The following is a 1,153,433-nucleotide window of genomic DNA, read 5'->3' as shown; positions in this document are numbered from 1 at the left end:
GCCAGCTCCGTGAAGAAAGTACAGGCCCAGATATCAGCACAGGAAGCGATTCAGGGTATCTTTTCTAAACTTCATAATTATTCTTGACTGTATCTGTAGAAAGCTGAATGCATTTCCGTGCTGCTAGAGACAGGGAATTTTTCTCAATAGCATTAGTAACATTCAGATTAGAGGGAACTACTTCAGCAAAATAGAGAACAATAAATATCCTAAATGACCAAACCTGTAGCTCCTAAATTGCTTGCTCCGCTCATTTCAGTTTTCCTTGGAGAATTCTGATTTTGAATGAGACTTTGCACCATCCAAAGAGCCTCTGCATTATTCAATGTCAGGAGAGAGGATTGAATAACTGGTCTCTCCCCAGTTTACTAACCAAGTATCAATGAGCCAAGTCTTCATACACCCAAAGGGAAAAACCTTAATTATGCCAGTGACTACAGAGATGTACAAAATTTAGGAGGAAGGACAAAGAGCGACACTCTCGTTCACTTATTTCCACCACTGTTCCTCACTGACTTGTGAGCTAGCCCCATTTCTTTTCAGATTACCCAACAAAAGAGGCAACTTGATGGCACAGGAAGATGGAAAACCCAGGTGCTGTTCTCTAATGCAGATGACTTCTGTTTCTTGACATCCTTCCACCATGGGGCACAACTACTAATAGAAGCTTGTTCAACAAACAGTCCTCTTTCTCTGGCAAAGTCCTCTTTGTCTCCTGAGTAGGAAGCTTAACAAAGGGTGTCAGATACAACAGTGGCCCACTTAACACCCTTTCTTCTTCCTTACTAACAACTCCAAGTTTCTGTGAGGCGGCAATGTGCCTAACTTAAAAACTCTATTTCCCAGGGTGGCATTTATAGAGATCTCCTTGCTTGGAGAAAGGACTTGGTACCCACTGTGAGGAGCATGGTTAGCTGATGGCCTCCAGTTATTAACTCCTAGCAGCTTTCAAGCTGAGGTCATGCTTTTCTCGGGGCAGCCCCCAGTCAACAACTAAGCAAGATGGTGGTATGAAGGCCTGCCCATTTGTACCTGACACAGGACTCCCCCAGCAGGCAGCCTTTGCTTTGGAGCTGCACGATGGGCTGGTAGAGTCTTTGTCAGGTCTGTATCAGGGAACCATGGCTCCCCTGCCCTATCCTGCTTCCTTCTTTCACACGTTACTCCCCGTTAAACCTTTTGCACACCCAATTCCATCTCAAGCATCTGCTTCCTGGAAAACACAACTGGTGACACTCAGCTTCTCCTGTGACTTTGGCAGGCAGATGACACCATTTTGGCCAGTGAGATGTCAGTGGAAGTTGTTGGATGGGATGCTAGGAAAGTTCTTTCATCAAAAGCTTTCTCAGCTGACATATGCTGTTTTGCTCTTTGCGTTTTCCCTTCTTTTTTTACCTGGAATACAGATGCATTTTGAGGGGCAGAGCAGCCATCTTGTGACAATGAGGTAACAAGCGCAAGGTCTAAGACCATGTGCTATGATAGCAGAGTAGGAACATGGAGGGAGCCTGAGTCCTGGGAGGCACTGTAAAGGGATCATACCAGCCTTGACTGCTTACCTCTGGATTTCTTATTTGTGCAAGACATAACTCCCTTACTTGTTTAAGCTTTGATATGTCAAGTATCACAGGGCATTTTCTTATGTCCTCTTCCTAATTCACAGGACATAAGAAAATGTTCATGATATGTTGTTAAGCAAATATAGCAGGTTATAGAGCAATGTACAGAGCAGGTTACCAACTACTTATTAACATGTATGTGTGTGTGTGTGTATATATATATAAAAGCACACAATACATACATACGCCTTTTATATATGTATATTTTTAACCCATATTATATACATTTTATGTATATAAAGATAAAAGATGTGCTTAAGAAGAAAATGAGGATGGTAATACCCACCTATGCAGCTGAATGGGATAAATCAACCTCCTGCCACAAAGGGATTGGGAGTGACATCCAGTTTACCTGTTTATTCCTTCTCCCGTAAGGTTTGACTCATGAGAAATAAAACAATCAGTATGTGAAAAAAAATTCATACAAAACAAAAAGCGAATATTTATGAATTGTATAATACACACTGATTTGTCTAGACAACTGCAAAGCCCTATACTATATATAATTCAAGCTAAGCGGTTATTTTTCTATTAGAGTAGGAGAATTTCAAATTTTTACTTTGTTGTCATCTGAGAGTTCCCAGTGAGAAGGTGAGACACTCAACCTTTAAATTACTGAACAAGGGAAGCCAGGCAGCTACCCATGCACGGGGTAGGAGAAAGGGACTTGAACCAGAAATAAGAAAATTTAAATTGTAGACAGTCCACTATTTGTAAATTTTATTCCTAATGAATTAAAAACCAGGCAGCTCCCCATGCATGGGGCAGTAGAAAGGTTTTGAACGAGAAATAAGAAAATTTGAATTGTAGACAGTGTACTAAAAAACTTTATTTGTAAAGCGGGTAATATGACTTGTCTTACTTTCTTCACAGGATGTTGTAAATTCAAATAAGATAATTACTGCAAAATGCTACACAAATGTAATTTTTTTTTTTTTTTTTTGGAGATACAGTCTTGCTCTGTTGCCCAGGCTGGAGTGCAGTGGTGCCATCTCGGCTCACTGCAACCTCCACCATCCAGGTTCAAGCCATTCTCCAGCCTCAGCCTCCCAAGAAGCTGGGACTATAGGTGCACACCGCTGCGTCCAGTTAATTTTTGTATTTTTAGTAGATATGGGGTTTCACTATGTTGGCCAGGCTGGTCTCGAACTCCTGACCTCAGGTGATCTGCCCACCTAGGCCTCCCAAAGTTCTGGGATTACAGGCATGAGCCACCATGCCTGGCCTACAAATGTAAATTAATAGCAACACAAAAACCAGGCTTCTGCACGCCAGGCACTGTGCTCCATACTTTATAGATTTTTAACTCATTCAGTCCTCTCAAATAGCCAATGAGATGATGCAATGTGATTATGGGGCCCAGAACACTGGGCCCCCAAATACCCTGAGGTCAGTTCTCCCTGATGTATGCATTTTAGAGGTTGTCGTACTTACATTTAACAAACATGGTTCATTAGTATTTTTGTCCATTAATAATAGCAAGTATGTTTAATTATGATCTAGTTAAACACTGAGCCACTTCTATTTCTTGTGATTCTAATTATTATTATCATTGTTATTATTGAGACAGGGTCTCACTCTCTGTCACACAAGCTGGAGTGCAGTGGCCTGATCATAGCTCACTGTAACCTCAAACTCCTAGGCTGAAGTGATCCTCCCACCTTGGCCTCCTGAGTAGCTAGGATTACAGGTATGCACCACTACACCTAGCTAATTTTTTATTTTTTGTAATGAGAGAGGGTCTCACTATTTTGCTCATTTGATTTCAAACTCCTGGCATGAGGCAATCTTCCTGCCCCAGCCTCCCAAAACACTGGGATTAGAGGTAGTATAAACCATTGTGTCTGGCCCTGCTTCTAATTATTTTTGAGATAAGAATAAAGAAAGAAAAGAAAAGGAGACTGTTGGTTGAAGAGAGAAGGCCAGACATGGTGGTTCATGCCTGTAATTCCAACACTTTGGGAGGATGAGGTGGAAGGATACTTGAGGCCAGGAGTTCAGCCTGGGCAATGTAGTAAGACCCCCACCTCTACAAAAAAAAAAAAAAAAAAAAAAAAAAAAAAAAAAAAAGAAGAACCTTCTTTCACTTTTCTTCATGTATTTGTTTTAGCCCAAAGAAGGGGAAGCCTCTGCTGTACTTCTGCCCTCTCTTAATTTATCCCTTCTTTTTTTCCTTCTCATAGGAGTGACTGAGATGATAGTTGGGGGCATTCATTGCACCAGTTTCACTAGTGGGCTAGACCAATATTGAAGGCTAAAGATCAGTGCTTGTGACTGTTTTGTCCTCTTGTTCACTTCTGAGCCCAGGTCCACAGATTCTATTTCACTTCCTGGAAGAGTGGCAAGCACACGTGGATGGGGCTTGAAAACCACATTTTAGAAGGAGGCTTGTGGTCTTTGCCTTTTGTCTGCTGCTTGGGTAAGTAGAACCAGGGTCTACTCTGAAGGTTCTACCTGTGTCTTCATAGAAGCATGCCTGCAGATGCAGGTACCAAGGTCTTCTCTGCCAGAAGGTTTTCCTGGCCTTTGCAGCTCTCAGCAGACAGGGTATCTCCACTCTGCAGCTAGGCCTCCCGTTCTACCTCCTCTGCCCTGCTCTGGCTGAGCCCAGGGCTTTTATGGACCTCAGAGGTGAGGAAGTGCATGCCAGTTGGTCCATGGGCAGCCAAGGGCAGGCCCAGAAGAGGCACCACAAGTCCCCATTCCCGTCCTTGGGACTGGCAGCTCAGCTCCCAGCCTTCAGGCCTTCCCTGACCTGAAGGAGGGCCCTTACTGGGGACCTGCCCCTTCCACCCAGGAATCTCTCTGCCTCCTGCTGCCATTCATGGCCCCCAGGCTCACGGGACTTTACTCTGAGATCCAAGCAGGCCATCCACAGCAGGGAGAAGCCAGGCAGCAGGGGCAGGCACCTCTGAGCCTGCAAGAGCAAGGGGTCCTTCCCAGCACCCTCAGAGTGCAGGGATGCCTGAGTCTGCAGCCTCGGTTTGGGCAGCTGCAGCGGAGGCCTAGGGAGCTCCCGCCCCATCTTGGAAGGGGCGTGGCTCTCTGGGGCTTCAGGGACCGTGCAGGCCCAGCGGCGCCTCCCTGCTGCAGCTGGGGTGACGGCAACAGCAAGCTCTATGGAGCAGTGGCAGCCATCAGTGGCACCCTAATCCCCTAACAGAAATCCAAACTGTAATTTGTGAAACTTCATCTCTTCTGCTAGAATGGAACTGCATATCTTCTCTGTCTCTGGGTATGACATAGGATTTGACCAATAGTAGTAGTGACTTAAAAAATACTTATTGGATAAATTAATAAAGTATTTTTTAAGTAAAGTTTGAAAGAAAATTTGTAAAGGAGCATAGATTTCCAGAAAGATGAGAAGGTAAACTTAGCTTAGACTGGGCAAGAAGGTATATAGACTTTCATAAAACCAAGCCAAAGTACTCTGGACTAAAAACAATACTGAACTTTAGAACTAACAGAAGGATACAAACTGAAGGGCCAGAGTCAGAACAGAAGAGCAAACGTCCTCAGGCAGTAGCAGACATGAAAATTAGCTGTCGGCAGGTGAGCTGCTCTACTATTCACCTCTGTATGGGTAGGAATTTGAAATATCCACTATCTGCCTCCTGGCAGTTAAAGCATCTTCAGAAGTACAGTCAAGATATCTGTCAATATCATGTGTTTTACATGTCAAATGGAAGCAAACTAGCATGTTACAGCTTAAACTTTTTAAAACATATGTGAAAAGTGTAGGCAGATTCTACTTTTTAAAAATATTGTTTTGTGAGTTAATGGAATTTTTATCAAAATAATAAATGCACTTAAAAACAAATATGAAAAAATAGTAGTTCTTGCTGCACCATTCACCAGTCCCCAAAAGCATATCGTAATAGTCAACTCTTCATTTTTTATCTATTTCTTTTAGCATGTTTCTCAATAATATGCTTATATTGCTCTTTTTGATTTACTAGTTTTAAAAATGTATTGACTTCCTTTGATGGAGAATAAAACTCACCCCAATTTCATTTTTCAACAGATCTCACAATTTGGGGGCAAATCAATAGTATTATTATAAATATGTAATTATTGTTTACTCTTGAGATAAATGACTTATGATTATGATTTTGGGTTTCTTCTGTTTGCTTTACATCTCTTTATTTTTCCTGGAGCTAACCACTGCCTTATTTTTTCATTTGTTTGATTTTCTTTTTTTTTTTTTTGGGACAGGGTCTCAGCCTGTCACCCAGACTGGAGTGCAGTGGTGCAATCATGGCTCATTGCAGCCCTGATCTCCTGGGTTCAATCAATCCTCTGCCTCAACCTCCCAAGAAGCTGGGAGTACAGGTGCACAGCACCACACCTGGCTAATTTTTGCATTTTTGGTACAGACGAGGTCTCACTGTGTTGCCCAGGCTGGTCTGAAACTCCTGGGCCCAAGCAATCTTCCTTCCCTGGCCTCCCAAAGTGCTGGGATTACAGGTATGAGTCACCGTGCCCGGCCCAGCTTTTCACTTTAGAAAAAGAAAAAAAGCCCGTTAGCTATATCTCCTCTTCAAAATCTCGATTTTTTTTGCCTTAAAAACCATTTTCTCCCTCCAGCACTAAGCCTTCCTAACAACTATCCTCACCTTCCGGGATTTCTTTCCTGTTCCCTCCCAAACTCTCTCTTATGCCAAACACTTTAGCTCTGCCCCAGTCTAGTGTTCTTAACTTGGTGCAACACCATTTGTTTCTACTTACACCAGTAAGGCAAAGGCCCCTAGATTGATTCTCTAGTTAATTAGGATCCATTGTTCTTAGAAGTCAGTGAAGGATTATTAATGATATATTTTCCTCTTTCAAGATCAAATTCAAAATAATGAATTATTATCTACACTAAAATAAAAATTGAACTAATTTCAGTTTTTCCCTTTATAAGGAGATGCACATAAAAATCTAGGTTTACATAGCACCGAATTTCCAGTTTTTTTCAGATATGTTAGATTCATGCATGGGTAGCCGTCCAAGCAATCCAACAAAGAGTGGGTTAGTTGAAAGTGGAACAAGTGAAATCAAGACCGTCATGGAGTCTTCCAGAGAAAGGCAAGTGAAATGGAGCACAGCTGGGGGTGGGATTGGGTTAGAAGGCAATATAGCATACAGTGGTTTGATTTTCTGGGCTGCAAAGAACTGTTGGACTTTCAGGTAGAGAATTAGGTGGAGACTAGATTACAGAGGGTCTTGGGGCCAAACTGAGGCACTGTGAGTTTTTTTTTTTTTTAATCAATAAGCAATGGCAACAAATTCTTGTGGAATGTCAAAAACTTATCTTGGTAAGTACAAATGGAAAGAAGTGTGAAAAAGAAGGAAGAAAAAAGGAAGAAGAGAGAATCAAAGAAAAAAAGAAATAAAAGAATCCTAAGAGTTGGAAGAAATCTTGGCATCTCCTTTTTTTCCATTTTTTTGAGATAGAGTCTCGCTCTGTCACCCAGGCTACAGTGCGGTGGTGTGATCTCAGCTCACTGCAAGCTCTGCCTCCTGGGTTCATGCCATTCGCCTGCCTCAGCCTCCCAAGTAGCTGGGACTACAGGCATCTGCCACCATGCCCTGATGATTTTTTGTATTTTTTTTTTTTTTAATAGAGACTGGGTTTCATCATGTTAGCCAGGATGGTCTCGATCTCCTGACCTCATGATCCGCCCGCCTCTGCCTCCCAAAGTGCTGGGATTACAGGCATGAGCCACCGCGCCTGACCTTTTTTTCTTTTTTAAGTTAAAAAATGGGGGTCTCTCTATGTTGCCCAGGCTGGTCTCAAACTCCTGTGCTCAAGTCATCCTCCCACCTTAGCCTCCCAAAGTGCTGGATTACAGGGGTGAGCTGCCATGCCTGGCGGGCATTTATTTATTTAGCCCCACCTCCTGCCCAGTGCTGGAATATTTTCTTCAAATCCAGTAATCAGAGTTCTATATCCCAGAGCCTGCCTAGAATTTTAATTTTAACTTTTTATTTTGAGAAAATTGTAAATTAACCTGCATTGTGAGAAATTCTGTATACCCTTCATTCAATTTTCCATGATGATGACAGCTTACCTAACTATAGTACAAAATCAAGCCAGAAAATTAATCCTGATATAATCCATCAACTTTATTCAGATTTCATCAGTTTTATAGGTACTTGTATGTGTGTGTGTGTGTGTCTGTGTGTGTGTGTGTGTGCGCATGTGTATTTTGTTCTTTGCAGTTTTATCATAGGTATAAATTTGTATGACCTTCACCACAGTCAAGACACAGAACGGTTCCGTCACAGGGATCCCTCATGCTTCCCTATTACAGCCACAGATACCTCCCTCCCTATGCCACCTGCCCTAACCCCTAGCAATTACTAATCTGTTCTCCATCTCTATACTTTTCTAATTTTAGTAATGTTATTCCATTAGGTCATTCTTGCATTGCTGTAAAGGAATACCTGAGACTGAGCAATTTGTAAAGAAAAGAAGTTTAATTGGCTCACAGTTCTGTAGGCTGTACAAGCATGGTGCTGGCATCTGCTCAGCTTCTGAGGAGGCCTTAGGGAGCTTTTACTCATGGTGGAAGATGAAGCAGGAGCAGGTACATCACACAGCCAGGCAGGAGCAAGAGAGAGAGTGGGAGGGTAAGTGCCATACACTTTTTGAAAAACCAGATCTCGTGGGAACTCACTCACTCTCACGAGGACGACACGAAGCCATGAGGGAATCTGTCCCCATGATCCAAGTGCCTCCCACTGGGCCCCACCACCAACACTGGAGATTACATTTCAACATGAGATTTGGGGGAACAAGTATCCAGACTGTATCAGTTATATAGATGGAATCATGCAGTATGTAATCTTTTGAGATTTGGCTTGTTTCACTCAATATAATTCCCTGATAACCCATCCAAGTTGTTTCAAGTATTAATGTTTTACTCCTCTTCATGGCTTAGTAGTATTCCATGGCACATGTGTACTACCGTTTATTGTGAATAAAACTGCTATGCAAGGAAGGGAAGGATAGGAAGAGATTTGTTAAAGGATACAAAATTACAGCTAGACAGGAGGAATAAGTTCTAATAGAGCTGTAAGATGACTACAAGTAACAATAATATAATTCAAATAGCTAGAAGGAGGATGTTACATGTTCCCAACACAAAGAAATGATAAATGTTTGGGATGATGGCTACACTAATTACCATGATCCGAGATCATCATACGTTATCGGCATTGAAACGTCACTATGTACCTCATGAATATATATGATTATTATTTGTCAAATAGTATAAAATAAAATAAAAATTTTATGAGCATGCTTGTAGAGGGTTTTGTGTGAACATACATTTTCATTTCTCTAGGGTAAATGCTCAGAAATGCAATGGGCCATATGGTAGTGGCGTGTTTCATTTTTTTGGGAACTGCCAAACAGCTTCCCAAAGTGGTTGTACCGTTCTACAGTCTCACCAGCAACATATGAGTGACCCGGTTTCAATACATAGACATTTTATTTTGTTTTATTCAGCTATGGAAGGGATTTTATTTTTATTTTATCTCTATAGCTTCTGAGGCGCAAGTGGTTTGTGGTTACATGGATGAATTGTATAGTGGTGAAGCCTGAGATTTTAGTGCACCTGTCATCCGAGTAGTGTACATTGTACCCAATACATAGTTTTTTATCCCACACTCTCTCCTACCCTCCCACTTCTGAGCCTCCATAGTCCATTATACCACCCTGTATGCCTTTGTGTATGCATAGCTTAGTTCTCACTACTACATGAGAACATACGGTATTTGGTTTTCTATTACTGCGTTACTTCACTTGGAATAATGGCCTACAGCACCATCCAAGTTGCTGAAATAGCAATATTTTGTTCTTTGTTATAGCTGAGCAGTATTCCACGGTGTACATATACCACATTTTCTTTATCCATTCATTGGTCGATGGGCCCTTAGGATGGTTCTGTATCTTTGCAATTGGAAATTGTGCTGCAATAAACATACAAGGGCAGGTATCTTTTTGATACAATGACTTCTTTTTGAGGGGGTAGATACCCAGTGTTGGGAATGCTGGTAGATCTCCTTTTACTTCTTTAAGAAATCTCCATATTGTTTCCCATAGAGGTCATCCTGATTTATATTCCCATAAGCAGTGTATAAGCATTCCCTTTTCATCACATCCTGGCCAACAGCGATTGTTTTTTAACTTTTTAATAATGGCCATCCTGGCTGAGGTAAGGTTATGCTATCTCATTGTGGTTTTAATTTGAACTTCCCTGATGATTAGTGACGTTGGGCATTTTTTCATGTATTTGTCGGCCATTTGCCTATCTTCTTCTGAGAACTGTCTGTTCATGTCATTTGCGTACTGTTTGATGGGATTATTTGTTTTTTTCTTACTATTTTGAGTTCCTTGGAGATTCTGGGTATTAGTTTTTGTCAGATGCATAGTGTGCAAATATTTTCTCCTATTCTGTGGGTTGTCTGTTTACTCTGATGACTATTAATACATAGACTTTTTAAACAAACAAAAAGATTTTTTAAAAAAATAAAACAGTCTGGGTGCAGTGGCTCATGTCCATAAGCCCAGCACTTCGGGAGGCCAACGCAGGACAATTATTGAGGCCAGGAGTTTGAGACCAGCCTGGTCAAGGTAGCCAAACCTCATCTCTACAAAAATAAAAATAAAAAAGTTAGTCAGGCATGGTGGTGCATGTCCATAGTCCTAGCCTCTGGGAGCTAGCTAGGACTACAGACGTGTACCATCATGGAGGATGGGCTTGAGCCCAGGAGGTCAAGGTTACAGTAAGCTATGATTTCACCACTGTACTCCAGCCTGGGTGACAGAGCAAGACCCTGTCTCAATAATAATAATAATAATAATAATAAGTGATGAAACAAAAAACTTAATGCAGATTTAGGCTTGCTTGTTGTCAACATCACTGCCTTCCTCCTATGTAATGGAAAAGAGGAACCAAGAATTCTATTTCTTAGAATCCCCTTCCCCATATAGTTCCAGAGTAGCATCTGCAAATGAGAGGCACCCAAATGAACTGCAAAAAGTAGGCAATAAGGTGAAGTCATCACTCTCTGGAGGCCACTCTAGGCGGATATGTGGGCTGACTGTAGACCTGAAGTTCCCAGCAGTTTCTGGATGAACTGACCTGTGGGAATCCCCTATTTTAGACAGTCAGCTGCATGCAGGCTGTGATGACTTGTGGGAGCTTCCCACAGGTTTCTTGATTTTATTATTATTCATTTTTAATTACCTTGCTGTGTTATATATTATGTATTATCTCAAAATGATTGATTCTGACAATGGTTGTGAACTTTTGCTAATGGCACGTGAACGTGGAGTGTTTGGGTCAGGATCAAGTTCAAATACATAAGATAAAAATCCCAACTAGCTAGCTTACACAAGTCAGAAATTTGTTTTTTCTCATTTGTCTTCTCATGTTAGATAAATCAAGGCTGTTGGGTTGTTCTGCGACATCATCAGTGTTGACCCGTCTCCTTCCTCTGTCTATAATCCTGTCCATAGTGCTGGATTCTACCCTCGAGCTTGTCTCATGATCACTGGACAACTGCTGCTCGTTAGCATTCCAGGCAGAAGGAAGGAGGAAGAGAAGAGGATACGTGCGTGGGTACTTGCCTAGATGGTCCACCCAATGACCTCTTCTGACATATCTTTGACCACCACAATCTGCAAGGGAGGTTGGTAAATATACTTCTCAGGGATGCTGGATAAAATATGCCATGGAGCATGCTTATGCTAAAAGTATTTATTGTTTATCTGAAATACAAATGTAACTGAGAGTCCTGCATTTTTATTGCTAAGCATAGTATGTACAACCCTAATACTTTTATCTGACCAAATCCATTGCCATACTAGGCAACATGGGGGTTCTAATTAGAAGCTGAGCAGGCAACTGATGGTCTCTGCCATGTTGAGTCTTCAATCTATTGCTTGGTCTCCCACTTTTTAACCCACGCCTCCTCTCTCTATTCCTAGAGTAATTAGCCAGTTTTAGTTTTTACTAGGGTTCCCCATCGACTGCCATATCACCTGATATCTAATATTCAAATGCTTTTCTTTTTTTTTTTTTTTTGCAGCACAGTAAACTCCACTGTGTGTGTGAAATTTCCCTTGAGAGGTGAATTGAGAGGGGGGCATTTAGTTCAAACTGAATGTTAAAGACAACTGAATTGTAATATAATTTTTCACACTAACATTATAGCCTGAATCTTCAGTTCCTCTTCCTTATGTAAAATGTCTCCTATCTTACTACTTTTGTAGCATTTAGCTTTTTGTTTTAACAATTAATTTTAAGGTCATCAGTATAAGAATAAAAATGGTGATGTAATTATATTAAAAGGAGAGCAGAGGGGAAATTGGGAAAGGTGTGGAGAAGCAAACTGTGCTATCATTCATTGCAGTAGGAAGTCAAAATACCATGTTTCACATTGATAAGTCATAAATAGTTGAATATGCGTATTATTTTTAAAGGTTCCTTTGGATTTTGGTGGAGTGGAGCGGGAAACTATTGCCTCTCAATATAAATCATTTTGTATTATTCAGTTTTTTTCAAACCCTGTGATTGAATTATTTCACTGAAAATTCAAATGTAAAGGAGAGGCTGGGCACGGTGGCTCACGCCTGTAATGCCAGCACTGTGGAGGTTGAGGTGGGTGGATCACGAGGACAGGAGTTCAAGACCAGCCTGGACAACATGGTGAAACCCTGTCTCTACTAAAAATACAAAAATTAGCCGGGCGTGGTGGCGGGCACCTGTAATCCTAGCTACTCGGGAGGCTGAGGCAGAGAATTGCTTGAACCTGGGAGGTGGAGGTTGCAGTGAGCCGAGATCACGCCACTGCACTCCAGCCTGCGTGACACAGCAAGACTCCATCTCATAAATAAAATAAAATAAAATAAAATAAAATAAAATAAAATGTAAAGGAGAAACCCTGACATTACATGGGAACTTATCTTCTTGGAATGAATAAGACAGCACAGTACAAAGCAGCTATAATTAATCAGTAATAAGCATCAACATAGTGGGTCCTAGTAGACAGTGAACGACACAAAGATTGTATTTGGTCTTCAGAACCTTCTCACCTGCAGGGATCAGAAAGCCCTTTGCCGTGCTGTAGATTATCAATGAAACTGAAAGTGCTACATTTTTTCATGGATTTTTTAAAATTTGAAAGGTCGGAAGTATTAAGGTCCAAAAACAAAACTGTGGGTAGAAGTCTGGGTCTCAGTGGTTAGAGAAGCTCTGGGGCAGCAGGCTTGCTAGTGCTCCTGAAGTCCTGCTGAGGACACGGCTAGGTGAATTTTACTTGGTGGTAAGGCTGTCACACTAGTAATCATTTACTTGCTCTAGAACGTTGAGTGATATCATTATTATAAGAAATTAAGATAATTTATCCAACTTGACTTTAAAATTTAACATAGCCTAAAACAGTTTTGAAAAATAGATAAATCTCTAATTCATAGCCCTATTTTAAATTAAGGCATCATAATATGATTGTAGCTTTAATGGGGACTGTTTTGAAATAGATCACTTTGTGATAATCATAAGGTACACAGTCTCCTCTACTTTCAAAAGAATTGCTCCAACTTACAACTCTGCACTACAGTATAGGCAGGATGTAATGTGATTTTTAAAGTTCTTCATATGGGATGACTAGAAGAAATGTTTCATTCCTTTTTAATTTTATATATTTTAAAATTGGAATAATCTTACATTGTTTTTGTTCATTCTAAAATAAGACACATTCATTGCAAAAATTAAAACATACAAAATTCCATAAGATATCCTGGAGCAGAATGTATTTTTTTTTTCCAAAGAAGGTTGCACCCATCCCACATACTCTTCTTTTATTTATTTATTCATTTATTTATGAGACGGAGTCTCCCTCTGTCACCAGGCTGGAGTGCAGTGGCGTGATCTTGGCTCACTGTAACCTCCGACTCCCTGGTTCAAGTGATTCTCCTGCCTTAGCCTCCTGAGTAGCTGGGATTACAGGCACGCACCACCATGCCCAGCTAATTTTTGTATGTTTAGTAGAGACAGAGTTTCACCATGTTGGTCACTATGGTCTCGATCTTCTGACCTCGTGATCCGCCTACCTCGGCCTCCTAAAGTGCTGGGATTACAGGTGTGAGCCATGGCACCTGGCCCACACTCTTCTTATAATAAGATGTTGACACTCCTCTATTGAGAGGGAGGGTCTGGGTTCCCACCTTTTGGATCTGGACAGACTTCTGAAATTGCCTTTGACCAATAGATTGTGGCAAAAGCGACTTCTAAGGCTAGATCATAAAAGGCAATATGGCTTCTGCCTGGCTCTGTCTCTCTGCACTTGTGTCTTTGGAGCCCTGAGTTGCCATGTAAGAAGTCTACTAACTTGAAACCTCCATGCTGAAGAGATCACATATTAAGAAACACCATAGAGGATCCTAGGCACAGTGGCTCACACCTGTAATCTCAGCACTTTGGGAGGCTGAGGCAGGAGGATCACTTGAGGCCAGGAATTCAAGACCAGCCTGGCCAACATGGTAAAACCCCATCTCTACTGAAAATACAAAAATTAGCTGGGTGTGGTGGTACATGTCTGTAGTCCCAGCTACTCAGGAAGCTGGGACTTGCCTGTAAATGCCTCCCAGGAGTAGAATCCCAGCTACTCAGGAGGCAGGAGAATCACTTGAACCCCGGAGGTGGAGGTTGCAGTGAGCTGAGATCATGGCACTGCACTCTAGCCTGGTGACACAGTGAGACTCTGTCTCGGAAGAGAAGAGAGGAGAGGAGAGGAGGGGAGGGCAGGGGAGGGGAGGGGAGGGGAGAGGAGCAGAGAGGAAACATCAAGAAACACCACAGAAGGATAAAGTGAGAGTCCCAGGAATAGTCCCAACTATTCAAGCCTTCCCAGCTCAGGCACCAGAAGTGTGAATGAAACTGCCTTCGAGATGACCCCACTCCCAGCCACAGTCTTGCTATAATCTCATGGGAACCCCTGATGCAGCACTCCCCAGTTAAGCAGTTCCCAAATTCCTGATTCACATAAATAGGGGGAGTTAAAAATGAATAGTGCTACCACATTTTAAGAAGAGTTGTTATGCAGCATTCCATTAACAGGACAACCCCTTCTTTCGTCACCCAAGATATAACTACAGTTACTAGTTGGAAATCTACCTGTAAAGACTTCTTAATGCATATATAAACTTTTTAAAAAATAAGATTATACTATGTATATTGCTATATAATCTTCTTCTCTCATTTAATAATGTATCATGGACATCTTTGCATATCAGCACATAGATCAACCTCATTCTTTAACAGCCACATAATACTCCACCATATGGATGTACCACAATTTATTTTCCAATCCCCTATTGGAATGTATATGTATGTAAATAGAGTCTTTTTAAAATAAATATTTATATAAAAATACATACTGCAGTGGATCACTTGAGGTCAGGAGTTTGAAACCAGCCTGGCCAACATGGTGAAATCCAGTCTCTACTAAAAACACAAAAATTAGCCGCACATGGGTAGTCCAGCTACTTGGGAGGCTGAGACAGGAGAATCACTTGAACCAGGGAGGGGGAGGTTGCAGTGAGCTGAGATCCTGCCACTACACTTCAGCCTGGGTGACAGAGCGAGACTCTGTCTAAAAAAATATATATATATTCTGCATTTTGTATAAATTTATAATCATACTATCATACTATTTTGTAAACTACTTTAATATTCAATTTATTTTACTTCCATGCTATTAGATGTTCTCTAAAATATTACTTTTATTGCTGGAAGGCTAACTATCATCTGAATGTATCATTATTTATTTAAATGAGTCTATTGTTGGACATTTATGTTGTTTTCTATAAAAAATGCTGCAGTTATCATTATATTGGATACATTTGTCCAATCATTCTTTAGAATACACTTCTAAAAATAAAAATGCTGAACCAAAAGGTATTTTGTACAAACTACTAATTTCATCTGTGTTCCAATTAATGCTCCCATCAAAAGAAAACCAGCATGTGTATTCCCTATCCATTTCTGAACTCTGATCATTTAAAAAATGTTTAATCTTTGCTGATATCACTGATTAAAATTATTTTATGTTTTATTCTCATTTACATTGATTTGACTATTTTATAAGATACAGCCAATCTGAGTTTTGGTGCAGACTGCCCTTGAGGAGGTCATTGGAATAGGAACTCTCAACACCACAGGGAGTCCTGCCTAGGGAATCCTAAGCCCTCCTGCCTCCTGGGCCATCATGTGAACTATAGCCTTGCCCAGAGACGACTAGGTTTCTCACACTGCACCCGTTAGCTTTACTAAGTGTAAAGATACTTATGTGGGGCAAAGGTACTTGTGAGATATAAGTGACATTGGGAGAACCTCAATGCAGAGTTTATTCTAGGCTACAAAAGGCAATTTGGTCCATTTGGAATAAAAGTGCAAAGTGAGGGAGTCCAGTCTCATTATTTGAATTGGTCTTGCTAGACTGTATTTCAATATGATCTCAACTGATAAATGCCAGGGATCTTCTGCAGGCTCACAGGATGGGGACGTTCTTACAGTACTGGTTAAGGAGCTCAAGGGCTCAGGGAGAGGCAAAGGTTGGGCCCATAGCTAAGTAACGAACTTTCCTTCTAACTGTCCCTGTGCCCTGCTAGTGCTGTGCCCAATGTCATGTTCATTTCCATACACAATTCCTCCTTTCTAAAATGCCTCTTCCTTTCTCCAGGTGAGCAGATCCTATGCCTTCTGGCTTTTTTTTTTTTTTCCTTCTGAGACAATCTCCTCTGTCATCCAGGCTAGAGTGCAGTGCTACGATCTTGGCTCACTGCAACCTCTACCTCCTGGGTTCAAGTGATTCTCATGCCTTAGCCACCGAATAGCTGGGACTACAGGCGCATACCACCATGCCAAGCTACTTTTTGTATTTTTAGTAGAGACAGAGTTTCTCCATGTTTTGCTAGTCTTGAACTCCTGGCTTCATGTGATCCACCCACCTCGGACTTCCAAAGGCTAGGATTACTGGCATGAGCCACTGCACCTGGCCCCTTCTGGCTTTTCTAGGTCAGAGGTATCTGTTCCTCACTTAAGTCACTTATCCCTTTTTGCCTCATATTCTGGTTATTTTCTTAATGATTTCCTGTACTGCACTGGACTTTAGACTGTGTCTTTTTCACCTTTATCTCTCTCCACAATGCACAATATGATGCTAGCAGTATCTTTTTTATCAAATATTCCTAGCCTCTCTCCTTTATTTTAAGTCAGAGGTCGGCAAACTATGGTCCTCAAACCAAATGCAGCTCTCTACCTGCTTTTATAAATAAAGTTTTATTGGAACACAGCTATGCTCATCATTTATGTATTGCCTGTGGCTGCTTTTGATCTAAAACAGCATTGTGGAGTAGTTGGGACAGATCTTACAGCCCACAAAGCTGAAAATATTCACTATCTGGCCCTTTGCAGAAAAGGCTTGACAACCCTTGTTCATTTTCAGAAAGAAATTTGTCCTTTGGACTGTATCCATTAAATCACTCACTGCCTTTTCTCTTGCCTTATAAAATCTGTAAGCATGAGAATTATGAAGTATTTTGAGAAATATTCATCATAAAATAGAATATCATTTGGGGAAGTGTCAGGTATCAGTTTAAAGGTACTGTAGTCAGCTCATATACAACCAAGGAAGTGTCTAGACCCTTGTCAGAAACAGTTGTCATTGAAAAACAGTAACCTGGAATTGCAGATTTGTAGATAATTTCTCAGAGCTTGGTTAATGTGAATCTGCCACATGGAGAGCCAGTTATGTTCCACCCCAGCTGGGATTAGTCTCTCCTTCCTTAATGCTTCCAGAATCCTTCATTCTGTCTGGCACAGTATTCATTTCAATTGGTCTTGTATTAATTTTTTTACAAGTGTGCCTCAAGATAGGGTTATAAACACCCCATGGTATGGAAGTATTTTGTTCAATTCTGTTGCTTCCATAGAGTTTTTGCAAGGTAGATATCAATGAATGTTCACTTAATAAATGCCATTAATGCAAGCATGAAAAATAGGGTTTTTTTTTGTTTTTCTTTTTTTGTTGTTTTGTTTTGTTTTGTTTTTTTTGAGACGGAGTCTCACTCTGTCGCCCGGGCTGGAGTGCAGTGGCCGGATCTCAGCTCACTGCAAGCTCTGCCTCCCGGGTTTACACCATTCTCCTGCCTCAGCCTCCCGAGTAGCTGGGACTACAGGCACCCGCCACCTCGCCCGGCTACTTTTTTGTATTTTTTAGTAGAGACGGGGTTTCACAGTGTTAGCCAGGATGGTCTCGATCTCCTGACCTCGCGATCCACCCGTCTCGGCCTCCCAAAGTGCTGGGATTACAGGCTTGAGCCACTGCGCCTGGCCGAAAAATAGGTTTATAATGACATTGTGAAAACATGGGCAAAACCTCAGCAGAGATTCTTCAAACCGAGCTTCATGCATGTACATTTTCAATGCTGTTTATTCTGCTTATGTCCTTATTTAACTTGCTCATATATGTGTATACAAAGGAAGTCATCTCAAAAATGCCTACTATACAATAGCACTTTGTTGTTTAAAAACAAAACAAAATAAAACAATTCTCAAGAAAAAGAAAATGCCTTGTTTCTAGAAAAAGAAAATGCCTTGTCTGAGGTCAAGTGGTTTTCTCAGGAAATTAACATTATTGTGAACCAGAAAATCCTACTGGACCCATTTCCTTAACTATTCCCCTTATTGTAAAACTTCAGCAGGTAGTAAACCCTATTTAGCAATCCAAGTGACAGATGACCCAACAGACTTCTGGGTTTTACCTATGTAAAATAATCTTTATAGTCAGGCCCAGTGGAGTCTAACTAGGAAAGCAAATCACCCCTAGGGTACTTTATTTGCCTTTGTAGAAAGCAGAGCTCTTGGTTGCAAAGTGATAGAAATGCAGCTTGAATTAGCCTAATGAAAAGGGGTAGGGTGTGGGGGTTGCTGCTTCAGAAAATCCAAGAAGGAGGTGAGTAACCAAATGATGGGGAAAATTGGAATGCAGCTGGGCCTCAAGGAACTATGGGAACCAAGAACTGGGTGGCTGCCAGGACTCTCTTCCCCATTTGAAATCTCTGCCTCTTTCTATGTGCTACTCCCATTCTTGTTCATTGTAGATCAACTTTCTCTACCAGAAAGGAAACCTAACCACACACAACTTCCTTTTTCTCCCTTTTTTATCTTACAGCTTTACTCTTTGAGAGGGACAGTCCCTCTTCATATTAATTAGAAAAATCCCAGAGAAAAACTTTGAGGCCCAGTTGAGTCAAACCCAACAGGAGATGTGGTCATATAAGAAAATGACAGCCTCTAACATAGATGTGGGTATAAAGAGGAGGGAGAAATGGAGGAGAAGTGACAGTTCCTAAGAGAAGGGGGCTGGAAGGGTATTGAGTTGACAATTCCATAGATGTTCTCTGCCTTCTTTTTCAGGGTGTGGGCTATCCTGCTTACAAACAAATTCTTGAGCTTCTGGAAAGACAAGAAAGGGGGCTAATGAAGAGCCTCTTTGTGACAGGTGCTTCTCAGCCAAAGGGAAGAAGAGGTAAATGTTCACATTTGTCTGAAGTACAGGCAATGAGTGGCCAATGGCTTCCCATCAGAAAGGAAGAGAAACTCACAAGTACCTAAAATGTTTAACACCTAAAATGGATCTTCCCAGTAAATACTGTGAGAGGGCTGGTCTATTTTCCTAATGCAAAAGGCTAAAACTCTGGGCTGCCTTATGGTTTCTCCAAGTCTTGCCCTAGGACTGCTTGCTGCCAGCCCGTACAGGACCTTTGTGTAAATTAGAAAGTCATGCCCTCCTTGAGGCAAATCCGGTACCCACTCACTACCCTAGCAAGATGGCAGGACTCCTGTGTTGAGCACTGAATTTCAGCCTCCGTCTGCCCCTCAGACAGGCACCTCTGTGCAGGGCTCAAACTGCACAAACATCTGTGGCAGCCCTAGGCCTACCAAGAAGAGGGTAAGGTAAGCTGCCCCTTCTCCACAATCAAGGACTTACAACATCAGTAAACATGAGACTTGGGTGGTAGGTTGGGCTTGGTGATTGAAGACAGTAGCAGGAATAGCAACAATGGCTGAATTCGAAGGACTTTAGGGATGGGTAACCCACCTCTGGGTACTGGAGCAATAGAGGCTCTGGGGATGGAGAGACCAGCAGTAAACTCTACTGGCTGAGCACCAGCAGAAGCAGCACTAGTGTCACTGAGGTTCTTGGAATGATACGAGGAGCAACAGTGATGGTTAAGTCTCCCCAATTAAAAACATTGTTTTTGCTGAAGAATTTATGTAGCAGAATGCCTTAATACAGATTAACTTTTTTTGTTTTATTTCTTTTAACCTTTGAAACACTAAATATAACTCTCTTTTGAAGGGTATGATTGTATAAGGATATAAGGAAGCTGTCCCTAGAAAAAGTAATGTGCAGATTTAGAAGGTTGTATTCAAACTTGTAGACTAGCCACTCTTAGAAGAGAAGTCACAGCCCCACTGTGTGAAAAGAGGGAAGAATCGGTGTATTTAGGGTGAGTGCCCAAAAGAAAGGCAATGGCTCCTGAAAGCAGTAACAGAGGGAGGGAAATAATCTAGAGCAGGGTCTGGGAGGGCACCAGAATCTGGGTGTCCCCTCTGATTCCAGCTGGAGATCAATGTTCACCCAGGCAGATCCTGAAGCTGTGATCAGGGGACAGGTCTGCTGCAAGTGGCGATCATAGCAGCACCTAAAGTGATGGCCAGAATGGAGAAGCCCTCATCCCAGCACTGCGGTCCAGGGAGTAAATGCCTAGGCAGTCTGCCACTTTGCTGTTAAATACCCATTTATTTTTGTGCTTCGAAGGAGCCGCCCATGAATGTTCCAGTCACTGTGTGAGTCAGTCTTGTTCCCCAAGTGCTGCTGCAATGTTACAGCCATCCCACCCTCCCCCTCTGCTTCCCGGACTCCATCTGAGACACTGCTCAATTCCCCTGGCTGCTGTTGAGCTAGAGGCTGGGCTGGGGCTCACACTCTGACACTAGGTAGAGGCCCAGGATTGCAGACGGTGAGAGGATGGGGGACACCTAGACACTTGAGTATGTAACAAAAAGTGGCATTCAAATCCCTGAAGAAAAGGCAGGATCTTTCAAAAATATCGGGAAGATTGACTTATAATTAGCAAGAAAATATTAAATCCTTACCTCATTGCACCAAATAAATTAGACAGGCCAAAGATTTACATGTGAACACTTTTAAACACAAAAGTAAAATAATATAGGGGAAAAATAATGATAAATAATGTTGAGTACAATTGAAAACTTCAATTGTACAAAATTATATACAATTGTGTGGCAAAAAAATTATATACAAAGTTGAAAGACAAATGACAAACTCAGGAAAATATTAACAATACTGTCCAAAGGCAAAGGGTTAATATCTACATGATAATAATAGAGCTTATATAAATCAAGAAAAATTAAAAATCTAATAGAAAATAATGGTCAGAAGTCACAGATAACTTAATGCAAATGGTCAACAAACAGGGAAAAATGTTCCATTCACAAATATTCAGAAGGCAAATTAAACAATAACAAAATGATTTTCCCCTATCAGACTGGCAAAGATCTCTGAAAATTGATCAAACTCACGCATTGACATGGTTAGGAGAAACACACACTTTGTGCTTTTTCTGCGGGTATATAAAATAGCACAACTTCTGGAAAGGGCTATCTGACAAGAAGTATCAAACATAAGATGTGCAGACTCTTCACTGCAACAATTCTATTTATCAGACTTTACTCCAAAGAGATAATAAAAATTTGAAAAGATGTATTCATACTTTGTTTATGCTTTTGAAAAATAGGAAACAACTTTAATGTTCCTCAGTAGGGGTTGGCTATGTAAGCTGCAGCCTAAGCATCCATGGAACACTATGCAGCCCTTAAAAAGAGTGATGCAAATCTATAGGTTGATGCAAAAGTAACTGCGGATTTCAAAAACCGAATATATCGACACACAGAGATGGCTTCAATTATTGATTCCTTGAGGCTCATTTATTCAATTATGTCAACTGTTATCCTCCCTCATCAGTGGAGTTTCTGATCATTCTATTATTATTATTATTATTATTATTATTATTATTATTATTAGAGACAGGGTCTCTGTCACCGACTGGTGTGATCTCAGCTCACTGCAGCCTCGACCTCCTGGGCTCAAGTGATCCCCCCACCTCAGCCCCCTAAGTAGCTAGGACCACAGGCTCATGCTGCTACACCTAGCTTAATTTTATTTGCTTATTTTTTTGTAGAGACAAGGTCTCACTATGTTGTCTAGGCTGTTCTCAAACTCCTGGCCTCAAGCGATCCTCCTGCCTTGAATCCAAAGTGCTGGAATTACAGGCGTGAGCTGCTGAGCCTGGCCTTATTAATTATAGACTTTGGCACCTGACATACAGTCTTTCAAACCACTATCATCCAAGGTAACTTAAATATCTGTGTGGACCTATCATCCCATTACTAGTCTCAGGAAATTTTGAATGCCTCATTTTCAATAAAATACAGTAGATTGATACTCTACAGTCACATGCTCTCAAGGCCACAGTACACACAAACTACCTCATCTCTAAAATTACTAAATCAGGTATCCCTCTCTCTAATCACAGTCTCTTATCCTCTCAACTGGCATGCCTAACTGTCATAATACATTTGTTCCCTTTTTACTTCAGGTCCTCTAATCCACACCCCCAATCTTAGACTTAATGATCTATCATTTCAAACTTTCTCCTGCCAATATCTTGAGTACCTTTGCCTCATTATTCTCATTGCATCTGCAACAAAAGCTCCTATCCTTTGTTTTTGTTTTCATACCTAGGCTGCCAAGCACTGCTAGATGATCACATCTTGATAGATAAGTATGATGATACTTATCTGGGCCCTTTTCAACTATGCCCTTTTCTTGGGTGCAGTTCCCACAAAGGCAGAGCCTGAGACAAGTATCTGAATGTAAGTGGTTTATTTGGAGATAAACCCAGGTAAAAGAATGAACAGGAGAGAGAGAAGAGAGACAGAGAGGGAGCAAGAAATGGGACAGAGTGGGGGAAACCAACACAGGGTGTGTTGATGAGCAGATTACTACAGTGGGCTTAGTTCCACTGGAGACCTCCAAGAGCCCACCTGTGACTTGGCCCCCATATTTCTCTCTGTCATTGGTTGAGAATGGCTCTCAGTGCCATTAACTCCCTTTCATTCCAGGCTGCCTTGTGAACAAGTCACACAAGCTCCCAGCTAGAGGACACCCCCACCCCCCCCAGAAAAAGTTGTAAGTGCCTGCAGTAAAAACCTGTCAGTATGTTTGTACCTGAACCATGAGTGCCAAGTGCACATGTTGCAGCCGTCATGTTCCAGTCTCCTTGACGTGTTACCTTAGTCACCCTCACCCCCCCCCACAGCCAGCTCAGAATTGCTCTTATCACTGCATATCTCTGATGCTCTTGTCCCCTCATTCTCAGCAGATGACCTTGTCTCCCAGTGCACAAAGGAACATTGAAGATCTCAGAATGGAACTTGTCAAGTTCCTGCCAACAATTCTAACATCCCACCCACATCCAAACCCATCACTTCTCCCTCTGCACCTCTTCAATAGAGGATGCATCTCTCCCTCATCTAAGGCCAAACTTCTCTGCCTGCTCTTGTTCCTGTCCCTTCCATCTGCTTGGCCATTCTCCTCAGTTGATTGCCTCATCTCCCTCATGAATCTTCAACGACTGTCTCTCTCACCTCCTCTCTCCCATCTTAAAACAAACGACTCTCAGTGGAATCCACATCCCATTCCATCTATTGTGCTGTCTCTCTTCTCCTCTTCACACCAGAGTTTATTGAAAGAGTAAGTTATACATGTGGCCTCCAGTCTCCTCTTATTCATTTCCAATCAGTCACAGGTGATCTCCCTGTGGCAGAAGTCAGAGGACACTAGTCCTTATCCCTCTTGCCATCTCAGCAGCATTTGACTCTGGACATTCATTTGTCCCCTGGACTCCCATTGGAGCAATTCTTTTGGTTTTTCTCCATTCTCTTTGGCTCCTCCCATCTCAGTCTCTTTATTCACCTCTTTGACGATGATGTTTTCAGCTCTCCAACCTTCTTCACCAGCGGCCTTACCCACTTCCACACCATTAATTATCATGCCAAGGCTGGTGATTCTCAGATCTACAGAAACAGTCCAGATTTCCCCTCTGACTTGACCTAAATATGCACTTGCTTAACGCTCACACTCTGTTCTGTCACTTTAACCAAGTCATTAAACTTCCCTTAACCTATGTTCTTGGGCAAAACATGGAAATGAGAACAACTACTTCTTTATTTTGAAATAATTATAGAGTCACAGAAAGTTGCAGAGATGGTACAGAGAGGTCCCCTGTACCCTCACGCAGTTTCCGCCAATGGTTACATTTTATATAACTATAGTACAATATCAAACCCAGGAAACTGCCATTAAAACAATGTATATAGTTCTATGAGTACAATATCAAACCCAGGAAGTTGACATTAAAACAATGTATGTAGTTCTCTGACATGTTATCAAGTGTAGATTCATGAAACCACCACTGTAATCAGGACACAGAAGTATTCTGTCACTACAAAGATCTTCCTCATTTGCTTCTTTTTTTAAAATGTTTTTTTTTTTTTTTAATCCTCATCAGATCCTTGAGAGAAGGCACATACATATTATTTTGCCATATGTTCTCAGTGTCTAACATGTGCTCTTAGAAGGCATTGCTTAATGTTTAGGAAAACAAGAGGGGAGTAAAAGAAGGCAGATTCCACCTGTGGAGGTCAAAGACATCAGCCTGGGAACCAGAACAGCCATGAAACCTCTTAGCTCCACACCAGGAGCCAGGAGCCTGAGGACAGAGGCTTCCTTCCTAGATTGACATCCTGTTGAATGAGATGTTGGCAGACACAGGCTAGAAGTTGGAGTGGTGAGGCTTACCTCACACTCATTCCAACCATCACAGCCCCTGTCTGCAGCAGAGAGGAAGGACTTTCTCAGTCTAGGACCTTTTTTGGAAATCTCTCACATCACACCACATGGCCAGTTCCCCACTCCACCTATCTGATGTCTGCCCTGCTCTGCCTGACATCACTGGCACATTCCTGTGCTTGCTGGCAGTACCCAGGAGATCATCCCAACCTCGGCTTTTTTGCTACTCAGCCAGCGTGTGGGACAACATTTGTCTCAAGGCTCAAGAAAAGTGTTCACTCCTAGGGCATGATTTAAAAATTCTGCTTAATAGTAATTGCCCTTAATAGGTCATATTTGTTTGCTCAGTAATTATCATAGTCAATAAGTGAACTCTGAAACTAAGAAGAGAGGCAAAACATAGAACAAAACAGCTAAAAAACTGCAAAGACAGCTACACATATGTTCGGGTTATAAGCCCCATATAGAATGTGTGTGTGTCTGCATCACCAAATTAGTTACTGTTGGAATGAAAAATAAAGGAGTATTTATCCAGCAGTGAGCTATGTTATTATATTATAATAGGCTTTAATTAGAGAGAAAGTCAAATTTGTGTTCCCTTAATAGCCTGGTTAAAGTCTCTGAAATTAGAAAACTTCGCTTAGAATCTTTGTGTCAGCAATGAGCAATTCGTGTTGTCTATTCTGCAAGTCTCTAAGGGCAATTATTTGATTTACAAGCCTGAAACTCATTTATCAGCTGTAGTTTATAAACTTGGTGCAGCAATTGGTGAGCTGAAGTCATGTTTACAGCAGGGTGGTTTGGAAACAGTCCACATGGGGATTCATTTCATTTCCTTTTCTTTTTTTTCCTAGTTTTAGACAGGGTCTCACTCTGTCACCCAGGCTAAAGTGCAGTGGTGCAATCACAGCTCACTGCAGCCTGACCTCCCAGGCTGAAGTGATCCTCCAGCTTCAGCCTCTTGAGTAACTAGGACTATAGGCACGTAGCACCACACCCAGCTAATTTTTTTATTTTTTTTTAATGTTTGTAGAGACAGGTTGGTCTCAAACAGTCTTCCCACCTCAACCTCCCAAAGTCCTGGGATTACAGATGTGAGCCACTGTGCCTGGCTGGATTCATTTTCAGTGGTGGAAGTGAGAGGCATGGAGATAAGGCATCACCTGGTCCGCTTGGTCTTGAGAAATTTGGAGATTTGGAAGCACAGTGTGTCTTGCACATTGAGGAGAGGGCCTGACTGATCTCATGTCAGAGTCCCTCTGATTTTCAAGCTCTCCACTCACAGAGAGCACGCACAGAATGGATGGGCATGTGTGGAAATTCAGGGATCTTTGTTTTGTTCACTGGCATTTCCTCAGCACTGAGAATAGTGCATGGTGGGCTCTCAGGACATTTTTGTTGACTAATTATTCAGTACTTAACAATGTGTGCAAAGGAGAAAGAACAAATCAATAGGTATTCAGTTGTCAGCAAGCCCAGAGTGTCACACTCAGACTCAGCCATAGAACTTCACTGCTGGGTCACAGCAAAATGAAGGAGGAGAGGGAAACCCAGGAACCGAGGAGTAAGGACGGGGTGAACTGAGGGGGCTCTGGAAACTCTGTGGTCCAGGCCCAGCTTGGGTTTGGTTTAGACAGGCTGGTTCAATCTAAAGTGTGGGACACGTCAGTGGGAGTTCCAGTGACAGGCTAGCATCAAAGTCAGGTGGATGGAGCGTGGGCCAATCCCAGCAGAGCCCAGCCAGTGACTGAAGGTATCAGAGAAAGGACTTGGTTTTGAAGGAGAGGGACCTGGCAAGAACTAAGAACTTTTGAAAGGGCAAAAGAACTAGAGTGCAGGACTATGGAACTGATCAAAGTGCAGACATAGTGCATTAACATGGTAGGTGCCTGGGGAAGGCTGTATCTGTCCAGTCTACATGGATGCCCAGGACTTCCTAGGTCTTTGCTGGCGAGTCAGATTCTAAGGGTCAGCAGCTGGACAAGGGCTGATAGTGAAGGCAGGACCAAGCCTACACGTAAAGGAGACCAGATCAGCTCTCTCACTGCATGCTTCCATTGTATCCTTAATATGCTTTTGGGCAACACTATTCACACCTGCAATTACCTCAACAGCCTTAGTTCCTTGCTGGTGTGTGAGGGCAGGCATTGTTTTTATATTGACTACCACTATATCCCCAGCACAATACTTGGCACATGATGCGCATATAGTGTGACTAAAGGAAAGAACTGGGGCCTGTCTATGGAAGAGGCTTGCAAAAGCAGAGATGGACTCTGAGACTCAGCAGACTTACATCCCAGCAATATTTCTCATCTCATCTACCTCTTACTTCCTTGTAAGGGTCAGGACTGGAATTAAGGAGAAGGAAAGCACACCACAGTCATGACCTGCCCGGTAGAGCCAAGCTCAACAGGCCAGCTCTGCTATGCTGCCCCTGTTGTCCTGAATAGCACCAGGTTTTCTGTTGCAATTACACAGTTTAGTCTTTGAATACTGCATTTTCACGCCAGCATTTTCTTCTATATTAAAGAAGAGAGCTAATAAGAGAGTTTGAGGGTCCATGGAGAGGAAGCTGAGGAGTAGAGAGGAATGAGAGAAAGAAAAGGAAGAAAGTAAAGATCTCATTATGCACCAGGACTGGATTTGTGTTGTTAATGGCTCTGCTTCTCAATTACTGCCCCAACCTGCCCATTGCTGACTTCTACTCTCCTACAATGCTGCAATGGCAACAGTCACCTTGGGAGAACCTCCCAGAGACAGACAGCCCTGCCCACCACACGGCAGAGCAGCAGCCAGTTTTGTTCTGACCTCCTGACTTCCACATCTCACATGTTAAAGTTCAGCTCCACTGCACTTGCTCCTCTCCTAGTACTTTTCTCCTTGTAGCATGAGCATCCCAGTCAGTGAGACAGAGCTGGAAGGTCTTAAACTCTAGAATGCCTCTGCAGCCAAAGCTAATAAACAACGGAAAGAAGGGTGGATGGTGGAAAAGAAAGATTCTCTGTGTGCATATGTGTATTTTTAAACTAACAGGAAAAACATTGCAAACGGAATTCCAGTAGGACAAAATCTTATCCAACAGGAAATTTTAAATGATTCTAAGAAATACCAAAGAACGCAGACTGTTTGCAGAAAAACCAATGGATGACAACATCGCCTCTAAAAGGACTTGCTGTTTGAGGGAAAAAAAAAAAAAAAAAAAGCTAAAACTGGCCCACACCCACAAAGCAAATAGCTGTAAGGGATGATGGGAACAAACTGGAATGTGGAATTCTTTGACCCATATTTTTATAGGAAATAAAAATAAAGGATTTCAAGTGTAATCCTAGGAGGGTAGGGGGAAAGAAATCAAAGAAACCAAATGGCTTAGAACTAGCAGAAGTAATTTCCAGAAAAAAGAGGATCTGGGCATATATGAGAAGGGGAAAAATATCAGTATCTCATTCAGATGTATTGATCTCTTAGACAGGAGGGGATTTGGACTCTTCCTCCAAACACCTTCTCCCAGTGAAGTTAGTGCTCACTGGAGCCCAGATGGGAAGCAAGAAGTGAGAGCTTCCAGAAAGTTCACTCACAGACACAGGTGGTTTTTTAGTCAGGCCAAGGGATGCGTTAACCAGCTTACTCTCCTAGGTAGTAGAATGCCAGTTACAGGCTAGGCACAGAGCAGGAGAGACAAGGTATCATTGGATTGCAACCCATTTTAAGAATTTCTATAAATACAATATTTACCCTCATAGTACACTTTATTGGTTTAGGGTCATGCTTTCTTTTTGAATGACAAAAGTAATCCAATACAGAAATATCTAACCATTGTGCAAAGGAGATATGAACATACATTCCATTCATGACAGATGGTACAAATGCAAAATACAGTTTACCAGGGGGAACCTTACAAACACAGAAGTAGCAGAGCTCACGCAATCCCACAAGTTATCTTTCCCAAGAAAAGCATGCTTAGACTGGGACTAGACAGATATAGTCGCAAAAGGACCTATTCCACAATGTTGCACGTACATCTAGAGAAAGGTGATCATGTAGCAATGGGAGCTTGCAGATCAACCGTTCAGAAGGGAAGCTATTCCTCATCTCTAAAGAAGGATAATAATTGTACTTACCAACTGGGCACGCTGGCTGATGCCTGTAATCCCAGCAACCTTGGGAGGCTGAGGTGGGTGGATCGTATGAGGTCAGGAGTTTTGAGACCAGCCTGGCCAACATGATGAAACTCTATCTCTACTAAAAATACAAAAATTAGCCAGGCGTGGTGGCGGGTGCCTGTAGTCCAGCTACTCAGGAGGCTGAGGCAGGAGAATGCCTTGAACCCAGGAAATGGAGGTTGCAGTGAGCCAAGATCATGCCACTGCACTCAAGCCTGGGTGAGAGAGTGAGCATCTGTCTCAAAATAATAATTGTACTTATCTCATAAAGCTATTAGAGAGATTAAGATAACTGATACTTATAAAAGATGTAGAACACTACCTACACATGGAAAGCACTTTTTCAATTAAAAAATATGTATCAAGTACCAACTATGAATCAAGTGCTCTTTTAAGGGCTGAAAATGCAATGGTGAACATGGAGCTTCCATCTAGTGGGAGTGAAGACAATAAACAGCACAGCGTATAATACAATGTCATGTAATAATAAGCACTCTAAAGAAAATAAAGTGATGAGAATGCTTTTTGTACACAGGGTGGTAGGGAAACACCTCTATGAGGAGATGACACTTGGCAAAGACCTGAATGGAGCAAGGACACAAACTATGTGGCTATCTAGGGGGAAGAGGATTCTAGGCAAAGGAAACAGCATGGGCCAAGGTCCTGAGGCAGGAGCATGCTCAGAGTATTCCTGGGATAAGAAGAAGGCCGGGTTGGGCGCAGTGGCTCACACCTGTAATCCCAGCACTTCAGGAGGCTGAGACGGGTGGATTGCTTGAGGTCAGGAGTTGAAGACCAGCCTGGCCTAGCGAAACCCCATCTCTACTAGAAAAAACACAAAAATTAACTGGGCGTGATGGTGGATGCCTGTAGTCCCAATTACTTGGGAGGCTGAGGCAGGAGACTGCTTGAACCCTGGAGGTGGATGTTGCAGACAGCTGAGATCGTGCCATTGCACTCCAGCCTGGGTGACAGAGACAGACTCTGTCTTAAAAAAAATAATAATAATAATTTTAAAAAAGGCCAGTATAGTTCAAGAGCTGCAAGAAAGCAAAAAAAAAAAAAAAAAAAAAAAAAAAAAAAAAAAAAAAAAACAGAGAAGTAGGCAGGGGCCACATCTTGCAGGGACTTGTAGGCCATGATAAGGACTTTGGATTTTGATTAAGAGTCATGGTAAGCCATGGGAGAGGGTTAAATGGTGAAGTGACATTATCTAATTCATATTATAGAGGGATTGTAAGAGAAAGAAAGTAGAAACAGTTGTTAGGTAGCAATACTCCAGATGCCAGATGATGGTGCTTGAGGCTGGGTGGTGTCAGTATTTGTCCTGAGCGACAGCTGGCAAGCATGGTGACACCATTCGTTGAGATGAGAATCATCCAGGAAGGAGCTGTTGGGCTGGGGTATTCGAAAGTTTGGTCTTGGACATGTTAATTCTGAAACATAAATTAGATGTCCAAACCCAGTAGGCAGTAGCAATGAGATTTACAGCAGTGGACCATTCATCGAAATAATGCCTGCAGCAAGCATTTGCCAAGATGAGTTTGAGGGCCTGTTTGGGGAGCATTGCAGGACACTGGCAAGGACCTATGGGTAATGGCAAGTACTATGGATGTCAAGGCATTGGCTCCCTTCTGGAGGACTGAAGGAGCAAGGAAGTTGCATGGCTCGGAGACCCTTCTGGAGTGGTGTGAAGTGCGGTAGGATGAGGTGACATCAGCTGCATTTGGGGAGGTGGGCGAAAGGGGTTTCTCAGCTGGGTCCAATAGCTCCAGTGTCTCACTTGGGATTTTGCTCTATTTATAGCTTCTGAGGCTGAGAGTTGGGGGATGAGGCAAAGATCAATCACTTAATATTTCTGAACCTCCTGCTTTTATCTATTAAGGAAAACAGACTATTCACAGTAATAAAAGCTAATCATTATTGAATATTTTTCTATATATTGTATACTGTACTAATTGCTTTATAAGCACTGCCTCATTTTATCTTTACAATATGCTGGGAGATAGATGTCAGTTTATAGATGAGGAAACAGATTTAGTGAGAACAAATAACTTTCCCTGGGTCACATAGCTTGCATTTATTTATTTATTTATTTTTATTTTTGAGACGGAGTCTTGCTCTGTCACCCAGGCTGGAGTGTAGTGGCACAATCTCAACTCACTGCAACCTCTGCCTCCCAGGTGCAAGTGATTCTCCTGACTCAGTCTCCTGAGTAGCAGGGACTACAGGCATGCCACAACTCCCGGCTCGTTTTTAGTAGAGACGGGGTTTCGCTATTTTGGCAGGCTGGTCTCGAACTCCTGATCTCAGGTGATCCACCGCCTCGGCCTCCCAAAGTGCTGGGATTACAGGCTTGAGTCACCATGTCCAGCCACATAGCTTTTAAGTGGTTAAGAGACAGGGACTAGAATTGAAATCCAGATAGTCTGACTCTAGAGACTGCAACAATGTTCTGCTTCCAGTTCTCGTGTACTATTCCTCTAGGATAAAAATCACACCTCACATATGTGTTAACATACGTCAGAGCCCTCTGCAGGAACACTGGCATGATTAATCTAGGTGTCTTAAGGCAACAGCAGCTGGCCAGCATCAAATGCCTTGTTACAATAAATAGTGGCTCCCGGCCTCACTATGGACATTCAGGTATTCATATCCTAAACTCTGTAACCTGTCGCTGTTACATTTATGGCAAAAGGGATTTTGCAAATGTAGTTCCAAAAATGTTGGGGATCTTGAAATGCGGAGATTATCCTGGATTAGCCAAGTGGGCCCGATGTAATCACAAGGGTTCTTCTAAGAGGGAAGGTGATGTGAAGATGGAAGTAGAGAGAGATTGAGATTTTAAGATAATGCTACATTGCTGCTTTTGAAGACAGAGGAAAGGATCATAAGCCAAAAAGTACAAGGAAAACAGCTCTAGAAGCTGGAAAAGGCAGGGAAACATATTCCCCTAGAGTCTCCATAAGGAAGCACCCTGCCAACACCTTGACTTTACCCAGGGAAACCAATTGTAGACTTCTGGCTTTTGGAATTACAAAAGAATAAATTTGTGTGACTTTAAGTTGCCAAGTTTGTGATAATTTATTACAGCCGCAATAAGAAACTATTAATAATATGAATGGAGTGGGGTGGCAGGCATGGCAGATACTGGATGAGGATGTCAGGGAGAGCTAGAACTAGTGTGGTGATGAAAACCCCTGGACATATTCAAGGATAGGATGGTCCGAGAAAAGGCTAAGAAGTAGCCTTAAGCTGTTGAGCTGAGGATGGCTGCAATTTCGAACACATCCCACAGAAGCCTGGGCTTCTGGAAAGGTCAGGACCACTATTTAAAGGATTGTTGAGTGGAAGGAGCCTCTGCTGGTCTGACCAGGCTTTCTTCAAGGTGCAGGACTGATGAGACCACTTGGTGAGATGGGGACCCAGGTGCTTTGCTGGTGAAGCAGTGGCACCTTGGCTCAGCACACAGCACAGTGTTTTTTATACATAATGGCCCCCCCCTTAAGGTTTGTCCCTTGTTTTCTCCCGGACAGCGTGACTCAGAAGTAGGAAACACATACACATATCCACCCCCACACATACACATCTCAGAGGTGAGACAAACATTTTCTCATTCTAGATTTCTAAATAAGCCCTAAAAATAAAAGCCCTGAAAAAAATTCTACCCAAATTTACAGGATTAAAGAGAAGAATCAGATGTAGGGCATGGCTTTTCTCTAAGGAAATTCGTGTCATTTATCACAGATACTGAGGTCCATGAGCACTCCACCCACAGCAGTGGGAAATGTCAACATTAGCAAGGAGAAGTTACCACTGTACCTGATTTATCATGGCCTCTGGGGTAAAACTGCAAACATATGCTATATTAATTAGTTTTAATCAACCATTGTGTAAACAGGACAGTCTGAATTTCCTAATGCTGGCCTCTAGAAAGACTACTTGCCAACACACTGGGAGTATTTCTTGATTTGCTCCCAAGGAAAGCATTATTCACAGAAAGACATTCTAGCATTTCAGAGCTCTGGAGCCCTTAGTTTCAGATACTCTTGGTTTGAGTGACATTGAGTCAGAACTTAATGGTTTTTGGCCTATAGTCAGCGAGATATCTGAATCAGACTCCAGGTACAATGCCATTTCTATTATTAACTTCTTTTTACTGATTATAAATACAGTACAAGAGCCCGTGGTCTGCAGTGCCACAAGGGCCATCTCAAATGCTAAGGTTCTCACAGTGGTGGTCACACGAGCATTTCCTTTACAGTTTCCAGGTCATACTCCTGCTCCAGCTGTGGTTGGTGGTGACAGAGGCAGTGATATGAGGCTGCTGCTACAATAGCAGAGAGTTTCCAGCCCCAACCAAGATTAGAGGTGCAGGCAAGCAACCCCAGCATCAATTGGTATAACTCATTTCATAAAGCTATGAAAAGGAAGTCAATCTGGGAGAGAGGTAGACTCTAGCAAAATGTAAGTGTTACATTTTCCCCTCACCTGATGAACTCCTACTCACGCTTCAAGGCTCAATTCAGATGCCTCATGGAGACATCATGAGATTGCATGACAAAGCCTAGCAGAGTTAGGGGAAGGGCTTCTTCCATGCCTTGACTTAGAATAGAGATGGTTCTGGGGCAACACAAACTGACGGAAACACAATAGCACCTGCAGGGATTAAAAACAATTACAGTATATGTCACTGTAGAAAACATAAGAAAGTAGAAAGGTGTACAATAAAAAAATCCAAATCACCCATAGTAGAACCACATGGATATAGAACTATTAGCATGGCTAATAAACTGGCTAGCCATATGTAGAAAGCTGAAACTGAATACCTTCCTTACACCTTATATGAAAATTAATTCAGATGGATTAGAGACTTAAATGTTAGACCTAAAACTATAAAAACCCTAGAAGAAAACCTAGGCAATACCATTCAGGACATAGGCATGGGCAAGGACTTCATGTCTAAAACACCAAAACCAATGGCAATAAAAGCCAAAATTGACAAATGGGATCTAATTCAACTAAAGAGCTTCTGCACAGCAAAAGAAACGACCATCAGAGTGAACAGGCAACCTACAGAATGGGAGAACATTTTTGCAATCTACTCATCTGACAAAGGGCTAATATCCAGAACCTATAAAGAACTCAAACAAATTTACAAGAAAAAAACAAACAACCCCATCAAAAAGTGGGCGAAGGATATGAACAGACACTTCTCAAAAGAAGACATTTATGCAGCCCACAGACACATGAAAAAGTGCTCATCATCACTGACCATCAGAGAAATGCAATCAAAACCACAATGAGATACCATCTCATACCAGTTAGAATGGCAATCATTAAAAAGTCAGGAAACAACAGGTGCTGGAGAGGATGTGGAGAAATAGGAACACTTTTACACTGTTGGTGGGATTGTAAACTAGTTCAACCATTGTGGAAGACAGTGTGGCAATTCATCAAGGATCTAGAATTAGGAATACCATTTGACCCAGCCATCCCATTACTGGGTATATACCCAAACGATTATAAATCATGCTGCTATACAGACACAGGCACACATATGTTTATTGTGGCACTATTCACAATAGCAAAGACTTGGAGCCAACCCAAATGTCCATCAGTGACAGACTGGATTAAGAAAATGTGGCACATATATACCATGGAATACTATGCAGCCATAAAAAAGGATGAGTTCATGTCCTTTGCAGGGACATGGATGCAGCTGGAAACCATCATTCTCAGCAAACTATCACAAGAACAGAAAACCAAACACTGCATGTTCTCACTCATAGGTGGGAATTGAACAATGAGAACACTTGGACACAGGAAGGGGAACATCAGACACTGGGGCCTGTTGTGGGGTGGGGGCAGGGGAGAGGGATAGCTTTAGGAGATATACCTAATGTAAATGACGAGTTAATGGGTGCAGCACATCAACATGGCACTTGTATACCTATGTAACAAACCTGCACTTGGTGTGCATGTACCCTAGAACATAAAGTATAATAAAAAATAAATAAATAAATAAATAAAAAGAAAGTGGGTCCTCCCTCTTCCAGGGAGGAATACACAAATAGTGTATTTCTGTTGGCTAAAATCAGAGATCTTTGTGACTTTTCCTCCTTTGTTCATCGTATTGCTTTCTTCCACTTAGCTTCTTCATACTTCCATATTTCTTTCTTCAATTTTTGATAATATGTCTGGGTGATTAGTTAAGATGATTTCTCATTAGAAAATGCTGTGGGAAAATACACATATATACGTATATTTTATGTGTGTGGTTTCCCAGTTTTCAGCAGTACAATAACCATTTTTAACTAGGAAGACATACTTTTTTCAAAGACTTGTCCAAAAACATACCAGGTTGCTGTTTGGTGCAATAAGCAGGTATTTATTAGAGAGAAGTATAAAGGCATATGATAGGCCATATGCCTCTGACTACTCTATCTGATTCAGATCAGGTGGAGGTTGGCTGTGTTTTCTAACTCGATAAATAGACTTTTAATAAAACGTCATCTAGCCAGGTGCCGTGGCTGACACCTGTAATTCCAGAACTTTGGGAGACCAAGCCAGGAGTTTGAGACCAGCCTGGGTCACATAGCAAGACTTTGTCTCTACAAAAAATTTTAAAAATTAGCTGGACATGGGGGTGTGTGCCTGTAGTCCCAGCTACTTGGGAGGCTGAATCAGGAGGATTGCTTGAGCCCAGGAGTTCAAGTCTGTAGTGAGCTATGATTGAGCGACTGCATTTTACCCTATACAACAAAGCGAGACCCTGACTCTTAAAAAAAAAAAAAAGAGAAAGGTTATCTGCCTAATGGATTCAGCCATACCAAAGCCAGGGGTGCCAACCATATTGTTTCTGTCTTTTGGAATCATTCCAAGATATACAGCTCTAAGAGAGGATATTTCATGCTGTAAGACCTTAGTAGCATAAAACATTCCCCCGTCCAGAATTGCTTTGAAAATTCTGACACCCCTCCCCCCGAAAAAAGTACTGGACAATAATACATTCAACATCGCATTAGGTCTGAATATGAATAATTCATTTTAATTACCTGCGTATATTTAGTACAGCATTACACAACGTTCACATGCCTGCTATTTTAGGAACAATAAGACTTTGAACTAAGCATGCTTTTGCCTTAAATCCAAGATAGGATAAATTTGGACATATGTCTGTGGGACTACTCCTCACTCCTAGGAGGAAGGAGATTCTTCAGAATCAGCTGTACTCATGTGTCTGTGGTAAGCCATCTCTGAGCTGTTTTTATTCACAATACTTCTGACACCGAACATGGAGTTTTCACTCACACCAACCATTCTCTAACTCTTCGAACACCAACTAGGTGTTCTACAATTCAGTTCAATTCTGACACCATCTACCCAGAGTGAGTGCAGACCCCACCGCTTAAGGGCTTGGTCCCACAAGACTGCTTCCACTTCAGACACCAATTGCCAGTTTGGGCCATCCATACTCCTGAGCAACTGGTTATAAAGTAGGGGGATTCCTTCAACCCTCTCCTCAGATTCACAGACGTCAAGACAGTCCTTTACTTACTATTCCCAATTTCTTACAAAGGATACAACTCAGGAACAGCCGAATGGAAGAGATACATAGGGCAATGTACGGTGGGCTGGGGATGGGGGAGGAGTTTCTAAGCCCTCTTTGGGTCCCCACCCTCCTACCAGCACTTCGATGTGTTCGCCAACCCAGAAGCTCTCCAAATCCCATTGTCTAGGGATTTTTTTTTTGTTTTTGTTTTGAGATGGAGTCTCGCTATGTCTCCCAGACTGGAGTGCAGTGGCACGCTCTCGGCTCACTGCAACATCCGGCTCCCGGGTTCAAGCGATTCTCCTGCCTCGACCTTCCCAGTAGCTGGGACTACAGGCGCGCGCCACTACGCCCTGCTAGTTTTTTTATTTTTAATAGAGACAGGGTTTCACCACGTTGGTTGGCCAGGATGGTCTCTATCTCTTCACCTCCTGATCCGCCCGCCTTGGCCTCTCAAAGTGCTGGGATTACAGGCGTGAGCCACCGCACCCGGCCTGTTTAGATTTTTTTTTTTTTATGGAGACTTCATTAAGTAGGCACGATTGATTAAATCATTGATGATTAGTGAATGAATTCAATCTCCAGCCCTTTTCCCCTCATTGGAGGTTAGGGGTAGTGGGAAGGCTGAAAACTCCAGCCCTCTTATCACATGATTGGCTCCTCTGGCAACCAGCCCCTATCTTGACGCTATCTAGAGGCCCACCAGGAACCACCTTATTAGCATAAATTTAGGTATGGTTGAAAAGGACTTGTAATAAGTAACGAAAGATGCTTTTTGTCATCCCTATTGCTCAGGAAATTCCGGGAATTTTGGAAGCTATATCAAGAACTGGGAACTGGCAAGGCATGATGGCTCACGCCTGTAATCCTAGCACTTTGGGAGGCCAAGGTAGGTGGACCAGAATTTCAAGACTAGCCTGGGCCACATAGCGAAACCCCGTCTCTACAAAAAAATGTAAAAATTAGCCAGACATGGTGGTCCACGCCTGTGCTTCCCGCTACTCAGGAGGGTGAGCTGGGAGGATCCCCTGAGCCTGGGGAAGTTTAAGCCGCAGTGAGCTGTAGTGACACCACTGCATTCCAGCCTGGAGGGCACCTGTCTCTGAACAAAAAACAAACAACAACAACAACAAAAAACAGAACTAGAACAAAGACCAAATACGTGTTTCTTTTTACCACACCATCTTTCTGAGCTTTCCTTCTATAGCCCACGAACGTAAACAAACACTCCACACCCTCATAACTGTCTCTTCCTTCAGGGAGAGATACAAAACTTACTTCTTGGGTGAAGATCTCCACTTTAAGTTGGGGACTCCACTTTAAGTTGGGACATTACTGTGTCCTTGGGAATATTAACTCATTCATTCACTCAGACAGTCAGTACATTTTTTTTTTGAGGCATAGTTTTAGGTACCGTTCTGAGTGCTTCAGGTTTAGCCATGAATCAAAAAGATAAAGTCTGTTCTCATGGAGCGTAATTTAGTGGGAGTAATCCAGTCAATGAAAAAATGAGTAAACAAAATAATTTCAGATACTGCTATGAAGAAAATACAACTCAGTGATATGCTAGAGATTGTCTGGAAGACTACTTTAGATTCTGTGCCAAGCGAAGGCTCTCTGGCAGGGGGTCTACAAAGGTAAGCCACCCTTCCCATCCCAGCCTGGTCTGACAAGGAGGGGTTGAGAAAAACAAGCAGAACTTCTCTATGTAATATGCAAAAAGCATTTTTCAATGCTTGTGGGGATAGGAAATAATCTTAGGGAGATTCTTTTGCTGTGAACTGATTTCTTTTACTTAGAATCACTATAGTTCAAAATTCCAGAAAAATTATGATCTAATGCGATCTTATAAGAACCCATCTCCAGCTCTTCTTAAATTTTGAATTTCCCTTCAGACATTGTTTCTGTTGTGTAATGCTCCTATCTTCTTTCCTTTTTTTTTTGCCTTCTCCTCTGATATCCCATTAGAAATACAGAGTCATATACTATTGAGTCTGGTCAACCACATGCATTTTGAAATATTTACTTCCCAATAAAATTTAGATAAGTAATTTACATCTAAAAAGAGCTTCTACCACTGAGTGCCTTGGTCATCACTCATAAACATAACTGATATGACTTGGCTCCCTTTTATTTATTTATTTTATTATTTATTTATTTATTTATTTATTTTTTTGAGACAGAGTCTCAGTCTGTCTGTCAGGCTAGAGTGTAGTGGTGAGATCTCAGCTCACTGCAACCTCTGCCTCCCAGGTTCAAGTGATTTTCCTGCTTCAGCCTCCTGAGTAGCTGGGATTACCACGCCTGGCTAAATTTTTTTTTGTATTTTTAGTAGAGACAGGGTTTCACCATATTGGCCAGGCCAGTTTTGAACTTCTGATCTCAAGTGCTCTGCCCACGTCGGCCTCCCAAAGTGTTGGGTTATGGGTGTGAGCCGCTGCACCCAGCCAGTTCACTTTTCTTTTGCATTAATAGGCACCATGATATTTTGAAGAGGGCACAGAGTGGTGAAAGACCACGGGCTCTGGGGTCAGGTCTACCTTTGAGTCCCTGCTCTTCCATTTGCTGACTGAGTGAATGTAATCAAGTTACTTAATCTTTTCTGGCTGGAAATCATAGCTACATTTTAGGGCTGTAGAACCACAGATATTCAATGAAAATTGTCTGGCAAACACTAGGCACTTAATTCAAAGAGGTTATTACTATTATTCTAGTTAATGATCAGTTATCTATATAAACTCTTGGATTCTATATATGGTTTTTCTGACATTTCCACTTTTGCCTTTTAAAATCTGCTATGAATGTACTTGTAAATATAAACTTTGTGTCTTCCAAATGCAAAGGAGAAAAAAAAAAACCAATTAAGATTACATTGAATAGAAGTAAGTGTGCTGGAATTAGAGCTATGTGATATTAAACAGATTAATTTCCATGGGCTATTGATGCAGTCATAAGCCTAAAATAATTTGGCAGAGCTAAACCAGACTAGCAAAAACAGACTTCTGAACTGGCACATAGCACAAAAGGTAGTTCTCCTTATGCCCAAATATAGATGTTGACTCATGCAGGGTGGGTTAAACATCTGAGGAACAAAGTGATATCACCCAAGGAGGCAGGATGACATCATTCTGCAAATGTTTCTTGTCTGTCTGGTTTTGGGGATTAGACCTTTTTAGCTCCTATTTCTCATAATTTCCATTGGTTGCTCTTAAATACTACCCTCCTCGAGAGACGCAACATCAACTCCTGCCTATCTTTAAATTTCCTGTGCATTGTAAGTATTATTTTTCCTTGTCTGACATGGTATTTGGTTTCTCCTTACTCATTCTATTGAAAGTGGTCTCAAAGGAGCCACTGAAAATGGTCTAGTTGTTCAACCCGATAGCTTTCTTTTTTTTTTCGTCTGGATCTGTGTACGATGGTTGACACTGCTGATCGATTCCTTTTCCTTATCACCCTTTTTCTTAGCTTTCTCATGCTTGTCTCAGGATTCCTTTAATTTCAAAAGTCAGTTCTTAGGCGCCTCCTTCATATGTTTCTCTTCCACAACCCACCACGAGATGTTCTCCAGAGTTACAATTCAAGACCTTTTCCTTGTTCACAGGCTCTCCCTGCCAGCACATCGTCCTGTGTCCCCACTCTTAGGCACCTTCCCCCTAACTTAACCTGTTCAGGTCACTGAACCTGCCCCAACTAAGAACTTTCAATTTTCTCCATTATTTTCACAATAAAGCCCAGGCAATCTTAGAAGACCATTAAATGCTTTATAACTGGGTCTTAGCAAATCTTTTGAACTTCATCCTGACCACTGAGGTTCTCTGCTCCTGCTCACGCTGTTTATTTATCTCTCTCCTTTCTGTTTTCTACAAAAATCTTGGAAATCCTCCAAGATTCAATTCAAATGTCACTTCTGCAAAAATTCCCTTAGCACCTTCCTCCCTGCTCCCCTGATGGAATTAGTGCCTTCGTCACAGTTCCCATATGTTTTTTTTTTTTACTGGTGTAGCATTTCCCACATTTTATTACTCTCTGGTCTGGGCTTATTTGTTTGTTCCCTTAAATGGTGATTTCTTGAGAGAAGTGACATTACCTTCTTTGTCTTATTATTATTCATACTACTCATCACAGTACCTTGAAGATAATTGTGTCCTCAAGAAACATTTCTTGATTTGAATTGAACTTATTTTTCAGAGATCAGTCTTCTAATGAGGTGCAGTTGCACTGCTACTTAAAACGAGAGAGAGAGAGAGAGACAGAGAGAGAGAGAGAGACAAAGAGAATATCTGTCATCAGTTCATCGTATCTTAGCTGTATTTAGGTTTTCATACCAAAGCTCTTTTCTACTGTCTATACATAATTAAACTGTGGGCAAAAGAAAGGTGTTCCATGCTATGTATAATCAACTCCATGGTCAGCTAAATTTCAATGCAGAATCATCAGAAAGAATCATAATGTCTAACCTACTATATGGGAATAAAGGGTCTACTTAATTAAGTTGGATAAGCTCTTCCACGACACCAGTGTATCATTTAGGACATTTCTTCTCCTAGAAGATTAAATAGGGCCTGGATATATGTTATAATACGTGCACACAAGCTCTAATTTTGTTCAGCAAAATAAATGGTTACTTAAAACTAAGCCTGGATACTCAATTGTATCATGTAACTAAGCCAGACAGAAAAAAAAAAACCTTATTCTAGTGGTTGTGAAGTGCACTGTTTTTCTCCTTTCAGTCACTCTATTTAGTCAAGAACTACTTCACCAATGATCTCTGTATTGGAGTATTTAGTGGGGTTTTTTAAAACTCAGGACATCATAAAGGCAACAGAAAAAAAATCTATTGTGAATGATGAAATCTCTACTGTTTAATAAGGGTGCATACAACTTATAATATATATTTCTATTGAAATAATTGATAGCATACATTGAGCGACAGCATGTATATGTTAAGCACTGGCTCAATACCTTATACGGATTATCTCATTTCCCCACAATAATCCCATGAGGTTGGAACTATTATTATTCCCATTTTATAGATGAGGCAACTGAAGGTCAAGTAACTCCCTAGTATCACAGAGCTACTAAGCTGTGAGCTATGAGTCAAAGTCTGACAATCCATAAGCCATGTGGCTAAGGAAATGTGGCCACGCAGGTCTTACTCTTTGCTTACGCATTTTTTTCAGCCGCCTTAAGATTCTTAAATCCTTAAGGACTGATGCTTTGTCAGTTTTATCTACAGAAGACTTTTATCTCTTTTTGAAGTGTAAAAGGAAAAGGGAAAGGGAGAAATGCAAAGCAAGTCAAATTATATGAATGCACAGTTTTCTGCTCAAACTTTGGTTGGTAGCTACATGCGGATAAGTGGAAGCTGTGCTCAAAGTTCTATAGGTCCTTCACAGAGGGTCTGGCTGCATCGTAGCAGAAATAAGTCTCCTTTTTCTGGCTCTTCCCTCTGCCTTCCCAGAGGAGCTCTATAACATGGAGCCCAGGGGGCTTGAGTACAGAATTATCAAGCACTGCCATGCAATTACTGTATTTACACAGATATTTCCTTTGTAAGCTGACATTTCTCCTTCTCTTTTTTCCAGTGTCTACCAGAAAAATGCCTCCATATTGCTTTTGAAGAGAATGAGCCAAAACATTAATGACTTATTAACCTATCCTATTCTTAGCAGAAGTCTTGAAAACAGTGCTGTGCCTTTCTACTTCCAAGATAGGCTACTTGCAAATATTTCTTTACAGCTGCCAGTTATTATTATTGTGGCATGATCAGTCTGCTCCTGAGAAAGGTGGCTTCCTACATTGTGTCTCCAAGAGTAAATGTTACTGTCTCTCAAATTACTTAGAGGCTATCATTTAAAAGAGAATTGCAGTAACTATTAAATGCAAAAATTAATGCCTTCTACTAACAAATTCCACTAAAAATCTTAGACGTATTTTTAACAATAATCCATCTGAGGCCGGGCGTGGTGGCTCAAGCCTGTAATCCCAGCACTTTGGGAGGCCGAGACGGGCGGATCATGAGGTCAGGAGATCGAGACCATCCTGGCTAATACGGTGAAACCCCGTCTCTACTAAAAAATACAAAAAACTAGCCGGGCGACGAGTCAGGCGCCTGTAGTCCCAGCTACTCGGGAGGCTGAGGCAGGAGAATGGCGTGAACCCGGGAGGCGGAGCTTGCAGTGAGCTGAGATCCGGCCACTGCACTCCAGCCTAGGCGGCAGAGCAAGACTCCGTCTCAAAAAAAAACAAAAACAAAAACAAAAACAAAAACAAAAACAAAAAAACAACAATAATCCATCTGAGGGGTGGGAAAACAGATATCATATATTGCTTGTAGGAGTGTCAATCAATTGGTAAAACTTTTCATAGACAGCAATTTAGCAATAGCTATTAACATTACAAATGCACTCACAGATGACTCATAAGTGATTCACTGTAGCATTATTTTGTAACAGGAAAAGATTTCAGTCTAAATATCCATTCATAAATGCAAACCTAAAAAAGATTGAGAAAGCTCTATGGGTAATACAGAATGATATCTAAACTCTGTGTGTGGGGATGTGTGTGGGTGGATGTGTGTGGCTGTTTATATACAGTACTATGCTGGTAAATATTCAACAACCAGCCTCACAAGTGTACATTCATAAATGTTGGTAGACAAAAAGGATGAAAGTGAAACACATACTTTGGAGCTTCACTGGTACAGCAATGATATGCATGATCTCTTTGCTGAATCAGATATTAATTTCAAATACTGGAAGGATATCTCCTCAATTTTTTGTTCTATTATTCACAATGATAAACTTTGAAGTTTAATTTGTATTATTAACATTTTTATCATCATTTTCTTAAGTCTAGATAATCAACAAAAAATCAATAGATAATCAACCGAACAAAAAATAGATTATCAACAAAACAAAAAGTTAAGTCCTGATTTGTATCATTTGTTGATTTCTGTGGTGGAAATATTCCCAAAATGATCTTTCTCAAGATATCAACATGTCACCATGGAATGCAGAGTTGGGGAGAGACACGCATACCTCTATGTGCATCATTATATAGTATTTCTACCATATGGATACAGCAGATACAAATAATCTCAAGAGCACAGATAATAGTGAAATGTAAAATGATTTGGAAGTGGTTTTTAGTAGTTATTAGCTTTTTATAACTTATTTAACTTATTAAAGTAATAAAGTAAGTTAATTTATTTTAAAATAATGGTAACCAGCTCACAAAATTCCTATAAATTAAACAATTGGCTCTCCTGAGTTGGTATGAGCCAGAGCCAGCATACCACTGTGTGTATAATTAATTTAAATTCAAATTAACAAATTCAATGCATTTATTTTATTTAAGAAACAAATATTCATTTAGCATCTGCAATGCAGAATGGTTGCTGCCCTCTTGGAACAGGGTCCCAGCAGAAAACAGAAAGCACTCTGTATGCTTTCTGTTTCCTTAAGAAACAGAAGGAAAATTCAATGAAGGGACTATTTACAAAGGTGTAAACCAGGTTAAGGAAACACAAAGAGATGCTGACACGTCTGTGAATATATGAGAAGATATTCAGATATTAAATTGTATACTTTAAGTGGGTAAGTTGTATGACATGTGAATTATATCTCCATCAAGCTGTTTTAATAAGAGAGAAAGAGAAGGTAAGTCCTCCAGGGACTACCTAGCAATGGCAGGGAGCCATTTTCATTCACATGGCTTATGGTGCAAGAAGAGGAACAGTGTTATCAGAGATCTGTGAGAGATGAAGACCCAGAGGAAGGGCTACCCAGCAAGAGCTGTGTTTAAAGAGAGACTTAGTCACTGCCCCAACTGTAGCTCTAAAGCAGAAGGAGTTGGAGGGGTAGCCCAAACATTCTCCTCTCCTGCTCTTCAATCTACTATTGATGTCTCCCATTGGCCAAACCAACTATAAGCGAGAGGGCAAGGGAACTTGAGAGATGCATTTATAAATGTCAGCTCCCTAGGGCACAGAACAGATCCATAAGGGGTGGATAATGGATCTGAGGGCAAACAGAGAAGAGTCAGCACACACACACACACACACACACACACACACACACACACACACAGAGAGACAGAAAGAGAGAGAGTTTTTGCCAATAAAGTATATGTGTAGAATATCTCTAGAAGAAACACAAGAAAATTATTAACACTGGTTGGCTTCAGGGAAGGAAGAAGATAGAAGAACATAGGTTTTTCACTGTATAACATTTTTTGACTTTTCAATTTTGAACCATGTGAATACATTACCTATTTCAAAAAATAAATAGCATTTAAATTTAAAAAATGAAAATAAAACAAAACCCAAGTGATTCTGTGGCAGTCATTAAGGCTACACTGATTCTTCTCTCCTGAAGAAGAGAAGAATACACCGATTCTTCTCTCCTGAACACAGAGTAGGATTATAGTTCTCTAACCCTGTTGAAGTTAGGTGTTGGCCAATGTCTTATTTGACAAATGAAATATGAGCAGAACTAACTAACATAGGTCCCATTCAGGCAGAAGCCTTAAAAGCCAGTGCATTTATTGCCATTTTCCCGTTTTCCTGCCTCAGGAAGTGTGGAAGCATCTATCTAGATGGAGTTCCTGTTAACCAGGGTCTATGGTTTATAAGGAGCACACACCCACCCTTCTACAACCACTTCACTACAATGAACATGTAGTACGAGTGAGAAATAACCATTGTTGCTTTAAATAACTGAGTTTATGGGATTGTTTGTTACTATCGTATACGCTAGCCTATCCTCACTGATACAGGATTGAATAGATGACTCCTGACATTATTTCCAAATCCAAACTACAAGGTCTTTAAGAATATTTCTATTTAGCCTCTTGTATTAAAAATAATACACATATTTCCATCCACATAAACATTATTGATTGTAATCATGATACGAATGTGAATTTATGAATATTAATACCAAGTCTAAATTTAGCAACTTATATCAGAGCTTCAAAAATACACACCTTTGGCCGGTGTGGTGGCTCATACCTGTAATCCCAGCACTTTGGGAGGCCGAGGCAGGCAGATCACCTGAGGTCATAAGACCAGCCTGGCCAACATGGTGGAACCCCATCTCAACTAAAAATACAAAAATTAGTCAGGCATGGTGGGGCACACCTGTAATTCTAGCTACTTGGGAGGCTGAGGCAGGGGAATTGCTTGAACCTGGGAGGTGGAGGTTACAGTGAGCTGAGATTCCACCACTGCACTCCAGCCTGGGCAACACAGCAAGACTCTGTCTCAAAACAAAACAAAACAAAGAAACAAAACACACCTTTTGACCAAGCAATTCTACTCCTAAAAATTAATTCTAGTGAAATAGACAACAATAATGATGAAATTTTATTGAAACGTTGTTATACCCCAGGGACTCTTCTAAGTGCTTTGTATAAATTAACTTAGAATGTTTATAGCAATCCTATCACACATAACCTATTATTATTACCTATTTGTATTACACTTTTATACAATAAGACTGAGGCTTAGAGATGTTAAGAAACTTATAAAAATTCTGTAACTATCAGGTAGAGTATTCGGAATTTTTATCTATCAGCTTGACTCCACAGCCCAAGCTTTCAACCACTATGATATAATTTACTGCTACTCCTCTTTTTTTTTTTTTTTTTTTTTTGAGATGGAGTTTTGCCCTTGTTGCCCAGGATAGAGTGCAGTGGTGCGATCTTGGCTCACTGCAATCTCTGTCACCTGGGTTCAAGCAATTCTCCTGCCTCAGCCTCTGAGTAGCTGGGATTACAGGTGCCTGCCACCATGCCAAGCTAATTTTTGTATTTTTAGTAGAGATCAGCAAGATCAATGCAGAAGGTGGGTGATTTCTGCATTTCCAACTGAGGTACCTGGCTCATTTCACTGGGGCTGGTTAAACAGTGGGTGCAGCCCACGGAGGGTGAGCCAAAGCAGGGTGGGGCATCACGTAACCTGGGAAGCATAAAGGGTCGAAGAACTCCCTCCCCAAGCCAAGAGAAGCTGTGAGGGACTGTGCTGTGAGGAATGGTGCATTCTGGCCCAGATACTATGCTTTTCCCATGGTCTTCACAACCAGCAGACGAGAAGATTTCCATAGGTGCCTACACCACCAGGGCCCTGGATTTCAAGCACAAAACTGGGTGGCCATTTGAACAGACAACAACCTAGCTGCGGGAATTTTTTTTCATACCCCAGGGGTGCCTGGAACACCAGCAAGATAGAACCATTCAGTACTCTGGAAAGAGGGCTGAAGCCAGGGAGCCAAGGGGTCTAGCTCAGTGGATCCCATCCCCATGGAGCCCAGCAAGCTAAGATCCACTGGCTTGAAATTCTCGCTGCCAGCATCACAGTCTGAAGTTGACCTGGGATGCTTGAGCTTGGTAGGGGCAGGGGCGTCCACCATTAGTGAGGCATGAGCAGGCAGTTTTCCCCTCACAATGTAAATAAAGCCACTGGGAAGTTTGAAATGGGTGGAGCCCACTGCAGCTCAGCAAAGTCACTGTAGCCAGACTGCCTCTTTAGATCCCACCTCTCTGGGCAGGGCATCTCTGAAAGAAAGGCGGCAGCCCCAGTCAGGGGCTTATAGATAAAACTCCTATCTCCCTGAGACAGAGCACCTAGGGGAAGGGGCCGCTGGGGCCGCTATGTCCACAGGTTCAGCAGACTTAAACATTCCTGCCTGCTGGCTCTGAAGAGAGCAGTGGATCTCCCAGCACAGCGCTCAAGCTGTGCTAAGGGACAGACTGCCTCCTCAGGTAGGTCCCTGACCCCCCTGCCTCCTGACTGGGAGACACTTCCCAGCAGGGGTTGACAGACACCTCATACAGGAGAGCTCCAGCTGGCATCTGGCAGGTCCCCCACTGGGACAAAGCTTCCAGAGGAAGGAACAAACAGCAATCTTTGCTGTTCCACAGCCTCCACTGGTGATACCCAGGCAAACATGGTCTGGAGTGGACCTCCAACAAACTAGCAGACTTGCAGCAGAGGGGCCAGACCATTAGAAGGAAAATTAACAAACAGAAAGGAACAGCATCAACATCAACTAAAAGGATATCCACACAAAAACCCCATCCGAAGATCACCAACATCAAAGACCAAAGGTAGATAAATCCATGAAGATGAGGAAAAACCAGCACGAAAACTGAAAATTCCAAAAGCCACAATGCCTCTTCTCCTCCAAAGGATCACAACACCTCACCAGCTGGGGAACAAAGCTGGATGGAGAATGAGTTTGACAAATTGACAGAAGTAGGCTTCAGAAGGTGGATAATAACAGACTCCTCAAGCTAACAGAGCATGTTCTAGCCCAAAGCAAGGAAGCTAAGAACCTTGTAAAAAGGTTAGAGGAATTGCTAACTAGAATAACCAGTTTAGAGAAGAACATAAATGACCTGATGGAGCTGAAAAACACAGCACAAGAACTTTGTGAAGCACACACAAGTATCAGCAACTGAATCAATCAAGCGGAAGAAAGGCTATCAGAGATTGAAGATCAACTTAATGAAATAAAGTGTGAAGACAAAATCAGAGAAAAAAGAATCCAAAGGAATGAACAAAGCCTTCAAAAATATGGGGCTATGTGAAAAGACCAAACCTACGTTTGATTGATGTACCTGAAAGTGATGGGGAGGATGGAATCAAGTTGGAAAACACTCTTCGGGATATTATCCAGGAGAACTTCCCTAACCTAGCAAGGCAGGCCAACATTCAAATTCAGAAAATACAGAGAACACCACAAAGATAGTCCTTGAGAAGGGCAGCCGCAAGACACATAATCATCAGATTCACCAAGGTTGAAATGAAGGAAAAATTGTTAAGGGCAGCCAAAGAGAAACGTGGGGTTACCCACAAAAAGAAGCCCATCAAACTAATAGCAGGTATGTCTGCAGAAACTCTACAAGCCAGAAGAGAGTGGGAGCCAATATTCAACATTCTTAAAGAAAATACTTTTCAACCTAGAATTTTATATCCAGTCAAACTAAGCTTCATAAGCGAAGCAGAAATAAAATCCTTTACAGACAAGCAAATGTGGATTTTGTCACCACCAGGCCTGTCTTACAAGAGCTCCTGAAGGAAGCACTGAATAGGGAAAGGAAAAACCATTACCAGTCACTGCAAAAACATGCCAAATTGTAAAGACCATTGACACTATGAAGAAACTGCATCAACTAATGGGCAAATAACCAGTTAGCATCATAATGACAGGATCAAATTCACATATAACAATATTAACCTTAAACGTAAATGGGCTAAATGTCCCAATTAAAAAACACAAACTGGCAAATTGGATAAAGAGTCAAGCCCTATTGGTGTGCTGTATCCAGGAGACTCATGTCACATGCAAAGACACACATAGGCTCAAAACAAAGGGATGGAGGAAGATTTACCAAGCAAATGAAAAGAAAAAAAAGCAGAGGTTGCAATCCTAGTCTCTGATAAAACAGACTTTAAACCAATGAAGATCAAAAGAGACAAAGAAGGCCATTACATAATGGTAAAGGGCTCAATGCAACAATAATAGCTAATTATCCTAAATGCACCCAATACAGGAGCACCCAGATTCATAAAGCAAGTTCTTAGAGACCTACAAAGAGATTTAGACTCCTACACAACAATAGTGGGAGACTATAACACCCCACTGTCAATACTAGACAGATAAATGAGACAGAAAACTAACAAGGATATCCATGACTTGAACTCAGTTCTGGACCAAACGGACCCAATAGACATCTACAGAACTCTCCACCCAAATCAATAGAATGTACATTCTTCTCAGCACCACATCACACTTATTCTAAAATTGACCATATAATTGTGAGTAAAACACTCATCAGCAAATGCAAAAGAACAGAAATCATAACAGTCTCTCATACCACAGTGCAATCAAATTAGAACTCAGGATTAAGAAACTCACTCAAAACTGCACAATTACATGGAAACTGAACAACCTGCTCCTGAATGACTATTGGGTAAATAACGAAATTAAGACAAAAATAAATAAGTTCTTTGAAACCAATGAGAACAAGGACACAATGTACCAGAATCTCTGGAACACAGCTACAGCAGTATTTAGAAGGAAATTTATAACACTAAATCCCCACAGAAGAAAATGGGAAAGATCTAAAATTGATACCCTAACAACACAATTAAAAGAACTAGAGAAGCAAGAGCAAACAAATTCAAAAGCTAGCAGAAGACAAGAAATAACTAAGATCAGAGCAGAACTGAAGGAGATAGAGACACAAAAAACCTTTCAGAAAGTCAATGAATCCAGGAGCTGCTTTTTTGAAAAGATTAACAAAATAGACTGCTAGCCAGACTAATAAAGAAGAAACAAGAGAAGAATCAAATAGACACAATAAAAAATGATAACGGGTATATCACCACTGATCCCAAAGAAATACAAACTACCATCAGAGAATACTATAAACACTTCTAGGCAAATAAACCAGAAAATCTAGAAGAAATGGATAAATTCCTGGACACTTACACCCCCTCAAGACTAAACCAGGAAAAATTTGAATCCCTGAATAGACCAATAACAAGTTCTGAAATTTAGGCAGTAACTAATAGCCTATCAACCAAAAAAAAAAAGCCCAGGACCACACAGATTCATAGCCGAATTCTACCAGAGGTACAAAGAAGAGATGGTAACATTCCTTCTGAAACTATTCCAAACAACAGAAAAAGAGGGAATCCTCCCTAACTCATTTTATGAGGCCAGCATCATCCTGATTCCAAAACCTGTCAGGGACATGACAAAAAAAGAAAATTTCAGGCCAATATCCCTGATGAAAATCGGTGCAAAAATCCTCAATAAAATACTGGCAAACTGAATCCAGAAGCACATCAAAAGGCTTATCCACCATGATCAAGTGGACTTCATCCCTAGGATGCAAGGCTAGTTTAACATATGCAAATCAATAAACAATCCATCACATAAACAGAACCAATGAGAAAAACCACATGATTATCTTGACAGATGCAGAAAAGGCCTTTGATAAAATTCAACACCCCTTCATGCTAAAAATAATAAACTAGGTATCCATGGAACATATCTCAAAATAATAAGAGTTATTTATGACAAACCCACAGACAATATCATACTGAATGGGCAAAAGTTGGAAGCATTCTCTTTGAAAACTGGCACAAGACAAGGATGCTCTCTCACACCACTCTTACTCAAGACAGTGTTGGAAGTTCTGGCCAGGGCAATCAGGCAAGAGAAAGAAATAAAGGGTATTTAAATAGGAAGAGAGGAAGTCAAATTGTCTCTGTTTGCAGATGACATGATTGCATATTTAGAAAACCCCATTGTCTCAGCCCAAAATCTTCTTAAGCTGATAAGCAACTTCAGCAAAGTCTCAGGATACAAAATCATTGTGCAAAAATCACAAGCATTCCTATATACCATTCATGGACAAACAGAGAGCCAAATCATGAGCACACTCCCATTTACAATTGCCAAAAAGAGAATTAAATACTTAGGAATACAACTTACAAGGATTGTGAAGGACCTCTGCAAAGAGAGCTACAAACCACTGCTCAAGGAAATAAGAGAGCACACAAACGAATGGAAGAACATACCATGCTCATGGATAGGAAGAATCAATATCGTGAAAATGGCCATACTGCCCAAAGTAATTTATAGATTCAGTAATATCCCCATCAAACTACCATCGACTTTCTTCACAGAATTAGAAAAAAAGCTATCTTAAATTTCATATGGAACCACAAAAGAGCCTGTATAGCCAAGACAATCCTAAGTAAAAAGAACAAAGCTGGAGGCATCACACTACTTGACTTCAAATTATATTACAAGGCTCCATTAACCAAAACAGCATGGTACTGGTACCAAAACAAATATATAGACGAATGGAACAGAACAGAGGCCTCAGAAATAGCTCCACACATCTACAACCATCTGATCCTTGACAAACCTGACAAAAACAAGCAATGGGGTTCCCTATTTAACAAATGGCGCTGGGAAAACTGGTTAGCCATATGCAGAAAACTGAAAATGGACCTCTTCCTTACACCTTATATAACAATTAATTCAAGATGGATTAAAGACTTAAACATAAGACCTAAAACCATAAAAACCCTAGAAGAAAACCTAGGCAATACCATTCAGGACATAGGTATAGGCAAAGACTATGACTAAAACACCGAAAGCAATGGCAACAAAAGCCAAAATCGTCAAATGGTATCTAATTAAACTAAAGAGTTTCTGCACAGCAAAAGCAACTATCATCAGAGTATACAGGCAACCTACAGAATGGAAGAAAATTTTTGCACTCTACCCATCTGACAAAGGGCTAATATCCAGACTCTACAAGGAACTTAAACAAATTTACAAGAAAAAAACAAACAATTCCATCAAAGAGTAGGTGAAGTATATAAACAGATACTTCTCAAAAGAAGACATTTATGTGGCCAACAAACATATGAAACAAAGCTCATCATCACTGGTCATTAGAGAAATGCAAATAAAAACCACAAGGAGATACCATCTCACACCAGTTAGAATGGCAATCATTAACAAGTCAGGAAACAACAGATGCTAGAGAGGATGTGAAGAAATAGGAATACTTTTACACTGTTGGTGGGACTGTAAACTAGTTCAACCATTGCGGAAGACAATGTGGCAATTCCTCAAGGATCTAGAAACAGGAATACCATTTGACCCAGCAATCCCACTACTGGGTATATACCCAAAGGATTATAAATCATTCTACTATAGAGACACATGCACACGTATGTTTATTGTAGCACTGTTCACAATAGCAAAGACTCGGAACTAACCCAAATGCCCATCAATGATAGAGTGGATAAAGAAAATGTGGCACATATACACCATGGAATACTATGCAGCCATAAAAAAGGATGAGTTCATGTCCTTTGCAAGGACATGGATGATGCTGGAAACCGTCATTCTCAGCAAACTAACACAGGAACAGAAAACCAAATACCACATATTCTCACTCATAAGTGGGTGTTGAACAATAAGAACACATGGACACAGGGAAGGAAACATCACACACTGGGGCCTGTCACGGGGTGGGGGAATAGGGGAGGAATAGCATTAGGAGAAATACCTAACGCAGATGACAGGCTGATGGGTGCAGCAAACCACCATGGCATATGTATACCTATGTAACAAACCTGCATATTCTGCACATGTATCCCAGAACTTAAAGTATAATAAAAACCAAAACGAAACAAACAAAAAATAGCCACAATACGGAAACATCCAGAATATCCATCAACAGATGAGTGAGTTTTAAAATGTGGTATATATACACAATAGAATACTGTTCACTCCAAAAAAAAAAAAAAGGAAATTCTGTCATTTGCAACAACGTGGACGAACTAGAGGACATTATGCTAAGTGAAATAAGCCCGGCACAGAAAGACAAATACCATATGATCTCACCTATTTGTGGAATCTAAAAAAAATCAAACTCATAGAAGTAGAGGGTAAGGCGAGGGGCGGTGACTCACACCCGTAATCCCAGCACTTTGGGAGGCTGAGGCAGGCGGATCATTTGAGGCTGGGAGTTCAATGCCAGGAATCCCAGCTACTTAGGAGGCTAAGGCACAAGAATCACTTGAACCCAGGAGACAGAGGTTGCAGTAAGCCAAGATCTCACTAGAGGCCAGTGGGGGTGGAGGCGGTGGGGAAAGGGGAGGGGCTGGTCAAGGGGTACGAAGTTTCAGTTAGGAATACTAAGTTCTAGTCATCCATTATTGCATAGCCTGGTGACCATAGTTAGTAATACTTTATTATCTATTTCAAAATAGCTTTAAAAAAGAGGATTTTTAATGTTCTCACCATGAACGAAAAATGTTTACAATACATAAAATGTTTACAATACAAAAAATACTTTTTCTTAAAGCAGAAAATACTCGACTTACTGTACTTCCCATTTTTCAAAAAGTAGATGCATAAACAATGGTCCAGAAAGCTATGTCTAGATAGTAGGATCTTGCTTGATTCTTTCTCTGAAGTGCCTACATGTGTTTTCTGATTTGGTACAACAACATGGATAAATTCTATACATAAAAGTGCCACACCAAGCTCACAGTCTAGATACGGAAACTAGATCTCATAACAGCTGCTTTATTTGGTAAGTGATCTCAAGGACTAGGAGAAGGGAAGTGGAAGAGTGACACTGGACTGGAAGGAAAACCAAATCAAGGGTGGGTTATAAAGCTGACCACCACTATGGGTAACTAAGGTGTTCTTTCTAGAAATCCTTCCAAAGAGCCATGTAGAATGAACCTCATCATTGTCTGCCTGAGGGAGATAAGATGGAAGGATTTATTCACGGCTTCCCTCCCCACTGGTCAAGGGTGTTCAGTTCCCCCTATTTCCAGGTTTGCACATTTGACAGAAGGGCTAAGAAGGCTGCTGCAGTTGTCCCACTGACTACAGCAGAGAAGCCTCAGGGCAGAAAACAAGAGCTTGACAGAGCAGCTGGAGTGAGCTGCTGGAATGTAACTGAAGTGAAAAGGAGGAGGTGAGAAGGTGAGCATACATGCACCTTATATAATATAATGTTATGTAACATTAGAGATGGAAATATCTAGTTTTTCCAGCTGTGACTTTCTTGTTAATTAAATGTTATAAGACCCATGAGTAAGAGCAATTGTAACAGAAAAGGCCAAATGGAAGCCCCTGAAACTGCCAAACCCCCATCCAGCCAAGATTGTAAATAAAAACCATATCACATCTCCAAGGGACATAAAAGAGATTACAGCCACCCTCAAAGATTTAAAGGATGCAAGGGTAGTGGTTCCCATTGAGTTACCATTCTGGCATCTATAAAAACCAGATGGTAAATGAACAAAGGAGTAGTCCCAATTGCAGCTACTGCACTGGGTGTGATATCTTTACTAGAGAAGATTAACACAGCCTCAAGTATGTAGTATGCCATCATTGATCTGATGAAAATAGTCTTTTCATAGCAATCAAAAAAGAGGATAAATACAGTTTGCATTAGCAGGAAATGAAAATGGTATAAATTCACAGGATTGCTCCAGGACTATATTAGTTCTTCTCTTATTTTCTGTCATAGGGATCTATACTATTTGGTCATTTCACAAAAATTACATTGGTCTACTATTTTGAGGATACATGATAATGAGCCAGATGTGCCATGTACTGTAGATGCCTTAATAGATATGTATAATCCAGAGGGCACAACATTAACCCTATGAAGATCCAGAGGCCTGCCAGATTAGGACAGGACATGTACTGATGGCCCCTTCAAAGTAAAAAGTAGTTTGCTGCATCTTTCACTGCCTACTTGTAAGAAAGAAGCATACCACTTGTTAGGCTCCTTTGGTTTTGCTTGCAGAACATTCCACACTGGTGGAATGCAGCTCCTGGCAGGCCACTGGGCCCCTATAGGCTGAGTACCTCACCACAGGACACCAAGTGGCCGTGTGGCCGGAACAGCTCATCATGAGCCAGATGATCTCAAAGCCCCAAGTTATAAGGATAGGTGGGCTCAGCCGGAATCTACTGTAAGAGAGTACACGGGAGAGTGTACTTGAACAGGTACACGAGGCACAGATAAGCTGCAGGAAAGGTGGCCAGGCCCCCCAATCCCCCTGGTGTGTCACTGACTGACATCTCTTCCTTGGCTCTCACCCATGACCTCATGGTGGTTTTTCTATGTCTAGCTAACAGAGGAGAGGAACTCAAGCTTGATTCATAGACAGGTCAGCTTGGTGAAGTTGGTAGGGGTTGATAATGGACTAATGCCCACAACACTCCCATTCACAAGTGACTTTGAAAGATAATGCTGTGGGCAAAGACAGCAGTGAGGCAAATTCTCTCAATGGAAAAGCCATTTTTTAAAAAAAATGTTAAATTGCCTTTGTATATATTTATGTATTAACCTTCTTATGTGTATTACCTCTACTTACAGATTTATATGGGGCTTATAAATATTTTTATTGAGTACTGTTTAAGTGATCTGGATTTAAATCACATCATCAGTTTAAAAAAAATAGGCATTTTGATGTTATTATTAACAATGTTGGCTGGGTGTAGTGGCTTACACCTGTAATCCCAGCACTTTGGGAAGCTGGGAAGTTGGGAGGATCTCTTGAGCCCAGGAGTTTGAGACCAGCCTAGGCAACATAGCTAGACCTAGTCTGTACAAAAAAATTTAAAAAATTAGCCAGGTGTGATGGTGCATGCTTGTAGTCCCAGCCACTTGGGAGGCTGAGGTGGGAGGATTGCTTCAGCTAGGGAGGTTAAGGCTACAGTGGGCCATAATCACACCACTGCACTCCAGCCTGGGCAACAGAGTGAGACCTTGTCTCAAAAAACAAACAAACAAACAAACAAAAACAATGTTAGTAGGAGAGAACAGAAGGAGAAGACTTCTAAGACCATACGGAAATCATGCATAAGAAATAATAGGCTCTTAGGGAATTCTATTATTATTGCCTCAGCAAGAGGAGATTTGGCAAATCTTGACAAAACAAGAAGGAAAATTGAAATAGGAGAAAGACAACAACATTTCAGAAACAAACAAATGCAGCTTTGAGTCAAGCTCTGTCACTTCCTGAGAATTGAGTTTGGAAAAGTTATTTAACCTCTCTGGACCTCAGTTTCCTCCTTTGTAAAATGAGACTGATGAGACTTTAACTAGGTTCTTGACGGCCATGCCAAGTACAGTTGTACAGCCTGTGAACAAAGGAACCTAGCAGAAAAGGTGAGAAGGGACTGGCATCTCACCTGGACTCAGATCACTGGGCAGCATCTACCTTGCAGAAATTCTGTTTCTAGTTTCCACAAGGCCTCTATAAGTTACCTCTTGCCTAGTTGTTCTAAGGATTTAAGAGACATCACATTTATAAAGCACTTAGTAAGGAGCTATCAATGGTAGCTGCTATTGTATTCTGTCAGTTACTGAAAACCTACACTGCAAATAGAAGTCAGGACCCAACCCTGTGTTATAGAGACGGCCACAACAGGAAGGGCAGGTCTCTGACAGAGTCTGCTTCCCCAGGGACTCTAAAGGACATAAGGGCAGGGACCTGTCTTACTCACCTCTGATGTTCCGGGCAGTTAGCAGACAATAAACTTTTGTTGAGTGATTGAGTAAATAGAAGGATCCTCTTCCTTTTTGTTTTTGAAAAAGTAACAGTAATAAAAGCATCTTTGAAAATACTATCTTGGATGTGTTCTTGAACACCTTCTTCTCCTACGTTGGTTTTCAGTTGGCCAGTTCTCAGACTGAGTTTTCTCGTTTTGAGGCCACTTACAGGGTAAATTTAGGTCTGTGTTCAGAGTAAGTCACTTCACTGTTTTACATTTAGAAAGAGAATACTCCAATAACGAAACCAAGCAATAACAACTCCAGAGATTCTCCAAGCTTGTTCTTTGTTGTGTTTGCCATGTAATTAAACTTTCAGCCCCACAGAAGTGGAACTAAACCACCCATTATGTTATATTGATCAAACTGAAGTCTGATTTCTTTAGTCTTTCGGCTGATGCTTGTTGTCTCTTCCTTTCTTTTAGATTACTGAAAGAGTCCGGCTCTTTAAATTACGCTTACTGAACTCTGTGATTGCCAAGGACAGCAACTAGGACTGGAAGAAACTGTCCGCCAAGATAAGTGGTAGAAGAGCCCTCTCATGGTCCCACCCAGACTCTTCCTCATCTTCCAATGTGCAGTGGAGACTCAAACCACACCATCACCCCGTTAGCAGCATAGGGAGGTTCCAGAATGGTCCTCTTCAGTGATAAAGAGGGGATGCATCCGAGGTATCATCGAAACTGTCTTCCCCTGAACAAAACTAGAAATAGAATCTAGCAAAATGAACTTTTCACTTTAACAAATTTAATTTTTCTATAGCTGCCTCTGAGTTAGGCAACTAGCTCTAAAATACGATGTGATGCGATAAAATGCAATATGCCTTGCTAATATGGATCATTTATTCTGTTTGTGTCCTACCCCTGTTCCACTGCTGGGTTGAATCCCTCACTTTCTCTTAGTTCACCAGTGACTTGGCTCATTAGCTTGTCAGAAATAACTTTACGTGCTGTGCTGCTAGTTTTTTTTTTTTTTTCTTTAACACAAAACTGTTTTTATTTCTTTTTAAAAATTTCAACTTTGACTTCAGACGTATGGGGTACATGTGCAGGCTTGTTACACTGATACATTGCGTGATGCTGAGGTGTGGGGTATGATTGACCCCTTCACCCAGGTAGTGAGGATAGTACCCAATAGGTAGTTTTCCAGCCCTTGCCCCTCTCCCTTCTTCTCCATTCTTGGAGTTTCCAGTATCTATTGTTCTTATGTTTGTATCCATGTGTACCCAATATTTAGCTCCCACTTATAAGTAAGAGCATGTGGTATTTGGTTTTCTGTTCCTGCGTTAATTCTCTTAGAATAATGGCCTCCAGCTGCATCCTTGTTGCTACAAAGGATATAATTTTGTTCTTTTCGTGGCTGTATAGTATTCCATGGTGTACAAGTACCACATTTTCTTTATCCAATCCACCATGGATGGGCATCTAGGTTCTTTTCAAGTCTTCGCTATTGTGAATAGTGCTGTGATGGACATACAAGTGCAAATCATTGGTAGAATACAAATCATTGGTAGAATGATTTCTTTTCCTTTGGGTATATACTCAGGAATGGGATTTCTGGGTTGAATGGTAGCTCTGTTTTAAGTTCTTTGAAAAATCTCCAAACTGCTTCTCATAGTGGCTGAACTAATTTATTAATACATTCCTACCAGCAATGTGTCAGTGTTCCTTTTTCTCTGAAGCCTTGTCAGCATCCATTACTTTTTTGCTTTTTATAATAGCCATTCCAACTAGTGTGAGATGGTATTTATTGTGGTTTTTGACTTGCATTTCTTTGATGATTAGTCATGATGAGCATTTTTTAACGTTTGTTGGCTACCTCTATGTCTTCTTTTGAGAAGTGTCTGTTTATGTCATTTGCTCATTTTTTAATGGAGTTGTTTTTTTGCTTGTTGACATGTTTAAGTTCGTTATAGATTCTGGATATTAGACCTTTGTTGGATGCATAGTTTGTGAAAATTTTCTCCCATTTCTGTAGATTGTCTCTTTACTCTGTTGATAGTTTCTTTTGCTGGGCAAAAGCTCTTTAGTTTAATTAGGTCCCACTTGTTGATTTTTGGTTTTGTGATTGCTTTTGAGGTCTTAGCCATAAATTATTAGCCAAGGCTGATGTCCAGAATGGTATTTCCTAGATTTTTTCTGGGATTTTTATAGTTTGAGTTCTAACATTTAAATATTTGACCAGTCTTGAGTTCATTTTTATACATGGTGACAGGTAGGAATCTAGTTTTATTTTTCTGCATATGACTAGTCAGTTATCCTAGCATCATTTATTGAAAAGGGAGTCCTTTTCTCATTGCTTATTTTTGTCAACTTTGTCAAAGATCAATTGGTTATAGGTGTATGATTTTATTTCTGGGTTTTCTATTCTGTTCCATTGGTCTGTGTGTCTGTTTGTACCAGTACCATGCTGTTTTGGTTACTGTAGCCTTATAGAATAATTTGCAGTCAGGTAATGTGATGCCTCTGGCTTTGTTCTTTTTGCTTAGGATTGCTTTGGCAATTCAGGATCTTTTTGATTCCATGTGAATTTTAGGATAGTTTTTTCTAATTCTTTGAAAAATGACATTGGTAGTTTGATAGGAATAGTGTTGACTCTGTAGATTGATTTGGGCAATATGGCCACTTTAAACAATATCGATTCTACCAATTCATGAGCAAGAAAGGTTTTTCCATTTGTTTGTGTCATCTCTGATTTCTTTCAGCAGTATTTTGTAGGTCTCCTTATAGAGATCTTTTACCTCCTTGGTTAAAGCTGTATTCTTAGGTATTTTATTCTTTGCAGCTATTGTAAATGGGATTGCATTTTTGATTTGGCTTGAACATTATTGGTGTATAAAAATACTACTGATTTTTGTACATTGGTTTTGTATCCAGAACCTTTACTGAAGTTGTTTATCAGTTTCAGGAGCCTTCTGGCAGAGTCTTCAGGGTTTTCTAGGTATAGAATCACATCGTCAGAGAAGAGAGATAGTTTAACTTCTTTTCCTGTTTGGATGCCTTTTATTTCTTTCTCTTGCTTGATTGCTCCAGCTAGGACTTCCAGTACTATGTTGAATAGGAGTGGTGACAGTGGGCATTTTTGTCTTGTTCTAGTTCTTAAGAGGAATGCTTCCGGTTTTTGCACACTCAGAATGATATTGGCTGTAGGTCTGTCATGGATGGCTCTTATTATTTTGCGGTATGTTCCTTTGATAGTGCTGCTTGTTTTAAACACTGTTGAGAATTCCAGTCCCTGTAACTAACAGCAAAATTTTCCACAGAAGAGCAGCCTCAGTGAGCATGAGAAGGGGCCTTTGTTCTTCCTCAAAACAACTAATCCGTCTTGTAAATAGGCCTGCCATCCAACCCCGGAGACTTCTAAAGAGTTTTGTCCTTGGAGCTTTCTTTAGTTCCTCCGAGCATGTTTCATTGTAACAGTGGGCTAGGTCTTCCGCTGGTTTGAACCGCCTATTTTGAGGCTGCTTTTAGGATAGCTGCTTTTAAGTTAATCTTTACATTCACTGACTTTGATGGAAAACAAACAGTATTATGTTGTTGCTTCTATATGAGCACAGGATTTCTTAGGATTAACTCTATTCAAAGCTAAATAGCAAACTTTTGGGCAAACATTTAAGAAAGTACATCACTGTAAATGCAGTTTATAATTGTTTTTCTCATTAAATGAATTATATTCAGCAGATTTTCTTTACAGGAAAATGTTAGAAGGAAGTTTAAAAATTACATTCTGCACAATCATTATATTTTGGAATGCTGCATTCGAAAATCACAAAAGATTTGAAAAGAGAAGGATACCAATCCTCAGGTATGATTTTCTGTTTTTGATTCTAATAAAATAATGCCAGGTGTTCTGTTCCTGATCTATAGAGAAGTTCTAGGTTCTTTTAATATCAAAATCCTTCCCAATGCCTATCAAGTTATCTTTCTGAGATACCCCCCAGGCTTCCTAGTTAACTTCACAAACCCCACTTCACAGATTACCCAAAATAACAGAAAGAGGCCTTGTAAGGGAATGGTTAAGAACATGAGCCTGATGTGAGACTAGCTCTACCCCTTACTACCTATATGACAATGAGCAAGTTGCCTAAACTCTGTGCCTCATTTTCCCGTGGTAAAATGGGAATAGGAACAATACATACCTCAGAGAGTTATCAGGATTAAATGAGTTAATATTTCTAAAGGGGTTAGAATAGTGCTTGGCAGGAATTACTGCATAAATGTTGCTAAATTAAATTTTACCTAAGTCTAATCCTGACTTGCTTTTTCTCTCCAAAATCAGAAGGATTTATATCCCATAAATTTAGTGGAAAAAATTGTTGGTAGTTTTTGATGCTGTTTACATAAATAACACATGTAATAAGTATCTTCAGGCTGGGTGTGGTGGCTCACACCTGTAATCCCAGCACTTTGAGAGGCTGAGATGGGCGCATTACTTGAGGCCAGGAGTTTGAGACCAGTCTGGCCAACATGGTGAAACCCCATCTCTACTAAAAATACAAAAATCAGCCAGACATGTTAGTGTGCACCTGTAGTCCCAGCAACTAGGAAGGCTGAGGCAGAAGAATTGCTCGAACCCAAGATATGCAGGTTGCAATGAGCCAAGATCGTGCCACTGCACTCCAGCCTGGTCGACAGAGTAAAACTCTGTCTCCAAAAAAATAAATAAATAAAATAATAATAATAAGTATCTTTGTTATAGATTATAAACAATCTAGATGTCTAACAATAAACAAATTGTTAAATATTAAGATATTTAATTTTTAAAAGTAAAATATAAATTTATTTTCAATATGTGTTTAAGTGGAAAAAGCAGGTTACATAAAATAATGTACATTATGATTCAATTTTTATTAAAATATATGTATTACAGAAGAAGTCAAAAGAAAAGTCTAAACAGTTAGATACCAGAATGATTATTTTGGGTGATTAAATGATGTGTGGTTCTTATTTTCTCCTTCTTTTTTCTTTTTTTTAATCTAGATCTTCTAAATTGTCTCCGAAAACATTCGTGATTTATAAATAAAAAAAGAAATTAAGAATTTTAATTAAAATATAGATTTATGATTGTGGAAATTTATTTTCTCTCCATGGAAATCTCTTAAGGAAAATGAAAAAATATACTGAATTCCTCTAATTAAATATAATCACAATTTTCATGAACCTCAGAGTTATCAAGGAAGAGTTATTTTAACCCATTGCCTTACATATCATAAGATATAAAAGGTATTTTAAACAATTTTGCATTTATCAGCTTGTATATTTTAATCATTTGTTCTCATTTTTATCATACATTAGTTGTGGAGAAGTAGTGTAGTGTTGGTTTGTCTTATGTAATCTGACTTTTAAAACAACTCATTACATTAAATTTGAGAATTGAGGTAGATATTTTACAGATAAAATAATTTTTAATTATGTTTTTTCAATCTAGCAAGTAACAGAAATAAAAAGTTTTAAGGGATTATTTGTGAGGCAAGATAGATAACTACTTAAATTGGATAAATTTTCCAGGAGTCAGAGAGAAAAGTTATATATAATACCATCTTACCATTACTGTTATTAGGGAGATTTTATTAGGTCACTTCTGATTTTTGCCCTTCTTCAAGTGTGACTTTGTTTATTCTCAAACGGACTTGTTGGTTTCTTCCAATCTCATGTCAGGCTTAAGTAAAATCGTTGCGTGTTCCTCCTTTTTTTTTTTTTTTTTTTTTTGTTTTACTATGTTGAAGATTATCCTTCCTCTCTCATACTAAGAATCATAAACCTAAAAGCCAAAATACAGTATACCAGGAAACTAATAATTTGATATATTTAAAATGTATACATTTGAGAAATGTCAACTGATTTTTGTTCCCCAACAGAACTGAAAAAAAAAAACCCATTTCTGCCTCTTGTTAAATCAACTGTTAACCTTCTAACTCGCACATTTTTTAGGTATTAGAAAGATCCGTTTTAACCTTGCTAAGTCTGTGCAATCATCTTCTCTAGCTATCTTGCTTCTTTGTTCCTAAGAGGAATTCCCACTGGATTATTGAAAACTTTCTGCCTTGCTTCCCTTAAATCTGTTCTCAGGTTTAGAAAAAAAGGTTCTGAAAAGAAGATGACCCAGTTTTCTAGAGTGAATAAAACTTTTTTCACCATAGTGGAAGTCTTACAGTATTTTTTTCAAAGTTGTAAGATGGTGAGGAAAGGGTATTTTTTTCTTCTTATTAGAGGTATTGAATAAAAGATATATAATGTCAAAAATCTCACTTAGAAAATCTACGAACCAAAAATCTGTACAGACAGCCCAGAAAACTACAAGGAGGTTAAAAAAAATAAAAAAGTGAGGCAAAGCCTCTTTCTCTTGTAATCTAGCTTCTCTATGTATTGAAAAACTCAATGTGGCTTTCTATTTCAAATCTTACACTATAAAGACATTTGATTAACCAGCGATATTAGGTTAATAAAATATTTTACTCAAGAAAACAGCCCTCTTATACCATATAAAAAGGGAAAAATATTCAAATAGAACTCAGAATAGAAAGTACTAAACTCTTTTACTCTATGTAAGGAAATTACCAGTTTTTTTTCTGTAAGATTGGTAGTTTTTCATATTCTTTCTCATATGCAGTTCCCCTTAAATTTATTGCCCTTTTATCTTCTGCTAAATCCACAAGAGACATTTTAAAGATGTTCTCTTACAGTACCTAAAAAGTTAACTAAGTTTTTTTTTACTGTCTCCATCCAGGAATCCATTCCAATTACTTACTTTAAAATTTTTAATTCATCCATTTATTTATTGATTCACAAATACTTAAGGAGTGCCCATGATGTTTCAGTGACCGGGTTAGGCTCTAGGGATACCATGCATGGTGAGCATGAACAGGCACAGCTCACACACTTATGGAGCTGATAGGCAAATGAGGTATTCAGGTATGAATCAAATGATCACACTAGTTAGTGGAGGCAGAATTATGAGCTGAGGTTCATGTTCTGAAAAAAAGAACCATGTCTCAGAAAGTGGACCCTCACTTAGAGTAGGAGACAGGGAGAGCTTCCCTGGGGAAACAAAACAAGGCATCAAACCAAAATGAGGCTGAGCCTAAGATTTAATCTCTTTTCCTAAAAACATTGCAGGAAGCCAACCAGACTATTAATTCTAAAGGTGAGCAGAACAAAATTTCATCTGAACCCATTTTCTGACCAAAAGTATTTCTTCTTTTCTCATAGGAAATGCTTAGCATATCTCATCAGAGCATTATACACAGTAGTTTTTTGTTCCCAGTCTGTTTCCATGTATCTAAGTAAGAAAAAGAGTGAAAAAAAATTCTCAGCATTTTTTTCACCATTTTGTTTCTCTATCAAATAAATTATCTTTTTGAAATATTTTCTATATTAAAAAAAAGATGTTTCATGGATTCTTATTTGCAAATCTATTCCACAATATTGCTATTACAGATTCCAATTTATTCTTTCTCACCCTCTTTGGAAACCTGTAACTATATATCAAATTACTACTCCCTTATGTTTCATTAAGTGGAACAACTTAGATAATTTTTATTTCTACTTGTTGCTTTATTACTATTTTAAATCCTTGTGAAGAAGATACTTTTATTTTAATTTATTGTTTGAGACAGGGTCTCATTCTGTCACCCAGGCTGGAGTGCAGTGGTGTGATCTCAGCTCACTGCAGCCTCCACCTCCCAGGCTCAGGCGATCATCCCACCTCAGCCTCCCGAGTAGCTGGATCCACAGTCACGCACCACTATGCCCGGCTAATTTTTTTGTATTTTTTGTAGAGATGGGATTTCGCCATGTTGCCCAGGCTGGTCTTGAACTCCTAAGCTCAAGCGATCTGCCTGCCTCGGCCTCCCAGGGTGCTGGCCTTATGGGTGTTAGCCACATGCCCAGCCAGAAGATACTTTCACATCAGACTTTCTCTAAAACTCCAAATATATTTGATCTCTTTTTACCTGGTTACTTTTATCTGTTTTTTTTTTTTTTTTTTTTTTTAATTTATTTTGAAACAGGGTCTCACTCTGTTGCTCAGGTTGGAGTGCAGTGGCGCAAATCATAGCCCACTGCAGCCTTCAGCTTCTGGGCTCAAGCAATCCTCCCACCTCAGCCTTCTGAATACCTGGAACTACTCCATGGCATGCTCCATGCCCAGCTAATTTTTAAATTTTTTGTATAGATGGGGGTCTCATTTTGTCCCTAAGGCTGGTCTTGAACCCTTGGCCTCAAGCAATCCTCCAGCCTTGGCCTCCCAAAGTGCTGAGATTATAGGCGTGAGACACTGTGCCTAGCCTCTTTTTATTTTTTTAAAGTTTATTCTTATTACAAAGCAAATACATGTCCTATAGAGAAAATAAGATTTTTAGTAGTAAAACACAATAAAACTTACCAATCCTGAACCAGAGATAACCACCATTAATATTTTGTTGTACGCCTACATATAACTTTATTTTTATATAATTTGCTGTGTTTTCTCAGGATTTTCAGGAGGTAGTTGAGTAAGCAAAAATGACAGCACTTTTTTTCTTGGTTATAATGATCTATTTATGGATTTTGTTTGTTTGTTTGTTTGAGATGGAGTCTTGCTCTATCACTCAGGCTGGAGTGCAGTGGCGTGATCTTGGCTCACTGCAACCTCTGCCTCCTGGGTTCAAGCAATTCTCCTGCCTCAGCCTCCTGAATAGCTGGGATTACAGGCGCGTGCCACCACGCCCAGCTAATTTTTGTATTTTTAGTAGAGACGAGGTTTTGCTGTGTTCACCAGACTAGTCTTGAACTCCTGACCTCAAGTGATCTTCTGGCCTCAGCCTCCTAAAGTGCTGGGATTACAGGCATGAGCCACTGCCCCTGACCTATTTCTGGATTATTATTTGATCCAAATTTTTGTCAAATATCAAATTCTGTAAACCTTGAGTAGTTATTGTGTAGCTATTACAAAAATGGCATGATTCTTTTCTAAAACTATCACATAAATAATATTGCTACCAGGTTTAAAAAATAGAGGTTTGTCTTATTTCAGTTATTTTACTCTAATTTTTTATCTTTATTTTAAATTCTACTGGTTTTTTGCCTTATCTCATAAATTTCATATTTTTGCTATCAACACAGCATTTCAGTCTGTAGAGATCATTAGAAATCTCATTTTAGCTAACCCTCCTATTTTTGTGTCATCAACAAATTTGAAAATAATCTCTTCAAAGTCTTCATATAGATCATTAGTGAAAATGTTGAGCATTTTGTAGAATAAGTTAAGGCTGCCTAAGGGACAAAGACCAGGAGCAAAGTGGCTCCCTAGCACAACTCTAGTGAAGACAACAGAAGGAAAAATAAGAAAGAGGCCAATGGAAGCAGTAAAGACTTATTATGGTTGCATAATTGGAAGTCCAGCATATGAGAAAGGAGAGAACTAAACCTACACTGCATATAAAAAATGGCACTCACAGTGAGAATCGGTGGAAGAATGCAGAAACCAATTCAAACAAATCCATACAAATATTTGATGGTACATAAGGAAGTGCTGTATATGAAATTGCAAAAGGTGGCATGTAAGTTTGTCTGGAATATTACAATAAAAATACATGCTTTTCAGCCAGGCTCGGTAGCTCATGCCTGCAATTCCAGAACTTCAGGATGTCGAGGCAGGCAGATGGCTTGAGCCCAGGAGTTTGAGACCAGCCTGGGCAACATAGTGAGACATCATCCCTACAAAGAATACAAAAACTAGCTGGGCATGGTGGTGCATGCCTGAGGTCCTAGCTCCCGAATACAGGAGGCTGAGGTGGGAGGATGGCTTGAGCCCAGGAGGCCAAGGCTACAGTGAGCTATGATTGCACCACTGCACTCCAGCCTGGGTGACGAAGTGAGACCCTGGATTTAAAAAAAAAAAAAAGATACATGCTCTTCAGAGCCATTTAGAAGATGGAAGGAAGACTATTAATGATCTTTGCATCAGTGCATTTGCTAGCTTACATGACACCTCTCTGCGAATTTGAAAAAGATGCCTCCTCCTCCTGGCTGACTTAGCCCACACAAGGACTTAGCCCTTGACAAGGAGAGCACAGGTTGAACCAGTCCTCACTCACACCTTAGCCAGGTGCCCCTGTGCACTGATCAGTGAGGTTTGCTGGGTCTCTCCACACCCCGTTTCAGCTTTGCTAGCTGGCTCTCTGTTAAGTTCTGATGATAAGGGCACTAGAGGGACACTGAAAGGTGGGAGGAGGAAGAAGGGATACACTTCATCCTGTGAGCTTCCTGTTTGCTTGGGGTTCTTGCTACTGGCACCCTATTAACTCTGCTTCATCATAGCAGCAGTTGGATCCAGTTTTCAGTTTCCCTACTACCTGCAGAACTAACTGGATTGCACCCCACCTCGCCACCAAGAGACACCAGCACGAAACCCCTCCTCAGAGACAGATCCCAGCTCCAAGAGACACTGCCTCCAAACTCAAAGACACCACCACCAGCTGAGCAGCTCCTTTCTCATATGTCTGAGTTTCAGCTTCACGCCGCCACTCCTCTAAGTTTCTACATTTTAAGAATTCCAGCCTCTTACTTTTGTTCCCTCAGACCTAGAAGTGATTAAGCGTTCCCTGCAGTTGCTACCTCTGTAATCTCTTAGATTTTTCTTTTCACCTTTTCGGTCACCAGGTTGACAATTTTATACTTTGTTGACAATTCTTTTTTTTTTTTTTTTTTTTTTTTTTTTTTTTTTTTGAGACAGAGTCTCATTTGGTCACCCAGGCTGGAATGCATGGAGTGCAGTGGCTCAGTCTCAGCTCACTGCAACCTCCGCCCTCCCCACCCCAGATTCAAGTGCCTGGCCCATTGACAATTCTTTATATTAAATTATATTTATTGGTGGGGCGCAGTGGCTCACGCCTGTAATCCCAGCACTTCAGGAGGCCAAGGTGGGCAGATCACTTGAGGTCAGGAGTTCCAGACCAGCCTGGCCAACATGGTGAAACTCCATCTCTACTAAAAATACAAAAAATTGTCTGGGTTTGGTCGTGGGTGCCTATAGTACCAACTACTCTGGAGGCTGAGGCAGGAGAATTGCTTGAACCCCAGAGGCAGAGATTGTAGTGAGCCAAGATCACACCACTGCACTCCGGCCTGGGCCACAGAGTAAGTGAGACTCTGTCTCAATAAGTAAATACAAAAAACAAAAATTATATTTATTCAGGTAACTCTGTATAGTTCCTGTTTCTTGACTGAACCCTGAGTAGTACAAAGGAGAAGATAAATTAGAGCAATAAACCACCATAATCTACATACATTATTTTTCTTCAGGCATTACTTGGACTGTTCTAACATCAAAACTGCTCGATAAGAGGAAACAACTTTCCATCAGACTCGAGTTGGGGAATCTTGCCAGAATTAAGGCTGTCACATACTGAAGGGCTAGCTGGCTTAGTTGGACTCCTGGTAAGAGAATGATAAAACCAGCCTATATCTTTCCAAAGGGGATGTACTAATCAGAAATAGGTTATTCTGCAGTAAACACCAGTCCTCTCACTAGTGATGGCTTACAGCAATACATGTTTCTCTCTCTTGGAGGTTTTATAGCAACTGAGGATCCATTGCACCTTTGTTCCATGGCTCTTCTCCAAATATCTTTTTCATTTCATTGGGTACCTAAGCTGAAGGTATTGCCCCTACCCTTGTCGCATGGCAGAGGGAAGGGAATAAGAGTGGAATCATGCAATGGCTCACAAGCCTTCTGCTTCGAGGTGGTGTAAGTCACCTCCTCTTGCATTCCATTGGTTAAAGCAAGCCATATAGCCAAACCTGCTATCAGTGGGGCATTTTGGGTTAATAGTTAACAAAATCTTTTCTCTGCTGCATATGAATTTGACATTTAGTTAACATTCTAGCTCTGTTCCCCATAACCAGATTAGAGTACTATGTTAACAGTATTACTCAGCAACATTGCTTATAATAAAAATGATCTCTGATTGGAAATTGCATCTGGACTGGAAGGAACCATAAATGCACTATAAATACTTGATGGAGATTGTAGCTTCTAGCATCCTTGAATGTGCTGACTGTTTTAATTGGGCATGTGTGGTGATGCCAGAAATGACACCTCTGAAGTTTGTTACAGAAGATATTGGCTGCTGAAGGAAATGAGACCCTAAGTCAGGGTGATTCCAGCACTTGCCTCATATGGATCACACCTTCATGCATTTGAGCTGTCTCTGGGCAGCTGCATAATTTGGAGCGACACCTGACACCACCTGTAGTTCATTGTGATTCCTGTCTCATGTTTTCGTCTTTCTTTCTTTCTTTCTTTCTTTCTTTCTTTCTTTCTTTCTTTCTTTCTTTCTTTCTTTCTTTCTTCTTTCCTTCCTTTCCTTCCTTCGATCCTTCCATGCTCAATTTTTCCTTAGTCCCTTCCTTTTCCCCCTCCCTCCCGGTCTGTTGCTTGACTTCCTTAGTTCCCCCCTTTCAACCACACCCTCACTCCTTTTTTCTTCGGTCTTCTCTTTCCTTCCTTCCCTCCATCCCTCCCTACTCCCTCCCTCCCTCCCTCCTCTCCTCTCTCTCTCTCTCTCCTCTCTCTCTCTCTCTATTTCTTTCTTTCTTGTCTTGAGACAGAGTCTCACTCAGTCGCCAAGGCTGGAGCGCAGTGGCGCGATCTCAGCTCACTGCAACCTCCCCCAGATTCAAACGATCCTCTCGCCTCAGCCCCCTGATAGCTGGAATTACAGGCACCTGCCACAAAGCACGGCTACTTTTTTTATTTTTAGTAGAGACAGAGTTTCGCAGTGTTGGCTAGGCTAGTCTCAAACTCCTAACTTTAAGTGATCTGCCCTCGACGACCTCCCAAAATGCTGGGATTACAGGCATGAGCCACCATGCCCAGCCCTGTCCCATGTTTTTCTGAATGAATCTGATGCCAAAGAGGTCTACATTAGTTTTGTGAGTTTGAATGTTGACTTGAACATAATAATAGGTTTGATGCCATTGTCGGCACTGCAGGCAGAAATTCACATTCTGCCACAAGACATCAATATAAAAATGGATGTTCTTCTAACTAAAAGATGAACAGATAATTAGAAACAATAACAATAGGAGGATTCTCCTAGAGGACCTAGGTACTTTTCATTAGATAACAGATTCATAGGAAACTATTGATCCACAGAGGAAAAATGGAAAGAGAAACAGGTTTGTGGCTCAGAGAAACCTCAGTTAGAAAGCTGGCTCTGCTGCATCCTGCCTGTAACCTGGGTGAGTTGCTTTACCCCTCTGAGCATCAGAATTCTTATCTATAAATTTACTATTATTTCAGGCATTTTTATTTATTTATTTTTTAAATTTTTTATTATAATTAAGTTCTAGGGTACATGTGCACCACGTGCAGGTTTGTTACATATGTATACATGTGCCATGTTGGTGTGCTGCACCCATTAACTCATCATTTACATTAGGTATATCTCTTAATGCTATCCCTCACCCCTCCCCCCATCCCACAACAGGCCCCAGTGTCTGATGTTCCCCTTCCTGTGTCCAAGTGTTCTCATTGCTCAATTCCCATCTATGAGTGAGAACATGAGGTGTTTGGTTTTCTGTTCTTGTGATAGTGTGCTAAGAATGATGGTTTCCAGCTGCATCCATGTCCCTACAAAGGATATGAACTCATCCTTTTTTATGGCTGCATAGTATTCCATAGCGTATACGTACCACCTTTTCTTAATCCAGTCTGTCACTGATGGACATTTGGGTTGGTTCCAAGTCTTTGCAATTGTGAATAGTGCCTCAGTAAACATATGTGTGCATGTGTCTTTAAAGCAGCATGATTTATAATCCTTTGAGCATATACCCAGTAATGGGATGGCTGGGTCAAATGGTATTCCTAATTCTAGATCCTTGAGGAATTGCCACATTGTCTTCCACAATGGTTGAACTATTTTACAGTCCCACCAACAGTGTAAAAGTGTTCCTATTTCTCCACATCCTCTCCAGCACATGTTATTTCCTGACTTGTTAATGATCGCCATTCTAACTGGTGCGAGATGGTATCTCATTGTGGTTTTGATTTGCATTTCTCTGATGGTCAGTGATGATGAGCATTTTTTCATGTGTCTGTTGGATGCATAAATGTCTTCTTTTGAGAAGTGTCTGTTCATATCCTTTGCCCACTTTTTGATGAGGTTGTTTTTTTCTTGTAAATTTGTTTGAGTTCTTTGTAGGTTCTGGATATTAGCCCTTTGTCAGATGAGAAGATTGCAAAAATTTTCTCCCATTCTGTAGGTTGCGTGTTCACTCTGATGGTAGTTTCTTTTGCTGTGCAGAAGCTCTTTAGTTTAATGAGATCCCATTTGCCAATTTTGGCTTTTGTTGTCATTGCTTTTGGTGTTTTAGACATGAAGTGCTTTGCCCATGCCTATGTCCTGAATGGTATTACCTAGGTTTTCTTCTAGGGTTTTTATGGTTTTAGGTCCAACATTTAAGTCTCTAATCCATCTTGAATCAATTTTCGTATAAGGAGTAAGGAAGGGATCCAGTGTCAGCTTTCTACTTATGGCTAGCCAATTTTCTCAGCACCATTTATTAAATAGGGGATCCTTTCCCCATTTCTTGTTTTTGTCAGGTTTGTCAAAGATCAGATGGTTGTAGATGTGTGGTATTATTTCTGAGGGCTCTGTTCTGTTCCATTGGTCTATATCTCTGTTTTGGTATCAGTACCATGCTGTTTTGGTTACTGTAGCCTTGTAGTATAGTTTGAAGTCAGGTAGCATGAAGCCCCCAGCTTTGTTCTTTTGGCTTAGGATTGTCTTGGCTATATGGGCCGTTTTTTGGTTCCATAAGAACTTTAAAGTAGTTTTTTTCCAATTCTGTGAAGAAAGTCATTGGTAGCTTATTGGGGATGGCATTGAATCTATAAATTACCTTGGGCAGTATGGCCATTTTCATGATATTGATTCTTCCTATCCATGAGCATGGAATGTTCTTCCATTTGTTTCTGTCCTCTCTTATTTCATTGAGCAGTGGTTTGTAGTTCTCCTTGAAGAGGTCCTTCACATCCTTTGTAAGTTGGATTCCTAGGTATTTTATTCTCTTTGAAGCAATTGTGAATGGGAGTTCACTCATGATTTGGCTGTTTATCTGTTATTGGTGTATAGGAATGCTTGTGACTTTTGCACATTGATTTTGTATCCTGAGACTTTGCTGAAGTTGCTTATCAGCTTAAGGAGATTTTGGGCTGAGATGATGGGGTTTTCTAAATATACAATCATGTCATCTGCAAACAGCAACAATTTGACTTCTACTTTTCCTAATTGAATATCCTTTATTTCTTTCTCCTGCCTGATTGCCCTGGCCAGAACTTCCAACACTATGTTGAATAGGAGTGGTGAGAGAGGGCATCCCTGTCTTGTGCCAGTTTTCAAAGGGAATGCTTCCAGTTTTTGCCCATTCAGTATGATATTGGCTGTGGGTTTGTCATAAATAGCTCTTATTATTTTGAGCTATGTTCCATTAACACCGAATTTATTGAGAGTTTTTAGCATGAAGGGCTGTTGAATTTATCAAAGGCCTTGTCTGCATCAATTGAGATAATCATGTGGTTTTTGTCTTTGGTTCAGTTTGCTGGATTATTGATCCGTGTATGTTGAACCAGCCTTGCATCCCAGGGATGAAGCCCACTTGATCATGGTGGATAAGCTTTTTGATGTGCTGCTGGATTCAGTTTGCCAGTATTTTATTGAGGATTATTGCAGTGATATTCATCAGGGATATGGGTCTAAAATTCTCTTTTTTTGTTGTGTGTCTGCCAGGCTTTGGTATCAGGATGATGTTGGCCTCATAAAATGAGTTAGGGAGGATTCCCTCTTTTTCTGTTGATTGGAATAGTTTCAGAAGGAATGGTACCAGCTCCTCCTTGTACCTCTGGTAGAATTCGGCTGTGAATGTGTCTGGTCCTGGACTTTTTTTGGTTGGTAGGCTATTAATTATTGTCTCTATTTCAGAGCCTGTTATTGGTCTATTCAGGGATTCAACTTCTTCATGGTTTAGTCTTGGGAGAGTGTATGAGTCCAGGAATTTATCCCTTTCTTCTGGGTTTTCTAGTTTATTTGCATAGAGGTGTTTATATTATTCTCTGATGGTAGTTTATATTTCTGTGGGGTCGGTAATGATATCCCCTTTATCATTTTTTATTGCATCTATTTGATTCTTCTCTCTTTTCTTCTTTATTAGTCTTGCTAGCAGTCTATAAATTTTGTTGATCTTTTCAAAAAACCAGCTCCTGCATTCCTTGATTTTTTGAAGGGATTTTTGTCTATCTCCTTCAGTTCTGCTCTGATCTTAGTGATTTCTTGCCTTCTGCTAGCTTTTGAATGTGTTTGCTCTTGCTTCTCTAGTTCTTTTAATTGTGATGTTAGGGTGTCAGTTTTAGATCTTTCCTGCTTTTTCTTGTGGGCATTTAGTGCTATAATTTTCCTTCTATACACTGCTTTAAATGTGTCTCAGAGATTCTGGTATGTTGTGTCTTTGTTCTCATTGGTTTCAAAGAACATCTTTACTTCTGCCTTCATTTCGTTATGTACCCAGTAGTCATTCAGAAGCAGGTTGTTCAGTCTCCATGTAGTTGAGTGGTTTTGAGTAGGTTTCTTAATCCTGAGTTCTAGTTTGATTGCACTGTGGTCTGAGAGGTAGTTTGTTATAGTTTCTGTTCTTTCATATTTTCTGAGGAGTGCTTTACTTCCAAATATGTGGTCAATTTTGGAGTAAGTGCTGAGAAGAATGTATATTCTGTTGATTTGGGGTGGAGAGTTCTGTAGATGTCTACTAGGTCCGCTTGGTGCAGAGCTGAGTTCAGTTCCAGGATATCCTTGTTAACTCTCTTTCATTGATCTGTCTAACGTTGACAGTGGGGTGTTAAAGTCTCCCATTATTATTGTGTGGGAGTCTAAGTCTCTTTGTAAGTCTCTAAGGACTTGGTTTATGAATCTGGGTGCTCCTGTATTGGCTGCATATATATTTAGGATAGTTAGCTCTTCTTGTTGAATTGATCCCTTTACCATTATGTAATGGCCTTCTTTGTCTCTTTTGATCTTTGATGGTTTAAAGTCTGTTTTATCAGAGACTAGGATTGCAACCCCTGCTTTTTTTTTTGTTCTCCATTTGCTTGGCAGATCTTCCTCCATCCCTTTATTTTGAGCCTCTGTATGTCTCTGCATGTGAGATGGGTCTCCTGAATACAGCAGACTGATGGGTCTTGACTCTTTATCCAGTTTGCCAGTCTGTGTCTTTTAATTGGAGCATTTAGCCCATTTACATTTATGGTTAATATTGTTATGTGTTAATTTGATCCTGTCATTATGATATTAACTGGTTATTTTGCCCATTAGTTGATGCAGTTTCTTCCTAGCATCGATGGACTTTACATTTTGGCATGTTTTTGCAGTAGCTGGTACCAGTTGTCCCTTTCCATGTTTAGTGCTTCCTTCAGGAGGTCTTGTAAGGCAGGCCTGGTGGTGACAAAATCTCTCAGCATTGGCTTGTTTGTAAAGGATTTTATTTCTCCTTCACTTATGAAGCTTAGTTTGGCTGGATATGAATTTCTGGGTTTAAAATTCTTTTCTTTAAGAATATTGAATATTGGCCCCCACTCTCTTCTGGCTTGTAGAGTTTCTGCCAAGAGATCTGCTGTTAGTCTGATGGGCTTCCCTCTGTGGGTAACCCGACCTTTCTCTCTGGCTGCCCTTAACATTTTTTCCTTCATTTCAACTTTGGTGAATCTGACAATTGTGTGTCTTGGAGTTGCTCTTCTCAAGGAGTATCTTTGTGGCGTTCTCTGTATTTCCTGAATTTGAATGTTGGCCTGCCTTGCTAGGTTGGGGAAGTTCTCCTGGATCATATCCTGCAGAGTGTTTTCCAGCTTGGTTCCATTCTCCCTGTCACTTTCAGGTACACCAATCAGAAGTAGATTTGGTCTTTTCACATAGTCCCATATTTCTTGGAGGCTTTGTTCATTTCTTTTTACTTTTTTTCTCTAAACTTCTCTTCTTGCTTCATTTCATTCATTTGATCTTCAATCACTGATACCCTTCCTTCCAGTTGATCGAATCGGTTACTGAAGCTTGTGCATTTGTCATGTAGCTCTCATGCCATGGTTTTCAGCTCTGTCAGGTCATTTAAGGACTTCTCTACATTGGTTATTCTAGTTAGCCATTTGTCTAATCTTTTTTCAAGGTTTTTAGCTTCTTTGTGATGGGTTCAAACTTCCTCCTTTAGCTCGGAGAAGTTTGATCGTCTCAAGCCTTCTTCTCTTAACTGGTCAAAGTCATTCTCTGTCCAGCTTTGTTCCATTGCTGGCGAGGAGCTGCGTTCCTTTGGAGGGGGAGAGGTGCTCTGATTTTTAGAATTTTCAGCTTTCCTGCTCTGTTTTTTCACCATCTTTGTGGTTTTTATCTATCTTTGGTCTTTGACAATGGTGACATACAGATGGGGTTTTGGTGTGGAAGTCCTTTCTGTTTGTTAGTTTTCCTTCTAACAGTCAGGACCCTCAGCTGCAGGTCTGTGGGAGTTTGCTCGAGGTCCACTCCAGACCCTGTTTGCCTGGGTATCAGCAGCGGAGGCTGCAGAAGAGTGAATATTGCTGAACAGAAAATGTTGCTGCCTGATCGTTCCTCTGCAAGCTTTGTCTCAGAGGGGTACCCGGCCATGTGAGGTGTCAGTCTGCCCCTACTGGGGGTTGCCTCCTGGTTAGGCTACTCAGGGATCAGGGACCCACTTGAGGAGGCAGTCTGTCCATTCTCAAATCTCAAACTCTGCTGGGAGAACCACTACTCTCTTCAAAGCTGTCAGACAGGGACATTTAAATCTGCAGAAGTTTCTGCTGCCTTTTGTTTGGCTATGCCCTGTCCCCAGAGATGGAGTCTACAGAGGCAGGCAGGCCTCCTTGAGCTTTGGTGGGCTCCACCCAGTTCAAGCTTCCCAGCCATTTTGTTTACCTACTCAAGCCTCAGCAATGGCGGGCACCCACCCCCCAGCCTCGCTGCCACCTTGCAGTTAGATCTCAGACTGCTGTGCTAGCAATGAGGGAGGCCCTGTGGTCATTGGACCCTCCAAGCCAGGCACAGGATATAATCTCCTGGTGTGCCGTTTGCTAAGACCCTTGGAAAAGTGCAGTATTACGGTCAGAGTGACCCGATTTTCCAGGTGCTGTGTGTGTGTCATGGTTTCCCTAGGCTAGGAAACAGAATTCTCTTTCTCTTTGCACTTCCCAGGTGAGGTGATGCCTTGCCCTGCTTCGGCTCTCGCTCGGTTGGCTGCACCCACTGTCCTGCACCCACTTTCTGACACACCCAGTGAGATGAACCCAGTACCTCAGTTGGAAATGCAGAAATCACCTGTCTTCTGTGTCGCTCACACTGGGAGCTGTAGCCTGGAGCTGTGCCTATTCGGCCATCTTGGATTCAGTTTAGGCATTTTTACTAAAAGAAAAAACTCAACTGGAACTCAGTTAAGCAAAAAAAAAAAAAGAAAGAAAAAAAAAATCTAAAAGGGCACGAATGGTGGGGCAATCTATGGACTTGAGTCTCCAGGACTCTTTCTTTGCCCCATCTGCAATTTTTTCAGCTTCTTGGCTTCATTCAATCCTACTCCAGGGGCAGGATTTCTCTGTAGGACAGAGATGCTGCCAGCTCTTGCTTACATTCTTACCATAGGTATGTATATATGAACCTTTTTAATTAATGATTTCATTTTAAAATGTTACCAAATGCTCTCTTATTATCTTACCTGTCTTCATTGAATTGCACTTCTTTATTTTAAAGGCTGATTGTTCTGTCAACAGATTGAAGACAATCCTTGCTAGAGAAGTTGGGAAGAAAGAGTAAACTGATCATCCTAAAGTTCTGCTGTCTAGTGCATGAGTTCTGCCTTCATCAACATTACAGCATCTTTTCCAGAACGCCAGCCTATCCTTCACATGTTCTTGCTCAGAACACGGCTGGTGTCTCATAGTGCCACAGTCATCATTCATAATTACAAAGAAAGGTTAAATTTAACCTAGTCCTGCCAGATGTTATGCATATTATGTTTCCAAATATAATTTAAAAAAACATTCCATTCAGGCTATTTTCTATCATATACACCTACTTTATTAGAAATGATGGTCCATATAATACTCAGAACAAACTTCTTCAGTTATAAAAAAAAATTGGATAAATTCATGCATTTTTCCAAAAACAGAAGTAGCCTATTTTTGCTTTCTAAAATGTGGAGGGCTTAATCCCTGGTATAAATTTTTTACTAATTTTTACAAAGATACAGAACCATTTTTCTCTTCTGTCAAAAGGGCAGAACAGTTTCTAAGTCCCTTACTTTATGTAATTTCAGTTCTGAGGGCAACAATCCTGGGACACAGGGATGGTTCTTTTTAACTCTTTTGGCATACATTCCCTTGCATTGCAATTGAAACAAGTCCATTCTTGTGATGAGAATTTACAGTCTAGTAATCCTAAACACCAAATAAAGTACAGAATTCCCCTTTTCCAGGTGCTGAAGAGGAAGTTAATGGATTCCCAGTCACAGTAAAGAGTCTTGGAGAATTCCCTGTCATTCTGGGCCTCACTGGATTCTGCTACTCTTTCTTTGATGCTGAAACTACACATTGACTATCATCGGTTTCTTCCACAGATTTTGGAGGACTTAAAAAAACAAGATAACAAACGTGAAATATATCTTCTTATCTCTATCAACAATTTCAACCCCTTCTCCTTTCATCCTGAAAACCAATTTTTCTTGTAGCCTTTTTACTTCAGATTCCTTTTCTTCTAGTTGTTCTTTTAAAGATGCCAGTTCATCCTACAAGTTACAAATTCATTTAAAAATAGCAGATCATGACTAAATAAGAACATTCAGAGAGCATGTTAGCTCTTTAAATCAATAATCAGGTTTTATGAATGAAACAAATCTACAAGAATTTAGAAGCAGCTGGGCATGGTGGCTCATGCTTGTAATTCTAGCATTTTGGGAGGCTGAGGCGGGTGGATCAATTGAGGTCAGGAGTTTGAGACCAGCCTAGCCAACATGATGAAACCCCATGTCTACTAAAAATACAAAAAAACTATCCAGGTGTGGTAGTGCACGTCTGTAATCCCAGCTACTCCTGAGGCTGAGGCAGGAGAATTAATTGAACTGGGAAGCAGAGGTTGCAGTAAGCCAAGATCGTGCCATTGCGCTCCAACCTGGGAAACAGGGCAAGACTCCGTTTCAAAACAAAAACAAAAACAAAAACAAAACAAAACCCACAAAATTTACACGCAAGCATCAGAAATCAGGCAAGGGCAATAAAAAGCAGGAAGCAAGACTATCAGAAGACCAGGCATGGTGGCTCATACCTGTAATCCCAGCACTTTGGGAGGCCAAGGTGGGCAGATCACTTGAGGTCAAGAGTTCAAGACCAGCCTGGCCAACATGGTGAAACTCCGACTTTACTAAAAATACAAAAAATTAGCTGGAAGTGGTGACGTGCACCTGTAATCCCACCTGCTCTGGAGGCAGAGGCAGGGGAATTGCTTGATACCAGGAGGTGGAGGTTGCAGTGAGCCGAGGTTGCATCACTACACTCCAGCTTGGGCGACAGAGTGAGATTCTGTCTCAAAAAAAAAAAAAGATTATTAGCAGAAGTCCCATTTATAATAGTTATTGTATAATTATTTCAAGTTTCTTTGTAATCAAATTAAAAAGAGATCTTTTAAAGTATAATTAGGGATAGGATAGCCCTAAGGTTTAAATCTTACATCAATTTTAAAAATATGACCAAGTTAGTCAAGGAAGATAATCAAATTAGATACTTAGTGTCATAAAAGCAAAATAAAATGCAAACTGGAAAAGACTAGCTTGACATTTATTTGGCATTTCAAGTTGGCACTCAAGTTTCCTTGACAAGTACAGAGTTTCATTAATGGGTAAGGTAGCAAGTCATGAACAACTTTAGCCAAATCAGGGAATTAAATAATTCACCTTCATCACTAAGATGAAAGGACAGAATCTCCTACAACAATGGGAAAAAATAAACTAGAAAACAGATACTTAAGCCCTCTTTTAATTTTTAACCATACAACTGTATAAGATTTCAAGTTCATCCTTCTATGCACTAATGTTTAAATTTTCAGTTTTCTTTTAGTAAAGAATTAGCTTTAGCAAACAAATTTTGCTGGCTGTATTTAACACAGAAAATACAACTATGCAATGCTAAGACGTACAGCTTTATATTCAATGCCACATTTTACTTTCAGAATCTCTAATGATACATTTATTATATTTAGTACTATGAGAAGACGTAGTTCTCCAGTGAGGCGAGGCAGTTGGCCCTATAGTTTTGACTTCTGGTAGGAGCACAGTGGACAAGTACAAAAAATTTTCAGTAGCACTGGCAGGAAGTGTGAACCTGTTCTCACTGTGCTGCTTCTCAGCAGTCATTTCTATTCGCAGCCATGATAATGTCAACTGCTGTACATTTACCATCAAGAAAGTCACTAAAGAGGAAAGTGACCTCTACTGTGGATACGAAAGAGAATTCTTTCACAGGTGAATGTTTACAATTATTTTACTAGGCTTGGGTCTCAGTCTAAGAGAGTTTAATTTATAAATTCTTTCATTTTACCTGTTTATTATATTTCAACAATTATTTCATGTATTTCTGAAAACAACATCAAGGATCCCATTGTTCCTTCAATCAGCTAGAGGTGATTTTAATCAACAGGTGACACACACACAGAATGAATGCACATGCCACTAAAACATCATCACAGCAAAACAACACACGCCAGAAAGCAACAGGCCATGGACCCCATCACCCAACGTCTACTACACCTTCAGTGACTCCCATTTTTGTTCCATCCGCTGCTTTTCATACTGCATCTGACCCACCTTGATTTTCATGCTAGAAAGTTTGGCCATTAAAGACTGGTAGAGAGACAGAGGAGTGAAAGAAAACTACAGATAGAAAAAGACAAGCTAAATAACTGAGAAAATAGTACCAGTTTATAAAGGAGGTTAGATACAACTCAGAGAAAGGGGAGGTTATGTTCTGTCGGAAGAATTAAGCCTTGTTTTTAAATTCGGATCAGTGGTGTTTAAATTCAAGGTTTCAGCTTGGGGGGAACTTCATTTACTTTTAAAATACCTTCTTTATCATATACTAAGTAGAAAACATGTTATTTATATTATTGGTCATAGATGAACAGTGGAGCCATTTGTTTGAAAATGTTAACCCGTGAGAAAAACTTACTTTGGTTGATTCATGCTTTTTTTCATACTGAAGTCTCTCACTGTCCATTTCACTGACTTTTAACCTCAAATCATTGATCTTCTGAATCAGCTCCTGTCCAAGAAGAAACAAGAAAGTGCATTAGGAAAGTGGTAACACAGTTACCTATACCTGCAAAATAGCAGCTTGGACATCTTAAGAAGTCACCAGCTCCTAGAGTTAAAGTTGAATGAATCAGATGAGACAAATAGAAATAAATCTACCTCCTTAATAAACAAAGCATTGGCTGGGAGTGGTGGCTCACGCCTGTAATCCTAGCACTTTGGGAGGCCAAGATGGGTGAATCACAAGGTCAGGAGATCAAGACCATCCTGGCCAACATGGTGAAACCCGTCTCTACTAAAATACAAAAAATTGGCCAGGTGTGGTGGCGCACGCCCATAGTCCCAGTTACTCAGGAGGCTGAAGCAGGAGAATCGCTTGAACCCGGGAGGCAGAGGTTGCAGTGAGCTGAGATTGCGCCACTGCACTCCAGCCTGACAAAAGAGCAAGACTCTGTCAAAAACAAACAAACAAAGAAACAAAATCATTCATTTAAATCCCCAATGCCTCTGCCCAAAGTGATGGGCTTATGAAAATAAAAGGTGACTATAATTTTGATTAAGAAATGTAGCTTAATATCTATTATTTGTCAGATATTTCTATCTTAAAAATGACTCTATGAATGCTATTTCATAGAGTGCTATTTCCATTCTATTTCATAGAATGCTATTTTATATTTTAAATATATCACATTCTTTAGTAAAGCCATTTACCTTTTGAACCTTCTCAGTGATACATGGGTATTTTTTTTCATTTGTAATTTCTCCCTTTGTCCACAAAAATATGGATTTCTCATCAACCCAATATGGGAGAAAGAAATGAAAATTAAATCCTTCAAGCCCATGAATCCTTAAGATTATGAAATAGCCAGGGAAATATTTTATTTTTATTAAGTGGATGATAACAGGAACATGAGAATAGTCAAATCAGTTTTAATTTTGTGGACTATTTTAATGATTGTCATATATAACATCACAAAGTTTATCAACTACTCTCTAATACGTTTTAGCAATAGTGTTGAATTTTTATTAGAAGCTTATCAGGGATTGAGTTTACTGTAAGTTTGATGACAATTCTCAATTGGAAAGTGGATGAAGGCCCTGCTGTTCACCTAATTTTATAATTAGAAAATGAAAGAGAAACCAATCTTAATGTTTACATAACACAACACAATTTTGCACCTTTTCTACTGCCACTTTTTATTTTATTTAGTGTCACTTTTTAAAGAAACAATTTGCTCATAAAACTTGTCCAAGTATTCTGATAAATAGTGGTGTATTTTTGTCCAGAGCCCAGAGAGCAGGAAACAAAATTAGAGTGTTAAGCAATATTAACTCCTCCAAAAGAGACACTCAAATACCCTACGAGATGACTTATTTTTTACTACAAGCCACAAAGATACCTACAATGGTTACTATATTTCTGCTTCTCTCTCCTCTCTCTCTCTCTCTCTCTTTTTTTTTTTTTTTTTTTTTTTTTTTTTTTTTTTTTATGATGGAGTCTTGCTTTGTCACCCAGGCTGGAGTGCAGTGCCGCCATCTCAGCTCACTGCAACCTCAGCCTCCCGGGTTCAAGACATTCTCCTGCCTCAGCCTCCACAGTAACTGGGATTACAGGCGCCCGCCACCACACCCAGCTAGTTTTTGTATTTTTGGTAGAGACAAGGGTTTCACCATGTTGACCAAGCTGGTCTTTAACTCCTGACCTCAAGTGATCCGCCCTCCTTGGACTCCCAAAGTGTTGGGATTACAGCTGTGAGCCACTGTGCCTGGCCAGCTTCTCTCTATTTACAAAGACATGCATATATTCCTGGGTCACAAATTCATAGACTACAGGACAAAATTGTCCAAGAATGCCAAAAATTACAAGTAGAACAATGCTATAAGGAAATAAAACTTTGTGAATAGGGATTATTTTAAACTCCTAAGTATAATCATTCAAGTTCACAAAGGCTAAGAGAAGGGATGCTATAATGAAATACACTTCCCAATAAACCTATAGGCTTTTAAATTGTGGTCTCTTATAAAATGGGCAAAATATTATCTATCATAATTATACAATTACTCCTTAGGAGTCACTTAATAATCATACACTATTTCAATTAGATTATATATATTTTCTTCTTATGAATTAGTTTAAGAGCTGTTTGACATTATTCAATAACATATTTGTGATTCGTCATCTAACAGGTCAGAATTCAAGTTCAAAGAAAAAAATCACCTTTTCCCGGTTAACCAATCATCCTTGCATAATATGAGTCCTTAGTGATATTCCTCAATACGATCCCTCAAAAAGGCTCTGTGGTTTTGTGATTATATAATGTAAGTATGTTTTCTATACAGATTTTTAAAATCCAATTATATAGTAAATAATCAGTGTGCCTAAATAATAACTACTAGTACAACCATGCATTTAAGCCCATTATTTACAAAATTAAGAAAACTAGTGTGAATGGACAGATGCTCCAAATATCCTAAAGTCAAAAGTATTTCTAAAGGTTAATGAAAGGATTAATATTTCATATCAAAAGTCTAAAACTAAAAATTGTCATTAGCATTTTGTGATAAAAAGTCAATGTAATCAAAGATTATCCTTAAAATGAAGCAGGATGAGGGCACATAGTAATTAACTGCCTTCCTTGCACACCTCCAGAGAATTTCAACTTTGCCCTAGGAATGCATGTGTATGAGAGACAGAGACAGATTGACAGAGAGAGAGAGAGGAGACTGTATCACTCACCTCTGTGTCTCTGAACTTATCTTCATAATCCAATCTGTCCTTCTCTACAGCCGTCAGTTTCAACTTCAAGATAGATATTTCAGCCATCAGATCCAACTTCTGAGTTTCTAAGAATGTCCTACTTAGAAGCTCCTATTAGAATTTAAAAGATACATTCAATAATTCTTTTATTATAAACAGCCACATGTGAATTTACCTCATTTATGATTGCAAAGCAGCACCTATTAAGTAGAGGATGTAGTAAAGTATAATTACTGAATATACACACTTTTAAAAAATTATTCACTTTAGGCTGGGCACGGTGGCTCACGCCTGTAATCCCAGCACTTTGGGAGGCTGAGCGGGGCGGATCATTTGTGGTCAGGAGTTCGAGACGAGCCTGGACAGTATGGTGGAACCTAATTTCTACTAAAAATACAAAAATTAGCTAGTCCCAGCTACTCGAGAGGCTGAGGCAGGAGAATTGCTGGAACCCAGGAGGCAGAGATTACAGTGAGCCGAAATCACACCACTGCACTCCAGCCTGGGCAACGAGACTCCATCTCAAAAATAAGATAAAATAAAATAAAAAATCATTCACTTTCGTTACCCTCCTTTGAGCAGAAATAAACACACGTCAGTTTTCTGAGGGAGACATGTTACGTAGATACACATGCATAAACCATATATATACTTAAGTCTGATGATAATATTGATGATGATGGTGATGATACTAACTTTGTTATATGCCAGGCAACTGTTATGACATATACTGTTTCAGTCCTCACAAAAATCTTATCAGGTAGAAATTCTTATTATCCTTAATCAAAAGATGAGGAAACTTAGTAACAGAGAGGTTAGGAACTTGCCTAATGTCATGGGGAGGGGGGAAGAGGCACAGCAGGAGTGGAAACCTATGAGGTTTTGCTCCAGTGCATACTCCATCCACAACTTTACGGAGCCTGTCCTATGTGTTATAGATGGTGCTTATCTTTTTTCTTTTTTCTTTTTCTAATTTTTAATTTTGTGGGTACATAGTAGGTATATATATTTATGGGGTACATGAGATGTTTTGATACAGGTATACAATGTGTAATAATCACATCATGGAAAATGGGGTCCCCTTCTTAAGCATTTATCCTTTGTGTTACAAACAATCCAGTTATACTCTTATTTTCAAATGTACAATTAGATTATTATTAACTATAGTCACCCTGACGTACTACTAAATACTAGGCCTTATTCAAACTATCATTTTGTACCCCTTCGCCATCCTCCACCTCTTCCTTTATCCCCCACTACCATACCCAGCCTCTGGTAACCATCCTTCTACTCTATTTCCATGAGTTCAATTGTTTTATTTTTAGATCCCACAAATGAAAACATGAGGTGTTTGTTTTTCTGTGCTTGGCTTATTTTACACATAACAACCTCTAGTTCCATTCATGTTGTTGCAAATGACTGAATCTCATTCTTTCTTACAGCTGAATCACACTCCATTGTGTATAAGTACTACATTTTCTTTATCCAGTCATTTGTTGATGGACATTTAGGTTGCTTCCAAATCTTGGTGGCTGTGAACAGAGCTGCAGCGAACACAAGAACACAGATACTTATTTGATATACTGATTTCCTTTCCTTTGGGTATATATCCAGCGGTGGCATTGCTGGATTATATGGCAGCTCTATTTTTAGTTTTTTGAGGAATCTCCAAACTGTGTTCTCCAAAGTAGTTGTACGAATTTACATTCCCACCAACAGTGTACAAGGGTTCCCTTTTCTCCACATCCTTGCCAGCATTTGTTACTGCCTGTCTTTTGGATAAAAGCCCTTTTAGCTGGGGTGAGATAGTATCTCATTGTAGTTTTGATTTGCATTTCTCTGATGATCAATGATGTTGAGCACCTTTTCATATATCTATTTGCCATTTGTATGTCTTCTTTTGAGAAACGTCTATTCAAATCTTCACCCACTTTTAAATTGGATTCTTAGATTTTTTACTATTATTATTTTTTCTTAATCATAAAACATACGCTTATAGGCGAGAGTTAGGAAACCAACTGAATGCAAAGAAAGAAAATTAAAATAAGCCACAATCCTATTGACATTTTGTTGCAGATTCTAATGACATAAACACTTTATATTGTGTGCATGTGTTTTGAGACTCTGCTACTCTCAATTTTTTTTTTTAATGTGCTGGTCTAAGTGAATCAAGAAACTTACTGCTGCATCAGAGCAAACACAACATAGAAATGCAGCATCTCAAATAGTTCAGCAGGGAAATGCTATTTTGGTTTTGGCCTCTGCACATACCCGCTGCAGCATTTCTTTTGTGGCATTCAGCTTCTCTCTGTGCTCTTCAACTCTTCAAGACAAAACTCCAAATCTCTAATCTTCTCTCCCTCATCCTCCACCTGGTCTGTTAACACACTTAGCTGTATTTAGAATAAAATACTGCGATGAGTGAAAAAGAATTTGGGTCCAACTGCATACGTTATTTCTCTAAATGGAACAAAAAAAGGAATGATCCTACTACTCATACGATTGTAAAGAAAAAAAATCTGAGAAGTACCAAGAAGACAGTGGTCCCTCGCATTCCTATTTATATGTTGGTTTTTGATTTAAGGAGCCCTGTACAATTTCAGAGAAAATTTGTGTAGATGAGTAATGTACACTATTTTTTGGTTAAAGCCACTTCAACCATTTATGAGAGAGAGTGTGCACATCTTTTTTTGCGGGCAGGGTGGAGATAGGATTAGAAGAGAGGAAATGAAGTTAATGTTTCAAATAGAAATTATCAAGAGCTATTCAAATTCGATACTGCAAGAAGAATAAGGAAAAGAACCCAGGGAATTCAAGTTCCGTGAGCTCTTTGAAGATGACACAGTTCATGGATGTGTTCAATATAGTCAAAGGTCCATGAGGAGCTGTTGGGCTAGTCCTTCAACTCTAGTGCTTAGAGCCGATCTCCGAGATTTTCCTCAATAATCATCACCCAGTAAATAGACTTCAATTCATTTTGCTCCGTATACCACAGAAAAACATACTTCAGTTCATTTTGCTCAATATACCAAAGAAAAATGTTTGTCAAGCACTTAAAACATTATGAAGAAGCAAATTCAAATTTAGCCCACAAGGAGGATTCTAGTCACTGTTGTGTTTTGTCTCACACAGGGTATCATTTTTTTTTTTCTTGAGATGGAGTCTCGCTCTGTCACCCAGGCTGCACACAGGTTATCATTTTTAAAATTGAAAAATTAAATATATTTATTCAGATTTCAGATTCAGAAATATAAACTTACATATATGCAGATTTTATGCTATATTCATATATCCAAATTTCTGATATATATTAAAATATATTTTAAAGTCAGATCTAGCCAAGTGTAGTGCTGCACACCTGTAATCCCAGCTACTTAGGAGACTGAGGTAGGAAGATTACTTGAGCCTAGGAGTTCAAGACTAACCTGTGCAATGTAAGAAGACCCTGCCTCCAAAAAAAAATCGATCGGATCAGATGACAGATGAAATCAGATGACATTGCACCTGTATTCAGACTAGCCCCGGAAGAGCTGAGGTTGATTAATGGCAGCTCCTTCTAAACTGGGTGTACAAACCATCATTTTGCCCCAGTCCACTACTCCCTATTATATACAGATGGCTTACCATGCTTATTTCTAGTAGCAGTCTGGTTGCTAATAGAACTGGTTTCTATTAGCAGTCAGGTTGCAAGCAATCTGAATTTGCCACCAATTTAAAACAGTCTTTGTAAGTATGCTGCAAGGAAAGAACAGTATTTAAAAATCACTTGCCTGAAGAATGAGGGATTCTTTATCATTTTCTAAACGTGCCAACCTTTCTTGCTACACATCTCCATTCCCAGGTAGGTGTCCATTTGTCTGAAAAAGGAAATAATATGGGTAAGGCTGATCTTCTCTAAGAATGATATATTGTAGATACATGATAATCACAAGTGTTCTTAGTCCAAGGGGCCTGAATTGAATCTGGCACAGCTGTCACTGTCAAACAGAAAATACGAGAATGCAATTTGGTTCATTTACCACAAAAGAGGTAAGACAGGCATGTTAAGTGTATAAGCATGTTTTTGCCAAACTAAACATTTCTTAACAAGCAAAAAATAATGACCCACAAGGCACAGTGGATACTGGCATCTCCACTGAGAGCAGACACACACCCAAGGGCAGGCAAAGCTTTGTGAGTGTGTAGGGGGCACCCCTAGCTGTTGAGGTCTGTCTCTCTTCCTCCAAAAGTGTAAACACTCAGGCCACAGTGACTTCCCCTGGTAGTGCCGACTAGCCTCACTTATCTGCATTTTAACAATTTCTCTTCTGACCTTATTAACTTCTTATGAGTTTGCTTGTTCGTATAATGTTACCTTCTATTCCAGGGCAGAGCCTATAAATTGTTTTGTAACCTCCCCAGCATCTGGCTCAGTGCTCTGCGTATATTGATGCTTACTTACTATTTCTTCCCCTCCCTCATGCCCCACACGCTTTCAAAAAGAAAATCATATTTGAGCATATTTATGCATGGTATAAATGCCAAAGGAAGTATAGACTGAGAAATGACATATAGATTGTTTCTTCCTCAGCTGTCTCACATGCAAGTCATGAAAGACACATGAAGAGGCTCACAAGAACAGAAAACCTAAAAACATCATTTTGAAATGTATGCAGTAGTGTAGGCAGTGTCTCTCATAATCTCAGCATAACCATAAGATATGTAATCCCAATAGAATTTCCTGATTCTTCATTCAAATACAATAGAAATAAAAGCCAGTTGAAATTCGAAAGTGTTAGATGGGGCCACCCAGGGTTCAATTGAAAAAGAAAATAATACCTTCAAATTTAGAACCAGAAAAAACAGACATCTGTTTTTAAAATCCCATACAAGTAATAATATTTTAGAAACAGATACATTTAACTAAGTAGGAAAAAAAAAAAAAAACTGCTGTTTAGTGAGGACAAAAAGCAAAACTGGCCACGTGTGGTGGTGCATGCCTGTAATTCCAGCACTTTGGGAGGCTGAGGATTGCTTTGACCAGAAGTTTGAGACCAGCATAGGCAACATGGTGAGACCCCATCTCTAAAATAAACAAATAAACAAACAAATAAATAAAACAGCCAAGCATGTGCAGTGAGCCGAGATCGCGCCACTGCACTCCAGCCTGGGCGATGGAGTGAGACTCTGTCTAAAAAAGAAAAAAACAAAAAACCGCCAAGCATGGTGTGTGCACCTGTGGTCCTAGTTACTCTGGAGACTAAGGAAGGAGGATCACTTGAGCCCGGGAGGTGGAGGCTACAGTGTGCCGTGTTTGCACCACTGCACTCCAGACTGGGCAACAAAGCGAGACCCTGTCTTAAGAAAAACGAAACAAAAATTATCTTTCTTCTGGTTGGAGGAAATTATAGCAAGAAGAGAGCACGGTTTCCTCCCAAGCTACTTTGTATGATATGGAAGTGAGGTGTTCCAAAACCAGTTCTCCAAAATTAGCCCCAAATAGAAACAAATACCGAAAATTGACTCAAAATGAGCATATTTATGTTTCTCAATATGGTATTGATACTTACAAGCACTCAATGCTCAAGGGTAGTTTAGTATATTAAAACTCACTATAGGAACATAAAGCAGAATTTAAGAGCGATCAATGTTACATCCTTGTGTTAAGTAGGTAAAGACTGTTCTGTCCACATGTGTTTATATTTCTGCCAATTTTGTTTCCTTTGTATTAAGAATATTGGCAGTAAGATCCATTAGGTAAATACCCTATTGTCTCTATTCTTCCTCCAACTCCCATATTCTTCTACCTACCAGGTCACTCAAAATCTCCCCACATACGGCATGCTCTCTCACACACTACTTTTACTCCTTCTGCACGGACCGTCTTTTCCCACCCTTTCTTCTTCTTTCCCCATTCCTTAAGGTCCACCTCTATTAGGGCTTGGTCTGTGAAGTCTTCCTTGAATTCACTGTTTACTATGTGCCAGCAACAGTATCTAGATGAACCTTCATTATAGCAGGCGTTTCTCTGAATGCACTAAGGTTAGACTTGACTGCATACATGTCTCTCTCTTCTAATAGACTCTGCATTCTTTGCAAGTAGATTTGCCTTGGCATGTGACATACAGTGGGTGATAACTAAATGTCTGTTGAATGGAAGAATGACGACAGGTGTTCAATAAACACGGGTTGAATAAAAGATGACGGCAGGTTTGGTTTTGATCTGGCCTTCTTGCTTCTCAGTGAGTCTTTATTTATGTGTCCTCTATAATCTGGTATGCACTCCATGGTTGACCTCTATCTAGACTGGCTCCTTTCTCCCCAAGCCTGTACTCTCTCTTCCCACTATGTTTAGGAGGTGATCTCAGAGTCTTTGTAATGGACAATAGTTAAGGCCATCTTGTGTGAGCTCCCCTAGACATTTTCTTCCTCGGTGTGTAATAGTATAATATATATTACCTCTTATTTCTTTCCTTTCTGTCTTCCTGCAGGCTTGGGAGAACTGATCCTTAACTCCTTCCTGAAAGCTCATCATTCCACTTCTAGTTTGGAACCTTGATTTCCTGTTTCACTGGGACCTGTAATCACCACTTCTATTTACCATTTTCCATTTCTTCCTTTTAATGAGCTTTCTTCCATTTTCCTTTACAACAACTATCCCAAGGTTTTGTACCCAACACTCTACTCACCTCCCACTCCTCCCTCTCAGGTCAATCCATCTTTCATAACCCATTTCTACCTCCTCCTCATTACATTGTGCCATTCTCCTTTCCCCATCTACTGGCTGACCTTCGGGGTCTTGTCTTAAACTGTGCTCTTTAGTGTTTCATCCTATTCTGCCTCAGGTGGATGACTAATAATTTTATGTGAGTTGGTCACTCAGCCTAAGTTTCCAGTGCAAAACTGTCTTACATTTCTTTTGATTCTTCCACGGTGCTTATAAAATCCTGAGCACCTAATTTAAAATGTATTTAAGTATAAACTCCTATTGAGTCAATCTGACTTTCAAAGCACAGAAGAGCAGCCTAAATCACTTTACCTTTCTACTTTAGCTCATGGTACAGCCTTTTATTGACCACATCCAATTCAGCTAAGTCAAAACTGGAATCAACGTGGGGATTTCAACAGTACAGTATCCAACCAATAGTGTGTGTGGAGAGGCAGGGAGGGAGATCTAACTCAACTGTAACATTGGTACTTTGATTTAATTAAGGAACTTATGGCTTCTGCCAGGTTTTCCTGGCATGATGGGGAAAAGCACATCTGAAAAGCTTTATCCCTCATATAATTACAGAATCTTAGAGCTAGCCAGGAACCTCACCTGGAAAACGAATTCCCTGACTCTACATGGCAGGTGCTACACATAACATCAGAATACCATCTACTTTTTCTTTCACCATCTAAGTGGAAAGCCTTCTTTTTAATAACAACTTCCTTTTAATTATCAAGTATTACAATCAAGCAGAAAGATGTAATAATTGTTAACATCTTTCCTTTGTGTCTGTTTAAAAAACGTTTTTTATTACAGAAAATTTCAAATAGATTTAAAGTAGAGAAATGAGCACAATGAAACTCCATGTACTCGTCACTCCATTTCAAGAGTTATTAATTCACGGAAGGTAGGAGTCTCACCCGCTGTCTTTACTTGTAACACCACGCTGTGTTTTCCTTTGAGTTTCTGGGTTCTACTGGTTTGCACTGGTCTACAGTTGTCTTCCCTGTTTCCCCTTTGTTTCACTTTGTTCTTTCCTGAGCTCTGCTGTCCTGTCTACATCCAAAATCAACATACAAGCAGTGATTTGCCACAATTATGCTTATTTATTTTATAAAACAGAAGGTAATTTTGAAAGTAAAAATTTCCCAAATCAGAATGGTGAGTACCTAAATTAAAATGGGGAAAAGAAAACAGCCCCCTTTTTGAGGACAACAAATATTAAAACATAGCTGGATTAGTAATACACATATACACAAATACACACACATACCATATTCCAGCCAGTCATTATTATACTTATTTTTAAAACTAGTTATTAAAAGTATCACACAGTCTTGATTTCATAATCCTGTTTTTAAACATTCAGTATCAAGAAAGGAAAAGTAAGGCTCAGCCCATGAAATCTCCTTTAAGTAAACATTATCTCTAGTTACCAAAATAAATAATTACTATGACAGCATTTTGTACGCAGAATTATACCTCTGCCACGCATGTAAACATTTACTGCATGCCTGCTCTCCACTAGACTCTGAACTAGGAGGAGAGATTGAGATAAGACTTGAATCCTTCAGCCATGAAGAGCACAGTCATATTGCATTTGAGTTCAATACTGTAATAAGGCATCTTACACCACTACTGTCCAAAGAGTCAGAGAACATGATACCAATGATGCTGGAAACCAAGCAACCAGGCAGTGGCAGTACTCCACTCCCCTGTCCTCTCACTAGGTGTGATGGAATAAGGGCATGAGCTTCACAGTGGGCAAGCGGGGGGCACACGTTTAGACAATATATTACCCTAGTCATAGGTATACACCTAAGTCCCCTGAATTTGGGAAGGACAGAGAAAAAAGAAGGTCCCAGTGTCCCTAGAGGCAAAGCGCCGGCTCCCATCCTAGTACAGCAGCAACTTCATTCATTCAATATCTTCATTCACTCGTTTATTCAACATTTGTTGAAAGCCAGCAACATGTGATAGGATACAGAGATCTAGAGAAGGAATCTGTCTTCTATTTTGGGAAGGATAACATGAGACCAAGAAAAAGTCCCTATTGTTCTTGTCACTTTTTCTTTCTTAACTCACTTTCCTAAAGGAACAGGGAAACCTCTTTCCATTCAATCCTAACAAATACCAGTGGCCTAGGATTCCATGAAAAGTACATCTTTTACCTCTGTAAACTAAGAATTCTGCTGATTTGGTCAATTTGTTTTTCTGTGTCTGTGAACACTGTCATGGGAGTTTACTTGAAGCTTAATTTTAGCTAGGATGTCTCAGTGAGGCACCGCATGACTCAGATAATTGTGATCACCTACGGGATATAATCTTAAGATGTACCTTGTTTGCCAAAGGCTGAGAAAACATTTCCTAGAGGCACAGATGAAAAGCAAAGCCGGTCAGAAAGCAGCAGGGATCGGAGGTGGTAGGACGGGGACTGCTTTGTGGGGCTGGGAGTCAGGGACTCAGGGAGAACAGCCAGAATCCCTGCAGAGAGCACGTCCCATGGCTGAACTCTTTAAGTTATGAATATTTTTATTTTTATAGCAACTTTTAAAAACACACATTTGGGATTAATATTATCTAACTTTTAACGTAAAAATAAGAGAGAAGTGTATTATGACGATTTAACAGGTCTGAAGCCAGTCCAGAACACCTCATTTCCCCTGTTTACACTCTATCTCATGGGTGATGATGCCTGCTTTATAGTTATTACCATTAATATTCACCATTAGTATTTCACTCACTTTGTTGAAAATTGTATTTTTGTAATTTCTGCTGACTTTGAGATGGCCTCATAATTAAAACTGCCAAATAGTCAGACATCTTTGGGATTTCACTACACGATCCTCTGCTGACATGGATCAAGGTCATGATCCTCAGTTAAAAAAACATTATAAGAATGTTCTAGGGCAACTCATCAAGTTAGACCTAAAGTAAATAACTATTTGCTTGACTCAGACAATTAGACATATTTTTCTATTTGCCTTCTTAAATCTGGAGCCTCATAAAGCAAGTAATTCTCCATTATTAATATCTGTGTTCACACATTATAATATCTCACAATCAAAACAGAAAATTCAGCCTTAGTAACTAAACAAATATGTCATAGTCTACAGTTTTTTTCAATCACAGGAGATACACTTCTGAATTTTAGAAGAAATTTGTTCATTTCCAGAAGCCTATACCTATACTAATAAATTCATTCTTACAGATTTAATATCCCTTCATGGTAACAGGCTACTAGTGTTGGTATTTGATCACATTCAGTGTCTGATCATATGAAACAAACAGGCAGTAGCAATCAGTAGTAAAGAAATAACATGCATCCTACAAGAAACCAGGGGATCTCCCTGGCCCAGGCAAAATGATAGTTGGAACTGCAAATGCCCAGTTGCACTAATGAAAAGGTTAGTATCCATCTTAAACTACAGGGCCTCTCAAGTTGGCCATCATTAAACATGAATGGAACCATAATTATATATCTGTTATTATTATATATCTGTTATTAATATATCTGATATAAATTAATATATCTGATATATATTAATTATATCTCTGTCAATAATAACAGAGATATAATTATTTCCAAAACTTTTTGAATTTAAGTTTTTCTAAAATATTCCAGAAGCTTCTCTTTGGTCTGAGAAACGTTTGTACTCTTTTGTCACAAGAAGTGAACTACGTATGGGTGGTTTGTAACTTCATTCCCCTTGTAACTGGACCCAATTCTCTTTCCCTCATTGCAAAGGGATTGTGTTAAACATTTTCCCTCTATTCTCTACGTTCTACTCTTCAGTATTGCCTTTCTGACTAGCCTTTTTCCAGGCGTATTCATAAGCACCCAGTATACATTAGTTCATAGGATCCTTACAATTCTAAGTGGCAGTAACCATCATCCCCATTTTACAGATGAGAAAACCAAGACACAGAACTTCAGACATTTTCACAAGGTCATACAAGCTTTGAAGAGTTAGGGTCAACATTAAAATTCAGGTCTGCTGTTACTACAGCTTGCATTTGAAACTGCCTAGATGCACTCCTGCCTTATCATTCACTGCTTCCTTTTTTTAAACATCACAATCTCTTATTTGGGCAGTTTCCCCATACTCAAATATGAAGGAGGAATTTGCTAGGACTCTGTGTTCTTTAAATTCTAGGACACTATCAATTTTAATTTTGTATTGTGGTAAAATATATATGTAAAATTTACCATTTTAACCCTTCTAAAGTGTATAGTTCAGTGGTAGTAAGTACATTTACATTATTTTGCAGCCATCACCATCATCCATCTAAATAAACTCTTTTCATCTTGCAAAACTGAAATTCTATGTACAATAAGTATTATCTTCCCATTCCCTGCTCCCCTCAGCTCCTGGCAGTCACCAATGTACTTTCTATCTCTAAAATGGACTATTCTAAGTATCTCAATAAAAAAAAAAAAAAAAAGGAAAGAAGGGAGAGAGAAAGGGAGGATGGATCTGAGCTAAAATGTATACATATCCCCATTTTAAGATCATAAAACACATCCTAACTTCTGAAATATTAAATTGGAAAAATCTAATATTATCAGCCAATCACTAATTATAAGCATATAATCTTCTACTTGTTGGATTCCCAAAGCTGGCCCAAGTTGCTTTTTGGTTCTGAAATAAAGTCTAACATGGTAGGTGTGTGGTGACAACTCAGTTTCACTCCTATGCTTTTATGGTTCCAAACAGTCAGTCCTGCTCTTTTTGCCTTTTGCTGTCTTTCTTCTTTCATCCTGTCATTCTCTGTGTGCGAGAAAACACACGTAATTTGAAAGGTTGGGGTCAAGGTGAGGAATTCTTATAAATAAGTTAGATGGATATAAATAAATTTAGCAACAGCAACAAAAGTCCCTTATCTCTCTGGATCCACATCTAGTTTATTTTGTTATTGTTACTTTTAGGATAAAAACTGAATCTTCATTAGTTCTATAAAATATTTGTCATTTTATGGATTCTTACGGTTAACATGTCAAATAATAAGATAGAAAGCAACTAAAAACATTGGTCAACAAGACATTACCCATCCAAAGAATACATTTAAAACAACTTCCATTCATTGAAACGTGCATTCCACTTTATCATCCATGGAGCATCATTCATTACAAATATAATTACTGAGCCAGGCATTCTTCTAAGCACTAAGGATACAGGAACTTTTTAAAACTAAGGACAAAGATCAGATTCATGATGCTTACATTCCAGTTGAAAAGACAGAAAATAAATGATATAAACATTACAAATACATTGTACATAAGAAAGTGGTGAATGCTAAGAACAAAATAAAGCAGGGAGATGTAAGACAAAGAATAAATGGGTATAATTTTAGTTAGGATGGTGATGCAAGGCCTCACTGAGAGGAGGACTTTTGAGTAAATACCAGAAGAATATGAGGGAGCTAGCCATACAAATATCTGGGGAAAGAGCTTTCCAGGCAGAGTGAAAAGCCAGTGCCTGGAAAAGCCAGTGCAAAGGCTCAGAGGCCAGTGTACCTGGCACGTTTAAGAATCAGTGAAACAGCCAATGTGCTTGGTGTGGAGTGAATAAGGAGATGTGTGATGAGAGATGAGGTCAGAAAGTCATGGGGAGCAAATCCTACAAGGCCTTGCAGCCCACAGTAAGCACTGTGGTTTTTACTCTGAGTAAGATGTGATACCATTGGCAGTTTCTGAAAAAAGGAGTGAGTGTCATGATCTAACTTATATTCAGATGTAATCATCATTACTTTTTATCATTTCTGGACATACTTTCACAGAACAGATGAAGCACATGTTAATGGAAATGTTTTAGACACATGTCAAAAATTGAACTACAGGTATGCTTAGGCTACTATTGCCATTGGTGGCCTCTGGGTGTGGGATAGAAATAGGTTCTTCTATCAATAGTAAATTCCTTTTTTCGCTGCATGCTAAATGGTCAGAAGAACATGGAGTAAAGAAGGGGTGAGATAGGACATTGAAACAGACTAAGGAATATGCCAGGAAACACCAATTTCAGAGCATGAAGCAATCTCCAAAGAAATCAGCAAACCTGGACCTTTAAATCTCTGGAGGAGAAATTTGCAGAGGAAATATAAAGTATAATAGTAAGGCATTATGTGTTTTAATGAGTAAAATATCTCCAATGGTCAAGTTTGCATAGCTGCACACCCGCTAAAGGATGGATTCTACTATTTGCACTCAGAAATGCAGAGGTAAACCAGGTGGGAACACAGAGTATTCAGCACAGGACTGGCTGGGAGCTCTAGTATTTGTGTCACATCATATGAAAATGTTTTAGCTGTAGGATGTACTCTCAAGGTTCCCAAAGCAAGCAGTTTTCATGTCTACCACAGATCCAAAAGTAGATCACAATTCTTTCATACAATTCTCATTAGTTTTTATATAAACACAGTTAGTTCATAAGTGTATTAGTGCATCTTACTGAAAATTGAATATCCTTTAAGCACAAAATATCTCCTTTCCTCTGTCCTCCACTGAATCTGCTTTTGTGACACTCTTTTGATTTTATGTGTTCATCACAGATTAAAACCCTGGTATTTACCGCTGTACCCAGACAAAGGGTGGCTCTACCACATCATCAATTTTTGAGAAGGATGCCTAGAAAGAGGCCTTGTTGTTTAGTGAGTAACACTATTAACCCATTTATGCTGAAGGTTGCAAATTTTTCTGTGAAAAATCAGAACTTGGCAATGGCCTTGAGCAGTAGGATATAAATAACTCCCACAAGCTTAGCGTTCCAATAATGGAACACTATGCGCAAATGGGTTAAAGGCCCAAATCCACAATTTAATTCGAGACCTGGAACTGAAAAGATTGAAATAAACCACCAGATGGCACTTCAGGTCAAATACTGCTAGAAACCGCTGTGGCTTTTTGAATGTCTTTCATTATGCTTTCCACTTAGCATTGCCATTGGGTCCTTTATAATGAATAACCCAATATAACTGAGAAATCATCTACTATGTGCAAGATTCTTTCCCTTATAGGACTATTTGATTTAAGCCACAGGAGGTCATTCAAGCACAATCTAAAAGCCAGTCTGTCTTTATGGGCAGAATCAGGTGCCCTGTTGTTGGTATTTATAAAATGTACACTAATAGCACTTTTTAAAAAGTTATCCTTAGAGTCAAAAGAAAATTAAGATATCTTAAGGAATAAAATAGAGCACATCTGTTGCCCTATACTTTTTTTTGTTCTAATCAGCTACTCTATGTTCTAAATTTTGGAATAAGCAACAAAAGATTCATAATACAGAATTTACAACAGGCAGACACCTATCATTTGACTCTGAAGCCATTCAATAAGTATTTCTGCTGTTGAATCTGGGATCTGGCATCTCAAGCCTTCTTTCTCATCTGTTTCCATCATCTCTAACAATCCATGCAGGTCTTCCACAAGGTGCAGAGCTTGCAAACTTCCCATGAATGGAGAGGTGGGAGATTGGCAATAGAAAATCCAATTGGAATATTCCAGGGCCTTAGAACCTAAGTTAAACAAAATCACAGAGAGAGCAATGGGATTTATGTTAGATAAAAATATCAAAGCCAAAGGTGGTAAACCAGTCTGGTCACAGTAAGGAACAAACAAAAGAAACAGAAAAAAGAGAATTCAATCACATAAATCTCTCCAAGTCAGATTTACATGGTGCAAAAATTAAAACCATGTAGTTGATGGTAAATATCCATGGTGCAATTCCTAACGAGGAGGCCAATCAAGGGGTATAGAAAGAAAAAGAGCCTGGTGGGCTTTGGTGTGAGGTGTGCTGGTATCGTGGAGATCATGGATAAGAAAGTGGAAGATCAGAAAACACAAATATTAGAACTAATTCATTCTGCACCAATATTGGACCAAATGATTTCTGGCTTAGAAAAACTGTGGATGAAGGGTTATGAAATGAACCCAGATAAAGGCTATTAGAGTAAATTCCAAGGAAAGATAATGAGCTCAATGTGTTAAATGATTATGCTGATGTGCCTATAGGACTTTTCCAGAGAGATATCTGGTTGGAAATTAGAGATAGGGACTGGAAGCTTAGCAAAGAATTGGGAAGGTAAATAGATGTGAACAAGCTGGGTGCAGTGGCACGTGCCTGTAATCGCAGGTACTTGAGGTGGGAAGATTGCTTGAGCCCAGCATTTCAAGGTTGCACTATGCATGTTATTCACAGGCAATCGTGCCTGTAAATAGCCACTGCACTCCAGCTTGAGCAACAGAGCAAGACTTCCTCTCTTAAAAAAAAAAAAAATAGATATGAGAGTCACTGGCGGAAAGTGAATTTTGAATTCAGGAAAACAGATCAGAACATTCATGGTTACTGGGTAGAGCAGTGTCCCTCAAAATATGGTCCACAGACCACCTACACCAGAACCACCTGAGATGCAGATTCTTTATCCTTGATTAGAAACCTAGGATGGAACTGGAATTTTTGATATTTTAAAATAATGTTTGAGAATAATGCTGGCAGAAAATGGAGAAAAGGAACAAAAACGAAATTACAGGGAAGCAAAAGACATAGGGCTAAAAAATGAAAATCAAGTGAAAAGATAATATGAAAGTTGTAGTAAAAAAGTGAAGTGAGCAGAGTAAATGTTGTGATTCTGTCTTTCACAAGATGCAGATCACCTGCTATGATACCATCCATCTGTTCCAATGCTGCAGCCAACATATCGCTTGCATTACTCCTCATTTTCTTATTTGTCAGGGGCAAATTCCAACCTAGATCTGGAAAAAAATATGATGTTATTATTACATCCATTAAATGACATAGGCTTGCTAGTGGGTTTCCTAATTCTCCTTCAAATGATAACTCTGTTGTGTAGTCAAACATGGAGCAAAAACTTCAGTAGTGGAGCAGTAAGCTGTGGCCAATCACCTACTTAGTGCAAGGCCACATGTGATACCTGTATCAGTTAATAAAGAAGATTCCATTCTTGCACTTGAGGTGTTTAAAATCCATTAGCATGGTTTCCATTCTGTTCTCTAGAACTCTAGGCCTCTGTAAAGGGCAACAGGGATGGCCATGGAAGCTTGCTGAGGGCCAGGACAAGCACTGGCCAGACAAGACTCCTTTCTTCCTTTACCAGCCTCACCCAATCTCTGTTCTCTTAATTTCGTTTTTTTTTTTTTCTTTCTGTATAAGGGCTTAAGATTTGGCTAAGAAAAGGATTCACTAACACATATACTAAAAGTATGTATACACACACACACAAACACACACATACACCCCTCCTGATATTAAACCTTTTGTAATGGAGCCATAGCTATCACATACTAAGTGCCTGTAGTGGTTCCTACACATTTACATAAATTATCCATAATCCTTAGTCAACAGCTCTATAAAATGTGTAAATTCATCTCCACTTTATAAATGGGGATCAAAGATGTTTGATTTTTGCATGGAAACACAGCAAAATAAATATAGTCAAATTCAGTTTCTAACCTAGGTCTGACTTCCACTATAATATATAATTTCTGTTTACCTGATCCTATGTGAATATGAACTGATGCTGAAATTGTGTCACAATCTACTCATTGGTTTACCAGTTAAAAATTATATTGAGATAATGCTTGCAAAAAATTTGGTCATTGACAGAAAAAAGTCAAGATAGTGTGATTTTCAACATTCACTAATGCATTTCAGGTACCAGACTAAGCACCTAAATAAAGCTCTTACTATGTTATATATACTGTGATAGAACAAATACCTGGGAAATAAAGGGCATATTCTGTTTCACAGAAACGTTTGCCCTCTGTTTCCAAGCAGCCAAAACTCACCACTTTATTTTCACAAATATATGTATAGTTCTGGTATAAGCTTCTTGGATTAGTTCCCAATTGTGCATTCATTCTAACATAATGCCATATAATTGTTGTAAAATATTATTTTGATTTAAAATCATTTCACCTAAGGATTTTCTAGAACTTTACTCACTTCCAAAGGTGAAAAATATCACCACCATTTATTGTGGAACTACTACAGCATGAAAATCCTTAAGGTATGTATCTACAGTTACTCAGAAAACAAGGAATCAACAAGTTAGTTTATGAACCTAGGTCATTCTAAAAAATTTACTCACACACTCAGCCAGTGCACCATCCAAAGAAATAGGACACACATTTAACAATCACACTCCAGTATGGGAAACTCAAAACATGAAAACTGAGAGCATAAAGGATTAAGCTGAATTACATAATTAAGTGGCTTGCATTCTCTTTCATTTAAAAAGTATTTTGTAGCTCCATTCCAAGATGGCCAAATAGAAACAGCTCTGGTCTACAGCTCCCAGCATGATCGATGCAGAAGAGGGGTGATTTCTGCATTTCCAACTGAGGTACCTGGTTCATCTCATTAGGACTAGTTGGACAGTGGGTGCAGCCCACAGAGGGTGAGCCGAAGCAGGATGGGGCATCGTCTCACCCAGAAAGCACAAGGGGTTGGGGGATTTCCTTTTCCTAGTCAAGGGAAGCCGTGGCAGACTGTACCTGGAAAAACGGGACACTCTTGCCCAAATACTGTGCTTTTCCCATGGTCTTAGCAACTGGCAGACCAGGAGATTCTCTCCCGTGCCTGGATTAGTGGGTCCCACACCCACGGAGCCTTGCTCACTGCTAGCAGCAGTCTGAGATTGACATGCAAGGCTGCAGCCTGACTGGGGGAGGGGTGTCCGCCATTGCTGAGGCTTGAGTAGGTAAACAAAGCGGCCAGGAAGCTCAGACTCAGTGGAGCCCACTGCAGCATAGCAAGGCCTACTGCCTGTATAGACTCCACCTCTGGGGGCAGGGCATAGCTGAACAAAGGCAGCAGAAACTTCTGCAGACTTAAACTTCCCATCTGACAGCTCTGAAGAGAGCAGGGGTTCTCCCAGCATGGCGATTGAACTCTGAGAATGGACAGACTGCCTCCTCAAGTGGGTCGCTGACTCCTGTGTAGCCTAACTGGGAGACACCTCCAAGCAGGGGCTGACAGACACCTCTTACAGGTGAATGCCCCTCTGGGATGAAGCTTCCAGAGGAAGGATCAGGCAGCAATATTTGCTGTTCTGCAATATTTACTGTTGTGCAGTCTCCACTGGTGATACCCAGGCAAACAAGGTCTGGAGTGGACCTCTGGCAAACTCCAACAGACCTGCAGCTGAGGGACATGACTCTTAGAAGGAAAACTAACAAACAGAAAGCAATAGCATCAACATCAACAAAAAGGACATCTAAACCAAACTCCATCTGTAGGTCACCAACATGAAAGACCAAAGGTAGATAAAACCACAAAGATGGGGAGAAACCAGGGCAGAAAAGCTGAAAATTCTAAAAACCAGATTGCCTTTTCTCCTCCAAAGGATCACAGCTCCTCATCAGCAATGGAACAAAGCTGGATGGAGAATGAATTTGACGAGTTGACAGAAGTAGACTTCAGAAGGTCGGTAATAACATATTTCTCCGAGCTAAAGGAGCATGTTCTAACCCATTGAAAGGAAGCTAAAAACCTTGAAAAAAGATTAGACGAATGGTTAACTAGAAAAAACAGTGTAGGGAAGACCTTAAAAGACATGATGCAGCTGAAAACCATGGCACAAGAACTTAGTGATGCATGCACAAGCTTCAATAGCCAACTCGATCAAGTGGAAGAAAGGGTGTCAGTGATTGAAGATCAAATGAATGAAATAAAGTGAGAAGAGAAGTTTAGAGAAAAAAAGAGTAAAATGAAATGAACAAAGCATCTAAGAAATATGGGACTATGTGAAAAAGACCAAATCTACATTTGAATGGTGTAACTGAAAGTGATGGGGAGAATGGAACCAAGTTGGAAAACACTCTTCAGGATATTACCAGGAGAACTTCCCCAACCTAGCAAGGTAGGCCAACATTCAAGTTCAGGAAATACAGAGAACACCACAAAAATACTCCTTGAGAAGAGCAACTCCAAGACACATAATTGTCAGAAACACCAAGGTTGAAATGAAAGAAAAAATGTTAAGGGCAGCCAGAGAGAAAGGTTGGGTTACCCACAAAGGGAAGCCCATCAGACTAACAGCAGATCTCTCAGCAGAAATCCTACAAGCCAGAAGAGAGTGGGAGCCAATATTCAACATTCTTACAGAAAAGAATTTTAAACCCAGAAATTCATATCCAGCCAAACTAAGCTTCATAAGTGAAGGAGAAATAAAATCCTTTACAAACAAGCCAATGCTGAGAGATTTTGTCACCACCAGGCCTGCCTTACAAGAGCTCCTGAAGGAAGCACTAAACATGGAAAGGAACAACCAGTACCAGCCACTGCAAAAGCATGCCAAATTGTAAAGACCATCGATGCTAGGAGGAAACTGCATCAACTAATGGGCAAAATAACCAGCTAACATCATAATGACAGGATCAAATTCACACATAACAATATTAACCTTAAATGTAAATTGGCTAAATGCCCAATTAAAAGACATAGACTGGCAAATTGGATGAAGAGTCAAGACCCATTCAGTGTGTTGTATTCTGGAGACCCATCTCACGTGCACAGACACACATAGACTCAAAATAAAGGGATGGTGGAAGATATACCAAGCAAATGGAAAATGAAAAAAGCAGGGGTTGCAATCCTAGTCTCTGATAAAACAGACTTTAAACCATCAAAGATCAAAAGAGACACAGAAGGTGATTATGTAATGGTAAAGAGAGTAACTCAACAAGAAGAGCTAACTATCCTAAATATATATGCACCCAACACAGGAGCACCCAGATTCATAAAGCAAGTTCTTAGAGACCTACAAAGAGACTTAGACTCCCATACAATAATAATGGAAGACTTTAACACCCTACTGTCTTTAATAGACAGATCAAGGAGACAGAAGGTTAACAAGGATATCCAGGACTTGAACTCAGCTCTTCACCAAGCAGACCTAATAGACATCTACAGAACTCTCCACCCCAAATCAACAGAATATATGTTCTTCTGAGTACCACATTGCACATATTCTAAAATTAATCACATAATTGGAAGTAAAGTACTGCTCAGCAAATGTAAAAGAACAGAAATCACAAGAAACTGTCTTCTCAGACCATAATGCAATCAAATTAGAACTCAGGATTAAGAAACTCACTCAAAACTGCACAACTACAAGGCAGCTGAACAACTGGCTCCTGAATGACTACTGGGTAAATAATGAAATGAAGGTAGAAATGAAGATATTCTTTGAAACCAATGAGAACGAAGACACAACATACCAGAATCTCTGAGACACATTTAAAGCAGTGTGTGGAAGGAAATTTATAGCACTAAATGCCCACAAGAGAAAGCAGGAAAGATCTAAACTCGACATCCTAACATCAGAATTAAAAGAACTAGAGAAGAAAGAGCAAACACATTCAAAAGCTAGCAGAAGGCAAGAAATAACTAAGATCAGAGCAGAACTGAAGGAGATAAAGACGTAAAAACCCTTCAAAAACTCAATCAATCCAGGAGCTGCTTTTTTGAAAAGATCAACAAAACTGATAGACTGCTAGCAAAACTAATAAAAAGGAAAAGAGAGAAGAATCAAATAGATGCAATAAAAAATGATAAAGGGGATATCACCACTGATCCCACAGAAATACAAACTACCATCAGAGAATACTATAAACACCTTTACCCAAATAAACCAGAAAATCTAGAACAAATAGGTAAATTCCTAGACACGTTCACCCTCCCAAGACTAAACCAGGAAGAAGTTGAATCTCTGAATAGACCAATAACAGGCTCTGAAATTGAGGCAATAATTAAGAGCCTACCAACCAAAACATTCAGGACCAGATGGATTCACAGCTGAATTCTACCAGAGGTACACAGAAGAGCTGGTACCATGCCTTCTGAAACTATTCCAATCAACAGAAAAAGAGGGAGTCCTTCCTAACTCATTTTATGAGGCCAGCATCATCCTGATACCAAAGGCTGGCAGAGACGCACACACAAGAAAGAGAATTTTAGACCAATATATCTGATGAACATCAATGTGAAAATTCTCAATAAAATACTAGCAAACCGAATCCAGCAGCACATCAAAAAGCTTATCCACCATGATCAAGTTGGCTTCATCCCAGGTATGCAAGGCTGGTTCAACATATGCAAATCAATAAACCTAATCCATCACAAAAACAGAACCAACAACAAAAACCACATGATTATTTCAATAGATGCAGAAAAGGCCTTTGATAAAATTGAACAATGCTTCATGCTAAACCTCTTAATAAACTAGGTATCGATGGAACGTATCTCAAAATAATGACTATTTATGACAAACACACAGCCAATATCATACTGAATGGGCAAAAACTGGAAGCATTCCCTTTGAAAACTGGCACAAGACAGGGATGCCCTCTCTCACCACTCCTATTCAACATAGTGTTGGGCATTCTGACCAGGGAAATCAGGCAAGAGAAAGAGATAAAGGATATTCAATTAGGAAAAGAAGAAGTCAAATTGTCCCTGTTTGCAGATGACATGATTGTATATTTAGAAAACCCCATTGTCTCAGCCCAAAATCTCCTTAAGCTGATAAGCAACTTCAGCAAACTCTCAGGATACAAAATCAATGTGCAAAAATCGCAAGCATTCCTATACACCAATAACAGATAAACAGCCAAATCATGAGTGAACTCCCATTCACAATTGCTACAAAGAGAATAAAATACCTAGGAATCCAACTTACAAGGGATGTGAAGGACCTCTTCAAGAAGAACTACAAACCACTGCTCAGTGAAATAAAAGAGAACACAAGCAAATGGAAGAATATTCCATACTCATGGATAGGAAGAATCAATATCATGAAAATGGCCATACTGCCCAAGGTAATTTATAGATTCAATGCCATCCCCATCAAGCTACCAATGACTTTCTACACAGAATTGGATAAAACTACTTTAAAGTTCATATGGAACCAAAAAAGACCCGGCATTGCTAAGACAATCCTAAGCCAAAAGAACAAAGCTGGGGGCATCACACTATCTGACTTCAAACTATACTACAAGGCTACAGTAACCAAAACAGCATGGTACTGGTACCAAAACAGAGATATAGATCAATGGAACAGAATAGAGGCCTCAGAAATAACACCACACATCTACAACCATCTGATCTTTGACAAACCTGACAAAAACCAGAAATGGGGAAAGGATTCCCTATTTAATAAATGGTGCTGGGAAAACTGGCCAGCCATATGTAGGAAGCTGAAACTGGAACCCTTCCTTACACCTTATATGAAAATTAATTCAAGATGGATTAAAGACTTAAATGTTAGATCTAAAACCATAAAAACCCTAGAAGAAAACCTAGGCAATACCATTCAGGACATAGGCATGGGCAAGGACTTCATGTCTAAAACACCAAAAGCAATGGCAACAAAAGCCAAAATAGACAAATGGGATCTAATTAAACTAAAGAGCTGCTGCATGGCAAAATAAACTACCATCAGAGTGAATAGGCAACCTACAAAAGGAAGAAAATTTTTGCAATCTAGCCATCTGACAAAGGGCTAATATCCACAATCTATAAACAACTTAAACAAATTTACAAGAAAAAAACCATCAAAAAGTGAGCAAAGGATATGAACATGCACTTCTCAAAAGAAGACATTTATGCAGCCAACAGACACATGAAAAAAATGCTCATCATTACTGGTCATCAGAGAAATGCAAATCAAAACCACAGTGAGATATCATCTCACACCAGTTAGAATGGCAATCATTAAAAAGTCAGGAAACAACAGATGATGGAGAGGATGTAGAGAAACAGGAATGCTTTTACACTGTTGGTGGGAGTGTAAATTAGTTCAACCATTGTGGAAGACAGTGTGGTAATTCCTCAAGAATCTAGAACCAGAAATACCATTTGACCCAGTGATCCCATTACTGGGTATATACTCAAAGGATTATAAATCATGCTACTATAAAGACACATGCACACGTATGTTTGATGTGGCACTATTCACAATAGCAAAGACTTGGAACGAACTCAAATGCCCATCAATGATAGACTGGATTAAGAAAATGTGAACGGAGGCCAGAGTTGACAAATGGGATCTAATTGAACTGAGGAGCTTCTGCACAACAAGGGAGATTACCATCAGAGTGAACAGGCAACCCACAGAATGGGAGAAAATTTTTGCAATCTACTCATTTGACAAAGAGCTAATATCCAGAACCTACAAAGAACTCAAACAAATTTACAAGAAAAAAACAAACAACCCCATCAAAAGGTGGGCAAAGGATATGAACAGACATTTCTCAAAAGAGGACATGCATACAGCCAACAGATACATTAAAAATGCTCGTCATCACTGGCCATCAGAGAAATGCAAATCAAAACCACAATGAGACACCATCTCACACCAGTTAGAATGGCAATCATTAAAAAGTCAGGAAACAACAGGTGCTGGAGAGGATGTGGAGAAATAGGAACACTTTTACACTGTTAGTGGAAATGTATACTGGTTCAACCATTGTGGAAAACAGTATGGCGATTCCTCAAGGATCTAGAACTAGAAGTACCATTTGACCCAGCCATTCCATTACTGGTTATATACCCAAACGATTATAAATTATGCTACTATAAAGACACATGCACATGTATGCTTATTGCAGCACTATTCACAATAGCAAAGACTTGGAATCAACCCAAATGTCCATCAGTGACAGACTGGATTAAGAAAATGTAGCACATATACACCATGGAATACTATGCAGCCATAAAAAAGGATGAGTTCGTGTCCTTTGTAGGGACATGGATGCAGCTGGAAACCATCATTCTCAGCAAACTATCGCAAGAACGGTAAACCAAACACCGCATGTTCTCACTCATAGGTGGGAATTGAACAATGAGATCACTTGGACTCTGGAAGGGGAACGTCACACACCGGGGCCTATTATGGGGAGGGGGAAGGGGGAGGGATGGCATTGGGAGTTATACCTGATGTAAACGATGAGTTGATGGGTGCTGATGAGCTGATGGGTGCAGCACACCAACGTGGCACAAGTATATATGTAACAAACCTGCACGTTGTGCACATGTACCCTAGAACTTAAAGTATTAAAAAAAAAAAAAAAAAGCCTATGATAAACATCAAAAAAAAAAAAAAAAAAGAAAAAGAAAAGAAAATGTGGCACATATACACCATGGAATACTATGCAGCCATAAAAAAGGATGAGTTCATGTCCTTTGCAGGTCATGGATGAAGCTGAAAACCATCATTCTCAGCAAATTATCACAAGGACAGAAAACCAAACACTGCATGTTCTCACTCATAAGTGGGAAATGAACAATGAGAACACTTGGATACAGGGTGGGGAACATCACACACCCGGACCTGTCGGGGGTTGGGGGTGGGGGAGGGAGAGCATTAGGACAAATATTTAATGTAAATGACGAGTTGATGGGTGCAGCAAACCAACGTGGCACATGTATACCTATGTAACAAACCTGCCCATTGTGCACATGTACCCTAGAATTTAAAGTATAATTTTTAAAAAGTATTTTGTATAGATATATTTATATATACATATACATAAAACAAAGAGACACATACCAGGCTCAGCTATAAACATGGGAATACCAATAACACAAAGTAATGCCCATGTTAGTTAGAAAAACATACCTTCTCACTAAATCAGAAAAATATATTCGTCTTTGTTAGCAATTATATTTTGTGTAGAACATAAACACTTTTTCAAGTTCGATAGGTATAATAGTTACTGAGCTATCTCTTCTGTTCAATGAGCCTTTCAAATGCTATTATGTGAAGGTATGAGATAATCTAGACCATGCTTTTCAAAGTAGTGAAGAACTAGTTTTTAAAAATGTTTCCAATTCATTGGAGACCAATCCCTTCATTTAATAAAAATATTATGACAATGTTTAAATTGCTTTGAAAGTTCAAAATGCTAACTCTTAATCTCTGTATTTATCATGTAGCAGCCTACATGCACTAGTAAGGGAAAGACAGTACATACAAGTAATAAACATGTATGTAACATGGCGAAGGTGGTAGGTGCTAAGGGGAAAAACAGAGTAGGATAAGGGGGCCCAATTTGGAAGGTTTTGCAAATTAAACAGGTAGTCAGGAACCGGCAATAGACTCAAAGGCCAAAGATTTCTCTAATAAGTTAAAAGTAGTCAAATATAAGTGGTCCAGTTCAGTGGTATTCCAAGTGTAGAATTCCTAGAAATCAATGAAAAAATGGGAGGCATGAGGATGTGAACAATCATTTGGCAGAAGAAATGTTTTCAACCAATAAAAATATGAAGAGGTACTTAATATCATTAATAAATGAGGAATCTAAAGGAATGTGATAATGTTTTATACCCAATTAGTGAAAAAAATATTGACATAGCCAAGTGTTGTGGAGAATATGAATTCACAGAATCTTTACTTTTTATTTGTTTTTTGAGACAAGCTCTCACTATGTTGCCAGTTGGCTGGTCTTGAATTCCTGGGCTCATAAAACCTTGCAGCCTCAGCCTTGATTTTATTAAATCCAAAGGCAGTAATGAAGGAACAATAGACACATAAGAGGAAGAAAAATCAATAGCCAAGGTGGTAGACTCAAACTGAAGCATATAAATAATCAGATTAAGTATTGTATAAGTTGGAGCTAAGAGAGAGTATGCAAAGACATACAGAGTGGACAGTGGAGACTCAGAAGCAGGGAGAGTGAAAGGGAGGTAAGGATGGAAAACTACCTATTAGATACAATGTACACTATTCAGGTGACAGGAGCACTAAAATCCCAGACTTCACCACTATACAATTCATCCATGTAACCGAAGCCACTTGTACCCCTACGGCTACTGAAAGAAAACAATTTTTTTTTTTTATACTTTAAGTTCTAGGGTACATGTGCATAACGTGCAAGTTTGTTACATATGTATACTTGTGCCATGTTGGTGTGCTGCACCCATCAACTTGTCAGTACCCATCAATTTGTCATTTATATCAGGTATAACTCCCAATGCAATCCCTCCCCCCTGCCCCCTCCCCATGATAGGCCCCAGTGTGTGATGTTCCCCTTCCCGAGTCCAAGTGATCTCATTGTTCAGTTCCCACCTATGAGTGAGAACATGCGGTGTTTGGTTTTCTCTTCTTGTGATAGTTTGCTAAGAATGATGGTTTCCAGCTGCATCCATGTCCCTACAAAGGACACAAACTCATCCTTTTTTATGGCTGCATAATATTCCATGGTGTATATGTGCCACATTTTCTTAATCCAGTCTGTCACAGATGGACATTTGGGTTGATTCCAAGTCTTTGCTACTGTGAATAGTGCCGCAATAAACATACGTGTGCATGTCTCTTTATAGCAGCATGATTTATAATCCTTTGGGTATATACCCAGTAGTGGGATGGCTGGGTCATATGGTACATCTAGTTCTAGATCCTTGAGGAATCGCCATACTGTTTTCCATAATGGTTGAACTAGTTTACAATCCCACCAACAGTGTAAAAGTGTTCCTAATTCTCCACATCCTCTCCAGCACCTGTTGTTTCCTGACTTCAAACTATACTACAAGGCTACAGTAACCAAAACAGCATGGTACTGGTACCAAAACAGAGATATAGACCAATGGAACAGAACAGAGTCCTCAGAAATAATACCACACATCTACAGCCATCTGATCTTTGACAAACCTGAGAGAAACAAGAAATGGGAAAAGGATTCCCTATTTAATAAATGGTGCTGGGAAAATTGGCTAGCCATAAGTAGAAAGCTGAAACTGGATCCTTTCCTTACTCCTTATACAAAAATTAATTCAAGATGGATTAGAGACTTAAATGTTAGACCTAATACCATAAAAACCCTAGAAGAAAATCTAGGTAGTACCATTCAGGACATAGGCATGGGCAAGGACTTCATGTCTAAAACACCAAAAGCAACGGCAGCAAAAGCCAAAATTGACAAATGGGATCTAATTAAACTAAAGAGCTTCTACACAGCAAAAGAAACTACCATCAGAGTGAACAGGCAACCTACAGAATGGGAGAAAATTTTTGCAATCTACTCATCTGACAAAGGGCTAATATCCAGAATCTACAAAGAACTCAAACAAATTTACAAGAAAAAAACAAACAACCCCATCAAAAAGTGGGCAAAGGATATGAACAGACATTTCTCAAAAGAGGACATTCATACAGCCAACAGACACATGAAAAAATGCTCATCATCACTGGCCATCAGAGAGATGCAAATCAAAACCACAATGAGATACCATCTCACACCAGTTAGAATGGCAAGAAAACAATTTTTAATGACATTTAAAAAATTACATTAAGTACAAATGCAATAAACACTGATAAGAGCCAGAGACCATCAGATTAGCTTTTAAGTCCTAATTACATGCTATTAATAGAGACTTTAAATATAAAGAGATATAATAGTAAAAGGATGAAAAATGAGATAACATACACATGCAAGCATAGGAAAGCAGGAGCAGGTATATTAAAAAAACCACAAATCAGGAAGCATGACTAGAAAGAAAGATATTTTACAATGATAAGAGTTAATTCTTCAGGAAGTCATAACAAGCACAAATATTTTTGCAACTAATAACAGAGCTTCCAAATACATGAAGCAAAAACTGATAGTATTAAGGGAGAATTAGACAAATTTAATCCACTTATATTTAACGTAATATAAATATGGTTGACCTGGTTGGATTGAAGTCTACTGATAAGGTTGGATTTAAGTCTATCGTCCTGCTATTTCTTTTCTGTTTGTCCCATCTATCATTTGTTCTTTTTCAACCTTCTTTTGAATTGATAGATACGGTAGGAAAAAAACTCAGTAACACACAAGATTTGAGCAATGTTATCAACCATCTTGACCTAATTCAATTTATAGAACAAAACACCCAAATGCAGAATATACATTCAAGTCTACACGTTATATTCACCAGGATAAGGCATATATGCAAGGCCACAGAATCAGTTTCAATAAATTTCAAATGGGTTTTAAAGAACTACACAGAAGAATAAGAAACACACAACTTGAAGTGGTGAAATACTAAGAATAGAGCATTCATATTTATTAAAATTCTGCCTTGCCCATGACTGGAGCTGTTTTAGAGGCAGCCTAATTTGGCAGGCATCTGTGTTGATAAAGCTATGTTAATTTTCAGGGCTAGGACAACGTATTTTTTAAAATGAAAAGGCTAAATAAAAAAGCTTTAGAATATCCCCTGGTCTCTAAAAAGACTTTCTTAAATCCTCAAAAACATTTCTGAGAGGAAGATCCCCTGGGCTTCCTCACATAATTAATATAATGAAATATTATTCTAATACAATGGAATATTACTCTGCAGTAAAGAGATGGAGCAAATAATACATGCAACACTATGTTGAGCAAAAGAAGCCAGACAGAAAGGACCATGTACTGTATGATACTTTTATATGAAAGTGAAGAACAGGCAACCTATGATAGAAGGTAGAGCAATAATTACTTACAGAAAATGGTGAGTGACTGAAAGGAGACACCAGTGGAATTTCTGGTCAATATCTTGATTGAGATATAGGTTACACAAGTTTATACATTTGCTAAAACTCATCAAACTATGCAATGGTCTTTAAAGCTTGTCAGGCGTTAAGAATCCCAATGTCAATCCCATTTAAGTTCTTTACTTTAACTAGGAAAGAACCATTCATTGTTGCCTAAATATTGAAAGCATAAAATTCATTTGTAACTTATTTAATCAGGAATTCCTTAGAAATATATGCATTAATAATACTGTTTAGCTTCTAACTAAGGCAGATGTAATTGGTGCCCTCTAATTCCATGCATGCCAGCCCAACTTTTAACGGTCCCAGATTTCAAGGAGCTCTCTGCCATTGCATGTGGTGGTCTGAAAATGCCAGATAATTAATGTCCCTTTAAATTTTAAAGTTATCAGCTTTAAATATTCCAGCACACTTTCCCCTAGAAAGAGAAAATTCTGATTCATGTAATTTATGTTGGTTCCCAGAATTATCCAGACAATTAAGATCTACTCAGAGTGGTAACTTGTTTGATAATGCATCGTTTATCAGTTCTCTTCTTTATTTCTCTAAGTCTTTCCTAGGATTACTTTCCAAATAAAACTTTTGTATTTGAAACATTAGGAAAGAGAAGCTGATGGTTAGAAATTAGAAATAGAAATCCCATTTTAAAAATGAACCAAATAAATAATGAATGAGGTAGGACATTCATGGACCTCTGCATCTAAGACTATGATGACAATATGTCACAAATCAAGGATCATGAATAATCCAATTATATGAACCTATGGTTCAAAATAAAAGGCTCAGAATATCCAGCTCCATTTCTTCTCATTCATTCTTTGCTTACCCAGAAACCTGCTAGCTATAATTGAGTCCTTTGGGTGGACAAACCACTTAGAAAATTACAACTTTGCCATCCAAGCCAGGCAAAGTGGCTCACATCTATAATCCTGCTACTGTGGGAGGCCAAGGCAGGAGGGTCACTAGAGCCCAGGAGTTTGAGAATAGCCTAGCCCACATAGTGAGACCCTGTATCTACAAAAAATAATACAAACTAAGCTGGGTGTGGTGGCATGTGTCTGTAGTCCCAGCTCCTGAGGAGGCTGAAGTGGGTGGATCACTTGAGCCCAGGAACTCAAGGCTGCAGTGAGCCGTGATTGTGCCACTGCACTCCAGCCTGGGTGAGAAAGACCTTGTCTCAATAAAAAGAAAAAAAAAAATCCCAAAGAACAAAAAATTTCACCATCCAGTAATTCTCACAAAGTAGTAAATTTATTTCCGGATTCTAAGTGGCTAATATATGCTTCTTTGAATGACTTGCTAAAGAAAAAGGTACCAGGAAATATATTAATCACTACCACAACAAAGGAGTGAAGTGGGGGTTCAAAGTCATAGTTCAAACTGGAGAAGCCTCTTATTTGTTGGGTGATGTAAACAGTGAAATGAGCTCTGTTTGCAGGAGTTCTCAGGCTAGTGGTTTCTTATTCCAATGGCTTAATAAAAATAAATTTAGGAAAGTTTTAGATAAGCAAGCTCTTGGGGATAAGATTCAAATATTACAGTAAAAGACCAAAAAAAAAAAAAGACCCAAAAGAAGTTTGTTAGTATGTTTAGGGTATATTTCAGGTTTGGTCAGGAACCATTTAGAGCAGATTTGAATGGGGTGAAATATCAAGGAAAGTTCCAGCATAGGTGTGATGGGTGTGGTGGCTAAAGCGTTGGCAGGACACTGTAATTTTTGCAGGGTTGCTGACTGATGTCTTAGGTCAGACTGGCTACCCAGAATTTCTGTGAAGAAAAGAAAGGCCATAAGAAAATTTGCAAGTTTCTTTCAAACTTTTGTGAGAATTACATCTGTCCTAGCTTTCTCAGCTTTCTTTAGGTAAAATGCTTGGGTTTGAAAGAGAACCCTGAACTTCTTACCCAAGATAGAGACAATTCACTGAAACTAAGACACTTAAAAGAAGAAATCTTCAGAGAAAGGGAGAATGTTCACATACATTCGAGTAGGCTGGTAGAACGCCACAGTATTCTGTGGTCATTATGAAAATAGAATATGTTTTCACACAAATTACTCATACCTTTCTCAACAGTTTAGTTTTTAATTTTTTTTCCAGCAAGAAGCTGCTGCAGAAGGTTAATCAATTACACAATGATTGCCAATGTGTGCAGCAATACAATCTTGGCAAAGAGAAACTCTCTTAAAAACAGATCATATTTGGTAGCACAACAGGGTGAAAACTGTCAACAATAACTTACTGTACATTTATAAATAGCGAAAATAATATAATTGGAATGTCCATAACACAAAGAAATGATAGATGCTTGAGGTGACAGATATGCCATTTACCCTGATGTGATTATTATGTGATGTATACTTGTATCAAAATATTTCATGTACCCCATAAAGACACACACCTACTATGTACTCATAAAAATTTAATTTAAAATAAAAAACAAAACAGATCAAAAGGGAGAAGCAGGCACTACTAGGTCTGCGTTTTGGAACAGCAGCATCACCTGTGAGCTAGTAAGAAATGCAAATCCCGCCAGGCATGGTGGCTCACGCCTGTAAGCACAGCACTCTGGGAGGCTGAGATGGGTGGATCACTTGAGGTCAGGAGTTTGACACAATCCTGGCCAACGTGGCGAAATCTTGTCTTTACTAAAAATACAAAAATTAGCCAGGTGTGGTGATGTGCACCTGTAGTCCCAGCTACTTGGGAGGTTGAGGCAGGAGAATTGCTTGAACCTGGGAGGTGGAGGTTGCAGTGAGCTGAGATTGCACCACTCACCACTGCACTCCAGCCTGAGAGACATTGCCAGACTCCAACTCAAAAAACAAAAAGAGAGAAAGAAATGCAAATCTCTGGACCCCACCCTAGGTCTGCTGAATCAGAAACTTCAGGGGCAGGCCCAGCAATCAGTGTTTTTCCAAGCCCTCCCACTGGCTCCAAGGCGCACTCAATCACTAGACACACACACTGAGGCCTTTCCTCCTCGGGACAACAAGCCCTGCCCAGATGAGGTAGAAATTGGCTACCAAAGTAAAAAATAAGGCCAGAATTCCTCTCCCCATGCCTCAGTTTCTTACTTTTGATCCAAAAATAACAGCTCTGAAGAAGCCATTCGGGTTTTAATTCAAAAAAATCTCTCCCTTTAAACCTCAACCACTAAAGGTCCGTATGTCTGCAACATTTTAGAGATTCTTAAACACAGCCCTCCTTGTTTTCTGGTTCCCTGCTACGTATCTGTCATCGCGTATTTTTTTCCTCCCCACTCCATTAGCCCAAACCCTTCTCATCATCAATCTGCTCTAACATCCCTAGAAAATTATTCAGAATCACTTGGAAAGGGCAAAACAAGGGCAGGGGAAGTGATGAAACCGGAAAAGGTCAGGGGTGTTGGCAGCAGGGGTGATATCTAATGTTACAACACACATTTTTTTTTTATTGGGGTTTGGCTGTATTGCCCAGGCTAGCCTCAGACTCGTGGGCTCAAGTGATCCTCCCAACTCAGCCTCCTCAGGAGGCTTCAAACTGTAAAATACGGCCAGGCACAGTGGCTTACCCCTGCAATCTCAGCACTTTGGGAGGCCAAGGCAGGCGGATCACTTGAGGTCAGGAGTTCAAGATCAGCCTGGTCAATATAGTGAAACCTCATCTACGCTGAAGCAGGAGAATCACTTGAACCCGGAAGGCAGAGATTGCAGTGAGCCAAGATAGTGCCACTGCACTCCAGCCTGGGTAACAGAGCAAGAAAAAAAAAAACTATATTGGCCGGGCGCGGTGGCTCAAGCCTGTAATCCCAGCACTTTGGGAGGCCGAGACAGGCGGATCACGAGGTCAGGAGATCGAGACCATCCTGGCTAACATGGTGAAACCCCGTCTCTACTAAAAAAAAATACAAAAAAAAACTAGCTGGGCGAGGTGGCGGGCGCCTGTAGTCCCAGCTACTCGGGAGGCTGAGGCAGGAGAATGGCGTAAACCCGGGAGGTGGAGCTTGCAGTGAGCTGAGATCCGGCCACTGCACTCCAGCCAGGGCGACAGAGCGAGACTCTGTCTCAAAAAAAAAAAAAAAAAAAAAAAAAAACTATAAAATAAGTTTAGAATGGATGGTATAACTGGAAATTTGAACAGCGTGTATTTGATATTAAGGAATTACTGTCATTCTAAGGTTATTAATAATGCTATTATACTTATCTTTTTTGAGTCCTTATTTTGTAGAGCCAAGTTGCAAAATACTCATGGATGAAATGATACATTTGGAATTTGCTTTAAAATAAAATAGAAGAAAATAAGGGTAAAGATATTGATAAAACAAGATTAGCCGTAAGTTGACAATTGTTGAAAATGGATGATGGTATGTGAGGGTACACTACACTATTCTATCTATCTATACATATATTTTTTGAAACAGAGTCTCATTCTATCACCCAGGCTGGAGTGCAGTGGTGCCAACATGGCTCACTGCAGCCTCAACCTCTCCAGGCTCAATAAATCCCCCTATCTCAGCCTCCCAAGTAGCTGGGACTACCACACCTGTCTAATTTTTGTATTTTTTGTAGAGACAGGGTTTCGCCATGTTGCCCAGGCTGGTCTTGAACTCCTGGGCTCAAGCAATATGCTCGCCTCAGCCTCCCAAATACTGGGAATATAAGTGTGAGCCACTGCACCCAGCTGGGTATTCTATCTATATTTTTATATATTTGAAGCTTTCCATAACAAAACATTTCCATTTTTTATCCATATATTTAAAACATAAAATTTTCAAACACCTTCAACCATTATATATTGTCTTAGATATTTTATTTCTCTATCATAACCTCAAGCATACTAAGGGCTCACCAAATATTTATAAACCAAATAATACAATACTTGTTATTTTAACCACCCTCACAAACACAAACACACACATGCACATGCACATCCAGAAAATGAAACAGCCGCTCAAAGACGATTGTAAGGCAGAGTATAAAAGAGGGCGTATTAATGACAATACATTAGTAAAAGTTACTTCTCTTGTTCACTAAAATGAAACGCCACAAAATAAAAAAAGGCAAAGCTAGTAAGTAAGCAAATAAATGAAACAGCAAGGGAAAATAGGATGAGGTAAAAGGAAATGGAGCCTTCTGGCTCTCTGCTATTAATGCTTAGGAATAACCAGAAGAGAGCTGATGAAAAGGTTCATACAATAAGCCACGATCGGCCTGGTGCGGTGGCTCACGCCTATAATCCCAGCACTTTGGGAGGCTGAAGCGGGCAGATCACGAGGTCAGGAGATTGAGACCATCCCGGCTAACACAGTGAAACCTCGTCTCTATTTAAAAAATACAAAAAATTAGCCGGGCGTGGTGGCAGGCGCCTATAGTCCCAGGTACTCGAGAGGCTGAGGCAGGAGAATGGCGTGAACCCAGGAGGCGGAGCTTACAGTGAGCTGAGATCGCGCCACTGCACTCCAGCCTGGGCGACAGAGCGAGACTCCGTCTTAAAAAAAAAAAAAAAAAAAAGGAGCAACACAGGGAGCAAGAAAACCCCAACAAATGGGGAGTATGGTCCAGGTTTGTTCTCTTTCCACACATATAAAATGATGACGATAATTAAACGGCAAGTGGAAAACTGTTAGCACTGACAATAAGGGTGTACTGCTACATTCAGAAGAGGTGACACAGAAACCATTTATGTTTGCATAAAATTTACATCAGTTGCAGTCACATAGTTGGATGGCTTATTCATCTAATTATAATGCATCTTATCAGCAAAATGAGTATAATTCCTGATCTGCTTTAATTATACCAATAAAAGCTACATATTTTGTGTCAAAGTTTCAGTTTGTCACATGGTCAAAACTCACTGTATTAAAAAGCTGGAAGAAACTTGTGAGCATATAAAATTGATTGGGAAGACTGGTAAAAACTGTGGGCTAGGAAACAGTTTTGTGGAGGAATAAGTTTTTATAAATAATCTTATAAATTAAACAGTTTGTCTTGCAGGTAATTTCTGTTGGTTTCTATTCCAACCGGGTGTCAGTTACACTCTCGGCCATACAGTAAGAGGAATGCCAACGCTACTTGTTCCTTTATAGCGTACGTGCTCCTGGCCAGAATCACCAGTTTTCGGCTGCTGGAGAAGAGAAATGAAAACCAGAGCCCTGAAACTGTACAGCTGGAAAGTTCAAAATATAATCTTAATCTTATTTCCAATTACAATATTAAGAGACATATGGAAAATTTGTACAATTAGTGAATACCGAGCCAAATGGTAAGGGGTAATGTAATGCTTTTCAAGTTATTTATATTTCAGTTCTGAGTGAGTAGCACTAATTGCGGGCTGAAGGGAGGAGTAATGAGAAGGAGGAAAGTAAGGCCAAAAATTATTCCTCAACCCATGAGTTGGCCAACTATGACCTATGGTCAAATCTGGTCCACTGCCTGTTTTTATAAAGTTTCTTTGGAACACAGTCACATTCATTTGTTTACGTATGGTAGCTTTCATGCCACAACAGCAAAGTTGAGTAGTTATAACTCACGAAGCCTAAAATATTTACTATCTGGCTCTTTGCGGAAAATGTTTCCAGCCCCTTCCCTAACCTACTTTATCCTACAACCTCCTGAAAGTGCACAGACACTTCTCTCATTCACCCATTGATTACACAATATTTATTGAGTACCTACTGTATATCAGGCACTATTCTGAATGATGAAGCTGGTAACTCAATTTTCTTTTTAAATTGAATTTGAAAAGTAATGAAGAAAAAGAAAAGAAAGAAAATAGAAAAGGAAAAAAAGTAAAAAGTTGTTGCTCTGATGGTGCATACATTCTAATGGCAAGAAACCATAAAAAAAGTTTAAATACATAGCAGATGAGAAGGTGATTGATAAGTGCTATGGGAAAAAAAAAAATGAAGCAAGCAAGAGCAATAACATTAACATTAGCTTACTATGTACCAAGTACTGTTTTAAGTGCTTTTCATATATCAATTCAATGAATCCTTACAACAACCCTAATGACACAATACTTATCCCCACTTTATTGGTGATCAAACTGAGGCACCAAGTCACATAGCTAGAAAATGATGTGAAGCCAGACAGTCTGGCAGCAGAGCACATCCTCGTAATTATATACTGTGCCAGCTCTTTGTGCAGAAAGGGAATGGCAGGGACTTAGAAGTTTTGATCTGATAATCAGGGAAGGCCCCATTGGTAAAGTGACATGGATTAAAACCTTGAAGGAGGTGAGGGGAGAAAGTCACAGGAATATCTGGGAAGAGCTTCCAGGGAGAAACAACAGTAAGTACAAAGGCCCTGAGGAGGGAGAGCTTCATGTAGTTGATGTTTGAGGTCAGTGGGCCAGAAGGTGGTGAGCCAGAGAGGTAGTAGGGAATGTGGTCCCAGAGGCACAGAAGGTGTGGTGGGAGTGGTGGGGTAGTGGGATCTGGGGCCTCACAAGCCATGGCAGCCAGGCTTTGACTTCAATTAAACATGGAGATGGAAGGCCACTGGAGGGTTCTGAGCCAAGGAACGACACGATGTGATTTCTGTTTTCAGAAGAATCATTCCTGGCCGGGCACAGTGGCTCACGCCTGTAATCCCAGCACTTTGGTAGGCAGAGGTGGGCGGATCACGAGGTCAGGAGATCGAGACCATCCTGGCTAACACAGTGAAACCCCATCTCTACTAAAAATACAAAAAAAAAACTAGCTGGGCGTGGTTGCGGGCGCCTGTAGTCCCAACTACTCCAGAGGCTGAGGCAGGAGAATGGCGTGAACCCGGGAGGCGGAGCTTGCAGTGAGCTGAGATCGCACCACTGCACTGCAGCCTGGGTGACAGAGCAAGACTCCATCTCAAAAAAAAAAAAAAAAAAAGAAGAATCATTCCTAAGAACACACTGCAGAGGTGGCAAAGATAGAAGCAAGAACAGTCAGAAAACGACTGCAACAATTCAGATGAGAGGTGTTCTGTTGGTGGCTTGGGTCAGGGTGTGAGCAGTAGAGATGGTGACTGGACACTAGCTATGTATGTATGTGTGAATACACATATAGTAAATATGCACATATACATATATAAAATGCATATTGCTACATATATATTCTGAATATAAAATGTATATTACCATACATAATAGGATGTATTACACATATGAATTAAGTTATAATTTAGAGAGTAAAATGCACAGATTTTTACTGCACAGTTTGATGTGTTCTGACAAATGCATACACCTATGTAACATATCCCTAACAAAATAGCAACATTTCTATTGTCCTGTGTATATTTTTGTTTTAAATGCTAACAGAACTTGATAGAGTATTTAGGAGAAAGGACAAACTCAAGACTATGGCCTAAGTCATGGGAGGACAGAGTGGCCATTTACTGAGGCAACTAACTGCCCACTGTCATCTTGTGAGTATGACAGCATTTCCTTCATCCACCAAAGGAAGGAACCAGGAGGAACTATAAAAGTATCATCTGGGTGAGTCATTACCCTGCCATCTTTTACACTGAAACTTGATGAAATACAGTCGGCCCTCCATATCCGTGGATGCCCCATCTGTGGATTCAAACAACCATGAATAGAAAAATATTTGAAAAAAATTGTGTCTGTGACTAAACATGTACAGACTTCTTCTTGTCATTATTCCCTAAACAATACAACAAAGATTTACATAGCATTTATATTGTATTAGGTGTTATAAGTAATCTAGTGATGATATAAAGTATACAGGAGGAGATTCCTAGGTTATAGGCAAATGTGATGCCATTTTATACCAGGGACTTGTGCATCTCTGGATTTTGGTATCTGTGGGAGGTCCTGGAACCAACTCCCCGTGGATACCCAGTGACGACTGTGCCTGGATCTTGTACATAAAAACTGAATGTCATGGCAGAATCCTCAAGGAAGATCACCACATCATCAAGTACTCCTATAGCACTTGTTGTCTCTCCCACACCCATTCTTTCTCAGCCTCTGTTACCAAGTACCATATGGAACCATTGCTTATCTCTAATAGATGTTATACTTGGCTAAGGAAAAAGTATGTCTCTGGCAAGCAGCCTCGCTTAACCAGGTCCTTGGAGTGTTAGCTGTACTAAATCAAGCTTTTTAAGGACTAAGGACCCACTCTTAAAATTTCTATACCAGGTCTATGGCAATGAAAAGGGTGAAACTCAGTAAAATATCTTGAAAAGATGTATTCTGAGCCAAATATGAGGGACCAACAGCCTGTGACACAGCCCTCAGGAGATCCTGAGAACATGTGCCCAAGGTGGTCAGGGTACAACTTGCTTTTATACATTTTAGGGAGACATAAGGCATCTATCAATACACGTAAGATCTACATTGGTTCAGTCCAGAAATGCGGCACGACTGGGGTGGTTAGTTCCAGATCATAGGTAGATTCAATGAATTTCTGATTGGCAATTGGTTGAAAAAGTTGTTATTATCTAAAGACTTAGAATCAGTAGAAAGGAATGTCTGGGTTAAGATGAGGGGTTGTGGAGATCAAGGTTTTATCACGCAGATGAAGCCTCCAGGTAGGAAGCTTCAGAGAACAGATTGTTAATGTTTCTTATCAGACTTTAAAAGACTCTGTTCTATCAGTAATTCCAAAAAGGAGGGGGGAATAATGAGTCATGTCTGGCTCCCCTTTCCCATCATGATCTAAACTAATTTTTTGGGTTAACTTTGGAATGCCCTTGGCCGAGAGGAAGGGTCCATTCAGGTGGCTGGAATTTTATTTTTGGTTTACACTTACCATGGTGATCATGAAATAAATAATAAATAACTATTTGTATCCATCAAAACAAAACTATTCCTTTGTCATTACCAAACATGCTTTGGAGCACTGCATAGGAAAGAATAGAATATTAATGGACTTGTTTGACTCTGACTCTTTCATGTCTTAGAATATCAACTTAGATTTTGTTTTCATTTCCATAAAAGTTCTGACAACCCATGACTTTCCAAAGAGAGGAAATGAAGGAGTCAGAGAAGCAGAAGAGAGTAAATGTGTTGAACTGTCTTGACAGGAACTTGAAAACTTGCTTTTACCACAGCTACATGTTGAGTGACGTGGGCAGGGCTACCAAAAGGCCAATATAGTCAGGATTTTCCACATTTTACTATGTCTCATATGACTAGTGCTCCAAAGTGACGTGAATAAATTCATACATTTACTCATATACATACAGATATATATAGTCAGCCCTCCATATCCATGGATTTCATGTCCATGAATTTAACCAACCACAGATTTAAAGCATTCAGAGAAAAACAAATACACATTTTAAAATACAGTATAGCAACTATTTACATAGCATGTGCATTGTGGTAGGTATTCCAAGTAATCTAGAGATAATTTAATGTATATAGGAGGATGTATGTAGGTTATATGCCAATACTACATCATTTTATATAAGGAACTTGAGCCTCTATGGATTTTGCGATCCTCAGGAGAATCTAGAACCAATCTTCCATGGATACCAAGGGACAACTGTACTTTATTCACAGAGTATTTCTCATTTACCTACCAAAGAGTGTTTCTCCTTTACCTACTCTTTATTCAAAGAGTATTTCTCATTTACCTACCATTTACCCATTTACCATGTACAAGAAACTGATCTAGGAACTGAGGAGCTTCCATTCAATTGACCGTCTCCAATTCTGTATTTGCTTCCAATCAAGTCCATCTCATGGACCTGGTGAAGGGATCCCACCGGCCAGAAACATACCTTTTCCCTAGTAAAGTACAGCATCTGCCTTATTTTTAAGTGGTGCCCCGAAACTTGAGTATTCTAAGTGATCAGGGTATACATTCTACTTAATGGGGTGTTTATTTGAGCCTAAAAATAAGGCTGGGGAACAATATACTTTTCAAATTTTTGCTATTTATGCCATCTGTATTGGATGCCTTTGAATTATCTTCACCTCAGGATGCTTCAAATCCTGCCCTCTATTAAAGAGTAATAGAGTGTTAAAATTTATTTTTCCTTATGAAAAATAAGGAAGGCCCCAATGTGTAAGCAAAAAGTTAAAGAATTCTTGGACTAGCAGGTCTTTTATTCTTTCCTTTTTTAAAAAAATACAGTCTCGCTCTGTCACACAGGCTGGGGTGCGGTGGCCTAATGACGGCTCACTGCAGCCTCAACCTCCTGGGCTTAAGGGATCTTCCTGCCTCAGCTTCCCAAGTAGCTGGAATCACAGGTGCTTACCAGCACACTCGGCTAATATTTTTATTTTGAGTAGAGACAAGGTCTCCCTGTGTGGCCCAGGCTGCTCTTAAACTTGTGGGCTCAAGTGATCCTGCCATCTCAGCCTCCCAAAGTGCTAGGATTACAGGCATGAGCCACCATGCTTGGCCAAGGATATCTTAATATAGTGATGATAGGGGAAACTAACAGCTGCCAGGGACAAATGTCTGCTAAAACCATTTTACCAGGAGATAGGAAGAGAGATTAGTCCTAGAGTAGCCACCCTGACTATTCTGGACCTGGGGTGTGGAGTCCGAGGAATAGTGATTTATGGATGTGTGTGGGGAAGGCAAGGTCATTGTCTTCCCAAAGGAAGGAACTGGTAGCTATTTGATTGTGATCTAACCCAAGAAGAGAGGATCTAAACACAAGAATAGTCCCTAGTGCTGGAGAGCTAGCTCACAGGACTGATGTCAAGGGCCAAATACATATTGCTGGGCCTGACACTTCAGGTCTCTGAATGAAATTTTTAAAACAGCCTTACATCTAAGCTCTGATAGCATATCTACCCTGGAGAGAGTACTTTTGTCAATTCAGATATTGGAATTCATGTGTAATACCCAGGGTTTCTTATCTTCAGAGAGGTCAAATGCCAGAACCATCAGGTCACCAGATGGAAGATGGAAGGTCTGGGCTCCTGTCTTGGCTACCCAGCTCCTTGGGAGTTTTTGTTTTCCTCTAGGATTTTCTCCAACAGAAAGCCAGGCATGGCAATCAGGGAGAGTTTAATTGCAGCTTATGAAGGGGTTTTGGTCTTTGGCACTGAAATTGTTCAGATCTAAGAAGGCCTCTCAAGCCACCTAATTTCTTCAGAGAGATGGGGTCCCAGACCTTCCTCTGCTCAGGTACAATCAATAGCTCATGCTATTCCACCCTGCTACAGCCTTAGAGAGGTATGGATGATGATGATGATGATGATGATGACGATGATGATTGATAATGTGTATTATCTAACCAACCCTAAATTCTGTTTTCTGAAGGGATAAGCCATTTTATTAACAGGTTACTGATATTTTGGAATATACTTGAGGAGAGAAAAAATTTGACTCATTTAATAAAAAGGAAGAAAATCTTCAATTCCACCTGATCTCTAAGGATAGGGGGAAAAAATATGGGTTGTATTTCAGGACCCAGAAGCTAAGAGGGTACATACCAGTCACATTAGCACATGATGTGCTGTGGGAACAGGGAGTGGAGTGAGTTTTGAAGTACAGATGGAGTCGGGCACCGTGGCTCACACCTGTAGTCCCAGCACTTTCGGAGGCAGAGGCAGGAGGATCGCTTAAGCCCAGGAGTTCAAGACCAGCCAGGCAACATAGTGAGACCTTGTCTCTATTAAAACAAACAAAAACTAGCTGGGTGTGGTGGCACACATCTGTAGTCCCAGCTACTCAGGAGGTTGAGGTGGGAGGATCACTTGAGTCTGGGAGGTTGAGGCTGCAGTGAGCTGTGATTGCACCACTGCACTTCAGCCTGGGTGACAGAGTGAAACCCTGTCTCAAAATAAACAAACAAAAAACAATAAAGTACAGATGGCGCATACAAGTATGACTGATGCCGGTGGGCTGCAGAGAGAGAGGCTTGGCAGATGCCTTGACCTCCCAGAAACTGGGAAAGGCCCAGAGTAGAAAAGGGAGATAGTAGAAAAGGTGCTTCAAGAACCTGCACCTCTGACGGCATCCCTGGACAACATCAGAATGACCTGCTAGAAAAGTCAGCTGCAAGTTCTTGGAATAAACATTCAGCCCAAAGCACTGGAGAGCTGTGAATGTCAAAACTGCACAACTAAACAAGGCTAAGGTGGAAAATGTGGGATATGCAAGAATGGTGTAACTAAAGCAAGGTGTCAAGTGAAAACACACTACAGATCAACTAATTACATTTAAAATCCTCAGAACTGGAATGTTAGACATGTTACAGGTCATGGACTTGAGGGGGAAAGAAATGGTCCCCTTGTTCAAGGTGCTGCTGTCATATTTGCTTTCATTTACCTAACACTTTTTGGCCTAATGACTCATGAAACATATGAGAGAGAGGGAGAGTGAGCAAGAGAGAGAGAAAGTGAGAGAGTCAGAGAGCACGAGAGAGCAAGAGAGCGAGCACAATGCTGACTGCAGAACCAATACCATGAGCTCTGTTGGATCTGGAAAAAAGGAATAAAATTCAACTACTTTATGGAAACTGGTTCAGTTTATAGACAATTCCAAAATAAGTATAGCTGAAAAACACAAAATAAATACAGCTTGATTCCTGAGGCTAATTCGTGTTGAGGTTCAACTATGGTGAGATGGGTTTAATTATTTCCTTCCAAAACTTGTATGTTGAAATCCTAAGCCCCAGGACCTCAGAATGTGACCTTATTTGGATATAGGGTCTTTATATAAGCACTATATAGGCAACAATCTGCTGGCCACAGTATATTCTTTTCAGTGACAACATTCAACCAACTGCCTTTCATGCCCCAGTAATAAAATTCAATTAGATACAGCATATTTGGCAATTCCAGTATCATAACAAACATTTACAGAGGGATTACTTGCTCCCAGATTCAAATTCTGTTCCTACTGAGAGATCTGACAATGACCTCCAGAGAGCGTCCATTAGCGTTTGAAATTACAAAGGAATTGTGTGTGTGTGGTTGTTTTTCATACTTTCCTATATTCCCCACCTCACCCCTAGGAAAATTCAGGCACTTCCATAAATATAAAAAACAGAAAAATAACAGAACTCATATTCAACACAGAGTTAAAAACAAGAAACAAAACTGTCTCTAAGTCAAAGACAAAAGTATCAGTAATGAGCAAAATCATAGCAATATTTATTCAGTGTTTGTTCAGGGAGAGGTTCATGCTAGGATCCTGGCAGAGACACACAGATATATGATATACACATCAAAGCAATCTAATGACTGATGAATAGTTTTATACCAGCAATGAAACTGCTTTTAAAAGTGATCACTTTTAATTTGTATAGGATGATTCATGCTCAGCAAGAATTAAGTCTCCTCCCATGTTTTCTGCCGCCAGGACTCAAATACTTCAAGCCATTTCCACAACAGCAAACATGTCAGATGAAAAAATGTTGTGCCTCTCCAAAGAGGCCTTCCTCCACATAGTAAAACACCACAGTCTGGGCGCTTTAAGTGCTCAGTGCCAAACTTAGATGCCAGCAGCTAGAGACATTCTAGGTTGTAAATCACACCTGGTCTTCAACTCTGAAAAACAGCTACAGAGCTAGCAGCACAGACAGAACCATGCTGGCTTGGAAAGGTAAATATACAATGTCATCCTAGCCAAATTTGCTTCCAAATTTGTTTTAATTTGGAAGCAAACCGACTGATATCTCCAGAGGAGGTCACCATTCTGGCTGTGCAGGTCACGTCCTTCACAGAGTGCCTCACCCTGGGTGCGTAGACGCTGAAATCCAATCCATGCAGCACGGGGACTGCATTCACCTGGAGGGGCACCATTTTCTAACTCTCCCAGGCTCTCCAAGGGCAAGTAGTGGTTCTTTCCCAAGACCTCGTTTTCAAAAAGCAATAGACTGGGGCCATTTGTCAGTTTTAATCTTAATTAAAATGTCATCTGCAAGTGTCACATTCACCCTCTTCTCTGTGGATACCCCTGGGATATTCGTCTAGGAGTATCTCAGTGAAGAGCAGTGGCTTTAAACACCTTTAGTTCAGGAAGTGAAACAGTCAGTGGGACTGGAGTGTAGAGAACAAACAGGGAAATGGCTGCAAATGAGGCTGAAAATGTGGGTGAGGCCATGTCATGCAGGGCCCATGGGACCATTTTGAGAATTTAAAGATTATTCTAAAAACAGTGGGATGCCATTGAAGGGTCTTAAGCACATAATATGATTTGTGTTTCTAAAAAAAAAAAAAAAAAATCTACCTCCTATACAATAATAACTAGAAGGGAGCCCAAGAAAAGTGGGAAGAGCCAGTTGAGAGTTGGTAGACTGGACAAGGTGGAAGCAGTGAAGGCAACAGAAGTAGACAGATGTAACATATGTCAGGAGATGGGACTGATGGGACTTTCTGAGTGACTGGATGCAGGAATGAAAGTGTGTGAGAGAAGGAATGATGTCCAGGATGAGGCCAGCCTGTGGTACTGAGAAGACGGGCAGATGACGGTGCTGTTTCTAAAGAACATTGGAGGAGGAGCAAGTGTGGGGATTAACATCATGAGTACAGTTTTAGAGTTGAGACTTCTATAAAGCAGCAGATTAGAATGTCTTCATAATAAAATATGATATTCCATACCTATGGTTTTCTAAAATAAAATCTGAGATGCAGTCCTGATCAGAGTTTTAGAAGTACTTGGCTGCATGCTGAATATAAGATTGTAGTTCTCAGATGGGAACAGCAGCAGCTGTGGCCAGGCAGCCCAGTTTCGGGAAGGCTCTCAGTGCACCACAGTCTGCAGACACCCAGCCCACACCCTCCGTGCCGCCAAGATGTCCAAGAGGAAGGTCAGCCCAGCTGAAGCGTCGGTGAAGGGAGACCCCATGAAGAGATCTGCAAGGTGGTCCACTAAACCTGCTCCAACAAAGTGAAACAAAGCCCAAACAGGCAGCAGGAAAGGATAAATCTTCAGACAAAAAAAAAAGCAAACGAAAGGGGAAAAAGGAAAAAACAGGCTGAAGTGGCTGATCAAGAAACTAAAGATTTATCTGCAGAAAATTGAGACACTAAAAGCAAGGAGCGTCCAGCCTTGGGTGAAGCCACAGAGAAAGACAGCAAGTCTGACCGATATCACATACTATGTCTTATCAGTGTCCCTGACTCCCTTCTTGTACAATCCAGAGGAATATTTTTACCCACTATTTTGTAAATGGAAGTTTTTTAGTAGTTCTAGAAATATTTTTAAGAAAGAGAGAATCCTACCTCATCACATCACATTTTTTAAGGGTAAACGCTTTTATTTAACAGGTGAAATCATTCACTGGTTGTGAAAATAGTGTGGGATATTGAATTATGGCAGGCTTTGACTGTCTTGAGTGTCAGCTTAACATTCTATAGATAGGAGATTAGCTTTCATATACTATAACACAAAGTACAGTAAATGGCAATATGGAGTCACAGTCCTGCATTTAATGTCTCAAACATTTTTGATTACTTCTGTTCTCATGTTGGTTTTCAGTAGAACTGTTTGCTAAAAAATACTGCTCTTTGGTCATGGCTCTCCCTGTCAGAACGGCATGCAGTCTGTAGCATCTGTGGTCGTGGTAGTCCTATTTTCCTAATAAATTTCTTATGCTATGAAAGACTGAAAATTTGAATATGCAGTGTATATGTTATTAAATTCTGAATTGGTATGACATATGTAACAGCCTATCAACATTTAAAGACACTAGTACTTGATATCCTCTTAAGGAAAATTAAGAGAACATTATCATCTCTATTTTATAGATGCAGCAAAGCCAGCTTAAAAATGAACCTGCTGCTGCTAGAAGTGGCAGGATGCAGGGCCTGGAATCTGATAGTCCTGTTTCTAAATGCTTTGGAGGAAATTTGGTCACCTGATGCTGTCAAGAAAGTTAGCCCAATCCTGATGCTAGAATATTGTCCCATCTGCTGCTAATGAAACTTTTTGTTCAGTGTTCTCCAGATTCACCAAAGGACAGACCACAGGGACTGTCTAGAGCAGCTCTGTCCATCAGGACTTTCTGAGATAACATAAATGTTTTGTTCGCCTGACTAATAAGGTAGCCACTAGTACAGGTGGTCACCAACCACTTGAAATGTGGCTAATGTGACTGAAGAACCAATTTTTGTTTAATTCCATTTAAATTTTAGTAGCCGCATGTGGCTAGTGGCCACCCTGTTGGACAGCACAGTTTTGGAGCTTACAGAACAAGGTTCTGTGATGTTTTTGTGCCTGCTGGCCATTAAATGTTATATGTACAGCAGAATTCAGTCTGTAAGTTGCATTCATGGCCAAGCTAGATGGTAAAGCTGTGGGAGAGGGAACCTGTAGCTCCCCTCTATTAGCCCAGTGGACTGTGTCAACTCATGATGCATGAACAACTCAGCGGAGGTCAGTTCTCAAAAAGCGGCAGCATAACTGCAGGGAGTCTCTGGACTCTGGAGGCGAATCTAGGTCCTCTGAATTGCACAACTTAATATTAGAATGAAAATACACAACTCAGAGGCTGTCACAAAACTAAACTACCAACCACGGGAAAGCACCAAGCAGAGTGTGTAGCCTTTGGCAGCGGTATGATGCGGTTTAACCTTGCCTACACCAACACACTCTATTTTCACCATCTGTCCCCCACTTTAATTAAGTACATGAGCCTTGATAAGGTTGTGTCTGGGAATGAACATACAAACAGAGCATAGGAAATCATACCCATCCTCTCCCTGCCCCCGAAAACAAACATTATAAATATTTCAGCTAAGAATATGGTTTGGAAGAAGGAAGTCCTTGTCACAATAATTCTCATAAAGCAAAATAAGCAACTGAAATAAGGCAACGTCCTTGTTTCTGAAGAGCATCACTTGAAGCCCATTTACTTGGTTCTTTTTTTCCCCTTAATTGTTTTTACTGGTAAAATACATATAAAATTTACCATTTTGGGGAGAAAAGAGGGAAAGGGAAGATGTTTGTCAACAGGTACAAAGTTTCAGTTAGACAAGAGGAATAAGTCTGGTGCTCTATTGCACAGCAAGGTGATGACAGTTAATAATAATGTACTGTATACTTAAAAATGGCTAAAAAAGATGATTTCAAATGTTCTCACCACAGAAAAGATAAATATTTCAAATGATGGCTATGGTAATTAGCTTGATATGACCATTACACAATATGCATATCCAAATATCATGTTGTACCCCATAAACATATAAATGTCAATTAAAAATAACTTTAATAAAAGAAAAAAATACCATTTTAATCATTTCTAAGTGTACAGTTTAGTAGTATTATGTACTAAGTATATACTAGTATATAATACTAAATATTATTTCAAATTTACTTAAGTTTTTGTCCTCAAAGGTAAAACAATATACTAATATGTAAAACAGCATTTAAACATGCACAAGATTAACATCAAATTCAGGACAATGCTCATAAGGGAAGCAAGAAAAGAAGGGGTTCAGGAAAGAAATAAAAGGGGGCTTAAGTTTTATCTATGTTTTCTTTTTAAATATATAATGAATTAAATATGGCAAAATGCTAAGACTTGAACTGAGATTTAAGTACATAGGCATTTGTCATGTCATTTTCTATACGTTAATGTTTCTTTTAACTTTTTTTTTTTTTTTTTTTTTTTTTGAGGTGGAGTTTCACTCTTGTTGCCCAGGCTGGAGTGCAGTGGTGTGATCTCAGCTCACTGCAACCTCTACCTCCTGGGTTCAAATGATTCTCCTGTCTCAGCCTCCTGAGTAGCTGGGATTACAGGCATCTGCCACCATGCCTGGCTAATTTTCTGTATTTTTAGTAGAGAAGGGGTTTCACCATGTTGGCCAGGCTAATCTTGAACTCCTGACCTCAGGTGATCCACCCACCTCAGCCTCCCAAAGTGCTGGGATTACAGGCTTGAGCCACCGTGCCCAGCCCTTCCTTTAACTTTTTATTGTGACCTAATTTTAGACTTGCAGAGAAGTTGCAAACACAGTACAGAGTATCCATATACTTCTCAGCTTACACCCCTAATGTTAATATCTTACACAACCATAGTACAATGATCAGACCAGGATATTAACTTGAATACAACATGATTAACTAAAACAAAGATGGTATTGGAATGTCCCGTTTTTCCACTAGTGTCCTTTTTTATTCTATAATCCTATCTAGAATCACACATTGCATTTGGCGGTTACTTCTCCTTAATCTCTTGCAGTCTGTGACAGTACTTCAGTCTTTCCTTGCCTTTCTTGACTTGACACTTGTCAGTTACTTTGTCAAATGTCCCACAATTGGAGTTTGTCAGATACTTTCTAATGATTAGGTTGAGATTATACATTGTTGACAAGAATACCAAGGAAACTATGCTCTGCCATCAGTGCCTTCCATCACAGGTTCAGGATGCCTCTTTTCTGTATGCTTAAAATATTTCATAATTTCAATACATAAAAAATAAATAAATAGCTGTATTACTCTGGGTTCTGTAGAGGTACAAAATCAATAGGAGGTGGACGGATGAGAGGAAGGAAGGAGAAAGAAGAAAGAAAAAGGAAAGAAGGAAGGAAGGAAGGAAGGAAGGAAGGAAGGAAGGAAGGAAGGAAGGAAGGAAAGAAGGAAGGAAGGAAAGAAGGAAGGAAGAGAGGGAGGCTGGGAGGGAGGGAGGGAAGGAGGAAGGGAAAGAGAAATAGAAATAGAAAGGAGGGAGATTTTAAGGAATTGGCTCGTGAAATTATGTAGGCTGAGAAGTCTCAAGATCTGCCAACTGCAAACTGGAGACCCAGAAAACCCAATGGTATAATTCCAATCTGAGTCTGAAGGCTTGAGAAGCAGGAGGGCTAATAGTGTAAGTGCCAGTCTGATTCCAGGAGCAGAGAAGGACTGTGCGAAATCTCCTTTACTCAGTGTTTTTTTTCACTCAGGCCTCAGTGGATAGGATGATGTCCACCCACATTGGGGAGGGCAATCTGCTTTACTGGATCTACTGATTCAAATACTAGTCCATACAGAAATACCCTCATGGACACCCCCAGAATAATGTTGAACAAATACTTAAGCACCACATGGCCAAGCCAGGATGACACATAAAATTATGCATCGTAACAGCTTAACTTCTAAATTAGAAACTTCCTACTACATATATTTAGGTTCCAAATCCCATCAAGTCAAATGGATCTCAGGAAATGTTCCAATTCTTAATTATTATTGGCTTCAGGCCTAAAACATTATAAAGTCACTACATACTACCATTTCTAAAACTTAGAGAATCTTTATTATAGTTGATCTTGCTTCAAGAGAAAAGGCAGTCTATACTACTTAGATAATGTAATAATTGTAATCCAAGAGAAACTAGACCTGCAAGTCAAATTAAGGCCCTAAGAAATAAATTAACATGAGGTGTATTGTTAATGAGGACCCCCCAAATCCCCTGATCTTATTTTGGAAGCGAAAGTGAAGTTATCATTTAGAATTGACTACATTCCTCAGCATACCATCCTAAGAATGATGTCTGTCATTGCTATTTCTATGATGCTTTAGAAAGAAAAACCTAAATGATTATGTATTTTTCTATGGCAAAAAAAGAGTGTGTTTCAGGCACTTTCATGACCTGAGTTGTATATACAAAAAGTTGTGTACACACACACAGATTGTAGAGAATATATCTGATATGGTTTTGCTGTGTCCCCACCAAAATCTCAAATTGTGGCTCCAGTAATTCCCAAGTGTTGTGGGAGAGACCTGGTGGGAGGTATTTGAAACATGGTGGTGGGTCTTTCCTGTGCTATTCTTGTGATAGTGAATAAGTCTCACGAGATCTGATAGTTTTATAAAAGGGAGTTCCCCTGTACATGCTCTCTCTCTTGACTGCCACCACGTAAGACATGACTTTGTTCCTCCTTTGCCTTCTGCCATGATTGTGAGGCCTCCCCAGCCACATGGAACTGTGAGTCCATTAAATCTCTTTTTCCTTATAAACAACTCAGTCTTGGGTATAACTTTATTAGCAATGTGAGAACAGACTAATACAATATATCTACTAATATACTGTAGAGAAATGGTATAAATAAGTAAAATTTCAAGTTTTCTCTGAGGGTGCCTCCCTTTGAAGCTCTTCTGTCCTCAGGATCACTCTAAACTTTGCTGGTTTAGGCTGGAAAATCATTTCTTCTTTAAATGTTTATATTCAGTTCAAAGTGCTCCATTTCCATGAGTAATGACAAAACATAGTTTCCACCCCTACCACCTCCACTCTAGCTGCATGGAGAGGAAACTACTTATGAATTCTTTTCTAGGACCCCAGAGTTCTGGAAGGCAGTCACTGAGTTTTCATGAAAAGCCAGAACAAGGACTCCAGATCCCATTATGCCAAAGAGGAAGCTGAATACTTATTTTAAATTTCATTTTAGCCTGCCCCAAATGTGGACACCATTGTTAGGCCAGTCCTGTATACCATATGTACCTTTTGCAAGTCTCTGAGAACAAGCTGTTCCCCTCAAAGGATTTTCTTCCAAGGAACCAGAACATGGGTTTATTTTGGCCTGGATCAGCTCCTCCAGGAATCTTCCAGGGAGGAGGTGGGTGGTCAGCCTCCTGAGACAAGAGTGTATAGAGGTCAGGATATGGGCTCTGAAGCCAGATTACCTATGTTTGAATCCAGGTTTTGGGTTTATGATCGGGGAATATGAGAGAGTTATACAACCATTCATGCCTTGGTTCCTCCTTCTATTGAATGGGGCAAATGATGATACTTAACTGATTGAGTTGCTGTGAGGATTAAAAAATGACACAGGTAAAGTGCTTAGTACAAGACCTGGCATATAATAAGTGTTAAATAAGTGCTAGGGAAAATTAGCCAGGCATGGTGGTATACACCTGTAGTCTTAGCTACCTGGGAGGCTGAGGAAGTTTGCTTGAGGCCAAGGAGTTTGAGGCTGCAGTGAGCTATGACGGCATCACTGCACTCCAGCCTGGGCAACAGAGTGAGACCCCATCTCTAAAAATAAATAAATAAAATAAAATAAATGCTAGGGGGCCGGGCATGGTGGGTGGCTCACGTCTGTAATACCAATACTTTGGGAGGCCAAGGAGGGCAGATCACTTGAGGTCAGGAGTTTGAGAACAGCCTGACCAACATGGAGAAACCTCGTCTCTACTAAAAATACAAAAAGTTAGCCAGGTGTCATGGCCCATGCCTGTAACCCCAGCTACTCAAGAAGCTGAGGCAGGATAATTGCTTGAACCCAGGAGACAGAGGTTGCAGTGAGCTAAGACCGTGCCACTACACTCCGGCCTGGTGAAAAGCAAGACACCATCTCAAATAAATAAATAAATAAACAAATAAATAAATAAATGCTAGGGAACATGTGGCTTCTGACTTAAATACCTTCCAGGATTAATCCAGGTCCACAATCACCCAGGGGAGCTGTGGGCAGTCTGTGGGCACCTGTCAGTCTGCATCTGTTGGGTAGTAGAAGCTGCTTCTTTCTAACTGTAACTCTGCCTATTCTATCATGTCATCAGAATTCCTTAAACATCTTATTTAACAGAATATACAAATTTAAGCCAGTTCTACAGTGAAAAACCTGAGAGTGAGTCATGGCAAACTTTAACTGTAATCTTGTAAGACGGAAATGGAGATAGACAAATATTGGGAAAAGATCTTAAGAAAATTGATGAATCCAATAGGCAGGTCAGATCAGCGTTTCTTGGTTTTCTGCTTTCCATTTGTAAGCATATCTGTGTGTGTGTGTGTGTGTGTGTGTGTCTGTGTGTGTGTGTGTGTGTATGTGTGTGTATGTATGTGTATGTTTATACCCATGGCCCTTATTTAGAGCTCTAAATCTCCTAAGGACGGGAACCATCTGCCACCTGACAAGAGAGAAGTAACCTCCATGCATTCGTCCTTCTACCCTCAAGAGGGATCCTCTTCAGCCCAGGATGGTATAGATATAGATTATTTTGGAAACAAAGGGATAGATTCTGTGGCTTTCTATCCCCTTTTTTCCTTTTTTCTTTCCACATTCCTGGCTCTAACTTGGTTCTTTCTGTTGCCATGGTAACCAACAGTCTCAGAACACAGACTTCTGACAGCTGGACTTTTAGCCACGGAGACTCGGGATATGAAAGATTTCTCATGTCTCCCCTTTTTGCCTCAGGAGTTAGCAGCACTTCGTCCACGTGGGCAGCCACCAGGGCAGGGTGTGACTGTGTGTGTGTGTGTGTGTGTGTGAGTGTGTGCACGCGCACGTGCACATTCTTCCAGCCCTACTTTGGGGTTTCACAGAAAAAGCTGGACTAAACAGTGCCATCAGATGGTGGGAGGATGGGCATCTAAATACCAAAACCTTTCTGGAAAGTAATTTGGTATCAACTACCACGAGACTTTAATATATTTGTGGGGTTTGGTCCATTAATCCTACATATAGAAAAATAAGAGACATACTCAAAGATTTATGGAAAAGTGGGTTTACTAGAGATTTATTTAGTAAAGGCAGTAACTACCACCTAATTGTCATTAATAAGAAGTGGTTAAAAATTGCAGAGTAACCATATATATGTTTGTTGTAGGCTATGGGATAAAATAATTTCAGTTTCAACTGATGTCATATCCACACTTACATATATGTATATGTGGACATATTATATAAATGTACAGATATGTATATGTGTGTTTATATAAACAGAAAAGATAAGGAAGTCCATCAAAATGTTTCGATAGTTACCATTATCTTTAGAAGGTAGGACTATAGCATATTTACTTTCATCTTCATACTTTTCTATATTTTTCCAATTTTATACAATGATCATCCTTTTCTTTTATGACGCACGATCTTACAACCATAGTAGGACAAATGATGAGAAGTGGAGATGCTTAGTAGAGAGGATTATAACACAAATAAATAAGTTTTGAAAGGGAGAAGGCTGCCTCTTCTGCCCTTCACTGAAAGATTGTAAAAATTGGATAATACTGGCCAGGCCGGGTGGTTCATGCCAGTAATCCCAGCACTTTGGGAGGCTGAGGCGGGTGGATCACAAGGTCAGACTGAGACCATCCTGGCTAACACAGTGAAACTCCTTCTCTACTAAAAATACAAAAAATTAGCCGGGCATGGCGGCACACGCCTGTAGTCCTAGCTACCTGGGAGGCTGAAGCAAGAGAATCTCTTGAACCCAGGAGACGGAGGTTGCAGTGAGCTGACACCACACCACTGCACTCCAGCCTGGACAACAGAGTGAGGCTCTGTCTCAAAAAAAAAGATTGGATAATACTTCTATCTAAATGGGGTAGTACTGAATAGAAAAGGGAATAGGGCCGGGTGTGGTGGCTCATACCTACAATCTCAGCACTTTGGGAGGCCAAGGTGAGTGGATCACCTGAGGTCAGGAGTTTGAGACCAGCCTGGTCAACATGGTGAAACCCCATCTCTACTAAAAATACAAAAATTAGCCAGGTGTGGTGGTGGGTGCTTGTAGTCCCAGCTACTCGGGAGGCTGAGGTTGCAGTGAGCCAAGATCACACCACTGCATTCCAGCCTGGGAGACAGAGTGAGATTCCATCTCAGAACAAAAAGAAAAAAGAAAAGGGAATGGATAATATTTTTGTTTAAGTACTATGATTCTCTTCTCCCCAGTCCCATCTGTTTTTTTCTTTTTTCTTTTTTTCTTTTTTGAAGCTTCTCGAGTTGAGAGAGATTTGTGCCTTTGAACTCCATGGCATATTCATCCTCTAACAGCGACACAGAGGACTACAGCTCCAAATCCAATTCCAACCTGAGCCTCTCTGTGGGCTATTTCCCCTGTGAGGACACCCCCTGTGAGGACACAACCTCCTGTGAAGATGCAACTTACAAGGATTCTTCCATCCACTTTCTCCCTCCCATCCAAGGGGCATGGGGGACTGAAAGGATAAGGAGATGCATGAAGAGACAAGACCAAATTCAGGATGAACCAGAGCAGTTTTGCAAACTAAGCATCTTCCTGGCCTGGGACGTGGACGTCAGTTCCGATAACACAGACACAATAGCTAATAGGCATCTAAATGGAGACAACCAGTGGATAGATGAGTTACCAAAAGAGAGAAAAAAACTGTCTGTCAGCAAACTGAATAATCTTGTGCAAGAGTTTCAGACATTTCTAGAAAATCTGAAAGATAATGAAGATGATGATGCCGTGTTTCCTGAAATGACTCAGAAAGATTTCCAGCTGTCCGGCGGCTCCCCTCCGGAAATGGTTCAGGTCAGTCATCAAGAACATGATGCGTGTCAAGACCTGCCCAAGTGCAAACCACCAGAAAATAAAGATATTATGCAGTCTCCACAGACTCCTCTAAGGCTTAAGGAACATGAGCTGGCTGAGGAGAGCAGAGATGCCTCACAGGACAGCAAGAGATAGGCCTGGGTTGAACCACAGAATCTTACGACCACTGGGAGGAGGCAGGTCCCAGGGAGTCTGACATGATACCAGTGGGAGACAGATAACAAGGAAAGGAGTCAGGGTGAAGTTGTAGGGAAAAGACTGAGGAATGCTTAGGGAAACAAGAGGGTAGCAAGCAAGGAGAAGGGCTAGCAACTATATCTCCCTCCCTACCAAAAACGTACATATTTAGTATTAATGAGCATTGAAACTTTGCATTGACACTTGGGCTATTTTTGGTAAAATGATGTGAGTTCCACAAATGAGTAAATGTTGACTTGGCTGCTGTCATGGTTATGCCTACCTAACACGTCCCTCATTTTCGTGGCAGATGATAAGCCAGGCAACTGCCAGCGAAAGGACAAGCACTCCAGAGATCGCCTCAATCCTGTCAGAGCAGCCAGAGAAGGATGACACTCCTTCCCACACACAGGCCCAGTGCTGCCTGAACTTGGGGTGGGCCTTCAGCTGGCTGAGTCAGCGTATCCTCTCCCCTCTGCTGAGGAGAGATCACCCTGTGAAGGCCACCAAGAGTCCCCATCGGCCAGCACCAAGGAAAAGACTCTTTCACAGAGGCAAGAGAATTCAACCTCAAGAAACCCTCGAATTAGGACATCCCATAGAGACAGATTTTTGAACTTTTTGGAAAGTTTAAGATAATCCATAATGGGGATTCCATTAATAATCCCCATCGGTTTATTTTTTCCTCAATAAACAAAATAAATGCTCTTGTTACCCCATGTCTTCCTCTTAGCACACCATCTTGACTCACGTTTCAACCATATGTGGGCCAGGTGTGGTGGCTCATGCCTGCAAGGGAGTGAGGCAGGTGGATCACCTGAGGTCAGGAGTTTGAGACCAGCTGGGCCAACATGGCAAAACCCCATCTCTACTAAAAATACAAAAATTAGCTTGGCGTGGTGGGCGCCTATAATCCCAGCTACGCAGGAGGCTGAGGCAGGAGAATCACTTTAACCTGGGGGCAGAGGTTGCACTGAGCCGAGATCACGCCACTTCACTCCAGCCTAGGCAAAAGAGCGAAACTCTGTCTCAAAAAAATAAATAAATAAAATAAAAAATTAAAATTAAAGAAAATTTTTAAAAAAGAAAAGAAAGTATATCTGTTGTCTAGAAGACAAATTTATTCTCCGGAAATTTTAAGTAGTATTATGCTTCCTAAACTGAAGTATTGTTTTTCTCTCCTCTCGCCCATTCTTACTATATTTTGCCCTAGTTTATCTATTTTATGTGTTTTAAGCTATTTTATCATTAACCCAAATCCCAATTTTCAGTAGGCAGCAGCATGACCCATCAGATTTCCACAGTGGCAGGATGATTTGGGTTGAATTTGCAGGGCTTGAGCGAGTGGCAGTGGGTATTGAGTCACTGAGGAAATTAATTTTCATTTCAGGAGCTCGGACAGCAGTTCTCATACTCCCCAGAGACCTGACGGGTTCTAGCATGTGTTGCCTGGCTGTAGAAGTGGCCCACTTAGGAGCAATGTGAGGACTGTGAACACTACTTCACCACTCTAGGTCTAGATGTTCTCATTCAAAAGATGTGGAAGATAATAATACATACCTCACAGGGTTAGTGTGAGAGTTTATGAGGTAACACAAGCACTTGATAAATAATATTACTGTTGTTGCAAGTAGACATTCTCCTAAGGAACTCTCCGGAGAACTTGTTCAAGGGATATCTAAGAGTGAAAGTTAATTAAGAGTCAATTCTCATTGAAACATTTCCCACACAGAGCAGTATTTACCAAAAGTTCAGAGTTTTCAGCAAATCTTAACCAAATCCTCTCCCAACCCATTCCATTCTGCCCTCTGAAACTCATTTGCAATTGTCATTGAACATTCCACTAAAAGTCAACTTCTTTGAGGAAGCCTGCCCTCAGCCTTCTTGTCCTGACTCTTACCTCTCCAGTATCTCTACCATCCTCCTCATTCAACCACAGGTTCACTCAATGTCCTCCTTCTTCTGCTGACACTACCATCCTGTGTGACCTTCAGAGTTTATGTGGCAAAGCATATGACTCTTCAGTTTCAAATTCCTTCCTTTCCTCAATTTCAATTCCCTATCCCTCTCCTTCCTCTCTTCTTCCTTCCTTCAACAAAATTTACCAAATAGGAGTGCCAGATACTTTTCTAGCTTGCAAAACAAAAACAAAAACAAAAACAAAAACAAAGAAACAACCCCTCACTCTTTAGGCTCAAGCAACTTGTTTAAGACATAAAGTCAGGCAAACATATGATTATAAAGGGTATGAGTAATAAGACTCTGTAGTGAGTAAACACTGAGTTCTAATGAAAAAAAATAACCCATTCAGCATGGAGAGGTTGGTTGTAAAAGGTTTCCTATATGAGATTCTTTGAGTTATAAATGAGGACTTTTTTTTTTTTTTTTTTTTTTTTTTTTTTGAGATGGAGTCTGGCTCTGTCACCCAGGCTGGAGTGCAGTGGCCAGATCTCAGCTCACTGCAAGCTCCGCCTCCCGGGTTCACGCCATTCTCCTGCCTCAGCCTCCGGAGTAGCTGGGACTACAGACGCCCGCCACCTCGCCCGGCTAGTTTTTTTGTATTTTTCAGTAGAGACGGGGTTTCACCGTGTTAGCCAGGATGGTTTCGATCTCCTGACCTCGTGATCCGCCCGTCTCGGCCTCCCAAAGTGCTGGGATTACAGGCTTGAGCCACCGCGCCCGGCCAAGGTGGAGGACTTTAACTGACTTTAATTAGTGTGGAATGGAGGTATGAGATCTTGACTGGTTAATAATGCATGTGAAAGACGGTGTGGTGAATATGGCCCAGGAAAGGCAGTACAGTAGGAGGGAGGAGATTAAAAAATAATAGGGCCCTTTTAGGAATATACGCTCAAGGTCACACCCTGAGACCTCTCACTTCTTCCACCTCCCTGAGAACACCTGCCTAACCCACAACTCACTTGAACACACTCCTCCGCCTTTGCCTGCTCTGACTTCACCAAGATTTGGAGTCCTATCACCACACCCGTTCCCCGACTTCCATCCACTTCCGTCTAGATCCAACCCATACACCTCCTTCCCAAACGTGGCATGTCTACCACCTCTAGTAACATCTGCCACACCTTGCCCTTCTCTTCTCCCAAATCTTAAAATCTATACTTACCAAGTTCCCCAAGGGGACCCCCTTGCTCCTCACTGCAGCCAACACACAAAACCATAGGGATATCCCTCTGCATTCCCTGACTGCCTGGGAAAATCATCCTTAACGATCCTGCTCTAGAGTTACTATGGGACAATATTGATCCCTCAGGAAAAGGATCATGACCCTCCTTTAGCTGCCCCCTAGTCCCTGCCCTGCCACTTTCTTGCCATGACCTGTACTTTTCAGTCCTCTTTATAGATCTATTTTACCTGTAGACTGTGAGCTCTCAAGGACAAGTACCAGGTCTTAGTTCCTTTTTATTGCAAATCCTAACAGCAGGTGCAGTGGCTCATGCCTGTAATCCCAGCACTTTGAGAGGCCAAGTTGGGTAGATCACTTGAGGTCAGGAGTTTGAGACCAGTCTGGGCAACATGGTGAAATGTTGTCTCTACGAAAAATACAAAAATTAGCCATGCGTGGTGGCCGGTACCTGTAATCCCAGACACCTGGGAGGCTGAGGCAGGAGGATCATTTGTACCCAGGAGGCAGAGGCTGCAGTGAGCTGATATAGCACCATTGCACTCCAGCCTGGGCGACAGAGCGAGACTCTGTCTCAAAAAAAACAACAACAAAAAAACAAAGTCCTAACACGGTGTTTAGTAATGAGTAATCTAGCTCTCTGACTTTATGTAATTCTTTATATGTTCTTAATACATCCTGTCTACATAATTTTTAAAAAGTCAAATACAACAGCTTAAAGAGTTGCTATTCTTTAAGTCAAAAGTGACTGGTCAGTAGTAGGGTCAGAAATAGGAATGAAAAGGGAGGCAGACAAGAAGAGAACATGGCCATCAAGTAGAAGTCAAGTGAGACGGCGACCTATCAATTGAGAAATCTATTAAGACTAAAGGAAATCAGAAACTAAATTGAAACTTTAATTCAACAAATATGCCTGGAGCCTTATTGTTGCTTTAGACTAGACACTATGATAGGCCTGAAAGAAAGATGACATCTCTTACCCTCAAGAGACTTGCAATCAGTTTTATTATTTTAATTCTTACTCTAGTAATTAAGCTCTAAGAAAAACTCCACCAAAATACTTTAGAAGACTGTCTACACAGAATAAGACGCACTGTTATTTAGTAAGATTTCTGACAAACTTGTGTTTATTCATCAGTGTTTTATAAACCTGCTTGGCAGGTATGAACCTGTCCCTAAAATTTAAGCAATGTGTTTTGCAAGCCTTTACAATAAAGTAAGCTTTCCATACCCTTTGAGGTTGACTGGCATGCTATATATTAGAAAGCAGAGCAAAGTATTTTAAAATAGGAAATATCTCAGTATCTCTTCATTATAGTTTCAAATATGTTATCAGCCAGGCACAGTGGTTCATGCCTATAATCTCAGCACTTTGGGAGGCCAAGGTTCAAGGATCACTTGAGCCCAGGAGATTGAGACTAGCAAATTCACGGCTCAAGAGTATGCATGGGTGCAAGTCTAACTGTCCATAAGAACAGTGTCTAAAATCCTCTTACGAAACAAAAGAAAAATAAAGCAAATTATAAACGATTTCCTAGAGAGTGCTAAAGTCCTTACTCCAATAATAAAGAACAATTTTGTTGACTTAAAAGGAACAGTTAATTGCTTCAAAAACATATCTCCTCATTATAAATTGCAAGTGGGAGAACTTATATAGCATACAGGACAATCTCCAATTTCAAGATGGACAGGTGGGTTTTATATTGCAATGCCTGGAGTCAATCTTTTCCTACTACCTACTAATACCTCAAACAAATAAAACAACGCTGCGCTTTCAGAAGTGAAATAAGATCTTCATCAGATAACACTCACTAAGTGAGCCAGTCATGAGCAGAATGAGTAAAAAGCCTCAGGATAAATTCCCCCAAAGGATTATTAGCCTAGATCAAGAAGTACCAAGACAAAACAATTTCTGCTTTATCCCACCTTTCAAAGGAATTCCATGGTTTTAATGACCATTTGATTTCAATATAACATGCTTTATAAGGAACTACTTCTAAGACATTTTCAAATGGTATGGTATACACCATAGCTTTTCAGATTGTGGCATTGAAAGAAAATTCATCTCATTACTACTGAATTCTCTCAGTCCAAAAGAAAATCAGAATGGCAATTTATTTAGTTTTCCCTCATCTGCATCAATAAAGATTAATTTAAGTACAAATCTCTAAAAGAAAGAGCTCTCACCCTAGGGTAGAGGTTTCCCACAAACCCACTCAGAAAGGAAAAGAAAACCCTTCAAACATCTTCATAGTTCGTGTGTGTTTGGATAGTTGTTTTCAAGTTTCACTTTCATCGATCCTTCTGTCATGCATCTTTGGGGCCAAGATTTTCCTCAAGCAGGGCATGGGGATGGAAAGGAGAACTTTTCTTCATTAAAATGACTTTAGAAATCAAGTTAGTACCATATTTCAACCATCAATTTAATAACTGATTCATATAAGGATCAAAAATAGATGTTAAAACTATTGAATGAATCACTGCCAGGGAAAAAACATGCACATAGTCTCTAAGATGACCCCGCAGGTGCCTTCTTAGTCATCAAGAGGATTGGGCACCTTTACAATGGAGAGGTCTGGCCAACACCAACTTAGCCAAGTGATTAAACTTAACCTAGCTAATATCATACACCTTTTGAAGAGCAGCAATGTACACTTGCTAGCAATGTTTAATTTGAATCTAATTATGAGGACACCAACAGTTAGATGAATCTAAACTATAGGACATTTTACCAGACAACTGTCTTTGACTTTTAAAACATGTTAACATCATAAAACACAAAATAAGAAAACACAAAAAAGACAGGGAGACAAGAGAGCTCATAAAAGAGATGAAAGAAACATGACAACCAATTGCTCTGTGTAATTTTTTTTTTTTTTTTTTGAGACAGAGTCTTGCTCTGTTGCCCAGGCTGGAGTGTACAGGTGCAATCTCGGCTCACTGCAAGCTCCACCTCCCGGGTTCATGCCATTCTCCTGCCTCAGCCCCCTGAGTAGCTGGGACTACAGGCACCTGTCACCACACCTGGCTAATTTTTTGTATTTTTAGTAGAGATGGGGTTTCTCCATGTTGGTCAGGCTGGTCTCGAACTCCTGACCTCAGGTGATCCACCCACCTCGGCCTCCCAAAGTGCTGGGATTACAGGCGTGAGCCATTTTTGATGGAATCTTTGATCAAAACCAAAAGCAAAACAAAAACTATGGTAAAGGGCATTTTTTTTCTGAATGTGGACTGTACATTAGATAATATGATTGAATATTTGCTGGGTATAATGAGAATATAATGGCTATATAGGAGAATGTCCTGGGTTCTTAGGAAATTTAGACTGAAATATTTAAGGATGAAAGTGTCATGATATCTGCAACTTACTTTCAATTTGTCCAGGAAAAAAGAGAGAGAGAAAATGAGAAAGCAAAGATGGGGAAAATATAAAGAAAAGCTCAGTAAGTAGGTAGCACAGATCTCTATTAAAGTATTACATCTGCTATATTTGTATGACAGTAATAGCTTATGAGGTATATATATATGTATGTGTGTGTATATATATATTTAAAACATTAAACATTTACTCTAAACAAAACTTAGATAATAATTTGATTTCTGAAGTGATATAAACTGGGCAAATTCTTTAATCTGGATTCATTCATTGATCCTGGCACCTGCCTTTGGGTTCACAGCTGGCTGCAAAGAATTTTCAGTCTCATAGATTGATAAATATTCATCCTTCAAGTCCTAACTATAAAAAGCCAAACTAGTTCAGTTGAAAACAGACTAGCATCTAGGTAATATTCCAGAACATGTAAGATTTCAGGAGTTTATCTTGCTTTGCTGAAATTAAAAAGAATAATTTTTGCCAAATGGAGAAGTAGGTCCTCTGTCCTTTGAAATGTTTGCAAGTTTCAAAGCCTGAATATCTCATGTTTACCTTCAAAACATAGTACATTTCTGTTTCTCACAAATCGAGAACAGCCTGACATTTATGATGCTAATAATTTCTTCAAATTGTTTTGACATTTTCCTTTATTTTGAGCAGTGACAGATTGTTCTGCTTCTACTAACCTAACAAGAACAGGCATAGTCACTGTATAATGTATTGTACATTCTGGGGGACTTCTGAGAGTGAGAGTGTGCTCTATATAGTCTTTTGTTGTTGTTGAGACAGAGTCTCACCCTGTTGCCTAGGCTGGGGTGCAGTGGCATGATCTCTGCTCACTGCAACCTCCACCTCCTGGGTTCAAGTGATTCTCATGCCTCAGTGTCCCAAGTAGCTGGGACTACATGCATGCACAACCACATGGGCTAATTTTTATATTTTTAGTAGAGACAGGGTTTCACCATGTTGGCCAAGCTGGTCTCGAAATCATGGCCTCAAGGAACTGGTTTTTGAAAAGATTAACAAAATAGATAGACAGTTAGCCAGACTAATAAAGAAGAAAAGAGAGAACAATCAAATAGATACAATAAAAAATGATAAAGGGGATATCGCCACTGATCCCACAAAAATACAAACTACCATCAGAGGATACTATAAACACCTCTACCCAAATAAACTAGAAAATCTAGAAGAAATGGATGAATTCCTGGATGCTTATATCCTCCCAAGACTAAACCAGGAAGAAGTCAAATCCCTGATAAGACCAATAACAAGTTTTGAAATTGAGGCAGTAATTAATAGCCTACCAACCAAAAAAGCCCAGGACCAGATGGATTCACAGCCGAGTTCTACCAAAGGTACAAAGAGGAGCTGGCACCATTCCTTCTGAAACTATTCCAAACGATTGAAAATGAGGGAAACCTCCCTAATTCATTTTATGAGGCCAGCATCATCCTGATACCAAAACCTGGTGGAGATACACATGCACGCACACACACACACACACACACACACACACACAATTCAGGCCAATATCCCTGATGAACATCAATGCAAAAATCCTCATAAAATACTGGCAAACCAAATCCAGCAGCAAATCAAAAGCTTATCCATCATGATGCAGTTGGCTTCATCCCTGGGATGCAAGGCTGGTTCAACACATGCAAATCAATAAACATAATCCATCACTTAAACAGAACCAATGACAAAAGCCACATGATTATCTCAATAGATGCAGAAAAGGCCTTCAATAAAATTCAACACCACTTCATACTAAAAAGTCTCAACAAAGTAAGTATTGATGGAACATATCTCAAAATAGTAAGAGCTATTTATGACAAATCCATAGCCAGTATCATACTGAATGGTCAAAAGATGGAAGCATTCCCTCTGAAAACCGGCACAAGACAAGGATGCCCTCTCTTACCACTCCTATTCAACACAATACTGGAAGTTCTGGCCAGAGCAATCAGGCAAGAGAAAGAAATAAAGGGTATTCAAATAGGAAAAGAGGAAGTCAAAATGTCTCTGTGTGCAGATGATATTACTGCACATTTAGAAAACCTCATCATCTCAGTCCAAAAACTCCTTAAGGTGGTAAACAATTTCAGCAAAGTCTCAGGATGCAAAATCAATGTACAAAAACCACAAGCATTCCTGTACACCAAAAATAGACAAGTGGAAAACCAAATCATGAGTGAACTCTCATTCACAATTGCTAAAAAGAAAATAAAATACCTAGGAATACAACTTACAAGGGACATGAAGGACCTCTTCAAGGAGAACTACAAACCACTGCTCAAGGAAATAAGAGAGGGCACAAACAAACGGAAAAAAAAATCCATGCTCATAGATAGGAAGAATCAGTATCATGAAAATGGCCAGGGGGCATAGCTGAACAAAAGGCAGCAGAAACTTCTGCAGACTTAAACGTACCTATCTGACAGCTTTGAAGAGAGTAGTGGTTATCCCAGCATGGAGTTTGAGATCTGAGAACGGACAGACTGCCTCTTCAAGTGAGTCCCTGACCCCCGAGTAGCCTAACTGGGAGGTACCTCCCAGTAGGGGCCGACTGACACCTCATACGGCCGGGTGCCCCTCTGAGGCAAAGCTTCCAGAGGAACAATTAGGCAGCAACATTTGCCATTCTGCAATATTTGCGGTTCTGCAGCCTCCACTGGTGATACCCAGGCAAACAGGGTCTGGAGTGGACCTCCAGCAAACTCCAACAGACCTGCAGCTGAGGGTCCTGACTGTTAGAAGGAAAACTAACAAACAGAAAGGACACCCACACCAAAACCCCATCTGTACGTCACCATCATCAAAGGCCAAAGGTAGATAAAACCACAAAGATGGGGAGAAACCAGAGCAGAAAAGCTGAAAATTCTAAAAATCAGAGCACCTCTTCTCCTCCAAAGGAATGCAGCTCCTCACCAGCAATGGAACAAACCTGGATGGAGAATGATTTTCATGAGTTGAGAGAAGACTTCAGATGATCAGTAATAAAAAACTTCTCCGAGCTAAAGGAGGATGTTCAAACCCATCGCAAACAAGCTAAAAACCTTGAAAAAAGATTAGATGAATGGTTAACTAGAATAAACAGCATAGAGAAGACTTTAAATGACGTGATGGGGTGAAAACCATGGCACAAGAACTACATGATGCATGCACAAGCTACAGTAGCCAATTCGATCAACTGGAAGAAAGGGTATCAGTGACTGAAGATCAAATGAATGAAATGAAGCAAGAAGAGAAGTTTAGAGAAAAAAGAGTAGAAAGAAATGAACAAAGCCTCCAAGAAATATGGAACTATGTGAAAAGACCAAATCTACATCTGATTGGTGGACCTGAAAGTGATGGGGAGAATGAAACCAAGTTGGAAAACACTCTTCAGCATGTTATCCAGGAGAACGTCCCCAATCTAGCAAGGCAGGCCAACATTCAAATTCAGGAAATACAGAGAACGCCACAAAGATACTCCTTGAGAAGAGCAACTCCAAGACACACAATTGTCAGATTCACCAAAGTTGAACTGAAGAAAAAATGTTAAGGGCAGTCAGAGAGAAAGGTCGGGTTATCCACAAAGGGAAGTCCATCAGACTAACAGCAGATCTCTCAGCAGAAACTCTACAAGCCAGAAGACAGTGGGAGCCAATATTCAACATTCTTAAAGAAAAGAATTTTCAACCCAGAATTTCATATCCAGCCAAACTAAGCTTCATAAGTGAAGGAGAAAGAAAATTCTTTACAGACAAGCAAATGCTGAGAGATTTTGTCACCACCAGGCCTGTCTTACAAGAGCTCCTGAAGGAAGCACTAAACATGGAAAGGAACAACTGACACCAGCCACTGCAAAAACATGCCAAATTGTAAAGTCCATCGATGCTAGGAAGAAACTGCATCAACTAACAAGCAAAATAACCAGCTAACATCATAATGACAGGATCAAATTTACATGTAACAATATTAACCGTAAATGTAAATGGGCTAAATGCTCCAATTAAAAGACACAGACTGGCAAATTGGATAAAGAGTCAAGACCCATCAGTGTGCTGTATTCAGGAGACCCATCTCATGTGCAGAGACACACATAGGCTCAAAATAAAGGGATAGAGGAAGATCTACCAAACAAATGGAAAACAAAAAAAAGCAGGGATTGCAATCGTAGTCTCTGATAAAACAGACTTGAAACCAAAAAAGAAGGCCATTACATAATGGTAAAGGGATCAATTCAACAAGAAGAGCTAACTATCCTAAATACAAATGCAGCCAATAGAGGAGCACCCAGATTCATAAACCAAGTCCTTAAAGACCTACAAAGAGACTTAGACTCCCACACAATAATAGTGGGAGACTTTAACACCCCACTGTCAACATTAGACAGATCAACAAGACAGAAAGTTAACAAGGATAGCCAGGAATTGAACTCAGCTCTGTACCAAGTGGACCTAATAGACATCTACAGAACTCTCCACCCCAAATCAACAGTATATATATTCCTCTCAGCACCATATCCCACTTATTCCAAAATTGACCGCATAGTTGGAAGTAAAGCACTCCTCAGAAAATGTAAACAGAAATTAAAACAAACTGTCTCTCGGACCACAGTGCAATCAAACTAGAACTCAGGATTAAGAAACTCACTCAAAACCGCTCAACTACATGGAAACTGAAGAACCTGTTCCTGAATGACTATTGGGTACATAACGAAATGAAGGCAGAATAAACATGTTCTTTGAAACAAATGAGAACAAAGATACAACACACCAGAATCTCTGGGGCACATTTAAAGCACTATGTAGATGGAAATTTATAGCACTAAATGCCCACAAGAGAGAGCAGGAAAGATCTAAAATTGACACCCTAACATCACAATTAAAAGAACTAGAGAAGTAAGAGCAAACACATTCAAAAGCTAGCAGAAGACAAGAAATAACTAAAAGCAGAGCAGAACTGAAGGTGATAGAGACAAAAAAACCTCCAAAAAATCAATGAATCCAGGAGCTGGTTTTTTGAAAAGATCAACAAAATTGATAGACCACTAGCATGACTAATAAAGAAGAAAAGAGAGAAGAATCAAATAGATGCAACAAAAAATGATAAAGGGGATATCACCACCAACCTCACAGAGATACAAACTACCATCAGAGAATACTATAAACACCTCTACACAAATAAACTAGAAAATCTAGAAGAAATGGATAATTTCCTGGACACTTACACCCTCCCAAGACTAAACCAGTAAGAAGGTGAATCCCTGAATAGACCAATAACAGGCTCTGAAATTGAGGCAATCATTAAGAGCCTACCAACCAAAAAAAGTCCAGGACCAGACACATTCACAGTCGAATTCTACCAGAGGTACAAAGAGGAGCAGGTACCATTCCTTCTGAAACTATTCTATTCAATAGAAAAAGAGGAAATCCTCCCTAACTCATTTTATGAGGCCAGCATCATCCTAATACCAAAGCCTGGCAGAGACACAACAAAAAAAGAGAATTTTAGACCAATATCCCTGATGAACATCGATGCAAAAATCCTCAATAAAATACTGGCAAACCAAATCCAGCAGCACATCAAAAAGCTTATCCACCATAATCAAGTGGGCTTCATTCCTGGGATGCAAGGCTGGTTCAAAATACGCAAATCAATAAACGTAATCCAGCATATAAACAGAACCAAAGACAAAAACCACATGATTATCCCAATAGATGCAGAAAAGGCCTTTGACAAAATTCAACAGCCCTTCATGCTAAAAACGCTCAATAAATTCGGTGTTGATGGAACATATCTCAAAATAATAAGAGTTATTTATGACAAACCCACAGCAAATGTCATACTGAATGGGCAAAAACTGGATGCATTCCCTTTGAAAACTGGCACAAGACAGGGATGCCCTCTCTCACCACTCCTATTCAACATAGTGTTGGAAGTTCTGACTAGGGCAATCAGGCAAGAGAAAGAAATCAAGGGTATTCAGTTAGGAAAAGAAGTAGTCAAATTGTCCCTGTTTGCAGATGACATGATTGTATATTTAGAAAACCCCATCATCTCAGCCCAAAATCTCCTTAAGCTGATAAGCAACTTCAGCAAAGTCTCAGGATACAAAATCAATATGCAAAAATCACAAGCATTCTTATACACCAGTAACAGACAAACAGAGAGCCAAATCATGAATGAACTGCCATTCACAATTGCTTCAAAGAGAATAAAATACCTAGGAATCCAACTTACAAGGGATGTCAAGGACCTCTTCAAGGAGAACTACAAACCACTGCTCAGTGAAATAAAAGAGGACACAAACAAATGGAAAAACATACCATGCTCATGGATAGGAAGAATCAATATTGTGAAAATGGCCACACTGCCCAAGGTAATTTATAGATTCAATGCCATCCCCAATAAGCTACCAATGACTTTTGTCACAGAATTGGAAAAAACTGCTTTAAAGTTCATATGGAACCCAAAAAGACACCGCATTGCCAAGACAATCCTAAGTCAAAAGAACAAAGCTGGAGGCATCACGCTACCTGACTTCAAACTGTACTACAAGGCTACAGTAACCAAAACAGCATGGTACTGGTACCAAAACAGAGATATAGACCAATGGAACAGAACAGAGCCCTCAGAAATAATACCACACATCTACAGCCATCTGATCTTTGACAAACCTGACAAAAACAAGAAATGGGGAAAGAATTCCCTATTTAATAAATGGTGCTGGGAAAATTGGCTAGCCATAAGTAGAACGCTGAAACTGGACCCTTCCTTACTCCTTATACGAAAATTAATTCAAGATGGATTAGAGACTTAAATGTTAGACCTAAAACCATAAAAACCCTAGAAGAAAACCTAGGCAATACCATTCAGGGCATAGGCATGGGCAAGGACTTCATGTCTAAAACACCAAAAGCAACAGCAACAAAAGCCAAAATTGACAAATGGGATCTCACTAAACTAAAGAGCTTCTGCACAGCAAAAGAAACTACCATCAGAGTGAACATGCAACCTACAGAATGGGAGAAAATTTTTGCAATCTTCTCATCTGACAAAGTGCTAATATCCAGAACCTACAAAGAACTCAAACAAATTTACAAGAAAGAAACAAACAACCCCGTCAAAAAGTGGGCGAAGGATATGAACAGACACTTATCAAAAGAAGATATTCATACAGCCAACAGACACATGAAAAAATGGTCATCATTACTCACCATCAGAGAAATGCAAATCAAAACCACAATGAGATACCATCTCACACCAGTTAGAATGGCAATCATTAAAAAATCAGGAAACAACAGGTGCTGGAGAGGATGTGGAGAAATAGGAACACTTTTACACTGTTGGTGGGATTGTAAACTAGTTCAACCATTGTGGAAGACAGTGTGGCAATTCCTCAAGGATCTAGAACTAGAAATACCATTTGACCCAGCCATCCCATTACTGGGTATATACCCAAACAATTATAAATCATGCTGCTATAAAGACACATGCACACGTATGTTTATTGTGGCACTATTCACAATAGCAAAGACTTGGAATCAACCCAAATGTCCATCAATGACAGACTGGATTAAGAAAATGTAGCACATATACACCATGGAATACTATGCAGTCATAAAAAAGGATGAGTTCCTGTCCTTTGTAGGGACATGGATACAGCTGGAAACCATCATTCTCAGCAAACTATTGCAAGAACAGAAAACTAAATACCGCATGTTCTCACTCATAGGTGAGAAGTGAACAATGAGATCACCTGGACACAGGTAGGGGAACATCACACACCGGGGCCTATTGTGGGGAGGAGGGAGGGATAGCACTAGGAGATATATCTAATGTAAATGACGAGTTAATGGGTACAGCACACCAACATGGCACATGTATACATATGTAACAAACCTGCACGTTGTACACATGTACCCTAGAACTTAAAGTATAATAATAAAAAAAGTATATGTGGCACATATAGGCCATGGAACACCATTTAGCCATAAAAAAGAATGAGTTTATGTACTCTGCAGGGACGTGGATGAAGCTTGAAACCATCTGCCTCAGCAAACTAACACAGAAACAGAAAACGAAACACTGCATGTTCTCACTCATAATTTGAAGTTGAAGAGTGAGAACACATAGACACAGGGATGTGAACATCACACACTGGGGCCTTCACAGAGTGGGGGCGAACAGGGAGGGAAAGCATTAGAACAAATACCTAATACATGTGGGGTTTAAAACCTAGATGACGGGTTGATAGGTGCAGCAAACCAATATGGCACATTTATACCTATGTAACAAACCTGCATGTTCTGCACATGTATCCAAGAACCTAAAGTAAAGTAATAAAAAAAAGAAGAGTTAGATCTAAAACAAGTACAAAATGCTCAGAATAGTCCAGAAAGACAGCTGATGACCTTTTTCTCAAAAATATCTTAATATCACAGTACCAAATAGCCTAACTATGTCAAGCTAAGCATATAACTACTACTAAACAGTAAAGGAAATAGGTAAAAAACAAACAACAAACAAGAAAAGCTGATGGAACAGTAAGAATTTGTGTTCTGAACCTCAAATGAGAACACACAAGACAATTAACTGTTGTATTGTACTTAGGATTCCACCACTGGTAAGGGATTACACCTCAGCTCAAGGTGATAGTCACAAGAAACTCTCAGGGCTATTTCTATCTGAAAGCTGCTATAATTCTACAGAGAGAGCACACGTTATCTTCTGCCTAGGGACTAAATGGATCCTGCTACAGTGGCTGTAAATTGCACATCCCTAATTTAAGTCTCCTCTTGGCTGTAGCAGCTCTGGGCTGTGATTTGACCAGAAGACTAGAACAGCTACAGTACAGAAGGAATGCAGACCCACACCCAGGAGACCCAATCTGGTTTCTTTGTTATAATGCACAGAGCATTGAGCTACTGCTGAATAATATATTTAAGAACTATTGAAATGCCTTTCCCCTCTTCTCTACTCCTGAAGCAATGGGAAACCATGGCTCACTGAAACGATGGAGTCAGAACCCAGGTTTCCCCAAAAGACCATAACATTAAACCACACATCCACTAAATAAGAGTAAAAATTGTCTTGGACCCTCGTACCCCTTCTTAAAAAACTGTTGAGGTTACATATCTAAAAGCCATCAAAGATACTTAGGCCTCCTAATTAAATGTATAAATGCATGGAGACTTGAGAGAAAAAACACTAGTTGTTCAGTTAGAGAGAAAAAACACTACTGGTTCGGAGACAGCATGTATGTACACACATACACACGCCACTTATTTGATCATTTGCTAAATGTGAAAACTCTTCCTCTGTCTACAATTATACACTAGCATATCTGTCTCATAGAGGAAAAAAAAATCAAAGTCATTGGCTGCCAATTTCCTAAGAGGTGAGGAGAAAGCGAAGCAACTGAGAATGAAAAGACTGTTATGGCTTTGACAAGATGAGCAAATAGCTTCTAACAGCCCACAAACTACAGACACACACACACACACACACACACACACACACACAGCATCTGCTTGAAGAGAGAGTTCTAAAAGCCCAACTAAATCTCTATCTGATGGTAAAAGTGAGCCTAGATTTTTGGTAGGAAAAGGAGAGAGCACTAAAGAAAAAAAATGGAAAGGAAAACATTTTGTGAGTTCCATGATGAAAACAAGATCATTTACATATTGTCCAAGTTATCATGAACCAATTAAGCACAAAACAAACAACATGTGACACAATTCCAAATAAGACTGCCATCCCCAAGCAGTATTTTTAGAATTTTAGTACGAATTGCCTAAAATAAGGTTTAGTTCACAAAAGACAGGAGATAGGAAGCCCCAAACCCCACATAATAATGAAACTGATAAAGACTGCAAAAAGGGTACAGAGAAAATGGTGCAAAGGATAAATCCATAGTAGATGCTTCTCTTTGGGGATGACATTATCTCAGTGGCTACAAATTGTCTACTTACAAACCACTGCACTACAGGGTGGAGTGATGATACAGGCAAGCCTGAGTGAACAGCTAACCATACAGTCCCACAGCCTTCCTTGACCTAATGAAGAGAAGACAGAGATGAAGCTGGACAAGGGGCTCCCACCTTGTGCCTGAGTCCATTCAGCCTCAAAAGTGGTATAACCAGACAGCATTCACCACTATCATCCATGAACTCAAGTACCACTGGCACAGAGGAGAGACTAGGGTGTTGCCTGCACTCCTAGGCAAATGAAATTTCATATATTTGCCAGTTGCCAGAACACCTAAGACTGGAAGTATAACCATGAGCAGTGGCTCACACTTGCAATCTCAGGACTGTGGGAGGTCAAGGTGGGAAGATCACTTGAAGACAGGAGTTCAAGACCTCGGCAATACAACAAGACTCTGTATCTACAAAAAATTTTAAAACCAGCTGGGCATGGTGGCACACATCTGTAGTCCCAGCTACTCAGGAGACTGAGGTGGAAGGATCACTTGAGCCCAGGAGCTCAAGGCTGCAGTGAGCAAGGATCGTACCATTGTACCCCAGCCTGGGCGACAAACCAAGACTGTCTTTTATTAAAAAAAAAAAAAAAAAAAGGGAAAAAAAGAGTATAATGTATGAAATTACAAATTTCCTTTGTGCAAATCTCAGCTCCACATGTCTCTTTGTGAACTAAGTAAACGAGTTCAGACAACTAATAGTGTCTTCACTGACTCACCCTGGGGAGGGATATGCCAAGGACACATTGACAAATGTTTCCCTTCATCCTTCCTCTGAGTTTCAGTCTAAGATGAGGCAAGTAGAAAAATTCTTTTTTTGTTAGTATTCACTACACTTAAATTAAAAACTGAAGTCTCGGCCAGGTGCAGCAGCTCATGCCTATAATCCTAGCACCTTGGGAGGCCAAGGCGGATGGATTATCTGAGGTCAGAAGTTCATAGACCAACCTGACCAACATGGAGAAACCCCATCTCTATTAAAAATACAAAATTGGCTGGGCATGGTGGCTCATGCCTATAATCCCACCTACTTGGGAGGCTGAGGAGGGAGAATTGCTTGAACCAGGAGGCGGAGGTTGCCGTGAGCCAAGATTGCATCATTGTACTCCAGCCTGGGCAACAAGAGTGAAATTCCGTCTCAAAAAAAAAAAAAAAAAAAAAAAAAAACACCAAAGTCTCATATTTTTAAAAAGTGATCTGAAAACTCTCATAAAGTATCAGATACAAATGGGTAATCTTAGTAACAAGAATGAGAAATATAATGACTATCATTTTTAGTGTCAGGTCTATGTGCCCCAAAGCATACTACTAACACTATTGTAGTCAATTGTTACAGCAAATTTTGGGAGCATCTTAGAGGTGGACATTTTACCAATCCCATTTTACAGATGTGGAAGCTGACCCAGAAAGGTCATGAGACAAGAACATGGTGGAATTGTGATCTGAATGCAGAAAGGTCTTAAGGCAAAGTCCACATGCTCACATCCCATATTTGTTTGGGAAAATACATTTTTTTCCTAGTTCTATACTTTTAAGTTCATTCTTGACTCAAGATTCATACTTTTAGGGACTGGTTTTTCAAAGCTTCCTTAAAACAAGTTAGGCTTAATGAATTTGTTCAGAAAATTCTTTGAGAGCTCCTTCTGAGCTTAGGCCTGCCTCCATTTTTCCTTCTCTATTCATCTCCCTAGACATGTCAGGTCTCAGAAGATGAGTCTTCCCTGGGTCTCTTACTTTTCCAGGTTCTTTTTTTTTTTTTTTTTTTTTCATTTTTTTATTATACTTTAAGTTCTAGGGTACATGTGCATAACGTGCAGGTTTGTTACATATGTATACTTGTGCCATGTTGGTGTGCTGTACCCATCAACTCGTCAGCACCCATCAATTCATCATTTATATCATGTATAACTCCCCAATGCAATCCTTCCCCCCTCCCCCCTCCCCATGATAGGCCCCAGTGTGTGATGTTCCCCTTCCCGAGTCCAAGTGATCTCATTGTTCAGTTCCCACCTATGAGTGAGAACATGCGGTGTTTGGTTTTCTCTTCTTGTGATAGTTTGCTAAGAATGATGGTTTCCAGCTGCATCCATGTCCCTACAAAGGACGCAAACTCATCCTTTTTTATGGCTGCATAGTATTCCATGGTGTATATGTGCCACATTTTCTTAATCCAGTCTGATCTGATTGTTAAGATATCCTGACGGTTTCTATGGAAATCCAGACACATCTCTCTTCTGGATCTATTTCCTCTTCCCCTACATAGTCCCTTCCTGTACCATGCAACTGAGACCCTTCTCTGCCAGGACAATAAGCCCCACCACACCACTCACATATCAGAGAGGGCTTCCATCTGCCCACACCCTACAACAGTAATCTACGAAAACGTCTTCATCTGATCCTGTTGAGTAAGCACCTTGGAACATCATATTGAAGCAGACAAATCACTTGGCTACCTAAAGTTCAACATCATTCCAAAGTGCCACCAAACCAAAATGACTTTAGTCCCTGAACAAACAAAATACAATCATCACGAAAAGATATGCACAACACATTCATAGGAGCACTATTAGTAATACACCTAAGCAAGAGACTACGTAAATGTCCAACAACTGTAAAATAGGTATACAACTCAACAGCATTAGAGCAAAGACAATGCAGAAAAAGTATTGTATACAATATTGTAGATTTCACAAACATAATAAGCAAAACAAGGTAGACACAAAAGAATATTCACTGTATGATTCTATTCATAAAAACAAACTAAACAAAGGCATCACAAGGCAGGATATTGGTTGCTCCTGGAGCATGAGGTGGGGAGGGCTCTGGGGTGCTGGTAATTTTCTATTAATCAAGGTGCCAATTGCAGAAGTGTGTCCACTTTGTAGCAACTATTCCATCAAGCTATCCACTTAGCGATGTGTGCACTTTCCTCCATGCATAAGGTCCCTCAGCAAAGAGCTGACTGAGACAGACCCTTGAGAGCATCTGGTCCGTGCCCTTTGGTTGGCATAAGATCAACTGTTTCCCATGGACGTTAGGTAGCTCATGGATACAGGAAATTCGTGAAAGGACTGGAACTGGACATCAGATCTCTTAGCTACCCACCACAGGTACCAAAGCTGTGTGACAGGATGTTCCTCTAACTTCCTTGCTTTCTGTGACTCCAGCCAAGGTTTACAAGGATGAGGAACACATTCCTCTTATGAACGCAATCCAGGAGGTTCCAATCTTTTATTGACATCCATGCCAGGAAGAGCATCTAAACACGCTTTAGGATATGGCAAATCAGAGAAAGTCAGACAGTTCACATTCACTGGCTAGGTGACCATCAGCACGCTCCTTACCTCTCTCGTATCCTCATCCAGATCACTGAAGTGTTAACTCCTACCCTGCAAGAGTGCCATGAGGATAAGGTAATAAGTAGTGTCAGGGTAATGCCTGGTACATGGCAAGCATTCAGAAACACTATTTGTAGAATGAGTATGGAATCGAATTAATCAAATGCTTGTCACTTGGTAGAAGCTCAATAAATAGTAGTTATTATTACTGAGAAAGAGAAATAGGGAGGAAGTGGGTAAATATGCTTGTGAGAAACCAACACCTCATATTCTAAGCCTACTGGGTCATTAATGGGTCAACTAGCAATTCTCACTGGTGTAGAACAAGTCTGACACTATGCTGTCAGGAGATATATATATATATATATTTTTTTTTTTTTTTTTTTTTTGAGACGGAGTCTCGCTCTGTCCACCAGGCTGGAGTGCAGTGGCGTGATCTCGGCTCACTGCGAGCTCCGCCTCCTGAGTTCAAGCCATTCTCCTGCTTCAGCCTCCTGAGTAGCTGGGACTACAGGCGCCCGCCACCGCGCCTGGCTAATCTTTTGTATTTTTAGTAGAGACGGGGTTTCACCGTGGTCTCGATCTCCTGACCTTGTGATCCGCCCGCCTCGGCCTCCCAAAGTGCTGGGATTACAGGCGTGAGCCACCGCGCCTGGCCTCCCACTGGTGTAGATAAGGTAGTGAAATGGTCTGTGAGGTGGAGAGTGATGAAGGACTCGAGAAGAGGGCTGTGCTTTTTATCTTATGTGCTACCAGGTGTGTATTTTCCTTCTCAGTGCCAAATGAAGATTTGCTCATTGCCTGCCACATCACGTCTAAATCCTACAGCCACCTATGTTATTCATGTTACTCTTAGAATTTACAGGTTTTAAAAGGGGGAGTGGATACAAACACTCCTAGACTTAATTAGTAGACTCACTAGAATCAAGTAATTCTACTCCTGGAAAAAAATTCACATACTCTAGGGGAAATTGCAGGCTTTAGAGAGGTCTGAAATGAACCATGACCAGAAGTTACTTCACTTACATTTTTAAAAAGCAGGTTTAATACTGATTTTTTTTTCAGTTCTTCAAATCTTGGATGTATATAGCAAGCTAATCCACACAAGTTCTTTGATACTGAAAAGAAACAAATACAAAAACAAGTTAAAACTGATTTCAAATTATAGTACACCAGAAAAAATAAAAGCGGCAAATGGCTAATTATTATATAAAAAAAGAACATCAAACTAGATAACATGAGTGTAATTGAAAACAGCAAAACATGTGTTAAGGACTTCCTTCCATCCATCCTTTCTCTCTTATCCTCCTTCTTTCATTCTTCCCCATCCAGCACTCCACCCTTCTCTGCCTTCCTTCCTCAGTTAACCGGACAAACTTAAATATTCCCTGATGACTAATTTTTTCCGCTGAAACCAAGGAGCACATTGTATGTACTCTATGAATGTTTGTTGAGTAAATGAATGAACCATATTTTGCAATATTTTGTTGTTAAGATTAAAAAAATAAGAAATGCCCATAATTTATTATTTTGTTGTCCAACAGGAACAAGTTGTAGATAATATGTAGAAATACATATACTGTTTCTGACTTGAGTTTCTGATTCTCTTATCTCTTTTAAATAACTCAGGGGGAAATCCCTGTTAGTATATATGGGCACATACATCTCCACCATGATACAGTAATAAAATATATTTTGGTACTAAAAGAATATTTAAAAGAGTAAAATTTCCTTTTGAGATGCCCTCTCTTCAAATACCTCAGAACTATCTGCATCCAAAGGAGAAAGCAAGGTGTCTCCCAGTTAAATACAAGAGATATTGCCACACGTGTTTTATAAATGCATACAGAATCAGGGCCATAATTTTTGTCCTAGACAAAATTATGACGTACAGATGTGGCTGTTTCCTTCCTTCTATCTGTCCTTTTGAGGATTCATTAACCCCAGATGTTTAATCAAGTAGGGAAACAAAAGGATCAGCTCCAAGGTTGCAACAACTTAATGGATATCTTTCATGAGGACATTTTTATTAAAAAAGAAAAAAAAGCTTCACAAAAGGCAGGTGCTTAACAGTGAAATAAAATGCATTACTGACTATGGAATTTCAGGAATGAATGGGATTGTGGATTTTCATCATGGAATTTCTCAACAACCCATCAAATCACATCAGGTAAGTATCTCTTCCGCTTTCTCCTACAGCTGGCTTCATATATGGCCCATATATACACACTAATATCCCAGCAAATTTTAAGTAATTTATGATATATACATAGGCAAGCTCAAGTTTAAGAATAGGCTGTGCTCTGAAAGTAAACAGTCATGTTAATGAGCAGTTTTCAAAGTGAGCTCCTAGGAATCCCACCCTCAGGTGCTTCTGAGAGCACAGGCAGAAGTGAGTGGATGTGCAGCTTTGTGTGGTGCAATTTCACTTTCATGTTTCATACTTAGACCCAAGATTTAGTTGGGGAAGTGGTTCCTCCAGCTGCTTATGAAAGAGCTGAAACAATCAATGGAACCAAGTAACAATTAGATTAAAAGCTAGTGCAGAAAACCCCAGTCGTCAGTCCACAACACAGTTGATCTAACACCAAAATCCAACCACCACCTGTCATAGGGCCTTTATGGTAAAATACAAGTCCTAACCTGAGTCCCAGGGCAGAGGTCAGCCTGGGTCTGAGCAGATAGGACCAGGGCCTTCTCTTCTTCCCTACTCAGCCCCCTCATCTCCTGCCCTGGAACATCATGAGCAGAAGCAAGGGCACCTATACTTCCATGAGGACTGATCAACAGTGAGAGGGCAAGATTAGGGTGCAGGGGGCCTGCCGATGTTCACAGGATGGTGAAGCAAGACATGGCGGGTTTCTGTAAGTCAGTCACTTCCTAGGCCCTGCCCTGATCCCCACCAGCCTCTTTGCTGGGAATTCCATGTGCAAGGTTTACATGCTTCACCTGGATCAAGGCTCTTGGCTAGGAATGAGAAAGGAGGAAATTAATAGAACAGTTTAAAAAGAAAAATATACCTATGTTCTATGAAATCCAACTCAAAACAATATGTAAAATCAAAAAAGGGGGGAATGTGGGAGGAGAATTATGAGAAAATAAGCATTGCCTGAATGTGCTCCAGAGAAATTCACATTGACTAAGAAGCACTGAGTATATTCAATCCCTCCCTCAGCACAGGGTTCTAATTATTTGGCCCAACCAGGACTGAATACAAAAAAAAATTTATAAACATAAACCATTATATTTTTTGAGTTTTCATCATACTAAATAGTAAGTATAAGTAAAAGTAGCTGTACTTGATGGCCCACTAGGAATAAACAAAAAACTACTGTTGGAGTACAACCTTGGCAGACTGAGGTGGGAGAATCACCTGAGCCTAGAGTTTCAGTTCAGCCCAGGCAACATAGCAAGTGCACGCTTTGAAAGAAGAAAAGACAGAAAGAAAAGAAAAGAAAAGAAAGAGGGAAGGAAGGAAGGGAGGGAGGGAGGGAAGGAAGGAAGGAAGGAAGGAAGGAAGGAAGGAAGGAAGGAAGGAAGGAGAAAAGGGAGGGAGGGAGAGAAGAAAAAGAAGGAAGAAGTAGAAGGAGGAAGAAGAAAAAGGAAGAATAAGAGGAAGAGGAAGATGATCAGGAAGAAGAAGCAGCAGCAGAAGGAGGAGGAGGAAGAAGGACAAAGAAGAAAAAGAAGGAAGAAGAAGAAAGAAGAAGGAGGAGGAAGAGTAAGAAGAAAGAAGAATAAGAAGAGAAAGAGAAAGAAGAAGGAGGAGGAGGAAGGAAGAAGAAAAAGAAGAAAGAGGAAGAAGGAAGAAGAAGAGGAGAAGGAGGAAGAGGAAGAAGAAGGAGGAGGAAGAAGAACAGCAGAAGAAAGAAGGAGGAGGAAGAAGAAGAAGAAAAGGAAGAAGGAGGAGGAGGAGAAGAAGAAGTAAGAAAAAGAAGAAGAAAGAAGAAGAGAGAAGGAGAAAAAAAGAAGGAAGAAGGAGAAAGAAGGAGAATGAGAAGAGGAAGAGGAGGAGGAAGAAGAAGAAGAAGAAGGAGGAGGAGGAGGAGAAGGGAAAGAAGATTTACAAGCTTACGTTTATTTTGGACTTCAATCTTTGTCTTAAAAACAGTTTCTGAGATAAGCAGTTTCATGCAAAAGGTTTACTGGAGAGTGATCTGGGGAGAGACACCTGTAAGGAAGAAAACAAGGGAGGATTAGGCAGATGGAGAAGTGGGAGGAGTAGTTGTTTTTTTTTTTTTTTTTTTTTTTTTTCATTTTTTTTATTATTATTTTTTTTCCAGAGTAAAAGGAAGTTTACTATCGACGAGCGGGGGTAGGAGAAACAGGAAAATGTTGGTTAAAGGGTATAAGATGAATAACTTCTGTAGACCTAGTGTACAGCATGGTGACTAGAGTTAAAATAATATATACTTGAAATTTGTTAAGGTAAGGAGATCTTAAGTATTCTTATCACCAAAGAAAGCTAACTACAGGAAGTGATATATATGTTAATTAGCTTGATATGTAATCATTTCACAATGTATATGTATGTGAAAATATCACGTTGTATACCTTAAATACATACAATTTTTATTATTAACTATACTTTAACAAAGCTGGAAAGGAAAAATTATTTGGCAATATCTGTAATAACTGAATATACACAAAATCTATTCCACTTCTACCTGTATATGCAATGAAAATAGGTACATATATGCATCAAAAATCATATGTGAAATTTTCCATAGTACCACTATTTATATTAGCCAAATACTGGGATCAACCACAATGCCCATCAACAGTGAAATGTGTGATAAATTGCAATATATTCGTGGAATATGCACAATATATACACAAGTGAATACTAGAAAATTATTGCTGTATTTAAGAACACAAGCATAACGTTGAATGAAAAAAGGCATGTACTACAAAGCACATGTTATAAAATTCTATTTCTGTCAAGTTCGAAAGTATTCTATGGTGACAGAGGTTATAAAAGCATTCACCTTTGAGAAAGAAAATAATGACTGGGAGCAGATATGAAGGAGGCTTCTGAGGAGCTGCTAATTCCCTGGTCTGGGAGGTGGTTCCATAAATGTGTTCCCTTGGTATAAATGCATCAACTGTACACTTCAGGGTTGCTCATTTTTCTATGCTAGGCTTCAATTAAAAAGGTTCCTTCAAAAAAAATTACCAGAAGAAAGGACAAACCGCTGAAGTGATTCATTCATTACCAAATTCTCTGATTCAAATAATTTCTTAGATTCAAATGTCAGATTTGCCACTTATTAGAATGTGACTTTAAGTAAGGCATATACATTCTTCTATAAAATTAATATGCAGTCACTCATTCATCCAACAAAAATGTATTGTGCCTCCTATTATGTGCACTTGGGATATAGCAATGAACACAAAACAACCAAATCCTTACCCTCATAGAGCAAATATTCTGATGGGAAAGAAAAAAATGCATGTTCTACCTACCTGACATAATTTCTGTGAATCTCAAGAGAGATTATGATAAGCACTTGCTACTCAAAGCATGGTTTGTGGACCAGCAATATCAGCACTGCCTGGGAATTGGTTAAAAAGGCAACTGCAGGCCTACTCTGGACCTGATGAAACAGCATTCTCACTTTAACAAGATCCGCAGATAATCAGTGTGTACACTGAAGTTTGAGAAGCACTGCCATAATACCTTATGAATCATAAAATGCTGTCAAATGTAGGTTATTATTATTAGTCATGCTCACCATGAAAATGGCTCAACCCTGCTGGGTAGTTACATTTCTATTCCAGCAAATAAGGGATATGAGGGTAAAAAAGACATGTGTGTACTCCCATTCTAAAGGGTGTTCTATTTCCAGGACATGTTCCAGGAGTGTTTTCTTTCTGTTGTTTGTTTGTTTTTTTTGTTTGTTTGTTTGTTGTTATTTTTTTATTTTTTATTTTTTATTTTTTATTATACTTTAAGTTCTAGGGTACATGTGCATAACGTGCAGGTTTGTTACATATGTATATTTGTGCCATGTTGGTGTGCTGCACCCATCAACTCGTCAGCACCCATCAATTCATCATTTATATCATGTATAACTCCCCAATGCAATCCCTCCCCCCTCCCCCCTCCCCATGATAGGCCCCAGTGTGTGATGTTCCCCTTCCCGAGTCCAAGTGATCTCATTGTTCAGTTCCCACCTATGAGTGAGAACATGCGGTGTTTGGTTTTCTCTTCTTGTGATAGTTTGCTAAGAATGATGGTTTCCAGCTGCATCCATGTCCCTACAAAGGACGCAAACTCATCCTTTTTTATGGCTGCATAGTATTCCATGGTGTATATGTGCCACATTTTCTTAATCCAGTCTGTCATTGATGGACATTTGGGTTGATTCCAAGTCTTTGCTATTGTGAATAGTGCCGCAATAAACATACGTGTGCATGTGTCTTTGTAGTAGAATAATTTATAATCCTTTGGGTATATACCCAATAGTGGGATGGCTGGGTCATATGGTACATCTAGTTCTAGATCCTTGAGGAATTGCCATACTGTTTTCCATAATGGTTGAACTACTTTACAATCCCACCAACAGTGTAAAAGTGTTCCTATTTCTCCACATCCTCTCCAACAACTGTTGTTTCCTGATTTTTTAATGATTGCCATTCTAACTGGTGTGAGATGGTATCTCATTGTGGTTTTGATTTGCATTTCTCTGATGGCGAGTGATGATGAGCATTTTTTCATGTGTCTGTTGGCTGTATGAATGTCTTCTTTTGAGAAATGTCTGTTCATATCCTTTGCCCACTTTTTGATGGGGTTGTTTGTCTTTTTCTTGTATATTTGTTTGAGTTCTTTGTAGATTCTGGATATTAGCCCTTTGTCAGACGAGTAGATTGCAAAAATTTTCTCCCATTCTGTAGGTTGCCTGTTCACTCTGATGGCAGTTTCTTTTGCTGTGCAGAAGCTCTTTAGTTTAATTAGATCCCATTTGTCAATTTTGGCTTTTGCTGCCGTTGCTTTTGGTGTTTTAGACATGAAGTCCTTGCCCATGCCTATGTCCTGAATGGTACTACCTAGATTTTCTTCTAGGGTTTTTATGGTATTAGGTCTAACATTTAAGTCTCTAATCCATCTTGAATTAATCTTCGTATAAGGAGTAAGGAAAGGATCCAGTTTCAGCTTTCTACTTATGGCTAGCCAATTTTCCCAGCACCATTTATTAAATAGGGAATCCTTTCCCCATTTCTTGTTTTTCTCAGGTTTGTCAAAGATCAGATGGCTGTAGATGTGTGGTATTATTTCTGAGGACTCTGTTCTGTTCCATTGGTCTATATCTCTGTTTTGGTACCAGTACCATGCTGTTTTGGTTACTGTAGCCTTGTAGTATAGTTTGAAGTCAGGTAGCGTGACGCCTCCAGCTTTGTCCTTTTGACTTAGGATTGTCTTGGCAATGCGGGCTCTTTTTGGGTTCCATATGAACTTTAAAGCAGTTTTTTCCAATTCTGTGACAAAAGTCATTGGTAGCTTGATGGGGATGGCATTGAATCTATAAATAACCTTGGGCAGTATGGCCATTTTCATGATATTGATTCTTCCTATCCATGAGCATGGTATGTTCTTCCATTTGTTTGTGTCCTCTTTTATTTCACTGAGCAGTGGTTTGTAGTTCTCCTTGAAGAGGTCCTTGACATCCCTTGTAAGTTGGGTTCCTAGGTATTTTATTCTCTTTGAAGCAATTGTGAATGGAAGTTCATTCCTGAATTGGCTCTCTGCTTGTCTGTTACTGGTGTATAAGAATGCTTGTGATTTTTGCACATTAATTTTGTATCCTGAGACTTTGCTGAAGTTGCTTATGAGCTTAAGGAGATTTTGGGCTGAGACGATGGGGTTTTCTAAATATACAATCATGTCATCTGCAAACAGGGACAATTTGACTTCTTCTTTTCCTAACTGAATACCCTTGATTTCTTTCTCTTGCCTGATTGCTCTAGCCAGAACTTCCAACACTATGTTGAATAGGAGTGGTGAGAGAGGGCATCCCTGTCTTGTACCACTTTTCAAAGGGAATTTTTCCAGTTTTTGCCCATTCAGTATGATATTAGCTGTGGGTTTGTCATAAATAGCTCTTATTATTTTGAGGTACGTTCCATCAATACCGAATTTATTGATCGTTTTTAGCATGAAGGGCTGTTGAATTTTGTCAAAAGCCTTTTCTGCATCTATTGAGATAATCATGTGGTTCTTGACTTTGGTTCTGTTTATATGCTGGATTCTGTTTATTGATTTGTGAATGTTGAACCAGCTTTGCATCCCAGGGATGAAGCCCACTTGATCATGCTGGATAAGCTTTTTGATGTGCTGCTGAATCCAGTTTGCCAGTATTTTATTGAGGATTTTTGCATTGATGTTCATCAGGGATATTGGTCTAAAACTCTCTTTTTTTGTTGTATCTCTGCCAGGCTTTGGTATCAGGATGATGTTGGCCTCATAAAATGAGTTCGGGAGGATTCCCTCTTTTTCTATTGATTGGAATAGTTTCAGAAGGAATGGTACCAGCTCCTCCTTGTACCTCTGGTAGAATTCAGCTGTGAATCCATCTGGTCCTGGACTTTTTTTAGTGGGTAGGCTATTAATTATTGCCTCAATTTCAGAGCCTGCTATTGGTCTATTCAGGGATTCAACTTCTTCCTGGTTTAGTCTTGGGAGAGTGGAAGTGTCCAGGAAATTATCCATTTCTTCTAGATTTTCTAGTTGATTTGCGTAGAGGTGTTTATAGTATTCTCTGATGGTAGTTTGTATTTCTGTGGGGTCGGTGGTGATATCCCCTTTATCATTTTTTATTGCGTCTATTTGATTCCTCCCTCTTTTCTTCTTTATTAGTCTTGCTAGCGGTCTGTCAATTTTGTTGATCTTTTCAAAATACCATCTCCTGGATTCATTGATTTTTTGGAGGGTTTTCTGTGTCTCTATCTCCTTCAGTTCTGCTCTGATCTTAGTGATTTCTTGCCTTCTGCTAGCTTTTGAATGTGTTTGCTCTTGCCTCTCTAGTTCTTTTAATTGTGATGTTAGGGTGTCAATTTTAGATCTTTCCTGCTTTCTCTTGTGGGCATTTAGTGCTATAAATTTCCCTCTACACACTGCTTTAAATGTGTCCCAGAGATTCTGGTATGTTGCATCTTTGTTCTCATTGGTTTCAAAGAACATCTTTATTTCTGCTTTTGTTTCATTATGTACCCAGTAGTCATTCAGGAGCAGGTTGTTCAGTTTCCATGTAGTTGAGCGGTTTTTATGGAGTTTCTTAGTCCTGAGTTCTAGTTTGATTGCACTGTGGTCTGAGAGACAGTTTGTTATAATTTCTGTTCTTGCACATTTGCTGAGGAGTGCTTTACTTCCAATTATATGGTCAATTTTGGAATAAGTGTGATGTGGTGCTGAGAAGAATGTATATTCTGTTGCTTTGGGGTGGAGAGTTCTATAGATGTCTATTAGGTCCGCTTGGTGCAGAGATGAGTTCAATTCCTGGATATCCTTGTTAACTTTCTGTCTCGTTGATCTGTCTCATGTTGACAGTGGAGTGTTGAAGTCTCCCATTATTATTGTATGGGAGTCTAAGTCTCTTTGTAAGTCTCTAAGGACTTGCTTTATGAATCTGGGTGCTCCTGTATTGGGTGCATATATATTTAGGAGCGTTAGCTCTTCCTGTTGAATTGATCCCTTTACCATTATGTAATGGCCTTCTTTGTCTCTTTTGATCTTTGATGGTTTAAAGTCTGTTTTATCAGAAACTAGGATTGCAACCCCTGCTTTTTTTTGTTCTCCATTTGCTTGGTAGATCTTCCTCCATCCCTTTATTTTGAGCCTATGTATGTCTCTGCATGTGAGATGGGTCTCCTGAATACAGCAGACTGATGGGTCTTGACTCTTTATCCCTTTGCCAGTCTGTGTCTTTTAATTGGAGCATTTAGTCCATTTACATTTAAGGTTAATATTGTTATGTGTGAACTTGATCCTGCCATTATGATATTAACTGGTTATTTTGCTTGTTAGTTGATGCAGTTTCTTCCTAGCCTCGATGGTCTTTACATTTTGGCATCCTTTTGCAATGGCTGGTACTGGTTGTTCCTTTCCATGTTTAGGGCTTCCTTCAGGGTCTCTTGTAAGGCAGGCCTGGTGGTGACAAAATCTCTAAGCATTTGCTTATCTGTAAAGGATTTTATTTCTCCCTCACTTATGAAACTTAGTTTGACTGGATATGAAATTCTGGGTTGAAAATTCTTTTCTTTAAGAACGTTGAATATTGGCCCCCACTCTCTTCTGGCTTGTAGAGTTTCTGCCAAAAGATCTGCTGTTAGTCTGATGGGCTTCCCTTTGTGGGTAACCCGACCTTTCTCTCTGGCTGCCCTTAAGATTTTTTCCTTCATTTCAACTTTGGTGAATCTGGCAATTATGTGTCTTGGAGTTGCTCTTCTCGAGGAGTATCTTTGTGGCGTTCTCTGTATTTCCTGAATTTGAATGTTGGCCTGCCCTACTAGGTTGGGGAAGTTCTCCTGGATGATATCCTGAAGAGTGTTTTCCAACTTGGTTCCATTTTCCCCCTCACTTTCAGGCACCCCAATCAGACGTAGATTTGGTCTTTTTACATAATCCCATACTTCTTGTAGGCTTTGTTCATTTCTTTTACTTCTTTTTTCTTTTGGTTTCTCTTCTCGCTTCATTTCATTCATTTGATCCTCAATCGCTGATACTCTTTCTTCCAGTTGATCGAGTCGGTTACTGAAGCTTGTGCATTTGTCACGTATTTCTCGTGTCATGGTTTTCATCTCTGTCATTTTGTTTATGACCTTCTCTGCATTAATTAGTCTAGCTGTCAATTCTTCCACTCTTTTTTCAAGATTTTTAGTTTCTTTGCGCTGGGTACGTATTTCCTCCTTTAGCTCTGAGAAGTTTGATGGACTGAAGCCTTCTTCTCTCCTCTCGTCAAAGTCATTCTCTGACCAGCTTCGATCCTTTGCTGGTGATGGCTGCGCTCCTTTACAGGGGGAGATGCGCTCTTATTTTTTGAATTTCCAGCTTTTCTGCCCTGCTTTTTCCCCATCTTTGTGGTTTTATCTGTCTCTGGTCTTTGATGATGGTGATGTACTGATGGGGTTTTGGTATAGGTGTCCTTCCTGTTTGATAGTTTTCCTTCTGACAGTCAGGACCCTCAGCTATAGGTCTGTTGGAGATTGCTTGAGGTCCACTCCAGACCCTGTTTGCCTGGGTATCAGCAGCAGAGGTTGCAGAAGATAGAATATTGCTGAACAGCGAGTGTACCTGTCTGATTCTTACTTTGGAAGCTTCCTCTCAGGGGTGTACTCCACCCTGTGAGGTGTGGGGTGTCAGACTGCCCCTAGTGGGGGATGTCTCCCAGTTAGGCTACTCAGGGGTCAGGGACCCACTTGAGCAGGCAGTCTGCCCGTTCTCAGATCTCAACCTCCGTGTTGGGAGATCCACTGCTCTCTTCAAAGCTGTCAGACAGAGTCGTTCACGTCTGCTCAGGCCTCTGCTGTTTCCCCTGTTGTTTTTTAGCTGAGCCCTGCCCCCAGAGGTGGAGTCTATAGAGACAGGCAGGTTTCCTTGAGCTGCTGTGAGCTCCACCCAGTTCGAGCTTCCCAGCGGCTTTGTTTACCTACTTAAGCCTCAGCAATGGCGGGCGTCCGTCCCCCAGCCTCGCTGCTGCCTTGTGGTTAGATCGCGGCAGACTGCTGTGTTAACAATGAGGGAGGCTCCGTGGGTGTGGGACCCTCCCGGTCAGGTGAGGGATATATTCTTCTGGTGTGCCCGTTGCTTAAAGCGCGGTATTGGGGTGGGAGTTACCCGATTTTCCAGGTGTTGTGTGTCTCAGTTCCCCTGGCTAGGAAAAGGGATTCCCTTCCCCCTTGCACTTCCCAGGTGAGGTGATGCCTCGCCCTGCTTCAGCTCTCGCTGGTCAGGCTGCAGCAGCTGACCAGCACCGATTGTCCGGCACTCCCTAGTGAGATGTCCCCAGTACCTCAGTTGAAAATCCAGAAATCACCGGTCTTCTGTGTCGCTTGCGCTGGGAGTTGGAGACTGGAGCTGTTCCTATTCGGCCATCTTGCTCCGCCCCTGGGAGGAGTAGTTGTAACTGAGGCCCAGCTGATCCTCCAGGTTGCTCTGGAGCTAGAGTGGTTCTTTAGAGTTATCCCAAATTGGGGAAAGGAGCTAGTTTTTTTCTTTTTTTTTTCTTCTTTTTTTTTGAGACGAGTCTCGCTCTGTTGCCCAGGCTGGAGTGCAGTAGCGGGATCTCGGCTCACTGCAAGTTCCACCTCCTGGGTTCACGCCATTCTCCTGCCTCAGCCTCCCGAGTAGCTAGGACTACAGTAGCCCACCACCACGCCCGGCTAAATTTTTTGTATTTTTAGGAGAGATGGGAGTTTCACTGTGTTAGCCAGGGTGGTCTCAATCTCCTCACCTCGTAATCTGCCCGCCTTGGCCTCCCAAAGAGCTGGGATTACAGGCATAACCCTCTGCCCCAGCTGGGGTCAGGATTTTTTTATCCTTGCATCATCCACACCTGGGAGGCATTGTAATCTTGGATCAAGGTGGTTCCCTGCAGCCAAGAGCAATTTCAAATGAAGGAAGCACCTATGAGCCAGCACTTCCAGCAGCTTAGGAATGAGTACATCATCCCTGAAGATGAGATCAAGATGGAGACCATAATACCTACCTTCTTCTTACAGACACATTTATATTGGGACACATTCTCTTTTTCATTCTTCTACTCATTGTTCTGTATCAGGGCAGTTTACAGAGCACCTTATTACAGCCGTCCCAGTCTCTTTACATATCTCCCCTACGTCCTTTTCTTTGGGATTATTCACATTTATACAGTCAGATATCATTTTATAATTTTTTCCCTTTTTTCTGTTATATATGCTGTATTTGTCTGTTCTCATGCTATTAATAAAGGCATACCCGAGGATGGGTAGTTCATAAAGGAAAGAGGTTTAATGGACTCACAGTTCCACATGGCTGAGGAGGCTTCACGATTATGATGGAAGGCAAATGAGAAGCAAAGGCATGTCTTACATGGCAGCAGGCAAGAGAGAATGAGAGAGCCAAGCAAAGAGGGAAACCCCGTATAAAGCCATCAGATCTCACGAGACTTATTCACTGCCACGAGAACACTGTGGGAGAAACCACCCCCATGATTCAATTATCTCCCACCTGGCACTTCCCACAACATATGGGAATTATGCAAGCTACAGTTCAAGATGAGATTTGGGTGGGACACAGCCAAACCATATCATAAAGTGTTTTTCTGAATGTTTATAAATCTGCTTTCTTAAACCTATACATTCTGTTAGAATGCTATTATTGCATAGAAACTTTCTCCCATATAACCAATCTTTTCTTTCTTGTTGGTTAGAAAAAAAATTTTTTGAATATTATTTGCCATTTTGGTTTTATCTACTTTCTAAGAATGTTTTAGTTAGAGTTATTGGTTGTAAACAACAGAAAATAAATCTGGCTCAGTTAAGGAGGAAAATAATTTTGGGAAGGGTTAAAGGTTGCACAATAAGCAAGAAAACTTACCAAACTTGGGCAGGAAGCTAGACAGACAAAGCACAGCCAAGGTCCTGCCCAAAGAGCCATTGGTGTAGGATGTTCTGCTGGCAATGATCCTGTGGGAGAGACAGCTGTGCTGCTGATGTCTGCAGCCTCTGGATGCTAACTCTCATGCCTCTGAACTTACAATGTCTCTGTAGATAAAGTAACTGTACTCATGTTACAGTCCATGCTCTAGCTACCAGAATTAAGGAGAAAGGCTGGGCCAGGCAGGGGGGCTCATGCCTGTAATCTCAGCACTTTGGGAGGCCAAGGCAGGTGGAATGCATGAGGTCAGGAGTTCAAGACCAGCCTGACCAACATGGTGAAACCTCCTCTCTACTAAAAATACAAAAATTTGCCAGGCGTAGTGTCAGTTGCCTATAATCCCAGTTACTCAGGAGACTGAGGCAGAAGAATGGCTTGAAGCCGGGAGGCGGAGGCTGCAGTGAGCCAAGACCATGCCACTGCACTCTGGAGGACAGAAGACTCTGTCTAAAAAAAAAAATGAAGGGAGAAAGGCTATCATTCCCCTGCAGCTTCCATGTCGTGAACAGAGACTGGCATTCCTTATGTTTCCCCTTGTGACTTTCCCAAAGAGGAAGGTGGTCATATCATGATCTACCAAAATAATAAATGACCATTAACACAAGACTCAAGAAATGCAAGAATTGTAGCCAGGCACAGTGGCTCACGCCTGTAATCCCAGCACTTTGGGAGCCTGAGGCCGGCAGATCAACTGAGGTTAGGAGTTTGAGACCAGCCTGGCCAACATGGCGAAACCCCATCTCTACTAAAAGTACAAAAATTAGCTGGGTGTGTTGGCAGGCGCCTGTAGTCCCAGCTACTCAGGAGACTGAGACAGGAGAGTCTCTGGAACCCAGGAGGCAGAGGCTGCAGTGAGCCGTGATCATACCATTGCACTCCAGCCTGGGAAAAGAGTAACACTGTCTCCAAAAAAAAAGAAAAAAATGTAAGAATTTGTCAATACTATCCCTCAAGATAATTAGTTTTCAGAATGTTGGTATACTTGGATTCTTACATGCCACTTTTACTTGCCCCTCTGAAATGTTTATAATTTATGTTAGGAGAACATCTTTTTAAAAATAATTAATTAATTTGAAAAGTTTTTGTAGAGAATGATGGTTTCTAGCTTCTCAGCAAACTATCGCAAGGACAGAAAACCAAACACCACATGTTCTTACTCATAGGTGGGAATTGAACAATGAGAACACTTGGACACAGGAAGGGGAATATCACACACCCGGGCCTGTTGTGGGGTGGGTGGAGGGGGAGGGATAGCATTAGGAGATATACCTAATGTAAATGACCAATTAATGGGTGCAGCACACCAACATGGCACATGTATACATGTGTAACAAACATGCATGTTGTGCACATGTACCCTAGAACTTAAAGTATAATTTTAAAAAAAGAAAAGTTTTTATATATTTATTTATTTATTTATTATTGTAGACAAGATCTCACTGCATTGCTCAGACTTGTCCTGAACTGGGTTCAAGTGATCCTCTGACCTCAGCCTCCAAAGTGCTCCAATTACAGGTGTGAGGCACCCAGATAAGAAAGAGTTTTTTTATATAATCTGCTGTTCTATGTCCTTATTATACTCACAATAGCATTTTTGTTTGTTTCTATTTTTTTCTAGGCTGAGGTTTTATCAGATGTTACAAATGTGTTCTGTGGGGGAAAATAATACATCTTTAATCATATAAAATGAGAAGTGCCATAAACTATAACTCTCTTTTGAACCCAGTAGCATATGAAAGGTTTTGAAAAATCCAGAAGTAAAGAGGTAGATGTAGGTTGGGCACACTGGCTCACACCTGTAATCCCAGCACTTTGGGAGGCCGAGGCAGGAGGATCTCTTGAGACTAGGAGTCCAGCAAAAATGGGGCTGTGGCTCCCAGAATCCTGAGCCATCACTGGAATTCCTAGCTTCTTGCAAAACAGCAGTGGCAGTGTGGTGTTAGAAATCTCGGCAGCACAGCACTCATGGGATCTGGGCAATGTTCCTTTCCCTTTTGCTCCTCTAGCCTTAGGAGTTGGCAGCTTCCAGTACTTACTGATATCTGGGTTGCATCCATTCACATTTTTGTCTCTTCAACCCCACTAACACTTTTGCAAACTACCTGCTGTGTTAATGGCTCAGTGTTAGAAATACCTAGAGTGGTTTCTGTTGTTCTGATAGATCACTTAAATATGCAAACATGGTATTTTCCCCCCAAGAAAACATATTAACATTTTGTATGACTACAGTATTCTGCACACCATAGTTTAGGAAATATAAAAAACCTAGAGTTATTTATATTGTTCTGACTAGACACTGAAATATACAAACATGGTATTTTCTCCCCAGAAAATATATTGACATCTTTTATGATGATGATATTCTATATGACATTATTTAGGAAATGCAAATAGCCCAAATCCCCTTCACTTTTGTTTTCTAGTTGTTTTTTTCTGCAAATAGGAACTTTGACTACTACACTACTATTATTACTCACATTATATTACTTTTTTTTTTTTTTTGAGACAGAGTCTCACTCTGTTGCCCAGGCTGGAGTACCGCAATCATGTCTCACTGCAGCCTCAACCTCCTGGGCTCAAGCAATCCTCCTCCATCAGCTTCCTGAGTAGCTGGGAGGATCACCTGAGACCAGGAGTTCAGGACCAGCCTGGGCAATGCAGCAAGACTTTTTAAAAATTAATTAATTAATTACTTTTTAAAAGATGCTTCCCTAATATAAAAATACAAATACCATTGTATTTTTAGTAGCGACAGGGTTTCGTCATGTTGCCCAGGCTGGTTTCAAATTTCTGAGTTCAAACAATCTGCCTGCCTTGGCCTCCAAAAATGCTGGGATTACAGGTGTGAGCCACCAGGCCCTGCATATTACATATTTTTAACCAAAGTTTCACTTAAATTCTATATTCCACATACATGTTCCACCCAAGAATTCTTATTGATACCTATAAAATCAAATATCAAGCTTATTTTATTCACCATCATTCTGTCTACTGATATATGGATATAACTCTCAACCAACCCATTTATTTATTCTTGAGATAACTTATATGCAGTAAGGTGTATAAATCTTACATGTACAGCTTAATTAATTTTTACGTAAGCATCAACTAAAGATACAGATATTTCCAGCATTCCACAAAGCTTCCTCATCCCATTCCATCAATATGTCACTAAAAATGATGACGATCTGAACTTTACCACAGATTAGTTCTGCTTGCTTTTGAACTACATACAAATGAAATACAATATGTTATTTTTATGTCTGTCTTCTTTCAATATTTTGTATGAGATTCATCTCTGTTGTTGAACGTGGTTTGTTCATTATTTCTGTATCATTATTATAGCATTATCATTCATTCACAATTTATTTGTTCATTTGACTCATGATGAACATTTGAATTTTTATCAGGTTAGGACCATTACTGTAATTGCTATGAACACATTCATCCATGTCTTTTGGTGGATATAAGCACTCACTTCTGCAGTGTTCATACTCAAGAGTGGAACTGCTGGTTCAACGAGTGTGCATACGTTTGACTTTGTAGATACTGCCAGAATTTTTTCCAAAGTGGTGTACAAATTTGCTCTGCATCCTCACCAAAACTTGCTGTTGACATTCTGGTGGAGGTATAGTGTTATTTCATTATGGCTTATATTTGGTTTCTTGATACCTAAGCATGATGAACACCTTTTACACTTAGTGGCCATATGGATATTCTCTTTCTTTCAGGTACACATTTCCACTCATTTAAGAATATTGAGTTGTCTGTCTTTTTATCATTAATTTGTAGGAGTTTCTTACAGGAGGAGCCTTTGAAAAGTTCACGGAAAATGTGTATTATATATAAAAAAAAACTATGCATAGATGTATTTGTTTTTGCACCAAAATAAACTCATAGTGACTTCATATAATATGTCTGAACAGGATCTAGTTTGAAGTCCTAAGAAGGATAAGACATCAATTTGAAAAGAGCCCTTATCAGAGCAACATGAATTCAGCTAAAATTGAAGCAATAACAAGACATCAAATTTATGGTGAAGCTGAAGTGGAAGAATGTGAAATTATTGATGTTTTACAAAAAGTTTATGGGTGCAATGCTTTAAAGACATTAGCGGTTTACAAACGGATAACTCATTTTAGGAGGGATGAGGTGATACTGAAGATGAAGCCTGCAACAACACACCACTCACATCAATTTGCAAGGAAAAAATGTAATTTTCTTCATGCCCTAATTGAATAGGACTGACAATTAACAGCAGAAACAATAGCCAACACTATAGACATCTCAATTGGTTCAGCTTACACAATTCTGACTAAAAAATTAAAATTGAGCAAACTTTCCACTACATGGGTGCCAGAACCATTGTGCCCCACAAGAGCAGAACTTTCCATGGAAATTTTAAACAAGTAGGATCAAGATCCTAAAGTATTTCTTCAAAGAACTGTAATAGGAGATGAAACATGGTTTACTAGTACAATCCTGAAGACAAAGCACAATCAAAGCAATAGCTACCAAGAGGTGAAAGTGGTCCAGTCAAAGCAAAAGTGAACTAGTCAAGAGCAAGGGAGGGCTAAGCACAGTGGCTCATACCTGTAAACCTAGCACTTTGGGAGACCAAGGCAGGAGGATCACTTCTCAGGAATTCCAGACAAGCCTGACAACATAGTAAGACCTTGTCTCTACAAAAAAATTTAAAAATTAGCCAGGCAAGGTGGTTGTGTGCCTATAGTCCCAGCTGCTTGGGTGGCTGAGGTGGGAGGATTGCTTGAGCCCAGGAGTCCCCTTACATAGTCTATGTGTGAGTTTTTTATTGGATACATGTATTAAAGATATTTTCTCTCAAGGCCAGGTACAGTGGCTCACACCTGTAATCCCAGCAGTTTGGGAAGCTGAGGCAGACAGATCACTTGAGGCCAGCCTGGGGTGACACAGCAAAACCCTGTCTCAAAAAAAAGAAAAAAAAAAAAAAGAAAAAAAAAAAAAAACAAGAGCAAAGATGATGGCAACATTTTTGGGAGATGCTCACTTTGCTTATTTACTTTCTGAAGGACCAAAGAATGACAATATTGCCGGGTGTGGTGGCTCAACGCCTGTAATCCCAGCTACTTGGGAGGCTGAGGCAGGATATTTGCTTCAACCTAAGAGGGGGAGGTTGCAGTGAGATGAGATCACACCACTGCACACCAGCCTGGGTGACAGAGTGAGACTCTGTCTCAAAAAAAAAAAAAAGACAGTATTATGACAATGCTTATTGTGAGGGTTTTGAGAAAGTTAGCCAGTTAGCAGAAAAATGCCTGGAAAGCTTCACCAGAGAGTTCTTCTCCACCATGACAATGCTCCTGCTCATTCGTCTCATCAGTCAAGGGCCATTTGTGAGCATTTTGATGAGAACTCATTAGACATCCACCTTACAATCCTGATTTAATTCCTCCTTACTTCTTTTTGCCTCAAAATATCTTTAAAGGGCACCAATTTTTCTTTAGCTGATAATGTAAAAAAGACTTCATTGACATGGTTAAATTCCTAGGACCCTCAGTTCTTTAGGGGTGGACTAAATGGCTGGTATCTTCACTTACAAAAGTGTCTTGAGCCTGATTAAATATGTTGAGAAATAAAGTTTATGTTTTATCTTTTAATTTCATTTTTCATGAAGTTTTGGAGTCCCCTTGCATAGTCTACGTATGAGTTTTTTATTGGATACATGTATTAAAGACATTTCCTCTCAAGGCCAGACACAGTGACTCACACCTGTAATCCCAGCAGTTTGGGAAGGTGAGGCAGGCAGATCACTTGAGGCCAGAAGTGCGAGACCAGCCTGGCCAACATGGCAAAACGACATCTCAAATGAAAATGCAAAAATTGGTGGGTGTGGTGGTGCGACTGCAATCCCAGCTATTCAGGAGGCTGAGGCATAAGAACTGCTTGAACCCAGGAGGCAGGGGTTGCAGTGGGTTGAGACTGCCACTGCACTCCAGCCTAGGCAACAGAGCAAGACTCCATCTCAAAAGAATATGTTTATGTCTATATCTATCTTGCCTCAGTCCATTGCTTTTCTACTCGATTAATTCTGTCTTTTGATAAATAGAAGTTCTTAATTATTTTTTCTTTGAGACAGGGTCTCACTCTGTCACCCAGGTTGAAGTGCAGTGGCCCATTCATGGCTCACCGTAACCTCAACCTCCTGGGCTCAAGCTAATCTTCCACCTCAGCCTCCTGAATAGCCGGGACTACAGGCACGTGCCACCACACCTGTCTAATTTTTAAAAAATATTTTGTACAGATGGAGTCTTGCCATGTTGCCCAGGCTGGGTCTCAACCTCCTGGGCTCAAGCTATCTGCCCACCTTAGCCTCCCAAAGCGTTGGGATTTCAGGTGTGAGCCAACACACCCAGCCTGAAGTTCTTCATTTTACCGAAGTATAATTTATCAGTCTTTTTTGTTACAGATAGTACATTTCTGTCCTGCTTATTGTATTTTTCTCTACACTAAGGTCATGAAGATATTTTCCTATATTTTCTTCCAGAGCTTTATTTGGACTGCTGTAAACCTACATCTAGGTCTTCGACCATCTCAAATTAATTTTTTATGGTATATAGTAGGAATGAGGGTTAATTTTTTTCCACATTGATATCCAGTGGACCTGGCACCATTTATCGAAAAGACCATCCTTCCCCCTGATGAATTGTAGTGATGTCTTTCTTACAAATCATGTGACTGTTTTCATGCAGACCTGTCCCAGGATCAGCATTCTGTTCCACTGACCTGTGTGTCTATTCCTGAACCAATATTACACAGTCTTAGTTATTAGAGTTTCAAAGTCAGTCTTGTTATTTCTTGGCCCTTTGCATTTCAATGTATATATTTTCAAGGAGAATCTTCAGTCTAATTAAATGTAATTATCAAAATGCTTGGGTTTAAGTGTACCATCTTTCTACTCCTTGTCTGTCCCATCTGTTTTTTATTCCTTTATTTCACCCTTCGTGCCTTGTTTTGTATCAAACTATTGTTATTTCATTTTTCTCCTCTATCAGCTATTAGAACTATAGGTGTGTGCCACAGTCCCTGGCTTTATTTTTTTTTCTTTTTTTGAGGCAGAATCTTGCTCTGTCACCTAGGCTGGGATGCAGTGGCACGATCTTGGCTCACTGTAACCTCCGCCTACCAGGTTCAAGTGATTCTCATGCCTCAGCCTCCCAAGCAGCTGGGATTATAGGCATGTATCACCATGACCTGCTAATTTTCATATTTTTAGTAGAGATGGGGTTTCACCGTGTTGGCCAGGCTGCTCTTGAACTCCTTGCATCTGCTCACCTTGGCCTCCCAAAAGGCTAGGATTACAGGTGTGAGCCATGGCACCTGGCCTGCGCCTGGCTTTCTATCAGCATTTTCAACAACTTTATTGAAATATAATTCATATATCATGTAATTCACCCATTTACAGTATACAATTCAATGGCTTTTAGTCTATTCAGAAAGTTGTGCATTCATCACCTCAATTGCTTTCACATTTTCATTGCCACAAAAAGAAATCCTGCAGCCCTTAGCTATCATCTTCAATTCCCCCATATCCCCCAGCCCTTGGTAACCACTAAACTAATTTTCTAACTCTATAGGGTTGCCTATTCTGGATATTTTATATAAACATTTAGAAAACTGTACACAATGGGTATTGGTGTGATATTATCTGAGTGTGTGTGTATATATAAGACAGTAAAAAGGAAAAAAGATAAACTTCTGAATAACACATGGAATGAGGAAAGAATGGGAAGAGAGAAAAAGTGGGGATAAATTTTTATATTTTCATGGGCGTGGACAATCATGGGCACTTAAAGATCAGATTTATGTTTATAAGAAAAGAACAACTCTATTTAAAAGTGGGTGAAGGACATGAGCAGACACTTTTCAAAAGAAGACATATGTGCAGCCAACAAGCATATGGAAAAAAGCTCAATATCACTAATCAATAGAAAAATGCAAATCAAACACACAATGAGATACCATCTCACACCAGTCTGAATGGCTCTTACTAAAAGGTCAAAAAATAACAGGTTCTGATGAGGTTGCACAGAAAAAGGAGCACTTATATGCTGTTGGTAGGAGTGTAAATTAGTTCAACCATTGTGGAAAGCAGTGCAGTGATTCATCAAAAAACCTAAAAACAAAACTACCATTTGACCCAGCAATCCCATTACTGGGTATATACCCAGAAGACAAATCGTCCTATCATAAAGACATATGCATGCATACATTCACTGCAGCACTATTAATAACAGCAAAGACATGAAATCAACCAAAATGCCCATCAGTGGTAGACTGGACAAAGAAAATGTGGTACATCTACACCATGGAATACTATGCAGCCATTAAAAAAATAAGATCATGTCCTTTGTAGGAATGTGAATGGAGCTGGAGGTCATTATCCTTAGCAAACTAAGACAGGAACAAAAAGCCAAATACCACATGTTCTCACTTATATGTGGGAACTAAATGATGTGAACACATGGACACACAGAGGGGAACGATAGATACTAGGGCCTGCAGGAGGTTGAAGGGTGAAGGGTGGGAGGAGGGAGAGGATCAGAAAAAATAACTAATGGGTACGAGGTTTAATACCTGGGTGACAAAATAATCTGTACAACAAACTCCCATGACACAAGTTTACCCATGTAACAAACCCATACATGTACCCCGTACTTAAAAGTTAAAAAAAAGAAATCAGATTTATAAATTAGGATGCTGAATTCCAGGTTCTTGGTGAAGTTTCTTAAAAGAAACTAACATTGCACAGATGTGCCAACAATCCTAAGTATAAAAGTTTTGGTTCTCAAATATCTGCTGAAGAAAGACTGGTACACATTTTGGCACTGTAATAAGAATCAACAAGCTGAAACCAGTTTTTTCCTTCAAAATACTTCAAAGGAAATGTGCACCTCAGCCACTCCTATCCTTTTCTCTAGAAGGTAAATAAAGATGACTGATGCAATTGGTGATTAAAAGCTGACGAGTTGATGGGTGCAGCACACCAACATGGCATAAGTATACATATGTAACAAACCTGCACGTTATGCACATGTAACCTATAACTTAAAGTATAATAATAAAAAAAAAAAAAGGCTGTATTGTTCTTAAATGGACAAAAAGGGCCTTGTAAGGATTTTTAGTTTCATTATTTATAATTATTTTTTCTTTTTATTTCAAGAAAGCGCCAAGCTTGTTCCTACCTTATTTGCACTTGCTGTTCCCACTGAATGAGTCCTGGTTCTTTGCTCAGTGGTTTCCTCTAATGATCAAAGTATTGAGGGCCGGATGCAGTGGCTCAAGCCTGTAATCCCAGCACTTTGGGAGGCTGAGGTGTGCTGATTACTTGAGGTCAGGAGTTTGAGACCAGACTGGTCAACATGGCGAAATCCTGTCTCTACAAAAAATACAAAAATTACCTGGGCATGGTGGCACATGCCTGTAATCCCAGCTGAGGCATGAGAATTGCTTGAACCCAGGAGGCAGAGGTTGCAGTGAGCCAAGATCATGCCTCTGCACTCCAGCCTGGGCAACAGAGTGAGACTGTCTCAAAAAAAAAAGAAATACTGAGTTCATATGCCACCTCCAAAGATAAGCCTTTCCATTTAACTATATCTAAGTCTTCCCCACTTCTCACCATCTCTTCCCATCTCCTGTATCCAATCATCCTGTTTTATTGTCTTCTTAGCTGTTATTTACACTATCTGAAATTGTCTTTTTTATGTATTTATTGATGGAATAAATGTTCTTCTCCTCCCTCTACAATGTCATTTATACAAGAACAAGAACCTTGTCTGATGTATCTATTGCTGTATCCCAGTAGTGCGTGCATACAATAGGGGCTGCAATAAATATTTGCTGGATAAATTAATATATAAAAGATCTTTCCTAGTATCCTCAGTTTTTCAGACCACTGTGCTGAACTCTCTACAATATTGTCTCTGCCCTATTATCACATTAAGGTAACAAAACAACATATAGTCAACAGAAAATTAAAGAAACTCAATAATTAAATAACATATACTTTGTTCGAGGAGAGTCAAAGTTCAATATAACACACTTTTTTTTTTTTTTATACAGAGTCTCGTTCTGTCACCCAGGCTGGAGTGCAGTGGTGGGATCTTGGCTCACTGCAACCTCTGCCTCATGGGTTCAAGCAATTCTCCTGTCTCAGCCTCCTGAGTAGCTGGGACTACAGGCATGCACCACGACTACTGGCTAATTTTTATATTTTTAGTGGAGACAGGGTTTTGCCATGTTGGCCAGGCTGGTCTGAAACTCCTGACCTCAGGTGATCCACCCACCTCAGCCTCCCAAAGTGCTGGGATTACAGGCATGAGGCATTGCGCCCAGTCTCATACACTTATTAATTCTACAAATCTTCTTAATTCGGTGAAGTCTAAGACCATGTAAGAGACTGAGCTTTTATGATGTTTCTGATTCCTACACTTACAAGACATAAATGAAATCTGTAGATTTAGAATGACATATTGGGAAGTGCCTTGTTTGGAATCACAGGAACTGCCACACACAGGCTCTGGGTCAATGGACAATTAACTTCTGAGCCTCAGTTTACTCTCGGGAATAAACTCAATTTACCCTTAGGGATACTGTCTTAGTCTGATTTGTGCTGCTATAACAGAATACTAGAGACTGGGTAATTTTAAGTGAATAGAAATTTATGTCTGCAGGCGGGGAAGTTCAAGATCAAGGTACCAGCATCTGATGAGGGTCTTCTTGTTATGACATCCCATAGCAGAAGGTGGAAAAGCAAGAGAGCTTGAGAGACAGAGAGAAACAAATGGGGCACCAAACTTGTCCTTTTAGGAGGAACCCCGTCCTGTAATAATGAACCCACTCCCACAATAATGTCGTTAATACATTTATGAGAGCTCTCATGGCCTAATCATCTCTTAAAGGTTCCACCTCTTAGTACTATTACAATGGCAATTAAATTTCAACATGACTTTTGGAGTGCACATTCACACCATAGCAGATACCTACCCCACAATAACTACAGGGATGTTGTGAGGCTTAAGAAATAAAGCAAACCAGCCTGACATGGTGACTCACACCTATAATTCCCGCACTTTGCAAGGCCAAGGCAGACAGATCACTTGAGCTCAGGAGTTCATGAGCAGCCTGGGCAACATGGTGAAACGCTGTCTACAAAAAGTATTAAAAATTAGCAGGCTGGGCATGGTGGCTCACGCCTATAATCCCAGCACTTTGGGAGGCCAAGGTGGGTGGATCATGAGATCAAGAGATCGAGACCATCCTGGACAACATGGTGAAACCCCATCTCTACTAAAAATATAAAAATTTTTGTATTTGTGGTGGCACACACCTGTAATCCCAGCTACTTGGGAGGCTGAGGCAGGAGAATCGCTTGAACCCAGGAGGTGGAGGTGGCAGTGAGCTGAGATCATGCCACTGCACTGCAGCCTGGTGACAGAGTAAGACTCTGTCTTGAAAAAAAAAAAAATTAGCTGGCCATGGTGGTGTTTCTGTGGTCCCTGCTACTCGGGAGGCTGAGGCAGGAGAATCACTTGAGTGCCACTGCACTCCAGCCTGGGCAATAGGAGTGAAACTCTGTCTAAATAAATAAATAATAAAGCAAACCAATTATAAACAACATTTACTGGTCATTTAGTACCAGACTAAATCCTTTACATGTATTATTAATATAACCCACATGATCCTATGTGGGTTATATTAATAATACATGTAAAGGATTTAGTAAGTATTTAGCAGTATGTTATTGTTATTTTGTATATATGGTAACTGAGACACGGAGTGATGATGGGACTTAACCACGATCACGTGATGCGTAAGTGGTGGTATAGCCAAGGTTCAAACGCAGAGCCTGTGCTCTCACTCATTGTTCTTTACGTTTTCCATATAGTAAAGAGTTTTTCAAGGATGATTTGTCAAGAATGCTTTGACCAAGAAGGTCTTGCAGCAATAATCAGGAGTTCACTTAGTAAGAGCTTGCCTTTCCTAAACTCAACTCATGGCTACTAAACCTAAAGCCAATGTTACTGGTATTCTAGATAGCTGCATCTGATTCCCAGCAAAGTCATGAGACTAAAATGCAATGCTGAGTCATCCTATATGTCCCAGGTTCTGCATAGTGTGCTTTACTTGGCAACAATTCCCTTGCTTTGCTTTAGCCAAACTGGGGGGGGGAAAAAAAGCTGACATTGCACTTAAATCTCAAGTCTGAAAAAGCCTTTCTGAATTCCTATGAACCAACTGTTGTTAAAATAAGTAAAAATCAAGAGAATTAAGTTTAATCAATCTAATAAATAAAGAGAGCCTTAGCCAGGGCTAGGGGTGTATCTGTTCCAGCAGTGTTCTAAGGAAGAATAGGTAATTACTGTACTCTTTGATTACTTGCTGATGCATTTAGAATAAGCCCAGTGTCTGAGACAGCATTCTATGTGAGGATGGAACTTAATTGTCTTCTAAAATTACAATGCATATTTAATCTCTTATTGGATTTTTTTTCTTTGGAAGGGACTTGTTCTCAGTAATTTCTTCATTGTGCTGAGAACAATAATTTTAAGATTATGGATATGACCATGGTATCTAGGAGTTTTATTACATTTTTGGCTCTGGCAGAAGAAAATTGTAATTTAAGAAAAATTCTCCAACTTTTGCCAATTTGCGGTCTAAAAAATATAAATATAATTAATGTAAAAAGTCTGGATAATTCTTTTAAAAATGAACCTCTTTTACTCTCAGAAGAGTTATGTGATTTATGAGGGTCATCTATATTATAAGAATTCTGTTGTTTTTTTCTTAAAGTAGAGATGGGGGTTTCACGATCCAGGGTGGTTTCGAACTCCTGGCCTCAAGTGATCTGCCTGCCTCAGCCTCCCAAAGTGCTGGGATTACAGGCATGAGCCGCTACGCCCTCCCAAGAAATGTTTTAAAATATGCTTTGTTTTTATAAAATTTGGGTTGGTATTGATGGATTTCATTAAGCAATATTTCAAAAATAACAATTGTTAATATTATCACTAGTCTCATCATAAATATATCAGAAAAGTCTCTAAATAATGGGAAGCTGTCAGGCTCATAGGGAGGATACAAGTTTTCCAAAATTCCAATTTTCACTTGAAAACTCTAATTTTTTTCACTAGCAAACAATACTGTTCAGTTGTGTTCCTAGAAGTGACGGGAATACTTGCTTCATTTTATGAGATAAAATGATATGATGGTCTGGTTATAAGTTTAGTTTACTTCAATATTTGGTGTTAATGGCCCTCAAAGCTAAAAACAATCCTGCAGAGAAGTATGGATTCAAAGGGAAGGGTTAGCTTCACTTACTAAATCAGAGTATTAATTTTTCAGTTCATTCACCAATTAAAAAGATATGTTAATTACCCTGATCTAATCACTATACGGTATATGTATTGAAACATCACTATGTACCCCATGAATATGTACAATTATTATTTTTCCAGTTATAAAAACAAAACAAAAAAGAGGAGCAAAAAAGGGAAATTTTTGTTTAAGTAATAAATTTATATCTTCTCCGATGTCAATAAATTACTCTTGGAAGCAATAAAAGGTTTTGCATTTTCACATTTTAAACAAATAGGTTCAAAACTAACTTTGAAAATACTTAAAACTAGAACAGATAAATTTGTTTTAGCAACATTTTAAATCTTCAGATAGGAGAGTTTTATAGATGGACATACATCATTTTTGACAATAAACTCTTACAACTATGGAAATATTTCCAATTATCTTTTGTCAAAATGCATTTTGTTTTGGAGTTTTTTTCAAAATGTGGATATATATTTTCTCACTTATTGTAAAGTGTTCCCTTTTCCTGGAAGTGAAACATTAAACATGTTTTGGTATATACATTTGTTTTATTTTGTTTCTCATTTTTATTTCCATACAACCACTATGAAACATTTACCGTGTTTTAAAAAAAATTAAATACTATATACACCTATTATATGATCCAGCCATTCTACTCCTAGATATTTACCTAAGAGAAATTAAAGCTTAAGTCCATACAAATACTTGTATGTAAATGTTCATAGCCACTTTATTTCTGTTGGGCAAAAATTAGAAACAACTGAAATGTCCTTCAACAAGTAAACTGATAATGGTTTAGTCATACAGTGAAATATGTCACAGTAACAAATATCTAAGTAACAAAAAGGTATGACCTATTGATACAAATAAAGTACATATTGTAGATTCCATTTATATAAAACTCTAGAAAATGCAAACTAATCTAAAATGACAGAAGGAAGATTAGTGGTTGTCTGGGGTAGGGAAGCAGGAGCAAGGAGGGGAGAGAAGATAGCATTTCATAGGGGTATGAGAAAACTTTATATATTTACCATCAATATCATCAAGATGATCAATATATTTGTCATCTTGATTGTGTTGATTTCATTGGTGTATACATATGTCAAACTCATCAAACTGTACAGTTTAAACAGGTGCAGTTCATTGTATGTCAATTATACCTCAATTTTAAAATGAAATGAAAAAACTACAGTGAGTTACCACTATACACCCACTAGAATGGCTAAAGACTTTGCCCAGTGCTGGTGAAGGTGTGGGGCAGCTGGAACTCTCATACACTGCTGGTGAGAACGCAAAAGGGTACAATGACTTTGGAAAATAGATGGGCACTTTCTTGAAAACTTAAAATACATTTGCCAAATATCCCAGTCATTCCACTCCTACATATTTATTCCAGAAATATGGGAACATGTCCACACAAAGACTTGTACATGAATATTCAAGGCAGCTTTATTCATAATAGCCCAAACCTGGAAACAGCTCAAATGTCCATCAACAGGTCAATGGATAAACACATTTGATAGATCTATTAAATGGGATACACTATTCAACAATGAAAAGATTGATACACCAACAAGATATATAAATCTCAAAATCAATATACTTAATGAAAGTAGCCAGACCAGAAAAAAAAAAAAAAAGAATACATGCTGTATGATTCCATTTATATAAAATTCTAGAAAATGCAAACTAACCTATCAGAAAGCAAATCAGGAGTTACCTGGGGCTGGGGGTAGAAGGAGCAGGAGGAAACTTTTGGGGTTGATGAAATGTTTGTTGTCTTGATTTTGATAATGGTTTCATAGATATATGTCGAAACTTACCAAATGCGGAAGGTTAAGGTTGCAGTGAGCTATGACTGCGCCATTGCACTCCAGCCTGTGTGGCAGAGCAAGACCCTGTCTCAAAAACAAAAACAAACAAAAATTTAGCAAATTGTGCACTACACACACATACATACAAACACATATGTAGTTTATTGTCATCAATTATACTTCAGTAAATCTGTAAACAAACAAAAAACTGGAATATGATGGTTGCTAAATGCTATCAATGAATACTTTGGGGGAAAATGAAAGGCTAAGGGTATTCATCATCGATTGAAGGCAAAGTGTGAAAGCTAGAAGGCCTCTTTGGCAGCAGATGCTCATCTCTTGTAGTCTGGAGGCAGAAAAAACTGAGGATCAGATTCAGCCTTTAATTCCAAGAGTAGTAAACAAGCTCTAAAATATGTGATTCTCAACTCAGGCAAGTTGGCTTCATCAAGGTCAGGGAGGGTATTGATGAGAAGAACTGTGATCTTAAGACTTGGAATGGGTCCTCTTGGTTAATATACTGAAAATCTTGAATCACAATTCCCCTGATTCCTCTGGGCTGGCACAAGCAGCCTTCTCTTCTCCCTCTCTTAAAGGTTCTGCACATTTCCTGGAAGATGATGCCAAGTCCTCTGCTTTGCAAGATAGATGCCACCCCCCACCCACCCATCTCTGCCACCTGATATACTTTGGATGTGTGTCCCCACCCAAATCTCATATAAAAAATCCCCAGCGTTGGAGGTAGGCCATCGTCAGAGGTGACTGGATCATGGTGGCAGATTTCTCATGAATGGCTTAGCACCATCGTCTTGGTACTGTCATCACAATAGTGAGTGAGTTCTTGTGAGATCTGGTTGTTTAAAAGCAACAACCCCCTCATTCTCTTGCTCCTGCTCTGGCCATGTGATATGCCTGCTCCCCCTGCACCTTCTGCCATGGTTGTAAGTTTCCTGAGGCCTCCCCAGAAGCCAAGCACTTGCTAACATTGTGCTTCCTGTACAGCCTGCAGAAACGTGAGCCAATTAAACCTCTTTTCTTTATCAATTACCTAATCGCAGGTATTTCTTTATGGCAATGTGAGAACAGAGTAATGCAACTCCCACCCCATATTCTGGCTACCCAATAATAAATTAGGATCAATCATGATATAACACAGCTTGGGGGTGCTGGGCCTGTTATGGAGGAAAAGGTGCTGCAGGTCCTAGTTAGGATATACTGGCAGGAGCTGAGAAAATACACATGAGACTGGAACATGAAAATGCAGTCAAGGAGAATAATGTTGGATAAGGGAGAGTATATCGACATAGTGATGGATCATTCTCCTGTCATATTACATTCAACATCTTGGGTAACAACTGGTTCATAAAATTTCTACAAATGTAACCATCTCGTGAGAGTTGATGAGAACAAATCCATCTTGTGAGAGCTGGTTCTAGACACCACTGGCTAAGGCTGATGGTTGATGTTGGTACCAAACTACGCTACCTGATGGCAATGAGACTAACAGGATCCCCAAACAAAAGGTGCCTGGTGGCAAACCTAAATCATCAGAACCAAAATAGGCTTAATTACTCTAATAACAGCAAAGTCTGAGTAGCAAGTAATGGAGTTTCTGACCCTCCGAGAGCTATGAAGATTAAGAGAACATGAGTCCCTAAGAGCAAGAGAGATGGGCAGCATTGCAATCAATGGAATCAATTAAATGGGATGCTATTCAAAAATAAAGACTGATGCACTAACAATATGTGTAAATCTCAAAATCATTGTACTTAATGAAAGAAGCCAGACAAGAAAGAGTATGCCATATGATATACAACAGATGACTAAAATCCTGAGAGCACTTCCCAACAAAAAGTCATGATCTCTTCCCTGTTTCAGAACTTGAGACCCTTTCAGATTCAGAACCCAATGACTGAATAACAATGAGGATCTTGCATGAGAAAAAACCCTATAACACAAGTGTTTACAATAATTCTCTCATACGTATCCCAAAGAGACTTGTGGCTATTTACTCAGGTTACTGTATACAAGGGAAAGAGACAAGCCAAGGCATTTTGAGGAGTGTTGGTGGCAGAGTCTGTTTTGACATTAATACCTAAGAATTAATGCAGAATTAATTCAAAGGGGCATTATCAATGACCACCTTGCTGGGGAAAAGGGTTATGGTTGCCAGATAATACATGGGGTCCTCGCAAAGATCCCACTCACAGTAGGTCCCCTGGTCCACTAGTTTCATGACCCATCACTGATTATTTCCCTGGTCACTAACTTGTAGTTAGCACAACCCCCACACTGGTTTCTTAACCAGTGGTGTAAGAGCTATGGAAGTAGGGAAAGTCAAGTGGAAACCCTGAAACTGTCCCTCTCATCGTGTCTCAGCCAATATAGTAAATTTTAAAAGAATACTGCATTGACAATATTGTACACAAAAGACAAATATTATAAATAATTGTAAAAATGTAAAAAAATTATAATATATTGTAAATTAAAAACAATATTGCCTGGGATTATGGTAGACATTAAAGTCATCCTTAAAGACCCAAAAGTTGCAGGCACTGTGATCCCCAGCACGTGCCTACTTAATTCACTGGTCTGACCCTATAAAAACCAGATATGTCTTAAAAAGGATGATACTGGAGTCCTGCTCATCTATAAACTGATTTACCTTCCATAAAAATGTCATGAGTTAGTTACTAATATTATCCTCATTTTACAGTTGCACTGAAACATAGGTAACTTGCCCAAGGTCACACAATTCAGTGGCAATGCTAGGGCTGGGAGGCACAAAAGCCTGTATTATTAATATTTTTATACTGCATTTCCATATAGGACTGTCCTTCGGCTATGAAGTGGCAGATTTCTGATGTGTGGTCTGTCAACACACACAACACATGCACGTGCACATAGAAGATAATTTATCATCCAGAGAAAGTGCTCACACAACTTTCTTTGTGGTTGATGCCAGTGCTTCACTTCTTTGTGGTGGGCCTAAATGGACACATACCACGAAATTGTGTCCCTAATATTTTGTTTTGCTTTCAGATGAAATAAACATTTGGTCATCATATTCATGTTACTGGCTCCAGGAAGATACCAGTTCAAACTAGAATCATAATACCAGCTTTGATTGGATTCCAGGGTAATCTTAACTTGTAGCTACTGCTACCAAGCTAGCTAATCCCCAGTAGTATTTGAGTCAGGAAACATCCTTTCCAACCATTTCCTCCAACCACTTCCTGTATAAAACCAAAGTTCACGCCTGTAATCCCAGCACTTTAGGAAGCTGAGGCGGGCGGATCACGAGATCAGGAGATCAAGGCCATCCAGGCTAACACGGTGAAACCTCGTCTCTATTAAAAACACAAAAAATTAGCCGGTCGTGGTGGCATGCGCCTGTAGTCCCGGCTACTCGGGAGGCTGAGGCAGGGAATCACTTGAACCCGGGAGGTGGAGGTTGCAGTGAGCCGAGATTGTGCCACTGCACTCCAGCCTGAACGACAGAGCCAGACTCCGTCTCAGAAAAAAAAAAAAACAAAAAACAAAAAAACAGTTCAGGGTCAAACTGCCCTCTTGTGGTGAAATATTGCTATCTGGTCTTCAACACTTGCCCTTTGCATGTAAGTTTTCGATCCGCCTGGCTTATTTTATTATTTTACTATTTTATTTTATTTTATTTTATTTTATTTCATTTTATTTCATTTTATTTCATTTCATTTCATTTCATTTCATTTCATTTCATTTCATTTCATTTCATTTCATTTCATTTTATTTTATTTTATTTTATTTTATTTTATTTTTGAGACAGAGTCTTGCTCTGTCACCCAGGCTGGAGTACAGTAGCACGATCTCGGCTCACTGCAAGTTCCGCCTCCCGGGTTCACGCCATTCTCTTGTCTCAGCCTCCCGAGTAGCTGGGACTACAGGCATGCACCACCACGCCCGGCTAATTCTGTACTTTTAGTAGAGACAGGTTTTCTCCATGTTGGTCAGGCTGGTCTAGAACTCCCGACCTCAGGTGATCTGCCTGCCTCGGCTTCCCAAAGTGCTGGGATTACAGGTGTGAGCCACTGCGCCTGACCGGCATTGATTTTTTAATTTTATTTTTCCCCCCCGCCCCGCTCTGTCGCCCAGGCTGGATGGAGTGCCAGTGGTGCGATCTCGGCTCACGGCAGCCTCCGCCTCCCGGGTTCAAGCGACTTTCCTGCCTCAGCCTCCTGAGTAGCTTAGATTACAGGCACGTGCCACCACATCTGGCTAATTTTTGTACTTTTAGTAGACATGGGGTTTCACCATCTTGGTCAGGCTGGTCTCGAACTCCTGACCTCATGATCCGCCCACCTTGGTCTCCCAAAGTGCTGGTATTTTTAAAATATTTTATAACAGTTTTATTGAGATATTATTCACATACCATGCTTTACAAATATACAATTCAGTGGTTCTTAGTATATTCACAGAGTTGTGCAACCATCACATCTAATTCCAGAACATTTTGATCACTCCTCCCAACTCCACAGGCATTGACTTTAATGTAATGGCATATGCATATATAGAAATACATATATAAACCAATTATTCTAGCACTATTTCCATTCTTTCCCCAGGGACTGCAACCTCATCTCTCATAAATCAACTTTTCATGTCTGTGTGAATTTGGTTTTGATCTATTTAGAGACTGGTGTACAGTATTTGTCTATTCCTGCACAAATTATTAAAGCAAGCTTTGCCATTCTGTTATCCTTCCTCATGAGTATCTTGATTACTATTGCCCCTAACTCACCAAGTTCCACAGAAATCCCAACTGGAATCTTAGTTAAAATTGTGTCATCTATGGACCAGTTGAAGAAAACTGACACATTTACAATACTGACTCTGTTCCACAAAGATGGTATCACTTTCTACTTATTTTGTTTTAAAATGTTTTAAATGAAGTTTTATAATTTTTTTGTTATATGCATCCCTAGATATTTTACATTTTTGTTATATTTGTTGTATTCCTGAATCCTTATTATTTAATATCACTGAAAATGTGCTTAAAAAAAAAAACACCTGTTTTTCTTACCATTTGTTGCTGGTATGGTACGTGTTGTTTTTATGTCCAACGACCTTCCCAAAACCTATCCATGGAATCTTCTTGATTTTCTATGTAATTATATCATCTTTAAGTAATGAGAGTTTTGTTTCCTTTTTCTCTTGTAATTTTTATTTCTTTCATGCTTAGATGTGTCGGTGAGAATCACCACCTCAAAGATGAGTAGATGTGGTGGTCTTAATAGGAAGCTCTGTCTTATTCCCAAGCTGAAAGGGAACAAATTTGACCCTCCAGTAAGATGGTCACTATAGTTTTGTACATACCCTTTATATTTTAAAAATTCTTTGCTGTTTCTCCTTTGTCAAGAGCTTTTTCATAAATGGATTTTGAATTGTATCAAATGCTTCTCGCAAATCAAGATAGATGATCATACCGATTCTGATTTTGATCTGTTAGAATGGCAAATTACATTACTATATTTGATCAAATCAAAGATTCTATCAATTTTAAAACACATCATTATTTTATGTTTCAGCAAGGAAGAAAATAAAACAGCTGCCCTTTGAATATTCCAATTTACAATGTTTTTTAAAAGGGCATCTCTAAATTGACAAAAATACAAAAACTACATTTTCTAAAGATAGAACTGTCATGCATTCCTGAGATTAAACATACATTTATTGGGATATATGTAATTTTTAATACCCACTGTCTCTAATTTGCTATTTTTCCATGTTTAAGAGTGAGACTTGGTTGTTATTTTTTATTTTTGTACTGATACTGTAAAATTTTGGCAAGGGTTTTATACTTTCTATATAAAACTGGAATTCAAAGAAACATGGCATATTTAGCAAAACTAACTCACTAACTCACTATTCTCATTAATAAAACTCTCTAGGCTTGGTAGCTAGAAAGTTTTATTACTGCCTTTTGTTTTTGTTTTGAGACAGGGTCTGTCGACAAGTCTGTCACCAGGCTGATGTGTGGTGTCATGATCATGGCTCGCTGCAGCCTGTACCTCCCAGGCTCAAGTGATCCTCCCAACTGAGTAGCTGGAACTTCAGACATGCACTACCACACCAGGCTAATTAAGCGTTTTGACAGCTGGGCACAGTGGCTCATGCCTGTAATCCCAACACTTTGGGAGGCCGGAGGCAAGCGGATCACCTAAGGTCAGGAGTTCAAGACTAGCCTGGTCAACATGGTGAAACTCTATCTCTACTAAAAGTATAAAAATTAGCCAGGCGTGGTGACTGGTGCCTGTAATCCCAGCTACTCAGGAGGCTGAGGCATGAGAATCGCTTGAACCCAGGAGACGGGGGTTGCAGTGAGCCAAGATCACGCCACTGCACTCCAGCCTGGGAGACAAGAGTGAAACTCCGTCTCCAAAAAAAAGAGTTTTGACCATTGAGTCAAATTGGGTGTGGTGGCTCATGCATGTAATCCCAGCACATTGGGAGGTCGAAATGTGCAGATTGGTTGAGCCCAGGAGTTTGAGCTCAGCCTGGGCAACATTGCAAAACCCCATCTCTACTAAATATATAAAAATTAGCTGGTGGAATAAACCTGCCATCCCAGCTACTCAGGAGGCTGAGGTGGGAGCATAGCTTGAGCCCAGGAGGTCACGGCTGCAATGAACTATGATTGTGCCACTGCACTGCAGCCTGGAAGACAAGAGTGAGACCTTGTTTAGCAATTTAAATTTATTAAATTATGTATTAAACTTTTTTTTTTTGAGATGGAATTTCACCCTTGTTGCCCAGGCTGGAGTGCTCGGCTCGCTGCAACCTCCTCCTCCCAGGTTCAAGCGATTCTCCTGCCTTAGCCTCTCAAGTAGCTGGGACTATAGGCGCCCACCAACACGCCTGGCTGATTTTTTCTGTTTTTATTAGAGACGGGGTTTCACCATGCGGCTCTTGAACACCTGACCTCAGGTGATCCATCTGCCTCAGCCTCCCAAAGTGCTGGGATTACAGGCGTGAGTACTGTGTTAGCCAAATTTAAACTTTTTTTGAAGTTTAAAGGATTAAGTTTGAATGATTTAAAGGACAATTTAAATTTTAAATAATTTAATCAATAGTCAAAACTCTCTTTTTTTTTGACCATACTCTTTTTGAATCTCAACTTTGGGCTTTGTTTATTCTATGGTATGGTTGTTTTCTTAATTTCCGCTGTTATCTTTATTGTTTCTTTCTCTTTCAGTTGGACACTGACCTTGTTAATTTTCAGCTTTTTATCCTAATATAAGAAAGGTAACACTTGCATTTTCTCCTACATGCTGTCTTGACCGAACACCACAAGTTTTTACGTATAGTTTGTTTTCATTACGTTCTGAATTATGCTCTGATCTTTCTCATTTCTTCTTTTGACTCCTGAGTTATATCTTAGTATTGGATTTTTAACTCTTCACCTTTATTAATTTTATCCTGAATTGCACACAAGGTAATCTGAAACAGATTTCTTACCTCACAGTAAATGAGTGCCTCTGCTCTCTTTGCCCCAGCCTTACGCCTGGGGCTATCAGTGAGAGTCTATGAGATTTTTTTCCTACCCAAGTGAATGAGGTCAAGTCAAACAAACAAAAATCCAGACTAGGTACAGAATGACTATATTTGAAATGATTATTAAAATAGCACTATGCTCTGAATGCTTGTGTCCCTCCCAAGCCCACAAATCTGTATGTTGAAATCCTAACATATGAACGATGATGGGTCGAGCCTTTGAAAAGTGACTAGGTCAAGAAGGTGAAGGCCTCATGAGTGGGATTAGTACCGCTAAAGAGGCCCAAGGAGTTTCCTTTGCTTCATCTACCACGTGAGGACAGTGAGAAGGTGCCCCACCAGACATGAAATCTGCCAGTACTTTGATCTTTGACTTCCCAGGCTTCAGAACCATGGGAAATAAATTTCTATTGTCTATAAGCTATTGGCTTATGGTATTTTGCTATATATAGCAGCCCGAATGGATGAATACAAACAGCGAGAGAGGAACTATTGGAATAGGGTCAGGGAGACTATTGCAATAAGGAGAATGCTTCAAAGGTAATATCTGCAAGCATCTCAAAGATCAGATACAAACAGGTTTTTCTCTTTTTCTCTTACAGGGAGGAATAAACAGGCTAGAAAAAAACTAGTGTGGAGGAGAGGAGCAGGTGACATTAATGGGACAGTTGAGCAGGAAATGTCCTTCCTGGTGGCTAGCCAATTTTCAGGAGGGGCGGTTAAGGAGGGACTATTCCACAGTCCAGTGCTGGCTCAGGCTGAGGGTGGATCAAAGTCCAGCGGTTTACCGGGAAGGGAGCAGCATAAAATTGGGTCAAGTTAAAGGGCATTTTGTTCAGATTAGTCTATGAGGAGAAATAGTTCAACTAATTATTCTGAGGCCAAGAATGGGATTTGGAGGGTCTGAGTCTGGCTTAATCACAGGTAAATGAAGGGGTTATTCACAGTTCAAGTGGTTCTTTGCAATAAGCCATTTCCTGAAATGTAACAAGAGGGAGAGATTTCTTAACTGTCACTGTTTTCCAGAAGCACAGGGCTCAAGTAAAGGTTAACAGCTGTAGTCAAAGGCCAGGTACCACATAAGCAGGAGACAGGGAGACAGGTTGGGGAGTGTTTTACATGTCATACTACTACCTCTCTACATTTAGCATGTCCTCAATGGGACTATTCTCACTGGCATTTGTGTGTAGGGGAATAATAATTGTATCTATTCCAGCAACACATCTGAAGTAGAAGCCATGATCACAATGCATCAAGTCAACCTGAAGGGTCTTAGCTACCAAGTAATATTCATCTCCCCACCTCACTGGTTACCTTGCCCAGCCCCCAAGTTGAATTCAGGTGCCCCTTCTCCTTACTGGACCAGTTATGATAGTAATTTAGGCACCTGTATTAAGAAACCATGAAGCTTTTCGTTCCTCCTTTCCCATGGGCTTCCAGAAAATTTCAGCAGGGGTATAGAGTATGTGGTCCTTCAAGAATAGAGAGAATATGGCTTAAACCTAAGGATTTTTCTCCTTTAAACAACTTAGATATGGGTAAAAGAAAAAGGGACCAGGGTATGCAAGACACAACCATCGTTTTTGGTCCTCTCGGAGCTGGGTACCAGGCAGTAAGGTCATCGCTGATAAATCCATTTTGGCTTTGAGAATCCCCTAATCCAATAGTCGTATCACACAGTTTTCCAAGTGGGGCCAAGGGGTGTGTATGTCTTGGGTGACCTGGACTTAACTGGCACTACAATAGCCTCGTTTAGCAATAACGGCTTCAGTGATGTGGTTAGTGAATTTTTTTTTTATTCTCCTTCTTCTTTCATTCTTTCACTTCCCTAACTCTTCCCATATTTTGTGTAAATGCTAATTCCTTGATCAAATTTCTTATTCCTGTAATGTTTGTAGGAGCATTTTTTTTCATGGCTACATTGCATTAAGTCTACCTCACATTGACACGTTTTGCTACCAGAAGTGGTAGCGGAGACACAGAATCTTAGAGATGGAAATCTGGAATTTGTTCCCTGATCTGACTGGATCAAAAGGCAATAATGTTTCCATTGCCAAGGTAATTGACAGTCTATGGTAAAAGTTACTTATCACTTGTAGTCACTTGGTTTGTTAACTAACGCCTAGACACAGGATTTATTTATATAACACCTAGACACAGGATTTACTTATATTAAATCAAAGTGAAATGCCAGAATATCCTTCCTTGGTATACAGGAAATGGTATCAAGGAATGGTATCAAGGAGTGAAATTATACATCACTTACTCACTCACATCCTATCTTCTCTGGAAGGATCCAGAGGACACTCTCTTCATTAAGGCTTTAAAAAAAATCATTGGCAGGGGGTACTATTCTTGAAAAGCTCTAATGGCTATTATCACAGGTCAGGAGTGATAAAGGATACTCCCATTGAAATTGGCTTCCGGCCAGGGGCAGTGGCTCATGGCTGTAATCCCAGCACTCTGGGAGGCCGAGGTGGGTGGATCACCTGAGGTCGGGAGTTAGAGACCAGCCTGATAAATATGGAGAAACCCCGTCTCTACTAAAAATACAAAATTAGCCAGGCGTGGTGGTGCATGCCTGTAATCCCAGCTATTCGGGAGGCTGAGGCAGGAGAATCGCTTGCACCCGGGAAGCGGAGGTTGCAGTGAGCCAAGATTGTGCCATTGCACTCCAGCCTGGGCAACAAGAGTGACACTCCATCTCAAAAAAAGAAATTGGCTCCTTAAATTCAATGGAGATGATGGGAGTTAGGATGCAGTTAAAGCACAAGCGGAAAGATTTAACATCCAGAAACAAAGAGATTGGTTACCATATCCGGCAGCAGAGCAAAATGGTAATCAAAATGGTTTCACCCACAGAAATCTTTAGGGTTAACTGACAGTGGTGCCTAGAACTGAAATAGAGAAGCAGGATATTAAACTTTTATTAATTTCCATATGAAAAAAGCAAACTGAAGGTCTAGTGAATAAATTTCTATCTTTAATTACAAGCCACAGCTTCTTATCCAGTTTTTAGATTTAAATCAGCTTAGATCATTGACATTTAATTATTGCTGTAGTAATGAAATAAAATTTAGGTTTACTATTGTTTTATTCTGTTTCTTGTTCCTGGGTTACCTAAATCTTTTTTAGTATTCCACCTTAATATACTGATGCTTTTGAAAATAATCTGTGTAGGTTTTTAGGGAAAAATCTGTGTTGCTCCAGGGATGATACAAATACTTAATTTCTTCAGTCTATTGTCTAGTATCAATATCTTGAGGTCAGGAGTTTGACATTAGCCTGGGCAACAGAATGAGACCCTATCTCTAAAAAAAAAAAGAAAGAAAAAAATTAGCTGGACGTGGTAGTACATGCCTGTAGTCCCAGTTACTGAAGAGGCTGAAGTGGGTGAATCACCTGAACCTAGGTTGAAGCTGCAGTGAGTCATGATCACAGCACTGCACTTCAGCTTGGGTGACAGAGACTTCAACTTAAAAAAACAAAACTGTATATGCTCTACAGAGAATCACATAAAACAATGTTAATTTTTTTCTTTCAATTAACAAATGTAATTTTTAAAACCTCAAGAGAAGTCTGTTATATTTACCCTATACATTGTGCCTTCTTTATCCCCGCCATTCTAAGTTTCCTTCTGCTATAATTTCCCTTCTAGAAAGAAGGGAAATCTTTTTAGAAGCTTTTTTCTTAGAATTTTTTTTAGAAAAAAACTTCCCTTGACAATTCTTTTAGAGCAAGTTTACTAGTGATAAATCCTGTTAGTTCTCTTTCATTTGAAATGTGTCTTGACCTTTTCTTTTTATTTGTACCTTTTTGACTCCTTTATAACACTTAGGTACTTTGAAAAAGTTTTCTGATCAAATCTTCTCTCCCCCCAAAACTATAATGAAGAGTACAGATTTATGCCAAATGTCTGTGATAGCAAAGTGTTTTTAATAAACATCAATGAAAATACACAGTTAAAAGTTCAAAAAATTTCTATGACTAGCCAATAAATTGCTGCAACTTTTACAGCTAATGCTGGTGTTCCTGAAATTTGAAACATAGTACTTTTCAAGAACTGTGGACAAGTTTGATTATGACAAAAATAACAGGCAGAGTGCTCTATTGTTTTTGTTTTCTCCTGAAACTTAAAACTCTGAATAGCAACAGACTGCAGCAAATGTAGCTCAGGATATTCTGAAAAATACAGCCCCAGGAGATGGCCAGTTAAAATGTGGACCACATTTCAATTCCACCTTTCCAATGGAGATAATCAGTAGACTCAAAGAGATCCAAGGGTTGGATGAGTAACCATAGTTGAAAATGCTGACACAAAGTATTATTTGGCAACAATAAAATGAGGTGAAATGGTGCCAAGTAACTGATGTAGTGGAAGTTATGTTCTGGTCTGACTAGAATACAGCGATAAAAGTTGAGAGGTTAATAAGGATAAAAGACAGAACCTTCAGATAAATGAAGAGAATGAGAAAGAACTGATTCAAAAAACATACTTCATTGTGATGACAAGCAAATTAAGGAGAAGGTGAAAAGAAATAGGAAAAATAGTTCAGGATGTAGAAAAATTTTTTCACAACAGCAAGGAAATTCTCTTGACAGATAAATTTCTTGGTAAAATAAACATGGAGATGAACTAGAACAGGTATGAGGTTCTGGAAGAAGAAACATTTGCATAAATGTGACTTTCTTATCCAGCCACACTAACTCTATTTCTTAAAAGCAATACAATTTCCAAAACTTTCTTGTTCAAAGCTCAGATTTACACAATGCCACCTCTAAGAGGCAGAACAGTAGCCTAAACTAAAATGTTCCTTATGTCTGTTCTTACTATCTTCTCCTCTGGCTTGAGAGATGTTTTGATTTGCAAAAGTACTGGCCAATACAACAAAATAAAGACATAAATTAAGTCATAATAGAATTTTACATGTTTCCTTATATTATGTTCATTAATGCATTACCTGCCTTAGTAATTTCACTCAGTTAAAAAATGAGTATGATGGTTTAAAGCTGGTTCAGTCATGATTTTATAAGCTTATTTATCAAGAGTGAAAATAGAAGACTATTAAAAATAGCTAAAAAGGTAACGTATCATAGTGTTTAATGTTTCTGTAATTGTTGATAAGGCTTGTATCTAAGTCTGATGCAGAATTATTAATGGCACTCAAATAGTTCTTTTCTCAGCCACATAGTATCCACTGGTGCTATGAATCTGGAAGAGACTGGCTATGGGTACCACTTCTTGTCTTCAGTTGTGACTGTGCAATATCAGCAAGTGCGCTTTGTATCTTTTCCAGAAGCATGTCTCCTCGATAAACAACATCCTCCAGACATGTAGCAGCTTCATGGTTTTCTTCTTCTAGCTTATATAAGCTAGCAGCCTTTGTAAAACACAAATTTTAAAATCTTTAGAGTTTAGAAGGAGAGAAGCTGTCGCAGATGTACTTATTTTTAAATCTGGATGACTTTGCAATCATTGTGATATATTTTTCAGTAAAAAAATTCTAAAAATCAGGTAACTTTTAAGAATTTTCCCCAGGTGAATTATTAAAAAGAAAGACTTTTCAATTAGAGATCTCTAGATATCTGTAAGTAACTCCCTTTCACACTACGTTTGGACACCATTATTCTACTCCACATCTAGAATGCCACCCTCCTCTCATTCTTCACTAGGAAAAGAGACAAAATTGAGGAAAATAAGAGGTTTTCTTATCAGGGAAAATTGAATATTATAACAAAAGGTGCTATGATTTGAATGTGTCCCCTCCAAAATTCATACATTAAAATCTAATCCCCAATGTGATGGTATTAAGAGGGGGAGGGGCCTTTAAGAGGATATTAAGTCATGAAGGCAGAGCTCTCATAGATGGAATTAGTACCCTTAAAATATGGCTTGAGGTTGAAGAGGGAGCTCTTGCTCTTTTGCCCTTCTGCCTTCGGCCATGTGAGGAAACAGGAAGAAGATCCTCAACATGGTCCTAAACATGGTACCATGTTTAATAAAAATTCATTAGTCATGCACAATGAGTAATAAATGCCTTGATCTTGGACTTCCCAGACTCCAGAACTGTGAGAAAATAAATTTTTGTTCTTTATAAATCACTGTCTCAGGTATGTTGTTATAGCAGCACAAATGGACACAGACAAAAGGTATTAAATCTACCTCCTTTAATTCAAAATTCTCTATTACTGGTAAAATTCTCAAAGGAATAGAGGCTTACCTGTAAAGCAGCTGTAGATTCTTCACTGGGTAAGGAATCTATCAAAACATCAATGTCTTTTGCTGTTCGTGCAATCAGTGCTGCAAAAAGCTGGGCATACTCTAGAGATAAAGATACTGCTAGATTAGGATATTAGAAAACCTCAAGTTTTCAGAAACAAATTTTAAGTTCATGAAACCAGAAACTTCATATAGCTTTTTCTGCCCTAAGATTCTAATGATTCGGCCAGGCATGGTGGCTCACACCTGTAATCCTGGGACTTTGGGAGGCCAAGGCGGGCGGATCACAAGGTCAGGAGTTTGAGACCAGCCTGACCAACATGGTGAAATCCCATCTCTACTAAAAATACAAAAATTAGCCAGGTGTGGTGGCATGTGCCTGTAATACCAGCTACTCAGGAGGCTGAGGCAGAAGAATCCCTTGAACCTGGGAGGAGAAAGTTGCAGTGAGCCAAGACTGGCATCACTGCACTCCAGCCTGAGTGACAGAGCGAAACTCCGTCTCAAAAAAAAAAAAAAAAAAAAAAGATTCTAATGAGTCTAATGATTAAATACACAACAATCCTGTTATACATTTAGCTCAAATTGGGAATTAAGCATAATGTATGTCATTTCATTTATCATGACAATATAGTGGTCACTTGAATAAAGAAATTTATAAATGGGATGCCTTCCTTGTTAAGGTCCCTCACTCAGCTAAATTAATACAAATTCTCCTCTAAAGGAGTAACAATGTATTATCTGACATGAACCAGAATTATGAGATGTTAGGTGAATTGACTAAGTTTTTTACAACAAACAAAACTTGCAATATCCTCAAGTAACAATATTTTTAGAAACAAAATAAGCTGAATTTCTCAAGAAATCTAATTTTAAAGGATAACAAAAAATGTGAGAGTCAAAATAAGAGAAGCTAAGAAAATCTGTTTACCTTCTGTAGGGTTAGCAGGCTGGTCTTTGTTAATTGCTGTCTGAATATTACTGAAAGAGGCGGGAGGACCACATTGCTGCAATACTCCAATGGCATTACAAAACTGATCTGCAAGCTTAGGCCAAAGAAAACATGTTGAGGTTAGAAAGGACTTATCAGTTTTAAGGACTTTATTGGTAACAACAACAACAATAATTTTCTGTAATGATAATCTCTGAGCAAGGGAATAAAACAGAAAGGAGTAATTGTTGATAAAATAAGCCAGTTATTATTAACGTTGATTACATGTTTTAATTCTGCAAAGAAACTAAGTTTGGTATCAATCTAGGTGAAGTTAAATTTGATATAAATCTAGTTGGAACAGTTGAAATACAAACAATCTTTCTTTTTTTTTTTTTTTTTATTATACTTTAAGTTCTAGGGTACATGTGCATAATGTGCAGGTTTGTTACATATGTATACTTGTGCCATGTTGGTGTGCTGCACCCATCAACTCGTCAGCACCCATCAATTCATCATTTATATCATGTATAACTCCCAATGCAATCCCTCCCCCCTCCCCCCTCCCCATGATAGGCCCCAGTGTGTGATGTTCCCCTTCCCGAGTCCAAGTGATCTCATTGTTCAGTTCCCATCTATGAGTGAGAACATGCGGTGTTTGGTTTTCTGTTCTTGTGATAGTTTGCTAAGAATGATGGTTTCCAGCTGCATCCATGTCCCTACAAAGGACGCAAACTCATCTTTTTATGGCTGCATAGTATTCCATGGTGTATATGTGCCACATTTTCTTAATCCAGTCTGTCACAGATGGACATTTGGGTTGATTCCAAGTCTTTGCTAGTGTGAATAGTGCCGCAATAAACATACGTGTGCATGTGTCTTTGTAGTAGAATAATTTATAATCCTTTGGGTATATACCCAATAGTGGGATGGCTGGGTCATATGGTACATCTAGTTCTGGATCCTTGAGGAATTGCCATACTGTTTTCCATAATGGTTGAACTAGTTTACAATCCCAACTACAGTGTAAAAGTGTTCCTATTTCTCCACATCCTCTCCAACATCTGTTGTTTCCTGACTTTTTAATGATTGCCATTCTAACTGGTGTGAGATGGTATCTCATTGTGGTTTTGATTTGCATTTCTCTGATGGCGAGTGATGATGAGCATTTTTTCATGTGTCTGTTGGCTGTATGAATGTCTTCTTTTGAGAAATGTCTGTTCATATCCTTTGCCCACTTTTTGATGGGGTTGTTTGTCTTTTTCTTGTATATTTGTTTGAGTTCTTTGTAGATTCTGGATATTAGCCCTTTGTCAGATAAGTAGATTGCAAAAATTTTCTCCCATTCTGTAGGTTGCCTGTTCACTCTGGTGGTAGTTTCTTTTGCTGTGCAGAAGCTCTTTAGTTTAATTAGATCCCATTTGTCAATTTTTGCTTTTGCTGCCGTTGCTTTTGGTGTTTTAGACATGAAGTCCTTGCCCATGCCTATGTCCTGAATGGTACTACCTAGATTTTCTTCTAGGGTTTTTATGGTATTAGGTCTAACATTTAAGTCTCTAATCCACCTTGAATTAATCTTCGTATAAGGAGTAAGGAAAGGATCCAGTTTCAGCTTTCTACTTATGGCTAGCCAATTTTCCCAGCACCATTTATTAAATAGGGAATCCTTTCCCCATTTCTTGTTTCTCTCAGGTTTGTCAAAGATCAGATGGCTGTAGATGTGTGGTATTATTTCTGAGGACTCTGTTCTGCTCCATTGGTCTATATCTCTGTTTTGGTACCAGTACCATGCTGTTTTGGTTACTGTAGTCTTGTAGCATAGTTTGAAGTCAGGTAGCATGACGCCTCCAGCTTTGTCCTTTTGACTTAGGATTGTCTTGGCAATGCGGGCTCTTTTTTGGTTCCATATGAACTTTAAAGCAGTTTTTTCCAATTCTGTGAAGAAACTCATTGGTAGCTTGATGGGGATGGCATTGAATCTATAAATAACCTTGGGCAGTATGGCCATTTTCACGATATTGATTCTTCCTATCCATGAGCATGGTATGTTCTTCCATTTGTTTGTGTCCTCCTTGATTTCACGGAGCAGTGGTTTGTAGTTCTCCTTGAAGAGGTCCTTTACATCCCTTGTAAGTTGGATTCCTAGGTATTTTATTCTCTTTGAAGCAATTGTGAATGGAAGTTCATCCATGATTTGGCTCTCTGTTACTGGTGTATAAGAATGCTTGTGATTTTTGCACATTAATTTTGTATCCTGAGACTTTGCTGAAGTTGCTTATCAGCTTAAGGAGATTTTGGGCTGAGACAATGGGGTTTTCTAAATATACAATCATGTCATCTGCAGACAGGGACAATTTGACTTCTTCTTTTCCTAACTGAATACCCTTTATTTCTTTCTCTTGCCTGATTGCCCTAGTCAGAACTTCCAACACTATGTTGAATAGGAGTGGTGAGAGAGGGCATCCCTGTCTTGTGCCAGTTTTCAAAGGGAATTTTTCCAGTTTTTGCCCATTCAGTATGATATTAGCTGTGGGTTTGTCGTAAATAGCTCGTATTATTTTGAGGTACGTTCCATCAATACCGAATTTATTGAGCGTTTTTAGCATGAAGGGCTGTTGAATTTTGTCAAAAGCCTTTTCTGCATCTATTGAGATAATCATGTGGTTCTTGTCTTTGGTTCTGTTTATATGCTGGATTACGTTTATTGATTTGCGAATGTTGAACCAGCCTTGCATCCCAGGGATGAAGCCCACTTGGTCATGGTGGATAAGCTTTTTGATGTGCTGCTGAATCCGGTTTGCCAGTATTTTATTGAGGATTTTTGCATCGATTTTCATCAGGGATATTGGTCTAAAATTCTCTTTTTTTGTTGTGTCTCTACCAGGCTTTGGTATCAGGATGATGTTGGCCTCATAAAATGAGTTCGGGAGGATTCCCTCTTTTTCTATTGATTGGAATAGTTTCAGAAGGAATGGTACCAGCTCCTCCTTGTACCTCTGGTAGAATTCAGCTGTGAATCCATCTGGTCCTGGACTTTTTTTAGTGGGTAGGCTATTAATTATTGCCTCAATTTCAGAGCCTGCTATTGGTCTATTCAGGGATTCAACTTCTTCCTGGTTTAGTCTTGGGAAAGTGTAAGTGTCCAGGAAATTATCCATTTCTTCTAGATTTTCTAGTTGATTTGCGTAGAGGTGTTTATAGTATTCTCTGATGGTAGTTTGTATTTCTGTGGGGTCGGTGGTGATATCCCCTTTATCATTTTTTATTGCGTCTATTTGATTCCTCTCTCTTTTCTTCTTTATTAGTCTTGCTAGCGGTCTGTCAATTTTGTTGATCTTTTCAAAAAACCAACTCCTGGATTCATTGATTTTTTGGAGGGTTTTTTGTGTCTCTATCTCCTTCAGTTCTGCTCTGATCTTAGTGATTTCTTGCCTTCTGCTAGCTTTTGAATGTGTTTGCTCTTGCCTCTCTAGTTCTTTTAATTGTGATGTTAGAGTGTCAATTTTAGATCTTTCCTGCTTTCTCTTGTGGGCATTTAGTGCTATAAATTTCCCTCTACACACTGCTTTAAATGTGTCCCAGAGATTCTGGTATGTCATATCTTTGTTCTCATTGGTTTCAAAGAACATCTTTATTTCTGCTTTCATTTCGTTATGTACCCAGTAGTCATTCAGGAGCAGGTTGTTCAGTTTCCATGTAGTTGAGCGGTTTTGAGTGAGTTTCTTAGTCCTGAGTTCTAGTTTGATTGCACTGTGGTCTGAGAGACAGTTTGTTATAATTTCTGTTCTTGCACATTTGCTGAGGAGTGCTTTACTTCCAATTATGTGGTCAATTTTGGAATAAGTGCGATGTGGTGCTGAGAAGAATGTATATTCTGTTGCTTTGGGGTGGAGAGTTCTGTAGATGTCTATTAGGTCCGCTTGGTGCAGAGATTAGTTCAATTCCTGGATATCCTTGTTAACTTTCTGTCTCGTTGATCTGTCTCATGTTGACAGTGGAGTGTTGAAGTCTCCCATTATTATTGTATGGGAGTCTAAGTCTCTTTGTAAGTCTCTAAGGACTTGCTTTATGAATCTGGGTGCTCCTGTATTGGATGCATATATATTTAGGATAGTTAGCTCTTCCTGTTGAATTGATCCCTTTACCATTATGTAATGGCCTTCTTTGTCTCTTTTGATCTTTGATGGTTTAAAGTCTGTTTTATCAGAGACTAGGATTGCAACCCCTGCTTTTTTTTGTTCTCCATTTGCTTGGTAGATCTTCCTCCATCCCTTTATTTTGAGCCTATGTATGTCTCTGCATGTGAGATGGGTCTCCTGAATACAGCAGACTGATGGGTCTTGACTCTTTATCCAGTTTGCCAGTCTGTGTCTTTTAATTGGAGCATTTAGTCCATTAACATTTAAGGTTAATATTGTTATGTGTGAACTTGATCCTGCCATTATGATATTAACTGGTTATTTTGCTCGTTAGTTGATGCAGTTTCTTCCTAGCCTCGATGGTCTTTACATTTTGGCATGTTTTTGCAATGGCTGGTACCGGTTGTTCCTTTCCATGTTTAGGGCTTCCTTCAGGGTCTCTTGTAAGGCAGGCCTGTTGTTGTTTTTTTTTTGGTTTTTTTTTTTTTTTTTTTTTTTTTTTTAGCTGTGCCCTGTCCCCAGAGGTGGCGTCTACAGAGACAGGCAGGTTTCCTTGAGCTGCTGTGAGCTCCACCCAGTTCGCGCTTCCCAGCAGCTTTGTTTACCTACTTAAGCCTCAGCAATGGCGGGCGCCCCTCCCCCAGCCTTGCTGCTGCCATTTCGGTTAGATCGCAGACTGCTGTGTTAGCAATGAGGGAGGCTCCGTGGGCGTGGTACCCTCCCGGCCAGGTGTGGGATATATTCTCCTGGTGTGCCCGTTTGCTTAAAGTGCAATATTTGGGTGGGAGTTACCCGATTCTCCAGGTGTTGTGTGTCTCAGTTCCCCTGGCTAGGAAAAGGGATTCCCTTTCCCCTTGCGCTTCCCAGGTGAGGCGATGCCTCGCCCTGCTTCAGCTCTCGCTGGTCGGGCTGCAGCAGCTGACCAACACCGATTGTCCGGCACTCCCCAGTGAGATGACCCCAGTACCTCAGTCGAAAATGCAGAAATCACCGGTCTTCTGTGTCGCTCGTGCTGGGAGTTGGAGACTGGAGCTGTTCCTATTTGGCCATCTTGCTCCGCCCCCCCCCAAAACAATCTTTCTTTTCTTGTGATAGTAAAATGATAAGAGAACACTGGCCAATACTTATTGTAAGCCACAAGTAAAGACTTTTTGGGGACAGTGATGGAAAAGAGCAAATCTGACTTGTAAATATCTAAGTATGGCATCACGTTTAATAAAAATTTATTACTCATGCACAAAGTATATGATACCTTTTCTGAGACTGGAGTAGTTATAAGCGTAAAAAAATAGTGGGGAAAAGGCTGCTCAGAAAAGCACCTTGAGTAATCAGAAATGTATCTGTTCAAGACTCAGTTTTTAAACTCTTGTACTCTAAAAGTACTCCGTAAGTACTTTTAAAGATGGAGAATATCAATTCCTTACCATCTCCAAATTAAATACACCTATCCTCCCCACCAATTTCTCTCACCTAGTCTTGACCTCTCAAACCTCCTATTTCTAATAAGCATTTCCTTTGGGTTTCTCTGCCATTGTTTCAATGACAGAACTCAAAGGCAACTGTTTCCTCTGTTTAATATTTAATTTGTATTGAAAGTCTCCTAGTCAACCAGTCTAACTTCAGATTCTTACTTTCCTTTGATCTTCAAATTCTGCCAATACCACAAATCTTCCTCTTTTCCTTCTATCATTATTGTTGCTTAGTTCAACCAATTATCTCACACCAGAATTCTTACAATAGCCTTCTTGTTGTTTGCCAGTTCACCAGGTTATTTATTTTACCCTGATAAAAACATTTGAGCTTACTCCACCACTGTCTTCAAGGTAAATCTCCAACTCAGGCTGTTTTGAAGCTTTCAATAATCTAAGTCAACTCTACTGACTCGTTTTCCACTACTCCTTCATATTTACCTAACTAGTCATAAAGTCACTTATGACTAAATGGCTTTGCCCAGGTTTTGCTAATAGTAATGGAGCAATAAGTGCTCAGACGCTATACAAACCTAGATCCTAGCTCTATTAACCCAGGTAGCATTTTTCACTTTTAAATTGGATACATTCTCCTATTACAGTATTGTTGTGAGGAAGACGAAACACACAAAATATTCAACACAGTGTCTATCTGTTCCATCCTTCAAAAACTTCTAAGATCCATTTAGTCAACAAAACTTTATGGAAAATAACTATGACAAGTACTACATTTAAACACTATAGAGACATAGTGAATGAGACATAGCTTCTGCACTCAGGGTTTTCAGAGGGTAGAACAAATGTTAAAAGCTATACAAATGTGATTAGGATAAATGCTAAGAAGATTCCCCCTATTTCGGTTCACATCACTCCATATTCCAATTTACTTCAGAACCTGAAGCTGAAAATACTCAATTCATTATAACTCCCTAACCACATACTGTTTTTCCATCACTTAAATGTCTCCTGAGTATGACTTTTTTTTAACCTCCTTAAGGAGTATCTTTTTGCAAACATGATAGTGCTTATACACAGTAGGCACTCATACTAGTTATCCTAAAGGCTTTTCTCCAAAATCCAATTATCAACATGCCTAACCTGGAGTTAAGGCCATATTCACTCTGTCCTTACTATCCTTCTAGTTACAAGACATGTATGAATATGCAAACCTTTCCCTAAAATAAGATTTCTATCCAGCAGCATCATTACAATTTGATTTTGTAAAACCTCAAAGGAGTAGTTCCCTGAGGAAGGCTGACTGGCAGCTCAGGCAAGTCCCTGCAGGGCAGAATTTATCTTGGTGAATTCAACATTTAGAGGCTGGTCCTCTCAGCCTTAAAAACTAGTGTTATTCACCCAGGGTAGATCAGTTTATCACAAGTAGATTCACACTCTTCAAGTGTACAAAGCCTGATGGATTAAGAAAAATGCCAAGTTATTAGCTTACAGTGAGGAAAAAAAACTGGCAAAGAAACCAGGTACTTAGGTTTTCCTCTCAGCATGTTTTCTCTCTAGACCCTTAGCTAGGACGTTAAATCACAATCAGACAATGAGAAACATAACTATCAATGGAAAACTATTTAACAGAAAACTATGCAACTGGTAATGGTAATAAGTACACCCATTGCCGCATGGGAATACCCACTGACGTCTTGGTCAACCGGATGCATATATTATGTCGGTCCCCTATGGTTATAACAAAGCTGAAAAATTCTTATTGTCTAGTGACATCATAGCGGTCCTAACGCTGTAGCGCAATGCGTCACTTAGTGCTTGTGGTGACGCTGCCGTAAAGTAACCTACCGCACTGCCAGTGTATGAAAGTATAGCACACACAATTAAGTACAGTCCATGATACTTGATAATGATACTAAATGACTTTGTTACTGGTTTATGTATTTACTGTTTTATCGTTATTTTACATTGTACTTCTACTTAATAAAAAAAAAGTTATCGCCGAAACCATGCATTTCTCAGAACATAACCCCTTCATTAAGGGCCCATGACCGTATGCGCATCCTCTGGCTTTGCTTCTACTTTCCACTCAGGCATAGCGTGGAGGAAAAACAAGCAGAAGGAACAAAGTTGGGGAGCTACTTACAAGACTTGGCCTTTAATAGAGAGTAGAATTTGGGGAAGACGTTAAAAAAGACTTGTAAGCCGGGCACGGTGGCTCACACCTGTAATCCCAGCACTCTGGGAGGCCGAGGCGGGAGAATCGCTTAAGGCCGGGAGTTCGAGACCAGCCTGGGCAACATGGTGAAACCCCGTCTCTACTAAAAACACAAAAATCAGCCGGGCGTGGTGGAGGGTGCCTGTAATCCCAGCTACTTGTTTGGCTGAGGCAGGAGAATCGCCTGAACCCGGGAGCCGAGATCGCACCACTGTACTCCAGCCTGGGCGACAGACACTGTCTCCAAAGTAAAAAAAAAAAAACAGACAGACAGACAGACAGACAGAAAGAAAGAAAGAAAGAAAGAAAGAAAGAAAGAAAGAAAGAAAGAGAGAAAGAAAGAAAAAAGAAAGACTCAAATAAACGGAAAGACATACGAGAATCAGAAGATTTCCTATCATAAAGATGTCCCCAAACTGATGCATTCTGAGGGGTGGCCAAGAGACACGAGATGGAAGGAGACTCTGGGCCCACAGGAAGGAGCTAAGATGAAAGAAAATCTCTCACCTCAGCATCGCTCCGCACAACCTGAAAGCGCTGGTGAAGGAATACTCTGGGCTGACATTTCATTACAAAAACCCAGTCATCCACAGCACGAGATCTCCCTTGATGGATTCAAACTGATGAGGACAGAAAAGAGCTCCTGCTTCTCCTCCCATGCCCCAAAAGAGATCCCGTAAGCACCGCTGACAAGAAAATAAAACTGTCCTCAGGGAATACGACAGGACCGCGCAGCCGACAAGTCTTGGCGGCCTCACCCGGACAAGAGCAATCTTCCCGGTCTCCTCAAGCGAAAGAGGCTGCTCCCTCCCGCACCCTCAAGCACCGCCCGGCAGCCGGCCTCAAACCTCCGAGTTCGCGGTGGCGCCTCCCGAGAGAGCGCTTTATGCCGAAGCCCTGTGTCTCAGTCCGCTTTCCACTTCCAAGTTTTGCCTCCTGGGCCCCTTTTCTCCCTTGCTTTACCTCAGGAAAGAGAAAGAGGCTAATCGAATGAAATTCCTCACCGAATTCACAGCGTCTTGAAGCTGCGTGAGCCGATCCGCCATGTTCCTCCTGCAGCAAACAGACACCAAAACAGCTGCTCTTCCGCGACTGGGCAGCTCTGGTATGCGTCATGGCCAATCCCAGGGCTGCCTTCTTGGAAGGGGTGGAGTCGGAGAGAACTCCCCGCCCCTTCAGGAGTGGGTGGTACTGCCGAGGCGGCCTTAGAGCGGGCTACACCTGAGGAGAGGCTGCATCTTTTGAGTAACTGGGGAATGGTCTGGGGTCCATCGCTTTGAGGGGCTGAAATACTCTCTTTGAGGTTGTTAGGTGTTAAAGGCTTCAGAGATTGTTGGATTCAGGGGGGATTTTTTTTTTTAGTGATTTCTCCTATCCTCTCATGTGTTTACTTATTGACCCCATTGAAGAGTAGATATATTTATTTATTTATTTATTTATTATTTATTTATTTATTATTTATTTATTTATTATTTATTTATTTATTTTGAGACGGAGTCTGGCTCTGTCGCCCAGGCTGTAGTGCAGTGGCGCGATCTTGGCTCACTGCCAGCTCCGCCTCCCGGGTTCACGCCATTGTCCTGCCTCAGCCTCCCGAGCAGTTGGGACTATAGGCGCCCGCCACCACGCCTGGGTAAATTTTTTTTTTTTTTTTTTGTAGTAGAGACGGGGTTTCACCATGTTAGCCAGGATGGTCTCCATCTCCTGACCTCGTGATCTGCCCTCCTTGGCCTCCCAAAGTGCTGTGATTACAGGCATGAGCCACCGCGTCCGGCCAAGAAAAATCAGCTGCACAATTTAGATTTAGAGTTGGGACTTATTGAGAGTTTAAGTGTGAAGAGTGATAATAGAAACTTGGTATTTAAGGAAATTTAGCCTGAGGATAGTCTGGTAAGAAATGAATTTGGAGTCGGCAAATAACAGGTTTGGAGACATCAAACAAACTCTCATATCCTCTTTCTCAGGCTGATTATCCGTGATTACCTTCCTGCGGCTGCGGGGTAGGTGGTGGACACAGTCCCCGGGGAACTCAGCTTGCTGGATTTATCCCAACCCTTGCTGGGAAGCACCACTTCTGCTTCACACCCATGCCCCACCCTCATCCCCAAACAGTCTACAGACTTACTGGGGCCTCATTAAGAACGTGGATGAGGCATGCTCCCCATAATGGGACTAATGAGAAATCACTCTATAATTTGTTCTAACTGTAACTTGGGGGGAATCTACAACCTTCTCCTCCCACCTTCACTTGAGAGTGTACTTTACTGAATGCCTGCCACATGCCAGGAAGTATATCCAGTGCTCAGTGTGCAAAGATCAATAAGCCAAGGACTCACTAAGAGGAAGGTTTTGCAGTTGTCCAAGATTAAGATGAGCTGGGCCTAAAATAGGGTGTTGACCCTGATAAGAGAGGAAAGAAAAACTAAAATATATTTTTGAGAAAAAAATTAATACGGATTGGTGACTGATTGAATACAGTTTAGTCCACTCCGTAAGAATACTAAGTTTTGCAGCGTGATTGAAGGGAACTTGGGCACTTGAAGTAGAGAAGTCACTTCAAGACAACTCATATTGTGACACAGTTTTTGTCCTGCCACTATCTTCCTAGTAGGTCTTCCATGCCTTCACAGAGACCTCAGGTTGATGTCCAACTATCTCTGCCTGGTTGTCAAGATTTACTATAATCTGGCTCCAGCAAACAGACCCAGCCTCACCTCTTGATAATTTTCTGAGTGAAATAATCCCCTGTTTCAGCCAAGGGCCCCGACCCCTTGGTTTTCCTGGTTCTTCAGCCTCTTTTGGCCACAGATCTTTTTAAGAATCAGATAAAAGCTGTGGACCCTTTCCCCAGACCTGACTCTCAACTTAGCCTACATTTGAAAAGGGTTATGAAGCTCTTGAAGCTGTAGACTTCAGGAATAACCCACCTGCCAAATATAGTCTGTGCATCTAGCTCAGGATTTCTCAATGGCCGCACTCTTGACTTTTTAGGCTAGATTATTCTTTGTTGTGGGATGCTGACCTGTGCATTGTAGGATGTTTAGAAGCATCCCTGTCCTCTACCCCTGAGATGCCAGCAGCATTCCCCCAATCCATTTATGACAACATAAAGTATCTCCAGATAGTCCCAAATGTACCTGGGGGGCAAAATTGCCCCCAACTGAGAACCACTAGTCTAGCTGTTTCCTCATTTTTTACCTTTCCCAAAGCAATTTCTTTCCTGCTATTTAATCCTTACCCTACCTTTTTAAGTTTTACACTTCTCATATAAATTTTATGAATTGCAAGAGTCCATAGGGACCTCTCCTTTCTTCCTTTCATGATTTGGACACTTTCTCATATGCTTTTTCATTTGCTTCTCTGGCATCGCCAACTGGATTATATGGTTTTAGGAGCAGGAACCCAGTATTACAGATCTCATATTTTAAACACACAATTTTGGTGAATACTTTCTTTGAAACTTTATATTATTAAAAGTTTCAAAGATATAGAAGAGTAGAGAATATAGTGAACCCTCACATAACCTTCACCAGGCTTCAGCAGTGAGCCACTCAATAGTCAATCTTGTAAGTGCTTTGGTTTTTATGATTGTAGCAACTATTTTTTTCAGAAAAACACCTTTAACAATTTTTAAATACCTTTAATACAGTTGCAATTTATTAAATATCTAAAATGTTCCTAGTGCCGGGATGAATAACTATAAATAAGCATTTTTCTATACCACACTCCTTGAAATTCCCTAAACATGTTCTGCTGTTTTACAAAAATACACACCATATAAAAACACATATAATTCTTTCTTCCTTGTATGAAATGCCCACACTTCCATCCACATCTCCACTTTGCTCCCCTGGTGATTGTCCACATAGTCCTAAAACCTTATTTTATTATTTATTTATTTATTTGAGACAGAATCTCACTCTGTCACCCAGGCTGGAATGCAGTGGTGGGATCTCGGCTCACTGCAACCTCTGCCCCCAGGGTTCTAGTGATTCTCCTACCTCAGCCTCCAGAGTAGCTGGGATTACAGGCGCCCACCACCACACCCGGTAAGATTTTTGTATTTGTAGTAGAGACGGGGTTTCGCTATGTTGGCCAAGCTGGTCTCGAACTCCTACCTGAGGTGATCCACCTGCCTTGGCCTCCCGAAGTGCTAGGATTACAGGCGTGAGCCACTGTGCCCGGCCTATTATTATTTTTTTGCTCACCACTATACTAGTGAACAAAATCTTATTTTAAACATATCTTTATAAAAGCCTTTCCTGAATTCTGAAAGTAAGTTAAATGCTCCCAATCTTTAACACAATTGTTCCTTACACTTCTGTTATTGCACTTAGCACACTGAGGTATAATTATTTGTACATCACGCTAATTCACCCACCAGTCCACGGGCTACTTGCAGGCAGAAAACATATCCTGTTTCCATATTTCCAGTACTAGCACCTAACATTTAGCCTGGCACATATTAACCAAATGAATGAGTTTCCTAGCATAATAATTTCCATATAATAGCTACTAAATAAGCATTTATTGAATTTAACTTAATGAACAGTCAAATAATGTAGATCACTACCCACAAAAGAGCACACAAATTAAAAAATACAGGATGAAGGTGAGATTAGAGTGGGAAAGAATGAATGGGCAAATTTCACAGAGGTTCAATCCTGCCTTTTCCCTGGATCCCCGCTCCCAGCTCCATTTAATGTATCTTAGGTTTTATTTAAAAATCTAGGGTAAGTTTTTTCCCTTCCTCCTTCTCTCCCTCCTGCCCTTCCTTTTCTAAATTTTAACAGACTTTTGTTTTATTAGCTACAGAGTCTTGCTCTGTCACCCAGGCTGGAGTACAGTGGCATGATCATGACTTGCTGCAAACTCAAACTCCTAGGCTCAAACAGTTCTCCTGCCTCAGCCGCTTGAGTATCTAGGACTACAGATGTGCCCCACCACGCCCAGCTAATTTTTTTTCTTTTTTTTTTTTTTTTTGTAAGAATGGGGATCTCACTATGTTGTCCAGGCTGGTCTTGAACTCCTGGACTCCACAGATCCTCCTGTCTCGGCCTGCTAAAGTACTGGGATTACAGGCATGAGCCACTGAGTCTGGCCTAAACAGACTTTAAGGCTCTAGTAATGCGTATCTTGGATTTGGGAATCTTTTCAGTTTCTGCATTTCCTTTCAATACATAGGAAAAATGAACTCATCTGCAAAGCTGCTAAGCTTGTTTGCTTCTCAGCTCTCCAATGGAACTCTGACATAAGCATGTAACCCCAGCCAATCATCCTCCCAAGCTGTCACAATACCGTACTTAGAAGCCAAGGTAATGAGGCCCTATTCTGATTGCTAACACATCTGTCATCAGCTGTCATGCATGCTACAGGCAACTGCAGGCCTGGGGAACTGCGATGCAAAGGTATGGAGGAGAGAGAATAGGCTCAGTTCAGGAAATTGAAATTAATTCAACGTGGCCAGCATGTAGAGGTCTGATTTTAGTTGCAGCAAGAACCTAGGGAAATGAACAGGAGTTGCATCACAAAAAGCATTTATGTGTCATACTTAGGAAAATGTACTTATATCTTGAATGCTTTTACAAGAAAACCTTTAAAATTATATGTATCTTTTACAAAATCATAATTTCTTATTCAAAAATGATACACTTCAATGTAGAATTTTTACACAGAAATGTGCAAAGAAAATCATTCTTAATTTAACCACCTAAAGATAACTATTTTAAACATGTTGGCATGTATTTTTCAACCTTTTTTTCTATGCACATAACCAGGAATGCATACTACAAAGAAAACAAGGCAGGCACAGTGGTTATGAGCCTGCAGTCCCAGTTAGTCTGGAGGCTGAGGTGGCAGGATTGCTTGAGTCTGGTGACAGAGCAGGAGCACCGTCATCTTGGACAAACACTGCCACTTTAAGTTCCAGCTCCCTTTCTAGCCTCAGGCATTTCAAGGAAATCACTTCTCTTCTAACTATAAGCAGCCAGAAAGAGGAGACAGTAAAACACAGATAAGACAGCTCAGGCACAAAGGGAGGTGAGGGAAAAGTCTCTTGGGTAACTGCCAAACTTCACCCTCATACAATGGACCCCAGTAAAACAGTGGGCCTTAATAAGTACATTCCTTTCCCTTCAGATGCACTAAGATAGGGAAGGTAAAAGCACACTCAGGGATATGCTTGCAGCTGCAAAAGATGTATGGGAACAGACACACAACTCTCCCTCCCAGATAAGCACAGCAGACACACAAGTAGTCCAAGCCTCTGATAAACTCTCCCACCCTAAATCCTTAAAAACTCTTAGTCTGTAAGAGAGTGTGCCTCTAACCTAACTGGCCAGAAGCCCCTCTCAGGTTTGATTTCTCTACAATAAACCCGTCCTTGACTTCTAAGTCACCTTTCCTGTTTCTTTCCTCTTCTTTAATTCTTACAGCTGGGAGTTTGAGGCCAGCCTGGGTAACATAGTGAGATCTTGTCTCTTAAAAAAAAATTACAGGCCAGGTGTGGTGACTTGTAATCCCAGCACTTTGGGAGGCCAAGGCAGGCAGATCACAAGGTCAGGAGTTCAAGACCAGCCTGGCCAACATGGTGAAACCCCATCTCTACTAAAAAAAATACAAAAATTAGCCGGCCATGGTGGTGTGTGCCTGTAATCCCAGCTACTTGGGAGGTAGAGGCAGGAGAATTGCTTGAACCCAGGAGATGGATGTTGCAGTGAGCCAAGATTGCTTCACTGCACTCCAGCCTGGGCGACAGAACAAGACTCCATTTCCAAAAAAAAAAAAAAAAAAAAAAATACAAACAAACAACAAAAGTGTATCCATTCCTCTGAGTCAATAAAAGATGTATGTTAGAAAAAAAAAAGAAAAGCCACATACTATATATACTTATTGCATCATCAGTTACCTTTCCATAAAGACTTCAGTCAGAATATAAATGAAGGGCTGCACAGGATCCTATTATAGAGCTGTATCGTAGGTTATTTAATTCCTAATTGTTGGGCATTTAGGTTGTTTTAGATGTTTTTGCTGCTCTAAATAATACCTTCATGAATAGTTTTGTACACTAAATTTTTTTTTAAGAGATGGGGTCTCACTATGTTGCCCAGGCCGGAGGGCAGTGGCTATTCACAGGTGCAATCATAGAGCACTGCCCCCTTGAACTCCTGGGCTGAAGAAATCCTCCTGCCTCAGCCTCCTGAGTATCTGGGACTATAGGCATGTACCACTTCCCCCAGCTTATACTAATTTTTATATGTGTATTTAATTACGTACTTAAATCTAAAAGTGGATTATACCAAATCTACAAAAATAAGATTTTTAAACATTTTTGATGCAGATTACTTTATTAAAGTGTATATTCCCACTATCCCTACCACTAAGAATGCCTCCTTCTCAGCTCTTTTATCCATACTGGATGTTCTTATACTTTAAAAATATTTACATATTAATTTCTTAATTTGATTTGTTTACTAGTGAGATTGAACTTTTTTCATGTATTTACTGGTAATTTGTATTTCTTTTTTTTGGGTGAAATTCCCTATTTGTGTCCTTAGCTAATTTTTATTTTTTGGTCATCAACTTGCCTTTTTCATATTGCTTATGTGTTTAATAAAATTTAAATATTTATGTAAAAAGTATTTATGTAGCCAAGCCTACCAATCTTTTCCTTTATGGTTGTTTCCTTTGCTGTTTTGCTTCTTAGAAAGCTCCTCCCATTTTGAGATCAATTTATTAAAAAAAAAAAAAGAGAGAAAGCCCTCTTCTGCTAGTTCTTTTGTGGTTTATTACTTTGCGATTTTGTTGTCACAATTAGTATGAGATAGAGTTCTGATTCTCTCTGCCCATAGTGCAGCTAATCAGTAATAACACAATTTATTGAATAATCCATCCACTGATTCAGATGCTACCCTTATCATAATAGTTCCTTTCATGTTCCTTGGATTTCATCTACTGAGGATTATAGGAATAGGGGCATGTGGGAGAGTGAATAAGCACTACAGAAATAGATAGTGGTACCAAAGGTGTGAAAATTTGGACCGGGCATTGGGAGAGCAGAAAAGGAACTGTGCCTGTGGCAAAGATTATTTGCTTGGCCAAACTTTAGTATGGCTTCTGAATCTTCTGCTAGGTCCATCTGTGCACTTCTTTGTAAAAATCCAGTTTCAGCGAAGAACCCCCCTTTCCTCCATATCTAATGTTTCCTCACCCTCCACCATCCCCCAGGTGATGTTCTGTCTTCAGGATGAGTCCTGTTAGGTCAGTTTCACCAAATGCCCCTTACCTCTGATGTTTCCTCTTAGTAATTTTCCATCCGCTGAACTCCATGCTGCTGGTTGGCTACCAATTCCCTCTTCCCCGTGCTGTGTTCAGAGTTGAGCCCAGTCCCTCTTCCCCACTGCAAGACCCAGTTGCAGTGGTCCCTAAGCCAACTGAGACAGTCCTCAATAGTCTTCGTTCGGTGCTTCAGGTATCACTGAATAATTTTGTCTTTAACACCTCTTCACATTATGGTCACAGCTATAGATGGTTAGTAGTGGGTTAATTGAACATGTAATTTCCAAGCTGTAAGTTGCTCATCAAAATATGTAAGTGAAAAAAACTAAAACCAGGGAAGGAAAGCAAGACAACCCTCCCCAAATAACTTCAAGTCTATGCGTCTAATTCCACATCATCGATGAGCCATTTGTCACATGGACTACTGTCCCTTAAACAGCACTCAGGTATGAGACTTGAGAGGAAGTTCAGACCAAGGCCGTGTCTTCGAGGATATTTCGCTTAGAGAAAACGAAACTATTTTTAAATGTAGTGCTCATGACTAGTGCGGTAACCACTACACAAACAGCATTCTCCTGGCGTTGTTATACTAACATAAGCCTCAGCAGCGAAGACAATTGCTACCGGGGGAAATAACCTTCGACTGTGTTTTTCGCAACCGATTCCTCTTTTTTTTGGCTGTTGTAAAGGACCGTTAAAGACGGAAACAGGAGGTTGGTGACGTTAGTCCGCAACAGAAAGTTATTTTGTACTTTCACAGCGGCTTGCCTACTTGGTGAGATAAAAGTGGGAAGACTGGACCTCAAGCCAGGACGTCCTGGGAGCTCCCGGGAGCGTCGCGGGCTGCGTGTTCCCCGCGCGCCGGCAGGAGGCGCGCGCTGCCTGGAAACGCCCCAGCGCCGCCCGCGCCCAGAGACCCGCCGCAGTGACGCAGCGAGAGCCCGGGAGGAGGCGCGGGAACGCGCGCCTGGGGTCAGGTGCCGGAAGAGGAAACCTCTCGCTGGCGCTAGGAGTGCGGCGGGGCGCGCGCCGGCGGCTGCGGAGCTGGCAGGTGCTAGGCGTCTGCACCTGGCAGGCGATGGCGCCCGGTGCGGGCGCCCCGGGATAGCGCGGGCGAGGCTGCAGGGCCCCGGCGCGCACGCCCGCACCCGTCCCCGGCCCTGGCGTGGGCCCAGCCCGGCCCAGGCAGCAATGGGGCTCCTGCAGCTGCTGGTTGTAGCGGTGCTGGCATCCGAACGCCGGGTGGCGGGTGCAGCCGAGGTCTTCGGGAACTCCAGCGAGGGTAAGGTCGGGGCACCTGGCTTCTGCATCCCAAAGTTGCTTTTGCATTTCTTGCAAGGTCAAAATCCGCCCGGGGTCTGTCAGCCTAGCAGGGCGATGGTGCTGGGGGCGTTGGTACTTGCCGGGTGGTGAGTCCAGAACGGGCACGAATGGTGTTTCCTGCAGTGGAAACACGCATGGCTAAGGAGGCCTTATTATTAACCTCCTCATTTAGCGGAGAAAATGGGAAGAGACAAATAATTCTCTTTCTTTTAATGCAGTATTATCTCCCTTAGGGAGCAGCCATGTTTGTGGCTTTAACTTACTAAAGCGCCTCTTTGCTCCCCAGTAGACTGAGCTTCTGGACAGCAACACTTGGGGTGGAACTAGGGGCTTAATGACTGGTGGCTCTCAAGCTGCATGGAACTTTTACACCCCCCAAATCTAGAGGCTTTTCAAATTGGTTATGTTCTACAGAGTTTGAGAGGAAAAATGAATCCAGAATGGGGCTTTATTTATTTTTAAAGAGCCTTTACCATCTAATTTATTAATACCATCTGGAGACATGAAAACATTCCATACTCACAATGAGAAATAAAGGACTTTCTGAATTACAGATACGTAGACATGCAGATAATGTACACCCTCAATTCTACAGGTTCAGCCACAGATGAAAAATAAACACAGGAACACAAAAGTTTGCCAGTCCAGGTATCAGAGTTGTTCTCCTTACTTGAGGGCAAGAAATTTCTAATCGATTTGACCTCAAAAAAGACAAGTGGACAAAAACTGTGTTCTCTGTTGTCTCATATCCCACAGGAAATAGGTCTCTATGAGTTTACAATTCATTTACAAAATTCCCAATCATTGCAGGTACCAACAGGAAATAACTTGTCATCCATAAATGAACTGTAAAAAGTAACAATTTAATAGAGAGTAAAACTAAAATGAGAAAAACAGGAATCAACGAAGTTCTCTTGCCACTTCAAGTTCACCTGTGGGAGCCAAGAAGAAACATGCCTGGACTTGGCTCCCTATGAGTACACCATTTTTGATGATTTCAGGTGTCTTTTTTTTTTTTTAGCTGGAGTCTCGCTCTATCGCCCAGGCTGTAGTGCAGTGGCATGACCTTGGCTGACTGCAACCTCCGCCTCCTGGCTTCAAGCGATTCTCCTGCCTCAGCCTCCCTGGGTAGCTGCGATTACAGGTGCCTGCCACCACACCCAGCTAATTTTTCTATTTTTAGTACAAACGGGGTTTCACCATGTGTGCAGTCTGGTCTCGAACTACTGACCTCGTAATCTGCCCGCCTTGGTCTCCCAGAGTGCTGGGATTACAGGCGTGAGACACCGCGCCCGGCCGATTTCAGGTGACTCTTGCTCATCTCAGTGAGAACTCAGAATGGAATGTTAGATTGTAGGTCTTGTGCTTGGTGAATGAGTTTGGGCAACAGCTCATGGTTTGTTAATATAAAATGTAAAAGGCACTAGTTGTGCCAGGCAGATCATCATGTGCTTTTCCATGAAATTAAGTTCATTCTGTTTTGTTTTGAGGTTTATAGACTAGTTGCAGTTCTGAAACATAATATTTTCTGAATAATGTGATTGTGTTCCTATGCACTTATATTTGAGAAGCCCTTGTGCAAACTGAATTCTAGGATCTTTGTATAGGACTGAGGCCAAAGTTGAAAAGGGCAATTTTTTTTTTTTTTTTTTTTTTTTTTTTTTTTTTTGCAGAAAAACCTTGCTTATAATAGAGCACTAACATTCCCTGTGTATAGTGTGTGCCAGGTGCTTTCCATGTGCAGTGTTATTTAATCCCCACCACCCTACAATATAATGATCTTCCTCACTTATCAGAGGAACAAATGAACAACTGCTAGGGTTACAGATGGGACTTGAACCCAGGTTCAAGTCCTGCAAATTTCATAGTCCTTCCACTTCAGTAAAGCTGCCTTCCAATAAGAATGTCTTACATGGCATGGTGCTTTGTACTTAATCCTTCTGTGAATCCTCATTCTTCAAAATAGCTTTATGATGGAGGTAGAAGAGATGCTATCTCCATTTTAACAGGTGAAGAATTTGAGATATTAGAGTTTTTAGTTGATCGAGGCCAGCCCCTGAGTCAGAAGAGCAGGCATCCAGACCTTTTTCTTTCTAGTTGGTGTTTTAGTATTTCATACCTAGAAATTTTTATACAAAAGTTAAAAAATATGAATAAGTTGAGAAATTAATATTTTTTCAAACACTGTTTTTTGCCTCTTTGCTATGATTAATAGCACTGATATTCCTCAACATTATTCTTTTTGCCTTGCATTGGTATTGTCATTCTGTGCAAAAGAGGGACAATGTGGGGACTTAACTGCTGAGTGATAATAAAAGCTGATATTCTCCACATCCATCAGATAAAAATCAGTATGGAAAGGTAGAAGGATGTAGTTCAGGATTTGCATAATCTTCCTAGAAAATGGCTGGATTGATGTTTGATGATGATGATTCTGATAACCATACAAACTGAAGAAATTGAGCATCTACTGTAATTTAGGAGGATTTACCCATCTTTGACAGGATGAGCTAACTTGCATGACTTCGGTAGTGGCCTAAATGCTAAATAAATCTTGGAACGTGGCAGATGGAGTTCCTAGAATGTCTGAGGAGGGTGCGACCAGTGGGCACATGAGATGGATCATACTTTTAAGCAGTTTTTCCTTGTCTTGGAGTTCCAGTTCACTGCTGCCTTTAACATCTTTCATTTGTTTAGATTCATATCCAGTAACTCCTCTGGAATTTCATAGTAATTGGACTTGAGCACAGCATCATTTGGGCCTTGCAGTCTTCGTGCTATTGATGGTGCTTTACCAAGGTAGCAGGCCATTTGTGGTTAGTTGCAAGTGCTGTCTTTCTCTAAAAAGTGTATGAAGCTAATATGTTTATTTTTGTGTTTCCTTTCAACCTTTAGGGCTGTTGAACATTTGTAAGAAGATAACAATGAGAAATTGGGAGGGGCAGTTGACAGCTGACCAACTCAAGTAGCTGAACTGTTTTTGTTTTTAATCTGAAGAGAATTATGAAGACTAGGCTATGACAGATTTCTCTTAGAATTTGGCTGTTGTATTGAAGCACAAACAGTGGAAGTAAATTTTAGTAAAATAGTAAAAAGGAGGAGTTGGAAATTTTTATGGTTGCCAGATTAGGATCTGATTCGGAAAGAAAAAGGAAAAGGTTAGGATTGGGCAGCACTTTTTAAAGTGGAATTATTGGAAAGAAAAAGTGATTCTGAGTAAGAATGGAAGATGGGTGTGAAAATTGTTTCAAGTCCCTTCTGTCGGTCAGATGACAAAAAAAGCCATTTCTTTTTAGAGGAAAGCTAGTGGAAGTGCCCGAACTTGATATTAGCCATTTGCTTTGTAATATCTTTTGATGTACTGTCTTTTTTCCTCCTACTCTCCAAGTCATAAGATCTAATTATGCCTCATAAAATGCTTCTAATAAATCCTTTTCCATATGCTTTAGAGGTGAAGTTAAATTCCTGTTAGCTTCTTCAGGATATCTTTTGGATATGTGTCTTCTTTTGCTAAATCTGTTTTATGAACAGAAATTGTATGAGTTTCTAACAGACTGAGCTGTTTAAGTTGCCTTGACTTTCAGTATCTTTTGTTGTCACTCTGTGGAAGTCTCTTTCTCAACGTAATGCTTATGTTGTGCCTGGAATTTCTGTGACTGCCCTGTACATGTTAGTCCCTTTCTTCCCGCTAATTTATTTGTAGGGCTGCTTTGGGTGCCTGATTCTCTTTCTTTCTTTCCTTTTCTTTTTCTTTTTTTATTATTATACTTTAAGTTCTAGGGTACATGTGCACAACGTGCAAGTTTGTTACATATGTATACTTGTGCCGTGTTGGTGTGCTGCACCCATCAACTCGTCAGCACCCATCAACTCGTCATTTACATCAGGTATAACTCCAAATGCCATCCCTCCCCCTACCCCCTCCCTGGTGTGTGATGTTTCCCTTCCAGAGTCCAAGTGATCTCATTGTTCAGTTCCCACCTCTGAGTGAGAACACGCGGCGTTTGGTTTTCTGTTCTTGCGATAGTTTGCTGAGAATGATGGTTTCCAGCTGCATCCATGTCCCTACAAAGGACTCAAACTCATCCTTTTTTATGGCTGCATAGTATTCCATGGTGTATATGTGCCACATTTTCTTAATCCAGTCTGTCACTGATGGAATTTGGGTTGATTCCAAGTCTTTGCTATTGTGAATAGTGCCACAGTAAACATATGTGTGCATGTGTCTTTATAGCAGCATGATTTATAATTGTTTGGGTATATACCCAGTAATGGGATGGCTGGGTCATATGGTACATCTAGTTCTAGATCCTTGAGGAATCGCCATACTGTTTTCCATAATGGTTGAACTAGTTTACAATCCCACCAACAGTGTAAACGTGTTCCTGTTTCTCCACATCCTCTCCAGCACCTGTTGTTTCCTGACTTTTTAATGATTGCCATTCTAGCTGGTGTGAGATGGTATCTCATTGTGGTTTTGATTTGCATTTCTCTGATGGCCAGTGACGACGAGCATTTTTTCATGTGTCTGTTGGCTGTATGCATGTCTTCTTTTGAGAAATGTCTGTTCATATCCTTTGCCCCACTTTTTGATGGGGTTGTTTGTTTTTTTCTTGTAAATTTGTTTGAGTTCTTTGTAGGTTCTGGATATTAGCCCTTTGTCAGATGAGTAGATTGCAAAAATGTTCTCCCATTCTGTAGGTTGCCTGTTCACTCTGATGGTAGTTTCTTCTGCTGTGCAGAAGCTCTTTAGTTTAATTAGATCCCATTTGTCAATTTTGGCTTTTGTTGCCGTTGCTTTTGGTGTTTTAAACATGAAGTCCTTGCCCATGCCTATGTCCTGAATGGTATTACCTAGGTTTTCTTCTAGAGTTTTTATGGTATTAGGTCTAACATTTAAGTCTCTAATCCATCTTGAATTAATTTTCATATAAGGAGTAAGGAAAGGATCCAGTTTCAGCTTTCTACTTATGGCTAGCCAATTTTCCCAGCACCATTTATTAAATAGGGAATCCTTTCCCTATTTCTTGTTTTTCTCAGGTTTGTCAAAGATCAGATGGCTGTAGATGTGTGGTGTTATTTCTGAGGACTCTGTTCTGTTCCATTGGTCTATATCTCTGTTTTGGTACCAGTACCATGCTGTTTTGGTTACTGTAGCCTTGTAGTAGAGTTTGAAGTCAGGTAGCGTGATGCCTCCAGCTTTGTTCTTTTGACTTAGGATTGTCTCGGCAATGCGGGGTCTTTTTTGGTTTCATAAGAACTTTAAAGCAGTTTTTTCCAGTTCTATGAAGAAACTCATTGGTAGCTTGATGAGGATGGCATTGAATCTATAAATTACCTTGGGCAGTATGGCCATTTTCACAATATTGATTCTTCCTATCCATGAGCATGGTATATTCTTCCATTTGTTTGTGTCCTCTTTTATTTCACTGAGCAGTGGTTTGTAGTTCTCCTTGAAGAGGTCCTTTACATCGCTTGTAAGTTGAATTTCTAGGTATTTTATTCTCTTTGAAGCTATTGTGAATGGCAGTTCATTCATGATTTGGCTGTTTGTCTGTTACTGGTGTATAAGGATGCTTGTGATTTTTGCACATTGATTTTATATCCTGAGACTTTGCTGAAGTTGCTTATCAGCTTAAGGAGATTTTGGGCTGAGACGATGGGGTTTTCTAAATATACAATCATGTCATCTGCAAACAGGGACAATTTGACTTCTTCTTTTCCTAACTGAATACGCTTTATTTCTTTCTCTTGCCTGATTGCCCTAGCCAGAACTTCCAACACTATGTTGAATAGGAGTGGTAAGAGAGGGCATCCCTGTCTTGTGCCAGTTTTCACAGGGAATGCTTCCAGTTTTTGCCCATTCAGTATGACATTTGCTGTGGATTTGTCATAAAACTCTTATTATTTTGAGATAACGTTCCATCAATACCTAGTTTATTGAGAGTTTTTAGCATGAAGGGCTGTTGAATTTTGTCAAAGGCCTTTTCTACATCTATTGAGATCTTCATGTGGTTTTTGTCTTTGGTTCTGTTTATATGCTGGATTACGTTTATTGATTTGTGTGTGTTGAACCAGCCTTACATCCCAGGGATGAAGCCCACTTGATCATGGTGGATACGTTTTTTGATGTGCTGCTGGATTTGGTTTGCCAGTATTTTATTGAGGATTTTTGCATCGATGTTCATCAGGGATATTGGTCTAAAATTCTCTTTTTTTGTTGTATCTCTGCCAGGCTTTGGTATCAGGATGATGCTGGCCTCATAAAATAAGTTAGGGAGGATTCCCTCTTTTTCTATTGATTGCAATAGTTTCAGAAGGAATAGTACCAGCTCCTCCTTGTACCTCTGGTAGAATTTGGCTGTGAATCCATCTGGTCCTGGACTTTTTTTGGTTGGTAGGCTCTTAATGATTGCCTCAATTTCAGAGCCTGCTATTGGTCTATTCAGGGATTCAACTTCTTCCTGGTTTAGTCTTGGGAGAGTGTAAGTGTCCAGGAAATTATCCATTTCTTCTAGATTTTCTAGTTGATTTGCATAGAGGTGTTTATAGTATTCTCTGATGGTAGTTTGTATGTCTGGGGGGTCGGTGGTGATATCCCCTTTATCATTTTTTATTGCATCTATTTGATTCTTTTCTCTTTTCTTCTTTATTAGTCTTGTTAGCGGTCTATCAATTTTGTTGATCTTTTCAAAAAACCAGCTCCTGGATTCATTGATTTTTTGGAGGGTTTTTTGTGTCTCTATCACCTTCAGTTCTGCTCTGATCTTAGTTATTTCTTGCCTTCTGCTAGCTTTTGAATGTGTTTGCTCTTGCTTCTCTAGTTCTTTTAATTGTGATGTTAGAGTGTCCATTTTAGATCTTTCCAGCTTTCTCTTGTGGACATTTAGTGCTATAAATTTCCCTCTACACACTGCTTTAAATGTGTCCCAGAGATTCTGGTATGTTGTATCTTTGTTCTCATTGGTTTCAAAGAACATCTTTATTTCTGCCTTCATTTCGTTAGGTACCTAGTAGTCATTCAGGAGCAGGTTGTTCAGTTTCCATGTAGTTGAGTGGTTTTGATTGAGTTTCTTAGTCCTGAGTTCTAGTTTGATTGCACTGTGGTCTGAGAGACAGTTTGTTATAATTTCTGTTCTTGCACATTTGCTAAGGAGTGCTTTACTTCCAATTATATGGTCAATTTTGGAATAAGTGTGACGTGGTGCTGAGAAGAATGTATATTCTGTTGATTTGGGGTGGAGAGTTCTGTAGATGTCTATTAGGTCCGCTTGGTGCAGAGTTGAGTTCAGTTCCTGGATATCCTTGTTAACTTTCTGTCTCGTTGATCTGTCTAATGTTGACAGTGGGATGTTGAAGTCTGCCATTATTATTGTATGGGAGTCTAAGTCTCTTTGTAAGTCTCTAAGGACTTGCTTTATGACTCTGGGTGCTCCTGTATTGGGTGCATATATATTTAGGATAGTTAGCTCTTCCTGTTGAATTGATCCCTTTACCGTTATGTAATGGCCTTCTTTGTCTTTTTTGATCTTTGATGGTTTAAAGTCTGTTTTATCAGAAACTAGGATTGCAACCCCTGCTTTTTTTTCTTCTCCATTCGCTTGGCAGATCTTCCTCCATCCCTTTATTTTGAGCCTATGTGTGTCTCTGCATGTGAGATGGGTCTCCTGAATACAGCAGACTGATGGGTCTTGACTCTTTATCCAGTTTGCCAGTCTGTGTCTTTTAATTGGAGCATTTAGTCCATTTACACTTAAGGTTAATATTGTTATGTGTGAACTTGATCCTGTCATTATGATATTACCTGCTTATTTTGCTCGTTAGTTGATGCAGTTTCTTCCTAGCCTCGATGGTCTTTACATTTTGGCATGTTTTTGCAATGGCTGTTACCGGTTGTTCCTTTCCATTTTTTGTGCTTCCTTCAGGGTCTCTTGTAGGGCAGGCCTGGGTGGTGACAAAATCTCTAAGCATTTGCTTGTCTGTAAAGGATTTTATTTCTCCTTCACTTATGAAACTTAGTTTGGCTGGATCCTTTTCTTTCAATAAGGAGATGAACCTGTGAAGCACAGGAAAGCTAATGGAAGTTAATAAATGATACTTTATTGTATAGCCTTGGGCAGTTTAAAAAATTGTTTCCCATTTGTTTGAAACTTTCAGCAGCCAACTGATAGCAGCATAGTTACCTCAGTTTTACTTTGAGGGAACTGAAGCCCAGAGGAAATACATTACTTGCCTGAGGTCATGTAGTTGAGCCATCATTTAACAAACATTTACTGTATACCAGTTAGGTGACTATACTGTGTTAGACGTTAGAACATCAAAAATGACAAAATCCTGCACAGCCAAGAATCAAACCACAACTGGTTTGGTTAAAGCGATCTTCTGATAAAATTGTACAATGGATGTCGGATTGCCAAGGTTACACTGCCAAAGTATTTTCACACAGAAGTTAGGTTAAAGATAACTAAGACTGGGAAAAAAATACATATGTATCCTTTGCTTGTTTATCAAATACTATGTTAGGAGTTCTCAAACCTGGCTAAGCATTAGAATTACATGGAGAACTTTTTATAAAAAGTATATTGGTGAAGAGACAGCTAGAAATAGAAATTTAAAAGAAAAAGCAGGGCCGGGTACTGTGGTTCAGTCTGTAATCCCAGCACTTTGGAAGACTGAGTGGGGGAGGATGTCTTGAGGCCAAGTGTTTGATACCAGTCTGATCAACATAGCAAGACCTTGTCTCTACATAACGTTAACAAATAACATTAAAGAAAAGAAAAAGTACATTTAAAATAGGCTCAAGAAACATTACGTATTCTGGGATGATTATCATGGGATATGTAAAGACCTCTACAGAGAAAATGACATAATACATCTCAGCATTCTTTAGTTAAATTGAGAAACTAAAGAAATAGAGGAATATCGCAGATTCATAGATTACAAAATTCTAAAGATAAAGATATTTTAAAGATATCATTTCTCCCTAAATTAATGTATATAGTCAGGGCCATCCCAATCAAAATCCCAGCAGGTTTTTTTTTTTTTTTTTTTTTTTTTTTTTTTTGGTGGATATTGACAGTCGGATCTCTAAAGCTTATATGGAAATGAAAAGGACCAGAAATAGTCAAGATAAATTTGAGGAGGAAGAACAAATTTGGAGCAGGAGTTAAGAGAGTTGTAATATTTGTGTTAGGATTGGTGTCTATAGCTAGACAAATAAGCCAGTAGAATACAATTGAGACTCCAGAAGCAAACACATATGTTCACTTGACTTATGTGAAAGGTGGAACCGCAAAGCAGTAGGGAGATGGTGGTATTTTTAAATTATTTTATTTGTATAAACTTATGGAGCACAAGTGTAGTTACAGGATATATTGTGTAGTGGTGAAGTCAGGGCTTTTAGCGTATCCATCGCTGGAATTACGTACATTGTACTCATTAAGTAATTTCTCATCTTCGGCGCCCTCCCACCTTCCTCAGTCTTCAGTGTCTGTCAGTCCACAGTGTAGGCCCCTGTGTACACATTACATAGCTCCCATTTATAAGTGAGAGAACATGCAGTACCTACAGGGTGGTATTTTTAGTGAAGGTTGCTGTCAAGTAGATAAACATATGAAACAATGAACTGTGACCTCTATCTTACACCATGTATAAAAATCAATATCAGACTGATCTTTAGCTCTAACTGTGAAAGATAAAACAAACTTCTAGAAGTTAACATGGGACTGTATCTTCATGATCTTGGTATATGTTGGCAAAGATTTCTTTAAAATGACATAAAAAGGACTAATCATAAAGGAAAAACCTGAGAAATTGTCTGCTAAAATGAAAACTCTTAATCTAAAGGTAACAAGAGAGTGAAAAGACAAGCAACAAGAGTAGGAGAATATATTTGCAATATATCTGTCAGAATACTCATATCTGTGATGTTTTAAAAACTCCTAAAATTGAAGAAGGGCAGACAGTTCCATTTTTAATATATGTAAAAGACTCGAACAGACTCTTTTCACAAAGAGAATATCCAAATAGCCAATAAGCAAAGCAAAGGGTTCTTAACACCCATGAGTAATTAGGGAAGTGCAAATTAAAATCACAGTCAGATACCACTATCTACCCAGCAGATAAATGAAGGATACCAAGTGTTGGTGCGACTGTTGGGCAGTTGGAATACTTTCCTACAGTAAGTTGATGAGGTATACATTGGCAAAACATTGTTGGAAGACTGGCAGTATCTACTGAAGCTGAAGATGAGAATACCCTATTACCTGATAATTCTACTCATAGATTCCACCCAACAGAAATGTGTATATGCATGTACCAAAAGACATGCACAGAAAATGTTTAGAGTTATTTATAACTCTAAACCAGAAATACAGATGTTTATTAACAGTAGAACAGATAAATACATTGTAGCATGTTCATTTCATGAAGTATACAAGAACGGTAATGAGTTATGGCTACTTATGGCAGCTGGAATGAATTGCACAAACATAGTGCTGATTTTAAAGAAGCCAAACACACAAAAATTGTATGTAAATTCTATGCAATTGAATTCCCTCAACTAAATTCCTAGTGTTTGAACTTAGGACCCTGTTTCCCTCTGGGGGAGCAAAGAAGATGTGATTGGGAGGGGCCACAAGGGGACCCCTAAGGTGCTAGAATGCTGTTTTGGTGCTGGTTAATTCATGGGTGTGTAAACTTTGTGTATTTCTCTGCATAGTATTTAATGAATATTTGTTTTTTAATTGATACCTGGACCTTAGCCCCAGTGATTTTGATTTAACTCATCTGGAGAGGGTCCCAGGCAGCAGTGTTTTGGTTTTTTTTTTAATCCACTGCAGATGATTGTAATGTATAGCCAGACTGTATAATCACTGTATTATAATTTCTTATGAAAAGGACACCTTATGGTCACTATAGAAAATTTTAAAAATAAGGAAATGTGTAATGAAAAGAAAAAAAAAATCACTTAAAATACACTCCCAGAGATATTTCCTCTTAATACCCCTACCTATTTTGTCAAGTGACCAGGTTATAAATAATGTATACAATGTCCTTCCTTTTATCATCTGGCTTCTGCCTGGTTCTCACTATAGGCATTTGAGGAAAGGAAGGTGATGAGGCATCATTTTCCTGTAGCTTTTGGGAAATCCAGGAAGTAGCAGATGAATGTTGTAATTATTCCTGAAATGTAGGTATATTTCTTGAAGAAGAATTCAGAAGCAAAGACTGCAGATTAATTTTTGGTCCTAATCATTATGTATTCTCACATGGTCTGTTTGTTTTTATTTCTGGATTTCTTAGACTAAAACAAGACTTTTTAGGTACAGTTTAACCATTTAAGATCAAAGGTCATCTGTTACACTGTCACAGCAAAAACTCTCTCAAATATATTTATTGCCTGACACATATGCTTTCTGGAATAGTCTTCCACAAAATCAGAACTATTTTATTTCTTACTAATTTATTATTCATCCTATAATGGTAACAGTCTAGATGTTCATTAATAGGAGATTGGGTAAATGATTATGGTACATACCCAGAATGGAATACTCTGTAGCTTTTAAAATGGTAAAGCTAGAATTATCTGTGTTGTTATGGAAAGATGTATTAGACCTGTTAAATGGGCAATATCAAACATACATATATCTTTTTCCATCTGTGTGGAAATATGCATGCTGATATCTGTCCTAAGCCCTAAAAGATATATCCCAACTGTTAGCAGTGATGATTTCTGTACAGTGTGCTTGCTGGAGGAGTTGACTTTCTGTTTATTTTGCACCTTTTATAAGGATTATATATTTTCTAGAAAAATATTACCATTTTAAGGGAAAGCAAAACAGTGACAGAATGTTAACAGAATGTCCCATTTTGTCCCTTTTTTTTTTTTTTTTCCTAGTGTGTGTTCCTATTTTATAAACATTTAAAATGTAGAGTTGGCCTGGCGCGGTGGCTCATGCTTGGAATCCCAGCACTTTGGGAGGCCGAGGTGGGTGGATCACGAGGTCAAGAGATTGATACCTGGCATGGCCAACATGGTGAAACCTAGTGTCTACTAAAAATCCAAAAAATTAGCTGGGCGTGGTGGTGCGCACCTGTAGTCCCAGCTACTCGGGGGGCTGAGGCGGGAGAATCGTTTGAACCTGGGAGGCAGAGGTTGCAGTGAGCTGAGATCGTGCCACTGCACTCCAGCCTGGTGATAGACCCAGACTCTGTCTCAAAAAAAAAAAAAAAAAAAAAAAAAAGAAAGAAAGAAAAAGAAGGACATGTGTGAAAAAAAAAAAAAAAGTCAGCCAGGGAGGGGTAGCTCATGCTCGTAATACCACCACTTTGGGAGGCTGAGATGAGCAGATCACTTGAGGTCAGGAGTTCGAGACTAGCCTGGCCAACATAGTAAAACCCCGTCTCTACTAAAAATACAAAAATTAGCCAGGCGTGGTGGCACATGCCTGTAATCCCAGGTACTCAGGAGGCTGAGGCAGGAGAATTGCTTGAACCTGGGAGGTGGAGATTTCAGTGAGCTAAGATTGCCCCACTGCACTCCACCTAGGTGACAGAGTGAAACTGTCTCAAAAAAAATAAAAAATAAAAAATAAAAAAAAGAATCAGTTAAAATATTCTCCCAGAGATACCTGCTTTTAATATTCCCCTACTTATTTTGTCAAGTCATCAGTTGTTTAACAGTGTATTTTAGTTTCCATGGTTCTGTGTTTCCATACTGTCTTTCCAAAGTTTTGTTTTTCCAAGTATTTTTGAGTTGTGATTCATCCTCATCCTGGGTGATAGGTTAAGGGAAGGTTAAGAAAAGTTTACCATGAAGCCTTCTCTAGTTGATGGCTTCAGTCTCTTCCAGGGCTTTTAAAGGCTCTGTATACTGTTCTGATGGAAGGCCCATGTCATGGGAGATAGACATAAGGATTATTAAAACATTTTCTAAAATACATCAAAGGGCAAATTTAAGTGATAATTACGGAAGTCTTGGATAACCTTTATGAATTTGTTTGATCATGGTGCCCAACAACTAGAGTACCTACTCCACAAGTACCTTATAAATATTTGCCAAATAGGGAAAATGAGAACAAAAGGGAAAAACTGAAGATGTAGACTAGAAAAGGCAGGGTAGTGAGTGAGTTGAGTGCTGTGAACTGTGAAAGGATAGAAATCTTACTAATTTCTAGGAAAACAGACTGACACTGCCAAAACAGGTGAGAATTTTTAAGACTTGGAGGATGCATGATGGATGGAACCAAACTTGAAGGGCAATATGTGAAACATTTTTAGTGTAATTTACTGAAATCCGTGTAGTTTTATGTATAATTTGCTTTTCTAATAAAATAATCATGATGATGGGAAGGCCTGGAAAATTTAAACATGTTTTTCTTGTTTCTCTTTAAAAAGAAAAAACACACGCACACAATTTTTTTCAGACTTCCCCACCCAGATTCTATTGACCACTTCCTTAATATTTTAACCTCTGTTCCAGCTGGAGTTTGGTCCATATAAGATGTAAAATGTCTTTCTGGTTCCATAAATAGGAAATATACTATCTTCATTTGTCATTGTTAAAAGTACTAAAATTTTCTCTAGAGTTTTAGAAATGAAATTGTAACCATAAGTAACCTTGTGTTCTATCATCATTTTTTAAAATTAAGTTATGAATGTAATATAGCATCACAGAACTTAGGAAAAATATATAGAGGTTAACATTATTCTAGTCTTAGCCCTATTTGTGTCTTCTTTTTGGCTCTTCCACATGCTACTCATTCTTGATTTTTTTTTTTTTTTGGTTCTGTTTGGTTTTAAATCATCCAGTGGAGCTTTTGTTACTAAAAAAAAAAGTGTTGAAAATTGACCTTCTTGGGACATAGTATATAAGAATGTGTTATTAAGTTATTTAGTATCTGAAATGTTTTCTTTTGCCACCCACCGACTCTAATTTCCTTCTAAAATAAAACATGACAGTTCCACTGTGGGACTCGGGTGAATTATAATCTTTTTTTCATCAACGCCTTTTCATCTATATTTAATCTAAATCTTCTGTTTATTTGTTTAGAATTGAACCCCGCAAGACTGCTTATGTGAAGCTTGGGATCTCCTCTGCTTTTCATGCAGACAGATACTGACTGTAGGATGGGGGGTGAGGTAGGAATCTAGGACTACACAGGAGTAAAAGCAACCTAATTAAAGGAATATTTGAGAGTTCGATCGAGAAAAGACAGAGCTGGTGTGCAGCTGGCAGAAACACACCACAGAGAAGTGGAGACAGAGTCAGTGAGATGCAGGCCATGGAGGCAAGTAGACAGATGGGACAGGCCTGGAAGAGGTGTTGAAAAACTGTCCTTGTTATAACCTATCTTTTTTATGCACTCTGAGCTTGATCCTTAAGCAAACAAAAGCTCTCTTTTCCAGGATGCCTGTGGTTCACAATAGTATGTGCAGTGCCTGGTGTGGGCCCTCAACAGACATTTTTGTCAGTACTGATGGCACCTTCCTTTGCAGTCTCCATGAGACAGATGAGGAAATTGAGGCTTAAGGGGATTTAAGGAACGTGCCTAAAATCACACAGCTGGTAAACGCTGGTATTAAATTGCAGCCACCTGTGTCTCTTCAGGCTATGCTGACTTCAGAATTCACTAGACAGTTATAGTTCTTTAACACCAGCACATTCATGATTGTTAGTAGCCCCACGGGATTGTCATCTTCAGATTCAAGGACTCTGTTCCGAAGATCGTTGTTATTGCTACTGCCAGAGGGGAAGTTTCTCTGGGCTCCAGGAGCCTGTCTTCAGCATATCTTTTGAAACACCTCTTGCATTTTAGTTCTGAGCTCTATCATTCACTGGCTGGATGACCCTGGGTGGGCTGCATCACTTTTTAAGCCACATTGTCTTTAGCAGGGAAATAGGAGCAATAACCGTCTTTACCTCAAAGAGTTTTTCTGAGGATTAAATTCCACATTCGTTTATGAATGTGATCTCTGCAAATTGATATGAGAGTACCAGTGTTGTAATGAAAAGTTTATCTCATTGTAGGTCTTATTGAATTTTCTGTGGGGAAATTTAGATACTTCGAGCTCAATAGGCCCTTTCCAGAGGAAGCTGTTTTGCATGATATTTCAAGCAATGTGACTTTTCTTATTTTCCAAATACACTCCCAGTATCAGAATACAACCGTTTCCTTTTCTCCGGTAAGTACAAATAATTATTTTAGTAAAAATCATTTCTATATTTTGGGGTCTGGTATTTAGTATGAGCATTAGAATTTGATATCTCTCTCTCTCTTTTATGTTTATGACCTTATGTCTTAAATTTTAAAAAATCAAAATAGGATGTTTTCAAGTTAGTGATTGAGAGTATCTCAGGCCTTTCTTGAGTGTGGCAGTCTCTGACCTAAAAAGGGGTAATGGAGAACTGAGTTGGGGGGAAGGGCACCCTGTGCCAAATGTTACCACTATGCAGGCAAGTTTTTTTCATGATTTCCCACCTTTTCATTTTCTTACTTTAGTGGGGCCTTAGTAATTTTTACCTGAGAATGTACGTTTTAATGGATTTTCATTGTTGTTTAGCTATAAAATTGAACTTTACCCAGAACCCTATAATGTCAACTTTATTCTTTGGAATCTGTCATGCAAACAACAAAAAAATTATAGTGCTCAGTTCATCCAGCCCTGTGCTATGCCTCCAGCAGTGTTAAGGATTTTATTATAGATATCATCACTAAACCCCTTAACTTCAACCTCAGCTTTAGAAAGTTTTTAAAATTCCCTGGGTTAGCTTAAGCTATGAAGGATCTGCCATTTATGTAATCTTTTACACATCTATATTTAGTCTCTATGATGCCTTAGACCAATACATGCATTTTACTTTGTATGAAGTTATACTTCATTTTATTTGTCCTAAGCCTATCTTATAATATTCTGGAATTTGGTAAACAAATCTTTCAATCCAATTCATATGTAATTTTTAAAAATTTTTATTTTTATTTTTTTAGAGATAGGATCTCGCTTCATCACCCAGGCCGGAATGTGGTTGTGTGATCATGGCTTAAATTCCTGGCCTTAAGTGATCCTGGAACTACCGGCACGTGTCACCACACTTGGCTAATTTTTAACATTTTTTTTGTAGAGATGGGGTTTTGCTATGTTGCCCAGGCTGGTCTTAAACTCCTGGCCTCAAGTGATCCTCCTGCCTGGGCATCCCAAAGTGCTGGGATTACAGGCATGAACGACTGCGCCCCAGCCTATGTATAATAGTATAGGCATTGGTCACACTATCTTTCTTACTATTATATTTTTTTATTCCTGCCTTCTTGCCCCTACCATAGCGATTTCGAAATTGTGTGCATGTGGTTGTGCACGTGTGTGCGTGTGTATTGTGGGGGTGTGGGGGGGGGGTAGTTAATAGACTGGAAATGGAAGAGTTCAACTGAGGAAAAAAGGAAAGGAATAAATAGTATTAATTACAAGAGATACCGATGTCACGCATACGTTGAATTTGCCCAAGTTCTTTGCAGCTAGAGCAGAAGGTAAAGCATGTTAAATTTCATAACTTCCTTAGAAAGGAAGGAGCATGCCAGTTCCTCGGGGGAGGCAAGTTTTTTATGGCACTGAATTCAAAAGACAGCTTCCTATTCAGACTCTTCCATGGGAGACTTAGTAAAATGGCACATAGATGAGTTCTTTCTTCTTCTTTTTTAACTAGATCCATTAAAACAATTTTTAATTAACAAACAGTATGATTTTCTTCCTAATGACATTACAGCAAGACAACATTTGGAGGAAAAGAGAGAGGATGGAGGAAATAAGGATTTATATTTGTTGAATGCCTACTATGTGCTAGGCCAGTGGTTCTTAAGCTTCTGGAGCCATAGACTGCTCAAGTCTATGGACTCAAATATAAATATATAATTTCTTGGGGCCCTTCAGAAACCCTCAGGCCCCCAGTTAGGAACCCCTGTGTTTGGTTTCCATATGATTAATTCTCATTAAAGCTCAACAAAGTAGTAGTGATACCTGTTTCTACATCTGAGGAAGCAGAGCTTGGATGAAGAGATGCCAGCATCACCAGTGAGAAAATAGACCTGGATGGCAGCATCTTGGGCCTTGATTTCTATGCAGAAAGGGTCTTAGTTGTCCTTAATTACCATTTTATTTCTTGGACTGCCTTTAGTTCCCACTGTTATATTACTTAGAATATGATGGCCAGAACTGCACATGGCTCAGGAAGTGAGTGGTCTGTGTGAAGAGAAGTGCTTCTGTTTCCTGTGCGCTTCCTGATAAAGTGTGGTACTTTTGGTTTTTTTGGGTCATGAGGGCAGTTGGCTCTTTGAAACTGTTGACTTGATCATTTATCAATATTTGAGCCATTCTTTCTTGTGCTTATCAAATTGAAACTGCTCTGCTGCCTTTTCCTTCCCATTTCCTTTACTTTGATAGAACCTCTTGAATCTATTACCTCTTAGCTTAGCATTTTATTATTCAAAAAGCTTTCCAAGCAGATGGGAGTGGGGGATGGTAGAAAGGAAGTGTGTGAGGAAGGGTTAGGAAGGGGCACAAGGAAACTTGGGGTGATGCATACATTTACCATTTTGATTGTGGTAATGGTTTCACAGGTGTCTATGTATATCAATACTTAAAAGTATACTTTATGAGCCAGATGCGGTGGCTCTTGCCTGTAATCCCACTACTTTGGGAGGCCAAGGTGGGCGGATCACGAGGTCAGGAGATCAAGACCATCCTGGCTAACACGGTGAAACCCTGTCTCTGGTAAAAATACAAAAAATTGGCCGGGTGTGGTGGCAGGTGCCTGTAGTCCCAGCTACTTGGGAGGCTGAGGCAGGAGAATGGTGTGAACCTGGGAGGCAGAGCTGGCAGTGAGCCAAGATTGCGCCACTGCACTCCAGCCTGGGTGATAGAGCTAGACTCCATCTCAAAAAAAGAAAAAAAGTATACTTTATGTACAGTTTATAGTATGTCAGTTATAACACAATTTAAAAGGTACTTCAAAAACTGAACTCCTTGGGGCCAGGTCTCATGTTTTTGTCTTAGTGGTCTTAGACACGAAGACAAAACGTTATTTGACATAGTAAATCTTAATTCAAGTTAATTGAAACACTTGGGAATTTCACTGTTCATCTGCTATTCCTGATCAAAGATTATTTTTATAGACAGAATGTTTGCGTCTTCACAAAATTCACAGTTGAAATCCTTATCCCCAGTGTGTTGTATTAGGAAGTGGAGTCTTTGGGAAGTGATGAGGTTCAACAAGAACGGGTACAAGAAATTGTTGTATCCTGAGTCTTCAGCCTATAAGAGGGCCCTCCTCAGAACCCAGCTGTGTTGGCATCCCTATCTTGAACCACCAGAGTCTAGAATTGTGAAAATAAATTTCTGTTGTTTATAACCACCTAACCTGTGGTACTTTGTTATAGCAGCCTTAACTAAGACAATCATATATTTTTCAAGAATGCTTTTTCCATGTATATGTGTGGGCATGTGAACATAGAGATGAAAAGAATTCCCTGGATATTTGAGGAAGGTTTTTTTTTCTGTTTGTTTTGAGACGATTTGGAATAGGACATGTACACTAGATCAGCTCGGTAATTTATATGTTTTGCTTGACTTCCTATTCATGATGATGTTTCTTCTTGACTGCAGACTCTCCTTTCCAATGCCTCGGAAACAGGCACTGCCAGTGGACTGGTTTTCATCCTTAGACCGGAGCAGAGTACATATACTTGGTACTTGGGGACTTCAGGCATAGAGCCTGTACAGAATATGGCTATTCTACTCTCCTACTCAGAAAGAGGTAACCCTTCTGTCTTCTCCTCCCTCTTACTCTTTGGAATATGGAATGTGTTCGTGAAACTTTAAGGAAAATGATCCTATTAAGATTGTTTGTTGCAAGTATAATTTATGTAATCAGAAATATTTTATAGTAAGAGAATTAGCATGATGACTGAAAGCTCAGGTAGTGACTAGAACATGTTTATTCATTCAAAAAGCATTTAGGGAGGAGCCCTTGGAGAAGCAGTAATAGTTAAGGCAAGACATAGTCCTTAACAGTTTAGTTATTCTGAGCAGAAGCAGTAAGCTCTACGTCATGAAGAAGAATGATTTGGATAATGGCGCGTTGTGGGTGTGGTTGCAGCTGGAGTGTGGAGGGCCTTGCATACAATTTGAGGTTTGCACTTTATTTTGAGGTAGGTTCTAAGGAGGCATAGAGTTTTTAAGCAGAGGAATGGTGTGGTCCATTTCATCTCTTAGAAAACCAATGCTAGAAGCAGTGTGGGGATGGATTGGAGAGGGCACAGCAGAGTCAGGACTCAGCACAAAATGAGAAATGAGGATCTGAACAGAGGCCATGAGAGGCAGGATGGAGAAGAGGAGCTGGATTTGAGATATCCAGAAGGTGGAATTGATAAACACAATGACTGGTGGTCACGGATTATAAGAGGGAAGCATAGGTTTCCTATTTGGGCAGCAGGGAAATAGTGATACAAAATAGGTGTGGGAACAGGATTATGGTGGTGCCAGGATGTTTTGGGAGGTGGGACAGAGTAGATGATAACTTCAGTTGGGGACACAACCTGAGATGCTTGTAGGACATTTGGATGGAAATGCACAGTAGGTAATTTAAATAAGGGCCTGGAGTGGAGGGGTGAGATTAGATTCCCAACTAAATAGCTGTTATTAAAAGCTGTGGCAGTGAATGAGATTATCCAGGCATGTACTTGGATATTTAGGGCAAAAATCATAGCAAATACTTTCATAGTGCCTACTGTGTGTCAGCCACGTTTCTAGCAGATAATAACTGTTGAGGAATAAGCACAAGACTGTGTAGTAGTCAAGAAGGTAGGAAGAGAGCCTGGAGGTTCTGCCTTTAAAAGGGAGCAGGCCGGGCATGGTGGCTCACACCTGTAATCCTGTAATCCCAGCACTTTGGGAGGCTGAAGCTGGTGGATCACCTGAGGTCAGGAGTTTGAGACTAGCCTGGCCAACATGGTGAAACCCTATCTCTACTAAAAATACAAAAATTAGCCAGGTGTGGTGGCGGGTGCCTGTAATCCCAGGTACTCAGGAGGCTGCGGCAGGAGAGTTGCTTGAACCCGGTGGGTGGAGGTTGCAGTGAGCTGAGATTGCACCACTTCACTCCAGCCTGGGTGACAGACCGAGACTCCATCTCAAAACAAAAACAAACAAACAAAAAAACCAAAAACGGAAGTGTTAAGTTATACTCTACAGAGAGGTCAAGAGAACTGACTGAAGGTGTCCATATGCTAGAGCATGTAGGAGTCAGCGGTGGCCCTTTACGAGAGTCACTTTAGTGGCACAACAGGGATAGAGGAGTGAAGGTGAGGTGAATAAATTTAGACTACTCTTAAAGCTTGGGGGTAAAGGGAAGGAGAGACAGCACTAATTAGGAAAGGAGGTAGAATCCAGAAGATTACTGGAGTAGTAGATAGGAAATGTTAGCTGTAACAGAAGGCTAATTACCTGATAAGAAACCATAGACTTAATTAAGGCTCTCATCAAGGGCTGTGTACACAGAAAAATTATGAACAGAGGAGCTTCAGCTGGCATACATACCATTTGTGGTGTGGTAAAGATCCATAAATGCAGAAAAAGGAGAGTATGAAAGAAGAGCATAGAATTTGGAGGAAGATTCCAACATGATATTGAAACTTATATACACACTGTATATCTGCATTCCAAACCTGGCCAGAAGTAGTCAACCAATAGCCAATCTTTTTAACTCTAGACTAGAGGTTGGCAAACTACAGACCATGAGCCAGATCCAGCCTGCTGCCTGTTTTTATACTTTTAAAGTTTTACTGAAACACAGCTATGCCTCTTCCTGTACGTATTGCCTGTGGCTGCTTTCTTGCCACAAGGACAGGGGTGGGTAGTTACTGCAGAGACCATCAGACTGACAAAGCCTAAAATACTATCAGGCCTTTTACAGAAAATGTTTGCTGTGCCCTGCTCTAGGGCCCTGAACCTCAGTTAACTCTACCCTCTTTAACCTCAGTTAACTCTACCCTCTTTAACCTCAGTTCATGAAATAGTATAAGACTAGAAGCTCTACATTTATATTTAACTTCTATTTGGAAAGTTCTTCTAAGGTAGAGTTCTGTTTTTCTGAGTATGATTTGGATATGTAAGAATTGTTTGTTTAGTAACTTCCCTATTTCTTATCCAGATCCTATCCCTGGAGGCTGTAATTTGGAGTTTGATTTAGATATTGATCCCAACATTTACTTGGAGTATAATTTCTTTGAAACAACTATCAAGTTTGCCCCGGCAAACCTAGGCTATGCGAGGTATGTCTGTCTCCCATCTCTGAGAAATGCTTTTAGAACATACGTGACGACAGTTGTGTAGATTTGACTAGCTCTCTCAAGTCCCTAGTTCTCTGTAGTAAAATTGAGTTCTTTAATTTTTGGGGGTAATTGATGTAATTTAAACTTCATTATTAATATTTGGGCTGTCATTTACAGTTAATATTTTCCCACTTCGTTCTTGTGAACTCTTTTTATTTGAAGAGCCAGATGTGAGTCTGTTATGAGCTTGAAAGTACATCCTGGTTTTTATAAAGCACTTTAAATATAGACAGCACTCAGTAGCCCTGAAACATCCTTATATTTTTATAAAGATTCATTGTTTTAATTAAAGCTGTGCCTCCGTTTCTGCTTTAATAGTAATGATAGCTAACATTTGAGAACACTTGAATGCTTCCTATGCATTGTCCATGGTGCTGAGTGTTGTTATGTAGGGCAATTGCTGTTATTTTACAGAAAGGTTCCCTAGGGGTTATGGAGGTTAAGTGACTTGCTAACAAATAACAAATCTGGTATATTCTTTTCTTTCTTGTTTTTTTTAAATCAGAGATGAGGTCTTTCTATGTTGCCTTGGCTGGTCTTGAACTTCTTAGCTCAAGCAATCCTCCTGCCTCAGCCTCCCAAAGTGCTGGGACTACAGGCATAAGCCACTGCACCCAGCTTTTTTTTTTTTTAATTTTTTTTTGTCTCCCCAAAGCTGTAGTATTACTCTAGGCCTGACTGTTACCAGAATCCAGTGATGTAATCACCCTTGCCTGTTGGTGTTCATCTTAGTTTGTGGTGCTGTAACAAAGTAGCACAGACTGGGTGGCTTATAAACTTCTTTCTCACAGTTGTAGAGGGTAGAAGTCTGCGATCAGGATGCCAGCACAGTCGAGTTCTGGTGAAGGTTCTCGTCCAGGTTACAGACTGCTGGGTTGTCATTGTGTCCACACATGACAGAAAGAAGGCTAGAGGGCTCTCTGGGATCTCCTTTATGAGGGCAGTAATTCTATTCATTAGGGCTTCACCTTCATGACCTAATTGCCTCCCAATATCATCACATTGGGAGTGAGGATCTCAGCATATTAATTTTGGGGAGACACAAACATTCAGTCCATAACAGTGCGTTACTTTTCTTCAGAATACCAATTGTTGCCACTGCAAAAAGTGAACTGTTAAATTGTAATTATTGTTGCAAGTGTTTGAAATTAGGGCTCTTGGTTCCTTTTTATAGATGGGACTCGCACCACAAGAGATTGATGTTTCATTTTGTTGGTTGACTTTAGAGGTGTAGATCCCCCGCCATGTGACGCTGGGATGGACCAGGACTCCAGGTGGAGGTTGCAGTATGATGTCTATCAGTATTTTCTGCCTGAGAATGACCTCACTGAGGAGCTGTTGCTGAAGCAACTGCAGAGGATGATCGGCGTGCCCCAGGTGAAGGCCAATGCTCTCAAGGTAAATCTGAGTCCCATGATTTGTGTGGCTGGATTGTGATACCTGTGTCAGAGTTGAGACAGGGAGAAGCTACCAGGATCTTATTTCTTTACTCTTTTCTCCTTTACTGGGGACACTCACTTTATTCTCTTTTATTTTGTTATCATATTGGGAGTCTTTGCTGGTGATACCTCAAAATGATGTTGGCCTTTGAGGAGATGCATGTAAATTATGTTAAGTTTTAGTTGCAGCCACATCTGTGACTTGGTAATCTGAAATGTGAATGGAAGGAGGTGGTAATTTTCTATGTACTCCCACGACTATTGGGTAAACATTTTTGGCAAGTATGAATAATGAGAAACTGCTTAAGGATACACGCATTGGCATTCATATTTGAACCCAAACTCAAAAGTCTGTAACTTGGAGAAAAATTCTTCTCTGAGCTTTTGAATCCATGGACCAGTGGCATTGGCATCACTGGGGAGTTTGTGAGAATTGTAATTCTTAAGCTCCACCCTGGAACTACTGAATCAGAATTTGCATTTTATAAGATCCCACCAGTGATCCTGGCCGGATGCAGTGGCTCACGCCTGTAATCCCAGCACTTTGGGAGGCCAAGGTGGGTGGATCACCTGAGGTGAGGAGTTCGAGACCAGCCTGTCTAACATGGTGAAACCCTTTCTCTACTGAAAAATACAAAAATTAGCCAGACATGTTGGTAGATACCTGTAATACCAGCTACTCGGGAGGCAGAAGCAGGAGAATCATTTGAATCCAGGAGGTGGAGGTTGCAGTGAGCCCAGATCATGCTGTTGCACTCCAGCCTGGGTGACAAGAGTGAAACTCCATCTCAAAAAAAGAAAGAAAAAAATATGTCTCAGGTGATTCTTATGCATATTAAATTTTGAGACTCACTGCAGTAGATCATTTTTGTGGAGGGCAGGATTTTATCTTTATGTCTTGAAAAGTGCCTAACAGCAATGTAATATATGAAGTCATCCTTCAGTCTAATGGTTGATAGGTGGAGTTTTTCTAGGCAGCGTCATTGTGCTTATTCACAAAATAAGAAGCTCTGTTAATAAGGTTTATTAGTTGCTTTATTAGATATGACATACTATTATTATTTTTATGAAGGATATAAGAACTTGTATAATAGGCTCTTTTTAGGTTACTTTTTAACTTTTATTTCAAAGAATATTTTGTTCCAGAATGTGGGGAAACCCTCAAAGACTAATGAGGGTATGTCAAAGATTCAGGAGCCTGTTTGAAGGGCTTACACTGCCAAATTTGGGGCAATTCAAGAATCAAGAAAAGAAAAAGATTGTGGTTGTCAGCCTTGAATAAATACAAATGAAACCTTCCTCAGTTGCCACCACTGGAGGAAACTCTTACACCAAATTACTCCAAAAATTGATAAAGGAATTTAGCCTGCCTTTTTAAAGGAGGAACTAATTCTTCCCCAGTTGGTGAGAGAAAGCTCTTTGCAGAAGAGTGCCAGCTAATATATGTAGAAGGAGTAATAGAGAATTAGATGATCACCATTTTGTGACCCTCAATGAAATAAATCCAGCAAGGATCAGCAGGTGAAGGTTTTTAGGGGACAGGATGTTTCTAGGGTATCTAAGTAGCATCCTTCGATTAATTCTCATTGTAAAAGGAGAACTGCTTTAAAATGGAGTGACCTGATAGTCTCCACCTATTCCAGGTGGGCAAAGCTAGTTTCACTGAAAATGGGTCAGCCTGTATTATGAGCTCATGTAGTGCAGTCTGACATTATCACCATCGCCTGTGGTATAGTCTAGCATAAAATGTCTAACCCGAGTTTAGTCCATTGGATTCCCTATTGACAGGAAGTTCACCATCGCCTGTGGTATAGTCTAGCACAAAATGTCTAATCTGAGTTTAGTCCATTGGATTCCCTATTTACAGGAAGTTCACCATCGCCTGTGGTATAGTCTAGCACAAAATGTCTAATCTGAGTTTAGTCCACTGGATTCCCTATTTACAGGAAGTATGGGGGATAAAAGAATAAGTTAGACACAAGATTGTGGAATACTCTGTGAGAATACTGACCATCTCTTCTGCAGTCATTGGGTGGCTGGGAGAGAAAGGAGACAGACTGCTCTAGATTACTGAGATTGGCCACAAACAGCATATGTGGAACTTGGTTTGATCTTGGGTAAGAAGGAGAAAAGCTAGAAAAGATGTTAGAGGTCAGGAACAGTGGCACACACCTGTAATCCCAGCACTTTGGGAGGCTGAGGCAGGCAGATCGCTTGAGCTCAGGAGTTCGAGACCAGCCTGGGCAACGTGGCAAAACCTCATAGCAACTAAAAAAAAAAACAAAAAGTCCCGAGTGTGGTGGTGTGTGCTTGTAGTCCCAGATGTTGAGGAGACTGAGGTGGGAGGATCACTTGAGCCTGGGAGAAGTTGCAGTGAGCTGAGATCACGCCACTGCACTCTAGCCTGGGTGACAGAGTGAGACCCTGTCTCAAAAAAAAAAAAAAAAAAGGAAAAGACATTAGGGAAAATCTGGATCATGTATTAGCTAATAAGAAATTATTCATTTTCTTAGGTGAGCTAAGGTATTGTGTTTATATAGGAGAATATTCTTGTACAGATGGTCCCTGACTTATGATGGTTTGACTTATGATCTTTTGATTTGAGTTTTGATCATTTCCTAGGCTAGCAATATGATACTCTTGCAACGCTGAGCAGTGGCTGTGAGCCATAGCTCCCGCTTAACCACATGGGTAAACAGCTAACATTCTACAGTATACTGTATTCAGTAAATTACATGAGCAATTAAACACTTTATTTTAAAATAGCCTTTGTGGGCCAGGCACAGTGGCTCACGCATGTAATCCCAGCGCTTTGGGAGGCCAAGGCAGGAGGATCACAAGGTCAGGAGATGGAGACCATCCTGGCTAACATGGTGAAAACCTGTTTCTACTAAAAATACAAAAAATTAGCTGGGCGTGGTGGTGGTAGCAGGTGCCTGTAGTCCCAGCTACTCGGGAGGCTGAGGCAGGAGAATGGCGTGAACCTGGGAGGCAGAGCTTGCAGTGAGCTGAGATCATGCCACTGCACTCCAGCTTGGGCAACAGAGCAAGACTCCATCTCAAATAATAATAATACTAATAAAATAAGCCTTTGTGTTAGATGATTTTGTTCAACTGAGTCTGATATAAGTGTTCTGAGCACATTGAGGGTAGGCTAGGGTAAAACCGTGATGTTTGGTGGGTGAGGTATATTAAATGCATTTTGACTTTACGATGGGTTTATCCTGATGTAACCCCCTTGTCAGTCTGTACTTAGACTTACATCTGTACTGAGTACCTTGTTACTCAGAGTGTGGTAGGTGGTTGCATAGCATTGGCATCATCTGAGAGCTTTCTAGAAAAGCAGAACTGCTGGTACCACGCTGACTGAAGAATCAGATCTGCTTTTTAACAAGACTGCCCCTCTGCGATTCACAAGCACATTAAATTTGAGAAACACTGTGGTAGGACATGCACAGTGAAGTGTCATGATATCTGTAACTTACTTTCAGCAGTAAAAAAACAGAGATGGGGAGAAAGGAGTGATAGAGAAACAAATATGGTAAAATACTAACAATTGTTGATAATAGGCAGTGTATAGTCTATTTATTGTGTTATTCATTCAACTTTTCTGTGTGGTTTAAATTTCTCATGATAACTTGGGAGTAATATTAACAGTTTGTTGAACTTGATCAGACCTTTGCCCAGGAAACAAGTTATTGAAGGCTAAGCAGTATTTTTAAACAGTGGTACTCTGATGTAGGAGGGCTTGTAATTATTTACTCCTGAAACCCTAATATTTATTTCTCTCAAATTAGTGGGAACATAGGTATTAATGTTCTATAAAGCATTTGTTTCTTCTCTGTTATAGTTTACAATGGAATTTCTGAAGTTAAGAACTACCACTACATAGCAAAACCTTATGTAATATTTTCTTGTTTCAGAGACCTGTTAGACAAAAATAAGTGGGTACTGTCTGTGACATGTTAACAGACTGTCTACATTAGTCTGTGGTTAACATTGAACACATCCTCGGTGTTAGGCATTGGGCTGTACACTGAGGAAAGAGCAGTGCGCAAGAGAAATACAGTTCCCATCCTTGTTTATAGTCTAGCAGAGGAGAAAAAAAACTTTTTTCGTTGTTCTAACTAGCATTTATACATTATTTGTATCTCATTTTCCTTAAACTATTAAAAAAAATCTTTGGAAGCATTTTATGTAAGAGCTTGCTTACATTAGCACATACAGACCATGTAAGATGGCCTTTTGACCATATTAAATGGGTTGGTGAATATTTCAAACAAGAATTATAATTTATAAATATACCATTTAATATTACACAGTAGGTGGAATTATCACAGAATAGCTTAAAAAAATCCCCTAAACACTAATCATGTGTTATTTTTGGCTTCAGGTGGTTACCCTAACAGCTAATGATAAGACAAGCATTTCCTTCTCCTCCCTCCTGGGACAAGGTGTCATATACAATGTCATTGTTTGGGACCCATTTCTAAATACATCTGCTGCCTACGTTCCTGCTCACACATATGCTTGCAGCTTTGAGGCAGGAGAGGGTAGTTGTGCTTCCCTAGGTGAGTATATGGATTTAAACTTTTACAAATTCTCCTTTGGCCTTGCAGATAATGCTTTTGTCTAGTTCTCATTCATTCATTTAACACATACCTTTTGAGCCCCTACATTATTCTGCTGTCTGCTCTAGGCACTAGGACATAGCAGTAAACAAAACAGCAAAAATACTTGTTCTCCTGGAGCTTATATTATAGTGAGGGAGATGAGACAGACAAGGTAAATTTATAAAATATGTAATACATGAGAAAATGGTGAGTGCTAAGAAGATAAATAAAGTAGGAAAGGGAGAGAACACGTGCCAGTAAGAGGAAAATTCGAGATAGATAGAATGGCCAGGGCAGTCCTTGCTGTGCCACGCATGTATGTGGGTGTGGCGTGTACCAGGCAGAGGGAGCAGCCAGGATGAGGGCCTGCACCTGGGAGCCTGCCTGAGGGTGTCAAGAGCTCTAGTGAGGACAGGGGTTGCAGGAGAACGAGGAGGGCAAGGGGAGTAGAGGTGAGGTGAGAGGTGCGGGGGCAGGCAGCTCGCGTGTGGCCTTGTAGATTACAGTATGGGATTTAGCTTCTATTCTGAACGAAAGGGAAAGGCATTGGAAGGTTTTGAGCAAATGGTGCCATGATCTGACATATTTTAACGGGATCACTGGCTGCTTTTTGAGAAAAGACGGAGGCAAGAGCAGAAATGCAGATTGGTTAGGAGGCCACTGAAGTAATCCAGGGGAGAGACAAGAGTGGGTTAGGTAGAGTGGGGGCAGTGAAGGTGTTGTGAGGTGCGTGTGTGTGTGTGTGTGTATGTGTGTATATTTAGCAGTTTATCTTGAAATAGTTTCTCAGAAAATATGCAAAAATAGTATGAAGAATTTCTGTATAATCTTCATCCAGATTCCTCAAAGCTTAATGTATTAGGCAATTTGCTTTTCATTCTCTCTTCTTCTCTCTTTCTTTCTATATACAATTGACCTTTGAACAGTGTAGGGTTTGTAGGGGCTGACTCCTGTCCAGTGGAAAATCTGTGTGTAACTCTTTTCTTTTTTTTCTGAGACAGGGTTTCACTCCTGTCTGGAGTGCAGTGGCGTGATCTCGGCCCACTGCAACCTCTGCCTCCCAGGTTCAAATGATTCTCCTGCCTCAACCTCCCGAGTAGCTGGGATTAACAGGCACACACCACTATGCCTCGCTAATTTTTGTATTTTTAGTAGAGTCAGGGTTTCACCATGTTGGCCAGGCTGGTCTTAAACTCCTGGCCTCAAGTAATCCACCCGCCTTAGCCTCCCAAAGTACTGGGATTATAGGCATAAGCCACCAGACCCGGCTCGTGTATAACTTTTGACTTCCGTAAAACTTAACTACTGTTAGCTTAGTGTTGACCAGAGAAGCCTTATTGATAATGTAAATACTTGATTAACACGTTATATTTGTCATAGACTATAGTCTTACAATAAAATGAGCTAGAGAAAAGTAAATGTTATTAAGGAAATCGTAAGGAAGAGAAAGTATATTTACGATTCGTTAAGTGAGAATGGATCATCATAAAGGCCTTCATCTTCGTCGTCTTCACATTGAATAGGAAGAGGAGGAGGAAGAGGAGGGGTTGGTGTTGCTGTCTTGGGGTGGCAGAGGTGGAAGAGGAGGCAGGAGAGGCAGGCACACTCAGTGTGACTTTTACTGAAAAAAACATCTGTAAGTGGACCCATGTTGTTCAGGGGCCGACTGTGTATGTATAGATATATATACACACACACAAACACACACTACTCTTTTCTTCTCTGAACCATTTGAGAGTAAGCTGCAGACATAAAGACCTTTTTGCCCTTAAATACTTCTGTATTTATATCCTTACATACCCATAGTAAAATTATCAAAATTACAAAGTTAACATTGATATGGTTGTTTTAATTCACACATTACCACATTTGCTAGTTGTTCCAATAGTGTCCTTCATAAGCAAAAAAATTTTTTTTTGTCTGGGTGCGGTGGCTCACGCCTGTAAGCCCAGCACATTGGGAGGTCAAGGTGAGCACATTGCTTGAGCTCCGGAGTTCAAGACCAGCCTGGGCAACATGGCGAAACTCTGTCTCTACAAAAAACACAAAAATTAGCTGGGTGCGGTGGCACATGCCTGTGGTTCCAGCTACTTGGGAGTCTAAGGTGGGAATATCACCTGAGCCCAGGAAGGTCGAGGCTGCAGTGAGCCATGATTGTGCTCCTATACTCCAGCCTGGGCAACAGAGCGAAACCCTGTCTCCCCATCAACAAAATTAATTTTTTCCTCTCACCAGAGTTCAGTTTAGGATCCCATGTTGCGTTTAACTGATGTATCTCTTCAGAGTCCTATAATCTGGAGCAAGTCTTTTTTTTTTTTTTTTAATTTAATCTTTTAAGATCCTGACCTTTTTGAGAAGTACAGAATATTTAGTTTTTTAGAAGAGATGGGGGGGTCTCACCATGTTGGCCAGGCTGGTCTCCTGACCTCAAGTGATCGCCCACCTTGGCCTCCCAAAGTGCTGGGATTACAGGTGTGAGCCACTGCGTGCAGCCATCATTTAATCTTTCTTACAGGCTCCTTATTCTCAGAAAAGCTGATATGTAGGCATATACTATTTGGGTTAGTTTGATATTTCCTCATAATTAAATTTTGATTGTGCTTTTTTGGCAGGAATACAAAGGAAGTGATGTGTCCTTCTCAGAAGGGTCTTGTCTCTATTTATTTGTCTCTTTACTGGTGGTGACACCCTTCATAACTTGGTTAGTGATGTCTTGCCAAGTTTCGCTACTGAAGTAACTGTTTCCTTTTTTTTTTTTGAGACGGAGTCTCGCTCTGTTGCCCAGGCTGGAGCGCAGTGGCGCGATCTCGGCTCACTGCAAGCTCCGCCTCCTGGGTTCACGCCATTCTCCTGCCTCAGCCTCCCTAGTAGCTGGGACTACAGGCGCCCGCCACTACACCCAGCTAATTGTTTTGTATTTTTAGTAGAGACGGGGTTTCACCGTGTTAGCCAGGAGGGTCTCCGATCTCCTGACCTCGTGATCCTCCCGTCTCGGCCTCTCGAAGTGGTGGGATTACAGGCGAGAGCCACCGTTTCCTTTTTTAAGTGTCTTTAGGGGAAATACTTCGAGTGTCAGTAAATATCCCATTCTCAAACTCTCACTTGCTAGTTTTGGCATCCAGTGATCTTTGCCTGAAACATTTATTACTAGGTGGTTGCCAAATGGTGTTTTTCTAATGTATCACTCCTTCTATGTTTATTTGTTGCCATTCTACTCTAAGGAAGAGTTTTCCCTCCCCTCCCATTTATTTATCCACGTATTTATTTTAAGCCTGGACCCGCAGATTCCTATTTTATTCTCTGGATGAAATCCTTCACTGTCACTTATTTTCACGTTCAAATTGTCCCAGATTTGGCTCATGAGTGGCTGGATATGTTTGGAGTACAGTGTACTGATGGATTGGATGAGGGGTTTGAGAGAAAGAGGTGTAAAGGACTTTGTAGTTTTTGGCCTGAGCAACTGGAGAGAGAGAGCAACCATTCACTGAGGTGGGAAGGACTGTTGGAGGAGAAGGTTGGGAGGATACACTGAGAGTTCAGTTTTGGACAAGTTCAGTTTGAGAACCCTATTGAACGTTTATGTGCAGATGTTTAACTGATGGTTGATTATATATATATATAAGCCTGGAATTCAGAGGAAAGTCTTAGCTGGAGAGCATCTTGGAAGTCTTCAGACTGAATATATGGCATTTAAAGCCTCATGCTAGATGGTGTTATCTATAAAGGGGTGGCAGAAGTGGAAGGGGAGGCAAGAGAGGCAGGCACACTCAGTGTGACTTAGAGAAAAGGGAGGGGTCTGAGGACTGAGCCCTGGGTGCTCCAGTGTTTAGAGCTCAGGAAATTGAAGATCCTGCCAGTGGGCTAAGCCAGATTGGTAAAAGGAAAATGATGTTTGTTGAAGCCAAGGGGAGATGGTATTGCACGGAAGAGAGAGCGATCAACTTTGCGGATGCTGCTGATAGGTCAGCTAAGAAAGAGACTGAAAATGACTCTTGGATTTAGCAACATGGAGGCCATTGGTACCAGTGAGAGCTGTTGCAGTGGAGAGGTGGGGTGGGCGCCTGACAGGAGCATGTTCAAGAACAAATGGGAGCTAGGAGCACAGAAATTGGAGAAAGTTCAAGTAGCTCTTTCAAGGAGCTTTGCTCTAAAGAAGAAAGTCTATTAGTTGTGTTCAAGCCAGAGATTATGGTTCTCTCCCTCTGCTAGAGCCATACCCCACTGTTAAAGAAAAAAAAAAAAATCAGTGACACTAGTTAAAGCACAGTGAGGAAGATTTTATTCAAGGTAGGGGGTAGTATTACAATAGGCACAGGGACCACTGTGATGGAATTTTGCAGTGGGGAAGAGAGATTGGGCTCAACTCTTGAGTACTACACGGGCTACTGGGAATTTGTAGCCAAGGAGCAGGGTGGGAGTCAGTGGATGGAAAATTTCTAAGGGGAAACATGAGAGGCAAGGGGGCATTCTGTCTGCACTGACCTGAGGGGATTCTTACTGAAGACAGACCAGGGTGGTCAGACATCACCTGGGGGATGGATGGTGGAGGATGAAGAACTCGATTAGATATCGAGGGTGATTTGATATCAAGCATAGGGGATTCTTGCTAAGCTGGCTTATCAGAGTTCTTGCTGAAGCTGGATTTTACAAAGATGTGTGCAGATGGGCCTAGGAGGGGGTTCAGGAGACTGACTGAAATTTAGCCAAGCAAAGACTCTTTGTCACCACTCAGTCTTCCACGCTAGACAATCTTCCACTCAAGATCCTTGAGGGATACAATGCAAGAGACCTAGGCAGATATATGTTTGTGTGTATGTATATATATGTGTGTGTATGTGTGTATGTGTGTGTGTGTGTGTGTGTGTGTATATATATATATATATATTTTTTTTTTTTTTTTTTTTTTTTTTGAGAGAGTCTCACTCTTGTCACCCAGGCTGGAGTACAGTGGCATGATCTTGGCTCACTGCAACCACTGCCTCCTAGGTTCAAGTAATTCTCATGCCTCAGCCTCCAGAGTATCTGGGATTATAGGCGTGTACCACCATGCCCTGCTAATTTTTCGCATTTTTAGTAGAGACCTGACCAACCATATTGGCCAGGTTGGTCTTGAACTCCTGACCTCAGGTGATCTGCCCTTGGCCTCCCAAAGTCCTGGGACTACAGGTGTGTGCCACCTCACCTGGCTAATTTTTTTATTTTTAGTTGAGACAGGATTTTACCATGTTGGCCAGGCTGGTCTTGAACTCCTGGACTCAAGTGATCCACCCGCCTCAGCCTCCCAAAGTGCTGGGATTACAGGTGTGAGCCAGTGTGCCTGGCCCTGTATTTTTAACCCATGAACTGAAGTATGTCTCGGTTCCCCCATTTCTTTCCCTTGAACCCTTCATACAAAAGCCCCTTCTAAATAGAAAGCCCCCCAGGCCTGTCTCTCTCTCTTAGGCTTAGGAGACAGAGAGCTCTGAGCCAAAGTTGAACCTTCCTAGTGATGTTGGTTCTATTTTTACTCTCATTTTCACAATTGATGAGTACTTGGGTGCTTTTCCTGAGCTTGGAGTAGGAAGGCTATATCCATATTGCCTCCTAACTAAAACCTTGCCCTGTGGTTCATAACCCTTAGCAATACTGTCATAGTTAAAGATACTTTAACCTTCGACTTGCTCCTGTCCTAGTCTGTTCACTCCTTTCGTTCCCCAAAGTGACTGCCTGTTTTATGTCTTGTTTTATCGTAGATTCTGCTTCTGATGAAACCTTCCATACCCTCTCATTTTTTACTTGTATAATTGTTTCTCTCCTTCCTTCCTGGTATTGTGATGAGGGATTTAGTTCCCCTGTAATGTTATGGAAGAGTATCTAACTGTGTCTTAGTTTTTATTGGGTTGGAAGACCTTGCTGTCTTGGTGATTATACTTGCTGAAGAGTTCCACGGGATTTTCATTTGAGAAAATCATCCCAGCGAATTTAATGGTTTTGGTGTAAAAATTAAAGTCTAGAACCATAGTCAACTACAGGTCTGAAATAAACAGAATGTGATGTTTTTATCTTTCGTATAATGTTTCTGGGTTTTTGTTTGTTTGTTTGTTTGTTTGTTTGTTGTTTTTTGAGATGGAGTCTGCCTGCGACACCCAGGCTGGAGTGCAGTGGCCTGATCTTGGCTCACTGCAACCTCTGCTTCCCGGGTTCAAGCAATTCTCCTGCCTCGGCCTCCGGAGTAGCTGGAACTACAGGCATGTGTCACCAGGCCTGGCTAATTTTTGTGTTTTTGGAAGAGATGGGGGGTCTCACCATGTTGGCCAGGCTGGTCTCCTGACCTCAAGTGATCGCCCACCTTGGCCTCCCAAAGTGCTGGGATTACAGGTGTGAGCCACTGCGTGCAGCCATCGTTTAATCTTTCTTACAGGCTCCTTATTCTCAGAAAAGCTGATATGTAGGCATATACTATCCCCTGTGAATTCTGCTCTTCTGTCTTGTGTTTCTTATTTTACTGTATGTCTTCATGGTTTCTCCATTCTGAACACTCTTAGGCATTTTCTGTATTTTGATTTGTAGCAACCTTGTTATATTTTAGCATGAGATTGTATAGATGTTTTGGTTTTTCATTCAGGGATTGTTTTCTTGCATTTATCTCTCAGGAGTCATGATGGTGGGTGATGAATTTAGTGAGCATATTTTTCTCTTCAGTAAACTAAATGATACCATGCTTCATCATTGGTTGTAATGCAACATTTTTCTCCAAGGCAATATATATAATTGAGAAGACTGGTAGTAGTTTGTGTGTGTGTGACTTATACATGTAATACATGTTTTTAAATTGTGCGTTTCGGTTTAAATTTTTTATTGTGAAAAACTTCAGCGAACCTCCATATACCAATTATCCAGCCTTAACAATTTTGATTTATGGCCATTGTCTTGTTTCAGCTGTGTTCTACCTGCTTCTCTGCCTCTCCACCTCATCACCCTCCTTTATCACTTGATAATTTTAAAGCAAATCCCTGGTCATCATGTTACTCACAAATATTTCAGTATGTATACCTTAAAGATAAGCACTTAAAAAATAGAACCACAGTGTCATTAACATAATTTTCATTTTAAAATATTGAAAATATTTCATTAATAGCATCAAATTAACAGCCAGAGTTTGCTTCTGGAGTCATCTCAATTGTTTTCCACAGTTTGTTTGAATCGGGTTTCAGATGAGATGTATACATAGTATTTAGTTGATGTGTCTTTTAAATCTCTTTTAACCTGTATTTTCCCTCCATCTCCCCCACCGCCTCCTCCCCACTCCCTGCCACCTTTTGTCCATGCAGTTTATTTGTTGAAGAAACAGGATTATTTGTTTTAGGAACACTCCCTCTCTGTTTCTCTCCACTCTACCCAGGAATATGTCATAGGAAGTGTTCCATACCTCTTTCAGCAAGCATATATTGTCTGGATTCTCTTTTTGTTATAGCAGCAGTTGTTGATATTGTCTACATAGGTTCATTCATTAGGGGTGGCAAGAGTATTTTAAAGATAAATTTGTAATATACATGTATGGGATAAATTATGTCAGTTCACTAAGCTTTTTTGATGAAGGTGTTCTATAAATATTAATACAAAGTATCAAATTGGATGTATTATCCACTAAATTTTCATTATTTTGTAGGAAGAGTGTCTTCCAAAGTGTTCTTCACTCTTTTCGCCCTGCTTGGTTTCTTCATTTGTTTCTTTGGACACAGATTCTGGAAAACAGGTATTATGTCCAATGTAGTTGCTGTTTCCATTTTGCGGTCTTTTCTCTTTAATGTTGCCAGGGAATGACCTGTGAGGAGAGTAAGCACTTATCTCTTTTATCTTCATAGATTTGTAGCTGGGGTCTGTAGTCATGAGTCTACTGAGTTGTACTGCATTTTTATTTTTTTCTCTTCTTCCTACAGCAGAGTATAACTTTCTCATTAACAGGGGAATACAATTATGCAGTGAATTTTATCAGCTGCTAGATCTGTTAGTTGACTAAAGATAACCGAGTTTAGGCATTGGTTGTCAGGGCCAGGCTCAGTGGCTCATGCCTGTAATCCCAGCACTTTGGGAAACTGAGGTGAGAGGACTATGTGAGGCCAGGAGTTTGAGACCAGTCTAGGCAACATAGTGAGATGCCTTCGCTACCAAAAAAAGAAAAGTTGGGGCTGGGTGTGGTGGCTCACACCTGTAATCCCAGCACTTTGGGAGGCTGAGGCAGGCAGATTACTTGAGTTCAGGAGTTTGAGACCAACCTGGGTAACTCGGTGAGACCCTGTCTCTCCCAAAAATACAAAAAAATAGCCAGGCTTGATGGTGTGTGCCTGTAGTCCCTGCTACATGGGGAGGCTGAGGTGGGAGGATTGCTTGAGCCTGGGAGGTGGAGGTTGCAGTGAGCCAAGATGGTGCCACTGCACTCCAGCCTGGATGACAGAGTAAGATCCTGTCTCCAAAAAAAAAAAAAAAGGTTGGTTGTCTTTGTAAAACTATGTGTGGATTGTGGTGATGGCAATTGACTTGGTTTCGCACGAATCAGGCTATGGGGCTACAGTGTACAGTGAGTCTGAAATGTCTGCTCAGACCTGAGAGATTCAGATGCCAAAGGGAACGCCAGCATCTACATCCGTGAAACACATTGAAGAACTGGGATGTAAATCATGCTCACTGGATTGGTTTGAATTATTTGGGCTGCCTTTTATATAAGTGATGTTTTTGATTACTAAAAAATCCTTATTTAATCAACAAGATGTATAACTGAGAATCAAGGTAGCTCAACTGTAATCCTGATCTAATAAAGCTCTTTAAACTTGTGTCAAATCGTTTGAAATAGCAACTCCTTTCCTGCTGTTATGACACTGTTTTTTATTAATTGGGAAGAGATTATTGTGAAGAATATATAATATCTCAACATGTAGATTGATTCTGTAACAAAGAACTTAGTTGTTAAGCTGTGGTCTCAAAGTTATCACTAGCTTTTTTTTTTTCTTTTTGAAGAGATGGAGTCTCACTGTGTCTCCTAGGCTGGAGTGCAGTGTAGTGGCTGTTTACAGGTACAATCATAGTGCACTACAGCCTCAAATTCCTAGCCTCAAGTGATCCTCCCACCTCAGCCTCCCAAGAAGCTGAGACTGCAGGCTCAAGCCACCATGCCCCACTCTGGGTTTTTTTGATATATGGATATGTATCATTTTATATTTATTGAAACTGAGATACAGTACAAGTATTACCAAGAACAACTGTGAAGAATTTAAGAAAATAAGTAGAGCTATGGCCTCCATGATCAGGGTTAGGCTTATTTGTGGGAACAAAGTTATCTGTATGCTTGCATTACCAGCTGTTTTAATGGATGAAGGTAATGATTGATCATTCTAAACAGGATAGGATGAATTAGAAGAAGATATAAAAGTTATATTTTGCTTTGGAGCGGTTTGGGTTTCTTTTACCTTTTACATTTTATTTCTGCTTACAAAATTATTAAAATGTAGTGTGTAATTTCATATCAGACACACGTGACAAAGTGCTATTGTTTTAAGCAGAAAAAATAAATATATTAAAATGAGCTATGAAATGAACAAATAACCATTTAACAATGGAAACTGACCTATATACAAGAAAGTGTATCCTGTAGTTAGTACTTTAATATTGTATCTATTTGATAATAACTACTCCCGTGACTGCTGAATTTCTTCTGCCTTTCAGATGTTTTTTTTCCTCTGAATGCTGTAACATGTACATTCCAGGAGCTTAAGCACGTATTTGCAGATTCACTATTTAAATTGCACTGTAAAAAGGGTGCCTAACCATAGCTTTTGTTGTTTTGCTTTTTTCCTTTCCTGGTGGTTTGCCACTTAGAATTATTCTTCATAGGCTTTATCATCATGGGATTCTTCTTTTACATACTGATTACAAGACTGACACCTATCAAGTATGATGGTAAGTGAAAATTACATAGTTTAACTGGGTATTCAAGAAGGCAGGTGCTGTGTTTTACTTTACCTTTCCTTCTACAGTTTGGCCTATATTGTGTGTGACAGCCTGTTAAGTGTATAAAATAATGGTCCACCTAGGCTCTGGACACCTTTTCTGAACTACTCATTCAGACCTTCTGGGTTTTTAATCTGTATCGTGAATTCCTTGGTACTTAGGGAAAGGAAGATCCATATTGATTATAGATCTGTGTTCTGGCTATGTGATATGTTGAAGATATGAGATGTATAGCAAGCAAAATGTTGAGGTTTTCTTTACCTGAAAACAGACACCCCCCTGCCCCATTACATTTAACAGAATGCTTGTCACCTTCTCCTTCTCAATTCCAATTTATTGACAAGCCAAGCCTGTCACTGGTCCTGTGAGGTTTAGCTCCCTGGCTAATTTCCTTGTCTCAGCCCAGACCCCTCCCTAGAGAGGGTTGCTCAATGCTGGCTTCATGGCGCCACTGAAGAGCCCTCAGTGCCTGACCTACAGAAAGCTGAAGCTGGCGTTAGTAATGGTATTGTATGTCTAAGGCACGCAGTTGGAAGTACTGCCGGTGATCCAGCAGTTCATCCTCTCTCTGTACAGTGCATCTGATTCTGACAGCTGTCGCTGGAAGCGTCGGTGGAATGTTCTTGGTAGCTGTGTGGTGGCGATTTGGAATCCTCTCGATCTGCATGCTCTGTGTTGGACTAGTGCTGGGGTTCCTCATCTCATCAGTGACTTTCTTTACTCCACTGGGTAAGCGATAAGTAACTGATGTTTTGTGTGTTTGAGTCACTGTTTGAATACTGCCTCATTGGATTTGCATCCTGGAGTGGCGTTGCATGTCAATGCTGCTGCTGTGGAGTTCTGCAAATGCATTGATGGTGTGACACTTTCAGACAGCACCCGTACCAGTAAAAGTCCCTCCTTCCTCAAAGGCACATTAGATGAAATATAGAATGTCTTTAGAGGTAGCTTTGTGGCTATTTGTTGTGTTAGGGGTGTGTGTTTATTAGAAATCATGGAGGTAAGGGGGCTCTGCTCTGATGGCAGCTGAGTTGAGGAACCTGGTACTTTGTTTCTGGTCTTGTACCCTCAACTTCCACTCCCACCCTTTGCCAAACCCCAGGTGTCCCTGAGGTACTTAACCATCCTGGGGCAGTAGCACAGGGGTGGTTCTGGGGTTTTTCGGTGTTTTTTTAAAAAGTAATTCAATTGCTATCAGTTTTTAAAATCTGGTTAACTTATAAGTTAACTTTCTTTGCCATTGTTTAATAATTTACATTTCCTGATTGTTGTCAAAACCAAACAAAGTATCTGCACTCAAAAGTATTCTATTTGGCTGTTTCCTTTCTGTGACAGTGTTCTTAAAACACTAGAATAAAGTTGATGGGACTTTAGATATAAAAATAGCCATTTCATGAGGCTGTCAACTCTATAGAGAATGCAGGATATAATGGAGTACAAGTCCTGTGTCCCTTATCTCCCTGAAGATTTTTTTTTTTCTAAGACTACAGAGAATTGACAACCTGTGTTTACTGTCTAAAGCCCTTTGTTCTGACTTTAGCAAACCTAGAGGCAAGCATATTCCTTCTGGCCCTGCTACAGGTAGCCTTTTATCTGGATAGTCTGATGAAAAGCAGTGTTGTGTAGGCTCGGCTAAATGACAGATTCACATGGGGATGTTTTGGAAAATACGGATTCAAGGCTGTACCCAAGATGTGCTAAATAAAATACTACCTAATGACTGGGCATGGTGGCTCATGCCTATAATCCCAGCACTTTGGGAGACCAAGTGGGAGGACTACTTGAGCTCGAGTTTGAGACCAGCCTGGGCAACATAGTGAGTCCCCATCTCTACTGGGAAAAAAAAAAAAAATAGCCAGGTGTTGTAGTGCACGCCCGTGGGCTCAGCTACTCTGGGAGGCTGAGGCTAGAGGATTGCTTGAACCCGGGAGGTTGAGGCTGCAGTGAGCTATCATGGTGCCACTGCACTCCGGCCTGGGCGACCGAACAAGACCCTGTCTCAAAACAAAAAGACCACAAAAACCAACTATTACTTAATGGGCTTCCCCCCTTTCGTTAATGCTTAGAGGATGGAGGGATGATAAGGTAGAATTTCTATTAATTTAATGTACTTTTCATGAGTAGAATGAGCATAAATTATACAGTCAGGAAAAAACCCTCCTTATGTATTCTGGCTCTGTCACTAGTTCCCTTTCTAGCTTATAACCTTGGGCAAGGTATTGAAACTTTGTTCCATCATCTGTGAAATGATCTGATAGGATAGATCTGAGGAATGAGGAAACAGAAGTAAAGAGGTCTCTTAATTTTCATCTTTATAAAAGTAGTCTAGAGCAGTTATCTCTAAACTTTTTGACATACTATTCCTATTGTTAAAAATAATTTTAGCGTATGCCCTTTATATATATTTGTTTATGAACTATCTCATAGCTCAAGGACAGTTAGAGTGATCATCTCCTCACTGCTAGTGGGTGCAAACCCATATTTTTATTTTTTAGAGACAGGATCTCTTTATGTCACCCATGCTGGACTGCAGTGACATCATAGCTCACTGCAACCTCAAACTCCAAGGCTCAAGCCATCCTCTTACCTCAGCCTCCCAAGTAGCTGGGACTACAGGTGTGTGCTGCCATATACCTGCTAATCTTTTATTTTTAGTAGAGACAGAGTTTCACTGTTGCCTAGGGTGGTCTTAAACTGGGCTCAGGCAGCCCTCCCACCTTGGTCTCTCAAAGCGTTGGGATTACAGGCTTGAGCCACTGCACGTGGCCTACATACACACACACACACACGAAATATATATATGTATATATATATATATTTTTTTTTTTTTCCCCTGAGACAAAGTCTCACTCTGTCTCTCTGGGTAGAGTGCAGTGGCGCAATCTCGGTTCACTGCACCCTCCACCTCCCGAGTTCAAGTGATTTTCCTGCCTCAGCCTGCCGAGTAGCTGGGACTACAGGTGCATACTACCATGCCCAGCTAATTTTTATATTTTTAGTAGAAATGGGGTTTCTTCATATTGGCCAGGCTGGTCTCAGACTCCTGACCTCAAGTGATCTGCTCGCTTCAACCTCCCAAAGTGTTGGGATTACAGGTGTGAGCCACCACGCCTGGCCAAGAGGCCTATGCATATTTTTAAGCATAAGCATTTGAAAAACATTTGGCTGACTGCTACAATCTGATTAGATTGTTAGTTTTCACCTTATGTGGGAAGCAATGAGCTTATTCTCTGAAAGGGTCCGTTCTTCATATGCATGCATCATAACTGTTTTTAATACCTAGATTTCTTGAAAGCCTTTTTAAAAAAAGCCACATATGTATTTTGTGAAGGTGAATATAGTTAAACTAGAGAATATAATCTGTAAGTTCACCTCAATGGCATGTTGCTGTTGGCTTCAGAGCATATGGAGTCTCAAGGTCCAATCCTGTAGCCTAGGGACTCCCACTCTTCCACTCTGACCTGGATATGTAGGTCTCGAGGCATGGGGCCATTTACAGATGGACTGAAAGGTGGTGCCAGTGTCAGTATTAAACAGCAGTCAGGCTATTCTTGCTTTTTAAACTTAATTTATAAAGAGGAATTCTTATATATTTGTTCTGGGTCAGCCTAAGTTGTACAGCATTTTAGAGTCCAGCAGCAGGAGAAGGGTTTAGGAAGAGTAGATGGTTGGTTGGTTCCTCTTTCCTGATACATGAGGAAATCACACGTCACAGTGTGCAGTGGCATGACAGGACATGTTTTGATGGTAAAAATCTGTTAAGTGGATTTGCTGTTTACACTGGGTTCATGGCTTAACTTTGAATGCCTTTTATTTATATTTTTTATTTTGCAGTATGAAATCATGAAGTCAGAAATATAGAGCTAACGGGTGATTTAGAGCTTGGAGATATAATTCAATGTCATTTTGAGGGTTAGGAAACTGAGGCTCAAGTTCATAGAGCTAGTGAATGAAAGAGCTTGGACTATTCCAGTCTCTTCTAAATGATTGTTAATAAATGTGCAGAGCATTGACCTGCTTGATTCCCCCCACCCACTTTCTAGAACACATCCTTCAAAGAAGATTGTATTGACAGTTAAATGAAGAAAATTAGAATTCATTTCTAGTTGCCAACATATTCCCTGGTTGTTACTTTAAGCCTTTGATGTATATCTGTGTTCAGATGTTCCAAGAAACTAAATCTAACTTGGTAAAGCTGTTGTTTACTCTTAGTTTCTTTTTGCTTTTTCAGGAAACCTAAAGATTTTTCATGATGATGGTGTATTCTGGGTCACTTTCTCTTGCATAGCTATCCTCATTCCAGTAGTTTTCATGGGCTGCCTAAGAATAGTAAGTGTCTCATCAAAAGTTAGATTTATTCATTATGTTATCCTGTGTTCAGCTGATCACTTATTTCATCATTTTGCATGTTTACTGGGGAGGGCTGTGTTATCTGTATCAGATGATTGCTTCTAAATAGCCCTGTTACTATGAAAGCAAAGGAAATTCTATTTATGATTATCACATGGTGTTCCCCCCGCCCCCCATCAAACGGAGCATCACAGTCAGTATGCTTTTAAGTGGGAGCAGAGAAGGTAGTGCTTACTCTAGTACACCAAACTGGTGGGTCATTAGTTTCAGCTGGCTTCAGAAGAGTGCTTCTTCCTCTAATTAGATTTTATTTTTGAAGTTCCTTCATAGGGAAGATCTTTTCCATAGTATTTGGATAAGCTGAACTGTGTTTTAAGAACTCATATGGATGTTGAAGGTTGTTTTCAGTTTATCTTTCCAGGGAACTTCTGTTCAGCTCTGAGGGGGTCTGGTCCCTTTTCATGCCTGAGGGAGCAAATGTGATTTCCTGTGATTGAAGCCAGTGGAGGGTTAGAAACTGTTTTTGTTCTACGATGGATGATGCCTAAACTCCTCCACTCTTCCACAGCTGAACATACTGACTTGTGGAGTCATTGGCTCCTATTCGGTGGTTTTAGCCGTTGGCAGTTACTTGTCCACAAGCCTTTCCTACATCACTTTGAATGTACTCAAGAGAGCGCTCAACAAGGATTTCCACAGAGCTTTCACAAATGTGCCTTTTCAAACTAATGGTAAGACTCTTAAATCCAAAAACCAGTGTGACAGCACGGTAGGAGTCTTGACCCACCTATGCTAACCAGAGCACTTGGAGACTAAATTTAAAGAAAGTCAACTGGGACAAAAGGAGGGAACACAGCATAACAATGCTGTGAGAACCCTCCGTTACGATAACTTAGGATTGTGGGAGCAAAGCATTTAAAATTTTAAGATGAAGATAAAAATCTACTAAATGAATTTCCTTAAGAAATTTCCAAGATTATTTAGGTTTACCTGGTCATTCTCAGTGGGGAGAAAAATGCTGACAGTAAAGACTTTTGACACTTATGGGTGGGGATGGAATGAGGGATGAGAATGACAACCTGATTGAATTTTAAGTTATTCCCTTGTTTCCCTCCTTTAATGAAGCATGCAGTTTGCTAGTTGAAAGAGTTTTTAATTAGTAAGCATGTAGTTTCCCTCACTTGTAAGATTCTATCCATTACAGATTTTCTATAAATTTTTTGAAGAAAAAAATGACTGCCACATGAATTGTTCAGATTGTAAGATACGTTGACTTCAGAAATGTTGAAGTGTGGAGAGTGAAAAAGCATGTCCTGGAATTGAAGATACATTGCATAAGCACAATTGTGATTGTTGCGATTTTATTTTAGGGCAAGTCTTTCCCTCTACCATCCAGAGCTTTCCCTTTGGATAAGAGGTTGATGGTAGAGACCTCGAAATCCTCGAAAACCTTAAAACTCTTGCAAATTTTAAGTACCAGACAGTGTTTTGCCGAGCCTTTTACTAAAAGCTGAGTACCAGCCGGGCGCAGTGGCTTACGCCTGTAATCCCAGCACTTTGGGAGGCCGAGGTGGGTGGATCACGAGGTCAGGAGATCGAGACCATCCTGGCTAACACGTTGAAACCCTGTCTCCACTAAAAATACAAAACATTAGCCAGGCGTGGTGGCAGGTGCCTGTAGTCCCAGTTACTCGGGAGGCTGAGGTAGGAGAATGGTGTGAACCCAAGAGACAGAGGTTGCGGTGAGCCAAGATCGTACCACTGCACTCTAGCCTGGGCGACAGAGCGAGACTCTGTCTCAAAAAAAACAAAACAAACAAGCAAAAAAAACCAGTAATGATTGGTTGAATCTTTTCATGCGCTCCTGTACCTACACTGTGAGTGCAGTAGGGCCCCATATGGAGTGGAATGGGAAAGAAATGAGCATGGTGGCATCTGATGTAACATGACATACATATGTGAAGTATAACTAGATCACTGCCTTCCTCCTCGAACTCCCTCTGAAAAAACACACAACCAACTGTGGGTACTTGTTGGAAGGCCAAAGATCCAAACAACTGATTTTTTTACAACCTGTCTGGACTTTCAAATGTCTGTAATAGAAAAATCCTAGTTTCAAAAGTAAGACTGTGGCTTCCCCACTGATTCCTTGGTTTGTATGTGAGGAACTACATATGTGTTTGGACTAACTCACCAGAAAGTCTATTAGAAAGGAAGATACAGATTTAGTCCATGAAGGGTTGTGTTATTATGTTAGATTTTAAAATACTAGAGTTCAAACTGTACTTTTTCTACTGTTTTTTAGACTTTATTATCCTGGCAGTATGGGGCATGCTGGCTGTAAGTGGAATTACATTACAGATTCGAAGAGAGAGAGGACGACCGTTTTTCCCTCCCCACCCATACAAGTTATGGAAGCAAGAGAGAGAGCGCCGAGTTACGAACATTCTGGACCCTAGCTACCACATTCCTCCACTGAGAGAGAGGCTCTATGGCCGATTAACTCAGTTCAAAGAGCTCTTCCAGAAGGAGCAGCCAGCTGGAGAGAGAACGCCCCTGCTTCTGTAGATGTCCAGGGGTTTGGTTAGTGTGCCTCAGCTTTGGAGTTCATGCCTGGAGTGATTCAGCAGTCTCTGGTGCAAGTCTAATAAGAGATCAGGCATATAGATCTGTGCTTTGCATAATATTATGGTGCCCTTATTGATATACGGTAAGGGTGTATACTAGGGGATTAGGATGATTCTAAGAGTAATGAGAAAGATGACCAAAAGGTTGGTGGTAGGGAGGCTTTTCCTTATTTCCAAATACTTGAGAAATTACCTTTTGGTTTACAAATCTATGATCAACTTATTCCATTAAATAGATACATTTAAAACATTAAAAACTGATTCTCCTGCAGAGCCCTGGTGTTTCTTTTTATAACCCCTTGAAACAAGTCTCTCACCTGAGTTTGTCTGAACTTTTGGAGGGAGTTTATTACTGAGTCTTTATTTGTGACAGTATTTGGAGATTGAGGGATTTGATACTTAGGCCTTTGAATTTTAGAAAACAAAAAGAGAAGCAGGCCAGGCATGGTGGCTCACACCTGTAATCCCAATTCTGGGAAGCCAAGGTGGGAGTATCGCTTGAGTCCAGGAGTTTGAGACCAACATGGGCAACACGACAAGACCCCATCTCTATAAAAAAATTAAAAAATTAGCCAGGCATGGTGGCATGTGCCTACTCCCAGCTCCCAAGGAGACTGAGATAGGAGGATCTCTTGAGCCCTGAAGATTGAGGCTACAATAAGCCACTACACTCCAGCTTGGGTGACAGAGACCCTGTCTCAAAAAGAGAAAGAAAAAAACAAAAAAAAGCAACTTATTTTCTTACTAAAAGCAGTCTGATTACTTAGTTGCATGTCCTTCTTAGTATCATACATTATCCGAAAGTTACCCTTTTGTTTAAAAATAAAAATTTTTAAATCTTGATAAAATACACATAAAATTTACCTTCTTATTCATGTGTAAGTGTACAATTCAGTAGGTTCCCTTTGTTTTTGCCTTTTATGGCTTAAAATGGTAATTGAAATAGCTAAATTATTATTTGAAAATAGGCCAATTTATATAGATAATAGAATTTTACAAGGGTGATTTATTTATATTCCAAATAAAGGAGCCCCCCTTTTTTTAAGGCCTTTTAAAATACTGTCAACAGGTGATCTTTAACTGCATTAGCTGACATATGGATTATGTTTGTTTTTAGGAAATAACCCCCACCTTAATCTATATTGCCTACCAGGTGCGGTGGCTCACGCCTATAATCGCAGCATTTTGGGAGGTCGAGGTGAATGGATCACCTGGGATCAGGAGTTCAAGACCAGCCTGGCCAACATAGTGGTATCTACTATATTCTAGTATAGTAGGATATATACTCCTATACCCCATCTCTGCTAAAAATACAAAAATCAGCTGGGCATTGTAATGCAGGTAACTGTAATCCCAACTACTCGGGAGGCTGAGGAAGGAGAATTGCTTGAATCCAGGAGGCAGAGGTTGCAGTGAGCCAAGATCATGCCACTGCACTCCAGCCTGGGCAACAGAATGAGACTCTGTCTCAAAATAAATAAATAAATAAATAAATAAATAAATAAATAAATAAATAAATAAATGTCTATATTGCCATTAATAAGAAAACCTTAGAAAAATTTGTACTTCATAGTTCTTTCTGCTCAGTTAGCTGTGTTAGCATTAGTGTAAAATATAAGTCTTAATAATTTCTTTTCTGTACAAAGCCTTTGTACAGAAAGGCTTCATCCTTAAAGTGATGAGGGTGGAGTCAAAAAGGATTCAGGCGTTTAGAGGAGCTGCTTTTCATTAGGACCTTGGAGAGTCCCCTCAGTTTTGACACCCTTGTTTCACCACAAGAAAGCACCCGACACCCTGGGTTGCATACTTACTACTCAGGGGCTTTCCCCCCAGCTTTCAGAGCACTAAATTATTGTGAGCTGGTGCCTCTGCAGGCCTGAGTATTAGGGTTGGTGAACGTTGTTGCATACACATTTGTGAGTTAACCACTATTTAAATGATGCTGCTTTTTAAAGTTTTTTCAAAGTACAATAGATTTTTGAAGTTTCAGGTAACTGGAAAAATCTTTAACTTTTGCTTTAAGTGTTTGAGGCAGGATAAAACAACATACAAAATATAAAACAATTTTTGCTTTGAAAAATTCAATGCAGGTGACCATTTACTGCTTATTCTGTAATGCTTACTGTCTATAACTAACTTCAGTAACACTGAAACTTGATGAAAAGTTTTTTTAAATTATTTACTGTAAGGACAAAGTTATATGGAATGTTTGTGAGTTAGTTTCTATACCATCTGAATGTACTGCCAGTGAAGACTGTAAAGACACAACACACTATTCTGGAGGGAGGATACAAATTGTTTAAAATTTTTCATAATTTGTGAATAAGTCTGTATAGTTTTTATAATAAATCCTTATTTTGAAAAAAATGCTAAAAACTTCATTAAATACTTTCATAAATTTTTTCAGATTATATTTGTACGATAGCTACAAGACACAAGGAATTTCATAGCTATAAAAAAGTTATTTAATATGGGCAAACAATATAGTTCTTCATTTTAAAAAAATCACAAAGATAATTAACAGGAAGTGAAACCTGGGGCAATGTGTTAAAAGATTAATTTGGTGTTATTAGCACTTCAGATGTGTCAAACTAAAGAAAAGTAGTAGTTAACAGGAAACTCTGTTGAACTGTTCTTTAAAATGTTTTCAGAAATTTCTGAAAATTTTATCTGTTATAGGTTAGCTACCAGGTTGCCAAACCATACTAGGTATATTATACCACAAGCCAGTTGAGTTTTCTGTAGCAGGTGAAATAGAAAACTGATTCCAACAAAGGAATTGCTAGAATATCAAACCTTCAAAGGACTTTAGAGATCATGTTCACTGACCTCTTTATTTAATACCTGAGGAAATTCTTAAATTAATGATACGAAGTCACAGTTATCAAGAAGTAACAGTGCTCACACCAAAACTGGGATGCCTAACTCCCTATCCAAATGTGCTTTACACTCGTCATGATGAAGATGTAAAGCACCAGGTATTTTCTATTTTCTTCTGCTGACGAATTGATAGGATGTTTCTAATATAAATATTACTTTTTATCAGTTCTTTTTGAAAATTAATTTTACACAGTGATAGCATGTTTTTCCAAGTTAATTTTCTGAAGTAATGGACCATTTATTTCAAATGATTGGTACATAATATTTAAAATTTCCAATATCAATATCTCCACAGCAGCATCTGTAGAAACTTGGTCCAAAGTTCACTCCTAGGTGATGTACTTAATAACTGTTAGTAACATTCATTCAAACCCAGAGTTCTTGGCTCTAATTTCCTGAGAACAGGGACTTGCCCTAAGGCATAGCCCATCATTGTACCCCAGCCCTTGTTGGGAGGGCAGCTATCTATAGTTTTCTGATAGACTAAGCTGTGCCCCCCAACAAATTTATATGTTGAATCCCTAACACCCAGTACCTCAGAATGTGACCTTATTTGGAGACGGGGCCTTTAAAGAGGTTCCAAATTAAATTGAGACTATTAGAGTGGGTCCTAATCCAATCTGACTAGTGTCTTTGTAAGAAGGGGAGATTAGGGCACAGAAACACCAGGTGCATGTGCTCACAGGGGAAAGACAGTGTGAAGAGCAGCAAGAAGGTAGCCATCTGCAAGCAGACCCTGCTGGCACCTTGGTCATGAACTTCCAGCCTCGAGAACTGTGAGAAACAGTATTTCTGTTGTTTAAGCCATTCAGTCAGTGGTATTTTGTTATGTCAAAAGAATTCACGTTGCAAACCTTTTTACCCTGATTGTTGACTGAAATGCCTCTTGACAATTTGGCCATTGTATTTGCAAGGACCACTCTTTATGAAATTGACACAAAGAGGGGCTTAAGTTAGTGGGAACTCTGGACTTACCCAGGGACTACCATGTAATCATTACACTGGAGAGGGTGGTAGGTCTGGATCAAGCTTAAGATTTTTTAAAAAATTGTTATACAGGAGTGGTGTGGTGGCTCACACCTGTAATCTCAGCACTTTGAGAGGCCGAGGCAGGCAGATTAAGTCAGAAGTTCAAGACCAGCCTGGCCAACATGGTGAAACCCCATCTCTACTAAATATATATATAAATGAGCCAGGCATGATGGCACACACCTGTCAGCTACTTGGGAGGCTAAGGTGGAAGAATCACTTGAACCCAGAGGGTGGAGGCTGCAGTGAGCCGAGATTGCACTATTGCACTCCAGCCTGGGTGACAAAGCAAGACACTGTCTCAAAAAAATACATAAAAATGGTATATATATGATAGTGAGGCTTTGACTTATATCTCACATTCACTCATTAAATATTTGTTGAGTTCCTGTATGCCAGGCAATGCCTTAAGCACTAGGAGATGGAAAACACAGGCATGGTCTTTGCTATCTGGGACTGAAGTGTAAGTGAGACAGATACTAAAACAGTTACACAAGATGTATAATATGCAATGAAAACGTATAATGGGGTAGGGGTAGAAAGTGGGATGCCAGGGAAGGAGTCCTTGAGGAAGTGACATTCCAGCTGAAACTTGGAGGTTGAGTAGGAGTAGCCAAAACCAAGTATGTCCCGTGTAGGAGGGGGAGTATTAACAGAAGCCTCAAGGCCTCCCCTTCTCATTGTGGAGAGCTGTAAAACCAACACATGCCAATTGTAACCTTGGGTCTGCAACCTAAGTTTAACTCTTAAAACCAAGTTTTGTTAAATCTCACACTGACAATGCCGGTAACAAGATTATCTTCCCACGTACAGAATAAGGATGAGACAAGATCAACCACTCTTCTGCCTACCCTGAGACAGATGGATAATTGAGCCTTTACTCCCTTTTTTCAGTTTACCTTATCTTATATGAAACATAGATTTACTGAGCATTAATGAGCCTCACAAGAAGGTAATCATTTGCCTCACTGCCTAACCCCTCTCCTTTTCCCTCCTCGCTCTCTCCCGTAAATAATGAGTTTCCAAAACCCTCTTTAGAAAGCTCAGGTCACAGATGCTCATGTAACTTGCATTTTTTCCCTGGCATGTCTTTAAACTTTGGCTCAATAAACCTCTGATTTATCAAAGACACTTGGCCTCAGTCACTTTTTTTGGTTAACAAGTTTTCTGATTCACAAGAAACATGACCTCTGGGAAGACAGAGGCTGTAGGAAGAGGTTTACTCTGAATTGCAAATTTTTTACTATGCTAGATTTTTAAGTGTACATTTATTTTTTCATTTAAAAAATAAAACATGACCTAATAAACTTCTGGGAATTTGCACGCTAGGAATTACAATAAATAAAGGTATGTATATGGATGTTTACTGCAGCATTATTTTATGTTAAACTTTGCAAACTAAATATCCATCAATTGGGGGAATTGATGAATAAATTACAACTCCATAATGGTAGCTACAAAATGCTTGATTTATAGGCATCAAAAACTGACTGGCTAAATCATATAATTAGCTGGAAGAATACTGATGCTATTTGTTTCAGGACATTTCCCTGTATGCATCTGAATTTTACATATTTGTAATTATATGTGTAATTTATGTTAAGCTTTTTAATGCAAATTTAGGTACTTTTTTCTTCCTGTTGCTAGCATCTTCAAGCCATAGGCTGTAATCAACTGTACTGAGTGGATACTGATACTTAACTATTCCCCTACTGTAGGATATTTAGGTTGACTCCAATTTGTATACCTTAACACTACCATAATGTAGCTTTGACCAGGGGTAGCAGTGGAGGAGAGAAATGGTAGGATTCTGATATATTTGGAAGGAATAGCCAACAACAGGATTTGCTGATGAATAGGATGCATGATATGAGAAAGTGGAGTCAAAGTTGCCACCTAGGTTTTTGGCCGTAGCAACTCAAAGGATGGAGTTGTCATCAAGCAAGATGGGAAAGAGTATGGAGAGGTTCTGGGAGATTTGGAGTTTGGCTTTAGACATCTTAAGCTTAAAATGTCTCTTTGACAGTCACAGCTGCATGAATCCGGGGTGAGAGGTCTATGCTGGAACTGAATTTAGCAGCCATCAAGCATAGTGGTGGTATTTAATCATGAGACTGGGGGAGATCACCCTGAGTAGAGATACTGCACAGAATAGGTATAAGGACTGAGCCCAATGGCTCTCTAATGTTAAGAGGTCAGAGAGAAGAAACAAAGGAGACTGAGGAGCAGGCAGTGAGGTAAAAGGAAAATGTCTCCTCAAATTCCAATTAGAAATTATCTTCATCAGTATTTTACTAAAAAATGTTCTATTTCACTCTGACAATGAAAAACGGTAGTGACTACCAAGATTAAGTTATGGATCTATGATCTTCCATTTTTCATTGAAGCAATTTCTTTTTTTTTTTTTTTTGAGATGGAGTTTCACTATTATTGCCCAGGCTGGAGTGCAATGGCACAGTCTCGGCTCACTGCAACCTCTGCTTCCCAGGTTCAAGCGATTCTCCTGCCTCAACCTCCCGAGTAGCTGAGATTACAGGCACCCGCCACCACCCCCAGCTAACTTTTTGTATTTTTAGTACAGACAGGGTTTACCATGTTGGCTAGGCTGGTCTCGAACTCCTGACCTCAAGTGATCCACCCCTCTTGGCCTCCCAAAGTGCTGGGATTACAGGGAAGCAATTTCTATAAAATCTTAGAAGTCACCTTGATATTGAAGAATATAAAATTAGAGCAGAAATTATCTGTGAGGTTATAAATAATTGGTTTTTAAGAGCTGTTCTTTCTTATATAAAATAAAAAATATAGTTGATAGATGATAAATAAATGATGTCTTAAGTTTCCTAGGGTTACTGTAACAAATTACCACAGGCTGGGTGAATGAAAACAACAGAAATTTATTTCCTCACAGTTCTGGAGGCCAGAAATCTGCAATCAAACAGGCTTGGTCCTTTCTGGAGGCCGTGAAGAACCCATTCCATGCCTCTTGCAGCTTCTGGTGGTGACTAGCAGTCCCTGCGTAATTCACTGCCTCTGTCCTCATGCAGCTATGTCTGTTTCATATCTCCTTCTCTCTCATTGTAAGGACACTAGTCACTGGGTTTGGAGCCCACCCTAAATCCAGAGTAATTATATCATAAGATCCCCTAATGACATCTGTAAAGACTATTTCCAAATATGGTCACCTTCCCAGGTGTATCAGGTTAGGACTCAGACTTAACCTTCTAGGGGACATGACTCAACCTACTACAGATCGTAAGAAATTCTGCAGGATCCTACACTGAGAAGCTGCTAATTCCTAAGGCATACAGATAGAGGTCGCTGCTTTGTAGTAAGAAGAGACAAAAGACCTTAAAATTAAACCATATATAAGAATAAATGTAAGCACTTTTCAAATTAAATTGGGGACCACACCAATTTTAATCACTCCTCTTTAATAATAAAATAGGTTCCTATGCAGTACATACCTCAAACATAAACTTAAGGTTCTGTTTAACAATAACCAAAAAAAAAAAGAGATGGAAAAGTGTCACTAAATAACAAAGTAAATGTCTTTAAACATGAAGACCTTAAATTCATATCCAAGCAAAAAGACCAATAAGTTAATCCAACTTGTTTACAAAAATAATTATTTATCAAGCAATCTTTTATAGCAGAGCTGCCTCAATGAACTGCCTCAGGCTTAATCTCAATTGTGTAGCTTATTTCATTTCTTTATTACCAGGGATAAAAAGTATCTGAATGAATGTGTCATTAAATTAAGGGATACTTTCCCAAAAACAATAAAAAAGTTTCAAAATAAAAACCTGTCATTTATTTATAAAATATCAAATAAGGCCTCTGACTGAAAAAAGAAATCTATGTCATGTTTGGGCCATTAGCCCTTTTCTATTCCATCAGTCTTATCGACCCCACTAACCCCAAACTTAAGATAAAAAAATTCTAAAGTGTAGTTTTGAATTTTACCAATATATGAAATTATACATAAAATTATCATATAAAGTAATATTTAACAAATTATATACTCAAAGTATAATTTTGTCTTAATTTTAATATGTATTCAATATAAATGAGTACAATATGTTTAATCATGTTTGACACTCTTCTTTTATCCCTTTTTAATACAATCACCACAACATAAGAAAATTTAGGTTTCAACTGATGTCAAAGCACATTTCTGCATCTGGTGGTTTTTTAAAAATTTACATATTTGACATTTTAAAAGACAACAGAAACAAATCCACAGATTACTCCACCTCTACCCCTCTTTCAGCTGAAAGGTTTTAAGAAAAAAGTTACAGGTTATGAGGACCGGATGGAGCTTAAAAACAGATCCGGAATTTTTTTTTTTGAAATTTTAATTTACTTTTTTTTTGTATCTCAAGAATACTTAAATAAAAAAAAAGGGTTATATGAGGCAGAGGAATTCCCAATTCACTTTGAAATTACCATACCTATCTTGCTATATCAAACATTTAGAGTCTGTTAACTAAATGAACTACATAATATCCTTAAAAATCAGCCAGAGAAGAGAAAACAAATCTCATCTTCTTTATCAACTTTGAACCAAAACTTATCCTTTTAAAGTAGTTTAACCTACTAAATATGTCTATTATAAGATCTTCTTTCTTAGAAAGTAGTATTCCTTCTTTTTCATTCCTGAAATGATATTTCTTACACTTAAACTAAGTTATGGACAGTTGTTAGCTAAGTATCAGTTATGGTAAATTGCTAAAATTAAATTACCTGTTTAAGGTACATATAACACATTACTATAGCCTTTAAAACTAAATTTTCTTTCACAAAAATTTAAATAAATGTGAAAGTAGGCAATCACTAGAAGTCTCATGGCATATAAACTTTTTATTAACTTTGACGCCAACTAAGAAGGATGAAATTTAGGATACAAATCTTACATTCACAAAACAGTGGCAAAAATGGTATAATTTTATGAATTCTCAAACATTTACTGGGAATATTCAAGTTTACCTAATTAATCACCCACAAAGCCAGCAGTACTGCCAAAAGCTCTTGGTATATTCAGTAGTCACTGTGAAAACCTTTCATTTGTCTACCAACTGGCAATGGCTCAGTTTCTATTTTCCAATTATGTTTTGGAATAAAGTCTATGACTATTAACTATGCATTTTTTGTTGCTATCTCATAGCCAGTGCACTGTACATATTTACAGAGAAAAAAATAAAGGATTCAATTTTCTGTCCATTCATTCATTCACTTATTTGACCATTTCGAGTCATGTAAGAAGCTCACAGACTCAGAAGCTCTTCAGCTCTTCCTCAGACTCAAGTCACTGTTGGTCACTAATGCTGACAAAGAAGTACTTTCCGACGCATCGTCTTTCCTTAGGTTCAAAAATGATTCTCGAGTTATTTGAAGGATCTCTCTCAAGCCTTTGTTTTCTTGCTATAAGGCAAGCAAAAACAAAAATGCAGTCACCATCTACAAGGTAGCTACAACAGCACAAACATATGTTAGGAAAAACTAAACATATGAAAGTATAACAAATAAGCAAGATCTGTAATTGGCATTAATCTACTCAATGATATATGCACTTGGCAACTTGAATCTAAAGAACACTTACGCAGCTAGGAATCGTGTTCAACATCTTCCACCACCGCAAAGCCTTCTAATTAAGCAGCTACAATTGTAAATAGAAGCTCAGAAATTGCCTTATTTTACAATCACATTAGAGATGAAGATAATAACATCTAGATTTATTTTTATTTAAACTTATAAAGCCAGTGAATAGGCTAGAATCTCTCAGTACTTTTTGGTATTTTTATTACTTTCCATGATAGCACAGAATGCAGGACAAGTTTATCTCACTGGTATTTGAGAACAGCAGAGTAAGGGTAGCTGATGATATTTTTCAAGAAGGAAAGTAAGTGACCAAATCTGGCACTGGTAAATAACTTTGCTTTCCAGCCTCTTTTTGGTTCGTTACTGTAAAAAAAATGTGTAGACATTTAACAATAACCTTTCATAATTTATTCTCTATCACTGTCTTTCTAAATTTTAGTACTCACTTTCTAAATTCAGTCTCACTTTCTAAATTTTAGTACTCTAAAGCAGATTCCCCACCATGATTTCAAAATGAAGCTCTTAAAGCATAAAAGTCTATTGTACTGATATCAGTTATTCAGAGACTGGTACTTTCACTATCACAAAATAAAGGACAGATGAGACAACGGTTTTTAGAATCCCCAGAAAAAGTAAGAATGCCCCTAAATATTTGTGGATTAAAAAAAATTTCCCTGTATCACTATGATCTCAAATAGAATAAACACAATTTTTAAAATTATTCAATTCTACATTCACTTCATAAGATAAGCAATATAGGATCAAACATCAATTTTCTAAATTACTGATATATTGTAAATTACTAATAATCCTAGATTCTTGCATCACCATATAAATGGTCTTGCATAATATGCCCACATAAACAGCATCCAGGAGAACATTACTAGTACCCAAGAAAAGTAAATATATATTTAAAAATGGGATATACTTTCTGGCATAAATCTTTGTATGCACAGTTTTCATCTACATTTGCAATGTAAAACTTACTTCAAGTTGGAATATTCGTTCTTGTTCCTTGCAACCCTGTTGCTCGTCAATTTCAATGGCTTTCCTCATTACTGCTGCCATTTCAGTTATCTGGTCAACATGTGCTTGCAGTTCCTGAAAGAGAGGGATGGGAGTTGGAAATCAGCAAAATACTTTATTTTTGGATCCTCTCCTTTTTATAAAATCTGCAGTACCACTTAACATGAATATTCTTACATTGTCACTTAATATGAATAAAACAAATATTAACAATGAAGTTGGTTGACCACAGATGGGTTTTTGAAATCAGATTTGTCAGGACTAGAATTAAGAATAAGCAGCACAATAAAACTAAACCTAGCAGCAAGAAAAATATTCATATTTTACATTCCTCTCACCGCAATGATCAACTTTGTCTTTTTTTTGCACTTACATACACTATTGTTCAAAGTAATGTGAAAGATAAAAATTGCCGACGCATTCAATCTCTTTTCCTCGCTGAAGTCGTCAATGATTTAGAAATCTTTTCTGTATTTGCTCAGGCCTATAAATTTATCTCAATCCAATCTGTAACCTTTTCTAGGTCATAATCCTGAGAGCAGGAACTGCATCTTTACATCTGCCTTCTATTTAGTGTATGGTATATGATAAATACTATATAAAATGAGCACAATTCTGCTTTTCAGTGTTAAAATATTAAATGGACTTCTTTGCCAACTGTTGAAAATAGAGTATCACTATAATACAGACATCCGCATTTGTTAGGCGCAGCAAGTAGCATAAATTCTTCCAATCTCATTTTCTTATTTTGCACAACTATGATGTGCCAGTACTATGCTAAACAACAGGAATACAAAGACTGTTAAGACATGTTCCCTGATCTGAAGAAGCTTACAGTCTAGTGAAAGAGACAGACAAAAAAAGGTTTAAAATCAACAGAAATTTGAGAATAATCATTTTCTCAATGAACAGCTTCTATAGACCATTATTCACTGGCAATTGAGAGGTATTTTATCATATTAAGCCCAAGACTTAAATATAAAAGTGAATAACTCCCCAAGTAAACATTGTCTCTTCAGTAATTGTATATATGTTTTTTGTAAAAAGGATTTAACAGTACTCCAAGAAACCCACGGAACTAATAAGCTGGAAGAAATGACAATAGTAGTATCTTTGGCAAACCACATTTAATAACCTCTTAACCAACAAAAATGTAGGTCCTTCTAATGGGGAAACCTAAACACTGCTAGTACTCCGCAAGAAGGTACTAGAAAAGGCTAATCTGTGCTGTCCAAAACAATGTTATTTAAACTTAATTAAAATCAATACACTTTTAAAAATTAACAATTCAGTCCCTCAATTGCATTAGTGACACTGCAAGTGCTCAACAGCCACATGTGGCTACTGGCTTCCACACTGGACAGCACAGAGAAAAAACATTCCCATCATTTCAGAAAGTTCTACTGCATAGTTTTGAATTAGATTATGGTAGAAAGAATGATATGAAGAAAAATATGTCATATTCTGCAAGTTAATCATTAAAATTCCTCCCATTGTCAAGGAAGTATAATATGTAAACGCAGGTAAGTACAGATCATTGCAGCAGCCAACTGAATAAGGGTAATGAGTAAAAATTTTGAATACCAACAGCATCCTCAACTTATGATTTGGTCAGTCCTATGGCACTGACCTAAGTTAAAAAACTACACAGAAAGCAAGTATTTCTTTCCCTTTTTTTATAAGACAGTCTCGCTCTTGTTGGCCAGGCTGGAGTGCAATGGCCCAACCTCGGCTCACTGCAACCTCCCCCTCCCAGGTTCAAGCAATTCTCTTGCCTCAGCCTCCCGAGCAGCTGGGATTACAGGCACCCGCTACCACACCCAGCTAACTTTTTGCATTTTTAGTAGAGATGGGGTTTCACCATGTTGGCCAGGCTGGTCTCCAATTCCTGACATCAGGTGATCCACCCACCTCAGCCTCCCAATTACAGGCATGAGCCACCACGCCTGGCTGAAGCAAGTATTTCTTTGCCTTTAAAATAGAAGGAAAAAAACTACTGATTTTTTCAGTACCAAGTCTAACAAAGCTCATCATGAGAAAAAACCCAATACTTCAAATAGGACAGCATTTTTATAGGCCAGGGTAATGGTTCACTTATTAACTATAAAATCTTCAGAGAAGTATCACAGACTTTTTAACAAGCACAAGAGGCAAGATCTGTGCTTTCAAAACTGTCTGGAAGACAAGAAGTATCACCAACATAACCCTTGAACTGTCTTGAAATGTCTTTTGTTTCTAACTCCCTGTCTACGTTTATTCTTCCTTTATTCAATAAAGACCTGCCACAAGTGAGTTAAAAAAAAGTCGAGACACAATGGAGAGAGCACTACTATACTTAATCCTAACATCTAAACAAAGGCATTTTAATTTCATTTGCAAAATCAAAGGACTACAAACTATCCACAATCTGAATTAAAACATTTAATACTTTGACCAAAATTTTTATGAAATCAGGTTAAAATTAATGCCAAGAAAACATCTTTGATGTCCAGAAAGGAAATGACTGTTTTACAGCAACAGCTAACAAGAGCAAACAAATACAGAGTTGGACTGAATAACCTATAAAACCTGCAAATATCTAACAGGCTGTACATAACACACAGAAAATTAATGAGAGATTTAAAGTTTCTACACTGAACATCATGGCTATTAAAGACACAACATTCTTTTAACGAATCTCATTTATTTGCTGATCTAATCTGGGAGGGAAATTCAATGTAAAAGAACTTTTGAAATGGACCCCCCTTCCATCCACACCCCAAAAGTTGACTGTTTATTTAGTGTACATTCTGATTTGCTTCCAAGTGCCTTCTCTCCAGTCCATGTTGAGGTGCTTCAAGGATGTGTCGAGATGCATCAAGGAAGAATCCTTCGGACTTGTTACGATGTACCATGTCAATCTGTAGTATAGAGTCATTATAATGTTAATACGGATATCATCCGTAATTTAAAAACTGAATGAGTGTTAGTTCATGCGTGTTAGCCAACTGTTTGAAATGTTTGCTTTTTTAAGATTTCCAAAAAGGCATCTGTTCAAAAATAACATGAAAATCATTATTTGGGTAAAAATGAGCTCTGAAACTTTCTACTGATTTTTTAAGTATGTACTCAAAAACTTCTAGGTAAGGGCAAAGTTCTGTATTACAACAGTCTCGAAAGGATCTCTTACTGCAATCCAAAACGCTGTTATGTGTAACTCTGTTTCTTAGCCCTAAATGTGTTGTAAAATTACTTTTGTGTTTAGGCATATCAGAGCACTAGTACCTAAACACATCCTAGAATACCATACTTTTTGTGCTTTTATTATATACAAGTTTCTCTGCCCACTCACTTCTGCTTGTTTACCTACCTGACCATAATTAATTCAAGGCTGGACTGAGACAGATTTTCTTCCCTTCCTTGATACCGTTCCAGATTTTCCTTATGACAGTTAATATTGCTCCCTCTAGCAGTCCAGTAACAATTCATATCCCTGCTTTGGGATTCATCACACCCTCCCTTATACAGGTTGTTATGTTTGTGTCTGCATCTCCCACTATACTGCAAGCTTGTACATTCATCTTATTATTACCCATAACTAATCCAGTGCAAGTATTAATGTTTGTTTAATTAAGTCAAAGTGTCTCCTTTTTGGGAAAAATCAAAATCACAAACATTAATATGTATTAGTGAGAATTAATAACAAATAACTGAATAGTCATTTTATGAGAGGCAAGGATCATCTGAACTTAGATGAAGAATTCAGTCTACATAATAAAAAAGGATGGCTTACAGCTATCTTAGGAAGTGTTTAACCTTACTAATTAATAAATCAGCTCTGGTGAATAGTAAAATCTAATGCATTTTAGAAAACATTTGCTTCTGTCATAGTTGCTACCAGATGAGATGGTATTCTTCCCTTGAGATCCTTAACATTTTATTTTTAGGTTATAAAACATACAAACCTTTTAGAAATTCTCAAGATTATATTTATTTTACTAATAATACTAAGTCAACTCCTCGTAGTGCCTTTAAAAGTCTTAGTTATTATAGTTATTATACCTTTACATTTAAATGATTTTAGAATGGTCTCATTAACAATAGTTACATTTTGTATTCAAAGGATCACCACTTAAATATCAATGGATTGCCATTTGATTAGGAGATGAATAGCAAAAATTAGAAAACTTTTTGTTTTTTAATTAAACACAGATTTGTAATTTAATTTATTATTTTACTGGTTGACATAAGAGGTACCTATCATTAGGTTTTCTAATATATAAAGGCATATAAAGAGCTATTTGATAGGTATTTAATTCTAATAGAATTAATTACTAATAAGTGAAAAACACCTACAAGCACCAAAATGGAAGAAGTATTTTAAAGAATCTAAAATGTGTTTCAATAATAGAGAAATATAAAAAGATGTCCTTTCCTATTTCTGCTGTAACAAATGGGGAAAAGAAGGCTCATAATCACTATTTCTTAAATAATATTAATAATAGTCAGATCATCATTATCTAATACAGGTAACAGCTTAGTTTCCACAATCTAGTTTAATATTTTTATTTCATATCAACAACTAAAAGTCAGTTTAAAATAAATATAAGTGAGAAAGGATTATTCTACTTGTCTTCATAGCAGTTGCCATAAAATATGCCATAAAATATGGGGACATACCAAAGGGAATAGACACAGGGATGACAAAGGGATGAACAGCAGGTAAAACACTAATTTCTAACTACTTCAGCTTTGTTTCTAAAAAATGATGTCAATTGGTATATAATACTGGGGCAAGGAAGCAAACCTTTTAATATGTTGGGTCTGCTCCTCAACCCCAGGTTTTTTCCATTATAATAAACAAGATGATTTATAGTCTGGATGAATTAGCCTTATTCAGAAAATAGTCCTAAGAAAAACAAATCTACATTAAACTGCTTTCAGGTTTAAAAAAAAAGTTTTCAGTATTTTTTGTTTATGCAAGAGAAGTCAATACACAAATTTATTAACAAAAAAAAAAATTTATTGAAAAATTATGTTTTTTAAGAGACAGGGTCTCACTCGGTTGTCTAGATGGGAGTTGGCATGACCATAGCTCACTGTAACCTCAAACTCCTGAGCTGAAGTGGTCTATCCACCTCAGCCTCCTGAGAAGCTAGGACTGCAAGGCATGTGCTACCACACCCAGCTAACACTTTTACTTTTTGAAGAGATGGAGTCGCACTATGTTGCCCAGGCTGGTCTTGAACTTCTGGCCTCAAGCGATCTTCCTACCTTGGCCTCCCAAAGTGCTGGGATTATAGGCGTGAGCCACCATGCCCAGCCTTTTAAGAAATATTTCTTAAAAGCATATAGCCCTACAAAAATAATGTTGAATAGAACAGACTTACCTTTATATCCAAAATAAAATTTATTTTTCAATGTGTAAATTAAAGTTTCTAAGAAATAGTGAGAGTTATAAATCAAACAGAAAATGATACATAACAAGCAAGAAATGGAAAAATAAGAAAAAGGAGAAAATGGCAATTAAAAAGATGAAACATTCAACATCATGTTAAAATGCCATTACTAGAGACCTGTGATTTTTTACAAAAAAAATCTGAACACAGGATAATCAATCGTCTCTCTTTTCCATTTTAGGTCACATTTATAGAATGGATTACCTTGGAGTGCTGCTCTTTTAACTTCATTATTATACCCGGATCATCTTTTTTGCTAGCCATTAGCAATCTGAACATTTGTTCTCGATACTTGCTCATTATAAGTTCCAAGGCCGACTGATGTTCTTCCAGAGAGGTACGCAATTCTATCAAGAATAATACTGTACTTTATTCCAACTTGAGTTAAAAGTACATAAAATTTTCCACTAAGCAACTTATGAATAGGACATTTTAAAAAGAAAACACAATGCACAAAAATCTAGCCATATAACAATAAGAGACACCAAACGAAGTCCCTTATTAGTTTTTTGAATGAGCATTTTAAGCTCATTTTTTGAGAATCATTTCAACAAAGATGTACTAAAGAGCAATTAAATATCAGCCAAGGCTCTCTCCATATTAATACCAAAGAGCTACAGACCTCAAGAGTCTAGCAGAGAAAACAAGCCTGTGGTTGGTGCAGAGTGGAGTGTCAGTCAAAGAGATTTAAGAGATGTCTGTGGAAAAAAATTGGTGGAAGCTTTGTAGAAGTACAGTGTGAGTTCCCTCAGTTGAAAAGTGAAGGAATGGACCTTCTAAGCAGGGAGGCATGAAAACAGATGATGTGTTTAGGAAGTGATTTGTGTTGGCAAGAGCAAAGAGTTCACGGTGAAGAAAGCTGTGGGAATAAGATAAAAAAAGAAAGGCTGGGAACTGATTTTTAGGGTCCCTGTAAAAGGTAATAAATATATAATGAAAGTTCTTAGGCCGGGCGCCGTGGCTCAAGCCTGTAATCCCAGCACTTTGGGAGGCCGAGATGGGCGGATCACGAAGTCAGGAGATCAAGACCATCCTGGCTAACACGTTGAAACCCCGTCTCTACTAAAAAAAAATACAAAAAACTAGCCGGGCGAGGTGGTGGGCGCCTGTAGTCCCAGCTACTCGGGAGGATGAGGCAGGAGAATGGCGTAAACCTGGGAGGCGGAGCTTGCAGTGAGCTGAGATCTGGCTACTGCACCCCAGCCTGGGCGGCAGAGCCAGACTCCGTCTCAAAAAAAAAAAAGTTCTTAGGCAAAAGAATTACATGATCAGGGCCCGGCGCAGCGGCTCACACCTGTAATCCCAGCACTTTGTGAGGTCGAGGCGGGCGGATAACAAGGTCAGGAGATTGAGACCATCCTGGCTAACACGGTGAAACCCCGTCTCTACTCAAAATACCAAAAATTAGCCGGGCGTGGTGGCGGGCGCCTGTTGTACCAGCGACTTGGGAGGCTGAGGCAGGAGAATGGCGTGAACCCGGGAGGCGGAGCTTGCAGTGAGCTGAGCTAGCACCATGGCACTCCGAAAGAGCAAGACTCCATCTCAAAAAAAAAAAAAAAAAAAAAAGAATTACACGATCAGATTGATTTTTGAAATATCAATCGATGGTTATGTTGAAGACAGATTGGACTGGAAGGGGGAAGAGAGACCGGACTCAGGAAGGTAAGTTTGGACATTTCAGGCAAGAGACTGAGCATCTAATCTGGGGGCCAAAGCAGTGGGACTGCAGAGAATGAAGCTGAGTTATTTCACAGCTAACAACAGCAGTGCTAACTGGATTATTGAGGATGAGAATCTAAGAGGATGTTAAGCAAGGCAGACGTTCAAATGTGGGACAGGATAAAGAGCAATAAATATGATTCAGGAATACAGACTAGAAACGGGATTAATGTCAAAAAGTAACATATCTTGCCTTTGTTTTCTTGTTGCAATTCTCTGATTTGTCTGTTTTCTTGCTGGATTCCCATAACTAATGTGGACCGTGGCCGATGTCTTGCGACTTCATTAAGTTCTTGAATTTCTTCCTGATACTAATGGGGAAAAAAACATGCAGGATGAAAATATCTGCAAATATATATATCTATATATAAATACAAATATATCTGAAATATACATATAAACAAATATCTGATAAGAGCTTAGTATCCAGAATGTATAAAGAACTCTTACAACTCAACAATAAAATGAAAATAACCCCGTTTTTAAAAGTGGCAAAGGATTTGAGTAAACATTTATCTAAAGAAGATATACAAATGGCCAATAAGCACATGACAAGATGCTTAATTAAAATAACTAGTCATTAGGAGAATGCAATTCAATATATCCCACTAGGATGATTATAATGAAAAAGACAATAACAATTGTTGAAGAGGATGTGAAGACATTGCAACCTTCCATACATTGTTGATGGAATGTAAAATGATGTAGCTCAGGGGTGTCCAATCTTTTGGCTTCCCTGAGCACACTGGAAGAAGAATTGTCAGGCCGCACATAAAATACACTAACACTAACAACAGCTGAGGACCTTTTTTTTTAAAAAAAATCTCACAATGTTTTAATAAAGTTTGCAAATTTGTATTGGGCCGCATTCAAAGCCATCCTGGACCATATGCAGCCAGCAAGTCACAGGTCGGACAAGCTTGGTGTAGCTGCTTTGGGAAACAACGTGGCAGATCCTCAAAAAATTTAACAGAGTTATTACGTGACCCATCCATTCTACTTCTACATATATACCCAAGAAAACTGAAAACATATGTCCACACAGAAACTTGTACACAAATATTCATAGCAGCATATATTCTTACCAGCCAAAAAAGTAAAATAATCCAAATGCCTATCAGCTGACGAATGGATAAGCACAATGTGCTGTATCCCTACAATGCAATATTATTTGGCAATAAACAGGAATGAAGTACCGATAATATGCTACAACATAGATGAAACTTAAAAACATTATGTTAAGAAGCCAATCACAAAAAGCTGCATATTTTATCATTTCATTCATATATAATGTCCAGAATAGGCAAATCCATAGAGACAGAAATATTAGTGGTTGCCAGAGACTGAGGAAAGGGGAAACTAGAGAGAGACCACTGATGGATGTAAGGTTTTGTGGTGATGAAAATGTTCTGGAATCAGATAGTGGGTATACTGTACAACCTGCAAATGTGTACTAAAATCCAATGAACTGTACCCTTCAAAAAAGTAAATTTTATGGTATGTGAATATCTTAATAATAATAATAGCACATGTACAAAAGAAATGCAGAAAGACTTTCCATTAAGAAAATGAGAATCTTATTTTACAATTACACTAATTTATTTTCAAGGCATTCTCACGAGACACTTAGTAATATATTCATTATAACACTCCTGGTTCTTAACTTCAGATGTCAAACTCCCTTTTTAACAACTCAATATGTTCACTGAAGTGCCTGAGTCTAGCTGGACAGTTGGTTAGGGATGCAGGTAATCTGTTTAGGGCAACACAGTTGTCAAACCAAATAACTAAACTTGCTCCACTATTTCCAGTAGCTTTGTTAAAAATACTATCCCAGAATTGCTTCCTGTTACAAAACAGATGAGGAGAGTTGGCTGTGAATATACATTCTCCCCCTCTGATTTCTATCATAATGTCAAAGATTTTATAATTTTCTTAAATGACTTGAAAATTTTTACCAGAAGAAGGTTAAAATAGTGTCTAAACTCCGTGGCCCATGGGAATATTCTGTTACACAACAGTAAAAATAGCAAGAAGAAAGCCCTTTTTATGTATTCTTTAATTGGTAGCATTGAATGAAAAAATAAGGCAACAAGTATGCGTATAACAACTGCACAGAGTGTAAATCACATATTACCTTGCATCATTTTCAAAAGCTATTTTGTTGTTAAACAGCATCACCTTAAGTACTTTTATAAAGAAAAATATGAACATTTCCACATTATACAAGACAGAACAAAATGTGTACCAACATTAGTAAAAGGTATTATCTGGTCTTTGTCAAATGTTTCTAGATCTAACAAATACATTTATTTTCTTTCCTTTTTTTTTTTTTTTTTTTTTGAGACGAAGTCTCGCTCTGTCGCCCGGGCTGGAGTGCAGTGGCCTGATCTCAGCTCACTGCAAAGTCCGCCTCCCGGGTTTACGCCATTCTCCTGCCTCAGCCTCCAGAGTAGCTGGGACTACAGGCGCCCACCACCTCGCCCGGCTAGTTTTTTGTATTTTTTAGTAGAGACGGGGTTTCAACATGTTAGCCAGGATGGTCTCGATCTCCTGACCTCGTGATCCGCCTGTCTCGGCCTCCCAAAGTGCTGGGATTACAGGCTTGAGCCACCGCGCCCGGCCAAATTCATTTATTTTCTAAACTCAAATGCGCAACTTTGTCAGCAAAATAAGTGATCAAATCTAGGGTTTAGAAATATATGTCCATGTATGTCACCTGAACACGACAAAATTAAAGTAAATCTGAAATACACAGGTCAAGCTACTTTAAAGTTTTAGAGAATGTTGAAAAAATTAGATACTAATTAGCCAGCAATACATAAATGTCAACGACTGCTTTTGATAAATGGAATGAACAAGAAAAATCAAACCTGTTTCATGGCTTCTACTCGCTTGTTGAGAGCTGTGGTTTGCTCAATCAGAGATTCTGCGGCATCGTCATGATCTCTTAATCTTTCAACAAGAGCTTTAGCATCAGCAAGTGCCTTCTCAATTGTGCAACTCATTTCTAAAGATATATCTATAATTAAAATTAAAATCAAGACTCAAAGTCAACGTATCTATTTTAGTTTCACGTCAACACAGATATGCTTCTTAAGACACATTTGTTACAGTATTGTTCACTGTCCAGGGAGGAAAAAACACCTAAGAACACTGTGGTTTTGCCTCTGTCAGGATGGTACAAACTTGAAAGTAAATTTACACTGTTACAAAAAAATTAGAACACAGTTAAAAGATTTACAGACGGAACTAGAGTATATTTAAAACACTCAGAACTTACAGTGGGGAAAAAAGTACATGTCCAGTGAATATAATGTTATATAGAAATTTGCCCTTTAAGAGGGCATTCCCTGTCTTGTCACTTTTGAGAAAGATCATTTGGTTCGTTGTTCTGTATTCTGGGGTAAGTGACCACCAGATCTCTGACTGTAAGAATGCTTCCTAACCTCTGCTTGGTCAGGGCACTTGAGACACTGTTCACAAACACTGCTGACCAGCCAAAGTAGCCTCAATGTGTCATGCTACATCAAAGTCTTAACCTCCTCTTGGAAGAACTTTTACTTCTTACATAAAGTTGCATTATAATTCTAACATTTGCATCTTCCTTAGTAAATTGCAAAAAAAAAGTTTTGACTTAGGACAAAACTGGTAATTACAAGAAACTTCCAATATGTTAAAATCAGTAAGTAATATGTTTAAGAGTAGCTGAAAAAATTATGAGACAAAAGATGAAACAGTCAATTGTCAGCTTCTTCAACTGGTATGCAGAAACCTCAAACAAAATTTTAATAATTTTAAACAGTCTCTTTCCAAAACTTAAGTTTCTTCTGAAACTTACCCCCCTTGAAATCTTTTATCTTTCTTTTTTTTCAATTTGAAACGGAGTCTCGCTCTGTTGACCAGGCTGGAGTGCAATGGCATGATCTCAGCTCACTGCAAGCTCTGCCTCCCAGGTTCACGCCATTCTCCTGCCTCAGCCTCCCGAGTAGCTGGGGGGACTACAGGCACCCACCACACCTGGCTAATTTTTTTTTATTTTTAATAGAGACAGGGTTTCACCATGTTACCCAGATGGTCTCGATCTCCTGACCTCATGATCTGCCCACCTTGGGCCCCCCAAAGTGTTGGGATTACAGGCGTGAGCCACCATGCCCGGCTGAAATCTTTTATCTTTCTACTAAGTTTTACCTAACTTTCAATACAAGCCATCCTTTCTTCCGAGTTTTCTCAAAAAATAAAATCACACTAAATTACCAGGCCAGAAGCCAGGTCTACAGAAGTTAAATTAAAACTTTGGTGTAGATCCAAGTGAAGGGTTACAAACAAAGATTTTCATTAACTTTAGTAAAACAGCGATTTGCCACAGAATTCAGGACTCTGTTATATAACACTGCCCTGGACTATAGATCTGTACTAGTTCAATTAATGATTATCCCCTCCAATACACACACACACACACACACACACACACACACACACACACACACACACAAAGCAAGAAGTAGAAAAGAGAAGATTTAAATAACTCAACAGTATAAAATATTTCATAAAACATATTAGGCAATTTCAGAAGACTTTCTCCTGTTATTTAAATCACCAATTTAGAAAATGTCCAATATATGACCAGACATTTCCATGGAGCCTTAGGAAGTAAACAAGCTGGAAATTAATATAACTTCTGGCTCTCTAGAGAAAACAACCACAAGATTTGTCTTGTAAGATTCAGGAGGTTTAGATAAGGATACTCGAAAATATGACAAGTAAAGGGCCATTAAAGGAACCAATATTGTCTGATACTGGCTAATACCCAAAAGGACAACTACCCAAAATCTATCCAAAGATGCTGCTCTGAGAGAGCCATTAGCGCCCAACAATACTCTGTACTTCCTCTAAATTTCCAAAGGGAATTATCTAAAATTGTAGATAGACAACTTTCTTACTTGTTAAGAAAGTTAACATAAATGGGTTAAATGGACATCACTACAACTCCATTAATCCCATTACTATAGAACATCAGATCCTTCTGAGTAAGCTTTTAAAGCTGTCTGTAAAGCAAAATTAAAAAAAAAAAAAAAAAAGGACGGGCGCTGACTTGTAATAAGAAAAATGAAATAACCAAAAAAAAGGTTTTATAGTAAAAATAATAGGTTGTAACAGATGGTGAAAATAATAAAAGACAAATCTGAAATTCTACAACAAATTATAAAAGATTTGAGAGAAAATAAAGTTTATCTTGGTTTAATATAACTCAAGTAATAGAACTCTCTAACGGTCCTAATCTGTAAACGATATTGCTGGGACCACTACAAGAAGAACCCTTCTTTATTCACTAAAGCGTAACATCTACAAATGCAATAGATAGGATCTGTTTCCAAAAAAAATGCAGTAAGGTCCTATATATGATCAGATAGCTAGACAGCCCTCAGTCTAGACAGTCTTCCTACATAATGATAGATCTTTTTGAGTACAAAAATAGTACACTGTGTTCTGGGAGCATTAACACCATGACATAAAAAACCCCACCTGCCTATTATATTGCGTACCTTAAGCTGGGTGCAGTGGCTCACTCAGCACTTTGGGAGGTCGAGGAGGGCAGATCACTTGAAGTCAGGAGTTCGAGACCAGCCTGGCCAACATGGCACCATCTCTACTAAAAATACAAAAATTACCTGGGTGTGGGGGCACACACCTATAATCCCAGCTACTCCGGAGGCTGAGGCAAGAAAATCGCTTCAACCTGGGAGGCAGAGGTTGCGATGAGCCAAAATTGCGCCACTGCACTACAGCTTGGGCAACAGAGACTCTGTCTCAATAGATAAATAAATACATACATACATACAAAAATTAGCCAGGCTTGGTGGGGGGTGCCTGTAATCCCAGCTATTTGGGAGGCTGAGGCAGGAGAATCGCTTAAACCTGGGAGGCGGAAGTTGCAGCGAGCCATAGCACCACTGCACTCCAGCCTGGGCCACAGAGTGAGGAGCCGTCTCAAAAAACAAAAAACAAAAAAAAAAAAAAAAAAAGAAAAAAGAAAGAAATCGTATACCTTAATTCAGTAGCTAAGGTTTAGCTTCCCTGCCTCAGAGCAATTATAAACCTCAACTGAATTAATAAAAGCATCTTCAGAGGTTATCCTAGGTCTTTAAACCTCATGTTATCATGCATAGTAAATCCCTGTTGCTAAAGGAAACCACCCAAAATTTCTGTCACTTGAGTAATTATGAAATATTGTTACTCTCTCTTTTTCATATTACCATCCACTGGTGTAACAGTGTTAATTCAGCAACCTTTACCTACTGCAAGGAAAATCTCATGATTGTGATTCCATAACTCAAGAAGTATTCAAGTCCAAAACAAAACTTTTGAATTTTCTAGTACCAAATCCTGACTTTACTGTTTGTTAACGGGTTTTATCTTAAAAACAAAAATCAGCAATATCAGGCTTGATATGCAACAGGTACATCAGTTACTGTGGTAAAATTCAATTTCTTACCAGAAGCTAGATTGATCAAGTGACTTAACTGTAGTCCACTAAGATAGAGCAACTAACTAAAAGTAAATATATACACGAATAGCTGATATGCTTTTAGAATAATTCACTTATCTGAAATGCTGCAAAGAAGAGGTTCCTCCGATATCCTTTAAAAAACAATACATCAACTACTTGATGGCTTGATGGTAGCTGCCTCATATAACTGCTATCATAAAGGTAGAAACAATATTGTAGATACCATAGAAATACCTTAAAGTTCATTACTAGAAGCGGGATGCTTTGACTAAACATCGTTACGCAAAGGCCTCATATGAAACTGTAAAATAAATCCATTAAGAAGTTCAAAGATTCCATGACAGATACACAAAATTTGGCCTGTCAATTTTCAAAAGAACCATATGACCATCAAGTTGTTAAGATCCATGAAGATAAAAACTGTCACAATCAGAATGGCTACTTGATAGTACCACATAACACCTCAAACAGGGCCAGGCGTGGTGGCTCACTCCTGTAATCCCAGCACTTTGGCAGGCTGAGGCAGGTGGATCACCTGAGGTCAGGAGTTCGAGACCAGCCTGACCAATATGATGAAACCCCATCTCTACTAAAAATACAAAAATTAGCTGGTGTGGTGGCATGTGCCTGTAATCCCAGCTACTCAGGAAGCTGAGATAGTAGAATCTCTTGAACCCGGGAGGTGGAGGTTGCAGTGAGCCGAGATCGCGCCATTGCACTAGCCTGGGCAACAAGTGCAAAACTCCATCTCAAACAAAACAAAACCTCAAATAGATACTACTCTATGAAACATTTCATTTAAGTAGAAAAAAAATGGCCACAATATTAAACACAGATGGGAAAACTTACCTTGCATAGCATAGGATACTGGTCAATTCATGTTTCATTTGTAAATAAATTTAATCTGGAAAAATTGTAGGCCAGGTGTGGTGGTGCATGCCTGTAATCCCAGCACTTTGGGAGACCGAGGTGGGTGGATCACCTGAGGTCAGGAGTTTGCGACCAGCCTGACTAACATGATGAAACCCCGTCTCTACTAAATACAAAAAAATTAGCAGGGTGTGGTGGCACAAGCCTGTAATCCGAGCTACTTGGGAGGCTGAGAAAGGAGAATCGCTTGTACTTGGGAGGTGGAGGTTGCAATGAGCTGAGATCACACCATTGCACTCCAGCCTGGGCAACAAGAACAAAACTCCGTCTCAAAATAAAAAAAGAAAAACTGTAATGGTGAATCAAAGACTAAAACCATTCCTAAACAACTTTCTGAACATCTCTAAGATTTTATAGAGTTGCCTCTATGGTTTAGAAATATTTATTATTTTTTTTTAAATTTTAATTATTTTTAGAGATGAGGTCTTGCTGTCACCCACGCTGGAACTCCTGGACTCCAAAGACCCTCCACTTCAGTCTCCTGAGCAGCTGAGACTACAGGTGCATGCCACCATGCCGGGCAATATTGTTAAATATACTAGTATGTTTATGTTATGAATCCCTTAGAAGAATCCCCTATTGAAAAGACACAATATTCACACACTAAAATACTATATTTTGTGTATTCTCCCAAGGGCATTCTAACTTGTCATCCAATAATATAAAAACATATTTAACTGCAATAGTTGAAACTTATACATTTCGACGATATAACACTTTGCTTCTTTCTAAGAAACCTTGTCTTCATCGTTCCCAGTCCTCAGGAAACCCCACATAGGAGTTTCCAACAAGATCTAAGTCCAGACACATTGTCATCACATTTCTGAAAACTAAAGACAAAGAAACAATCTGGAAAGCAGCCACAGAAAAATGATACATTACTCATACAGAACAATTTGAGTAACTGTAGGTTTCCCATCAGAAATGAAGGCCAGTAAAAAGTAGAACAACACTTTCAAAATGCTGAAAGAACAGACCTTTCAACCCAAAACTCTATATCCAGCAAAAATGTTTCATATATGAAGGTAAAATAAAAATCACTCAGCTGAAGAGAAAGAAGAATTTATTTCCAGTAGACTTATTATAAAGAATAATCTTCAGTTAGAAGCAAAGCGTTGTCAGAAGGAAACTTAGAACATCAAGAACAAAGGGAGACCAACAGAAATTATAAATATCTGGGTAAATATTTTCCTCTTAGTTCTTTTAAACATCTAATGTTTAAAAACAAGAATTATAATATTTATCTAATGAGATTTTTAATTTATGCAGGGAAATATATAACTACAACAAAAAGGGAGGAGCCTAAAAAGGCTTTTATAGTGATCAGATTTCTACATTTCACTGGAAGTTGTAAAAATAACAATTTTATGTAGACTTAAAAATTTACATATATTGTAATTCCTAAGAAATCCCTAAAATAACTGTACAGAGATAATAGTCAAAACTACAATAGGTTAATTGAAATGAATTAAAAAGTGTTCAATAACCCAAAAGACAGAGAAAAGGCAAAACAAAGGAATATCAAAGGAACAAAAAGAAAACAAATGGTAAGACGGCAGAACTAAATCCAAACATGCTAATAATTTCACGAAATATAAATGTCCTCAACACATGGATTAAGATAGATGATCAGAATTTTAAAAGAGGATCCAACTATGCATTATTTATATGAAATTCACTTTAAACATGATATGGGTAGGTTAAAAGTAAAAGGACAGGCTGGGCGTAGTGGCTCACACTTTGAGAGGCTGAGATCGGAGGATCGCCTGAGCCCAGGAATTCAAGACCAGCCTGGGCAACATGGCAAAACCCTGTCTCTACAAAAAATTTAAAAATCATCTGAGTTTGGTGGCACATGCCTGTAGTCTCAGCTACTTGGAACGGTGAGGGTGCAGTCAACCCTGGCTGTGCCACTGCATTCCTGCCTGGGTGACACAGTGAGACCTTGTCTCCAAAAAAAAAAAGTTAAAAGGATGGAAAATAGGATATATTATACTAGTCAAAAGAAAACCAGAGGGCTAACAACATGAAAACATGCTCAACATAACTAGCCATCACTGAAATGCAATTCAAAACCACAATGAGATATACCTACTAAGATGGCTATAATAGAAACGATAGAAGTACTGGCTAGGACATAAAGAACGTGAAATGGTATAGCCACTCTGGAAAAGTCTGACAGTTACTCAAAAGGTTAAACATGTGATCCAACAATTCCACTCCTAGGTACACACCAAGAAAATGAAAGTATGTCAACGCAAAAAACTGTACGTGAATGTTCACAGCATTATTCAACTGATAAATGAATAAATACGATGTGTTCATACAGTGGAATATTTGGCAAAAAAAAAAAAAAAAAAAAGGTAGGGGGGAATAATGTCCTGAAACAGGCTACAACATAGATGAAAACTGAAAAAATTATGCTAAGTGAAAGAAGTCAGTCACAAAGACAATGTATGACGCCATTTATATAGTGTCCAAAAGAGGCAAATCTAGAGGCTGAAAGTAGATTAGTGGATGTCTAGGACTGGGGGAGTAAGAAAAGGTAGGAGGAATGGGAAGTGACTGTTAATGAACACATGGTTTCTTTTTGTGGGGAAAAAATGTTCTAAAATCAATTTTGTTGTGATGGTTACACAACTCTGAATATACTGAAAACCCTAAAAGTGTATACTTTAAATAGGTGAATAGTATGGTATGTGAATTATATCTCATACCATAGAGGCATTATATTTAAGAAAAGAGCTAGAGTGGCTATATAATATCAGACAAGGCCAGGCGCAGTGGCCCACGCCCATATAATCCCAGCATTTTGGGAGGCTGAGACTGGCGGATCGTGAAGCCAGGGGTTCCAGAACAGCCTGGGAAACATGGTGAAACCCCATCTCTACTAAAAATACAAAAAATTAACCGGGCATGGTGGTACACACCTGCAGTCACAGCTACCTGGGCGGTGGAGGTAGGAGGATCACCTAAGCTCAGGAGGTTGAGGCTGCAGTCAGCCATGATCATGCCACTACACTCTAGCCTGGGCAACAAAGTGAGACTTGCCTCAAAAAATAAGTAAGTATCAAAGTAAACTTCAGAGAAAAGAAAACTACCAGGGACAGAGGAACACTACATGATGATAAAAAGCCCAATTCACCAAGAAGACATAAGCAACCTAAATATATATACAACTATAATTAAAGAGCTTCAAAACACAAAAGCACTAACTCAAACAACTGAAGGGATATATAGGCACATCCCACCCTTACTGCTGAAAAACTAAACACTCCTTTCTCAGTAACTGGCAGACCCTGTACACAAAAATCAGCAAGAATATAGACAAAATGAACACCATCCACTAAATGGCTTGAATTGATATTCATGAAATGCTACAACCAACAACAGCAGAGTATACATTCTTTTTAAGTGCACAAGACATTCACAAGGATAGATCATATCCTGGATCACAAAACAAACCTTAACAAATTTAAAAGAACTGTAATCATACAAATTATGCTCTTTTTTGAGATGGAGTTTCACTCTTGTCACCCAGGCTGGAGTGCAATGGCACAGTCTCGGCTCACTGCAACCTCTGCCTCCTGGGTTCAAGCGGTTCTTCCACCTTAGCCTCCTGAGTAGCCGGGATTACAGGCTCATGCTACCATGCCTGGCTAATTTTTGTATTTTTAGTAGAGATAGGGTTTCACCACATTGGCCAGGCTGGTCCCGAACGCCTGACCTCAGGTGATCCAGTTGCCTCGGTCTCCCAAAATGCTGGGATTACAGGCGTGAGTCACTGCGCCCAGCCGGTACAAATGAAGCTCTTTGATTACAATGAAATCAAACTAAAGTAAGTAATTAAGATATAACAAGAAAATCTCCAAACATCTGAAAGTTAAACAATGTACTTCTACATAATAAGTCAAAAAGGAAGTCTCTGGAAATTAGAAGATACTTTGATCTAAATAAACATGAAAATACAAAATATCAAAAATTTTGGCATATATGTAAATTTGAAGCAAATTTATAGCATTAAATGCTTATATTAGAAAATTAGAAAGATCTCAAATCAATTATATAAGCCTCAACCTTTAGGAACTTGGAGAAGAGGAGCAAAATAAACCTAAATTAAATAGAAGGAAATAATAAAGAGTAGAAATCAATGAAATTGAAAACAGGAAAGCAACAGAGAAAACCCAATGAAATCAAAAGTCAGTTCTTTGAAAAAAATAAAGATTGAAAAACCTCCTGCAAAATTAACCAAGAAAAAAGAGAGCAGACATAAATTACTAATGGAAAGAAGGAACAGGAAAAAAGGGATATTAGGAAAGACGAGATCTCACTACAGGCCTCTAATTCATTCAAAGGATAAGTGAATACAATAATAAATTCCATGCACAATAATCAGATAATTTAAATGAAATGGACTAATTCCTCAAAAAACACAAACTACATAAAGTCACACAAGATGTAACAGACAACTATGAATAGCCCTATTATAACTATTTTAAGAAACTGAATTTGTAATTAGAAATCTACAAAAAATCTCCAGACCTGGATGGATTCAAGGACAAATTTTATCACACATTTAAAGAAGTAACACCAATTATTATAGAATTTCCTAAAAAAAGAATGGAAGAAAAGGAAATACTTGTACTTTTAAACTCGTAAAATGATGTATTACTGATACCAAAACCAAAGAGAATACAAGAAAACCACAGACTAATATCCTTCATTAACATAAACAAAATATCCTTAAGGAAATATTTGTAACTCAAATTCAGCAACTCATAATGAGAGTAATATACCCTGACCAATGCAAGTTTATCCCAGATTCAAGGCTGTCTCCAGTGTAATCCAACGAAGAAGAAAATCACTTAGGCATACCAATTGGAGTATTACTTTAAAATTCAGCATCCTTTCATAATAAAAATTTTCTGCAAGCTAGGACTAGAAGAGGATTTTTTTAAACTGAGAAAGGGCATTTTCAAAAAATTTATAGCAAACATCATACTTCATAATGAAAGACTGACTGCTTTCCCAATAAAATTAGGAACAAGGGAAGGATGTCTCCAGTCACCAGTCCTGTTCAATACATTAGTGCAATAAGGCTAGGAAGGGGGAGAAAGCATACAGGTTGCAAAAGAAGAAATAAAACGGCCTCTTTTCACAGCCAACATTGATGTCTATCAATTTGGGTAGAAAATCCCAAAGAATCCAAAAAAGAACTCCTAAAACTAATATATGATTTTAGCAATGTCACAGGATACAAGCACAAGAATCAACTGTTTTTCTATATACTGGCAACAAACAAATGGAAACCAAAACTTTTTTTTTGTTAAACACACATTTACAATAGCAAAAAAAAAAAAAAAAAAAGAAGAAGAAAGAAAAGGAAAAAACCAAAACAAAACTGAGATTCCTGGGCATAAATTAAAACATATACAAAATCTGTGCTGATAACTACAAAACGCTAATGAAAGAAACTAGAGAGGATCTAAATGAATGGAGAAACATACTGTGTTCAAGGACTGGAACACTCAACATAGTAGAGAAGTTTTCTTTTTCTTTTTTTTGAGACAGAGTCTTAGTCTGTCACCCAGGCTACTGGAGTGCAGTGGTGCGATCTTGGCTCACTGCAACCTCTGCCTCCCGGGTTCAAGCGATTCTCTTGCCTCAGCCTCCAGAGTAGTTGAGATCACAGGCGTGCGCCACCACACCCAGCTAATTTTTGTATTTTTAGTAGAGACACGGTTTTGCCATGTTGACCAGGGTGGACTCGAACTCCTGACCTCAAGTGATCCTCCTGCCTCAACTTTCCAAAGTGCTGGGATTACAGGCGTGAGCCACCGTGCCCAGCCGAAATGTCAAGTCTTCTGCAACTGTTCTACAAACAGTGCAATTTCCAATCAAAGTCCCAGCAAGATTTTTTTTAGAGAAATTGACAAGCTAATTCTAAAATTTCTATGGAAATGCAAAGAAACCAGATAAAACAACTATGAAAACAAAAAAAAGTTGAAGAAACTATTTTTCAGAGTTTTTTTCACAATACCAAAGTTTAAGACTTACTATAAAGCTACTGCAATCAAGGTGGCATAGAGCTAAGAGACAGAATAAGTTTAGAAACAAGGCCATACAAAAATGACCAACTGATTTTTGAAAAAGGTGCAAAGGCAAGTCAAAGGAGAAAGATTGGCTTTTTAAAACAAATGTTGTTGGAAGAACTGGCCATCTATATGCCAAAAGTTTAATCCCAATGTAATTCTTACACTTTATACCAAAATTAACTCAAAATGGACCATAAGTCTAAATGCAAAATTAAAAACAGTAACACTTCCAGGAAAAAATTAAGAGAAAATATTTGTGACCTGGGGTTAGGCAAAGGTTTTTGTAAACATGACACTAAAAGCATGATTCATAAAAGAAAAATTTGATAAACTGAACCTCATCAAAACCACAAACTTTTGTTCTGGGAAAGACACTGTTTAGAAAGTTTGAAAAGACAAGCTACAGGCTGGGAGAAAATATTTTCAAATTACTTATCCAACAAAGGACTTGTATCTAGAATACATAAAAACCTCTCAAAACAGTAAGAAAATAATCCAAATAAAAATGAATAAAAGACTTTACTAGTGAACCAAAAAGATATGGACAAATAAGAAACAAGAAAAGATGTTCAACATCATCGGCCATTAGAGAAATGCAATTAGAACCATGATGAAACCTGCCCTCTTAAAATGACAATTTATTTCTGCATCAATACCACATTGCCTCAAATGTAACAGCTGTAAAATAAACTCTTGCTAATACGTATAAGTCACTGTTTTCTTCTTTAAAATTGCTTCACCTATTCTTTGCCTTCTCTCTAACCTAATTCTATCCAAATGGATCTGTAGAGTACCCTAGAGGAAAATCAAACTGTTAGGTAGCCGGGCTCGGTGGCTCAAGCCTGTAATCCCAGCACTTTGGGAGGCCGAGACGGGCGGATCACGAGGTCAGGAGATCGAGACCATCCTGGCGAACATGGTGAAACCTCGTCTCTACTAAAAAATACAAAAACCTAGCCGGGCGAGGTGGCGGGCGCCTGTAGTCCCAGCTACTCGGGAGGCTGAGGCAGGAGAATGGTGTAAACCCGGGAGGCGGAGCCTGCAGTGAGCTGAGATCCGGCCACTGCACTCCAGCCTGGGCGACAGAGCGAGACTCCGTCTCATAAAAAAAAAAAAAAAAAAAAAAAAAACTGCGAGGTAATAATTTTAATTAATTCAAACTGTTGGTAGCCTTCTGAATCTGAGCAATAACTACTTTATACTGTCATTTGGGCAAGAGGACAAGTGTTATTCCCATTTTACCAATGAGGAAATAGACCCAGGAATTCCAAATCTAAAAAGCTGAGTGGCTCACGCCTGTAATCCCAGCACTCTGAGAGGCCAAGGCTGGCGGATCACAAGGCCAGGAGATCGAGACCAGCCTGACCAACATGAAACCCTGTCCCTACTAAAAATGCAACAATTAGCTGGGTGTGGTGGCACACGCCTGTAATCCCAGCTACTCGGGAGGCTGAGGCAGGAGAACTGCTTGAGCCCGGGAGGTGGAGGTTGCAGTGAGTTGAGATCGCGCCACTGCACCCCAGCCTGGGCGACAGAGCGAGACTCCAACTCAAACAAACAAAAAAGCCGAATGACAGCGCCACAAAGAAAGGAAAGAGCCAAACTACTAACAAAAATAGAACTTCTAATCCCCAGTCTAGTATCCTATTCTTAAGCCACACTGGATTCCCAGGGTCCTGTTTGCTTTTTACCTATATAGAAATCATTTCAATCTCATTAAGTGGAAAACAAAAAAAAGTAAATTCTCTGACCCTACCCCACAAATGGAACATCCAAGATATTTTTAAAAATTTTCAAGCCGCCATAGAAAAGAAATGGGAATGTATATGAAGACAAATTTTAAAGAATAAAAAATTTCAAATATTTTCCAGACATAACAGTCTAGCAGGCAACCATCTTAATTAGGTGTCACAGTTAATTACAAGATCAATGAATGTTTACTGATTGGCTTTTTAAAATTGCAATTAACATCCACTTTATGAAAAATACTCTCTCCTCTCCAGACTGCATAATGAAATACTATTATTAAAATGAACTACATTTAAAATTTGTTAACTATAAAAACCTACCTATTCACGGAAAGGAACTATAAACAGCAGACAGCTCAAAGCATAATTTTTTTAGCATTTCAGAGACACAGTGACAACAGTTACTAAGAATTTGCATGTTCATTTCCTGTACGTGAAACCACACAAAAGTTTAAAATATTTTTTAATATGCATTTACTTTATCACCTTTTTTGAAGATCATTGTGTTTCCCCTCTTTTTTGGCCAGGAAGTGGAGTGGGAGGAAGAAGACTGTTTTCCAAACTCTCTAACAAGTTTCAAATTTTAAAAAACAGACTTCATTGGGAGGCCAAGACAGGCGGATCACGAGGTCAGGAGATTGAGACCATCCTGGCTAACACGGTGAAACCCCATCTCTACTAAAAATACAAAAATTAGCCGGGCGAGGTGGCGGGTGCCTGTAGTCCCAGCTACTTGGGAGGCTGAGGCAGGAGAATGGTGTGAACCCGGAGGTGGAGTTGGCAGTGAGCCGAGATTGCGCCACTGCACTCCAGCCTGGGCGACAGAGCGAGACTCCATCTCAAAAAAAAAAAAAAAACCAGACTTCAGTAAAAAAGGAATATTCTAAACTTTTTGACCTATTTTTATAGTGCCTATCTGAACTGGCCATAATACACTTACTTACATTATTTTCTCTAGACAGGTCCAAATTACAGGTGAATCTTTTTTTTTTTTTTTTAGCAAGTTAAAAAAAATTTTTTTTTTCTTTTCTGCATTAGTCACATTCTCGCCCACTTTACCACCCAAAGACTTTTGCAGTCAGACTCCTGGCAGAAGGCTCAGAACATTCTGCTACTGATAAAAGAGAAACCACCACCCACCCAAGACAGCAATTGCCAGCTGTTTACTTTCAGATTTTGGTTAAGAAAAATTTAAGGAAATTCAAGTCATATTTTTCAAGCCAACCTCAGAAAATAAATGAGAATATATATGAAATGTAAGAGAAATTTTAAAGACTAAAAAAAATTCAAGTATTTTCTAGATAATTAATAAAAGCCTAGCAACCATTTTAATTAGGCGTCACATTAATTATAAGATCAATGAATGTTTACTGATTGGAAACTTTGTTTCCCTTATCCGCCAATCCACTACTCCTACCACTACATCTAAACAGAAATACTGTGGCTACTGATACACCACAGATGTGTCTTTAAACGTCACCAATCTAGTTTAAATTTTTTCATGTTCAGGTATACGTCTCTAATATTATATGAACTGACCCATATGAAAATAAAAAAACTAAAAGGTATAGTCATAGTTTTCATATAAACTTATAATCTTAAGAATGCAAGAAAGAATGCATGTAAATTACATATAAAAATAAGCATTTACACAGACATATCTGTGTACATATGTACACAGATTTATTCAGACATATCACTGAATCTGAAAGCAAATAAAATTTTCACTGTCCTTGAAAATAGTGGAATGAATACATGTTTGGAACTGTATAAAGACACTTTCTGAAGAAAATTAATTTTTAAAGTTGGAAGAAAGATTTTGGAAGTAATGACACTAGAGGATTTTTTAAAAAATTACACGTTCCCTTAGAATTATGGCTGAATATAAGTTTCATATACATATGTTTAAACAGTTATGACAATTCAAGAAGGAACCTAATATAAACCAGCTATTTCTAACCTACAGGCGAAGGAGTCAGTGGAAGAGTTGCCTGAATGCACATACTCCAAGCACTGTCTGTAGTGAATGGAAATTTCTGCTCCATTTCTCAAATATAAAGATACTACAAAAATAAAATAAAAAATCATTTAAAAGCACAGTAGTTTTCTGTCATTATACGTAATTTCAATCAACAATTACTAAAAGTACAATTGCGTGTGTATTAGAAGTGCAGGGTTTCTCACATTCAAAACAGGTCAGGAGCCTTTAAGCCAATGTACAGAGTTCCTTCTGGCTCCAAAATTCTATGATTTTAAAGGATGAAGAACTCTTATGGTGAATTCTTTAGAACTATTCAATTCCAATAAACATACATATGTATATATAAATAATGCTTGCTACGTGTCAAGTACTGGACTTTTTCTCAGAGATGAGTAAGACCTGATTCCAGACAGACCCAGGTTCAAATTGGCAGGAGAGACAGACACAGAAACAAATAATACAACCTAATAAATACTGCAGAAGAAATGTTTCAAATGCGTAGGGAGCACAGCGGTATCAATGTCACCTGGGGGAGTATGAGAAGACAATGATTTATGAATTGGGTTTTGATAGGCGGTAAAATAGAGGAACAGTAAATATCCTAGACAGATGGTACCGCACGTAGAAAAGTACAGAGCTGTCAAAGTGCATGGCATGTTTGGGGAAATAGCCAGTATAGTCTGGTATGGTCGGATATTAAAGCAAGACTAAAAGGTAAAATGGATTGGGGCAGACTAAAAGATCCTGAATGATGATGTGCTTAACAATCAGGATTTGATTCTGTCAGCAATACGGTTACTAAAAAGTTTAAGGAAAGGACAGAGATAAACATGTATTTTAGAATAACTCTATGGAAGCATTACAGCAGAGAAACCAGTGGAGGGCGGGGGGCGGGAGGGCAACCGCACTAATTCTGGCGAAAAAAAAAAATAATACAATGCAGTGTGAGTGGAAATGAACCAAGGATGATTCCTGGTTTTCGAGTTCGGATAGCAGGACAGATATTGGAACCGTTATCAGAGATGGGATACAGAAGAAAGGCAAGAAGAAAACCAGAAAAGAGTAATACCCCTTGGAGAGCAGTTTCAAGAAACAAGTTATCTCCATTAGACGCTGCAAACAGGTGACTGAAAGGGTCCCCCGTCCGGTGGTAAGCCCGCAGGTGGACAAGGCAGGATGAAAGTAGATACGGAAGGTGTGTCCATAGCGTTAGGGCCAAGGCTTTTCATTAAACTTTTCGCACCCCATCTCCATTATAAGGAGCACGGAGCTGGAGGGGTGCAGAGAGGAAGTCCGGTTCCCAGGAGCGAGGAACGTGCGGCGGGAAGCGGCCAGGGCTGGGCGCCGGTGGTTCAAGAGGCGCAGGGCACCGGCCCGGGCGAAAGACTGCCCCAGCGAAGGACACCTCCGACTCGCCCACCCCTGCTCCCGTCCCTGGATTTAGTCCACTTACTCTGCTCTTAGTCCCTCGCAGCCGTCAGCTGTGGCGATGCGGACTCAAAGCCTCTACTAACCGGGATCTAGGCACTCAAAGGAAGAGACTCCCCGCCCCTAATCCGCCTCCTCAGCAAGCAGACGCAGAGTCGCACGGAGGCAGCGGAGGGGTGGCCGGGAAGACAGTGGCCTCCAGCTCCATCACCGGCTGGGTAGACACCTCCGCCGACCGCCTCCAACCGGCTCTCCCGGAGGACTCCAGCCTCGCGAGATTTCCTTCCTCGCGTTACGATGGGGCACAACCGACCACTCTCCGCTTTGCGCGAGAAGGCGGGGCGGGGTCCTTCTATGTCCCTCCCTATTCCTCCCCTTCCAGGCCTTCGCGCGGCCTCTCGCAAAGTCTCGCGAGTTTTTCCGGGGGAAACCGGCCAGGGTGGAGAGACCGAGAAGGGGACACCGGGTGGGTGGGCCCTACGCTTAGGGAGCCGTGGTTGGTACTTCGCTGTTGGGGAGGCTTTCAGGTCGCCCAGATCCTGCTTCCCAATGGGTGACTGGGAAAATTAATGGGTGGAAAATCTCGAGGGGTGGAGGCTTTTTTTTTCCTCCTTGGCCCCGCCCTCTTCCTGTTCGGCGACTGGGAAGCCGGGCCCTCCGAGGGGGAAGGGAGACTTGGCGGGGCTGTCGGAGAGCGCTGTGCGCACGCGCGAGCCCGAGTGTGTGTGAGTGTGCACGCGCACGCGCGCTCTTGCTCTTAGGAAGCCTGGGAAGGACCGGTGTGCTAGGAGATGATCGGGGAAAGCATAGTCCCCTGTCTGTGGCACCAGACACTCCCGACTGTGCGCTGACTCTCCCCACCCAGCCAGCAGCCTTTTCCAGAGAGGCTGTGGTCCATAGCCTCTTCGTTTTCACTGCAGGACCAGGCACGAAAGTAAGCGAACCTCGATCCTGAGATCTTCCTTATCCACTCACCTTGTATTTCCACCCCCCACCCTGCAGCAAAGTGGGTCTAGAAGGTTTCTCAAAGAGAGTTTTGCGTGAAGGGGAGATGCGTCTTGAAAGCAGGAGGTGAAAATAGCTGGATCGTAAGAAATCAGTTCGTTTTGATTAACACTTTGGCTCTGCTTGCCATGTGCTTTTCGAATGTGGATTGTCTATTCAGTATAAGATTTTGTTAGCGAAGCAGGGGAGTACCATATGCTCTGTTTTAATAAGTAAAAGTTTTAAAAGTTTTAAATTTCTTCCTACACACCAGTGTGATGGTAACAACTAAGTTTTTCTGCTCTACCTTGTAAATTACTGTGATGTTTCAAAAGCTAAGGGGAGAGTGTGAAGTTGGGGTCCTCATCCTAAGGCGAAGACCTGATGTGCGGTTATCTTAGGAGATATTTATCTTTGTTTTGGCCTTTTCTTTTGCTGTCGCTCCACTTTCCTGTTAATTACGCACCCCTACCCCCCAGACCCCCTTTTTCAAAAATCTTCAAACGTTTTTCTAGGAGGGAAGTCCAAAAATACTGGCTTGGGGTTTATATGTGACGAACGTCAATTAGCAAGGATCATAAAGGTGTATTTCAAGAGTATTTGTCACTATGTTTCGTATATGTAACAGTTACATTGTAACAAGTACAATTAAATGTCGAAATGTTTCCCTCTGACAATTTTAAGTTCATTTTAAAAGCAAAACCAAAAATGTATGCACTACTAATTTTGTCTGTGCCTGGTAGAGTAACAGCCTCATATGGTGTATTGATACCGTTGCTTTCTGGTCATGACCTCATTAAACTGTCCTTTGTTGGACAGATTTCTTTGAACATATTACTCATGTTCCCTACCAAGTCTTCTTGAGGGAAAGAATCTTCTTGAGAAAGTAAGAAAAAATTTAAGACATTAAATGTTATGTATGAATATTTGGCTAATATGTTTTTTCCCTTACAGGTTAAAACAAAATGAAGATTTTTTCTGAATCTCATAAAACAGTGTTTGTTGTGGATCACTGCCCTTATATGGCAGAGTCATGCAGGCAGCATGTCGAGTTTGATATGCTGGTGAAGAATAGAACCCAAGGAATCATTCCTTTGGCCCCCATATCTAAATCATTGTGGACTTGCTCAGTAGAATCTTCCATGGAATATTGTAGAATAATGTATGATATATTTCCTTTCAAAAAGCTGGTGAGTGTGAAGTACAAACAAAAATCATGATTTTGGGGATGTACTTAACTGCATAAATGAATTTTTTATATGAATTTGCTACAGATTATGACTATGTTTATTACTTAAAATGTGGTACATAACGCTGCCCTTTGGGATTAATATATAATGGATGTTTAATTGGGGCCACTAATAATAACAGCTAACAATTATTGAGCACTTACATGTGCCAGACATATTTCAAAGTGCTTCGTATTTATTAATTTCTTTAATTCTCATAACAGTCATATTAGGTAGGAACTGTAGTTATTGAAGCATTAGTCAAAGTATGTAACGACCAGTATAGAACACAGACTGACCATTGAGAGCTGTTGTCAAACTGTGCTGGCATGGAGCAGCTGAGTGTCAGTCTTGTTTGTTGCTTCCCTGTTGTAGATCCAGAAACTGAGGTAAAGAGAAGAAACTTGTCCTGAGTCACATAGTTACTTAGAGACAGAGCCAGAATTTGAACCTAAGCTGGCTGGCTGCTTGCAAGTTTAGCAAATATATACTAAACTGCTGTGTTGTTTGGCCATATTAGAAAGAAATACTTTTAAGAACGCTGAGTGGAAATGGTTTATCAATAAGAAGAGAAATGGATGATTGATAGAAATTACAGGTATTAAAAGTTTAGTCTTAGATTTCAGTATCTTAAATGTCTTATTTTGGGGAAGTCATTTGGTTAGCCACAAGTGGAAGACTTGCTTTCTGTCTTACTTGAAGCAGCCTAGGTTGGGACCTCGCCAATTCTTAGACTGAGGAAGGTAGGGCAGTAGAGTAAAGGTGAACATAGTCTGATATTATACATTCAGATATATTCCAAATTAAAATATAAGCCCTTCTTAAAATTTGTGTGCATTCTGTGTACGATAAAAATATATAATGAGAGAGAATATAACTGATGTAGAGCACAGGCTTTGGTTCAGACCTTGGCATGGTTAGCTACCAGCCGTGTGACTTTGATCATATTTCTTAATCTCTCCAAGCCTCAGTTTCCTCCCATGTAAATATAGCACTTACTTCCTTCATGTAAGCTTTAAAAGAGATAAATCTAAGTGAAGTGGCTTGTAAAATATGTCCCTGTCAGATAAGCCTTGGAAGAAAAGACCAATTATCAGACTTCTTGGGGGAGGAAGGAGAACTAGTATTTCATCGATATATAAGGTAAAAGATCATAGATTAGATCATGTTGTCCAGAGTAAAGAAAGAAATCTAACCCTCTACCCAAAAAGGGACATGGGTCAGAATCATCATTTGATAAGTTTTCTAAAATATTCCTTGTCATTATCTTACCTGATAGCAGGTAATTTTAAATTCTCAAATTTGCATTTTACTTTAAAACTTAGCGTAAAGTCCATATACATTATTTTGGCTTTCAGTGCCCTATATGATACAGCTCCTGCCTATTTCTCTGAGTTTGTCTCCTTTCCTACTGCCTACTCTGACTTTCGCCCTTTCCAGGGTATGTGCTCAGATGCCTTTGCATTTGTTGTTTGCTGTACCCAGATTATCCCTGATTTACAGTGGCTGGTTTCGATTGCCTTCAGTTGCCACTGCTATGGAGAGTCCTTCTCTGATCACCCAATCTAAAGTAGCTAATTAACTTATTTTTCATAGCGTTTATCACTCTCTGAAATTATGTTGTTCATTTATTTGTTGGTAATCTTCCTGCAATGCCCTTTGTCCTGGTAGACTCCCCTCCCCTGACTTTCCCCACATTGTGAGTAACAGAACTTTTTTATTCATCACTCTATTCCCATATACTCAGTGCCAGCAATAACACCTGGCATGTACTACACATTCTGTGACTATAAAATGCGTGAATGAATGAATCAGTGAAACAGTGTTAGAAATTGCATGTTCCTTGAAAATATGTTGGTAATTGAGTGAAATTGGAGTTGAATACTAATTGTTTCTTTGGAATCTATTAGGTGAATTTTATTGTGAGTGACTCTGGAGCACATGTTTTAAATTCTTGGACTCAAGAAGACCAAAATTTACAGGAGGTATGGTTAGATTTTGAGATGTGGCCATTTGTAAAAATTATCTAAATGTAGTAATACTTTTAAAAAAAATGACCAATTTTTTAAATCACTCTAGGATTTGCATATAGTGTTAAAATGCCAAGTTATATGAGAAAACAGCTATCTCCGTTCTAGTCATTCCCTACACCCAGCACCCCCAAGCAAACTTCCATGTTTTAGCGGTTGTCATATTTACTTCCAGATTTCTAAATAACATGTTTTTATTCCTGTTTATTGAGTTTTCTGTTTATTTATCTACTTATTTATTTATTTATTTTTTATTTATTTTGAGACAGAGTCTTGCTGTCACCCAGACTGGGGTGTGTCGCGCCATCTCAGCTCACTGCAACCTCTGTCTCACAGGTTCAATGCATTCTCCTACCTAAGCCTCCCGAGTAGCTGAGACTACAGGCATGTGCCACCACGCCCAGCTAATTTTTGTATTTTTTAGTAGAAATAGGGTTTAGCCATGTTGGCCAGGCTGGTCTTGAACTCCTGACCTTCATGTGTCCAATGCCTGCCCCCTTCCCTTGTGTTCTCAGTATGTCTGATTTCAAAGTTTCATGTTTGCATTATAACATCTACATAAAGTATTATTCACTGTTAAGCCAAGTAATAGATATGGTTAGTTCCTTACATAGCTTTTTGTTTATTCCTAGAATTATTTAGTATCTCCTTTTTGTCCCCTTCATGTGTTTTCTTTTCATAATATCCATTGCTGCTTTTCCTCATGCTTCTACAAAACCGCTCAATATTGTGATCATAAATGTGTTAGATAATTCAGCTGTTTGGTTTTGTCCCCTGAGGAACTTCTTGGAACACAGTCTTCTGCTCCAGTTTGAACTGCCTGCTTTCTAGGCCCACTGCACTGCTGTCATCCTTCTCTCCCTATTTTTCAGATCCCATTTTTTTTCCTCTCATTTTCTTTGTGTAATCTTTTGTTTTGGTAGAACATAACCTCTGGGATGCCTATAGTTTACCTTGCCCTTTGCTGATACTTTGGGTGTAGAAAATCCGTGTTGGAAATAACTTTTTCCTCAAAATTTTGAGGGCATTATATACTCCACAAAATTACATGTTTTATAGCCTCCAATGCTGAGAAACCTAACACATTTTTCTTTATAATTTCCCTCTGAAAGCTGTTAGAATCTCAGTGATGTGCCTTGGTGTTGATCTGTTCTCATGCATAGTGCTAGGCTTCATATTTTCCAGTACAGGGAAATTTCCCTGCATTGTTCTTTGATAATGTTCTTGTCTCTGTGTTCTGTGTCTTTCTGAAATATCCATGCTTGGGATGTTAGACCTCCTGCATTAAATTCCTTACTCTTTTTCTCACTGATCATCTCATTGTCAGTCATTCTGCTTTTTTAGAGCTTTTAACCCTTGTATAGAACTCTTTATTTGGTTGTACTTTTAATTTCCAAGAACTTTAACTTATACTCTAATTATGTCTATTTTTGGCATATCCTTTTCTTGTTTTATGGGTGTAATTTTATCTGCAGGTATTAACATTAGTTTATTTGAGGTTTTCTTTTGTTCCAAGTTCTTTTCATGTTGAGGCTTTTCTTAAATGCCTGTTGATACTTAGGTAGGCAGTCTTATTTAAAAGCAAGGCACTAAATGGCAGATTAGAAAATCTACACATTGTGGAGTAGATATTGCTGACTATACTTCATTGTAGTTTAAGCCGATTGTTTGCACTAGGGAACCTCCAAATATTGGAGTTGATAGATGGTCTCTCTGGGACTGTTCTTCTACTCTTTTATCTGTATGACAGCTTGATTGTCAGCTCTCTGGGGGACAGGGGAGAGGGTAAGTTATACCATTGTCCCTGTAGCATTAGCCATATTCAGATGCATAGTAAGCCTCACAGTACGCTACTGTATTGGACAGCACAGATAGAGAACATTTCCATCATCACAGTAAGTTCTTTTGCTCTGTAGTGATTTAGTATCTTACCTTTACTCTCTCATGTGCTTTTGGTATCCATGTTTGATACCTTTCAGTTTCAGTTCTTCCAAGGAGTATGATTCTGTATCTTGTCGGGTAGGGGAGAGGTAGTCACTTACACAGGTAGGGTGTAAGTAAGATATGGGAGTCAAGTTGTTCTTTGAACTGACTTCAAGCTATTGACATTTTTAGTATCTTGCCTTACCCCGCTGTGTTTGGTAATTGATGCCTCCAGTTCTTGAACTTCTCCTGGATTCTGCAGGGTATATTATTTTGCCTTTTACCTTCCACGGGCACTTAGATTTCTGCGTGTTCAGTCCTATTAAGTTCATCACCACTTCTTCATCCATTTTTATACATTCTTGTTGATGTCTATCTTGTTTGTTCTTGTCTCTTCCACTCACTTCATGCTTGTGGGTTTATGCTTTCTTTTCTGGTTTCTGTGTTGTTTTTGTTTGTTTGTTTTGAGACTGAGTTTCGCTCTTGTTGCCCAGGCTGGAGTGCAGTGGTGCGATCTCGGCTCACTGCAACCTCTGCCTCCTGGGTTCGAACAATTCTCCTGCCTCAGCCTCCTGAGTAGCTGGAATTACAGGCACCTGCCACCACGCCTGGCTAATTTTTGTATTTTTAGTAGAGATGAGGTTTCACCATGTTGGCCAGGCTGGTCAAGAACTCCTGATCTCAGGTGATCCACCCGCCTCGGTCCTCCCAAAGTGCTAGGATTACAGGTGTGAGCCACCACGACCAGCCCTGGTTTATGTTTTTTAAAAAGTAAAATCTTTTACTTCGATTTTAGTGGAGGAAGCAGAAACCAACTCATGCTCAACCAGTTAGGTTTATGTTTTAACATTGTCTAAAGATACTGAGTTACTAGTAGCTTATGTTCTTTGCCGTTGTTTAGTTGGATAGAAGACTTCAGTCTATGAGGTCCTTCACAATGAATATGAACAACATGAGAAATAAGGCTTTAGTGAAATAATTGAATACATTATTTGAATTATTTAATGTCAAAATTTTTTTGTGAATGGGTGCTATACAGTGGTAACAATCCCATCTGAGGTGTTGTTTTTTTTTATTACTATTTTTTGTTTTCTTTTTCTTTTCCTTTTTTTTTTTTTGAGACGGAGTCTCGCTCGGTTGCCCAGGCTGGAGTGCAGTGGCGCAATCTCGGCTTACTGCAACATCCGCCTCCCTGGTTCAAGCGATTCTCCTGCCTCACTCTCCCGAGTAGCTGGGACTACAGGTGTGTGCCACCACGCCTGGCTAATTTTTTGTGTTTTTAGTAGAGATGAGGTTTCATCGTGTTAGCCAGGATGGTCTCGATCTCCTGACCTCAAGTGATCTGCCTGCCTCGGCCTCACAAAGTGCTGGGATTACAGGTATGAGCCACCACGCCTGGCCTCTTTTTCTTTTTTTTAATTTAATGTAATTTTATTTTTCTCCAAGGTTAGTTTTAAATAGAACACTTTTAAAGAAAATGTGTTTTATCATACTATTTGGTCTTAAAATGTTTGTGATTAGTATAATATATGTAAACATAGCTAATTTTTCATTCTTTTGAGGGAATTCACTCAGTAGTCTTTGATTGGCTTGGCTTTGCACTAATATCATTACAGAATGTTCTTAATATACTATTACCTGAAAAAACAATTTTAAGAATTCCATACATTTCCACTGTACTGTCTTTTTTAAATACTGTGAAAGAAATGTTTTACCTTTTTCAAGAGGTACTGTGAAAGAAGTGTGAAGGCTTTCTAGCAGTATATAAATAAAAATAAGTACAAATGTACGTAGATTTGTACCTACTGTACCTCTGCAGTGCAGTAAAAGTGTGCTTTTGATGGATAGGTATGCTGGTCATAAAGGAATTACTACTTTTTTCTGCTTTCGCAAGGTGAAAATACATGATATCCCGTTCATTGCTTTTAAATTTTGAATGGAGGGGAAGACTCCACTTGTGGAAGCAACTATATAGCAAATCACTGGTGTTCAAGAATATGTAAAAGAATTTACATTTTGTATAAATTATGTATAATCTTGTCTATATTTAATGTTTAGCTTTAGTTATCCATGTCACACCTTTTCCCTATGTTAAACCTTTCTATGTCTCTGTATCTGTCCTGTGCCAGTACCACACTATCTTGATTACCATTGTTTTGTATTAAGTTTTAAAATAGGAGGTGTGACTCTTCTTACCTTGTTCTTTTTGAAGATTGTTTTGGCCAGTCTGGGTCCCTTGCAATTCTGTATGAATTTTAGAATCACCTTATCAATTACTACAAAGAAATTGGGGATTATGTTGACACTGTAGGTCAGTTTGGATAATATGGCCATCTTAACAATATTAACTCTTCCAATCCATGAGCATGGTATGTTTTTTCATTTTTTAGATTTTTAATTTGTTTCCAACAATGTTTTGTTGTTTTCAGAGTATAAGTTTTATACTTCTTGTTAAATTTATTTCTAAGTATTTTATTTTTGATGCTGTTTTTAGTGGGATTTTAAAAAAATTTAGTCTTCAGATTATTATAAGTATATAGAAATACAATTGATTTTTGTGTATTAATCTTGTATACTACAGGTTTGCCGAAATTGTATATTAGTTATAATAGTTTTTTAGTGGATATCTTGGGATTTTGTAAATTCAGCATCATGTTCTCTGCAACATAGAAACAGGTTTACCTCTTTCTTTTCAATCTGGATTCTGTTCATCCTCTCTCTCTCCCTTCCTTCCTCTTCCCTCTCCTTCCTTCCTTCCTTCCCTTTTTCCTTTCTTCCTTCCTTTCTCTTTCTTCCTTTCTTTCTTCCCGTTCTTTCTCTCTCTCTCCTTCCTTCCTTCCTTTCTTCCTTCCTTTCTGTCTTTCTGTCTTTCTCTCTTTCTTGTCTCTCATCATCAACTAGGCCAGAGTTCAGAGGCTGAACTCCTGGACTCAAGCGATCCTTCTGCTTCAGCTTTCTAAGTAGCTTTCTAAGTACACTATGGTTGTACACCACCACACCTAGCTGATTTTTTAGTTTTTTTTTTTTTTTTCTTTTCTTTTTGTAGAAATGGTGTCTTGCTTTGTTGCCTAACCTGGTCTTGAACTCTTGGCCTCAAGCAGTTGTCCTGCCTTGGCTTCCCAAAGTACTGGGATTACATGCATGAGCCACTGAGCTTGGCATGGATTTCTTTTATTTCTTTTTCTTTCCTGTCGCCCTGGCTAGAGCTTCCAGTACAGTGTTGAATAGAAGTGATGAGAATAAACTTCTTTGTTACCGATGTGTAGAGAGAATTCATCCAATCTTTCACCGTTAAGTATGATGTTAGCAGTGCGTTTTTCATAGGTGTCCTTTGTCTTCTTGAGGAAGTTCCCTTCTGTTCCTAATTTTTTTAATTATGAAAAGGTCTTGGATCTTGTCAAGTGCTGTTTCTGTGTTTATTGAGATGATCATGTGAGTTTTATTTTATTGATGTGTGATGTATTGTAATAATTGATATTTGTATATTAAATAAACTTTGCATTCCTAGAATAAATCCCACTTGTTCATGGTGTATAATTCTTCTTTGTGTGTTACTGGATTTGGTACTATTTTTTTAAGAATGTTCGTGTCCATATATGTAAGATACATTGGTGTGTAGTTTTCTTTCTTGTGATATTTTTATATGAATTGCACATACTCTTGTCAACATAATTGTTTTCCCTTTTACTTAGCTAATGGCGGCATTAGCTGCTGTTGGGCCTCCTAATCCTCGGGCAGATCCAGAGTGCTGCAGTATTCTGCATGGTCTTGTTGCAGCAGTGGAAACTCTCTGCAAAATTACCGAATACCAACATGAGGCTCGTACTCTACTCATGGAGAATGCAGAACGTGTTGGAAATAGAGGACGAATAATCTGCATTACTAATGCAAAAAGGTGAGGTGTTGATTATAGCAATTCTTTCACTGCGGGAATTTTTAAATCCTAGTGTAGTTTTTCAAAAAACTAGAGACAGCATGTTCACATGTTTACGTTTAAGCATATTACAAGTGGCCTTTCTGATTTTTTTCTTTTTTTTTTTTTGTTTTGCCTTTTAATATTGAGGCTGTGTTCCATTCTAAAATAAAGACTTGTCTCATTGAAAACTGTTTAGATTGCCATCATGTAGATAAATTTAACATTTTTCCTCAATGGATTTTCAGCTAGTTGTTTAGTGGTATGACTGAGCACACTAAAGATAGTCCTTATTGAAGTAACTTTAATGTCTATAACACGGTAATACAGCCGAAGAGTGTTTTGAACTTTTGCTGTTCATTCCTTTAAATTTGCTACATCTTTTTTATGCCGTAGTGATAGTCATGTGCGAATGCTTGAAGACTGTGTCCAGGAAACGATTCATGAACATAACAAGCTTGCTGCAAATTCAGATCAGTGAGTATAATTCATAAATGAAATAAATATGTTCACATTGATAGATATATGTTATAATTATTTCCAATAACTTAAAAGTGACTGGTAGCATTTCCCTGAATTCTCTACTGACTCAACAAATTAGTCAAAAAATGTATGTTTGATCAGAAACTTTTTTTTTCATTTTCCCTTTCACTTTAATATTTTACTTTTCTCCCACAAGAAAGGTGATCAAAAGGATAAAATAATACATAAATTTATAATGTGTATTTGTTTTGATGGTTTAGTCTCATAATTGTGTTTCAAATTTGTAAAATGTGCTGGGTGTAGTGGCTTATGCCTGTTATTCCAGCACTTTGTGGGGCTGAAGCAGGCAGATAACCTGAGCTTGGGAGTTGAAGACCAGCCTAGGCAACATGGCAAAATCCTGTCTGTACACTACGAAAAATACAAAAATTAGCCAGGCCTGGTGGCATGTGCCTGTAGTCCCAGCTACTCAGGCCCCTGAAGCAGGAGAATTGCTTGAGCCTGGGAGGCGGAGGTTGCATTGAACCAAGACTATGCCACTACACTCCAGCCTGGGCAACTACACTCCAGAGCAAGACCATGTCTCAAAAAAAAAAAAATAACATTTTCATTTTAATTATTTAAAAATTGTAAAATATGCAAGTTGTTAGTGGCATTATTCAGTATGTACCACATCTAAACATAACAAGTAGTTCATTGTGTGATTTTTCAAAAAACTTTGTCTGTTTCTGAAAAGGAAAACAGTTTTTTTTTTTCCTCTATACTCACACTAGTACTTTTGATCAAATGTGTGGGTTTTTCTTCCACACCAATTAATTCTCCAACTCTGTGGATACCAACTGTGTGTCCTACAATTCAATTGTGACACTCCTTGGAGTTAATACAGACCCCACCGATTAGTTATTGCAGACTCAGTTCCACAAGACTGTTACTCCACTTAGACACAAATCTCAACTAGTGGTTCCCCACACTTTCGTCTGACTTAGCTACAAATTAGATGTTTCCACAATCCCCTCCTCAGGTTCAATACTTTGTTCTGATGGGCTCATAGAACTCAGGGAAACATTTCAGTTTTCTGATTTATTATAAAGGATACAGATGAACAGCCACATGAAGAGGGTGAGGTTGGAAGGATCCCAAGTGCATCAGGTTCTGTCCCTGTGGAGTTGGGGTGTACCACGCTCCCAGCACATGGATGTGTTTACCAACCTAGAAGCTCTCTGAGTCCCATACTTAGGGATTTTTATGGAGGCTTTGTTTGGGTGTGATGGATTATTAACTCACTATCTAGCTTCTCTGCCCTTTCTGGAGGATAGCAGAGTGGGGCTGAATGCTGCTGAGCTTCTAATCATTGCTTGTTCTTTCTGGTGTCCAGACCCCATTGGGGAGCTGTCCAGGATCCCACTAAAGTTGCTTCAGTAGAAGAAAAGATGTTCCTGTCTCCCAGGAAATTCCAAGGAACTTAAGAGCTATGTGTCAAGAACTGGGGTCAGAAACCAAATACTAGAGCAAAAGATGCTCCTAGCGCCCCTGTCATTAGGAAGTTACAAGGATTTCAGGAGCTCTCTGCTAGGAAGCATGAGCAGAGACCAATATGTATATTTCTGGTTGTGTCACAGCTAGTAAAGACATGTTCGGAACTATTGCAATGTGGACCTTTTTAGAGTGATTATTAATTTTCTTAGGTGCAGTCATAGTATTGTTATGAGTAGGATTGTTCTCACTGGGAGAAGCATGCTGAAGTGTTGAGGACTGCACATCAAGCCCTCTGCAACTTACTCTCAAATAGTTTAATTAAAAAGTGTGTATCTACTCAGTTATAGTATATAGAGAAAGCAAATATAGCTAACAGTGACTCTAGGTGAAGGACATATGGTTGTTCATTTAATAGTACTTTTCTTTCAACTTTCCTGTAGGTCTGGAAATTTCAAAATAAAAAGTTGGGGGAAATTTTTAGCATTACCAATCCTATATTCTTGGAATAACTAATTATAGCTAATGGTTAGTATTGCCTGATTTTATCCTTAAGAAACATTAGTATAAGGGAAATTAATACAACATTTATTCATTTTCGCTGTTGCAGTTATCTATTGAAAATTGTACTTAATTATAAGAGTTTTATCTTTATTTTATCCTTCAAACACAGCAAATTATTATTTTTTGCATTTAAATTAAATTTGTATACTCATTAAGTGTTCATACTGATACAGCAATTACATATACTGCCTATCTAATATTTAGCTTTTGGGTTACGAGTAATATCTGATTGTAGCAATATGCTGTTTTAATACGTTAAGGTTTTAATAGTTCACCTGCCTGAATTCATTACATACTATGTATTCTTATATTTTAAGTCAAAAATTTCTCTCTAAGTCTCATGCAGATTCAAAAATGTGAGTTGGTCTTGATCCATACCTACCCAGTTGGTGAAGACAGCCTTGTATCTGATCGTTCTAAAAAAGAGGTGAGTGTTGAAATAATGAAAGAAAAGACCATTGTGGTCAATAATAATAAATACTGAGAAGGGTTATTACTAAAATGATCCATTACCAATATTTTCTGCCAAGAAAATATTTTGAGTTTTCAAAGTAAACCTCTATGGCAAGACATCTAGGTTGGTTCTTTATGGTCTAATTGTAGATTTTAAAGTGTTTTCTATTCTGCCTGCCTCTTGATGTTTATCAAAAAGTGTTACAAACCATACATAGTTTGTATTGCTCCTAAAATTTTAATTACTTCAGTGATTATTTTTATCATATAAAAATATTTTTCCTTATTAGAAAAGCAATACACTCTTTAACAAAAATATATTCCAATAAAAAATTAATTTTACACATTCAGAGGGAAAAATCTTATTTTCCAACCTTAGTTTTACCTTTTAAATAAGTTTGAACAATTTTAAAGGAAAAGATGATCCTGTTGATTGTTAAATGGATCCACATCATAATATTCTCCATCAGTAATTTATGTTTAGCAATGTAGATATATTGTATATATCTGATTTTTCATTTTGCATTATTTAATATAAACATCGCGAGTATTACCTTAGTCCATGAATTTTTGTAGTTAAGTGGTATTTTTAGTCATTATTGCTATTATTGTGTTTTTAAGTAGTTTCCAGTGTAAGCCTCTTTTTTATTAACTTTTTTCTGCCTCTTTTGATAATGTGGCAATGTTAGTTTTATTTTATGATAATGAAAATTTATTTGTAATTAATATTATTGCCCTGGAATGAGTAAGATTTTGTGTTATCTTGTTGTACACTACTTCTAGCTGCCTTATTTATTGATGACAGAAAGAAATTTTTGTAGTGATTTCTACATTCTTTCTTTTAGTTTTATCTGCAGGGTTTTGTCCTCTCAACAAAATAAAATATTTTTTCTACAGTATCCTTCAAATCCATTTTGCATATAGATAAAAAGTAAAAATTATAAAGAAATATATTTAAATATTTCACTCTAAATTTCAGGAGGACAGGGATCATGTCTATTCACTGCTGTGTTCTATATATTCACAGTTTCTGGTATCTAGCAAACTGATTAATACATATGTGGTGAGTGATTGAGTGCATGAAAATTTATCGCTAATATAGTTGTCATGGTTAATTTATGGACCTTTTTTTTCCAACTTCTAAAAAGTTAAAAATACTTAATTTTAATGGATTTATAGTAAAATAGCAGTAGGTTACAATGAATTAATATTTTGTGGATAATTTTTCTTGCATATTTTTCTGTAGTTGTCCCCAGTTTTAACCAGTGAAGTTCATAGTGTTCGTGCAGGACGGCATCTTGCTACCAAACTGAATATTTTAGTACAGCAACATTTTGACTTGGCTTCAACTACTATTACAAATATTCCAATGAAGGTAGGCAGATTTTTTCCTGCTGTTTTGAAAGCACTGCTTTGCTTTTTAAGTATTTGTTTGAGGCCAGGAGCGGTAGCTCATGCCTGTAATTCCAGCACTTTGGGAGGCTGAGATGGGAGGATTACTTGAGGCCAGGAGTTTGAGACTAGTCTAGTTGACATAGTAAGAGCCCATCTCAATACAAAAAAATAAAAATAAAAAATTGTTGGACATGTATTATTTATTTTAATTGAACCTTTACCTTTTCTCCCCATATCATATTTTCTGTTTTGCTAGCCCACATTCAATGTCTTTGACCAGGTCAGTAAATACTGAAAAGCAACCGGAAAGGATCACAGAATAAAATGCTATATTTTTGTGTTCTAAAAGAACATGTTATGTGAGCTCTCTTAAAAAAAAAAAAAAAAACAAATGCTCTCATTGTTTTCATCAAAATACAATTTCTATTTTAAATTATTATTCTGTGATTCTTTCCCTGACAGCTGTATTATTAGATTTTGCTTACTTTGTGTATTCTAGTGGATCTTTTATTCTCTATATTTTTGTTGTTGCCCACTCGGTATAAAGGTGTCTATAGCTAATAGGTCTAACTAGGGGAAAATAGCTCGTAGTTTTAAATTAGTTTATTACTCTCTAACTGAAAGACTGTAGATGTGAGCCCTGTGATTTTACTGGTGGATTTTTTAAGGAACCTATTGCTACCTGTTCCTTTTCATCATATTAACGCTATCATTAAGTTGTTTTAGGGCTTACACAGTGGCTGGCCCATAGTAATCTTCAAATGAGTTTTTACTGAGTGAAATTGAATTTAATTGTATTGATTATGTTTACAAATATAAAGTAGCCACTATATCTAAAAATTCAAATTTTTCTTACATTCCAGTTTCTATTTTCTGCCGCTATATTATGAATAATAAATAGTATGAGAAATACAATCTTTTCATTATTTCTTAATGCCATTGGCTGGTTTTTCACTACAAATTTTAGGCTTACCCTGTAGAACCTTTTGGATGCAGAAGTAAATAACATAATAGGTACACTTTAATATATATAATGTCACATGTTATAAGAAAAATACTCTGATAGCATGTCTGTTAATTTTGATCATATTTGTGTGCTACTGGTGTGACTCTTCTCTTTGTGTTTTTTGGTAAATAGATAATGTTGAAATTCCTATTTCCTATTACTGAAAACAAGTTACTAAACTTGTTTGTTAGTTTGTATTTTATATAATTGATATTTGCTAATTCACTGTAGGTATTTAAAGATGCTATTTCCTCTTTTTAACAATGATTTCACTTTAAATTTATGTAAATTATTTCAATTACATTATATTTGCATATTAAAAATATTGGCAAGACAATGCATTTGGAGTAAGAAAAATTCAAAATTTCCTAATTAGTCAGTCTTTGTTAATTCTGACATAATGTAAAAAAATCATTAAATACTGTATTACCTGTATATGGCCAGTTGTTTTTTAATGGAGTTTATGTTGCATGGAAAATTTGCATCTTTAAATAGATTATCCCATTATTTTAGCTAATTATTATTGAATGTATTTGACCTCATTTTAAACAAAAAGCAAAATGAATAATTAATAATTTTATTATTTTGAAAGCAAAACCATGTTTTTTTAAATGTTTGAAATTTTGCTTCAAGGAAGAACAGCATGCTAACACATCTGCCAATTACGATGTGGAGCTACTTCATCACAAAGATGCACATGTAGATTTCCTGAAAAGTGGTAAGAGACATTTGAAAGTATTATGTTGTATGATCTAACATATGAAAGCATATTACAGTGGCCCCCATATCCTCAGGGAAGACATTCCAAGAACCCCAGTGGATGCCTGAAACCTCAGATGGTCTCGAACCCTATACTGTATATACTGTTTTCTCCTATACATACATACCTATGATAAAGTGTAATTTATAAATTAGGCAAAGCAGGAGGAGATCAAGAACAATAAGAATAAAATAGAACAATTTTAGCAATATATTATAATAAAAGTTATATGAATGTAGTCTCTTGGTCTCTCTCCCTCTTTCTCAAAATATCTTATTGTACTGTACTCAACCTTCTTGGGATGATGTGAGATGATAAAATACCTACATGATGAGATAAACTGAGATGAATGATACAGGTATTGTGACATAGCGTTAGGCTACTATGGACCTTGAACACAAGCATCATGATACCTCGACCATAGATCTGATAACCAAGAAGGCTACTGATGGGCTCGTAGCGTTTATAGCATGGATATGCTGGAAAAAGAATGATTCACGTTCCAGGCAGGACAGAGTGGCCTAGTGTCAGACGTCATCATGCTACTCAGAATAGCATGCAGTGTAAAACTTATGAATTGTTTATTTCTGGACTTTTGTATTTAATATTTTTGGGCTGCAGGCTGGGCGTAGTGGCTCACACCTGTAATCCTACCACTTTGGGAGGCCAAGGTGGGCAGATCACTTGAGGTCAGGAGTTCGAGACCAGCTTGGCCAACATGGCAAAGGCCCGTGTCTACTAAAAATTAAAAAATTAGCTGGGTGTGGTGGCGCATACCTGTAGTCCCAGTTACTTGTGACGCTGAGGCAGGAGAATCTCTTGAACCTGGGAGGTGGAGGTTGCAATGAGCCGAGATCATGCCACTGCACCCCAGCCTAGGCAACAGGGTGAGACTCCATCTCAAAAAATACATGTATATCTTGGGACTGCAGTTGACCACAGGTAATGAAACCATGAAAAGCGACACAGCAAAGTTGAGGGACTACTGTAACAGCTTTGAGAAGTTCTTCAGTACAAACCAGACTGACTATAGTTCATCCCTGTGCAAACCTATCTGTCAATATCACCTATTAATGGCCATGGAACTAGTGTCCTGTGGAATTTACTTCAGAAAAGACAGGGCTAATACAACAAATACTGAGAAAGATAGCCATGGCTTTCTCAAACTCATTACAGTTTCATTTGCAGGCAAACAACCTTGAGGAAGGGAAAAGAATAGGAGCAAACTCGAAAGAGTGATAGACTTTCAACTTGGCCTAGAAATTAAATTTTGAAATTTAGATTAGTTTTTTTTTCCTCTAAAAATTATTTCAGTCCATAGATCTCATCTCCCAAACTGATTTCTGCAACTGTATTGGCTTGGTTTAGGGGAGAAGACTCTGGAGTTAGGAGATAAGTTTTAGCTAAAGCTTTGCCACCAACTGGCAAGTCCCATATGTTTCTAGATGTATGTTTGCATGCTTATGAATTAAAGATGCTGGAGTAGATGAGCTATAGTATTCCATTCAATTCTGAAATACAATGAAAATTGTAAGACTTTGAAGGTCATTTTAAAAGCCTTTAAGCTTTGACATTTGGTTAAATTCTTTAGAATGTTTTCTAGTAAATTGATGCTGCCAGAGAAATGGTTGACTTTGATTACGTTGTATGCATCTTCTGAAGCATAATCATGAGCCATTTGTGACATTTGTTACATATCTGAGGAATCTTAGAATAAACCTAATGAGTTGCTAACATGAAAGAAACTATTATGATACAGGGATATATAAACATTTAACAAAGGAATATAGAGAACTTGTTTTTGAAAATATGTTACATGGAAATTGCTATGAACCTGTGATGCCTGTGATGTTATATCAATTTTTAAAATGTTATTTTAAAAACTTACAAAAATGGGCCAGGCATGGTGGCTCACGCCTGTAATCCCAGCACTTTGGGAGGCTGAGGCAGGAGGATCACGAGGTCAAGAGATCATCCTGGTCAACATGGTGAAACCCTGTCTCTACTAGAAAATACAAAAAATTAGCTGGGCATGGTGGCGCACACCTGTAGTCCCAGCTACTCGGGAGGCTGAGGCAGGGGAATCGCTTGAACCTGGGAGGCAGAGGTTGCAGTGAGCTGAGATTGCACCACTGCACTCCAGCCTGGTGACAGAGTGAGACTCTGTCTCCAAAAAAAAAAAAAACTTACAAAAATGTCAAAAATATCCTTTGTAACACAAAATAGTTCTTTAAAATAGTTGTTGACTTGGCCTGTAGTTACATGCATTACATGTGGACACTATGTGTCAAATTTATTTTAACAATAGGAACAGAGCACTGTGGGAGCACACAGGAGGCTGCCTGTGGTGCCAGTAAGAGTTAGGCAAGTTTTACTGAGGTGGTAACAGTGTAGCTGGGTCTTGGTGAGTAGGCTTATACTTTAGCCCAGATACCTTCCCTAAGTTCCAGATCTTTTTTTTTTTTTTTTTTTTTTTTTTTTTTTTTTTTTTTGAGACAGTCTCACTCTCTCTCCCAGGCTGGAGTGCAGTGGCACGATCTTGGCTCACTGCAAGCTCTGCCTCCCAGGTTCACGCCATTTTCCTACCTCAGCCTCCCGAGTAGTTGGAACTACAGGCGTCCACCACCACGCCTGGCTAATATTTTGTATTTTTAGTAGAGACAGGATTTCACTGTGTTAACCAGGATGATCTCGATCTCCTGACCTCGTGATTCGCCTGCCTTGGCCTCCCAAAGTGCTGATATTACAGTCATGAGTCACGGCACCCGGCCCCTAAATTCCAGATCTTTATATTCTGCTGCCTAATTGTATCTCTTAGATGTCTCTCAGGCACCTACATCTCAACATGCCCAAAACAACTTAGGAGCTTTGCCAACTGAACTAGTCTCCTTTTTCAGTGAATGGCCCTGTTGTCTATTCATTTATATAAGGCGGAAACCTCAGAATCACTTCTGAGGCATCTAATCCATCATCACATTTTCTTGATTGCATCTACTAATATTTCTCACGTACATCAAAATCTCCATCTCAGCTACCAATAACATTTCCCTAATCCAGCCTTTCATTTTCTTATTTTTTCCATAGAGACAGGGTCTCACTATGTTGCCCAGGCTGGTTTCCTGACCCCCTAGCAATCCTCCCACTTAGGACTCATAAAGTGCTGAGATTTTAGATGTGAGGCACTGCGTCTGGTCCGTTTCTTTAGTTAATTTCTACTCATCCCCTTATAACTCAGACCAGTCTTCACTTCTCAAGGAAACTTCCCCTGGTGTCTTGGAATTTGACAAATCTCCCTCTTTAGTCACTCATAGCACTGTAGATATTTCCTTCAAAGCCTTGTCAGCTTTATGGTTGCACATTTGTTTATTATTATTAGATTAATATCTCCTTATGTATTTACTTTCCAGATCCCTTGGTTTGTGTTTCTTCTAACTAAACTTACTAGAATTCAGTATAGGTATGCATTTTAGATTCCTTAATCTTTTTCTGAGTACTTAACCATGTCATTTTATCATTTAATAGTGTGGGCAGGGAAGAGCAGTTGTAGATGCTTGAAATTTTTTAAATTTTCGCTATTGACTTTCAGTGCAGTGACCTAAATGATTGGTTTAATAACGAATGTGGAGGAAAATTACTATTTATTTTAATTATAGATAATATCTATACTCTATTTGGTATTTGTCCAGAGGACCTGATAAAAAGATGTTGTCTCAGAGATATTTTCTCTTACAGAGTTTAAACTCATTTGGAAATCTTGGTAAACAATTTGAAGCTTGTGATCTACTTGATAATGTTAGTGTTTCTCTGACATTTTTTTCATTGTTGTTTTTAAATGAACTTTTAATTTTAGAGTAGTTTCAGATTTACAAAATAATTGTTAGGACAGTAGAGAGTTCCCCTTACTCCATACCCAGTTTGCTCTGTTACTATTTTTTGCTTTTATTATTACTATTTTTTTTTTTTTTTTTTTGAGGTGGAGTCTCACTCTGTTGCCCAGGCTGGAGTGCTGTGTCGCAATCTCGGCTCACTGCAACCTCTGCTGCCCGGGTTCAAGTGATTCTTCTGCCTCAGCCTCCCGAATACCTGGGATTACAGGCACCTGCTGCCACGCCTGGCACATTTTTGTAGTTTTAGTAGGGACAGGGTTTCATCATCTTGACCAGGCTGGTCTTGAACTCCTGACCTCATGATCCACCTGTCTCAGCCTTCCAAAGTGCTGGGATTACAGGCGTGAGCCATCATGCCCAGCCGCTTTTATTATTTTTTAAATTAACACATAATGGTATATATTTATGGAATACAGTGTGATGTTTTGATACATGTATACAATGTGTAATGTCTCTTGACATATTTTTAAAGGTGATTCACACCTAGGTGGTGGCAGTCGAGAAGGCCCGTTTAAAGAAACGATAACATTAAAGTGGTGTACACCAAGGACAAATAACATTGGTAGGTATTTAAGAATAACTGAAAAAGACTAAATCAAAAGGTTCTTCAGGTATTATGTGGGGGTCAATTAATTGATTCTGTTTTGCATTTTCGTTTTTCATTGTTTCAGGACTGAATGAATTCAGTGAACAAGTTTTTTTTTTTCTTTTAATTGTGAGAATATTTCTTTATATTCTTTCAAATCAGTGTTTTCTTCTATTTCAGAATTACACTATTGTACTGGAGCTTATCGGATTTCACCTGTAGACGTAAATAGTAGACCTTCCTCTTGCCTTACTAATTTTCTTCTAAATGGTAACTTTCATCATTTAATGGTTTTGCCTGAAATTATTTATATTATTTGAATTATTTATATTATTATTAAATTATTATTTGAGTGAAATTATTAAGAGTAAGAACCCTGGAAAGCTATTTTCATCACTATAGCTTTGCCATTTATTTGTGAAAGCTGTTTTAAACTTATGTAATTCGAAATACCCTTTAACAGTTTTTACTAACATTTAAAAGATGACTTTAGGTTTGGCTTTCAGGCTATTTTATCTAAGCAAGTTTTATTTAATAAAATTGTGAGTATTTCTATTTTAAAAATTTGACCTTTAGAGTCTAAATTGATTTGTTTTAGAAGCTACAATTAGAAAATAGATTAAAAAAATAAAATAGAAGCTGGAATAATGTAGACCATTTATCTTGGCCCATTGAATTTTAAATCAAAGCAAAGATGGACTTACTTGAACATGATACCTTTATCATAAATAAATATTATGTTTTTAATATTATACCATATGATTCTTACCTATGACCTTAAATCTGTGGTTTCATTGTGTGAAATTTTTTTTACAAGTCTTAATTATTGGATTCCAAATTAAAAGCTTCTCTGGTAATTCTTATGATCATCTCAGGTTTTGGAACTAGTGATCTAAAGAGTCAGTCTGTCTTTATCATAAGGTTAGGTCATTGTTAATTAAGCATAATTTGATTATCAGACTAGGTGAAATTCAGATTAACATTTGGACATGTAGAATAGAAAGTAGTTATGATTACCGTGTGGATGAGGAACTGTCGTGTAAGTGAACTGGGACTGTGCCTTCTCCCCAAATGTTCTGTAGCATTAATAACCTGAGGATTATGGAGCAGTTGTCTCACTTTTCTTCTTGAGGTCCAGGAGAAAAATTCAATATGTACATGTAAATTGGATGAACCATATAGCCAAATGTATTATTTCAGAGACCACTATAGTTGTTGTGTGAAACTGTATAACTATGTAACCTTGGAGTAACTAAGATATAGTTAAGGCTAGAATTCAGATTTCTAGGCATGGAAGAGTAGATACACTAAATTAGCAATGCAGGTTAAAATACGGGGATCAATAAATAAAATGAAAAAATCTAGATGTAAATCTCAAGGAAATAAATGAGAGCCCGTTTGAGTTTCATTACTGATAGCGTAATCGTATTTTTGACAGGTCGTTCTGTTTTACTGGAACAACCACGAAAATCAGGTTCTAAAGTCATTAGTCATATGCTTAGTAGCCATGGAGGAGAGATTTTTTTGCACGTCCTTAGCAGTTCTCGATCCATTCTAGAAGATCCGCCTTCAATTAGTGAAGGATGTGGAGGAAGAGTTACAGACTACCGGATTACAGTAAGACTCTAATATCTATAAATTTTAAGTTTTGAATGTGTCATCATTCAGCAAGTAGTTATCAAGTGCTCGTTAAATGCTAAGATCTGTGGAAAAAAAGAGATTTGGAAGAAGTTGATTATTATTTTAATTAGGTGAATTTCCTGCAATATTTGCTCAAAAATTCTATTTATCATTGTTTAATCTTATTTTATATTCAGTGTATAGTGAGATGTATCTGAATTGCAATGACATGCTGGAATTGTAGGAAATAATAAATTGATTTGAACTAATATTTTAGGTGAAACTTAATTTCTAGTAATTTAAATGGCAAACAGAAACCTGGAATATTTGGATTGCTGCTACTTTGAAATAACATAAACTTTCGTATTATTGGGAAGAACATAAAGGGAAATATATGTCCCTTTTTGGTAGAAATTCTGTTCTAATTTTGATTTTTTATTCTCCCTCCTCTCTTTCCTATTTGGTATTTCATAGCTGTTTACTTCTTGAGGTGGTTGTAAAAACTAAGTGTGATATATGTATATGAATATACTTTGTAAACCACAAAGGGTTATATACTGTAAGTAACTTTTTAATTAGGATTTTTTAAAAAAACATATTTAAATAAGGAGAAGCCTAATCAATATTTATTGTAGAAAATTTAGAGAATATAGGTGTCTTAAAAAAACACCCACACCTGTAAATTACCTATAATTTCATCATTCACAGATAATTATTGTTAACATGTTTATGTTATGTCAAGGTAGTTTGTTTGTTTGTTTGTTTTGAGACAGAGTTTTGCTCTTGTTGCCTAGGTTAGAGTGCAGTGGTGCAATCCTGGCTCACTGCAACCTCCGCCTCCTGGGTTCAAGTGATTCTCTCTCCTCAGCTTCCCGAGTAGATAAGATTATAGGTGCCTGCCACCACGCCCAGCTAATTTTTGTATTTTTAGTAAAGATAGGGTTTCACCATGTTGGCCAGGCTAGTCTCAAACTCCTGACCTTAGGTGATCCACCTGTCTCAGCCTCTCAAAGTGTTGGGATTACAGGTGTGAGCCACCGTGCCCAGGCTCAAGGTAGTTTTTAAATAAGCAAATGAGTCTTCTAATATGATTAACTGACTCTTTTATCTATATGTGATAGAAAAGTTAAATTACAGAAGGGGGAAAAAAGTGTTTCTTGGTTTTTACAAAAGGTGGGGAAAACATACCATGAATGCATTTATGTTTGAGGCTTTCTTCATTTTCACCGTATAAAGGCTGATAGGTTTCAAGTTCAGAAAGGATTAAAAAAGGAGTGGAGTTGAGGGATACTGTTAGAAAAAATGTTTTGTTGCACATCACAGGACAGAAGACATCAGGGAAACAGACTAGTACATGTAATCCATACTGAAACATTAGACATAGTTTCTAATTTTATCTTATTTGGTTATCATTAGGATTTTGGTGAATTTATGAGGGAAAACAGATTAACTCCTTTTCTAGACCCCAGATATAAAATCGATGGAAGTCTTGAGGTCCCTTTGGAACGAGCAAAAGATCAGTTAGAAAAACACACCCGTTACTGGCCTATGATCATTTCACAAACCACCATTTTTAACATGCAAGCGGTAAGTGTTAAGTAGCTTCAACTTTTCTTATAGATTAGTTATATATTCTTTATAGAAACAAATTAGAAAATTTGTAATTTATACCATTTCTTAAGCAAAGAGTGAAATATATGAGCTTGCTAAAGTTAAAGAATTAATAATTAAAAATTGAAGTGATAGTTATAGATTCCTTCACCATGATAGTCTTTAAAATCCTTTCAAAAATCAAGTTCTGCCTAGATGTTTTGATATTTATTTTTCAAGACAGATTTTCTTTTTTCTTTAAAAAAAATCTAACAGGTAGTTCCATTAGCCAGTGTTATTGTGAAAGAATCTCTGACAGAAGAAGATGTGTTAAACTGTCAAAAAACAATATACAACTTAGTTGATATGGAAAGAAAAAATGATCCTCTACCTATTTCCACAGTTGGTACAAGAGGAAAGGGCCCTAAAAGGTAGATTTTTTTTCTTATTTTCTTTATAGATCACATTTACTTGATACATACTGTTTTTCTCAAGATAACTTACTCTATATGTAAATTTTATTTGAGGACTTGTATGTGTGTGTGTGTGTATATATATATATATATATATATATGTTTGAGATGAAATAATACAAAATCATAAAAATTGATATATTATAGCTTAGAATTTCACTGTTAACTACCAAGTAAGAGGAAGGAAGTCCACATTTCATTATTTCTTTTTACTTTACCAGTAGAAAGTGACACTTCAATATTATTTAAAGAGTATTTCCAAATCTTTACTGCAGAGATGAACAATACCGTATCATGTGGAATGAATTAGAAACCCTTGTCAGAGCCCATATCAACAACTCAGAGAAACATCAAAGAGTCTTGGAATGTCTGATGGCATGCAGGAGCAAACCCCCGGAAGAAGAAGAACGAAAGAAACGAGGAAGAAAGAGGGAAGACAAAGAGGACAAGTCAGAGAAAGCAGTGAAAGATTATGAACAGGAAAAGTCTTGGCAAGACTCGGAGAGGTGACTTCTTGGCACTGATATAGCACCACAGTGCCTTTTGTTATATCACATTCTGCATAGAGCATTTTCATACATTCTAACCTGATTTAATAGTAGTTCATTTAATACATGTTTGTTCATTTTCATTACTGTAATTTTATCATTCTTAAAATCTAAAGGATCTTTCTTGGGCGTAAAAAAGTGTGAATTTTTACTGTTGGGGCAAAGTTAGTGTTAGTTTTTCTAATTAACTTCTGAAAATCATAATGCATGATGTTTAGTATCAGTATGTGCTTTATGTGTTGTGAACCTCACAGATGTAATTTATTCCTCTGTTCACTAAATATTTATTGAATGCTTAGGATGTGCCAGGCATTTGGCACAAGATCCCTACCCTTGAAGAACATACAGTGTGATGGTAGAGACAGACAATTAAATTAGTGATTGCAGGCTGGGCGCAGTGGCTCACACCTGTAATCCCAGGACTTTGGGAGACCGAGGCGGGTGGAGCAGTTGAGGCCAGGAGTTTGAGACCAGCCTGGCCAGCACGGCAAAATCCAGTCTCTACTTAAAAAAAATACCAAAATTAGCTGGGTGTGGGAGCACATGCCTGTAGTCTCAGCTACTCAGGTGGCTTAGGCACGAGAATCGCTTGAACCTGGGAGGCAGAGGTTGCTGTGAGCCGAGATCACTCCACTGCACTCCAGCCTGCAATAGAGTAAGACTCTGTTGGAAAAAAAAAAAAAAAAAAAAATAGTGATTGCAGCAAAGTGTGGAAGGTGCTATTTTAAAAATAGGCATAGGATGGCCTTGGAAGCACAGAAAAGCATACAGTCCATTCTGAAAATGTTCCTTAATAGTATACTCTTTTCCTTTGGTTTGTGATTTATATTATGATGTCAAAGTTAAATCTGAAAAAAACATAAAAGTAATAAAGGCTTATAAATAGAAATAGCGTTATCAGCTGGCTATATCCTCTATCCCCTTGCCAGAAATCAGACCAACACCAGGTAACTTTTTTAAAATTAATTAATTTTTATTTATTTTTTTGAGACAGAGTCTCACTCTATTACCCCAGCTGGAATGCAGTGGCATGATCTCGATTCACTGCAGCCTCTGCCTCCTGGGTTCAAGTGATTCTCATGCCTCAGCCTCTCACGTAGCTGGGATTATAGGTGTACACCACCATGCCTAGCCAATTTTTTGTATTTGTGGTAGAGAGGGAGTTTCACCATGTTGCCTAGGCTGGTCTCGATCTCCTGACCTCAGGAGATCTGCCCACCTTGGCTTCCCCAAGTGCTTGGGATTACAGGCATGAGCCACTGCAACTGACCAAAAACACATCTTTTTATGATGGAAAATTTCAAACATATGTAGCAATAGAACAGATAGTTACTCATCATCTACTTTCAATGATTAACAATTCATGGCAGATCTTATTTCATATATATCTTCATCCACTACCTTCACCACTACCCCCATAGGAATACTTTGAAGCTAATTCTGGAAATCCTATAATTTTATCCATTAATAATAGAATACTTTTATTCTCTTTGACTTTAGAAGCTCATGTTTTCCTTAGGGCTACTGAGCTTCTGAAACAAAACTGGCTCACCGTAAGAGGGAAAAAGTACTGTCATTCAGATCCCACTGGGCTTCAAGTACACTCTTGTGTATTTTGCAAGTGTTTTTGTTCTCTGATGAAACTCTATAAAAGCTTAGAGTTAAGTTTCTGATTTGTAGAACATAAATACATCTGCACAATACATAGACTAGAGAATAAATGGGGATAAACTTATTAAACTTATTTGTAATTTGAAATTCAGTATTTTGTTCATATCTTTAAAAATCAAAATTGTGCAATTTCTTCTGAAGATCACATCATTTCCTACCTTTTAAATTTTAATTTAAGTATTCTTTTTTTATATATTTTACAGCTAATTCCTGAATTGTTACATTGTTATTATGAAGGAAAAGGGAAACTTGTATTTAATTGATTAATTTCTGTTACCTGGTTTTAGATTGAAGTTTTTGATTAGTCCCTAGGTTTATTTTATGAGATTAACCATCTTCTATAAAGGTTGATATGCAAAGATAGTTTAATTATTAGACCATTTTTAGACTTCTAAAAATTTAAACTTTACATTTCATTATTTGTCCCTCTAAAAGATTAAAAGGAATCTTAGAGCGTGGAAAAGAAGACTTGGCTGAAGCTGAGATTATAAAAGATTCGCCTGATTCCCCAGAACCTCCAAACAAAAAACCCCTTGTTGAAATGGATGAAACTCCACAAGTGGAAAAATCAAAAGGTAAGGTACAGCTGTGGTAACTAGCTTTATAAACAGTTTTCCAGGCTGGGTGTGGTGATTCACCCCTGTAATCCCAGCACTTTGGGAGGCCGAGGCAGGCAGATCACCTGAGGTCAGAAGTTAAAGACCAGCCTGGCCAGCATGATGAAACCCCACCTCTACTAAAAATATAAAAATTAGCTGGGCATGGTGGCACACACCTGTAATCCCAGCTACTCAGGAGGCTGAGGCAGGAGAATCACTTGCACCTAGGAGGCAGAGGTTGCAGTGAGCCAAGATCGCACCATTGCACTTCAGCCTGGGCAACAGAGCAAGACTCTGTCTCAGGAAAAAAAAAAAAAAGTTTTCCAATGAAGCTCTGTTTTGTACAGTGTTATTTAATATTGTTGTGTGTATGTGAGGAAGAGTTCTTAGGTATTCATGGATGCTGTTTAGGAGATTCTCTCTTTACAGCCTGTATTAGTCCAGTGTCATGCTGCTAATAAAGACATACCTGAGACTGGGTAATTTTTAAAGGAAAGAGGTTTAATTGACTCACAGTTCCAGCATGGCTGGGAGGCCTCAGAAAACTTACAGTCATGGCAGAAGGAGAAGCAAACACGTCCTTCTTCACGTGGCGGCAGCAAGGAGAAGGGCAGAGCAAAGGCAGAGGAAGCCCCTTATAAAACCATCAGATCTAGTGAGAACTCACTCACTGTCACAAGAACAGCATGGAAATTTGGGTGGGCACACAGCCAAACCATATCACAGCCTTAGAGAATGTAGGCAGTAAATATGTTTGTCAGTGTTAAAAACAAAAACAAGTAGTGTCATACTTTCATTAATGAAGCCTTTGGAAAATAAGCATATAAAGTTTGTGTTTTAAGAAATTTTAAATATATAAACTTGAATCTGTTTATGTTCCTGATACTATAGTAAGAGCTGGTATATTGAATACAAACTCTTTTACCCTAAACTCTTACTAAACCTAGAAATAATGTATTATCACTCTTTTATTGCTATATTAAAATATGTTTGAGTTTTAGTGTAGTTATAATTATAAACAATATTTTCACTGTAAAGCCTCTTAATCTCTTACTTATAGGTTAAAAGTTTAGTTTCCTCTTGAAGGAATTCTAGGCACCAAGGATATGATTTGGGATTGGCAGCTCCTGAAATCATTCTAGGCCTTAGTTATCTTGAAGGCAAACTAGATTTAGTCTTTTTAGGATACATGTGTAATGGTATGCCATCATTAGACTACCTGATGTCCTGCCACTGTGCCTCTCCTAAGGCAGTAGAACCAGCTTATGAATATTGGCAGCTCATCCTAGGGAGAAGGCAGGCTTATTTGTTTTTGATATGCTTGTTATAGTGTATATATATAGTGATACATATGATATTCTTCAGTTCACTAGTTTCTTTGAAACCAGAGATCATCCTTGAGGTGATCTTATTATATTTGCCTTTCAGGCATTTGCTAGAGGGCCCAGAAAATAATAAGATTTAAATAGATGTTTTTTGATAAATTGTTTCTCATATGACAAAATATACCACTGTTCATTAGGATGGGAAATTTAGGTATACTCTAAACAGTGTTTCAGCATTGCTTGGCAAATAGAACTCTCAAGGAGTATTACTGAGGTGGAGATTGCAGTGAGCCAAGATCGTGCCACTGCACTCCAGCCTGGGCGACAGAGTAAGACTCAGTCTCAAAAAAAAAACAAAGAGTATTTATACTGGCAAAAATTGCAAGCAACTAAAAGCCATATTAGTAAGAAAATGACTGAATAATGGTGTGTCCATAGGCTGGTATGTATGTATTTATTTATTTATTGAGACGGAGTCCACTCTTGTTGCCCAGGGTGGAATGCAATGGCACTGTCTCAGCTCACTGCAGCCTCTGCCTCCTGGGTTCGAGTGATTCTCCTGCCTCGGCCTCCCGAGTAGCTGGGATTACAGGTGCCTGCCACCGTGCCCGGCTGATTTTTATATTTTCAGTAGAGACAGGGTTTCACCATGTTGGCCAGGCTGGTCTCGAACTCCTGACCTCAGGTGATTTGCCTGCCTCAGCCTCCCAAAGTGCTGGGATTACAGGCATGAGTTACCACGTCTAGCCCCCACAGGGTGGTATTTATATAGCCCAAGAATAATTATTGAATGAATATGTAAATGAGTAAGTTTTTTTAAAGCAGGTTACATAAACATATGTACTGTGATCTCAATTTTAAGTTTTCATACACGTATGTACTAGCTTGTCACTTAGATGAAATATCAGCTACCATTAAATTAAATGGATCCCTGATGCTTTTCACCATAGAAATATGTGGAATAGCTCATATGAGAAGCAACTTGATTGCACATTACTGCCTTTCCTTGTAACTTTCTGTTTGAGCCTGGTATTTGAAAAGTGTTTGTTTTTTCTTTCATTCTATTTTATAACCTAAATTGCATATCTCTTCTGATCAGCAACTTATCTGGGCCTTTTATTATACCTCAGTTTTATCTGCTTTGGAAGATGACTTCCCAGGCCTCCCCAAAGTGAATTTTGTGCCTGCTGTATACACTGCACTTAAGGTTGGGCTATTCCAAATGTGCCGTCTAGATTTGGCAAACGTCTATTCAGCTGTCTTTGTATGATGCAGTAACAAAACAAAACAAAACAAAAAAGAAAACATTTGTTGATATAGATTGGCACTGGAAAAAAGAGTAAAATTTTTAGTTGTTAGAGCAGTGGCATTAGGATGATTTTATATCCTCCTTTATGTGTTTTATTGTTTTCTAAATTTATTCTCATGAACGCGTATTAGTTTTATAATAAGAAAAATAAGAATTTTTAAATATATATGATAATATTAGCTCTTTTTGATGTACAGTTCTGTGAGTTTAGACAATACATACCACCACCACAATCAGGGTACACAACAGTCTGTCACCTGAAAAGATTTCCTTGTATTGACCCTTTGTAGTCATCCTTCACTCTCCTTCTCCCCAGTCCCTGGTAACCACTGATATGTTTTCTCTTCCTATAATCGTGCTCCCTATAATTTTTCAGAATGTCTTATAAATGAAAGAAAATGTCATGCCACCCTTTGAGATTGGCTTTTTTCACATAGTATTATAATGACTAATTTTATAAGAAACTGCCAACTTATTTTTCCAAAGTGGTGGTACCATTTTGCATTCCCACCACCAGTGTATGAGAGTTCTGGGTGTTCTGCATCCTTGTCCACTTACTGTTGTCAGGGTTACTGTTTTTGTTTTGTTTTTGTTTTTCATCCTATAAGGTATATAGTGATATTTCATTGGTGTTTTAATTTACGTTTCTCTCATGATTAATGATGGTAAAACTCTTTTCCTTTGCTTATTTTTTATCTATCTTCTTGGGTGAAAGGTCCATTAAAATATTTTGTACATTTTTAAATTGAATTGTTTGTTTTCTTATTAGTGGATTTATTTATCTGGATACAAGTTCTGTGTTGGATATGTGATTTGCAAGTATTTTCACCCAGTCTGTGGCTTGTTCTTCTCTTAAACGATGACTTTTGCACAGCAGAAGCTTTGTATTTTGATGAAGTCAAATATATCCATTTTTGCTTTTATGATTATGCTTTAGGTGTTACATGTTAGAAATCTAACCCAAGGTCACAAATGCTGATTTTTCTTATAGGAGTTCTGTAATTTTAGATTTACATTTTGGCCATGATCAATTTTTGAGTTATTTTCTATAAGGTACAAAGTATGGGTCAATATTAATCCTTTTGCATACAATGTCCTAATGTTCCACCAGCATTTATTGAAAAGATTATCTTTTCTTCATTGAAGTATTGTACATTGATCAGAAATTTGTTGACTGTGTATGTGGCAGTCTGCTTCTGGATTCTTCTTTATATTCTATTGGTTTATGTGGCCATCCTTTCACCAATCCAGTACTGTCACAGTCACTTCAAATTAAGTCTTGTAATGAGGAAGTAAGAATCTTCTTTTTTCTTCTTTTTCGAAATTGTTTTGGCTCTTGTAATTCTTTTGCCTTATCATATTGTGCAGGAAAGAGTTAACATAGCAGGCCTGAGACTATTATAATTAGAAAAGCCTGCTTGCAGGTTTGGCTCTTGGCTGGCATCTGGAAACTTGGCTTTTGAGATGTTGCCTAGATAATGAACTGAACACCTGCTTCCCTTCTGAAAGTCTGGAACTTTGGTCGTTATGGTTAGGTAGAGAATACTCACCTGATCAGCCCCCAATAAAAACCCTGGACTCTACTCAAACAGACTTTCCTGGCAGAAATATTGCACACGTGTGGCTGCATGTTTGCCTATGGAGGTAGTATGCACTCTGCATAAAACTCATTGGAGAGAGTGAGCATGGGAATCCTGCAAATGGACTCTGCCAGTCTCCACCTCATGTGATTCTTCTGCTTACTGACCTAGCTGTGTCTCCTTACTGTATTGCTGTAATCATTCTTAACCAGGAGTATAACTTTACATGTAGTCATTTGAGTCCTTCCATCAATCACTGACCTAGTGGTTGCTCTTGGGGACCCTGAAACACATTAATTTCAGAATAAGAGGAAAATGGTTGCCTTAATTGTGTAAAATGAACTACAGAATTAACTGCCTTAATTGTGTCAAATGAACAACAGAATTAAAGGTAAGTGTAAATTGTAAATTCGGAAGTAATAAATTATTCTGTCTTTTTTTTTCTTCCTTTTAAATATAACACCAGGGCCAGTGTCCTTATTATCCTTGTGGAGTAATAGAATCAATACTGCCAATTCCAGAAAACATCAGGAATTTGCTGGACGTTTGAACTCTGTTAATAACAGAGCTGAACTGTATCAACATCTTAAAGAGGAAAATGGGTTTGTGTTATTTATTGTCAAAATTGGTTTTGTCAATTGCCTGTACAGTACCTTAACAAACGTTGCTTATTTGTAATAATCAGCAATTTTTTTATTACTAATATTTTGAACTAATACATGTTCCCCATAAGGAGAAAAAATTAACCTCTTTGATTTTTGCTTGTAAAAGGCTCAATTATATTGATTGTAACCCTGAAAGTATTTACTCCTTAGAGCATTTCTTTTCAATGCTTAGTAAACATTATAGAGGGAAAAATCATACCACTTAGGATATAATACCAATCTCTGTATAATAACAGAGGGAAATGTTTTCCTATTAAGGAATACAATATTAAGAATATTGATTATAATAATCTCAGATCTGATTATTTTGATTTTTTTTTTTTTCAGACGAAATCCTCTTAAAAATTTGTTGGTAGAAATACATTTATTTAGTGCAAAAGGAAGTAAATTCTTGACTAAATCGTAGAGATTTTTTCCTTAGTTTTGCTTGGAAAGGGAGAGTGTGGTATAGTCAAACAAACAAAAACCAGTAGCCTTTGACATGTGACCTTGGGAAGGTCACTTAGTCTCTCAGGGCCTCAATTTTCACTGTAAAATGAAGTTGGCCTAGCTAGAGGAACCCTAACGTTAGTCTTTTCCTAAAATGCTGATGTTCTGTTCTGTGAATATATTAAGTTTCATGTGAAAGGTAGATAATTAAGGAGACAAAAATGTTAATGAATATTTATTTTATCAACTCATTTTTTCCTCCTATTTTCAGGATGGAGACACCAGAAAATGGAAAAGCCAGCCGGCAGTGAAGAGTGACTTGAAGAACTAAATTTAGTATATTGCAAAAATATTTTGGGTGGAATTCGATATAAGTACTTTTACAGCAAGATTGTATAGTTATGTTGCCTGGACTGGTTTTTACATTTTTAAAATATTTCAGCTATCATTTTTGTACTAATTATAAAATTGGCACATAATTCAAAAATATACATTTGAGATGATTTGCCCTCCCAAATTATACAAGTTTATTTTATGGTATAAAGTGTTCTCTCTGGAAATGTTTTTAAAAAAATTCTTAGGCTTCTCTTTGCCAAATAAAACTATTAAAATATTTGACATGCAGAACATTTGAGAATTCCTTTAGAAAACACTTTAGTCACTTAATGACTGAAAACAACCTATAGGAATTTTTAAAAATTTGATGAGAGTTTAAGATTTGCAATACTTAATATAAAATCTTTCTTATTAAACCGCATCATATATTGTGCTTTTCTTAAAAAGAACATTGTTTTTATTTTGTTTTAAGTTATTTTGCATATGTGTTCTTATCCATTTAAAAGTACAGTTTTCAGGTAGGTTGTGTAATTTTATATTTACTACTATTGGGTAATTTTACTCTTTATGTTTTTCTGCTAATATTTTCCATCTATTTGCTTTTCTTAAAGAGAAGCATAAAGGAAATCACTTCACAGATTTAGAAGCAAGGAAAGTTACTAGGTTGTTTTTATCTCTGGATGAATCTTAGTCTCATTTCTCAGAAATGTCATGGTTATATGTTATATGTTTCTTGGGCCTTTTTCCTGCGCTTCTTCATCTAGAAGTTTATAATGTGTTACAAGTGGTAGGTTATTTCAATGTTAAATGCTAATTGTAAGTTTGCCATTTTTTTCCGTGAGTGTTTATTAGAGAAAGGAAGCTCTTTATACAGACTCAGTATTTTCTACTGAAAAAAAAAAAAAAAAACAACTGGTCTTTACACAGGGGTTCAGCAGGCTTCCAGGTCAGCCTGGTGAAATTGACATTACTTTCCTTTATTAACTCCTGTCTCGTTCTCAGCCCTCTTCCCTAAGATAGAGCTACTTTTACTCAATTCCACTGTGTTTAGATATACACTGACACAAACCATACATAGGCAGGGCCAGGCCTAATTAGCATCTTAGACTTGTGGGGTTGAAGAAACTGTATCTCAATAGCTAATTAATAGATCATATTTACATTTCAATGGGCTCTGACCTTTTATTTATTTATTTTACTTTAAGTTCTGGGATACACGTCCAGAACGTGCAGGTTTGTTACATAGGTATACGTGTGCCATGGTGGTTTGCTGCACCCATCAACTTGTCATCTGCATTAGGTATTTCTCCTTATCTTATCCCTCCCCTTGTCCCCCACCCCGCCAGTAGGTCCCGGTGTGTAATGTTCCCCTCCCTGTGCCCATATGTTCTCATTGTTCAACTCCTACTTATGAGTGAGAGCATGCAGTATTTGATTTTCTGTTCCTGGAAACCACGGATGGTTTCCAGCTTCATCCGTGTCCCTGCAAAGGACATGAACTCATCCTTTTTTCTGGCTGCATAGTATTCCATGGTGTATATGTGCCACATTTTCTTTATCCAGTCTAACATTGATGGGCATTTGGGTTGGTTCCAAGTCTTTGCTATAGTGAATAGTGCTGCAATAAACATATGTGTGCATGTGTCTTTATAGCAGAATGATTTTTAATCCTTTGGGTGTATACCCAGTAATGGGATTGCTGAGTCAAATGGTATTTCTGGTTCTAGATCCTTGAGGAATCGCCACACTGTCTTCCACAATGGTTGAACTAATTTACATGCCCACCAACAGTGTAAAAGTGTTCCTATTTCTCCACATTCTCTCTAGCATCTGTTATTTCCTGACTTTCAATGATCGACATTATAACTGGTGTGAGATGGTATCTCATTGTGGTTTTGCTTTGCATTTCTCTAATGACCAGTGATCATGAGCTTTTTTTCATATGTTTGTTGGCCACATAAATGTCTTCTTTTGTAAAGTGTCTGTTCATATTCTTCGCCCACTTTTTGATGGGGTTGTTTTTTTTCTTGTAAATTTGTTTAAGTTCCTTGTAGATTCTGTATATTAGCCCTTTGTTCAATGGATAGATTGCAAAAACTTTCTCCCATTCTGTAGGTTGCCTGTTCACTCTGATGTAGTTTCTTTTGCTGTGCAGAAGCTCTTTAATTAGATCCCATTTGTCAATTTTGGCTTTTGTTGCCATTGCTTTTGATGTTTTAGTCATGAAGTCCTTGCCCATGCCTATGTCCTGAATAGTCTTGCCTTGGTTTTCCTCTAGGGTTTTTATGGTTTTAGTTCTTACATTTAAATCTTTAATCCATCTTGAGTTAATTTTTGTATAAGGTGTAAGGAAGGGGTCCAGTTTCAGTTTTCTGCATATGGCTTGCCAGTTTTCCTAGCACCATTTATTAAATAGAGAATCCTTTCCCCATTGTTTGTTTGTGTCAGGTGTGTCAAAGATCAGAATGTTGTAGATGTGTGGTGTTATTTCTGAGGGCTCTGTTCTGTCCTGTTGGTCTATGTATCTGTTTTGGTACCAGTACCATGCTGTTTTGGTTACTGTAGCCTTGTAATAGAGTCTGAAGTCAGGTAACGTGACACCTCCACCTTTGTTCTTTTTACTTAGGATTGTCTTGGCTATACAGCCTCTTTTTCGGTTCCATATAAAATTTAAAGTAGTTTTTTTCTAATTCTGTGAAGAAAATCAATGGTGGCTTGATGGGAATAGCATTGAATCAATAAATTACGTTAGGAGGTGTGGCCATTTTCACAATATTGATTCTTCCTATCCATGAGCATGAAATGTTTTTCCATTTATTTGTGTCCTCTCTTATTTCCTTGAGCAGTAGTTTGTAGTTCTTCTTGGAAGAGGTTCATCATATCCCTTGTAAGTTGTATTCCTAGGTAATTTGTTTGCTTTGTAGCAATTGTGAATGGGAGTTTGCTCATGCTTTGGCTTTCTGTTTGTCTGTTATTGGTGTTTAGGAATGTTTGTGGTTTTCGCACATTTATTTTGTATCCTGAGACTTTGCTGAAGTTGCCTATCAGCTTAAGGAGTTTTTGGGCTGAGACGATGGGGTTTTTTAAATATACAATCATGTAATTTGCAGAGATAATTTGACTTTCTCTCTTCCTATTTGAATATGCTTTATTTCTTTCTCTTGCCTGATTCCCCTGGCCAGAACTTGTAATACTGTGTTGAATAGGAGGTGGTGAGTGAGGGCATCCTTGTCTTGTACCAGATTTCAAAGGGAATGCTTCCAGCTTTTGCCCATTCAGTATAACATGGGCTGTGGGTTTGTCATAAATAGCTCCTATTAATTCTGAGATAGGTTCCATCAATACCTGTTTTTAGCATGAAGGAGTGTTGAATTTTATCAAAGGCCTTTTCTGCATCTATTGAAATAATCATGGTTTTTGTCATTGGTTCTGTTTATGTGATGGATTACATTTATTGATATGCGTATGTTGAACCAGCCTTGCATCCCAGGAATGAAGTCGACTTGATTGTGGTGAATAAGCTTTTTAATATGCTGCTGGATTTGGTTTGCCAGTGTTTTATTGAGGATTTGCACATCAATGTTCAGCAGGGATATTGGCCTGAAATTTTCTTCTTTTGTTGTGTCTCTGCCAGGTTTCAGTATCAGGATGATGCTGGCTTCATAAAATGAGTTAGGGAGGAGTCCCTCTTTTTCTGTTGTTTGGAATAGTTTCAGAAGGAATGTTACCAGCTCCTCTCTATAGTAGGATTCAGCTGTGAATCCATCTGGTCCTGGGCTTTTTATGGTTGGTAGGCTATTAATTACTGCCTTAATTTCAGAGCTTATTGGACTATTCAGGGATTCAACTTCTTCCTGGTTTAGTCTTGGGAGGGTGTATGTGTTTAGGAATTTTTCCAGTTTTTCTAGATTTTCTAGTTTATTTGGATAGAGGTGTTTATAGTATTCTCTGATGGTAGTTTGTATTTCTGTGGGATCAGTGGTTCCCCTTTATCATTTTTTATTGTGTCTATTGGATTCTTCTCTCTTTTCTTCTTTATTAGTCTGGCTAGCGATCTATCAATTTTGTTGATCTTTTCAAAAAACCACCTCCTGGATTCATTCATTTTTTTTGAAGAGTTTTTCATGTCTCTGTCTCCTTCAGTTCTGCTCTGATCTTAGTTATTTCTTATCTTCTACTAGTTTTTGAATTTGTTTGCTTTTGCTTCTGTAGTTCTTTTAATTGTGATGTTAGGGTGTCGATTCTAGATCTTTCCGGCTTTTTCTTGTGGGCATTTAGTGCTTTAAATTTCCTTCCAAACACTGCTTTAGCTGTGTCCCAGAGATTCTGGTACATTCTGTCTTCGTTCTCATTGGTTTCAAAGAACTTATTTATTTCTGCCTTAATTTTGTTATGTACCCAGTAGTCATTCAGGAGCAAGTTGTTCAGTTTCCGTGTAGCTGTGCGGTTTTGAGTGACTTTCTTAATCCTGAGTTCCAATTTGATTGCACTGTGGTCTGAGAGATAGTTTGTTATGATTTCCATTCTTTTGCATTTGCTGAGGAGTGTTTTACTGCCAATTATGTGGTCAGTTTTAGAATAAGTGTGATATGGTGCTGAGAATAATGTATATTCTGTTGATTTGAGGTGGAGAGTCTTGTAGATGTCTATTAGGTCCAGTTGGTCCAGAGCTGAGTTCAAGTCCTGAATATCCTTGTTAATTTTCTGTCTTGTTGATCTGTCTAATGTTGACAATGGGGTGTTAAAGTCTCCCACTATTATTGTGTGGGAGTCTAAGTATCTTTGTGGGTGTCTAAGAACTTGCTTTATAAATCTGGGTGCTCCTGTATTAGATGCATATATATTTAGGATAGTTAGCTCTTCTTGTTGCATTGATCCCTTTACCACCATTATGTAGTGTCCTTTTTCTTTTTTGATCTTTGTTGGTTTAAAGTCTATTTTATCAGACACTAGGATTGCAACCCCTGCCCTTTTTTGCTTTCCATTTGCTTGGTAAATCTTCCTCCATCCCTTTATTTTGAGCCTGTGTGTGTCTTTGCATGTGAGATGGGTCTCCTGAATACAGCACACTGATGGGTCCTGACTCTTTATCCAATTTGCCAGTCTGTGCCTTTTAATTGGGGCATTTAGCCCGTTTACTTTTAAGGTTAATATTGTTATGTGTGAATTTGATCCTGTCATTATGATGCTAGCTGGTTATTTTGCCCATTAGTTGATGCAGTTTCTTCATAGTGTTGATAGTCTTTACCGTTTGATTTGTTTTTACAGTGGCTGGTCCCAGTTTTCTCCTTTCCATATTTAGTGCTTCTTTCAGGATGTCTTGTAAGGCAGGCCCACTGGTGGTGACAGAATCCCTCAGCTTTCGGTTGTCTCTAAAGGGTTTTGTTTCTTCTTCACTTATGAAGCTTAGTTTGGCTGGATATGAAATTCTGGTTTGAAAATTCTTTTCTTTAAGAATGTTGAATATTGGCCCCCACTCTCTTCTGGCTTGTAGGGTTTCTGCAGAGAGATCCACTGTTAGTCTGGTGGGCTTCCCTTTGTGGGTAACCCAACCTTTCTCTCTGGCTGCCCTTAACATTTTTTCCTTCATTTCAACCTTGGTGAATCTGAAGATTATGTGTCTTGGGGTTGTTCTTCTCAGTGAGTATCTTTGTGATGTTCTTTGTGTTTCCTGAATTTGAATGTTGGCCTGTCTTGCTAGGCTGGGGAAGTTCTCTGGAATAATATCCTGAAGTGTGTTTTCCAACTTGGTTCCATTCTCCCTATCACTTTCAATCAATTGGTACACCAATCAAACAGAGGTTTGGTCTTTTCATATAGTCTCATATTTCTTGGAGGCTTTGATTGTTCCTTTTCATTCTTTTTTCTCTCATCTTATCTTCATACTTTATTTCCTTAAGTTGATCTTCAGTCTTTGATATCCTTTCTTCTGCTTGATCGATTCGGCTATTGATACTTGTGTATGCTTCACAAAGTTCTTGTGCTGTATTTTTCAGCTGCATCAGGTGATTTATGTTCTTCTCTAAACTGGTTATTCTAGTTGGCAGTTCCTCTAACCTTTTATCAGGGTTCTTAACTTTCTTGCATTGGGTTAGAAATGCTCCTTTAGCTTGGAGGAGTTTGTTATTACCCACATTCTGAAGCCTACTTCTGTCAGTTCCTCAAACTCATTCTCCATCCAGTTTTGTGTCCTTGCTGGCGAGAAGTTGTGATCCTTTGGAGGAGAAGAGGCATTCTGGTTTTTGGAATTTTCATCCTTTTTGTGCTGATTTTTCCTTATCTTCGTGGATTTATCTACCTTTGGTCTTTGCTGTTGGTAACCTTTGGGTGGAGTTTTTGGGTAGTCATCCTTTTTGTTGATGTTGATGCTATTGCTTTCTGTTTATTTGTTTTCCTTTTAACAGGCCTCTCTGCTGCAGGTCTACTGGAGTTTGCTGGGGGTTCACTCCAGACCCTGTTTGCCTGGGCATCACCAATGCAGGCTGCAGAACAGCAAAGATTGCTGCCTGCTCCTGCCTCTAGAAGCTGTATCCCAGAGGGCCACCCACCACATACCAGTTGGAGCTCTCCTGTATGAGGTGTCTGCTAACCCCTGCTAGGAGATGTCTCCTGGTGAGGAGTCATAGGTGTTAGGGACCAACTTGAGGAGGCAGTGTGTCCCTTAGCAGAGCTCGAGCACTGTGCTGGGAGAACCTCTGCTCTCTTCAGAGCCGGCAAGCAGGAACCTTTAAGTCTGCTGAAGCTGTGCCCACAGCTGCCCCTTCTCCCAGGTGCTCTGTCCCAGGGAGATGGAAGTCTTATCTATAAGCCCTTGACTGGGGCTGCTGCCTTTCTTTCAGAGATATCCTGCCCAGAGAGGAGGAATCTAGAGAAGCAGTCTGGCTACAGTGGCTTTGTGGAGCTGTGGTAGACTCTGCCCAGTTTGAACTTCCAGGCAGCTTTGTTTATACTGTGAGGGGAAAACCGCCTAGTCAAGCCTCAGGAATGACAGACGCCCCTCCCCGCACCTAGCTTCAGCATCCCAGGTCGACTTCAGACTGCTGTATTGGCAGCGAGAATTTCAAACCAGTGGATCTTAGCTTGCTGCGCTCCGTGGGGATAGGATTCGCTGAGCTAAACCACTTGGCTCCCTGGCTTTAGCCCCTTTTCCAGGAAGTGAATGGTTCTGTTTTGCTGGCATTCCGGGTGCCACTGGGGTATGAAAATAACCTCCTGTAACTAGCTCAGGGTCTGCCCAAACAGCCGCCCAGTTTTGTGCTTGAAACCCATGGCCCTGGTGGCGTAGGTGTCTGAGGGAATCTCCTGGTCTGTGGACTGCGAAGACCATGGGAAAAACATAGAATCTGGGCCAGATAGCACCGTCCTCGTGGCAGGGTCCCTCACAGCTTCCCTTGGCTAAGGGAGGGAGTTCCTCGACCCCTGGCACTTCCCAGGTGAGGCAGTGCCCCAACCTGCTTCTGCTTGACTTCCATGGGCTGTACCCACTGTCTAACCAGTCCCAATGAGATGAACCAGGTACCTCAGCTGGAAATGCAGAAATCACCCGCCTTCTGCATTGGTCTCACTGGGAGCTACAGACCGGAACTGTTCCTATTCGGCCATCTTGCTCTGATCTTTTATATCTTATTCTTGTTATACAGTTTTCGTCTTGTGCTGTCCATTTCTTTCATTTGGGGTCCCTGGTTTATTTATTGATCCAGAGTTCTTTCCTTCACAACCCATCTTCAAAGACTGGGATCTTGTTTTACTCTTGAGTTTATGTTCCTTCCTTTTCCATGGTCTAAGGCCATGCTACTGGTTGACAGTCATATCTACTTTTCAGCCTCCATTTGTGTATACTATTTGTGAACTCCTGTTACTTTGCTCTACCAACTGGGAGACTATTTCTATGGCTGGATTTCGAACTGTGCCAGTAGCTTTCTATATTACTCCATGTTGTTGATTGATAGGCTCTCCAGCTAACAATAATTATTATCATTATTATTATTGTTGTTATTATTATTATTTGAGATGGAGTCTCACTTTGTCGCCCAGGCTGGAGTGCAGTAGCACAATCTCAGCTCACTGTAAGCTCCGCCTCCTGGGTTCATGCCATTCTCCTGCCTCAGCCTCCCAAGTAACTGGGACTAGAGGTGCCCACCACCATGCCCAGCTAATTTTCTGTATTTTTAGTAGGGACAGGGTTTCACCGTGTTAGCCAGGATGGTCTCGATCTCCTGACCTCGTGATCCACCCGCCTTGGCCTCCCAAAGTGCTGGGATTACAGGCATGAACCACCATGCCTGGCCTCTCCAGCTAACAATTCTGCAGGATTAACTAGATGTTCTTTGGACACCCACCTCACCCTCCGGAGGTGGTTCATATTGAGGATTTAACTAATCAAGAGAAGTGGACAAAATGTAAATTATAAAATATTTATCACTCATGGTTTTATTCCATTTTCTGCTGCTGTAACAATATCACAGACTGGGTAAATTATAAAGGAAATAAATTTATTTAGCTCAAAGTTCTAGAGGCTGGGAAGTCCAAGATCAAGGGGCCACTCCTGGTGAAGGCCCTTGTGCTGTGTCATAACATGGCAGTTGGGCGGGTGAGCATGAGAGACAGAGAGAGGAAATTGGGCCAAACTCCATTCTTTTATCAGGAACCCACCCCTGCAACAATTAACCCAGTCCTGTGATAATGGCATTAATGTATCCATGAGTGGGAGCTCTCATAGACTAATCATCTCTTAAAGATCCCACCTCTTCATACTGTTAAAATGGCAATGAAGTTTCGACACAAGTTTTGATAAGAACATGGAAACCATAGCATTCATCTATACTGGAATCTTAAGTCCAGACTTAATGATTGTGGGAACCAAAGTTACACTAACAGAGAATATATATACTTTCAATTATATTAAAACATTCTACTGACTGAAAGTTATTTTTATAACTATAAGGCAAAATTTTTACAGCACTCTTACTATCACATGGTATGTCTGACAAACAATTACACACAATCATAAATACAGTGAGATTTTTCTCCAGAAAATTCCAGTGTATTGGAATATTGTTCAAAATCACCATATAGACATGCAACCATCATTACAACTTGCATAGAATTATTAATACAAACATTGACATTAATGCTTTGGGTAAGAATTAAGAATCAGCTTGAACAATACGCAGCTTGGTTTTGGAGGACCATCAATATTTGAATTCTTTAGTACTGGCATTCTTTACAGTGAACTAAGGTGCTCTTACCTCAGAGCAAAACAATTTACAGTACTTTAAGATTGTTTTATGAAGCACTGAGTTATTTGCTTTGTTATTTCTGGCACATTTCAATTAAAATCATTAGCGTAATTTCACATATGTGGAGAACAAAAGCATCCAAATGGTAATTTTGTTACGGAGGTGCTGCTAAATGTGAGCAAATCTAAAAATTTCCATATCGTAATGATGGGAAGCATTAGACTTAATTTAGGAAATTCCAGGATCTGAATTTATTCTTAAGATGTTTGATTTCATCGAGATTTCTATCTCAGTGATTAAAATGAACATCTTAGATTGAATCATGAAATTACAATTTTTATATGCAAAGTATATTGAACATTGGCAATTTGTTATGGTACAATATGTATGTTTGTCTTTATATCCTGTCTGAATATTCAATAGAAACTAAATTTAGCAGCTTGTGTATATTGAAACAAGTTCCTCCTAAAGAAAGGTACAAATTTAATTTAGTGTTTAATTAGGAATTTTCTTATTTGTAACATTTTAAATTAATTCCACAGCTGTTTTGAATCAGTTGAAAGTGAAAAGACCCAAAGGAGAAAAGGTGATATTAAGTGCCCCTATAATTTCTCAGTAAGAAATGGGGTAGTAAACAATAAACTCTTTAGATTAGAAGATTTAAAAAAATATATTGTCTTATTTTAAAATAAATAATCACCTTCAGTTTGTGTACTTACCAAGTTCAGGAACAGGCCTTGGGGATCAAGTTTAAAGGGACAGAAGACGGAAAAAAAAGGTCAAAGAGGTGGGATAACCTGCCATGGGAGCTGCAGAGACGTTCAGAAGACACAGTTAAAACAGTGCATTTGGACATGCCAACCAGGATGCTGGTAATGACTTCCAAAAGGCCATTTCCATGGAATGGTGGGAATAGAAACAATTGTAGCAATTAAAATGTTACATGAATGAAGTTAAAGTAGAGGATGATGAATGTTGTCAGCTGTTTCAGAAATACGGTAACAAAAAATGCTCTTGCCTGTTGTGGTAGCTTGGTAGAAGAGAATTGAGAGAAGTTTTGTTATTTTTTGGTAGTCTTTTTATATCACCCAGTGTGTGGATTTTTAGAACAGTGGCATGAGCTTGTTTGTAAGCAAAAGGTAAAATACAACGAAGAGGTAAAGATTCCATAATTCTTTGTCCATACATAGTAGGACATCAACCTATTCGTGTATTTATTATTGTTAAATTAATCATGCCTTTATGTGGAGGGTTGTAATGAGTGCCTTGCATTGGTGGTTTATAGCACTTCTCACATTTGGAGATGGGATTGCCAGTGGTGGCATTGCTGACCATAATGGATGAATCATTACATGAATTGTTTATGGTAGTGGTGGCCTGGGTGATGGCCACCAATTTATAATTGATAGTCAATTATAAATTGACTATCCAGGCTTTCAAGGGGATATAACTGATATAATTGACTAGGCTTTCAAGGGGAAATAACTGATTAGAATTCACTGGGAGTATGTTAATACAGTTAACACAGAGGACAAATTATTGCTTATCTTTTGACAATCTGATTGTTGATTTTACCTAATTTCCATATTGATTAGTCCTAATTCTTGAACACTAGTTGATGCATTTAGATTTCTGATGACATTATTTACTCTTCCTCTGACTAATGAGATCCATTTCATAATGAAATAGGGGTTGATATTTTGGAGGTAGGAAAAATATCTGCTCTTGTTTCCATGCCAGTGATCACATTTTCTCTGTAAGCTTGATGTTGAGAAGACAGTGGTAACCTTCTCCATAACTGAGGGGAAGGTGGAACTTCACACTCCAGAATGGGTGGCTTTCGGGGCCTTAGCACATCCATTTCTTGGGCAGTGTTACTTGTTAGCGTTCTTCCTTGAAACACCAGGGACTGAGGAACAAAAAAAGTCTGACAACTCTTACAGCAATGGTAAGCTACCCTTGCTGCTGCCGCTACCACAACTAGTAGACACGTACTTACCAAAGCAAGGCCAGAAGCACATTTCTAATCCAGGGACTAGTTTCTGTGTTAGATGAAGCTACAATGCTGTTTCCAGTTAACCCATTGTCTAGCTCCAGAGTAAGGCAGATTCCACTATATGTGATGTTCTCAACTGTGCCAATTTTGTATTCTGGCAGCATAGCATATACAAAGTTTGGATGGACATTTCCATCAGGCCTCCTTAGTTTAAACATTATTTCCTGGATTTCTTTGTTAGGACACCATTTCAGAGAACTGCTGTTAACTAAACATAAGGCCCTATTATACCAGGTTATAATAGTAGACCCTGGTCTCAGGGTAATTAATACAGTCTGTTCAGGGTTACTCGAGTTTAGCAAAAAATAAACCAATCCTCTCTCTCCTTTTAATGAATGAGTAGAAACTTTTTTTGTGCGCAGAGTGTAAGCATGGCAGGGAGTACTTCTGGGTAGTTTCAGTTCAATAGTCAAAGGCATCTGAGCAACCAGGCCCCTGGAATCAGTGGCACAGAGAAGAAATTCCTGAGGGGAGTATTGGAAATCCAGTTCTAGGGGATACCCATACAGTATTTGATGAGTCACATTAAATTGAAGCCAGCTTTCTGGGCCCGAAGGATACTCATTTACTGATTTTATTTCCAGTGTCAAGTGGGTCGAGTTGCCATCTTCCTGGTCATAAAATGTGTCAGGAGGGATTGGGAAATGAAATGTATGCCCAACAGTTGCTGTTATCAACTGGATTGAATTAACAACTGTTGGAAATGTGTTGGGTTGACCTAGAAGAAGCGAACAAGAAATAAATTTCAATAAATACTACTCTTTATTTAAATGCTAAGGTTGTCTTGATGGTTAACTTGTTTCCTCAGTTTTGCATAGGGAAGTAGGAACACTTGATCTCTCTGTCTCTCTCTCTCTCTATACACACACAAAGATATATATATATACACACACACAAATATATATATATATACACACACACAAAGATATATATATATATACACACACACACACAAAGATATATACACACACACACACAGAGAAAGATATTAGTATTACCAACTAATCAAATCTGGTTTAGGGGACTTCAGAAAAACAGTATTTTGGCAAAGAGCCTAAATTCTTAAAACTGACTTTTTTGTTAAAAATTGAAGAGGGCCGGGCGCGGTGGCTCAAGCCTGTAATCCCAGCACTTGGGGAGGCCGAGACGGGTGGATCACGAGGTCAGGAGATCGAGACCATCCTGGCTAACATGGTGAAACCCTGTCTCTACTAAAAAAAAAATACAAAAAAAAAACTAGCCTGGGCGAGGTGGCGGGCGCCTGTAGTCCCAGCTACTCGGGAGGCTGAGGCAGGAGAATGGCGTGAACCCGGGAGGCGGAGCTTGCAGTGAGCTGAGATCCGGCCACTGCACTCCAGCCTGGGCAGCAGAGCAAGACTCCGTCTCAAAAAAAAAAAAAAAAAAAAAAAAATTGAACAGGAGGGCTGGGCGCGGTGGCTCAAGCCTGTAATCCCAGCACTTTGGGAGGCCGAGACGGGCGGATCACGAGGTCAGGAGATCGAGCCCATCCCGACTAACGCGGTGAAACCCCGTCTCTACTAAACACACACACACACACACACACACACACACACACACACACACACACACACACACACAAACACACACAAAACAAAAACTAGCCGGGCGAGGTGGCGGGCGCCTGTAGTCCCAGCTACTCGGGAGGCTGAGGCAGGAGAATGGCGTAAACCCGGGAGGCGGAGCTTGCAGTGAGCTGAGATCCAGCCACTGCACTCCAGCCTGGGAGACAGCTAGAGACTCCGTCTCAAAAAAAAAAAAAAAAAATTGAACAGGAAAAGTTTTGTTTTTTGGTTTCTTGGGTTTTTTTTTTTTTTTTTTGAGACGGAATCTCGCTCTGTCTCCCAGGCTGGAGTGCGGTGGCCCAATCTTGGTTCACTGCAAGCTCTGCCTCCCCAGTTCATGCCATTCTCCTGCCTCAGCCTCCTGAGTAGTTGGGACTGCAGGTGCCCGCCGCCACGCCCGGCTTTTTTTTTTTTTTTTTTTTTTTGTATTGTTAGTAGAGACGGGGTTTCACCGTGTTAGCCAGGATGGTCTCAATCTCCTGACCTCGTGATCCGCCTGCCTTGGCCTCTTAAAATGCTGGGATTACAGGCGTGAGCCACCACGCCCGGCCCAGGAAAAGTTTTAAAGATCAGTGCATACAAGTTATATAATGGTACATGTAAGTTACATAATTGAACAAACGTGCTCTAATTTCAATTAACATTTAAATCTCAAACTACAAAACATTTCAAGCTCTGCATAGATACATTTAGGTGTTTTCTGAGCAAGATGAGATAACATCACAAAAATGGGGCTATGATGCAATATAACAAAGGCAGATGGCTTTAGATATTGTGGGGAGCATTAAGTTGGACAGAAGAGGAGTATCACGCTACTGAAAAATATGAATCAAGACAGAGTAGTGCAATCACCTGATAAACAAAGACTATTTGAAAGTGACATCTAAGTACTGTTGCATATTTAATGGGATTGATTAACAGTGTAAGTCCTAACTAGTAGGGAGATCTGTTTCTACTGAATTTCAAACAGCATCAAGTTCCATCAGCCTTACCATTCCATGATGATAGAATTGCTTACCTGGGTGTGACATGGTCTCGGGTTTCTGAGATTCAGAATGCAGAGCACATGTTGTCAGCATCTATGTTACTTGAAGCAGGTCATATTTAGTGACAGACAAACTGGTTGCACCTTGTCTAACTAATGTTTCTGTAAACTTTGTAGTTACTCCAAAGGAACCTCTTTTTGTTGTTGTTGTTGTTTTGTTTTTATTTTTTAAGACAGGGTCTCACTCTGTTGCCCAGGCTGGAGTGCAGTGGCACAATCATGGCTCACTGCAGCCTCAACCTCCCAGGCTCAAGTGATCCTCCCAACTCAGCCTCCAGAGTAGTTGGGACTACAGTCATGCGCCACTACACCCGGCTAAATTTTTAAATTTTTAAATTTTTGTTTGTTTGTTTTTGTAGAGACAGGCTCTCACTATGTTGCCCAGGCTGGTCGCAGATTCATGAGCTCAAGCAATCTTCCTGCCTCAGCCTCCCAAAGTGCTAGGATTCATGTGTGTGCCACCACACCTGGCCCTTAATTTAGACATTTAATTTAAACAAGGAAATCTCCCCCAAATTAAAGATCAATGAAAATTTCCATGGAAATTACCATACAAGTATGTTTCAATTTGAAACAAGTTCTAAAGCAATCACTCTAATATGAGTTAGCTAGTTCAGAGAAGAGAAGATGAACAGAGATGATGGCTTGCATTTAATGAACCATGTGTCAGGCACTGTGCTAAGTACATATTTTATCTTCACAAACATACTGGAATAATTATCCTCAGTTTATAAATGATAAAAGTAATATACTAATGTGAATACCTAATATTACACATATAGTAAATTATACAGCTAGATTTCAAACCCGTTTCACTATAGATACTGAGTTCTTAATCATCATACTGCCTGTTTGCAGTATATCATGAGATAAATAAACTAAATGAAAGAGGATGGTTTTAACTTTAGTTGTAGAGTTTGAATCTGTTAGCAAGCATTTTTTTAACTGTGGTGGTCTGTAAGACTGCAACAGGGCCGGGCATGGTGGCTCACGCCTGTAATCCCAGCACTCTGGGAGGCCGAGGCGGGTGGATCACCTGAGGTCAGGAGTTGAGACCACCCTGGCCAACATGGTGAAACCCCATCTCTACTAACAATACAAAAAAAAAAAAAGAAAATTAGCCAGGCTTGGTGGTGGACACCTGTAATTCCAGCTACTTGGGAAGCTGAGGCAGGAGAATTGCTTGAACCCAGGAGGCGGAGGTTGTGGTGAGCTGAGGTCACATCATTGTACTCCAGCCTGGGCAATAAGTGAAACTCCGTCTCAAAAATAAAGACTGCAACAGATGAATGATTTAGGAATAATACTAACTGGACAGAGTAATGGCTTGAAGTTCCTTCCAGGTTTGTGAGTCTTTGATCAATCTATTGTAAACACAATACACATTAAATAATGTGTATAAGGCATAAGATGGGTACCATATTTTGTTATTGACCTTTCCTTTTTTTTTTTTTTTTTTTTTGAGATGGAGTTTCGCACTTGTTGCCCAGGCTCTTGCCTGACCCTCTGGAGTAGCTGGAATTACAGGCACCTGCCAGCATGCCCGGCTAATTTTTTGTACTTTTATTAGAGACGGGGTTTCACCATGTTGGCCAGGCTGGTCTCAAACTCCTGACCTCAGGTGATCCTCCTGCCTTGGCCTCCCAGAGTGCTGGGATTACAGGTATGAGCCACCGCACCCCGGCCTGTTGTTGACTTTTCTTACATGATACGTTCTTAAAGTTTTTTCTTCCTAAAAGTAACTCTGTTCTTTGAAAAAGTTGGAAAATATAGACAAATGTAGAGAATAAAATCAAGCATATGTAGTCTCATCACATGGTTACCACTAGGTTATTCTGTTTTAATTATTTCGTTGGTTGCTGCTGGTTAGTGTAAAGATTCTCTGAAAAATATGGCAAAGAGAAAACTCAACAACTCCCACAATCTTACCTTGTACCTTGTTAAAGTCAGAAATAGTCCCGTATCTTGTTGTTAATACGGTTTTGGAGGTATGTGAGTAACTTATAACCATTTCAGTAGAATCCAGGTTAAGTACTGTATTGCCTGGCAAAATCTGGCTAGTTCTTGAGAATCCACTGAAAGCTAAATGTTCTGTGCCTGAGAACCAGTCACTAAGAATATGCATCATAGTTTTTGAGCCCATATTTTCGGGTAACTCAAATGCATTTGAAAATTTAGATAGTTCAGAAAGGGACAGTTCAGATAAATCATGTAATTGAGTATATGATGGGGTATCCTTAGAATACGATTGAGTTTTCATTATCACATCACTATCACACAATGAGCCTTCATCTATGAGGTTGCTGGTGAAACAATCAGTTTCCATGGGCAAAAGAGTTGAGTCAGATGTACTATTCCATACAAATTTTATATTTATGCTCATGCCGGGAGCTGAAATTATTTCTGTAGGAATGGTGAATGAATGAATCTGTTGAGAAACTTCAGGAGTGTCAGATGTATGATTATGCTCATGAAGGTGCTGTTGACTTAGCTGATTTGACAGGGGTACTTGACTGAACTCAAGGGGAAAATGGGAGGCTGCCAGTGTCTCCCTTGCTGATGCTGTAGGTGTCAAGAGACTGTCAGGTGAAATGTACAGATTTTTCCCAGTGGACTGGAACAGAGCCACTCCATTTGCTGAGAAATGTTGTCATTGAAGACAGTACTTCTGAAGGTATGACTGTATCCTGCATTACTGAGGGCTTAAGAAAATGAGAGTACTTGGATAATGAAAGGAGAGCTTGTGAATACCGGGCTTGACTAATTGATTCTGAGACAAGGTCGGGTAAAATAGTGTGCTCTTGTATTTCTGTCCTGTGGATTAGGGTGTGCCCTTTTAGTTCCCACTCTGGAGACTCTAGTTTTTCTAATAACATTGACACAGTAGAAGTTCTACCCTGAAGGAAGTAAAAATCTGTGAATGCAGTAGCTGTTAGTACCATCCAAGGAGTGACTTCAGGAAAAGCAGGTGAATATTCAAAGTTTGTAGTCAAGGACATTTCCTGTAGTGAATTCTGAGACCCTGCTGTAGGCTGTGGCCTTTTAGTCTTTGTGCACTTTTGGAATAAACTCCTTGCAGTATTTGGAATAAAGTCGGGATCAAGGCTAGGAGTGATCTGTCTGAAGGCAGCACACAAGCTGGGAACTGGCGATGCCTCATCTTTGGGCATCCAGTGAGTCACTGAAGTGGGTAACAAAACAGAAAGGTTTGCTTAGCTTTGTAGTCAGTTCAGTTGGCCCCATTGTTGAAATGGGGATTGCTCTTAACTGCCTGGGTCTTCTTGTTTGAGATTTTTGAAGTAATCTCCAACCTTCAACTGTATATCCTAAAACTTGGGCAAGATATTTAGAGGAAGCTTGCTTTTGAAATCCTTGCATTAGCTCTGGCAGTACTGTGGAAATCTTATATCCTATAGGCCAGTGGAATTGTACAAGGTCACCTTGTAAAGTAATGACGTGCCTAGGATCTTCAGCTGTCACTGGAAGATTCCACAGATGCTTGTTTATCTCGCTTCTGAATGGGCTCATCGTCACTGAAGAAGGATCTAAGTGGAAATAGTCGGCCAGTGTGTATACCAAAAAGAGACGCTCTTGGACACCAAGAGCTTCAGCAGCTACTTTAAGAGTAATTTCGGCTATAATGGCAGAAAATTCCCTTGAACCTCCTTCGGCCCTAACGCTGAAGATTTAAAACAAACACACAACATGGATTACTGCTTGATTAGCAATCCCTTATTTTTATGTATTCCTTCAGAGTTTATATGGTATTCTCACATACATCATCTCATTGCTACATCCAACAACTAGGAGGGAAGAGAAGGCAACTATTATTGTTCTTAGTTTATAGTTGAAGAAACTGAGGTTCAAAGTAGCTAAGTACGCAAAGACGTAGAGTAAGCACCTGATCTAAATCCAGGTATTCTAACTTCAGATGGGAAAGCAGGGGATTTCAATGGAAAAGCTATGGGTTTTTGTCACTTAGACTGGCATTATTTTGAGGTATTTAACCAATCTGAGTCTCAGTTTCTTCAAATAAAAAAGGGGAATAGCATTTAACTTGCAGGGATGTTCTGAATATTAATTGAGGTAAGACACTTTGCGAGTGGGCTGGCACACTGATGAGCCTTTCACTCTCCTGGGCCTTTACTGTTCCTTTCTTTCCTTTCTCTTCCCCTCCCTCTGGCCTTCCCTATCCTTCCTTTCCTCATGGCCCTCCCTCTGTCCTTCCCTTCATTATTCCTTGTGTCCTTTCCTTCCCCATATCCTTCCTTCCTTTCATCTTTATCCCTTCTGCTTTGCTTGTTTATATGTGCTTGTTTATATATATATGTATATATACACACACTTTTTTTTGTTTTTTTAAGATGGAGTCTCACTCCGTCTCCAGGCTGGAGTGCAGTAAATGGTGCGATCTCAGCTCACTGCAACCTCCACCTCCCGGGTTCAAGCAATTCTCCTGCCTCAGCCTCTGGAGTAGCTGGGACTACAGGTGTGCGCCATGACAGCCAGCTAATTTTTGTAGTTTTAGTAGAGTTGGGGTTTCACCATATTGGTCAGGCTGGTCTTGAACTCCTGACCTCAGGTGATGCACCTGCACTGGCCTCCCAAAGTGCTGGGATTACAGGCATGAGCCACTGCTTTGTTACATTTATCTCTCATCTTTTTTGCAGCTAGAGACGGTGGGTCCCCTCTCAGATACAAATACTGGTCAGTGGCCCCTGCAGTTACTGAATGTGCTCTTTTCAGTAACAGCCCATGGTGGGGCTGCAGTTCAGAGCTGGAGTCGGAAAGCAGCGGCTCTAGAAGAGTGTGGCTTCGCTGAATGGAAACCAAAGTAGTAATTCTCACAGGCCCAGAAAGGCTCTGAGGGTGGGACAGCCCAGTTGAAATGAGCAGGCATGCTAAAAAATAAGCTTATGATAGTGTAAAAACAATTCTAGGTTTTTCAAGAAAAGGAAAATAGGGTTAAATGAATCGATTTTTAGGGGTGAAATGAATAGATTCTATACTTAATCCATTCTTCCATTTTGTTCTTCCATCTCCGACTTTCAAATATAGTAATTGCCATAGAGTCCACATGGTTTTCCAAGATCCAGGTTCTGCTCAACTCTCCAGCCTCATTTCCTGCCACTCCCCAACTCATACCATGTTCCAGCAATAGCAGATTTTATGTAGCTTCCCAAGCACACCAGGCTATTTAATGTTTCTGTAACTATTGGAACAGGTTCTTCTTTGAACCTATAATGCATTTCCTCCTTTTCTGGCTAACTTTTTCAACTTTAGAAATCCTTGGGCCGGGCGCGGTGGCTCAAGCCTGTAATCCCAGCACTTTGGGAGGCCGAGACGGGCGGATCACGAGGTCAGGAGATGAGACCATCCTGGCTAACACGGTGAAACCCCGTCTCTACTAAAATTCAAAAAAAAAAAAACTAGCCGGGCGAGGTGGCGGACGCCTATAGTCCCAGCTACTCGGGAGGCTGAGGCAGGAGAATGGCGTGAACCCGGGAGGCGGAGCTTGCAGTGAGCTGAGATCCGGCCACTGCACTCCAGCCTGGGTGACAGAGCAAGACTCCGTCTCAAAAAAAAAAAAAAAAAAAAAAAAGAAATCCTTTATGGGCTGGGCACGGTGGCTAACACCTACAATCCCAGCAATTTGGGAGGCCAAGGCGGGTGGGTTACTTGAGGTCCAGAGTTTGAGACCAGCCTGACCAACATGGTGAAACCCCGTCTCTACTAAAAATACAAAAAATTAGCTGGGCACGGTGGCAGGTGCCTGTAATCCCACCTACCTGGGAGGCTGAGGCAGGAGAATCACTTGAACCTGAGAGGTGGAGGTAGCAGTGAGCCAAGGTCACACTACTGCACTCCAGCCTGGGTGACGAAGCTAGACTCCCTCTCAAAAAAAAAAAAAAGAAAGAAAGAAAGAAATCTATTGTGGGCATTACTTCATTCAGTTTTTGCCAACACCCTCCGTCCAAATTAAAACAACTAAATTAGTTAAAGCTACTAATTTAGTCTCTGTATCTTATATATGGTTCTGTTATTGCGGTCATTATACTTTTAAATATTTTTATATATTTTTAAATTTTATTTATAAAATAAATTTATAAAAATATTTAAAAATTTATTATAAATAATAAAATATAATAATATAATAAAATAAAAAATAATTTAAAAATTATTATAAAAATTTATAAAAATAGAAAAATCCTTTTTTAATTTTTATATTTTACATTTCTGTATACCCTACTGGAATACTACACTATGAGTTGCTTGACAGCAGCTTATTCATATTATCTTCAACTCCTATCTCAGGAGTCTTGTATAAAATAGGCACTCACCAAATTCTTATTGAACAAATGAGTGAGTCAATGAACAAAAGAATGGAAACAGATGGAATGATATATGTGAAAGTACTTTATAAATTGTGAATTGCTGTGTGGGAGTTAGTTATTATTGGCCTGATCTATAATTTTCACAATTTTGCATAAAAATTCTTTTAGAATGGCCGGGCGCGGTGGCTCAAGCCTGTAATCCCAGCACTTTGGGAGGCCGAGACGGGCGGATCACGAGGTCAGGAGATCGAGACCATCCTGGCTAACACGGTGAAACCCCGTCTCTACTAAAATACAAAAAAAAAACTAGCCGGGCGAGGTGGCGGACGCCTATAGTCCCAGCTACTCGGGAGGCTGAGGCAGGAGAATGGCGTGAACCCGGGAGGCGGAGCTTGCAGTGAGCTGAGATCCGGCCACTGCACTCCAGCCTGGGCGACAGAGCGAGACTCCGTCTCAAAAAAAAAAAAAAAAAAAAAAAAAAAAAAAAAAAAATTCTTTTAGAAGATACAGGCAACTTTCTAGAGAGAAAACTTCAAAGTTTAGGTTGAGAGAGTAAATGACATGGTTATGTCTATATTTGAAAATAATTTGAGGAAGATAAAAATACTTGAATGTGACTTGTTAAGCTATGTAGAACTGCCTTTTAACGTTTTAAAAATAGATAATACATGAACACAATATAAAAATTCAAAAGGTAAAATAGGAGATTAGTTGCCCAATCTCCTAGTTTCTTTCACTTATGTTACCGGAATATTCAGATACGTTCTATGCTTTTATAGACGTATAGGTACATAAGAAGCTGCCTTTCAAAAGAGAAAAAGAGAAAGGACTGTTTTCAGCTAGTGCCTGGACCATGAGTGTAAAATAAAATGATATGAGAAATAAAAACTATGACACGCAAATTCGTGAAGCGTTCCATATTTTTGGGCCGGGCGCGGTGGCTCAAGCCTGTAATCCCAGCACTTTGGGAGGCCGAGACGGGCGGATCACGAGGTCAGGAGATCGAGACCATCCTGGCTAACACCGTGAAACCCCGTCTCTACTAAAAAATACAAAAAAACTAGCCGGGCGAGGTGGCGGGCGCCTGTAGTCCCAGCTACTCGGGAGGCTGAGGCAGGAGAATGGCGTAAACCCGGGAGGCGGAGCTTGCAGTGAGCTGAGATCCGGCCACTGCACTCCAGCCTGGGTGACAGAGCGAAACTCCGTCTCAAAAAAAAAAAAAAAAAAAAAAAAAAAAACTAAGTTCTCCAATTTTCATTTACTTGGGAGTTGTTTTCCCATTCAAGGGATTATCGTAAGAAGCTTTGTTTGAAGGTCTTATTGTTTAGCAACATTATGAAAACATCTCTATGTCTTCTGTTCTTCATTCTTTTTTAAATACAAGATTTTATTTCTTCAAATCCTACCCTTGCTTTTTGACTACACTCATAAACTGAGCATTACACACAGCTACCCTGGTACTTACCCATTTGGAGAAGGAACCAAGCTTTCCTTCACCTCATTCCCAGCCAGCACATGAAGGGTAAAGATGAAAGTTGTTTGTGTTTGCTGAAAACAGAGATCCCCAGATACTAGCACCATGATTTGGTAATTTCCTCCCTCATCTTCTAAGGGCAGTCCTTGCAAGGTCTTGGTGGGAGAATGATATTCCAGCCATCTTGGCAGTTTGACATCATCAACCAGTGTAACCTGTTCAGGTATACAAGAAACAAAGTCTGAACTTGCCTTTAGGAAGAGGTTTGAAACTTGCTTGCTCTGTCCCTGTGGCAGCACATTAATACTGAGTTAGGCTGGGCGCGGTGGCTCACGCCTGTAATTCCAGCAGTTTGGGAGGCCGAGGCGGGCAGATCACAAGGTCAGGAGTTTGAGACCAGCCTGACCAACATGGTGAAACCCCGTTTCTACTAAAAATACAAAAATTAGCCGGGCGTGGTGGCACGCGCCTGTAATCCCAGCTACTCAGGAGGCTGAGGCAGGAGAATCGCTTGAACCTGGGAGGCGGAGGTTGTAGTGAGCCAAGATCCCACAACTGCACTCCAGCCTGGGAGACAGAGCGAGACTCCGTCTCAAAATAACAACAACAACAAAACCCCTAAGAGTTAAAGACCTCTGCTGAGGTATGAATGTCAAGTTTCCTTACAAACCCGTTTTTTTGTTTTTGTTTTTATTAAATTCCTAGAAACACATTTTTTATCTCAGGTTTATGAAGTCCTTATAAAAAATACAAACTTTTACTAGAAACCACAAAATAATCACTAGGCTCATGAAAATATTTGGCTAAGTATTTTTCTTAAAATTTTTTTTACCAAAGCCTAACAACTACCTAATATAACTGATGATTAAGGTTTGTGTCTTAAAAATGCTATATTCTATTAAGGTATTAACTTTCTCTTCCCAAATTGGGTTCCCCATAATCAATTATTATTTATGAGCCTTTAAAAGTACTTTTATTTTCTCAGTTAATGCTCTGAGACACCAACATAAAAATTATTATGGGAATAACTTGAAAAATTTGGGTTCTATTTATTTTAATATCTATGAGAGCACAATGCTGAACAACAGATAGGTTAGAGATACATAGATGCTTACCTGAAAGTGACTTATGTTCCCATGGAAGATATAGGGAGAAATTGGATAAGAGAATAATTTTCCAATAATAGCAACCGTGTATGGCACACCGTGATGAACTTGGATCTCTTCACATGAGTAGTGGATAGTCACAGCTAGCATATTCACAAAGAAAGATGTCAGCACCAGCACAAGATATGGTATTGCTGAAACTCTTCTGATCCATTTCAGGGGCAAATGGGTGCCAGCGATGTCTGCCCCCGTGCTTTTCTTACCAGTATCCATTGCCTCAGTATAGTTAGCTCTCCTTGGGTAACTGGATATCACTTCACTGAACCTTACACTGCTTAAAAACAAAAGCAAAAACATTTGAGCTCAATTAATTAGCACTTCTTGGGAGGAGGAAATAGATTTTCTCTATTTTTGGAGCAATATTTAAAGTGTAGAATTCTTTTGTTTTCATATATCATTTGCATCAGCTAATGGAGAGTTAAAATAAAAACCCCTACTACCTCCAAACCTCACTTCTGTGGTGACTATGAAACGAGTAAGAGAAACCATAGATGTGTTTTGATCTGGTGTCCGCCTTGCACTGCTCCTTTAGGGATGATAATGCTCCTGTATCCAGCTCTACTTGGAGTTTAATATCGACTCTTAAGAGGACAACTGGGGCCGGGCGCGGTGGCTCACGCCTGTAATCCCTGCACTTTAGGAGGCCGAGGCGGGTGGATCACGAGGTCAGGTGATCGAGATCATCCTGACTAACACGGTGAAACCCCGTCTCTACCAAAAATACAAAAAATTAGCCGGGCGTGGTGGCGGGCGCCTGTAGTCCCAGCTACTCGGGAGGCTGAGGCAGGAGAATGGCGCGAACCTGGGAGGTGGAGCTTGCAGTGAGCGGAGATGGCGCCACCGCACTCCAGCCTGGGCGACGGAGCGAGACTCCGTCCCAAAAAAAAAAAAAAGAGGACAAATGAATTAATGTAATAATACATTGAAAATATAAAACAAACATAAACAACAACAAACAAAAGCCTTTCTCAGCGTTGGCCTTATTCCCATTTTTCCTCTGTGACCCTGTGATAGACATTAGAGGTTTCTGCCTTTCAGAAGCTTTTTTTTTTTTTTTTTTTTTTTTTTTTTGAGATGGAGTCTTGCTCTGTTGCCCAGGCTGGAGTGCAGTGGCGTGATCTTGGCTCACTGCAGCCACCGCCTCTCGGGTTCAAGCAATTCTCCTGTCTCAGCCTCCCAAGTAGCTGGAACTACAGGCGCACACCACCATGGCCGGCTAATTTTTGTATTTTTAGTAAAAGTGGCATTTCACCACATTGGTCAGGCTGGTCTTGAACTTCTGACCTCAGGTGATCCACCCGCCTTAGCCTCCCAAAGTGCTGAGATTACAGGTGTGAGCCACTGCACCCAGCCTAGAACCTTTTCATCTATGTTCCCTTTTTAGTAGTAACAGCTTTCCTTTGGGAAAATTCCCTTCTCCTACCTCATGATGAGCTGACAGCTGCCAATCAGTCACCCATCTTTTTGGTCGAAGGAGTAAGCAAATGATTCAGGCCTGCTCAATCATACTACTTAGCATCTCTTGCTAGGGGAAAAGGCCCATTTGAGTAGGAGACTCAGGCTCAGCTCACCAGAGTCTTCTACTGTTTTCTGTGATTTTATATGGAGACGCTGGGGCATTAAATCTCTCACTTTCTCTCGGGTTGCTCTGATGTTGCCATGTTAACCTACACCATCATTACTGCTATTACCACAATGATGACTATCACTACTGTCAGTGCGGATCTCTCCCTCCTCCTACCTATCTCCATTTCCTCTGTCCACTCTATCCTAGCCCTTTCTCAGTCCACCAAGTCCAGCTTCACTGGTTTCTGTTACTTGCTATGAAAAAGCTCAGCGATACACAGGTACCTTTGAAAATGTCGAAAAACCACTTGTTTCAATTGTCAATTTATTTCCTCTTAGCTGCTGTATCCTCTATGATGGGCGAGCCTATAGCTTTTGTCCCTCGTAATGAGCACAAATTTTCAGACTTGCCAGTAGAGGGCGATAAAGAGACACTGCAGAGGAAAGAGGCGCTCTCGGTTTCAGCTCACATTGTATGTGAACCTGTGTATCCAGTGGCACTCCGCTGCAGCCACTCTGCTCCCTTGGTGATTTGTATGCAGCCCAGCCCAGGCCTAGTGACCCACTTCATCATGACTTTCCTGACAAGGACACTGGCATGTTCCAGACCTCCCGTTGGCAGTGGCACCCCAACTCTCTCTGCGCACCTGCCCACCGGCCTTTGGCTCATCTGTGCCCTGGAGGGCTGTTTCCTGCTGCCTGGTGGCTGTGGACCGGCGCTGGCCCAGGCAGCCCAGCTGACTTCTCTGCATGAAGTGGGCTGCATCGATACTTTCTCTAATGAAGTCTAAATCTCACTCGTGTGGGGGTGGACTTTCCTCCAGGTTTTCCTTTCCTTGGGTACTCTCTATTACCCTTAAGACACGCTTTGGAATGAAGACAGAACGAAACTCCCGAACTCAGTAAAAGTACGGTACGGAAGGCAGGGGGATTGGCGGAGGGAGGAGTGGAGCGAGGGAGTAGCGTATTGAGTTTCGATGGGACGCGGAGGGCTGGAGTCGCTGATTGTAGTTTTCGGTCGGAGGGACAGCTTTCTTGCTAAGCTGATTCTTCCGTCTTCTCTCCTGCCTCCGTCTTCCGGTCTTACTGAGGATGTCTTCTTCTGTTCTGTGCTTTCGTTCTTTCTTTCGTTCTTTTTGTCGTTTCCCTCCAACCCTCCCTCATCCTCCTTCTCTCTCTCTTTCTCTTTCTTTCCTCCCTCCCTCTTCTTTCTTTCTCTCTCTCTCTTCTTTCTCTTTCTTCTTCTTTCTTTCTTTTTTCTCTTCTTTCTTCCTTCTTCCTTTCTCCTTTCTTCCTTTCTTCCTTTCTTTCTCTTTCACCAGGTCTCACTCTGTCACCCAGGTTGGAATGCAGTGACTGCAATCATGGCTCACTGGAGCCTCCACCTCCCAGGCCCAAGAGATCCTCCCCCGTCAGCCTCCTGAGTAGCTGGGACCACAGCCACCGCACTTGGCTACTTTTTTAATTGTTGTAGAGATAGGGTCTTGCCATGTTGCCCAGACTGGTCTCAAACTCCTGGGCTCAAGTGATTCTCCCACCTCGGCCTCCCAAAATGCTGGGATTATAGGTGTGAGTCACTGTGCCTGGCCTCCAGTTCCCTTTCCATCTTTTTTAGTTACTCCCCTATCTTAGTTTAGCAATTTGTATTCCACTTCTTCTGTTCAAGTTACTGAGTGGTTTCTGTCTCCTGATGGGACCCAGACAGATTAACCCTTATTCTTACCATTGCTTGACTCCTAGTTTCTGTGACCAGCTTGATTTTTGTCTTACCTTTATATCATCATCATCATCATTATCACCATCATCATCATATCTCTGAAGTCTGTAAAATGGGAGAAACAATGCCTGTCTTACCTAATGCTGCATGTATGAGAGAGTTTGTAAATTATAGGATGATATTTTATGTTTGCTGTCTGTATTATCGAACAACACTTCCTTATCTTTGCTGGATTTTCTTCCATCCCATTCTCTCTCTAAACATTCCCAGGAGGTTGGTGCTTGGCTTTTGCCTTCTCTCTGTTCCTTGGCTTTCCCAATCTATTGCTTCATCCAAATCTCTTGCTTAAACTCTCCCCCTACTCCACCCCACCCCCCATCTCTACTACTGTCATCACTTATTCTCCATGGTCTTCATGCTGGAAGATAATGACCTAAATTTTTAATTTTACGGTCAAACTTTATTCATTCAACACACATGAGCGCCTATCATGGGCACACAGTTGTAGGTACTGAGCACAAAGAATCGAACAAGACAGGCAAAGCCCCTGCTCTTATGGAGTTTACATTCCACAATGTAACCCTACTCTAATCTTCCAGACTTCTCTCTCTACATTAACTTGTGCTCCAGGGGAAAATGAATGTCTCAATGTTATTTTTCTGCCTTTCTACCAATTATCCCACCTGGAATGACCTCCATCCCCTCTGTCTACCCAAACCCTGTGCGTTTTCCAAGACCCAGTTTAAATCCATCCATGAATCCTCAGTAGAAAACTCCAAATCACTTCTTACAGCAGTGATTCACAACTATTTCCAGTAGCAACATATCTGAGAGATAACACTGCTTTTTTGTAACAGTGGCTCCATATGCATTGATTCTCAATGAGTGAAGGGAGATTTTTACCAGAATCTCAGCACTTAGGTGTGGAGCGCATGTATAGTTTCAAAGACTCTCTCCAGTGATTCTGATATGTCTCCGTAGAGGGTGTCCTTCACTCTACAGAGTTCCTTCCTTCTTCTCCATGCCCTGTTGAGAATCACTGGTATTGGTTATATGTGTCAGAAACATGAGTCAATTGGACCATTCTTCCTGGTGGCAATTGCAGGAAAATTAACAGAAGTAACTACCCTTACTTGCTTGGCTTTCAAGAGGGAAACTGTTTTAGTACATTGGGGCTGCTATAACCAATTACCATAGACTAATTGGCTTATTAACAACAGAGGTTTTGTTTGTTTGTTTTGTTTTTTTTGAAACAGGTTCTGACTCTGTCACACAGGCTGGAGTGCAGTGGCATGATCTCGGCTCACTGCAACCTCCACCTCCTGGGTTCAAGCGATTCTCCTGCCTCAGCCTCCCGAGTAGCGGGGATTACAGGCGTGTGCCACCACACCCAGCAGAATTATTATATCGTTTATTCTTACACTGATGACGTAGCCTTTTGGGACCCCAGTTGAGATTCTTCCCTTTTGTGGGGCCCTTAGGCTTTGTTTCCTGTCCCCCATGTCCCATGCAGCCATTTAAGTAGGGATGCAGTCTTCAAGGTCACTCAGGAATGCTCAACAGCAAAGCTTGCTTACCTCGTAAGGTGCCTGCCTTTACTGGGTTTGGAGAGCTGAGTATTTCTTGCTTTCTGCTGTCTCAGAGTTTAAAAAGATACTTTTGTCCAACATTTTATTTGTTTCTGTTGGGAAAGTCATTTAGGTCATCTAATCTGCATTACTACTGAAAATGGAAAAGTCTGGTAAAATTCCAACTTGAATGCAATTTATTTTTATCAATAGGGTTTCTTTTTTGACACAAAGAACACAGTGACTAGAAAGCCTCCAAATTTGGATTCAGTTTAGCAGACAGAGCAAAGGAGAATTTATTACAAGGTAGAGGAACTATAGTTCTAGCTATTTTCTTTAGGCCTTTGTGGCTGCCAGGGCACCCAGAACTTGTCATTTGCTGGCTTTCAGATTTGACTACTCAAGATCTGTATCATTGACATTGAAATGTGAAATGTGAGTTTGAAAGAGATGTGGATGAAATTCCCCCTAGTAACTTACTGTTTATAAACAAGTTATATGGAGGTAAGTGAGAGATTCACTATGGGAGTGGTAAGTACTTGATACTAGATAGGATAATGTAAACTCCACTGATAGGTGTAGCCAGGTGTGCTGTACTGACACCCAGAGAAAACAGTTCTCCTTGCCTTACCTTTTTTCTTTTGACTTGCTCAGTTGTCTCGAGATCAAAACAGATATTGTTTTCTGAGAACATTTCTGAAAAATAGTTTACTTTTTAAATTCATGTGAGCGAACTACTCTCAATGCCAATAGCAAGATGATAAATGCTGTGTTCTTTAAAAAGGCAAATGACTATCTTCCTCTTTCTTCCACTCTAGGGACAATGAAGCCTGGTGTAGTGAGAGTTCCTGGAGCAAACCAACAAAATGAGGCACACTCCATGCTCTACTTCTGCTGCCTGGAGCCCACATTGACCCAAGATTTCTTCCAGCTTAAAAGTGCTATCATTTTAAAGAAAATGTGGTACATATACACCATGGAATACTATGCAGCCATAAAAAAGAATGAGTTCATGTCCTTTGTAGGGACGTGGATGAAGTTGGAAACCATCATCTGCAGCAAACTAACACGGGAACAGAAAACCAAACACTGCATGTTCTCACTCATAAGTGGGAGCTGAACAATGAGAACACATGGACACAGGAAGGGGAACATCACACACCGGGGCCTGTTGGAGGGTGGAGGGAAAAGGGAAGGAGAGCATTGGGACAACTACTTAAAGTATGAGGGGTTTAAAACCCAGATGGTGGGTTGATAGATGCAACAAAGAAACTGCCATGGCACATGTATACCTATGTAACAAACCTGCATGTCCAGCACATGTATCCCAGAACTTAAAGTAAAAAAAAAAAAAAAAAAAAAAGCTGTCATTTCTCTGATGTACTGCAGGCTGCTAATAGAAACTTCCATGATAGGTCAGAAGCAGTTAGCTGAATGTGGCTTCTCAATATATGGTGAGCAGCTCATGGCCAGTGACAAGACCATCCGCTTCCCCTACAAGTCTTGTTCACTGGCCAAAAAGACACCGGTAAGCAGTTTAGAATGCCTGAGTAAAAGCTCCCACAAACAGCAGATTATTCAATAATTTTATAAACATTTCTTGGCCAGATGTGGTGGCTCACGCCTGTAATCCCAAAACTTTGGGAGACTGAGAGGCGGGTGGATCACCTGAGGTCGGGAGTTTGAGACTAGTCTGACCAAGATGGAGAAACCCCGTCTCTACTAAAAATACAAAATTAGCCGGGTATGGTGGCACATGCTTGTAATCGCAGCTACTCAGGAGGCTGAGGCAGGAGAATCGCTCGAACCTGGGAGGCGGAGGTTGCAGTGAGCCGAGATCGTGCCTTAGCACTCCAGCCTGCGTGACAGAGCATGACTCCATCTCAAAACAAAACAAACAAACAAACAAAACACATTTCTTGAGTGCCCACTATGGTCTGGTTTGTGTTGAGTGCTACAGATAAAACAGTGGACGAGACCAGTCCTCTCTCGACTTGCACAGCTCATAATCCTCTAGTGGAAGACATGGACAAGAAAAAAGGCGATTCTGTTAGAGTTTGGCGACTGCCAGGATAGGGGTGGTAGACGCTGCTACCTAAACCATCTCTGTGTCTACTTTACTGAAAGGATTACTGGCTGCCCATTGAGATTTTTAGTCAAAATTATAATACACATCATAACAACACGTATAATATGGTATGCTGGAAATGAACTGCCATGCATAAAAGAGGAGATTTGGAGGATAGGGGAGGGTGGCAAGAAATGATGTTGGAAATATTATAATTATTTGACCTTTTTTTTAACCTTTTTTTAACCAGAGGGTTTTCAAACACATTATATCAAGAGAAGTTGTTTAATAAATGACACATTGGTACATTTTTCTGGCATGTACAATGCGTAGAAAAGAGTAGGGAAAGGAAATAAAGAACATTTTTCATTTGGAACTAAGATATCAAATTTTAGCATTTTTTTCATGACCACAAAACTCTTATTTTTAAAATTAAAATCTTTATGTAAAGAATATTTGACATCTTCATTGTGAGCTCTGAGCACACCTCTTTTCTAAGGCAGCCACGTAAGCAAATCAGACATTAATGTACCATGTACCAAAAAGTTCATCAACACACAAGCTTGTCAATGAACAGGAATGGCACGAGCACCAGAATGTGCTGGTGTTTTCTCAGGAATAAGAGTTAAATAAAGCTTGACTCTCTCAGTGGCACACGGCGCCAGCACGCTGGCCCACAGACACTTCGTGGTTCGGTAGTTCCTGCTTGTCAGCACCTGTGCTTCTCTGTGCTTCTTTTGCTTGAGCTCTGGGCACAAAAGTGGAGTCTGATAGTTAAGTATTTTAGCAACTGTCTCCATGGTGACTGGGCCAGGAAACGAGCTTTGACCTGACTCTATTGTATGTAGTGGGAGCCCGGCTGCAGGCCCTGAGTCTTCTTCTGCACCTTGCCTGGAGAAGCTACAGCTGGCATCCTTCCCCTTGGGCCCTGGCCAGCTGGCCCACTTGCCAGGGATTGTTTTCTCCACATCAGGAGATCTGGGGAACCACTCCCCTCTGAGAGGCAGCTGCGAGGGAGGGTGTGGGAGTGGAAAGCCTATTTTAAGTAGGGAATAATGGGAGACACAAGGCTTCCCAGGACAGCCTGCTGTGTGGAAAGAAAATTTTATTTCAGTTTTTTGATATCTTCAACAATATTCTTCTGCGCAGAATGTCTTTCTCAGTACCAATTCTACCTGGAATGTTTATACTTATTGTCTCTTATTGAGCAAAACATCTTGATTCAGTTAAAAACATTCCATTATTTTAGAGGGCTAAGTTTTCAGTACTGGGCTCTTTGCCTCACATTGTCAGGTCACGAAGAAAAGTTGTCTTAGCGAATGGGACATAAAAGACAGTGTGTTTTGATGCGTTCCAGAAAAATGAAATGCCATCTCCTGGGACACAGTCTGTGGGTGGGATGCTGTGTGGGAACCCTGCGTGCCAGTGACTGTTAGTGTTGGTGGGAGTGAGTTAGGCATCTAGAGGGGAGGGATAGAGCAGGAAAGAAGGTTAACTTGCCCTACCTTATTCATTTTGCTTAGGGCATAATTAGCATCATAGCGTAGATTCATCCAGGGGTAATTTTCCTAATTACCAGAGGGGGACCTGGCTGACTATAGTTGGGTGATTGCATATTTTGTTTGTTTGTTTGTTTTTCTTGTTTTTTTTGGAAACGGAGTCTGGCTCTGCTGCTCAGGCTGGAGGGCAGTGGTGCGATCTCGGCCCACTGCAACCTCTGCCTCCCGCGTTCAAGCGATTCTCCTGCCTCAGCCTCCCAAATAGCTGGGATTGCAGGCGCCTGCCACTGTGCCTGGCTAATTTTTGTATTTTTAGTAGAGACAGGGTTTTACCATGTTGGCCAGACTGATCTCAAACTCTTGACCTCAGGTGACCCACCCGCCTCGGCCTCCCAAAGTTCTGGGATTACAGGCATGAGCCACCGCGACCGGCCTGCATTCTGCACTCTATATCTAGAGAAGGAAAACCAACTGGCTTTCAGGATGAATTGGGGAAGTTCAGCTTTTCATATAGCTGTTAAATCAGATGCAACTCCCTGCTTTATGTGGATCCTTATTGGCAGATTAAAAAGCTTGATTAGATTGAGGTGGTGGTGGTTGTTTATTCCATGATGGCTTCCATTTTTACTAAGATTTTAAAAAATATTCACTCAAGTTTCTGCACACCTGTAGTCCCAGCTAATTGGGAGGCTGAGGCAGGAGGATCCCTTGAACCCAGGAGTTTCAGACCAGCCTGGGCAACATAGTGAGACCTTGTTTCTAAGAAAACAAACAAACAAACAAACAAAATTATAAGAATTCAAGTTTCCCTTTTTTTGTTTTTGGTCTGGTTGGTTGGTTTCCAAGACTATAGTATGTATGTATGTATGTATGTATGTATGTATGTATGTATGTATGAATGTATTTATTTATCTTGAGACAGAGTTTCACTCTGTCACCCAGGCTGGAGTGCAGTGGCCTAATTTGGCTCACTGCAACTTCTACCTCCTGGACTCAAGCAATTCTCCTGGCTCAGCCTCCCGAGTAGCTGGGATTACTGGGCCCCCCCTACCACGCCTGGCTAATTTTTGTATTTTTAGTAGAAACAGGGTTTCGCCATGTTTGCCATCTGGTCCTGAACTCCTGACCTCAAGTGATCTCTCTGCCTCAGCCTCAAAAAGTACTGAGATTACAGGGGTGAGTCACACACCTGGCCCAACTGGAGTTTTTAAACCCACCCTTAGACACATTTCATCCATTCCTGTGAGATTCCAGCTGAGTGTGGCTGGCACAGGAATCAGATCTGACCCTTTTATCTCATACACTACATCCAAATCCTATTGGTTTAACTTTCAGGATAGAGTGTGTATATATATATATTTGTTGTTGTTGTTGTTTTTTGAGACAAGAGTCTCGCTCTGTCGCCCAGGCTGGAGTGCAGTGGTAGAATCTCGGCTCACTGCAACCTCCGCCTCCCGGGTTTACGCCATTCTCCTGCCTCAGCCTCCCGAGTAGCTGGAACTACAGGCGCCGCCACCTCGCCCGGCTAGTTTTTTTGTATTTTTTAGTAGAGACGAGGTTTCACCGTGTTAGCCAGGATGGTCTCGATCTCCTGACCTCGTGTTCCGCCCGTCTCGGCCTCCCAAAGTGCTGGGATTACAGGCTTGAGCCACCGCGCCCGGCCAGGATAGAGTATATTTTTATTCCAAGTACATCTCAACATTACTATCTTAGTTCAAAGCACCATATCTGTTTCCTGGACCACTGAAAAGTCCTGTAATGGTTTCTTTTCTTCCCCTACCCTTCTCCCCTCAATGGTCTATTTTCAAAACATTAGCCAGAATGGTATTTTAAAAATAGAAATCTGACCACAACATTCTCCTGCCCTGTAATGGACAGGTGAGGGAGGCAGGCAGGTAGGGGGAAAAGACTCTTCCGTCAGTGTCTCACCACGTTTAGAAAATGCCTTATTAGGCCTCACCAAGCCCTCCAGGATTTGACCCGGGCCTCTCTGCCAGACTTCACCTCCCATCCCCTTTCCCTCCAGGCACGCTGGGCTTCTTTATGTCTGAAACAGATACTCTTACATTTGCAGTGCCCTCCGTCTGTGCATTTCTTGCCCAGATTTTACATTTTACTTCTTCGCATCACTCAGGCCTGTGTTCTGACTTCCCCATTTAAAGCATCATCATCATCTCTCTTTATCCCTTGGTCTGTTTAATCCATTTGTAGATTATTATTGCTGTAAGCAACTTTTTTTTTTTTTTTTTTTTTTTTTTTTTTTTTTTTTTGAGACGGAGTGTCCTCTGTCGCCCAGGCTGGAGTGCAGTGGCGTAATCTCAGCTCACTGCAAGCTCCGCCTCCCGAGTTCACGTGATTCTCCTGGCTCAGCTTCCCGAGTAGCTGGGACTGCAGGCGCCCGCCACCTCGCCCGGCTAATTTTTGTATTTTTAGTAAAGACAGGGTTTCACCTTGTTTTTTTTTTTTTTTTTTTTGAGACGGAGTCTCGCTCTGTCGCCCGAGCTGGAGTGCAGTGGCCGGATCTCAGCTCACTGCAGGCTCCGCCTCCCGGGTTTACGCCATTCTCCTGCCTCAGCCTCCCGAGTAGCTGGAACTACAGGCGCCCGCCACCTCGCCCGGCTAGTTTTTTGTATTTTTTTTTTTAGAGTAGAGACGGGGTTTCACAGTGTTAGCCAGGATGGTCTCGATCTCCTGACCTCGTGATCCGCCCGTCTCGGCCTCCCAAAGTGCTGGGATTACAGGCTTGAGCCACCGCGCCCGGCCTCACCTTGTTAGCTAGTATGGTCTCCATCTCCTGACCTCGTGATCTATCTGTCTTGGCCTCCCAAGTGCTGGAATTAAAGGCGTGAGCCACCGCGCCCGGCGCTGTAAGCAATTGTATCTTCTTTTTACTTCTTTCCTTATGTATCATTTTTCTCCCTTACTAGGAAAAAAAAAACCTCTGCCTTGCTATCTGTTAAAAACTCTGCCTTGCTAACCGGGGGCTCAGGGGGAAGAGGGGGTGATAGGGGTGAGGGATAAACGACTACACATAGGGTACAGCGTACACTGCTCGGGCAATGGGTGCACCAACATCTCAGAAATTGCCACTAAATAACATCCATGTAACATACAAACCACCTGTTCCTCAAAAACTATTGAGATTAAAAATATATATATATTAAAAAAAAGCTGTCAATCCCCAGCACCTAAACAGTGACTTACACAGAGCAGACACTGAATACAAATATAAAATAAAGGCATCTATCAAACTTACATCTGGCAGATACATCTCCCATGGGTTTCTCCTAGCACCTTTCCAGCTCTTCCTTGCTTAATCCGAGGAAAGTTTCCATTTCTCCAGCTTGAAGCATCTCATCACCCTAGTCCTTCACATATTTTCACCTTCTCCTCCTCTTTCCTTCTCTCCCAGGCATTAGTTTGCTAGGATTCCACTGATTGCAAACATCAGACATTATGCTAACGGCTTGACTTGCATTGTGCTGTGTGTCATCTCTGACAGTCCTATGAGTTAGAAGCTATTATGATTCCAGTTTTACAGATGAAGAAACAGCAGCTCAGAGAGGCTAACTAACTTGACCAGATTCACATGGCTCGGTGAGTGGTAGAGCCAGAACCAGACCTGGTCTAATGCCAGAGCCCATGCTCTCAATCTTTTTGCTGTCAGGAAGATGATTTTGTAGAAAAGAAATCTTCAAATCATCACTGGTAAATATATTTACAGATGGAAACAGTACAAAGAAGCCTAGATTAAATATATCAATTCGGTAAACATTTTTTCAATTCCTACCATGTGCCAGTTATAGTTTCAATACATAAGACTGAGCAATATGATAATTTCAAAATTAAGTTTCTGTATGATTCTAAATCCTTTGTTGTCGTTTCAACAGTATTCACAGCAACTACATCAAGAGTAGATTCCATCTCAAGAAAACCACTTTCTTTATAGATTCAATGCCATCCCCATCAAGCTACCAATGAGTTTCTTCACAGAATTGGAAAAAACTGCTTTAAAGTTCATATGGAACCAAAAAAGGGCCCGCATTGCCAAGACAATACTAAGTCAAAAGGACAAAGCTGGAGGCGTCACGCTACCTGACTTCAAACTATACTACAAGGCTACAGTCACCAAAACAGCATGGTACTGGTACCAAAACAGAGATATAGATCAATGGAACAGAACAGAGTCCTCAGAAATAATACCACACATCTACAGCCATCTGATCTTTGACAAACCTGAGAGAAACAAGAAATGGGGAAAGGATTCCCTATTTAATAAATGGTGCTGGGAAAATTGGCTAGCCATAAGTAGAAAGCTGAAACTGGATCCTTTCCTTACCCCTTATACGAAGATTAATTCAAGATGGATTAGAGACTTAAATGTTAGACCTAATACCATAAAAACCCTAGAAGAAAATCTAGGTAGTACCATTCAGGACATAGGCATGGGCAAGGACTTCATGTCTAAAACACCAAAAGCAACGGCAGCAAAAGCAAAAATTGACAAATGGGATCTCATTAAACTAAAGAGCTTCTGCACAGCAAAAGAAACTACCATCAGAGTGAACAGGCAACCTACAGAATGGGAGAAAATTTTTGCAACCTACTCATCTGACAAAGGGCTAATATCCAGAATCTACAAAGAACTCAAACAAATATACGAGAAAAAAACAAACAACCCCATCAAAAAGTGGGGAAAGGATATGAACAGACATTTCTCAAAAGAAGATATTCATACAGCCAACGGACACATGAAAAAATGCTCATCATCACTCGCCATCAGAGAAATGCAAATCAAAACCACAATGAGATACCATCTCACACCAGTTAGAATGGCAATCATTAAGAAGTCAGGAAACAACAGGTGTTGGAGAGGATGTGGAGAAATAGGAACACTTTTACACTGTTGGTGGGATTGTAAACTAGTTCAACCATTATGGAAAACAGTATGGCAATTCCTCAAGGATCTAGAACTAGATGTACCATATGACCCAGCCATCCCACTACTGGGTATATACCCAAAGGATTATAAATTATTCTACTACAAAGACACATGTACACGTATGTTTATTGCGGCACTATTCACAATAGCAAAGACTTGGAATCAACCCAAATGTCCATCTGTGACAGACTGGATTAAGAAAATGTGGCACATATACACCATGGAATACTATGCAGCCATAAAAAAGGATGAGTTTGCGTCCTTTGTAGGGACATGGATGCAGCTGGAAACCATCATTCTTAGCAAACTATCACAAGAAGAGAAAACCAAACACCGCATGTTCTCACTCATAGGTGGGACTGAACAATGAGATCACTTGGACTCGGGAAGGGGAACATCACGCACTGGGGCCTATCATGGGGAGGGGGGAGGGGGGAGGAGGGAGAGCTTGCATTGGGGAGTTATACAAGATATAAATGATGAATTGATGGGTGCTGACGAGTTGATGGGTGCAGCACACCAACATGGCATAAGTATACATATGTAACAAACCTGCACATTATGCACATGTACCCTAGAACTTAAAGTATAATAAAAAAAAAAAAAAAAAAAAAAAAAAGAAAACCACTTTCTTTGCTCAACCATAAGAAACAATTCCTCATCTGTTCAAGTTTTATCATGACATGGCAATAATTCAGTCACGTCTTTAGGATCCATTTCTAATTTTAGCTCTTGCTGTTTCCACATCTATAATTACTTCCTCCACTGAAATCTTGAACCCCCCAAAGTCTTCCATGAGGATTGGAATCAGCCTCTTACAAACTCCTATTAGTGTAGATATTTTGACTTTCTTCCATGAATTACAAATGTTCACAGTAGCATCTGGACCGTGCTTGGTGGCTCATGCCTGTAATCCCAGCACTTTGGGAGGCCAAGGGGGGTGGATCACTTGAGGCCAGGAGTTCCAGACCAGCCTGGCTAACATGGTGAAACCCCATCTCTACTAAAAATAAAAAAATTAGCTGGGTGTGGTGGTGCATGCCAGTAATCCTAGCTACTCGGGAGACTGAGGCAGGAGAATCGCTTGAACCTGGGAGGCAAAGGTTGCAGTGAGCTGAGATTGTACCGCCGCACTCAGCCTGAGCAGCAGAGTGAGACTCTGTTTAAAAAAAAAAAAGAAGAAGAAGATTCCTCGTGGCATCTGGAATGGTAAATCCTTTCTAGAAGGATTTCAACTTACTTTGTCCAGATCCATCAGATAAATCACTATCTGTGGCAGCAATTGCCATATCAAATGCATTTCTTAAATAATAAGACTTGAAATTCAAAATGGCTTCTTGACCCAAGGGCTGCAGAGTGGATGTTGCATCAGCAGGCAGGAAAATAACATTAATCTCCTTGTACACCTCCAACACAGTTCTTGGGTGACCAGGTGCATTGTCAATAAGCAATAATATTTTGAGAGTAATCTTATTTTTTTCTGAACAGTAGTCTCAATAGGGGGCTTAAAATACTTCATAAACCACGCTGCGGAAGATGTGCTGTTATCCAGGCTTTGTTGTTCCATTATTCAGAAATCACAGGCAGAATACAATTAGCATACTTCTTAAGGGCCGTAGGATGTTCACAATGGTAAATGAGCATTGGCTTCAACTTAAAGTCACCAGCTGCATTAGCATCTAACAAGACAATCTGCCTGTCCTTTGAAGCTTTGAAGTTTTGAAGCTTTGAAGCCAGGCATTGACTTCTCCTCTCTAGCTCTGAAAGTCCTGTGATGGCATCTTCTTCCAATAGAAGGCTGTTTAGTCTACATTGAAAATGTGTTACTTAGTGTAGCCATTTATTTATTTAGTGGTACCATATTTAGTGGCACCATCTTGGCTCACTGCAACCTCTGCTTCCCAAGTTCAAGTGATTCTCCCGCCTCAGCCTCCAGAGTAGCTGGAATTACAGATGCCTGTCACCATGCCCAGCTAATTTTTGTGTTTTTAGTAGAGACGGGGTTTCGCCATGTTGGCCAGGGTGGTCTGGAACTCCTGACCTCAGGTGATCTGCCTGCCTTGGCCTCCCAAAGTGCTGGGATTACAGGCGTGAGCCACCGCACCTGGTTTAACTAGATCTTCTGGATACCTTGTGACAGCCTCTCCATCAGCACTTGCTGCCTCAGCTTGCACTTTTATGTTATGGAGACAGCTTCTTTCTGTAAACCTTATAAATCAACACCTGCCAGCTTCAGACTTTTCTTCTGCAGCTTCTTCACCTCTCTCAGCCTTTATAGATTTGAAAAGAGTTAAGACCTTCACCTGAATTAGGCTTTGGCTTAAGGAAATGTGTTGGTTGGTTTGATCTTCTATACAGACCACTAAAACCTTCTTCATATCAGCAATGAGGTGGCTGTATTGCTTTCTTATCATTGGTGTGTTCATTGGAGTAGAATGTTTAATTTCCATCAAGAACTTTTTCTTTGCATTCACACCTTGGCTAACTGTCTAGCACAAGAGGCCTAAGTTTTTTTTTTTTTTTTCCAATCTATCTTAGCTTTCCACATGCCTTCCTCACTAAGCTTAATCATTTTCAGCTTTTGATTTTAAGTGAGAGACTTGAGACTCTTCCTTTCCTGTGAACACTGATAGGCCATTGGAGGGTTATTAGTTGGCCTAATTTCAATATTGCATATTGCTATGTCTCAGGAAAGAGGGAAGCTAGAGGAGAGAGAGAGAGATGGGAGAATGGCCAATCAGTGGAGCAGTCGGAACACACACAGCATTCATTGATGAAGCTCACCGTCCTATATGGGTCTCGTTCATGGCACCACAAAACAATTCCAATAGGAACCATTGAAGACCACTGATCACACATCACCACAACAGATACAATCATTTAAAAGTTTGGGCCAGTTCAGTGACTCATGCCTGTCATCCCAGCACTTTGGGAGGCTGAGGGAAGAGAATTGCTTGAGCCCAGGAGTTCGAAACCAGACTGGGCAATGAATGTAGTGAGACCTCATCTCTAAAAATATTTTTTTTTTTTTAGTTTGAAATACTATAGGACTTACTAAAATGTCAAATAGAGAAAGAAAGTGAGCACATGCTGTCAGAAGAATGGTGCAGATAGATTTGCTTGATTGAGGTTGCCATAAACCTTCAATTTTTTTTTTAAACACAGTATCTGTGAAGTGTAGTAAGAGAGGTGACAATAGAACTAGGTACACCTGTACAACATATTTGCTCCTGATTCCCTTAACCTAAGTTAGAAAATCATCTAACATGGCTGGTGCAGTGGCTTATGCCTCTAATCCCAGCACTTTGGGAGGCTGAGGTGGGCAGATCACCTGAGGGCAGGAGTTCAAGACCAGCCTGGCCAACAAGGTGAAACCCCATCTCTACTAAAAATACAAAACTAGCTGAGTGTGGTGGCAGGTACCTGTAGTCCCAGCTACTCGGGAAGCTGAGGCACAAGAATTGCTTGAACCCAGGAGGCAGAGGTTGCAGTGAGCTGAGACTGCACCACGGTACTCCAGCCTGGGCGACAAAACAATACTCCATCTCCAAAAAAGAAAAACAGAAAATCATCTAAGAATCTCCTTTCCCCAAGTCACACACCTCTATCTTTCCCTCCTTTGGATCCAGGGATCACATCAGCTGTCTTCTATTCTTCTTGGGCCTATTTTCTCTTGGGCCTTCTGCTGAACTGAATTCAGCTCTTCAACCTCTCTTCACATCTCTTCATTCCCTTTTCAGACACTCCCCCTCAAAACTCTTGACTTTAGAAAAATATTTGTAGTCTTTAGGAACTATATTGAAGTGAACACATGAAGGTAAAAATGAAAAAATAAAACCAAACATCAGAAAGTTACTAAATTTAAGAAAAGAATAATGAAAGCTGAAAAGTATGCATCTGCAGTTCCCAAATGGGTGTGCAGTGAAATTTGTTTTGCTGGGCAGGAGTAAGCAGGCAGGAAACTGTTTTGTATTCAAAGCTTGGAAACTCTGGCTTAAACAAAGTTATGTCGGTTTATTTGTTACAGACCTTCTCACCTCCTTTAACATGCCATAATAATTTTGAGTTTGCATGAGGAATTTTAGGCCTTGGTGTTCCTAACTTCTCTGACCATTTTATGGCATGGTGATAATATTTCTTGCAGCGATGGCTGTCCTTGGCCAATTGTAGATGGGGCGGAGCCTGGTCTGTCCTATGTGCAATTGTCTTCCACTTATACTCACTTATAGTATAGGAAATTCTTCTTCTAGGAATTGGCACTATTCACTCTCCTCTCCCAATCCACTCCCCATTTCTGAGACTGGTTTTCCCTGCTTGGGTCAGCAAGACCTGTCCTTGGTCCTTTCTCCTTTTGCCTGACAACATAAGTCAAAGAGGTGGAAAAACAGCTGTTATTAGGCCGCTGAGTCTCTGTTCAAGTGGCAACATTTCCTCAAAGAAATTGGCTGTGTGGTCAATTTGTTTTTGTCTCTTTGGGGAGGGTCATCTCTGGATCATTCCTGCACAGCTGATATATGGGGAACTGGAAACTATTAAGTAAGACTGAAGGAGCTGCTGTGGAGTGTGCTGCAGAGAGAAGAGCCATACACATACTATAGCTTGTGTTGGACAGGAGGAGTCTTGCAAAGAATTAAACCAATCAATGACTCTCATCAAAAAAACTTCTGCTTCAAACTAAACAAATCCCAGGGTGAAAGTTTATGATCAGAGACTCTGAAGAGTATAAGCAGGGAAGTCCTGTTAACTCACCAGGAATAACGTGCAGGCATTTTCAATCAAAGATAAACTTGGGGTTCTACAAATAGGATGACCTCAGCGAATATGATGGCTTTAAAAGCAGCAGACAAGCTGAAAGGGGCATTTTGTCCCTAATGAGTTTCTTTTCTCCCCTGGATTTCCATTTGTAAGCCTCACATACTGTTCCCTCCTTGGACTGTCCTATCTGAAGTAGGACTATCTACTGCAGGTACAACTGTAGTGATATGAACGCCAGGCCGCATATGTAACTGTACAAGAAATCTATGTTTATTTTCCTGTAACGCAATCTAATTTTTGTTTGCCTCCATCCCTTCAATGTAGCAGAAATCCATCTCTGTCAATTTGGGGAGTTCCCCCACCCTTCTCAGGATTGCCCCTAACTTCTGGAGGATGTTCCCAGTGATAAAAGGTGGCACATGGGGGTATAGGGTTTGAGTCTGGTCTCTGGTCATTCTCTGGTCTAGGGCATTCACTGTGATGGCCAACACTAGGGTCACAAAAAAATCCCCCACCACTCCAGCTCCCATGGAACCCACACCTCAATATTAATCTCCTGGATGCATCTCAAAATCATTTCTCTTCCAGGATATTCTTGCTTTATCTCTTTGATCTGGGAATCCACAGACCTGTCTGAAGCTTGAGTAATTCCCCCTTCCCTTCTGACACTTGAATGGGTGAGGGAGGGAGGGAAGGGCCCTTCTCAGTGGTCACCTTCACATCCCTGTGCTCCTGACTTCTAACCCCTTCCTTCCCCCACAGCTGGGAAATCTCTGTGTAATCTTGCGTGAGATTTCTTCCTCTCGCTTAACAAATAGGCTTCTAAATCTTATGTAGGCCTGTATCTTTCCCATTCCCCATGGGGACTTGAGTTTTGGAGACTCAAAAGTCAAAAGAAGCTCATTTTTTTCTCTACTTTCTGTTAACCTACCCTGCCCAGGGGTAGTGGAACTCAGAACAGTCGATCTGCTATTTGAAAGATGGTAAGATGAGGTCAGAGAAAATATTACAGGAAAACAGTGACTAATGCTTCAAAAGTATGTCCTACCTCATAATCATTGATTAATTCCCTAACAGAAGTGGCTGGAATGGCATTTGGAACAAAGATGAAACCTTTTGATATGTGCTAAATGGCACATAGAAGCTCTAATATAATAATATAGAAGATCTTAAGAAAAATATTATCGTAACAAATAGAAATTATTTAGGATATTCGTGGATTATATGGAGGTCCCTCTCTGCTGTGACTGGGCTGTAGAACCTGAGGCTCATTGCTTCTCCTTCTAAGTACCAGTTTTCTCGTTTGTTAAGTGGTGATAATAACCCTGACTTCACAAGATTTTTGTGAGAATTAAATTCAATTAAATCATCAAGGAGATGCCTGATGGCCATTTAGCAAATGCTTGTTCGTCCATTTGCTCTTTCATCCATTCACCTTTATCTTTTCTCATCAGATATGCACACCTTACTCCTCCACAGCAAGACCACAGCCACTGTTAATAAACCTTGTGTAATATGTATAATAGGTGGTTGGGTGGGTGTGGCTCCATCCTACCCACTTATCTCATCCGTTACAAATGTACACCCTAAGTAAAATCCATAAAGGTAAGCCTTGGGTTCACTATTCCCATAGAGCTGATGAAACAATATTTATGACTAAGACCTCCCCATGGCCCTTAGTGGTTCCTAATGAATGAGTTTTGAGCAGAAACATTATCTTTAATGACAGCCTTTAAGCACGCATAGCACCCGCCTCCCCGCATCTCTAAGTGAACGTTATCAGTGATATTTTCCAGGCTTCACATACAGCATTGGAGGAGATAAAATCTTAGATCTAGAGTGGAATTCATAACTGCTATTTTTCTTTTTAAAATTGAGGTACAGTTTTCACACAATAAAGTGCACAGGTCTTAAGTGTTCAATTTAGTGAGTTTTGACAATTCCATACAGCCATGTAACTGCTACCCAAAACAAAAATTTAACATTTTCATCACCCCAGACATTTCCTTATGCTCCTTTCTGGTCAACCCTCCCCCAAGTATGGCAGCGTTTTTCAGTATGAGAGCTCCCACATGTTCTTAGGGGTGTGCTTTCTGTGTTATTTAACATTGAAACTCTCACAACTGCCTTCTGTTGGAAGTAGGCTAATAATGAGAGCCCACACTTGCTAAGAAGAGATTTGCATGCATCATCGCACTTAATATTCATAACTATCCTATGAGGTAGGAACTATTATTTCTTCATTTTACAGATAAGAAAACTGAAGCTTAATGAGGTAAAGTTGCTCATGGGTCAATGAGCTCTTCAGCAGCAGAGCTGGGATTTGAACCCAGATTGATCTGATTCCAGAGCTTGACTTTGAAACCACAATGCTACTGTGCTAAGGAGCAGAGGCACCCCAAGGTTTAGATAATAAGTGCAATTTTACCAGGTCTGGATTTTGTGAGAAAGGAAAAAAGTGTAAGTGTAAGTGTAAGACCACTTAATATATATACACATATACGTATATATTACGTATACATATACATAATATATATGTATATATATACACACACACACTCACAGTATAATCCCATTTCATTTAATATCCTTATGCGACTTGTTCCCCTTTCATTAAATTGTGCCAGCAAGATTTTTACCAGTTGACTGTTAAGAACGCGTAATAATAATAATGATCACAATAATGATGACTTTTATGAGAGCAATCATTTTTAAATGCTTACTATGTGTCAGGTGCAGTGTGTCAGGTGCTGTGTGAAACACTGCACCTAAATTTCCTTATTTAGTTCTCGTAATCACTCTAATCACATAATCACGTAAACAGGTAGTGTCTGTTACTAACATTTTTTTTTTTTTTGAGACAGGGTCTCGCTCTGTCACCCAGGCTGGAGTGCAGTGGCAAAATCATGGCTCACTGCAAACTTGACCTCCTGGGCTCAAGTGATTCTCCCACCTTAGCCTCCTGAGTAGCTGCGACCCACCATGCCCAGCTAATGTTTTAGTTTTGTGGAGATGGGGTCTCGCCATGTTGCCCAGGTTGATCTTGCACCCTGGGGCTCAAGCAATCCTCCCACCTCAGCCTCCCAAAGTGCTGGGATTACAGGTGTGAGACACTGCACCAGCCCATTTTTACAGACTAAAAATGTGAGGCTTAGAGAGTCTGAGTGACTTGTGAGAGCTGCACAGCTAGAAAGTGGTGGAGCCGATTTTGAATCCTGGCAGTCTATACCCCGAGAGCCTTTACTTTCAACCACTACATCCTCTTGATCCTCTGCGTATGCCCTCCGTCCTGTTGATCAAGAACGGTCTTGGTTCCTGCCTGAACCAGCTTTCATCAGAATTAAATGTGTGCATGTGAATTCTGCCAGCTGGCTCTCTTTTAGATAAGATCCTGTTAGTTCCAAACACTTAGGTCCACCTGGGCTTCAGGACTTGGAAAATAGCCAGGCTGGTCCTGGGCCAAGTTGTGAAGTAGAGGAAGTGCATCTGGGACATTTTATCCTCCTCTGCACGCTGCCATACCCTCTAACGATCCTATCAACCAAAGACTGCTCACCTCTCAATTCCTGGAACCCAAATCTTGCCAGAGGGACTGAGTCCTCCAGCTGTGGACTTGTTGAGAGCCCTGCTTTTGCCCCTCCCTCGCCCCCGCCTGTGGTGGCTTTTCCCATTTATATGGAAGCCAGTTTCACTCTAGCTTTCCTGTCCAAGCCTGTGCTGATACCCTTAGGAAGGGAGGCTGGTAGAGGCTCTCCGGACATCCAAGGCTCTCTAGAAATAGGGCCTTTATTTATTTTTGGCAACCTCAGAGGTGTGTCTTCCAGTACTGATAGGAAAGGCAGGCAGGGCAATCTCACTGATAACAACAGCTCATCTGCAGGTAGCATTGAATCTGTGCACTGTGCTGTTCTGAGTGCTTTATAATACCTATTGGTTTATTTAATCTTCACTACAGCCCCAGGCAGTGTGTTTGTCAAGGCCCCGGCAAGAGATGGGGGTTACACAGGTGGAATTCTGAAGAGAATTTAAGGAAGGGACTGTTTACAGATGAGTAGGTAGATTTAAGTGAATCCATGAGAGATGGGGAGGCATCCAGGAAACTAGCATCAGTGGCCAGCTGTTCCCAGCCCTGGGCGGAAGGGGCAAGCCAATGACCTCGTGTAACCGGAGCCTGACGAGGAGCTGCTGTAGGAAGGGCAGCTCTGCGGAGCTGTGTCTAGAGGGATGTGGCCAGAGCCCCAGTGGTGTGCGGGCAGGTGAGGAGTGAGGGAAACACTGACGGCTCTCTCTTTCCTGTTTCCTTCCCATTTCCCAATTGGCTGAAAAAACCAAAAGCCTGAGGTCAAGGGGTCAGTCCGGGTGATACAGGCTTGATGTGTCAGTCCCCAGAGGGCTCAGTATAGGGCCTAAGGGCACACCAAGAATAATCAGCCCATGAAGGAACTGAGGCAGAGACAGGCTGAGCCATGGGCCCACATTCAAGGAGCTGGGAACTGGTGGAACCAGGATCTGAACTGAGGCTGATTAATCTGCTCTTAACCACTCCACCACACTGGCTCTAGCATTTTCTTTCACACTTACATAGTGTCTTACAGTTTTCAGATTGGTGCCTAAAGACCTGAAGAAAGTATTTTGGAAGGTGCCCCAGTCATATTATTCCCATCAAATTGATTCTAGGATCAGATTTTTGGTGTCACTATTAGGTAGAACTACTTGGATGAATGCAGTCCAATCTATGTAAGTTGTAAATTAAAAATAATATCGTAAGTCCCCCACCAACTGAGTGGAACTGTTTTGGCCAAGAGGACCCCAGAAAAACCTTAAAAACTGAGTTGCCAGGCTGGGCTCAGTGGCTCACATCTATAATCCCAGTACTTTAGGAGGCTGAGGCAGACGAATTGCTTGAGCTCAGTCCAAGACCAGCCTAGGCAACAAAGTGAGATCCCCATCTCTACAAAAAATACAAAAGTTAACTGGGCGTGTTAACAAATACCTACGGTCCTAGCTACTTGGGAGGCTGAGATGGGAGGATAGCCTGAGCCTTGGAGGCAGAGGTTGCAGTGAGCTGAAATCACGCCACTGCACTCCACTGGGCAACAGAGCCAGACCCCGTCTCAACAAAGTTGCCAGCCATGATGGGACAGGCGGCCAGACATGCCTTATTATGTCCCCTCTTTTTTGGAGTTTAGACAGAACAACTGACCAACATTAATGTCAAAATAGAGATCATAAGACTGACAGAACAGACTGAGGCAATAAGATATTAAATTATAAACAAGACCTTAGGCCATGCCAGGCAAAGGTGAAGTCAGATACCGCTACACTTAAAGAATAGACTACGTTCTAACTGCCACAGAGCTTTTTTCTTTTTCTGTAGCAGCTAAACAAGCACTAGCCTCCAGATAAGCATTATTAAAACAATCAGTAGCTCCACCAGATGCTGACTAACTAACCCCCGTCACTGTTCCACCAGCCATCACTGCAGCTCTGACTGGACAAGAGACTGATTTCAGTCAGTGATCTCCTGGTAAGAAGACCACCCACCATGAACTTGGTCCTGGCTGGTTTACAGGGACTGTGCACTTGTATGCCTTCATGTCCTGCAGAAACCTTTTGACATATAGAACCTGATTATAATATGTTTAAATGTTAAGTCTCCACCCGAAGTGAACATGGGATGTACGTTATATGTGTGCATGTCTTGGGACCAACTTCGTGAATATTCATAGCTCCTCGTGTGACCTGTTGAATATGTATGTTTAGTCAAAGGTTCAGCATAAAGCTCTTATTCCGACCCCTCCTCCTTTGAAGCGCCTATCTTTGGTCTTGGCCTGAGGCACATTTCCCAGCCTGTGGGATGGCCAGCCACCTTGCAGGCTGTAATTCTTTCTTTTCTTTCTTTTTTTAAAATTATCCTTCAAGTTCTGGGGTACATGTGTGGAACATGCAGATGTGTTACATAGTTATACATGTGCCATGCTGGTTTGCTGCACCCATCAACCCGTCATCTACATTAGGTATTTCTCCTAATGCTATCCCTCCCCTAGCTCCCCACCCCCTGACAGGCCCTAGTGTGTGATGTTCCCCTCCCTGTGTCCATGTGTTCTCATTGTTCAGCTCCCACTTATGAGAACATACGGTGTTTGGTTTTCTCTTCTTGTGTTAGTTTGCCAAGAATGATGGTTTCCAGCTTCATCCATGTCCCTGTAAAGGACATGAACTCATCCTTTTTTATGGCTGCATAGTATTCCATGGTGTGTATGTGCTACATTTTCTTTATCCAGTCTATCATTAATGGGCATTTGGGTTAGTTCCAAGTCTTTGCTATTGTGAATAGTGCTGCAATAAACATATGTGTGCATGTGTCCTTACAGTAGAATGATTTTTAATCCTTTGGGTATATACCCAGTAATGGAATTGCTGGGTCAAATGGTATTTCTGGTTTTAGATCCTTGAGGAATTTCCACACTGTCTTCCATAAGTTGAACTAATTTACACTCCCACCAACAGTGTAAAAGAGTTCCTATTTCTCCACATCCTCTCCAGCATCTGTTGTTTCCTGATTGCCATTCTAACTGGCATGAGATGGCATCTTATTGTGGTTTTGATTTGCATTTCTCTAATGATCAGTGATGATGAGCTTTTCTTCATATGTTTATTGGCTGCATAAATATCTTCTTTTTTTTTTTTTTTTTTTTTGAGACGGAGTCTGGCTCTGTCGCCCAGGCTGAAGTGCGGTGGCCGGATCTCAGCTCACTGCAAGCTCCGCCTCCCAGGTTCACGCCATTCTCCTGCCTCAGCCTCCCAAGTAGCTGGGACTACAGGTGCCCACCTCGTCGCCCGGCTAGTTTTTTGTATTCTTTAGTAGAGACGGGGTTTCACCGTATTAGCCAGGATGGTCTCGATCTCCTGACCTTGTGATCCGCCCGTCTCAGCCTCCCAAAGTGCTGGGATTACAGGCTTGAGCCACCGCGCCCGGCCCCAAATATCTTCTTTTGAGAAGTGTCTGTTCACATCCTTTGCCCACTTTTTGATGGGGTTGTTTGTTTTTTTCTTGTGAATTTTGTTTAAGTTCTTTCCAGATTCTGGATACTAGCAGGCTGTAATTCTTTACAAGAAATAGTCTCCTTTCTAAATTTATAAATTACATTATTTTTTTAAGTTAACAAAACACATGTGTGTCTTAAAATGGTTCCCATCGGTAACAGAGATCCTAGTGATGGAGAAAAAAAGCTTTATTCATCTGTTTGAAAAGTCCCTGTAAATAGTAGACCCTAAACAGAAATTACTCATGATAGACACAGGTGACATTGGTAGGCCTTGGCCAATTCAGTCAGTTGATAACTAAGATGGTCAAGTTTATGGAACAGAAAGATCACGAACTAGTAAATGACGGAAAACTGCTGGTAAGACGGGGAGAATCATTTTGTTTCAAGTTAAGAAAGACTGACACTTGTGGTTTCCGTGTGAGAGGAGTCAGTATTCAGTTTGAGCACTTCTGCAAAAAAAAAAAAAAAAAAAAAAAAAAAAAAGGTACCCTCCTGGGTTGAATCCAGTTGAGGCAAGCCAACTGATAAAAAATACAAGCATTGTGTGGAAAGGAGGTATTCAAAAGCACTCTTTTGTGAAAAAGATACTAACTTCAATCAAGATAAATAAAAAGATTAGAATAAGCTCTTCTTATATTAAAGAAGTAAAGTCTAATGATAGTCTTTTATGGTTTATTATTTCATTTCTAATTCAGGTTTATTCTAATAAAATTTTATTTCTAAATAAAATCTTAATTAGAAATAAAATATTAATATTTAATAGAAATAAAATTATTGCTGGAATAATTAGCCAGCAAACTTACTAAAGTACAATTTTTTTCTCCTTTTTGAGACAAGGTCTTGCTCAGTTTCCTAAGCTGGAGTGCAATGGTATGAACATAGCTTACTGCAGCCTCAACCTCCCAGGCTCAAGTAATCCTCCCACTCCGGCCTCCTGAGCAGCTGGGACCACAGGCGTGTGCCACCCCACCTGGCTAATTAAAAAAAAAAAATTTATTTTTTGTTTTTTATTTTTATTTTTTTATAGAGACAGGAGCCTAACTGTGTTGCCCAGGCTGGTCTCAAACTCCTGGGCTCAAGAAGTCCTACCAACTCAGCCTACCAAAGTGTTGGGATTCCAGATATCAGCCACCTCACCCAGCTAAAGTACACCTTTAATGTTAGGCAGACAATAGTTTCTAGAAAGAAAAAGGATGAGAGAGCTGCGTGTGGTGGCTCATGCCTGTAATCCCAGCTACCGGGGAGGCTGAAGTGGGAGGGTTGCTGGAGTCCAGAAATTTGAGCTTGCAGTGAGCTATGATAGTGCCGCTGCACTCCAGCCTGGGCAACGGAGTGAGACCTTGTCTTTAAAAAAAGAAAAAGTAAAAGGGTGAAGTTGGCAAGGAGAGTAGAATAAAGGAGATAGAAAACAGAGATTAAAAGTATGCTTTGTCTCTAGTCTCTTACCTTGGGAGGTAAGGAAAAAAAATACATCTGTTGGGGTCTGACAACACATTATCACCATTTACATTTTAGTTGTCCCTGAGTTCTGGTGGAAAGGCAAAGTTATCCTTAATGGGGGGATTGCTTCTAAACTGCAGGCTGTAATTTTACGACAGCTCTCCCCTGTAGACTCATGTGCCTGCCAGAAAAGTAGGGCTTCCATGAGGTAAAGCCACCCTTTCTATTCACCCAATTGCCCTTCTTTGGAATCCGGGGCCCACCTTGGGAACTGCATGTCTCCTGGCATCGATTTATCCTCAATAGACAGGTACCCCCCACCCCTGCAGCCCACACTCTTTCCTGTACTTTTCTTGATTTAATTGCCTGGACCTTCCCTGCCCTAGATAACTGGTGTCTCTCAAGAGACGATAACACTATCGAGGATGAGTGCTTCCAAAGTAAGAACACACCTAGGCAGACAATTTTAAAGTAAGGGAGGTTTAGATTTTAAAAAACAAGTATTTTTGTAAATACCAGCTTTTTGGACATCTAACTCTCAGTGGGTCATTGAAAGTTTCTCCCCTCCCCTGTCTTACCGTCCCCAGAAACTGGAGTTTTAGTTAAGAGGGGACTGGTGAAATAGGAGAGGGATGAGGCAGCATCTGCAGCGGCCACCACTTGCTGAGCTATTGTGCTGCTTCTCTACCTGTCTGTCCTCATCTTTAAGTTAAATTACAGACATCATTAAATATCGCACATAACCACGATACTATTATAATACCTAACCCAATTAACACCAGTTCTCCAAAACCCAGACCATATGCAAATTGTTCCTGTTGACAGGGTCTCACTATTTTGCCCAGGCTGGTCTCAAACTCCGGAGCTCAAGTGATCCTCCCACCTCGGACTCCCAAAGTGCTTCAATTACAGGTGTGAGCCACCACACCCAGCCTCTATCATCCATAAATTGGAAAGAAAAGAGTTATTATCTCACAGGATTTTTATGATTATTTAATGAGTCCATACATGTGAAGAAGTTACATTGCTTCTGGCATATCGTAATGGTTCAGTAAAAGTACTTGTTATTTTTTGAGAGATTTGGAGATGAGAGGGAGAATCAGAGCAATAAGATTATGAAATGAGATAAAATACAATGACTCTCACAATATAATTACAATATTTTTATTAAAAAGATATGATTCAGTATATGACAGCCCTGAAACTACTTTCAACATCTTCTTTTCTGGTAAAGATGTCAGTTTCTCATCACACTGGCTTGGTTGAAGTTACCTTCATGCATTTCATGATTTGCAGAGATGAATGAGAAATTAATATTAAATCAAAAAATTCAGATATTAATTTATACATATAAATATATATAGAGAGAGATGATGGAAATAAGGCTCAGAGAGGTTAACATTCCCAAGAATAGACAAACTAGTAAGAAGAGAACAGGGATTAGGTCCCAGAGGGTTAGGCCCCAGGGCCCAAACACTCAACCACTAACTTCAAGTGACTCTGTAGATTTTTTGATGAGTTACACTGCAGAAATGGTCAGCCTCCTTCTCATCTTTGTTCTCATGCATGCTGCTTATAAACATGGCTGACAGCCTAAGGCTCCATACACATGTCCTCTTCACTCCTGCCCTGTGTCCTAATTTCCTGTCATCTGTGTTCCTTATGTTCTCCTTGAGGTCCCCTCATCTGATGCCATAGTACTCTGAGCACTATGTCCAGGGAAGCTTGCCTCTCAGCTGGTTGGTGGATGTATTGTTGATCATCTTCCCTGTCTAGATATCTGAATCATTAGGAAATCTCATGTCAACCAGAGATGCAGGAAGATGGGAAGACTGGGTCTCCAGGATCTGATTATTCCCTGTAGATAATGGAAAAGGGATCAGCCTTCTAAGAAGAGCCACTTTGGATTTCTTATGAAGCTGTAGCCCTCAAAATTCTTGATCACCATCGTAAGAAATAGGTTTCTGGCTGGGCGCAGTGGCTCATGCCTATAATCCCAGCACTTTGGGAGGCCGAGGTGGGTGGATCACGAGGTCAGGAAATCGAGATCATCCTGGCTAACACAGTAAAACCCCGTCTCTACCAAAAATACAAAAAATTAGCCAGGCATGGTAGTAACGTCTGTACTCCCAGCTACTCAGGAGGCTGAGGCAGGAGAGTGGCGTGAACCTGGGAGGCAGAGGTTGCAGTGAGCCGAGATCGCACCACTGCACTCCAGCCTGGGCAACAGAGCGAGACTCCGTCAAAAAAAAAGAAATGGATTTCTATTGCAACTTACAACACATATATTTACATACATATAATTGAAAAAACATGTCATAAAACAACACTTACTATGTAGAATGTGCTCTGAAAGTTCTATTCTTTCTTTAAAAAAAAAATACTGGTGGAAATCCAATAAATTGACTTCACAATTCCCTGATGGGTCATGATTGGCAGCTTAAACCACCACCATAGGCCAGGCACAGTAGTTCATGCCTGTATTCCCAGTACATTGGGAGGCCAAGGCAGGAGGATCACCCAAGGTCAGGAGTTGGAGACCAGTCTGGCCAACATGGCAAAACCCCATCTCTACAAAAAATACAAAAATTAGCCAGGCGGGGTGGTGCACGCCTGTAATCCCAGCTACTCGGGAAGCTGAGGCAGGAGAGTCACTTGAACCTGGGTGGGAAAGGTTGCAGTGAGCCGAGACTTTGCCACTGCACTCTAGCCTGGGCAACAGAGTGAGGGGTTCTGTCTCAAACAAACAAACCAAGAAAAGAAAATGCTACCATAAATATTTATTTCTAACTCAGCATACAATGATTTTTCATGAATGATAGATCTAGAGCAAAATATGAATTCACTGTTTAGATTTGAAAAGGTTTTTCAAATGATTAGTGCTTTCCTCTGTTCCATGTCCTTGCTAGAGATCAGCGTGGCCATCGGGGGAGCAGTATGTTGGAAAGATGTTAATTAAGATTAGACGTAAAGGCTGAGGTTGTGTTCATATGTGGACATGTGATTATGGCCTTTCTTTACATGTCAGCTAAAGATTACCCCTACAGTGCTACTATAATCCTTTAAAATATGAAGATTTGGTCCCTTACATCTTGGGGTCAACAGGAACAATTTGCATATGGTCTGGGTTTTGGAGAACTGGTGTTAATTGGGTTAGGTATTATAATAGTATTGTGGTTATGTGTGATATTTAATGATGTCTGTAATTTAACTTAAAGATGAGGACAGGAAGGTAGAGAAGCAGCACAATAGCTCAGCAAGTGGTGGCCGCTGCAGATGCTGCCTCATCCCTCTCCTGCTTCACCAGTCCCCTCTTCACTAAAACTCCAGTTTCTGGGGATGGGTAAGACAGGGGAGGGGAGAAACTTTCAATGACCCACTGAGAGTTAGATGTCCAAAAAGCTGGTGTCATGGTTCCAGTTCCAGGATAGATGGAGTAAGCGCACTGCTCCCTGTCTCTTATCTCTCTTTAAGTGTGCAGTTATAAAATCTGAAAAGAACCCTGGAACTAGCTCTCTGAGGACTCTGAAAAGTAATAGAATCAGGCAGGTTGGGAACAAAGACTAGAATTCAAAGTAACATGAGACTGGCAGTGAGTTTACTTTTTTCTTTTTTTTTTTTTTTGAGACCGAGTCTCACTCTGTTGCCCAAGCTGGAGTGCAATGGCACCATCTCAGCTCATTGCAACCTCTGCCTCCCAGGTTCAAGTAATTCTCGTGTCTCAGCCTCCCAAGCAGCTGAGATTACAAGTGTGCGCCACCATGCCCAGCTGATTGTTGTTGTTGTATTTTTAGTAGAGACAGGGTTTTGTCATGTTGGCCAGGCTGGTCTCAAACTCGTGGCCTCCAGTGATCCTCCCACATCAGCCTCCCAAAGTGCTGGGATTACAGTCGTGAGCTACGGCACCTGGACGAGTTTACCTTTTTTTTTTTTTTCTCTAAAAAAGAAAACAAAACTTTAATATTGCCCAGCCTAGATTCAAGGCTGCCTGCAATCTGGAACTGAACATCGGTGTGGACAGAGAGAGAGAGCTCCACGAGAAGCCTCTAGTTCAAGCTTGATGAGCAGGAAACAGGTTATACAAAGGCACAATCTGTAAAAGAAAACCTTTGTCAATTAGACTCCATTAACACTTAAAACTTTTGCTCTACAAAGACATTACTAAGAGAATGGAAAGACAAAGTACAAACAGTGAAAAATTTTATAAATCACACATTCAACAAAGGACTTATATCCAGAAAACTGTAAAAAGGCAAATACCCCAATTAAAAAGTGTGCACAAGTCCGGGCCCAGTGGCTCACACCTGTAATCCCAGCACTTTGGGAGGCCGAGGCGGGTGGATCACTTGAGGTATGGAGTTCAAGACCAGCCTGGCCAACATGGTGAAATCCTGTCTCTACTAAAAATACAAAAATTAGCCAGGTGTGGTGGTGTGCACCTGTAATCCCAGCTACTCAGGAAGATGAGGCAGGAGAATCGCTTGCACCCGGCATGCGGACGCTGCAGTGAGCCTAGATCGTGCCACTGCACTCCAGCCTGGGAAACAAAGTGAGACTCACAACAACAACAACAACAACAACAACAACAACAACAAACCATGAGCAAAAGACTCGCACAGATCTACTTAAGAGGATATGCAGAAGACAAACAAGCACATGAAAAATGTCCATCTTTAGCCCTTAGGGAAATGCAAATTAGAAGCACAATGAGGTATGAATATACACTTATAAGAATGACTGAAATAAAAAAAAATAGTAATAATACCAAGTGCTAGCAAAGATGTGGGGCAATTAAAACTCTCAAACATTGCTAGTGAGAATGTAACATAGTATCCCCACTCTGGGTTTTCAGTTTCTTATAAAGTTAAACAGTTACCATATGCCATGGAAATACTGCTATTTGCTATACACTAGAAAAATACAACTATGTTCACATAAAAACGTACACATGAATGTTTATATCTGTTCCATTCATAATTGCCCCAAACTGGAAACAGGTCAACTGTCTTTCAATGGGTGAATGGATAAACTATGTGGCATTTGTATTTTGGAATATTAGTTCTGCGATACCTTGGAGAGATCTGAAAGGCATTACTCTGTAAAATATGCCAGTCTTGGCTGGGCATAGTGGCTCACACCTATAATCCCAGCACTTTGGGAGGCTGAGGCAGGCGGATCATCTGAGGTCAGGAGTTCAAGATCAGCCTGACCAACATGGTGAAACCTTGTCTCTACAAAAATACAAAAATTAGCCGAGCATGATGGTGGGTGCCTGGAATCCCAGTTACTCGGGAGGCTGAGGTGGGAGAATCGCTTGAACCTGGGAGGCAGAGGTTATAGTGAGCCGAGATTGCACCGCTGCACTCCAGCCTGGATGACAGAGCAAGACTCCGTCTCAAAAAAAAAAAAAAAGATGCCAGTCTTAATAGGCTACATATTATATGATTGCGTTTATAGCACATTCTCAAAAAGACAAACTTATAGTGACAGATGCCAATTCAGTGGTTTCCAGGAGTTACAGGTGCAAGGAGAGTGTGATTACACAGGGATTCTGTGAGAAATTTTTTTTGGGCAATGGAACTATTGTATCCTGATTATGATGGTGGTTACATGAATTTATACATGTATTAAAATTCATGGAACTGTACACCAAAAATGTGAGTTTTACTGTATGTTGGTTGAAAAATCAAAGTTATAAAAGATGAGTTAAAATTGCTAAAATATTAACAATTTTTAAATATAGAAAATGGGTAAAGGAATATGCATTGTACTCCTGCCTCTACTTTTCTGTATGTTTGAAATTTTTCAAAATGAAAAGTCAATTTAAAAAAGTTTAGTAAGAATAGTAGTTTACAGCACAGCATGACACATCAGACAGCTTCTGATGTTTTTATTCTTTAGGTTTAAGTTCTGTCTCTGAATCTAACTAGTTGTGCTAGCAAGTTAGTAAACCATCTGAGGCCTCAGTTTCTGAGTCTGTCAAATGGGAATAGCAATAGTATCTACCTCTTATGGCTTTTGTAAGGACTGAGTGACTAAATAGTTACTACATACATATAGTAACTACTGATACATGTTATCTGTTATTGTTTTATTACCTTCAACTGTTGATATAAATTGGAGGTTTAAACATTAATTCTTTAACAGATTTAATAGATCTGTCTCTGATTCTTATCCTAGAACATAAGTCAAATATGACATAGAACATCACTGTTTTTCCACTATTACAGAAATTCTTTACTTGATTTCCTTCCAGTCTCAGGAAAAGGAAAAGTTGATTAAGAAAGTACTTGGATACTATGTTGGGAATTGTTGTTTTCTAAGATCATTATTAGTATGCTAGTATTCTAGAAAATCTTCAAGAGAAGAGAAGGTAGATTAAAATGAGTTTTAATATAATTTAAATTAATTCATTAAGTAATTTTTGAGATGAAATCTTGCTCTTTCACCCAAGCTAGAATGCAGTGGCATAATCTTGGCTCCCTGCAACCTCTTCCTCCCAGGTTTGGGCAATCATCCAACCTCAGCCTCCTGAGTAACTGGGGCCACAGACACTTGCCACCACACTTGGCTAATTTTTGCATTCTTTGTAGAGATGGGTTTTGCCATGTAGCCAAGACTGGTCTAGAACTCCTGGGCTCAAGTGATCCACCTGCCTCAGCTACCCAAAGTTTTGAGATTACAGGCATGAGCCACCATGCCCTGCCTTAACATAATTTTTAAAAAGGACAAACAATATACATATATTCTGATATCTCCTGAATATTATGCAATCATTCTGTTTTTGAAAAGAAAAAAATAATTTATATTCATCAAACTGAAGCCTATGAATCCATTATTGGTCATGCACAAGTTACTAGATCAGATTTGTAAAGTAATGGTCTATGAATGACTAGAAAAGAAAGCTGTGATTATCAGAAACCAGCACAGATTAACAAAGAGCAAGTTCATTGTATTAACTTCATTTCCTTTTTTGATGGGGTTATTACCTGGAAAGTTTGGACTAGTTCAAGGCATTTTGTGAAAGTCTTATGATAATCTTTTGTATATAATTGAATAATATACACTGGCATGGTGGCTCACGCCTGTAATCCCAGCACTTTGGGAGGGCAAGGCAAGAGGATCACCTGATGTCAGGTGTTCGAGACCAGCCTGGCCAACATGGTGAAACCTCATCTCTACTAAAAATACAAAAATTAGCCAGGCATGGTGGCATGTGCCTGTAGTCCCAGCTACTCAGGAGGCTGAGGTAGGAGAATTGCTTGAACCCGGGAGGTGGAGGTTTCAGTGAGCTGAGACCACACCACTGCACTCTAACCTGGGCAAGAGTCAGACTCTGTCTCAAAAAAAAAAAAAAAAAAAAAAAAAAAAAAGAAAAAAGAAAAAATTGAAAAATGTAGACTAAATGAAATATAAGGTCATGAATAAATGATGGTTCACCAAACCAAGAGGGAGATCCATCTTTCTTGGTTTTTCTCTTTGTCCTCCCTTATTCAACAATTTGATGATTTAATTATTTATACAGGAAGACATGCTTATAAAAATATCAGAAGATTCCATGAAGAACTAAAGGACTGTGCACAGTTGGATATCAGAAGCAGTTTTAAATTAATTCTTCATAATTGAAGGGAGAGATGAAGCAAGTAAAATAAAATTAATGGCAATAAGCATTAAGATTTTGTTCTTATGTCCAGAAAACCAACTATATATATGTAATATGTAGTTTAGCTAAAATATATATAAGTAAGACTTTGCAACTTAAGCTAAATATGAGCGTATTAGCTTCTTATTTCTGCTGTAACAAATAACTACACCCTTAGTGGCTTAAAGGAACACAAATTTATTCTCTGACAGTCCTGGAGGTCAGAGGCTAAATGGGCCAGCAGGGTTGGGTTCCCTCTGGAGGCTCTGGGGGAGAACTAGTTTCCTAGCCTTTTCCAGCTTCTAGAGGCTGCTCACATTCCTTGGCCCATGGTCCTGCATCACTTCAGTGACCACTTCGGTTGTCACTGTCCTTCTCTGACTCTGACCTTCTTGCCTCCTTTATGTAAGAAGCCTTGTGATTATGTTGGCCCATCTAGATAATCCAGGATCATTTCCCCTTCTCAATATCTTTAATTTAACCACATCTGCAAGGCCTTTTTTTGCCACATAAGTTAACATATTCACAGGCTCCAGGGATTAAGACATGGACCTTAATAATGGTCCTTTGGGGGACCATTATTGAGCCTACTACAGTGAGTCAATAGTGTGATGTCATTGCCATGAAAGTTATGGAATCATTGAATGCATTGATATTTTTAATGAAATATTATTTTGATAACATATAATAAATAATATAGCAAACAATAAATATATTTATAGAACATATATTTATAATAAATATAGCATTTATATAACATTTTTATAACATAATATATTATATGTAATAAATATTACATATATAAACACAATACTCAAATTACATATATATAAATATAATACTCAAATAAGAGATTATAGTTTCACTCTACCTATCCTTATCAGAGAATACTGAGATAATTATCTTCAGCTCTGGGCACTACACTTTAAATTATAATCATACTGAGATACAATCAGATAAATATTATAAAAGGACATAAGAAGGTGAAAATAAAAGAAGTTGAGATGTGTACTGGAGAAAAAAGTTGGGTAAGTGTATGATAGCTATCTTCTTTCTTTGAAGGGTGAGCATGTGGAATAAGCATTAGTGTTGTTGTGACAAATTTTGATGGGGTAAATCTGGAATTGCTGGAAACAGCAGGTAGATGATTTCAGTGGAATGGAAGAAAGAGCCTTCCAACCTGGAATGCGTTCCCTTGATAGCTATTGAGTTCTCTGTCACTGGAGACTGCACAGACTCCTTCTGATTTATTTTTAAAAAGTGATAACACTTGGAGAGTACTGAGCTAGATCAACGTCAACACCCCTCCCACATTTCAGGTTTCGTGATTCGAATGACTAAATGTTCCTGCTTCAGGGAAGGCAAGAGAAACAACCAGAGCAGCAGAGTCAGGCAGCAGATAAGACCTTTATGGGCTGAATGGGCTGTTTTGATGACTGACAGTTTTACGATGGAATAACTTCCTCTGTTTGTCCTTTAATGAGTGTTTGTACCTTGAGTTTGCAGCAAACTCCTTGCCCTGTGAACATTTCCAGATGGATTTCAAAGAAAGGAAATGGTTTTGCTTAAGTGACAATCTAACAGAATTCCTGCTGATTAATTTTTTTTCCTTATTGTTTTTATCACAGGCAATAGGTAGCTATTTGTTTCAGGGCAATAAATCTGAAGTCTTATGATTTCAAGATAAAAGTTCACATTAATTTTATTTACACAGTCTGTAATGTCCTTCATGCCTAAACTTTGTGTGAATTCTTTTATTTTGAATACAGAAATATGAACGTGATTACTCCAGAAACATCTTAACACCCTCTCATAGCAAGTGTTACTTTCCGAGGAAATTGTCAATCTATTCACTTTCTATTTTACAAATAAAAATTTTCCTCTCACCCTTTTTGGTTATTTTGCACATTTCCCTCTCTCTCTTAACCCTACCACTTTCTCTTACTGTTCCCTTTGCTTTGTCCTAGTTCATGGAGAAAAAAAGGTATTAGACTGAGCTTTCCCATTTTTCCCACAGCAATCCTGTGAACATTCCCATTTCTGCACCTATCATCTTCCTGCTCCTTCTATGTCAATGAAAGAAGTGTCCCTCTTTCTTGAAGGGTCAGTCCCATCATTTGCTCTCTGGATCCTCTTCCATTTCCAAGGACTTCACCAAAACTGTTCTTGGCAAGCTCATTAGTGACTTCCAAATTGCCTAATTCAAAGGACACTTTTCAGTTCTTATCTTAATTTATTGATCAGTAGTGTTTGATACAGTTTTATATTTTTAATCTCATCATATCTAGTGAGTTTCAATTTTATATATTCCAGTTAATTTACAAACATTACCAATTGGATGTGTCAAGCATCTGGAACTTCAGTCATTCAAAAACTGGACTTTTATCTTCCAACTCTTCCAAGAGAGCCAAACCTATTTCCCTCCTGTTTTCCACACCTCATTTAGTAGCCCTATCATTTTCCCCATTGTTCAACCCATATGCTGGAAGCCATCTTTGGTTCTTTCTCTTCCTTTCCACTTCCATCCAATCCATCATTAAATCTTTTGATTCCACCTAATTTTAAGCAAGTCAACTTCTTTCTTTTTCTATCACCACCATGGGCATTCATACCAATACTATTTCTTGCCTAGACTACTACATTAGCCTTCTCACTTGTGCACCTACATTAATTCTTACTCTTTTGGGGTCCCTTCTTCACACAGCAGACAAAGCAATCTTGTATCATATGTTGCTGAGCCTGCAAGGTGTCCATTAGACAAACAAGTACAGATGTCTAGGCAGTTGGATATAGACTTTGGGGTTCAAGTTGGAGTGGAAAATTTGTGAGTGAAGGTAGTCTGAGAAGAGAGAGGTCCAATGTCTGAGACCTGGGGCACTCTATTGTTTAAATGTTGAAAATATAAAAAAAGAACCAGCAAAAGAGACTGAGAAGTAGTGTAGTACAAGGAAAACCAGGAAAGTGTGGTGTCCTTGGAAGCCAAGAAAATGTATCAAAGAGGAGAGAGCCATCGGCTGTACAAAATGCTGGCAGTAGGTCAACTAAGACGAAGACACACAAATAACTGATCATTCTTTAGCATCATGACGGTCACAGGTGACCTTGACAAGAGCAGCTTCAGTGGATTCATGGGGCAGAACCACGGTGTTTAAAAGAAAATGGGCAGGGAAAAACGAGAGACAGTAAATATATACAGTTCTTTGTGAGAGATTTTCTGTAAGGGGATTATAGCTGGGGTGGGGGTGAGTTCATAACAGCAGGATGAGAGGCATAGAAAATGGCACAGATGCATTGGCAGGTGCTTGTGGAAATTCCATTTTGATTGCTTCTATTTTTTCCTTAAAACAGGAAGCAAGACTAACAGCAGGTTGAGAGTAAGGACTGGGGAGAAGGTGTTGGCATTTGAGGAGGCGAGGGAGAAGGTATGAAGTAGTCATCTAAGAGAAAGAATGGATTAAGATAATGTATTATGACTCCCACACTCATTTGAGGTTCAGTAGTTATGAATTCAGAATGAGACTGGCCAGTGTCGTTTTACATTTTTCTCTAGTCATATGAATCGGGGGTGCAGGAATAGAGTAGGCCGAACGTTGGACTTAACCAGCGTTGGAGTTTATCAGGTGAATAATACAAAGAAGGAAAGGACAAAGAGAGTTGAAGGTAGGGTATGGAAATGATTATAATAATTAACTGTAATCCAACTGAGTTAGAAGGGAAAATAGGACATGTGAGAGGCAGGTTACCACGTAACAGTGGTGGATCAATGGGATTACGGGTTGAAAGCTGTTGGAGTTAGGGTATTTAGGGGGGTGCAAGTAGAAAGACAGGATGTAGATGCTAGTAAGGGAGTAAGCTGCTTGAAAATGATTTTGGGCCAGGCGTGATGGCTCATGCCTGTAATTCTGACACTTTGGGAAGCTGAGGTGGGCAGATTGCTTGAACCTGAGAACTCAAGACCACCTGGGCAATGCACGGACACTTCGTCTCTACAAAAAATTTTAAAAAAATTAGCCGGGCGTGGTGGAGTGCACCTGTGGTCCCAGTTACTTGGGAGTCTGAGGTGGGAGGATCACCTGAACTCGGAAAGAGGAGGCTGCAGTGAGCTGTGATAGTGCCACTGTACTCTAGCCTGGATGAGAGAGTGAGCCCCTGTCTCACAAAAAGAAAGGAAAGAAGGAAGGAAGGAAGGAAGGAGGGAAGAAAGGAACGAAGGAAGGGGAAGGAAGGAAGGGAAAGGAAGGAAGGAAGGAAGAAAGGAAGGAAGGAAGGAAGGAAGAAAGGAAGGAAGGAAGGAAGGATGGAAGAAAGGAAGGATGGAAGGAAGGAAGGATGGAAGGAAGGAAGAAAGGAAGGAAGGAATGATGGAAGGAAGGAAGGATGGAAGGATGGAAGGAAGGAAGAAAGGAAGGAAGGAAGGATGGAAGGAAGGATGGAAGGAAGGAAGGAAGGATGGAAGGAAGGAAGGATGGAAGGAAGGAAGGAAGAAAGGAAGGAAGGAAGGATGGAAGGAAGGATGGAAGGAAGGAAGGATGGAAGGAAGGAAGGAAGGATGGAAGGAAGGAAGGAAGGATGGAAGGGAAGGAAGGAAGGATGGAAGGAAGGAAGGAAGGATGGAAAGGAAGGAGAAGGAGGAAGGAAGGAAGGAGGAAGGAAGGAAGAAGGAAGGATGGAAGGAAGGAAGGAGGATGGAAGGAAGGAAGGATGGAAGGAAGGAAGGAAGGATGGAAGGAAGGAAGGAAGGATGGAAGGAAGGAAGGGTGGAAGGAAGGAAGGAAGGATGGAAGGAAGGAAGGATGGAAGGAAGGAAGGAAGGATGGAAGGAAGGAAGGAAGGATGGAAGGAAGGAAGGATGGAAGGAAGGAAGGAAGGATGGAAGGAAGGAAGGATGGAAGGAAGGAAGGAAGGATGGAAGGAAGGAAGGATGGAAGGAAGGAAGGATGGAAGGAAGGAAGGAAGGATGGAAGGAAGAAAGGAAGGAAGGAAGGATGGAAGGAAGGAAGGATGGAAGGAAGGAAGGATGGAAGGAAGGAAGGAAGGAAGGATGGAAGGAAGGAAGGATGGAAGGATGGAAGGAAGGAAGGATGGAAGGAAGGAAGGATGGAAGGATGGAAGGAAGGAAGGATGGAAGGAAGGAAGGATGGAAGGAAGGATGGAAGGAAGGAAGGATGGAAGGAAGGAAGGATGGAAGGAAGGATGGAAGGAAGGAAGGATGGAAGGAAGGAAGGAAGGATGGGTGGATGGAAGGAAGGAAGGAAGGGGAAGAAAGGAAGGAGGGAGGGAGGGAGGGAAGGAAGGAAGGGAAAGAAAGAGAGAGAGAGAGAAAGAGATATATATTATGAGTTGTAACTATAGAGTGACGGACTAAAGCAGAGAGGAGGAATTGGGATTAAGCGAGAAACCAGGGTAGAAGATAGGTCATTTATATAGATATTGAAAGTATTGTGAGTTATGACCAGAGAACTGTTGGCAAGAGTAACAGTTAGCTAGGAGCTAAATCTGCAAGGAATTGAGAAGGATGATTCAGGGGTCGATAGGTGACTGCGGCAAGGATGAACCATGTATATTTATAGTCTGATGACATCAAATATTCAAACCTGGGAGCCTCAGGACAATAAAACTAAAAAAGAAAAAAATTCCAGAATGCAATAGATCTCATAGAATAGCACAAAGTGCACTCAGAGTACTTGTTAAAAGATTTGTTAAAATATGGATTACTGGGCCTCACTCTTCAGAGTTTCTGCTACAGTAGAAACTCTGGGATAGGATCCGATAATTTGCATTTCTAACATATTCCCAGGCGATGCTATGATGATGGTCCAGGAACCACACTTTGAGAGCCTATGTGCTAGGAACATTCAGAAGAGGAAGGGGTTGCTTCTGGTTGGAGAGATCAAGGAAAGTTCCTGGAGAGTATTTTTTATTTATTTATCTTCATGTGGTTAGAAACAGCGGCTTGACATAATCAAATATCATACATTGACTATTAGAATAAAAGTTGTACTTTTATGTTGGGTTACGTATTTCCTGGCTCTGCAAGTCAGAAGAGCAGAGGAAATGTAGTTCCTTCATTTGTCTAAAACTTCATTGTCTACTGCCGATCTGATCAACGCACGGCTCCACCTGCTGGATGGCCAGGAAACCTTCTTTAACCCTTCTTCAGTCCCTTCTTTAAAATTTGATTTAGTGACAAAAACGCAATCTCTTGAGCTAAATATCTACTCTCTTTCGAATAAAATGTTTCATCTTCCAGATTTCACCTGGTAGTATGTGGTTTTGTGACCTTGTGGCTGTGGGGGGCGGGGGTTCCGAGGTCCGTTTGATGTCCTCGTTCTGTGCTCTGGCCTCTCTGGGGGCAATGTCTCCTGTTTGCCAGGTTGCTGCCCATTCTGTTGGCGCTCCTGGCTGAGGTCCACCAGAGGTTTAACTCATGGCTGGGCCACTTTCTCAGTTTGATGGAACCCAGTGGTTCTCCTTGACTGACTTGGCAGTACCTTCCTCACTGTGGTCCCTTCTGAGTTTCTGCCCTGTTCTCTATCTGGCCCCTGGCCCAGTGGATGATGGGATCATCTCACCCTTTGCCACAGAGTTGGGAGGGATTTGCTGCAGTGGCCCTGCAGCAACCCCACTGGGTCTCAGCTAATGTGCCTTCACATTCTCACTCACGGGACCAGCACTTTGGCTCCTATCTGAACCATATAGGAGTAGAGGTAAACTTGGGGACCTGGCTTTAATAAACTCCCTTTCTGCCCCATTATACTGAGTCACTGCTTTTCTCTGACATGGTGCCCCACTTGTCCGCACTAGTGTGAGGAGTGCCCAAGAGGCAGCCTCCCCTCCAAACCCTACTGGAAGCAGGGCAAGACCCCTGCCCCCAGCGAGGGCTTCAGCTGAGCTTTAAAGCCCTCGAGTGAGCAGATCAGAGCATCGCACCTGGCCTTCTTGCTTCCTCTTTTGTCCTTTCTTTTACTCTATTTCATGCATTCTAAGATGCACTCTCCAACCCCCTCCATATTTTCACATCTTTGAAATGGGGTCTTAGAATTCCTGTCATGTCCTAGTTTAATTGGCAGAATGTTTTTCTTTGTTGGTGGTATAGTGGTGCACCTTGTAATCAATGCTCTCTTAGACTCTATCAAATGCAGCATGTTTCCATTTCTCCCGTATCACATTTTCCTACTTTTCACTTTAGCCGCAGAGCTAAGTGCATTAATGGCACCAAAGGCACCTTCCCTACCCTGTAGCAGATGGTCTTTGCTAAGTGGGAGACAAAGGATTTAGTAAATTATTTTGCCACCAGCCTGGATTTCTAGATTATTGTCTTGATCAAGAAGCCCCCAAAAGTCCATTCTAGCCACAGTACAATAAATCTGCAGGGCTTGATATCTGAGGTAGAAACCTGATTTAAGGAGTTGGGAGGTATAAAATGGGTCTATTTAATATTTGCAAAATGAATACGATACCTGTTACACATTTAAAAATCAGAGCAAAAAATACTTTCATAAAGGTATTTGCTGATAGTGATGGCAACAATTTCAAATATGTGGTCATCTCAATAAATTTTAATTGCTAATAATAACTAAATTTCTAAAATTAATTGGAAAGTATTAATATAGATTGAACTGTCTTTAAATTCTTTATAATTGAAGTAAGCATTTGAAAAACAAAGCACATAAAATGTATTCATAATGGAAATCTAGGATTGTCCCATTTTTGTAAAAGAATATGTTATCTGTATAAATATACATAAATAACAAACACTAAAAGGGGCCAGGCACAGTGGCTCATGCCTGTAAATCCAGCACTTTGAGAGGCTGAGGCAGGTGGACCACTTGAGGTCAGGAGTTCAAGACCAGCCTGGCCAACATAGTGAAACCCCGTCTCTACTAAAAATACAAAAGTTAGCCAAGTGTGGTGGCATGCACCTATTGTCCAAGCTACTCAGGAGGCTGATGCAGGAGAATCACTTGAACCCAGGAGACAAAGGTTCCAGTGAGCCAAGATCACACCACTGCACTCCAATCTGGGCTACAGAGCGAGACTCCATCTCAAATAATAATAATGATAATAAATGCTAAAAGAATACACCATGGGCCGGGCGCGGTGGCTCAAGCCTGTAATCCCAGCACTTTGGGAGGCCGAGACGGGCGGATCACGAGGTCAGGAGATCGAGACCATCCTGGCTAACATGGTGAAACCCCGTCTCTACAAAAAAAAATACAAAAACTAGCCGGGCGAGGTGGTGGGTGCCTGTAGTCCCAGCTACTCGGGAGGCTAAGGCAGGAGAATGGCGTAAACCTGGGAGGCGGAGCTTGCAGTGAGCTGAGATCCGGCCACTGCACTCCAGCCTGGGCGACAGAGCGAGACTCCGTCTCAAAAAAAAAAAAAAAAAAAAAAAAAAAAAAAAAAAAAAAAAAAAAAAAAAGAGTATACCATGACGATTAGAGCACTTATCTCTGGAAGGATAAATGGGTGTTTTTTCCCCTCTAATTAACCTTTATTTTCTATTTTTCTATTAAAGCATGATTTATTTGTATATTATTTTAAAATTAGGCATAGTTACTACAATTAGGATTAACAATGAAAAGCCAGATTCGAAAAAGAAGGTTACGATTTAATTTCTGATTTATGGATGAGTCACCCAATTTATTCGGTCCTTAGTTTTTTCATTTCCACACTGGGAAAAAGATGATATTCATCTAGGTGTGGAGATGTTACCAAGTCTGGGAGTGTCCTGTTTGCAAAATCAATGAAAAATTGAGTTCAAACAAAACAACAAAACAGAAAGAAAAGCACATACCTAAGCTTAAACTCAAGAAGTTGGCTATTTCATAGGGTATGAATCATCCAGAGAACTGCTTCAGTTCTCCACTTTGCTTTGCACTGTTAGTAAACACCAACAGAAACATCCACAAGACTAAGTGTTTCCACTTACCTACAAAATCTTAAGTAATTTAAAAATATTAACTGAAGGTTATCTATAGAAATAGTCACCTTATTATTGCTATTTTAGGGACATTAAAGATAATTTTGTTGATTCACTCATTTCTCATACTAGGATTGAGTAATATAAAGTTCATGATCATTGATTCCTTTCACTTCTCTCAGGCACACCCTCTACTCCTATAATACATCTTGGAGTATACAGTATGTTGAACAAACTGATGAATAAGGAATTTCCTGTTCGTCTGGAATAGTCAAGTGTTATACTGAGATAAAAGAATTTTCACTTTAAAGTTAACGGCGACATTATAGAGTATCTTCCAGGAATAGAGATTTGATCTTTACAGAATTTGTTGCAAATTTATATGGTAATTTTCTCCAGATTACATGGAATTTAACAATATAAACTTCAGCATTGTCCCACATAGAGAACAGTTACATTTTCTGCTAATGAAGTCCAATTTGAGAAATTCCCTATTAACTCAGAATGAAGATAAAAAATCCAATGGTGGACAAACTAAGTACACAGCTGGAAGCTCTTAGGGTGTTTAAAATTAGGAGATTGATAATAATTGAGAAAATACTATTTATTTTTGTTTGCCCAGAAAAGTCACCAAAGAAACAAATTCTAGTAATTTAAGTATATACCTCACAGTCTTGCTTGCATTTACTCTTATCCTTCTTATTTTTGGACTTATAACGCCAGCATTTCCCCCCTTTCTTCACTGTACCTATTTGAGTATAATTCAACTAAGTATAAAAGTCATTCTGAAAATTCTAAAAATTATTAAAATATGTGATAAATGGCAAAGTTGTTCTAAGCAGTCCTTATTAGGTTAGGCTAAGATAATTTTGTTATTAGAATTTATATTTCATATTAATATTTACACAAGTCTGTGTCTTTATACATAGACCATGTTATTGAGAAGGGATTGTGATATGGAGGTTTTTTTCCTTGCTGGGCTTTGATGAATCCAGGTGAGTTGAAAATTGCCAATGAACAATAGGTAGTTGATGATAAGTGGTATATGCTGATTTGATAATTAGTACAATTTTCTGCTTTGTTTTGGCTTTGCAAACATTTCTTTATTATCCACATTACTACATACTAACTTTAAAAAGGCATAAGACCAACTGTGTACCCTCAACTGCAATTTTTGCAAATATGACATGAACCCAAAATATACCATGTATTTGATTAAAATTAATATGCAAATTCTAAGTCTGTAAAACTTTTTAGAAATTCATAATTTTGCCTTCTTTAGAAGTCCTAAAATTCATTTGCAAGTGTCATTATACTTATATTAAAGATACACTTCCAAAATAATGTTTGATTGTAAGATGTTCACACACACAAAGCAAACACTATGCATCTATTTCAATTTGGGATAAATAATGAAAACATAATAAAAAAATTTGGCTTTTATAAGTAGAAAATACTGTTCACAGAAATGCTGAACCTTATTGCTTAGCTATTTTGTTGAGCTTATATATACATAAATATATAATCTCTATCTCTATCTCTATCTCTATCTCTATCTCTATCTCTATCTCTATCTCTATCTCTATCTCTATCTCTATCTGTATATTTTGGAGACAGGATCTTGCTCTGTCAGCACCCAGTCTGGAGTGCAGTGGTGCCTGGTCCCATCATAGCTCACTGCAACCTCAAACACCTGGGCTCAAGCAATCCCTCTGTTCCTACCCTCTGCGTAGCTGGGACTACAGGCACATGCCACCATGCCTGTCTAATTAAAAAAATTTTTTTTGTAGAGACAGGGTCTTGCTGTGTTGCCCAAGCTGTTAATATATGTTGTGATTGAAAATACTTAACATTCTTCTATTGTAATACAAATAACTCACCTACCTTTTCTATAATTAATAGTCTCTATAATTAATAATTATCTTAAAATATTATGTTTTGAAGGTTTTTTTGGCATGTATGACTTGGAGGACATGTGTCATTATACTTATTGTTTATGAATGACCAAGTATGGTTTGATTCTTTTTTTCCCCTCAGATTATTGGTTTTCTAAACTCTTATTTCCCCCACCCCACCATGTGCTTTTTAACAACATATAGGACCATATCTCCCTGTTATTGGAATGTGGCAGCTCAAAAAATTCAGGGGCTTAATTTTTGTTATGTGAAGTTGAAGCACAGTCCAGTTTAATTTGGCTCAACCTTTTGTTTAGAAAATAAAGAGGAAAATAACCATTTTAGTAGTGGAGGAGACTTTGCCTGCTTCTCACTAGGGTTAGCTCCTGGAAAGAATGTGAGAAGGGAGTTGTTCATTTGCTACTTTGTCTCAGTAGGCACCATGCCTTTGGGAGTGTGAGTATCTGACGATTCTTGATGAGATTCTAATGCTTAAAAACTAATTTTTTTCAGCCTGGGCAGCATAATGAGACTCCATCTCTACAAAATATATAAAACAATAACCAGGCATGGTGGTGCACACTTGTGGTCCCAGCTACTTGGCAGGCTGTGGTGGGAAGATCACTTGAGCCAGGGATGTTGAGGCTGCAGTGAGCCGTGATGGTACCACTGCATGCTAGCCTGTATGAAAAGTGAGACTCTCTCTCTCTCAAAAAAAGTTTTGCTCTTTAGTTAATTCAGTTTTAACTTTAATTCTGATTTTAGATGTCAATCTTCAAACAAGATGTAACTGGACTGTGTAATTCATTAAAAATTAATATTAATTTTTCCTTTTTCCCTAAGACCATTTTACATGGCTTACAACAATGGCCTGATGTTTTATAAGGGATAGTTAGGTCCAACTCCTTGCTGGATCTTGTATAACTACCACTTAACATAATGGTTGCCACATAGTAGGTGCTCAATAAATACTTGCTGTATGAGTAAAATGACTGCCAGTATATCCCATTAACTTTCAATAAACAGTTACTATTTGTTTAATTTATTTTTGAGACAGGGTTTTGCTGTATCCCTCAGGCTGGAGTGCAGTGGTGCGATCTCCTGAGTAGCTGGGACTACAGGTGCGCTACACTATGCCAAGCTAATTCTGTTCATTTTTTGTAAAGACAAGGTCTCACTATATTGCCCAAGGCTTGGGATTACGGGTGCGAGCCACCATAGACCAGTTACATTTTAAAGCATTAACATGTTCATATCTGCTTGCTTTATAAATAGAAGGTTGTCAGTTGACAACATCGTCTTTTTCCCCCCAAATCCTGTACCTGATTGGCTACAAGGTGACCTAGTCATGGTGTACACTAGTTTAGAGAAAAATGAAAACTGATATTTTTGTTAGTGTGGGGGAAGAAACAGGTGAATATTAAGAAGTGGAGGCTGGATGTGGTGGCTTACACCTATAATCCCAGCACTTTGGGAGGCTCAGGTGGGAGGACTGCTCAAGCCTGGGAGCTCAAGACCAGCCTGGGCAACATGGCCAGACCCTGTCTCTACAAAAAAAATAAAACAAGTTAGTCAGGTGTGGTGGCATTATGCTTGTGTGCCTAGCTATTCAGGAAGCTGAGGTGGGAAAATTGCTTGAGCCCAGGAGTTTGAGACTGCAGTGAGCCTTGATCACACCAGCCCAGGCAACAGAGGGAGAGCCCCGCCTTAAAAAAAAGGGGGGGGGCGGGGCAAGGTAAAAGCATCTAATGCAACATTGACTTACACAAAAGCTATATTATTAGGTTAGTGCTAAAGTTGTTGCAGTTTTGCTATTAAAAGTAACTTTTGTACCAACCTAATAGAAACAACCATGATGGCTGGGAATAGTGGTGTGCACCTGTAGTCCCAGCTACTCAGGAGGCTGAGGAACAAGATCGCCTGAGCACAGTAATTCAACCCTGCAGTGAACTGTGATTGGGCCACTACATTCCAGTCTGGGCAACAGAGTGAGACCTTGTCTTTAAAAGCAAAAAACAAACCAAAATCATGAATGGTGCCTGATGACTGATGCTGCTCGGATTGACAGGATGTGTCTCAGCAGGGTGAGAGTAGAGAGAAAGAGATCTCTCTCCCAAAATACTCATCTTTGGTCGAAGAACAGGCTGACAAGAAGAAAATCTGTAAGGAAAAAAAAAAGTTAGATAAACGTCAAGTTAGAAGAAAATACTAATGACTAACAACCAGATGATAATTTTAAACTTTAAGAGTGAAAGTAAGTATTTTATATTTATATTTTTTATATTTATATTTATATAAATATTTAATTATATTTTTAATAAATATAATTAAATATATAATATATATTTATATTTTAAATATATAATATATAATAACTATAATTAAATATAAATATTTAATTTATATTTTTAATATAGTTGCTGAAAAAACAATATAATAGAACTTTATATGGATGTGTGTATGCCTGTGTGTTAGAGGAATGACAAATATTAAGAATCCTTAGTATCAGAGATACAGGCAATTATGGAACAACTTTCCATAATTTGTTGTTATCCCGGACAACGGGGAATGGAGAAATTGTGGCCTGTGGGTAAAATAGCATGCTTTTCGGAAGCAAACAGAACAGTTACTGCTGGCCAGTTTTCTTAATCTACCTGCCTAACCTTTAGTTCCACACATTGCCATTTATACATTCTTTCAGAAATTCCACAATACAGATGCTTAAACAGTCTCAAGGAAGTGAGCACATATTCAAAACCTGGTGTCCTGTTATCTCAGTTTACATACAAATATGGGTAGGAAGTGACGTATGGAGCAGGTGTCTATCATTTCAGGGAAATGAAAGTCCGTGTGAAGCAGCTGTGATGGGTCTATTCATACTATTTGAAAACAAATTTTGAGTTTTCTCTAGTGTAAACCTATTTCAATGGAAAAATACTGGATTAGATTCACACCTGTCTTAGAACATTCTTCAGAGTAGATGGAAGCTGATTTGGAAGAGTTCGGGGAGCTAAGTTTAGATCCATATATTTGACTATCTCTGAAAAGCTCCTATTGAAAAGAGTTTAGCATCTTACCTCTCTGTCAGTGTCTCTGTGTCATTTATTGCCAGCTTTATTCAATGCAAAGCCTGCTCCAGTTTGATAAGCAGAGATTGTAATGGTGAGCGAGGCCAGATCTGTGCTTAGCCGGGAGCTCATAGCTACCGCAAAAATGGTAACAAGTTTAGTTGCAACACTTTCCTGGAACATGGTACTCAGAAATAAGCAGACACCAGACGCTGATAAGGTTGTCATGGAGAACTACATTCCAGTCTTCAGAAATCTATTTCTGCCAAGAAGGGTGGATTCAAATTCTACTGGCTTCTTGAATTGCCACATGTACTTCTTTTCCTCATACGCCAGGAGATACTGGCCCAGGAAAAATGAATTACTGAAACGCCACGAAGCTGTATGTGCTGTCCTTATGATTTCACTACAAAGAACATGATAATCATTTTCTTAAAAATATGCACCAATAGGAAAAGATCAATTAAAACACCAAGAAGGAATTTCCCTTCATGTCTTCTGCACAGCGGAAACTGATGATTCCATCTTTTACTGCTCTGCCCTCACTCTACTGTGCCATGATCAGATTTTGCTGGAAAAAGCCTTCCTTATAATTAGGGGGGGAATTTTTTTTCTTAAAAGCAAATGTCATTTATTGTGGAACAGTTTATATTTTTCTTTAAAAAATAGATCCTCTCTAAAACATTAGGAAAGGAGAAAAAATTACCATAGTTTTATTGTAATAGTCTTTTTTGTTGATTATTGTTTTTTCCCTAGTGATTCTATCTTGCTTTTATTTATTTATTTTTTTGTTCTTTTTTTAACAAATAAATTTTATTTAGTATATTTGAGGTTTACAACATTATGGGATCTACAGAAATAATAAAATAGTTACTACAGTGAAGTAGATTAACATAGCAATCACTTCATGTAGTTACTTTTATGAGCTTTTTTGTTAAATTTATTTAACAAAATCTCTAATACAGTTTTATCAGCTATAATTCTCATGTTGCACATCTGTAGATGTCTCGACTTGCTCACTCTACATATCTGCTACTTTGTATCCTTTGACCTGTTTCTCCCTATTTCTCCCCTCTCCTGCACCTCACTGTTCTCTATCTCTGTATACAGTCGAGCATCAATAATGATGTTTTAGTCAACAATGGACTGCTTATACGACAGTGGTCCCATAAGATAATAATGGAGCTGGACATTTTCCATAGTCTAGTGATGTTATAGCAGTCACAATGCATTCATTACTCAAGTGTTTGTGGTGACGTTGGTGTAAACAAACTTACTGTGCTGCCAGTCATGTAAAAGCATAGCACATTCAATTATGTGTCACACATAATACTTAATAATGATAACAAATGACTGTTACTGGTTATGTGTTTACTGTATTATATATTTTTATTGCTAGTTTAAAATGTACTCCTACGTATTCAAAAAAAGTTAACTGTAAAGCAGCCTCAGCCAGGTCTTTCAGGAGGTATTCCAGAAGAAGGCATTGGCATCACAGGAGATGACAGCTCCACGAGTGTTACTGTCCCTGGAGGCCTTCCAGTGGGACAAGATGTGGAGGTGGAAGACCATGGTATTCATGATCCTGACCCTGTGTAGGCCTAGGCTAATGGGTGGGTCTGTGTCTTCGTTTTTTTTTTTTTTTGAGACAGAGTCTCGCTCTGTCACCCAGGCTGGAGTGCTGTGGCTGGATCTCAGCTCACTGCAAGCTCCGCCTCCCGGGTTTACACCTTTCTCCTGCCTCAGCCTCCCCGGTAGCTGGGACTACAGGCGCCGCCACCTCGCCCGGCTAGTTTTTTGTATTTTTTAGTAGAGACAGGGTTTCACCGTGTTAGCCAGGATGGTCTCGATCTCCTGACCTCGTGATCCGCCCGTCTTGGCCTCCTAAAGTGCTGGGATTACAGGCTTGAGCTACCGCGCCCGACCTTTTTTTTTTTTTTTTTTAATATATATATTTTAAGTTCTAGGGTACATGTGCACAACGTGCAGGTTTGTTACATGTGTATACATGTGCCATGTTGGTGTGCTGCACCCATTAACTCGTCATTTACATTAGGTATATCTCCTAATGCTATCCCTCCCCCACCCATTGCCACAATAGGACCCGGTATGTGATGATCCCCTTCCTGTGCCCAAGTGATCTCACTGTTCAATTCCCACCTATGAGTGAGAACATGCGGTATTCGGTTTTCTGTTCTTGTGATAGTTTGCTGAGAATGATGGTTTCCAGCTGCATCCATGTCCCTACAAAGGACTCAAACTCATCCTTTTTTACGGCTGCATAGTATTCCATGGTGTATATGTGCCACATTTTCTTAATCCACTCTGTCACTGATGGACATTTGGGTTGATTCCAAGTCTTTGCTATTGTGAATAGTGCTGCAATAAACATACATGTGCATGTGTCTTTATAGCAGCATGACTTATAACCCTTTGGGTATATCCTCAGTAATGGGATGGCTGGGTGAAATGGTATTTCTAGTTCTAGATCCTTGAGGAATCGCCACACTGTTTTCCACAATGGTTGAACTAGTTTACAGTCCCACCAACAGTGTAAAAGTGTTTTTATTTCTCCACATCCTCTCCAGCACCTGTTTCCTGATTTTTTTAATGACTGTCATTCTAACTGGTGTGAGACGGTATTTCACTGCGGTTTTGATTTGCATTTCTCTGATGGCGAGTGATGATGAGCATTTTTTTCATGTGTCTGTTGGCTGTATGAATGTCTTCTTTTGAGAAGTGTCTGTTCATATCCTTTGCCCACTTTTTGATGGGGTTGTTTTTTCTTGTAAATTTGATTGAGTTCTTTATAGGTTCTGGATATTAGCCCTTTGTCAGATGAGTAGATTGCAAAAATTTTCTCCCATTCTGTAGGTTACCTGTTCACTCTGATGATAGTTTCTTTTGCTGTGCAGAAGCTCTTTACTTTAATGAGATCCCATTTGTCAATTTTGGCTTTTGTTGCTGTTGCTTTTGGTGTTTTAGACATGAAGTCCTTGCCCATGCCTATGTCCTGAATGGTATTACCTAGGTTTTCTTCTAGGGTTTTTATGGTTTTAGGTCTAATATTTAAGTCTCTAATCCAGCTTGAATTAATTTTCATATAAGGAGTTAGGAAAGGATCCAGTTTCAGCTTTCTACTTATGGTTAGCCAATTTTCCCAGCACCATTTATTAAATAGGGAATCCTTTCCCCATTTCTTGTTTTTGTCAGGTTTTTCAAAGATTAGACAGCTGTAGATGTGTGGTATTATTTCTTTTAAAGTCATCATATAGGCAGGGCGTGATGGCTCACACCTTTAATCCCAGCACTTTGGGAGGCCAAGGTGGGTGAATCACCTGAGGTCAGGAGCTCGAGACCAGCCTGGCTAACATGGTGAAACCCTGTCTGTCTCTACTAAATATAGAAAGATTAGCGGGACATGGTGGTGGGTGCCTGTAATCCCAGCTACTTGGGAGGCTGAGGCAGGAGAATTACTTGAGCCCAGGAGGCGGAAGTTGCAGTGATCCAAGACCGCGCCACGGTACTCCAGCTGGGGTGACGAGCAAAACTCTGTTTCAAATAAATAAATAAATAAATAAATAAATAAATAAAAATAAAGTCATCATATAAATCACTTTATATATTATTACATATTCTTAGTAAGAATTGCTTACTATATTCCCTGTCAGCTGCTACAGTGTAATCACTAATTTGCTACTGTTCAATATTTATTTTCTTCTCCATTCTTCTTATTATTACTATGATAAACATAATTGTGAATAAAGCACTTTTCATACATAGGATTATTTCTTTAGGTTATATTCCATACGTCCACATTGCCATTAAAATGGTTGTACAAAGTATGAGATTGGTTGTTTGACTAGCAGCATTGGTTACAATAATTAAAAACTTATTTTGCTAATCTAATGCATGAGAAATGATATCTCACTATTATACATTTTTTGCCTATAACCAACCTTTGCCTATAGTATTTGTTGCAAACTATTCCCACTTTGTTGTTTTACTTTCATTTGAATTTTTTATTACATTTTAAAAATAGAAGTAAAATGCACATATATAATTTATCATCTTTAGCATTTAAAGTATGCAGTTCAGTGGTAGTAAATACATTTATATACCTTTTTGTTCCCTTCACTCGCCTTTCCCCTTCCCTTACTGGTGTTAGAATTTTTACACAAAAATTTAAGGCCGGGCGCGGTGGCTCAAGCCTGTAATCCCAGCACTTTGGGAGGCCGAGGCGGGTGGATCACGAGGTCAGGAGATCAAGACCATCCTGGCTAACATGGTGAAACCCCGTCTCTACTAAAAATACAAAAAACTAGCCGGGCGTGGTGGCGGGTGCCAGTAGTCCCAGCTACTCGGAGGCTGAGGCGGGAGAATGGCGTGAACCCGGGAGGCGGAGCTTGCAGTGAGCCGAGATCGCGCCACTGCACTCCAGCCTGGGTGACACAGCAAGACTCCATCTCAAAAAAAAAAAAAAAAAAAAAAAAAAAAAAAATTTAAAGCTGTAAGAATTAAACTTACTTGATAATTTGCTCTATGTTTTTATATTAATGCATATGTATTTCTAAGCATAGATATACCTTGTTCTTAAGATGGGAAATATTCAATTCCCTTTATTTTGGTGAATTTTAAATTCAGGTGAATATATTAAGTCATTAAATATAAAAATAAATAATTAATTTATTTTTGAGACAAGGTCTCACTGTGTCACCCAGGCTGGAGTGCAGTGGCACCATCGTGTGTCTCACTGAAGCCTCAAACTCCTGAGCTAAACAGATCTTCCTGTCTCAGCCTCTGAGTAACTGGGACTATGGGTGTAGTTTTTTAAATTAAATTTTTTTTGAAAGATGGGGTCTGGCTGTGATGTCCAGACTGGTCTCAAACTCCTGACCTCAAGTGATCCTTCCACCTTGGCCTCCCAAAGTGCTGGGATTACAGGCGTGAATCACTGCACCTGACCCTGGATTTACTTTTAAGATATGTGATAGCTTAAAACTGCTAAACTAGTATCCTGCATATAAGTAAATAACATCATTTCTTGCATAATCTTATGCTTTCCCATTGATTTCTGATGCTTTTTTATATATCAGGTTCTTACATATAATCAGGGCTGTAGACTGTGGTACTGTGCCTATAGGTGCAAAAAACAGGTACAAAACAGCTTCCTCCACGTCTAGGCGTTCACTCTGAAACAAAGTACAGCACAGAGTTCTTGCTTTAAACAAATTGATGCTAATTAGTTGGGTAATCAGGATGTATACCTCCGAAATAATGCACTAAAGTAGACCCACATTACTGCATTTCAAACTAGATTCATAAATGAGAGAAAACAAAGGTAAACTTGGGGGAACCACAGGGGTGAGAAAAAGGACTCCAGGCAGTTTTCCCTGGATTTATCCTCCCTGGTTTCGCCCAACTAAAGCATTATGTTTTCCCAAAAATCAGGAACCACAAGCACGACAGCATTCTCTGGTGTTAGATGGCAGTTTTCTCTGTGGGTTTTATCTGCTACCTTCTTTGAAGAGATAAAAAGCTGTCAGCTTGTGGAAGGCAGAGTTCTCATGTGACAATTGTGGGTGGTTTTATAACACCACGCTGGAAATTTAGCCATTCTGTTTGTCTCAAAATTTGCTTTTCCCTGCTGTCTGAAATGTGTCTGTTAAAAACATTTCTTTCTCTTAAGCATATTTTTTTTAAAAAAATTCAAATTCCTTGAAAGAGAAAAATTTAATAATTATCAAGCATTTTGGCCTGGCTCAGTGGCTCATGCTTGTAATCCTAGCACTTTGGGAGGCAGAGGCGGGTAGATCACTTGAGGCCAGGAGTGCGAGACCAGCCTGACCAACATGCGAAACCCCATCTCTACTAAAAATAGCTGGGTATGGTGGTGGGTGCCTGTAATACCAGCTATTCCGGAGGCTGAGGCAGGTGAATCACTTTAACCTGGGAGGTGTAGGTTGCCGTGAGCCAAGATGGCACCACTACCCTCCAGCCTGGGCAACAGAGCGAGACTCATCTTAAAAAAAGCACACAAAAAACCCCAAAAAGCAACAAAAACGAAAGAATTCACTATTGTTGATGGAAGGGATTGATCTGTAAATGACAGAGCTGGTGGCCCAGAGGCTCTGGAGACAGCTCTGGTGTGGGTTCAGTCACTGGCATGTCTTACTGCACAGACAGCAACACCTCTGATGCTTGGTTTTCATTTATTTATTTATTTATTTATTTATTTTGAGACAGAGTCTCGCTCTGTCACCCAGGCTGGAGTGCAGCGGCGCGATCTTGGCTCATTGCAAGCTCCGCCTCCCGGGTTCACGCCATTCTCCTGCCTCAGCCTCCTGAGTAGCTGGGACTACAGGCGTGCACCACCATGCCCGGCTAATTTTTGTATTTTTTGTGGAGATGGGGTTTCGCCATGCTGCCCAGGTTGGTCGCCTGGGCTCAAGCAATCCACGTACTTTGGCCTCCCAAAGAATTGGAATTACAGGTGTGAGCCACAGCACCTGGCTCATTTTTATCTGAAAACTCCCCATTCTTTTCTGTTATAGAGACTGGGCCATTTTCTCTTTTCTTCAGTATTTTGATGATTCTCAGTTCTAACTGATCACGGTTCTTAGAACCAAATGGTATCAGCTGTATCAGTTCTTCATAAAATACTTCTAATTACAACATCTCTCCTCTTTTTCATTTCCAACCCCTTATAGAATTGTGACATTAGGGTCAGATCGAGCCATAAGTGATTCAGCAGCAAGTAGTGTAAATACTTCTAAGAGCCGTGACCCTCAAATAGGTCAGAAGAATATTTTAATGGGATGTTAAGTTGGGAGTTTCAGTGGAGGCATCGAAATGCCATCAATAACACCAAGATGCAAATTTTGAAAGGAAATATTTGACCACAAGGGATACAATGCTTAAAAATCTTTCTCCCAGACCAAGGATATAAAACAGTTGCGCTGTTGGAGATGTGAGTGTTTTGGAATGAGCTACTGCTCTGTTGGGTCCCACGCCGTACATACCCAGTGCAGGACAGAAGAATGTGTGCATGCATGTGTGCGTGCGTGCGTGTGTGTGTTAGTCATGGGGAAGGAAATCTTTGACCCTCAGAGCTAATCTAGTGAGAAGAACTTCAAAGGCACCACTTGGAAAGCTTATATTTGTCTCCTGCAGATAGGGAAACACAGTAGATTGATATCAAACTCTGGCTTTGGAAACAGACTGGGTAAGGGTCAAAAGATGCATCAGACAATATTTTTGAGATGGATGTAAGACATTTTGTGCCTGGAGATTGGCCTGCAATTCCAGAGTTTTCCCAGGTTAAGATTGTTTCTTCTGGGCCACATCTTCAAAAGAGATCTGATTTGGGATTATTCCCAAATTCCTGTCCACTAGACAACACTCTGAGAGTGATCAAAACTAACACCATCAACAAAGAGCAGGTATAGATATACATCGTGTGCCTAAGGTGAGGGTGCCCTGGGAAGAACACATAATCACTTTTGTAGTATTCTGGCTAGAAATGCTTAACCTAATCTAATTGTGAAACACAAGACAAATCCAATTATGGAACAGCCTATAAGTAAATAGCTTGTATTCTTTTTTCTCTCTTCCTTCCTGAGGGAAGAGGAAGCGAATGGGGGAGGGAGAGAGGAGTAGGAAACGAAGAAAGTACTCCAGAAAGAAAAACTAAAAAATAAAGAAATAATTCGTCTGGTGATTTAGGGAGAGGGAGGATGGAGGTCTGGAGGTGCAGGGGGGATGTCTGTGAGGGAGGATTGCTGTGGGCTTTAGTTGAGTTAGTTCTGGGGGTCTTTTACGTTCGTGCGGGCTGTTAGGTTTTAGAGTGTCTTTGCTTTCTTTTTTCTGTTCTTTCTATTTCTGTCTTTCTTGTGTCTTTCTTCTTTTGTCTTTCTTCCTTCTCTTATTTCTTTCTGCCCTTCTCTCGTCATTCCTTTTCTTCTCTTATTCGCTGCCTTCTTCTTCCTTCCTTTCTCTTCTTTCCTTCTTCCTTCCTTCTTCCTTCCTTCTTTCTTTCTTCTTTCTTTCTTTCTTTTTTTTTTTCTTCCTTTCTCTCGTCTCTCTTTCTCTTTCTTCTCTCTCTTCTCTCTTCTCCTCTCTCTCTCTCTCTCTCTCTCTCTCTCTCTCTCTCTTTTCTTTCTCAGAGTCTTGCACTGTCACTCAGGCTGGACTGCAGTGGCATGATCTCGGCTCACAGCAACCTCCACCTCCCAGGTTCAAGCAAATCTCCTGCCTCAGTCTCTTGAGTAGCTGGGACTACAGGCACCTGCCACCACACCCAGCTACTTTTTGTATTTTTAGTACAGACAGGGATTCACCATGTTGGCCAGGATGATCTCAAACTCCTGACCTCCAGTGATCTGCCTGCCTTGACTTCCCAAAGTCCTGGGATTACAGGCGTGAGCCACTGTGCCTGGCCAAATGGCTTGTATTCTTAAAAAATGTCAATGTCACTGAAGCAAAGTGTGGCTAAAGAATTGTTATAGATTGAAAGAGACAAAAAAGACATGAAAACTGAATGCTATATGTGATTCTAAATAGGATTCTGAACTGGGAAAAAAAATGATGTAAAAGACACCATTGGGACAGTGGTATATCAGAGTTAAATTTCCTGAACTTGATGGTTGTTCTTTGGCTACATATTTGTTCTTAGGTATACATGAAGTGTTAAAAGGCAATAGGGCATGACGTATGCAACTCCCACTCAAATGGTTCTGAAAATAAATTGCATGTGTATGTGTGTAAAGGCAGTGATAAAACAAATGTGGCAAATTATAAAAATTACTGAATTTAGGTCACAGTTAGGTATTCTTGTAACTTTTCTGTAAATTGGAGGTTATTTCTGTAAGTTTGAGGTTATTTCAAAATAAAAATTAAAAACAAATCATTTTCTTAGCCACTAGGGAGGGTTTGTTTCAACTTCCTCTCCCCGACCCCTGCCCACATACAATCACTCCCTTCAGGAAGGTTAGTAAGTCCTCCCCAAGACCAGCTAAATCAGAATCTCAGGAGATAAGGCCCAGGGATTTGTGTTTTAACAAGTTCTCCAGATGCTTCTTAGGTGTGCTAAAGCTTGAGAAGCACTTGTTTAGACTAGTTAAGAACCATGCTTGGAGTAGGGGGTGGGGTTAACCCCACTGGGCTGTTACACTATGGGGGAAAGGTGGCTGGGTATAGGGGAAATGGCCACAGGATCTGCCTCACAAGAGTGTTAAGATGATAGTGGCTGAGATGGTTACATTCTCCCCTATCCCTTCCACCTTTTTCCTTTTAGCTTTGACCCAGAGGTCTTAAGGACACATTTTCAGTCCAACATTTCACAACAGGAGATATACGTGACTAATGTATATTTATTAGAGAGCAAATTCACAAAACTCTCCACACTGAATACAAATTGATTATGGTGAATTAGCAGAGTTGTCCATTTTTGGTCTAGTGAGGTGTAGTAGAGATTTTCCCTTGTCTAATTAGAGGATATTTCAGAAGGAAATTTGTAAAGAGTGGTAGTGCCTACAAGAGCCTGGCCTTGGATGTTCTAATTGGAAGTGATTTGGTATGTCAGATTTGTTGATCTGAGTAGGGAAAAAGGAATTGGAGATTGATAGAAAGATTGATGGAATGAGGGGGATCAGTGGAACAGTTTACACGCCCAGTCTCTGGCATGGTAAGGATGCCTGTATCCAGAACTACCTACATAAATTTTCATGGCTCAGTGCAAAATAAAATTATGGGGCCTCTTGTTAAAAAATAATCAAGAATTTCAGGATGGCACCAACAAAACATCAAACCGATCACTGGGCCCTGTGCTATTGCACGGGTTGCAACACCATGAAGCAGACCCTGCCTAAATCTCTTATGGTCAAAAAGAGGCCAGACTTGCTAGAACCCTCCCAAGAGGTTGGTTGGCCTGTGGATGATAGTGTCGGGGTGGAGCCGAAGGGGTTGAGAAGAAGTCAGGCTGGGGCAAGCTCTCCCACTTCGAAGAACTGTGCACTGCGAGGTCTTTCAGAGCTTTTAACATCGTCACCCACATGCCCAGCATAGAACTGCTATTTGACAACCACCTGACAAGAAGGCCTCTGCGACCAGTCAGAGTTTACTAGATGAGCAGTGGAGTCGTGAGGACTGAAACTGCAAACCAGGTCAGAATGATACGTTTACTCATTTCATCCTGATCCTGCATTCCCTTCCCAACACCCAAGTAGCTAAAATGTGAAGATGTATGGGAAGGAGTAAAAGAGCAGACCACATCCCTCCCTGATGCTGGCCTATTGATCGAAGGAAGTCTGGAGTGTGTGTGTGTCTGTGTGTGTGTATGTTTTGAGACAGTCTCGCTCTGTCACTCAGGCTGGAGTGCAGTGGTGTGATCTCAGCTCACTGCGACCTCCACCTCTTGGGTTAAAGCGATTCTCATGCCTCAGCCTCCAGAGTAGCTGGGATTACAGGCATGTACCACCACGCCCTGCTAATTTTTGTATTTTTAGTAGAGATGAGGTTTCACCATATTGGCCAGGCTGGTCTTGAACTCCCTACCTCAGGTGATCTGCCCACCTCGGCCTCCCAGAGTGCTGGGATTACAGGTGTGACCCATCGCACCCGGCCATGTGTGTGTATTTTTAATAACTGAAAATGACAATGACTCTAAATCTAAGGGCTGTCCTTGAAATATTATTAAAAGACAGAACATATAGATTTGATAGAACATTTCCCTTTGTTGAAAGGGAATGATTTAAAACCCCGTATTTTATTTGCACCTCATGAAGCAGACTGCTCAATAAACCAGTTACTATTAAAAATTATATTTAGGCCAGGCGCAGCGGCTCATGTCTGTAATCCCAGCACTTTGGGAGACTGAGGTGGGCAAATCACCTGAGGTCAGGAGTTCCAGGCCAGCCTGGCCAACATGGTGAAACCCCATCTCTACTAAAAATACAAAAATTACCCAGGCATGGTGGCAGGCACCTGTAATCCCAGCTACTTGGGAGCCTGAGGCAGGAGAATTGCTTGAACCCAGGAGGTGGAGGTAGAAGTGAGCCAAGATTGTGCCACTGCACTCTAGCCTCGGCAACAAAGAGCGAAACTCTTTCTCAAAAAAAAGATTATACTCATTACAATGCAGGGAGTAAGAAAAGGAATTCACAAAACACTCAGTTGACAGATAATAGATTGCAAACTCTTTCACTTCTAGTATTGATCTGAGGATATCCAAGTGAACACTGAATGTAAATTACCCTGAGAACATCTCCGCTAGAAGAACTGGTTACTGAAACCTTATTTTTAATATAGGCAATCCTTTGGGAGCAAACATTTCAAATATTACACTGTGCTCTATTTATTATCTCTCCCTATGGGTTTTTTAGGGCATGATAACTTGGGCTTTTGCTGAGTTGACTCATAGTCTCAGCACAGGAGACTTTTTGAATATCATTTGGTGGACTATTCTCATCATCTAAAGTAATAAAAATATTTAAGCATTCAAAAATTCTACATTAGTTATTTCATTTATCTATTAAATATTTATTGAAGTCATAAATGGGTACTGCTAGGCCCCATGAGGGATAAAACATGAATTAGACACTGTTCTCATTTTCAGGATGTTTCTAGTTTGGTAAGACTCAAGATGTACAGATATAACAAGAAGGCAAGTTGGAAAGTGTTGAGAGGTACCTTTAAAGGGATGTGCCCTTAGACCAGGCAACTGAGTTCCTGACCTGGGCTCTGAGTTTTACAGGATCTTCTTCTGGATTAAGGGGATATGCTCACCAGGAACCTGAACTTCCTCCTCCTTCTAAACTGTGTTCTGAGTGTCCAAGATCCCAGAATCTCATGCATAAATTCATTTTCTCAAGTGTAGAGACAGAACCTAGAAACGTGGGCCAACTCTCTCTACACTACACCACCTTTTACAGTTTATTAGCCACTTAGCAACCTTTAATATTTAGATTATGTAATAAGGGCCTCTGATACTCTTGGCATGGAAACCCACGAATGTTAGGCGGCAAGTTGGCCTGGCTGTGGGAATTCAGGAGGATGTAGAACTTTGCCTTGGCAGTATATGGGACGTTCCACTGGGGAAGTAGAGCTTGGGCATGCAGAGGTGGGAGAAGGGAGAAGAGGGACTTCTGGCAGAGGGAACATCACAGTCAAAGACATGGAGACTAAAAGTGCCAGGTTACATGTGGAAAGTCTGGCTTTCCTGGATACCAGGAATGGAAGGGCAGAAACTCAGGTTGTAAAAGGAGAAGGAGACCAGATCATGGATGGTGTGGAATACAGGACATGGTGAGAGAGGGTTTGGCAAACTGTCTCATATTCTCAGCACAGGAGAATCTATTTAGAGTGACTGATGTTCACATCTAACACTCACATCAGTAGGTAGGCCTTACTGTAGACAACAAGCTGTCATTGGAGGTTTAAGCAGTTTTGAAGAGATCAACTTTATAAGTATAAAGCTCTGGCTTGCTATGAAATAGCACATGGGAGAGACTGGAAGGGTAGAAACAGGCAACTGTGTAGAAGAGAGTAATGATATAGGGAAAGGTGAAAAAGAGACATATTTGAGATAATAGAAAAGAAGAACTAGGTAGAGAAAGAAATAAAAAGTGATCCCAAGACTTTATATGAATCCCTTGGCCATCCCTTAGGCCACCCCTGTGTGGCCGGCTAACCATCTTTGCCATGCCAACACAGAAGAGTGACCAGCTCCAGTCCCCAGACTATGTTGGATACCTCTGTGGGTGTTGAGTGGTGGGGGTTGGGGACAGGGTGAAGAGGAAGGAAGACATTGGATTTGGGTACATGGTTTGAAGTTTGCACCTGTTCAGTAGCATAAACAACCACTACTCATTTTGTATGTGTTGTCTACAGATAGTTTGTGACTTGAAACAAAGATCATTCACAATTTTGATCAATAATTTGGGTATATGGTTTGAAGTTTGCACCTGTTCATTACCATAAACAACCACTACTCATTTTGTTTTGTTTTTTGAGATGAAGTTTCACTCGTTGCCCAGGCTGGTTTGCAATGGAGCAATCTCGGTTCACTGCAACTTTCACCTCCCAGAATCAAGCAATTCTCTTGCCTCGGCCTCCCAAGTAGCTGGGATTACAGGCACCCACCACCACGCCTGGCTAATGTTTTTGTATTTTTAGTAGAGACGGGGTTTCACCATGTTGGCCAGGCTGGTCTCAAACTACTGACCTCAGGTGATCCACCCACCTCCGCCTCCCAAAGTGTTGGAATTACAGGCGTGAGCCACCGCGGCTGGCCAATCACTACTCATTTTGTATGTGTTGGCCACAGATAGTTTGTGACTTAAAACAAAGATCATTCATGATTTTGATCAATAATTGAGCATCCACTGGATGTATAGCACAGTAGTGCTGTCAATATGGGGAACAATAGAATGTAATGCATAGATCTCCTGGATAAACAGAAACTTCCATTTCTAGGGTCATTATGTTGTTCCGTCTCAAGCTTTTTAATAACTCCTATGCCCAATGTCTTGGTGGCCCTCAACAGTGATATGTGTGTAGACAGAGAAGGGCTGGATCGTGTAATAGGCATTTCTAAGTTGTCAAGTAACTTTTTACAAAAGAGGACACAAAAAAGGAGATCTGTCAGCTGCATGCTATTACAATGACTGGGTCTAGTTTATCTCAACACACACAGGCTTTACACTGGTGTTTCCTGGATTCAGTGTCTATTCTCTTCTAACTAGCAGGCTTTTTAAACACAAACTTTTGTTTCTTTGAGACACAGTCTTGCTCTGTCACCCAGGTTGGAGTGCAGTGGTGCCATCTCTGCTCACAGCAACCTCTGCCTCCTGGCTTCGAGCAATTCTCCTGCCTCAGCCTCCGGAGTAGCTGGGACTATAGGCCTGTGCCAACACGCCCGGCTAATTTTTGTATTTTTAGTAGAGACGGGGTTTTGCCATGTTGGCCAAGCTGGTCTTGAACTCCTGACCCCAGGTGATCCTCCCGCCTCAGCCTCTCAAAGTGCTGGGATTACAGGCGTGAGCCACCCCGCTTGGCCTTTTGAATTCTGGGCTAATTCTTTCATTTTCTATTATGTGATTATAAGTCTCAATGTAAACCATCTTTGAACTCTAAGACATGTAAGACATCTGACTGTAAGTTACATTTTGGTCAGTTGCACAATTTGACACAACATGCTTCTGCACACCCCCAGTTCCTCTGCCTTTCTGCAAACTTTGCTCTGTGGGGATTACTTATGTAGCACTTTTAAATTAGGTGGCTGGTATCAAAACCGCCACACAGTTTGCCTCCAACATGTCTTCTAGAAGGGAAGGGCAAAAGGTTTTTAAAATCATGTTCTAAGAAGAGGGCTACAGAAGCAACAGAGAAGGCGTGGAAACGTGTCTAGCTGCGTTTTGTTTATAACGGCTGGAGCTTTAAGAGTCAGCAGCTTTAAATGTAAACAAGCCAGGGCCTTCTTGAGCAGGGGACCTTAGGCTGATGGGGGTGGAAGGTTAACCTCGGCTTGGAGTTAAGGAAGCGCAGGAGGCGCGGCCTCGGAGGCTTAAAGCTCAGCCCTTGCCGCCGAAGGCTGGCTAAAAAAACTGACTCGGCCAAGTGACGTTTACCTCCCTGGAGGTTCGCGTCCACCTGGACATCAGCGGACGGGTCGAATTTCATTAACGCCGCGTACTTGAGAAGAGAAGAGGAAAAGACCACCCAAACTACACAACTAAATCGAGATCATCCTCCTTCCCTCACTCTCTTCCTCTCTTCTACTTTCTTTATCATGCATTTTTTTATTTGTATTTTTTTCCTTTACTTCAACGCCTACCTCTTCCTTGGCCAGCAAATTACCCACCCGGCTCGGGCTCCACCTTTTCGTCTCCAGCGGCTCTGGGGCTCTCTCCACTGTGCCGGGGTCCCACAGTGCGCTCGCCCGGCCGCCAACTCTCACCCTCCCTGCCCCCATCAAGCTCCTTCGCTTTCCCAGACAGCGACCGTCGCGCCCCAGGTCCGGCCTCTCCAGGGCGGCCGCACGCGCCTGTTCCCCGGCCCGCGTACCCCGTCACCCCTCCAGCGCCGCCCAGCGTCGCGTCCCCGAGCGGCCCGGTGCGGCGGCAGCGGTTTCCCGGGTGGCCCGGCCTCCCGAGGGTCGCCCCGCCCCGGCCCAGCTCCGCCCCCGGCCGCCGCTCCCTGATTGGTTGCCCCCCCACCTCTCCTGGGCTCCTCTCCTCCCCCTCGCCCAATGGGCACCCGCACCTGGTCCAAAAATTCCCCAGAGGGGACCCAGGGGGCTCTGCCACTTCCAGCTCCCGCCCGGCGGCTGTGACTGCCCCGGCGAGTCGCAGAGCGGGGAGTGGACACGGAGTAGGGAGCGGAGAGGGAAGGAGGAGGAGGAGCAAAGGTGTTGGAGAGAAAACTTCAGAAAGGAACAGGAAACCTGCCGGGGAGGCGGCGGGGGCTGCGCTCTTCGCCGGGTGTCCGCAGTTGCGGCTTGGCCCCTGCCTGGCTTCCCCGGCGCGCACGCACGGCTGAGCCGCGACGCTTGGTGGCTCGGGCCGTGCCCTCCGCCGCGGCTCTTGGCCGCTGCCGTCCCGCGCTCCTATCCGCTGGTGCCTCGGCGGCTCCCTGGAGAGAGAGCGGCGAGGGCGCAGGGAAGAGGAGGGGAGGTCCACTGTGGAACATGAAGCAGCATGACTGATAAAATGTCCAGCTTCCTCTACATAGGGGACATCGTGTCCCTGTACGCGGAGGGCTCGGTCAACGGCTTCATCAGCACCTTGGGGTAAGCGGGAGACGCGGGCTGGGCAGCGCTCGCGCTCCGGGTTCTGGGAACCGGTCCCTGTCCTTCCTCCGCCTCCAGGTCCTCCCGCTGCCGCGTGCGGTGGCCCGGCCGGGCAGGGTCGGCGCCCGCGGACAGCGCCGTGCGCTCGGCTCTCTCGCTCGCCCGCTCGCAGGAAGCTGCCCTGAGAGGCAAGACTTTCTCAGCAACTTCGTAATCTCGAGCTCAGAGACACATCAGAAAGGAGGAAGTGATTCAGAAGCCCGGAGACGGGCCCGGCGAAGAGGTCTTCGCTGGCTTCTCCCTGGGTTGTTTTGATTAAAATGTGTGCTTGTTTTCCCTGGAAGGTAAAACAACACATCCCCCTTTTCCACCGTTTCTCGCTACCGTTCTCAGCCCCTGGTCTCTCAGTGCCGGGTTTGAAAGAGCAGTCGATAAAAGTCCGTGGCCTTGGACCTGAAATTCAAGCGATGTGGTGAGCCAAAGTGTGGCGTTGTCCTGCGGGAGGAGTTCACTGTCCCCTCTTCGCTGGAGCAGTTTCCTTTTGGCGTTGCCGAACGAGGACTCGCCCCACCAGCCTGGGCAGCCCTAGGGGCATCCGCAGCGCTGTGACCCTTGGACGTCTCTGAGGGCTTCCTGGGTTCTAGGACTCAGACCTGCTATCTCCCCTTCCCAGGCCTTGGCCCACTGAAATGCTGAGCCTCTCTTGGAATTTAGCCAAGTTCTTGAGATTAGAGTTGGATGGGGGGAAAATATATATATATATATATGTATATACACACACACACATATGTATATATTTATATTTATGAATGATGGAAATAAATATATTTATATATTTTATGTATATGATACATATATATATATAAAAACAGTGTGCTAAATGGTTAAATAGGACTTCCTTGTTTTCTCTCTGTTCTAATTGGGAATAGCAGTGTGCAGTTTAATTGCACGCTGCAGTATATTTTGATGCACAGGAAATTTTTTGTTACCTCATTTGAGCACTTGGATCCCCCCGCCCCACATTTCAGGCTGTGGAACTGGTGTTTCCATTCCTGTCTGGCTATGGTTTTCAGCTGTTAAGCTTTGAGGCAGGTAACTTGCAGTGTCCCTGGACAGTGACTTTGAGCTGTGTTATAACAGAGTGGTGCCTACTAAACACTGGGACGTGGAAGTCACCAGTGCTTCCACAATTCGTGTTACTTGTGCATTCCCCCTAATGAGTGAAAGAAGGGAGGTAGATTTAATTCAGTCCCTTTTCCATCAGTGTTACTTTCTTATGCAACTAAAGCGTGGAAGGAAAAACATGTTAGTGCCAAGTGCTTCTGCTGGATTTGTGAATCATGAGCTACCACTGTTTTTGGGATCATTCATGATATAAGTTCAGTTTCTGGGCCCCCAGCAACATTTTGCAGGTGGACTCTGCTGCTCTTCACCCTCCGTAGACTCTCCAGGTGTGTGTGTGATGTAGTAGCTAAGCAGAGGGGGTTCCATGGACAGAATACTTGGGGTTTGAATTCTGGCCCTTCCACTTGTAAACCTTATGACCTTGGGAAAGTTACATAATCTCTCTGTGCCCCAGTCTCCTCAGTTCTACAAATGGGAATAAGCATGGTTTCTACCTCATAGGGTTGTGGTGAGAAAGAAGAGATTAATATATGTAAAGTGCTTAGCACAGTACCTGGCGCGTTATAAGCACTTATGTGTTAGCTATTGTAGTAATTATCATTGCCTTGGTGATTGTGAGCCATAGTTGTATTTGTGTACAAAATAATAACAAGGACTAGGAATAGAGTACAAAACCTAGACAAAGAAAAGAACTTTTTTTAGTGTCTTATTCAGCAAAGGTATGCTTATGGATAACTTATAAAACAAATACCAGAAGGACTATAGATGGCAAATCAGGAAGCTACAAGTTTAACAGTTATGGAGTCGACCCTGATCGTTTTAGAGATTAGGAATTGAGGTTAAGAGAAACGAAGCTACTAACCCAAGAAACAGAGGGCATTGATGCCAAAAGCTGGAACTCTAACCCTGTCTCCAGATTTCCAGCCAAGAGTGCTTTTCTTTAGTTAAACATAATAATCTTTAAACCTTGAGAAAAATAAGCTAGAATAACCTTTAATGTACAGTATACATTTGTGTAAATATTTCTGATTTGTATTCAACTTTCTTGTTGGTGTTTTGAAGGTTGAGCTTCCTTAGTATGTTTTTGTGCAATATATTATTTTTCTGTTAACGAACTGAGTCTTGTTAAAGTTAATATGACAAAGTCTTCGGGCTGCTAGATTCTAAGATGAAGAAGGGTCTTTAGAAATGCTGCCACTGGGCCGGGCGTGGTGACTCATGCCTGTAATCCCAGCATTTTGGGAGGCCGAGGCAGGCAGATCAGTTGAGGTCAGGAGTTTGAGACCAGCCTGGCCAACATGGGGAAACCCCATCTCTGTTAAAAATACAAAAATTAGCTGGGCATGGTGGTGGACGCCTGTAGTCCCAGCTACTTGGGAGGCTAAGGCAGGAGAATCACTTGAACCTGGTAGGCGGAGGTTGCAGTGAGCCGAGATGGCACCACTGCACTCCAGTCTGGGGGAAAGAGTGAGACTCTTTCTCAAAAAAACAAGCAAAACCAAACCAAACCAAACCAAACCAAACCAAACCAAACCAAACCAAACCAAACCAAAACAAAACAAAACAAAAAGAAATGCTGCCATTGGTGAAACTTGGTGCTTTGATTGGATATTCTTTTCCTGAGAGACTGCTCAGAGTTTCTTTTTCTGGTACTTTAGAAGTCAGGAGTTGGATATGACCATGCCTCCCTCCTGGTACTTGCTTCTGAACATCTTTTCAAAGAGCAGTTATAGTAAAAGTCATTGCTGATGTGCCCTGATGCAGTTTCCTGGCTTTCACTGGAATAGTGTCCAAAGGATACTCAAGGGAAGCATGGCGAGCCTAGGACTTAAATGGGTCCTGGGTGGAGTGAATCTATTTATAGAACAATTAAGACAAACTGTAGAATTAAAAATGCCGTGATCCAGCCTGGGCAACATACGGAGACCCTGTCTGTACAAAAAATATAAAAAATTAGCCAGGTGTGGTGGTGCACTCCTGTGGTCCCAGCTGGCCCCAGCTACTTGGGAGGCTGAGGTGGGATGATCACTTGAGCTTGGGAGGTCAAGGCTGCAGTGAGCTACAATCACATCATTGCACTCCAGCATGGGTGACAGAGAGCCCCTGTCTAAAAAAAAAAAAAAAATGGTGCTGTGAAATCTCACTTGACAAATGTGCATCAAATTTTAATGATGCATAAAAATATAGCACTTTTCTACTTTGCAAACAGGGCAGTGGAGAAAGCATTAATTTTTTATAATAAAAAATTGGGAATATCAAAAAATTAAACCTGAAATTATTATTTTATTAATGAACATTTCCAAATTCTGCTGTATGTGAGCTATGCAAATAATGTTGCAAACACTTGAAAGTTGCTTTCAGAAAGCATCTGGCACCTCATTGAAAAAGGCTCATGTAATTTCTAATGAAACCATGCTGTTCATTTGCTATTCTTCTAAATATTAAATTTAAAATTCATAGAAGAGGAAACTTAGGAAGAAAGAAATGAATTTATTTTCCTGACCATAAGTCTTCCATCTCAACAGAACTATGTGAGCTCTTGTGCCCAGGGACATAGGTTTGCCCACGGCTCCTTGCAGTCCTCTACTCTGTACCTCCAGCCATCAGAGTGTGTATTTCTGTGGCAGTTGTTAGATAAGATGCTCAAATTGACTTTTGGCTTTGATAACCAAACCAAGATACTTTATCCTAATTTAAACTGAAGTATTTTGTGCTAAAAATCTCATCGATTTTTATTAACATGTGGGTGGTTTTCAAAGTTGGGGATTCCGTAAATAAAATAATTTACTAAAATTCAGGGGTGAAAAAGTTTTAGCTGTTGAGAAATAATCCCATTTAATTTCATAATGGCTTAATTAAGGCCATTTGATACTTTTATCCTGAGAAGTCAGACTGATTCATGATTTTGTTCCTTCTGCTTTCTGTCTGTGACATTGCAGTTTTTTAATTGTCGGTCATGCTTGGTTTTAGTACTTTCTTAAGGCTGTAGACTCACATTGGGCTCAGATTTTTAGGAGTTATAAAACTCATGGGAACATATGTCTGTGCCACGTGAAATCTTTTCTAGGTACATGTTGGGGTAGCACCCCCCTATTTTGTACCTCGGAGTACAGTTGGTAGATATTTTATTTTGAAGTTGGTTTTAGGGCTATGAAACCAAAGCAGAGTGGTAGTTGTAATTTCTCATTGTCTTGTTGTGGGGTCATTATATGTATACTTCCTGTGTCAAAGACACAGTGCATCTCTCTAGCTGAATTTTCTTTCTCTTCTGTTAGCTGGAGGTCTGTTGTTCCAGGTCTGCTGCTAATTAGCCATGTGGCCTTGTTCCTATCGTTTATTCTTTTTCCATGTCAGCATGTCTTCCTGAAAACTAAGAAGGAGAGAAGATGCTGTTGCCCATTCCCCTGGGGGTATATAATATCAAGTGATAGAGACAGAAAGAAAAGATTTCTTTTTTAGAAAATTGCTAGGAAAATCTACATTATGCTTATATTTTTGCATGTCAAATTGCACATTTTCTTCAAAGGCGTATGAATTGTTAAAGTGAATCAGATTGGAGACATTGACACTGTATATATTTAGCCAAAATTTATTCCACTGTCATATTAAAAACACAACGGGGGAGCTAAAAATTAGACTAAAAGTTTTTGATCTCCATTTTAGCTCTTCATCGATGCATGATGGTTAGTAGCATGATGCTTTTTCAAAGTCAGCTTAGCAAGGTGTTTAATGAGAACTGAGTTTACACAGTATTTCAAGATAATGAATAGACGTTTATTTGCAAATAAATCTTATTTGATTTTAATGTTTAGCATGTAAATATGTTTTGGATGATATACATTTTTACTATGTAGTTGCTGGGTATTTTTGCCATAAGGTAATGAATTTTTCAGCTGAAAAAGTCATGGAGTTTCACTATATTTGAGTTTACCAGGCCCCTCTTGGAGGCCCCTCTGACTGGAGATGTGGGAGGATTTTCTTAGGCTTAGTGACCCAGCTTCTCAGGTTGATTTATCAGGCTGTTTGTGCAAAATTTGAATGCCCTAGTTGCAAAGATTGGCATTTCTCCTTTTTTCCCCATTATCCTTTGCCTGTATTTACTAGATGTTTCTGAATCTTGAATTGTTGCAAGCCAAGTTACAGTTATTGTTCTTTTCTCTGTGTAAGTGCAAAGGGGCCTGGTTTGTATTTCCTAATTTAAAATTTCATCTAAAGAATCAATGTAAGAAATACTTGTATTGACTTATGGACAGTTGCTTTAAATCCCATTGGATGAAGATGGTGAATATATTTTAAATAAACTATTTTTATTTTCTACTGGCATGTCTTAAGGTTATAGTTTTTGTGTCTCTTTTAAAGGTGAAGGAGGGAGTCTTGGGATATGCTGTCCAATTTCGAATGTAGTGTTGATTGTCCGTTTCTCCTCCTTCCATTTTTTCTATACTAGGATTTGTCTTTCTTGTTGCTGCTACATCTGATGACAACAGATATTCACATTTCTGTGTACATCAACTTGACCAATGGTCAGGTACCACAGAGTAGGGACTGAGCATAGCAGAATTCTTGGGATAGTGGGATAGTAGAATCAGTGAAAGGTGCATCAGTCCTTCCTTGGGTATTCTTGGCATGGTTGAGGGGTTAGTAAATGGTAAGTATGTATATGTGTGTGTGTGTGTACGTCTGTATATGTATGTTTAAGTGATAGTTACCTTTGCCTTGAGGTTTCTTCTCAGGATCGCCTCAGAACCAACACCTAGTGGTTAAGGTCTCAGTAACTATCTGGTGACTACCAATTGATAGGCTGACTTCAAAACATCATAAGCATCATCATCATAGTCTCTTAGTCAGAGTGACAAAGGATTGGAGTCCTTATTTTTACTTCCTGCTTGATTTTGGCCAATGCAATTAACTTTTCCATTCTTTTGTTTCCATGTTCAGGGATGGATGTCTGGTAGGGTGATGGGGAAGGGGGGGGTGTCACACAGTTTATAATTCTGACTTAATTCCTTAGATGAATGAGATCGTGTAACTGTTTACATTTTACTATTCCCAATTATGATCCCTCACATTTCTCTTCCTGATCTTTTTTCCTGCTAAACATTTTGAGGTTTAACTAGTTGTAGAGTTGGTTTATTATCTTATTTAATTATGCTGTTTTTATTATAGTTTTAAAAATATTTTCCTCAATAGGACTTTTTTTTTTTCTTTTTTTTGAGGTGTGACCATGGCTCACTGTAACCCTGAACTCCTGGGCTCAAGTTATCCCTCCACCTCAGCCTCCCAAAGTTCTAGGATTACAGATGTGAGCCATGACACCCGGCCTTTTTGATCAGTGGGGAGTTGTAGATGAAGCTTGGAATGGTTATAATTAACTTTTATTTTTGTATAAGATGTTTAGTATCTTCCAAACAGAACCCTTCCAAATGACGGCTGTTGTTTCCTGCCATAACCAGGCATATAAGCTTAGCTTTGTTTTGGCTAAGGCATATGATAATGTGATAAATATATCTAAAACTCCATTGGACATTTGCATGTGTGTTCACTGTGGAGGAAGAAGATGACAGAAGCTTGAATACTGAGTTGTTTTGGAAAGTCTAAGTGTTAGAAGTGTGATGTTGTGGAACTTGAAATTAACTCAAGTACAAAGAGAGTTTCTGAAGTGGTGAACATTAAATATTTAAAGCTGAAAGGGCGACTATTTCTTAAACCTAAAAGTCATTCTATAAATACCATTGCAGCTTTTCAGCCCCCTGTGGCAATGAGAGCTCAGTCAAGTAAACAGCCACCCCTCTTCAAGAGCCCTGATGGCTTGGCTTTGATAGAAGAGAATTCAGAGGCAACTGCTGGGCTTCATTCTAGGTGTAGCAGGGGCATTTTCTTTTTGCACAGGTAGTGCTTTTCACAATGACACTTTATTTTTTGTAACTGTTCTCATGCAGATAGTGTGTAGATAACTTAGAGACTATAGACAGAATACTATAGACTCAAACTTTACAACTTAAATTCCAGGCAGAGGGTCTTCATATATAAATATAAAAGAAGTAACAGTGGACTTTTATGACCAATTTATATTCTAATAACAGCGAATTTTATGGTTTTTTAGATATCAGAACTTGGTGATAGATCACTGCATTATAATCAGATGTGAACTTTTAATGATCGTTCATTCGTTCATTCACTTATTTTTATTTTTTATTTTCTTCAGAGACAGGGTCTTGCTCTGTTGTCCAGGATGGAGTGCAGTGGCGTGATCTTGGCTCACTGCAACCTCTGCCTCCTGGGTTCAAGCGATTCCTGTGCCTCAGTTTTCAGAGTACCTGGGATTACAGGTGTGCGCCACCATGTTTGGCTAATTTATTGTATTTTTAGTAGAGGTAGGGTGTTGCCGTGTTGGCCAGGCTGGTCTCAAACTCCTAACTTCAGGTGATCTACTTGCCTTGGTTTCCCAAAGTGCTGGGATGACAGGCGTGAGCCTCTGCGTCCAGCCCATTTGCTTATTTAATGAATAAAACTGTGCCTTTTGAATGTATGGATGGCATTTTTTGGTGTCATGTTTCTACTCCCATGAAGACTTAGATGGGAATGTTTAAAAATATAAGCTATATAAGCTTTAGAAATATAAGCCATATAAGCTTTAGAAAACCACAATTTTAATAAAAAATTTTCAAAACGATATATATGGAAACTAGAACAGCATATTAGCAGTGGTTGACTCTTTATGGTGAGTATGTAGATGATTGTAATTCCAATTTTTATTTCTTCTGTATTTCCCAGTTTTATGTATGTTTTTAAAATTAAACATCTATTATTTTTATTGCCAGGAAAGTTAACTAAAATGGTTTTTAAGGACTCTTCAATTTCTTATTACTGTTAACAATATTTACATTTAAAAGCATAAATAAATTATTTTCCTAGTTACGGTCAGTGGAGGAAAACCACCAACTGAGAAACTGTTATTACTGAAATAGACAGTCATATATTTCCCATGAAAATTTTTTTCCTGGTTATTATGGTATTTTAAAGTGTATTGTGGAAAAAATGTTTGACCAGTAATGCTGAGCAATTAAGTTGGTTGATTTAACTCATGTAGTAAATGTATACAGATGATAACGATTTACAATGGTTTGATAGTTTGATTTACAATTTTTCAACTTTATGATGGTGCAAAAGTAATATTCAGTAGAAACCATATTAGAGTACTCATATAACCATTCTGTTTTTAACTTTCAGTATAGTGTTCAATAAATTACATGAGATATTCAACACTTTTATTACATAATAGGCTTTGTATTTGCCCAGTGTAGAAGTGTTCTGAGAACATGTAAAGAAGGTTAGGCTAAGCTATGTTGTTTGGTAGGTTAGGTATATTAAATGAATTTTTAACTTAGAATATTTTCAACTTACAATAGGTTTATTGGGATGTAACCCCATTGTAAGTTGAAGAGTATTGGTAGTCTTTTATTTTAGAAGTCTGTTGACACATATAAGAAGTATCCATTTTAGCATGGCTGACTTGTTCATTTTAGTAATGTTAGTACTCACTATGAAACTTTTATTGCTTGAGTCAACTTCTATAGTATTAGTTTTTGAGGAGTTTTGTGTGTGTGTGTAATTGAAATTTAATCAACTGTTTTTGTTGACTATCTTTGAAACAGATGGATTAACTCTCTCAAAATTCAAATCAATAATGGGTTAACAATAGCTATTATATAGTTTATACCAACCTATCCAAAGATTTCCAACCTTGAATTAAGAATAAGTTAAAATATCAGGTTATTTAGATAAAACTTTACTCATACAATTTAAAATGTGAAAATGTGTCCACATTAAGACACATATGACTATCCTGGCGATGTGGTTGATGTCTGAAGCATGCTGCAGAATGACTCATTAATTCATTCAGTAGATATTTCTTGAGCCCGGGAATATGTGTAAAGAGATGCCAGATATAAAGCTGTTTTTAATTATTATCTCAATAGATTAATTAATTAATTAATTTGTTATTTTAATTGTTATCTGAAAAGCTTACTGTTCCTTTGCAAATTTGTAGTGTGGCTCTTGGCTACAATCTGTGGGAAACATCAAGGCATTTAACACTTTTTTTGCTCTCAGCATTGCAAATGTTGCAAGGTCAGGAATGGACACTGTCTTCTTAATCTTGTATGCTCAGCACCTGACAAAATTGCTGGTATATAGTAGGTGTTTAATAAATATTTGTGCAATTATTGTAGTTATTATTTAGCAATGGAGATAACACTGGTATTGAATAACTGCAATATCAGGCAATTTTTTTTCAAATGCCCAAAAAGATGATTAAAACAGCACCATAGAAAGTGAGAAGAGTCACATTCCTTCTCTCCTGATTCGGATGACCTGGCAGGAGCTTCAAGGAGGAGGCGGCATTTTCGCTGAACTTGGAAGGATTATTAGAATGGATATTTGTCTCAAATCTATGCCCATGATTGATCATGTATTCTTGGTACTTTTTTCTTTCTTTTAAAAAAATTGGTAAAATTTTACTGTCCATTTTAATAGCTCCAAAAAACTAAAGCAAACAATTCAATATTGTTGAGATATGCAAAGACGGAAGAAATTATCTGAGAACCTATTTTATGCTTATTTTCCAAATGTGAGAGGTTTAAGCTTGGTTCAGATCCTCTGAGATTAAGACGGCATTCCATCCTTGTCACATATGGTGAATTTACTGAGACCTGAGATAATGAGGCTAGGACTATAAAGCCCAGTCAGGAAGAAACTTGGCAATTGCTTGGGAGAAATTTATGCGACATACCCAGTGCCTTTGGCTATTATATTTTTACTTCCTTTCCCTGTATTTGTTTCTATACCTAGTATTTCATAGTAGTTTTTCTTCATGAATCACGAACTTAAGTAGAATTGTATAAATGCCTGGAAACATTGGCAATATGGACATCTTTTCATCGAATATTAAGAAATATTTTAATAGTTCTTAATATAGCACACACATACATGAGTTTCCCACTTGGTATAGAATACTCTGCTGGTATGTATCGAGTCCATCATGCTCTGTTTTCTTTTTGGTGTTTTAACATGTTTAAAAAGCCATAGATAGATTCCTATGAATGCAGGGAAGACTAAAGGAAGTGAACAAAGCAAAATCTGAATTCTTAGACTTCAACTATGTGTTAATGAGTTTCTATCTATTACTGAGATGTTTGAGTCACTGTACAAATATCATCATAAAAATTTCTTTGTGCAGATTACAAAATGCTGGACTTCTATTATATATTAATTATCCCAGAGATTTCCTCAACAGAGTCCTAGAGAAAACTTAGATTTTTAGTGAAGTAATATCTAGTTCTCTAGCTCTCTGAGATCCTGGAAGGACTAATTATGAAATAATCACTAAGGAAAAGAGGATTCTTCTCATTATGTAGGGAACTTATATGGATCATCAGAGCTAAAGATAAGAGCTCAAATGACCAGAAAAGCAAACAAAACCCAACAAAAACCCAATAAACAAAACTGGTTTAAAACTTGTTAATTTTTTAATGGCAAATCAAAATGTATTGTCTGTAAAAATTTCAGAGAATAGAGTACTCACGAACTCAAGTTGCAGCTCACATTTAATTAAATTATTTGTAAACCTTGTAGTGAATTGCCCTGGAACTCTTGAAAACAATTTTTAGGCATCCCTTGTTATCCTCATTCTTACTATTTGCTCTCAAAAGCTCTAAAGATTTGGAAAGCAAGGGATGCTTAGATATCACTTTGCCCACATGGATGAAGTTTAAGAATTGAAAAACTGTATTAGAAGTAACGTTCTTTGTTGGTAAGGAACAGAAACCGTCTCTGACTAGCTTACAGAAAGAAGGAAATTTATTGTGACTATACTGGAGGAGCTCCAAGAAATAAAATGATGAACTCAACAACTGAGCATCAGAAGAGGCGGGAACCTAGGGCTGCTGTTGGAATCTCAATAGCAGGATCTACTCTCTGGGTCCCATCATTTCCATGACTTGAATCTAGCAATTTCTGTATTCAGTGTCCCTCTCTTTAAACTTCAAATTATGAGGTGACAGAATTTGGCCCCACTTGGATCAGGATTAATCATTAATATCCATGAAGGCAAGTGGCAGTGCCCAGATCTGGCTATCGGGGGAATCACTGTGACCAGGGCACTGTGACAATTTCTGCTTGCTGCGGGGGCAGTGTGGTATGGGGGACAGAGAACAAAGACGCTGGGTGTGAGCTGGATTTCACTGCTTACTAGGCACCTTAATAGTGAGATTTTAGTGCCTTTTAAAGTAAATCGTGATAAAATATACATAAAATTTATCATTTTAACCATTTAAAAAGGTATAATTCAATGATATTAAGGACATTCACAATGTTGAGCAACCATCACTGCTCTCCATTTCCAGAACTTGTTTTTACTATGCCAAACGGAAGCCCTGTATCCTTTAGACAATAAATTCCCATTCTTTCCTTCTCCCAGCCCCTGGTAACCTCTAGTCTACTTTCTGTCTCTATGAATTTGCCTATTCTAGGTACCATGTATAAGTAAAAACATGCAATATTCGTCCATCCTTTTGTGTGTCTGGCTTGTTTTACTTAATGTTTTCAAGGTTCATCCATGTTGCAGCACGTGTTAGTACTTCATTCCTGTTTATTGAGAATACTATTCTGTTGTAGACATATGACCCATTGTGTTTATCCATTCATCAGTGGATGGACATTTGGGTTGTTTCCACTTTTCGGCTATTATGAATAATGCAGCTGTGAATATTTATGTACAGGATGTTGTATAGACATATATTTTAGAAAATTCTTTTAGGTTTATACTTAGCAGTGGAATTTCTGGGTCATATGGTAATGCTATGTTTAACATTTCACCTTGGCCTTTCCTATTTGCTTTACCCTGTGTTACCTTTCCTTCCTCCATGTAATCCTATTACATACAATATAATTTATTACTTATTGTATCCATTGTGTATCTGTCTACCTCGATAGACTGTAAGTTCTTTGAGGGCAGGGATCTTTTGGTTTTGCCGCTGAATATCTCAAGCGCTTGGCTCTATAAATATTAATAAATATTTGTTGCATTACCATATACATATTTTATTTTAAAATCTCTAAGTAGCTGTTAACATCAGTCCCACTCTGGAAAACAGTCAATATAATTTTTTGTATTTCTTAAATACTTTGAGATCCATGGGCAATTCTTTTAAAATGGTTGGAAGTTGTCACCGGGTTTATGGTATCATTAAATCTTGCCATTATCAGTCTTTTAATAATCTCTTGTGTCATATCTCTCTACATACTCAGATCAATATATGGTAAAACTTACACTCTGAAAAAGTAATGTACACGGCCTTTTCTTGTTTTGAGACTGAGTCTCACTCTGCTGTCACCCAGGCTGGAGTGCACTGGCACGATCTTGGCTCACTGCAACCTGCGCCTCCCGGGTTCAAGTGATTCTCCTGCCTCAGCCTCTGGAGTAGCTGTGACTACAGGCTTGTGCCACCATGCCCAGCTAATTTTTTTTTTTTGGTATTTTTAGTAGAGATGGGGTTTTGCCATGTTGTCCAGGTGGGTCTCCAACTACTGGCCCCAAGTGATCCACCTGCCTTGGCCTCCCTACAAGGCCTTTTTTGATGATTTGTATGCTATAGCCACATTAAAGAAAGGTTGATATTTCTGTAAATTCAGTTTTGTTTTTACATGCTCAAAGAGTAAATTTGTAAGCATTTTGTGAAGCCATTTCTTAATTTACATGGGCCTTTTCTCTTAGTGGGTAGTACATTGTACATCCAGGGAGACATTTTATACTTTAACTACTATTGACAGAAAAGTTTATTTAAAAAGAATTTGCTGATAAAAATGCAGTGAGTAGTTGAGAAATTTATAGTACTTTAGAAAAATAGAATAGGGCATATGACACTTTGTAATTTTCTTTTTAAAATTCAAGAATAAGTGTTTGGAAAATGATAAGCCTTTAAACACAGATTAAGGAGAACAAATGGGCAGTATTTTGTTCCTCGTTAATTTATATCATATCTATCGACTAAGTCTGTTGTAATAAGCTTTGCCGTAAGTCAATACCAAAAGATACAATATCCAGCCAATTTCTTCAAGAATTTGAAATTCTCCAATGTTATTATTGACTCATGCTAGGAATCTTCATTGGCAGCAGTGTTACAAATGAGGACTTGTTTGAGAGTTATTTGCATATAGGACAGAGAAATAAAGTGAGCAATATAGATATGTACAAATTACAAAATAACTTGAAAAATAAAACAATATATTTCGATTTCGTCTGGTTCTAACATCCTATGATGCTCTTTGCTATTTAAAAATGTAATATCTTTAGAAAAGCAATTTTGAGGTGAAGATACCAAATATTATCAGAGTTTCGTTTCATTTCTATAACATCCAAGCTAATCCAGTTTAAGTATATCATACCAATAAAGATAGTGACTTAAAAAAAAATTCTGTTACCCAAATCACGAAACACAGTTACATTAGGAATCCAAAGTAAGTTAATGATTTAAGGAACAGTTACTGTGTTTGGCTAAAGTTTCAAGGTCATCGCTAATATCGGGGACGTAACTACTTAAACATTTGCATTTCAGGTAGATCTTTGACTTCAACCATATTTTCAAAGACGATGATTTCAGTTCTTGTTCTTTACAGTAGCAGGGAAGGTAAAGAAAGGAATTTTGTTGTACTCAGAGTCCTATACTTGTGGCTAGGAATGATAAATATTAAGTGACCTTTTAAGTTAAATCAAGATTTACTGTCAGTGAAAATGTTAGTTATTAAAAACTTGACCACTAATCCATGTGCAGGAATATTAATAAATGAGAAAAGGACTTTTATTTACCTTTCTTCCTTTATTTACCTGACAGACCATGATTTAATAGTTGAGTTCCAATTTAAAACCCATGCAAAGAATGAGCCTCCTTTCCTGGTCAGTACAAACGAAGTCATTGTTATCTGTTAGGGGAGAAACCAAATGGATCCTTTCAAAAAGTCTCAGTGGCTAACGAATCTCTCAGAAGATCTTTTAAAGTATTATCACACTGCAAATGTAAAAGCACTTTGTTAAGAATGGGAGAATCTGAATGAAGAACTATTTGGGTAAGTTGTCACATAGGAGTTCTAAGAGGCAATCATTTCTTTGGCAATAGATACCCATAAAGTGATTCTATAAACATTTACTAAAGATTAGATCAATATTTGTATTACACATTTTTTTCAAAATGGAAGTTATAATTAATCCAATAAATTCTAAACAATAACCACATTATTTAGTTTTAAATATATTTAACAAAATGCATGCTAATTATAGTTTTTATATCATAGACTGCTAGTGATTTCTCCAAATTCATTTTTCCCTTCTTCCATACTAATAGAAGTACTTGAGTTTGTGGGTACTCAGAATAAAGACCATATTTTCTAGCCTCCCTTGTAACCAGGTGTGGCCACAGACTATACTTTGCAGTCAGGTCTTTTAAGGAAGTATTTATTGCCTCCCCCACCCTCCCTCTGCTCCTACCCCATTCAACTGTTTGAAATATGGACATGGGAAAATGGCACCTTGGATCATACAGATGAGGTCAATCACTAGGGATAACAGAGCATCAAGAAATGAACCAGTTCTCCGGATGTCCTCAAATCCTGGCTCTACTATATATGGTCTAAAAAGATGAAACTAGGTGGGTAAACAAAAGCCAGATTATATATTCCCTTTTAGGTGATAGGAAGTTATTGAAGGATTTTGAAGCAGGAGAATGAAATAATCAGACTTTGCTCTAGAAAAATCAGTCAGTGGTAAAAAGGAGGAATAGAGAAAGGCTGAAAATGGCAGGCAGAGGAGGAATTGATACGCAGCAGCCTGCACCAAACAGCTGTAGTGGGGCTGAAAAGCAGCTTGTCAGCCGAAGCACTGAAGGACAGTGTCTTTAGTGTTTCACTTTAGGCCTAGAAAAGATGTATGAATTAAGATAGTCACCACTGCTGTCGAGGCTTTATTACTTTTGAAAACTGAGCATACAGATTTGAAGTTTCTCTTTCATTTGCTCACATTTGAATAACATGTCATTATACCCAGCATTACTGCAGGTTTTTGAGGTTTCTGAGATACAAACGTCATCTTGTGTCATTTCTCCTTCCTCTAGCTCTCTGCTTTGTGTGTACTGCGTTTTTTTGAAAGGGACTCTCGCTCTGTCGCTCAGGCTGGAGTGCAGTGGCGCGATCTCGGCTCACTGCAACCTCCGCCTCCCAGGTTCAAGCAATTCTCCTGTCTCAGCCTCCCCAGTAGCTGGGACTACAGGCGCGTGCCACCACTCCTGGCTAATTTTTTTTTGTATTTTTTAGTAGAGATGGGGTTTCACCATGTTAGCCAGGATGGTCTTGATCTCCTGACCTCATGATCTGCCCACCTTGGCCTCCCAAAGTGACCTTTTTTACCTTTCTAGTTACACAAACATTCTGAGTTCCCTTTCACCACAGAGCCTTTTTACATGCTTTTCCCTCTGTCTGGTCAATTTCCCCTCTTACCTGTACACCTCTCACCTGTTTGTTATGTAGATTTCCAGTTCTCTGACTCATCTGTAATGAACTGTTCCTGATCTCCCAGACTATGTGAGGCCCCTTTGCTATATCCTCAGCAAAGATAGCACCATCTTCTTTTCCTTCATAAAACTTACCGCGATTATGGTTTTAATTTTGCTTCTGTTTCTGTGAATATTGGATTCTGTTTGTTTCACCCACTATACTTTAAACTCTGTAAGGGCTGTGACTATGTCTGACTTTGCTAATAATCATGTCCTCGGATCTTTCATGGTATCTGTCACGTAGTAGATACTCAAGAAGTATGTTGAGGGAATGAAAAATGTTTTAGCATATGGTTAACACGGGCTTTTGGTTCCGACAAAGCTGGTTTTATATGATAACTCCACTCTCTCATGGTGTGATCTTCAGAAGTTATATTTAATACTGTAACACCTCAGTTTCCTTATCTGTAAAGCAGGATTATTGTCCAGTTTGTAGTATCACCATGACATTAATGGCAACTAAAAGATGTAAAACACTTAGTAAGTGTCAGGCTCATAGCATCAGATACCTAAAGTATTAAATACAAGGAAGCTGTTATTATTTATATTATTAGTAGTATATCTGAAAAATCAGCATGAGTCTCTCTTTTTGGAAGTTTGGCTAAGTTCATATTACATTGATGTTAAAAGTTCTGCTGTATTATGTTTATATCATTTTTGGAGTACACTTGTTTTTTTTTTTTTTTTTTTTTTTTTTTTTTTTTTTTTTTGCGACAGAGTTTCGCTTTGTCGCCCAGGCTGGAGTGCAGTAGTGCAATATCGGCTTATTGCAAGCTCTGCCTCCCAGGTTCACGCCATTCTCCTGCCTCAGCCTCCTGAGTAGCTGGGACTACAGGTGCCCACCACCACGCCTGGCTAATTTTCTGTGTTTTTAGTAGAGATGGGATTTCACCATGTTAGCCAGGATGGTCTCTATCTCCTGACCTCGTGATCTGCCCGCCTTGGACTCCCAAAGTGCTGGGATTACAGGTGTGAGCCACTGCGCCCAGCCGCAGTACACCTGTTTTTAAGCTGATATTTGTTTAATAGGCTGTTCAAAGGCGTATTGCCTTATCTATTATTTATTTTGGTTTTGGTCTTTTTTTTTTCCTCCCTTACTTTGATAATGCATGCTATTCAATTGCAGGTACTTGTATTTATCTTTTGTTAATGGTTTGATGCATGCTATCCTTTTGATGTAATGCAAACACCTGAACTATATCAACATTAATAATAACATTAGAATTGCTTGGCATATATATATACAATATCTTCCTTGACTAGAATTTTCAACTTTTTAAGTATTTTAAAGCCAGCATGTTATTTTAGTTGCTAATATTTCACCCGGATTAGAACATAGTAATAGAAAGAAACAATTTAGTTTTATTTTTTGAGATAAAATGAGTGTTTGTTTTGGAGCCATTAGAATAGCTTTTGCATATTTTCACTGGACAGATGGTGCTGCTGTCCCTTCTCTGAGACTTCCTTTTTTTTTTTTTTGAGACTGAGTCTTACTCTGTCACCCAGGCCAGAGTGCAGTGGCACAATCCTGACTTACTGAAACTTCTGCCTCCTGGGTTCAAGTGATTCTCCTGCCTCAGCCTCCTGAGTAGCTGGGAACTACAGGCATGTACCACCCCACCTGGCTAATTTTTGGTGGAGATGAGGTTTCACCATGTTGCCCAGGATGGTCTCAAACTCCTGACCTCAAGTGATTAACCCATCTCGGCCTCCCAGAGTGCTGGGATTACAGGCATGAGCTACTGTGCCTAGAGTCATATTCTGTTGGCTAAGAATTCTGATTAAACTTCTGTGACTGTTAGAGAAATTGGGAAAAACACTTATCTAGTTTGGATAATTAACCATTTTACAGATAAACAAATTTATTTAGGAAAATCTTGTCAAATTTTAAATAGTAACTAATCAAATTATTATGCTTACTTCTCTTATAAATATTAATGATTTTTAAACAAGCCATTGGGATTGAAAAGGTGTAGAGTGTATTTTATTTCTGCTTCTTAGATCTACCTAATGAATAAAAATTATTCAGGCCCTAACCTTCTTTTAGTTGTGCCACAAAAGGAGATTTTACTGTTTATTGGAAACTTAGTATATACATGTATACAAAATATTGAAAAACCTTTAAAAAAATTAAAGCATTAAAAAACACTTTGAAGAATAAACCGCTTTATAAACTCTTATTTGAAAATTTCTCTGTGAGAAAATATTTCTTTTTAGCTAACATAAATTCCTGATGGTGAAGTCTGAGCTAGTTTGCTATTTCTAGGGATTCTGGAGTACCTGGTGACGGAGAAGAGCTTGCAAAGTGCCACACTCCTGGATGTGACAAAGAACTGGTGTATCTGTTTTGTAACTTTTAATTTATTTTTATTTTTAATTTTGAAATTCATTCCTTCAACAGAGCTGGTGTATCTGAAGACACTAGTTTTATTAGTTAGGGTGTTTTTTGGTTGCAAAAGTGAGAAAACCCAGCTGAAGCAATTTTCACCCCAAAAGAGGACCTTGTGATCAAGGTAACTGAGAAATTTGGCATAATCTCCTGAGTCCCTTCATTCTGTATCATCACTGGTGTTAGTCCTGCCCTTTGGCAGGTCTTTTGTTTATGGCATGGCTGCTATCCGCTCCAGCCTTACCTCTGTCCTCTTACACCAGAGCTGAAAAGAGTGCCTCATTCCCCTAAACTCCAGAAAAAAACACTATTGTTATTACTGTTGCAATGGCTGGCTCGATGATGGTCCAGCTGCTCTGATGGCAGAGATGACGTCATCATGAGTGGGAGAAGAGCAGTTCTCCATTCTTCAGGCTCTGTTGCCAGAGGAAGGGCAGTGGATGATGGATAGGCAGAGATAACACATGTACACTGTGGCCAAATAAAATCACCCCTTTACTTTCATGAAGCCATATTTCCTAAGTCCTTACACGCAGGATATAAAAATTGGAAGTCTTTAATGATTTTGGTATTGATACTATTCTTATTTCCAGTTCATTGCTCTGGGGCTTTATTTTAGGACTCTTTCAGGTGGCGTACCCTTCCTGATGGAAAGGAGAATTATCTGAGGCTTTCTGCATGGCACAAAGCCTTAATGCTCTGGTCTGGTCTAAACTTCACCTTGACATCAGCTAATGAAAAACAAGATTCTAAGGAAATCAAGGGTGGGGGTAATGGTGAGGGGTCAAAGAGGAAAGGCAGCAGTTTGGTGTGGCTAAATTATACCTCAGTAATGCTGCTATGAGATTTAAAAAGGGAGGGGAGTTTCTGAAACAAACTTCCCAAATAAGCACATTATTCATAATAACAGAACTTTGATAAATGAATCCCATTCATGGAAGCATATGTTTATGAATATTTCTCCCAGTAAATTTGTGAATATTCCTACTTTTAGCGTAGATGCAAGTAGCTTATCTTGTGTCTATAATTGTGGCTCTTTATGTGTACACAACAAGCATGAATTAATTATTGTGATGGAGATGAACACAAAGCAAGGTGTAATATAAGCAGGGTTTACAATTTTCAAAATTTAAAATTTAAATTTTATAAGTAAGGAATTGTTAATTTAGATCTCAGAAATTAGAAAATCTTACTGCTAAAATGCTTTTTATTAGAAATTCCCCAGTAGAACAAATATAATTTATTATGCTACAACTAAATAGGAATTATAATTAACATAATATTTGAAATGTGATATTTATGTAACTTTTTTGAAAAGTCAGAGTAAAGTTTTTGCATTCTTAAAAGTCAATATCTTCAACTCATTTTTGCTTCTTTTGTTTTAAGTATTAAAACTCAGGTCCATGTTGTACTATTGAAGACATTGGTTGGTTATGACATGACTATCTAGAAAATCAAATTTAATTTCAAGGTTAAAGTTAAATCATTGAATAAATAGATGTTTGATAGTGGCTTTTTAAAGGCAGTGTTGTTTGCAGAGAGAGCTGCTCAAGCCCTTGGGTCTGAATTCTGTTCTGTCGTGAAGGAATTCTGCGAAATTGAACACTTCATTTAACGTCTGAATTCAATTCTTCATCTTTATATTGGGAGTACTGATAACACTTCTCTTGTGTTCCTCAGTGGTCCTTTGGAGTTAAGAAATGACATTATACCTGTTTGAGTATCTGGAAAGCTGTAAGCTGTACTGGTACAGCTAGACATTTAAAAATTAGTATTAGTTTGCCTTTTTTTTTTTTTTGAGATGGAGTATCGCTCTGTCGCCCAGGCTGGAGTGCAGTGATGCAATCTCGGCTCACTGCAAGCTCCGCCTCCCGGGTTCACGCCATTCTCCTGCCTCAGCCTCCCGAGTAGCTGGGACTACAGGCGTCCGCCACCACACCTGGCTAATTTTTTATTTTTATTTTTAGTAGAGACGGGGTTTCACTGTGTTAGCCAGGATGGTCTCCATCTCTTGTTCTCATGATCCGCCCACCTCGGCCTCCCAAAGTGCTGGGATTACAGGCATGAGCCACCACACCTGGCCACATTAGGTTTTTTTTTAAATGATAAAATCATAAGGTTGCCTGAAGCTATTTATTAGCAGGAATTGAATCATATGACACATTTTAGTGCCAATGGATTATTTTTCTATATTTCTGTACCTTTTAATTAATTAATTTATTTTTTTTTGAGATGGAGTCTTGCTCTGTTGCCCAGGCTGGAGTGCAGTGGCATGAGCTCGGCTCACTGTAACCTCTGCCTCCTGGGTTCAAGCGATTCTCCTGCCTCAGCCTCCGAGTAGCAGGGACTACAAGTGTGTGCCACCATGCCCAGCTAATTTTTTGTATTTTTAGTAGAGACAGGATTTTGCCATGTTGGCCAGGCTGGTCTTGAATTCCTGGCCTCAAGTGATCCACTCCTTGGCCTCCCAAAGTGCTGGGATTGCAGGCATGATCTACCACGCCCAGCCCTAGATTTTTTTTTTTTTCTTTTGCCCTGTTGCCCAGGCTGCAGTGCAGTGGCGCGATCTCGGATCACTCCCGGGTTCACGCCATTCTCCTGCCTCAGCCTCCCAAACAGCTGGGACTACAGGCGCCCGCCACCACGCCAGGCTAATTTTTTGTATTTTGTTAGTAGAGATGGGGTTTCACTGTGTTAGCCAGGATGGTCTCGATCTCCTGACCTCGTGATCTGCCCGCCTCAGCCTCCCAAAGTGCTGGGATTACAGGCATGAGCCACCGCGCCCGGCCGCCCGGCCCTAGATCTCTATACTTTGAAAAACAGAACAATATTTCCTCTTCTGCAATGAGGCAAATAGGAAAAAAATGTTGAAATTAGTTTCATATCCAGGCATTTTCTTGATTTTATTTTGTGTTTATTGATGAAGAAACATATTTAGAAAACAGAAATAATTTAGGTTTTATACAAAATTAAACATCTTGTTTTAGGCAGTCATGTTAAAACTACATTCCAAATATCTAACTACAATTCAGCAGGTCTGTCGTATTTTGAATGTCATTAGAGTACCCGTCCTTTTTTTTTTTTTTTTTAACTTAAAACACAAGAGAGGAGATGAGACATGAATTTAAACTTCACTGTTTGTTTAAAAAAACAGAACAGGCCAGCTGTGGTGGCTCATGCATGTAATCCCAGCATTTTGGGAGGCTGAAGCAGGAGGATTGCTTATGCCCAGGAGTTTGAGACCAGTCTGGGCAGCATAGTGAGATCCTGTCTATGAAATAAATAAATGAAACCAAACAAAAAATGAAACTGGTCTAACTGTTTCTTCAAACTCCAGCAGCATTCAGGGAAGTTAAAGGGCGAAATACTAAACACAATTATGTGTCTAAGTCAAGATGTCCATCCATGAAAGGAAATGTAACATTAAGTGAGAGAAAACATTTCCTATCACATCCTTTTTGTTCCTGTTTTTAAATCCCAAGTTCTTTAAAGAAAACTTCTGCTGCTTAGCAAGTCTTCAGGCAACACTTGGAATGCTCCTGCAGAGACTGGCCCAGCGACAGCCCTGGACTGCCAAGTTCTTGGAATGGAGACAGTCAGGGAAGAGGCTTTTGATTGGTGTGTGAAAGGAAGGGAGGCTGAATGTCTGAGCGGGGCTGTGCTGAGCAGAAGGGAAGTAGGAAAAAGGTTGGACACAGGGATAATAGTGAGTCCCCACTTTATGCCTTTTTTTTTACATTTCGAACATTGAATAAAGAGGTAACTGATGAGATGTCATTTCACTGATTTAACACTGAAATATAGGACACTATGAAAAAAAAGCTATAAGGATTTGGGGCAACCATTCACTGTAGGAACTATCCACAAAATTACTTTATAAGAAAACTAAAAAAGGAATGGGGTAGTTCTACTGGCAATACTAAATCTCCTTCCAGAGTGAACCTTTCAGTCATGTGCCCATCACAGACCCTCTTCAGACTAGACAAAAGCATGGGCAAAGTGAGATTGCAAAAGTTATTTTATTCTTTTATGATTTAGTATAAGTCTTACTTCCCCTGGCAGGAGATGCCATCATCTTGCGTGGATGTGGCCTTTCAGTGACAAAGCCCTTAGTGTAAAATCCAGAAACAACACACAGTTGAAGAATTGTTTGTCTTCTAATGGATGTATTTTTCCATGTAATTTGTATTTATGAATGGCATTATGACTGAATGTGCAAAGCTAAGAAAACTGAAAAAAGAAAAGCTGAAATCTCTGTTGGAGTGTGGGACAGAGGGAGTCTATTATTAAATCTATGCTCGTTATTTATAGCATGCCCAACAAGATAAGGTAACTGTGGAGGTTTGTCTCTTTCATGATTAGGTTTGGTTGGAAATTATCAGATTGGCAAGACCATCAAGCCCTAAGAACAGCTGCTAAACTACCCCCCCCCCCCCACCAAGCCCCTGAAAACCAGTTAAAAATATTTTGGGTAAGTTTTACTCAAAATATCTTTAAAGCCTGACATTATAAAAGAGAATAAGAAAGGCAGATATGGATAGAAGGTCATACCCACTTGGGGAGAACTGGTAAAATCTTACCAAAATGTCAAATGAGATTGCCTGTTCCTAGGGAGATATTTCATAGGGAAGAGTGAGGTAGTGGAGATTATGAATTAGTGAATTATTTGGGCAGGATAAAAAAATTCATTGTGTACATTTGATTACATAGTCTTCTGTCTCATTCCATAGGATAGCAGAAGGTTGAGAAAGAAGTTGTTTTGCATTGAAAAGGAATCTGCTTTTGGGAGTCTATAAGTAGGAACAGCCAGAATATAAGCCACTGAGTCACATTCTTAGGGTAAGTTTAGGAACAAAACAATTATAATGAAATTAGCTGCTGTTTAGACATCTCTAGAAGGCATTTTTTGAATAAGGAAAAGCAGCAGCCCTGGTTCCTGTTTTTCCTTTTAACCAGAGAGGAATCTGATCAGTATCAGTTTAGAAGAAAACCATTTTGCAGGTGAAAGGAGATAACCCTTTCCTTTTGGGTCCAGGAAATGCAGGTATGAAACATATGCTTCAAAAGGAATAAGAAAGTAGAGACTGAGATGTTCACCACCCACTCAAATGAAGGGCAGAACACAGGTGGTTAAGGCTCCAGTTGTTAGCTGTTAGTTTTGTTTTCATAGGAAAAAGGATTATTAAAGGAGTTAATCTCATAATGTATTGTAAAGGCGTGTAGTATTTCTGTGAAATGCCTGTTAAATAGAGTGTGTTCTCTTTGAACACACCTCTGTGTTAGGGTTAAGAGATCAGAATTTCCATAATCATTTTGAGACATATTGATGCCAAGGCATGCTTATGTTCTTAGAGTTTTTCTTAATGTTTTCTGGGGTCGTAGGTGTCTTTAAGATTCTGAGAAAATTTATTGTGCAGCTTCCCATAACTATGCCTAAAAACAAGATTTTACGTATATTTGAGGGTCTTCAAGATTCCCTGAAGCCTACCCCTTGGACCCAAGCTTGAGAGTACTTGTGCTAACACTCAATAATGGCTCTAACATTAAAATTTAAGTTCTAGATTTGATCTGTCGTGTATACTGCTCTATCCCCAGTGCCTAGAACAGTGCCTGGTTCATAATCAACACTCAATAAGTATTTGTTGAATGAAGAAATCAATGACAAAAGGAGCATTTTATTTTTTTAGTATGTGGCAAGTGTGGATCTTTTTGGTTACTTATATTTTATCAGTTCTTTACTAGCTGTATGACCTTCATGGCTACATTTACTTCTACTGAAAGGAACAGAAACCCACATAAGCGAAATAGAAGCTGGTTGGTTTGCATTGCTGGGAAGTTCAAGAGAGGGATCTGGCTTTAGATACAACTGGAACTAAGGGCTCCATTGATGACACCAGGATTTTGCCTGTCTTTCTTGACTTCTCTCCTTCTTGTAGGCTTTGTTCTCTGGCACATTTTTTCCCAGCCATGGTGGGGAAGAATGGTTTCTAGGCCTACACTTTTCCTCTTGATGCTTGATCTTAGAAGGAAGTAGAACCTGTGTGGCATATCTGCCTCTGTAAAAGCACTTTGGCCCTGCTTGGGTTAAGTACTTGTTCCTTTAGATCAAGAACTGTGTCTGGGGGTAATGGGAGAGAAAGAAGCCAGCTTAGGTCTCATACCTTTCCTTGGGTGGTGGAGGAATTCTGTTGATTCTTCATGCCATGTTAAGAGTTGTACCTGGGAAAGACAAGTCTCTGAAAGGGAAAGAAAAAGACTAAACTGTAACTGATATCCGTGGCTCCTTTCATGAATAGTTTAATTTGGGGTTGATATTATGGTCTTAAGATGTCAGCAGGTCCATTGAGTGTCACTTACCAAGCAGCTGGTTTTCTGGATGCTATCACTAAAGACACTTACATTCTGAAAGTAAAGACTGTCTTTCTTGCAGAATTTTTAATAATTAGGAGAATAAATACCAACATCTGTACAAAAGAAAAAAACTAGGAGAGCATTATAAGAATCTTGTAAAACCTGTTATAAAACACAGAGAGCTGCTGTCTTCGGACTACAGAGGCAGTGATTTGGATTCCTCACATGTGACATTGTGTTCCAGCTTTGACTTCTCACCTGCCCTCTGATGCCTCCAGCAGGACATTGGCATGGACTGAACACATTGTACTTGGCTGGGTTCATAAGTGGAATCAGTGCAGGTTGATTTTGAGTGGGGAAGGAAATACTTTGCAATGTATGGGTATTGCCGAAATACTTTTCTTTGTGTTTTATTACAGTGGAACATAGTATCAATGACCAAGATTTCAAATGACTACAATTTCAATTATTCTTTTTTTGACATATATTTCATTTAACATGGATTTTCGAATAATGCATATATATGTATATATATGTATATATTTCTGTGTGTGTGTATATATATCTCTTCTTTTTAATTTTTTTGAGACTGAGTCTTGCTCTGTTACCCAGGCCGGAGTGCAGTGGTGCAATCTCGGCTCACTGCAACCTCCACCTGCTGGGTTCAAGTGATTCTCGGGCCTTAGCCTCCCGAATAGCTGAGATTACAGGTGCGCACCACCATGCCTGGCTGAATTTTGTATTTTTAGTAGAGACGAGGTTTCACCATGTTGGCCAGGCTGGTCTAATAGTATATATATTTCTTAAAGAGAAGAGGGATATTTTCTTTGTATAATTATTGTGAAAGTTTGAGAATAACACCCTTAGGATGATTCAAATGCATTTAAATCTTTCACATGTATTTTGATAAATTGAGATGGTTGCAGTGGGCCGGGCATGGTGGCTCATACCTGTAATCCCAGCACTTTGGGAGGCCGAGGCAAGAGGATTGCTTGAGCAAACGTGCTTGAGACCAGAGTGGGAAATGTGGTGAAACCCTGTCTCTACAAAAAGACAAAAATTACCCAGGCACGGTGGCAAGTGCCTGTATAGTCCCAGCTACTACCACTCAGTAGTTCCAGATCCTTGTCCTGAAATTCTTTTCATGTTTAGTAACGAAATGTGAACTTACCCAGAATATTCCCACACATTTATTCTTTTATTTCCCCTTAAGACGTAGTGAAGGGATTCAACTAGAAGGTAATGTGATACTTGACACACAGTGGGTGGTCAGCTATATTTGTTTAAAAAAGGATGAGTGAATGTAAATTAGTATTTAACAAACAGTGTAGTGTCAGAGTAGAGGGTACTACAGTCTCTTGATTTTTTTTCAAGGCTTTTCCTATGTCTTGATTTTTCCTATTAAAAATCATGTTTGAATAACATTTTCCACCAAGAAGTTGAGTCCATTCATATTTACTGAACTCAGTAAGTGAATATTCCGTGTTTACTCTGTGCCAGGCAGGGTCTAGTTTTTGGACTCTGAAGTACTTAACTGCACCGTATTTATGGTCATTACTGTCTTGCCATATATAATTCCACTCCAAAATCAATATAACAGCTCTCAAAGAAAGAGCAACTGTTTGTATCTCCTCTGAAATTTCCTGCTGTGCTCCCTAGTTGGGAGATTGATAGCTTTTAGAAACATATTTATGGACCCTCACTTTTCTTACCTGGATTGCTCTACTAGTTTCCAAAGCGGTCTTCCCACTTCTGTCTCTCTCTTCCCTACCAGTCTTATCTATTCTCAACTCAGCAGGCAGAGGGATCTTTTTAGAAATAAGCCAGATTACGCTGACCTATCTGCGCTCGCAATGCTCCTATCTCACTCAGAATGAAAACAAGAGTGTTTCCTATGACTTGGGAGGCCCTGCAAGTCTGGCCTTCCGTTGCTTGATGGTTCAGATGTCCTTGCCAATCACCTCCTTCCTGGCTTCTGCCAGCCATATTGGCTTCTTTGCAGATCTTGGAACATGCTGAACATGGTCCCACTGTAGTCATTGCCCTGGAAGGCAGTTCTCCTACATGTCTCCCTCACCTTCTTTAAGTCTTTTTACCATGTTTTGTTTTTTTTAAACGGAGTTTCGTTCTTGTTGCCCTGGCTGGAGTGCAATGGTGTGATCTTAGCTCACCACAACTTCCACCTCCTGAGTTCAAGCAATTATCCTGCCTCAGCCTACCGAGTAGCTGGGATTACAGGCGCCCGCCACCACGCCCGACTATTTTTTTTTTTTTTTTTTGTATTTTTAGTAGAGACGGGGTTTCACTATGTTGGCCAGGCTGGTCTTGAACTCCTGACTTTGTGATTCACCCACCTTGGCCTCCCAAAGTGCCGGGATTACAGGCGTGAGCCACGTGCCCAGCCAGTTTTACTGTGTTTCCTTTTTTCTATAGTGTTTATCCCTTAGCGTGCTATGTAATTTATGGATTTACTATGCTTATTGCTTGTGATTTGTCTCCTCCCCACTCCCTCCTGCAAGAGTATTAGTTTTGTTTGCTCTTAGATCAATGCCTGGCACAAAGTAGCTGGTCAGTAAATATTTGCGGAATGAATGAATTTCTTTGTGAAGATATTTAAATTCATTTTTTTCTGAAGTTACTGTCTTACTGGTGAACTTCTTTCAACAATTAAGCAGTAATAAAGATGAAAATGGCAGTAGTCAATCATTTTTGAGTATGTACTTGGTGTCAGGTGTTGAATAAATAACATTAATGATGATAATGATGACTAACCTTTATTGCATATGACTTTGTACTGAACATTTTGCTTTATTAAATCAGTTAATTTTCAGATAAACCCTATGAGGTTAGTACTAGTATTATCTCAATTTTGTACTTAGGCCAGAGAAATGACTTTTCCAACATCACAGATTTAGCATGGAACAGATAACAATTGTGATATTAGACTCTTAAATAGAAAAATATATTGTTAAATTTATATTTTCCCATTTTAGTCCTATTAGGTTAGAAACCAGTATGTCTCTTTAGGAGTTTTTATTTGTGGTGATGATCACTGTCTGAAGGATTTGGACTTAGAATTAGGGGTCTCTGGCCTGGTATGGTAGTTTACGCCTGCAATCCCAGCACTTTGGGAGGCTGAGGTGGGTGGATCTCTTGAGCCCAGGAGTTCAAGACCAGCCTAGGCAACATGGCAGAACCCCATCTCTACTAAAAATACAAAAATTAGCCAGGTGTGGTGGTGCATGCCTGTAGTCTCAACTAATAGGGAGGCTGAAGTGGGATGATTGCTTGAACAGGGAGGTCGAGGTTGTGGTGAGCCGAGATTGCAGCACTGCACTGCAGCCTGGGTGACAGAGTGAGACCTTGTCTCAAAATAAAAAACAAAAAAATAAAATAAAATAAAGAAATTAGGAGTCTGTTGTATTTAGAGATAAATTCATTATCTATTATTAATGATAAATTCTACTTTAAGAGTACTACTCTTTCTGCCTGTAGGGGTTGGAAATAATACCCAGCCTATAAGCGAGGGAAATGGTTTAATTTAATGCATACAGATGGAGCTCTTTTCAGCCATCGGACTTTTCTGCTTGTTTTTGTTGCCTTTTGATTTTCCCCTTGGTTGGCTCAGCTTTCAGAGGTCATGTGGGTTGCTTCATTATTTTCGGGTAAGGACTTATTGACTCCCTCCCAGAAAGAGAGGTCTCTGCACTTTAATTAAAATGCTTCAGAAGAAGGTGTATCTGTCATTCTAGCCACAATTAGTCCCTTGCCAGTAACTTGATAAATCTGAGAATATTTTCTTTGTGCATAGGAATGTCTTAAAAGAGGGATTGTATGCCCATTGAGTCCATCCATACCAATTAAAGGTGCGAATTTGGAGTGACAACTGTATTTTTCTTCTAAAACCCATATTTATTCACATTGAGCCAATGTCAAATGTTGGAAGTTCTGTCTGAAGGAATTACCTGGGAATGGGAAGTCGTTTTGTTTTTTAGCTTTTTCCTTTTCTGGTAGTTCTCAGAAAGATTCTAGTTTTTAGTTGACTCAGAAACAACAGTCATCTGCTTGTAACTTTCACAAGGTAACTTAAAATTATTTCTTTATTTTTTATTTATATATAATAGTTGCACATATGTTGAGAGTACATGTGATATTTTGTTACTTGTGTATAATGTGTAATGATCAGATTTACACCCTCAAGTTTCTGGTAGTATGAGTCTAGTTTCTCATGCTGTAATGACTCTGGGAATTGGTCTACAGTTGCCTGATGTTTTTCTGGCCAGGGACGTTCTCTTGCCAACTATTTCCTCCTAGGAATGTTTCTCTTTTATGTCTGATCAGTCAGGAAGTGGTAGTTTGTTCTCATGTTCATCTCTTTTTGAAGAAGGAGGCATAAAGGAACAGGGAAGAGGCAGGTCCTTAGGCTACAGAACGAATCACTGACTACATTGTAGTCTGAAGATTTCAAAGGAAAAAAATGTTTTGGTTAACTGATGTTCTGTTCTGTGTAGGAGCTCTTACTAACTGGATTATTTTCAGAGGTCTCCTCTAGCCATCCACTTCTAGAATATGTAATTAAATGTTACTTTATGGTTTGCTGAGGGTATGAGCCAAGGACAAACAGCTATATCATTATTACATACTTGCTTCATCTTTCCTTCCTATAATCTTTCTTTCTTTCTGCTCTATCATCACTTACCTCATTTTGTCTTTTGCAGTTTGTTTTCTTTTTTTTTTTTTTGAGACGGAGTCTCGCTCTGTCGCCCGGCTTGGAGTGCAGTGGCCGGATCTCAGCTCACTGCAAGCTCCGCCTCCCGGGTTTACGCCATTCTCCGGCCTCAGCCTCCCAAGTAGCTGGGACCACAGGCGCCAGCCACCTCGCCCGGCTAGCTTTTTGTATTTTTTAGTAGAGACGGGGTTTCACCGTGTTAGCCAGGATGGTCTCGAACTCCTGACCTCGTGATTCGCCCGTCTCGGCCTCCCAAAGTGCTGGGATTACAGGCTTGAGCCACCGCGCCCGGCCTGCAGTTTGTTTTCTTTACCTTTAAAATATCAATGGATTCATTTAACATTTTTTTTTTTTTTTGGCACTTACTATATGCCAGTCACTGTGCTGGGTATTGAGGAGATAAAGATTACAAATATACTGTGCTGTCCCCAAGGAGCTCATTGTTTATTGGAGACATGTAGTTAGAGGTATCATACAATAAGATAACAGCTTGAACTATAATACAATAAGATAGCAGCATGTTAAATATGGTGGGATCATAGGAAACCCTAAGCCTCTGGAGGGTGGGTGAGTGTGGGGGTTTTTAGTTAAATGTAAGTTCAGTGTAAGCCAAGAAAATAATAGTTTTTTAAAAGCCAAACCTGTAAATTTAGGCTATATTTTAGAAATAGAATGGAGATATGAAAACCATATGATGAAAACAGTTAAGGAAACTGGAATGTTAATATTCCATATATGCTCAAAAAGAATATATTTTCCATTTTATGTGCATCCATTAGATCAGGCTTGTTGATTACAGGTTTCAAAGCTTATATCCTTACAAATTTTGTCAGTTTGCTCTATCAGTAATTAAGAAGTGTGTTGAAATCTCCCACTAAGATAGTGTATTGTTAATTTCTCCATGTAGTTTTATAAATTATGTTTATTTTGAGGCTGTTGCATATACATTTAGAATTTGTATATCTTCTTAAAGCAGTGAAACACTTCTCATGATGTAATGGCTCTCTTTATTCTGAATAAAGCTTTTTTCTCTTTTTTTGATTTTTCTGATCTATAGATATCTATCTATCTCTGTCTATATAGATAGATATATATATCTCCTCTGCAGTTTGTTGAGAAACATTTCTAGGAGGAAATAGTTGGATATATATATTAATTTAAAGAGACAGGATCTCACTATGTGGCCCAGGCTGGTCTTGAACTTCTGAGCTCAAATATTCCTCCTGCCTTGGCCTTGCAAAGTGCTAGCATTACAAGCATGAGCCACCATGCCTGGCTATTTGTCTGATATTATCACTGCTACTATACTTTTCTTTTCAAAAAATTATTTTTATATTTTTTAGAGACAGGGTCTTGCTCTGTTGCCTAGGCTGGAGTACAGTGACATGATCATAGCTCATTATAGCCTCCACTTCCCAGGCTCAAGTGATCTGCCTCAGCCTTCAAGTAGCTGAGACCACAGGTGCATGCAATACGCCAGGCTAATTTTTAAAATTTTTTGTAGAGATAGGGTCTTGCTATGTTGCCCAGGCTGATCTTGAACTCCTTGTCTCAAGTGATCCTCTCACCTCACCTTCCCAAAGCACTGGGATTATAGGCACAAGCTACCGCCCCTGGCCCATACCTTCCATTGGCTAGTATTTTCCTGCTTTGTTTTGTTCTGTCCTTATATTCTAGGTATGACTCTTGTAAATAGCCTATGGCTGGATTTTTTCATCCAACTACAAAATCTAGCTTGTTTTTTAACATGAGGTATTTTTATTTTGTTAAATCCTTACAACAGTTTCATTTTGCAGATGAGAAAGCTGAGGCCCAGAGTTTAAACAATTTGTCCAAAATTATACAGTGAGTAACTGGCAAAGAGCTGGGATCTGCAGTCTAACTTCTGGCACATGTACAACCAATACCAGAGTTTATTATCTCTATTGTCCAGAGGAAAAAAACTAGGGGTATCTTAAAATCTCTTGACATCTCTAGTTAGTACCTGATAACTGAGAGAGAGGTCAGGGCCTGACAACCAATGATACAAAGACCCAGAGGGATCTATTTTAATTCTTCTTCATTTGAGTAGAGAGAGAGAGACAGGCATTCTCCAAAGCAAATCCAACCCTAGCGTGACGTCAAGGAAGGTAGCAGTAGGTGGTATGGTCAGCATCTTGGTTCCAGGCATCATGCCAATCATATCATATCTCTCATCATCCTTATGGAGGAACCAAAGCCCAGAGAGGTGAAATGATGAGGGCAGTCCTGATGCAAATTTTTCTTCTGGATCCTGTTGTTCAAGGTACACATCTCCCATGCTGAAGGTTAAATGGAGGTCATTTGCCAACAAATTTTGGGGGTTGATTCTCTCTGCCATGTTTCCAGCCAGTCCCAGGTTGGAACATTCTGGGCATAAAATATCCTTTAAGTGGCCATCCCTGATGCAATGTCCACGTCCATGCCTTGGTCAGTGGCTACGTTGCCCAACCGCATGGCAGTGGGAGACTGGGGCAGGACCTCCTGGGCCAGTGCTTGCGCCCAGTGGTAGGCGACATCACCCTCCTTGTTTTGGGCCACAGCGTGATTCACCAGTGCCAGTGCCCACTCAGTTGTCAGCCTGTGAAGATGAGCTCCTTCACCAGGGTCACCCCCAGGCAGTGTGGCAGCCTCTGAGTGCCTCCTGTCCCTGGGAGGAGCCCTCGAGCGGTCTCTCAATCAGTCCCGTGACTTTTGAGGAAGCTGCCACTTGGAGGTCACAGGCCAGGGCAAGCTCCAGGCCTCCACCCAAGGTGAACCTGTCCATAGCCACAATGGCTATGGATGCTAACTATGTATGTGTGGTAACCTTCTCATCTAGTCCTTTCTCTATCCTTGTTGTCCTCTGCTTCGTTCCAAGTAATTATTAAAACCTTTCTTCTAATATATTAATTAGCTGTGTCTGATTTACTGTCTTCAATCCACCTGCTTATTCAATAATTATTTTTCATTCCTAGGAATTCTTTACTAAATCTATCTGGCCATATTTTTTAAGGCGATGGGGTCTTGCTATGTCGCCCAGACTCAACTCAAACTCCTGGGCTCAAGCAATTCCCCTGCATCAACCTCCCAGGTAGCTGAGACTACAGGGGTGTACCACCATGCCAAGCTATCTGACCATTTTTGATGTGTTCTTCCTCCTTGCCCTTTTTATAAAATTTATCTTCCATTTCTTCAAACATTTCATAATAGTTATTTTTTATTTTTTTAGTTAATAATTATGATGTTTGTTGTTGTTTTTGGTGACTCATGCATAGTAACTTGTTTCCTTGTCTTATTAGTAATTTCAAAAATATTTGAGTTCATATTTCTTTGAATATGATCTGTAGTATATCAAGTATAAAAATTTTTTTGGTCTTTTTTTCTGAACGGAAAGTTTTTTCTTGATCACAACTGTAAATTCTGGACAAAATATAAAAAACAACTATGTGTAGGTCACCGAGAGTGACCAAAAGCAGACAGAAACCTGGGGTGGTGGAGGTGTCTGTACTTGGAAGAAGAGAGTGAAACTAGGTGGGTTTCTGATTTTTATGGCCCTTTTTCCCTGAGAGCACCTGCAAATTGGTGTCAACCAGGTGGTGAAAACTCAGATAGGAATGACAGTGTGGTGGTGGTAAAGATCTGGACTTGAACTTGTCTAGTGAGTCACTTTTACTAGCACCAATGATTTTCTGGCTCTTTGCAGGCGATTGAGAACTGGTAGTAGTTAAGGTCAGCTCAGCCACCACTAAATAATTGACCTCAACTGGTAGAGATGCCTGTTCATATTCTGAGAAAGGTACTTTGCAGATGCTTTGACTTTCATGAGAACTGTAATGGACAAGCTAGGACAAAATGCTTCACAAACTGACTTGCAGTAACACTGGGTTCAAAGAGGTTGAGGAGGCAGGGTCAAGAGGATAAAGAAAAGGAAGTTATTAGATGGAGAAAGAGAAACCCAGAAGAAAAAGTCATGATTATTTTTCTTTGGCTGGATTAGGACTGTAAGCTTTCAAAATATACAGGCAAATCCTCTCTGAAATCATTGTCAGATAGATGTGTTTCTCTTTGAAAGGTTGTGTGTAACTTTTTAAGTTGCTTATCCCCATAGTTTCACCAGTACTGATACTCTGAAGATAATCGCTTCACAACACGATGGCTTCTTGCAGTGCCTTTTTTTTTTTTTTTTTTTTAAATTATTGAGACGGAGTCTCGCTCTGTCGCCCAGGCTGGAGTGCAGTGGCAAAGCGATCTCGACTCACTGCAAGCTCTGCCTGCCGGGTTCCCGCCGTTCTCCCGCCTCAGACTCCTGAGTAACTGGGACTACAGGTGTCCACCACCGCGCCCAGCCAGTTTTTTGTATTTTTAGTAGAGACGGAGTTTCACGGTGGTCTTGATCTCTTGACCTCGTGATCCACCTGCCTCGGCCTCCCAAAGTGCTGGGATTACAGGCATGAGCCACTGCACCCGGCCCTGCAGTGCTCTATAAAAAGATTAATAAGTCAGAAACAGCATTCTCTTTATAGTCATGTGATACCCATATTTTAAAAAGGTAGTTAATAGTTAAATCATTTGGTCAGGGTGATAGCATTCATCAAAAAAAATTTAAATATATGGATTCATCCAGTATTTTTAGTAGTACTTCAAAGTTTAGTGTTTATGCTGTAATTTATATGTGGGTGTAGGTTAATTATGTCTTTCATGGAAAAATAAGTGGGAATATTTTGAATACCTAAGAGCAAGCACAATTCTAACTCTGAGTGAAACCAGTTTTAGAAATATTGCAGCAACAAACCTATGCTTGATTGAAAAACTTCTATATGGAATTAAACATACTTTTAATATTTAAGCCAAAGTATGTGTTAGTCAAGAACATTATTGAAATTAGACATGTCTTAAAAGAGGAGATAGTGCTAAATTTATTTGTTTAAATTTAAAAACCATTGAAAACTACACATTTCCAATGGCAAACAAATGTGCACTTAACTCCTCTTGTCATCATAGACAGGCAAAATATGAGTGTAGCTGTGAGTGAATGTGGCATGTTGCATCTGTTTTGCATTTATAAGTTAGAAACATTTTGGCAGAAAGTTTTGCAATGAAATTACTTCCTTCTTAGCATGATTTGAATTATTTATGGTCTTGTACAGGAGTGTCCATAGGACCTGTCGGATGTAAGGTGGGAAACTGGACATTTGTAGAACCTTGCATTTCTTAAGTTATTCTGGATTATGAGAAAAATTAATTACCATACAAACATGAATTAACATCCTTGGGATCGACTTCTTATTTGGGCAACTTGAGTGTTGGCTAAATTAAAAAATGTACATATTAATAATTGGCAAGATATTACATTTTAAAAATAATGTGTTCTAAGATGATGGTGAATGAATGGAACAAAACCACTTAGTGCTAGTATTTAGCTTGTAATGATAAAATAATTTGTAAGCTTCTAAAAAATAGATGCTAAACACTTAAACTTTCAAACTACAGTGTATAAATTATGATACATGTCAGAGGGCGCTAGTGAAGGATGATAAGCCAACTCTAGTCACAAAACAGGAGCAGAGAAACAAGAAACCACAGAAATACGAGGAACGTGTGGGAACACAGCTGCCCCATTTAAAAAATGCGGCACAGTGAGGTTCAGTAACTAGCATAAACACAGCTGGTCAAGGATGAGAAGTCAGGTTTTTTTCTTCTCTTCCACTGCTGCTTCTAAATGCAGGTGAAGGAGGGAGTTGAGTGACATGCCAGAGTTGTGGGGGCCTGTGGTAGATTGGTGGGGTGGAGGTACAGTTTAGGTGAGAAGCCAGAAGATGGCAGCTGAGGGAGAAATTCATGTAGTCAAGCAGAGTGAAAATCCCAGCGTTGGGGGATCAAGTTATTTGTGATAAAGTTCTGAAAGTTCTTTTAAAGACAATTCTGCTGGGCACAGTGGCTCACCCCTATAATCCCAGCACTTTGGGAGACCGAGGTGGGTGGATCACCTGAGGTCAGCAGTTCGAGACCAGCCTGACCAATCTCTACTAAAAATACAAAAATTATCCGGGCACGGTGGCATGCGCCTGTAATCCCAGCTACTCGGGAGCCTGAGACAGGAGAGTCACGTGAACCTGGGAGACAGAGGTTGCAGTGAGCCAAGATCGCACAGTTGCACTCCAGCCTGGGCAACAAAAGCAAAACTCCATCTCAAAATAAAAATAAAAATAAAAATAAAAATAAAAATAATTCCGTGATGCTTATGAACCTGGCCACATCTTAACCCCCTCTCTAGTAAAAGCTTTTAGTAATGTCAATTGTGGATGCCCCACCTTCTCTCTTTCCCCAAATTTATTTTATTTAAATGCATTTCAGAGCCATTTTGTTAGAAATGAACTATATCACTTAGTGGTAAATGGATCAGATATATGTGGTAAACAAACATCAGGAAAATAATATGCTGATTTTATAATGTATGCCAGATGGAAATAGCATTTATGGCTTCATCAGAGAAAAGATACAACTAATATTTTATCAGTTATGTGGCATTTTCTTTGTAGTTGTTGGAATAATGAGGGACTGGAGACAAAGGAATTGTTTGCTTTCTTTCAGAAATCTATTTAAAGATCTGATAGCCATACATTTTATACATTAATTTTTTTTTTTTTTTTTTTAGACGGAGTCTGGCTCTGTCGCCCAGGCTGGAGTGCAGTGGCCGGATCTCAGCTCACTGCAAGCTCCGCCTCCCGGGTTTACGCCATTCTCCTGCCTCAGCCTCCCCAGTAGCTGGGACTACAGGCGCCCGCCACCTCGCCCGGCTAGTTTTTTGTATTTTTTTAGTAGAGACAGGGTTTCACCGTGTTAGCCAGGATGGTCTTGATCTCCTGACCTCGTGATCCGCCCATCTCGGCCTCCCAAAGTGCTGGGATTACAGGCTTGAGCCACCGCACCTTGGCCACATTAATTTTTTATACCCTGTGTGTATTCCTAAAATATATGCTGTTTAGTATAGCCTATATATGCATCTATACAATGGAATTATATAACATTTATTATTTTTGGACTTGATTTTTTAAAACTCAACTTTATGTTTTTGAGATTTTTAGTGTCATTGCATGCAGTACAATTTTTTCATTTTTTTGGTAGTTATCTATTGTATGAAATTATTCATTTAGTCATACCTTTTTTCTTTTTTCTTTTTTAAGATGGAGTCTCAGTCTGTCACCCAGGCTGGAGGGCAGTGGTGCGATCTCAGCTCACTGCAACCTCCACCTCCCTGGTTCAAGCAATTCCCCTGTCTCTGCCTCCTGAGTAGCTGGGATTACAGGTGCAGGCCACCAAGCACAGCTAATTTTTTTTTTTTGTATTTTTAGTAGAGACAGGGTTTCACCATGTTGGCCAGACTGGTTTCGAACTCCTGACCTCAGGCAATCCGCCCGCCTCAGCCTCCCAAAGTGCTGGGATTACAGGTGTGAGCTACCACGCCTGACCTAGTCATAACTTCTTTATCCATGTTACTATTGATGAATATTGTGTTTTTTTCAGTTGTTGCTATCATAAACAGTTTTGCCTCAAACACTCTTGTTCATACATGTCTTCAGATGCAAGTTTGTAAGATTTCTGTAGAACATATATGTGTCTAGAAATACAAATGGTGAATAGAAGGGCAAGCACATGTTCAACTTTTAAATGTCACATTTTTTCCAAATTGCTTGTTCTAATTTCTACTCCCTATGGCAGTGAATGAAAATTTGCATTCATCCAAAACCTTACTAACATTTAAATTTTTTCCTACCTTACTTTTTACCAATTTGTTGGATATGTAGTAAGATTTTAATTTGACTTAAATTTTTTTCTGATTACAAATGAAGTTGAACATTTTGTCAGACTTCTAAAAGATATTAGTGTTTCGTCAGGCTTATTCATGAGTTATTTTGCATTTTTCTGTTTGGTTGTCTTTTTCTTATTGATTCTTAGGCATTCCTTATAAATTTCTGATACTAAATATTTGTAGCAAATATCTTCTAGTTTGTAACTTATGTGTTAAGGGATGCCATTAGTATTTATGACTTCTTGGTATGAATGAGAAAAAAGGCCTCTGTTGGCTGCACAGGCTGTTCTCTTGTGCAAACATTCGATTACTTCTGGGCAGATGCAGCTTGTGCCACGGTATATGGCTTCAACAGTGGAACACAGACCACATTTCAGAACTGATTTTGTGTACTGCCACCTTTTTTTTTTTTTTTTTTTTTTTTGTGAAACAGAGTCTCACTCTGTTGCTCAAGTTGGAGTGCAGTAGCCGTGATCTGGGCTCACTGCAACCCCCGTCTCCTGGGTTCAAGAGATTTTCCCACCTCAGTCTCCAGAGTAGCTGGGATTACAGGTGCGCGCCACCATGCCCTGCTAAGTTTTGTATTTTTTGTAGTGACGGGGTTTCGCCATATTCACCATGCTGGTCTCGAACTCCTGACCTCAGGTGATCTGCCCACCTCAGCCTCCCAAAGTGCTGGGATTACAGGCCTGAGCCTCTGTGCCCGGATGCTACCACCTTTTTTATAATATGCTTGTTGTACAAATGCATAAGCATAGCAGTGGCCTTGTGAGTCTTCTGTCTCTTTATATTGTCCTTGGGTGGATGGAAGTCTTACTTTTAATGTAGACAAACTTATTGGTCTTTTATGTTTTGTCCTTTTTATTTAGTCTGGCTTAAATAATTTTTTCTACTCTCCTGTTCATAAATATCATCATCCATGTATTCTAAACGTTTTATAGCTTTACTTAACACATTTGAGACTTCATGTGGTATTAACTTTTTATGTGAAGAAGGGATTGTGTCATTTTTCCCCAAATAGACAACTAATTATCCTAACATCATTTAATAGTTCATCCTTTCCTTACCTTAATGTGTTTTGGTGTTGAGTTTCTAGATATGGCACAAATCAGGAAGGCATTATGCAAATTAATAATGTTTACAAAATACTTTAGTATACAATTGTGCTTTCTAATTTTAGATACTATAAAAATGGAATTATAGAATTATGAGATGTTAAAGCTGGAATAGACATCAATGAAAGTCAGTTAGCATTTCAGTAAAAAATATTGGAGTGTCTACTACATCTCCATTATTGTAACATGCATGTATACTTGGAAAGCAGAGTATGTGGATATATAAGAGAATACAAGTTCAGCCTGGTAGAACAGAAGGAAGGAGCCAAGTCTTTGGTCTTGTAGATCTGGGTCCAAATCTTGGCTTTGCTCGTGAGCTGTCATCTCCACCATTATCATCTGATCTCTCTAATCTGCAAGAGAAAATATTTTCAAAATTGTTTTGAAATTAGTAATTATGTTTATAAACATATAGAGCAGTACTTGGCATGCAATTAGTGATTGATAGATTATAGTTGTTATTTGGTTGGGAAGATAAGACTAATGTGTATGTCATACTTATATCTTGTAAACTAGAAGATACTCTAAAATTGCTATGAGATTTCAGAGAAGATTCTCCCATCAGTGGGAATATAGTTTCAATGAAGAAATGAAACTTGAAGATGTGTTCAAAGGATGGATTTCAGGTAATTTCTGTAGATTGAAGCCAGGTTGGAAGGATGGATTTCAGTTACATTTCTGGACATGGACAGCAGTAGAGTGTCTTTTTTTTTTGAGATGGGGTCTCTCCCTCCATCGCCCAGGCTGGAGTACAGTGGTGCCATCTCCGCTCACTGCAGGCTCTGCCTCCCAGGTTCACGCCATTCTCCTGCCTCAGCCTCCCCAGTAGCTGGGACTACAGGCACCCACCACCACGCCCGGCTAATTTTTTGTATTTTCGGTAGAGGTGGGGTTTCACCGTGTTAGCCAAGATGGTCTCGATCTCCTGACCTCGTGATCCGCCCGCCTCGGCCTCCCAAAGTGCTGGGATTACAGGCGTGAGCCACCGCACCCAGCCAGTAGAGTGTCTTAAACAACAAAAACCTAGAAATCAGATAAGAAAACAATGCATTTTCTCTTGACTGTTGGCATTTGTGAAAATAGTTAATAGTATACTTTATTTTTAACAAGGTATCAGTGGACTTGAATTTAATGCATAAACATAGCTTTTTCATGTAGATATTATACTTCTCACAGAATTTTTAAGACTCTTGTTATGTCCAGTTAAAATTCCATTCACATTTACAAAATTCATACTTATGTATAAAATCAAAGTAGCTATTAAATTTTCCTTATACTTTCGAAGATCTAATCGTTGAGTGATTTTTTCTTGTAAGTAAATTTGAACAAATAATTTACAGTTATGACCATATGAAGAGAAAAATAGGTAGAAAAAACAACAGGTTTTATGTTAGATGAGTTTTAGTGAAAAATTGAGAATTTTAGGCTAGTACTATAAATCACTAGTTAGTTCTAAGAAAAACAAATGTAGCCCATTAAGATGTGCACTGATGGATTGGATTGAAAGGTGCTACCTGAGATACTGTTTTTTAGAGCAGGCTCTTTTGGCCTTTTTCAGGATATGGCATTTTTGATAATTTTCTGGGACATAGCTACATAGGGAATATTTCCAAATCTCTCTTCCGTCTCCTATTAGTCAACCATTTATTGCTTCTAGTTATTTTATTGTTTATGTTAACTATCAAAAATAGCATCACTGATTTTAAATGTCACTTTAATCATTCATCAAGTAATTATTTAGCACCATCTATATTTTAAGCATAATGCTTAAAGATGGCCCTATAATGGTGAGTAAGACAGAAATGGGCTGACTCTCTTGGAGCTTATAATGATGTTGCATATATATATGTGTGTGTGTGTGTGTGTGTATGTATATATGAAATTATAACATTATACTGGACTGTGATACAGTCTATTGGTAGAGGATAGCCTAGAGTATTGTAGGAGTGCAGAGCAGATCCTCCTACTCCATTTAAAGAGGGTTAGAGAGCTTTTTAAAACACACAGTCCTTGTCCCCAGAAAGTTTTATTCTAATAGGTCTGGACAAAGGAAAGATTTTTTTTTGGTTATCCTTACTATTTTTAACTCCCCAAACGATTCAGCCAAATTTGGGGAACATTGATCATGAGTGGTTAAAATGGACAAAATCCATGGTCTAAATGAGTTAACTAGGGATGGAATAGATCAATGTTTTTCAGATGATTTTCTTCTCATGGACCAAAGGTCAGTCTTTATATTTATCCCTGTTTGGTTGTAAATTCTGGTCCTTAGGTTATAAAAGTTAACTGCCCTGCTGGTGGGTGGGAGAACCTGGCTTATCAGTGGTACACATGTAAAGGACCTGGAATTACTGTTTACTATAAACCCAGTGAAAGTCAGAGGGGAACCTTAACTGCCACAGGAGTTACTAAAATTGTAGGATGCATTTCTGTAAGTTTAGTATCAGAAAGAAGGAGGTAATAGTCCTCTGTACTCTGCCCTTGCTGGAGCGCATCTAGACTCATGTGGATAGTCTCTAGGATCACAGGTGAGGGGATGCTGGCACTTGGGGTGTATGAAGGATGTTGAACTCCTGGTAAATATCCACATGGGGAAGGACTGGAGAGAAATCAGTTTGCTCATCTCAGAAAAAGAAAACTTAGTCTATACAGTTCCAGAAGAAAGAACTGGAAACAGACAGGGAGAGTTAATTGGGAAGCCAACATCATTTATTCACTGACTCATTTATTTATTTAACAAATATTTATTTAGTATCTATTGCACCTCATTCTAGTAGATGCCAAGGATATAATGGTAAACAAGATGGTTTCAATCTCTGACTTCATGGAGCTTAAAATTTATTGGAAGACTCAAGACAATTAGGCAAGTAGATAGAAGAAAATGTGATAAGTACTGGGAAAGATAAGGTACTATTTCACCTCCATATAAAACACATTTCTAATATTAGTGCTGTCAGAATGATGGTAAATGGTAAATATATTGGCCTTGGAAGTATTCAAGAAGAGGCTGTTGGGGATATTGTAGAAGTTGTTCTAGGATTTTGGCATTAAAAGTCAAACAGGATTCCAACTACTATTCCAATTAAAATCCTGTTTGACTTTTAATGCCAGTGTCATATATGTCTTGTAACAGATTCAGACTCCTTGCTTCTTCCTGTCCTTTCCTTCCTTCCATTCTCTTCACATTCAGTTCCAATTCTTTGAGTCTTCAGGATGAAATGACTGCCTTTGTGATTTTCACAGACGTTTTTGTGTAAGGAATAGGACGAATTTTTAGAACTGAAGTCATTCTTAGTTATTATGTTTTTATCTGGGCTATCAGATAATTGAGGATAGATATTAGCGTTCACATAAATACACTGTCATCTGATTTATAGCTTCAGTTCCCATTCCTCTTGCTGACTGGTCCACACAGGCAGGGACTCAGTGACATTCATAGGAGTCTGTGTTTTTGTGGGAATGTACAGGTACAAGGAATGAATAGAATGTCAGTGTCATTTGTAATTTTTACATTATCAAATTTTTATGTGCTCTAAATAAGATCATTTTGACCATTGTATTCGAATTCTTAACATGTCTGACCAATTAGAAAAGCCGACCTTTCCCTCACGGCCCTTTTATTTACATCTTATGTTGTAATATTCTCAGAACTTTTGGAGCCTTTCAGATTCAATGTTACAGGCTGAAGTTGGACACTGTGGAAGTTTGGGTTTGCTTTCTCTTGACCCAATGTGACTTCCTGTTTCTAATAAATCAGTTTTTAGAGACTCTTAAAAGGAATTTCTTGCATGCCTGGCAGCTCTTGTAAAACCACATTTTAGTAAACCAGTGTGAATGAAGGATATATTAAAAAAATCAAAGAACTGTATTTCTTGACCAAATCAGCATTTTGTTTTATAGAAATTGAATCTCACAGAAAAATCTGTTGATTTAGGAAGTGTCTGCTTCCAGTAACTAGATAAACTAGGAACCAAAAGTTTCATTTTGATTAAGTCAGTCATCCTAGTTCAACTCCTGTGCTGGAGTTGATGCATGCTAGTGAGTCTGGTTACTACTTCTTCTTTTTTTTTTTTTTAAACCACCAGGTTGCAATTTGGGCATCTCCCTTTAAATGAATTCATATACATGTAATTAATTAACATACATTCTCACAATATTCTGGAGAAAAACCTGGGTATTCACATCACATAACCGATGGGGAAATGAACGTTAGTGAGTCTGGTATTAACAGATGTTTCTCTTTGAGCAAGAGATTCATGTCTCCTGGCTCTCAGTTCAGAGATTCAGCTTCTCTGTCTTGAAATTGTCCTACAAATTGTCTTCTCATAAATATTTTAATAGAGATTAAACATGTTGTTGTGGCTACAAAGGCAGTTTATTCATTTGACTTATATTTGTTGAGCACTTGTAGTGTGTTGGGCACTCTTCTAGAAGCAGAGAATATGTGAAGACACAAGGTTCTTGATTTTATTTGTCCATTGAATGGAAACTGCCAGAAGTCGTACTAGGTACTTTAAAAATACTAAGTCATTTTATCTTTCTAACAATGCAATGAGGTAGATATTTTTATCCTTATTGTTTAGGTATAAAGAAGGAGGCCTGAAGCCACCTAGCTAGGAAGTGGCCAAGCCAGAGATTGAATGCAGGCCAGGAAGGCATAACCACCTACTCTATGGGCACTCCAGAAGCCTGATCTCATAAGCTTACACATTCCCTGTAAAGCATACATACACGCAGGAAAAAAAAAAAAAAAAAAAATGGCAGGAAAATAAAAACTGTGGGTAATCTGACCACTCTTAATATTTTGCTGTGTTCCATTTCTTATATATGTATGTGTAGAAGTGCGTGTGTGTGTGTTTAAGCATACATATATCTTATTGATTGGTTACCACTACATTCACAACATACTGTAAATATTTTGCAGGCCAGTGCATTTTGTTTAATGTAGTTTTAAACAGCTCTACAGTGTTCCATGTCATGAGTTATCTAACTAGTTTCCTACTACTTAACAATGTTTCCTATGTTTCAGTTTCATAAACCAGGCTTTAATTAATATCTCTACAACCAAATCTTTTTACAGACCCATGATTGTTAAAAAATTACTTAGTGAAGAAAGGTATTAAATAAAACTTTTGGTAAATATTTATGCAATATCCATGTGCAGTCTACGATTTATGAATATGACAAGGATGTTAACAATGTAAACATGCTTTTCCTTCTAGGTTAGTGGATGACAGATGTGTGGTGCACCCAGAGGCCGGGGACCTTGCCAACCCTCCCAAGAAGTTCAGAGGTAAGAAATACATATTTTTTTTTATTGTATGAGCTAAAAGGGAGGATTATTTTTGTGTCTCAAAGTAAGTAATGTTAAAACTTTATTCAATGTGAAACTTTCAGATATAAATATGTTCACTGAAAATTCTTTCAACAATTTTTCCATTGTTTTTCTTTTACATATTGAGGGATTTGCAATGAAAGAATAGTTTTAATTTTTGTTTTGCCAGACAATGGTCTATCTGTTAAAAGGAAATCTTGGTAATTAACTGTGAAAGGCTACTTGTCAAGCCAGTAAATGCAGCTGAACAGTATTTATTTATATACTTCTCTGACAGTTATAAATGTTATAGTGTTTCATTGTTAGCTTTTTAATTTATCTTTGTAAACTCTCCAGGAGTGTGGCAATGATGTGTTAGCTTACTTTTTAAAATAGCAGTTTTGATGGTGTGTAATAACTGACAATTGTCTTAGAACCCCTAAGTATAATTTTAGAAATAGCTTGATAATTTCCTCAAATGAGAAACTGATCCTAGTAAGAGATTGATTGTAACTCAACTCTTACAAAAGGAGCATTAATGGAATCTATAATCACAGAAAGCTAAAACTAGTCATTAAAAGCTTGCCCAAATCAATTTCATAATTGATACATACTTATAATAATGAAAATAATTTTAAAACAGCATTTATTTTGAACAGTGTATAACCATTCTTTCTCATAATGGTAAAATACGGCCTTAATGAAGGATTAAAAACTGGAGAGAGACGGAGGGATTCTCAGAGCCACCAGCCCAAGTGAAGATTGCTGCTTACTGCAATGGAAAAGGGAGACAATTAGCATTGGGTTAATGTTTACCATGTTTTACTCTCTGGGTTTACACTATCTCTTATGGGAATATTTTATTTATTTCATTTTCTCTAGACTGAGATCCTTGCAGAGAAACTGACGTGCACAAAAAATGTCCTTTGAGGTAAATTGGTCACTTTATAAGAGATCCAGATTTCTCCCCAAGTCGAGAAATTTGCGTAAGACAGAATGTGGAAGACAAACTACCCACTGGAAACACCTGCAAAACCACTCAGTAGGGATACTCTCCTAAACCTGGGCAAGTGAGGTCTTCCTGCGGTAAACAGTTTCCACTGAGGATGGACTTAGAATGAAGCTACCTTGAGGGTGACATGTAGGAACAACCTGCCAGAGACAATGCAGGAAGTGTGTGTGAAATGACCCAAAAGATAAGAGGGTAGAGAAACCCTAATGGAAGGACAGATAGTGTGAATAAAGGTAGATTCTGAAAAGAATGAGCTAGCACATTGTGTAAAGATGAGGAGAGAATTAGGGCTCTGGAGGAGAGGTGTGAGGAAACTACCCAGAATGTAGCACAGAGAGATACAAAGAAGGAAAATTTGGATGAGTCATGAAAAGCTTGGAGGACAGGCTGAGAAGTTCCCACAGTATCTAACTGAATTCTAGAAGAAAAGACTAGGGAGACTGGGATAGAGGCCATATGTGAAGGAATGTGGGTGAGAACTTGCTAAACTGAGGAAAAACACTCTTCTCCAGGTGGAAGAGGCACACTGAGTTCAGCACAGTGATGGTAAATACAACCACATCTACCGCTAGACACTCTTTGGTGAACTGTAGGGTATTAAAGACAAAGAAAAACTCTAAAAGCAAACTGGGACAACAAATCTGTATTTGTAGCAGGAAAAAGCATGAGGTTCAGGTTTTGACTGTACTGCTTGCTGGCTGTGTCATCTTAAGTAGGTCACCTGCCTGCTTTGAGCCTCAGAGGAACTCTGTCATTGGCTAATGGGAGTAGAAGTGGTTAATAACAAGAACAATGACTACCACACAAGGTTTTGTGAGCCCTGAAATATTTCCAGAGAATAAATATAAAAGCATTTTAAGTCATTATACAAATGGGCCGGGCACGGTGGCTCACACCTGTAATCTCAGCACTTTGGGAGGCCGAGGTGGGTGGATCGCCTGAGGTCGGGAGCTCGAGACCAGCCTGACCAACATGGAAAAACCCTGTCTCTGCTAAAAATGCAAAATTAGCTGGGCGTGGTGGCTCATGCTTGTAATCCCAGCTACTCAGGAGGCTGAGGTGGGAGAATCACTTGAACCTGGGAGGCAGAGGTTGCAGTGAGCTGAGATCGCGCCACTGCACTCCAGCCTGGGCAACAAAAGTGAAACTCCATCTCAAAAATAAATAAATAAGTGAATAAAAAAAGGATAGTTACCTTATGATAGAAAGGCATAATGCATTTCTATTAAGCATATTTGACTCAACCCTTACATTATTGCCTCTCCAAGAGCAGGATTTTATTTACTTCTTTTTGTGTTTTCCAGGCATAGTTCTCTGCCCATAGTCTGTATCCCCCAAAATAGCCATTAGGTGCTTTTGGATGAGACACCCAAACTTTTTCTGGGATCATGTGATAAAACTTGGTTTCCAGGGGTGCCCACATTTCACAGGCATGAGCCTGGGCAGCCTTACTCCTCTGTTGGTCAGGGAGAATTAATCTTTCAAAGACAAACATTTACGCTTCATGGGTGCCTTTCTTCTTTTCCTCTTTCAATCCACAGTGACGTGAATTGTTTTAAATTTGCAAAGATTATTTTAGAGTGTTTAAGGGAACCTGGGGTAACAGCTCTGTACCCACTGGGTAATTATATGCAGATACTTGGTCTCATATTATTCACTGGGCACTGGTTCAGAGCATGAATCACTTTTTCAGACACTCCATCCTTCTGGTGAAAGGCTGGCTTTTCCCGTAATCCAGTCATTGAGGTCATTATCCTTGCTGGTTTACTCTCATTTTCTACCTCCAGTGTTAGATTAAACCATTTATGTTACTACACTCATCATTGGAAAAGGAGGGTTCTTTCCTATTGGGAACTCAGGGTTCTCTCTTATCTTAAAGCCCCAGCCTTTCTTCCATGATGCATTGTTTATGCAGCTGGATTCTCAAAGAATTCCCTGAACTGGGCTTGCCTCTGCCCTGGACTTCTTAACAGTAAGGAGCAGACAGTGCCTGACCAAATGCCTCATCCTTTTGCATGGCTTGTCTTTACGGCTCTTGCCTTAGGCCATTCTCTGCATGAATATATTTCCCCCATTTTTTTTTTTTTTTTTTTTTTTTGGCTTTAAAAGCCATTGCTGTTTCATAGATTTGCCTCCCAGAATCACCATCCTAGCATTTCCAGACTCCCCTGCCAAGTTTCCTGAGCACCCTCCCTTATTGTTACTTTTTAGATAAGGTGAAGAAACAATAGCATATCAACAGTTCAGCTGTACCTCAGTTCCTCTTGCCTCAGCCAGACACATGATATTCTCAAATTAATTTTAAAAGATTTTTGTTTTTCATACTCATGCTATAATTTGTTCAAGTGAATCATAACATTTTAGAGCCAGTAGGCAATTAAAAGTAAATCTAGTAAAACTCCAATTTTTTTGACTGTGGCAACCAAGTTCCACAGTGAAATGTTCTTTTGACTGTGTCACATTACCTCACTTGTGAACAGTGGAAACTAAGTTTTACCAAATAAACAATTTCCAAAGGGTTATTTCAAACCTGGTGGACAGCCATTTTTCTGTAGAAACCATACAATAGATTGATATTAACAGAAACATAGTAGCTTTTTCTTATGTGAGTAAAATTTCTTTAATGATCAAATATTCTCCATTTTAAAAAGAGAAACTGTAAACATTGGAATAAATGTAGCTGTACCGAAGAGTTGTGAAAACCTACAGATAATTCTCTTCCACTCTGTTTCCCCTGTTATTTGCATCTCACTGGGGACATTAGTCTAAACTAAGAATTTACCATTTGTACATTACTACTGACTGCATTCCAGACTTTAGTCGTATTTCACCAGCTTTTCCACTAAAGTCCTTTTCCTGTTCCTGATCCCATCCATGATCGTGTGTTGCATTTAGTCATTGTGTCTCCTTAGTCTGCTTTATTCTGTGACCCGGTCTTAGTCTTCCCTGGTTTTTCATGATCTTGATACTTTTGAAGAGTACTAGCTAGGTATTTTATAGAATGTGCCTTGTGTGTCTGTCTGATGCTTTTGTCATGGTTGGACTGGAGTTAAAATTTTGAGACTATCACAGAGGTTATGTGCTCTTCTCTCTGCATCATACCAGAGGGCATATAATACCAACAGAGTTCATCACAGGTCTTATTTTTTGATATACAATTTAATCCTCTTCCCTTTAATAAAGGCAGTTATTTTAATTTTTGATTTTATATTCTTTTGCTTTTTCCTGTTCCTTTCTACCCTTCTCCCCCTTCTCTAGAAAACTCTTCTTAGTATTATTTTTCTAAAAGTCTGCATATTTATGTATGTGCCATTTCTTTTAGGAGAAGTCAACCTAAATCAACTTAAAGAGAGGTTTATGTCCCTCTCTTACCATCAGGGTGATAAAAGATGGAAGTAGTGGAGAACCCAGGGACCATTTCCTGGAGGATGGAGGGAAGAGAAGACAGCCCCTTCTCTTGGTTAATTAGGTATTTCCCAGTGTTGGGCCATTTGGTCTTGAAGTTTCCAGTTCTGAGATTCTCTGATCATTTGTCACTTGACTATTTAATAATGTACCACGCCTACCTTGGGGCCACTTCTAGCAAACAACAATCAGTCATTTTGAAGTAATAAGTCAGAATGCTTCAGGAATTGGAACTAATATAGAGAATTTCTTTGCTGTGCAATGAACACTAAAGCAGGTAGTAAAAATTAGGGACTTGGGGGAAAATGGGCAAAATCTCTGCTTTAACTCAGTTCATTTTCTTCAAATAATTCAGGGAAGCCCTTTGAAGGCTAGACCTAAAATTTTGCCTCTGCTCATGGAGGTTGCACACTCACATGCATAAACCAAAGTGTGTTCTTGCTAGGCAGTTGCTTTGACTTTGTATGGAGTCGAACATGTCAAGCTTGTCTAACACAGTGATTTCCCACGCTCAGCCTATGATGAATGTTTGCTCCACCAGCTTAACAATTGCTCTATGGAATTTCTTCAGGTTTGGTGTTAGAATACTTTCAGTTGTTGTTGTCGAAGACTGAAACTATTTCAGATTTGAAATCAGCTAAGATTTATTGAATATGTAATACATACTACACTGTACTTGAGGCTTCCTGTGCATTATTATTTAGTCATCACATGAAATAGAAATTATTGCTATCCTAATTTTGCAGTGGAGAAAGTAAGTAAAAAGAAGTTATGCAACCGTCTTAAAGTTGCTGAGCTCCTTAGTGGTAGGACTGGGGCTTAAACCACGTTCTATGACTCTAGAACTGTTTGTTTTTAACCACTGTGCCATACTATCTATTGAATTAGTCCAACCTATAAATTCTACCTGTTAGTCTTATAAAGCCACATGGATTGAATCTAATCCTTTTTCCACACAATAGCCCTTTAAGTATTTCTTTAGAATGACCATATTCCTGTGAATCTTTTCTTCTAGTCTTACTTTTTTTTTTTTTTCAGTTCTTTTAACTGTTGCCAGATACAAATTCTTTAGGGATTTTTCTGTCTTCATTATACTACTTTGTTTGTGTTATGGTTAGGCTCCTGTTTGTCTATTTAATTCTGAGCTGTGTAGAAAGAACTGAACATAGTGCATTTGAGTTTTGTCTAATGAGAACTCCTCTCATTTTTGGCTGCCACACTTGCAGCCTCTTTAGTCAGGGTTCTCTAATAGGGACAGAACTAATAGGATATAGTTCTGTATAATAGGATAATAGGATATAAAGGAGAGTTTATGTTACATATATGAGTTTATTAAGGACCTATTAAGAACTAATAGGATCTTTCTCTTTCTCTCTCTTTCTGTGTGTGTGTATATATATATTTATATATATATGTAAGTAGTATTAACTCGCGTGATCACAGGGTCCCACAATAGGCCATCCGAGTCCCAAAGCTGAAGAACTTTGAGGGCAGGAAGCATCCAGCACAGGAGAAAGATGTAGGCTGGGAGGCTAAGCCAGTCTAGTCTTTTCACATTTTTCTGCCACTTTATATTCTGGTCGTGCTGGCAGCCGATTAGATGGTGCCCACCCAGATTAAGGGTGGGTCTACGTTTCCTAGCCCACTGACTCAGATGTTAATCTCCTTTGGCAGCACCCTCACAGACACACCCAGGATCAATACTTTGCAATCAAGTTGATCACTTTAATCCAATCAAGTTGACACTCAGTATTAACTGTCACAAGTCCACCCCTTGTCAACTTGAACCTATAAACATCTCCTGAGATCATACACAATCTTCAAATAAAGACAGTAATAAGGTCATAATTATGCCTGATGTGATATAACTATCCTTTGTACAACTGGAAATGCACCAATCCCCGATCCAAATACTATCACATAAAGTTAACAATATTTAAATGCTGATGTAAAGTCAATAAATCTTATGCCACATAATAAAGGAAAAAGAGAATAAAATGAAGATATTTTCTTAGTACAAGTTTATACATATATGTACATGCTAAAAATATGTTTTTAGCAAAAGAAGGAGGAAATAATCATGGCAATTACAATCCTAATTTTTGCAACTAATCATGTGGTCATAACTGGTACTAATGACTACCTTCTTCTACAACCCATTCTCCATTCTGTATTCCTTTTGCCTTCAGCAAGCACCTCAGCGGGTCGTGGTTTTTTCCCTGGTGAAGTGACCCAAACCTTCATTCCTGAAGGGTCTGGGCCATTTGTAATCCTGCCTGAATTGGGCTGTTGTAGTTTCTCATTGAGCTTAATCACAGGGCATGGTAATACTAACAGATGCCCCAAGGGATCTCCTGTATTTCCTGCATACTCTTCCTTACTTCCATTGTGGAGTAGTAGACTGATTTCATCTTGATAGCCTTGGTCAGTCACCCCAGCTAACACTATAACTCCCTTCTTAGCCGTTGACTTAAAGGTAAGAGGAACCCAAAGTGTCCAGGTGGCAATCTTAACTTCCAGTTTAATGGAATTGTTGCTGTGTGCCCTAGTGGCAGTGTTCCTTCCCCTGGAACTAAGACCTCTAGGCCAGCAGAACATAATATTCGAATGAACAGAAAGCAAAAATTTTGTTAGTGGATCACTGCAGGTGGTAGTGAGTGGTGCCTCTTCCATTTCCACCCCTTGATTCCTGGACCCGTGAATCCTGGCTGTGAGAGAAACAGTACCATATATTGGACGCTGATTCAGAACATATACAGCTTTCTGGAGAACTTTGCCCCAACCCTGCAAAGTATTGTCACCTAGTTGGCATTGTAATTGTGACTTCAAAAGGTCATTCCACTGTTCTGTCAACCCAGCTGCTTTAGGATGATGGGAAACATAGTAAGACCAGTAAATTCCATGAGCATGAGTCCACTGTCGCACTTCTTTAGCCGTAAAGTGAATGCATTGGTCAGTGGCAATGTTGCGTGGAATACCATGATGGTAGATAAGGCTTTCCATGAGTCCACAGATGGTAGTCTTGGCAGAAGCATTGTGTGCAGGATAGGCAAACCCATATCTGTAGTAAGTGTCTATTTAAGTGAGGACAAACCTCTGTCTGCCCTGAGCTGCAACATTAAATGCAGAGTCCCTACTTAGTGGGCCCAAATCAATAAATTCAGCCTGATCCAACTCTGTGTTCCTTCCACCATTATTCCATACCCTTAATATCTATTCCCATGTATTTTCTCCAGATTTCTGCTAATATAAATTAGAAAACTCAAGCAATTCTTTTCGAGCGTAGTGCACCTCCTCATGGTCTCACTCTGAACCTCACCTCTAGGGGCCTGCCAGGACTTTAGTCTAGTTATAGGTCTAGAAGCAAACAGGGGTGTTGAGGATGGCTCCTGAGGAGAATCTACATTATCTTGCCTGGCACTGCCTCAGGGGAGCCTTCACTGTTGCTTCAGCAGTGCAGGGTTATCTACTCAGACAAGGTGGAAAGGTTGGTGGCAACGTGAGTTGGGGAAGGGATGTTGCCACTACTGGGGATGGGGAAGATGTTTCTTCTGGCAAACATGGTTCATCAGAGTTTACAAGCTCAGTGTCCCCAGCTTCATCAGCGTCTCCACACACCCCCATTCCTAGTTGCAGGGTCCCGTTCCTTTTCCAGTCAATGCCCTCATTTTAGCAGTAGATACCTGGCAAGGCTGTGCATGCACTTTTTGTTGCAGGTCAGCCACTTGCATGATAAGAGCTTGTGTCTATTTTTCTACAGTTTCAGGCATGGTAATACTAACAGATGCCCCAAGGGATCTCCTGTATTTCCTGCATACTCTTCCTTACTTCCATTGTGGAGTAGTAGACTGATTTCATCTTGATAGCCTTGGTCAGTCACCCCAGCTAACACTATAACTCCCTTCTTAGCCGTTGACTTAAAGGTAAGAGGAACCCAAAGTGTCCAGGTGGCAATCTTAACTTCCAGTTTAATGGAATTGTTGCTGTGTGCCCTAGTGGCAGTGTTCCTTCCCCTGGAACTAAGACCTCTAGGCCAGCAGAACATAATATTCGAATGAACAGAAAGCAAAAATTTTGTTAGTGGATCACTGCAGGTGGTAGTGAGTGGTGCCTCTTCCATTTCCACCCCTTGATTCCTGGACCCGTGAATCCTGGCTGTGAGAGAAACAGTACCATATATTGGACGCTGATTCAGAACATATACAGCTTTCTGGAGAACTTTGCCCCAACCCTGCAAAGTATTGTCACCTAGTTGGCATTGTAATTGTGACTTCAAAAGGTCATTCCACTGTTCTGTCAACCCAGCTGCTTTAGGATGATGGGAAACATAGTAAGACCAGTAAATTCCATGAGCATGAGTCCACTGTCGCACTTCTTTAGCCGTAAAGTGAATGCATTGGTCAGTGGCAATGTTGCGTGGAATACCATGATGGTAGATAAGGCTTTCCATGAGTCCACAGATGGTAGTCTTGGCAGAAGCATTGTGTGCAGGATAGGCAAACCCATATCTGTAGTAAGTGTCTATTTAAGTGAGGACAAACCTCTGTCTGCCCTGAGCTGCAACATTAAATGCAGAGTCCCTACTTAGTGGGCCCAAATCAATAAATTCAGCCTGATCCAACTCTGTGTTCCTTCCACCATTATTCCATACCCTTAATATCTATTCCCATGTATTTTCTCCAGATTTCTGCTAATATAAATTAGAAAACTCAAGCAATTCTTTTCGAGCGTAGTGCACCTCCTCATGGGTCTCACTCTGAACCTCACCTCTAGGGGCCTGCCAGGACTTTAGTCTAGTTATAGGTCTAGAAGCAAACAGGGGTGTTGAGGATGGCTCCTGAGGAGAATCTACATTATCTTGCCTGGCAACTGCCTCAGGGGAGCCTTCACTGTTGCTTCAGGCAGTGCAGGGTTTATCTACTCAGACAAAGGTGGAAAGGTTGGTGGCAACGTGAGTTGGGGAAGGGATGTTGCCACTACTGGGGATGGGGAAGATGTTTCTTCTGGCAAACATGGTTCATCAGAGTTTACAAGCTCAGTGTCCCCAGCTTCATCAGCGTCCTCCCACACACCCCCATTCCTAGTTGCAGGGTCCCGTTCTTTTCCAGTCAATGCCCTCATTTTAGCAGTAGATACCTGGCAAGGCTGTGCATGCACTTTTTGTTGCAGGTCAGCCACTTGCATGATAAGAGCTTGTGTCTATTTTTCTACAGTTTCAGCTCTTTCTCTACAGGAGGTAAGACTCTTACTCAGGACAGTCTTAGCAGATTTGAGGCTCAGTAGCTGCTTCTGAAGCCAGGAGTTAGAATCCCTGAGTTCCTTATTTTCTTTCATCACTTTGTCCGGTGAACTTAGGAGCAACCAACCAACTTCATTAGGTTCCTTGGTTTTCTACATATGATCAAAGGTATTATGTACAGAGTCACTAAACTCCTTGCTTCTCATGAGTGGTGAGTCAGGAGTGTCAAATGCATTTATTTTGCATAACTCTGTAAACAGTTCACGCTAAGGACTATCAGTGTTCTCCATACTAGTAGAAGTAGAATCCTTAGCATTTTTGGGTCTAATCATGTTAAGCAGCCAGCTCCAGAAACCCCAAAACCAATTAAAGAACTCCATCCTTAATATTCTATTCCTCTAGAACCACTCCTGGTACCAAAATCTGTATTAGTCAGGGTTCTGTAGAGGAACAGAACTAATAGGATATATATATATCCTGGAATTTTATAAATTACTCTCACTCATATCTCATATGTATGTATATGTAAAGGGGAGTTTATTAAGTAGTATTGACTCACACGATCACAGGGTCCCGCAATAGGCCATCAGCAAGCTGAGGAGCAAGGAAGCCAGTCCGAGTCCCAAAGCTGAAGAAGCATACAGCATAGGAGAAAGATGTAGGCTGGGAGGCTAATTCAGTTTAGCCTTTCAGGTTTTTCTACCTGCTTTATATTCTGGCCGTGCTGGCAGCTGATTAGATGGTGCCTGGCCAGATTAAGGGTGGATCTGCTTTTCCCAGCCCACTGACTCAAATGTTAATCTCCTTTGGCAATACCCTCACAGACATACCCAAGATCAATACTTTGCATCCTTCAATCCAGTCAGGTTGACACTTAATATTAACCATCACACAGCCCAAGAATCTTGGCCCAAGAATCTTGGACCAGAGTCCCTGACTCTCCTTGTGCTTTTAGTCAACCCAGACTCCTGATGCTTTTTCATTTGCATCTCTGGATTCTGTTTCGTTCCTCCTGTGCTGTGTGATTGGTTCTTTGGAATCAAGTGGAGAACCTGTTACTTTTCACCTTATTGCATTGGCTCATTGTTCTAGGTTTGTTTTAGCCTAATAAACTGTGTTTTATTCTTTTTTTAAAAAATCTTAACTCTCATTCAAATTATTTATTCTAATTCCAAACCTCATGACATCTTGAAATTTGTAAAGTTAATAAAAGGTACGTATTGTGATAATCTCATTTCATGTTATTCTGGTGTTATTGAATATATCTGAGGAGAAATAGATTAGGATAGTATAAGTTGGGGTACCTGTGGATCAGATCCTGGAAGACTTGGTAGAGGTAATCTATTTGGGAGGTGATCCCAGGAAGCACAGATGAGGACTTGGGGGAGAATGGGGTGAAAGGAAGGAAAGGCAACACGGTGTGCATTAGTGAACCTCAATCCTGGTGGAAGCAACTGAAGCTCAGTCCCGTGGGGCCTCTGAGAATCCATGCAGAACATGCCTTAGAACCTCCTACCCCAGGACAGGAAGGCTGGGGCCAACTTCCATCCACCAAAGGTTTTGGTTTGCATCAGAGGGTGTTGTCATTTCGTTCCACAATACGCTTCTGCACTGTTCCTACTGTTTCTTCACGTGGCAGGGAGACTCTCATGCAGAGAAAAAGAGAGATCCAGGAAGTTGAGATAGGAAGCTGTTTGCATGTTGGAAATGGCCTACTACACTTGTTGGTGAACTTGGGCCAGAGGACACATGTTCACATTCTTGTGGATTGTCAGAATTTTCTCTGTTTCTTTAATTGAAAGACCTGTGATTAGACTGTAAACTGTATGAGGGTCAGGACTGTGTTAGCCTTGTGCTCTGCTCAGTCACCAAGATCAAACACAGTGTTTAGCATATTGTTGGTGCTGACTTAATTTTTGTTGAATTAATGAATAAAGTTCTAGAAAAGAATTAATTAATTAATTTTTCTATAAACAAGGTTTCACTATGTTGACCAGGCTGGTTTCGAACTCCTGGCCTCAAATGATCCTTTCACCTCAGCCTTCCAAAGTGCTGGAATTAGAGGCATGAGCCACCACACCCAGGCTAAGAACTATAATTTTTAAAGGCAATATAGTTTCAGTTCTGTCTCCAGATGCTTTTTCAGTGTCTTACCACTATCTAGCATGTAACATAGTTGTTTGACTAGTTGTTTTATGTTAAAGCAAGGTGTAGACCTATTAGTTTGTTATAGTCTTAAATTCTACACCTTTAGATTTAAGTTCACAGGTGTCAGTATGGATTCTAACAAATCTTTTTTTTTTTTTTTTTTTGAGATGGAGTCTTGCTCTGTCGCCCAGGCTGGAGTGCAGTGGCCGGATCTCAGCTCACTGCAAGCTCCGCCTCCCGGGTTCACGCCATTCTCCTGCCTCAGCCTCCCGAGTAGCTGGGACTACAGGCGCCCGCCACCTCGCCCGGCTAGTTTTTTGTATTTTTTAGTAGAGACGGGGTTTCACCGTGTTAGCCAGGATGGTCTCGATCTCCTGACCTTGTGATCCGCCCGTCTCGGCCTCCCAAAGTGCTGGGATTACAGGCTTGAGCCACCGCGCCCGGCCGCCCAGCTAGATTTTTTGTATTTTTTAGTAGAGACGGGGTTTCACCATGTTAGCTAGGATGGTCTTGATCTCCTGACCTCGTGATCCGCCCGTCTCGGCCTCCCAAAGTGCTAGGATTACAGGCTTGAGCCACCGGGCCCGGCTGATTCTAACAAATCTTTAGTGTAAATAACAGAAGACAAAAACTTCTCCATGTGTTAAGTGAAGATGTTTTTAGTAGTTTGTAATTTGCCGCTACTCAAAGAAGTTCAGAAAATTGCAGTGGATTTCCAAGTCAGGAGTTACATGCTTTATACTAAAAGAAAAAAAAAATCATTAAAACTCTCCAGTTGAATGTTGTTGCTATGTTTATCCTGTATGTTTGTGGTGAGTCATCCTGTTTATAACCCTTACTGCTAATGTCATATTATTAAACTCTTAAGTGGCAGTGCAAATTGGATAATAAGTTGATTCTCCTCCATGAGGTTTCGGAGAAGGGCCAAAGGATGAAATGAGAACATATTGCTTTGCCTCTTTGCCTCTCCTGTCAAAGCTAGTCAGGATTGTAAAAGTGCTTATGCTTTAAAATACTGTAGTCTCCATATTGGGAAGAGGGAAGTTGCTGTGGTTCTGAGTGATAGTAGGACTGTTTTGGAAGTCTCATGAACCACTGTTTAAGGCAGCACTCACACAATTAATTGTGTCTCTGAGTTATGAACAATGTGTGAATTTTGAGTGATATGTGGCTTTAATTGTGAGATTCAATTCTCTCTCTTCAGAATAGGAACTGATGGGCAGAAAACGAACAATCGTGGTGCATGTGGTATAGTGGGGTAAGAACAGCTCTCCAGTTCCCTTACTTACCATCCTGTGTCCTGGGGTTAATTTTCCTGAGCTGCAGGCTCACGTGTAAAAATCTCCCTTCTCGTGGTGTATATGAAGTGAGTTGCGTGTCTAAATTCTTAGTGAGTGCTGAATAAATATCTTTTTTTTTTCTGTGAGTATTTTAACAGCCAAGACTATTCAAGAATAGAAAGTCCTAAATATTAAAATTCTTAACTTTGAGTGCTTATAACAGCCTTTCTCCATGTTAGCCTGCTTAATCCTGAATAGCCTTGTTTTACAAATGTGGAAACCATACTTTAGAGAAGCAGCATGCTTAAGTCACATAGGTGGTAGGTGGGAAGGTAGGCTTGTTTTTCAACACTGTAAGATCTTGGGCAGCCATGAAAAAGCATGAGTTCATGTCCTTTCCAGGGAATGGATGAAGCTGGAAGCCATCATTCTCAGCAAACTAACACAGGAACAGAAAACCAAACACCGCATGTTCTCACTCATAAGTGGGAGTTGAACAGTGAGAACACATGGACACAGGGAGGGGAAAATCACATACCGGGGCCTCTTTAGAGGTGGGGAACAAGGGAAAGGAGACTATTAGGACAAATACCTAATGCATGCGGAGCTTAAAACATAGATGACGGGTCAATAGGTGCAGCAAACCACCATGGCACATGTGCATCTATATAACAAACCTGCATGTTCTCCACATGTGTCCCAGAACTTAAAGTAAAAAAAAAAAAAGAAAAAAAAGATCTTGGATACATGTAGCAGATTTATGGAATATAGACCATGTGCAGTGCAGTGTATGAAGTAGTTGCTACAGCTCAGACGAGTCAGAAACGAATGCTGCTCTCAAGGAATTTATAATCTAATGAGGAAGATAAGATACATATATGTAATATAACACAAGGTAGAAAGTGATAAGGGCTAAATCAAAAGATACAATGATGTGTTGTGGGAGGATGAAGATTTTAATTTCCTGTTTCGAGTGATGAGGAAAGCTTCTTAATTAAGATGGCATTTGGCCTGAAAGATCTGTGCCTGTGGGGAAGGACAGGTAGACTTGTTGGGCCCAATATGCATCTTTATGAGAAATTAGTTCCTAGGATGATGTTTGGTGTGCCAAGTTCAGTTGCATTTCTTCTTTAAACAATAATGGAGTGTTTAGTATTCTTTTGAGTATAATACTGAGATGAAAGTGCCAAGCCTTTGTCCTAATCCGTTCGACCTTCTGCAGGTGTTACACAGTAAATCAATGACAAGGAAATGTGACAAGGGTACCACTGCTGTAAATAACTAATATTTATTTAGTTCTTACTACATGTCAGGTAATGTTCCAGCTGCTTTATATTCTATTAATGCATTTAATCTTTTGCAGCAATATGAGGTATATATTATTATTAAATATTATCTCCATATATTAGATAAAGTGCTGTGACATAAATGCCCCCAAAGCCCAAAAAACAAACAAACAGGCTGGGCGTGGTGGCTCACGCCTATAATCCCAGCACTTTGGGAGGCCAAGCAGGAGGATCACGAGGTCAGGAGATTGAGACCATCCTGGCTAACACGGTGAAACCCTGTCTCTACTAAAAACTACAAAAAATTAGCCGGGTGTGGTGGTGGGCACCTCTAGTCCCACCTACTCAGGAGGCTGAGGCAGGAGAATGGCGTGAACCTGGGAGGCGGAGCTTGCAGTGAGCTGAGATGGCGCCACTGCACTCCAGCCTGGGTGACAGAGTGAGACTCTGTCTAAAAAAAGCAAAAAACAAAAACACAACAAACAAAAAAAATAAACAACCCACAATGACTTCTCTATGTAGTAGAAATGTATTTCTCTTTCATCTAATAGTCCCTAGGTGAGTGGTCCAGGACCATCTTGGCAACTCTGTCATTCTCAGCACGTGGCTTCCAAGGTTGTTCCAGTAGTCAGCATTTCCTAGTTGGTAGAAAGGGGGTAAAGGGAATACAAGGAAAGTAGATTCTTTCTTCAGGAGGGCTCCTGGAATTTTATAAATTACTCTCACTCATATCTCATAGTCATGTAGCTTATTGAATCGAGTGGTGGCCCTGTAACCTACATGTCCATGTCTTTATGTATAATGTCTTTTTATATAATATCTGGGCACTAAAAGTGTGACGTTATTAGGAAGAATGGTCTATGCAAATTAAATTAAGCATCTTGAGATGAGATCACCTTGGATTACCCAGGTGGATTCTAGATCTTATATATCCTTGTACAAGACATACGAATAGAAGGCACACACAGAAGACCACATAAAGACACAGTGAGAAAAGAACTTTTGCTGCCATAAGCTGAGGAGGACTTCGAGCCACCAGAAGCTGGAAGAGGCAAATGAGAATTTTCTCCTAGAGCCTTCAGAGGGAACATGGCTCTGTCTACACCTTGACTTTAGACTTTTGGCCTCTAGAACTATGAGAGTGTCAATTGCTGTTGTTTTAAGCCACCGATTTTGTGTTGATTTGTTGTGGCAGTCACAGGAAACTAATAAACTTGACTCCATGTTGCTGCAAGGAGCCTGAGGAACATGGTGGTTAGTGGACTGGCCATGTGCCAACCTAAAACTACCTAAAGGAAGAAAAGAATGGATATGGGGTGGGAGGAAGAGTAACATTCTCTATCATAGCTCATTTTATAGATGAGGAAGCTGAGGCACAGAGAAGTTAAGTAACTTGTTCCTTGTCATCCATCTAGGAGGAAACAAGCAAAGTTGTGATTGAAATCTAGACCCTTAACTACCAACTATACTGTCTTTAAACCCAAGAGACTGTAGAAACAGAGAAGAGAATTGTGATTGGCTTTGGAATTCAGAGGAAGAATGGCCAGTTGTTAACCAGGCAGAGAGGAGGGGATGATGGAGAAAGAGGCGTTTCTGGCTGAGGCACAGAGGTATGAAATAGCATGACCAGTTTGTGGGGTTAGTTAGAAGCTCAGTTGACCCAGAAATACCCTCTTGACTTCACTGAAAAAAGAATAAGCCTCCCCAGTCTACAGTTCTGTGACTTTTTTCACCTCTAAGGCTGGCTGTGTGGGAAGATGGAGAAAGACCTTATTTATTCAGTCCTTGCCTCTCTCAACCCATATAGGAAGGTCCTTGGTGAAGTCTTCAGATATTTATATGATACAGATCTACTTTTGGAGAAAAGGATGATCCTTATAATAGTACAACAGAGTACATTTTAATCATTTTTATAGGATGTTGCTCTCCTAAATGTTGTGGAGGTTATAGAGTTAGAGTATTTCTATCTATGCTATATTCATTATTAAGTTTGTATTCTTCAGGAAGTTATTCCCAATCATGTTACACCAGTAGAATTTCCCTTGGAAAATGCATTCTTTTGATAATGTATTTCTAGGAACATGCTGTGGTGAGAAGCATGGACTGTTTGTGGAAATGAAACTTTGACTCACTCAAAATACTTTTCATCAATTAAATATAGCTGTTTTTAAGTAAACCATTCCCCCATCTGCTCTTCTCTTGTGTCATGTATTAGGCATATTAAAATATCAAATCAGTTCCCTTTTTACCTATTCTCTAGTATAAAGTGTCTCCACTGAGAAGGAGGGTATTATATACATATTTATTATTTTATGTGGAAATATGTGTGCATTAATATTAATATTAATATTGGTAGGCGGGCCTTACTTGTTTTTCTCTCTTCTGAGTATTAAACAGATTAACAAAAGTTATATTTTGTTTATGGAAGTCTCTGTGTTGCTCCATAATCTTAATAATCATTAACTTATTCAAGCTACCACCAAGAGTTTTAGATAAAAGATTGATTTGTACACTGTGTATTCAAGCCTAAGTCAACTGCCTTTCCTTCCCAGGTGTTGATTTAGTGAGTGAGCAGTTTGAAGATCTTCTCTGAACAGGTGCCCTTGTTTACAGTTTGTGGTTTTCAAGGTAAATACGGCAATTTCAGAATAAAGCAAACATTGCTGGTGGGTGGCAGTGTTTGTTTTACAAATGCTTGGAAGTGGTTTAGAAATTGTCTTTTAAAGAATAAGGTGGATAATAACCCAATAGAGCAGCCCACATGAATAGAGATCAAGTCTCAGTTGGCAAGGCACCACTGACTCACCCTTGTTCTCCTGGAGCCTTGCTTGCCCTTTAGCTGGCACCCCTGTAAGAGAGACTTATGGCCTGAAGATGAAAGTGATGGCTCCCAGGAACCCACTGAGTCCTGGTGCTTCTGTAATGTTTTACTATATGACTGAGATTGGTGTGTGTGTGTGTGTGTGTGTATGTGTGTGTGTGTGTGTGTTCTACTGGATGACTTGGAGGTGGTCAAACTTACAGAGACTGAAGGGCCGTGAAGAACTGGAGGATAACACACTTACCTAGAGAGTGTCCTATCTTGGAAGAACCCTAAAAATGGTTTTTACTAGCATTTTTGAAAGAGCAGAAGCTTCAGGTCTGTTTAGAAATAGGACTGTGGACATTTGTCCTTGCTTCAGCTCTGTTTAGAAATAGGGCTGTGGACATTTGTCCTTCTGTTTCTGTTTAGACAGGCTGCATGAAACACAAGTGCAGTTACAAATTGTTGTAGGATGCCTCACAAGTTATGCAACTTGAACGCTGATTATATCTGCATAATTAAATACCCAGATATGGGTCCTTAATAATTTTTAAGAGTGTGATAGGGTCCTGTGACCAAAAAGTTTGAGAAATGCTTGCTAGAGGACCAGTCAGGAAACAGGAGATTTTTTTTTTTAATACTTTAAGTTCTGGGATACATGTGCAGAATGTGCAGTATTACATAGGTATACATGTGCCATAGTGGTTTGCTGCACACATCAACCTGTCATCTACACTAGATATCCATAAGCTTAGTTCAGCTATAGGGAAAAGGCACATGTTAAAAGCAGTAGATAGGCAAGGATTAGGTAAGAACCATGGTCAGGGAAAGTAATTAGAAATCAGGAAATCAGCGGGTATACCAAGGAGGCAGCATGAAATAAGGGAGCAAGAGAAAGCCTATTTTCTGTGAGCTTTCTGAGGGCCCACATTGTATCCCTACCACTGAGCTTATAGCAGGATATTTGTCAATGATTGACTTGATAAGTATAAATAATGTTGAATCAAACATATGTTAAGAAACATATGAGATGAGATGTTTATCGCAGGATTATTTATAATGGAAGAAACAAATATATAAAAGGAAAAAGATTTAATGCATCGTAATTTATTCTAGGAGGGAATTAATGTTTTCAGGCAATATTTAATGACATTACAAAATGTGAAATGGAAAAGAGACTTCATGTGGAACTGTGTATATAATACATTTCTGGTTATCTAAAATATATATGCATGTGTAAGTGTACACTTTGGCAAATTTGTCTCTCTAAAGATACATAACAAAATGATAATCATGTTTAACTCTGTGGCATGAAAAGAGGTGTGACATTTTCTTTATAGTCTTTTGATTTTCCAAAATGTTTTCAGTGGTGATACATCAATTTTACCTTTAGAAAAAAGTCCAGGTTTTTCACACATACATACATGCTTTTTCTAAGCTTCTAGAGAAAGGTTCAAGTCAAGTTTCTATATTGAAAGAGTTTCCTGCCCTAGGCTCAGAACTTTATTTATTTGCCACCTGTGTGAAGCCGCTGTGAACCTCTGGAGGGAGCAGAGGCAGGTCAGAGTTCCAGACAGAGGTGGGCATTGGCAGCCAGATATTGCCTACACTAGAGGAAAGACACAAGTATAAGAATTTGCTTTAACTTGAACTGCAATACTTGATGCTGCATGTGAAGAACTTTAACAAACTCCAGGCTCAAAAGGAGGCTGGCCTGCTGCAGGGCCATCAAGGAAAGCACAAGAAAGCTTGTAGCAGTGAGAACAAAAAAGGAAAGAAGGAATGACTGGGGGACTGGCAGCCTTGCTTTCCCTTTGCCATTTGGAAGGAAAAAAAACCTAGGCTTATTATAGGAGGAAAAAAATAATAATTAAAAGTATGTATGATATATATTGTATATACACACACATGCACATGCATATATACATAGTACTAGCTAATGTTTTCAGTGGTTTGCACTTTCTAGTGCTATAGAACACAAATTACCCTATATTGCCTCAATTTTACCTTTTTTTCTTCTCTCAAAGTGGATCATAGACTTCAGTGTAAGAACTAAAACTATATGACAATTAGAAGCAAGCATAGGAGTAAATCTGCATGACGTTGGGTTAGGAAGTGATTTCTTAGATACAACACCAAACCATAGGCGACAACAGACAAAAATGGATAAACTGGACTTCATAAAAATTAAAAACTCTTGTGCTTTAAAGGACACCATCAACAAAGTGGAAATGCAGTCCAAGGAAAGGGAGAAGATATTTCCAAATAATTTATCTGGTGAGGGACTTGAATCTAGAATATATAAAGAACTTTTAAAAATCAATAATAAAAAGACAACAAAAGGCAACCCAATTGAAAAATGGGCAAATGATCTGAATAGATATTTCTCAAAAAATACATAAAAATGGTCATTAAACACATGGAAAGATGCTCAACATCATTAAATGTCAGGAAAAATGCAAATAAAAACTGTAATGAGATATCACTTGAAATCTAGTCCTTATCATTCCCTCATTTCTGAAGGAGACTCTTGCTGAGTGTAATAGTCTTAGTTGGCAGTCCTTTCTTTCAGCACTTTAAATATATCATCCCACTGTCTCCTGGCCTGCAAGGTTTCTGCTGAGAAATCTGCTGATAGTCTTATGTAAGTTTTCTTAATTGTGATGAGTTGCTTCTCTGTTGCTGCTTTCAAAATTCACTTTGACTTTTGAGAATGATTTAATGTGTTTTAGTGAAGATCTCTTTATAGTTAATCTATTTAGTGTTATTTGGAATTCAGGAATCTGAATGTTCATTTCCTGTCCAAATTAGGGAAGTGTTCTATTATTATTTCTTTAAATAACTGTTCTGCCCCCTTTTCTTTCTCTATTCCTTCTGGGACCTTGTACGTAATTCCTATATCGGTTCTCTTGATGATATCCTATACTCATGTAGGCTTTTTTCAGTCTTTTTAAATTCTTTTTTTCTCATGTTTCTCTGACTGACTAGTTTCAAATGACCTGCCTTTGAGCTCACCTTCTGCAGCTTGATCAAATCTGCTCTTAAAGCCCTTTATGGAATTTTTAAGTTAAGACATTGTATTCTTTAGCTCCAGAATTTCTATTTAGTTCTTTTTATGGCTTCTGTTTCTTTGTTGAACTTCTAATTTTGTGTAATTGTTTTCCTGATTTTTGTTTGGTTGTCAGTCTGAGATCTTATAGTTTACTGAACTGCTTTTTTAGAGACAGGATCTTGCTCTGTTGCCCAGGCTGAAGTATGGTGGCATGATCATAGTTCAGTGCAGCCTTGAATCCCCAGACTAAAGTGATCCTCCTGCCTCAGCCTCCTGAGTAGCTAGAACTACAGGCATGTGCCACTATGCCCGGCTAATTTTTGAAAAGTTTTCTGTATAAATGTGTTCTTACTGTGTTGTCCAGGCTGGTCTCAAACTTCTGGCCTCAAGTGATTCTCTCACCTCCACTTCCAAAGTGTTGGGAATTACAGGCATAAGGCACCATGCCCAGCCTCACTGAACTTTTTAAAGAAGATTGGTTTGACCTCTTTATCAGAAAATGTTTAGATCTCCATTTCTTTAGGGTCAGTCACTGTTGCTTTGTTTTGTTTCTTGTTGGTGATTTTGTGTTTCCCTGATTATTTGTGATTTTTGTGACCTTGTGTTGCTGTCTGCACATTTCAAGAATTAAGTGTCTAGTCTAGTCTTAACTAACTTCAGCAAGGAAAGTCCTTCACCAGTCATCCCGTCCAGAGATTCTTGGTGAACTGTCTGGTGGATTTATCAGGCAGGATTGCTGATAGAGTCCTTGAGCAGGCTGGCCTGGTGCCTGGGTCAGTAGGTATATTGGTCTGGTGCTTGAGTCTATGGGGTTGGGCCTGGAGCCTTGGTCCACTGGGCTTGCTTGGCACTTAGGTCCATGGGGGTGGACCTGAAATCTATAACCATGGGGCCTGACCTGAAGCCTGGCTCTACACAACTTGCCAGGTGCTGGGTGGGCCTTAAGCCCGAACCTGTGGGAGCCAGGTTAGAACTTGGGTCCACAGTGGTGTTCCTGAAGGCTGGATCTGTGGATGCCAGCCTGGTGTCTGGGACCATGGAGGCTAGCCTCATTGCCTTCAATTATGAAAGTAGATAGTAAATCGTTTTTCTGGGAGGTTCCATCAGCTTTACCAGAGTACCATGGCACATTCCTAATAGAGTATTTTCCTAGGAGTAGCTTTGCTGGATCATCTCAGGGAATGTGTTTTCACACTCTTAATAGGAAACCATCATACTCTTCATTCCAGTCCTTCTTGCCAGGATTCCTAATCTATCACAGAACACAGATAATAATGTGTACAACTCTTTTCTTAGTTCTCCAAAGGATAATATATAACCTTCCTTTTCATTTTGAATGGGTAGGAGAGAAGTTCATTTGTTATATACAAGGGATTTGTTAAGGCATTAGAGCTTACTTCTCACCTGGAACCACACACAGTTTTGGTATCAAGTTCTTTGTTGGTGCTATGAAACTTCTCTTTCCAGCCTTGGGGTATGATAGGGTCAAACTGATTTGTACTTAGACCCTGGCACTGCCACTTACTGGGAGTGTGACTTTGAGTGGTTATTTAAACCTATTTCATTTTCAGTGCACACACTGTAAAATGATGGTGATATAGACATCTTGGGGTTATTTAGAAATTAAAATAATTTGTGTAAAGTAACTAGCACATTTATTGGCACAAAATAGAATGGCACTGCCATTCTCTGTATTATAAGAAATCAGAGATGTGTATGTTAATATATACAGTTGGCCCTTTGTGTCCGTGGATTCTGCATCTATGGATTCAGCCAACTGCAGATTGAAAATATTTGAAAAAAATTCTGCCAAATTCCAAAAAGCAAAACTTGAATTTGCTGCACCCTGAGTACTGCATTGAATCTATATGAATAAAATGATGGATAGGGAGTATTAGGTGTTATAAGTAATCTAGAGATGGTTTGAAGTGTACAGGAGGATGTGCATAGGCTGTATGCAAATACTATAGCATTTTATATGAGGGACTTGAGCTTCTGTAGATTTTGGTATCTGCGGGGGGTCCTGGAATCCATTCCCCAGCAGATACCCAGGGGTGACTAATTACATCTTCCATCTCTTTCTTTTTTCCTTGAAATGCTGAGAGTTATTTTTAATTTTATTTTTGTTAATCCAGTGGAATCATATTTGATTCTATTGGCTTCCATATTGCTATTAGTTTTTTTAGTTCAGACTTTGCTTGGGCTTACTGGAAGAGTTGTCACTAATCACTAGAAGCTCTAGAAAAGATGATGTGGAGGTCATAAAGAGCCCTTTTCGTTGGCTTGTCAAAAGCTGCTATTTCATTGTCATTATTGCACCCTGCTTTAGTTGTGCTCTGCTATGTCTAATTGCTCTTTAGTCTTTGAAGTAATTCTTGTCACTTTGCCTTAGTAAGATTGTGTGTTCCAGCTCCTACTATCAGTAACTCTGTATTTAATTTGGCTAGATTTGCTTGGTATTTGCCAAATTAGTGCAATTTCCTTAGGTAAAATATAATTTACAACAGGATGACACCTCATAATTTAAATAGCAGCTGTTGAAGGAAGGCAAACAGTTACAAATTACTCATTCTCGTCCTTTGAACAAGAGCTGTGCTATGGTGCTGTGAGGAAATGAACAAAGTGTTTAAGGACATTCTTGGGCTTATGTTGTTTGATTTACATGGACAAAGGGAAAAAAAACTACTCATTTGAATTTGCTTTGAAATGTTAACACAACTTAGATTCCTGTAAGATAATTTTGAAAGAACAGCTCTCTTGTTACTAAGAGAAAGAAATTCTTCCTGTTTGCTAGTTCATGTAATGGATAATGGCCCAGTTCACCTACATCTGGGGAGGGGGTGTTTCTTTTTTGAAAGGTGAGAATTTCTGTGCATGTACCATTCATTTATTTCTGAAGTATTTACTGAACACTTTTTATGTGTTAGGTACTTTGATAGACACTGGAGATATAATTGTAGGCAGTATGGATACTGTTTCTGCTTTCCAGGTGCAAGTGGTCCATGATGTCTAGAAGGTTTAAATTTGATCTCTTGATCTCAGTCATGGAAGAGACTGTATGCAGGAGGATGTGATCCACAGAGGATCAATAACCTGTTGTTTGAAAAACTATAAGTTTAGTATATATTTTCATTTATATTTCCTTTGGCAATTAAGAACGTTTAAAAGGAAGTGCTGGCAGATTTCATTTGAGCTAAGTAGAACGTAGGAAATTCTTCTGCCATCCATATGCCTTGTTCTATGTAGGCAGCCACAGACCAATGAGGGAAGAGTATGTAAGTTGCATCAGGTGAAACAGCCTTACTGGATATTGACACTTACTAAGACAATCTGGCTGCTGGGTCAGATGCCCTGTCCTACCTGGAGCTTCTCATTCCAGTGCCTCATCTGTGAAGACTTGAATATCCTGTGTTCTAATAAGAGGCCTTATATACTAGACATGCAACTTTTAACAGCAACATTATAAAGTTGGATTTTTGGGGGCCATTATGGCTAGAAAGACTGTGCAATGGAGAAAGGCTAGCATTAAGATGGGGAGTCCTGTTTTCTCCCCATTAAGAGCCATTGATCCTGACAAAATTAATCAAGGGCCAATTGTAAGGCAAAAATATGCAACAAATAAACTAAATGGGGAAATGAGTGAACATTAACAAACATCTATATCAAGCACTATCACAGTATGGGATATTTCCTGAGAGTCCAGTAAAATTAAACAGAGATAGAGTTGGATCAGATAGAGAAAGAATGACAGTTGAATTAAGTATTTTCATGTATTTGAAAAGTCATGCAAAGTATGAGAACCAACCACAGTTGTCCCTCAAATTACAATGGGGACATGTCCTGATAAACCCATCACAAATCAAAAATATCGTAAGTCAAGCTGTTTCACGAAAGGGGTCCCAATCCAGACCTCAAGAGAGGGTTCCTGGATTTCATACACAAAAAAATTCAGGGCGAGCCCATAAAGTGAAAGCAAATTTATTAAGAAAGTAAAGGAATAAGGCTGGGTATGGTGGCTCACGCCTCTAATCCCAGCACTTTGGGAGGCTGAGGTGGGCAGATCACCTGAGGTCAGGAGTTTGAGACCAGCCTGAGCAACATGGCAAAACCCTGTCTGTACTAAAAATACAAAAATTAGCTGGGCATGGTGGTGGGTGCACATAATCCCAACTACTGGGGAGGCTGAGGCAGGAGAATCTCTTGAACCCGGGAGGCGGAGGTTGCAGTGAGCCGAGATTGTGCCATTGTACTCCAGCCTGATGACCGAGTGAAACTCCATCTCAAAAAAAAGATCCCAGCACTTTGGGAGGCTGAGGCAGGCGGATCACAAGGTCAGGAGATCGAGACCATCCTGGCTAACATGGTGTGAAACCCTGTCTCTACTGAAAAATACAAAAAAACCCCCAAAATTAGCCAGGCGTGGTGGCGGGCACCTGTAGTCCGAGCCACTCGGGAGGCTGAGGCAGGAGAATGGCGTGAACCCGGGAGGTGGAGCTTGCAGTGAGCCAAGATCGTGCCACTGCACTCCATCCTGGGCAACAGAGTGAGACTCTGTCTCAAAAAAAAAAAAAGAAAAAAAGAAAAGAAAGTAAAGGAATAAAAGAATGGCTACCCCATAGACAGAGCAGACCTATAGACTGTTGCTTGCCCATTTTTATGGTTATTTCTTGATAATATGCTAAACAAGGGGTGGATTATTCATGCCTCCCCTTTTTAGACCATATAGGGTAATTCCTGACATTGCCATGGCATTTGTAAACTATCATGTTGCTGGTGGAAGTATAGCAGTGAGGACGACCAGAGGTCACTCTTGTGGCTATCTTGGTTTTGGTAGGTTTTAGCCAGCTTCTTTACTGCAGCTTGTTTCATCAGCAAAGTCTTTATGACCTGTATCTTGTGCTGATGTCCTGTCTCATCCTGTGACTTAGAATGCCTTAACCATCTGGAAATGCAGCCCAGTAGGTCTCAGCCTCATTTTATCCAGCCCCTATTCAAGATGGAGTTGCTCTGGTTTAAATGCCTCTGACAAAACCATTGTAAGTCAGGGACTGTGTGTATGGTGATTATCTGAACTGATAATGCAATAGGAGAAACAAACTCAAGTATTCTGAGGAACTTAGCATAGACAATAAGAACTTCATTACTAACAAGGAGGGCTATTAAAATTAAGGTGGGTTTTTAGATGTCTAATGTGAAAATTTAACAAATTTTTGGAAAGGGAGACTGTTTACCCATGAAAATTAATTGTTAATTTTGTATATGCATTGATCCACTTAAGACTATAGACATATCTCTATAGTTCTGGGATTATGCATATGATAAAAATAATTTTATGTCTGGGTATAAAATTATGTGGTTTTAGAGTGTTGGTTTTAGGACTTGGAAATTTTTTTTTTTTTTTTTTTTTTTTAACAGAGTCTCACTCTGTCGCTCAGGCCGGAGTGCAGTGGTACCATCTTGGCTCACTGCAACCTCTGCCTCCCAGGTTCAAGCGATTCTCCTGCCTCAGCCTCCCAAGTAGCTGGGACTACAGCGCCCATCACCACGCCTGGCTAATTTTTGTATTTTTAGTTGAGACGGGGTTTCACCGTATTGCTAGGCTGGTCTCGAACTTCTGACCTTGTGATCCGCCCACCTCGACCTCCCAAAGTGCTGGGATTACAGGCGTGAGCCACCACACTTGGCCTGTAAAACTTTTTATGTAAAATGATATTTTTTATATTTCAAGGTCAGATGATTTGAGTTGATGGGAGTTCATTGTCAGAATATATAGAGTAGTAAGAACATGAATTGATCTCATTCCCCCTGACCTGGGCCTCAAGGCTACAACACTGGTTCTAGTAGTTTGAGATTAGTCCTGTTTATGCCACAGTAACTGTAAAAGCAGTTCTAAACTCTAGGACAATGACCTTTCAACTTTTTTTTTTAACATTTATTTTAGGTTCAGGGGTACTCGTGTAGGTTTGTTATTATGTAGGTAAACTCCCTGTGACATGATCTTTCAACTTTTTGGATCTATGTCCCATCAGGAAAATAGTAAGCATAATTGATACACATTTATAAGTTATATATATATGTGTTACTATAATACTGAGTTGTGTACATTATTGAACATAAGCAGAAGAAAGTTTTTAAATAGGGGATAAGTAAAAGTAAATCCGATTTCTGGAATTTTCTTTTTTTTTTTTTGAGACGGAGTCTCACTCTGTCGCCCAGGCTGGCGTGCAGTGGCCGGATCTTAGCTCACTGCAAGCTCTGCCTCCTGGTTTCATGCTATTCTCCTGCCTCAGCCTCCGGAGTAGCTGGGACTACAGGTGCCCGCCACTTCGCCTGGCTAGTTTTTTTGTATTTTTTAGTAGGGATCTGGAATTTTCCTCCACATCCTAGTAGATTGTTTGGGTGCTCCTCTGAAATGTGCATACCCTTTTTGAACCCCCTGCCCTGGTCCTTTGCCAGTATAGTGACTCAGCCATTTTTGTCGCTTGGGCAGTGTTAACTAGCTGAATGATCTTGAGCAGATATCTTTATTTAACTGATTTATAAAATGATGGTAATTGTATGTATCTCATAGCATTGCTTTGGAGATTAAATGCAACCTGATCTCTAAAGTTTTTAGCACAGTGTATGAAACATTAGCTGTTTTTTTCCCATTGATGAGTTTCTCTTTATTTTCCTCTATTTCATGACTTTTCATTCATATACCTATTTCCTTTTCTTCTGCATTAGGACTTTGCTTAGAGCCTTCTGTGTGTTTCTTCTGGTTTCCTTTCTAAGACTCATGTACAGAGAGGGGATCTGTTTGGGCTAATTGGTTATAGCTGTATGACCCATTTTGCCTGGAGCAATCCTGGTTTCCACCAGTTGTCCCAGTATGACTATGGTGGTTCTTTTACCTTTTCGAGGTGTCCTGAGTTGGAAATAAAGCACAGGATGATGAACTTCTTAATAAGTCACCATCAAGTATAGATGACCTGTTTAGGGGGCAGGTATCTTGTATGAAGGATGCCTCCTTGTCATTGCACAACTTAGAGATGGCTCTCTGGCTATCTTCAGATGATGTATTAACCAGAAGAGGAGGGTCCCATCTGTAAGGACATGATGGGGTGGCATGGTGAGTGTGACATGACCTCAGAGAGATGTCTAGTACTAGAGGTGACTATTAATCCACAGAACAATAGATGACTTTAGGAGAGGGCTGGACAGTTGGAGTCTATAACCATGATGGCTGTCTACCCAGATTGCAAAAATGAAAATCCAGCATTTATTGGGTATTGAACTTGGAAATCTGAACCTGCAATCTGAGGCTCAGCATTGTGGTGAATATTTTCTAAGTTGAGAAAATGTTCTTTTGATTTGGAATAAAATGTGCTACTCTTAGGTAAGGTTACACTCACACTCATAGCAGGAATTAGAAATAGGTCTTCTTGTTCTGCACCAGGTGCTCTAGAAAGAGCAGAATAGCTTCTTGTTCTCCTAATGTTTACTAAAAGCTTGTTGCTACTTGTCTTGTGGGTTTTTGAATTCTGGCTTCATGTTTTAACCCTACTAGACACTCATCAAATATGAATTAACAATTGTGAAGTTTATTCTAACAGTGTCAGGAAAAAAAAAACCCCAAAAAACCCATATATGATTACTGAATAATGCACATTTTCTTCACTTTCAAGTAATTTCTATAACTGTGTTATTGAGGCATAGTATTTCAAATTACTACTTTACTTAGGAAGTCATAGATGGGGACACATGACACTATGAAGAAGATGGAATATTAAGGTGTTTTGGTTTTTAATCCTATTCCATGACCTTTATTGGAATTGGTAACATAAGAAACTAATGGAGAAGTTAACTGTTATCTTTCCTGAGGTCTGTAGGCTTGGATTTTTTTTTTTTTTTTTTTTTTAACATTTGAGAATTTTTAATTATAGTCTTGGGAATGACAAAAAAAATGGAGGAACTTTGACTTACACTAGAACTACATTTTGAGTTTCTTGCGATAGAAGAGAAAAAGATTGTTAAAATTGAATCTACATCTTTGAAATCAAGGTGAAGTTTTTTTTTTTTTTTTTTTTTTTTTTTTTTTTATACTTTAAGTTCTAGGGTACATGTGCATAACGTGCAGGTTTGTTACATATGTATACTTATGCCATGTTGGTGTGCTGCACCCATCAACTCGTCAGCACCCATCAATTCATCATTTATATCATGTATAACTCCCCAATGCAATCCCTCCCTCCTCCCCCCTCCCCATGATAGGCCCCAGTGTGTGATGTTCCCCTTCCCGAGTCCAAGTGATCTCATTGTTCAGTTCCCACCTAAGAGTGAGAACATGCGGTGTTTGGTTTTCTCTTCTTGTGATAGTTTGCTAAGAATGATGGTTTCCAGCTGCATCCATGTCCCTACAAAGGACGCAAACTCATCCTTTTTTATGGCTGCATAGTATTCCATGGTGTATATGTGCCACATTTTCTTAATCCAGTCTGTCACAGATGGACATTTGGGTTGATTCCAAGTCTTTGCTATTGTGAATAGTGCCGCAATAAACATACGTGTGCATGTGTCTTTGTAGTAGAATAATTTATAATCCTTTGGGTATATACCCAGTAGTGGGATGGCTGGGTCATATGGTACATCTAGTTCTAGATCCTTGAGGAATTGCTTCTAAAGTGAACATAATCCTGTGATCATCAACCTGAAATTTTACAACTCTGACAAAATACTTAAAAACAATTTTTTTTTTTTATTTCCTCTCTTAGAATCAGGAGCTGGTGGTGAATGTATTGGACCACATCAATATTGTGTTGTTTCTTCAGGAGAAAAAAAATAGTGATTGAAACCTTATGATTACTAGAGTTAAAAAATCAGTTATGACTTAAAAGATAGCTGCAGTTCAGACTTTTCCACGAATGCTTGACATTTTACATTATGGAATAAGCAGTAACTTTTCTTTCAGAAATGTATGAGTCATATGTCCAAGTGGTTGCTGCTTTGGATCAGAGTTCATTTTTAATGACCTGACTTGGACATTTAAAAGTCAGTCCTAACTAATCATAATCATGAGTTCAATTTCTTCCTCTAGTTTCCGTCTTGAACTTTCAAAATGCAGAGTAGAGATAATAACCCATAAATGATTAATAGGGAATCAAGCTAATACTTTTGAAGAAAGGCTGCAGGTATTTGAGTATACCTGATATCACATAGTCAAATCTGAGTAATGAATCTCACTTCTTTTAGTCATTTAACACATACATAAAAGGTATGATTTCCCTAGGTTTTGCCCATTTCCTTCACGCTCTTTATACTTTCATTTTTAAATGTTATCTATTTCTGTGGCTTAAATTACTAAAAACTTGTTGCTACTTGTCTTGTGGGTTTTTCAATTCTGGCTTCATGTTTTAACCCTACTAGACATCTTTGTACTGATGGACTGAAAAATTTACATTTTAAGTTCCTTCTAACTTTCCCAGTCTCCCCCGTGACTCATCACCCATGGGTTTCCTGAAGGAAATGGTATTTTAGAATCCCACCTACTGTTTCACAGTTTAAAAAAATAACTTAAGCAAGTATCAAGGATAACCATCATAATTCTCACTAAGACTAAAATGCAAGTCTGTCTCACATGAAAAATGGGACACCCAGTGGATATATTCTGCAGACAATTTAGAAGTCATCGTACTTCTCTTGCGAGAAGGTAGTTTAAAGATATATATCTGAAATTCAGATAGGAGCAATTGTCAAAACTATTAGTTTGGTGCAAACATAATTGTGGCTTTTAGTATTACTTTTAATGGCAAAAATTGCAATTATATTTGCACCAACCTAATCTTAGAAAGAATAATTTCTTTGTAATAGTACAGGATTGAATGTAATAAAGTTAATTAGGAAAGCCTTGGCTGGGTGCTGGGGCTCACGCCTGTAATCCCAGCACTTTGGGAGGTGAGGTGGGTAGATCATCTGAGGTCAGGAGTTCGAGACCAGCCTGGTCAACACGATGAAACACTGTCTCTATTAAAAATATAAAAATTAGTGGAGCGTGGTGGCAGGTTCATGTAGTCCCAGTTACTTGGGAGGCTGAGGCAGGAAAATCACTTGAACCCAGGAGGCGGAGGTGGCAGTGAGCCGAGATCACGCCATTGTACTCCAGCCTGGGTGAGAGATGAGACTCCGTCTCAAAAAAAAAAAAAAAAAAAAAAAAAAAAAAAAAAAACTCTTTGAAAGCCTTCCTGGAAAAATTATTTCTTCAGGGTTTTGACGTTAGAAGGGACTTGCATTGGTGGAAGTTGATAGACTGAATTGTTCAGATACTGGAGTAGCACACAGAAGTCCCTTAGGAAGGAAGAACAAGCTATTGAGTTTGGGACAGTGAATTTTGTCTAAAATAGAAATCTGTTGGATAATAATGAAAAAAGGTTAATGAAATAATGACATGAGACTGGTGACGTGGTGTAGGATGTTCAAGAAGAGACACATTTGCATTTGATGTGGAAGAATTCTTGAACAGGGAAATAGAAGCATTGTTGGAAGAACCTGAACCATTTGTCTCAAGATTGGATTGGAACGGGAGAGTCAAGCAAGGACACATTCTCAGTTGTTCTGCTGAGAGGTGATGAGCCATGAGCTTCAGTGATGTTTAGGAAGTGGAGAAGTGTGGTAGTAAAAATAGAGCAAGAGACATATAGAATAGAACATATAGACATAAAATAGAACAAGGAAAGACCTTATGGATTTGATTAGATAAATCTTTATAGCGTTTGCATGAGTGACATGAAGAGGCATCGAAAATGTTGATAAACCTACATTAGGGTTAACCTATATGAAGTTACCAGTATTTTACTTTATAAACCTACAAAAGTGGTAGTTTTAAATGGTTCCTTGTAATACACACCTGGCTTGGGTTGGAGATGACTACTCTCCAAAATGGATAATGGCATCAGTGAAGAACCAAGAATTGCAAAGATAGTGGTTCTACCAGTTAAATGAGGACAAAAGCCTTAAGTGATTACGGGCATTTTCAGAGCTCTAAGCTGGTAGCATAGTGAATTATGGTATTGAGAACAAAGGGAAGGAAGGAAGGAAAGGAGAAAGCAAGCAAGCAAATTTCATGCATACTTTTTCTTTGAAATTTCAAACATGTGTGTTTTTATGTACAACAGAAAGTCTCGGATAAAACAATACAGGCTTTGACTATGCGGCGTTTAACCAGTGTAGAGAAATTTTGGGAGATTGATTACTTCATCAGACAGTTTGGCCCTGATCTGGTCAATTGCTCAATTTGGAGTTACTTGAATATTTAGCAAGAGAAAAAGTATTGTTGTGCATTTGAAAAGGAAGCATGTTTTTGCTTACTTTTCTAGTCATTTTTAGGTAGCCACTAAGAGGATCAGACCCAAGTTAGTTAAGAAAGTAAATGAAATAACACTCCCTAGCATGCTGTCACAGACACACACACACACGCACACGCACCCCTGATAAGAGAACACTTTTGCTCTTTGGAGAGAAAGGTAGATACATGCAACAACACATTGTTTTAAGATACCCAATTTGGCTGCATTACCTTGAAAATTCTCTCCACTGCTTCATGCAGATCTGATTGGTGAGCATAAATTAGTCACAAATGGCACATGTGTGCATCAGTAATAAAGAAGATAACAGCACTGTGACACTAAGTTTGTGATGCTCTCAACAAGCCAGGGGTGGTAGGAGTCTATGGATGAAATTCCCCACATATTCCTTTGAGAAAGACAAGAGTCATGACACCAGATCGCTAAGAGGCAGGACACACTCCGTTAGGACCAAGCCGCAGCTAGGGAAAGTGTACATGTTTTAGAGTGGCAAATTGTCAGGTTGTTTCTGCTCATTTTCTATTCAAACTCACGTCCCGGGCTTCCTGAGTACCGCAGCAAACACTAGCTCTGTCTTCTCTAAGATCAGTGAATGTGGGACATGGGGCAAACCAGAATGGGCTCATTCTCCAGGTTCCCTCCATTTGCATGCATATTTTATTAGGTCTTCAAAGAAGCAGCTCGTGAAGAGGCATGCAGGAACATTTGTGTATGTGTTTGTGTGTGTGTGTGTTGTAGGAATACACAGCTATTTGTGCTCGTGTGGGATGAATGGGGTGAGATGTTTCATATTTATCCTACTCTGTGCCCTCCAACCCCTATTCTTCTGTGTAATTCAGAAGAAATTTAGTGTGTAGTCTTTGAATTTGAGGGATTCACAGTCTAGGTGGGGAGATAAGGATCTATACAAAAAAATCATTAAAGAACAAGAATAGTTTGTAATCGTTGGATAGTAAGTATTACAGGAGTCTGAGAAGTGGGTTTCTTGTGAGCTAATATAATCAGGGAAGACTTCTTGGAAAAATCAGGTTTCAGTTTTAAATCTCATTAAATTTCAATTAAATTGGCATTTATTGAATATTTATTATGCCAGTGTGCTCAATCATGGGACTAAAATTTGAGTTATGAGTGAGAAACCATTCTGGTGTAATCCTCTTTGTATTAGGTGGAGCCATGTCAATGCTTTTTGCTAATTGTGTTCCACAAAAAACACATTATAACTACGTCTCTCTCTCTCTCTCTTTGAAACCAAGTATTTTCTGATTTTTGCTTCATTAAATTGTGATTCCCCTATAGACTTCTATGCCTTTGGTAAGTGATGAATTTGTTAGGGAATTTCTTCTCCTTTCTTGAGGCTGTGATTCTGGGAAGGAGTTCAAGTGTGCTTCTTCAAACAATGAAAGTCAGCTGTCTTGGTAGGAATTGTCCTAACAAGCAGATAGTTCAACTTTGCAGTTTGGGCTATAGAAAAATAATGCTGTAATCGGATTGTTAGAGTATTCAGAACTTATGCCTCAAATAAACTTTTATGTCTGTGGTGCAGAGGGTTGCTTTTGTCTTTTGCCTGGATTCAGTCCTACAGAGTGGGAACATCACCATGTGCAATCATTAGAAGTGCAATCGAAACTGAGCATCAGTTGAACCAGCTCATATTTAGTGAGGTCACATCTGCTGTATGTCTGTGTTTGTTCAAGGATAAAAGGAAAGAAGCGCCAGGGCTTCTTTATGTTCTCATGTTTTCATCTAGCGGGCAAGGAGCACAGGAGGTCTGTTGTTCGTCATTCCTGGATAACATCAAAGCCGGTTCTGGCAAAGTCGTTGCTAATCTGTGGGCAGGATGACCCTGAGAACACTTATAATGCTGCTACCTGGGAAATATTTCTCATTTTTGCAAAACATTTTATCTGAAAAAGGTTGCACCTACCATCGTTTGCCTAACTTTTAACAGAAAACTTCTGACAATCTGTACGTGCCTAACAGTTTGCCTGCAAAATTCTTGTCCTCCATACTCACATTTTCCTTTTAAAAGCTCACAGTAACCTCTTTCTTTATAAGGCTATGTATTTGATGAAGCAAAGAAGAAAAGAGAGTATATTTCCTTTTGCTTTATGGGTTTTTGTTGTTCTTTTTAGGCAGATCATGAATAGAATCCAGTGAAATTATAGGCTGCTATGACTGTGTTCTCTACTTCCTGTTTGTGATCCAAAACAATCCACATTTGTGATAAAAATTCAAATTGTACCAAAAGTTTTGGGATTTCATTCCATATTCAGGAATTAATATAACTAATGTTTGTTCCTTTTATTCATATATTCATGTCTGTGTTCCTTCAGGAAACATTCATTGAGCACCTACTAAGTGCTAGGCATTTATCAGATGGTGACATGCTATGTAGAGAAATAAAGCAAGGTGACCAAGAGTGCTAGCTTGGGAAGCGTTGCTGTTTTTGCAGTACCAGGGCAGTCCTCACTGATACTTGAGCGGAGGCCTGAGTAGGGGCAAAGTTGCCTGTGCAGAAATCTTGGGGAACAGGTAGAGCTGGAGAGAGTGTCCAGGGCAAAGTCCCTGAAGTGGAGATGTCCTAGATAAGTTCCAGTAATGGCAAATAGGATGGTGTGGCTGGGGTGGAGCCAGTGAGTGGCCAGGTAGTGGTGGGGAGGTCAGGCCAGTCATTAGGAGTGGCAGAGCCAGAGAGCAGCTCATATAGGGCTCTGTAGGCCACAGGGAGGCCTTTGGCTTTTGCTTTGAGTGAGGTGGAGCCATTGAAGGGTTTTGAGCACAGGCTGATGGGCGCTGACTTCCGTTTAACAGGCTTACAGTGCTTGCTGCATGAAGAATCCACAGTCGGGCAGGGGCAGAAGCAGAGACTTGTTAGTAGGCTGTTGCTGCAGCCAGGAGAGAAATTATGGTGATTTAGATTAGGATCATGAGTTGGTAAGAAATCAGTTGCTAGATCTATTTTAAAGGTAGAACCTATAGAAGTTTCATTGTTTTGGACATGAGGTTTGTTGTTGTTGTTGTTGTTGTTGTTTCTGTTTTTTTCTTTTTGTTTTTTGTTTTTTTTTTTTTGAGATGGAGTTTTGCTCTTATTGCCCAGGCTGCAGTGCAATGGTGCAATCTTGGCTCATCTCCTAGGTTCAAGTGATTCTCCGGCCTCAGCCTCCCGAGTAGCTGGGACTACAGGCATGTGCCACCATGCCCAGCTAATTTTGTAATATTAGAGACGGGGTTTCTCCATGTTGGTCAGGCTGGTCTCCAACTCCCGACCTCAGGTATGATTCCCCCCACCTCAGCCTCCGAAAGTGCTGGGATTACCGGCATGAGCCACTGCACCTGGCCTGGACATGAGGTGTTTAATGTAGGCAACTAGTAAGATTGCTAAAATTACTAAAATTGTTAAATTACTAAAATTGCTTCACTGAGCATATTATATGTTCTAAACATGGTTCTAGGGGTTTACATCTAATAATGCATTGATCCTCATCACAATGCTATGGAAAAAATATTTTTCTCTAAAATATCTGCTGAAATACTTAACATTCAATAAAACACATAAATCTTAAGTGTAAGCTTAAGTGTATTAATGTAAGTTTGATACATCTTTATATGTGTGTATGTATATACAAACATATATACATATATAAAATATAAATATAAATATTTATGTAAGCATCACCTAGATCATGATATAAAACATTTATACCCTGCTGAGGTTCCTCTGCCAAAGGTAACATTGTTTTTACCCTCACACTATAGATTGTTTTTGTCTGTTTTCAAATTTCATATAAGTGAAACCATACTATACCTATCATTTCTTTAATTGGTTTTATTGACATAATTTAGACATCATAAAATTTATCTTTTAAAGTGTACAATTCAGTAGTTTTTAGTGTATTCACAAGTTTGTGCAACACTTGTCACTTTCTATTCTAGAAATTTTTCATCACCCCCAAAAGATATAGCCATTAGCAGTCACTCCGTTTCCCCCTCCTCCCAGCGAAGCTCCTTTCTATCTGTATACATTTGCCTATTCTGAACATTTCATGTAAATGGAACCATACCTTTTGTGGCCTTTTGTGACTGGCTTCTTTCATTTAGATAATGTTTTCAAAGTTTGTCCGTGTTTTAGCATGAATCAGTACATCATTCTTTTTTTTTTTCCTCCAAGATGGAGTCTTGCTCTGTCACCCAGGCTGGAGTGCAGTGGTGTGATCTCAGCTCACTGCAACCTCTGCTTCTGGATTCAAGGGATTCCCCTGCCTCAGCCTCCTGAGTAGCTGAGATTACAGGCACCTGCCACCACTCCCGGCTAATTTTTGTATTTTTAGTAGAGACGGGGTTTCACCATGTTGGCCAGGCTGGTCTCAAACTCCTGACCTCAGGCGATCCACCTGCCTCAGCCTCCCAAAGTGCTGGAATTACAGGTATGAGCCACTGCACCTGGCCACATCGTTCCTTTTTAAGGCTGGATAATATTCCAAGATGTGGATATATTGTGTTTTGGTTGTCCATCTATCAGTAAATGGACATTTAGGTTTTTCTCTTGTTGACTGTTATGTATAATGCTGCTCCTAACATTAGGTTTTGTGTGGACATGGACAGGTTTTCCGTCATACACTCTTATGGCTGTTTCTTTGTTCAACATGACATCTGTGTAATTCTTTAATGTTATTACATGTAGCAGTTCATTCTTTCTTGTTACTTTCTACAATTCCATTCTGTGACCATACTACTATTTATTTATCGCTTATCCGATCAGTGGGCTGTGATGAATCCTGTGACATGTTTCGCATGTCTTTTGGTGGGCAAACGCACTCATTTCTCTTTGGTAAATACTTGGCCATGGAATTGCTGGCTCATTCATCTTTTTCTTTATCTGTCCTCTCACAGTCTTCTGTCATGCTTGTTCATGTTGGTGTGGGCACTCCCTTGCAGAGAAAATGTGCTTCCTGTAGACCTGGTCCAGGAACCTCCCTTCGCTGCCTGGGCCCACATTTAGGACTGACTTATCTTCTTTATACTTCTCTAAAGCATCTTTTAGGAACCCTCTCCGTCCTGATGTATTTCCTCTTCCATTGTTTAACAAAGGAGAGTTTAACTCATGCCTGCTTGCAACTGACTGTGTTTGTATAGTTACTGGCTCGAGAGCCTACGATGATTTATAATGGCACACTCCCTTTCAGGTGTGATTACTATGGGTTTCTGAGGGGCCTAGATCCCTCTCAGAATCTGATAACAGCTATGCGTCCTCCCATATAGAAATGGATCTGTGAATGCGCACACACACTCACAGAGTTTTTCTTACACGTTCAGGGAATTTGTTGACCTCCATGAATCCCATCCACTGTAGGCTGTGGTTCCCACATTAAGAATCCTTCTTTTCTACTTTGTAATTTTTTTTTTCCAAATAAATTTTTTTTTTTTTTCCAAATAAAACTTCCCCTGTGTCAGCTGACATGGGCACATGGAAGGACTGTATTTCCAGAGATGTATATAAAACATCTGTGTATAAAACATGTGTATAATTGTGTATAAAACTGACTGAAACAGAGGTCCTGACTTGCACCCAGCTGGCAAAGGAGGTGAGAATTATCAGCACTTAGAAAAGTAATTTTAATTGTTATGGAATCCTCATTCTTTTCAGTTCTGCTAGCAGTTGAGAACGTTTCTAATTATATCCTTTGCTACTCCTGTTAAACTTCTTAACTGGAGATTAAAATGAATGCACTGCCATTGACCTGGGCCCTCCCAGGCCTGGAAGGCACCGCCTCTGCCTCAGGGACAGCTGGCATCAGAGTGGGATGTGCTCACCCCAAACTCTCCCTATCAATGGGAGCCTCCCCTCCTCAGCCTGAGTTTCCTGTCTCACATGTTTAATGGATGAATAATTGGGTGCCACTCAATTGCAGAGTTCCTTGGAAAAGAGCAGGTGTGGACTAAGTAAAGTAGAAAATTAAATAGATATTTTCTAAATGTTGGTATTTAAAGTAATTTGATGACAGTGATAGCAGAAGTGGAATCATAATGGCCCATTCTCATTCTCTGGTCCATTTCTCCTAAGACAGAAAGAGAAACAGCAACATTAGAGTAAGCTCTTCTTATTTACATCTTTTGCAATTTTTATTTTATACTTTTTACTCCAAGAACAAATTTGGGCTTCATCCAGTAGGCAGTGCAGCATCATTACAAGGCTTTAACATATAGTTCATAATAAGTTAGATTTTTTTTTTCCCCTGGGAAAACAAAAAAGTTTTGTCTAGAAATTTATTGCTTTAAAATTTTCACAAAAGTAATAAAACATACAAAGTGAAAATCTTTTCTCCTCCTCCACAACATCCATTTCCGTATCTTAAGGATAACCGCAGTAAATAGTTTATCTTCCTTGAGTTTTTATTGAAGTCTATAAAAGCATTGTGTAGATTTGTTTGTTTTTATAACATTGGGATCACCTTATACGGTGGAGAGAAGCTTGCTTTTTCTATTATGTGACGTATTGCAGACGTCCTTCAGTGTTTATGTTGATCTACCTTCCTCTTTTCTTTCTTTCCCTTTATCTTCCAGTTTTTAGAATGAGTTGGTACTCTAACCTCCAAAGATGACTAATATATGTTTTTAAAAATAATTATGAACTCATGGATTTTAACGTATTTGGTGTGTTTTAATCCAATGTGGCCATTCATCTCAATGCTCAGTAGTCTCAATTTTGTTAGTTGGGACTCTCAGGTATTTTTGGCATGACTCAATAGTCTCTTCCTCTCTTTCAGATATGACAAGGTATTCCAGGCTATTCCAAATTGAAATTAAATTGAAATTAAATTGTGGATTAAATCTTAATTTTATTGTGTACTGTGTTGAGAAAAATGTATCTCACTAGATTAAATTAGATGTACCTGCTGAACCCCTGGGTGTGCCTTATCAGTCAATCACCAAATGATTTTGAGAGCTGCCATGTGTGGGGAAGTCAAGCTAGATCCTGTGATTTAGGAAACAAGTCAACCCAGTGTTCCTCTTCCCACATACCAAGCAAACCAAACCACAACAACTATTAATAAAACAAATCCTTATTATGTCTTTAAAGTTTATCTTTTTCCTTAAAAATATTTATGAGAAACAATTGAGCCATAGAAAAGAGAACAATTGAGGACTATATACAACTGTAGTAATTTTATTTTCAACTTGATTGAATAGTAACTTATATACCATAAAACGTACTCCTTTTAAATATTCAGCTTAATGAGTTTTGTTAAATGAATACAGCTGTGAAGCCAATACTTAAATCACTTCCATCATCTCAAAAAGTTCTTTTTTGTCCTTTTGCAGTCAATCCTTGGTTCCACCCCACTTCCAGGCAACCCTTGACCTTCTTTTGGATGCTATAGTTTTGCCTTTTCTAGAATTCATGTAAATGGCCTCATGTGGTATGGAGTCTTTTATATCTGGCTTCTTTCACTTAATAAGATGTTTTTGAGATTCATCCATGTTCAGGATCAGTACTGCATGTGTCAGTATTTGTTCCTTTGTTTTTGGTAGTAGTAGTCCATTGTATGGATATACCACTACATTTGGAGTTGGACATTTGGTTTGTTTTCCCCCATTTTTGGGAAACTGTGAATAATGTAAGTGGACATTTGGAGACAATGCTTTGTGTGGACATAGGTTCTAATTCTCTTGGGTAGATGCCTTGGAATGGGATTACTGGATCATATAATAAGTATCTTTTAACTTTTCAAGAAACTACCAAAATGTTCTCCAAAGTAGGGAACCATTTTGTGTTCATACCACCAATGTATGAGAATTCCAGTTGCTCCACATCCTCATAACACATGACATTGTCATTCTTTTTAATTGTAGCCATTCTAGTGGTTTTGTAGTGGTATCTAATTGTGGTCATAGTTTGCATTTCTCTAATGATCAGTGGTATTGGGCGTATTTTTATGTACTTGTTAGCCTTCCCTTTTTTTGTGAAACATCTGTTTAAATCTTATTGAATTGTATGTCTTCTTTTCTTGAGTTGTAAAAGCACTTTCTGTATTCTGGATCCAAGTCTTCTGTTAGAAATGTGCTTGTTTTTGCAACTTACTTTCAGGTTGAGTTTTGATAAGAAAATTTTCAACTCATCTAAGTTTTTATTTGAAATAGAAAAGACCTAATCTTATCCAAAGGACATGGTACATTTTTAAAGAATAATTTTATAACCACGTAAGGGAGAGAAAGAAAAGAAAAAGTTTGGAGAAGAGATAAAAGAAATATTGGGAATAGAGTGCAATAAGAGAATGTAAAAGGAAGACAATGAAGAAGAAAATGAAGAAAAGAGAAGGGGATAAAACTGCAAAGAGACCCAAGCTCATTCTTGTTGGTAAAAAGAAAAAACAAGAACAACCCCCTTCCCAAAAACCAACAAAAAGAGATGTAATGAGAGAGAGAAGCTAAAAAATACATGAAGAGAACAACAAACAAATTTACAGTTATGGAGAATAAAAGAATAGGTAGAAAAGGAGGAGACCAAAAAATGCCAAGAGAAGAACACACCACCACCATTGCTTTCATTTCCCATGGCCTGTCCGCCATGTTGTCTCCTCTCTACTCTGTTATCTCATCTCTCGATTCCCCACTTCTCACGTCCAGGCCACTTTCTGGAGGTCCTACCTTTCTTCCCACATCCCAATTCTTTAATATTTTACTGTTCTACTTTCCAAACATACAAAATAGCTGGGTTATGTACTTTCTATCTTTAGTGTATAAAAGAACAGACTCTGAAGTTAGTTGTTTGGGTTTGAATCCTACCTCCGTGACCCTGGGCAGAACCTAACCTTTAAAATGTCCAGTTCCGTGATCTGTAACATGGGAACAATAGTAATACTGGTCTCAAAGTTTTCTACAGAGATTAAAGAATCTGTGTAAAGCTTTTATCATTGTGCTTTGCATAGAGTGCTCCATCAGTAAGTATTATAGCTGCTATTTGTGTAGTGTGTGTGTGTGTGTGTGTGTGTGTGTGTGTGTGTGTATTGTGGGGAAGGGGTGTTTCTTGGTTATTATTCCTTCCACCTTTGACTCTCTGTTCATCTTCTTTTAATCTGGGAGTATTTTACCAAACTAAAAACTTAAGTGACAAAATACCACAGCAAGCATCATGCTTCTGAAACTGCAAAATATAAACACAACTGTATTTGTTCATGTGGAATGTAAAGTTGAAAGTAATAATAATACATATTTACATAGTGCTTTAACTTTGAGCATTTTAATGTAGCACTGATAGATATTTAGTAATAGAAGATTATGGGGTCCGGGGGCTGAAATTTCCTGGTTTCTGTAATACCGAGATGCCAAACCAACTACGGTTTTATAAATACAGCTGAGGCAGGTGAGGTGTCTGAACTATTTATGTAAATGTAGAACATGAACTCCTTCCCTTTTTGCCAGTCACCTCTACCACTGTTCCCATTGAGAAATAGAAGGTAGGCCAGGCGCGGTGGCTTATGCCTGTAATCCCAGTACTTTGGGAGGCTGAGGCAGGCAGATCACGAGGTCAGGAGTTCGAGACCAGCCTGACCAATATGGCGAAACCCATCTCTACTGAAAATACAAAAATTAGCTGGGCGTGGTAGGGCGTGCCTGTAATCCCAGCTACTCTGGAGGCTGAGGCAGGAGTATCGCTTGAACCTGGAAGGTGGAGGTTGCAGTGAGTTGAGATAGCGCCGTCCTCCAGCCTGGGCGACAGAGCGAGCCTCTGTATTAAAAAAAAAAGAAAGAAAATAAAATTAAAAAAAAGAAAAATAGAAGGTAGTATTTGGGAAAGACCTCCCCAAGGCAAGATTCCTGCTGCACTCTTCCTCATCTGCCTCTGCCTCAACATGATGAGTACAAGTTTACTTGCCTCTGAGTAATTTGTGTTTTTTGGATTTTTTCCAGTTGCTGGCAGGTTTCCCCTTGCATGGAACGAAAATTTTCTTTGATCCTGGATCAATATAGGGAAAAACTTTCCTCCCTCATTTACATGTAGAAGTTTAGCTACACAAAGTGGGATTATACCAACTCTTTGTTTTCTCTCTGTTAGTCAACATTTCCCAGTTTGAACTGTCGTTGCTCAAATAACATGACTTGTGTATTTTGCTTGCTTTCCCCCTTGCTGAACTTTGGATACTGGCTAATTTGTTAGGATGCTGCTTAAAATGTGGCTCCTGTAGAACTGGACCCAATATGGATGTGTTCCTTCTTCCTCTACTTGAGGAATCATTCTTCTATGAATCAGCCTAAAATGGCGGCATCAGCTTTTCCGCTGGTTCGGCACAGTATTCACTTACTTATATTTGGAGTGATAATATACTTATCACCCAAAGCAGGACATTCTTGAGAGTGAAGGGGGGACATGGCTAATAATTAAGCTCAGGCAACAGGCATAAACCAGAATTGTCCTGGGCACACAGGGCTGTACGGCATTCTAATTATGTTAAGTTGAACTCAAGCCTAAGGTCTAGGCTATTTTCAATTTTTAAAATATTATTGGCTAATAAATAGCCTTGTGCTCCTCTCTATCATGTACCAAAGTAGTTGAATTTTTTCTGACCTTCTATTTATGTTTGTATAAAGTTAATTGCATTGATGTTTGGATTTAAAAAAAAATCTAGATTTTAATGTGCCTAATTAGCTACTCCTCTTCACTCTGCATCATCTGTAAATTTGACCGACAGCTTTCCTGTGTATTTTTCCCAGTCGTTGGTAATCTAAAAGGTGCCTTTCCCAGATGCTCAGTACGAATCACCTCACCCTCATGAAGCTCTCAGGCAGCAGGAGTCAACTGAGAACCAAGATCTTAGGGTGTTCCCTTCTCAGGTGTTTGTATTTTAATAGGAGACCTCCCCCAACCCCGCAAAAAGATGGTAAAACCCTTCAGAGCAGAAAGAATAGATATCTAATGATTGTTTCTCAGGTAACTTGGCAGGAACTTTCTTTTGCAAACAGATTTGGAGCATCTTCCATATAGTAGCTAATAGGTGCTGAATATAGAGTCACATATAAATATGTTATCTAATAGGAAGTACTATCTGATAGATGGGTGCTATAGTAAAGGTAGAGGCCAACCAGCGTGGGGCTAAAAAGAGGAAGACATTTTTAAAAGGGCATCTTCCCACTCCATTGTAATTGTCTATATACAAATTGACAGGGCAGTTAATTTAAAAATATAGTTTTTGTGTATTTCAGAAGTCATTCATAGAGCAAAGGAAAGTTTCCTGGTCTCAGTTTCCTTTCCTCTTGACCACAGGATATGTTTATATAAATTTGAAGTTCATTTAACCCTAACCTGTACACATGTGCAGACCTCTAGAAGTGTGGCTTTTGAATACTTTTAGTTGCAACTCTCAGTAAGAAATACATTATACATTGTAATCCCACATGTGCCTACGTGTGTGTGCACATGCACAAACCCACACACAACCAGAAACAAAAGTTTCTTGAAAGAATACTTGCTACTTTGCAATGTTCTCTGCTTCCCTCCTCTTCTCCTCCCTTCCCCCTCGTTTCCCCTTTTCCCTCTCTTCTCTTCTCCTTCCCTGTCCCCTTCCCTACGCTTCCCCTACCCTTACTCTTTTCCTTCCCATTTGTTTCCCTTGTCCTTCCCTTCCCCTTCCCTTTCTCTTCCTGTTCCATTCCATTCGGAAAGCTGGTTGAGACCAAATACATTGATTTCAAGCCTGGCTAGGCCAGGCGCAGTGGCTCACACCTGTAATGCCAGCACTTTGGGAGGCTGAGGTGGGTGGATCAGCTGAGGTCAGGAGTTCGACACCAGCCTGGCTAACATGGTGAAACCCCATTTCTACTAAAAATACAAAAAATTAGCTGGGTGTGGTGACGCGTGCCTGTAATCCCAGCTTCTCAGGAGGCTGAGGCAGGAGAATCGTTTGAACTCAGGAGGTGGAGGTTGTGGTGAGCCGAGATCACGCCATTGCATTCTGGCTTGGTCAACAAGAGCGAAACTCCGTCTTAAAAAAAAAAAAAAAAAAGCTTGGCTTGCACAATTACACAATTATAGTTTGCTAAACTTTGCTCTGGAGTTCTCCATTGACTCCTAAATTATCTGTAGGTGCTTTTTGGTAGTAATCATCATCAAAAGAAAGCTAGTCTTATTGGAGCATAAATATGTAATAATAATGATGAATAAGACTCCATTATCTTTTTGTTATTATGAATAAATCTCTGCTCACGGAGGAACTAGCGTAACAAACTGATTTTGTTTTAGGTCACCCATATGAGAACAGCAATTAATTCAGTACCAGGACGTGAACAGCAAGCAGTTCTTTACTCTAAATATTGATATTACATAACTGTGACTTGACATAAAATACCCTGTGTTAGACTTTTTTTTTTTTTTTTTTAAGTTTAGGACAGGAGTTGTTACAGTCATGCTAAAGTTGGTTTAAAACGGCAAGCTTACCACTATAATTTACCTGTATTAATAGTTCAATTGTTCACCTATTAGAAAATTACTGGTTTCTGAGTGGAGGGCTTGAAGCCATGATCTTCTCTGCCCAAGTGTTTCTGGCTTGCTGCTGTGCTCTTCTGTCGTATTTATAGTTACAGGTGTTCAGATTGGCTCTTTTAACACATTTTTGGGCCCTTGTAGGAGTATTTCAGCAAGGAATCTGGGAATTTGAAACCAGAGAACGTGGGCTGTCAAATTATGTGTTTTAATTTCAGTGAATGTACCTCAATGTATTTGTTAAAAGTTTTAACTTGATAAATATAAAGCATCTTCTATTAAATTATGAAGATGGGCTTTGTAGGCAGGTTGATGTGGACTAAATTTGAAAACTAGTTTTGAAATTTTAGGTTAGAGCTCTAAAACATTCTGAGTTTCTCTTTCCTCATTTATAGAACTAATACTTCAAAGTGTTGGTGAAAGAATTAAATCAGATAATGTATGTGACAAAACCTGATGTAAAAAGAGGCGCTATGGAAGTACATACTCATACGTAAACATACATAAAATATGTTATGCATCTATAAATGTTATATATGTATGTATCTTATCTGCATATATGTGTGTAGAAACATATATATGTAAAAAATCACTTCCTTTTCTTTCAGATCTGACACTTATGCAATGAAATTTAGAGGCTTGCATTTGATTTCTGAATCAGTCAGCTTATTACGTTTTTTGATTCTCAGTGTTAACATGGCACATTGAGAATGGGAAAAATGATTGAAAAATTATACATGATGATTTTCTGTTAGCAGATTTCACTTACATGTAGTGTAGTGGCTTGCTTAATCAATGCTGAAATTCAAACCTTGACACGAATATCAATTAGCGTTAGTGCATTTGAATTTTACTTTTCCTCCCCACTCCAAATGAGGCAAAGGATAAAGCTTCATTTGTTCTTGAGTGTTTACCTATTAGTGTATGAATCAGGCAATTAATCTCTTTGAGATTAAGATTTCATAATATTTTATTTATGTTTTAGCATTTATTTAATTATATATACACGTAGTATGTTTCCCATTGAAAACCAATCAGTAGTTTCTTTTTAAGTATCATAACTGTGGCTTTTTCGCAACGGGTTTGCCGCCAGAACAGAGGTGTCATGAAAACCACCCCTAAAAGCCAAAATGGGAAAGGAAAAGACTCATATCAACATTGTCGTCATTGGACACGTAGATTCGGGCAAGTCCACCACTACTGGCCATCTGATCTACAAATGCGGTGGCATCGACAAAAGAACCATTGAAAAATTTGAGACGGAGGCTGCTGAGATGGGAAAGGGCTCCTTCAAGTATGCCTGGGTCTTGGATAAACTGAAAGCTGAGCGGGAACGTGGTATCACCATTGATATCTCCTTGTGGAAATTTGAGACCAGCAAGTATTATGTGACTATCATTGACGCCCCAGGACACAGAGACTTCATCAAAAACATGATTACAGGGACATCTCAGGCTGACTGTGCTGTCCTAATTGTTGCTGCTGGTGTTGGTGAATTTGAAGCTGGTATCTCCAAGAATGGGCAGACTCGAGAGCATGCTCTTCTGGCTTACACACTGGGTGTGAAACAACTAATTGTTGGTGTTAACAAAATGGATTCCACTGAGCCACCCTACAGCCAGAAGAGATATGAGGAAATTGTTAAGGAAGTCAGCACTTACATTAAGAAAATTGGCTACAATCCTGACACAGTAGCATTTGTGCCAATTTCTGGTTGGAATGGTGACAACATGCTGGAGCCAAGTGCTAACATGCCTTGGTTCAAGGGATGGAAGGTCACCCGTAAGGATGGCAATGCCAGTGGAACCACGCTGCTTGAGGCTCTGGACTGCATCCTACCACCAACTCGTCCAACTGACAAGCCCTTGCGCCTGCCTCTCCAGGATGTCTACAAAATTGGTGGTATTGGTACTGTTCCTGTTGGCCGAGTGGAGACTGGTGTTCTCAAACCCAGTATGGCGGTCACCTTTGCTCCAGTCAACGTAATGACTGAAGTAAAATCTGTCGAAATGCACCATGAAGCTTTGAGTGAAGCTCTTCCTGGGGACAACGTGGGCTTTAATGTCAAGAATGTGTCTGTCAAGGATGTTCGTCGTGGCAACGTTGCTGGTGACAGCAAAAACGACCCACCAATGGAAGCAGCTGGCTTCACTGCTCAGGTGATTATCCTGAACCATCCAGGCCAAATAAGTGCTGGCTATGCCCCTGTGTTGGATTGCCACACGGCTCACATTGCATGCAAGTTTGCTGAGCTGAAGGAAAAGATTGATCGCCGTTCTGGTAAAAAACTGGAAGATGGCCCTAAATTCTTGAAGTCTGGTGATGCTGCCATTGTTGATATGGTTCCTGGCAAGCCTATGTGTGTTGAGAGCTTCTCAGACTATCCATCTTTGGGTCGCTTTGCTGTTCGTGATATGAGGCAGACAGTTGCGGTGGGTGTCATCAAAGCAGTGGACAAGAAGGCTGCTGGAGCTGGCAAGGTCACCAAGTCTGCCCAGAAAGCTCAGAAGGCTAAATGAATATTATCCCTAATACCTGCCACCCCACTCTTAATCAGTGGTGGAAGAACGGTCTCAGAACTGTTTGTTTCAATTGGCCATTTAAGTTTAGTAGTAAAAGACTGGTTAATGATAACAATGCATCGTAAAACCTTCAGAAGGAAAGGAGAATGTTTTGTGGACCACCTTGGTTTTCTTTTTTGCGTGTGGCAGTTTTAAGTTATTAGTTTTTAAAATCAGTACTTTTTAATGGAAACAACTTGACCAAAAATTTGTCACAGAATTTTGAGACCCATTAAAAAAGTTTAATGAGAAAAAAAAAAAAAAGTATCATAACTGTGGCACATATGTATATGTATCTTGATAATATTTTTCTGGAGGTTGTGTTGTGTTGCAAGACTGTGGTAGGGATGAGAACTGAGGCATATGCATATTTTACTCTCTGGCCAGTGGTTTTCTTTTTTCTTTTCTTTTCTTTTTTTTTTTTTTTTTTTTAGGTGGAGTCTTGCTTTGTCACCTAGGCTGGAGTGCAGTGGCACAATCTTGGCTCACTGCAACCTCTGCCTCCTGGTTTCAAATGATTCTCCTGCCTCAGCTTCCTGAGTAGCTGGGATTATAGGCACATGCCACCGCGCCTGGCTAATTTTTGTGTTTTTAGTAGAGACAGGGTTTTGCCATGTTGGTCAGGCTGGTCTTGAACTCCTGACCTCAGCCTTCCAAAGTGCTGGGATTACAGGCGTGAACCACCATGCCTGGGCTGACCAGTGGTTTTCTTACCATCTGTATTTGTAAAATAATAGATGCTTTAAAAATTCAGTTTTAATTGACTAAAATCACATCTAATATGGGAAAGAGGCACTTAGTATTTAGTAATAAAAATGCTAACTTTTTGAGGAGATCTTGCCATGATGATCAAATCAAAGCTGGGGTAGAGAAGTCAGAAGGATGCTGTCTGAGGATATTTAGGGCTGTTAAGTAGAAGCCAGATTAGATTTGTTCTAAATGGCCTTGAGGTATACATGTATACTTATAAACAGCATTTAAACAGAGACAGATTTTGCCTCAACATGACAGCCTGCTCCCAATGGCATCTCTGCATGGCTATAGCACACTGCATTGGATTCAGAGGATCTTGGTTCATATTTCAGGTCAATTCCTCATGAAGAAAAGTCTCAGTGTCCTTCTCTGTAATATGGAGAAAATAACCCTGGCTGACTCTTGAGGGTCTTATGAAGATCCAGTGATCTTTATTATCAATGTGTAGTGCTGTTTATAGGTTACAAAGCGCTCCATGGTAGTAAACTGTATTGAACACACCAAGCGTGGCATTGGTGTACCTGCCACTAAGAGGTCAGGTAGTCACTTATCAGGGCATTCAAGCATCCTATGTGTGGTTGAACTTGTTCATATTTATAATATTCTAATCTAGAAGTACTATCCTGAAGGATCTACGGAACTCGCTTTTTGAGTTTTTGCTTCTTTGCTTCAAAGAAGGGAAAGATAGGATTTTATCTGAGGCTTCTTTGAGTGCTAACATTTTATCAGTCTACAAGTCTGTAATGACAAAATGCCATTTCTCTTCCTCTTTCATAGTGAAATAATTGACTTTCAGCTAGAGGAAGTTACGTTGCAATCCTCATGGTTGCTAACCCATGTGTTGTGATTAATTTTCATGTTTGCTAACACATGCAATACATTTCCCTGAGCCTTCATAGCATTCTAGAGGGCATTTTTCCCTCTTAGATCCTGTCTTTACAGTTGCCTTAGGCAAGGCAGGTGGGGGGATAGATGTTTGGTTTGAAATTTGTGTTCTTAAAACACATTCCTTTTTAAAACTTCTAAAAATAAAAGAGTTTTATACAAACACTGTATTTCAGGATGCATTTCTTAGAGAAACTGAAAAACAAAAACAACCCAGAGTTGTATTTTTAGCTAATGAATGCATTCCTCTCCTTGCATCAACTCTGAATTCTATTATTTTTAATTTTTAAAGTTTGTATTTTGTAAGAGACAAGTTCTTGCTTTGTCCTCCAGGCTGGAGTGCAGTGGTGTGATCATAGCTCATTGCAGCCTTGAACTCCTAGGCTCAAGTGATCCTCTTGTCTCAGCCTCCCAAGTAGCTGGGACTACAGGCATGCACCATTGCACCCAGCTGATTTAAAAAAAGTTTTATCGTAGAGACAGGGTCTCAATTTGTCACCCAGGCTGGTCTTGAACTCTTGGCTTCAAGCAATCCCTCCGTATCAGCCTCCCAGAATGCTGGGATTACAGGCGTGAAACACTGTGCCTGACCTGAATTCTATTTTCTAGTGGCTAGTGGCTCCTTGTCTGCCTGCCCCTTATCCTAATGAGAGGTTTTTTGTTTTTTTTTTTTTTAACCATTTCCATTTTATCATTGGGAAGGTTCTAGCTTGCTTTTCTGTCTCAGAGACCATTGTCTTCATTGAACTCTCCTGGGTCCACTTTAAGTCAAAAAGAAAGAAATAAAAGTCCCCGAGGCTTTCCCCACCCCAACTTTCTCCACGTGGGGAGAATAAAGCCCTTGGTAACCATGTTCCCTATGGTTATGAGGTATTTTTACAGGCTACCATGAAAGAGCCATTTGTGGAATCCCTGCCTTGTGACAGGCACTTGCATCATTTAAATCTTAAGACATCTTTAGGAGGAAGGAGAAATGAAAAACCAAATTTTCTTTCCACCATTGCCAAACGATACTGCTGGCCAAGACATAACTTGAACTTTACATATGATAGCCCTGAATAGAATCCTAAAGTCAGTTTCTGGGGTTCAGGAGTAGCCTCAGATACAAATATTGTAGAAAGTACCTTCACAGGTACAAAGCAAAACATTTCAAAACTGTTTAGACAGGTATTGTAAATGGAGGTTTAGACTGGTTTCCTGCCACATTTCCACGGAATCATGTGCAAAGATTGGCTCTTTGACTTACAGTGTTAACGTGCTGTGGGTTACGTGCTCCATACCGTTTGAATGGCTTTCATATTTCTTCCCTCTGCTAGCATTTGTAAGTAAGCAGGCTAAAATGCCACCAATGCTATCAGTTTAAAATGAACACTTCTGAGTGGCTTAATTTCCTTCCATAACTGTTCAAAAAATAAATAAATAAAAGTTGTAATTCTAAGCCATTGTTCTTATAATATTGTCTGACTGAACATATGTCTGGTTGGATTACTAACATTTCCTGAACTTTTGTAATTCTGCAAAATTGTTGGCCTCAGGTCTTAAGGTTAAGCTTTTAAAAGAATTAAACAAAAATAACTTCCTTTTATTTGTGCTGTTGATGCTCGCTCTATGAGATAAACCTTTCCTTTTTTTATTCCTTGAGTCTTGAAATGCTGAAGAGATTGTTGTTAGAATTAAAAAATGACACTGAGTCTGTTTCTGATTGGACTCCATAAAACATTTTTCTTAACAGATTACACCTCTACAGATCAAGGAATACTAGAGAGTTTAGAAGCAGGATGAGGAGGGCAGGTGAGACGGGGTTGCTCTGAAATAGCTGTGATCCTGCCCACTGAAAAAAAGTAGGCTTGTCAAAGGCTCCACCCTTACTGATGTTAGTGATGGCATCTGCATTTCTTTTTTTTTTTTTTTTTTTTTTTTTTTGAGACGGAGTCTCGCTCTGTCACCCAGGCTGGAGTGCTGTGGCCGGATCTCAGCTCACTGCAAGCTCCGCCTCCCGGGTTCATGCCATTCTCCTGCCTCAGCCTCCCCAGTAGCTGGGACTACAGGCGCCGCCACCTCGCCCGGCTAGTTTTTTGTATTTTTTAGTAGAGACGGGGTTTCACCGTGTTAGCCAGGATGGTCTCGATCTCCTGACCTCGTGATCCGCCCGTCTCGGCCTCCCAAAGTGCTGGGATTACAGGCTTGAGCCACCGCCCCCGGCCGGCATCTGCATTTCTAAAAAGATATTACATGGTAATGAAGATTTAATCCTCTTCTTACTGTATTTGTTCCAAGGAATTTGAGAAGTTTATACAAAGACACACTGTGGCATCTTAAACCAAAGGATTGAACACCTTGTCATTAACTGGGCACTCTTGGTGTGTGTTCAGGTTTCATCTGAGACTTTTCTTTTCTTTTCTTGGCTTATTTCAGCTTCCCAGTTGCATGCCTAACTTCCCTCTCTGTCCCCTTTTTAAAAAACTTTTATTTTAACTTCAGGGTTACAAGTGCAGTTTTGTTACATAGGTAAACTTGTGTCTTGGGGGTTTGTTGTACAGATTATTTCATCACCCAGGTTTAAGCCTTGTACTCATTAGTTATTTTTCCTGATCCTCTCCCTCCTCTCATCCTCCACCCTCCAAAAGGCTCCAGTGTGAGTTGTTCTCCTCTATGTGTCCATGTGTTCTCATCTTTTAGCTCCACTTATAAGTGGGAGCTAAATGTAACTTATTTGATTTTCTGTTCCTGCATTAGCTTACTAGGGATAATGGCCTCCAGCTCCATTCATGTCCCTGAAAAAGACATGATCTCATTCTTTTTTTGTGGCTGCATAGTATTCCATGGTCTATATGTACCATGTTTTCTTTATCCAGTCTATGACTGATGGGCATTTAGGTTGATTCCATGTCTTTGCTATCGTGGATAGTGCTGCAATGAATGTATGTGTGCATGTGTCTTCGTAACAGAATGGTTTATATTCCTTTGGGCATATACCCAGTAATGAAATAGCTGGGTCCAGTGGTATTTCTGTCTTTTGGCCTTTGAGAAATTGTCTTCCACAATGGCTGTACTATTTTACACTCCCACCAACAGTGTAGAAGTGTTAATTTTTCTTCATAACCTCACTAGCATCTATTTTTTTTGACGCTTTAGTCGTAGCCATTCTGACTGATGTGAGATGGTATCTCATTGTGGTTTTGATTTGCATTTCTCTAATGATCAGTGATGTTGAGCTTTTTTTTCATATGATTGTTGGCCGCATGTGTGTTTTCTTTTGAAAAGTGTCTGTTCATGTCCTTTGCCCACTTTTTAATGGGGTTGTTTGCTTTTTACTTGTAAATTTGTTTAAGTTCCAGAAGCAATTGCGACAAAAACAAAAATTGACAACTGGGATCTAATTAAACGAAAGAGCTTCTGCACAGCAAAAGAAGCTATCAACAGAGTAAACGGACAACCTACAGAATGGGAGAAAATTTTTGCAAACTATGCATCCAACAAAGGTCTAATATCCAGCATCTGTAATGAACCAACTACTTTCATTACTCTTTGCTGGGAGCTCTGTAAGGTTTTAGTCATCTCTTCATCTTAGTGAGGCTATTGCTGAAAGAATGAAGCAATATCAATAATAATGCCTTACATTTATAATAGGACTTTAAAGTTCACAGAGAACTTTCACACAGATTTTCTTTTTGCTCATCTCAGCAACCCTGTGAATTAGGTGTGGCAGGTATTTGCACTTTTATTATGCAGTAAATTTAGAATCAGACAAAATGTGTGACCAGCCCAAGAACAGTAGATTTTTAAAAATGTGTTCTAAAGGAGGCAGAGAGAGAATTAAGCATGCACACACCCTACTGCCACCAATGAAAGCTTTTTAGCAGAAGTCTGTGTGTGCCCCGCCTTCCCTCCTATTATCCAGAACAGTCCTGCAAGATTAGTTCCCATGCAGAAACAGATCAATTATTTACTGTAGTATAAAATGAGATGTCCCCTGTGGGAGGCTGCTGAGAGGGACTGTAAAACTAAGGCCCTGAAATGAAAAGGGCTTTTGAAACCCAAGACTTTGCACTTCAGATAGAGTGGGTGGAAGCTTGTTCATTTGACTGTCTGCACTTACCCCTCCCTCACCTTTTCCCATCCCTGCATCTAGTCGATTATTAAGCCTCTGGTTTGGCTGCTTTATTTTACATGTATGGCTACCCCAAAACTACCATACAGTTCCATCGCTACTGTCTTTTCACAACAGCAGCAGGCTTTGGGGATGGCCTTCCTGCCCCTTGCTCATGCCATCTTTCACATGCCCTAAGAGCTTCAAAGTCTGTAGGAGTTCAGCATTTTCTATGGGATGTAGTCCACCCTCCTTAGCCTAGAACATAACACTGTAGATTTTGACATCAGCCTACCATTCCATTTTTATTTTGCTGCCTCAGTGGTGATTTTCCTGCATGGTCAGGGGTCCCTTAGCATTCTTTTCTGCCTTCATACCAGCCACTGGCTCTGTTTGGAATGCCCCTCACCTCAGCATGGGAGCCCTCTTGCCCCTGTGCTGAATGAGTATTGATTCTTTAAAATTTGGCTGTGTTTTCTCCTTTCTTCTCCTTTTTGGAAGTCTTTTCTGACCTCCGTTGCCTGTGAAGTTGGCCACGTGCATCTTTGTGGCTCGTAGCGTCTTCTCCACAGCTCCCTTGTGAAGCTTCTAGTAGACCGTGAGCTTTCTGAGGACAGGGTCTGAGGCTTAACCCCTGTTCCTGCAGGGCGTGACCCCCTGTAGGGGACTACAGTAAACACAGTTTGGCTGAATGTTTGGCTTTACTTCACCTCAGCCACCACTCAGGAGCATTTGGCCTGACAGCCAGTGTGCTGTCTCCCCAAAGATATCGCTAATTAGGAGTGCTATTGAGGTGGTCTGGGATTCACACAAATATTTTCTCTGCTAAAGGATCATTTCCAATTTAGCTTAATTAGGAATCTGTAATAATGGAGAGAAACACAATTTTTTTTCTTTCCTTTTATACATGAAGGAAGTCAGAAGCATAAACTCCAGATTATGGAGTTCAGTTCCCCTTAATCATAGATTTGTGCTTTTGCTGAATGCAGACAGTGTAGAGTTTTACCACTTGCCTAATACAGGATAGTCAAAAGAGTCTGCTGTATTAAATTGGGAGCATTCTTATGGAAATATTTGTAAACAACCTGTGGATTTCTGCTTCAAGAAATTTGTAAAATTTTCTTTGTAGTTGCTAAGGTACAGGAAATAACTTTTAGGGCTTGTATGATACGCTGCCAAGGAAAACATTTTCCAGGCTGTCAATCTTTGGTCACACACGTGCTGCGTGTTGATTCCTGTATCATATTGTAATTGTGGTGGCCTCTCAGCGTACTTTCAGCAGTTTGAAGGTATCTGTTTTCTACTACCTATATTTACTCATCCATATCAGTACCCTTTAAACTAGAAATTAAGATTAGTTTGCTGTTACCTTGTCTGTATATGGGGTGTGGAACAATCAATGGAATATGTGTTTGTATAGAAAAAAATAATAATTGTCTTCTTTTTCCTACATTCCTTAAAAATTTTACAGCCATATTTCTTGATCATTTATGCCATTAGAACCATGAGAAGGTGATATTTGAAAAGATATCATCTTTTTAAACACAATCAATTTTAAGGAAAATAGTGGAACAAGCATATTATATAATATAATCAATAATGTGGCTAAAGTAGGTATTTGAGTTGACTGAATTTTATTTTTGTGATAGTTATTTGTCAAATGAGAATGACCCTAAATATCAACACATCAGTCACAATAAAGTAAATTAGTTATTTTGAACTCGCACGGTTTTTTTGTGAGAAAAATGAAAATAAGGTTTGAATTTTCTGTATTACTACTCTTTTGTGGTCGAATACTGAGAATTAACCTTTATTCTAGATTGTAATCTATTCCACAGTGTACAAAATCATTAGCATGTGGTGAAACTGTTGAGTTCTTCCATTCTCCTCATTGAAAATAAAACGTTTATTTTGCTTCTTGACTTAGAGATATCACAACTGTAATATTCCTGTATGATTTTCTATCTCGATGTTTAGTAGTAGAGTCAGGACTGTAATCTTGGTTTACGTGTTTTATTTTGCTTTATGTTTCCATCATATCATACTGTCTTTCAGATTTTCACATCATATTCACCTAGGTATTTGGAAACTTGGGGAGTGAATGACTCTAATGGTCAGCTGGAATCTACTTCCTAGATCATTTTGGCTGTCAAATATACACAGCACAACTATGTATTAATTGTGCAAAGTCAGATAAGGCAGTGAAAGTCACTAATCTCATTCTATTTTCTTTCTAAGACCAGGTCCCCCATTATAATTAATCCATGCCTTATAATATCACAATTACATGGGTTTGATTTCTTTATACGCTGGCTATAGTAGTCTTTAAAAAACTTAAACTAATGAAGAAGGGGATATTTTAACTGAGTGTAAATAATTATTTGAAAAGGATGTTATAGAGTGAGTGGAGAGTTGGCCGGAGGATGGACTATATGACTTTTAACTGTTCTGTATAATAAGGGATTCCAAGATTCCAAAACTGAGCTATAAGGGAAGTCTAAGAAATGCTGGTAGCCTTAGTTACAGTGTTTTCGTTTGTTGGTTTTTCACAGACTGCCTTTTCAAGGTGTGCCCTATGAACCGATATTCTGCCCAGAAGCAATATTGGAAAGCCAAGCAAGCCAAACAAGGGAACCACACCGAGGCAGCCTTGCTGAAGAAACTACAGGTAAGGACCAGGCTTCCAATTGTCTGGCTTAGGCTAACCAAGTACAGCAATAACAATAGATGTATTTGGAGCTTTCTAGCTTTGTCCTTTCACCCAATACACAGAGGTTTAGAATACATATAGCAGCACATTGATAGTAAAAGGGCTTTTCAAGTAATAGGGTGTGACCATTTATTTCCTGGCATGTAGGCAGTGCGCTTATTGCTGCTGTTTTTTTAGGGTGTGCCAGACTAATTCAAAGCTTCCCATCAAAATGAAAACCAGTTCAGAATCTCTGTAAGAATATTAAATCCAGTTATATTTTACTTGACATAATCCTTGATATTTTTCCTGAAAGACTATGGAGAAAAATAATTGAAAGACCATTGTTTATGGTTTGTCTGAGTGTAAATTCGATATAACTTAATTTTGCCTCATTAAAATTCCTGTTACTTTCAGAATTAAGAACTGTACTTCTCGAGACTTTGGAAATTCTCCTATTATCCTGATTGGCTTTTCTAGCAATATACCTTCTTAAAGTAATTTTATAAGAACAAAGAGCCTAGTACTTTTCTGAAATGTCCAACATAAAAGTGGCCCAAGACATGTTGGAGGGCATTTCAGCATACATTGAGACATCATCACACTGTGTTATAATCATTTATTTAATTACTGCTCCCTTTGGGGAGTCATCCACTCCCCAAGTTTGCAAGTACCTGGGTGAATATGATGTGATAATCTGAAAGACAATATGATATGATGGAAACATAAAGCAAAACAAAACACCTAAACCAGGATTACAGTCCTGACTCTACTGCTAGCCTATTTTATTCCTGGCTATAGTCTTGTTCCTAAAAAAATATGTCTTTGTCAGTTATTGCACTCTGTTTACTATATTTCCACACTGAATATTTGATAATCATCTTATAGCACGCTGCAGAACTGGAACAAAAACAAAATGAATCAGAGAATAAGAAGCTGTTGGGAGAAATTGTGAAATACAGTAATGTTATACAAGTAAGTATTTTATCTTAAACGAGGTATTTTATGGGGAGTTGGTCAATAAGTTGGCAGGAAAGCCAGACTGCATTAAAATTTTGAGCGACAATAGTTTGTTCTTTGATGGGAATTATAGATGTTGTGATGTATTGTGATGTATTTAGTTGATATTCAGTACACTATTCTGTATGTTTAAGAATAAATCTGATATTTACACATAAAGAAGTGATCTTATCTGGAGGTATGCACAAGTTCTTACATCAAAAAGAAGAGGGTCAGGAAACAATTTCTAAAGGCCTGTCCTAAAATAGTCCTTTAGCTTAATGGGACCATGTGTAACGTACGGAGCTTAGCTTTTCATTTTGTGAAAAGAGAAAAGTTTTCACTTTCAGCTGGAAGTCATCCTTGAATTGTTATTCGAAGGTCTTCTATTTCAATTAGTATGCACACTCTGTTTTATCTCAGCTGCATTCCTTTCCTGTGTTTCATTTAGATCTTTTTAGCTTCTTACTTGGTTATTTGCTAATATGTGCCCCACCTTTTTCAAAAAAGAATGTCAGGCACTTTCCAAAATGCAGAGCACATAGTGAGATAAAATAGAAATAAATAAAGCAGTTGGGTCACAGGGAAAATCATGGTTGGATGAATAAACTGAAATCAGGGGTGAGGCATGTTTATAAAAACCATGTTGTAAAGTCTGGTAAATTTTGACTTGAAGGCTTTTTCTTGCCCACTTAGCCATAGGGAAGCATAGTCTGTTACAGCATTGGCTAGGAGATCTGCAGCACAGAGCCAAATCAGAGGTCTAGAAGCACAGCTGTTCCCAGGAGTAAGACCAGGGAAGTGTTTCTCCTATGTATCCTCATAAAGAGAGCACTGTGTAATATAGTAAACAATAGCCTTGACAGCTTCCTTACAGTAAATGCTACAATGAGGCATTTCATAGAGCTGTTTTTTAAAATAATATCCCTGATATTTTGTTATTGGCCAATGGCAAAATGCCAGAGCACAGGGCAGTCAAAGCAGTGCACTGTTGGGATAAGATGAGAGAAGCTGGGTCGGCAGCTCTCTGAATGTATGACTTAATCGAATGATGGATAATGTGAAACCTGCAACCTGAGTGGGCTGGATGTCCCTGGGGCAATCCTTCATAAATAGAGTTTCTCTTAACCAAGTTTTGATTAAATGTCAGCAAGTGGAACTTATGTTCCTTGTCAAGTACCTGAAGTGCAAATGTTAGCTTGGTCAGTGAGGGGCTGAGCCATGTTCTTTAACATGGCGGATCCCAAAGGCCAGCCCAGGAGGGTTTCTATTGGTTTATGGTAACATAAGGACCCAAGAGTATGATAATGAGCATTTCAAAATGCTGTTTTTTTTTTTTCATTTAAAGAACTGTCTTTTATTTTGAGATAATTTCTTTCTTATATTGTGAGTACTAAAATGACCACTGTTTTTTGAAATGATTGTAATAATAGATGGAAAGAGTATTTTATTTTGGTTTTGCTACTCAGTAGAATCATATTTTGGTAAGATTTTGTTCACAAAGTCCAAAAACATCTGAGAAGTGATGCTTTTACACTCATCTGGGAGGGGGTAGGGTCAGCATCCCCTAGCAGAAGGTGTAGAGCCTGTTTAGGATGAGCAGCTGCCTCCTTACAGAGGAAGAACCAGGGCTGACTGTAGGCAGGGCTGGTTAATAATACTAAGTGGGCCGGTGCATTATTTGAGTTTCTTGGCCTTTCTTTAGTATATGCTGTTTTGTGGCTGTGCAGGCATTGAGAAAGGATGTGCTTTTCGGGAAGCTCAAGGTCTCCTTTGGAAAACCTAGTTTTAGCCAGCATTTATCAGTAGATGAAAATCATTCGGAGGGGTCCCCTCTTTTTTTTTTTTTTTTGCTCCCTATTATGCCCACTTCATTATGAAGTAGAATTGGGGTGAAGGGGAAGAAGAACCCAAAGAAAGTCAAGTAGGAAAGATGGTGAGTGTGGAGGCTGAAAATACTCCTTTGTTTAACTTTCACCGCAAGCCGTGTTAGATGAATATATATGTATAAAACATATGAATGTAATTATCAGAGGAGAGCAAAGAATAAAGGTGGTAATCTATGTCTTTTCCCTATAGCTACTGCATATAAAAAGCAACAAATATCTTACTGTCAACAAGAGATTGCCTGCTTTACTGGAGAAGAATGCCATGCGTGTGTCCTTGGATGCTGCAGGAAACGAAGGGTCTTGGTTTTATATTCATCCCTTCTGGAAGCTGAGAAGCGAGGGTGACAATGTATGTAATATACGATTAAGAGGGAAATAGTGGGTTCATAAAGAAAATAATTCATAGTAAGTAAGAGGATCCAGAAAGTACAAAAAAGAAAATACAGTTTTTGCTCAATACATGATTTTTATGTTAGTATCTACTAGGTTAAACATGTTTATTTATAGTACAAATTGTGCTCAGAAATCATAAGACAAAGTTCAGATTCATTTAAAATCTTCCAGCTAGAATTTGTGTGAAAGAACTTAAGCAACCTTAATATTGGCTGAGACTTTTAAAAGAGAAGGAGAATTTACTTTTTTGCCTAATCAGGAGGGAGCTTGGTCTGTGTTTAGGAAATAGTGTGTGCCCTTTGAATGAATGGAGTGGCACCGTGAATCACGACAGGATTCCATTTACTGGCTCTATGGCCAGCTGCTGACAGTCTATAAGTCTTAAAAGAGATGGAGTAGAGGAGCTGAAGGTTGGCATCTGCTCATTGATGACAACTATGTTTATGATATATTGTGGACTAGTTGGGGCACTGAGGCAGGAGAATCATTTGAGCCCACCAATTCAAGACCAGCCTGGGCAACATAGTGAGACTTTGTCTCTAAAACATTTTTTTAAAATGTTGTGGAATATGTGTGTATTGCATGTAAATTTTAGTGGTTGCTAAAATATTTTCTGCTACTTTATAAAATAGAGAATAAATTATGAGAAATAGTCAATAAGATCAAGAGTGTGATATTTCTGTGTGTAATAAATAAAATATTGGGTGAGAGTCCTTAGCACATGGATGATGCTCAGGAAATGCTGCTAGACACTAAGCGCTGAATAAGTTTCATAAATACCTGCAAATATTGCATCGGGGGATCAGTAGTTAAGATTTTAAAAAATTAGCATGAATTCAAAGCAATATAAAAGTATAATTATTCTGATGGAGATTTTTTTTCAGTTGAAACTTTGATTACATTTTAAATGTGTTTTGGATATTTCTTGTCTTAGGAATGTCTTTATAGTGAATCTAATTTTTCCAGTGAATTTTGAAGTACAAATTCAATTCCACAGGATGCAAGCTTCTGGATTTAATTTGGTTAATAAATTATCTGGTGATATCTCCCTTTGGTAAGGTTTGGTAGAAGCATGGCATGCAGGAATGTGATGCACTTTAAGTCTTGTGTTGGTTGGATTTCTTAAAAAAATAAATGCTACTTTTTTTTTCTTTTGACATCAGGTGATGTGTGCTGTGAGCATGATACACATTTTAGTTTCATTAAATAGTTCATTACAATCAACTCTCAATTGTTCAGGGACTGGTTGTGTAGTTTACGAACAACTTGTGCCTTTGAGGCCATTTCTTGCGATGCTTGTTCCCATCCCCAGCCCTCCACTGAATAGTGTCCCTGTCTACAGGAGGTCCGTGAAAATTAAATATGAAAACAAACAAAACTTGAGCTCAAGCTCGGAAGGAATGTGGTGAAATAATTGAATGAATTGGAGTTTTTAGATTAGTTGTGGATTATATTAATTCATCCTATCTGCTTATTTATTCATTTTATCTATTCTTTTCCTTGCTGCTTTTACACAGTCAATAGAGAGTTGAATGTAATGAACTATTTCAAATAATTAGTTGTACTGTAAAAACAAAGTGAAACAAAACCTACCACCCAAGCACTCAATCTTGGTGAAAATGGACAATGTAATTGTTAAGTGCAATACAGGAGTTCTCCTTATCTGGATGTGCTTCAGAAAGCATGGCTGAAACAACCTTCCACACTGCTTTTTGCTGAAACAGCTCACTGTTTTTGTTTGCCACTGTGTAGCTTTTGTGTGTAATTACAGTTGCTGAAAGCATAAGCACACCCACAGTCCTATATTGGTCACATAAATAATTGTATTGTAATACTCATTTTTCCCGCCTAAAATAGGTAGCATATTTGTAAAATATAAACTGACTATGTGAAAGGCAGTTGGAAATATGGTCACTTCATAACCACTGGTTCAATTAATACTGATTTTCCTTAAAAACATATTAAATTAGAAAGAGGAAATTGCAATGTTTAGAGGACTTTTAAAATGCTATTTTACTATTTAACAATAGATGAGGCCGGGCACAGTGGCTCACACCTCTAATCCCAGCACTTTGGGAGGCTGAGGCAGGTGGATCATGAGATCAGGAGATCAAGACCATCCTGGCTAACACGGTGAACCCCCGTCTCTACTAAAAATACAAAAAATTAGCTGGGTGTGGTGGCAGGCACCTGTAGTCCTAGCTACTTGGGAGGCTGAGGCAGGAGAATGGCGTGAACCCGGGAGGTGGAGTTTGCAGTGAGCCGAGATTGCGCCACTGCACTCCAGCCTGGGTGACAGAGCAAGACTCCGTCTCAAAACAAAACAAAAAAAAAAGAAAAACAAAATTAGCTGGGTGTGGTGGTGGGCGCCTGTAGTCCCAGCCACTTGGGGGCTGAGGCAGGAGAATGGCGTGAACCCAGGAGCTTGCAGTGAGCCGAGATCGTGCCACTGTACTCCAGCCTGGACGACAGAGTGAGACTCCATCTCAAACAAACAAACAAACAAACCAAGAACAATAGATGAGGTTTTAAGATGATATTTTGAGATAAGGTTTTCACATCCAGCAAGATGTTCTATGACCCAAATGAAATGCAATAAATAGGGTCATGATTGTCTGGGAGAAAGGAAACCCTGTCTTCAAAAGGTAATAGTTCCTACTACTTAAGGGCAACTTTATGATATATCTTATGGAATTGTGGGATGGGTGGTTTTGGGGAGAAAATAGACTCATGGATCCCTCTACTTTCAGCTGTATACAAAGCCCGTGGTTGCAGTTGAACTGCAAAATCACTAGGGACAGCTATTAGCAGAGAACATAAATATTTCATTTTTCTTTTTTTCTTTTTTTATTTTTATGTATCTTCCCATGGTTGAGTAGTTAATTTTTCATTTTCAATTTTGATCTAAGAAATCTTGGGTTCTTTACCTTTATAGTAGGTTTTAAAAGGGAATAAAGGTCAGATATTCTTTAAATGAAGAGAAAATTTTAACTCTTGAAAAAAGAAACTCTTCAAACAGCAAGTAGACTTCGCCATTTTAGCAAAAGTATGTGCCTTGAATTTGTAGCTTCAGTGGAACTAGAACCCTGGGGTTTAGATTCCTACTGTGATGTTCTTTTCACCATACCAGGTGCCACTTCAAAAGAAGGGTAGCTGCTGGTGATGTTATATCCCTCTTTATTTTCAGCAAAATCTCAGCTTGAATCTTACATGGCTCTTACATAGAATCAACAGAAGTGCTTTTGGAATTGCAATTTATAAAAAACATGTTTGTGTACTAGAGTGAATGTGATGGCTGATCCTAGGATGTGGCAGAAAATGTCTTCACCCTCAAATTCTTTTTTTTTTTTTTGAGACAGAGTCTCGCTCTGTCCACCTCAAGTTCTATATTAAATACATAGCTTCTCAGAAAGCACCTGATCCCATCTGTAAATCACATCCTGAGCTTCACTATTCTGAAAATATTACCATATTCCGTATTTGCTAAATTATCTAATTAGGTATGAATTCCATGAGAATAGGGACTACTTCTTAGACCTTTTAGTTTTCTCCCTGGCACTTCTTAATATTCTTTTTATTTCACATGATTGGTATTTTATCCATTTCACTTGCAAGTTTTATTCAGCTTGGTTAGGCAAGGTAATCATTGTCAAGAATAAGAAAGAATGAGGACCTGAAAACTACTGAATTAATATTAGATTCTACTTACGAATACGATTTTTATGAACCACTGTAAGCTGTTTCACAGATATCAAGGAACATTTTGGCTATATGATTGGTCTCTTAAAAATATATACAATGTTAGGCTGGGCACAGTGGCTCACACCTGTAATCCCAGCACTTTGGGAGGCTGAGGCAGGCGAATCACCTGAGGTCAGGAGTTCAAAACCAGCCTGACCAACATAGTGAAACCCCGTATCTACTAAAAATACAAAAATTAGCTGGGTGTGATGGTGCACGTCTGTAATCCCAGCTACTCGGGAGGCTGAGGCAGGAGAATCTCCTGATCCTGGGAAGCAGAGGTTGCAGTGAGTTGAGATTGTGCCACTATACTCCAGCCTGGGTGACAGAGCAAGATCCCCATCTCAAAAAGAAGAAAAAACTCTCTCTCTCTCTATATATATATGTATACACACACACACATATATATACTTATATATACACACATTTATATATATTATATATATTTAAATATATATGTATTTAAAACCATATATATATATAGCTTTATGGGTGGTGTTTTGAAATAAATATATGGATTGACCCAAAGCTTACAGATAACTATAGTAAAATAGCAAGACTTAGAGCAGCTAATGTAGGTGCAACCAAAAGTATTCTCGAATTGGAAGGACATGGTTAAAATATGTCACTATATTTAGAAACTTATTGGCTAGGATTTACATGGCACAGATGATAATAAAATAGTAAACCAAATCCAATTGTTCTTTAAGAAATTGGAAGTTGAGAACACATGGACACAGAGAGGGGAACAACACACCTCAGGGCCTGTCGGGGGTTGGGGGGTGAGGGGAGGGAACTTAGAGGATGGGTCAGTAGGTACAGTAAGCTACCAGGGCACAGGTATACCTATGTAACAAGCCTGCACGTTCTGCACATGTATTCTGTTTTTTTTTTTTTTTATTTTTTCTTTAGAAGAAATAAAGAAAAAAATGTAATTGGAAGACCAGATGCAGCAGTGGCAAAATGTGGTATCAAGCTCCCAGTACTTTAGAGTATGGATGGTGACTCAGGCCTCTACATGGCCCTGTGACTTGGAGCTGCCTTGGTGTCATGTGCAACAGCACGTGTTTTCCTAGGGAGAAAGGGGATTGGGAATATGCTTACGTCGTGTTGACTTTCATTTCTTTTTGCTCATAATTTAATTTTTAAAAGGGATACCAATTCATGGTTCAAAGATAGAAAACAATCTAAAGATATATTGTGCAAAATCTCTCTTCTACTTTTTTAAATTTTATTTGCCCAGTTTCTACCCTTCTTCTTCCTCAGGTGTGCACTGGAGACATTCCTTTATGCAGATACTCCTATTCTCTCCTTCACATTTTTACACAAATGAGCATACTACATGCCTTGCTCTGCCTATTCATCTTTTCACTTAATACTGCTCCTTAATGATCTTTCCTTAACTGTATATAGAGACCTTCTATGATGAGTCTTTGTGAGTTACAGCATCTGACTACTTATGGACGTGATGAGTAGAGACCAGTCCTGTAAACAGCAGGAGCTGTTTCCACAAACCAAAGCGCAACCTTTCTTTGGTTGGTTGGTGAGCTTGAGGCTTCTCTATTGTATTTCGATTGCCAGATATAGTTTGTGATAACAGTACCATATGCGAGTGTGGACTCCTCCGTATCATCCATGTGAGGTTATCTGATATTGCAAATATGAAATTATGTTTTTTAAAGTTTGGGTTTAGATTAAGTTACACTACGTGGAGAAGTTCTGTTTATTCGTATCAACTGAATTCTGATTTGCTTTTTCATTTATCAAACTAATTCATTCTAATATTTACTTGGTATAAAATACACAAAGGGAGGGTTTTGGTTTTCATTTTTGAGATAGTGATCAATTCTTTAAGTGAGATTTTATTTACTACAATAATATGTCTTCCAAATAAATTCAGCAATGTAAGTAACTTTAATAATGAAAATTAAACTGTTCTTTGTTATCATGAAGAAAGGATAACTTCGATTCCCCACAATTTGAGTTATGAATAAAAATACTTAAAGATAAGGTGGATAATCAATTAGACTTACTTCTTTAGAGGACTTTTCCCATAATCAATTTTAGTTTTATTAAAAATGAACATCAGGTTTAAGGAGCGATATTAGTTTAATGTATTTAAGATATGAGTGAATCAGATGCCCAAGGCTCAAACACAAAACATATTTCTACAAGGTCATGCCTAGTCCTGCATTTCCCGAATGGAGCTGACATTAGAATTTTTAATACACTTCTGAGACTATGGGAAGATCAAATGTACTCATCTCTCACTGCAAAGTTGATACAAGTGTGTAACATTTTCTGCTTGCTTTTGCAGTGTTTCTAATATTTGGATAGATTGCTTTTTCTTTTTGGTGGCAGATGCATTTACTCTGTTGTGCTTGTGGCATAAGACCTCGTGGGGAGGGATAATGGCCTACTTATTGACTTTAAGAAAGCTCTAACTGAAATGGGAGATGAATATGAAAAAGATCCACAGTCGCTTTCTGAATCCAGACTGATAGGCACTATGGGACATGCTTCTATGATCATTTATTAGAAGATGTTTTACCTCAAAGAGAAAAAGAATTGAACAAAAATTTGTGTGAAGGATAAAAGAACCAGATGTCAGATCAATAATGCGGACTCTTGTGCAGTTATTTCTAGCTTCAAATATTGCACCAAAGATCCATGTAGTATCTCAGTTGTGATTTATTTCTGCTTCCTAGATTGTTGTAGGAGATAAAGTTGTTTTGATGCCTGTGAATGCAGGACAGCCACTACATGCCAGCAACATAGAGCTTCTTGATAACCCGGGGTGTAAAGAGGTAAGTTCAAGTGGAAAAGAAATGAATGTGTTGATTTTTCTCATGAGACAGAGGGAGAAGAAAGTAATATAGTTTCTTTCATTGTTTTCATGAGCATAATCCCAGTTATTCTAATTAATATCCCTAAGGTACATGTAGCTGTGATTAGCTATTGCTATTTTTGGATGATCTCTCAAAGATACTTGTATTGAGCTATATACTTCATTATGTAAAGTTGTCTTTAATTTCTTTTTACTAGTTGAACTAACAATTTCTGGTAGAGAATGGAATCTGTAGTCTTATAACTTTGAACATTTCTTCATTAATAGGTGAATGCTGTTAATTGCAACACCAGCTGGAAAATCACTTTATTCATGAAATATAGTTCCTATCGAGAGGATGTATTAAAAGGAGTAAGTATGTGCTACATAGGACATTTGCTGGAGAAATGAAGGTAGTCTTACTGAAATGCTAGATGCAAAACCTATGTATTCACTGGTGTTCATAATTTAGAATGTGACTACACATGTTAATACTTACTCTAAGTGTTTTACTGAACGTCCCCCCCACCAATATTTTTAAATGTTTAAATAAGCATTAAAAGTCAAATAGCTAGCAGAAGGACCCAGAGTATCAAACCAGAAAGAGACACCTTCTCCTCACATGTGTTTGTTCAGATGTCTCTTGACTTTTTTCCTAGGGGGACGTTGTTAGATTGTTTCATGCGGAACAAGAGAAGTTTTTGACTTGTGATGAGTACGAGAAAAAACAGCACATTTTCCTTCGTACAACCTTGCGCCAATCAGCTACTTCTGCTACTAGTTCTAAAGCACTGTGGGAAATAGAGGTATGTAAATGCTTTTTGGCACTTAATAAATATTTAGATCAAAAAGGCAAGATTCACTGGGCTGGTTGTTTTATTGTTATAGGCATCATTTATGATAGAATCATAAAATAGAATAATGTTTGTGAACCAACTTGTGCCTGTTCTTTGCTGTGACCAATTTGAAAGGAAACTATTTCCTAAGCCTGTCTTCTCTGTGGTATCTCTCATTTTTTCTCTCTCTCCTTCTCTGTCAAATACACACACACACACACACACACACACACACACACACACACACACACATTTTAAGAGGGTACATTACAATCCTTTAACAAATCAGTAGTGAAATGTCAAGACTAGTTAGACTGAAGACCATGTGCCTCAGATGGCACTGGAGTCAAGATGGAGTAGGAGGCCTCACTTTGAGGAGGGTTGATGCCAGAACTACTCAGTCCCTGAGGAGAACAATATTTATTTCTTCTGCGGATGCCATTTCTATTGGAATCAGGAGACCCATAGTTAAGAATTCATTCATCTTTTTAACAGTATCACTTAAATGTGGAACATGGTAGACTAATTAAGGAAATGTAATCTATGGATTTTTCCTTAAAGGATCTTTTTATATGTGGAGGAGATAAGATCTACAGAATTGCCTATGAACAAGAGATTTACTAAACATCTAAGCCACTACCTATGGTTCTCAACCATTTCAAATTCTTCACCTGCCCTCAATTTTTAAAACATATATTTTGGGATGTTCCCTTTAATATTCTAAAATGAAATTTATGGATAATATTATTTATATATTCTAATAGGTAGAATTAGTATAACGCTCAAATTCTAAGATAAAGAAAAAATAAAAGGAAAATACTTTACAATATAATAATATGTATTTCAACATGAGAATGACTATCTAAGCAATACAATATTTATGCCTATCTTGGATGGATATGTTTGGATTTGAGAGAAGTGGTTGAAGAAGAGGATCAGAAGACAACCCATCCAAGTACAGGAAAATGAAAAAGCAAAGGTAAATGTGGGCCCTTGAATGATAACCAGTGTTAGGAGACGTAGTAGCGGAACAAACTGAAAAACGGAGAGATAACCATAATCAAAGTAGGGATAATACTTTAGGCAAATTACCGACGAGGTGCAGAAGATGAGAAAGTTTGATGCCTCTGCAAATGAGCTGAGCCTTGTTTATAAATATGACACTGAAAAAGAACTCTCTTAAGTTTATGACATGGTTTAGAATCGAGACGAAATAGTACAAAAGAACTTGTCTTCTATCTGAAACTCCACAACGTATTGAGGAATAATTTCAGTTGCTAGCATGCAGATGGACTTTGGAGACCTAACCATCAACAGGCGATGGAACTGAGAAGCTCTGGGGAAAACAGCTATGACTAAAGCTACTAACACACGAGGCTGCATGAAACCCCTCCCAGAAGTCTGCCTCATTCTTAAGAGTAAAACTGAAAAATAACAGGCCATCCTAAAATAAATACATAATTACAGCATGCATTTTCATACCATAAAGTTCTTAATATTCTGCTCTTTTTAAAAATTTAAAAAATATAGAGGTAGCAATGAGATATTATTTAAAACTCTGTTAATGAAATACAGTGAGTTACCTGCATTTGATGTGTCTCTGCTTATTTAATATTGGTTCTGAGTCTGTTAAAAGGAGTTTTGAAAATTCTCTCATATTTTTGCTTTCAGTTTTATAGCTTTTGCTGTAACTGTACCACTGCCGTGAACCCTTTCCATCAAAATGCATAGTTGGAAATGCTGTGAGACATTGAACAGAATAGGGAACGAATAAATAGTTTAATAATTTTGAGATGTCTTTACTTCATTTAAACATCGCTCACCATAATGAATTTCATATAATTTGATGTAAAATGTTTTTACCTGCTGATGTACTAAAGTATTGCCAGTTTATATCGATGGTAGGCTTATTTCTGTTTGAGATTTGAAAGATGCAGGCTTCAGGACGTTTCTCTATTGTGTGCTGTCACAGTTGGGCTTCAGTGAGGATGTCTGAGGACTGTACTTACCCAGCATAAGCATCAGGTGTTTCAAGCAAGAGGGAAATTATGTTCAACATGATTGGAAGGGCTGGGGAGGAAACGTGGAATGGGGGACATGGGCTTATCTGAATGCAGATAAGCAATGCAGTGACTGCTCCTCCTCTCAGCCTGCAGGCCTCTGCTCACATGCTGAGGGGTCCTTACTCATGCACCTTGTAGGAGCGGGCACTAGTCAGCTGCTCCCACTGTTACTGCAGCCCAAAGAGGAGCCCCTCTTCTACTGTCCTCTGCTTTCCATTCTAATGGGAATGTCCTCAGAGCCCCACTGGGTGAGGCTTTCAGTCCCTGTGATGCAGGGGAGCACTTAGCAGGGTGGGGCTGGTCCTGAGGGCCACACACAGTGTTGATCACATTCTGGAATTCCCTGTAAATTGCAGCATAGATAATATCTTGGTCACTGCATATTAAATGCCAATAGCATCCCTCCAAAATCATCGTGATAAACAAAAACACCCTCCCTTCCAAATCTGTAGAATATCCCCGCTAGGGAACTGTACTGCCCTTGCCAGACCCACTGATGTATACGAGAGTAGTTCTTGAGATCTTCAGATTTGTTAACCTTAGCAATTATATACAAATCACAAAATGTGTGTGTGTGTGTGTGTGTGTGTATTTGAGACAAACATTAGATTTTATCAGATTCTTGCAGATATCTCTGCCTCCCCCAAAGAATTAAGATTTCAAACACTGACAAGATCACAGTGGCCAGTGTGATTAGCAAAGGATTTGTGGAAGAAATGTGATGTGAGAATTTGAAGGATAGGTGGGCTTTTGGCCACAGAGGGAGTGTTTTGTAAAACCTCAAGGGCCTTGAAGCATTTTCATAATTATTATTTTATCTGGGTTATGAGAGTGTGGGAAGACAGTTGCTAGAGTCTAGCAAAAGGCGTTAGCAAGTGAAGTATGTTAACATACAGATTTCACGGTTGCAGCAGGAGCCAAAGGGTGGTCAGTACTAGCAAAAAGGACGCAATGTGCTGAGGGAGAGTCATGAAAGTTGTCCTAGCACTCTGATACGCCTTATGATATTTAATCTTCACAACAATCCTGTGAATCAACCCATTTTGTACACGAAGACATAAGGCTCAAAGATGTTAAATTCCTTTCTGTGCTCATACCCCAGTAATTGGTGGACCTGGGACTCACATGCCTGAGTCTGACTGTAAAACCCGAGCTTTTCTGCTGTCCCATCCCACCTGTTGCAACCAGGTGTGTCAGAGCTTCTACTGTGTTCATTCCCAGTGAGCCTAGGGACTCAGCATCTGGGCAAGGCCAATGCAAAGACAGGTATCAAAAGACATGCTGTCAATAAAAAGCATGCATGGAAACGGCCAAGAATTAAGTAGTTTAGACCTTAGGCCTTGACATTTGTGATTCTCTCTTCCAATCTGCGTGGCTTTCTTATCCTCCAGGTTTCAGCTCACATGACATCTCCAAGTGGCCCATACTCATGATGGTCATATCTAAAGTTGCCTTCCCTAGGTGCTCAATCATGTACTTCCCTTGTGTCATTTCTGGCACTTGTCAAATCTTACTTCTTTGTTCACTAGGCTCTCTCTTTTCCATTAGAATGGAAGCTCTAGCTTTATCCACTGCTGTGTTTCTCTTCTCTTGAAGGTACTTGGCACATAGTGGGCTCTTAATGCAATCTGCCAAGAAAATGTTTGAAAAACAAAGGGAAGAAAATCTCAGTGTTTCCACTTTGGTCTTGGAAGCATGTCTTTCTGAGTAAAGCTGTGTTTGCAGATGTAAGGCACGAGTGTCACGCATGCACGAGTTAACAACTGTTATAACATGTCTCTTGCTCATTTATGGGGAATTTTGTTTTTCTGCCACATTATACTCTCATGGAAACTTAAATTAGGTTTGACAGATCATCACTAACAGAAGGGCAGACATGTAAACTGTTGGCATTTGCTTGCCGGGAGCATAAATATTGTTTTGCCATTACTGTTGTTGCTCTCTTTGTAGGTGGTTCATCATGACCCATGCCGTGGGGGTGCAGGACAGTGGAACAGCTTGTTCAGATTTAAACATCTTGCAACTGGAAACTATTTAGCTGCAGAGGTAAGACTAATGGATAAAGTGGTGTTAAGTTTCTGACTCTGAATTAGTGAAAGAGGCAATCGGGTTCTCCACAAGACATTATATTTGCAGGAGCAGTCATTATACAAATTTGATTGTTGCTTCTAATATTCTGGATTGGCATATAAATTATTTTTAAAATGTAAGTGCTAGTCAAAGCATTACAAATCAAGACAACAACGATAATAACAACAAAACTCTGCAGTTGGTTTACTGGAAGGTCAACTGGAATGAGGCATCTGATTTGCATATGTATGTGATGTGGCCTAAATTTTCTTTTAGCTTCACCTTTTCAGAATGTCTACATGATAGATATGATGAATTCATTGTTCATGTCATATAGCCTAGCTAGCTTTGGGTTCATCTGCAGTGGCCTCTTTCACCGTGGGTGGCTTTTATTGTTCAAATCTTTGGGAAGGAAAATGTTTTCTTCCTAAAACTGTCAATAAAAATGGTAAAAACATACAAAAGCTTTTTCTTTATCCACTAAAAATATGTTGACAGACAGATATGAAGGATATCAGAAGATATGAAGGATGGGCAGAAATAACATCATGGAAGTTTTATAAATATTTTAATTAAAGTTTGGTTATCTAATTTAAAAATAATTTTGAAGCTAGTCTTTTCCAGATGGAACTGTGCTGGGCACTTAGAAAGCATTTGATGACTACTTTGTGAATGGATAGAGGATGGGAAGAAGGAGATTTCCGGATCTGTATGTGAGAGGCATTTGGAGACATATTGGGCAAATTAATCACACTACACTCCAATTTCTTCTTCTGGAAAATGGGGATAATCAAATTTATTTCTATTTCTCTTAACTTAATTAAATGAGGCAAAGTGCTTGCAGAAGTTGTGGCTTATGGTAAGCACAGGGTAAGTGATGCTGGCATGACTAATTTTTTTTTTTTTGAGACAGATTCTTGCCCTGTTGCCCAGGCTGGAGTGCCATGATGCACTCAACCTGTGCCTCCCAGGTTCAAGCAATCCTCTTGCCTCAGCCTCCTGATTAGCTGGGACTACAGGTTCATGCCACCATGCCTGGCTACGGTTTATATTTTTAGTAGAGAAAGGGTTTTGCCCTGTTGGCCAGGCTGGTCTCAGATTCCTGGACTCAAGTGCCTGCCTCGACCTCTCAAAGTCCTGGGATTATAGGCATGAGCCACTGTGCCCAGCCTAATTTTATGTGATAAACAGGGATTATTTTTACTTTTTAAAGTATCTAACACATTATTTAGTGCTCAACTAGATGAAATACAGCTTTGCAATTTACAGTCTGTTTATAGTATAAATGTTTTAAAGTAACCCTTTTGTAAAACAACTCATTGAAGCAAAAATCATTAGTAAGTTAGAGAATCTTGTCTAAAATACAAATTACAAAAGCCTAACTAGATATCCTATAAAAGATAAGAAATTAGGATTAAAATCCTCTGGGATCTTATGTTAGTGGCTCTTTTCCCCAATTCACTTTTTAAGCAAATCTACTGATGTGCTGTAGAAAACTGACATGATGTACATGTATATTACTAGTTTTCTTTGTTAATTTCTATAATTAAAACATGTATCATTTGATGCATTCAAATGATTAGATTTTTAAGAATTAAATTGTTCATTAACCTTAGTGAAGACCCAAGATTTCAATACATACATGAATTAATTAAAAATGGAGAAGTAGAAAGCAATTCATTCCTTGAAAAGATTTGAAAGACTGTCTTTCATCCTGTCTCTAGAGAATGCAGCTTTAAATGCCAGGTGCCGTCTCATTCATTAAAGAGTCTGGTGTATTTAGAGGACCTTTTCTTTGACCTTTAATACTTTAGATAACATCTTTTTTATGGTCTAGTGGGAGGAGGGAAATTAAGTATTAAGTGCATATCTGAAAATTGAAAGCTAGGAATTTATTTTCTACTGATTTTAACTAGTGTAACAGAATGGGTGCTCTGTGTTCTAATATCAAAATAGCAATCATAGTCTCAAAATCCTGGCATCCATACATTGGTGTTTTGTATCTTCTATGTCAGTTGGGACAAAATCTGGGTGTGCTCATGTCTCAGGATGCTTGTCCTTACTGGTGTGAAAGTATCTAGAGGTGTGGCCAAATCACAGGGATTTCCAGTCCCGGAACAGCTGGTAACTAGCCTCTGACAGCAGTTGAGAAACAATGATTACACTTTTATCATTTTGCTTTCTAAAAATGCCAAGTCTTTATTTCTTGTTTAAACTTTTTAATTTTTACGGGTACATAGTATATGTATATCCTTATGGGGCACAAGTGATGTCTTGATACAGGTATACAATGTGTAATAATCACATAGGGTATTTGGGATATCAGTCACCTCAAGCATTTATCATTTCGTGTTAGGAACATTCCAGTTCTACTCTTTTAGTTATTTTGAAATATACAATAAATTATTGTTAACTGTGTAGTTACCCCGTTGGAGTATCAAATTCTAGATCTTACTCCTTTTATCTAACTATATTTTTGTACCCATTAATCATCTCCACCTTTTCTCTCCCTCCCTGCCACCCCTCCTAGCCCCTAGCCTCTGGTAACCATCCTTCTACTCCCTAGCTTCATAAGTTCAATTGTTTTAATTTTTAGCTCCCACATATGAGTGAGAACTTGTGAAATTTGTCATTCTGTGCCTGGCTTATTTCACTTAACATCATGTCCTCCAGTTTTATCCATATTGTTGCAAATGACAGGATCTCATTCTTTTTTATGGCTGAATACTATTCCAGTGTGAACAGGTACTGCATTTTCTTTATCCATTCATCTGTTGATGTATACTTAGGTTGATTCCAAATCTTGGCTATTGTGCGTAGTGCTGTAATAAACATGGGAATGCAGGTATCTCTTCCATGTACTGATTTCCTTCCTTTTGGGTATATACCTAGCAGTAGGATTGCTGGTTCATATGGTAGCTCTATTTTTAGTTTTTTGAGGAACCGCCATACTGTTCTCTGTAGTGGCTGCACTAATTTACATTCCTACCACCTATGTGAGAGTTCCTCTTTCTCCACAACATCAGCATTTTTATTGACTTTCTTTTGGATAAAAGTAATTTTAACTGGGGTGAGATGATATCTTATTGTAGTTTTGGTTGGCATTTCTCTGATGATTAATGATGTTAAGCATTTTTTAATATATTTGTTTGCCATTTGTATGTCTTCTTTTGAGAAATTTGTTAGATCTTTTGCTCATTTTTAAATCAGATTATTAGTTTTTTGTTTTTTGTTTTTTTTGTCTGTTGAGTTGTTTTAGCTCCTTACATATTCTGGGTATTAATCTCTTGTCAAAAAATGCCCAGGATGGCCGGGCGTGGTGGCTCACGTCTGTATTCCCAGCACTTTGAGAGGCTGAGGAGGGTGGATCACCTGAGGTCAAGAGTTCAAGACTAACCTGGCCAACATGGTGAAATCCTGTCTCTACAAACATACAAAAATTAGCGAGGCATGATGGCGGGTGCCTGTAATCCCAGCTACTTGAGAGGCAGAGGTGGGAGAATTACTTGAACCCGGGAGGTGGAGGTTGCAGTGAGCCAAGATCATGCCATTGCGCTTCAGCCTGGGCGACAGAACAAGACTCCATCTCAAAAAAAAAAAAAAAAAAAAAAAAAAAAAAGCTCAGGTTTTTAATTTCAAAGCATTAGTCATGTCATTCAACTAGGATGGGGGTTCTCAATGTTTTGAGTGACAGCCTCCTAGAATTATTTGTTTTATTACACTATACCCTTATTCTTAGGTGGTAGAGGCTCCATGTCACATATTTATTTTACTTATTCAGTTTTCTCTTTAATATCTAAATATTATTTTTAAAAAAGACACATATTGGGATGTGGGGAATGCGAGCATTGGGAATGATTATTTTTGGAATTCATAAAATTGCAAACATAGTCTTTAAGATTTCATGCAACCTTCAATATATGTTTTTTCAGTGCCTGGTAAATGCACAGCATGGTAGAATGCTGCAGGTACGGCAGAAGAAGCTGAGGACTCAGTCTTTGCCTTCAAAGAACGGAGCTGCTAGTTCAGAAGACAGTGCTGCACAATTGGGGAGGGCTTATTATATGTGCAAGTAGAATTGGGTCATATTCCAATGAGAGAATCTAGGGTGAGGTTAGTTGAAGATTCTTGCTTGGGGCAAACTGGTTCTCAAGGGAAATAATAGACATGGACTGTTAGAGAAATCAAAGGGCAGTCCTGTGTAAGTTGCTAAGGAGGAGCATCAGAGATATGGAATATGCAAATCGTACATAGACAATATTAAAACTGAGGCCCAGCCCAAGGAAGGGGTTGTGAAAGGAATGATTGAGTGATCGGTCTCCTTACTTTAAGATTTTGAATGAAGGGTTTGACTTTTATCTAGTTTGTAACAGGAATGAACTTTGAGGAAGTTTATCTTGGTCGCTACCTCGAGGCTGGGACTGGTCAGTTACTAGCAGGCCTTTGGTAGAGATCAGTGATGTCATTCAAAAAAATCCCAGTACAGTGTGATAAATTTATGATAGCAATATGAATAGTGGCGTGCTTATGAATAGTGGCCCACACTTTTCTCAGGGGGTGTCAGGGATGTGCAAGGAATGGTCAGGAGGTCAGAGGCGTTGCTGTTTGATGAATGAGTAAGGCACATGGGGAAGAGGGAGAAGGGGCGTTCAGGCAGTGAGGGCAGCTTGTACACAAGAAAGGAGGTGTGTGGTGCCATACAAACTAGTGTCGTATATAGGACTTGTGAGTTTGGAAGTAATGCTAGAAGGTGAGAGGGAAGTGATGGGGCCGGAAATGTAGTGCAGCTGATAGTTCAGGTCATATGTGTTAAGGAGAATGGGTTTTATCTGTAAAGTACCGAGGAGTATAATAAATACATTTGTGATTAAAGAAGACCACTCCAGAGTTGTAGTGTCTAATATAGTAGTTTCTAGCCACATGTTGGCTATTAAATTAAAATTAATATTACCAAAATTAAATAAAATTAAAAAGTCGGTTTCTCATTCACAATAGCCACATTTCAAGTTGCTCAACAGCCATGCCACATGAAATAATGCACATTTCCAAAGAGACAGTTGTAGTGGGCAGCACTGCTCTGGAGCCTTTGTGAAGTTACTAGAAGAAATTGAATCTAGAGGCAGTGAGGCCAGATAAGAATCTGAATGATCTGCTTTCTACATTTTCTTTCTTTGCCATCTGGTGGAAGTTTTGCCTATCTACAAACAAATAGAGTAGTCGACTTTAAAAGGGCTATATTACAATCTTTAACAAAGAAAATTATTTTGCGTTACTTGACCTATATTGCTTTGGAAGGGTCATCAGCAGTTTTTGCTTTAGTAATTTTAAGGACTTGAACAAAGGGAGAGCCTTCAGTAATGCTGACAAAGGGAAGGGTTGAAGGCGTTCTTGGGAGACAGAACTGATGCAGTGGTAAGCCGTCAGGTATTAGGGGTTAAGGAATAGGATTCTGGCTTTGGAGAATTAGTGATGTTGTTTATCAAATTAGGGGAAATGAGAAGAGGTGCCAAATTGGTGAGTGAAATAATCCATTCAAATTTGTTTATGCTTATAAAATGTCTGGGTGAAGTTGTCCGCTTGGGAAGATTTCAAAACATCTGGAAGTTTGGGGATTGACCAGTGTTGGATGTGGGTTTTCAGAACACAGTTAAGATCATTAGGGAGCAGAAAGAGAGTGGGAGGATGTTTGAAGGTAGAATCATGAGGAAATTATCTTTGAAGGATTAGGGAGAGACTGGGAGCCTGAGAAGCCAGAAGCACCTGGAAAATCAAATGGGCTGAATTACAAATGCCAAGCGAGGGAGGAGAGAGTTGCACAAAGGAGGGAGTGCTACTGAACAGGCCAGAAACAAATCTCTTTACATCATCTGGCAAGAATGCAATCACTTCTTACTTATGGGGAACATTTTTAGTGGAAACCAGAATGCAGGAGTGGAGGAATGATCAGGAAGCTGGGAAGCAGAAGTGGGTACAGACTAAGTTTTCATAGCACGGCTGTGAAAAGGGGAAGTGGAGTAGTAGGCCAGGGGAAATTAAGAGTCCTATTAGATGATTTTTATAAAATGTGTTTTTTACAATGAGGTAGTTGAGGATGCTGCTGTTTTTGCATCAAAGGGAAGTACCTAACAGTGCGGCTAGACATTGCAGAGTATTAGCCTTTTTTCCCCATGGCCTTTCCAACTTTAACAGACATATTTATAATTTAAAATATTACTTTCATGTGCTGTAGGCATTCCTGGTAAATTGGATTATGTAATTCTTGAATTGCCTTTGAGTTTATGGTGTTTATATTGGCCAGTGTGACAGAGCCTAGCATAGTGGGAAAAAAATCCCATGCGTACTGTTTACAATCTGTCTGACTTTAAGCAAATATTTAACCCCTCTGGACCTGAGTTCCTTTGTGTATAAAAAAGTTAAGAATGTATATTATGTGGTATTATTCTGGAATTAAAGAAGATAGGGGATGTACAGCACCTTGTACATAAGAGGTATGCAGTAAATATTAAGTCCGTTTACTTTCTTGGAAAGGAAGTAGAAAATGCAGAGTAGTGTTTTATTATTAGTATCGTTATTAATAACTGGCATGTCTTAGATAACTTAAGGCAGGTAAGTGTTTAGGGGCAAAGTTTAGTTATTTAATGTGTTTATCTGGAAAAGATTACTACGATGCTTTGACATAGGAAACACTGCCTCATGGAGCCACTGAAAATCCTTCTAATAATATCTCCTGATCTCTTGTACAGTTCCTATGTCAGGTATAACACACAGCCAGCCAGTCACTCCCATGATTTATAAATAGACATTTTGGGTGACATTACTCTTAATCAATTGGGCAAAATATGCTGAGTGCTTATCCAGAACAGCTGAAAAGACTATCCATGCCTTGGATTATTAGAATATTTTAACATATATTGCTTTTATTTCTCTAAGTTCTTTAGATAAATTTTTCTAAAGCAGAAATGAAAGACCATCCTGGCTAACACGGTGAAATAGTGTTTTTTATTGTCTATACGTTTGAGCTTAACTAAAGCTATTGTGTAATAACTTAAATTGTGGTCTTTTAAATAATATAGCGCAGTTAGAATTCATTGAGCATTTTAGAATTTTAAAAGCCTCTGATTCTGGATAATGCCACAGTTATTCTCCATAAACTTGAGATATTGCAGAAATCCCCCACTTAGGGAGGAAATGCTTATAACATTTCTTTGAGCTTATCACAGTTCGCAGTTAACTATGTATTGGTTTGTTACCTGTTGTGTATATTGTGTATATCTATTCAATGGCTATTTTGTTCCCTGCAATGAAAGGCCTGCATCTGTTTCGCTCCTCGCTGGATGCCTTGTGCCTGGAAGAGTGCCTGACACTTAATTTGCCTTCAGTAACTGTTGGAAGATGGGATGAATGAATCATAGGGACTATGACTGTTGTTTTAAATCCAGGAATTTTACTTTACAGAAAAAGAAATCCAGGCTCACAGAGGTGATTTATTTTGTTAAAATGGAAAAAACCAATGTAACGAAAGTATTAGGAATGAATGCTCTCAACTGAGGGCGATGATGGCAATGTCTAGAGACATTTTTATTTTCATAGTTGGGAAATGGGAGCTGCTATTTATTGTCACAGGGAATGGGATGTAGCTAAACATTCTACTATACACAGGACAGCCCCTCACAACAAAGAATTATCTGGTTCAAGATACCAGTAATGCTAAGGGTTGAGAAACCCTGATCTGTATTATACTGAAAGTATACATTTATTGAATGCCTACTAGGTAGAAGTACTTACTTTGACATTGTGAAGAAAACAGAGATGATTAACACATGGTCCTTGTCCTCTAAGAGTTTAGAGGACAATTTAGATTAACTCAATCTCTGGGACATTGAGATCTCTTTTGCCATTGCTTCCACCATACATGCACATCTGAGATAAATGGCTCTAGGTAATGTCTAATTGTTAACATCTGTAGGTGACCGTGCTACGTTTCATAGTAAGTTTAAAGGACTGCAACCTTAAATCTAAGCGCAAATTAGATAAAAAGATCTAAAGTTTACTTATAGATATAGACACAGTGCCCAAGTATGATACTCTATTTTAACCAGCACTTAACTGAATGGTTTAGGTTATTCAGAAAAATGTAATAAACCTAATTATTTATGTAGAAGTGAAGGGGGCACTATCCAAAGGAAATTGGACCATTTGAAATGCTGGAAATTCTGTAGTTGAATTATATAGAGAAAACACATATGTTGCAAGCTATTTAAGAATATCATCTTTTTTTTTTTGGTGAATTGCAGAAAACACCTGGGAACTAGGATAATGATACAAGATTTAACACGGTTTAAGTTTTATTCTGCAAGATAGTAAGACGAACCAAGGGTTAGAAATGGTCCCTTATTCAATGTAAAGATATCCAATAGGATAGTTTAGGGATTGAGGTTAATTTTAAAGAAGTACTCAGTGCTAACCTGTAATCCCAGCACTTTGGGAAGCCGCGGTGGGCAGATCACTTGAGGTCAGGAGTTCAAGACCAGCCTGGCCAATATGGTGAAACCCTCTTCTCTACTGAAAATACAAAAATTGACCGGGCATGGTGGCACACACCTGTAACCCCAGCTACTCAGGAGGCTGAGGCAGGAGAATCGCTTGAACCCAGGAGGTAGAGGTTGCATTAGCCAAGATCTCACCATTGCACTATAGCCTGGGCAACAGAGTGAGAGTCCATCTCAAACAAACAAGCAAAAAACCTAAAAACCAAACCAAACCAAACCAGAAACCTCAATGCTAGAAACCTATGGATAAAATGTGGAACAAAGTATCTAATTATGAAAAGATAAAGATTTTTGATCTCATGAGGTAATACAGAGCATATTATTAGACCCTTTCCCTTGCAATGTCAGTTTTTTTGGGCATATATGTTGTTAGGTGGCATGAGGGGAAGGTAAATATGCACTGATATTTTTGACACAGCTGTCCACACACTCATCTACACTTTGTCATAGATGTTTTACTTGTATTACTGTAGTGGTGCAGGTGAGTTCACAACGATGTCTGTGGGGGAGAAAGTAATTTTACCATGTTTTGCATAGAAAATATGGGGACCTCAGTAAATGGTTCTTCCACAGTTGTAGGAAGAATTATAAATCCACCTTCACAATTTCTGATCTGCTGCTTTCTACATTTTCTTTCTTTGGATATTACTAAAGCAAAAACTTTTGATGACCTTTCCAAAGCAATACAGATCAAGTAATGCATAATAATGTCATTTATTCAAGATTGGAATAAAAGCCCTTTTAAAGACAACTAGCTTATTTGTAGATAGGCAAAACTTCCACCAGATGGCAGTAAACACTTATTTCCTGACTACTCAGTAGTCTTTGGATTTAATTAATTAGCTAAAAACTCAGTACTCAAGAGTACTCAAGAAACTGTATAGTAGCATATAATTTTATGACTATTGGGGCTATAGTTTTAAATGTTTAATTCTCTCTCAAATGTATCAGCCATAGTATGTGGAAAGGGCCTGGTTTGTATGCATGTATATGTATACATAAACACAGTAGACGAACATACAGACCAGACCCTATACATACGTATAAAATGTTATATATCAAAATATAGAAATTGTACCTGACACACATATACACCCAGTAAAGGTTGTTTTCCCTCCTTTCTTTTCTAGGCTTATCAATCAGAATAATAAACCTGAAACGCTAGTCATTGGAAAGAGGAACATTTAAATATAATTATTTAAAAATACACACATAAGTTTATGATTTCAGTATTATATATAATAAAAATTGATGAAAACACATTTCATTGTTAAAAAAAAAAGCAAAGCTCCTCTTTTAAGAAAATAAATAGGTATTATGTACTTAAAAACTTCCGGTCTGCTTCTTCCTATTGTGTGAGATGGAAGGGTGCAGTTGTTTTTCAGTTGATTGTGGTACAATCATGACTTTCACTGCCTAGGTATTTATAATGTTTCTCTCTCTCTGTAATTTTGCACCACACCTGACTTTTTTATATTTCTCTTTGGCCATTTAATTGAAGGCTGTCTTCAAAGATTGGTAATGGGTCTCTACGTTCCCTCTCTGTCACACTCCCATGGCGGCAGTGGACCCTGCCTTTGATCTTGAATATGCCATTGCCATACAAAATCAGTAAATTTATCTAAAATTTGTTTCCTTGCAGAATAGTGATGTTTCTTAGTTCATAGTTAAAGACGTGAAAGTCATGATTAACAGTTTCCTCTCTGAGTTTACACATTCAGATTCTCCTGATTCTGTCCTGCAAAATCTTTCACTTTCTCCTTTTTATTCCAGCATTATTATCTTCATTTGGGTCCATCCACCTCTTCCTTGGACCACTGCCCTTAGTTACTTTCCCTCTTTCATCCTCTGTCCCCTTGCATCTTCTGAATATGGATGCAAACTCTCTAGCCTGTGGTTTAAAGGCCTGGATGGTCTGGGCTGACCCTCCTTCCCAGCTTGCATCACACCTCTCCGCTTTATGGAGGCAGGAGGGAAGCAGCATGCTACAGGAGCTGAAAGATGTGGCTTTGGAGCCCTTAGACCTGTGCTTGCCCACGCTGCCACTCCCCAGCGGTGTGACTTTGCATAAAGCACTTCAGTTGATGTGCTCCAAGTGCCTCATCTGTAAACTGTGTTAAGAATCTTGTCTTATAGTATAATTGTAAGGTTAAATGAATTAACCTTTAAGAGAGTATAAAAAAGTATTTCATAAGTGACACCGATGGGTCTTCTCTATAGAAGTCTCATTTTTCTCATCTATGTGGCAGTGGCCCCTCCAGCCTTGCTGCCTTCTTCACTCCCTCGTTCCTGCTCTGCCAGTTAAAATTCTACCCATCCTTCAAGGCTTATCTCAAATGCTACCTTCTCCATGAATAATTTGTGAATAAATTTGCCCACCACAGATCCCTCCTTCCTCTGACCTATATTATTTATAAATTATTCATTCCTGTCTTATGTCCCTTGTCACATTTTATTTTGTATTTCAGCTGACTGTATTTATGTCTTATTTTCCCTCCTAGGTTGTAATGTCTTATGGTCAGGGACCATATTCTCTTTGTCTTTGCTAAAATACCATATGCCGCAATGCTTTGCCCATTATAGATGCTCTATTAATATTTATTGAATAAATGATTGAATGGCATATTAGCTCTTCAATGCCAAATTTATAATTTTTTTTTAACATAAAGACTTTGAGTCCTAAAAGACCTCCATATGACCATGTCTTTTTCCTGCTTCTTTAAAAAATAATTTTTTTCTATTCATCTTATAGTCTCTTTGATAATGACTGCTATTATCCTATTTAGAGATGGGAAGTAGCAGTATAATTTAAAGCATATATTTATTTGGCCTTTAATAGTTAATGTTAGTAAATTTATATGGCCCTGAATTTATTTGGGTGGCATTTTCTCCTCCTTTCCCTTCTTCTCTTCCTTTTCTTCCTCATCATTATTGTTATTATTTATACTTTATTGAGTTTACTGAGGTAATCGCTTTATGTTAATTATTTAAAAAATCATATTGCAGCCTGAGAGACACAGATGAGGCAAAATCTAACTGATTGGCACCATCTGCAGTTTTGCTGCCAAAGATATGAATATGTAAAATTTATTGACATAGAGTCATGGTTTAGTCATAGTCTTTTTCTCATTTTGCAGATGAGGACACTGAGTTCCATGGGCATTAGGCCACCTTTCCTAAAGACGCTGGTGTTTCCTTATAGAGCAGAGACTGGAATTCACTTCCCCAGACAGCCAGTCAGGGACGGGTAATCCTAAGCGGGGGAAATACATAAAGACTGATTTTAGAAGGTAACATTGTCTTTGGGGTAGAATATATGATCTACGTTTCCGAGGGCATAAATTATTTTATTTTGTGTTTAATGTAGGTACATGAATTCCTGTTTTTGTGCATGTTTTAGTGAGGGATATATCATGGTTTCCAGCATGAATTTAAAGTATCTGTAATAACCGTTCTAATGTGTACTGAGTGAAAACTTGGGCCATAAGGTACATCCTTGGTTGAACATGTTGCGTATCATTTGGATATAATTTAGCTAAAATTTTAGTATGGATTTTTTTTAATTTAAAAGAAAAGTTGAAAATTTTCAAACAGAAAACAAAGTTTTTAAAAGCTATGGTGAAACTTGACTAAAATAGATGAATAAACTTCTTCTGAACACTGTGCTAGAATTTTCTTTACTACCCAGTGAAAATGTTTTCTTTTAATCAGTAGAAAGGAGGCCAGTTAACTCACTCTTTGCCCTCTACCTTCCACTCTTGGATTCTTGGAACTAATTCTGTTACTCATAAGTGAAGGGAACTTAAGGAGTCTGAGGGAAAGTCTGGGTCTCTCTAGACAAAGGCCAGCCTCAAGTCCCCTCGATAGCTGTCCCAGGATTAACAGGTGACCTGTATCTTCTTACCCTCCTTGTGTATCAGTTCTGAAAACTGAAAGACTGCTGTCATGAGACTCTTGGGCTGGGTACTGCTTTCCATCCTTACTCCCTTCCCTCATACCCCTACTCATTTTCTGATTTGTTTCACCATAGTGTAGTTTTGTTTGTTTATTTCATTTAAATGGAATCATGCAGTACATTGTTTTTTGTGTGTGCCCTCCTCTACTTAATGTTTTTGAGATTCATTCTTGTTGTTGCTTGCATGAGAAGCTCGTCATGTTCATTGCTGAGTAGTACTCCATCGTTTGAGTATACCACATTGAGTTTATCATTCTTCTCTTACATGACATGCTTTAAAAATCTTAGCCTAATTTCTGGCTCTGTTTTACGTCCCTACCACTGTTTTCTCTGTCTTTTCCCCTTATCATCTTCAAATGAATGTGTCAATCTTTTGTGGTTGATTTCCATGGATAGGGTAACCTCTGCATACACAATTCTTTCTTCAGCTGAGGAAAGGTTTTTATTTTCTATTATCTTTGATTATTACTTGTGTTCCACTTATTCTCTCTTTATTTTGAGAAGTCTAATGGTCTCCCGTTAGTTGGTTGTCCCTTCTCTGGTTGTCTGTTACCATTTTCTTTTTCCTAATTCTCATTTCTGGATACCTTCCTTCTGTATGGAGGGGTAGCCGCTCAGCTGCTCATCCTCTGCATTGCTGATTTTCTGTAACTGCTTTCTATTAGTGCTAATGTGAATTTTAATTTTGTATTTATGTTTTCATGTATATTGAAATCTTCCTTAACTTCTTTTATATTGTATTATTTATATTATTATTTTATTATGTATATATTATTATTATTATAATTATTTTGAGACAGTGTCTCACTTCATCATCCACGCTGGAGTGCAATGGCGCAGTCTCAGCTCACTGCAACATCTGCCTCGTGGGTACAAGCAATATCATGCCTCAGCCTCCCAAGTAGCTGGAATCACAGGTGTCCGCCACCATGCCCAGCTAATTTTTGTATTTTTAGTAGAGATGGGGTTTTACCATGTTGACCAGGATGATCTCGGACTCCTGATCTCAGGTGATCCACCCACCTTGGCCTCCCAAAGTGCTGGGATTAAAGGCATGAGCCACCATGCCCGGCAATATATGGTTTCTATACTATCATTTTAACTCTTTATGTTATTTTGTTGCCTTTATGTAGAGGTCATGTTTATTTGTACTTTCCTGAGAATGCGAAACCGTTTCCTGAAAATTCGTTTTGTATCATATCATAGGAAATGTTGAGAGAGACTCTGAGAAGGAATTTCCCTTGTTCTGACTTAGTGTTCCATCAGTCCTATTTTGTTTTTTCCTTCCTTTTTTCTTTCCTTGTTATCCTCAGATGAGTGAGCTCTGCGCAGAAGCAGAGGGTTGAGTGGATTGTCCTTTCGGTCCATTTTTAAATTCTCTAGTGTGACAATTCAGTCCTCTTTCTAAATGTTCAGCTGCAGGACTGGCTGATGGGTGCACTTGCAGTGCAGTTCCCAGATTGAGCAGACATGGACTCTGGATTCTATGGACTCTACACACCCGGGCTCAACAGCAGTTGCTTTGCTTCTGTGTCCTACCCCTTTGCTATTTCTGTATCATCATGCAATGTCGTTCCAGCATAGCAGCATTCCTTTTCTCTCTTCACACCATGCTTCCCAGAAAGGCCTTGGCCGTCATCTTTTCCCTCCACTTTCTGCCCACTTGTTTTCTGAGCATCTCTTTGGTCATGTAAAGACAGAGATACATGTCTTTTGCTCTGTTTCGTTTTCCTTTTCTTTGTGTGCATAACATGTAAAGCATGATCTCAAATCATCAATTTCCCTTTTTTTAAATTTCATTTTGTGTCTGAGTTATTGGTAAACGGCACTTGTTGCAAAGGGTAAAATGGTGAACTCTGTTGAATGTTTTTCCAGAGGAGGTGATATGGTCAATTCTTACTTCTTCAAAGATGTCAACAGTTCTGATATAAACCAAGGCAATGAACTTGGCATGTTAGCTTTTGTCTCCTGCAACTAGGGTTTGATGGTAATATTTTAAATTGTCATATTTCCTGATAGTTTCTTTCTTAGCTTCTTTTTCTTTCTTAGCTTGACAGAGACAGGTAGCAGACTAGGGAAGCAGTTTTCTGCATAATTTCACGGCAGCTTGCCAGTGATAGAGAAACCCTTCTCTATAGGTTTTTGGTCGGTAAATTCTCTGGTTTTCTACGTCAGCGTTCAAACTGACTCAGTATCTTCTTATCTTTGTTTACATGGCCACTAGCTTAAAGAGACGTTGAAGTTTGCCACGTGATAAACACCAGGTCATTACCTGCCTGTCCCCAAGAACTATCTACTTTATAATTAGCATCAGTTCATTGAAGACTTGGAATTTAGGTTGTTTTTTCAGCCTTAATTCTTAATGAGATTGGGAGTTTTTTCCTTTCATTTTGCTTTGCTTTTCGTTTTTTCAGAACCCTCATTGGTATTTAGTGATAAGTTGGAAGGGGCAATTCTTAGAGCTGCTCAATAAATGGTATTATGAGGAAGACTCCTGACCTTACATTTTAAATGATAACTTTACTGGGATTGTGCATTGTCTACACCAGTTGAGTCACATTAAAATGATTAAATTCAATTGGACAACTTGATGTTTCAAGAAACACACCTCATACATCTATTGCTTTACGAGTGATCAACTAGTTCAGACAACTAAGAATCGCTTTGAGACTGAGGACAAGTGGGAGTGAGGAGTCATGGATTTCAATCAGCCAGATGACGCAAGGGTCCGTACTCAACACATCCAGAACTCATCTTTGTCATCAGATTGGCCCCAAAATGCCACTATCCAAGCCTGAAGACGTGTGTTTGTTCGTTTCAGTAGTCCTCATGTATTTGCTCACATACCTGATACGTAGCCCTTTTTTGCTCTGTTTCATTTTCCTTTTCTTTGTGTGCATAACATGTAAAGCATGATCTCAAATCATCAATTTCCCTTTTTTTAAATTTCATTTTGTGTCTGAGTTATTGGTAAATGGCACTTGTTGCAAAGGGTAAAATGGTGAACTCTGTTGAATGTTTTTCCAGAGGAGGTGATATGGTCAATTCTTACTTCTTCAAAGATGTCAACAGTTCTGATATAAACCAAGGCAATGAACTTGGCATGTTAGCTTTTGTCTCCTGCAACTAGGGTTTGATGGTAATATTTTAAATTGTCATATTTCCTGATAGTTTCTTTCTTAGCTTCTTTTTATATTAAATTTAGTTGAGGATAGAATAATTAATTGAATTGAAGATCACTGGTCTTGTTAATATGCCTTTCATAGCAATGAAAAACTAATCTTCCTTTGTTTTTCTAGCTTAATCCTGATTATCGAGATGCCCAAAATGAAGGAAAAAATGTGGTGAGTAAAATTGGCGTTTCTCCAACAAATCTCAAATGTATTGTTTGTATTTTATATGGACAGATTGGAATTTTAATAGCAAATTTGAAGAGTAGGAACTCAGAGATTTTCTGAGTAGAGCCTGTGGGTCACAGGTAAAAGGTGATATGGTTTAGATTATGAGAAAATGTTCAATAATGGGTGCTTGGGAAGATTTTTGCAATGCAACTTGGAGGCCATTGTTGGTGGAGTGCTGAAGGCAGCTGGCATCTGAGAGATCTAATGGGTCTAGGTTTCATTTCCAGAAATGCACAGAAATTAAGAAGGATAAATGGAATTATGGTGTGATGATGTTAAAATAGGACAATAGGACATTCCTTTTGGATTCAAAATAATTTGAGTTTTATTTTTGGAGAACTTGAAGCATCTAGCTGACTGATTTTTCTGATTTTCAAACATGTCCTACTCGAAAAACATCTCAATTTATTTTAACACCAGTTTTCATGACAATCTTTATGATTATTTACCCTGCTTGTTGAGCCATCTGTGAAGAAGAAAGCTTCATGGTGACAACATGGCTTCTTTATTCAATCAAAAATTCAGAAATTCAGGATAATTTGATGTGATGCAGACAGAATCTCTGGATGATGGGCTAGATTTTAAAAAAGTTTTAAAAAGCAATTTAACTAGATATTTTGATGTAATCTAGATACAGTCTATAATTCAGTTTTCTTAGAAGTTTAGCAATTCTTTTTGAAATTAGTAGGTATTATTACTGCATCATTCAAGATTCTACCCTTTGACAGAAAGAATTGGAATGTTTCATTAACACGGCCAGTATCTATGCATTGGTACATAGCTTTAGGTTTTATGAGGATATTGACCTGGGGGAGGTGAATCCGATCAGAATTTCTGTACCTCATTCAATCCTGTTTGACTCGTTTCTCTGAATGCCAGGCTTACAATAGAAATAAAGCTGTGAAGTATCAGGTAATTGGCCCAATAAAACCTTTAACATATCAAAATGTCTTTAAACATAGAGATAGGTTTATTTGATCAATTGGATCTCCTATTTGTAATTCAATTTTAGCATACTGAGTGGGCTCTTCTCTTGTTGGTTTTCACATGGCTGCCTCAGGATTGTTGCGTTCTTACTCTCATAGGATTTAGGAAAATGCTGTCAGTAACCAGGTTTAAAAAGCAAAGTGTGCATCATGGCTTCTTTGGTTCTTACTATAAGCTTGTCAATGGCCTCCACCCAAAGACCACCAGGAACACATGGGTAGTTGAACAAGTTGGGTTTATTTATTACTTACGCAGCGGGAAAGGACACCTGCCATGGGGAGCTGTGGGGCATCTCAGAGCATGTCAGAAAGAACTTACTAGAGGATTTGTGTTTGTGTAAGGTGATTTGGGGAGGATTTAAGGAAGTGAGGCTTTGCTGTGGATGAGAATGCTGTCAGGAAGAGGAATTCTGTAATCTTAATAAATTTTATCTATAGGGAGGACAGTCTTCTAAGGAAGCAACAGTCACTCATATTAGTTGGGGGAGAGGGATGTTTAGTCATTTTGTGGCTTGGACAATATTCATATTTTGTCTGTGTTTAGACATGATTAGGGAATGGTCTTGTTTTGTCTTGATCCATCACAGTCACAGAGTGGCCTTGTCTGATGACATTCTGTGAAATTGTTCAACAGAGAACAGCATGGCCTTGCTAAGAGGACCAGACCACCTATTGGATGTCAGGGACTGCTGCTTTTCTCTTTCACAAGGTTTATTTTTGTAATATTCTGTGTGACTTCTTCAGCATGGTGTAGGGCCAAGAGAGTCTTGTTCTAGCACCACCATTAATTTTTGTGGCCTTGGACAAGTGAGATAGGTTTCTTGAGACTCAGTTTCCCCACCTGTGTAATGGGATGAAGATGTTTGTCTTATGTACTTCACCTGCATGCCATGAGGATAAAATAAGATCAGACAGATGGAAACTCTTTGAATTTGTAAGTTATTTGTATTAAAAGAGCATCATATCAAAATTTCAAATTGTACAACTGAATTAAATGTTTGCACATCTCCTTTCTACTACTTAATATTTGGTGATACTACTGATGATTTTGGCCTGAACAGAGTGGGAGAATACAGTCTTCCTCCCTACCCAGGGGTTTTGCATCTGTGTATTCAAACATCCACAGATCAAAAACACCAAAATATAATAATATAAATTAAAAAACAATACGATATAACAAGTATTTACCTGGCACTTACACTGTATTAGATATTATGACTAATGTACAGATGATTTAAAGTATATAAGAGGATATGTATAGGTTATATGCAAATACTATGCAATTTTACATAAGAAACTTGAGCAGATTTTTCTATTTGCAGGGGGTCCTGGAACCAATCCCCTGCAGATACCGAGCGTTGACTACATAGGGCATGGAGGTTCTATGGAACAGCACAAACTATATAAATGATCATACATCCATAGTGAAGTTCACTCTTTCTGTTAATCAAACTTTTAGTTAGACTTGATAGTTTTTCTTCTTTTTATTCCAAAACATGACTTCTTCATTGACCTCTGAAGGTGAGAAAGAGTGCTCTTCTGTTTAAGCCGTTGTTACTGGCAGTACTTTAATTGCGTTCAACACAGATGGGTCTCCTTTTGCTGTGGATGTTTATGACTGAGTCTCATCTGTCATCTCAGGGAGACATCCAACTGGAGACAGTTGATTTAATTTTTTTTCCTCTCCAGAATACCTAGCTTGAGAGCAAAGAAAATTGGGAATGTGGAGCCATAAAGCTAACGATATAGCTTCCTATTTTATAGACCATTTGCCACAGAGCAATAATTATTTTTCTGTCTAAAGAAGAAAACAAAGGATCTGTTAGAGTTTATCTCCAGCCTGTGAAATATGCAATCAATTTCCCAAAACAGAATACTGTTTCACCTCAGATCTGGGTTCCAGTAACACTGACTTTATTATGACCACGCTGATTTTTTCTTTCCTCGTTTTCCTGATGTTGTCTATTTAATGCCCAGTTAATATTTTTTTGTTGTAATTTAGAAACCTTTATCAAAATGTTGCCTTCCATATTTGAAGTTTCAAAGGTTCATGCATGGTGCTGCTGAAATGAGGCAGTGCGTGTCAGAGCTCCCATTAAGACACAAATTGCTGTATTTATTCTACAAAGGAGTCTGTTATTTCCAATCTTACAAATGTACAGCATCCACAGGGACCCTGTAAACATTGGAACCGTATCAAGCCCAGCTGGGAACCTGACGGTCGTTAGTTTCTTCTCTTTGAAAGGCTGCGTCTTTTCAAATGGCTCTTTGAAGGGGAATTTTTTGGAATTAACGCTACCCATCTTAACATTACCATATTTATGTGGAATGTGATCTGATTTTTCTTGGGAATGTCTGTTTTAGATGTCGGGGTTTCTGGCCACATTGGGCCAGATAATTCTTTGTTGTGGTGGGATGACTTTTGCCTGTAGGATGTTTAGCAGCGTCTACAGCCTCTACTCACCAGGTGCCAATAGCAGGCCCCTGATTGTGGCGACTACCAGTTGCCCAGAAATTGCCAAATGCCCCCTGGGGGGCAAATATTCCCTGTTGAGAACCACCAATCTATGTGCATTTATATACATCAACAGAAATGTTTCAGGAACTAGGGAACTTTGTGGAAATACAACTGAAAATCCTGTTCTGTAGAATGTGGAGGTGGGGGGAGGTGTACCAGATTCTGACAGACCCTCAAATTTTCCTGAGTACCAGATTCTGACCCCCACATTTCCTTGTTTTACTATATATTCATCAGTGACAAGGTGATAAGGAAAACACAGAAACAAAGGTTCTGTCAGAAATTAATTTGAGAGTAGCAGTTTGTTAAGGAACCTCGGCAAGAGAAGTGTTTGTAGCTGTAAATGGCAGTGTTATGTGCGGTTACATAAAGTCAGTAGTGAGAGCCCCGGAGGATGTGAACAAAAACACACGTGCTTGCACATCGTTATGCTGCTGTGGCCACTCACAAGTCTGAACCAACTCTGCAAATGCAGACGTTTCTTACAGAATGTCTCTGGCTCCCAACAACAGAATTGCAACGTGATGTCTGTGCTAAAAATTCGATGACTCACAAATGAGTCAACAGAGAAGGTGTTCTAGGAGCTGACTGCTTTGCGGATGCCTGCAGGCCCCAGGACGGCATGGGAAGCAAGGAGAGCCATTAGTTGAGTTGACTCAGCTGGCTTTTCATAGCGGATTTTCTCCATGTACAACCTGGGAGGCTGTGTGGCTTTCTTTCTGAGTGAAAAATGCTCGTTTGATTAGGAGCTCAATAGACCAGGTTAACATTCAAGGCCCTGCGTTACCCTAAATTGAGAGTGTTTTGGAGAGCTAGCTGAGGTTAAATTTAATACCTGTTTAAGTTCTGTCGTACCTTAATGTATTTTCATGATGCAAGAGAGAGGGCATTGCACTTCTGTAATTCTCTGTGGGAAACTAGTGTTTCTGTGTCTGTTTTCTTAAAAAAATCAATATGAGTTTATAAACAAAAGCCGCAAGGACACAATTTTAAACTGCATTGTCTTCAGGTTATAAAGATATATTTTTGACTTTTTTCTATATTGAGGCTTTAGACATACATTAAAAATTGTATACTTATCACATATTATTCAGATGTCATTAGAGGCTGGCTTGAGGGCACATTCCAAGGAGTGGGCTTGAAGTTTACTGTCAGACTGTCTACCAAGAGAGTTTATTAAGCAAATTAACAGAGTACAAGAGAATGAAAGCAGAATGCTTAAGGCTACAGCACAGTGCGCGGTGGCTCACGCCTATAATCCCAGCACTTTGGCAGGCTGAGGCGGGTGGATCATGAGATCAGGAGTTCAACACCAGCCTGACCAGAAGGGTGAAACCTCGTCTCTACTAAAAATACAAAAAAAAAAAAAAAAAAAAAAAAAAAAAAAAATTAGCCGGGCTCGGTGGCAGGTGCCTGTAATCTCAGCTACTTGGGAGGCTGAGGCAGGAGAATCTCTTGAACCTGGGCATCAGAGGTTGCAGTGAGCCGAGATCACGCCCCTGCACTCAAGCCTGGGTGACAGAGACTCTGTCTTAAACAAAACAAAACAAACAAACAAACAAATCTTCTAAAGATGTTTGAATTTCTTATTCACACATAAACAATTGATGTATGCTATTTATAAATGGAGATTTTCATTTCATTAAAGCCATTTTCCAAGAACCTAAGTGAACTGTTGAAGGGTGGAATAGCGCATTCCACTTATCCTGTGTAATTAAAATAAAACCACAAGTCTTAAACAGTATGAGTAATTCAGAGTGACCTCTTTTAATTAACCTGAATTGGTGATTTTTTTCTGTGTTTGGAAGAGAGTCTAATTGTTGTAGCGTGAGTGTCAGAATAGAGAGGTCCCTGACTACTCTTGTTAGGGCTTTACAGAGAGACATTACCACGGAGGCTAGGATAGGAGGGCAATCTCTAGGAACCTGGGTCTGATCTCTTCTTATGAGTCTAGAAAATTTATTTCATTCGCATTTTAAAAGAGGAATAAATGCAGGAGGATTAACTCCTGCTAAATGAACTCACAAAAGACTGATGAATAAACCACAATGCCAACTTTCAATTGCCAAATAGATCTAAATATTTGGGTCAGTTGGTGCATTTTCCTTGAAGTAGAATATGTATCAAAGGCTAAATTACAATACTGGGGTGCAGGAGACTCAGGAAATTAGATGACACATACTCCTTTTAAGGATATGCTATTTTTCCAAGAAGGCTGGCTATTGAATCTACACGAGGCAATGGTGAGAGAAACTGTTTGATTCTCCGTTTATTTGGGTTACGTGCTGATCTTCTGTTAATAAGCCTTTATTCAAACATGGTTCAATATGACTGATAACGTTTTATCTTCCTTAGTTAATATTATGTTTTAATTGTGCCTTCCCAATATTCCACTTAAACCACTTGTGCCCAAATCCCATTGCCTATAATAGTCACAAAAATCCTTTGGGTTATTTGTATAACTGATTGATCTTGTTCATAATTTCTGTGTCCTTATATTCCAAGGCAATCTTCTCTCACATGTATTAACAACACTTAGTGTGCTTGTGGCTCTTTCTTTTGGCTGCAATAGGATTGCAAAATACAGGAAAAAAAGCTCTTTTCCAGTGTTTCTTTGCAACTGTAATTCTTCTGGTCTATTTCTCCCCAAGTTTTCATGTTACTGAGGATATCATTAAAAACAAACATGCTTTGCTCTCTTTTAGAATTATCACTTCCTCTTCTAAACCTCCTCCTTCCTTCCTTTTGTATGCCATGTTCTTCGTAATCATTGTCCTCTTCAGTATCAGATGTCACTACAGTTTTTAACCTTGAGAAGGAATTCCTGCTTGCACATGGTCTTCTACTGGGCTCTGTAAAAGAGGATTGCATAGATCTTGTTCAGGCCTTTTTGCCTCAGCTGTTTGCAGTTGGACAGCAGTGTGGCTTTAGTGTCACTCTCAGATTTCAAGGCCTTCAGTTCAAAAACTGTGTTTTTGCCATCCGTATCTTATTATAACACCTAGATTTTAATGTTGAGCTACATGATATAGATCAATGAAGCAAAACACTTTTGAGTTTGCCCTTCACTCCATCCTTCCCTCCATCCCTTCCTTCCCTTTCCTCCCCACCTGCCTCCCTCCCTCGCTTTTTTCTTTTCTCCTTTTTGAGACAGAGTTTTACTCTGTCGCCGAGGCTGGAGTGCAGTGATGCAATCTCGGCTCACTGTAGCCTCGACCTCCTGGGCTCAGGTGATCCTGCCACCACAGCCTCCTAAGTAGCTGAGACCATAGGCATGTGCCACCATGCCTAATTTTTGTACTTTTTGTAGAGATGGGGTTTTGCCGTGTTGCCCAGGCTGGTCTTGAACTTCTGAGCTCAGGTGATCCACCTGCCTCAGCCTCCCAAAGTGCTAGGATTATAGGCATGAGCCACTGTTCCTGGCCTCTTTTTCATTTTAAAATTGTATATAGTTAAGGTATATACCATGATGTTTTGATACACATATGTATAGTAAAATGTTACTGTAGTCAATCAAATTAACATATCCATCATGTCACATAGTTGCCCTTTATTTTAGTGATAAAAATACCTAAAATTGGCTCTCTTAGCAAATTTCCAGTATAGAATACACGATTATTAACTATACTCCACATGCTCTGCATTAGATCTCTAGCCTTATTCATCCTACAGATATGTGACTTTGTACACTGTGACCTCTATTTTCCCATTCCCCCTGCTCCTGGTAATCATCCTTCTATTCTGTTCTCTTTATTTCTATGTATTGTGTGTGTGTGTGTGTGTTTTTTTCTGTTTTGTTGTTGTTTAGATTCTACATATAAGTGAGAGCATATGCTTTTTTTCCTTTCTGTGTATTTTTTTTTAACTTAGCATAATGTTCTCTAGTTTCATCCATGTTGTCGCAAATGGCAGGATCTCCTTTTACAAGGATGAATCATATTTTGTATATAAACGTATATTATATATAGCGCAAATTTCTTTATCTGTTCATCCGTTGATGGATACTTAGGTTGTTTCCATGTCTTGGCTATTGTGAATAATACTGCAATGAGTGTGAGAGTGTATGTTTCTTTATGAGGTGGTATTTCATTTCCTTTGGGAATATGCCCAGAGGAGGTACTACTAGGACTTATAGTAGTATTATTTTTAATTTCTTTAGGAACTTCCATATTGTTTTCCACAATGGCCATGCCCATCTGTGGTCCCACCAACAATGCAATGCACAAGGATTTCCTTTTCTTCACACCTTCCTCAGCACTTGTTATCTCTTGTCTTTTTGAAAATAGCCATTCTAACAGGTGTGAGGTGACATCTCATTGTGGTTTTGATTTGCATTTCCTTGATGATTAGTGCTGTTGGGCACCTTTTCTTATACCTGTTAGCTATTTGAATGTCTTCTTTTGAGAAATGTCTATTCAGGTCCTTTGTCCATTTTTTAATTGAGTTACTTGTTTCTTGGCTGAGTTTTGTGAATTCCTTATATATTTTGTATATTAAACTTTTATCTGGCTTAGTTTGCAAATATATTTTTTTAATTCCTTGGCTGCTTTTTCATTTTGATGATTGTTTCCTTTGCTGTGTAGAGCTTTTTAGTCTGATGTAGTCCCACTTTGTTTATTTTTGCTTTTGTTGCCTGTGCTTTTGGTGAGATAGCCAAAAAATCCTTGTCAACATCAATATGAAGAACGTTTCTTCTAGGAGTTTTTTCGTTTCAGATCTTATGTTCAGATCTTTTGAGTTGATTTTTGTGTATGGTGTATGATAAGGGTCCAGTTTCATTTTTTTTTGCATGTGGGTATCTCGTTTTCCCATCACAATTTATTGAAGAGACTATACTTTCCCATTGTGTCATCTTGATGGCCTTGTCAAAAATTAGTTGACTGTGTATGCTTGGGTTTATTTTTGGGCTTTCTATTCTATTCCATTGGTCTATATATCTGTTTTTATGCCAAGACCATACTGTTTTGATTAATGTTGTTTTGTAATATAATTTGAAATCAGGAAGTATGATGGCTCCAACTTTGCATTTCTTTTTTAAGGTTGTTTTGAAGACTCTGGGTCTTTGGCGGTTCCATACAACTTTTAGGGTTGTTATTTCTATTTCCAATTGAAAATGCCATTGGAATTTTCATAGGGATTGCACTGAATCTGTATATTGCTTTAGGTAGTATGGACATTTTACTAATATTGATTCTTTCAATCTATGAACATGAGATATCTTTCCATTGATTTGTATCTTCTTCAGTTTCTTTCCTCTGTGTTTTATAGTTTTCAGCGTACAGCTCTTTCACTTCTTTGGTTAAATTTATTCCTAAATATTTTATTCTCTTTGACGCTATTATAAATGGAATTGTTTTTGACGCTAATATAAATGGAACTGATATCTTTTCAGATAGATTCTTATTGGTGAAAAGAAATGTGACTGATTTTTTGTATGTGGATTTTGTATCCTGCAACTTTACTAAATTCATTGATTAGTTCTAACAGTTTTTAGTGGAGTCTTTAGGATTTCTACATATAAGATCCTGTCACTTGAAACAGGGATACTTTTACCTCTTCTTTCCCAATCTTTATTTCTTTTTCTTGTGTATGTGCTCTTGCTAATAATTCCGGTACTGTGTTAAATAGAAATGGTGAGAGTGGGCAGTTTTGCCTTGTACTAAGTCTTGGAAGAAAAGCATTCAGGTTTTCCCCATTGACTATGATATCAGCTATGGGCTTTTCATAAATGGACTTTATCATGTTGAGGAAATTTCCTTCTACACCTATTTTGTTGAGAGTTTTTTTTTTTTTTTTTTTTATCATGAAAGGATATTGAACTTTGTCAAGTGCTTTCTCTGCATTGATTGATATGATCGTGTGCTTTTTATGTTTTATTCTGTTAATGTGGTATATCACATTGGTAGTTTTGCATATGTTTAAACCAACCTTGCATCCTAGGGATAAATCCCACTTAGTCATGGTGTATACACTTTTTGACCTGTTGATGAATTTGGTTTGCTGGTATTTTGATGAGAATTTTTGCATCTATATTAATAGATATTGGCCTATAGATTTTTTCTTGTGGTATCTTTGTCTGGCTTTGGTATTAGGGTAATGATGGCCTCATAAAATGAGTTTGATAGTATCTTTTCTACTTCTATTTTTTTTTTTTTTTTGGAAGAGTTTAAGAAGGATTGGTGTTCTTTGAATGTTTGGTAGAATTCAGCTGTGAAGCCATCTGGTCCTGGGCTTTTCTTGGCATCTTGTTTTCTTTTGTTTTCAAAAAATAAACCCAGCAACAGGCAGTCACAGAAGTAGAGCAAAAAAGGCAAACATGGAGAGTCCATTATGTTTATCTTCTCCACGTTGTTAGTTGATAGTTTTCTGGGAGCCTTCTTGATGATCAAGGTCTCTCTGTAGCATAATAGTTAACAGGTTAGGACTGTGGAGTCAGCTAGAGCTGGATTTGCTATTCAGCTCCAACACATGAGAATTATGCAAACTTGGCCCCTAAAGCCTCAGTGTTCGCATCTAAAAAATAGGTTAACAATATTAACTCATAGCTCTCAATCCTTAGTAAGCTATACATATTTTTAGATATCATTTTTTTCCCTGCCAATAAAAAGAATATTCAGTGACACTGGACCAGAGGCCATTTTTCTTGCACACTCCTGCTTTTCTTCTAGTGTACCACACTCACTTCCCTTTTCTTCTTTTTCCCCTCTTGCTACCTTTCCATTCAAACTAGCTCACTCTCCCCCACTTTTTTTTTTTTTTTTTTTTTTTAAAGGATCTTACTCACAACCCATTGTGGGAATTGCAATGCAGGATAAAACTGTAAAAGTGCTGTCTAAAGTTTCAGAGAGACTAATTAAAACCCAGGGAATAAATTTCAATAGAATTTCACTTGAGTAACTGCCAACTACCACTAGAGGTTAACTGCTAACTACTGCTAGAGATTATTTGGGAAGAGATTCCATGATCCTAAGCTATTAAGGCCATTGCGCCAGCCATCTCTTCGAACTCATTTGTCTGGACAGACTACTCTCATTATTGGGTTATTTAAAGGCATTTAGACTTTCTTCTTGAGGGACGAGAGGGTGGGTTTCCCCCTCATAAATTTTGTCTCCAATTCTTAGACTTCTTCATCCTTCATGCAAATCACCATGAAAGTGGGTCCCATGACCCAAGGTAACTTTTTCAGAAGACTTGGGGGAGGGGGAGGGTCTTAGCCGTGAGTTCTTATTTACTCTTAGAGGAGTGACTCCTACAGTATTTAAGGGCCTCAGGCCTGGCCTCTGGCTTGGGTTGGCTTGGATTCAGGCCCTGGTCAGTTGAATTTGGGGCTGAGCGTTCATTACCACCATCCACTGCTCCCCTCCTGTTCTCCATCCTTTCTCCCCACCCCCTCTCCTTCCTTCTTTCCCTCTTTTCCCTTCTCCTTCTTCTTCCTCTCCTCCTTCTTCCTCCCCTTTCTTTTTCCCCTTCCCTCATCTTTCATCTCTCTTTAGGTAACTGCACTCATCTCTTTGCTCAATGGAAATTATAATGCTTACTTTTCTCTCTCTTAAATTTTTTGTTGTGGGATTAATGAGAACAACCAAAGGAATGGCTTTGGTATTGTGAGAAGCTCTGTATAAATTCGGAAATATCAGCCAGGTGCAGTGGCCCACTCCTGTAATCCCAACCTTTGGGAGGCCGAGCAGGGAGGATCGCTTGAACTCAAGAGTTCGAGACCAGCCTCAGCAACATAGTAAGGTCCAGTTAGTACAATAATTATAAAAATTAGCCAGTGTGATGGCACACGTCTGTAGCCCCAGCTACCCGGGAGGCTGAGGTGGGAGGATCTCTTGAGCCCTGGAGAGTGAGACTATTGTGAGCCTTGATTGTGCCACTGCACTCCAGCCTGGGCAACAGAGTGAGACTTTGTCTTAAAAAAAAATTCAGAAGTATTATTTGCTAACTGTTTCTGCATTTTCTTCGTTCCCACATGGCCATACTCCCTTACGATGTATAGTATGCCAAGTATGCCCTTTTCTACTCAATAAACAGCGTTTATATTTACAAATAAGAAACTACTGTTATGAGGGTCACCCTTTGTGGAGAGTTTGCTGAACCCCTGCTTTCATTTAATTATGAATTTTCATCTCTGTGGAAGACACAGAAGTCAAAGATGACAAGAGCTACCTGGTGCTGCAAGGCTGTGAGGGTTTTAGCAGATAACAATCCTCCTCGTGTTTAGGAAACCTGGCAGTTCCCTCTGCCCATTCCCATTTCAACGGTGCTACCAATTTATGCACCATTTACAGAAGAGGCCAGAAAGAAAACTGCAAGGCTTTTTAGATCCAAATAAAATGATATTGACACTCTTTGGGAGGGGTTAGGGACTCCAAGTGAATGTTCTGGGATGATCAGGAGTAATATCTTGTCACAGCAGCCATTAAAGAAACACTTGCCCATGGATATAGTATGCTGCTTGCATTTGCCTTTTGAGTATCCCTTCCTTCCCTCAGTTTCATTCACCATCCTGTGATGGTGCAGTGACAGTGTGTCTGTCTGTCTTTCTCTCTTCCATTCTCATTTTCAAATTTCGCCTGTTTTAATAAATATGTGTAAGTCGCTATTTTTATCTACTAACTACCAAGCTTATATTGCATCCCCTGTTTTGGTTTCTTGTGCAACCAGTTCTTCCATGGGGTACTGGGACTTGCGGAAGTTCAAGTAAAAGCACAAACTCATTAATCTCGTGTTGGCGTCTGCTTAAAATGGTAGGGTGTGCTGGAACCTTTGACCAAGTTTCACATCATTATGAAGGTGTCTATTTGTGGAGATCTCCTTTTATTTTATTTCTTATGGAATTATAGTATGTTCTTAAATCTAGGGCTGCAAGCAGGTGGTGAATGGGAATGTTGCTGTTAATTCTGCTCTTCTCCAAGTATTATTATGGCTGGGGAGTTAGGTATGAACTCCTGCACACTGCCATGCTTACTTTAACTTAAGAAATCTAGATGATTCAACACACAGGCTCTTCTCTGTGTTCGTTTTAACTGTGGAATGGTCAAAATTGCTACTTTGTAAATAGGTGTAAGAGAACGAGGGAAGGGTCCATAACTATTGGTACCATTAGTGCCTTAATGATGTGGGCAGATCAAGCCACCCCACCCCAGGAGTGTGGGACTCATCCCTGTTGACAGTAATTACCTCAATGGCTGTCGGTCTAGAGCTAGTGTTTCTGGGTGATGTGAAATAGACACTTCTCCAATCCAAGGAAGAAATAACATGCACATTTAAACCCTGTCATCTGATTAATTGGGGAGTTTAGCAAGAAACTGGATAAAAGTAAATAACCTTGTACTTCCTCAACAGAGAGATGACCATCCAACTTCAAAGAAAAAACGCCAGGCAGGGGAGAAGATCATGTATACTTTGGTTTCAGTCCCACATGGCAATGACATTGCATCCCTTTTTGAACTCGATGCCACAACTCTTCAGAGAGCTGACTGCCTGGTTCCAAGGTAAAAAAAACATTATGGTTAAAAGATGTTTCTTTGAATAATTATACCAGTAGGTAAGGAATGAAAATAATAATATTAATATATTTTTATGATATCATGGGAGCAAACATAAGTGAAGAAAAAATGTGTAAAACATTGTGCCTCTTCTGTGAGGAGGTTAACATAATTTGTTTTATTCTTATAAATAATTAAAATGTGCAGGAACAAAGAAATTCTGAAAAATTTATAAGAATCATTTATTCTTATTACTTATCTGGCCTTTGGTTACTAAAATGAAAAATAATATAAAAACATTTCTATTTATATATTTATCATTTATTTTTATTGTGTCAGATTTCCCATGTCATTCATCCATTTGTTCATTTATGTAGTCATTCAGTCAACGAATATCTATTGAACATCCATTACCTTCCAGGCATTGCCCTTGGCATTGGGAGGACAACAGTGAACAAACTGGTTATACTTTCACATTCAAATGGGGGAGACAGGCAGTAAACAAAACAATAGACATAAAATATTAATCAAAGGTCAGGTAATAAAAGTGCTTTGAAGAAAAAATGGAGGGTATGGAGAGTTCTGTTAGGTAGGAGAGTTCAACTGTGGCCTCTCTGAGTTAGTACGTTTGAAGAATGATCTGAATGAATTGAGGAATCAAGTCCTCTCTTCCTGAGAGGAACATTTCAAGCAGCAGGAACACGAAATGAAAAATGTTGAAATTTACTGGGTGTTTTTAAGGACCAGTGAGAAGGCCAGAGTAATTAGATAAAAGTGAGTGAGGGGGTGTGGGATTGGAAATAAGATTGCCAGAACTTAAGGTAAGACAATATCTTACATTCTTTTGCTTGAATTTGACCATTTTATTTTACTTTTCATTTATCTTTTTTGAGACAGGATCTCACTCTGTGGCCCAGGGTGTAGTACAGAGGCATAATCATGGCTCACTACATCCTCTACGTCTGGTACTCAGGTGATCCTCCCACCTCAGCCTCCTGAGTAGCTGGGACTATAGGCATGCACAACCATGCCCTGCTAACTTTTGTGTATTTTTGTAGAGATGAGTCTTTGCCATATTGCCTAGGCTGGTCTTGAACTCCTGGGCTCGAGGGATCCACCCACCTCAGCTTCTCAAAGTGCTGAAATTACAGGCATGAGCCACCATGCCCAGGCTAAATTTGACTATTTTAGTTAAGCTTTTCTGTCTGTAACTATCCATCTTTCAACCATAAGGCTATGATGCACTCTCTAGATGCATCGAGGAGTCTTGCACATATTACTAGGATTAGTGGGATGGCTCTAAATTGGCCTTGATGGAGCAGTGTTGTGCTTGGCCTTGGCAGATGGCAGTGGTGAAGCCAAAGGCACCTATGCAAAAAGGCAGACATTGTGTGGGTTTCCTCCAGGGAGGGTAAAAAGTTACTATAATAACACTATTGAGAAACATTGCTGGTAGAGCTTCCCAGGGTGTTTTGTGGCTATTCTCATTCATGAGAAATGTTGCTGAATTTCATACCTTATATGAGTCCATCTCTCACTCTTTTTTGTTCCATCAATATAAGCCTGTAAAGAGATCCTCTCTGGTTTTACCTGACCCAGGTCTCTGGCTTTCTTCTCTCAGGACTGGGACCTTAATCAATCCTTACTATGACTTTACTTATTTTAGATTTAAGTCAGCAAAAAGGGAGCCCTTCTTGAACTCTAACCAAGAGAGTTGAGGAAATGATAAAAGGATCTTACTAGAAAGTGTATAGAACCACGATGATGGCCACCGAGCCTCCCTTTATATGGAATCATTAATCTATTACTTTTCAGAACTGTGGAAGCCCTATTCAGTATAGTGCAGAATTTTGTATTAACATCAATTCATCTGTCATTAATTGTATTAAAGGCAACATTAATTAATGCTTAGTAATAACTACTATTATAACTCTTGAGCACTTTTTATGTACTAAGTCCTGTGTCAAGTTCTTAATAAATATTGTCTTATTGAATACTGGCAGTAACCCTTACAGATCAGGAACTAGAGACTAAGTTAGAACAGTGGCTAACTCAAGTTGACTGTAAGTTCGAATCACCTGGGTAGTGTGGACACCTCACCATGCCCTGGCCACGCTGAGACCAATGAAATCAGAGTCTCACAGGTGGGGTGCAGGCTTTACTCTTTTTAAAGAATTTATTACCTAAGTGATTCCACTGTGGAGTCCAGTGTTTCTCCAACTTTATAGTCCAATGCTGCTTAAACTAAATCACTGTACTAAATCACTTGGGGACCTGATGACAACTGAGTACAAATTACATCTCCTGTGTAATTCAATGCAGAAGATGCTAAGTGATAAAACAGAGGCATTTCAGAATTTCTAGATATTTGAACAAAGATTGGAGGACTGCTATTTTAGATTTGTGAAGCTCAGTTTGTATTTTATCTACTTTTGTAAAGGAGCAGAACCAGGTTGTTGAATGAATCTCTTTGCCTGAGGCCGTTGGCATTTTATTTGGTTTTCTTTTCTTGGCCCTAATGCTTTTTACCTTATGTTGTAAGACATATTTATGCCTTATCTTTATACTGATATGTAAGCAACTTGAAGGCAGAGTACTTACTGTGCTTTTCTTTTAATAGGCACTATACACATATTTGTTAAAGAAATAACAAAAGATTATAAAAGATTTACCAAAAATGGTAATACTTGAGTAGGATGAAGTTCTAGGTGTCCTTTCTTAGGCACTCTCTCACAGTTCATATCCAGTCAATTTTTAAAATTCATGTTACATGGAATTAGCAAATACTGAACTATTGTTCCTAGGGGAAATACAGAGTTAGGTTCCTGTGAGCTTCTGGTCACAACATTTTTGTTGACCAATACATAGCCTGTTCTATGTGTGCTTCTGTTTAAATACACCTTATTCAATATATGTTGCTGATTCATTAACATCGAATTTGTGGTCAGTAGCACACTATAACTCATGCGTGAACGAAGCTCATATAGCACAAGTATTTTCTTTGTAAGGCATATCACAGCCTTCTTGTGCTTGGGAACACTAGACATGCGTAACTTTAGGAACTTCTACACCTCATGTGGGGGCCATCTTAAACATCAAAATCACCAAAAAAAAAAAAAAAAAAAAAGCACAGAAATGTGAAAAACATGGCACTAAATAGAGCACAAAAAGGACACTCGTTTATAGCATGAGAGCTGAGACAAGATGCAGAGCATCACCTTGTTCTACTTCAGCTTGGAAATGTGCCTGCTGGGCCACTTAAATTTTTATCACTCTGTGTATGTCCTGGAATGACCACAAAAGCTCCTTGAATACTGATTGGGGGACTACAAATAAATTTTAGTGAGCAGGAGAATTCACAAGTACAGAAGCCACAAATAATGAGGATTTATTGTGCATTAATACTTTCACATACAGATAATTAAACTATACAAACTACACTACTGTCTGCCAGCAGTGTTAGCTGAGTTATTTGTTATTTGATCGATGTTCTTAGTTTAGCATGCATCAGAACTGCCTGGAGAACCTATTAAACTACTCATTGTTGGGCCACATCCCCAAAGTTTCTGATTCAGTCGATGGGGATGAAGTTTCAGAATTTGTATTAATAACAAGCTCCCAGGTGATGCTGATGTCACTGGTCTAGGGACCACACTTTGAGAACTACTGGCTTAGGTAATAATGCTGCATGCTTTGAAATAGTCTATAATTCAGAATTTCCCCTTAAAGCAGAGGGATCTTGAGTCAATTACTAGTTAATATATATTTATGTTCATATCATATATGAAGCTGTTAAAGCTGTCAATATGTAAATGTGCTAACTTTTTATAATTTTTTTTTATATTGTTTTGCTTTTAGGAACTCATATGTTCGGTTAAGGCATTTATGCACCAACACGTGGGTAACCAGTACTAGTATCCCCATAGACACAGATGAAGAGAGGCCTGTTATGTTAAAGGTAAATGTCACTGAATGTGGTTTAATTTTTAGCCAAATGCCATGCGAATAGGATTAGGATAGGAATGCTGTGTGACATGTTCCTTATACTCAATCTTCACCAATATTAGATGTCATTGCAATTAGTTACATCAAGCATGCATGTCTGCCAGTTGCTTAGGTAGCTGATCTAAATGGGTTGGAGGCAGCAAAGTTGTGATTCAGGAGGATGCTACAGAGACATCAGAAAGAATGGTAGCAGCATGTGGATGGAGAAGTAGAATCCAGGAGTGCCTTTTCTCTACTCTGTCAAAACTGGAGCAGAGGGCAGGTGTGAAAGGGAGAGGTTTCCAGTGGGGCTTTGGAACAGGGCAGGAAGTGGACGCAGGAAATCTCTGTGTCCCTACAGCCTTTCGTAGTGGATGAAGCATGTGGGAGTTACTGTGTTTGGATGATCTATTCTTGTCTTATATTTCTTAAACAGTACTAGATATGTTAGTCCTCAAAGAATATTGTATAGTTGTTTATAAAACTAATCTTAATGAAAAAACACATTTCAGATTGGAACCTGCCAAACCAAAGAAGATAAAGAAGCATTCGCCATCGTGTCTGTCCCACTGTCTGAAGTTCGAGACTTAGACTTTGCCAATGATGCCAATAAAGTACTCGCGACCACAGTTAAAAAGCTAGAAAATGGCACAATAACTCAGAATGAAAGGAGGTGAGTATCTTTTTAAATGGGTCTGAAATAATCAAGAGTCAGTTGTCAATTGTTATAGTAAGCCTAATGTGAATGAATGACTCTAAGGGAATATTTATAACATTCTCAGTAGCACACCTGCTTCTGAATGAGGTGGGAACTTACTCCTTTTGATCATAGTGAGTGAATGAAATTTGTCAAATTTAAATCTGGTGGAATATTTACTTGTCCCATTTTAGCTTTGCTTGAAAACAGTTGTTTTAAGTTATTTTCTGGTCATTCTTTTTTAAATCCTTTGTGGGAGATTTGCAATACCTTTTGCTGTGCATGATTTGATATTTGGATTTAGAGTTCTAAAGGACCTAAAGAAAGTTTTGTGTTTCTCTGATGTTATTTATTCAAGATGCATTTCTCAGCTCTGGTACCAGAAAACAAACAGATATGTAAAACCAGAAAAATTATCTGCAGGATGTAGCTCTCTGCCCTTATAGCTTGTTCAGAGAAACTGGATCCTTGACTCTTAAGCTCTGGTTTTGGAAATAAGTAAGAAAGAGAATGATATTGACAGCTAGCGATTATTGCATGCCTGCTTTGTGTCAGTTACTAGGTTGGGCACTGTAAATATATTTTATCTAATCCTTCAGATAGCCTTGAAATAGGTATTCTCGTTTTACGTAAAGGAAAACTGAGGAGGGTAAGCAAACAAGGTAAGGCTGCATAGTTAATACTAAGGGGGGATTCAGTCATGTATGGTTTAAAGTCCATATGCTTTCCAGTGTGCCCAAGCACAAGCATCCTCTGTATTTCCTCTCTTCATGATCTGCTACATGCCTTTTAATTTAAACAAGAAAAAGCTATTTGCCAATTTCCCAGGCATTCAGACATTGGAACTCTCATACACAGCTGGTGAGATGATAATTGATATATGCACCTTGGAAAATAGTTTGGCAGTAACTAGCAAAATTAAAGAAGCAAACACCCCATGACTCACCAATTCCACTCCTAGGCTGAACATTCTTGAACATCTGTCCAAAAGACTCTCCTCCACATGTGTACCAGGACACACGTTCAAGAATGTTCAGCTTTGTTTGAAATAACCCCAAATGGAAAACCATCCAAATGTCCAACACCAGTTGAATAGAGGATGAAAACTGTGTTATTTTCATACAATGGAATACAGTTTTGCGATGAAAATAAATGAACTACATCTATGTGCAATGGCATGGCTAAATTTAACAAACGGATTGGGGGAAAACTAGCCACAACAAATACATTCACTGTAATACTATGTGTAACATTCAAAAACAAACTCCACTCCATTTCTTTGGGGGCCTTTAAGCAATTAGAAGAACCATAAAGAAATGCAAGGAAGTCATTGTGACAAAAATCAGGATGGTGTTTCTTCTTAGAGGGGAGGGAGGAATTATGCTCCCTGAAGGTTTGGAAGGCTCCTGCAGGGTTCCATTTCCTGCTCTTGGTGGTGGCTTCATGGGATTCACTTATCAGTAGTTCTTAGCTGTATATTTTTGAACTTTTTAGATATACATCTTACAATACAGAAGAACAAAAAAATCCAAGTTTGCTTCCCTCCATCCCTGTCAATTAGAAAAAAAATCCTAAATATGCAAACACATGGAATAGCTGTTTCTCAGCTTCCTCTCTGTTCTTACCTCTATTTTTTCCCCTGCCAAACTTACATTTCAAAACAACTATTGTATATTCAGTCACACCTCCAACCCTGTTAGGGGAAATGAATAAAGGCCGGAAGCAGAAAACAACTGGCCCACTTTTATGGGCTATAGACAATTAAATATCAGAGCTAAATTATGGCAGGAAATGGATTCTAATGTGCAGATAGGAATTTTTATTTGTCTGTTATTGATCTAACTTTTCCTTTCGTGAATCTATTTCTTTGTTTCTAACACTCTTACATATGCACAGCAATTTTCTTGGCTTCACTTAAAAAGTCTCCCTTGCTAAGCATTAAGGTATTCCTTGAAGAAAAGGACAGATAAAAATTCAGATTACGGGCTCTCCACCATCACTGGCTGGAATCCTGTGCAAGTCACTCTTCTTCAGTCATGGCTGGAGATTATCTTAACCTCTCAAGATGAATCTAAGGAAGGTGGTGGACTAGGACTAACTAGAGAGCATGCATTTTTATTTCCTTTGCTTCTTTCTTTCCCTACTGTTTTGGAGTGAAAAACATTGTATTAATAGCAAAGAGAAGGCTTTGCCTAAGAAATATGAAGGTACAATTATTGATCTTAATTTAGTAATTTCAGAAAAGCCACCTCCTATCAAAATTCATTCAAAGCTGCCTGTCAGTAAGGTAGAGCTTATTGGCAGAATTGAATGCATTTGTATTATTTTCTCAGTTTTGGAATTGAATATAAAATTATTTCTGAAAATAACTGACAACTCTGACTTTTTTCCCCCTATGGAAAATGAAGCGATTATTATCTGTGTCAAAAAGCCTGTGTTGTTGGAATTTTTTTTTTTTTCTCTCTCTCTCTCTGTCTTCCCTCTTTACTTATCCCAGGAATGAACATGAGCTCTGGAAGTACAGCTCTTGTATTATGCTTCAAGATCCTCAACCTTAAATATTTTCAGTGGAATTTTCTAATCTTATTCTACATAATCACACCCACAAAATAGAGAGGACTGGGAACATGTTGTCAGAGAGAGAGGAGGGAAGATGGAGGGGTGTTAACTGCCATCCAGAACTTGAGGAAGTGACACAGGCAGTCCTTGACCAGCATTTGTGCACTGTGTTTACCTCTGAGGATACACAAAATACTGGGGTTTCTCTCAAGCAGTGAGAGTTCAGAGATGTGATTAATTCAGTATTACTAAACTCCTGGTACGTGCCAGGCACTTGGCCACGCAGCATGGGTATATGTGGTGCTAATGTGGTGGTGAAGGCCACAGACTATCTCATGTCTCTGTGAAACTTACCCTCTTGAGGGGTGGTTCTCATTCCCCATGATAGGAGCTCAGGATCTAGAACAGGGGTCATCCACCATGTGATCACCAGATCAGATGTCATTCTGATGTTGCTTCTCAGAGCAACATCATTTTCTCTTAAATTTTTTTTTGCCAGGTGTGACTATCCTGACACCAGCAATCTTTAGTTTAACATTTGCCTGATGTCTCTTTTTCCATATCTTTTTATTTCAGGTGTCCTGGTCATTTTGTTTTAGTGAGCAGCAGAAGGTTGATTGTAACAATCTAATCTGATAGTCTATTTTATTTATTTTTTTGAGGCAGGGTCTTGCTCTGTTGCCAAGGCTGGAGTGCAGTGGTGCAATCATGGCTTACTGCAGCCTCGACCTCCTGGGTTCAGGTGATCCTCTCACCTCAGACTCCCAAGTAGCTGGGAACACAGGCACGTGCCACCACACCCAGCTAATTTTTTGGATTTTTCTAGAGACAGGGTTCGCCATGTTGCCCAGGCTAATCTCAAACTCCTGAGCTTAAGCAATCTGCCTTTCTTGGCCTCCCAAAGTGCTGGGATTACAGGCGTAAACCACCGTGCCTGACTGATAGTCTATTTTCATTTGCAAGTTTAATGACTTTGTATTTGATAAATGTATATGAATGCATTTTTATTTTTGTTTTTCTTTCTTTAGTGTAGCTTGTTTTCATTTCCTTTACTTCTTTCTTGCTTTCTGCTAGATAAATAAAGTTTGTATTCCCCTCTCACCATTTTACTGTTTTCTCTACTGATTTAGAAGCTTTCGGTCATATTTTCGTTCATTAGCAATTACACTTGAATTCTTATCATACATTTTGACTGTATATTCTTCTTGATAAACTTGAAGTTACTAATTTTTTTCTCCCTCCCCTGGAAGAAAAGTGTTGCAGCATGCTTTGGTTTTGCCCTGACATTCTCCCTCCCATCTTTCTTGTAGTAGTTGTCTAGAACCATAGTTCTGTGTTTATTCTCTTCGTTTGTAAAATTTTATTTTAATTTGATAAATACAAAAGAATAAATGTATCAATATAAATCATGATGCACCACGTTTCATTTTTACTGATAAATTTTGTTCCTTTTTTTAAAAGACAATGAAACATCTTTTTTTTAACTTAAAACATTTATTTTATTTTTTAATTTTATTTCAGTAGTTTTTGAGGAGAGAAATTTAGTTTCTAAATTTTTTTTAGTGATTTTTTTTAAACAATTTTACTTCTTCTTCTTCCCCTTTCTTTATGTTTTCCTCCTGTCTTTATTACTTGTATCTCACTTATTCATTCTCTTTTCATCTTGCTGAAATTTATTCTTTAGTCCATTCAGTGGAGAGGCCTATGGGTTATAATCTTTTTAGTTTTCACATATATGAAAATATCTTTATTTTGCCTTTACTTTTTTTTTTTTTTTTTTTTTTAAAGACAGAGTCTCACTCTGTCGCCCAGGCTGGAGTGCAATGGTGTGATCTTGGCTCACTGCAACGTCCGCCTCCCAGGCTCAGCAGCTCTTCTGCTTCAGCCTCCTGAGTAGCTGGGATTATAGGCACCCACCACCACACCCGGCTAATTTTGTATTTTTAGTAGATATGGGGTTTCACCATGTTAGCCAGGATGGTCTCGATCTCCTGACCTCAGGCAATCTGCCCGCCTTGGCCTGCCAAAGTGCTGGGATTACAGGCATGAGCCACCGCACCCAGCCAGAATTTACTCTCTTAGCACATTTCTTTTTTATTTTTTTGAGATGGAGTCTTGCTATGTCGCCCAGGCTGTAGTGCAGTGGCACGATCTTGGCTCACTGCAACCTCTGCCTCCTGGGTTCAAGCGATTCTCCTGCCTCAGCGTCCCGAGTAGCTGGGATTACAGGTGTGTGCCACCATGCCTGGCTAATTTTTGTGTTTTTGGTAGAGATGGGGTTCCACCATGTTGGCCAGGCTCGTCTCAAACTCCTGACCTCAGGTGATCTGCCCGCCTCCGCCTCCCAAAGTGCTGAGATTACAGGCGTGAGCCACCGGGCCCTTCCTTTACTCTTAAGTGATACTTTATATATGAGATGTCAGATTGATTATTACTTTCTATCAGTATTTTAAAGCTATAATTTAATTACTTTCTAGCATATCTTGTTGCTGTTAAGAAATCTGTCAATAGACTTGTTATTCTTTATTGGCAATTTTTCTTGACTTGGTAATTTTATATATTATTTTTCTTTGCTTTTGATGTCTTAAGATTTCACCATGATGTGTTTACAAAGGAGTTTTATTTTTGTTTTTTTCTCATTTGACACTTAAGGTATACTTTTAATCTGAATACTTATTTCTTCCTTCAATTCTTGGAAATTTTCAGCCATTTTCCTGCAAATATTGCTTCTTTGTCTTTTTCTTCCTTTCTGTCTTTTGAAACTTTTATGAGATATATGTTGGATCGTCTTAATTCATCTTTTTTCTCTCTTAACTTCCCTTTTATTATTTGCCTTTTAATATATCTCTCTGGATCGATTTTTGATACTGCCTGAGTAGCTGGGACAACAGGAGCATGCCACCTCAACCTACTAATTTTTTAATTGTTTTGTGCAAACAGGGTTTCACTCTGTTGCCCTGGCTGATTTTGAACTCAGGCTCAAGCAATCCTCCTGCCTCGACCTCCCAAAATGCCAGGATTACAGGCATGAGTCGCTGTGCTCAGCATATAATTTTTATCTCTCAGATTTTTTTTTGTATATCCACCTATTTTTCATTTATATTGGCCCTTTTAAAATATGTTGTCTTTTTAATATATTGCTTTCTTTATCTCTTTGAAGACTGAATACAGACTCATTTAAAACTTATTTTGATACACACTCATTTAAAACTTATTTTGAAATTGTTTTGTTACTCGGATTTTGTTGGTGGTGGAGTAGCCTCCTGACGCTTTAGTATGGTGGCTATCTTCCTCAATGTCAGCTTTCCTTATGTGCTTTGGACTTTTACTATGTGTGGTTTTCTTAGGTGGGAGATTTTTGTTTTTCCTTTCTCTACATTCACTTGTCTTCTCTGTCCGTTTTATGCTGGCTTCTACCTGGCTTCCCTCAACTAGACCAGAGCCAGATCTGATATCGAGAGCTGAGAGTCCATGTTCTCTAGTAATATGATACTTTAATCATGGAGATAGCTGGTGGCTGGGTCCAGCCCTATCCATGCACATCCATTGTTTCCTCCTATCACTGCACAGCCAAAGCCTGAATAAGGGCCACTGAATTTTAAGTTTTCTTTAAGAGGTTAGAGAAGCCGTATGTTCGTCTCTGCTTCATATGTTTAGTTTATTTCCCTACCATGTGTTTTTGGTTCCTCTTACCTTGCAAGAGTTGAACATCATCCCTGTTCCTCATTGTTTTTCTTATTTTGTTCATTTTCTATAAAGCTTAAAAAGCAAACTAGTAAGATTGCGTGAGTTAGTAGGAGCTCACCACTGCCAAGTATAGAATCAGAGTTGGAGCTAAATTGAAAACAAACCAGCTCTTTGTTTTGCCACAAAAGGGATGCTTGAAGCGCAAGGTCAAAAAAAAGGTTTCAACAGTTTCAGAGGTCAAAAGAGAAGGTTGCTCTTCCTGGCTTCCATGGCCTTGTCATGAAGAGGTAGGCTTTACATATAGGGTTGATGTATCATGATTTGCAATCAAGACTGTTAATATTCGTCATGATCATTCCATTAACCATCTCCAATTTTCAGGGCATTTGAATGACTTTGAAACAGAGCGATCTGTAGTTGCTCACAAAATTTTACTTTCTTAGATATCTAAATATTTGATTACAGTTATTGAAACAGCAAGAGAAAAGGAATCTTAATAATTTAAAAAAGAAAATACAAATATTTATGCCCAAACTGGACTTGCATTAGGCATATAGAAACTGAAGTTCAATTTTTTTTCATTGTGCTGAAGTAACCTCAGCTCCAAATTTGTTTTGTTTTGTTTTAAGAGCAACAGAATGATTTGGAGGACATTAAATCACAATTTCAAAAGAAATTCACACCACATTTGGATGCACATGAAACACGTTTTACGTTTCTGTGGCTGCCTTCAGAGATTCAACGTAACTATGTCTGTGAATTCTGTCAGACACCATTTTCCAAAAGAAACAGACTAGGTTAAAATTTAAAATAGGCATACCAAGAAAACATAGAATCCCAGGAATTTTGGAGGGAAGTTTATGATCCCTGGAAGTATACTGAAATTTCTCTGGGTGACTAAATTGTAGATTCTGGGTGTGTCCACTTGGCTTCACGAAGCACATTCCCTTTCAAGACATAAATCGGGAGATAAGATCAAGATGTTTTCCTACCAAAGGTATTGAAAGAGAAGAAAAGAGATGTTTTCCAACTGAATACATTCTATACTTTCCTGGAATTGTTGAAGCTCTTAAAATGTAGTTTTCTTATGAATGTGCTCATGATTTCATGATTAGCATCATTGTATTCACATGCTAACAACAGCAAATAAAGATGCTAACACTATATGGATAAAGCTAATTTAACTATTTATTGGTCAGCTTTTGTCTTATCCCCCAAAAATTATGTGTTTATTGAATAATTAAGTTGTACTTTACCACTAATACAATTTAAAAAATGCCTTGACTCTTCCAATGCACATTCCTCCTCTGTTTACCCGTTTTTCAATAGCTTGAACCCCTGCCCCTCCCTCAATTGACTAACACAAATGGAAAATGACAAACAGCAGGCAGAGGAAGGAGGAGGAAAAAAGTGAAGAGAGGAGGGGCTTTCAAGACACTTCCTGTACTAAATGCCACTGAAGTTCAAGTAATAGTTGTAATAATAACCAAAATATAGATTTAAAAGTGAACATTGGTGTATGGTTTTAGAATTTCGTGATTTTGATAGGTCATTTAATACTTCCAGTATTTTGAGTGTCAGATTGTTTACTCTGTCTCTATTCACAGGCCATTTAAGGTTTTCCTATTCTGTACATTGGGTAAGTTGAAATGTGGAGAGGACTAGGAAATGTAGTTTGAGTTAACAGTAAAACAATAAAGAAAAAGAATTGAAATTTAGGAATTTAGTATAGCTGTTTTCCCTTAAGCAGAAATGTGCTGCTTTGCTAGTCAGTTGTGGAAAGTCATCTGGTGGTGTCATCCTACCTACTCGTGTGTAGTTGCGACTCACATGGCTTTATTTGATAATAGTCTGCAAACACTTGAGAACTGGAGGCACAAGTAGAGGTTGGAGATGCTGGAGAAGGAATTTTCTTTGTAAAGGTCTAGGTAAACAGTAACTGTCTTAGAGACTATTTTGTAAATTAAATACCTTTTTTTGTTATAAAATACCTTGTTTTCAAGTGTTTCAGTTCTTATTACTTAATAAAAAGAAATTTCCATGGATTTGAGTTCCACTCCCGAAGAAAAAGTAAAAAAAATCTATCTATCTGCCCATCTATCTATCTATCTTCTATCTATCTATCTATCTATCTATCTATCTATCTATCTATCTATTATCTATACCTAGCTACCTACCTATCATATATCTATACATTTTCCAAAATTAAGCACACCGTAAAGTAAAATTGCCTTTTCATTTTGTAATAGGTTTGTAACTAAATTATTGGAAGACCTCATCTTCTTTGTTGCTGATGTGCCTAATAATGGACAAGAAGTTCTGGATGTGGTTATCACTAAGCCAAACCGAGAGCGTCAAAAATTGATGAGGGAACAAAACATACTGGCGCAGGTGAATTTTTTCATGTACTAAATTTGTATATTTTATTTTCTGAATTACAGTATCAGGAAAGTACTTGTATTAGTTATCTATTACTATGAAGCAAATGATCCCAAAACTTAGTGGCTGAAAACAAGGTATTTCCTATCTCACAGTTTCTGTGGAGTAGCGATCTAGGCATGGCTTATATGGGCCAATCTCGCTCAGGGTCTCTCACCAGGCTATAGTCAAGGTGTTTGCTGGGGCTGCAGGCATCTCAAGGTTCAACTGAGAGAGGACTCGCCTTCCAGTCTTCTCACATGGCCGTCTCTCAGGAGTGTCTCAAGACAAGGCAGCTTGCTTTCCTTAGAACTGAGGGATCCAAGAGAAAACTAGAGAGGACGCTCACGTGCAAGCTACCATCTTTGTATAACCTAATCTTAGAAGTAACATCAGTTCTACTGTGTTCTATTAGTTAGAAATGAGTTAATAAATCTAACCCATAGTTAAGGAGAGAGGATTCTATGAGGCTGTGAATATCAGGAGGCAGGAATATCAGAGACCCGTAGAGACAGCCTACCATGGACCTCCAAAAACCCTGTATAGTCAGACTATCTCCAGAAAATATGCTGGAAAAATTCCTAGGTAGAATTTCCAGGTGAACTTGGAAAGTACGATCTCCATCTGCTTCCTACTTCTTTCCTTCTCTTCCCTAGGAAAGTAGGGCAGTCTGTTCATCAGCTTACAAGTGCTCTGTACAATATTCTAGTTTTTTTTCCCTGAAAGTACAGAACTGGTCATATATTACATCTTCTTGAAATTGTTTATAACACATCAAATTGATTCACTTCCTAATGATATGCACATATGGACATGCCTATATTTATGTATTATTTTTATTCTATTAATTGCTATTTAAATTAATGAGTTTCTTCATTAATGAAGTACAGACTCAAGGAAGATACTTAAAACATAAAAATCATGCTCTTGATACACATATTCTTATTGATTTGGGAAAGGCAAATAGTAGACATAATATTAGTTATTATATGTAGCTGATTGTCTGAAAATACAAAATCAACTTTTTTTCTCAAATAAAATAAAGGTTGCAAATCTAATAGGACTTTTTTCAAGTAATTATTATATAAAAACATTTGATTTCAACTAATTTTAGGAACTTGGATGATTTATTAATAATATCTGAACAAACATATGTCAAATATTTTAGTTTTGTATGATAAATATAAAATTAAAGGCTCAGTGAATACAAAATTATTAAAGAAACTTTACTTCATATCATATTTCATGAATTCCAAAGAATCATTCCTTTCTATTTTGCTTTCATGTATTAATGCTCATGCCCTTGACTCTGCTCTTTCATAGACAGTTTCCTCATTCTAGCAGCTCATCTCCAGGTGATCCCTCCTGCTGTCTTGCTGCCGAAAAGAGTTATATTCCTCAGTGCTTTTTAAATGCTTCCTAACTGCTAACCCTCTTACAAGAATCTGGCTTCCTGGGTGCCACCAGCTGCCCATGTGGCTCCTAATTTGTCACATTTGATTGCTGATACGTTCATCGATTTGGCCACATCTTTGTGTACAAACAACAATAAATTAACTCTTTTATAAAGTAGTTTACAAGCAATGTTTGGAAGTCATTTTCTGATGTCAGTTTTAATGAAAAGTAAATGTTTTCTTTATATTATTTTGATTTTGAAAGGTTCTAGAAAATAATAGAAGAAACTATAGAGCCCCTAGAAATCAAGCTACATTTTAGTTCATCTGAATATGTTCATGTAACTTGGTGAAATTAAACATCTTCATATTTCTTATTTTATAAAATATGAGTTCTAAACAAAATTAAGCATTTTATTTAAAGAATGCTTTTGTCACTCAATGTAGGGGACCCTTTTAGCAGTGCTTTTCTGATCCTTGATATGTTGGTCCTGTAAAGTAAATCCTCTTTGTTTTTCCCCTTTACACTAACAATACTCAAATTTATGTAAGTGTTTTTTGAATCAATGTTCTTATTTGTTTTAAAAAAAAAGGTTGCAAAACGTTTTATTCATCAGAATAGGTGGCTGTTTTTATGCCTGATAGGTATTTGGAATTCTTAAAGCACCCTTTAAAGAGAAAGCAGGAGAAGGCTCAATGCTGCGACTTGAAGATCTGGGGGATCAAAGATATGCACCCTACAAGTACATGCTGCGGCTCTGTTACCGTGTCCTGAGACACTCTCAGCAGGATTACCGGAAGAATCAGGTCAGAGAGTAGCCCCCATTTTAAACTGTTTCATATTTAATGTATGGGCAAGGTTCTTTGGTTATAATTCTACAGCATAGAAAATATGAATGGGAAATTTCACTTAGAAATTTTATGTTGGGCAATACATAAAAATGATTTGTAAGTATTTTTGAATTGTATTGACCATGGCTTTATTCTTCCATATGAAATTAGAATCACTGGGGGAGGATGCCCTGAGTACTAATATGTGCCTGTTATTGGCTCCTGGTGGCCAGGACATCCTGGATCTATTATGTAAGGAGGAATGGAACATTTTTGGCTTGAGGAACATGTGAGGTACAGCATCACTCTGTATTGACCAAAGAGGTTATAATTTAGTGGAAAAGATATGATGGGAGACAAAGAAAAGACACAGAGAAAAAACAGAGTTATGGGAATTCACAAGAGAGAGAGCCCAATGGTGGCTTTGGGAACCAAGGAAGGATTCTTGGAGAAGGAAGCCTTTGGGTAGGATGAGAATCATTTTCATAAATTGTACGGGAAGAGGTATTTGTGAAGAGAGATCTATGAAGTGAGAATGATAGATGCTAGAAAGGGCATGTTTGCCCTAAGATATTTGCAACTGCTGAGGTCAGGGAACCCAGGTGGATCTAGGGGTACAGCTAACAGTTACCAGTTGCAAGTGAAATTTCTCTAAAGTCTCATTTTTATCTCAAAAATACAAGCCAGGTGTTGTGGCTCAAGTCTGTAATCCCAACACTTTAGGAGGCCAAGGTGGGGGAATTACTCGAGGCCAGGAGTTCTAGACCAGCCTAGGCAATATAGCGAGGTCCCCATCTCTACAAAAATGAAAAATAACTGGGTATGGTGGTGTGTGCCTGTAGTCCCAGCTACTAAGGAGGCTAAGGCTGGAGGATAGCTTCAGCCTTGGAGTTTGAGGCTATAATGAGTTACAATCACACTAGTACACTCCAGCCTGAGTAACAGACCCTGCCTCATACAAAACAAAGCAATCACAAACCTCATCTTTTGCGATATGTTCAATAATGTAAATGTCTAACATAAAATTGCATAAAACTCATCATTGTTTGATAAATTCGTGTTTCTCTTAATCCATTTGAGGACAGAGTGCATCACTGTAAGTTTCATTGATGAGTTTGGTCCATGAAGAAGGATGGTGTGGGAGAGGGCTGGAAGGGCAGGGCGGGCTAAGCCACTAGGGTCTAGGATGTCAATCCTAGAAGGTGGAGGTTATTTGGGAAGAGTTAGTAGTATTTATTGTGTACTTACTTTGTACCAGGCTCCGTTCTACATACGTGTCACGAATTAATGCAGTAACACTGAATTAAGATGAAGGACAGAGGCACAGAAGGGTTAAGTAACTTGTCCAAGGTGATAGTTTAAGAATGGAGCCAGTATGCAAACCCAGGCTCTGAATCATCGCACTGTTGCACCTTGGTAGTTTGAACATTTTTGGGGAAGAAAAAAAGATTTGTTTTAAGAAGTCTGTGTTAAAATATTTTGGCTTCATAATTGTATTTGAAGAGTAAGAAAGGTCTGAAAAGAGTATGTAAAAACATTAGCTAGAAGATAAATAATATGGCAAGGAATAGGAGTTAGAGCAAGGGGACGATATAAACAAATCCTTAAATATTGTCTAATATAATCCTAGTTATAAACACCCTTCTTGCTGGTCCAAATGCTGTCACTAGAATTATTTTTCCCAACTTCATTGGGTTCCTTTAAGATGGCAAGATGAAGTAGATAGCGTTGTTCGTATTATTTTGGAAGAAGGATTAAGTACCAGAACATTAAATGGCCTTCCTTCAAGCACTCAGAGGCAGTGATGGGGCATGCTCCTAGTATCAGACCCTGAGTTCTTAGTGGAGATCTGGAGTGGGGAAGGAGAATGAGAGGCTGCTCAATGTTTTCTCCTTGCTCTCAGTTTTCTTCTTGGGTTTGGCGAAATACTCTTGTGAGACAGGTCACCACTTCACCCTTACGAGCAATGCTGTGTTACAGAGATTGACGTTAACAGGAACAAAAAAAAACCCAACAGGTCTAAAGAGGTATTACCCAGGGCCCTCAGGGTAGTGATGTGCACCATGATGTGCACCCTCCTTGATGGCTCTCAGTCTTTGGAAGGGTGCTTAGGGCCTCTTCCCTTTTTTGCAGCCCGGTGCTTCAGGATGGCGGGGAGCCAGATCACTTTGGATTTGGTTATTTCGCTAGTCACTAGTAGGTTCCCTGGGCAGCATGTCTTAACTGGTGTCAGTTCTGTCTCTCAAGGTCTGGCACACATGGTTCTTTCTCACTCCCCTCTCAGTCTTGGCCAAGGATCAGTGTGTACATACACACCCCCCCCCACACGTGTGTGCACACCTCCCCCCCGACACACATACCCCTACCTAGTCATATTACTCCTTTCAGGTACATGTTTATGCACTTCAAGGACCTGCTTTCTGGGTTTCTTTGGAGCATAGAGATAGAGCATAGATGATAAAGGAATAAAGAATCCCTAGCATTTGTTAAGGGTTATATTTTATTTTTCTTCCCTTTCTATTGTGTGTTCTAATTGAATCTCAGTGATAGCTGAGAAATATTTTTCTCATTTGTATTGAATTAAGAATGCTTTGTAGAAAGCATAAAACAGCTTTCTGATGTTTTTAGAACATGATTTAAAAATGTTCTGTATTATTATGTAGTATATATTATATAGTATTATAGCTATAATTACTTTTTCTTTATCTTCACCTATATGTTATAGTCCTAATAGGAAGTTCATTTGTGACTTAACACTAACCCATGTATTTAATATTGAATCTCTATTTATTACTATTTATAAAATTTGATACCACCTCTAATTTCATTTAGTTATTAACATCTTTGGATGTTTGCCTTATACCAGGGTATGACTACAGTAGGCCTGAAAGTGTATAAATCAATATGTATCCTTAAAATGATATACTAACAGAGCACATTTACTTTACTTAACTGGCTACCCAATACACAAAGCTATCATTCTGAAAGGCCACAAAAATGCTGCTTAGCATATAATTAGATTTGTGCAATCAATATCATTTTCAAGGAATAGGTACATTCCAGTAAATTTTACCTTAAGGCAAAATCACTTTCTAATCGATAAATTCTCTTATCATAGAAACAAAGACACATTTCCAGGGAGAATCCCAAGGAATCAAAGTAAGAACCTTTCATGGTAGAAAGGGGTGAAGCTCACCAGTTCCATGGAAGTGTGAGATGTGCTGCTTGTAGACAGAACATGGGAGATGAACAATAGTGGTTTGGGATACAGGAAAACTGGTGTGATGAATAAGGAGTAGATCAAACAATAACATGATTGAACCTCCCCAGTGGCTTTCTCTTACTTTTAGAATAACCTCTTTGCTCTTTACCGTGGCTCACGAGGATTCTTTTGACCTACCTCTCCAACTTCAACTTTGCTTTCTGCCGCTTACCACTGCCTAGCTACAGTGGCCACCTTCTGCTGATAGAACACAAGCTCGGTTCTGCTACCACAGGGCCTTTGCACTGGCTGCTCCCACTGCCCAGATGGCTTCCCTCTAGGTCTTCCAGTGGCTGCCTCATTCTCTTCATTCCCATCCTAGCTCACATGTCACTTCTTTAGCATCCACCCTATCTAACGTTGACACCTTTCTCCGTTCCTCTGTTTCATTTCACTTGTCAATACCGAATGGAATATAGTAGGCCTTCAAGAAACATTTATTGGGTGAATGGATCTAATCAATAAAATGATTAATCACATTGCCCTGCTTGGTAGCTTTTTAAAGATAAAAATTATATGATGGGGGGAGGGGGGAGGGATAGCATTAGGAGATATACCTAATGTAAATGACAAGTTAATGGGTGCAGCACACCAACATGGCACATGTATACATATGTAAGAAACCTGCACGTTGTGCACATGTACCCTAGAACTTAAAGTACAATAAAAAAAATTATATGACATTTTACCATTGTTTTAAAGAAAAGATCTTGCAGATCATTCTAGCCTATTCACGAAAAAGGAATGAACCCAAGTCCATCTAGGATCTTCAAGTAACAACCCAGATCTGATGTCTCCTGAGTGAAATATCAGGCAGTCATTTTCTTTTCTATAATTATGCCCAAATCATTGGCCGTGACTTTAAGTAAGAGATTGAAGAAAAGTCTCTGTTAGACTGATGAAATCCAAAGTTATTGTGTCATAAAAACTTATTTTAATTAGATTTATTTTTTCCACTTAGACTGTAAATACCTCTATTGATAATTATTTCTAGGTGTATAACTTTTTGGTAGAAGTTCAATAATGTATATGCCAGTATGTTTTCATGTCTTTCCTCAAAAAGTTCTATTTATTGAAAAATTTACTTGCTTTTCTTTTGAGAAAATTTTTAGTGAACTTTCTGTTATGAATAAATTAATCAATGTTGTTGACCCTAATAGAACGTGTTATTTGTAAACTGTTTGGCAGTGTATTCTGACAGCCTTTCTTCTTTGCAGGAATATATTGCTAAGAATTTCTGTGTCATGCAGTCCCAGATTGGCTATGATATTTTGGCAGAAGATACTATCACAGCTTTGTTGCACAACAACAGAAAACTACTAGAGAAACATATCACAGCAAAAGAAATAGAAACATTTGTCAGTTTACTCAGGAGAAATCGGGAGCCAAGGTTTGAAATGATTCATGCGGTATTCTTTTCTAGTGGAGACTGTGACTTTATGTTTTATTTTTAGAACTTTTAAAAGTTAGAATTCTTTCATATCACTAACTTTTATGGACAAACTATGTTGGGCTTGTTGCTATAATAATTGTATATGATAAAGAGTTACTACCTCGTAGGAGATCAAAGCCCTTTATAGACATACTTAAGTATGATTGATTTTCACTCTGAATCCTCATGATTTTATAGACCTTTATGGTTTCTCAAAATACATTCATATTGTTTAGATCCTTGCACACTTGTGTGGGATACACTGGTTGTATATTATTACCCCCGTTTTAGAGATGAGAAAATAGAAGCCTAGCGAGCAACTTGCCCAAGCGTACCCTAATAGGAATAGAATGCAAGGTTAATCAAGGGTTTCTGATTCCACATCAGGTTCTTTTTCTGTTGTACCATGCTGCCTTATCTTGAAGAAATGGGTGCAGAAAAGTCAAGCCAATTGACAGTGTTTCCTTAGCTAATTAGTACAGCAAATAAATGCTAGAAGGTAGAAATGGGCCTCTGACTTGAACAGGTCGTAGTAATTTTCATTAGGCGTGTGCTCTATTTCTATTTTATTCAGTACAGCATTAGCTTTGATCTGCTTTTGGTTTGATATTCAGCTCTGGGGAGACTCACTTTAGGGGAGATGAATGATTTTCTAAATATAAGTCACGGTGCTGTGGGAGGAATATCATAAAATAAATAGAAGCAAACACATCGTTTCTGAAACAAGGCTTGTATTAAATAAAAAAATTATATGTTTAATTTGTTTCTAATGATGCAGTAAACAACACATTAGACAAATGTGTGGAAATAGTATTAAAACATATAATAAGTTTATTTTATTATATTCCAAATTATGTCTTTATTCTGATGCTTTTATAAAATGCTTTGTCTTCATATTCCATTTAATTTTTTTCTCTTGCCAGGTTTTTGGATTATTTGTCAGATCTGTGTGTGTCTAATACCACTGCTATTCCTGTAACTCAAGAACTCATCTGTAAATTTATGTTGAGTCCAGGCAATGCAGACATTCTCATTCAAACGAAGTAAGCCCAGATAATGGATGCATCATTTTCCTGTTGATTATTTGTAAGCATTGTAGTTCTTTGTCATATTTACAAGTGTACTTTTTAGTAGATTTTTGTATGTGCTATTTATTTGAAGGGTGGTCTCAATGCAAGCAGACAACCCCATGGAGAGCTCCATCCTTTCAGATGACATTGATGATGAAGAAGTTTGGCTCTATTGGATTGACAGCAACAGGGAACCTCATGGCAAAGCTATCAGGCACCTTGCTCAAGAGGCAAAAGAAGGCACCAAAGCTGACTTAGAAGTTCTTACCTATTACAGGTTAAGTATTGTAGACAATCTTACAATAATTCTCAATCTCACGTATTAATTGAGAACTGCTTCTCTGTAGCCACTAGAAGTTAGGCATCTATGAAGAGGCAATTTTAAAAGTCATGTCAGAACTAGGGTAGCTGAAATATTTAGTATTATTTAAAATATTCAAAATACAAATTAACATGTCTATTTTCTGCATACACCACTTGTAATTTCCTGGTTTTTCACCAGCTTGGAATTGTTGTGCAGCCAAAGGCTTTGTCCTCGTATTGAGTAGAGTGGAGGCAGATGAGAGACATGTTAGGACCTAGGTGATGGAGTCGAGAGGGATATAGACATGGGGCTGAGGAAATTGATCTGGCTGCAAGGGTAGCCAGTAGTTTAGTATAGAGTGGATTATGAATATGTGGTGACCTAGGGCCTAAGAGAAACTGGTGCCTGTAGTTATGAAAGTTCAGCACTGGAATATGGCAGCGGAAGTACTGAAGGCAGTTCCTGGTGGTCAGCATATTGGGAGCAAGAACCTAGCTGGCATCTTTGAGTTGCAGGGATAGAAACCCAAGACAGAAGCCTTGGGGCCAACTTGGGCCCAAATGGCAAGAATCAGACAAAGACAGATGACGCGTTGTGTTCCCTGGTTTCTACAGCTATAGCAACCAAATCAAAGGCTAGTTCTTAATCTCAAAACTGGGCTGATAAGCCAACTGCACGCATGCCATTTGGACTGATCATTTTTGGTTTGGGAACTGAGTGGGGCGAAACCTGGAGTGCAGACACTAGAGCCTGAAGCTGAGTGAGGCTGGGGAAGGTGAAGAGAGATGGTTTCATGTGAGCTGTTGCCCATAGCCTTCAGCCTGAGTGCAGTGTTTGTAATCCTAGGAAACCCAGACTGGAGTGCCTAGTGACACTCTCCAGCAGACACATTTTGCTGAAACAAGTAAGAGGTATTGTAGCTGAAGGGACATAGAGACAGTTTCATATATGTCTTGTCATTTGATCTTAATGTTTAACATACTACAATCAAGAGTTTGACTCCAATATCATGAATGCTTGGAAATACAGGTGTCTTAAACATAGATACTGATTGGTACTATGATATTTAAAGATTTCTTCGAGATAAGACAATAATGTAATATGTTTATCATTTTTAAGGTACCAGCTAAACCTCTTTGCAAGGATGTGCTTGGATCGCCAGTATCTGGCCATAAACCAGATTTCTACACAGCTCTCTGTAGACCTGATCCTGCGGTGTGTGTCGGATGAGAGCCTGCCGTTCGACCTCCGAGCATCCTTCTGTCGCCTCATGCTCCACATGCACGTTGACCGGGATCCCCAGGAGTCTGTGGTGCCTGTTCGCTATGCCAGGCTCTGGACAGAAATCCCCACAAAGATCACAATTCATGAGTATGTTTGGAAAAAGGTCTTGAGGCTTTGGAGTCCAGCAGATGAACTCCATATCAAATGGCTACAGTTTTGAAATGTAACATGTGGAAAGGCATTTGTGTGTCCTGTCGCAGGTTGTTAATCTTCTAAATGCAAATAAGATACTCGTTTTTGAGGGTGAAATAACTCTCAGTGGTAATAAAGGCATTTTCTAGAAAACAATAAACAAATAATATTGCTGTAATTAGCAAGAATTTTAAGTACTTCATATTGTGGTAGACTGCTATGACTGCTTTACACGTAGCTCATTTCACAACAGCCATAACTGCTTTACACGTAGCTCATTTCACAACAGCCCCGCTTTACAGATGAGGACCCAGGCCCTAGGAAGGCTAACTAATTTATCCGAGATTATGCAGCCAGGAAACTAAAGTACATATGTTTTACTATTTTTAAATGATTGCAATCAGTTTAACTTGCATTATCTTCTTTCTGTATTTCCAGATATGATTCTATAACAGACTCTTCCCGAAATGATATGAAGAGGAAATTTGCCCTGACAATGGAATTTGTTGAAGAATATTTGAAAGAAGTCGTAAACCAGCCCTTTCCTTTTGGGGATAAAGAAAAAAATAAACTGACATTTGAGGTACTTTTTCCCTCCAATATTTAGGATGTTTTGGTAACTGGGTAGTTTAGTTCATGAAGATATTATTTTCTCTGCCATTTTTAAAAGATAGATTTGGTGCTTTAATGTCCAGTAGAAAACATTTTATTTATAATTGTCTATTAATTACTGTTTCCCTTGATTTTTTTTGTTTCATTTGTGTAAGATTTTTTGCATGTAATAAGCACAGGCAGTTTTGCATATTTTGTGGAATGTTTGGATACTTTTTTTTTTGTCTCTATGGAGATGATGTTTTTATTCTCATTGAACTGAATTGAAATATCTTCAGTTTGGGGATGTAGTGACAAAACTAGACAAAGGATGCTATTACTTGATACCTGGTGTATTAGCTACCTACTGGTGTATAACAAATTACTCCAAAACTTTGCAGCCTGAAGCAACAAACATTATCATAGCTTCTATGGGGTCAGGAAGCCAGGAGTAGCTTAGCTGGGTGGTTCTGGCTCATGGTCTGTGATGGGGTAGCCAGCAAGCTGTTGACTGGGATTGCAGCCATCTGGGGCTGGACAGTCTGTTTCTAAGGTCACTGCAGGGGTTGTTGGTGGCCACACCTCCTTGCTGGCTGTTGGCACCTCAGCTTCCTGCCATGTGGGCCTTTCTGTAGGCTGCCTGGGTGTGCTCATGACATGGCACCTGGCTTCCTCAGAGCAAGCCATCTGAGAGAGAGAGAGAGAGAGAGAGTCCAAGATGGAAGTTGCAGTCTTCTGTAATCTAATCTTGGAAGTGACGTGTCATCACTTCTGTTGGTCACTTGGACCACCTCTGATACAGTGTGGTAGGGGGAGACTGTGCACTGGGGGCCACATGTTGGAGGTAGACTCTCGCACTTGGAATGTCCTCTGCAATCCACAGGGCCACAAAGCAGCATAGGGAACATAGATTTCTGGGCAAATTTCTTGGATAATAGCCATTTATTAAAGTAATTAATTGGTGCAACCATTTATTAAGTGGCATCCTGCTGACTTAAATTACTTAAATGTTTAATTAGGATGTAAATAATTCTAGTGTAAATTTTGTTAAGTACCTTAAAGCACTCCTGAATCTTACTTGGATTTAGTTCTAGACTTGAATAAATCAAAGTTCAAGTGGTTGCTTTTGCAGGTATTTTAATTCCTAGGTGTTAAAGAATTAGGAAGTTTAGAAATAGCTGTGCTAATTTAGATAATAAAAAGCCAATGTTTATTTCAATTCCCAATTTTTTTTCCACTCTTTCACACTCCCCCTCCCCGCTTTTTTTTTTTTTTTTATTAAGGTGGTCCACTTGGCTCGGAATCTTATATACTTTGGATTTTATAGTTTCAGTGAGTTATTAAGGCTAACAAGAACACTTCTGGCTATTTTAGACATTGTACAGGCCCCCATGTCGTCATACTTTGAAAGATTAAGCAAATTTCAAGATGGAGGTAAGAATTTTGAGAAATGTGATAATATCATTGTTATTACTTGGAAGTAAGATAAAAAACAAAACTACAGAGAAGGTGTTGCTATTGTGTACCTGCTAATATATGTGTGCATATGAACACAATTCCTATGACAGGGCTGAGTGATAATAAGGTGGATTTACAAACATGCATCTCTGTTTATAATGCTAAAGCTTTGAAAGATGAATTCATAAGGTCAGATTCCATCTTTAGCAACTAACATTATAGCCAAACCACTTGTGAAAATATTATGTGTTAAAAAATGAAAACATCTTGATATTTGTGGTCATCTAGTTCAAGCAATTCTCCTGCCTCAGCCTCCTTTATTTTTACAAATATGGATTAAATTATAAGGTGTCAAAGAGAGAATAGATTTGAAGGCTATGCTCCACAGCAGAGCTTAGACAGATGCAAGGAAGACCAGGCATGGTGGCCCACCCCTGTAACCCCAGCACTTTGTGAGGCCAAGGCGGGCAGATCATGAGGTCAGGAGATCGAGACCATCCTGGCCAACATGATGAAAACCCGTCTGTACTAAAAATGCAAAAATTAGCTGGGCATGGTGGCGTGTGCCTGTAATCCCAGCTCCTCAGGAGGCTGAGGTAGGAGAATTGTTTGAACCAGGGAGTCAGACGTTGCAGTGAGCCAAGATCGTGCCACTGCACTCCAGCCTGACAACAGAATGAGACTCCATCTCAAAAAAAAAAAAAAAAAAAAGCTGGCCGGGCGCGGTGGCTCAAGCCTGTAATCCCAGCACTTTGGGAGGCCGAGACGAGCGGATCACGAGGTCAGGAGATCGAGACCATCCTGGCTAACACGGTGAAACCCTGTCTCTACTAAAAATACAAAAAATTAGCCGGGCGAGGTGGCGGGCGCCTGTAGTCCCAGCTGCTCGGGAGGCTGAGGCAGGAGAATGGCGTGAACCCGGGAGGCGGAGCTTGCAGTGAGCTGAGATCCCGCCACTGCACTCCAGCCTGGGTGACAGCGAGACTCCGTCTCAAAAAAAAAAAAAAAAGAAAAAAAAGAAAGATTCAAGGAAAGGGCTGGCGAAGTATCATGCCAGAGAAGGAGCGAATGCCGCACCAGTGTGGGAACCTGTGGAGTGAAGTGGATAAGAGAATGGGCTTTCAAGTTAGAGTGCCTGTATTCAAATCCTGCCTTGACCATTTATAAGGTACTTATCTTCTCTATGATTTTTCTTTTCTCATCTGAGATATGAAGATGATAATAATAATATCCTTCTCACAGTTTCCTTGCAAAAATTTAGGGAATGTATACAATATATTAAATGGGCTTTCAACAGTGACTGTCTCATAAGTCAATACAAAGTTTTTATGATGATTGTCTTGGGTTGGATACCCTAAAAACACCCTGAGATAGAGGCTTGTTTGCAGAAGGTATATGAAGGAGTGCACTTGGATATATACCTGTTAGGAAGTGAGGAAGGTAGGACTGGGCAGGCAGAGAAGCTCATCTGCAATGCAGTTATGACTGAGACCTCAGGTCATCCTGTAGGGAGCTCTGGAGCTGGGATGCTCTTTGGAATTGTCACAAATTAAGGCAAAGGGGGCCACACTTGGTGTCTTTGCATCAGCCAGCTATTACTACTTGGCTTCGTCCCGGAGGGAGCTGTGTAACGTTGGGTAAGAGTCCATCCTAGCAAGAGGTACAGCTGTAAATAGCAACAAGGATGCCCAGCAACTGGGACAGTAAGAGCCTCAGCCCTGAAAAGGGGACACAGGTGGGGCACAGTAGTATCCACTACAACATCCACTACAGGATTAAAAGGGCAAAAACCAGAAACCTAATTTCAGACATGAAGAAGAAATATCTAGTTAAGAATTATAAATGAGCAACTTACAGTAACCTAAAGTAATTAATTGCTGCTGCTCAAATCTCAGTTCCTTTTTTAGCTTTCAAAAAACTGTACAAATCATTAAGAAGCCCACTGAACCACATAAATCCTTCACCTTCAGCATAACTAGAAGCGAAGGGACAATGCAAATGCTAGTTACTGTAAGTAGAAAAATAAACATTCATTGTTGGTACAGCTGCCTGGTGAGCTCCCATTGCAAGCTTTGAGGATGGTGAGCGGTTTTCGGAGAAACTGGGGAAGAGAAAAGGGATCGTGTGCAAAGGGAATGAAATGAAATTGTATGAACATCACCCTCGGAAAGAGAAAGTCTATCTAGGTGTGAAAACATGGAGAAAGTATCCAGGTAGATAAGAGCACCAACTAAACAGGAAGGGACTTGAAATAGCACAGGGAGCAGTTGTGGAAAAGCATTGCTTCTAGGGATGAATAAGTTTGCAGGTAAGGGAAGGGCACCCCCTCGAGTTTTTTGGTGAAGGAAAAAGAGGCAAGATGGGGAGATCTAGAATACCACAAGACAAAAGAAACCTGAAACATCGATGGGCATATCACTCCACCGACCTCCACCAAAAGCCAAATTTTAAAGAAACTGCACTTCATGACTCTGACAGGAGGGGGCGCCCTTGAACCAGAGATCCTGTAAACCCTCTCTGTTAATCCTGTCTGCTGAATGTGTCAATGTCATCAGTCTCACTATGTGAAACCGCTGTTTAAGACCAAAACAGAATGGAAAAATCTAAACACCTCAGTGGATGGAAATTCCTCCCTGAAAAGCAACTGTGAAGCAGAAGAATATTATAACATGATACTCTAAATGGAATTAAGTAGCTTCAAGCACAATGAACTATGGAAAACACTTTGATTCGTAAATTCAAAAACTAAGATCAGAAATGGACCAAAACCCAAGAAGAAATGAAATGAAAATTGATTGAACTTAGGAAAGAAATAGAATAAAATGGTTGGCTTTATTTATTTATTTATTTTTACCAACACAGATTAAATTATAAGGTGTCAAAGAGAGAATAGATTTGAAGGAAAATCAAATAGGTGACATTGAAGAAAGGCAGGAGAACAATGAAGAGAATGACAATGATCCAAAGAAACAAGTGATGAGGGTGAGAGGGAAAGAGGCTGAAATGGAAGAAAGGCAAAGAAGAGTCACCATATGAATAATTGGAGTCCCTGAAGAAGAAAAACAAGAAAATGGAACAGAATTGAGTATTTAAAATTGCAATCCAAGAGAACCTTTTGGAAATAAAAGACAACCTGAATCTACATGGTATAATTATCCAGAATGGTAATCTCTAAGAGCATAATAAAATTATTATATGTAGTATACATGCAGAGAGAGAATAATAAGGGTTTGAGGGAGGAACCATGAGAGCAAATGGAGAAAAAAGGAAAACATATATGAATATTCTTTACTATTATTGCATCTTTAAAGTAAATTGAATATTTTATAAAAATAAATCTGTGAACAACATATGAATGAGAGCAAAGCAAAGACCAAGAACCGTAGTTGTTAATCAAAGAGCAGGGGCATGCAGGGATCTATATTATTTCTGCTGCCTGAATCTCACTAGTGAGACTCCTTTTACCACTCCCAGAGGGACATAACACTTGAAATGTCTGTATTAAAGCTTCTTGTTATGCTTTTACAGTCTTCCGTCTAAACTAAATTGTTCTTAGAAAGCTAGAAGTTGATCCTGACTTTTGATCTCAGTGCTTACAGTCTGCCTTCAGTGTTTCACCATGAAGAGTATTTTATTAAAGACTTTTTTTTTTTTTTTTTTTTAGAGCAGTTTTAGGTTCATGGCAAAATTAAGAGGAAGATACAGAGATTTTTTCCTTTATCACCTGCCCCCCAACATGCATAGCCTCCCCATATCAACATCCTCCACCAGAGGGGTACATTTGTTACAGTTGATAAACCAACATTGACATCATTATGTCAAATTCATCCTTGACATTGGGGTTCACTGTTGGTGTTGCGCATTCTATGTATTTGGACAAATATATAATGACATGTATCTAACATTATAGTGTCATACAGCATCTTTTCACTGCCCTAAAAATTCTCTGTGCTCCGCATATTCAACCCTTCTCCCACCTCCTCACCGCCCGCTGGCAACTCCTGATCTTTTTCTCTCTCCATAGTTTTGCCTAAGGAAAGTATTTTTTTTTCTTGGAAAAGTTGTTACCTTGTTTGCACTCTCCATCGTCCTGTTTATATCTACCATCAAAGACACAAAAATTTAATTTTTATAATTCTCATATTTTTAGTGAATTCCATTGACTTCTAGATACCTTAATTATTTCTTTCAGCAATCTGATAATAATTTATTATTTTATTTAACAAGAATCTATTGAAGAATTACAATATGCCAGACACAGTTCTAGTCACTGGTAATAAGTAATGAACAAGATAAAGTTGTTAGTCACAGGGAAGACAATTAATAAATAAATAGGCAAAATTTCTCCTTTCTGCTATTGGGAGAAACAGCCAGATTATCTATCTATCTATCTATCTATCTATCTATCTATCTATCTATCTATCTATCTATCTTGTAACATCTGATAATGCTGTGAAGAAAAGTAAAGTAGGTCAATGATATGGAGACTGATGGAGTGAGGGAGGGTAGAATTTTGTTTTAAGTTTGATGGGCAATCTCTGGAGGGATTTGAGAAGGGACTGATGTGATCTGATCATGTTGGCTGCTGAATGGAGAAGAGAGAATATCTATGTGGGCAAAAATGTCAAAGGCTGAGAAACTGTTTCAGATTAAAGGAGATTAAAGAGACATGACAACTAAAGTTCAATATGCTATTCAGCATTGGATCCTGAATTAGGAGAAATATTATCTATAGAAGATATTATTGGCACAAGTGATAAAATTTGAAAATGAATTATAGGAATATGGATTGCAGGTTATATTTGAATATTGATTATGTCAGTTAGATTTCCTGACTTTTGTAATTGCACTGTGCTTAGCTTAGCTAATATACTTGTTTTTAGCGAATACATGCTGAAGACTTGAAAGTTGAAAGGTCATGATGTCTGCAACTAACTTTCAAATAGAGCAGGAAAGATTGTGTGTGTGTGTGTGTGTGTATGTGTGTGGGTGTGTGGAGACAGAGAGATGCAAATGTAGCAGCATTTGTGAATCTAATCAATCTGGGCAGAGTCTATGTGGGAGTTCTTTGTACCATTCTTGTAACTCTTCCTGTAAATTTGAAAGTTTTCTAAAACAAAAAAGTTAAGAACTTAAGTAATTAACTTGGTAGGAAAAGGATTTATGGTATGCAAGGTGACAATTCAAACCTCAGGAATGATCTTACAACTCTACTAGGAGATGTGTTATTAATATTATAGCTGGGTTCTCTATTAGACTATAAATTCCTAACAAAAGTTCTGTTAGAACTGTATAAATTCTTAACAGAAGAAGCAAGAAGAAATACTTTTCTGGAATCTCCAAATATGGAGATAGGATTGTCAAGCATGGGAAAAATTCCTGTGGTGCAGGGTGAGACAAAGGTCGATGCCAGAGAGGAAATCCCAGATTGTGGAAAGTACCTAGAGGAAAAAAAAGAACTATTATTTTAAAGATCAACTGCTAGGAGTCATAGCAGTGTTACCACATTACAATACTCTGTATCATCATCTTGGCTCTTCGATATCTAAATGCTTTGGATTGTATTTTCCTCTTGTTTTTTTTCATATGGACTCCTCTCATACTATAAATATTTTTCTCCTTTAATGAAACTTTATCTTCAATGGGAAGTCATTTGCAAAGTACAATTTAAAAAAAAAAAAGAAAGTGATTTTATAAACATTGTTGCTAGATAGACCAGTTCCTTTAAGTAAATGATACAGTTGTGTATGCTCATATCATGTCTGGAAAATTTTATGCACTAGAACTGCATCTTTTTTTATTCCTCTTAGTTCCCACTTACTAACTTTTCTCCAGCACAGTTGGGGTTGGACATGCAGAAACGTGTGTTTGGCAGGTCAGACGCAGGGGAGCGGAAGAGGAGGCATATCTAGAAGGAAAAGGCTTTACAGTTCCTGGAGTTCCATTTTGTGCCAGCCTCAGTGGCGCCAGGCTTAAATGGGATGGGCACGCACAGCATCCATTTGTTTTTTCTGGGAAATCCTGTAGCTTTAGATGCCAGTGATGAGTGTTTGAGGTTGTAGAGATGACTGGCTTGGAAAGTGGCAATTACAGAAGTTTTCTTCTTCTGCATCCTCGGTAACACAGCAGCCCACTTCAGTGTCACTGTAAATTGTCCTCATCCTAGATCTGGTTGGGGGTCTGTGTCTAGCTTCCAGGCAGTGGCTGCTCCCTGTCACAATGGCTTATAGTTGTCACACTCGGCAGAAATTTCTAGGTTCAGAAGCAGCTTTTCATCTTCATACCTAAAGGTGGTCTGTTCAGAAAATGATTGAGGCTTGTTCATATGGAGACACAGGGAGCTGGCACTGGCCTTCACTGGCCGTCACTGTAGTGAAATAGAAGATTCAGAACTTCAGAACTATCAATCCAATACCTTTCATTGGCTATACATTTACTTAAGAAATTTTGTTTTCAAACAAATGTACCTGCTCCCAGGAGGCTGTGTTGTTGAGTGTATTTGCTTTGCCTAATACTTATGATTTGCTCTCAGTGATTTTAAATGCACAGGCACCATTCAGTGTAATTGATCTTTTGAGTAGAAGGATTATGGCAAGCTGTGTTCTTCTTTGTTGCTTATAGAAGTTAAAAGCAAATGCACATACAAGCTGATGAACTGGATATTTTCCATATTCTTTGCAAACATTTCACTTTTAAAAGTATACATCTTTTTATACTTGCCGAAGGATGTACAATCCAAAGCATTCTATTTCTATTAATAATTAAGAGCCCTTTTTCTTTTACAACAGCATGGGTATATTTTATTCTACTGGAGAGTCACTTAAATAGTTGAGGGCAAATGTGAATCCCACTTACGCGTCTTCTGTGGAACAGCATGATATGTGTATAACTCTGAATCATTCGGGTATCATCTCCACGTGAATGTGTGTGTGGTTAGAATAGAGAAGTTGACACAGTCTGGAAATGGTTGGGTCTGGTTTGTTATTCATTTATCCTGTTAATATCCTTCTACCAATCTGTATTTGTTGTTTGAATGGGACTGGGGTTCAACTTTGAATCTCCACCATGGAACAATAAAGTCTACATCGTTCAGTGAAATTTGGCCATAATTAGTGTGTCTAGGACACTACTACAATTTCTTTTCAGTATTGCCTTCCTTCCCATCCTTGAACTCACTATAATTTGAAAAGGCAGTAGATCATAGAAAATTACCAAGAGACCAACCAAGAGCTAAATAGTTTCTTCATAGTTTCTCTCATTTTGCTTTTCCACAACAGTTTCAAATTCTTGGGAGTTTCCATAGCTAAGCACTGAAATGTGGGCCTGTTCCCAGTCAGTAACCAGATAATCTCTTTTGTTGGTATATATGTTATGATGTAGAAAATGGGGAGTCACTAAAAAAAAATTAAAGGAGAATTCCATTGACTTGTAGGATTTCTTTTTCTTTGAGGTTTCAGGGTCAAAAGTGAAATGCCTTTGGCCTTAGGGAATAAGATACAGGCAACCTCAACAGCCTGGAATTATCCTCCTTCCCTAAAATAATTCTGCTGTCCCGAGTGACTTACAGCCCTGTGGACCCAACCCAGGGTAGGGCGGAGACAGGAGGCAGGGTAGTGAGATGCGCTTTGAATATATCTATGTCCAGGAGTACCCCTTGCCCTAGGAGATTTGGGGAACAAAGTAAGAGGATGTCAACTTTCCATCTCCTGGCAAAGAACCACTTACTTCTTCAATTTAAGTTTTTGTTTGTTTGTTTACCTTTATAGGGACTGCACATTATCTACCTTGAAATGCTTTTTGTGGCAGCATGGTTACTGTTAAAAAGGAGAAGGGAAATTGAGATGAGAGGGGTAGGGCAGAAACATTTTAAAATATTGCTTTATGGGTGAGAAAGGAAGAAAATATTTGCAGACAAAAAAAATCTGCCAGGAAATAATTTCTTCTTTTATAAAACTGCAAGGTTAGTCTAAATATGATCTTTGCAATCTCTTTTAGTTCAAAACTGATTCTTTGAAGATTAGTATGTAATCTTCCTTCATTCGTTGAATGGCATTCTTTTTTTATGTGTGTTGTAAAACAACCTTTTTAGCAAATATCTGTGAAGCTTATCTTCTGATTAATAGCTATGATTGTTCTTTGTAAGACACCAGCTTGAATGTCTTGAAACTGGAAGCCCTAGTTCACTGAATATACTCAGAGTATCTTACAAAAAAAAAAAAAAAAAAAAAAAAAGGAAAGAAAGAAAGGGAGAAAAAAAAAGACTTAACTGAGTGTGAGGTGAGACTATGAGGAAGTGTATATGTGGAGATGGGGGATCAGAAAGAACAGAAAAGGGTTTAGTATAAGGATCAAAACCAAAGAACATATGCCTAAGGTACAAGCTAGTGTCCTATTAAAGACTTTTCTCAGTGTTCATCTCTTGAATTTTTCACCGGACTGAACTCTTTTCAGGTCTCTGCAAAGGAGTTAAGTTTGCAGTAGAGTTCACAGTGCTAAGAAGTGTTAGCAAAGTTTACATGCAAAGGGAAGACACACCAATTACCGTTCATCACTTGAAAAACTCCGATGTCTGGACTTAGCTCTTCCTAGCACCATGCTGCCTCTGGGCATTCAAGCTTGTTCTTCTTGAGATGGCCCGATTCTGTCTGTCCTCCCTCTGTCCATGCTCTGCTTTCAGTGAGGTCCCTTTGCTTCTGAAAGAACTGTCTTATCTCCATTATGTACCATGTTCACCACACTCACCCATCTTACATATGCGGTTCCCTTCTCCCTACACCTTCTTGCCTTCCAAATCATACACTTAAATCAAGGGAAGCTTTGCCATCCAAATCATACACTTAAATCAAGAAAAGGCAGGAACATGGGTATAATCCCATCCACAGTGGTAGGTTTCCTTCTTGTCCCTTTGTGTCTGTATGTATTGTATCAGATGAGCATGTTCTTCTCATAACATCTTGAAATTCTTGCACTGATTTTTAAATAACAGCAGCAATGACCACAATTCTTGGCAACTCTAGAATTACAAATTGCCAGTTGTGTACCTCAGGAAGCAGATTCTGGGACAGGATTAGCATGAAGAAGACTTATTAGGGAGAGCTCTTAGGATCAACACTAGCAGAATGGGAGGGAAAGCAGGATTGGGAAAGGGAGAAGTTGGCTTGTGATGCAGTTTAGTGGAGGCTTCTGGGAGGTTGAAGTTGGGATGTCCTTCAGGGCTGTCTCCATTAGGGTGAGGGGGCTGAGCCTTTTTGTCCCCATAGGCTGCTCTGGAATGGGTGAGTGACCTTGCCTGAAGTACCTGTCTTCAGACTAGTTGTCTTACTCTGCCGGGGCTACTGTAACAAAAATAGCATAGACTGGGTGGCTTGTAAACAACAAGCAATTATTTCTTACAGTTCAGGAGGCTGGGAAGTGCAAGATCATGGTTGATATGGTTTGGCTGTGTCCTCACCCAAATCTCATCTTGAATTGTAGCTCCCATAATTCCCACGTGTTATGGGAGGGGCCCAGTGGGAGGGAATTGAATCATGGGGGCAGGTTCTTCCCCTGCTATTCTTGTGATAGTAAGTTTCACGAGATCTGATGGTTTTATAAAGGGGAGTTCCCTTGCACATTCTCTTTGCCTGCTGCCATGTAAGATGTGACTTTGCCCCTCATTTGCCTTCAGCCATGATTGTGAGGCCTCCCCAGCCATGTGGCACTGTGAGTCAATTAAACCTGTTTGCTTTATAAATTACCGAGTATTGGGTGTGTCTTTATTAGCAGTGTGAGGACAGGCTAAAACGATGGTGCCAACAGATTCAGTGTCTGGTGAGAGCCTGCTTCCTGGTTGATAGATGGTGCTTTCTATTGCCTGGGCCCCACAGCTCACCAGGGCATCCTTTGAAATTCAGGTGGAAGCAGCAACTGCTCCCCACTCAACTCCCCCACAGCTTTGCTGGATGCAGTGCATGCTGTAATGGGGCCCACTGGAGCCATCCCTGGAGCAGCCCAGGAGCTCAGTCACAGGGCATGGGGAAGTGAAGCCCATGATGTGAGGTGGCAACCCCCTCCTTTGAAATCTTTTTGGCCCGTAGCTCCTTATATTCTGTTCCTGTGATGGGAGGGGCATCCCTGGTGATCTCCTAAATCTGCTGGGGTCATTCTTCCATTGTTTTGGACAGTAGGTCCTGACTTCTCTTTAGGTGGCTAACTCATCTCCCCATTGTCATGATAGATAGCATCTGGCTTCCCTTGAGATGCCTGATCCATAGTAAACTCTTTATCAAATGGTCACTTGGCCACACTTCCAAACAGACTTTCTCATTTTTTTCAATATGGATAGGCTGAGGATTTTCCAGAAATTCAAGTTCCGTTTCCTTTTTAATTAGCAATTCCATCTTTAAGCCATTTCTCTTTTCTCATATTTTACTGTAAGCAGTCAAGAGGAACCAGACGTTCTGTCAACACTTTGCTTACATATTTTTCACCCAAATATTCAATTTCATCTCTGACAAGTTCTACCTTCCATAAATCAGTAGGGCGTGAATACAATTCAGCCAAGTGTATTGCTACTTTATACAATGATGGCCTCTTCTGGAGTTTCCAATAAGATGTTCCTCATTTCCATCTGAGACCTCCTCCACATGACCTTTACCATCCATATTTCTACCAGTGTTCTGTTTGTGACCTTCTATGAAGTCTTTAAGAATACTCTTAGAAAATTCGAAGAGTGTTAGAGCTACAGGCTTTCTCTGTAGCTCTCTTCCTCTCCTCTGAGACTTCACAGAATCATCCTTAATGATCTGTTTATTGCAATTTTGGCTTTTTCTAGGATGCACCTCAAAACTCTTCCAGCCTCTACCCACTACTCAGTTTCAAAGCACTTCTACATCTTAGATGTTTGTTATAGCAGTATCCCACTTCTTGGTAAGACAGTTTTCTGTCTTAGACTATTTGGACTGCTATAACAACAACAACAACAAAAATACCATAAACTAGGTAGCTTCTAAACAACAAACATTTATTTCTCATAGTTCTGGAGGCTGGGAAGTCCAGGATTATGGTGCCTGCAGATCTGGTGTCCAGTGGGGGTCTGCTTTTTGGATCAGAGATGGCACCTTCTTACTGTGTCCTGACTTGGGGCAAGGGGCAAGGGGAATCTCTCTTGGGCATCTTTTAAGAGAGCCCTGATCCCATTCATGAAGACTCCTCCTCCATGACCTAATCACCTCCCAAAGGTTCTACTTCTAACACCGTCACCTTGGGAGAGAGTATCTCAATGTATGAATATTGGGGGGACACAAACACAGGGGCGGGCAGTTGAGGGCTGTCTTCTGAGTAGCACTCCAGCAGCTTGGGGAGTAGTCCTTCACTTCTGAAAGGGAATCTGGGCAGGACCATCACAGCCTCCACCACAGTTATCTTCCTAGAAAATGCCCTGATTGGAAACATTTTGGGTCAAGACTAAGATCTTATGTTGGACCATTTTGCATAGCAGGCCTTTTGTGGACCTGTTTTTCAGATGTTGAGGAACATTTCTGTGCCTTTGTCATGTTTTGAGTCTGGTTCTCTTATCAGCTTGGTGCTCTGCTGGGTGCACCTCTAAGTCCTTTCTGGATTAATGAGTAACATCTTTTGCAGAATGCCTGAGACTGGGTAATGTATAAGGAACAGAAATTTATTGCTCACAGTTCTGGAAGCTGGGAAGCCAAGGGTTGAGGAGACCAGCATCTGGAAAAATCTTACTGTGTCATCTCTTAGTGGCAGGGCAAAGAGAAAGCAAGAGTGTGAGAGAGCAAGATGGCACGGAACTTATTCTTTTACAAAAAACCTACTCCTGGGATAATGCCATTAATCCATTAATAAGGGTGGTGCTCTCATGGCCTAAACACCCCTTAAAGGGGTCCCACCTCCCAACCTCACGACACTGGGGATCCAGTTTCCAACACATGACCTTTGGGGGACACATTCAAGCCATAGCAGATGTAATAGGAAATAGAGATTGTGGAGAAAAATAAAAATAAATTAAAACATTTAAACATGTAACAAAATTTTAGACATGAAAACAATGGCTAGAAGCTTCCTATTTCCCGGTGTCCCAGAGTCACTGGCATCGGAAATCCTGCTCTAGGCAGCAAGCCTTTTGCGGGATGCTGTTCCTCAGAAGCTGAGAAAGATTTCTGTGCCGTTCTAATGTTCTGTACCATTTGTTCTAATGTCCCGAGTCTGGTTCTCTCACCAGCTTTGTGCTATGCTGGTTGTGCCTCTAAGTCCTTTCTGGCTTAATGTGTAATGTCTTTTACTTTTCTGTTTGTTTGCTTGTTTTTTTTTTTTTTTTCCTTCTTAGCTTTTATATGTTTTAGAAAAAGTATCTGTATAACTATCGGACTTTCTTTTAGTTATCAATGGTGTCTAAAAGGACTGTCCTCATTCCACCTCCCAGTTTCTCTCTGTGTCAAGAGGGTGTCAAACGCGTGGTCTACACTAGATCATGTTCCTTTTAAAAATCAAATGCACATAGTAAAATAGGGGGAGAATAACTATGTAATGGATGCCAGGCTACACATCAGGCAAGGGATTACTGTGTAAATGTATCTATTATTTATATAGAATACCTAGCATACCTCTAGGTCTTTTGCATATTTTTATTGTTAATCCTTATCACAGTCCAGTGTGTCGGATATTATGGTCCTGATTGTGTCCAGGAAATAAGCTTTTAGACGGGTTGTATACTTTGCCTAAGATCATACAGCTTGTATGTAGCTTGCTGGAAATTTTGAATTCAGGTTTCTTTTCTTTTTCTTTTTCTCTCTTCTTCAAAAAAAAACCTACGGCTTTACAGTTGATGTTCTTTCTATAATTATTGTATTGCTTTCTTTATACACAGATGACTTCCTCACGTGCAGACTCTTTTCTGCTTTTTCCAAGTTTCCCAAGAAAGTTCAGCACAACAGAGTACATATCTATGAAAGAGTTTTGGTTTGGCTGGAAGTTATTTTTCAGGTCATATTAAAGAAGATTTTTTTTTTTAAACAAAGAATCACTCCTTTGTCAATGGTTGTTTGGCTTGTCTCAGAAAAGTTTCAATCTCAAGTCTTAAAAGTTTTACCAGCTAACAATCTTTTGAAGCTAGATATTCCTCTTCCTTTCCTGAAATAAATTTCTGATTGTTCTCTCTGACTCTGTGTTTTGGCTCTTTCTCCACATTCCAACGTAAGGATCTTTCTAAATCACATACTCTACTTCTTTATTTAGCTCTCATCATCTCCAGAGAATAATAACTCAGCTCTTTAAATTGGTGCCCAAGAGTCTTCATAATCTGAGTTAGACATCTCTAGCTCTGTCTCCTGCTGTTTCCCCAGTAATACTAAGCAATTGTATCTCCTTAGGCACCTTTCTGCGAGCTACTTATATGAGTATCTCATATATACTTTCATATCTCACTATCGTTAGGATGAATGTGTGTGACATGCCTTATGAAGCATTTATGTATTTGAAGCACAAAAATATTTAGAGACCCTAATATTCAAATATATACTTGTATCTTTCTTTCCTTAATTTTATGATTATTTGTCATAAGCTTGTCTTTTCCAATAGACTTACAGAAGACTCTATGACTGTTAGAGTTACTACACAGATTATTCAATAACAGAGATTCAAATTTATTAACTGAGAGTATCATACTGGGGGGAAAACTATCAAAATAGATTCCATTTCTGGTTCTATGGGAGACTTGTACCATGCTTAATGTATTACTCTATACCTAATTAGTTTTCAAAAATATTTATTAAGTGAAACGAATTTAATATGTGTAAATTACCTGCTTTATACAAATGTGTTTGAATCAAAACAGTATTACTAGATTGTAACATCTAAGCATGTGATTTTTTAATTAAATGTAATTTTTTTTGAAGTTCTGGGATGTACTGGTTTGTTACATAGGTAAACATGTGCCATGGTGGTTTCCTGATTGTTTTTCTACTCACATTAGCTAAGTGAGTTAATAGGGCAGGATCAATCCCTAAAAATGACCTTACAAATAATGAGAATGACTGAAGAGGGTCATGTTGTTCTAAGGTCTCTACTCCAGTTATTTTTCTGTAGTTACAAATATTGCTTGAGCCTTAGCATCTGGTGTCTTTAAGGATTAATACAATTGCATAGGCTTCCCAGTTCTCATAATCTCTGGTGCTTATTGTTGGAACCCAACACAAATTTATAGAATGCTGGCATAGAAAGGAACCATAGAAATTATCTATACAATATATGAGCTTCATATCTTCATGCAGCACCCATTAGAAATGGTCACGTAGGATCTCCTTGAACACCTGGAGTGACCAAGATTTTACTTCTGCAAAGAGTAGGCCTTTCTTATTTTTCATAGCTCTAATTATTAGGTCTCTTTTGTTTGGTTATCCTATATGTACAGTTCCCTCTCACTTCCAGAAAGTAGCCCTACCTCTGTTGCTTGTTGAACTGCACAGAAATCCAACATCCCTTCCACATGTCAGGTTTTTCTGTACTTGAAAATGGCTAGCACATCACCTGTATTCCCCCACGTTTCCGTGTAGTCCTGTGCAATTCCTTTAGCAGTTCCTGTTATGACTCAATCTAATTTATCACTGATTCGACTGGCACAGAGGCAAAGACGGCTATGTTTGCCTTCATTCTGAACCCTTTTATAATGTAGCCTAGGTGAAAATGAGTGTTTTGTTATCAATGACATAGTATTGATTCCTACTAAACTTGAACTCAACTACAATTCTAATTTGTTTTCTTTTATGTCACATTTTCCACATCATGTACTTCAGTTGGTTTTATTTGGCCCTAAGCATATAGCACCTTTTATATTTTGAATTTACCGTGTTGGATTTAACCTGTTACTTTCAACCTGTTTATGTAGTTTTGGAATTTAATAGAGTCATTCACTATATTAGCCATCCTCTCTTGTTTGATGTAATCTTTGCCTTTGAGAAACATGCTATCTCTGACTTTACCCAAGTCAGTGACAAAAATACTGATCTAGTCAAGGCAAGAACAAAGCAGCAAAAAACTAAAGGCCTTTCTGTGCTTTAACATTGATCAGTTACACAGTATTCTTTGGCATAATCACTTGACCAAAATCATACCTATGAAGCTCTACATTAGCCAATACATGCGTCTGTGGTGTGAGAAATCAAGAGCATGGTTGCCTTTGATGGTGGGGCTGGGGAGAAATTTTGGGGGAAGTGACTGTGAAAGGGCAGAAAAGAACTTTCTAGGGTGATGGAAATTTTCAGCAACTGGTTTGCGTGTGGTTCATATGGTATATACCTTTATGAGAACTACTCAAACCTTTCATTTATGATCTGTGGATTTCACTGTAAGTAAATTACATCTCACTTATAAAAACAGCATGCACATTCATTTATTACTGCCATTACCAACTATTAATCATTGAAGATCAGTTCTGCAAATTGAAATATTGAGATTTGGAATATTAAGATGACTTTGTCAATATTTGACAGTGATGAAATCCAAAATAAGATGCAGAACACAGCCACTATTTTATGTGAATTGCTTTTTCAATTCATCCTTTGAATAACACTTCTTTAGTGTGTGGGATGTAAAACAGTTTTCTTCTAAGTAGTCTACTTGATATTCAATAAAAGAGGGATAATAACATTACTACACTTTGGTTACATGCTTTTGGCTAGTTTTTGTTTTGTTCTATTTCTAAGCCCTTGGAAACTTGGAATCTGTAAGCAGTCTATTAATACACTGTATTCAGTGGTGTTTTATTTAGAATGAAGAAAATTGGGTATCATATTATCTGCTTCTTCCATTAAGTGTTCTTTATTAAACACTCTTTTGAGGGACATCTACATTTAGTGTCAATATTGTGTTTCAGTCATGCTGTATTATAAGACATTATGAACTATAATTATATGATGGAACCACATATTCATTAGTAAGGTGGTAACCAGTATAATGGAACATAATTAAATGGAGAAGAGTTGTTTTTCAGAGGTGTAGTGAAAGCATGCAGATGTCCTCTACTTTTCAAAGTAATACCTTACAATTACATGGTACTTTTTATTGTTCATGGCTTTTTTTGCACATATTATGTAATTTTATTCTTACAAGAAGGCCCAAACTATTTTATAGGATTAAGATTTTGAACATAGGATGATGACATGATTTGACAAAGATCACACTTCTGTAATCTAAATCTTTCACTTCATTCAAAACCTCGTTAAAAATTGTGTATCCTCTGTGAAACTGTCCTTCACTGCCCTCACTCTTAAGATAATTTCCCAGTTTAAAAAAATTCCTAAGCAATTTCATATGCTGTCCATACTGTACTATTACCATCATATCTGTCTTGTACGTATTCTTAATTTTTTTATGGACACATTTGATGTTTTCCTGACCATATTGTAAATTCTTCTGCTTTTCTTATGTCTTCCCACCTGAGATGTCCCTGCCAGATGAACATTAGGTACTTTATGAATACTTTCTGAACAAGGGCTGCCCCTAAAATTAAATTGTATAACATAAGAAAAATACCACTAGTAGTATGTGGCACATCATATGTGATAAAAGCTGGTTGGGTAAAATCACTTGAGAATAATGTGAGCAAATTTATTATATGGTTAACAGAAATTCTACATTTTCAGAACACAGTTTTAATTGGAATCTTTTCTTTCTGTAATTGCATTAGGGCGTTCTGAGTTCTAGTAGAAAATTTTTAGAATTTTGTAAAGTCTGTTAGTGAACCAACGTGGTGTGGAAAAACATGATTCATGTTGAGATCAGTTGACCTGCACTTGAGACTCCGCCACTTCCTGGCTATGTAAACTGGGATTCGCCCCCCAACCCCCACCGTGCTATGAGGCTCCAATGAGGTGAAGGGTGTATGTGGCCTGTGGTTTAGCAAGGTACACACAATATGATAAGCCCTTGATAAAGACAGCTTTCATTATTTTCCCTTATCTCATTGGTATCTATTTTATTAATTTCTTCCTTTTAATACATTTTTAAGTAATATGAAATTATGCTTTTTGAAAAAAGAAGTATAAAGGAAAGTAAGCAAAAACTCAACTTGATGAAAGATGAAGTACCTTTAATTTAATGAGATCCAACTTTTTATATAAACTTTACTAAAATAAGTCATTCTCATTTTTAATAGTTCATTTTATTATCCAATCTTTGTTATTCATGCGTTAATTTGACGAACATTTATTAAATGAGAGTTGGGTATCAGACACTATTCCAGATGTTGGAAAAAGGTAGACTCCCTGTCTTCATGGAACTTGTGTTCTTTTATGTCGTTGGAGAGGAGGACTACAGTAAACACCCAGACAAATATATGATATGATGTGAGAGAGTGTTAATGCCCTGACCGAAATTTAAAGGGGGTGCATGGATTAAGAGTGATGGAAGCTCTTCAGAGAGGGTGGCCAGAAGAGGTCTGCCTAAGGAGGTGACATTGCACCACAAATCAGGAGTGAGGGAGCAAGTTGTGTGACCATCTGGACACAAGAACGCAAGGCAAAGGTATAGCAAGTTCCCTGTAGGTTCGGCACATGGAATAAAAGCCATGCATGTATGTCCTATGTAGAACTATCTAGCTATCCAGCTTTCCAAAATACTGTGATCTTACTGGGAATTGGGAGGACTGGTTAGATAAAATTGCTTTCTCTGGCTGTTTAATCTTGATCTTCCCCTTAACCCAGGTTGCTACCACTTTACCTACTGCTCTGTGGTTAGTAGCTTAATTAAGGCTTTGATCTTATGCTAATGTTTTTGTTTTCTTTGCATACAGAAAAGTCTTTTTATAACCCAGACCCTCAACCACTGGGAGGAAGCACTGCTCCAGAAAATGTTTGAAATAGAAAACTGCTCTAGTTCTAGAAAGTAAAGACATTTTCCAGCAAGGGCAGGTTTAAAAGGAGCTGCTAAGCTGGGATGGGAAATAGGAAGACTTCCAGAGTCATGTCTTTATGGTGGAACATCATTCGGTTTCAGATGAGTTATTATAACAGCTGATGGATTTCTTCAAATCCAACTATAAAACTATGTTTCAGGGAAAATAATAGTTTTTGGATTATCCATTTTTGGCCTCTATTATCATAGAACATTGAGCTGATTTTAGTAGTCACAGAACAATTAAATGGCTGTGAACAATTATTCACAAAACTCTGAATCAAATGTGTCTGTTATCTCTTATAAATGATGAGAATGTTTCAGAAATGTCTGATATCTAAACAACAAGAAAATTCAAATTACCATTTTCTTATATGTTCATAAGAGAAAAGCATTTCTAATAAAAAGAGAGAATAAATATAACTTTAAATAAAGTAAATACCAACAGACTTAAGTAAATTTCAATCAATATTCTGTTAAATCTCTTACACCTGCTATAAATTCATGTAACTGCTAGTGCTTGTTGAAACCAATAGTGTGATCACTACAATAAAATTATTTCTGAATAGGGCAAAATTAAATTATGCTCAGCACAGCTGTCGTGTTAGGTTGGTTAATTCCTTGTTGCTTTTCACTTTCCTGAAATGGGCGATAGAAACTTGGCTCACTGGAACAACCAAAGAACAAAGCAACGTATCCCCCAAGCATTCCCAGTTACCACTCTCAGTATGCATTTGCTATACCTGTCTTTTAGATTTTTTTCTTGAGGGAATTAAGGTTAGTAAAAATATTTATGTAATCATATAATGAAAGAACCTGAAAAGTTGACCAGTCATTCTTTCTAAGCAGTCCCTTCCATTTTTTATTTTTATTTTTATTTTTATTGAGGTGAAGTCTTGCTCTGTTGCCTGGGCTGGAGTGCGGTGGTGCAATCTCAGCTCACTCTGCCTCCCAACTTCAAGCAATACTCCTGCCTCAGCCTCCTGAGTAACTGAAATTACTGGCGCTCACCACCATGCCCGGCTAATTTTTGTATTCTTAACAGAGACAGGGTTTTACCATGTTGGTCAGGCTGGTCTCCGTCTCCTGGCCTCAAGTGATCCATCTGTTTTGGCCTCCCAAAGTGCTGGGATTACAGGCATGAGCCACCGTGCCCGGTGTTTCCTTCCTTCTTACTTTGTACTAAGCAAAGATGACTTCCATATTTTCAAATTATCTCAATACACTTTGTACACAAATGCCAATTCTGGCTGCTGGGTTTATGTAAAAGACAGAAAAGCTGAATTTGTAAGCATTAGGTTGTTCAGAGAATTTCTATTATAGTAGGCTTTTTCACTGAATACTTTCTAGTTAATATTAGCTAATTATGGTTGAGAAGTAGTACAATTTCTTGTTTCCAATGTTGAGGATTAATCACCTCTGATTTATCTCAACAGTTTAGAATTAGAAGTTTTTCTGTGGAGGAATGGATACTAGAAGCTTTGCATGGCTGTGATTTATGTAGTGTCTGACTTCATGTTTTTCAAGCTGTAATAGTTCACAATTTTAGCACTTCTCATCATCACCAAGCAAATCCAGAAAATACAGCATTTTTAATTTGAGGCCTCTGAGCTGGCTGTACACGGAAATGTCAAGTGAGGTTTGTGGCGACCACGTGCCACAGTCATCTGAGAATGTGGTATGACTGAGTGAACCCTCCCATTTCATTGACGACATGTGTTACAAATTACTATGGATCTGGCCTCTGGATTTTAATTCCTTGGTGACAGGATCTGTATCTGGGGGAAAGAATTGTCTGGGCTAACTTTCTGTGTAGTAATCGTTTGGATTAAATGTTTATTTTCCATTCAAATCGAAATAAGATGCAGACACTGTGGGTGCCAAGGATTTGTGTGTGAATCAGGGGTAAGAATAACAAAGGAGCCTGTTCTGTATTAGTGGTGAGAAAGCATCTCTTGGAGGCAAACACGTATACATACTCGAATCAAGTCTCGGATAAAGGTAGTGGTTGAACATCGATGGCTCAAAACCATTGCCAACAACCAGATATACCTCCCTGCAGTCCATGTAACGAGCAGGGGGAGGGATGTGGAAATACTCAATTGCTGTGATTGTTTAAGAACCACAGACAATGAAGCATTCTGCCTCAAGGCTATTCTGATAGAAAAGAGGGACTGGCTCAAATCCTGTTGCCTCAATTTTGTCCTAACTTGGAAGTTACCCTTATATATACATTTTATCGTGTTTTTTGGCTTATGCAACTAGCAGTGTAATAAAAGGTCTCAGACCTTCAGAATGAAAACTTCTGCCTGGAATATGCCACTTTAGGAAAAATTTAACTTCTTTGTGCACTCTAAGATGTATTATTGAAGCATTACCCTCTTACACTTAAATTGATTCCATATATAGATAAGATAATGAATTTTCAAAGGCATTTTACCTTTCAGCAATGTACAGATAATAGTCGTTACCAGTGGCTTAATGGTAATTGTGGTCTGGACCATTCAGATTCTCTTGTCATCTTTTATATATTTTCTTTTTATTTGTTTGCCTTTCGATCCTGTAGGTATTACCATGGTTTACATTCTTCTCTTAGAGCTGCCAGTTTTTTTTTTTTTTTAATAAAAATCTCATCCCATCTTATTTCCATTTCCCCTTCTCTTGGTTTACGCCCTGAGACACTGAGGGAAAGGAAAATTCTTAGCCAGATTCTTAGGCCTTAGCTTAAGGCAGAGCTCCATGAACACCCACGAAGCAAAGACCACTGTTCGGAAAGGAATGGAGACAGCCATTCTTTTGCGTCATTATTGCTTCCTGTAGGAACTTAGAAGTGAGAAGCAGCAGTCAGGCTGGAGAACATAAATTGTCATAGTGTCAAGGAGGATCCTTGGATACAGCTATTTGTGGTCAGTGTAAGGAACGTGTGCATGATACGAATGATGACATTTTATCAGCAAATAAATAAAGGAGAAGCCAAATTCAGGAAGAGATGGAAAGAGCATGATTCCTCATTGAAAATGATCATGTTTGTCACTAGCTTGTTTCCATAATCACCTCAAACATTATTGCTTTCTGTGGATTTTGAGTAATGGTTTTCTATTCAAATTGGATGAAGGAATGGGAAGTGTGTTGGCTAATGCATATGTCTTCCCCAGATGAGACTGTTTTTTCTTAAAGGTAACAATCCTCCTCACAAGCTCTTTTTATAAGTGTTATGAAAGGAAAGCTAAAAAATCATTGGTTTGAGGATTGGATTATGATGCTAGAATTCAACATCTAAGTGTTTTTATGCAATCTTTGTATCCCCACTTGCAACTAACTTTATCTTGGCAATTAGTAATCTTCTTTTGCATTATTTTAAAAGCAAGGGCCTATTGGTATGACAGTTAGTAGGACATACTGTATTACAGAAGAACCTGATTTGGATGCTAGAGCAACCAGCTCACCTTTGGTACATGATTTGAAAGCATTTTCTGAGAAAGGAAAACTTCCACTTTGAAAAGTTGTCATTTTGAAACATGTCTGCAGTATCTTAATTTTATCTGTAAAGAAAGAGCCCAAACGATGCTGATGCTATTCTGTCTTGTCCTGAATCCTTTTCCTGGCTGCTTTTCAGTGTGTTTGTGACCAACTGAATTTTGTAGTTACATGTTCTCCAGGGGTTGTGTGTGTTGACTTACTTACGGCATTTTCTCATGTCAGGAAACAATGTGATGAGAACCATTCATGGGGTGGGAGAGATGATGACCCAGATGGTACTCAGTAGAGGTTCCATCTTCCCCATGAGCGTGCCAGATGTGCCACCCAGCATCCACCCGAGCAAGCAAGGCAGCCCCGCCGAGCATGAGGATGTGACTGTGATGGACACCAAGCTGAAGATCATTGAGATTTTGCAGGTGTGTTGCCTAACAGAAGCTAGGTGACAAAGATGTGATTTTGCTTATTGGTTTAACTTCTTACCCTTTTTGTTCCAAATCACTGTGTAAATATTCTGAAATGCAATCGATATAATTTTATTTTTTTACAGTGAATGACAAACCTGGTAAGAAATATCACAGACACTATTTAACATATGATTCACATTTGTCCCTTCCCATTAAATATACTAATGATAATATCTAACAATTGTGGGGTGCTTTGAAGTTGATAAACTGCTTTCATGTGTATTAAAAAAAAATTAGTATTGACCCTGATTGAACTTTACCTTCATTTGAGAAGGATTTCAGAGCAAGCAAAGTTATTGGTTCATTTCCAGCTCTTTTCCTATTTGTAATTGAATTGAACATATGATTCTGTATATCCAGATTTATTGTTTTAGCAAGAAACACAAATACAATTTTATTTCTTATTAACAAAAATTGTTAATCATTGGTTTTGGTATTTTATATGTGACAATCTCTCTCTGTTTTTGTTTCTGAAGGACAAGGAATAACTAGAAAAAATTAACCTAGTGTAATGCCTAATTTTAAGAATTTAAAGGAGGTAAATTATTATTCCATGCCCATTGGTTTAGTGAATAGACTTCCCATTACTATAGCTATGAATTCTTAGCAGTTTTTAAGTTTGAAAATTACTTTTATGATACCTTAATTATAGCATTTATTCCAGATTTGGAGAATGGAGTTTGATGTTTCCAAGTACCTATTGGGAATCTGGGTACAGTTTACTGTGTCTTTCATCATAATTTAATATAGACTGAGCTACCAGAAGTGGGTTAGTAGTCCTGGAAGGGTCTGTACGTTGTCCATTTAAAGTAATTAGATTTATAATCATAAAAGGTTTCACAGTTCCTCTAGGAATTCCAAAGGCTGAATCCTGACAAATATTGACAGGCCTCCCAATGCTGTGTTCATGACCCTGAAAAATCGTTTAAAGTTTTCCTGTTCTTAAACTGAGAAAGGTAGCGATCACCTGACCCATGGACCTACTGAGCCCCAGCTTACCGTCACCCGACTCATGGGACAAACTCTAAAATATGTGACCTCATTTTAGCCCACATTTACAGAAAAGAAGCATTAGAAAAACAATCTCCAGCAGCTAAAAAATGATGAGATGGAGCTTCTACGGCTCGGCAGTCTGGGGCTGATTCATTTCTGCAGCGTCTCCTTGATCCGCTGTTCACACTGATTTTCTGTCCCTGTGTCTGGGCTGGCTTCACCATGCCAGTATGCCTGAATAGTGTTTCTGAATGTTTCTTTCTTGGAATGGCTCTTCGAGAATTTCTATGTAGCCCCACTCCTTGGTGCTACAAGGACTTCAAGGTCCTGTGCCTTGTGCCACCTCCTCTCTTCCCCTGGGTCTTCTTCTTCTTCTTTTTTTTTTTTTGTCCCCCATCACTTTGTAGATCTCTCTCTGTCCCTCTCTTTTCATTTCTCTCTCATTCTCTCTCTTTCTCTTCCTGGCCCTCTCTTAACTCTCTTTCTCTGCCTTTGTTTTTATCCTTCACTTTCCTCCTTTCTTTCTACTTTCCACTTGTTTTTCCTGATTAGGCATATTAGAGAATGAAAGTTTTAATTTTGATTATGTTTATGGAATACAATGCTGCATGTAAACATCATCAACTGAAAGTTGGTGTTTCATTTGTTTTTGATTTATCATTTACTTTTTAAAATAGGATTTTAAACACCCTTCCCTGTGAAGCACCTGCAGTCCAGCTCTGCCCCCTGCCTCCTGCTCATGGCTACCAAATCCCATGCCCTTTCTCAGTCCTCTTTTCCCATGGGTTATCTCCTACTCTGCAAATCCCTTTGCTACCAAGAATCAGTTCAACCAATATGTGTTGCAGCCCTCACCACATGTTACTAGGAGTCTCTGGTGTTTGCTTTCCCCTCTAGACCGTAAGTTCTTCAAAGGCACGATTGAGATCCTTGGCACCTTTTCATGTCCTTGGTGCCTTCCTCAATACCTTGTTTAACACATGTCTGGTGAATTAACCAGCTGAGTACAGCTGACATGGAGGAAGTTTCCGTAAAAAGCATAAAAGTCTAGCCAAGGTGGGGTGGTGGGGGGAGAGAGAGAGAGAGGGAGAGAGAGAGAGAGAGAGAGCGCAACTGAGACAGACAGAGGACAGAGAAAGGGAGGGAGGGAGGAAAGGAGGGAGATTGATTCAGGTTATGACTGGGGAACCAGTGAAAGCTGCATTAAAAAAGAATTTAAACTGGACCTTGGAGAAATTTTTTTTTTTTTTGAGACAGGATCTTCCTGTGTCACCCAGGCAGGAATGCAGTGGCACAGTCTTGGCTCACCGTAGCCTTGACCTCATGGGTTCAAATGTTCTTCCACCTCAGCATCCATGGTAGCTGGGATTACAGGTGTGCACCACCATGCCTGGTTAATTTGTTGTATTTTTGTAGAGATGGGGCTTCGCCACGTTGCCCAGGCTGGTCTTGAACTCCTGGGGTCAAGCGATCCCCCATCTTAGCCTCCCAAAGAGCTGGGATTACAGGCATGAGCCACTGCACCCTGACAGAGGATATCTTAAAATGTAATTATTATGAAGTGGAGGAGAATATTCAAAGTAAAGTGGACACTGTGAACACCTGTGTGGAGCCAAGAGTGGAAGTGCAGGCACTCCAGTGCTGTTAGAATGGGAGAGAGGATGAGAGAAGGGGTGTAGGAGGAGAGAGGGATGGGACACAGGTGGTATAGATAGAGATAAAGTTAAATGATACCTTGAAATTCCAATCTTCCTAAAACTTGGGTGACCACAAAAATGTGACACTTTTGAGAATGTAGGGGCACCATTAATAATTATGCTGAAACAAAAGGTTAAATAGGGCCTATCTCAGGCAGACAGGGACAGATGGTACCTATGTAAAAACCCCTCCTTTGATCTGCAGCACATCCCAGCTTTCTCTTCTTTGATTTCTGTTGTATTTAGACCACATGATTTAGCTCTCAATAGTTTCCTAATTATGCTAACAGTGCTATATTTTTTTCCCCAACTCGACTATTGGTTTTTTGAGGGCAGTAGGCTTCACCTGTTTGCATTCCCTGTGGTACCTAGCACAATCTGGAGCCTTGCTAGATACTTAGTTTCTGTCCATGCATCCATGAATGAGAACAATGACAGCAACCCAAACCCAAGAAAATGCAAATACCAGTGAGGAAAATGCATGGTGTATAGATGCTGGTACTTCAACTATCCTTTTAGAACCTGGCTTTAGGACTGATCATAGTATAGTCACAGTCATACTATTGTAGCTGAATTCTTGCCCTACTATGTAAGAATGAGGGTCACACCTCCAACAGTCTCCTCCCAGAGACAATGGCACTCTGCAAAGTGTTCAGTGAAATGACATCATCATTACCTCTTCATCCAGACCCCCACGGTGCCTCTAGCTGGAATATTCAGAGAGCAATCATAGGGAGTCAAATGTTCTTTCCAAAAATGGCTTTGGGATTTTACTGACATTAGCTAGTGGAAATGAGTTCCCTTACTTAGTCTGAAGGCTGACAAGCATGTGGCAACTGGTGTTAAAATCTTCTAACTAGTTCCTTCGAAAGGTTGATACTTCCACTGGTATTGATGTGTCGTGAATTGCATTTTTAAATACTACGCTAATGAAAGAAATTTATGTTGTTCTTAATCTTTCTTATAGTTTATCCTGAGTGTCAGACTAGATTATAGGATCTCATATATGCTGTCGATATATAAGAAGGAGTTTGGAGAGGACAATGACAATGCGGAGACATCTGCCAATGGATCTCCAGATACTTTACTACCGTCAGGTATCTCTTTATGACAATAATTACTCTTTGTATTTTGTTCTTCTGAGAACTTGAAAGTACCTATCGTATTTTAAAACGTGATTATATTTTTTGTGCTTTTATTTATTTTTTTATTATAATTCAAGTTCTGGGATGCACGTGCAGAACGTGCAGGTTCATTACATAGGTATAGACGTGTCATGTTGGTTTGCTGCATCCATCAACCCGTCATGTACATTTGGTATTTCTCCTAATGCTATCCCTCCCCTTGCCCCCCACCCCCTGACAGGCCCTGGTGTGTGATGTTCCCCTCCTTGTGTCCATGTGTTCTCATTGTTCAACTCCCACTTACGAACGAGAACATGTAGTGTTTGGTTTTCTGTTCCTCTGTTAGTTTGCTGAGAATGATGGTTTCCAGCTTTATCATATTTTTACGAGACAAAAATGTAGATATAATCTCCACTAATGACATCAAAGAACTGAGACAGATTATGAAATAACTCTCTTAGAATGGTGTGGAGGGTGTTTGCTGTTGTTTGTCGCTAACTCCTATGAACACCTTTTCCTTTGTAATCTTCAGGACTCTATAAGATAGATGCACTGTTCATTGTGTCATTTTACAGAGGAGAAAACCAAGGTCAGAAAGGTTAAGTTACTTGCCAGAGGTCCTGAAGGTAGTGGCACAAGGATTCTCTCTGAGGTCTCTCCAGCTCCAGAGTCCAAATCTTTCCAGCATCATGATGTTTTGGTGAAAATCCAAGAGAAGTTTTTCTGCCTGGATCAAAGAGCAGTGTGAAATGTAGTTATCAGAAGGATAGGGGTTTTGAAGTGAAGCCGTTGCCTGATTCAAGAATAAAGACATGGCATTCCCCAAAGATCTGAATGTGGTTGTTGGTATCATTTTGTGTGTGTGGATTTTTTTTTAAAATTTACTTTGTATGGTTATAAACTGGAACTATATTTCAATTTTCATATTTAAAAAGTGTAAAAATGCAGCTAATTTATCTCTGAGCATTGGAGCATAACAACAAAAGAGCACAAATATGATTGTAAAAATTTTGTGACTATTGAAAGGACTTCAGAAAACCTAAGAAATATTAAATAACCATTTTTTTTGGACAGATCAGGCCAAGTCATTGTAGGCTGAAAAGTATGTCTTATTGAAGATTTAGCCAGCTAATGGAATTCTTTTCCTGAGAATAGAGTTTGTACACAGATGTGAAACTCCCAACACTTTGGGAGGCTGAGGGGGGTGGATTGGTTGAGCCCAGGAGTTTGAGACCAGACTGGGCAACATGGCGAAACCCCATCTCTACAAAAAAATACAAAAAAATTAGCTAGTACTGGAGGCACATGTCTTTGGTCTCAGCTACTCAGGAGGCTGAGGCAGGAGGATTGCTTGAGCCTGGAAGGTCAAGGCTGCCGTGAGTTGAAGTTGTGCCACTGTACCCCAGCCTGGGCAACAGAGCGAGACCCTGTTTCAATAACAAACAAACAAACAAACAAATGAAAAACCCCATGTTATCTTAGGAAGGATATCTTCAAAATGTTAGTGGTGTGGGACAGTAAGGAATCATGATTGGTTCACATAGAAAAAAAAAAAATGCCCTTTCCCACAAGAAAAAGGGATAGAATTTTAGTAATAAGTAAGCTTAGGTAAAAAGATGATGGTGTTTGGAAATAACCATACAATAACAAAGCTCATTGTATGTATATTTTGATTCTTTAAAGAATTATCCTCCCATGTTATCACTCATTTAAATTATATGTAAGTATGTGCATATATGTGTATATATGATCTATATATACACACACACTTCTCTAGATAAGAGGCACTTTTGTAACTGATGCTTTCTGATCTTTTAAACGTATTTTTGATTACAGCAATACATTAGTTTAAAACATAGTTTACATTAAAAAATTACATTGATGTCTTAGTGGAACTATATTGTGATTTTTTTCAAACTGTTAATTGACTTAAATTTTTTTAATCTTTAATTTTTGTGGGTACATAGTTGATGTATATATTTGTGGGGTATATGGAGTATTTTGATACAGGTATACAATGTGTAATCATATCAGGATAAATGAGGTATCCATCACCTCAAGCATTTATCTTTTGTGTTACAAATAATCTAATTATAGTCTTTTAGTTATTAAAAATGTACAACAAATTATTATTGACTATAGTCACTCTGTATACTAGATCTTATTCATTCTATCATACTATATTTTTATAACCGTTAACCATCCCCACTCTGCCCACCCCAGTACCTTTCCAGCCTCTGGTAACTATTGTTCTACTCTCTATCTCCATGAGTTCAGTTGTTTTAATTTTTAGCTCCCACAAATGAGTGAGAACATGAGAAGTTTGTCTTTTTGTGCCTGGCTAATTTCATTTAACAAAATGACCTCTAGTTCCATCCATGTTGTTGCAGATGACAGGATCTCATTCTTTTTTTTTTTTTTTAATGGCTGAATAGCACTTCATTGTGTCTGTCTACCACACTTCTTTATCCATTTGTCTGTTGATGGACACTTAGGTTGATTCCAAATCTTAGCTATTGTAAATAGCGCCTCAGTAAACATGGGAATGCAGATATCTCTTTGATATACAAATTTCCTTTCTTTTGCATATACACCTAGCAGTGGAATTACTGGATCAATTTTTAGTTTTTTTTGAGAAACCGCCAAACTGTTCTCGATAGCAGTTGTACTTATTTACCTTCCCACCAACAGTGTACGAGGGTTCCCTTGTCTCCAAATTCTCACCAGCATTTATTATTGCCTGTTTTTTGGATAAAAGCCATTTTAACTGGGGTGAGATGATATCTCATTGTAGTTTTGATTTGTATTTCTCTGATGATCAGTGATGTTGAGCACCTTTTCATAAACCTGTTTGCCATTTGTGTGTTTTCTTTTGAGAAATGTCTATTCAGATCTTTTGCCCGTTTTAAAATCAGATTATTAGTGTTAATTGACTTTTGGGAGAATAAAGAAATTAAGACAAAAATATTTTCACATCAATTGGTATTAATATGACTATTATGACTCCTAATTAAAATAGGATAAAGAAGAGATTTTACCATTTATTTTTGCAGCTATTGTTCCTGATATAGATGAAATTGCAGCTCAGGCAGAAACTATGTTTGCGGGAAGGTATAGTAGCATTTATATATCTTTATCTTACTTGTGAATAAGATTTTACTTAGAATTCTGTTGATACTTTGATATCGCTCACTGTATATCTATTTATTTTTAGACCCTCTATTGTTGCTAACATAATTTCTACCAGAAATGAAGCTGCTAATTTACTCTAGAGGAGAAAGCATAGCTTTTCTTTAGGTCAGGTAAAAAATAAAAAAAGGACAAGAGAGATGAGATCAGTGTATTGAACTTTCCTCTGAATTCTTTGCTTTTCTTTCCTCAAATAATGACAGCCCAAGAATGCCCTTTAACTCCCCTGGTATAAATATCACCGCATCTTGTAAAACATTGCTTCCCTGAATCTTAGATATTTGAGGCAAGAAAGTAACTTCTTTAATGTTATTATCATTAACTTTATATGTGAGAAATAAAGCTATTTTCTGCCAGTTGGAAATACCCGTAATTAAATAAAACAAGATACCTTTGACATGACTAGCCTCCTTTGCCATCAGGAATCCTGCCATTTATTGTTTTAATATTGTTTCTTTCTTCTTCAGAAATGAAATTAATAGTGATCAAAAAGAAAAATTAAAACATTTAAGCTACAAATTATTAAGCTTCTGGTGCTCATTTTTATTACAGACCTGACATGAGAACCTAAAAACAATCTGTACAGTAGTCTCTCCTTATCTGCTAGGGATACATTCCAAGACCCCCAGTGGATGCCTGAAACCACAGCTAGTACCAAACCCTGTATACACTGTGTTTTTGCCTATATATACAGACTTACGATAAAATTTAATATATAAATTAGGCATACTAAGAGATTAACAACATAACTAATAATAAAATAATTATAACAATACGCCAGCATCACCACTCTTGCACTTTGGGACCATTATTAAGTAAAATAAGGGTTACTTGAACAAGCTCTGTGACCCTGAGACAGTCACCTGATGACTGAGACAGCTACTAAGGACTAATGAGGGGGGAACACGTACAGCGTGGAGATGCTGGCGAAGGGGTGATTCATGTCCCAAACAGGACAGGCAGGATGGCACAAAATTTAGAACTCGTGAATTATTTATTTCTGAAGTTTTTCATTTCATATTTTAGGACCGTGGTTGACCATGGGCAACTGAAACCACCGAAAGTACCCACAGATAGAGTTGGGGAGGGTAGTGGGGGCGACTACACTAAGCATCTTGTTGCAGTTTGTGTTGTTGTCATTGGAAAGACAAACAGGAATTAAGAATTAGGAGCACCAAAAAAGGATTTTTATCTCTAGTGAACATTTAGTTTAGTTTTGTTGTTGTGTTTTCCTGTTGAAGAATTTCATTATTCCCTAGGAGAATGAACCAGTATATGATTTCACCTTGAAATAGACGGACCTTTTGTTTCAGTGGAACCTCACCCAGAGTCCTCCTACGCCACACCCGTGGCTGCTCTGGTGATGGTTCATGCACATGCGTGCTGGCCTTCCCCATTCCTCCCCACCTGTCATGTAGGGGGTCTGTAGGGCCCCTGGGGAAATCAGTCACTGGTGTACATCCAGCCTAGCACAGCTCCTCCCATAAATGCTTTTGGATTGACGCAGATGCCCATTTTTTGTCTATGCTGAGGTGACCAACTCATCGCAGTTTGCCTAGGAACCCGTGAGTCTTGGATAAACCAGGAGGTTCGATCACCCCTGCTTTCATGGACAGACACAAGCTTTTCTTTGTGATTGTTTCCTCATCAGTTACATGAGGAAAACAAAATCTTTTCCTGTTCACTTCCTAATTTGGAAAAACAAATGATATACTTCTGAGAATATGTATACAATTCTAATACTGAAGTGTAGATGTTATATAAATATGAGTCACTTTAGAAATATTTTTGGTTCTATAGAAAGGAAAAAAACCCAGTTCAACTTGATGATGAAGGAGGCAGGACATTTTTACGGGTCCTCATTCATCTGATCATGCACGACTACCCGCCTTTGCTGTCTGGAGCCCTGCAGCTATTGTTTAAGCACTTCAGCCAGAGGGCAGAGGTTTTACAGGCATTTAAGCAGGTAAGGTTGAAGGGCCCTCAATGCATTCAAGGTAAAAGCTCTGAAAGTGTTAACATCCAACCTGACTTCATGGCTGCAGAAGTAATGACACTGTGTGGCTTTTCCTGGAGACACTTTCTATTTTTAAACAGAGACATGGCCTTGTCTATGCCAGGACGTGATCTATTTAGAAGGCATTCCCCACAAGTGATTTTTTAGTTAATGTCTTTAAAACAAATGAAAGGCACCAAGATTTGGGAAGGCACTGGGAGATAATAACATGTTAGGAATTTTGTTACCACTGCTATTATTTTATCTTTAAATTTTACTGATGAATTTGGGTAGGAGCACCAGTAGCCCTGAAATAATTATTTTGTGATTGAAAACTGCATAAATCCAAAAGAAAGGAACTGGTATGGATCTAAGCTTTTTCTCTGTGGTCTTTGAAGAAGACATGAATCTTGAGATTATTAATTAGTAATACTTAAGTGCTTACATATGTTTCACTATTTATTTAACATAATAGGGTATTGATCATTTAGGCAGTTTTACAGGAATATGTTAAAAGAATATGAAATAAAAGAGTAGTTCTATATTAAATACATAAATGTATATGTCCTATAATACATGTAAATTATAAGAAAATAAAAACTTGTATGATGAGGTTTAGATTGTGTCTATTGATATTTTCCCCCACTTATTTTTGTTTCTGCCTCTTTTCAAACAGAGTCTCAGAAAAATTAACTTCAGCAGTGAAAATAAAGTTAGGGTATCTTTTAATATTAAATCACTTTGAAAAGTTTTGCTAGGGCTCACTTAAAAAATTCTAATATGTGAAAATACTGGTTAAAAGTTCACACTTACTTCCAGGTAGGTTTTCATAGTCAATATACATCTAAAATATTCATAAATGTTCTAGAAATAGTGAACTTCAACTAAGAGATTGAAATTATTCTGTTTTAGGTGCAATTACTGGTGTCTAATCAAGATGTAGATAACTACAAGCAAATCAAGGCAGATCTAGACCAGCTTCGACTGACAGTGGAGAAGTCTGAGCTATGGGTTGAGAAGAGCAGCAACTATGAGAACGGAGAAATAGGGGAAAGTCAAGTGAAAGGCGGTGAAGAGCCAATTGAGGTTCGTTTCAAGATCTATTTTGAAATACTCTAAATAATATCTTTTAAGTCAGATATGTGACCACATGCTCTACAATCAAAATTGTTCATAAAGAAAAATTCTGTTTTGAGCAATAGAGCACAAAATTTTCATTTGCCAGGTTGTCAGTTAACTCCATAAACTGGCACTTTGCTTAGCTCTTGTCAATTTCTACCACTTCTTACCTCATCTATCTAGTGTTTCACTCTGTCATTTCCACTGTAAATTCTATAATCCAGCAATCAGGAAAACAGGAAGGAGCGGAAGGAGAAAAAAGGAGTGGACTCTGAGACCTGTGGGGAGAGGTGAATTTTTGTGAACCCTTTCGCTGTGGCCATTTTTTTGCCAACCAGTAATTAATTTCTATCATTATGCATATCCTTATATAATATATAAAAATATCTAAATAGAAGACCAATGCTTTACTGCCTGTATGAAAATACCAAAAATCTAAAGGGTGACTGTCATCTTCTGTTGTATTGGCTTTTTTAGTGTGTTAATTAGTTCCTGTTTTCACATTTCACTAAGTACATAAGATCGCTTAAAAAATGTTAAATACTGCTTTAGTAGTCATGCTTAGATAAAGCAGACTAGTACCAATATCATAATTGTTAATACAAAAAGTTTTGTAAATGCCTGTCTGGTGGGTTTTTTTTTAATTTTTTATTTATTTATTTATTTATTTATTTATTTATTTATTTATTTATTTATTTTTTTTGAGGCGGAGTCTCGCTCTTTCGCCCGGACTGGAGTGCAGTGCCGGGATCTCAGCTCACTGCAAGCTCCGCCTCCCGGGTTTACGCCATTCTCCTGCCTCAGCCTCCCGAGTAGCTGGGACTACAGGCGCCCGCCACGTCGCCCGGCTAGTTTTTGTATTTTTAGTAGAGACGGGGTTTCACGGTGTTAGCCAGGATGGTCTCGATCTCCTGACCTCGTGATTCGCCCGTCTCGGCCTCCCAAAGTGCTGGGATTACAGGCTTGAGCCACCGCGCCTGGCCCGGTGTTTTATATAGTTGTTTTTTAATCTGCAGGCATATAAACCCTTTTGATGGGTTTACCTGCCTTAGCTTTTGTGTTTGTTGGAGTACCCAAAATATTGTGAAGTGAAAAGTGAAAACAGAGCGAGAGATAACTAGAATAATCAAAATGCTTCTGAAATGCTTTGGAAGTTTGTGACAAGATACTGGAACGTGGGCTTCATTGCACACTCATGTCTACTGGGATTTCCTTTGCAGCCCTCACAGCCACGAGTAGATGCCCTTTATTTCCCTTTTGGCTTTTAAGTTCCACATGAGTTTATCTCATTGGCAGAAGCTGAATTGAATTTAGAACTTCAGCTACAGGGGAATTTGAGAAACCAGCTCTGTGATACAGAGGGACCCTCAGGGGTGGGAATGCTTGCTGAATGCCAGGTAATAATATGCATCATAGAAAGGACAATGCGTAGGTTATTAGCATGGGTTTTGAAATCAGACACCCCAGAATTTGCCTCTTGGTATATATGTGACTTTGAGCAACTTATTTTCATTCTCTAAGTTTTATTTTTATTGACTTTCAAATGGATATCATCATGGTAGTTTGCTCCCAGAATTGTTGTAAAGATTAAACGAGGAAACCCTATGCACGTGGTAAGTGTGTCAGTTAATATGGCTTCAGTGGGAGAATATGAACAACATGAAAATATATACGATAAGATGACATATTACTTACCAACAAGTCAAGAAGTAAGACTCCAGCTTTAATTCCTTGCCTCAGTGTTGTCATCATGGATCAATTGGCTTAGTTTTGAAGCCAGTCTTTCTCCTGACGGCATCATGGCAGTAGCATTCTAGATATCACATCTGTGCACGACAACATCAAGAAAGAATGCCTATTTCTGGGTCTCCTGTTTAGGGGCAAGGAAACCTTTCTTAGACATCCCTCACCTTATTTCATGTCTCTTTGGCCAGAACAGGGCCAGATGTTAAAACTCTATACTAGTGGAGTACAGGATTAGTTTAGGTTAAGTAAAAGATGTCCCTCAAGCTAGGATACACCACCTTGAGTTACATGGCAGAAGGATAGATGGCTAAACAAAATTGGATTCTTCTAGCAGAGAAGAATAAGAAAGAATGTTGGTTAGCAACCAACAGTGTTTTTCAACATTAGCATTCAGTCAGTGTTTGTTGTAATTATTATTTGTTTTTGTGTGTATCACACTGTGTTGTTTATTATGGTGGATATGGAATTATGAAATTTTAGAGTTACAAGATCCTTGTAGAGATAATCACCTTCAATTCCCTATGTGATATATGTGTTCTCTATCTCTAAATATCTCACCTGAGTGACATTATTTCTTCAAACAAAGCAAATTTCTGTGGCTGGAAATTCAGTACCACCTGAGGTAGCATATTCTGTTGATATTAAGGTACAGCTTAAAGAATCGAGTATTGCCAGGAAGAAGATGATGTGGTCCCTCCCTATATAACAGAGGAAACCACTGTCATGAATTTATTTTAACCATTTCCTTGCTTAGTAGTTTTATCATGTGTCTGTATTTCTAAAACATAAGAAATATATGAGGAATATTTATTTAGCCTATTTTGTACATATTTTCATTGTTTATCCCTGTTGATGTATAACTGCAACTCATTCATTTTCTCTAATATATATTATTACATTTATGCACATGTTTATCCAGTTAGCTGTGGATGGACATTTGGGTTCTTTCTGGTTTGGGTGTTTTAAAAGAAAATTTGCTACTAAAAGCAGTGCTACTGTGAAAGCTGTTGTATGTCACCTGGTGCACATGTTCGGGAGATTTTTCAGGATATCTACATAGGAGTAACATATGCAGTATGTTCCCCTCTACCAGACAATGCCAGTTGTTTTCCCTCCACTAGTGTACGAGTGTTCTCCTACTCCCCATCCTTATCAGGGTGTTTTTCTTACTTTCCCACTTTTGATCATTGAGTACACTTGATATATTATCTCCGTTGTGATTTTCATTTTGCTGAATTAGTTATGAGGTTGAGTTTTTTTATGTTTATTTGCCATTTTACTTCCTCTTGCTGTTTAGATAAAGTTAAATTCTATACAGGCAAATAGTTAATTCCTACCAATTCATGTGTACCTATTAATAAGGTTAAAAATATTGATTCACTTCAAGTCAGGTAATGCTATAAGTTCAAACTTGAACATGATCTTTTATTTATTTTTTTCTTGCTTTATTGTGTTCATAGGATTTTCTAGTACAAGGTAAAATAGAAGTGGTATTGGCATCCATGTCTTATTTCTGATTTTAAAGGGAATGGTTCTAATATTTCACTATTGAGCATACTGTTTACTGTACATTCTTTTATAGATATCCTTTATGGAGGAGCACATTCTCTTCCTAGTTTACTTTTTAAAAACTACAAATGGATATTGACTTTAATTAAATGTAATTTATGTATCTATTAAGATTATATTATTTTTTATTTAATCCGTTCACCTAAATGACATAAATCTTAAATAGAGCTTCTACCATAGTAACTTTACATTCTAGGTTTAAAATACCTTGGTGATTTGTTTTTACATTGCTAGATTCTGTTTGCTAATACTTTGTGTAGAATTTTACATCTGTGTTGCCAGTGACATTAGCCTGTAATTTTTCCTTCCTTCCTTCCTTCCTTCCTTCCTTCCTTCCTTCCTTCCTTCCTTCCTTCCTTCCTTCCTTCCTTCCTGCCTGCCTGCCTGCCTTCCTGCTTTCCTGCCTTCCCTTCCCTCCCTCCCTCCCTCCCTCTCTCCCTCCCTCCCTCCCTTCCTCTCTCCCTCCCTCCCTCTCTCTCTTTTACTGTTCCTATCAAGCGGTAATATTGAGGTTACACTAGTCCCATAAAATGAGCTATAGACTATTCCTTTTTTTGTGTGTAACATTAGAATGATCTGTTCATAAATGTTTGGTAAAACCTGTCTGCAAAACTGTCTGGGCATGATATTTACATTGTGGGAACATTTTGACTACTGATTCAATTTTTGATGATTATAAATTCATTCAAATTTTCTACTTTGAGTTAATTTTTTGTGCATTTTTCTAGCCATATATTGAAATCTTCAAATTTATTGGCATAAATTTGTTCATATTCTTTTGCTATCTTTTAAGTTTCCACTGTATTCATAGCTTTGTACCCCTTTTTCATTCTTTATATGTTTTGCTGTGGCTCTCTTCTTGTCTTTAGCTCTATCCAGCTCAATCTTTCCAGAGTTTTATGTACAGTTTACCCTTGAATAGTGTTTGGGGGATGGTTAGGGGTGCCAACTTCCTGCACAGTTGAAAATTTGTTTATAACTTCTGACTCCATCAAAACTTAAGTACTAATAGCCTACTGTTGACTGGAAGCCTTACTGATAACATAGACAGTCAATTAACATATATTTTCTGTGTTGTGTGAATTATGTAGTGTATTTTTACAATAAAATAAACTAGAGAAAAGAAAATGTTAAGTAAATCATGAGGAAGAGAAAATATATTTGCTCTCTCTTAACTGGAAATGGATCATCATAAAGGTCTTCATTCTCATTATCTTCACACTGAGTAGGTTCAGGAGGAGGAGGAAGATGGAGGGTTAGTCCTGCTGTCTCGAGGGGGACAGAGGTAAAAGAAAATCTGTGTATAAGTGGACCTGCACAGTTCAAATTCATGTTCAAGGTCATCTGAATTTTACTTGTGTTTTAAACATAGTCTGTTTTGGGGTTTGTTGAGATTCTGGATTTGTTTGCTATTTTATTATACTTATCCTACTATACTCTATCACTTTATGTTGACAGACTTTTCGATTTAAAAAAAAATTGGTGGTATAATTTCCTTCAAAGGAGCTGCATTCCCTGAGTTTTGACAAATGATATTTTTTATTTTTCAATATTAGATATTAAAAATTTTTCCATTACGAGTTCTTTCTCTTAGAATTACCTGGAAGTGAGTTTTTAAATTTCTACATGCATAGGCAAATTTTACCTTTTTTGTTAATTGAATTCTTAATTAACTTGTGACAAGATAATTTAGTTATTATGATATCATTTCTCCAAAATTCATTGAGATTTGCTTTCCGATCTATTGTACATCCAGATTTTGTAAGTGTCCAGTGTGACTTGAGAAGAATGTGAATGGGTGTAGGATTCTTAATAGATGACTGGCAAATCAAGCTTATTAATTGTGTTTAAATAATATATTGAATATTATTTTTATTTTCTTGACATATTAATAAGTAAGAGAGATTTGTTGACATTTCCCACTACAATGGTAGGTTTATCAATTTCCCCTTGCATTTCTATTAATTTTTACTCCACGTCGTTTGAGATTATGTCATTAGATGCCTGTACATTTGAAATTATTATATTTTTACTGCAGAACAAAAAGGTTTTATCAACTGTGAATTATTTCCCCTCACTTCTGATTATTTTATTCCATGTCTTCTGGCTTTCATTGCTGCTATTGATAAGTTTGCTCTGTTAAATAGTGGTGCTTTAACTTTGAAACTCCAGTTAAGTGCTTGTTAAAGTTTATTAGTGAATATATTCCTATATAGTACATATCTGTTCATTTCCTTTTTATATTTTCTCTACCTATGACTTTGTATGGCATATGGATAATTTCTTTAGACTGATCTGAGTCTCTCTTCAGGTCTGTCTTCTTTGCAGTTTTCTCTACCAATTTACTTTTAAACTTCAGCCACTATATCTTTTTCATACCTGAAATTTCATTATTTTAAACCTGAAATGTGATTTTTTTCAAATATATTTGGTCATTTTTGATCATGCTTTGTTGTTTTCTATTTTTTGTGATTCCCTATGACTCTTTTAGGGTCTGTATGTAATAACTCTGAGATCCGATGTACTTGAGATTTTCTTGTGATTCTCACTCATGTTGTGTTTCATTATATTTTTGACCATGTTTGATTATGTGCTCATATCTTTTTCAAATTGACTTCATTTTTAGAGCAGTTTTAGGTTTAGAGAAAAATTACACAGAAAGCACAGAGTTCCCATATAGTTCCTCTTTTCCTCTTTCTTTTTCTCTGATTGTTAACATCTAGGATAAGTGTGATACATTCATTATAATTTATAAGCCAATATTGACACAGTATTTTTAAACTAAAATTCATTATTTAGTAAGGTTCATTCTTTGTATTGTTTAGTTATAGGTTTTGACAAATGCATAATGTCATGTATCCACCATTGCAGTGTCCAACAGAATACCTTCATTGCCCTAAAAATTCTCTGTGCTTCACCTATTTGTCTCTCCCTATGGACCCCTGAGTCCCTGGAAACCACTGATTTTTTAAAATAATTTCTGTAGTTTTGCCTTTTCCAGAATTTCATATAATTGGAATTATACAGTATGTAGCTTTTCCAGACTGGTTTCTTTTACTTAGCAGTATGTGTTTAAGTTGTTCCATGTCCTTTTGCAGTTTAATGGCTCATTTTTTGTTATTGCTGAATAATAGTCCCTTGTACTGTTTATCCATTCACCTATTGAAGGACATCTTGGTGGCTTCCAGATTTTGGCAATTATGAATAAAGTTGCTACAAACATTGGGTGCAGGTTTTGAGCGCCTATGTTTTGACATTAGTCCTGGGGTTGACATAGGGTATGTTTTCCTCCTTAGAGTATTTGTGATTGCCTTTGCCTGTTGGCAGGGGGCGCTGCTAGCCTGAGACCACATTACTCCCTTCCTGTATACCTGTTTCAAGGCAGGAGTCTTGGGTTTAGCTCGCCAAACTAGACACTTGCTCAGAATTTACTTAGTCTTTGGGTTGCAGATCTAGTATTGTCATTTGCCTTCAGGGAAACTTACCTTGAGCCCTTGCTTGGAGCTCTCTGATCTGGTTTCGGGTTACATTTTTCCCTTAGAAGATGGAGGGTGGGGTCTCTGGGAGTTGTCCTTTGTTTTCTATGGGCCCAGAAATGCTGTGTAAAGTGTACATTTCAGTCCCATTGCTTTCATGCTCACTTGCCTTTGTGCACACTTGAATTTCTCCTTTCTGTTCTTAAAGTTTGGTATCTGGACTCAAATCTCATATTCCATTTGCCCTCAGAGAATGAACACACTTCATGAACACCCAAAAAACGGGGTGACAAAGTAGTTGATTAAATACCGAACTATGTGGTACAGAAAAAGGAGAGACCAGCGTGGGCCTGATGACTGGAAGAAGGCCCCACTCCAGATTCTGCACATAGGCCTATTCTGAAGGATTGGGAGGAGTTAGCTAACGTATTCAGAATAATAAGAGAAGTAAAGTTCAAGAATAAGCGATTTGTATTTGCAATGGCTGGAAACTAGGAGCCTGTGAAGATTCTTGGGTAGGGAGGTGAGCATACTATTTTGGAAAATTTAGTCTGACAGATTCCAGAATGCTTCAGAAGAACAAGAGGCTGGCTCTTGTACAAATGCAGGTGAGAGCTTCTGAAAGCGTGCAGTAGTGAGGTAGCAGTAGAAATGTATGCAAATAGGTGGATTGGGAAGCCAGGAGAATGGTATCTATATAATGGATTAATATAAGGGGAACAAAAGTGAAAAACTATGAAGTTACTAATTTATATACAGCCAAATAATCTGTATTCTGCAGTAACCCAGCAGCCAAAGATAGTGGCAATGTATTGTAAACAGGATGAAAATATATCACAGTATCAATGGAAACAGCCAGTAGCAGGCAGCACACACGCTAGCAGGCCAATACAAACAATACTCCTTTGTTGTTTAGTAAATCTTACAAAGGCTGTAAACACAGCACTATCAGCATTGTTCTGAAACAGCTCATAATGGTCTAACTTTGTGCCTGCTTAGATATCAGAAGACCAGATAACTTTAATGTGATTATTCATTTTGAGAATAAAAAATATCTCCATAACATAAAAGTGTGAGGGAAAAAAAGTGTTTTCCCTCAGTGGTAAATTTGGTATACTCTGTTGACAATAAATGTGAATTGATGGTCTGTCTACTAATCCTAACAAATCTCAGTTTATAATCCAAAATTATACCGTTACCATACTTGATCTCTTATAAATAAGGAGAAGGGGATGGATTTGGTCGTCTATTAAGCCCACTGTATCCCTAGAGCGTAGGAGCTTTATTATCTATTGTATAGTATAGTTTTTCCCTTTATTAAACTTATCGTCCCCAGCGTTAAAAGACTGTACCATCATTTCTGAAAGCTTAAAGGCTAAAATATAACAAGTTGACAATATCAGTAGCATTAGGTGCAATTACTAACTCATCACTTTCAAATATGCGTTGACTTCTAAATATAGGAAGGAGAGATTAACTCAGGAAACCATACCCGAGTAGGTTAAGTCAGGATTACCCTTTACGTTCATCCACTGCTTTATTTAGGGTTGAGAAGCGGGTCACATGGGCATTGCAGTGCTTCAAAGGAAAGTTCCTCCTCATGTTGTTTATTTTGATTGTTAATTTTTCTTACAGTGATTTTGCTTCTATATTTGTGTGTATACCTGTATTTATCTCGGTATCTATCTACTCACTTATATATGGTTGCCAGCTTCTTTTTCTTTACTATTTTTTAGAGATGGGTCTTGCTCTGTCACCCAGCTAGAGTGCAGTGGCCCTTTTTAAAAATTTGACTTAGACTCTCACTGATGTAAAGTCTCAAGTTTAAACTATCTATCTAGTTTTTAACTTCAAGGACTATATAGTTCATTTTCAGGTTATTTAATTGGTTCTTTTTCATTTTCATCTATTCTAGATTCATATCTGTCTGTTTTTACATCATAATTATTTTTGTTCTTTTAATGGATGTGTGATGTAAGGAGCAGAATTAACTAAAAAATGTCCCTAGGGGCTCACTCTGGGTTGTCTGGACAATGAGGTGGCTGGGACTGTTTTTGCAGAATGAGGAGTGCCTCTCTTCCAAGGGACTGTGTACTGATTTTGGCTTCTCCTAGGACCTGTGGCTTCTGCCCCTCAGCAGGGACAGTTCAATTTCTATGGGCCACAGGCAAGTGTTCAAAAGATTCCTGTAAACAACAGGCACTGCCTGGTGCTGGAACAGTTTGCATGTCCCTTTATTGAGAAGGTTACACTCCACCTTGCCCCATAGGTAGTTACTGTGGCATTGGGGGAGTGGTTGCTTGGAAATCTAGACCCACACTATCCAGCAGGGCACCCAGCACTCCTGTGTGGGGAGATGGGAGGAGGGGGGACCTGTGCCTTCTCTTCTCTTGCTGTTGCTTGACTTGTAGCCTGTCCTTTCCCTGAAAAGGCTATCCTTCCTTATCCGTGCTGAGTGATGCTGTGACATCATCCTCAACACTATTGCATGACACATGGTAACCACAGAGGTGCCCACTGGGCATGAGGGATGCTATTCCTCACTATCTCTATGATTATTTTAAACATACCTACTTACAAGGCCTGTCAGAAAAGCTCTTGATTGTGTATATTTCACTGGGCATGATATAATATTATTATGAGTTTTTTACTTGACTTTTTTAATATTGGTGTTCGTCATAGGAGTTTGAATTACAGTTTGCAGATGTATCTTATTATTTATTAATTATATTACTTTATTAAGTGTGAATTAATTCCTGCTTTCCCTCCCTCCCATCTCTTTCCTCTTCTCCATTGATTTTTCTCTCGTTCTCCCTGAGCACACCTTCCCTATCTGTTGGTTTTTCTATTACCTCCACATCTCATTACTTTTTAAAAGCAAAGACTGTATTCCATTCTTTGCCTGCCACTTCCGATCTTTTTCCTTTGATGAAGCAAGCAAAGTTGCAAATCCCCCTAGCAGGATACATATTAAGAAACTTCTCCTTTTCCAAGTGTTGGTATGAGATTCTCTGCAGTGGGAAAATAGTTCTACATAAACTTGTTTCTTCAGCTAAACTTGTAATTGATTAGCTGACTTTTGACACAATCTGGTAGAATGTCTAACCCCGATGTCCTGGGACAGGAGCAGTCCATGTGTTCTAGACAGAATCTTGCAGCTTGACCTGATCAGTCAGGGACACTATGGTAATTTCATGAAGAGCTTTTATGCATTAGTTTTGGACAGTGCTTTCCTGAATTTTCCTTTTATGGAATCTGTTTTCTTGTCTCCAGTTTCTATTTTTGCCTCCAACCTAATTGTGTAATTTATTTATTTGTTTATATCACTATACATATTCCCATACGTATGTCTGAGCTAATTCCACTGAAGGTGATGGTGACAGATGAGTTTCAATTAACAAGCCCCTTCACAAGACAGACATGTGAAAAATAACTTTTGGTTTATACTAAAATGCTTGTTTTACACATTCTCATCCTATTTGGTTATCATATAAATTCTTAAATGTAGCAATTATACTTCCAGAATGTGTTATTTCAATTACTTGGTTATTAGATCTTTTTTATGAGAATTTTTCCCTTCTTGTTTTCTAACCACATTTAAATTGATACTGTTTTGGCATAAGCTTACTATTTCCCTTCATGCTATAAATAAGTTACTATCTTACTTTCTTTTTTAACTTTCCTATTTGTTCTTTTTTTTAGACGGGGTCTTGCTCTGTCATTCAGGCTGGAGTGCACTGGTGTGATCACAGCTCACTGCAGCCTCGACTTCCTAGGCTCCAGCAATCCTCTCCTAGCTTCCTGAGTAGCTGGGACCATATGTGTGCACCACCACGCCTGGCTAATTTTTGTATTTTTTGTAGGGATGGAGTTTCACCATATTGCCCAGGCTGATCTTGAACTCTTGAGCTCAAGCAAGCCACCTGCTTTAGCCTCCCAAAGTGCTGGGATTACAGGTGTGAGCCCCTGCACCTGGCCTCCACTTGTTCTTAATTCAATACAAGTTGTTAGTGAAGATTCTATGTTCTCATATGGTTTCTTTTTTTCAGCAAGTGGCTAACGAGGAAATAATAGTGGCTGATTCATTCAAATCAAAGCATACATTTGTTTTTAGATCAGGCAACAACATTTCTGTAACGATTTCTTGCGGAACAAGTGAGTGTAAAAGGCAGTGCTGATTCCTCCCTCTCACACATTTCATATATACACCCCCCTTCTCACAACCACGTCCGACTGGGTGAGCTATAACCCTATTGTGACTAGAGAAGCTTCCTTCATACAATGTATCAGTATCAAAGTCAGTCTCTAAGGGTTCTATTATGTTGCTGTTTTCACTTCCTGTACAGTGCTTTGTATGCCATTCTGTTGATCAAAAGGTTGCCCACGCTTTCTACATTTTATATAATACTGGTGAGTTTTTAGCCATCCCTGGAGTTACATCAGAAAAATTCTGGGACATACTGCTGTATGATAATAGGTTCCTGCTGTGCTCTTTTTTTTTTTTTTTTTTTTTTTTTAATTTCAAAGTAAACTTTAATGTCAAAAATGCAAACTTGGGGAGCGCGGAAAGATCACATACAAGGCTACCACTTCACACTTGGAGGGTTGCACAGCGGCAGGGCAGAGGGGCTCCTCACTTCACAGACAGTGGGGCGGCCAGGCAGAGGGGCTCCTCACTTCACAGACTGTGGGGCGGCCAGGCAGAAGGGCTCCTCACTTCACAGACAGTGGGGCGGCCAGGCAGAGGGGCTCCTCACTTCACAGACTGTGGGGCGGCCAGGCAGAAGGGCTCCTCACTTCACAGACTGTGGGGCGGCCAGGCAGAAGGGCTCCTCACTTCACAGACAGTGGGGCGGCCAGGCAGAAGGGCTCCTCATTTCACAGACTGTGGGGCGGCCAGGCAGAAGGGCTCCTCACTTCACAGACAGTGGGGCGGCCAGGCAGAAGGGCTCCTCATTTCACAGACTGTGGGGCGGCCAGGCAGAGGCGCACCTCACTTCACAGACAGTGGGGCGGCCAGGCAGAAGGGCTCCTCATTTCACAGACTGTGGGGCGGCCAGGCAGAGGCGCACCTCACTTCACAGACAGTGGGGCGGCCAGGCAGAAGGGCTCCTCATTTCACAGACTGTGGGGCGGCCAGGCAGAAGGGCTCCTCATTTCACAGACTGTGGGGCGGCCGGGCAGAGGCGCTCCTCACTTCCCAGATGGTGGAGGGGCCGGTGAGAGGTGCTCCTCACTAGGTTCCTGATGTGTTCTTATGAAAGCAGTTACTAGTTACATTAAACGTTTCCAGTTTTTCCCAATACCTATCTAAGCAAAGTTCCCCAGTGGCACGAACTTTTTTTGTTAGCTTATTTATCAGAGATGCAGATTGTAAAGGAGATTTGGGTTGTGTTCTAGAACATCAGCTTAAACATTATCAAATACTGACTAAAATGACATCAAATGAGTCAGAAAAATGCCGTTATTTTGTCTTATTATGGAGCGAAAGGAAAAAAGGTTTGGGGTAAAGTTATGAATATGTATGTATTCTCTAGAAGGGTAGAGCTTTGCCCCTGACTTGAGGAAACATCTGGAAGGAAGTTATCTGCAAGTAATGCTGGTCACAGCCTCTTCTGTCCATTGTGAATTTTGAATCAAGCCTTCAAGCAGCCTTAGGTGCTTCCCAGGGAAGCAGAAACTGACAACCATGATACCAAGATGGTCCAAAGTAGCTTTCCAGGCACGGTCATAGAAGTAGATCTAGGGTGATATCTTCCTAAATGACTAGTACATGATGTTATCATTAGATGGGAGGGAGAAAAAAATACCTCCTTATCCCATAGAGGGTTATCATTCAGTTATCAGAAAGAGGCAGTATTTATTCTGAACAGCTTCAACTACATTATGGTCTATAATCTGGTGAATCAAATATAAAAGACTGATTATTAAAAAAAATTTTTTTGTATGTTTTGAAGGGAGATGAGGATAGAAGAAGGAAAGCATTTGGCACCTGAAGTTGAGGGGAGGGTGGGTGGTTTATGGTGTCACGGACTAGTTTAAAGAGTGGTTACACCAGAGAAGGCTACCAGTACAGATGGTGAGCAGAAGGCCTTGCAGTCTTGCTGACTTGGCAACTTCACTGAGGATGGACCTCCTTAAACTTCAGTGGGATAGGGATAAATAGAAGGCATGCACCAAGCTATTTTAATCATGCAGCTGCAGATGTAGGCAGCTCTACATTGTAGGATTTGGAAAATTCTATTTTTAAAAGCATGATTGCCCTTGGTTAAAATTAAGGAGCTGGATTCCCATTAATTAGTGCCAGTATTTACTTATTTATTGAGATGGGTCTCACTCTGTTGCCCAGGCTGGAGTGATTAGCACAATCATAGCTCACTACAGCCTCAAACTCTTGGCCCAAATGGTCCTCCTGCCTCAGTTTCCTGTATAGCGAGGGCTATAGGTGAGCCCACCATGCCCAACTAGTAAATGTTTTTTTATTTTTTATTTTTTATAGAGACAGAGTCTTTCTATGTGGCCCAGGCTAACCTCAAACTCTTGGCCTCAAGCAGTCCTCCCACCTTGGCCTCCCAAAGTATGGGGGTTATAGACATGAGTTATCATACCTAGCCAGTGCTAAAATTTAGTTTACCATATAGTTCACATAATATTACTTTCTTATATCATTTTTTGCTATTGATATAAAAGTTTCCTTACCTGATGAAAACAAAAAAAAAAAAAAAGAAACTATCTTTAGAACCAATATTCAGTCTTTGTGTCTCTGCCTAGAACCCTGATGCCCACCCAATTTCTAGACTCTTCTTGCTCTCTTGTTTTTGAACCTACTGTTTTATGTTATGGTATATACTATGCAATTAAAAATCTAACTACCTCTAAAATCACTGAACTAAGCTGTTTCCCATGTTCTGTTAGGGGGATTACATTTAAGTTCTCCAGATGATAGGAAGCAGTTACAATAAAGTGCAAGGACGTTTGGAGCACCGTATTTAGTTTTCATCACTATTGTCAAAAGGATCATTTGGAGATGTGCTACGAGCCTGACACTGTTCTAAGTGTCACACTTTTTTCTTTTTTCTGGACCCATTCAGCTCTGGGATTCTGCATAAGTCATACTTCTACATTTTGCACTTTTCTAATATTTTGTCATTAGAATAAATTCAAGGTTTTGTAGATTAGACCAGTGATGTAGGGCTAAAGTTTATAGAATGTAAAGCATTGTATAAGACATAAAGAATACAGCCAATTTCAGCTCTTTCAGAAGGAAAACTTTTGCAGCACCTTTATTTAGACCATTTTGGCATCAGAATTAGAAAACAAAACCTAATTATAGTTATATGGTTTACATATTTCTTAAATTACCTTCATCACTGCTTTGGAATCATCCAGATGTTCCATGGGTTTTTGTTCAATTTAATTAAATTGAATTATTTTCTGAAATTAAAAGGGATTGTTTATTGAATTTTCCAATGTTGCTGCCTTTTGTTGACTGCTAGCAATTTTAAATCAGAATCACTATTTTTCATAATTCGCACACATACAGAGTTTAGCATTGTATATATCTTCACCTGGGCTGAACTAAAGAGCATAACTTTTTGTCATGTAGTACATTTTACCTAAGATTACTTTTGTTAAAACAAGACACTTGCTTTTTCTTCAGATTATTGCTTGAAAAACAGGCTTAAGGATATCTACCAAAGCTTCGCCTGCCTTTGTAACAGTTTTCTTTAAAGTTGACATCAAAAATATCTCTTTTCTAACTAAGGAGCTTTGTCAATCTTTAGAGCTGGTAGTATCTTAATCCTGGTTTGTGGTACAAGTGTATGTGTGTTTGTGTGTATGTTTTAGTATTTCTTCTCTTACAGAAAAAAATGAAATGGGCTTTTAAAAATCCAGCCTTCACCTTTGTGATCAGAAAAAGGAAATGTAATTATATTTCTAGCTTTTGCAGTTTCTACTTCTCATCAATAAATTATTTTTGCTATCAAATGGAAAATCTATTTGTTTCATACTCTGACCTCTAGCCTCTTTTCATCTAAATAGTTTTCATTCATCTTAGCCACTGGGTTGTGTTTTCTCTTCTACACTGGTTTTACTTTCATATATAGTTTAACACTTTCTCCTATAATTTTCTTTTTTTTTTTTTTTGAGACAGAGTCTTGCTCTGTTGCCCAGGCTGCAGTGCAGTGGTGTGATCTCGGCTCACTGCCACCTCTGCCCCTCAGATTCAAGCGTTTCTCCTGCCTCAGCCTCCTGAGTAGCTGGGATTACAGGCACCACACATCACCACACCCAGCTAATTTTTGTATTTTTAGTAGAGATGGGATTTCACTATGTTGGCCAGGCTGGTCTCGAACTCCTGACCTTGTGATCCACCTGCCTTGGCCTCCCAAAGTGCTGGGATTACAGGTGTGAGCCACTGCACCCAGCCTGTCCTATAATTTTCAAGATTCACTTCATGGTTAATGTCTCGCAGGTAATATCCTGCATTCTTTTCTCTCTTTTATTTCCCTGGAGTGGTGGTTGGACTGCTTTCATTTCTGTCTAAATATTCATTATGATAGCTAGGCGATATACCTCGGGAGTCTAACTTAGTCATGTTTTGAAGGCTTTCAGTGTTTGGATCTTTTACTTTTTGCAGTTCCAATTCTAGTGAGTATGAGTGACAAGTGGTCAGCAAGGTAGAAGCTAAGAGATGAGAAAGAGTCATTAAAGGGTACAACTTGCTGTTGTACTAGAAACAGGGATGAAGCAGGGAGACGAGGAAGAGGAGATGGAATTTTTGATTTTATGCATCAAAAATTTTGTTCTCTGAGACACAGTAGGGAAGATAGATAGGTTTGTGGATATCACTGGAAATTTTTGAGTGGAAAAGAGAAAGTGTCCATGTAGAGGAATTTTTGTCTGCTCAGTAAAATGGGAGGAGGAGGTCATTTGTTAAAGTGAAGTTGAGACTGGGAACCTCAGGACAATATTTGCCAGAAAAGAAGCAAAAGAAAAATATAAAGCTGAGTGAGGAGTGTGCTGTCTCAACATGGATTAAGTCACTCTGCTGCTTGAAGCCTTTCATCAGAACTGTCTGATTAACAAGGAAAGTAGTTTTTTTCTTTCTTGATGTTTATTAATTTTGTGATTTGTCCTGGAGCACAGTAGGAGAAGCAACTTGGGACAAATACATTGTATCAATTGGCTTCCTGTATCTTTGTAACTTTCTCCTGAGCTTAAACTAGGGTCCCCTTTCACGGCAAGTGCCTAACACCATCATTATGGTCAGGAGTTTTGGACCCATGTTGAACTTGACATTCCTCCCAAGTGCAATTTTCTATGGATTGTAAATGAGGGAGGCCATCAGACCCCACTCTGATTGCTCAGTCTTTGCAATGGACCATGTCAGTTCTTGCCATTTTCCATATAACTAGTGTGCTTGTTCTTGCTGCAGTACCTTTGGCTAAGGTGACTTCTTCTTCACCTGGCAAGGCTTTTCCCTGCTCAGCTAGACATCCTTTATGCCTAACTAGACAGTTTTCATCCTTCTAGACCTTGCTGTACACTTGACCCCCTTCGTAGCACTTGTCTAAAGCTGCAGCTGTTCTCTTTCTATCTCTCTCTGAATAGTGAATTCTGCCCAGTTCCAATCTTTATTGATATATTTCTCCCTGTTTTCTTAGGTAGACTGTAATTTTCTTGTGAGAAGGACCATATCTTCTATGCATCTCTTTTAGATCCATTCACCGTAGTCTAGTACCAGGTGTGCATGACATCTTCATAAATGTTCGGAATGGAATTGTCACTGGTGTTTGATTTTCATAAGGTGATGCCAGTAGCTGATGTTTCAAATATGTCCACTTCCATATTTGCGATGCTACAGATAATAGTTATTATAATTAAGTATTTTTGGTGTTTCAGGTTTCCTTAATAAGCTTCATTAATTTGATAATTTAAGCATTTTATTTTAATTTGCTTTTTGTTTTTCTTTCTTCATTTTCATGGTTCTGTATGTTGGCCCTGAGTCGTGACTCTTTAGGATGCCGTGGTGACCTGTCAGAGCATTGTTGCGTTAAGTTGTTCCTTGCTCCCTTCTCTATGATGTGCTCGGCTACGATCATCTGCTCCATCACTCTTTTTTTCTTGCAGTTCATTCCTAGTGATTAAATTATATCTTTTATGCCCTGTATTTTCACTGTTTCTTCTCATATAGGCAATATAAAGCCACAGCATGTCTGAGGTATATATGTCTCTTATGGATATGCACTAATAATATGTATGAAAACTTTACAGTTTAACTCATAATTCTAGGTCATTCCAGTTAACTTGTCATTGTGTTCTCACTGGGTAGCGGTAATTTGCATGGCTCAGTCAAGCCAAGGAACATTTTATGCAATAAAAAAGTACAAAAGAACCATTTAAGTTGAATAATAGATTTATTACAAAATAATTACAAAATATATTTATTATTTAATACAAAAGAAATAAATTTACCACAAAGCTACAAATGGCGTAAAAGTACATATTTGTGTTCCTTTTAGGAATCGAACATTTTAAGTCCAGTACAGGATGGAACAAAGAAACCTCAGATTGACAGCAACAAGAGCAATAACTACCGGATTGTAAAGGAGGTCAGCAGATGCAAAATATTCTTATATAGGTTTATATTTGCATGCCAAATAAGTTTTGCTTATAAATTATACTTAATATTGTTATTTGTTATATTTGATGCTTTCCCTCTTCTTTTTAAAGATTTTGATTAGGCTAAGTAAACTCTGTGTACAGAATAAAAAGTGTCGGATTCAACATCAACGATTACTGAAAAATATGGGGGCACATTCAGTGGTGTTGGATCTTCTCCAGATACCCTACGAAAAGGTTAGTCCTGGTTATTTTTTGTTCTTTAGCTTGTTATTTTGATACAGTTTAAAATGTTTCGCAAAGTTCCAAGAAATTTTTTCTTTCTTAATTATTTTAGAATAAATCACCCACCAGGTGCCCCATCACCCCTGAGCCCTTTTGTGTATGTTTCCGACAAACAAGGGTACACTACCACATCACCACACTAGAGCCTTCCAAATCAGGAGAGAGCGTGGTGGTTTACCACCACCTAGTCCCGACACACTACTCAGGTTTCTCCCTTTGTCCCAATTGTTTTCGGCTTGAAAAAAAGATCAACGTCAGAATCATGCACTGTTCGGTTGTCATGTTTATTTAAATGTTATGGGAACTCCCATAACATTGACACTCTTAAAAATAGCCAGTTATTTTGAAGGATGTCCCTTAATGTGGATCATCTGATGTTTCCTCCTGATTAACACAATTACGCATATTTGGCAGGAACATAACAGGAGTAATGCTAAGTTCATCTCATTGCTTCCTATTAGTTGGTGCACAATTTTGATTTGTCCCATGACTGATGATGTTCACTTTGATCAATTGATTGAGGTTGTGTCTGCCAGGCTTCTCTGATTTTCCCTTTGTAATTCCTTTGTAATTAATCAGTATTTTGTAGAGCAGTTCTGTGAAACTAATATCCCATTCTTCATGAAACTTTCAACTTATTCATTTACTGTGTTTATTTTTATCAGTATGGGTTTGTATATGTTCATTTTATTCCATAGGTTATAAAGGGTTCTATCGTTATTTATTTTGATTTCCAGAGTGTCTCAGATTTGGCCAGTGGAGTTCCTTTGAGCTAGATTATCTGTCTTCTAACATACCCCCACCATTCTTTGAGTACTTCCTTGCTTTCTGGCACAATAAAATGTTCCAGGCTCATCTTGTGTTTTTCTTGCTTCAACTCTAGAATCAGCCATTTCTTTAAGAAGCCCCATTTCTGTTTGGTGGGGAATGGTATTTAGGAGCAAAGTTCTGAGAACTGAGTGGGCTTATTGCTTTGGGGTGTTGCCTCCATAGCCTCTCTAAATAGGCAAAGCTGGGGAGTATGCATATGTGTGGGTGCATATAGAAATTTATTTAATATTAACATAAAATTCCACTCAAAACATGAGTCCATCTGAATTTCTAACAATGACCATGTGACAAATGGTACAGTCAACTACACAGGGAAATTTTAGGTAGTTTCACTGATATTGTCACAAGACCACTTTTAAGAAGACAAATTTGTTTCTCTGTGAATTTTAAGACTTAAGTTTCTTGTTAAGATTCTTATAACCAAATAATAGTAGCTTAGTATAGGACTTTGGAAAATGGCAACGAATAAGGATATTCATTATTAAGAGTGTTAAGAAACAGGGGGACAAAAAGGAGGAGAAAATAGAAGAGAAAGCAGAGAGGAAAAGAAAAAGAAATAGTTGGAAATAAGAGACAAGGTAAATAGCAAGAGGAAGGGACAGAGAGATTGGAGAGAGGAAGAACTGAGATGAGTGTGTAATAAATACATATACAGAGATGACTGACAGAGTGGAGGAAGAGAGGAAGTTTGAATGGAGAGGAAACGGAGTGAGAGCAGAGCAGGAGAAAAGGGGATGGGAGCAGAAGAAATAATAGATGGGACAAGAGGAGAAGAGAGGAGATGGAATAGACATGGGAGAAAGAGTAGGAAGGAAGATGTATGAGAAAGAGAGAGAAATAGAGTGGGGAAAGAGAGACAAAGAAGAAAAGAAGCAGAATGATGGAGATATATAGACATACTGCAAAATGAGACATTTAAAGGAAGGGAAGAATTATGGGTACTGGGGAGTACAGCAGAGAAGGGAGGAGAAACAGAGAAAGATAGGGACAGAGAGGAAAGGAGGACAGAGGGAGTGTGGGGATGAAGCAGAGGAGGAAAAGGTGGCTATGTACAGAGATGGGGAAACGTGGTGAACAATTGGAAAGATGGGGAGAAAGAAGGGCTGTGAAACGAAGGGGGCATTGGAAGAGCAGAGCAGAATAGAATCAGGAGGAATAACACAGAAGGTGAGAAAGATTTAGAGAACAGAGAAGAGGGACAGGAGGGGAAACTGGGAGAGGTGTGAAACATAAAGGACACAGAGAAAGGAGGGCAAAGATGGGCAGAGAGAAAAATGGTATGTGGGTGAAAGGACAGATTTTTGCATAACATTTGCAGTCTTCTATGTTTGTTTCTATCATGTGCTATTCTTTAACTTACAGAACGATGAAAAGATGAACAAAGTAATGAATCTAGCCCATACGTTTCTGCAGAATTTCTGTCGAGGAAATCCACAGAATCAAGTTCTTCTTCATAAACATCTGAATTTGTTTTTAACTCCAGGTGTAAGTATTTTAGTGGCTTCTAATATTTCTAGTAAAGTGTGCATCAAACTTGTCTTAGTAACATTCTTGAAGAGAATTTTGTTACACTTCATTGCTGCATTTTTTTTTCCTTGTGGAAATTATCTCTCCAAAAGTGAGTATCTTTTTTTTTTTTTTTTTTCCATTAAGGAAACTTTTAAAGAAACTTGAAAAATTGCACAAGTTTTACATGCAAATGACAACGTCTTTTATATGTATATAGTTAAATGTTAGGGAAAAGATATGGTAGAACAAAGAACTAACTCACAATACTCTGAGTAAGGTAAATATGGAAGACTCAGAGGTGGAGTTTGCCCTTGTCTGTAAAATGTGTTTGAACAGATTTTATGGAAGACCTAACTTTGAATTCATAATTAATCTTGAGAATACTGTTGCCATTATGTTGCACTTTATGATAATAAGCTCCTTTCTCCAACTAAATTCCTCTGTGAACTCAGTTTTCTTTTAATGGTTAATGATCTCATTGCATTTTTTGAAAGACTTGCACAGAAAATTCACTGTGGCTTCATATAAAATATAAAACTGATCACAAACAGGGCAATTAGTCTAAGTACTGTAGAATAGAAAATTGATCTTGTCAGAATTACAAGGGCACGTTCCTCTGTGTTTAGCTCCTTGAAGCAGAAACCATGCGGCACATCTTCATGAACAATTACCATCTGTGCAACGAAATTAGCGAGAGAGTTGTACAGCACTTTGTGCACTGCATTGAGACACATGGCCGCCACGTGGAGTACCTGAGGTTTTTGCAAACAATTGTGAAAGCAGATGGTAAATATGTGAAGAAATGCCAGGATATGGTAATGACAGAGGTATGTTCTCAGTTTGCCTTTTATCAGCTTCACATAAACACTATGTTCAAATACATATTTTCTATTAGAGTGAAAAAACCCCCAACAACATAGGTTTGAGAAGTTATTTAATTTAATTATGACTACTCAAGTGCAAATATATTTTGCTTTAATCTAGTGAAGCAACATATCTTAAGTTGGTTTTATGATTTTCCTAATATTTTTCTTTTTGACCTATAACAAATTTGTGTATTTTAAATAATGGGTAAAATCCTATGAAATGTTATCAATTGTTTGGAATGAAAGTGACACAATTTTATATTTTTGAGTTTCCAATGATATAAGAAAGACAGATTGAACTGTGCTTTTCTGGTGCCTTTATTGCTGTGTTTCTGAAATATAGAATGGGTGTTCTCTGCTACTATTTGTAGAAGAGTTTGAAGAGAATCAAACTAAGTAATACAAACTACCCAACAGTGATATTTTTTTTACATGTGGAAACTTATTATTTAGAGTAAGTTATAAATTTCAGCAAATGAATAGATGAAGGTACTTCATCTATTTATTTGCCTTTTTCATTTTTATGTTTGACATTGAGTGATATTTATGTAATGAGTAAGTTACTAGGAAGCAAGTATGATACATTGGAGAAGTAGCAGCTTAAAGAGCCCTTTGATTAAATCACCACTCTGTGACCAAATGGTTCTCTAGTGGCCCATATGGATTAAGGGAGCTTCCACCTATGGCTACCAAATAGTTACATGGTAGATTTTTATTGGTTTCTGGGCATTTTCATTAGTATATACCTTAAATTTGGGAATGGAGGAAATTTCCATAATGCTTCAAGGAGTCCCTCCTGCCACTTAGAAATCTTAAAATTAATTTAGCTTAAAGCCTTGAATTTTTAAATGTAAATTATTATTATTAAACATTTTAAGGAACATTTTAAGCTTGTAAAATGCACCTTTTTCTTCTCTGCATTTACCTTCACATTAGCTCTTCATTGTCTGGAAATGTGAGAACTAACTGGATTTTGTGTTATGATCGGCAAGGGAAGAATTAGAATGGGGAAGCAGCAAACAGTGAAACCATCCCTATGACACTGTTGGGTGAAGTGTTTCTGTGCACTAAGAAGTAATTTGTAATACTGTACTATGTTAGTATGTAATACATATTTTTGATAGGTATACATTCTCTTTCAACAAAACTTTCAAAGTAAGCCAACTAATTGGCTTATAGATTTAAATATGTTGTCACTTTAAATATAATACATAGAGAAAAAATTGTATATCCTCAGTTACCTACCAGCATGTCTCACACTGGGGTTAGAAAATTGGTACTGATAATAGACAATAAGATATTATGGAGTTTGAGCAATAAAACTGCCATCTGATGGAATTTTCTACTAAAATTATATAAACAAAATATGAAGGAAAATTTATGTCCTAAAAGCCCCTACCTATTCATATCTTTGTTTCTCTTGTTTTTTTGGTCTTAGTTTTCTACTTATTTATCTTGTCTCTGCTTTTACCTTCATTCTCTACTGATGCCTTCTTATGATACATGGAATTTTGTAGACTTTTGTAGAGCTGTAATTAGCTCAGCATACTTGCTTATGTAGTCACTATTGCAATGGATGAGGATATTTTACTCTGCTTTAGTAGAAGTATGAGATTTCTTGTGCTTTGGCCATTGTCTTCCCGCCAAAAAAAGGTAGAGGAAAACAACTTTATTTTTTTACAGGTTTAATTTCAGTGTGATGAACAATTTACTATCATCCATATTGTTTCATTCTTGCCTCATCTGCTGCTTCCACATCGCCCCAACTGATTTTGATAGCATTCATAGCTGGTTCCTTGGCATGGGACCATAATCTTTTCACCACCCTCCCCCAGCTTAGCTCTGCTTTTGCCATATTATATATATTTTTACAAAGGGATACATGTGTTTCCAGATATATCAAGCCTTTGGAATTAACTGCAAGGATAAATGTTTGGACTGCTATGTAGACTCTTTTATTATCATTTCAGTTGATAAATGGGGGTGAAGATGTGCTGATATTTTACAATGATAGAGCGTCATTTCCAATCCTTCTCCATATGATGTGTTCAGAGAGAGACCGAGGGGACGAGAGTGGCCCCTTAGCCTACCACATCACCCTGGTGGAGCTGCTGGCAGCATGCACAGAGGGGAAAAATGTCTACACTGAAATCAAGTGTAATTCCCTTCTCCCGCTGGACGACATAGTGAGGGTGGTGACCCATGACGACTGCATCCCTGAGGTAAGCCTGGCAAAAGCTTGGCAGCTCTAATAGAATCATTATTAATTTTTAAAGTTTATCTAGGTGCCAGAAGTCCCCCATACTAATATTTATAGTGAGATCATATATTTAGTCAGGGAATTGTATTTAACTATATAATTTGGAAAATGTAAAGCAGCATAAAAGGTCTGCTTTTTAATAAGAAGTTCTAAAAGAAGTTCTGAAAGATGATAAACTTTTTTTGTTTTTTTTTTTTTTTTTTGAGACAGAGTTTTGCTCTGTTGCCCAGGCTGGAGTGCAAAGGCAAAATCTCGGCTCACTGCAACCTCCGCCTCCTAGGTTCAAGTGATTCTCTTGCCTCAGCCTCCGGAGTGGCTGGGATTACAGGCATGTGCCACCACGCCCAGCTAATTTTTGTATTTTTAGTAGAGACGGGGTTTCACCATGTTGCCCAGGCTGGTCTCGAACTCCTGACCTCAGGTGATGCACCCACCTTGGCCTCCCAAAGTGTTGGATTTACTGGCATGAGCCACCGCAGCCAGCCTATGAGAAACTTTTAAGAAGTATAGCCACTGCTCGTTTAGTGGAAGCTACTAGACAGCTTTCTTAAAATTCTAAACATGGCAATATGATCAAACTGAAAGGTTTACTTGAACCTTTAGTAGGTACTTGAGCATAAAACAGGTGCTTCAAAAATGATTCATAATCATTGATTGGAGAGGCTAGGATAGTGCTGCAGGACCACATAAAAGACTCTGCAGGTTTACCTGGTTTTGTGGAATAGATGCATTCTTGAAAATATGCACACACAGTTTGCTTTATTCCCACATCATTTACCCTCTGTCCTGGTTTGGCTCTGATGATAGAAAAAGTCTCAGTAGCAGCTGGTTGTCTGCCAATAGGCTTCTATTAATGAGGCATCTAGGAATGTACATTGCAATAATTTCTTTCTTTTCTACTGTTGTATGTTGTTCCAAAGCTTATAAATGTGTGATACACTGAAAAAGATATGGAGTCAAACATTTAAAATCACAGTAACTTAAAAAGGTGTCAGATGAGGTTAACGGAAATTCCCTACTTTTAGATAATCCTATGGTAGTGATGGACTTGAAAGCATATTTTTGTGAAATTTTGTGGAATTGTTGACATGTCACTCCAAGAGTACTTCATGAAATAAGACGACAAAGAGGGGAAGCTTAGTCTAATGATGGAATCCCTGGGTTCTGTCCTTACTTGAGAGCCTGATTCTGGGTCTATTTCTTCCTACATGTAGTTCCCTCTGACACTACCACTCTTACCTCTTACATTCATCTAAGTAACTCCTCCTTATCCTTTAGATCTTGATTCAAGCCTTACTTCTCCAGGGAAGACTTCCTTGGCCTCCCTTAGTACAGTCTGTAAGAATATATAATTTGAAATTTGACATTTCCATTAGTTAGCAAAGACCTGTAACCCTCATGCCCATGCCCAAGATTGTAAGCTCTATGAGAGTAACAACAACTGGATCTGTTTCTTTTCACTGTTTTATTGTTTGAGCCAGAGCCTACACTCAATAAATAAGTTTTAAATGAATACACAAAAGAATTAAAGAATATTTTGTCCTGGATACATTACATTCTAGTTGTGTGGCTGACTCCAACAGGTTACTTAACCTTTTTAATCTTAAATTCCTACAATTTTAAGGTGGAATAATTATTGTATGTACCTGATAGTATTGTTGGAGGATTAAAGTAAATAATTCATACAATATGCTGAGGGTATTTGGCACATAGGAAACACTGAGTACATTTTAGCTGCTGTCATGATAGTTGTGCGAATGCACTGAGTGGCCCGCGTCTCTGTACCCTGTGGCCATCCTTGACACCGGCAGTCTGCCATCGACGATTTGTTTAGGATCAGTGAGGTACAGAGAAGCACCAAGGGTATGAAAGCTGTCCCAAACTTTTTATGGTTCCAATTTGGATTCCATGAGTCTCTGAAATTGTTCATGTGATTTTTTATGTCTATGTAGTTTTCCAGAGAGATTTATAGCATTCATCAGATTTTCATAATGAAGGAAACAAAAAAATGCAAAACAAAAATTACTGTCCTATGTACTTTAGAAATGGTGTATGTTAGTGAAATTCATCCCAATCCTTTATGAGGAATTTCACTAATTCTGGAAAGGAATTTTACTACATCTGTATCTTAAAATAGGATACATTTTTGGGGGTAAACTGTGAGCTTATTTCTTCTCAGAAAAAAAGTAATTTAAATATTTTTGAATGGTCTTGCAGTATTATTTGGTCAAAATATTTTAATGTTTTATTAGGACTCTCTTGGTTACAAGTGACAGAAACCTAACGTAAACTAGTTTAAATAAAAAAAAGGAATTTTATTGGCTCCAGTACGTAGTAATTTGAAGGATGGTTGTTCAGATGGATCCAGAGGTTGAAAGAGTGTCAGAATTTATTCTATTTCTCATCCCTTTTTCCTTCATCTTTCTGCCTCATTCTATTCTGGGTATAATTTTCCTCTACAGACCTGGAGAAGATGGTTTTTTGAAGTTAAGGTTTACCTTGTTTCATTTTAGCAATGAGAGAAAAAGGAAAGAGTTGCTGAGAAGAAGGAAGAGGAGGAGGAAGAGGGCGGGGACTCATGTACTTAGTCAAGTAATTGTGTTTATGTAATTTGGAAAATTTAAAAGAGCATAAAAGCTCTACTTTTTAATAAGTTCTGTAAGAAGTTCTGAAAGATGACAAACTTTTAAGAACTATAGCCACTGCTAGCTTAGTGGAAACTACTACACAACTCTGAAATTCTAAACATGGCATTGTTATCAAACTGAAATTTTAGTTGAACTTTAAGTATGTTTTTGAGCATAAAACCGGTGCTCAAGATGGGGAAGGGATGAGGGGTCAGGGAAGGAGAGGGGAGAAGAAAGAAAGGGAACGGGAGAGGAAGGAGGGGTTGCTTTTGACTCCTAGAATCTCAAATATGATAGGCTTGTTTTGCATAAAGTTCTTTCTCACAGCAATTGTTGGGCCCAGGGGGATGGAGTACTTGGCCCCATGTTTTCACCCCTAGGTCAGTGAACTCTTAGCAAAAGAAGAGAAATGGGAATGCTTTCTGGATAGACAAAACTATGCTATGATCTACCATGAAAACTAACAGATTTTATATTAACCTTTCATAATTGATATTTCAAAGTCATCAATAAAGAAAACTAACTTTCTTTTGTATTTGAAACTTGCACAGGTTAAAATTGCTTATGTGAACTTTGTTAATCACTGTTACGTTGACACTGAAGTGGAAATGAAAGAAATCTATACAAGTAACCACATTTGGAAATTATTTGAGAACTTCTTGGTGGATATGGCAAGGGTAAGTTAGATTTTGACCACTGAAGGATGTCAATAGATATTTTGACCCAATAGTATTAACCATCTGGATGAAGACTTGTAGTTAAATTCACTACCTTTTGATTTAATGCATTCATTCATAAAGTTGTGAATAAATTTCAGAAGGTTGTGAATGAGATTTAATGAGTTAATATATACACAGAATGCTTAGTACATTGTAGATAGCAGGAGGTAAAGTGTTCATTTTCACCTTTATGAGTGACTGTATTTGTCTGTTATTAAATGGAATCTTAGTGGCCTTCTTATATTGGTTAGAGAAGATATTTGGCAGAGGTCAATTTGCATTTAATCTCTTATTCTAAGTGCAATTACAAAGCACGGATCAAGAGACCTGAAGAGGTCTTGACTACTGCTTTCAGGCAGATAGGTACTTGACCAGCCAACTAAGGACTTAGCCTTGCTCACTGTTGACAATTCAAAATCTTCTTTGGAAGTGTACTCCAGTAATTTAATCATCTGGCATTTTCACTCATGTCCACCAAATTATATTCTGCTTGTTGCTGTTTGTTTTGTTGGGGACTGTTGGGGAGGACATGTGGAGCTGGTTGGCATTTTCTAGATACAGCCTGGCATATGTTTTTGCTCTGTTAATATTGAGTAAATGAACGAATGAAGAAATATAAGAAAGAAGGAATCTCTTTGATGGACAACACAATTTTCTTTAGCACATCTTAGCCTTTTTTTATGCATACTGAATTATCATAACAGCCAGGGTCTAAAAAAAATCTCTGATTTTCCCGTTAAAGAAGTTATGGGACTTGATGTTCAAATAAGGTTTTACTAAAGAAAACAGTGTATAGATAACTCCTTAGACCTATTATGAATGATGGTGGCCAGACTCAGCACCTTTGGCCTTCCAACATTCCTGAGCGCTGGTAGCTTTGTATAGGCCTTATATCGATGTATTTGGAGGAGAAAGATTAATGAAGTCCATATTTTCATTGTATTAATTACAAGAACCGATGCTGTTATCTATTAGCTCACTGCCTCTCTACACCTTTTTCTGAAAGGAGGGATGACAAGGTACATCCCTCCTTTCACTGCCTGTAGACTCAGACATGTGAGAGCACCCTTGGATAATACAGTGAATCAGGTGTTATTCCAGACCATGGACTCTTTTTATTTAGCCAAGGTTTCCAAGTGAAATGTGCTTAGTTTACTTTTGGTGTGGTGCAGTGTGGTGAGTGAGGTAGTTCTTGTTTTACTTCATTTCCATACAGCTAAAAACCGCTTATTGCCTATCTCAGGTAAATATGCACCTGTAGAGAAATCCACCTGTTTTATGCAGCATTTAACGTAGTACTCATATATGTCCCCATTGACCTTGTGAAAACCTTGATTCTGACCAGCTGTAGTATCTCCAGAGACCTTGAAGTAATGAGTGACTTCCATGCCAATGACTGAGCTTTAAAACTGCACGTGCAGGAGAATATTAAAGAGATTATAGACTGATTTGCAGAGTTGCACAGTGCTACTGACTAAAGATAAGCTTGAAACAGATCAAGGTCACATTGTAGGCAGCATGAGCTATAAACCTGAAAGGATTTTTATTTTTTAAACCAAAGAAAGCCATTGATAACTTCCATTGATAATGCTACCTGGGAAATACTGTTTTCACTGATATATGTGCCAGGCAAAGGTGTACAGATTTACATTCTTTTTTTGAAGAAAAAAAAAAAAAAAACCATGTAGCAACAATTTTAACTATTGCTTAATTAGATAATTAATGTTATTATATTAAAGCTCTAGGGGAATTTCAGTATCTTCTTGATCTATTTATTCTTTATGTCTAACCACAATAACTTAGCTGTACTGCAAAAGGGTTTTTAAAAATATTTCCCTCTTGTTTATATTTTAAAACAGCAGCTCTCTAATCCCTTCACCAGGGTTGACAGGAATCACCTTGCCTTTTTCAGGGAAGGAAATAGAAACCTGACTTTTTCATGTCTGGGATTTTTCTCTCTCCCCATGAAGAAAGATCAGAGTCACCACAAACTTTCAAATTCAAGTTATAAAACTAAGTGTGGTTAAATGAGTAGAATGTGGCCTTCTAGGTAAATTTTCAGTTCAGTTGGGCAGTTTTTAAGCTTTAGTGAGCATCAGGCTTAGCTGGAGGGCTTTGTAAAATACAGATCGCTGGGCCTTGTCCCGAGTTTCTGATTTCCATACATGAGAGACTTTGCATTTTTAACAAATTCCTAGATGATGCTGCAGATGCTGGTCTAGGGACCACACTTTGAGAATCGCTGTAGTAGATAGAGCCTGGTAGCTAAGAGTAGGAATTTCAAAGGATTTAGCCAGACCAGAGTTCAAGTCTAGACTCTGCCTCTCAGTAGCTCAGTTTATCTTGGGCAAAGTACTTAACCCCTCTGGGCCCTGAGTTTCCTGATTTATAAAATGAATACAATAAGTTCACATTCCCCGTAGGATTAGTGGGAGAATCTAATGAGATAATGTGTATAAAATTCTTAACATGTATTAGCATCAGTAAGAGAGTTGGTAACATGATCCATATCATTGTATCCAGAGGACCATTCAGCATAGGCAAAAACTGGAAACTATGTCCATAAAGCTGGACATTCCCAACGGTAGTTGACATAAATAGCCACGTATAAGATAAACCAAATTCAGGTGTTCCAACAAAGTTATGAAATCCTGGAAGAACTGATTTATATCCATGAGAAATGATGAAGGTAATCTGGAGGAAAGGAATTTGGTAAGTTGAACCTAAAGAATCATAGCATCTTAGGGTTGGATGTAGTAGTCAAATTTATACCCAGTTCATAGTCTTTGGCACTTACTTAAATATCTGATTAACAATAATCTTACTACTTTTTTCTTTTTCTTTTTAATTTTTGTGGATAAATACTAGCTATATATATTTATGAGGTACAGGAGATATCTTGATACTGCCATATAATGTGTAATGAACACATCAAGGTAAATGGGATGTCCATCACCTGAAGCATTTCTCCTTTCTTTATGTTACAAATAATCCAATTATATTTCTTTAGTTATTTAAAAATGTACAAGAAATTATTCTTGACTGTAGTCACTCTGTTGTGCTATCAAATATTAGATTTTATTCATTCTTTTCAACTATATATTTGTACCCATTAAGCATCCCCACTTTTCCTCTGCTCCACTACCCTTCCTAGCCTCTGGTAACCATCCTTTTATTCTCTATCTCCATGAATTTAATTGTTGCAATTTTTTAGTGCCCACAAATAAGTGAGAACATGCAAAATTTGTCTTTGTGTGCCCAGCTTATTTCACTTAACATAATGACCTCCAGTTCCATCCATGTTGTTGCAGATGACTGGATCTCATTCTTTTTTAATGGCTGAATAGTACTCCACTGTGTGTATGTACCACATTTTCTTTATCCATTCATCTGTTGATGGGCACTTAGGTTGCTTCCAAATTTTGGCTATTGTGAGCCGTGCTGCAACAAACACGGGAGTGCAGATATCTCTTCAATGTACACTTTCCTTTCTTTCGGGAATATATCCAGAAGTGAGATTGTTGGATCATATGGTGGCTCTATTTTTAGATTTTTTTTTTTTTTTTTTTTTTGAGATGGGGTCTGGTTCTGTCACCCAGGCTGGAGTACAGTGGTGTGATCTCAGCTCTCTGCAACCTCCACCTCCAGGGTTCAACCATCTCCTACCTTAGCCTCACAAGTAGCTGGGACTACAGGCATGCACCACCATGCCTGGCTAATTTTTGTGTGTTTTTTTAATAGAGATGGGGTTTCACCATGTTGGCCAGGCTGGTCTTGAACTCCTGACCTCAAGTGATCCACCCATCTTGACCTCCCAAAGTGCTGGGATTACAGGTGTGAGCCTCTGCGCCCGGCTAGTTTTAGTTTTTTGAGGAACCTCCAAAATGTTCTCCCTAGTGATTGTACAAATTTACATTCCCACCAGTGGTGTACGAAGGTTTCCATTTCTCCACGTGCTTTTCAGCATTTGTTATTGCCTCTCTTTTGGATAAAAGCCACTGTAACTGGGGTGAGATGATATCTCATTGTAGTTTCGATTTGTATTTCTCTTGTGATCAGTGATGTTGAGCACCTTTTCATATACCTGTTTGCCATTTGTATGTCATCTTTTGAGAAATGTCTATTCAGATCTTTGCCCATTTTTAAATCGGATTATTCTATTTTTTTCCTATAGAGTTGTTTGAGCTCCTAATACATTCTGGTTATTAATCCCTTGTCAGATGGATAGTTTGCAAATATTTTCTCCCATTCTGTGGATTATCTCTTCACTTTGTTGATTGTTTCCTTTGCTGCACAAAAGGCTTTTTCTTTTCTTTTTTTCTTTCTTTCTTTTTTTTTTTTTTTTTTGGAGATGGAGTCTCACTCACCCAGGCTGGAGTGCAGTAGTGCTACCTCAGGTCACTGCAACACCTGCCTCCTGGGTTCCAGTGATTCTCCTGCCTCAGCCTCCCGAGTAGCTGGGACTACAGGCACCCGCCACCACGCCCAGCTAATTTTTGTATTTTTAGTAGAGATGGGGCTTTACCATGTTGGCCAGGCTGGTCTCAAACTTCTGACCTCAAGTGATCGGCCCACCTCGGCCTCCCAAAGTGCTGGGATTACAGGTGTGAGCCACTGTGCCCGACCTGAAGCCTTTTAACTTAATGTCATCCCATTTGTCCATTTTTGCTTTGGTTGCCTGTGCTTGTTGGGTGTTACTCTAGAAATTTTTGCCCAGACCAATGTCCTGGACAGGTTTCCTGATGTTTCCTTGTAGTAGTTTCAAGGTTTGAGATCTTAGATTTAAGTCTTTAATCCATTTGGATTTGATTTTTGTATATCATGAGAGATAGGGATATAGTTTCATTTCTTCTGCTTATGGATATTTGGTTTTCCTAGCACTATTTATTGAAGGACTGTCTTTTTCCCAGTGTATGTTTTTGGCACCTTTGTGGAAAATGAGTTCATTGTAGGTGTGTGGATTTGTTTATGAGTCCTCTTTTCTGTTCTTTTGGTGTATGTGTGTTTTTATGCCAGAACCATGCTGTCAAATTTTTCCATATTACAAATTTTACCTAGTTATTTTTTCTCCAGCAACACAAAATAATTAAGTTAAAGATGTGTTTACTATAAACACCTCCTCACTATTCTTGCTAGTGACCTATTTTGAAACGACAAAATTATATAACTTGAAGAAAATGAAGATCATCTTAGTCGGTCTCATAATTTTGCCTGTGGCTTCTGCAGAATTTTCTGGTTGACTCTCCTAGCTAGTTATAGAGTGGGAGGGCTGCTGTAGCATCATCCAGTGCTTTTCCCCAACAGCTGGTCAAGTATTTTATGATAGCCTTCATATCTCCCATCATTTTCTCCATTTCTTTCAGTGATTCCTCTTCTGATACAGTTTCTGGGATTCTAGTTTCAACATACTTTTGAGATCCCTCTAGTTTCTGTGTTTTGTTGAAAGGTATGACATTCAGGATGGAACCCAGTACTTCAGGCAGCAGATGACTCAGCACAGTTTAGTAGACATTTGGAGAAATATATATATATATATATATATATATATATATATATATATATATATTTTTTTTTTTTTTTTTTTTGAGACAGAGTTTCACTGTTTCACCCAGGCTGGAGTGCAGTGGGGTGATCTCAGCTCACTGCAACCTCTGTCTTCCAGTTTCAAGTGATTCTCCTGCCTCAGCCTCCTGAGTAGCTGGGATTATAGGCTCCCACCACCACGCCCGACTAATTTTTCTATTTTTAGTAGAGACGGGGTTTCACCATGTTGGCCAGGCTGGTCTCGAGCTCCTGACCTCGTGATCTGCCCGCCTTAGCCTCCCAAAGTGCTGGGATTCCATATGTGAGCCACTGCGCCTGACCTGACAATATTTTTTAAAATGCAGATGAAATAGTAATGAAATTACTAATAATAATGAAATTGGCACTCATACCACCTTCCACCATTCTTCTCTTGTTTTTCTGGAGTCAGCACTACCAGCGTCTTTTTGTCTGTCCTTGAGTACGGCTGTCTAAAGTCGCCTTTTTTAGTATTTTTCATTTTCCTATTGGCATTTCTTTGTCTCTTATCTTGTTAAGACCCATACAAGAAAATCTTTCCCAAAAGATTATTTTTAATAAACTGGTGCTAGATTGTTTCACATTCTCATTCCATTCTAATATCCTGACAGAGACAGTATCCATGTCCTGTAAGCACACCAGATCTAGGCAGGCAGCAATGCTATTAGACCCACGGAAAGTTGTTACACTGTCTTTCAGAGCATTTAATGACAGCCCACTTTGATCTATGTTCCAGTGCAGCTAAAACTGGTGTTTGTAGCGCAGAAAAGCTTTTCTTTGGCTTTATAACTGATTGTTGTTGATAGTCAGGGGATTTGAGTCATTATTAGAAGGCACATAAAGAGGGTAGACTATGATCAATGTTAGCCTCAGACTATATTTTTTTCTTTGAAGATGTTTCCAATTTTGCTATCAATGTCAGGATCCTATAAGGACCAACAGTACTCTAAGTGATATACTGGCAGAATGAAATTAGACCAAGAAATAATTTAGGAGGCTCACCTAACTCTCTGTCATGTCGGTACCCCATTAGTCACTGGTTAACAAGACAAACTTGTGTATTTCACTTTCAGGTAGATAACTTGAGCCATTTTTTTGATATCATTGGTTTATTTATTCTACATCTTTAATTGTTAACAACTCTTATATTGAGTCAAGTTTTAACTTACATTAAGTCAATTTAAAAAAATAATTTTCTTGAATTTCTTAAGTCGAATGAGCTATTAAAAAATCTCATTTGAAAGGGCTCATTTTATATGGTCTTCTAACTAACATTTCAGGGAAGTGAAGAAGTATATTCTATAACTTGCGTAAGGCTTATACAAGGCTTCTTCCCTTGGACCCCAGGATGTCAATTCCATTCTATTTGCCACCCACCACACTGTCCACTCCTCAGTCTCTTGTCTGTTTTCTCTGCATCTTCCCAACTTCTAAATATTGGAGTGTGCCAGACTCAGGCTTTGGAACGGGTCCCTTCTCTGTCTATAGTCACTGTTTGCTAATCTCATTTACTCACAACTTTCTATGCTTCTCCTGATGTCTAGTTTCACATATTTAACTGTCTACATGACACCTCCACTTGGCTGTCTAACCTCAAACTCTTTATTCATTCCCATGCCCCACTCTAAAATAATCCCTTTTCAAGACTGTGGCATCTCTATAAATGGCAATTCTATTACTCACTGTAGGCATTCAGGCAAACCATTTTGGTGCCATCTGTAAATCTTATATTCTTCTACCCAAAATCCAGTCCTTCCACAAATTCTGCCAGTTCTAATCATAAAATATTGCAAATTTGACTACTCCTGAACACTCCCATCACAACTACCCTACCCCAAGGCACCATTCTCTCTCATTTGGATGATTGCAATAGCTTCATAACCTGTTTCCAAGCTTCTGCTCTTGTCCCTCTCTCCATCTATCCTTTATCTAGCAGCCATCATGATTGAAGGAAAAGGAAGAGGAGGTGGAGGAGATAGAGGAGAAGGGGGTGAAGGGGAAAGAGAGGGAGAAGAAGGAGAGGATGATTGTCACTCCCCTGCTCAGATTCCTCCAGTGGCTTCCTGTCTTGCTCAGAGTAAAACCCCTGTGTGACTTAGCCTGCATCCTATGACCACCCTTCTTCCCCTTGTCCTCTTATTCTCCCCCTAGCTAGCTCTCTGTTCCATCCTGTGGTCTCCTTGCTGCTCCTCAGGTATGCCGAATGCCTTCCTATCTCAGCAACTGTACATTTCCCTGGGATGCTGGACTCCCCAGTATCTGCATAACTTCTTCCTTGTCTCTTAGGTTCTTCCTTCAAAGTCACTCCTTCAGAGAGGGCTTTGCCAACCACCCTATATAAAGTAACTGCCTCTTTTCTCTATCCTCCATACACTTGCTTCATTTTTCTCCATAGAACTTAATACCACCTGACACTTACATATATATATTTATTTGTATTTGTTTCGGTAGAAACAAATGAAAGACAGGAATTTTATCTGTGTTCACTGCTGCATACCTGACCTAGAACAATGTCTCACACATACTAGATACTCAATAAATATTTGTGAAATAAATAAATAAATGTCATATGAAGCTAAAAATATTTAAAAAGTGGATTTGAAAACAAAGAAAATGTGGTCTGAGCATAGAATTAAGTAGGCAAATCAATGAAATGAAATGAATAGCCAGAAATAGCCTTTTACATATATATTAATATACAATAAATTATTACCTATTAGTGGAAAGGGATTGGATGTTTCTAGGGATTGGTGAACTTTTTCTGTAAACAGTAAAATAGTAAATATTTCAACTTTGTAGACTACTGTTGCCACTATTATGACAATTACTATAGAGAAAGGAGTCCCAGGCAGTACAAACATGAATGGATCTGGCTAAATTTGATGCATACGCTGTTTGCCCACCCTTGGATTATTAGTAATAGAAACTCCATTAGAATAGTGGTTTTTATATATTTTGTTTACTGATGGATCTCAAGTATGTAGAATATTCTTGGCATGGAATGGACACTCAATAAAAATTGTTAACTTGAAGTAAAAATGACTGTTGATGACACTAGCTATTTAGGGTCAAATGAACTCACATAATAGCAATAATTGAAATGGATTTCATAGCTAAATAGAAAAAAACCTGAACCAGTAAAAATGGATGGAAATGTAGATAATACTTGTCTGTCTGTCTTTAGATGAAAGCAATAGATGAAATTAGCTAAGGAAAATCATAGCCATTTCATTGTTTGAAAATTTAACACTTAAGTACATAAAAACACCATAAATAAAAATTAAAAATATCCTCACACTTGTAAACCCAGTGTTTTGGGAGGCGCAGTTCAGGGATTGCTTAAGGCCAGAAGCTCGAGACTCAGCTTGGGTAATATAGAGGGAGCCTGTCTCTACAAAAAAAAAATAAGCTAGGCATGGTGGTATATGCCTATAGTCCCAGCTACTAGGGAGGCTGAGGGGAGAGGATCCCCTGAGTCCAGGAGTTTGAGGCTATAGTGAGCTGAGATCATGCCCCTGCACTCCAGCCTGGGCAACAGAGCAAGACCCTGTCTCTAAAAATAAATGAATAAATAAAGTAAAACACATCAAAATGTAAATAGCTATGATACAGTTTTAAAAAGGGTAATAACCATCACATGAAGAACTTACATATATTTATACGAAAAAGTCTTAACAATTTAATAGAAAAATGAGAAAAACAAAGCATTCATGATTTATAGAACAGGAAATACAAGTAGTTAATAAACCTCTGAAAAAATGTTCAAATATTAATAACTTTTAAAACAACACAAAAAAGAAATAAGATCCAAATTTCTTTTTTTTATTATTATTATGCTTTATGTTCTAGGGTATATGTGCACAATTTCAACCATCTAAGTTGCAAGCTTGGAAAGAGCATATTAAATGTTGGTGATGGTTCAGGGTATGTATTTGCATACCCTGCTGATGAGAGTATAGTTTCATGCAGCCTTTGTAAAAAGCATTTAGAAAAACCCTTCATACTTTTCTAATATGTCAAGTAATTTACCCTCCAAAAATCTGTCCTTGGGAAATAATTAGAAATGCTATAAAGGGTCGGGGGCAGTGGCTCAGACCTGTAATCCCAGTACTTTGGGAGGCTGAGGCAGCCGGATTGCTTGAGCCCAGGAGCTTGAGACCAGCCTGGACAACATGGTGAAACCCCCTCTCTACGAAGCAAATACAAAAATTAGCCGGGTATTGTGGCATGTGCCTGTAGTCCCAGCTACTTGGAAAGCTGAGATAGGAGGATCCCTTGAATCTGGGAGGCAGAGGTTGCAGTGGGCCGACTGCATCACTGCACTCCAACCTGGGAGACGGAGTGAGACTCTGTCTCAAAAAAACAAAAACAAAAACAAATGCTACAAAGGATTTATGGTCAAAGAAGTTCAACATACTTTTATGATAATATACAGTAGGAAATAGCTTAAATATTTAATATTTGAGAAATGGTTAAGTAAGTCATATATCTATATGGTGGATGTTAGAGTCACTGAGATTATTTTTTAAGAATTTTTAATAATGTGAGAAATACTTAAGCATGAAGTATAAAAGGGAAGATGTGAAACAGATAATCTAGAATGATTTCAATTATGTAAAATATAATTGGCAGACCAAAAAGATTAGAAGAAAAAATTCCAACATGTTAATCATAGTCTTATCTGAATTATAGGATTAAAGATAATTTTCATTTTTCCATTTTATAGTTTCTGTATTTTCGGAGTTCCTACAATTAGTATGTATTGCTATTATGAAAATGTTGTCTGTTTAAAAAAAAGAATTTAGAATTCTAAGAAAGCCAATTGAGTGTATGAGCTGATGATTCACATAAAAAGGAGATATAGAAAGCAAATGCTTGGAAAAGCTTTGACCTCACAAGTAATGGAATGCAAATTAAAATAAATATGAGATATCCCCTCAGATATTTAGAGGAACACTTTTACTGTCTATGTAAAATACTAAAGTGATCTTAGGAGTTGTATTCCTTATGATCAAAAGTATGCAACTGGCTCTAGAGCTGCCCTGCCCTGTAAGGTAGCCGCTTGCCAACTGTGGCTATTTAAATGTAAATTTTAATTCAGATAGATAAAATGTGGAAATTCAGTTCCTCAGTTGCACTAGCCACATTTCAAATGTTCAGTATGCACCTGTGTCTACTGGCTACCATACTGGACATCACAGATATAGACGATTTCCATCATTATAGGAAGTTCTGTAGGACAGTGCTGCTCAACATATGGTAACTTATTTACCATAGACGATCATCCTTGGAAGGGTGGCAGTCACTTTTAGAGCAGAAGAGAGGAAGGACATCATATATGCAAGGGGAGAAGTTCAGACACAATTGTATCTAGAATTTCACTTAATATCTGCTTGTTCGACAAATAATTTTAGAATATCTGTTATGTGCTGAAGTGCTGCATGTCCAGTGGTGAGCAAGACAGGCTTGTTCCTGGTGTCCAGGAGCATATATCCTAATGGCAGAGACAACTTTTTACTTGCTCTTCCCACAGAAATGTTGATGGCTGCTTTCAACTTCAGTTCTTTGTGAAATGTTGCCTTATATAGGGATACCAACCAAGCTGTTTAAATAAACAGGGATCCTTGACCATCCCCACCTTGCCTACTGCATTCCCTGTACCACTTGCCCTGCTTTATTTTTCTCTAGTCTGTTATTTTCTTTATTTTTACCACTTAGCATGTTATATATTTATTACTTTGTCTATTGTGTGTCTCTCTTGATTGGGAAAAAGGGTCTAATAGAGTAGGGGTGTTGTTTTGTTTAATTCATTGTTCTAACTTCTAGTCCAATATGTAGCTTCAGTTTAATAATTTGTGTCCTTATGTGATAGGCCATTAAATCTGACAGATATATAGTAAAATTCATCTGGAAGTAGAAGAAGACAAATATTTCGAAATACGGAATTTTTTTTCCTTGGAAAAGACAATGATGGTCGACTTGGTTGTTTCAGGTTGTGAAATATATTACAGATTGGGAATCATTTCATTCTGTGGAGTTAGGTTAAAATAGTTTTTAAAAATCCGTGGAGTGTATTAGAGATTTGGGGAAAGATTTAGGTAGTCAGTAGTGACACACTATAAGACAAACCTCAAGTAACCTAGGAATGAAGCAGGAATTAATATTTAATTAATGTTTTGAGGACAATTGAATATCCATATGGAGAAAAAATAATCAATTCATGAATTAGGTCACCTACAGCAGCAAATTGCAGATATTTTAAAGAGTTGAAAACTAGAATAAAAATGTATATACTATTCTTTTCTTTTTAAGAGGGAATTTTTTCTTCTTTATATTAAATATTAATAAATAGTAATGAACAAAATAAATAACAGTGCCTGGATATTGAAAAGTAGTTTACACAATGAAATATAATGAAATATTCTAAATGGAATACAAAATTACATATGAAATGACTACTGAAAAGAGCTCATAAAAATATGTTACTCATACTAAATGTACAGTCATTAGGTTTTGGGAAAATGGTTTACAGGGCTTGAATTGTTTGTGTATGACAGAAGATAGGAATGAAATGATTCCACGAAAAGTGGCCAACCTTGTTAACAGCGAGGGAAATAAAAAATAACTTTTAGGTATAATTAAATTGATAAAAACAATTATAATTTACTGGTGTAGCAGTCAGTTATAGTAGGAAACACATGGCACAGTTCAAGAAACAAGGGCAGATTTAACAAGAAGGGATAGGAGAGTACTGAGGGATTTTACCACCTCTAGATCCTGAAGGTACATGGAGCAGGCACTATTACTAGATCCTGAGGAAAGCTTGGAGATGTGGAGGAAGGGCTTCAGTAGCAGCTGTATCCAGAACACAGAAGCCCCTACAAGGAGAGGGAGATGGGGATGGAGGCAGAGGTAGAGTAGGTGCCTGACTTTTTTCTCTTCCACTTTATAATCTCCTGCAAGAGCCTCATATTAGATGAATACAACCAGAGCCCCAAAGCAAAAGCTATTTGGTGGTGATAAGGGAACATCCTGTGTATCTGTGGATAGTTCGCTGACAGTATTGTACATTTATTATTTTAGAGGATCAGCCCAGCAAGCAGTATAAAGCTGTCTACATACCCTCATCTGTTGATTTCTCTTTTGGTGAAATATGCCAAAAAAATCTGAAAGTAAATACAGTAATTTTGCACAATTCTTTATAATAGCCAAAAAAAAAAAAAAAATCACATCATAAAAGATGAGCAAGAAGGAAATAACTAAGAAGATAAGAAAATGATTTGTAATATTGCTAATGTGTACCTCAACTCATTCCAAAAATGGATTAAAGCATGATGGTGCATTAGAATGATGGAATAAATATAGCCTTTTAAAATAAGTATTTAGATAATGGCAGTACATGAAAGTGTTTTATAGGAAAGAATGTTATGTGAATAATATGTGCAAATGGATTAAAACTTTTAAACTGTATGTATTATACATAAAAATATAATTTGATATGATGTAATTTTATTTGAGCCGTGTCCAGTCTTTATTTTAAAGAGAAAATAAATAAAAATAAAAGGAAATAAAGAGATGTTCATATGTATGAGGTTCTTTTTACTGAAAAATTTTAAAAGATTTTCATAAGTGCTTCCTACATTTCTTGGCTGTCCATGATATTATAAGATGCAAGGTGAAATGTTGTCATTCATAGGGGACAGAAAAAACATCTTGAAAAATTATTTGAATTTCTTGTTTAAATGAACTGAGTAATAGGTTCCACATAGCTTTGTAAAACACAGACTTTTCGTAACCCAGGATTTTGAAGAAAGTCTTGATCCAGAAATAGATTATTTTTATTAATCCACTGACTAAAAAGCAAATTTCTGGGTGGTTTTTTGGCAAGTGTCCAGTTGCAGAAAATGCAGTGTGGTATATTCTAATGACTCCAGAGAGCCCCACGTAATTCCTTGAAATGTTGCTGAATGAGGGAGGTCTTTTGTTTTGGTTGTGATGGAATTGGTCTGCTACGTCTTCAACTTTATTATATTTTTAACCTATGTGTCAGAAAGTTTCACTGTAAAGCGAGTGTTAGGAAGATGATAAAAGAAGTAAATCCTAATTCTTATCCATCATAGGAAGATCAATTTTATATTAGATCTGGGACCATGTAAATTAAATTAAATTTTAATCCTAGGTTAGATGTTCCAGGAATATAGCCCAATCTAAAGTTAACCTAAAACAAAATAAGAGTCCTTTATCCCTCTTTCATTTAAAAATTTACTAAATTATTCATTCATTTCACAAACGTTTGTTGAACATCTTGTGTGTGCCAGGCACTAAGTTATATGCTGGAACAATAACTAGAAGGTTACATAACTCGATGTAATTTATTTCCATTAATGACACTGTGCCTACAATTACCCTATGAAATTAGATACACTAAAAATATTTAAAAACAAAGTCAGGTGGGGTCAATTAATAGATGAGGAAAAAGCAAACTGCTCAGATGGGAAGTGACTTCAGCTCAAAATAAACCCGGTTCTCTTTCTCCCACCTCCACTTGGCAAATGCTGGCATTAGTGTTCCCAGATCCCAAAACAAAAGCCCCGGGACACATGGTTTGAGAAGGGAAATTTTCTGTTTTATGAATTTGTGTGAAAGCTTTTTAAACAATATCAGATTAAGTGACATTGACTTATTCTTTTGGTTAAGCAACTTATTGAAAATTTTTAAAAATTACATAAAAATTTGGATGGTCTAAGAACGTCTGGAACATCTGGCCCCCATATTACCCACCACAATTTTGTGAAAATTTAAACTTTCTTTCTCTGCTGCAGTTTTTCAGTCTTTTCTCACATTCTCTGCCCACCACTCCCACTTCTTTTTCTTTTTATCTCTATGTTTTTCTGTCTTTTCACCAGCCAACTTTTTTTCATGTGTTTTTAATTAGGTAGCTTAGCCTTTGCAATTTGATCGTGCTGACATTGAAATTTACAGCAAAATGCAAAATGACCAATTACTGCCTCTTTTCATCAGATGTAAAGATCAGAGCAGGAACCAGGACTGCTCTTTTCTGGTCTTTCTCCAGCTTCAGCATTGTCTCTTTGGCTGAGTCCACTCTGAAATGCATGCAAACCTATACTTCCATGCTTCTCAGATAATCCATGGATAAAAACGTCGAAATTATTGGGAGGGTTTAGATTTATCTTCTCCTACCTATCTGTTTTCCTCTCCAGATGCTTTCTGTGTTTGTGTCCTCCAATTTGAGTGAGGGTTAGAAGTGAAAATGTCTGGAATTACTACCATTAATCACCTTTCTTATACTTAGAATGACTGTTTCATCTTTGGTCACCTTACATTGAGTGGAAAAGTGTTCTCCAGCAAAGCCAAACTTGGAGGCTGAGGGAGAGGTTGGTGTGCAAGAGAAGGGAGAAGCAAATTAGGAAGAAGAGGCTGGGCGTCTGTGAAAGAATTCTGTTTTCAAGGCTGAAATGACAGGCTAACTTGATGGAGAAGCTACTGAAGAATGATACCATTTTCATGATTTCAGGCTGAAATGCTTCTCTTCTAAGCAACTTTAAAAAACAGAAGAAATGTTATTGACAACTATTTCAGGACAACTTTTAGGTGGTTCCAATACTGAGTTGTAGTTTAAAAATATGATAAAACATACTGAGTTGTTTTGTTTTTCTCTCCAGGTTTGCAACACAACTACAGACAGGAAACATGCAGACATCTTTTTGGAAAAGTGTGTTACTGAGTCAATAATGAATATTGTGAGCGGCTTCTTTAATTCTCCCTTTTCAGACAATAGTACCAGCCTCCAGGTAAGTCAAACAATTGCAAAGCATTCTGTTGCAAAGCGTTTCTCTTATTTGAGTAGGGGAAATTTTTTCTGCTCAGGAAGTTATTTCCTACACTTGAGATGTTTATTCTTCTCTTATATTATTTACTATTATGCCTTTTTCTGAGTTTACCGAACTTTATTTTAAACAAAGAGACCTCATCTTTAAATTGAATTATTTTTCCTCTTTCTCTAAGCAGACTAAGAGCTTTCATATCTGTATGTTGATTGTTTGCCAAGTGTTGAAATAACTGCACAGTTAATTCTTTAAATGATAGACATTTTGCCTCTGAAGTTATACTTATCCTAATAGAATTAACAAAGGTTTATATAATAAAACTTTTAATCCGAGTATTTATAATACTAAAAATTTAATCAATTAAACATCCTTAAAAGGAGGAAAAGCTAAATAAATTATTATATATCTGTAGGATGGTCTATTATATAACAATTAAAAATCATGTTTTAAAGGAAAAATTGATGACCAAGGAAATAAACATGAAGTAATATTAGGCCACTGGATTCCATTATAATATCATCCAAATTTGTTTGTGTAAAGAATATATAAACATACATGCATCAAAAAACTCAGAGAGTAAATGTCTTCAAATATTGATACTGTATCTCTGTGTTGTAGGATTCTTGATGATTTACATTTCTGTGGTCCACAAATATTCTACAGTGATTGTGTATTACTCTTCTAAAAAATCATTTCAATTATACTTTCTTTAGGGAAAAATTTTAAACCATTAGATAGAACCACAGGAAATTGTTTCTGTAGTTCAAAATGGTTGTCTCCTCTACTTGCCTATCATATGAAACCAAAACAAACCAACCAACCCAGAAACACCTGCTTATTTGCACATGGGAATAAACCATGGATTATAAAAAATATTCATGTCATTGGCTTCAGGAAATGGCATATTTTTCTGGTTTAGAATATAATTAAAATGAAAATAATCCATTTTCTATAGTGTGTAGCATGTTGCCTCTCATGAAGAGAGTACCTAATGAATGTTTGATGAATGAGATATTTATTAGCTAGCACTGAAACTTGAAAGAGTGTATTTTATGTTATTTTGGTGAACATTGCTGATAATGCATAGACACTACATCAGGGCTGTTAATGGTTTAGCATCTCTTTTTGCCTACCTTCTTTCTGGTTTTAGACACATCAGCCAGTTTTTATTCAGCTACTGCAATCTGCCTTCAGAATTTACAATTGCACCTGGCCAAACCCGGCACAGAAAGCCTCGGTAGAATCCTGTATCAGAACTTTAGCTGAAGTGGGTAAGTCATGGTTTGAGTTTTATTTATTTTTACATTTCTGTTAGAAATTAGGTTTTTGGCTAATGGGCACCACAAGCAGCTTCTCAATTTACAACTTAATAAGAAAACAGGTATGTTTTCTGTGAAATTGAAGAGCAGCCATCAGCAAATGATTCCGAATGTTGCATATACTTTTTGGGAGGAGGACATAATCATTCTATTAAAAATCTTAAATTTAATATTATTGCATATGGAACTTTAATATGGCTCAGTCAGATTTTACAGAATTTTAGTTAATCGTTACCTTAGATTTCATTATGGAATTGTCTTGTCTATTAAGTGACCTGACTTAGTAATACCTTCATATGACGTAGGACTTTTTGATGGTCTTGTAGTTTTCCAATTTTGTTTGAAGTCCATCAGTATTTATTGAGGGCCTATTATATATAGAAGGCTTCAGAAATTACAAATGAAATTGAAGGCAAGGGAATTACAGCTAAAGGGAGGTAAGCAGAGAGAGAGAGAGAGAGAGAGAGAAAGTTAATAAGTTAATTAGGGTCATTCCCCCAATGGTGGAGGGGAGAGGAGAAGAAATACACACTTGGCTGTCCTAAACAAAAAAGGAAGAGCTTGATCATCCTCTCAACTAATGGTGGCTCTGCAGGCATTGGGAACAACAGTTTATAGCATATTTCATTATCAGTCATCATCACTGTTAACATTTATTGAGTACTTACCATGTGCAATGCCAGCAATTTATATGCATAATCTCATTTAGCATTTAGTCCTTAGATAGGTTAATTATTTACATTTTATGGTTAAGAAAACAGAGAGTTTTATAGGTTATGTAATTTGGCCAGGGTTATAGCATACCTCAACAAATATGTGAGAAATGAATAAATGACTTAACTAATGAATGACCATTTAAAATGTTTTTATTCATTTCTTTCTGTTTGCAGTTTGACCTAGGTTCTTTTATATTAGCAAAATTTAGTGACAGCCCCAATTTTAATTTCAATACATTGAAAGGCAGTTATAACCCAAGAGGATCAATTGAAAATTAGTAGAACTAATAGACTAATAATACAGTTGACTTAGGTAATTAATTATAAATGAGTATTATACTTAATAGACTTCCTGTATACCACAAAAGAGAACATAATGTGAAAAGGACATCATTATCAATAGCAACAAAAACATTAAACATCTAGGAGTAAACTTAATATGAGAGAATAAAATTTTACTGTATTAAAGGATATAAAAGATTTAATAAATAGAGAAACAAATGATTTCTTGATTGGAAAATTCAATGGATAAAGATGCCAGTTCTCCTCAAATAAACTAATAACTTTAATGTTTCCACACCTGGAACCATTCTTTGCACATACCCTCCTCACCTCAGAGCCCACATGTGCTGGATGCCCCTTGGTGGGCCACACCCCACAAGGATGCTGTCCTTTTGCAGTTTGGCCTCTGCTACCCTCCTATGGAGGGACGTCATCCTCATCTCCGGTCTTAGTCTGTTTTGTGCTTACTGTGTTTTGTGCTGCTATAACAGAGTGCCGGAGACTGAGCAATTGATCAAGAATAGAGATTTATTTCTTACAGTTCTGGAGGCTGGGAAGTTCAGAATGGAGAGGCTTGCATCTGGTGAGGGCCTTCTTGCTGCATCGTCCCATGGGGAAGGCAGAAGGTGGAAAGCAAGAGAGGAAAAGAGAGAGAGAGAGTAAAAGGAAGGGGTTAAACTCACATTTTTATTAGAAACCCACCCCTGGGATAATTTACCCACTCATAACAGCATCAATTCATTCACAAGGGCTCTGCCCTCTTAAAAGTCCCACCTCTCACCTCTGTTGTATTGAGGATTAAGTTTCTAACACACGAACTTCGAGGGACACAGTCAAAACATAGCACCTCCCTTGGGCTGGTGCTAGGTCAGGCTGCTGCTCTGCAGGGGATCTTCTTCACCTGGCTTGGCCTCTACCTCTCTATCCTGGGCCACTCCTTTGCATGGATACACTCCTTGCCTGTAACCAGGCTGCTCCTCGCATGGGCACCCTCCTCACCCCACTTGAGTACTGATTCTCTGCAGGCAGTCCTGCTACATAGACCTTCCACTTCCTTTTGGGCCTCCACATTCTGGAGCGCCATGGCTCCTTTGCACATCTTACCCAGCAGGGACACTTACTGTGCTGCGCTCCTCCTAAAGATTTTAGAACTGAATGGTGTGGGAGGGGAAATGAAGAGGTACAAGAAGAGGAAGAGGTCACTATTGTATCGTATCAAGAATAAAGAAGGACACACAAAAGTAAAGAAGGAGAAATAAAGAAAGAGAACCTAATTTTTATTTTAAAAGGATACACAGAGGAAAGTGTTCAGAGAGATAAATAAAATTTTAACATTGATTATCTCTGAGTGGTGGATGGATGATGTGTGGATCTGGTTTCTTCTTCACACTTTTATGTAATTTCTGATATTACTTTCAAGTTATAATGAAACAGCAGTAAATGTATTTTTTTTTTTTTTTTTTTTTTTTTTTTTGAGACGGAGTCTTGCTCTGTCGCCCGGGCTGGAGTGCAGTGGCCGGATCTCAGCTCACTGCAAGCTTCGCCTCCCGGGTTCACGCCATTCTCCTGCCTCAGCCTCCCGAGTAGCTGGGACTACAGGCGCCCGCCAGGTCGCCCGGCTAGTTTTTTTTTTTTTTTTTTTTTTTGTATTTTTAGTAGAGACGGGGTTTCACCATGTTAGCCAGGATGGTCTTGATCTCCTGACCTCGTGCTCCGCCCGTCTCGGCCTCCCAAAGTGCTGGGATTACAGGCTTGAGCCACCGCGCCCGGCCAGTAAATGTATTTTTATTTGGGTCAAATCAGTTAGGAAACACATTAACCATTAAAAGATGAAATCCAAAGGAAAAGCAAAGAAACATGATAGTGTTAATTTTTACATAGGAATACATTGTCTTAGCTGCTGAGTATTTTTCTGTATTTCACATATTAAAGCAGTCTCTCCTCTTTTTCCTTCTTTCTCTCTCCTCACTCCTCTTGTTCTTCCTCCTCCACTCCTCAAATTTAGCAAATACAAGGCGGGGAAATGCCAGTTGGCCCTACACAGGGCATAGCAGGCATGTTGTTGATCATATGTATACATTGAGAGAAAAAACTTGGAGCCACAAGTGAAATTCCATATTGTGACTGCTTTCTGAATTCTGACTTCAGTGATACGCATTGTGTAATCCAGTCAGTTCATGCATAGAATTGCAGATTTGGGGGCTTAATATAGTTACTGAAACTATGTTAGTCTAAATATATCTTTTATTTCTAAGTAATAAGATTTCATTTCCTACCATTTCCATAGTGGCCAAAACATTATAATTTAAGAGGAAATTTTAGTTTCTTTTTGTATGCTATAAAGACATGTGTGATAAGTCTAAAAATAATTATATGGAAGTGTATAATCCAGATACGTGAAGAGTGAGGTTTCCGTGTCAATCTCAGTTTTCGCTTGGTGAGAAGGCATGCCTTCTTCATTTTCCTTGTTGGTCCCTTCCATCTGAATAGCTAAAGCTCTGGAAATTCTGTCCCCAGTCTCCCTCTGCATTTGTTCCTCCCCTCCCCTTCCCCCCCATTGTGGTCTCATTAACCCTTCATTACTTTCTTCTTGGACCACTGCAAGAAATTAATATTATCTCCTTCTGTCTTCCCTTATTTAAATAAGCCTGATACTAGAGTAGTCTTTCTGATGTGAAATTATTTCTTTTGGTTAAAAAATCAACACTACGTCCCCAACCTTCAGCAACATCCCTTTACCTAACACTCTGAGGCTAGATTCCTCACTGTTACATCTAGGATGCCCCCACATGGCTCACACTAGCTTTCTCCAGTTCCCACCACTGCCACTGCTCAGCATCTTTCCCGTTACTCAACTTTTTTTCTGTTCAAATTCCTCCATAACCATCCTTGGCTCCTACATCCAAATCTGAACTCTCCCCCATTGGTCCACGGATGGCTTCCTTAGAGTCTGTGATATGGTGTAGATGTTTGTCCCCTCCAAATCTCATGTGGAAATGGGATTCCGATGTTGGAGGTGGGGTCTGGTGGGAGGTGACTGGATCATGGGGCAAATCTCTCATGAATGGTTTAGCGCCATCCCCTTGGTGATAAGTGAGTTCTTACTTGGTGAGTTCCCGTGAGATCTGGTTGTTTATAAGTTTGGGACTTGCCCCCACTCCTTGCTCCTGCCATTGCCATGTGACCCCGTCTGCTCTCCCTGTGCCTTCCACCAAGAGTGGAAGCTTCCTGAGGCCTCACCAGAAGCCGGACAGGTGCAGAGGCCATGTTTGTATGGCCTGCAGAATGATGAGCCAGTTAAAACTCTTTTCTTTATCAATTATCCCGCACCAGGTATTTCTTTTTAGCAACACAAGAACAGCCTGATACAGTCTCATTTCATTCTAACTTACATCATCACAGGCACTATTCTTGTCTCCCATATTAGATTTTGACGGGCAACTATAAAGTAGCTGTCCAAAAGAAATTAATAGAAAGTTGTTACCTAGGATGAAGGTGAAAAGCAGATTCTGCTTAATGATGATTAGATTGTATGCTTTTTGGTTGTTGTTGGATGCTGGTCATAGAAACAGAGAACCAAAGTCGAACACATTCAGAAGTGAACCCTCACAGTCGTCAAGGGATCTAAAATCACCTCACTTTAGTGTTTGAAAACATTTGAAATATTTAGACAAAGAAACGAAATCTGAGGAGGAACACAATAGTTAGTTTTAAACTTTTGAAGGTTAGACTGGGCTGTTTTTTTTTTTAACAGGTTCCCAGAGACAGAATTATAGCTCATATATGGCAGCTGCAAGAGGCAGATTTCTGTGCTACTTGAAAAATAACTCTTTTGCAGTTAGTACTCTTTTAAAACCTTGGATATAACAATGGATTCTTCCCTTTTGTTTACTCTCATTAAACACAGCAGCAAATTCTGTCAGACCCATTTCCAGAATCTCTCTTTTTCTTTCTTTTGTGTCACCCTTGTCCAAATCCACCATCATCGGACATGGATGACAGAAGAGTGTCCTTACTAAATGTGCCACTGCAATCCATTGCGTGCACAGTTGTTAGAGGATCTTAACATGTAAACCAGAGCATGTCACTCATCCACTGACAACTCCCCATTGCACTTACAAAAGCCCTTTCTCATCTGAGCTGCGTCTAGTCCGATCTTTTCCCATCACCCTCCATCTCCTCCAACTCTGCTCCAACCACACTGACCTTCTTTCCAAATCTCTCATCTGCTTCAGGCATTTCCTCACCTGAGGACATTTGCATATGCCATTCCCTCTGTTTGGATCCTCCTCCTGGAGATTGTCACTTGCTGGTTTCTTCCCATCAGTCAGATCTCAGCTCAAAATATAAGTGCTCGGTGAAGTATTCCTGAACACCTGCCCCCCCATGCAGTGTCTCCGCTTCTTCTTGCTCCTTATCATCTTAGACCATTTCATTTTCCTCTTAGCTCTTGTCCCTATTTGGAAGCAGCTTGTTTGTTTATTTATTGCTTCTTTGTTGTCTGCCCCATCCCCCTTTAGAATGTAAGCTATAAAAAGAAGGACTTTCCTTTCTTCACCACTGGAGCCTGAAAGTGTTTGTTCTTGACTAAGCAGATTAATAAGTGTTTGTTGACTGACAGTAATCCATAGGCTAGGTGTTTCACAGATAGTGAAAGGTTAAGTAACTGGTCCAATTAATAAGTATTTGAGTTGGGTTTGAAATCCAAGTTTCAGCCAGGGACAATAGCTCATGCCTACAATCCCAGCACTTTGGGAGGCCAAAGTGGGAGGATGGTTTGAGGCCAGGAGTTTGAGACCAGCCTGGGTAACATAGTGAAACCCTATCTCTACAAAACAAAAACAAAAACAAAATTAGCTGGGCATGGTGGTGCACACCTGTAGTCCTAGCTACTTAGGAGCTTAAGTGGGAGATCTTTTCTGCCCAGGAGTTTGTGGCTTCAGTGAGCTATGTTCCCACCACTACACTCCAGCCTGGGTGACAGAGCCAGACCCTGTTTCTAAAATAAATAAATAAATAAATGAAATCCAGGTTTCTTTGAGTATGAAGTTTATGCTTTATCATGTTGCCCTGAAAGTCCTATCTTAGGAAGTCCTAATATATAAATTAGAACTATGGACATTTGGCTTACTGTAGTCAAAAGACAAAATTACAACAAATTTAATTTGAAGATCTAATTGCCTTTTATCTGCCACTATTACCATGTCAACCCTGTTTCTACTACGCTCACTAATACTTTCAACATGAAACTAGAAATTTAGATTAAGTCAGACCAAGAACCTTGAAAGCCCTAAGTAAGGAAACCATACTTAATTTATGTAAACTAAAAGTAAGGACTACAAGATCTTATCTTACATCAGTTGAACGCAAATCAATCACTTTAATTGAGCTAACTCCTTCCTAGATTGGTGGGATCCAACCCCACAAAAATTTAGCCATCAGCTAAATAGCCTAGTCAACTGGCTTCAGTCTACTTAACGATTCCATTCTAGAATAAAGCAGGACCTCAGTTGCTTTTTAGGCAGAAAAGGGCTGAAGAAAGTAGAAACATGGAACAAGAAGCAAATTGGCCTTTTCAAAGTTCCCCTCCTTAAAGGGTTAAAATATCAGTGCCAAACTAGGCCCCTTTTGATTGATTGCCATGCATCTCCTGTTTTCTTGGATAAGCGGCCCATTTCAGATTTCTGTTTGATTATGTGGCACTAAGCATGAATGACTCCATTCTGGCTTGGTCTGCTAGGGCCTAGTGCAGGAGGCTAGACCAAAACAATGGCCTCCCATAAACTTTGTTGGGTGGGGATCTGTCTGACATTTTACAACTCAGGTGCAAAATTATTTTTGTGTTTCAGCAATTCTTTAAAAACACATAGAGGCACTAAAGTTTAGCAGAATTCGAATATGCAAGAATTTTTAATATTAAAGAGAACAAGAGATATGCATATTTAAAATGCAACAAAGTCAAGAGAGTACTTTGTTTACAAGACAGATTTTCAGTGCATTTACAAGTTGGTAAACACATTGCTGACAATGTAAAGATCAATTATAGTCATATTTACATAACATTTTATGATATGTAAATTGCTCTCAAGTACAGTAACTCAACTCATCTAGCATCAAAAATACTTCATTCTCTTTCTTATTTGTACATAGAACACAAAAGGTAGTAAAAATCAGCAAAAGCACTCTCTAAGTCAGTGTTTGCCTTGCTGAGAGCAGCAAGCATTTAGTGTTGGAAAATCTAGTAAAATCCATGATGTGGACATAATTCTTAGCTCCATTTTATAGATGGGGAAATGACATTATCAGGGTTTAGCAGCTTTCTGAAGGTCACACAGGTAGGCAGGGCCTGAGCCAGGATCTGAATCCCTTCTGCACTGACATGCTAGCAGGCATTAACCTCTGCTATCACAAATCTCTGCTCTGCTGTCACAAATCAGTTTAAGCAGATGCATTACCTGTTTTATACCATTAAGATATGCATTATGGATCAAGGTGGTAATTTAAACTATACATGAAACAAATACATAGAATGTTCAAATAAAGTAAAAAGAAGGTGAGGAGCTAGTGAACTGAGTTATAAGGGTTTTGGGGAAGTCCTTTACAGAAAAAGAATACTTCCTATCATCTATTGCTTTTTCTCCTTTCCCTGGATTGCTCCAGAAGTTTGCTGTAACTTTATCTATTGCCATTAATGTTTTGAGGCAATGATCCTTTGTGAGTTTACTATGTCATGTCAAATTTTTCTGGTAAAACTTCAGAAGTTTTTAAAACTGAAACCGTGATCATTTGTGAATGTATCATGTATATCGTGTCAGATTTTTCTGATAAAACATTTTAAACTTTTAAAGGCTAAAGTGCTTTTGAATGTCTTTTTATATGTAGAAATTACTGATATTTACCTCCATTGCTACACTGTCTTCCAAGATGTAGGACTTGAAATTGATAAGATACAAGCTTTTAAGTGATCATAAATACAACTTCCCCAGCAAAGTCATTACATGCAGGGGGGCTAACTGGAACGTAAGGTATAAACATCTTTATCATCCTCTGCCCTCAATGAGCTAAATTAAGGGTGATGGTGGGAGCAAGTAAGGATAGAGAACTCTGCAGTAAATGCACACTATGGTATTCGCAGAGATTTGAGAAATGTTCAGGCCATTAAGGCTATGTGAATTTTTTTTAATGCACTTGGTCAAATGCTGTTCCTCAGTTGATTCATTTATTTAAAGTAAAATAGCACATGGTAGAAATATAGAACTTTGAGAAAAAGCATCCAAGAATTACTTCCATATTATTGCACTTAAAAAGGAATTTTGTTCCATGTGTTTCATAATCTTCAAATGATTTGGGGGGATTAATGCTGGGTACTTTGTTGGCAACATAATCTATTTTCCAAGTAGAAATTCCGTAAAATATCTTTTACAAATGGTTTGAATAATAAACATCAATTTTCAAGCCAACTGGTCCCAAAAGATTTGTACATGTAGAAAATATTAACCCTTTAAGAAGAGCGATTAAGTCTCTATTAAATAAACATATCTATTTTAATCTATCTAAGGTATTGTGGTTGATTTCAGAAAGAGCTTGACATCATACATCCCTGTGATCACAGTTTTTAAAAACTCCATTACTACTAAAAAAATTAAATCTGAGTAAGTTATAAAATAGGATCATATCATACAGTTTTTCACATATTTATTAACTCAACTGATTTATAATGATTCCTCATTATCTGAAAGGCATTATTCTAGTTTTGGAGGAAATGCAAGGTGTCAAACCATATTTTCTACCCTCAATTAATTTGCAGTATATTAGGGGTAGACGTAACATGTACAGAAGTAACAAAGCAGAATAAAACTAAGTACCCTACCTTTTATAAAATTCTAGAGCCTGATCTTGTCTACAGTAGAGTAGGCACTCAATGTATATTTATCACATGAATAAAATAAATGAATACAAACAAATGAATGAGTATCTAATTCTTCTCTTTGGCTGCATAACATACCATTGCATGACTGTTAAAATAGATTTAACCTCACTATTGGATATTTATGTTGTTTTCAATCATTTTGCACATGTGAATAAGGTAAATACCTAGGAGTGGAATTTCTGGGTTATTTCACTTTTGACAGATGCTGCCCTCTGTAGAGATTGTTCAGTTTACACTCCACCAGCAATGTAGGAGAATATCTTTCTTCTTGATAATGCAGTGTGTTAGATTTTTGCCAATCTTGTAAGTAAAAATATTTTTATAGTTTTAATGTGTGCTTCTCTTTTTTATGAGTGAGGAAAAAAAAATTATATGATTGATATTTCCTTTTCTGTGAACTGTCACTTCTTGTGCTTTCCTTATTTCTCCTAATGGGTTTTTTCTTAATAATTTGTGTAACCATTTAGATATTAAGAAAATGATCTCTTTGCCTGTAAGTAACAATTTTTTTCTCTTTTCTGATTTTTTTTTTTTTTTTTTTTTTTTTTTTTTGAGAGAGTCTTACTCCATCACCCAGGGTAGAGTGCAGTGGCACAATCATGGCTGGCTTCAGCCTCAACCCACCTGGGCTCAAGTGACCCTCTCATCTCAGCCTCCCGAGCAGCTGGGACTACAGGCAGGTGCTGCCACACCTGGCTAATTTTTGTATTTTGTTATAAAGAGTTTTTGCCATGTTACCCAGGCTGGTCTCAAATTTCTGGGCTCAATCAATCCACCCACCTTGACCTCCCAAATTGTTGGGATTACAGGTGTGAACCACTATGCCCACCAATTTTTTTTTCTTGCCATTTGTCATTTGAACTTTTATTTTTTGGCATGCAATATTTTAAAATTTTCTTTTAGGCTTTTTAGGTTTTCTTTCATCTTCGGAATAACCCTTATCAGTCTAAGATGTTTTTTGAATTCTCGTGGAGAATTTTCATAGTTTTGTTTTGTCTGTGTTTTGGGAGTTGCTGTTCAAAATTGTGAGCTATCTGGAATACATTTAGTTATAAGGTATAAGGTATGGAATCAACTTTATTTTTTCCAGATGACTAGTCAAGTGTGCCAATACTAGTTCTTCAATAACCCATAAAAATTATATGCATTATTCAATGTAAGGATTAATTGAGGATTCACGTGGTATAATTTGAGTGCCAAACAGGAAAGATGCATTTAATATATTTAATGTTCTTCCTGTTTATGTACACTGGTGCTTCAGTACAGATTTATTTTGGGTCCTTTGACATGATACAGGAAATGTGCCATTCTCTGCCCCTGCCATTCCACTCTCCTGTGTTCCACCTGGGCTGTACAGTAGAACTTGACAACCAACCAGGTTTTCTAATTAATGCTTACACTTTCTGTTGCCTTTCCCCCCTACCTGTCAGTTTATCTAGCTAAGCATTTTTCTCCATGGCACCTATCACTGCATTGTATGTATTCTCAGAGATTTTGGTCTGGCAGATACCATCAGTAATTCCATCTAATTAAAAAATGTTTACATGATAAGCAATATTTAATAATAATTAGAAATAGATTTTGATTACATCTTAAAATCACTGCAAAGACTTGTCATATCCAGAGAATTTCCCAGATTTATAAACCTAATTAGACAGTTGCCTAATAATAAAAAAAAATTGTGAATAAAGATAGCTCATTTTAGAGAACTGGTTATCTCTAGGCAGAGCTCTACAAAAGATAAATGCATTGATAACAACCCATCCTCTTTCTTATAAGTTATTTAAGGGATCCATATACTTACTTGCTGACAGTGTATCCTTAAGGTGTATCTCAATTGCATTCCAACTTAAAAGTGAAATAGGAACAAGTATTTTAAAAAATATTTTAAACTTTAAAGTGACCCTTTGTGTTAAAGTACATAGTTGGAGTTAATGCTATAGGCCAGAAGAGTGGCTAACTGTAGTAAATGTGTTAGGTTTTCCTTACTGAGAGACAGATGGGGCAGAGAATAACTGATAATCCCAAGAATACATTCTAGTTCACATTTTGACACACTATGTGTACGTGCATATATGTGTATATGTATATATATAGCCTGTATATATATACACACATATACATATATACAAATATATATACACACATATATACACACACACACACCAGAATATATATAGAGAGACAGCATATATATATATATATATAGCATAGATATGTGTATATATATAGAGCATACATATATGTGTATGTATATGCTGGCTATAGAGGAATGTGTTCCATCAGCAGCTTACAAGAGATTCTGGTGGTAGATGAGATTTCCCTGAAGTCACTAATAAAAAGGCTGCATTGTTAATAACAGAGGTGCTGCCATTGAACTAAATTTTCACTGGTGTCATATATATATATATAGGCTATATATATATATACACACACACACACACCCCCCAGAATTTTTCTTTTTCTTTTCTTTTCTTTTTTTTTTTTTTTTTTGAGATGGAGTCTCTCTCTGTCACCCAGGCTGGAGTGCAGTGGCGCAATCTCAGCTCACTGCAAGCTCTGCCTCCCAGGTTCACACCGTTCTCCTGCCTCAGCCTCCCGAGTAGCTGGGACTACAGGCGCCCACCACCATGCCCTGCTAATTTTTTTGTATATACCAGAATTTTTCTAGCTTAATAAAAGTAAGCTAACTTTGGATTGTGTTTTTGGTTGCATTTGAAAAATATTGTTCTAGTTATTAATGTCCTTATAAGTGAAATGATAAATTAATTGTTTTCATTTTTTAGACATACATAATTTTCTTTTTTGTTTTTTTCCTCCTTAATTTTTAAACAATGAACAGCTAAATTAGCATTGTTAATTTTGGTTTCGGATTAGTATTTATATTATTTGGACAGTGCAGTGAACTTATTTCTGACTGTGTCTTTATAAACATTTGTGTTTTTACAGTTGTTTGAAAAAACTTTGTCTACAAAGCAGATTTATTTTGACTCAAAAAATGTTTTTCTCGATTGCATAGTTGATTTTCTATTATTGCCTAGAAACTGTCATTTAGCTCTGCTCAAAGTTTACCTACAGACGTGGAAAGTAGTGTGTTTTACCTTGCTAATTTTCATTGTCCGATTCATGTGAAGACAGGAGACCAGATAATATCAATCAAAGTGGGATGGTTTGAGGGAAACAGAAATCATTTCAAGAGTTTGGGATCGTGGAGTCTCCCCAGCCTGGTTTGTCCATGGTGCTGGCTATAGAGGAATGTGTTCATCAACAAGAGATTCTGGTGGTGGATGAGATTTCCCTGAAGTTACTAATAAAAAGGCTGCATTGTTAATAACAGAGGTGCTGCCATTGAACTAAATTTTCACTGGTGTCATTAGAAAAATATTCATTGAGCGCTTCTTTGTGTAAGTCATCTTCACAGCAACAACACTTATTTGATGGTCAATTTCACCTAATGTACCTGATTCCTAAAGGGCAGATAAATCCCACTCTCCTCCCCAATTTGTTTAAATGTCAGTGAAAACTTGTTTTTAACATGTTTTGAGAAACACAGTTTATAATTTTTGTTATTTTTGTTGCTTAGAAAATAACATAGAAGTAGTATTGTCTTCTGTTTGATTTTTGAATGTTTAGAGCAAACCCAGTTTATGTGTGAAGCAGCCAGAAAAGGATGAACATCTTGCCAGGATTTGATCATGGTGCAGGATTAAGTATTTATAAAACTATGCGCTGCTTGGCAGAGTTGAGGCCGTCTGTCCTTCAGATGAGACAGAAGTGCAGTTGCACTGCTGTGTGTGAAGGACATAAACAGAGATATTGCATGCTTGGGAAAGAGAAGCTTATCATGAATATTAGGAAAACATTTACTAGGGAAATTTAAGCAGTGGTGAAATTGATTGTTTAAGGTTGCCTTGTAGCTTTTACTATTTCTATAAAACTGCGGCATGAGTTTTTATCTAAATTGGTACATGTTTTTGGTGTGGCTAGTGAAAATTATCTATTTTCTTTCTTCTTTTCTTTTCCTTTCCTTTTCCTCTCCTCTCCTGTTCTCCTTATCCTTCTCCTCTCCTCTTTCCTCTCCTCGTCTTCCTCCACTCCCTCCTCCTCCTTCACTCTCTCCTCCTCCACTCCTTCCTCCTCCTCCTCTCCCTCCTCCTCCTCTCCTCTCTTTTCCTCTCCTCTCCTCTTTCCTCTCCTTCTCCTCTCCTTCTCCTCTCCCTCCCCTCCCCGCCCCACTCCTCCCCTCCCCTCCCCTTCTCTCTCCTCTCCTCCTCCTTCTCCTCTCCTTCTCCTCCTCCTTCTTCTCTCCCTCTCCTCTCCTCTCCTCCTTCTCCTCTCCTTCTTCTCTCCCTCTCCCTCTCCTCTCCTCTCCTCCTCCTTCTCCTCTCCTTCTTCTCTCCCTCTCCCTCTCCTCTCCTCCTCCTTCTCCTCTCCTTCTTCTCTTCCTCTACCTCTCCTCTCCTCCTCCTCCTTCTCCTCTCCTTCTTCTCTCCCTCTCCCTCTCCTTTCCTCTCCTCTCCTCTCACCTCTCTTCTTCCCTCTCCTCCTTCCCCTTCCCCTTCTCCTTCTCCTTTCCCTCTCCCTCTCCTCTCCATCTTCCTGTCCTCTGCCTCTCCCCTCCGTCTCCCTGTCCTCTTCTCTCACCTCTCCTCTTTCCTCGTCCTTCTCTTCACCTCTCCTTCTCCTCTCCCTCTCCCTCTCCTCTCCTCCTCTCTCCTCTCACCTCTCCTCTTTCCTCTCCTTCTCCTCTCCTCTCCTTCTCCTCTCTCTCTCCTCCTCCTCTCTCTCTCCTCCTCCTCTCCCTCTCCTCCTCCTGTCCCTCTCCTACTACTATCCCTCTCCCCCTCCTCTCCCTTTCCTATCCTTCTCCTTTCCTCTTCTTCTCCCCTTCCCTCCCCTCCCCTCCCCTCCTCTTCCCTCCCCTCTCCTCTCCTACCCTCCCCTCCCCTCTCCCCTCTCCCCTCTCCCTCTTCCCTCTCCCCTCTCTTCTCTTCTTTTGTTTTTAGAGACAGGGTTTTGCTCTGTTGCCCAGGCTAGATGCAGTGGCTATTCATATCATAGTGCACTACAGCCTCAAACTCCCAGACTCAAGTGATCCACCTGACTCAGCCTCCTGAATAGCTGAGGCTACCACTGCATCCAGCAAATTGTCTATTTTCAAACAAGTTTTTGAGTATCTTTAAGCTTCAGAGAATTTTCACCAGCTGGTAATATTATCTACTATTTGCTTTCCTTTCATCATGTGAAGCAAGCCAGATTATCTATCTGTCTGTCTGTCTATCTATCTATCTATCTATCTATCTATCTATCTATCTATCCATCCATCCAATTTTTTTATCCCTTCCTTCTAAAATAAGTAAGCCTTCTGGGGACTATCATTATAACTTTAAATATGATCTTTATAGCTCTGCTATAACCATTTAGGACAAAAATGTAGCACTATGATATTAAAACTTTTCCAAGTAGAAGAGAATTTCCTAACCATGGAAATAGCTCATGGATCTTTTTTCATTTGTTTCTAACTTTATTTTCTTCTTCAGTTTCATACTTAGTTGCCATAGTTTCTCATATCCATGTAGACATTTAAAAACTATTTGCTCTTTTTAAAAATTTTTCATAGTGGATTCATTGAAGAATTTCTGAGCCTTTACATATTTTTCTAATGTTTTTGTTTGGAAATTACATTTGATTTTTAGTTTAGATGGACATAAAGTCCTTTTTTCAAAATTTTTCATCTATAAAGGTATTCTATCTTTTAGCATTCAATGCTGCTGATAAGTCTGATGCTGGTCAGATTCTTTTTAGGAATCATCTTTTCTCTCTGGAAGTACTTGAGATTTTCTCCATACTGTCGACATTAGTGTAGTTTCTACAGCTGGCCGTAAATTAACATAACTGTGTAGCTCAAAACAACAGAAATTTTACCTTCTCATAATTTGGAGACTAGGAGTCTGGAATCAAGGTGTCATCAGCACCATGCTCTCTCTGAAGGCTCCAGGGAAGAATTCGTTCCATGCCTTTCTCTTAGCTTCTGGGGTTTGCTAACAGTCTTTGGCATTCTTTGGCTTGCAGCTGTGTAAATCCAGTCTCTGCCTCCATCTTCACATCGTGTGTGTCCCTCAGGTATTTCTCTGTGTCTCTCCTTTCCTTCTTATAAGGACACCAGTTGAATTGGATTGGGGCCCACCGTGATTCAGCATGACCTCAACTTAACTTGATTACATCTGCAAAGACCCTATTTCCAAATAAGGTCACAGTCAGAGGGAGTGATGATTAATACTTCAACATATACTTTTTGGGGATGCAGTTCAACCCACAACAGCATTCTAAAGTTCTACCAGAATACGGCCAATATACTTACTTAATCCTGTTTCACATATTGTGGACCTTTTCAATTTGGAGATGTACATGTGTCTTAAGCTCAAGGAAGTTGTCTTCTATTGTTTTCTTAATAATTTCTTCTCTCACATTGTATTTGCTGTTTCTTTCTGGAACTTATATTTGTTAGATTTTTAAATTCCTGGGTTGACCCTCTTTATTTCGCAATCTCTCTGTTTTATTCTCCATTTTGATATTTTATGCTTAATTTTTAGAAGATTCCTTGACTTCCTTTCCAGATTACCAACTGTGTTTCTATCAATTATTTTTCAGCCAGTTTTTGACGTGTTTATGTATGCAAACACATTTTAATTTCTAAGATGTCATTCTTCTTTCTGACTTTCTAATTTTTTGGATGCAGTATATTCTCAAATTCTCTGAGGATAATACTTAGGATTATTTAAATATTTTTTGCTTTTCCTTGAGTCATCCCTGTTTTCACTAGGATTAGTTATTCTTAATGGTGTTGGTTTTCCTTGTGATCCTTGTTGGTGTGTTTGTAATTAGGAAAGTCCGTAATGACTGACATAGGTTTCCACTGCAGTTTTAAAGGCCTGTTTCCTTCCTAGAATTCTTGTGTAAATGACAGGGCTGACCTGGAATTCTGTATGAGAGGCCAAAGGCTGACCAAATGACATGCAGACTTTCCTTCAGGCTGTGTGTGTGTGTGTGTGCATGCGTGTGTGCATATATGCATGTGTGTGTATAGCAGAGGTCAGCCTGGAAACACCAGTAAGTGTTAAAGTAAGGAGGGCTTTGCTCAGGAGTTGGAGAATTTAATATATTTCCTCTCTCTGCTGGTGCTGCCTCTTCTCTCTCCCCACATTCTACGTCTTTTTTTTTTTTGAGATGGAGTCTAGCTCTGTCGCTAGGCTGCGGTGCAGTGGCGTACAACCTCTGCCTACTGTGTTCAAGCAATTCTCCTGCCTCAGCTTCCTGAGTAGTTGGGATTACAGGCATGTACCACCACACCCGGTTAATTTTTGTATTTTTAGTAGTATGTTGTCCAGGATGATCTCGATCTCCTGACCTTGTAATCCGCCCGCCTCGGCCTCCCAGAGTGCTGGGATTACCTGCGTGCGTGAGCCACCTCGCCCGGCCCACATTTTACCTCTTACTTGATGATCTCTGGCATTACTTCAAGCTCCATTCTGGTTCTCTATCAAGTTCTAACATCTTCATTTGGCATTCTCTCCAGTTAGGTATTCTACTTTCTTGAGAGAACGTTTCTTCATTTCTCTGACTTTATCCTCTGGGTAAAAACTGCTTCTGCCAACTGCTCTGTCTATGCCAATCAGAGGGAGGAGGGCCTTAGCTTCCCAGCTGTTCAGCTGTTATTCTTTAATCAGTTGCCCATATCCCTGCCCAACCAAAACTTTGTTTTGGTTGACTGCGCACCTGGAAAGACCTTTTCTAACTCTAATCTGTTGTGGGACAGTTTCTTCTCTTCTTTCTCTGATGGAGTAATCCCATCTTCTTTTGCCTTGCAAAAGTGCTTCAACATTACTCCTTTCTTTGTGACAGGCATTCTCAATTTGCAGTATTGTTGTGATGTAAACTTGTTAAAATATAAATTTCAGCGGATCTTGGAAAGAAAGATACGTATTAAGATGTGCCCTCTTCCAATGCAGATTTTTTACACTCTTCAACTTTTTATTTCTATTCTCAGATGTTTCATCACGTACAATTTTGTATGTACACAAGCACTACTTAAATTAATGAATGGAGTGGAAGAATTATATCATGTGTTTTATGTCTGCTTTCTTATTTATGTTGGCATCTGGGAAGGTACAAATGTGCTGGTTGTTATACAGCGTTTTTCTGTATTGATGCCGTATAAAGTACATTTCAAGCATGAATCATTAAGAAATCAAATAAGTTCTCAGATGTTTCATGTACCCACTTCACTAATTGGTCTTAAGAATTGAAATACATTCAGGTTAGAAGCTTTTACAGTTATATAAAACAAGTTGATGGCAGAGTTTAAAGATTTAATATTATTTCCTTTATGTTTATAAGATTGTATGGATAATGTGTAAGCAACTTTAGTCAAATTAAGAGGGAAATATTTTAAATCTTTCTTTTTCAGCAAAAAATCGTGGAATTGCCATTCCAGTGGATTTGGACGGCCAAGTTAATACTCTTTTCATGAAGAGCCATTCAAATATGGTGCAGAGAGCAGCAATGGGTTGGAGACTATCAGCTCGCTCTGGGCCACGCTTTAAGGAAGCTCTTGGAGGGCCTTCTTGGGATTACAGAAATATTATTGAAAAGTTACAGGTACATGAGAGCATGAAATAGCATTCATATTTTCTAAATTACATTTTTTTAAAAATATGTAGTCACATAAATAAAATATGGCTAAAAATATCAAGTTCTATTTGGGGACCAAGCCTTGCTTTATAACTCTCTACTACCACTGCTCTTTTTTTTTTTTTTTTTTTTTGAGACGGAGTCTTGCTCTGTCGCCCGGGCTGGAGTGCAGTGCCCGGATCTCAGCTCACTGCAAGCTCCGCCTCCCGGGTTTACGCCATTCTCCTGCCTCAGCCTCTGGAGTAGCTGGGACTACAGGCGCCCGCCACCTCGCCCGGCTAGTTTTTTGTATTTTTAGTAGAGACGGGGTTTCACCGTGTTAGCCAGGATGGTCTCGATCTCCTGACCTCGTGATCCGCCCGTCTCGGCCTCCCAAAGTGCTGGGATTACAGGCTTGAGCCACCGCGCCCGGCCCCACTGCTGTTTTTAAACATATAGCTTACATATGTTGTGAGTTACTTTTTAATGAGTGTATATTAATTACTGTGTTTTGATAGTATGGTAGTGAATAGTAGGTCTTAATACCAAAATAATAATCATAATACCAATGATAACACTAGTAAAGAAACTCAATATTCATAGCCTTGCTTCAACTTATGTTTCAGTATTCCCTTCTAATCCTTTGGTCAGAATGATCCAAGCACCTTGCTCCCAAATGACTTGTATAGTATCTCACTCTTGATTTGGGCCTGGAAATTATATTAGTTTGCCAGGGCTGCTGTTGCATAATGTCACAGACTTGGTGGTTTAAACAACAGCAATTTATTTTCTCATAGTTTTGGAGGCTAGAAGTCCAAGATCAAGGTATCAGCAGGTATGCTTTCTCCTGAGGCTTCTCTCCTGGGCTTGCCGATGGCTCACTTCCTGCTGTTTCCTCATAGGCTCTTTCCTCTGTGTTTGCACATGTCTGTGTCCTAATCCCTTCTTCTTATAGGATACCAGTTATGTTGGATTAGGGCCCGCTCATATGAACTCATTTTTCTTAATTACACTTTTGAAAGCCCTAGCTCTAAATAGAGTCACATTCTGAGGTACTGTGAGTTAGGCCTTCAACATACGAAATCTGGGGGAGTTATGATACAGCCCGTAGCAGACGTCTTCCCATTCACATTATTAGTAGCACATTACATGGAGTTGAATTGGGATATAGTTTGAAGAAGTTTTTTTTTCCCTACAAAATGGCCAAGACATTAACTGAAATAAATATTATGAGAAGTCACATGTTGATGAGTGTTATATGGGGTTAGAAACACAAGTTAGATTCAGAGAGTATGAGAAACCTAAAGGGCGTGAGACATTAAAAATGTGGGGGAAAATGCCATTATAAGTGGTTCTTGATTTGTAGGATAGGGTTATCAAAAAGAGACTAGAGGAAGAGAGACTAGTGAGAAGTTACTTAAGATCTAAGCCAAGTGGTGATATGGATGAAATGAAGAAATGAGTGTTACAGATAATAATGAAGGCAGGGTCAGCAGACCTGGAGGCTCTTAGATGGAAGTAGAGAGCAGGCATGAGAGGAGTTTAAGAGGCCCTGATGATTGGAGACTAGATAGTATTATTAAGACTGTTTGTTGTAAGAGCAGAGGAGAAGAGAATGCAATAGGAGGGCAATGGAAAATGCAGTGAACTAGGGTAGCAGGCTACTGAGTATATTGGAAGTTAAGTCTATATTTGAAGATAATAGTTGGAGCAAGGATAGTGGTTGGTATTGCTAAAAGAGAAAATACAGTGATAGAAAAAAAAAGAAAAAGAACACCCTATGCGAGGCTAAGAGTAGCAGAATGGCCCACATAAAGAGTGAAAAAAAAAAAAAATCACGTCAGAAAGGAGGAGGGTCAGGAGAGCAAAGGGAGTGGAACATTTCAGAGGAGAGGTATATAGTAGTGTCAACCAGCACAGAGAGGGTATGCCTTAAACTTCTTTCAGTAGACTTCTTTTAATAGATTGATATCCATTAAGTAAGTATTTATTTAGTGAAAATTCTATACTAGCCACTGTGTGAAGTGCTAAAGAGAGAGCCATGGGGTCTATGCTCTTCTGGGACATGCATTTTAACTCATTAAATAATTGATAAATTGTTGGATAATTAAAACTGCAGTGAATAAAATAGAGCAGAGTAACAGCATGGTGGAGAATTACTGGACGAGTGACCCTGTAATTGTGAAGTTCCTTTCTACTAGGGTAACAGTTTTGTTGACACCTGAATAATGAAGATGAATAATCGATTCCAAGATTTGCGTTCAGATAGTTTTATGGGAAGGAAATAGGAAATGCAAAGGTGCTTAGGCAGGAGTGAGGTTGATGGGTTTGAAGATCCAAGAAAAGCCCATTGGGGCAGGAATTTAGTGAGTAAAGGAAGAAAATATTATGAGATAAGGGGCCAAATCATGTAGAGACTTTATGGTGCTGTTGCTGTGTCCTGAGTGTTTGTGTCCTCCCCCACCCCAAATTCATATGCTGAAATTCTAACTGCCATGGTGATAGTATTAGGAGGTGAGGTCTTCTGGGAGTTGAGATTAGAGTCCCTATAAAATAAGCCCATGCAAAGTCATTCAGCCCTTCCACCATGTGAGGACACAGCAAGAGAGGCACCCTCTATGAACCAGAAAGTGCGTCCTCACTAGACAACAAATCTGCTGGTGCCTGATCGTGGACTTCCCAGCCTCCAAAACTACGAGAAATAATTTCTGTTGCTTATAAGCTACTCAGTTTATAGTATTTTGTTATAGCAGCCTGAACAGATTAAGGCGCATATTAAGACATTTTAATTGTATTCTATGTGTGATGACAAGTCATTGAAGATTTTCGGCAGAGGAGAGGCTGACTTGGTTTACTTTTTAAAAGATCGCTGTGAATTCTAAGCGTATTTCTAAGATCCAGACATGGAAGCAGTGAATCTAGTTATGTAGCTTTGCATTAATTCAGGCAAAAGATGATGGTAGCTTGGCTTAAGGAGGTAATAATAGTAATGCAGAGAAGTGTATTAATTTTGTATATATTTAGTTGTAGAACTAATAGAACTTGGTGGACGAATCGATTGGTGTGTTGTAGGATAATGGGAAGAAGAATCAAGGATGACTCTGGTTTTGATATGATATGGTTGTGTTATTTACTAAGATAGGAAGTAATGGAGAGAGAAAGAGGTTGGGGCTGAGTTGAAATTAGGAGCTCTATTTGGGGAATTTTAAAGTTGAGATGCCTATTTAGGTACTTGAGTGTGTCAACTTGGCTGTTTGATATATGGGTCTGAAGTGGAAAGATGTCCATGCTGGAAATATAAATGTGGGAGTTCCAACATACAGATGATATTGAAACCATAGAATTGGACGAGATTTCTCAGAAGAAAGTGTAGATATCAAAGAGAAAAGGAGCAGGAGCTATCAGGAGTTGATGAAGAAATAGTAAGGACATAGGTGGAAAATAAAGTGTCATGTCATAGAAGTCAAGAGCAGAAAGTGTTTCAAAGAGCAGAAACCAGCGTGTAAAATGCTTAGCAGTGATTAAGATGAAGACAAGCAAGTAAATCACCGAGTTTAGGTGATGATCACAGCTAACTTGTGCTCAGTAGTAAAGATTACTAGTATTTATAGGGAATAAGTGGCTAGTGTATGTTCTGTGCACTTACCTTTAATCCTTGCAGCAAACTCATGTGATTGTTAGTATCATCCTAAGCTTTCACGTGGGGAAACAATGACCTAGGGAGGTTGCATAGTTGCCTCATGACCAAAATTAAAGACAGAATTCATATCATAGCAGCCTGAGCGCTATTTCTTTAGTAGATGAAACAAAGAAGAGGTAATCTAAACAACAGGGACATTTAATTAAATATGGTCATATTTGATAAACATACTCTCCCCACTTTTATATAATATCTAGTTTTCCCCTTTATGCTATTTTCCTTTAGTCTCTTTGAATCGTTTTCATACATTTCTCAGAAAGCTTATTTAGAGTGGTTGAAGTAGAAATAGTCACTTTTGCAGAAAGAGAAAGAGTTAAAACACGAATTAACATAATTCATAAGAAATCAAGAGGGTGACATCCCATCTGTGCTTCTGTAGCTAAGAGTGACAATAAGCAATTGGCAATGTTCTGCTTAATAAAAATACACCATAGCTATGGGTGAATAAATTGTTCTTTTATGTAAGAAGTTTTTTTTTCTTCTAACATAGTTTAAAAATAAAATAGGGGTGCTTTAACCATTAAAGAATGTTTGGGAAATTATAATTACCTGCAGTTCATTTTAGAAACATATCAGTTAAGATGCTTTCAGCTTTAATTAACACAACATTCAACTAAAAGTGACTTAAATAATAAAGACCATATCATTTCACATAGCAAGAAACCTGGAACTGTGGCTCTCCTTGAGTTTGCTAATTGTAGGCTTGGGCCCCTAAAACCAAAGATCTGTAGGCATTCAGCTTAATGCTGGTCTCCCAGGGTAACATGAGGGCTGTCTCAGATTTTGGATTCACACCCTCAAGCTGCCTTGAGAGCAGTAGGTGGTTTTGAAAGAACCTCCCCACCCACAACACGTACCCCACTCTCTCAGCTGACTTCACCTGATGTCTCATTGACTGGGACTGTGTCACATAATCATGCCTAGACAGCTTGCTAGAGGTGGAAATGGGATAACCATGCCTGCCTTAGAGTAATCAACCTCAACCCTAAGCTGAGGGGGCTCATCCTCTGAGAATGTTGTTGCCTGACTGAGAAATGACGTTGAGATTCTGGTAGCAAGGAAGAGGGTAAAGAAAGGCTGTTGGGTAGGTGACCAATAGAGTCTCTCAAAAAATATAATTTGAAATTCTGTTGAATGTCATTCAACCCATGTATAGTACTAATATTGCTTCAAATAATATTTCAGTGAGTTTCCCCATTGGATGAAATGATTCGTTTTGAATAACCAATGACCTGTGGGAATTTATTTATTTATTTATTTATTTATTTATTTGTTTGTTTATTTATTTATTTAATTTGAGATAGGGTTTCACTCTGTCACCCAGGCTGGAGTGCAATGGCGCTATCTTGGGTCACTGCAACCTCCGCCTCCTAGGCTCAGATGATTCTCCCACCTTAGCCTCCTGAGTAGCTGGGACCACAGGCACACACCGTCAAGCCTAGCTGATTTTTGTATTTTTAGTAGAGACAGGGTTTCACCATGTTGACCAGGCTGGTCCCCAAATCCTGGCCTCATGCAATCCACCTGCCTCGGCCTCCCAAAGTACTGGGATTACATGCATGAGGCACTGCACCTGGCTGGAAATCTTTTTTTTTTTTTTTTTTTAAGCTGTTCCCTGGGTATGCCCCTAATTTATTGCAATGTAATGAGTACCTGTCATGTTTCCATTATAATCCTAGGCACTGCAGGGCACATACAGTGGCCTAACTGACTTTTCCTCTTATAGGTGTATATCCTTAGAAATCTTATAACTACCTGTCCCTCCCTTATCTTGTAAATGACACACACACACACACACACACACACACACACACACACACACACACACAGACACCCACACACACAAATAGAGACTCAGGCAGTATTCATACATAAAACCAGACTATAATCATGGCACAGACATGTGGTGCTATGGAAATAGAGGGGGTAATCTATAAAATTCCCATTAGTATTCTTAGGCTTGTCTTATCTTTGAAAGTTGAAATCTGACTTAGGCCTTCACATGGGTTCTCCTGTGTTTCATTCCCTAGGATGTAGTGGCCTCCTTGGAGCACCAGTTCAGCCCAATGATGCAGGCTGAATTCTCAGTGTTGGTTGATGTATTGTACAGTCCAGAGCTGCTGTTCCCTGAGGGAAGCGATGCAAGAATAAGATGTGGTGCTTTCATGTCAAAGTAAGTGGATCCAATCTGAGATTCTGCTAGTGTCATCAAACTGAGATGGCCTCTAACATTTCCGCTTTACACTTCACTGATATAAAATGACAGTCCACAAAGTATGTGAAAGGTCTAAAATCCATGTTAAAATATACTGCCAGAATAATTAAATTGAGTCACTTGAAATTTTATTTTGGTGAAGGTCAAGTTATCATATTTTACTAAATTTACTGAAAATAAAGTGTGTCATTATGGGGCACAAAGGATCATGCAAAATAATATTTTGGTCCTAATTCCTTTCCATAATTATATGTTGTGACCTTTTAAAAAATTCTTGTTTAAAGTCACTTATTTTCATTAACATAGGGAGAAAGGAAAAGGAGCTAGCATTTATTGAGATCTTAATATTGTCATATGTCTTTAACTATTATTTTATCTAATCTGCATAAACACCCAGAGACTGAGAGGTCAGCCTCACTCAGAGAGGAGATTGCTGAGGACCAGGTGTGCTTCAGGTGCAGGGTTAGTAAGACTCAGACCCAGCACGTGGCCATGCTGCCTGGATGATCCTCATCTGCAGCTCTGTCGTTTACTGATGTTTCTCAGCATTTGTGATATTGCAGATCTATTATAGCTGATGTGTTTACCCTAGAGAATCTTCATCTTAATGGTAAGTGAAAAATTCTCAAGGGAGATGTGCACAAGGAGAAGCAGTTGTGAGAAAAAGCATAACTAGCTCCAGAAAGAAGAGACTTGTCTTTTTGTGGAGGGCACGTTATTGAGGGAGATGCCCAGGTCATCACATGTAGACCCTGGATGACCAGTCAGAAAGAGGGTGCTTGGTCTTCCTGGGAAGAGTACCTGGATGGAGTGTCAGTGAGATGAGCTTGCCAAGCCCCTTGACCATGACCCATCCCAGCTAATTCCTATATGGTAGAGGGTATTGCCGAAAGAGATCTGGAAACCTCTTTTATCATCTGTGATGTATCGAGGCAGAGCTTGAAGGACTAGGGTACACAAGAAGTGTGTTCCTTTCTTTCACCATTTAAGGTGGGACCTTGGGAGTGAAAACAAGGCATGGGATGAGAAAAACTGACTACAGGGATCATGTTGAAGAATAGGTGGGGTTTTTATACTGTGGCCAGGATCAGGTATTTTTGGCTTTAGACTCATTGCATCTTAGGCAGATTGGGAAGAATGTATTTGTCCGGACACCTGCCAGTCTTGTGAGTAAGGATTTTAAAGTGAAGAGGCCCCAAGTGTACAACTGATGACTGCTGAGAACATTAGAAAGAAAATTTTAAGTGGAGGTATTGCCTAGTAATTCACTATAAAAATAGGGTGTTGAGCACATTTCACTATTCAGATGATGGGTACGTTGAAAGCCCAGACTTCACCACTACACATACATGCATGTGAGAACTCTGCACCTGTACCCATTACAGATCTAAACATAAGAACTAAATGAAAAAAAAAAAAGCAAAGATAATAGGATCTTTGCTAAATACCCTTCACCTCCTATGAATATATGTCAATATATGGAATATGGGTTAAAAATTAGGCGATAAACCTGTTAAGTTCAGTAAATTAATATAATACAATAGCTATATCCCCAAGTTGTGACAGCCTGGAAGAGGGGTTGGCAAGCTCTGGCCCTCAGGCTAAATTGGTCCTGCTACTCATTTCTGTAAATAAAGTTTTACTGAAACACAGTGGTGCTCATTCATTTCTGGATTGTCTGTGGCTGCTTTCATGCCACTGTGGCAGAATCAGCTAGTTGCCACAGAGACTGTGTACCCCACAAAGCCTAAAATATTTACTATCTGATCCTTTAGGTTTCCTGACTCCTCGTCAAGAACTAGGGTGCCAATATGGTAGCTACTAGCCACACATGGTTATTTAAATTGTTGTTTAAATGAATTAAAATGAAATAAAAATCCACTTCCTCAGTCATATTTGCAACATTTCAAGTGCTCAGTAGCCACATGTGGCTAATGGCTACCAAATTTGGCAGCACAAATATGGAACATGTATATTATTACAGAGAGTTCTGTTAGACAGCACTGGTCTAGGACTTGGAGATACTGGTCTATGAGAAAGTGATATGAAGTAACTCATGATATCAAGTAAATATTGAGCTGTGCTGCAGATGGAGACAAGCCTGTGGCACCATTAAGTAACCTGAAAGGAGAGAAGCAGAAATGATATGATAATAGGAATATATTGCAGATCCTACACCCACATGAAGGAAAATGATGTTGTGTTTACATGAGTGATTCTAGAAGAGATTTTTGTGCTATTGCAATTGTATTACAGCCAGAGCCTCAGGAGTGTCTATTTTCTGCCTTAGTGCTCACCCTACTCCTTCCTCAACTCTGTAAAAAACCAAGGGTTTCTTTTGTAAGAATATCTTACAAAATTAGAATCTGACTTTATGAATAGCCGGGGTCTTCTTTTTTTTTTTTTTTTTTTTTTTTTGAGATGGAGTCTTGCCCTGTCACCCAGGCTGGAGTGCAGTGGTGCAATCTTGGCTCACTGCAAGCTCCGCCTCCCAGGTTCATGCCAATCTTCTGCCTCAGCCTCCCAAGTAGCTGGGACTACAGGCACCCGCCACCACACCCAGCTAATTTTTTGTGTTTTTTTTATAGATGGCGTTTCACTGTGTTAGCCAGGATGGTCTCGATCTCCTGACCTTGTGATCCGCCCGCCTCGGCCTCCCAAAGTGTTGGGATTACAGGCGTGAGCCACCATGCCTGGCTACCAGGGGTCTTGTATTGCTGTGCATACCATCCTGGTAAAGCTTAGCTGGAGAATATAAATTTAGGGCCAAGCCCTAAGTAGGACTTCCTACTTTCTCTAATGAATCTAATTCTTGGAATCTGTTGACTCAGATGAGTCTGGAGGAGAATATGAGGATAGACTCCAGGACACGGGTCTACTTAACACATAGAGTGAAAGAGAAGAGAATAGGTCAGTGACACTGTTAACCTTTAAGGCAGCTGATTAGAGTCCATTCAAATCAACACCTACTCCTCCCTTGTGAAGGAGAATCTCAGTGTTTTTCAAACTGTAGGGTGTGCTCCATTTATAGATTTTTAAACTGACTTAGGTGGAGGCAACCAGCTAATTTAAAAAATGAATTAGAGAAGATACAAATGATCAGAGTGCATCTCATAGTGAGGGTGACATTAGTGTGAGTTTACACACATACTCCCACACAGGCACTTCTTTACTGGGTGGTTTTGTGAAATATATTTCTTACTTTGATCATGGAAAAAATATTTGAAAGTCACCGACCTAACTCAACCAAACATTATGTGAATACCTTTTATAAATCTGTAGCAAGTGGTCATTCAACCTTATGGTTATTTTCAATATGGTTAATGAATTAAATCCTTTATCTAAGGAAGAGTTAAAGAAAATGGAAATACTTAGCCTGAGAGAGCGAAAAAAAGAAATTTATCATGTCCACCAAAACTGTTTTCACATATTTAAAGACTATTATGTGAATGTATATACCTACTATGTTTCCACAAAAATTAAAAATTAGAAAAAGACTATTGTGTGAAAGAAAGAATTAAATAGTAGAAGTTTTAGAAAGGCAGGCTTCATTTTCCTTGCCAGGAGAACTTTTGAAATTCTTCTGCCTGCTAGGCCTGACCGCATGGATATAACACCTTTTCTAGACTCAACATGTCTAAAAGGACATCAGTGTTACTTTCATTGTGTGTTTGCTACTTCTTCACCATGGAACAGTGTCATTTTAAACTGTCACCATTGGGCTGGGTGTGGTGGCTCACACTTCTAATCCCAGCACTTTGGGAGGCTGAAGCAGGGGGATCCCTTGAGTTTGAAACCAGCCTGGGCCACAAAGCAAGAGCCTATCTCTGCAAAAAGTAAAAAAAATTAGCCAGGCATGGTGGCTATACCTGTGGTCCCAGCTACTCAGGAGGCTGAGGTGGGAGGATAGCTTGAGCCCAGGAGGTCTAGGCTGCAATGAGCTATGATCACATCACCGCACTTCAGCCTGGGTGACAGAGACCCTGTCTCATTAAATAAATTTAAAAAATTGAAAAAAACTGATCACCATCCGCATATTAGCCTAGTCTATACATTTCAGGGGCCTCTGATCTGCCCTGCTTCTTCTTCCACTTCCCACATGTCATCATTTACAAGTCTCTGCTGTGGGTCTTCTCTGTTGCTTCCTATGTCCTCACCCGACCTCTGCCACTGCTGTCTCGCCTTGCTGCATCTCCTCTGCTTCATCTTTCCCACTGCCCTCATCGGTCTCTTTCTCACAGTGGGAAGAGGCATTTAGGTCCTTTAGAACAGTGGTTCCCTATTTTCTCTAGAAAACATTCAAGACTCTTGAGGTTAATATTCCAGTCCCTTCTTTTCAAACCACATCTCTTACACTTTCCTCTTCCAGGTCTTTAAGTGTCAGCAGGCAATTGGCATGCTTCTCATTTCCTGGACGTGCCGGCCAGGTTTCTGCCTCTGCCCTGTGTTCATACCATTACCTTTGCAGGGATGTCTTCTCTCCCGAGCCTTCCTTGACAGGTGAAATCTTCGTTAGTTGCATGCTATCTCTTCACTGAAACCTTCTTTGATCAGCCCTAGGTAACTGCCCCCAGCAGAATGAAGTGGTTTCATGTCTGGTTCACAGCATTTGCCAATGCCTCTGTTGTGGCACTTGCTCATTCAGGGGGCTGTGTGCACCCTAGCATGTGTGGGGACTCTGTGCAAGACCCCTGAGACTCAGGAGATCAATGACCTGAGTCCTGTCACCATGGAGTCATTCTTAAGAATTTGGGCTCTGAGGTCAGATGGACCTGAGTGCATTTGCGGGTCTCACCACTTAACAATTTATGTAACCAGAGGTAAGTTGCTGTATCTCCCTGGGCCTCTGTTCTGTCATGAGCAAAATTAGTCTGAACCTGTCTCATAGGCTTGGTGTGAGGATAAATTAGGAGAGTCCCTGGGCTGTCCTTACACTTGACCCTGACACCTGATAAGCACTTGCTAGCCATTAACCAGTGAAAGTTCACTTTTTCCCCAGGGTTATGTCCCACAGTACTGATGTTATGTCACTGAAATTGGATCATTTGAGGAAGACATCTCACAGGGTCATTTTGAGGATCAGCTTTTTAACAACATGAGCTATATATGCTATATATGTAGCTATATAAGCTAAATTCTGATAATGAAAATTTATTTGCTTTTAAGTTCTTGGGGATGGTGATCCTGAAACTCTTCTAACAGAGCACCAGTGCACAGTGTACCACTTGATTAAAATGATGGGAGTTTTTGCCCAAATTATACCAAAGCTAGTAAATGGATAGATTGTCTTGATGTCACTTTTTTTGTTTTGTTTTTTGCTTTTAATAAAAAAACTGCTTGTTTCTACCAAACCCTGGCAGTGAAAAATAGCATATTATTATGAATGGAAACTGGAAAGCCGCCTGTTATATTAAGATGGCAGAGTTGTATACAGCCACTGCTACTGTATGCTTAATGTAATACAGTACATGAAAATAGTATAGTGTAACATAACATAATAAAATGTAATATATAAATATTTATATTTCTGTACTAATACATTTGTTTTAGTTCATATATTGGGGTGAGAATATTAGTATTTCATTGTTTCTCAGAGTATTATATCCCACTAAAAGAATGCCACCTGAGTAAGTTTGAGAAGCCCTGAGATATACTACCTGTAAAACAAAAATAATGTGTTGTAATATAGAATTTATAAGCTGAAGTGTAATCTTAAAACTTTTGAAAACATGTAACTGGTTTACTTCATATTCTCAGATAATGGTGTGATTTTTTTCCCCTATAGCCTTTGATGTTTGTATATAGCTTGAAGAGAAATCACTGTCTTTCTAAAGGTTTAATGTTTTGCTTTAAGGTTGATTAATCATACAAAGAAACTAATGGAGAAAGAAGAAAAACTGTGCATTAAAATTCTTCAGACATTACGAGAAATGTTAGAGAAGAAAGACAGCTTTGTGGAAGAGGTATTGTTTTAAAAAAAATTCATTATTTAAAAATAAAGTAGGATTTCCACAATACTGGAACCTATGAATTACAATAGGCTATTACATGATTACTTGCATTATATTTTAATGGTGCATGTACTTAGATGAATTACGTAATTTGAGTTTTTATGGTATTCATCTCTCATGCCTTGTTTTAAATTGGGAAATAACTAAAATTAGAGTGGCCTAGGTATTTGTTTTGTTTTATTATATTCTTGGATCTCTGTTTTTTCCTCTTATGGCTTTAGTGGACCAAATGACCTTTTCAAACAATGAGCAACTGAAATGCATTATTTAGATTTTGTGTAAAGTTCTGCTGCATATTGAGAATGTCTATGCATTTTGGCATATGTTGACTTTTTATTATGAATATATGTTCATGTTATTTTTTATAATATTCTGCCAAGTATTATAAAATAATACTATTTTAGTAAATGGAATAGTCAGTTTCTATTCTTAACTATATTAACTTGAGATTCAAAAATGATTTTCAGGGAAATATCAACCTATAGATAATAATTGTCAGTCTGTTATTAAAAATGACAGCTCAGGTGCTCATTAAGAGATAGCTAGTGGCATATTTAATACCCAAGGTGATACACTTAAATATAAAATATAAATCTAGAGAATTTTTTTAGCTAGCTATCTGTACTTTTATGTTAGATGTTAAACAAAATTTGTACCACGTTCCTCAATAACTTTTTGGTCTGTTTCGGTAAATACTAATCATCTGATATTTTAAAACTAGAAGGATTTTATTTATTACTTTATGTATATGCTAAATTCCAGGAAGATTATAGTGGTTGGGTTTTTTAAAGTGCATTCCCAAAAAATGCAATGGAGACTTAGATATTAATAGAGCATTGCTTCAAAATATTTCATGTGAATCAATGTTTGTTTCAGCAATCAAAATGCCTTCTACTTTGCATTAGTTCTCTGCATCACTTAAATTGTATTTGGAAAACAAGTGATCAAAATAAAGGTGGTCAATGCAATTTTAGCAAATGTTTCTCTAAGATAGGACTCAAAAACACGCTTCTATATTTAAAAAATGATAAAGAGAATTCCTTGGGACTTACTGTTGCCTTTCTCTTAAAATATTGCTGTAGATTGTGTGATATTGACTGAAGCACCAGATTCTGAAGTAGAAAAATGAGGTCAATATACTTTTCTGGCAGAGGATGAGGTTCACAATAAAAGTGACTTGTACTTAACAGGAGATACATGGCAAGTCTTCCATTTTTATGTAACAAATTTTTATGAATCACTCCAAAGGAAAATCGGAAAGAAATCAGGTTAAGATTTTACTTTGGCTAGTCAAAAGTATTTTTATGTGTCTCCCAAACCACTCTAAAATAAATCATTTGTTTTCTCCTTTCCATTCCCACTGCTACCAATAGTTCAGGCTTTTATTATCTCCTGTCGAGAAAATTCCAGGAGTGCAATTTCCTGAGACAGAACTACTCCCTTGGGCGGAGGCAGGGCCGCTGTTTTCCTAACTCCAAGGGTCCCCATTTATGCAAGACGTGATGTAATAAAGGACACCCCCAGCACACAGCCCTCATGGAAGAGTTGAGATGAGAAAGGCTAATTGCAAGTTCTTCATTCAGTCACCTAACACATATGTTGTGAGCAAACTATTAAATGGTGATTATTGTGCCTGGAAACTGGTGATACTGAGATGAATGACACAGCTTGCCAAGGGCCATGAGAGTACAATTCCTGTGCTAGTGTACTCCCTTAATAATAGTGTAGGGAAGAGATCACTAGAGCCCTTCAGAAACCGTCAGGGGGTCTGCACAGCGTCAGTGTTCCAGGCCCACCATTTATCCTCTCCACTCCCCCATCTGTCTTCATCCATTAGCCTCCAGAAATCTGTGTTACTCATTGTACCTGTAAGGTACCGCAGGCTTTTCCTGCCCTGAGCTTTGCTTCGTCAGGAATCACAGATTGCAAAAATCCAATCAAGCCTCAATGCCGCCAGCTATCTTTGTAGAGGAGCTACTGGGTAGTAGTTATCAATTGTTCTAGCAAGTGGTGATTACTTTCTCAATAGAATTACCAAAATACCTCATGCTGCTCTTTTAGGACACATTAGACTGTATCCGGATATTTAGTCCAAGCTCCTTATTTTATAGATTATGCCACAGAGTCCCAGAGAGGTGATGTGATTTGACTGAGGTTACACAGCAAGAACTAGAACCAGAGTTTAAATAGGAACTTCTTCCTCTCTGTCTCATCTTCTTACTCCTTTGATCATAGCCAAGTTTTACAAATGTTTTGCACTGCTGTTAAGAAAGGTTAGTATACTTTGTCTAGTAGGTTTATGGCTCCGAATTTTAAGACATAGGCCGACAGAATATAAAACAGAATAACATCCAAAATAGGTAAAGATTCAGATAAACTTCTAAGAAAATAGTAAAGATGGCGGGAAATGAAGTCGTTTAAGGAAGAAAAACCTGATTTTGTTTTTTTATGGCTGAATAAAATTCCATTGCATATATATCCATCACATTTTCTTGACCCATTCATCCGTCGAGGGACCTGTGGGTTGATTCCATACCTTTGCTGTGGTGAATAATGTTGCAGTAAACAGGCGAGTGCAGGTATCCCTCTGATATGTTGATTTCTTTTCCTTGGATAGACACTCAGTAGTGGGATTGCTGAATCCAATGGTAATTCTGTTTTTCGTTTTTTGAGAAGTCTGTGTACTGTTTTTCATAGTGGCTCTACTAGTTTCCATTCCTACCAGCAAGGTTTGAGTTTCCTTTTCTCCATGTCCTCATCGGCATGTTATTATTTTTTGGGGGGGGGGGGGTCTTTTTAATAATAACCATTCTGGCTGGGGAAAGATAATATCCTATTGTCATTTTGAGTTGCATTTCTCTGACAATTAGTGATGTTGAGGAGTTTTTCATGTGCTTATTGGCCATTTATCGTCTTCCTTTGAGAAATGTCTAGTCATGTCTTTTGCCCACTTTCTAATGAGGTTATTTGCTTTTGTCCTGTTGAGTTGTTTGAGTTTCTTGTATATTTTGATTACTAGTCTCCTGGCAGATACATAATTTGCAAATATTTTCTCCCATTCAACAGGTTGTCTCTTCACTCTGTTGAGTGTTTCCTCTGCTGTACAGAAGCTTTTTAGTTTAAGATAGTCCCATTTGTCTATTTTTGTTTCTGTTGCCTGTGCTTTTCAGATCTTAGTCATAAATTCTTTGCCTAGACTAATGTCCAGGAGAGTTTCCTCTAGGTTTTCTTCCAGTATTTTTATCATTTCAAGTTTTTTGTTTAAGTCTTTAATCTATTTTGAATTGATTTTTTTATATGGTGAGAGATAGGGATCCAGTTTCTTCTGCATGTGACTATCCAATTTTCCCAGTGTCATTTATTGGAGAGGGTGTTCTTTCCCCGGTGTAAGTTCTTATCTGCTTTGTTGAAGATCAGTTGGCTGTAACTATATGGCTTTGTTCCTGGATTCTTCATTCAGTTACATTGGTCTGTGTGTCTATTTTTATACCAACACCGTGCTGCTTTGGTTAGTATATTATAGCCCTGCAATATATTATAAGTTAGATAATATGATGCCTCCAGCTTTGTTCTTCTTGCTCAGGATTGCTTTGGCTATTCCAGCTCTTTTTTGGTTCCATATGAATTTTAGGATTCTTCCAAAATAATGATATCATGTCATTTGCAGCAACGTGGATGCTGAATGGAACTGAAGGTCATCTTAAGTGAAATAAGCCAAGTACAAAAAAGACAAATACGATATGTTCTCACATGTTCTCCCATATATGGGAGCTAACACATTTGATCATATGAAGGTAAAAAGTGGAAAGATAGATAACAGAAACTGGGAAGGGTGAGAGTGGGAGAATGAAGGGAACTGGGCTAAAGGGTGCAAACATGACAGAAGGAATAAATTCAATGTTTGATAGCAGAGTAGGGTGACTATACTTAACAAAATATATTGTACTTGAGTGATGGACACATCAAATACACTGACCTGATCACTACACATTTATATACATGTAACAAAATGTCCTATTTATTCTATAAATTTATAAAAACAAAAAAGAAAAAGGAAAAACCTAATAAAAAGCATACGTATCTTATTTATTAATTATCCTGTTTCTTAATTTTCACATTTGCCAAGGACAGAATAAAAAAATTATAGCTAAAGCAATTCTAGCTCTTAGACAACTTTTTAATTCTAAGTGTTTTGAAATGAGAAGTATTTCTATCAGTGGAAGCAGTAGACATCTCATCCCCCTCTCAGGAAATCTTAAAGAAAAGCATATTGGATCTAGAAGGATTGAAACAACCAGTCTGGGAATGAGTCGGGACTACATGATCTCTATATTTTCTCCATTGGTCCTTCTGAAACAGCTGGTGCTCAGTGATCCATGCCAGTGGAGGAGAGCTAAATGGCTCACAACTGGGTGAAATGGCATTGGATAATAGATTCAAAAAGTAGCCAAAGATGCTATTGTGCAACTAATGGTGGGCTCTAATAACAAACTCTAGTTATCAGTAGCGGGATAAGAGGTGACTGTGTTTCCATGATTGTGTTGTTTTCTACTGACCAAGAGCTTCATGGTGTGTAAAACCACACAAATTTATTATCTTACAGTTTTGAAAGTCAAAAGCTTAAAATCCAAGTGTGAGCAGTAGTGTGTTCCTTCTGCAGACTCTAGGGGAGAGTTCATTTCCTTGCCTTTTCTGGATTCTGGAGGCCACCTGCATTCCTTGGCTCGTGGCCCCATCCCCTATCTTTAAAGCCAGTAGTGTAATACCTTCCCATCTCCACTCCCTGTTTCCCTCCCGCCCCCCTCCTTCCCCCCCGCTCCCACAGTTGTCACATCTCCTCCTACTCTGATGCTCCTGCCTCCTTCCTATAAGAACACTTCTGATTACATTGGAACCACCTGGATAATCCGGTATAATTTTCCCATCTCAGGAGGCCTTAACTCAAATCACACCTGCCAAATCCCTTTTGCTATGTGAGGCAACATGTTTACAGCTTCTGGTAACTTGGAAAGGGATTGTGAGGGCATGTGCATCTTTGGGGAGGGCCATTATTCTGTCTATCACAATAACTCTTTTATTGACAGTGAAAAATAACATCTAGAATGTAGATGTAGTATTTACTTGTGGCTGATTAATGTTACTACATAGGGCAATTTAAATGCAAATGAATAGAACAAAAATGCTTGGAATCTGTAGCACTTTGCTGTTTTCAAAATATTTTAGGATATTTTGCTACCTTTCAACAATTCTAACAAGTACACAGAAGAGGCAGTGTTACCTCCACATTGCAAATGTGAAAAGGGAGACTCAGCAAAGTGAATTGCATTAAGTCACATAGGTTACCTAATACCTGCCCTGTAATGCCTAACCAGCTGGATTTCGACTGTGTATTGAAGCATTCCCAAGAGATTTATCAGAATTAAATCAAAACAGAAAACGCAAACCAGGGTTTTTCACACGAGCTATTCTAATATTACATTTGAGACTCCACTTATTTGAATTTAAAATGTCAACTTAAAAGAAAATTACTATTTTTATTTCCTTGGTTCCTGACACCAGAAGTGGTGTGTGTGTATGTGTATGTCTGTGTGTATGTGTGTGTGTCTATGTGTGAAACTGGTAAAAATTTAAAAATAGGGCAATGAAGCATAAACTTGCTTCATGGTTGAACCAAATGTCCTTTAAAGCAATTCCCAACCCTGGGATTCTAAATTTCCCAAGTTTGTTAGCCTTCTCTGTATGATGTATTAAGTAAGTACGTTAAGGATATTTAATATAACCAAATGTAACTAGATTTTACCTACTAGTCAATTATTTATTAAAAGCTTATAATTTAGAATACCCTCGAGTACAATTTCTAAATTAATTATACTTAGGGATTTTCTTCCTTGACCCATGTTTCTTAGTTTGTGCCTAAGATACTGAGAAATAAGATGTGGGTGGGCAACATCCTAGAGATTCTTGAAAGACTAAAATAAATAAAGGAAAATTTAATTTTCTGTTATGTGTGCCTATATGTGAAATCATCTAGGGATCATATAGTTAGGTAAGCTATAGTATTTATTTTTAATGGAAGGATAAAATGTGAAAATTTTTTATAGAAAGTCTGTAAGGAGAAAATTACCTAAGTGAGTTTTAGGAAAATCCCCCTTAAAATATTGTTTGTTTAGGTGACTGTGATAGAAAAGCAAGAGTTTACGAAGGATATAACTAACAACCCTAACAAGTCTGAGAGCTTAGTATTCCTTTGGGGCTGGCATATTTAGAAGGCTTTTTAAAGGTAACAACAGTAGGCATATTTATTTGTACTTTAAAAAAAATGTATGTTGGAACATTGGGGGAAGGAAAGAGAAGAGAAGAAATGCTTCAAAATGGCTTGAGAGCAGGTGAATTATTTTATTTTATTTTATTTTATTTTTCTTTGAGACAGAGTCTTGCTTTGTCACCCAGGCTGGAGTGCAGTGGCACTCTCTTGGCTCACTGCAACCTCCACCTCCTAGGTTCAAGTGATTCTCCTGCTTCAGCCTCCCGAGTAGCTGGGATTACAGGCACCTGCCACCCAGCTAATTTTTGTATTTTTACTAGAAATGGGGTTTCACCATCTTGGTCAGGCCGGTCTTGAACTCCTGATCTCAAGCAATCCACCTGCCTCAGCCTCCCAAAGTGCTAGGATTACAGACGTGAGCCACCGCACCCAACCTGAGGGCAGTGTGATTTCTGTAATTCTCTATCCTTAAAGCCATTTTGTCCTACTCTTATTTCCAAGACCTCTCTCTGTCTCTCTCCATCACACACACACACACACACACACACACACACACACACACACACACACACACACACACAATATCAGGTAGTATATGTGTGCTGTTGAAGAGAGTAGCTTTATTACAGTACCGTGCCTTTGTTCTGTGTATTTAAAGATACTTTAGGTTCAGATCTGTGCAGTGGTGAGTTGGTAATGGAGATAAGAGCTTATGTGATTGGATAGAGGTGGGCTGATGAAGGTGAAGCAGGAAATAAGGACTGTGCTCAGAGGAATGGTTTGGTTTGGCTTGTTTTTAAGGATTTTGGGGGTCAATTTCCTGCATCTTTTACTCTTTAGTATACATTTTCATTAAGATTTATAGAGCATTACAAATTATTTCTCTCATGAAAAGGGAAAAACATATATAAATCATAAAAGTAGAGATGTCTGTAAATTCCAGTCCTAAGTATATCAGAATCATAGCTTCTGTACCTTAGAATTGGAGAAGAGAATGAGCACTGAAAATATTTATGGATCGCCTGTGGAACTGGTAATTTACAGTTACTCTCTTTACATTCTAGTCAAAGTTGACCTATTTAGAATGACAGTCACAATTTCCCCGTGACTATATTCCTATCTCTTAATGTTACACTGACATACATATAATCTATAGGGCAACAAAGATGTTAGTAAAGTTCAATATTCTTCAAATGATCAGATTTAAAATACCATCTATCCTTGCCATATTGTTGCAGAGATATTGAGAGCTGCCTCTGCAATAGCTATGGTACAGTTTTAAGCAGTGGTTTTAAAAATTAATAGCTAGCATTTATTAAGAGCTTACTGTATGACATTGTTATTATCAGACAGTACTATCAGACACTGTTCCTAATCATTTATATATGTTACCTTATTTGTTCTTCAACCTTATATATGTCATCGTTTTATTATCTCCCTTTTACTAGTTAGGAAACTGAGGTATAGAACGTTTACGGTCACACATCTTAGGAGAAAGAGACCTGGGATTCCCACCTAAACAGTTGGGCTCCTGAGCTCACACTCTTAATTGGCATGTTAGATCCAAACAGGTTATAGAACTTCTAATCACAACTCATTTATTTTCTCAGTTATAAAACCAAGTAACATGAAAAGTTCTTCAGTTTTATTCTTGATAAAATTTGCATAAGTGCGTACTAGAAAGCATAATCCATTTATTCAGTGAGCTGCCCAGGAAAGGCTTGACACCCACCTTGCGATCACGGTCTGAGTTGTTATTAACTAGAATATTAGTTATAAAAGTTCTAAACAATATTTTATGAGATGACTACTGGAGATAGCCCCTTGTTGAAGTGTGGCATCCAACAAATAGCATAGCATCTAACTGAGAGCTGTGATCTTTACAAATGCCCAGGTGGGGTAGGTGATATTTATACATTGAACAGTGATAGCAGACAATGGATTCTTGTTTTGAAAGTTGATATCTGGAGTGATATGGAACAAAGATCTTTAAGAAATGATGCCTGAATTATTTTTAAGATGTCCTCTTTTTTTTTAACTCTAAAATATACTGTCTCCTGAGTTAACAAGAAATTTATTCTTATCCTCAGCAGGAAAAAAATACTGTAACTAATCTTTTATTTCTAATTTTGACAAGTCACAAAAAGAATGTCATAATTATACCAAGTGACTTAACTCCTACATCAAAAATGCATGTGTCAGTCCCAGCAATAATTGCACTGTTGCAAATTTGTAAATTGTATCAAACTCCTCTTATTGTAACAATCTGTGCAGAGTCATTCACATCTATGCATATACTCATTTCAGTTTCTAGCAGGCAAATAAATGAATTTAAATGGAAATGCTACATAGACTGCATTGTAGCTTAAAAATTGGATAATAACTGTTTTGCCAAGAGAAATACATTTTAGTTTTAGTATCAGCTGTATTTTAAAATATTTCTTATTAAATACATTTTAGAGGTGACTGCATTTGTTTTGTAATATAAGTGCTCTAATGTTGTTTTAAATCAAATATTAGTGATGCTGCAAATGTGTGCCATCTTAATCCTTCCCATGTATATTGTGGTTGTGTGCATCTGCATGTGTTATTTTATTATTTTATTATTTTTTGAGATGGAGTTTCACTCTTGTCACCCAGGCTGGAGTGCAATGGCGCAATCTCAGCTCACTGCATCCTCCACCTCCTGTGTTCAAGTGATTCTCCTGTCTCAGCCTCCCGAGCTGGGATTACAGGCACCTGCCACCATGTCCAGCTAATTTTTGTATTTTATTTTATTTTTTTAGTAGAGATGGGATTTCACCATGTTTGCTAGGCTGGTCTCGAACTCCTGACCTATGGTGATCCACCTGCCTTGGCCTCCCAAAGTGCTGGGATTTTAGGTGTGAACCACTGCACCTGGCCGTGTTGTTTTAATACATGTGCTATGTTGCTAAATGGTTGGAAATACAAAAATGAGAATGATGTGTTGTAATAAAGAGATCTGCTGTAGTATACATTATTAGCATGCTTTTCCACTTTGGAATTTTTATTGTATATTTTCGCCTAGGCAAAAATAATTTCAACCATTAAAGTGGGCATAAAAGCAACAGTTACTTTTAGAAATTTACTCTTTTCAGTTGCTGGACTGGTTTGGTCACTTGTTAGACTATACAAGTGATAAATTTACTGGATGAATTATAGTCATTATAACTTCATTATTAAAAAAAAATTACAAAGTTCGTAACTGTGCCTCACATTTACTTTACTCTTTCAAAATCTCACATAATAGCACTCATTGCTTCACGGGTTTTTGAGATATGCTACGACTCTTTAGAGATCTATGACTAAAAAGTCCTATTGAAAATATTGCCTGTACTCAGAAGGTAACCACCATTCATTGCCTCTAGTAAGTATAGGACGTTTGGTAGCTAATGAATGTAGGTGAAAAATGCTGTTGTGATTAAAAAACAAACTTGGATAACATTAAAAGAAAAAAAAGAAGAGAATAAGGAACTAAAAGAAGAATCACTAAAATCAATGTATTATTAAGTTATCATGTTCATCATTTCCACCTAAATCTAACCTAAAACCTTTTCCAGGAAGTATTTCCCATTTAGTTTAATTCCATATCATTCTAATTTGTAATCATTTTAGCACTGATAAAATTATAGTTATCTTATTAGTGTAGACCTTTTCATATCATGCCTTATGAAAGTTTCCTTTGGTGTATGTACTGCCATTTTAAATAAGTTAGAAACTCCCTGGGGATAGGTCTGATGCATAATGTAAGGTGAAAGGATGCCTGAAAGGCCTTTCAGTGCTGAGATTCTAGGAGGGTAGAGTACTGGATTTCTCTCCAGTTCCAGCCCACACTCCACAAAATGCTATACTATTTGAAGGCAGAGACTGTTGATCTTATTCACTGAAGTATTCCCGTGTCTAGCATTGTGCCCTGCACTTAGTTGCTGCTCAATAAATGTTTGCAGACTGACAGACTGACACATGGTAGATGTAAATGTTACCAGCTCTCTGCAGTGCAGCACATTGACCTTCCCTAGTCCTATCCAAGAAGTAGATTCTAGACCGTATCATGTCATGTTATACTTTGCATATCTCTGTTACCCAGGTAACAGCAGGTTTCTTTGTATTTGACATACCTGCAAACTTGGGTGGGCAGCAGAGAACCACAGCATAGAGGACTGAGGAAGAAGACGTCTTGCAGAAAGCCCTGGGACCAGTGGACTGCTGTTGTCTTTTGCTCGCTGTGTGGCTTAGAAAGCAAAAGGGGATCCCAGACACTGTGCACAATAATGGTGTGAACTCAGCTAAGGGGGATTGGAGCAGATGATGGCCAAATCTGAAGGCCAGCAAGTGGGGAGGGGGTTCCAGCCATGGGGCTTCTGTCCCAGGAAGGACACTCTTCCCTGGAAAGGGACCCAGTAGGAACAAGCAAGAGACCCAGGCTACAAAAAGAAACCATGTAGGTTTTCAACAAGAAAAGCTGTGTAGGCTTTGAACCAGGAAAACAACAACAACAACAACAAACTTACCGTAAAACCAGGAGAACATGGCAGCAATCGGGAATCATGGAGAGAGGCCAAGGTCCAGTCACCTGAACTGGGACACTGAGTTACATTAATGAGAGCAGCTAGCCATGGAGTCCAAGAACTATTGATCTCAAGCAGCATCAGGCTGTCCTGCCACAGGATGAAATCGGTGTTCTGAACTGCTTAATGGTGTTACCGTTGAGAGGAGAAGGAATAGAAAGGCTGTGGAGAAGACTGGGCCTGATACAGTTCACCTTTTCTATCAAATACACTAATTTCGGGATACTGTTTGAACAGGTGCTCGCAGAGAAGATTTGCAACCTGGTATATGAGGCACTAAAACCACACTATTATTGTTATTATTTAACTGCTGTTGACTATGCATATCTAGAGAAGCTATTTGCAAAGTAACAATGTGTCTGTGTCTGCTTGGATCTTCACACTAACTCTCTGAGGAAAGAAAGTATTTTAATCTCCATTTTATAGATAAAAATGGAGGCACAGTAGGTAAAATGACCTGGTAAGAATCACAGGCTGGCTGGGCGCAGTGGCTCACGCCTGTAATCCTAGCACTTTGAGAGGTGAGGCAGGTGGATCACCAGGTCAGGAGTTCGAGCCCAGCCTGGCCAGCATGGTGAAACCCCGTCTCTACTAAAAATACAAAAAATTAGCCTGGCATGGTGGTGCGCACCTGTAGTCCCAGCTACTCTGGAGGCTGAGGCAGAAGAATTGCTTGTACCCGGAAGGCGGAGGTTGCAGTGAGCTGAGATCATGCCACTGCACTCCAGCCTGGGTGACAGAGTGAGATTCTGTCTCAAAAAGAAAAAAAAAAAAAGAAATCACAGGCTTCATAAATGGCACAGCAGGAATATGAATCCAGGTTTTCTGATTCTGCTTTCTTTGATGCTTCTCCACATAGTAGGGAATTAAATAATGCTGGTGAAAGTAAATGATAATTTGAATTTGATTTCAGTTTTTCAAGTCACTTCTTTCAGACTTATTTCTTTTGCTAGTTCTAGCAACCTGAAGGTTAAGCTAATCTTTTTTTTTTTAAGTGTGTTTGTGGGGAATATATTCTTATCTAACTTTCATGTACATGCCAGAAATAATAGTAATAGCTTAAACTTTTATGAGGTTTACTCTGTTTGTTTAACAATCATAACACATTGAAGACCTGTAGCACAGAAAGGTTAAGAAACTTGCCCAAAATCACACAACAAAAGATGACAGAACCAGGAGGAAAATCCAGTCAATCTGGCCCTAGAGCCCATGTTTCCAATCACTACATGATACTGTCTCTCATTCTATGACGATACCAATTTGCAAAGCTGTAGGAATTTCACACATGGCTACCAGAAGAAACTATTTTCTTATGTAAAATAACAGAAGCCAACTTAAGATACTTTTTATGTATAATGATTTTGAGTATCTACCATTTACTGATTTCTTCAGAGTGGGCCTGGTTCCTGCATATTCCATCTGGTGCTTGAACATCTTAAACATTTTTGGATAAATCTTAGTTTCTTAAAACAAAACAACACAGAACATTTTGAATATTTGCAGATTGCTTGGTGAAGTTGTTAGGTCTATCTTATCTCTGTTATTGCTGGCTTTTGGCTGGGTTTTTAATTAAAACTCAATATAGACTATATTACTTATACAGTCATGGAATACAGAAAACAAATGTGATATGTTAATGAGCACAGCATGGCAGCTTGATAAAATGAATCTGTGGCACAAAATAATTTAAATGAGGACACACGGACAATTAAAATCTAATCAAATGCTTATAATTAATATCACATAGCTGGAATGATGTTGAAGATATTGACTCAGAGACATGTACTTATGTAATTCCATCCCAGGTATTGAGTTGATTTTATTTTCTCTGACAATGCCGGAGTATAGTAATCAGGGAAACGTTCACCAGAAAGTAAGTGATAACTGGGCAATAATCTCATACTTGGGTACACCTTTGAGGATGCTTCTTTTTTTTTTTTTTTTTTTGAGACGGAGTCTCCCTCTGTTGCCCGGGCTGGAGTGCAGTGGCCGGATCTCGGCTCACTGCAAGCTCCGCCTCCCGGGTTTACGCCATTCTCCTGCCTCAGCCTCCCGAGTAGCTGGGACTACAGGCGCCCACCAACTCGCCTAGCTAGTTTTTTGTATTTTTTAGTAGAGACGGGGTTTCACCGTATTAGCCAGGATGGTCTCGATCTCCTGACCTCATGATCCGCCCGTCTCGGCCTCCCAAAGTGCTGAGGATGCTTCTTTAGGCTTCTTGCCATCTACCACCCTGGCGTTTGCAGCCATGTATTCATTCAACAAATAGACTGCAGCATATGTATAATTGGCAAAGAGTCCCCCATCCTCTTGGCTGAGTTAGGCTAGACTTCTGGCTACTAGGCCAACTGCCCATTCTCTTGAAAGAAACTGTTGGTATCAACTCCACCATGCTTGGACCAGTTAATGCATGAAATGTACGGACCAGACTCTTCCTATCACCCCCATGACATCGAACATCTCCTTGCCATTTCTCAACACTTCCTCTCCTGCTCTGGAACTGCCACTCAGCAAGCTCTCCTCTATCCTTGTCCTCTTCTTTAAGCTGTCCCTCCAGCTTCTTGCTTTATTTGAAGACTCCCTGTCCCTCAAGGTCAGCCCACTTTCTCAGCAGCTGTGTCAAGTGCTGTCTCTTTTCGCCATCTTCCAGGGGAAGAAGCTTTTTGTCCCTGTGGTTTCCCATTGTTATTTCAAGATCAATTCCTCTGCCTTCTTTTAAAATTCTTAGCTCCTTTGAAGTTAAGACCCTCCAACTATATCACCACAACATCAGCCCACATCCCAGTCAATTCCTGTCATCCATCTAAGACTTTGGAAACTTGATCTTGGCCCTCAGCACTGCCATCATCAGGGGTGACTCCAGTCCATCTGGGCTGTGTAGCCAACACTGGACTGGTGGATCCTGCCAACTGTTGGCAGGTGACAGTGTAACTGACACTGGCCTGGTGGATCCAGCCAACACTGGCCTGGTGTATCTGCACTGACCATCTCTCCTCCACAGTCCACCACCTAGTTCTTGCTGCTACTCCACAATTACTAATTCAGGCAGTAATTGCTGCTACTCCACAATTGCCAATTCAGGCATCCCAGTGCTCTGACATTTACTCCTTTCCATTCAGTTTGCTCGTTCATTTACATCCATTTCAACTGTCCTTTGACCTGATGAAAACCACTGACCCCTCCAGTTTCCCGGTTCTTCAGCTTGCCCCCTCCTCTCCTTATTCACCTCAGATTTCATAGTCACAAGTTCTACTGTTGAGCAGCTGTTTAAGACAGGGGACTAACAAACTGTCCTAATAAAACCGCATAGAAGAGGGAAGGGGCTGTTCCTCCTGAAAAAATTACAGTATTGTTGCCAAAAGATGGGAGCAGGGATGGCAGGCAGGCCAGAACCACCAGTGACCACCCTGAGTTCTTTGGCAAAATTTTGAAAGATTGAGTTATTTGGATTATTTAAGTTATTTGGCTGCTTTTCTTTTAATGTTCCACCTAAATGTATATGCTGCCTCTTTCCAAATGAAGCCAGAAATCTTGGCTCAAAGTTCTCATACAAAAAAAGCTTCTACTTTGCTATACACACAGGCACTCTGTGTTCTCCAAAATTCAAATGACTGAGGATATTCTTTCTTAAGGCTGAGAAAACATATGGACGAAAGTATGCTGCTTCTCATCGTCTGTAGCCTCTTGACAAGACATCTGTTGCAACAGTTTTTGTTCTTCGATCATGGACGGTTGTTTGCCAATTGTTTTCATAAATATTAATCTTTGAAATCTTGACTGACATACAAGTTGTTCTTTTTGGATTCCTTTCTCCTTTTCTTATTTATGTGCACCATCTTTAAATGATTGTGCCACAGTACAACAACAAAAAAAGATTTTCTTATGAAAAATTATTATTTTAAAAGTGGAAGCCATATAATGTCTAATTCGAAAGCTTGTGATTTTTTTTCTTTACATTTGAAATCTCCTTTTTCTTTTGCTCAACTAAATTTATTCCATTGGCATGATGCTTCTGCATTAATTTTGCGAAAATAATTCTTTTACTTCAGCTCTTTCAGTTACCCAAGGAAGACATCTAAGCTCAACTTCCACAAGTACTTGACTGATTTGGTCCCAAGGTAGATAGATAACTGTTTCTTCTCTCTGTGAAGCTATAAACTTTAGAACCGAATAATTATTTTGGATTGGACAGTGATAGCCAAGGTGTTCTCCAGTGGTATTTGATGCATCTTAATTTCTAATCACACTTTTTCATGGCAAGATAATTGAAACATCTGTAATGGAACATACAACAGTGTCCACCAATGGGTATTATTTAGTGACATTGATAAAGTTTTATTGGTCTTCTGCGACCTCTACCATACTCTAAGTAGAACATATGGAGCATTTTAAATGCCATATATAGCATTTTTGGAATCATTTTTATTCTGTATAGTAGTTCCTGATTTATTTTAATGTTACCTCTAGGAATAAGTAATTCAGCATATTTTAAATTGTTCCAATTATTGCTCAATTAGTAGAACAACGTTTATGGACACGATTGTACATATTTATGGAATACTGTATGATATTTTGATACATGTTTATGTTACATAAAAATCAAATTAAGGTTTTCAGCATATCTATCACCTCATACATGTATCATTTATTTATGGTGAGAACTTTAAAAATCCTCTCTTGTAGTTCTTTTGAAATATACAGTAGAGTTAACCATAGTCACCTTGCTGTGCAATAGAACACCAGAACTTATTTCTCTTAATAAAACAATTTTTAACCTTAAGAATGAAAAATGCTTCATGCAGATATTGATCTTAACTCTGTTAGCAAAGAATCCTCAGTTCATGTGAAGCTAATGATGCAAAATACACCAAGTGACTAATTTTGAAAGATTATTTGATTACAGTGCCATACTGTCTTTTCTTCCTTAGTAAACCACCTGTTCAGCATCTAAACTAGGGACAATTCCTTAAGTGTTCAACATTTAAACTAAATAATGTTCGACATTCCTTAAATCTAGGTGTTCAATGTATTTTTTAAAAATTTACGTCATAAAATCATGAGAGGGAAGCTCCATTCTCTGGTTTTCATGAAGCTTTGGGTTTTCTTTTGCCTTTTCTTTATTTTTTTTAGAGTGAGAATACTCCATTGTTAAATGAGAGTTAATAAATTGGAAAATACACTAACTCATTGATAAGTGATGAAATTTCTATGTCTTCAGTTTTATCTAGATCATGTGAAATTTATGTTTAGATAGAAGAGATTTTTTTTTTTATACATCTTTTGCTCTCTTCGAGGGCCATATCAGGGATTAGGAATTTATCTCTTAGTTGAGATCAAACCATTTCCTCTGAGATCTATTGGCAAGTGTCATCTCTCTTTCACAGCTGCCATTTTTCTGAAAGCAAAATGAAACTCACATGTTTGCATACCATTTTGCTGATTCTTGCCAAGAATACTTCCTGGAAAAAGCATGCTGAATATTTCTGCAGTGCTTCAATTTTAGGAAGAAAAGGGAATATTACAAAAATTTGGAACTATCCCATGACAGAGCCAGGAGCTGAGGAGCAGATGAAGGACCTACTTCTGGAAGGCCACTGACGTGGTGGCTGGTGTCTCCACGGGGTTAGGAGAATGGACGTGTCAAGCAGTGGCCCTGTGGATCAGGGATTAGATGCCAGGGAGAGGATTACTTGGAGAAAAGGCTGGGCTGACTTGTGTGGTTCTAGTCAGATAACTGACACCTGGGGGAATCTGCCATGTATTGTATCATCTTCTGTGGGAAGGCACAAAGGAAGGAAATGATGCCACCTGTATTAGTTTGTAGGGCTGCCATCACAAAGTCCCACAGATCACGTGGCTTAAACAACAGAAATCCATTTTCTTATAGCTCTGGAGGCTGGAAGTCAGAGATGTAGGGGTCAACAGGTGGTTTCCTTCCAAGGGCCAGGAGGGAAGAATCTGTCCCAGGTGTTTCTCCTTGGCTTGTAGATGGCCACCCTCTCCTTGTGTCTTCATATTATTTTCTTTCTATACTTGTGTCTGTGTCCAAATTTCCTCTTCTTATAGGGGCACTAGTAATATTGAATTAGGGTCCACCTAATGACCTCATTTTAATGTAATTACCTCTTCAAAGATCTTATTTCTGAATATGGTTATATTCTAAGGTGCTGCAGATTAAGGTGTAATTCAGCCCATGACATACCTAAGTCTTTAATTTTTTCATAGATGAGATGTGCAAAGGTTTTCTGTGTATGCTTCTCTTGTGCTCGTTTTGTTGAGGGCAGCCACAACACACCGAGCAGCTTGTAGGCATCTACAAACAAATTTAGGAAGTGATTTCTAAACACTATTGGTTAAGTCGATCTAAACCCACAGAAGAAAAAGAAAAGAGGTTTTTCTCTTGTTTCCTATCTTAGGTTAAGGTTGAAAAAAGCCAGTTGATTGGAATAAAAACTCAAGTGATAATTACAACCAAATACATACTTTTTTTAGCAAAAAGTCAAAACATCGTATAGACTGGTTCCAAGATAAATGGGAAAATTTGAAAATTTGATAGCAATGTGCTTGTGGTGGTTTTTAGCCTTGGGCTGACTCAAATATAGAGTCCAGTTTCTTACCGAGCACTTTTTGACTGTGTTTCAGCATGATCATGAAGAATGCACATTTTCGATAGGATCTTTGGGGTTTTCTATTTGCTACAAATTAAATTAAAGAATTATTCTGGGCTGGGCACGGTGACTCACCCCTGTAATCCCAGCTCTTTGGGATGCCAAGGCGGGCGGATCACGTGAAATCAGGAGTTCGAGACCAGCCTGGTCAACATGGTGAGACCCCCGTCTCTACTAAAAATACAAAAATTAGCTGGGCGTGGTGGTGGGTGCCTGTAATCCTAGCTTCTTGGGAGGCTGAGATAGAGAATCACTTGAACCCAAGAGGTGGAGGTTGCAGTGAGCCAAGATTGCGCCACTGTACTCCAGCCTGGGCAACAGCAAAAACTCTGTCTCCAAAAAAAAAAATTATTCTGGAATATCATTTCATCAATTCATCATTACAGTCCATAGTGTGCAAAATATGCACTTAAAATCTTTTATTGGGGGCTGGGCACAGTGGCTCATGCCTGTAATCCCAACACTTTACAAAAAGTTATTTAAAAAAAATTAGCTGAGCATAGTGGCACACACCTGTAGCCCCAGCTACTTAGGAGGCTGCGGTGGGAGGATTGCTGGAGCTTGGGAGGTTGAGGATGCAGTGAGCCATGATTGTGCCGTTGCACTCCAGCCTGTGCAACAAAGTGAGACCCTGTCTCAAAAAAGAAAAAATATTTCATTGAAAAACTCCTTTTCTGGAGGAGTGTTTTATACTGTTTACAAGTTTTTATAAACCACACCTACACAATTTTGCTATTTGTTTTGGCAAGTGGCCAGTTTTTAAAATTTTGGTGGTTGCTTTTAATATCTACCTAAAGATAGAGTGAATTTTACAGAACATAACACAAACAAGAACTCTACTTTTAGCCCATGATACAGCCAAGCCTCAATGACTTATTCCTTGCACCTGTATGTGGGAGATAACAATGAAATAATAAATTTTCATTATTTTAAGAAAGAAAATGACTCATGTCATAGTATTACTTTTGTAAATATCCTTTTACAAATATCCTATCATTTTAAGATTTGTTTTTAAATCTTAAAAACAGTTATAGAATGCTTTTCTGATATTTAATATTTTAAGAAAATATTACCATATTTTCTGATGTGTAAAGTTTTCCTACTTCTAGTATATTTTAACCAGTTCTCTTATGCCAATCAAAGGAGAATATGGAGTATCAGAAAAATAAACTTCAAGATAAACTCACAGTAATTCCTTCTGCCCTCAAGCAAGTATCTATTCCATATCTAAATTAAGATGATTGATCATTTTTTGTTTTGGTGTTGGTATAATCTTTCCTGTGAGGTTCTGAGTGGTGGGGTACTTCACTGACTGTACAGGAAAAGGGAATTTTCTTGAATCATTCAGATACACACTTATGTGTGTGTGTGTGTGTGTAAATACAGTAAACATGAAGCATAGAACATGGTAGAAAATCAGAGGTGTATGTGAGAAATTATCACCTGTTAAAAATCTGAGATACATCATCCTGGAAGTGAAGAGGCAATCTAATCTGCACAAGAATAACAGTTGTCAGGGCATTGCTTTAGATGGATCACAAAGCTAAGACGAATGAAAAAATCAAGGAGCATTTTAAAAAGCCACTATTTATACTTGTCTGCTGCTGGATTTCTCTACAATTAGCTTCTGCTCCAGTTTATTACACATGACCGGTATTATGTGATAAATGAATGTTTAAAAATGAGTTATAGACTTTAATGTGAAAATCTTTTGTCTGATTTTATTGTTCACTGCTGTTACCCTCAGTACATTTATTGAAATGTCTTACACTCTTTAATGCTGTAGTGTGTTATGCGTGTTTGTACTTCTCACTGCCTCCGATATTTTAGTGGGCAGAATACAATGAGGTGCATTAGGAAAGCCCAGTGAATATTTATGGTAATCCAAGGGAACCAGACACAGAAATGGACTTGCTTGGTTCCCAGACCTCTATCTTTTATCTTACTCTTGCAGGTATTTAAGATAAAAACAATTTACTGTAATTGATTTATTTTACCAAATCTACTTAGCATTCAGTGGCTATATCCAAATCTAAAAATATTGATAGTTCAGCACTAAAAGTGGGTTTAAATTTAATCACAGAAGAGTTTAACTCTGAAAAGATTTATGATTTATTTTGGGCTTTTATCTGTCATCAACTCTTCTTTGCTGAATGTAATTTTTATGACTTCATATTTATAAATTAGACAGCTGCCTTAAAAGAACTCAAAATGACAAAAGAAAATAGTTCTGGAAAGAATTATTTTTTTTTTTTCTGAATGTATTGGTACAATCCTATGTAGATATACTACAGTGTTTGAGAAAGCTACATAAACATGGCCTTTCTACCTACAACCACATTCATAGTATTTAAGAACCCAGTAGGGGAGAATTGAAGGCTAAGGCTGACTTCAGAGAATCCTACACTAGGCAGAGTTCCTGGAGCTGGAAGTCCAAAGCAGGATACCTTATGTGTACAAATAATAGCTGTCTTGATTCTAGTAGTTCATAGCCCCAATTGGGGAGCCAGAGAACAATGGTCTTCTTCCTACATTTACTTCTGACCATCAAGAAAGTAAAAATCTCCAGGATTCATGGGGAAAATGGTCCTCAGTGAACAGTATCATCAGAAGATGATGACTGTTGGCAACACAAACAATGAATTTTCCAAAATACAGACACAGACACAAGAGAACAGTCCAAATAATTTCAAGTATTCTGTGGCTTCTGGGCCTGTCTTTTTGGACTTCAGGTGTAGAAAATTCCAGAATAAGTGTTTGAGATGTTAGCTGGTTTTCTGACCCCATAAGAATGAGAAGGGAAAGTATCATCTATAGTTTTTTGACTGTATACAATGATTTAAAATGAACTTGGTCAATCTGGCTCCGTACACAGACCAAATATGGCATTTAAAGTAACCTCAGACCGTGTTGAGAGTGCTGGCCTGGGACACTGGGGCTACATCACGTATTGGCTGTGGGATCCTAGGACTCTTGGCTCTAACGTACATCATCTGTTAAATTAAATTAAAATCCCAATTGAGCCAGGTGAGCTTTTGAGGTCTGTATCCTGATTCTCTGATCTCCTTCTGTCTTATGGATTTAGATTCTTAATGGGACTACAAAGCATATAAATTCCTTTTCAGAAATATAGGAGGTAGACTTAAACTGCAAAAATAAAAATTTGATTAAATGCCTACCACGTGCCAGGAGCTATACCAGTTACTGAAGATACAGTTGTGAAAGAAAACAAGCCAGAATGAAAGGGCAAGGTCCATTCTTATATTGGAGCTTACATTCTGGAGAGGGAGCAGATGATACGTAAAGTAAATAGATAAACAAACACACGTCAGGAAGGGGTAAATGCTGTGATGAAAAATGCACTAGCCATCATGTATTGAATCTTTATAGGTACCAGGAATCATTTTAAGGATGTTAGATGTGCTTTATATAGAGATTTAATTCTCACATTTCTACAGCCGTTTTACAGATGGAAAAACTGAAGTTTAGAGAGGTTTGGTTATTTTACTTGTTCCAGGTTCCACAGACAGAACCAGCCCATGACGCAGCTGGCATTAGAACCCAGGCAGTGTGGTTATAGGATCTTTAATAGAAAACTATTCTGTTACCTGTCTCAGGATAAAAGGAGAGCAAGAAGGCTGAAGAGAAATGGGGTTTGTGTTTTGTATGGGGTGTTGAGAGAATGCCTCTTTGACAGGGTCCTGTGTGGCAGAGACTGAGGAAGGCCACGCAGCCATCCTGGGCAGAGGAAAGAGCACACACCCAAAAATCTGCATTAGCAGCTGGATTCCTGGTTTGAGAATCAGCAAGGAAGCCAGTGTGACTAGAAAGGGTTCAGTGACAGGTAGCACTAGGCCGTGAGATCAGAGCAGTGGGAGAAGGAGCTGGATCATATAGGCCCTTTGTAGGATATGGTAAGAACTTTGGTGTTGTCTCAGAGTTTCTAAGCATTACACAGAAAGCCATTGGAAGGTTTGAGTATAGGAGTGAGTGAAATCTGATCTATGATTGACAAAGACTACTGTTTCAGCTTAAGTGTAGCGAGGACACTTAAGAGGGCAAGAGTGAAAGCAGAGATAATTTTTAAGAAGCGATTGCAGTTATCTAGGTGAGACATGATGTGGGCTTAACCTAGGGAGACAGTGGAGGCAAGAAGTTGGATTCTGGATGTGGAGTGAAGTTTGAGTGGACAGTTTTTGAATGTGAGGCTGAATGTGAGATAAAAGAGAACGAGGAGTCCAAAATGTCTCTAAGGATTGCAGCATGAGTAACTGGAAGAATGGAAGTGCCATTTGTTGTAAAAGGGAAGATGAAAGGAGGAACCTCACCCACTCTGTGCCTCCAGTGCACAGCACAGCACAGCACAGCAAATGGGTTCAGTACGGAACTGAACTAGTTAGGCATGGAATTACTCCTATTCCTGCCAGGTCTCCTCAAACAAATACCAAAGTCCAGGACAGCGAAGTTTAGTGGAGAAACCTTGTCCCCCTTTGCATGATATTCTGAGCATCCCGATGACAGCAATGTCAAAAGGGGAAGTGCACTTTTAATTTGGAGGGAGATTGAATCTCATTTACAATAAACCTGAACATAAAGATGTGATCAACATTTCATTCTTGTACAATGTAAAGAGTTATTTTAAGCACGTTTTCAGTGACCTGTGAAGAAATGTTATTTCCGTACAACTTCTTCCTTCAGGTTTTCATACTGATGGCCATTGTTATAAGTGGCTAAGAAAGATATGGCAGAGGACATGATAGGATAGAAACTATTTTTCTGGGATAAATGCAGTGTTCCTCGAACATACAAGTGCATTGAATCTTATATTTACTTTTGTAGCCCTAAACAAAACTCCAACATCCTTTGTGGTTCTATTTCAAACAATTTATTAGTGTTAGGGCTTGCAGAGGCCCCAAGGTAACATCCCTCTTTCAGGAGTTGGAACCATTGAAAGTCATAGGAGTCATTCAGGTTGAGATCAAAATGTCAGGTTCATAACTGGAATATGCAACTGGAAAACATGGCTTGAGATCTGTGGGTGTGTTTGCTAATATTTTCCCCCAACCTAATGGCAACCCCAGACTCTCCAAAGGGGCAAGCCTCTTAGAATATGCAGAGAGCAGTTCAGAAGTCACCCGCTCTTGGGGTCAGGCAGAACTTGGGGAAGACTTTGCTAAGCATCTCTTATTCCTTCTTTCCAAACCACCGGTCACGTAAGGCACTTCTCTTTTCCAAGGGAGGCAAGAGTGAGTGGGCAGAGAGAGGCCAAAGGTATCACTGGCCAAAGTTCCTCCACCTGTGGCATATGAGGTAAGGAGAAGGGCACTTCCCTACTGACCTTTCTCCATTGGGAGCTTTATCTCATTATGTAGTAAGTTGTCATTACCTTTATCCACGTCAGGTTCATGTTTCTGTGGGAAATATTGTAGGTGCGGACTCCTTGCTTTATTGTATAGGAGAAGTATGTCTCAACTTGTTTTCCCACAGAGACATATCTGATGAATAACAAACCATCAGTATTGGTGTCTCCTTAGCTGCTGCCACTAAACTGTGCATTACTTCCAGTTTCACTGGTGCCAAATCCATTCTTTTCTCTGTGAGATTGAGAACTATTAATGTAGATACGTTTCAGTCAAGACTAAGGAATATTTCTATGAATTGAATATTTGGAATTGATTATCTCAACAAGTCTACCAGTATACCTGAACTGAAAGGGATTCCCCAAAATGCCAAATATTCAACTATACCAGAACTCTACTGATTGGTGGTGTAATGTTTTGTAGAATTTTCAGAATTTGATGACACTTTTTGGCATTCTGTCATCATCAACAACAGCAAACATTTATCAAAGGCCTTATTCCTACAAAGTGCAATGCCAAGTCTGAGGACACACTGAGAAGTATCAGTTGTCTGGACACAAGAAGTCTGTGCTCCAGTATAGAATATATGCCACATGGGTACATGTGAAAAGTAAATAATATAAATGTACCCTGTAGCACCTGCTGAGTGGATTACATCAGCATTACAGGCAGAATGGTAAGCCATGCACCAAAGACATTTTTGACAGGTTTGGGATGACTAAGCCATTTAATAGATCATTAGGGGCTGTTTGGTACTAGGATATTTCATAAAGAAGGTAGAAATTGAGCCAGGCTTCAAATATCCCAGGACTGAGTGTTTGGTTCCCTTGTCCACTCCATCTGCATTCCTCTTATTAATAAATAATATCACCATCCATCAAACTGCTCACCAAAACTTTAGGTGTCATTCTTGATTTCTCCTTATCTCTCACCCCTTATGGCAAATGCATCAGCTAGTCTTGTTGATTTTACCTATAAGTGTTTATTGAATACACCCAGCTGCCTGTCTGCCCTGCCACCCCCTTGTCTAAATCCATTATCCTGGTCCAAGAAACCATCATCTCCTGCCTAGACTACCACATGACCTCCTAACTCTTCTTCCTGATTTCAGTATTTGTAACCTCCAATCATTTTTTCTTCCGTAGAGTAACAGTTGTAAATAGTAAATCAGATAATGTCATTCTTCTTTAAAAAAAAAACCCTTTGATGTTTTTCTGTTGCTCTTTAAAAGAAAATGTACATTTCTTACCAAAATTATCAGGACCCTGCACAACACAGCTTGGGCCATCTTTTCAACCTCTTTCCCTTATTTTACTATAGTGTAGTCACAGTGGTGTCCTTCCTGTTCCTCAGAATCACCTCTTTCTATGTAGAGGTTTTGCATTTGCTATTCCTTCTGCCTGGAATGCCATTCCCTTGGCTATTTGTGTGCCTGACTCCTTTTATATTTTTCAGATCTCAGTCCTAATGTCACATTCTCAGCTTGACAACACTGTCTAACATAACTTTCCCCAGTTCTTCTCTATTACAACATCTTATTCATTTTTTTATAGCAAATTTCAGAAAATGTACATTTTTTTCTTATTTCCATGAGTCTGAGTCTTGTTTACTACTCTAGCTGCAGTGCATATCACAGTTTATCACTACCCGATAAACACTTGTAAAATGAACAAATAGTGCAGCTGATATAAGCAGAGGGGAAAGAAAGGGGACATTCTCATCTGGGTGAGAGTGTGAGCAAAGAGCTGGAGACAGAGTGTGCATAGTATTGTAGAGAGCAATACCCGAGTTCTGCTCAAAGGACTGGAGGAGCTTAGCAGGAATGCTGGCAGTGGTGGCTTGGATTGGAGGTTGGGACCTGGGATTGAATTATAGTGACTGAAAGTGAGATAGTCTAATGGGTAGGTACAAATTGTGTTCAAAGAAGGAAACGAGAGAAGTATCATATTAAGCAGTAGGTCTGATAGGGTGAGCCCAAGGTTGTAGAGAGAAAAGATTAAATACTAAACAACATCAGGAAGGAACAGGGCATAGTAGGGAGAACAAGGGTATGTGAAAAATATTTTGTTCAGGATGTGGTTTGTGAACAAGTCATCTAGAGTACTGTTCTTATTGAGAGCAATCCTATTTATATGGTGTAAAGTTTTGTTTCAGTAGTACTGATATATGCATTTGGAGAACAAAAACAAACATATAGAGAGGGTCTTAAAGTCAAAGCTGTATGGATGGAATTCACCTTACAGTCAGTCAGCTGGAAGTTACTGAGGAAATATTTTTGGTCAAGGAGTGACTCTATAAGATCAATCCTGCTGTGATATTATTGGTTACAAATGCTGTAGGTAGAGATGCCAGGAGGAAAGGATTGTAACTGTCCAGGTGAGAGCTTCTGAAATGTATTTCTAAGTCTGTTTCACTTAAAAAAGATATACTTTATATGTCTGTCATAAATCCCATGCTAAAAAGTATTCAAAGGAAGTTGTTACAGAATGAAAGACATGAAGACCTGAACTTTGGGAAGCTTTAGCAACAGAAAGTTTGGCAGAGATATTAGATTATCTCTAATTTGCCATCCCCTCCCTTCCATGCCCACACTCTCCTCATGGTAGTGATATCCATATTTTACAGTAAAATATTTGGAAATTTCTTTATCCTGCTTCTTCCCTGAGATGGTGAATGGACGGTCTGTAGAGCTGGGCTGCAATATCACAGCTCATCACTAGGTGTCACCCTCTCACCAATGACTTATTTCACTCAGAGTTTCTCGGGTTTAGTTTTAAATTATATAAATGTTTTATTTTTATTCCATCTATATTTTGAGTTCTCACTCCATAATTATAAATAATTTTTTGAGTCACATGAAATCAAAGCAAAAATTTTCTAAATCTGGTTACAGTAACAGTCACATTTTGTTTAGAATTCTCTTTTAGTGATATTTTTATACAATTGATAACCTTAATTTTAACTACTGTAGTATTACACTATTTATTTTGATAATATTTTAATAGTCGGTGGAGATATAAACAAGTCATGGAATCAGAATATATCTGGTTTGTGTACTTTGTTTTCAGCCCTTGTATAGATGAAACCGATCTCTCTTTCTTTTTTTTGAAAAAATCTGCAGACATTGCCATGTACCTGAGTTCAAGATCTTGTACATAGACCTGTTTTTTAAAAGTTTGAAAAAATGCGGGTAGGAATTTGTTTAGCATGTATTGTATTTCATTATCAATTTTAGAGATATTTTTACATTTGGGGAAAACATTAGCAGTAAAATGATAAGAAAGCAAGGGTAAGGGGGCGGAGCAAGATGGCCGAATAGGAACAGCTCCAGTCTCCAACTCCCAGCGTGAGCGACACAGAAGACCGGTGATTTCTGCATTTTCAACTGAGGTACTGGGGACATCTCACTAGGGAGTGCCGGACAATCGGTGCTGGTCAGCTGCTGCAGCCTGACCAGCGAGAGCTGAAGCACGGCGAGGCATCGCCTCACCTGGGAAGTGCAAGGGGGAAGGGAATCCCTTTTCCTAGCCAGGGGAACTGAGACACACAACACCTGGAAAATTGGGTAACTCCCACCCCAATACCGCGCTTTAAGCAACGGGCACACCAGAAGAATATATCCCTCACCTGGCCGGGAGGGTGCCACGCCCACGGAGCCTCCCTCATTGTTAACACAGCAGTCTGCGGCCATCTATCCGCAGGGCAGCAGCGAGGCTGGGGGAGGGGCGCCCGCCATTGCTGAGGCTTAAGTAGGTAAACAAAGCCGCTGGGAAGCTCGAACTGGGTGGAGCTCACAGCAGCTCAAGGAAACCTGCCTGTCTCTATAGACTCCACCTCTAGGGGCAGGGCTCAGCTAAAAAACAACAGGGGAAACAGCAGAGGCCTGAGCAGACGCGAACGACTCTGTCTTACAGCTTTGAAGAGAGCAGTGGATCTCCCAACACGGAGGTTGAGATCTGAGAACGGACAGACTGCCTGCTCAAGTGGGTCACTGACCACTGAGTAGCCTAACTGGGAGACATCCCCCACTAGGGGCAGTCTGACACCCCACACCTCACAGGGTGGAGTACACCCCTGAGAGGAAGATTCCAAAGTAAGAATCAGACAGGTACACTCGCTGTTCAGCAATATTCTATCTTCTTCAACCTCTGCTGCTGATACCCAGGCAAACAGGGTCTGGAGTGGACCTCAAGCAATCTCCAACAGACCTATAGCTGAGGGTCCTGACTGTCAGAAGGAAAACTATCAAACAGGAAGGACACCTATACCAAATCCCCATCAGTACGTCACCATCATCAAAGACCAGAAACAGATAAAACCACAAAGATGGGGGAAAAGCAGGGCAGAAAAGCTGGAAATTCAAAAAATAAGAGCGCATCTCCCCCTGCAAAGGAGCGCAGCCCATCACCAGCAACGGATCGAAGCTGGTCAGAGAATGACTTTGACGAGATGAGAGAAGAAGTCTTCAGTCCATCAAACTTCTCAGAGCTAAAGGAGGAATTACGTACCCAGCGCAAAGACACTAAAAATCTTGAAAAAAGAGTGGAAGAATTGACAGCTAGACTAATTAATGCAGAGAAGGTCATAAACGAAATGAAAGAGATGAAAACCATGACACGAGAAATACGTGACAAATGCACAAGCTTCAGTAACCGACTCGATCAACTGGAAGAAAGAGTATCAGCGATTGAGGATCAAATGAATGAAATGAAGCGAGAAGAGAAACCAAAAGAAAAAAGAAGAAAAAGAAATGAACAAAGCCTACAAGAAGTATGGGATTATGTAAAAAGACCAAATCTACGTCTGATTGGGGTGCCTGAAAGTGAGGGGGAAAATGGAACCAAGTTGGAAAACACTCTTCAGGATATCATCCAGGAGAACTTCCCCAACCTAGTAGGGCAGGCCAACATTCAAATTCAGGAAATACAGAGAACGCCACAAAGATACTCCTTTAGAAGACCAACTCCAAGACACATAATTGCCAGATTCACCAAAGTTGAAATGAAGGAAAAAATCTTAAGGGCAGCCAGAGAGAAAGGTCGGGTTACCCACAAAGGGAAGCCCATCAGACTAACAGCAGATCTCTCAGCAGAAACTCTACAAGCCAGAAGAGAGTGGGGGCCAATATTCAACGTTCTTAAAGAAAAGATTTTTAAACCCAGAATTTCATATCCAGCCAAACTAAGTTTCATAAGTGAAGGAGAAATAAAATCCTTTACAGATAAGCAAATGCTTAGAGATTTTGTCACCACCAGGCCTGCCTTACAAGAGACCCTGAAGGAAGCCCTAAACATGGAAAGGAACAACCGGTGCCAGCCATTGCAAAAACATGCCAAAATGTAAAGACCATCGAGGCTAGGAAGAAACTGCATCAACTAACAAGCAAAATAACCAGTTAATATCATAATGGCAGGATCAAGTTCACACATAACAATATTAACCTTAAATGTAAATGGACTAAATGCTCCAATTAAAAGACACAGACTGGCAAACTGGATAAAGAGTCAAGACCCATCAGTCTGCTGTATTCAGGAGACCCATCTCACATGCAGAGACATACATAGGCTCAAAATAAAGGGATGGAGGAAGATCTACCAAGCAAATGGAGAACAAAAAAAAAGCAGGGGTTGCAATCCTAGTCTCTGATAAAACAGACTTTAAACCATCAAAGATCAAAAGAGACAAAGAAGGCCATTACATAATGGTAAAGGGATCAATTCAACAGGAAGAGCTAACTCTCCTAAATATATATGCACCCAATACAGGAGCACCCAGATTCATAAAGCAAGTCCTTAGAGACTTACAAAGAGACTTAGACTCCCATACAATAATAATGGGAGACTTCAACACTCCACTGTCAACATTAGACAGATCAACGAGACAGAAAGTTAACAAGGATATCCAGGAATTGAACTCATCTCTGCACCAAGCGGACCTAATAGACATCTATAGAACTCTCCACCCCAAATCACCAGAATATACATTCTTCTCAGCACCACATCACACTTATTCCAAAATTGACCACATAATTGGAAGTAAAGCACTCCTCAGCAAATGTAAAAGAACAGAAATTATAACAAATTGTCTCTCAGACCACAGTGCAATCAAACTAGAACTCAGGACGAAGAAACTCACTCCAAACCACTCAACTACATGGAAACTGAACAACCTGCTCCTGAATGACTACTGGGTACATAATGAAATGAAGGCAGAAATAAAGATGTTCTTTGAAACCAATGAGAACAAAGATACAACATACCAGAATCTCTGGGACACATTTAAAGCAGTGTGTAGAAGGAAATTTACAGCACTAAATGCCCACAAGAGAAAGCAGGAAAGATCTAAAATTGACACTCTAACATCACAATTAAAAGAACTAGAGAGGCAAGAGCAAACACATTCAAAAGCTAGCAGAAGGCAAGAAATAACTAAGATCAGAGCAGAACTGAAGGAGATAGAGACACAAAAAACCCTCCAAAAAATCAATGAATCCAGGAGTTGGTTTTTTGAAAAGATCAACAAAATTGACAGACTGCTAGCAAGACTAATAAAGAACAAAAGAGAGGGGAATCAAATAGATGCAATAAAATATGATAAAGGGGATATCGCCACCGACCCCACAGAAATACAAACTACCATCAGAGAATACTATAAACACCTCTACGCAAATCAACTAGAAAATCTAGAAGAAATGGGTAATTTCCTGGACACTTCCACTCTCCCAAGACTAAACCAGGCAGAAGTTGAATCCCTGAATAGACCAATAGCAGGCTCTGAAATTGAGGCAACAATTAATAGCCTACCCACCAAAAAAAGTCCAGGACCAGATGGATTCACAGCTGAATTCTACCAGAGGTACAAGGAGGAGCTGGTACCATTCCTTCTGAAACTATTCCAATCAATAGAAAAAGAAGGAATCCTCCCTAACTCATTTTATGAGGCCAACATCATCCTGATACCAAAGCCTGGCAGAGACACAACAAAAAAAAGAGAATTTTAGACCAATATCCCTGATGAACATCGATGCAAAAATCCTCAATAAAATACTGGCAAACCGGATTCAGCAGCACATCAAAAAGCTTATCCACCATGATCAAGTGGGCTTCATCCCTGGGATGCAAGGCTGGTTCCACATTCGCAAATCAATAAACAGAATCCAGCATATAAACAGAACCAAAGTCAAGAACCACATGATTATCTCAATAGATGCAGAAAAGTCTTTTGACAAAATTCAACAGCCCTTCATGCTAAAAACGATCAATAAATTCGGTATTGATGAAACGTACCTCAAAATAATAAGAGCTATTTATGACAAACCCACAGCTAATATCATACTGAATGGGCAAAAACTGGAAAAATTCCCTCTGACAACTGGTACAAGACAGGGATGCCCTCTCTCACCACTCCTATTCAACATAGTGTTGGAAGTTCTGGCTAGGGCAATCAGGCAAGAGAAAGAAATAAAGGGTATTCAGTTAGGAAAAGAAGAAGTCAAATTGTCCCTGTTTGCAGATGACATGATTGTATATTTAGAAAACCCCATCATCTCAGCCCAAAATCTCCTTAAGCTGATAAGCAACTTCAGCAAAGTCTCAGGATACAAAATTAATGTGCAAAAATCACAAGCATTCTTATACACCAGTAACAGACAAGCAGAGAGCCAAATCAGGAATGAAATTCCATTCACAATTGCTTCAAAGAGAATAAAATACCTAGGAATCCAACTTACAAGGGATGTCAAGGACCTCTTGAAGGAGAACTACAAACCACTGCTCAGTGAAATAAAAGAGGACACAAACAAATGGAAGAACATACCATGCTCATGGATAGGAAGAATCAATATCGTGAAAATGGCCATACTGCCCAAGGTTATTTATAGATTCAATGCCATCCCCATCAAGCTACCAATGACTTTCTTCACAGAATTGGAAAAAACTGCTTTAAAGTTCATATGGAACCAAAAAAGAGCCCGCATTGCCAAGACAATCCTAAGTCAAAAGGACAAAGCTGGAGGTGTCATGCTACCTGACTTCAAACTATACTACAAGGCTACAGTAACCAAAACAGCATGGTACTGGTACCAAAACAGAGCTATAGACCAATGGAACAGAACAGAGTCCTCAGAAATAATACCACACATCTACAGCCATCTGATCTTTGACAAACCTGAGAGAAACAAGAAATGGGGAAAGGATTCCCTATTTAATAAATGGTGCTGGGAAAATTGGCTAGCCGTAAATAGAAAGCTGAAACTGGATCCTTTCCTTACTCCTTATACGAAGATTAATTCAAGATGGATTAGAGACTTAAATGTTAGACATAATACCATAAAAACCCTAGAAGAAAATCTAGGTAGTACCATTCAGGACATAGGCATGGGCAAGGACTTCATGTCTAAAACACCAAAAGCAACAGCAGCAAAAGCCAAAATTGACAAATGGGATCTAATTAAACTAAAGAGCTTCTGCACAGCAAAAGAAACTATCATCAGAGTGAACAGGCAACCTACAGAATGGGAGAAAATTTTTGCAATCTACTCATCTGACAAAGGGCTAATATCCAGAATCTACAAAGAACTCAATCAAATATACAAGAAAAGAACAAACAACCCCATCAAAAAGTGGGGAAAGGATATGAACAGACATTTCTCAAAAGAAGACATTCACACAGCCAACAGACACATGAAAAAATGCTCATCATCACTCGCCATCAGAGAAATGCAAATCAAAACCACAATGAGATACCATCTCACACCAGTTAGAATGGCAATCATTAAAAAATCAGGAAACAACAGTTGTTGGAGAGGATGTGGAGAAATAGGAACACTTTTACACTGTTGGTGGGACTGTAAACTAGTTCAACCATTATGGAAAACAGTATGGCAATTCCTCAAGGTTCTAGAACTAGATGTACCATATGACCCAGCCATCCCACTACTGGGTATATACCCAAAGGATTATAAATTATTCTACTACAAAGACACATGCACACGTATGTTTATTGCAGCACTATTCACAATAGCAAAGACTTGGAATCAACCCAAATGTCCATCTGTGACAGACTGGATTAAGAAAATGTGGCACATATACACCATGGAATACTATGCAGCCATAAAAAAGGATGAGTTTGCGTCCTTTGTAGGGACATGCATGCAGCTGGAAACCATCATTCTTAGCAAACTATCACAAGAAGAGAAAACCAAACACCGCATGTTCTCACTCATAGGTGGGAACTGAACAATGAGATCACTTGGACTCGGAAAGGGGAACATCACACACTGGGGCCTATCATGGGGAGGGGGGAGGGGGGAGGGATTGCATTGGGGAGTTATACATGATATAAATGATGAATTGATGGGTGCTGACGAGTTGATGGGTGCAGCACACCAACATGGCACAAATATACATATATAACAAACCTGCACGTTGCGCACATGTACCCTAGAACTTAAATATAATAAAAAAAAGAAAAAAAAAATAAAAAATAAAAAAAAAGAAAGCAAGGGTAAATATTTTTATACATATATAATGGTTCAATATTTATAAATCCAATGGCATTACTTAAAACCCAGATGTATCTAATATTTCATAGTTGTGCATATTTTTGATTAATCCCTGCAAATAAAATGATGAGTATATGAGGTTTAGAATGTATAGTACCCCCTGTGGCTCATGTTCAGGAATATCTGGCTCATGTTTGTCAATTGGTTATATTCTATGTAGTATCTGAAATATATTATTCCCACATCTTCCCAATTTGAAAACTCATTTGAAATAGCAGAGATACTATTAGATAGCCTTATTCATTTGAAAAATTGAGTATTTGAAATTTGCTTTGTTGCTTGCTTAGAAGCATCTGTGTTACATATGCCTTCTATCCTGTTATAATCTTGTGTGCTGTGTGACTGGTTTTAATGAACTGTTTCTACCAGTAGGGAAATGGTCCCTGTTTTATTTGCTGCTATGAAAGTCCCAAAACATGTGACAGTACATGTGAACACTCCGTGCAGATTAAAGCTGCGGGGCATGATTGGAGGAGACACAGACTGCCAAGCCACTGAGGCAGCTCTGCCAACAACAGCATGTGATTATGTAACGCCTGCAGTGTCTGGCACTGTGCTCCACTGGAGACACGTCACGTGTTGTGCAATACTTTTGGCCCTGAAATTCAATTAGATTGCTTTGAACGATCCGTGAGTCTGCATGAGATAAGCTTTTACTGCTCTACACTAGAAAGCAAATGGGTTGATTAGCTGCACATAAATTGATAAATTGCCATTGTAATTCCAGCAAGGATATTTGCATTATGTATACATCATCATGCCCCTGAAGAACTGAGTTTAAGCATTATATAACCTGGATAAATAATGTGAGGGTGGGCGAGTACCAACCTTCACAAGTAGAGAAAAATGTTTTCTTACAGACAGTTAGCAGTAGGCTTTTTTAAAAATAGATTTTGCCATTGTTTTTGAGAATCTGCTTAAAAGGCTGCCAGTTTTTTATTTGTCAATGCAATTATCTATGAGTGAGATTAAAGAAATTGATACAGTGATAATTTGGTGGGGGGAAGGAAGATTAGTGAGCAAAAATGTTAAATTGTGAGTTCAATTAAATTAAAACTAAATTGTGAGCTAAAATGGCCTTTTAATATTGAGCAAATTAACTTTTTGTGAGATTATAGCTGATCAATTTAAGGAACCATCAGAAATTAACCCTATATTGTTTGGTTGAGGCTTCTAAATACATTTTTACAAAAAGAGATTTGGGATAAAAGAAGGAAGGTAATAGAAGTTGAGAAATCGGGGCTTGGGAAAGAAGTTGAGGATTATTATCATACTAGAGGCTTAAGAGCCTCTGGGAAACAACCAAAATCAATGATATGAGCTTGGCTATCCAGCTCCCTCTACCTCTATTTTGCTCCAAATAGGATTACGTTTTTAACCAAAAGCCCTGGCGAGATGCTCATTAGAATTGTTCAGACACTGAGCTGAAACCCAAGACATCAAAATGTTATGCAGAATGCTTCCATTTTGTTATATCAACAGGGATTAGGTGTACAATTCTTTTGTGATTTTAGGTAAAACAGTCTTGAACTGTAGCAAAACCGGTGTTGTTGGGGGTTTTATTTTCCCTGTGGAAGAATGGCTTTTTTTCTTCTATTCTTTGAAAATCTTCTCAAGAATTTGCTTAAGGTAAATTCTTATATCCTGATTTTAATGTGAGTAGATTATTTTCTAATATGTGCTAAAACCCAGAATTTAACAACTTTTCAATTTAATAGATTATCTAAATGACGTGTGAGATTTAACTTGCACAGGTACTTTCCCACTCAGTTAATTTCCGCAACTATCTGCCCTAGGTATTATTCCATTTAACCAAAGGGAAAACGGATGCATCAAGAAGCATAATGAACTTGGGGTTACACTGCTCAGAGGTGACTGAATAAGGGTTGCAAGACAGATCTTAGATGTTTTCTTCCACTATCATAATGGTCCCCAAATATTGACCCACAAACTGGGACAAGTTGGACCATATTTCGAGGAAATCCTGATTTATTATGTCTAATAAATAAGCCTGGGGATAGTTTTAAAATAACTTCCCAGATAATTGTGATATAAGATCAGGATTGGTGGCTACTTCATGTCTAATAGTCTAAGCTACAGAGATAGCATTAGAACATCTCTATGCTGTATTTCTGATGTGTGTGTGTATAAACAGGATGAACACTGTATAATATCTAAAAAAAACTTCAGGTAATTAAATCAGGATTGTACAGGTTGGTTAACTGAAGTTTTGAGTATTTATACTATATAGCATTTATCCTGTTTATTCAAATCAAATTGTAAAAACATAGTTTATTCTTTTTGGTTCTTAGTAAAACTTTAATAGAAGATATATCTTGCTGGAATAGACATAAAATATTCTGTGTCTGACACTGTAGTATTTTATAATAGTCAAAAGAATATAGTGGGAAATGTAATTCAGTAAATGGCATCTGCTATAAAAAGGCTAGCCTCCAGGTCTTAAATTGATGCTAGCTGGAGTAACTTTGTTAATGAGTGAATTCAGAGTTGGTTTAATGAGTTGGTGATGGAGGGATAACTCATTATCATCAGGGAATGTAACTCGCTGCTGCATCTTGCAAAATAATAAAAAGGGACTAGCTAATCCCTTACCCTGACATAATTGAGTCTGGCTTTGTTGTTGTTGTTGTTTCCTTTCCTATCTGCATCTATAAAAGATGAGATATGATCCATCACTGTTGGGGATGGGACTCCCTGAGCATCTCTCCTTTCTTCATTCCTCCCTCCCACTCTTTTTACAAAGATCGTCTTGTTTGTACCACAAATATTTGTTTTAAAGGAAAGTGTTTGAAAAGGCCAATTTAAGTCTGTGAACCTATACATGCTTCATGACCAAAGCATTCTGGCTCAAGCTTTGGAAAGACTCCAGAGGAGCCCCTGACTGCATTAATGAATCTGAAAAATGTTGACAGTTAATAACAGGGTACATGCAACTTTGCAGAACATGTATTTTCTAGAAACGCATTCTTAATGGTTCAGCTGTCATAGTGCATTACCAAGTATATGATTGACAGCTATTAAGGTATTTTTATCTTAAATTTTAGTATTTATATTACATAATTAATAGAAATTATTTTTCATGCATTGCACTTACAAAAATAAATAATAATAAAGTATCATGGTTTTCTGAACCTCAGTTAAGAGTGTGTAAACTTTTCTTTGCAAATGAACTAAATATTAATGACAGTTTTATATAACTATTGAAAATACACCACCTGCCAAAAAATATCTTCAGGTAATAAAATAAATCAGCATTATACATGTTGGTTAACTGGAGTTTCTATTTGAGTATTTATACTATAGAAAGGAAGCTACTTAGGGGCAAAATCTGAGTCTTTAATGTACTTTCTTTCACAATGACTCATATTGCTACTTCAATGTGATGTTTGGTTCAGGAAATAATTTATCCAGATGCTCTAAAAAAGAACACCTTATATTTCTTACATAAACTAATTCCACTTGATTCCTGACTTGTTCTGCTACAATTTTTCAAAGTTATATCAGCCTATAGAAGATCCACACCCCATAAATATCTAATCAATCAAATTCATATATAGATATAGTATGTGCTTAAAAAATAAAGAGAAAGATTTGCTTGGTTGGTCTATCAATCAGGTTTGAATCAGGAGACAAAAATCCACAAATTATTTTAACAAATAATTTGATATGAATAATTGATAGCTAGGAATGAAGAAATGAAAGACGAAAAGAAAATACTAACGTGACACAAAGATAGCCATTTCATGAAGCAGATCTCACCCCTACATCAGGAGCAAAGAGAAGCAACTTAAAACTTGGATGAGAGGTCCCATGTGGCTGGAACTCAGACTTTGGGGACCACTGGCAAAGGCCAGGAGCAGCTATTTCTGAGGGAAAGGCATGTTGGGAAAACTACAGACTGCGTTACTTGTGGCTTTGAGCAGGAACCACCCTTGCCAGAATAAAGTGTGTTTGGAATGACACTCACAAAACAAGAAGCAAAAACAGGAAGTCAACAGGAAGCCCATAGGAAGCAGAGAAGAGGAACAAGTCTCTTCTTCCTTCCTGGAGTCTCTTCTTCCTCCCAGGTTGCATGCAATCTCCCTCTCATACTTCCTGCTGGCAAAGTCTATCCTAGATCTAGCCAGCAAAGCAGAAATGTGATCCATAAAATTTCAGCCCCAAATCACAAGGGCCAGTTTGGAGCTGAGAGGCAAAATAGCTCAATAACTGGTATGTTTCTCTGAGAACGTTAAGAAAACTATCTCAATTAAAAGTTATTTTACAGGCCAGGCGCGGTGGCTCAAGCCTGTAATCCCAGCACTTTGGGAGGCCGAGATGGGCGGATCACGAGGTCAGGAGATCGAGACCATCCTGGCTAACAAGGTGAAACCCCGTCTCTACTAAAAAATACAAAAAACTAACCGGGTGAGGTGGCGGGCGTCTGTAGTCCCAGCTACTCAGGAGGCTGAGGCAGGAGAATGGCATAAATCCAGGAGGCGGAACTTGAGTGAGCTGAGATCCGGCCACTGCACTCCAGCCTGGGCGACAGAGCGAGACTCTGTCTCAAAAAAAAAAAAAAAAAAAAAAGTTATTTTACATTTAATTTTTGAATAGGTAATATACTGCATAGTACCAAAATGTAACAACAATAGTTTCTCTCCCACCTTCATGGTCCTTGCACCTTGTTCCCATCCTCCCACCTACCTCCAGTCAGATAATCACTATTATTGGTTTCTTATGTATCTTTTCAGAGTTCCTTTATGTATATACAAGCAAACACAATATGTATATTTCTGTAATATCACTTATCATACCACCATTTCACACCTTGTTCTTTTTACTTAATATATCTCGTTGATTTTGCCATATTAGTTCATAGAGAACCTCTTTTTTTCTAGTTTAAATGTTTTATTTGAATAATTGTTTTTTCTTTTTTTTCCTTTTTTTTTTATTATAGTTTATGGGGTATCAGTAATTAGGAGAACATCTTTATGTTTTAAGCCTCATTACCTTAATAAATTCTCTTACTGTTTTCAGTAGTTTTTCATTTTATTGTCTTTGGTGTTCACAGGACAAAATGACATCATTTGCAAATATTGATGGTTTCTAAATATTTTGTCCCTACATCATTTATCTCTGCTAATTGTTTTGGCTTGTACATCCAGCACATGTTAAATATTAATGATAATGGACATCTTTGTTTCTATCGGGCCTTATTGAGAATGCCTTTAATATTTCCCATTAAGCATGATGCTGGCTTTTGGGACAAGATAAATATATTTTATTTTGTTAAAGAAGCATCTATTTATTATACTCATTTTTAAAATCAAAATTGAAATTAAATTTTGTCAAATGGCTCTTCAGCATCTATAAAGCATAATCATAGGACTTTTGATATTTTATATACATACTATATTTCTATAAACTTTATATTTTGTTAGCAATTTCCTAATATTTCTAATATTGAGCCATCTTTGCATTCCTGAAACAAATTCCACTGAGTCATGGAATTCACCAGCACACACACACACACACACACACACGTGTGTGTTTGTACACAATGATACCTATAAAAATATTGTAGTTTTTTTAATTGTTGATCACTATTTGTTAGGTTTTTATTTGTTTCATCGGAAGACTTTGGAAGTTTTTCTTATTTTCTTCTGCTCTGAAACAGTTTAAAAGTGCTGGATTGATCTTCTCTTTGGGAGAAGTTCCCTGTGAAACTATCCGGGCTTGGTGCTTTTTGGGCTGTGTTGGTCTTTGACAATTTTCCTTTATTTATTATGTGAAAATGGTCCCTTTAGATTTTCTGCCTCATTTGGGTTCAATTTTGACAAATTTTATTTTTCTAGAAAATTATTCATTTTATGCAGTCTTTCAAAAAAGTTTACGTAGTTGAAAAATCTTGTTGATCCTAGAAAATCTTATGATGGTTTCATTTTTTTCTGTTTCTTTAGTTATTTCCTTCTTGCAATGTTTTACTTAGTATTTCAGGCTTTTCTTCTTTCTTTACTAGGGTTTCTGCTGGTTAATTTGCTCAGAAAGCAAATTTTTAAAAAATGTATTTATTAGTGCTATTTATATTTCTTTTCAACCTCATTACACCATGCTTCTATATTTAATAAGTTGGTTTAAAATTTCTCTATGTTTTATTTTTGGATATGACATTTATTTTTGTTTCTATGGATGTTTTGAGGATACAGATTTTTCTCTTAGCGCTGCTTTATTTTTTATTTGTATGTATTCCTGCCCCCCTCCCCGACAACATTTATTTTAGGTTCAGGGGTACATGTGTTTGTTATATTAGGTAAATTGCATGTCGCAGGGGTTTAATGTATAGATTATTTTGTCACCCTGGTAATAAGCATAGTTCCCGGTAGCTAGTTTTTAGATCGTCACCCTTCTTCCACCCTCCACCCTCAAGTAGGACCTGGTGTCTGTTATTCCTTTCTTTGTGTTCATATGTACTCAATGTTTAGCTCCTCCTTATAAGTGAGAACATGGGGTATTTGGTTTTCTGTTCCTGTGTTAGTTCGCTTAGGATAATGGCCTCCAGCTCCATCCATGTTGCTGCAAAGGACATGATCTCATTCTTTTTTAGGGCTGTGTAGTATTTCCACGGTATATATGTGCCACATTTTCTTTATCCATTCCTCTGTTGATGGATATTTAAGTTGATTCCATGTCTGTGCAATTGTGAATGATGTTGTGATGAACATCCTGTATATGTGACTTTATGTTAAAATAATTTATATTCCTTTGGTCTTATTCCCAGTAATGGGATTGCTGGGTCAAATGGTAGTTCTGTTTTAAGTTCTTTGAGAAATCTCCTAACTGCTTTCCACAGTGGCTGAACTAGTTTACATTATCCCCAGCAGTGTATAAGTGTTTCTTTTCTCTGCAACCTCTTCACCATCTGTTAGTTTTTGTTTTGTTTTGTTTTGTTTGATACAGAGTCTCGCTCTGTTGCCCAGGCTGGAGTGCAATGGTGCAACCTCAGCTCACTGCAATCTCTGCCTCCTGGGTTCAAGTGATTCTCCTGCCTCAGCCTCCTGAGTAGCTGGGATTGATTACAGGCATGCACCACCATGTTTGGCTAATTTTTGTATTTGTAGTAGAGATGTGGTTTTACCATGTTGGCCAGGCTGGTCTCGAACTCCTGACCTCAGGTGAACCACCCGCCTTGGCCTCCCAAAGTGCTAGGATTACAGGCGTGAGCCACCATGCCTGGTCAGCATCTGTTAGTTTTTTACTTTTTAATAATAGCTTTTCTGACTGGTGTAAGATGTTATCTCATTGTGGTTTTGATTTACATTTCTCTAATGATTAGTAACATTGAGCATTTTTTCATACGCTTGTTGGCCACATGTATGTCTTCTTTTGAGAAGTGTCTGTTCGTGTCCTTTGCCTGTTTTTTTAATGGGGTTGTTTCCTTTTTGCTTGTTAATTTTGTTTAAAATCCTTATAGATTCTGGATATTAGACCTTCATTGGATGCAGAGTTTGCAAATATTTTCTCCCATTCTGTAGGTTGTCTGTTAAGTCAGTTGATAGTTTCTTTTGCTGTTAGCACTACTTTAGTTGCATCCCATAGCATCTCCCTATATACAGTATTTTAATTATTATTGTTTTTCAGAAAGTCTCTTTAGAATTTCTCTCTTCTAACAGTTATTTAAGGAGAGTTTATTTTCTAGATGCAAGGGATCTTTTAAAGTTTAAAAAACTAGTTCCTAGTTTTCTCATTTGTCATCGATGTTATACTCTTTAAATATTCTTACATTTAAGATAATTCTATTACAGTATATATTTTAAAACTATTTGTTAACTTCCATTTCTTTTGTTTCCTTCTTCAGATCTCCAATTATGTATATGCTGAATCTTCCATTCTCTGTCTTTTTTCTTTTACGTTCTCTTTTAACTTTTGAAGAGATTTTTGAAATATTCATTTTATTTTTTTCTCTTATCTATCCTCTGCATCCCTTTGTTTGCTGTAGTGTCGAGCTTGTTTGTGTCCCTTCCAATTATTTATTCATTTCCAAAGAAATACTTTTTAAATTTTCATCTCCTACTATTTTTTCCACAATTGCTACCTGAATTTCTTATCTCTTTGCTATGCAGCATTCCTTTATAGAGGTGATTTCATCATCATGTTAAAGATGCATGTCAAAATTTGTTATAATGATTTTAATTTGTTTGCATAATCCACGAGTGCTATCTATTGATAAGCTTTGCTCTAGCATCTCTCACCTTTCTCTTCCCCTTTATATCCCTCATATATATTCTTTCCGTTGATACAACCGGTAATTTATGGGAAGTCTTTGAAGACCGCCAAAGTGCTTTTCTGCTGTCACAAAGCTGGAGCACATCCTAAAAATATGGCTACTCTGATGGTTATCGGGAAGACAATAGGAGGGAGGGGGAAGAAGAGGAAAGGAAAGGAAAAGAAAGGATACGAAGGGCAAAGGAAAGGAAAGGGAAGGAACGGAAAGGAATAGGCAAGGAAATGAAAAGGAAATGAAAGAGGAAAGGAAAGGGAAAGAGGGAAAGGGGGAAAAGCAAGGAAACGGGACGAAAGGAAAGGACACGACAGTAATAAAATGAAAAGAAAGGTTTCCCGGAATCCCTCATAAATTCCCTGACAGTTCCATACCCTCCCCTCAAACTCCCCTCCCTCCCCCTCCCTCCCCTTCCCTCCTCCCCTCCCCTCTCCTCCCCTTTCCATTCCCCTTCACTTCCTTTCCTTCTTCTTTTTTATTTTCTTTTGAGACAGGGTCTCACTTTGTCACCCGGGCTGGAGTTCAGTGGTGCAATCGTGGCTCACTGCAACCTCTGCCTTCAGGGCTCAAACAATCCTCCTGCCTCAGCCTCCTAAGTAGCTGGGACTACATGCTCATGACACCACACCACCACACCCAGCTGGTTTTTTTTTTTTTTTTTTTTTTTTTTTTTTGTAGAGATGGGATTTTTCCATGTTGCTCAGGCTGGTCTTGAACTCCTGGGCTCAAGCTGTCTACCTGCCTCAGCCTCCCAAAGTGCTGGGACTACAGGCCTGAGCCACCATACCCATCCCCTCTGCATTTCTGACATTGCCTTTTATCCCCCTAATTCTGACTTCTGTGGATACAAATATGAGTTGCAGCTTTGGTGTTTCTTGGGCTCCTTCACTTCAGGAGATAGATTTTTGCCTTAACTTCTTGGGGCTGCGGCTGGGCCATGTGGCCACTCTCAGTGCTTCTCTGTACTCTCTCCTGCTTGACTTCTGCCTGATGGCTGCTGATATGGACAGCTCTTATATGTCTTCTGTAGTTTATGGATTATATCCGTCTCTTCCTTTTGCTGAAAATTGAGTTTTCAGGCTTTTGTTTTCTTCTCCTTTTCGTTGATTTCCACAGAAGTATAATGATACTAAATTCATTAGCCATGCACATACCAGAAGTCAGTATGGGCCTTAAGGAATAGCAGTTTAATATCAGGGCTTTGGTAGTTTACACAGGCAATACAAAAATTATAGCAGGTGCTGTTCAAATGTGGAAGTAAAATAATGTTCACACTTGTCCCAGAAAATCACTGCAGAAAATGAGAGACATGCTGCTTTTCTCTTTTTTGCCTTTCATTTATTTTAAAGAAAAGTTTTAGTATTAGAATTTGGTGCTAATATTTGAGCATTCCAAGAACATTACTTTCTTTGATAAATGATGCAAAATTCCTATTTTCTCCCTGTGTCTTTTAACTTATAGATTCTTTTTTCTTGTTATTTTGCTGATACTGGAGTAAACTGGTTCAATCTGAGTAAGATCTTGTAGACCCTGTTTTTCACTGTTCTGTTGGTATTTTGCTACTGAGGTAGAAATTACTCTGTATATTTGTTAAATTACCTGGAATTTAGGAGGATAATTTTCCATCATCTTACTTTAAACTGATGAGAAAATACATAGATACTGATTGAAGTATAATTTGATTATACTTATTATACATATAAGTATACATTTGATTATACATATAAGTATATAATATGATTATACATATATTCTGATTGAAGACTAATTTCTTGGTCTTTTGTTATAGTTTCAGACAGTAGAAATAATTATGTTTTGCCTGGCTAATTAGTCATAGCTACAATGTAAGTTTTAATTGATATTAAAATAAGAACTATTTTATAGTCAGCTCTTCATTAAATCGTATTTACTTTTTATTATTATGAGTAACCAAATTGAAAATGGTGTGAATTTAGATTAAAGGTGAAGCTTTATACTTAATTTTCCTTTTAACATACAGCTCTTGGCAACAGGCAGAAAACAAATGAAATGAAGTCAGTGTTCCAATAGTGAAACTGTACAAACAGTAGCAAGTTACTGGAGCTGACAGTTTTCAAATGATAGTAGCGGGTTATGTAAGTCACCCAAGATGGCTCAATGTACTATTATTTCCAGACAGAGTTGAAAATAGCACGTGCCAAGGCAAGAGGCAGTCAGACAAAAACATAACAATTTACTTTCCAATAATTATCATCACTTCTTGCCAGGCTGGAACTCAATTGATCTGATACAGCAGAATATCTTTTTGTGTGGATTTCTTTCAAGCCTAGAAATATCATGACTGCAGTAAATACTCCCCTAAATCATTTTCGAGACTTCATTAAAGGAAACAGCAATACTGTAATCACTTTGTTTTTTGCATATCAAACATAAATTGATATAAATCCCAGCCAGTACTATCCTTCAATTCATTCACCCTTTCTTCTTTTCCCTCCCTGTTTCTAAACTCTTTCTCTTTAAAAAAAAAAAAAAAAAAAAAAAAAAAAAAATTGCAGTTAATTGGAAGCTTTTAACAAAAGAGCTGATTACACTAAGGAATTTAGCTCACTCTTCTTCCATAGCTGATAAAATATTAAAAAGCAAGACCAAAATTATGCATTCTATGGTTTATAAGTATCACATTGTTCTTAAGATACATATTTAATTGACAGATTTCTAAGGAGGCTTATTAATCCTTCAGCCATCATTGTGAAAGGGAAATATTTTCAGAAGTTCAAACATGGGACAAATGAAAATGGACAAATGACAAGTTTGGTGGAAACACAGCAAATGGATATTAGAGATAATTTTGAAATAGTCGGTGACATACATGTGTCCTGAAGTCCACTTGATTTTCCTCCTGGATAGCTTTTATGTATGAGACTTCCGTTCAGGGACTACCATGGGGTGGGAGGGGAAGTAGGGTTGTGTGTGTGTGTGTGTGTGTGTGTGTGTGTGTGTGTGTGACAGATAATTGCAATAAAGAAAATTTGGAGACAATGGAAAAATTGGATAGAAGACATAAGGCAGAGGTACTGGAAAGAGGGAATGCTGAGACAAGAGAAACCTGAAAAACTCGGGTGTAGATGAAATTATATTCCCAGATGACTTTTCATGGCAGCTTCGTGGCTGGCTTGTGCTCAAAGTCAGGGTTTCTGCAGAGAGAGAGAGAGGTCTGAACAAAGTATCCCAGGACGAGTCGCAGCTGGAGCTGCCCAGGACGGGAAGTAATTGCCCATTCAGAGTGACCCAAACTGGCCTGTATTATTTAAGGTAAACTAGCTAATGAAACAATTAAACCTGAAATTCTCTGTGGCTTAGTATAACAAAAGTTCACTTAAGTTGTATAGCAAAAGTTAAAATTCCAGTGTGAGTGCTTCTAGTCGGGCAGCATTTCTATGAGCTGGCTTCCCTGGTAGTTCAGCCTCCTAGGTTGCTTCCATGATGGGCTCGGAATCTCCCTAGGCCACTTTGCTTTTCCACATTAAGCTACAGCAGAGGAAGGGACACAAGATTCCCACAAGGGCCATTTCCATGGCACTTCTGCTTACCTTCACTTTGCCTAGACTCAGCCACATGGCCTCACCTAGCTGGACAGAAGACTAAGAAATGTAGCCTTGTTGTGTGCCCAGAAGAAAAGGGAGAGGATTTGGTAAGCAGCCAGCCAGCCTTTAACACTTGGCTTCTTGTAGCAGTAAACTAGCGGGTCTGTCTTTCACTCTCTTGTGTTGGTAACTACAGATTTGTGGGGCATGGATATCTGATGGTATCTTTGACACTGGATCTTTAGAAAACATTTTACTTTTTCCAGAATAAAAAGAATATTAATATTCTTTCTTCACCGGGTTAAAATGTTAGTATCATGGCAAAAGCATAATGAATCTTAATTTGAATTTAAGCAGGGGTTTTAAAATGCAGGATGGAAATGGCTTTCATAAACCTGTGAAATCCCCTGGGCATACAGGCAGCATTCTATGTTTCACAATAACTGCAGAGTGTCTTATAGTAAAGTGTCTGCTCACATGCTTTAGAGTTAAAAATTGCTTCCCGGCCGGGCGCGGTGGCTTACGCTGGTAATCCCAGCACATTGGGAGGCCGAGGTGGATGGATCACGAGGTCAGGAGTTCAAGATAAGCCTGGCCAAGATGGTGAAACCCCGTCTCTATTAAAAATACAAAAAGTTAGCCGGGCGAGGTGGTGGGTGCCTGTAATCCCAGCTACTCAGGAGGCTGAAGCAGAGAATTGCTTGAACCTGGGAGGCAGAGGTTGCAGTGAGCCGAGATCACTGCACTCCAGCCTGGGCAACGGAGCAAAACTCCGTCTCAAAAAAAAAAAAAAAAAAAATTGTTTCCCTTCCCTGTCCATTGAGAGGTGTGAACCCCAAAAATCTGAGACAGGTATCAGTCAATGTCGAAAGTTTATTTTGCCAAGGTTAAGGATGCACCCATGACACAGCCTCAGGAGGTCCTGACGACATGTGTCCAAGGTGGTCAGGACACAGTTTACTCTTACACATTTTAGGGTGACATGAGACATCAATCAATATGTGTAAGATGTACTTCGGCTAGGTCTGGAAAGGTGAGACAACTCAAAGCGGGAGCTTCCAGGTTATAGGTAGATAAGAGACAAAAGGTTGCATTCTTTTGAGTCTTTGATCAGCCTTTCACTTGATACACAATTTCCATGTGGGGGGTGGGTAGAGAAATAGTCACTTATGCCTTAGTCTGGCCCAGTGAATCTGCATTTTTACATAAGCAGTAGGGCAGAGGAAGCAATCAGATATGCATTTGTCTCAGATGAACAGAGAGATGACTTTGAGTTATGTCCTGCACCTGTGAAGAAAAGCTGTCAATTTACGTTGCCAGAGTGAAATTCACCAGACTTGTTTTAGGGTAAAGATCTGGGGGCCCACAAGGAATTTTCTTGTAGGCAAATTGTGAGGGAGGTCTGTAGGTTTTTGTTTTTGTTTTTGTTTTTAAATCTTTGTAGCTATCTTATTTAGGAATAAAATGGGAGGCAAGTTTGCCTGACACAGTTCCCAGCTTGATTTTCCCTTTGGCTTAGTCATTTTGGGGTCCTGGGACTTATTTTCCTTTCACAGGGGTAAAGCCAAGAGCAAAAGATATTTTTGACTGAGGATGGAAATGAGATGAAGAGTAGATGAGGCAGAGAGGTACTGGGAGGTTGTTTAGGATGACAGACATTACAGAGAAGATTTTAGTGTCAGGAATAGTCAGATTGTGTGGAAAGGCTTTGAGGAGGACAGAACTAAAGAAACTGATGGGGCCTGAGGGTGTAAATGGCAGACAGAGATGGCTTAGACTTCAAGACTTGATTTGTGGCTATGTTCTACCAGCCGCCAGCTGTCTATGTGTTGGCCTCACACATGTCCCAAACGTGGTCCCACACATGTTTACACATTGGTCCCACATATGCTGAGAGTAATTACTTTCTATTCATCAGAGGTCAAAATAGGATAAAGAATGTTTGTGTCATAGTATGACTTTTTAGGTGATTTTGAAAAGCAAGAATATGAATTCTATGAAAAAATCTATTAGGAAATTATGGAAATGACAGAATGCAGAGGTATTTGGAAATAGAAAAAAAATGGGTGAGACAGTAAATACATATAAAAAAAGTTATTGAATGTCTGCTCAGCCCTGGAAAGGCAACAATGAACAATCACTCCACCTTCTTGGCGTTTAGTGAGAAAATCATATACCAACCAAATAGTTGGACAGGGATTAATTAATTTCTATTTTAAATTTCCTCTGAAGGAGAAGTCCAGAGTGCTGTATGACTGTGCAACCAGAGGGCACAAACTGGTTTGGGGAGGGGTGTCAGAAACAGCTTCTTCAAGACAGTGACATTAAATAGATGAGAAGAGCAAGGAGGATTTGGTGGGAAAGGCCCTGGGAGCAGTGTAATGCACAGAGGTGTGAAGGGTGCTCCTGTTCCACAGACTGGGTGATCACTTGTGGAACACTCTTCTACTTTGAAACAATTAGACACCCAGAAGAAGGAAGAAGGATTGACAGGAAATGATTGGTTACAGCTCAGGAAAAAAGAGACTGAGAAAACAGAATTTGGGGAAGTCAAGATGATAGTGAATTTGAAATAGGGAGAAGAGTTGACAATAGCGTAGGAAATGTTTTTAGAGCAGAGATATACTTAATATAAGTATATTCCTTGGTATAGTTTTTTTTGTGATCTTTCACTATCAACTTCTGCCCCCAACATGTCTAGTGAACATTTTATAATTTTTCAAAAAGCTGTCTTTATTTTGCTTTAAAACAAATGCACACTCCTCAAAAAATTTCGGAAGAACAGATAATGCAGTAGCTCCTTGCTGCTAAGCTAGGTGTTAGTTTGCTGTGAGCACCAAATGAGATGACATTTGTGAAACTGTCCTGATACATAATCTAATATTAGTTTAATTCAAATCAAATTGACTGATTCGTTCATCTCCATTATTAAAACAATTTGTGTTCTTTACCTTAGTCCTGCGGGTCCTCCTGTAATGACTAGATTAAGTGGTCCAAAGAAAATGACTGCATCTCTATGCATGCTGATTGCCTTTGGCGTTCTGGGACCTGACTGCTTAACAGTGGAAGTGATTTGGGGACATGGAAAAAGCTGACAGTGTGATCTTCTCACTCCTCCTTCTCTAGCCTGCTAAAGCTGTAAATAAACAGGTGTGTGGTCAGGTCTTGTCAACAAAGTCTGTGGGAAGCATCTTCTTTTCTTATGGAAGCTACATGTCTTCTTCTCATCCTTTATTATGTTTAATTCTGAAATGGTTGGCAAATACCACAATGGCTTTTCTGTCACATCTGGAAGATATGTAGTCTTATTTCATGGGAAGGAGTAAAAGGATGGTGGGTGGAGTAGCCTGGTTGTAATTATAGTGTACGTTTATTTGGAAAGACTAGCATATTAATATGCAGTGGCTAGATTAATTAAACTCAGCTGGCATAATTCAATAGGGTTAGTTCCTGTAAAAGCAAACTGTCTTTAAACTCTTGAGGTTTGCTGTAAAGCTTATGATGAGAGCAACATTTTGGATGTCTCTTCCTCGCTTATTAATTACAAAGGAACTTAAAAGCTGTCCTTTTAAAAATTTGTTTCCCTTCTTTCCCCACCCCTACCCACACACACACACAAAAAACCCTTATCTACTTGTTAACAAAATAAATTCCGGGATTATTTTTAGGATGATGAGGGATTTTTAAACTAATATACTTTGTGAACCATAATTTCCATGAAGTTGTTTATAATTTTGAGTTTCTACACCTCAAGTAGTGTGAGGTATCCATGGAAACTGTCTAGCCTATATTCAGTGCACTGGACCGCCTTCCCACACAGGTCAAGACTCAAACAGTTCCAGATACTAGCTTGATTTATTGTGCCCTAAACTTTAGACAGTTTTAAAAAGAAATTGGCTCCTAATTGACACATACAATTTCATGTTTAATTAGCAATTTGATCCTGTCTACATTTACTAACAGATGTAACATTCAAAACATGTGCCATTATATCTGTTGCACAGATGCACTTAAATGCAGAACTTTCTGGCAAATAGCAGCTCAGCTGCTTAGCAAAAATTTGGACAGAACTGACGTTATTTTCCTTAAGAGATATACTTTAATATTATTTAAGGAGTGATTTTCCTTAACCAGTCTAATGGATTTATTTTATATTTTGGTAACAGCTTTATTGAGATATTCACATGCTATAAAATTCACCCTACAAAAGTGTACAATTTAGAGTTTTTTGGTATATTTATAGATCTACAACCAATACCACTGTTTAATTTTAGAACATTTTCATCACCCTTAAAAGAAACCCCATGCCTCTTAGAAGGCACCCTCCATTCTTCCCAGCCCCAGCCCTTGCCTGTCGATTTTCTGTCTCATCTATTTTCTGTCTTTTTCTGTCTCTATAAATTTGCCTCTTCTGGACATTTCATGTAAATGGAATCATACAATATGTCGTCTTTTGTGACTGCCTCCTTTCACTTGGCATAATGTTTTCAATGCTCATATATGTTCTAGCACGTATCAGCGCTTCAGTACCATTTTATTGCCAAATAATATTCTCTTATGTGCATATACCACATTGTGTTTATCTAGTCATCGTTTGGTGGACATTTGGATTGTCTCTACAATTATGGATCATGCTGCAATGAACATTCTGTACAAGTTTTTGTGTGGACCTCTGTTTTAATTTCTCTAGGGTAAATACTTAGGAGTGGAATTGCCGGGATGTATGGTAACTCTACATTTAAATTTTTGGAACTGCCAAAGTGACTGCACCATTTTCTATTCCCATTAGCAGTTTATGAGGGTCCCAATTTCTCCACATCCTCACCAACATGTGTTACTGTTCAGATCACAATGTCAGCTTTTTCCATGTCCCCAGATCACTTATTTTAGCCATTCTAGTGGATGTGAGATGGTATCAAGGGGCAACTTTTTTTAAAAGGAGAGAAATGTAATATTGTCCATGGGTCAGAAATTAGTTCCATTTGTGTCTCTTACTTACTTACTTTTCCATTACTCTTGATTTGTAAGATAAATATACCTCTCATCTCTATCAATATTGTCACTTTCCTTACTAATTTTAATGTAAGCCCACGCGGGGCCTATGATATCAACACTTACAGTGGTAAATTGGGCTACATGTAGAAAATGTATCATGAAAAAGAGAAAAACACTGAAAAGAACTGTTTGATGGCAAAGGTTAAATCTCTAAATTTCTGTATGTTTTCATCTTACTTTAACTAGAAAACAGATATAATACTGATGCCACATACTGTGAAGCAATGAATATTTGATATGATACGAGATTAAAAGGTGTACTTATTTTTTCACTCAATATAGTTCGTCAATCCATAATTTTATGTATCCCTAAAAAGAAATAAATGCTGCCAGTTAAACTAAAGCACACCATTGATTTTAAAGTGACCTGTAATTTAGAAATGTTAAAACATGCGGGAAAGAAATGGGTGCGTTAGTATCAATGAAATAAAGCAGAAAAGAGATGTGCTTGCTCCCTTTTTTTTTGAAGGCAACCCAGTCATTTATGCTTACCAACACTCAGGGGAGAGAGCAAGAATCTTCAAAGACCTAATTCATTTTACAAATATGCATCAATATCCATGAGTACAAAAATAGATATATGTATATATTACACACATACACACTGACATACACACACACACACACACACACACACAGAGGGGGCGGGGGAGAGAGAGAGAGAAGAGTGGAGAGATACTCATTGACTCATTATTCTTCCCCGCCTTAGGAGTATTAGATCAGCATCAGCAACCTATAGTTCACTGAAATGAGTCTTCCTTTCTTCAATTCACTAATTCAGAAAAGCTGGTTTACCTCAAATCAAGTTTACTAAAGATTTTAAATTTTCTTTTCAGCCTGAGAATGTTTCATCTTGTTTTATCCAGAAGCTCATTTCAATAGGTGATTCACAAACCTGTGAAAATCCACATTTATAATTCAGAGGCTAGCACCACAGTACTACCAAACAGCCATGCTTCCTTACCAGCAAATGTGCTTTTCATGTTATTCAAAATAAAGGTTTACTTTCTTAGTGCCCTGGATTCTAGTTATAGTTCTAAATGCATTAAAGTCGTGAAATATCTATCATGGTATATGCCACAGGGAATCAAACTGACTTCCAAAATAGCGTTCATACGACCATAATAAGTCTAATAAAGCCTTTCTTAAAAAGACCTTTCTAAGGTAAACATTTGGCACTTGGCCCCTTTAATTAGTTCAGGCATCTCCAGGTTTGTTTGAACTGAGACCTCATTTTCTTGTAGTAATAATTGTTTTAGTGCTTTGAAATGTTGATGAAAATTTAAAGGATTTCTATTTTTCATTAGTTCTAAATCATTGTCTCCTAGTTTTCTCTCTGCAAAATTCTTTGAAAATTATGATTTGCATATAAAACACAATTAGGAGCTCATGGGAGCAGATAATTGCTCCTATTAAAGTAGGCCAAATATGTGGCCTCCTGGACAAATAGATGCAAGAAATGATTAAGATTAGATTTGTATAATTTTTAATGTAGCAATAAACACTATAGTAATGAAATGATTTATTTCATGAGGAAAAATGAGATAAAAGAATTATCTTTATCTTCTATTATAAATTATGACACAAACATAATATTTTAAAAAGAGAATAGTGAATTTGTATCTCTTCGAATTGACATATTCACATAATATTAGGAATTATGTTGCTGAGTCAGATCCTTGCATGATGTGCAGCCTTAAGGTGGTTTCTTTGTTTTTTAGTAAAATATGAAAATCCTGTTGCAATAGACACATTGTAGCAGGGGGATAACCTGGACTGGACTTTTGGGATATTAGTGTGTTCTCTTGTATTAGGCTACATTTGCGATCATTAATTGGTATTTTACCTTCCAGTCTTTCAGGCTAAATATAGAAATTGTCCGTCTTTTAAGTGTTCTAACATTTTGCATGTTGGATTTCAACGTAATTTCCTTCTTTCAGCCAACCGTAGGTAATGAATTTTATGTGCTTTTTTTTTTTTTTTTTTTTTTTGAGACAGGATTCCCAGGCTGGACAGGGTGTCCCAGCCTGGAGTGCAGTGTGCAGTCATGCCTCACTCCTGCCTTGATTTCCCAGGCTCAAGCGATCCTCCCACCTCAGCCTCCTAGTAGTTGGGACCACAGGCCTATGTCACCACACCCAGATTATTTTCCTATTTTTATTAGAGATGAAGTCTTGCTAAGTTTCCCAGGCCAGTCGCAAACTCCTGAGCTCAAGTGATCCTCCTGCGTAGGCCTCCTGAGTAACTGGGACCCTAGACGTATGTTATCACACCAGGCTAATTTTTTTTTTTTTTAATTTTGTAGAGAAGAGGTCTCTCTATATTGCCTAGGCTGGTCTTGAACTCCTGGGCTCAAGAAATCCTTATGCCTTGGCCTCCAAAAGTGCTGAGTTTACAGGCATGAACCAGTAATACAATTTAATATTTGCAATTTAAGTATTTTTAGTACAAGGCTGGGCATCTTGTATTTTTAGTACTATGCTAAATATTTAAATTTTTAGTACAAGGCTGGGTGCCTTGTAGTTTTAGTATTAATACAAGGCACCCAGCCTTTTACTAAAAATATGTAATGTGCAAGTAACATTGAATAAATCTCAAATGTTTTCCAAAGCTGTCAGACATAATATACAACATATATCAGCCATCCTTGAATAGGAGGGCACTCAGCATCAAATTTTGTTGATAAATTGAGTGATCGCTATTCAAAATCATTGATTCATACATTCAGTCAAAAATATTTATTGAGTACTTAATTTGCTGGCTTTGGGGCTAGGTGTTGGAATCAATGGTCAGCCAAAAAGGAAAAGAAAGGTACAGTTCCTGTCCTCATGGTACTTATAATCTAATAGAGGGTGATAGAAATCATTGAAAGATTAGTATAAGTAAATATACAGCTAAAGTACATGGTGATGTATATGCTATAAGAGGACTTAATGAGAATTGACTTGGTGAGGTTAGAGAGGATGACCCTGAGGAAGTATGGTTGAGCTGAGATCTAAAGGTTAAGTAGGAGTTAAGTAAAGCTAGGAGGACTCAGGGTCGGGGGACAGAAAGCATGGCTGGTGAAAGAGAACATCATCTGCTGATGTCTTGAAGCAAAAGGGAGCATGAAAAGACACTAAGAAGCTGTGTCGCAAGAGGAAGATATGGATTGTTCTGAGGTCAGTGAGACAGTGGCTCAAATCTGTAGGTGTTGCATCGTGTATCATCCGCTAAAATAGTGCTATGGATTTTAGCCAGGATTCAAAGAGAGCTGGAAAGCAACAGAACATCCTATGTAGGAAGCTGTCATCATGATGTGTAATATTTCTTGAGCATTTTCTTTTACTATGATATTGGATTTTTATGAAGAAATATATACAACATAAATTTTAACTATAAAGCATTATAATATAATTATTATAATATAATAAAGACTCACGAATTCCTCACCCAACTGAAGAATGAGAACATTACCTGTAACTTGTGTCTACCTTGTGTTCTGGCCTCCCCTTCCAGAGGCAACTGGTAGCTCACATTTTGAATACCACACTGCATGTCTTCTAGGACTTCCCTTTTTTTTCCCTGTCATCATTCTGTTTCTAACATTCATCAAAGTAGTTGTGTGTTATGGTGAGGCTCTGTTTAATCCATGTTTACTACTGTATAATATTCCAGTTTGGGAATATCCCATAATTTATTTGTCCATTTTCCTGTCACTTGTTATTTGGGTTGATTCCAGGTGACGTTTTGCTTGTTGTTTGCTTTGCTATTACTATCAATGCAGATCTAAATGTCTAGGATATAATTTGTTTCCATAAGCACATTCCCCTGGGGAGTGAAATTGTTGGCTAAGAGCATATATTGATGTATTTTCCAAAGTAGTTGTACCAATTTGCATCCCACATTCTCTTGATCTACGTCCTCTTCAGCACTTGATTTTGTAAGACTTCTTAATTTTTGTCAATTTATTGGGTATAAAATGGTGTCTTCACCATTTTATTAGCATTTCTTTGATTACCAGTGAACGTGAGCATTTTTTTCATGTTTACTGGCCGTATGTATTTCTTATATGAAATGCCAGTTCAGTTCTGTCAGCTTTTCTACAAGATTCTTATTGATTTATAAACACTCTTTGTATAGTCATGTATTCTGAATACCAGTTATCTGTTGTTTTGCAAGCCTCCGAATGTTAAGTGAAGAATGACTTAGAGGGGCACCCTGTGGCTATGGAAAGACATATGGGTATGTGTTAGGAAGCACAGCCTTTCCGCTAATGAGCAATTGTTGCATGATAATAACTTTATAAATATACTTAATACATTTCTTGTGTTAAAACTAAATAGGAGGGAAAATAGCTCTTTTCCCACAGAAAATGGAATATTGGTTTTCCTTTTAACACTACTTCCAGGAAAGTCTGTCTAAATTATCCTCTGAAGAATTCTGCTTTGCACATGTAATACGGGTGATTGAAACCTATCCACAAGTAAGTGTTATTTTTAAGAATTTATAGCATCAAATTGGTTTCAAAGTAGTCTTTCACAAAATGAATGCTGTTTTTCATTTGCCTTCTCTTGAGAAATTATAGAAGGTTGGAGCTGGATGTTGATGTCAGCTCTGAAAGCCATGGCTGTCTTGTGGCACTGGGCATTGTAATACCCTCTTTATGTCACCAATTGTGCAAGTCTTCCCCAGATTGAAACTTATTAATACTTTCCTTTAAACATAAAATAAAATATTACAGTAGCTGTTTATTTAGTACTTCCTATGGGCTAGGAACATAAAGCTTTTCCTATTTGATTTCCTAATCCTTAAATAGCCTTGCAGTGTAAATATTATTATTCATAGATGGGGAAACTGAGCCTTGGAGCAGTTAATTAAAATTCTTCAGATCACAAAGCCAGTAAGTGGAAGAACCCAGACTCAAACCAATCACATTACTCTTTGAGACATCATTTCCTCTAAAGGTCCACTAACGTGCATTATCATTGCCAATGCGGGGAGCATTCATAAACTGAACTTCTTATGTATTAAACTGTGTGTAGATATTATCTCGTTTAATTCTCAAGGCTTCCCTTTGAAGTTGTGCCATGTACAACTCCTCTATTCCATCGATTCCATAGACTGTCCTATCTGAGGAACTTCTAAATATATTCTGAATTTATTAAAATTTAGCTTCGTACATATGTTGTCAAATATTGCATTGATTGATAAGCAATACCAGTGATAGTTTTCTTCCTCTCTTTTAAGAATAATTTATTTCTAGTATTTTGGGGAAAAATAATGAGGTCTTTGTCTCTCACTTACTCCGTGTGTGCGTGTGTGTGTGCGTGTGCGTGTGTGTGTGTGTGTGTGGTGGTGGGGGTGGGCGGTGGGTCTTCTGCCCCATTGTTTCCTTGCCAGCTCCTCGGAGCCATGCACTCATCTCACTGCCCTGTGAGCCAGCCACACTCTCTTGTTTGTGGATCAGGAGGTCACAGCTTAAAGATCAAGGACTGCTGCACTACTGTTGAGAATGCAAGAAATTCCATAGAAACAGGAAGGCCAATATAGGGCAGGATAGTGCTGGTGATACGTCCCTGTATGTATTGTTCCTCATCTTCTGTGACACCACCTTCCAAAGTTGCACCTAACTTCACTAAATGATTGTGGAAATATAACAGATGTCACAGAATCTGGGGTTCGAACTTTAAAACAGCAAACTAGTTACGACTTTCCCCATTGTCCAGGAGGAAGACCTTTCTCCCACTGAAGTTCATATTGCTGTTCAGATCAGTGTCAGTCTTCTCATTTATTTCAATCTCCTTCCCTCTCCTGCTGTTTCCCCTTGTGCTCTCTGGGATGGACTGTAAGCTGAGTCCATTGCTGAGTTATATACCTCCCATACAACAACATGGTCTTTGCAGAAGCTTTGAAATTACCTCTTGAAGTTCCATTTTCCCCAGTGTTTGGCAAGCTTGCACATGCCTGCACTGGCACCACTGATTTCAGTCTTTTCAGTAACAAATAGTACTCTAGTAGGTTTTTATACTGTGTACCAGGGGACTATGGGCTTCACTTTAATGATTGTGTGCCACTGTCTTTAAGTGTGATTTTATGAGGCACTGATTTATGTTATGTGAATACAGTCATTTTCCTTCAGTAAGAAGATTGTATCTAAAGCTTGTCTGCTCATTTCTTGCTTACTTACCCTCCTCTCAGCTTTTGTTCTGAAAGTCAGAAGACTGCTTATTCCGAAAACTAAACAATTACAAGCAGTGAAATCCATTCTCAAGTCCTACTGGTGAGGGATTGCGTAAATTCTCAAACTCTGAATTTCAGCAAACCCTGTATTTAAAATGGTTGAGGTAGAAGGGTCTGTTGGGTTTCATGTTAGTATGCTTCCTGGAATTCAAATACTGGGAGGTTTTAATTAATGCCCCAAAGAAAACAAATACAGTTTTCTTTATTCCTTGCTATCTATGGAGTATAGAATAGTCTCCTAACAAAACCTTCTCAGCAACCCTGTTTGTCTTGAGGCTAGGATATTTGATAAACTCAGGGTGGTTATTGAAGTCACTCTTTCATTCAGCAGCATCATCAAATATTTATACCTCATCATTTACTGTTTAAACATTTAAATTTCACCAATGGAATCAAATGGTCTGGCGAGGATTATTTATATTGGAAAACAGTGCCATATGTCTCAACTCTACATATCTGAAAATTCTTTCAGCATATGCTGCAGAATTACTTTTTGCATTCACTTTTCTACTTCCTGACACATGGTAGAAATGTAATAAATGTCTTTACAATTAATAAGAACGAGGAAAGAAGAAATTTGGAAGTAGGTTGCCATTATCGTGAATGAATATTTGGATCTAACATTTTCCACAGTCTTGTTTTTTCATAAGTCTCTTTACTAGAATCATTGAGACATCATATATTTTTCAAGATTGTAATGAGTGTGTCATTGTGTTGATGAGAAGAGCATCTTCTGAGTGCACATAACTACTCCTATTGAAATTTGTGTCTCCTATCTTAAGAAAGCTAGGCAAAGGCAACAGGGAGAAAAACTGACATACAACTTCTTGGACAGAGAGACTAAGATGTTCAAATGATTAGACAGCTAGATTATAAGAGATTGACCATATTTTCCCAAAGGAGTTATCTGAAAATATAGTTGATTACAATGATGGACAGAATATCACTCCACAAAGATATAGTTGTTACAATACTGTATTGAAATGGGAAATGTACCTTTTTACCCCTGGGAATTCAAATGAGGAAAAATACCTAATCAGATATATTGTTACTAAACCAAAAGGTTACGGAAACACTAATTATGCAAATACCAAATTTAATGTTAAAATGGGACTATGGGGAGACCAACAGATACATATCATCACCTCCTTGTAGATCTCAGCTGATTAGTAGCTAATTATGAATCTTTGAGGGTAAGTCTTAAATTGGGCATCTTTAGTTTGCAGTTTTCATTACCTTTTGAATTTTTAGTTGAGGACTTAGTTTTCTAGGATGCTGGTTGTCATTTTTTCATGATATCTTGATTATATTTTACATAATGGAAAAATATTACTTTATTAAATTGTTTTTCTAAGGGGATGGGAATGAATGTGAGTATCTGTACCTCAAATATCACACATCCTTGAACTCTTCATTCCTAAGGCTATTAATCTCCCATTAAGGCAAACAGAGTTGTGCTTTCTCAAAAATGATACAAAATTTTAGTCCTTTCTAGGATCCATAAATTTGATTATCCTTTCTATCAGTGAAAGGCAATGATTTCTGAGCTGTTTAATTTTTGATGCATTGGACTCGGTGTAATAGGGAGTGGGCGGGAAACACCCAATCCTCCCAGATATTCGCAAACCGTCAGCACGACTTCTCTGGCCACAAAAGATGTCTTTTTATGGAGATATTTTGTTGTAATTTCAGAAGGCAGTTGTTAGTTATCTTGGCTACATTACATTTAGCACATCTGGGATGTGTTCACATGAAGACATTGGCTAAAAGTAGTGTCTTGTGGCCTGGAAGTGACTCTGATATTGAAAAGGCTGTAAAGGACATTCCTTGCTTGTCCTCACTCAGTAAAGAGACCTTCCATGGGAGGCGTATCAGGAATGCATTTTGGATTTGAAGAACCAGCACAGAAGTCAAACTTCTCAACTGTGGTGAAATTTTTTTCACAATGGCCTAATGTGCTTTTAGTTCTTCCCTCATATCTGCCATGGCAATTGCAGCTCTGATAACAATTATTTGCAACCCTGACACAAAAATTTCTGACAATTGTTCTACAGTTACTTTTGAATTAAAGTAATTTGGGGAAATGACTCACATTTAAGCTACCACCACTGCACAGATAGGGTAAACTATCAAGAATGCCCCAAAGCAAATTGGGACACAGTACTTGTCTCTCACCGCTTAAGTCAGAACTGGATAGTTGTCAAAAGAAGTCACTTTCTGCTGAACTTGTGATGTAGCAATATCTGAATTTTTTTATTCTTAAATGAAGATTACTAAGACATAACAGAATCTTGTTCTGTTTATACCTATTCATTAATCACTTTTAGCACCAGAGTTTGTCTTAGCACAAAACTATGAAATTTGAACCAAGACAGAAGTTGTTTCAACTTTAGTTGAAGTTGTAAGGGTACATTTTATATAGTGAAGTATGTTCATGCTTTAGGGTGACTTACAAGAAAAAAACAAACAACCCCATCAAAAAGTGGGGAAAGGATATGAACAGACATTTCTCAAAAGAAGACATTCATACAGCCAACAGACACATGAAAAAATGCTCATCATCACTCGCCATCAGAGAAATGCAAATCAAAACCACAATGAGATACCATCTCACACCAGTTAGAATGGCAATCATTAAGAAGTCAGGAAACAACAGGTGTTGGAGAGGATGTGGAGAAATAGGAACACTTTTACACTGTTGGTGGGATTGTAAACTAGTTCAACCATTATGGAAAACAGTATGGCAATTCCTCAAGGATCTAGAACTAAATGTACCATATGACCCAACCATCCCACTACTGGGTATATACCCAAAGGATTATAAATTAGTCTACTACAAAGACACATGCACACGTATGTTTATTGCAGCACTATTCACAATAGCAAAGACTTGGAATCAACCCAAATGTCCATCTGTGACAGACTGGATTAAGAAAATGTGGCATATATACACCATGGAATACTATGCAGCCATAAAAAAGGATGAGTTTGCGTCCTTTGTAGGGACATGGATGCAGCTGGAAACCATCATTCTTAGCAAACTATCACAAGAAGAGAAAACCAAACACCTCATGTTCTCACTCATAGGTGGGAACTGAACAATGAGATCACTTGGACTCGGGAAGGGGGACATCACACACTGGGGCCTATCATGGGGAGGGGGGAGGAGGGAGGGATTGCAGTGGGGAGTTATACATGATATAAATGATGAATGGATGGGTGCTGACGAGTTGATGGGTGCAGCACACCAACATGGCATAAGTATACATATGTAACAAACCTGCACGTTATGCACATGTACCCTAGAACTTAAAGTATAATAATGAAAAAAAAAAAGAGTGAAAAATAAGTATATAATTCCAAGGACTAATTAATAGTTAAAAAGCTAGGATTTGGGGGCAGTTTATCATTTATTATTTTTGCCATTTTCTTAATATACTAGAAATTTATTTCACTTTTGTGGGGAGATTTGGTATAATGTAAGAAAGTGTCTACAAAAGCACTTTACAAGTTGTAGACTGTTCCCATAATCTGGATAATACTAGCAGGGATAACATCAACAATGCACAACTTTTATAGCACTTACCGTGTGTTAAAAACTGTTCCAAGTACTTTCAGTAAATTTTAACTATTTAGTTATCACAGAAGTCCTCTGAGAGTAGATATTAACAATTTCATTTGACAATTGAGGGACTGAGGCCCAGAGTGATGAAGTAGCTTGTTTAAGATCCCCAGTTAGTATATGGCATAGAGGGGATTTAAACCCAGGCAGAGTGGCTTCAGTTGAGAACAGAAAAATGGGAAGCCCCTGCCTTTTCTATGGCAGTCTGAATATTAAATAGTGAGTAAATAGATGCTTCTAAGAGGCTATAATTGAATAAGAAGAGTGTTGCTCATTTGATTTTGATGTCTATGAATCTGATAGGCACTGTGATTTTATCTGCCAAAGCGAATTTAAAAATAATCACAAATATGATGCTTATTTTGATTTGGTGTGACATAATTCTACTCTTTGGCTGGTTTTCAATAGTTTTATTATTCTAGCAGTATAAAGGGCATTTTAAAAAGTAAACGGTAAAAAAGTTTTTCTATTTCATCTTTAAAAAAACTCATCGGTTTATCTCTTGGTTGGGTTCTTGCAGCAGTGTGATAAAAAGGTGTGATTAAAAGACTCTTCCAGGGGCAGGTGCAGTGGTTCATGTCTGTAATCCCAGAACTTTGGGAGGCCAAGGTGAGAGAATTGCTTGAGGTCGGGAGTGTGAGTTTGCAATGAGCTATGATTGTGCCACTGTACTCCAGCCTGGGCAATACAACAAGACCCTATCTCTAAATAATAATAGAAATAATAATACATAAAAGATTTTTGCAGAGACTAAAAGGGAAACTAGTTCATAAGGGTTCAGTCATCTTCACAACACGTTCCCTTTCAGACAGTGATGCCGACTTGTGCAATTTCAATAAAAAGTCCCGGATTTTTACATTGTCAGCTTCAGTTATTACAGGTGGGCCAACTGTCTCCTACAGGGTTAGAGTGAGTGGTCTGTAGAGGCCAGATCCATGAATAGTACAACAAACTGATCTACCCTTTAAAAAAATTAGTGCTTCAGTTAATATGACCTCACATTTTTCTCCCGAACTTATAACTTCAACCCTGTAGTTTATGGGTCTAAAAGATTTTTCATAGCATCTCCTTCTGCTATAATGAGAGTCACAGTAATTGCTCAAAGGCATTGACTCCAAAGAAATGCTTTATTTTGTTTTTCCATTCCTTTTGGAAGAAATATTCTTTGCCCAGGTGGATTTAATTCAACTCAAAGGACTTTCTCTTAAAAAAAGAAAAAGTGGCCGGGCGCGGTGGCTCAAGCCTGTAATCCCAGCACTTTGGGAGGCCGAGACGGGCGGATCACGAGGTCAGGAGATCGAGACCATCCTGGCTAATACGGTGAAACCCCGTCTCTACTAAAAAAATACAAAAAACTAGCCGGGCGAGGTGGTGGGCGCCTGTAGTCCCAGCTACTCTGGAGGCTGAGGCAGGAGAATGGCGTGAACCCAGGAGGCGGAGCTTGCAGTGAGCTGAGATCTGGCCACTGCACTCCAGCCTGGGCGGCAGAGCAAGACTCCGTCTCAAAAAAAAAAAAAAAAAAAAAGAAAAAGTAAGGACTATTTTCGTTTCTTATGTTTCTTCTAGGTGCTGTATTTAAGTTTTATAAGGGATAGTGGATAGTAGAGTTGTATTCGTTGGTAGAATAAGTTGTTACACTTCACTATTTCTTTTGAAGCTAGTCACCACTTTTACTTAGTACACCCCATTATGAAGAGGTCTTAAAGAAAGAAAACATGAAACAGGAAGCAATAATAAATGTCTGAGTTCTAAGAATTTAAGTACCAATAAATAAAAGTTGTTATAAGGATAAGCAAACTCCAGACACTCCCAGTGTCTGTTAGAATTCTTGGCACTGGCCGGGCATGGTGGCTTATGCTTGTAATCCCAGTACTTTGGGAGGCCGAGGCAGCCAGATTGCCTGAGGTCAGGTGTTTGAGACCAGTCTGGCTAACATGGTGAAACCAGTCTCCACTAAAAATACAAAAAAAAAAAAAAAAAAAAAAAAAAAGATTAGCCAGGCATGGTGTAATTCCTGAGTAGCTGAGGCAGGGGAATTGCTTGAACCAGGGAGGTGGAGATTGCAGTGAGCTGAGATTGCACCACTGTACTCCACTGTATACCACTGTACACACTGGGCAACAGAGCGAGACTCCATCTCAAAATAAATAAATAAATAAGTAAAGATTCTTGGCACTGTGACATTTAGGACGTGTTAGTTGAGTGTTAACTGTGCACAAGACAGGTCTGTCTGATGATCACGTAAGTTAGTAGACAGGCTATGCCATGTAGAGCCTCCTCAGAGTCAATGGCTCCTCTTATGCTTCCAGAAGACTTGGTAGATGTTTCTATTATGGCACTCATCTCATTGTGAACTCTTTGAGGGGAGGGTTATGTCTTATTGACTTAAAATGGTGCCTAAAACAATTGGCACCTAATGAATATTGTAGAATGGAGAGGGAAGATAGGACTGGTTCATAAGTAAGATGGAGGAAGATCATTTCAGGCAATGAATATAATAGGAGGAAAGGAAAGACATAGAAGGCTCTGCAGGCACAGTGACTCACGCCTGTAATCCCAGCACTTTAGGAGGCCGAGGCGGGTGGATCACGAGGTCAGGAGATCGAGACCATCCTGGCTAACACGGTGAAACCCCGTCTCTACTAAAAATACAAAAAATTAGCCAGGTGTGGTGGTGGACGCCTGTAGTCCCAGCTACTCGGGAGTCTGAGGCAGGAGGATGGCGTGAAGCCAGGAGGTAGAGCTTGCAGTGAGCCAAGATCGCGCCACCGCATGCCAGCCTGGACGACAGAGCGAGACTCTTCTCAAAAAAAAAAGAGAGAGAGAGAAATGATCACATGGTTGAATTTGGTTAAAATATAATTTAAGAAGGCACTATTGGAAGCTACAGCTGAAAAGGTAGAACGGGCAGGATTTCATGTCATTTGACATTTCAAATCATTGTCAAGTTGGGGTGGGGGCGTAGTAGGTGATTCCTTAAATTTGGAGCTTAAATGACGAGAATGGGTGTGATCTTCTTAAAAGAAATTAAAATTAAGGGGAAAACATTTGAAAGAGAAGGAATACTGTGTTCTGAAAAATTGAGTTTGAGCTTCCAGTGGAACCTCAAGACACAGGTAAGGAAATCTAAATGGAAACAGAGTGAGAAGCTTAGGAAAGCAAGGTCCAGGCTGGAGGAAACACATTTGGCAGGCAGATCAGCAGAAGTGATTGTGTAACTGAGGATAAGATGAAATTGCCAAACAGAAGAGGAGCACAACAAAAGAACTGAGAATAATACCTAAAGAACTTCAGAAAGAATAACCAAAATATGAGAAAGTGAAGGGGCAATGAGAGCTACATGTCACAGCATGAAGGTTGGATGCAGCATGACATGAAGAAATGGCTGGATTTTGTAGCCAAGAGTTGAGTCAGGTGTTGCTCGGTCACCTGTTAGCTGCATGATCTGCAGCCAATTACCTAAGCTCTTGGGCCACAGTTTCCTTACCTTACCTGCAAGGTGGGAATAACACCTCTGAAGTTGTGTTAATGTAAATAGTTTAAACAAGTATTCCTTAAATAATGCTTTTAAATCACTCCTTTTATTAAAATAATAATCACCAATAAAAGAGAAGGTTTGGAGTTATCTGTGTTTCTTATGTACATGTAAGCAATTATATTACAAAATGTATTATTGTAAAAATGTCCTGTAATGAGTACAAAATTGAAGACTTAGGAAGTTTTGGATTATGTAATTTGTAAAGGAATACACTGTCTTTTGCCCACAGTCTTCTGAGTAAAGCATTTTGGAGTTTAAATATAATTCAGTCTGTTTTATCAAGGTTAATTTTTTGAGTACCTGCTCTGTTCCCAACTCTTTTCTTGCTCTTCTGACTAAATTCCTCTACCTAAGCCCTTTGCTTTCCAATTCTTAGGGTATTTATTATTCTGAGTCTTCTTTAGGTGACTGATACTCCCCAACTCTGCAAGCTACAGCTTTTGAAGCAATCTTAAATTTATAGCATTTGTGATTTTTCTAGTGCATTCTATTGAACACACTCTTCTTTTTTATTTTTGACAGAATAAAATTATATTTAAAACTGTTTATTGAGTTATGATTAATTGGCATACAAAAAGCTGTACATATTTAATGTCTTCATCTTGATGAGTTTGGAGATAAGTATACACTATGAAACCACCAGCACAATATCTGCCATGAACCTGTTCATCACCTCCAAAAAGCTTCTCCCATCCTGTTTATTTATTATGAGAAGCAAAATTATTGTTTTATTGGATGTACTCGTAAATTTTTTGCCTCAGAAAATATTATCTGATATAAAGTTAATTTTTCCATGCCTCAACATCATTCACAAAATGCTTTTAAAGCATTTAGCCTACTGGCATTTTTCACTTTTGTTAGAAAAGGAAACTAACTCTTTGTTATTCTTCTTATTAGGGTAACACATTAAGAAAGATACTTCTGAATCGATACTTTAAAGGTGATTATAGTATTGGCATGAATGGACACCTATCAGGAGCCTACTCCAAAACTGCACAGGTGGGAGGTAAGTCCTGTCATCTGTTTTTTCATTTTAGGATTCTCATGATACATCTCCATGTCATTGTTACTCTCGTATTTTACTGAAATGGCAGAGATATAAAAGAGTCATTTAAAAATCACTATTAAAAACTTTCATACAATTTGGGGTTCATAAAACAACAGATTTGAACATCAGAATTGACTTTGCTTTTTGACTTTGGAAAAATAGTTAAGTTATAATCTCTTAATATAGAAATTAAGGACAAAATAAAGCTAGTTTTCTTTTCTAGTTTTAAGAAAAACATTTAATCACATGTGTCAAACATTTAATGAAGAGTTCTGTTTTTACAAACTTTGATTTTTTAAACTCAGGCGTTTTTTTGTTTGTTTGTTTGTTTTGTTGTTGTTGTTTTTTTCTTTTTTCCGAGACAGAGCCTTGCTCTGTTACCCAGGCTAGAGTGCAGTGACGCAGTCTTGGCTCACTGAAACCTCTGCCTCCCAGGTTCAAGCGATTCTCCTGCCTCAGCCTCCCAAGTAGCTAGGATTACAGTCATGTGCCACCACACCTGGCTAATTTTTGTGTTTTTACAGAAGTTTTTACAGAAGTTTCACTCTGTTGGCCAGGCTGGTCTCGGACTCCTGACCTCAAGTGATCTGCCAGCCTTGGCGTCCCAAAGTGCTGGGATTACAGGCGTGAGCCACCATGCCCAGCCTCAAGCTTCTATTATATTTAACTTTGTAGGGAAAAATCTCAATGATTAATATTTTTATTAAAATAATGAAATTTAAGAATTTGAAAAACCTACATGTTAATAATGTGCACAATTAAGGTTTATTTATTTATTTTTCTAATCACAGGAAGCTTTTCTGGACAAGATTCAGATAAGATGGGAATATCAATGTCAGATATTCAGTGTCTGCTGGATAAAGAAGGTGCATCAGAACTTGTCATCGATGTTATAGTGAACACCAAAAATGACAGAATTTTTTCGGAAGGCATTTTCCTCGGCATTGCCTTGCTTGAAGGAGGAAATACACAAACACAGGTACTTTTTCATCAATCATGGGGATTACATTTATTATTGGTATTTCTTGTTTACTTGTCACAGAAACCAAGGAAAAGTGATGTGTTTCTTTTAGCTCTTATTACTATCTAAAAAAAAAAAAAATCCATGTATCACACTTTTCTTAAATTTGTTTGCTGTAGAAACTACAGAGCTTCACAATTTATTCAGTCAAGCAGAACATTCCTCTGAAAATTCCTTCTGACATTATTCCAGGAATTCCACAACAGTGAGCAATATGCTTACCTGCACACAGGAGATTAGGCCACTATTTCCAGAAGGCACATGTTTTCTTTTGAAACTTCTGCCAAGGGACCCGTAGGCTTGACTACACCCAAAGGCAAAACGTGCTGCATGAGCCGGAGAGCTGGGGAGTGTTCCCAGATGACAGACATTTTCCTCCAGTGTTTTTTTTTTTTTTTTTTATCATTATGGTTAAATAGTAACAATTGTACATATTTATTGGGTACAGTGTGATATTTTGATACATGTATATAATATGTAATGATCAAATCAAGGTAATTAGCACATCCTTCACCTCAAGCGTTTATCATTTTTTTGTGTTGGGAACACTCAAAATTCACTTTTCTGGCTATTTGAAAATATACAATAAATTGTTAATTATGGCCACCCTACCGAGGATTAGAACACAGGAATTTATTCCTGCTATCTAGCTGTGTGTTTTGCTGCTTGGTAGCCTGCTCTTTCTAGGTTTGCCTTGGTCAGTAAAGAAAACTACCTACTTACAACTAAGTATATAATTAGAAATTCTAAAAGCCATTTTCTCAACTCATGGCCAGCAGAAGCCATGTCTAATTTGAAACTTGGATATTGTGCTTCATTTAACCGTCAAATACGTTGAACAATAGGAATATTACCATCTAACACATCCAATCACAGTGGCTTTAGGAATAAAGGCCTCAAGAGCAGCAAGTGGCATGGTGGCAAAACGACACTAAATCTATAGTACTTAGTTGAGAAAAGAAAGTGTTTAAAATTCTCATGATGCTGTAGCTGCAGCATAGATTTCCTCTGCGGAAAGTTGAGGAAGGAGGTGACGGAAGTTGAGTGAGTTTTCTTGGAAATTATCTTATCTGAACCAGGTGTTCAGTTGGGACTTTTTAAAAATTATATTTAATTTTTAATTGACAAATAATCATTGTGTATATTTATGGGGTACAATCTGATGCTTTGAGATATATATATATATATATTGTGTAATGATCAAATGAGGATAATTAGCATATCCATCACTTCAAATATTTATCATTTACTTGTAGTGAGAGCATTTAAAATTCTTTCAGCTATTTGGAAATATATAACATATTATTGTTATTGAGTATCATTGCCTTACTTTGCAGTAGAACACCGAAACTTACTCCTCCTGTTTAACTGAAACTGGACTCTTTGACCAATGTTCCACTGTCTACTTCTATGACTTCAGCATTTTTAGATTCCACTATTTTACTTATCAGTGGATGAATGATTTTTAAAAATGTGGTTTATGAACATGACAAAATACTATTCAGACTTAAACCAGGAAGTTCTGTCAACTGGGACTTTCTAGAGAAAGTGTCCAGGCAACCACATAACATTAGATAGAGACTTGTTCAGTGGACAGAAGTGACAGTATTTTTTTTTTTTTTTTTTTTTTTTTTTTTTTTGGTAGGGGGCATCTCTAGAAGAAATCCTTAGGATTACAGTCTTTTCTAGATTTCTGTTTCTAGGCCACTAAGGGTCACCAGATGGGATCATCCTTCATCCTTCGCACTTATTTTTGCTTACTTGTATCCTCATATTACTGTGGAATAAGCCAGCTCCCATTGGAAACTGCACCTTCTACTTATAAATTCCCGGCAAGTTGTTCCCCTAAGATCTCTTCACAACCGAAATGTTTTTCAGTCCTTCTTTACATGATTTTCTGTGGCATTTGCCACTAGTGACTTTTTCTTTCTTCTTGAAACCTTTTCTGCCTGGGTCTTGGGACACCACCCTCTCCAGCTTGTCTTCTACCTCCTGCCATTTCTTCTTAGCCTTCTGCAAAGGTTTTTCTTCCTCTACTTAACTCTTGAATCCTGACATCTGCCAAGTTTCTTTGCACTCTCTCTTCTCACTCTGTTTGTTCTCCAGTCTGACCTCATCCATTTCCACACCTTTAACGTTTACTGTGTTTGGATGCTTCTGAACTCACTGATGTTCTAAACTCTGTATCCAGCTGTCTTCCAGAATATTTAGTGGGATGTGCACAAATGACTTAAGCTCAACATATCTCACATGGAATCTGCTGTTGTTCTCCATACACCCACTGCTGCTTTTGCCATTACCTCTCTCAGTGATTGGCACTCCATCTACCCAGTTGTCTGATCAGGCAATGATGGTCAGCCTTGAACTTAACTTCTCCACCCTCACTTACTCTCTTCCTGAACATCCCACTGATGACCAACTTCTGTGATTCTACCCCCTTAATATCCCTCATATCCATACTCTATTATTTTTCAATCCCTGCTTTTCCAGCTCTCACTACAGATCCTCCTTATCCTTTCCCAGACAGTGACAACTAGTCTTCTAAGAGGTGTCCCTGCTTCTAGTTTTGCCCTTCTCCAAATCATTCTTCATGTTGCCTTCAAAGATGCCTTTCCAAAAACATGCTATTCTTCTGCTTAAAATCTGTCACCTGCCCTATAAAGACAAACTCCCTGCTACAGTCCATAAGATCCTTCCTGTTCTCTTCAAATTTTCCAACTTTCCCTTGTTCTTCCACCCTCTTGCCTCCTCCATCCTTCCTCTTATGCATCAGCTACACTTAGCTCTTTGTTATTCCTCAAATGCGTTGTGTTATTTCTCATGCTGCTTTCTCCTCTTTGAGGATTCAACTCAATGCATTTCTCCTAGAAGCCTTTTCAGGCTCTGTATCTCACTGGGTAGAATTGATTACTGCTTACTGTATGCCCCTGTTATAACCTGTGGACGTCTTTAATGACATTTCTGCCACTTTTTTTTTGTTTGTTTGTTTTTGAGATGGAGTTTCACCCTTGTTGCCCAGTCTGGAGTGCAATGGTACAATCTTGGCTCACTTCAACTTCCGCCTCCCGGGTTCAAGCGATTCTCCTGCCTCAGCCTGCTGAGTAGCTGGGATTACAGGAACCCACCGCCATGCCTGGCTAATTTTTTGTATTTTTAGTAGAGATAGGGTTTCATCCTGTTGGCCAGGCTGGTCTCCAACTCCTGACCTCAGGTGATCCACCTGTCTTGGCCTCCAAAAATGCTGGGATTACAGGCGTGAGCCACCGGACCCGGCCATTTCTGCCACCTTTTTGTGCCTCTTCATGTGTGTATCAGGTGCTGTCTGGTAAATTATAAGTCCTTAAAGGTTGAAACTACATTTTATTCATCTTGGTACCCCTTGTATCTGGACCAATCTTGGGGTTCAATCAGTGTGCAGGAGGGAATGGATCTGTGAATGTATGGTCCTAATCAAATTCTTTCTTCTTCACAAAGTCTTTCCTAGCTTGTCTGAGGCATTTGGTGTCCATTCCCTTATCTCAGCTCCTATGCACTTGTTTCTTTAATACCCACTTGGCATTTTGCATGTGCTACTTTGTTTGGTTGTAATTTGTATGACACCCTGCCTCTCCAATTGAATTGCAACTTCTTCAGTATAGGGGATCATATCCTATTCTTTATGTCTACAGTGCTTTATAGCCATTCAACAAATATTTGTTGATGAAGCAGCGTTAAATTACTTTTATATATGAAAACCTTCTTTTAAGATGGATTATGACAATAGGTACCAGCCTTCCTCTACTCGGATGTCTCACGTTGTATAACCCAGGTGGCAACTGTGTTTTCCTGGCTCTAAGAGGTCTAGTTGAGATTAGCTCAAATCTTATTCCTTGCCCTATAGCAGTCTAAAGCACACTCCTCCCCAATACACTTGCCAGTTCCCCGGGGGTTTTACATTCTCACTGTCTTCTTAGCCAGAAACAGTCTTGCTTTCTCAGCACATAGATTCTTAACACCCCTGCTTCTGTCATGCTGAGAATTGCAGCCCCTTCCTTAATTTCTTCCTTTCTAACTACATTAAGTCAACGTATGTATGTTCTATACTTTATTAAAGATCAACTGAAGGGGAGGATACAGGAGATACTTCTATTACAGTTTCACATGGAACCTAATGATAGCAATAAGAAAAATCATACCTACTAAATACGAGGCACTGTTCTTTGTGATTTGTGTGTATTACCTTGGCTAATATTCAAACAACCTGTGAGGTAACTGGTATGTTATCCTATTTTACTGAAGAAGAAACTGAGATAGACCCAAGCTTACGTCGCTAGTTAGAGATAGAGCCAGGTTTCAAATCCATGCAGTCTGGCTCCAGATCTGTGCTCTTAGATGCAATAAGCATCTATTTTCTAGGAATAATCATCCCCATCCTCACCCCTAGGATATTTCACTTGAGGATTCTCCCTGCGTCATGCTCTTGTCTTTCTCCATTCTCACTTCCCTTCCCTTCTCTGCCTCTTCCACTCACCTGTCACACATATCTGTTTATCCATCCCCCTTAGTTCCAAAACACTTGGAGGTTCTTTCCTCTTACACTCTGTGCAGCTAATAGAGGTAGTTTCCTAAGCAAAAACCATATCTTTAGTGAGAGGAATCCTTATGCTACTTGTTGAGATTATATAAATATATATGAAACCTACTTTTCCTTTTAAAAATCGTGTTGTTCACGGTGGCTGTAATCCCAGCACTTTGGGAGGCCGAGACGGGCGGATCACGAGGTCAAGAGATCGAGACCATCCTGGCTAACACGGTGAAACCCCGTCTCTACTAAAAAAATACAAAAAACTAGCCAGGTGTGGTGGTGGGCGCCTGTAGTCCCAGCTACTCGGGAGGCTGAGGCAGGAGAATGGCCTAAACCCGGGAAGCGGAGCTTGCAGTGAGCTGAGATCCGGCCACTGCACTCCAGCCTGGGTGACAGAGCCAGACACCATCTCAAAAAATCATCATAATCATAATCATAATCATAATCATAATCATGTTGTTAAGCATTGTAGATACCTGGTTCTTAAAAGGTGTTATCTCTGTAAATAATCTAGTGTTTTGATCGTAAGAGGTTGTTTTATACATTTAGTGATTTAGAGTCAGAAAATCTAGATTTAAATCCTAGCTCTACCCCTTACTAGTTACATAATATTGGGCAAGTCACTCATCTTTACTAAACCTCATTTTATGAATCTATAAATTGGAACTAAGAACACTCTATTCATCACACTGTTGAATTGAAAGTATCTATGAAGTGATGTATACGGAAGAACTACGTAAATTATGAAACTTTGTTTTAATAGAGCCACAAAGTTCTCATAACTCCTCATTAATATATTGGAAACTCCTTCCACCTTCTAACCCTGTTATATTGAAAATATTCAGACTTTATCATCTGTTTAATTCATGGGATTGTAGAGGTCTGTGGATGCTGCATTTATTGTTTGAATTAACGAAACCAGCTTGACTGTTTTACTGTGGTTGCGATGGTTACCGTGACTTTTTGGCCTTATTTCTTAAGGGTTGCTCGCCTTCTGTGTAGGAGCTTACCCTTGTAGGTGTGCAGCTGACGTCTAAGGCTTCATAAGACACTCTGTGTATATACATTGTGCAGTAGAGAAAATTGCAGGGTAGGCAACCATTTCAAGACCTGATGTCATTAGAGTCTCGGTTATGGATCCCAAGACCTGTGGGTCATGGTTCCAGGAATTCCTAAAGGAAAGCATATCCTGGAGGCAAACTCCCCAAATTTGGCTATTTAAATGTTCTTATATTGGAATAGGACCAGTTCTGCTTGATCTGGAAATTATTTTTTCTTATATTTTCTTCATACTATCTCTCCTCAAGCTTATATAACTCTTTTATTCACTATAGTTAGGGAGTTACTATCTTTATTAATTTACAAATGATATTTATCTTGTCTTGTGTCTATCTCATAATCTTGGTAGTAATAAGTTATAATTTCCCCACCCACTTCAAATTCTATCTTCCCTGGAATGTGTTATCTTTCCTACCTCCTCCTGCTTCTCCTGGACACTTCCATAAGGCATTGAGCAGACAAGAATTGGGTAAATCTCCCCAGGGCTGAATATTTCCACATCTTACAAAGATACATTTTATCATACTTTTGTTTCTGAACCATTTCTGCCTCATTATTGACTAAATTTATTTTAAGGTGGATTTGTCTGAGACCCCATGCAAAACAATGTAGCTAATGAGGGACCAAAAGAAGTTGGTACCTGTTTATCAGTGAGATCCCATGAGTGAGGCTACCGTGGTGACACTTTGTAAATTTCTAAAATGTGCTGTAATTTAGATAAAGAGAAAAATAGTCCTTTGTAACTTTCCATAAACTCATGTTTATACAGGGTGATCATTGGATTGATGGCTATTTTCCACTTTAGATTACAAACTTATGAGAGCAAGGATTGTGGTTGGTTTCCATTTTTGTTCTATCCCTATTAACAGAGGGCTTGACACATAGTAGGCACTCAATACATACATGTTGAATCAATGCCTGACTTTATAATAATATAAAAATCAAAGAATTCTTTCCATACAACATCTTATAATATCCCTGTACATTTTTAAAAATATATAACCAGTAAGGATAAATTAAACAGCATATGAAAATATGTTGGAGTTTAGTGGAAAATGCTAAGTAAATACCAACTATTATTAGTACACATTAAATAGTACAAGAAACTGGCAAAGGCTGTCAATTTATGAAATAATAATGGGTAGTGTATTAAGTATGTGCTTTTACCTATAATGCTTATGTTTATTTCAAGCATAAAAACACTATTTGTCTCCCCTTGGGTATTGATGTCTTAAAATATGTTTTCTTGCAGTATTCTTTCTACCAGCAGTTGCATGAACAAAAAAAGTCAGAAAAATTCTTTAAAGTTCTCTATGATCGAATGAAGGCTGCTCAGAAAGAAATAAGATCAACAGTGACAGTTAATACCATAGATTTAGGTAGCAAAAAAAGGGATGATGACAATGAATTGATGACATCTGGTCCACGAATGAGAGGTAAAGAAGCATTTGGGTATTTGGGAGAACAGAGTGAGAGAAAAGAGGGGAATAGCGTTTAAATCTCATTAACATTTGTCATCTCTCTTCTGTTGGTTTAATTATCCCCACTGTGGCTCTGATCATCCATAAAGAATTTTGGTCATGGGTTGACCCTAAAACGGCTCTGCAGGACTAAACTTAAATGAGACATAATCAGTGCAAAGCAACCAACGACATGAAAAATGTTTGATTTCACTGTGGCATGCATGGTAAAGAAAAACTGCCCCAAATCTTTTAAGTGACCATGAAAATAAAACTTTAAAAACAGAAATTACCACACCAAACTCCAATGAAAGATTCTTGGTATTCAGAATAACAAAATCATCCATGTATTAAATACAAATCATAAAGACACTAACATTTTGAAGTTTATTACATTTTCCTACCTTCTTGAATATGAAACTCATATATATATGAGTTTATATATATGAATATATATATATATCAGAAAGACATGAGTCCTTTTAACATTTGCTAAGCATTGAGATCTTTTTTATGACCCACTGCAAGTTTAACTTTTAAGTGCTATCCCAAATCCTTTTTGGAAATTGTTGCACCTTTTTTCAGATTATTTTTAATTCAATTGTTAGAGAATTTGGGTACCTGGTTGTTTTTTGTTTTTTTTTTTTTTTTTTCTAAAAATTAGCAAAAGCAGATTGGCTCAGAAATATAAAAGTACTGCTTTGTTTTCAGTAAGAGATTCACCACTACATTTAAAAGAGGGAATGAAAGGGCAATTAACAGAAGCTTCTTCAGCAACATCCAAAGCATATTGTGTATACAGAAGAGAAATGGATCCAGAAATAGACATTATGTGCACAGGACCAGAAGCAGGAAACACTGAGGAAAAATCTGCAGAGGAAGCGACAATGAGTCCTGCAATTGGCATCATGCAGCCAATACTGAGATTTCTTCAGTTACTGTGTGAGAATCACAACCGCGAATTGCAGGTATTTGTTCTGTTTTGTGTGAAAGCTGAGAATACAACCTATGTTTGTAAGTAATTAAATTCCAATAAAACCAACAAATAGTTTTGGAGAGAGTTTTGGAAAGATAATCAATAAAAGCAATAGTGCTCTTCTGAAATGGGAAGAAACTTTGGTATCGGTGAAGAAAAGGAAGAAGAAAATCCTTTTATACAAAAATAAAATAAAATAAAATAAAATAAAATCAGGCTCATACAGTATCATCCTCATACAGTATCATCCTCATCAATATTTTTAGCCTCAAATATTTTTAGCCTCAGTGGGCATCCTCTCTTCCTAGTATTCTCTGGTAAGGTTATATTGTTGAGAGAGATCATATTTGTCTCATCTATATCTTTCATGGTTTTATAGTCTTAACGGGCTTTCATTATTTTCAAGCCAATTCATATTTCTCGAGTGAGAGTACTGAGTATATTGGTATGTCTTCATTTGAAACAGAATTAACATAGAACAGGATGTTTTTAACTAGAGTGAAGGTGGATACATTCAAAAATGAATGTAGTCAGTGTCTTATATCTTCTTTCCTGCATTTTCCTTTGTTAGATAGATGAACTTAGGAGTGCCTATGAATTTTGAATTTTGGCCGCTGTTTTGCATTGTTTGTACACAAGCAGGCCAAGGCCAGAAGCATTGCTTCTGGAGGGACAATACTGGATCAGTGCCCATGGGCATATCCTAACCCATTTCGTCTGTCAGTGTAGGAAATAGATGTATAGGGTATATAGCACATTAGATAGTATCTGATTGAACAGTTTACTGATAGGAGTGTGGGATCAGTATAGAAAATACTACTTTTAAAATTGTCTTAAGAAGAATAAATGGTAGATATAAATTCAAATAAACACATTAAATAATAAATTAATAGAAATAAATACTAAATTGAAATATGAAACAAGTTTCCTTTCCAGCTTACCCTTTTACTAGGTTTACACCCCAGAGAAAATCACTGTTAACAGGTGATTAATCTGGAGAACGTGACTGAATATTGTCAAGGTCCAGGTTTTTTCTTCTAGAAATTTTTATGCATGCGTAAGCATATTGATCTGTGCAGGTAAACATTTTTTTTTAAATCATATTCTATGGTATTCTGGCCAGGCGCGGTGGCTCACGCCTGTAATCCCAGCACTTTGGGAGGCCGAGATGGGTGCATCACAAGGTCAGAAGATCAAGACCATCCTGGTTAACATGGTGAAATCCTGTGTCTACTAAAAAAAATACAAAAAATTAGCTGGGCGTGGTGGCGGGCGCCTGTAGTCCCAGCTAGTCTGGAGGCTGAGACAGGAGAATGGCGTGAACCCGGGAGGCGGAGCTTGCAGTGAGCCAAGATCTTGCCACTGCACTCCAGCCTGGGTGACAGAGTGAGACTCCGTCTCAAGAAAAAAAAAAAAAAAAATCATATTTTATGGTATTCCTCAACTTACATTTTTCATTTAGTAATATCCGTTATTAGTCAATTACTTATTGCCAGGTTATGTTTATTGGTACATGTTGAAGTACCGAATTTGTATAGTTTTATAGTATTCTAATGTTTGAATGTACTATTGTTTATTAAGCCAGTCACATTACCATAGTTATGATATGGTTTCTGGTGTTTGTATAACAAGCAGTATGCAGGGAACCTGTTGGTGTACTTGTGTACATATATCTAGAAAAACTTTTTAGAAGTGGAGCTGTATGTTAACTGAAAATTTTGATAGATAACTTCCAGTTGCCCTTCATAATGGTTATATCATTTATAATCAATGAACAATGAAGTTGCACTGTTCCTATAAGATTATTTATAATTGAAAATTTGCTTCTCTCCCTAATGAACTTCTTTCTACCTAGTTTTTTTTCTCTTTTTCCCACTTCTCATTACTTTTGCCCTCTGTGTGTAGTTTGATAATGACACTGAGAAATGTTTATTATGAACCATCTTGAGATATATGTATATAAAATATGTATATATATACACAAAGGCACAATATATTATATATTATATATAGTACATACATGTGTGTGTGTATATGTATGTGTGTGTGTGCGTGTGTGTGTGTATATATATATAGATAGATAGATGCTTGAGGAAAAACCTAAGGCCTAAGGGCCTTTCTCCCTCCTTAAATGGAGGACAATTTTAATAAATGCGAATAATTTTCTTACAAAGAAAAGTTAGAAAAGCGCAACCTGCATGTTATGCTCATGTACGCTAGAACTTAAAGTATAATAAAAAATAAAAGAAAAAGAAAAAAAAAGAAAAGCGCACATATGGGGAGAACAACAAACAATCAGCACAGTGAATTTTTGTAACCCTTCAGTTTTATTTTCTTTTGCCTTCAGAACTTCTTGAGGAATCAAAACAACAAAACAAATTACAACCTTGTCTGTGAGACCCTTCAGTTTCTGGACTGCATTTGCGGAAGTACAACCGGTGGCCTGGGCCTGTTGGGTCTCTACATCAATGAGAAGAACGTAGCACTGGTCAACCAGACCCTGGAGAGCTTGACTGAGTATTGCCAGGGCCCCTGCCATGAAAATCAGGTAACGAGAAGTATTCATGACTAATTAGTAAAGGGATTAAGTTGGGGAAGGAGCCAATCTCTGTGTGCACTTGAAAGATCTTTCTTCTTGCTGTGCCAGACATTTTTACTTTCCTAATAAAACATACAAAGACTGAATTATAGACGAGGAAATGCTATGCTGTATTTGTATATAATTTCATTGTAAAAACAATTCCCATGAAAATGTTCAACATAAAAATCGACTTACTGAAAAAAGTGAAATATGTGTCATGACCACCACCCAGTTTTCATCTTTAGTGAACCTTTCCAGGATTTGTGGAATAAACTTTCTTTGGCTCCTTTGGCACCCCTACAAGGAGTAGTATATGTTGTTTCTTTTATATGCACAATACACTTGTGAATAGGTGTCATTATTCCTACTTTGCTGATGAATAGGCTCTAACTCAAAGATTAAGTGACTTTCCAGAGTTTCAGAGTGACAGAATCAGTAAGTTGTAGAGCCACTCCTACAACTAAGGACTTTTGATTCTGAGTCTAAATCGAGTGCTCTTTCGACTATATTACATTCTGGAGGGCACAGTTTCAAGTCTCATTTCCAGAATGTTTGCCTCTGATTTTGTTTGCTTGGATATCAAGGACATATTGTGGGAGTAGAAGGCAGGACACTTGGGTCAATTAAGGGAAGGGATGCCACCTGAAAGTTTGCCAGTTGACTGTATCACCTCCTCTCAGGCATCATGGAGCTACCATCATAAGCATGGATCAGTCCAGAAGACAGAGTTTTCAAGTCATAAACATTTCTGGATATAAATATTAAAGAAGCCATTGAGAGCAAAAACAACAACAGTTGACATAGAAAAATGTGAAAAAGAAATTTGCTTTTTTAAAAATTGCAATTTACATGAGATGTACACACATATGCACATGGTATCTGCACACACACATATATTTAGGAACATATGCACACATATGTACATGAGTAGGTGTATAAAATAAAAACAGGACAATTTTTGGCATAAACAATTTGTTATGGAGGTATTTTCCCTTTCTGTACTGTACATATGAAATACCAAAAGAGTTTGTGGATTTTTCCCTGCATTTTTCTGGGTTATATTTCAGTCTCCCAGAGCAATGATACAAGAAAACCTAGATGTTGATTTAAAGTTAAGGAAAAACATACAAATTCAGAGATTTGGTTTTGTTGTTGATAAAAACTTGTACATCTATAATAGAAAATAATTATACCATTTGTCTCTTCTGCTGTTTCCGGGAAAGCTTGTAAGAATGTTCCCCAGTTTTGGTCTCATAAGAGAATGGAAGTGAACTTTGAAAGTAATTTGCTAAAACCAAATAAGTTCTGAAAGTAAAAGCTAATTTTCAAATAACATGAACCTCACAAATACTTCCCCATTGCTCTGAAAATGTGTGGGAGGAAAGATTGCTGGCAAATTCTGGAGATGATCTGCAAAAAGATTCTCTTTAAGTTTGGCAAATATTTTAATGAGCAAAAGAACCTCAGTAAAGGTAGGAGATGGGTAGAAAACACCTTTCCTCTGTGTCAGAGGAATAAAAACTCCGTTGTATGGAGGGAGAAATAAGGCCCATGCTGAAAAAGCAGTCATTTCGAAATTGTCTTGATTTTGTTCTTTCTCGTTTAACTAGCCAGGATTTCAGTTTTTCATACCCCTTGACAAGGTGCTACATTGTTAACACATAGTCCTACAAATCTGGCTCACAAATTCCTGATTTAAGACCTGTAAAATTAAATTGAGAATCCCAGCACAGTTGATCTTAACTTTCAAAACGTGGATATTTATCTCTCAGGATGTTTCATAAATTTTCCCCAATGAAGATCCCTCATGTAAGTTTAAGAAATTAAGTAAATTTTTCCTTCAGCCATCATTATTGACAGCATATCCCTAGACATCAGGAGAGTCTCTATATTACTTGTCTTCGCTTCCACCTGGCGTGGACAGCAGCATCTCTTGTCATCAGTTTAGCAATAAGTAGCAATCAATTTAAATTGCTTCATCGGTACTGTAAAATTTGCCTACAAATCTCAGGTATGAGGGACACACGTCTTTCATAAATGGGAAAATTCTTTTATTGAGGATAATTCAGATCTTAAAATTCTGACCTTAAAGAACTCCTCCGTTGATTGGTATATTAAAGTTTATTGAATGAAAGGATATTTAACTTAACCAGTAGTCTCCGAAATTCTATAAACACAGTATATTTTAAAAGATATGTGCTTCACGCAGTGTCTCTCTGTGTGTTCTGCATACAAGGCCATTTGAGCAATACTAATCAATTAATTGCCAGACCCTATACAAAAGAATAAGTCATGCTTAAAGGCAAATCTTAGCTATTTTTTAAAGGTCAAAAATTAAGGTTTTTGGCCGGGCGCGGTGGCTCAAGCCTGTAATCCCAGCGCTTTGGGAGGCCGAGACGGGCGGATCACGAGGTCAGAAGATCGAGACCATCCTGGCTAACATGGTGAAACCCCGTCTCTACTAAAAAATACAAAAAACTAGCCGGGTGAGGTGGCGGGCGCCTGTAGTCCCAGCTACTCGGGAGGCTGAGGCAGGAGAATGGCGTAAACCCGGGAGGTGGAGCTTGCAGTGAGCTGAGATCCGGCCACTGCACTCCAGCCCGGGCGACAGAGCGAGACTCCGTCTCAAAAAAAAAAAAAAAAAAAAAAAAAAAAAAAAAATTAAGGTTTTTATGTTGCTTTATATCCTGTTAGTTCTGTGCTATTCTGTTGTGAATCAAATGCTATTTTAAACAAATATTTTGTTTTCTAGACCTGTATCGCTACACATGAGTCTAATGGGATTGATATCATCATTGCTTTGATTCTGAATGACATAAACCCTCTTGGTAAATACCGAATGGATCTGGTGCTCCAGCTAAAGGTAGAGCGAATCCACTGTTCAGGCCAGAAAAGCTACAGTTTCTATAGTACAATCTTTAAGCAGCTCTTGTCAAAAGCATACTATCATGTTTTCAACCAATCAATTGACAGAAAGGGATAGTGAAAGTACAGTGCTTACTAAACTCCGGATGCAATGTGAAGTTAGCTTTGAGGTAATATTCCATGGCAAGGTCCTTTCCTGGAAGTTCTCCAAGCAGCCACTGTGTTTCATGATTTCCCTTTTGTTTTTATTTTTATTTTTATTTTATTTTACTTGACTTTTTGAGATGGAGTCTAGCTCTGCTGCCTAAGCTGGAGTGCAGTGGCGCGATCTCGGCTCGCTGCAACCTCCTCCTCCCAGGTTCAAGCAATTCTCCTGCCTCAGCTTCCCGAGTAGCTGAGATTACAGGTGCCTGCCGCCATGCCCAGCTAATTTTTGTATTTTTAGTAGAGATAGGGTTTCACTGTGTTGGCCAGACTTGTCTGGAACTCCTGACCTTGTGATCCGCCTACCTCAGCCTCCCAAAGTGCTGGCATTACAAGCATGAGCCATCGTGCCTGGTCTAGTTTTTATTTTATATTTTTCTTTATAGGGAGAAGCAAAAGGTGTTGATATATTTTTAAAACACATTGACCACAGAATTCCACCCAGAAAGTCACAAGGAATTAGACAAAGTCAAAGGAGTGCTGCATTTTAGTTTTATGGCTCTATTCTTTCTAAAAGTTGTTCTCTTTTACATTAAAATTTTGTTTTTCCCCAAAATACTTTCAGTGATATCCACAATCTCTTTAAGAGGTTTCTTTAATTTAAGCCTTGTACACAGTTCCCAGCAGTTTCATTTATAAGAGCTCAGGAACACAAATTAATATGCACAATAAATTATATAAAGCCCAAATGCTAAGGCATGATATTCAATTGAGATGAGCTAGTAAAGACCACATTATTGTGTTTAGGGTTAAAGAGGTAAAAATAATCCTTGCTTAAATTACAATTTCTCTGTGAAGCCTGGTCTATCTAAGACTATAAAGAATGTATAATTAAATTTAACTTTGTATGGGTAAATTTGTAGCCAAGAAGAATAGGAAGGATATTTTTCTAAATCTGTTTCTAAATTTAGGTTTAGGTATTACAATGGAAAGTACATATGTTTATGTGAAGATTGTGCTAAAGGCTCTTAGTAAGCATACGCTTCTTTATCTTTATTTTATTTTTTTGAGTCAGGGTCTCACTATGTTGCCCAGGCTGATATTGAACTCCTGGGCCCATGTGATCCTCCAGCATCCACCTCCTGATAAGCTGGGATTACAGGTGCATGCCACCACACCTAGCTTAACTGCTTCTTTAATAGAAGAGATGGGTTTGTATTTTTTCATGTTTTCAGTTATAATATGTATAAGCTTCTGTTCTTTCTATTCATAGATTAGAAAAGGTGATTCTTACATAGATGTACTTTTGTGCTTTGATGCATTACCATCATGCTTCAGTTAATGAAACCAGCCTGTGAGATAGTCAGCTTAAATTCAAGTTATTAGAAAAATTTTTGTTGTTTTATCTTAATTTCATCTTTAACCATAATTCATTAAGAAACAACATAGACAGTTCTTGATCTTTGGCTTTTAAAATCCTTCATTAGTCTAAAGACTATACCTTTAAATTTCTTTTGTAGTTAATTAAACTTAATGGGCAGAAATACTGAATGCCTCATCCGTGTAAAATAAAGTATAAGCATATAGATTATTTACAAATCAAAGCCTGTGTAAAAAAAATAAGTGAGAGGGCATCACTTAACAGCACAAAGATATTCTCAACTAATCGAATGAAAATGCTTTTTTAAAAAAACATTATTTAAATTTTTATTAATTTTAGTATGTACAATTGTTACCTTTTAAAAATATGACAGTTGGATAAGTCAAAATACCAAATATAGATTTGACTTGAAATATTTAAAGTATAGTCTTTTTTTCCTAGTGAATGAGGCATGTGTACTTTTCTAAACCATCTTTGAGGCTTTGTACATGTGTCTGATGTAAGAACAATGTTTGTAAGACAGAATAATATGTATTAGAAATTTAAGGGATTTCCATGCATAGGGTACTTTAAATAATAAATTATCTTTAACATTAAAAAGATGTCATATTAATAATTATTAAGGTTTTATTTTATGTCGTTTGTTCCTGAATTTAATTGCTTAATCATCCCTAATTTTAAGTATACTTAGCTTTATATACTCATTTAGTATGAGATTCTATTACTTTTTCATATTTGTTGTCCTTTTTATTTTCATTTGCAAAACTGAGCTGTAAATATGAAGTGCTTTGCTTGTAAATAGGTAAAGATTTCTGCTTTGTTTTGTTTTTAAAGAATGTGGCTTCTTTAAGAAGAAACTCCTACACTGACACTGATATTTCCATTTGATTTTGTGGAATTTATAGACTCATACTCTCAATTTGATTCATATTTCATTAGGCCATTTCTAAGATTTCTATTCTTCTGACATTATATGGAAAAGAAGATTGGCTAGAAAAAACACCGTATTGCCAATAGCATTCTGAAATTGGATGTATTTTAAAGCTATCATGTATTGGGCCTGCTGAGGGAAGGTTCATTAGATAACACTGTCAGTGTTGCCAAGGTTTTAGCTTTGAATTCCATGATCTGTTCAGATTACTCCTAGGATTTAAGCTCTCTACTAATCCTAGAACCTTACTCTTTTAGGCATGTTATTTATGTGGGATACTAGATGGTTGAAGAGAATTTTAGGATTGGTTCAAGTCTGCAAAATATGAAAATGGAGCAGAAAAAGATAATACTACCTTTCCCCCAAAATACTAGTCTTTTCATAATGAGTCAGTGACATTAGTGTCAATCATCATCTTCATCATTGTCACTGTTATTGGTCACTTAAGGTGATCTTTAGGCTATACTTCTGTGGCGGGGGGAAATAGTTGGATAGAATTTGGTGTTAAAACTACCCAGGAGAATTAATTTGCACAACTTTAACAAAATTTGCGTGGTCATTATTTAGACTAAACACAATTCAATTTAATTTTCATCCTATGATATGTTAACTTTGAGTCACTTAGGAGCATCTTAAAGCCATGTTAACTCCAATTCTTTTGTACTTCTATCAAAGATTGTGTGTGGAGGTTAAGATTGTTATCTAAATGAATATTACGAGCACACTGTAGAAATAAATCCTGGATATTTAATTTCATATTGCAATTTGCCAAAATTCTATGCCAGCACTATTAAAAACACAGTATAACATAACATCTTTCAAAATGTTTAGGATATTGTGCTTCCTTGGCTAAGATTTTCTGTAACTCTGAGTATCTATTTTGGATTATAAATTGTATCAGAAATATTTTTGATATCTGTAGGTAGAAATGGTTGAGATAATATATTGATAAAACAAATTAGAACACTTCAAAGACAACATAAGCTATTTTCATTTTCTGTTAAGCAAAAATAGAAGATATTCTTTCATAACCCAAAGGGAAACAAGTTGCATATCGCCTGCCATATAGTGAGACTAGGAAGCCATTATCAATAAGTTTATATTTCTAACACATGAATTTGTAATTTTATAGATTAATTCTAATTATTGCTCATATAATTTTAGATTTCGATTTGCTAATATGTATTAATATTTCATTTTAACAATTGTACTAAATTCTTTAAATTGTATACCGTTTCTGTAAAATATGTTACTGATACTTGTTCACCTTGTTTTTTTATTAAATCATCATTATGAAATGCCTATTTAGGAAACAGTGAGGGAAAATATGATTATATTTTAGTGCGGTATATAGTAAGTCAATTTTGCATTTGAAGTACCTTTTCACCAATATTTAAAATATCTCTTGTAACATAGCTCTCATGATTCATTAGTTATATTTTGTGTTGACAGTGAAGTAAAATGTTCTAGTTTAGAATGTTAACAAGACAAATGAAATTAGCAGTTTTAAATTCCGTTTGATTAAAAAAGTGGTCCTAGTAATCTCAATTAAAACAAATGCAGAGAAATCATTAATCCATGAAATTGACTTTGCATGCACATTAACTCACTCTGTCTCTCTAGAACAATGCATCTAAACTTTTACTGGCCATTATGGAAAGCAGACATGACAGCGAGAACGCAGAAAGAATTCTTTTTAACATGAGACCCAGAGAACTGGTAAGAAAACTTTTAGAAGCTTGGTTAATATTGGGTAACCTAAAAGGAACAAGTTTAGAGAATGCATGTCAGGAAAAAAAGTTGATTGATTTTCATTGCTCTACCGAGACAAATGGGGCATCATGACCTACCATTTCCAATACCTCAGAAGGCCCTGTGTTGGCAAAGGCCTGTGTGATCTGGGCCTTATGACTTCAGTAGTTTTATCCACTCCAAACGCTTTTCTTAGCCAACTTATCACACTATACTAAACTATATGCAAATGTGTATTGCCAGAAAAAAAGTTGGCTTTAGTTTAATGGTGTATTGGAGCATATGAGGAAGGGATGTAAAAAAAATGTTTGTATTCTTCAAAAATTTTATTTATACCTCTTTCTGAAAAATAAAATAAAATTAATTTTTTTTGTAGTTGTTCTTCTCAGTAATATGTTGTACAATGCTTGGCCTCAAGGAAACTGTGCAGACTCTAGTAGAGATTCCACAGAGATCATTAGTGTGTCTTCCTATTGTAGAAGTTATCTTTTCCTTTTCACTCGTGGCATGCACATTATGAAATAATGCAGCTGTATTTTAAAAGCACTGGATTCCAAAAGCATTGAGAACATACTCACATAATATAGCTCAGTGCCCTGGTGATTAAGCTCCACTCATATCAGGGCCGTTGTTGGTGCTATGGGCATCTCCTATGAAAGCTTGGCACAACACTCTTTTGCCATCACTTTATTAGTAAAGAATGGAGTCAGGGAGGTCAGGCAAAAAGAGAGATAAGGTGAAGTTTGATTTAATATATATTTAATGAGAGCCCACTGTCTATCTGCAAGCAGTGAGTTACAAGGACCAACACATTTCCTATCCTATGGTTAAATGTGGCAGTGAATGATATATTTATTCAACAATGGCACTGTGCAATAGCCCTTTGAAAATACTAGTTCCTCTGTGGACAAAACCTTTATCCTGTCATCCCTTTCCTCCTTGTGGCCCACCCTCTACCTCTTGCTTGAGTATATGCCCCTGCTCTGCACTTCCTTAGAAACATACATAGCCCTGGAGTAGGACTGACAGCACCCCACTGTGTTTGCCTCTTTCCTTGCTTGTCCCACTGGACAGTAAATTCCTTGAGGGTACTCTCTCCCATCCACTGTTGGGAACCTCAGTTCCTAGGGCAATTTCTTGCACCATGTCTGCCTGTTACTTAGTGGGCACTTAGTAAATAATGGATGTTTATTGGGGTTCCCGATTCTCCTAATTCTTGGGAACTTTGGCACTATAAACATTCATATATCAAACAAAAATTTCCAAGGAAAAGGGGAATATTGTAGGAAAATACTTTCATGTTCATTGAAATAAAGATGGTTTCCAAGGCCATTTTCACTTAGGGTCCTTTTATACTTTTGAGGCTCATGAAGCTGCCCAATTGTTAATTAAACCTCATAAACAGTGTAAAGCGGATGTTGTTTCTGGCATTTCAATCTTCTTTTTTTTTTTTTCGATAGGTGGATGTGATGAAGAATGCCTACAACCAAGGATTGGAATGTGACCATGGGGATGATGAGGGTGGAGATGATGGTGTTTCTCCAAAAGATGTTGGACACAATATCTATATTCTGGCCCATCAGGTGTCACATTTTATATCTTTACATTATTTTGCTCATCCTATCAATCATGTTTTGTATCCGTGGCTTGTTGTCATTTTCAAGTTCTGGTCCCTTCATTTATTCAGCACTTACACCTAGGTTTGGGCTAAAGAGAGGAACAGCCTCTCAGAATGCCTGACTATGCACCCCAAGGTATGCTAGGGGACAGTCCACAAGAAAACAGTGCTTGGTACCCAAAACTACTGGGCCAGAAGGGAGGAGAATTGCCATGTCAGCCTGAACCATGGATAAACCATGGCAACAAATGAGGGTCCTGAAGGAGAGGGGAAGAGAGGCTACTGCGGAGACAGAGTATGAAGTGAGGGGGTGCATTCAGTCCTAATCAGGACGAATTTGGCAGGTAGTCTCTGGCCTCCTTGAATTGTAGGTTGACATACTTTCTGTAGAAGCTGTAAACTGGCAGCCTCTGATTGGAAGTGTAAGCTGTAAACTGGCAGCTTCTGATTGGAAGCTGTAAACTGGCAGCCTCTGATTGGAAGCTGTAAACTGGCAGCCTCTGATTGGAAATTCTTTTGAAGGAACTGTTTCCATTTTATAACTTTAAAAAACAGGTGCCTGATGAGTACTATTCATAAATTTAATACCATTAACATAAAGATCAACGTTAAATTGGCATTTTGCAAATTTGTTTAGGAGGTAAACATTTTAAATGTACATTCGCCAATTTGATTTTGTCTATGATAGCTCCTTTGTTTTTACAAAATGAAGTTCAAACGTTAGAGACTTGCTCTTTCTTTCTCATCATTTTCTCCCATTGGCGATCATTCCCTTCTGTTTCCCTGTATGTTTTATCAGTTGATTGAATAAACATCAATAGATATAAAGTCAGATTCTCAGAAGATTTATTTTTAAGATTGGTCTTTAGACATTTCTTATGCCCTTTTCTACCCTTTCTATAAATGTCTAATATATGTGAACTTGACTATAGTTGTTACAAAGCCTTCCAGGAGGGAGTCAGATTCTGAAAGATACTAACAAAAGACACCACTATTGTTTTATAATATATCTGGCTCATTGAGAAGACTTTAAGGTCTCTCATAGTGTATCAAAATGCCTATGTAGAACAGAAAGTGGTAAGGGCAGATGAGTTTTAGCTGGACAGATGAGTGTTTTAGCTGCTGAGCAACTGAAAGCCAGGATGACGGACAAGTTGAAGGAAGCAGAAAGTGGAGATTTAGGATGTGGAAAAGGTGTCATTTTAGAGAGAAAGAGAAGTCAGGTGACACAAAGTGAGTCAGTCTAGCAAAGGAATGACTAGAGATGACTAGAGATTGAATGTGAGTAGAAAGAAAAAAATCCCAGGCTGAGAATTAAAATCATATTTGCTACTAGAATGAACACAGAAACATGCTGAGCCATATGTGTACAGGGTCAAGGAGTTACTTTAGAGGCTGTAGCACTGTGGAGGGAAGGAGACAAGGAAGATGAGCAAGGTCAAAAAGGCAAGGTCAAAATGAGCAGTAGTAAGTTTCAGAAGAAAGTGGGGAAATAGAGCCACCTCTGTTTTCTTGACTGCAAGATAGTCTTGCTGTTTGTGGGGGAGGTTGTCTTCTTGCGCGAGTGAGCAGCTGCATGAATAAGGTCTGACTGTGTAGCTGTTGAGTGGGGAATGAACAACCAGACCAGCTAAGCTTGCCCTGAAGCCAGCAGAGTGACAGATTGACCAGCAGACAATGAATGAACCACCTCACATCCATTACGAAATTTAAAAAAGCAATCTCAGATGACCAGCGTCTTAGGGGTAACAATGAACATGTCAAGGTAAAGCAAAGAGTTATGTTAGGTCACTTCAGTTTGAAGCAGACCAAGCATAAGAGTAGAGGATGCAGGCCAGGTGTAGTGGCTCACACCTGTAATCCCAGCACTTTGGGAGGCTGAGGTGGGTGGATCGCTGGAAGTCAGAAGTTCAAGACCAGACTGGCTAACATGGCGAAACCTCATCTCTACTAAAAATACAAAAATGAGTTGGGTGTGATGGCGCATGACTGTAATCCAAGCTACTTGGGTGGCTGAGGCGTGAGAATCACTTGAATCTGAAAGGTGGAGGTTGCAATGAGCCGAGATCGCTCCACTGTACTCCAGTGGGCGACAGAGTAAGACTCTGTCTCAAAACAAACAAACAACAACAGCAACAAAAACCAAGTACAGAATACAAATTTTTAAAAAGACATTGTTACATGCTGAGAAGAATGGACAAAGAGGGTAAAGAATGCAAGCACTGCTCAGAGATGGAAAGATGATAGAAAAAAAATAAAGCAACCTATATATGAAATAAATTCAAAATGAAGATGGCATAAAGGCCAATTATTTTCATGAATTTGAGTTTATTACAGTGCTTGAAGAGGAGAATAGACATGTGCAAAAAGGATGGTGGAATTGTCCAAAAGTGGAAATTTAGAAGTGGTAAAAAAAAATGTTACAAGGGGTTAAAACAACTTGTTGAAAGGAAGAGAAATCAATGATATGAAAATGATTGGGGTGGATATATCGAGGTGTTTTTGTTTTTGTTTTTTGTTTTTTGTTTTTTTTAACTTCCCAGAAGAAAAATGTTGGAAAAGCAATGATTTGTAGAGCAATGAAAGTCCAATACGGAAGTACAGAAACAAAGCCAGGCCTCTAGAAGAAAGAGAACAAACATCAAAACGAAAGAGAATAAAGAGAAAAGGAGATTCTGAATTGCTGAATACTTTAAGCCTCGTGATTACACTGTAAAAGATTAAATATTAAATAAGAGTCCACATGAGTCCCTGTTAGAACCCAAAAAGGGCACAGGTATGGAAGGAAAGTAGGCCAGTTGTATGTAACTGACAGTGTAGAGTTAAGCAATTGCTTGCTTATTCTTTTATAGTGACACAAGGAGTCATTTCCTGGCCACCATATAAATGTATTATTCATGGGGTAACCCCTTCACCAATTTTTCATGAAAAATTATGAGCTTTTACTCACAGAAGAGGGACCATTGTGCTCTGCTGATCTTTCTGCAAGTGACTCCTTGGCTTTCTCTAGGCTAGGATGTCATATTTGGTTTCTTTGGAGGCCAATCCCTAAGATTGTTGCCAAGTTCCTCATGAATCTGTTGTCCTCCACAAACTCACAAGGAGTGATTGGTTGTAAGCACTGCTTCAGAAGTGGCCATGTAGCTGTGCTATAGGGATTTGGTAGAGTCCAGTTTCCACTGTTTTCGTTGTGGATATGCAATCACTGGGCTCCTGCAGGCAAATAACTGTGCAAATTGGTTTCTGGCTTTGCACAGTTCAGTACTTCCAAAACCAAGATGCAACTTCCTCTTTGTTTTACTATAATCATCTTTTGTGCAGACAGTTTATTCTGGTGCTCTCAGACTTTCAATTTTTGTTGTTGTTCTTTTCATGGTAGTAAGGTAGTTCTGCTTTTTCTGCCGTGACATCCCTTTTGGCCTTTCCTGTGGTTGGTGTTACAAGAAACAAATAATGCTTCTTGTAAGTGTCTTGTCTGATCTACATAAAACTATAAATACCTCAAAAAGGGAATTTCTTAACTTCTAATACTATAGTGTTGTGCAGAGAATTTCCTTAAAATACAACTAATTGCACTTTTTGACTTTCTATCTTCTGCATATTTTCCTTATGCCTCTGCCCCATCTGTCCGCTTTACTCTTGGTCTTTTACATTCTTTTCTTGCTTTCTGTGGAAACAGTCTCTACACACAGTCCAGAAAACTGTTCAGTACTTTGTGTATGTCCAATATATATTAAGCCATATTGTTTCATTCTCTCCTGAAGCAATTTCTGTTCTTCTGTCTGAGACCCTGCATTTAATGCCTACCTGAAGTAAGAAGCATATGGAGAAATGTTATATGCTTTTCAGGTTGGGGAGAAGTATTAGATAGCAAGCTGTAGGAAGCAGAAATAACTCCTGGATCATAAGGCAAGAGAGAATGGGTCACTCTGATTGGTTACATTTAATTCTTTTCAAAATGCAGGCTTGAAAATTTTTCATGAGCATTTTCCTGTATCACTAAATGGTCTTTGAAAACATAATTTTAATGCTGCATAATTGTTCCTCATTTGAATGTACCATGATTTGTGTAATCATTCCTTATTGTTAGACATTTAGGTTTCTAATGTATTTGATATTATAAATTATGCCATGATTGACATCCTCATACATTAATCTTTGTCTGCCACACTGATTATTTCTCTAGGATAAATTCCAAGAAGTTTAATTACTGGGTCACAGGGTAGTAACTATTTTATGGTTCCTGATGCATACTGTAAAATTGTTTTCCACAGTTTATGATGGTACTTCTCTTACTGAATCCTAAAATTATTACCATTTTAAAAAATACTGGCCACACTGATAGTATTTGGAACAACAATGTTTGCTGAATGAATTAACATATGATAGATGAAAGGAGAATCACATTTTGATTTATATCTTTTGGATTACTGGTAAAATGGGCTATCTTTTAATATGTTCTTTGGTTATTTGTATTTCTTCTGTGAATTACTTGAAAGTATATTTATCTCTTATTTTATAAGGTTCATTTTCCTTAATGAAGTTTAATTAGGGATAATAACTTTTTGTCAGTCATATTAGTTATATTTACTTCTTTCTGATTTACTGGCTTTAATGTTTTCATAATAGTTTTCTTTCAGCACCTCGAGATCATTTAAACACTCACCTAGATTTTCTTCTGGTGTATAATGAATTCAGGTTTTGTATGTAATTATATAATCTTTCCATGTCATAATGCAAAAATAATAAGAAGGAAAGTTCTGATGCTTCATCTATAAAGACATATTCCAAAATTTAGTGTGACAGCAATCCATGAGGGCAGGATTTGCAGGAATTTTAGGAGGGTGCTGTAGAGTGTGGGTCAAAGAGAAAGCTTTAGTAGAAGAGATTAGGGCCAAAATCTAGCCACTTTCAGGGTCAGACAGAGTATGTGAATGAGTGATCTAGGGGCTGATGAGGTTGGGGCAGTCTGATGTTCCTCTTCCAAAGCAGGGAGCCATTACTCACTTCTGCTGACTTGCCAACTGGGCTTGCAGGCCCTCAATTTCCACTTCTTCCAGTATTTCAAAAGAAGCCTATATTTTGAAATTTTGTAAAAATCTGGAATCTCCTAACTTTTAAAAGTTGGCAGGTCATTCAGGATTTTTACAAACACTGAACAGGCCGAAGAAAACTCAGCAGCAAGCTGAATGCGGCCCTCGATCCATCAGTTTACCACTGTGGAGTAAAGGATTTACATTTCTCATTCTTTCTTTCATTGAGTTTCATAGATGCATTGAGAGCTTACTAGATGCCAAGCACTGTGCCAGATACTAAGCACTGTGCCAGATACTAGGAGTGCAGTGGTAAAGAAGATCCACAACAGATCAGCTCTCGGGGAATTTGCATTCTGGCTGGGAGCAGTGAAGAGTAGACAATGAACCAGAAGGATGCCAGATGGTCATATAAGCTATTCAGTGAATAAGAATAGATCATGGTGAAAGACAGTTACTAGAGGCTATTAGAGATTGGCTGATCTGGAGGGTTTTCTGAGGAGCAATTTAAACTAGATCTAAGTCAAAAATCAAAAGCCAGCAGGATACCATGGGGGTAGGGGGGTTTGCAGGGCAACATCCCAGTGGCTTGAAAGTGGCAATGAGCTTGGCATATTTAAAGGAGCAAAAGAAGGCCTGGGTAGCTTGACCCTTCCCCCAGCCAGCTATTAGTACTTGAATATTATACTAATCACCTGCAGTTCACCTCAGGCTTATTTATTATAAGATACTTTCAACAACATTTATTGAACACCTCTTATGTCAGGCATTGTGTTAGTTTCTAAGATGGAAAGATGACTAAAAATGCAATCAAGAAGCTCACAATGGGCCGGGCGCGGTGGCTCAAGCCTGTAATCCCAGCACTTTGGGAGGCCGAGACGGGCGGATCACGAGGTCAGGAGATCGAGACCATCTTGGCTAATACGGTGAAACCCCGTCTCTACTAAAAAAATACAAAAAACTAGCCGGGCGCGGTGGCAGGCGCCTGTAGTCCCAGCTACTCGGGAGGCTGAGGCAGGAGAATGGCGTAAACCCGGGAGGCGGAGCTTGCAGTGAGCTGAGATCCGGCCACTGCACTCCAGCCCGGGCGACAGAGCGAGACTCCGTCTCAAAAAAAAAAAAAAAAAAAAAAAAAAAAAAAAAGAAGCTCACAATGAAGTGTATATAAAAGGAAGAGCGAGAGAGATAAATCATTATAGTTGAATGTGCATGTCTTAACTTGGAGGTTATGTACAAGGTGTACTTCCCCTAGGAGTCAAGAGAGCTTCCTGGAAGAGGTGACATTTGAACTAAATCTTGAAAGAGAGGAATGGAGGAAGACAGTCCAGGCAGGCAGAAGAACTTCTGCAAAAAGGAGCCAAAAATATTTTAGGGAGAGAAACTTCTTTTGGTCATATTAGTAGGGATCTTGTGTGGTATCTACATATGTTTTTATGTGAAGTAAACTACAATAATTTGAATTATGTAAACATCTTTGATAACTGTAATGACTCTGTAGGCACTTAACAAATGTTGCACAAATGCATGAATAATTGAAGGATGAATGAATGAGTGTCTAGGACATGATATACTCTAAAGCTTTGATATAGTTTAAGTATTATAATTTAAAAAACTGAATAAAGATATTTTTCTGTTACTATCATTACCATGATAAAAGTTAATGATAATTTCTGCCACTGGAGCACACATTTCTTGGGTACAGATACAATTATCTTTTTTTTTTCCATGTCAAGTATAGTGCCTAGAATATAGCAGACACTCTAGAATTCTAGAGTTTGAAGGAATAACTTCTGGCAAAAATGCATGCATGCTGATAATATTTCTAGATAATATCTCCACTATGTAAGATTAGGAGACTCCTACAAAGCTTCTAATAGCATGCTGGCAATCCATAGTCTTATTTAACTGCTCCTGACTTTCTTTTTAGTTTTATACATTACTCCTTGCCAATATTGTTAGTAAACTCTGTATCAACAGGCCCTATAATATCTTCTTTCTTGCTAGGCACTTTTCTTATTTTTCTTCATGATACCGTCTTTCTCTTTTACTAATAGAATATCTCCTCCTATTGTTACAATTCATCTTAGTGTTACCTTCATACCCTTAAGATTCAAACTGAGACCTACCTAACCCATTTCCTAGATAAATTACAGCCAGCAACTATCTGTTCTTTGTTTTGATTTCTTACATTTGTTATGTCCACCTAGAACCACTTACTTACTTTTACACTAGGTTATGCTGTATATTATCCTGGAATTGTTCTTTGTTTCACGTATATCGGATCTGGCTACTAATTAATAGTGGATCCACAAAATCTGGACACCCAGGAGGCCTTATTTTTACAAAAGAAACTTTCCACAAAGTATAATGGGGAAAAAATGCCTAGGTATTATAGAGTAGATTTAAATTCTCCAATAGGCACTTCCGTATATTTCACTGAGCAACTAAGAACCTTTGGGTTATGGCCATTTAAATGACCTCTCAAATTGATGGTTAATGGGTACAATAAAAAATGCAATCTAGGAAATGGATTGAAATGGGACTCACTAATTTTTGGTTTGATATAAAGATCATGAAGTGGAAGCAATTATTTGTTTGCTTAACATTCCATGTTTGTTAGATATATATTTATTTCTGAGTGACATAATTATTAGAGCATCAGTCTGAATTCTAGCCATGTAAAATGCCATTGTTGTGTCTTCGTCTCCTCCTTCTGCCTGCTTTGAGTATCCGTTGAATTCAAAGTCTAATAGGAGAGCTGGAGATATCAGGCAAGGCTTTTATGATTAGTTTTTCCAGGAAAAGGAAAATGCATAGCACTCCCTAGTATATTTCAGACCCTTGAATTTTTACCTTATCCCTAATCAAAGTCAATAACTCTTTCTTAACTTTCAAGGGGGGAGGGAGGGGGAGAGAGAGAGAGAGAGAGAGAATGGTAGGAATGGCCATGGCGTTTTAAGGACAGGGATTCTTTATGACATGCTAAAGAAATTTTCTGGATTTCCTGATAGTCTTCATTAATCCACTTTTTTCTTTAAAAAGTCTGTTTCTAATAACTAACTGCAATTGCTTGAGCTATATTCATTTTAAGGGATATGCATGTAAATTACTCCAAATAGCTAAAGTTTAATTTATACTGAAACCATATGAAGTGTATCCATCACTCAGACTACTTACAGTGTTTTCCTTAGAGATTTATGCTCTTCCCCTTTCTGCAGCTTCTATTTTCTTATGCTAATATGTAGTAATCAGCATTGCTTCATTTACTTTATTTGTAGATGCAGAAGGATGGTTTGTAATTGGATACATAACTTCCATCTCTAATATCTTTGAAGGGTTTTAAGTAACTTACCATTACTTCATCTTTATTATTGCTTGTAGTGCACAACGTAGAAAACACAGCTGAGTTTCTCAACTCACAGAGGCACTTGTAGCTCAGTAATATGTTGGCTAGAATGTTGTACCAAGAATATTATGCAAACAGCTTAGCTATTATTCCACCCCTGCACCCTGTATTTTCTCTGTGAGCTATTTACATCGCTTAACTTCTCTGGCTTCAGCCTTCTCATCTATAAAAATATGATGGCTGTCAGTGAGCTGCATTTGCAAAGTAAACTTTCAGAGACTTATGAGCTCCAGAGAGTAGTTGGACTGTGATGGCTCTTTTACTGGATTCAATTATGTTTTAAATGATGTAACAGTAACTAATCAGCTACTAGATATTTATGTATTTATTTACATGTCATCAGTTATAAACAGAATTTGAGGTTGAATGAGAAATGCATGTGTATAATTAGCTTGTTAGAATACAAGATCAAAAGCCATGAGAAAGAAAGAGGATCTAAGTACACCAGAGGTCTTGGCTAACATTCTTACAGTTTATCAGTGGTGGCTCTGAGCTTCTTGGTAACCAAGAGTATAATTGATACCTATAGTATTCATTAATGACCACCTTTCTACTGGCATTTAATTCAGAAAGGAGTTTATGCAAGGATATAGTACAACACAGAATGGACAGAACCATTCTGTAGAACACACCAGGTGAAATAATGCACATAGCTGTCTTTTGGTCCTCAGAGACAATGATCAACACTTCTGATTTATTAGCAGGAGTGAATGTAATTAATCTTGAAGTGTGTTTAATCCAACAGCCATTATGAAAATAGATATTACATTCACTCTATAGACAGACTTTGATAATGTAGGACTTTTCTAATATATGAACTTAGTTGAAAAACAACTTTTGTAAACATGAAGAGATTATCATATTAAATCACTGAAAATAGACTTATCCTACTTGCTCAGGTATGTGAAAAGCCTGCTGCTCTCAGGGCTGGAGATAAAGTAGTGAGCAGAGACACCCAAATCCCTTTCCTCTGGGAGCTTTCGTGCTAGCAGGGATGTCTCCCTCTTTGAGACCACATGATTCCTTTTGGGGCATGTGCTTTATAGATGCAGTTGTGGGGTGGGTAGGGAATGCATGGGATATGGAAAGGAGGCATTGTCTCTTCCCCATGGAGTATACCTTTATTACAGGAGGGAGACACCAAAACAACCACATTGCATCAAGTCCTAGGAAAAATGTGTATCTGAGGTGCTCTGGGATCTCAGGTTAGGAGTGTGCTTGGGAAAGTGAGTGTGGCAGAGCAAGAGAGAGAGAGAGAGAGCACCAGAGGGAGCAAGAGGAACAGAGAGATATCGCTTTCCCTCTGTACTCCCTCATTTGATCATTTGCTCAGCATTCGTGCATGCAAATCTGCTTCTTTAAAAAAAACTCTAGCCCACTGGCTCATAACTTGCTGTCTTTTATAGCAAAAGTGCTCAAAAGATTGTATATAATTGCTGTCTCCTATTCCTCACTTTCTATTCTCTCGCTAACCCATTTCTGCCAGGCTTTCATTTTCACTGTGCCACCTAAGCCACTCTTGGTGAGGCCACTAGTCACTGCTTATTTGACCAATCTAAAGGTTGCCCCCATTCCACATCTTTTGTCCTGTCACTAACATTTGACACAGTTGGCCACTCTACTTTCTGTGAAATATTCTTCACTTAGTTTTTGCCCAGCACAGTCTCCTGGTCTTTCCCTCTGCTTCACTGGCTTCTATTTCTTTCTCTGGCTTCTGTTAGAGGTGTTCTAGTCAGATCCATTCCATGGATCTCTTGTCTTCTTAATCGACGCTCACTCCCTGAATGTCACTTAGTCACATGACTTTAAACACCAGCTGTACCATGATAAATTCCAAATGTACATTTTCAGCGTGGGCCTGTCTTCTGAACACCAGACTGGTTCCTCCAACTGCTTGCTCAGGATCTGCATTTGGATGTCTTTTTAGGCATCTCACACTTAACAGTATCCATAATAGAACTCTTGGTCCTCCCACCATGTGTACAACTCAGATACCCCAGACACTTAGACTCCATAGCCTCAGCTCCTTAGCATTCCTGTAGCCCAAGCCTGGGTGGATGTCCCTCCTGCGTGTGCCCATGGCACGCCATGCCTACTGTGATCATAGAACATATATCACCAAATTCACATGGCCTCTTGACTTGTCTCTTCCACCAGACTCCAAACCTCATAAAGGCAGGAGTTAGGTTTTACTCATGAATGTTACCCAGTGCATAGTACTGTGTTTGATGTAGTAAATACTTCTGATTCACTGAGTGAGAGAGTAAGTAAATGAGTGACTGTGATAGTCAACAAGTGCTGTAGGTTAGGGGTTCCCAACCCCCAAACCCCAGACGGGTACCAGTCCGTGGCCTGTTAGGAACCGGGCCACACAGCAGGAGGTGAGTGGCAGGCAAGCAAGCATGACCACCTAAGCTCTGCCTCCTGTTAGGTCAGTGGTGCTATTAGATTCTCATAAGAGTATGAACCTTGTTGTGAACTGTACTGTGTGAGGGATCTAGGTTACGTCCTCCTTATCTAATGCTTGGTGATCTGTCACTGTCTTCTGTTCACCCCCAGATGGGATCCTCTAGTTGCAGGAAAACAAGCTCAGGGCTCCCACTGATTCTATATTATGGTGAGTGTGTAACGATAGTAGAAATAACATGCACAATAAATATAATGTGCTTTAATCATCCCAAAACCATTCCCCCCCACGCCCCGGTACGTGGAAAAATTGCTTTCCACAAAACTGATCCCTGGTGCCAAAAAGGCTGGGGACTGCTGCTACAGATGGCTAGAAAGGAAACAGGTGAAATAGGTTAGTATTGGCTGGAGTTACTGTATAAGGCTTTGTGGTGGGACTTGCATTTTAGATGAATCTTATGGATTGATAAGATTTAGATAAACCGAGGAAAGCATTTTCATCATAGAGAAAATATGCACAGAGATGGGGGCAATATTCAGCATGCTGTGTGTGTGTATGTGACAGCCAGCTTCTCTGGGACCTTACATCAAGAAGAAAGAAAGCCGTGTGTTGCAACTGTGGGAGGTAGCTAGGGTGGGACACGTCCTATCAAATTCTGAAGGATTTTAAGTACCAAAAACTAATTGCATAGAAATATTTATTGAAATGTGATATATTATACATTTCTGCTAATAGTTCCTTAGAGTACTTAGTCCTTTTTTTTTTTTTTCTGAAATGGAGTTTCACTCTTATTGCCCAGGCTGGAGTGCAATGGTGTGATCTTGGCTCACTGTAACCTCTGCCTCCCCGGTTCAAGCGATTCTCCTGCCTCAGCCTCCTGAGTGGCTGGGATTACAGGCGCACGCCACCACGCCCGGCTAATTTTGTATTTTTAGTAGAGATGGGGTTTCTCCATGTTGGTCAGGCTGGTCTCAAACTCCTGACCTTAGATGATCCGCCCACCTCAGCCTCCCTAAGTGCTGGGATTACAAGGCATGAGCCACCGAACCCGGCCAGAGTGCTTAGTTCTTACTTCTGTTGCCATAAAATAAATGAGATGGTAATGATTCTATAAAATGCTGAACAGAATAATGCAGAGATAAATAGCACAGAAGTCTGCTTTAGAAAATATCCACCAACCCCAAAGCAATGTTATAAGTCTTAAAATGATTATTTATTGATTGTCCTTTTATTCATTTATAACCTGACATTATTATGCAAGTATTTGCAGATAAATCAATTATAAATAAACCCATGAGAAAATGTAATTAGTAAACACATAAGCCAATGTAAAAATACTTAGGTCAGAGCACTAAGTAATATTCTGTATATATGGGTTTATGTGTGTACTTGCATGTATCTGCATATAATATTTATTGATTAGCTTATTTTTCCTGCTCAGACATAAATGAAGAAAGCTTAACTATAGCTCAGGCACCATGGCTCACACCTGTAATCCCAGCACTTTGAGAGGCTGAGGCAGGTGGATCATTTGAAGTCAGGAGTTTGAGACCAGCCTGACCAACATGGTGAAACCCCATCTCTACTAAAAATACAAAAATCAACCAGGCATAGTGGCAGGCTCCTGTAATCCCAGCTACTTGGGAGGCTAAGGCAGAAGAATTGCTTGAACCCGGGAGGCAGAGGTTACCGTGAGCTGGGATGGAGTCATTGCACTGCAGCCTGGGCGACAGAGCGAGACTCTGTTTCAAAAAGAAAAAAAAGAAAGCTTAACTATATAGCTGACATTTTATCCTGAAGGCACACTGAGGAAGTATGAGCTAGGACAGAATGTCAGGACAGAGAGAGCCAACTAATTCTCGTTTAGTCAGTAGATCCAGTACTATAATATCAAAGTGGTGTATGAAAACAGTTTTTCCCGCCAGGCACAGTGGCTTATGCCTGTAATTCCAGCACTTTGAGAGGCTGAGGTGGGCAGATCACTTGAGGTCAGGACTTCCAGACCAGCCTGGCCAACATGATGAAACAATGTCTCTGCTATTTTTACCAATGACTAAAACCACAATCACTTTTGTACCAACCTAATAAAAATACAAAAATTAGTTTGGCATGGTGGCATGTGCCTGTAGTCCCAGCTACTCAGGAAGCTGAGGCACGAGAATCGCTTGAACCTGAGAGGCGGAGATAGCAGTGAGCTGAGATCGCACCACCGCACTCCAGTCTGGGCTTCAGAGGAAGACTTTGTCTCAAAAAAAAAAAAAAAAAAAAAGTCAGTTTTCCTTGTGTAGTAGCCCATGGAATCATGTAGGTATATGAGTCTTACTATTATGTGATGAGATTGCTCAGCTTTTCTGTTTTATGGCTGTTGGTGCATTTTGAGTTTCAGAATTACTTACAGAGCACAGCACAGTGGCAGAGCATTGTGACAAACTAATGCTGAAAGACAAATTGTTGAGCTAAAAAAAAAAAAGTCAGGCTTCAGAAAGGGAAATAGTAACCCTTAGCCAGACCAAAAAAAAAAAAAAAACTCCCCTTCTATGTCACAACCAAGTGATTATTTGAAATTATAAGGTAGGGGAAAATTCTGAAAAGTCCCTTGTCAGGATTTATATTATTGACAAATGTGATCGATTTTAGAAATATGAAATTAGCTGGTCTCAGAAAACTTCTAGAAATGTATCTCTATACACATATATGTAACTTTATATATATGTGTGTGTGTATATGTATGTATGTATGTATGTATGTATGTATGTATGTATCTATCTATCTATCTATCTATCTATCTATCTATCTATGCTTTTCTGTTTCTTGTTGTCAGCTGTGTGAGACCTGAAAACAATTTGCAGGTTTCTGTTACTATGCCAGGGATTTGCAAAGTATTACATAGCAAATATTTTAGGCTTTTCAGGTTATACTGTCTCTTTTGCAAATACTCAACTCTGTCATTCTAGAGCAAAAACAGCCATAGACAATATGTAAACAAATAAGCCTGGCTGTGTTCAAATATAACTTTATTTTAAAAAACAGGTGGCACACTGAATTTGACCTAGGAGCTGTATTTAGTTGGCCAAATCCTTCTTTAGATTATTTTTATAATCTTCACAGTTGAGAAGTTTCCTGTGTCCCATATCTGAAATATCCTTGTGAGAACTGAGTCATTTATTTTTAAATATTTTTCATGCTTATATTTATAGTGTTTAATTCACTTTGTATGTGAATGTAACTAACACACACACCTATAGACAGAATGACATACATGTAAAGGTTCTGACTGCATCAGAAAGAGCACTCCAGAGGTTCTTTCTCTGATTGCTGCAGTTCTGTGATTTAAGCATTCTATGGACAGTGGAAGCCTGATCAGAAATGACAATTGACTAACAATTGACAGGGCAGGCACATGTTCATTCAGTAGATTCAGAATTGGAATGAATCAAGTATGAACCAGTGTGTGGATGAATCAAGTAGAACAGAGGCAGAAGAAGGGGAAATGAAGGCAGAAGTCATTGAAATGAGATAGATCTAGGTATCCAGGTCAGAGGGCAAACTAAAGAATCCTAGCTGGGGGCAAAGGTAGTCTTCTGCTTCCATCTGATATACAACTTGGGGAACACTGTGTATTAGAGTTGAGCTCTAAAGCAGTGGTTCTCAAGTTGTAGTGCATTAAATTCCGGGACTCTGACCCCAGAGACTCTGATTGAGAAGATCTGGAGTAGAGCCTGCAATTGCTTTTTACCATATATCCTGGATATTTTTATTCAAGTTGTCTGCAGACCACAGTTTCAAAAAAAGCTACTCCAGACTTTTCACCTTCTCAGCTTCCTTCCCTATTTGTCTGATAGCCTGATCATCTGATCCAGAGACAGCCTCTTCTCATTTCCTTCCCTTCCTTCTCTTTTTGTGCTCTCCACCTTCCTGGTACCAACCTAAGCTGATTGTTACTAACTTCATTTCTGTTAACTCTCCTTCTCAGAAATTAAAGACATTAACCTCTGCCACTTATACACATGAAAATATATGTTGAAAAATAGCTTGCACCAAAACAAACGAGTAAAAACCACAACACTCTCCTCCATGGGCGTGCACTTCTTGTCCCCATAAGGCCATGCGAGAATCTGGAGTCTCTTACTGCTTTATGTGCAAAGTCCTAATGACCAAACAATAAGAAATGGCCAGAATAGCTAGGGTGCCATAAGAGAGAGGACCAGGGGTGAGACACATGAGGGAGGCAGGGCCGGATCAGGAGGACATGCAGATCTTGCTAAGGGTTTTGGCCTGTATCCCAGGAGCAAGGAGAATCCATAACCACTGCCCTTTCCTAAGTCCAAGAACCACTTCATCTCTAGCTGATTGAATGTCTGGGAATGCCTTAAGGTGAGAGAAAATGAAGTGAGAGTCTTGGATGGTTCTAGGTATAAAGCTGGCTGGTGGACAGATGATGTTGCATTTCAAAAGACTGGAGACAGAGGAGGCTCGTGGTGAAATGGAAAGAGGAGCAGCTTAGTTCTAGACTTTTGGTATTTAAGGAACTGATGGGACACTGGGGTGGAGGTGTACAACAGGCAGTTGGTTCTATGTCCTTGATTCTCAGGAAGGAGAGCCAGGCCTGGAACATAGATGTACGGAGACATTGGCATATAGATGCTGTTTGAACTTGCAGTTGTAGATGAGATTTCCTGGGAAGATCAATTGGAATGAGAGGAGTAAAAGATCAAGAGTTGAATCCTGAGAAATGGCAAACTTTAAAGGAAAGAAGGAGGAATTGAAACCCACAGAAATCGATTGAAAATGAGAGGCCCGAGGGAATGTGATATAAAAGCAAGGGAGGAGAGAGATTCACAAAAGAGAGTGGGGGCAAAGACCCTCAAGAATCAATAAAGGAGGTAAACCAGACCCGCAGCTGTAAACCAGACCCGTGGCTTTGGCCCCTAGCAGGTCACCAGCAGCCTTCTAACAACAATCTATTGATGGAGGGGAAGTAAGGGACACAAACTGGACCGCACTGAACAGAGGACGCTGTGGGATTTACTACCTGCAAAGCAGCCACACGCCAGAATGCACAGTAGAGTCAGAGAAGCAGTGACTCAAAGCAGCTCAGCCAGAGTGTCCTCTTCAGATCCCTATCTTAAGCAGAATGAGGGCAAAATATCAGTTCTAAAACCTGGAGAAGAGGGGAGAATCAGAGAAACACTGGTGGCATTACAGCACAGATTGTCTTGCTGTCACTGAGCAAGTGTGTTATTTGTTCCCTAAATAAACTGCAATTGCTCTTCAGCAGAAGTGTGTGTACGTTTAAAATGTCCACCCTCCTAGATTTCCTGAGGCTCCTCATATTTGTGTTTGTTTCCCCTTAGCACAGCAGCATTGCCTAAAAGTAGTACCAGTAAAGGACTGATAGGAAATATTCACAGGGTCCAGTTTGCAAAGGCAGCTCTTTATCTACGAGACTAGGAATTTGTTTAGCTTGTGTTGTGCCCACTCTGTGCGGTGCTTTGTAGTTCTCATCGGGGAAGGCCCGCTATGGGATCACAGCGACTGTGCTAATTAAATGTCAGTGGATTTGGGAGCTGTGGCGAGGCCTTCACGCTCAGCTCACCAAGACCCAAGAAGGAAGGAGAGGCACGTCAGCTTTCCTGAAGCTCATTAGGGTAGGAAGTACTCAGACTCAGACAGCTTCAGTGTTCAGATCCTAAATGGATGCTGCAAGAGGGCTCACAAATGAGCTCCAAAAGGAATAAACAAACTCATGTCTATGTAGTTTCAACAGAAAACAATTTTTATTTGGGCAAGTTTTCCTTGAAAATGTTCCCCTCCATCACCCCTCATTTTATTAGCTATATCATTGATTCTAGAAGTGTCTCATGTTTATCTTGTTTTTATCGTTGATCACGCCCTCATGTTTAACACTGACACAAACCAAGGGAGAATAAAGTAATAAACACACATATCAAGAAAATATCAATGCTTTGGGTGCAGGTGGTGACAGGCAACCAGGCCCTTTCTGGCTTCCCCTGGAGGCCCCTGACATTTTCCTTTCTTGGTTGTTCCGATCTGAGTGTGCTGCGTTGCAGGGAAACTGAGTCTTGATGTCATCATCAGCCTCTCCCTAAAATAACTCAGAGCCCCTTTTCTCCATGAGTGGCACAGTTCGGTAAGCGGCTACCAACTAGAAGTGCATTCACCAGGTCCCCTGTACCGTGCTCACCCGGACAGCCTGGCAGAGCTGCTCACTCCTCTCCACTCGTACTGCCAGTGTCTTCCTGCTGCCCTCTTCATTTTGTGCCTGGACAACTGCAGTAGCCTCCTGTCTCTGTCTCCGGTTAAGTCCCTCTTCAATCCACTCTCCACAGGGAAGCCAAAATGATTAATTACACTAAAAGGTCAGCTGCTCCTGTCTGTCTCCTCACCAAATATTTCCATAGCTTCTGATAAAACAGAGTATGTATGTGCTCACCAGCATGCTCAGGCAACCCTTAGTGAGCATGCTCCTGGTTACTCTTTTTTTTTTTCTGTTATTTTAGTTCATATTTATCGAGCGTAATACATACTTACTTTGTGTCAGGTGCTGTGTCTCATCTAAATATCACAATAACTCTCTGAGGTAAATATTCATAAAGTACTCTTAGGAACCTCACTTGCAGAAGAAGAAAGTGAAGCTTAGAGAAGCTAAATGATTTCCCTGTGGCTGTTCAGTTAACAAGGAGGATACAGTGGAGTTGAACCCAGGTCTGTCCAGAGCCTGCGATGCTAACCACTGTACAATCTCACCCTCTAGCCATGTCTGTGACTGCCCCTCTTCATTGCACCGTATGTTACAGAATCTGCCCACATCCTTCACTACTACCTGGTCTAAACGAGCACCATCTTTCACCTGGATTATTTACAGTAGGCTTCTGACTCTTCCTGCTTCTGTTCATCCATCCATTCTGTAGAGTCTTCTCTAACACAGTAGCAACAGTGAACCCTTAAAAATGTAACACAGATTATGTCACCTCTCTGCTCAACACCTTCCGCAGCAAAAGTCAACTCTTGTGTTGGCTTCACAAGTCTCCCAATATGACCTGGCCCTCTTCCCCATCTCCCCTCTCTCTCTGGCCACTTTCCTCTTTACTTATTCTGCTCAAGCCACACTGGCCTCCTGGCTGTGCCTTGGTGTCAGTAACCTACTTTGTGTCTATAAGTTTCTGTTTCATAATCCTGCTTTGTATCTAGAAGTTTCTGTTAAAATGGTCTCTAACCATTTGATTTAAAATGGCAACCTCCATCCCCCAGTGCTCATTACTTCCATCCTCTGCTTTATTTTCTCCTTAGCACTTGCACATTTTGATAGATGATATATTTGTTTCTGTCTCCTCCGCCAACAGAAAGTTAGCTCTAGGAGGGCAGGAGCTTTGGTCTGTTTTGTTCACTATTATAACCCGGAAGCCTAGAGCACTATTTGTTATACATCAGAGATTCATTAACAATTATAGAATTGTTACTAAAGGCTGGGCACGATGGCTCACACCTGTAATCCCAGCACTTTGGGAGGCCAAGGCAGGCAGATCATGAGGTCAGGAGTTCAAGACCAGCCTGACCTACAAGGTGAAACCCTGCCTCTACTAAAAAGTACGAAAATTAGCCGGGCGTGGTGTCACATGCCTGTAATCCCAGCAACTCGAGAGACTGAGGCAGGAGAATTGCTTGACACCGGGAGGTGGGGGTTGCAGTGAGTGGAGATCATGCCATTGCACTCCAGCCTGGGCGACAGAGCGAGACTCTGTCTCAGAAAAAAAAAAAAAAAAAGAATTGTTACTAGAAAGGGGTCCTGATCCAGACCCCATTAGAGGATTCTTGGACCTTGTGCAAGAAAGAATTTGGGGCAAGTCCATAGAGCAAAGTGGAAGCAAGTTTATTAAGAAAGTAATGGAATAAAGAATGGCTACTCCATAAACAGAGCAGCACCAAGGGCAGCTGGTTGGCTGTTTTTATGGTTATTTCTTGATTATATCCTAAACAAGGGGTGGATTATGCATGAGTTTTCTAGGAAAGGGGTGGGAAATTCCTGGAACTGAAGGTTCCTCCCCTTTTTAGACCACATAGGATAAGTTCCTGACATTGCCCTGGCATTTGTAAACTGTCATGGCACTGGTAGGAGTATCTTTAATCATGCTAATGCAATATAATTAGTGCATAATGAGCAGTAAGGACAACCAGAGGTCACTTTCATTGCCATCTTGGTTTTGGTGGGTTTTGGCCAGCTTCTTTACTGCAACCTGTTTTATCAGCAAGGTCTTTGTGACCTGTACTTTGTGCCAACCTCCTATCTCATCCTGTGACTAAGAATGCCTAACCTCCTGGGAATGTAGCTCAGTAGATCTCAGTCTCATTTTATCCAGCCCCTGTTTAAGATGGAGTCACTCTGGTTCAAATGCCTCTGAAAGAATGAACATACAAGGCATATATTAATTATTGTATTTAGCTCATGATGGCTTAGGTCATAGAAGAATTCTGTTTTAGTATTGAATGAGAGAAGTGGGTCTTTATGTTATGTTAATATTGCATATAAAGTACTTCATGTATCTGAAACTATTAATAACATCGTTTTAATTATAGATAATTCATGACCTCATTGTATAATCCCCAAGACACTTACAATGCAGGCAGTAACTGTTCATATACCTATATGTTTATGTTCAATACCCCTCTTTAAATGGCTTCTTTACCAGTTGGTTATATATTTCTTAAGAAAGGACAATGAGTTTTTCTAAATGAGTTTTTCTTTACATTTTCTCTTTCTTCCCTTCCTCTCCTACTTTTCATGCCCTCTCTTTGTCTTTTCATTTGCAACCTGGGTCATTTAACTTCTGAATGACTAGATAACATTTAAAGGGTATTGGGTGTCACAGAATGAACAAGTAACAAAATATATCTGCTCAAAATTCTTTGTCTCTTTTCAGTTTAATTCAACTGATCCGAATCCCTACTTAGAGTTGAAATTCACCTTGCCACCTCATTTCCTCCGTTATTAGGTTTGCCTGGTTTGCCTTTGAAATGCAGAAGTTCATTTGAGCAGTAATTCTCTCACTTTTAAGAACCACTCTATCTCACAAAAGCTGACCTTTTTTTTTTTTCTTAGCAGCTGTTGATTAGACAGTTAAACAGAGAGATAACAATGGCATATTTCTCAGTCTGATGTAACTCAGAAATAGAGAGCTGAAGCAACCTGAAATTGAAATGCTTTCAAGCAATTGAGCTTAAAGTTCCTGAAAATTATCTCGTAGTGCTTCTTCTCAGCTCCCCACATTCCACCCCCAATTTTACATCTGGCTAATTTGCGCACTTCAGATTGGATTCCTGAGCGTACACTGGCAGTGTGAGAACTGTTGCGGAACTCATCATTATAATTTCAAGCCTCTAATTAACCCACTTTAAAGTGGTTTTGTCAAGACTATGAGCAACAGAAAAGCAATTGACTCATTCTTGGAATAGGTATATCATAGAGAAAAGTAGAATAGTAAGATTGTGCTCTTCACTAAGCCTCATTGGTTCAGGAACTTAAGGAACATTAAGAGCACAGATCCTACAGTAATTCTCTTTAGTATATTATTGCAGGTGTTGTTATTTCACAGTTAGGTAAATTAGACATAAAAAGGTCAAACGACTTGAACGTGCTACCATAAAAGTTCAGTGATAAAGCCAGAAATCATTTCTCAGTGTCGATCAGAAGCCACCCCCCATGCCCCACAGCAATTACTTTGAGAACAGGAACTCTCTAAGTTTTCCCAGTCAACCACAGGTACTATTTTAACATGGTCCAACATCTCAAAAAGATGACTTTCTTCACCTTTTGGTGTTTGCCTTAAAAAAATCCCCAGAAACAGTGAAAGAATCAGAATGCTTTTAAAAGATAAGTGATGCTATCATTCCCATTTTTCTTATTGTTGTATATAAATGACTAGGAATTAAAACATTTCTGGCCAGGCACAGTAGCTCAAGCCTGTAATCCCAGGACTTTGGGAGGCTGAGGCAGGCAGATAACAAGGTCAGGAGATCTCAAGACCATCCTGGCTAATATGGTGAAACCCCGTCTCTACTAAACATACAAAAAATTAGCTGGTCATGGTGGTACGTGCCTGTGGTCCCAGCTACTCAGGAGGCTGAGGCAGGAGAATCGCTTGAACACGGGAGGCGGAGGTTGCCGTGAGCTGAGATTGCACCACTGCACTCCAGCCTGGGTGACAGAGCAAGACTCTGTCTCAAAAAACAAACAAACAATCAAACAAATAAAACACCACATTTCTCATATTTGCATATAATATTGTAATTCATCATTTTCTAAAAACTCAATTTATTTCAGAAAATTAAACACATATGCCATTAAAATTGAACTAATAAATAAGCAAAAAATACTCTATGCCATTCTTCCATCCATCCGTCCATCCATCTATCCATCCAAAAAGTATTTGTTAAGCAACTCTTCTGTGCCAGACACTGTCCTAGATTATGAATACAACAGTAAACAAAACAAAATCCCTGTCCTTCTGTAAACTACATTCTAGGTGGAGGACATACTAAAATCAAATGAAGAATATTTCATACTCACATATTGTCTGAATTATCATGGAGAAAGATTCTTCTGTTCTGCTAGTGTTTCCCAAACCACACTTGAAATGTGTGGAAGGGGACATGGATGGGAAATATCCAGCAAATTCATTTCTGGATGCTGGAAGAAGCAACTCAAGTAATATTACCTGGTCATCTCTGGATCTGAGGAAAGCATATTATTTCCTGTGTGGGAGTAGTGACACCCAGAAATTTCAAAGACTTGTCTTTAATTACATCAAAAAGAAATAAGATCAAAGAGATGTCTCTTTTCCATCAGTTCTACATAATGAAAGCAAAAACTCCTAGTGTACACAATTTCAGGGTTTCCCAGAAATCAGTTTCTATGTCTATCTGTGCTGTAGATAACCCCACTTCACATGTGGAATTAGTTTCTTTTCTTGCTTCCTCACCCTGAAATGTTTTAACTCTTTTGACTAGGACACTACCGTAATGATTACTTTAGAATATTTTTGGTGGAATACTGATTTCAGATAAGATGATCTACATACACATTATTTTGTTTCATTTCATTTTAGTCACTCGGAAAATATTGATATATATTCTTACATGGATATCAAAACCAATTAAGAATTATACCTCATTAAATTTCACATGAAAACTACAAAATAGTAAGCATTTTCTGTTAAAGTGATGAATTATTTATAAAATCTGAAATCAGTAGCTTCTGAAGTATCGAAGAAGTAGGAGAAGGTATAACCTGTTTTAATTGAAAATGGAACTAAAGAATAAAATTTGCCTTAAATAACTGTAGGGAAAAATCTTGTTTTACAAGATAAATATTTTATCTCTTTTCATGAAAATAAACATATAAATTAATTCATAAACTAATATATTTCATATATATTACATATAATTATACAAACCTCCTGGGATTAAAGTAGTTTTTACTCTTTTAGTACATGTCTTAGTCCATTTTCTGTTGCTATAAGAGAGTACCTGAGACTGAGCAATTAATAAAGAAGAGATTTATCTAGTGACTGGGAAGTCCAAGATGCAGGCATCTGCATCTGGTCACCTTCTGGTGAGGGTCTCGTGCTGCAACATCACATGGTGGAGAAAGGAAAAGGAAGCAAGTATGTGCTACCATGGCAAAGCCCAAAGCAGCCTTTCTGCATAACTTCCTGCTCTCAAGATAACAAGTCCAGTCCCTTGAGAGCGAGAATGCACTCACTTCCTCTGAAAATTAACCCAGTCCCCTCAGGAGCAGCATTAATTCCTCTTAATGACCTAATCACTTCCCAAAGACCCTACCTCCCAAAATCACCACACTGGGGACAAAATTTCCAACACATGCATTCTGGGTGACACACTCCATGCAAAGCATTATGGAAATTCATGAGCCCAGAAATTAGAAGCTATGGGTGACAAATAACCAATTGTTTAAAATTAAGTGGAGCATATTTTGCACTTCTGATCCTAATCTCAATTTTTTTGAAAATGTGTTCAGTAAATATGTTATAGAGTATCTACATGTTAACATTTCTCCTGTATGCTTTTAATGGAAAAAAAAAAAAAAAAAAAAAAAAAAAAAAAAAAAAAAAAAACCTTCTTTAAAAATACTTGATTCTTTTATGTGTAAGTTTGGTTAAAAAAAAAAAAAAACTGGTGGATTTTCACTCAAGAATCCAAATTGCTTATGGTGATAACATCTACTATCTATTAGAACAGTGGTTTACAAATGTTAGCAGGATTGAAATCACTTGGAGGGCTTGTTAAAACAGATTGTGGGGTGCAGCAGGAGAGGGGTGTACTCCTTCGTAGTTTCTGATTTGGAAAGCTTGAGGTGGGGCCAGAGAACTTGCATTTCTAATGTGCTTCCTGGTAATGCTATTTAGCTGTCCCAGAAACCCCATTTTGAGGACCATTCTATTAGGATGAGTGTTAGCCATCTGTAGGAAGGTTAGCTCCATCAAACGTCACAACACTGTTGTAATGCTTGATGATAAAATCATAGTACAAAGATAGCCTACTTACTGAAAACTGCCCTAAATCATTTTAAAGTGCATTGTTTGTGGAACGTTTTCCTCCTTTTTATCTCTCCTGCTTTGTCCTGCTTCAAGGGTTGAGCTGTCATGAATCATTTATTTATTATCATCACTAAGGTCTTTTATCAATTTTACTATAGTTTAACACAGACCCTAATGAGTAGGAGTCTAAATCATTTGAAATTAGGACATGTTTGTTTCATTTTTTAATTCTGGCAAATTTATTGTTATTTTGCACCTATCTTCGTCTTAGTTTGGCTACCATTATAAAGGAAATAACAAACTGATATCTAAGAACCATAGTGGATTTTTAAAAAGATAATAGATAAATGTAACTTACAATGTTTTTAAAACTCCTTGGGTGAAGGTTGTACAGTGCAGAGTGATGCTGGTGGCATTCTAGAGTCGCTCCTTCAGTACTGCTGGGGAGGGAAGGGATCAGTTCCTTACTTTCCTACAGTGTGTGGGGTTTGTGGTGTGTGTGTGTGTGTGTGTGTGTGTGTGTGTGTGTGTGTGTGTGTATGTATGTATTGAGAGAAAGCTGTCTTGAGAGCTCATGATTTCCCTTAGGTCTGTGGTCCTTTGGTCTGGTTGTCCATGAATCCTCCAGAGCTGTCTTGCAAGGTACTCGAGAGTTTGTGTTGTGTCTTCCCGAGGTTTGTCTGTATTCTTTGGAATGATCACCCCTGCTGTCCTTTCTGTCCACTGCCACATTTTCCTTCTGGCTGTGCTTTCTTTAAGGCTTTCTCTTTAGATTCTCAAAAACCTATTTTGAAAGTTGAGAAACATGAACATTGCTTCTTTCTGTTTCCATTCCAGTTATATACCAAAATCTGCTCAAGATAATGTGGACAACTCTGTTTGACTAGGGAACAAGGGTGTCTGGGAAAGAAAGAAGGACAAGAATTAACTTTCCAAGAAAGACAGATTTGTTAGCTTTTCTAACTAATCCATTCCATTGTACTATTTGGTGGGGTATAAGGGCTTTCATCTGCTTCCCATGGCCCATCTCATACCCTTTCCCATTTTCCCTCCTGACTTTCCCCTCCTGCTGCACTCTAAGGTTCTCAACCCCTCCGGAAACTACTATCTCCTCTTTGAGAAAAGAGTGCATACAGCTCTTCCTGTGTCTTCTGGATTGTTTAGCTTCAGACTAATGCTGGATATTCCTGGTGGTTTCTGGCTGCCTCAATTCTGCTGACTAAAGTGGGGAGAATGTGCTCCTCCCTCCTAGGAATTCTTGAAGCTGATCTTCTTCTAAAGTGGTCTAAGTACCAAATATTCACTTGCCATAGAGCCATAGTGAATATTTTCTGACTGAGACCACACAGTTGAGTCTCATGTGGGAAAGCCTTTTCTTCTTTCTCACAGAACTCTGACCCTACTAACGGAGGAGTAATTCTGGCATCAGTATTTGGGAAGACCAGTTATTTTTTCTGTGGTCTGTGTTCTTTATGAAGGACCTCACAGTACTGCAAGGAACCCTGGGCAGATGGCATCATGCCCAAATGGATCCTGTCTTATCCCCAAATTCCATATTTAAGAGAAAGGAAAAAAGAGATGAATAGAATCTCAGTTTACCTTGCCATAGTCAAGAGAAAAGTTCCTTGGTGGTTTTTATTAACTTCCTAGGGCTGCCATAACAAATGTCCACAACTTGGAAGCTCGCAATGGCAGACATTTCTTGTCTCACGGTTCCGCAAGCTGAAAGTCCTAAGCCAAGGTGTTAGCAGGACCATGCTCTCTCTGAAGGCCCTCGAGGAGGATCCTTCCTTGCCTCTTTTCAGTGTCTGGTGTTTGCCAGCAGTTCTTGGCATATGTTGGTTTATATCACTCCAGTATCTCCTGTGTCATTACATGGCATTCTCCTTTTGTGTCTGACTGTGCCCATATTTCCCTGTTCTTGTAAGGACTCTAGTCATAGGATTAAGGCCCACCCTAATCCAGTGTGACCTGATTTAACTTCATCACATCTGCAAACTCCTGTTTCTGAATAAGATCGCATTCATAGGTACCAGGAGATAAGATTTGAACATGTGTATCTTTTTGGCTTGATTTGGACAAAATTCAACCCACCACAGTATTCTGTGTTTGAACTCACACAGGCATTTAGTGTGGCTCCCAATTCCCTTCTAGTCCTCTTCTCATTGCCCATCCTCCGTGGCTTGGCTCATGGGATCCCTCTCTCTATGCAGAACCACTTCCTCATGCCATTCTTTCTTCCTCCTTTCTACCTGGACATTTCATCCATTCTTTAAAACCTTTATCAGATGCACTTCTTAAATGGTTCCTTTCCTCGTGCCACCAAATCTAATGTGATTCCTTGTAATTCTGCCCTCATTTTTCCTTGTATTAATTACATGTCTATCATTGTTTTAATTCCTCCAACTAGAAAGTCGGTTGCCTGAAAGAAGACAATAAATATTGCTCATCTCTATCATCCCACGGTAGCTAAAACCGTGCTTTGCACTTTACAGGGTCACAGAATCAGAGAAAAAAAAGTAGATGTTTTGAAAACAGGAGGCTTCCATATTTTGCACACTAGAATAGGTAAAGCCTTAGTTTTTGCCCCCTTCTGCTGATTTTTCTCTGCTTCAAATAGGGGTAGTGTTTGGCATGAAGTCATTGTATTGTAATACAATTGCCTGAATATACAAGGCAATTATTCCGACTTCAGGCTCCAGCTCACTTTGTGATCTTGAGAAAGCCAATTGCTATGTCACAGTTTTACCAATTAATAAAATTGGAACTCACATAAAGAAAATACAGATGAAAAGTAGTAAGGAATAATTATTATTGAATGTCATTGAAGTATGGTTTCTTGATTTTTTTTCTCCATCCTTACTTGGACCCAAACTGAAATGAACATTAAAATCCTAGTGATAAGAAGATAAATGTGAAATGGATAATAAAGGATGCCACTAAAAATAAAAAGCCCAAGTCTGTCATCTTTATTCCCTAATCTTGGATTCAAAAAATACATGGTGTTGCTCAAAGACTCTGTTGCAGGTTATATATGTTTATGTATAAGGTTTGCACTTATGTGTCTGTCTGTATTTTATGAATATATACATATACATGTTTTTATTCCTATTGAGTGATGCATCTATATTTAAATTACAAGTGTGTCATGATTGATAATGATATGCATGATTTTCCTTTTGTCTTCAACATACAATGAAAGAATCTCTTGGTAGTCTTTCCTGTGGGGAATGTCTTTATTTTTTCTTAAGGTTGACTATCCACCAATGCTTTGGATCCTCTCCTCACTAATCTGTATGCATGCACTATACCTACCCATGTATTCATTGCATTGTTACAAAACTTTAATATTGTGATATGTAATACATTATATCAGGCCTAGTTTTTCTATTTGTAATAATGACCTAATAAGTGTTCCTTGTTGCTAAAATTCTTTTGAAACTGCATACTAACTGGGTAGGCATCATTTGCGCACCATATATAAAACAATTGCTACTATTTTGGCTCATAAAGATTGTTGTGAAATATAAGTATTTCTAAGACCCAGAGATTCCCCCCATGGCATTTCCCCCTTTTAACATTCAATGCAGTTGCCCAAATTCAGACTCTCATTATCATTAATATTGATTGTTGGTTGGCTTTCTGAAACATGTTTGTATAGTGACATCAGCTAATTTCATGTCCTGTTGGGAGCATCTTTGTCAATGGTAAAGTTGGCTATCGTAAGACGGCAGTCCTTGAATATATTCATTAGCAGTTTTCAGTTTTTAATTAGGATCTAAATTAGATTTCTTATTGTTACAACTCTCCACAGATGTGCCATACTTGTGCAGAAACTTACCAGGTATTTTTACCTTTGGTTTCCAAAGCACATAATAGTAAATGGTGTGATTGCTGCTTTGGATGCTGGGTTTTTTTTCTTTTTTTTTAAAGTCATATAAAAGGGTACGTGGCATATAAAAGTGTGGCGTAGACAAATGTGGCTAAAGAGTCCATCACTAAGACAACTGAATATCTTTGGTTGGCAGTGTGTTCATTCTACAGAATATTTTGAATCAGATTGCATGTATAGGGGACTAAATCCTTTAAAAACTATTGAGCATATGTTAATTGGTTTCTAAGACATTGTATTGTGCTTTCAGTAAACTGTTAATTTGGATCAGGAAAGCTCTGTATTGACATCAGTCATTTTTATGCATTTCACAATCATCGAGATATTCCTTAATTCTTTTGCATTTTGTCTATATAATAGGAATGCTATCCTTGCTTTATCATATAGGGTTCCATTCAACATTGATTGGGTACCCAATAAAAGTGGAACTCACATTAAAAAAACACAGATGAAAAGTACTAAGAAATAATTATTATTGAATATCATCAAAGTGTAGTTTCTTGATTTTTTTTTACCTTGTCCTTACTTGGACCCAAACTGAAATGAACATTAAAATCCCAATGGTAAGAAGATAAATGTGAAATGGATAATAAAGGATGCCACTAAAAATGGTTATTTCCTTCCTCCAAATAGCTTATAATCTATTGGAATACATATGAGTACATAAATAACTGTCAAACAAGAAAAAATATTAAAATATTTTCTTTCTACAAATACTGGAATTTGTACCATTGTCTGATTTCTAATCAGATTTATTTGCCCTTCTTCTTTACAGAGGATGAAACAGAGAGATAATTCATTGAGGCTTAAGAGTTGTTGTCCACTTAAATCCATGAATATATGTTATTAACTAGCCCATTTCTTCATTGATTTCAACCAATATTTATTGACTCTATTTTGTGTATCAAGTTCTGTTTTGGGCACTGAGAACAAAGAGATGAGTAAGACCAGGCCCTTTAATTTGAGGATGTCACAGACCACTGGAGAGATATAATAGTTACTCAGATACAATATGAGAAATTTCGTAATATAGATATGTGCAGGGCTCTATCAGAACACAGAACAGGGAGGAGCAAATAAGCCTCATTAGTCAAGACCCTCTATTACAAAGAATATGAAAGATTTCCAGGTAGAAAAAAACAGTGAAGTTTTCTCTGTTTTGTTTGTATTATTCTTTTTCAATTATATATTTCAAGTTTTCAAAGATCTGTAAAGATGGCTTATCTAATCATGAATGAAAATATTGTTCTAATACTTTGAACATGTGAAGGGAGGCCTAGGTGAGTTCCTTTTAGAATGCCTCTTCTCTGCAATAAAACAAGACACATGCAGAATCATGTCATTAAGTCAACAGGAGGGAGAGAGGCCCACAGATGTTTCTGTTAAGCAGGATATACTAACTGAAAATGATTTGTATAGATTTGTTTACTATTACATTAAATAACATTAATGGTTTCTTAAAATAACTGCAGCAGTTTTTGACCCTATAAAGTGATCATAAAGAAGTAAAAGTTTTTAAACAAATAAACAGGAGAAATTATTCAAATTACTATCTCACCTTGGGAGACTATCAGTTATGTAAGATTTAAAGAGTTCCAGTATTTAAGTATCTCTTTTTTATGTGTTGTTGACCTTACCCAACAAAACTGTAGATCTCATTATTGACAACTCTCTTTATACTCTGTGACTTTACCCAGACAGCTGAATATTGCCGGAGAAAAACACACAAATATGGTTCCTGGCCTCCCTTTGACCATAACATAAGGGAGACCCTTAAGGCTTTCTGGCAGCACTACTGTATTTCCAAGTCCATGTACTTTCCCTAGCTATTTTATAGCTGCTTTTCATCAGTTATCCAACACCTCCTCTCTCGTCCTCATTATCAGCTTCCTACTTCACTGAGAAAAAAAGTAACCAGAAAAGAACTTCTCAGTGTTCCCATCATCACAACCACCCAACCTCCTGAATCTGTGCCCATATTCCCCACTGTCTCTAAGGGTAAATTTATTCCTATCTAAGGCAAACCCCTTTACAAATGTTCTAGATCATTCCACTCTCACCTAGTCAAGATGTTGCTCTAGTGAATAGTCCCTTTCAAAACCAAACAAACACGATGTTCTATTTTCTGTATTTAAAAAATCCACCTTTATCCCTGCCCTTTTGTCTACCTGCCATCCTATTTCTTGGCTCTCCCTCACACCTGCAGTCCTCAAGAGTTGTCTCTACTCACTCTCCTTGTGTATACCTCCTCGCCTCCCATTCTTTTTTAAAGTCACTACAATTAAGCTTTGGTATCCACCACTTCCTAAAACTGCTGCTGTGAAGCTTTTCAGTGATTTCCGAGTTGCTAAACCAAATGACATTTCCCTGAGGACTTACCTGCCGCATTTAACGCAGATAATCACTCCATCCCTCTTGAAATTATTTCTTCCCTTGGCTGCAAGACACCTGGCTGCGTGGGGTTTTGTTCCTACCTTGCTTAACCAACTTTCTTAGTCTAATTTGCTGGTGTCTTTTCTCTTACTAACCTATATTGGAGTTCCGTGGACCTCCTTTCTCTGTCTAAGCTCACTTTTAGGTGATCTCACTAAGGCTCATGATTTTAAGTATCAGCCATATATTGACGAGCCCTCCATGCACAGCTCCAGCCCTGACCTCTGCCCAGAATTCCTGACAAACAAATCCAACAGCCCACTCCTCATCTAAAGCTTCACATGTCCACAACCAAAGTCCTGATTTTATCCTGCTAAATGTACTCCTCCTACATTTTTTCTTAGTAAATGACAAACAAATCCAACAGCCCGCTCCTCATCTAAAGCTTCAAGTGTCCACAACCAAAGTCCTGATTTTATCCTGCTAAATGTACTCCTCCTACATTTTTTCTTAGTAAATGACATATCTAAACTATTAGTTGCTCAGGTCAATAACTTTGGAATCATCCTTAATTCTCTTTCTTTCGTGCCCCAGATCCAGTCAGTAAAGAAATCATGCCAGTTTTGCCTTCAAGAACTGGCCACTTCTTAAAACATGCTGAAGTACCTAAGTGATTACAATAATTTTATGCTTTCAAACTCATTGAGATTTTTAGAAACCCCTTTAAGTCACAACAAGTTTCATGACTATGGTTTGTAATAAAAATGTGTATAATTCAAATTTAGTTCAAAAAAACATAAATAGAAAATAGGAAATGGTTTTCTTGAGTGATTAATGACCCTGAAAACCAATTCTGAAATAACAATTTTCAAAATGATTTGCTCTAGAGCAACATCAGTGTAATGAATATTTAGCTTACCAAATTATCACTTACAAGGATAATGTTCATTTGGTTTTCTAGGTTCTGAATTATTATTTAAAATTCATCTCTATGATTATAATCACAGTTTGTATTAAGATCTCATGAATCATAGGAAAACTTATCGCTCTATAATGTTGATAAAATACTGGCTCTACCATTTTCTAGCTATGTTATCACAAACAAGTTCCTCACACTCTCCGTGCTTCAGTTTCCTCATCTGTCAATGGCAATAATAAAGAGTGCCTACCACTGAATTTCTTAGTAGGTTCAAGTAAGATCATGTACTTGAAGTACGTAGAATTAGTACCTGTCATGAAGTTGGAGGCGGGCACTGTGCTAGGAGTGAGAGAGTTCTGTGGTAGAGTCTTTGTTAGTAGAAGCCCTCAGAGAATTTAAGCATTAATAGGATATTTGATAAGTGAAAGACATTGCAAGGTTTCAGGAATTGCTCGAGACAACCATAAAGGAGACATCTGAAGGCAACATGTATTACTAATGTACAAAGTGAGAGAACTAGTCAGCAAATGCTGTAGACATTCAAATGAGAGGGAAAGATGACTTCCACCACCAGCAGTTTAAAATAATTTATGGTGAAATTTTTGCTTTTTTAAATGCTCAATTTCAATGACAATAAAATCAAGATCTATACCCAGAAAGCACTAATTTTGGCTTACAAACGTGCAGAAACATAGGACTTTATACCAACTACTAATGTAGAGCTTAGATTACATGCTATAAGAGAAACTCTTCTGAAATACAGATACCTATTTATGTGTGTGTAGGAAAAACACACATTTATATTGTTCCCACTACTCACTGATTTATTGCACTGTTGATCACTTTGTTTCTATGTGTATGTAGTGTAAATTTACTATAGACAGTATCAATTATGTATCACTGGGAACATTTCTTCTTCCTGGTACAATCATATATTTACTGAAGACATAAATTTAATCAACAAATATTAATGGCTGATCATTGTGATTTCATTATCTCTGCCTTTCAAATACAGACATGCTTTCCTGAAGTGTAACTAATTGTCCTTAACCCTAGGACTGTGAAGCTATGTATACAAGTAGACAAAATTATTTCAAAGTTCGACCCCAGGAAAGGGTAAAAAAGGACCTAAAACCTTTATCTTTTCCCCACTCTAGTTGGCCCGCCACAATAAACTATTGCAGCAGATGCTCAAACCAGGATCGGATCCAGATGAAGGAGATGAAGCCTTAAAGTATTATGCCAACCACACTGCACAGATTGAGGTAACCATCTATTATTTATTGAAAGGGACCAACTGTGAAAAGTTATGCTTACTTTCTATTTTAGACCATTTTCATATTTTTTTCTAGAGCAATGATGCAGAATTGAGTGGTTTAAAGTGAAAAATGTATAGTAAAAGGATGAGTGAGGAGTGATGTATAGGAAAATGAGGTGTACATCTTTCAAAGTTGTCTTTTTACTAAGACTATATGTAATATTTCTTTTGTAATTAATAGATTTTTTTAACCATAGAAGCAATTAATCATTGCAGAGCAATAGTGTTTGAGAGATGGGATTATTATAATAGAAGGCTTCATTCAGGAAAAGGTATCTTTTTTAAAATTGTGGAAGGCTTATTAAAATAGAGATCTCCAACAATTCACAAGTGGAGTAAACATGAAAGAAACTAATACAGTTTTCATATTGATACCATAGCCTTGGCAAGGTTTAACAGTTTCCATTTTCAGTATGCAGCAATTGACCTCCCCCGACCCTCATAAATGAGACATTATTTAATGGTTGGTGGCAGTTCAGGAGGTGTGGGTCAAAATGGACTTATCATTATATGTTCTGAGACCCATCTGGCTGTCATTTACTAGCTATGGTATCATTTTGACACTGGCTGGCAGAGCTAATCAGGCAGAAGTGAGCAGAGTAGTTGACGCTTGTCACTCCTATAATTTACGTTTATACATTCATTCATTTTGGCAGATATTTTTTACTTTTCAGCAGAGTGCATAATGGGCATCACTGTGTTTACTCTCGGAATATATAACCCCTACACTGTATTGTTTACTATTGCCATACCTTTGTGTCACAGAAATGGATACCTTGCTCACATTTGTAAACATTAATAGTACCACAACTTTGGTGTTAGACTTGACTAAGTGGAACCCATGAGCTGGACTAGCAGCAAAAATATTTCTGTACAAGTAGAAATAGGTCTTCAAACCATGAAGGTCTTAAGGAAGATCCCAGAAGTCAAAGTACAAAGCTAGGAGATCAGAAGAGACCAGGGAATAGGAAATAGAGTGAGCAGGCCATGCAGAGAAGTTTGGTTAATGCCTGTGAGAGATGGGAGCTGTTGATGTTGTTTTATTGATTCCAGCAGTGAGGAGAGATTTAGCTATAAATACATACATTCAGTAAATATTTACTGAGCACTTAACTCTCTACCTATTCACACATATAGAAGATAATTCTGTGTCATAAGTATATAAACAAAGGGCCAAGGAAATGTAGAGAAAATAGTAATTAGTGGTGCCTGAGCAATTTCAGTGGTAATTAGTGGTGCCTGAGCAATTTCAGTGGTAATTAGTGGTGCCTGAGCAATTTCAGGATAGATTTCACTGAGAAGGTTACCTTTAAGAATGTATTGAAGATTGAGTATGAGTTTCTCCTTCAGAATGGGGATTTCAGAAGGAAGAAAGTAAGTGAAGGGAAGGTAAAAAACACAGGAAGGAGATGACTATTTTCAAAAGATCAATCTGGTTGCTGTTTGGAGACAAGACTGGAAAAGAGAGTGGGATAGAAAACACACATAGATCAGATAGGAAGATATTATAATGGTAAATGTGAGAGATGATATCGAAGATGGCTGGACTGGAAAATACATATATATAGATACATACATGCATGTACATCTCTATATAGTGATATATATATATATAGTAAACACACACATATACATATTGACAGGGCTTGAGGCTGAATTGCACATGTTAGGAGAATGGTGTGCAAAAGGATGTCCTCTGGGCTACTCATTTGAATAAATGAGCAAAAGTTGGTGCCATGTATGAGAATGCTAGGAGAGAGTGAAGTTTGGCAGATAAAATATAGAAGAAGATTATTTGTTCATTATTGGATAGATTGAATTCGAGGTGACTTTGAGTCATCCATGGAGTTCGATATACAAGTCCGGGTTTCAGAGGAGTGGTCCAGGCTGATGAACTCATTCATCAGTTCTCATGTTCATCCAAAGCCAGCTCACATGACCTACTCAGAGAGGCCTTCCTCCCTTCTCCAGGCATTCATTAATTTCATCTCACTGTGTATGCTTCCACAACAGTTTGGTTATTCTGTTAGTTTAATATTTATCACATTGGAATATTATTAGCTTCATATGTGTCACTTCTCCCTTACTTGAGGCAGGGACTGGTCTTGGTCATCTTTGTATTTCCAAAACTGAACCCTGTGCCTTGAACGTAACCACAACAATTCATGTTATTGAGAATAATAGTTTGTCTGCAAGTTGTAGACTTAAAGACCCTGGGAAATAGGAAGAGCCTCACGTCTAATCGCCCATCTAAGAAGGTATTGCCCTGTAATAATCTGCTTCTGCTTTAAATTCTTCCTGCAATAGAGTTCTCACTACATCACGAGGAAACTGATCTGATTTTGAATGACTCTAATAATTAGAAACTTTTTTTAAATAAAGAATTAACATTAGCCCATTTTAATATTTACATTCAGAACATTTTCCCCCCTCAACATGATAGCTTGACTCTAACATCTGAAGAGCCATCATGATTACTAAACTACAAGCTCTTACCCATTGGGGTTGGTGTTGTTTTTTCTCCAACATGCCTCACCTAAAGACTGAATAAGCATTTGTTGAATAAATGTATTGAAAAATCATCCATCTCTGGTTTTTTGCAGTTCACACACCTCCATTTCCTTCAGTAATCCCTCCAGTTTGTCCATGCTGTTTGCAAAATGTGGCAACTGTAATCAAACATAACATTTCATAAAAGGACTGAAGAGCTTGGCTTATAATAATCTAGACACGATTTCTTTGATGAACCCTGAGATTTTTTAAAAAATATTTGATACTATTGGATCAAGTAAACCTTTTTTCCCCATATGGTTGCCTGTCATACCAATAATATGTCCAATTATTTTGTACAATTGATTTTAGTAACCTATATCCAGGAATTTTTATTTACCTTACTAAATTTCATGTAGTTTGCTTTATGACAGTATTCTGATATGTAATTGAATATATCACATATCATTTAGGATACCTTCAGTTACAAGTTTAATAGAATACCACACTGACAATTGTTTAGACAGTAAAATTTTATCTGATGGGAAGTCTGGAGTACCAGTAGTTCTATAATTGATTCAGTGACTCAGTGATGTCTTAAAATATGCAAAATCTTCACGTATTTATACTAGGTTCCTTATCATGCTGACTCTATCTCACCTCATGGTTGCAAAATGGCTGCTACAGTTCCAAGCATCATGCCCTTAGACCCTTTTGTTCTAAGCAAGAAGAAAGATGGTACAGGCAAACCAAAGAAACAAAAACAAACAAACAAAAACCTTTTGTTTTTATATATTTGGTTTTCATTTTTGTTTTTGTTGTTGTTGTTGCTGCTGTTGTTGTTGTTTTGTGTGTCTCTTATGGCTCTCTGCCTTTACCAACAAACAAAATCTCTCCTGGAAGCCCTTTCGGGAGATTTCTCTTTATGCCTCACTTTCTAGAGGTACAGCCCATGACCACCACCACACCAGTCAGTAGCAAAGGGAAGCAGAATTACTCTTTTTGGTTAAGCCAATCCTTATTCATTCCTGAGAACTGGGCACTGTACATAAATGTGAACCTTGAAATTTAGGCTACATGAACCCTTGTTACATAGTAAAGCTGTATGAAAATAGTCAGCCTTTTTTTTTTTTTTTTTTTAGTCTAAAGTTAAACAATCACAAATAACAAATAGGGGAGGCTCAAAATTATGGGTATTTAAATATGGGTATATGTTTACATGGATGTTGTACCTACAAAAATATATTTTGCCATGAGTAAGAGAACATTTTAATGATATAAAGCACTTTTCTCTGTAGAGTTCAGACACATAATGTTGAATATGTCATTTGTTACCTGAAAGCCCCTTTTAGGACGAAGAGGCTAAGAACAAGATACAAATAGTATAAGTGCTATATTTAAGCCTACCCAGCCAATCACTTTCTAATTGAGACTGTCTTAGTTTTAGGATGTACTTCACAAAAATAAAAATGGGTGGCAGAAGTATAATGCTAACCCAGAAAGAATAAAAGGTTTTTAGTTTTTGTTATGTTAAACAAAGTATAGTGTTTATGATATATTAGTCAATTAATTTCTCTTTTTTAAGAGAAAAATGCAAAGTAGTGTAGTAAAAAGGGTTCTTTCAGATATTTCAAGTTGGCATATTTTTTCACAACTGAGTTCATGAAACATCATCTTCAAACTCATATTAAAAACAAAAGCAAGTCTAAGGCTGAGGTGTCCAAAAGGCTAAAAACAATGCAAATTAATGTTTTCAGATTGTCCGGCATGATAGGACCATGGAACAAATAGTTTTTCCTGTCCCCAATATATGTGAATACCTCACTCAAGAATCCAAGTGCCGTGTGTTCAATACAACTGAAAGGGATGAACAAGGAAGTAAAGTGAATGACTTTTTCCAGCAAACAGAAGATCTCTACAATGAAATGAAGTGGCAAAAGAAAATCAGGAGTAAGTACAGTAAACTGCAATGGTTAGTTTTATGCATAGTGGTAGATAATTTGGTACTTTGGGACGCATGATGCAGCTCATTTAAATTGTTTTTTAATTTCTTGCCAGTCTGACATACTGAATTCACTTGCAGGCTTGAGGATGTCCACTTAGTCTACCACTGGAGCCAAGACACCTGCAGCTTAAGGAAAACAGAAAGCCCTAACTAATTACATCAACTCTTCATGATGATCCTTTTTTTAAAATAAATATTATGAAATGCAGGGTTGCAGCTGTACGTTTTCAAATGTTGAACAGTTGTAGGTTTGAAGCCCATGAGTGGGCCCTGACTGGCCTGTCAGTGAATAGGATTGAGAGACATCAGCTCCTGCACACTCTTCCTCTATTGTCCTGAAATTGAGGGGCTTGTTTCATGTTTTGCTGAGAGTAATTCTTTCTTTGAACATATCTTTACCTCCCCTCACCAAACAAGCTCTACATGTCATGACACTTGTATTTAAATAAGACAATGTTATAATATTTCAGTTAAAAAATCAGTTTAGTACCGTTCCCATGACTTATCTCTTAGATCCCAAATCTATTAGGAAACACTGACTTTTAAAATTTAAAATTTTAGAATTTTTAAATAAACTTTAGTTTGTTTTCCAAGATAAGGGATCTCATGAGTTTTTCACAAAAGTCAGTGGGGGAAACTCTTGAGTAGGTCTTTTTCAGTCCCTTGGAGTTTTCTAGACAAAGAGGATATGTTCTCAATACTTCTATTCAACGGTATTTCATTATGCTAGTTTTCAGGAACTTTAGTAGGTACGATTTATGAATTCGAGTGGTGCTCGAGAAATGTCTTTAGGTATAGGGGTGTGGTATGCATTTTCAGGCTTTTAAAACAGAATGTTTTTTAAAAAATCAAAATTATTCTCCCTTAGCAATTTACCATGTAGAGCCTTATGGAATTCAGTGAAAATTTTGGGTGTCTGAAATACATATGAAGACACGATTTCATTTGGAGCATTTAAAAAACATACATTTTCTGGCCAGGCATGGTGGCTCATGCCTGTAAATCCCAACCCTTTGGGAGGCTGAGGCAGGCAGATCATGAGGTCAGGAGATTGAGACCATCCTGGCTAACACAGTGAAACCCTGTCTCTACTAAAAATATAAAATATTAACCAGATGTGGTAGCATGTGCCTGTAGTCCCAGCTACTTGGGAGGCTGAGGCAGAAGAATCGTTTGAAACCAGGAGGCAGAGGTTGCAGTGAGCCAAGATTGCACCACTGCACTCCAGCCTGGGCAACAAAGCGAGACTCTGTCTCAATAAAACAAATAAACAAACAAAAAACAAAACAAAACAAAAAACACATATATTTTCTCCTTGACAATAAATTGAATACTGAACTAGTGCTTTGGGGGGGTCTGTGCTTTTAAAAAAAAATAAGCATTTTGTCATTTACCAAAAATTAATTCTTAAAATAATTTTCAATGTACATTTTACTGTAAAATTTGGAAGCAGCTTATTATGAGGCCATAGGCAGAATCTAATTCATTTGGTGGATTCAATAGTGAGGATTTGTTATTACAAATGCATGCATCAACATCTTCTAATTTTGTCTTAATAGTCTACCTTTAAAAACGAGGACTCCTAATTGAGGAATGATGGAGATGCAGATGTTTACAGTTTATGGTACATTAGTCAATTAAATGGCATAGCTAATCATAGCATATTTTGGCATTGGAATGTTCCCTTCCAAGAGAAGGAAAACAAGATGGACTGAAGCGAAGTACAGTTTGTAAGTAGGCAATAGGCACTAGGTTGAAATTCACAGGGTTTGTCTACAAAGTTTATCATTTCCATTTGAAAACCAATGTGCCTTTCCCCCTTGATTACCTTAAATTTTTTAATCCTGGTGTTAAGTTTTTAAAAGTTGGAGAATGGACAAGACCTATAGGAGCCATGTGAGTGCCCAGTGCAGGCTAGTAAGTTTGGCTCTCATTCAAACTTACGTGCATTACAAGTCTGTTCAGTTATTTAACAGAGGTGGAAAGAACTGACTTTTGGTTAATGTAAACTGTATTCGATTGATGCATTTACTAATTCATTTCTGATGACAGACAGAGTCCTTTGTTGAATATATTCAGCAAAGCCTGTTCCACTTATTAGTAGTTTTTATTGTAGTGCTCATTTTCTTCTGCTGTTTCAAACCCAACAAGTTCTTAGGAAGATTTAAGGTTTAAAATGTAGATAATATTATAAATCACTAGTTCCCTGTCAGGAGTACTATGTCTCATGATTAGGTTTCATAGTTTCAGGTAACTGTGACTGTGTCGTAGGAATTTTCATTAGAAATACATCTGTGCTATGGGTTTGGAGTCTTTTTATTTGACTTTAAGGCATGGGAGTGGGACCAATTTATCGATATTACCAAATTATCCAGTGAAGTATATCATTTCATTAAAAGGGACCCCAGGCAACTGCTAAACTGCTCTGAGGATAGATTACAGAGAATTATTACAGAATCACCTTTTCTGACCACCTTTAGCGATTATAAAATTCCTCGCCCTTCCGCAGTAGTTTAGGCCTAAACTGGCTGAAGGATGAAAAAAGGAATCAAATTTCACTCCTTTATGGTTCTGATTGTTTTTAATAAACTTACTTAAGTCAAATATTTATTTAAATAGGTTTTTATAATAGTTTACAAAAATGATGCATTTAGTAAAATATTGTTTTGGTAAGCCTCGTGTGTTGAAACCAAAATTTATTTTTCTGTTCTGTTCCTTTACGCCTCTCACTTCCTAGATAACCCTGCACTGTTCTGGTTCTCAAGGCACATCTCTCTCTGGGGGAGCATTTCCTTCAACCTGGCTGTGTTCATCAATTTAGCTGTTGCTCTCTTCTACCCATTTGGGGATGATGGAGATGAAGGCAAGTGCTCGTTTTTCCTTAAAAGATAAATATTTTAAAGTTCCCACTTAACTATTTAGAGCTTCAAAATAAGAATAGTTTCATTCCTGTTAAATGGATTTTTCTATACTTGTTGGAAGTAGAGTATGATAGTAAATAGAATAGGCAGAAAAGTGTGGTCAATAGAATTGTTATTTTTTAAAAAGCTCATATACACAATTGTTATTAGAGCTATATTATATCTTGGCAAATAAAGCAATGAAAAGATTTGTCATTTCTACCTAGTTATTATGACCCCAAACATTTTTATACTGTATCATTTCAGTTATACAAATGACAGCTCTGTGCCCAAATATTAATTGTTGTTACCTAAATACTGGCATTTATATTTTACTCTCTTTGTTTTCTGTCTTGTCTAAGATTTCTATAGTAAGCGTACATGTAATCTAGAAATAATTTTTAATTCTATACTAAAGTCAGGGATTCTTAAGATAATTAAATGTTTGTCATCTGAGGTTTCAAAAGTGAACAGCATATGACAAGACAATAATAGGAAATAAAGGATACTGAATATGAAACTAATATTATTAAACTAATAATACAGAAGCAAAAATGAGAAAGTATATCATTTTAGGTGAAATTAGAAATATAGGAGAAATATACTGAATCGTGAGACTTTGGGAAGTAAGTTTTGTGTAAGTTTGGTGGAGAGCATGGGAAGTATGTTACAGGTTTGGACTACAATCTGGTAAATAACTTTGGAATGGGCATGGAAAGAATGGCTTGGAAGAAAAGATAGAGAAATCAGCTAATAATAACCATGCAGTGCTTTTGCGTCTCATCATTTCGTGGGATTACTGTGAGAATTTAATGAGATGCTGTAGGTAAAGCATTTAGAATAGTACCTGATAAACCTTCAATAAAGTTCAATGGTGGTGGTTGCTGTTTAAAAGGTACATATTTATACTACAGAAAGAAGCCTCGAGGAAAGAGAGTATGATAAGAGCAACAGGTATTTCAGCCTATTTCAGATGAACTGGGGTGGGCAGAAAAGGAAATCAGAGTCCGAAAGTCATTTGCTCTTTTACAGATTCATTACAGGTAACATAGATATCAAAGTTCTAAACTTTAGCTGTAATCTGAGTAGTCATGAATAACCACTGTTTTTGGAAGGCATACCCAGAAAAAAAGAAGAATATTAAGCAATGGAGTGGATGTATGAGTTAAATAGCAGTGAAAATGTAACACATATTTGGCCATCCATTATAGAGCAACTGCACATTCACCAGGAAGTAAAAACGGCTTTCTCTTCACTATGTTTAGTCTCCTTTAGTGATAAACTCTTAGCATGGAGGAATATAACTCTTGGGAGGAAAGAAGTCCAGCATGAAATGATAAATCAATATCATCTGCCCACAGAATGCAGACAAGATTATAGAGTCCCAGTTAGTAGAAGCATAAAGTCTTAAAAAAGGAAGCAATTCTGGAAATCATCTAATATCAAGCACTCATTTGACAGATGAACAGATGGAAGTCCAGAAAGCCTAAAAAATAACAGATCTTAGAGTAGAAGGCTAACCCTTTTGTGTCCAATCTAGGATCTTTCTCCGTGGATTGGAAGCATGTCATTAACAGGCGCCCCTTCTTCATACAGGACCTGATTTCCCTTGAGTTCCATTCCATGATCTCCCTTTCTTGACCACCAGAGCCAATGTATGTAGGCTCTGCTGCCACCTATTGTACATGAAATATAAGAGTGATGGGAAATGCCACCCCTCTGGGCAGTTGCTCTTTACTCATTCAGGAGAAGCAGAACACATGGTATTTGTAACACTTGCCTGGCCAATAATAGTTATAATAGTAATACTGATAATAATAACAGCAGCGGATGTTGTTCACCACTTAGACTGGGTCAGGAAAATGCTAAGCACTTCGCATAAATTTCACTTAATCTTCCTGACAAATCCGTATTCTTATGAAGGAAGAATATCCTTATGGATGAAGAATATTTTTATGGATGAAGAAACTGAGGCTGAAGATTTGCCTTGTAATTAGAGTTCAAAACTATGTATTTTAAAATAAGCTCACCAGGTATTGCTGGTGCAACTGGTCCTTGAAAAAGGACTTGGAATAACAGATTTTCAAAGACGTTCTTTACCCATTAATGGTGGGACGGGAGGAGCATTTTCTCTCCTTAATACTTTATATATGTATCCATTTTCTATAATAAACATATTATTTTAATAATACAAATGTTTTTTAATTTACTCTATATATTTTTAAATCTTAAAAAGTATGAAGTTTATCTTTTATAAAATAAAATCCAGAAAGCAAAATTGCAAACTTCAATCCAGTTCACATCATAGAGCTCTGCCATCTACCTCATGCAGACTCTATAGTTTCCTGCACAGAACAGGCTGCTTCTTACTTCCCTGTTTCTCTCCATCCCTCTGCCTCCCAAGTAGCCTCATGAGATCTTTCTGTTTCCTCTACCTCAGTCCAGCTAAAGCAGATATCCACTCAGGAATCCCTGGGTGGCCTGTACTATTGTGCCTTATTCATTTCTTGGTCCCTTAACTAGACTGTGAAGTCTTTGAGGACAAGGACAAGTTTACTAATCTTTGTATTTTTTTAAAATACAAAGATGGTAAAATCTTTGTATTTAACAGTGCCTGGCGCATAGCAGCACTCCATCAACAGTTGTTGAAGGAATTGAAATCACCATGAAGAACTCATTTTCTTTAACACAAAGCACTTGGCAGAAAGAAAGAATTACACTACAAATTTTAATATAATTTTTAAAAATCACATGCTATCTTGGTATAAGACATTCCCATGGCATCAATTTTCTCCTAGTTATGGGAGGTATAAGTTTGTTAGTCCCAGAAATAGGACTAACAAACGCAAGGCTGGAAGACATGGTGCGCTATCATCAGGTGCAGATGCAGACTTTACTTCTGGAAAAGGACTAGATAGCAGTTAACAGCAGTAACCAAGGTAGAGCCTCAGCTTAGGATATCTAAGTGGATGTGGTGCTTAGAGGAAAGGGAAGGCATGAGCTGCCATTTTGGCAATGTCAAGCCCCAAGGTTATGTCTGGGTCATCTGGTTATAGTTCTGGATAAGTTATTTAATTATAGCTCCATGAATAAGGTTAACATTTGGTCAGGATTAGCTTAGTCTTAATCTGTTGCACACTGCATGGCTGCATGGCTATGAATGCTGAGGAAACAGAGCTAAGACTGTTACACACACTTGGCCATCAGAATTGTCTGGAGGAAAGCTCTGTGCTGGTGGTGAAGGTTCTCTGATGCTGGATTTGGTCTAACAGGCTGAACAACTGTATGCCAGGGCCACTATGAAGTGATTTAGAGATGGGTGAGATTAAAGATGGATGAAAATTCCTTCAAGAAGTGCTTAAAAATGATGGAGACATGTCAGAGAACCCAGGATCCACCTAGAAAGGTCTCTAGGTGGTCAAATATGAGAAAATTTAGAGAAAAAGATTATTGACAGTGACACATTATCTCCCATAGCATAAAATAAGAATCCAGGAGTTCCTGTTGATAGTGGAAAGAGAAAGCTCCTTTTTAATAATTGTATTCCAATTAATGAAATACAGACAGAATGATGGAAATAGAATGTCACCATTTGGCAAACATCACAGTAGTAAAAATTATCCATGGATGCTAAAATTAATGAGTGATCATATGATGAAAAGTATATAACCTGTATATAATATACAAGTCTCTCTCTACAATATACTTAATTATGAAAGGGAAAATAATAACTTTAAAGTGGGGGAAATCGCTTTAAGTGATCAGCATTAATGGCACCAGTAATGAAACCCAGCAACATCACGTGCCTCCTGATACAATCACTGACAAGGATGTAACATCATCTTCCAAAAATGAATTAACTGAGAAAATTTCAGACAAACCCCAAATGAGGGCTATGCTATGACATAATTGGCCAGTACTCTTCAAGGTGTCAAGCTTATGAAAGACAAAGAAAGACTGAGGAACTATCCAAATTAAAAGATACTAAAGAGACATGACAGCTGAATCCCATGTGTGACCCTGGTTCAGAAGAAGGACGTAAATTGGGCAAATGACCAACTTTGACTAGATAGATGGTAAAAGTGGTCTATCAATGTTAATTTCCTGATACTGATCATTGTAATGTGGTTATATGAGGTGTTGACATTTGGAGAATCTAGGTAAAGGATAAAGTTAAAAAAGAAAAAATAATAATAAATGTAAGGATTCTGTCCAAACCTGAAGTTCCTTGACTCAGTGTAGAAGTTGATTATGAAATCACCTGATAAGTCTTGGACTACAAAAAAGAGCTCTGCTTAAAATATGCCACCCTTCTAACCCCAGAACCTAATACATGCTGGTACCAATGTGGTGTTGAGAACAGAAGGACTGGCAGAGGGAAGGAGCCATGTATGCCTCCTCCAAGTATATTTTCCAGTCTGAACACCTGAACTGCTAGGAGTTTCTTGTGCCCAAATATTTGATTCACACTTGGGTTATGATATTAACTGAGAGAGTAGTTTCCCTCTTCAACCAGATAGTGGGGTATAATAACTAAAGGGAGACATTCTCTGAGAATTATCTAAAGGGAGAGATAATTCTCAGAGGACCAGCCTGTTGGACATTCTTCACCCTCTACTGCAGATAGAGAATCTCCTTTAATTGCCAGGCTTTGAAGAGTTTGGTTTCAATTTGTTCAGGAGTACAGGGCTTATTTTTTATGGCTAAAGGTTTTGGGTTGGGTTTCTTTGTTTGGCTGATTGGTTTTTGTGGCTGTTTGTTTGTTTATCATATGCTTCTCTAAAAAAGAAAAGTGCCAATGTTGAGGAATGAGGCTACACTGGTTGTGGCTGAAGCAGCAGCTTCTGGTGCTGGGAATGTCCTGGGAGTCCACATAGAAACTGATGGCTGCCACGCCAGATACCCCTATCCTGGATTTCATTTGGCAAAGGCAGACTAGTTAGTGGAGAAAATTGATGCCATGGGAATTTCTTATACCAAGATAGCATGTGATTTTTAAAAATTATATTAAAATTTGTAGTGTAATTTTTTTTTTCCATCAAGTGTTTTGTGTTAAAGAAAATGAGTTCTTCATGGTGATTTCAATTCCTTCAACAACTGTTGATGGAGTGCTGCTATGCGCCAGGCACTGTTAAATACAAAGATTTTACCATCTTTGTATTTTAAAAAAATACAAAGATTAGTAAACTTGTCCTTGTCCTCAAAGACTTCACAGTCTAGTTAAGGGACCAAGAAATGAATAAGGCACAATAGTACAGGCCACCCAGGGATTCCTGAGTGGATATCTGCTTTAGCTGGACTGAGGTAGAGGAAACAGAAAGATCTCATGAGGCTACTTGGGAGGCAGAGGGATGGAGAGAAACAGGGAAGTAAGAAGCAGCATGTTCTGTACAGGAAATTATAGAGTCTGCATGAGGTAGATGGCAGAGTTCCATGATGTGAACTGGATTGAAGCTTGCAATTTTGCTTTCTGAATTTTCTTTTATAAAGGATAAACTTCATACTTTCTAAAATTTATAAATGTATAGGGTAAATTATAAAACTTTTTGTATTATTAAAATAATATGCTTATTATAGAAAATGGATACATATATAGAGTATTAAGGAAAGAAATGGGAAAAGAATGGCTTTGAAAATCTGTACTGTGGGCTGGGCGAGGTGGCTCATGCCTGTAATCCCAGCACTTTGGGAGGCCAAGGCAGGCAGATCACCCGAGGTCAGGAGTTCGAGACCAGCCTGGCCAACAGGGTGAAACCCCAACTCTACTGAAAATACAAAATTTAGCCAGGCGTGGTGTCAGGTGCCTGTAATCACAGCTACTTGGGAGGCTGAGGCAGGAGAATCGCTTGAACCTGGGAGGCAGAGGTTGCGGTGAGCCGAGATCAGGCCACTGCACTCCAGCCTGGGCGACAGCACAAGACTCAAAGAAAATCTGTACTGTCTTCTCTAGAGTTTGTCAGAGAGACTTCAGTTCTCTTTTTAGCACTGAATCTTCAGATAGAAACCAATATGATCATTCTTAGAGAAGAGAATGATAAACATCATTGTTAATAGCTGTTTTTTTTTTTTTTTTGAGACGGAGTCTCACTTTGTCGCCCAGGCTGGAGTGCAGTGGCGCTATCACAGCTCACTGCAAGCTCCGCCTCCCGGGTTCAGGCCCTTCTCCTGCCTCAGCCTTCCGAGTAGCTGGGACTACAGGCACCCGCCACCGCGCCTGGCTAGTTTTTTGTATTTTTTGGTAGAGACGGGGTTTCACCGTGTTAGCCAGGATGGTCTCCATCTCCTGACCTCGTGATCCGCCCGTCTTGGCCTCCCAAAGTGCTGGGATTACAGGCTTGAGCCACCGCGCCTGGCCCGTCAATAGCTGTTTTAAATAACTTTTGAGTTTATTCATTCAAATATATATTTAGTGTGAACCTATGTGCTAGCTACTATACTAGACATTCTTTGAGTTCTTTTCACAAAGGGATCAAACACCCAATTTTAAGTGTATGACTATAATTTCTGTTTGATCAAGGGGAAATCTCAGCAAACAGATATTGTCTCGGAAAGAATAGTGAAGAGGTAGATAGTTTATCAGGAATTAGTGACAATGCATAATGTGACTATCTATGCCAAATTATTCTAGAATAAGAATGTCACCAAGACATTGCTCATGAATTATGCTGAAAAGTCAGATGTAAATGTGCCTTGAAGATGTTGTCAGTTCTAGTGAACTTAAAACCTAAGGTGTGTGACTTGGGGAGTTGATAACTGGAGACTTAGTTATTTATTCAAAACAAACTCACAGAATATATTTTTGTTTGTTTACTCAATCAACAAATTTTTATTTGTTGCTGTGTAACAGGCATGGTGATAGGCCTAGAGATGGCCCTTATCCTTTTAGAGTTTACATTCTGATGGAGTCTCAAGTCCCAGTAAGGAAGAGAGAAAGTTGAAGGCATTATTTACTCTATGGCTGTTTGAGGTCTGTGAGGTCAAGGCAGTTGGTGGTCAGTCTGTATTTTGGTAGATGTGGAGTGCTTACAAGCCAACATCATCGTAAATGCGAGTAGGGTACCTGTATGTTAGCATTGCCAGAGGACAGGAATTGAAGGTAACTTTCAGAGCAGTTTACCCTTTTTCTTTCCCCATCTCCAAATTAATCTTATGAGATTATAAATTTGGTGAGGGGGGGATATCACATCTCTCTTCCCAACCTCCTTTCATCATTATGTGCTTTCAGAGACAGCATAAGAACAAACCTTGCAAAAGTAAACATGTCTAAATGAATGCTGTTCATTATCTGATTTTTTGTTTGTCTTTTAACAGCTGGCAGGATCTTCCTGCCTATTTCTGAGATGTTAGCACACAGTGTCAACCAAGAGTTTTATACAGAATTCATTAAAGGAGTCAGATAATCCCAGAGTTTGACAGTACAAAAGCTATGCACACCAAGCCCTTGAGGTGTTTTGCGTGCAGTAGCAAATTTTATAAATAAAGATAAGAGGTGTGGCCAAAAGAATAAGACTGTTATTGAATATTTACCAGAGGATGTAGTGGAAAATCTCCATTTTGTTGTTTCCTTTCTATGTCAGCCTATAGACATGCATTTGAGGCCCCAGAGCAGATCCAATCAGCCCAAGAATGTTGCCTCTTAATTTACTTCTGCAAATGCAGCACCACGTGACCTTCAGGAAAGGATTCCTTGAATGCACATGTCAGTGCAAATGTCAATGAATTGTACTATTTATTAAAGAAAGAATATTTTTGAGCCTCTCTTTTGGGGAGTTTCTAAGAAATCTTATGTGTAACGGAGTCTGTTTTTTAAGACATTTGGAATGTGAATTTTCTGATGATTAAATAGCTAACCATTTTATTTAGAAGTTGAATTGGCCTTCAAATACACACACTCTTGCACATATTCATACACATATCTATGCATGTGTGTTTAGCAGTTAAAGCGTGTGTCTATTTTGTAAAGGTTATTCTACTAGATTCTTCAGAGGAATCTGGAATATGGAAACTTGATACTAATAGGACAAGACAAGGTATGAATTCAATTTTTTAATGATTTAGCTATATACCTAATGGTCATTAATCATAAATTTTGAATTAAGGTTCCTGAGAGAGATGTCTATCAAAAGTATTTAGCGAATCATCCTCATATGAGAGAAAGGTGAACAATTGTCTGACTTAATAAAAGGAACATTAGTGAGTATTTAAGTAGCTTGAAAGTAATCACAGATTTTCTGGAAATGTAATAATGAGTAACGTGTTCGAAGACATTTCTTTGAAATATGAAGAATGTACATGGGGTCATTTTGAAATTTGGTGGATTATGGCTTTGACTTAATGATAGCATACAAAGTAGAGCAGCAAATATTTTCGCATTTTTTAGTTTTATTCTTAATAACAATACATTTCTTCCACATTTTACAGGTACACTTTCTCCATTGTTCTCGGTTCTTCTTTGGATAGCAGTTGCGATCTGCACATCTATGCTGTTTTTCTTCTCCAAGCCTGTGGGTATTCGGCCGTTTCTTGTATCAATAATGCTCAGATCAATATACACAATAGGTCTTGGGCCTACCTTAATACTTCTTGGTGCAGCTAATGTAAGTACTTTACTTAGCTTTGTACTATTACAGAATTAGTTTAAAAATGTATGAAATATAAAAATATAACTATATGCTTTTCATTCAGGTGTGCATAGTGAATTCTAATTTATTATAAATCTAAATTAACCAGAGCATGATTTGTACATTTTTTTATTTAATTTAGAGTGAAAGAAAAAATGATAGGTAAAGGATTGCTATATTTAAGAAAGTAACATTTGGGGAATGACCCAGTTCTGCCATCAATTTAATCCAGTCCAATTTTAATGCATTCTGCATCCTGTACCCACAGCTATTGACAAAAATGACTGAGCCATTGTTAATATTCCAAAGTGACATCGTAAATCATCCAAAAAAGATTAAATTATGTTCAATAGAATTTTGAAAGTGAGCACCTTTCATCAAATGACCTAAGAAAAAGGATTTCTATATGAGAAAGTATTAAATTGGGTTCTTTTTATGTGAACAAATTTTATAAACTGATGAAAGTCATAGATATGATGAATTTTTTTACCAAATTTTGAAATATTAGAATAAGGAAGCACATTTTTAAGCTTGAGTTAGGTGAGTTTTGAATAAGTAAACCAGAGTAGTAGTATTTCAAAAAACAAGTGATACATTTATAGAAATAATTTTACCCGAGAAATACAATTTTGAAGGGACTAGCCAACGTTATGCATGGCACAGCCATCCAGGGATATTAAAAGGTAAAACCATCAGGCTGATGAAATAACAAATGGCCAGGTAAGAAAATAAGTATTGCTAATCTATGTGTTGAATATCTAGGCAGTTTTGAGCTTTTCCTGGGTTTCCAATGTAATGTCCTATATTCTGGTATCTGTAATTAGGACTAATCTCCCCTACTACATTTTACTATATTTAAGGATTAATAATTCAATATCAAGAACATTATAGGTGCTCAGTAAATGTTTCCTAAATAAATAAATTAATGAGTGAGTGAATGAATGAGTGAACAATTATCTTTGTATTCTTATATATTTACAGTGACTTGTACATAAAATATATAGCAAATATTTATTTAGTAATAAATATTTCACATTTAGTAAAGATTTAATAACTATTTAATATTTAGCAAATATTTAATTAATAAAATATATTTTTTATATTTATTTATTAAAATGAATTAATAAAACAGTCAACCAAACTTTCAAGAATTATAAAGCTGAGCTAATATGGCCAATTCTATGTTTCTGTGTTTCTGACCTCTATTTTATTACAATTCTTCAAAAATTAGACATGATGTATTTGGCAGCTCCCAATTAGCTACAACATTCAGGCAACCAAATTGCCAATTATCCTCAGTCATTGTCAATGAAGGGAAGTGTACTATACCTACAAAGAAGTCTATCAGTAAATAATTTTGTAAAATTCCAAATATATTATTCTGTAAGTTCCTTGAGGGGAGAAGTTGTTACATTTATAAATTTAATCCTACCCGCGTTACTCCTTCCCAGCTCCATGTTTCTCTGCTTTAACAGCTGGCATTGAAACATTCAGAAAGTGTTTACATGAACTGAACATGTACTTTCAATGCCTTGGAAATAAGCTAATTTTACATATTACGAAACAAGCAAATTAGAGAATTTTCATGAATTTGTCTAAATTTTTCTAAGCCTATGTGTTTGACTTTTTTTTCTTTAAAAACATGCATTGCATATTGAACTATGTTATTTGAAGAAGCAAATAATATTTGTAAACTGGTAACTGGCCCTCAAGAAGACATAAATCCAAGTGAAAAAAAAATCTGAGTCTGACAAAGTGAAATAATAGCTAGAGTTGGGCCAAAAATAATAATCATTTACTGGGCCTCTGTTATATAATAGACACTAAAAATACCAAGACGATAAAGGAAATGGTTCTTGCCATCCAGAAGCTGATGTGTCATACTCACCGATTTGCATTTCCTTTGTTTTTGGACCAAGAATATATAAAGAGATAAGGAATAACATCCTAATGTCTATTAGGGGAAACCAAAGACATTTGGTATATTTTTCCCCCTCATGGGAGAGGATAAGAAGATAGCTTTTGCCAGGTTTGGTGAAAATAATTGCAAATGACTCTTCATAGAAGAGGCAAGTTTTATATTGCACTTTATTTATGAGAAAGAATATACATGTAGATATGCCACATCTCTCCCTTATTAACTGTAGAAATCTGGGGACTCTAATGGCCTTCATAGTATGGAACATCTGTTTGCACAATCAAATGATACATTATGGTCTACCAGCTCAGAGCATTTTTTTTTTTTCTTTTTTAGACAGAGTCTCGCTCTGTCACCCAGGCTGGAGTGCAGTGGCATGATCTCGGCTCACTGCAACCTCCACCTCCCAGTTCAAACAATTTTCCTGCCTCAGCCTCCTGAGTAGCTGGGACTACAGGTGCGTGCCACCACGCCTGGCTACTTTTTTGTATTTTTAGTGGAGACAAGGTTTCACCGTGTTAGCCAGGATGGTCTCGATCTTCTGACCTCATGATCCACCCGCCTTGGCCTCCCAAAGTGCTGGGATTACATGCATGAGCCACTGTGCCTGGCTGCTCAGAGTATTTTGACCAAAAAAAAAAAAAAAAAATCAACTTTAATTTGGGACAAACACATTCAGTGGAATAATTGTCATTTTTATATTGTAGATATAGATAGAAAAAATTTTTATCTATAATTTTAATATTAAGTGGATTAATAAAAATGTTTTAGGTTGGGTGCTATTGCTCATGCCTGTAATCCCAATACTTTGGGAGGCTCAGGCAGGAGGATTGCTTGAGGACAGGAGTTCGAGACCAGTGTGGTCAACATAGTGAGACCTCATCTCTACAAAAAATAAAATAAAAATGTTTTAGCGAATATCATCTACCTTCATTTTTAACATAACAAGTTCACTGCTGGGCACAGTGGCTGATGCCTGTCATCCCAGCACTTTGAGAGGCTGAGGTGGGCGGATCACCCAAGGTCACGAGTTTGTGACCAACCTGGCCAACATCGTGAAACCCTGTCTCTACTAAAAATATAAAAATTAGTATGGTGTGGTGGTGCGTACCTGTAGTCCCAGCTACTTGGGAGGCTGAGGCCAGAGAATCACTTGAACCTGGGAGGTAGAGGTTGCACTGAGCTGACATCAGGCCACTGCACTACAGCCTGGGTGACAAAATGGGATTCTGTTTCAAAAACAAAACAAAGCGAAACAAAAATTAGCTGGTCATGATGGCTTGTGCCTGTGATACCAGCTGCTCAGGAGGCTGAGGCAGGAGAATCACTTGAACCCAGGAGGCGGAGGTTGCAGTGAGCCGAGATCATGCCATTGCACTCCAGCCTGGGGAACAGAGCAAGACTCCGTCTCAAAAAGGAGAAAACAAAAACCAAAAAACAAGTTCACTACAAAGCTATCTATGGTTTATTATTACCCAGGAGGTAGGAAATAAATACATGAAAACATCAATTAGTCATATTTTGTACCTTAAGTTTTAGTACATTTATTAACTTAATTTATTTACACTTAAAAGTTTGCATTGTGTAAGAGGTGAAACTATAAATGCTAAAAGTATAGGTATCAGAAATAAGAAAAACAAAAGAAGACATCTACCTGACCGTTTTGTCTTAATGACCATCCGAGTTCTAGACTTTAGGCAAATCAGCAAGACTTTGAATTTCATTCTTCTTATTAGTGAAGGGAAGATGCTAAAGCCTGATCTATCTTCACTGGGTTGTTGAGAAGGTGAGTTGAAAAGATTTAGAAAAGATTAGTAATGGTGATAATGATAGAATAGTAGCAATAGCAGCTGTTTACCAACTATCTGTAATAATAGATGAAGCACCCTTTAATTGTAAAACATTCTTATTCTGATTGTAAAAATATTTGTATTTTGGTTCTTGGGGAGTTTTTTCTGGATTCTGTCTTTCACAATGTTAAGCCAATGCACAAAGTCTTATTTTTGGAAAAGGAATCAAGAGGGAGGAAAATCCTCAACCTGTGTTATGTTACTCAACCACTTAGTACTGGCTTCTTTTTCATTGTCTTTATTCATTTCTAAAACTAGCAGTTGGTCTAGATTTCAACTAGTTTGCCTTGTCACAGAAGTGATCTCAATATTTGAGATATTTCAAAAAATTCAAGTGTTTTTTTCTCAGTTATAAAGCACATCTTATAACCCAGTCTAGTTTTCTTCCCTCTGCACTGCATTGTTGGGTGTTGGTAATGGAAATTAATATATTATTCTGACAAATATAAGCACACATATAAATTTGGAGTCACTTAATATTTTTTCATACCTTTAAAATTATTTGTAAATCTCATTTTGATAACTGTTATTTCCAGTCATATGGGTGTTATATAATCTGTTTAACCACTCCATTAATTTTTGTTGTTCAGACTTTTAAATAAATAACAATGTAGTAAAATATCAGAAAAAGATCTTTTAATATCTTCTAAACTTCTTATCTACAATGATTTTTCCTTTCTAATAGTACCTGGAAATGTGTAATTCATTTAATAACTTGGTCTCACCATTTGCAGAGAGAAGCAAATGGAGCTTAGCAGATAGCTAGTCTACTAACAATGAGCCACTGTGTTCAAATTTAATAGGGTAATGTCCCTAGTTACTTACCTGTAGATAGCTTTCTGGGAGGTCTCATGTTAATGCTAATTTGTGAGGTTGAGTTCCACCGTATGTTCATTTAACTTACACAAATTCAATGATATATTCAGAGTAAACAACTTTCATTTTATCTCTCTCTTTCTCTCTCTGTCTCTCTGTCTTTCTCTCTCCACACACACACACAGACACACACACACTCTTTTTCACATAATATGGTCACTGAATGCTCCTAACTACTTCTAGTTGCAGAAACAGAAAACTGCTGCAGTGCTGGGGTTAAAGTAGGATGAGCTGAATTTAGTAAGAGACACTACCATTTACATGACCTGTGCTTACTGTTCTGTTTTGTCAGCAATTTAAGAGATTTCCAGGGTGATTTTGACTGCATGCAAATTTTGCCTTACACATTGATCTTAGAACCTTAACCCCTGAAATGGAGATTTTTGAATCAAACTATCTCATTTTTAGTAAGAAGTTTAACTTACATGGTTGATGAAAATATGGTAATTGAGTTGCAAATCATAAATTCAGTTTTACCTTTCAATAAATAAGTAGACAGTCTTTTTCTTATACAATTTATTCCTAAAAAATAGGTCATGTTTTCCCATAGGAACAATGTAAGATGGAGATAGAATTCTTGATCAGGGACAGAGTACCAAATAACACCAAATGAATACGGTAAAGACAAAGATAAAGCAGCTATAAATGTCTGATCAAGTAAAATAGTAACATTTAAAGGATATCACACAGAATTCTACAGCTATGAGGGAGCTTAAGGATTATTCCCTTCTAGGCATTTCATTTTAGATATGAGAAAACAAAGTCCTATAGACACCAGGAGGATTTACCAAAGCAAGAAATTAGTGGCAGAGCCAAGACTGGAACCAGATGACCCGCCTTCGAATTCAGTGTCTTTCCACTATACTGTACTGTTAAAAGTCCTGCAAAGGGCCGGGCGCGGTGGCTCAAGCCTGTAATCCCAGCACTTTGGGAGGCCGAGACGGGCGGATCACGAGGTCAGGAGATCGAGACCATCCTGGCTAACACAGGTGAAACCCCGTCTCTACTAAAAATACAAAAAATTAGCCGGGCGAGGTGGCGGGCGCCTGTGGTCCCAGCTACTCGGGAGGCTGAGGCAGGAGAATGGCGTGAACCCGGGAGGCAGAGCTTGCAGTGAGCTGAGATCTGGCCACTGCACTCCAGCCTGGGCGACAGAGCAAGACTCCGTCTCAAAAAAAAAAAAAAAAAAAAAAAAAAAAAAGTCCTGCAAAGACATAGCAATAACTATAAAGTATATATGAAAACACTACTTTCTTGAATAACTTATTTAACTAATAAAGTATCTAATTAATTAAGTAGTTAAATTATTCAATAAAGTAGCATTTTATTATTATTCAGTAATAATCGTTACATTATTGGTTAAATAAGTAGTATTTTCATATATACTTTATAGTTTAATTAGTTAAATTATTTACTAATTAATTACTATATTGTTAACTAAATTAATTACATATATTAATTATTTAGTAAATAATTAGTAATTTAGTTGTTTAATAAATAATTAGTAATGATTTCATAATTCACAAATAGATAATTTAAGTAAATTTAAATAAATATAATGAACTTACTTTAGTATACATTAATTAAACAAACATTAATTTTGCTTTTTTTTTCCAGAAGACCTATTGGTAAATCATTTGGATGGTGTATTATCATTTTTCAAAAACTGTCCCAAAGCTTGCATTGATGCTGTTTCAATTCCATCCCTTTCCCCACCATCACACAATTCACCTCATCCTCAACAAAAACTGTATCAGGGATGGCTTTGAATAATAGACAGAGTAAGAAAATATTTATATATAGGACAGTTATGGTCCTTCAAATTGACATTTGTGTGTTGACATGAGGAACCTCTTAGCACCAGCTCAGAAGAGCCTTGTGACCATCTTGCCCAGTTTCCTGGGCACACCATCCACTTTTCGTCACCCACATGGACCCTTGCTATAATGGCATTGACAAATGAAGGACTGGTTAGACAATGTCCACTTTTTAATGACATGAAAAGGGAGACTGTTTTAGCAATTTGCTCATTGTTGGCATAAATATTCCAAGCTTTCATGGAAAATTCTGTATGAAAACAATTTGTAAATTTCATGAAGAAAGGAGAATTCACAATTCAACTTCTTTCCCACCCAAATCATTTATTCCTGCACATATTTCCCCTTCACATGAACACTTTAAAACAAAAGGACACCAAGTTACCTGTTTTTGATCTCAGCAGAAATAGGTAGACGTCACTGTCGGTATCAACTCTACTCCACGTCAAGACTTAGTGAAGAGAACAGGAATCTATTCGTCAAGCTCTAGATCAAGGTTTAAAAATAAAACAAAAACCAAAACCTGAAAACAAATAAGGCAAATCTTTATTTTTCAGGTGAAAATGGTGGAGTCTCTTTTAGGAAGAAATGTAGCCTTGTTTTTGCATTATTTTAGAAATGAAACATATTGTTCTTTTTGATAATTTAAGTTCAGTGTATTTTTTTCCTCAGTATATGGAGCTTATAAATAGTTTTTCTGCATCATTTTTATGATTTCATTTAGAGAATTAGAGATCATATAAACAATGTGTCTTAAACATATTCATCTTTCTGAAAATTCATGACTCCAATTATTAATTTTATTTTTATACAATATTTCTATTTCATATTGAACTCTGGTGGGTGAATCAAGGTAAATAGTACAAATTTAAATAATAATGGGCACTCAAAACAATTTAAATAATTAAGTACTGAATATTCTTCTTCTGGACACTCTTTTTCACCATTTTCAGGGGTGTTTATTGTTAAATATGTCATATAGATTAGCATTTTCATATATTTCCTGGGTTTTAAAATAATAAGTTCTTATAATATTATACCTGCTCTTGGGCTGAAAATATAAAGGCATCCATTCTGCTACAGCTATCCTGAATAATAGCATAAAATATTGATGATGAAACACTAAACAGTGAAGTAAGACATGAATGAAGTGATAACATTGATTATTGAGAGGATGCTTAATCAGCAGGGGAGAAATTTAGGAAAGTTTTGGCCTTTTTAGTTTCTATGTTAATTTGGTTGGCTCTTCAAAACATGTAATAGTAACCCATTTCTCACTTCATCTGTATTGATTTGAACTTCAGAAATGGAAAGGAAAAGGTCTTCCAATCCCCCGAATTCTGCATCTACTTCAAAGTGTTATGGTCCTTCTTATGTTATTTAAAAATCATTCCATAATTTGTTAATATATATTGAACAAATCAACAATGTTGCAAAGAGCAACCTGTTTTTCCAAAGTTAGGACTGGACATTTAAGGACAAATATGGTTCCATTAGATAACCTAAAGAACTAGGAACAATTAAGAAGAGCAAACTGTAAACCCTTGAAATCTGTAATTCTTTCCTTGATGACTAAGACACAGAATTGGCTCTTTGGTTTATAATTACTGCAGTGATTCTAGAACTAAATAGATGGTGCTAAGTTTATAAATCAGTGCACACACATTGTTGTTATTGCCAAAGGATCTCAGTATAAATTTCTACATTCCAAACTTATGCCACAAAAGGCAATATAAAATGTGGTTTGAATATAAATACTGTATATGGTCAGAAGCGTAATAAACACTCCAAAATGTTTATTGAGTTATTATCACACATAGGGCTTAGAAAATATATACATACATTATTTTGACTCAGGTATGTAAGTATATTTATATTTTCTATGTATATAAAGTAAATTAAATGCAAAAATAGTTTTAATCACTTACTTGTTTAAAATACTACTCAGTAGACAAAGTACAGAATAAAAGCATAAAATCAAGAACAGATCTCTGGATATTTTCTGAAAATATATTTTTCTGTTATATTTACAGCATCATAAAAACATTTTACATATTACATTTACTATAAAAATATAATAAAAGTAATATTTTTAGGAGTCATTGTATTAAGGACTTCATACGTATTATATCATTTAATCATCTGAGGGGTTCTATGAGGTGGAAATTCTTTTATTCCAGTTTTTCAGAATAAACCATCAAGTCCTTCAATGGCATGAACTAAGTCATACAACAGTAATGGAAGAGCCAAGATTTAAATCCAGACCTGTCGTGATTGCATAGTCTCTTATCATTCTCTCTCTTCCTGAAGCTGCAAAGGATGCAAGTTTTGCATGTATAATGTTTACATGCCAATTTGTAAGCAATGCTGAAGAACTATAAAATGAGAAATTATGAAAAAAGTCATGGACTTTATGAATAATAGTTTTCATCCATGTCAAAAAGTCATAGATTTTAATGAATAATAGTTTCATCCATGTCAAAAAGTCATGGACTTTATGAATAATAGTTTTCATTCATGTGAGTTTCAGGATAAATAAGACAGTAATCTCTAATCCTTTCCTCCCTTTAGCTTTGTAATAAAATTGTATTTCTGGTGAGTTTTGTTGGAAATCGTGGCACGTTCACCCGTGGGTACCGAGCAGTCATCCTGGATATGGCCTTTCTCTATCACGTGGCGTATGTCCTGGTTTGCATGCTGGGCCTTTTTGTCCATGAATTCTTCTATAGCTTCCTGGTGAGTACATCGCTATGTGGACAATCACTGCTGAAAAAGTACACAATGCTGCTGCTTCTTATGCCTCTTCCTTTGATTTTTTTTTAAGCAAAGCCTGACATTTAGGACAAATTATGTTATTTTTAGAATTTCCTAGGAAAAGCATGAATTATTATCATTCGTAGTCTTTTTTTCTTTGGGAAACCACACAGGTGGTGGAGTTCTTTATTTCCTCTCTGAGAAGCAACCAGTCACCCCACCTCTTGACCCAGGCTTCACATGACAAGGGCTGCTTTTGCTTTCAGCCAACTAATATTTCCCTTTACATTTAAAGATTCTCCTACAGAGTGTGGGAGACAAAATAGGAGTATATTTTCTTCGGTACTGAAATCACTGTATTTTATTTATAATATCAAAAATTATGCATACCTTTAGAATGGCATGTAAGTAAAATGAGGGGAATTTTAAAAAATCATAACAAAAAGACAGTTGTTTTAAGAACAGTCTTTTAGTTATCAGTTTAATATGTCATTGCTGTTAAACTTATCTACATATATTTAACTCATTAAGCAGCTCTTTCAGATTTTTTTCTAAAGGTTGCTTTTTAAACAAATTCTGATTTACCTTCCTATGTATGTAGTGGTTTATAGCCATAAACCAGGAGAGGAGTCAATACACATATGTGATAATATTTTGAGACTTAAAAAGCACTACCAGGTTACCATCATGATGCCATAGGAACAATTTATTTATCTTTCCAGTTCATAGTTGGCATGCAGTGGAGAGCATTGTCCAATGAGATGATCCCTGAAAACAAGTTAAAGATCTAAAAACATTTTGTTGAAAAATTTGCCTGAGTCATGAGGGACAAATCCAGCACCTCCTGCCTCCCTGTTATCTAGCACACCCATTTGACAAGACTGAAATGAGGCCAATTTTCCATATACCCTCAAACATTTGAAAGAGCCACAATGAAGAGTAGATTTGTCTATTGTATTTTCATGTAAACTAATAGGCAGTTAAGTTAGATTATTCATTAGTAGATATTTTTTCTGTTCTAACAATCTAAATGAATTCTTTTTGCCTTGATTCACCAGAAAAGTTCATTTTTTAACCTGTCTATGATATATAAAGTCCTATTATACCCAGCACTTTTACCTGACTGACATGTAATATTCTGTAATTTTTAAACTACTTTACTGAAGTATGATTGACATACAGAAAGCTATACCCGTTTAATGTATAGGATTTGATGAATTTATAATACTTTTGTGCTCAACTTTCTTGTTTATAAAATGGATAGGGAGAGTATGGGAGACTAGGAACATCAAGATCCATTAAACAGAGAATGTGTTATTCCATTCTCACACTGCTATGAAGATACTACCTGAGACCGAGTAATTTATAAACAAAAGAGTTTTAATTGATTCACAGTTCCACATGGCCGGGGAGGCCTCAGGAAACTTACAATCATGGTGAAAGTTGAAGGGGAAGCAAGGCATGTCTTACATGGTGGCAAAGGAAAGAGAGGAGAGCACAGGGGAAACTGTCGCTTTAAAAACCATCAGATCTCCAGAGAACTCCCTCACCATCTCAAGAACAGCATGAGGGAAATCACCCCATGATCCAGTCACTTCCAACCAGGTCCTTCCCCTGACACATGGCGATTACAATTTGAGATGAAATTTGGGTGGGGACACAGAGCTAAACCATATCAGATAATATGAAAAACATGTGAAATGATATACTCATGTTTATGTTTTTATTAACCCCATTTTCTAATTGTATTTTCCTCTGGTCTTTTATCTTTCAAATCTTACAGTATTGATGCTAGTTTGTTCTTATTGGGTTGGTTCTGAAAAGGATGTAGTCTATTTTGATGTTTAGAGTACTAGAAGAAAATTGTAATACATAATACCAAAAATCATATGTAAGCATATTTTTAAAGATTTTTTATATTTGAAAAAATATTTGAATATTAATTCCCTGTTGTACCCACAATTGTCAGTCCTTTATCCAGAATAATAAAAACCACACTCTAGATTTTGTTTTCAGAAATTAATGGAAAGAACAATCAGCCTGCCCAATGTCAACAGCTTTTGTAAGATTCTGATTCCATGGGCCTAGAATGGAACCCAGGCATATGCATTTTTAACAAGCATCCCAGGAGCTTCTGAAAGCTATAAACTTTCTCTAGAACTGAACTACAGCACATTGCCAGATTTTTTTTTCTTTAAACCTCTGCTGAATTAACTTAAAGAAAAATCTCGACTATGTCAACTTTCTGCTTAAATAAATTTAATAAGCCACAGTGTCAACAATTTGGAAGTTGAATGTGCATTAGTTAATTTGTCTGTACTGAAGAATATTGACTTTATTTCTAAAGCTGACTGCTCCTTCCAGGAGGTAAATAGATAGCAAAATAGACTTTAAAAAAATTTAACCATCATAAAGTAGCAGTTTCCTAAGGTGAGCAAACAAGTTATTATCTAGACAGCAATTATTTGCAAGACTACAATTAAATTGGACAGTAACTGTATAACCCTCAGTACTCAGAAAAAAAATAGACAAGGCCCTGAAAGGGTATATGACACATAATTGATCATTTCAGCCGTTCAGAAACTCTAATTACTGCCCACAGATAGAAGACAAACTCCAATTATTCCAATTTTTAAAATACTATTCATTTCCAAACAAATATTTATACCTTTCTAAAAGTGAATGTGATTTTATTGCGTTTAACCAGATTTTAATAATAAAACATGTACTTTCTAATGTATAATTTTAACTTTATAACGTAGCAATAAATTAAATTGTCCTTAGTGTCTACTGCAAATTGCAAACACAGCTTGACTAATGCATAGATTTTCTACTACTGAAGACAAAATAGGTAGTAACCTATTAGAGAAAGTCAATTCGCAAAATTACATATTATATTTTTGTTTCTACTTCCATTTCCAAGTATATACTAAAGTAATAGGTTTTTTTCCCTCATTATACCCTGTTACTAAAGAAGGATGTTTGCATTTTCCAAATATTTTTAAATTTCGTACTTTTCCCACTGCATCAGACTCATGGGACTGTTCTTACAATTTCACCTCTAATCCCTTGATTAAATAATACATTTAATGAATTTCTCAATTATTCATCACTTACGAGGACCTAATTCAGCATTCTCACTTATGCCATTTTACATATTCCAGAAGTAACTGCAGAATATCAGTAAGACCAAAAATAAAGAATAAGTAGCTAAGTTGGTAAAGTACAATATAACTTTTCTGAATTCAAATGTAAAACTAAGCTATTTCTATAATGTTTTAGTAAATTGATATTATGTTGGTTATGAAACCCACAGATGCACATTATATGTTGTGCTAGATGTATCTTTACAGAAAAAGAGTTTATTAATATATTCTAGCTGGAGAACAAATAAATACTTTGGTTCATTTTAAGGTGGTTTAGGTTATTTCTTTATATATAAACTAGAATGGTTTGCATTTGTATTTGTAATTATATTTATGTTTGTTCACCTTTTCCTCCAATGCCTTCTTTTCTTATTAGTGTTTTCTTTATCTTTGTAGCTTTTTGATTTGGTGTACAGAGAAGAGACTCTGCTGAATGTCATAAAAAGTGTCACACGAAATGGCCGCTCTATTATTCTAACTGCAGTCCTGGCTCTCATCCTCGTCTACCTGTTTTCCATTATTGGGTTCCTTTTTTTGAAGGATGACTTCACTATGGAAGTTGATAGGCTGAAAAACCGAACTCCTGTTATAGGTATTGCTATTACCACTAAATGAGGTTTCTCTGATGGCAGATATGACTTGTGTGTAGCTTGTTAACAGGATTACAGATAAACCTGAATGGAGGAAATGTTTTATTTTATTCCTTTGAGAATATGTTTACAGATAAACCCGAATGGAGGAAACATTTTCTTTTATTCTTTTGAGAATATGTTTGTTTACTACTAGAGTCAGGAATGTGAAGTACTCTTAGGCTGTATATTAGCTGTCAGTGTGTACAGGGAAATACTTACACGAGAAACATCATCCCAGCTCAGTCTCAGTAAGAAAGTTTCAGTAAAGCTGAGGACATCCCCCACTATCCAAAAGATAGTCAACAACTTCAGTGCAGGATAATAACTTTAAAAATCTTTTCTTCCTCTTTTTCCCTGTCTCCCCAAAAGTAACAGCTAGCATCATTCACAATCATTATTCCATACATGTTTGATCATAGTATATAATATTGTACTTAAATAATTGAAAATGATAAATGCTTTGATTTGAAACCACCAGATCATAAGAAATTTGCTCAAAACATTGAGCAAAACACAGAAGACATGCTGAAAATATTGGGATTCATGGACCAAATCTATCAGTGTGTGACTTTCAGAATTTTTATACTCTCTTTATTTTTGTTGCTACTGGTTAGACACCATTCATTTATAATCAGTGTGATTCCTGTGGTGTTAGGCTTTATTCTCTCTGTGTTATTTTGATTTTTTTATTTATTGAGCTTTCTGAAGTGTTTTTCCCCCTTTCCTACCTTGTATTGTTTTGGTTAAGCTTCCGAAGTTTATTATTCTTTTTCTTCCTCTCCTGCTTTGCTGGGTGGAAATCATAGTTCTGCACTTTGCTAATGGTTTCTCTGGGTGATTCTGTTGACTATGGGTTGTAGAGAATGGAAACCAAAATATGACACTCTTTCTCCTCAAGCCATTAAATTTAAAACTAGGATTTAATTAGTGATGCCTGGCAAATGGTATTCTCTCTTGCCTTTAACAAACATTTATTAATTACTAGATCGATGATATATGGTAGTATCTTTCTTAGATTATGGCATTTAAGTCTATTAGTAAGTCTCAGTCATCAAAGCACAGAATGGAAACATCATATATGTGGACTGGAAGTTATTAAACTTGAGACTGTCCTGAATTTTATACCTAGGTGTTATTCTTTATTCACAAGAACATAAAGTATTTTCTGTTACTGTCTTTCTTGATCTTCTTCCTTAAATGTTACTTTTCCCAGAATTTTACAGGTATAAATATAGGGACCTGTGTTTCTATGTATGTGTGTGTGTATATATATAGACTGTCTGCTTCCCAAAACCTCCACATTAATTACATTAATTACTTACTAGATTTGAGGCATGATGACATTGAGTAACTCAGTACAGATTGAGTCTAAAGCTGAATCATAATTTATGAATTCGAAATGTGTGCAGCAGTTATTGTCTTATGAATCAAGTGGTAAATATTTTGTGCTCTTTAAAAAGTAACTTGGTTATCATTGTATTATGAATATAAATATTTTCCTTGGAGAAATGCCTTTTTTCTTTTTTTGTTTTTTACAAAATGGACAACAGTAGACCAGAAGTTTCAAGCTCTTTTTTAAAAATATATGTACATTCATATAGAATGCTGTTAAATAAGCTTTTATAAATACGATGAAAACCCAGCATATGGGAACAGTTAACAAAGTTAAACCCTTGATTATTCATAGATTAAGACTGTTTCATAGATTGAGATTATACATGACATGATGCCCTAGGAAAAACACCCTTGTTTTCATAATATTTTAAATTTCATTTCTAATGCCATATATTGTCTCTATTGATACACAGAGCTAAGTTTATTCTTTCATGTATTGAACACTATTTACTTGCAAAGTTGACTATGTATATTGAGTGACATTATTGAGAACACCCCTGGGTAGCCAGTGAAATTTGGAAAGAAGTATGCAACTCTTTAGCGAATGAGAAGAAAAGATCAGAAAACCAGTTGGTGGGAGCAACGGGGAGAGGTTGAGAGTTCTAAAGCTGAATGGTAAAGCCATCACAGGGTCCTGTGAGAGTAGAGGATGGGTAATTGGCAAATGCCATTGGAAACACAGATCCTGCCTGTAGGACCAGAGGAATCTGGCTTGATAGATGAAATAGCTGCCACTTGAGCAATGATCAGGAAATTGGTGTCTTAGAAAAGTCTGTGAACTTGGAGAGAAGGATCTGTTGAGAAGTGGAGGTGACAGTTTCTCTCACCCACACCTGTCCCTCTTCCCCATTTTTAGGGCCACTCTCCTGTTTCTCACCCTTCTGTTTCTCACCTTCATTTCCACTTACCCAGAATTCTGCAGGAGCCGCCATGTAGCTTCCCCACCTGCAGCCTCTCTTCTGCCTGCCCAAATTACTCATTCCAACCACAGCTCTCACTGTCTCTCATTGGTTCACAGCCTTTGGATCTGCATTGGATGTGGGGTTCTTGGTTTAAAGTAGTGGCTGGTAGCTCTGGTCACTCTGGCTGGTCCATGCCTTTGTTGACCTCTGTGCCTTTTGTCAGACAAATTGCACCTGGAATCACCCCCTTTGCTCCCTGCCTTACCTTGATGAATCTAAGTCCTATGACTCCTTTAGATGGAACCTTTTCCAAAAAGCTTTCTGTTTTATTTTCCCCCTCCTAGAATTCACTTCTTCCTCCTCTGATGTATTACATTAAAAAAAATCTGTACTTCACTGTCTCCATTCAATTATAGGGTCCACAGATTTATCTCCATGTCCTCTAGTTGACTGTTGTTCTCCCAAGCCTCAGCTCTGGGCCTGTGGAGCCTAGCAGGATGCTTCAGTAAGTAAGGGAATGCTTTAAGTAAGGGAATGGCCACAGGGCATACTCCTCTCCTCTCACTTTCTGACCCCCTACACCTACCCACCCTCAACTTAGGGTTAATGGGGATGTGCCCACCCTCAGGGGATGGAGGCAAATCTGTGGACCCTTTCTGGGGAGGACACTAGCTCTCTCAGCCTCACTCTGCCTCCTCATGTTTCCTCCAAACTCCAGCTTTCCTTTGCCACTTCTACCCCACCTCAGCTGATGAGTCAGAGTCAGGGTACCCATGGTGTGGCATTGCTGGGAAATGCATGTCAATACTGCTACAACCTTTGTAGCTGCAACTGGACCCACCCTTGTCTCTCCATCATAAAGATTTCCCTTGATGGCTCTACGTGAAAAATAGGTTTGAGAGGGACCTCTTTACTTCATATTTGTTACTAACAAGAACATTTTTAAAAATGAAACATTGTTTCATACAAATAGGAGGGTGCCTATTTTCTATTCTATTCAGGGTCAGGAAAATAGGTGGTGAGCCAGGAAGCAGATGGATTCCTGGGGACTATGGAAGAACAGAAGATCCTGAACACAGATCTGGCAGAAGATTCTTGCTCCCCAAGGCATATGATGCCCTTAGTTCCCTAGAGCCTGTACCTGACCATTAGAACCACTACCAGCAGCAGTCCCTGCCTCAGCTGTAGGGACCAGTGGCTTAGGGCTCAGGGACTGCCAACTGCATTGAGGGAAATACGTTCCTGGCATCCCAAGTCAGAACCCTGAATGAGTTTGCCCATAGAAACATTATTACACATGGTTGTAAAGGTCTACAGTATTAATACTTTATCTCAACCACTTAAAAAAGGTATAAAAGGCTTTTAGTGGGTTGGGCTATGAACCTATTCTCCATTTATAAAATTGCTTCAATAAGCAAAACTGTGTTCAGAATTCCATACTAACTTCCTAGGACTTTAGGAACACAGCTAAGTTGTAGTATGAATGGCTTTAATTTACATATCTTTAGAACTGTAGGTTCAGTTTTCATCAGGTGCATATTTGACTCTATATTATGTACTACTTTGTATTTTCTTAGGCAGTCATCAAGTGCCTACCATGACTTTAACTACCATGATGGAAGCATGTGCCAAGGAGAACTGTTCACCCACAATTCCAGCTTCAAATACAGGTTTGTATAAAGGACTCTGGGTCAGTATGAACTTGATATCTCTGAAGTTTTATTTGGTAAATATTATTACATCTTAGGGAGTTGCTCTACAAATTTCATGATGGATTGAAATAGAAGAATAGAGGGTAAAAGAACCAAGATGATTTGAACTGGAGAAAAGATTCCCACATTGGTCATTTTGTACCCCTCTCCTGTCCCTTGTATTGTTTCTATTCAGGAGGATTCAGCACATTTACCCTGTGGTATGTGCTGCTGAAGATTCTATTACCATATTGCAAACCACACTGAGTCCCTTTTAGCTGTGTAGCCTTTAACACAGGATAGGGAAGAGCATGGGCTTATAACTCAAAAGACTTGGTAGTAATCCTGGACCTGACACCCTATAGCTCTATGTCTTGGACAAGTTATGCAAATTTCCTGGACTTTGTTCAGATGACTTGCCTGCCTATCTCTCTCTCTAGAGAGAGAATGAGAATGAAACTTTCCCTTCCTCCACAGGATCAAATGGAACCATACATACAAAAATAATTTTTTAAACTATGAATTGATCTCATAGGATGTGGCAGTCTGGAAACTATGGCATGTGTGATATTTAATGAACTGTAGAAGTTAGTGATCTGTTTCCTGAAGCAGCAAAGATTTAGGGAGTGTATGTCTTCAAATATCTCAAGGGTGGTCATATACAAAAAGGAGCAGATTTAGTAGGAGTTGATGTGTTGTATCTACAGAGGGCAAAGTTAGACTTAGGACAGATAAGGGAAGAAAGAGTTAAGCATAGTGTAGGTGTGGAGTTCCTCAGTTTCCATCTGGGACCACACTGTTTGTCTGGTCATAGTGATAGTGCTTTCTTTCCTAAATGTCCTTTTCCTTGAGATGTTGGACTATTGCTTGAAGAATAATGAATAGACCCTTCTACTGCAAATATTTTATGCTTTTTGACCTAAAGAGAGAATTAAGCACCTGAAATACATTCCATCCAGTGTCCCAGCAGCCATAGGCACTGTGGGCAGCTGTCACCAGAACTTCTCCCCCCTGCTGCCTGCTCTCCCAGTCAAGGCTTACAATAAGAACCAGCTCATTCTTGACTCGTATAGCAGTATTGTGCTCTGCAGTTTGTAAAATCCTGTTATTTGCATCCTCCAGTCTAAACACCTCCAATTTCTTCAGCCTTCCTCACATACTGTAACAGTGACTACTGCCATGACACTCCAGGGCAAGCAGTTGAAAGGTGCTATCTTATTCTGGATACTGGAGTTTAGAACCACATCACACTCTTGACCCATATTTGGCTGACCGTTGGCTAAAATGCCATCCTTCACTGGTTCAGCTGTCAAGTCATAAACAGCCACCCTGTTCTCATATAATTAGGAGTTTGGGACTTCAAATAGAAGCCCATGCATTTTTTTCTATATATTTTTGCCAGCCCATAATCCCAGGATATCCCAGTTTGACCAGTGAATAGATCAGGAGGTCTTTGCCCAGATGATCTCTAGGTTTCAGGTCCCTTCCAGTTTGAATGTGCCATGAGCCTCACGGTGTCTGTATGGATCCTGATTCTGTCAAGCAATATATTTATTCTCCCTCATGTCCTCAAGTTTGACACACCCTTACACAGAAGATGGCAAACTATGTCCCATGGGAAAATATGACTTGCCCTAGTTTTATACAGCCCTAGAGCTAAGAATGATTGTAAAATTTTTATTTTTTATTTTTTCAAGAAAAACATGTGAGGGAAACTATGTAAGCCTAAGATATTTCCATCTGGCTACAGAAATTTTCTTTTTTTTTTTTTTTTTTTGCCAGCCTTTGTTCTAGAAGATTTCCATTAAAGGTGCCAGAAATGCATAGGACAGCAGCGCAGTGCTAAGCTCTAGAACATGCTCTCACATGGACAGGGTTGCATTTTGCGCAATTCTTCAGTTGCATAGAAATCTCTCTTAAATAAACTGTTAATATCATTCAGCCCATGTTTCTCTATCTTTTTTGAAATGATATCATGAGACTCTTTATCAAAGACTTTTTGCCAAAGCCCAGATACATGATGTCTGCTACGTTTCTAATTTGAGGTTAGTCTGAATGAGTACTGAATGCACTGATAGCGTGGGATGGTCCTAACTCACGCTGTCTCTTTAGTGATCCACTTTAGTATCTCGTCTTGGTGTCAAACAGCATTTTTCAGCAGCTTGCAGGGTCTGTCAGCAGTCTCAAATTCAGCTCTACAGGTGTCCCTCATTTGCCATCATTATCTGTGACTTTTTAAAAAATCACTTTTTAAAAAGAGATATTTTGAAAACTTGGACATAGTTGAAATAGCTGGGTAAAATTAAATGACTCTTGGGATCTCTTTGGCCACCCCAAAGTTCAGATGATTGCCATCAGTATTTATTTCTTTTTCAATTCAACATTTTTCCCCTTAACAGAGTATGAAAAATAATATGTTAAAAAGTTTATTATTAACCTTTTATTATTTTATTTTAACAACATGGTTCCAAGTATCAGTGGCCCTATGCTTGCATTGGTCTTCTATCTCTGAACATTTCTTTACTATTGTTTCCTTTATTTTAAAGCAAATATGCTTTAACTGTGGTTTGATTTCAAGACAAATATTGTTTTGCTAGTGAACCAGCAACAAAGTTAGTATTCCTTCTTCCAGAGTGTACAGAGAGGGCTGACCCAGTGGGCCCAGCAGAGGATCTGAGTCTTACCCACAGTGTGGTAGCCAGGGCTCCCAAGGCATAGACAGAGAGAACTGCCAGGGCCACTCTCCTAGAATGAGGTCTTCCAGGTCATTCATAGTGTGAGACTCCCCCAGGATGGTTGACTGCCCAGCTCTGTGTAATCCTGCAAATGTTAGGCTTTATACAGCTCCCCAGGCATGACTGTTGATGCTCAACCAAATGGTCTATTGTAATTATTTCACGTTAATACTATTGTGACATTTTGATCTTAAAATTTAAAAAGTAAATACTTTTAGAAAACAGGAGAGTAGTTAAGTCTACTCAGTATAAATCTTGATGATGAGGATGATAATATATTAAAAGCCTTGTATATTCATTCCTTCATTCATTCTTTCATATAGTTACATTTGTTGAGCCCCTACTCTGGGCCAGCCACCATGCTAGATGTTGAGGACACAGTGTTGAATAAACAAACATGATTCTGGCCTTTATAGAACTTATAGTAAGGGAAACATAAAAAGTTATAAGATAAGGTGAGTATTACTAGCAGTGCTATGGCTGATCATCACAATAGAGATTGGCTGTTGGGAGCTTAGACAGAGAGACCTTTCTTTTTTTTTTTTTTTTTTTTTTTTTTGAGATGCAGTCTCGCTCTGTCACCCAGGCTGGAGTGCGGTGGCGCAATCTCGGCTCACTGCAAGCTCTGCCTCCCGGGTTCACACCATTCTCCTGCCTCAGCCTCCTGAGTAGCTGTGACTACAGGCGCCCGCCACCACGCCCGGCCAATTTTTTGTATTTTTAGTAGAGACGGGGTTTCACTGTGTTAGCCAAGATGGTCTCGATCTCCTGACCTCACGATCTGCCCATCTTGGCCTCCCAAAGTGCTGGGATTACAGACGTGAGCCAACGCGCCCGGCCGACAGAGAGACCTTTCGAAGAGGAATTACTTAAGTTGAGACTTGGAGGATGAGAAGGAGCTAGTCAGGCCAAGAGGAGGGAGAAGTGTGTTCAGGCACATGGAACATCCGAGAGTGAACGCCCTGAGACATGTTCAAGGACATGGAGAAGGCTTACTCATTTCAGGTACTGTGCTGAGCACATTGTGTGCATTATGTCACTTAATTATCACAACAACCCTGTGAGATAGATAGATACTACTAGTTATCCTTACATTTTAGGTAAGGACCCTAAGGAAAGAGGCATTAAATAGATTGCCAAGATCACATAGCTAGTTAATCAATATATATCAACATAGATTTCAAAGCCTAGGTTCCAACCTTCTGTCTTATTGCCTCCGAATTAAAGGATCACTATAAATTATTTCTTCCCTAACCAAAATTTGAGATTATTTCATTTCACTGAGTATGTTTGGATAGATTTTCTTTAAGCCTTTCTTTATACCTACTAAAGGCAATTTCTTGAATATAAATATTCTCTATTACATATTTATGAACTGGAGTTTATTTTGTCCCCACCCCTACCCCAACCCCCCAGGAACATCTGACAATGTCTAGAGATATGTCTGGTTGTCACAACTGGGATGGGGTGCTACTGGCATCTAGTGGGTAGAGTTCAGGGAAGCTGCCAAGCATCCCGCATTGCACAGGACAGCCCACAACAAAGAATCATCCAGCCCAAAATATTAATAATGTTAAGCTTGATAAACTGTTATTCATGAACCTGAATACAAATTCTTATAAAAGTCTTCCCAGGAAAACCTCTATAACCTGCACTTCACTTAATATATTACACAAAGAACATCATTTCTCCTTCCTATGGACAAATGGTGACTTGTTCCTCCCAGGCACACTGGGGAAAGTCTCCATCTTTTAGGCTGCAGCAGAGCTAGGAGTTGGGGGAAGAGGTGGAGATGATTTTGTAAGGATAGCTGCCAGAGTAGGGAGGAAAGCGAGGATTCCATCTGGAGAGTGGAGGAGTTTCATCTCTGGAGGTGTGTCACAGATACTGCTGGAAGCCAGAGATGGTGGCAATAGCTTTTCACAATTGGGGAGTATTCCTCCATCAGTAATGAAAATACAGGAATGCCTGTATTAATCTACTCTTTCTCCCATACACTTTTTGTATTTGACATTGTAAGTGATAAAATTCATCTGTTTGAAAATGCTATGGATTTGATCTGCTAGCCTTTGCCACTTTTAAATTTTGACTGCATGTAGTTAACTGCAAAAGTAGAGTGAAAGCTAGAACCTGAGGTTTGTTGTGCAGCATGTGTCACTTAAATTTAAAAATAACTTCTATGTCTAAGGCCAGGATTAAATTTTAACTTGCAAACCCTAGTGTGCATCTGTGACAGCCTTAGTTTGTTACCTTGTGGACAGCAGGTCCATGTTACAAAAGGCGCAGACATACACAGTAGCTTAATAACAAGCCTCACGGTGACTAGGAGGCAGAGTGGCCAGCTCCCTCGGAGGGCTCCTGTGGATGCAGGGAAGGTCATTGTCCCAGTGCCAGAAAATTCACACAGTAACTGGCAACCAACTGTGTTTAAAAAAAAAAAAAAAAAAGTTCGTATTTCATTTGCTGCAGACCTCCCTGGTTCCTGAACAAAAATATTCACCTTAAAAAAAGCAAGGCCTTTTTGCAACAATTTACAAAACACAATTATAGTTATTTTACAAGTAAAAATCATTTGAATGTACAGAAAAAAGGACAAAGTTCACAGACACTTAACATTTATGAATAATTCAAATTTAATATGTTTGGGTATTTTACTTTAATAGAAAAGATTGATGAATACCGAAACCAGTCAGCCTTAATGCATTCTACATTTTCGCTTCCCACTGGGTCCCCAGTGTTTTAATTTTTTTTTTCTCGTTAAAATTTTTATTTCTTGTTATTTATTTATTTTTCCAGCAGTACTGACAGTTTGGATCTAGTTGAACTTTTTAAAATCAGCATTTCCACCAATGAATTGATTATAATTAAAGTTTAAGACTTAACAAGCATGAGGTTTGTTCTTTCTTTCTCTCTCTCTGTCTGTCTCTCTTTCTTTCTTTCTTTCTTTCTTTCTTTCTTTCTTTCTTTCTTTCTTTCTTTCTTTCTTTCTTTCTTTCTTTCTTTCATTCATTCACTTTTGAGACGGAGTCTCGCTCTGTCATCTAGGCTGGAGTACAATGGCGCTATCTCAGCTCATTGCAACCTCCACTTCCCGGGTTCAAGTGATTCTCCTGCCTTAGCCTCCTGAGTAGCTGGGATTACAGGCATGTGCCACCACACCTGGCTAATTTTTGTATTTTAGTAGAGAAGTTATTTCACCATGTTGACCAGGCTGATCTTGAACTTCTGACCTCAGCTGTTCCACCCACAAGAGGTGTCCATTTGCATTCATACTTTCAAACGAGTCTCAGCGACAATCCCTTGTTTTCTAAGAAACCATAACACTGAATAATTTAATTATTAAAGCAGAAAAATGACATTATTAAATACTGTTATTCAAGCATGGCCAATATTTTTTAAAATTTATAGATTAACACCTCAGATTAGAGGGAACTATTTCAGAGCCACTAAAATATGTTTGTATTCCTTCCCTCATATAAAAGATTTTATTTGCATTATAAATTAAGAAAAAAATACTGTATTTTACTAGTCAACTGAAAATGAGGATTATCTAACCTCATAGAATTCAAGCATAGAATTTGTTGATTGTTTTAAAACCATAACTTTTAATAAGATTTAACTACCATCTCTCAGTAAGGATAATTACGATAGCTAGAATGTATTGAATCCTAACTATATGCCAAGCACTGTTGTAAGTCCTTCATAGGTATATAGTTAGTTTTTTTAAATGTCTCCACATTAAAAGTCTATTTTCACTAATTCTTTCCTTTTGTTTGTAAGCAACATGTTCTCTCCCTTCTTCTTCTTCTTTTTTTAATTTTTAATTTTTAATTATTTTGAGATGGAGTTTTGCTCTTGTTGCCCAGGCTGGAGTACAATGGCACGATCTTGGCTCACTGCAACCTCTGCCTCCCAGGTTCACGTGATTCTCCTGCCTCAGCCTCCTGAGTAGCTAGCATTACAGGCTTGTGCCACCATGCTCAGCTAATTTTTGTATGTTTAGTAGAGACAGGGTTTCACCATGTTGGCCAGGCTGTTCTTGAACTTCTGACCTCAGGTAGTCTGCCTGCCTCAGCCTCCCAAAGTGCTGGGATTACAGGCATCAGCCACTGCACCTGGCCCTCTCCCTTCTTTTGTAACTACCCCTGTGTTTATCATTACTTCATGGCCACCATCAGCTGGACCATTGTTCTTACCTCTGAAATCTTTTCCTTGTCATCATCTGTTCTCTCTTTCTCTCTCTTCCTACACACATCTTAGGTCCTAATTCAACCTTCCTCTGGGTTTTCTTATTCCCCAAAACTCATATCCTACTAGTCTCCTTCCTTTAGTGCCAAACTTCCCTGTAAAACAGTTGACCGACCCTCTCTCCTTTAATTTCTGCACTGCTTTTTCTCTATTTGCCTTCTTCCTACTGTTTCCTGATGACCCTATTGTTTAATCCAGTGACCGTTTCTTTGTTTCTCATTGCCTTTGACTATTCTGCAATTTTGACATCTTTAAAATTACTATCTTCCTTAATTTGGATCACAGTATCCTCTGAACTCTCTTGTCCTCTCTGACTTTTAAAAATGTTTTATCGTCTTCTCATTCTGTAAACATACAAATCATCTGAGATGCTTTCTTTGCCTTCATCAAAACACCCTACATCCAGTTTTTCCTTCTAAATGGCCTATTTCTATGGTCTAATGGCACGATCCTTCTCCTAAGTCACCCATGGCTCGGAGGCCTCAGAGTTGTATTTAATGCTGCCTTCCCCCTTCTGCCTACAGTTCTGTCAGCTTCCTTTCATTCATTCTTTGCCTCTTCTCTCCCATTACCCTGGTTGAGGATCATAGAACATCATGTCTGAATTATTGCAATTGCCTCATAAGTGGTCCTTCCACCTCCAGTCATTCTTTCCTCTTCAATTCATCCAGTATATCACCCCTAGACTATTTGTCAGAAATCACCGCCTTGAATATTTCCTCCCCTACCCCAACTCAGGCTTTCCATGATGCTCCATTACCTGCCCAATAAAATCCAAACTCCCTACAGCTTCACAGAGAGCTCCCAGTTTATTGCTCCAGCTTCGTCTTCCACTCCTCTCACCCATACTTACTGGTTTATTTGCTGTTCGTCATACAAGCATACATTTTTCTACCTCTGGGGCATTCTGTCCCTGGCATGTGAAATGCCTTTCTACTCAAGTCTTAGAACATTGACGAGTCAAGGCAAACTCGATTCTACTACTTAATATAGAGTCTACATTAATTAGAGGGACTCCCCTCTAATTATCTGTGTACAGTTTCTCTCCCTATTTCTATCTCTTTGCATCACTGCTACTTCTACATTTTTGTTTGTTTGTTTGCTTGTTTTTTTTCCTTTTTTAAAATTTTTTATTATATTTTAAGTTCTAGGGTACGTGTACACAACGTGCAGATTTGTTACATATGTATACATGTGCCATGTTGGTGTGCTGCATCCATTAACTCATCATTTACATTAGCATCTCCTAATGTTATCCCTCCCTCCTCCCCACTCCCCGCTCCCCACAATAGGCCCCGGTGTGTGATGTTCCCCTTCCTGTGTCCAAGTGATCTCATTGTTCAGTTCCCACCTATGAGTGAGAACATGTGGTGTTTGGTTTTCTGTTCTTGTGGTAGTTTGCTGAGAATTCTTGTTTTTTTTTTGTTTTTGTTTTTGTTTTTGTTTTTGTTTTTGTTTTAAGAGACAGAGTCTCTCTGTCACCCAGACTGGAGTGCAGTGGTGTGATTATAGCTCACTGCAGTCTCCAACTTTTGGGCTCACGTGACCCTCCCCCTTCAGCCTCCTGAGTAGCGGAGCCTACACATGTGTATCACCATGCCTGGCTTCCACTTCTGTGTCTTTTACTGCATGCGAATTTGTCTTGTACGTGTTTTATCTTGTACTATTTCACCAACTAGCTGGAAAGCCACCTTACCCTGTTGAAAGTCTTCCAGTGCCTCCCCCTAATTTCAGGATTAAGTTTAAATCCTTCAGCTTGATGTATGAGTCTCCTCATGACCTGGTACCCTCTTGCGTTTCTTCTCACACCTCCCACACCCTTCTGCGTTTACCAAAGGCCCAGTCATTCCCAACTTCCTGAGTTTCCCAAAACACCCCGCATGCTTTCGTGCCTGTTTGGAATGTCTTCCCTCATTGATTTTACTGGCCAATCATGACCTCTTTCAAAATCCAACTCAGGTGATACCCCCTTCAGGATACTGATGCCGCCGTCTGTGAGATGTGCATCTGTTTTGCCTCCGCAGCATCCTGTGATACTGCACTGCCCCTGTTCAGCTGCTGACCCACCTTTCCTAGGGACTGTACATTTTCTACAGATGGGACACTTCCATCCTTCTCCCATATATTCCTAGCACCTCGTCCAGCGGCTGTTGGAGTAGTGAAAGGAGGCAGGTGTGGCATGGACAAGGCCAGCTGATTACACAGGTAACCACAAGGTGGCATTTACTAGATGAATTTGCCATGACTCAGAGCCTGACTTTCAGGCTGGATGCCTGGGAACTTGGCTTACCATATTGAGAGTGGCTGCATCTCAGGAAGGTAAACCTTATTAACCGAAGGCATAGAGGCTCCTCTATAAAATCAGTGTGCCTGTGTACTAATTATCTTGAACAGAATGATTGCTGGCATTGACCTGACTGGGGTGTTCTCCTCCCATTTACATGCCACACAGAAAACAAATTCTCTCATTATAGATTTTCAGCCAATTCCTTTTATTTCACAATGGCTAATCACATGAATTGTGTGTGGATTTTACTGAGCTCACCTCTTAGAGAACAATCTTATTTCTAAATTTTTGGAGAGAGGTAGAAACCCTCTCCTGTAGCATTTATGTGCTGATTAATCTGACATTTACTAAGCCTTTAGCAAACACTTGTTGTGACATGACCAGGTAGTTCCTGAATGAATAAATGAATGCAGATCGTGACACTAGATAGACGGCAGTGATGGAAAGTCCAGTTGTGGCAAAGTAGCATGTAGACATGCTCCACATGACCTGATTATTGGAAAATGATTTTCCCCTTAAAAGCTCCTTTTACTCTCTTACACATTTCTGACTCTTTTTCCTCATATTCTTCTCAGTCATCATGTTGGCATCTACTGCTGTGTATGGGGGGACCTCACTAGCACATTCCAGACTGAGCTTCCCCCACCCTTGGTCTGGCTTCCTTGTCTGCACTGCTGCTCTGATTGCTGTCACCACAGGCCCTACCTCTTCCCCATTTCTCCTTCCTCCAAAGGAGTTCTAGTTCTCCTACTTTTTAAATCAAAATGTGCCTTGGACTCAGTACTAAGGTAAGTGACCAAGCACAGATTCTGCCGACGTCTCTGATGCTGCATTTTGCACTCGTGCCTTCGTCTCTGACTTCAGCCCTCCTCTCGAGGTGTATCCCAGCATGTTTTGAAAGGAAACAGCTCCAAAGAAAGTAAAAATATCAGGATCCCATATCCGTAGGATGTTAAAATAAAGTCAGCTCAGAAGAGGACAATTAGCCTTTTCTTAACAAAGTATCAAAGGTACTGTAGGCATGAAGCATGTAGATAAAGTTGGACTGAATTGTTCTTGTTGTTTTTATACTCATGCCTTGACATGCATATTGTGGCTGCGTAATCCCAAAATTTATCACCCCTGTGGTTCTTTAACCTTGTGGTGAGAAAATTACATTTCTGGTCATTTGCCAGTGTTAGGAATTTCTGATTCTAATATCCAACTTAGTATTAATTTTTCACTATTTTAAATGGCTAAGAAATCATGTTTCAAGTTGGATCCCAATACCTTTAAACAAAATAAGAATAGGAATTTTTCTTTCATATTATATCTTTTTCTCTTTCCCCCTTCATCCCTAAATAGAATTTTTTACATAAATACATTGTACTTCTTATCAAGAACTCCAGGTTGGTCCTCAAGAAAGCTTAGACACTTAACTGCAATAAAGAAATAATATCTGCCCCAATTTTTAAGCAACTATTGTGTGTATGCCAATCTCTGTGCAAAGTATAATATTTTACATACCCTAAATGTATTTTTTCTTTTTTCTTTTCTTTCTTTTCTTTTTTCTTTTTCTTTTTCTTTCTTTTTTTTTTTTTTTTGTTTTTTGTTTTGTTTTGTTTTGTTTTGTTTTGTTTTGTTTTGTTTTGTTTTGTTTTGTTTTGTTTGAGACAGAGTCTTGCTCTGTTACCCAGGCTGGAGTGCAGTGGCGTGATCTTGGCTCACTGCAACCTCCACCTTCCGAGTTCAGGTGATTCTCCTGCCTCAGCTTCCTGAGTAGCTAGGATTATAGGCACACACCACCATGTCTGGCAAATTTTTGTATTTTTAGTAGAGATGGGGTTTCTCCATGTTGACCAGGCTGGTCTCGAACTCGAGACCTCAAGTGATCCACCCGCCTCGACTTCCCAAAGTGCTGGGATTATAGGCATGAGCCACCTCCCCTGGACCCCTAAATGTAATTCTTAAACAACCCTCTGAAGAGTGTAACCCCCAGACAGCTCTCCCCATTTTACAGATGAGCATCCTAATATTGTCCAAGTCCCAGTGCGGAAACAGAGCAGAACTGGAAGCCAAGCACACTTCCTTGTTCACGCTTTTTCCCCTGCAGTACTTCTGCCTCCTTGGTAACATGACTGTGTTTCCAGGTTTTGCCACAATCTCTTCCTACCATAACAAGCACAATGAATGCGAGCCTTATGTTTTGTGCTTTTCGTCCTGTTATTTTCCACCTATAGAAGAAACAAAATATTTGAGGACATTATATATGTAGCTTCATTATTATGTGTCAGTTATGTGCTGCCACATATGGAACAGATGCTGTGTGACTTCCAAAAGTTGTGTCATGGCACAATTAGAAATAGCCCGTTAGAAGGAGGTAACAGTATATTTTTTTAAACGTAAGTTTGCTACACTGTTTTTAATATTATATTCTTATATATTTGTATGTATCTTTTATGTATATTTATTTTATGTATATTTACATATGTGTATATATACATACTTATGTATATGTATGTGTATTTACTGTATGTATATTTCATTTTATGTGTATTTTATTTTATATATTTTTGCATAGTTTATATCATATATTTCTATATGTTTTTTAGCTGATGAAGAGTATGAAGATGGAATTGAAAGGACGTGTGACACTCTCCTTATGTGCATTGTCACCGTGCTGAACCAGGGCCTCAGGAACGGCGGTGGTGTGGGGGATGTGCTAAGAAGGCCATCAAAAGATGTAAGCCAGAGCAAAAGTATTTTTTCAGGAAGCAGATCTTTTTTTTTTAAACCTTTCTTCACAGCATTTATAATTTGGGTTTGGTTTTCAGGATAATATATTGTACCATTTGCTTTAAAAGTATAGCCATGGCTGTTAAAGCCAATTAATTGTTTGCTAGGATTACATAGAAACAGCTAATGTACTACAATTCTTTGTGTGTTTGTAGAGTGGTGAAATGTTTCCAAGTTAATCTGTGTATTGCATTACAGCAATGAAATCATGACTGCGAACTTTATATAGGGTTGATTGTTACATAAATAACATAAACGAGGTTTCCTCTTGCCTATCAGGTTTCTTGAGCATGAAGATTTACTCTTTGCTTCTGCATAGGAATAGCCTCCATCATTTATCCATGATAAATACAATTGAGCCAATTCTAACAGGATTTCATATATTAAAATGGCAAAGTGAAAACATTTCTCACTAGCTGCAAAATCTCAAGTGCCGGGGGGGAGCTTGAAGCATCTTAGCTCTGCTCAGGCCAGTTGTATCATATTGTCAAGTCATCTAACCTCTTAACCTCAGGTTCCTCTTCTGTTAAAACACTGGATTGCATGGTCTCTAATTTGCATTTTAATATTGTTCATCAGGTAGAAATAAGAAGGAGCTGTATATACTTGACACTGTATGTCCGAGAATAAAGCCTATTTCAGAAATTGACAGATCATTAGGTCCTCCTTTGCTCCCTAATCACTGACTTTTGGAATTGGCATTTAACTGCCTTTTCTACAATGTCTGGGATAGGAGACCACTGTGCCAAAATGCATTTAGCAGAATGGCATAATAAAGTTGTTTCTAAAGAAAGCAAAGTCCCACCATTGTGGGAAAGACATGTGTCAGTCCTAGAGAAATTTAAGTGGTTCTGGAAATAGGCTAGGAGGTTTTTCTTACAACACTTCAAGTAACGATGGAAAGTGAGCCTTATTTTTCCAACTTGGAATACTATTTGTATTCATTTTGCAAACATTTATTGAATATATGCTCTATGCTAGACAGTGTGCTCAATCAGTATGCCTAGAAAGTGTGTGTGTATATATATGTGTATATATACACACACATACACATATATATACACATACATGTATGTATCTATATACACACACACATTTTTTTTTTTTAATTTTTATTTCAGGAGCCCTTGTTTGCTGCCCGAGTGGTTTATGACCTTCTTTTTTATTTCATTGTTATCATTATTGTTCTGAACTTGATTTTTGGTGTTATCATCGACACTTTTGCTGATCTCAGAAGTGAAAAACAGAAAAAAGAAGAAATTCTAAAGACAACTTGTTTCATCTGTGGTAAGTGTTCTGCAGATGCTAAAATAATAGATGAACAAACTGTTTGCAGGAAAGAGGGGCTAGAGGGATTTTTATTTTTCATGCTTTTGGAAAAATTATTTCAAAATGAAGGCTGGATAAAATTTAGATTATGTAACTGAGCATTAGACTGGAATTCTCTGCTTCTATAAATAGGGAGAGGAATTATACCCCAAAGCTATCCTGTCATTATTTCTGTGATTTACATGATTCTCTGACTATAGAAATGTGATGCAAAATGCCAAAAGGTTTCACCAACTGGCAAACAGGCTTTTAATCACAGTAACATATTTATTACACAACAGAATGACATTTAATTTTGTTAGAATGTGAATCCGAGTATGATTTTCCAGCAGCTTGAACTTCTACTCACTGATGTCACTATGTTTTGGATTCTGAACTGAGCCTTCTCTCAGTTTGTTTGTTTGTTTGCTTGTTTGTTTATTTATTTATTTAGAAATGGAGTCTTGTTCTATCACCCAGGCTAGAGTGTAGTGGCACGATCTCAGCTCACGCAACCTCCGCCTCCCACATTCAACTGATTCTCCTGCCTCAGCCTCCCAAGTAGCTGGGACTACAGGCGTGTACCACCAAGCCCGGCTAATTTTTGTATTTTCTGTAGAGCCGGGATTTCTCCATGTTGGCTGGGCTGGTCTCGAACTCCTGACCTCAGGTGATCCACCCACCTCGGCCTCCCAAAGTGCTGGGATTGCAGGTGTAAGCCACCGTGCCTGGCCCTTCTCTGTTTTTAATTTCTCTCTCTCTCCTCTCTCTCTCTTTCTCTCTCTCTGTCTCTCTTACCCACACACACACACACACACACCACTCCCCTCCCCTTCTCCCATCATCTCTCCCAGTGCACATAGCCTTCTCCTTCCTTCTCGCTGCCCTCATCATCCCCCTCAGCTCTGCCCTCTTCTCTGTACCCACCACCTCTTTCTGGCTTCAGATGTCTTTGTAGCTGGTCTCTTGGCACCCTAGAATCTATCCTCCTCTTTGGGTGATCACCCACTCTAGGTTTCAGTCACCTTCCTTGTTTCCACATTAGGCTGAAAAAAATCTTTTGGTGATAGTCACAAAACAAGTCTAAGGTGTTCACTACAACATTACTCTATGTAATGGATTGGGCCCTTAATACATTTCATTCTCTCCTTGCTTCAACTTTTGTTGAGTGACTCATTCACCTCAGTGGCTCTCCAAACCTTTTCTACCTTCCTCCAGCAGTTGAAGGTGTACCAGGTAATAATGTAAAATAATATGCTATATTCAGTGGAAACAAATAGAAAGTAGTCATTCCCTGTTTTGGTGTGTTCACGATCTATTTTGGGATACAAACACAATAAATAGCCTTGCTATCTCATGCATGGAAGGAAATGGTAGAGAAGTTTACAGGAAGCTGCAGGTACCCAGAGGAGGGATACCTCTCCAGGGTGGAGTAGGGAGTGAGAAAGAAGAGTCAGGAAAGCCTTTAGAAGAGATGGTAACTGAGCTGGTGGTAAAAGATGAAAGGGAGAGGTTGCCAGATCAAAGTGAATACAAGCAGAAAGGCCAGGACAAGCAAAGTCATGGAGGTGGAAGAACAGTACAAGGGCCTTCACTTACTCTAAAGCAGGTCAGTATTGCTGACATAAACTTCAGAACAGGGCACGCTAAGAGAGGAGGTTGGCCAGACCACGTGTGGCCTTTTATGTTAGGCAGCTTGGACTTTATCATCCGGACTTACAGGGGAAGATGAACCATTAAAGAATTTTAAGTAGAACAGTGCAGGGTCTAATTTTTGTTTTTGCTTTAGAGCACTGTGGCAGCTTTGGGAGGTCATTCATCAGGAAACGGTACCAGAAACAGAGTCATCAGGTAGGAGGTCATTACCACAGTCCAAGTGAAAGGTAACGAAAGCAGGAGAGTTAGTGGTGGCAGTATTAAGGGTAGAAGACAAAGTCAAGAGATATTTAGGAGATCACATCTTTAAATCTTGATGGTTAGGAAAGGATATGAAAGATAGCTTGGGTGCCCAACAGGATGGTAATACTAACAAGTGATTGAGCTTAAGAATAGGTGAAAAAAAAATTTAGGTAGGAATATGCTGAGTTTAACTTTGAGAATCCTGAAATTGAGGTGTATAATGACCCACCCCAGTGGGATACAGCACAGGTCAGTTCATGAGTCTGAGCCTCAGAGATTGAGTCTTCACTGGAGACTTAACTGGGGAATCCTTAGCCTATATGTGACAGTGAAATCTGGAGTGTGGAGGAGGGTGTCCAAGTGAGACGAGAAGCAGAGAGACTACAAGTGGAAAGCCCCAGCTTTGAAGAGTTAGAAAAGAAAGAGGAGCACACAGCAACAACTCAGAGTACCAAGTCAGAATACTGTGAGGAGAGCCAGGAAGGGGTGACCTGTGGAAGAGAGGGGAGAAAACAATTTGGAAATAAATGATTCGTTATCAACTCTCTCCAAGCAGAGAAAGCCAGTAACATGATCTGGAAAAGCCTTCTGATTTCTTATTTAAGGGGCTTTGGTGAATTCAGGTAGAGTGGATTGTGCAGTGCTGAGTAGAGATTTGCTAGAAGGAAACTGAGAGTGATCCAAGAGTCTTCTGTTTAATGTCTCAATTAGATGGGGAAAGCAAAATTGAGAGGTAATCAAGGAAGATGTCATACAATTCGGGGATTTGGGGAAGAGGCTGAGAGGACACTCTTTCTACCTTGGAAGATAAATATACCTCCTCCTACCTTTATAGAAAAAATAACCCACACCCTGTATTTTTTTTCTATTTTTCTCTTTAAGTGACAACTATCACCACCTCCATTTCTTCACAATAGATGTATGTGTGTCTCCTTTCTTCTCTTCTCAGCCTTTCCAAGGATGATCCTCTCTTCCCTTGGGTCACCTCACCTGGAGCTCTGTCCCCTTTCAGCCTCATCATAAACATTTTTTTAAATGATTATTTATTGAATACTTACTACATGTCTGGCTTTTTACTTAGGTATTTCTTTTGATACTATGTATGATGAATATTGCCACCCCTTTACAAACATAGGAACAGAGACTTGGCTCCCATCAACATCCAGTTAGTAAGCAGAAAAGCCAAGATTTGAACAGAGGACTACCTAACTCAAAAGTCCACTCAGTTATCCTATTCTAAAATGACAAAGTGACAGGTTCTCATTCAATTATAACCAAGCCTGAGGACAGATCCTGGTGGAAGGGTATAGCGTTATGGGGCCAAGCTGTTGTTTAGAAGGGTGAGTCCCATACAGGAGAATGACGCTGCCCTCGGAAACTTCTCGGTGTATCTCATGGTCTTTCTTTTGCACTGCTTCTTCCTCTATGCTCTTTTCTTCATGGTCGTGATCATCATCATGTTGGTGCACTACCTCTGAAAGAGATGCTCTTTGGAAGAATGGACCAGAGGCTGGAAGCCTCATTCTAAGACATAATATTGTCTCCTATATTTTAACCAAAAACATGAACAGCAACCTAAGCCCATTGCTTACCCATGATTCCTGCTCCTCTAAGCTTTCCCTTCACAGTCAGAATTCTCTTTGGCTTTCACAGTTATTAAACAGCCAGTCACCTATAAATTCCTTTAAACATCATAATAACTGTCATCAACAAACTGAAGTGTTCTTGAATCTCACTGTTAACTTCCCGCTGACCTTTTCTTCTCCCTCTGCTTCTTTTTCTTGGTCACAGGGTCCTATTCCTTCTCTCAAAACCCCATAATAGAAGGTTTTGATTTTGCTCTTGACTCCTTGTCTCTTCTCTCTGTCCTCCTCTTTGACATCACTTTTATGCAGGTTATTGCCAAGTATGCATGCTCAGCTCCAACCTTTTCCCCAGGCTTTCCCCTCTGTTTTCAGTCGCTCACTGGACAGTTAGATAGGCATGTCTTCCTGGCAGCCAAACTGGCCATGTCTGAAGCCAATGCATCATCCCTTTCCGACTCCCTCCTCTAGCCTAGCTCTTTATCCTGACATCCATATAGCTATTAATAATATCCCACAGTGCCTTCAGTTATCTGAGGGAACCACACCATCATGTTTAGCATCTCCTTTTTTCTTTTCCAGGTGCCCTAGCTACCATGTGCTAATGAATCCACCTTCACAATCTCACCCACATCCTTCCACACATTCCCACAGCCACATCTTGGTTTTTCAGGCTAACCCTGGCTCACAACCCCAAATGGCCGGCTCGGTGTTGCCAGACTAAATTTTCCAGTTTGAATTATTCATTTCCCTACTCAAAAAGCCATCAATAACATTGCACAGTCTATAACTCTGAAACTCTAATTTTCTTGGCATCTAAGCTACCCCACAATCTGACCCCTTCTTTTTTTGCCTACCTTCTCCCCCACCATTCTCCCATTTATAGCTCAAGTTCCAGGGCAACTACATCACTTACCTTTAACTTCCTAGACTCTCCATGTATTCTTAGTTGTGGGAGAACAATTTCATTTGGAATGCCCCAATTCCTATGCTCTGAGGCACAGCTCTAATGCCATTGTTCTAGAAGTCTTCTCTGATCTCACACACCTGCCCCTAAATTCCTCACATCGCACTTAGTGATATGGCACTGTACATATTTCTGTTGTCTGATCACCTCTGCTGGATGCCATGCATTCTCACATCAAAGAAAATGCATGAACTTTATAGTCAAGTAGTCATAGGTCTACACTGGTTCTGCATCCTAGCTATGTGATCTTGGCCAAATTTCTAATCATCCTGAGCTACTGTTCCCTCCCCTGGAAAATGAGGAATATAATGCCACGCTTTGGTGTTGTGATAAGTATAAATGAGATCATGTATATCAAAATCTCTAGCAGGAGGCTTAACTGAAGGTCTGCCCTCAACACGTTAAGTTCTCTTCTTTAACAGAACCAGATCCATGTCTTATCCGTTTTTTTCACTTTCATAATGTGTATTGGTGAAGATCCATAAATATTTGCTTAATGAATGACTATCCAATAAGTCAGCCTCAGGCTGATACTGTCTCTATACTTGTCTGGCTTATAATCTACAAAAGGAAGATAAAATACTGAGATCGTATGTACTACAGACAGCAGGTGTGCTGATTCCAGGTTGCTCCAGATTTTGGCACATGCAGGGTATTGTTTCTGTGGAGTGCTGCCCACAGGAATATAGGGTGACATCGCAGGATGCTCAAAGAGATGTAAGATCAATATTGTCTGTTTTCTAGAAGCTTCACATTTATTCAAAAATCTGAGGGAACACTTAGATAATTTAACCTAAGTGTAGACTTAAATAGTATTTTTATATTAGAACAAACAGATTATCATAAAATAGAGCAAATTCAGTGTGAATATTTAAAATAAAATAGAAACTTTTTAAAAAATGGATAATTGGCTTCAGGTACTTTTAGCTGCTACTTTCTGGGATCTCAGTAAAAGAAACATATACATTTTCTGCTCTCTTCCCTTAAAGGACCTTCAGCAGAAACACATAAGAAGCATTATGATAATGTATATCTGATATATATGATAATGTATATTCATTCATTCCTAGAAGCTCCAACCACACAAATGATATAATTCATCTCATATATGTTAGGAGAACTTAGTTAACAAGAATGATTTAAATGTTTGGTATATTTGGGGGTTGTGCTAGTAGGCTATAAAATAGTGACTGGTCTAGAAATAGTTCTTGGTAAAGTTGGATATGAAGCTGTGATCCAAAGAAGGACATAGTACCAAATAACAAAGGAGAGAATCTCCACAGTAGGAGAGAACTGGCTCCAGGTGTGTGCCAAGGGACACCCAGAGTAGGACAAGAGGGTGTAGATTCTGTGACAGGCAGTGGACCAGTTGGAACTTTCCCAGCCTTGAAGACAATGTCCAGATGTTTGAAAGTGAAGCATGACTCAGAAAAACAATAGCCAGTGATCCAGAAGGTGGCCATGGGAGGGTGATGATTAGCAGATGACAGAGCTGAGCAGGAAGCAGAGACACAGATTAGCTCTTGCATCCATATTAATTATGAACGTTGAGTTACTAGAGGCTGAAAATCCAGTAAGAAAGAGATGTCGAAAGACCAGGTGTGACAGAACAACAGCACGGAGAAGGGATTTGATGACAGGTCAGAATTCCTATTTTGAGGCCAGGCGCGGTGGCTCACGCCTGTAATCCCAACACTTTGGGAGGCTGAGGCGGGCGGATCACGAGGTTAGGAGATCGAGACCATCCTGGCTAACATGGTGAAACCCCGTCTCTACTAAAAATACAAAAAAAATAACCGGGCATGGTGGCGGGTGCCTGTAGTCCCAGCTACTCAGGAGGCTGAGGCAGGAGAATGGCCTGGACCCGGGAGGCAGAGCTTGCAGTGAGCCGAGATTGCACCACTGCACTCCAGCCTGGATGACTGAGCGAGACTCTGTCTCAAAAAAAAAAAATAAAAATAAATAAATAAATAATTAATTAATTAATTCCTATTCTAAGGATAGGGTATCTTGCTGTGGTGATATTATCATAAACTCAGTCATTCAAGTATCATAAACTCAAGTCATTCAAGTCAGAAAATTCAGAGTCATTATTGGTTTCTCCTTCTTCCTCAATCTATACCTCTGATTGGGCATCAAGTCCTTTCAAGTTTTCATTCCAAAATTCCTCTTCAGTCTCTCTTATTCATTTATTTAATTATTCTGTCAAATTTAGTTGTATGCCTACTGTTCTCCAGACACTCTGCCAGGTGCTGGTAATGCGAAAATGAGTCAGACAGTAAATTGGTAGAGGCTAAGATGGAAACAGACACATTTTCATAGTGAAGTGTTGTGGGCCCAGAAGATCAAACAGCTGGTTGTGTCTGTGGGAGTCGGTGGTGGAAGTGGGGGAGCTGAGTCTTGAAGAAGGAATACTTGGAAGGCAGAAAGAGAGTAGATGAAGGTGTCTTGGTGTATTTGGCAAATGATGAGAAAGGCAACATTCTACAAGAACTGTGCTGAGTGGAACGTCAGTGCCTGAGTCTAAGAATGACTTTAAGTTCTCTGGTCAGTGGGGACTTCATTAACAGAGGCGAAGAAGAGGGCTCAAGAAACAAATTTTTGACGAGCTAAGTTTGACATCCCCCACAAGCTATCCAGGTGAATATATACAGCTGGCAGCTGGAAATAGGATGGAAGTTGAGAAGAAAGGTCAATACTGGGGATAAATATTGAGAAAACATTAGCAAGATGATGCTAAAACTGCAGAATGGATGATGAAGCTTAGAGAGCAAGAACTTATGAAGATGAAGAACAACCAGTTTCCCTCTTTTACATTTCCCCCTCCACTACTACCCTGGTGCCTGGGTCTTGCATCCTCAGTCTCTTATCCCAATCTTCCCCTCAATCCTGCCACAGGAACGACTTGAAGTATATCTCTGAACACACTAGTTTCTACTCAGAAGTTTTCAGAATAGGCTGGGCACAGTGACTCATGCCTGTAATTTCAGCAACTTTGGGAGGCCGAGGCGAACATATAACCTGAAGTCAGGAGTTTAAGACCAGCCTGGCCAACATGGTAAAACCCCATCTCTAGTAAAAATACGAAAATTAGTTGGGCATGGTAGCACATTCCTGTAACCCCAGCTACTCGGGAGGCTGAGGCAGGAGAATCACTTGAACCTGGAAGGCGGAGGTTGCAGTGAGCTGAGATTGCACCACTGCACTCCAGCCTGGGTGACAGAGCAAGACTCTGTCGAAGAAGAAGAAGGAGAAGGAGAAGAAGAAGAGGAGGAAGATGAGGAGGAAGAGGAGGAAGAAGCAGAGGAAGAAGAGGAAGGAGAGGAAGAGGAAGAAGCAGCTTCCAGAATAAAATACAGATGCCTTAGCTTTGAGTTTAAAGCTTGCCATTGTTTCTGCCAGATGTACCATTTCGTCTGTATCTCCAAATGTTCCCTTTCTGCCACACCAGAGTAATTGACATTCCCCAAACAGGTCATGTACTTTCATCTTTGGTTTTTCCATGCCATTTCTCCTGCCCAGATGGCAAAAGAACATGGGCTTTAGAGTTAGAAATATTTGTATTTAAATACTGACTGACTCTTCTACTAAATAGGGGTATTAACTTGAGCAAGTTATTGAATCATTCTGAGTCTATTTCCTCACATGCTAAAAGGTCAGATTGGATTACTGTAATTATAATAGCATATTTAGACATCTTTATAGTTGTCAGCATCAATAGGTGCTCAATAAAAATCAAGTACCTTTTATTACCATCTGTCTCTTCTCCACTTACCATAATCACGTACTGAGGCTGGATTTTTCAAGTTTTACACCTCTTGGAAACCTTTTAAAATGACCCTCATCAGAATTCATTTTGCCCTTCTTTATGCTCCTTTGGCAGTTTATACCTCTTCAGAATATAACACAAATTGTCTGTTTCCTCTACTGTATTACAGATTGATTGATAGTAAGAATCTTATTTTTATAGCCTCATTACCTTGCAACTGGTAGATGTTTGAATTGAATTCTGGGAAAATCTACTTTAACATTTTCTCTCTTTTGTTTGGTTTGTTTTTCTCTCTTTTGTTTGTTTTTAGTGTTTTGTGTTCGTTATTAATAGCTCTATTGAGATATATTTCACACACCATATAATTCACCCATTTAATATGTACAATTCAGTGGTTTTTAGTATATTCAGAGTTGTGCATCCATCACCGTAATTGATTTTAGAACATTTTCATTGTCCCAGAAAGAAACTCCATACCCTTTAGCCATCATCTGATCCCTAACCTTCCATCTCCACCTCCCCGCTAGCCATCCACTGATCTACTTTTTGCCTCTGTGGATTTGCCTATATTGGACATTTTATATAAATGAAACCATAATATGTGGGCTTTTGCAACAACTACCTTCTTTCACTTCATAGGATGTTTTAAAGGTTCATGTTGTAGCAGGTATAGGTGCTTCGTTCCTTTTTATTGTAAAAAATTATCCTGTCATATGGATATACCATATTTTATCCTTTCATCAATTAATGGACATTGGGGTTGTTTCCATTTTTGATTATTATGAATAATGCTGCTATGAACATTCATGTACAGGTTTTTATGTGAACATATATTTTCAGTTCTCTTGAATATATACCCAGGAGTGGAGTATGCTTAGTTATATGGTAACTCTATGTAACCATTTGAGGAATTGCCAAACTGTTTTCCAAAGTAGCAGCTGCACTATTTTACATTTCTGTTAGCAGTGCATGGGGATTCTAATTTCTCCACATCTTCACCATCACTTATTATTATCTGGTTTTGGTTATAGCCATTCTAGTGGAACAATATTTTAGTAGTGAAATATTCTTAATTCAATCAATCAGTATTTAATTGAATGCCAACTATGTACCAAACATCATTCTGAGCTATTGGGACCATTGGTGAAGAAAAGAAACAAATATATCTGCCCAGTTGGCTCTTGTACTTCAATGGGAGGACAAACACAATACTTAATAAACATAATACATTTTTATCCAAGTTGCTGGATGAAATAACATTTCTTTCTTCTTTGCTGATTATCAGACAGGCTTTTTCTTACACAATCATTTTACCTCCTTATCTTAGAGATATAATCCAATTTAATTTAACAACTTTGATATGGCTATATTCAGCCTATAAGGAGGTGGTAAGCCCTATAAGAAAAAAAGAGGAAAAGGGAAAAGGTGTTCAAGAAGGTCAGCAGAAAGGAAGGGATTGGTTGTGTTGTTAAACAGGGTGATCAAGTTAAACCACATTGAGATGGTGAGATTTCAGCAAAAACTTGAAGGTGAATGAGTTAGTTAAAGAGATGTCAGTGAGAAGAGTTTTGTAATCAGAGGAAACAACCATTCCAAAAGTCCTGAAGTCCAAAGGCCCTGTGTTAAAAAAAAAAAGCAAAGAGGCCAGTGTGGTTGCATGGGAGGTAGCAAGGGAGAGAATAGTAAGAGGTAAGGTTAGTGTGGCTATGAGGCAAAGTCACATAGGATTTAGCAAATACATATTGCATAGGACTCATACTAAAGAATTATTTATTGTTTATCTGAAATTCAAACATAACTGACCATGCTGTAGCTTATCTAGCAACTCTACTTGTAGGCACTTGTAAGGACTTTGACCTTTATCTTCAGGGGCTGGGGGAGCCATTGTTGGGTTTACAACAGAAGAGAGACACCATTTCTCTTAGGTTTTTAAAGGACCACTCTGGCTGCTGTGTTGAGAATGGGCTGTGGAGAGTAAAGATGGAAACAGGGAGGCCTGGGAGTCTATTGCAGTAATCCACATGAGGGATGACAATGGCTCAGACCAGAGTGTAGCAGCAGAGTGGGTGAGAAGTGGTCAGTTCTGGATATATTTTGCAGGTAGAGCCAAAAGCATTTCAACATGGATTGGATGTGGCGTGTGAGAGGCAGAGAGGATTCAAGAATGACATCTAAGCTTTTGGCTTGAACAACTAGAACAGAGCTGCCATTGAATAAAATGGGAGGACTGTGGCTGAAGCAGGTTTAGCGAAGAGAATTGGAGTTTATTTGGGCATGCTGAGCTGATGATAGGTCAAATAAGATGAGGCCTAGCCATCAGCCAGCAGAATTTTATGGTATTTTCCATACAGATATCCAATAATGTAAGTAAAATGTCACCTGTTCACTGGGACAGATTTTTTACTTATTGTGCTTTGTATCTTATTATTTAAAAAGAGTCTTCAGGCTGTACAACATTGTGAAGCCCCATCTCTACAAAAATAAACAAACAAACAAACAAACAAAAATTAGCCGGGCATGGTGGTGCATTCCTCTAGTCCCAGGTACTTAGGAGGTGGAGGTGGGAGGATCAATTGAACCTGGGAGGTTGAGGCTTCTGTCTCAAAAAAATAAATAAATAAAAGGGTGTTCTACATCCCTGAGTGAACTTACACAAAAACTGCTTAGAGAAAGAATAGCCAGGGTTGGATTTCAGTTTCCTGGTTTCTTCTTCAATATCTGAGCTGTAAAAACCAAACTGAATCCCAACATCCCACTTCACTTGGCATTTGAATTCATGTTTCCATAGATGTTTTTCTTCATCTCTATTCATTTCTTTTCATCTATTCTCTAACTTTGAGAGAAAAGAATTTTATTATCTAGATACTTTCTTTACTGTACTTCCAAAGGCTTGAAAATGTACCCTGGAAATGGAACAGATCACCCCCCTCCCCAAAATGCCTGGAACATGGTACCCTAGAGGGCTGGTGTAGTGTGAGCCCTCGTTGTCCTCAGCATGTGGACGGCCATCTCCTTTGTGTTCCTTTCACTGATTCCAAGTGGTTTAAAACGGAGGACTCTCTCAATTCCTTCCCTCTTTTAATCCAAGTTCCTGGGTAAAATGACGTGGTTTTTTTTGTTTTGGTTTGGTTTGGTTTTTTTTTTTCTCCTGTCCTGATTAGCAAGCATACCTTTTCTTGCATGATCATTTTTACCTCTTTTTCTCAGACTTATGGTACAGTTTAATTTGAAAATTTTGATATGGCTATATTTAAAATTATCTGCAACTTTTTCATCTATTATAGGACTGCACATTTCCAAGGATCTATGGGAAAAAATAAATGTTAGTTGGGAAAAAAAAATCTATAAATGATGGCCTCTTTTCTGGAGGTCTTGTGTGCTGTGTTGTTTTTAATCATAACATTTTAAATTGGCACACTCTTACTGAAAGCATTTTTTCACAATAATTATTATGTTTTGTTTTTATGCTAAGAAGCAAGTACTGATTAAATGACGAATTACATATATTATGTTGCCCTGTGTTTTGCAGGACTTGAGAGAGACAAGTTTGATAATAAAACGGTTTCATTTGAGGAGCACATTAAGTCAGAACACAATATGTGGCATTATTTGTACTTCATAGTCCTGGTGAAAGTTAAAGACCCAACAGAATACACTGGACCTGAAAGTTACGTGGCTCAAATGATTGTGGTGAGTGACCAGAAGGTTTTAATTTGTGACTATATTGCATCTTGTAGATTTTTATCTTTTCTACCCTACCATCCTCCCAAAATATGGAGATTGTAGCATTCATTTTTTGTTAACATTTAAATAGGCCTGTCAATCACTGAAGAACATCTACACTGACTAAGTCATTGGTTCGCAGTAGACTCCTTGGTTATTCAAACCAAATTTGAGTCTCCAGTGCACAGATGATATTTCCTGGATTCTCTGTGCAATAACTAGCACCATCTCAGTAATGTCCATCACCTGACCTCATACGTTTTATCATTGCTGATGTCCCACTTCCTGAAATCTGGAACTTTCCCCTTGTTAAATATGAACAGAAGATTCATACCTTAAGGAATCCCTTGGATTTCAAAAATCAAGAGTTTAAGAAATTGAATTATGTTTGGAGATAGTATGATGTTCAATCCTAATGGGAGAGCACTGATTTTTCCATCAACACATACTTCAGATTGTTTTACAATGTTGCTGATGAATTTGCACTGATCTTGCCATATCCAGTTGCTTATAACTCCTCAGTAAGATCATGTGGTTGTCCATGATTTGAAGTTTCTTCTGTCTCATAGAAAATTAAAACAAATTGGCCCGAAAGGGAAATTCAAGTTACAACTTCAGTGTATACAGATACACATTTAGTGAGTATCATTGCATCTGATATAAATGTTTGCATTCTTATAATTAAATATAGCTATAGATTGGATATTCCACCACCCCCCCCCCAAAATCTAACAAAATTGTGTTCACCATTTGAGAAAGAGGCCTTACATGACTCATGATCCTCCTTGCTACTTGGTCCTAAGGAAAACACTTAATAAGCATCAATGTTTGCAACAATGCTGAAGTGTCAGCAAACTTATCATCTACTTAGGAAGAGACTATAGTTAGGGATCAACCAAAGAACATTTTTGGAGGATAACATATTAATAATTATAAGTTCATATCATCATAGTTTACCTTACCTGCCAATATTTATGTCACAAGAGAGCTACATGTAAATTGGATGTTTATATTTCAGCATTTTCATGCTTTGTTATTAATGACTTGCATTCTGCTCTAAGTTGTTTTCTCTTCATTCTTCATTTGACACTGGACAAAACCTAACATTGTTTGTCTTCTCCACTTTTGCCTTTCTGCCTTCTCCTCCTTTTAAATCAGAGGAAAAAGGTAATCATTTTAAGGATATATATTCATGGTCATCATTTATACTTTATTGATCTCATTTGTGAAAAACATTTTGTTTCTGCTTGCTGGGGGGAAAACCATGTAAAACATTATATTTGACCTCACATCGCTGTCTTTTATCAAAGTTTGAGTAAGTTTAATCGATATACATTTATTAGACTGCTGTTATATGCCTTGAATGAATAGATGTTTGGATATACACTAAAGAGTATCATATATTCCCTCTCTGCCAAGGAACATGGACCTTGGTAAGAGGAAGAGGGGAATAACAAACCCAAAATAGAATATGCCAGGTTTTGCAAGAGAAGTCCAAATGAAAACCTGTGAAGGCTTCAAGATGGAGAGTGGCATCCAGTGAGAGCAGGTGGAAGGAATTGATGGGGGGTGGCAATACGCCCGAGAGAGGAGGATTTCTGTAGATGGGGAGTGTCTGTCTGTAAGAGGGAGTAGCCTGAATAAAAACATAAACATGAGACACTTGGACACTCGGGGGATTGTGAGTTGCCCAGTTTCACTGGCACATGGTCCACTTATAGGGAAACTCTGAGAGATCTGACAGGAAATGTAGATTGGAACTTTGAATAAAAAGGTAGGCATTTGGATGTTACTTCATCAACAAGGGGAAACCTCTAAAGGTTATAACTAAGGGAATAATGTGACCTAGGCAAAAAGGCAGGCAGCAGTGTGCAGGCTGGTTTGGAGAGGAGAAAGAGGAAGTTAAAGATGGAATTTGGCAGCAGATGAGATTAGGGGTGAGGATATGTGAGGACCAGGGGAAGTCGAAGAGAGCAAGATGAGCCTGAGATGCCAGCCGGTGTGAGCCCGGTCATTGGGAGAAAGACGGTGGGTCATTTCAGAAGGTATCTTTGTTAGGGAGAGAAGTTGGTCAGAGAAAAATTCTTGTTGATTTTGAGGTGAGACTGGAGGCCAGGAGTCATGGGTAGGAGGAGCAGTGGTGGGGCAACAGCATGAGCCTTGGAGCCAGGAGTATCAAACCATTGCACTGTCACTTATCTGCTGGGTGGTCTTGGATTTCATGGCTGAGTCTTGAAACCTGCCTGAGCCTCTGCCTCCTCATCTAAATGGAGGAACTGTTGCATTGCCCACAGGAGGGTTGTGCACTCAGTGAGATGATGTGTAGAAAGTGCCTCATAGAGTGCGGAGATTCTCTCTCTAAATGATAGTTCTCACTGTGACAGTTCACAGAGAATGACCATGGAAACCGTCAGATTAGAGAATGATGGGGAAAAGGAAAGAGTGTAAAGACAGAAGAGAAAACTTGAGACAGAACCCAGGGGGATCCCCCATTCAGGAAAAAGAAGGAAGACAAGCAGAGAAGTAAGAAAGGAGACAATAAAGAAGGCATAAGGAGAGCCAGGAAGAGGAGTATGTCCAAAGCCAAGAGTTGAGGATTTCAGTGTCAGAGTCCAACAGCATCAATTGCTGCAAAGAGGCCAGAAAGAAGAGACAGGTCAAAGCCTTTGGATTTTATGATACAGAAATCACCAGGTGACTTTTTACCTTAAGAGAAGACTGCTGTGAAAATGTTGACCCATCTCTAGCCTTAACATTAAAAGCAACATTTTAACAGGCACTTGTACTTGAATTTTTAAGTATCCAAGTATTTATCCATGTTTCTACCCAGGCTCTTTTGTCAGAGCTTTCTCCAGAGCCATGACAAGAGGGATGAGAGCTCACAAGCTTGTTCCAACATGAAACGTTTCATTTTCATACAAGCAGTGCACATCCAAGAGAACAGGTTCCATTCCTGAATTTTAATGGCCAGGAGAAGGAAGAGTGATATTAACTTAGGTCTGATGGAAATGAAAAGTTGTTTGCATGGAAGGTTATTTATGGAAATAGCCTTTTTGGAAAAGATCTAAAAATCTGTAGCTGAAAAACCCACTTCAGAGAATCTGTTACTCCAAGCTCTGTGGAGATGATGGCCTTCTGACTATCCTCCTAGAAAGAGAGAAGATTTTATAGCATGTGGAAAGTTGAAGCACATCTACAGTTCAGTTCAAAGACTGTTCTTTCTCTTTTATTTCTCTACTCCTGAGGTAGCTACTCTTCAAACTTTGGTAGGAAACCTTCCAGACATTTTCCTGCCACTCTTATTTTTGTTCCTTAAAAATAGGTTCACTTAACAAGTTTATTTAGGTGCTTGTTTATCAATAGGGCTTTGGAAGAAGTTTCAATTTCTTTATAATTGATGTTGCTTTTACTCTTATGGATTTATGCAAAGGAAAATGTGAAAGGTCCTTCCTCATATTAGTTCACAAACCAACTCATCTGAATCCTGCTACACGGTTTATGTAAATCTAATTTATACCTTGAGACCCTTAGAAAATGCCTCCTACCTTTCAGGGAAATGGGAAAAACAAGAATAGAGGCCGGGCACAGTGGCTCACACCTGTAATCCTAGCACTTTGGGAGACTGAGATGGGTGGATCACGAGGTCAGGAGATCAAGACCATCCTGGCTAACGTGGTGAAACCCCATCTCTACTAAAAATACAAAATAGTAATAATAATCATAATAAATTAGCTGGGCATGGGGGCGCATGTAGTCCCAGCTACTCGGGAGGCTGAGGCAGGAGAATGGTGTGAACCCAGGAGGCAGAGCTTGCAGTGAGCCGAGATTGCACCACTGCACTCCAGCCTGGGCGACAGAGCAAGACTCCATCTCAAAAAATAAAATAAAATAAATAGAATAAGTTCTGAGAATGTTCCTCCCTCTGTATATTTTTTCACCTCAAATGCTTCAACTTTGTTACCATGTCAATAAGGAATATTTGTACTAATATTCATTGAAGCACTGTGTTAGTCTGTTCTGCATTGCTGTAAAGGAATACCCAAGACTGGGCAATTTACAAAGAAAAGAGGTTTATTTGCTTTCACAAGAACAGAAAACCAAATACTCCATGTTCTCACTCATACGTGGGAATTGAACAGTGAGATCACTTGGACACAGGAAGGGGAACATCACACTCCGGGGCCTGTTGTGGGGTGGGGGGAGGGTGGAGGGATAGCATTAGGAGATATACCTAATGTAAATGATGAGTTAATGGGTGCAGCACACCAACATGGCACATGTATACATATGTAACAAACCTGCACGTGGTGCGCATGTACCCTAGAACTTAAAGTATAATAATAATAATTTAAAAAAAGAAAAAAAAAAGAAAAGAGGTTTATTTGTCTCACAGTTCTGCAGGCTGTACAAACATGAAACTGGCATCTGCTCAGCTTCTGGTGAGGCCTCAGGAAGCTTTGACTCATGGCAGAAGGTGAAGTGGGAGTAGGTGTGTCACATGCAAGTGAAGGAACAAGAGAGAGAGGGGAGGGAAGTGCCATACTCTTTAACAACAAGTCTAGAGTGAACTAATAGAGTGAGAAATCACTCATTACTGTAGGGAGGGTACCAAATGGTTCATAAAAGATCTGCCCCCATGACCCAAAAGCCTCCCACTAAGCCCTGCCTCCAACACCAGGGATCAAATTTCAAAACGAGGTTAGGAGGAGACAAACCGTATCCAAATCATAGCACCTCAGTTTCTTCATTTGTAAAATTCAGATAATAGATAATATTGTATCTATTGATGACATTTTAATATGAAATTTGGAGGGGACAAATACTGTACTATATCAAACACACATTGTAAATAAAGTAATACATTGCGTCTAGGGGTTAGAATTGCAGGAAACACATTTGTGTCTTTGTATCCATCCAATGATAGGATCAGGGGTCTGAAATATTAATCAAAACTTAAAACGTTCTTACCTCTGCCTTCAAATTATTTTATGTGTGTGTGTGTGTGTGTGTGTGTGTGTGTGTGTGTGTGACAAATTCTTGCTCTTTTGCCCAGGCTGGAGTGCAATGGCACAATCTTGGCTCACTGCAACCTCTGCCTCCCAGGTTCAAGAGATCCTCCTGCCTTAGCCTCCCAAGTAGCTGGGACTACAGACATGCACCACCACACCTTGCTAATTTTTGTATTTTTAGTGGAGACGGGGTTTCACCACATTGGCCAGACTGATCTGAAACTCCTAACCTCAAATGATCTGCCTCCTTCAACCTCCCAAAGTGCTGGGATTATAGGCGTGAGCCACAGCACCCAACCGTGCCTTCAGATTCTAAACCAAGCTATTTAAATAGCCACTGTTTGATTATTTGAATTAACATGGAGCATCTTCTTGGATATTGTTCAGGGAAATGTGACTAGATCAAAGTGTTTTGGGGATGTATTTTCTTGTCAAGTAAACCCTCATGTTTGATAAAATAAATGATATTTTGAGGTAGTGTTTACTGGGAACAGAAAGTAAGAAGGGAAAAGGAGGGACCATACAGGAAAGTAAAAATAATAAAAGAAAATTTAGAAAACTAGAGGAAAAGGTATGAAAGGATAAATCCTCCATCCCGTACTGATAATGGCCTTTGAGCACCACTAAGCCCCTTTGCTTCTCCCATTAAGGAAAGGATGATAGCTGAGGAGGAACAAACAAAAATAGACATCATTAGAAAAAAAATACCCAAGACTTTTAGATGTTTCTCTAACATTTTGGGGTCATTTTCAGATTACCAGTGTTCATTTGCTGAGGTATATGAAGGGATATTTACTACTTAATTTGACAAATAGCAGGATCCAAACCAGAGGTGTGTATAAGAGCAGGTGCCATGTGTGTCTGGAGAGCTGCTGCCTCCACAAGTATCCTGATGGCACTGGGCTTCTAGTGAGACCTGGCTGGCCACCCTCCCCATGTCATGGCCATGGGTTTTTTGGGAACCATTTCCTCCTTTTACTGATTCACAGTTGTAAACTCTTCTATTTATTTTTCTCTTGAGTAACAACTGCACCCTGACATTGCGGCAGTGTCGATGAAGACTCTTTAACTCATATTTTTGTTAACATAATAATTGTCTGTCTTAACCAAAAAATAAGTTTCTTGAAAGCCATAATCAGGTATAGAGAAGGTCTTTGTTCTGCACAATACCAGGGCAGGTAATATCTGTAATGTGTATTAACAGCAATTCACTAAACATTGAATGTCTCTGTGTGCTAGCAACTGTGCTAAAGATTTGCTGTATAAAGATGAATAGGAAATTGCCTCTTCTCCCAGGAAACTCAAAACATTTATTGAATGGATAAATAAAATAATAGGTGCATTAATAAATGAATGGTTTCTTTTTAGCCCTCTGGGAGTTGGACATAATTTACAGGAAGATATACCAAAATGATGTGAGACATTGCAACACAAATTTCTCATTAGTCAAATGCTATCTGTCCCTTCTTTTAAAACCAAAGGATAAAGATACAGCAGGAAGGGTTATGTCCCCTGACCCAAATTGGAGGGCTGATTTGAAATATGAGGCTGTAGGCGCTTTAATCTGTCTGTGGTCTCTCTCATCGTGTCTCTCCAACCCAGCCTCTCCCTCCCACAAGAGTAGGCCTTCCCCTGCTCTTCTAGCAGAGGGGTGGGGATGCACACTGGTGTGGTTTCCAGCTTAACTCACCCTTAAGAATGAATTCTTCCTTGCCATGATCTGTTAAGACCTCAAAAAGAAAGGTCAGTCTTTTAATGAGATAGGAAATAAATCTACCCATCTAGTCACCCACTACTTTAGCCAAATAAGGAGGGGAAAGAACTAGCAATTTCCCAAATGTTGTTTTCTGAGTCTGGAAATCAAAATCAGTCTTGTTTAGTTAAAACATATTTTTGAGCAGTAACTGTTGGAGGGGAGATGTTTGGACTCATGAAAGCCATCGAGTCTTCTAAGATTTATATGCACCCCTCCTGCTTTAGCACCACTGGCCAACTTCATCTCTACATTATTGTTATGTGTCATAATTATGAAATTATATGTTCTGTTCTATTACTTCTAATTTACACTAATTTTGTAATTGGATCTCATTAAACCAATTATGTAACTGCTTAATTTTTAACTAAACACTATCTTAAAGACTTCAGAACTTAATTTTAAGTGTTTACATTTCAAGGAAAGCCAAGGGGGTCTTTGCAGCTCAGAATGCACAATCAAGAAGTACATTTGAGCATTCGAGGAGATACCACCCTCACTTCCCACATTTTAAGTCCAGACATGTGTCTGTAATTTAAGAGGGATCTTTTAAAGTGCCCGTCTCTGGATTTTTATTGTCACTGTGGGATCTGTCCCCTATGTTATTCTCATTTTCTATTTAGTATTCATGTGTAAGATCCATGAATTACCTCATTTTTGCGCAGATGTTAACATCTTTCTGTTCCTCTTTTTAGTTTATGAAACAGAGACAGAAGTGGTAGGTACTTAACAGTGTGGCTGAATGCTGTCTTCTCCATCTTAAGGATTCTGGTCCAGTGCTTAGGTTGTTAGACTTTGGTGCTGGAAGTGAGGATAAAAGGATTTGGACCAAATAGTGTTTAAATGATTTTTATGGGTGGAAGTGGCATGGAAAATAAGAACGAGGGAAGGCAGGTAAGACACTGAACCTGAGATGTTCTAGGTTACTTCCTGAATTGATCAGAAACTGTAGATCTGCTAATGTTCAGGTGATTGACCACAGAGTTACAGAACACGAGTGGCTTTTGTTAGCTTTTCTAATCAGTGTTTAAGGAGAAGTTCCATGCGAAGGAATAAACCTGAGCATATGAATCTGAAGTTTGATTTCTTAGGATTTCCATGTACAAGATTGGTGACTTTACTTATCTCCTCCATACTTCAGTGTACCCATTGATAAAATATGTATAATGGGCCAGTTAGAACTCAGAATAGAAGGCAATTGAACTGAGCTAGGACTCTGGAGGCCTCTGGCTGTACCAGGCATTAACCCTTCAGTTGTTGGATCATGCAGAGGAGGTGTGGTGGGGATCCCAGGGGCAGATTAGGGCAAATAAATCTGCAGGGGGAGGGAGTATTTGGAGGGCTTATGAAAGGGGCTTACTTGACAATCAGGAGATATTACAGTATTTTGGCAATTAGTACAGCCATGTCTTTGCATACCAGCTAAATATTGGTACTGAGTATAACTGCACTTTTTTTGCAGAGTTGCTATGAGGATTCAATAAAATCATGCCACTAACAACACTACAACTAATATAACTGACATGGATAAGTATTGCCTATGGATAATAGCCACTAATCATGCCACTAACAACACTACTGCTAATATAACTGACATGGGTGAGTGTTGACTACTTATCCAGCTGACATTAGATAAGTGCCTGTGCTATGCTAAGTGCTTTACAGGCATGATCTCCTTTAAAGCCTCATGACAACTCTAGGAGGCAAATTCTATTGTTCTTATTATCCCCATTGTATACATGAGGAAACTGAGGCTCCGAGAGGATTGGTAGCTTGCCCACAGTGGCACAGCTTGCATAAAGGGATGCCATGCCCATAATGTGCCAGGTGCATGCCAGTGATCGATAAATGTCTGTTAGTATCCGATCCCATGCAATGTGTAAAGCTAGAAGCTGTGATTCCTTTGGGAACAAGCAAGGCCAGCTGTACCCAGCCTTCTCGGCAGCGCACATGGCACTTTACAGAAGAACTATAAAAATTCAGTCCACAGGGCAGGGAGTAGACCTGGCGAGGAGACAGGAAGTCAGATGACAATCCTACAATGGCAGGAAGGCCTGAGAGGAATTCAAATAAGAAAAAAAAAGAACTCGTTCAGAGCTGGTTGGCAACTGCATACTTCCTACGAAGATTAGAAGTGTTACAATTACAATTATTACAATTGCAGGCAAGAAAGAGAAAGAGGCTGCAGGATGTTTCAATTTAATTTGACGAGTATTTACTGAGGAGAACTATGCATGAGGCACTAATAAGAATAAGAATAAAATATCCCTGCCCTCCAAGGACCACACTACAACTAGAAGGACAGCTTTATTCACCAGAAACGATTGTGGAAATCAGATTGAACTCTGGTACAGACATCCAGCAGCCAGAGAAACCTTAAGACAGATCACACCACTGCACCCCTGCTTAAAACCAGTCCACGACACTTAGATTAAAATCCAGAATCCTTCATAGACTGCTTATATAGTCTGGCCCCATTCTACATTACCAGTCTCATTTCATCCCACTTCCCTTAGCCAACTACAGTCCAGCCACACTGGCACTTCTTCTTTTCTCAAACATGCCATGCTTTTCTCTGGTGGGAGCCTTGGCCCACATGTGCCTTCTGCTTGCGGTCATGGCCCTCTGGCTCTTTGCATGTCTGTGCCTTCCCTGACATCCCCATTCCCATTACTTCCTAGTCCACCACCCTTTATTTCCTTTAGCATTTATATTGATCTGACCTTAAATTGCTTTTATATTTATTGGTGTGTTTATTCTTCATCATTACCATATACACCCCAGGAAGACATGTACACGTCTGCTTTGTTCTCTTCTCTATTCCCAGCACCTAAATTAATGCCTGGCACATAGTAGGCACTCAGCATAAATTGCTGAACAAAATAAATAAGATATAGAGCCACTGGAGCACAGAGGACAGGTTCTTTCTGGCCGAAGTCACTAAGGACAGTTTCACCAAGAAGATTTTGAGGAGAGTCGAGCTAAAAATGAGGAGGATTTTGATAGAAGGATGGAGGGGAATATGTTCCAGGCAGAGTGTGTATCTTAAAAGGAAAGTGTGAGAACAAGAAAGGAAACTAATTAAGTATACGATATGTGTTAGCAGCTTAGCATGCTATCTTATTTATACCCATTTTATGTGAATTGAGGCTCAGAAAAATGTGAGTCATCCCAGGTGCTCTGTAAATAGTACTTGAACCAGGATGCAAATCCAGATTTTCCTGGGACCAGTGTCTATGATTTTACCTTTAGCTATGCCTTCTTCTAGTAAATAATCAGGTAAAATTTGACAAAGGCTAAATAAATGTAAATCAAGTATTGAAGAACAGGTAGGAAAAACCTCAAAACCAAAAGCCAAATGACATGCTTTAGAAGGAAGAAAGCTGTTTCTGTTTCTCCAGTATTTTTAGGAGTTAGAATTTTTAATCTCTAAGCTGCATTCGTGGAGGTGTAATCTAAAATGCCTTGAAAACGCAGGACAGTGAATCATTTTTTATTTTTTAATGATGTGTTTATTCAACAAATGCAGATTGAGTGTCATTGTGTTCGAGGTGCTAGGCTTGGTTTAGAGACGCAGAGTTGAGGCAGATTCTCTAACTTCCCTTGGGAAGCTTTGGTAAAATAAAGGAAATAGATAAAGGAGTGATGATAACACACGGCAGCAGTGGAGTCTGCCAGAGCCTAGGGCCTGGGAAGGGAGGCTTCATGGAGGTCATGCCTAGGTGCTTGAGGCTGATCAGGTAAATGAGGATGGAACAGGTAGAGAGAGCAGATAGGTATGTCTGGAAAAACAGTGAGAACATTTGGGAGGGCAGTAACCAGGAGTAGTAACCAGGAGCCAGGTTGCAAAGGGCCTTGTGTGCTTAGAAATTTTTACTTTATCCTGGGCTGGGCGTGGTAACTCGCGCCTGTAATCCCAGCACTTTGGGAGGCCGGGACAGGTGGATCACCTGAGGTCAGGAGTTGGAGACCAACCTGATCAACATGGTGAAACCCTGTCTCTATTAAAAATACAAAAATTAGCCGGGCATGGTGACACACACCTGTATTCCCAGCTACCAAGGAGGCTGAGGCAGGAGAATCGCCTGAGACCAGGAGGTGGAGGTTGCAGTGAGCCACTGTACTTACGCCTGGGTGACCAAGTGAGACTCAGTCTCAAAAACAAAACAAAACAAAACAAAACAAAACAAACAAACAAAAAAAAAAAGCAAGAAAGAAATGTTTACTTTATCCTCAAAGTTAAGGGAAGTCCTGCAGAGATATTAAACCAAAGAGACAGGAGCAGATTTACATTTTAGAAGACATATTCTATAGCAGCATAAGAAATGGATTCAAGGGGGGCCATCCTGGAAGAAAAAAAAACAATGAAACAGGTAGAAAGATTTTATTACCCAGCAACAATAATGTGAGCTGGTGCTAAGGAAATGCCACTGGAAATTTAAAAGAAATGATGGCCATGAAAAAATTAAGACAGAAGTTTTAATGAAGGTAAGGGGAAGGCTGTTTAGGTCCCTGGCCTCAGAGAGTCAGGGGAGGGAGAGTTGAGCACTGAGGAAAGGGAAAGGGTTCCACAGAAATAAGTTGAGGAGATGTGATCATCTCAGTTTGGGTTATAGTGCCTAAGTGCATATGTGGACTTGGACATTTTAGGCATTTTCATGTTCGAGATGTTTTAGATGATACCTCTACAACTGTAAGTTAGAAATTAAAAATTCTAATAAGCAGCTGAGTATGTGGGTCTGTAATTCAGATGAGAAATCTAAAATGGACAGTCCACTAAAAAAAGGTTAACTACCACAAGGATAAGATTTTAGTGTCTTTTTTGAGACAGAGTCTCGCCCTGTTGCTCAGGCATGATCCTGGCTCACTGCAGCCTCGACCTCCCAAGGCTCAGGTGATCCTCCTGCCTCGGCGCCCCCAAGTAGCTGGGACTACAGGCACACACCACCATGCGTGGCTAATTTTTCTATTTTTAGTTGAGGCGGGGTTTTGCCATGTTGCCCAGGCTGGTCTCGAGCTCCCGAGCTCAAGTGATCTGCCGACATTGGCCTCCTAAAGTGCTGCCAGATTTTATTTTATGCACTAGGGCATCCCAGGAGAATAGAAAAGTGCCTGGTGTATATTAGATACTCGATAAAGATTTCTTAAATGATCACAAAGATTTGTAAGTTGCTGGAGTATACTTGATAGCTGAAATCACAGATTTGGATAAGGCTATGCAAAGGAAACTATATAGACTGAGAAATTCAGAAAAAGCACACCCTCAGACTTGAAATAGCACAGACCTTTTCCTGTTATTTAATAATAATGATGATAATAATGTCAAAAGTCTACTACTCAGATTTTACTCAGCAAAAAGTAGAACCAGGAGAAAAACACTTTTCATAGTGGGGCTCTGAAAGAGGATGTTAACTTTTCATTAGCCAGTGAACCTAGAGGTGGTGTGGTCAGTTTGTGGATATCATGTGATCTGACATTGATTACATCTTAGTATGAGATTATGCTACAAACCCAAATGTTTAGAGCAAAGCAACTTGGACATGTTCAGTATATAGAAGCTTTTTTGAAATGGTAACCCATCCTAAGTCATTTATTTTAGACTTAGGAAGGGATGTTCACTTCTCTGATTCTCATAACCTTAATAAAAAGATTTCCTCCTGCTGTGCTGAAGAAAATTCTTGTTTCCCAGTTCTGATCATTACGGTAAGATCTTGTTCAATTCTCAGTTGGCTTTCTGGAATAATAATGTCCACATTGTTAGGACTGATACATTTTACTCAGAAACTCTGGCTTTCTTCCAGGGAGTAACAGATGCCATCAAAATGTAAGTTGTGGGAATGAGAACTATATACTGTAAAGCCACACGACTTCTGTGTAATGGTTTTTAATAGGCTAGCATAGCCCGTGTCATATCGTAAGTAATTAGTTAAGATGGCAATTAAGCTGAAATACTACTCTTGGGTTAGATACGGTTATCAGGCAACCGCATGTCCATAGGATTTTGGACTAATTTTATCTAAGGGAATTTCTGAAAAATAATTGCTGAATTTTACAAAAGTGATTCAGCACTTGGATTTCAGATATTAGTCATTTAATATCAGGTTAGTGGAGTCTGCTACTTTCATGGGATTTAGAGATCAGGGTGTTTTGGAAATAACAGCATCTGAGGTAAGTTACCGCAGCTCTCTGAGTCTCTTTCCTTCTCTGTAAATGGGGATAATACTCCCCTTTACTAGGATTCCTGTGTGGATTAAACACAATCACATCTATCCTAGCACCTAATATGGTGTCTGGCTCACAGTTACTGTTCAACAAACGTTTGATCTCCCACGTCTACTTAAAATATTTGGCTAAATAAATAATAAGCCTAACTTTAAATACTATTTTGTGGATTCAAAACATTCTTAAACCATTCAGTGTTCAAACTCTTCACTGATTCTACATAGCGTTTCTTTTATAGGTTAGGCAAAAGTCAGCTTTCATTTGTTCAATAAATACATGGCACCTATAATGTCCCAGACACTGCGCCCACACCTGGAAAGGGACACAGAGGAGATAAAGACAGCTATGGCCTGTTGCACAGTTATCTGTTTAGAGCTGAAGGCAGCTCCTAGACAAGTCACCACATGTTTTACATAGCTAAATAGTGAGTATTACCATCAGGCGAAGGTCAGGCAGAGGGGCTACCTGTATTGTTGTCTGACACAACCAAAACTTGGGAGCTTCCATAAATATTTGCATTGCTGGAACTGTTGAATCCATTTGAGTTTACAAGTGATTTTAGGACAGATCTTACCACAAAGAGGTATGGTATGATACCATCTGGAGTGTCCCAGAGAGGACGTGGGGACAGACGTACTGTGAAAGGGAGTAGTAGGAGCTAATTCTGAGTCAGAACCCAAATTACATAAGAAGAAATGTCATCTAGTTTACTTCTATCCTTACCCTGGGAGGCTAGGGGCAAGCTCTACCTGATTCTAGGTTATATGATGAAAGCAACAAAGGATGTTTATTTCATTTTCCAAAGAACACATTTTAGGCTCCATCAAGTGAAGAACTCGAGGCATTTTTCACACGTGTAATAAGCTTTGTCATTTTTTCCAACATCTGAAAAAGTTCCAGTATAAAGCACATATTTTTGGCTTTAGAAATAATATTCTGGTCTATGTCCATACCATGCTGAATGCGCCCTGTCTCTTCTGATCTCAGAAGCTAAGCAGAGTTGGGCCTAGTTAGTACTTGGAGAAATAATATTCCAGCCCTCCAAGTTTCCTTCTGAATTGGTGTTCTACTGAGATTGTTAACTCTTAAGAAAGATTTCAAGTGTTTATGCCATTCTGTGAGGTTATTGATAAGCATTCCAAATACAAATAACATAAAAAGCACCAGTTCACCAGAACCTGAAATTCAAAAATGGCCAAATTCAATGGTGGTTTATTTGCAGAGGTACCTGTAACTTTTCAAAGAGGTAATTACTCAGGGATTTCTTTTGACTATCCTGGCAACAGGTTGTGATATAAAGGCCTTGGGTCGCAGATGCACTAGGTAGGCCTGTGACTTTGAGAAGAGACTTGATTGCCACAGATGTGGATTCTTCATTCATAATGAGAATCCAAGTGACTTCCGTTATCTCTTCTGTCCTGGTTCTGAAATCCTGATAACTCTAAATATGTAAAATATTTCTTTACATCAAGTTGTGGGTATATTAATGTTTATTTTATGTTACAAACCAGAAGCAATTGGGACAGGAGTTTTAGAATGGTCCAGATTTGACTATTTCCATTGTGTTCCTTGGGGGAGATCATATGTGGATCAGCTTTCCCTGGCTGTTGTCTGGCCGTTAAGTCCTGATGTTACATAGTCCACATGATTACACCCTTGTGCTGCGGCCTTTTCTGTAGGACAACACTGATTATGGACAGACAATGAATTTTCCCTGAATATCTGGAGCCAGACCCTCTGCGAGAAAATTAAGCTGTGATTCTGGCTGGGGTCGGAGGGCGGTGGAAGGGGTGAGGCATTTCCACTGTCTCAGGCTGCACCTATGCTGAAGGGCCCATGAGAATTTGTCTCCCAAGCTTAGGAGCCAGTACCATTTGGAAGCGTTAAACCCAGTTTGAAAATGTCGTTTAAGAAGACAAAGACCTACTGCCAACAGATATATAATAAGATAAACCATTTTATTGGGGTGATAAAAGTTATTCTTACTTGAGAGTATCACAATTGCCTCACTTTGTTTTCTGATGTATAACTCACTGTGTCGAAGAATAAAGAATGAAATAAGAGTCTGGATTGTAGAAAGAGCATTAGTGGAAGGGGTGCTGTGTGTGTTAGACACAGTGCAGTGTGGTGGTTTAGACACAGACTCGGGGATTTTGGAAGCTTTGAGCAGGCCTTTAACCTCCCTATGCCTCAGTTTCTTCATCTGTAAAATGCGTAAACATCCGTATCTATAGGGTTTCCTAAGGATTAAACAATTTAATGTTTTTGCATTATCTAACAGACAGTACATTTTAAATTAAACTGTAAAATATGTATGAGTGTTAGAATAGCATTTCAGAGCTCAAGAAATTATTATTTATTCAACAACTTTTGCTGGTGCCTGCCTACCATGATCTAGGGCAATGGATAAGATCCTGCAGGAGAGCACTAATAAAGGATGAATAAATTCCCTGCTTCAGGAATCTTGGGCCTAATGAGAAGTAATTATATATGGTCATAAAGATGAGTTAATAACAGGTAGCAATATTTGATGAGCTAAGATGAGGAGCCATCCTCTAGCATGGGAAGAGGACCTTGTATGTAAGGGAAATAGGCAGATCTGAGTAATTGAAGCTCAGAGAGTAGGTGGACCCACCTGGATTAGGTTGGAGCTAAAGGGTAACAGGAATTAATTCTCAGGGTAAGGAGTTCCTGTTTGATCCTTCAAACACAGGAGAGGCATTGACAACTTTTATGTAGGGGAATTATGTGACTTTTTTAAAAATCAGATTTTAAGGAAGTATCAAAGAGTCTATAGCAGGATTTCATGAAGGGGCAAGAGTCCGGCAGAAGGAAAATCAGTGGCCATCACACTGATGGAAAATGTGATGGAAGGAACTGGAAATAGGAAGGGATGAGTGTGGTGGAAAGAAGATTTGACCAAGAGTGACAATCCATAACCAAGAGGGCTCGGTTCCCACACACCCAACCCCATCCCTGCCTCTCTCACTAGGCTCAGCCTTCTCCGTCTTCTTTACGAGGCTTTCAATTCTGCCAACCTTGGCTCCTGCTGTTCGCTTCACCTGGAATGCTTATCTTCAGAAATTAAAATCTTCCTTTTGTGGCCAATCCACCTAAAGACCTCAGGCCCTCTATAAGAGCACTTTGTCATATTCTATCCAAAGCATTTACCGCTGTTTTAAATTATTTGCCTATGGAGTTGTTACCTGTTTTTCACTGTCTTTGTTTCCTTGTGAACTGGACTCTTGATGTCTTCGTAACTATTTCCCCAGTACCTAGAACTATTTTTGAAACCAAAAGGGTCTTAATAAATATTTATTGAGTAAATGAATGAAATAATTGATCTCTACGGTCCTTTCTAGCACCAGTTTTCTGACTCCCTGATTTTAGATGAAAGAGAAATTAAGAAAACTGTTTGCTGACAGCGTATTTAGGAGAAAGGAAAAAACAAGACTAAGGTTTTGAGTTTGGGTGACTTGAAGAATACTTTTAATGACTGAAATATCAGTTTTTATCCTCTTTCCTCAAACATTCAGGGAAACTGATTTTGGTTGCCAGCTCATTCCATGTATGGTGTCAATGGGCCATCCAGAGGGCAATGATATCCTGGTCCCTGGAGACAACAAAACTGGGATGATTCAGGAGAGAAAACAGAATGAAATTGAAGATGAGAGTTTTGGAAATCATATATAAGACTCGTGTTTGGCTGGGCACAGTGGCTCACGCCTGTAATGCCAGCACTTTGGGAGGCCAAGGCGGGCGGATCACGAGGTCAGGAGTTCGAGACCAGCCTGGCCAACATGGTGAAACCCTGTCTCTACTAAAAATACAAAAATTAGCCAGTGGTAGTGGCAGGCGCCTGTAATCCCAGCTACTAGGGAGGCTGAGGTAGGAGAGTCACTTGAACCCGCGGGCAGAGGTTGCAGTGAGCCAAGATCATGCCACTGCACTTCAGCCTGGGCAACAGAGCAAGACTGCATCAAAACAAACAAACAAAAACAAACAACAACAACAAATTCGTGTTTGCCAACTAGTAGTAACAGAGACTGATTTATTTGAAACTGTTAGTGGAGCTAGTTATATTTTAGTGAAAATTCCACATGGGGAAAAATAACCCAAAAGAAAATGTTAAGAGACTTTAGCAGGTAAGTCAATTTTATCATGTAATATTTACATGGATTTGCTCATTGCTTAGGAGAGTGTGGCAGTGGAACTAAAACACTCCCTTCCCATTAAGACCTGGCTGTGGATAAAAATTTCTCCCCAGGTCCATCCCACCTATGCAGTGACAATGACCTGTAATGCTATCCTGACACCAACTGGTAACATACTGCAGTATAATTCCCAGGCTAACCACCCAGAGTCAGCACAGACCACACAAGTTCCAGGGCATAGTTCCCAAAAAGATGCCCTTACTTCATACACCAACTGCTCTTTGGTTGACCCCAGGCCACTCATACTTTGAACCAAATAGGTACAGATCCAGGGGTTACCATCATCCCATCATCCCTTCAGTTTGATAATTCACTAGAATGACTCACAGAATTCACAGGAGCACTGTACTTGCCATTACAGTTTTATTATAAAGGACACAGATCAGCAACCACCAAATAAAGAGACACATGGGGCAAGATCTGAGTGGGTTTTGAACGCAGGGCTTCTGTGCCCTGTCTCTGTGGAATATGGGCACATCACCCTCCTGGCACAGTGATGTGTTTACCAACCAGGAAGCTCCACTGAGCTTCGATGTCCAAAGTTTTCATAGGGGTTTCATTACATAGGCATGATTGACCTAGTCATCTGCCATATAATTGAGCTCAGTCTCAGCCCCTTGTCCTTTCCAGAACCGGACTGACTCAAAGCTGTCTGATCATGCAGTTGGTCTTTCTGGTGACCAGACTCCCTCCTGCTGAGTCATCCCATCTCTTAGCCTAAACTCAGATGTGATCCAAGGGGCTCATGAATAACACAGAAACTTCTATCACTTGGGAAACTCCAGGGGTTTTAGAATCTCCCTCCCAAGAATCGGGGACAAAGCTAGTGTAATTCTTTATTATACATCAGGCGTACTGCATTTTTCTGCGCATTCATTTGTTGCTTTTTACTTTAAGCACTTAATTGGAAAGAAATTTTAAATCTTAACTGAAAGCCCTTCTCATTCCTCTATCCGTCTTATACACGATGTATACCCCGTCAAAATATCTCTTTCACATTATTTAATAAAACTGATTTAATCCACTACTTTCTAAAACTTTTACCATTCTAATTCAAATAGCCTTCAACTTTCACCTAGACCATTACAGGTGCCACTCAACTAGTCTTTTTTCTTTCATACTTGCCCCTCTACTGACTATGCCTCAAAGAATAAAGTGAAAAAAATTTTAAATGTAAATCAGAATATGTCACCCGCCCCCTGCTCCAAACCTTCCACTGGCTTTCTGCTCTACATAGAATAAACCTAAACCTGAACCTTCTTGTCCAGGCCTACAAAGTCTGGCACCTCCTGTGCTCTGCCCTTTCCTCCCATTCATAGGCTCCAGCTACATGGACTTTGCTGTTTCCATAACATGCCAAGCTTGTTTCTACCTGAGGGCCTTTGCAAATGTTCTTCTTTCAGCCTGCAGCACTCTACTTGTTCCTTTACATCCTGCACATCTCTGCTTAAATGTCATCAACTCAGAGAGGCTTTCTCTGGTCACCTTTTCTAAAGAGGTCCCTTCTCCCCACTATGTCATTCTTTATCCTCTCACCCTGATTTTTCATTTCCCCAAAACACTTATCATAATCTGACATCGTGTTGCTTTTTATTGTATGTTTCCCTCATTTGAATGTAATCGGCATTAGGGCAACAACTTTGTTTTGTTCATTGTTGTATTATCAGGACTTAGAGCAGTGGCTGGTACATAGTGGGTGCTTAGTAAATATTTGCTGAATGAATAAATGATTGAATAAGCAAATGAATGAACAAGAAATAAGTAATGATATATCTTGAGTGACTTAGCCTAGATTCTTAATAATGCAGGTGATAGCTAGAGTAAAAATGTATGACAGCTGAAAGCACAGGTATTAGACTGTCTCAGCTCACATGCCAACTTGGCTACTTCCTAACTGTGTGACCTTAGGGAATTTGCTTAGCCTCTCTGAGCCTTATTTTGTCTCTTAAAAAAAGAAAATATAATAACATTATCTACCTTTACATTTAAAACTGTATTCAAAGACCTTTTATAAAAAGGAATTTACTCTCTCCCAATACCTATAATTCTTCAATCTACACACATTCAGTGGAACCTCTGATTAAAGGATCCAACAGATCTAAGATAGACCTTTTAGATATACTAGATTAGAAACTAAGAAATATAAAAGAATTTGGCCAAGTTACTGCTTCTTTCTTCCTTTTTTGAAAAACAAGGATGTTGAATTAAATCTATCCAAAGACTCTTTGAGCGCTGATCTTTTGTGGTGTTATAATTAAAACCACAAGTCTGGACAAACTTGGAAGCCAGAGAATGATAGGGAAATCATATACCCAACTTGAAGGAAAGCAGTGGGCTCTCTTCCTTATTATAAGGTTCTGCTCATTTAAATAGTCACCAAAGAGTCCTGCAATGTCAAATAAACTACTTTGCAGAATAATCAGAAGAGCATGGTTCAGTTGGCTATGATTAGGTTGCCAGCTCTGGTCTGCAGGGGAAAAGCACAAAGAAAATGTAGTCGAAGCTCAAGTTGGATTTAGTCAACAACCCATGTCAGCCATCTCTTTCTCTAATAAAGTACTATCTAAGAAGGACTAGAAATTCATTGATATCATTAGTGAAATATAGTGCACTGTTTAAGGAGAACTAGAAACAAACAGTGGTAGAAACACGGGCTAACACACATGAATACAATTTCTCTATCTGGCAACCCATGCAAATTATTTGATCTTTTCAAATCATAATAACTCAGAAAGTCTTCCCAGAAGAAATAATTTGTTCCTACTGCTCATTCTTATTTGTTCCAAGTTTGTGTATTAGTTTGACTCTATTGCCAGATTACTTCTCTTCATGTCACTTCATTGTTCATTTACTTTCCCTATCTGCATTAAAGGTTTTTGTCAGATTTTTATATTTGATTGCAAACCTTCTTTGTGAAATCTTAACGTTTACTATCTTCATCTTTGCATCTCTGGCTTTTTTTCCTCAGTAGTTTGGTGGATGTGAAAATGATAGAAGCTAAGATTATATCATCTTTAATAAAGAAAAAAATATAGAGTATGTAGAATGCAGGTGAGCCATGGAGAAAGAAAGCATTCAGGTTGGCAAATTGTATCAGTGGGACAAGGTGCAAAATGCTTGTTTCATGCAGTATTTATTGAACAAGTTTGTTGAAATATAGTTAAAATGTATATGGAAAAGTGAGGAACCATTTTGTTCAATTTAAATGACATTGATGTATTTTTTTACATCATAAAGTCTTTCAATATTTCGAACAACAATCTTTGGCATAGTACAATTTTCTCAGAGACCCTTCAGAGATAAAAGTACATATCTAAGGTTATAAATTAGGTATATCCAATCTTCATATAATAGAAGCCACTACAGTCACTCTGTAGAATTCAATAGATCAAGAATTATATTCAGGGATTATACAGATCAAGTATTGTTCTTGAGAATTTGGGAGAAGTTGAGATTTTGAGTAATCCTCAAAGCCCTCAGTTAACTGTCATTGTTTTTAATCGATCCCAGTTCTAATGGCATCTGGATGATTTTTTGTAGGACCAAGTAATCAACTCATGCTCTGTTTTCTTCACTGTGGAAAGGAAGTCTTAATGTTGTTTTTAGAGAACCAGAAGAATATATTCTTCCAAAATTAGCAGAAAGGGAAAAATGACTTTCCTTTTCTTATGGTTTTGGAACTACCAAATAGGCATCCTTTCTAGAAGTGACTGCTCTACAGGTTGCTTTTATTGCTATTTCTCAAAAGGGAACATTTGCTTAAAGTACACCCTCCCAGATCAAGGGGGTCCTTCCCTCCTATGGCAGAGGTAAATAGGGGTTTACAACAAGATGAGGAGTATTCTCTTTAAAAGTTGCATTCCCTTTAGTCTTCCCATCCTGAAAGAAATCATAAAACAACAGTGGCGAAGAACTTGGTAGATTGTATTGAGTTATTTCAACAAAAAGAAAATGTATTTTATTTTGAAGGTAGAGGAGAAATAGGACCACATTTGGGTGATTCTTGGTAAAGACATCCCTGAAAAATATAAACACAATCTGAAGCTACTTTCTGGAAAACAGATAGCTATACACATCAAAATATCAAACTAAAATTAGCAGAAAGAATTGTTGACAAAGGTTTTGTTAAAGAACAGTTGCACAGGGCATGAAATTGTAGTGAAAGTCCACATAGCCTTTCATTACTTATTTGTCATTTAGTTGGATTTTCTTATTTGTCCCTCCTGTTGCTATAATTAGCCATTAAGCTAGCAGAAACAACATTTTCCACATCACATGGGCAATGTCTTTAAAGTTTGCAAAGAGAACAAGGAAAGCAGGCTACACTGTTTCACGAAAAGACCAACTGATGTAGGAAAACAAGAATATTTGTTGTGTAATCACTGAAAATCTGTCAGCAAGCAGAAGATATTTAACTGGTAATTACTTTAAAATAGATTTCTCTTCTGATGCCTTTTTAAAGATATTCTACGTGTTAATTTTATTTTCTAGTTTAAAATAATTTATAGTTTTCATGGTAAATTTGACAGTGTGCAAGAATAATACTGTAATACTTAAATAAATAATATTCAAAAAAGAAGTGGTTTCTAAGCAGGCACCAGCTGTGGGATCAGTGTTTGTGTAAGACTTTTCCTTTGCACGCTCATTGGCTTTTGTGTTTGAACACTTTGGCTGCCCTCTTCATTGACATTGTCTTAGTCAGATAGAATTGTTTTAAACAAGCATTCTATTTAAACTCCTTAAGTGATAGATTTGCCTTTTAATTAAAACATTATTCCTTTAGCTAGTATCCAAGTATTATCCACAGTTTATTTTCCAAAGAAAACACATTCTCTTTCCTACTTCCTAACTTCTACAATAAATGCACAGATGAGCAAATTTATTTCAGAATTTAAAATGGTAAACTTACATATATAATGGTAAACAAGCATGAACAATTTAACATTTCTAGGGTGTCATGTGTACTTAATGAAAATTCTGATCTATTACTTCTGAACTCCTATGTCGTGAGTCTGGGGTTACAGTACGCCAAGGAGGAAAAAATACAGTTTCAGGGGGAAAAAAATGATTCATGTAATTAAATTTGCAGGAGCCATTTCTTGAATCCTAGAATGGGAAATATACAATGCCCTACTCTTACATTAAAAATTTTGTTAGGTACCCAGGTTTCAGGAATCACTAAGCTTCAAATTACATTTCCATTCTTTGTAGTAACACTGTTCATTTTCCTTTCCTCAAGTCCTCTGTGTTCAGGCATGAAAACTGTCTGACTTGCCTGGAGTTTCCAGTTTAACCTTGCTAGTAGACCCTAAAATAAAACTGACTCCCTTCTGTGTTCTACCTGGGCCAGTGTGATACAAATGAGTCTCACCTCACAATTCATGTTCATTACCATCATTCCCCAATTATACCAGATAACTGTAGTCAGAATACTGCTTTGTTTGAAATAGAATACAGCAATATTGGGTTACCACATGGGGAGGCCGACCTGAAGATCACCAGATGGTCTCTCAGGACAGTGCTCCAGACAGTCTCTCTCTTAGGGGACAAAGGTCCAGGCCCAGCGCTGAACTTGACAGACTCATCCTAGATGTTGTCAGGGTACAGAGAACAAATTGGGGGTAGGAACACACTAACCAGGGTCAAAAGACAGAAATGTGAATAAATCAGAATACCTATGCATTGATTTAACAAGATAAATTGATTTCCAAGCGGGACAGACAAACATGATGGCCGGTCAGTGTATTTTTCCCTGAGAAGCCAGACTATAATGAGAAGGTTGGTTGCTGAATGAGCAGAGGTTGGGAGCAAAGGGAGTTAGTTGGTTGCATGATTTGAATGTTTAGTTGACCAGACTGAGATAAACAGATGTAACTTCCTTGCTGCATCCAGCTGAAGACTAGAGTTTAGACAAGGGCTCGCTTGAATCCTCCATGTGAGTCTGGCTATCCCACTTCCCAGCTCTGTGACCTTGGGAAACACTGATTAGTATCTACCTTAGGGTTATTGTGAATGTTCATTCATTTATTCATTTATACTCTGTATAAAGCACTTACTGTGTGCCAGGAATTCTTTTAGGCCCATATCCCAGAGTAGCAGTGAACAAAACAGATAAAAATCCCTACCTTCATGATGTTTACATTCTAACACACAAGCCATCAATACGATTAATAAATAGTATAGTCTGCCTGGTGGTGATGGGTGCTACAGAGAAAAATAAAGCAGAGGAGGGAAAATCCCCAGGACAGGTGGATTCACTATTAAATAAAGTAAAATCTTAAATGTAAAGATGACGGCATCTGACTCACCATTTTTTTATTCTGATGTATTGTTATTATTACGACTTTCATTTTATCTTCTATGAGGAACAGGCAGGGCCTAGCCAAACATTCACAGGAGAGTGCCAGACACATAAGCTAGTTTGGTCTCATCCCAACCCATTTGTTCCAAGCTCAGTGCAGTCTCCCTAATTGCCAGTGTTGCCTTTAGATTTGTAAATTCCGTTGATTAACAGTTGGGTCTTTCTTTGTTTTGGAAGATATTTTTTCCATAAAGGTGTCATTATACACATTTCATTTCCTTTATCATGAGTCGAGATTTTAGGTCTAACTTGAAGTATTTTAGAGGTATCTCCATACTTAGTGCAATTTGTAGGACTTTTTTTTTTTTTTTTTTTTTTTAAGTTCTGGGATCCATGTGCTGAATGTGCAGGTTTGTTACATAGGTATACATGTGCCATGGTGGTTTGCCGCACCTATCAATCCGTCATCTAGGTTTTAAGCCCCACCTTTTCTAAGATCGGTTCACAAAAATGGTATCAGTGCATCGTGATCTCGAGAGAAAGTCTTAGAGCCTGGAAATCAAAAATCTGTATTCTAGTTTTGCTTTCTCATTAACTAGGTCAGCAGCAGTCCCCAATCTTTTTGGCACCAGTGACCAGTTTCATGGAAGACAACTTTTCCAGGCACTGGAGTCAGGGGTGAAGGGGTGGAGGTGGGAATGGTTTGGGGATGATTCAAGTGCATTACATTTATTGTGAACACTTTATTTGTTATTATTACATTGTAGCATATAATGAAATAAGTATACAACTCACTATAATGTACAATCATTGGGAACCCTGAGCCTATTTTCCTGCAAGTAGACAGTCCCATCTGGGGGTGATGGGAGACAGTGACAGATCAGCAGTCATTAAGATTCTTAAAAGGAGCATATAACCTAGATCCCTCAAATGCACAGTTCATAATAGGAGGTTCGCACTTCTGTGAGTATGTGACAGGAGGTGGAGCTCAGGCGGTAATGCAAGCAATGGGGAGCAGCTGTAAATACAGATGAAGCTTCACTCACTCACCCGCCACTCATTTGCTGCTATGCAGCCCAGTTCCTAACAGGCCATGGACTGGTACTGGTCCATGTGATGCCGCCATAACTATGTAGCTTAGTTTTCCTTCCTGTGTCTTGGGGAGCGTTGGGGCTACCTTTCATAGGGCTCATGAGAGAATAAAATAAGACTTGCCCAAGATCACCCATCAGTAGGTTCCCCATCTTTTATCCCCCAGTTATGCATTCTTTCAGCTACACTAGGAAGAGGCAATGAGGGAGTGCGAAGATGCTGGGATAGAAGAGAAAATACCTGTGAATAGTTTAGGTAACTTGATAATGGTTGGGCTCCAATGTTATTATCACAAGAGACCAAGAACTTTAGATTTGATAGGTTAGAAAATGGTGGTGTTTGAGCAGAAGAGCAGTTTATGAGGATGATGTTAAAGGAGTCCTGGCAGCACTGTATTAGAGAAAAGGGATCTGATTTGAGAGTCATAAGAAAAATATGATTGTAAGTAATCAGTGACTAACTGAAAGTAGCTGTGGGGAAGAGATAGACAGTAAAAAGTCTACCCATATTCTTGCGTGTATGCATCTACCTCCAAATATTCGAGTACTTGCTGGGCTTGTGGGCTAGGCACTAAGAGAAAAATCTGAGTGGCCCTCAGATGCATGTGACCCAGGGAATGGTAGAAAGATGTTTTCTAAAATGTTCTGTTGGTGTTTAGGTCTCAGAAGGCCTATGGAAGTTTTGATTTTGGTATGAAACGTCCTTGCGAGTTCTGGGTTTGACCTTAAGCTCAGGCTGGAAATAAATTGCTAGTGCCCAGCTCTGAGGAAGTGCAGGTTGAACTAGGGCAGGTGACATACTGCCTTGTGGAATGTCAATCTGCAAGTGATTCCATCCTGCTTAATGGAGCTTTAGCACTTTGACCCCAGCTCGAAGCCTGGGAATACAGCACCCTCTAACCCCTGAACCACAAGCCACTTGCAAGTTGGGCATATCAGAAATACCTTGCTTTGATCCAGTCATCGTAAGTGTATTTATTGCAATGGGATTCTACACAATAAGGTGATGTTATTGTGAATTAGAGAATAGCAGAAGACTTATGTATTCAAAGTGGGATTTGGTGGGTAGAAAAGTTTACACCATACATTACATCAGCTACTATCATTCTATAAAATTCAACTGTGCAATAAAATGATAGTCAGTATAAATAGGATTTTTCTAAATTGCTGCCTAAACTGATAGTGCACATGGAAATAATTTCAACCTCACGTTATACATTAGGCATGTTATTGAAATGTTGCTTATAAATGTATTTTGTGTTGAAAGGTAAATCATGTTTTCAGTGTACCTGGGAAAATTGTTAGTTAAAGAAATCTGGTGATCATTCCTTTAGGAAAGAATCCTTTGGAAATTAATAGTAGATAATCTGTTTTTGATGGATTTTGTAAACTTCATTTGTATATATCACATTACCCTAAAACCACCTGTATCTTAGGTTAAAATAATTCAGTTACCTTTATTCTTGAAGTAGTTGGTAATTGTGCACAGTCTAAACCAATACAAGCTGGATTGTATAATTGTTTTGCCAAATCTTCCCCCATGTTTTTAAACAAATTAAAAAAGAATTATGATGCAATGTGGTGGGGTGGGGGGGTGAACAAAGATTACTCTGAGCAACAGGAATGAGAGGATGTTGTGATAACTCTTATATGATATATAAACCATGACCAGGGATTAAATCATAACTAGACCACTTAAATAATGCTATGTAGATCTTGCTATGATTTCAATAGATAACATAATTCAAAACCCAATTTCCAGCACAATTAAGTATGAAGCTATTGGTAACTTTTTTTTTTTTTTTTTTTTTTTTTTTTTTTTTTTTTAGACAGAGTTTTGCTCTTGTTGCCCAGGCTGGAGTGCAATGGTGCCATCTCGGCTCACTGCAACCTCCACCTCCTGGGTTCAAGTGATTCTCCTGCCTCAGCCTCCCGGGTAGCTGGGATTACAGGCTCCCACTACCATGCCCAGCTAATTTTTTTCTATTTTTAGTAGAGATGGGGTTTCACTATGTTGACCAGGCTGGTCTCAAATTCCTGACCTCAGGTGATCTACCGCCCTCGGCGTCCCAAAGTTCTGGGATTACAGGTGTGAATCACGCACCCAGCTGCTAACATTGTTTTAAGTTCTCAATAAGTACCCCAATTGCAAAAAAAAAAAAAAAAAAAAAAAAAAATAGTAAACTTAGAGGTGATGATTACAATGTATTTTTAAAATACAGTGATCTCGCAAAGACGTCATCAAGCTACATTAACATCTTAGTAGTAGAAAGGAAAAAAGAAATTTTTTGGTGAAATTTACAGGAAGTAACAGAACATCTGTTGAAGAGCTAGGGATAAATTTGAGTTCAACAAGACCTTGGAAATCTTGGCTACTAACATTGGCAAGACCATCCATTTTCCATTTCTGGTGATAAATTTTAAATCCAAATAAATTCTGTTTGTTAGGGCACTAAAAAGCCTTGTCAGCTCTGAAGTTAAGTAGGCATGTATTCACTGGCAGCATGTGGAAGCCACAAACTGGGCCAAGCTGTAGACATCGCCTATAATCTAATTTTCAAGCACAAAGTATGGCAAAGCCAAGAGCAGCTCTCAGGGCGAGGATTCCTGGGCTCAATTCATGACCATGGGCTTTGGGACCAGGGAAGGCTAAAGATCATCATCACTTCTGCAAAATAGCAGACCTCGAAGACGGGAAACAACAAGGCCAGGGTGGGAGCGAGAAGAGATGAACTTCCCTCTCGAAGTGGTTCTCTGAGCTCCCCCGGTAAGAGAAATAATGAAGGAGGAAGCGAGAGAGGATTCGTGGTGTGTTTAGTAAAACATGGAAGGGCTACAGATATGCTGGAACAAAGCCTCAGAGCTTTCTTTCCAAGTCACAGTCCAGATACACAAATGGGTCAGCGCTGACTGTGTGGGCACCACCCCTTAGGAAGCCTGACCACAGACTGCCCTTGCAAAGAAACGGAGACAAAAATAGAGTCCTTCCATCCTGCAGTGGCCTCCTTCTTCTCTTTGTGTGTCAGTGATTTTCAATCAGTAGATTGCAAAAGCCATGGCAACTTGAGGAATTTACATTTTAAAAAGTGGGCACGTAGAGGCGAAAGTGGTATTTGGGGATATGGAACAGATGAATGGGTTCTTCATTCCCACAAGGTTACCAAGCAGTAGGGTGGGGCAGACTGGATGGAAACCCCCAAATTGCAATTGACATGGGAAGGTTTGAAAACTCACATCTGGGTGACGCCATGTGCTTGTCCCTGAAAATGTGTTAACTCCGGGGATGTCATCATCCCATGAGGCCAATCACAGATAATTCCTCCCACTCTCCTTGTGCTTTGCCCCAAACCATATGTTCCCTTATGACACACCTACACTTCCCCACCCTGACCCCCCTGCCATCGCCTCCCACTGAAAGCATGTTCTAAATATTAGCTTTTTTTTCCCCCACAAGAGAAAAGCTTTGCACTAGTTTCTCTACATCATTTTATGAAATCCTTACAGAAATCCTAAAGGATAGACATTCTTATCTCTATTTTCAGAAGAAGAAACTTTAATACTAATCTGATCACGTGCATAATGAGAGGTGAGGCTGGGATTCAGACGAGATTGCCCTGCCTCCAAAACCCCTGACTTTTAAATCATAGCCTGCTTTCTTGGTTCCCTGTATATCTGAGCATCCTCTCATTTGGATGATGCCAAGACTGGTTTCATCCTCGCTAGCATTAACATGGTGCACAGACCTTTCCAGCACAGGACAGGTCACTTTACCTTGTACCTGAATATTTCTCACCTCCAGACCTTGGAAAAAATGAAGTAGCGGTGGGGGGCACTTTCTTCCATTTTGACCTCTGTATTTCTTCACTTATTCAGCTAGCATTTAATGAAAACCTGCTATGCACCTGACACTGTTCTAGGCTCTAGAAACAAGTGAAGTGAAGCCCTCCTAGAACTTGCATTCTATTATTGGAGACAAACAACTATATGATGTAGGCAATGTCAGCTAATGATGGAAAGCAAAGCAAGTTGAAGGAGCAGAGAGGAATGAAGGTGTGCTGGGTAGGGTTGTCAGTGGCAGCCTCTCTGAGGAGGAACACTGGAACAGAGCCCTCTATGGAGTAAGTGAGCAAACCATGGAGAGGTCTAGGAATCAGCAGGAGCCAACCCCTGGTGGGAACAGATTGGACATGGCAGAAAACCAGCAGGACAGCTCATGTGGCCGGAGTTAGTGAGGGTGGCAGGTGGCGGCCACAGATGGGGGAGGGGAGGGGGACAGAGACTGGATCACGTAAGGCCCCCTGGGCTAGGAAAGGAGTTAAGAATTTATGCCAGGAAAATATTAAAAACATATCAGTGCCTTTTTTTTTTTTTTTTTTGATTCTGAGATGTGCCTGATGTCATCAATTATTTGTAATACACAGAATTCATTCCTGACAAGGAAATGGGTAGAACATACAAGAATAAATAGTTTAATCCACAAAACACACCCAGGATGATGGATTTCAAATTGTTGCCAACTCTTCAGGCAGAATGGGTAAGAAATAAAGAGAAAATGTATGTAAGATCACAGTCCAACAGCATGCTTTTCATGCTCAAGACTCAAGGGAAAACAAGGAAAACGACTTTATTCTTTATCCATAGACCCTGGATAAATCTTTTCTGCCTTGCATGATCATATCCTAAATATGTATATAGCTGCAGGTTTCTGGGTGTATTCTAGCTTCTGTAGCTCTCTTTGTAATAGTTCAACCGAATGTCCACTATTTATAGGTCTCCAAGCAGCAACAGTTAGCAAAAGTAAACCCAGCAACCTGAGCTAGCCGCCCTGCAGCTTCCTTACCTTTGCCACCAAGGTCACCCTTCCCCTCTGGCCATGGGCAGCAGCCAGTGGCCACATGGGCCATAACCAGAGGTGTTTAGGGTGGGTGCCTTGTCTGACACCAGCTATTCAGTTTCAATTGCAACTGGGTGCACTGCAACTCAATTTTGGCACTGCCCACTCAGAGTTAGTGCAGACCCCACAAGTTAGAAAGCATGATCTCCAACAACACTGCTCTATATTAGATGCCAGCCACACTTTGGGAGTCCCCAGGCTACAGCATTTATGACTGGCTGGATATAAATTTGGGGGTTCCCACAACCATCTCTGGTCAGTAATTTGCTATAACAGCACACAGAAGTCAGAAAAACACTAATGAAGACAGTTTTATTATTATATAAAGCATACAAATCAAGAGAATCTGCCAAATGAAGTGACACATGGGGTGAGGTCTGAGAGGGAACATGGAGTTTCTATGGCCTCTCCTCATGGAACCAGGGCAGATCACCCTCCCTACACATTAGTGTGTCCACTAATGAAATTCAACCAAGTCCTAGTGTCCAGAGGTTTTTTTAGGGCTTCATTACATAGGCCTGATTGATTGAATCATTGGCCATGTGAATGAACTCAATCTCCAGCATCCCTCCTTCCCTGTCCAGAGGTTGGGCTGACTTGAAATCCCAACCCTGCAATCGTGTGCTTGGTCTCTCTGGTAACCAGCCCCCTTCCTCCTACTCCATAACCTCCCAACACTATGTAGGGGCCAACCAAGAGCCACCGCATCAGCATAAACCCAGGTGTTCTCTGGCAGCTCATCAATAACAAAGACACTCTGTCACTCGGGAAATAGCAAGTGATATGATTGGCCAATCATAAAACATTATGTTATTTCATCAGACTGGCTTCATCATGTATTAGAAACAAGTTTTACATGTAGAAATTGCTTCAATATCTATTTCAGTATTTTAAAGTATTTTTCTGTCAGATTGATATCCCATAAAAACAAATAATCAGTGAAATGTTTCAGAAATAGAAAAAAATGTATAAAGTGGACTGGACACAATAGCTCACATCTGTAATCCTAGCACTTTGGGAAGCCAAAGCAGGAGGATCCCTGAGACCAGCCTGGGCAACATAGCAAGACCCCATCCTACAATCAAACAATGAGAAAAAATGTATAAAATGCATATAACCTAAATAGCCTCAGTTTAAAACATGGGGAATTTATTTGTGAAATTGCACAAAAATTAGAAATGCAGCACCTACTGCATGATCAACAGTTGTTTCCACACTCCATTTGTGTAAAACTAATCTATGGCTCGTGGCTGTAATTCCTGTTCACCAACACCTTGTGCCTTTTGTGTCTATGCATCTTATAATTATGATCAGACAGAGCCATTATTTGAAAAGAGCCAGCATCCTCTGGAATTAGAGCATATCATATTCTTTCGGTCTCACTTGTCTCCTGGGATTCCATGGCCGGGCTTCATCATTTTAAGTTTCTTATGCTCACCCTACTTGGCATTACTTCGTTTCTTCTCACCACGTAACATCTGCTTGGCAGAGTAGGTGAAGACCTACAGCTGCTGGGTAAAGGTGGAGGTGAAGGTGTGTGCAGGGCCACATGGTCTGGGACCCACCTAGCCAGCTGTCGATGCATTGGTGATGACGGTGAAATGCCTTTCCAGCTGTGCACCACCCTGTACTGGGTCCATTTCCCAGAGCCAGCAAGACAGTGGTCACTGCTATATTCTGCAAAGCTATAATCTAACTTAGAGTTGAATCCCATTTTGACATCACACCCTGTTTGCCTCCCCCCCCCCCCCCCCCGCCCAGAATAACATATTGGTCTGTACTCAATTCAGATTTTTAAATTCAGCATCCCTCATGCCACATGATGCCCTGTTTGAAAAATCAAGTGAAGACTGTTTAGGTCTCTGATGCTAATGAGAAAGTTTGGTCTGAGTGCAAGGTCTCTTTAGTGCAACCTGGCACATCACCTTCATCCAACTTTGAATCTTTTGTTAGACCTCTGTGTTGTGCCGACCCCCAAAAGCCTTCAAGATCTTTAACCTGAGTGTGCCCCAGCCCATTGGCAATGGACTTTTGGAAAGCTCAGAGACCAGTAGAGAGGCCAGGGACAAAAGACTGAGGGGAAAAAAAATAGGGATTTTCTAGAAAAAGGTATTTGGAATCAAAGAGGAATTTCAGGGGAATATTAGCAGCTGTCTATTTTTTAAAAAGACTTAAAGGAGAGAATGGGTAATAATGAAGTGGGAGTGGCCAGTATAGACCACTCTCACGTAAGAAATACGTTAAAACCCATTGTTATAGGCATTTTTTGAGTGACCAGAATGCTTATGACTTCCCAGTAGATAATACCTCAAAGTCATGCTCTCACAATTTTACACATGTAAATGGGACTTTCTAATCTTGAGAAGCTGCCCAATACTGTCACAGAATTATTTCATTCTCTTACTTAGGTAGTCCAGATCCCATAAATGATAGTCTAGGTTTTAATGGAACCCAGAGGAACCACAGTTTTGACTGGAGCAGTCTTTCATCTAATGTCCTTGTCTCTACCTAATTATTAGTAGCACTCCTTTTATGCTCCAATGTGTACCTATTTAGCCAACAAATTGTATGATTACCAAATCAACATGTACAATGAGTATGGTTAAGAATTTTCTTTACAGTTCATCCAATGAGTAGTGATGTTAGGAAATCATTGATTAGACCTTAAGTTATCTACAGTGATCATTCTCAAACTTTAGCGTGCATCACAATCACCTGGAGGTCTCATTAAAACACCAATTATTGGGCCTTCAACCCTGGAGTTTCTGATTCTGTAGATCTGGAGTAAGACCTAAGAATTTGTATTTCTAACCATTTCCCAGGTGATCTAGGGAAGACAGACTTTGAGAACCACCAACTTGCCAGGCATGGTGGCTCACACCTGGAATCCCAGTACTTTGGGAGGCCAAAGCAGGCAGATCACCTGAGGTCAGGAGTTCGAGACCAACATGGAGAAGCCCTGTCTCTACTAAAAATACAAAAATTAGCCAGGCGTGGTGACGTGCACCTGTCATCCCTCCAGGGGAAAACTGTTGTCTGTCAAGTGTGCATTTTCAAGCACTCAGTTTCCGACTGCAAAGCCCCCTTGGCAGACATTACTGTGGTAGCACTTCCTGTATGTCCCACTCTTGCCACCCCTTCTGAAGCCACCATCAGTGCCCACATGGGCTCGTGCAGTGGTTCTGCATTGCAAACAACAGCAACTGACTCTGGTTATCTTAGGGAGAGAAGGAATTTGTGGAAAGGAGTACAACAGTCAGAGAAAAGCAGAAACCAGACTCAGTATGAGCAGATTCCGAGAGAACATCCAAGAGCTGGCCAGAGGTCCCACCTGGGGACAGCCTGGTTAGAGGAAGAGTGCCATTGCTGAGTGCTGGAAGCTGGCTCCAGCCCAGAGGGCATCACCACGACCAGAAGCCACCTCTTCAACCACCGTGAATGGAAAGAATTCTGTACTATTTTGCTTCTTGGCATCCCTTGTTCCATATGAAAATCTCAAGCAAGAGCATCTGATGGGCCACCCTTTGGTCACATGACTGAGCTCTAGCCGCCACAGGGAGGGCAGACAGAGTATCAGCCTTTTCAGCTTCTGTCGCAGAAGACTGGACCAGACTTCCATCAGGACCCCACAGTAATGATTTCCTCAGATACAGGAAGGAGCTTCAGATTCTGGGCAGCCACACATTGAACGAATGCCCCCTTGAGTATTCAATGCCCTATTCCAAATGTTTTCCCCTAATCTCACCATGAAGAAATCTCTAGCTTTTTTCTATCTCAGCGAGACTTGCAAATGTTTCTACTTCATATTATTTGCAGAAGAAAATAAACATTTATGTTCTTTTCAAAGGAGGACAGGAGGTGATAACTTAGATTAAAATATGGAAATTAATAAATAGTAAGATTAAGAAAGGCTTTTAAGGTCCCAAGGAGATAATATGTAGAGATTTAGTGGAATTCAGAATTGTACAGGAAAAGAAAAATACAAGCAGGAAGGGGACATGACTGGCCCTGAGGAAGTCCATTGGTAGGACCCTGGGTTGCTGGTGTCCCCAACAGTCTCTTCCTTTTTTGAGACAGGGTCTCACCCTGTCACCTAGGCTGGAATGTAGTGGCACAATCGTAGCTCGCTGCAGCATTGACCTCCCAGAGCTCAAGCAATCCTCCTACCTCAGTCTCCTGAGTAGCTGGGACTATGTGTGTGTGCCGCCACTCCCGGCTAATTTGCCTCTTCTGATGCCAAAGCTTTACCTAATTATTTTTCCTTTATGGGCAGAATGTTTCCCACTTGACACTTCTGTGGGAAAAAACAGCAGTAGGGATCCTGGAGAATGCTGGGCAGGCCCCTTGCTCAGACCGGCTTTTCCATCATTGCGTCATCAAATGCATCTCCAGATTCCCAGAGACCTTTAACAGACTGGGCCCCAGTCCCTGAATCTGATGCCACTACAGCATCTGGGAATCAGCTGGCCGATGGCTCAAAGCAATTCTGGGAGCTGGACTCCACCTCCCCTCTCTGAGTGTTCCTCACCATCATGTTGGCTCAACACTGGGACCAGTGCCCATCCCCAGAGCTTCCCAGCAAGTCACTCATCAGAGGTGGTCACTCATCCTAGAGTCCTGCTTCTTCGTGTTCCCGGTTACTGTGCTAGCAGTGCTGCTAAACTGATTGATAAGAGGCCTGTAGCTTGCCAGTTGTCTAAGCTGCCATTGGATCTGAGCCTTCTTAGACCTCCCCAGTCCTGGGCCACTCCCTCTTCTCTCTGTGGCTGTATCCCTTGGTGCCCTGTTGGCTGGGAATGGGCAGGACCCCACCATGAGCAGATGTAGCTGATGCATTCTGTAGACAGCTAAGGCTTATGGTTGGCTGGATCAGGGATGAGAAGTCTGGGACCAAAAGAAGACACAAGTAATTTCACTTCTTTGTGTAGCCTCTGCACTCCTGCTCATGGGGGTCAGAAAGTTTCTAAGAGGGAGAGTTGGGAAGGAGGAAGGAGGAGGAATGGGCCAGAGAAGTAAGGTGGGTTCTCGGGGGCGGTGGTCTCTATTCACAGTCCAGGCTGTTTTCTGGGGGTGTGAGACCCACCACTTGCCACCACAGGAACAAAGCTAAGCTCAAGGGGCCTCATCACACTTGGTATCCACACCTGTTTTCCCAAGTCACTGCCCAGAGCCCTGCTTTCAAACTTGGTGCTATTTCAGGCCACCTGGGAGAAGTAGGTCTTGAAGATCACAGTTCTCTCAATGCCCCCAAACAATTAAGAGCCACCATGTGACATGCAGCCCACCCTAGAGGATGATTTGCAGGTGAGGGCTAGTACATACAGTGCCTCTCGCCCCCAGGATGCCCACTGCAGAAGTCTTTACTGCCATCTGTCTTTCCCCATACCAGTTCCGCCACTGGTCTGGAAACAGTCTAAGGATGGGAATTCTGACCCATGAGTCTTTGAAACTCCAGAGCCCAGTGCTCTTCCTGACACCTCACAGCATGTTTGGAAATGTTGAACTATTTGGATCCTCTTTTTGGCTGAGGGGGTCCTCACTTACCTGCTTCCCTCTGACTCCCTAAAGTCAGGAAGCCAGTAGGGATAGGGGCCTTCAGACTCACACCTACAGAAGCTTAGACCCCGCAGGACCATCCATAACATGGTAGTGGGCAGTCCTGTCCTCTTACAAGCCCTGTGCTGGGCAAGGGTCATGCCCCCTCCCACCATGGCTGTGCTGCCTATAAAGTCAGGGGTTATAGAATCAGCTCATCTCTCAGTACCTTCCAGCTGTAGTTTTTTTTATTGTATACCTGGGCCCTGCTGAGATTAGGAGTCCCGTGAAGTCATTTTCATCCCAGAACTCTCCTCCTTCATGGGCACTTTCATGGAGCCTCTTTTTCCCTCTGCCTTTGGGAGCAATGACTAGATTAAACAAGGCTCCTAGACCAGGAGCCCCTTCCCACCAGCACACTGAAAATTGTGCCATGAAAAAGGGGCCAGGCGGGAACACGGCAGTGACACCAGCCTTTGTTGGGTGCTATGCACAGCTCTAAGGCATGGCCTTCAGCCACTCTGCATATGGCCTCAGCTAACCAAGGATGCTTTCTGTTTGTAATATTGCTTTATAATTTTGTAAAAATTCACAAATTTATAATATGTGGATATATAATATAAACTTGATATTTGAGCATTTAGATTTGAGCAATATTTCAAGGTATGATGATAACACTCTGAAGGGATTTGTAGCTTTACAAAATCTTTCAATCCTGTTTTGCTTTGTACAACTAACACATTCCAGATTTCTCAATCCACACAAATTTGGTACTCACCACATTTACAGGAACCTAACAGTTCACAAGGAAGATCTGGGGAGATCCAGACAGAACACACAGGGAGACACAGAAAGACGGTTCTGGTTAATAAGAGCTTGAAAATGAATCTTCAACTCCTGTCATGTTTTTCTAATGGAGCAAAATTCACTCTTACTCTTCTTCCCTAACCCTAACCCTCTTTTTAGGATGAGTTGTGAAGGTTTTCATTTATTTGTCAGTCCAAGAATAGTTTTTGTTTCTGTTGTTGTTTTAGAGGCAGTGTCTCTGTGTGTTGCCCAGACTACAGTGCAGTGGCATGATCATAGCTCACTACAGTCTCTACCTCCTAGGCTCGAACGATCCTCCCACCTCAGCCTCCCAAGTAGCTTGGACTATAGGTGTGCACCACCACACACAGTTAACTTTTAATTTTTAGTAGAGATGAGGTCTTGCTATGTTGACCAAGATGGTCTCAAACTCCCGCGCTCAAGCAATCCTCCCACCTTGGCTCCCAAAATTCTGGGATTATAGGCATGCGCCATCACACCTAGCCTTAGTGTTTTAATTTCAAAGAACACAGCTGTATCCTTTCTCTGTCACCTGCAGTCCCTGATACTTGTTAAACAAGACTATGTTTTCTAGCCCATTCCTCCCCCTCATGAATACAAGGCCCGCATCTGAGCCTCTGTGAGAACCAGAGAGGTTGCTCACAGTCCTTGTTGTATACAGGTGGGTGTTCACTAGAAACTGGATGAGGAATCCCAGTGCCAATGTCATGGGTATCTCCTAATTTTTTTAGATCATGCCCTTACTGAAATTGAACAGAGGTGCTGGGGTCCATGAGACACGCCCCCATAACCACACCCCATAACCAAATGATTACTTCAACTTCAGAAAGAATTCTTGTTCCAGATTATTTTCTAGGTCTAAAGTTCTAGGAAAGAAGAAATGCTGTCTTTCCCTGAGGGATCTTCCAGTAAGTAGGCAGTAGCAGCATGACTTGTGTGGCTTTTGAGAGCCATTTCTGCTGATGTCTTCAGACCAAAAGTGCAAAGAGAGGAATGCAGTAGGTCATGCTGAGGCTTTGGGGAAATGCTTATGCTCCTCAGCCTAGAAGGCTCTGTGAATGAATTTTAGAATGGAAAATGCAGTATAAACATAAAGCTCAGGAAAGGATGGTAACCAAGAAAAACCTTAGGAAATGGTCTTGTGACAGCACATTCTAAGCATAACCATCAAGTCTGTGTACAGAGGTGAAGGTACATATTAAATGGTTTACTGATACTCCATTACAATACATAGTACATTTTGTGGGTTGTTCTGTATTAGCAGTATTTCAGAGCATTCTACAAAATCACAGTGAATGTCAACTGTTGCTGCATTTCTATCAGTACCTGCATGTGCATCCATGATACCATGCCTAGAGGATCTGTTTCTGATTTTTAATAAATCAATCTGTAGCATACCCCAGAAGAAGAAATCAAAGGGGGCCCAAGGTATAGTAGCTTCTGTTTGGAGATTTACTATAGTCTTTGTTTTCCTTAGCAAGTTCAGAAGCTAAACATAGATATCTCCATTCGACATGCAGAGTAGTCTGGTGCAGTGACAGGATACACGCTTTTCAATCAAATAGGGTGGAGGCCAAAGTCTGGTTTAGCCACTAACACCACCTATATGACCTTGGGCAAGTAACTAATCCTCTTGCCTCAGTATTGTCATCTGCAAAATGGGATGGAAATAGTCCCTACCTTATGGAATTGTGGGTATTGGTCATAGCATGATTAAAATGTGCCTGACATTTGGTAGGCAGCCCACAAGTAGGATATGTTACTATGATGTAGAACCACAATTCTTGCTTTCTGTAGCTTACCCACAGTCAGCTTTTAATATGTACCTAATAGAGCTAAAAAGACCAAGACAATTTCTCCAATGTTCGGCTAACATAAGTCAATCGCATTATTTCTTAATCTCATTCTGATATGGAGAAAAATTATTACATTCTTTATATTTTCTTGAGCCAGTGGACAATTAGGTAAGAATAGGGATAGGCTATATAAGAGCTAGTCCACTATGTAATATGGAAGAACTTGCCCAGAAGTGGGGGTCAAGTGCAGGGATATTTGCTGCTATTGTGCCTTGAGACCTCAAGGAAACCTAAACTTCCTAGGTTTCAGGCTGGGCATTGGCAGTATACTGGGTGGGCTGTGTGGTTTTGAGGCTGCTTCTAGCCAAAATGCCATGTTTCTGTTTGCTCACTTGGCGAGCTCAATCTTCTCTCAGCAATTTGGTTTTTAAAGCTGTCTTTACATCATTGTTCACAGAATGACGAGCTGGAAGAGACACAGATACCACCTAGGGTGACAGTCTGATTTTACAGATAAAGAAACTGGGACTCAGAGAATAAGGCTTTCTTCCTCCTTATATCTTATTGCTAGATTTTGCTAAGGTAAAACCAGAACCGGGGTGTCCTGACTCATAGATTGGTGCTCTTTCCATTATACCCCCATTGTCCTTTCCCACAGATCAGGTATCACATTTAAGAACCAAATATGAAAACATAACACAACTGAATTTTTTTTTTTTTTGACAGAGTCTTTACTCTCGTAGCCAAGGCTGGAGTGCTGTGGCATGATCTCAGCTCACTGCAACCTCCACCTCCTGGGTTCAAGTGATTCTCCTGCCTCAGCCTCTCGAGTAGCTGGGATTACAGGCACCTGCCACCACACCTGGCTAATTTTTGTTATTTTAGCAGAGACAAGGTTTCACCATGATGGCCAGGCTGGTCTCGAACTCGTGAGCTCAGGTTATCTGCCTACCTCGGTCTCCCAAAGTGCTGGAATTATAGGCATGAGCCACCGTGGCAGGCCCAGCACAGCTGACTTTTGACACTTGCAACCTAATCATTTTATTGAATGACTACAAGGTTTCTACACTTCTATCTAATGGTCTTTTAATTACCCAGAGAAATAGATAACTATTAGAATTTGGGGATAAAAGGGTATGGTTGACACAGTGTGTGAGCCCTAAAGGAACTTCTCAGGGACATGACGGTTCATCTTTGAGTTTTGCATTTTAGAATCTTTGAGAAGCTCTGGATTTCCACTCACCCACTTGCTAGGACCATACATTATAGCCTCAGAATCTAACAGTTAATCCATATCTTCCCTGACTTTATAGTACCCTGTGGTCAAATATGTTTATTCCTGGTGAAGTAAGGAGATGATTTCATTTTGACACAAGTCATCATGGGAATCTAATAATCATATGCATGATCACAAGATGTACATAGCATGCATGAGTAAATCAAGAAATAACAAACCAAATCAAACTGCTTGTTAGATGGCATACATATTACAAGTTGACATGGAGAGGAAGTGGTGTCCTATTAACTAGTATCTTCTCTGTGTGTCTGTCCTATGGTTCTGGCTTAGGTTAAAGTTGGGTTTACCTTCCTCTTCCTCTGCTCAGATTGAGCCTTCTGTGGAAGCCATAAGAGCAGAGAGAGAAACTTCTGAGTGTTTAATTGGCAGCTACTTTCAATGGAAAAGCATATTCACCATTTAAGAATGCTGCTGTATTGGAGTTAATTTTCGTGAAAAGAATATACAGTAATCCCCCTTTTCCATGGCTTTGTTTTTTGTGCTTTCAGCTACCCACAGTCAACTATAGTCCGAAAATGGTAAGATATTTTGAGAGAGAGAAAGAGACCACTTTTATTACAGTATATTGTTTTAATTGTACTATTTTATTATTGGTTATTGTTAATCTCTTACTGTGCCTAATTTATAAATTATCCTTTATCATAGATATGTATATATATGAAAAATCATAGTATATCTAGGGTTCAGTACTCTCCACAGTTTCAGATATCCACTAGGGGTTTTGAAATGTATCCACTTCAAATAACGAGGAATACTGTACTTTCTGCAGTAATTTTGAAGAAAAATCAGTTGTGGAACTGATTTTTAAAAGACTGCTTTCTTTAAGAAAGAGAACAGAAAGCAATCAATTTAAGCTGGGTTTTGTTTTCCCCCATTGTAGTGAGAAATGTAAAGCATTCAACTCAGGTCTCTTAAAAATTAAGAAAAGGAACCATAAAATGTTCAATATTAAAACAATTTTTAGTTGTACATTATATATTTGTCTCAGATTAAAATCAGCAGATATACAAGGGAAGGGAGGAGTGAAGCCAGAAGCAGAAAGGTAGGAGAGAAAAGGCTGAGAAACAACCAAACCAAAACACAGACGATACAAGGAGTGAAAGAAAGATTAGAAAAACCAGAAGAGGGTTGGAAGACAGGATAATATTTAGGAACGAAGAGAAAGGATGACAGGACTGTATAGCTTTTGCACTTAAGCACAGCTTCTCATTACTTTTATCATCCTTTGTTTGAAGTCTTACTCTTCACCTATGAACTACACGTTCCATAAGCATGAGAATTGTGCTGGATTTTGCTTACTATTGTTTTCCCAGTGCCTAACAGAGACATAGTAAACACAGCAAAGATTATGAAGTGAATGGATGAACAAAGAAACAAATGAAAAAAGAGAGTGTAGGGAAAGGGAATTCTGTGGCTCAAATGGCACCAGCTATGGTCCACTGAGAGCTGCCATTGTTTCCTCAAAAGCAAGAGGCCATGGACTTGGCTGATCCTGGCCCCTGAGATGCTTGCAATAGTGTTTCTTTGGAGGCAGCTTTACAAACACACGTTATCTGTGAGAGTTGCAGTCTACTGTTAGAACAAGGTTTTGCATCTGTTTCTTTCAGAAACTTTTTGAAGGTTGATGTTTTCACCATCTCTCCCATTCCTGGTACCTTCTTACCCCAAGCCCAGTCTGTGATGCTCCCAAATCCTCCTGCCCCAACAGCCCCTCTGGAATCCTTGTCCTGTTGTGTGTTGAAAAAATCTCTCCCAGAACGCTGCTTTCTTGGCTGCTCTCCCAAGAGAAGCCCTGTCTTAGTCTGTTTTGTGTTGCTGTAACAGAATACATGAGACTGGGTGATTTATAATGAACAGAAATTTTTTTTTTTTTTTTTTTTTTTTTTTGAGACAGAGTCTTGCTCTGTCGCCCGGGCTGGAGTGCAGTGGCCAGATCTCAGCTCACTGCAAGCTCCGCCTCCCAGGTTCACGCCATTCTCCTGCCTCAGCCTCCTGAGAATGAACAGAAATTTATTGGCTTACAGTTCTGGAGGCTGAGAAGTCTATTTTCAAGGTGCCCGCATCTGGTGAGGGCCTTCTTGCTGCGTAATCACAGGATAGAAGGTGAGGGGGTGAGAGAAAGAGAGGACTGAACTTGCCCTTTTGTTACAGCACCAATCACCACCCCCATGAGGTGGAAATTCACACATTAGCCTCATGGTCTAATCACTTCCTGAAAGTCCCGCATCTTAATACTGTTACAATGCCAATCAAATTTAAAAATGAAATTGAATTTTGGAGCAGGACAAGCATTCAAACCATGGCAAGCCCCGTCTCGTTTAGCCCCTTGGTGGCAGCTGTCTATTTTTCCCAACCTGTCTGTATTAAGAGCCCTAGAAAAGGGTCAGCACTCTGGGCTCCTCATCACCAAGAAATCAACACACCTCAAACCTCCCACAAAAATGCACTCTTCTAGTCCTTCCCATCCTATCCTTTAATACCTCCTGGTCACTCTTATTCATTCATACAGATTTTGGCCCTTGGCCACCCACAGCCTCCTCATCTACCCTGACTACTGACCTGCAGGATGACTTCAGGAGTTTTGTGCACAGTTCATCTAAAAATTAGCCTCTGCAAATTCCGTGATTTTTTTTTTTTTTTTTTTTTTTTTTTTTTTTTTTTTTTTTTTTTTGAGACGGAGTCTTGCTCTGTCACCTAGGCTGGAGTGCAGTGGCTGGATCTCAGCTCACTGCAAGCTCCGCCTCCCGGGTTTACGCCATTCTCCGGCCTCAGCCTCCGGAGTAGCTGGGACTACAGGTGCCCGCCACCTCGCCCGGCTAGTTTTTTGTATTTTTAGTAGAGACAGGGTTTTTTTAGTGGTGGTAAAATGTATATAAAACACAATTTACCATCTTACCGTTGAAGTGTACAGTTTTGTGGCATGAAGCGCATTCACACTGTTCTGCAACCATCACTAATCTATCTCCAGAAATTTCTTATCTTCTCCAGCTAATAGTCTGTATCCATTAAACACTAACTTCCCAAGTTCAGTGATATTTACTTTTACCAGGCTTAAGGCACTCTCACCTCAAAATTTTTCATTTCATAAAGTTGTTTTACCTTCGGAATTTTAAATTTTGTTATTTTACTTTCTGTCCACAATCTCCCGTCTTGCCAACAGACCTTGGTGCAGACAGATCTGAGTTGGGATCCCAGCTAATCCAGTTACTAGCTTCATTTCTTAATCTATTTTGTGTTGCTGTGAAGAAATATCTAGGACTGGGTAATTTACAAAGAAAAGAAAGTTATTTAGGGAATGGTTCTGAAGGCTACACAAGAAGCACGGTGCCAGCATCTGCTTGATTTCTGGTGAAGGCTTTTGTGCTGCATCAAAATATGGCAGAGAAGGGCCAAAGGGGAGGTGGGCATATGCAACAAGACACCAAACCCTAGGGGCACCCTGGCTTGGGGAGGTGGGCATATGCAACATGACACCAAACCCTAGGGGCACCCTGGCTTGTAACATCGCACTCTCATGGGAACCAATCCATTCCCCCGAAAACCCATCGAGGCTTCTAAGAGGGAGAACTCACCAGATGCAGTGGCTCACGCCTGTAATCCCAGAACTTTGGGAGGCCGAGGCAGGTGAATCACCTGAGGTCGCAAGTTCGAGACCAGCCTGACCAACATGAAGAAACCTCATCTCTACTAAAAGTACAAAATTAGCCAGGTGTGGTGGCGCATGCCTGTAATCCCAACTACTCAGGAGGCTGAGGCAGGAGAATCACTTGAACCCAGGAGGCGGAGGTTGTGGTGAGCCGAGATTGCACCATTGTACTCCAGCCTGGACAACAACAAGAGTGAAACTCAGTCTTAAAAAAAAAGAGTGATAGCTCACTTACTACTGTGAGAATGGCACCAAGCCAATTCCTGAGGGATCTGCCCCCATGACCCGAATACCTCTCATTGGGTCCACTTCCAACACTGGAGATCAAATTTCAACAGGAGATTTGGAGAACACAGACAAACCGTATCTAAACCATGGCACCTCACTTTCTTCAGTTGTAAAATTCAGATGATAGGTAATGTAAATTCTGGATAGATAACAGAACCTAAGTTCACAGAATTGTTGAAAGGAGTAAGTGCTTAAAGAGCATTTAGCACAGGTCTGTTCTCCTCCGTCTTTCCTACCACTTCACACATTAACGTGTGAACTCCCTTAAACCTTGATCTTTCTGATGCTCATCCCAGGGAGAGACAGCATGCTGTATCAGTCGAGCTTTCTATCTCATCTGCACATCCACCTGGGCTGTGGGTGAGCAGCTGGACCAGCCACACTACCGTGCAAGCATTTCATGGGCCCCTGTTAGGTTTCCTCTGCTCTTCCCCCACAGGCCTATTCCAGATCTTTCCCCTTTGCTCCATCTCCCTACCCAGCCAGTCTTCCCTGTGTCTGTAAACCAGAGTCCTTAACACTTTAATGATATTAGAACCACATACATTTCCTGAGGTCCTGATTTGGTAAAAGGTGGTGGGGTGGGAATCTGCAGTTTTAAAAAGCAACCAGGGGATTTCGATACACACAGTGTGCAGCCCGCTGTTTGTGGAGGGCTGTCCTGAGCCATAAGCTCCTTGAGAGCAGACACACAGTCTTATCTGACTTTCCCCCCTAAATACCTAACAATAGATGCTGAAGGATTGATTGAATGAATGAATCTGTCACTCTGCACCTCAGAGTAAGTTACTGTTCGCCTTTGAATTGCTAATTAGGTGCAGCTGTTTAAATGTAGTTTAAAACTCTTCAATATGTTTTATCTTTAGTTCTTTATCAGCCCTTTTCACTGCCATTGGGGGCAGGGAACTATAAAGAACTTGTTATTCTCTGCCTAGCAACAACAACAAAAAGCCAACCCAAGGGCCAGGTAAGATTGAGCCTGCAGTCTAGAGATACACAAATTGGGCCTTGCCACTGTCACTTAGGCAAGAACACTGATGACTCTCATTCTAGGGATTCCACAGGCAGAGGCTGTTGTAGCCATTTCAGTTGCCTTTTCTGGAATGGAAAGAGTTTCAAGCACAATGCTCACTGCTAGGGATGTTGGGAGAAGGTGATTTAGAGAAATAGGTGGGTAGACAGAGACAAAGACTGGCACACCCCATCAATGCTGCAGAGGCTTCAAATCCCAGCATTGCCATTTACTAGCTTGTGACAAGTGTAATGAAACTTAGAACCTCTTGTTTCCTTATCTGTAAAATGGGGACCACATGATTTACCTTGCGGAGCTTTGGGGAGGATGGAAAAATGTCATATAAGTAATACATAGTGATTCTATGATGTTAGACAATCGAGCAGAGTCTTGAAGAAAGCATCTGTCAGTCTCTACCACGATTGGAGGGAAAACACACACACACACAACACCTACACCCAGGCTGCCTACAAAAACAGAAGTGGAACCAGCTATTGCCCTTTGGGGAAGTCTAACTCTCACCCATTGCAGTAAAATATTTCCAAAGGGAGCAGACAGAGTAACCTCGGGCCATGCCCTCCCACTTCCCTCTTCCTCAAGTGGAGCTCGGAGGGAGGCAGAGCTGGTGGGGAGCCTTTATAGAGGAAGTGGGAGGTAAAGTAGTGTGGGTGGCTGAGGCTGAAACATTTCTTTCACCACCTTCCTATACCGCCCCCCCCGCTTCTCTTCTGTGCCAGGGGGAAAGAGAAACAGGGCATGCCTATGCTGTACCCACACACACTTGGATCTGCTCCCCCAGCCTCCAGACCCCACCTCATCATTCGTCATCATTCACTGAATGCCTGTAGCCCTCACGGTGCTTTCTAAATGCCTCAGCTGGAACCTCCCTGGGAGCCCGTATAAAGTTTGCTTCAATATTTGGGGTCTTCCCCCAGCCCGTGAAGACCAGCGTCTAAGCCCTACTTCAGCCCTTCCCTGTGCCTGGTTTTCTCTCTCCAATTTGAGTGCTAAGAGACTTTGGCGTGTATGTTAATAATAATAAACAGCTATTGACATTCTCCCCTTCCATACTTATTCCCTTATTCCCACACATTTATTTACTTTCAGGAGAAGAATTTGGATTGGTTTCCTCGGATGCGAGCCATGTCCCTCGTTAGCAATGAAGGCGACAGTGAGCAAAATGAAATTCGGAACCTTCAGGAGAAGTTGGAATCGACCATGAGTCTGGTCAAACAGCTGTCGGGTCAGCTGGCAGAGCTCAAGGAGCAGGTGGGTGCATTCAGGGAGATGGTGCTGGGTGGGATAAAATCCTTCACCACCTCCGGTGAGGGGAGACAGAGGGTCCAGGGAGCCAGGTCATTAGCCATAGAGGATTGCAAACTCCGAGAAAGAAACCTCAAATCGTTCTGTAGAACCGCATCCCAGCAAACTGGGGACTTCCACTTATCCCATCTCCCTGAGCCTTGTGTGACACTTCTCCTTCTATGGAAGGGGGAAAGGAGAAAATGCCAAACTACAAGCACCTCTTTGCATTAAAAAAAAAAAAAAAAAATTATTTTCTGCCATGATAGTAACTACTAAGCCCATGGGAAAGGCAGATCCTCATTAGTATCTGCCATTTCAATGCTATAATCAACCCCTTTATCATATAAAATTGTTAGTATTAGTAAAAATATCAACAGTAACCATGGTAGCTATTAAAATGACTGTGGTGATGGTGACAGCTATGTGACAGGCAAGATCTGTTTTCTAAAATGGCTCCTGCTTCCTAACCACAGAGAGGGGTTTGCTGTTTTTCTCTGTTTATAGAAATTCACTTTTTAAAAAAAATCCCTTTTTTGATAAATATATTCTATATGATGCTGGACAGTAGGTAGTTGGGGAATATTAACTCAAAACGGTTGTGGCCCACCAGCACTGGGTAAGAGTGAGAAAATCCGCTGAACACACACTCTCTCTTTTCCCCCAGATGACAGAACAAAGGAAGAATAAGCAGAGACTGGGCTTCCTCGGATCAAACACACCCCATGTGAATCATCACATGCCACCACACTGATACCATGGGGGGAAGCCGTGACTAGCCTTTCATCAGTGTCCTGCCTGATCACTGAATAAAGAACTGAGATGGAGGGGAGTGAACAGTGCCTATTGTTGAAAAGTTAAAAACAACCAAGTGCCAAGATGTTGAGTGGGATAGCTCCGAGAACAATTTATAACTGTGTTTTCATGGTTGCGAAGACCTAACCTCAAATGCATCTGCTAGAAAGCGTACATCACACATTCGCAATGCAACAGGAAGAAAAGGCTTGCCCAAAAGGCTGGAGAGGGCAGGGAGCGGCAGGGTGGAAGGAGACACGGGGCAGAGAGAACTATCTTCTGCTAAATCGATAGGAGTCAGTTTTGTCTTAAATACTGACTACAGCCACTGACATGGTTGGCTGGAATTTCTTTCTTTTAATTGTGGCATATAGGTTCATGATACAAGAAGTCATACTTTGGTGGCTAAGTTTTCCTAAGGAAAATAACTGAAAAGATGAAAAGTGAGAGTTGAAAAGAGAAATGATAATGCTTCCAAACTATAGCTGTCACAGGGCAATTTCTTTATTTATAACATGAAGCACAATGGATTTACAGCTCTAGGAACTTAGTACTTTGGAGCTTTTGCCTCTCATGCTGACAACATAACAGAACGTGATTGCCTTCTCCAGATTCAGAAAGGCTCTGTCAATGTGGAGCACAAAAGGAGATTTTCATATAACTTGTTGAAAACATGCTCTAAGTCATGTATAGGCTAAGATTTTTAAAAGATCTAGGGGAATAAAAAGCCAACAGTAAACCCCAGGAAAGGGTTTTTTGAGACCGTGTGTATGCTATTAAAATATATTGAGATTAATACATGAACATGCTTAAAGGTGATAGGAATTATTGAGAAACTTATGGTGGTGGCATTGCCTTTTATAAACCTGGAGTGAAAGCTATTTGACTTATGTTTGCTGTGCTTAAAGAACTGCTTCAGGAACTGAGCGTTTTTATTTATGCTATTCCTGCAGTTAGGAAAAAAAAAATCCAAGAAATGTATTGAATACTCAAGAAAATGCCGCATTTCAATTATGTATTTAAAACTGTATCTGAAAGGGCTTTTCAAAATGTAGAAAGACAAAAACCTCTTATTCGAATTGTTTTTATGTTAAATCATGCACTCAGAATTTGTCGAGGGAGAGAATAACCTGGCGTGTTCAGGTTATTCTTAGAGACTACACATTTGGAATAGCAGAGCAAAATATGGATAATTAAAGTGTTAGGAAAAGAAGCGGTGTGTTGGGACCCAGAGCAATGAATTTTTGAACTGAAGCTACTGGTACTCCCCAGCACCACCTCATACTAAGAATTCCTCACTCTGACATGGTAGTATTTTTTCTGACTAGGAGCTGAAAGACCCTGACATTCGTGATCCAAAGATATAAGAAATTTTGATATGTCTGCATGCAGCACAGAACTTTGAACCTAACAGGCAGTCAATAAATACATGAGAAATTTAGCTGTCATTCAGTTACTCTTAATTCTTTATAAAACTTTAAACGATAGCACATATTTGTTTGTTTTAAATGGCTTTCCCAAAATCAAAGTAGACTAAAGCAGCCATCTTTAAAATCCAGGATCATCAATGCTATTAACAGTGTCAGGTTAAAAGTATACTTTAAAATATTTTAATCAGGCAGAGTTTTATGGTAGAGAATAGAAGAGAAAGGTGGTAAATACTGAACATATTCCAATATAGGAACCTGTCTCTATTTTAGTAAAAAATAAAATATTTCTGACATCTGAACTAGAGGTCAAGAGAATAAATTCATTTGTACACATCTGAGCAACCTATCTTTCAGATGATAAAGTATCTAGCCTTTTCTGACACCATAATAGTTCATTTTGTAGGGAATAAGCCATTAGGTGTATATAATTGCTATCTAGAAATGACCTAATGTCCCCAACCACTGTGTAGTGGCAGATCACTGTTTCACAGCATATTTTCTCCTAAGGAAATTATTCAAAAGAGACTGCAACTAACAAGACTCTTATTTCATCAAAATTTAAATATTTCTTAGTTGTATTTTTAATGCCTCTTTCTTTTCCGCCTAAATGCTTAGAAAAGGCACTTTTCAGAACATCAAATTCCTAATGGAGAAGATAATGGGGAAATTTGACATTTGATATAAATTTATATTTGTTATGTGTATGTTTGTTAATGCAACTGGAATATTTGACCTAGGTGAGTATCAGTTAACATCCTTGTATTTATATAGTGACATCAAAGCAAATGCAATCATCTTGGACTTTGATGTTAAGGGAGATTTTGAAAAAATATTTAGTTATTTAAAATCCATATTGGGGCCGGGTGTGGTGGCTCAAGCCTGTAATCCCAGCACTTTGGGAGGCCGAGACGGGCGGATCACAAAGTTAGGAGATTGAGACCATCCTGGTTAACACGGTGAAACCCCATCTCTACTAAAATACAAAAAACTAGCCAGGCGAGGTGGCGGGTGCCTGTCGTCCCAGCTACTTGGGAGGCTGAGGCAGGAGAATGGTGTGAACCCGGGAGGCGGAGCTTGCAGTGAGCTGACCGGCCACTGCACTCCAGCCTGGGCGACAGAGCGAGACTCCGTCTCAAAAAAAAAAAAAAAAAAAAAAAAAAAAAAAAAAAAAAATCCATATTGGTTCAAAAATATTAGTTTCTGCTGAATAATATTTTTAATTTCAAAATGGTTTTGTTCTCTCTGTACTCCATTCTGAGGCTCAAGAGCTTAATACAAGTATGTTTTCTGAGTTAACACTTTTAGATGAGAAAATGCTTGTATCATATAGGACTATAATATAAATAAATAATTTATATGTATGCAAAATATATCATATTTTCTACCCCTTAAAGAGTTAAATTAGAAATGAGCTTATTTTCTTACACATCAACATTTTTCTGTTGATAAAGAGGACACAATTTCTAGGGATTGTTAATAATATCAGAAAGATATTTCATTCATCAGAACTAATTGTGTGCTTCTTCCCATATTCTCAGCTCATAACTCCCTGTTTTGGCTGCTCTCTTTATTTTACAATTGTTTTATTGCAAACAGCAAGGCCGTATGGCCCACACTCAGCCCCCAGCCCCCAGCTCCCAGCCCCTAGGACTGAGAATGAGTGGGGAGACTGGGGAGTTGGTGAGAGAAGGTGGAGATAGGGATTTCTGCTTCCCAGTACTCTTATCATTAGAGAAAAGGAGGGGTAAATATTACCGAATAAGAAGAAAAAAGCTTATTCTTCAGGGACCCAGTAGATTGGATATAAGCAAGTAAATATTGCGCAGGCATCATGATGTAACAGTTGATGGACCCCAGAGATACCCCTTACCCATGCAGAGAACAAAGCTGTGTGGAAGAGCAACTACCATAAGATGGTACGTTCCCTCCAGCGGCTGTTAAAGCTATCCTGAATAATAAATCAGCTATTTCGACCTACAGACCCATTCCAATATGCTGTGATACACGACACGGTGCACTGCAGAGGAGACAGACATCTTCAGCACAAACACAGATGCCTGCAGGAGCTTGGCAAGTCACTAAATTGCATGAAATTGTGAGGTGCACACCAAATGCAGGGATGGGGAAGGCCGTGGGAAGCTCTGTATTCTCAAAATTTGACAGCTAATTCTGGTTTTTAGAAAATGCCTGAGGCCAGTAGAGGCCCTGTAGTCACTCATTGCTGCTGTTTCTGATACAATTATTGAGAAAGCTATCTTATTTAATAGAAGAAAACATGCACCATCAAAAACAGAGAGCCTAACGTGCATGTGAAATCGAGAAATCTGAAAACAAATCCAAGTACCCTTCTCTGAACTGGAGTGTTTCCACAGACTTGAATAATTTATGAAATTATCACACCAGTACTTCTCATATCACCAAGAAGACTTTCTATCCTGCCGTAGAGGGTTACTATATTTGCCTAAAAACATAATTCCAATATATGTCAAGGGCAGATAATTTATAAGTGAATGTTAATAAAATTGGATGTGTATAACTTTTTTGTTTGCAATACTTTAAAGTGCTTTCTTTCTAAGTAATAATGTTTCTAAGTAATATCTGCATTGGCATGAAAAGGCATTATGATTGCTATTTTACAGAGCAAGACATTAGTTATAAAAAATTTGGTGACTTGAACCACACTGATGAGCTAATCCAGATAGACTAGTGTCCCTTAGGCTTACTGGGATTTGGCCAGTTCCCCAGTGTACCAACTCGTACTGGTGCATCACATGGTGTCTGATAGCCTGCTTGAGCTCAGTGGGCACAGACCATTGGGTGGCTTAGGATTTCCTGATTCTTAACACGCACAGCTTTAAATGATAGTTCCCCTCAGAAGAGAACTGAGTGTGCAACAGCTGAAGTCAACATGGGTGGCACAAATCACATGCAATCTAGAAATAGAATTCTTTACTCATATGGGTATTTTCCAGTGTGCCACAGTTCCTTGAAGTAGTGTGGAAACATTTGTTTGTTTTGTTTGTAATCAGAGGAAAAGTTGGGGGAGGGCAATTGGACAGGGAGTTCCTCTTTTGGTGAGAGTAATTGGCACGAAGAGCGGGCAGTAGTGTGCATGTGGGGGCAGTGTGGTGGAAGTCCGCAAGTCACCCTTCCTTTGCCTGGTCAACTGGGGTGCTTTGAGGAAGTCCTAGGAAGACCTAATATTCAGAGAACAACTCCAGGCCAGAATGTGTGTACTTCAGCCTCACCTATGTTCGTCACCCACATCAGAGGTGCTGGCACCTCACACAGAGCTACATGGCAGACAAAAACAGATACCAAATATACTGGGAGAAAAATGTATAGAAACAAAGATAAGTTGTTAAACTCAGTTTGACTCTGTTTCACAGAAAATGATGGCTTTTACTGCCTCAGTGTGGATTTCCCCCCAGGTTTGCCTGTTCCCCTTTAACTCTGGTCCTTGGGGCAAGATCAGCTCCAGGGAGAGTGGCCGTACCCACAGCTGTGGGAATGTGGCCACAGGCATGGACTTCCTCTACGATCCACCCCAGACAGCCTTGCAAAGCTCCCCTCCCCTCAGGTCTACTTGCATAGGACAGAGCTGCTTTGAAGGCTGCTCCCTGCTCTAATGACTGTGCTTTCTGGTTTTTCAGTAATAATTATCTTCACTTTGGACAATTATATCCTCCTTTCTCTATACCATAACCCACTCCCTCTTCTCCTTTTATGTGGGGCAGGTGTATCTTTGTGATCTTGGCCTTCTAAGCAGTAAATTCAAATAAAAAGTCTGTAACCACAATACCTTAAAATTAGGCCCTGCAGTATTAAAAATATGAATGTACAGCTATCAATTAGGGTTTCTCAGGGAAACAAAATAGGTATTGGTATCATGGGCTGAAGATTTTATTTTAGGCATTAGATACCATGCAGTTATGGTAAAGAACTCTCCAGAAGGCTAATGCTTCTGTGTCTGGTGGGAGGCCTGAAGTCACTGTGAGTCAGTGGGGCTGGCAGTCAGGAAGGAAAGCTGGGTATGAAGCAGGAGAGAGCAAGGACGAGCTGGAACTCATGAAGACAAACCAAAATTTGCATCTAGCTCTCACCACCTCCAAACTCCATACTGCAGATGACCTAAAAACAAAGCTGGCACTCTTCCTCATGGAATTGCATGTGCATCTGGCCCAGGACTCAGACGAGCTGAAGGAAGAGATCTCATGTGAGCTGGAGGACTGTGGGCTAGCTACTGCCCACACTGACAGAGTGAGCCAGGAGATGAGGCTGGGTGTTGCAGCGGCACCTGTTGCCTGCTACTTCTGAGCTTAGTGACTGTGCATCACTTCCACCTTCCAAATCTCATGAAGATATCTCCTGTGGTCATATCTAATGTGTAACCCTATAAGTAAGGGAATTCTAGGAAATTCTGTAGTTCCAGGTTAGCTAGTCATAGTTCAGAACCTCTCCACTGAAGTAGACCTCAGTAGTGATACCCCTTTGCCTAGTTTATGCACAGAAGTCACACTTCTCAGCACCCATTGCAGTTGAGTGGCAACACATGGCTACTTCTCACCAATGGATTGTGAGGCCAGCTGACGATCTGAGGTTTCAAAAGCCCCTATACGACCTTCAGTTCTTTTCCTGCCACATCAATCATGGAGGCCAAAATGGAACCACCCTAAATCCCTGAGATTTAAATCTCTGAATTATTGAAGGGAGCTACCTTGGAGAACCTTGAGACCTACAACAGAATTGGTGAGAAATAAACTTTTATGTGTTAAGCCATTAAAATTTAAGGATTTTTATTTCTTTTTGGTTGTTAAATAAATGTATGTGATAACTTGTTACTGCAACATAACCCAGCCCACCTGGCTAACACAGACATATGTATTAGGCATCAGGATGTTACTGGTGGAAGAGATCTGAGTTACCCTGAGTTACCGGCAGCAAACCTGTACAGATCTGCAGCAACCTCAACTCCTGCCTCTCGGAAGAAATAATTCAACTGAGGGGCATAAAGCAGAAAAAGAGACTGAGGCAAGCTTCAGAGCAGGAGTAAAAAAGCTTTAGAACTGTAAGGAAAGGAAGGAAAGAAAAGAAGGAAAGTATAACTTGCAAGAGGGTCAAGTGAATGACTTGAGAAACCAAGTATGTAGCTTGACCTCTTGACTCGGGCCTACTTCCAGGATTTGGCTTACTTCTCCCTCCTCCTGAGATCTTATTGGGAAACTGCTGATCAGTTTCAGGTGTTTTCTGTGCATTGGGAAACTGCCTTTCTCTGGAGCTGGCTGTGACCAATTTTACTTTAGAGAAACAGTTAACAACTGCCTGACCATCACCTGATGGTCGCCCAGTGCTTTTGGTGTGTGTGTCAGTCTGGGGGTCCTCTCCTGCCCTGCTCATACATGACTAGCTACCTACTGTAACAAGAAAATCCCTAACTTCTGGGATTTATCCAAGAAAAATGTAAACTAAGAAAAAGATCTATACAGTTGTACCTTGGTATTTGTGGAGTATTGGTTCCAGGACCTCCCCCGTCTCCCACTCCCCCCCTCCCCCGCCCAGATATTGATACTGAATTCCACAGACGTTCAAGTCCCTGATATAAAATGACATAGTATTTGTATATAACCAACAAACCTCCTTCTGTGTACTTTAAATAATCTCTAAGTTACTTATAACACCTAATACAATGTAGATGGTATATAAGTTACTGTTATGCTGTATTGTTTAGGAGATAATGACAAGAAAAAAGTCTGTACATGTTCAGTACAGATGTAAACATTCATTTCTTATCCCAAATATTTTTTTTTTTTTTTTTTTGGAGACGGAGTCTTGCTCTGTCACCCAGGCTGGAGTACAGTGGCCGGATCTCAGCTCACTGCAAGCTCCGCCTCCCGGGTTTACGCCATTCTCCTGCCTCAGCCTCCGGAGTAGCTGGGACTACAGGCACCCGCCACCTCGCCCGGCTAGTTTTTTGTATTTTTTAGTAGAGACAGGGTTTCACCATGTTAGTCAGGATGGTCTCGATCTCCTGACCTCGTGATCCGCCCATCTCGGCCTCCCAAAGTGCTGGGATTACAGGCTTGAGCCACCGCGCCCGGCCTCCCAAATATTTTTTATCTGCAGTTGATTGAATCCACAGATGCAGGACCTACAGATACAGAGAGCCAACTGTGTATACAAAATACTCATCATATTATTATTTATAATTTAAAAATTGAACATAGTCCAAATGTCCAGCAACTTGGGTGTGTTTAAAAAATTATAATTCAGACATAGGTTGAAATGTTATGAAACCTATGAGAAGTATATAAATTGAGGCAATACTGGAAAATAGGCAGGATAAATGTTTTAAATGGCTACAAAATTATATATACACTATTATCTTCATGATACAAAAAAGCCAACTTCTCCAAAAAACTTGAACAGAATATACTGCAGTGATGTTCACTGTAAAATAGCTATAGGATATACATTATTTTCTTTTTCTTTACTTTCTAAACTTTTTATCATTTTAAAAATTGCTTTTATAGTTTAATAATAACGTTTTTTAAAAGAAATGAAGATCCTAATGACTAAAATCCAGCAAGTATTTCCTAAGAACAAGTTCTTCCAAACTCATTTGCATTTTTATGGGATCACTAGGATTGTAGATTAAGTGAATACCATAGCCACAGTTTAAACTGATTTCAACAAGACATTTAAGAAAAGTTTCCATGATGTTCCTGTTGACAAGATAGAGAAATTTGTCCTGGATGACAATGGAGCTTGCCAATTTGCATGCAAGTGAACAATTTTGCTTAATATGAGACTAGAGTAAAATATCCTTGGCCTGCTGTTAGATCTCTGTCCTTGGCTTTTCCCAACCAACATTTATTTAAATGTCTGGAAGAAAGAAATAGCAAAATTATAAAATGTGGAAATGACATAAAGTTGGAAAGTAGATTTAACATGATTGATGACAGAGTAACAATAATATCAGAAAACTGGAACAATGAACAAAGCTGTTCTGAAGAACTTTAACTGAAAAATGCAAAGTTTAGCTCCAAAAAGCTCAGTTTCATAAATATAGGATAGAACAGATAGCCATTCATGTGAAAAACAAATATTGAGATTTTTGAATAGCCTCTACCTCCATGCCTATATATTTATTTGTCTCAACAACTATTTATTTAGTACTTGTTATATTTAAGGAATTTTTCAGTGGTCCAGGCAAGACAGGACAATGGTTTTATCTTAAGGAGTAGGCTATAGGGACAGAAAAAGGAGTTGGTTGCAAAAAGTATTCAAAATGATGAGCTTATCCTTGGATATGTGAGTTTTAGTTATTTTAGAGACATCCAGGAAGAAATATTTGTTTGACCATTGGATATATAGATTTGGACTATGAAAAAAAGTTAGGGCTAGAAATAAAAGATGACAGAGTCATTGGGACATACATGGTAATGAGATCAAAAGAACGAATGAATGCTGAAAGAGAGCAGATATTAAGAACAGAAATTTGAGGACACAGCCCCAAAGAAAATCTAGCAAGAAATAGTCAATAAGAAAGAAAAACCAGAGAGCTAGTGAGAGAAAAAGAAATATGTTTCAGAAGTTAAGAGAAGAGTTTCAAAAAGATGTAGAACTTCCACGCAAGTATGCAGGTAGACCATCAGAGCCTGATTAGTTTCTCCTAACTCTATTCACAAACATAGAAAACACAGAAAGGAAACCATACCTCATAGTACAACATAAAAACAAAACATTTTAATCATTCATAAACTAAATAACATAATACCATTGCTGAAGCTAAGAAAAGTCTGTTAAGGAACTTTTCTAACTATATCTTTTACAACACACTAGACATTCCATTCTGAGAATTAGTTCATGGATAGCTGAAAGAAAGAAACTAGGAGAAAACTTTGACTGATTCCCACAATTTGTCACTAATTTCAGGACATGAGCCACACTCAACTGGATAGGTGGCCATCCCATTTATTTATTTTTATTTTTTGTTTTTTTGAGGCAGAGTCTTGCTCTGTCGCCCAAGCTGTAGTGCAGTGGCGGGCTCTCAGCTCACTGCAACCACTGCCTCCCGGGCTCAAACAGTTCTCCTGCCTCAGCCTCCTGAGTAGCTGAGATTACAAGTGTGTGCCACCATGCCTGGCTATTTTTTGTATTTTTAGTAGAGATGGGATTTCACCATGTTGGCCAGGCTGGTCTCAAACTCCTGACCTCGTGATCCCCCCGCCTTGGCCTCCCAAAGTGCTGAGATTACAGGCATGAGCCACCATTGCCCGGCCAGCCATCCCTTTTAACATGAGAACTATTTCTGAGTTCTTCAGTTCCAGTGTCAACTTCCCCTTTCTCCCTTGCATTCCCATCAGATCTTCTCATTCCACCTCTAAAGATAAACTTCCTGTACATGACACTACAGGAAGTAGAACAGGTTAGTAGAGAAGCGTGGTGCATCTTGGCATATTTAATCAATGAAGGAAAGTGTTAGGAGCCTGGATAAGATATCTGGAACTAGTACTTGCTGGGCACTGTGGGTCTGTGTATATATATTAATGGAAAATAATGCACTGCCTCTGACTCTAAGAGAAGCTAGAATCAGTGTGGGATGATACACTTTGGCTCTGTAAGGATTGCTTATTGGGCACTGCAATTTGGGATGCCAGCCATGCATATCAACCTGCCTTAAGCAAGAAGAGCAAGGAGGAACTCTGCATTCTTCTTCCTTCAGCATTGCTGATTGAGAGCACCTGGAAAGGTGGTGCAGAATTGCCTCAGTGTAGCAGGAGATACACTAGAGAAGATAGCCTGGCAAAACTTTCAAGTCAGCCTTCACACAGTAGGGACGCCACTGAATATCGAACTAAAGGAAGTGGTGGCAGAAGAGCCTTCTCTGCATCTCAATTTTTTAATACCCCTCTAAATTCGATTACAGGAAAACCTACAAATAGTATGATAGAAGATTTTAAGTGAGAAGCACATTACTATCATCAGTTCAAACTCACCTCTAATAGGCTCCAATGTTCTGGCTTCAAGATACACAGCAGATGGCCATTTGCCTGTGCTACTCAACAATTTTAACATACTTCTACTGCTTCGACACATATATTGTAGTGTGACCCTTTCTTGGCTTAAAATAATGCAGCAGGGCTGTGTGTAGGCATGCACACAGATAAACACAAGTAACAAATGCACTATATTACAAAGTGTTGAGACTGATTTTGTTTGCACCCTTCACAAGCTCATTATTCTTTACCCCCTGGGCTGGCTCAGTGAATGAACTATAAAGGCAGCCAACTCCCACAGCATGATGGTCGATTCTGGGAGGGCCATGCCCCTCCCCACTTGGCCAGACTCCACTGTCTCCTATCTGATTTGAACTGTCCATTATTCATTAGTCACTTTTTAAAATTCAATATAATTGTGAAAGAATTGGAGATACAGTGGATAAATGGCTTTAGAAGACACTCTATTGGAAAAGAACTGTTGGGAGGAGAACGATGACTGTGATATTCTGTCACTTTTCCATTAGATCATATTGGCTAATAGTCGATGATGTACCCCTAAATTAGGTAATTTATTGAGTGCCAACTCTGTGCCTATATGTTCTAGGGGAGAGTGGCAGGCAGGGAGTGAATCACAAAGATATGGCATGTCTTAAAATGACATGCTACTGAGAGGTACAGGTGCACAGACAATTTTGAAGCCAGGTGGCAGGTGAGATAAGAGAGGTAGACTCTGGGGCCCAGAGGAAGGAGTTTGGAGGAGAGGAGAGAGAGGCTTACCAATGGAGAATTCATATTCTTGTAAAACTAGTAACAGCTAACATTTCCTGTATGCATCCTCAGGGTCCAGTCCTCTTTTAAAGACTGCACAAGTTTGAACTCATTTAATGCTCATACAACCCCATGAAATAAGTATATAACTATCTCTAGTTTAAAGATGAGGAAACTGAGGCACGAGGTGGTTGAGCAATTGGCCAAAAGTTTCACAACAGGTAAGTGGGGATGAGAATAGAGGCAGTCTCATTCCAGAATCCATCCTCTTTGCCTACATTCTGTGTCCTAAAGACAAATAGAAGAAGCGAAATGAATAAGGTTCAAGGAGGAATGGGACTGTAGCTATTATGACTGCATGTTCTTGGTCTCCCACCCCAAATTCATATGCTGAAATCCTAACCTGCAGTATGATGGTAGTAGGAAATGGGTCCTTTGAGGAGTAATTAGGTAGAGGGCCTCATGTGTGGAATGAGTGTCTTTACCGAAGGACCCCACAGAGCTCTCTCTCTTTCCATCCTGTGATGATACAGTGAGAAGTCATCAATCTGCAACCCAGAAGAGGACTTTCACCAGGAATCGTATCAGCTGACACTATGATCTTGGACTTCCCAGCCTCCAGAACTGTGAGATATAAATTTCTGCTGTTTAAGCCACCCAGTCTACAGTATTCTGTTATGGCAGACCAAATCACTAAGATCACCGCAGTGCTGTTTAATATTTAAAGGATGGTAAAAGCAGGAGGAAAGCTAGGCAGCTCTTGGAACAGGATCATGCAGGATAAACACCTGAAAGAAGGGAATTAAAAAAGCCAAGCTCTGCCTCTTCCTACCTTTATTAACAAACATCCATCAGACCCAGGACCATTCCAGGCACTGAGCGAGGCACTGGGGATACAAAGATAAATAAAATAAGCATTGTTTTGGGGGAGCTCACATTTCAAGGACGTGAAAAGCCAAAAATAGATTTTAATACAATGTAGTAAATCTATGGGCAGGTTATAGAAGGTGCTGTGGGTGCTCAAAAGAAGAAGTTGCTATGTCCAAAGTGTTGAGTGAGATTGTGAAGAAGTGAATGGGAATTTAGAAGTGGCCAAGGAAAGGGCTCAGGGAGAGGGACCTGAAGTTGTAGGAAGCATGAAATCAGAGAGGAGAGAAAGAAACAGGCTTCATGGAACAGCCAGTCAAAAGGGCCTTTGTGTCATGGAGGGGTAGCTGTGAAATTGTTCTAGATTATTATCCCGAAGAATAATGGGGGAAGCCCCGGAGCTTTTATACAGGAAGCAGAACACAATCATATTTAGTTTTAGGGATATGACTGAAGGAAGAAGGAAGGAAGGGGTGTATTAGGGTTCTCTAGAGGGACAGAATGAATAGGATATATATAGTGTATATATGTGTATATATGTATATGTACATATGTACATATGTGTATATATATGTATATAAAGGAGAGTTTATTAAGTATTAAATCACATGATCACAAGGTCTCACAATAGGCCATCTGCAAGCTGAGGAGCAAGGAAAGCCAGTTTGAGTCCCAAAACTGAAGAACTTGGAGTCCGATGTTTGAAGGCAGGAGGGATAGAGCATGGGAGAAAGATGTAGCCTTTTCACATTTTTCTGTCTGCTTTATATTCTAACCAGGCTGGCAGCTGATTAGATTGTACCCACTGAGATTAAGGGTGGGTCTTCCTTTCCCAGCCCACTGACTCAAATGTTAATCTCCTTTGGCAACACCCTCCAAGACACACCCAAAATCAATACTTTGCATCCTTCAATCCAGTCAAGTTGACGCTCAGTATTAACCATCACAGATGGGTTTGAGAGGAAGAAGCCATTAACAAGAAGTTCTGCTCGATTGAAGGTTGTTGCAAAGACCCACCCAAGAGAACAGAAGGCCTGTCCCAGAGCAGTGGTTGTCTGATGAATAAAAGTAAACAGACCCAAGAGACATGAATGAGGTAGAGGATTTTAGATCAATAGTAAGTCAGGAAGGGAGAGTTTTTCAGGATTAGCTGAAAGTTCTAATTTGGGAGACAGAGTAAATGTCATTAGCAGGGAGAGAAAATTCTAAAGAGTGGTTATGTTAGGGACCTGTTGAGCTTGAGGAATCTACAAGGCATCCAGATGAATATTATAGTACACTTTCTAATTGCCACGGCAAAATAATATCATCATTTTGATTTCCTAACACCTTATTTGGAATGCCAGACAGCTTAACTGAAAAGATACGACGCATAGTGGATATTAGGTAATTGAATCAGTTCCTTGGATATTCTAGATAGAGAAGCAATGATCACAAAGTACTTTAAGTTCAGTTAAGAAGAATCAAGGTTTGTGTTGAGTTTTATAGTACTTTGACATACTTTGTTTCTTTTAATCCCTCCAGCAGTCCTAAAGGCAGGCAATATTTAATAACTTTCCATTTTTATAGATGGGGGATCTGAGTCCAAATCAGTTGTCTTAGTTACCACATAATGAGTAGCAGAGCTCCCGCATGACTACCTCCTTCCTCCTTTGCCTCTAGAGAGAAATCATCCTCATAAGACTGCAAACCCACTGAGGGCAGGAGGGTGATCTTGTGACCTGACGCCAGGCACAGTGCCTAGTGTATGGTAGCACAGAATCATCTGCTTGTGGAATGAATGAATGGATGCCACACATCTAACATTCTAGAATTATTTACCTTATCAAATAACATGACTACATCCTGAGTAAATATCTCCATGGAGATGAAAAAGTAAAGACCCTAGCCAGGCAGTTTCTACTTGATGTGAAATAGCTGGAAGAGTGAGTAGATTCTATTAGTAAAAATAACAAGTGTGGAGAATTAACATTTTTAAAATGAATATATAAAAAGAGATATTTCCATGTAATATAATTAATTTCCCAAACTACTAGCAGGAAGACCCTTTCCTGTATCTCACCTGAACAAGTGTTTTTGTTGCTTGCTTTCCAAGGGTGTGTCTACACATCAACTCTCATCACCTTCTCTGTCTGCCTTTCTCTATTTTATTGCATGACATTTTCATTGAGCTATTGAAATTGGATGTGTCAGATACATTAAAAGCAATGGCAGCTGTGGCAAGTTAGTTGATATATTTTAAAATAAACCAAGAGGGCCATGCAGATGTCAGGGGAATAAATTGCTCTGTTTAGCAACAAGTGATTTATTTAACCACTATAGACAGGGTCCAAGGGAATGCCAAGCTGCATACATTTTGGTTGGGAAAAGCTGAGCTATTTTCTCAGAAATCTCTCCTGTGGGATCAAAATAAGAGTGGGAGAAGTTTATGAGAAGATTAATTAAATTCTTGATTTGGGAATGACCCTGAAGAATGAGTTTTATTTCCCATGTGCTTCAAAATTGACCTCTTAGTGTTTCTGCAGGTGAGACACGTTCTGGAAGCATCAGGTATTGGCAATAACCCTGACTTCATGGGTGTCACTCAAACTGCAGCAGCAGCATTTCTCTGTAGCTTGCCTTTGAGGGCAAAGTGTGATGTTTCCAAGAGTGTGATAAAAAAAAAAAAAAAAAATGGCCAGAGGCTGGAAATTTCACTCTTTCTTCCTCTCGCCATTCAACCTTGGCTAGGGAGTGCTAGATACAAAGTAATCAATAAATGTGAATTGATTGGAATCTAAAGTTGCAGACATGCAGCACAGCAGTGAAAGCACAGGATCTGGAAACAGAAGGTCCAGATTTGCATCCTGGTTCTGTCGCTTAATCACCATGTGCCCATGAGCCAGTTTCTGACCTTTCTTTGCTTCATTTTTCTCATCCATAGATGAAGATAGGAACAGTACTCACCACATACAATGGATGTGAAGTTAAGTAAGTTACTGCAATCACAGAGGGGGTACCACCTGCAGTGATGACTTCACCTATCCACATCATCAGTTCTCCTGTCTATTGGTTCATTCCCCCAGCATACATATGTTGTACTCACTCCTTTTAAAAAGAATCTGCGATCCTATATCCTCCTTCAGTTGTGACTTTATTCCCTTTCTCTCATTTACATCAAAACTCCTGGAAAATAGAGAGTAGAAAGATGGTTACCAGAGGCTGGGAAGGGTAGTTGGGGATTGGAGGAAGGTGGGGATGGTTAACGGGTATGAAAAAAAAAAAAAAATAGAAAAAAAATGAATAAGACCTACTATTTGATAGCACAATAGGGTGACTATAGTCAATGGTAACTTAATTATATATTTTAAAATAACATAGAGAATGTAATTGGATTGTTTGTAACTTAAAGGATAAATGCTTGAGGAGATGGACACCTCATTCTTCATGATGTGCTTATTTCACATTGCATATCTGTATCAAGACATCTCATATACCCCATAAATATATACACCTACTATGTACCTACACAATTTTTTAAACATAATTAAAAATTAAAAATACATAAATAATTTTTTTTTTTTTTGAGACACAGTCTGGCTCTGTCGCCCAGGCTGGAGTGTAGTGGCACGATCTCAGCTCTCTGCAACCTCCACTTCCCAGGTTCAGGCGATTCTCCTGCCTCAGCTTCCTGAGTTGCTGGGATTATAGGCACCTGCCACCACGCCCAGCTAATTTTTGTATTATTAGTAGAGATGGGGTTTCACCATGTTGGCCAGGCTGCTCTTGAACTCCTGACCTATTGTGATCCCCCACCTCAACTTCCCAAAGTGCTGGGGTTACAGGTGTGAGCCACTGCACCTGGCCCGATAAATTGAATTTTAGAAACAATAAAATAAATTCCTGGAAAGAATTGTGCATTTGCTCTTTGATCCACTCAGACTTTTACCTCCAGTGTTCAAATGAAACTGTTCATCCAAATCACCTGTGCCCTTCATCTTGCCTAATCTAAAGGTTCATTCTTACGTCTCATGAGACTCGACGTTTCAGCAGCATTGACCCATTCCTGACTCCCTCCATCATTCTTAAAACATGACTCTTTCCTTTCCTGGTTTTTTTCTTACTCTACTATTTGCTCTTTCTCAGTCTCCTTTGCAGGCACCTTCTTACTGTAGTGCCCCCGGATTCAGTCTCTGGAACTCTTCTATTATTTTTCTACACTCCTAAGATCGTTTCATCCAGTTTCATGCAGGATATAGAGATTTAGATACGTGGCAATGACTCCCAGATCAGTGCCTCTACCTCCAGCTTTCTCCTCATTTTTCATATCTCCACTTATATGAATAATAGGCCTCTCAACCTTCAGACAGTTCAGTCCTCGTTATTCACAAATTCCACATTTGCAAATTTTCTTATTCACTAAAATCTATTTGTGACGCCTAGATCAGTACTCATGGCAATTTCATAGTCATTGCAGTCACGTGCAGGCCTATAAAAATTTTGAGTCACCCGACATGTACGTTCCAGCTGAGATGAGACAAGACATTCTACCTTCTTGTTCCAACCCTCACGATGTAAATAAGCATCCTTTTCATGATCTATTTAATGCCATTCTTTTACACTTTTGTGCTTTTTGTTAGTGACCTTGTTCTTTAAAATGGCACCCAAGTCTTCCTTTGAAATTGCTCCACTTCCTACACCTTCATATGTCAAGCCTGGTCCCAACCACGATTGCCTTGATTGTGGCAGTTACATCCTAGTTGGTTACCCTCCTCTCATCTGTAACCATGCCTGCTCCCAGCACACATAAGGCAGATCATGTCCCTCCTCTGCTGAGAACCCTTCAAAGATGAGAGTCTTATTTGAAGCCACACTGTCATCTTTGCTCTAATATATCATGGCATGCTCTCACCTCAAGGCCTTGCATTTGCTCTTTTCTCTATTACACGTTTTCTTTTCCTTCCTTCCTTCCTTCCTTCCTTCCTTCCTTCCTTCCTTCCTTCCTTCCTTCCTTCCTTCCTTCCTTCCTTCCTTCCTTCCTTCCTTCCTTTCTTTCTTTTTTTGGAGACGGAGTCTCACTGTGTTTTGCAGGCTGGAGTGCAGTGGCGCCATCTCGGCTCACTGCAACCTCCGCCTCTCGGGTTCCAGCAATTCGCCTGCCTCAGCTTCCCAAGTAGCTGGGATTACAGGCGCATGCCACTACACCCAGCTTGTTTTTGTATTTTTAGTAGAAACAGGGTTTCTCCATGTTGGCCAGGCTGATCTCCAACTCCTGACCTGAGATGATCCGCCTGCTTTGGCCTCCCAAAGTGCTGGGATTATAGGCATGAGCCATCGTGCCCAGCACTTCTTTTCTCTGTTTCAAGCATTTGTCCTGCAAGGAGGCAAGTGGCTCACTCTTCCCTGCCTTTTTGTCTCTGCTCAAACATCAGTTTATCAGAAAAAACTCCCCTAGTTACTCTATACAGAACTGTACTTCCTTTAGTCTCTATCCTCTTACTTGGCCTTACTTTTCTTCATATCGATTATCACCCTGTATATTAAAACTCTGCTTATTGATTACTCTCAAAAGAATGTAAACTTCCTGAGGGCAAAGACTTGATCTATTTTTTTCACTGCTGTTTTCCCAGTGCCTGAAACATTACCAGACACAAAGAAGGTGCTCAATAAAATTTATTTTGATGAGGATTCATACTTTGGTTTCTTCTGTGTGAAATGGAGATAATATGACTCTCTTTCACACTGGGGCTTATCTGTTACAATATTAGATTGTACTTCAGACTGCCTGCCAGGCCCTTGGGCCATCTCCAATAAGGCAGCTCAGGGAAGGCAGGTGTCCACTATTGACCTAAGCAAGCCAATGACAGCCTACACCTGAAGCAGAGATCAGGAATGTTGAGATTATCTGCTGCCCCTCGGCTTTGGTAAGAGGAATCAAAAATGGCTGTGTTGTTTTAGAAAATATCACCTTGAAAGCTCCATGATGATGTACCAATTTGCTCTGATTGTCTCATAAAGCACCATTTTCCTTCCCCATATATTATGGAGGAGACGGCTCTCTTCTCAGAGGGATCTGCGTCATTTTAAAACTTTTCTTCCCATGCAGGATGAGCCACTGGCTGAAATGGTGAGATCACCATCCATCCAGCCATGCTATTGTAACACAGGACACTCATGTAGGATTGAGGCCTGGAAAGTTAAATGCATGATTCCCAGGTGTTAGGGCTCCTTACCAAGAATGTTTGCTTAACTTTGAAAGGAAAGTTTCCCTGGGAACATACATCCTAGTGAACAGGATAAGGTGTTGCTTAATAGATATTATGCAGATACAGAGTAAACGTTGGGCTTACTTAGGGGAGTTGGCTGCCGAGGCAATTTCATTCTTCAGCCTTGGCCAGCAACCCAGAATTTTAGGGAAGAGTCAAGGCTGGAAGCCACATGCATTGAGGATCTAGGAAACCACCCACAGAGTCATCCTTCTTCCAGACTCAGCCTCCTCAGACAAAAAAAATCCCACTCTGTTCCCAGGCCGGAGAGCCTCCGGGATTGGAATTGCTCAAGCCTGGGCTCAAAGACCTGTCACTGTGTTCATCTGCTCCACAGGTAGGCGCATAGTTTGGCCCCATATGCAACAAAGTTAACAGAAACTCGGGGAATTTCAAAATTGATTTTTATGGCAAAAAGAACACATGACCATTGTGATAGAAAACATTGGAACATATAGGCAAGCACCATAAATTTTTAAAAAAGCTCATAATCCCCAAACGCATAGATTAAACATCATTAATAATTTCTTGTCTCATGTTCCAGACTTTTGTCTATCCACGTGGGAGTACATACAGTGTAAAACAAATTGGATTACTCTAACAATGTTGTTTTATGGTCCTTCTCTATATACTATACTATGGTGGACATTTTCCCAGGTCATTGATTATTCTGTTCTAGTGAGTTTTTAATGGCCATACAACATTCCAACATAAAAATGTACCATAGTTTGTTGAACAATGCTTTTTTTTTTTTTTTTTTTTTTTTTTTTTTTTTTTTTTTTTTTTAGACGGAGTCTCTCGCTGTGTCGCCCAGGCTGGAGTGCAGTGGTGCGATCTCGGCTCACTGCAAGCTCCGCCTCCCGGGTTCCCGCCATTCTCCTGCCTCAGCCTCCGAGTAGCTGGGACTACAGGCACCCGCCACCGCGCCCGGCTAGTTTTTTGTATTTTTAGTAGAGACGGGGTTTCACCGTGTTAGCCAGGAGGGTCTCGATCTCCTGACCTCGTGATCCACCCGCCTCGGCCTCCCAAAGTGCTGGGATTACAGGCTTGAGCCACCGCGCCCGGCCTGAACAATGCTTTACAGTTGAACATTTAGATAGTTTTCAGGTTTTCGTTATTAAAGATAACACTATGATGAGCATGATTGAACATACATATTTGTGTATGCCTCTGATTCCTGTCTAAGAATAAATTCATTCAAATGAAATCATGCAACCAAAACATGTGAGTATTTTCAAGACTTCAAAAAGGTTTTGCTTTATTTATACTCCTACACTTACAGCATGAAACAGACCCTTTCCCAAAGGTGGCTTTTAGGTAAGGCTGCTTTGGTGGCCCAAACTAGGGTCCCCCTGCCTCTGATGGAGCTAAACTGTGCCGCTGGAAGCTGCCCCAGGGCAGCTGTGTGCAGTAGGCTGTTTTTGCCCTTTGGGGCCTTCCGGCTGCATTTTCTCATCTCTACAGCCGGGCCAGCTGAAGCATGTGGAGGTCAGGTGATGTGTGTGGGGTCATGCAGCCAGCGGTGACTCAGCCAAACCCACTCCAGGTCCTGAACCTTGCTCAGATCACAAGGCTGAGAGCACTCGCTTTCCCTGCGGCCCACGATTTCCAAATAATTAAAAGAGGCTCCTTGCGCTTGAGTTTGTAGATATTAAGTTTTTGGAATGAGTGGTTCAGCCCCATGACCTTGTTAATTGGTGACACTAAATGCTGTATAATCCTGCCTTCCTTTTTCTTTCTGGAAACAATCAGAATAATTTGTTGAGCTTCCCTGAACTGTATAATTTGCAATGAAGCTTTGTGATGAGTCTATTCAGGTGCCCATCTGAGACTCAGATTCAAAGACATAACTGCTGAGCTGAATCAAAACAACAATTCTGGTACATCTGATTCATTATGACTCATGCATCAAACTCAAGCTGCCTGTTAAGGTACTGGAACACTCTCACCAACATAAGAAAACCCCTGACAACAAAGATTGGCCAACTCTTGGGAATGATTGTCTCCTTCATCCATAATTCAGTAAGCCAAATTAAATTCAGGTGACCCATAGTCAAGTCAACCTAACAAGACTGTCTCTTCTCAGGTGGCTGGGCCAGCATGGGGGATGACTACAGCTATTCCACAGGGAGTCTTTGCTTCCAATGGTTTACTATCACTATATTACTCTCTGGAATGGAGCCTGTGAGCTCAAGGTCCTCTGTGGACATCATACTTTGTTCTGATACTTAGCCATACACAGTGGGAGTTGAATCCCAGATGTCCTCTTATGGCCCAGCACCATTTTCACGGGGTTAAGAGAAAATGGAAGGGCATCAACCCCCAGCTGGGAAATGACTCTTTCCCCAGGAGAGTATATCAGTTACATCCTCAGGGCATTCAGAGATGAGCCTAATACGTAAAAATTAAACAAAGTAAATAGGCCAAAGAGACACCTACTTGTAGTATAGCTGCTGTGTTATTTATCTGCTAATATAAATGCACAGTCACATAACCTAGCTCATTCTAAACTGCGCAGGTGAGTGTTTGCAGAACTGGGGACTAGGAACTTTTGAGTACCTATTTGCATTAGACTGTGTTTCAGGAAGGCTTTTGGTTGTTAGCTGAAGGATGATGATGGAATTTAATGAGAAGTCCTTGGGACAGAGACTGAAATGGTGGGATGGCCTGGTACTTGGTTCCTATCAGGACATTGGGGGTGATTTGAGCTCAGAGGAATAAGGGATGATAGCCACGTCCTGGGCTTCAGCACTGCTCTAACGCTCTGAAGGTCAGCAGATTTGAGAGCCTTGCAGGGGAGCTGTTGGCATGGATGCTGGTGATGCTCACGACAGGTTCTGCCAGTCATGGCAGGACTGAGGCTCCTTCAGAAGGTGTTGTGAGTAGAGGATGCTGAAGAGGGAGAGGGGGAGAAAGAGAAAGAATAAGGCAAATACCACATGTGATTATATCTAATAGTCTGACTTATGAGTTCCTGTGGGAGAACTTTGGGGAAGTCCAGAAATGCTTGGGGAGACCTTGCAGAGGTCTACAGGGCAGGTTAGGCTAGAGCAGGAAACCCTGTTGTAAATGCTAATGCATCCATCACACCAAAGGCCCCCGTTTTTGCACATCAGTCTTTTATTTCTTGGCATTTAGGTAATGGCTGGATTTTTTGTTGTTGTTGTTTTTGAGACAGGGTCACATTCTGTTGCCCAGGATGGAGTACAGTGATGTGATCTCAGCTCACTGAAGTCTCGACCTCCCAGGTTCAAGCGATTCTCACACCTCAGCCTCCCAAGTAGCTGGGACTGTAGGTGCACCACTGCCCCCACCAAATTTTTGTATTTTCAGTAGAGATGGGGTTTTATTATGTGCTCCAGGCTGGTCTCAAACTCCTGACCTGAAGCAATCCACCAACCTCAGCCTCCCAGAGTGCTGGGATTACAGGCAGGAGCCACTACCCAGCCAATTTCTATTTTTTTATTATTAAAAATAACAATGAAGAGGGGGCAAGATGGCTGAATAGGAGCAACTCCTGTCTGCAGCTCTCATCTAGACCAACACAGAGGGTGGGTGGTTTCTGCATTTACAGCTGAGGTACCCAGTTCATCTCACTGGGACTGAGTAGACAGTGGGTGCAGCCCACAGAGGGCAAGCCAAAGCAGGGTGGGGTGTTGCCTCACCTGGGAAACACAAAGGGTCGGGGAACTCCCTCCCCTACCTAAGGAAAGCTGTGAGGGACTGTGCTGTGAGGAACTGTGCACTCTGGCCGAGATACTTCGCTTTTCCCATGGTCTTCCTAACTCACAGACCAGGAGATTCCCTTCAGTGCCTTTGCCACCAGGGCCCTGGGTTTCAAGCACAAAACTGGATGGCCATTTGGACAGACACCGAACTAGCTGCAGCAGTTTTTGTTTTTGTTTTTTTTGGTACCTCAGTGGTGCTTGGGAGCCCAGTGAGAGAACCATTCACTCCCATGGAAAGAGGGCTGAAGCCAGGGAGCCAAGTGGTCTTGCTCAGTAGGTACCACTACCATGGAGCCCAGCAAGCTAAGATCCACCAGCTTGAAATTCTCGCTGTCAGCACAGCAGTCTGAAGTCAGCTTGGGATGCTCAAGCTTGGTTGGGGGAGGGATGGCCACCATTACTGAGGCTTGAGTAGCTGGTTTTCCCCTCACAGTGTAAACAAAGCCACCAGGAAGTTTGGACTGGGTGGAGCCTACCACAGCATGGCAAAGCTGCTGTAGCCGGACTACCTCTCTAGATTCCTCCTCTCTGGACAGAGCATCTAAAAGAAAGGCAGCAGCTCCAGTCAGGGGATTATAGATAAAACTCCCATCTTCCTGGGACAGAGCACCTGGGGAAAGGGGTGGCTATGGGCGCAGCTTCAGCAGACTTAAACGTTCCTGCCTGCCAGCTCTGAAGACAGCAGCAGATCTCCCAGCACAGCCTTCAAGCTCTGCTAAGGGACAGACTGCCTCCTCAAATGGGTCCCTGACTCCCATGCCTCCTGACTAAGAGACACCTCCCAGCAGGGGTCGACAGACACCTCATACAGGAGAGCGCCAGCTGTCATCTGTAGGGTGCCCCTCTGGGATGAAGCTTCCAGAGGAAGGAACAGGCAGCAATCTTTGCTGTTCTGCAGCCTCCACTGGTGATACCCAGGCAAACAGGGTCTGGACTGGATCTCCAGCAAACTCCAGCAGACCTGCAGAAGAGGAGCCTGACTGTTAGAAGGAAAAATAACAAACAGAAAGCAATAGCATTAACATCAACAAAAAGGACGCCCACACAAAAACCCCATCCAAAGGTCATCAGCATCAAAGATCAAAGGTAGATAAATCCACGAAGATGAGGAAAAACCAGCACAAAAATGTTAAAAATTTCAAAAACCAGAAGGCCTCTTCTCCTTCAAAGGATCACAGCTCCTCACCAGCAAGGGAACAAAACTGGATGGAGAATGACTTTGACGAATTGGCAGAAGTAGGCTTCAGAAGGTGGATAATAACAGACTCCTCCAAGCTACAGGAGCAAGGTTCTAAGGAAACTAAGACCAATGATGAAAGCTTACAGGAAGTGCTAACTAGAATAAGCCGTTTAGAGAAGAACATAAATGACCTGATGGAGCTGAAAAACACAGCATGAAAGCTTCGTGAAGTACACACAAGTATCAATAGCCGAATCAATCAAGCAGAAGAAAGGATATCAGAGATTGAAGATCAACTTAATGAAATAAAGTGTGAAGACAAGATTAGAGAAAAAAGAATGAAAAGGAATGAGCAAAGCCTTCAAGAAATATGGTACTATGTGAAAAGACCAAACCTACAATTTATTGGTGTACCTGAAAGTGATGGAGAGAATGGAACCAAGTTGGAAAATACACTTCAGGATATTATCCAGGAGACCTTCCCCAACCTAGCAAGACAGGCCAAAATCCAAATTCAGGAAATATAGAGAACACCACTAAGATACTCCTCAAGAAGAGCATTCCAAGACGCATAATCATCAGATTCACCAAGGTAGAAATGAAGGAAAAAAATGTTAAAGGCAGCCAAAGAGAAAGATCAGATTACCTATAAAGGGAAGCCCATCAGACTAACAGTGGATCTCTCTGCAGAAGCCTTACAAGCCAGAAGAGAGTGGGGGCCAATATTCAACATTCTGAAAGACAAGAATTTTCAACCCAGAACTTCGTATCCAGCCAAACTAAGCTTCATAAACGAGGGAGAAATAAAATCCTTTCCAGACAAGCAAATGCTGGGGGATTTTGTCACCACCACGCCTGCCTTACAAGAGCTCCTGAAGGAAGCACTAAATATAAAAAGGAAAAACTGATACTAACCACTGCAAAAGCATACCAAAATATAAAGACCAATGACACTATGAAGAAACTGCATCAACTAATGTGCAAAATAACCAACTAGTATCATGATGACAGGATCAAACTCACAAATAAAAATATTCACCTTAAATGTAAATGGGCTAAATGTACCAATTAAAAGACACAGACTGTGGATAAAGAGTCAAGATCCATCAGTGGTATTCAGGAGACCTCTTTCATGTGCAAAGACGTACATAGGCTCAAAATAAAGGAATGGAAGGAGATTTACCAAGCAAATGGAAAGTGAAAAGAAAAAAAGCAGGGGTTCCAATCCTAGTCTCTAATAAAACAGACATTAAACCAACAATGATCAAAAAAGACAAAGAAGTGCATTACATAAAAAGAGCTAACTATCCTAAATATATATGCACCCAATACAGAAGCACCCAGCTTCACAAAGCAAGTTCTTAGAGACCTACAAAGAGACTTAGACTCCCACACAATAATAGTGGGAAACTTTAACACCCCACTGTCAATATTAAACAGATCAATGAGACAGAAAATTAACATCGATATTCAGGACTTGAACTTGGCTCTGGACCAAGTGGACCTAATAGACATCTACAGAACTCTCCACCCCAAATCAACAGAATATACATTCTTCTCGGCACCACATCACACTTATTCTAAAATCAACCACATAATTGGAAGTAAAACACTCCTCAGCAAATGCAAAAGAATGGAAATCATAACAAACAGTCTCTCAGACCACAGTGCAATCAAATTAGAACTCAGGATTAAGAAACTCACTCAAAACCATGCAACTACATGGAAACTGAACAACCTGCTCCTGAATGACTACTGGGTAAATAACAAAATTAAGGCAGAAATAAATAAGTTATTTGAAACTAGTGAGAACAAAGACACAACGTACCAGAATCTCTGGGAAATAGCTAAAGCAGTATTTAGAGGAAAATTTATAGCACTAAATGCCCAAAGAAGAAAGCAGAAAAGATCCAAAATCAACACCCTAACTTCACAATTTAAAAAACTAGAGAAGCAAGAGCAAATAAATTCAAAAGCTAGCGGAAGATAAGAAATATCTGAGATCAGAGCAGAACTGAAGGAGATACACACACACACACACACACACACACACACACACACACACACACAAACATTCAAAAAATCAATGAACCCAGGAGCTTGGTTTTTGAAAAGATTAACAAAATAGATAGACCACAAGCCAGGCTAATAAAGAAGAAAAGAGAGAATAATCAAAGAGACACAATAAAAAATGATAATGGGGAGACCACCACCTATCCCACAGAAATACAAACTACCATCAGAGAATACTACAAACAGCTCTACACGAATAAGCTAGAAAATCTAGAAGAAATGGATAAATTCCTGGATACATACACCCTCCCAAGGCTAAACTAGAAAGAACTCCAGTGCCTCAACTGACTGGTAAGTTCTGAAATTGAGGTAGTAATCAATAGCCTACCAACCAAAAAAAGCCCAGGACCAGACAGATTCACAGTCAAATTCTACCAGAGGTACAAAGAGGAGCTGGTACCATTCCTTCTGAAACTATTCCAAACAATAGAAAAACAAGGACTCCTCCCTAACTTATTTTATGAGGCCACCATCATCCTGATACCAAAACCTGGCAGAGACACAACAACAACAACAAAAAATTCAGGCCAATGTCCTTGATGAACATCAATGCAAAAATCCTCCATAAAATACTGGCAAACTGAATCCAGCAGCACATCAAAAAGCTTATACACCACAATCAAGTCAGCTTCATCCATGGGATGCAAGGCTGGTCCAACATACACAAATCAATAAATGTAATCCATCACATAAACAACCAATGACAAAAACCACCTATTATCTCAATAGATGCAGAAAAGGCCTTTTATAAAATTCAATACCCCTTCATGGTAAAAACACTCAATAAACTTTTTAGGTATTGATGGAACATATCTCAAAGTAATAAGAACTATTTATGACAAATCCACAGCCAGTATCATACTGAATGGGCAAAAGCTGGAAGCATTCCTTTTGACAGCTGGCACAAGACAAGGATGCCCTCTCTCACCACTCCTATTCAACATAGTATTGGAAGTTCTGGCCAGGGCAATCAGGCAAGAGCAAAAAATAAAGCGTATTCCAATAGAAAGAGAGGAAGTCAAATTGCTTCTGTTGGTAGGTGACATGACTGTATATTTAGAAAACCCCATCGCCTCAGCCCCAAAGCTTTTTAAGTTGGTAAGCAACTTCAGCAAAGTCTGACGATATGAAATCAATGTGCAAAAATCACAAGCATTCATATACATCAGTAACAGACAGAAAGCCAAATCATGACTGAACTGCCATTCACAATTGTTACAAAGAGAATAAAATACCCAGGAATACAACTTACAAGGGATGTGAAGGACCTCTTCAAGGAGAGCTACAAACCACTGCTCAAGAAAATAAGAGAGGACACAAACAAATAGGAAGAATCAATATCATGAAAATGGCCGTACTGCCCAAAGTAATTTGTAGACTCAATGCCATTTTCATCAAGCTACTATTGACTTTCTTCACAGAATTAGAAAAAACTACTTCAAATTTCATATGGAACAACAGAAAAAGTCTGCATAGCCAAGACAATCCTAGGCAAAAAGAACAAAGCTGGAGGCATCACGCTACCTGACTTTGAACTATACTACAAGGCTACAGTAACCAAAACTGCATGGTACTGGTACCAAAACAGATATATAGACCAATGGAACAGAACAGAAGCCTCAGAAATAACACTGCACATCTACAACCATCTGATCTTTGACAAACCTGACAAAAACAAGAAATGGGGAAAGGATTACCCTATTTAATAAATGGTGTTGGGAAAACTGGCTAGCCATATACAGAAAACTGAAACTGGACCCCTTCCTTACACCTTATACAAAAGTTAACTCAAGATGGATTAAAGACTTAAACATAAGACCCAAAACCATAAAAAGCCTAGAAGAAAACCTAGGCAATGCCATTCAAGACATAGGCATGGGGAAAGACTCCATGACTCAAACACCAAAAGCAATTGCGACAAAAGCCAAAATTGACGAATGGTATCTAATTAAACTAAAGAGCTTCTGCACAACAAAAGAAACTATCATCAGAGTGAACAGACAAACTACAGAATGGGAGAAAATTTTTACTATCTATCCATCTGACAAATGTCTAATATCCAGAATCTACAAGGAACTTAAACAAATTTACATGACAAACAACCCCATTAAAAACTGGGCAAAGGATATAAACAGACACTTCTCAAAAGAGGACATTTATGCAGCCAATAGACATCTGAAAAAGGCCCATCATCACTGATCATTAGAGAAATACAATCAAAACTACAATGAGATACCATCTCACACCAGTTAGAATGGTAATCATTAAAAAGTCAAGAAACAAGAGATGCTGGTGAGGATGTAGAGAAACAGGAACACTTTTATACTGTTGGTGGAGTACAAATTAGTTCAACCACTGTGGAAGACAGTGTGGTGATTCCTGAAGGATCTAGAGCCAGAATTACCATTTGACCCAGCAATCCCATTACTGGGTATATACCCAAAGCATTATAAATCAGTCTACTATAAAGACACATGTACACATATGTTTATTGTGGTGCTGTTTACAATAGCAAAGACTTGGAACCAACCTAAATGCCCATTGATGATAGACTGGATAAAGAAAATGTGGCATATATACACCATGGAATACTAATGCAGCCATAAAAAAGAAGATCATGTATTTTGCAGGGACATGGATGAAGCTGAAAACCATCATTCTCAGCAAACTAACACAGGAACAGAAAACCAAACACTGCATCTTCTCCCTCATAAGTGGGAGTTGAACAATGAGAATACATGGACACAAGGAGGGGAACATCACACAATGGGGCCTGTTGGGGGCGGGAGGGCAAAGGAAGGGATAGCAGTAGGGGAAATACCTAATGCATGTGGGGCTTAAAACCTAGATGATGGGTTGATGGGTGCAGCAAACCACCATGGCACATGTATACCTATGTAACAAACCAGCAGGATCCGCAGACGTATCTGAGAACTTACAGTACAATAATAAAAAAATAGCAGTGAGAAAGATCCTCAAACATAATTTTTATGTTAACCGCTGATTAAATTCATATACATATGTCAACACATTTAATATTGTGTCTATCCACATAAAAATCAAATTTATTGAATTATGTTATATACAATATTCACATATGTAAGTATACAATTTGATGACTTTTTTATATTAACCTTTATTATCATTCATGCTGATAGAATCATCCTAAAATGTCATTGTAGACTGACAGAGCCCATGTTATGTTTTCATGATAATTATTCCAAACACCAACTTCATAATTAAGTAATATAATGGATGAATTAATTAAATCAGTACCAAAAGCATCCCAAATATTTTTTGGCAATAAAAAAGACTACATTCTTTACAGTGAAAATGATTTACTGTAGTCAAGAGTACCAGAGAAGGAGTGGGAAGTGAAATGGGGCAGTGAAGGAAACCAATAAGTTGTGAATTATTGTGATTATCCCTAGGGGAAAAAGGCTTAATCCCGTTTCAGAACACTGGGAGACAGTGTAGACCATACTACAGAATTACCCCAGCTGATTGATAGATGAGGAAGCTGGGGTACTTATTTACCTACTGCCTTTTTATCGTTGGTGTTGTTTTCATTTTTCTTTCTTTCCTTTTTTTTTTTTTTTTTTGAGACGAAGTCTTGCTCTGTCGCCCTGGCTGGAGTGCAGTGGCCGGATCTCAGCTCACTGCGAGCTCTGCCTCCTGGGTTTATGCCATTCTCCTGCCTCAGCCTCCCAAGTAGCTGGGACTACAGGCGCCCACCACCACGCCTGGCTAGTTTTTTGTATTTTTTTAGTAGAGACGGCGTTTCACTGTGTTAGCCAGGATGGTCTCGATCTCCTGACGTGATCCACCTGTCTCGGCCTCCCAAAGTGCTGGGATTACAGGCTTGAGCCACCGCGCCCGGCCCATTTTTCTTTTTATTGTGATGAGAACACTTGGCATGAAATCTACCCTCTTAATAGACTTTTAAATGTAAAATACAGTAATGCTATCTATAGACACAAAGTTGTGTATCCTGTATAATTGAAATATTGTGGCCAGGCGTGATGGCTCATGCCTGTAATCCCAGCACTTTGGGAGGCCGAGGCAGGAGGATCATTTGAGATCTGGAGTTTGAGACCAGTCTGACCAACATGGTGAAACCCTGTCTCTACTAAAAATACAAAAATTATTAACTGGGTGTGGTGGCACACCCCTGTAGTCCCAGCTACTTGAGAGGCTGAGGCAGGAGAATTACTTGAACCCAGAAGGTGGAGGTTGCAGTGAGCTAAGATCATGCCACTGGACCCCAACCTGGGTGACAGGGTGAGACTCTGTCTCAAAAACAAAAAACAAACAAACAAACAAAACATTGTGCCTATTGATTAGCAGCTTTCCATTTTCCCCATACCCCTGCCCCTAACAATAACTATTCTACCCTCTGTTTCTATGAGTTTGCCTATTTTAGACACTTCATGTAAGTGAAATTATGCAGTATTTGTCCTTTCGTGACTGGCTCATTTCACTTAATATAATGTTCTCAACGTTTATACATGTTGTTCCATGTTGCAGGCTTCCCTTCTCTTTTATGACTAAATAGTATTCTATTACATGTCTATATGACATTGTTAAAAATCCATTCATCTGTCAATGAACACTTAGTTTTTATTTCCACAGCTTGGCGATTATAAATAGTGCTGCAATGAACATGGGAATGGTAATATCTCTTTGACATCCTGATTTCAGTTCTTTTGGACAAATACCCAGAAGTGAGTTTGCTGAATCCTATGGTAGTTCTATTTTTAATATTTTGAAAAATCTCCATACTTTTTTTCATAGTGGCAGCACCATTTTGCATTCCCCTCCAACACTGTATAAGGATTCAAATTTCTTTACATTTTATCAACATGTGTTGTCTTTGCGTGTGTGTGTGTATTTTTATAATAGTCATCCTAACGAGTGTGAGGTGATATCTCATGGTGGTTTATATTTGCATTTCCCTGATAACTAGTGACACTGGGCATCTTTTCATAAACCTTTTGGCCATTTGTATGTCCACTTTGGAAAAATGTATATTCAAGTCTTTAGCCAAATTATTTAAGCAGGTTATTAGTTTTTTTTTTTTTCTTTTTTTTACTACTGAGTTATTGGAGTTTCTTATATATAAGCCTTCTTACATATTTTGGAAATTAACCCTTTATCAGAAATATGGTTTGCAAATATTTCCCAATTTTATAGGTTATCTTTTCATTCTGTTGACTGTTTCTTTGCTGGTAGAAGCTTTTTAGTTTGAGACAGTCCCACTTGTCTATTTTGCTTTGTTATCTATGATTTTTTTGGTGTCATATCCACAAAATCATTGTCAAGGCCAACGTCATGAAGATTTCTCCCTATGTTTTCTTCTAGGAGTTTTACAGTTCCAGGTCTTACCTTTAAGACTTTAATCCATTTTGAGTTGATTTTTGTGTATGGTATAAAATAAAGGTCCAATTTTATTATTTTGCATGTGGATTTCCAGTTTTTTCAACACCATTTGTTGAAGAGACTATCCTTTCCCCATTGTATATTGTTGACATCATTGTTAAAGATCAGTTGACCATACATGTGTGGGTTTAATTCTGGATAACTGGTCTATATGTCTGTCTTTATCCCACTACCACACTCTTTTGATTACTATAACTTTGTGTTATATTTTGAAATCAGAAACTGATGCCTCTACCTTTGTTAGTTTTCAAGATTGCGTTGACTGTTCAGGTTCTTTTGTGGCTCCATATGAATTGTGGAATTGGGTATTTTTTTCTATTTCTATAAAAAATGCCATTGGAATTTTGATAGGAATTGCATTGATCTGTAGATCACTTGGGGACATTTTAACAATAGTAACTATTCAAATCCATGAATGGAGGATGTCTTTCCATTTGTTTGCAAATTCTTTAATATCTTTTATCAGTGTTTTGTAGTTTTTCAGGATATAAGTCTTATACTTTCTTACTTTAGTTGTATTCCTAAAAATCTTATTTCTTGATGTTATTGTAAATGGGATTGTTTTCTTACTTTCTCAGATAGTTCATTATTAGTGAACTATGTTCATCAATGTTTTGTAGTTTTCAGTATACAAGTCTTTTACTTTCCTAGGTAATTTCATTCCTAAAAATCTTTTTTTATGTTATTGTAAATGGGATTGCATTCTTAATTTTTCAGATAGTTCATTATTAGTTTACAGAAATGTAATTGATTTTCGTATGTTAATTTTGTTTCTTACAGCTTTACTTAATTTATTATTTGTAACAGTTTTTTAGTGGAGTCTTTAGGTTTTTCTATATAAAATAATGTCATCTGCAAATACGGACAATTTTACTTATTCCTTTCTAATTTGGGTACCTTTTATTTCTTTTTCTTGCCTAGTTACTCTGGCTAGGACTTCCAGTACTCTGTTGAATAGAAAGGACTTGGTAGCCACACCTTGTTTCTGATCTTAGTGGAAAAGCTTTCAGTTTTCACTGTTGACTATGATGACAGCTGTGAGCTTTCTGTATGTAACATTTATTATGTTGAGGTACTTTCTTCCTATTCCTAGTTTGCTGAGAGTTTTTATCATGAAAATGTATTGAATTTTATCAAATTATTCTGCATCTATTGAGATAGTCATGTAATTTTATCCTTTATTCTGTTAATGTGATGTATCACATTAATTAATTTTCATATATTAAACCATCCTTGCATCCCAGGGATAAATCCCACTTATATGCTGTTGAATTGGTTTGCTGGCATTTTGTTGAAGATTTTTGTATGTATGTTCATCAGGACTATTAGCATATAGTTTTCTTATAGTGTCTTTGTTTAGCATTGGTATCAAGGTATTGCTGGCTTCATAAAAATGAGTTTGGAAGTGTTAGTTCCTTTTCAATTTTTGAAAAGAATTTGAGAAAGATTGGCATTAATTCTTCTTTAAATGTTTGGCAGAATTCACCAATGAAGCCATCTGGACCTGGAATTTTCTTCGTTAGGAGGTTTTTGATTGCTGGCTGCTATGACTTGAGTGTGTACCCCAAAGTTCATGTGTTAAAAACTTAATCCCTAATGCAACAATGTTGAGAGGTGGGGCCTTTAAGGGATGATTATGTCATGAAGGCTCTGCCTTCATTAATGGGATAAAAGCATTAGCCTTATCACAGGAATGGGTTATTTATCATAGAAGTTGGTTCCTGATAAAGGGATAAGTTTGGCTTCTTTCCATTTACTTTTGCCCTCTTACCCTTCTGCCTTCCATCAGGGGATAATGCAGCACTAAGGCCCACTAAGATGCCAACAGCATGCTCTTGGACTTCCCAGCCTCCAGAATTGTGAGCAAAATAAATTTCTTTTCTTTATAAATTATCTAGTTTGAGGTATTCTATTGTAGCAACACAAAATGGACTAGGACGCTGATTCAATCTCCTTATTAGTTATAGATCTGTTCAGACTTTATACTTCTTTGTGACGCAGTCTTGGTAGATTGTATGTCTAGGAATGTATCCATTTCTTCAAGATTAACCTCTTTGTTGGCATTCATAATAGTCTCTTATGATCCTTTTTGTTCCTGTGACATCAGTTGTAATGTTTCCTCTTTTACTTCTGATTTTATTTGAATTCTGTCTCTTTTTTCTTAGTCTAGCCAAAGGTGTGTCAACTTAAAAAATATCCAATTCTTGGTTGTAATTATTTTTCTGTTGATTTTCTATTATATATTTCATTAATTTCTTCTCTAATATTTATTATTTACTTCCTTCTGTTAACTTTGGGCTTAATTTGTTCTTCTAGTTTGTTGAGGTATAAAATTAGAGATATTTTTTCTTTTTTAATGTAGCTATTTATTACTATAAACTTTTCTCTTAGAACTGCTTTTGCTGCATCTCATTAGTTTGGTATATTGTGTTTTCGGTTTGTTTGTCTCAAGATGTTTTCTAATTTTCCTTTTGATTTCTTCTTTGACCCATTAGTTGCTCAAAAGCTATTGTATATTGTATTGCAGTCTTATAAGTTGAGAACTTTTCACACACACACACACACATACATACACACATATAACAAATTTCCCATTTAAGATGTAGACTATTTTCATCTCTTCAGAAAATTATTTTGTGCTCCTTTATGATCTCCTATCCCCTTTTACAGCTCTTAGGCAATCACTGATCTGATTTCAGCCAATCACTGATCTGATTTCTATCATCATAGATTAATTTTTGCCAGTTCTAGAAATTCTTAGAAATGCAATCATACAGTAAATAATCTCTCATAAGTGGACTATTTTGCTTAGAATGATGTATTTTATATTTATCCATGTTGTTCTATGTATCAGTAGTTTGTTTCTTTCTATTGCTAAGAATTTCATTATATGGAAATACCCCAATGTATTTGTTTTGTTTATTTGTAGTTGGTGATTTGTGTTGTTTTCCAAACTTTTAACAAATAAAGTTGCTATAAATATTTTTCTATCAGTTATTTATTCATTTATTTTTGCACGCACTTTTTGTCTTGTGGATAGATAGATATCTAGGAGCAGAATTGCTGAGTGGTTTGGAAAGTTTATATTTAACATTTAGAAATCTGCCAAACTGTTTTCCAAAGTTGCTATACTGTTTTGAAGAGTTCCAGTTGTTCTAAATTCTCACCAACAGTTGGAATTTTCAGTCCTTTTACTTTTTTTTTTTTTTTTTTTTTTTTTGTTGTTGTTGTTGTTGTTGTTGAGACGAAGTCTCGCTCTGTCGCCCAGGCTGGAGTGCAGTGGCCGGATCTCAGCTCACTGCAAGCTCCGCCTCCCGGGTTTACACCATTCTCCTGCCTCAGCCTCCCGAGTAGCTGGGACTACAGGCGCCCGCCACCTCACCCGGCTAGGTTTTTGTATTTTTTAGTAGATACGGGGTTTCACCGTGTTAGCCAGGATGGTCTCGATCTCCTGACCTCGTGATCCGCCCGTCTCGGCCTCCCAAAGTGCTGGGATTACAGGCTTGAGCCACCGCGCCCGGCCCAGTCCTTTTACTTTTAGAAATTCTGATGAGTGTAAGATATTTTGTGGTATTAATTTTCATTTCTCTAACTCTTAATGATGTTGAAGATCTTTTCATGTGTTTATTGGCCATTTAGCTCTTCTTTTGTGAACTCTTCGTTCACATTTTGCCTATTTTTATTTTATCTTCTTACTGCTAAGTTGTAAGAGCTTTTAATATACTCTGGTTACAAGTTCTTTTCCAGATATATGCATTGAAAATATTTCCTCCTGTTTGTGGCTTGTGTTTTCTTTCTTTTTTGAAGAACAGAAGGTTTTAATTTTATATAAAGTCCAATTTATAATTTTTATAGCTAATAAAGTTAATATTTGTGTAAATCATGAAGTATAGACATCCATTTGTTTTTAAAACTCTAAATAGCTTAGTATTTATAACTGGTTATAGTTCAGATAATAACGAGCACAGGACAAAAGCCAACAAATGTGTATTTCAAAAGCTTAATTACAAAACAACATATCTTAAACCAAGAGCTTTGAGGTTTAGTAAACGGGTCACAGGTACAAAGTAATCATTTTCTAAAGCAGAAGATGGCATGGTATATCCATGTGTCATATCCGTGTTGTTTCGCATTTAAAGCCTTGAGAAGGAGTCTTCTAGACGGTTTGCTTAGTATTTGTTTTTCCGCCTGTTGACTCCTTCCCAGGAAGAGATTTGAAACCCATGCCGCTCTAGTAATCTGCTTCCATGTGACTGAGGCTATAGGATAGCAAAGTAACTACAGGATAACAGAAGTAATTTTGTTGATACTTATTTGAAAATGCAGATGAATGGCAGTTTTGAAAATAATGTAGAAACATGCAGAAAAGTGACCTTCTAACCCTTTTATGTTGGACAGAAGCATGGTGTTCCTCTACGCCTTGCTATTGTATAGGCAGATTAGGGACAGACAGCATAAGAGATTTCATAAACTCAGCTGGTCATGAATATCATCAGTCTGTGCCCTGGATGTTAGAGGACCTATGTTTGAATTCAGCTCACTTTGACTTTCAGTGAATAAATTACCCTTTCTGAGTATCTGTGTTTTAGTTTGTAAAGGAGGGATGCTACCTTTGATGTTTATTGTAATCATTAAATGATATAACACATGAGGAAACACCTAGTACATGGCCTTGTCTTATCTGCACAGGGTAAATACTTGATAGATGTTTGTTGAATCTGAATAAGTTGGATATTCAAGGTTGTTATTTAAACCAGAATATTCTATTAAAGCTACCACAGGCTGTTAGCACCTTATTTCAAGGTAGCCTTTCAGACTTCTCTGTTACCTGGTCAGGATCCTCTGGGAATGTACTACCAGACAGTCACTTTTGAGCAGGAAAAAAAAAAGTCCTATCAACAAATGAAGAAGAAAATATCAAAAACATAAGGTATTTCCCAAAGTGGTATTCATCTGTTGGTGGGATTTCACCTCTGGAGTAGGTTTCACACTAGGTTTCACACTTGGGCAGGCAGAGTAGATTATGTTGGCTGGGTGACCTTGGAGGGAGAGAAAAAAAGCCATAAGGGAAACATTAATGAGAAAGAAACAGAATGCAAGGTCAGAAAGTCAGTGCTTTCTTATTTCACATTTAGCCTTTATCTTAGATCGTTAATGCTTCAACAGATTTTTCCACGTCACAGCAGGCAGACCTAGCATTCTGCCGGATAATACAGACAATTCAGAAACCAGTGTCTATTCTCTGCAAAGAGTAAGCCAGATAGATATAAGACAGTAATTCAGGACCAAAATGATTGACAGACCATGAGCATTTTAGAGTTCAAAAGGAAGCGATATGGAGAATGGGGCTGCCCATGAAGGGCTTCAAAACAAGGGTTAGAAATATGATAGACATGCTCTCAGGGATGGATTAAACCTGGAAAGACACAAAGGAAACAAGGCTCCCCTGGGTCTTTAGGCCTTCATAAGTCTCAGTTCTAGTGTTACTCTACCGCTGTTACCCTTCTTGCTCTAATAAGTTGCTATCTCGAAAAAGAAATGGGTAAACTTGACATCCAACATTATACTCCACTATGATATCTCCAGCTATCATGTGGGTTCTTAAACTTAAAAAAAAAAAAAGGTACTATATTATTTTTCAAGTTCTCCTTTCCCCTGCAGCCCTGGCATAAGTAACTGGGTATGTGGGGCTGGAGGTAAGATTGAAGGGGTGAATAGGCATGGCATGATTTCAGCATCAAAGACTTCTCTTCACTGAAAATTACGTCTCTCCTGTGACTCTGACCCTGTGCTTCCGATAAAGCTTACGGGTTTGTCTTCCAAAACTGATGTATTTTCCAGAGGCTCTCTCACCTTCAAATCCATAAACACATTGAAACTTTAAGATTGGACTCTGCTTAGACTAATAACCTAGACCTACTAACCCACAGGACTGTCTAATAAGTAGCACATCAACTCCTTCAATATCTACCCATGGGATCAAAGTAGAGATTGTAGTGGAGCCATTGTGGGAACATAGTGGGGGTGGGGGATAAAAACACAGGCTTGTATCTTCTAAAATGACTAAGCCCAAAGAAGGAATGGAGGAAACAAGAGAGTGTGAACATGAAGGAAAGTTCACTAAAGATATAGACAAAAAGAGCATTTTTGTTTTTGTTTTTGTTTTTTGTTTTTTTGAGATAGAGTCTCACTCTGTTGCCCAGGCTGGAGTGCAGTGGTGTGATTTCGGCTCACTGCAAGCTCCGGCTCACTGCAGCCTTGGCTTCCCAGGTTTGAGCCATTCTCCTGCCTCAGCCTCCCAAGTAGCTGGGACTACAGGCATCTGCTACCCAAAAAAAAAGAGCATTTTTAAGACAAGAGAATAAAATCTTATTGTTGGCAATACCCATTCCTTATAGACAGGCTCTTTCAGTTTGCCCACTTTAGGGTGGCATTTGGTTGACTAGCCCCTCGTCCATGCAATACTTTCTTGTTGCTGGTATAAATCACTACTCTGGGCATATTATCTTTTGTTAGTTTCCATCCCCATTGTAAAACCTGAGGGGTCAGATAGAGAACAGCAGCATAGGTAATGGTGTAGAGTTGAGATGAACCATGGCTTTGGTTGAGAGATCAGATTTATCAATGTGGAAGACTCATGGGGAGAAACAATGGAAGATTCATTCATTAAGTTGATACTTGCAAAGCCCTCACTTCCACTACATGGAAAGACAGATAATAGAGAGTAAAAGACTGAAGACACTGAAAAGTCAAAAAGAAGATAGAAGTGAATACATTTTCCTCGGGATCTCAGTAGTAAAGGTGAAAGTATACATGTTAAGGAGTAAGTAATCTCAGGCAAACACTGGAGAGTTATTCATGAAAACTTGTACTGAGAATTCACTACCTGGCAAGCAGTTTTCTATGAGCTACAGAGGGGCTGGGCGATGAAGGAGAGGGGCGTGGGAGACAACAAGGAGTGAAATATAAACCCGACAGTCAAAGGGTTTAAAGCCTGTAGGAGACCCAGATAAACAAATCAGAAAAGTATAATGTTCCAAATGCCATGGTAAAAACATAAATCCACCCAGAAGTCCCCTTCTCAGTTCCCCCTAATCTGGGTCTTGACGTTGGCATGAGACCTGCTTTGGCTGAGAGTTTAACCACCTTGGAAGTTTAGTCCTCAGATTATCAGGCTGGGCTCTTTCTCTTCTCGCAGCTTCAGGAGATGAGGACTTCTGCATGAAAACAACAGAACCACTGTTCAATTATCTGTTACTCAGATATTTGTTGTGTTTCTGCAGAGCATCAATGGCCTTAGCAATCGGTATTGAGGAATATCATTATCCTTTTAGCTGTAATTTCCTTTGTATGCCTCAGAAACCTGATACATCATACCCTGTAGTGCATTCTTTTCTACCAGTACACCTTCCCAGTTCACACCAGTAAAAGTTTAACCATCAGATCAACACACTGGGCCAGGGGCTATCTGTGATCCATCTTCTACCAGCAATGGTATCCAGTACCCTCACTGCCAGCTGGAAATGAGACTGTAACTTACTGTGTATTTCCTAGGACTACTCTTAGACTGGGTTCTCTAGAAGGAGACACTAAGACACATTTTGGGGTCAAGCCACTCATTATGGATGAACACCCAAAAAGGAAGAACAAAGAAGCAGGATTAAACAGAGAAAGTTGAAGATGACAGGGAGCTTAAGAGCTAAGATTCCAAGTCGATAATCCTGCAGTGGCTGAAACAACCAGGCCTTTAGACCCACTTTTCTCTGGCATGGATGTGGACCACTCCTGCAAGGATGCAAGACAAGGCAACTGAGGCAGACCCTAAAGAAGATGACAGCTGGACAGTATCAGCTAATCACACTGTCCACAACTGGGTGGCAGGTCATTCCTTGAAAGGAGATCTGGACAACCTACCATAGGCCTGAGCTAAGACAGAATGCAATCAGGAGATGATAGATGATAGACAGACAGATTGACAAATGGATATAGAGATGTGTGTATGCATATATACACACACACATATGTATACATGCAGACCAGAGAGAAGAGGAAGGAGGAGGGGGAGAAGGAGAAAAATAAATTATGGAATAACATTAATATTACCTATACATCTAGAAGATTAATTTGCAAAGATCAAGGATTATGTGGCTGGATATTTGAAGAAAATAAAGTATTTGGACATACTGGCCAGGAGAAACGTTTTAAGCCTTCTGACAGAATTTTAAAATCTTCCTAATGTTGCAGATCAGTTGGACTTTATAGTGTAAATTTATAGAAGGCCTGTCCAATAAGATTTTGAGTTTTTATCTCACAGCCTCATATTGTCAAAGGCAGGTCCAGAGAACATAGTGGGTGTAGACCAGTTTAGGGGTGGCATGATGGATGTGGCTAAGTGCCAAATGGATAAAGGTGTCTAGGATGATAGGGACATTGTTGTAATTGCTGACCATGGACTTTAAGCTGAATGGAGCATTGAGTGGAGTCAGAAGGGCTGCTGTGTCCTGGTGTGACAGAAAAATGTGATAAGTGATTTAATCTAGCAGAAGGGTAGAAGAGGATTTTTAGTTCTTATGAGTGAGTGGAAGAGAGAACAGATGGGAAGGTTTCAAGAGAAAGATGAAAGGACCAGTTTGAAATCTTGATTGGGACATCTCCTATGAAAAGACCCAGGATAAAGCTATGCAGGTGGAAGGCTGGTATGGATTTGAGATGAAGGCTGCTAAAATCATATAAGGCAAGAGAATGTGAGGAATGTTATCATCATTGTCATCAAGAGGCTTTTAGCAAAGCCTGGAATAATCAGATTTGAATTTCAGGTTCTGCACAGAGCAAGGTAGTAGATGCCATATCTGGCCACTAGGAATTTACCATCTGTCCCCTCTGGGAGGAGATGAAAACCAGTCTCCCCATTCCTGGAAAAAAGACCTCTCTTGTTTTTTGCAAACTGAGAGGAACCAGGAAAACATTTTGGTGACAGGTATTAGCCTAAAATGCTAAACTATCTTGAAGCCTACTTTGGTGGACTGAGGGACAGAACACATTTTTAAAAACAGACGTCGAATGGCTTCTTCCTCTTTCACTTTCTGCCAGTGTCTGCTAGGCAAGGAAAATGACTCATTAATAAATTTAGCCCCAGAGGCCTGACTCATTCAGAAACCTCTTAACAACCACCTCACCCAATCTTACTCTACTTTAGCTAATGATATTCTCCAGCTTAGGCTGTCAGAATTATGCCTTACACAGGGGTAATGGGTTTTAGAGCTTGTACTAGAAGTACGCTAATAGTATGAATTCACATTTTAGTGATGTTAAAGCTGAATGAAGTGAATCACCTTAGGCTAAACATCGAAGAGAGGATTAGATCGTACTTCTTATCCCCAAAATAGCAAGTGTCCACAGCAAAGCACTTAGCTCTAGAGCAGACACTCCAGTTGATAGGTTAAGGTCTGAACCCAGTGACCTCACAGAAATAACTACTACCAAATTTGAAGAAGTGGTAGCAGCTGTTTTAATGAGCAATTGAAGGGTAGGAATCATTTCTTATGAAATTTTGTGTTTTCTGTACCTAGCACAGAACTTGGTAATAGATATTCAAAACAGATGTCTGTTAAATGATTGAATAAATGAAGTATCTTAAATATCAATTTTTTTTGTGATCACAGTCATCCCAGAGAGGAAATAAGAAAATGCATACTTTCTAGCTAAGTATGCATTTACTTAGCTAGAAATGCATTTACTTAGCTGAAACTGTGCAGTTTCAGCAGTGAAGTGTGCTCAAATCTAAGTATCAAGAATAAAGAAATCTATTGCATTGCAGATCTTCAGTACCCTTGATCTTTTTCTTTTGATTCGTGTTGATGCTAATATCCATGTAGTTTCTGGAGCAGAGGTAGGGGAGGAGCTCAACATGATTTCAAACAGACCTCCAGCTTCCTGGCTTGGACTCCCCAAAGCTTCAACTTTTTATATTTATCATCTAAATCTCAGAAGTTTCTATTGCATCCTCTGTGGTGTTAGTCAAGGTAGAGAATCATTGTGTATCATTGAGAAGTCAAATCCAACCAATTCATATTTACTGGCACATCTATAAGAAAGTAATTGAAGAGTTATAAGGTATAGGCTTTGCCTCAGGTCTTTTAATCTACCTGGGAGGAAGCGATATGAAAAATATGAAAAGATGACAATAAAAGGTGTAAATAGCAATTCAAGATAAATACTTGTCACAGGGCAACATGTGACATTCATCTCCCTTTTTCTTGATTCCTACCAGATCTCAACTTTATTAAAGTATCCACTCCTCCTAGGTGATATGGGGGAGATTCAGGTGTAGGTCCTAATTAATATAAGTCTTAGCATGTGCATTCTGATTGAGCCAACATTGGTGACATGCCGACTACTGGACTAGTAACGGTAGCAATGCTACTGCCAGCAATAGGCATGTGACCGGTGTTGGCTCAGTCAGACTGAAAGGAGAGACTGAGTCACTGCCTGGAGAGAGAGTTCCTGCTCTCTGCCACTAGGTGTAAACAAAGAAGTGTGTCTCCCTAGCTGCTTTTGACAGCCATCTTATGCCCATGAAGAAAGCAGACATTGGATGGCAGTGTGGAGAAAACATGGATCTCCAACAACACTTTTAAGTTCCCAAATCAACCTTGGAGCATGTCCTAACTCAGGGCTCTTGCTGTGTGAGAAAATAATTTTCCCTTCTTGCTTAAGGTGGTTTGGTGGGGGATTTGTTTCCAGTAGGATTTCGAAGAGACAATGACCAATTGCCAAATGCGTGGGCAGATAATAATTACTGAGAGTCCAGAATGAGAAGAGTTCACATCAGGCTAGAGCAGCCAGGACAGCATTCAGAGAAGCAGACCTGTTAAGAATGAATAGGGTTTGTACAGAGGAAGCGGCAGGAGGAAAGCATTCCAGTCAAAAATCAGAAGATGGAGGGAGTTTTAGGAACAGAAAAGGAGTAGGGAGTGCAGAGCTGGGAAGGCAATGTCAGAGAAGATTTCAGAAGACCTTGAATTCTTACCACATGAAAGTACCTGGAACCTTTCTATTTAGGCAGGAAGGCTTTAGGGGATCAAATTTTAACATGAGGTTTGAGGAGACAAACACCCAAACTTCAGCAATGGCTATGCTCCATGGTTAGCACTGAGTTGTTTTAAGGGAAGTCAAATAAGAGGTTGATATATATGCTATACAAAGAGCTGTTTGAAGTTGACAAGAAAAACGCAAACAATCCAATAGAAAAATGAGTAAATGGTTAACCATCATGAAAGGGTGCTTGAATTCCCTAAAATTATGGAACTGCAAATTAAAGAATCAGTGAGGCCGGGCACGGTGGCTCACGCCTGTAATCCCAGCACTTTGGGAGGCTGAGGAGGGCGGATCACAAGGTCAAGAGACCAAGACCATCCTGGCTAACACGGTGAAACCCCGTCTCTATTAAAAATACAAAAATTAACTGGGCGTGGTGGAGTGTGCCTGTAGTCCCAGCTACTCAGGAGGCTGAGGCAGGAGAAGTGCTTGAACCCAGGAGGCAGAGGTTGCAGTGAGCGGAGATCGCAGCACTGCACTCCAGCTTGGCAACAGAGCAAGACTCCATCTCAATAAATAAATAAATAATTTAAAAAATTAGTGAAGTATCAACTTCTATGGCAAAAGTTAAAAAGAACTCTACTATCTAGCATTGGTGAGCATGTAGGGAAAACTGTACTTTTATATATTACTGGAGAAAATATGAAGACTTACTTGCAGCCTTATTTAGTGGAGGCAAAATGACAACATCTGTTAAAATTAAAAATACATATAGCCTTCACTCCAACCATCCACTTCGGGTTTTAATGTTACAGAAATCAAATACAGAAAGACATAAGCACACAGATATATATTGCAATGCTGCTTGTATGAGGGGGAAGAAATGGGGAAAAAGAGAATTCTCATCAAAAGAAGAGAGACTGAATAAATTGCAGAATATTATATGCCATCACAATCAATTGGTGCTGTTGTCAGTTGACATGGAAAGATTTACACGGGAATAATGATGGCTTAGATTTGTCTAGTGCTTACTAGGTGATAGGTGTGATTTCAAGTTCTTTACATATATGGCACACCTCATCTTATTGCACACCACTTTACTGTGCTTCACAAATACCACATTTTCACAAGTGGAAGATGTGTGGCAGCCTGGCATGGAGCAAGTCTATCAGCACCATTTTTCCAACCACGTGCTCACTTCCTGTCTCTGTGTCATATTTTGGTAATTTTCACAATATTTCAAACTTTTCATTATTATTATATCTGTATCTGTTATGGTAGTCTGTGATCCATGATTTTAAAAAAATTTACTATTGTAATTGTTTTGGGACGTCACAAACTGGACCCATTTAAGACAGCAAACTTAATCAATGTTGTGTGTGTTCTGCCTACTCCACCAACTGGCTGTTCCCCTATTTCTCTACCTCTCCTCCAAGTCCCTGGGACAAAAAAATATTGAAATTAGGTCAATTAATGACCCTACAATGGCCTCTAGCTGTTAAAGTGAAAGGAAGACTCACACTTCTCTTGCTTTAAATCAAAACCAGAAACAATGAAACTTGGTGAGGAAGGCATGTCAAAAATCAAGGCGGGTCAAAAGCTAGGCTTCTTATATCAAACATTTAGCCAAGATGTGAGTGCAGAAGAAAGGTTCTTGAAGGAAATTAAAAGTGCTACTCCAGTGAACACACAAATTACGAGAAATTGAAACAGCCCTATTGCTGATATGGAGAATGTTGGAGTGGTCTGGAGAGAAGATCAAAGCAGCCACAACGTTCCTTTAAGCCAAAGCCTAATCCAGAGCAAGGCCCTAACTCACTTCAATTCTATGAAGGCTGAGAAGAATGAGGAAGCTACAGAAGAAAATGTTGAATTTTGCAGAGGTTTGCTCTTGAGGTTTAAGGAAAGAAGCCCTCCCCATAAACTCACAGAGCCCGCAGTTGTAGGGACAGGAAGCAGACGTCTCCCAAGTGGGTCACTGGGAGTGATGGGAAGCAAGGCCAAGAATGGCCTCACTGTGTTTCCCAGATCCATTTATTCTACCTACTGGGACCACAGCACAATACAATGGTCATTGATCTATGGCTGCTATTCTTACCAAGGATTCTCCAAGATGATTAATCCTGAATGCGCTAAGACATCCATTCTACATAATGGATTAACTTTCTGCCTAAGAGTCGAGGGTAGTATTAGCTGTGGACCATCCTTGGAAGAAATAGGAGAATGGAGAAAATACTTATGCAAATTGTTTTTGGTATGCCTTAACTCTCTCATGGAATTCTGATTTAGAAAGATAGAAGGTGTACCCCATATCCTACAAGACAGCATCTCATCTACACAAGTTAATATCTCCAAGTAGGTACTATGCTTCTGAAAGACCATTTCATCATTCTATCTGGCTAGTAACTTCTTGATGATGCATTATGTGATAAGGCCAGTAGATTTTATGATCATATATCCACTGCCACATCTTCTTTGCTATAAAACAGTGGTTCTCTAGCATTGGTGTATATTAACATCGCCTAAAGAAGGACTGAGTGGGGAGAGTGGGCATGGTTAATGGGTACAGAAAAATACATACAGTTGAAAAGAATGAATAAGACCTAGTATTTGATAACACAACAGGATGACTATAACCAATAATTATTGTACATTTTAAAATAACTTAAAGAGTACAACTGGATTGTTTATAACACAAAGAATAAATGCTTGAGAGAATGGATACCCCATTTTCCATGATACGATTATTGCTTATTGTATGCCTATATCAAAGTATTTCATGCACCCCATTAATATACATACCTACTATGTACCCACAGTTAAAAAGAAGATCACCTGATGGGCTTGTTAAAACACAGATTTATGGGTGCTGCCTCAGAGTCTCATTCAGTAAGTCTGGGGTGGGACCCACGAATTTGCATTTCTAATAAGTTCCCAAGTGATGCTGATGCCACTGGTCCAGAGACAACACTTTGAGAACCACTGCTTGACTGCTTGGGTTCCTTTGTCCAGTGCATTATTACACAAGCTGCTAAGTCAATGCATCAAACACTCTATAAGCCTTTGGATAGTACTGCAGGTTGTAGCCCCGCAGGCAGGAAAGACAAACCCATACCCAGAATATGTGCCACTGTTCCTTCCAAGTGGAGGGGATCCAATGTAATCAACTTACCATCAAGTGGTAGGTTGAACTCCTGGAAGGACTGGGTCATATCGGGGGCCTGGCGATGGCAGACTGACAATTGTCAGTGGGAGTATCTAGATCAGCTTTGGTGGGTGGGAGCCTATGCTGTTGAACCCATGAATAGCTTCCAATCATGCTACTACAGTACTTCATTCACACACACACTGTGCCAGCACTCTCACCAATGAGAGAGGCTTGCTGGTGTCAGCTAGCTAAGTCGTTCTGTCTGCTTGATATTTTAGTGCTCTGTTTGTGGTTAATGCTCTCTGGTAAGTGGATAGTATGGATACAATGATTTTCACATTGTGTGCATTCCAGTAAGATCATTCACATTCCTCTTTCTCACATTTCATTGTCCGATCTTTCAATCTTTCTCTTTCCAGACCCCTGACAAAGCAGCTGAACCATTTACTACTGCCTATGAACCCACCTGTATTCTTACTGCAGGCCACTTTCTTTTCTACATGAAGTAGCTGACCAGGTATACCACCTGAGGCTCTGCCTATTGGGAGGATTTCTATTCACTGCTGTCTTTCAAGGTCTCTGAGTAAGGTAGCAGCACTCACTTTTGGCTTGTACCCACAAACTCAGCCTTTTTTTTTCCTCCATCACTTGGTTATAAGGGACTTTCATGCAGCCACAGGTGTGAGCTGAGAGAAGATGTGGCCAGACAGTGGGGGGGTGACACGGGAGTCCAAGTCACCTGCTTGTGTGACTTCCTTGTTCCTTCTGGCCTTGCTTGTGACCTATCCTAGATGTGTTATTTCCCTCTTACAATGGATTGTGGCTGATCCATCTGACTTTATGACTTGGTGAGTCTGCTAGGACCCAGGTCATGGGCAATTCTGACCACATGTTCACTTGTTGTTCCATTGTCAGGGATTTCATCTCTACCATAGCCGAGTAGCATTCAAGTAGTTATCTTTTGAAAGGTGTATAATTCTCTGCTGTACGTGGTAGGCCTTAATCTAAAACCCTTGGAGTCTATATTGTGATTCTCCTACTAGTCTTGCCTTAAACACCACGTGACAGCTTTTCTTACCATGGATGTCTCTAATATTATAGCGTCTGCTGGGTCATATTGTCCAAAAAGCAGGGTGGCCTGGACCACAGTCTGGACCTGCTACAGAGCTCTTCCTTGCTCTGGGCCTGTCTCAGAGCTGGACGCCTATGTCACCCAATAAATGGGTTTTATTAGCATTCTCCCATTCTCACAATGCCTAGTTAATCCTTTCACCAGTACATGGCTACCAGAGTAAGTGATGGTAAGACCCTTTGGGGAAGGACTGGGTGACTCATTACCATCTGTTTGCTGTGGTGTTGCAGTGTCCTGTCTCCCAGGAAAGCATCTCCTTCATATAATGGGTTCTGTGTTTGAAAACTAGTTCAGACCAGAAACTGAGTCATGAACTTACCTTCTTTGTTCCCTTCAGTCTTTACTTCCAATCTTTCAGAAAGTCTGTTGGCTTCACCTACAAAGTGTCCATTTAGGCTTGCTTGCTTGCTTGCTTGCTTGCTTTGATGGATCGGACTTTCGGATTCTGTTTCGGTCGGGCGAGTTTTCCGGTGTTTTTGCTTGAGAAGGAATGAGGGCGGTCGTTAGGTGATCTTCGTTTCTTGGCGTGCGTATTGCGGCTGTCTTGCGGGAGGGCTAGCGTTCGTGGACGTTCGGGGGTTCTTCGTGTCTTGCTTCTTTCTTGTTCATTTCTCAGTCTCGTTGGGGTCCTTGCTACGGAATCAGGACGCCTAACCTCCTTCTTCTTCCTTCACTTCCTTCCTTCCTCCTTCTTCCTTCCTTCTTCTTTCTTCTTTCTTTCTTTCTTTATTTCTTTCTTTTTTTTCTTTCTTTCTTCTTCTTCTTTCTTTCTTTCCCTTTCTTTCCTTTTCTTTCTTTCCCTTTCTTTCCTTTTCTTTCTTTTTTTTGATGGAGTTTCACTCTTGTTGCCCAGGCTGGAGTGCAGTGGCACTATCTTGGCTCACTGCAACCTCTGCTTTCCGGTTTCAAGCAATTCTCCTGCCTCAGTTTCCCAAGTAGCTGGGATTACAGGCACCAACCACCATGCCCAGCTAATTTTTATATTTTTAGTAAAGATGGGGTTTTGCCATGTTGGTCAGGCTCATCTCGAACTCCTGACCTTATGATCCACCCACATTGGCCTCCCAAAGTGCTGGGATTACAGGCATGAATCACCTCACCCAACCCACTTAGCCTTTCTATTCTAGGTGCTTAGGATTACAGAAGTAAAGAGAAAAACCCCAGACTCCATGTTGCATATATTTTAGTGAGTTATGCAGACCACAGATATGAATAGGTAAACATATAATATCAGATGACAAGCACATGAAAGAGAATAAATTGGGATAAGAGACTAGAGCATGATGGGGGCAGGAAGTGGAAGTGGAGTGGAATGGGCTGTGCTTTTGTAGATAGGGTGACCAGGGCAAGTCTCTTTGAAAAGGTGACATTTAGGTAGAGACATACCTCAGGTGGAGAACTAAGGCATGTGAGTGAATGGAGAAAGTGTATTCCAAACTCTGCCGAGTTATTGCCATCTACATTCCTGCCATCCTAGCTCGTGGTGCCACTGTCAGCAACCTCCTAACTAGTGTTCCTGTTTTGATCTTCCCATTTGCACAATCCATTCAACATGTAGCAAATGATCTTTCCAAAGCATAAGTTTATTTCAAGCCACTCATCTGCTGAAAACCTTCCAATGCCTTCCTATTGCACTTAGAAAGAAACCCAAACTCCTCACCATTACTCTCAAGTTTCCACATCATCTGGCCCTATCTACCTTTCTAACCTTATTTCTTCCCATCTCGCTCTCACTGACCACCCTCTAGTCACTCTGGCTTATTTTCTATTTGAAACTGTGGAGGTAGGGTTCTCCCTCAGTGCTATCATGTGTGGCTCCCTCTGTTTGGATTATTTCCGACCCCCGTCCCACCGCCCCCGATCCCTTAACACTTTGGATTCATCTTACAATTCAGAACTCATCTCCTATGTCACCTTCTCAGAGGTGCTTGCCCTGACATCCTCCCCACCTAAGATTGACTCCACTCATCTCCACTGTGAGTCCACCTTATCACTTTTTCTTCACAGCACATATCACTATATGAAATGTTATGTATCTAATTGCTATTCTGTTCCTATTTTGTCTCTCCCTCTCCCATTTCTCAGTGAGCTCCATCACTGAAAGGCTCTTGCCCCTTTCATTCAGTGCTCTATCCTCTGCACCCCTATAAAATAGTCACTCAACTCATATTTGTAGAAAAAAGAAATAAGTCAATAAGAAACCCCTTCACCTGATGCTTGAGTCTCTCTCCACCAAAATTTTATTGGTATGTGTGAAATTAAACCCAATAATGTGGCCGGGCATGGTGGCTCACACCTGTAATCCCAGCACTTTGGGAGGCCGAGGCGGGTGAATCACGAGGTCAGGAGATCGAGACTATCTTGGCTAACACGGTGAAATCCCACCTCTACTAAAAATACAAAAAATTAGCCGGGTGTGGTGGAGGGCGCCTGTAGTCCCAGCTACTTGAGAGGCTGAGGCAGGAAAATGGCGTGAACCCGAGAGGTGGAGCTTTCAGTGAGCTGAGATCACGCCACTGCACTCCAGCCTGGGCAACAGAGCAAGACTCCGTCTCAATAAATAAATAAATAAATAAACCCAATAATGTGTTTATGGCCCAGTCCTGAACCTTTTAAGAAGCCACACTCCACTCACCACCTCCCACTCTCATACATTAGCCAGTTCTCAATAACCCCTGGCAACCTGCAGAAGATCTCAGCTTTCTTCTTGAATGTCATCAATGCAAACCACTCTGGGACCAATTTCATAACCTGTTCCTGCCTCTTAGCCTCCTGGCCTCCTGCTTTATTCCCCGACTTAGGGCATGCACATGCTTTGAAGTGTCCTTAGGCATCAGTAACAGAGGACCAGATGCCTGCATCATCACCCCATCTCCACTTGTGAATTTTCCATACAATGTGCACTGATACTGAAGACTGTTTCCCACTTTCACTTGTGAGTTTTCCACTCTATTTCTTCTTTCTATGTTTTCATCTGCCATGCTCTAAGGCAACTGTGTTCCCAGATTTATCTGACTGTTTTTCTCCCCACAACACACTATGTTGAGTTAAAAGTCTAGCCTCTCCCCAGACACGTTCTTTCTGTGCATGTGAAATGTAAACCACCCATGGCCAAGAACCTAGTATTCCAGGATTTTAAGCCAGTGGGCCCCAAATCCAAATCTAGTTTGTCAACAGCACCTGGGCAGGCAGTCATCGATCTCCCAGCTCTTTCCTTTTCATCTCAAATCCAGATTCTCAGTAGTATTAAGTGATAGAAAACAGCACCTGTGCCCCAAGTTATTTGGTGTTTTTATTCAAGAGTTAATATTCTCTGAAGATACTTTCCTGAGGGCCTCTAATTGTCTGTTTCCAGACCCAAATACTGCTTCTGTTTTCCCTCTGCAACAATCAGGTTTCCCGGGGACAGGTTTTAGTTTTGAAGGTCTCTTTACAATCAATTCTGATATAGGCCAATAATCTCTTTGTTCACATATTTCCGTATATCTAGAGCTCTTTCTATTAGATGTATTGAAACTACTCGTGCCTTAAAAATATAGTTCCGTATGGAGATGAAATCTAGAGTCAAGAGATATGTGTGTCCCACATGAAGAAGAATGGGTAGGTGAAAACAAAAAGGAGATAATAGAGGAAAAATGGACTCAGTTTCTGGCAAGAATTATGATGTCCACGAATACATGAGAACTTCTAAAACCTGCCAATGGAAAAGGAGAAGTCGATGAGTTTACCTCATGTTGTACTTTTTTGCCTTTCATCACGGGCCATAAACTTTGTAGAATAATCAGAATTTTTGCAGGAGTGCCTTCCACATTTAAGTTATAGATCCAATATTAAACAACAATAACTACTGGAAAATGGGAACATAAAGCTCTTTTCCAAATAGATTGGCCAGTGTATTCATGTAATTATGAATGTAGCTAATGCTTCAAGCTGCAAAGCTGGAGCATGAAGTGACTGAAGAAACAAGTAGTTCAAAACAGCCACCAGCAGGAGAACAGAATCTAGCAGGGCAACCCAGAATCCCCATAGTTTAGAATGAAACCTAGGTTCCAGTGTCAGCTCTCTCAGATATGGCTCTATAACCTTTAATCTCTCTGGATGTTGCTATACTCCTATGTAAAAATGGAAGTGAAGACTCCTTTCCAGGTTATTCTAAGGATGTAATGAGATAATACACAGGACAGCACCAGCATGGTGCTTGGCACCTGAGTACTCAAGAAGTGTGAGTTTACTCTTCTTTTTACTAGACGGCCATCCCAAACTCAGAGATTTTAGACCCCATACAAATATTAGACACTCCTTGTTATGCCCCTTTAAAAAGTAAGAGGATATAGCTTTGTTCAACCTTCTTAAAAGGCCATTGGCCAGAACAACATCCTTCCATACCTACTTAATAATGGTTAGAAAGGAAAACCTCAAGCTTTGCTACCAGAGGGATGTTTGATATTGGAATGCAGGGAGTGTCATGGTATCCACGTTTCAGCCCAATGGGAATTTCAACTTAGACTGCAAACCAGAGAAATCTTAATTCTGTCAAAAAGTGTATACATGGAAGAGGAGCAATAGAAGCTGATAAGTCAAAACTCAATGAGAACAGAATAATCCGGTGCACTGAGGAAGAGCACCTGATTTGTTTGTTTAGTGATGAAGACCTGGACTTCTGTGTCTTTAATTTGCTGTGGACAATTTTGTTGTCTAAATTAACACAGAGCAAGGTTTTAAAACCATGGTTTTCATTTCACATTACCTCAGTCATTCCCAACAAAACATTTAATTGTCTTTGTGAAGTTAAAGAAATCTCCAAGTTAAGCAAAACCCAGGAAGAGCAAAACCCTGGCCACTGCCAGTGTGCCCGAACTCTCCTCTTCCTGTTTCTGTGGCAAACTCACCCCGCAGTGCTCATTCCCTCTGACATGGGATGTGCTGTCAGATTCGTAGTTAAGATTTGGGGCCCAGAACAAGTAAAGGCAGGTGAGCACTCTGATGACAGGGCTCCATTTGTCTAGGGGTACTGCGTGCTGTGTTGGCCATGGGCAGAGCTCCCTTCACAAGGAGGAGGAGGAACGTGTTCTCTTAGATAGTGCCAATGGATATTGACCACTGATTGGCCCCAACTAGCCTCTCTATTTCTACTCTCCGCTCTTTGTATATCACTAGCTTTGTTCCTGCTTTTCTGAATACCAGGCCTGCTTCCATGTAGCACACAGCTCTGCTTCCTCCCTGGTACCCACTTAGATTCAGGCCTCACTTCAGATCCTCTGCTTCAGATCCACTGCTATTGTTCACTGAACACAGGTCTCTAGGTCTTGCCTAGCAACCAGCTGTTTTTTATTACTCCTCCTGGGCAGAGCCTGCGTGGCCTTAGCAGGCAGCCATTCTAGGTTGTCTTCACCTGGTCTGGTTAACCTAGGTCTGGGAAGCTGCCCGTGGGGTCCAGCCTGGCCTGCCCTGGCCTTGTCTGGCCTTGGCACTGTGGGTTGGGGGTGTCCCACAGCTTTCCTCAAGGGACAGCCTGTACCTGAGTTGGCCAAAGCCAAAAAGGAGGCCTCCTCTTCCTTTTCTGGATTTGTGGTTCGCTAGTTATTCCCCAACCCTACCACAGTTGCCTTGGCAGCAACACACCCTGGGGCCTGCTGGGAAAATTCCACACTCTAATTTGGCACCTGTTCCTGGTAGCAGACCAGCCTGAGCTGCCGGGGAAGAACACAGGCATGATGAGTTAGATATTGAACTGATTGGGGCAGCAGGGGAGTTCCTTTCTATGAGAGTGGCCTGCAAAGCAGCATTAAGGAAATGGCTTCTTTTCTTTCCTCTGTTAGCAATAAATCTCTGTGCCCCAGGACGGCCTCAGCTTGGCAGGTTGATACTCAGATGATTTCTGATGGCCTACGTGCCAACCGCAAGGCAAGCTTGAGCACTGCCAACTCAGCCTCCACAGAGAATCCCTTCTCTGGGGATGAGAGGTGCCGTTCCAAACCCCAGTGAGCTGGAATGTGTCCACTCCTACCCCTTGCATGTTGCTACAATGCACAGTGGTCAGCTGAATCAGGAGGGCAGGGGAGTGGCCTGTCTGTACGGGAAATGTTAGGCCATGCTCTGAAACCTGAGACATAAAGAGAAATTTGGCCATTGAGGAGCTGTGGTTCCAAAACTGATAAAAATGTTCCAAAATCTTGCTCTGTCATATGCTTGATTGCACCCATCCTCAGAATGGCAAATGAGCTTCCATCTTAATTATAGCTTGGGAAGGACGTGTAGACAGCTCTTTGACTTCTGTTTCATTCTGTCCATTCCAAATGGCTGCTTCCAAAAGGGGGAAAAAGAAGAAGAAAAGAAGAGACATAAATAACACTCCATGGACTGTCTCATTTGCCCTGGAAACTCTCCTAAAAGGTTAATGTTGCTCCTCATGCTTCTGGACATGTGCAGGTGGCATGCTGGGGGCTGGGAAGTCTCTCCAGACTCCTGCTGCTAGAATGCCCAACCAGGCGGAGAGGGACGGGTACCAGGCGGCACAGAAACAAGTTTTGGTAAACCATTGTTGCCATCAAGGTTATGTCTGTAACAAGAAATCTCATGAGGAGAGAAATCTGTTTCCTTCCCTGAGAAAAGAAAGGAGCAAGAAAGGGAAGGGAAGAGTGGTTATAATGCCTTCAGGGTGCCCAGAAGAAAGAGAAGCCCTTGGGCAATGAGATCAAATCCCCGTCTGCTTCAGATGATGCTGGGAACATTTGGAGCCCCAAGGAAAGGGGCCTTCACTTCCTGCTTGGAACATGACAGATTTCCAGTGCCAGGTATCCTGACCAAGGCATTTTGTGGCAAAGATAAAAGAGAGGAGGAAATGGGTCGAAAACCCCAGTGTAGACTGTCTTTGGGGAAAGAGCCAAAGAGCCTAGTTATTCTATCTTCATCTAGTCTGAATCCTTAAACGACAAAGCAGGGAGCCCCAGCCTCACCCAACTGAATAGGCCATAAGGTGCCAGAAGATGTGGCCAGAACGTAGCTCTGCTGTAAGGGAGAAACTTCCCAGAGTCCTGCTGGAAGGTGTGGGACTCCTCTTGGTGAAGAGAAGGTATCCATGGGGAAGGTATAGAAGTCACCCAAAAGAGGCAGAGATGCAGGATGCCTGTGAAAGTGAGGCAGGAATTCAGTTAGTACAAGTGGAAGGCAAATAGGGCTATAAAGAGGGCTGCCCTAAGTAGGCTAATGGAGAAACAGACCAAAGGCCACAGAGAGCAAAAGCAAGATGCAATGAGTTTGGCCACTGGATTCCCTGGGCCATGAGAATAGCCCCTTTCTCCTGCCACCTCCCAGCCTCATGTGATTCTCATGTGCTGAGCAGAGGCTGGCGGAGGGCTTTGAAATCAGCTCCCACTGGTGCTGGAGGTGGGCCGCATGCCCGGATGCCCTATGAATCACCTGCAGCAGGAGGAGCTCATCACTCTCCCATCTGCCATCCCTGCTCTCAGCCTCCAAATCGAGTTGGCAGCAGGAAATGGGCCCAGGGACCTCAGCCTTCTCCCTCTTTCCTGCCCTGCTCACTGGGAAAGGAGTCAGCCTTGAGTCATTAACCTTGAGGCTCCCTGGTTGTCCAGGATGGGCCTGTTGTAGCTGTGGGGCCCAACCCCCAGCCTGCTAGAGATGCCTGTATAGGTCGGCTTGGGCTGCCATATAAAATACTACAGATGGAGTGGCTCAAATAACAGAAATGTATTTCCTCACCATTCTGGAGGCTGGAAGTCCAAGATCAAGTGCCAACAGGCTTGGTTTCTAGTGAGACCCCTCTTCCTGGCTTGCAGACACTCATCTTCTGGCTGTGTCCTCACATAATTTTTCCTCTGTGCAAAGTACCCCAGTACCTGTCTTCTTATAAGACCACCCGTCATATTGGATGAGGGACCCATCCTTATGACCTCATTTAACCCTAATTACCTCTTAAAGGTCCTGTCTCCAAATACGGTCACATTTGGAGTTAGGGCTTCAACATATGTATCTGGGGAGGAGGACACAGTTCGCTCCCTTATGGTGCTCCAGCAAGTATAATTGCTTATGAGGGGTGCTGGAATGGATTCCTTGGAATCACAAAGCACACAGTCTGTCTGGGGACTTCAGAACCAGCACCTCAGCCCTGTCAGCACATAAGGCATCCAGTGTGCCTCATCTGCTCTTGTGATCTGGCTGGGGATGGGGCACCGGCATGGCCATCTGAAAGAGCCTTTATTGTTGGCTTATTTTTCCACTTGGTGGGGGCGGGGGTTAGAGGCAAATTCCTGTTGTGCTTCTGCTTCTATTAATATTCTTCAACCACACACATTTATTTAGGAAATCACATAATCTTAAAGATGCTAGGGACCTCGAGGGGTCTTCTGGCGTGGCCGCTTGCTTCTGGGTAGCTCTGTGCCATGAAATCATTCAAGGCAGAAGAAGAATGATCCTAGCTGCAAAGATCCATTTTCCTCCCACCTCCAGCATCTGCCAGATGCTCTGAAAATTTCACAGATGAAAGAAATCACTCCATTAACAATGATAAGTACTCAAACTAAACAAAATTTATAGAGCAGGCTAGGATTGATTTCTTTTTTTAAAAAAAGCATTGATTGCTTAGTATATATCAGTCACCAGTGAAACTGAGGGTTGGAGGGATTTATTAACTCCCCATAGACCTAGCTAATACATAGGAGGATCAAGGTTAAGACACACATCTTCTCCACTCCCACTTCAGTACCCTTACTATAATGCCATAAGGAAGGGAAGGAAACAAGAAATCTGATTTAAACAATAAAAACTTTAATTATGGAATTTCTTTTAAACAGTACATTTTCAAGAAAATGTATTTGTGACTCGGCAAAAATATCTTTGCTGGCAAAATCCAAAAGCCACCCAAATCCTATATAATCAGGTGATTCTAAGATGTATGAGGAGCCCGACTTGGTTGCTCATACATGTAATCCCGCCTACTTGGGAGGCTGAGGCAGGAGGATTGCTTGAGCCCCAGAGTTCAAGACAAGCTTGGACAAGATAGTGAGACCTCATCCCTTCAGGAAAAAACAAAACAAAACACTACTTATGAAAGTAAGGTTTTCACTAGCAGGGTGAGCATGGCCCTGATAATTTGATTTCTGACACCATGCTTAGCAAAACCCTTCCTTTCAGACACTCCCAACTTAATGAGTACAAAGTCAAATAAGTGAGGCCCCAAGCAAGGAGCAGGCTTACGGAATGAGGGCCATGACTCTCCTAAGGTGAGGCAGGCTCACTATGTGGCCGTTTGGTCCACTCACAAACTTTATTTAAAAGCCAGAGAGCACTTAAAACTTCTCCTGTTGCTACTTCTGTCAGAAGAGACCAAATTAGTCCTTCTCAGCACATCTGCTCCCTCAAGGATGGCAAATTGGGGAAGACGTGTTAGGGTTCTCCAGGGGGACAAAACCAATAGGATATATATATATGTGTGTGTGTGTGTGTGTGTGTGTGTGTGTGTGAGAGAGAGAGTTTATTGTGTGTGTGTGTGTATATATATATGAGTTTACTAGGTATATATGAGTTTACTATATAAATATGAGTTTACTCTCTCTATATGAGTTTACTATATATAGTAATATATACTATATAGAGTAATTTACTATATATAGTAATATATACTCTATATAGAGTAATTTACTCTCTCTATATATAAAACCACCAGGCTCCTCTCTGGGCCTGTGTCCAGACTAGGAAGTTAATCTGAAAGAGTGATCTTGTGAAGATATTAATATATACATATATATATAGTAAATTACTATATATTACATATTATACACACACACACACACACACACACACACACACAGCTAGTACAAGTTGAAGGCAAATAGGGCTATAAACAGGGCTACCCTAAGTAGGCTAATGGAGAAATGGAGAAACTCATATATATATATGAGTTTACTAGGGAGAATTGGCTCACATGATTACAAGATGACATCTCACCATAGGCTGTCTGCAAGCTAGGGAAAGAGAGAAGTCAGTAGTGGCTTAGTCCAAGTCCAAAAGCCTTAAAACCAGGGAAGGCAACAGTGCAGCCTTCAGTCTGTGATCGAAGGCACAGGAGTCCCTGCGAAAGCTGCTGGGGCAAGTCCCAGAATCCAAAGGCAGAGGAACCTGGAGTCTGATGTCCAAGGGCAGGAGGGGAGGAAGCAAGCTTCTCGCATGGGTAGAAAAAGGGAGTCAGAAGACTGAGCAAGCAAACTTTTGCCTGCTTCTGCCTGCTTTGTTCTAGCCTCACTGCCATCTACATTGAGGGTGGGTCTTCCTCTTCCCGTCTATCGACTCATATGTCAGTCTTCTCTGGAAGCATCCCCACAGACACACCCAGAAACAATACTTTACCAGCCATCTAGGCATCCTTCAGTCTGATCAAGCTGACACTTAATATTAACCATCACAGAAGGTATGCTGGGAGTCTCCCATCCCTCACCAATGCAGTCATAGCTAACCTGGCATGCGTGGCCTCTTTCCCACTGACCTCTGATGTGATTCAGAATCCCTCTCAACATAGCACTCAAGAGGGAGTTGACATGTGAACTGACACCCAGTTGCCAGCTTGGTTTTTTTTTTTTTAACCTGCTGCTTTCAATTCAGAAGGGTGCTGGAAGCTCTCACCCTTCTCTTCAGTTTTCTCTTTATTTACATTCAACCATGGCAGGGTCACAAATTAACTTTACGCCACAAAGATGTCTAGATAAAGTGCTTTTGTATTGCTCCATAACTGCTCTCTGTTGCCCTTACTGGACAGTGGGGAGGGGGCAAGGAAGGGTTCTGTACTTTAGGTCAGCACTGCTCAAGCCCGAATGTGCCTGTGAATCCGTTAGGGGCCTGATCAATATGCAGATTCTGATACCTTAGGTCTGGAGTCTCAGGTCTGGGACCTCAGAGTCTGTTTCTAATGAGTTTCCACCTGAAGCTGTTGGTTTGGGGCTCATACTTTGGGTAGTAAGGCTTTTAGACACTACAAGAAGCCTAGTCTGGGATCATAATTTAAATAGTCTCCTTATGAGACTCTTTAGTCTCTCTTACATACAATACTTAGTTGTTCAGAGTTCTGTTCTGTTCCCTCCCCTTGCTCCTCTCAGGGATGGTGTCTGGATATATGAAGAGGGAGTGTGTCTTCAGTACCTCTGTGGCAGAATGGGGAGAGGGTATCCATGAGTCTACATGGAGTCTCCAAGGTCACCCTGTGGCAGGTCTGGGCTGATTCGTGGTCTGGTGACCACTAAGTTACCACCAGGTTCCTCTCTGGGCCTGTGTCCAGACTAGGAAGTTAATCTGAAAGAGTGATCTTGTGAAGGTATTAATAAATGACATTGACTTCTTGTGTCAACACAGAGAATCTATGAACATCCAGAGAATTCTTTTTTTTTTTTCAGCCCAGAGGTCTTTTATTTATTTATTTTTTTAACACCTATTATGCCATGAATTCATAGGGAATAGGTTCCAGCAGCTCAGGCTCCTTCCCATTGGTTCTCACAAAGTGTGCTTCTCTGGGTGGAGCAGGCTAGCACTTCAGTTGAACCCAGATACCTTTCTCTTTGGCTTCTTTCTTTTTCTGATCATTTTCCTTCACGCATTTCAGGAAGCTATCTTGGCTATTAGAGTGCTTAATGTGCTCAATACGCACATTAATTCTCTTGGCAAGAATCTTGCCCTTAACTTGTTTGTTTACCACAATGCCAACAGCATGCTGGGTAACGTTGTAGACTCTCCCAGTTTTGCCATGGTAACACTTGTGGGGCATTTCTTTTTGAACTGTACCCATTCCCTTGATGTCTACGATATCACCTTTCTTATAGATTCGCATATACGTGGCCAAAGGAACAACTCCATGTTTTCTAAAAGTCCTAGAGAACATATATCGGGTGTCTCTCCTCTTTCCCTTTGTGTTCGTCATTTTGGCAAATTATTGGAAGATGGCGGTTCTGGCCGAAAAAGGCACATCCAGAGAATTCTAAGCACAATGGCAGCCTGGTGTTTGGCGACAGAGGGGATTTCCATTGACTCTCACGTCACATGCAGCTGCGTATTCCATCTAGGGGTAAGGCTGAGCTAAGATGCTCGGTGTCTCCAGACCTCAGTTTCTTTCACTGTAAGTCATATCTCATGGTAGTACTTTTTACTGTCCTCCTGTAGCTGCAGAGAAGTACAGTGAATCTACTTTTGGTTTCACCTCAATCCAAATGCAACCTGAACCCTCCTGAAGTAAAAGAGGATGGATGGAAGTTAATATCAAGTATGCCTGAGGATCCTGAACCCCAAATCGTGAGAATTCCAGAGCTAGGGGAAAACTTAACAATAGGTGAGTTTGTACTAACTATGATTTAGCCCCCCATTCATCCAGCTATCTGGCCATCAACATTTGTTAAGCATTTAAATGGGTCACAGAGCAATGCACTAGGCAACAGTCAATCATTTGAGATAGATGAACATATAAAGTTCAAGGCCACACTTCAAAGCATAAATTTCCTGTTGCCTTAATTCTCAACAGGAATGGAGCATAATTTCATTTCTGTGTAAACCTTGCTTCATGGGAGTCTTGACGTGAGTCCTGTTGAAAGCCCCTTTAAGGAACAGTCAAGAGTCCCTGACATTTTCTCTGGACAATTCAAACCAGAGGCTTTTAGAATGCTCCACAGATTGTCGCCAGAGCTCCCATTTACTTGCAAATCCACTTGACTACCAAAAGTGAAATGAGGAGAGCAGCCAGTCTTGTAAGAAAGAGGTCATTATTGCGCTGATGGAAACAAGTGGCCCAGACCCTTCCACCAAACTAACGCATTCTCCCAGCCCCTTTTCAGTTTGTTTCACATTTTGGAAAGAAGGAGTGGACAGATTGGGTGACTTGCCCAAGGCCACAACATGTGCCACAACTGAGGTTTGGAATGAGACATGTCGTTCCTGGTTTGCAGTACCTTTCCCTCACAGTCCTACCTCTCTGTGGCTACAGGGATACCAGGGTTGCCATGAAGACAAAAAGGAACAAAGTAGAAAGTGTCATGCAGCTGTATTATTTTTATAGCCCTATTGTATGTGACATCTTCCTGTTGTGAATTTGCTCTGTAGATGAAGAAAGGTAAGGATTTCATCATTCGGAGAGCAAATAAGGTCTGGTCACCAGTCCTGGAATTTATGGGAGCGCAGCCAGTGCTTGAGACTTTGAAAACGGAATGCTGATGGGCTTCGCCTCCAGCCCTGCCTCAGCTTGAGCCAACCATGTCAAAGGCAAGCAACTTAGCCGTGTACTATGGAGCGGAAAATTAACTCAAGGTCAGCAGTCCCAAGAGTGGAGATGTGAACAATGCACTGTGAATGCTCAAATGTATCTCAGCCTCAGTACCCTAACCATCCCAAAATACTGACCAACTTCATGAAATGAATATGAATTGTCTTACCTGGCACTCTTGCAATTCACTAAGATGAGAAGGCAGCCCTGAGCCTCAAATTCCTTAACCAACTCTTGCTAACTCCCAACCTTTGGGGTCACAGGGCACTGGATGGATCCTGTGCTTCAGCCGGTCAGGACCTGGATGGATCCAAGCCTTGAATGAACAGACCAACAGAAGCTATGTTTTTCTACACTTCCCTGCACACCACTCATGTCTGGAATTCCTATCTTGACCACAGCCTGGAGGATGGCCTCTCCCCAGCATCTATGAAAACCATACCTGATGTTCAAACACACATCAGATGCCCATTGGATCCTGTCCTCAGACCTTCTGGCTAACCTGGCTGAAGTAGCCTCTGCAACCGGGGTTGTTTGCCTTTCACCTAAGTCTGTATCTTAGATTTTTTTCTTCTTTCCACCAGTGTAAGTTTTGGCAAGTACAGCAAGTGTGCCAACTCCCATTATGACATACATGGTCAGGGTCAGGGTGGAGTTAGGTGCAGGTCCATGTATTAGAAACTGTAGAAGTAGTAAGGGGTTTTTTTTTGTTTTTTTTTTTGTTTTGTTTTGTTTTGTTTTGTTTTTGGTATAAATGTATGGAGTACAAGTGTAATTTTGTTACATGAATATATTGAGTGATGGGAAAGTCAGGGCTTTTAGTATATCCATCACCTGAATAACATACATTGTATCCATTAAGGAATATCTCATCATTCACCTCCCTCCCTTATCCTTCCAAGTCTCCAGTGTCTATCCTTCTAGACTCTACATCCCTGTATACACGTTATTTAGCTCCCACTCATAAATGAGCACATGTGGTATTTGTCACCCTGTTTCTGAGCTGTTTCACTTAAAGTAATGACCTCCAGTTCCATCCATGTTTTTGCAAAAGACATGATTTTATTCTTTTTATGGTTTAATAGTATTCCATTGTGTATATATGCCACGTTTTCTTTATCTGATCATCCATTGATGGGCATTTAGGTTGATTTCATGACTTTGCTATTGAGAACAGTTCTGCGATAAACACACGAGTGCAGTAATCTTTCTGGTATAATCATTTCTTTTTCAAGACATGAAGTAGATACCCAGTAGTGGAATTTCTGGATCAAATGGTAGTTCTATGCTTAGTTCTTTGGGTAATCTGTAGCTGTAGTCCAGGGATTGGCAGGGCGAGTTATACACGCTCCTTTCCTAGGGCCTGTACCTCAGCTTCTTGGAGAAATGGCCTTGATTACTCTGATGACTATAACCAATGCAGTACCTCCCTTAGATCTGGCAGCCAGGGCCCTGCCCCGTGTCTCATGCTTTAGAAGTTTCTGCCCTGACCTGGCCTGCTCTGATCCTGCCAGATGAGTGAGGAGCTCATAGGTCTGAGGGGCATGCTTGCCCAGTCTGTACACTGTCTTTTCTAGACCACTCTCTGGAGTCCTGGGGCCCTGTAATTTTCATCCAAAAAGCTCAAGGCCAAATTCTAGGACTTGCCTGATGCCTTTCCTCATGTTTGTCCTGGAGTAATAGCAAATGGGTGCTTTGTGAGAGGCAGATGGTAGGGGTTGGGGGCTGTGCACCAGTGGGCTGAGGTGTCCAACATCTGTGCATGAGGTCCCCATGATGTGGGTTACAGCCCCTGTGTGTACTCCTGTCCAGATGCCCATGCAGGCCACAGGGTGAGAAACCCCACATATTCTTTTCTGGAATGCTTTTCTATTCCCATCGGCTAGGTCAGCTCATCAATTCTCATGGTTTCAAATACCAGCTTCATACTAATGACACCTAAATCTGTATTTGTCTCTGCTGAACTCAAGAATATTTCCTTGATAATTTCCACTTGGATATCACAGATAACCCAGACTTAACATGGTTTAAACAGATTTCTTAATATCTTCCCCGAGATTATTGTGTTTACACCTCCAGTCTTCACCATTTTAGTAAACAATGTCACCATCCACTCAATGGCTCAAGATGAAGGACCTAGAAGCATCCTTATTGGAACCCTTCCTTTATTCCCTGATATCAAACCCATCATCAGATTCTCCTGGTTCAAGCTCAAATGTCTTTTCTCTCCCTCTCTGCTGCTATCCCTTTGATTCAAACCACCATTGTCTCTTGCCTGTACTACTGAGATAACCTCCTCAATGGTTGCTCTGCTTCCACTACTGGTCTCCTACAATCCATCCTCCTCATAGTGGCAAAAGTGCTTTTCTGTTCATGTGAGCTGGATCGTGCCCGTCTCCTGTGTGAAAGGGACAAATGACTTCTCACAGCCTTGTGAGCATGGCCCTTGCCTGCCTCCCCATCCTCCTCTCATGCACTCTTCCTTCTTCTGCATACCTCTTCAGGCTGGCCCTTCAGTTCCTGCAGCACGGAGGCCTTTCTACACCTTGCACACTCATCGGCATCTCACATGGGTTCTCTGCTGAAACACTGACTCTGAGAGTCTTCCCTGATTTGTCTAGTTAAAGATCACTCATTCCCTGCATTCATTCTCCTTCTCAGCCCCTTCTGTGTCCCCAGCATAGCACTTAATGTATTTGAAATTATTACATTGTTTTGTTTTTTGTTCTTTTGAGACAGAACTCACTCTGTCACCTAGGCTAGAGTGCAGTGGCGTGACCATGGCTTCAAATTCTTGGCTTCAAGCAATCTTCCCACCTCAGCCTTCTGACTAGCTGCGACCACAGGTGCATGGCACCATGCCCACCTAATTTTTCATTTTTTGTGGAGACAGAGTTCCACTCTGTTGCCCAGGCTGGTCTCAAACTCCTGAGCTCAAGTGATCCTCCCACTTCAGCCTCTCAAAATGCTGGGATTATAGGCATGAGCCATTGTGCCCAGCCAAAATTAGTATTTCAAATCATATGTGTTTTAAATTGTCTATCCTACTAGCATATAAGCTCTTTAAAGGCAAGGGCTCTGACTGTCTTGTTCACAGTTTTCTCCCCTGTGCCCAAGGCAGTGCAAGGCATGTAGCTGGCACTGGATAAACATTTGTTATGTGTACAATGAATACCAGGGAAGGATTGTTGGGTGTGGCACACAGATAAGTGGGAATGCCATCTTCTATGTCCCTCGGGGACTCAGGCCCGCTCATTTTTCCACACGCCAGAGTCAACCACTGATGTTTCAATTTCTCTTTTCTCCTGATCACTCGTGTTGGTTTCTAGATCCTCTGAATGTGGCCTCAGAGGGTCCCAGTTAATCTGTGTCTAAGGAAAGAATGTAAGACCCTGGCTAAAGCTTAAGCTAAGAAATTCCACTAGGCCTTAGCTATTGAAGGAAACAGATTCCCACCCAAGAGTAACAGGTTACAGCTCTGCTTACACGGACAGACCCGTCCTCAGAGAGCCCCGTGGGGTTGCTGAGGCACAGAATTTACAGAAAGCCTTTCTGTTAGGGGTGGTGGGTTTTCTCTGCTTTGTTGTCTTGTGTGCTCAGTGGCTTGTTCCTAACTCGCGGCCAATCACCACACTGCCAGATGGTGCAAAAGATTTACCGGAATTTCGTTTTCAAATAAACCACAAGCTTGGATGAGCTAATGTTGTTCCACATAAAAAAGCCACAAAACTGGACAAATTAACGTTGTTTCAAGAAAAGAAACTTGTCCCGGCCATCAGGTCTGCCCTCTCAGGGGGCACCAATAGCTGCACCAAGACACTGCGGATGCCCCTGCCTCCTTTACCGCTGACTCCACAGAATAACGTAGGGGGAATTTTATTTTCCGGTGGAACCGAATCATTTCTGTCAAGTTCATCTCAGTTACACCAAGAGCCTGAGGATGGCAATGCCTCTTCCAGCCTGTCAGCAATGGCTGCAGTCTCTCCCAGCACTGCCTGTGAGCGCTCCCCCCAGACAGGGCCACTAGCCCAGCAGGTCAGCTTGGGCTGCTTAGCAGGGACATTTAGCATGATTTATAAACCACAGTGGCATGGGTGGGAGTGGCTTCCGGGAAGGCCCCACCCTCAGCAGCAGTAGCCATAAAGTCTAATGGAAAAAGCTTCCAAGATTGGGATCCTGGATTCTCACCCCTGCTGTACCACTTAGTGGCAGAATCATGAACAAATTGAAAGACTCTAAAGAACATTATTTTCTCATTCTTAAGATGGAAACAGGCTGGGTGCAGTGGCTCACACCTGTAATCCCAGCACTTTGGGAGGCCGAGGCAGGAGGATAACTTAAGGCCAGGAGTTTGAGACAAGCCTGGGCAACATAGCGAGAACGCCCCACTGCCCTTCTCAACAACAAAAAAGAGCCAGATGTGGTGGCACATGCCTATTGTCCTAACTCAGGAGAATGAGGCAGGTGGATTGCTTGAGCCAAGGAGTTCAAGGCTACAGTAAGCTATGATCGTGCCAGTGCACTCCAGCCTGGGTGACAGAATAAGATCCTGTCTCTAAATAGATAAATAAATAAATAAAAATTAAAAAGATAGAGATAATAATATTAAGCCAACAAGGTTGTTGTAAGGACAAAACTGATTTAATAGGTAAAGTCCTTTAGTGCTGTGCTCAACACACAAGAAGGGCTCCTCCCTACATGTGGACACTACATGGGATGATGATGATGACAATGTCAGCCATGTGGCTGCCCCTCATCTTACAGCACTTACCTTGTCCATCTGGTGCTAAGGAGCCAGTCTCAGAGGAGGTATGTCATCTGCTTCCTATGGTCAGCTGAGTTGAACAAAATACCACGAAGTGATTCAAGCCAGGAAGTCAATCAATATAACCCAAGCTGAAAGAGCCCTTCTTTAAAGAATCTAAAGAATTGCTTCATCTTTCCTCCCTCCTTTTCTCAACTAAACAATAAAATGTTTTGCCTTAAGAATTAGATGCCTTAAGAATTTTGTTTTAAATTAGAATTTTATAAATGTCCTTCCTCTCTGAAATTTTATATTATAAATATATGCAGAAATACTCTAAAGGGATGTCTGTGATCTGGGTGTTGGAATTTCATCTTGCTACATGGGATAATGAAATATGGAACTTATTTGAGCAGAGATTCAGGTCTATTGAATTGAGAATTTTAACCAAAATAACTACTGCTTACTGAGCACTTTCTAAGCTAAACGACTTTATATACTTTATTTTATTGATACTTCATTTTATTTATATTTATACTTTATTTATGCTTACTACAAATGTATAGTTTCTCCATTTTGCAAATGAAAATTCTAAAGAAAAATTTTACTAGTTGTAAAAAGGCCATATCTGCTTGACCATAAGAGCTGTTTATGCTAGTCTGTCTCACTAACAAATTTTTAGATAGAAGTCACTGGAGATGAACATTAAGCTAACCTTAAAAGATAATGATGGAGAAAAAGAAAACATTCAAAATGCTTTACAAGTTTTACTTTAGTCTTCACAACCACCCTATGAGGTAGCAGCTTTTGTTGCCTTCATTTTACGGATGAGAGAACCAAGCAGAGAAATCAGTTGTGTGCCAGACTCACATAGCTGGTGGCGGATAGCAGAACTGGGATTCAAACCCAGGCAGTTTGACCTTGAGCTTTGTGTTATGCTGTCATAGGCGGGGGTCAGCCTCCTGAAGCCTTGCACAGGGAAGGAAATGTTCCCTACCTTGTGCATTAGGCAAGCTGCCCTGAACTTCTTGCAGCACCTACCACAGTGTAACCCACCAACTCCATAGGAAACCTCACTTATGCACCCAGATCTGGGCTGTGATTTGCTACAGAAAGACAAGAAGTGGCCTGTGGCTTCTTGCTGGGCATGTTGAAAAGCATGGCAGGTGGGAGTGCAAGCCATGATTAATTGTTTGCTGATGTGGAAAGTCTATAAAGTTTGAACTACATTTCTCAGAAATATGAAGAGGGACAAATAATTTCTGGTCCATTAAACCTTTCCTTACAGGGCTTTATATTGTTTTCTCAGGGGTTTTGTTTGTTTGTTTGACCTCAGAATGTGAGCAATAATGTATCTTTTTTTCCCTTTCTGGCCAAAACCAAACCTTTCGACTTCTCAGTTGATATAAATGTGCCCTTTCTCCCACCCCTCAGACTTGTTTCATTTCTTTTTTTTTTTTTAAGATGGAGTCTCACCCTGTCACCCAGGCTGGAGTGCAATGGCGCAATCTTGGCTCACTGCAACCTCCACCTCCTGGGTTTAAGCAATTCTCCTGCCTCAGCCTACATAGTAGCTGGGATCATAGGCGCTCGCCGCCACACCTGGCTAATTTTTTGTATCTTTAGTAGAGATGGGTTTCACCATGTTGGCCAGTCTGGTCTCAAACTCCTGACTTCGTGATCCGCCCGCCTCAGCCTCCCAAAATGCTGGGATTACAGCAGGGCCACCGCGTCCGGCTGACTTGTTTCGTTTCTTACAGCTAAAATGAGGTTTGGAGAAAGCTCTGTTCATTTTGAAGCCTCAGTCTTCACCCCAGCACTCCTGGATCCTGGCTGGACCCTGGAAGAGAGCTATGATTACCCGAGATAGGAAAACCCCGGCAGCTCAGCTACAGGCCTAAATAAACAGTGAATCTTCTTGCAAGCAGCCCAGCTGGGCTTCAAATGCCCCCAGAGTCTCCTTCAGCCTGGTGCGTGGGCTCTGTGGGGCCTGCATTTCAGAGCCTCCTGTGGTGCTTCCCCTTCCAGGGCAGGCCCCACTGGGCACTGACTCAGGGCTTATTCTTTACTAGAAGTTCCGGATGAAGCAATGCAGGGGAGAGAGTCACTATTTCTGCTCCCTAACTCTGACCATGACTCATTATTCAGCAAACACCAAACGGTTCCACATCCTCCTCCCGAGAAGGAGGCACAGAGCCCATTACATAAGCAGCAGTCTACAGCTCCTCTTGGGTAATTGAAAGTGAAGCCCTCGACTGGAGGCCCTGCTGGGATGGCATGACTCTCTCCTCACCCCTTGATACCAATCTTTATGAGCAGAGAAACCCTCTCCAGGAGAGGGCCCCCAAAGCCAGGGGGTTTGTTTTTTGCACAGTAGGCCTGATGTTTGGAATAGCTTGTATTTTCTGCCTTGTTAAAACCTGGCCCTTCCGTAGTGTCTCTGATCTTATCTCTCGATGAGCCAAAGCTGAGCTGCGGGAGGCAGAATCTGCCCAGCGTGCTGAGCAGAGGAGGAAACATGGCCTGGGGTTTCTGTGCCCAGGGACCCACCCAAGAAGGACCTCCCAGGAACGATCATCTTAGGGAAAGGATTCACAAGAGCTGTGTTTGTTTAATAAGCTCAGCACTGCGATCATAGAAAATAGAGTTGAACTGCAAAGCTCAGAGTAAAGGGGACGGTCGTTGATCTGGTTCAGGGATAGGAAAAGTAACTTTAAATTGATCTAAAAAAAAAAAAATACAGAGGGGTTAAAAGAGATCATCTCTGGGCTCAATAATCCTGTCTTCTTTTCCAGCCTACACTACCAGGCAATTACTTTTCAGGAGTGCCAAACAAATTCTGAACATCCTTATCTGGAACCTGTTTCATGCAGAGAAGACCTGCTTGTAAACACAACAGAAGTACAAGCTGATGAAGAGAAGGCTATCTTTTTGAATGCTGCTCCTGGGGGACTGGGAGGTCTGCTAGCCCTGGCTCCTCGGGCAAGACCACAGCCCTGTAACTGGGCCTCGCTCTCTGCTTTGGCTGAGCTGGGAACGGCCAGCAAGGGAGGAGTCGCGGGTGAGGGAGCACACTGGCCTCCACCTTGGCAGTGCTGCTGTCCCCAAGGGAAATGTTCCAGGAAATGTCCTCAGCACCACAGAAAACTGAGGTCCTGGAGAAAACTAGCCTAAGGAGCTCAGAAACGCCAGTAAAACTGGGGCATTTGGGTTAGAAGAGGAGATGGAATGGCATTATTGGATGATTCAAATGTGGTGTGTTGTTATGGTTCCCAGTCTTCCTGAAAGTCACAGACATGGTGTATGGGCTGAATTGTGTCTCCCCAAAACTCACATGTTGAGTACAGTACTACAAAATGTATTTGAAGACATTCGAGTTACAGTATTACACATTTGAGTTACAGTACTACAAAATGTATTTGAAGACAGAGCCTTTGAAAGGGTAATTGAGTTAAAATGAGGTCTTAAGGCGGTCCCTAATCCAAGGTGATTGGTGTCCTTATAAACAGAGAGGACACCACAGAAGGAAGACCCTGCAAAGATAAAGGGAAGAGACAACCATCTGCAAGCCGAGGAGAGAGACTTCAAAAGAAACCAGCTCTACCAACACCTTGATCTTGGACTTCTAACATCTAGAACCATGAGAAAATAAATTTATGTTGTTTAAGCCACCCCGTCTATAGCATTAATACTTTGTTACGGCAGTCCAAGCCGAGTAACGTACAAGGTGACCCTGCAATTCCCTAGATTTGGAGTGCTTGGCTTTTGTAGCTCAAAGCCTATCTCTTTTACAGGTAGCTCTCGGAAGACAAGTGAGGGGACACGTAGAAAGGGAGGTCCTTCTTCCCCCACTGCAATCCCTGAGCATGGATGGAGATGGGAGGGCTGGGATCCTCAGTTCCCATCTCTCTCCCAGAAGGGAGAGTCTCCCTGAGGCACTAGTAAGGAAGTGACCTGGACCTGGACCTTCCACTCTGGGACATTTTAACCAGCCCTGTGTCAACAGAGCATGCACAACCCAGAGGACATTTTCTTTGAGCCCCACTTTATAGCCTCGTTTACCTGGAGCCTGGCTGGGCTCCATCAGCCCCTATTCAGTTAAGAAACTGCCAAAGGAGCAGTTTATCCATATGCCTGGAGGATATTAAAGGAAATGAATCTTGTGTTCGATGGAGAGGGCCTCAGTGGACACTTCCAAAAGGAACCCTGATTCACAGTATTCGATACTTGGTTATTGGCTTCGGTAGAGCTTGGTTTTGCATTCTGTCTTCTGAGAGGCAGGTACTGGACACCAGAAGCAGCAGGATAATGACTCTGAAGGAGTCCTGACTGCCGCCCCCTGACCACTACCACCAGAGAATTTGTTCTAGCTTTACTCTCTTCTGACTTTCCAGAAATCTGGCATTTTAACTAGCTATTTTGTGTTGGCCTCCTTTCTTCCTTTCTAAAAAGTATGTTTTAATTAAATGTTCTTTGGTTCCTGGTTAAGCTAACCCCAAAGGTTGGTGTCCCTGGTGTGGGCGGGAGAGGTTGAGTTCACACCGCCTTTCAAAGCAGTGCCAGTCCCTTCTGCAGTGTGCGAAGCCCACGTGAAGGGAAGACAATGGGTTACTGAGGGCCACAGAGCCATGTCCCCTCACACTGCTCTCCCCTCAGGGCTGCTAGGTGTGGGTGGGGCCTGAGACAACACTTAAAACAGAGAGGCCTTCAGAAGGAAACAGTGCAACCAGCGTCTCAGCACATGCGGCAATTCAGAGAGGAAGTACATTCTAGAACAAAAATTAAACCCTAAACCTATAGGTACCAGCTCCATCCTGCCATAAATGCCTCATATGCTTGGAACTTCCAACACAGCCCTGAGAATGCGGCTCGCTCCCACGCGCTGACGGCAGGCCTGGCCCTCCGCCAGGGAGTTCAGTTGCAAAGCTGGAAACTCCCTAACTTAAAACAATGTCTTGGTGTTTTCTGCTTCATAGGGGCTCAGAAGGAAGGTAAAAAGCTCAGTAAATTTGTTGTTTGATGTCTCACTCTGAGTACTGTGTGTTTCATCTGCCTTCACTATCTCACAATTATTATCAAGTTGCCGGCTATAAAAGGCAGGGGCTACAAACACAGTGAGCCAAATGCCGTGCTTGCTTCCTATCTGTGGTCCATTGCATAGCAGTGTGCTTGGGTGCTGCATAAGACAATTCTCCCCACCGCCTCCAAAAAAATAGGACATGGTCCACTGCAGGAGTTCATAATCTAGGAGCCCAGAAAATCCAGACTCATCATCCCTTCAGGTATGCATTGCTAAAACCCATTTTCTTCTTATTTCTTCATCTTTTTCCTCATCTTTCCCCATCTCTCTGCTTCCTCCTGCTTCATTCCCTCCTTGCTGTCTTCCTCTTTCTGGTCCTCCTCTATGGAGCTAGAGGTAAGAGCGCACAGCTCATCTTTCACTGCTGTCAGGGTCAAGAGTAAAGAGGAGTGACTTGCAGTTGTCTTTGAAGTAATCTTCCCTTCCCAACCCTACTTATCTTAGCTGAGTTGGGTTTTAGGAGAAGAGGTTGATCAAGAAGGTAAAAGAAATAAATGCAGGAACACCACACCGAAAAGTATTTGCTAGCACTGAAGAATATGGGTGAAGACAAAAACGGTCAGTCATGGAATTCCAGAGCTAACGACGACTTTGGGTGCCGTGAACTTATCTCCCCACTTTACAGATAAGAAAAATGAGACCCAGGAAGTTTGGTGACTTACGCAAGGAGACAGAGTAATCGTCAAAGGCTCTAGACTCAGCCCTTCTTGTTTCTAAGTTGGTGCTTCTAAGTCAATGCGCTAGATAACAAAAGTCTGTCATTAGGAAGATCATCCACGGGCCTAATCCTACCCCACCTTCACCTTCATTTGCGAGTTCTTTCCTCTTATCCCATTATATTAAAGGAAATTCCCCAAGGATGTTACTGTAAGCTGCTATCTGTCAATTATGTCTCCATGTAAATGAATCATGTGGGGATGGTGGAAAGGAGAGAGCACTTAGTTAGGAGTCCTGCCCTGTCTCCAATGATCCAGATAGCCTTGAAAAGGCATTTAGCAAAATGATTGAAACCACTGCTGTTCAATACAATTATAATTTAGCAAGCCATGAATGTATGCCACTGTGTAATTTTGAATTTTCTTATAGTCACATTTTAAAAAGTAAAACGAAACAAATGGGATTACTTTTAATAATATTTTTTATTGGACCTGATCTATCCAAACTATTATTATTTCAGTATGCCCTCAATAAAAAATGTATTAATGAGATTTTTTACATTCTTTTTTTTTTTTTTTTTTTGGTACCAAGTCTTTGAAATCCTGCATGTGTTTTACAAACGCAGTGTACCCTGGTTCAGACTAGCCATTCAAATGCTCAGTGGCCACCTGGGACTAGTAGCTTCTACATTAGACAGGAAAGACCTAGAGTGGCTTTCTTATCTATAAAAATGAAAAAAAAATGACACTATCAGGGGTTTTCTAACTGTCTCTGCTTAGAGTCCTAAGAATTCTATAGAGGTACCTCAATGAGTGTCTGTATGTATGTGGGTGGGGGGAGGGAGGTGAATTTTGGTGTAGTAGGGAAAGCCAGCTTTGGTTCATCTACTACCATTTCATGCCAAATACTTCCAGAACTAACTGTTTTTATATATCGAGCTTTGGCCTGAGAGTTTGTTGGGAGATGAGATTCCATGGCTAAATAAAGAAACTAAAAACCCTTGCACAGCATAACCTGTGACCTGCACTGACAGTCCCAGATTCTGGAGAGCCTGCAAGAGGAATCGACAGCCACTTGCCAGGGAAGAAAAGGGCCAGGTGACAAGCATGGGATCAGCCCCACACTCCAGCTGGCCGTAAAAGACATATGGCCTCATGGCTGTGGCCTATCAACTACACACACTGACTCCCTCCCGCCTGGTCAGGTTCATAGATAACAGTTTGAGTTATCGGTCTGGGCTTTGCCCAGTGGACCTGTCCTGGGGCCCTATCCAGGATAAAGCGTCTAAAATCTGGGCTGATTGATACATAGAGGTCACAGAAGCCCAGGCTTTCTGCAGAACGCAGAGCTTTGGCTCTCTTACTCCCAGAATGTCCCAGCTTGAGGACTCTGCCCATGGGGGTTCTGTATGTGGCCCCAAGAGTTTTTCCTGCTCTCCTCATTTTAAACAGTGACATATAAGCAAGAGCACAACAGCTGCAAGATTTAAACAGCTGTATCAGCAAAGGATGCAGTTGTTGGAGGGTATCATTAAAGCCAGCTTCAAGTACAGCCGCCAGCACACCCACTCACTTCCCGGGGCCAAGCCATGTAAGATGGACGTTGTGGCTGCAGTCCTTTGAAACCCAACTGCTGAGGACAGGCACACATTTTTTTATTATTATCCTTCCATTTAATGAGTGATTAAGCAGCTTTACTGAGTTCAGTTAGACACATGGTCCCCACCCTTCTGGAACTTTTACAATATTATGGTAAAACAAAGATGTCCTCCTCATCTACTGGCTAAGGATTCCCAGAGTCTTAGGCCAGCGAGAGATGAGCAAAATATACAGCAGTCCCTGGTGTGTTTATATTACCAACGAGATAATTAAAAACATAGCCTGTACATTCCCCACTTTCCAACTCTTTTATTTCCCTGTTCTAGTGGTATGTGGGTCTTTAGGTTGTGTATTGTAATATTATGATGTAATAGGGAATATATATTTTGATCTTCATATCTGGTTTCTGGCCAGGAATCTTGAAACCCTTGGAATTTTCTATGTGATAAGAGCAATAAAGGTCTTTTGTTATTCATAAAAAACTCCTTTCAAACACACCTGAGTTTAATAATGAGGTGACTTTTGGAAAGCCCCAAAGGATGGGAGGCTGGTTGCTGGGGAAACCAACCCTGTGATTAGAGGATTGCAACTTTCAGCCTCACCCCTCAACCTCTGGGGAGGGAAAAGGGGTGGGAGATTGAGTTAATCATGAATGATCAATGATTTAATCAATCATGCTTATGTAATTAGGCCTCCAGAAAAACTCAAAGAGTTGTATCTGGCTGTTCAGTTGTATCCTTTAACATAGCCTTTGTAATCAACCAGTGATCTAGTAAGTAAACTGTTTTCTTGGGTCTGTGAGCAGCTCTAGCAAATTACTGAACCCAAGAGGAGGATCATGAGAACTTCTGATTTGTAGCCAAGTGGGACAGAAGTTGTGGTTAACATGAGGACCTACTGCTTATGATTGGCATCTGAAGTCGGGGGCAATCTGGTGGGATTGAACCCTTAACCTGTGATGTCTGTGCTAACTTGGACTGGTATCAGGATTATATTGAACTATAGGACACCCAGTTGGTATCTGCAGAGAATTAGAGAATTGCTTGGTGTAGGTAAAAAAGCCCATACATTTTAATGGCCAGAAATGAAGTACTGAGTGTTTTGAGTGACAGTATAGTGAAAAACTATATATATATATATATATGTAATGCATGTGTGTGTGTGTGTGTAAAGCTGGATTTCCCAATACAAGTTTAAGCAGAAATCTTCAGAGAGAGCTCTAGATACTTCTCCAGGTATAAGGGAAGATAACACCTAAGTGCCTAGCAATATACAATTCATAATGATAGCCCTTTCAATATGCCAGACACAGGCCTGCGCACTGACTATGACATGTTATTTCACTGAATTTCATAACAACCTTCTTCAGTAGCCGTGATTTAGAGAAGAGGAAAGTGTCTCAGTGAGATTAGGACATTTTCCCAGTATCACAAAGTTAGAATGCAAAAGAACTTGGATTCTAAAGCAAGCTTCAGCGATATGCCAGAGCCCATGTGCCTTATGTCAAGCATTCTTTTGCCATCCTTGAGGTAAGAGTACACATTTTTTAAAAAAGAAAATTCTGGGCCGGGCGCGGTGGCTCATGCCTGTAATCACAGCACTTTGGGAGGCCAAGGTGGGTGGATCACTTTGAGGTCAGAAGTTCCAGACCAGCCTGGTCAACATGGTGAAACCCTGTCTGTACTGCAAATACAAAAATTAGCCAGGCGTGGTGGTGCAGGCCTGCAATCTCAGCTATTCGGGAGGCTGAGGCAGGAGAATTGCTTGAATCGAGGAGGCAGAGGGTGCACTGAGCCGAAGCAGTGCCACCGCACTCCAGCCTGGGAGATAGAGCAAGACTCCGTCTCAATAAATAAATAAATAAATTTAATTTAATTTAATTAAAAAAAAGAAAATTCTGTAGAAATTCTTCGACCCTAATAGTAGACGACAGGGCAAGTTAGTATGTTCCTGCTCAGTATTTGTTAATTTGGGATGGAGTATTAGTTCAATGATGCTTAGGTTTGACAGACACAGAGAAAATCTCCATAATTATAAAGTAACTATTAGTCTGAAACAACACCTTTCCTTCAGTAGGAGACCCCTTTCCTCCTTTGTAAGAACAGATGTCTCTCCTACCACCATTTAGTTGGTGCTCACCAAAGGCCTGGTCTTACGTCTTATTTCTACAGAAAAAAAATTGGGACAAATGGCTTGATAAGTTATTTTTCTGATATGTGGATTTCACTGTATTAAATCTTGCAAAGCTTTTCAAGTGAATTACATTCAGTTTTACATTTAATAAATTAGTTTCCCTGAAACAGATAAGAGAAGGTGAAATTTAGATTTCCCAGTAACAATCAAGTAAAAGCATCAGGACCTGAGGATCTGACTCACACTGCCTCACAGCTCAGACATCCTCTGACACAAATGTGTTAATCAAGAAAACCAGCTGAAAAGCACCTGGGTTCCCAAATATTCGCATTCTAATAGGGGCCCCTTGAAAACCAAACTTTTCCAGACCAAGTACTGAGACTGGAAGGATGGAGTGACCTGTAGTTGGGCAAATGCTTTAGCTGAGAGTCGCCATTTTCCTGGATGTTCGTTTCACACCTTCTCTCGTCTGAAAATTCCAATGCTTCCTCTGATCTTCACTGCCAACTTACAACCTTTTATCTAGTTCACTGAAAGATAGAAACAATCTGGAGGGAGTCCCAGTGTCAGCCACATCTCCCTCCATAGCGGCATCTGTCTCCATACATCCTGCTTTCTCTCCATGAACTGAGGATGACTTGTCTCTGCTTCTATCCAAGTCTAAGCCCTCTACTTGATCATCCTCTCTCAATTTTTCATTCACATCCTTTAATTTCCTCTCTCCTGTATCAATATTTTTTTTTTCCTTTTCTACTGGACCATTTCCACCAGCATACAAATGTGCCATTTCACTCATTCTTAAAACAAAACCAAAAAAGAAAAACCCTCCTGTTCCTATGTTATTCTCTGGCTTCTGCCATATTTCTCTACTTCTTTTTATAGAAAATGCCTCAAAAGAGTTATCTTCACTCACCATCTTCTATTCTCCTCTTCCTGTTTCTTGAAGTAGCCAATATATAAATTCCCAATTCTTTCTTATGTGACCAATTATGACATTTAACACAGTTGCCCACTTCCTCCTCCTTCAAACAGTTTCTTTCCTTGGCTTTCAGGATGTCAAGGTCTTTGGCCATTTGTCTGTATTTTCTGATAGTTTGTCTGCATATTTAAATATTGCATGGCCTCAAGCTTGGTCATTGGTCCTCTCCTCTTCTGTGTCTGTTCTCCCTTGGAAATCTCATCAGTTTCATTTTCAAATACCGTCTTTACACAGATGACCACTGAATGTATGTCTCCAGCCAAGACCATTCTCCTTAACTCCAGACTTCTTCAACCAACTGCCCATTTGATATCTCCATGAAGTTGTTTCAGCCATCTTAACATTAACATCAGACTTAACATATCATCTTGAACCTCTTCTTTATACTGTTTTCTCTAAGTAAATGACAACTCCATCCTCCCAGCTTCTCAGAGTCAAAACCTTGAAGGCAGGAAAATGAGGATAAAGAAATAGTATCTATTGCATAGGGCTATTGCAAAGATTGAGTCAATATTTGTCAAGAACCTGGAACAGTGCCTGCCATATAATTAGTATTACATAAACTTTTGTTAAATAGCTAAAGTAAGGAATCATTTTTGACCCTTCTCTTTCTCTCACACCCTATATCTAATCATCAGTTACTCATGTTGGCTTTTCCTTAAAAACATATACAAAACATGATCACTTCTCACTGCTAACACCCTGATCTAAGCCACAACCACCTCTTACCTGGATTACTGCAATAGCATCTTGAGTGGTCTCCCCACTTCTACCTCTACTCTACTATAGCCAACCCTCAACACAGTAGCCAGAGTAATCCCTTTATTAAAAAAGTCAGATTATGTCACTTTTTTGCTCAAAGTCCTTCAATAGCTCCTACTTCACTCAGACTAAAATCCAAAGGCCTTAAAATGCCCTGCAAGGCCCTTCATGCTCTACAAGCCACATCACTTCTGCTTCTTTGAACTTATCTCTACCATGTACCCCTTATATTCTGTGCTACAGCTACATGCTTTTCCTCCTTTCTCTTGCTTGAATATGCCGAGAATCCTCCTGCCCACAATCCTTTGTATTCCTGTTCTCTCTGCCTGGGTTGCTTTTTTCCAAGTTAGCTGCACAGTTCCCTCCCTCGTTTCCTTCAGACACATTCAAATGTCATTCTGTTAGGAAGGCCTTGGCTGGCCACTCCTATCTAATTGTAACTGCCACTTCCACATTCCCACATTCTCCTTTTCACTTTTCAAGGTTTTCCAAAACTCTCACAGCTTAAGTATCAGTGTCTCTTTGCCTATTGTTTGTTTCTCTCCCAATACAATCTATGCCCCATGAGGGCAGAGACTTTGTTTTGTACAGTGCTGTGTCTCCAATACCCAGATCAGCACTTGGGACAGAGCAGACACTGAATAAATATTGGTTGAAGAATTAATACATGAAGCCCCATTGCCTGTGTACATACCCACTTGCTCCCTCATAAGGTTGGCTTTTGTGTGCACACAGCCCAAGGAGCACACATTTCAGAAAAATTCTGAGCCATGAGATACTTCATACTCAATTTCTGCCAAGAAAGATTAAAAAAAAAGAAAGAAAGAAAGATTTATCCTAGGAGTGTGAGTTAAAGTTGTCTAATTGTATCTGATAAAGACCGTTGCCAGCTTTTGACTTACTCATCTGACATTCTTCACATCTTGGGTCTCCCTCTCTTAAACTACCCTGAAGTCATTCTGGACAGCAACCAGGCTACACAGGCCAAAAGCACCACATAGTGGCTGAATGGTACAGTGTATGCAAAGACACAGAGATGAAAAAGCAGGTAGAAAAAGCTGCTTTTAGGGAAAAAAAGAGTAGTTAAAAGATAATTAGTATGACAAGGACATGTAGCTACTTAAATGTCATAGTCCATGGAACATGATTAGTTTTTTAAAGCTCAATTGAGTAATTGACTAAAAAATGATTGAGCAATCCTAATGAGCTGTGCTGAAAAGGGAACATAATAAAAATCTACTTCTTGCTCATAGTAGCTTCTACTGATAAGAATGAGGGACTTTAGCCATTTTTTATTTTTTGGATAGCTATACAGACGTGTAATTTACATATAATAAAATGTATCCATTGTAAACCTAAAATTAAATTATTATAGTAAATTTAGAGAATTGTACAAAAGCCACCAAATCCACAAGTTGAAGAAGTTCCCTTCTACTCTTTTGTTTTTTCTTTTAATTTTTATTTTAAGTTCTAGGACACACGTGCAGGATGTGCAGGTTTGTTACTTTGCTAAACATGTGCCATGGAGATTTGCTGCACCTATCAACCCATCACTCAGGTATTAAGCCCAGCGTGCATTAGCTATTTTTCCTAATGCTCTCCTTCCCTGCAACCCACCCGCCAACAGGACCCAGTGTGTGTTGTTCTCCTTCCCATGTGTTCTCATTGTTCAGCTCGCACTTATAGGTGAGAACATAGGGTGTCTTATTTTCTGTTTCTGTGTTAGTTTGCTGAGGATGATGGTTTCCAGCTCCATCCATGTCCCTGCAAAGGACATGATCTCGTTCCTTTTTATGGCTGCATAGTATGCCATGGTGTATGTGTACCATATTTTCTTTATCCAGTCTATCATTGATGGGCATCTGGGTTGATTCCATGTCTTTGCTATTGTGAATAGTGATGCAATGAACATATGCATGCATATATCTTTGTAATAGAATGATTTATATTCCTTTGGGGATATCCCCAGTAAAGGGATTGCTGGGTCAAATGGTATTTCTGGTTTTAGATCCTTGAGAAATCACGTGCCATCTTCCACAATGGTTGAACTAATTTACATCCCCACAAACAGTGTAAAAGCATTCCTATTTCTCTGCAACCTTGCCAACATCTGTTGTTTCTTGACTTGTGAATAATCACCATTCTTACTGGTGTGAGATGGTATCTCATTGGTTTTGATTTGCATTTCTCTAATGTTCAGTGATATTGAGCTTTTTTCATATGTTTATTGGCTGCGTGAATGTCTTCTTTTGAGAAGTGCCTGTTCATGCATGTCCTTTGCCCATTTTTAATAGGGTTGTTTTTGTTTTTCATGGAGTTTTTTTTTTTTTCTTGTTTATTCTTAATTTGTTGAGAGTTTTTAATCGTAAGTGGACATTAGGTTTTGTCAAATGCTTTTTCTGTATCTATTGAAATAGGCATTGTGGTATTTGTCCTTCCTGTTTTAGGTTGATTTTCAGATCAGAAAGCAACTTTGCTTTCCTGGGATAAACCTTTGATAACTCTGGGATACTTTGTCTTGGTGTATAATTCATTTTATATGTTGCTGGATTTAATTTAATAATATTGTGGTAGTAATTATTATGTCTGTGTTCATGAAGGCTATTTGTCTATAGTTTCCTTTTCTTGTGAGATCTTTGTTTGGCTTTGGTACTGGGGAAATACTGGTTTCATAGAATGAACTGGGAAGTGTTCCGTCCTTTACTTCCTCAACAAATTTGTAAAGGACTGACAATACGTCTTTAAATATTAGATAGAATTCACCAGTAAAGCTATCTGAGCCTGGGTTTGTCTTTGTGGGAAGATTCTTAATAACCAATTTACTTTATTTATTTATTATATGCCTACTCAAATTTTCTATTTCTTCTTGGGTCAAATGTGTTAATTGTGACTTTTTGGAAATGTGTTCTTTTCATGTAAGTTTCCTAAATTATCGGAATAAAGTTATTAATAATATCCCTTACAATCCTTTTAGTTTTTTTTTTTTTTTGTAATTTGTGTCTTTTTTATTTTTTTCTTTATTTATTCTAAAAAAGAAAAAAAGGGATATATGTGCAGAACGTGCAGGTTTGTTACATAGGTATATGTGTGCCATGGTGGTTTGCTGCACCTATTGACCCATCCTCTAAGTTCCTTTCCTTCACCCCCCACCCCCACCCCCCAATAGGCCCTGATGTGTGTTGTTCCCCTCTCTGTGTCCATGTGTTCTCAATGTTCCACTCACACTTATGAGTGAGAGCATGCAGTGTTTGGTTTTCTGTTCCTGTGTTAGTTTGCTAAGGATGATGGCTTCCAGCTTCATCCATGTCCCTGCAAAAGACATGATCTCATTCCTCTTTATGGCTGCATAGTATGCCATGGTGCATATGTACCATATTTTCTTTATCCAGTCTATCATTGATGGACATTTGGGTTGTCTCCATGTCTTTGCTGTTGTAAACAGTGCTGCAATAAACATACGTGTGCATGTGTCTTTATAGTAGAATGATTTATATTCCTTTGGGTATATACCCAGTAATGGGATTGCTGGGTCAAATAGTATTTCTGGTTCTAGCTCCTTAAGGAATCACCATACTGTCTTTCACAATGATTGAACTAATTTACATTCCCACCAATAATGTAAAAGCATTCGTACTTCTCCACAGCCTCACCAGCATCTATTATTTCCTGATGTTTTAATAATCATCATTCTGACTAGTGTGATTTGGTACCTCATTGTGGTTTTGATTTACATTTCTCTGATGATCAGTGATGTTGAGCTTTTTTTCGTGCTTATTAGCTGCATAAATGTCTTATTTTAAGAAGTGTCTGTTCATCTCTTTTGCCCACTTTTTGATGGGGTTGCCTTTTTCTTGTAAATATATTTAAGTTCCTTGTAAATTCTGGATATTAGACCCTTGTCAGATGGGTGGATTGCCAAAATTTTCTCCCATTCTGTAGGTTGCCTGTTCACTCTAATGATAATTTCTTTTGCTGTGCAGAAATGTTTTAGTTTAATTAGATCCAATTTGTCAATTTTGGCTTTTGTTGCAATTGCTTTTCACATTTTTCTCATGAAGTCTTTGCCTATGCCTGTGTCCTGAATGGTATTGCCTAGGTTTTCTTCTAGGGTTTTTATGGTTTTGGGTTTTACATATAACTCTTTAATCCATCTTGAGTTAATGTATAGGGTGTAAGGAGGGGGTCCAGTTTCTATTTTCTGCATATAGCTAGCCAGTTTCCCCAGCACCATTTACTGAATAGGAGATCCTTTCCCTATTGCTTGTTTTTGTCAGGTTTGTTGAAGATTAGATGGTTGTAGATGTGTGGTGTTATTTCTGAGGTCTCTATTCTACTCCATTGGTCTATATGTCTGTTTTGGTACCAGTACCATTCTGTTTTGGTTAATGTTGCCTTGTAGTATAGTTTGAAGTCAGGTAGCGTGATGCCTCCAGCTTTGTTCTTTTTGCTTAGAATTGTCTTGGCTATACAGGGTCTTCTTCGATTCCATATGAAACTTAAAGTAGTTTTTCTAATTCTGTGAAGAATGTCAATGGTAGTTTGATGGGTATGGCATTGAATCTATAAATTACTTTGGGCAGTATGACCATTTTCATAATTGTGATTTTTCCTATCCATGGAGATGGAATGTTTTTTCCACTTGTTTGTGTCCTCTCTTATTTTCTTGAGCAGCAGTTTGTAGTTCTCCTTGAAGAGGTCCTTCACATGCCTTGTTAGGTGTATTCCTAGGTATTTTATTCTCTTTGTAGCGATTGTGAATGGGAGTTCATTCATGATTTGGTTCTCTGCTTCCGTCGGTGTATAGGAAGGCTTGTGATTTTTGCACATTGATTTTGTATCCTGAGACTTTGCTAAAGTTGCTTCTCAGCTTAAGGAGCTTTTGGGCCGAGACAGTGGGGTTTTCTAGATATAGGATCATGTTGTCTGCAAACAGACAGTTTTACTTCTTCTCTTCCAAGTGGTGAGAGAGGGCATCCTTGTCTTGTACCAGTTTTCAAAGGGAATGCTCCCAGTTTTTGCCCACTCAATATGATATTGGTTGTGGGCTTGTCTTCAATAGCTCTTATTATTTTGAGATATGTTCCATTAATACCTAGTTTATTGAGAATTCTTAACAGGAAAGGATGCTGAAGTTTATCAAGGCCTTTTCTGCATCTATTGAGATAATCATGTGGTTTTTGTCATTGGTTCCATTTATGTGATGGATTACTTTTATTGATGTGCATGTGTTGAACCAGCCTTCAATCCCAGGGATGAAGCCAACTTGATGATGGTGGATAAGTTTTTTGATGTGCTGCTGGATTCAGTTTGCCAGTATTTTATTGAGGATTTTTGTATCAATGTTCATCAGGGATATTGCCCTGAACTTTTCTTTTTTTGTTGTGTCTCTTCCCAATTTTGGTACCAGGATGACACTGGCTTCATAAAATGAGTTAGGGAGGAGTCCCTCCTTTTCAGTAGTTTGCAATAGTTTCAGAAGGAATGGTACCAGCTCCTCTTTGTATTTCTGGTAGAATTCAGCTGTGAATCTGTCTGTTCCTGGGCTTTCTTTGGTTGGTAGGTTATTAATTACTGCCTCAATTTCAGAGATTGTTATTGTTCTATTCAGGGTTTCAGCTGCTTCCTGGTTTAGGGTGTATGCATCCAGGATTTTATCCATTTCTCCTAGATCTTCTAGTTTATTTGCACAGAGGTGTTTATAGTATTCTCTGATGGTAGTTTGTACTGCTGTGGGGTCAGTGGTGATATCCCCTTTATCATTTTTTATTGTTTCTGTTTGATTCTTCTCCCTCTTCCTCTTTATTAGTCTAGCTAGTCTATCTATTTTGTAAAAAAAAAAAAAAAAAAAAAAAAAAAAAAAAAAAAAACAGCCAGAGGCAGTGGCTCACACCTGTAATCCCAGCACTTTGGGAGGCCAAGGTGGGCAGATCATGAGGTCATGAGATTGAGACCATCCTGGCTAACACAGTGAAACCCTGTCTCTACTAAAAACACAAAAAATTAGCTGGGCGTGGTGGCATGCGCCTGTAGTCCCAGCTACTCAGGAGGCTGAGGCAGGAGAATCGCTTGAACCTGGGAGGCAAAGGTTGCAGTGAGCCAAGATCATGCCACTGCACTCCAACCTGGATGACAGAGCAAGCAAGACTCCACCTCAAACAAGCAAACAGACAACCCAGCTTCTGGATTCGTTGATTTTTGGGAGGGTTTTCGTGTTTCTATCTCCTTCAATTATTCTCTGATCTTAGTTTATTTCTTGTCTTCTGCTAGCTTTTGGATTAGTTTGTTCTTGCCTTTCTAGGTCTTTTAATAGCGATGTTAGGGTGTCAGTTTGAGATCTTTCTAGCTTTCTGATGTGGGCATTTAGTGCTATAAATTTCCCTCTTAACACTGCTTTAGCTGTGTCCCAGAGATTCTGGTACTTGCCTCTTTTTTTCATTGGTTTCAAAGAACTTCTTGATCTCTGCCTTAATTTCATTATTTACCCAGGAGTCATTCAGGAGCAGGTTGTTCAATTTCCATGAAATTGTGTGGTTTGAGTGAGTTTCTTAATCCTGAATTCTAATTTGATCACACTATGGTCTGAGAGACTGTTTGTTATTATTTCAGTTCTTTTGCATTTGCTGAGGAGTGTTTTACCTCCAGTTATGTGGTCTATTTTAGAATAAGTGTCATGTGGCACTGAGAAGAATGTATATTCTGTTGATGTGGGGTAGAGAGTTCTGTAGACATCTAGTAGGTCCATGTGATCCAGAGCTGAGTTCATGTCCTGAATATCCTTGTTAATTTCTTGTCTCATTGATCTAATACTGACAGTGGGGTATTAAAGTCTCCCACTATTATTGTATGGGAGTCTGTCTCTTTGTTGGTCTCTAAGAACCTGTTTTATGAATCTGGGTGTTCCTGTATTGGATGCATGTATATTCAGAATAGTTAGCTCTTCTTGTTGCATTGATCCCTTTACCATTATGTAATGCCCTTCTTTGTCTTTTTTGATCTTTGTTGGTTTAAAGTCTCTTTTGTCAGAGACTAGTATTGCAACTCCTGCTTTTTTTTTTGCTTTCTATATGCTTGTTAAATTTTCCTCCCTCCTTTTATTTTGAGCCTGTGTGAGTCTTTGCATGTAAGATGGGTCTCCTGAATACAGCACACTGATGAGTCTTGACTCTTTAATCCAATTTGCCAGTCTGTGTCTTTAATTTGTACATTTAGCCCATTTACATTTAAGGTTAGTATTGTTATGTGTGAATTTGATCCTGTCGTCATGATATTATCTGGTTATTTTGCACACTAGTTGATGCAGCTTCTTCATAGTGTCATTGGTCTTTATATTTTGTGTTTTTGCAGTGGCTAGTACCAGTTTTTCCTTTCCATATTTAGTGCTTCTTTCAGGAGCTCTTGCAAGGCAGGCCTGGTGGTAACAAAATCCTTGGCATTTGCTTGTCTGGAAAGGATTTTATTTCTCCTTTGCTTATGAAGCTTAGTTTGGCTGGATATGAAATTCTGGGTTATAAATTCTTTTCTTCAAGAATGTTGAATATTGACCCCCCAATATCTTACGGCCTGTAGGGCTTCTGCTGAGAGGTCCACTGTTAGTCTGTTGGGCTTCCCTTTGTAGGTGACCTGGCCTTTCTCTCTGGCTGCCCTTAGTTTTTCCTTCATTTTGACCTTGGAGAATCTGATGACTATGTGTCTCGTGAGTATCTCAATGGTGTTCTCTGCATTTCCTGAATTTGCATTTTGGCCTGTCTTGCTAGGTTGGGGAAGTTCTCCTGGATAAATACCCTGAAGTGTGTTTTCCATCTTGTTTCCACTCCTCCCATCTCCTTCTGGTACTCCTATCAATCGTAGGTTCAGTCTTTTTAAAAAGTCCCATATTTCTTGGAGGCTTTCTCCATTCCTTTTCATTATTCTCTATTCTTGTCTGCATGTCTTATTTCAGTAAAGTTGTCTTCAAACTCTGATACCCTTTCTTCCCTTAGTGGATTCAGCTGTTGATACTTGTGTATGCTTCACGAAATTCTCATGCCGTGTTTTTCAGCTCCATCAGATCATTTATGTTTCTCTCTAAACTGGTTATTCTTGTTAGCAATTCCTCTAACCTTTTATCAAGGTTCTTACCTTCTTTGCATTGGGTTAGAACATGCTCCTTTAGCTCATCATGGTTTTTTATCACTCATCTTCTGAGGCCTACTTCTGTCAATTCGTCCATCTGATTCTCCGTCCAGTTCTGCACCCTTGATGGAGAGACACTACAATCATTTGGAGGAGAAGAGGCACTCTGCCCTTCTGGGTTTTCAGCATTTTTATGTTGATTATTTCTCATCTTCGTGAGTTTGTTTAGTTTCAGTCTTTGAGGCTGCTGATGCTTGGATGGGATTTTTGTGGGGGCCTTTTTGTTGTTGTTGTTGTTGTTGTTGTTGTTGTTGTTGCTGCTGCTGCTCTTGTTGTCACTTTCTGCTTGGTTGTTTTCTTTCAATAGTCAGGTCTGTCTTCTGTAGGACTGCTGCAGTTTACTGGGGGTTCACTTCAGGCCTTCTTCATCTGATTCACTCCCGTGCCTGGAGATATTACTCAAGGAGGCTGGAGAGCAGCAAAGGTTGGTGCCTTCTCCTTCTTCTGGGACCTCTGACCTCAAGGGACACCAACCTGATGCCAGTAGGATCGCTCCTGTATAGGATGTCTGAAAACCCTTGTTGGAGGGTCTCACCCAGTTGGGTGGCATGGGGAGCAGGACCCATTTAACAAAGCATTTTGTCCCTTGGTAGAGAGGGTGTTTTGCTCGGGGGAAACCCACTCATTTGGGCTGCTTGGATTCCTCAGAACTACCAGGAGGAGAGGCTAAGTCTGCTGGTCCACAGAGACTTTGGCCACCCCTTTCCAGGTCCAACCCACAGACCCTGGCCTAATGACAGATGAACAAATGCACTTAGACATAGATACCCAGTGAAAGAGTGGGCTAGGGGACCTGGCTGTCCACAGACACTGATGAGGGTGCTGTAAAGGGTTGGCAGCTGCATCCCGACCAGCTGGCACTGCGGGCATTTATTCAGTATAGATTTAATGACAAAGGCCTTGAGTCAACACACTTGTAGGCAATTCACATGGTCACCCCACCTGCAGAGAGTAGTTGGTTCTGAGGCCTGAGGCCTAAGTAAACTAACTTATCTAGATCAATTCCCTTACACTTCCTTGTTATCTACTCTGAGATAATTCAGCTGCCTTCAGCCAAACCCTCTTCTGAAGCTTTTGCAAAACCTTCCAACCTTCCAAGAAGGTTTGCATCTTTCTACAATTTTCCCACCACCCTGACCGATCTCCTACAACCCCTTCCTCTAGGGACTCAGGCCCAGGGAGATGTGAATTCTGTCCCTGAGCCTCTGACTGGAGTTATTGGAGATCTTGCAGGGAAGCCCCACCCACTGAGGAAGGATGGGTCAGGGTTAGACCTGAAGAGGCACTCTGGCCACTGACTGCCGCAGCCCGTGTGCTGGGCTGTGGCAACAAGTCTTGGGACCAAGCCATCCAGCCTCCCTGGCTCCAACGGGGAAAAGTGCAACCTGGAGCTATAGAAATGGGTGCTGCCCTTCCCCCACCCAGGGAGCTTAGCATGTTAGACAGTTCCAAGTCCCAGTGCTGGCTGCTGCCCCTCCCCCAAGAAGCTCAAAGGGCATAGACAGCAGGCAACCCCATCTGGTGCTGGTCACCCCTTCCCTTGGGAATTCAGTTGGCTTAGGCAGATTCCAGTTGAGAAGCTGTAAGAACCTGTGCATTCAAGGGTTGGGACACTACGCCCCGGTGGTGTGGGTTTGCAAGTGGGATCTTCCAGTCTGTGGGTTGTACAGTACCATGGAAAAAGCAGTTTCGCCAGCTCGGTATTGTGCTCACTTGCCACCTCCCTTGACTAGGGGTGGGGGTTCCTCTTCCCCATGTGGGTCTCAAGTGGCACCACACTGCTCCTCCTTCTCTCCATGGGTCATGCCAGCCTTGTAGTCAGTTTTGATGAGAGAACCTGGATACCTCGGTTGCCAGTGATAGATTCACATGCTTATCATGTTTTTTTTTTTTTTTTTTTTTGATGGGAACCTCCAGATGGCGCTACTTCTAGTCAGCCATCTTGGCCCCACCCTTTAATTTGTGTCTTCTCTCTTTTTTTCTTGGTTAGTCTAGCTGATGGTTTGTCAGTTTTCTTGATTACTAAAAGAAAACACAATTGCCTTTCTTTTTTTAGTTTCTTTAAGTGAAAACTTAGGTTATTGATTTGCAGCTTTCTTCTTCTTGATATAGGCATTTAAAATTATAAATTTGCCTCTAAGCACTGCTTTAATTTGGGCATATTTTGCCTAAAATATTTTCTGATTTTCCTTGTGATTTCTTCTTTGGACCTTGGGTTATTTAGAAGCAAGTTATGTAATTTTCCAATATTTAGGAATTTCTCAGATTTCTTTTTGTTGTTGATTTCTAATTCTGTTGTGATCAGACAACATACTTTTATAATCTTAATTCTTTTAAATTTATTGAGACTTGTTTTAGAGCCAAGCATATGGCCTATTATGGTCTAACCATGTGTGCTTGAAAAGAATGTGTATTCTGCAGTTGTTGGATAGAATGTCTTTATATGCCACTTGGGTTGAGTTGGTTGATGGTATAAAGTTTTCTGTATTTCTGATAATTTTTTGTTTAACATTTCTATTAATTATTGAGAATGGTATTGAAATCTCCAACTATAATTGTTGAGTTTTCTAATTCTATTTTAATTCTGTTAGATTTTTTTCATGCATGTTGGGGCTCTACTCTTAGGTGCATTTACATTTATAATTATTATACTTTTTTTGATTTAGTGACATGGAAGTCTCACCAATTACTATTTTTAAGATTGTATTGTCTCAACTTCCTATTGATTATCTCAATTTCTTCACAAGTTAAATAGGGTTAATGATATTGGTGGGGTTCAGGACATATGACCCCAAAATATGATTGTATCCCCCAAAATATGCCTATTTGGAAAACTGATTATTTTGAGCTGATTATTTAGAGAAACTAAAGACCCAGGAGTAGTCTCTTTCTTTGAGATCTACTCTAGAGATTTATTTACTCATTTATCTGGATTTCTCCAATGTATATATGAGATATACATGTTAGTAAACTTCTGTTTGTTTTTGTCTTGATAATCTATCTTTTGTTATGGAGAGTTCCAGTTAAGAATTATTAAGGGTAGAGAAAAACCTATTTTTTTCTCCTTTACCATATCCACTGTGTTAGATGGTTGTTAACAAACAAGTAAAATGGAAAGAAACTTTAGCACGTTGCTGAGCATGTAGCAGCTACTAAATAAATGTTAAGCCCCTTTCCATTTGCTTCTCTCTTCATGCCATGGGATGTAAGCACAAAGTTGGCTTTGAAAACAAGTTCTAAAAAGAACAATTTCTAATCGTACTTTTGCTTCCAGTAAATATTGTTATGCTCCATAAGAAAATGGCATAAAAGAGCATCAGACAAGCTGGAAACAGAGCATGGCTTTATTTTTCACCACTATAAGCTGCTGAAGAGCAAACAGTATATCACTTTATTAGTTTCTGTACAGTTTTCACACACTATGTTCCTCAACAAATATGAAATCAATACACCAAACTTTCTTAGGCAACTCAATAAGTTATCTATGGCTTATCTTTAGGTAATAAAACTAAAAACATAGCATGGAAGTATTTACCATATAAGTTAAAGAAAACTAGAACTAAATAACAGTTACTCTTAAGGTGCAAGGAAGTATTTCTGATGAGGAAGAAGTAAAGGAGTGGAAAGTAGTGAGGGATGATAGCAATGGATTTTTAAAACCTGTTTATTTGCTATCTGCATGTTCATTTTACTATTATTGGTTAAACAGAATGTTTGCATTTTATATACTTTTTTTTGTGTGTTTTATATTCCAGTTAAAAATAAATAATTCTCATTGAATGGGTTAAGTAAATGCTGAAAGGGTGATTAGCTGCAGCCATTGACCAATAATGATTACAACTCCCATTTAGTAAGCATTTACTATGTACCGGGTACCATGCACAGGGCTTACACTCACTATCTCATTTAATTTGCCATCTTCAGAATTATCAGACATGTGCTGTTATCATCATTCTAAAGATGACACTGAGGCTCTGAAAAGTTCATTATTTGCCTAAGATCTCCTGGTGAGGAAATGATGAGGTAAGATTAGAACTCAGGAGTGTTTGACCTCAAAGCTGGTCCTCTTCCTCATGGGACTATTCCAATCTGTGATTATCATACTGACAGAAGTTTCCAGGAAAATGTACTTTTTACCACCATCCTTTTTCTTTTCTGATCACTAGAAAAAAAAGTGTTCAAGTATTTACCAGACAATCTCAGGTTGGCTGCCATTTCACAGCTTAGAGAACTAGTCTAGATTGGAGCTGAGGGACATTTCCGGAGAGAGAGGCGATTCTTGGAATTTTTTTGAATTCTTAAAAGACTGGATGATTTTGAAGCATTTTAAATAATTTATTTTGTTAGGAAGAGAAAATTTTAAATCTGTACACAACAGTTATTGTTCTATCTAAAATAAGTTAAAATACGGCAAATTTTTGAGAATTGATGATGTATAAGAAAAAAATAGTATCCATTTTACCTTGATTCTGGAAACATTCTCTTTCAAATAGCTCAGAAGTCATGACAATGGATCTGCAGATAAATACTGAATATAAGCACACCATTTGGCACTGCTATAAAAAATTTACTTAGTTTCATTTAAGTAAATGCAATTTATTACTTTTTAAGTTTTAGAATAAACTAATAGTCCAATCATGAAATACATAAACATAATCTTAAGTTACTATTAATATTATGGGCTATAAAATACAGATGAAGAAACTGAGTTACAGATAGAATATCTTGCTTGACCAAATTTAATCAGCTAATGTGAGTAGAACCAGGTTCAAACAAAGCCAGTCTGCTACAGACCCTTCTCATAACTATGGCACTATCATATCTTACAACAGAAAGTAAATTTTTTTTTTTTTTTTTTTTTTGAGACGGAGTCTCACTATGTCGCCCAGGCTGGAGTGCAGTGGTGTGATCTCTGCTTACTGCAACCCACACTGCCTGGGTTCAAGAGATTCTCCTGCCTCAGCCTCCCTGGTAGCTGGGATTACAGTTGCCCACCACCACGCCCAGCTAACTTTTCTGTAGTTTTAGTAGAGACAGGGCTTCACCATGTTGGCCAGGCTGGTTTCGAACTCCTGACCTCAAGTGATCCGCCGGCCTTGGTCTCCCAAAGTGCTGGGATTACAGGCGTGAGACACCACAACCGGCTAATGGAAATATTATTATTCTTGAAAATATAAAAATAAATGTATAGTGGATAGAAACTAGGATTCAGGAAACAGAGAAGTGATATTAAGGGAACAGTAAGAGTCACGATATCTTCATCCTGTTTGGCTAGTATTTTAGCTTTCTGTTGCTACATAACAAATTACCACAAACTTAGCAGCCTAAAACAACACTCATTATCTCCTAGTTTTCGTAGATCAGACGTCTTGGCATGAACCAGCTGGGTTTTCTGCTCAGTGTCTTGCCAAGCTGCAATCAAGGAGTCAGCCAGGGCTGCACTCTAATCATAGGTGGGGGCCCTCTTCCCAGTCCACTGGTTGTGGTAGATTTTCAGCTCCTTGTTGTTGTAAGATTGGTGTTCCTCATGGAATATTCCAGAGGCAGTTCATGACATCGTTGTTTGCTTTCTTCCAGGCCAGCTGGAGAGCATCTCTGTTGCTTCACTTTCTTTTAAATGACTCACCTGATTAGGTCAGGCCCACCCAGGACACCTCCTGTTGATTAACTCGAACTTAACTGATTTGTAACGGACCCTGCCCACACTTAAAGGAAAAGAATTACCAAGGGATCTTGGGGGGTCGTCTTAGAATTCTACCTACTATAGTTAGGAATCAGGAAATAGATATTTAACTATACTCTTTTTTTTTTTTTTTGAGACGGAGTATCACTCTGTCACCAGGCTGGGGTGCAGTGACGTGATCTTGGCTCACTGCAACCTCTGCCTCCTGAGTTCAAGCAATTCTCCTGCCTCAGCCTCCCGAGTTGCTGGGACTACAGACACGCACCACCATGCCCAGTTAATTTTTGTATTTTTAGTAGAGACAGGGTTTCACCATTTTGGCTAGGATGGTCTCGATCTCCTGACCTCACGCGATCTGCCTGCCTAGGCCTCCCAAAGTGCTGGGTTTACAGGCATGAGCCACCACACACAGCCTATATTTTTAAAATAAAGATTCATACCATAAAAACACCTACTTGTAAGAATGACAAAAAAAAAAAAAAAAAAGAAGAAGAAAGTATGTAATACTAGGAAATGTCAGGAGGAGGAGGGAATTCAGGGGTTGAATGCGAGCCAAGTTAGTAGTTCAGTCCTGATTTCACAGCAGAATCATCTGAGTATCTTGAAAAATGACTAATACTTGGAACCCGCCCAAGACAAAATAAGTCAGAATTTATAGAGGTGGGGACAAGTTATAGGTATGTTTTAAAAGCTCTTCAGGTGATTTTAATCTGCATCCAGGTAGAAAACCTCAGAGCTGAATCTTCATCTTTCTTCATAGAGAGGTCATTGGAATTCCCCCCAACCTAAAGTTGATAATAGAGATATGATCATGTTATTTGGAATTGTGAAAATAACCATCAGAAGCACTGCCTCCAATGAAGAGTGGGGCTGGGAAGTTTGGGAGTGTAGAATTAGCCACTTAGTGCCCAGTCCAAATCTGCCTGCACTATTTTTTTTAAATCATCTTCATGTATTATGTTGACTTATTTAAAAAATGTTTCAGTTGGGTGCAGTGGCTCATGCCTATAATTCTAGTACTTTGGGAGGCTGAGGTGGCCAGATTGCTTGACTTCATGAGTTCAAGACCAGCCTGGGCAACATGGTGAGACCTCATCTCTACAAAAAAATACAGAAGTTAGCCTGGCATGGTGACACGCACCTGTAGTCCCAGCTACTGGAGAGACTGAGGCGGGACACAGCTTGAGCCAAGGAGATTGAGGCTGCAGTGAGCCATGATTGCACCACTGCACTACAGCCTGGCAACAGAGCAAGACCCTATCTAAAAAAAAAAAAAAAAAAAAGAAGAAGAAAGAAAGAAAGAAAAGGAAAAAGAAAAAAATGTTGCAGAACTTGTAGTCCCTTCAGCAAGTGAAGAGTCAATGCTTCCTATATAATTAGTACTAACCTATTATGTGCTTTTCTTTAAAAACACATGCCCTAAACCTAATGAAATAAATACTGGGGTTTGTTCCTTTGGTGTAGAAATGCACATAATTTTAATGCTATCTCATTTTTTAAAAATTCTGCCTCCTCACCGCCCTTTTCACTTCCTTTGTCAGTAAGCATTAATTCAGAATAGCTTTTGTATACATTTCCTATGGCTGCTGTAACAAATAACCACAAACTGGATGTCCAAAAACAACAGATTATCTGTAGTAGTTTGGTAGTCCATAAATCTGAAATTCATTTCACCACCCTGAAAACCAGGTGAGTTGACAGGGCTGCAGATCTTCCAAAGCCTCTAGGGGTAAATCCACTCCTTGCCCCTTCCAGTTCCTGGTGGCTGCCAGCATTCCTTGGTTTGTGGCCATATCACACCAATCTGTGGTCAGATTGCCTTCTCCTCTTCTGTGTCAAACTCCCTCTGTGTCTCTCTTATGAGGATACATGTGATTGCACTTAGAGCCCTCCTGGATAGTCCAGGATTACCTCCCCACTTCAAGATCCTTCACTTAATCACATCAGCAAAGTCTCTTTTTTCCAAATAAGGTAACATTTACAGCATAAGGTAACATTACAGGTGCCCTAACCCCCAGGCCACAAACCAGTACAGGTCCTAGGCCTGTTAGGAACCAGGCCACACGGAAGGAGGTAAGCGGCAGGCAAGCGAGCGAAGCTTCATCTGTATTTACAGCTGCTACCCATTGCTCACATTACTGCCTGAGCTCTGCCTCATGTCAGATCAGCGGCACCATTAGATTCTCATAAGAGCATGAACCTTATGGTGAACTGTGCATGTGGGGGATCTAGGTTGCATGCTCCTTATGAGAATCTAATGCCTGATGATCTGTCACTGTCTCCCATCACCCCCAGATGGGACCATCTAGTCGCAGGAAAACAAGCTCAGCGCTCTCACTGATTCTACATTATGCTGAGTTGTATAATTATCTCATTAGCTATTACAGTGTAATAACAATAGAAATAAAGTGCACAATAAATATAATGTGTTACAATCATCCCAAAACCACGACCCTTCTACCCCGTCCGTGGAAAAACTGTCTTCCACAAAATGGATCCCTGGTGCCAAAAAGGTTGGGGCCCACTGAACATGGATATTAATGTAAGACTTCAGTCTACCATTATTTTTTACATTTTTAATCATTGAGCTAGCTTCCAATGTCTGTTCAGATGAAGGAAATATATCTGAGGTGAAAACGAAATTTTAAAATCTAATTTATTTGGAACTCTGGAAACACTATGAAAGGAAAATACATGATAATGGGAAGTGTCCATATTTTTCAGAGTTAAGTATTTTATTTGTCTTGTTTATAGTAGATTCTCCTACTGTTTTATGTAGATTCTCCCTATTTTATTTACTATTTGATTTCTGTTTCTTAGTCTTAAAATATTTTGTTTTGTTATATCTTTCTTTTAAGTTGGTAAAGAGTAAATAAGATCAACTGAATATACCTACAAGTAATTCATGTTTTCATGTATTCTTTGCTAATAACTATTCTGTTCAAGACCATCATAATTTTCTTCAACGTTAACTTTGGTTTTTTAAAAAGGATATTTGTTTGCCTTCTGTACATATTTGCTTTCAACAACAAGAAGCTCTGTGGCTATGAAGTCTGTTTACTTGTAGTCTCAGAGAATACTAGGTTTTTAAAACCCCATCCTTTCAGAAGAATAATATTATGTAATTTTAGCCATATTGGATATACTCACAGTTTGTAATAAAAATAATCCTCTCCTAACTCTCAGATTTGTCTGTCTCTCTTTTAAAGTTCTTGAAAGAAAATAAAGAAGGAAGGAAAAGAGGGAGGGTGGGAGGGAGGGAAGGAAGGAAGGAAGGAAGGAAGGAAGGAAGGAAGGAAGGAAGGAAGGAAGGAAGGAAGGAAGATAGTCAATAGAAAAGAAGTATTTGAAGGAATTTCATAGGTCAACACCCCAAAACGTTTACTTGCTCCAAGAACTTTCATTGACTGGGTCTTCCAGGGTGGTGCAATGTCTTTGGACAAAGAGAGACCATTGTGGTTAAGCACGAGGGTAAAACTGAAAGTTCTCATCTGGGTCTCAGAGGGAGGCTTGGTGCTCTGAGCAAATATGGATAAACCACGCCACTTGTAAATTACTGGGTTTTGGTTCCTTAAACCAAGTTGTGCCTTCTTTTAATGGATATGTAAGTCCAAGGGGCTTAGTGAAAGAGCCATCCAGCTTTTTCTACCCTATTGTGACCCTGTTCTGGTTACGAAGAAATACCTTAAAGGTTGACTTTTAATAGTCAATGTCCAGCATGACTTCTGTGTGGATGGTGCTGTTCCATTTCAGGTATTAATTTTATAAAAGGCTTCCAAGAAATACTTGACTTATTTTCTAATTTAGCCCTTCCTTTTATACTTCTGAGAAATTGTTCATCTTTCTAAATATCCAATTTGCAGTAATAGTCAATTATAAAAACATAAAATATTTTCACAACTCAAACTGAGTCTCTACCCAGTCATATATCTTCCCTGTGTTTATGTGTGGGTTTATATGTGTGTGTCACATGTGTGAGTGGGAAACACAGGTAATAAACTTCATGTCACCCCACTGCTTGCAAACACTCCAATGGCTTCCAACTTCCTTACAGTGGCTTGTAAACCCCTCTGCAATCTGACAGCAACTGGGCACTTCATTCCCGTGTGGTAGTAGCCTGCCCCGCAGACACTCTGATCAAGGGATCCATGTCTTCTTTCTGTTGCTCTGATTGCCCAGCTTCATTCCTGGGCTTGGCATTTGCGTTCCTTCTACCTTTAGTGCTTTTTCCCCATATCGTTGGCTGGCTATCATTTATTATTCAGGTTAAAGATCAAATGGCACGTCCTTCCCTCACCATCCTTCCCAGTATTGCCCTACCCCTTTTCTCTTTTCTGTAAGAGCACCCTCTTCATAGCACTTGCCCACTATCTAAAATGTTCTATTTGTTTTTTCATTGTCTGTCTCTCCTTGGATATAGTGAGCTTGTCTGTTTTATTGATCCTATATATCCAACTCCTAGAACAATGACTAGCACAAAATAGGTATATTAAAGCTTTTACATTTCCTTTCCCTCTTGCCCTCATTTCTTATCCTGTGACCAAGAGGAGAAGCTCAGATGACTCAAAGATCTGTAGATCCAGTGATAATAAAATATACCTCGTGGCAGAAGATCAAGGAAGGGCTTAGAGTGCTAGGATCTTGACAAAGGCTTGGGGGTTGGTGACACTAACACCTCCTCCTCTACCCACCACGTTCCCACTCAACCACTCCAACCTCAGCTGACCAAGCAATATCTTGGTCACCTCTTTCCCAAATTCCACTTCGACTATGGAGCACATCAATAATGTAATGATCCAGGAGGTATTGGGCATTTCTAACAGAGGCCCTTCAGGCACAGGTGATTAAGGAAGCTGGAGAGATGGTGCACATTCCTCCAGCCTTGGTACACAAGCCCTGCCCTCGCTCACACTCTGGGCTGATGTGGTGAGTCACTCCAGGTAAGGGGTAACACAGGGCTAGAGGCGACAGCAGTGAGGGCTGTGTTTTTCTTGCTTCAGAGGAGGAGAGCTGAAATGGAAACTCCTAGCCACACAGAACTGGGAGGCAGGGAGCAGTGAAAGTGGCGGTCCAGTCTCTGCCCAGGCAGAACTACTTTCATTACTGCTCAATTTGAGTTAGGTTAAAAGCAGATAGATTATTTTTTAAGTCTTTTTTCTCCTTTCAGTAGAGATCCCAAAGTCTAGAAATTGATATAATTTAGAGGTAATGAAAAGAAAGTTCAGCAGCTGCATCATGTTTCATGCTGTCCTTCCCTTCTCCTGGGGTGGGACCTCTCCCCTCTTCCTCCAGCCTTCTGTTGTGTTGCCAAGGGCACTGCTCAGAGTGGAGGAGATGGTTCTGAGGCCATGGCAGGCTTCCCCGGGCTCATTTCACATTAGCCACTTACCAAGATAAGCTGGAGCTGGTTCCTTTTTTCAGGTTGAGCTGGTGAAGAAAGTTTCTAACTGTTCCGGTAGCATGACCGATGATGGTGCTTATTTCTGTTGTACCTACGGACTCCCATGTCCAACGTGTGTTAGCTTTAAGTTGCATATTTGGTTGCTCTCTCAAATGCAATGGAGAGGGTTAAGACCTGATCATTTTGGAAGGAGTTTACACGATTAATCGGGTTCTCCATTCATTATGGGTGTTGTGTGTTTGCACTGGTGGTTGTAGGAAAGACACAGACAAAAAATCAGAAACATGGAAAGGTTTTCCTGCTGCATGATTTCATTAGCAGGATCAGGGACTCCCAGATCACTGTTTTTCTTTCCAGCATAAAATGGCCTTCAGAATGTTTTGGCGTCAAGCCAATTAATTGCCATTGGCAATTGTCTTTAGATTCCCTGTTTACTTTCCACCTCTTCCTTATGTGCTAGTAATTACATAATATCTCCTGAGAGTTTCCACTGCAAACTCACTGACACGGAACTGGAAGGACTGAGGATCTGATGGAAAAGAGAGAGTCCTATTACTTGCCCACTATCCCTTTTCAGGCATCATAGTGGGGTTGGCTCTGAAATCCTGGGGCTTTTTAGAAGTCCCAGCATGTATCTCCCCTGGAGGACCAGCCCATCTTTGAGAAGGGCATCACAAATGGCACAAGAAGAGGGCTGAGCAGAAATATCGAATGCTTATTGGCAATAGGGGCATTAGCAACAGAGTCTAAAACCCAATTCCACTGCTGAAGACTTGGTGGCAGGAGTGTCACTTCCTGTTGTAGATCTGATGCCACAATGAGAAAGCACAGAGCATACTGGGCTAGTTTCAGAAAGGACTCATTATATTAGCCAGAAACTAGACTTTAATGTAAAAGTCTGAAGCCTATCAGGGATTTCTCTAAGAAAGCACACTCTGGGAACTGCTCTCTATTTCAATGTTAACTGCAAGCATGCATGCCTTCATAGTTACAGCTGAGTTTAGGTACAGGAAAAAGGATTCCTCGTGCTCTCATCAAGTTGTAACTCTAATGTTCCTGAGGACCTAGTCAAATACAATAAAATAATTCCCCTCCTCTTCCATCTGTAGCCCATATTTTCCGATTCAAAGATGAGCTGGGAACAGGGTTGATAACAGGTAATGATAATGATGAGCACAGATTGCACCCTTAGAATGTTCCAGGCACTCTTCCCAGTGCATTACAGAGACAAACCCATGTATGCCTCACAATGACTCTATGAGACGGGTGCTCTTATTACCCCCGTTTTATGGATGAGGGAACGAACTTGGGTATAGAGTAGTTGAGAAATTTGTCCACATATATATATAGCTAGTAAATGGTAGCAAAACCTAAGCTTGGACACGAAGCAATATAACTGGTCTCAAGTCTGTTTTTAACCACTGAACCACACTGTGGCAGGCGGGCAGCTTCCTTGGGGATTGCAGTCACCAATGTTATACAATCAACACCAAGGGCTCATTCTCAAAGAAAGAGGCTGTTTGGTCTGCCCCTTACTGTTTTCTAGTCACACTTACAGCTACCCTTCTTCAAATAGGTCTCGGGTCCCCCTGAATCACCTTTTCCCTTTCTTCACTCTCGGAGAAGATGAGTAACTTTCATTTTACTTTCTTTTATTCTAAAAAATATATAGAAGAAAAATCCTGGATATATTAGCAAAATTAATGTTGACATTTTGCCCTATCCAGAAAAAAAGAAAAAATAATGAGTTCTTGCTCAGTATCCTTGAGAATACTGGGCAGAGGTTTCAGACCTGTTGAAATTGGGGTTTATACAATTGCAGATCCCAATCAAATAGGAAAAAAAATTAAATCATAAGACAAAGAGTAAAGGGGGGAAAAAGGAGGGGGAGAAAAACAAATGCTAGTTTTAAGCCAAGAGCTTATGTTAATAAGAAAAAGATTTGAGGTGAGTGAGCCTAAGCAAGTCATCTAACTGGCCTCAGTTTGCTTTTGTGCAAAATACACAAGCTGGACTGGCAGGAATCTTTCCAGCTCTAACACAGTGATTTTAAGATGAAAAGTAACTGCAAAGGTGATCTAATTGGGAGTAAGCTAAATAAAATATATTAAAAATAATATTTCCTTTTCCCTTTTCATAGTTTTCCTTATTACAGGAAAACAGTGTAACAGATAACTTGTGACTACAAGTAACAAGACCTAAAATTAAGAGCAGAAGATTTTAATATATTATAATAAATACATGACTTTTGACTCTAAGTAACAAGACCTAAACTAAAGAGCAGAAGATTTCTCACCTTTGCTTATGTCAAGGGCCATGACTGCATTGGGGCAACAATGCCCAGAGGTAGAATGTGGATGAGAGTATAATCTGGGGGTGGAAGAAGAGAAGAATCCCTTTAAAACACACTGAAATCCAGTAATTTCATAAAAACCCCACCTGAAGCCTAATTCCTCTTACAAAAGAGTCCGTGAACCTTCAGTAAATCCTAGGTTTGCCAGAACACAGTGTGCCTATCTTTAAGTACCTCACATGTTCATTCACTGTGACCTTCAACTCTTTTTGATCCAGAAACTCTTTTGTGTTATACAAGGAATGAATGTAAAGCCCTGTAGGCAGCTATCCAAGGGTTTCCATGCTAATGTCTCCTTGGTCCTTCACCCTGGTTTTATTTCTTCTTCCTCTGCATGAAAGAAAAGCAGAGAAAGAATGAACTTGGAGTAGGAGGGGAGGTGGCTTGGGGTTGAGCGTAGTGTTGGCCATACCCCTCTTTTTTTTTTTTTTTTTTTTTTTTTTTTTTTTTTTTTTTTGAGACGGAGTCTCCCTCTGTTGCCCAGGGTGGAGTGCAGTGGCGTGATCTTGGCTCACTGTAAGCTCCGCTTCCCGGGTTCATGCCATTCTCCTGCTTCAGCCTCCTGAGTAGCTGGCACCACAGGCACCCTCCACCATGCTGGGCTAATTTTTTTGTATTTTTAGTAGAGACTGGGTTTCACCGTGTTAAACAGGTTGGTCTCGATCTCCTGACCTTGTGATCCGCCTGCCTCGGGCTCCCAAAGTGCTGGGATTACAGGCATGAGCCACCGCGCCCGGCCCATACCCCTCTTTTGACCTCATAGATCCACTACTTTTGGAGCAATGACTGTGGCTGGGAGTGTCTGTCATGGATCAGATCCCATGACATTTCTCCCAAAGGTGGGAAGACATCTCTCCCCTAGCAAGATTGCTTGGTCCTGTCTGTATTTCATGTCTATTTTTAATTCACCAGGATGCTGCAAATCTAAATCTCATGTATCTTAGCCCTTAAGGGTACCCAAGATGTCAATTTATAGAGCTCTACATTTAGGTTTGAACAGAGTAGCCTTGCATTTTAAGCCCACTTCTGATACCACCCCATGGAGACTGGGGCAGGCAATGTGGCCTGGTAAGAATAGCTTTGGAAAAGGCCTCTGAAGGTGTTGTTTCTTGGATTCCAGGGCTGACCTTGACTGTCCATACATGAATCTATTAAATTTGAGGAAACTAGTTTGCTCTGCACCTTCTTTACTGTCACACAAAGGTCCCTACCAGGGCTTTGCCAAAGTCCAGCTCTTATATGGAACCCGAGTTACTACTGGCGCTGGGCAGGGCTCAGGGACAGAGCTAATGGAGGGGCAGGAAGAAAATAACTTGGCCAGCTGGGTTGAAGAAAAGAGCCATATATATCTGTGCAAACACTTAATTCATAAAACCTACCAGAGTCTGGAAAACAAAGATGGTGGGATTTTCCTTCCCAATGTACCCTGCTCATTACCCTAAGCTTTTGTTACATTTTTACTCCCTGAAAGGTTGTATAAGGTATTTATTATAATCTGAAGTTACCTGTAGTTATGGAAGTAGGGGAGTGGCCATTGGGATGACTCTGGGCTCTGAAAGTCTTATTCTGTCCCGGGCATCATTCTCCCAGGTTGGTGAGCCTCAGGATTCCTAGATGCCAAGACTTGGAAGCCTGACCCAGTTTGCCCATGGAGTAGAGGTTATGGCTTGGGAACAAACACAAGAAAATCTTCTTTATCGCCCTTTCTAATGTTTGCAGAGGGCAGAAGGATTGCTGCTTCATACTTAGGCTCCAGCGGATACAAACTATTGTCTTATGTTTCTGCAAAGTGTTTTGCTACAGGAATTTTAGGTGCTACTGTTATTTTCCTGATGTTCCTATGAATTTCTATTTATTGACAGTTTCTCACCATCACCATCATCATCACTACCATCATCAAACACTTGCATAGCATTGTTCTAATCTATTATATAAAATAATAATCATTCATTCTTCACAAGCCCCTATTTATTATCGTTCAGATGAGGGAACTGAGGCAAGGAGGCACAAACAGATTAGTTGGCTTGTCCAAGGGCGTACTGGAATTCAAACTCAGGCAGACTTGTTCCAGAACTGTTCTCTTAATGACTATAATATGCGTCCTCTCAAATATATATAAATACTGTTTCAAGGGCTCTTTAAAACATTCTGTGGGATTTCCCAAGTCTAGTTAAAGACCATGGTTTGCATGTTATTTTCATGTACTTAAAATATGTAGACTATTCTTAATGAGTTTTTTTGCTTTAAGTTTTATTGTTATTGTAATCTTGAAGTGATAATGTATTGATATTTCAATTCTGCTCCTTGCTTCAGTCCTTAAACTTCCCTATTTTTTATCTTGTCTCTATAATTCCCTAAAGTAGAAGTAATTTTTAAAGCCAGAAGAGGCCAGGGGACAAATAAGAAGGGAAAATGACTCTATTAGAACTCTTTATTGGCTTGGTAAATTCCCATAATTTCCAGTTGGAAAATTCTTTTTCCTTATAATTTTTGGGTAGCATTTGAATGAAGACACTCTAGAAAGAGAGTGTTATACTATTTTATTAATAATCTTCAGAGAAGATTTACTTAATATACTGCATAAATACGGATTATACAAAGATTCCTTGGTAATTTCTTCCATCTCTTACAGATTCATAGTTAGGAATTTTATCCTAATGTCTATTCTAAATTCTTCCTAGTCAGTTAGTGTTGAAAAAGAAAATGGATTTGTGATAACACTTCCATGAGCATTTCGAGCACTGCCTTTTGAGTTCTTGTCCTTGCAGTATAGGTAGCCCCACCCAGTTTGGATGCAGATTGTATTCACATAAAGCAGAAGCAATTTCATTTTCTTATCTGAGGTAGACTTGAATTTCACCTTGTCTCCTGGGGATAATAAATCAAAAGGAGTTGATTTTTTTTTCACATTAAAGTTGGTGGGGTTTTCAAATTATGTGTTCTAAAATTTTACCCTGTAAAGTAGACAAGTAGCTCCTTCAAGAAGCTTGGGCCCAAAGACTGAAGAGGTGTCTTCAACGATCCTTGGAGAAATCTCTCTTAAAGCCAGAATGAAAAACGCTTTCTACTGTCAGCATTTTGAAATGCGTTGAGCTGAAGATGATGAGACCTGAGTCACATGTATACACAAAACTGAGTGTAGCACAATTTCTGGAACTCTTCAGTTTGGCAACTGTCGTCCAAAGATCCATGCAGTGAACTTGGTGGACTGGCATTAAGGGAGGTGGGAGGGACAGCCACAGCATGGGTTGGCAGCCTCTCACCTCTCCTCTGCGTGCTGCCCAGGGATACTCCACAAGTCAGCTGGAGATGGCTGTACCTCACCAAGTTCAGGAATCCCTTCTGAAAGCTTGTCGAGGACTCATATGTCACTGAACAGGGAAAGAAATGTGCCTCCACCTGAAACGAGTCACGTAGCTGGTCCCAGATGAGAAAATGTCTGCTGCAGAAAGAAAGAAGCAAAGGACTTGCAGGATCCTTGAAAGACCATGAGGTCCACAGGGAGGAGAGAGCAGGCTGGAGCAGGCTGTCCCCTCTCTTTCTCCTGCTCCTCTCCCCAGGGCTGCTCTGGCAGCAGAAACAGATGGAAACGTCACCTAATGCAGAGTGTTTTATTCTTCCTGGTCTACATCCCTGCCTTAAACAGTGAGAGCTCCTTGGCAACATCATGCAGAGGTTCTTTTCATTTTTAATTAAATCCTAAGAGATATTTTTTTTTTTCCTAAAGGTGCCAGCTTAAAATAATTACTAGAATTCCCAACAGGGCTAATCAGAGACTTATGGAAAATAAAAATGAAGGAAAACGCCCTACCCAATGGGTTTCTGTCATTTTGCTCAGAAGGCTCTTGCAGTCTGGGGCAGCGATCACAGTTCTTGGCATTACGGGCTATTAATAGGAGCCTTGAAATAAATCCCTGTCCAGTGAGATAAGGGAAACTTATTTCACTGCCTGGGTATCTCTCCTCTGATGACCAGACACCTTCCATTTTCATCAGCTGTTTATCAAAATCAGATTAGTAAAATAATAATCAGATCAGAATTGTTTATGCCTGTCTCAATCTTGAATTACAAATGACTTTCATGTGCTTCTTGGGCAAAGTACCGTGACCTATAGATGAACTAGCCTTTGTATTTCCTGCACCTTGTACTGAACTTATAATTTCCCAAAGACCACAAGTCATTAAGTCTCATTGTTGATTATTGATCTAAGTAAGATAGGTGAGGCTAGCTCCACAGGGGCTGTGGATATGTGGGCAATAGATTCTCTTTGTGATAAGTCATAAGTCACTAATGGGTTATTTTGAGCTCTCCCAAGTGGAAGACAATGGAGCCTTTAGTAGGTTGTGGAGTTACGTAAGACATCTCTTTCCAAACAAAGAGGAGGCAGGACACCCAGCCAAAGGGTTGAGCACAGGAGGCTGTGTGGTCTGGTGGTTCCAGGGAGAGACGTGGGGCCAGGGCTTCCTGGGTTCAGCTACCAGCCGAGACTCTGAGTCAGGGGGGAGCAGAGCCAAGTCTCTTGGCTTGAGGCAGATAGACTGTAAAACCAGGAGAGAGAAAACCGCAGGTCTGTGCTCAAGGACTCTAGGGGAAAAACACATTCTGGAAATTTAAAAAAAAGAGAGAGAGAAAGAGAGATCACCCTGTTAAGTTACAATTTGGGACTTTTTCAACAAAAAATGAGCATCTTTCCTGCTGATTGGCTGACATGTCCTTCTCTGGGCAGCACTGTGAAGCCTAGCCAGTGTCTGAGGGTGTTCTGTGTAGAATGAATAGAGAAGCCCAGGGGTCTGAGCAAAGCCAGTCAACCTTGATGAGTTGTCACAAGGAATGCTTACGGAGCCGGGCCCTGGGAGCAAAGAGGTTCTGCATGAATTCTTCCCTTTCACTCATCCTGTCTTCCACAATAAAATGTCCTCTGAAATCATGGGAGGAAAAATCCTTTCCTGCCGGCTTCTTCTGGATACCTCCCTTCCACCAGTCTGAGCACAGAGTTGTTCAGATGTAACCAGCAACCTGTTTAGCCACAGATCCACACAGGTTTCCAAGCCACAGTCAGGGCTGGGGCTGATGGTCAATGTTCTCCAAGTCCCACGGGCTCTGAAAGTCTGATAATTCTGGTCAGACAGAGTGGGTGGCCACCTACATGATGAGTTTGAAGGATGACTGGGTGGGTCTCCACTCCTTGGCAGGGTGCCGCGTTTCTCTGGATCTGAAAGTTTTTCTGATTGTTAGAAATAGCCTGTTAAAATGAAAACCATATTTATGAAGAAATCTCTGTATTCAGCATTAGCACTTGAGTCAATAATATCTTAATAGAGTCCCATAGAAATGGGACAGGAAATGAAGGAGGGGCAGATTTTGCTGTGGAATAAGGTTGGGGGAGGGCGTTTCTTATCTGGAGGAGCAGAGGGAGCCCAGGAGGGGACAGAGAGATGAATCAGGTGGAGGGAGCCTTTCTAATCATTTCTCCCAAAGTGTCTGGAACAATGTTAAAATCTGGTTATGGGTGGGTGTGAGTTGTATCAGGAGCATTTCTTTTACTCTAATTCAAGCCAGGCCAAATGGAATCCAGGTTTTCACTTGTGGGCACCTTGTCCAGCCACCAAGTACACTCATGATGTCGCTCCTCCCTGCATTTGCCTGAGTGCACGTTCTCTGCCGTTGGTTAAATAACCATGCTCAATGTCCCAAGTCCTAAGCTTCTCCATATTAAAATGAAGCAGCGATCTCTTCTTTTGCAATTTTGTAACCATCCTTTGGTCACTTTGTTGCAATCTAGGGAAAAATTAATAAAAAAGTAAGTCTACTCTTGCCAGCAAAGGTATCTGAGGAAGGAACGTTATCTATTTTGTAAGAATACCTGAGTGAAAGAATGAAGACTAATGCACTGAGGTTAGTGACAGCTTTAATCACATAATTTTCAGATTCTGCTTCCTCTGCTTATGATAATTCACTAGGGCTGGCACACCACTTTCATGCCCTCCCGGGGTAACCAGTGCTTTAACAAACACGTGTCTAGGAAAACATATAGAGATCACTTGGGGGTGGATTTCACAAGATTACTCTCATCTCTGGTCACAATGCCACTGTCCCCTGTGATCCTTGAGAGTCCTCCTCCTGCTCTCTACAATCACACCTGGCCAAGCAAGGATAACACAGTGAGAATTTCTAGGGGAAAGGTCTCGGTAGGAAATCAGACAAAGGAAACAAGGCACCCTGCCTAGAAAGAGGTGCCGTTCAAAGTCTCCAGATTTGGGGTCTCTAAAGCGCCCACTGACCTCTCCTTGTTCAGTTGCCTTACTGGGTGTCGTCTAAGTGTCCTTCACAATTCCTGGCAGCACTAAGTGAGTCTCGGTCCCATTTGGGGCCCTGCCTTCCTCTCCAGCAGGCTTTCCTGTGGGAGAGGAAGGACCAGCCCATGTCCCACAAAAGTGACTACAGGCTTCCTCATCCCTCAGTCAGAGAGTCTTGTTAAACAGACGACTTCACGTCTCAGATAAAATCTGTGTTTTAGTATTACTGTTGTAGTATGTTTTAATAATATATTATACTGTATTCATGTAGACATGAATATATCTCCCCCATCCCTTTGATTAAAGGACCTGTCCAATGACCCCCTCAAACAACAACAAAAAAACTTCCTTTAAGTACCCATGCTGTGGAAGGGATCAATAAACATATATAAATAAATGTTTGCTGGAAATAATGAGTTGTTGTCTCTGAGCTGGCATCCCCATATATTGGTTTTATTTTCACTTACAATCTGAATTTAAAAAATATAATATCTAATATTAGTCTTATACTTTACAAAGGCTAACTTATAAAATATATGAGTGTGCTAAGTGAAAAATAAAATAACGTATCATGACCTATTAAGACAGGCTCCATTAAGGGAAAAAGTCAATTAATGGCTGTTTAATTTCAATAACTAAATCTGTCACAAATTTGAAGGTTTGTGTTAATGTTTTCATATTATCCAGTTTGCAGAATGAAGCTCAATTTGGTATTTTCTGTTTGTGCTCAAAGCAAACCTTGTATGATTCTTTTTTTTTTTTTTTTTTTTTTTTTTTTTTTTTTTTGAGACGGAGTCTCGCTCTGTCGCCCAGGCTGGAGTGCAGTGGCGCGATCTCGGCTCACTGCAAGCTCCGCCTCCCGGGTTCACATCATTCTCCTGCCTCAGCCTCCCGAGTAGCTGGGACTACAGACGCCCGCCACCACGCCCGGCTAGTTTTTTGTATTTTTTTTTTTTTTAGTAGAGACGGGGTTTCCATATTAGCCAGGATGGTCTCGATCTCCTGACCTCGTGATCCACCCGTCTCAGCCTCCCAAAGTGCTGGGGTTACAGGCTTGAGCCACCACGCCCGATTCTTAAATCAGAATCAGTGGCCCGCAGGGTCAAGCATACCAAAGATGCTTGATGGTTGCTTTTAAAATAAAAGAGGAATTGTACATTATAACCTAATATATGGTGGACTGATAATGTACAAAAGATTGGTTTCTAAAAGTTGGGGTAAAATATGCTTCTATTACATTAAGTTAGAAGTTATACGAAACACAGGAGAAATATCTCCAGTTCTACTTCTTCCCGGGAGAAGAACTGAGAGAAGACAGTCACATTCAAGGCACATCCAAATATGTAAAGCAACAAAGGGATCCAACCAGTACATAATTTTGTGTGCTGTATGTCTATCTTCAAAAGTTGGTGCTATCTTATTTTAAAAGCAGGATTTATGTTTAAGACCCATTTCATGTTTCTGGTTTACAAAAAGGAAGTCACGGACAGCAAAGCAGAGCTCCTTTTCTACTTTGATATGAGGACAGGAGCCTGCAGCAATGAGGAGACCAGTCCCAGGCTATGTGGAACTGAGCTAAGGTAGGAAGAAACCCAGTGTGTGTTAAGCACCATCTAGAAGCCAGTTGCTCTGGTAAGTGCTGTTTCATTTAACCTTCCCCATGATGCTGTGAGGTAGTTACATTTTTCTCCACTTTACACATGAGGAAACTACAGATGGAATGCTTTGCCCAAAGTCACACAGCAGTAAGTGGCAGCCAGACTTGTAACTCAAGGCCCTACCACCTTAACACGAATGCTAGAAAGTCCGGATCATTGCGAAGTGTCTGTTCATATCCTTTGTCCACTTTTTGATGGGGTTGTTTTTTTCTTGTAAATTTGTTTCAGTTCCTTGTAGATTCTGGATATTAGCCCTTTGTCAGAAGGATAGATTGCAAAAATTTTCTCCCATTCTGTACGTTGCCTGTTCACTGTACTGATAGTTTCTTTTGCGGTGCAGATGCTTTTTAGTTTAATTAGATACCATTTGTCAATTTATACGACCAAAAAACATGAAAAAAAGCCCATCATGCAAATCAAAACAACAAAGAGAAACCATCTTACACCAGTTAGAATGGTGATCATTAAAAAGTCAGGAAACAACAGGTGCTGGAGAGGATGTGGAGAAATAGGAACGTGTTTACACTGTTGGTGGGAGTGTAAATTACTTCAACCATTGTGGAAGGCAGTGTGTCAATTCCCCAAAGATCTAGAACCAGAAATACCATTTGACCCAGCAATCCCATTACTGGGTATATACCCAAAGGATTATAAATCATTCTACTATAAAGACACATGCACACGTAAGTTTATTGTGGCACTATTCACAATAGCAAAGACTTGGAACCAACCCAAATGCCCATCAATGACAGACTGGATAAAGCAAATGTGGCACATATACACCATGGAATACTATGCAGTCATTAAAAAGGATGAGTTCATGTCCTTTGCAGGGACATGGATGAAGCTCGAAACCATCATTCTCAGCAAACTAACATAGGAACAGAAAATCAAACACCGCATATTCTCACTCATAAGTGGGAGCTGAACAATGAGAACACACGGACACAGGGAGGGGAACACACATCGGGGCCTGTTGGAGAGTGGGGGCCTAGGGGAGGGATAGCATTAGGAGAAACACCTAATGTAGATGATGAGTTGATGGATGCAGCAAACCACCATAGCATGTGTATACCTATGTAACAAACCTGAACATTCTGCACATGTACCCCAGAATTTAAAGTATAATTAAAAAAAAAAAAAAAAAAAAGAAAGAAAAGAAAAGAAAGAAAGAAAAAGAAAAGAAAGTCCAGAAAAGAGAGTGTGTCCTGAGCTTATGAGTCCTGGGCTTTACTAAAAACATAAAAAGAACCACTGTATTTTACAGTATAACCAACTATTTAAATTGCCTCAGAGTTGGTAAGAGGGAGTCCTTGGGTTCTGATCTGAAATGGAAAAGGCTGTCTGTTTTTCTTTATAATAAAATAGAGAATATGACTGAGTATATATGCATCCCATTCTCTAGGACAAACTTTAGTTGCTATTGGTAGATATAAAGTAAGAATCAGCATTCCAGGTAAGTTTTACAAGACTTTTTGCAGCCAGACTCTCTTTGCCTTGGGAGCAATTACAACCTTGACTTCTAGGATGGATACAGAGTAGCAACACAGAGACAGTCACTGGAACAAAGGAGTCACAATAAATATTAGTTTTTGTCTTTCCAAAAACAGATTTTTGAAATAAACACCAACAAGAGATTTTATGTGGACCAGTTCATTTGTAACATAAGTTACTTTAAAGCACATCCAAACAGTGTTTTCAGAGATTATGAAAATTGTATTAATAAAGAAAATCAGCATTACACATATCCCCTTTAAAAACAACCATGTCAAACATGTAGAAATGTTTTATTTCGTATTTGCTATTTGATCAATGTCAGAAAAATGAAACCACAACACCAAAGTACAGACCAGTATTTCTGAAGGGGATAATAATCATTTGAGATAATAAACTACTAGAAAATCAGAAGAAATGATTCAAGGTATTCATTTCAAAGGCTAAACCACTAATTCGTCATTCAAACAAATGTTTCCACTGCGACTCAATACATTTGCCATCAGTTCTTTTTAATGCTATCCTGAATACACAATGCACACCTAAAAACATGATAGAGTGCTCTGAGAAGAGTAAGAACTGATAGCCAACATGATTTACAGAAATGTATGGCTATGTAGCAATGGTTCGGAGACAATCTCTAGAAAATATGAAGGTACTCTTCATGATAGGAAGGGATTGGTTTTGCAGGGCAGCTTTGAAGTTCATTTCTGATTATCTTTAAATAACCACTCTACCCTTGTTCCTTGATCTCACCCTTTGCTAAAATTTTATAAATATATTCCAGACACACTGCATGCAAAAAGGGAAGTACAAGAATATTAAGATTCTCATGCCCTGGACATGAATAGAAAACATGTATATAATGTGTTCTCACTGTCAGAACAACCCATTGAAGTGTAAAGCTGGAAACCCCTCAGTAGAGAGATATACACTTTTAATCCAAAGGAAAAAAAAAAGTGAGGCCTGTTACTTGACTACAGTTTCCAGGGCTCTGGTGTAGCTATATTTTAGGCATAGCTCCAAGGAGCAGCCTACACAAATTTGGATGGAGCGAGGGAGGCACAGATGGTGGTCACGTGAAGGCACAGACCGATCGAGTGGGCTCGGCTACAAAGTCTGTACATTTAGGCTGCTGTATTCCTCCTATTTCAAGTACTGCCAAGTCCCGGCTCTTCCCCGTCTTTCCAAAGTCTTGATTCATTTAATTCTCCTGAAGGAGGTGGAAGAGGAGGAGGGTTGCGCAAATCTTACTCTTTCATGGTTTAGAGGAGACAGTCACCATCTTGGCGCCTTGTCAGATTTTAAATGTAACATTTTGCTAAGTGTAAAGCTGTGTATCTGTTCCTTTTCTGTTGCCATTATTGTAACTTCAATATTTGCAAAACACAACATCAAAATACTTCAAATCCAGCCCAGAGCAGTTATTCATGCAACGCAATTCTTACACTTATCAATATACAGCGAGCTCATAGCAAAGAAATCTTTTCTTTCTTTCTTTTCTGTTTAGTTCTTTCTATTCACTTATGACTTTTTTTTCTCTTTGGGATGTAAGAATGATTTAATCCTACCACAGTAATATCCCCATTTTATATATGTATAGTATACATATTATACTATTATATGGTTATACTATTATAGCACTTATTACAATGTCAGCTCTTACAGGTTGCATTATTTAGAAAAAGGAAGCACAGAAGCTAAAATGATTCTACCATTTGAAATACCCTGTGAATCACTGGTAAAGCCTAGAGCACCTTAAGGATATACAGAGTCTTAATTTTCAAATATAAAAACTTGCAGTGTTCACTATAAAATGTTGTTGTTAAAGAAATTCAGGATGCGCTTTCTGTGGTGCCTAATTCACGGTTACTAGCATTAAAGTGCCACTTTCTTACTCTTTAAGATTCTCAGTTATTTTCTTCTTTGTGTAGGAAACTCTATCAAAAATCAAAACGGATTCAGTTACTGGCTTTTTTTTTTTTTTTTTTTAAACAGGGCACAAGGTATTTTACAGGTCCTCATCATTCTTCTTGGTATTCTGTTGGTGTAACTTTTGTGTGTGAGCAGTTCTGCTCCGGAGACTTGTCCACTAAGCTCTCCAATGTGTCTTTTTGGCTGGAGCTAATGTGTAGGAAGGCCATTTTTAAAGCAAATCAAAACATTCAAAGGTTTAACATCTGTTAATCGGGTGTTTTATCTAGAGGACATAAAAGATATTTACAATCCTCTAGCTTACCGACTTAACGCTTTCCTTTACACTGGATATTTATATTGTGTAGAAATGGACATCATTATCACAATCCATGGAATTATTCCACTTTCTTCTAAGACAAACAAGAAAATGTTTTCTTTTTAGGTTAGAATTTCTTGATTAGTAAAGTATATCAATAGGCAATGCGGAGAGGCGAATTGAACTCAATTATTATCTTAATTTCTTCTTTCAACAAAGCATACTGATAGAGAAAGTTCTTGATACTATTTGTGTTTCATGAATTTCCATTTTTCCTTAAAATATGGACAGTTCAGAATTTAAAAATAACAATAGTCACAGAGGGAAGTCTCCCCACCTTGGGGCATTTGTGATTTAAACCACAGTCACTTAACAACAAAACAACTAAAACTACCCTCCAATTCAAGGCCATATTTCTCAAATAAGAACTTCAGAATATTATTTTGATTTTCTAGGTTGACTAAGCATATGCATTAATAATAGGATTATGTATCAAATACAGTTTCATGAATGGAACACATCAGCATTACCCAATCTTCCTCAGACATAGGTTGGTTGCCAAGAGAGATAATTTTCAACATATCACAAATGTGCTATTTGTATAAACACTTCCTATTACGAATGCTCTTGTTTTTGTTTAAATGAGTGTTTTTAACCTGAGCTATTAATCACATTTTTTTTTTCCTTGTGGTGCTTGGCTTTCAGAAGAGAGAATCTTCAGGCCTCTGCTCTTGTGAGAGTAATTTCTCTTAACACCGACAGTGTAGCGTAACTACAGCCAGAGCTCATTAAATAGACTTCTGAGCATAATTATAATTAACAATTAGCTAGAAATTAGTTTTAATGATTTGTTTTAGATGATAGAATAGAAGCATAATGTAATTATTTTTAAACCTTCTACATCATTAAGAATACAACTACCACCACCTTTCAATTATTGAGAGGCAATCATCTAAAGCATTTAGCAAGTGATCTACTTACAGAGCCAAGCTAAGGGAGCTGAAGAGAAGGGGGGTGGGGGGGGCGGCCCCAACCCAGGTGTTTATAATTATCTATCCTTTTGCAAAGCCTCTTCCGTTTCTATTCTGCTCTTTAAGCTATTTCATGCCTTGAAGACGTCTCTACCAGGGAAAATAAAGAGACTCAGCTCTTCCCCCACCTCCTGCCTATCTCCAAGACAGTGTGGCGCTGATGACTAGAGGTGAGAAGGACCAGAGGAAGATGCCACAAAATTTAGCAACTGGGCCTGAAATTCACCATTCACACCATCAAACTGGACTAACAGGAAAGAAGATTATGTAAGTAATGGATAAAATGAGTAACATGAATTAACTCCAGACTGTAAAGATAGAGCTATGCCATTCTTTCCTTGTTCAGTGTTCTGTTAACTTTTAATATTCCAAAATCAGTTTGGATCTTGCTTTCTCCTGAAGAATGTTAAAAAAAAAAAAAAAAGAAACCTGAAGAAATGCTATTTTGTTTCATAAAAATATAAAAATATTCATTTAGAAGAGTGACTATTATTTGTTGTCAATGTTTTTTCCTTTCTTTGTTTAAAAATTTGTTTTTGTATAACCTTAGCTACTCCATGTGCTATTTTTCTCTCGCAGCTTTGAGCAAGAATGTCAGATCTTTTGCTGGGGGCCCTCGGAAGCGGTGAGGGAGCGCATCCTGACACCCACATAGAAGACCTGGTACCTATGTTTCCACATCACAAAGCAGGCCAACAAGCACACAAGGCCGCAGACCAAATTAAGAATCATCTGGATGAGTAAAAACAGTTTGAAAGTGCCAGTGACGCTGGTACAGTCCGTCACATCCCGGTAAACAAAGGTCCTGCTGAGCGGCTCCGAGGAGGGCAGTTTGCACTGGCAAGAGTCGAGTGTGGTCTCACAGGTAAACTGTGTGAGCTGCGAATAGTGGTGGGCAGCAAAGGCCATGGCCAGCACACAGACCGTCAGGCCCAGGGCACTCAGCAGAAAGTATAACAGCTGCAAGAAAGCAGAAGTCTGGTTACAAAGAACATTGGATGATGATTTGCAAAGCTAATTCATCAAAACTGTTCTTTTTCTTCTCTCCCAGAAATTTGCTGATGGAAAGGCTGTCTCTTCTTAGAAACACAGCACCTAAGACACAGAAATACTTCCATGTTTGTTTATTAGCAGGTAGTTCTTAAACCCTGATCACATTTGCACTTGCCATCCAGATGTTGGGCCCTTTTCAAGAGTTATGACAACCATATTAGCTGTATTGTGGGATGTTTTCGTCTAGATATTGCCACAGTTTAGATGAATCCCAAAGAAGCTAGCCATCCCTGGGTGACATGTTGTGCTTATTTTGAACTCAGGAACTTCTGATATTAAGGCTGAAACAAGACTAGGAAGTAAAGAACAGGCTTCTGTAACGCAAACACTGTGTGAGCCAAAATTAGCAATGATGGGTCAACTAATAGAATAGGTTCATTTTTTAAAAGACTATATTCAATGTAGTGATTGCCAAACTGTATCCATAAACACGAGAATCCCCAGCAAGAGGTTGCTGGGAGAAAACAAATTATGGCTCCAGAAGTCAAGTAACTTGATGTCAGCTTCACTGCCTGTGAAACGTACCCCAAGCCCAATAATGACCATGTGAAATCCACTTCTAAATGGTTCCTCAGTCACCAAGGTTTTGAACCCTGTTGGCCTCCAGGTTAACTTTTGGATTGAAAAAGTCTGGTTAAAGTTCTCACTCTGCTGCTAAAGGACTGTGAGAACTCTGAATAATTTAGAGGTTTAGCTTACACCTGAAACATTCTGAGCAAAACTTGTGGGTGTTCACTGACATGACCACAATAAAATCTATGGAACAAGAAATATTTTTGTGATTGAACTCACCTGCTAGAAATGTTGCTCTTAATGGTCCACCTGCTGAGATTCTAGGTAAGGCTCAGAGTCCCTAGTTTTTGAGACTAGCATACATAGTTCTTAGTGCAAGAATTATATTACCACAGTCAAAAGTTGCTCTCTACAGAGAACAATTCTGGTGAATGGCCTCTTCACAAACTAATATTAGTTCCAGTCATTTCCAGGTTCAGATGAAAGTAGCTCTGAAAAGATGATGCCCTTCCCCCACCTTCCCTTATATATAATTCAAAATTAAAACATACATGTGACACTGTAAAATATGTGTGCAAAAGTCCTCCAAATGAGTGTTTTCCACACAGTGATGATTTCAAGCGTTTTCAAGTCTTAAATTTGGAATTCTGTATTTATATTTTTACTTTTTCTCTTTCTTGAGTGGTATGTGTGGGTGTGGGTGTACATACTGGTTGCTGGTGCCCTAAGCTTATGTCTGGTTTGCCTGTAAGGGAATCCATCAGGGATTACATACAGCTTGATTGTATATCTAAGGTCACTGGAAGAGAGTAGAATTAGTTAAAGCCATTTATTTTCTTAACACATCTTAATTAGTATCATGGATTCTTTAGATCTTTTCATCAAAGGGATCTTAAACACATTCTTTTTCCTTTTCAAATCATTTAAAGGATTGTCAGATGTAACCTAAGTATCTTCATCTGTGAAACAGTTTATAGAAACGTCTTATATCTCAGGGACATAACAAGGATTATACTCAATATTAGTGTTCCTTGGAGGAAGAGAACCAGATAAATACAAAGTGGCACCATCATAAAACTTTTTTTTTTTTTTTAAGAGATGGAGTCTTGCTATGTTGCCCAGGCTGGTCTCAAACTCCAAGCCTCAAGTGATCCTCCCACCTCAGCCTCCCAAAGTATTGAGATTAGAGCTGTGAACCACTTCGTCTGGACCTCAATATTTTCAGTGACTATACTTTATGCAAAAATTGGAGTTTTTAGCCTAAAAATATGGATTTATTTTGTAGGACCAAGGGAGCAGAATATTTGAACAATTCTGGGTTGTTCTGAAATATTCAGGCTTGATTACTGACTTCAAACTCTTGGTGCCAAAAGCCAAATTAAATTGTCTTGACCACGCTCTGTGTATGTGTGTGTGTGTGTGTGTGTGTGTGTGTGTGTATGTGTGTACCCATTGTAGCTGTGTTCCCAGTACAACCAGCAGAGAACTGGGAACAGTTTGCTCTGGGAACAATAGTATATCTGTGACTTTACTAGCAGGGAAGGCCCAGGTTAAAGTGATCATTTCCCACCTAGTAGTCATCTGCTTAGTAGAATGGCCCCAAATGGAGTTTTCTCTACTTGTTTTATCACCATCACTGGATGGAAGTGGCGGGGTAGGGTTCTTGTGAAAACCTTCCTACCTCTAACATACATACATCCTTAGACAGCAATTTCTTCTCCTTTTTTTTTTTTTTTTTTTTTTTTTTTTGAGACAGAGTACAGTGGCTTGATCTCAGCTCACTGCAACTTCTGCCTCCTGGGTTCAAGCAATTCTCGTGCCTCGGCCTCCTGAGTAACTGGGACTACAGGTGTGTGCCACTGCACCCAGCTAATTTTTGTATTTTTTTGGTAGAGACAGGGTTTCACCATGTTGCCCAGGCTGGTCTCAAACTCCTGACCTCAAGTGATCCTCCTGACTCAGCCTCCCAAAGTGCTGAGATTACAGGCATGAGCCACTGCAGCCAGCTCCTTAGATAGCAATTTTCTGTAACATTTGTTGGGGCAATATCTTGAAGCAATGACAATAATCCCTCATTCTCAATCTGCAGATAATTCAAATAGTTGAAAAATATTTTATTCATGATAGTCACAAAAATCCATTTGCTGAAAATGGGAATTTTGTCTATTTTAAAAGATGACTTTTTGGCTCAGAGATTAAAAGATGTGCCCAAGACCATTTAACAAGTGCACAGCAGTACTGGCTGACGATTAACAGAGTGAACCAGGGAGTCAGGCTGCCTGGGTCAGAATCCTGGTTCTCCCCTCACTAGCCATGGTCCTTGGGCAAATTCATCAATCCCTGTGCACCTGTATTTCTTCATCTGTAAACCTGGCATGATCATAATAGCGCCTACTTCACAGGATAATTACAAGGATCAAAAGAGTTGATGTCTGTAAAGAGCTTAGAACAGCGTCTGGTATACAGGAGCACTATTTAAGTATTTGTGAAATAATAAGCAAATTAGTAGGAATGGAAAGAGCTGCCAGTTCTCAGGACTGAGGATATTAATTCGACTGCTTTTGTCTTATTTTGTCATGTGGGAGTAACAACGCATTCTTGGCTTGTAGGAAGGATGTAAACATTTACACAAACACAGTGGTTGCTCAATTTTAATTGAACCGTTTATGCTAGACCCAAGGAGAACACAAAGAAAAACTATGCCCCTTAGCTTCCCTGAGTATGAATAAATTTACATCGTGCATATCTATCTCACACATAATGACTCGGCTTCTCCCAGTCGGGAAAGCATCAGGCCAAGTAAACTAGAAGAAGCCACGGAATGAAGTTTCTTATCCATTTTAAGACATAAATCCCCCTAAAGCCTGCGGGCTGCATCTGCAGCGCTGTGGCATTCTTCCTTCATGGCTTTTAACTCATCTGACAGCAACAAGCTTCTGAGTTAGAATCTGTAATTTAAAATCAAGTGGCTTGTTTTACCTACACGACACGAATAAACTATAAGGAAGAGTGTTTACGATGACCTTGGGAATCCGAGCAAATATATCTTGATAAAAGCCCGGCGCCGGAGGCATCTGTCTTGCGGGTGTCAGCCCATCAGCCTGGCGCTGCGCAGCGGGCGGAAGCGCGGTGGCCCCGGGCGCTTATGTAACAGCAGCGCCCGGGCGCGTCTCCGCTCGCTCGCTGCCTTTAATTGGTACCCGGCCTGCAGCTTTCACGTTCGGTGACCTCGGGAGGAGGGTGTTTCTGCTCCAATTTAATTACCTTCCCCGGTGGCCTGAACGAGAAGGGCCCCTCTGCAGCGCGCCGCTTGGGAGGAGGCTCCGCAGCAGCTCAGGGCCTCCTGGACAGGAGGGAACGTGTCCCGGAATGTTTCCGCAGGCACATGCCCCCTACACGTTTCCAAACCTCCAGGGAGCCCTGAGAAAGTCAGGCCACTAGGAAAGGCAGGAAGCGCGACCTGCAGCCGATGCCCAGCCAAGACTAGAGGCAGAGCCCAGGGAGGAAGAAGGAAAGCGCTGGTGGCATCGAGGGCCTGCGAAAGGACCCCACCCCCAATTCCCGACCCCCCAGAAGGCTGTCTCAGCTTGAGAAAAAAAAAGGGCCCGTGACTACTGTCTGTAAGAGAAAGGGATGGTGCGTGTGTGTGCACACGTGCTGACTACAATGAGACTGTCATCATGGCCTGTTTGCTTGTCCTGGCTATCTGGGCACTCAACAGGAGGAAATAAATCCTCAAACAAAGCTTAAGCCAGGGTCCCGAGATGGGGGCACCAAAACGCGGCTATGCTGATGAGAAACGCCCTATGAAGATGCATGTTATGCCTCCGCCCCCCCCCCCCCCCAGTAGTGTGAGAAGCATAAGGGAAGTCAGCTGTCCCCTGTTGTGTCATTGAAAAACCTGGAGATGAGCTGAAGCTCACTTTCAAACTGAAGATAATGTAGCATGCAACCTTAGAGAGCTAGCAGCAAGCACCAAGAAAGGTCATGTTCAGGAGAAGAGAAAAGTGCCTCAGTATTTGTCAATGCCTGTCACGGGTGGAAAAAAGAGGCAGCTAATAGATCTTCCTAGTGGGGAATCCTCAACCTGGCTGACATTGGCAGTGATTTTTTTTTCTTTTTTTTTTTTTTTTTTTTCTCTTACTCCCTATTTTAACCAAGGTGCAGATGTTGAAATGGCATTGGGGCCTCTCTTAAGCTGATGCTTTTGCCTCTGCTGTTTTCTGGGATCATCTCGGGGGAAAATGAAGGCATTTCACATAAACTAATAAAAACCTAGTTTGAGGTGTTCTTCAGCCACTGGATGAAGTTCTTGTAATTTAACAGGCCATTTCTTACTAAGCTTTCTGGCTTCATTTTTTTTTTTTTTTTTTTTAATCACCAAGCCTTGCTGTTTAGTCAAACCTCTACAAAAAAATAGTAAACATAGACTGATGTCTACACTATCTGGCCTTCTTTCAAGGAAAGTCATCAGACAGAAAAGTATAATTTCCAAATGAAGGCATATCCACCAAAATTCTAACTTCATCATTTAAAAAAGTAGTTATCTATTAATTTTTTACCTATTGGAGAACATTTCAAAATTAGAGAAAAACTGAAAAATGCAGATATAATCCCACCACTGATAGATAATTGTATTTTCTATGCTCATTAAGAGCTTTTATTTTTTCTGTAGGATAATGTCATATATTTTGTGTAACCAGCTTTTAAAAATTAGTTATTATAATGTAAACTTTTGTATTATATTAATTACTTTTTATAGCATGATTTTAAAAGATATCATCCCATTGCTTTTTTTATGTCAACAGCTTCAATTATACTGGAATCTTCCAACACATCTTATTTTTTTCACCTTAGTAACTTCCAAATAATGTCATTCACTTACTTTTATGTCTGATGTTTTCTCATTGTAGTGAACAAAAAAATCCAGTTTTTATACGTTTTCTTGTAGAAAAAAAAATAAGTTAGTGGACAAAATTTAAAAAAAAAGATTAAAGAAAGCTTTGTATTCTTTGCTACAGTGGTTGAGAGAAAATGTAGGAACTTGCTTTCTACTAGCTCTGATTGCTAAGTTCTGTGTCTATGGCCTCACACTCTGAAAGCGAGTGTCTTTGCTTCCCTTTGGGGTAGATTCTGTTGTGCAGTGAAAGTGCTGTGTACTTGAATTGGCTCCAGCCAAATGCACTGTCCCTCACAGAAAAAAGATACACACAAATGAAAGACACACATGCTTGCCAAACCACGCATATCCCATCGCCCGTCCCCCACTTTGCCCTGAGAGTCTTGGCACAGAGCATTTGGATGCACCCAATGTACTTTTTCTGTCTCAGTGATCCCACCTACAAGAGGAAATACACTTAGACTGCTTCATTATTAAAATATCCCAAATAACCCCCGAGATATGGAAGTGGGCACTGAAAGAGATACCTTTTTTCTGGCCAAGTGTTTTGTTGAACTGATGAATTTTCAATATTCCTTTTAAGGGCATTGAAGGACAGACTTCATATCCTCCAGGCCAACCCAGTTCATGGAAATTAAGACTTAAAAAAATCAGCAATACCTTTGAGGTCTGGATCAATGCCCTCTTAAAACATTTTTTGGCCTGCCTAAAAATGCAATTTCTAGACTAATCAGATATGCAACCCCTTCAGAAGGCACTCCTTTATTTTGTACTTGAGTTTCTTTCTATGTGATGATAAAAGAGAAAGAACAATCACAACTTACTTTCATAGAAAATTGAATACATGTCCGTTCGTCAACCTGATATGAGACACAAAGCATAAACAAGCCAAGATAGGCCACTAAGCAGACCTGCAATGGAGAACACAGAAGAAAGGATGTTATCAGGGCACATTGTGCGTTCAAATGACATCAGTCTCAGCGTCTTGTCCCAGTCACATCCATGTTATAAAGCTGTTCATTTCATTTACTTATCTTTATGTACCGTGTTTTTCTTTCAACTGTTGGAAAACCACTTTAAAATTAGTAAAATCAATTGATTTCCACTTAGCCAGCATTTACTAAGTTCTTTTGATATGCCCGGTACTATACAAAATCCTTTAGAGTATGTGATGAGGAATAAAGTTTACTCAGTGTTCATCAGTTTACAATCCAGTGAAAGCCAAAATAAATGCACACCATATTCTAAGGCAGGACATTTCATGTTAAATATTATTCAAAGAAGTACAAAAAGAGGAAGAAATTACATTGAGTTGGGCGATATAAAAGGCTTCCATTAAGACATGGATTTGAAATGGTCCTTGAAAGAAATGAAACATGATTACTAACATTAGCTGAATATTTACTACATGCTGGGGCTCTTCTAAGGGCTTTGTATTGTATTCCTTCTGTAACTGCTTTATATTGTATGCCCTCCTGTAATTGCTACAAAATCCTATAAGGTAGGTGATACTATGATCCTCATATTGTAAGTGAGAAAGAAAAGGCACAAAGCCTTTTCTTTGGAACCAGGATTCAAATCAGGTAGCTTGGGATAAAGCAGCACCATAAGCAATAGCACAGAGGAAGAGCCGCACAAAGAATGTGTTGAAAGAACAGCAAATGCACACCCATAGTTTAAAATAATGACATATAGGCTGGGTGCAGTGCCTCATACCTGTCATCCCAGCACTTTGGGAGGCTGAGGCGGGTGGATCACCTGAGGTCAGGAGTTTGAGACCAGCCTGGCCAACATGGTGAAACCCTGTCTCTACTGAAAATACAAAAATTAGCCGGGCGTGGTGGTGTACACCTGTAATCCCAGGTACTCGGGAGACTGAGGCAGAAGAATCGCTTGAACCTGGGAAGCACAGGTTGCAGTGAGCTGAGATTGTGCCATTGCACACCAGTCTGGGCAACGTGAAACTCTATCACAAAAAAAAAACAAAAAAATATAGAGCACAAAGGGTAGGATGAAAATCTGGGGATACAGGATTGATTTAGTAAGTAGTGGCACTCCCTTGAAAATTTTGTGAGAAGGGAATGACATGATTTGAGACACACATTTCAGGAAAATTAGCAGTGATGTTGGGTGGGTCGGCAGTGAGAACATCAGGGTATTATTTTGCTAATCTGAGAAAGATCAACATATCAGGTGAACCAGAGCTCAGATAGTAGCACGCAAATTCAGAAAAAGAGATGGAGATGAGAGGCACAGTAAAAGCTGAATCTATATATCTTGGCTATTGCATAACTGATGGGAGGACCTCAAGAGGGAGAAACCGGAAGTGACTTCCACACTTTGGAGCATCAGTGACAAAAAGACGGTGGACGTGCCTACTGAAAGAAGGCTGGCCAGAGAAACAGCAGCTTTGAGGGAAAATATACTCAATCTGTTCGTTAAACTGCATTTCCTTTTTCATGAACTAGACTTTTTAGAACTAGGATTTAGAGTTTCTAATCAAAGCATATCTATTCACATTGAATTTTGGAAAGCTTAAAACATTGATAAAGTTCCACACTTTTAAAATAGAAAATATAAGCAACAGAATTGCATTTCCTGATAAGCACAATTATCCTAGAGACAGATGTTGAAAGAGTGGCTGAGAGTCACCTAGCAAGTCATTAAACAACTGGTTTGCACATACTCATACTTCCTACCCCAGGGTCAGCTTCAAACCAAACCATTTGCAAAGCCAACATGGCATATTCAGGTAAAACTTCTATCATCTTCTCCCTTTGGTTACACAATCAATAAGCTACCTATGCCCTCATCCATTGCCAAGTTATAGGTTGTTCAGATTTCTATTGGACCATGAAGTCAAAAGCCAAGCCTTCTCTTACTACAGACTGTTTCCAGGGTTTTCCATCATTGAAAGGAAATGGTTGGTTGGCTTAATAGCAGGATATAATATTTGCAGTGGAGAGACACAGCATTAAAACATGTGAGCATGGCATGAACTGGAGAGATCTGGAGAGAAGACAAAACAGATAGGACCCAGGGAGGCAGCTTTTCAGCAGAAGACTTGCAGATACAAAAGTAAAGATACTAAAGTTATTCGTATAGCCCCTAACGTGGCATTTTCAAGTCAGGATGAAGCTCTTTTGTAAAGTTCATTTGTAAAAAATACTAAATTGAAGAATAAGTTTGATAAGCACTGTAGGGATTTACTACTTATTCTCACATTAAGAATTTACAAAACTTGAAACAATCAAAGAAAGACCTACTTTTTGTTTATTGGTGACACACCAGATTGAGGTTTGTAATCCTGCTTATATCCCTAGACACATGCCTGTGAGTTTCTGTCTGCAGGTGCAAAGGGTCAGGCTCTCCCACATAACTGCCTTCTTCCCTAGAGACTACCAGCTGAAGTTGACAATCGCCAAGACTTTCCTCTTTGTCTTCATAAGAGACACATTCCGGTAATAAGGCCTAACTAGCACCTTAAAAATCTGATTCAGTGCCTCTACTTGAACAACATTTCTGATTTCAGCAGTAGCTACTTCTTTGTAGCCTTCCTTTCTTCCAGAAAGAAGTCGCATAGGAACACATGACCTCATTCTAGAGCATTTCACTTATTCAATTCACAGAATTTTATGGAGGACATACAATAAGCAGGCCCTGTATTATTGTATGATCCTGGGAAATGAGAGATGGAAAAACAGGCCCTAACACCAAGGACTATCCAGCACCTAAGGATCTCCCAGTCCAGTGGGAAAAGAGAGGATAATGCAGTTGGGCTATTGTAAAAGTACTAGGAGTACATCTGCTATAGGAATACCCAGAAGGAATAACTACCCTGATGGAAACTTGGGGAGACTTCCTGGAGAAAGATGAGTTTTGAGGATATGCAGAAAGTGGCTAGAAAGAGAGTGTGAGGAAAGGTATTCTGTGCAGAGAGTAATAGAGGTGCAAAGGCACGAAGAAAGGCAGAGTAAACATTTGAGGATTCCTCTAGGTCCAGTGCAGAGAAAAAATTAAAGGCAAAAGACATGTTTGCAGCAATGGACAGGAAGTAGATCACAAAGGACTTTGATTTCAACTAGGACATTTTTAGCAGTAGAAGGGCGTGACTGACTTTGCCTTTTAGAATGGTCCTTCTGGCTATGAAGAATGGATTGGATGGGGGCAATTCTTGGGAAGAGAAGACCACCTAGAGGCCATTCTTCACCTGAGAAATGATAAGTGTCTGAGCTCAGGTAGAAGTAGTGATAGGGAGTGGGTGTGTTTGAATGACAGTAAAAAAACTGAATCCACAGGTTCTAAAGACTGATTAAGGTAAAGATGTAAGAGCTGAGGAGAGGGAGAGGTCAGGAAGGTGCTGCCAGGTGGGTGGTGTGGACATTTAATGAGATAAGATAGAAAAGGAGGGGCAGAATGGGAGTGGGAATGATGATCCCACATGGACACAAAGTGCAGCCATATGGGCTTAGAGCTCAGGGACGAGACCTGGGCTGGAGACGATTTGTTAGTCATCACCATATGTGAAGCAGTTGACACCATAGGAAACAGTGGCCCATCCAGAGAGAGTCTGAAAACAGAAAAGGGCCCAGTTAGTTACCCAGTTACGAAGAATCTTTGAATTTTTTGAACAGAAAGCATCTCAGGTGTATTTCTTATAATTATAGTTCTATGTCATGTCATATCTAAAAATTATGAAATGGATTGTCCTTTTAGATTTGTCCTTTTAGATTTTTGAAAGCTTCAATTTAGGTTCTTGTACAGGGTATTTGCTACAAAGCTTAAATGTATTCAACATATTTTAATTTCTCGGCCTTCTGATAGGGCTTGATATGGTCTAAGGTGAGAGGGGACTTTCATTTTTTTTACCTACAGCTTTGCGTGTTATAACAAGACTTCTTTATCAAAGAGTTTATTGATGTTCAGTGTAAGCATGTTTTAGAAGGGTAAGCTTTACTGATACTGAACTAAAGGTTTTCTGGCCATGGAGAGAAAACCAGATTTCTCATGCTAGACTAAGGGTTTTGTTTCCTGAGCTGGCAGGACGTGGACGTGCCAGGAAGACACGGCATTCTGGCTTCCCAGCAAGGAAGGGGGAGCTCATGTTAGTGGGCAGTGAGACCCGCCAGGCCTATCTGGAACGACATTCCTAGAGTCCAGGCCAGAGCTCCCATTAGATATGGTGAGGTGAAGCCCATGGCACAGGAAGAAGGCAGTTATGTAAGGATTTCAAGAAGGCGCTTGTTGGACCAGACACCCAGATGGCGGTGTCACAGAGCACAAAGCCAAATGGCACATGCGTGGTACTGGGAAGGCTAGTGCTGAGAGGGCAAAGGGCAACTAGCATTTAAGAGCTTGTTGAGATTTAGTCAATGTGCATGTAAATAATTAAGTTGATAAAAAAAGCTTAAAGTGATTTTTAATGGAAAAAAGAAAGACAGTAATCATCACTTTAACTTATTTTTGGATGTGTGTTTCTACAATTGGTTTAGCGTGAAGAGAAAACTGAGGTCCTAAATTCCACATTCTGCCTGAAGATATCTTTTTTGTCCATGCAGAGTGAAGTCTGCATTTTCTCTTGTGAGCTAGAAAGTTAGACAGGGCTGAAATGGTCTCTGAATGTTAAATCAATTTTTGTGGATGTGCGAGTCCTGAGTCTTGTCACACATTGTCTTTGTCTTTGTTATTTGGCCTATTACACCTGCAGTGGTGTCTTTTGAGGGTTTGTACTATGAATAAAAGGTAGATACTGGACCAGTGTCTCGGAGATTTACCTGCTTATTATTTTTTTCCTTTTGATTTTGTCATAGCTGGAAGGTACCACCCTAAAACATTTTGCGAGAATGAGAGTTATTGATATTTACTCTCTCCATGTCGTATGTATTTATATTCTGGTCTTGTGACATTCACACAACCTCCAATTTATTTGTTTTCTTCTTTTTGTTGTCAACAGAGTTGCTTGACAGGGTTGTCTGGGGAATACAACCTTCCCCTGTCAAATGCCTTTCAATGTTTTTCTTCTCCTTCCTTACCCCTGTTTCATCGTGTACCTGCAATGGGACTCTATTTCTGTTAGTTAATCAACTTTCAACTTTGTATTTAAAGTGCTTTAATCCAATCAATATAGTAACAAGATGAACTCTCATCTCATGTTTACAAAATCAATTGATCAACAAGAGAAGTAGCAGAACTGTAAATGTTTCTCCGGATATCTCTTAAGAGAATTTCCATGGATTGTCACCTATTTAATAAACATTAAGGTAAAGTATTAGAATTCATTTTCAACAAATGATAAATATATTACAGTTTGTTAACTGAGGATAGTCTTAGGAGGATTGTTTACACATAATAGACCAAAAATTAAATGGCATGCAACAGAACATTTCACATGGATCTATTAAAGGCTGCTTATCCCATCAAGATTTCAGAAAGACTGGAGAGAATATTTTAGCCTGACTTAAACATTTTTACTGGATTCTCATTGCCACTGCCTTATGGTAAGACAAAGCCTAAGAGAGTGGTTCAGAATCAATTGAAGAAGTGGGTAAATACTGGTCTCATCTTCAGAATTTCTGATCCAATAGGTCTGGGGTAAGGACTGAGAATTTGCATTTCTAACAAATTCCCAGGAAATGCTAATGCTGCCAGTGCTGGGATGACCCTTTTGAGAACCACTAGGCTAAGCTGTAAGCACAGTGCTCTAAATGTTGATGTCTGGGGTGGGGTTTATCGAAATGGTTAGGGGTCCAGAATGACACTGACTACTGGAATTTCCTACAGAGTTGTTTATTATAAACAATAATATAATAACAATAGTGTACCATTTATGAGTATTTACAGAGTGTTAAGCCCAGTGCTGAACTCCTGACATGCATTCTTGCATTTAATCATCTCAAGAATGCATTTTTCAAGGGGGAGAAAACTGAGTTTTTAGACATGTAAAAGGCTGGATATACATTCATTGCCCCTGAATTGTTTGTATTACCATTATGTTACAAAGGTGTTGGCTCCACTTGTTTCCCCATAAAAAAATGTAGTCTCTGCTATCATAGGAGTCCTTCAAATTGGGGGAGAAATCCCTCTGTCTTCATTGCTATTTAAATATGGCCTCACTGCAGAGCCTGTTTCCTCAATGTATCTGACTGGTGGTTTGAGGAACATCTCTAAATCTTCGAGTGTGATGTGGCATTCTGCTACTGTTAAAGGGCATCAGCCATTCCAACCCAAAGCAAAACAATCACCTCGAAAATTGCACCACCTCTGCAGTGGTGTGATGGTAAATGTCTAATAACCAATTAGAGAAGGGCTATTTGTAGCATTTGCTAATTTCCATGGTGTGACTACTTCTACCATGGCTGATTTCAAGATAACCAACACGAAGTCACTGAGCAAAGCTGGGAAGAGGTGCATGCAATCAGCTGTCACAAGTCCATCAGAAATGCTCCAGCATGCTCCTGCACCTCCGTCCCATTTCTGCCTTTTCTGGGTCCCTCTTTTGACGGAAGTATCTGATTAACAAGTGACATTGGTTTGTATCTAAGTTTGGCACATTACTCATTACTAATTGCTTGGAATCCCTACAATCAGCCTACATAATCTGTATAAAGATACAGGGGAGGGTGCCAAGGAGAAATCATAGTACTTACTTCCTGATTTGTGGGAATAGAGGAAGAATGGTTACAGCATAATCTTTGAGATCTTGCTATCAATGGCCACCCTAATCTAGGTATCACTCTCCAACTGAATTTAGCTCAACCTTTACTGTGGTAGGGACTGGGAGTATAAAGAAGAAGATATGGTCTTCGCCCTTTAGAAAATCATAGTTTAATCCCCAGAGGAACGGAGGCACAGGAAAATGTATTGCCATGGGTAATGTCATTTGACCAGTCCATGCCAGGTGTGAATATGAGCAGCTGACAGCAGCTTATACAACCCCCGCCTTGCTGATCACTCACCAAAATCCCTCATCTATTTCATAATGTAAGAAGCACTGAATCAGCTACCTTTTTTCCCCCCAATGTATTATGTTTTTAAAGGCAAAATTTTGGGCGTTAATCATATAGGGCTTCAATATGGTAGAATTATGAATGATATCCCCTTCCTACATTTGTTATTATTATTATTAATTCTTTTTCATTATATTTTTAGATAAAAGCAAGATAAAGGAACGCAAAATGTACTCTTTTCCCTAACTGGATAAGGCAAGAAAGGTGAAAATGGTGCAAAGCATGAAATATCAAGTAACAGTTCATTCAATAAATGATAACTGCTTATTTGGTTCTGTAAAATCAAGTACAGAACTATAAACATAATTAAGGAGACAGGGTTACATAGTGGGAAGAACATGGGCATTAAAGTTTGAATCTTGACTCAATTACTTTGCTAGCCAAATGATCTTGGACAAAGCTGTTTAATTATTTTTAGCCTCAGTTTCCCTATCTATAAAATGGAGACAATAATGTCATGGTCACACAGCAAATATTCTGTATATCACAGAATCGATGGCTGTGCTGTCAGAGTGCAGAGCCTGGCTCTTAGCCCCTGCATGGCACAGTCACCTGCCTGAAGGAATCTTGACAGCACTATAAGCAAGAACTGCAGAGATCTGAAGAACATTCTACCATCTGCTCCTCTCCTGAATTGCTGAAGCACCAATCCTGAGGCAGTGTGAAAAACAAAGTCTTTGAGGTCCAAATGACCATGCAGGCTGGGGGACCGTGACTTAGTCATTGAGACTCAGTCTTATCACGTAGAAGATGGAGAAAATGATAGTTAGTAATTGACTTTTAAATACCATAAATAACATGGCTGGAATTGTAGTAGGTATTTTTCCCCATCTCACAGGAACTCAAACTGTGCTCCAGTTCAAGCCGAAAATGAATAACAGATGTAAACATAAGCACTCAGTCACATCTTAGAAATAATCTCATTCTGCTCATTTAACAAATATTGCTTGTGTAACTACCATGTCCCAGGTACTCTTTGAGGCTTGGAGACACCACAGTGAAAACAAGAGAGAAAAATCCCTGCCTTGATGGGGCTAAAGTGGAGAGGCAGACCATAAACAAATAAATAAGTAGATATATAACCTGTCAGCTGTTGAGAAGAGCTATGGAGAATATAGCAATGATCATCATAGCTTCTTTTCCCAACAAACATGACATACAGTGATTAGTAAAACACAAATAATAAATCCTTAAAGTGATATGTTCTCCCTCAAAAAATGAATTGGTAATGCCCAGCAACCCTTTAAAAAAAAAAGGTAGATGTTTGAGAGCCTCGCGGCTCTGTTATATCAACAACATGCATCCACTGTAAGTATCTAAGAATTCACAAGTTTCATGGACAACATATGAATGCCTCTGAGAACGGACAACAAAAGTGAACTGTAAAGTATTATTGGCAAAATGGGCCACATACCTAAAGACAGAGAACAAGGTGGTACATGCATGTTAGCTCTGGGTCTAGTGGAATGGTTCAAAACCCACCTCCACCACTTTCCAGCTGACTGACCAAGTTAACCCTTGGAACCTCAGTTTCATCATCTCTAGGATGATATTTTGCTTTTGTAGCAAGGACCCACTTTTCAAAAATCTTTCCAACCACGTTGACATAGTTTGCAAATACTTAAGAGTTAGAAAACTTCTTTTCCTGCCTCTATTTATTTCTGCTACAAACCTACATATAATCCACTTCCCCGAAAATGCCAATCTTAGGAACTATGTCCCATGCCCAGCTGCATGTTTCTCTGATTACACTACTGTGGTTTTACAATGACAATCATTTAATCTCTAGAAAACAAATGCTGTTCAATTAAAACTATTTTCTGGCCATATGAGATCCTCGAGTTAATATTACCTTTTTACAAAACACAATTGTTTCAGCCAAACGTAGTGTGCAGATATTCACGGCGAATTCCAAAAATAATAGGGGTGCAAATATCAAGCGAAGAGTTTACGGCAGAACTGACCACCAAGAGGAGGGGAGCATTGTAACAATCTGTCTGTCTCTAAACACTAACATTAGTGGACCAGCATTAAAACTCAGAGCACTAATTATAACCTTGAAAAAAAATGCTTTTTCTTCGTTTTATCTAACCAAGCTCAAAATAGAAGCTTCTTTTTCACTGTGAACAAAACTGTAGCTAGCAACAACTTTTTCTGTCTAGGAAGCTTTGCGAATGACTGCTTTATTTGGCCTATGATATATCTGGAAGATTTTCAATGCCTTTTCATTTGTCTTAGGAATCGCCAACCCCAGAGCTTCACTGATGTTACTTTTTTTTTTTTCCATTAGAGTAAAAGTTACCGATGAAAAGCTCTAGTGCAGAAATCCTGTTCATGGAAGAATTAAGTTCTGCCGGCCTACAAGGGGTTTGGCTTTCGACACAGAGCCTCATCTGGTCATTTCCACATCTTTCTGGGGAGTTGGGGGAAACAATTTGTAATATTGACTTTGCAAAGATGATATGTGAGATTACTTTTAGAAGAGGCTGGTAGAAATCCAGGTCAAAATTTCTCAGTGAAAAGTCAATTATAGACAAGAAATTCTATCACAGAAAAGTATTTCCTTTCAGGATCTAAAGAGAAAAGACACTTGCTCAATCACACCTAAGTTTAGCCATGTTTAACACACACCCCTTTATTATTTTAACTGTCCTTCTACCTGAGGAGTTGGTATCTGACAGGTCTACATCTGAATTATTGTAGATGTATGTATTTTTCATATGAGTATGCAAAGACATTCAAAGTAAACAAAAATAAATGCTAAGTAAAGTATAATGCAAAAGCAGGGCTTCCTCACCTACAACTTTGTTAAATTTGGATCTCTTTGGAAAACACATTGTAAAAACAAAATATCTAAGAATTCATGGGCAATTTTCTTAAGAAACTTTTGCTTATGCAATTGCCAGAAATGAGAGTGGATTCACCTGGTATGTTGTGATAAAAGTTCTGATTGGTTGGTAAAGAAGTATGGAATACTTATGTGCCAAGTCGAAGTGCTTTGTATGGCTAGATACATCCTTTCTAATTCAGAGTGGTAGGTTTTGTCATTGCTTGAAACTACTTGAAAACTAGAATTTTATATAATTTTTCCCACCAAAGTTACATTGTAATTTGCATTGCTGTGTAGTTTAGCCAGATCTGTTGTCCAAGCACAGAAAGAGTGGGAAGAAAAATGTGCTTGTTAAGTGACCGCCCTGTTTCTCAGCACACATTGTGCTTTGCAGATGTTCAGTTGTATCTCCTATGTTGCTTTATAGGATATTAGAAAACGACCCAATGAAACTGATAAAAATGAGTTAGAACTTGTGACCAGCAGCTGGATGAGAAGAGTGTGAATCCCCCAAATCTTATGGATATAGTGTGCTTTCTTTGATGTTCCTGCCAAAATGAGGCTGGAAAGCTAGGAAGATCTGTAAGATGTGTGCCAACACAAAGTGACTACAATTCATAAGTTCCAAAAGCCTTGCTTGAAACAATTGCAAATAGCTCATCATTTTATACCAGTGAACCCAAGGCTGAGTGTTTCATCAATTTACACAAAACCAAGAAGAGAAATCTGACAACTATCCCAGTGTATGACTTACCATGGACATCTTCAAGTAGAATCACTTTGGTTTGGGTCTCATTTTCATATTATAACACAAATTTGTGTATCTGGGTTAAGATATGCATTTGATAGGAACTGCTGGGAATTCTTGCAGTTATATCCTCAAAAGACAAAATAAGCAAAACCAACAGAACTGTGAAGCAATAAAGTTGGTTATGGATGAAAACTGGGCTGAACAGTCATAGGACATGAATTGTGCCTTTGACCTAAAATGTGCTTTTCTTTCCTTATCTACCCAGTGTAACGGTGCTACTCTTTCAACCATCTTGAATTCACTCATATTTATTCGTCAAACCCTGCTCAGCTATCCCCACTACCCAGAAAGTGTATCTTTTTTGTATTACTTACTTTTTATACATTAGCTCATTTTCCCCCAAACAACGCAATCAAGTAAAAAAAAATTACTCTATTTTATAGAAACTTGAAGCTCAGAGAGGATAAGAAACTTGCAAGTTGATCCAAAATAAATTTCTAAAAAGCATCAAGAGGTTTTATTTCTGCATAATATTAAGGACTAAATTATAGGAAAACTCTCTCCCTATAAAATGCTGGATAAAACGTAGCATCCCTTATAAGATGAGAAAACAATTAGCCCACTAGCACTGGAAGTCATCAAGAAAATTGTTCTGTCTCAACAGATGCAGGGGGGCAGTTTGAGGTTTTTCTACTACTTTCTTAGTCCTGGAACCTATTAAGATGAGAAGGTAACATGAAAGTGATCCTGAAAAAATAACACAAAACCTGGCTGTTTCCATAAGTAAATTGTAAGGGGAGAAAGACAGAGAGAGAGAAAGAGAGAGAGAGAGAGAGAGAGAGAGAGAGAGAGAGAGAGAGAGAGAGAGAGAGAGAGAAACTAGAAAGGAGAGAAAAAGCGTAACTTTTTGAGTAAAGGAAACATTAGAAATACATGAATCAACTGCAGTGTACAGATGTTATTGAGATTCTCATTTTGACAAGCCTAGGAAGAACTATTAATGAGCTAATCATGGATATTTGAACAGTGGTTCGATTCTATTAGGAAATTAACTTGTTAGGTGTATTATTAGTATACTGATTATTTTTTAGTTTTCATCTTTTGACTTACATAGCAAAATGTTTATAAATAAAATGATATAAAGTATTGGATTTAGTGCAAAATAATCCAGTGTGTAGTGTCTGTAGTGTGTGGGTGTGAAGGAAATAGAGGAGCATGCAGATAAGATAAGATTGAGCATGAGTTGATAGTTATGGAGGCTGGGTGATGAGAATATAGAGGTTCATTATCAAATTGTATCTGCTCTTGTGTATACTTGAAATTTTTCATAATAAGTGAGTTAAGAAAACAAAGTGGCTCTAGGCCTATAACACCACTGGGACACATGGCAAGACAAACCCGTCTGGAAGGGTTGTATTCTCAAATAGGCTATACCAAGTTATCATACCTAAGCTTCTTGGAAGATGAACTCACAAACCAAAATTAGCAAACACTTGAAGAATTAATTATTAGTGAAGGCCAACTCTTACATGCATGTACATGTATACACACACACACACACACACACACTTTGTAGGGACATGGATGAAGCGAGAAACAATCATTCTCAGCAAACTATCACAAGGACAAAAAAACAAACACTGCAAGTTCTCACTCATAGATGGAAGTTGAACAGTGAGAACACTTGGACACAGGAAGGGGAACATCACACACCGTGACCTGTCGTGGGGTGGGGGAAGGGTGAAGGGATAGCATTAGGAGATATACCTAATGTAAATGATGAGTTAATGGGTGCAGCACACCAACATGGCACATGTATACATATGTAACAAACCTGCACGCTGTGCGCATGTACCCTAGAACTTAAACTATAATTTTAAAAAAAGAATTAGAGCTATAAGAATTCCAAATAATGGAAGTAATGAACAGAGCCTACAAAAAGTACATTCAAAACAATTAAAGACATGAAGGAAGGAAATGAAAACATAAAGAACAGGGCAATTTTTGAAGCACCAGGAATATATGAAAATAACATCAGTAACAACTTCAGTGAGTTCTAGAAATGAAAAATTTAAATTGCTGGAAGGAAGAACTCAATGGACAGGTAAAAGGCAGATTAAACCTAAATGAAGAAGGGAATAGTGAACCAGAAGATCTGAGAAAATAACTCAAGATACAGCACAGAGAGATAAAGAGAGATGAAACATGCTAGTCAGAATAAGAAATATGGAGGGAGAATAAGAAGATTCTAAATATACATCTGACAGCGATTCCAGGCAAATGGATCAAAGAGAAGGGAGAAACAATATTAGGAAAGAAAAGGCTCAAATTTTTTCAGAATTCACGAAAAACCCAAAAATCTTAGATTCAGGAAACATAGCCAGTCCTTAGTAGGATTAACAAAAGCCGAATCCACTTTTAGACATACTGTAGCAAACTGTAGAAACCAAAAACGAAGAGAAAATCTGTAAAGCAACCAGAAGGGGCATGTTTCCTCTAAAGGAACAACAATTAGATGTTTGGCAAGTGTCTTAGCAGCAATAACTAAAGTCCAGTGATAACAGGATAATATTTTCAAAAAACTGAGAGAAAATAGCTGTCAACCTAGGACCAGAGGAACGTTTTATAATCATTAACTTGTATGTAGCTATTAAGTGGACTAAAAATGTTGAATGAAAATGGGCAGAATTATAAGGAGAAATAAAACCACATAATTTTAGGACATTTAACTCACATCTCTCAGTAACCTTTAGATAAAGCAGTAATGATGTAGAAGCTGAAAAAACATGACTAACAAGCTTAATTTTAAAATTGAGTATAGAACCTTAAACCCCAAAATGAGAGAATCCACATTTTTTCCAAGCATTCATGAACTCTTTATAAAAATTAGTCACAAAATAAGTCTAATCAAATATCCAATAATTGATATGAAAAACACATGAACTGAGTACAAAGCAATTAAAGTGAACTCAATAATCAAAAGACCAGATAAAAGACATTAGAGAAGACCCAAATAAATGGTGAGATCATCTTTGGTCATGTATAGAAAGTACAAATCCCAGGAAATTACCAAAAGTATTTTTCTTGGAACTTGAAAAGCCCATTCTAAAGTGTATATGCAAGAGAAAATGGCTAAGATTCACCAAGAAAATTTTGAAGAAGAATAAAATGAAGGAGGGTGGGTTGGGGTGGGCTACTTATCCTATCATCTTTATAACAAGATGCATTATAGCATTATTTTAATTTAGACAATGGTATTGGCATGGTGATAGCCAAATAAAACAATAGAACTAAGGAAAGTCACAAAGCAAATCTAATATGGAAACTTGACAGATGATAAATGAGTGTAACAGATCAGTGTGAAAAGGACTGATTATTTATTAAATGGTGCTAAAACAATTATCAATCCATGTGAGAAAAAAATACATAGACCTTTCACATCATTACAAAAAGTTAAACCACTTATAATAAAGATATGAATGCCCAAAAGCAAACCTTTAACATTTTTAGAAAATGGAATAGAAAAGCATTTTTATGGCCTTGGAGTAGGGAAAAATTTCTTTAAGCTATATCAAATCCATAAAAAAGGAATTGATAAATATAAATATATTAAGATTAAATCTTTTTTCATAACAAAAACACCACAAATAAAAGACATGATACCAACCAGAAAAAGATATTTGTAGTACCTAAAACCACAAAGATTAAGTAACAAAAGTAATAAATCCTATAAATAAATAAGAAACAAACAACCCATGGAAAATATTTTTGAATAAATAAATCATAGAAAACAAAATAAAATGGCCAATCAACATAAAGGTAAACCTAAAATGCAAATTAAAACAAGATACCATTGCACACAAATAAGATAGGTAAAGAATCCTGATTTACCATTGGTGGAGGTGAGGTATAAGTTAGTTCAATTTGGATTTGTGGTAGTGACTTGGCAATGTCTAGAAATTTGACGATGCCTATATCTTATGACCCAACAATTTGACTTCTAGGAATATGCCTTAATAAGACTTTAAAACATGTGCACGGGGAGTCATAAACAAGAATATCCACTGTAACACTGTAATTGCAAAATAAAAAATCATTTTTGAAAACAAATTCTCTTCAACAGGAGAATGCATAAATTAACTGTTATATATCCCCCTCCACCACTTCTTTTTGACACAGGGTCTTGCTCTGTTGCCCAGGCTGAAGTGCAGTGGTGCAATCATGGCTCACCACTGTCTCAATCTCCCAGGTTCAAATGATCCTCCCACCTCAGCCTCTTGAGTAGCTGGAACAACAGGCACATGCCACCACACCCAGCTAATTTTTGTATTTTTTTGCAGAGACAGGGTTTTACCATGTTGCCCAGGCTTGAACTCCTAGGCTCAAGCAATCCTCCCGCCTTGGCCTCCCAAAGTGCTTGGATTACAGGTGTTAGCCGCTGTACCTGGCCAATGTTGTATATTCCTAACAGTGAAATTCAGTAGAGCAAACATGAATGGATGGTATCTGTGTATTATTATAAATAAATCTCAAAAACGATGTTGAGCAGAAATGATATGATACCATCTGTATAAAAATTAAAATATGATGTGTTGGTTATGGATATATACATATTTTCCAAGTATGAAAACAGGCTTAGGTATAAAAAATACCAAATTCAGGATAGTACATATCTCTGGGGAAGATGGGAGGGGTAGGAGAATTTGATTAAGAAACGAAACACAGGGGAAGTCAATGCAATATAGTGTTTTCCTTCTTAAAAAGTAAAAAAAGTAATTATTACAAAACATTTAAATTTAGCAAAGCTAGGAATGGATAAATGGGCATTTTATTATTTTCTATGTTATTATGCAATTTAAATGTTTATACTTTTAAAAATCATAGAATTGCACAGAATTACTGATATTTGTTCAAATTCATACAGAAATGAAAATTTAAAAATCACTACCAAACATTTTTTGGAAAATGATTCTACATTGTTAGTGGAGCCAGAATTCTACCCATACTCCTAAGCTAGAGCCACTCCTCAAATTTCAAACCCCCTCTCCTTTCCTTTTCTGATCTTACCCTGAGGGTTCATCATGTTCTTCTCTGTGCTAGCACAGTACATTGTTTAAGGCACTACCTTGGCATTTTGTGTTTAAAACTAAACTGCAATTAGTTGTACCTGTGTTTCCTCACCCAGGGACTAAGCTCCTGGGGGCACTATACCTGGCGTATGAAAATACAGAGGGAGAGTGGCTAGGGCGTGAGACTGTTCTGTTTCACCAGTAAGCACCCTTTTATAGGCTTCTGATATGTTTCTTCTCAACCTCCTAACTAACTCTTGGGATGACTTACCAGAAACTAATCACCAAGTTCTACAAATACTTATTCTTGCAAAATAATCAATTTCCAAAGAATGTAAGAGAATCAAAGATTGTGTTCCAGCCTTTCTCATGAATCAACAGGAGGGGCAGAATTGTTACAAACAGTATTTGTGGGAAGAAATAAACAATCTATAGTTTATTTGTTTCACTTGGGGATTTTTCAAGCCCTCAGAAGAAGGAAAGGAATCTTGCTGATGTGGATTGAGCCCACCCCAGTGGTATAGTCATGGGCTGGATTTCATTGCTTCGCCATAATTAAGTCAGTTCTCAAATTAGGTCCCATTCTAGAAATGACTGCAGAGGTAATTCTACATTAAACTCCTGGGTTCATATTTGTCAAAGAGTGCAATAAATATAAACATATTAAATAGCACGGTGCATAGAAATTGTACAGTAAATCAATATAAATTGAATTATGTAACATTGGAATGGGAGTATAAATGAGAGAACCATCTTGTTCAACCTTTAAAAATATTATCAAGTGGCTTTTCTAATTGAGAGCACTTTATGAAAAACAGTGTAAGGGAACACACAGTAATAGATATTATAATATTACTTCTCCTTTGAAAGTGTTTTGTCCTTTTCAACATGAGGAGGTCAGTGTCCCCAAGCAGCCTGCAGCCTCTCCCACGTTTCCCCCTCGCCTCCCATGGCAACACGGGTTAGCCAGACACTGAGCTTTTTGTGATGTGTGTGTGAGGACAGAGAGAAGGGGAGCAAAGCTTCAGGGAGGTCTTGAGGTGGAAAAATTTGTGACGCACACGATTTGGTGACTGAAGAAGAATTCTTTCTTGAGGGTTGTATAACACAATAGTCATGGTCACCCTATGTGCATTAAAAAATTCCTAGTTGGTCTCGAGCCCTTAATGCACACCAAAACCCTTTAAGAGGCTTCTCAAGCTACTTGTTCATGGAAAGATTATGAGACGAAGCCAACCTGTGTGGGTTTGGTCCTTCTGTTTCAGAACCTGACTAGCAAAGAGCCTGGGAGAAGTACATAAACTTATTGAACATGTAACTCATAAACTAAAAGATTCAAATTCTGTACACAGAATTCTGTATGCAGTCATGAAGAAATCCCTTCTCATTTATGATCATATATTTGCCTTAGGGAGTCTGAGTTTGCCCTCTTCACTGCCTTGGGTGCCCCACTGTCTTCCTGAGGTAGGCACAGTCCTCCTGCAAGTTTCTCCCTGAGAGAAGAGCACCTCCATCCTCCAACAGAATTGATGAGGACTGAAATGCTGTTGCCCTTATCTTAGAAAATGCCTCTTTCATAGCTTTCCTGGCATAGCTAAATGTGAGATGGGGCTAAGCCTGTGAGATCAGGCTAATGGCCTGATATGCATGCCACACCTGATACTTTAGAAGGAAGCCAGCCAGGGAAGTGTTTTTCTCCCCACCTAGTAATAAAGCTAAAATTCTCTCCCTATCAAAGTCTAGTTAACACATTAGCAGCCCCCGCCCCCTTTTCTGGTCTCCGGTCATTATCTTCCATACGAAAGAGAGGGCTTGATAATAACATATCTAAAAGAGGTTTTTAATTGCTCCTTACAATGAATGCTGAATCTAACACTTTAAAAACGACTGAGTGGGATGCCACTTAAAAGCGCATCCTCCAGGTTTCTCACCACTTCTCTCAGTACCACGGCACTCCTAGCCAGGGGAGAGTTGCTCATTTCTGCAAAGATTAAAAGCAGGTCCAACAGAACTTCTTCAGCAGAATCTGAGAACGCTCATTTGTGAACTAACTGTTTGCTTTCCAATGTCCCATCACTTACTGGACTTTCGCCAGCCCCAGGAAACACCGTACTGAAACATTCACATTTATGAAATTCATAATTAGGAAGGGACTGTGGCTCTAGCAACATTAGGTCAGAGAGCACCGACTTTAAATAAGATCAAAAATCAAACTGGAGAGCTTACAGTATCCCATTGTGGCCAGGCCTTTTCGTTTTGGAACTGAGATTGGACCAAATGTTATGAAAGGCTGCATGTTTTAGTCTTCCCTGGTCTTTCCCTCTTGGGTGACTTGGGTTTCTGCAATAGAGTGCTTAGTGAAGGAAAAGCACAGCCCAACTCAGGACTTCTTAAGTGAGTGAACAGAATCCAATGAGAAGCCCTTAAATGTGTGTCAAAGTGAAGATCTACCAAAGAGTGAAGGCACCTACTGAAGGCTATTACCTCATAAGGTTCAAAGGGAGAGTAGGGGGTGCCCACAGTGTGCGATCACTACCCCCTACAGGACGGCAGGCTTGGTCAATGGCTGAACATATAAGCATTTCCCAACCGTACCACTCAGCCAGCCGCCTTTGCATCAGAAGCCAAAGCATCCTTAATCTACATCTTGACATCAGGGTACTACCTGGAGCATAAAGAAATGAAGGAATTTACAGTTTGGAGTTTCCTAAGCCTTAAAGAGTTAATGCAGCAAAGGAAATGCCTAAGTTAACCTTAGAATTGTATTCACTAGCTGGATTTACTTGATTTTATTTTTACAGAAATTTGACAAAAGAAGCAATCTGTAAATGCAATGAAAACAACCTCCTCCATATGTCTCACTACTGGCATGAGCACAGAGCCGCACCACCCCATCGTACCTCCACGTGTCAGTTTACTGGCTCAGAATCCCCATCAGTAACACTCAGACTTCTAGCTGTTCCAAGAAAGCCGTAGGGCTTTCAATAATAAGCTGTGAAACGAGCTTAAGAATCACTGATTCTTAAGGGCAAATGTATAACCCTCACCGGAAGTGCCATGGACTGAATTGTGTCCCCCTAAGTTCATATGTTGAAGCTGTAACCTCAAAAGTAACTATATTTGAAGATAGGGCTTTTAGGAGGTATTTAAGCCTAAATAAGATCTTAAGCATGGGGTCCTAATCCAACAGGACTGGAGGATTCATGAGAAGAGGAAGAGAAAGAAATCTCTTCCTCTCTTCACATGCATGAACTAAGAAAAGACCATGTGAGCACACAGCAAGAAGGCAGCCTCCTGCAAGCCAGGAAGAGAACCCTACCCAGCCCTTAACCATGCTGACACCCTGATCTTGGACTTCCAGTCTCCAGAACTGTGAGAAAATGAATGTTTGCTGTTTAAGCCACCCAGTCTACAGTATTTTGTTATAGCAGCCTGAGCCGACTAAGGCAGAAAGAAAAATGTATTTTAGTTAATGCCATATGTGTAGGTGTACACATATGAATTTTAAAATTAACCAGGGTGATGGAGTGAGCTGCTTCACTCAGGCATCTGATAGTTACTCTTGCCAAGTTTTATCTCAATACACAGAGAGCTGAGACTGCATCCAAACCATCTGAAAGAGGGTGTGCCTATGGAATAGGTTTTTATATAGCTTATGCTGTAAAGCCTGCTCCCAGCATCTATTTTTTTAAAAGAAGTTCACTGTAAGCTTATGAACTCATTGTGATAAACCTAGACTTGAATATGCACAGCAAATAATAACTGGAAGGTTAAACTATGACATCATGAGGTCCCATCCAGCTCTGGATTTTGATGGACTTTTTTTTGACCAGTACTTCCTTAGTTTGCCAGGATGGAAGACCTAAAAATGAACTGCATTTTGCAGTGAATTATACCTAATTGAAGTTTAATGACTAGATAACATTCCTGTCTGATATGATTTGGTTCTGTGTCCCCACCCAAATCTCTCTCGAATTGTAATCCCCACGTGTTGAGGGGGAACCTGGTGGAAGGTGGTTTGATCATGGGGGTGGTTCCCCCTATGCAGTTCTCGTGATAGTCAGTGAGTTCTCATGAGATCTAATGGTTTATAAGTGGCAGTTTCCCCAGTGCTCTCTCTCCTGCAGTCATATAAGACATGACTTTCTTCTCCTTTGCCTTCTGCCATGATTGTAAGTTTCCTGAGGCCTCCTCAGCCATGTGGAATGGTTAGTCAATTAAACTTCCTTTCTTTATAAATTAATCAGTCTCAGGTAATATCTTTACAGCAGTGTGAGAACAGACTAATACACTGTCCTACAGTAACATAGAAACATATATGCTGAACTCTTCAACATAACCTTGTGTCTTTCCTTTTAATGTTATCATTAACCCTTTGGGGCACAGTACAACCAAGTGGATCCAGTGAAAGAACACCCTTAATAGAAATGTCTCAGATACAGCTAACGGCAAGAGCAAGTCTAGAAAACATCCATTTTCTCAGACCACATTGAAAGAGGAGGTCACATTGGCAATTTAGCTATTCAACTGTTAGACTAAACATTAGTGAAATCTATGCCATTGCTTTCTTCATAAAAGGTGAAAGTGGTAATATCAACATCTAGCATTCAGTCACATCAATCCTAATATGCCCCATTCTAGTTAGGAGAGTGCAAAATAAGTCAAATGACCTTCCTGAGTTCTGCCATTTTATAACATGAAATAAAAAATCTAAGTAATGCTAAGTTAATATGTTCTGAATTATTCTAGAATCCAGAAGCCAAAATGGAGTAATAACACATTCCTTACCATTACCTCATAGTTGTCTTAAATGTCATAAATAAATTTGTCTGTGTTTGAATATACAACTACAGTCAGCCCTTTGTATCAGTGGGTTCCACATCTATGAATTTAATCAACCACGGATCGAAAACATTTGGATAATAAAAGGATGGTTGCGTCTGTGCTGAACATGTACAGTTATTCTCATGTCATTATTCCCTAAATAATATAGTATGTCAACTGTTTACATAGTATTTACATTGTATTAGGTATTATAAGTAATCTAGAAATGATTTAAAGTATATGGTAGGATGTGTATAAATTATATGCAAATACTACACCATTTTATAGCAGGGACTTGAGTATCTGTGAATTTTGGTATCAGGAGTCCCAGAACCAATCCCCTGCAGATACTAAGGGATGACTGTATGTAGTTTAAAAATGGGTATATGCATATTCAAACAGAAGCTCTGATAATGGCAAGTATGGAATAAATAGATTTCAATTCAACATTTATTAACTATCCATTATGTGTCAGGGAATATATAGTGGCCCTGAGAATATTACTTAAAGAAAGAGAATGAATTATTTTATTTTTCATTTGATTATCCCAAAATCTATGTGCCAGTATTTCTATCAAAAAATTAAATCCAAAATGATGACTGACATTTCAAAAGCTTCCAGACATTAACTTTCTGAGTTGAATATATCCACAACACAGGATTGAAAAACATCAGAACCTGCCCCTTCTCCTCCTTATTTCAAACAAACAAACAAAAAAAAGAAGATTTAGGGACAACTTCGTCATTATATAAGCACTCTCTCGGCCTTCTACTAAGCCATTATATAAGGCTTAGTATAAGGCTGTAAGTAGAGGTGAAAACACATTTATCCTGCTGATCCTGAACATCTAATGATTTTGCTCAATCTTAACCTATCTTATTCTTTATTCTATTCCTGAAATTCTTTCAGGAAACCTTTCGCCAAATTATTATTATTATTTTTTTCTGTTACAGGGTCTCACTCTGTTGCCCAGGCTGGAGTGCAGTGGTGCAATCTCAGCTCACTGCAACCTCTGCCTCCCCAGCTCAAGTGATCCTCCCACCTCAGCCTCCCGAGTAGCTGGGACTACAGGTGGGTGCCACCACACCCAGCTAAATTTTTGTATTTTTGGTAGAGATGGGATTTTGCCATGTTGCCCAGGCTGGTCTCAAAATCCTGAGCTCATGCAATTTGCCTGCCTTGGCCTCCCAAAGTGCCAGGATTACAGGTGTAAGACAATGTGCCCAGCCTCACCAAATTCCTGAATATTCCATTTTATTTCCATATATATTAAAATTAACTTCTTTTGCCAAAATAATTCAATTGCATTCCATTTTTATACTTACTATGAGAACTTCCTATGCCTGTAAGATAATTTGCCTGTCATTATTGTTCTATGTATTCAGTGGAGATTGAGATGGGCCATGTAATTATCTCTCTTCAGTTCCTAACAATCCTGTGGCAGTTGCCATAATAAAAATTATTTCCCAGGGATACCAGGGATGCTACACTATATTTTGGAAGCATAATAAAGTCCCAAAATGAAGACTAATCTGTTACTATGCAGTGTACTCCTAAATATATAATTCCAGATTAAAATTTTCAAAAGTCAATACACTCTATAGAAAGTTAACACCACATTTAGCTTCGTGACTTGAGGGTTTATCCCATACCCTAATGCCAAACCTTTCCTCTAGTTACTTTTCATAACTATGATCAAACCATTTAGCTAAATTATTAACTTACTTTCTCTACTTATAAAATCTGGATAACAATCATATTTGTTCCTTATTTGCTATATGTCGTATGTCTACTTGTGAGTTTTGTGGCATATTCTGCTTTAAAATAAATAACCACCCAATTTCCCCTTCCATTAAGGCAAGACTTAAAAATCGGTTTTTAAAACCTGCAACTTGAATTTCTTAGGATAAGTTCACATATGAAAGCTGTTACTGAAATTTTTGACAGAACTTTTAATCATTACAGATTCATGTGATGAGTTTTACGAATGGCATTAAATAAAAGAAATATTCTTCCCTTTCTTTTAAGCCCTTGCCTTAAACTTTCTAATCTGATTAATACAGTATTTATCTCAGGGTTTTTATTCCACTGAGTGGGGTATGGGAGCAATGGAGGGAGAGTGGGGGAAGCTAAAAAGCACAATAAGGCAAAGAAATTCCTACTTTCCATGGGAATACTCCCTACAAGGGCCAAGAGAATATTGAATACTAAATATATTCACTGGGGATGAGACACAAGAGTTTGCACTTAAATTGACTTTGGAGTAGAGATGCCAAAGCAAATAAATCACTGCAAGTGGAATACTTTGAAAGGTAAATGGGCCTTAACAATATTTGTGTAGGTTAAATTTTCTAATCGGAAGTATTCATTACTGTCAGGTATAATAAGGGTATGTGTCCATCAGGATCTGGAGATCTCCTCCAGGTAGTTGATTCATTATTTTTAGGCCAATGCATAGCACAGCAGACACCCTCCACAGATGTTACTGAATGAAGAAGGGAAAACAAAAGGTTAAGCATGCAATGCTTTACCTAAACTAAAACGGTATTCATTTGAGTGAGAAGTAAAATCCTCAAAGTCCTTAGATTACTTCAATCCTTACACACTTTTCATCAATAAGAATTCCAGAAAAATGAGCAAACTTGAATTCCCATCTGACTTAGCTACTAAAACCATTAACAGAATAAAATGCAGAACAAACTTCTCTGTCCTAGGATCCCCTGTACCCAGCCAAGTGCATCCTCAAAAGTTGCTATTTCACTTTGTTTTGTCATTGCGGGATGACTTACATCCCTCAAACCATCTATAAAGAATTATAAGACATGAACAGCACTTTTACAAGTTACATAGTCTCCATAGTGACTCCATTCTGGGGTTTCCCCCCACCCCTTACAGTAATCTTTTGTAATCAAAGTAAAAAGACTTCAATCATCTTTTGATTGGGGATTGGAGTCACATTTATGGATAGATAAAAAATGACCTATTTGTTTTCCTAAAATTCCACTGGACATAAATTGCTGATCATAGATCACCAAGGGTCTCTTTAGTCTGTAACCACACCTTGAATATTCATCAAGTCAGTCAGGTATTGGTCAAAGAGAAGTCACCTAAGTGGATTTACCCATACATCCAGGTTCTGTTAAGAAAATGGCAATCCCTAAATTCCAAGTTAATGGGATAGTGGCCCCTGTAAAATTAAGTGATAACCACATGAGAAGAGGCAACCAGAAAAAAGGGAAACAGAAGAGTGGAACATGGAAAGTTGTAGACGGCCTGGGTGCCTCCCTCAGCTTGACTTCAGCCTATATCCCGGGGCTAGTGTGACTCAGCCTCAGCCCCACGGATGGGCCTGGATTGCTTTGGTTTGGTGGGGCTCCTGAACAGGGAAAACTGATATAACCCAGCAGGATATACCAGCCCTGAATCACTGCATATCCCAAAGGAAAAATGACCTTGAGGAGGCCACTCTCCTCTAAGTTCCTTTTTATAAACCTCCAGAAAGATTCAGAAAGTACTGGACCAATCAAATACCACTGCCATTGCTAAATAGTAACTTGGCTGAGAACAGAGAAAGGTGAGACAGCCAAACTGATATTTTCTTCAGGGTTCAAACTAGTCTTGGAAATGTAGCAAGTCAAAAATGATAGTTTCGCAAGTCTAGAGATGAAATAAAGCCACCTTTCCTCTGAAGAGTGACACTACCAGTGACTGCTTTCCAAGCAGCTGATAAGTAAAGCTAACTCATTGAATCATGCCATTTGTTAGCACTATTTTAAGTGCTTCACATGTATTAATTTATTTCATCCTCAGGGCAACCTGAAAAAGTAGGAATTATTATCATTCTGATTTTGTTAATAAAGAAATGGAAACCTAGAGAAGTCAAGTAACTTGTCCAAAATTATTCGGCACACAAGTTAGGTGTGGCGGCACACGCCTGTAATTCCAGCCACTTAGGAGGCTGAAGCACAAGAATCTCTTGAACCTGGGAGGGGGAGGTTGCAGTGAGCCAAAATCATGCCACAGCACTCCAGCCTGGGTGACAGAACAAGTCTCTGTCTCCAAAAAAACCCCCAAAACCCAAAGTTATTCGGCACACAGTGGCTGAGCTAGGGCTCAACACCAGGTGTGGTGCGTACACATCTGCACTTCGCCATCTGCCTCGCTGTCTTTTCCCTTCCCTGAAAGCTTGGAAGAGTGCCCTGTGACCAACCACAGACAGCGTGGTGGGGACAAGCAGACCGTGGTGTCTGTGTGAGACAGTGACACATTGCCCAAATTCTGGCCCTGCTAGGATGACAGTTGTTCCTGGCCTGGCTTCTCAGAGACCCTCCTCACTAGTCTCAGGACAGCTCTACTAGCTGCTCTGCTCTACATAGCTTCTCAGTTGAAAGAAAATCTAAGATGACAGATTTCATGAGGGCTATGTACTGAGAGCAAACTTCAAATGAATCCTAGATGACAAAAAAGAAAACCAGAAAGAGCAGAGACCTGGCTGTATATAATGCCCTTTGTGCAACACCCAGGGAGCTTCCAGGGCAATTAGGAACATCATTTCCCCCAGGAGATTTAGTTCATAACATTTCTGGGTTGCACGGTTCGCATGTTCATGCCTTAAACCTTAAAATAAGTTTTTTTCTCTATCTAATTTACCTCTTTGGTGCTGAGCTTTTTGAAGTTGCAATAAAGAAAGGAAGGGGAACACATTCGCAAATGATATTTAAAAACATCGAATGAAAGAGCTTCATTCTTTGTTTTAATTCCCCTGGCATTAAAGGCCAGACATTGTTTCCCCCTGGGTATGTGGATAGTCATTGAGGTGTTTGAAATACCCAGTATACCTTACTGAAAAGCTATTTTTAAAATCACTTGATTTAGAAAACTCCAATCATGATAACTTCATGGGAATTCTTAGTACAAAAATTAAAGTTTTAAATTACTATGCAAAAATTTGTGTATTCAAATAATCTTAATTAGGAAATACCTCCATCAATGCATATATATCAGGTCTCTCTAATGTCTGTCCGTGATACAAAATTATTTTGAGGGATGTTTTGTGAGTTATAGTTCCTGTGGTCAGTAATAGCAGTAAGGATGCAATATGAGACTAGGAGTCAAAAATGTCATTTCTAGTCTCTCCTGATTCGACCACATTCAATCTCTGGGCTTGAGAATGTCATCTAACTTCTCTTAGCCTATCTCCTCACATCGAAAAGGAATAACAATTCCCACTTCAAAGTGTTGTTTCATGGGTCAAATGAAATAATGCATGTGAAAGAGTTTAATAAGCTACAAGACACTGCAATATAACATAATATTAAAGTTACAAACCAAATGTGGTGGCAGCGTGGTTCAATGAGGAACATGCAGATATAGTCTAGCATAAAAAGGAATCAGCATGGCTGAATGCTTTACTCACTCATGACCCTGGGTGAGTCTGGCCTGGGTTCTCTCATTTGAGAAATGAGAATGATTAAAACGATCCCATCAGGATGATGTGGGGATTAGAAATAATACATGTAAGGCCTCTAGCAGGGCGGGCACACAGTAGGTATTCAATAAGTGTCACCCGTTTTACATTAAAGAATTCATTTAACCAAGCCAAGTATGCTATATGTTTCAACACTCACGACAGCTGAGTACTGTTCTACTTAGAACAGTACATCCATCAGGGGAGTCCCAAATATACTTCTGCCATGGCCAGCGCCCTGGGTTTATCCCACTTTAGACTACAGTGGATTAAGGCTGTGCTTGCTGTATTCGCATTTCCTGCTTTAGCCCAGCATTTCATGAAACTTACTAATGGAGCTTCAGTTTAAAACATAAAACGAATGCTACTCAGTGTGGCAACTCCAAGAACAGGCTTTCTCCTCTCCTGCTTTTACTAGGTGAACTTAATTCACTTTTTGCCACTTGCTTAAGGACAGGGGTGGGGTCTGGGTAATAGGATAAGGAAAAAGCCCGAATGAATCTGCTGTTGTTATTGAGGTTGTTCAGTCTGACCAAAATAAGCAGCTTTTGAAATGAACTCTCCCGCTCCAGAGCGTCAGAGTCAGGCCCCGTGGAGGCTCTGGGAGCGGCGAGCAGGAGAGGGGCAGGAGTTCTATCGCGTCCAGCCGTGCCCCGCCCGGGAAAACCCAGTGCCCCACGCATCAGTTACCAAGCAGAGCGCGAGTTAGAGGAGTGATCCTGGGGAAGGGCACATGCAGCTGGGTTAGTCTCAACTCGACCATGCGACTTCGCATTCCTGTTTGGCAAACGCGCTTAGGCAAAACAGACTCGATGCTTACAATGATCCCAGCCCAAAATGGAGTGTCCCTGACTAGCAGGGAGGAGCTGATGCTCGCCATGAGGAAGCCCACCACGGTCACGGCGATGCCCAGGGCCAGCTGCAGCAGGGCGAGCAGCAGCGGGAACCGGCAGCCGCAGCAGGTCCGGGGCTCCTCCTCCCCGCACTCCTTGGGGGCCCCCGTGCCCTTCTTCGGCTCCATGTCGTCGGGCCCAGCGGCGTCAGCGGCCGGCGGCCCCCCCTGCCTCTGCTGGCCGCGGGGCTGCTTGTTCTTGCCCATGGCGCTGCGAGGCTGGGTGGGTGGGTGCGTGTGCGGCGCCCTGGGCCCTGGAGTGCGGCGCACGGCTGGCTCGGCCTGCCCTGGTATTCGAATTATGGAGGCTGAACAAATATGGAAAACATTTGGAGCCGACTCACCAAGCCTCCAAAGGCCACGGGGAGCCCGCAGCAGAGGGGGATTCGAGGGGGGTCGCCAACTGCCAACGCGCCGGGACGCAGCGCCTGCCGGGCCCCAGGCAGGGTTTGCGGGTCGCCCGCAGGAACCGGCGCGGGTCCCTTGGCCGCCTGAGCCTGTGCGCTTTAGACAGCCTGCGAGTGCGCGCATGTGAGTGTGCGGGGCGTCCGTTTTCCTCACTCAAAACTCCAGGATTGTTTTGGTTTTGCTTTCTGTGAGGTTCAATGCAACGTGATGAATGTTGAAATCGTTTGAGCTTAATTAATACACAGTTTAATCCAAAATAGGCATTGCTGGGCTCTAAGCTGCGAAGTCACTTCCAGAAGTCGTTGTTACTTTCCTACAGAGGCACAGGCTCTCTTTTCTTCCTACTTTCTGTAATCCAGCTGACAAATGAATAAAGACATTTTTCGCATTTAGGTGTTTTTGAATCTTTCTAAAGATATCTTTCTAAAGATGTTAGAACTCTCTAATTGGGAACTCTCTTTCATATATTTTATTAATTATTATTATTTTCCAAACAGGGGCTCACTGTGTTGCCCAGGCTGGAGTACAGTGTCACCATCCTAGCTCACTGCAGCCTCGGACTCCTCGACTCAATAGCTTCTCTCTCCTCAGTCTCCCAGGTGGCTGGGACTACAGGCAATCGCCAACACACCTGGCTAATTTTTTTTATTTTTTCATAGAGATGACATCTCATTATGTTGTCCAAGCTGGTCTTGAACTCCTGGTTTCAAGGGATTCTGCTGCTTCAGCTTCCCAAAGTGCTGGGATTACAGACGAGAGCCATCATGCACCTGGCCTCTCACATGTATTTGTTTTTAAAAGCTCTGTTGGCCGGGCGCGATGGCTCATGCCTGTAATCCCAGCACTTTGGAAGGCTGAGGTGGGCGGATCACAAGATCAGGAGTTCAAGACCAGCCTGGCCAACATGGTGAAACCTTGTCTCCACTAAAAATACAAAAATTAGCCAGGCATGGTGGCATGCGCCTGTAGTCCCAGCTACTTGGGAGGCTGAGGCAGGAGAATCACTTGAACCCGGGAGGCGGAGGTTGTAGTGAGCCGCGATCAGGGCACTGCACTCCAGCCTGGGCGACAAAGCAAGACTCCTAGTTAGTCTTCACTCATCTCCACAACAGTGCTTAGGGGGATTGGATTGTCCATCTTAGAGACAGACACTTTTACTCAGTCAATATTTAAGAGTTATTTTTAAAGCGCCTACAATGTGCTAGGATATAAAGATGTTCAAAATAGACTTGGTCCTGGCCCAAAGTCACAGAAGAAATCAATAAAACTGATTATTCTTATTCCCGCATACCTCTACTCAGTAGCACTTAGAGCAAATTTCAGTGAAACCACTAAAAAATGATCCCATCACTTTGGGGGTATTTATATCTCCTTTGGTATGGTCATTGTAACATTCAGAAAGCTAGATTCAAAAAAAAGTGACGTTGCCAAGATGTTAGGATAAAGGCTACTCCTAGGTTGTTCGCTATCAGCAAATTTAAAGAAAGTCCAACTCCCTGCTGTTTGCTTTAGAATTAGAAACTAATCATCATCAGCTCTTTTTGTAAACTGCCAAGTCCCCACAAAAGTAACTTTGAAGACAAAAAGTATGTACTTCACCCTTACTTATGTTATGATCTTCGGTGTTCTCCTTATGCCTTCCTTCTGGACCAGTGAGAAAAATAATGGTTCATGGAACAAATACATTTGCTTAGAAAACAGAATCTAAACCACACATCCCAGTTCCATGCAGAGGCAGTAGAAACAGCACTCACTCTCACCAGAGAAACAGAGTGGCTGAAGCAAGGTTATGGTCAGCTTTGGGGCCATCACACCACAAGGGGTTTCTATTGTGAACAGACAAAAACTGGCATTATAACAAGATACCCACCTGACTTGGGCCTGACTGAGAAGAACCCAAATGACAAAACAAGAAAATGCTTGGTTTTCCCATGTAAATACAGTAAATATTTATAGAAAGTCAACTGACTATCTGGAATCAAGTATGTGTTGTTATTAGCTACCTATTGCCAAGTATTCTGTAACAAACACATGACCGGTGCTTTACATATTTTACTGTCACCCCTTATAACCACCTGATAATTATAGTTTCCACTTTTAAAGATGAAAAAATTCAAGTATCAGAATTATTAAGTAATTGGATTAAAGTCACTCACCTACTTATGAATGGGGGTAAGTGGAACCAGATGTGAACTCCAAAGCCAATGGTCTAGAAGATTAACTGTTTCATTAATTATTTCCTGTATGTATATTGCCTACAGGCAAACAAGTGGCTAGACTTTAAATTGTGATTTTAAACAATTTAATTATCATGGGTAGCATAGTATCTATAACAGCGTTAATTACAAACTTAGACCTAAAGATGAGTACTATACAAAAATATCTTGATTCATCACCATAATATATATTTAATGGCCAAAGGAGACCATTATTCCATTAGTACTAGTTTATAACTAGATACAAGCTCTATTTGCTGACCATACTGCCAAACTGCCATGTAATTCGAAGTGAAACATTTTTAGCCTTTTCCTCAAAACCTTAAATTATATGTAAGTTTAAATAGTCAAACAAGATAATAGGATATTGCTGTACATTTGTCTTCTGAGTTTCACAAGTAGTGGCTTACAGTTGTAAAACAGTTGTACACATATTCTTTTTTAAAAAGCTTACTTTTGATTGCCTTACTGAGACACGTTACAAATGAAAGCAATGTAAATGAACAACATCCCAGATGTATTGAAATTCTTCTAGTCTGATTACAACTGCAGACTACAATTTTCAGCCTTTGGTGGTCTAGGGAAACTCATACCTGCTCAGTTTCCCAACAGCATGGTTGAGTCTGTGTTTAAGGAGGCCTGGTCTTTGGTAACACCATGAGTTGATAGTGACGAGGATGTCATTTCCACTTAATTGATATCGGAAAGTAAAAACAAAGAAAAGTTACTGTCAAATAGTGATAGAGAGTAATCAAGGCTAAAATAGATCAGACTCTCATTACGGATACAACAAATAAAATTTCCTTTTACATGTACTTTCCACTGAGAAAAAAATCATCACGTCTAGCTCATCACAGAGTTTAACAGAAATGAACCAGGTTTTTCAGTATTCATAAATTATGATGTCACTATTTTATAGGTTAAGCAATAACCTCTTCAGATATTTATATTACCGGGAAAAAAGGCACAGTAGGAACAAAGTGTTTTCGGATACTCTTGGCTGCTTCCATAATTCAAAACTGACAAAGATTGTAAATTAGAAATTGCAGAAGAGTAGTTAATATATGGTTTAGATTATTTTGATCCTCTTGGGGGAGAAAACAAAATCAAGCCAGTATCTCTATCTTTGCAGTCCATCTCAAACTTAACATTATTGTCAAGTATTTATGCATCAGAAGTTCAGAACGGGGAAGATGATAACTCTTTAAAACTAGTGTGATTAACAAAATGTCCTTAGGAAACCCAAGTAGAAATAATCTTTAAACCAACATATTCTCAAACACATGATCTTACATTCCCCAAGAACAAAAAGGGATTTAAGAAAAAAATTATTACATTTCCAAGGTTTATATCAAGCCTTTTTCATATGTAACTAAATATATCTAAAGTGTTCAATTAGATTCGATTTAAAGAAGTATCAAATACTCTGCCGAAAACAATTAGGAATTCATTTGTGATATGCAGGACTGCTGCCCCCATATGCCTTGCTGGCCTCCATACCTAAAATGACTCTAGGGATATTGCTGACCTCTGTGTGTGTATTTGTGTGTGAGTATGTGTGTAGAACAAATTAAAGCAACTCCTATTTTTTTTTCAATTTTCTTTATTTCTGTCATTAATTCTAAATGTGTCTTTGGGCTCAATTTTTTCTCAGCAGAATTGACCCATTTATAATTTTTGCTTGGCAGTTTGTATTTTCAAGTTAAATATCGTATGGACAATGCAATCTTTATGGTCAACAAAGGGCTTATGACTTTCTCATTCTCTCTCTCTCTTTTTTCCCCTGGAGATGGGGTCTCACTATGTTGCTCAGGCTGGACTCAAACCTGTGCTCAAACAATCCTCCCAGCTCAGCCTCCTGAGCAGCTAGGACTATAGACACATGCCACCATACCTGGCTTAACTTTTTCATTCTCTGGAGAACTATAGAAATGATAAATCTCAATCATTTAATCATGCATTTCACCTATTTTTAAGGTGCTATTTATAATACCAAATTTTTCTACATGAAATTTTGATTTTTCCACTGTATATGATACTGTAGAAATAACTAACTGTATTTTAATTGAGAAATACAGGAGAAGAATGGATAAACAAATTGTGGCATATTCATACAGTGGAATACCACTTGCTAATAAGAAAAGGGGTGAACTATTGATGCAGGCAATGACTTGGATAAATCTCATTAACAATGTGCTGAGTGAAAGAAACCAGACACAAAATAATACATACTGCATAATTCCATTTATATAAAAATTTTAGAAGGCAAAATGAATCCACCGTAATTTAAAAAGTGATTGTGAAGTTGGGATGAGAGAATTGTTTCGAAAAGAGTAAGAGGTGACTTTCTGGGTGATGGAAGTAAGTCTTCTATATCTTAGGGGGTGATCACATGGGTGTTAGTTGTCAAAAGTCACTGAACAACACTTACGATCTGTGCATGTTACTGTATATAATGACATCTCAATTTTTTAAAGTAAAATAAAAGAGAAATACAGGGAGTCACTGGATGTCCCTCAGTAACTAACAATAGAACAAGTAGGAGGTTTTTTGCAAATTTAAGTTATCTCACCAAACTCTCCTAATGCCTCTACTGCCATTCTAGATCCTCTGCATTAATTATCTATTGCTACAATAACAAATCACCCCAACATTTAGTGGTTTGAAACAATAATTATTATTTCATGGTTTCTGTGGGTCAAATATTCAAACGGCACACAGCAGGGATGGTTTGTTTCTTCCTGTTATCTCTCGACTCTCTGATGAAAGACTTAAAGACTGGAGGCCTGCGATCAGGAGGATCCCGTCTTAGTTGAAGCAGGAAGATCTGCTTCCCAGGTGGCTAGTGCATCTTGCTTCCTTTCCAGATGGCCTATCCACAGGGCTGCTTGAGTATCCTCACAACATGGTGGCTGACTTTAGAATAACTGATTCCGAGATTGAGAAAACAAGGCAAATGCAATTCTTTGCATGATACAGCCCCAGAAATCACTTAGCAACACTTGAGTTATTCAGCTCTTTAAAATCAAGTCACAAAGCCCAGCCCACATGCAAGGGGAGAATAAGATCCATCTATTGAAAGGAAGCATACCAAAAAATCAAAGGGTATTAAAGGTATATTTTTAAATCATCATATCCTCCTTCTCAAGTTTCTTCACAGATGGTTCTTCTTTTGCTGATCTCCTAAACGTTGGTAAACTTCATGATTCCTTTCTTCAGCCTCTTTCTTCTTACACTACATGTTCCATGGCTTCACTGAAGACTCCCAAATCTATCTATCTTAGGAGGCCAGACTTCTCTCCTTAGCTCTAGGTCTGCAAATGCAAATACCTATCCACATCTCCATATAAAAGTTCCAAAAGTGCCTCAAATTCACTCTGTCCTTGAACTCCACAGAGAAATCACATGAAGTAAATATAAGGTATCCACAGACTTTAATGACAAGGTGGTCATTGGTTACCTTTTCCAGAACAATCTGGCACAAGATTTTGATGGGTTTAAGAATGAATAGGAGGTGAAAAAGGAGGAGAATACAGGTAAAGGAATCTATCAAGACACTTAGCTGTGAAGGGAAGGAAAGAGAAAAAGCTGCAGCTAAAGGGACATATAAAGTCAAGAAATGGTTTGTCTTTTTTTTTTTTTTTTTAATGGAAGACACTTGAGTATGCCTGTGTGCTGAGGTAAAAAGTGATAGAGATGCCTGAGGGAGGGGACATTTGATCAGACAAGTTCCTTGAGGTGGGAGAGTCTTAGAGGAAAGTTCTTCACAGGCTGAGGTGGGAGGAAAGAATGTAAGACTATATAGAATGCAGTTGAGTTTGCAGGGTGGGAGAAAGACAGCTGAGAGTTCCTAGATACGTACATATGAATGTAGGATCAGTATTTTTCTTCTCAATAATGCAGTTTTGGGATATAGAGACATTCTGCTTTCATATCCTATCCCACAGCACATTTTATTGCTATATCTTGAAAGCACAGGTAAGTTTTAATAAAACATTTTCGAAAAATTCCTCTAAAATAGGCAAAAACATATTTTCTGTAAATTATAATTACAGTGACAACTTATTTACAGAAAGGTTTATGTATCTTTATAGGCTACAAAGTACTCTTACATATTATTTCTTTAAATCTGACCAAAACCATGTGAAGTTGGAATTTCTTCAGAGTGGCTAAGTAACCTTTTCAGGTTACATTAAAAAAAAAAAAAATCCTAGATCTTCTTGCTCTAAATTCAGTGCCCTTTCCACTTACATTTTATCTTAGCTGAATGACTTAGATTTTTTACTGTACAAAAAAATTGCATGAGTACATTGCACATACAGGCAATCAGACAGGTTAAGAGAATACAGTGCTGTGTGGACAGACATCCCTGCCACATACCAGGTTAGTGAGAACAAAGGCTGTCTAGAGTCCTGACCGTAAGTCCCATGAGTGTAGAAACAATGCTTTCTCAATCACCATTGGTCCCATGGTGCCTAGCACAGTGCAAAGGTCATAATATGGCTTTAATAAATATTTATAAATTCTAAATAGTCATGGTGTGATCTGGATTCAGACATTTCTTATACAAACAACATTTCTTTAAAATCTTTGAACTGCATATTTTGTCTGTCTATTTTTATTTTGTTTGGAGAGTTGTCTTTAGGAGTAACTCAACCAGGACACAAGGATGAATTATAATTAGGCTTTCTAAGTAATAACATTAAACACCCTGTGTCACACATATACTATAAGATTTTCATTTTGACCAGTAATCCTCTTCTTTAGTTAGAATAGCTGAGTCATTGTCTGACTCTAAGCCAGACTGACATCTTTGATCATTTGTATAATATGCATGTTTCCATGGACTTACTTCCCTGTATTTGGTTCCATATCTAGTCATTACCACCTTTAAAGACATCTTTGGCCCTATGACAAAGGCTTGTGGGCCATGTTCTTTTTCCCCTACACTTCTATGAATTCTTTCATTTTTATGTGGTTATGAGTACAGATGCTGAGCCCAGACTGCCTGAGTCCCAATCTCAGCTCTAATTCTTACCAGCTGCGATTGTGGACACGTTCCTTAACCTCTCTAAGCCTCAGCTTCCTCTCTGAAAATGTGAATATTACAAGTACCTACCTCAGAAGGTTGCTATGAACTATAAGTATAATAGTTGATGCAAACATGGAGAACATTTCCTGATGTGGGTAAATAATCAGTCACTGTTAGCCAGTATCCCAGCCCTGCCCTCTTTTCCTATTCAGTTTTCCCTTCCTATGCATTATCTTTCTGTAAAATTTCTCTTCGGCAATCTTGTCTTCATTCTTTCTCTTCCTATACTCTCCACAAAAACTATCATCCTCCCTGTTCTTCTCTTACACTCACTGCCTGGTATCACTGAAGTTTCAACTGCTGAATTAGTGCTTTGCTTCACAATATCATTTTACTTTTCCTCACCACCACTCTCTGCACTCACACCTAACTCTAATTGAGACTTTTCCAGAATGATCCCTACAGGAACATAGTGCAGTGCTCTTTCTTCTATAAGTGCACTGTTAGCCCATTCCCCTCATTCTACCTCTGACCCCACCTGCTGGTGCAGGGAAGTGACTATACTCAAATGCTATGTTGTCCACCCCAGCCAATCATAAAAAGTCTGCCGTTTTATTTCTGAGCTTTTGCCGTGCACCTCATGACAGTTACATCAAAATAAGTAGGAAATTCACATTGGATTTCCCCAACTGATTTCAAATGATCTCATAGAAGTCACTGAATTGCTGGTGTATCAAAAACAATGTTTCAATAATCTAACATTAAGCTACATTTAGTCAGATCTTGGCAAGAAAATGTTTACATTTCCCTAATGTTTTCCTCCCTAAAATCTCACACATGGTGTATTGGACATCGTTTTGGGGGCCTAAAAATCTCTCTTTATATTGTGGAAAGATCCCTTACCCACACCAACATGATCTATGGGACTGCTGCCCACTTCATGACCGTAACAGCAGGCCCTGGGGCCTGGCCTGGCCAAACTTGGCATCTCTACCCTGGGGTTAAGGGTTGGGCACAGGGAGGACTAAGCCAGAGCAGGATGAATGAGAACCCTTCCACCAGGCATGAGACAAGGATTCTGGGGTGAAGGGTGTAGGCCTTTCTTCCTTTTGGAAGGGGAGCTACCAATGGTGGGCTTCCTTTCCCACTACTTGAAGACAGTCTTTCTATGACAGTAGAGAATAAGGCCAATGTACAAAGAGAAACAGGCCAAAATAACCAAAAAGATGGAGTGGGGAAGGGGAAAGAAAGAGAGAGAGAGGCTTGATGACATTATTTGAACCTCAGAAAATAATTACAGCTGAAGCAGACTCATCCTGAACATCCCAAGGCAGAAGACTGTCTTGTTTAGCTCCGCATCACCATAGCTGACACACACTTAGAGGCTCAATCCTTACTTGTTGAATGGTTAATACATAACCAAGTCAGTAAATATTCCTTTTCTTTAAGTGAGTTATTTCTGTCTCTTAAAAGTGAAGGTTCCCTGACTTAGGCAGTAACCCAGATGAATCTCACTCAGCACAGCCTATGGGCATCCTCATCTCTACAATAACAGACTTGCAGGAGCAAAAGAAAGCGTTAGAAATGACAAGTGAGCAGTGAGTTCATTTCCAAAAAGACAAGAAAGCTGAATAACAGAATGTTTTTGTCAACTTACTTGGGAAGATATGAAACCATTCTAGGGCAGGAGAGGTATTTTATAAGGGTGTCTATTTACAATGCTTTTGCAATTTGGCATATGAAAAAATGCCAGATGCCTTTTAATAATCGGTACTACTTTTAGCTGAGATGTATTTGTATCAGTTAAGTGCCATGCTCAACTATTTAATTATACCTGGAATTTTCGTTGCTCCTTTATTAACCTAAATCATAAAATTAAGTGGTATGTTAATAGATACTTATATGCACCGGTTTTTAGCCAGACATGCAGGTCAGAAGCACCTGTAAAGCACTTAAAACATGTTTTGTTTTTTTTTTTTAACATTCCTGATGTAGTTATGTTTGGGGTGAACCCTCATGATTAAATCCTCTAAAAACCTGCCAGGACACATCCCAAGTTAAGCTCAACACCTGCCGTCCCTTAAGGCAAAAGGAAGCATTCATTTTCTAAAGACTAACTTTTGCCTTTTCGTTTTATTTCTTCTCAGTAGTAAACTGCTTACAAAGCATTCTTTCTTTAGTTCATTCAAGAAACATTTAGGGAGTGCCTGATATTGCCAAGCAACCTGGGAGGCACTGGTGACAAAAAGGCAGGTTCCTGCCCTCAAGGAGCTCACATTCGACTGAAGGGAGACAGATGCATCATCAGGGAGGTGTCATAAAGCATGACACATGCTGGGACAGAATTGTGTATAAGGCACAGACAGGCACACAGGGCAGAGGCACTCTACTACAGGATGTCAATCTCAGGTACCATCTGCCTTGGGAAATGTGCTGGGAACTGATCACTCACCGACTTGGCACAGCAGGTGGTCACTCATGGCTTGTGGTTATTTATCTCTGAGGTAACTCTGGTATGTGTCAGGGTGGACCTACTGGTTCGGTCAGGTCATTATCTCAGACTGACCTCAACTTTTCACCCAGCCTGCAGCCGCTTCCCTATCCCTAGTCCTTGGAAACAAGGCTTCCTAGTGTCACTTATTTTCTCCTCTGCCCAGGGGAGTAAAGGTATAATCAGACCAGTAGAAGGTGCTGTGTGAGTGGGGGAAGAGCTGACCGACTAAATACCCAACCCTTTTGTCGGCCCCTGAGAAGACAGCAGACCTTAATACTAAAGAAACAAAGTCTGGCCAGAGTTTAGGAATCCCAAGACTGTCAATCATTTGCAATCTTCCTCAACAACTATTTTTTACTTAACATGTTTTTTTGTCCATTAGCAAGTTGCTCCTCATGGGCAGGAACCTGCCTTTTCATCACCAGTGCCTACCAGGTTGCTTGGCAGTATTAGGAACTCAATAAATGTTTATTGAATGAACTAAAGAAAGAATGCTGTATAGGCAGCCCATACTGAGACACTGACTATGTCATGTAAATTTTGGAAAGGAGTATTTCTTTCAACATCATGGATTATTTTCTGTTCAAGCATTAGCTTAAGTTCTGTTTCTAAAACCTAAGCAATCCATATTTTAAACCAAAATAATTTAATCTTAGTGCACATTCTGTTTAGAGACAGCAGGGGAAGTATCCTAAGAGAAGAAAAGGAAGGATATGTGAAATGTTTATTGAAGCAAGCTGTCTGAAGTTTCTAGCACCTAGAAAAACTCACTGAGATGTAAAAATGGTTGCTCATGGGATGTGGATATTTTCCTTTTCTCTCTATTTTTGTTGTCTTCTAATGAGTACATTACATTATGATGTAAAAAAAAAAGCAACACTTAGTTTTCCAAAAAAAAAATCACTTCAGTTGATGTACAGTTTGCATTTTTTCTCCCTTCCTCTCTATGAGAGAAATTTTTTTCACTTTATTTACCATTTTCTGTAATAGTCTTTCCTCTGTGGATGCTCATCTAGAAGAGAAATTAATTATGCCAGTAAGTGATCTATATATTGACCATATAGACCACTAAAGTTCTTTGGAGAGATTTCCAATTTATGTTAACTTTCAAAGTGTCAGCTGATTGTCACTTTCCTCCAACATCCAAAAAGAGAGTCCACAGTCCAGGTCAGATGTATGTAAATAAAAAGTTTACTCTGTGTAAGGATCTATCCCAAGCCCACTTTCTCTGTGAAGATTTTCCTAACTATCGAGGCCATTGAACTGTGTCTTTCTTGAACTTCTATAGAGTGATATGTGTCACATCAGTTATTATTTATATAGTTTTGGATTCTGTAATTGTTTTATATGATAGTTTTCATTCATTTATAAGGCATTACGGTTACTGCGTGCTAGGAACTGTGTTAGCACTAAAGAAAATGAGTAGGAGGGATTGCAGAAAACAGACACTTAAAATATGTTGTTGTAAATAACTTCAGTGTATAAATATGCACAGTGCTTTGCAAATCCCAAAAAGGAATTCCTTACTCTTTGCTCATTCAGATTGTCATCTGCAGGCTTTAGAGTAGGAATGTTCCATTTTCCACCCCACACCTTGACTGCCACCCCTCACAAGTAACTGTGGACTTATTGGATTCCAGCCTACCCTCTAGCTCATTGGTTGGAAGCTGGGTGAGCGTGCTTGCTCCTTTTCTCCTCAAGTGTCCATGCAAAACCAAAGGTAGCTGGCTGAGTCAGGGGCTGCTCCCTTAGAAGGCTTATGGCTCTCTGGTGCTCTTACTCACTGACAATTTCCTTTTTTTCCGGTTTCTTCCTTTCATGTTGCCATCGAAAGTGCAGTACAATTTGGGGTGATGACCAGGAACTGTGAAGAGGCTCACTCTGAATGTCTAGCCCAGGCTTTGTGATCCAGCTCAGAATCACCCTCCGATTGTCAGTGGTGTCCGGGTACAAAGCCCACCTAACAACTTGCAGCATTCCCTGTTTATATCCTCAGGGATTCAAGAGGAAGGGTGGCTGTGGCTTGCAGAAGATCTGAGTATTCTGAATGCCCTTTCATAATACTATCAACATCTTCCCTAATTTCTGAAATTGGTCATTTTGGTTAGAGACTGAATTCTAATTTTCTTTTATAGTCAGTCACCCATACAACAAACACAGAATTGATTACATAATAAATGCTCAATTAAAGAGATGTTACAACTCAGTAGACGGAGAAATTCTCTCTGGATCAGATTTCCATATATTCATTGAATTTATATTTGATGAGATGTGCTAAGATAACATTTTTTAAAGGAAAGTTTAGGGCCGGGCACAGTGGCTCACGCCTGTAATCCCAACACTTTGGGAGGCTAAGGAGGGCCAATTATTTGAGGCTAGGAGTTCGAGACCAGCCTGGGAAAAATAGCAAAACCCCATTTCTACAAGAAAGTTTTACGAGAAAAGGTAGGTATAATACACTAATATAAAGGTAGAAATTTCTAAAAGTACAAGGGGTTATTATAAACCCGGTTCTTATTCTGAATTGTGTGTCCAAATGACCCATGTTTCTTTTTTTAAATGCCTATGACTTAGACCTTCCTCAGGAAATTCTAATTCAGGAAGAGGGTTGGCATGTAGCACCTGTGTGTACTTTTTAAAGTATGTACTTTTAGGCTGGGCATGGTGGCTCACACTTGTAATCCAAGCACTTTGGAAGGCTGAGGCAGGCGGATCACTTGAGGTCATGAGTTCGAGACCAGCCTGGCCAACAGGGTAAACTTCTGTCTCTACTAAAAAAAAAAATACAAAAATTAGCCAGCCATGGTGGCGTATGCCTGTAATCCCAGCTACTCGGAAGGCTGAGGCTGGAGAATTGCTTGAAGTCAGGAGGCAGAGGTTGCAGTGAGCACAGTTTGCGCTACTTCACTTTAGCCTGGGTGACTGAGAGACTCCAACTCAAAAAAAAAAAAAAAAAAAAAAAAAATTTTTAAAAGACTCCACATATTTAAAAGCCTCTACATATTTTTCAGTACTTTTCAAAGACACCATAGATTATTTGCTGCATGACTAGGACTGCAAGCCACTGGAGGGGAGGAAAGGAAAGGAAAAGAAAGGAAGGGAGGGAAAGGGAAAGGGAAAGGGGAAGGGGAAGGGGAAGGGGAAGGTGAAGGGCGAAGGGATCCAGATACCAAACTAATGCACCTGAAATGAGCCTGGTCCTTCACCTTTGTCAATTAAAAAAGTTGAATTTTTACTTACTAAAACTATAGTCGTTCGAAAGATTTTCTTTGGAAAATTTCATCAATGACGATTTAAAAGCCATCCAAAATAATATCATTCTTATTGCTTAATGCTAGTGTAAACTTAGTCTGTTATTTTTAATTTTTAAAAAGATTAATCACCAACCTAGGACACAAATTTAGAGTAATCACTCCATCCCTCATCATCTGTTATCCACTCCCCATAGTGAAAGCTCAGTACACCTCTAAGGAATGACTGAGTGACTGACTGAATGAGTGAGTAACTGCCCCAGTGAGACTCACATCAGTTGTTTGACTCACCCATGATCTTACTACAAGTTGATGACAGTGCTGGACTCAAATTCAGGAGAGCCCATTCCCAGTACTAAACTCTTCTGATCCTGACACCTGATTTACTCACCTCTAAACAACTGTCTATTGTTCTAAAGCCTAAAGCCATCCTTCAAGAATACTATTGGCTCCCATATTGACTATTCAAAACAATGTGTCACATAGAGTTTAAAAACAATGCTAAAAATAATAACTAACAAAAAGACATGGAGAAATAGCAAGACTGCATGAGTGGAAAGTCTCCCAAAACAATTATCAATACTTTGAAAAGGACAACATTTATTTCTACATATAGGTTTCCATTTCTTAAAAGGCAATCTTTGACCTTCTGTTTTTAAGTTGCACAGTGCTATCCTCCATTCATAGGTGTTCTAATGACGGGCATCAGTGTGCTGCATTTAGTTTACTGGTTTCTGTCAGGCGATTTCTCTCACTAGACAAGCTCGGCTAAGATTATTCTACAAAGCCAAAAAAAGGAAGAAAGGAAAGAAAGAAAGAAAGAAAGAAAGAAAGAAAGAAAGAAAGAAAGAAAGAAAGAAAGAAGAAAGAAAGAAAGAAAGAAGAAAGAAAGAAAGAAGAAAGAAAGAAAGAAAGGAAAGGAAAGAAAGAAGAAAGGAAAGAAAGGAAAGAAAGGAAAGGAAAGAAGAAAGGAAAGAAAGAAGAAAGAAAGAAAGAAAGGAAAGAAAGGAAGAAAGGAAGAAAGAAAGGAAAGGAAAGAAGAAAGAAAGAAAGGAAAGAAAGGAAAGGAAAGAAGGAAGGAAAGGAAAGGAAAGGAAAGGAAAGGAAAGGAAAGGAAAGGAAAGGAAAGGAAAGGAAAGGAAGGAAAGGAAAGGAAAGGAAAGGAAAGGAAAGGAAAGGGGAAAAGGAAAGGAAAGGAAAGGAAAGGAAAAGGAGGAGGAAAGGAAAGGAAGGAAAAGGAAAGGAAGGAAGGAAAGGAGAAAGGAGGAGGGGGAGGAAGGAGGAAGGAAGGAAGGAAGGAAAGGAAGGAAGGAAAGGAAAGGAAAGGAATCTCCATTCCCTTCCCCCCTTCCCGCCCCCCCTTCGGCTTCCTTCCTTCTCCCCGGCCTTCCCTTCCCGGCCATCCTCCTTCCTTCCGTCCCGTTACACCTCCTGCCGGACGTCCTTCCTCGCTTCCCCTTCCCGTCCCTACCTCCCTTCCGGCCCGGAACGCATGACACACTGTCCTTCCCTCCCTTCGCCTTGAGCTTCCCTTACGGAAACCTCGGGAGCCTCCTCCGCCTTCGCGTCTTCACTTCCATGCAAGGAAGGGAGAGCCTAAACTTTGATCCATAATTGGTATGTGTCTGTTTTCACAGTCATATGTTTTTAGATAACATTGCCTACAGAATTGCCTTTTGTAAATTGATCTGTAGCACCAAGAAATGTGGTTTTAGAATGAGTTCTTACCACGCTCCCTTTTTAAGCCACCACTGAGAAAACAACTATAATATTACATGTTCTTAAAAATAGGACAGTGGAAAACAGCTACCGTTGTTGACCAATCTCCCTTCAACGATGAGAAAGTTAACTGATTTTTGTTCCTAAATAATAATTTTGTTTTACAACAGTACTTTTGCTGTTCAAGGAGAAGAAAACGCAGAATTCTGATAAAGAGAGAAGTGGATCAAATGACAGTTTTTCCAACTATATTGAGTAACTTTATTCAGAACAGCTGCGTTGGACCAAAAAAAAAAAAATGAGTAGTAAACTTTAAAAATAAGGAAAAAGATTTCCACAGAGATCACGGTTTATCTACTGATACGACCTCAGTGAGAAAGAAAATAGATCTTCTTGTATACATAGCACAAAAGTAAAACTTGTTTGAGATTCCATGCAGTCTAAGGGAATCATTCTACTTTCTTTCCAGCCTGCTTCTTGTCCTCTAACACTGTCTTCCCTGGAGCACAACCGAACTGGGGAGAACTGGAGTGGCCAGCCCAGTGAATCTCCTGGACAGATTGCAGACAGTAGAAATTGTTGCCTCCTTGAAAATTTTTTATTCTTCCTTTCCAGAGTTGTCACCTCTCTGAATATCCCTCCACTTTTTTGCTTCCCTCCATATCCTCTACTTACGTAAACATTTGACAGATGCTTTAGCTTGGAGCTTCAACATTCTTGAGTCCCTAGCTATGTAGAAGATGCTGTATGATTCTACAGAATATGAAAAGGCAAATATCTGATTGCTTGCTCATTCCTCGCAAAAGATCTCAAATACTGTTCAAGTTTTTGTGTATCTTAAACTTCAGCATGTATCTCTTGACTAAAAACCTGCTTAGTTATTTAACAGTGAACTTTAAAGCTAAATTTTAAGATTAGGAAAAAATACGCTATGTGCTCCGAAAGCACTGGGGACAGTTATGGGGGAGAAATCGAACTTCTTAAATGTAGTGGTTAGTTTATATTTTGTGGCATGAGATTGTGTATGTAATTTTGCATGACAGTGGGGCTTTCTGGAGTGGTGTTGGAGGTGAAGGGCAAGTTCCTTCCCTTGTTGTCACCTCAGACTACGTTCTGCAAGCACCTAATGTCTCAAGGCGTCAGGACACTGTTCATTGAGACAAGCAAAAAATCTTGCTGCTGCTATGAGCACAGTCGTATGAATGAATATTCAGCACCTCCAACTCAGATTTGTGGCTAATGATCTAGATTTTGAATTTGCAAGGTCCAATTGTGCAGCCTCCTTCTTTCAAGCAGCCTTTCTCCTTAGCAGTTTCATTATTTGTTCATACCTCCAGGAGAAGAAGTAGAGATGGAAGAAGAAACATAAATTCATCAACTTTTTTCAACTCAATCCTTAGTCCTGCTGGTTCTCTGGTTCTGAGATGGGTTGTGGAAGAGCAGGAAACGCTTGGAGGAACAGTGTCATGAGCAAACAACACAGAGCACATCCTCAAGCCAGGGCAAACCGTATCCTGTTCACACAAAAAGACAACGGGCTAAGTAAATATTTCACTATGGCACTGCAAAAAAAAAAAAAAAAAAACAAAAACAAAAACAAAAGCCTAGCTAAAAACGAAGCCAATCATTTGAAGGTTTCAATTACCAAGTGATGTACATCATCAGAGACACTGCACCACCATATGTGTATGTGTGTGTGTATGTGTATGTGTGAGGGTTGTAGAAAAACTACCCAGTTGGGTCTATTGCCTCCTTCAAGAGGTAGCCTGAAACTAAGAGAAACATGAAATTGTGTTTGTTTCATTTTAATGACTTTCAGATAGTCCACTGGCATCATTTTTTAGGGCCTTTTAGGAGGCACTTGGAACTAAGGCGGGACAGTAAAATCGGGATTTCTGAGGCTGTATGGGGTGCAGTCATGAAAAACTGAAAACACATCCATGCAGAGATTTGGTTTCCTGGTGGTGGTTTAAGGAATACAAGGCCCCTAAGCAAAATTGTGAAGTCAAAGAAGTTGCTCTTGATACAGACCCACCTTGCTCTTGAATTCTCCTCTGCCCTGATGGTACCGTGGCCCCTGCTTCCCCTTCAGAGTGCCTGGCTCCTATCCCCAGCAAAACAGGAGAGGGCAAATCCATCAGTATGAGTGAGATCCAGTCATCCAGTGTGCAGGTGACAAACTCAGTCTCATTGCCCAGAGTATAAAAGCACCAGCCTCTTGGCATGGCCCTGCTGGCCCCTCCACCCTCACCTTCTCCTGTCCAGCCACACTAGGATCCTTTCGTTCCTCAAGCACTGCTCTCTTTCTTGCTGTCAGGCCTTTGAGCACACAGTTCTCTGTGCCTGAGATGCTCTTCTCCCTTCTCCCCCTCCCAGCGTTCCTCCACTCAGCCTTTGTAGTTTCCTCCAGGAAGCCTACCTTGATTGACCACAGCCTAGGTCAGCTCTGCTCCTCCAGCCCTTTCCCAGGGCTTCAACTTTGCTTCTCCTTTGCAAGTCTTCCTGCCATTGTCCATCCTTCATGGGATATTATGTTCCCTCCTATGCTGTAAGCTGTAGGACTCTGAGCTCTGTTTATTGCTGTACCTCCAGCACAGAGCCTGGCCTATGGTGAGTGCCAAATGACTATTTTATAAGTGAATGATTGAATGAATTAATCTAGTCTGGATATCTACAGTAACATATCTCAAGAGAATATAGTATTTTTAAAATCCTCAGAAAGTTTTCAGGTTTTTGTCCTAGACCAGCTGCTCTTGCTGGGGGAACAGACCAGGGGCCAGAGTTGCTGAAGACCCATTTGGAAGATGCTGTGACCATAAGGGCATATCCAAGCTTCCTGTGTGTGTGCTGCTGAGGCACATGTCTACACCTGAGCCAGACTCACTCTGTTCCTTTTTGCTGTCCTATATCTCTAACCCCTCCCATATCTCTGTCCCCCAAATTTCAACTGATGAATTCTGAATTCATTCTTACTGTGCTCATGTATTTGCTTTTGTTCCCCACCCCTCTCTACTTTAGCTGAATTTCACCCTCTATCCGGGCAGATATTATACAACTAGTCATCTACAGCCCTTCTTAATTTGCCTTATTCTGTGCTTCAGATTTCCATCCCTATAATGATTGCTAGCACTTATATATATCTTTTACCAAGCATAAAGGGCACACACACACACACACACACACACACACACACACACACACACACATTTAGTCCTTACAATAACACTATGATATGGGTACTATTATAATCTCCATTCAACAGATGAGGAAACCAAAGCACACAGAGAAGTTAAGTAACTAACCCAAGGTTACCTGGTGAAGCCAAGTCTGAACAAGGTGGTCTGGCTTCAGAGTCTACGCTTTTCAGTGCTACATTCTGTTGCTTCTCAGTTATTAGGGATGTGAATTATCGTTGCCCTAGTCACATTGCTTTCTTGAAGAATTTTCACTCTAGTGCCTATTAAGTGAGCATCAAAACACATGACCTTGTATTTTGTGGCCTTAAGTAATTGGGTAACTAATGAGTACCTAATCCGGGTGACCTGACCATAGGCCAGTCAGTGAGCTTAGACTTGGGGGTCTTGCTCAAACGACAATTTGGACCATTCATATTAGCATATATGGGACTGGAAATGAACAACTAGGGCTGTTGTTAGTGGACGTTGGAGATAAGCAGTCATGACACACATGAAAGATATGGAACTGGAGGGTGTCATGCAGGGTTCTGTGCACGATGAGTGAGTAGAGAGCCTGCTGGCACAGAAGAGCAGAGCACCTTGTCAGATGCAGATGTGAGACAGGCCATATGACCCTTAGGATCTCCAGACTAGCTCCAGCTGCTGATTTTTCTAGTTCCCAGTTTCTAGGATTTCTGTTCCTTGCATTCAAAGGATTCATGACTAGAACCTATTGCCTCAAGACTTCTGGTTCTCAAAGGCTTCCACAGCCCTTCACAGTAAGTCCAACAAGAGGAGGCAAAAAACAAGGAGCTCCTTGATGGGAGGGGAAGCTACAGGTGGGGCAGAATGGGTCTGAGTCATGTATGATGCCTGGGGAACTTCTGCCACCTTCACAGTTCCTCTCTCAGAATGACCCTGACTTACTGAACACTGGGCAGCATGACTGTTCAAGGTTACACCTCTAAGCACTGGGGATGCAGACGAAAGTGTCCAGGGGTTCAAGATTTATCTGAATGTCTAGAGCCATGTAGCAACCAGCCCCATGTCCCAGGGTTTCATGAGCCTAGGCTGGAATAACACACCACTTAACAGTGAAATTCCTGGTATTCAGTAATCCTCAGAGATTCACTGAGAGACAGGTGGGAATAATAATATGATAGTAGTCTTAAAATAGTGTTTTATGTCTCACAAATCCCTTCTAATTAAATCATCTCATTGGATCCTCACCACAACCCTATATCCATTCAGTCATTAAGCTTTGCTCATTTTGTATTCTGAACTTTTTTTCTTTCTATCTCCCTCTCTTCTCCTATTGTTATTACCTTAAGAATAAAGTCCAACAAGGAAAACCTTGCAAAGTCCCACTAAAAAATTTGGACTTTGTTTGTGTCCTCTTTGATTTCACTGAGCAGTGGTTTGTAGTTCTCCTTGAAGAGGTCCTTTACATCCCTTGTAAGCTGGATTCCTAGGTATTTTATTCTCTTTGAAGCAATTGTGAATGGAAGTTCATTCCTGATTTGGCTCTCTGCTTGTCTGTTACTGGTGTATAAGAATGCTTGTGATTTTTGCACATTGATTTTGTATCCTGAGACTTTGCTGAAGTTGCTTATCAGCTTAAGGAGATTTTGGGCTGAGACGATGGGGTTTTCTAAATATACAATCATGTCATCTGCAAACAGGGACAATTTGACTTCTTCTTTTCCTAACTGGATACCCTTGATTTCTTTCTCTTGCCTGACTGCTCTAGCCAGAACTTCCAACACTATGTTGAATAGGAGTGGTGAGAGAGGGCATCCCTGTCTTGTGCCAGTTTTCAAAGGGAATTTTTCCAGTTTTTGCCCATTCAGTATGATATTAGCTGTGGGTTTGTCATAAATAGCTCTTATTATTTTGAGGTACGTTCCATCAATACCGAATTTATTGAGCGTTTTTAGCATGAAGGGCTGTTGAATTTTGTCAAAAGCCTTTTCTGCATCTATTGAGACAATCATGTGGTTCTTGTGCCATCCCCATCAAGCTACCAATGACTTTCTTCACAGAATTGGAAAAAACTGCTTTAAAGTTCATATGGAACCAAAAAAGAGCCCGCATTGCCAAGACAATCCTAAGTCAAAAGGACAAAGCTGGAGGCGTCACGCTACCTGACTTCAAACTATACTACAAGGCTACAGTAACCAAAACAGCATGGTACTGGTACCAAAACAGAGATATAGACCAATGGAACAGAACAGAGTCCTCAGAAATAATACCGCACATCTACAGCCATCTGATCTTTGACAAACCTGAGAGAAACAAGAAATGGGGAAAGGATTCCCTATTTAATAAATGGTGCTGGGAAAATTGGCTAGCCATAAGTAGAAAGCTGAAACTGGATCCTTTCCTTACCCCTTATACGAAGATTAATTCAAGATGGATTAGAGACTTAAATGTTAGACCTAATACCATAAAAACCCTAGAAGAAAATCTAGGTAGTACCATTCAGGACATAGGCATGGGCAAGGACTTCATGTCTAAAACACCAAAAGCAACGGCAGCAAAAGCCAAAATTGACAAATGGGATCTAATTAAACTAAAGAGCTTTTGCACAGCAAAAGAAACTACCATCAGAGTGAACAGGCAACCTACAGAATGGGAGAAAATTTTTGCAACCTACTCATCTGACAAAGGGCTAATATCCAGAATCTACAAAGAACTCAAACAAATATACGAGAAAAAAACAAACAACCCCATCAAAAAGTGGGGAAAGGATATGAACAGACATTTCTCAAAAGAAGATATTCATACAGCCAACAGACACATGAAAAAATGCTCATCATCACTGGCCATCAGAGAAATGCAAATCAAAACCACAATGAGATACCATCTCACACCAGTTAGAATGGCAATCATTAAGAAGTCAGGAAACAACAGGTGTTGGAGAGGATGTGGAGAAATAGGAACACTTTTACACTGTTGGTGGGATTGTAAACTAGTTCAACCATTATGGAAAACAGTATGGCAATTCCTCAAGGATCTAGAACTAGATGTACCATATGACCCAGCCATCCCACTACTGGGTATATACCCAAAGGATTATAAATTAGTCTACTACAAAGACACATGTACACGTATGTTTATTGCGGCACTATTCACAATAGCAAAGACTTGGAATCAACCCAAATGTCCATCTGTGACAGACTGGATTAAGAAAATGTGGCACATATACACCATGGAATACTATGCAGCCATAAAAAAGGATGAGTTTGCGTCCTTTGTAGGGACATGGATGCAGCTGGAAACCATCATTCTTAGCAAACTATCACAAGAAGAGAAAACCAAACACCGCATGTTCTCACTCATAGGTGGGAACTGAACAATGAGATCACTTGGACTCGGGAAGGGGAACATCACACACTGGGGTCTATCATGGGGAGGGGGGAGGGGGGAGGAGGGAGGGATTGCATTGGGGAGTTATACATGATATAAATGATGAATTGATGGGTGCTGACGAGTTGATGGGTGCAGCACACCAACATGGCATAAGTATACATATGTAACAAACCTGCACGTTATGCACATGTACCCTAGAACTTAAAGTATAATAAAAAAAAAAAAAAAAAAAAAAAAAATTTGGACTTTATTCTTCAGGTAATAAAAAGCTATGGCAAATATTTGAGCAGGAAAGTAATGTGTTTGATTTATATTTTGAAAATATCACTTGGCAAAGTGTGAATAATGGACTGATGGAGGAAGAGAACGGAGGCAGGCACAACAAGAGGGAGGCTGCTGTCCTCATCCAGCAGAGGCTTGAACAGGGCGGTAGAATTGGGAATAAGAAAGAAAGAAAACTGTGCCCAAGTATCTATCTGACTTCAGCAACTGGGGGAGACGGTGTTTCCATGTTAGAGGACAAAGTTGCCACTTCCCAAGAATATCTAGACCATGCACATCTCAACTATTTTTGGAAGAATATGTTTAATTGGTGCAAGCACTTGAGAAGAGAAGAAATAAGGGAGAAGATTTTTGATAAAGAAGTTACTGAGTAGAGCTATGCAGTGACGCTCAGCCTCCCATTGACTGTAGAAAAGGCATAAGCAAGTCTAGGGTGCTGGCTTTAACAGAGTGTTTGAACATCTTCATTTACAGTTTGTCTTAATTCCAGAAGTAAATTTAGCAGAATTTTGATACTGCTTTAAGGATTTAGAGGGGCTTGTAAAAGGTGTAGGGCCATCTCTCATAGTCTTCCCTTTCATTATTACTGAATGTGACTCACATAATCAAATATTCTAGAGCAATCTAATGATTGCGAGTCTTCTATCTATAAAAGGTTGAAAGATAGAGAGGCTGAATAAATTATTTCATTGGAATAATTTAGGCTAAAATATCTACATGAAGAGAGAGAGACAGAGAAACTGAGAGAGCTAGAAGAAATACTACATTTGAAATATTTTTTGCAATTTAAGAAACTCAGATTTGGCCCGAGGCTGTGGCTCACGCCTGTAATCCCAGCACTTTGGGAGGCCAAGGTAGGCAGATCACACGAGTTCAGGGGTTTGAGACCAGCCTGGCCAAAATGGCGAAACCCCATCTCTACTAAAATTACAAAAATTAGCCAGGCATGATGGCATATGCCTGTAATATTGGCTACGTGGGAGGCTGAGGCAGGAGAATTGCTTGCACCTTGGAGGCAGATGCTGCCAGTAAGCCAAGATCATGCTACTGCGCTCCAGTCTGGATGACAGAGCAAAACTCTGTCTCAAAACAAACAAACAAAAAAAAAATCCCTCAAAATAATTTTTTTTATACTCAGAATTGAATTTGCTTTTTAAGCCCATTAAAATTATAGTTCGTGTAATTTTTAAATTTTTAACAAGTAAGCTCTGTGAATCTCATAGAATTGTATTTCCCATTATAGATTCATATCTCACAGCTGAAGTGACCTGCTTTTTTCAAATGTTGGTTTATTGAGATAAAATTTTGGCATCGCCTCAGCTTTTCTGTGTAGCTCTCTAAAACAAACAGATTCCTGGATATGCTAATTATAAATATGACTATTATCATTGTTTAAAACATAAATATTTTCATAAAATCACAAAAAAATAAAATTAGCTACATGGCAAGAGAATAAAATGGTGAACTATAGACTGGGAGAAAATATTTACAAATCACATATTGATAAAGGACTTGTATCCAGAATATATAAAGAACTCTCCAACTCAGTAATCAGAACACAAATAATCGCATAAAAAATGGAAAAGATTTGGACAGACACTTCACAAGAGAAGATATATGGCAAATAAACACCTGAGAAAATGTGCGGTATCATTGGTCATTAGGAAAATGCAAATTAAATCACAATGAGGTGTCACTTCACAGGTATGAGAATAGCTAAAATTGAAAAGAATGGGCATTTCAAGTGTTAGTGAGGATGTAGAGAAACTGCAGTTGTCACAGGCTGCTGGTAGGCACACAAAATCCTACACCCACTTCGGAAAAGAATTTGGTAATTTCTTAAGAAGTTAAAGACATCTATCGTATGACCTCACCCAGGATAAGTAAAAGCCTACACCCACAAATGAAGATTTGTAGGCAAATGTTCATAGCAACTTTATTTGTAATATTCCTAACATGGAAATAAACCCATGGCTGGATTGCAAAATAATCATTCGAGAGAAAAAAGCCAGACCAAAAAAAAAAAAAAAAAAAAATACATACAATGAGTCCATTTGTATAAAATCCTAGAAAATGCAAACTAATCTGTAGTGCCAGAAAGTAGATCAATTGTTTCCTAGAAATGGTAGGAGAAGGCCAGGCATGGTGGCTCACGCCTGTTATCCCAGCACTTTGGGAGGCTGAGGTGGGTGGATCACCTGAGGTCAGGAGTTCGAAACCAGCCTGGCCAACATGGTGAAACCCCATCCCTACTAAAAGTACAAAAATGAGCAGGGTGTGGTGGCATGTGCCTGTAGTCCCAGCTACTTGGGAGGCTGAGGCAGGAGAATCACTTGAACCTGGGAGGTGGAGGTTGCAGTGAGCCAGGATTTCGCCACTGCACTCCAGCCTGGGCAATAGAGGGAGATTCTGTCTCAGAAATAAATAAATAAATAAATAAATAAATAAATAAATAAATAAACGGTAGGGGGATAAGGAGATGGGGGAGGGAGGGATTACTAAGGGACACAAGAAAATTTTAGAAGGTGATGGGAAAACTTATCAAACTATACACTTTAAATATGTGCAGTGTATTATATGTCAATCATACCTCAATAAAGATGTCAATGAGAAAAATAGGTAGATGTAGTCAAGTATTTGCAGTTTAAGTGGAGCTTGAAGCATGATCAATATTTAACCAAGGTAGTATTTAGAGATCAGGGGTGTATAAGTTAGTGATAATGCCTTGAAAGTGTGAGTTTGACCTTCAAATAATGCCTAACATTTCTCATGGCTACCGCAAAGAAGTTTCCTGATTTTTTTCACCTTTACTGGGTTTAAGCAGGGTGTATTTATCCTCTTGGTGACCAATGAAACCCTGGCCATTTCCTCCCTGGGATGCTTTTAGCCAGGGGAGCTTGCCTTCCATGTCGTAGGATGGTTCACTTAAAAAATTTATAAACTTAATATAGAAATCTCATGTATCACATATTTCTTTGAGTTTCGGAGATGGCTGCAAATGAATTTTTCCTTGTCTAGTAGTTTTATGGTATTGCTTAAATAAATCTTCATTGCTTCATTCATTCTTGAAGAGACTATTTAAGTTTAATCGTCCACATAAATAAGCCACAGTCGACATAATAAACAAAAAGAAATAAGAAAAATGGTAAGGGCAATACATTTTAATGTATTGGGATTTAGTTTCCAAATTCCTTGAAATATAAAATTTGAAGATACAATGGCTTGTCAATCAATGATTAAAATAGCTTTCTAAGATAAATACCACAGGCTTCTTATAAAAGATAATGATTGAACATATGTATTTGCCTACCTTCCTTCCTAAGACCCTATGGAAATGGCCAGAAAGTAGTAAAACAGGAAGAGAAAAAAGAAGAAACCTGTAAGAGTAAGGAGAAAGTGAAGAAGATATCAGCATATGAAAGAGATCAGCAAGTATCTGAACACCGGAAAAAGAAAAAGAGCATGTTAGCAGAAGAGGCCCTGGATATCCCCAAAAAGAAAGGGTCCAGAGTTGGGATGCACCAGGGCTCCCAGGAGAGGCCGAATCTGTAGTTACAGAGGGCAAAGTTCAAAGGTGAACCTGAAACCTGGGGACCTCATTAAAGATCTATTTAGAGAACAGTTGCACCCATCACCCCTACTTTCACCCTTAAATGCAGAACAACACCCTTACAGGCCACCCTGACATTTGTCCCCACGCTCCTTTCTAAAGAAAGGAAACACACAGACACTCCTAGAATGGCAGTTCACACCCCTGAGTAAAGTTTCCCAGTTCTGGAAGTTGGAAATCACCCAGAAGCCCGTCAGTCATTATATCTTGTCCCGTGTCTAAGTATGAACAGACAGTGAAGGATCATGAAATGTGTAAGTCAAATCAACAACACAAAACAGAAGGATCAAAACGAACAGCCCTCAAAGGGAATGGGGAGAATTCAGCAAACAGAAGAGAGCTAGTTAAAAATTTTTCATTACTATCCTCAGGACTGTTGATAAAGATATGGTATCCATAAAACAAAAATTGGAAGCTAATCCACATAGAAGATTGGAACGATAGATACATGATTCATGGGGAAACATAGACAGAGAGGGGGAGAGAGACAGAGAGATCTGTAAAGAAAGTGGATTATAATTGTGCCACTGCACTCCATCCTGGCGACAGAGCAAGACTCCGTTTCAAAAAAAAAAAAAAAAAAAAAAGAGAAAGTGGATTCTATGTAACAGAATGATTAAAAACAAGTGTTTTTGGGGATATTCTGAAAACACATTTGTATTTTATGCTGGAAACCCTCTCCAAGTGGCACAAAGATTAATCTTGGCTTTGAGCCTATAGAGAAGAACATGTAGGCCACATTATTTACAATGTCATAGCAATGCAAATGCCATTTATTGAAAATTACTTTATTTCTGTTAAAAATCATAGATTAGCATCTAATAGGAGATGATATAACACAAATGAGTTATATCCTCATCTTTCACATCAGGGACTTGTTAGACACAGTCTAAAAATGTTCATCCAGAAATAGAGGAATTAGCCTATTATGCAGAATTGTGATGGTAACTACGTAAGGAACTGAAAACAGCAGTGGACAAGGGTGGATATTTACCTCCAGGGAGCAAGGGTGATGGGGTAAAGGCTAGGAGACTTTTCCACAAAAAGTCCTTCTGGAATATTCAACATTTTTGCCATTTAAATGCGTAAAACACACATTTAAAAAATTCTAAGGTGAATGTATACTTCACACTGAATAAGTGGAATCTATTACCCATCAAATATTATGTCCATTCAAGGGGCTGAGGTGGGAGGATTGTTTAAAGTCAGGAGTTCAATACCAGCCTGAGCAACAATAGTGAGACTCCTGTCTCAAAAAAAAAATAATAATAATAATAAAATGAAATTATAAGAGACTCTCATGAATGGGGTGACTTTGGATACATTATTGCATTTGCTCTACACCTAGGAGGCAGGTAGGTGCTGCTATCCTGTCACTGCTATCAGTGAGAAAAATTAAGGTTGGCATGTTTAGATGGCTTAACCCGCATCACAGAGGTGACAAGTGGTAGAGGTGAAGCCTTGGCTGGAGTCTTCCAATGCCAATTCCAGGATTCCTTTCTCTAGTCCAGCAGTCCCAAAAAGTTAGGTTTTAGGAACTCTTTATGCTCTTAAGAATTACTAAGGAGCTCAAAGATATTTGGTTTATGTGAATTATATCCATTGATACTTATTGTATTAAAAGTTAAAACTGAGATCTTGTAAAATATTTATTTATTAATTCTTTTAAAAACAAAATTATAAACCCACATAAATACTTTGATGAAAAACAACTATAGTTCTTTGACAAAAAAAAAAAATAGTGAAAACAGGGGTGTTATTTTAAATATTTGTAAATCTCTAGATTGATTAGAAGATAGCTGGATTCTCATAATCCCTTCAGTATTCATTGTGTTTAGTAGAACATATCAAGCAGCCTCGGGAAAAATTCCACTGTACATATTAAAAAGGGAAAACAATTTTTAGTATTATTAAGAATATAGTTTTGCCTTTGTAAACCCCCTAGAAGGGTCTCAGGGACCTCCGGGGGTCACCAACCATTGTTTGAGAATGGCTTTTCAACAGCACAGCTGCCTGATGAAGTTTGAGATAACTAAAAATTAATAAATCAAAACTATTAGGAAAATGTCAGGAGTGTTATGGCTATTACAATGGCAAATTCAAAAATGTATACACACACACACATTTATTTACATACATACTCATTTATTGAGCAACCCACCTCTGCTTCTGATTCGACCTTACTTTCTAGGCCTAAACTCAGGCTAAAAGTGACCTCTGTATTCTGGAGGACATGAAGAAGAGCCGACAATATCATCCCAAAATAGCAGAAGGAGGCAAAGAACCATGTTAAAGGGAAGGGTTTGAATCTCATCACTATCACTTACTAACTATATGACGTTTTACCAATTTACTTAATCTCTCTAAGTCTCAGTTTTCTCATTCATAAAATAAGGATAAAAACAACCCCTATTTGTAGAGTTACTATGTGGCGAAATGTGATAATTTATATAAAGTAATTATAATTACATACAATGCTTGACAAATGATGAACACTAACATTTATTATACTTGTATTATTGAATGGGCAAAGCTGTTCCTCTCAATCTCCCCAATCTGACTGCTAAGCAGGGTTACGGATGGGGAGACAAATACCTAACCGGGAAGAAGAACTTGCTCGGTAAGTATTTATTCAATGAATTCCAAAACACAAAGTATCAGATTCTGAATTAAAGCAAATTTCTTCTAGCTTACTTAGAATTAGCAAATCATAGACCACAGGGAAAAATTAGAGTAATGACAATAGATGATTAAAGAACAAGAGGTGAAGCATATAATTCAAGGATGTTTGTACAGATTTTCTTTATAATGCTTTGTTACTTGAAAGGATTTCAGTAGTGGCAATCAATCCAATTGTTTGGCTCTCAGAAAATACATGAAGACTCTTAAAATAGCACTATATTATGAAGCCTGCTTTAATGTCATTGGAGGAAAATGGTCTATTAAGGGCTTAGGACAGTTCTTACTTAGAGCCACAGGAATTAATGCCATATGTCCGAAGACAAGTTTCTTAGTTCCGCTTTATTCTAGATCTAGAGTTACACTGAGAAACAGAATAATTTATTGTAGTCAATCCTCATTTAATTCCTAATTTTAACTTTGTATGGTACCGAGAATATTCAGTCACATTGTATAAACTTAGGTGCACAAAGAAATGCAGCTTTTTAATTTCACTATAGCTTTTCAGATTTCCTCATGAGTCCCTGTATTGTTGAGAATTGGGGGAATGTAGGGAGGCCAGTGGGTTATATTTTGTGTAATCTACAGAGCTTAGTCCTGTCCAATCCTTTGTACTGTCTCTTCAGATGATATTTGCTTGAATCTTTGGTGCTCAGAACTTGCTCTCTGCAAGTTCTCTCTACACCTCTGGAACCTCTCAACAGAGAATTTGGGTCTTTAAGGTCAAATTCGTGGTAGGAGGAACCAGTTGCTCTAAGACTAGAGCATTTTCTAGGGTCCACAGCCTGCTCTGCAACCCTCAGAAAAGGAAGACATGAGTCCAATGCCTTTCCGCTTCCACATAACCACCTAAATATTTCTAAAATCTTACTTGCTGAATTTTCAAACTTAACATAGGAAAGAGGGGTTAGAACTTTGATATTTGACCTCCTCAAACTCCTTGTCTTCCTTTCCTTGGATCAGCAGGGCCAGACTTAGACCTACTCCTTCCTCTATGTCATATCCTCTTCTCTCCTTCATTAGCCACCCCCATAGCCTGGCTGTCCTAAGAGGAGGAGCTATACTCTCTGCACTAAGAAAAAAAAGAAAAATCTATGATTTGAATCCTCCTAGCTTAGTCTTGGTAGCTAATGGTAAAGAGATTTAGAAAACTCTTTCTCAGCAAAATCTGGCTTACATGACTATTGTCTGTTTGAAAATCCTATTTTGATATCAGAGGCTAAATACTAAGCCTCCTATCCCTTTGTATTCCTTCTATAATGTTCCTAAATCTTCGCAAGGCAAATGAGTGCTTCTGGAAAAATAAAGAAAATACAACAGAGACAATCTCATTAGGATATTTCAAAAATATCCCCCATTATGAGTGGCTGTCGTTACTCCAAATTCAGGCAATTTGTATGGACAACATCAATTTGCATATTAACTGAGAGCCTTCCAATTGCTTTTGAAAGAGTGAAGCAAAGACAACGCAAAAAAAAAAAAAAAAAAAAAAAAAAAAAAAAAAGTTAGTAGAAAGCAGAATCAATTCTTTGGGAGTTTCAAAACTAAAGAAATAGAGAAATACTCAATGAATACAGGAATGCTCTTCAAGCACTCCCCCAGTATTCCAGTCAGCTAGCTAGATACTTGATATTGGAATGACCATCATTACCTTAAGCTGTTTTTTTTTTTTTTTTCAAAATGAGGCCCATAATCTTTCTTTTAAAAGATAAAAAAACATCACTAGCATTATTTCTTTACCTTGTAATCTTGTTAATGGTACCACATTTCTCCCAGCATAACAATCACCTTCAACTCAATTTCATTCAAAGCACATTGGCTACAAACATGGTAGGTACCACATTAACCATTGTGGCATGTCAAGGGCACAGACTCTGCCCCCAGGGAATGTCTAATAATGCCCTCCATCTAACCAATCACTAAGTCATATGGATTTTTCCTTTGAAATGGGTCTCGTGTTTTCCTCTTGGCCCTCTTCTCTGCTGTCACCATCTCGTATCTGAACCACAGCCGTGGTAGCATTATGACCCATCCCCTCCACGAAACCTTCTTCCTGCTGCCCAGAATGCAACAGTGTCTTCCATTATTTCTTGACCCCACTATTGTTGGTACTCAATAAGTATTTATTAGATTTAATTAAGTTCTTCAATCCCCACAGTTGTCTTTGAACAGCCTAACTGTATCCAGAAGTAAAGTGAGAGGATGTCTGTAAAGTCAATGAAACTGTATTCATACAGAGCAACAGTTGATGCTTGCGTGCTTGCCCCACCCCCTATCCCCAACCGGGGGTTATCCCTGCCTCGCAGCCTCCAAACACTGGGTGGGGTGGATTTGCCCATTTGATCATTTTAGCATTTTTTAAACTTCCTTTCTTCATCTTTCCTTGGATTCCCTATGTGCGTAACAATTTCTTAGTGCCCTTCCCTTTAGTATCTGTGCCAATCACATATGTAATCTTACAAATATGTTGCCCTTGTTATTCCTGTTTTGGGGGAGTAGGTGGGGACAGGGTCTCACTCTGTTGCCCAGGCTGGGGTGCGGTGGTGCGATCACAGCTCACTGCAGATTCAAGCTCCCTGGCTCAAGCGACCCTCCCACCTCACCCTCTCGAGTAGGTGGGACTGCAAGCCTGTGCCACCACATCCTGTTAATTTTGTATTTTTTGTAGAGATGGGGTTTCACCATATTGCCCAGGCTGGTCTCAAACTACTAGACTCAAGCTGTCCTTCTACCTCAGCCTCCCAAAATGCTGGGATTACAGTTGTAAGCCACCATGCCCAGCTGCCCTTGTTATTAATTTCATCCTTCTATGTCTTAAAATATTCAAAGCAAGGTTAATGAGTGGCTGTACTTTTATTTTAAAGACTGCGACGTAATGTAACAGATGGCATTTTCCTGACTGGGGAGGAACAGGGCGTTCAGTATCTAGGCTGTAGAACCAATTCTACTTCAGAAAAACTCCCACTTCAACCTTGCTCAGGTGTGAGTTACTAAGTCACATGAAGGACATGGAATACCATTTAAATCTCTTCAGAGAGAGAGAGAGAGAGAAAGAGAGAGAGAGAGAGAGACAGTTGAGGTCTGCTCAGATGGTAAAATGACGGTAAACAAACTTGTTTATATTTATTGAATGGAGGGAAAGTTTTTCATGCCTGCTGGCTCCCTGGGTTGGTCGGGGAAGGAAGCAGGAGAGATTGTAAAGGGAAGCCTGCTCTTCTCTTTTATAAAGATAAACGTCATAAAGGAGGAGACAGAAATTACTGGAGCAGAACCAGCTGCTATCCTCAGTGTCAGGGACCCTCCGCAAACCTCACCAGACAGCTTCAGTCTTACAGAGAGCTGCTTATTGTCCTTTTATACACTCTGCTGCTTTTTCCAATCTTTGCCCATAAGGTTTTTAATATGTAGGTAGCATAAACATCATAGAGGAAAAAAAAAATTGAGATGAAAAAAATCAACAAAATATATGACTTTTAAGCAATCACTATAAACACTTTCTAGGGTTTTAAAAAATCTAACATATATGGTGTATGCCTCAATAATATTCTAGTTCTCAATAAATGTTTGTTGGATAACTGAATTAATTGACTAATTAAAGGCTATCATCATACAGTGACACAGGTTGGTGTTCTATTTTTCCATTTTAATTAACATAACTATTTTATTTTTCAGTATTGGTAGATAGTCATTGTCTTCTGTTTTATTGCCCCATTGAGTGTGTATTCCAAAACTGATTCAATAATATCTATATACCTGGAAAACCTTTAATGTTTTTCTAATTCTTCCATAATAGATAACACTACATTGACAATCTTTCTCCATACTGCTTATTCCACAGTTAATGAGCCACTTCCTTGGGTTAGAGTCTCCAGATCAGAGACAGCAAACTTTTCCTATAAAGGGGCAGAGAGTAAATACTTTTGGCTTTGCAGGCTATATGATCTCTGTCTCAGTTACTCAGCTCTGCTGATGGATTATAAAAGCAGTCACAAACAGTACATAAATGAACAGGCATGTCTATGTTCCAATAAAACTTGGTATATGTGCAATGAAATTTGAATTTATTTAGTTTCCAATGTGTCATGAAATATAACTTGTTTTCATTTTATTTCAACCATTTAAAAACATAAAACCCACTCTTAGAGATGTAAAAATAGGCAGCAGGGCAGAAGCTGGCAGTTTGCTGATCCCTGCTCTGGGTCAAAGGTCATGAGCAGTCTATGGCTCTCAATGTACAATCAGCCAGTTTTTTAGCTGGTAATTTTGATGGTTCCTTTCAACCTTATCTCTTAGTTGCTACATTTCTGAGTTCAGGCATTTATATAGTGTTTTGATCACTAGACTACATAATTATTAAGGGACTATGCAAAAGAACAACTCTTGCTGCTCATTATCTTTGGCCAGTAACCATGTTATTTTATTATTGTTATTATTATTATTATACTTTAAGTTCTGGGGTACATGTGCAGAACATGCAGGTTTGTTACATAGGTATACATGTGCCATGGTGGTTTGCTGCACCCATCAACCGTCATCTACATCAGGTATTTCTCCTGATGGTATCCCTCCCCACTAGCCCCCAATCCCTGACAGGCCCCGGTGTGTGATGTTCCCCTCTCTGTGTTCATGTGTTCTCATTGTTCAACTCTCACTTAGGAGTGAGAGCATGTGGTGTTTGCAGTAACCATATTCTTAAAGTCAACTTAGAGTGACAGGGCTGTACAAGAGCTGATCTAGTCTAACCTTCTGTCATGGCCATCTGAAGCAAGAGCCTAGTTAAAAGCTGTTCAGAAGGGGCTCTCCAGAATTTCTTCATCCAAACTCAGTCTTTTCCAGTCAAACACATTTCATTCTAATTCTTCATCTGAGCCTGAGAACACCTGGCCAGCTGCCACCTTCAAACACAAAGACAATTATTAAGTTAATTCCTCTGTATTTCTTTCTCTATCCTAGGTTGATAATGATGAACAAAAATTATTTCCTTTTGTGGACTGTGAAACTAATGTATAAAAGTGCCTTATCTCTGATTGGAAGGTGACTAGAGAAAAGGAAAACTAACTCAAAATTTCATGTTCCCTGCCCCTAGGGCTACCTGTCACAATCACAAATTAATATTTGTTAAGCATCTATTGGTTGCATGCCACAGTGTGAGGCACAATAGCAATTAGTCCCACTCATTACCGAACATTTTAAATATTTTTTCAATGTATTAAATTGTATTCTGGATGATTAAATTGCTCCAGGCCATAAGTGCAAAATTGAAAATATTCAATTAGGATGCACAGAACAAAGCAGCAGCAGTTAAAATTTTGCATAGTCCCTTAATAATTAAAATATCAGCTTCACAGCTACCAATCTTAAAATCTGGAAGGCTTAGATTTTACCAGAAGTTCTGATGGCCAGAGGACTTGAACCAGAAAGGGCAGTGAACTCCTCATAAAGAGGAAAACACTTTCCCCAGCTCTGTATAGATCGAATTTGAGACCCGAGCCTTGCAGGTGGCTCATATCATCGGCCAGAGTTTTCCTAAATTATTTCTTAATTTTAAGGTATGAAAAAGGTACACTCCCTGTTCTTATTCCAACTAGAAGTTCAGAAATTTTCAAATAAAAATACTAGTTCAAAAATTCTTCTTTATATCCCACCCCTTATGCTCTAAGCATTTTTTAAATGAGATGTTTGCATAAACCAAACACTATACTACATACAAAGAAAATAGTCATTTCTCTTTATGAGACTGTCCTACAAGCTAAGACCAATGTTATTCATGGCTGAGAGTCATTAATAGGTAGAGCAGAAATCAGTCTGAAGAGGAGGATTGAGAGGAGGTTTGCTTGTCGTTATCTTTACAGACATGGGTTCAGTAAATGTGTGACTGGTTCTAATCACATGGCGCTGTTAATACTGCAGAGAAAAGAGGTAAATTCAAAATAGCTTTGACCAGGTTTTTTAACGCTTTTACAAAAACAGGGTAAAATTTAATAGCTACAAATATAAAATGGTATAAGTAGAAGGAAAAGAAAAGTCAACCAAGAATACAAATGCAATATAGAAAAGGGCTGGCTTATATTTGACAATGAACTAAATAAATCAATAATAAGAGTGTCACTGGAATATAAGCCAATATAAATTTAGGATATTTTGATGTCTGTCATCATGTCACAGGTTTATTTGTTTAGAGAAAGAGCCTAACTCTGTCACCTAGGCTGGAATACAGTGACGTGACCACAGCTCACTGCAGCCTAGAAAACAGGACCTCAAGCAATCCTTCCACTTCGGCCTCCCAAAGTGCTGGGATTGTGTCATAGGTTTAGATGTGTGAAAGTCATTCTGCGTTAGACCCAAACAGCATGATGCTGAAACAGACTAAGAATCACCTGGTGAGATTCTTTAAAACAAAGACTCTAGCGCCTAACACTGTAAATATGACATAGTAAGTTCTTGGGAAGGATCCTGAGAATCCATTTTAAACAAGCTTGTGCCATGATTCATATGCAGTTTGGTCTCTGAAGCATGCTTGGAGAACCACTGCTCTCAAGAATGATCAATTCTTTTTAGTCTCTTTAGTCACTCTGTCTGCAGTTCAGGTGATTATCAGTGGTATGTGATGCTGCTATGACTTTCAGTTGAGTGATCTGCTTACTGGGCTTTGCACAGACCTGAGAATTGAGATAAACTACATTAATTTACAGGCCATCTACTTCCGATTTTTATTTCTTTATTAAGATAAACACTCAAATGATATGTACTATGATTGAACATTCCTCTGTCCTCTAAGCTTCTTGAGAGCAGGGACTGCTTTTGTTCACCTTGGTGGCCTTGGTGTTTAGCACAGTGGAGTTCACTAATAATTTTAATTTGTTGAATACTAGACAAAATGTAATTGATTTATTAATCTAAATTATATAAGAGATAACATATCAGTATTTAAAGAATTATAAACCCATGGTTTGAATGTCTTCATCTCCTCCAAAATTCATGTTGAAACTTAATTCTCTCTAAAATTCAGTTGTTGCCAATGTGCCAATATTAAGAGGTGGGGCCTTTAAGAGGTGAATAAGGATGCATTCAACTAGCTAACTACCTTACTCTTTCTGTTCTCACTTGCCCTTTTGCCTTCTGCCATGTGACGACACAGCAAGAAGGCCCGCAGAAGATGCTGACACCTTGATCTTGGACTTCCCAGCCTTCAGAACTGTGAGAAACAAATTTCAACTCTTTATAAATTACCCAATCTTAGGTATTCTGTTAGAGCAGCACAAACAGACTAAAACAAATGGAAAATGTTTACTCACTTATTCTTGTGCTAGACATTCACCCAATTTTACCTGTTCTAGTTCTGAGGTTTCAGAGACATTTCAGATTACCTTAACAATTGATTACTACTTATTATAGAGAAGGTATTAATTGCCTTCTTAAGAAAAACATTGTGTCTTACTCCCCACACCACATTTAACTCTTAGTCCATTCAGGTGTAAACCTTCCTTCTTTCAATAAAGGACTGCTTTCAGTTCTTCATGGTGTGAGCTGTAGCCGTATTTGCATACAAAGTTCTGAGGTCTCAAGCCTCATGCTTTCTTGTTTTCTTCATTAGCAGACACACACACATACACACACACACACACACACACACACACATCTTGAAGCATACTGTGTTTGAATCTGCCTAATCTTCTTCTTCTAACTCCTCGTCAGGTCTAGTTAAACATCCTTCTACCAATTCATCAACTAAATTTGGGTATTACTCTATATTTATATAGTTTTTCAGGCAACATATTAACTTATCTTCCCAAGCTTTCAGATTGTTTTGAAGTTGTATCTTAATGGGATTTCTCCTTCTGTCATGAAAATTTTACTCCTTTAACCAAGCAAAACTCTTTAAACCAAGTTATATTATGGTTTCCTTATAAAGGCAATCCTTGCTCACCACTTTAAATTTGAACTTTACTAAATTGTTTCATTCACTAAACTGCTGTAGTATACATTTGCATGCCATGTTTTGAAGTTTACTTACTAAAGTTACAGGTTTCAAAATTAAAAGTATGTCCCCTGGTGAAAGTTAATGATATTGGAGCGGTTTCATTGATAAGACCAAAATGCTGAAAGTTAGCTTTACTTTCTTCAGCTCCATGAAGGGCTTCTGGGGAAGAGATCTATAGTAACTAGTTATCCATGTCTAGACAGAATAAATAAGGGCTTAAGTTAAAGTGGGAGAGCCACAAATTTATCAGCAGAAGGAACTCATGTTATTAACAGTATGCTGAGGGTAAGAATAGCAAATGTGTCAGAAAGTTTGGGCCTTCATTGACCTAAAAGAAAGATTGGCTCGGGGGCTATCTTGAAGCCCTACTGAGCTGAATTATAAAAAGAAAAATGTTTAACTGCATAGGTGAATCTTGTAATAATTTTTCTCAAGTTAAAACAAAAAAGGAGTTTTGATATTATTTGCATATAAGATGATCAAATTAGATAGCAACAGGTACCCAAAGAATAAATGAGGAGTTGACCAAATGGACTGGCCAGGGATACGTTTCACAGATGAATGATAAAGGTTTGGATGATAAAATATGCACCAAAAACATTCATTTGCTTACTTCTTAATTCAATAATATGGTCTAGGTACTTATTAAATACCAGATGCTATTCTAGACCACTGGTCCCCAACCCCCGGGCCATGGACTGGTACCCATCCATGGCCAATTAGGAACTGGGCCGCACAGCACGGGGTGAGTGGCTGGTGAGTGAGCATTACCACCTGAGCTCCCACTTCTGTCAAATCAGTGATGGCATTAGATTCTCATAGGAGCATGAGCCCTATTGTGAACTGCACATGCAAGGAATCTAGGTTGTGCTCTTTATGAAAATCTAACACACACCTCATGCTGTGAGGTGGAACAGTTTCATCCCAAAACCATTCCCCACACCATGTCTGTGGAAAAATTGTCTTCCATGAAACTGGTTCCTGGTGCCAAAAAGATTGGGGAACCACTGTTCTAGGCACTTGAACAAAAGAGAGACCCCGACCTTGTGTAGTTTACATTTAATTTGGGGATGCTAACAATAAAAAATAAATATAATAAATAAGTAAATCATAAAGTATGTTAAGAAATGATAAGCAATGAGGAAGAAGGAAAAAAGCAGAGTCAATTAAGGGGGATCAGGAATACAGTGGTGGGTGCTAAATTGCAGAATTAGATGGGGCAGGGCAGGCAGAGTTGAGCAAAGACTTGAAGAGATGGAGTGAACCCAGAGGATGCCATTGGGAAGACTGCTCCAGGCAGAGAGCTAAAGCCACGACCCTTAGGCATAGGTACCTGGTAGGTTCAAGAAGCAGCAAGCAGGCCACATGGGTGGAATGGAGTAAGGGGAAAGAAACAGAGGAGGAGATTGTAGGTAAGAGGAGTGGAAACTGATCATGAAGGGCTGTGTAGACTTCAGTCAACACTCTGAATTTTACTATCAGTAAAATGGAAGCCATGCAAGGTTTGAAGCACAGGGAAGACAGGCAGGACATGACTTTGATTTTTTTTTTTTTTTTTTTTTTTTTTTTTTTTTTGAGACAGAGTGTTACTATGTCGCCCAGGTTGGAATGTAGTGGCACAATCTCAGCTCACTGCAACCTCTGCCTCCTGGGTTCAAATGATCATCCTGTCTCGGCCTCCCGAGTAGCTGGGACTACAGATGTGTGCCACCATGCCCAGCTAATTTTTATATTTTTAGTAGAGACAGGGTTTCACTATGTGGGCCAGGCTGGTCTCAAACTCCTGACCTCAAGTGATCTGCACCCCCCTCGGCCTCCCAAAGCGCCAGGGTTACAGGTGTGAGTCACCGCGCCCGGTAACTTTGATTTTTTTAAATGCCCACTCACACTGCTGTGTTAGGAATAGGCTGAAGAGGGAAAGGGGCCTTCAAGAGGCTCTTAGGATAAGATGAGAGATAATAGTGGTTCTGGCATGGGTGGTCGCAGTCAAGATAATAGATAAGGGAGACTAGGATGATAGCAGGTTATGAGTAAGGAAGAAAAACGGTTCAAGAACTACCATAGACAAATTGTATCCCACAAAGGAAAAATTCACACATTCCCTGTATGTTAATATTGTTTATATTGAATATTGCTGCTTGCATAATTTTTCAAAGTGATTGACAGCATTTGATGTAAAGATAAGTTTGCCCTGGCTCTTACTGTAAAACAGCAGAGGGATTTATCTTGAAACCAAACACATTGATGTTATTTGTATGTTCAGATTGCAGTGATTACTTAGACCCACAAAAAAATATAAATTGACTTTAAAAAATTGGAAGCTCATTTAACAGCAAAAGGCCACTTGGAGGGACAGGGGTAAATGAGGAATATAAATAAGCGTTCTCTTGTATACAAGGGCATTTTCCTATTTTCTTTATCTTGATCAAATATTAAATATCATAGACTGAGACACCCTATGCTGTTGGATTCTCTCTTTGAAAATTGAGTTCAACCTATCCCTTGTAGCCTGGACCAAACAGTACAGTGCCTGCTCCAACCAGGACAGATCTGGTTCCAGCTTCTCACCCCTTCTGCACTCCCCAGACCTTTGTGCTGAAATTTCCCAGTCTTGCCCTCAGTGGCTGATAGTGCTTCAAGGAACAGGTTTACCCAGACCTGCGGAATCATCTACAAATGCTTATCAAGAGGCAGATGTCACAGCCAATCCCCTTCATGGTCCAGACTCTTACAGAGAGGATCCTTTCTCTAACAGGGGATCCTGATCAAGGGCCATCCATTCAGTTACTCATTCAATGAATGGATACTGTCTCCCAGGCACTGGGCTTGGTACTCAGGATGCCATTCAGGGAGCATTTGCTGATGCTAGAATGTTAGAAGTGGGCTTTTTGGGTTTTTTTCATTCAGCCAACATCTGCCTCTTTGTAGGTTCTGCTTCCATTTGGGTTTCTGTCCTCTGGAGAGGAATACTAAAAAATCATACCTATTCCTGCAACCACTCATCAGCCCTTCTGCCTTTGTAAACATAACCATTCTCATGAAGGGGTGCAGACTGAATCCTACTTCTTAAAACATGAGCCACCCTAGAACAGCTTCTGCCATCATCCAGAAAGACAAAACCACTGATGGCTCAGTGGGGCATCCCCCTTGCACTGTTCTACCTGCCCCACCTGTGGGATCTTCACCTGAGCGCACACAACCCATCTTTCCAGACCTCTGGGACACTATGGGCTCCCCTGATGTTCCTCGGGTGGCCAGTCTTTAGTCTGGTCATGCTGCCTAGGCATCTTCCCTGCCTGTTCCAGTTTACTTATTTTTCCCACCATTGTTTCTAGGGTATTAACCAAACTCCTGCCTGCATGACTAAATTAATTCACTGGGCAGAGAGTTTGCCTTGGGGCCCCTCTGTGGCCTTAGATGACCCCTTCTTTCTGCCCAGGGCATGTCCCAGCAGGGTCACACCTCTCAGCCCATCACTGTCAATCTGTCACAACCCATGGCTAGTTCTGCACTCCAGGCAGCTCCACCTCCCCTCCCCATCCAGCCTGGCCAGGGCTGAGTGGAGCCAGGCTCCAGCCATGGGCAGAGGTGCCTTTCCTGACCCCAGAGCTGGTCACATGGCTGCTGTGCGCATGAGGAGACTTAATGAAAAGCAAAGGGGCAAAGGAGAGCATGGCCTAACCTAGCTCCTGACCAGCTGTCTCTGCTGTTGTCAGTCGCATTGGAAGGTATCCTGACCCCAGATCTCCTTCTCTGTGCCTCTGAGCTTGACCACACAATGGACTCTACTGGCAAGAGCAGGCAGTCAATGTCCTGCCCATAGTATGAGGCCAATCTTGTACTAGCGTTCAGCTGAGACTCACAACACCTTGCTTTAAAGGAACCACTGTGTGCAGTGGGCAAGCCAGAGAGTCCTAGACACAAAGCAAAAAGGGGTTCCAGGGGTCTGCTACAGGAGCAGCCCTGCCCTGAGGCGCCTCAGCTGTGTGTGTGCAGCAACCCTCTACCCAGCCTTCCTCAGCCAGGACTCATCTGCCTCTTCTGGTTATCAAAAGAATTGCTGCAGACTGTTCAGAGTGGACCAGCAAAATCAGAGGGACTTCCTGCAAATCCTGTAATGCAGGTGGTAGGAGTTCCTGTCACTCAGAGCCTGAGGGGCCATGACCAAGCAGTCAAGCCTTCTCAGTTCCTACCAGGTTGTTGTCTGGGGAGATGGATGTGCCCAGGAAGGTTATGAGTCTCTTTACAGAACTTGGGCAGGGTAGGCCCCTACACTGGCATATTATGGGGAGGAAATGCTCATAGTGGGAAGTAAGGATTCACAAATTCAAATGAATTAGAAAGAAAGGGAAAGGAAAGAAGGGAGGAGGAAAGGAAGACAGAGAAAGAAAAGAAAGAAAGGAAGGATGGATGGGAGGGAGGAAAAGAAAGAAGGAAGGAAAGAAGGAAAAAGAAAGAAATAAAAATATATAATGAAGTGGGAAAGAGCTGAACAATGCATAGGAGTTGGCATTTAAGATGATCACATCAAGCTACACGAATTAATATCCCACTTGTGTTTTTTGAAATAATTAAAATCAACATATTTTCTGCCTCCTAAAACAAAACCTATTCGCCATTTCTGGTTGCCTTGGATTTGGGAATTTGAGGAAAAAAAAAAAGACAAAGTAACTGCTCCTTCATGATGACTTTACCACAGGTCAGAAGGTAGATAATGAGATCTGTGGGGTTTTCCTTATGAAAATATTTTGAATCCTAAATAAAATGTTAAAAGGAGAAATGAGTACATTGCCCATCTGGACCCAAGAAACAGCTGATTTCTTCATAAAGAGGCCATACAATGGTCAAGACATTGACTTTTGTCCCATAGTTTAGGGTTGCCATAGCGTCACTGAGTCACTTAAATCTAATCAAAAACTGGGAAATATTCATTTTGTCAAAGCAGAATGAAGCAGGGGTATAGAATATAGCCATGAACTGTCTAGAGACAATTAACAGAGACTTCAAAGTCACCTTGACCATGATTTCTAGTGTTTTCAGCCTAGCACAATAATCTGGGTATGTGTGAGCATTCTCCCAGATTTTTTTTAAAAGAAGCAAAATGAGTCATCTGAACAGCCTGAGAGTGTCAGCGTGGCATTGATAATTATGAGCACAGTATATCCAATGTGAATTTTTGTGGGCCTGAGGATGAGTTGATCCAATTTGAATGGACCAAAGTTAATTCACTCCAAGTTACTCAAAAATGCTTATGTGTAAAACCAAGACTTCAGGGTCCAAGAGTGAGAATGTATTTCCCAGAAGTCAGTTTACTTTATTAATGGTATAGAATTAGCCATCAAAGAACCGCCTTCCACATGATCATTGTATCCTAGACAGTTGCAAACAAAAGAACTTGCAGTAAAATCTGCAATCACTTTGTGAAGTCAGCAGCCACTTTTGTTAATTATTAGTCAATACAAAGTTAAGGTGCTATGAATCTGCACCTGGAAAATGCTACCACAAACAAAACAGCACTAACAAGATTGAGCTGAATGCCATTCATCTGGAGAGCAGAGTTGTTTTTACTAAACATGAAAAAGCATCTGAAAAGAGCTACCTGTATAGAACAAAGTAAAGATCCCTGCTCTAAACCTTTCCCCCCAATATATGATACCTCAAATTTACCATTAGAAATACATTTGTTTAAATAAAAATGGTATAGTATTCAGCACACTAGATTTAGAGTCAGACACCTGGATTCTAAAACTCAGGCACCACAGGCAAGTCCTCAAACGCTATGGGCCAGTTTCCTCATATGCAAAACCGTGATACACAAACCTATGCTACAAACCTCACAGGGTTGTTTTTCATGTCCAGTTATGTCTCGCTGTGTCCTCTACAGCAACCGTACTTCCTGCCAACCACCTTTACAGAGCGTGTCTTCCTGAGCTGCTCTCTATATTTGTCCCTTTTAAAAATTATTTTCTATGAAACTTCTGTCACAGTCAGCAGTGTGTCCATTGTCTGGAATCTTTCTTGTCATTGTCAGGAGTTTCTCCGCATCACATGTTTTGCTGTCAGTGAACATTCCAGGCGGTGACCAGTGGAAGAATCCGCCGGCCTCTCTGAGCAACTCGGTTGCTTTGTTTGTTACTCAGCCTCGAAGAGGGACCTCTTCAGTCAAAGGAAGAACAGGTGGTGTGAGGCTAATTATCACTCTGTGGTCCTCCCTTTCTCATTTCCCTTTTTTGTCTTTCTAGTCATGCTTTATTTGCATCTTTACCCCACCATTCGAGGTAGATGCCATCTCTGCTTCCTCACACCCTGGTTTAGCACTTCCTTTCCCAAGTTCGAATGAAAATACTGTGGGCTTTCTAATGCTGCAGACAGCAGTTCTAATCCTGGCTCGGGTATTTGTGAGCTATGTGATTAACGGTGACTTCTCTGAACTTGTATCTCCTCATCTGTGTAAACGGAAGTCATGTGTACTTCACGGAGTTCTGGTGTGAACTAAAAGAGATTGTATTTGTGCATCTTAATCACATAAGGTGGCCAAGAAATATTAATTTCTTTACTCCTTTAGATATGCTTTCTTCCTTTTGTTCTTTGCCATGTCTTACTTTCATTCTAAGATTCTTTACCATCAAAGTTCTTTGCACTTTCCTTCTCAATCCGCTCCCAATCTTCTTCATCATCTTTTCTCAGCCTTTTGAGCAAGCACTTCAGCTGAATGGTTACACACAGGAGCTTTTGTCTGAGAGAGCTGAGGTTCAGAACTCAGAACTTCTACCTTCCAGCTCTATCACAAGGAAACTACTGACTTGCCCTGTTCACTGGAGCTATCAACAGGGCTCACCCCACAGGTTGCTGTGGTAACAATGTAATGGTACCTGGGAAAAGCTTAGCACAGTGGGCTTCATGTGCAGTAAGTGGCCATTAATGTTAGCTCTATTTTTTGTGCCCCTGATTCATAATTAAATCTTGCTCTTTCCTTCACATTTATCATGAACGATTTGCCTTCATGTTCTTCTAACTTCAAATTTCCTCTTTCAGATTAACTCTTCCTCTTTCTGCCAAATTACTCTCTTGCCTACACATATATTAACAAAACCATCCAGTGGTCATCAGTCTATTACTGAGGTGCCTGAAGACTCTTTTTTAAAGTTAATGTACATATTCCTTTTGAGACCTTCAGGTTGTGTGCCATCACCATTTAAGGGTAAAGTGAGGGTCACATTTATGTTATTGAAAGTTTGATGATCTTTTGCTCTTTTCCTCTGTCCACAACACCATCCCCTTCCATTTCCAGATACGTGCTCCCATCCCTGTCATCTGCAGCCCTCCTTTCCGTGTTGGTAATTGTTTCTTCTTTAATTTTCACCCTCTCATCTTCTAATTCACCTTTCCCTGATCAGTCTGGACAAGTAACTTTAACTTGTGATTCACTGTTATTTGATTTACCCAATTTAAGAAGAAAGAGGTGTTACCCAATGGCCTTGCTGTATACCATGAATACACTACTTATAACTTTAAAAGCAGCCATCTACCAAGTTCTTCTCATTTGATATTCATAGAACTTAGTTTTGCTTTTTTCCCCCTAAAAAGTCGATATTCAGTAAAGAATAGACGTCCCCTAGTAATCTGATAGAGATCTAGATATCACTACTAATACAGTTTCCCATTATAAAAATTAATCTATCCTGAGCTCCATAGACTCTTTTCTCTGTTATTATACTGTCATGCCCAGCTTCCTCACCATACACTACCATCACCATCCCTCAAATCCTGGGCCCAAACCCCACTACTTCCTCATATAATTCTGGTCCAGGATCTGATGTGGCCCCATGTTCCTGGGCCCAATTCTCTCTGCCTTAGACCTCTCTGCCCCTTAATCTGCATGCTGATCATACACAAACAGAAAACACTCCATAACATTCATATCAACAATAAGTGAATGTACAGAGGATACTGGGTTCTCAGCTGAAATATTTACCTACTCTATCTCAGTTAATCTTTATAGGTACCATTTGTTCCCATTTTATAAATTAGAAAGGTTAAGTAACTTCCCCACGGTCACTTAATTAGTCATTCCCTAAGTCATTTAACTAGTGCCAGAACCTGAAGCCACATTTGTCTGATTCCAAAGCCTGCCTCCTTTCTGCTTAGTGCCTCCTTAAGAGGCACTGGTGAAGGAGGCAGGGAGGATCTCCCTGGAACTCTACAGAGTTTCACCAAGGCCCGGCTGCTAAGATTTCAGGTGCCATACTCTAACGCAATGTTGTTCTGAACATGGAAGTCTATCTTGTATCTATAGGTTACCGCTCAGTGCAAGGCTCGGCGCCAGGTACTCGTGTGTAACGGTGAATAACACACATGGGCTGTCCTCAAAAAGCTTACTGTAGAGTAAAGCAACTTGGTATTCCAGATCAACCGAGGGTGACTTACAGAAAATCTTCATGAACCCTGTCATCTTTTGACATATCAGGGACCTAAATGAAAAGTGAAAAATACAGAAATGGGCCTTTTCATAGTGCCTTTTTGAGTGACTGCTCAGGTTCAAGAGAAGCAAGCCCAAGATAAGGTTTTTGCCATAGGTTTTTTTGCACATATCTGTTCTAAATGTAACCACTACAAAAGCAAAGGATGGTAGTCTTTCTGAGGCTGCTCCAAGTTTTTCCACAAGGGGTACCCCATGACTGAGTTCTTTCATTGAGCAGAACAAATGTTCAGAGGCACTCAACTTCCTTGCCCTTGGCTACTTCGGGAATCATAGCTCATAGTTCTTCTGCTTCTGGGCTCCTTCTCATTGTTCAGGTTCTAGCTGAAGTATCATCTCCTAAAAGAAGTCTGTCCTGCCTATTTTATCTAAAGTGAACCCCATTCCCCATACCATCACTCTCTGTCATATTCCCTTGTTCTCAGGAACTCAGGAAAATTAGCCTCTAAACCTCAGTTTTCTCATTTGTTAAATGGAAGTAACTGTAGTACACATTCCTCATAGGGTTGTGAGGATCAAACAAGTTAATGTATGTAAAGCACATACATTGAACCCTGCTTGGATCTTATTAAGCACTATCCTTCCATCAGGAGGAATCATAAGCTACTAGTTCTCACAACTTAGACTTCACTATGAGAGCTAAGCATAGCCACAATATTCCTGATGATTGGGACCACTGGAACATCAGCTACTCAGCACTCAAGAAGGACCAGAAACCAGAATTCGTGGAAGACCTTGCAACAGACATGCAACAGGAGTCCAGAAGTTCCACCACCTACAAAAAAGGTTGTGTCCTTCCAACCACGCTGACTGCAAGCCTCTGTAATCACATTTAATCACATTTTCTAAAAATAAACCAAGGCTCAGAATGGTGTCACCACCAGTTCTTGTGTTTATTCATTTATGCACACATTCATTCAAAAAATATTTAAGTACTTAGTGTGTGGCAGGCACTATTCTAGGTGACGGAACACAGCAGGGCATGAATCATTCAAGGTCACTGCTCTCATGCAGCTCAAACTCCAGTAGAGGAGAAAGGAAATAAGAAAACAAACAAATAGATAAAATATTCTTAGACAGTGATAGGTACTTTGAATACTCCAATAATAATGAAGATTATAATAATACTTCAATAAAAATGATGATGATAATATTAGCAGCTAAACTTTTATAGATAGTGCTTAAAAGATCCAAGCAGGGTTCAAAGTGCTTTACATATATTAAATCGTTTGATCCTCACAACCCTATGAGGAATGTGCACTACAGTTACTTCCATTTAACAAATGAGAAAACTGAGGTTTAGAGGCTAATTTTCCTGAGTTCCTGAGAACAAGGGAATATGACAGGGAGTGGTGGTATGGGGAATGGGGTTCACTTTAGATAAAATAGTCAGGGACAGACTTCTTTTAGGAGATGATACTTCAGCTAGAACCTGAACAATGAGAAGGAGCCAGCCTTGGAATGCTGTGGGGGAAGAGCATTCCTGGCAGAGGGAACAAGTGCTATGGCCCAGAAGCAGCTACACAACAGGTATGTTTTAGGAGAAGAAAAATGGCCAGCATGGCTGGAATGAAGTGCTGAGTCAGACAATGGCAAGATGAAGTTGGAAGGCAGGCTGCAGCCAGATAAGATAGGCCCTTATTGGGCATGGTAAGAGCTTGAGTTTTCTTCTAGGAACAACAGGAAGACGTTGAACAGTTTAAGATGAGAAGTGATATGGTACATATATTTTAAAAATATGACTGGCTCCTGTGTGGGAGAGTGGACTATGAGACACAGATAAGGAATGAACTAGGGAGAACAGCTAGAGGCTATTACAGGGATACAGGTGAGTGGTGAGGGTGATAAGAACTATTGTTGCAGTAGGGAAGTGGTCAAGATATGTTTTGGAGGTAGAGTCTGCATGATTGGCTGTTGGATTAAAATAGAGTGATAAGGGAAAGAGAGATGGCATTTATGATTACCGTGGTTTTGCCCTGACATAGTGACTTCTGAGAGCTGATTATTAAATTGTCAGGAATTTTGCAAGCCAGTTGCTAAACATAGCCGTTATTAAAAATTAAATGTTATAAATTTACAATTAAATAAATTATATTAGGCAAAAGTAACACATGCCTAAAACTCATCACTTCCTAATTGTTTTACTTATACCACATTTTTATTGTTATCTGTGATCTTGAGGTTATTGATGGCTACATATCTGTTTGGTGGAAATATTACATAATGGTAAGCTGGTGCGCATCTTTCCTGCAAGCAGTGACCTCACATCGGTTACTTTAAATTAGCCACGGTGGGACTATTTACACCATGGAAAGGAGCAAACGTGACAGATCAGGGCTTCTTCACTTACTGTTTTGTGGATTGCCTAGAATGAAGAAAATGATGAGGGAAATGTCAATAATGCAGATTAGACTTAAAAGTGAATTGTGTTTGTAGTCACTGAATTATGAATAGCATAATTCATAATTATGCTATTCAAAAAAATATTGAGAAATTCTTCTTTCAGGATTCAAAAGTATTATCTGGTATGACATCTCTTTCCCCTCCTTCTCTCTTTCAATCTAGGGACTAAGCATTATCCAAAAGCAATGGTTACATTACTGCATTGGATGAGAAAAATTCTAGTTGCTTTGTTTTGTTATTGTTTTCTACCATGCAGGGGCACATGAGGAAGATGGGACCAGGTAGGGACAAAAGTCTAAGATATATTTATTTTATCCACATGTAGCATAGTGTGTTAGAAAATTCTGCAGCCCTGTTACAAGAAATTTGTACTAGATCCCCCGGACCATAAGGAACCTTTAAGCATGCTGAGGGTCAGGTCTTGTCATGCATAGGTAAATTAGATCCTCTGCATGAGCTAAACTGCAAGCTCCATGGGGGCAGGGCGCTTTGTCTCTTTGTTCACTGATTTACTCCCAAGAACTCTAAATAGTGCCTGACACACACTAGGTATTTAGTGTTGAATTATGTTGAATGAATAAATGATTTGTTTTTCAATGCAATAGAGAAAGCTTTCTGTGAAAGGGTGCCTCAGAAAAGCTTAGAACCCAACTGAGGATTTAAAGGGGGCAGCTGTGCTGGGTAACAGCAAGAGAAAAATAACACAATGTATGTGATTTTTCTTTTATGATTGAGAAGAGATCTAAATAGGGAAATAATGCCAGTTCTAATCTAAATATTTTGGAATGAACTGTAACTTCCTTCAGTTTCTCTCTAGCCTCTCCAAAAGGATTTAGCAATGTTTGGTGGTTTTGCCTAGGTATTTTAACAAAAGTTGATCTCATGCTGGCATTATAGCACAATTGTTTTTTTTTTTTTTTTTTCCAAGAAAACCTGTTCAAAAGACTAACAGGGCACTCAAGCGTTCTCTGAGAGAAAGAACAGTCATAGAAATATTAAAATATAGACTTGCCCCTTTTTTTCCTAAGTTCCACCTGAAAAGCCCACCAAAATGTGCCATTCCAGTGTCTGAAAAGCAATGCGGAAGAATTTCTGTATCTCAAAAAATTCTGGAAATGATTATTACAGCAAGTCATTTCTCAACCACTGTTCACACTGGCCGATGAATAGCATTCTTGAGTTCTCCAGTGAGCAGAGCCAAACAAGTGACTTCAGACTTCAAAATCCCAGGAGTGATTTTGGCCTGGCTCTGACTTTCCCAGAGGCAAAATTATCCTCCTGCAGAATACATCACAAATCCCTGTGAGGACTGTCCCTTTCCAGGTCTTAAGAGAGGGCTAAAAAAATCGAAAGCCTTATGCCTCTTTCCAAAATCCACTAGCACTCAGCATTTGGCTTTATGCTGGTTTATGACAAAATATTCTCAACTGTGGGGCCTCAAGGGTTTCCCTTAAAATATTTTTTAGTAAGCAAATACATTATAATGATGCAGATGACTCCCCAAATTAAACATGTACAAGGATTTGCACAAAAATTTTAAAATGCTTCTCATTTGGCTTCCGTTTTAAAAGCACACTGGTAAACGAGCTCTTTTTGAAGGATATATAAATTGTATGTCCAGGACAAAGAAACAATGTAGTCATTCCAGGGAAAATAAAAACATTAGCTTAAATAAAAAAAAATAATGAAACCAGTTTATAGCATCAGTCTGTGAAACTCAAACTGGGTAAGAGACTGAAATGTGAGGATGCCATATTTGGGAGGGCGTTGCATACACATTAGCGAAACCTTTACTGAACTTTGCTGCTCAGTGTCAAAATACCCAGCTGTGCGATGGTGCTACCAGGTGTGGGAAGCCTGCTGTGTGAGACCTGGGAGGTGAACTAAAGCATCCCCGAGTTGCCCCAGAGTCAAACCCATTTCTGCTTTCTCCAAAGTGCTTCCTTTCTTGTGGCTAACGTGAGCTTGACCTTGAGCCCTTCCTGACACAATCAAGAAGAAGCTATAAACCATGGGTGCCCTAGGTTAGGATGGTGTTCAGTCGACCAGAAACATCTTCAAGTTTGAGACAGTCCCCCATATAGCATAGTTATGTGCCCATGTTTCTTCCTACCTTTCAGAAGATGTGAGGAAGTATGTGTGTACATACTTGAGAGTATGTGTGTACATGTACAAAAGGATTTAAATTCTAGAACCTCTCCTTTAAAATTTCAGGTGCATCATGGTTCATTTAAAGGCTCTAAAAAAATTAAAATTAAAAAACATTTCAGGTGCAGTATGTATGGATGTGTGTATGCACATGTCTACTAATCTACATATGTTAACTGTATAATAAAAGGTGTAGTAATTGAGTAATGGGTTTTTCCATTATTTGGCTAACAAAAATTATAGCATATGCTCCACACAGACTATTTCCAAGGTATTATTATTGTTTTCGTTGCTGTTGTGGATGGTAACAGGCAACAGGTACTGAGTAAAAATTATGCACCAGACACGTACATTTATGGTCTTGTTCAACTCTCACAAGAAACCTATAAGCTAGATAGGATTATTCATAAGAGAAAGATGGGTAGAATGAAGCTGAGAAAGGTGAAGTCACTTGCCACAGGGCAGCACTAGGGAAAGGGGAAGCTGGGCTTCAAGTCTGGTGTTTGGCTGCTCTAAAGCTGATTTTTTTGCCCCCAAATAAAGTGAGCAAAATATGGAAATCATTAGCGACAGAATTTGACCTTTCTTTGACAATTTTAAAAATAATTCTTGCTTTCACAGTGCCCCTAAATCACCATTATGGTAGATGTATACAAATAAAAGGAATTGTAGATACATACAAATGCAAGGTAGATGTATACAAATACAAGGAATTAAGAGTTTCTAATCCCAAGAGTTATAGACAAGTAGACTTTTATTGAATGTTTACAAACGCAGCAACACAACCAAACAGCCATAGTGATGTTGACTTGGAATATAGAAACTCCATCAAATCTATTGCATCAGGTAAAGGGAGTAAGCTCTGTATTCACCAATTTATAGTAAGTGCTTCTCCACATAAGATAAATGTTCCAGAAGAAAAATCTACCATTACTTTAAAATCCAAGATGGCTTGAAGTTTTTCAAGTTGAAAACCTTAAACAGGAATAATGTGTGATGGAGAACAAAGAGAATTTCTGATTTTAAAAAATCCAGGCATTTGTGTGCATTGTTGGGGGAGGTTGGGCGAGGCACCTGGCATGTCTGCGAGTGTGATAACACAGATGAGATCAGTAACTGCACTAGATTAGCCAGTCAGGATGGGCATTTTGTCCACTGTAATTCTCATAACATCTTCATTTATTTTCAAGGCATTTCTGAATGGAAATGTCACATAGAAGCACAACTGAGAGAATTTCATCATAAAGCAAGCTTTTTAAAAAGAAAAATGCACCATGTTACAGTCTTTAGAGTTCATGTTTTCACCTGATATAGACATAGTTTTAGAAAACCATGCCTGAAACAAGATGAAACTGGGTTAAAATATTATAGAATGCAAGATGCCAAAATCATAAAACGTTAAGTAGAGGAATTATGACCTGCTCCAACCCTTGAATTTTTCACTTACATCCACTCTGTAAAGCAGCATGTTGTGTTGGCCTGTTCTTTATCATCACACAAGACTGCCTTGTTCATCTTTATCTCAAAAAGTCAGTTCTAAAGCATTCAACAGGATTATTCACTGTCTAGATTTTATTCAAATCGATTTAAGATCTCCTCCCCATCGGTGCCCAGAACAAAAATACAAACTATGCAGCATCTTCATTTCCTTCAGAGTAACACAACTCCAGGCCAATCGCCCAATTCGAATTTGGGGAAGAAGCTGGTCACCCCAAAATAGCCCCCATGTAAGGCTGCACACACAGCCATGGAGATGGCCTGGCACTCAGCTGGCGGGAGGATGGGAAGGCAGCAGGGCCTGTGCAGCTAGGTCCTCAATAAGAGCCCCATGTTAATTCATGGGTTGCTGGCCACAGATGAGTTATGTGGGTCCCTCCCTTCAGAGAAATTTATAAAACAGAATTCCAGACTATAGAATAAGCTTACCAATTGTCTTAAAAATCCCCAGGCATATCTATTTTATAAAATTAAGCATTAAACTCACTAAATAAATATTAAGATATATTCTAGAATTCCAAAATGTTGTCTTAACTACAATCTTTGTAACAAGAAGATTCTATTAGTGCAAACGCAGAGGTACAAACATGCACCTGCCCCCTCCCACATACATTTTGAGAGCCTTGCTGTTAACCCCAAACTACAGCAACCTAACCACCTACCCATAGGACCTGTGGCTCTGCACACATTCACTTGACGATTGACAGGGGTAGATCATTGAAAAGCAAGCACTTGCTCCCTTAAAAGCCTTTTATTGTCAGGCTTGCAGAGGAAGAGTGGGGAGAAAAATGTTCTGTCTCTTTTATAGTTGTTTCTGCTCACACAAAAATTTCTGATGTTGCATTAAGTAGTAATCAAAAAATACCTCCATGCCTTTTTTCATGTGTAAATAGTATGGCTGGGCTGGGGGTGGTGGCTCATGCCTGTAATCTCAGCACTTTGGGAGGCCAAGACAGGTGGAACACCTGAGGTCAGGAGTTCAAGACCAACCTGGCCAACATGGTAAAACCCCATCTCTACAAAAATACAAAATTTAGCTGGGCATGATGGCAGGTGCCTGTAATCCCAGCTACTCAGGAGGCTGAGGGAGGAGAATCACTTGAACTGGGAGGCGGAGGTTGCAGTGAGCCAAGATCATGCCATTGTGTTATAGCCTAGGCTACAGAGCAAGACTCTGTCTCAAAAAAAAAAAGAAAGAAAAGAAAAACAAAACCCAAAATTATTGTTTTTATTTTCTCAGATCCTACTTTCATTGCATATTGCTTTATTATATATGTTACAAGATGTCTTGGCTGAGCTAAAGCTCAGATACGGATATTTCCAGAAAGTGGAATTAAGCAAGAGTCTTACTTCACCTATCCACTTGTATTTATCAATTTGCTTATGTTTTGAAGAGCATCCTTGGAAAAAGAGTCAAACCCTACCAACCTGAAATATTTGTTCAGGTACCTGAATCCTTGCTATCAGTTGTTTTAAAACCTGTGAGATAAACTTGCACTGCACATCAAAGCTTTATTCTTATATATTACTTAGCCTTGTGTGTTTGTAAGTAAAAGTATGTAATTTAAATACTGCTTTTTTGGTTGAATCAATCAAATTTTAAAGTTTAAAGCTTATTGACCTTATCATCGGTAAATTAAAGGGAAATAATGATTTATTTTATTTTATTTTTGAGACAGTCTTGCTCTGTCGTCCAGGCTAGAGTGTCGTGGCCGATCTCAGCTCACTGCAACCTCCTCTTCCCCACTTCAAGCAATTCTCTTGCTTCAGCCTCCAGAGTAGCTAGGATTACAGGCCTGTGCCACCACACCTGGCTAATTTTTGTATTTTCAGTGGAGACTGGGTTTTGCCATGTTGGCCAGGCTGGTCTTGAAATCCTGACCTCAAGTGATCTGCCTGTCTTCACCTGAAGGCCAAGGTTTGAAGGATCACTCAAACACTGGACTGCTGAGTCGCAGTTGTGGTATGGAGAGGCTGTGGTTCCTACTAATACTAAAGTTTAGGTGAATCGGTATTTTGAGGAATTATATGACTAAATCAACTCATAGCAAAGAATTACTTCTGGGTGGTACAACTGAACAGCATAAATGTCCCTTACCGCTCTTACATGGAAACGGGCACAACAGGAGTCAGAATGAGGGTGAGACTGAGGGTGCGCCAAGAAGCCACCCTAAGAACGAGGGTATCTAGTGTAACTGTCCATCTGCACATAACTTGGAAAGTGATGATGAATCCATCCCATCTCAGGCCATCTGTCTCGGCAGGTTGCACACTCTGGGGAAGACTTGATAGGTCTGACTTGGAGAAGGTGAACCACCACCACCTGCCCCACTTTGCTATGTAGGGGAAAAGGCATCACCCTTCTCTTCACTTGTCTCTTGTGGGTGGCAACTGCTTCTCTGGATTTACAGAACAGCACAACTGCTGTCATTTAGCCAACATCAGGGAAGGCTGACTTCCAGCTCCATGGGCAGCAAAAGGTCAATGTCAGCTAAGGTGAGAGGGCAACGGTCAACAGGAACAGGAACAGAGTTTCAGCCTTCCAAGTGGTATGTGGCCAATGGGTGAACATGTGTACATGGGTCCACAAAGTCCTGACCCAGCCAGCTGTAGCACCAAAGCAGTGAACTGTACCATGAGTTCATGGGGCACAAGGAGTCATGTTATGTCTTCTCCATCCTAGCTCCTAAAAGAAGCATTAGTCATAGGGGCATGAGGATGGAATATCAGTTCTGTCTACATGGAGTTGTATTCATCTCCACCCAATCTGAGGCCATGGTGGTGGTGCCATTCCTGCCTCAAAAGAGGAATTGCATGAACACGTCCAAGACTGCAAGAGTCACAGTCGAGAGTGAAAACCAAGACTGAGTCTTGGATACTTGGAGGCACCTTGAGGATGCCCAGAAGTGTTAGTGGCAGAGGCTCTGTATGAGACAGAATGTCCTGCCATCTCCTAACAGGGTACCAATGCTAATGTACCGGGCACAGTGGACGCCACTGTGTTGTCTGCCCTGCACTTTTCCCCGACTCCACTGACACACATTTCACTCCACCCCCAACCATAAGGGTGGGCCCATTCCTGACACTGGATGAATCAGAGCCCTTCACCAGCCCTCCCAGGACACAGTGATTGATCAGGTGCCGCAAGAGGAGCTGTGCGGAGTCGTTTCCCAGCCTTACTTGAACTAAAGGTGGAAGGATCTGGTTACAAAGTGGTGAAGATAGGCCTTAAAGCTGCAGGCCCCCATCCCCAACCTTGGTTAAGTCTTGAGGAAGAAACTGGCTTGAGAAAATAAAGCTCCTTTGCAGAGGTAACCTGACATGAGAACTGGAGCGAAAGACAGCTAATGATGCTCACATCTGCAGGTCCAGTCACCTTGCCTCCCTTCAGTTGGTTACATGGACCAATAATCTCTCACTGCTTCAGCTAATGTGAATTTGGTTTTTGCCACTTGCGTTGGGGTGAAGTTGTAATACAACAATGCTATCTGGCCAGTGAAGTCTGAGTTATTTCAGTTACACAAAGGTAGATGTGATAAGAGTTTGACAGATGTGACAATCCTAGTTTTTCCTAATAAACTAAAAAATAGACTAGACACAATTCATCAAATATGGATTTGAGTGGGTAATGTCTCACATTAGAATTCTCTTCTCCAATAATATAATAAGATAGCTAATCACTTAAGTATACTCTATTATTAAATTAATTGAAATAATAGTTGGAAATATACCTATATGGTGCTATAGAAATGATTATTTTTAGCAAATTTGTCATTATGTTGAATGATCTGGAAAAAAGTATACTTAAAAATAAACAGAGTTCATACTGCATTGGCAGAGAAGGAGAGTGACCAACTCTTAACTTTTGATATGAATTTAGACTATGAATAATATAATTAGAGACCCTGGAAACAGAAAGATTTAGTAGACGATCCATTCTACCTTTCAGATGATATAAAACCATGCTATAAAACCATCTATTCTTTCAACAAATATTTACCGAGCTCAGTATCTGTCTTGAAGAATCAGAGGTAAACAAAAACGGCAAAGTTCCTACTGTCTTGGAGCTCACATCTGCCTTATATTGCAATAATTGTCGTAAGCTGTATCCTATTCATTGCCTGCTTTTGTTCTGTATTTGACACAGAAAAATGGAAAAACTGAGCTCTATTCTTGACAGGCTCACAGTCCAAGAGAAACTCAGAATGTATATGTTACATGCTACAATGTTACCATGCCTGGGGAATGAAAACCATGCCTTACCTGGTTGATAAACAGGAAAGAACAGGAGGGATGGTTATTACTAGGGATACAATAACATAAGACATCTTAAAACTCTCCTAGCTTAAGCACCAAACTCTTTTCTGAGTCTTTTACTCCATTCAATTCACTTGTTCCTGCCTTAGAGCCTGGTGGCCAGCATTTGATTTTTGTGCTATGGTAAACTGTGGCAAAGTTCTGCATTCTAAATCACTTGCTGAAAGAACTGATCTTACTCTAGTATTTGTTTAGATCAGCAAGTCTGGTGCCCCAACCTTTTTGGCACCAGAGACCAGTTTCATGGAAGACAATTTTTCCATAGACTGGGGTGGTGGCGATGGTTTCAGGATGATTCAAGTGCATTACATTTATTGTGCACTTTATTTCTATTATTATGACATTGTAATATATAATGAAATAATTATACAACTTACCATAATGTAGAATCAGTGGGAGACCTGACCTTTTTTCCTGCAACTGGATGGTCCCATATGGGGGTGATGGGAGACAATGAAGGATCATCAGGCATTAGATTCTCATAAGGAGCACACAACCTAGATCCCTCGCATGCGCAGTTCACAATAGGGTTTGCACTCCCCTGAGAATCTGACAGGAGGTGGAGCTCAGGCGGTAATGCAAGCAATGTGGAGTGGCTGTAAATACAGATGAAGCTTCACTTGCATGTCCACCGCCCACCTTCTGCTGTGCGGGTTAGGGACCTTTGTTTTAAGGTACATCACAAAAATGTAACTATTTGCTTCACATGCCAATATGTCAAGTATTTCTTTCTAACTGTTCAAAATGCCTACCTGATTCCCAGCAATTAAATTAGCAAAATCCTTTTACAGGCCCCTGAAGTACCCATTCTGCATCCTACCTGCCTCGGCTCAGGATTTCCCTAACGTCACCTAAAAGGCCCTCGAGAGGCACTTAGAACACCAGCTCTGCAGGCACGGTGTCTAGCTTTAAATCTTAGCTCTTTACTGGCTGTGTTATCTTGGGCAAGTTACTCAGCCTCTCTGAGATTCCTATCTTCCATCTGTGAAATAAGAATAATGATGCCCAGCGATAGGTGAAGATTAAATGAAATCACGCATATAAAGCACTCAACAGAACACTTGGAACATAATAAGTATGCAATTAATATTTCTCTATTATGATTACACAGGAGCTCATGATGATCAAGTATATTAAGATGATACACTACCATCATCTTAAAGAAATATTTTGCTTAGCTGTTTGGTACCACTTAATCAAATGACTATTGTTTCTTTAAAATATGAATAAAGCCTACTTTCCAAAATATCTGCTATATTCAGTGGCCATATTAATTTGTCATAAAGGTAATATGTGTATGATATCCTACTGAGAACTACAAAGAATGATAAGTGAGTCATAGTCCTTGCTTTCAAGAAGTTTACTATCTAGGAGTAGGACAATTAGACCAGCATAAAAAATAGGTATATACAATGTGCCAATCATTATAATAAAAGTACAGTAAAGTGAAAAGCAACTGAATCCATTTGAGAGGACCTGGAAGAGGTGACATTGGAAATCTCACTAAATTGCAGGTACAGATGAAGGAGCCAGGTGTTTCTGCAGATGACAGCACATTCTTTATTCTTTCCTTCTTCTCTGACTATTCCTTCTCGGTCTCACTCTTGGACACACATCTTTCATCCAATGTGTAAAATTCAGTATTTCCCAGGATTCCACCCTCAACCTACTTCTCTTCTAATCTCCATATCCTGAAATAGCTCACTCGTATCACATATTCCATTCATTCCAGATATAAATCTCTAGCCCTATCTTTCCCAAGATTCAGACTTAAATCCAGCTTCCTCTGAGATGCTTCTTCCACCCATGGCACATCACAAACTTGTCACAGTGAAATTTGTCTCATATCCTCCTCCCATATTCCTTATTCTTATTGGAGATACTACTCTCTGTCCAGTCACCCAAGCCAAACTCTGAGTGTCCCACACAATAAATTGGTCACCAATCCTACGGAATCTACCTCTAAAATACTTTCCCAGACCTCCCTATCATTCTCCATTTTCACTGTTACTGTCCTACAATCTTTCTTCTTGAAAATGGCCATATCGTCCCAACTGGTGTCCCATCTCCAGCATTACTCCCCTCCAATATACTATCAATAGTGTCATCAGAATACATTTTCCACAATGCAAAACTGGCACTGCTTAAAACCCTTTCCTGCCACCTAGACAAATCCAACATTTCTTGGTAAGTCATACAAAGTCCCTGTGATAAGACACCTTCTTACCTTTCATTTTAGGTTCCAGAGTAACCAAATCTCCTGCAGTTCCTTTAATACCTGTGTATTCTTTTTCACAACCTCCAACATCCTCTGCCTGAAAATCCACCTGCTCATTTTTACCAGGCTTTTGCCTTCCTACTTTCTCTTCAAGGTTGTGCCCGATAGTCATTCCTCTGGAGAGCCTGCCAAGGTGCTTTTCCTATGGGTGCCTGTGACTCCCCATATGAGTCCCTTTTATAGCCTTCATTATACTGCTGTGTAATCAGTGCTTTACTCATCTTCTCTCCCATAGACTGTGCATATCCTGAGCAAGACATCCTGTTTTCATTCATTTTTTTAGAACATATGTTCACTGAGTGTTTACTGGATGAAAATGATACACTAGGTCCCTGACTTCCTGAAGTTTATATGTTAATGGTATGTGACTGGTAAGAGGGTATAAAGGCAAAAACAAATTATTAAGACAATTTCATATTCTCACAGAAGCTATTAAGAAAATAAAGCACAGAGTAAAACGTGACTAGGTGGTGGTGGTGCCTTTTTGAGGAGATTCTGGAAATCCAAATGATGAGTAATCAGCTTTGTGAGGATCTAGAGGAGAAAGTTGTAGGGTCTTGCAGGTTACTGTATTAGTTTTCTGTGGCTATGCTAACAAATTACAACAAATTTACCAGCTTAAACAACACAAATGTATTATCTGAGAGTTCTTTGAGATAGAAGTCTTCCATGGGTCTCATTGGGCTAAACTCAAGATGTTCGCAGGGCAGCACTCCTTTTTGGAGACTCTGGGGAAGAATTCATTTCCTTACATTTTCCAGCTTTTGGAGGCACCCATAGTCCTTGGGTTTTGCCTCCCTTCCTCCATCCTCAAACACAGCAGTGCTGCATCTACCTGGCTCTTCCACTGCTACCTCTCCCTCTAATTCTCTTCTGCCTCCTGCTTCCACTTGTAAACATCTTTTTGACTACATTGTGCCCACCTGGATAATCCTGGATAATCTCTCCTTTCCAAGGTCCTTAATGTAGTCACATTTACAAAGTTCCCTGTGCCATGTAAGGTAATATATTCACAGGTTCCAGGGATTAGGACATGGACATTTATGGAGGCCCATTATTCTGCCTACTACAGATTGGACTTTGATCTAACTGAAGTACATTAACTAGTGGAGAGATTTTAAGCAAAAAAGTGACATGAGCTGCTTTATATTTTAAGAGTTCCTTCTTCATACCGTGTGAAAGATCTGTGTGACTAAAAAGGGAAAGCAGGAAGAACAAATATGAGCGCATTCATTCGTTCTCGCATTGCTATAAAGAACTACCTGAGACTGGGTAATTTATAAAGAAAAGGGGTTTAATTGGTTCACTGTTCTGCAGGCAGTACAAGCAGCATGGCTGGGGATGCCTCAGGAAATTTACAATCATGACGGAAGGTGAAGAGGAAGGAATAATGTCCTACATGGTTGTAGCAGGAGGAATAGAGTGGAGGGGAAGGTGCTACACAATTTTAAACAACCAGATCTCATGAGAACTCACTCAGTATCATGAGAACAGCAAGAGTAAAATCCACTCTCATGATCCAATCACTTCTCCTCCCCCTCCCCAGCCCCTTTTCCAATACAGGGGATTATAATTAGACATGAGATTTGGGTGGGGACACAAATCCAAACCAGGTTGAGTCTCCCAATAGTCCCAATAAGAGATAGTGACTTTGACTAGGGTGACAGCAGTGAAGATGGTGAGGACTGTCAGATCTGAGAAGTATTTTGGAATAGAAGAAACAGAACTTGCCGATAGGTTCAATGTAGAAAGTTAATAAAAGAAAAGGACCAAGGATGATTCCTAAAATCAGAGCTCAATCAACTGGTTCATGGTAGTGTCACTGACTGAGAATGATGGAGACTGGAGGAAGACTACATGGGTTTGGAGCAAAACATGGACATTAAGGTGTACCAGGCTAGAATGGTCATGATTTCATGTAGTCATTTATAAAAACAACTATATTTCATGAAATAACTATATGAAATCCAAAAGGAGTTATCAGGTAGGAAGTTGAATTTATGAGACTGGAGCTTGCAGTAGAAAAGCAGAGATGGAAACATAAATTTGGGATTATCAGCATAAAGATGATAATGAAACCACAAGCCTGGATGAGATCATTCAGGGAGGAAAAGTAGACAAGAGAGGAAGGCAAGAGCATATCCAGGAAAACTCAAATCTTGACAGACCTTATTCATATTTAAAGCCCTAGCACCTAGTGCTGGCAAAGAGTGTCTGCTTCATAAATTGCTGATAAACACAGGACCAGCATTCTGGGACTCCATACTATTAGGAATTAAGTTATAAAAATTTACCACTAAATAAATTACAGTAAAAACAAAGGTAATAAATACCCAAAGCCCATCAGTTCCCAGTCGTTTTACCACATTTACTATTATTTTACTGTTTACCACATTTTACTATTATCTTACCATTTACCACATTTTACTATTTGCTCTTGAGATTAGTTATTACATCTATAATATTGTCCTAACTCCACTGTCCATGATGTCACATTAGTAGTGGTGTGAGCATTTACACCATGGAAATTGGCAAGTGCCACAAGTTTATTATTTTGCCAATTGTTGGACTCAAAAAAGAGATAGAGAAAATGTTAATCAGACAGATTCCATTTAAAGTGTCACATTTATAGTTACCACATTGTGAACAGCACACAAAAATGGGGAAATATTTTTCCAGTATATGAAAATTATTACCTGATTTAGTGAAAACGTTGCTCATATCAATGTTGAATAAATGAGGTTCTAACAAATGTCTTCATTGTTTGGCTTTCACCTTAATCATTAACATAAAGGAAAATTTCCATCAACATTAATGTCAGAATTACACTTGCGAATTAATCACACTCTTAGGTTGGCAAAAGATACAAGAATTTAGCAAAAATCAATAAAAGCATTCAGTGAAAATCAATTGGTTATATGGCATTCACAGGAGTAATATATATTTTATTCTTATGTGTAAGTGTATGTTTTGCTACACATCATTTATAACATAGCATATAATAAACCATACCCACACATGCACTTAGGCACACACCTACATTTTTCATAAAGAACCAGTTAAACATTTACCAGCACACCACCACTTACATCTAAACCTAATTAATCGCTATACGGTGTCATATGCAGAATTAAAATTATTATATTACTATTTGTTTTTGGAAGTAGCTAAAATATTCATAGCAAATTCATGATCACTGTTTTAAAATATTGATGATAAGTTATGTCATTTGAGTTCCACTAAAATTAAAATGGGTTATAGTTTATCTTTATTAGCCTGAATTTATGCTCGATCATTGATATTTTTTTTCTTCCTACACAGATTCTGAGCACCATAGGCAACTTAAAAAAGAACAGGTTAAAAAAATGTCCTGGCTTTTGTCAAAGAATTGTTTATGGATCGATCAGTATGTGGGCCTGATTAAAGCATCCAGGCTTTCCTTGTGTAATGTGATAGTCACTAACATGTGGCTATTTAAAATTACATTTAAATTAGTTAAAATTAAGTAAAAATTTAAAATTCAGTACCTTAGTTAAACGAAGCAATTTTAACTGCTCAATAACCACATGTGGCTAGCAGCTACCACATTGGACAGGCCGGATTATAGAACATTTCTATCATTGCAGAAAGTTCTGTTGGATAGCCCCTATCTAGAAAATGCCTTGCACATAGAAGATACTCTACTACTGTTAACTCAGTGATCAAGTTTTACCCTATTTTGGAAAGCTGAAAAGTTTAATAAAATCAAAAATTTCTTTTTCAGGAGAAAATAAACCACCAAAATGATTGCGTATTTGGATATCTTTAGATACAGTTGGCCCTCTGTATCTACAGGTTCTACATCCACAGATTCAGCCAATCATGGATCAAAAATATTTGAATCAAAATAAATAAATAACAATACAAACTTTAAATTTCAGTGTTTATATAGTGTTTATGTCATATTAGGTACTATAAGTAATCTAGAGATGATTTCAAATATACGGGAGGATGTGCATAGGTTATAAGCAAATGCTATGCCTTATTTACATGGGACTTGAACATCCACAGATTTTAGTATCATGGGGTGGGGGGAGGTCCTGGAACCAATCCCTTGTGGATACTGAGGAATAATTGTTAATATTCAATGTAGTAGACTGGGTGCGGTGACTCATGCCTATAATCCCAGCATTTTGGGAGGCTGAGGTGGGTAGATCGCTTGAGGACAGGAGTTTGAGACCAGCCTCGCCAACAGGGTGAAACCCGTCTCTACTAAAATACAAAAAAATTAGCAGGGCATGGTGGTGGGCCCCTGTAATCTCAGCTACTTGGGAAGCTGAGGCAGGAGAATCGCTTGAAAACAGGAGGTGGGAGTTGCAATGAGCCAAGATTGTACCACTGTACTCCAGCCTGGGCAACAGAGCAAGACTCCATCTCAAATATATATACATAATATATATAACATATATTTTATATATACACACACATATATATGTATGCATACATATATATTCAAGGTAGTGACATATTTATCGGACATCTTCTACGTGACAGAAATACTAGTCACCTCACAACAGGCATATAAAATCCTCATTCTATAAGTGAGGACACTGAGGCTTAGGGAAGTTCAAAACCTTGCCTCTCCCAACTAGGCAAACAGGTATTTGTAAAGCTTAACCTTATGCTCACAGTTTCAGACCCCAAAGCCATGCTCTTTCTGGCATCATGAAGCCTCGCTTCTCTAAACATTACTTAACCTGTGCTGCAGTTTTTTCCTTTTTGGAATGGCGTTAACACACTATCTATATCAAAGCGTTGTTGAGCAATTAAATGAGTTAAGACTTGCAAAACACTAAAAGAGAGCATGGCACAGAGTAACTGCCATAAAAAAGTCTTGCTATTATTAAATGTAGAATGGCTGAGATAAAGAAGAAATAAGTCAAGATACCTCCCATGGCCAGCTAACGAAGTTTGAAACTTAATTCACCCGTGTCATTCATTTAAGACCTGAACAAAGCTTTAACTTACGACAAAGCATGGGCTAACAGGATTTCCCCCGATTTGTGCACAAATGTGGAACTATGTGACCTCTCAGAGGAGCTGTCTAAAGAGCATGATTTAAAAGGATAAGGTTGTGACCAGTACTGCCTATTTCCAAGTAGCACATGAAGTACTGTGGACTCTTAACTACATCTCATTAATGGAAAATCATGTTGACAGGTCTGGCCTTCTGTTTTATTGTTATTCACCTATTACTAGAGGAAAGGGCAATGGAAAGCAATAGGTTTACCTCTTGAACTTAAAATGTTACTCAATTCATCAATTATTTTCATACACCCATATTTTCTATGACACTCATAATTTGAACCAAGCAGCTCAAATGGAAAAAACAATAGCTACCATTTATTGCTCACCTACTAGGATGTGGGTGTTCTCTGTGTATTGTCACGGACATGCAATAAACAGTCAGAAGGAGGTTCTGCTATTTCTCTGTAGTTACATTTGAGAAAACCGACTCATTCATAATTTGTCCAAGGTCACGCAGCTACTCAGGGGAAAACAGCATTTAAACTCAGGTCCTCTTGATCTTAAAGCCTAAGTCCATACCAACTCTGCCACCACATGTAGCAACATGAAACACACTCATCTCTTGATATCTGTGGGGTATTGATTCCAGGATCTCCGGTGGATACCAAAATTCTTGGGTGCTCAAGTCCCTGACATAAAATGGCATAGTCTATTATATATAGCCTACACACATCATCCCATACACTTTAAAGCATCTCTAGATTACTTATAACACCTAATACAATGTAAATGCTAAATAAATAGTTAAACTGTATTGTTTAGAGAATAATGACAAGGGAAAAATGTCTGTACATGTTCAGTACAGACACAATTTATTTCCAAATATTTCTATTCCAAGGTTGGTTGAATCCATGGATAGGAGCCCACAGATAAGGAGGGTGGACTGTAATATGAAACAAGGACAGAAATATGTGATGTGTCTATTTCATTACCTTTGGTATGTCTGAAGCAGAATTTCTAAAACAGAATAAAAAGCCTGGGTTCCAGAAAAATCAGTAGTCCCATTATCCAATAACAAAATTGACTCAGAATTGTATCTCAGCGGGATCACCACTGGCAATGCAGGAATGTTGAGCAGGTGTGAACTCAAACCCAGGCCTGCTGATGGCTTGTGGTCACCGGGGCTATGTTTGGCAAGCGTAGTTTGATTTTGCAAGAAACCCTTGACCAGAAAAATCAAAACTTTCTTTCTGAATACATAATTAGAGAAACGAGAGCTATGTGTTTTTGCAAGTATGAGTGCCAGGAGCAAATGCAAAGTTGTTTTGAGGCTGAGGGTTGATGTGTTTCTGACCCTATTTCCAGCCTATCGAGGGCATGACTGACTGACCACCTCCAGGAGAATTCCTCCACATTTGTAGCGCATCCTCCAGACCTGGTCACTGCCTCCTGCATTTGCCCTAGCTCTCTTTTGTCTGTACTGACCCCTCGCTCCTTGCCTCCTCTGTGCCTACCAGCTTGGCATTCTGATGGATTGGCTTCACTGGCTCTCAATCCTCCCACTTTGTTCCGGAGTCTGAGGCTTGACTCCTACATCCTGGCACAGTGCTTGCTTCTTTCTGCACTCCTGGTAACTAAGCTCTTTGGCTCTGCCCCAGGACCCCCTCCTGTGATCCACTCAGCCCAGCAAACCTGTAAACACAGCTTGCCAGGCCAAACTCTGTGCCCCCCCCCCCCCCCCCCCCCCACTTCTGGCCTCTGAGAGCCATGTCCTGGATGTTACCTCACCAACCCATGGTCTCTGGAGCACCTGTGGAATTCGATTGGACTGGTTCCAGCTTTTACAGTCTCTCTGATTTGCTAATGCACACTGAAAGGAAGTAAAAGTTCTGCAAGTGAGAAACTCAACTTACCAAGGCTGCTAGGGAACAGAGCTTACTGCCTTCTGGGCACAGAACACATCCATCCCGGTACAATGACAAACAGCAACTCCACAGCCACAGGTCCTACCCCACGACAGAACTTCCCACTACTTCACTAAAGACTGTGCCAGACTACTGGGTTTCCTGCAATATCAGGAGCATTTTATGATCCTTCATGGCACCTACTTTCTAATCTCCATGTGCCTGGTAAAGCCAAGAAGTAAATATGCAGTACTCCAAGTATAGTGAGGGTGTCCCTGCCCGTAAAAGCCACACCAATATAGGAAAGTCCTAGTGGGGATGGGAGGGTGGGAACCAACATTATATTCCTCACCCTCAACAGGTACAAGGACACTTCAAATGTTATGTGGCTTGGTTATGACTTGTCATTCAAGTGTTTTCCTGGAACAAAGCCAACTTTGGTGTACAGATGATTTGGTGGAGCACATTTAGGAATCATTCAGAAAAGAGTTGCGTGTCTGTTCTGTGCTCAACACTGTCCTAGACATTGGGGATACAGCAGTAAACAATTCGGGTGTCTGTCTTCACGGAGCTTACAAACTAGTGTGGAAGACAGACACTGAAAAGTTGTATGAGTCTTTCAGGCAGTAGAAGTTATGAAAGAGAATTACAGGCACCAAGGGAGCTGACAGAAGGAGACAAATCTGGTCTAGGAACTCAGAGAAGGCTTCTTGGAGAAAGTGATGTTTCAGATGACACCTGAAGGTTGAGTAGGAGGAAGAGAAGGGAAAGGCATTGGGGAAGTGGGAAATCAAACAGTATGAGTGAAGGACCTGAGACAGCAAGAGCAGGGTACATTAAAAAATCTTTTTTGAAAGAAAGCCGGTATGCTGGATTCTAGAAAGGCGGGCAGAGAAATGAGCGATGAGACTGAGATGTAGGCAAGAACTAAATCACATTCAGGCCACTGAAGAGTATCAAGTTTGATTTTAACTTAATGGAAATAGGAAGCTATTAAAGGGTTTCGATCAAGAGAATGACATGAACAGAAAAATTGCGCTGGCTATGACTTAGTGATTGAATTCAGTGTGGTGGAGGGAGAGAGAAGGCATATACAGTGGATACAGGTGTGAGATATGCCAACTCAGCACCAGCTGCACTGCCTTCTCCACTCTGTCCTCATTACATAATAGAAACCTGGAATCACATTTTTCCAGAATCCCTTCCCCACCTCTTTCTAACTTAGATTCTGCCTTTGGGAGGCCCTTGTGCAAGATGTAGAAAGTGGCAGAGACACACCGTATTTCTCCCCTGGCAGCTGTGTGCAGATGTGAGGTTTACAGGAGCTTCTGGACAAGCTCCTGCAAGTCAGCCTCTCCCACATGGCAAACAGCTGAGCTCAATGGGATTCAGGTTTCCCTGAACCAATTGATTGTCAAGATTTCCTGGAAGTCAATAACAGTTTTTCCCAAAACTGGTAATCCCAGCCTTTCCAAAGTTTATGATTATGCCTTTAATCTCCTCTGTCAAATTCCTCCTACTTGAAATATCTAGGGTGGTTTTTATCTTCCTTACTAGACCCCAACTGTTAAAAGCAGGGAAGAAGCTCTTGCAGCATTTGGGATGAGAGATTGTGGGGGCCTGGTCTGGAGTGTGGGCAGTTAGGATTAAAGAGGGATGGATTTATAGATATTTAAGAGGTGGAATCTTCAGATATTGTTATTAATTGGATGGGGGAAGTGAGGGAATGAAGGGGTTAAGAATCATCACCGCATTCTTCGTTTAAAGGTCAGGCAGTCTTGCTAAATTTGCCATCCAGTCCCTGCACCTGAAAGTGATGTAGACATTAAGTTGACCAAATTCGCCAACAATCCTGTCAGGTCCCTTTCCAGGTTGAACTGCTGAGGTCAAAGAACTGAGGGAGTCAAATATATGATGATGAGTAAGTTGTCCTTTGCAGGATGTGAAAATCTATGTGTCAGAGGTTATGGGTCACTGTAATGAGTTATCTTCTTGTATGAAACCATTCATGCCTTCTCTGGAGCAAAGGAAATTAGCTAAGTCTAACCCTATCCAAATCTCCCCCTAAAAGAAACCTGCTAGGGCAATGACCAAGCAACTGGGGTCAGGGTGAGGGTTGGGGGGGCTGGGGATGAGAAGGAGCTTCCTAACAGAGACTACAGAGGATGTGGAACACCAAGAAGTAGAACAAATTACAGTCCAGAGCAAAATTAGCTTCAAACGCCAAAGAGAGAAAGTTTAAACACTAAGCCATCAGATCATACTTGTCAAGGGAGGTGGCAGAATCCCAGGGGAAGGTGGAGAGCAGAACAGGAGCGCATACAGTGAAATTATATATGCTTGGAAGGGGTGGATGTTGAACAGTCATCCTCACCATCAGAGAACTAGGGCAAATTGAGGAGGTAAATATAATGAAGGTCTAGATGGCTCAGGAAAGCAGGGAAGGAAGCATTTTCTCTTCCAGTGGTCTTTACAGGACAAGCCTTACCCACAAACCAAGGCCACTGACTACATATTCTGGAACGATTTCTAAAGTGCAATACCAGAGAAGTAGAGCTGTTTAAGTGTATCTCAAATGTACCAAAAAGGAGGCTTTTTTGGAACATAAAATAGCTTTAGGATAATTATTTCACTTTCTTAGTGATCTTTTCTCTTAAGAGAAATTTAATCCATTAAATTGTAAACTCATTGAAGACAACGTTCACTATTGAATCCCTAAAACCCATCACAGTGCACAGCTCATATAAGCACAGTAAATACTCATTCAATGGATGAGGACTGGATAGGAGATCCCAAGATGCTAGACACGGGGCAGCTCTATTCAGTGAGCTAACCACACACCCTTACCCTTGTGTCTGTCTGTAGGGAAATACATGCAGAATTCCCATTCAAAGATCAGAAATTTGAAGTCAACTAGAATGGGGTTAAGAATTTCCCCTCCCACCATCTTCCTCATCTCTCAACAACTCCTCTAAACACCAACCCTCCGGCAGGGGCTCCCATGACCTGAAGTAGAGGCTTCACCAAGGGAGGTGAAATGCTTGGATAGGAGATCCTCTCAGGGGCTGAGGGGAGAAGGTAACTGTTAAAACTCAAGACTCTTGCCAGTGACAACACCCAGGAGCACATCTAGGTCCCTATTGCCTGGCTTTGCCATTACTACGTGACAACAGACAAGTTTCCTAAGGTCTCTGAGCCTGAGTTTGTTCATCTGTAGAGTTGATGGTGCCTAGTTCGAAGAATTGAGAGACCTGGACATTGTTTATAAGACACCTGCCTTAATACCTGTCCATAGTAAAATGCTCCAAAGATACATTCTCTTCCAGCATTCACCTCCCAATCCCAGCCTTAGAAATTAGTCCCTCTTCTCCCATTGCACTGCACTTACTTACCTCTTCTTTCCTCCCTCATCTATTCCAGAACTCAACTGGATAGCATAGCTCTCCCACAATCTTCTGACCCTAAAGCAATTGTATCCTACATAAATGTGGCTAGAAGTGAATGAAGTGCAAAATCCTAGGTGTATTCAAGGAACTATCAGAGAGTGCCTTTCTCCTGGAAGTTGCTCTCTTCAAGCCAACTGCTAGAGGCAGAATACACAGCTGCAGGGACAGGACAACCAGAGGACAGGTCTGCTACATAAAAAGACAGACAATCATTTCCAAGAAAACATGCAGCTGAAATTTGCATTCTACAGGAAGAAGAGCAAACTCTATCAAATTTCCTCCCTAAGCAGATTTCTACAATTATTAGAACTTAAAAATACAGATGTTAAGGACCATGTGCTTAAGGAGTTAGTTAAGTTTGTGCAATTGCAGATAGGAAGATTGACATTTTTCTGAAATTGGAATTAAATACCCTAATACAATAGAATGATGCTGCCAACTCATATGGCATAATAGAGGAGAACAGACTCACTGATGAAAAAAGAAGAGGACATGGACAAATCATTTCCTTTTAGTCACATCACGGCCGAGATGGCTAATGCCAACCCAGTATCTAGTGTACACTTCCCCTTTACTAAAAGAACCCCTGTATTGCTGTGGAGTCTCAGCTAGAAAACTACATTTCTAACCCCCTGCAATGGGATTGGACAATGAGATGGGTGGAGCTTGCAAAAAAAAAAAAAAAAAAAAAAAAAAAAAGCTCCTTAAAGGGACCTTGCTTAGCTGGCAGGCACCCTTTCATCTTTCCCTGCAGGAGTTCCTGCAGCCATCTTCTGATCATGGGGTGATCTTGCAGATGGACGCTGGTGGAGAGTGGAAAAGCAGAAGTCTGGGATACTGATGCCACTTTTACCACTTCACATTACTCCTGGACTGCTTACCTTCCTTTTATGTGACCAAAAAGTAACTTCCTAATTTAAGTGGCTGTTATTTTGGCTAAAATGCAAATCTTAACTAATATACACATCCTAGATTTCAATCAGTTTCCTTATTAATGGTGATTACAAGTTAACACCAGAACCATAGCACTTTTTGGGTAATTGTTATATACGATTTATTGCTTTAACTGTGAAATAAAAAGTTTTATACCAATAGTTTTGATTGTAAGTCTAGATTTAACCCTTCTTAGCTAGTTTTCTGTTGTTGTTGCTTTTTTAAAGTAGGAGTACCTTTAAAGTCGGAAGAAGTATCTATTACTGATAGCTCTCTGCACCAGGTGGACACCATCTGACAATTGATGTAAGGACCCTATGGAGCCCATAGTGGGTGGGTGAGAGAAGTGGACGCTTAGTGTATTTTATTTCTATTTGAATGTGATTCATATTGCATAAGCAGGTTTCTCTTTGAAGATTTTTCCAAGAATTTTCATCAGCAGTAACAAGGGAAACATACCCCTCTTCCTTCAGACTTCCACCATCCAACTAGTCCAGGAGAATCCAGAGAAATGGTGGAGAACACTTTGTGAAAATCCTTACAGGGTTGTCGTCTTCTCCTCATGCTACTTTTCTGGTTTCATTATGGATCCACCTCAATCAGTGTGAGAAGTACATGGGCACCAGGAGGGACCAGGCAGATACTTAGGGGCAGAAGGGCCAGGGAATCCTCCTATTGTGGTCTTTGGGCTTGGCTCTCTCCTAGTTGTCTTTTGTATGTTAAGAACTCCAGGAATGTTGAGCACACATGAAATTCAGAACAGCCTGCATAAATGGTTTTGATAGTCACATAAATATGAAAATACAAATGATTTCAGCAGGAATAAAATTTATTTCTAATACTCAATATTATCTGCTCCTTGAAGCTATGCAAAGACTAATAAATGCATAAACTTCTTGAGCAGTGTTACATAAATATAAAACATGATTCATAGATATGTTTATGGCCACAGACACATTAATTGATAGTCTACAGAAAGACTTACGTTCCTTTACAAATTAAAAAGGGAACACGTGTGCTGTTTCTGCTCATTTGCTGAGTATGCAACTGGAAAACCCAATCTTCTATTCTGGGATTTAAAATCTGGTACTTTCAGCAAATAACATCATCAATATTTTAAAGTCATACTGGCTTCTGGTAAGTAGCAGTGGAATTGCCGTCCCTCCTTAAATCCTTCTCTGAGGCACCCTTCTCTCTGTGGTGTGCTCCACAACATTAACTCTTCTCCTTTGAGAGCAGGCGTGCATGCCAAGAGCAGAAATTCCTAGGGAAGCTTTTGTAAGTCCAGATCCCACCCCGCTGTCCCCTCCAGGCCTTGATTTTAGCATCAACCCAAAACTTTTTTGGATTTTTGTGGACTCTGCTTAACTTTGATGTAGAATGTCTGTAGATTCTTGTCTACTGTCTAAAACAGAGGTGATTAAGAATGGCTTCTGCCCTTCAGATGGGCCATTTTCACAATATCACAGGCAGGAGACTCTATGCCCCTAAGTAGATCTTGGGCCTTTAAGGCCATCAGAGTTTGGATCAGACTTCGGTTCCTAAAACACCCTGGAGTTAATTATCCAGAAGGGCCGTAGGGCTTGCAGAGCCCTAAAGAGGCAGAAAACCCTCTATTCCCCCATGGAAACTTTAATCCTTTCAGGTGAGTTCTATTTCTGTTGGAAATCCAAGACTTTGCAAACAGGATAAGACCTTCTAAAGTCACAGGGTGAATATAATGAGTGCAGGACTTAGGATACTTAGGCAGGGGGTAGAATTGGCCTTAGTATTTCCTTTCATTAGCGTCTCTATAGGTAATGATTTCCTTACTTAACCAAAGAAAAGCAATGGAAGCGGCTACCCCTCGCCTATTAAAAGGAGAAAGATGGATATCTTTAATTGAAAGCAAAGCATCACAAAATTCTTTAATTATAAGCTCAAATGGGGCTTTGAGCTCATCTTGTATCTTCTTGGCTTTCAGCAGGATAGCATTAAGCTTTCCCAAAAAGATAAGACTCAACCTATTTTAAAACATATCCAAAGATGGCATTCCAGTTTCTGTTCCTTTGTTAGGGTACTTTTTTCCCCTTTCTAACCTCACCACAGGTGAACTTTTCCTATTGCTAACCTGAAGTCTTCACATTAGAGCTTGGCTCAGTTTGCTCAGCAGAGCTGGTGAATAGCTGGTCACCATCAGCCTTTTCTAAACTGTACTTCCATCTGTCCATCTGTACAAAATTATAACAACTAATTAGGATATTTGGATTTAAATCAATAAATTTGAACCCAGATGCCAAATGAATGACTCACTGACATGGCAAAAGACTGCCTCCCTTCTTTTTGCCATAGCTTTTCTTATCTCTGTCATCAGCTCCAATGCTAACATCTCTCCCTTTTCCATCTCTCTTGCAAAACTCCCCACACAAGTTCATTCACACACACACACACACACACGCACACACACACAAATGTGCACATTTATACTGGTAAATAGAAAAACATCCCTGAAGCAGCTAGTTAACACTTACACCTTACCCCTCACTATTCACATTGAGGGGTAAGAGTTCAGGGTCCAGACTCTGGAACCCATTGTCTGGGCCTAAATCCTGGCTCTGGGACCTTGGAAACATTTTGTAATCTCACTTTGTAAGCATTTTCTCATCTGTAGAATGGAAACAATAATAGTATCTACCTTAGAGGGTTGCGGAAATGATTAATGAGTTAATACACAAAAGCTCTTTGAATGCAGTCTGTTACTCTAATCCTAAAGGCTATATAGTTGTTAGCTATTGTTACACCCTTCTTGCAGCAAAGGGATATTCAGAGGCATCAAACTATGCCCAATATTCCAGAAGCCAAGAGTTTGAGAAAGAACAGGAGTGGGATTCAAGTTTAAGGGAAGTGGGGGTAAGCAAGAAGAGTCGCCAGGGTGAAAGATCAAAGAAAAATAGGGCAAAAAGCAAACAGGAGATTAACAAAACTACAGAGAAAGGGCAAAAGCTGGCATTTAACAGGGAAAAGGTAGACAGAGAACATAAGGGAAAGGAAGATAAAGAAGAAATGAAAAAGGGAAATGTGAGTAAAAAGGTGAGTACGTAAAGGAAAGACAGAAGAGGAAAAGGGTACCAAGAACAACAAAGGAGATCAAAAATGGAAAAAGACCCCATTTGCAGTTTGAGTCGGTATCGCGGGAAAAGGGTATGGAAGTAGGGAAGCTTGGGGCAGAAGGGATGGGGGAAAGAGGAGGTTCAAAGAGATAACAGATAAAAGTTTCATTTGTCATTTGCAGCTTTTTGTCCCTTTAAATTATGGGGCGCTGCAAGCTTACTTAACTCACCCTTGAGCCTCAAGGCTCCTGATCATGTTCCTCCTATTCCAACTTGCATTTAATCTCTGCCCCAGACTTAGCTTCTAAGGTTTGCCCTGGTCAGATGTCTGCCTTGTGTTTTTAGCCCAACACATTTTTGATTTTGATTAAGGCCAAAATGCAGTGATCTTGTCTTTATTTCATTTTCCCTAACCAGTCATCCTTTTCAAGTGAAATTTAGCTCTGGAGCAAATGTTTGCATCCCCTTTCTACTCCAAACATTCGGAAATCTAGAAGGGGAACTGGTATTTTAATTTTTAAATTATTCACCTAACGGCATTCCCATTTTTAGTCAATTAAAAAGAGGTAAAAATGATACAGTACTGCAAGAATAGGTCGCTTTTAGGTCTCCAACGTGCCCTCACCATTAAAAGATCTTAATTACCTAACCTTTTGGAAATAGGACAGAGGTCGGACGGAGGTTTAAAATAAAGTCGGCATTTTAAAAATACTTTTTAAATTAAGAACCATCGTGATTAAATTGCCTGTTTGGTGCAAAATACCTCCCCCTATTTGAGGAACTCTAGAGACCTTAGAAGGCCCTCTAAACAGATGAACTGAACGGACCGCGAGCGTCTCCTCACGCCGGGGTGATCCTGGGCCGCCGCCGCCGCCCGAGTCACGAAGCCAGACGCAGTGCGCGTCTCCGCCCAGGACTCCGGAGACTGCAGCAGCGCGAGCGGCCGCCGCGGCCCGGGCTGCTCCTGGAGTCAGGGAGGAGACGCGACTCCCGCAGACACGTGACCTCCTCCCAGCCGCCGCTTCCCGCGACCCAGATCCGTCCCCGGAACCCGTGCCCGGCGGGGCGGGCTGGGGGACACGTAGCGGGCGCCCCAGTCCCTGCTGCGCCCTGGTGCGTGTACCTTCGGCGTTCTCCCCTCGGTTCACTTATCACTGGCGATAATCAGTGTTTCGGAGATCACCCCGGGAAGAATGTAAATATCCCTCTCGGTGCAGGAAAAACCTTGGTTTTATCTGTATGCTTTTACGTGTATCTAGAGAAATATATATATCCCCTCCATCCCACCCCTGGGAGTCCCTCAAGACATGCTTTCCCCTGAACTCGCAGGGCGGCGTTGGCAGTGCACATCCCCGGGCACCTCCTGGTAACTCTCACTAGCAATGAGTCAGGCTCCCGGGGTGGCTCTGGGGAAAGGTAACCCGGCTCTTGCTGGCCCGTGCTTCCCGGCGCCGAGCGCCGCGGCTGCAGGGCGAGCGCGCGCGCGCACGGGTTCCCCGGAGCAGTGATGTGGCAGCAGCGGCAGGTCGGATCACGTTGCTGGCCCTGTGCTGGTACCCGTTTGAGACAGGATTAAGGAGGGAGGCTTTGGAGGTGCCAGCGGTAGTAAACGTGGGCTCTGCACACTCCAGGCGTCTCTTATCGCGCGGGGGGACGGGGGGATGGGGAAAGCACGTAGCGTCACCGGAGGCTCGGAACGCCGCGGAGTTGAGCGGGCGGGTGATAAATGCTGCATAGCTTTTCTGTGATAGCCCCTCTCGTGCCACCCCCTTCTCCCTCCCCAGCCCCCACTCAACCCCGGCTCGCTCCCCGCCGCGTTCCTCCAGGCTCCAGGAGCACACGCGGCTCCAAACGTCGTCATCTGCTGCTGTGATTAGTGGCACCGCAATTCCGGCTGCTGCGGGGAAGTTTAGGTGGCCCAGGAACGCCGTGTCACCGAAAGACACTTGGATTGCGACATTCGGACCCAGTGACAACCTTTTCATGTGTCTTAAATCCTTCAAGGAGCGGATTGCAAGTTGCTTCTTCTCGAGGCAACCTCTCCGCCCCACTGATCAGTGAGCAAACAAGTCTCCAAAATTTCCTTTGGGACTCAAGTTTACCCACCGCGAATTCTCTTTTTCTTTCCTTTTTATGGTTCAAACCAATAGCACAATCGGTGGAAAAGCAAAAAGCCACGTTCACATTCCATAATGACGGACGAACCCAGGGAGTCGCATTTCCGAGCCGAGGAAGCTCAGGCTGCCCCGCACCCCTGCACCCCCACTTCCCCCTCCCCCTGCCGACTGCATCGCCTTTGGGAAGATGAATAGCTTGGCCGAAGTTGTTTTTCCTTTCCGGTGGCCCTGATCAGGTGTCCCCGCCCCCTCCTGCCGTTCGCCTTCTCTCGCCGCCTTCTCCCGACTCCCCCTCCCGGCCCGGCCCCTCCTCCCCCGCCCCCCTCCGGGCTGGACCGCGGATGGTACGTTCCGCACGTGAGCTGGGTGCTGGTCTGGCCGGCGACGCGCGTGCCCTGTGGCCAAACACTGCCTGGAGTGAGAGCAAACTACCAGCGCAGTGGGGCCGGCGCGAGTGTGCGTGTGTGTGCGTGTGTGTGTGCGAGCGCGGTGGAGGGGGGACCAACTGCTTCACACTTTCAACACTGCACTGAAGAGGGAGAGCGAGAGAGAGAGAGACTGGAGACGCACAGATCCCCCCAAGATCTCCCAAGCCTACCGTCCCACAGATTATTGTACAGAGCCCCAAAAATCGAAACAGAGGAAACGAACAGCAGTTGAACATGGACGAAGGAATTCCTCATTTGCAAGAGAGACAGTTACTGGAACATAGAGATTTTATAGGGTAAGGTGCACGCACCCTTGCGACTGTCTGTCTAGGCTTTGGTTTGATTTTTCTCTTCTCCAGAAAGTGGTATGGAGCTGGCGAGGGCAGAGCCCCTCCCCGAATGGGTGCCTGATGCTGATTTCTGTTTTGCAGACTGGACTATTCCTCTTTGTATATGTGTAAACCCAAAAGGAGCATGAAACGAGACGATACCAAGGTAAGTGTAAGTTCCTGATATTCCTCATAACCTGCATGGGTAGTTAATTAGGGCCATTGATTTCACAGCGAAGCTCTGCCTGCAAATATATTCCAGCCCCTGAGCTTCCCCAACTGTGAATTTTAAGTGGCTGGCTGGGTACTCTCAAGGGGATATTAAACATCATACCTGAATTTAAATTGCATTGCAGAACAGTCCAGAGGAAAGAGGTTTCTTGGGTGTAGTTTATCACATAGTATGTTTTATGGTGATGGGGGACGGGGAGGGACAGACGAGGGTAATATCCAATAAATGAATGTTTCGCTTACTGTTTTCTGTTTTCCATGACTCTCATATATTAAGGATACCTACAAATTACCGCACAGATTAATAGAAAAGAAAAGAAGAGACCGAATTAATGAATGCATTGCTCAGCTGAAAGATTTACTGCCTGAACATCTGAAATTGACAGTAAGATGCACATTTTCATTCTTTGCTGCTCTCCAAGGGCGTTGTAATAGTCTGGTGCGACTCCCAGAAAATATAAGAATAAATGTAAATATAAGTTCCTGATTTACAACTTGTGCTATACCGTACAGAGTTTCCCGCAAACTCAGAGTAGGTGCTCCCAGCTGAAGGCAAGAAATCATTTATAACCTGTCTTGTGGAAAGCTCAAGAAGTATAAGAATAGTACTTCTTTCAAAGTGTTTGCTTAAATTGCTGTGCTGAATGGACAGCCAATTAAGCCAAATGTGTGTTTTATAAGTAACCAAGTGCCCCTTTCTTTTTTGCACTACTGCAGACTCTGGGGCATCTGGAGAAAGCCGTAGTCTTGGAATTAACTCTGAAACACTTAAAAGCTTTAACCGCCTTAACCGAGCAACAGCATCAGAAGATAATTGCTTTACAGAATGGTAAGTCAGTTCAGGGAGGCCAGCCTACCCTAATGAAGCGGGCAGCCCACAGGGGAGCAGTGTCAGGACTCCTTCACCCGCACCCCACCTCTTTCGGTGGGCTCATGGGCTCCCTCTCATTTGTTAAATTGCTTTATACTTTCCCTTCATTGGAAGGAGCCCATTTCCCGAAGCATCCTAGAGGGTTTCAGCAGAACTCGGAGGAATCAGGTTTTAAAGTGGCGGTTGCACCCGCTCCACTTTGGTTTTCAGCTGAGAGGAGAGCGCCCTCTTCCAGCTCCGCACCTCCGCCACCCCCCTTCTCTCGGCAACCAGTGGATTGTATCACTTGAATACTGGGGAAAACCGAGATCACTTTAGTCGATGCAGGGCCCACGTGATAAGCAGATGTTTTAACGTGGGTATGTTTCTTCTTGCCTCCACTCCTCCGTCCCCACCCCCCCCATCCCTTCCTCATCCTAGGGGAGCGATCTCTGAAATCGCCCATTCAGTCCGACTTGGATGCGTTCCACTCGGGATTTCAAACATGCGCCAAAGAAGTCTTGCAATACCTCTCCCGGTTTGAGAGCTGGACACCCAGGGAGCCGCGGTGTGTCCAGCTGATCAACCACTTGCACGCCGTGGCCACCCAGTTCTTGCCCACCCCGCAGCTGTTGACTCAACAGGTCCCTCTGAGCAAAGGCACTGGCGCTCCCTCGGCCGCCGGGTCGGCGGCCGCCCCCTGCCTGGAGCGCACGGGGCAGAAGCTGGAGCCCCTCGCCTACTGCGTGCCGGTCATCCAGCGGACTCAGCCCAGCGCCGAGCTCGCCGCCGAGAATGACACGGACACCGACAGCGGCTACGGCGGCGAAGCCGAGGCCCGGCCGGACCGCGAGAAAGGCAAAGGCGCTGGGGCGAGCCGCGTCACCATCAAGCAGGAGCCTCCCGGGGAGGATTTGCCGGCGCCCAAGAGGATGAAGCTGGATTCCCGCGGCGGCGGCAGCGGCGGCGGCCCGGGGGGCGGCGCGGCGGCGGCTGCAGCTGCGCTCCTGGGGCCCGACCCTGCCGCCGCAGCCGCGTTGCTGAGACCCGACGCCGCCCTGCTCAGCTCGCTGGTGGCGTTCGGCGGAGGCGGGGGCGCGCCTTTCCCGCAGCCCGCGGCCGCCGCGGCCCCCTTCTGCCTGCCCTTCTGCTTCCTCTCGCCTTCTGCAGCCGCCGCCTACGTGCAGCCCTTCCTGGACAAGAGCGGCCTGGAGAAGTATCTGTACCCGGCGGCGGCTGCCGCCCCGTTCCCACTGCTATACCCCGGCATCCCTGCCCCGGCCGCAGCTGCGGCCGCCGCCGCCGCCGCTGCCGCCGCCGCCGCCGCCTTCCCCTGCCTGTCCTCGGTGTTGTCGCCCCCTCCCGAGAAGGCCGGCGCCGCCGCCGCCGCGACCCTCCTGCCGCACGAGGTGGCGCCCCTTGGGGCGCCGCACCCACAGCACCCGCACGGCCGCACCCACCTGCCCTTCGCCTGCCCCCGCGAGCCGGGGAACCCGGAGAGCTCTGCTCAGGAAGATCCCTCGCAGCCAGGAAAGGAAGCCCCCTGAATCCTTGCGTCTCAAAGGACGGAGGTTCAAGCGGAGTGAGAAGTTAAAACACCCTTAACGTCTTTAAGGGAGGAAGTGTAATAGATGCACGACAGGCATAAACAAGAACAACAAAACAGGTGTTATGTGTACATTTGGAGTTCCTGTTTTGCTCATCCCTCACCACCCCACCCTCCACACACTAACATCCCTTTCTTCTCCCCACCAGCTGTAAAAGATCCTCTGCGAAAGATACTGGGTCTTTTTTTTTTTTTTTTTTTTTTTAAGTAATCCCCCAAATAAGTTTTGTCCCCTTTTAGGCCATGTTCCATTATCTCTTAAAATTGGAACCTAATTCGAGAGGAAGTCAGAAGGGTCTGTTCTGTGGGTGAGCTAGGTGAACCCCGGGGTAGGGGAAAGATGTTAACACCTTTGACGTCTTTGACTGAAGTTGACATGGAACAGCAGATAGTTGTTATGTAGAGGTAGTTCTCAAAGCTGCCCTGCCTGTTTTAGGAGACTTTCCACAAACAGATTGAGGATCTTTTAGAACTGCATTTACTCTTCAATATTTTCTAATGTTCAGCTTTCTAAAAGGCATCTATTTTTCAAAGAAGTGAGGATGCAGTTGCTCACGTTGCAACCTATTCTGAAGTGGTTTAAATGGTATCTCTTAGTAACTTGCACTTGTTAAAGAAACACGGAGCTGGGCCATCGTCAGAACTAAGTCAGGGAAGGTGATGGATGAGAAGGCCAGAATCATTCCTAGTACATTTGCTAACACTTTATTGAGAAATTGACCGTGAATCAATGGACTCATCTTAATTTCTTTATACAGATTTCTGTTTATCCATAGATAGGTATCTATACATACACATCCCGAGTGCATCTATTCCCACTCTCATTAATCCATCATGTTCCTAAATTTTTGTAATCTTACTGTAAAAAAGTGCACTGAACTTAAAAACAAAACAAAACAAACAAAAGTCCAAACTGATATATCCTATATTCTGCTAAATGACAAAAGTGAACGAAAGCATTTAACTGGCCAATTTTGTTTGGAAATGCTGTAAAGATATGGAATGAAGTCCTGTGAGGCCTTCCTATCTCCAAGTCTATGTATTTTCTGGAGACCAAACCAGATACCAGATAATCACAAAGAAAGCTTTTTTAATAAGGCTTAAACCAAGACCTTGTCTAGATATTTTTAGTTTGTTGCCAAGGTAGCACTGTGAGAAATCTCACTTGGATGTTATGTAAGGGGTGAGACACAACAGTCTATGAGTGAGGAAAATATCTGGATCTTTTCGTCAGTTTGGTGCATTTGCTGCTGCTGTTGCTACTGTTTGCCTCAAACGCTGTGTTTAAACAACGTTAAACTCTTAGCCTACAAGGTGGCTGTTATGTACATAGTTGTTAATACATCCAATTAATGATGTCTGACATGCTATTTTTGTAGGGAGAAAATATGTGCTAATGATATTTTGAGTTAAAATATCTTTTGGGGAGGATTTGCTGAAAAGTTGCACTTTTGTTACAACGCTTATGCTTGGTACAAGCTTATGCTGTCTTAAATTATTTTAAAAAAATAAATACTGTCTGCAAGAAACCAGCTGGTTTAGAAAAATTTAGTATGTGAAGATAAACTAGAAATTATCTTTATATTCTAGTATTTTCAGCACTCCATAAATTCTATTACCTAAATATTGCCACACTATTTTGTGATTTAAAAATTCTTACTAAGGAATAAAAACTTTAATATACGATATGATATTGTCTAATAATTAAAAAAGACAATGGATGCTCAATTAGTTTTGAGATATCTATGACTGTAGGGATACAAATCACTAAGTTTCTCAGATATACAGCTTTTTTTGTCATTGGCTTGATGTCACACATTTCCAATCTCTTGCAAGCCTCCAGGCTCTGGCTGTGTCTACCTGCTTGTTTCCAATGTATCTTAATGAAAAGTGCAAAAGAAAAACCTACCAATTAACTTGTGTGATTTGTTTATGTTAGACCCAATTTTCTATTGTTTTAATGATCCATAAGTTTTTCACTTTTTGTCTGTGACATCAGATAGCCTCTCTGGTATGGTCAGGTGTTTCTCTTTCACTGGGTCTTGTATAAATAGATGATCACATAGGGGTGTTTAATATGAGAGTGTTTTGGCTTCTTAATTTTTATAAAATAATTCTGTCGTGGGACTTTATCATGGAATTCCAGGATCAGAAATAATTTCTAGACTTTTCTCAAATTTCCATTCAAATCTGTGACATGATACAAACTGAGTGAAGGATTGTCAGCTTTTAGTTTCAGGAATGTTCTTCACAACCCCCTTGATTTTTGAAAAATGTTTAAATGAGAGTCACACTGTATAAGATGTAGAAAAAGTGCTCCCTCTGCTGACTTCATGGCAACTGAACTGCAAGTCATAACAGTGTGGAGCCAGAAGAGGCCAGGGCTCATCCAGTCCCCTGCATTTCCTCATAGGAAAAAAAGAGAAGAAGCCCAGAGATATTAAGTATCTTCCAAAGGTCACAGAGCTACCTAGAGTCAGCACTAGCACTAGCGGCCAGCTCTATCATATCCCTCAGTCAGTCAACTACTTCCCATTGCAGTATCTTGGACCAAGTAAGCTGAACTTGATTGAGCACCCTTCATGAAGCTTTGTAACAAACCATAGAACAAAGGAAACTGAAATTAACACTGGAAAACTATGTAGGATTTTCGAGCATTGTTAATTTATTTAGAAAAATTATCTGAATCAGAATAATGGGAAAAACAGCATTTCAAATATTTTGAGCTGTATTTTGATGCCACTACTGTAGTAATATTAGTTTCATAACCAAAAAGGACTAAGAGTGAATCAGAGGATAATACAATGTTTTTAGCATGTGTATAATTTTGGTAGAATGAGATAAAAAACTTCAGAGTTGGGCTAGATTTTATAAGTCAGTTATTTAGTCCAAGTACCCATATGGTAACATGATAAGATAAAGTTAGAACAGAAATGCAAAAATAATATTGTCTATATTGCATCTAAAATCTGAAAAAATGTTATTTTGGTCATTGATTTAATGAATTAAAAGGCTGAAGTCATTATAATTCACTAAAGAGGCTTCTATACTTGTAGTGGTGAAATTTCAGCTAAAATGATTTTCCAACTTCAGGCAAATATGAATCTTGAGTCAATGTTTTTATGAGCATAGTATTATAAAAATTTAATTTTACATACATATATTTTACGTAATCTTTAAAAAGATTAATTTTATATACACATATTTCTTAGCAAACTTTATATTGAATTGAAAAAAAGGCCCTTCCCTCCCCTCCAAAGAGCTAACCTTAAGCACGTTTTCAAGGCACTAGAAACAACACTTTAATAGCTATGTAAAATTTGGAGTTTTAGTTCCTATCATTGTGAAACTATTTTTCATTTAGTTCCCTGTTTCTGGCCATCCAGGCCATGACTTTGGTTATTGCCCGTCACCTGAGATTTGTTCAAAAGTTATGTAAAAGGAGGCTCAGCCTGCTCCTTTCTATGTCACAGGTCAATTCTTAACCTTTCCATGGAAAGTTATTGCCAGCAGAGCCTCTGGAGAGACATGGCTGGGCAAACACACGAAGGACTTTTACATTAGCTAGAAATGAACAGAGCTCTCATGAATGACTTAAGACCATTATATTGCCAAAAGCTGGCTGTACTGTTGTGATCATGGTATTCTACTTCAGGTAGCAACCTGATATTTTTCATTAAACAAAAATTCTTAACCTATTGGACCCTCAGCTCAATATATTTAGATCCACCCATTGTTCTCACTGTTATTTTAAACAAGTTCAAGATGGATTTACAGTGCATGCTAAAGTCCCATGGAAGTTCCAGTTTTTCATAGAAGAATTTAAGTAAGGGATTGATGTAGGAAATTATCACATATTTTCTGTGATTAAGATGGGATTTATACTAGAAAACATGCACAGCATGTACTTTAAAAATATGCTATTCTAGGAGTTCTACGTTTGTTTTAAAATTGGGTTTCTTATGCTTGTTCAGAGACTCCATATTGAAAACTCCAAACAAATATAAAACCACCTTTTAAAAGTTGGTATTTTAAAATTCTAAATTCAGTGCTGCCTAGTTTGTCTGACACGAGGGACAAACGGTCAATGGTTTAGAAAACTAAAGCTTCTATGTTCAAATGCCAATGCTGTTTTTCATTTTTGAAGTTTATTTTAGTGGAAAGCGTACTAAAATGTATTACACATATCCTCTAAAATGTCTTACCCTGGACATACCTAACCTTTCTCAATAATTCAGGGTCAGCGTTGTAAACATCATTTTTGCACTATGCATGACATCTGGGAGTAATTTGCACCTGCACCAAATTCTTTTTGAGTTCTACCTGCTTTTTATAGGGTTTTTCAGTCTCTTTACGCACAGCTAGCCTGTCAGCTGTCATGTCTTGAAGCCTCAGCGTGCTTCCTCCAACTCTTATCTAATTTGCTACCTCTGACTTACTGTGGGCTGGGAAACCATTTAAACGCACTACCACACCCATTTGAAATGTGCTAAAATTAGAGTAAATAGGCTCTGACAGAGGACCTGAAGGGTTGTTCTACAAGTAAATTGTATGAATTTGTAGAATCTGTGACCTTTTCTTCCCAAAGCTTTTTGTTTCCTTTAACTTCCAGATTCTCAGCGATGCTTCTTATCAGATTACTTATGCAAAAGCCTTTAAATACATTATATATTTTGCCATCATTTTATTACATAAAAATAAAAGCAACTTGCTAATGGTTTTAGCCCACAACTAACCACAAAGTAAACAAATTTGCATGTCAGGAATAAGTTATTTGATTGGATGAACACTTCTCTCCAGTTGTGAAGAATAGGGGACGGAGGGCCACTAGTGAAACTGATTCAGCATTTTGATTTAAGGATGACTCTGGCTCCTGCTTCTAGTATGTAACCTCCTCTGCCTCTGGGTGTTGGACCTCTTGGGTGGCCGGTAGAATGCAAAAGTATTCTGGGGAACTGGCAGGATGGGTGTGTAGGCCCAGATGCTGCCTCTGAATTTAGACACACCCATGGTGAGAGGTTTCAGACTCTTCATTGATTACAGCATATTCCTTTTTTTTGTTGAGGTTATGAATTCAATAAATGGTGTGGGGATTCAGATACTTGTTTTGCTCGCTGTATGTGAGGTGCCATGGTAAGTGCTAGAGAATCAAAGATTCACCTCTGAAGATCTCAGAGTCTAGTGTGGGTGATAGACCTATAGTAAAATAAATTACATTACAACACAGTAAGTGCTATCCAAGGATGAATACAATGCTGTGCTGGGGGTGGGAGCTACTAATTGCATCTAAGTGAAGAGGCCTAGGTGAGAAGTAGCTGGGTTTTACAGAAGGAACAGCAGCACAGTGAGGGCATGAGGCCGTCTCCAAAGAGAAGGCTCTAGCCGACCCTGCTCCCATGCTAAGCTGCACTACAGTTTATTTATGTTTTTACAGTAAAATTCTCTATATTTAGAGATGACATTATCAGGTACATAAATCATAGGGAATCAACCTACCAAAAAAACAAATCCTCCTAGAAAAAACACACGAATTTAGAAAAGTTATAGAAGAAAACATCAATAAACAAATATACATTGTATTTTTATACACTAGCAATGAACAACCGGAAATGAAACTTTAAAAAGTGCCACTTAAAATAAGCTGCAGTGCAGTTTAATTGGCTATATCTGACTTCAGGACTGAGCAAGGATTTCCTAACTTGCCAGTCTTTTTAGAATTTGACTGCTATGCTGGCTCTCACCAAAATCGCCTCCTGAGGATTTGAACCATGGGCTGGGACTAGGGAGTCATGGTATTTCCTGCTGCAAAGTGAGACATGATAGTATTCAGAGCGTGATCATATCTCATGTGGTAGGGGAAAAAACAGCAGTACCTCATGAGCAGCTCTGTGTCTCACCTCCTCCATCTATCTGTTTTACAAAAGAAACTAATGGTGACTTCTTTCCCTTCGAGTAAGTGAGTGAGAGAGACAGAGCAGCTCTAGAAGGAAACACAGCATCCTAAGGCCTGACTTTCAAAAACCTTTGGGAGGAAACTGAGGCAAAGAACTAGTCCAAGGTCATATAGGTCAGTAACAGAACCAGGATTTTTTGGTTCTGAGTCTAGTGCTCTTTATACTTTTATACCATAGTTTTAGTAATGGGGAGGGACAGGCTGAGGTTTTCTCACGGAATGAGTTGAGCTAGTCCGTGTGCGAGCCTCAGAGGCAGAGTATACTTGACGGTGGAGAAGGAAAGATGATCACCATAGTAACCTTGCTAAATTATGGCATAGAGTATGCAATAATTTTGAAAGAGATGAAATTCTAGGGAAATAATTTTCAAAGTCTCCTACAAATAACCATACTATTCCATCGTCCACTCACTTCGGAGACATCCAGAAATGTGCTTTTCCTAGTTAGGAAGTCTCCACATTATCTGGTGGGCTTTCTACCTCTCTATACCTGTGTGGTCCCGGTTGTGCCCTAGAGGTTCTCTATAACAGAAGGGATCACGACCAAAATAACCTATGAAGCCGGTCAGAAAGAACCTCTAGAATCCAGCAAGCTGGAGAGAGGGCCATGTGCTACAGTTTTTATATAGAGTATTTTTAGGGCACTGTGAACTTTAGCTAAGGTTTCAATTTTGGAGCCTTTTCCATATGGGTGTGCACACAGAGTATTATGTGCTTCACAACAGAGATACTGAATATCTGCCAGATAGTTTAATACATGTTGCTTCCATATGCGGCCTTGCGGCTTCCTCACTGTGATTCGAAAATTAGCTGTAACAGGCGGGACTTCAGTCTGGACCCAACTCCTGCCGACCTGTAACTCACAGCAACCAGAAAAACCCTTATAACACAGCATTATAAAGACACAGGATTCTAAGACACCTTAAGCAGGACTTAGTTTTCAAATATATATTACCTTGAACAAGGCTGATCTATCTGCATAGCCATATCGTGGCTGTGTAAACCGCGTATGACCAGAGAGGCACCTGACTGCATGCACCCCCGAAGGCCTCTACAGACCCAAGTGCGTGAGATAATGGATTGATTTCTAAGCTGTGCCTGTTAAGATCCTCAAGCAAACCAACCCTTGCTCCTTGAATTAACGTTTGAGCGCTGCATGGGGGGCTGGGGGGCAAGAAAGGAGGGGGGAATAATGTCATCAACCTTGAGCTCTTCAAGGAGCTCTAGGATTGGAGAGAGAGGAGAAGCATTCTTAGGTTGCCTAGCGATAAAGCTGCAGATGATATCATTCTCCCCGAGGCCGGCCTCCCGCCTGGTTTTCCTTCCTCCCTTCCCCGCTCCAGTCTCCCACGCCTGGGTTCAAAGTACAGCCGCGCGGGGTTAGGGAACCGGGGCCGGACGCGGCGCTGTCACGTGCGTCCGCACATGTCTGGGCGCACGCTGAGCAGCACGTGAGAGGGGGCGGGGAGGGGCGGGACCTGCTCGCAGCCCTCGCGCGTGCGCGCTGCCCCTTTGCGTCCGCACTTCTCCAGACGCTGGCCCCGGGACGGTGGCTGGCGGCGGGGTGGGGGACCGCGGGGACCGTCGGGCGGAGGGCGGAGCCGGGGCGGCCGGCCGGTCGCGCTCTCCCGACAGCTGCACCACACCCTTCCCGGCTGCGTCTCCGCGGGCCAGCCCTGGGTAGTCATCCCTCCCGAATTAAAGCTGGCTCTGACTCAGGACTCCTCGAACCATTCTGACACAGCAGTTTCCAAGGGGCCCTCCTGGGCGCGGGTTACGCGAAGGTCGACACCGGCCTCAAAAGGGCCTTGGGGCGGGAACTCCGGTCTAGGGCGGGCCGCGGCCGGGCGGGACACCAGCAGTACCTGGGCCAGGACTTGCGGGGAAAACCCCGGGCGGTGGGTGGGGGTGGGGAGAAAATGCTACAGCAGTGTTCTGGGCAAACGAGGTGTCGCAGTACCGGCTCTCGGAGGTATTACATCTTTTCACTGGCCTCACATGGAGTTTTTTGCAAATTGAATTCCCACTAATTAAGCACTAGGCCATTTAATTGCGATGAAATACACTGTGACTTTCCGTTCAAGGCGTAAAGTAAGAGAAGTGATTTTATGGCACTAACGGATTTTGCATGGTGCGGTAAAACGAGGGAAACTAATGTAGCCAGGGGCCGGGGGATGGATTTGTTTTTTGTTTTCTTGTTTTTTAAGTTACCGTCTAGAAAGTTATTTACAAACCCCTTTTGGGCAAATTGATCATCTAACACTTTCACTCTTGGAAGTAACCACGTCGATTTTGTAACACTTTCTGAAACATGCCTGTTTATAAACAGTCTAAAATGAACAATTAGTTTGGAGAAATTTGGAGTTCATAGTGTCTTTTAGATAACTGAATATACCCAAGGGTGTTGCAAAAGTAGGGAAGTACCACTACCTTCTGCAAATATGGCTTTGGTCATGTGATGGAAAAAGATCTCAGACGTTGCCAGAAATATCTGGACAGGTCAGGTGCCAGTATTTGCTAAGACATTACAGAATGGTTGTAATCTCTCCAGTCTAAATGGCACAGTGAGTGCCACCCTGGAGACAGGCTGCTGGAAGCTAACAGACATTAACAAAACACAAGGCATCCTTTGTTTGTTGTTTGCCTGTTAATGATACGTATGCATAATGTCCTATAGGTTGAGTTTCAATTGCACTTCCTCCCCCCCACCGGCCCCCCACCACGTTAGACTGTTTTCACGAGACAATTTAGTCATTAATATTCTGAAAGGTTGAAAAAGCAAAGATAAACTTCAAACATTCACTCAAATATATATTGAGCTTCTACTATGTGCCAGGCGTTGGAAATACACCAGCGACCGTACAGACAAGGTTATAACCCCTCATGATGTTTACGACTCGTAGCAAAGTCTCAAAGCTTCCCAGGCATTTGCCAACACAATGATTATTTATAACAATTAGTCATCCTCTTCCTCAGCACGAATTTTTTTCGGTTGACCCTTAGGAAGAATGTCAGGTGAAAGGGCTGGATCTCAATTCCTACTCACTGTCTCCTTTTTCTTCTCTCCTTTCCTCACGCCTTTCATGCTAGCGTCCCTGCTGGTCTTCCAGCAGGACAGGCTTGATTCTTTACCAGAATATTTGCATATTTTCCCTCTTCTGCCTGCCAAACTGAGTCCCCAGATATCTGGAAAGCCAATTCCATCACCTCCTCTCCCCCACCTTTTGTAAGTCTTTTTTCAAATACGGTTCTTTAGAAAGGCGTTCCCCGAGCAGCCCATAGGCAATATACAAAAATACTTCCTCCCCACCAACAACATTCTTTTATTTTTACTGTTTTGTTTTTCTTCATAGCAGGTATCACCTCTGTCATAGTGTATGTACAACAGTGTTCTGTGTGTGGATAAAGACTCATAATCTGTTTATGGCTTGTCCGCCTCACTAGGATAAGCAGGGACTTGGGTTGGTTTGTTGCTTTGTGCAATGCAAGAATGGTGTCTGGCAATAAATAAGTAAATAAATATGGCCTTTTGTAAATAAGTATGTATTGACTCTCAATAAATATATTCTAGATGGATGAATGAACATTTCTAGCAGCTAGTTCAGTTTGATCACCTCCAAAGATAACAACGCACAACTTCTCAAAGCATCCCATTGTGTGTTATGAATCCATTTCCTCCACTCTTACTGAACACTTACTTTGTCCCAGGCACTGTGTGACCCAAAGAATAAACTACATAGAGAAATCAGCAAGTGGGAAGGAGGCAAAGGCAGTGAACACCTTATACCTGCAAATGGGAAAAGATTCAGCCTGATTTGGAAGCTTATGGGAAACAGTGATGAAGCATTAATGGAGTTCCCTTAACAATAGAGTTAATTCAATTTCACCTTAGTCCAAATTATTGCAAGTTACCATGTCTGAAAAATTGCTCATCTAGTGAGGTTCCTTCTGTAAAATTGAAAATTAAAGGAGATTTTGATCATTTGATCCGTTTAGTCAGCAAGAATAGCTGTAATAGCCCTGTAGAGGAAGAAGTGAGTTTCAAAACTTGCAAAATAGGTTGTATCTCACCTCTTAGATGGCCCCAACCCCTGTGTGGAAACAGATCCTCAGAATGTGACCCATAATGGAATGTACAACACATGTGACTAAGGCTTGACAGTCTCAGCTACTTCAGCTCTAGGCTGGCTCTACCAGGTGTGGTCATCTTTGTCCCTTTATCAATGAGTTTCTTCAACGCAAGGCTCAGTATTTATTTGTGTAATCTCAGCACCTAGCACAATGCCTGGCACACAGTAAGTACTCAATAAATGGCTATTGAAATTCATACCCGCCTTTCCATTCCCAGTGACTGTTCTAGTTCAAACCCTTATCAACTCTCACCTGGACTGTTGCAAGAGACTACTTAACGGCCTTTGTCCAATCTCCCTTTCCCCAAGCATTGACCACACAGCCAGCACAATTAACTTTCTTTTTTTCCCCCCCAAGATGGAGTCTTACTCAGTCCCACAGAGCTGGAGTGCAGTGGCGTGATCTCGGCTCACTGCAACCTCCGCCTCCAGGTTCAAGCAATTCTTCTGCCTCAGCCTCCCGAGTAGCTGGGATTACAGACACCGCCACCACGCCCAGCTAAATTTTGTATTTTTAGCACAGACGGGGTTTCACCATGTTGGCCAGACTGGTCTCGAACTCCTGACTTCGTGATCTGCTCACCTTGGCCTCCCAAAGTGCTGGGATTACAGATGTGAGCCACCACGCCCAGTCAATTAACTTTCTAAACACAGAAAGTATACCAAAGCGTAGTCAGGGACTCCCTTCAAACTCATGAAGACTGTGAAGGCTTAAACCTTCCCTTCTGGTTTCACTCTCTTCCATTTCCTCCCTTGTCCTGTTTCCCCTGACTGAAAGATGGGCATCTAATGGCCTAGTTGCACCAAACTACTGCAGGTTCCCTGAATATGCTTTGCACTCTCAAATGTTTGTCTTTAGGTAGATTAACTTACATTTGGATACCTCCTACTCATCCTTCAAAACTCAGCTCAAATTGCACCTCCTCTGTGAAAACTTCCATAACTATTTTAGTCAAAACTTAACCTCACCCACTTTTTTACTCTTAGCCCTTTCTTTAAATCTCCATTTTGATGTTTAACATCTTATTCCACAAACGTGCATGTACAAGAAGTGATGGATATTCTTATTTTCTCTCATGAAGTCTGACTTCACACCACCTCCCCAAGGGCTGTTGGATTATGATCTCAGTCATTGGGGACTCTCCTGCCCCCTCTCTTCCCCAAACTCTTTAGGATTTTTCACAAGGACCCAGGATTTCAGGAACCAGGGAAAGGACCCCTTCTTTCTCAGACTGCGCTAGATAATTGTCAGTGTCAGAGCCTGCTGTTTGGTATCCTTGCCTTCTCTGCCACTTTCTGGGTAGGAGTCTTTGCTGATGCTGGAAACCCCAGGCTTTAGGGGCGTGGTGTCCCTATTTCCCTCCTGGGCTTTGCCACGCCCAAGGAGCTGCACACCTGTGCCCCACTGCTTATTGTTTCTGCCTCCACTCCTTCCCCCTAACATAATTTCCAGCTTTATTTAGAGAGGGCTGCAGAGACCAGGCAGCTAACCTGAATGAATGGTATTGGCAGAGAAAATGGTAGGGATCAGAGTGAACTGGAGGTTACGCCTCCTTTAAAAGGGACAGACATTACTCAGCTCCAAGCAATTGCAGCCTGGTGAAAATCTAGGCCCAGTATTGCGAGATCATCTAATTTTTCCAGGAAAAGCTGAAATCTAGATTTTATGTGAAATCTACTTTCAAAGTTTTGGCAATTATTTTTGAAAACTTCAAAACACTATTCATTACAAATGAAACCTATCTGTAAAAGTATTATTCAATCTGGAGAAGCCTGCTTTGAGAAAGGAAAAAAAAGGCCCGGCAGGAGGTTTTCTTCAAAACTCTGATGATATAACTAGCCCCAGAGCCATTCTTGAAAATGGTTGAGGGGGAAAATGCAAGGAGAACAGACACAGAGTAATGTCTCAATAAATTATCCTGTCACATTGAGACTCTTCACATTGTATTGTAATTAATTGTGTATGTCTCCAGCACCTGGACACACTAACACTCCTGTCAGGCAGATTGGCACCACCTCCAGCCTTTGCTTGGCCTGCACTGCTGTCTGTCAGACTGTTTACTTGTTCTTAGCTCCTTCTCCAATTTCCTTATGACCCTCCCAGACCTCTCTCTCCCACTTACCCCAAGACCTCGGCTTATTTCCAGACTCCTCCCTCTCAGGAAAATTCCTATTTCACCAAGAAAATTCTGCCGATGGACATGCTCTCCCCAACTTTCAGCCCTCCCTACTTTCCTCCTCCCGTGTCCTCACTTTCCTTCCAGTTGCAGAGGAAACGTGACCCTCCTCCTGCTCAAAGCCAAGGCTTCCATTTGTGCCATTGGTGATGTGTTGAAACTACCTGTTAAAACTCCCCTATCGCTGCATGTAACACGTCTGGACCTCTGTTAAGAGAGATCTGTTGCTCATTCATCATTGCATTCCTGGAGTCTAGTACACTCCCTGGGACAGGGAAGAGGATCAATAAACATTTATTGAATAAATACCTTTTTAAAAACTCTGGAGGCTGGGCCAGTCCTTAAACTTTCTAGAGACACGAGACAACTGTTGAAACCTGAGTTTTCATAGGTTATTGATCTAGGGAGGGTAGTTTCCCTGACTCTGTGTGTGGGCTAATTTTGGAGGAGATAATCCAGGAGGGAATGTAGCTGGCAGGCCAGGGAGTTTCTCCTGGGTCAGGTTGGTGCCATCCAGCTGTGAGTTCGCTGTATGAAACCTCCTGTCTGTCTTCTCTGGTTACTGCTAGTGAGGCTGGCCTTCTGGTACTTGCTGAGGGGAGCAAAGGGGAGCCTCCATGACCAAGGTGTCACATTGCTCTCTGTCCTCTTGCGTTTTTCCCCCATTAAGACACCACTACTCCATTAAAAGATTTGTTTTTGGGGAAAAGACAGATAAGCACCAAGCCCTCTTACTCCTTGTCTGTTTTCTCTTCTTTTTTCTTCTAAATTAAACTTTTTTTTAAAGTTTGATGGTATCTTAACATCCATATAAATCATCTGATTATTTTTATCTTTAATCCTACTCTCATGTAGGATTAAAGTATCTCATGTCCTATTTTAAATCTTACCTTATTACCCTGTTGGCTTTCAACCTTTACTTACTTAGAATATCTGTTGTAAATTATTTCATAACTGACCTCATTTTTAACTTTGACCTTAGTTATTTTAACCTACTAATTTTCTCTTTAAATTTATCTTCTTGCTCCAAACTTTATTCCATTTATCTTATAGCTCATCTTATACTTCTGTTTTATTAGGGCTTTTTAAAAATAATTTTCTTGGTTCAAAGTTTGCCTTGCTATTTAAAATTTAAAATTTAAAATTTTTTATTCTTATTTCTAAATTATAGCTTTTACTTGGTTTAAAGTTCTCTAGCATCAGTTAGCATCACATTCTAATCTTTTATTTTTTCTTCCTTTCTTTTTTGGCACCATAACTTTTTTTAACCCTTTTTTCTTATTCACAAGTTTGTCACTCAACCTAGCTCAAATAATGACTTTTAAGAAGCCCATTGAATTCAGAAATCTCCTTTGCCCTTGCCCTTCTTTCTGCCAGTCACCACTGTAACTACATTTTTTTTTGCATTAATGTTGCTTTTTGCCACAGCATTCTATGCAGTCTCTATTTTTACTTTGTCTGGTTTAGAATCCATAGTCTTTAATTTCTTTTGATTGCAAAGAACAAACCCATTTGATTGTAACAAATGCATAAATAAGGAAACCAGAACCTCAGTCACTAGGTAGGCCAGGCATCCTGTCAATCCTATGAAAAGTCCTCAGGGGCCGGGCGCGGTGGCTCAAGCCTGTAATCCCAGCACTTTGGGAGGCCGAGATGGGCGGATCACGAGGTCAGGAGATCGAGACCATCCTGGCTAACACGGTGAAACCCCGTCTCTACTAAAAATACAAAAAACTAGCCGGGCGAGGTGGCGGGCGCCTGTAGTCCCAGCTACTCCGGAGGCTGAGGCAGGAGAATGGCGTAAACCCGGGAGGCGGAGCTTGCAGTGAGCTGAGATCCAGCCACCGCACTCCAGCCTGGGCGACAGAGCTAGACTCCGTCTCAAAAAAAAAAAAAAAAAAAAAAAAAAAAAAAAAAAAAAAGAAAAGTCCTCAGGAAGAGCTGAAAGTCTTGTGGAGTTAGGCCTCACAGACACAAGAACAAAGAGGGGTTCAGAGGCAAATGCAATATCAATGTGGGAATCTTTTCTTTATGCCTTAACTCATGTAACCTAACTATATCTGAATTTCAAAGATAAGAAGAAAATCATATTAACGTCCAAGAAAAAGAAGCAAGCCACTCAGTAGGGAAACAATGGCCATGTTCGGGTAGCCCCATATTCCTCCATAGCAATTCTCATTACAGGAGACAGAGGAGCAGGATTTATACCATGGCTACTCAGAAGTGTGGTCCATGAATCAGCAGCATTGGCATCACCTGTGAGCTTATTAGAAATGCAGTATCTCGGCCGGGCGCGGTGGCTCAAGCCTGTAATCCCAGCACTTTGGGAGGCCGAGACGGGCGGATCACGAGGTCAGGAGATCGAGACCATCCTGGCTAACGCAGTGAAACCCCGTCTCTACTAAAAATACAAAAACTAGCCAGGCGAGGTGGCAGGCGCCTGTAGTCCCAGCTACTCGGGAGGCTGAGGCGGGAGAATGGCGCAAACCCGGGAGGCGGAGCTTGCAGTGAGCTGAGATCGGGCCACTGCACTCCAGTCCGGGCGACAGAGCGAGACACCGCCTCAAAAAAAAAAAAAAAAAGAAATGCAGTATCTCAGTTGCCATTCCAGATCTAATGAATCAGAATCTGCATTTTGACCAGATGCGAAGATGATTCCAATGGACCAATGCACATTAAAATTTGAAATGCACCAGCCTATATAATTGTGAGAGAAAGAAAAAAAATGATGCCATTTTTGAAAATATTCCAAGGAGTTCCTTTAGTATAAAGGCAATAAATTAACATTCTCAAATCAACCCTGTGTTTTTGCACTTCACTTGCAACTTTCTTTGGCTTATCTTTGCCCTACAAAGAGAGCCTGTTTGTGTAATTTCTTTGAGATTGGAGATATTCATTTGCATATTAGACTCAGTGGAGGAATTTTTTTTTTTTTTTTTTAATACTGTTGCATGGATCTTACTCTCAGAGAACCTGACTGAACTGGTCTGGGATAATGCCCAAAAGTCAGTAGTTTTTCAAAGGTTTTCAATTTCATTACAATACGTGGCCAAGGTGATAATCATGGAACCAAGGGAAACCAAATCCATGAAGCTTTCTTGAAAAAAGTACTGAAAGATGGACACCAGGCAGTAAAGAAAGGAATCAAAATGCAGTACTCAGAAAGGAAGGAGCTATGGTTAAAGGTAATAAGTGATATAATCAATTAAAAAACAAACTACAACTAAATAACTGGGAGTTTTTGTTAAAGAGATAGGAAATACGCCATTCTCTACCCCCTACATTTCTATTTATGTTTGGTGCACTCTTACTAAATCTGTTATTTTCTGAGTTTTACGACGTTGGTTCTCTGGGTTTCAAACCAATGATTCTTGGGCCACGTCCCTCGTTTTACACACCTTATCACTGGCAGGTTTTCCCTCGGCTAGGAAACTGGACAGTGGAAATGGTGACTTTGCCAGCCTGCTCTCAAACCGGGCTTCTGAAAGGGAGCCAGAAATATGGGCTGGGGGAAGGCTGGGGAAAGCCTAGTGCTATTATATTGGAAGTAGAGGTATTAGTATGAACTCATGATTGTATTTATGTAACCTGCACAGCTCCTATCTCTGGGCCTTGCCTTGCAGATTCTGGCACTTCAGCGGCCCCAACCTCTGATCTCTTCCTTTTCAGTTCAGAGGGACTGCTGTGCTGTGCTTGGATTCTGGATCACTACTCTGCAGTCAGGAAAATTTCCCCAGGCAGGGAGCCAGGCTCATCATGAGGTTCACCTCTTAGGTTTCCCTACCTTCAGGGATTGATTGCAGTCTTGCATTGCCTACTCTGCCTCGTGTTGCTTGTTCTCCAATGTCTGAAAACACTTGCCTTTGATATTTCATCCAGTTTTACAGTTAAGGCAAGAGGACTAGTACCAGATACTCCGTCAGAGACAAAAGTGGAAGTGCTGGTCCTATATTGGATAACAGCATTATATTAATGTTAAATTTCCTGAAATTGGTTATTGTACTATGAAGATGAAAAAGTTGCTTGTTCTTAGGGTATATATGATGAAGTATATGGGATAAAAGGTTATGATGTCTTCAACTTACTCTCAAATGGTTCAGTCCAAATAGTCATATGAATAGCAATAATATGTAAATTTGTAGAGGGAGCAGGAGCGATCTTGATAAGCCACATATGGAAAATGTTATCAGTGGTGAATCTAGATGAAGTGTATATGGGAATTCATTGTAGCATTTTTGTAACTTTGCTAAAAGTTTAAAAAAATTTGAAATAAGGAATAAATAAAGCATCCCCTTCAGTGTGGACTGGACTTAATGATTCATTTCTAAAGACTAGAGTAGGGAAAAAAAATAGTAACTTTACCGTGGAGAAAGTTGACAGACACCACCTTAACCAAGTGATATTAACCGAGTGATCATGGTTAATATCACTAGTGATAAGGTGGATATCATGTACCCATTTATATTAAGTGATGCAAGGGCACCTCGCCTCTGTGATTTTCTCACTCACAATTTATAACCCAGATTGGCTAGGTGCTGTGGGTCAGCCTGTAATCCCAGCATTTTGGGAGGCCAAGGTGGGTGGATCACTGAAGGTCAGGAGTTCGAGACCAGCCTGGTCAACATGGTGAAACCCCATCTTTACTAAAAATACAAAAATTAGCTGGGTGTGATGGGGAGTGCCTGTAATCCCAGCTACTCAGGAGGCTGAGGCAGGAGAATCACCTGAACCCGGGAGGCAGAGGTTGCAGTGAGCTGAGATCACGCCAGTGCCCTCCAGACAGGGTGACAGAACAAGACTCTATCTCAAAAAACAAAAAAATTTATAACCCAGATTAAAAACTGAGTGTCCTTAATATACCTTTCCTTAGATACCCTTTCAAACTGGGTACATACTAGCCATTTCATTTTCTTTCTACCTAGATAATATGCATCTATCTCTAGAGAAATGAGGATATGTGTTTATAAATTGTATTTCAATTTTAGAGTCCAGAGAAATTTATGACATAATGTGTAGTCCCATTTTAATACAAATGTCAGTGTTACTAAATAAATGCCATTCATAACATTTAAAGAAGGAAGAAGAAAGAGGAAAATCTTGAATTGTGAGAGTGACTCCACATATCTGGCTTTGAAGATAGAGGCAGGGGGCCAGCACTAAGGAATGCAGGAAGTCTCTAGAAGCCAGGAGCGGCCTTCAGCTGACAGCAAGGAAACAGGGACCTCCGTCCTACAAGGGAGCCTCCCCTAGAGCGTTAGAAGGGAACACAGACTGTCCCCTTTGATTATAGCATCATCTCGATTTTAGTTTGATATGACCCACTCTGACTCTCTGACCTATAGAATTATAAGAAAATGAATCTGTATTGTCTTATGCCACATGAAGTGTATATGGGAATTCACCCTATATATACTAAGCCGGTAAGTTGTGGTTGTTACAGCTGCAATAAAAAATGAATACACTTGGCCTCATTGAGATAGTAGGAAAGTCTTGAAGGAGGTGAGAAAGGGGGCCATGAGGAAATCAGGGGGAAGAGCGTGCCAGGCACACAGAACAGCAAGTGCAAAGGCCCTTGATAGGAGCATGCGCGGCACATCCAAGGAAGATTCAGGAGGCCAGTGTGCGTATGATAGTGAGCAAGGAATAGATTTGTAGGAGAAGACATCAGAACAGGAGGATTTGCCTTCTCTGTTGTGAAATCAGACTGATTGCACTTCCTACCCAAGCTGGGTGGAGGAGAACCACCTTGCCCTTTATCTCATTGAGAAATTGGGTACTCAGCCCTAAATCCTGTCCCCCACTGCCCAACTCTGTTCACTCTAATGGTAGTTTTGAAGCATCCTCGTTTGTTTGGCTACTTCACCAATAAGGACGACTCTCATATCGTTAGTCCTATCAGCCATCTCCAAATCGCCCATTTCCAGGAGGTGGTTATCAGACCTGATGAGGTGGCTTGCTGTGGCTCTGCCCACTTTGAAGGTTAGCATGGCCATACTCCTTTATGAACAGTAATCTTTCTTATACCTGCCTTTCAGAGATTAGGGTTCTTTTCCTGAAAGTTGGTTACAACAAGAACCCTGATGTGCTGGTTTTTCTCATAGGATTTAGCATCAGCCTGCAAAACATATGGAATTTTCAATATTCAACTCTTCACATTTGTGGTTTTAGGCATTTTATCTTTCTGGTTTCGGAGAATATATATCTTGGCAGATGTAAACGTGATTGGCTGTCTCTACATCTGTCAAGCTCCAAAGCACTGTTACCAAGCCTCAGAGGCCGTATTTCAGGGAATATTTTCCTTCTATTTTAACTGAGTCTGTGATAAACTGGGTGTGATTTGTCTTAATATTGACAGTTTCTGCCCAAAGCACATGTGATTGGTTTGGGTTGAATGGTCCCCGTTTTCTCTCGTGGTGGGAGGATATGTGCTCTCCAGCTTGTACAGAGAACAAAGTAATTGAACCAGAATAGGACGAAAAGAATGTCTCCTTGTTTCTATTTTTGTATTCTCTCGAAAGTCCCCAAGTTGAATATTTCTGATGTGCTTACATTTATTGTTTCTGTTCTTGAAATTGATGTCGAGGGTGGGTATTGGGTCCTGGCTAATTATTAGTTTGAGTGCCCCCAGTACCTACCACCATGTCTAGCATCCAGTAAATATTTTAAAAATTAATTCACTCAACAATCCCCTCATAAAATGAATGGCCTGTCTACATTTTTTATGTCTCTAATATTGGAAATTGGTAACATTTGGTGGTATTGATCATTTATTATGTACCCGATACAAGCATTCCATTATCCTTTACTTCATTGGTTGAAAATAGTTTGGAGGAAGTGTTAGCTCATGAGAATAATATACTCTGAATGTATTAAACATTTGCAGTAAATTAACAGAGAAACTTAAATAAAATTTAAAAGTGAGCCCAAAGGGATGAATTGATGAAACATTATATCATGTTTTATAACTGAAAATATGGTCTCCTAGATAGATACATTCAGTACCCTGTGGGTGAGAAGATGTGGTAAAATGGGTGTGAAGTAACTGATCTCAGTAACACTCCTCTTTCTTTAGTAACTGAGGCCTCCATGTGACTGCAGACATCAACCGAGCACTCAGAACTTCCTTGTGATGCCTGGCCAGTGTTATGATACTAGGCAACCCAGTGTCTCAGGACCAACAGCAGAATAAACTTTGGCAGAGATCTATGTGGGTTATTTCCTTTCCTACACTGCACAATTTCCTAGACATTCAGCTACCCTCTCATCATCAGACCTGCTGAAATCCACAATAAGCAACAGGCTATTAGATAAAAGTAGTGGAATAAATCTGCAAATAACATTTTCCCCAAAATGCAGAGAGATGTCTGTCCTCTGGGAATATTTTATTCAGCTCAGGCAGCTATAGCGAAATACCATAAACTGGATGGCTTAAACAACAAATACTTATTTCTCACGATTTCAGAGGTTGGAAGTCCAAAATGAGAGTGTCAGCAGGCTTGGGTTCTTCATGAAGGCCCTCTTCCAGCCGCAAACTGCTGACTTCTCATCATATCCTCACATGGCAGAAAGAGGGTTCACTAGCTCTCTGAGGCTTCTTATCAGAGCACTAATCCCATTCATGAGGGCTCTACCCTCATGACCTTATTAGCTCCCAAAGGACCCACGTCCAAATAGCATCACATTGGGAATTCAATTTCAACATACGAATTTGGGGGTGGGGGGCACAAACCTTCAGTCTATAACATAAAAGATGGAAGATTCTCATCCTGTGATCTCCTTTTTGGACCAGTAGTGTTTGCTTATTAAACCGGGACAGATTTCCAAGTGCAGCTAAGTACACTTGACATGTTAATTTAAGGATATTGCTTAAATCCAATTGTTCTATCTCCAATATTCATCTTCAACAGAGAAGACATATCTAGATTATACAAATCTTACATGTCATCTAGAGAAAGGTAATGTATCCAGAATGTACAAATTGCAAGTTATCATCAGATAATTGTATTCATGTAAAAACATTGTCTGGGCAGACAAAGCAAAGGCAAAAATAAGCTAAGGTCCTGACCACAGAACTCTGCTCTCTTAAGCTTTGTGCTCAGTATAACTCACCCCATTCTGCTTGAGTGTTCCTCTTGTAAATTCTGCTTAGATTCAAAAGACCAGGGTTTCAAATCCTGGCTCTACCACCTAATTGCATAAACATGGGAAAACCACTTATACATCTTTTTGTCTGTTTCCTTATCTATAGAATGGGGACAGTGATAAGGTAAGGTCCACCCTACAGTGACCTGGGATTCTGAGCTTGATGAATGTTAAAGTCCTAAACAAACATTAGTTGTAATTGGCTCCTAGAAGGCAATCTCATTGACAGCATGAAATCAGAAATGAGACAGCCGGGCTCATAAGTTTCACTCATCAGCTTTGTGACATTAAGCAACTTACTTCTCGAAATTTATGTTTCTGTAAAGAGGATTATTTTAATGAGAGTAGCATCTCTGTAGGACAGTTACAAGCATTAAATGACATAATCTAAGACCTCCTGCATGTCTTTTTGGGTGAGTTCAGTTGTCATGCAATACACTGTGGAGAGACTAGAAGGAAGGCAGACAGGTATAGTTTCCATTTGGCATCATGGGCCAGCATGCCCCAGTGGCATCAGGGTTCTTTCTTTGGCTGCAGAGCTGCATTCCCATGCTATGCTAATGCCCCCTGCAAAACACAGTGGACCTGATCTTCCTGCTCTTTCCAGATAATGTGACCAACCTTCAGCCACCACTTGCTCGCTTACCCGATAGGTTGTAAAACCAGTTTTTTTTTTTTGGCATCTTGCCACCTCATCAGTGCTCACCTGCATATTTTTTTTCTGGGTTAGAGGATCATGAGTTCTTGGGTTCGCTGTGGTCTGAGTCAATAACTGTCTATCAGGAAGTTGCTTTATTAATGAGATAATTCAGAAGTTCTTCCGGAACTTCAATCTGTTGCTGGGTAACAACTTGTACCTAAAAGCTACACAGATCTTCAATTATCACTTAGTTAGGAACATGCTAGGATTGCCCGGCTGTCAAAAACTCTTAATTACACTAGGACTGGTTGGTGTTTCATGCATTTGGAGCACAAAAGCACTGAGCAAAGCATATGACTGTCTGGTCAGGTCAAGCCCGCCGCTCCAACATTAGGCAATTGTTCCCATGAACAGTTTTCACGCTTCTGGTATGGAAAAGAGATATGATCATGGCCATTATTTGCTTTGTGCTTCTAATATGCCGAGCAGTGTTTTACGCATATAACAACTGCTAATTAATTTATGAGGTAAATGTAATCATATAAAGAAACTTATGTGCTTAGAGGTTAAGCAACATGCTCCTGGTCATACAGCCACCCTTCACTAGGCTACTTTGCCTATTGTTATTGCAAAGGCTGGGGGCAGGGGAAATACCCGCAATAACATTAATTTGTTTCTCGTAATGGCAGAAGACTGTTTCTTTCTGTTACTAAATTTACTATGAAGAATTTCATCGCAAACAGTTATGCAAAAGACCTTTTACAACTATAGCAATTTAACAGTGGTATAATCTTGATTCTAAAAAATACATATTTGGGTCAGAAAGAGTCTCACCATTTCATTTATTGTATTTTCCCCAATATTATAATTGTTTTGTAAAGTTTTAGCATTTTTCCCTTTTATATTAATTCTGATTTGTCTTTTGGGACCTGATTGGCTTTTGGGACCAATATGAGTGACAAATCAGATGCTTCTAAGTTGAACAGTTCACTCAGTCAATTGTTTTGTTGCCTATTGTAATATCCATTTGTTCCCCCCAGAGAGAGATTTTCTTCAGTGTAGCAATGATTTTGGTGCTTTTTAGACACCATCCATTTAATAGCAAAATGCCTTACACCTCACAGCTACATAGTAATACTTAAATGAAATAACTCATGAATGAATCTGAACTTTGGACAATCCTATATTTATATCCATATCACATAAGAATGCTCAGCTTACAACTGTCTTTTAAAGAAAATTATTCATCAGAGTATAATTTACTCTATGGGCCTAGCTCCTAATAATTTATTATTACTGACCATTTCCTTCTTTTAAGTGGTAAGATGGATAGGAAAGAGGGAGGAATAGTGAGGAATTCACAAATGAAAGAGAAACCCTTAGAATCTTGGTTCTCAAGCTTACGAGACCTAAAGGTTGCCTTTTATAACAAATATTTTCTTATGCTCCTTTACTAGCTTAAAATGCAATTTATAGAAAATATAGTCTATAATGCATGTTAATTTTAAAAAACAACATATAATTATTATATATAAATAACAATATTTTAAAAATAACATAATGCCTTAACTTTGATATAAAGGAGAAATAAAAGGAATTACGTATATGATTACATATAATAAAATACATAAATATATATATATTTAGGTATGGAAAGGCACAGATGATAGCTATGCTACAAAATATAATGAAGTAGTCAGGTGCTTATACTGACAATATATTGATGCCAATATATTAT

At 39.5% G+C, this 1,153,433-nt stretch overlaps 10 protein-coding genes and 2 pseudogenes across 26 annotated transcripts; 6 read left to right on the top strand and 6 right to left on the bottom strand.

The window, feature by feature from the left end:
* Positions 1–77,119: 77,119 nt before the first annotated feature.
* LOC104675354 (liprin-beta-1) lies at positions 77,120–98,149 on the bottom strand. The gene is given in 8 exon segments (XM_010379898.2): positions 77,120–77,275; positions 79,707–79,799; positions 82,527–82,658; positions 84,819–84,872; positions 84,875–84,940; positions 86,318–86,404; positions 96,539–96,750; positions 97,889–98,149. Coding segments are annotated over 8 exon segments (1,005 nt in total). The 5' UTR covers positions 98,094–98,149.
* Positions 98,150–135,297: 37,148 nt separating this feature from the next.
* C10H12orf71 (chromosome 10 C12orf71 homolog) lies at positions 135,298–136,778 on the top strand. Its single transcript, XM_010379861.2, has 2 exons — positions 135,298–135,861; positions 136,370–136,778. The coding sequence occupies exons 1-2, from the start codon at positions 135,337–135,339 to the stop codon at positions 136,673–136,675; spliced, it is 831 nt and encodes a 276-aa protein (XP_010378163.2). The 5' UTR covers positions 135,298–135,336; the 3' UTR covers positions 136,676–136,778.
* Positions 136,779–196,143: 59,365 nt separating this feature from the next.
* On the bottom strand, positions 196,144–208,254 carry MED21 (mediator complex subunit 21). Its single transcript, XM_010379860.2, has 4 exons — positions 208,161–208,254; positions 199,376–199,490; positions 198,446–198,546; positions 196,144–197,605 (listed from the first exon to the last, which is right to left on the bottom strand). The coding sequence occupies exons 1-4, from the start codon at positions 208,200–208,202 to the stop codon at positions 197,429–197,431; spliced, it is 435 nt and encodes a 144-aa protein (XP_010378162.1). The 5' UTR covers positions 208,203–208,254; the 3' UTR covers positions 196,144–197,428.
* An 8,116-nt stretch (positions 208,255–216,370) lies between these two features.
* On the top strand, positions 216,371–263,516 carry TM7SF3 (transmembrane 7 superfamily member 3). 2 transcript variants are annotated; one of them, XM_010379859.2, is made up of 12 exons: positions 216,371–216,715; positions 231,788–231,942; positions 235,411–235,561; positions 237,956–238,076; positions 239,363–239,534; positions 243,969–244,146; positions 251,837–251,923; positions 254,041–254,121; positions 254,749–254,901; positions 258,404–258,501; positions 259,091–259,253; positions 260,828–263,516. In XM_010379859.2, the coding sequence occupies exons 1-12, from the start codon at positions 216,625–216,627 to the stop codon at positions 261,088–261,090; spliced, it is 1,713 nt and encodes a 570-aa protein (XP_010378161.1). In that variant the 5' UTR covers positions 216,371–216,624; the 3' UTR covers positions 261,091–263,516. The 2 variants fall into 2 exon arrangements, with proteins under 2 accessions (XP_010378161.1, XP_030794990.1); XM_030939130.1 differs by lacking the exon at positions 251,837–251,923.
* Positions 263,517–268,468: 4,952 nt separating this feature from the next.
* On the bottom strand, positions 268,469–297,889 carry FGFR1OP2 (FGFR1 oncogene partner 2). 3 transcript variants are annotated; one of them, XM_010379856.2, is made up of 7 exons: positions 297,558–297,889; positions 281,713–281,861; positions 279,033–279,150; positions 277,325–277,467; positions 274,469–274,582; positions 271,644–271,757; positions 268,469–270,479 (listed from the first exon to the last, which is right to left on the bottom strand). In XM_010379856.2, exons 2-7 carry the CDS (start codon positions 281,845–281,847, stop codon positions 270,342–270,344), a joined length of 762 nt encoding a protein of 253 aa, XP_010378158.1. In that variant the 5' UTR covers positions 281,848–281,861; positions 297,558–297,889; the 3' UTR covers positions 268,469–270,341. The 3 variants fall into 3 exon arrangements, with proteins under 3 accessions (XP_010378158.1, XP_010378159.1, XP_010378160.1); XM_010379857.2 differs by having other exon boundaries at positions 281,713–281,849; positions 297,558–297,837; XM_010379858.2 differs by lacking the exon at positions 274,469–274,582.
* A 50-nt stretch (positions 297,890–297,939) lies between these two features.
* On the top strand, positions 297,940–330,651 carry INTS13 (integrator complex subunit 13). Of its 5 annotated transcripts, none has more exons than XM_030938666.1 (17): positions 297,940–298,466; positions 299,471–299,706; positions 301,656–301,730; positions 307,391–307,593; positions 308,008–308,088; positions 310,468–310,558; positions 311,831–311,959; positions 313,619–313,703; positions 318,105–318,194; positions 318,381–318,488; positions 319,657–319,835; positions 321,255–321,425; positions 321,705–321,859; positions 322,177–322,407; positions 324,556–324,695; positions 329,400–329,535; positions 330,299–330,651. In XM_030938666.1, the coding sequence occupies exons 2-17, from the start codon at positions 299,482–299,484 to the stop codon at positions 330,336–330,338; spliced, it is 2,139 nt and encodes a 712-aa protein (XP_030794526.1). In that variant the 5' UTR covers positions 297,940–298,466; positions 299,471–299,481; the 3' UTR covers positions 330,339–330,651. The 5 variants fall into 5 exon arrangements, with proteins under 5 accessions (XP_030794526.1, XP_030794527.1, XP_010378157.1 ...); XM_010379851.2 differs by having other exon boundaries at positions 298,254–298,466; positions 318,399–318,488; XM_030938667.1 differs by lacking the exon at positions 311,831–311,959.
* Positions 330,652–416,818: 86,167 nt separating this feature from the next.
* On the top strand, positions 416,819–909,878 carry ITPR2 (inositol 1,4,5-trisphosphate receptor type 2). The gene is made up of 57 exons (XM_010379849.2): positions 416,819–417,180; positions 460,522–460,592; positions 515,494–515,609; positions 516,519–516,605; positions 518,709–518,867; positions 525,361–525,459; positions 525,768–525,851; positions 526,139–526,285; positions 530,329–530,424; positions 546,252–546,296; positions 559,206–559,354; positions 563,207–563,306; positions 563,845–564,005; positions 572,525–572,666; positions 574,733–574,894; positions 579,398–579,570; positions 580,536–580,655; positions 580,774–580,959; positions 582,106–582,357; positions 582,841–582,985; positions 584,277–584,427; positions 606,043–606,236; positions 609,942–610,071; positions 613,152–613,209; positions 615,088–615,253; positions 616,196–616,369; positions 633,720–633,809; positions 633,931–634,056; positions 636,298–636,420; positions 637,071–637,271; positions 639,281–639,532; positions 642,749–642,874; positions 658,162–658,290; positions 659,477–659,597; positions 677,041–677,231; positions 682,974–683,116; positions 689,013–689,121; positions 752,792–752,900; positions 753,734–753,921; positions 760,839–761,022; positions 761,758–762,014; positions 764,370–764,570; positions 767,356–767,466; positions 771,548–771,643; positions 773,137–773,259; positions 805,057–805,164; positions 809,465–809,657; positions 812,450–812,575; positions 821,034–821,209; positions 830,266–830,430; positions 833,991–834,186; positions 838,101–838,193; positions 850,076–850,206; positions 851,381–851,546; positions 863,315–863,475; positions 908,502–908,663; positions 909,364–909,878. Exons 1-57 carry the CDS (start codon positions 417,089–417,091, stop codon positions 909,448–909,450), a joined length of 8,103 nt encoding a protein of 2,700 aa, XP_010378151.1. The 5' UTR covers positions 416,819–417,088; the 3' UTR covers positions 909,451–909,878.
* LOC104675353 lies at positions 448,693–451,566 on the bottom strand (annotated as a pseudogene).
* LOC104675330 (elongation factor 1-alpha 1) lies at positions 505,723–507,477 on the top strand. Its single transcript, XM_010379848.2, has one exon. The coding sequence runs from the start codon at positions 505,783–505,785 to the stop codon at positions 507,169–507,171; it is 1,389 nt and encodes a 462-aa protein (XP_010378150.2). The 5' UTR covers positions 505,723–505,782; the 3' UTR covers positions 507,172–507,477.
* Positions 909,879–967,070: 57,192 nt separating the features above from the next.
* Positions 967,071–967,466, bottom strand: LOC104675329 (annotated as a pseudogene).
* A 48,537-nt stretch (positions 967,467–1,016,003) lies between these two features.
* Positions 1,016,004–1,130,649, bottom strand: SSPN (sarcospan). Of its 10 annotated transcripts, XM_030939064.1 has the most exons (5): positions 1,095,425–1,095,757; positions 1,086,354–1,086,505; positions 1,069,823–1,070,005; positions 1,026,357–1,026,443; positions 1,016,004–1,020,026 (listed from the first exon to the last, which is right to left on the bottom strand). In XM_030939064.1, the coding sequence occupies exons 3-5, from the start codon at positions 1,069,979–1,069,981 to the stop codon at positions 1,019,661–1,019,663; spliced, it is 612 nt and encodes a 203-aa protein (XP_030794924.1). In that variant the 5' UTR covers positions 1,069,982–1,070,005; positions 1,086,354–1,086,505; positions 1,095,425–1,095,757; the 3' UTR covers positions 1,016,004–1,019,660. The 10 variants fall into 10 exon arrangements, with proteins under 10 accessions (XP_030794924.1, XP_030794922.1, XP_030794923.1 ...); XM_030939062.1 differs by lacking the exons at positions 1,086,354–1,086,505; positions 1,095,425–1,095,757 and adding an exon at positions 1,130,508–1,130,612; XM_030939063.1 differs by lacking the exon at positions 1,086,354–1,086,505.
* Positions 1,127,501–1,130,665, top strand: BHLHE41 (basic helix-loop-helix family member e41). The gene is made up of 5 exons (XM_010379845.2): positions 1,127,501–1,127,933; positions 1,128,069–1,128,132; positions 1,128,475–1,128,582; positions 1,128,915–1,129,026; positions 1,129,489–1,130,665. The coding sequence occupies exons 1-5, from the start codon at positions 1,127,872–1,127,874 to the stop codon at positions 1,130,592–1,130,594; spliced, it is 1,452 nt and encodes a 483-aa protein (XP_010378147.2). The 5' UTR covers positions 1,127,501–1,127,871; the 3' UTR covers positions 1,130,595–1,130,665.
* Positions 1,130,666–1,153,433: the final 22,768 nt, after the last annotated feature.

The sequence above is a fragment of the Rhinopithecus roxellana genome, chromosome 10, assembly GCF_007565055.1.
Source record: "Rhinopithecus roxellana isolate Shanxi Qingling chromosome 10, ASM756505v1, whole genome shotgun sequence".
In the NCBI taxonomy this organism is placed as follows: Eukaryota; Metazoa; Chordata; class Mammalia; order Primates; family Cercopithecidae; genus Rhinopithecus; species Rhinopithecus roxellana.
The sequence above is the reverse complement of the archived record's forward strand: the minus strand, read 5'-3'. Positions and strand labels throughout refer to the sequence as shown.

Excerpts from the sequence above, each read along its gene's own strand:
- LOC104675330 (XM_010379848.2), top strand. The coding sequence starts at position 505,783 with ATGGGAAAGGAAAAGACTCATATCAACATTGTCGTCATTGGACACGTA.
- ITPR2 (XM_010379849.2), top strand. The coding sequence starts at position 417,089 with ATGACTGATAAAATGTCCAGCTTCCTCTACATAGGGGACATCGTGTCC. Across the intron at positions 584,428-606,042 it reads AAGCAAATTTCAAGATGGAG|GAAACAATGTGATGAGAACC; the intron begins GTAAGAATTTTG and ends TTCTCATGTCAG. Across the intron at positions 658,291-659,476 it reads ACAATAGTACCAGCCTCCAG|ACACATCAGCCAGTTTTTAT; the intron begins GTAAGTCAAACA and ends TTCTGGTTTTAG.
- C10H12orf71 (XM_010379861.2), top strand. The coding sequence starts at position 135,337 with ATGGCATATTCATCCTCTAACAGCGACACAGAGGACTACAGCTCCAAA. Across the intron at positions 135,862-136,369 it reads CCCCTCCGGAAATGGTTCAG|ATGATAAGCCAGGCAACTGC; the intron begins GTCAGTCATCAA and ends TTTTCGTGGCAG.
- TM7SF3 (XM_010379859.2), top strand. The coding sequence starts at position 216,625 with ATGGGGCTCCTGCAGCTGCTGGTTGTAGCGGTGCTGGCATCCGAACGC. Across the intron at positions 231,943-235,410 it reads CAACCGTTTCCTTTTCTCCG|ACTCTCCTTTCCAATGCCTC; the intron begins GTAAGTACAAAT and ends TCTTGACTGCAG. Across the intron at positions 258,502-259,090 it reads TCATGGGCTGCCTAAGAATA|CTGAACATACTGACTTGTGG; the intron begins GTAAGTGTCTCA and ends ACTCTTCCACAG.
- BHLHE41 (XM_010379845.2), top strand. The coding sequence starts at position 1,127,872 with ATGGACGAAGGAATTCCTCATTTGCAAGAGAGACAGTTACTGGAACAT. Across the intron at positions 1,128,133-1,128,474 it reads TGAAACGAGACGATACCAAG|GATACCTACAAATTACCGCA; the intron begins GTAAGTGTAAGT and ends TCATATATTAAG. Across the intron at positions 1,128,583-1,128,914 it reads CTGAACATCTGAAATTGACA|ACTCTGGGGCATCTGGAGAA; the intron begins GTAAGATGCACA and ends GCACTACTGCAG.
- MED21 (XM_010379860.2), bottom strand. The coding sequence starts at position 208,202 with ATGGCGGATCGGCTCACGCAGCTTCAAGACGCTGTGAATTCG. Across the intron at positions 199,491-208,160 it reads TTCAAGACGCTGTGAATTCG|CTTGCAGATCAGTTTTGTAA; the intron begins GTGAGGAATTTC and ends CTTTGGCCTAAG. Across the intron at positions 197,606-198,445 it reads AATCTACAGCTGCTTTACAG|GCTGCTAGCTTATATAAGCT; the intron begins GTAAGCCTCTAT and ends TGTTTTACAAAG.
- FGFR1OP2 (XM_010379856.2), bottom strand. The coding sequence starts at position 281,847 with ATGAGTTGCACAATTGAGAAGGCACTTGCTGATGCTAAAGCTCTTGTT. Across the intron at positions 274,583-277,324 it reads TAAAAGAGCAGCACTCCAAG|ATTGACATGGTACATCGTAA; the intron begins GTAATCCATTCT and ends TCTATACTACAG. Across the intron at positions 270,480-271,643 it reads AACGAATATTCCAACTTGAA|CAAGAAAACAAAGGCTTGAG; the intron begins GTAAGTTTTACA and ends CTTGCCTTATAG.
- SSPN (XM_010379847.2), bottom strand. The coding sequence starts at position 1,053,902 with ATGCGCGCACTCGCAGGCTGTCTAAAGCGCACAGGCTCAGGCGGCCAA. Across the intron at positions 1,026,444-1,053,299 it reads CATTTTGGGCTGGGATCATT|GTCTGCTTAGTGGCCTATCT; the intron begins GTAAGCATCGAG and ends TCTCCATTGCAG. Across the intron at positions 1,020,027-1,026,356 it reads GTATTCAATTTTCTATGAAA|CTGTTATACTTTCTGCTGAG; the intron begins GTAAGTTGTGAT and ends GCTTTCTTGCAG.
- INTS13 (XM_030938666.1), top strand. The coding sequence starts at position 299,482 with ATGAAGATTTTTTCTGAATCTCATAAAACAGTGTTTGTTGTGGATCAC. Across the intron at positions 308,089-310,467 it reads CTTGCTGCAAATTCAGATCA|TCTCATGCAGATTCAAAAAT; the intron begins GTGAGTATAATT and ends TTTCTCTCTAAG. Across the intron at positions 322,408-324,555 it reads TCTTGGCAAGACTCGGAGAG|ATTAAAAGGAATCTTAGAGC; the intron begins GTGACTTCTTGG and ends TCCCTCTAAAAG.